Consider the following 1,107,043-nt stretch of genomic DNA (forward strand, 5'->3'; position numbering starts at 1 on the left):
CTCGTTAATTTGGCGACATATTACCAAGCTGGCAACAGTTTTGGCGACTAAACCCCAAAATTTGGGGAGAAATCGCCAGTTTAAGAGACCGTGTGGTGAGATTTTGTTCTGATCCCTGTATAACAGTAAATGAATAACTGTAATTGATGTTCTGTATAACTATAATCGTAGTCGGCCTTCATCTGTCTTCCAGCAATTTTAAGAAGCAGAGAGTGCTAGAAATATCTCAGCGGCCGTGTGAAAATTATATAAGACCGGAGACAGCACCTGCTGTCATTTGTTGTTAGATGTTAGTTCATGCGTGAGTTCTGAGTACTGAGATGTCTTCGGCTTAGCGTCGCTCTTTAAATGCGCTTTGCAATACATTGTGTTTAACGTTCTTAGCAGTTTGAAGAGTAACTACTGAGTGTACTCTGCGATACTGTGAACACCTGTACGAACATTTCTGTAGAAAGTTTCCGTACTCTGAAGTGTTTCTTTTGATAAAATAAATTTTATCAACCTATCATCGGACTTGTGTGAATTATATCTATTACGAAACACTACGCATGTAACAATATGTTTTGTACATATTTCTCTTATATTAAATTTTGATATTGTATTCTATGGCAATTTTGTATCTGTTCGACATCTTTGAGTATTTATTTAGTGCATTTCAAGAACTATGGACCTTTTTATTTCCTCCTCAGTATGGACATCTTGTAAGCACACAGTTATTTCACTGTGCAGACTTAGAAACAAAATTGAGTTATATGTATGTCTTTTGTCAGTGAAACCTAAAAACTGCTTAAGTATTGAAGACTTTTATACTTTGCATAGGCGACGTGCATCTTTTCTTTTACCAGCTAATCAGTTCAACCCCTCTACTTAGAAATTATATTACTTTACCGTTTTAGCCTATCTTCTGTGGCGATCGGGAGTTATTCTACAAAATGTCAAACATCTGACAATCTAGCAAATACTCCTAGCATTGAAGTCAGTTTATCGTTGGGATGAATCGTTGGGCAGTGAGTGGTCGTTTGATATTCACTGGACATAAAACAATTCCTTTGAATATCAAACTTTATTCCTGGAAAATATCAGAGATTAAAACGGCATTTTCTTCCCTATGTTCTTCACACTCACTGTGTTTTCGCGTTCTTTTTCGTATTTACTGTGTTTTCGCGTTGACATAATACATTATAGCTCTTAAAACTGCGACAAATACCTTCTACATTTTAGAGACATAAACTTGGTTTTATTTCTTACCATTTGACATTTCGTAAAAATGTACAATCAAGAGAATAAAAATACTAAATAAATTTGAGTCTCAAATACATGACAAATTGGATAAAAATTACTAAGAAATGACAGGTGTGTCAATGCTTAAAAGTAAAAACCAGTACCACAAACAAAATCAGCTATGTTTTATAATTCGTTTTTCGTATTTGGTCTCTATCTTTCACTCTTTATAGAACACAAATTTGAAGAACTGAATCACAAACAACAAGCCAAAGGCTCAGGAGCATAATTTACTATTAATCTGGTTTTAAAATCCGCTCAATCCTTCTTTCCAAAAATTATTCGGATTATTTAGAAGTGCATTAAATCACGATTTCGCAATCACCGGATACACAGATCATTCGCACAGTAATAATTATTTCCGCGAAACTGGTTATTTTTAACCGAAAAAAAAATAATAATGGATGCCTCTTAAATTGATTGCGGATATGTGAGCTCTTAGAAGATGAGAAAATGTGATGACGCAATCTTCTGCGCGTGCATGAGTATATAAATATCGGTATTAATAAATAATGAATGATTTATAAACTTTTTACGGATAGTTTTTTAGTTAGATTACGGACATTGCGGTGATCTCTTGTGTTCTTATCAGTATTGCTCGTACCAGAAACTGTAATCGAGCTAAACAGGAGAAGTTTAGCCATTTTATCACAGAATATTCAGTGCTGATTGCTGAAAGTGTTATGCATGTAAGTATAGAAGTATTTCAGATGTAAGTATACTCAAATAATTTCATAAAATACCCACCAGAAAACTGTTGAATCTCAGCCTTGAAATGCAACGAGTCCCAATATGCTCAACAATGAAAAATAAATTGTTTTAAGGAACTTTGAAAGTTCTGCGTTCAAAATCGTTATTCGTTTTGTGGTGTTGTCTATTTGGCGTAATCCATTTCCCATAAGCAATGTATTAACAGAGCAGAAAAGCTTCTCTGAATACTTTTAGAGAAATATAAATCTCTAATACAGAAACGTAACAGATTCCTGATACAATAATTTTAAAAAAAAAATCTTACTATGAAACCTACCGATATCTAACTTATATATTTATTTCCGTAACAAAAAAAAATCCAAATGAAAAGAGAATTTTAGTGAATATTTTAGAATGTAGTCTAGAGGTAAAATTCCGAACATTGGGCACTTCAGTCGCTGATGAAAACAACATTATTGCCACTGTAAAGCCGTGACATCTTCTCATTTTTCGTACTCTATTCTACCCGTCCCCTGACGTCTTCCTTGACGTTTCACCCACGGATTTTTCAGTCTTTGGTCTCTTGAAAAGAGGTCTTTCTAAGCGCAAATCCTCTCTAACTGATGGACTCTGCAAAATAGTGGAAGAGAAAGGATAATTCCCTGAAATTTTACAGAAAGCCCTTCTGTCATGGAAATCACGATGCAGACTTAAGTCCAGAAAAACGACTATCAGATCGGACATTTAAAAAATATTCTTTACATTTAAACATTAATTAAACAGACTCGAAATGTGTAAAAACCCGAAATATGTACTAAATTTGTAAATACTCTCTGTAATACAGGGCAAGGGACAATAAATGGGGAAATCCAGGCTCGGCGTTAGGTATTTTGCACCCCGGTCCAGTCTCTGCGTATTCTAAATTTTACTGCCCTGTATCTCTCAAAATTCTGAAAATTTTGCCGCCCCTAGTTTCTTCTACTCGGTGCCTCCCTTAAATTAAAAAAAAATTTGCTGTCCGTAAATTTTGTTACTTTAGATTCTGCTTGTCTAAATTTAAAAAATTTTGAATCCTTGAATTCTGCCGCATGGCAATGGGTTGCACCGGAAGATCCTTGCACGAAGAAAGAGAGAGTGAACGGCTACGAAGACGATGACAGCGGTAGCGATGGCAACGACTTGCAAGCTGTAGCAGACGAGACAAATAGCAGTTCCAGCACCATTGAATGATATAGCAGCCTAAGGAGTAGGATTGAATTAGAGCGGGAGAGATTCAAAATTCAGGGAAGTAGAATTAAAGGTATCTTATTAGATATTCCAATATTAATATTACTTTGTATTCTTAATTGAATGTAGATTTCGTTTGAATTGATAATATTGTATTCGTTACCAGTAGTTTATCCATGAATATTTTTAATTTTTTTCTTTACTATAATGGCCTCCCTCTAAATTAAATTACTCCCGTAATTTTCCCGTCATTTTTGTATGATAAATTTAGTAAAAGAAAAAGGGGGATGTGCACGATTAAATACAGTAATCCAAAAATTAACGGCTGCGAAAATATAGGCTGGTTAAGGAGTTTGTATAAATAATTACTTGTTTAGCAGCTGTTTTAATATACTCTGAATATTTCCGAAGTAATTCATCAAGCTAGATCCTTCGCAAGTCTCAGATTGTTTGCATTCAGTTGATTTGAAAGCTTTCTGACAGAACTAAATTCGTGTGAGTTGTACTTCCAATAAAAAATGCAAAATTAATTTTAAAAAAATGACTTAAAATGGTATATTGGAAACATGTGAAATTTAATCAAATAATTATTAAAATTTTTATTTGGTTTAAATTCTTATGTAAAAAGATTACATTTAGAAAATACGAAAAACTTGGAGGTTTGTATTAAATTTACATTTAGAAAATTTGAAAAACTTGGAGGTTTGTATTAAAGTTACAAAGATAATAACTTATATTTCTGACGCTGCAATTCGATTATTAGATTTCGTTATTTAGGCATCCCACGCTTTTATTATTCATGATATAAAGCTATCGACGAATTTTCTAAAGGGAATTATTTAATTTCTCGTTTCCATTAAACTATGTGATAAATGATTTTTCTCTTTTTAGCTGATTAATTATTTTTTTTTTTTTATATATTTTAAACATCCAGCCACTAGCGCACTAGCCACCTAAATGAAGATATTATGAAAAGAAAAAATATAGAATGATTTGAATGGGTCCAGCTAGTAATTAATAATAATAGAGGTGAAGAAATGTATTTATTAGTTTCGATTGGCGACGTTTTAGAAGATTCGAGAAAACGCATTTTTGAAGTTCTAAGGCCAGTGTTTTCGCGAAGTTTCCAGAAGCTCGTACTGCACTATATGTAGGCTCCGAGAGTCAGGACGAGTTAATCAATTATGAGAAACGAACGTTTTAAAGAGAGTTCACGATATTCCTCGTGCAGTGAGGAGGACATGCTTAATATTCGCTTTCTCTTTGAGCTATTTACAGCCATTTATTTGATTTAGAATTTATAATTAAATAGGCTTGTTCTTCCTTCCTTTCGGAGTGATTATTATTTGTAATTAAATTGTCAAGTTCTTCTTGCTAATTCGGAGAGTTTACTTAAAGAGACAGCCACGAGCTTCTAGCTCGCGACATTATTATCAGTATTTCTTGTAGCATGCAACAACTGATCTTCAGTTTCTATTATATTAATTTTTATTCTTTGCTTCTGAAGTAATTCAGTATTCTTTGATTGTGTTTAAAATACTTAATAATTTGTTGGGTGATTTTTTAAAGCAGTTCCTATCGAGAACGTACTGTCTATCTCGGTATACATTGCCTTCACTAATTCAGAAAAATATACAGCTGGGAGGTCTGCAGTAAAGGCTGGATAACAGCGCTGAATGCTCTTATCCACTTAACCTTTACTGCAGTCAATCCGGATCAATGGCGATTAGCATCTGGTTGTATGATTGATTTTTGTCTTTTCTCTCCTTGTGTAACGTGAAAGAGCCAGTTTCCCTCCAAACTTGCTCCACGATGGTATCCCTCCACTTTGGCAGAGAGCCTTTTTGTTTTATGCCATATTCAAATGATCTTTAATCTGAGTTTCTCAAGTCGCAAAATATTTATAATGTTAATAAGTGCTCCATGTTTGTTATTGCATTTTGTGTGTGATTTCTACGAGAGAAAACAATCTCTCTAATTATGTTGCTGGTCTTAAATAATCATGCTGATGAAGTACAGTGGGACCTTGGTTAACAAAAAAATTTTTCAAACGGAAAATGTCTTGGATGACGAATGATGTCTCAAGATGTGAAGAAGTAAGCCAGCGACAAATTATACTCCAAAATGCAGTTAATGCAGTGGAAGAAATGTTTTCAGACGATGAAGACAGAAGAGAGATATTCCTTGTTATTTGACCCACGAAATTTGTGCAAAATGAGGTAAGGTGCCAAGGCTCGTGGAACACTAACGCCTGATAAAGCAATAGAAAGCCATGTCTTGCTTTGGGATCATTTTAAAACAAAAAAATCACTGTGAACAAACTTTTAATGTAACAATGACTCAGTGATTTATAATAAGAGGCGAGAGGTGATAAGAGAAAAAGAAAGAAAAACTATATAAATAAATGAATAAGCCAAAACGTTTTATGATAGACTGCCAACCAAGGGGACCAACGAGACTAAAATATTCTGTATGTTCTGACTCAAGAAAACCATCAGAAAAAAGTAACAGAAGTGAAAGAGGAAAGATGAGCCACTAGAATGTATTAGCAAGATATTATATTAGGGGTTCTCAACCGGGAGGAATTCCCTCTAGGGTAAATTTCTAGTTTCAGGGAAGGAATGCAGTCAGCCTTTCATTTAGCTGTTCAATATTTAGTTTTGGTTTATGAATGTTAAAACGAAAATTACTTTTATTCAAGTTTTGGTATTTATTAACATTTTTTGTACGTTTTGTTGTTAATAAAACATATTAAAAATAATCTAAAATAAATGTTAATGTATTTTTCAAGTTTCGTAAAGAAGTGAGGGAGACTGAACTTGTAGCAGTGGTGAAAGGGTTGCATGGGGGCTAAAAAGGTTAAGAATTCGCGTATTACACCATAAAACGTGATCACAAATTGAGTTGGAAACAAATAACATTTGTCATAACTTAGTTTGTATTATTTTGCGTTCCGTTCCTTTAAGTTCTCTGAAAAATTCAAGCTCACGTGCAGGCTATTCTTGGATCATCTATGTTCTCCGTTTGTCCGCATTTCCCATGCCTAAATTAGCACAAGTAACTGGAAGTTTAATGTATCTCATTAGTTAAACTTATAAAAGACTAAAGGCACTAGGAATATATTGCAATATAACTATATTGTTTATATATTTTTCAAAATAATTTGTAACACACGCAGATCTCCATCCTTCCAGTATGGTTTCGAAGACTAGTTTCTTCATTCTTGGGAAATTAGTGTGCAAAGAACACTGTCGCGTTTCGTCTCGTTTGTTAAATGTCTCGCCTTCAGTCTTGTGTTTCACTTAGAGGAACAGGGGAAAGTCACGAGGAGCAGGATTATAGGGAAAACACTCTAACAGCTTTATTCCAGTGCTGGACAAATATTCGAAGCAAACTTTAGAGCGTTGAGCTCGAGCATTATCGTAATGAAGAAACCATGCGTCTATTATTGAGTCTGGGCTCAGGTTTTTGAGAGTTTCGACAACTTTAGGCAAGTAGTACTAGATATGCCACTTCTCTGTGACTGTTTTCTGAATTTCCAACACAACCCGCTTTTCTTCACGTTCTAGGAAATACGGCCACTATTCGTTTTCACTAATCTTGATTTTCAAACAGCCACAGTGGTCTGCTCATCTTCGAACTCCCACATTTTACTCTGAACAGATGTTGGGACGTCATAATGGTGCAGCCAAGTTTCGTGCTTATCACAAAACTGTTTACATAGGGAGGTAAATGTTTTCAACATTTTGCTGCAGCATGGAACACGACGTGCCATCTGAACGTCAGCCAAGTTATGTGGCAGTCAAACTTGCGAAGTTCGCAAATTTGATCTCGAAGAATATGATCTCGTAGAATAATATACGAACCACTGGTGCAGTAGTATTTCTACTCACGGAACTACAACTGGTGTAGTAGTATATTATTTTACTCACGGACATCTCTATTTAGTGGTTGGTTGCATGCCTGTCTATCTCAAGATATTCGTATTTCAACACAGTTCTCTACAGTTAGAGACGAAAATGTTTTATCTGACCATTGAGTGTTTTCAAGATCAACACTTCAATACTTAAGCCACGTTAAAAATTAGTAGCGTAAAATTGTCCTATTTCGCTAGCACAAATAAAAACCAAATGGTACTGAGAAAATAAACAGAGCAGCTACAATGCAGATTGGGACACATACCTACACTCTCTAGAAGCGGATGAGGGTAATCAGACCGGAGCGGCCAGTTTGCATAGAGGTACCGGAAATTTTGCTTTTGCAAATTGCATTAACCAAGACAGAGAGTGTGCTTTATGAAGTTCAATTTATACTAAGAAGAATTCAGTGTTTGTCAAGAAGCCTAGGACGCCCATGTGAAGATCAAAACGAAAAGTCGCCAGCTTGCTTAAGGATGCCGGCGTCGTAATGAAATCGTCGGCAAGGCTGGGCATGAAAATTTCCCGCCTCTTTGCAATGGATGAAAGAATAAGATCCAACAGTTATGACGATCTAATGATGACAAGGTTAATACGATGAATTTAATACTTTTATCATTAGTTTATCTTTGAATGTTTCTGGACAGTGTCATTAAATATTTTTTTCAATGAGTTTATTATTTTTTTGTTGCATGAATAGTGCAATTAAGGTTCATATTTCATCCGTTTCTAAACTACTGGATATCAGGTAACAAGGTAGACGTATGGCCGCCAGCCGCCTCGGAAAAGTTTCGCAATTTTTGATAGCCTTGATTGATAGCCACATTATATTGTAACTGCCAGTGATAGCCCGTTTCGAGGCTATTTCAATACTGTCACAATGCTCTTTATATATTTATGCCAATGAAAAAAAAAAAAAAAGCCTTTTTCCTAGGACAAGAGACAGTGGACATATCGCCCTTTGCAATGGAGTAGTATTCCGTTGTGCTATCAAAAATCCATAGATATATATACTTACATTAATAAAATTATTTTAAATGACGTAAATATTTACGTTTTGCAATTTTTACGTTTAAATTACATAAAGTCAATTTTGTGAAAATTATGAAATCTAAATTTTTATGCGCTCCTGCGTTTTCTATTCTTATATTTAGGAAAATTTTGTAGTAGGCTTATAAAAAATAAAGCACAAAAAATGTGACTTCCCTACGACAAAACCATCTGACATATTTGTATTAAAATTCGCGATCATATTCAATGGTATTAAACAAATAGAAGAGCGAAATATTGGCGTTCGTACATAACTAAAAATAAAATATCAGTTTAGAAAAAATGTTTCTTATGTTAAGAGATTAAGTTGCGAGCATTTCTATTCAGATTATTATAAAAAATATTGGTCAATATAACTTTTTTTATTAAATGGAGAATTTATTTAAAGAATCTTACAGAATTCATGTTTTAGGAAACTTTAGAAGGCCTCATTATCAGTAAGTAGCTAACTCATATTATTATTTGCGGTAGTGAAAATTGAAAGATATTTATACTTTAATAATTTTTTTGCACGACTACCAGATTGTGATTCTTAAGTAATAAAATTTCATGAGAACATTAATAACGTATTTTACACTTTTAAAATTTATAAAGAATATCATTGAATGGTAGCTGAGGAGAAAAATATCAGTCTCGAATAATTCCAATTTATTATTTATTAACCGACCCCTTAATGCAAATTGAAAATGACGTCAAAAATCATAGATTTTTAAATAATATACGTCTGCAAATTTTTTTTCTTGTGGGAGTCAAACCTTTTGTGCTTTATTTTTCATGCCAATTAAAACATTTTCCAAACTATTAATATCTTTAAATTTCAAAACGCAAAAGAACATGAATATTCGCATCATTTAAAACATTTTTGTAATTGGAATTATATCTGCTTTAATCACCTACAGTCCACCGCCCTGCCAACTGAGCTATCGACAATGTCTACGCCCCACAGTTGCGGAAATGAAGGTCGGATAAAAACGTTTGTATCCGCGATGTGTGTTATCTATAGTACATAAACAAAATCTGTCCTTTTAAAAAATTAATACAATTTTATGCCTTAATTCTTTTTTCCCTTGCAATTAAAAGTCCCATTACAGCTGCAGGTTTGTTCGCTTAGGTCAGCGGTGCCCAGCCCTGTGCTCTCCGATCGTTTTGTTAGGTACTATGAACAAAAAATATATTTAAAATAACCATTCATTTATATTTCTTAATTGTTAAAATATGGTAAGCATTAGCCATAAGAGATATCTTGCAAGACGTTATAAAAAAATTGATTGCTGACTGATGAACATGGAACCATATTGCTTCATTCCGATGTTAGATGGCTCAGCAGGGGAAAAGTACTTTAACGATTTGTAGAACTTCTTTCGCCAAAGGAGCAGTTTTTGAATCCGGAAACGAGAGTTATAAAGATAAATTTGTTGACAGAAGAGAAACAGCATAAATAAGCTTTCGAAATATTTCACTTGCCCTATTTGTGTTTCATTTCTAGACATTTTCTAGAGGCTTCATCGACATCTACGTAAAATGTTGTCATGGATTCAGAAACTGATTTTTTTGACAATCGAAATTCGGATAACAAAGGCTGTACCTAAAACGAGCAGCAAATAAAACCAATATACTGTAAATTAATTATAGGGAAAATGAAAGGAAAAACTAGTTATACATAATTTGTTATACTTTATAACCTCTGAAAATAACTTTCGCGAGTCGTTTTAGTACTTTTTGTGTAGTGCAGAAAGATTATGAAGATTTATGATAATGAATTCATGTGTAGACTTATTGAAATCAGACACATCACTAATTTGTCTTCTATGAAACGAGCAATAAATAGCTAAGTTTAAGAATAAAAAATTTGCTTATTATAATTATGCAATGGAAGTTAAAATGATCTTTCCAAAACTCTCTTACAGTTAATGCTGTGCGAGAGGTCACTTCAAAGCACTTCTGAAATAGTACTTTAGTGTAGAGTTATTTGAAATTACTGATGAGTTGCTAGTGTATGCTATGAATGAGAGAAATCATTCTCGCGGGGGGGGGGTTTAGAATGATGAAGTCCAAACTCCGACAACGCGTAGCCCTAAAATTTTGGAGTTGGGTTGGAGCCTTGTTCGTTGAAGGGTCTTCGGACGGAGATTTATCTTCTAGGAGTAACTTGTGCGGAACACAATATTAAACCATTCGCGGAAATATTCTCTTGCTACCGAAGCCTTGCTGTTTGACCTTTGCGTCAGAGGTAATTGAGTTTTCCGAACGTCATGCTTCTTAAAGGCCGTCGGGTTTCCAGAGTAATAGAACAATCGAGACTTCGTTTTTCAGTCCCTACTTGGCCACAGCAAAGACAGTAAGCTTTATTCTTCATTGGTCTGTGCTTTGGTTCTTACGTAATATAAGTTCTGTTTGGCATCTTCTTCGAAAACAGGCCTGTTTCAAGAAATTAAAATTATGTTGCGAAACAAACAAAATCATTGGGGCCATCTTTAGTACCACTGGTTCCCTCTCCATGTCTCACAACACCGTGAATGCATATTCTCTCGTTAAATTTTAGCAAACCAGCCATGGGTGTGTGGGTGGCTTTAAACACCTGATCCTTTTCGCTCGTGCCTGTCTTGTTTTTGAAAAGATCGGCCATGTATCAGTTTTGCCTTTTTGCAAATTATCGCCTTTGATTTGCCAGCACATTGCTTAATGTTATCGAGATCAAAAGCAATTTCTCAGCATATTCCAATGTCTCTGCGTTTCATTTATTCACCGATTTCACTGTCTTCGCAAAGTAATAACGTCTTTATTTCTTCACAGTGGTAGATATCGTCGTTCTTGGCATATGGTATGTGTAGCCAAGTACTAAGATATGCATGCCACCTTCGTACTTCACAACAATCATTTTTTTTACCTCCATGGTGATCCTAATCATTTTCTGTATTGCTTGACTTTTCTCATTTACTTTTCTAAACTTCATTATTGACAAATATACAAAATATTTACGCGAAAAAAATCCAAAATATTTTGAAAATTTCAGGGAGGATATTTTATTGAATAGTAATTGTTTACTGAAAGATAAGCTCATTCTCGCGGCCAACTCTCTGAAAATTGGCTCAGCCTACTTGAATATACTATCCCTGTTGCTATAGCGACCGCCACCACTTAGACATACGTAAAGAGTAGTAGAGAAACTTGAGGTGTTGTCTCGAAAGAAGTAAACAACGATAGTGCTTGCAGTTGTGATTCATCGAACCTAGTCATATTCCAAACAAATGTTGTGTAAAAAACAAAAAAATTCGCATCGAAACAGGACGTATACCAGATTGGACCTATTTTAAGGCGAATGTATACCGATTGTAAGTGAAAATATTTCACCAAATAATATACATTTATGAGCAATCTATGATCGATTAAACGTCAAGTTATAGAATCAGATCTGCGGATGGATTAACTTGTCGTTTCGAAGGAAATGCACATCCGACTTGATGCACACAAACGCATTTGAAAAACTATCAAATTCCAAGGCGTATTGAAAATGTATTAAAAACATGAGAGGCCCTGACTAGTGTACTCAAATTAATTTATTAAAATCTTGTAGAGTCATTAGAGGTTATATCTATGTAAGAACGTGAAAACCGTGCAATGCCCTCGCTGGGATTCGAACAGCGGATCTCCGGAATGTGGGTCGAGCGTGGTTTCTAGTTAACAACACGAAGGCATGTCGAAGTTTGAAAAAGTAGTCGAACACTACATTCATCGTCTGCAAGGAAAACAAACACCTATTTGACAGAAGAGGGGGGGGGGCGACTTCACTCCTGCCTAAACAGAAAATTTTCGAAATCATAAATTTATCCTAAGACTATCACACAAACACGATATTCTTTAATGAATTAATAAGAAATCAAAAGTGATTTAAAGAAGGGGAAAGTTTTCACAAAATGGTTTATATAAGATCGAAGCTTTCAAATATAAAACTCATCTTAACCAAGTAACCTCCGCTCAAATGAAAAAAAAATCTTTTATTTCCTTATGATTTCGACTTTCATCATAATTGTCCGAGATTATGGAGTAAAAAGTATAAGATGTTGAATCAGTTTAAAATATGTAAGCGAGGCAGAAGATTTAAAGTATACTTTAATAAAAACTTCATTTTATCGTAAAATTGTACATTTAAAAAAAATCGGAAATTTTAGAGTATTTGGCGATAATAATAGAGACGGAAAATGTTCACAGATGGCTGTGCTAGCAGTGTCACGTGATCGCGAGCTTGTGACGCAAGATAAACTTTTAATCGGCAAATCGGTTGTAAAGCGCACCAGAAGCCGTCTTTATTTAAATCGGGTAAGTACTTCATTTTCCTTAGTATTCGCTATGAATTACTGGTTAGTTAAAAGGTGGTGCATTTAGGCTTGCAAATGTGAAGCAGTTTAATACTTCTTCGATATGTAACTAATGAGTCATGCTAGTGTTATGTGTGTTTCAAATCGAAACGCACTATGAGAATTTACTGAAAATGCGTTTGAAGTATGAAAATGTCGAGTTATGATTTGATACTGATGAGGAGCTGATGAAATTTTGAAGAAATAAAATGATTCATTAATTTGAAAAAATTCTTTCATGCTGTAAATATCGAATAACTTCGAATTTTTAAGGCACGATAGGATTTAAAAAATAAATGTTCGGGGAAAATGCAACACTGGAATTTAACCCAAAAGGATTTTGAAATTGAAAAAGTGGAAAAAAATATAAATTAAAAATAATTTTTAATACGTTTTGCAAAAAATATGATAGGTTTTATTCGTTTATTAAATAGGTTTCGTTTATTAAATAGGTTTTCATGTAAGTATTATTACGAATTTTGTACATAGATATTAGTGAAATTGCGTGTGAAATTTTATTTTGATATATAATGTAACGTGAAAAGCTGATCGAAATGATGCTGTAACGAGAAAATAAGAATACAGGGGCAAGCGTATTTTAACATTGAGTTAATGGCTGTCTTGCTACGTTCGCGCGAAATCTTTTAAAGTCGCCAAACTTGGCGACAATTTCGTTTGGTCTCTGTGTAACCGTTGAATAATTTTAATTGATGTTTTGTGTAACTGTAACTGTATTCGGCCCTCATATGCCTGTCAGTAATTTCGAGAAGTACTAGAAAAATCTCGGCGGCCGGGTGAAAACTTCACCAGACCGGGGTGAGCATCAGTCCCCCAGTTGTTAAGTTTAGGGTGAGTTCGGTTGTACTGAGATATCTCCGGGTTAGTTTCCTCTTTCGTGCTTTGCATTGGATTGTGTTTAACGTTCTTAGTAGTTTGAGGTGTAACTACTGATTGTACTCTGTGATTCTGTGAACACTTGTACGAGTTTTCCTGTGGAAAGTTCCAGAAATCTGAAGGAATTGGCCACTTATTTGTTTGGCGCTTTTTATAAGAGTAAGAAGAACTGAATTTTTGTCAATTTTCTTTGAATTTTAAGTGAAAATAGTTCGATGTGACATGGATATCGAGTATGTGCAATTCTTAAAAACGTGCAAGCAGTGGGTGATTCTGCACTTTTCCCGGATTTCTTTTTATAAAATAAATTGGCTGATCTTTGGAATATGGTAACTGGTAGTTTGGCGACATTTTGGAGGTGATAAAGGTTACTACCTAGGACTTTGGTTATAATGTGAGAAGTACTCAGTTCCAATTACGCATTATTTTGTGTGAGGGAAATGCGAGATCATGAGATATGTCATGTGACATTAATGGACGAATTACAGTTCTTTAATCGGAAAGGGGGGGGATTAGGAAAACTGTAGTACTATATTATTTTGTATTAAGCTTCATTGTGTGTTGTGTGAAAAAGTGGAAGTGTGCATGCCACGATGAATGAAGATCTGAAGATTAGGTAAGTTAGTATTTTTAATCATTTGAGGATATTATTTTTATGCATTGTTCTAAATGTAAGGAGTAAATAAATTAATATGATATTATTGGAAAATTGTTTTTAACAATGATTTAGTTTAAAGTAATTAGGATTGTAATCTAATTTTTATTAATTTAATGTATGTGCTTATTTATATTTTAAGTAGTGTTTTTTTAATTTAATTATATTTTAATTTAATGATCGTGATTTTGTGAGTTATATGTTTGTAGTATTTTGGAATACGTTTGAGTAGAATACGTTGAGTATTTTCATGAAATTTTTCTAATTTATGAGAAAAAAGCAGTGTACATGGATATAGTGAAGAGTGTGCGCAATGCCATTTTTGTGCAACTCTGGGATGTTTTTTTAAGTAAAAATAAGTCGACGTGTACATGGTTTAGTGATATTTTAATTAAATGATAGTTATTTTGTGAATTTTATGTTTGTAGGAATTTGGAATACGTTTCAGTTGAAGTAAACGTGTATGGAAGTAATTTAAATATTTGACACTAAGTATTTGTAACCATTTGTAATGTTTGCGATATGAATTCGTTGGTGACGTTTATAATAGATAATTTAGAGGTAAAAGTTTTTGGATATTTTATTTATTTTATACGTGGAAATGTTCATCCTTGGAAAGGGTATATACTTTTTCGCGATAAGGTAATTTCATATATGTGCTTTTTACCGAGTTTAAAGATTCACAGAATTTTTTTGCATTTTCGTGCAAATTTTTGTAATTTATGAGAAAATAGCAGTGTAGATGGATAAAGTTAAGAGTGTGTGCAATGCCATTTTTGTGCAATTCTGGGATGTTTTTTTAAGTAAAAAGAAGTCGACGTGTAAATGGTTTATGTGTATGTGCTATTCTGAAAAACGCGCAAGGAGTTTGCGATTGTGCACTTTTTTCCATTTCTCATGATTAAGCAGTTTTGTTACATAAAATTTCTAGCATAAGTGTAATTCGGCTAGTAGATTGTTGAAAAAGTGTTCAGTAAATAAAAAGAAACATGTCTTTACATCGTGAAGACAAAATGGCGGGAAAAAAAAATAAAAAAAAATAAAATAGAGGGTTGCTGTAACGGAGTTGGTCGCCAAATTTTCGCCAAGAAATCGCCAAGTTACCATAATCCAAAGATCAACCAATAAATTTTATCAACCATCAGCGGACCTGTGTGCCTTCAAACTATTACGGATCCGTATGCACGCAACAGTATAATGAACTACTTAATATACGGAGAATTTTGCTCAGATATAAAGTGTTAAAATATTTCTTCGAATTTAAGGCATTTCAAAAGGCGTTCCCTTTCGTACGAATTTAAGCCGATTTGTCTAACTGTTCAAAAATTTAAATAAGTACGCCTTAAATTCGAACTGATATGGTATTAAACATTTTGATATTTAATAATTTTTAATGTTCATAAAAAAGTGTCGAAATTTTGCAGAAAAAAGTTTTTTTTTGAGGAAAAAATTGAAAATATGGTATGAATTAAAAATATTTTACACAATCGTAATATCTTTTAGAGTGAACCCAGTAGCCTCGACCACCGCTTTGAGAACACTACCCCCTCAGAGACCAAATCTAGAACTGTAAGTGGTCGTCTTAGAGAGGGGTCACTGTGTTTATGTTACTTAATGATTAATATTTTACTATAATCTACCTATGACTTGTCTCAGGGTGAAATTGAGAGGGAAAGAAAGATAAAATAAAATGTCTAATATATTAAACATTAATATGAAATTGAATAAAGGTACAACTAGGGAACAGTGATGGGGTGCATTTGATTGATAGCAATGCTGAAGTTCTACATGATGCCGGGTTAGTGTAGTTATTTGATGTTTTTTGAGAGAAAAACAGACCGTTGTGTACACACATGGAAGAAAAGAGCAAAAAATTATAAAATGATTTCGCGAAAACTGTGAATGTTTCGTTTCTTGTATCATATAATCCTTATTTAATAACTACAATTTGTGTTTTCTGGTGATACCATGATAATGTTTGCAAATTTACGATCAATAAAGATATTTTCGAACTCTTTAAAAATGCCGTGAAAATCATCTTGCATCCTCGATAATTAACTTTTACCGTTTTATATGCAGAAAATCTCCAAATTCGCTAAAGTGGTTGCTTTAATTCTATAGAATGACAAATGCTCTTTAGGCAAAGCATAAAAAAAGGTAATGATAAGGCTATTATTAAAAGACGTTCATTCCTCTAAAATACAAATGTAATTTTGAAAAAATGAATGAAAGAGTGCCATTAAAAAGCTGTTCTTCGAAATATGTAAAAAAAAGATAGTTAGGTGATCCTAATACAGAGTAATAAATTTGTATTTTCTATCTGGCTGAGACGGAATCGGTAATCATGTTTCATAATCAGTGCCCTTTTTAATACCTTTTTGTTTTTTTCTGGCAGGGCTCACAAAGGTGGTTATTACAGTTCAATATTATTACCTGAAAGGTTTTTGTAATTTGTTGAAAGTTCTTTCGACATTCTGGCCACGTCGTTCCTGTGCAGAGCTCAAATGAGTTTTCAAGAAATACAGAAAATAACTCAGCGTCCGTGACACAATACTGCATAGTACTGACGCTTTCTTTAACAGGATAAATAAATGTACTTTTGTTTTCCACAAACATCATGAACCTAGCGATTCGACGGCCAGTAGTCCCGTGGCTTCTCCTTAGTAGTCATTGTGGCCTTTCTACAGGATTTATTAACTTTTGGTAAGTAGTTGCGGTTCTTCGAAACGAATCGGAAGTTTTATACTTTGCCGGTTTGTCATTTGGCTTTCTATAGAATGCGTAGAAAATGTGTGAAATATAAATCGTTTCGTACATTGCCGTCTAGTTTTAGGCATTCCATGGAATGCTGGATTTCATACTTTGCCGTAACATATATATATTTTTTCACACATATATCTTCATAGGAAAAAAATAATGGCCAAACTTTCATAGAGACCCCGCTCAATCTAAACATCGCCAAAACGGCGATAATAGTACCATATTGCGATCTCATAAATGCTTTTCTATTTATAGCAACTACTCTCTGTGGCGACCATGTTCTTGATTTATTATACATCTTTCTTTTTTGTTGAAGATTTACCCGCACTTTTAATGTTTCTAGTAATAAACCGGTAGAATTAGTTTAGTTAAAGAAGTCTTCAAACATAGATAAGCGCGTTCAAAAGTGTAAATGGTACATTGCGATTGAAAGCATGTTCGGCCAACGGATAATATGTGCACCAAACTATACAAAACATTAAAAAATTTTGAATGCCTTACAGTTAGTACGTGTACGGTCATTTTATTTATTAGGTACTCCGACGTTAGGCACTACACGGTAAGGAAGGCATGCCCAGTGGAGGACCTTCATAAGGAAACTCGCTCGTATACATGTTGTACATGAGGAAAACTATGAAAACGCCCATACAGCCAACCCGTTCACTGGGACTCGAACTTCGAACTGAACTACTAGTGTTTAGCGTTTTTACCATTCGCCCGTTGGTGGGCCTACCTAGTTCGTGCTCTCAATGTGTTGAACTGAACCAGCAGCTAAATACCAAACTTTAATAAAAAGGCAAACTGTTCTAAATGTCTAACCTTTTAAAAGCGGCATAAGCAAAGGGTTTTAACTAGCGACTTATTATTCCAAAAGAGACGTCAGTTCCGTATAGGATATTTGTTTTGAAACGACATTTTGCATCGAAACACCTAAATGCGTTATATCACTTTTCAAATTGTTGCAACCAAATATTATCGCATTGTATTATATGTAAAGAAATTAAATAATGAAGAATCTGCATGTAAGTATGGATATTTCTCGCATTGTAAAAAAAAAAAAAAAAAAAAAAAAAAAGACGGTACGTAGAGACGTCAATTTTGAATAACGTAGTCATCCACTTAAACATGGGTACCTGGAAGTCCGAATTTTGAATTAAGAATTTAATTATGTATTTCATATTTTGTAAAACTTTAAGGAATTTTTGATTAACAAATTTAACGATTTCAAAGCGAGCAGCGGTAACACTGTAGGAATTTTTGATTAACAAATTTAACGATTTCAAAGCGAGCAGCGGTAACACTGTAGAAATTTTTGATTAACAAATTTCACGATTTCAAAGCGAGCAGCGGTAACACTGTACGGAATTTTTGATTAACAAATTTAACGATTTCAAAGCGAGCAGCGGTAACACTGTAGGAATTTTTGATTAAGAAATTTAACGATTTCAAAGCGAGCAGCGGTAACACTGTAGAAATTTTTGATTAACAAATTTCACGATTTCAAAGCGAGCAGCGGTAACACTGTACGGAATAAAACATATTTATTTCCAGCCCGCGAGACTGTATACCGGAAATTTTAAAGATATGCTGTTTTTAAATGTTTTGTGATTTTAGTAATCAGCTGGTTTCTGTGTACCGTAAAAGAGTGAGAAGAATATGATGTTTTATTAATCACAAAATATTTTAAATTAAAAGAGAAAAAATGTTTTGTAGGTCAATTTACTAAAAAAATTATACACTGGCATATGATAAACTGAAAAAAATAGAAGAATGTTATGCCAACACTTAACACTTCATCAACAATTCTAAACACAGCTGCTTTTAAAATTTTTGTAATATTACCGTTGAACTCTATATTGCGTAAGTACAAAGAAAATGACGCTTAATAATAAACCTAAAAATACAAAAAGAAATGGGTTAGCAGGAGTGAGTGCAACAGCAGCAGAGTGGAAGACTGCGAGCTGAGCGAGAGCGTAGAAAAATCATAACAAACCCTTTTAGGCGACCTTTAAAATCTGAACCCTTCCATATTTTTCTTTTCTTTTTTGTGCACTAGGATATAATTCCAGGAATATAAATAAAACTATTGAAAATTTGAGTAATCCTTGCTGAAAGCTTTAAGTGCTGCTTGCAGAATATATTCAAAGGGAGTAAATTCATGGTAATTAAATTTCTATAAGGGTTTTGTAAACACTCTGTGTATAATTAATTCGATGAAAGACTCAAATATTTGTCTTTTTACTTTAACGTGTGTTTATGCAGAGGGTATGTACACATCTTAGGACAATTTAAATAAAGAATTAAAAAAAAATGTTTTGAATAAACATTTCTGGCAACAGATTATTTGAAATGAGAAATATCGTAGCTACTTTTAAATTAATTCTTTTTTCAAAATGTCCCTCATGTTAACAACGTGTGTTTTGAAGGATATGTTTTTGCACTTTTCGAAGAGAAATATTCCCATTCCATAGTTCAAAAACGTTGTGGAATCCGTCGTATTAAAATTTCGAAGTTCAAAATAAGCAGTATTACTAATGGGAAAAGGAAACCAGTTGCATGGAAAGAAGACTCCAAAGGGATACCCGAAAAAGTTTACGTACTTTAATTTTTCTAAAGTTAAATATTTGGTAGCAAGAAAAAATCCGCCGACGCAGAAATAAATTGCGGAGTCTTTAAATACATCTGTATCAATAATAAATATAGTAATAAACTAAATATTAAGATCTAAAACTTTAAAAAGCGAAAAACAGTAATGTTCACCGGATTTTCCTTAGGTATGTGGCTCAACGGAGTGGATTTTTATAGTCTTGTATGAAAACTATTTAGCAGAAGATAAATGGAAATACATTGTATGAAAGCCCCTTGTATTGTATAGCGCTCTATAATGAATCATGAATTTACCTAAATGACTAACAAAAATATGGTCTGTTTGTTATCGGAAACAAAGAGAAAACGATGTAGAAACCTGGTTCCGTCAATGGAAAGAAAGTTTCAGTAAGGGTTTCTTGCAGAAATCTTTTATAATAGGTTATGGAAAGTTAGAAGAGTGGGAAAAAATGTTAAAATCAACACAGCTGATGATTATCAAGAGAAAGTTTTATGTCTGATACTTACACACACACAAAAAAAAAAAAAAAAAAAAAAAAAAATTATCCCAATGACTTTCTAAGAGTGAAACATCATCAAGACAAAGCAACAAGTCATACTTGGGAGAGTACCATTGCATTCCTTGAAAAAATAAAGACTGAAATAGGTATTTTATATATTTTCATCTTATTCCTGCGAAGTCTCCTGACGTTACACTTATGCGCTATTGCGCCTTTGGCCTCTTGAACACGTTGTAAGCGCCAACCTGCTAGGACTGACGGATTGTGGAAAGCAGTGGAAGAATAAGAAATCAATACTTATTAAATCGAAGATTTAAAGCAAAATACTTTTTACATTTAAAACAAAAATAAAACTGATTAGAAATCGTTCTAAAAATGTGCAAACAGCGTTTCATTATCAATAACAAATAGAAACTTGCTATAATAGTTTAGTGTGTAAAGCAGTACGACACAGCAAATGCAGCAAAAGGAACATACCCTAAAAAACAAATATTTAAAGATACATTAAAACTAGTCAGCTTCTAGCTAACAGGAAAGCACAAGTAACCGGAATATTTTTAAATTTTAAATACTTTTCCATACGTTATAAACGTTAAGCAAATAAGAGACTTGTAGACGCATCGAAAGCTGTTGTAAATAGCTTGACTTCACCATACCCAAAACTATCGCAAAGTCTTCTTTACCTTAGTTTTATTTGTTATTCAAGTAACATAGGATTGCAAACAACAGAAGCATTTCCAAGGAAATGTGACTCGCCTTATCGATTTTTATCACTGAAAAAGGACGGAGGTTTAACACGTTGAGCGCCAAGCGTATTTCTTAGGCAATCCCGTTCAGGCCACGCGCGCCGCTTAAAAAAAGCGCTGGTATTGTAGGGCCAGGGATTCTCACCGCAGTAGAAGATAGTCTACGTTTGGAACGTGATTCCTATAGGCATTCATTCAACACTTTACGCGCAAAGTCTGTTTTGTAAATAGTTACATTCTATAGAAAGATATTACGAAGCAGAAAATTAGCATTACTGAAGTCCGGAAAGAATTAGCACTATCCCTTACAATTCCATCGAACAGAACTACAAGAATATCTAAAAATAAAACGACAGCATAAACTCCAAAAAAAAAAAAAAAAAAAAAAAAAAAGACCGGTAAAAGACTCTGAAGTACGGAAATATTGTAAATTATGTTCTGATAAAAATGCAACTGAAGCTGGCAGAGTAATGGCCAGAAAAAAGACTAAGACAGTTGTCACAATGTGTAATAGCTGTAATGGATAACCGTTTTTATACTTATTGTGTTTCAATGAAATCCCATAAAACGGGGTAAATTGTATAGTTATATATCATGTTACATGCTGTCAGCCAGCAGCGGTCGACGCGGCCTAAACGGAAAGTCTAGTGTCAGCCATAGATGGCTGACGCGACCTAAACGGAAAGTCTAGCGTCAGCCACAAATGGCTGACGCGACCTAAACGGAAAGTCTAGCGTCAGCCACAAATGGCTGACGCGGCCTGAACGGAAAGTCTAGTGTCAGCCACAGATGGCTGACATGGCGCTCAAAGTGTTAAGGTATTGAGAAACCCAGCGCACAACGCCTGACCTCGACGAAAATCTTGGGAAAATGGAGACGCTTTTATTTAACTCTTTTAATCACTACGTATGCTGCTTAAGGTATTACCGAGAAATTTAATGTTGAGAAAACTATATTGTTCCCAAGTAGCACGGCAACTGGTCGCGAGTCGTGTTGCAAAAACGTTGCAATATATTGTCTTTAAGACGGCCAGATGTCCGCGAAACTCACTGTTTTGCAACCGTTGCAAAGACGTCTTTATTACGTCTTTGCAGAGAAGGTTTTTGTCGCATAGACGTCGTTATTGCGTCTTTCGCAAGTGATACTGTGGTTGTGAAAGCATCGTATCACGACGTCTTAAAGACGCCTAAATGTTCGCAAAATTACACCTTTTTGCAGCAATTGTGAAAATGTCGTTATTATGTCCTTGTGTTTATATTGATTTATGCAGAAAAATAACTTAATATATTTTTCTTCTTTAAAATTTTGTATTCCTTGTACTTTTCTAAAGTTTAAATCATTTATCATTTCCTGAAAACCAGAAGATAATACAATTTTTTCTCTTTAGACTAAATACGCATAATTAATAATAGCTTTAATTATTTTCAGTACGTTAAACTATAGTTTTTAAACTTCTCTTTAGACTAAATATGCATAATTAATACTCTTTAGACTAAATTTGCTTAATTATTTTCAGTAAACTATATTTTTTAAATAACTTAGAATTTAAGTTACGATTATTTAAGATATCATTTTTTACTTCCTTGTACGAAGTAAAAAGGAAGTATTGTAATCGCGAAAAGTTTCAGGCAGCATATTTCAACGAAAATATCCATTTTGACGGCTTTCAAATGCAATTTAACGATGTTTTTGCGTGATATCTGTACTTAAGGACAGAATAAAAGATTCTTTTCCTCCAAAAAATTTATAAAACTGCTTTAAATATTAATTCTGAAGAGAATTTTTCGTGCCGTCTGTACGAACGTACGTACGTATCTCGCATAACTCAAAAACGAGTAGCCTCAGAACGTTGAAATTTTTTATATAGGACTGCTATAACATGTAGATGTGCATCTCATATTTTGGTTATAATAGGCCGTACCAAACGTATATAAATATATATATCCAGTCTAATAATATATATATCTACTCGTATATTCTAACTTTTTCAACCGAATTCTATCTGAAATCTCTCAGAACTGAAGCAACTGTCTTTCGAAGGTGTATTTATACGGTGTTGCTTACTCTTCTAGAAGATTAAAGAAATTCGCTGTGTCGAAAATCGTTTTGATCTCTTCTTCTCTTCTTGCATTTTTTCGAAACTTCCGAAAAAAAATATTGGCGAGAAATTTTGTCAAATATCTTCAGTTGCCATGTTTCGTCTGGAGATTTTCTGTCTGTATCTAAGGTTCTACTTGAGCTGTTTTTACAATTTAAACTGAATTTAGACTCGCAAGATCTGTGGTACTATACAAGAAATTACCATTTATTAAAAATTGGGCGTTCTAAAGTAATTACTTAAAACCATAGCTGCAAACGCTTCTGGTTTTTCATCATATTTCCCGGTTTCCCGCAAGATTACCGAAACTAGGTTTTTGAAATTTTAGTCTTTATAAGTGAAGTTGTTTTTCAATAATAAAATTAAACTGTGAAAATTAAATTAATTTGTGCGTTACATATCAGTGTCATTATTAAATCTTAAATATCAAACTAATTAAGTATCATTATCAAACTTGTTTTAAAGTATCATTATGAAAGTTAAAATTGTGCAAGTTTCATTTCCCAACCCCAAGTGATATTAAGCATAATTTTTTCTTATTTAAGTTTATGCAATCTATTGTGGACATTATAGAATTTAACATCAAGATTCAGCCAAATATTTAAGCAGCATTAATATTTTTAATTAAGTTTTGTACATCAAACAAAAAATATGGTATATTAATAAGTTATCCACCCAGTAATATATACATTAATTATTAATTTTACTTTTATTGTGTTTAAAAGTGTTTTAATAAACGAAAGCTTTTTCCCTTACTTTCGATTTTCTTAATATAAAAATGCAAAAATATTTCAAGATGAGATCAACCAAAGAACATGAAACTTAGAATATCAAATTAAGTATTAATATAGTTTACATCAGAATCACATAAAAATAGCTCAGTAGCCTAATTCATGCATTATAAAGGGAATTAGTTAATTTGAAGGTCTTTTGAAATAGCGTTGCGACGCAGCGCAAAAAAAGCTTTTGAAATAGCGTTGCGACGCAGCGCAAAAAAAGCTCCCGAAGACTGTCAGTTTTCGCGTGAGAATCTTCTTGTTTTTCTTATTCCAAGATCGCCGGCGTGAGAATCTTCTTGTTTTTCTTATTCCAAGATCGCCAACTGTGAAACTGCAACAATTCAATAAAGTCAGAAAGCAGTCTTATATAAGATAAAGCGTAAAGAAAAAAATGTGTGTGAAGACACAGTCACATTTAATACCTGATTTTACACACTGCTTGATGAATATTCACATTTACACGATGTTAAATGTGGCCGTATGTTTTTCCTTTTGTATTCGCTGTAGTGTTTAATATTTGGAATGTAAATTCATGAAAGCATTGAAATATCTTACCTGTGAAAATTGTTACTGCTTGGAGTTGTAAAAAGCTGAATTTTTTGCTCTCTCGGCGTGTTTATTCACTGTTAAAACGCAAAAATACTAACTGAGTAATTGAAAAAGCTGGAACATGTCAAAATGTTTAATTTATTCTTTGTTTGGAAGCTGAAAATGACAATTTGTAAATCAATTTAAAATAGAATTTCCCTAAGTTTTAATACTTAGGAGAACAGCTAAGATGCTAATTTTATATATTTAAAACTGTGATTTTTTTTAAGTTCCAATAATGCAATTAGTAGCTTGTTCTAAGCCTTATTATTATGATATAATTTTATGATTTGCACTCTGAGAATTGTTTTGGTGTTAATTTTGAGATATTATGAGGTGAGCCGTAATTACCTACTTATTTACTGGTTACTTATTATTTACTGCATTAGCAACATTATCAGGATCTTGGTTAATATGATCACAAAGAGAAGGAAAAAAAAAACTGGCTAAGTTCAGTTGATCAATGTTTGTGTTTACAAGTAATGTTTTTGAAAATAGAGGAGTAACCGAAAAACAATGTGAAAGAGATCATCGAGCAATCAAAACGTTTTATTGCTCTTCGTGTACTCGTCCAGTTAACATTAACATTGAACTATTAAAAAAGTTTAGTTTTCTACATACGCTCAACTATGACCAAAAAAATTATTCAATTCAAGAGTGATAATTAGGATTATAAAACAAGAAAATAAACGTTAGATAGGTCACAGATACGTTGCTTGTTCATTTGAATTTAAAGCAGTATTCAATTCGTTAGAGAATTCGGCTTTACTAGTATATTATAACATATTCGCTATCATTGCTACACGTGTTCTTAATCCTCTGTGTATTTTACGTAGGCGTTTAATTTTAATCTGATGATGTGATTGTGAGATTTTTTACTGCATGTTACTAAATTCAAAACATGACATTTTATCTGGAACATCTATTCTATTAATAATAAATAACGAAATAGAAGCTTCAGTTCTCTTCTATTAATAAATTCAACTGCAGGAATTCTAAACGTGCAGTTGAATTGCTTTTTTAAATTATCAGTGTATATATAAAGACCAGTGGAGACTGAATATTCTGTTCAGAAAAGATTTTCAGGTTTAGGTCAAAAGTCAGATCTCATAAATAAGCGGAGGCAATGAATGAATGCCACATGTGTTTCAATGAAATAACACTTCAATCTGCAGCTGTTTATTCCATCCTTTCATATAAGTCATGGGTGCAAACCGCTGTTACATACAAGAGGTCATTTGTTGCGTCAGGAAAAGCAATAAAATTAGCGTTTTACAGAACTGTAAATATTTATTTAGTTTAGTATTTTAAGAACTGATTTCCATTTCCCTCTCTTTTTCACTTCTTTTAAACTGTGGTAAGAACCTGGTGTTTTGCGGTTAATCATGCTGGGATAGAAGACGTGGCCTGTATACATAGGTTAAGAATGCGCATGGCGTGGGTCTTTTCTTCCAGGGGGCAGTTTCGAATCCATCTAAAATATTTAAAACGTTGAATAAAAGGCTTAAAATTGGACCTTGGGTGTACATCTGCTTTATTATCCCTTTACAATGAATATACATTTCCAATTCGGACAGTGAATGAATTATCTCTTATGGAGAGAAAGAAGGATGATTCAAATGATATTTTCTGGAAAATTAAGTTTGATTAATTTATAATGTGCAATGTGCGATTGAAGCCTTCAGTAATAGCTTTTACGACGCTGAGTTGTGGTGTAATGTTAGGTTTTATCTTAAATCCTAATTGCTCGTGCGGAAGGAGGGAGGGAGAAATAATAGTAGTTTGAATATAATGGCGTATGACTTCCTCTACAACTTTAGAGAGCAAACTGAGTAAGCTAATTGTGGTTGATAGTTTTGGGGAAACAAGCTGTTTACAGTTTGCTTGGAAAAGTAAATGCATATTTCTAACAACTGGGAAGATAACAGAGTTTGTGAAAGGCGTTATATATTTTATAATGCCAGTGATTCCTTTTAGTGGTATGTCTTTTAAAGCTAGATTTTTATTTTATCCTGCCCACTAATTTTACGAATTTTAAATTCCCTTATATGTTCTCTATAAAAGAATGTGGGGATAACAAAGGGAAAATTTGTCTATGAAGAAATGCATAGATAGTTGCGAACTGTTTTCTTAATGTGTGTAATTAAGTTATTTGTGTAATGCGTTGGATTATGTTGGAATGTTGCTTCTAGAACATCTGCAAGTGTATTAATTTTGCCTTCATTTGTGTATTTTTTCAAAATATACGTGAAATGACAGGGAGTTAATTATCTTCCAGTAGGACAATGTTCAGAATGTTCAAAAAGCTGGTCCACTTCATGATTTTTAAAATCGTAGATTTCACGTTTGATTTCTTTCTTTAAGAAATTGTGTTATTTTTTCATAACTTGATTATGTGCACTTTGATAGTGTTTACGTATTTGGTTGCGCATTTTTTATATTTTGCTCGATACAGGATGGTAGTTTTCTGTGCGTATTTATTTACGGAAAACACTAATCGCATCATTAATAGCTTTCATTAGATTTCCAATTTCATCATTAAATTCCTGAACGAACATTGGTAATTTCGGATTTCCTTTGATGGCGAACTTGTCTATATGCGTGAAACTTTTTCCAGTTGGGTAAGTCAGTGCTTTTATAGATTAATAATAAAAAAGAAGGCGGTTCAATATGAAGGAAAACTGAATTCTGATCAGATGCAGTGTTAAAACATTTCAGTCATATAGTTATATGAGATCTTTTTAAGAGGAAAAATTCAATTACTGTAGAAGTATTTAATGGTAATAAGTAGGCTGATTTCCATTATAGCAATGCAATGTTTAGATTGTAGAAAGTAAAAAATTTCTCTACCTCTGCAATTAGAACGACCGGGATTCTAGCTAAGATGCATAAAGCCATTCGAACCTACCTTTAACGAGCTTACCGTTCGGTCACTGGAGGGAGGAGCCTATTTGCACTTTTTTATAACTCTGTATTCATAGAATATCTATTCATTATAGTATCTTAAATTTTAGAGATATATTCATTTATATTGCAATTTTGTAATCTGGTTTGCTTGATACATAATTGGAAGAAAAATGCTTCGATTCTCCCCCTTCTGCGTTTAACCAGAGAAGAGAATCAATAGTTATAAAATAGTATTGAAATCGTCGTCAATGATAATGTATGAATGAATTTTTTTATCTTCAATAAAGTCAATAAGTTTTTCTTTCTTATCATAAAAGGCCATTTACTTTTAATAAATATGAAGTGAGTGCTTTTTTATTAAGATATATTTGACGAACTTTAAAATTACTTTAGACGTCTTTAAAATACTAAGTATTCTGCATATAAGATGTTAGCTTGTAATTTGAAACTATGCAAAAATTTGAATACAGTATATACTATTGTAAAGTTGTGTGTTGTTTCTTTGTATTTTGAAAAAACGTATTTGCATGTGTGACGCGTAAATCAAAGATGCAAACCTGGAGCTCCATTTAAACTGTTCTAAGGGTTTCGCAAGTCAAAATAATTTACAGAAAGTATCGAATGTCACGTGATCTGTAATGCTAAACATCGATTAAAATTAATTAAATATTTGTTTTAAAATTTCTTCTGTTGTTTTCCAAAGTAAATAAAATAGATCTGTTTTAATTAAAATTAAAACGAAAAATAAATTATAATTTATACGAGGGCTATCCAGAAAGTAGATTACGTTTTGGAATAAAAAAATAAACAAAGTATAGGAAACAAATTTTATTATATACAGATGAAAGCCACACTCAAATACTACTTTTCTACATAGTCACCATACAAATTAAGGCATTTTTCGTAGCGATGTACGAGCTTGGAAATTCCTTCGTCGAAAAATTCGGCCGCCTGCGCCTTCAACCACTTCGTTACCTCTTCTTGCAGCTGTGCGTCGTCATCAAAACGCTGCATAGCCAGCCACTTCTTCATTGCTGGGAATAGGTGGAAGTCGCTCGGTGCCAGGTCGGGACTGTACGGCGGATGAGGAAACAACTCCCACTTAAAAGATTCAAGAACTTTACGAGTGACATTTGCCGTGTGGGGCCGGGCGTTGTCGTGAATCAACAAGATCTTAGAGCTCAACATTCCTCTGCGCTTGTTTTGAATTGCTCTTCTGAGTTTTTGGAGAGTTTGGCAATACCTTTGAGAGTTTATTGTAGTGCCTCTTTCCAGGAAGTCCACCAAAATTACACCTTTTCTGTCCCAAAAAACAGTCGCCATCATCTTCCTTGCCGACATTGTTTGCATGCATTTCTTGGGTTTTTGGGGAGAACTTGTGTGCCCCCACTGCATTGATTGCAATTTCGTTTCACGGTTCACATGTTTCACCCATGTTTCGTCACCAGTAACGATGCGATCGAGTAAAGAGTCACCATCCTTATGGTAAGCGTCCAAAAAGTTCAACGCTGCAGCCATTCGCTGATTTTTGTGGTCCTCTGTCAAGATTTTTGGAATCCATCTTGCACAAAACTTGTGGTAACCAAGCTTTTCGCTGATGATTTCGTGCAACAAACTTCGCGAAATTTGTGGAAAACTCAAAGAAAGTTCCGTTATTGTGAAATTTCGATTTTCACGGACTTTAGCATCGACTTTTTCGAGAAGTTCGGCGGTCACTATGCTGGGTCTCCCACTTCGATCTTCGTCGTGAACATTGGTTCGGCCATTTTGAAATCTTATGACCCACTGACGCACTCCACCTTCAGTGATAATGTTGTCCCCATACACTTCACGAAGCTGCCGATAGATTTCTATCGGTTTACAGTTTTTTGCAGTCAGAAACCTTATTACTGAGCGCACCTCGCAGCTCGCGGGATTTTCAATTAACGCAGACATTTCAAACCGTCACAGTATCTGAACGGAGCACAGCACGAACCTCTCACTAGCACGGCTAGATGCAGACTGAGCTGCGCAACGCTCTGACCCCAAGATGGCCGCGCTAGCCCCGCCCCTAGCGGACACAGACGGAAACGTAATCTACTTCCTGGATGGCCCTCGTATAAGCTATAAATTAAAATTAAATTATAACATAAGAAAAATACAAAGTAAGAAAATAAGAGTAAAATTACAATGAAATGAGACTTACTTTCCATGTAAAGTGTCCGCAATATTATAATATTTGTTCATTTCGTCTTTTAGCATTAACTTCGCTATCACTTCGGGAGAGGGGGGAAGTTTTGAACATTCTTCCTGAGTTGGAAATGTTCACTGGTGTATATAAAATTTAAAATCATAGGTCGTGTGATTCAGGTAAAAAGAAAGCGTGCTTTTCTTGTTAACATATAGTTGTTATGTTTTCACTTACCTCTTGAATAACAGATGGCGACACTGTTTTTTTTTTTAAATATGTAATGATCTGAAAGCAATTTTTCACACATAAAAAAAAAAAAAAAAACCCGAATAGAACGAATAACAACGAATAAATGTTGGAACTACTATATTTCCGTCAATTTGTGATTCCACTTTCGGTTCCGGATTTCATTTAAATCCAGCTCTCCTTTTTTTATGAATTTCGTCCTCGCGGTCGGAGGATTAAAAAGTCTTTCTTTTTATATTTTTAGTGCATTACTTGAAAAGTTTTTAAATATATTTTATTAATGTATTGTCAGAAAAATACCGAAATAGTTTTATTATGTACATGTCAGATTTATTGGTATTATTATTTTATTTTGATTTATAAAATTGACTTTGTGGCAAAAATAAAATAAGTACGATTAAACTTTTCATATTTATTGTAATAAAAACAGTGATTAATAAATCTTTAATGGCACATTGGTGCTGTGTGCTATATTATTTATTTTCTATAAATATGATGAAAAACTGAATTTTGCTGTATGCACCCCCCCAACCACCACCACCATCAGACGCAGACTAGAGGTGAGTAAAAACGCTATTTTATGGGATCAGATCGGAACCTTTCATTCGCTGAACTAAATTGGTTCTATTTTATGACTCGGTGTTCAATAACAATAACCTTAATGAATTAGATCGCGAACGACAGCGGTGAGCGAATTTGCACGAAAACCCGAAATAATCGAATGAGCAGTGGGATTAAAAATGGCATTGCAAATATATGGTATAAAATAGGGTCGGTCCTCGCACCCAACGTCATTTTCTACCGTTGATTGCCGGGAGACTTGCAGGTTATACGAACCACGAAATTTTCAGGGCGATGGATTAGTCGAGGTGGTCCCCAGAATTTTTAGAAGTCTTTTTAGCTCGGCATCTGAACCAACGAAATTTCTTCCATTGTCAGTGAAAATCTTAGAAGCCTTGCCTCGCCTAGAAAAATATCTTTTCAAACTAGCAATGACACCTGTTGATATTAAATCACTCACAAAGTCTAGGTGTATTGCTTTAGTACAAAAACATACATAACTTGTTACATATATCTTATTCAATACCCCCTTTTTTTGTCCTTCGAATTTCACGTAAAAGGGTTCGCAAAAATCTATGCCAGTAACCGAAAATGGAGGAGAAAGTTCTATGCGTTCCTTAGGCAGTTGGCCCATCAGTTGTTGCTCTACAACTGGTTTGTTCTTTGGACACGTAAGACAATTGTGTATCACCAATCTGCACAACTTCCTTCCGTTTAACGGCCAATACCTTTGCCGTATTAGGTACAGCAAAGTCTGGTATCCTGTATGCAAATATTTCAAATGAAAATTACAATCATGTAAGTTAAGGGATGTTTAGATGAGAGGACAATAGGATGTTTAATGTTATCGTGAACACTAGAATTGATTATTCGTCCTCCAACTCGAATAAGCCCATTTTTATCAAAAAAACAATTAAGAGAAGCTAATTTACTTTTACTTTTTACATTCTCACCTTTCATTAAGGCAGAACTTTATAACGGCTACAGAGAAATACTGAATGATTATGAAACTGGGCGTATCATCGAAAAGGTTCCAAAGGACAAGGTAGAAGGTGATAAGCCCTTATTTTATCTACCATTTTCAACGGTTTACAGAGACCTCCGTCAGTTCCTAGAAACGAATCGTTTTTGATGCCAGTGCGCATGAACAGGGTGAACTTTCTCTGAATGATTGTTTATACGCTGGACTTGATATTCAACATGCTGCTGGACTTAGCCTTAACCGTCTAATATTCAACATGCTTGTCTTCTTCCGTTTGAATGCGGTGGTCGTCTTAGCAGATATCGAGAAAGCGTTTTTGCAGATATCTTTGCATGAAAAGGATCGAAATGCAGTCCGATTTCTGTTTCCAAGTAAAACCCAGGTACAAATGAACATTATGATATCCAGATTTTCAGATTTTGCCGTGTTCTGTTTGGCGTCAACGCCAGTCTTTTCTTCCTGTCTGTCACCATTAAAGAACACATCGAAGAGTTTCGAGAGTTTCATCCCGCGGCGGTGGAAATGCTCGATAGAAGTCTATATGTCGACGATTTTGTTGGAGCTCTCGACAACGTCTCATCTGCCTTTCAGATGTCGTGTGAAGCCAAAAGGATTATGGCTGACGCAGGAATGAATTTATGTAAGTGGAGTTTCAACAGCAAGGGACTGTTACAAATATGGGAAGACAATTGGTTCAAGATCCATCCCGTTCATTCAGAGGCCAGTCCTACTGACAAACTACAAAAGATTCTAGGTCTTCCGTGGCACGTGCATCAACACTGTTTATGTGAAAGATTTACTTAAGTTTAATAAAGGAGAAAGTGTTACAAAAAGAACTGTGTTAAAAACAGCGGTCGTGTTAAAAACAGCGGGGAAATTGTACGATGTGCTTGGTCTTCTAACGCCGTTTACAATGAAACTCGAATGTCTATTCCAAGAACTGTGGCTTAGGAAGTGTTCATGGGATGCAGAACTTCCAGCAGACCTTCTTCAAAAGTATACTCAATGGAAGCTTGAGTTATCTGATATTACGAACTTACAAGTCCGTAGGATTATCCTCGACGGTAGCCTAGGTGATGCCAACGAACTTCAAATCCACATCTTTTCCGATGCCATACGGAACTGCAGTATACTTAAGAGTTAAAAATGTTGACAAAATCTCAGCAAACTTAATTGCTTCGAAGAGTCGTGTTGCCCCATTAGAGAAACTGTACTAAAACTTGAACTAATGGGGGCATTGCTCGTAGCCAGACTTGCGAAAGTAGTAGAACAAATTGTAAAACGAAAAGGGACACCTACATTTCATTTTTGGACAGACTCCCATAACATTGTTCTGGATTAAAGGACCTCATCATAAGTGGAAGCAGTTTGTTTCCAATCGTGTGAAAGAGATTCAGGCTCTTAGCAATCCTAAAGCTTGGTCGTACATACGTGGTAAACTAAATATAGCTAATTTTGTAACAGGAGGGGTTAGTGTAGAAGATCTTTTAAAAAAATGAGACCTGGTGTTCAGGTCCTGAATTCTTAAATAGAAAATGTAATCTCAATATATCAGTGTAATAATTCTGTTCCTGAAGAATGTTATATTTCAGAAATGTAAAAAGCTTCCTGTGTAGAAGGAGATATACCTGTATGTTTTGCTGTAACTAACCAGAATGTTTTACAATTACAGAAATTACAGTTACATTGTTTCGTACCGAGAATAGAAGTATCATTTCTTAATGATTACGTAGGTCGAGAGTAAAAACTCGCTCCATCGTTGCCAAGACGATCTTCACTCGCGCGAGAGCAGCGTTGCCATAAAAGTTCAGAGAAAGGAATATTTCAAACTCTTAACACATATGAAAAGCCTAATCTGCAAGTGTTCCATTGAAACCATTACGGATCTAGTCGCCAGGATCGCCGTTATTGCGGATGATATTCGGAAAATGCCTAGTGTCTTCGCAAATGTGCGTCTATCCTTATCTCGCAGGTGTGAAGTCTGCATTGCAGCTGGCGGATGGTACTTTTGAGCAATTTCTATGAGCATGCTCTGGTAATAAAATGTTTTCTGAAGTGTCTCCCTCATTCTTATGTTAATTCTTTGAAGCTGATAGTGGAAAACTACCCTTTAACTTCTCACCGCTTCGTTCTTCCGACCATACGTTCTACGACAAATATTGTTCTCATAGCTAGCTGCCTTCTATCACCTCCTAAAGTTTTGCCCACTTATTCAGATTCTCCCTATATTTCCTAGCAATTGATAAAGAGGCAGTAAGCAAAATCACTATTGTGTAGTGTTTTTAATTATTAAATGTTTTCTGTGTTAGTTAAGAAAATTATTTTATTTAAATGATTTTCATTTTGTAGGCATAAAAATGTTTTACGCTCAATTCATGTTGGCCCAAAAAGGTCCATTGGCAAAAATTTGGCTCGCAGCTCATTGGGACAAAAAGCTTACAAAAGCTACTATTTATGAGACGAATATAGAAAGCTGCGTTAAAGGCGTTCTGGAACCTAAGGTAAGTTCGGGTTTTTAATAAAATTGTGTTTATTGATTTTAATAATTGTACAGTTAAATAGCACTTTAAAATCATTATACACTACTAAAACACAATTTTATTGGAAATCATTATACACTACTAAAACACAATTTTACATAAAAAGATGAACTTATTTGTTTTGGCGAAAGCCAAAATTCAACTTCTGCAGAGTGACGCCAAATTGTATGATGAGGTAAGTGATTGTTTCTGTTGCATTGGAAAAGTCAGAGGAATGAGGCCTTGGAATCGCAACGGTAAGTTAGTTATGATTTAGCTATAATTTGGTGAAACTCTCTTCTTTGGACACATGAAGTTTGATTATGCTCCTTAAAGACGTTCAACGCTGAGTGCTACCATATTTTCTTGGATGATAATTTAATACACTTTCAGGGAATTCGTACTTCCTGAATAGGACAGCTTGTTTTAGGTGGAGACTACGCTTTTGCACCTTCATTTGCACCACCAAAGTGTAGTTCAGGAGTCCTAGCCTGTTCATTTGCGTCAGAGATTCTTATGGTTAAGAATCATATTTGTCTCTGGAATGCTCTGAAGCGAAATATCAGCTCCATGAAACCTAGACTATATGAGTGGAATTGCAGCAAGTGTATTACGAATTGATAGATGATTTTAGTGCAATTATACGTGAAATTTTTGTATTGTTCTGCGTAGTATAACATGAAAATATGAGAGACAATGCTTTGCCGGAAAAGTAAGAATACAGGGGCAGTCTGTTTAACATTGAGTAAATGGCTCTCTCGCTAATTTGGCGAGAAATCGTGAAAAAGTCGCCAAACCTGGCGACCATTAGGAAACATTTTTGTCCGGTTTCTCTATAACTGTAACGGATATTGCAATTGAATAGCTAGCTGACGTTCTGTGTAACTGTAACCATATTTGGCCCTCATATGCCTTCCAGTAATTTCGAGAAGTAATAGACATTTCTGAACGGCCGGGTAAAAAGTTTGACGTATTGAGATATCTCCGGTTTTTAGATGCGCTTTGCATTGAGTTGTGTTTAACGTTCTTAGTAGTTTGAAGGGAAAGTTTTCTTAAATTGATTATAATCTATGATACTGTAAACACTGGCACGAGAACTTCTGTGGAAAGTTCCGGTATTCTGAAGTCTTCCTTTTGATAAAGTACATTTTATCAACCTATCATCGGACCTGTGTGCAGCATTCAGTCTGTCAAGAACCCTTTCGGACGTAGCATGTGTAGTTTTCAGTTTCTTTATCATCTTTGGTAGAGTCAATATCTTCGTGAATGCAGTTTTCAGTAATGTTATAGAAACGATAGGTTGTTAGGGACGAATTTTGATTAATTTGATTACACGCTGTGCATTGAAATGTGAATTATATGGCCAAGAGTGAAGAACAAAGATTATTTACTTCGAAAAATATTTGGAATTTATTTCCTTGTATAATTATTCTTCCTTGTTTCTCATTCCACACTGGGATTATTACGAACCAGAAAAATCGGCAGACTGAATAATATTTCGAAAATGGAGGTTCTTGAAATTCTTAAAATTTTGAAAAAGAAACGATCCGTTGTAAGCCAATTAACTACGAAACTAGTAACCAAAGTCGAAACGAATTTAGCAAATAATATTCCTCTAAAGGAAAAAATTGGTATCAACAGTTCATTGAAAAAATCAACGAACTATTCAGAAATCGAAACGAAAATAACTTCGGAGGAGATTGAAAATGAAATTATGCTAAGTCAAGAATTCCGGTTTCGCTTTAAGTGACTATAATTATGATTCCGCAATAGAAATACTGAAGGAACGTTTTGGAAGACAAGATGTTGTCATCACTTCACATATGAATAAATTATATCTCTTGAACCAGTGGGGAAAATTTCAAATGTTAAAGCACTGCGTAAACTGTACCATGAATGCGAAGTCAACATTCGAAGTTTAGAATCGTTAAACGTTACTTCTGGAAGTTATGGAAATATTCTCTGTCCTGTGAAAGCAGGATTAGATATAAAGGAACTCATACAATTCTTAAAAATAGAAGTTAACGTCCTCCGGTCTAACCCCTATTTGAAAATAACCAGTCGTTAAGTCTAAAGTCGTCATATATTTGGTAGACGTTATGTTCCTTAGAATTTCTTCAATAATAGGTAACGGATATACCGGATATTTAGTTATGGAGTTTAATTTACGATAGTCAATCGCGAAACGCCACCTTTTTGGATGTGTTAATGGATAGTCATTGTTTTTCTTACATAAAACCACCGGGCTAGCATAACTACTTGAGATGGGCGTTATGATCTTTTTACGTAGCATATCGCTAATGTGCCATTCTATAATTTTTTCTTTATTCTTATCATACCGGTATGCTTTGTGGCGAACTGGCATTGAATCTCCGGTGTCAATACTATGGTTAGTAACTTGTGTAAATCCTGGAATATCACTAAATAACGAAGCAAATTCACTTACCACTTGTCGGATTCTTTGTTGCTCTTCCTTAGGCAGGTGATCAAGGTTTAACATTGGCGGTTCCGATTTTTCTTCTCGAACTGGTTTCATCGTCAGCTTAAGGGACGCTTCATTAAAATCCAGCGTTGCTTCTGCCTCTGAAAGAAAATCTATTCCTAAGATGATATGTGCTTGCAGATTCTTTACTATAAAAAACATAATTTTTACTTGTTCGTCCTTGATACGAACGTATAGCGGTAATTTACCTATGCACTTACATCTTTCTTCCTGCGCAGCTAACACTGTCGTATTATCCGAATTATATATGCGGTATTTCCGAAAATACTTCCTAAAAAAATCTTCTGCCACACAGGAACACTGCGCGCCTGTATCCAGGCGTGCGGTGGCTGGGATGTTATTCACCAACACTTCAATCTTCGGAAGTGTCAAATTTTTCACCATTACTGTATTTAACTTGAAGGAAGAGGAGTTTTCTTGGCCTTCGGATTTCCGCACCCTCCCGTCAGCAGAAATCCGTTTTAGTTTAAATCCTTTTTTCTTTCCATGCTTTCCTTCTTTTTCCACTGGCCTTGAGACTTTTTTTCTGGATTGCTATTGAACTGTGGACGTTCGCCGGCTGTTTTGGATGCTCGGGTTTCCTTGCCCACTGATTCGCTTTGCTTCCGTAGCCGTGTGCTTGACTTTGCTGTGGTCTTGGCGCACCAAATTGGTTTCGTTGTTGATATTGGCGTCTTCTTTCAATGTCCGCCGTTCTTCTACTTTCAAACTGGAGTGCTAGCTCAAATAAATTTTCCAGTGTAGTCGGATTCCTTAATTCAATAAAGTCTTGTACTTGGGGAAGTAACCTCGGCAAAATCACTTGAATTATTATAGGATCCGGACGGTTTCCATACAAGAGTTTGAAGACGTGAAGTTTTCTTAAAATAAAGCTTGAGAGATTTTCAATTCTTTGCTGATATATGCTGAAAAGTTCCGTTTCTAATTTCGCACGATCCCATACGACAGGGAAGGCTTTTACTAGGGCAGTCTTGAAATAGGTGGGACTTCCTGCTTGACCCAAGAGACTTTCTGCCTATGCATTTGAACCAATTAAGCGCTTGGCCCCTCAAAGCGCTGGTAGCTAAGGTAACTTTCTGGAACTCGTGCACGGGATACATCATGAAGTGGTCCTCCAATTTTTCCAAAAAACTGGTTACCGGTGAGTTTCCATTAAATGTTGCTTCTGGTTTCATCGCTGCGCGCATGGTCTGGACGATGTAACCAAATCCTTCCAGGGCGGCAGCTGGCATTTCTGGATTCTGAGCCGCTTCTGCAGGCAGCACAGGTATTTCTTGAAACTCGGCCATGGTTATTCTTCTTCGTCGGGCGCCACTATCAGGTTCAGTGTTCCGCCTTACTTGCTTTGGGAACATGCAAAGACCTGACTCGGAACAGGGAGCTTACTAAAGCTATGTTCAATAAATGTGGGAAGTAGACAAGATACACAGGAAGGGTATACGAAACCCTTTATTTTTCACTCTTTACAATAATTTCCGTACTTCGGAATACAGAGACCAACCACTTGTGGTCTGAACTTAAGAATATAAAAATATTAACTAAACTCTTAACTTAACTTTGGAATAATAAACAAGGGCCTACGTGGAAGATTGGCCGTATATTAACAGGAAGCCGTATGTAGTACAGAGAACTGTTAACACTACAATATGTTTAAAATTATTAAGAGGATTAAACCTCTGGCCTGGAAGGCAACCAGCAACCGAGTAAAACTGCTAAGGCAAGCGGCCTGCTTCGACTAACTCCTTCCTCTCTCTCGCTTGGCAAAAAGCCACAACTTAAGTACTTGGCGTTCGCCAGACAAATTTGCATAAATAAGTTAAAGCTTTTAATTCTGGCCGGAAGTAGAAAATAAGAAGTGATAGTAAAGATTTAAAATAAAATAAACGTTAGTAAAACTTAAGATCCTTACAACTGGTCCGAAGATTATTATATTTTTTCTTTTTAATGTGATTCAATTACGAGTAAATAGAAGTTCATTTAATTCACTGTATAGCTTGTTAAAAACATTTAATGTTTTTGTACCATTACATTACGTATTTGTTCACTAGAATACACAAAAGATATATAACGGTCCTATATTAATCTGAATGTTTGTTCATGTAGTATGCCAACCAGCGGTCAAGCGATGAAGTCGCTGAACACTTGTATTTCCGTCCGAATTTCGAATCCCGGTGGATGGGCTGGTAATTAAATAAACCAGTCATTCATGGAATGCCCCATAAACTGCTTTGCTCCACAACCTGGGCCATTTGTATTTGTATTCGCTAGAAAAAAATCATGTAAGAATCATTTTAATTTTATTACCCATTTTTTTTATGTGTATTCCGTTTTCTATCTAACCTCGTTTCTCTGCCAGAATATAAATTTCCAAAGAAGGAAATTATTCTGAAACAAATGTTTGGAGAGAGAAATCAGAGGATTCTGCTTGAAGGTCAAGCTGCTTTGATTCTCCAGCGGTTAGAATTTTGCGCCGTTGAGTTATTCTTGCCATTAGGTTTGTTTACGCCGACTTTGGTCAGAGCCAGTTTTAAAATCTGAACAATTTTCAGATTTAAAAAAAGGTTTTTTTTAAATATTCCCCTTAAATATTTTGATTTTATATAAATATCGTTATAACCGAAAACATCGCGGGTAAAAACGTAGCGAAGAGAACAACGCAAGGCGAAAACGTCGTGGGAGAAAATAAAACAAAGAGAAAACATCGCAGTTCTAAAATGATCGTGGTACAAAATATCGTGCTCGAATATAAAGCGGTTCAAAAACTTTGCAGTTTAAAAACATCGTTGTCGAAAATATCATGGTAAAAAAAGTACCTACAAATCATTGCATGACGATGACATCGCATACATGCGTTTTTCGGACTTTAATAATTGTAAATGTATATTCGCATAATGATTTGTGAGCGCAAGATGGAAAGAAGTGTAATTTTTAATTTCATATTTTTATTAAGTAATAAATTAAAAAAAACAGAACAAGAAATATTTTCACTATAAGAGTATCAGATTAACAAAAGTAAAGAAAATAATCTCATAATTAACTTAGCAGTTTTCTTATAGATAAAAGGCATGCAGTTACTTATCTTCTTTTTACTAATCCTTTTTAAATTATACTTTACATGAAAAATTAGCAGTAAAATTTTATAAAAAATAATTTGTTAATGACTTTTGCTAGTTAACTATTTCAGTTTAAAACTCTACACTGCTGGCCACCCAAATTGCACACTAAGAAAGACAAAAGATATCACAACAAAATTTATTTAGTAGATAACATGTTGACCAAGTATCAAATGATTAAATTTATAGACTTCTGTGAAGTGTGGTTCCTTCCAGAATTAGTAGCCAGAGTAGCCGCTAGTGTTGGAGATCACCGCTGCCACACGCCTCGGACAACAGAGCAAGCAACTTCCACACGTTTGCCAAAGTTGATCTGGTGTGGCAGCTTGAGATGTAATCTGGGCCAATCGTTCAGCAAGCATGGACCACATGATATGATATGAGGGACGCAGCCCGACCCTCCTGGCGGGCTTTACGTCGCCCTATGGCGTTTTAGCGGGCTGCGCCAGAGCAAGCCAGAAACAGCACCTTCAACAGACATAAAGAATAACACACATAAAGAATAACTAAAAAACAAAATTCAGATTAAAATCCCTTTTGCAAGCTTATTATGATTACTCCTCTCGACAATTTCCTGGCAAATTTTTTCAGGCTTTTAAAATCAAATATTATAAACATCATTCTTCTTAAACTCGTTCCTGATATCAGTAAAATATTTACATGTTTCCACATAATGCTCTGCAGTGCCCGGTTCTTTACAGATATCACAGAGGTCAGACTCTTGTAATTTAAACCTTTTAAAATAGAAAGGAAAACGGCCATGACCTGTAATGATTTGGTTAATGTCAGTGTCTGAATAACATAAACCTATTTTAAGTTTAACAAATTTTATATAACCTTATTTCGATCAGACCTTTCGCACTTTTCCATTTATCAAATATAATTTTTCATAATAGTCATAGCTTTCCTTGTTGATCCTTGTACATTAATATCACGAGCATTAACATCGTTAATTGCCTCCTTGACCAGTGCGTCCGCCCACCATGGACCACATGTTTTCTATCGGCGAAAGATCCGGAGAGCGAGCCAGCCAGGGAAGCAATTCAATCTGGCGATTGACTAAGAACCCTTGGACAATGCGTGCCACATATTTCAACATGATAATGCGCGTGTCGCGCATTATCATGTTGAAATATGACTGTGGGCAAGCCCTAAAGGTAAGACTGGAAGGTAAGAAGGACAAATGGCTCCAACACCTCGGAGATGTAGCGCTGGGTGTTGAAAGTACCGGCAATGCGTATTAGAGGAGTGCGAGAGTGATATCCAATACTGTCCCATACCATAATACCCGGTGCAGGACCAGTGTGGCGGTGCATAAAGCAGCTGTTCAGCATCCTCTCTCCACGGTGTCTCCAGACTCGAATCCGACCATCGTGGTGTTGCAGACAGAAGCGTGACTCGTCAGTAAAGACAATTTCATTCAATTCTGCCGTCCACATCCTTCTTTTATCGCACTATTGGCGGCGGAGACGTGTGTGGTTCTGCGTCAAGGGTAGACGAAGCAATGGACGTCTAGCGGACAGACCACTCTGCTGTAAACGGCGTCGAATGGTATGTGCAGATACTGGATGATGTGTTACAGACTGAATGTGCTGTGCTATGGTTCGTGATGTGACCGAGCGATCCGTCACTGCCATGCGCACAATGTTTCTGTCATCACGTAAAGTGGTGCACTGAAGTGGATGCGATCGAACACGTCGATCCGTCGTACCCTCCTGCATCGAAGGGTCACATATCCGCATTACAGTTGTGTTTGGTTTCGTACAAACGACTACCGATTTCCCTGAAAGATAATCCTGGCGGTAGGCCACTATATCCTTCCTCTGTCGAACTAGGATACTTGATCAAACGATGATCGCTGTTTACTACGAGGCATAATTGATCGTTTTCCTTGAAAAAACCGCAAGAAAACACAATTGCCGAACTTGAAATCGTCGAAAACTCCAAGCCTTAAATAGCACTTTAAAGTAATGTGCGTCTGCACTGAAATTCTAATCATTTGTATATCTCACCTCCGCTAATGCATGTTGTAAATTTCATGTTATTTGCATGCTTCCTTCAGGGTGTTACATTTACGGTGGCCAGCAGTGTATTAAGTTGCATTAATTTTCTATCCTTAAGTTTCCATTTTGCATTTTCAGCAAATAACCATTAATTCAGAAGTCAAACAACAAAAATCAGCGTTATACCTACAAAATTTTCACAGGACTAGTTTCGATGGTTTTACCGAACCATCGAAACCTGTGAAAATTTTTTGCGGTTTTGCAGCTGAAGTTGATGGTTCGGTAAAACCATCGAAACTAGTCCTGTGAAAATTTTGTAGGTATAACGCTGGTTTTTGTTGTTTGACTTCTGAATTAGTATTTATTCGGCGTGTTATTGTGTCTTAAATAACCATTAGTTAATAAAAAATATGAAAGTAAAAATTATCCTTCTCTCCATCCTTACACTCATTATATCGTCATGCGAGTATCCTTTCACAATTATGAAAGCCTGAAAAACGCATGTCTGCGATGTTATCGTCATACGATGATTTGTAGGTACTTTAATGTTTACCACGGTATTTTCGACGAAGATGTTTTTAAACTGCGGTATTTTTCAACCGCTTTATTTAGGACTACGATATTTTGTACCGCGATGTTTTCTCTTTGCTTTATTTTCTTCCACAATGTTTTGTGCCACGACGTTTTCGTCCACGATGTTTTCGGCGGCATATAAATATATACCAAAATGACAAAGTAATGTACTTCTGTTTTAAATGATTTGTTCATTTTACTGCCTTTGGTATAGAAAGAGGAAATAACCAATTAATAAGAAATTTAAAGTTGTGTTACAAATTAAAGTTAGGATATTATTTTATACATTCTTTATATTACGTACTTCCATGCTACTCTAAGGAGAGAAAAAGGCATAGCGAGCGCCTTAAAGCGGTAGGAAATAAAGAGAAATACTCGATGTACTCTATTTAATAGAATCCAGAGCATATATTTGAAGTTCCAATATTAGTCCACCATTTTTTCCTCTTACTCTTCCCATTACTGACGAGCTACAATTATTCCTCATCATAAATTTCAAATTGCATTAAAATAAGATATTAAAATGAAAATGATGATTTCAGTAAGTAATGGATTTACAGTCAATATTTAAGACTTTGTGAATTTTTTTCTTAAATATTAAAGGATTATCCGAGTTCAAAATGCTTGAATATGATTTATAATATTTCTTTTACAATTTTCCTTTTGTAATTACTTTATAAAATTGTCATGTTTAATGGGAAACGTAAAACTTTCTTATATACTTTACATGTTCGTCAAATGTGTTAAAATAGTAATTTAATCATAAATATTTAAAGGTTATTTAGCGTAAATAAAAGTGATAACAGATATTACTTTCTTTCAGGTCAAGATGGCGCTGCGGACAACAGGACATCTGTTATTGGGAATAGTACGAATTTATTCTCGCAAAGCAAAATATCTTTTGGTTGATTGCAATGAAGCATATTTAAAGTTAAAAATGGCATTCAGACCAGGTGTTATTGATTTGCCTGATGCAAGAACAGCTGATGCTGCCACTGTTACCTTACCTGAAGTATTTTACGACTTTGATACTGATGTTGCTGACTTAGAGTTAGTAATAGATTATTTTTATTATATCTATTGAGACACACCAAAAAGCCATTTTGTTAACCTTTTTTCCTGGGGCAACATGGATTCCTGGTCAAAAGTGCGAATTAAACATTCTTACATGAAAATAAAATTGAAATGCGTAAAAAATTGCTATTAAACTGAGGTTTTCTTTAATTTCGATGTTTGCAAAATATAAATATTTGTTTTCGAATTTCACTTACGCATTTCATCATTGCAGTAAAAAGCAAAACACTGACAATTGTTTTGCTATTTACTGCAATGATGAAATGCGTAAGTGAAATGAATATTGAAAATCGCTGCAAAACCCCTTTACAACCGGTTAAAATGCTCTGATTAGCACTGGAAAGGTTAGTTATACAACCATGTCCATAAAAATACTTATGGGGCCATTGATTTCTTAACCGTTATCATAAACAGATATCTATGGTTGCAGAAACACACTCACTTCCAAAAGTTAAGCACGAAGATGTAAAATGAAAAAAAATCAAGAAATACTGCTTTGATTGACACAAAATTCGGCAGGAAAGTAGCATATATATTTATGCATAAACCAAAATCAATAATTATATACAGAAATGAAAACAATACTAAATGTTTGTAAGTTATCAGATAATGATATATTGGAGACAGCATAAAATGAAAAAAAGGACATTACTAGGGTATGTGATCTCCCCTCATCTCTATACAAAATTTACACTTGTGACCATGCTTTTAAATAGGTGGACAACCACCGCAGAATTAAGCAATCGCCATTCTTCTTGTAGAGCAGTTTCCAGCTCAGTAAGAGTTGCTGGAGGTGAGAAACGCGAAGATACAGCACGGCCGAGAGCATCCTAAAGATTTTCAATGGGATTAAGTTCGGGCGAATATGCTGGCCACTCCATACGCACAATCCCTGCACTCTCCAGGTAGTTATCGACGATGTCAGCTGTATGGATACGTGCGTTATCGTCCATTAAAACAAAAGTACGGCCAACTGCTGCAGCGTAAAATCTCACAATGGGTTCTAGGACTTCATCTCGATACCGGACAGCTGTCAAAGAACCCCAAATATTAGCGTGAAAGCATTTTCACGCTAATATTTGGTAAGTTTTTAAATACATTATAATATTTACATGCTGTTGTTATATTTTAGGATCATAATCTAATACTAATAAAATAATCATTGAATTAAACATATTCTTGACTTTGAATTTATGCAAATAATGCTGTAAATTAGCTCAAACAGTAGCACTGTTTCCTGGGTCATGAATTCTATAAGATTATGTGAAATAGGATCCTTCTTTTGGAAGAATTTGTATTGACCAAAACGGGTCACTGCAGTTTCCATAGGAGAGCTGATCATTTAATCTATAACACAGAAACTTTTCTCTAATTTGATATTCGGTATTTCGTATTTAGTTAAATATAGATTTAAATACTTCATTTTTCAGTTTGTGTACCGATCCTGAACATATAATTCCTAATTTTAAAATAAAGTATCTCTGTCAATTTTTATCGGACGGGTTACAAATCGTTTTGTGTTTTATTTTTTAGTATTAGTATACAAATTTACTTAATACTATTGCGTTTTTCTTTTCTGACACCAGTTGTTACGTTATCTTCTTCCTTCACTTTCATACGGGGTTCGTGTGGATTTGGAGTGAATAACGACGACACTTGATGAAGCATCGAAACACACTTTATTGACCAATATTAATCAGAACAGCTCAAAAACACTTTTACAGTCGTCGAAGATCTACAATAAACAGGCTGGAACAATCAACGAAACAGCCTTCACACTTTCAGGCAATAACGGTGGAGACAGCTTCACTGCAAAGCACCAGAATACAGCTCCCGGCGCTGCTTGGTCGTTCTCGGAACTCCACGTACTCCATGGTTTAGTCGTTCCCCGGAGCTTAACACACTTTCTCGACAATGCACTATCCGCGATACACTAAGAGACTCTTCGATGCACTTGACGACGCACTCGGCAGTAGCTGACCGGCTGTCAACTCGATCGTCTCCGCACGGACTAACTAGATGAGACAGACTAACTCGCACTGCGAACAGCAGCGTTTATATAGCTTTCGGCTTGTGTTCGAGAACATTCTTGGGCTAAACCGGTAAGAATTCGTTCCAGAAGGTTCTCCATACGTCCATTGTATATCGCCAATTTTGTCCCCATATGTCGCCAAATTCTCGCCAAATGTGGCAACACTAAAACTTTTGTGGGGAAGCTATCTTTCCGCACCTGGACATTTCGTAACAATGTAACTAACTTTAGGGAGCAGGGATCATATAAAATGTTAGAATTCGCAGTTTTTCCGAAACTGATTTTCTTTTAAATTTACAAAATGCCAAAGAGGAATATTTTCTTTATTTTCTTTCTTATATTTCTTTATTATTGATTTTCTTTATGTTTTATATATATATATATATATATATATATATATATATATATATTTTAAACATTCTTCCATATGGAAGTGTATGTCTGCAAGCAATGGTTTCGAAAATGAAGACCGCGTAAGGACTTTTATTGACACTGTGTTTGGTAAATTAAAAAGAGCATATAAAATAATGGCAGATTACTTGAAGGAAATCAACCTTTTTGTATTACTGAGGTCGTAAAAAATTCAAACTAACTCTTGCCATAATTTTTCATTGCTGTTTTTCTGCGATTTTTGATAAATGGATTTAAAATACGATTTTTGTTTTCTAAATCATATGATTTCAACTGCATTAAGCAGCAAAATACTGATCATACGGAATAGTGGATGATGTATTTTTCATGTATGTTAATGATAATTTATTGTATTTGATTAACAATAGTTCTTTTATGAATTAGTTATTGTATCAAGGTTTGTGACAAGTATTTTATTTATCATTAATTTATCCTGAACGGAATTATTGTATTAAAACCTAGTATATAAATTTATACACATATATTTACCAAAAGAAACGTTATCGAAACTTTGCTGTACTGAACTATGTTTGCATGTACGAGTAGGGGTTGTGCTCCTAAGGTGAACGATAATGCAGGAACCTCCCGAAAAATGAAATAAAATATATTAACCAAATTTCAGCCAGATGTTAATAAGCTAATGTCGAAACATTAGTCTCAAGGATCTCAGTAACATCTATGTTTTTGATTGCATTCTATTTAACAGCCTTAGGAATAAAACTGTATATGTTGTTTCAAATAGTATTTGTAATTTTTCTGTCTTTTTAAGTGAAAAAATGTTCCAGCTTAATCTATTAAAAGTTTCAAAATGTATAAAATCTATTAAATATATGTTAAATCTGTTAATATCTATTAAATATATAATATATGGGGTATATATATGGGGTCTACATCCTTAAAGTTAGGATTCAAGGGGGCCCCAAGTAAAAAGGGTTGGGAACCCTTGATACGTTTGGTAATGCAGACAATTAGTAATTTTATATGAAAGGACTTCATATAAAGCCATCATAAATATTAATTACTTTAAAGAGACTTGCGTTTGGAGTTCAGTCAACAATTGGAAGCATAAAAATATTTCAAATATGAAACAGCTACTTACTACAGTAATTTGTTCTTAATCGTTTTACGCGGGAGATTCTTATTAGAATCTTTATGTTGGTCTAAAATGAGGGAGATAACTCTGAGCAAATTTTCGCAGGTCTGGAAAATGTTTACAGAGCAACGATCTTCAAAACGTAGTTACATAAGAAACCTATAGAATCGACGGGAGCTTATTAAACTGAAATTTCAGTGAAGAACTGGTTTTCGATCGCTAAGTTTCATTTGAATGTTTTTAATCATCATCAAGCTATTTTGTCCAGAAGGGAAAAATCTTCGGGTAAATGCATTATACAGCTTTCTTCTTTCGCAAAATCTTTAAAACCATGGGTTTTGCAGTAATCTTAAGTTTCATGGTATATTCTATAAACTTCCAAACCATGGGTTTTGCAGTAATCTAAGTTTCATGGTATATTCTATAAACTTCCTTGATTTTGAAAAAATTCACCGTGTTTAATTTTGAAGGCACCAATTTGATTTCCCAAAGGGATAAATTAGCTTGTTCTTGCCCTGCAGTTGCACATTTAGATCATTGAGATGATTCTAGTCCTCTAAAAATGATAAATAGTATTAATCGTATAATTTTTATTAAGCGCGCAAAACAGCTCCTTTTTTCCTCATGCAGCTCATCTTTCAATAATTCATTATTGTTATTAAAAATTCAATCCTTCATTTAATGTCTAAAATCTATTGAAAATTTGTCCTATAAAAAGCTCGCGAACTTCACAATGAAGGACGAGATTACAGTATCGTACGTTTAAATGTTCACAGTATTCTCTAAATTTTCTTCTCTTTAACTTTCTTATTCTAATTTTAATCACGTGCTTACCAATTCGTATCATAAACAAGCTACAAAGTTAGTTTTATGGCCTAGATACTCTTCATGTGTAATAGAATGTTTTAGTACCGAACGATCTAAAAAACCTTTTAAGTAAAATTTCAGTTCTAGAAAATCTACCTACCATTGCTGGTGATTCATCAGTGCACTAGTTGCTGATTTCCTAACTTGATTTTACTTTGCCGAATGTGACTGGAACTTTGATTCATTAGAATGCTTAAATTACCATTAATTTCTCTTATAAAAATGCGTAATTAGACAACATTGTAGAGACATTAGGTTATTTTGAAGCAGGAGACGTGGAAAATGTGCAATGCCTTCGCCGATACTCGAACCTGGCCTTCTTTAAATATGCCCCGAGTGTGCTACCAGGAAGGCATGTAGAAAGGAGGGAGAAGATATCTTATATACTCCCACTTTTAAAGGGCAACCGGGGATTAAGAGATACAGTCGTCAAATCCTGGTGGTGAAGAATCATTGGGCCCACTGTAGAGTCATTAGGTTTTTTGATACAGGAGACCTCAGAAATGAGCAATGCCCTCGCCGGGAATGGAACCTGGATCTCTCAAATACGCACCGAGTGTGCTACCGTTACACTTCCAAGGCATGCAGAAAGGAGGCAGAAAATACCTTATAATATTACGTATGTTAACAGATTCGTTACCCGCTGAGAAAAGAAAGAACAAACATGAACATAATCTTAATTCTCAGTAATTTTCTTTACTTTTCTTTCAAAGGCAATTCTCAGTAATTTCAGCGTTCATAGCGTCAACACATTTTGAAAATTTTGAGATAACAACTTCCTCATTAGTGAATTGCATTTTTAAATCACTACAAAAGGAATTTCACAAGAAGTTTCCAGAATTGCCGCACTTTTGGAAACTTCATTTTACAAATACTGTTTTTCTTTTTTCTTTATATCTTCTTTTTTCTTAATCTGCATATTATTTTCGTAACTCAAGCCGAGGAATTAATTTCAGATTTTCTTCCAATGGTTTGATGATATTATTTGTACTCGATTTATTCATATCATGTTTGTGATTATCTGGGATTTCTCAAACAATGCACAAAGGATTTTCCGACCATCAACAATAAAGGTAGAAGTCATTTTTCCACAGTTCGCTTGCCTTCACAAGTTAAAATGGCGCTTGCTTTCTCCTTTTGCTTTTCTTTGTTCATTATTTTTGAAAATTAATGGATGACATACGTAAAAAGTCATTTCAAAATTTAATGATAATTATGAACACTGTGAACGTTCAAAAACAATAAGTTTAAGGATCATTTGTATATTTTTTCATCTCAAGTCATTGCGTCTGACAGAATGCGAGACCCTTTCCTGCAATAAAACACCCGATTCACTGGAAATCACACACACAACATAGACATTCTAGTTGCAAAAGCATTGTCGATAATTAATTAAAAATTAAAAATATACTACTATGCTTAATAAATACTATACGTATCTGAAAAGAACAACTATTACACAAAAAAAGGTAACAACTCGTGCATACTAATAAATCGAATGACTACAGGTTTCACTATTAAGCAAATTAAGGAGAGGGAGCAATACCTTTACATTAGCATTCAAAATGAAAGCATTATTTTTTTAAATGTACTGAACGTTTAGAAGTGTTCGTGAAATGGAACTCATATTTTATACAACTGTAAAAAATAGTTCTATAAGATATGTTTTATTGTTTTCATAAGATAGAAGACACAAAATTTCACACCTATCGAAACAAATCTCCATCGAACTTTTATAATAGAGTTAGTTGTAAACTGATTGAGTAACTGGCGACATGGTTAGCATTTTTCGATGTCTTCTGTTTCAAGACCAAGCAAGTGCGATTGTAAGTATGATAAGGACGCACACTAGAATTCAGTGGTATGTTAAATGTGTGTGTAATAAGTTTCCTATGATTTTCATGAGTTTTAGTGCATCATTTTTAATTATTCAGTGTGTCCGTCACCTTTGGGTCCTTGCGCCGTAAGTTGGCTATCCTCGGTTTTGAATATGTAACATGTGTCTTCTCAAAAGTCATTTTGTCTTCTGTCCCCTCTCCCCCCCAAAAAAAACCTATTACGGAATCTCACAAAATGCCTGGAATATTTCTGTAGTACTTATGCCAATTAAATACTGCCACATAAAAAAAAGGCTTACTGTGTTACCGTGAGTTTTTTTTATGTTTCTATTCTTAGGTTATTAAATATGTTATGCAAGGAAATCAAGCATATTTTGCATAATATGTTTTATTCAGAGATTACATTTGAAGCATCATGAAATGGATTAGTAAAACGTTCATGCAAGTTATGTATTTATACCTATCAGTATTCAGCTTATAACATGCTACTATCTTGAAGAATTTACATGTTAATTTTATTTTATATATTGAAACACTGAGTGAATTGTATATATTCCGATCTTTTGGTATCTAATCGTTCTTATTTCATTTCTTGAACTTTTACGTTCTGAATGTATAATATTATTACACACGGAAGTTTTCAGGTTGCCATTTAACACCTGTTGATTAAAACGTGACTTTTATAAGTAAAATGGTTCTCCATGCCGTGTTAGAAAAACTGCTGAGTAAAATTTTAAATATATCAAAATTGTACTGACAGCTCATAAAATCAGAAAATCAAGTTGAGTAGAAAAGATTTGATTTGAAATTACCTTTTTAATATGTTAATTTTTCAATATTATGTTTTAGGCCAAAAATATGTAACATAACCTTAGAATTTCAAATACATTTGAACTTCGGGTCACAAAACGCCTTAATTGAAGAACGTTTCCTCGGGCTACGAACACTCAAACGACAACATATAATTTTCTAGAGAAACTTAGCTTCATGGTTGATACTCAAGGTCTTTTGAAACTGTCACTATGATGTGTTACATTTATTCAGTTACGAAACCTATTACGGTGATACAAGGCCTGGACCCAAATGTTGCCAAATGGTTGCCAAGTTTGGCAACTTTAGGCTGTTTCTCGCCAAATTTCGCAACAAAAATTAGTTTCCAAAACCGTTGACAACTTGGTGATATCTCGCCAAATTAGCGAGATAGCAATTTACTCAATGTTAAATAGACTTGCCCCTGTATTCTTACTTTTCCAGCAAACTCAGCACCTTTACATTTTTATATTAGATCATATAAAGGAAATAAACAGTTTTAAATACAATTGCATAAAATCATATACATAGTAGGTACAGGATTCGTAACAATATTTTTCTCTCTCGTCAAATTTGCGCAACGTGGCATAAGATGCAGACTTGGAACTGTACACTCTGATAAAGCAATAAGAGTCAGCATAAGCATTTTCAGGCACAATACTATTCCTCACTTTAGAAAATTCTAAGATGTAGGTAGCAACAAACTGCAGAGGGATAACATTTTCCAGTGAGTCTCAAGCAGGGTTGTTTGACGCTTAGAAACAAAAAATAAATAAAAGAAGACAGTTACAGTTAATGAAAAAAGAATTTCGCATCCAAACAGTAACATCTTCCGTATCAGTACCCATTAATGCCGCCCACTGCGTACAGATACAGTAAAATTAGTTTCGTCCATTTTATCTGCGTTTGTTTTATTTATTTATTACTTTATGTTTAATGATTTCCGTTTCCTTTGGGTTATCGACTTGTGCACAAAGTGCTGGTGTAAAGTTTAAATAAACAATTACTGTGAATTATTCCATTTTACAGTAACCCCTATAGAGAAAATCGTTTCGCTTTACCAACATTTTGGGTGATGAAAACAGTTTTCAGGAGCCAAATTAATCATGAATTGAGATTTCACTGTAAATTACGATTAGATGTTTGATATATATTATATAAAAAATATGTGGTGTTATAGAATATGCATCTTCGATGATTTTTAGTTTAGGTGGTTTTATGTGGCATTTATCATGGAGATGTCATAAAATTACTCATACAAATTTCTGAAATTTGAAATTTAATTTTTTTATTTTATTCAAGATTGATTAAGCATTTTTCATGATTAAACTTTTTTCATCAGACTAGACATGGATGCTCAAATGGTTTTAAATCAAAGCAGAGTAGAAGACATAACCTTGAAAGAAGACTACAGTAATCTGAACCTGTTTCATGAATTTGATTTTGGTAAATATAGAAACTTTTTAATTTTTTGTTTTGTTTTATTGTATTAAGACTACTTGTATCTGCAACAGTGCAATAAATATCATATTGAAAGGTCAAAAGAATACTTTTACGGAAATACTGAGATTTTATATTTTTCCGAATGGAAGAATTCTGAAAACTGGCTGTGAGCGAGACCACTTGGAAATCAAAGGTTTTAGGTTTCGCTTCACCGAAGTTGCTTCTGTTATAAATGCATGGTAGCGTTGTAGAGAAATTAGGTTATTTCGAAGCAGGAGAGATGAAAAATGAACAACGCCTTCGCCGGGACTCGAACTACGGGCCTCTCGAATACGCGCAGAGCGTACTGACCACTACACTACGAAGGCATGCTAAGAATACGCTGTAAGAAATACCTTACAGCGTATTTTAATGTATTGTTCACAAAATCCGTATGACTCCGTAATGTATACTTACTGATATAATAGCAATATGTTAATTATTTTTCATTTCTGATATATTCTGATGTCTAAAAATCGAGCATTTTTCTGTACGGCTAAGAATATGCTTTAGTTATATTTCATTAATTCATTTTGTAGTCTATACACTATACTATGCTAATTATCTACTATTTCTATATTTACTACTATAATCAACAGTAATTAATATAACTTTTTTAACGTCTTACATACTTAAATGTTTTATGAAAAGCGACAAAACGGCAGGACAAAGCTATTAATTGAATTTTGTCGTATGGTTTATATAGCTTTACTTGTTTCCCCTAAGCTGAATATAGTCATCAAAATAATAAGCTGACATTAAGAGCACTTAAATTTAGTTTTAACATTTTATTGATCATTTCAGGTAATCAAAATTTATTTCTTCGAGTTACAGATTTACCATTGGCATGCCAAACTGAAAATTTGAATGTGGTTTTAAAATTAGTTCAAATAAATATAAATTTAAGTACTTAAAATATGTATAAAAGTCATGTTTATAACTTCCCTGAAGTAATCTTGAAAATATTTTCAGTCTGAACCTTTAAATTACCTTGTTTATGTTTTTGGAAGGCTGTAAATATTGTACATTTGTAAATTTTTCTTTTCTTTCAGAAGATCTGGAATTCGATGAACGAGAAGTTGCTCGTGGCGAAAAAAATACGGAGGAAAATATTGAGAATATAAGCTTTTTTCTTTGTGATGATCAATCGAAAGAAAAACTAGAAGAATCTGCTCAAGGCACTAGTAGTGCAAGCATAGTCAGTAAAGTCAATGTATCTTTAGATACTCCAGTTAATGACGATGGTTTCGGAGGCGTAGTTGGAGAAGGATTTCTTGGTATGTCTGAGTATTTATATGCAGCGTGACTGTTAGCAGAACATTACGTTTCATGCAGCCTCATTTATTAGATACATATTATATAATACTAGAAGCAAAAACGGTCTAAAGGTTTGGTTAACTGACATAAACATTCAAAACACTACATGTTCTTAGAAATGACTGTTTAAACTGTATTAAAGTTCTACTCTTCATTAACTCCGTTGCGCGCTTTACACGTACAACATCATTGACTGAGACTCTCGAATCTTCTATAAAAAAACATTCACCTATAAACGTGATACGGAGTTTCTGAGTTTGTCTTAGATGCTTGTTTTTCCAAATTTAACATCTTCAATCACCTTTGCATTGTATTTTTGTTAACGATGTCGTCTCCTTAAACATCGTGTAGCTTTCTTTGGATGTCGGACAGAACTCAGTCTACTGGTTTTAATTAGTGTGCATTATTCCTTTGCAATGGAGAAAATAATTTTGTACTCCTGTATATATAAAGAGAATCTTTTTAATAATATGTGAAGTTTCGATGATGTATATTTGTGGATAAAAAATGGTAAGTTGACGATTGTTTTCCATTCAAATACATCAGTTTTAAGTTATTGAAAGTAAAATGATAAGGATACAGGCAGTTATTAACTTAGCGTTTTAAGTTTTTTATTGTGATGAATAAACGTGTAGTTATATTTCATATTCCTCTCCTAATAATTCATTACCTAAGAGAAAAAATTAAAATAATATTAAAAAGATTGGTGGATTTGGTTAGTTAACCTTGTCCTGTGAAGCACAGTGAAGATTAAAACCCTAATGAGTTAAGTTCTTCATTTAATAAATAATTTTTATATTCTAAAGATCCTGTCTTTTTATGTCATTATATCTTAGAATAAAGATTTAGGTAAAACAGAAAAAACCCTTCAAGTGCGCTAATACATTTTTTAAAGTACTATTAATTGTTTGCATGTAATTTTATTTAATGTTGTCCAAACAAAATAAGAGTGGAATAATTACCAGCTTTATAGAGACAAAATGTTGCATTTTAAATGCAATTTTAGATAAAATCTGTAGAATACAGAAGGAAGTTTTCTAGGGCAAGTACTCTTTCTTTTCAAGTACTCTCTGTATTTGCCATAAAAAGTACTCTTTCTCTGCAAGTATTGTGTAAGGCTGGGACTAGATAGGATATGCTTTATGGTTTTCCTTTAAAAATACATATGTCCCCCGAATTCAAAGGATATTTTCTTTTAAATTCTATTCATAACATTAATTACTATTTCTGTTTAGTTTATGATAGCTTTTGAATTCCTATCTGTTGTAGGGTTTAAAAAAACGACTTCTCCCCCCCCCAAGACGTCGAAAAAGCTCAAACCGTGTTGTATAGATTTGTACGTTGAATTTTAAACTGAATTAAATAGAACGAATAAAGTAATTTTGTAAAATTCCGAATAGATGAAATATAATTTTAAATAATTTGAGCTCAGTGTTATGGCATTAAATAATAAATAAAGGGATTATATATTACAGAGTAACGATAATTAAACTTCATCTAGTCTATGAAATGTTTATATATTACTTTAAGACCGAAGAATAAATCTTTTGAACAATTCCCAGTTGCAGTTAGGAATGATGTCGGTATTATTAATTCTTTAATTTTTTACCAAACAGCGTAATTTTATCTTAAATTTATGTTCAAGATAAAGCTTATTATAAATGCAAAATTTGTATTAAAGTAAATATTTCTATGTGTGTGAATATAATAAATGTTATAACTATGTTTCCATTTGTTTAAAATGTTATATTTTTGTTGCTGAGATAAATATATGTATTAGCATTGCAGATAGTAAATGTTCTGTGCTCTTAGTTTGCTGTAAATATTTCTGGAATTTAATAAATATTTTTTGTATTGAAATAATTTTTACTGTAAATGGTAATTTTTTCAATCAGTTGGATTGTTTGAGGACGCTCCTCTTGAACTTTTTAAGAAGGACTTACTAAATAATGCTAGAAAGAACACTGAAAGCCTCGGACTGCTCACTGAAAATTCACCTGAGCAACATCATGAAAACACGGATGGTGTGTATTTCTTATATTTTATAGATATTTACATATACTAATTCAGAAGTCAAATTCGGCGTGTTATTGTGTCTTAATATTTACATATATTTATAAAGAAATTATTTATAATATATTATTTCCCCTTTTTCCTTCCGGTTCACTTAGACAGGGCTAAACATTTAAAATAATATAATTATGCCACTAATTAAGCTGATACATAACAATTAGAAAAAAAAGCCTTGTAATATATATGTATATATATATATTTAAAATTTAAACCTTATAAAAGCTTATATTTTTTATCAGTGCTTTTGAATGCTGTTAACAAATTTTTATGAATTTCAGATATAAGACCTTGCTCTAGGTCTGCCATTTCTCCACTTCCATCACCACTGGCTAAGGTTCCTCGTTTGAGTACAGATACAAATTTTTCTGATTTTGATGAGGTGTTTTCCTCGGACACTGTATCTAACGGCTTAGAACATGAGGTGCCTACTCTTTCTGCTGCTCCTGCTGCATCACAGCTTACAATTTCTGGTGAACTGAGGTCATCTTTACGAGATTTGGGTGAAAGGAATTTAAAAGATAATGAATCTGAAAGTTTTGTTCTTGAACCATTAGATGAAGTAATTATGCAAGGTAATCGTTTTTATTTTTGGTAATATCATTTGTAAATACCATATTCAACTAGAAGCAGTTTTTATAAAATATCTATTTAATTTGTTTTAAGCTTGAAATTTGATTTATATTAAATTGGAGACACATAGATAATTTTGGCGTTTACTGGCGACAAATTCTTGACTAAGTATTGAAAGGTGCTTCTGTGTATTATGAATTATGCCGCTATAGTTGACGTTAAATTTCGTCCAACGTCATCAGTCTCGCTCCCCCATCCTCAACTGAAGCTCCAATACCTAGTATAACTATTGATTTCATATCTATCTCATACGAATTAGCAGTTCAATAATCTTGTCCGTTAGATTATTTTTCGTGTAATTCCTTGTGATTGTTTGAGCTAGCTGCATGCTGATTTTGATACTTAATTCATATATGATAAAATAAGAATGGATTTCCGGTAAAAACTCTACGAGGGCATCTTTTATTAGGCAGAAAGACATCGAAACATTCTGCCGTAACTAAAATTTGGATCTAATTAATCCTTTGCGTTTGTACTTTATGTGTACCATTAATTGTAAAACCGGAAGTATAACCTGAATTTCTATTGCATATTATTCAGTATTATTCCTAACTTTCCTTTTAAAAGGCCTTCTAGTATGCATGGAGTTTTATCCAGGTTAGCAAGCGCTTAGCAGTAGAAGAAACTTCAATAAAATTAATTCGCTGGTTTTAAGAACTTTCGACAGGTGAGGAAATATGGGGGATACTGGCGTCTACCAGAGGTAAGCAAGAGCATGCCCCGCGTCCTCCACTATCCAGCGCTTGTTGAAGAATTTAAGGATTTAGGTTAGAAGCATATCTTTACAGGGGCTAGGTGGCTGTAAAATAACTACAGATTTGGGAACAGAGGGTGCAAGGAACATATTGCAATGCCAGAACATAAAACAGAGAACATAAGCGTAAAAGTAATACAATGAATAAGTAGTGCAATATAATAATACATAAGTAGTAAATACGTAATAAAATAAATAAATAGTGCAATGAAAAGGCAGCTTAGCGAGAGAAGGTTTATGTCACCTGACAGATGTCCTGTTCCAGGGATGCAATTGTGATGATAGTCTGACATATCTTAGGCACAGTCACACGATTTTGTATAATGAAGCGTCTGTGAGTGTGACATTACTGAAACACTGACGTAGGTAAGTGGCGTGGGTGAGAAGGCTTTGATAGACGTGGTCTGGGGAGTCTTCTGCTCCACAGACGAATGTTGCAGTTTCGGAAATGCCAAAGCAAAGGAAATAAACTGGAAACGGTCCGTGACCTATGTAAAAAGCGGCATGCCAAATTAGAATGGAACTAAATTCGGTAGATGTTATGCATATATATTGAAAACGAAATACTGTTAGTATCATAGGAATTAAATGTATTATTCAGGAAATACATCTACAAGAGAGAAAAATCAATACTGCCCACCTGTGGCTCTGGTGCAAGTTGTTACCACATGTTGCTCTGGTGCAAGTTGTTGGACGGCTCACCAGCGGCTAACCATTAAAGTTGTTGAACCTGCGTAGTTCGGTCCGGGGTTCGAGTTCTGGCGAACTGGCTGGCTGTATTGACATTTTCATGTAAAGTCCTGGACGAAGGCATCCCTTCCGTTGGGAAAATAACCCTCGAGTCTTCACCGTAATCAAAAAAATTATACCAACCCGGTTGGGTAATGATTTGTAGATGTGGCGAATTTCGATCTTCGAGATTGCTTGACACACACGTTACAACTGGTGAGATCAAGGGACTGTCAGAGACACCTTTTCAATGTAGCTCAAATGTCAAATGTGCTGTACTGGGAAGAGATCTGGCGATCGCCCTCGATAAGGAAGTGTTTGAAACACACGTAGACAAGCTGTGGCCGAAACCGTAAGAAATGTGTTTCCTGGGAATGGCATCAAAACGGGAAAGGATGAAAAACACATTGGAGCTTAGAATCTTGTTGACGTACCACCGTGCTATATGGGTACCACGGATGACATGGGTTTGGCTACCAAATGAAATGGGACCAAATACCGTAACTTCTAGATGTTGGGATGTACCGCAGACGAGACAGGTGAATATCCCACTGTTTTTCTGGACATCTGCAAACATATCTTCTAGGGTCATCGGAGCTCAATTCGAAGCATCATGCACCGCTGAAAAGTATTCTACTCCAATCCACGAGATTCTACATTCAGTGCGTCCAGAGCACTGTAAACGTGCCTAGCGGGTGAGAGGCAGTTGCTGCAATGGCGTGCATGACCTCAGCCCTAGGTCGTTGAGTTGCCTATCATTTGAGTTAGTGGTATCCCAATCGAATGTTGATAAGGACATATCAGGGACTGTGAGCACTGATAGGCCGATCACTCTATCCTCACCTTCTGTTGTCGCTCTCGGTCGAACGCTACCTTCTTAGTGCTCTGTACGACTATGGTTCACCGATTCTTGCTAACACTGTCAAATGATGGCAACGTTTCGACCCAAATGATCTGATCATCCTGCTTCTTTTAGTGTAATTGCACCATCACTTGGGTTATGCAGTCTCTCTGCAAAGACAGTTTAGATTGCTCCCGGATTATCTATGTCTATCAGCGAAAGTTATGAGATATGTGCATAAATGTTACGTTACTGTAAACATCCCGACGAACTGCAATTTTGGTGTTTATTATGTGCAAATCAGATAATTAGTACCGAAGAAATTAGAATTTAAATTTTCAACACATACGTTCGTTGCAAGCCCCTTGTTATAGGAAAATGGCAGGAAGTGGGGGGAAAAGTGAAGGGCCTATTTGTTTACTTTTTTTATAGTGCCATAATTCGGAATGTAATTGTCATCCATCCTCAATGCAAGTGTACCTGTGTAAGAATTATATTAATTTTATTAATAGTTAAATTTTGAGTTAATCCCTTAACCTACGATTTAGATTCGAAGATGTTGGGCCGAAATTGTATACAAGCTCGCTCAGATTTCAAGACATTTGCACGACTTGTGTAACACGCTAATCCGGGCAATCGTGAACATGACGAATTATGTAATTGTCGAAGAAAGTAAAGGCAAATAATTATTGATGATACATCCGATGACGATCAACTACCAGAATCCTGGCTTTGGAAAGAAATAAGAAATAGTCCAAAAATCTGGGACTATACGATGACTCCTGGCATAAGAGAGGAAGCCTTATGTCAATTAGGAGGAAGTAGAGGAGAATTTGACATATTTAATCTAATATTTGATGGCATATGTTGGAACAATATTGTAACAGAAACGAATCAGTATGCAGATCAAGTACGAGAAAATCCACATAGAACAAGAGTGTAAAAAGTGTAAAGTTCCGTTACATGTACCAGAATGCTTTGAAATGTATAATACCGTTACAGATTACTAATTTTGTAATTTGGAGTTTTGTATAAATAAACATTTTGTAATACTTGCGTCTACCACAATTATTGCATCAGACTGTAATTGCATATCAAATATTCCACGTAATATTTACTTCTGGCTCGATCAACGTACGCGGGCTATGCCCGTGGAAGTTAGGTTTGGCCCGACCATCGTACGTGGGCTATGCCTGTGAAAGTTAGGTTTGGCCTGACCATCGTACGCGGGCTATGTCCGTCTTTGTAGATTGAGGGGTTAAAGTTCATTTTCTGTCGATTCTTAACTTCAACTTACTTCTTCTGGCCAGAACATATTTTTAGAATCACGTCTGAATACATAATGAGGAAGAGCGGTATTTAACCGCGAAGTTCTTCGGTCATAGTGAGAGAGTTACCAGGTATTCTGTCTGCGCGCGTCCGTCTTTTTAGGCTACTCTCTCGTAAGCTATTATTACCCTCGGCCGTACTTTAGACCCTTGATATCTTCGCAGTCTATTAACGTTAAGTGGCCAACTCGGTTAGAATCTTCATAGCTTCGGCTATATCTCTTTAGTTAAGATTAGTTTAGTATTATTCTTAGTCTCTTAAGTTCAAACCCAAGTGTCGGCTTTATTGTACACTCCAACACGGAGTTTGTTAAACTTTAGATGGAATAATAAAGGGCTAGTTTACCCTTCTATCTTGTTGTTTCCTGTCACACGATCTCAAGCGGTTATTCGCTTATCAGTTCTTAAGATTCTTCACGTTCAACACTAACTCAGCATTACACTGTGAGGAATCCTACATCTGGATAGTGAGTAAGTTCCACCCTTCTCCTGTGAAGGTGTGGTGTTTGTAGTGAGTGTAATTGTGCGTTTCATCAGAGTAACTGTAATTAGTGACAACAAGTTCCATTTTCCTCGTATAATGTGTTAATATCTCCTCTTCTAGTTGGACAGCAATCTACATTCTTCATTGCCATGGTAGGCAATTTGATTATCTACATTTTGATATATCGAACTTGACATTATCCCAAATAGTTCTTAAGATATTTTTATTAACTGTGCAATTTTATGTGTTACTTCACCTTTCTGCTTGCCCAATAATTCCAGTCTGATTTCTAAGCGCAGGGTACATCCAAAAGGCTATAATTTACAGTGTTTATCTCCATTCAGCTCCATAGGGTTAGTACTATGAGTGTAAGCCTATCCTTCCTTTAGAGCGGATGCGCGTTTAACAGCTCTACCTACAGGATTAATTTGTAATCCCTCTCCATGCAGAACTGTTTATGTTTTACTTCCATTTACATTATCAGTAATATGATTCTGCAGTAGTAGTTCCCTATACTGTTATATGCATATCGGTTATTTTATTTGTTTTCATTAGGTGCTTTTTACTAAATAATAAGTATTAATAATCTTTACATGTATTTTATGTGATGTCAATTGATTCTTGTTTTTAATTGTATTATTTTGACACTGTAAAATGCATGTATTTTTTTTGACACATGCTCATACAAAGTAGGTGGCCCCAACTGAGAAAATGATTCTAGAAAGGTGTTTTGGAAGTCCCAGCCGGAAATTTTCTAATTAAGTGCGTTAGATTTAAAATCACTTTATACAGTTTTGGTGCGCTAAGCTCCCTAATTAGTTTAATTCACACTTGACCGCCGAAACCCACAATAGTTACAGCATCATTTTCATTTCAATTACTTTTAATTGGATTTAATTAGACTTTATTTCTCTTGTTTCTCCACTTCAAATAGCCGTTGCAGTCCCCTAATTTTTCCCGTTTTTCTCAGTTTTAGCTTTCACCAGATACTCAATTTATAGTTAATGCTGGCACACGTCCATCGACTCCATCTTGAGCCCCGCCTCCAGTTTTCCCCAAATAACTTCGAACTTGCAATTATTATATTGTTGCAATTACAGAGTGGTAAAACTCACTCTATTTTGTATTACATTGTATTTAAAAATCAGTATATAGTCACATAGCCTGTTTTGAATAAGTATTAACTAATAATTAATTAACTTTTATTCTGTTATGTATTACCTTCTGTTTAAAAAAATCAGTTTATAAGTCTATAGTCAGATAGCCTGCTTTGATTTTCTCTGCATTATAATCGATTATTATAATTTATAATTAATTAACTAGTTATGCAAAAGTGAAGCAACCCTGGTGGTTTTATACATAATTTCAGTATCAAAATTGGTCACATCTAATTCTCCGTTCAACATCTGTATTATCGCTTTCACTTGTCTTTATTGTATTCAGGTAATTATATGTTACCTGTTTGTCTCTTTGAAATATGTTTGTAGCCATTTCACTGAGTACAGTCTATTAACATAGGTTTCGCAAAGGCACGTATAATTTTTCCATTTTTCCTGTTAGGATTACTTATTTGAAACAGCTTATATGCATACACTGTGCACTCATGGCATCTAAAGATTCTTCAGCACGGTACTCAAATAACATTGTAGACGCCGCTAATAATCTCATTTCTCAAGGTGCAGATACTAGAAACAGCAAAATCTGGAGAATTAACTGAGGCAACCTCTCCAACTGCGAGGAAGCAGCCTTCCTGCCTAGCAATCGCAGAGAACATAGAGGAACCTTATAAGCAAGAAGCCTTACAAGAAATAAGCACTCTTCTTAAGCTTACCCTCTTTACACTAGTAAAGAAGATATATTATTACACCCTGAAGTGGTCATTGATAGTGAAGTACAATTCACGAAAATCGTCAGACGGAGGAAACACCAAAAGCCAGAACAGAGGCGGAAATCAATTCGCACCTCAAGTAAGTCAAAATTCATTAAAGCCTTCTTCTCCGGACCACGTTCTCCTGGTCAGTTCCACGGACTCGAATAGGATCCCCGAAAGTATACGAAATAAGATTGCTTCAGAATTAAGTACACATCAATTAGGGACAGCTATTATTCCAATTCGTACTACAAGAAGATCGCCATTTGAAGGAACTTGGCATTGTGATGTAAGCTTGAGTTGTGAGATTTAAATGAACTTGCTGATATCAGTCGAAGGAAACGTGTGGACATTTGTATCGATTTTTATTTATGGGGAAACATTCTTCTTTTTTTTAATGGTTCGAAACTTGCAATATTGCTTTGAGATGAAAGAGTAAAATTCTTGTTAAGGCACTTTTGAAGTTTTTTTCTCTAAAACGCAGACTGATTTGTTTAGGAATGTTATAATGCAGAGTTGGAAGAGTGCCGTTAATTCAGATATGGAATGTACATATACATCGGTGATTTAGTATTTTGCTTATTTTTTATTTCATGAAAACCTTCTTCAAAAAATAAAATTTTGTATGAGTTGACTTCAGCGGCAGCTAGATAGCTATTTTGCTAATTGACTTTCCAACTGTTGATGTCCACCACTTTCCGATTCCTTTTTCCCAGTTAGCAACAATTTCTATCACCTGCGAGATAGCAGCTCAAGTTCGGGACAGTTCCGGGCTTTCATTGACGTCATAACTCACGTAAAGTGTTTATAGTTCAGTACAGCAAATCGTACTTGTAACGTACATGCCAAATGAGTAAATTTAATAGGTAATAAGTATTTCACATGCAGCTACAATTTATTCTGAAGTGCAGTTTAAATATACAAAATGTTAAATTATTGGACAAATTAAATCACAGTTATAAAGAAATAATTACTAAGACTTAAATTAAGAATTAATTAGTGATTTCTTTACCCACAATTGTAAAGATTTAATAACGCGGAAGAATGAAATGTCATAACACAATTAAGGCATAAGTTAAATGCTGTCAGTTTACAGCTGTATTCTTCAAACTGTTATGCGGAACCCCGGAGCTCCGAGAGTCAAAAATTCGAAAAGAAAGTTATAAAGCCCCCATACTAATTAACTCGTGCTCATTAAAAAAAATAATAAATTTACTTATAGATTAATTTCATAACTTCGCATGTGGTTATCATACGCCAAAGAGAATGACGTGCAGTGCTTTGCAAACCTAAACAGTTTCCTAACGAAAAATTAATTGAATTTAGCCTACAGAGTTAAAAGTTATATAACAGGTGATCATCTTCAGTTAAAAAAAGCTATAAAAGAACACTTCCTAGAAGAAAATACTAAGTATGATTGCATAAAAAATCCTTTTGAGTGTTGAAATAAGTCAGAAGGCTTGTCGGTGAAAGAAAGTGAAAGAACCTTTCGACATATCAAGAGATTCCACACTAAAATCTAAATTTAAGTAAGAGCAGCTCTTAAATATTTGGTTGTAGAGTCATGCAGAATACCTCGAAGTTTCTCACGCAGCTATAGCATTTTAATGCCATTTGGAACATCGTATTTAAGTAAAAAACTTTTCTTAACGTAGGTAGCAACGAAAAATATAGAAACCGATTAAATATAGAATATGAAATGCGGTTGGAGATAACATCAATAGAATTAGACTTCCTCAGTTAATGTAAAATAATTCAAGCACAGTACTTCACTAATTACAATACAAGGATAGGTGACACGTGGAACACGAGTTAATGCTATTAATGAGTAAATTATATTGATTTTAAGTTAAAATGTTTTAATAAAAAAACAGCAATTTTCTTTAATTGTCTTTACATAAATTGTACATAAATTGTCTAGAACATATTGATCTGCTTTAAATGTTATTTTAGGACATATTTTCGTAAGGGTGGCACTGGGCTTTCCAACCTTTGCAGTTCTTAAAGTTCCGTGAGATGACAAAGTTTGAAACCATTGCTTTACAGTGATGATTAAGTCAAACTCATAGATTGATTTGATTACCTTTATAATTTTGTAACTGTACGGCCTGAAAAACAATTATAAATCAGTTACCAAAGAATACAGTATAAATGGCTCCGTAGAAGTATATCAATACCTTGTGTGTATCTCAAATCTTAAAACTAACTGTGTAGTATTGTTTGTTTTAGGTCATCCCATGAGCGGGATATGTTCAAAAGACCAACAAACCTGGGACCGAGGAGAGAAATTTCAGAACAAAACTAAGGAAACCAATTAAATCACTGCCTATATACGAAAAATGTTTTTATAAATTTCTTGCGCTTCGGATAAATGACTGAATTAACAAATTGTGGTGCTCATTTACGCTTTATTTAGTTTTAGTTCTTTTCTCCTCCTGGTAGTATCAAGAGGAGAAAGTGTTTTCCTCCATCAGGGAAACCAGTGTTCAGTCATAGATTGCCTTCCACAGAATTAGCCAGGAAGAATAACTGCAATGGAATATTTGTTGAGAACTTTTAGTATAAATCCTTATTGTGATAGATGAAAATAAATTTCTGTACATAGTCTAATTGCACTACAATAAATATCTGCCAAGATCTATAACTATCTCATCTTTTCTGTGATTCGCTTTAGGAGACATGCATAATTTCAGAGGCGTAAGTTGGAAGTATACTGCTTAGGTGTACTTTATTCTTGCAGAAAACTAAGAGATGGATTCCGAGTTGTTATAAATGCTTTCTAAGTAACAATTATTCCAAATTGATAACTAAATAATTATTTTGAGTGCATCTTATAAAGTCGTGTATATTAGACATAACTTTGTATGGTTTTTTTTTGTAACTGCAAGCTAGAATGTAAGTGCTGTAGTTCTTACTAGACTATTAGCGGCTTACTGCTACATCTTAAACAACTTACAAAATACTGGAGAATGTTAAAAATAGCCTTTTTATTTAGTCTTAACTTCAACAGAAAAGTCAGGTTCAAACGTAGTCAAAGACTGCACATAAAATAGATTGAACTAAGCTGGCTAAAAATTTTACCAGCGCGTATTTTAAGACATACTCTAGAAAAACTCTAAACAGAGCAGGTGTGAATAACTAACAGCAAGACGTGATTACCAGAAGCTCTAATCCAAACAATTCAAAACTCTTTAGCTTAATACAGCCAAATCTAACCTACAGTTTCCCTTCTTGTGAGAAATGTGGAAAGGAGAATATATATTGAAGACATAATAACGGTTTACTTATTATATGTTACAATTAATTTGCTAAACCCATGTTCTTTTTTGTCATTTGTATCATAAAATAATTTCTTTTGTTTATATAGCCGATATAAATTATTGTGTTTTAACTTGAATTTTATTTATTGTAATATTTAGTTCATTTGAAAATGTAGGTGCTGAGAGAATACGTAAAGTGAAACGTAGGAGAAAGTTGATAATTGATCAAGTGAAAAGCTTATCTACCGAAGAAATGAAATTTCAAATTAATAACATTACTCATAATGTAGCTACAATTGATTTAGCTCCACCAACAAAACGCTTAATGCTTTGGAAAGAGACTGGCTTAGTAGAAAAGTTACTTTATCGTCCTGGCCATCCACTTCTTTCTAAAAAACTTTCTGAAGTAAGTACGTAACAGTATCTATAAGCTGAAAATTTTTCTGTATATATTTAGTTGATTTAAGTAACATAAGAGATTTTTCGTACTGGCGTTTTCAAGAAACTACATCCTAGAGCTAAATAATTGCAAGTTTTAATAAGTGACTATTTAACCTCACCAATTGTGTATACATAATCAGATACCATAGTAGCAGAACAATGGCTTGTGACTTCTATAGTAAATTTAATTCTGCGATTACGCGTATTATAGCTTTCTTTTTTTTCCACCTGAATCTTTTCTTTTTGTACATGGTTCACGTTAATTCAAGCCTGATTGAGATAGATATTAAATCTAGCGCAAAACTGACTATTGCACAAATTAATGGATAAGACTTGACCCATGAACCCTTGCTGAATGTTTAAAATAAAAACTATTAGAGCCAAAGTACGAAATAATCTGAAATATAAATTGGAATCAGTCAGTATTTAAATAAAATGCATACAAGTTAATAAAGATATAGAAATGCAATCCTTACATGATTCTGTATCCTATCTGTCCTAAAATGCGAATGTGAAAAGTTTTAATTATAGTTCTCTGTAAAACATTACTCAAGTGTTTTGAGAATGTAAATACCTTGGCAGATGAGTTTAATTCGTAAAATAAGATCGTAAGCCGATCTGCTTATATCTTGAAACACTTTTTCCCTGTTAAAAGGCGTTTAAATACTATCAATACGTTCCAGCCCATAGAATAACCGTCTCACTTTTCTTATTATGTTTATAAGTAAGACAGAATGCATTGTATTGCATAGAAAACTAGTTAAAATATATAAAACTTAATACAAACATATAAATGAGAATGTAAAGAAATAAAGAGGTTTTTTTTAGTTACTGTAGTTAAATTACATACATCGCATTTCATTATTCTTCATAGATTGCCACTCAAACTTCAGTTGAAAGGTGGTTTGTTCTATCCTGCCTTTAAGAGTGTTTCTGAAATGTGTTAAACAAGTGTCATTAAACAGCTCATCTCCAGGATATGTTTAGTTTTTTCTGGGTATTTATTTGTTTTCAATAAACTCGTTAACTGCCTCCCACATTCCCAAAAAGTCCTTCATTTCAGCTGAAGATGCAGACTTCTCTAATTCCCCGCCCCGCTCGTAAGTTCGTTTGCGTCTTCCTCATCCATCTCCAGACCAACGGCTTTATCGAGGGACACAATCTCTTTCAGTACTTCCTCTACGGGTTCGAGTTTGAATCCTTCAAAATCCCTACAGTTTCTTTAATGCAGATTTCAAGGTTTTCCTTGAAACATGCTATATTGATAATACGTAGGCTTATTGCAATATTTTAGTGATCCTTCAAGAACCCTCAATGAGTTTGTGACCACTGTCACGTCAAAGCAGCGGAGAAAATGCGTTTGGTGAAAAGGGTTTTAAATGCTGGTCTACGGGCTTTAATATAAGAGTGGTAGTAGAGGTGGAAGATAGAGAACAAGTTCACCAAATTTTAACTCTTCGAAGATGTTTTCTTCTGAGTTTCAGTAGGGCGCAGAAGCATTTTCAAGAACGAGAAAGGCTTTCATGTTTAGAATATCGTACTCCAGAAATTTTTAAAGAACAGGATCAAAGATCAGGATTATCCATTCTACAAAGAACTACCTTATGACCCACTCCTTCGGGTTTGCCCTCCACATAACTTGGAGCTTCTTTTTTGGGCCTTAATTGCCGGGAGATTTTCTGGATAGTATATGAGCAGCAGCTTTATTTTGGTCGTCACTCACATTTGCAACACTGTTTGAGGGTAAATGTCTTTCCTAGATTTATGGCTTGGCATCTTTGTCTTTTTACCGTTATATGCTATCCTGTGTTTAGAACTTTGTCGTGTCAAAGTCGGACTTGCGGAGGGATATACATTTCGGCTTTTATCACAGCTGGAAAGATTTCGAGAGATTTCACCGCTACTATCATGTCTGAGTTCCCTGCTTCACCGTGCCTGAAGACGGAGTGAATTCCACTTAGCTCTTTAAACTTTTTAAATCAGCCCCAACTTGCCTTGCTCTTTGGATTCATTGTTGAAAAGCTTAGGGTCATCCACAGCAAATTGGAGTGTATAATTCGTGTCTTTTCGCAAATGATCACCTCGATCACGGTACCTTCTTTGAGCTACTATCAGGTATACCAACAATTACTTCGCCGTCTTTTTTCATTTACAGCAATCCACTGTTTCGATATTGTTGTATTGTTCTTCACTGGCTCATCGCTTGGCCAGGGTGATTACGCGCATACTTTGTCCATGTTTATCAGGGATTTCATGCTTTAATTCTAAGAGCTAATAAGCTTCTTCGTATTACTTACTTTAGTAGAACCTATTGTAACAAATATTTGTATATAAATATGAGGTATAAAATGTGAAAGAAAACTACTAACTTTAATTTAACAATAGTCCTTTAAGTTCCTCGTTTTAATTTGACTACACCCTTTCTTGTTCTAAAACTATGAGTCTAAACTACGTTATCTGAAACTTAGCCGCATTATGTCCTTTTATTAATTCTGCAATGCAGTTAGCTCTTCTCCAATTGCCTTTCAAAATTTAAACAAAGAAATCATTTCTATAAATACACTTTGCTTAAATGTGCACTACTTTGCCTTGTGCTTTTGTTCTGCTTCCATGTGTCATTAGATCTCCGTTTTATCTATTGCTCGAGTTACGATCAGATCATGAATTGCGAGGCTTTTGTCGCACCCGCAGTGATGTATCCTCAGAATAATTACCGGGAAAGTCAATTATGGTTTGTTATCGACGGCAACCAAGTTTTCCCCTGTTGTGTAATTCTATGTATCTACACTATCTTCAAGTACTGAAGTCAACTATAAAACTATCACAATTAAACTAATTATTACTAAAAGTAAGCAACTCAAGCCTTAAAGTTAATTTATCTCATAGTATCTTAAAGCTAATAGCAAAATAGTTCGCGAAATGCATATCATAAAATTAGATGACAATATTAAGGCTTATAGTATCGTATGGATTGTACTACTGGAATCTTAAAAAGTCCCAATTTTAACTATAAAAAAATAACATCTTACATGTTTTGCAAAATAAAAATTTTAAAACTTAGGATGGTATTTTAAATTGCCTCTCAAATCGTTGGCATTCACTCTGTAACGTATTTGCGTTGCTACGCTACCAACATAATTCCACTAAGAAACGTAAATTACCGCAGACGATTATCTGCAAAGAATATCCACAGACGATGCACGTGCTTAAAAATGTTTTTTAGTTATTCTGTAAGTTTTGACTAATATAAAGCTGGTTGTTCGTTCAAAAATGGCGAGATTTCTTTAAAACTTCATTACAACTCGTTACAAAACTTTCAGTGGAAAGTGTTTAAGCAGTTTATTCATAAATATTTCTAATGTTTTCAGAAATGATGTAAGTCATCCTGAAATGATGACAAGAACGGTGTATTTGCATTTTTTACCATCTTCCAGAAGATGCACGCAGAAGTTGTCTACCAGAGAATTTTAATGTAGAAGAATATGCCTTCTTATGTAGGCCCGCGGGTACATGTCAGTTTGAAGTGCCAAGCTTTCAATAAGTCGGAGTCTTCTAGTCTTTTCTGTTCACTGTAACTATGATGTAATTAGAGATTTTGCTTTTGGAAATCGTCTTCCATTAAAAAATTGCAAATGTGGCAAGTCGGCAATCACTGCTAACATTACTGCGCCCTATGCCGTGGACATTTTCAGTTCCATCAATTTTTACTAATACATAAGACGCCCTCTTTAGATAGACTATAATGTTGCTAGGCATGTCAAAAGATACAGAAGTTTATTCTGCGTTTCTTATGAGGTCAGGATTTGTAGTCCGAATCTTTGCTTTCTTGAATCTAAATTTATGAAATTCTAAAACGGTTTTTCACCATATATTTGTAACAGCTGTTGTGCAAGCATTGTTCTTCTTCTGAAATCAAGTCTATTTCGTCTCATGAACGGGAGGCTCCATTCTGTACTTACTTTAAATTGCTCGATAACCACGCTTCTTCATTAAGTAGACTAATTTTAGAATTTAGGGGAACTAACTTACTAAACGCCTTGAGGAAGTGGAAAATCAGACAATACTTAAAACTTCTTCCGAATCTTGTGCTAAAAACACCTGTGTGGAGAAGAATACGCCAGGGTAAAAAATACTTCATTCGTAAGTACTGGTATATTAATTCATTCCTTATTATGTTTCATTTTTTCATATGTCTGTGAAATATAGAAAGAAGCTAAATGGAGAGTATTTTTTAGATATATAAACGAAACCTAACTATTCGTGTCTATGAAAATGAGGATGTTAGAACTGGTCATACTGAAACACAAGATGGTAGTCTAAAAGAAAGAAGAAATGCAGGTGAACTTCACGGTAAGAGAAATTAACTTTTGTTCCGTATTTATGCCCTTATTTAAAATATGAGCTCCGTCGTAGTTCTCATATTTCATTATTTCTTTGCGCAAACTGAACTTGCTGGGTAAGATTAATTTACTTCCTTTAATAAAGTATATATTTACGTAGCCAATAAAAGACCAAACATATTAAATAAAAACTAATTTTATTTCTAATATATACTGTGCAATAATTAAATAAAGTACTGTATTTTTCTAAGAATTCCACAAAAGCTCACAGATCAAAACTGCATGGCATGTTATTTTTCCATTGAACGGTCACATGAGTTTTAATACTGTGATTTACGTCATTCAGTCAAAAATCGTTGTTCTAATCTCAACTACACTGCATAACAATTTTTCTTTATTCATGTCTTTTCTCGGATAGGCGGTTTCTAGCTGGAAATGTTAGCTACGCGGCAATGTCGGCGTCCATCCTTTTCTCCAAACAGCAATACCGGCTTTAATCCCCAGTTTGGCTTGAATTATAATTGTTTCTTGACCATCAATAAGGTGCAACTCTCCGTCATAGTGCATTACGTTAGGTTTAAAAGAAGGAGGTCTTTTCACACGCACCACTACACTTTCTTTATCACTTCGTAGGGCCTTTTCCAGGATGTCTGTAGCTTCCGAGAGATTCCATGACGACACTTTGCGTTGTAAACCTAGACTTAAAGCTCTAATCTTTGGTTAAAGCTCTAAGATGTCCGCTGCCTGTCCTCGTAAACAGGCTGCCGTATTTAACGCTTTGTAGACAGGATTTCCCTGATTTTCCCGAGATATCATTTGGTTTTACACTTTCCATGATGACTTCCCGTCATATGGCGACAACTAAATTGCGGGATGAGATAACTAGACAGGAATGTTTTTCAAAGCGGAATGAGCTGGAACTTTCAAAGCAGGCTGAGCTAGCACGTTGTTGATGGATGTAGGCAGTTCTACAAATTTTTATTCTATTTTTTTCCTCTAGTTTCTTCTGTAGTCTTTCGTTCATTCTCTTGCTTCAGTTTTTCGTTCATGGCAGAATTCTCTCTTTTCTTCTACAGAGGCAACTTTCTTATTCATAGCACTGACAACTTTCCTTTTAACTGCGACAATATTCCTCTCCATCTCATCGGCCTTTGCTACGATGGAGTTCTTCATTTCTGCAGCATTCGCTTCTATCGAGGACTGAATTTCTGTTTTAAGTTCAGCGCTATTTCCGTCGAAAGAGTACTTCAAATCGACAGAAGTTTAAGTGAATATTTTATTAGAGCTTTCAACTGTTCGTCCATCCTTCTGGTTGATGGCATTCAAAGAAATCCCATATTACGACACCAGTTATTACAAGCTAAGAGATCGTTAATGTTTCTTTGAATAGCAAGTTCAGATAAGGAGGATGATTAACAATTTATTAGGAATATAGTCGGAATGAATACATGGCACAGTAAATGTTGGAAGTAATCAATGAGAACTCGAATATGTAGTAATTCCTTTTTAACACACGAAATAAGTCGTAAAGTTCCTTAGATGAATCTCAGGATAAACACAAACTCGTATTTCAGCTAAACGCTGAGCCTCACAGATAGTTCGCAAATGATTCACTATAACACCTCATCTCTCCGACTCGTGTGTTGAATAAGATCTCTCAGTCTTGTTCTATCACCTTTGGACGTAGTCAGCCTTCCTCCAAAAGCAGTATCTGAGTTATTTTCCTTCTTTCTTCCTTTTTCTTAGTAGAGTTAGGTGGGCAGGTGACAACAGAAATTAAGGGTCATTAATTGATCACGAAAATCAAGAAGGTTTCCCAGAAGTATTATCTGAAATAGCAAATAAGTGAGGATGACTTTTTCCTTCCAACTTTCTTTTCTGCTGCATCGTATTTGTGCAGGCAGAATGCTGATGGACGATGACCCCTTTGAATATGTATCTCTGACAATAATGCCTAAAACTGCATTAAAACGTTCCTTTCAAAGAAACCTAAATCTTCTGCACAGAAAGCAGTGTAATATGATTCGTGCATAATTTTTGGCACAAAACATAATAATTTATGATATATTATCTGTTTTAAATGCTGCTCTTTTACTCTGCAGCAAGGGCTATGGAAACGTCTGAATGAATCTGTCGTAGGGCTTTGAAAATGTGTTTACTAATCCTTCCAGAAATATGTCAGGTTGACGAGAAATCGCAAAATGTTGTCTTGGTCCCTCCGGAACGAAACTGGCTCGATCTCGAGCTCTTGTTGAGCTGTTTTTAAAATTCCGAAACCATTGCGGTCAAGAAAATCTATAATTCTGTGCAACAATTTAATAAAGACAAGGTATGTGGCCACGAATTACATAAAATGAACCATAAAATTACCATTATAAAAATAGTAAGTTAAACAATACAAGTGGTTGTGTAATCATTAATGTAAACCTCAAAATTATTTTTAGTGTGAGCAATTTAATGTAATTTTAACCAATATTAATAGTAATGGCCCCGGAATAAATCGTGCACGATTTTTTGATTATTGTGATGTATTCTGAAAATTCTAGAAAAAAAAGCTAATAGAAGATAATAAGGCAGAGATAGTAACTGATGCTCTAATTTAAGGCGGGAAATGAGTCAGTCAGTCAAATGCATAGGGAAAACTAAAAATATCATGGCTACATTTTAAATACGTGTGTCTGTCGTATTCAGTAAACCGGTTTGTTGAAATAACCTTCGCCTTTACTTCCTAGAAAAAGTATTCTGATGGAAAATTCACTTGAGATACGATACGATAGTGCTTGCTTATTATTTATTAAAGCTGAATTCTTTATTAAATTCTTAGAGATTATTGATCTATTATTAGTTGAGAAATCTAATACAATATTAACAAAACCCATTGTTTTAATTTTAACTGTTCCTGCGTTTGCCTTTCTTTTTTTTACTGGTTAGGGAAAATAGATAACTTCAGTAACCAAGAAACATAACTTTGAGTAGCGAACTTAATTGTGTTGAATGTCTGTATTTATTTCCTCAACCTTTGCAGTCGTATTTATTTCCTCAACCTTATTAATGTAACTATGTTCTACCTAGATGAGAGTGTCATTCAAAACATTAACGGAAAAATTTAGTCCATGCATTACAGTTAAGAAATTTAAAGCAGGGGCTGAATTGTGGTGGATGAACGCTGCTTTTTCAAAGCAAACGCTTGAAATTTCTTGCATCAACATAAAAGAAAGAGTTTTATATTACTCCAGTGTATCGTAATCTTTAATTTTGTGTTTTTCTGAATGGAAAATTAAAAAAATTAAGTGCGTTTGCATTTTATTTAGTGTCATTCTAAATATTTTTTTAAAATTTATAATCGAAGCCGAGAAGAGCAAGTATCACCTTGAAATCTTTCTTGTCTTACTCATTGCTTTTTAGGTACTTCAAAGCCATCATTCCGAAATAGTAATGCATTATCTCTTTCTTCTGTTAAAGTTCCAAGCAAATTGCAGCCTGATGATCCTGTATTTTCTCCTATGTCATCTCCAGAAAGGCTTGATGAATCTCAGAAGCAGCTGTCACCTGATGCTTTGACTTCAGAGATTATTCATCAGGTATTTTAAATTGATGTAAATCTATTAAGAAATTTTTCTAGTCCAGTCATTTAAAATATTTCTTTCAAAGATATAAAAGCTCTCAAAATGTAATATATTGAATGATGTATTGATATACGATAGCTGTGTCGATGTTTTTAAAAGGATTGAATGATAATTTGCTGAAAACTTTCGAAGTCCATAAAAGCTGTTGGATTTAGGAAATGTTTAATTGTGCATGCGTTACCGGGCAACAAAATATCTGAAAGGCGACGCAGATGGTATAGTTGTTTGGCAAACTTAACTGCGATACCGGGTTCTCATCCCGGAGAAAGCATGAATGTAAAATTGTCTATCCCTTCATAACAAGTGACGGTGGTCGCCTATTAGGTGCCTGCACAGAAAATGGCTACCACTTCTGACCTTAGGAGTGGCCAATGCCGATATATACATGTGCCCGCTATAGGAGGGGAGATTTTCTTAAAGACCTACCTATAAGAATTGTGACATGAGAAAGTTCTATGAAGTAGTACTGGAACATTAGAACTGAGAAAGAGCTTAACAAAAGTGTGGTGGTAGATCAGTGTGGTGGGATTTGTACAGCTGTCAGAAAATCATTTCAACGCAGCTGAAAGGAGTTACAAAATTGGTGGACTAATTCCAAAATCCAAAATTCAACTAGTTAGCTCTCTATTTGCTGGTCTCCTCTTTTCTGTGACCTTGTTAGGAGTTCCGAAGACTTTGTAGTCTTGCGTGACTTTATTTGTTGTTTGAACTTATTTATCGAGTATTATTATTTACTTGAGTGGATTTTAATATTTTATGTGTCATAGTATTATTTCGCGTATTATCTATGTATGATTACTTTATACTCGTATATTGATGTATGTATTGTTGATGTATTATTTTTTCTTTGTATCAATATAATTTTGAAGTATTATATCATTTTTACTATTGCTGTATTATTATTAAGTTGTTTTATGTTTTTATAAGAGTATTAACACAGTTAATGTATTCTTATTATAGTATTTTCATTATAGTAGTATTTGTATTTTATATTTTTTACCTTTGCTGTCTCCAGACTTAGATGTTATGTTTTTATTGTTGAATGTTATCTCCCTGTAATTATGAGTTACTTACTTACATCTAGAAGCCTCGTGGAATTCTTCGTGGAACGAGAGGAGTTTTAAATTTAATTGTATTTGTTTTCTTAAATAAGAAGATAATTGTTCGTCGATTATCATAAGAAGCTTTAATGCTATCAATATTCCTTAAACTTCCAAAAAATCATGTTTTTAAATGTTATGTGTACTCAAATTAATTAGCACGTTTTTAAATTGGTATTGTTACGAATTTTGTATATTTGCATAAAATTTTAGTGAAATTATATGTAAAATGGTAGTATTTTTTTATATAATGTAACGTGAAAATCTGAAGGGGCTATGCTTTGGCGGAAAAGTAAGAATACAGGGGCAAGTCTATTTAACATTGAGTAACTGCCGATCTCACTAAATTAGTGATATATTCCAAGCTAGTGATGGTTTTGGTAGCACATTTTTGTCGCCAAATTTGGCGAAAAATCCGAAAACGTTCCCAATATTCGCTACTATTTTGCGACATTTTAGTCAGGGTCCTGGGTAACTGTAATCGGTATTGTAACTAAATAACCGTAATTGATCATCTGTGTAACTGCATCCGGACCTAATATGCATTCCATTAGTTTCGAGAGGTACTAGAGATTTCTGGGCGGCCAGGGAAAAATTATGTTAGACCGGAGAAAGCATCAGTTTCTTAGTTGTTAGTTCAGGGCCGATTACGGAGGATTGGCGTATCTGGTAGAGCTTCGCTTTTTTAGATTCCCTTTGCATCGCGTTGTGTTTAACCTTCTTAGTGTTGTAAAGTGTAATTATTGTTTGTACTTGTTGATACTGCGAAAGTACGTTTCATAAAAACAGTCGAGTTGTACGACTATTTTTGTGGAAAATTGCAGAACTGTGAAGTGGTTCTCTTAATATAATACATTTTATTTAGTTATCATCCGTTCTGTGTGCATTCATTTTGTTACAAACCCGTGCGCACACAACAAATTTTGATGTTAGAAGTGCGATGAGAAGGCACGGGTAAAAATTTAAATCTGTCAGGATAGCTTCCTATTCTTGCTATGAGTCTTCCATCTAAGGTGTCTTCTTTGGGGGAAGCAAAAGCTCTGTGATCGATTTGTTGTTCGACGGCAGAAACTCTTGTCTTTTATTCGTTGTTTGACAGAAGAAACTCTTTCTTTAATCTCTTCAACTTTGTTTTCAACCGTGTCTGTTCGGCCTCCCATAAATTCAAATTTATTTTCTGTTGCGGCAGTAATTTCTCTTTTCATTTCCTCTTGACATTCTTCAGTGTTTTCTTGAAGTGACATGACTGCTTCTTCCATCTTTACTTGGCCCGTTTCAGTGTTTTCTTGAAATGACATGACTGCTTCTTCCATCTTTTCTTGGCTCGCTTTCATTTATTCTTGAAATGACATGACTACTGCTTCTATCTTTTCTTGGCTCGCTTCCATCTTTTATTCTTGAAATGACATGACTACTGCTTCCATCTTTTCTTGGCTCGCTTCCATCTTTTATTCTTGAAATGACATGACTACTGCTTCCATCTTTTCTTGGCTCGCTTCCATCTTTTATTCTTAAAATGACTGACTACTTCTTCCATCTTTTATTGGTTTGCTTCCATCTTATCTTGGCTTACTTCCATCTTTTCTGGAACTGTTTAATCTCTTGTTTAACGGAATTGAGGCCCCATCCATCTTTTTTTGGAATGCAGCAGAGGCAGTCACAAGATGTTTTAGTTGTCCCTCTATTGCTCTTGTCACCGGCATTCAATCTCATTAAGGAAAACAATTGTTGCGTGCATATAGGTTTGTAAGAGAATGAATGCACGCATAATCGATGAGAGCTTAACGAAATTTATTTTACCAAAATAATCACAGTTCTGGAATTTCCCACAAAAATAGTCGTACAGCTCTTCACAGTATCAAGAAGTGTAATGAAACAGATGCATTCTCCTGGCTTATATAGCTTTGCCCCAGTCGTCGAGAAATCTTTAGTACTCGATTTTACTGGAAGTCGTATGAGGGCCAAATACGGTTACAGCTGCGTAAAGGATAAATTGCAATTATTCGCAATATCCATTACAGTTATGTAGGGACTGTACCAAAATGTCGTCAAATGGTCGCGAAAATTGGCGATCTTTTGCGATTTCTAGCCAATTTTGGTGAAAAGAATTGAAACCGTCGCCAGCTCTTTTATCTTTCCAATTTAGCGAGATAGCCATTTACTCAATGTTAAATAGACGTACTCGTAATTTACTCACATTTCCGCCAAATCATCGCCTCATTTCATTTCATTAAGATTTTCATGTTACATTAATCCAAAAATAAATTCTGCAGTTTTATGTATGTATATTTACTAAAAATATTTGTAAACTTAGAAAATTCGTAACAATGTATTTAATTACGAAAACGCATTCGAGCGTGGCTGTTATGGTATTTCACTTAGATTTACAATCCAAAACTGTTGGTAACTTCTTTTGATAATTTTTGCTGGGAGAATTATGAATTAAAGTATTTATAAGTAGAAAATAGTTAAACATTTTTATAATACTTTATTTTCGTCAAGATTTTGTTTTCGTGAATGACATTATCGTTTCGAGTAAACGCGTTATTTAATACAGGAAACAAACTAAAATTTAACAATAGAACTTCTATTTATAGATTTATAGTTTCAGTTTCTCTCATTTATGATTTCTGCATCGTAATCTTTTTGTTTCGCTCTTTTTCGCTACTTCCTGTGGATTCTTTAAATTTACGTTTATTTGAAATATTAGGAAGAACATGAGTTGAATATTGCAATAAAATTATAATAATAGAGAATTTATTGATTAAATATGTAAGGAAATGAAGATGGAGAAAATACATTAAAGCAACAGCGGAGAAATCGTAAATCATTTTAAGAGCAAAGAAGCTAATTTACGAAATCAAAAGGCTCATCTAAAGCTGCTGTCATTAGGTTATAACATAAAAAAACAAAAACAGAAGTTACTTATAACTGAATATGGAAAAATTACAAAGGTCTCAACCAATATTTTGCAAATTTCCTTAAAATAGTTAATAGCATTAAAATCGAAATAAGAAACCGTGGGTTTCCTGGTGACGATTTTTTTTTTTGGTTTTTCAGAGGGGGGAAGTGAAATTATAGAAGGTAAATATTGGTTCAACATCGTTAATGCTTATTTCTAAACTTCATATGTTACTGTTTCACTAGGGAGCTAAATAATTTCCCTCTTAGATCCATTTTCATTTTAGAAAAGAGAGTTTCATATTAGGCAAGACATTGAATGTGATATGCAAGAGCAAATGTTATCTTACTGAATGAAAAATTTAAAAAAAAATGCTGCATGGGCAAGCACGTTAGTTGAAATGGCAGTCAACAGTTCCTTATTTTGCTCAATTCGTTTGATAAAATTCACTGAAATGTGCTTTGAAGACAATCCAAAGAACCTCACAAACATTATAGAATGATGTACGTACGAACTTCTAGGATTATTTCACGCACTCTTGCAATGTTCTTAAGTAGATATGCTACTTCTTGATGTTTCATCTTAGCCATTTCGATTTCAGCGGTACTAGTTTCAACCGAGTTTAAAATTAGGCAGTTCATTTAACGCTTTGAAGATAAGCTACCAACTTATTGTTCTCGATTTTCGTTTCCAAAAGTTTCAGAGGAGTTTTTGCTTTCACCTACATTATGATATTCATTTGACGGTAAATATATAATCACTTAGAAGCGCACAAACGTATCCATCGGTACTCATTGCAGTTTAACATAACATGGCAGTTTAACATTACTTTAAACCTAAATCCCAAACTGACTGTAGATAGTGAAAGGTAGTAGCTAATAAGTAGCTAACTTGTCAGCAGCTGGAAAGTCACAAACTAAAAAATCATTGACAGAATGAAAAGGGCAGGCATTATGCTAGATAAATTTCCTTCTTTCCTTGTTTTCTGTTTTCTCTGCGCAAATGAAAAACCTTAAATATGCCTGCAAACTTAAAATGCAAATTGTTTCCCAAATTTACTTTTTCCGAATGTAATGATATGTACTAATACAAATAGCAGGAGAATAAATTTAAACACTTCGAAATAGAAAACTAAAATTCTGTAAGGTCACGCCTCATACTTTCAACAAAACTGCCCGACTTCCATCATACTTAAAATGTTCAGGGTTATGAAGGGTTAACAAGGAACGAGACTGTATTGTTATCTTATGATATGATGAGGTATTCAAAACAAAAAAGAGGAGCCGTGGTATATTGAAGTTTCACTATATCGTTGCGTGCGTACGGGTTCGTAATAAATTGAATGCACAAGTCCGATGAAAAGTAAATAAAATTTATTATTATCACAACAAATAAAACAAAATGCTGAAATGTCTTCAAAGACATTCGTACAATATCGCAGTATCTCACAATATTTATATTTTAAACTACTTAAACGTTTTACAGAACACAATTCAAAACAGAGAAACCTAATCCGATCTCACCCCGAATACGCTACAATGAACAATAAGAAATAAATAAACAACTACTAAAGAACTGAATTGAGATGTTTTCCTCCACCTTTTAGAAGCTTTTTAATCCTGCACGAGAATGTTCCGGTATTTTCTCGATTTTTGTGGATAGTAAAAGCAAATATGAGATATCTATTTATTAAATGTTAAGAGCGCGTGTCCTGTATTTTAATTTTTCCCTTCTCTTCGAATAAGTCTCGTGCTGCATTGCGCGGGGACATAAAACAATTTTAATTACAAATTCTACTAAAAATTGATAATAAATACAAAAACCGTTACAATATAAAGCAAATAAGTAAAATTTCATTGAAATAAAATTAAAAGTAATCTATAACATTTCTCATTTATGGATTATTTTTAAACTGGGTTTTGGATTTATTATTGATTTTTTTTAAATGTTGTAAAAGTGATAATAAAAATAATGCATAACTAATATTTCATTAAGGTTATACTAGTATAAACGTTAAAAAATGTTATCTTATTTTACAAGTTACTTCATAGCTGAAAGTTTCATATATATGGTTCAGGCAATTTAATAAGTTCTTTGATTGATATGGAGTTAAGCGTATTACTGTTTTTTTGATTACATAGCTATAAAATCTGTTCGATGTTTTACAGACTGAAGCCATGTTTTTTTTATCAGTTATCTGTGTTTCTTTTTTACATAAAGTGTGCTGCAAAATATTTTGCAACAGCGATTTTATACTTTATACTTTATTGTATGGCTTTGCGTTCTATTTCAGCCTGTGTACACTAATGGGGATTAAATATTTGTAAATAGATTTACATGCTTCATATAATATATATGTTTACCTAGGTTGCTCATCTCTCAATTACTGAACCGGTCTCTAAGGAACTGCTCTGTGATAGCACCTTTCATTCATCGGAAAATCACCACTCATCTGTTAAGCAGTTACCTGGACATTCAAATATTTTTGTTCAACAGAACCAAGAACAGTCGCAGACTCCAGATAATTTTTCCCGGAAGAAAACTGATTTCTGTGCGTATTCTGATGGGCAAGAGTTGGCGTTAGGTATTGTTGCCCATCAGAAGAATTCACTGCCACGTGTTGAAGTAGGTCAAAATGTATTATCATCCGGAGTACTTGTAGTCCAGCCATGTAGTGATCATTCAAATACAACTTGTGCTAATGAACGAAATAATAAATCTGCTGAACTAAATTGCGTACCAAGTGAGGACATCAATCTAGAAAATGATCCGAAAGCTAAATCAAGTACTTCACGTGATTCCCTAAACAGAGAAGAAACTCAATTTCGAGAGCGTGATACTACTATGTTACAGCAGGAAATTTACGAATCTTCAGTCTTTGATTTCCATGGATGGAATGATACATCATCAAGCACTGAATCGGTAAGTATACTGTTTTTTATGAATGAAAACATGAAAATTAATTGAAATGTTTCAACTGCTAGTCCTGTCAAATGTATAACAAATAAATTTGCCGGTGCTTCATATCAAAATTAAGAAATTGTGAAGGAACGAATTGCTTAGTGTTATTTACTTTGTGCAGGCATAACTTTCATTTTTAGCTAATTAACAGTCCCATAATGATTACAACCGAGAACTAAGGACGTAAAATATACTTACTTCTTCGTAAATTAATCTTATCTTCGTAAATTAATTTTATTTATTTAATTGAACAAAAATATTTAAAGTACATTTTCATTGTTATTACAGTACAAAGTCCGAAATTTGGACTCGTCGGGACTTCGGCGATTCCGGATTTGGGGTTTTTTCGGATATTAGATCATCAGTTTAAATCTAGTAAGATGCCATGTAGAAATTATAAAATTAAAAATTTGAATCGTAATTTATGAAATAATGAAGTATTTATGATCTAAAAAGTATCAAAATCTACGGGAAAAAAATTTAATATTTATTTGTTTACCTTGTAGTTTTTGTGTGCTAATACTTTCTCTATAATTCTGTAGACAGACATAATCTCTTGTTTAGTTACATTGTAGGGTTTATATTTATTTTAACTAACATTTATTTTAAGTTTAAACTATCTTTCCTGTCAAGCCTTACTTTCCCCTGGAACTGCCAATGCCAGAGTATGTAAATTTTAGTAGAACGCGCAAGGATTTAAATTATCAGCGGAAGTATTCTGAGTTAAATAGAATGGAAACGAGTTCGAGGTGTGCTGTTCTTACTTCACGAGCGCGGAGGTAGTTAGCCAGAAATTGAAGAACCCCGCGTTTCAGCCTATGTGCTTGCCTCGGAGAATTGTTAATCGTTCAACGTGATATTCAAAGTTTGCTGAATTAGCAGCGGTATTGTAAAACGCGATGAGATTAGTTACGTTTAGAGAGCCTCGTAGTTAGAGTCTTGTTATTATTTCTTTTCAGGTTCTTATTTTTATTTTACCGCCAGGTCGGCGTAGTTTGTGAGCGTCAAGAGAACGCAATTGTAATTTCTTAAGTTGAATATAAAGGGACTTAAACCCTTAGCAAAACTCTGTCTATTTTCCAGTTTCAACAGTCACCTCTTGGTTGCGTGCAGGTTGGAGGCGCGCAACTCTACATTGGCGCCCGAACACTTGTCGAACTGAAATGGCCGAAAATCGGATGGAAGCCGCGGGACAATAACTAGAAATGGCAAGCCAATTGGAAGGATTTGGATACCTGGTCCAGACTTTGAGAGCGTCAATCAAGCCAAACGTCAATTTCGACGGAAAAAATTCGGTGGCGATATTTCTAGAAGGCCTAGAAAATCACTTTCAGCTCTACCCTGTGCCTGAAAGACAAAAAGTTGCCATCGCCACATCTGCTCTAAGAGGACAGGCCGCGCTATGGTGGAAGAATATAGGCAAATTTTTATTAGGGGAATTTGAAAGCCAGACATATACATTTGAAAATTTCACAAAAATCGTTAGTAAAGGCCTTCCCCATAGATCGAGCAAGGCTGGAAGCCGAACTATATAGTTTCTATCAACGGGATATAGAAGAGTTGACGGACTTTATTCTGCGAAAAATTAAGCTGACGGATATGCTGTATGGGAAGAAACCCGACGCGGAGATTATTGAAATAATATTACCAAGATTGTTACCCGCTGTCCAAGACTACTTTGAAATTAGAAACCCAAGAACATTGCGGGAACTCTTCGAATTGGCGGTGAAGTTTCAAAATCGCAGAATAGCGGAAAAAGCTAGAGGGGCATCGTATTCTCAAAGTACCCGAAGGCAATCTTCAAATGAGCAAACCAGAAATGCAAACCGCTCTTATGGGGCAAAGAGCTATCAAGCTAAACTCATCGAACCTCGAACGTCAAGGTCCAAAAAGGAAATTCGAAAACAAACATACGCGTACCCAGAAAGCAGAAGTTGAAAGGAAAGCTTTAAACGAGTAGAGGGGCCTGTGAAAGCGAGGGTCCAGACCCCGGAAGTTTTAAAAAATCCTCAAAAAGACATTTAAATACGGTCATCGTAAAAAACTCTACCAATTATACAAGTCCTGGTTGGCGATGTACTAGTAGAAGCCTTCATCGATACAGGAGCAGAAGGTAATTTTATGAGCGAAACATTCTTCAAAAAGAATTTTTATAGGTTACGATTCTAAAAATACCGAAATTATAGCGGCGCAAGGAAAAACCTGTCTCTGCATCGGGAAATTATCATTAAACATACAGGTAAAAGAGGAAAGCCTCAAAGTATTAATTTTTGTAGTGAAGAATCTGCAAAATCCTCTTATTTTAGGTATGGAGTTTTTAAGGGCCGCGAGGGCCAAACTGAATTTTCAAGACAGTTCTGTTGTGCTGGAGAAGGACCAGAGGGTGGTGGAACCTGTGGAACAACCGCAAGTTGACCTTAGCCATTTGAATGACCATGAAAGTCAAGCCATCCAGCAAGTGGTGAGTAATTTTTCTAACTTGTTTTCAGGAAAGCCTGGTAGCTGTCAAATAGTTACGCATCAGATACAGTTAACTGCCGAAAAACCTTGTAGGACTAAACCGTATCGTTATGATAAACAAAAAGACGTAATCATCGAAGAACATATTCAGGAGATGTTAAAGAATAAAATAATAACGCCCATAAATAGTGAATACGCGAGTCCAGTCGTACTATGTAGGAAAAAGAACGAGTTTCCTCCTTCGGATAAAAAGGCTTGGAGGTTTGCTATCGATTACAGAAAACTAAATAGTATTACTAAATTCCCAGTTTACCCTTTGCCGGTTATAGAGGAAATTTATTAGAAAGATCAAATCTAGAAGATACATGACTACTTTGGACTTAACGTCTGGCTGCTATCAAATAGCTATGAGACCCGAAGACATACATAAAACCGCGTTTATAACAAAATCGGGCACTTATGCATTTTTACGCATGCCCTTTGGGTTGTGTGGGGCCCCATCAACATTCCAGAGAGCTATGGACATTGTTCTAAAGCCTGTCCTAGGAAAATCAACTTTAATCTATCTAGATGATATAATTATAACGAGTAGTACGTTGGAACAACTCATTAAAGATCTAGAAGAAGTTTTTAAATAATTAAAAGAGGCTGGTCTTACAATTAACGCCTCAAAATGCAAGTTCGCAACTAAAGAACTTAAATATCTCGGTTATAAAATTTCGCAAAAGGGTATAGAAACGCAAGATTCAAAAATAAAAGCAATCAAGAATTTCCCATCGCCCAATACCGCCAAGAAACTTTCTTCTTTCCTTGGGTTATGTTCTTACTATCGGGTTTTCATAAAAGATTTCGCAATTCCTGGAGGGGAAAGAAAACCTGGAAATTGCAGCAGATGCGTCGGACTATGCGGTGGGTGCGGTTCTTATGCAAAATAGCCATCCTCTGGCATTTTTTAGTAAAACGTTGAATCAAACACAAAGGAATTATACAGCTACAGAGAGAGAAACTTTAGCCGTATTAATCGCTGTACACAAATTTCGAGTTTATTTCGGCAAAGCGCCAGTAACAGTCTTTTCGGATCATGCGGCTGTTGGTAGACTTTACTCGGGGAAAAACCTAACGCCCAGGTTAATAAGATGGGCTTTAAAACTCCAAGAATATAATCTAATAATAAAATATAAACCGGGTAAGGAAAACAATGTAGCTGACGCACTTTCTCGTATAAAACTGGACGATGAAGGAAATGAACTTAAATGCGCTGTGTTGACTTCAAAAAGTTTAGATTCCAGAGATACGATTATCACTGAACTGAAAGCTGATCCTGAATTTGAAAATATCTATGCATATTTGAAAGACCCCGAAAGCTTTGAGCACACAGATATCGATGCGATAAGAAATAGAGCAGAAAACTATGAAATAATAGATAATTTATTATTTTATACGAAAACAACAAACGAAAATCTCGAGTACAAAACAGTCATCCCAGCCTCGCTTCGATTAAGCATTTTGAAGGAATTACACGACGCGAAAACAGCGGGTCATTTAGGGGTCAGAAAGACTTTAAAAAGGGTACGCGAGGCGGTATATTTCCCGCAATTATACAAAATAGTAACTGCGTATGTCAGGTCCTGCAATCCAATATCAGTTAATAAATGATATTAATTACAGCCCGGCCGGGTACTTAAATAGCATTCGCGCTACATTTCCGAATGAAATTTTAGGCATAGATCTTCTTGGTCCCTTCCCCCAGAGCGTGTTAACTAAAAATCGTTTTCTTTTAGTAATTGTAGGTCACTTTTCAAAATGGACAGAAATTGTTCCACTTAAACGCGCGTCAGCCAAAACAGTTGCAGATGCATTCTTACACAGATACATTTTAAAATACGGTGCACGGATAAAAGTCATTAGCGATAACGGAAAAGAAATCATTAGTCAAATATTTGAAAATATATGCACTGGACTTGGCATACGCCATATCAAAATGGTTCCGTATAAACCACAGGCAAACATAGCAGAAAGAGTGAATAAAAGCATTGTAAAAATAATTCGCAGTTACGTTAGCACACATCACAAGCGCTGGGATGGCTACATAAATGAATTAGCTTATGCTTTAAGAACGGCAAATCACGATACTACGGGAAAAACCCCAGCAGAATTATTTTTAGGCCGAACGTTAATTACGCCTTTAGATAAATTATTTTTTGTGCAACAAAGAGAGCAAGAGTTTAAACAGAAAGATGTGCAAAAACTTATTGATCAGGCGCTTAAAAGCTCGGATACGGCAAGAAATAAGCAAAAAATATATTACGATAGAAAACGCCGTGAAGCAGATTTTAAAGTTGGGGATAAAGTATTGAAGCGGAAATTTTCTTTATCAAGTGCCCCAGACAATTTTACTGCAAAGTTAGCTTTAGCTCCAAAATTTGAAGGCCCCTATGTAAGTCAGGAAATCAAAGGAGTCGTATTGTACCTTAAGAATGAGAGAGGGGAAATCTGTAAAGCAAGTCCCGACCAGGTGAAAAAATACTTTAATCAAAATGATTTTGAAATCCTTAAAAGTTTCTTGCAGGACTCAAGCCTAAAAGAAGTAGAAGGTCCAGAAATAACGACAACCGTTCCACCACCCAAGAAGCAGAGAACGCAAGAGAGACCTAGCCCTTCTATAACCCAGGCGACGGTACCGAAAAGAAAAAACGAAAATTTTCAGACTCCAGCATTTAAGAAAAACAAGAATGCAAAGCCACCGCATAAAGAAACCTTGGTAAAGAGGAAAACACCACCTACAACGTATCGCAGTAGGAATTATACATCAAGGAGAACGCTCCCAGGGCCAGAGAGTCAGGTGCAAACAAGGCCGCCGTTCCGGAAACTAAAAAGACAGCAGGAGGAACGAAAATACCAGCAACAACAGAAGAAATTCAAGAAGGACTCCAGACTGGAGGACGTCAAGACCAGCCGTCCAAGGGAAAAACGAAAAAGACAGCAACCCGACGATTACGACGCCAAGAGGCCAGCATGCAGAGGACGCAAAAGAAAAACTAATGTGGACGACACTCGGAGGTCAGTAAGGAGAAAATTGACGTCCATGAAACCTATAACGTGGGTACAGTTTTTCCAGAAAAGAATGACGGAGTTTCAATCATCGAAAATGCGTAAGTACGAAATTCTATGTTTTGACGAAAGTCAATATGTCTCGGTTGAGACTTAGTTTTGTTTACTTTATTTAGCTAAGGCAAAAGTATTATTTTCTTTAAGTACAAAATCTAAGTACAAGCATTTTCTCTTGGTCGAAAGACTAATTCTGTTATGTTAAAGCCAAAATTTGGCCGAAGATAAAAATAACTTCGTATTCTTGTATTAATAAGAATTTTAGTTTCAGTGCCGCCAGTTTGGCGAAGAATGAGTAAAGTAAAAATTTATTTTCTCTTATTCATTTTATGGTAAATTGTAAAAATCATATGTATTAAAATTTTGTAAATATACGTAAATACTTGAATGTTATGTAAAAGTAGAATTTAGTCTAGAAGCATAAAATTTTAGATGCTAAAAGTAAAATGCTCAAAGGCAATGAATTCAAAATTTAAGTATTAAACTGTAGATAAAATCATGCTTTAGAGCGAAAGCCTGCATGTCTAAAGATGAATGAGGGGGAAGTTAGAATGAATGTGTTTTGTAGGGTTCTCCACCTACACTTGAATTTTTAAGAATGTTAAAGTAGTTCATCGAGTTGTAGAATGTCGAGTAAGGTGTGTCTATTTGGTCGTTGAATTCTAACAAATCATGGTGGTTAGGGGAAGTGTTGTAAGACTAAAACACGAATATTCCCGTTTGACACCACACATGGTGGAGAGCCAGGGTAAAGTTAAATTAATTTTTGAATAATTGAATGAATGTGAAGTAAGCAGTAACTAAGGAAAACGAATCTTTTAAAAACAAAAATTTATTCAGTGTCAAGAAAGTGTAAATTATAATGTATTTAGAAAGATACTGATACTTATTCCTTCCAGATGATGGAAGGGAAAGAACAAGATTGATTGCTGATGTCCAGGAAAAGTTGCTTTAAGAAGAGAGATTTATATAAGTATCGACAGAAATTTAGTAAACATTTTGTTACATAAGATTTTTTTTTGTGTAAACGAGGCTCTTACCAGTTAGTTCAGAATTGTAGAAACCTTACAACAGGTCGTTTTTAGGACCTGCTTCCAAGTTTTCCAAATTCTGGCAGCGGCAAATGTACGGTTTATATTTATTTTAACTAACATTTATTTTAAGTTTAAACTATCTTTCCTGTCAAGCCTTACTTTCCCCTGGAACTGCCAATGCCAGAGTATGTAAATTTTAGTAGAACGAGCAAGGATTCAAATTATCAGCGGAACTATTCTGAGTTAAATAGAATGGAAACGAGTTCGAAGTGCGCTGTTCGTTCTTCACGAGCGCGGAGGTAGTTAGCCAGAAATTGAAGAACCCCGCGTTTCGGCCTGTGTGCTTGCCTCGGAGAATTGTTAATCGTTCAACGTGATATTCAAAGTTTGCTGAATTAGCAGCGGTATTGTAAAACGCGGTGAGGTTAGTTACGTTTAGAGAACCTCGTAGTTAAAGTCTTGTTATTATTTCTTTTCAGGTTCTTATTTTTATTTTACCGCCAGGTCGGCGCAGTTTGTGAGCGTCAAGAGCACGCAATTGTAATTTCTTAAGTTGAATAAAAAGGGACTTAAACCCTTAGCAAGACTCTGTCTATTTTCCAGTTTCAACTGTCACCTCTTGGTAGCGTGCAGGTTGGAGGCGCGCAACTCTACAGCATTATTGAAGCCCTATAACTGCTGTTTCGAGAATTCCGACTAACTTGACAATCGAAATTTTCTCGTTTTCAGTAACTGCTCTGTCACTTTCTTCACTATCTGTAGGGGTATTTTCTGGATCTAGAACCAACCACACTACAGATTTCGCCATTCATTAATTGATTGATGACCGAGAAGCATTGTCATCACAATGAAAAACTTCTTTTATATCATCTTCATTTATTACCGCTTCTCCACATTTCTTGACAAAATCCGTTAATTGGAAAATTTCACCTTTGTTTTGCGATATCCGAAAACCTTTAGCGGCTATCATTATCGAATTTAGCTATCCTTCACTATACATATTCGGCTATGCATCATGAGCTTGGCGACTAACGAAAAGTTGTTCCGTTAAATTTTATCTTGCTTCTGTCGCGCACTGAGACAATTAAGCCTAAATTGTATTAGTTTAGTTATTTATCATAGTTATGTCTATTTCTTGCACATGCTTAGGGCTTATCAGAGTTCTGAGTAAATAAATTCCCACATATACTTAAGCCTTATTGAGGACCGGCGATATCTTACCGCCTGATGTAGTCTCAAATTCTGCGACTGGCTGCGGCCATACGAGCCCTGGCGCTGGTTCTGGGCTTATGTGAATAATAAATCAGTTATTCTTAATTCAAATAGTCCTAAATGTAATCGTTGGGTCTATGAGCATCATCAACAGGATCGAGTTTTAGCATATAGAAAAAAATTTGGTAAATTTTTCCCGTCAATATTTTTTAGCGCATTGAACTTAAATCTGTAATCATCGCCAAACGTGATGTCAACATAAAAGGTTACCATACTCCTTTATTATTCAAATACTAACATAGAAATAATGATTCGCCAGGTTGGCTTCACATCAGCGATGTATCTATGTCGAATGTTTCGGTTTGAGATGCGTGCCAAGCAGATACGCAGCAACGGAGCCAGATTACTGATCGTACAAATTTATGCTAAAATGATTATTTCTTCAATAACAAGGTATTTTATTTAGTGTCGAAGTGAAATTAAGAATCGGGACTCTGCATATGTTTCATGGCTCACGGAGGGGGGATCAAATGCATATGCGTAAAGCCTACCAGAAAAACATTGATGGTGGTTTTAAGGTCCGGATTTTAGATCATCCCGGATAATGGACGTCCTGATTTCGGACTTTGTACTGTATTTCATTTTTAGTTCCTTATTTTATACTAACTGGAAGGCTATTTTTAACAATAAACATTTCCATCTCATTTGCCATATCTGCTTTCACTGACTAGTGAACTATGTCAAGTGCTGCTGGGCAGATAAAGGCCCCCATTTTTAGTATAAGGTAACTGTTCTCTGAGAACCGCATTAATACATTTCTTAATACTAAAAAATTGATTCTGTATTAAAAAGGGTGAAGGCTTTTTAAATAAGCCTTTTTATTAAAACTTGGAAATTAATAGTAACACAGTTTGAGCTTACGGTAACACTCCGCCACATTCGAATATTAAACAGAAAATTTAAAATACAATCTAAAATAGAATCGTAGCCTTGACCTCACCAAATTTGCGTAACAGATTATTGGCTCAAAGTGGTGCGATTTAACATCTTCTAGCAAAATAGCTAATGCCGGAATACTTACTAGGAGAGCAGGGCGAGAGTAAAGTCGCTTGCTCTTATCTCAAAGATTCAAAATCCTAGGTTTGAAAATTTTTAACTATTTAAGCCCTGGTGAGGAGAAGGAGAAGAAGTAAATGTACTAATCCAAAAAAACCATAAAATAGGTTAAACAACATAAATATTTTAACTTAAACTAATTAATGAATAAAATACTTTTCTCATGGCTATGAAAATTTTTCAATAAATAATATAAAATGTACTCAAAACCTATGAATTCAGATTTTTTTCAAATTATGACGTTTTCAATTTTTTAAGAATATGTATTTATATTTTTTTCAAAACAAATCAAATTTCAGAAATTTTTGACTATATTTAGATGCAAAATGTAAATCCTTTGGCATATTTGATAATTCTGTGTCACTTAAAAAGGAATATGATTCATTAAGATAATAATTCCGAGTTTTCATATGATGAACGTGACGCAGAAGTTAAAAGTTTAGTGAAAACTATTTCGCCAACAATAGTACTCGTATTTTCTGTAACAATAATGGAAACACCAACTAATAGAAAAAAATTCAACTAAAAAACAAACTTCACTTTAAAGACTAAAGACTTCACTGTGTAAAAAAACAGATTTCAATTTATTACAAACACACGTTTGATTAATTTTGAACCACTTATTCAATCAGAGATTATTATACACTTTTTCCCCTTTACGTTTGCATCGAATTTGTCACAGTGGGGATTTGATGGTATAGATGAAACATTGTGCAGGCATCGCGTTCAAGAACCTAGAATTTCAATTGAAAACAAACATACTTGTTTTAATTTTTAAATGACTATTCTTTAAGGTAAGGATTTCCTTAGACAGATGAGATTCTACTGGCTAGATGTGATATTTTAGATTTCAATATCCCTTTTTATTTTAGATAACATTTGCGGCCAAAAATAACTTGGCATGCGAATCGTGCGTATTCCGGAACTTATTTTTGATAGCGTTGTGATAATAAGATAGCATCTCGGCAGCGTCTAATTAGCAAGAGAGGCAGAAAGCAAGTGCTATTCGTTCCAGAAATGAGTTTGTTGTGGCACTATTTGGATCTTGATCTCGTTACTTGCATGCATCACCAGTGTCTTACTTTTGACGTTACGTTTAAGACTACGTTTAGTTCTTCTATGACCTATGTTAGTGTTTGTCCTGTTTCATTCTTTAAATCACATGGCATTTCCCACAAACCACTGAACGCATTTCACCGCCATGTTCCGTTTTTCCCAAGCGAAGCGTTTATACCCCCGCTTGTACAATCCTTGAAATTAGAATTTGAATCACAATTTTCATAAGAACCGAAAGAATGGTCACAAAAACTTGCATATTTCTTCGAAACGAATGTAAATTCTGTAGGGCTACATCAGCGTTTCGCTAACTTTTTCAGCTGAGGACCACTTTTATAAATATTAAAATGCTTTGCGAAGCACTTTACTTTTGTCCCTTTCGAAAGCAAATATTTCTACCAAGATGTTTATATATTTAAAATACATTTAAATAAAATATAATTATATCAAGAAATTAATAGAAGAAAATTTATATTAGTTTTTAATAATTCAAGCTTATTAGAGTTTGAACAATCTTTACCTCATTAACTAAAAATTAAGTAAATTTTTTACTCGCCTTAATGAGGTGGTTTTGGCTACGAATTTAGCAATTTGTTTACTGCAATTTGTTCTGTGTTTGGATGTATGCTTGCAAGAAGCACCGGAGGTACTTTAAATCCCTCTTTTTTCTCTAGGACGAGAGTGGGAAGTCTGCAAGAAGAGTAATTGGTAAGAAATTGCATAAAATTTCAATTTCGGAAAGAAAAGTGATAGAGAATTGCTTTGTGTAATTTCTAAATCTGAGATTTCAGCTGAAGTTTTGTATGTCCATTTAAGTTTTTTAAAATTTATTTTTATTTTATTTATTTAATTATTTTTGGGAAATCGATTAGGACAGCAAGGCAATCCAAAGAAACCAAAAATGGAAAAATGCTGGACTACCTATTATAAACTAGAAAGCCCGGCGGTCATACGAAATGACCTCTCTTCTAGATATTATTAGTTAAAATGATTTGTGCAAAGGTGTCTGCTAATTCAAACTGATTTACCCAGGTCAGGCGGCGTGGACGCCCCTTTGCTTACTGCCCCACGGGGTTTCCCCTTTTTACTTACTTAATTGCTTAAAGTAGAGTGCAATGAAGGCGGTACATTTCTTAACAGCCACCACTAGCTCAACAAATAAAGCTGATTTAAATAATAAAATGTTAATTCACATGTCAAAGATCTCCTTGTACACAACATTTCTTGTGTAGATCTTTCCATCATTTTTAAGCTCGCCTTGCAGGGGACCATCCATTATTTTTAATTTTACGTCCGTTCTTTCACAAACTCTTGAACAGGCAACATAAAGTTGACCGTGTCCAAATGCAGGCTCAGCTAAAAAAAATTCCAACACGCTTAAGCGTTTGGCCCTGAGACTTATTGATGGTTATAGCGAAGGTAAGTTTTACAAGAAATTGCTACGTATCAATTGGCTAGTATAGTTACGCAAGTAACCAATAAACTGTCGGCGATAAACAGACACTTAAGCCGCATATAATAAAGATATTTATTTATTTCATTTTATTTGTTTTTTTCATAGTTGCCGGTTTTGCCAGTTAAATATTTCCGAATTCTATTATATATAGATGTTAAATTTATTTATTAAATGTTAAATGCACGTGCTCTTGTATTTTTAATTTTTCCGGCTTAGCTTTCTCATAATATTCGTCACGCGCTGCATTGCACGGGAATAAAACAATTTACAGTGATGCAAGCAACCAATAAACTATCAGCAACAAACACTTAAGCCGCCTATATATAAGATAGAATATTACAAAATATTTTAGTCACAATTATTTTTCGCACGTTTGAAATGAACTTACCTTTGTATTGCACATTGCATCTAATTTCCTATTTTTTAAACTGTATTAAGGTGACATTTAGTTTTTCTTCATAGTCTCGGCTCAAAAGCAAAATAAAGATGTTTACGACTAGATTTCTATAGTGAAGGTGTTAAAACAAAACAAAAAGGGGGGACATTTTATATGACATTAAGATGTCGCATAAAATCAATACATTAAGATAAAATATATTATCATATGCTTTTAATTTCTAGGTTTCTAGTGAGGACCAAGCTGTAGATGAAACTTACGAAGAGTTTGAAGAAAGAAAAGTAGTCAAGAGGACTGTCTCCATGCTAAACCTCCTACGTACAAGATTGCGTTCTTGTCAGAATATAAATTTTGCTGACCTAGTACAGAATAACAAGCGAAAGGAAGTAAGCATAATTGAAAATAAAACTACGAATAGTTTTATCGAAGTAAGTTTTATTAAAAAGTAATAATGAATCTATATTTCAAGTAGTCATTTATATCATTATATACATTTATTACAGGTTGCTCAAAAATTCTTTACTCTCTTGATATTGAAGAAGCAACAGGCTGTGGAACTTGAGCAAGAGTCACATTGTCAAAACACAATATTTATTACAAGGGGACCTAAATTTTATATCGGTAACAGTGAAAATTAATTTGTAGTTAAATGCTGTTGGAGACTCGGAACATGAAGCATTTCTCACAGTTTAAGAAACATCAGGTAAATAAAGGAAAAAAAAAAAGAAGAAAGAAAGAAATGATGCGAGCTATAGTAGTTAAACTGTTTTTATATTAAAATATTTTCAATTCACATATTTTATAGAGGAATTTGATGAAGCATTTTACATATGAGTAAGTTTGTGCTAAATGTGCCTTTAAAGTGTTCTTACAGTAATATGGAAAATCGTGCTTAGAGGACATGTGTTTATTAAGAAATGAGTTATTTCTTAAAAAGTAATTTTATTAAATCATTATGATGAGTTAATAATAATAGTCTATTATTATTAACTCATCATAATGATTTAATAAAATATTCAGAAAAGAGGTATTTAGTCCAGTTATCCCGAAATGTATTGAGCTTTACTTTAAATCAAAAATCATTCTAAGAATGAATTACTACTAATTTTAATGTCAGTTTATTATTAGTTGACTTGCAATGTTACGGAATACAGGTATATGGGGATACATATTTTATATCAGAATGCATGTATTGGTTAAATTCACAGAAAACATTGCAATTATCTGCATAATTCTGCTAAGTTCTGTGTACGTAGGAGGTTAACTAATTTTGAAATATGTTTACGATGAAATAATTTTGCATGTCTGAAACGCATAAAAACTGTTAAACGTTTTGAAACAATTTTAGAACAGAAATTTGTTGTTGATGCGAACGTGTGGCGGATAAAAAATTGAAAAGCGGATGATAAATTTCTTTGAGGGGTGAATATTTAAATTAGTCCAGAGATTTCATTTATTGCACTATTTCAAAAGCCGTTGAGAAGTGTGAATGGAATTTTTACTTATGTATGAAATTAGGTGATGATATTATTCGTAATCTGGTGGCAATGATGGAATTATTTTAATCTGCTATCTACTAGTTAACGATATTTTAATACCTCTATTTGAGTTCCACAATAGGCAAACTATAATTTAGTCTTTTTATTTAATTTCCTTTCATTATATATCTCACATCTTCGAAGGTCCTTGAAGCTTGTTCAAAATTATATTCATATAATGTTCCTTTTTCTGATCTTCTTTAATTCTTCATTGGAATTGAATGATCATGTGAGTGCGTAATGATTATGTAAGAAAGTATTTGCTTTGAAACAAAATTAAAAAACCTTAAAATTTTGAAATTTGTTTTAAGAATATTTTCTTTTGTGAATTTTAAATTTTGTTTTTGATTTTCATAAGAAAATTACATAAAAATGTGTGAGTGATACTTTTAAAAAATGTAGTATTTTAAGAAAATATTAAAAAAGATCTTGGATACTTAACTTAATTTTAAACCAATAAAATAATGATAAAAATGTATAACTGAAGGAACTAGATAGGAGTTTCTCTGTCTTGTCGTTTAGCAACCGTTTTGAACAGTTTAATTTTGTTATTAGTAAAATATGATAAGTTCAAGAAATATAGTAATAGAGTTTAAACTTCTTAACTTTAAATCAGTTAAGACTCTTAATTTGTTCTCAAATATATATGCGTACTCGTACTTGTATATAATCCTGTTACTTGTTGCATTACATTTTTTAACAATGTTAATTCTTTTTATCTAAAAATTCACAAGTTTCAGTGTTCTTTCTGTTTCTTGTGTTCTGGAAAAATTAATTTTTACTTTAAAAGTTAGAGCATATGACAAAAAAGTTTCTCTGATAGGATGTGATTCTCTATATATTATGCTTTTGAGTATGCTTGTGTGCGTGAAAATATTCAGCCTAAAACAAAGTGGCGTTAGATGCAACATCAATAGAGTAAAGCTACAAGTAAAACAATGAGCATTAAATAGAACATCAAGATACGAAAATATTGAATACATTGCTCTTTCAGTTAAAACTTGTTTTATCCCATTGTGATACTGAATACTTGTCCAGATGCAATGCTGTAATTTTATTTGCTATTACAGTTTTAGGTGTCTGTATATATTATATTAGAAATAATCTTTGAAAGGGAAAGAATATTGAAAATTTAATTAATTAATATCGGCTTCGAAACTAGTTTCAATAAATATAATTAGTATTTTTGAATTTTCTGAAAGAGAAGGTAATATAATGTTGTTAAAAATAATTTTTCTTAGTAAAATGTGGAATTTGTTTGTGAAACGTGTTGTACAAGGTATTAAGTTTAACCAAACTCTAAGTTGTTAATGCTTTCGCTTTCAATGAATGGTTCATTTTTATTAATTGCCATTTAGATCTCTGTGTTAAAATTTCAGTTCTGTTTGTTGAAACTTACCATTGTTATATAAATCATGTTATACATAGTACGTCTACGACGTTTTAGTCAGTTTATCTGAATCTGCGAATCATAATTAGTGACAAATATTACTAAAATATTCGACATCGCATGGAAAGACATTTGAATGACAGTTTTATATAAAGATATGCAGTTATTTTCTGTTATTGCAGGTTTAATAACTATAATAAACAGAAATCAGTTAGGACGTGATCGAAACGAGATACAGAAATTAAAAAATTTTCAAATAATCATTATTATTGTTGCTTTACATAACATGGAGGCGATCTACATGAGTTGGAGAAAATTCGAACTCAATGTTTAGAAGTGTATTGACGTTTTTAAAATAATTTTTTCGCTGGTAGAAATTAATTCTTAAGGAATATCTGTTTGAAGGAGAAAACATTAGATTCAGTATGTTTTGCAGGAGTAACAGATCTAATTTCTAGAAAGAACCAGGTTAGACTCCAAAAGGCTCAATAAGAAAACTGATTATTGGGCTATATCAAGGGATGTCTAGATCAAAGGATGCCTTCGAATCTGCTTCATATTCACGTTACTAACGGGGTAAACCACAAAAACCAATCAGGCCTTTCGCCTAGGATAGAAGTCTCAGCATTCTTCAGTCTTATCCACTCCGACACTGGTGGAGTAGAAACTCTACAAATGTAGCAAGGGATATATGTCTCAGCAGTCCTGCAAACATGTTAAGACATGTATCTTGGAATTTCTACGAACATACTAATGTAATAAGATATACGCGTAAAATGCTAAACAATGATAAAGTTTCCGTCAGCTATTCTATTAGGAATTAGTCCTGAATCTTTGTAGACGCACTGTGTAAGTTTCACTCAATTTTGTGATTTTTTTTATGAATCATTTGATTGTTAATTTTTACTGTTTATGGATCATGTAGTTGAAATATTTGCGTTATTGTTATATTATAAAATTTGTTATCTGTAATGAATATTATCAGCTATGAATCATTTAAATGCCAAAATCGGTACTTTTTCAAATTGCGCTTTGCAAATGTGTTTTGAATTTGGTATTCAACAAATACTTAAAAAAATATGTATATTTTAATCATAATTTAATATATCAGTTATAATGTTGTAGTATGTATAATCATTTTCTGGAATTAAAATAAATAAAAGTTGAATCAAGTTTTTGAAATGGCAAACTTTTTTTGTAATTGTTCGGAAAGAATGCAGGAGTTTGTTATAGTCTGCTACTTTAAAATAAGAAATTCGAAATTATTTTTCCGCCGCCAGATTTCACTGATAACCGTGGAAACAATGCTTCGGGAAAAAAGTCGACTTTCTTAATTTTTTCCCGCAGTTCACTTCCATTTAGCATATTTCGCTTCGTGAAAAGCCCACCAATGAGGGCTACCTCAACTAAAGGCGCAAATAACGTGCAGAAAGTAATGCTATGCGGGGAGGACGACACGAGGTACGATCCGAAATGGGGACAAGACTGACAATGGCCTTGAATTACTTTATATAAAGTACCAGACTATAATAAATTTAATATTTTGATCGCATTCTAAATATGTCTTGAAATTGGAGAATATACAAGTTTCAAATACTTGTATAATGAAAGGAAACGATTACAGAATGTGTTTAAAGAAGGGACCACTTTATTAGATGGGAATACCAGGCTTTTCAGTGTTGGGGTTTCCTAGAAAAAGATTTCTTGTAGGATACTGAAATAAACTGGAATATGTCGAATTTCTGCGCTCGTATCTCGCTACGCATCTATTACGCTGCCAAAGTTCCAAATTATTCATATCATGTCATATTGTAACGAAAATATTATCAAAAAATATCAGAACTACGCCGAGACTACCCGTCAACGGTTGTTCTGCACAGGTTCTTAATATATACGTATATAAACCTTAATAATAATTAGGCACAGTGAGTCTACTATTAGAATATCTGTTTACAATTTCAATATTTATAGAAAAAGAAATAAATCTTATCTACTTGAATTCTGCACATGTTTCTTGACGATTAAATAACTTTGTTAACACTTGGTCATCTCGTTCGTCCAGTCCAAAAAATTTACCCTCTAGAAGTTAATTCTTCTGGGGATCCCATTATAGCAGATCAACATACTACTAATGACCCACCAGCAACATCACAGAATGATCAATCCAATTCAGAAATCCAATTAAGGATGTTTCAGCAGCTCCTCGGACGTCAAGAAGCGGCAGAGTAATCAAGACACCTAAGAGACTGGGCTATTGAACTTTCGAACTTTGTTGATTTACCTCGAAGGTGGCAAATCAAGGTGGGAGGATGTTACGTAATGCCGTCAATAAACTTCGGAAGATATTCACGAGACATTTTTATGAATAACTTTATTGAATGAACACGAGACTTTTAATGTATTAATGTTTTAATGACGCGAGTTTTATGTATCTTTCTTTTTTGTGGATGGCATCAGTTTTTGGCGTTGCCATGCATGTTCTAATCCGTGTTTGCTTAGTGATAGAAGTGTTCTATGAATTTAATGATGGTATTGAATTGAATTATTATATTGTATTTGTGTTCTGCTTATTAAATAATATCCTAGTTCCTGCTTTACTTCAAAGAAAACTATGAAAATGCTGATGTCGAGTGTTTATTCGTCAAGAAGCATGTGCAGAATTCAAGTAGATAAAATTTATTTCTTTTTCTATAAATATTGAAATTGTAAACAGATATTCTAATAGTAGACTCACTGTGTCTAATTATTATTAAAGTTTATATACGTATCTATTAAGAACCTGTGCAGAACAACCGTTGACGGGTCTCGGCGTAGTTCTGATATTTTTGATAATAGTTTCGTTACATATATATATATATATATATATATATATATATATATATGTACACGTACCAAAAACTGTTATTTCAAACAAACAAATGATGCTAACTAAATTATGTAGAAAATGAAAATGTTTATGTTAGTAATGTAACAGTGCTACGGATGATTTATTTTTAACTAATAGTTACATAGTTATTTTTAAGCATTAATGCTTCCTTATTATTCTATTTTCACCCACTCTTTTCATGCCATGATGTAAATGAGATAGCGATCGTTTAGTTCAGGACTGAAGGGAGAAAGAAGTGCTATTTAAGCGAAGGTTACGCAAGTTAATTTTAGAGCGTGTTCTGTCTATTCCAAACCACGTTGTACCATGACTATTAGCTGTTTGACTCGGTAGCGTTAAGTTCTAGCCATGCAAACCTGCCTCACCAGTTTTCTACAAACCAGAACCTTTCCTGCGCATTTTAATTTTCCTGTGAGCCGTAAGGCTAATCTAGTACATTTGAATTAGTTCAGCATTACGTAATTAAGCTAGAAGTGTTGGGTTTGTGTAAACCCAGTTTGCGTTATTGTTATTTTTTGTTTAAAATAAAAGGGCTATTTACACCCTTCTTCTGACTTTGTCTACAGTTTAAGACAAGAGGATTATTCCTCTGTAGTTTTTCTACAGCTCACTCATTTATACTACCAAAGAGAGTGAGACCCTATAGTTTCTTTAATTTTAGCAAGAGAAACCTATTTCTTCCGGCCGGATTTTTCCATGTTATGTTTCGGCTAAGAAAGAACTTGCCAGCCTTGTTTTGGTGTCAGCTCAGATTTGTTGCATTTTTTATTTGTGTAGTTGCCCACAAAGAATTTGGAATCTTAATCGAGTTTCAGCGATTTTTTTCTGATATTATCCAAAATTGTAAGGTCCTCGGAAGCAAATCTTTCATGAATTTACCTATCAGGCACTCGCACTTTCCGGGATTTTTTTTTCGGTTATATGAAATTTTTATCTGTTTTCTAATATTACTATCAATTATTATTTCTAGGAGATTTGAAGAAAGAAAAATGGATCGTTATAATTATCACATGTATAAAGTTCTGTAAAGATAAAGGAATAGAAAAGAAATAAAAAAAAATTAATGCAGTTATTAGAAATATTTCACATTCACAAGCTAAAAGAATGACAAGTTGTATATTTTGCGTTAGAAATTGAAGTCAGAAAATGAGTTGTAAGACATATTAAGACATATCGATTTTGCGATCATGTAAAAGCATTGGGATGCCAGAAAATGAGTTTCAAGGCATATCGTTGTTACAATAATGTAAAAGCAATAAGGACTGCTGGTACTGGTACAGGTTGAAGCAAGATCAACACATCCACATAGGCATATTATGTACCGCCGGACCTTTCTAACCTCTAAGCTTCCAGTTCAATTTAGAATTCCGAGGAAAAAAGCCCTAAGAGACGGTCCGAAGTTCTCCCATTCATCTTTTTCTACCACCAACCTATCGTAAGGATTTCCAGCTGCGGCGTATTTTAAATATCCCCTTGCTACACAGACTCCATACGCTTTCAAACTTCCATGCCATCTGGATTTTTACGAAATCGGTTTTTGAAATACGATGATCCATACAGTCAGTCAAATATTGTAGAAAATCTGAGAGCCACGCTAAAATTGTCTCCGTCATGAACCAGTAGTATCGAGTACACACCTTAACACCTTTTTCGGAATAAAGTCATTTAGTGAAGTATAAAAATAGACACTAAAATGAAGACTACGTAAAAGTATTAATAACGCTTTACAAATTAATGTAAATTTCCTTATTTCTTGAGTGTGCTCATTTCTATGTTATTATCTCTTTGCATCAGTTATAGTACACCCCGTTATTTATTCATAATTTTAAAGCCGGACAGATATCTGGTCTTGCAATTCATGCATAAGTAGAAACTGCAGAATTGATGCTTGCGAATGACTTAGATCCGCGAGAAACAGAGATGTCCATCCCATGGACTAAGACAGGTCTGAGGATCTTCTACCATAACACCAACCTTCCGAGAGGATATTAGGCTTGATAGTAGCATAAGTGCCTAGTACTGCGAAGATATATCTGGACATTCATATGTTCCGCCGGGATTTAAACCCATGCTAGGACTGGGGTTGTCATCTTTAGTATCCCCATGTTAGCATGTAAAAGTGCATGTTCTTACTTCATTTTGCAGTATGAAATTCTTCTTTAGTATTTTTTTAGTGCATTTTAAGAGTATTTAAAAGAGTGGATCTTTTTAGACTTTTTCCACATTGCAGAACTAGTTGTCATCTTTCAACGTCTAATTGGAATATTCTAACTGTAGCATCATTAACAGCGCAAAGGGAGTTACCTCGCACTCCTAGATATATGACTTTTTTTTTTTTTGTCAATATTTAATTTTTTAAAGGATTTATTGTGATTTTTTTTAATTTGTAGAAAGCAGTATAATTTATCAAACTAACGTTTTATTGGGCCTGGATGATGTTTTATCTTTAAGTATTTGTGATGCTGTTACACAAACAGGAAGAAATGACAACCTTAAAACCGTATTAGCCAAAATGACCGTAAATAAAAAAAAAAAAAAATCATGATTTTATTTATTCATTAGTTTATCTGTAATTTTATACTTTTATTGTTGAAGAGTTATTTTTTAATCCCTCTTCATCCATTTTTCCCAACCGTCTGAACTTAAATGCATAATGGTGACAAGATTGAATAAAATTAAATGTATAGCTGATTGAAATTAATATACATTTCTTGATCAATTCGATTAATTTACAGACCACAGCATCCGATGTCTGAGTTCTGAAAATTCCTAATTACCTCCCTGGTTTGCTTTCAGGGGGGAAAATGTTTGAATGCATCGATGTTTGTTATTTTGTATATGACCAGTTTTCATTGTTATTTTGTATATGACCAGTTTTCAAAATTATGTGTCGTGTTTGAAAGCTGACACCCCTGAAAGCAGATTGGGCGTCTTTTTCAATTCGCTAGAGAATTTAATCAGAGGATTTGATGAGAATAAACGTTAATTTTCATTTTTTTACCATACAAGGAATAGCCCTCTAAAGAGAACTTTCTTATTACATTAAGACCTACGTCTGACATTTAAATGTGTCAGAAAAATGCCGGAAAGGAACACCAAACATTAAACTTAAAAACTGCACAGAATTTTACTCAGCAGAACAGCTTTATTAAAATAATAATAAAAAAACAAATTTCATTAAAAATGTATTACATATAAAAATCATTACAATGAAATAAGTAATATCCCTTAATACAGATATTAATTTATCTTAATAAATAAATTAACCAACTTCCCATTGCTAAATCTTAAGAATTCAAATGGTATAAAGGAAGTTAAAAACTTTGTTTCCTAAAACAAATCATGCAAAACTTTTTATATAATTAAAATTGTTAAATAGCTTAAGTTCACGCCGGGAAATAATGTTATGAATCTTACTTCACGGCACCAATGTTATATCTTAAATTCATATAAAAATGTTAAATATGAAACTACTTGCCGTTAAAGGGTGTGATCGTATAGTGAAACGTGTACAGCATTTTTTTTGCGTTGTGAAAAAAAATGCATTCCGGGACCGCGCCGTGAGAGGATCGAAAACATAAAACATATACAAGATATAAAGGAAAAGTTCATATTAAATATATAAAGAAAACATACTGTAAGAGGTTCCAGATTAAATATCAGTTTATTCAATTACAACACAATAAGAAAAATCTTAACCTCATCTGAGAGTCTGTTCATTTAAATTCATAAAAAAACTTAAGGTTTGTCTGGTGATTTAAAAGAAAGGAAAGGGAAACAATTTATGGCCTGAGAGTTAAATTTTAGATTCGACGTTGTTTTTACTGCTAAGGACGTTTTTGGAAAAACTTGCCTAAAGTTCCAACACACCAAAAAAAAATAATACTTATCTTGAGTGGACATCTTGAAGTGGAGGAGAGCTCATATCTTAGCTCTATCCTTACGTCACTTGGCAAATCCGCAAGACAGAGACTCGAACGGCACGACAATAAATTACATCAGCTATACCGTCAAATCTTACGCCTGCTACTGTTTTCCATAGAAGAAAATTATTCCCACTGGAAGCAAGAGAACAGCTTACACCGCACGGCTGTCTGCCCAGACTCTAAGCTCCACCAAGGAAAACGTAGACAATTAAGCTCGGCATTTTAGAGAACGGCTAACGCAGGCTTCCAGTTGACTAAGGTGACATAATTCCTTCTGTTTTCAAGTCGGAGTTCAGAGGACATCGTCCTGATTTTTGCCGATACAGATAGAGACCCAAGTCTCTGTTAATTTTTTTGTTATTCGCTCAACAGTTTTTTTTTCTTCGCATTTTTGAGAAAACCCGCGGCCGGGGAGCATAATTACCGCTCCCCGCCGGAAGCACTGCTCGATGCCGACTAAATCTTTTCCTTTCTCCTTCGCAACACCCACAAATTTTTTCTCAGTCTCCGTCAACAAGTCCGTCAAGCCCGAAAGTCAGCGAATCCAAGCAGTGAGTGCCTAAGCGAGTCCAGAGTAAGTGTGTAAGAGAGTCTCGCCTCTTAACCAAAACGCGGCCGGGAAGCATATTTGCCGCTCCCCGCCGGAAAACACCTCTCGGAGTCACTTACATTTTGTCCAGCAAGCCCAAAAATCAGCGAGTCAGTCCGAGAGTCAGCCAAAAGTAAGTCTGTATCCAACTCGAATTTCCTTCGTCTCCTTCCCAAAACGGGCTCCCACTATGGCTTCACTTATCGCCCCCTTAATTATGGCAAAATCTTCGTTTTCAACTCCAGAATGCGGAAATAAGGGTGATCGCGCATGCGCGCCCTTCTTCACTTAGCCAACAACCGGACCCTCAATCGCCAAAAACCTGAATGAGTTACATTGAAAGACAAGTAGCAACCTTTGACCTTTCCGTCACGTACTTTCCTCTCTTAAGGTCAACTAACAATGAAAATTCTTTCTCGAACATTCTAAAGCGCGCGAAATCATGACTTGGCGAAAATTGCCTCCCTTTCCCTGCTTCTTTCACAATGAATAAAAGTTTGTACAAGATTTAGAAATAGAGGAAAATAAATAATACTCTTTTAAACTAAATAATATTTCCAGAAGCATCTGTTTTTCCCCAAAATTAAAGCCTTAAATTAAATAATTCAGAATCAAAATAAAATTTAAATTTCCATAAATCATAAAATCATTCACCTAATTTTTATAACGCTATCCGGTAATTTCTCTACATAACAAAATTATATATAACTAAAACATAATACAAAAAAAAAATGCAATGAAATAAGCAATAAATCTCATACTTTCAATGCAATGAAATAAGCAATAAATCTCATATTTTTAAAAGAAACCAGTCAGGAGTCCAGTATCTAAAGCAATGAATGAAAAACTGTTGTCATAATCACATTTTTGAAAGAATGAAACTATCATCAGAAAGAAATAACCAATCAAAATTATCCTTTGTGGATGACATAATTCAATATGTACATTTCTCTTTGCCCTTAGTTAATAAAGAGAGAGAGAAAAAAGGAAATTCTGTTGTGCCTCGCGAGACACATGCACGTCAGAATAAGATTGCGATGTGCGTGTTGAGTGTCCAAAAATCCAAAGAAAATCAGCAACATTTTATCTCATATTTTCAACAGTCAGCAGTCCAGTATACAAAGCATTGAATGAAAACTGTTACCAAAACTATTCAAGATGATGCGATTTCATAAAAAAAAAAAAAAAAAAAAAAAAAAAAAAAAAGATTAAAAAAAAATCCGATTTGAATATTGAAAGAAATCGCTTCGAGGTGCTCTGGCTTTGTTTAGGTGCACCTAAGTACCAAATTTCGTAGCCCTGGGTCTAACACGAACGAAAGACCACACCCAGACACTTTCTTTTATTATATGTAGAGATTAACTCTGTACGCAATATGCTTCCAGTTGAAGAATTCCTGAAAACTTTAATGTAATTCTATCGGAAGAAACCTTTCTCACAGTGAGTGGGATGGATTGCTTAAGTAATGTAATTCTTAATATGAGCCGAATCGAACTAAATTTACATTTAGTGGAATATTCATTGTACTTTCATTAGTTGAATATAAAATTTCTTACCTTTAAGTGCAAAATTCGTGAAGTTGTAGTACTACGACTTAATAATTTGATCATATATTTAGGACACAGAATCCACAGAAATCCTTAAATTTGAAAGAAATTCTCCTGTTTTATTTACATCTGACAAAATAAAACACATACGGAAAATCAGCTATATCCCAAGACTGGAACACATCATCTGGTCGACGCCCAGATTTTCCTCAGAACAATGGAAACAATTGTCCCCTCATTCATAATGGGTTCTTCATAACGAATGACATAATTCCATAAACTCTACTCCTGTGGGGTCATCTAGGCCGATGTTTCTCAACTGGATTTACTCCGAGGACCTGTAAAATATTTCGGTACGTTCTCGCGGACCGGTAAGTTTAAAAATTCGACTCATTGGAACAACTTTTCCACATAAATAAATACTAAACTAGTAAGCTATTGTTATTGGAACGTAGGTGCTGTTGTAATATCTATTGTCGGCCAATGACACTTTGGATTTTGGACAGATAGCTGGATATTCCGCGGACCGGCAAATATTTCTTGCAGACTGGCGGTTGAGAAACACTGATCTAGGCAACATTGGATTCCGCTTATCTATATATATTTACGTTGCCCTAAACCAGTGGTGCCCAACCTTTGGCCTATCGCGAGCACATTTCCAAAACATCAATATTTTTGTTAAACATATTTCCAATCTTATGTCATACATCTGAAATATTAATTTCGGCAAATGGGTTTGAGATGAATAATAATATTGGTTGAACTTTATGGAAATCAGAGAAGCGGATTTCAAAATTTATTTTCAGTGCATTTAGGTTTTCCGAGTATTTCTCTGCTTCAATTTGTCTTGTATTTATTAATATGGCTTAATAAATTCTGAAAATGGGTGAAATGTTTTCTTTCATCTGATATGTCCACAAATTTAACTTTATCTGAAAAGAAGTTACAGTCCCAGTCAATTGAAAAAGGTTTCTTTTTCTTTTCCCTAGAGATCTTCGTTCAGTTTTTTCAGTTTAGCTGTTATATCCATGAGAAAATACAGATCGTATAACCAATTATCATCGTCCAATTCTTTATAACTTTCGTTTCCGGATTCCCAAAACTGCTTTATTGGCGAAAGACGTTTTACAAATCGTTGAAGTACTTTTCCCCTGCTGAGCCATCCGGAATGAAGCAATAAGATTCCATGTTCGCTATCAGGTTCATCAGTCAGTAATCAATTATTTTATAACGTCTTGCAAGATATCTCTTATGACTGTAAATGCTTACCATATTTTAACAGTTAAGAAATATAAATGAATGGTTATTTTTAAAATATTTTTTGTTCATAGTACCTAATCGGGCTGGCGAGCACATACAAAACGATCGGCGAACACACTTGTGCTCGCGAGCACAAGGTTGGGCATCCGTTGCCCTAAAACTTTTGTTCAAGTTTTGCACCGCATTGCAATATACCCTTATGTTTTAAATTTTTGCTGCTAGTCTTATGCTCACTTCGAGAAATTCGAAACTTGATTCTCCCAATAAACCCAAGTCTCAGTCTGGTATCATTAGTAACTAATTATCTTTAAATCTTGAAACTGTTCATCTGGCCGGATTCAAAACAAAAGCATGTAGCTTTTTTCGTTTTGCATTCTATTTTGCTTTCAGTTATGCACACAATAGAGTGTCCAGGCATTTTTTCTGTATTTCTAAAGGCTTCCTATATGTAATTCAAGGGATTTCTGTGTGCTCCTAAGCCTTCTCGTCGGAAAACTTTGCACATGCTTTGCCATTATTTGCTTAACCTGTATTTACGTCTCTGCGAGCAATTCAGACTTTTTCCTGCTGTGCTAAAGTAAGGCAATTAAGTATTGACATATTCCAAACTAGGAGAAATGTTCGCAGTTCTCACTGGACGTCTATCGAACAAGGAATTGTCAACAGCCAAGTTGTCTCCTCCGTGGTGATTCACAATTTTCATTATTTAAAGTACTGTTTTAATAAGAAATTACACCTATTTTTATAAACTTTTACTTCAACTTGTTATATAGTGGTTGTTGGCTACTGTCATTCACCTTTTATTTTTCCACAAAGTCGCAATATTATTTTTTTAGATAGGTATTGTGCAGATGTGTAGTAAAAGTAAGAAAAATTATCTTGCACCTGTGGGCCGGAACTTCAGCTATGTATTCACTGGGGTTTGAAATTAAGTCAACTTACTATTGTTCAACGGTCGGCCTCTGATGTGTCACGAGCTCTCATTTGAAAGTTAATTGAAAATCAGTTAAGATATAAGAAATTCTCTAAAATTAAACATGGGTAAAGATTTGCTAGAAGTTTCGGAAGAATAATCAGTAGAAAAAAGTAAATTTAATAGACATGGAGTTGCAAAGAAAGATGAGTAAAACTGATTCATTATTTGAAATTATGATAAAATTTGTAACTATTTTTAACAAACATGAAAATAGAATTTATAACTAAATAAAGAGAATTTATAACTAAATAAAGTTAGTTTTCATTCTGTGTCAAAATCGATATTATTTTAGTATGTTCTTTATTTTAGTATGGTTTTCATAGTTCACTTTGTAAGGAATTTTGTATCTATAAGAAATCTATAAGAAAGTTGTACTCTTATAAGACGATGCTCCAGGTTTGGGTTCTGAAATAACAGGCACTGGGTATGTGACGCTTATTACTCGGTAGACAGGTATTTGATGAATATCGGGTAGGAATAAATATAAGCTGCCTTAAAAATTTTATACATGAAACAAAACCTGAAAGAAAGGATATAATCAACTATGATTTTATTAATAAATTTATTCAGATCGAAATTATGTTTCGAATAGTAATGTTAGTTAAAATGGGGAGGATGTCGTGATAAATTATAAGCAGTACGCACATACATGGCTATAATTTACTGAAAGCTGATTTGGAATTAATGGAACGTTATGACGATGCGGTTAGTGTCGCCATCTAGCGAACACTAAAATTTTATGCTAGTTTTAGAATTAAAATTAACTAAAATTCTGCCTTTAGCCGTCGATTATAATTAATTTTATCGTTCAATGAATGTCAAAAACAACGTTTATGATTTAAATCGGTGCTCCAGATTTCGGTTCTGAAATAACGGGCACTATATACTATGCGAGTCTTGTTAATTGGTTTACAAATATTTGATGAATATCGGATAGGAATGAGGAAGCTGCATTACAAATTTTATATATGAAACGAGAACTGAAAGAAAGGATAAACTGCCAGTTTTGTAAAAACCACATGACTAGTTTTTAAAAAATTGACTCTCGAAAGTTTATCTCCTTCATGTTAATTGAATTTGGTATATATTTAATAATATCTCTTTTTGTAGTATTTGATTCTTCCTTTAACATTTCGAAATTTAGGTTCATTCCAAATAAAATTCGTCCTTTTTATGATTTATTTTAAAAATTTGTATTTTTAAATGATTTTTATAAATTTTTCGAAGAATTGTTTGAATTATAAGCTGTAAAATGTTTACCATCGTTTTAAAGTAGATGTATTTCTAAGCATACATGCAAAAAATAGAGTTTTTTTATTCAAAATTTCCTAAGATGTACTTGAATTTACACTTGGGCACGTTTTGAAATTTGGCGTATTTATTATGAGCAATAATAACGAAAATGCGTTTACATTTCTCGCCAAAAATTACAAAATTTAATATTTAGGCATAATTTGAATCGTAGAATCTAAATAGGGAAAAAAATGTCATATCATTTCAGAAAAAGTCCGATTTTGTGTCAAAATACCTATACTATAGAGAGTTTTTTTGTTGTCAAAATACCTTTTGTGTCAAAATACTATTCTATAAATGTAATATATATCCTAAGTCGCGTGTACACAATCAGTATAAATTACTGATTGTAGACTTCGTATTCGATTATGCGGTTAGTGTCGCCATCTAGCGAATACTAAGAGTATACTCTAGTTTCAGTTTAAAAAAGACTCAAATTCTGCTTTTAGCCGTCGATTATAATTTAATTTTATCATTCAGTAAGTGACAAATTTTTAATACGATTACTATCCTTTACAGTCGAAATACAAATGTATCATTTATTTACTTTATGCAAATAGTGAATTTAATGTTAACGGTTTTTTAAATTTACCGTATTTCAATAGAAATAGTCGAATATATTTTCATATGTGTTGTATTCAATTTCATGTTTAGTCAAATCTAAAGCCACTTATTTTTCTGGAGACATTCGGGAACACATAATAAATGCAATACGTTTTTCATGTTTGCTTCATAAATATTCATCTTTAGAAAAAGAGATTTCTGACACTATGAAAGCAATTAACATACGTTAAAATTCTCTTAAAGTAAATTAAGTTTATAGAATACATCAATTTTTCGAATTTCTTTTAGAAAGATTAAAGTTTTCTTAATCATAAATGTGCTAGTTTTGTCTTTCAGTTTCATTTTCAGGTAAAACAAAAAATAAATACAAAAACGAAGAACGGAAACCTAAGCTACTAAGGGGCAACATACGGCAAAGCTGAAAAATATAAAAAGAAATACTTATTTTAGACTAGACTAAAGACTTTACATTAAATATATGTAAATTGATATCTCAAAAACTCTACAATATTTTCATACCTGAAATGTTTTACTAATTTTTGAATACAACGCTAAACTGGAAAAAAGCAGTGAGGCTTGGAGAAATTTGATAGCGGTACATTTTGACTGCATGAGTGATTTTCGAACTTTTTTTAATACGAACCAAATAGTCAGTTTATTTCAAAAAAGCATTCGCCTCATTAATATAAAGCTTTCAGGTAAATCACTATTCATTATTTAGCTTAATACTGTTTTTAATTTGAAATAAAGTGCATTTTAATTATTAGAAAGATTTAATTCTTAATATGTGCACTCCCATTTCCTATCCTGAAAACACACACACAAAAAACATTCAAAAAAATTAAAGCTAATTAAAAGAACTTCCAGCATAAAATTCTAAGAACATTTAATCAAAATGTTTACAATTTTCAGATTTTAATAACACATTAGTTGATGCGACCCACTTCCATTAAAATAATTTGTGATCCACTATTGGCATAATGATTAAGTCACGACAAATTGGTATTTTTCCACTTCTTTAACGTTATCAATTGAAAGGACTAAAGCTTGCACTGAAGTTTTATGGTTTTCTCCGCTGTATTTCAAGTACAGGACACTTTGCTTAGGAAGTGGCAGCATATTTCTTAGAGATAGTCTTACTATATTTAGTTATAAGTAAATAGTTTAGTTTTTAATCTATAAATAGTTTTTAAAATACAAAATATCTCATGCTCAAAATTTGGCACTTTTTCTCTTTTGCTGTGTAAAGCACAATTAGCAAATGATATGTACTTTATTTTTTTTTCTAAAGTTGGGTATATCTTTAATGTAATACGTTAAGTGGTAGCATTTATTGGTACAAATATATATATATATATATATTATATATTTACAGAATGCTTTCCGTCAAGCATCTTTTGAATGTTTGGTCAGGTAGAAACGGTTCTATTTTAAGAAATGAATCGAATCAGTTTAATTTTTAGATTATCATAGTTACGTGACATCTTTTAATAAAAATTTCAGAAATTTGAATTTTAATACTGGTTGTTTATGAAGAAAGTTCCAAGTAGTAAGTTGATTCTAATAGCAGTACAGATGTTTCTAGGGTCTTTCTCTGAAAGAAAAAGAGAATTGCTCCGTCGTTAAGCGCTTCATCATCCTAAAAGATTCAAATATTTGCCTCTCTATCTTTTTCTCTAAGATACACTTTTTGAATTTGAAATCGGTCCTATAAATGTTTCCTTTCCCCTTTCATTATCTCTCGGAGCCTATTAAGAAGGCCGCCTACCTGTCGCACTCAAGGATATTGAATAGTGTCTGCCTACATAACAGAAAAAATTCTTTTCTGCTAGGTAGTCTCCCATTTTAATATTAAGAAAGATGATTTAAAAAAAAAAAAAACAAACAACCTTGAGTTGAGCAGTAGCTCCCATTGCAATGTCAGCTAAAAGGGAGGAAGAAATGCAATCTTGTTTCTCATCGTTTCCCCCTTTTTATTATTTCACATCTTTTTCCTATTTTCCTTATCTCTGATTAAACCTCGCTCTGGAGAGAGCATAGGTTGCTCTCTTTAGAGCTCTGGAAAGAGCTAGGGGTTGGGAAACACGAAGCGACGTGTTTTCCGAGGGTAACGATCCAAGCCATATTAAACCCAAACGAGTGTTTCGACGTTGACGCCCGACGAAACTTTCAAAACGACGAGTTTGTATTGGAGGAAAGGGTGAAATGATTAACAAAACCACACTTAGGTGATTTTCCATAATTATAATGATGTAAGTCGATTTCATTCATTAAAAGTGTCTTAGTTTAATTATCATGTATATAGCGAAATCTATCAGACTTTAAAATTATTAGTACAAAATATTGAGGTACATCTTTTCTGTAACAATAATTTGAAACTAATAATACTTTTAAAAGACGATTTTTAGAACTTAGCTTAAAACTCTATTTAACAATATGCATATATGGTCTCCACAATTTCAAATTATGACGCACCTGTTCGGATGGTTTTAATCACATGGGAGTAGTTTCTTAAATAATAATTACGAAAAAAATCTTTCCTGAGACAATTTTTTGGTCAACAGCGTGCACATAAAAATTTCCCTCTGTTCTCATATTCTTTTTAAAAGTAACCATATGATCGAATTTTCTTAACTAGAATTCCTATTTTTTTCCTAATTTTTTAAGCTAGAAACACAGGTCGACTTCTAGCCTTTAAAATGTATTTAAATGAGCAATCAGGCCGAAACGCTGTGCTTGGATAGGCAAAATGAGTATGACGTAAATACTTTATGTATCCATTTTGCATGCGAAAACAGCATACAATTTAAATGATAGTTAAGGAATAGAATTACACTGCCCCCAAAAAGTTAAGGAACATCATGTGTGTTAAAGCTCATCATTACAAAAAATGTCAGTAAAGTTTAAATTCACAGTTGATATGCATGACAGTAACGAAGTTTGAGAAAATATATGAAAATCAATAGCTATTACTTTTAATTTATAGAAATAAATACTTATATAGGAGTTGGAGAAAAAATGTAAAAATTGTAATTTTTGTTCAACAGTGTTGATCTTCATTATAGTTTGGTGGACAATATCCAGGACATTCTATCAACATCCAGGAGAAGTCGTTTGCCCGATTCGTTGAGGTGGTGAGCTACTAGATGGATGGAAATGGGGGTGTCACAAGCTGATGCTGCTAGACATCTCAATGTCTCTCATAGTGTGGTCCAATGACTATGGAATCAGTTTGAATCCGAGGATTCTGTGTCTTGAAGAGATCTTCCAGGCAGACTTCAGAGTTACGACACCTGCGGGAGACCGTTATTTTATCTCTTTCGGCCCAAACGAGAAGTAACAGTACTGTGCCTTAGCTCATGGAAGATCATTTAGTGGCAACAGGAACAAAAATATCAGCTACTACAGTGCGCAAACGCCTGCACAGTACAGGTCTGTATGCAAGATGACGAGTTGTTTCTGTCCCCTTCATCGGAGGACACAGAGGTGCCCATTTATGTTTGGCAAGAGAACAAGTTTCCTGGACCAGTCAACAATGAGGTTCTGTTGTCTTCGCAGACGAGTCCAGTTTCACAATGGGGAGTGATTCAGGTCGTCAGCTGATCTGGAGGGCACAACGCACCAGATACAACCAATCCCCCATTGTGGAAAGACACAGTTACAGAGGTGGTGGAATAATAGTTTGGGCTGGGATCTCTCTCGGTGGTCACGCTGGCATGCATGTGTTCCATGGAGGAACTTTGACTGGTGAGAGATATCCAGACGAGATCCTTGATCAATATATCTACTACTACTGGCCCTGGATTTCTTCGGATGGACAACAATGCGCGACCGCACCAAGCTCGGGTAGCTGAAGAATATCTTGAGGTTCACGGTATGGAGCTGATGGAATGGCCAGCTCAATGCCCAGACCTGAATCCGAGAGCAGTTGTTGCCACCAAATATTAGAACCCTGCATTATATTTAAAGAAATTAAATAATGAAGAATCTGTGTGAATGTATATATGTTTCTCGAACTGTGAAAAAACAAAGATACCTTGAGATATCAAATTTTAAATAACATAGTCTTCCACTCTAATATCGGAAACTGGAAGCCCAAATTCGGAATATTTATTATCTATTTCATATTTTGTAAAGCCTTAAAGAATTTTTGATTAAAATCTCAACGATTTTAAAGCGAGCAATGGCTACACTGCACACACACACGCACCCGCCCCCCAAAAAAAATCTCCAGCGAGCGAGGCTGTGTATTGGAAATTCTAAAGATATACTCTTTTTACTTCCTTCTACGAAATAAAGGAAGTATTTTAATCACGAAAAATTCCAGGTACCATATTCCAACGAAAATATCCATTTTGACCGCTATGGAATGCAATTTAACGGACGTGCCATCTGTATCTATGGAGAGAATAAAGGACTCTTTTTTTCCTCAAAACATTATAAAAACTGATTTTAAATGTGTTCAGAAGAGATTTTTTTCGTGGCGTCTGTACGTACGTGCATATGTATGTATATCTCATTACTCAAAAACAAGTAACCTCAGTACGTTGAAATTTTGTATATAGGACAGCTATAGAATATAGTTGTGAACCTCCCTTTTTGGTGGCAATCGGCCGCACCAAAAGGAAATAATATTGTGTAAAAATTGGGTATACACATATACCCACTTTTTTACTCGACTCCGTGAGCTCAGTTTTTTATTCTTATATGTCGGTAAATTGGGGCATTTTTTGCTTTGTGTTGTTCTGTGATTAATGAATTGTGTTGTTCTTATCTTCCGGTTAAGGTTGTTATTCCTTTAGTTAACCTGCATGGAATATTTGTAGAATGATCAATAATTTAAAAGTTGTTCAAGTGCGGCTAAGCCTAATTTTTTTACCATAGCAACCATATTTGTTTACATTTGAATCTTAGCAGAATAGCACATTTGTTGCCAATATAAAGAAATTAAGCTTCGCAGCAACAACTGTTTCGTTTTTGTTTGTCTTGTTTCTTTTATACATCGTTTTAATTTTATTATAGTATTTGGAAATAACATGTGGCAACAATTAGATAATTCTTCCGATGATAGAATTTTTGCGCATTCTGAGTCATAAAATGAATGAGATGTAACGCTATTAAGTGAACCTAGCGCCAGAGTGTCGCTATGGTAAATAAATATAGTGAATTTTAAAAAGTGCATTTATTCTATTGTGGTTTAAGCAGTGTCGACGAAATAGATTTAATTCAATTCAATAGGTTAAAATGAAATGCAGAAATTTTGTGATATTGCTGTTGAATGTAATTTTATGGTTTAAATGCGAAGAACATGATATTTAATAAATAGAGGTAACACCCAAAATGTTAAAAACGCGCCCCTTTGTTTATTTTTTGTTTTACGTTTCATTATTACCACCACTTGTTGCTGCTGTCAGCGCGCAATTGAATTAGGTTATGAATTAGTGTTTACTTTCATTTGTGTTTTTGCTTTGTATTTTTCATTCAAAAATAGATATAGATAAAATTAATCATTTAACGACATTATACTTAATCAAATGATTGAAAGAAATTGCATAAAAATAAGCAGCTACGTTTTTGTACAATAAAATCAGGATCAAACTTTTCCATTTAATTGCATTATTAATAATTATCTGAAGGAACCTGTACTCGATAAATCAATTAAACTGAAATAATTAATTTAGCACACATACCCAAGGAGGGTTAGAGTAGGGAAAGAGTTTTCTTTCTTGTTACAGATGGGAATAAATTTAAGCAACGAAGAGTGTTTTGAATTAATTGGAATAAATGCAATTATAATTGAATTAATTTAACGGCATAAAAGAGGTAGATAAATTGATGGTGCGTTTACTCATGCTTCACCCCCGTGTAACAATGGAGATAACACGTGTGGAAAGAGAACAGGAGAACATTAAATTGCGGTTCCTTTAAATAATTCTTGTCTTGGTTGGATAAAGGGAAATAAATGAACTCTGTTTGAAGCAGCAAAACTAAAATATGGATGTGTTAATAAATGAAGAAAAATATTTTAATTATATTTGATAAGAAGTAAAGATAATATTAAATATTATCTTTTTCCCTGGAAAATAATCTCTTTTTCTCAAGCATAAACTGGCATAAGAAGAAATAAGTCTGAGTTACTGGCAAGTTTTGCCACCTTGGTTCATCTTCGGTAAATAATAAAATTACATAACTGTACTGTTACGTACGCACCTTAAGACGCTTCTAATCGAAATTGCAGTTTAAAGTAAAAATTATTTTTTTTTTTAAATTTTGAAGTGCATTTTTTAAATTAAAAACACAAAGAATTCCCCATGTACATCAGATGGGTTTTGCAACAGTAAGTGTACATCCAATGCAAAGTAATAAGCAAGAAAGGAAAAATTTAAAGCAAAATTATGAAGGATTACGAAAATTTACAATGAATTGACAAAAATAGTCAAAGGCAATTCTCTTGGAAATGAACTGATGAAAATCTGGAGGCCAATTAATGTTAATATTTTTCAGTGCCAGTTTCAAGAGCTTTCTTTGATCTTACTGTCATATTTGGAACATAGAAGAAGCCTATGTTCAACATTTTCCTCTCCAACCGACGCTGCAATCAAAAAAAGTCTCTGGATCTAACTTAAATCTGCTCAGATAAACCTTTCAAGTTTCCGTGGCCGGTAAGGAATTTGGCCATTTTATAATTTGTAAGAAAATGCTTAAATAACTAACATCATTTTGATGGATGGCAAAAATCTCTTTAAGTTCTCTTTATTTGAACTAATGTATTGTAGAAGTGTTAGTCTTAAATAATAATTTCATTTACGTAGCTGAACTATGAACTTTAAGAGCTTCACGTGATCTCCTTCTGGCAGTGATATGTCTTAACTTAATTTTAACACATTGTAAACATCTGGAGATTTGATTATTAATTTAACTTAAGAAATGGCACTGAGTTGCTTTAAAATAATTAAACAAATTTTATTAACATAACAACAACCTAACTGATATAGTTGAATACTGTTGGTTTTTAACATAATGATTTTTTTCCAGTTATAACGAAAACAATTTCAGACAAGTTCTAACACTAAATAAATTTTAATTTCTAACTCAAAATAATAACCAATTCTAAATTTTAATTTCTAACACAAAATAATAACCAATTCTAAATTCAAACTCTTTAAATTTTCTACTTTTAACCTATGCCAAATCGTATAGTGGATTTAAGTACATAAAATAAACAATAACAGTTTAAGTTAAATGTATAATATGGGGATGTGCAAAAATACCACTAGAGTTGACTTTGGCTGAAAACATCAAGAATGGTAACTCTGAAATCTGTTTAATAAGAAAAAGAAATTATTACTGTTCTACTGGGAAAAAAAGGTTCTCTGAAGTTGGTTTTTATGAAGACAAAACCAGCTGACAATTCACCGTCTCTCTGTCAAAACATACTTACTTCTACATAAGGGCCAAAGATATCGAAAATGATACACACTTATCTGCAGGTGGTTCAAGACTAAGGAACAGGTCGCAGTCAATGTGATTGGTAACGGGGCCCATGGGACAAGCGTAGGGGGCATCAAAATTCGGCGGTAGGTGCGGATTTGCAGAAGATCATTATTCGATGTCCGACTGTAGGCACTCGAAGAACCTACCGCACTTCGGAAAAACGCAGTTTGACAGTGCCCGAACGTAGTTAAATGAAGAGCTTGTCAACTGTTTGCAACCTCCGAAACTTAACAAATGAAGATCGGCAAGCCTTAGCACACACAAAGGTGCAAACAGCGCTAAAGTGTCAAGCATGGGTTACAAGAAATATCCTCTTTTTCTCTTTCTCCAGTAACGAAATAGTAAGGAAAGGGGCTTAATAGTCTGTACAGGCTTAAGACTTCAGGCTTAAATCTTAGTCACGTCTTAATTTTATGTTAAAATGTCTGCTTTTTGCTGTTACATTTGTTTGACATGGCTCTTACGAAGCAAATACTTTTTTGAAATTTAAATGTATTTTTAATAATAGCATTCGTTCCAAAATTCTCTTTCTTCAAACTATTTCTAGCTTACTTTCTGGAGACTGGTCTTTAGAATTAAATTAGCTTTTAGCATTATAAGTACTTTTCGCAGCTGCAAAATTTCTCCGAAAAGTTGTTTTGCTGCTTAATAGTTTGAAGAAATTTAGTCCAATCCTTTTCTGTTGCCACTTTAACCTCAATTTGCCATTTCAGTCGATTACTTTGTAGAGTCAGTAGGATTTATTTTCGAAGCCAGAGAGATGAAATATTAGCAATCCTCATCCAATACCATTTTAGTTCGGGCGGCCACTATAGAGACATTAGGTTAATTGGAAAAGCCGGAGAGATGAAAAATTAGCAAGCACCTTCTCCGGGAATCAAACCACAGACCTCTGGAATACCGGCCCACTGTGCAAAGTACTACACCACGAAGGCACGCTAGGAAAGTGGGAGAAATACCTTATAACTTATTGGTCTTTGGCTGGACGCTTAATGCTGCAATGAAACATCATTGGATTTCTGTCCATGATTGCTTTGTTGACAATATTGCTATTTGCTTCTGTTTGAATCCGTAGTCGATTTCATTTCATACTTTATATGTCATAAATGATGTGCAGTATCTGCAATTTATCCTTGCTTCATGTTATCGTTCTTTAGAATACTGCATTAGATATTGCGTTTTATATTAGCTTAGAAAGGTTATCCAAAAAATTTAAGAAAGAAAAAGAAGTTGCAAACACTTAATATATTATTTTGGATATTTTGAATTTCAATGACAGCATAAAATCTTGCAACCAAGTAGTACTACAATATTCTACAGTAATAATGTCCAGAAAGATACGAAACGTTAATCAGTCTCTAGTTGGAAAAATTTTCCATTTTTCTCCCTGAGTTGGAAATCCACTACTTTAAAATTCTATAAAAAAGATTATCAACTACAGTCATATCCGTAACATAAGTTACGTTTCTGGGTGTGTAGAAAAAGCTGCAGTGACAGATATATCAAGCCGAATATTTTTCAATTTCTTGCACAAAATAATAACCTATTATCTACAGAAAATAACACATCAAAGCAATGGTAAATGTACACTAAGGAACTCTTCATAGTTGAAGGAAAAACAAAAGGTACTTATGAATGATCGCACAATTTATTGACTTCTCAGTAAGAAATGTATTATATTCAAAATGTGATGCAGCAAGTACAACGTAGAAGCACGATCATTACTAGGTGATTTAGGTGGTCCTCGTACAGTCTGCTGAAATTCTTGATTTAGAGCATGGAATAAACCATACTTTGGATTTTTTAAAAGGATGGGAGCTGGAAGTTTTCTCTCCAGAATGTCCGATATGTACTCAATGGGATTTAGGCCTGAAGAGCAGACACACCAGCCAATTCGGTAGATATTTTCTCTCCATAAGAGATTCGCTACTCTCCTGCTTCAATAAGACAGGGCTTTTTCATCCATGAAAAGACATGTTACCAGTGGCACTGTAAGGCGACAAAATATGCCTTTCAATAGCTTTCATAAAATAGCAGTCACCCATTATGATGCCACTACCCAACACCTGTAGTTCATTGTCTCTGTTATGACAACATCCCATACCCACGGTAAGGGTACTTTCCTTGTACAATTTCCTGTTGGTATGCTTACCCCTTCCATTCCAAGTAAACTGGAATATGTTTAAAAATTAAATCGACATTCATCAAAGAACAAATCATTGGCCTTTCTGTATTCGATGAGTTTCGGTAGAACTGTCAATACTGCACTTATAGTCTCTGAAAACTATCACCCAAACGATTAGTTTTCTACAATATAGCCTTACGCAGTTCACGTTTCAAACCACAGTGTTGGGGGATGTGCTCCTTCTTTCTGCAACAGAGATGATCAGGAAGTTTGGCATGTAGCATCTACTATTGCGCTTAGCTATTACTGCTAAATATCTATCTTGGGTTTACTCGTAAAAGAAAGACGACCTCTTGATTGTATTCAAGTTGTTTGCAAAGTTGCCTAAATCTTGCAAATTTCAAATTCTCTTTTAATATTCCTCTTCCTTAAAGCAGAAAATAAATCCAGATATTCACGTAAGATATCCGATAGAGTAATATGAAAATATTTAATTGCGTTCATAAAATATCTTTATGTGTTAAAAATGTGTTACAGATAGAAAACAATACATAACTTCATAATGAAATGATTTGAAAATGCGTAAGACATGCAATAATACGTAAGCAAATGCCGAAGTTTGTTTAATCGACTGTAACAAAGCACACAAGGACTGTATGCCTAACTAAGAAACATTCATGGAAGAATTTCTAAGAGAATGGCTCGCATTTCTGTCACACATAGGTTTCTATCGGTACTCATCAGTTGTATCCTTTCGCTACGGGTAAGCTGCCAATACATAAGAAGTAAAGGTATTTTATGTAAGATAGCGTGTATTTGTAAATATCACACCATTTGAATATACTGTGATGATATAAATAATATATCTCTTGAAGTATTCAAAATATTTGATTTTTTTCAATAAGTTGAAATTCATGAACATCTTATACGGGGATTAATTTCCTTTCTGTAAATTTAATTTTTATGAAACTTTGCTAAAGAAATTTAATATTAGTCCATATTGCAAGTCATTTGAATGCATAAAGCAATCATCTGGAGAGATTTTAGGAATATATACAAATATTAAATTGTGCATCCTAAATTGTATGTGTCACTTTGATATTCACATTTAATAAAAATATATTCATTTTTCCCCTGTCATTTTTTACCTCAGGCAATTGTCTCGCCTCCTCCGCACAGCTTTGTTATACGTATAAAATTGAATTAATTGCTCTACATTTTCTCATAAGAGTGAAAATAAGCTTAGAGATGAACTTATACCATATATGGGCTACAATCATTACATAGCAATATTCAACAGCAGACTATAACATACAAATTGGCTTCAAAATTATGGCCAGTACCAGATTAACTGTAGCAATCAAAATATCTTTTAGACATCAAGAAGAATTCACAATCAAACTAGAACAATGAGTCGGATGAAAAATTAAGTACACTTAGTACATTGCACATTGAAAAGGGAATACTTTTGAAGAATGCAGTCATTTTATGAAATATTGTGAGTAAATTTATAATCTCAATCGAATTCATATTTAAATCATTTTAGGCGCATCAAAGGGACTGTTGTTTTTTCACCTATGGTCGTAACTTAGGTCTACGCTGAAATGTTATTCTTAAAAGAAGACGTTTAAAAGTTTAAAATGCAAATTTTCAATGTAAAGGTAGACTATTCATAATTATCAACTGTTAGACCTCAGAGCACAAATATGTTTAGTTGGTTTATATTAAATTCAAATGTACATATTTTATTTTATAGTAGAATTTAACAGGTTAATGTACAAACACTATCAACAAGGGAACATGCATAATGTTCTACAATCCCTTCATTAACAAGATGTTTTTTAATATCTTAAACAGACAAACAAGTTTTTATGAAAATGCACCATGCGTCTCGAAGTAATTTTATTTTTATAATTAAAAATTTTTTTCTGTCATATTATTTTGTTTATGGCATATTTGAGTTGTTTTTTAATATATTCATGAAATGGGTAGATGTAAAATTATTTTGAAAAGTTAAAAAAAGAAAATCTCATTGAAAACAAAGGATGAGCACTAAAAATAAAACTTTTGACTACTAAGAGAAAGCCTTTCAAGCAGTTGCTTTTAAAAAAATCTTTCTTTCATGCTTTTCAAAATAGAATGCAATAGAACAAGGAATTTTTTAGTCTTCTAAACTGACTTAACCTGCGTTAGGAAAAAGCATTTTGCTAAGCTACGGAAAAAAGAAGGTACGATTTCAGAACTTGTCCAGATACCAGAATATATGTATGTTAAATATTTTTCAAATTGTGGCCTGTTATTTAAATAATGAATTCGAGATTTTATCAAAAATCACATAAAATTTTTCAAAATTCTGAAATTGTTTTATTATTTAAGATATTTTTAATATCCTACGTCATTCCCTAGATAAAAGTGTGTAATTTTTTATTCTATGACTTTTTTAAATATAACTTTAATATTGTTTCATATAAATTTTGTTTTAAAATTTGCTTAATTTGCATTTCAAATTGTTTTAAAATTTGCTTAAAATTTCACGTAAATTTTATATTTTTTCCAGGATAATAATAGTATATATTAAATTTTGATATTCCATAATTAATCTCTATAGATAATAAACGAGAAAATGCGTTTATAGTATACCTGTACTGCATTTTTGAAAAAAAGTGCTCTGAACGTGTTCGGATACCTTAAATCAACGGCGATAGAAACTGTTCGTTTTAAAACACTAGATGCTAAACAAAAAATAACTGAAGTTCTTTATTGGAAGTTTTGTACCTTCCTGAATTAGAACGAATTTAATCTCAATTAAGAAAATAACGGAAAAAGGACTTTCGGTTCTGTTTGAAGAAAATAAATGTCTGATCGCTAAAGGATATCAGATTATTCTAAAATGCGATGAAACTAACAACCTTTACCAAATTAAACCAATAGACAGCAATAATGAACCACCAGCTCATGTAGCATTTCAGTGAAAAATGAGTACTGTGTTCAGCTTTGGCATAGACGCCTCGGTCACAGAAACGATGACGCGATCAAACAACTTCAGAACAAAGAACTCGCTGAAGGAATTAAATTAGATACTTGTAAACATAATACCCAATGCATTCAGTGCATAAATGTAAACTAACAGATTTCCCGTATCCCAAAGGATCGAAATTCATCTAAACCTCTCGAACTAGCTCTCACTGATATTTTAGGACCAGTACAAACACCGTCTGTCAGTGGATACCTGTACTTCGTAACTTTTATTGATGGTTACAGCAGGTTCACAATGATGTACCTAATGAAAAAGAAAAATTTAATAATAAATTTCTAAACTAAAACAATTTATTGCTCTTACAAACAATAAATTAGGGAGAAAGGTAAAAACGCTCAGAAAGGATAACGGTGGTGAGTACACAAATAAGGAACTTGAAGAATATCTTACAAAATATGGTATAAATCACCAGCTTACTGTCCAGCACAAAATGGAGTCAGTGAACGCAAGAGTAGGTCTTTGATGAAGATGGCAAAATGTCTTTTAGCTGACTCAGGTCAACCTCACAGATACTGGGCAGAAGCAGTACTAACTGCAAATTATTTAATGCAAAACCACCATACGAGTTACGGAATAACAAGAAATATAAGCTCTCTCATCTGAGGGCTTTCGGCTGCAAGGCCTTTGCTTACATCCATAAACCTAAAAGGAGTAAACTGGATGATACTTCTATAGAAGGAATACTCGTCGGCTACGACAGGAGAAGTAAAGGCTACAGAATTCTAGTCCCTGGAGACAAAATCATAATAAGTCGCTCTGTGCGATTTATTGAAGACACTGGAAGTAAACAGCCTGTAAGCGTTTCTTTAAACCAGGATGAAAAAAATCCTAAGGAAGAAAGCTCAGAAGAGGAAGAAATAAAAATAAAAGAACCTGAAGCGGAAGACATATCAGAACATGAAAAATAAACTTTGGAAGTTAGAAGATCGAACAGATTCAAAAAAGTTAAACCTCCTGATCGCTACGGATTCCATGCAAAATATCCAATCTCCCCCAAACCCAAAACCTGGAAGAAAATGAGAAAAAAAAAAAAAAAAAAGGAAAAAAAGGAATGGCTGACAGCTGTTCGAGAAGAAATTAAGTCGCTAGAAGAAACCAACACTTGCGAATTAGTTGATTTATAAAAAAGAAGAAACCCAATAGGATGTAAATGGTCTTTCAAAACCAAACTCAATGCAGAAGAAAAAAAATTCAAAGATACAAAGCCAGATTAGTCGCAAAAGGATTTATCCAGAAGTTTGGATCTGACTATGATAAAACCTTTGTTCCTGTAGTAAAATACACAACTATACTCTCTCTCCTATGTGCAGCTTTATATAAAAACATGTCTGTCAGACATATCTATGTCAAAACAGCTTTTCTTCAAGGAGAACTAGAAGAAAAAATTTACATGACTCAACCTGAAAGATACTCAAAAGCTGGAAATGAAAATAAAGTTTTCAAGCTGAAGAAATCTATATATGGTTTAAAACAAGTTGCTAGAGCTTGGAATCTGAAAATTGAAAAATACTTCCAGACATGTCATTTAAACAAAGTAAAGCAGACCAATGCTTGTTTTTCAAAACCATCAATGTCCATCAATTAACTTTTTGCAGGGTTTCCAGTTCATAATATTTATCGCGCTAAAGGCGACAGTCCATCACTATTTGCAAACCAGCATACATCTGTATTTATTATTAAGATACAAACAAATTTAAGCATAAACTTTACATAGGTAAACATTTGAGCCTTGAAGCTCACTTTCTCGACAAAATTTGACAAACACAAGGTAATTTTAGAGGAACAATACAAAAAGAAACCGAAACCATATTTGTAATCCCTACAATAAACTAACATTACAGATAAAAGTATAAAACGAAAAATTAATTCTCTAACTTCCATTTGACAATACGGGTAAACTCATTAGGGGTGATGGCATTCAAAATGGCAACTTCAACAAAAAAATTCACTGAGGGTTTGGACACGCGAAAACTCTATCAGTAATTGTTGTTTAGAGACATTTCCGAATCGCATTTGCTAAAAATGCATCTCACTGTCACAATGTCGCAAACCAATTGAAACCGTTTTAACGACATCATGCCAACAGACAAGTAAGCCCAATTATGGCGTGTGTTGCTGAAGCTTTTGCAGTTTAAGTCACACAAATTTGAGAATGCGTGAGCACTACCGAAAGGTCAAATGGATGAAATTTCGTTTACAGGATTTCGTCGGCAGACTCACATTCTGTGATTGAAGACACGTTTCACTTAAGGGGGCTCATACATCTTAAACCTCTTATGAGCTTTGAATTATGTGACTGTTGCAAGAATTGAGATATTTTATTTATTTGGAAAGTAATTACCTCCAACTTTTTTACAGCTGCTTTGGTTTGCTACGTAATACAGCGTAATACAAATATTTTTGTAATTTAATCATTGTCACAAACGTTTTCGTCATTTTTTCACCTTGCGTGCATGATAATTTAAAAATGGCTAATGGTACATACTTGAAATTTGATGGAATTCTTTATATGGGCACTATTTTCTAATGAACCAAAAATCTAATGAAATTTTAATATTAAAAAATTTTATGCACGGAAACATTACAAATTTTTTTAATAAAATACATTTTATAAACTCGACTACAAATTAAATAAAAATTTAACATGAAATTCTCAGTTTTTTTTTTGGTTTACAGTAGTTTCCAAATGTTATAAAAGCTATATATAAACTGTGCAATTAAATAATGCAACAGATAATTTTAAACTGTGCGCGCAAGGTGAAAACATGACGAAAATTTTTGTCACAAAGGGGATTAAATTATAAAAATATTTGTGGCAACACAAACTTTCTGATTACGATTTCAGAAAGCAGCTATATTATGTAGTCAGCCATAAAAAGTTGGAAGTGATTGCTTTTAAAATAAATAAGTTATCCCAATTCTTGCAACAGCCACGTATTCGAAGATCATAAAGGGTTTAAGGTGTATGAGCCCCCTTAAGGAGCAAAGGGAACAAATATGATATTTGATTCACGGAGAACCTACTAGCTACATAGGGAATGTACAAGTAATTCTCTGAAGATAAACGTTATCCATGTCTTAACAAAACGCGACCCTTTTTCTCCACACAGCCTTATAATTTATTTCTTGAGGATACTTGAAAGAGATTTCGTTATGGCCACTTCTCAACAGCACTTACAGTAAATAAAGCAGCTATCAGGCGAGGCACAAAGCTGAACTGATCAAGCTATATTATCCCCTGTAGAGAGTTTTAGGTTTATTAATCTGTATCTTATTAATTTGCATTTACTTTTATTTCTACTTTCATGGGCTTTATCCACACCTTTATATCCACATTAGTTTATGTATTAATTATTATTAAGCTCAGAGTTCTTAAGATAGATCTTTTGGCCGTTATAACTGGCGTCTCGCTATTACTTCTCTTAGTAGCTATTTTACTTATTTCATCTCTAGTTTGCCAGCTGTAACTGTTAGCGAACGTTTGTGGGCCAAGCAAAACTTGTAAACTCCCTTTGTCGTGTAATGTAATATTTTAATTTAATTTGAACTTTTTTGATGATTCTACAAACTGAGTAGATTTATGTTTTATACACAGGCTATGTAAACTTTAATCTGACTATTAAAAACAGAAGATTTATTTTAAAATACTGAATCGCAGTTATTTTATTAAAACTTTAAGGCGAGGTGATAAGTCATCTGATTTTCTTTATAGGTCCTGTATTTTACTGTCAGAAAAGGTGAATACGTACACCTGTCTGGCTAGAACTAAACGAGAGTGTAGACGTCTGTCATGTTACAAAGGTTTTCGTATCCAACATTTGTGTGTGTCTATGGAAATATGGAGAGCTAAACTTTCATTTTACATCTGTATTTGTGAAATAATTTCTTTACAATAATTATAAGAATATTTTCTTTCTGTATCATTAGTTTTGATTTGGCTGTGTTTGAAAACCAGCTCAAGATTCAACAGCCATTGCTGAAGAGTTCAACTGGTATACAGACGGAGTATGTGACCGAAACAAATTTATAAACCACGATATAAATTGCTAGATTTATTAGAAGTAAGTTATCTATGTTCAAAATTATCGAGAAAAAGCGAGAGATAATTTCGAAACTTTTTAGTGGTGCCTAGAGTACTGATTACTTAAAATTTCTGGCAAACTTCGCTAGAAATTATACTGAAACAATGCCGACTAAATGAAATGAAGATTCCAATACCACTGAAATTCCGATCATCCATTTTTAGTGAATTCTTATTTACGAGGCATCAGTACAGCAAGTCATTCCAAAGTTTTGATTTTAAAAGTTTAACAATTTATTTTTACGTTAGGGTAAAAAGATCTGAATGATGGAAATAGTTCTAAGATTTGAGATTTAGAATTAGTCTTTTTAAAGATTAGAGTTATATGAGGTTTCGAAAGTATTAACCTTAGGAAAAATGTGTAACTTATAATACAATTCGCATTTAATGAATTATATCAATTATTTAAAGTCAGATTTGATCTCAGTGTGTGTATCCTCATATTATTTGTGTAGGAAAAAAATGTTACCAACTTTCACGCAAAAGCCTAGAAAAGTTAATAGGTAATTCTAAAACATTTTTTATTTTTCGATAAACAGTTCCTCTGATATCTACTCTGACTCGTATAATTTATTTTGGTTTTTCTAATACACTATATAAGTGTCAAAATTTAAGTAAAAACACATTAAATTTAAGATAAAAACACTTTTTTTTTTAATATGAGTGAATCTTCTCTCAAATGAAAAGTCTTTTGCAATATATATTTCCAAAGGCCAGTACATATTCTTCCGATTTCAGTTCAGGTTTAATAAAACCAAACCATTACTATGAACTAAGAAGTATAAATGAAACCAAAAGAAAATGACTGAAACATTTTAAGTGAAAGAATAACTCTGAAATGCATCGTATTGTAGTTTCAAATTTATAATTTGTGGGGATATACGTTTCTGATCGCAGGGCAGGATAAATAAAGTTCCGCATTTTTATGAATTAATTACACAAAAAGGCGAAACTTTCATTAATTTACTTGAAATGTTTCTTTAACTTTTCAACAGTATAAATATAGATTTGTAACTCTTGGAAAATCCAGCTGCTTCCATCGAAGTTTCACGAAATTTACCCTGCGGCTCCCTATCGTAGTGAAACGTGGCTAGCCCTGATATATACATTCAGATGAAGATACAGTACCTTGTTTTAGTACAAATCACTATTTCTAGTAGTACATATTTACTTTTCTAAACATTATTTCAATAACATCTCTCACCGAGAATGTTTATATATAAACAAGATAAAAAAATAAAATTTCAGCATATAATTTATGAAATATTGTTGCGTGCGTACGGGTTCGAAACAGATTGAATGCACAAGTCCAATAAAAAGTTAATAAAATTTATTCTTATTACAAGAAATGTAACAAAACGCTAGGTTTTTCCTCAAAGATATTCGTATAACATCACACAGTAGTTATATTTTAAACAACTAAAACGTTAAATAGAGCGTAATTCAAAGCGCAGAGGAAGCTCCGATCTCAAACATACAACAGCTAAGTAAACAACAACAACTGAGTAAACAATTGAACTGAGATGTTTCTCTCCAGCTTTTTAAAGCTTTTTAAACAGTCACGAGAAGATTCTGCTAATTTCCGTTTTCTCGAGTTATTTGGAAAGCAAAAGTGTAGAATTACGAGATATGTATTTTTTAAACGTTACATGCGCGTGCTCCTGTATTTTTAATTTTCCGGCATAGCTTTCTCTTAAAATAAGTTTCGTGTTGCGCACGGGGATATAACAAAATTTTAATTATAATTCTACTAAAAATAGCAAACTAAATACAAAATCCGTAACATTGCCCCCTTCCCAACGACTGTTATTCCGGGCACTACAATCCCTGAACAGGAAGCCAAACTTACAACTAAGGTATCAATGCAATAATAAACATTACGTTACAATAGCGAGTAATATAAACAATAACTGCAATAAGTAATTTAAAACAAATCAAATACTATCAAATACAAATACAAAAATAAAAAAAATACAAATTAAAAAAAAAAGGGGACCATGGTCTTATACTATTTACAATTATATACACTGCGTACTATGGCCATAGTATGGAGCTAACCCTTTCGTAATGAATGACTTTAGGCTTAGAGAAGCCTGTTTAGGACTGTGTACGGACCATCCTAAGGTGACTTTAACGCCACTGTGAGAGCTCCCGACCTAAGGGTTAACCTAACGGGACTGTAGCTCTCACAGCGGAAAAGAATGTACAATTCTAGCTGCCGCCATAGCCTAACAGACGAACGGCATTTTTTAAAAATCATAATGGCATATAATCAAAGAAACAATTTTTGCAAATACATTCATTGCAAGATTTAGACGAACTTTGCACTATGTGCAGCGTATACATTCATATTGAAATGGGTAGATGCATTATAAGATCAATGTTAGTTAAAACATTATCACTGGATTAAACTATTAACATAAGCTGAAAATGAAACATTAGAAGAAAAATACCTACAAAACTTAACTAAAGATAACATACATCGCTATATACCTGCAGTACTGGAGTAAACTAACATTAACAATGTGCTGAAGATTATATACAGCTTATTTACATTATATAATTAAAACTGAATATAGTTTTAATGTTTATATTATGCGGAACCATACCATTTATGACACTATTGTTATACATTCAACAATTATTCACTGAGTAACACTATGTACTAAATTCATCACAACACGCGAGCGTACACTTAAAATGCCGCAAGGTTTCAATATTAAACATAAGGATGATTAAGTGTGTGTAACACACTTCAGAACATGCTGTGCTACATAGAATGCATCCCGCGGTACTACTAATTAACAGCTTAACACAGAAACAAAGTATTGCCATTTCGCAGAATAAGTTCTTTGAACTCTGTATGCAACAGTGAAATTACTATGGCTTATATAATAAAAGGTGAAATATATACACTGCTAATCATTTTTCTGTGTAATAATACTTAGTAGTATCACTAGTAAAAAGTATTTGTGCAGCATTACAGGCCAAATATTGAATTTAATTCAGGACATGACACAGGGCATTGCATTAGACTATACTATTTACAACAGTCTTTGCCACTTGCAATACTAAAAGAAACACATGCTTTGCTGGATTCTATGGAGAGCAGTACAGTTTACAAAACATTAGAGACACTTTCATATTATACAAGTTCCAAAAATAGTATTTTACAAAATGCGGTAAACTTACAAGAGGATCTACAGTACTTCTAAAGGGTAATACCCAACAATAGATAGGCGTTACAAAAAACCATCCGTATAAGTAAACCACAAACTAAACAAAGCATATTACAGAACAATTTATAATATGCATAATTTACACAATTCGTAACCTTTAACAAATTGATGTGTCACATACATTTACAATTATAGTAATCCTAAATCATTCTGTTCATAGCCATGTACCAAATTATTTGCTATGTATTATATAAAACAAATTCCAATATGCTGTATGCTGATTCCAATATACTGTACAAGAAAGAATATTTCTTGCTATAGTTTACCGTATTATACAGTTCCATTCAGCATACTTGTCATATTTGTTATACTAAGAATATGTAAATGTTACATCACAATTTTAATAACCAGACTGTCACTATTACACTTTGATTTGAGGTTAGATAATTCCAATTGGTGCAAGCAATTTATAGTAAACTTATTATTCAGTTGTGTAAACTTATTATTCAGTTGTGTAAACTTATTATTCAGTTGTATAATGGCAGTTCAGTCTGTTTTAATATCAAGTTTTACTAGAGATGCTGACATAATTTTGATGCTATTTAGAGTTCAGTTGGGAAAGTGAGGCGACTATTGCAAATACTTATGATTTGTGAGAGTTTGTTGATGGCAATATTGCTTTTTAAAAACTGTGAAGTCCAATGTTGCCAATAAGCATCAGAAAATTTTTAAGGTGAAATTGCCGGGTGAATTCCCATTCATAAGCATAATGACCAACTGAGCCCAGTTCCCCACTATCACATCTATCATGATCACGAAGATTGAATCTAGCTAAGTATTGGGGGAAAGGGCCATGAACAGATAAGAACGCTGTTAATGCAGAATTAAAAGATCGTGCTGAAGTAGATACTTTTGGGATTAATCGAAACGTTCGACGTCCTATCGAAGCAGAATCCCAATGGTGTTGCCATTTATGCATTAGAATTTGAAAAGACTGTCTTTTGAGAAATGAGGCTGGAAACGAAAGTTGGAATTCCAGCAAGTAAATACCCCGTGCTGCTTCCTTGGCCATTTGATCAGCGAGTTCATTTCCTAGAATCCCACTGTGACCCGGCACCCAGCTTATAAAAGGTCTTTTATTTGAAGGAAGAGAGAGGAAGTTTCGCTGTATGTCGAAGACCAGTGGACTGTTTGATTTATCATTTCGCAAGGCTTCTAAGCTGGACAGAGAATCTGTACAAATCAGTGGAGGAGGATCGAATTTTGTAGACAGAAGTACCTTTTTAAGAGCAATCAGTTCAGCTTAATAAATAGAATTAAATTTCGGACAAAGTCCTTTCCGTAGAGTCGGATTTCACAAGCACACCTTGTTTTCATCCTTGAACCGATGCCCAGTAGCTCTCGTATTGTATCGGGTCTTTATCTTCTCCGTCGCCAAGTTGACTCACTCTCGTACAAAATTGTGCTTCACTTCCAACCGGGCCTGGAGATCTTGGATGTACTCCTCAGCCTTAAGGCGCATCCGGAGGGCGACCAAACAAGAGATCACAAAGGAGACGAAGGTCTGTTTCTCCTCGACCTTAGTATGATTTCAACAGCCTTCTGAGCAGGGTCTTTCAGACAAGGCTTCGGCGATTCCAGGTGGGGATTCTTTCTGATGATGGATAGTTATGTCCTCTGACGCTGAAAGCAGTTTGTTGTTTTTGAAATCCAAGGAAAAAATGTATTTCCTTAAAAAATCCAATCCGAGTATGCAAGGATCTGTAATATCTGCCGCATATGCTGTGTGATATTAGGCGACACTTACAAACGTGATATTCACGTTTAACTTACCATATATGTCGATTTTATGACCAGACACAGTCTGAAGGGTAACACAGGATGGCGTCCAAATGAGTTTATCTTTAAATTGTTGAGCTAAATCTTTCAGAATGATCGTAACATTAGCTCCTGTTTCACTGATCATATTGCAAGGAACTCCATCGATATGCCCATTAATGGATGGTTCCTACTGTCGCCACTTAAGTAATCTTGACCGCTTTGAAATGGGGTTTTTCACTATCATTCAAACTCCGCTCTGCGATATGGTCATTAACTTGTTTCTTGCGCCTTTGCTGGGAAATGGTCTTATTTTCTGTGTGCTGGGATGTTCTGCAATTCCTTCGTATGTGGCCTTCATCACCACAGTTCCAGCACTTTGGTTTTCGTCACTCCTTTTCCGTCCCATGGCATTTAAGTGTCTGTTTAAGACGTGTGTCTTATTTTTCCGTGCTCTGGGGTGTTCTGCGGCCTCCATCACCGCACTTCCAGCATTTCAGGATTGGTTTCTCCTGACACCTTTTCCGTCTCAAGGCACTGACTAGTATTGTCATATTATTTGTTTTATTTATCATGCCCTGCAATGACGTGGTATGTGGCCTTTAGTACCACATTTTCAACACTTTAGGGGCAGTTTGTTCTCACTCCTACTCCATATAAAAGCATTGAATTTTCTGGCTGAGATATCTAAACGGGCCATCAATTGATCCATTGGCTCATGTACTTCTGACCGGTGACCTCCTCTGACCTTTTGGCCGGTTGGCGGTCTCTACGAGTTGCTTGCTGGAATGTCTCGACTTTCAAGGCGTACACCAGAGCGCTTTTTATGTCCTTCACATCCGCCATTCTCAGAGCTTTCTGTATTTTGGAATATTCGGATGCCATAGATAAAGTATTGCATGGACAGGATTTCCCTTGTTTCTCTCAGGCATTCCGAAAAGGCGAGATGAGACAGCCTTTCAACATCTGTGGCGAGCCCCTGGAGTATTTCCATGGGCGCCTGTTTGCGAGATTTCAATTGAAGCCTACTGTACTTTTAAACATTTCTCGCCAAAGCGCAGCTCTAACGCGTCGAAGAGAGTTACGAAGTCTTGTCTCTAGTTTTCTGGAAGAGTTTGAAGAATATCCGCAGCGTCTGCTGTCATAGAAGCGACAAGATGACAGGCTTTAGCTTGGAAATCACATCCAATCTCATCCGCTACTATAGAAAACTGTGTCTTATATGCTTGCCAGGAGGTCTTCCCATCATACGTGGATAGCTTCAGTGAAGGACGAGAAGGCATGAATAAAATTTTAAAACATTCGAACTGCTCCCCGCCATCGCTGTGAATTTCTTTAAATTATCAACTTCTTTGGCAACTGCAGAAACCCCGTCATCAATTTGTTGCTAGTTGTGTCCTTTGACGACAAAAACCTTTTCTTCAATTTGTTGTTCGATTCGTTGTTGAACGGTAGAAACTCTTTCTTTAATTTCTCCAACTCTGTTTTCAACCGTGTCAATTTTGTCTTTTGTAGTTTCAACTTTTCATTTCCTCTTGGCCCACTTTCATTTCTCCTTTATCTGCTTTCATGTCGTGTTTAACGGCTTTCATTGCTGCTTTAACTGATTCTTGACTAGCTTCCATCTTTTTTGACCTGCTTTAGTCTCGTCTTTAACTGACTACGTTAACTGACTTTCTGCTTTAACTGAGTTGATGGCCCCTTTCATCTTTTCTTGGAATGCAGCAAATGCAGTTATCAACTGTCTTAATCGTTGTTCCATTGCTCTAGTTATCGGCATTCAATTCAGTATTTTTTGGTGTCACTTCTGACACCAAAAAATACTGCGTTCGTACGGGTTCGTAATAGATTGAATGCACAAGTCCGATAAGAAGTTAATAAAATTTATTCTTATAAAAAGAAATGTAACAAAAACGCTAGGTTTTCCCTCAAAGGTACTCGTACTATATCACACAGTAGTTATATTTTAAACTACTAAAACGTTAAATAGTACGTAATCAAAAGCGCAGAGAAAGCTAATCCAATCTCAAAATTACGGCAACTAGGTAAACAACAACAACTGAACTGAAATGTTTCTCTCCGTCTTTTAAAAGCTTTTTAAACTGTCAAGAGAAGCCTCTGCTAATTTCCGTTTTCTTGAGATTTCTCGAAAGAAAAGAGTAGAATTACGAGGTATCTATTTATTAAATGTTAAATGCGCGTGGTCCTATATTTTTAATTTTCCGGCGTAATTTAAATTCTTTTTTTTCTCTTCAAATAAGTCTCGTGCTGCATTGCATGGGGATATAATATAGTTTTAATTCTAATTCTACTAAAACTAGCAAACTAAATACAAAATTCGTAAAAATATCATACGAAATTTTGACAGAAGATTAACAAATTGATATTTTACTCATTGAAAATGAAATTGAAAATTTAGCCTTAATACCTTGACCAAATGAGCAATAATTAATATAGCAACAAAAAGTCGGAAATATTGCTACACCTCATCATGACTCCACGTTTCGAGGAAGAATATGTTATTCTTTAGTAATGATGAATTCATTTTTATGAAGTGAGTATGAGTACAAACATTGTCGGAGCAACCAACCTAAAACGACTATTTCTGAAAGAAAGCAATGGTTAACACTATAAATCAGCGGTTCTCAACCTTTTGACTAACGCGTACCCTCTTAACAAAAACTGAAAAACTTGAGTAATACCATTACATTTTACAATCTTTGTTTTTCAGTTTCTCAATAAAAATATTTAAAAAAAAAATTTGCCGTTTGCACAACTTATTGGCTATTTGTATTAAATATGCACACATAAAAAATATTAGATTGAAATTTTTTACCATTTTAAATATCGAAATTTAAGTTATAATACTTCAATTAAAAATTTAGGGTGAAATTTGGGCCTGTTTAAGAGAGATCAATTTCTTTATGTGTTTTCTTAATTCACTTAGTTTTAATCATAAATTAGGATGCATTTTTTTTCTTCTGTATTTAGTTTTCAAATATAAAATAAATAAAATCTTTGTTCATATAAATAGATTGTGAAAAAAGGCGATAAAAGTTTAATAGCTTTATTTGAAATGCCTTTAAATTCTTTTTTCTTTGGTTCAGCCAAAAGTTAACAAGTGTGTTAGTTTTGAAATCTTCAGTTAGAGTTCCATCACAGGAAATTTCTATCAATTGTTCTTTTTCTTCACGAGATTTTTGAATTTAGTAATTAAAAATACTTTATTTCTTTGGATACCACCTATGTTTCTCTTGCGCACTAACGGCTGAGAATCGCGGCTATAAATTAATACTGGTATTAAACATAACCTTTTTAAAGGGTAATTATAAGTCGAAACCTTTTTAACGGTTTCGACTTATAATTTGCTTATATCGACAGTTATTTCTCTTCCGACGAAATTCATAGATGGTGCTGAAATAAAAAAAAAAACTATTTTAATTATGAAAATAAACATGGTACCCTGTATAAATATTTAAGTGAATGCATTCGAAATTATGAAAGAACTACTAATGATACTCCCACATGAACTGTTGGATCGCTCTTTAAGTCCTTTTAGTATTAAGATTAATAAGACTGGTTAATGTTTCAGCAAACATGATTTTAGCTCCACTAAATATCCTTTACCTATAAAGGCTTGGGGAAAAAGTAAGATATGTGGGCTACTTATCAAAGTCATAGCGTGTATTACACTGACTTAGAGAGAGTTTACTCACTGTCAACAAAGCGAAACATTTGCTTAACAAATCAGTGAAAGGAATTGCTTTCATTTGCTTAATGAAATTTGTGTTGCTCTTACATTTTAAATATTTCAACGTCATAGTTAATTAAATTCTTGGATTAGGTGATAAACTGGAATGAATAAGCTCATCGAACCCGATTTTGTTATTTTCAAAGAAAAATACACACAGATCAATAAAAGGCGTAAATAGCACAAATTAAAAATATTTGTATGACACGGGATGGCAACAATAACGTAAAATCTCCATCTGTTCCGTTTTATTATTAAAGCTTTTAAATTGGGCTTGTTGGAATCTTATAAAAAATCTTTCAGAATGAAAAAAAAAAAAAACTCTCCAGAAATAATAAATGTAGAAGGACTTCCACAATGAGCTCAGATTTTTATTCTAGTAATCAAGAAATGACCACTGTTAAAGTAAACTTAATGCATACCTGGCACGTAAGTAAATGTAAATTAATTTCATGTATAAATCACAGGAAAATGAATTTAATATGTAAAATTTAATTGTGCAATTATTAATCCCGTTGACTTATCAGAAGTTAAAAATAACAGCATTCAAATTATGTAGTCTAGACATGCATACATAATTTTCTGTACGAATCTTGTTTTCAAATTTTTATATACTGAAGAATATACATTGCTGAGTTTTTTTAAGTTCTGCAAAATTTGCGTTAGTCTAACCTAAGAAAAATTATTATATGTTTAAAAAAATACTGATATAATTCAATGCTAACAAAAGGTGGTTATAACGCATTATTTGAAATTAAAAGATCTGTGGATTATGTTGTAGGGACTTTAGGCTAATTGGAAGCAGGAGAGATGAAAAATGAGCAACGCCCTCGCCGGGAATCGAACTACGAACCTGTGGAATACGCGCCCAGCATGTAGACCACTACACTACGAAGGCATGCTAAGAAGGCGGGAGAAATACTTTATAATTTCACCACTAGCTATTGCTTGACATGCAAATGGTAGTTGAAAGGTAACGCTACTGCGGTAGCAGAAGTTAGTACATTGCAGGGCTATTCTGACTTAATGCACTTATTTGGCGTGGCATAGATATACATAATTTCCATACATGATCTTAAGGTATAGCATGCCAGATATAGACTAACTGGCTGATCTATTTGTCAATTTTCACGCTGTCTTGCATTGTTCTGCCCGGTGTTTTAACCGAATATTTCAAGAATTTTCAAAGTCGTTACTGTCATTGTTTCATACATTTCTTACAGACCGTACGTTTAGAAATCCCCTTATGTTCTTAAACTTCACCAATCATTATAAATTCGCATTAAGCATCTTCGAGATGAAATATTTAAAACCAAATCTATTAAATCTTCCAGTTTGCCTTAGTTCTCGTTTTTTGTGAAACAACTGGAAAAATTGTGCAAGGGTTATATAAAATTTAGAGGCAGCGCTTCGATTCCTCTGAAAAAATTTTATTAACATAGGTACAAATGCTAACAACTTCTCAATATATTTGCCCACTATGCCTACTATTTTCTGCTAAACTATACTCTCGTCATGCACTATTGATGCTCCATAGAGATCACCCTAAATCAAGTAAAATTTCCTCTTTACTGCTAACAATAGATCCCTCGCAGTAGTTCTTTCATTCTCGCAAAGAGATCATTGTCCCATGAACTCCTTCCCCTATATCTGGCCCATATAGTGGATAATCTAATACTTTCCGTCGAAGGAGATCTGTGACATAGATCATATTGCGACAGCATGCATTCTCATGGAGTATGATGCGATTTACGACCAACAAGTATCGTCATTTTCTCCTGAGTGCGGGATGCAAATGATGTCTCAGGTGACAAATCCTATTCTTCATAATAATGCATATGCCATAACGCGGGCGCTGCCACTGTTCCCCTGCGACAATGGGAGGTACTGTAATTCCTGCTATACATAACGGATATGAGCCCATGAAACTATGATCTTTTTGTCAAAATTAAAGAACTATTTTGAGGTACCTAGTACAATATTACAGTAGATCCATTGCAGTAGAAAAGGAGTCGTCTATGTTTTAGAGCGGTCGCTGTGGAGCATCAATAGAATTGGATGTGATGATGTATTGCACTTTCCGGTAATTTGGAAGAAGGTAGTAGACATGGGAGGTGATTATAATAAAGGACTGTGAGAAATAATTGTAGCTATGGTAATAAGGTATTCTCAGAACTATTAATATACTGTCACTAACTTGTATCCGGTCGTTGTTTACTATCTCTACTTATTCCTTCTACTACGCTTATCCACATAACTTATTCTCACGCACATAGAAAATATACAATTTTAATTATTCACTGAACTTTCTTTTTATCATGTATGCATTTCCTTTAAATTCGTTTGAGAGATACTCTAAAATTTTGAAATCCAGGAAATCGATATTATTTCAGTTTTCGTAAGTTGTTGTTAGATCAATGAATGGCAGGTAAAATTTCAGCTGGATATGATTCAAGTAACCTAAACTTTGAGAATTATTTGGGCATTTTCATAGAATCAAAGCATTTTCTTGAAGTCTACCACTGAAAGGTAAGCATTAAAAGGTTTTGTAATTTCTCCAGGCATTCTTAGAAAAACCAAGCTAGAATGGTAAACTAGGAAAATCATTACCAGAAAACAAATGTTTCATACGCCCAATAAATAAATTGTTTAATTAATTAATTAATTAAGTAAGGCAGGCAAATACCATTTGCGTATACCTGCTATAATATAGATCCTATACGAGACTGACATTCACTCACTTTACATGTGCCAAGTAGCGCGTCTGTTCAGCGATCATAAACACAAGAGAGAACTAACTTCCAGTGATGGTCGGCTTTTCCACTTAAATTTGGAAAACAACTTAAGAAAACTTTTTTTGTATTTTTAAAATGTTAATAGGAAGTTCATCTTTTATATTTTGTTTTAAAAAGTGCACGTGAATGTTTAAAATATGAAGCTTCACAAAGTAGTGAAAGATAGAGATTTAATAAAAGAAGAACACGGAAAGATGAAAAGAATACGGAAATATTTACTATTGTATTCGTTTGGTAACCAAATCTCTTTTATCAGAAGTAACTTGATGAAAGGGATAAAGAAGAGAGCAATTATTTTCAAAATGAGATTTCTCAATTACACCTTCTTCAAATGTAATTTTCTCCTATCTCGATGATTTTGCAAACATTTTGTAACTCCCTGAAGATTTGCTAATGCATCTTGGTATATTGAACGAAAGCTAAATAAGGATTCGAGTGCTCATATGCGAAATTATATTTCAGTGGAGCCATATTCACGACTACTACTCTTATGTGAATTTCAAACAACATGGAGTAGATTTACATTCATCCCATACCAGATGTCAAATATTACCAGATGGAAGGCGATATTAATTTTTTTCCAAATCTACAGTGACTTTATTTTCCGAAATAAAGTAACAGTTCCATAAAATTTTTCAGAACTTGAATGCACAAGAAAAGAAATTTTTGTTATTTCAAATCCCACTTAACTGTGCAGCTGAACAGTTTTGCCTGAAGAGCGTTTTTAAATGGAAGGAAGCAATTACTGCAAACACAGATCATATAAAACGCAAATATCAGGAGAAGAGATCAGGAGATATCAAATATGCAAATCAAAATTATAACTTAAATTGGCAATAGCCCCTTACTTCTTCATAGTAATATATATATATATATATATATAAGATAAAAAATATGCAAATCAAAATTATAACTTAAATTGGCAATAGCCCCTTACTTCTTCATAGTAATATATATATATATATATATATAAGATAAAAAATATGTAAATCAAAATTATAACTTAAATTGGCAATAGCCCCTTACTTCTTCATAGTAATATATATATATATATATATATATAAGATAAAAAATATGTAAATCAAAATTATAACTTAAATTGGCAATAGCCCCTTACTTCTTCATAGTAATATATATATATATATATATATATAAGATAAAAAATATGTAAATCAAAATTATATCTTAAATTAGCCATATCCTGTTACTTACTGAGGTATATTCCTTTTCGTTTCTGAAAATATCCATTCCTTATAATAACCTTTTCTGGATTACAGTATTTCTAGATTAATCCATCTCATATGACTTTTACCTAACGATGATGATGTTATTAATTCGGAACTCAAAATTTCCAGAATCGAAACCTTTCTGTTAAACTAAGCTTCCATACTGACTAACAACGTACTTACTTTCGGCACCTCGGGCTAGTTAGACATATTTCGGATAAGTATTTCTGACGTTTCTATCGACAGACGATTTCTTATTGGCGCTTAAGAGATCCATACCTCATTCGGGCCGCCATTCAGTTATATATGAAGTCAATGCAGCAAACCGAACCTGAAATATTTTTAAAAAATGACAATCTAGAAAGATTATAAACAACAGTTTCTCCTGTTACTTGGAGATTCATTCCTCCAACAACTCCTTGGTGGAGTGGGTTTTAGGAGTCGTTTATTGGCTTTCCAAACCGAATTCTGAAAAAAACATTTTAAGGAGAGTGTTATTAAATTATTAAGAGACGGAAACTGTTCTCAGTGATTGTGCGGGCCAATTAAATGCTGGACCTCTAACCTGTGTCATTGAAGATCTAGAGGACTTAAACCCATTAACACCTAATTTATTTTTGACAGAAAATCGTCTAAATATTACTACTGATTTTGATCAGATAAAATCTTTTAACTAAGACTTAAAAAATATATTAGTTTATAGAAAAGATCTGACGTCAGATCTTTGTGTCGGGTTTCGAAATGAATATTGGGGCTTTAAAGAACAGCAGCTAGAAACAGAGTTTATATACTTACGTTGAAGATATCGGTTCAATCAGGACTGATAAGCTAAAAAGGCTGTGTTGGTCTTTACGAAGACTATTATAGATCTAGACTAGCTATGATTGAGTAGGAAGAACCTCGAAAATTGTAATTAAAGTAGGACTTATGACTAGGCCCATCAAAGATCCTCATCCCTCATACGGATAAAGTAATGAGTTCTGGTTCAATGCTTCCGAAGCTCAAGAAACGGGAGTGTTAAAAACAGTCTTACAAACTTACCCCAGAATTATTGCATGCGAGAAGCGCGCTTAACCTCAGCCTTCTTCTGGCACGAGTTTTGATTCAAGGTTTAGATTTTTCCAAAAAAATCTACATAAAAGAAGAAAGGGAGGTTAGGGCGACGGATAAATATGTACTTAATGTTAAAGACTAATTTTGTAACTTATTACTAGTGTTATGTTTAATAAGTTTAGCGTTTTAGTAAGACGCATTCTCTTTATTTCTAGATTACGTTTTTAGTATAACAATTTAATGTAAGGCGAGCAGTTACTCCGGGAAGAAAAGGTAGGCTAAGTTTGATATTTCAAGTGAAATAAAATTGACTATCTTTAAAAAGATAAAAAATGAATAAGTTAATTGTTAATGCACTTCTAGGGATCTCATGATCCGTTGTTCTAACTAGCATAGGTAAAAATGCTCCGTTATATATTATTGCAGCTGGTCAACTGTAGAAAGAAAGATTTTGCTATGCTTTGGGACACCACGTGTAAAGCTATTGTTGAGATATAGTTTCTTGAAAGATTTCAGTGTCAACCTTTAGTTGTGCCATGATTTCTATGACATTGCTGGTTGCTGAGTTGTATCTTTGTTACACTGAATTAGCTTTAACTCATCTAATCTGTTTGTCCACGATATCCTTTTCTGATTAAATTTGGACGAAGGGTCTGGGATCCTGTAAAATTTTCTTCTGTGTGTGATTAGGCAAGTTTTGAAGAGGCAATGTAGTCTGGGAGGTCGCTTTCCTCCTATTCCGTATTACTCGAATGAAGGAGTTTTCGTTGATATTCGAAGTTGGTAAAATTGCTGTGAGTGTGTGGTTGCAGCAGGAATTAGGTTGTGTGCTTCTATGCTATGTGATTCTTTTAACTGTCATTCTAGCCTGGCTATTTGAAGATCTTGCTCACTTAAAAAGTTACGAATCTTGATAACTTAGCGCTTAAATTCTTTAGTTTCATATATATTTAATTTATATTTTCCGTTTCTGTTTGATATTTAGGAGAGGATGTTATCGCAAACTTTTCTAGTTGCAACTGCATTGAAGACTTCACTAAAGCGTTTATGCTATTGAAGATGGAGAAACAGAAGCTGTATTAGTGGAAGGAACCAAAGCACTGGAATTCGCAGAGAAGACTATTTTTAGCCAGAATGCAGATCTATTTTCGGCTCCAACTCACCTATTCATTTCACCTGTGGGTCAAATAAAATAACTTTCAAATAAATATAACTTTTCAAATAAAAGGATGCTGCCATCAAATGCTATTGATATTTATTATTTAAAAAAATAACACAGAAAATATAGCGAATATAAAAAAAGAATTAGGGCAGCATTTAACAATATTGGAAATTCTCAATAAAAGTTGCATTTAAAGATTTTGTGATTTTATTGTAAAATTTATGTGGTGCAAGTGAAAATAAAGTGATGTTTAATAACTAAACTAAAGTGACAAATAAGAAAGTTGTCATCTTATTAAGAAATCTGAACGCTGGCATCATGAACTGAGAAAAGGCTATAAAAACACGTATAGCAACACTTACCACGCTAACGAGAATTCCAAAACTTTGCTGTTTTTTTTAAAAAAAATATTCTGATGGCTAAGTCGCTGATTCGAGAATTCGAAACACAATGTAACCAGAGTATATACTACGATTGACTCGGTAATTTTAAATGAAAACATGAGAATGATTGCGTACATGACCACGTACAGTTATCATTTCCCATGGAAGAATACAATAATAATAATAATAATAATAATAATAATAATAATAAAAATTAAAAAAAAAAAAAACTAGCAATGTTTTTAACTAAAATTGAACCATGAAGTTTCTAAACATATTAGATTTTTCTTACAAACGATCAACCCGTTCCATGTTTTAAATAGCAACAAGCTTTAAGAAGTGTATCCCTTGATAGTTTACTTAAACATCCTTATTTTTTAAAATGTGCAATTCGTAGGAAGTCATATACTGGCCACATTAGAGTTTTTCGTTTGTTTTACTGATGCATGCAATGTTAACTCATTTTTCTAAGTCCTGTGTTACATATTTGCGGTACACAGGAAGCCTGTGTATGCTCAAAATAAATAAATGAAAATGTATTTAAAAAGTATTTGTAAGAGCAGGATTTCAGTTTCAGTCTTAAGCCTTTCAGAGATATAAAGAATTTAAATTGTGGCAACAGTTTACATGAGTTGTATTTTATTAACCCTAAGAATACAATATTGAAGTATAAGGTATTTCTCCCGCCTTCCTAGCGTACCTTCGTGGTGTAGTGGTTCTGCACGCTGGGTCGGTGTTCCAGAGGTCCGTGGTTCGATTCCCGGCGAAGGCGATTGCTAAGTTTCATCTTGCCTGCTTCCAAAAAGTGCCTAATGTCTCTACAGAAGCTTAAAAATTCTACGGTGAAATCCTGCCAATAGATGTTTTATACCACTGCCCCTGTATGACACTTTTTCCCATGTAGCTGACAACCGTTAATATTTTTTTAATCTATATTTTGCATACTTTTGATGTATATCTATAAAAATTAGTGCTCGAATGTAGTTATGTAGTTATTTAAGTTAAGAGTGGAAAATATTCGGAATTTCTATAGAAATTTAAAATTTTAGAAATAAATTTTATATACTTTGATGATGCTACACAATTGAATATATTTATGTAAAATATTGAAAAAAGGTTTAAAAGTGATTTCTATTCAATATTATTATTTTGTCAAACAAATATATCTTTGCATGCGTAAAGTGTATCACACTGCAACTAAACTAACATTATATTACAGGGATATGTAACTAAGTTGAAATATTTACTTCTCTAATGTTATTACATTGTATTCTACATTTTATTCTTTAGATAATATATAAAAGAAACATGCTCCTTGCTGTGATACCAATAACTACCCCCCTCGCACTCTTTCGATTATGGAGCCCCCGAGTCCTGTAAGTGCCCCTTTATAATTTTTTGTAAATATGGTTGTAGTATTTCTGACGTTTTATAATTATAGATTATATTATTTCTAATTGTAGGTAAATTATTTCTAATGCATGAGAAGCGCCTGGCTGCTCTTAGATACCTTCAGCATGACTTTACTTCTCATCTTATTTTGACTTATATGAGATATACTTCCCTTTACTATTTTTTGCTGGTATTTCTCTTCATATGAAATATTAGATACGCCAAGATCGTATCTATCAAAGTGAAGCTCTTCAAGAACAGTAAGTGCTTTCTCCACAGAAATTCTTCTTACAGGCATTTTCTTATAAACACTTAACCGCCCTTCAAAAGTCATATATTAGCTTCTTTTTTTTATTCCAAAGATAAATGTTTTGAGTTCTTTAGTCTCTTATCTGAAAATTACAATAAAATAATTCCCTAAAAGCTTGCTTTCAAATGATCTGAAATACGTTCTTTTTCTCCGTGTTTGTAACTGAACTTTACTCTTATTATAACCCCGCTGTGGACGCAGCATGATCACTTAGCCATCAATCACCTCTTTTCACCCCTACCAGCATGTGACATTTCTATGCCAGACGGCAATTTTGAAAAGGGCGAGTTTTTTCTGGCGAGAAAGGTGAAGTGGTAAAATTGAAAGTTAAGCTAAACAGAGAATTGGCTGAAGTAAAAAAAGGATGAGAAAAAACTGAAATACTTTTATTCATTCCTAACTTTTATTCTTCCCTAAATGAATATGCATTTTCCTTATGTAATGGTACTTCCAATTCAGAATCACCCTGTGCGTATAATAATATGACGAAATTCAAGCTACACAGAGAAGAAATTCAAGACAACAGAGACCAAACTCAAGCTAAACAGAGAACTCGACTGAAGTAAGCAAAGGATAAGAAAAAAAAACTGAAATATTTTTATTCATTCCTAGCACAGGGTCAGTAAACACTTCCTAGCACAGGGTCAGTAAATACGAGGACCTCGTATAAAGGTCCAGTATGTGTATGTCATATATTTGGGAGAATTTTGAATTTCCCCCTCCTCTAGTACAATTTACCACTCTTTAAACATGAGACCTTTAAATCAGATACATTAATGTGACAACTGCAAAATATTGAGCATTCAAAGGTTAATGCTACCATTTAGATTCAAAAGAAAATACTAGGAACTCAAGATTGTAGCTTTTAGTGTAAAAGAATTGAAACTTTTAGCCAGTTAAAAAACTGAGAAACTTCCAGTATATTTTAGATAACCGTGCCCTAGACAATTGCACTGTATTAGTGACAGAAAGTTTAATACATTGGGGGTACATACAGAAAGTTTAATACATTGGGGGTACATACAGAAAGTTTAATACATTGGTACGCAGGATAATTAGCGTGTAATATTGTTTTCTTATGCATAGTACCATGCGTGAAATTACATGAATAACGCATGCGTTTAAATATACGTTGATTATTTAGTCATAAAAGCTCTATTTAAATAGTCACAAGCTGCATGTGAATAACAGTGAGAAATGAAGTTATAAGGTATTTTTCCCTCCTTCTTTTGGGGTGTAAATGGAAACCCGCTCGAAGCGCATTCGGGAGGTCCGGAGTTCGAATCTCGGGAAGGGCATCGCGGATTTCTTTAGTTTCTTGGCTTCAAAAGAAATTCTAAATGATTCTACTAGTGGCGCCCGGACTAAAAGGTGGTGGAAATATAATTCATCACCCCCAAGATTTGGTAACTGTGTCTTCTTATCGCCAGTAGCTGTTTTAAAGGGGGAGTAGTATAAGGTATTTTCTACCGCCTCGTCGCATGTCTCCATGGTTTAACTGGAAGCACACTCGACGCTTATTCGAGAAGTTATGAATAAATTATTAGATCACAGTATGCAGGTGCATTATAGTATGTGGATTAAAGACATATACAGGCAATAATAAGTATACTTTATTGTGGAACATTTTGGAGTTAAGCATGAGACTACCACAGCTGTCTGCCGGCTGACATAAAAGTAATTGCATACAGAGTTTTGCAAATTTATTGGATAAGATTCCGATGTAGAACTGCATAAACTCTATAAAAATAAATACGTCTTGCAGTACACTGAATGTTCTGAGGAGTTGTCAATGTATTGTATGGGGCAATATCTTAAAATGTTTTATAACATATATTCTGAGTAGAGAGTGTAACTTTTAGCCGGTTAAAAAACTTTTAACATTAATATGCGAAAAATCACTAAATAGCATTATGAGGTATGTATAAATAAAAGCCATTATACTAATATACCGTAGGTGCCTCTTAATATGATCATGTTGGTCAACGGCATTTTAGATAATATAAATCGAATGATAACATTAAATGGTCAGAAACGATGCCCTTTAAACAGCAGTAGAATTTAACTATTTAATACAAAAACATTAAGAAACATAAAAATGCATACTTTTGCCCCATTTAAATTAAAAAGTCATTAATAGTGGAATGTCTGCATGTGTTAAACAAAAATTCATTTTTGAACTGGGAATTTTAAGAATTATTTGAATGATTCCATACAATTAATCTTCATAATCAGAGGGCATCTCTCATCTCAGAATATGCAGAAAATTCACCTATTTTAATATAATCATCTCCACAATGTTTCTCACATGATGTGATTGGGTATGTTTATAAAAGGGACTGGAAGAGTGCATCCTCGTTAAGCTGCTGGTTACTCCAGCAGATCTTCGTAAAACTTGGAAAGAAAGTCCTTTTCCATGGTTGACTTAATCGAAATGGAGGAAAATACACTAATGTAAGGTTTAAAATTAGACAAAAAGCAATTTTAATATGGCGTAGATTTTTTTCCAGCATTGATTTAACAAAAATAAAAAAAAAACACTACTCCTAACTAATTCTTTTGTCTAATTTTAAATGGTTTATTCAAATAAAAACCAAGCTGTTTGGCAAATTAATCTCTTATTTGGTGACATTTGTGACGTTTGGCAAATTTATAATCTATTATGATCTTAGTCGCAACTTCAGTTTTTGCGAATTTTAATTCAGTTTTAAATAATTCGTTCTATACCGCTTTGCTCACATTCAGTTTCCCATGTTTTTATACACAAATGGGAAGACTTCAGCAATTTGATAACAATATCCGAATGATAACATTAACCGTGATCACATTAAGCAGCGCCTACTGTTGTCAAGTAATAATACTTGATATTTCCATACTTAGCTTAAACAAATACATGCTAGCCTTTAAACAAAGCACTAATATTATAAATTATGATACGCTAATATAGTATTTAAGATTTTTAAATAATAGCCTGGAAAAGAGTGATCTTTGTCTAACCTACTTCAAAATCGACAGATTTTTATTCGAAATCGATTCTAAGCTGAGATTACATTTTTGCTTAATTTTAAACACGACCTTTTGATATTGCATTATCATGCATTAAATTCTAAATTCTGCAACTGTACTTTCATGCTTTAAATAAAGCATTCATATTCTAAGTATTTAAGCATAATTTTTTGAGATTAATGTTGCATTAGTATGTATAACATGTGATTGTATTTTGTATTACTACCTGATTATTCTATAGGGGTTATTCAAATGACATACTGTATCCACTAGCTTCGCACCTAAACTCCAAACAGCTAATACACCGAGTGAAGGCTATTCCGGAAAGTATCCGAATTAAGCTCTAGTAGATATCATTTGTTATGGGTGTCATATCACGGAAACGAGGAAGAAAGTTGTAGCTTTATTTTAAAGAGATATTGGATTATATGAAAAAATAGCTTGTCATCATATTTGAGAAATTTGCGCGAAATAAAGAGATAACTTTACTTTTTTTAGAGCTGAATTCTTTTATTTTACACATTGAGCGATAGTGTTGCGTGAAGAATTTGTCAACCTATATTTCAGAAACTGTAGTTTCCCAGTTTCACCACTGAAGTTTTACCCAAATATTTTGCAAATTTAAATTATTTCATCTCCTCTAACTCAGGATATTACACCGTAAGTGGCTTCGATGCAGAGTAGACTTTATCCAGTGTTTTGACATGTAGCTAAAGGCTTAGTAGAGATCACTATCCCTCTAATTGTAAACAATAACATCATTATAAAAGTGCTCTAAAATGCATTTACAAGAATTAAGTTGTTGACACACACCGGATTTAGCTCGTTATTAAGCCTAGATCAATATAGGATGGCTACCGATGCTTTTAAATCTCTGGGTAGATGCGAAGAACTGAAACAGTTCGCGAAAGGCGATATGAAGTAAACCGCAAATCATGTTTTAAGCCTAAACTGATCCTTCCATTAGCGACTTATCACATCAGTCTTCTTCCTGATATTTTATTCTAAACGTTTAAAAGTTCTACTCTGATCTGACGGTTCAGAAAGAAACTTAATATTACACTTTATACTCCACTCCCATATAATCTTTCGATTAAGTTATGAGGACAAACCTCACACTTGAGTTTCGAACATAGGAATATAGTTTGAAATATATAATAGTTTGAAAACATAGGAATAAAATGAAGCTAGCTTTTGTGTAGTTGGATGACATGATTTAAAGTGTGGTGGAACGCAAACCGATGAAGGTTTACGGTAAACTGTAGTGTTGAAGTTGGATGAATTACGTGTGACCAGAATCTCGAGAAACGGAAGAGAATTGCTCCGTTTTCCGTGCTCTTCAAGTTTGCTCCTCCAAACTAGCCCTTGAGGAAGAACTAAATTATTTAAAAGCAATTGCTATTGACAGGGGCTTTTCACCCAACATTATGCATCAAGCAGTTAAAAAAATTCTCATCTCAACACACTAAAAGGCACTCTTGTTTTAGGAGATTATAAAAATTCTGTTGACGTTCCATTCTTTCCATCAATTAGCTATAAAGTTCCACATATTTTGCAGAAATTTAACTTTCGGGTCGTTTATTCTCCCATGAATAAAATTCCGAGTTCCATACTCAAGGACCCCATTCCGGATATGAATTCCTGGGGTATTTATAGGATTCCTTGCCAGTGTGGTTTAATTTACATTGGCCAAACTAAGAGAGCATTAAAATTTCGCGTCAAAGAACATGAGGCATATGTTAAAAAAAAGGAAACACAGAAGTCTTCTGTTGCCCAACATTGTTGGTCCGAAAATCACACTTTCAATTTTTCTGCTGGCAAAATTATTCAAAAAAAAATCTTCCATTGGAGAACTGAATTTTCTAGAGGCATTTCACATTAAAAAAAATCTTTCTGTTCTAGTTAACGATCCTAATTCCAATCCATCTTTGCCATCGGCTTTTAAGGCAACTATGTTTTAGTTCCGGTTTCATCAACAGATGGAGACTTTCTGTCCAGGCTTTCTTATCTTATCTAATCATTATATCTTATCTCGTTCATTTGCGCTTTTGCAGCTGAGAATGGTGGTTCTATAAAACCATCGAAAGTAGTCCTGTGAAAATTTGAAAATATAACGCTGATTTTTGTTGTTTGACTTCTGAATTAAACTCTTGCAATTTTACTGTTTGTACAAATTTAAAGCGGAAAAATATTTAAGTTTTTAATAGATTTTCTCAATTTCTGATTGTTTGTCAATATTTTTAGTTTTTTTCGACCATTTGACATAAAACGCTTATGAAAAAGTGTGATTATTCATTGCGGAAAAATTCGCATTCACCTAAATAGTTTGATTCACAACGTTCTGTTGAAGCTAAAAAGGTGAAAATAAAGGAAATGTAAAAAATAATTTTATTAAATATTGGACCGTCATATTAATTCTCATTTTATAAAACATTCTTTTTTATTAAATACTAAACTCGCATAATTTTTTTTACATAATTAATGAACTCAAAGTAAAAAAAAAGTGTTATCGTAGAGTTGAATGGAAGCAAGAGATTAAATAATTCCATTTAGAAAATTCACCTGCAGTTTTATATTAGGATAGTAAAAGCGTGGGCAACTAAATAAGGAAGCCTAAGATTCGAAGTGCATCGCCATAGTATAAACATCAGTTTTACACCTTTATTAAAGGTGTCCCACGCTTTAATTTTCGCGATATAAAATTTTGTAAAGAGAATTTTTTTAGCTCTTGTTTCGATTAAAATATATAACTTATTTTTATACTCTTAATTCATTAATTTTATTGCGAGTTTTAAATGAAGCTTATTATATATATATATTATTATTTTTTTTACTTTATATTATTATTGATTTTATGTTTCACAGCTTATGTGAGTTTTAAATAACGCTTAATTTATACATTATTATTATTATTATTATTATTATTATTATTATCTCTAGCAGATGTTATGGAATGGAAGAAAAAAGTATCTAGGATACAAAAGCGACAAGTGTAATAGCACTGTAACCGTTAACAAGTGCCCTAATTCAGAAAAGACGTTTTGTGAAAAATAGACATTTTTTAATTGTGATAAATTCTTTAAATGAAATTAACGAGAGTTAATTTTGATATTTACTCTCAGAGCTTTTGGCAACTTTTTATACACTAAAATGTTGCTCATATTATTAATATGACTTTTTCTCTATTTGATAGCAAAGCGCTGGTTGAGACTCACAGTTAATGCTCTTGTTATAATTGTGTTGCATTTTTTTGTATACTAAACGTTTTCTTATTTTTCTTTTATTATTAATTTTTAATATTTGAAATGTTACGTTTTTCGTTTTATGATAAATTAAGGTTGTTTTTCGATAATGTATAAAACTTTCAGTCGTAAGGGCTGGAAATTATTAGTTCTTATAAGCGTTAGTTTCAATTATAAGTGTTGTTGTTCATCTAACCTAAACTCCCAACAGCGTAAGTTATTCATTTAAAAATAATTTTACTTGGACTTAGAAGTGTTTTGTATCACGTGTTATTTTACTCATGGATTGGCGTGTAAATTACGTTTTCATGTAACAGACTCACTGCAAAAATTCTCTTCTTGAGTTTATTACCTTTTGCCTCCAGAAAAGAATGGTTTAGTTGAAATTTTGTGATACCATACATATTTTAAGCCTATAAATACGCTAAAGAGCAACTGAATTAGGGATAGACATGGCTATTCAAATTGTGTAGTGCCGCTCCGAATTTATACTCTCGTAAGGGCGCTGTGGTAACTGCATATATAGCTAGTACTGTGATTGTTGTTAATCCGTCGTTTCAGTCCAGTATGGGTAAATCTTCTGATTCAGATGCTTTAGATCGCTGGCATTTAGTACGCGTTCGAAGCATGGGCATTTAATTTCCCAAATCGTCAGAGATATAGGATTCAAGGTCGACAGTGTACCGAGAATAATGGATAGTGGAGGAAAAAACTAGCGATCGGGCAAAGAACAGATGTCAATTAGCCTTGGACGAGCGTAGTGTGAGACTACTCATCCGTATTGTGCGTAGCCAGTGAAGCCAAACATTAGCTCTAATGAGAACCCAGCTAAATCAGGACGTCAGTCGTACAGTCAGTAAACAGACCTGCAAACCTCGCCTCACGGTGTGGAATTCGGGAGCCATAAACCCGTAAGAGTACCATTGCTCAATGCACGCCAATAGGGCTGCATGTCTTGCTTGGGCAAGAGAACACAGAAAATGGACTCCGCCCCCACTCCAATGGCGGGCACTTGCCTATGTTGGCATCGGCCACTCCTAAGGCCAGATGTGGTGGTCTCTTTATTATGGAGGTACCTAATGGGCACCTTTCCCTCCTATGAAACACAGACAATTTTTACATCCATGCCTTCTCCGGGATTTGAAACCGGGCCCTTCGGTATGGCAGGTAGGCTCTCGTAACCACTATCCCGCCTGGGCGGCTCAGAGAATGGACTCTAGATCAGAGATCGTCAACCCTTAGAACTTCACGGACATATATAATTTTATATTTGGTGGACCACTTATATGAATTAAACAAAATGGTAAATACATTTATACAATAATAATCAGCAAACTACACACATTTCGTTCACATTGAAGAATTACATGAAAAGTAAAAAAAAATCTTACCTTCTTGTATAGAAAGCTTTCATTCCAGATTTCCATATCACTGAAAAGGAACTGCACGGAAAGCAAGAACAAATCGGAAAAAGCAAAGCAATATCAATAAACTGATAGTGTTATACCTCCAATTTTGTAATTATTGAAAACATAATAATCATTGCTTACTCAGCAATGGAGCCATCGATGCACACTTACACAAAACAAAAATGGAAATTTCCAGTGATGCAATTATAAACAAGAACGCAGATGGTTCTCATAAAAATCCATTAAGTTGCTTATTGCCACGGAGAAAAACTGTGCAAAAGGAAAGAGAATTCTAGTTCGCGCTATTGTTAATAACAGCAACATATCCATGGATGGCAACTCTCACTTTCAAATGTAGATACGCTAGATACACCTGAAAAAGTAGCTAAAAGTCGCTAAATTCAGAAGGGATTTCGCTAAAAGTAGTAGGTTTTGTTACTCGTCATTTTAAAAATTGAATCTTCATAAAAATATAAATAATGTCCCAATTTTCCTCAGGAACAGCAAAAAGTTATCACGGACCACTGGTGGTCCGTGAACCACTGATTGGCGACCGCTGCTCTAGAGGACTAGAAACGAGAAGCATGTAGTGATGAATCTTGATTCTGACTACTTAATGCCGACGGAAGGCTGAGAATATGGCTTCAGGCTCATGAAACCATGGATCCTAATGCCAGGTTTGAACTGTACAAGGCCATGGCGTCTCATTTATGGTATGGAATGTTTTCTCTTAGCAGTGTTTGGGATGTTTCGTACTTGTACTAACCTTTTTCAGTGCGATTCGGTATTTAGAATTGCTGGGCGATAATATTCATCTATTTATGTTGTCCTTCCGTTCACTTGGAAAGGAAGTATTGCAGCAAGTTAACTGTACCCCTCACAAGTCCCAGTTAAATACTACCTGGTTAGATGAGCATTCTTCTGACTTCTCTGCCATGTATTTTCCGTTTAAAAGCCTTGACTTAAATCCTGTTGAGGACCTTTGGGATGTTTTAAAGAAAGGTGTGAAAGCACATCAGACAACATTAAGGACTCTTCCTGAATTATGGCTGTTGTTTGGCAAGCCATTCCGATGGAACGTTTCTGCAAACTTGTTTAGTCTATGACTTGTCGAGGGACAGCGATTACCAAGGCCAGAGGAGGCAGGCTAACTTGTAGATTTGCTATTCCTATTTCAGTGGCACCTTCAGTGTATGATTCTATCTTTACTTTTCCAAACGGTAAAGCACATTTTTGATATCTGATATTTTCCTATTTATACTATATTATTTCGGAAATAAAATATCAGCTTTTGAAACTCTGAATTTAATCTTAGTTTTATTATCCTATAAGGATTTAATATTATGAGTTGATAACAGTAGATTTTATTTTCGTTGAAGGCGTGCGAAGCATTTATGTAATTTTTCATTTTTCGAATTTTTCTTAAATTAAAATTTTTTTATTGTAATACCTTCTTCAAAGTATTAGTCTCTGAACTGAATTTTTCAGATGGCTAATTTTACGTGTATGTCCGTAAACGCAATATGGAAAAATTAAAAAGCATAAAAAAAGTTCTAAGAAGTTAAGATAAGATAAAGTTCATATGTAAATGCTAGGACCCCAAGCGAGCACTAAATGAAGGTTTGCTTGAAATAAAATTGATGAATATAATTTAGTATTTTCTTTTGAATTTCAAATAGCTGCAATTTTCTTTCATTATATATCTCATTAATTTATATTCAGGATGATCTAAAAGTCATTTCCACAAATTTAAAAAATTATCGAAATGTTAATGGCAAATTGTTCGGATGGATCGCAACACTATACTGTTACAAGTAATATAACACTTGGAATTACAGATGCTGTTTATATTTTTAACTTTAAAAATAGTTTGTTTGGTACAAGATGGAGATGAATGTTCTGAAAGAATATCTTGTTATTTTATAACGCTTTTTTATGAAAACATTTTTAGAACCGGGAACCGAACAAAAATACGATTATTCGCTTGGTAACCTGATTTTTAGAAACTAGAAGTATTCACCATACGAACAGATATGTACACTCTCATATAATAAATTTCTTGACTTATTCTTGAGGGGCCACTTTTCTCACAGTGTTTGTTGGTGACTGTTATATATTATTCTTGGCTCTGTCCATTTTGGTCGCACTCAAAAGAGAGGAAAGGTCATTTTATTTCTTAAGTTCTCGAATTTCCAATTTCTCGAAATCGTGTTACCAGGTGCAAAATGTCTTGGTATGCAAATGAAGATGGACTGTCACCAATAGCGCGATAGACAGTGTAATCTGGACACCCTGCAAAAGGAGTTACTCTCTTTCTTCTTATTTTCTTTTCTCACCCCTTCAGGAAAGAACAGTGAAATGACTTATTTTTATGTAACTATCTACTGATATGTATTACGAAACTAATGAATCTTAATCTAGTTTCATGTATTAATATAATGTGTTTGTGATCCTCCAATCTCTGTCTACAACCTCTTTTTGGATTGCATAGTTTCAATTAGCTATGATCTGGCTGATGCTGGATACAAGGTAATTACAAGATTTTGGCATTTTTCACTCCACTTGTCCAAAGACTCACACTGTGAGCTCCCTCACCCCTCAGAACCAGGCACGGAGATTCAACCTCCGCCTTAGCACCTTGGAGAGATCGACGCAGCATCTAAGGCGACACTGGTTGTCTGATTTGCTACCTGTCAGTGGCTCGGGCTGGCTGTAGCAGTTGTACATTACCCAGCGAAACCAGGGGCGCCAGCCCCGGATAAATAGAGCCACACCGCTCTAGGACTCGCCAGACCGCCGAGTCGGGCAATTCAGTGGTCTTCAGAACCACTAGGTTCAGAAATTTTATACCCCAGTGGCCAAGACTGCCTAGGTACAGATCCTAGCCAGTACCTTCGCAGAGTTCTGTACGCAGCCCTTGGGGGATACAAGGTAAGAGAAATTACTCTATTCTCTGCTTTGGTAATTAGTTGTGGATATGTTTAAACCAGAAAAAATGTTTACAACAAAAATATTGTATTGGCAGATTCATGAATATTTCAGAAGGGTCACTTTAAACGCCTCAACAACTTGAAAAACGAATTGCATTGCGAAGAAATGTTCAATCATAAAAATGTGTTCTGCTTGAGGAAAATGCATTTCGTCTTACACCAAGCAGTTTTCAAGCCTAAAAGCCTAAACTGCGATTGAAGTTTCAAAGGATATATTATTTCTAATAGTAATACGGTTGTCATCCATCAAAACAATTTGCTATAAACATCCATGCTTAAAGCTCCACTGATTTTGAAAGCTTGGTAGGCGGGACTTTTGATCGCCTTGTGTATTTATTTTACCATCATTTACCCATACGATCCATTATTCAACTTGTTCTAGATAAAAGAAATTTATGACATGCAATGCATTCTTTATACTTAGCAAAGGCATAATAGATAGAATATTTATGTGTGAAAAGGGAAACTTAAGGTTTGAAATTCGGTTTAGAGGGCAGCATGTTTTACACGAAAAAAATTCAAAACTTCATTGCAAATGTTTTGTCAGTTGAAGCGTTGACGTCAACGATTAGTTAGAGGCCTCAAACTCTTCACCCGTGGGCCGTCTGTGCTGCCCGCGAATTCATTTCAGTATGTATTTGTTCGCAATGTAGGGAATGAGTTTATATGTATGCGTTTAAGTGCTATCGAAGCGCAAAAGATAGAATTAATGCGTTGGGGCTATCTCACTATACGCTTATATGCCTGGCCCCATGAAAGACAATTATTTAGTGGTTGAAACAAACCGATCCTTCAGCTACAAAATAAATATTAATTTGAATCTTTTCATTATGTCTGTTTATTAGTCCAAAGGGTAAAAGTGTACTTTAGGTACCCCTTGGCAAAACTTGGCGATTTTTGGCGGTACATGGATACCAAGTTTGTGCAATTCTTTGACTTGTTATTTTGGCCTGCGTAGCGGCGATTTTTGGCGCAAATAACCAAAAGAACAAGTCAAAGAATTGCACAAACTCGGTATCCATGTACGCATCGACCTATTTCCACTTAAAAAAAATCCTCGAATTGCACAAAAATGGCATTGTGCACTTCTTTGACTTTATCTATGTACACATCGACCTATTTTCACTTAAAAAAAAAATCAAAGAATTGCACAAAAATGCCATGGCGCATTGCCTTCACTTTGTCCATGTACACATCGATATATTTTCACTTAAAAAGTCAAAGGAGCACCTAGTTCTACAGTAGAGGCAAACAAAAAATACATAATCTCAACAAACTACATTTTAAACTAAACAATAAAATAACACAAAAAAGGAAAAACCTATTATGTATTTTACTACTACACAAAGTAAATATCCCCTTGCCTTATTTAGAAATTCGTTCGTCTTCAGTCTGTGGCACACAAAATTCCTTAACAGCATCCAAAGACTTCCTAAAATTATCTGAACTACAATCCGTATATCGGCGTCGCCACAGAAATCACAAAAATAAGAGTAAAAAATATACTATAAAGTTTAGGACTATGGCTACTAAGTAAACCTTCATTTACACACCAGGTCAATTAATGAACTTTTCCCCTTTAGTTTCAAATCGTACAGAAACTTCAAATTAATCCTTCTGCATTCAGCCATTGTACCGTCTAAACAATGAAACAAGCAGTGCACTTCCTAAGCAACACACACCACAAAAGCCCTTGCAATACATCCCATGATTCAAAATTTCCCAGAATAATGCAAACGATTACGTCATAATAGGGTTTCCATAACATTCAACTACTCAGGTTACCATAAATGATACAACAACTTGGCGATAAATGAAACAACTTCGCGATAATACAAGGGGTACCTTAAAGTCAACACTAACCGTCCAAAGGGGCAATTTGCGCAGAAAGACTATTAATTTCTTTTTGGCATTTTGCGTCGATTCACGATAAGCATTGTTCCACTTTTCAAATTGTTGCCACCAAATATCACCCTGCATTACATTTAAAGAAACTAAATAATGAAGAATCTACATGATGTATGTATTTTTCTATTGAATGTATGCACTTTTTTTTGCATTGTGATAGAACAACGGTAACTAGAGCCATCAAAATTTGAATAATGTAATCTTATATAGAACGTGAGCATATGGAAGCCCTAATTTGAATTTGAAATTTATTTTATTATTGATTTCATATTTTGAAACTCTTCAACGAAATTTTGTTTAAGAAACTAAATGATTTCAAAGCGAGCAACATAGTACAGGAAAAAAAAATCATGCGTAATAAAATTGTTCACTATTCATTATGACACAACGTTTTAAAAATGGCTTACTTTGAAGATAAAGAGATTGTTCATTGTTCATTTTTATCGAATTCAAAATATTTTTCTGGAATAAGCTTAAATGATTTACTTGGTTACTTAACATCTGGGAAGTAATTTGGTTATTTAAAACAATATATAAAACTCCGTGAAAGAGTTTTCAATTACATATTATTTTTAACTTGAATTTTGTATAAAAGATTTGAACGTTGTTTCTCGAAATGTTTTAAATTCATTAATACCAAGATAAACAGAATAAGTATATTTTCTTTTATGGTTACTTCTTTATTTTCTTTTATGGGTATTTCTTTTATGGGTAAACATTAGTTACTTTGTTAAAAGGATCTACACGTAAGATAAAATAAAATAAAGTAAAATAAATATGGTGTGGTTTAATTCATAAGCCAGATGTTTTTGAACAGTTGAAAGTCGAAGCTTTTAGTTATTTATGCAAATTGCATTCATTGTCACTAATTATGATACAAATCTACCGTATTCTTCACACACAATGTTCTGAATGAAGAGTTAATTTTCAGTTCTGCTTCATAGCTCTGTACCAAACGAATTCGACCATAACATAGCGGAAATTAAGTCTAATACTGATTTATTTTTACCGCTGACTTGTCTGAATTCCGGAAGTTAGCTGAGTTGCTAATTAATGAAATAGCTAGTGCAACAAGAAACATAATTACAGGATTCAGAGAGAAAAAAGCTATCATCACAATCCGATGATCATTTACGCGTAAAAATGTGTCCCGATAATAAGTGCCTTCAGAGTGGGCTACTGAATTGAGCATAAAACTGATTAGTATTACTGGAATTAAAATGGTGCATCACTAATGTTATACACACTTATTTCGTAGTGTCGAAAAGAATAAAGAAAAAAATGCAATATAAAAGCTTCAAGCTATTTATTATATAATGTCTTGAAGCATTTAACATTAAAATAAGAAAAATTAAATAGTTAAAGTTTCAAAAAATAATTGAAATTTTAAAATCTGAAAAGTTGGAAAAATCTTAATCGTAGGCTTTAGGTTGATTCAAATTTTACCTTTCAAGCAATCTGACAGTAAACAATTATCGATTTCCTTCTGGCTTAAAATTAATCCCGCAAGAATTTAAGAAAAGGAAAAGCATGAAATCGTATATTTAAAACGAATTGTTTAACTAGAGTGCTAAATGGTATGAAAACTATTATCTGTTATAATAATATTTTATCTTAAAGTTTTGCCACGAATAGACATGTGGATTTATTTAAAAACGAAATAATTATTTATTAAAACCGCTGTTACGAATTCATTTCACTGGGTCGTTTGAACGCGAAGCTTGTAACAGTTATTTCTTTGAAGCTGTAGTACTATCATCAGTGTGTTACATTTTTTACAAATATGAACTAGGTCGTTGTTAAAAGCATAAAAAATGACACCGATATCTCTGAAGAGTGATTCAGCAATAAATTTTTATTGTTGTCGTACAATAAGGTAAATTAAGAAATAAACTATATCTTTGACTTCTAAGAAATGACCGCGACATATAAAAACATTAGCTTGAGAATTTAGTGTAAAGATATTCGTAAGACGTTCTAGTGTAGCGTGTAAACATACAGTTGACGTCATCAGTTACTAATATATTGACGTTCCTGTTTCATATTGAGACTTTATAAACTAAAGTTTAATTTGATCATGTTATTCAAGACAGCATTTTTAGAATATGAATTTAAAATATTAATATTTAATTTGCTACATAATGCAAATTAAATGTCTTAAATAAATTCACTCACATTTATTTCAACATTGTTCAACTTCAAAGAAATAACGCATAAACTAGAAATATTCTGCTTTTATAGGAACACGAAAGTAGGCATCGGAGCTGAGTTTATTATATTGAGTTGCATTTTCTAAAATTTTTTCAGGTGAGAGTTTCTTTGTAGAAACATATATTTATCAAATATTATTAACAATATTTCTCGAGATTAATTTAATCAAAGTCTAGCTTTGGTTAACCAACGTTGATTATTATAGACAGGTTGTTCAATATCTCTTCCCCGGGAGCAAATGCAAACCGTCTGCACTACTGTAGGCTATCTCAATTATTTCATATGTGTACTTAGATTCATAGCTTAGTGAGTTCGGTTCTGACAATGATTTTATTCAACATTGTATGATTTCATGTCTACTATTTTAAGATTTAAAATTTCTTTTCCTGAAATTTTATTTCATGTATCGTTATGTTTTTTATCTCCATACTACATGTACTATTTTAAACCAAAAAGTCATGTCATTACTTATGAGCCAAAAAGCCTATATTACTATTTTGCCAAAAAGCCAAAATAGTAATTTTTTTGACTATGCATGAGGCTTTTGCTGAATGAAAAAGGCTTTGCATATATTTACACAAAAGAAGAAATTTATATGCTGCTATTAGGTAATGCCTCATCTTATATTTAAATCACTACACTGAAATATATCATATAAGACGCACTTTTTTTACTTTGAAAATATGACTGAAAAACGGGGTGCGTCTTATACGTCGATACTCAGTTTTTGATTACATTTATTTCTGGAAATTTTCTCTATTTGTAGTTATGCGATTCTTTTCTTGTTTCCTTGCGGGTGTGGGAATATTACAATAATAGAAGATGTTAAAAATAAATTCAAGGAATTGAAAACTCAGCTGTAATTCCAGAAGACCTAACTAGTCAGCTTCAACCTTTAGATAGCTGCATCAATAAACAATTTAAGGATGTAGAGATATTAGGCATTTTTTGGAAGCAAGCAAGATGAAAAATGAGCAACCGTGTTCGCCAGGAATCGAACCACGGACCTCTGGAATACCGGCCCAGAATGAAGAGACACCACGAAGACACGCTAGGAAGGGGAGAAAAATACCTTATAAGGGATTAATGAAGGAGAAGTGGAAAAACGTGATGCAGTCTTCAAATTTTGAGCTTACACCGTCAGGAAGAAGGTAGAGGCCTGGTATTTCGCAAGTTTGTGAATGGGTCAAACGTTCATGGTATGCTATAAAAACAGAGACAGTGGTTAAGTAATTTAAGAAGTGTGGTATTAGTAATGCACTGGATAGTACAGAGGACAATTTGTTGTACGAAGACACAGATGCTGATTTAGAAGAAGTTTCAAATGAGTCTTCTTTTAGCTCTGGAGATGAGTGTCTGGGTTTTGACGAAGAAGATTAAAAGGTGTTCTTTCCAAGATAGATTGGGTATTTGCAGAAAGTATTACTTTGTGTTTGTATTACTTTTATTTAAGATACTCTAAATTCATTATAATGCTCAGTAATAAAGTGTTATTCTACAAAAATGTGTATAAAAAAGAGGATGCGTCTTATAGGACAGTGCGTCTTATGCGCCTGCAAATACGGTAGATATATTCGCATATTTAATATAACATATATTGACAAATGTGTATGTATACTTGCATTATGGTTGTAATTCGGAAACATAGAACATAATATGTAAAACCGCTGTTCGTAACGGAGCTATCCAAAGCCTGTAATCAGCTCTATATGATTTCCTTTTCATGACGAAAATTAAATAAGTTGGAGTAGACTGAATGATTCTGAAATATTAGATAACCTGTAATGCACTTAAATCGTTTATTTCTGTGAGAGACGAAGCATGTCTAGGGAATACAAAACTGGAATGCACATCATACAGGATCAATCTAACTCACCACCATTTTGGTAGCTTGAGCTTGTACGAAACTAGGAACATTAAGATTTTAGTCGGAAAGCAATATGGTCGTACCAACAAAACTGCCTAATTGGAAACTAATTAAAATAATTTTTATTTGATGATGTAACACAATTGCTTTGATTAAATGATTTCATCAGAATCTGACTAGGTTTGCTGTCTGTCACAAATGCTCCTAAACTGTTGCTGCAAACCTAAATTTTATTGTATACAGCTTTATATTTGTCTAATAATTCCAATGGGAAAATTTAAACTGAATTTCAAAATGTTGATAACAAATCTGACCTGACCTATATTTAAGTTGGACTGCAGTCGTCACTGACATTTTTTATCATTGTGTTCGAAAGATATAACATCGGACTTTGCTTAAAGATGGTCATATTCATCAACAACCCTGTGGTTTTCAAACTTAATATGCCCATGGACCCCTTCTTGTAGCAGAAACCTAACCATGAATACTCAAGGGAAATAACTCTACATAACTGCATAACAGACAAATTGCAAACTTACTTGTTGATACAAAAACTAACTTGTTGATGTCTTGAATGATATATGTGAACTTAAAAATAAAATATAAATAAAACGATTTGATATTTAAAATAGCATTTATTGAAACTGTGATCTGTGTTTTTAAATACAAAAACATTATTATTTTTTCCAATGAGCTGGGTGAAACTGATGGGAGATTATTAATAATCGGCTTTGTGTTTATAAGTAGCTTTCGCATGTCTCAATGAGCACTAATTTCCAGTCGGTTTCTTTTTTCCGTAATGAAGCTCATAACTGCATTTATTCTATGTTTTACAAGATAGAAAGTTATGAGAAAGCAGTCAACTGCTTCGCTGAAGTGACTTGTAAAGCAGGACATAAAATTTGTATCTGTTTATGTGATCTGAATTTCTGGTACTCTTATTCAAATATTGGTTTAAACTTCTTATTTATGGATAGAAGAATAAATTGCTCCTGTATTTGAATCGATTTATCTGAGTTTGTATGTCTATTTGCAAAAGTGTCTAACACCCAATCCGGAATAGGTAAGTATGTTTTCAAATCTATGACTGAGGTTAGATAGGAAAGCCGTCAAGTATCGTGAATAAGCAAGCAAATCTTCATCTCGTTTTTGAAATTTTGAAAGATTTGGAAACTGAGAGCATTCTCCTCTCCCCAAATTTTGTTTGTATAGAAAAATGTTGACCATAAGCACAAAAATTATAGTTTTAGTTTTGATTAAATGTAATTGATCAATTTATAACTTCTTTCCACTTTCGCTAAGTTTGGTAAATATGATAGTCATGTAAGCTAAGACATTTTTTGAATTATTTAAATTGGGCTGCAAAGCGATGTTTTTAATTCCTGGAATTCCAACACTGAATTAAAGCACTGAAGAGTGTTTAAAATCTAACCAAGCATGCATTTTAAGATAACCAATGAACTTCTATGTTAAGTAGTAAAGATTACAGGTATAATCTTCATTCATTTATAGAGTCTCAGTCTTTTGCGAAGAAAGAACTATGAATGGAAGAACTCGGAAGAATTAAGCGAATTATCGCTGTGTCCTGCTGATCATACAGAAACGTGAGAAGGAAGATCCTTTTATTTTATTAAGAACTCAAATAATTGAATATAAGGCACTTATTGCGCTTACAAAAGCATCCAGAATTTATGGCGTAACAAAAAGAAGAAGGAATCGAAAATTAAACTAAGTTAAACATTAAATTAGTCAAAGGGTACACAGAAAAGATTAACGCGACCCAATGTGATAAGCACTATTGGCAAGAATAAAACAACGCCGGAGACAGGGATTCTGGCAGGAAAACGGAAAATGGGAATGACAGTAAAGTTACTTAACATAAGATGAAAGAAACAGATAAAATAAGATAGAGCTAAAATAAATAAATTTTACATTACAAATTTTCCAAAAATGGTTGAACAACTAACTTTCCATTCACGGCATTCATTATGATTTTATTAACTGTTTTAATGGCATGAACTATTCTGCCACGCAAGCGTATACTAAGATTTTTGGCGATTAAATATTGTCGAGGAATGACAAATGCGAAGATAGTACATTCGATATAGCTTGTTTTAAGAATGTCAGAAAACCTTAGTGTCGTCCTCCCATAGTCGGTGCAACGTCAGTGGCAACTGGGAGGTTATTCTCAAGAAGGCTTTTATATAAAATATCTTTCTAATTCATTATGTATTGTTTCATATTTTGTATCAGTATCCGAACATTTGACAAATAACAATTCTTGAAAAATTTGTTCTTCTTTTACAAATCTCACTTAAACTAAACGTAAATCTTCGTTTCCTGGAAAGGTTGAGTTGTCAAGCTAAATAGGGAATTCGAATGTATTGAAGATCTCACATAAAGAATTTTCTACGCACGAAATGTCTCCATTTTGTGAAGCGGAGGAAACGTCATCTCATAGAATTATTTTCCATATTCTTTTGACTGGGTATCATAAATTTAAATGTATGAATATGTAGAAATTCTGAAATGGCTCCATTTCGTAAATCCTTCTTTGTACTAGAATATTTATTCGGTTGAATTATTTTTAATGTTATTTCACACATTCAAAACATTTCGGTAGAATAACTGTTAAGTAAAATTCGTTTGATTTGTCCATTTCTACATATAACGAAAGGAAGAGTCTGTCTGTCTGTGCTTGCGTGTGTGTCTTTTGTTCGTGCTGCGCGTATGCTAATAGACCCAAGGCTACGAAATTCGGTACATAGGATGCATCTAGAAAAGGGCCAGTGCACTTCGAAGTGATGTTTTCAAAATCCGAATGAGATTTTTTCTATTTTATGTTTTTGATGAAATCGCATCAAATCGATAATTTTCTCTCATTATATCAGCAACAATGGCACGTAGTCATTGTTGCTGATATCAACACTGTTGTCACTCGGAAAAATGAGGGCGATAATTCTGTGCAGTTTTTAAATTTAATTTTTCTCTTGTATACTGGACGTTTGCCGAGCGAAGGCAACGGGAAGTTGGTTAACTTTTTTATTAAGATAATTAATATCTGTTTTAAGGAATATTGCTTATTACATTTTAATTTTTTATATATAATAAATTTTTATTGAATTTTTTTTTTTTTTTTCCCTGACAAAGTTGCTCTGCAGAGTAAAATTCTGCGCAGTTTTTAAATGCAATTGTTAAAAAATTTCGTGCATATTTGTCGTTTGTGAGAAGCACTTTGCAACTCAACGGTTCATTAACAACGCGCTCAGATCGAACGGCGGATAAATAAAATATGTATTCCATGACATGTAAGCTACGTAATCATGAACGAAAAAATTTGAATAAGTTAATGTTGTTATGGTGCTACTTTGGTAGACGGTTGCACGGATTTTGGCGAACGATACGACTTATGGTAAACCCATTGCTGGACAAGTTATTTATGGTAACCGATACATTGTTGTCATTTTATTAAAAAAAAAAAAAAAAAAAAAAAAAAAATCTGAAATGTTTCAGATTTTAAATTACGTCCAAAGGGGCGTTTTTTTAACGTTTTGAGTGTTACCTTTATTTATTAAATATCATGTTCTTTGCACTTAAACCATAAAATTCAGTTCAAGAGCAATATCGCAAAATAATGTTAAATTAAGCATATCTTTAGAATTTCCGATATACACAGTCTCGCGAGCTGGAGATAAAAGTATTTTTTTTTCTATATAACATTGCCATTTCTCGCTTTTAAAGCATTGAGTTTGTAAATCAAAAATTCGTTAAAGTTTTACAAAATATAAAATCTATAATAAAACAAATTCCAAATTTGGGATTTCAGATGCCCATATTCGCAGTAGGATTTCGTCATTCAAATATCGATGGCTCTATGTACCATTGTTTTATCACAATGCGAGAAATAGACAATCATTTATGCAGATTTTTTATTATTTAATTTCTTCAAAAATAATGCAGGACTCTAACATTTTGTGGCAACAGTTTGAAAAGTGAACCGACGTTTATGAGTCCGACGCAAAATCGAAAAAACGAAAACAATAGTCCTTCAGGGACAAAGCCCCTTTGGACTAATAATGCTTTTCATTATGCATAAATTCCGTGTTTTAAATATTATTTATGACTTCTAAATAATAAAAATGAATTTAATTTTGCATTTTTATTTGAAATAAAAATTTTATTGTTTATGATATTTTATGTTGTGGATGATGTAATGAATGACGTCACATTACTTTAAACGTAATTAGTTTTAATACCTATAAATTTAATCTAATGTTTTAAACATTATTTATGGCTATTAAATATTAAAATACAATTTAATTTTACATTTTTTTAAAATATGATTTTATTATGAATGATTATTTAAATAATTTTAATTCTATGCGTGATTGGTTACTGAATATTTGTGCATTACCGCGCAATTTTAAAATTTTATTATTCATCTCTTCGAATTCCTCAGATTTCAAATGGAATGGATATGTCCGTTTCGAAGATGAATGTTGTTATTGATAATTACCAAAAATTATTGGTATCGGAATAAAAAAATTGCCGTTTGAGACCTTATTTTGGCCAACCTGGCTTTCCTAATCAAAGATTTATTTATTGTTACAAGGGTCAGAGGAAATTTATTTTTAATTTTTGGAGGAAACCTCGTTAATTGCTTCTTCAATGAAGTGCGAGAGATGTGGATCACAGATAAAGATCGTTGGGAGATCCCTTTATTTTTTTAAAATTTTTTATTTATTTATTTATTTTTTTTGTGGTTCTTATCAATATACGACAGGTAAAATACTTAAAAAAAAGTAAGTATATATTTTTCCTTTACTTTATAATTATATACTTCAATTTTTATTAAAAAATAGTACAATGTTTTCAAAAATTCATCAGATATTTATTGCCACATATGTTTTAATGTTAAATTATTAAATCCTATGAAACTTATTTTAAAGGATTTGAATGTAAGTAATATTTTAATTCTTTTAAACGTTGGTATGATGTTTTTAATTCGATATTCAATTTAGGTAATATTTTACTACAATTAAATGTTGACGCAATGTTTTTATAGCGGTGTTTTTATTCTATTTTATGAAAGTAATAATTTAACCTTACTTTAGCAATTTATACTCTTAATAAATGCATTTATTTACATTTGCCAGCCATCTTAAAAAACAACGTTTTCAACAAAAAATTAATCCATTATTTTTAACGATATTTATTTTTTTAAAGTTTGAAATATTTTACTATATGCGTAAAAACAGCATTTTTCAAGATGGCTGACGACTGTAAAAACCGCGCCAACAATTGCGCCAACGTAAATCGCCAAAAATCCGTGCAACCGTCTACCAAAGTAGCACCAAAATATCATTAATTAAGACTTTGCTTTTCAGAATTTTTTGTTTTTTGTATTCTTTTATGTTATTTATTGCTCATTTCACTGTCTTTAAGTCTGATCTTTAGTCTTGTCTTTAGTCTGATCTCAAAATAGTGCGAGTACCTGTTTGATACTGGATTGAAAAGATTACTCATACCTAATCCTTCCATTTGGTAATAATAATCACTTTGGGGAACAAAATGAGTCTGACTGAGAGAAACTTTAGTGGCAGAAGTTAATTCCTTGTTTTCATTATGTAAGAAATGAAATTCTCGAAATATGTTTTCGAAAATAGTTTAATGCTTTTTAAACTGCAACGTCAGTAAAGTGTAATTTAACTTTAAAAAGTTAAAAGGCACCAGTACTGAACGTTGGGAAGTAATATCTCCCCAACTTAAGTTTTTCGATGACTTCAGAATAATTTCTTGCAGTTATATTTAGTTACAGGGTAGCAAATATTTGGTTACAGCCGAAAACATCGCGGAGAAAACAACGCAAGTCGAAAACGTCGTAGTACAACACACCATGGGAGAAAACAAAGCAAAGAGAAGACTTCTCAGTTCTAAAACATCGTGGTACAAAAAATCGTCATCGAAAGTAAAGCGGTTCAAAAATTTCGCAGTTTAAAAACATCGTCATCGAAAATATCGTGGTAAAAATAGAGTACGTACAAATTATCGCATGGACGATAACATCGCACACATGCGTTTTTCAAGTTTTAAAAGCTGTAAATGCATTTTCTCATAATGATTTGGGAGCGCAAGAAGGAAAGAGGGATATTTTTACTTTTATATTTCATATTTTGTAATGACCTAATAAATTTTTTCTGAAAAGTGAGAAGGAAACAATCATTTGGAAATTCAAAATGAGTAGAAAATTAATGTAACTTACAGCCCTTAATAGTATTTTAAATTTACATAGTTAATTTACAAAGGCTATTAATGAATTAATCTCTTTACTTCCTTGTACGAAGGAAGTATTGTAATCGCGAAAGATTTCCGGGATCATATTTCAACGAAAATATCCATTTGGACCGCTATCGAATGCAATTTAACGATGTTTTTGCGTACCATCTGTACGTAAGGACAGGATATGTTACTCATTTTGCTTTTAACGTAGACTGACAAAGAAAGAAATCGTGAGAGCTGCCTGTAGGATTTATCCGAGTCACGGTTCTGACGTATGTACCCAAATCGCCTTCTAATATGTACTATAGCGGTAACGAAAGTAGTACTTAAAAATATAGCGTTAACATTGTCTGAATTCAACGTTCTGTAGTAAAAAAATTCAAAGGGAAATAATAGAACTTTCTTATCTACATTTTGTAATGTAATTAATATAGATTGCGTAGTTTTGTTTTTTTGTTTTCAGTTATTGAGATTGTGAACTTTAATTGTAAAACTGATACACTCTAGAGAGTAGAACATGTATAAACTGAATAATCAAAAATAATCCTTCAATGTTTGACGAAAATCTGTTTATTAACGATTACTTTTACTGCTTTCACATCTTCGAACAGTCACCACAAAATGAAGAAATAAAGAACATAATTTTTGAGATGGAGACTCAAGTGACATATAAATCAAGTTTTTAATCACAATAGCAAAAGATTTCTGCGCAAAACATTCACTTTCAAATTTTCTGAAAGCAGAAATAGTAGAAATATCATGTTCCACAGACTTTTTGAACAGTATCCAAGCAAATGAATTAGTTTCCAACACTTTGAAATGCATGTAATATGTCAGATTATTTCAATACCAAAAACTTCGAAATATGACACATGATGATATTTAAATTCACAAATTTCAAGATAGAAATAAACGAAAACGTGTACATTCGCAACATCACACATGAGTTATATAGTAAGAGAATTTCCATTTGTTCTTACAAACACACATTATGATTCAAATGTTAATTTTCTCTTTAGCTATCGATTTTATGGAAAAGTCCATATGATACATCTCACTGGATTTTTAAAAATCTGTATGACAAATATCATACATTTCTAATTCAATACAAATCAGATTTAAAATACGTTAGTATATCATTTTGTGCACCGATATGGTTATCGGCTTAATACATGACTAGAATATTAGCTTAGGCTAATTGAAAATGGCAGCTTTATCACACGAGTTGATATAATTTGACAAAAACATTGAAAGTGTCGAATATCGACTTCAGTCAGCACCCTTTTTTCTTCAAGCGTCAATGTACGTATTCTGCACCATTTCTGTCTCGCATATTATAATAGGCCTCTTGTAGAGATGCCCTTTCAACATGTGTCAGTCAATTACTTCTAAGTATTCTGTGTCCGCAGACGAGCATAACTGTTGCAAGTGTGATCGTACATTCTTGATGGGCATTCTGTCTTGTGGTCTTGTTTGCCAACAGGCCTTCATCAAATCATATATCTCATCGGGGCAGTTTGGTGGAACAGGAAGCAGTTTATTTGATGTCACTTGCTGAATCACCTGTAATTAAGAACATAATGATTTAGGTAATTTAATAATCAAAAACATTTTTAAGAAATGCATTTAAGATATCGGTATTTCAGGGCCTACATTTTACATACTGAAACTAACTATAAAAAGTAATTATTGTATACATCAATTCATAGAATTTAAACGCAAAATTCTTGCATTGATTTACATCTTTGCATTGTTAACAAAGAATACTACTCACTTTGTACTAGCATTTATCAGGTAAACATTATTTTCTTCTAGAATTTATCATAAATTGCTTATTATTTTTATATTTTATTTAATTTCATTTCATATTCCATGCTTAGGAGATCAATTTATACGTTTCGTAATGTGTTGAAAATATAAAAAGGAAAAAAAAAGCAAATAACTTTTGTTAGCGCTGCAGTATTGCTTGCTATTAGAGAGTAAAACGTTCTTAATATTCCAGAAAACTCTATGTTTTTTCATGTTTAAATATTAGCTACTCAATACAGTTTTTCAAAACAATTCATTTTTCGCCGATTAAACATTCATTTTTCGCGAATTAAAAAACTGGAGCATGTCATTTTGATATACAGGTTATTGTTTAAAATTTTGTAAGGATCAGTTAAATCGTATGGCAATAATTGTGTCCAGTCTTCAAACAACAACAACGACAAAAAAGGGGGGAGGCTTTTTTGTACCTGAATAAAGCTTTCACAAGCCCAATCAAGATTTACTTCTGTACTTACTCAATAAATTACTCAGTGAGCTCAGTTTCTTTATTCTTATATATTTGTAAATTGTGCATTTTTTGCTTTAAAAAGGATAGGATTATGCTATTCTTATCGTCCGGTTAAGGGTTTTATGCCTTTAGTTAACCTGCATGTTATAGTTATAGAATTATCAAGAATTTAAAAGTTGTGTAAGTGCCGCTAAGCCTAATTTTTTGCCATAGCAGCATAGTTTGTTTACATTTGAAACTTAGCAGAATAGTGGATTGTTACCAATCTAGAGAAACAAAGTTTCGCGACAACAAAGTAATGTCTTCTTTTAGTACTGCGAATTAAATTATGCTTAATCCATTCTCGAATTATTTAAGATATTAAATTATCCCTTATATTGACTCATTTTTTAATTTTTAATGAAGGTATTTTGTGTTTTTATTATTTTTGCCTTGCCGCGAAATGAGAACTTAATTAATTGAATGAGAAATACATCTCTAATGAAATTCGAGAAAATAAATGTTTCATATTAGAGGAAAATACTGTCGCCAGACTGTTTCTGACAGAGAAGAATGTTTTCGAGTAACGCATGCGTATTGGGTAAGCAGCCCTAAATCGTCTGTGAAAAAAATGTTTTTATTTTTTTAATTTCTTTTATACATCATTTTAGATTAATTATAGTATTTGTATGGAACATGTGGCAACGATTAGATAACTCTCCAGATGATATAATTTTTTTTTTTTGCATTCTGAGTTATAAGATGAATGAGATGTAACGCTATTATGTGAACCCAGCGCCAGAGTACCGCTATGGTAAATAAATATAGTGAATTTTAAAAGCGCATTTATTCTGTTGAGGTTTATGCGCTATCGACGAAGTAGATTTAATTCAATTCAGTAAGTTTTAATGAAATGCAGGAAAAAATGCGTATTATTTAATATTCCGTACAAGTAAGCCATGTGGTGTACATATCAGACTTTTTAAACTCTGCTTTAAAAATTTAGATGAGGCAGGCTCATGGGTCGAAAAGCATGAAATACAAAGAAAATTAACATAAAAATAATTATACACTCTTAAAAATAATATCAATACCTGGTGCTGAACCGGTATGACGAAGAATATGAGCTGTTTATTTTTTTTAATTTAAGTTTATTGCACAACACAGAATATTTGCTTGCACGGCGCTACTGTTTTAAAGGCAAAAATTGTCAAGGCGACCATTGCTTTAGCTTCTCTAACATCACAACACAATAATTACACTTACAATGGTATATTCAAGGAGCACATGGATGTCTCAATGAAACGGTATAATTTTTTCTGATTGAGTTCCGCTTTTGCTGAAGGTTGTCACTGTGTGTAGAACGACCAAAAAGAACAAAGTCAACCTAGGTGATGAGCAGATGTAAAGTCAACCTAGGAGATGCGCTTAAAGTCAACCTAGGTGATGATCAAATAACTTAATAACAACTTAGGTGAACCGTAGGTGATGAGCAGATGTATGAACAAACAAATTCTATTCAGTGGTATAGTGTGTAAAAATAAAGTGACAAAGATGTTTGTCGTCTAGAACATTTTCAAGTGGGAACGACTGAGATCTGCTCATCACCCTGAGTGGCTATCCTGGATTCATCGACTGCAAATTTCATAGCAGTTGTAGAGATATTAGGTTATTATAAAGCAGGAGACTTGACTCGCCGGGACTAGAACCTGGTCCTCTAGAATACGCGCCGAGTGTGCTACCGGTACACTACGAAGGCATCCAGAAAGAAGGGAGAAAATACCTTGACTTTTGTCGAATGGAAAGAGAGTGACAGCGATCGAAAGCGCGCTTTTACTCTGCATCAGATAAAAGAATGTCTGGAACAACAAAAGGAAAATATGAAGAATCAAGATGGTAGAATGGGATATTTCACTTAGCCGCCATCAGTCGGCGAAGAAAGATGAAATGAATGAAAATAGACCAGCAATGTGAAAAGATGTTGGATCAGGAAGGTAGTAGGTACTTCAAATAATTAACAAAATGCGAGGTAAGAATAACCGATGGATATTTGTGTTTTGCTCTAGGAAAAGGTGAGCATCGCAAAGAGCTGATACAGGTGTTTGGATGTAATAGTACAGAAAAGGCAAAAATTTGTTGCAAGTTTTTTTATATAATTTTGTATAGTATCAATTTGAAGATCTCTGTGAATATATGAATTTGGGATGAGCCAGCGTGCATTAATAATTACACGAAGGGTTTTATTTTGAATAACTTGGATCTTTTTTATGTGGGTTTTAGCGGCGTGTCCCTATATTGGACTGGCGTAAAGTAAAGGGAGAAAATATCTTATACAGTCATTGGATCTCAGCCAGTGATTTGAGTAACAGTTGTGTGGTACAAGAATCCTCAAGCGCAGAAAAGCTACAGACGGGCAAATAGAAGTTCCTTCTTTTCATAGGAAACAAAAGAAAAAAAAAAGGGATTTTAAATGAGACATTGGCATTACATACAACCTTTTTAGATTGATTCGGAGTACCATTAATCTTGCTTGTAATGTGCGCATGTCATGGAATTCTAATTATTTGTATATCCTAACATATACTTATAAATTTCAGTTTTGTTGTCACTTGCTTCATAAAAGTAGCAATTTTAATGGATATCAGTATATCTTAGTGGCTACTGTGTAGAGTGATTAATTATGTTTTTTAACAAAAAATGTCCTGTATGTGTGAGAATCGCCGGTGTGTTTTTTGTATAGAATAATCACGCATACCCTAAATAAAATAGCTTCAACTGGAATCTAAATATAATATAACCACCCCATTGAATGAGAAACATAAATACAAAATCAATAGTACGAAAATGAATTAATACAATGATTACTCTGAAACAGTGAATAGATTTTTTTTGCCACTACTTTCATGCTACATATTCATCATTAGATAAAATATGCCTAGCAGTAATTTAATTATGAAAAGCTTTAACAGCAATACTTACCTCGTGATTGGAAAGTTCATACCAGGGCTGCTTTCCAAAGGTAAAGATTTCCCACAATACTACTCCAAAACTCCAGATATCAGATTCCGTGGTAAATTTTCTGTATAGGATACTTTCTGGAGGCATCCATCTGATAGGCAGCATGTTATGTCTTCCCACCTAGCGCAAGAAAACTGAAGTTAAGTGAGCTCCAGCAGAACATATAGGATGCTGAGAAAATTTTGTCCTTCACACCATGAACAGTTATCGCATACAAAACCAGTAGTTTGTCATTACAAAACTAACATCATACGGATAACTTAATTTCATTAATCTGGATGATTTCTGATCACGTCCATTCCTATAGAAATCAGCCAGCTGATTTCATGAATGAATGGATACTCAGCCTTCATTGAACTTGGCTTCGTTAAATAAGACCTTTCAAGTGATTATCTTAGTAACTGAAAATATAACATCTATTAATGTAAAGTCGAGACTAATCAATGGAATACCAAATTTCAAGTTTAAGCTATAATGAAATCTTGGGGAAGATATCTCAAGCCTTCTGTGCTTTATGACGCATTGCAGGACATGAAAAACATTTTGTCTTCTGCGCATGTTGATAAATTTGTCAGAAAGGTTCTATAGTTAATCGTAACATAGGTTGGCGACTGTTTGGCGTTTAACAAGAACAGCGCTTTAATCATTTAGCGATGGACAACAAAAGCACAGGATTACTTTGCGTTAGATGGATACTTATTCCGGTTTATACTTAGGCACCTGAATTTTATCCAAGCTAACATGGGCATGATCATTAGCATAGCGTTAAATCCATCTAGGTTTTCATGTGAAGATAAGGCAATAAATAATCATAGAATTTAGCATCACGATAATCGGCTGGTAAAACTTTACTCTTGAGAATGCTTGATGAAGTAGGGCAAGTAGTTGATTTCAACACTACTGTATACTTCCAAGGTCTGTGGGAGTTCAAGTACAGTTATATCTCATATGATTCACAAATTAACACTGTACGGTGTGGGGCCGATATTAAGTTCGATACTGCTATCGTGAAAGCGCTTTATAAATATTTTGATATTGCATTATATCACTGCATCATGAATGATCGCTTCGTTAACATGACAGTTCGGTTGTTAGATGAGCAGAAAGCCCCGAACTATGGCTTATTCGAAGGCATATCATCGCCAATACTTTATGGATGAATTTAAACGGATTGGAATTTTGTGTTGCCTCATATTACTTTTCTGTATGTTCTTCCGGAGAAATTTGGAGACATTTACAAATCAAGAAATAGCTGCTAAGTTCAGAAATGACCAGAATGTTCTCAACGATCAAATAGCTTAATAACAAGATTAGTTATTCCTGAAAGTCTAAAAATGTTTTCTTTCCTGTTCTAATTAAATATATTTCTCAATGTATCTAATAGCATAAGAATGAATAATTATTCCTGAAAGGCTAGATGCACTGGCAACAAACTCATACACTGTTTCATTTTTTTTCCTGTTCTATGTAAATGTAGTCCTCAATGTACGTTTCTGAATAATGTTTGCAAAAATGTATCATAGTTTTCAACAGTACTGAACACTAAATAATTTAGATTTTCTTTCCATAAATTCCATAACAAGAATTATATGCTCCTTATAAATATATATAAAGACACATTTTCAAAACATTTTTATTAGTCTGTAATATAAGTCCGTTTCTTCTTTAGTTTAGCCTAAAGAAGAAAATATGATACATGATACTGATCCTGATAACTTTATTTCAAATATTAGCATATCTGTTACTAATTTATTTTCTTTCATTTTGTCTTTCAACCAGTAAGCACGACAAATATATTGTTTGCTGTTTATAATACAAAGGGCCGCCTTCAGTTAAATAGTTTTTAACATACTTGTATGTATACTTGTATACTTGTGGAGTCATAAAAAAATCTGACACGTAAATATTCGTTGTTTAGAAAGTAGAAAAGAATAAAAATTCACGTATGGGCATTAAATAATAAAGATAATGTGAAATAATATTTTGAAAATTGAAAAAAAAAATGAAATGCGTTGGGGAATTTAAATTCATAAATTTAAGAAGTAATCTAATACCTGAAAGGAACAATTCGTTGAAATGTTACTGTATGGAGGCATCTAAATTAGTCAACAAACTCTTATTTTGATATAATTTCAAAATATGAAAGCAAAAACTTTAATTTAAGGTTGCCATTTAAATAATTAGTCCAAAGGGGCTTTGTCCTTGAAGGACTATTGTTTTCGTTTTGCGATTTTGCGTCGGACTCATAAACGTCGGTTCACTTTTCAAACTGTTGCCACAAAATGTTAGAGTCCTGCATTATATTTGAAGAAATTAAATAATGAAAAATCTGCATAAATGATTGTCTATTTCTCGCATTGTGATAAAACAATGGTACATAGAGCCATCGAATTTTGAATGACGAAATCCTACTGCGAATATGGGCATCTGAAATCCCAAATTTGGAATTTGTTTTATTATAGATTTTATATTTTGTAAAACTTTAACGAATTTTTGATTTACAAACTCAATGCTTTAAAAGCGAGAAATGGCAACGTTATATAGAAAAAAAATACTTTTATCTCCAGCTCGCGAGACAGTGTATATCGGAAATTCTAAAGATATGCTTAATTTAACATTATTTTGCGATATTGCTCTTGAACTGAATTTTATGGTTTAAGTGCAAAGAACATGATATTTAATAAATAAAGGTAACACTCAAAACGTTAAAAAAACGCCCCTTTGGACGTAATTTAAAATCTGAAACATTTCAGATTTTTTTTTTTATGAAGTTAATTCAAGTGATAAATTTTCAAAATAATTTTATAACATTCGTACGGGAATTTTGCTCTTCATGAGCAAAGTGGCTATTTATTAGTATAAAATAATCTCTCAAAATTTACCCCGAGTTATAAAAATTAATTTTATAGAATAGTGTAAGGTGAAAGAGTTTAGCATAAGAAGATTAAAAATCCAAAACACTTCTGATAAATGAAATTATTTCTAGTATGATATTATTCTGTTTCCTTCTCCCACAACAAATAAATATAATTTTCTTTAAACGTTTTACTCTTAATGGTTTATAATATCATCAGGTAACTGGGTATATTTATATATTTACAGAATATGCAAAATATTAGTCTCACAACTATGTAAAAAAATACGCAATCTAACCAAAATATGTAATAAAGTTTAGAACAGAAAGAAATAAATAATTGAAAATAGTAGAATGTCTTATAAATGTTTTAGAAACTGTGAACATGAGCGTAAGAGAACATAACACTGGTTCAAATAGATTTTATTTTAAAGACATAGACTTTTATGGCAGTCTTTTCAGCGATACAGCGCGACTGAATTCCGAAACCTTCAGTATTAAGTGAATTAATTTGAGCTATTAAAAAAAAAGGTAATCTTGTGGAATCGCTGACATGGCTCCTGCGAATATAAAATCCACGCTATATAACGTTTCATCATGTTATTCTTTTGCATATTCTCAAATTCATCTCCGTATGTCATAGTTTCGTGACAGAGGCTGTTACAAATGTACTATTCGTAACCATGTAAGAATGTTTATACAAGATAAATCTAAATGTTATTCGCAAGCTTAGAAAAGCTAATACGGGTTTCCTGACAATTAATTGTTCACAGTTAACGAAGTAATCCTAAATTCCTTGAGTAATCTGAATGGGAAAGCTGCACATTCAATAGAAAATAATTCCACTAGCTAAGGGGCAAAAACAGTTTTTTTACAGAAATGTGTGATTGTTATTCTTGCGCACATGTCACTGTCAATTGATGGTATAAATAAATATACGTCCCCTCTCAAAATCCATATCCCCTCATACGATACACATTTACATTCAAACACTCCTTCTTTTGTTTAGGATTACTTCAGCGAGTAAATTCATGTATGGAAGCTATATTTGCTTTTTGACAAGAACTTTGATTTCCGAGGTAATTCTGAAGTCATTTATCATGTGCCTACTCTTTTTATAGAACGCTTAAATATGGCTATAACTTTTTCATTCAATTTTTAACGCAAAATAGCTTACCCTGTAGTAATCTGTACTGTATACATCACGAGACATGCCAAAATCGCCGATTTTGACGACCATCTTTTCACCAACTAGGCAATTCCTCGTTGCCAGGTCCCTATGCACAAAATGTTGGCTTGCAAGGTATTCCATTCCTGCTGCTACTTGACAGGAGATGTATATCAAATCAGAAGTAGTCAATGGTGGTAATTTCTTCAGTTCTATTTCTGTCTTTATAATATCTGGCGATCGATCTCTAGAAAAAATTACGGCATTTTAGTATTAGAGAAAATTTTTACCCTTCTTAAAACTAAAATCTAAAAAAGTAATATTTATATTAACTCAAATAATGTACTTGTATAAAATGGGGGGAATATATCATAGCATTACCTGCCCAAGTTTTTATTTCATTTTTCTTTTTAATTATATCAAAATCTTATGAGCACAAAATGTCTGTAAATTACAGCAATATATTTCGGGGGAAATAAAACTATATAAAATATCCTTGCAATTTACTTTATACATGCCATTTTATATTGGTTCCAGGTCAATAATACAGAAATAATTTCCGTTCCAGATGAATAATAAAAGAATTAATTTCTAGTAATTTGGGGCAAAACAAGATACTGTATTTTGCTAAGGAGTTGCCACAAATAAAAAGAAAATGCACATTACATACCGAACATTCTTTATACTCATTAGTCATACAAATAATAGCTACGTATAGATAGATAAATCACAGCACACAAAGCAGGGCGTTAAACAGGATAAGGATACTTCATCATTAGGGGATAAGGAAAGGTTGAATAAAATATCTTGTGTAAAATATATGATATGATATATATGTATCGTGATATTTTTGTCGCGTGAGGTATGTAAGTCAATGACCTTGAGGTGGAAATAGATGGTGTTAGCACGACTACGAACACATGGGAAAGAATTCTAGAATACTACAGTTTACTTGGAATAATGCACAAACCAGTGAGTAATGTGAAAGTTTTGTTAAAAAAAAGGAATAAAACCCATACAGATCGAAATTTTCTACTACCAATGGAAAGCAAAATTAAAAGGAAGTACAAATATTCATACATAACAACTCCAGTTTCTTCTGGAATGTCATATAATGATTCTTTGTTTCGCACTTGTGATTTGATTGAAAATCAAAATGTTGAATAAATTATACATTAATGTCTTCTCTTATATTATATTAGTGTACGTCGTCGAAAGTAACAAAGCACTTGAGGAATATTTACCTGAGGAAAGGAATTATTCCTTAGAGGATTTTCTAGGGGAACATAGTTAATTTTTAGGCCACGTGAGGGCAAAATAATGAAACCATTCCTGCATCTAACCCAGAAGTCAGGATTATAGCTTGGTCAAAATATTAGGTTTCATCAGTTGCATATCTTTGGGACACTACAGTGTCTGTGTAGTCTAGCAGAACGCAGCTTGTAATGTGACAAACTGTGTTCAGTAGAATTAAGAACAATGGCTCATAGGGAATACTTTAAGTTAATATGATATTGCTAGACTGAAATACGATACTGATAGACTTAAATACCATACTGATAGACATCAAAATTACTACACCAAGAAAGAAAGCAAGTAGTAGATCCTTACTTTCCACACAAATACAGTATAATGGGAGGAAGACATGAATTAAATATGCAGGTGGTCTGGCGGAAACAGAGTGAAGGAATGAGCCCAGAGCTACTACCTTTGGCAGCAACAACGGCTGAAATCCGGCTGGGTATTGATTCGAAATAAGGTTGGATGACAGACAAGGGTACTTTATTACATGCGGCTTCTATTCGATAGTGGCGTGCCAGTCTCACGGCAACCCATGGCTTTAATGGTAGAGATAGCTTATGGCCTCATGTTCTCAATGAGTGAGAGATCTTGATAACTTGGTGGGCCACAGTCTAACACTCAATTGTATCGAAGAAATCAAGACAGAATGGACAGCATGTGGTCATTCAACTGCTTGTTGAAAATGGTGTCACGCAAGTCTCGAAGGCAGGTTTTTTTAGAAAGAAACACGAGGTGTTTTTTAGAAACAGACGTCAGAAAAGTAACGGCAGCTGTTCACATTACCGGTTGTGTGATTAAAAGGTGATCGGTGTTTATTTTTACCCAAATGCACTTCAGACCAGCACGCCAGGCGCTGAGCCCGTATCGCATTCAGGAACATACCCTTCGATGGTTCCACACGCGGAATACCTCCATCATGATGCTGTATGCAGAACAGAGATTCATCTGAAATGACCACGAGGTACCACTTCCCTGTCCAGTGTTGTCATTCGTTGAACGATTGAAAGCGAGCCTGTCTACGCAGCAGCGTCAAAGGAAGCCGCAATAATGGTTGCCGTGCTGACAATTTGTGGGGCTGCAGACGTCATCGCATTATTCGCCACCCAGCTGGTAGGATGCTTAGTGACACTGATTGCCGTATCGATGCGCTGGAAGAAGGCATGGATGTTTGTAATTTTCTGTGAGGCAAGAGGGCACTCAAAATACAAGGTGAACTTAAGGTCCTCTCGAGTGGTTGTGGTATGAAAACAGGTATGTGAGACCCTCCGATCGATCCGAAGGTATACTCTATCAGAAAACCCCCGTGGGGTGTTGCCTGGGAAGTACTTGTTAGGATCTGTACCTAGCCTGCCTCAACGACGGGGGCATAATAACAGACTTTACAGAAGGCCTGAGGGCTCTAGGGACAGAGTAAGGCTCGGTAGGGACCGTACTAGTACTGCCGTGTCTGTCCTTGCTCTGTGGGGTCGCAACATTGTGGATTGATCAAGGGCGGGGCGGCTCTTAATTCCGATAAGCGCCTGTTAGGCCGCATTAGGACGGAAGCCGTCTTGTTCCATCAGCGTTGTCCTGTACAACAGACGAGTTGCGGCTGTACAATCCCATAAACCCGAGAGGTCTGCCCTAATGAGTGTTAGTGGCCCGAAATATCTGTTGCAAGGAGTTCAGTATGGCCTTCCTGGATCCATTGATTTCATATTCGTCCTATAGTCATGGGATTCCGACTAACACGGCGAGCAGTGGTACAAAATGGTGAGCAGCAATCCGATAGACTACGATCGTGCCGCTGTCGAATTCCAACAGCTGCTGTTGGAAGTTTTTATTTCTTACAAGAGGCATAACATGTCTTTCACACAAGTAACCAACATTCAAATCGGAATCCAATGAGAAATCCACTGTGCTTTCTTCCCGTTTATAGGAATTGTTACTCATACCTGTTTTGCACGCATACACTGGAGTCGTAATCATTTGCATATCCTTGCTTGTAGTACCCTTCATGAAATTTAACATTTGTTGCTCGCGGCCTTTATGGTGTAGTAGGTTTAATGGCCAAAAGTGCATTTTATTGAACATATTTAATATTTCAAAACTTTCTTTTCCTACTAACGTTTATGCACTTCAATTACTTTGCAATAACTTTCAGTTGAATGACTCAATGTATATATATTTTATATCTAAGCATATAACACACGTTCGGCTCAGAGAATATGCAGAACGAAAACTTTTTTTAATAAAAATGACGTAAAATACGTATTTAAAGAATTTAATATAATCTAAATAATGCCTTTTATTAATATTTACTGTTTTTTTAAATAAATATTAATTACTGCTTTTTTTAAACTATATGAGACATAAGGTATAGGTTTGGAAGCAGGAAAGATGAAAAATAGCAACCGCTTTCACCGGGAATAGAAACGCGGACCTCTGGAATAGCGGCCCAGCGTGCAGAACCACTACAGCACGAAGGCACGCTAGGAAAGTAGGAGAAATACCTTGTATACCCCCGCTTTTAAAGGGCGACTGGGGTTTTCAGGGTACCCAATCGCCAGATCATGAGTGTGGAGAAACATCCTCATCCAACACCTTTCATTTCGGGAGCCACTGTAAATTAGTTTAGCACTTGTTAAACATTTCAACTTTAGTTTTAAATTATTCGACTTTCAGTTACCGCCCAAGTAGAGGCGAAGTTTATTAGCGTCGAGTTGAAACAATTGTAAATTTTAAAGAATTAATAAAGGGTTTGAACCCTTCTTCTGTGTAGTTTCCTGCTACTCCTGTATCCAGACAGAAGTTACCCACCTGGGCCCTACAATATAATTATCAAAAACAACAAAGCAGTTATTGTGTAAATAACTGTGAATCTTATCAATTATTGATAAATTCGAAAATAACAATTTGCTATACGTTGATTGCGTGGGTTTCTTGAATTTGAGTAAACAGCCTTTGGTTACTGTTACTAATCAATTTCTGTCTTACGCCTCCTTTCTACTGAAAGAGTTTACCAGCTTTAGCTTTGCTAACCGCATTTGTTTCATGACTATTTAAGGCCGTTTAAAAGCTTTAGGTGCATTTAACGTTGTACCTAATGATTTAATTTGACGGGAGCATTTGTTCTACATTACCCTCAAATAGCAGCTAAATTTCCATATTTTTCTAGCTTATGGAACCGTCAGGCCTGATACGTAAACAAGCAGCTTAATTTAAACTTTCATTTTATTTATTATATTTACTGTATTTAGGACGTAAGTTGGGGGGGGATAAATTGTCTGTCTGTTTTTATGGTTCTAGCAGCTAGTAATTAAAGTAGCGCACATTCGTTAAAGCATAATAAAAAAACTATTTGACATATCACGGATATATTTGATAAGAAAAGAATTGTTGAAATCGTTTTCATTGCTAAAAATCCTTTTTGTTTACTTCATTCATTAAAGAAAAATGTTAAATTAAAACTGGTAAATTAATTCAATTTACCTATTAAGAAAATAACAATATGAAATAATTTATAAAATTCGAGAAAATGGAACAGAAAATAAATGTTTCAATAAGCAATAAAAACTGTTAATTTTATACTCTATTTTGTATTAGAATATCATGCATACCGAATTTTATGATTGCATTTATATAACTCAAGCTTCAGGGAAAGCATTTGCAGACTATCTAATTTCAATTTGAAATACATTCCAAGCAGCATACAAACATTATTCGTATATAATTAACCTGAGATAGATTTCAAACTGGATGTAATTTTAAAATCCAGAATTATATAAATAAGAAAAGCAATAAATGTCCATTCACAGTGCCTTTGTTAACGATAATTGAAACGTAAATGATATCTTGACTAGAGATCAGAAAATAAACTCGAAAACAAATTCACAGGAGACTAATTTTTATCATTTTACCTTAAGCGTCTGAATAAAGACTAGGCTTGTTATTTTAATTAACGGAAGACTTATTCCGTTTCCAAGAGATTTCAGCGAATTATTAATCCCGATATTAAGTTATCTTAATAATCGGGTAGTTCAGAAAGAATTTAGAAATTCCACAAGCGATTTATTTCCCGCTCCAAGGGATTTTCTTCAAAATCAGGGATTATAAATTTGTGTCGAAACAGACTGGATATTTTTCTAAACGTAATGATTATGAACATGTTCGGGTATTCCTTTCTTGTACGGGAATTAAAAAGTGATTTTTTAAACTAAGATATAATTCATAGTCCTAATGAGTGTTTATTTCTAATTTGTGTCTAATATATAAATTGTTAAAAAGTTACAGATTTCAGTTCCCTGCAGCTTTCCAGATACTAATTTCTGAGCCTCTTATGACTTTTATGCTGGTGGAATCATAAAGTTTCATGACTATGGAGTCACTTTCTGAGCTTCTTATGGTATCAATAGTCATGGAATGTTATTACTATGGAAACTATAAGATATCTTTCCGAGCCTGCATTGTTATGAAGTTTTATGGAGTCACTTTCTGAGCTTCTTAAGACCATAGAGAAAACGGCACAATTTAGATATGCTTTTATCAGTCACTTTGCAAGAACTTTTGGCATTGAATTATTGTGATAGTCTACATCATAAATATCGCTCACCTTGTATAAATTGATGTCGACTAGGGAATACGTAAGAATGGAATGACTCTTTTACAATAACGTTTATCGTTCTCTTGTCATGTGACAATTAATGTATTCCTGTAATATAAGAAAAAAAGCTAAAAACCTCTTCCTTGTTTTTTGAAACACAATTACTTTGTAAGATTCTCACTAGTGTATTTCTCAGTTACTGTAGAAAGTGACGAATCTTAAGAACTAGTTAGCGAATAATCGCTTAAGTTTGTGTAACAAGAAACAACAAGATGGAAGGGTAACTAACCCTTTAGTATTCCAATAAGATTTAACAAAACTCCGTCTCATAGAGTGTAGAATAAAAGCCGACACTTGGGCTTGAACTTAAGGGACTAAGAAATGAACTAACACTAAGATTAACTAAAGAGATATAGCCGAAGCTATCAAGATTCTAATCGAGTTGGCCCCTTAACTCTATTTGACTACGAAGCTTATCAAGGGGCTGAGTACGGCCGAGCGTAATAACAACTTTGAGAGAGAGTAGCCAAAAAGCAGACGCGCGCAAATCAGAAACTCTGATTCTCTCTAACTCAGCAAGTAGAATTCGCGGTTTAAATACCACTCCTCCTCATTAAGTATTCAGAGTGATTCCAAAACCACGTTCTGACCGGAAGTAGTAAGTTAAGAATTTGACAGGAAAGGAACTTTAACTTAAAATTGAACTGTTAATAAAATTAACATAATCCTTACAACTTCAAAATGTAATTTAGTGTTTTTTGTTTACATTCTTCCAGTGTGTAATTAAAGTTCTCTCAGAATTGAATATGCGTTAATATATGAAAACAAAATTGTTAAAAATTTATTGGTATTGCATAAGATATTCGTAAGCTAAATAAAGTAAGTTCAAAATTCTGTATTCTTTAAATAATAAATAAGCAGGATCCAGCGCATTTTAAGGAAAAGCAAAGATTTATGCCTAGATTTATGTGTTTCATTCCACTTTAACAAATGACACTAATTCATAAACTGTCACAGTCAGTTAAACAAATCTCTGCACTTGTTCTAGAACAGCTTCAGTTAATGTTTGCATAAAATTTTCGTATTCTAACTAGGACTGCAATTCTTGTGAGTCATACATTTACAAATATGCAGTTTTTCCTGCGTCGTCGTAATCAAACAGGATTTATAATTAAGTATTCACATGAAGTTTTATAGATGGGGATTGAAACTAAAGTAGAAATAGGAAAAAAGTATGCAACTGTGGAACTGATTTAAAATCAATATATAGTAGACCAGTGGTTCCATTTTAATACCATTTTGGGGAAAAAAGTCTGCTACTCTGTCCGTACTAAAAAACGTTATTAAAAAATCTCCAAATGAATTCGGAATGGTAACAATGGATATTTTTGTTGAAATATGATATTTTCGTTATGGATATTTTCGTTGAAATATGATACCTATATTTCCCGATTAGAATATTTCCTTTACTTCGTATAAGGGAGTAAAAATGAAGAACAGGAGTAATAGGCTAACAACATATGCACTAAACTCCAACACCAAGAAATGATGGAAAATGAAATCTCAACACCAAGAAAAATCAGTTGAGTTGGGTGAAAAATTAAATGAGCAAAATGAAAAATGCCAGTATATCTGACGCTAAGGCACGCACTAAAAATAAATATGTGGGGCACAAATAATTTACTTCACTAGTGATACGCAATCAGTATCCAATGATAAATTGTATATATGATAATTATAAAAATATGATAGAATAAATTATTATACCACTAACATCGATAATATGCAAAGCAATAACACATATAATAACTATAAATATCCCCCGAATTCGTATCTATTTTTAAAATTATAGATTTAACTCTTTGTCAGTTAATTATATATAAAGTTATATTTAAAAATCTAGTATTTAAATAATTTTACATAGTGACACTAGATATGCATAATATACAATGGGTTTAGTTTTATGCGTAATGTAGATAAATACTGTACATTCCATTAGTAACTGTGCCTGAGTGGAGTAAACTAATAATTCTGTAAATATTTTCGTTGGTACATCGGAAAAATGGCTTAACAGCATTAAAACGGAATAAATGCGGTATCTCATTTCAATGGTATACAAAAACGTACATTCTTTAATTACGTTTGGAAAATCATATTAATAATCTAGGCAGCAGTGTAAGTTTCTACGTTTCCGAAAAGAGTTCAGCCACGTGCATCAAACTTTGTGTAGTGGTAGGTTATTTTATGGTCAAGTTCGTACTTGCAACTTTAAAATGTTTGTAAATTGTTCAAATTTATGATATCTAGCTAGCTCGTAGTAAATAGCAGCATGCTTTTAAGTTTTAGTACAACCAGGAAGCATAATACAGAGAACTGAAATCAAACAAACAGTGGATATCTTATTTCGTAGACAACAATGATCAGTACTGCATATATTGGTGAAATCATTGAAGAGGATCAAGGGGTAATACTGAGCTATATTTGTTGAATTGACACTGAGTTATGACTCAGTTTAATTGTGACGCACAGTTCTTAAAGACTGTTTGCAAATGGATTCCAAGTATATATTATCCTCCGATCGTAAAGGGACATGAATGAAAGCCTGTTGCATGTTCCTATGATATTATGCTATAGAAACATAGAGGTCTTTTGACTATACTGTGGTTGAAAACGAGATATTTCTCCCCATTTTCATGATATTTGCAATAAGCTTCAGTTTCCGTATGTTGAAAATAATTATCTCTTCTCCCATCCTAAGTAAAGGAAGAAGTTTTATCTATTAAAAAAATCATGATATATATTTTTTGAGTTATCATAAATGTGATTTTCATTGAATTGTCAACCAAAAGAAACTCCTGTTGCCAGTGACAGATGTCAATCAGATTGAAAATATTGCTAATGGCCTCCTAACAAAGCAATCACATCTTCTGAGAAACAATATTATTTTCTTGCGTAAAAATATTAAGCCTCACATTCTTCGTTAATTTGGTCTACATTTTCGGTAGAAAGGAGGGAAAACATCTGGCTCATGCCTTGCACTAATTATTTCATCTTTTTTGTTACGCTCAGGAAAATCATTTGCTTAATATTCATTCCATTCGCATCAATGAATTAAAGTAGCAGGAAAAATTATGTTTACATCAAAGAAAACAGGATTTTTTTCAGGTCCAGGTTAGATTAACTAGTTGTTCAGTGGGAAAAGTTGAGAATAATCTTATAATTTTGTTGAATAGCAAAGCTTTATATGCTTTGTCCGGTCGCTCAAGTTTATAGCAACTTATGAAATTGTTTTCTATTGTTTGAATACATATCATTCATTTTTGATGTTTGAATACATAACATTCGTTTTCGACACATGCCTACGTAACTGAATACATGCTTGTAACATTAACATACACTTAATAAAGCACTGCTAACAGAATAAAGTTAATTTTAAATTCCTTTCATCCACCGCAATAGTCACTTAAGAATATTTTGACCTTAGACACCGGAAACAAGAAAACAAAACACTGAAATAAAAATGAAGGGGATGAAGAGTAAAATTAGAAACGGAAGCTGCATATGAAAACGTAGAATTATCCAGTTAAAATAAACTCTCAGAAAAAATGTGAAAGATTTACTTCGAGAAACTGCAAGAGAAAAAAAATGGATGTAAAGAAATATTTTCAAGAGATCTAGAAGAAAATACTTAAGATGATGAATTAAGTCAAAAGCAAGTCATAGAGTTCATTTTCTCAGGAAGTAGAAAGCCATTCTGTAAGGTCACTAAAAACTCATGGCAACTGAAGTGCCGTGAACTGCTTTACTGAAAAAAGCGCATCTTTATTATTTAGAAAAACTAAGTAAATCAGAGCGATTTAGTTTTAAACAGAAGTCATTTTTTGTGTATAAGAGAGAGATTTTGGATGCAATTACATGTAAAATTGTTTAAGAAATCAAACTGATAAAAATAAATAAACTTCGCTTCAGCGCATTTTTGTTTTTGATTTCAGACCACTATTATTCCTTTCATTAATACAAATATTAGCTCACTTTTTCTTCTTAAAGAAAATTTAATTTCTTTTTATTTCATAGTTCTCTGTATGTTTAAAACCTTGTTTTTACTTCATTGTCTAAGATTACATTCAAAAGTATTTAAAACAAATAAAAAATTAATTTTGAAAAATATATTGGTTTTCACTAGTTCTAAGATTATATTATATGTAGTTGGATTTTAAATTATGCTTTCTAAGTAATAAATAATTTAATGAGTGAATTTTAAAATTAAGACTTCCGTATTTTAAGCGTTTACACAAAATGGCATAATAAAGAATAAAGTGCTTATCTTTGAAGTCTCATACCATAGTTACCGAATTTAAAATTTTACACAAAGAAATGACATTGAAATTACACCTTAGGATGTAACTTTAAAGACATTTAAAACTTTGCTTCATTATATATTAAAATTTAAATTACATGTGCGTTAACTGAATTATTTATTCTCATTGCAATGGACGAATTCAGATTCACCGCAGACATTAGTGGCTCTATATTGAAATTTCTGTAGGGATGATTTTATGATTTTAAGTTTTATCATAAGCATATGTAATTCTAACTTTCGCTCGCTTTATATATGTGCACTAATTTGTCTGTACACTAGAAAATCTACTGAATAATATTTTCGGACGTTAAAGAGAGTGTAGTAACTCCTCGGGCAGATAACTATGAACCTATTCACCGTTTCTAATGTAATAAACGTTCACAGGTAATGAGAGAAACCGTGTAAATTTAAGTTAATATAGTAACAGTCAGATTATTGGGGCTAAAGGAGGATGGCGGGATTTCAGGTTTGGCTTATTTGATTACGACAAAGCACACGAGAGATATCTGAGTAAAGTGAAATATGCCTTCGTGGAGGACTTACTAAGGGGGACTGAATCATATGCACGTTACACATTGGAAAAACCTTGAAAACGCTCATGCAGGCAGCCTGCTGGCGGGGATTTGAACTCCGGATCGAACTACCAGGTTTCGGCGATTTTACCTCTCGGCAGCTGGTGGACCGCGGGATTTCACGAGCTGCTGTACTTTTTGACTGTTATGTTACTGGTGCATTTGAAATACTGAAGTTTAAGGAACTAAAAGCTATTCTCTCATCTTGATTTTACTGCAAACCTTTAGCATATCGACCCAATACCTAGAAGTTCGAGTGCTAAGCTCCATGTGAAGGCAACTTTAATGTATTTATAGGTCTTAGTCTCCTCTTGTTATCGGACCCACCAGCGGCCGAGCGGTAAAGACGCTGAACACTGGTAGTTCGGTCCGAGGTTCGAATCCCGCGAACGGGCTAGCTGCATGGGCATTTTCATGGTTTTCCCCATGTGTAACGTGTATACGAGCCAGTTTCCCTTAGAACGTCCTCCACGAAGCCATCCCTCCCTTTAGGCAGATAGCCCTCGTGTGCTTTGCCATAATTTTATAATCCAATCCAATCCTCTTGTCATCTATATCTGGAGACCAACTAAACTGATAGAATGCATTTCGTCACTAAGCTAAGACAGTCCGACTGGGATTGTACAGGCTTCTCTCTAGTTGCTCTTAGATGGTTCAGTGTAAATATTTAAGACATTCCTCTCACAAGCCTTTGTGAAGTAACGCAGCAAAAGATATATTGTTGCATTCTGTGTGAAGTCGCAGTTTCTTTTCAAGTATTTCATTGTCTAAAAATCTTACTGTTTTCTAGAACAAGATCAGATTAACTTTCAAATATACTGCGCGCATTTCATTATTTTAATACTTGCGAAATATATTTCTGTAATTGAGACATAAAATGCAATAAATAACAACGTTTTGAAATGAAGAAACAATTGTAGGATTTAATTATTTTAAGTAACCAGTTATTCAGCTTTACTATCATTTCTCGTTTCCGTTTCCTCAATAGAATGTAAATCAGTTTAGACAGTACTTAACTCGAGGATTTTGGATTGTAAGACAAAGCGTGTTTCTGCCGCTCGACATTATGTTAGTAGATTTCGCTAGCTCTGATTAGATTGTAATTATTCGACTTTGTGTCATTGCTGCCGACATTTATATTGTTACCCCGGTAAGAAGATTTGAGCCAACTTCACGTTAAATCAATTGTGTATAGTCTCTTTGACTATTGGGCTTAGTTTAAATCTGAATTTGACTGTTACTGTGACATCGCCACAAGTGGTCATTGATTTGTAAGCACGAGACGCACATTTTATGTTTAAGCTGTTGCAATATGTATTTTTCTTTCCCTTTTTGTATTTCCTGTAGACTAGTTTATTTTAAGCTGATGGACTGTGCTAATAATTCTCTCATCTTTCCCCAATAAACAAAAATAATGTTTTTAAGAGAGGTCAAGTTAATCGCAGCCTGATTAATTCACTCTTGAGTAATGGTGAGTTGACTCTAAATCTAAATCTGTATAGTAATCGTTGAACAAAATACAGAAAAAAAAACAAACCAATAAACCCAGAGCAAACAATACTTTGGAATAACAGAATTAGGTTTCCGCATAGTAAAAAAATAATTCTGTGAAATGAATCTTTAGCTGAATAGGGAACAAACGAAAAACAAATTAGCTTTTATATATATTAGAAAAATTGTGTCTGTGGGCTGTTAGGTTTAAAAAAACAAAGCATTAAATCGTACCAAACAGAACATGTAACCTAAAATGTCATTAAATCACATGATAAACATACAATTAATACAAACAGCTATATACATACTGTGAAGTTTCATGTTCAAGAATTAAAAAGCCTCAGAGTGCAGTGGTAATCACAGTGTCAAAGCTGTTTCATCGGAAACTAGGTGATGAGAAACACAGGAAATTAGAGCATGTGATGCGTCTACAACCGTAGTCCTATCGCTTTAATAACGAAAATCAGGATTTGCTACTTGCTACACGACTGATGCGGAAAGCTTGAAATGTAAGAGTAAGCTTTACTCAGGGCATACACGCAAATATGCTTAAACGCATGCATTCTAATTGTACATTTATTCGTAGATACTCAAAACAAGCTATAGAAATTTCTTATGTTGAATTGTCTGTGTGATCAGAGACAGTTAACCTATGCGAAACAATAACATCACTTTTCGTACTTTTTTGTAAAAGGGAAAGAATTCTTCAGGTATGTTTCGTTAGCAAAGTCAGGTACCAGTGTAGGTTTTTCATAAATATGAAACAGTGTAAAGTGAAACTCTTCAAAATGGGGAAGTTACTGTAGGAACATGAATATAGGTATGAAAAACACAAAAGCAAAACTTGAAAATTTAATTTCATTCGCATTTTTTTAAATATTCAGTACTAATATCAATCTCGTTACACACACTTCTTTACAGTATTATTTGACTTAATTGCTTTGACTAAATTGACTGTCCACAATATTGTATTTTTTTTCATCAGTTTATAAACTCCAGTACCTTAATTTTGCTGTTGTTGTTTACGATCTACTTTGTATAAAGCAGTTAAAGTGTTAAGTGTTATTCTTATTTTCTCTCATTTACATTTAGGCAGGTGTAATCACTAAATAAGATAAATATCGCTGCATATAGTAATCATTTATTAAGGCTTTACTGCTATGCAAATTCAGCGACTTAACATTTTTCACCTGTGTTTCATACTAAACTAAGGATTTTTTTTTCAGTCGAAAATGTTAACTGATAGTTGATTTCCCTTTCAACATATGAAAACTCATCGTAAACAGGTAATTTACTATAGGACATTACTTGATTTAAATGTGATTACCCTAATTTGTTTAATATAAACTTTCAAGATGCAAAAATATAAACAAATTAACTTTTCCTCTTTTAAATTCAAGATTTTATTTTATCCTTAATTAATCTGTTATTTTCTATGAATTTTAAATTTTATATATTATGCATTATCTTCAGGAAGATCCTTTTATCATTTTCTCTAGCCATATTTGTGTTGCACGAATTTATTGCACATCTTATGCAAATAAATACGAAATGCTTACAACCCAAACTCAGAATCATAATCATAGATTCGAGGTGTTCCTTGAACAGGAGAAGGAAGTTTGGATATGATAGGCGCGGAACCTGATAACTATTTCGCAGGAAAGGGGAGTGTCTCACACTGAAGCAAATTTGGGAAGTGCTTTCCTATCGAATGATATAGTCTTGACTATTTGTGTCAAGTGCCTTGACTATTTTCTCTTCATTCTTGTCTTCGCTATGCTTAATCCCTCACTAGAATATATATATATATATACATATATGTATGTATGATATGAATGCATGCATGTAAGAAAGCAATTTTATTTAGTGATTTCTGCATTTAGACAATACAGTGAACGTACGTGCAGTATATTTGGCAAATTGTATACAGACAATCTAAAGTTTATTGGAATGTGGAGACTGATAAGAGAAATGAAAACATTTAGAGCAGGACTACTTGCTGTTTGTAATTTCTAGTTTAAATGCTAAACAAAATTGTACTGAGATTTGCATCAATTGGTAAAATTACGATAAAGGCCACATGCAGAATTTAATAAAGACATCAACATCTACGAATATTTGTCCGTACTATATTATCTAAAAGATATAAATAGAAAGAAAAAAAGAATATAACATAGTAAATATAACACATATACACATAAAACATAGGAACACGATATAACACATATAACATAAGAAATAGGATTATAACATTTGAGTATGAATCGTAAGCTTAATATTTTAATACCATTGCAACTTATATCTGGTTTGACAGATGTGTTTGCGATGGCGCACTTTTGTTCGCATATCACTTTTGTATGTTTCAATTGCTGCTTGTAAATATGCCTGCTTTAGAAAAGAACTGTAATAAAGCTAGAATATTCTTGAAGTGCAGTAAAGATTTGAGAGTTTTTCCTTTTTGAGTAACTTAACAAATCCACTTAAATAAATATTCCTTCCTTTGCGTATTAGTTTCTCTTCTCTTTATTCCATTTGTAAGTTTTCTGGTAAGTTCGCCGTTAATTTTGAATGAAGAACCAGATATGCTAATTGTGAGTATTTTCTTAAACGCATAGAGACAATTTTCTGAAACAATGTTTAGAAAAAATTTTTCACAGCTATCTGAAATACACAAGTAATCAATTTTAAAAGATTTTTTGATAACATTGCAACTGATATCTAACATGCTTTAACTGTTTACACTGAGTCCTTGAGTAAATTCAGTTATTACTCTTAGCATGAGACTGCTATGATTTCAGTCAAATTTTCAATGATGTAATTTTGTTATATAACTTTTAATACTTGTTTTTGACCTCATAACAGTATATCAGGTAATTTAAATAAAGCTTCATTATCCTCTGTTTTCATATCCAAATTCAGCACTGCATTCGCTTACTCTTCTGTTAAAGTTTTCATTATATATTTTCTTTTGGACGGTGTTCGCCGTCAACGCTGACAGACTGACTTCATTGATGTCGCTGAAAAAACAACGCAGAGCAAAAATGTCATCGCATAAAACATCGTGGGACATAAGAAAGCAAGGGGAAAACATCGCAATTCTAAAAAACGTCCTCGTCGAAATATCGAGGTAAAAAAGAAGTACGTGCAAATTATCGAATAAGGATAACATCGCAAACAAATTTTCAGGTTTTAAAAGTTGTAAACACGTATTCGCATAATGATTTTTGAGCGCAAGGAGGAATGTTAAATATTTCTATTTTTTTATTTCATAATTCTGAAATAACTAATAAATGTTTTCTTAAAATATTAGAAGAGAAAAGCATTAAAAAGATGAAATAGTGTACAGAACTAATGCTAATAACATTAGTTAATAGAACTTAAATCCCTAGTAAAATATTATACAGATGACGTGTTTAACTAACAAATTGATATACAAAGGATGATATGGACACTTTTAAAAGACAAATAAACAGAACAAAACAAGATTATTTCATCTACATCCAAATTAAAATGTGATAATCAAGATGAAATTTCGTAAAATCATACATACTGGCAGTATTTTTAGATAATTTTGTGAAATCCTTCTTTTTAGCAGTAATAATATACCGCTCAAAATGAATATAGCGATTACAAAGGGCTATAACTATTTATTGAAAACGAATTTATCTTTAAGATTGTAATAAGACATAATGTAGAGGGAACTTCAAAGTATTGTATACATACGTAATAGATGTTCTATGTGACTTCCCTTGGTCACATGGACAGCATCTAGACAGTAGTCCATTTCACGCCATACATTCTGAAGCATTTGTTCAGTCACCGACGCAAGTGCATTAAAAATGCGTACTTTGAGTTCCTCAATTGTTTGGAATATGGGGGGGGGGCAGAAACACCTTGTCTTTCACATAACCCCATAGAAAAAAATCGCAAGGTGTCAAGTCTGGGTATCTCGGTGGCCAACAGTAGAAAACATCGTCGGCAGCTCCACTTCACCGAATCAACGCTTTGGAATATGTTGATTTAAAAATGTGCGAACCTCCGTACTCCAGTATGGGGGGTGCTCCATCCAGCTGAAAGATGTAATCCGTGGAATTAGAGTCTAGCTGTGGCATTAACCATACCTCAGGCATGTCTAGGTAAACATTTGATGTCAACTTCGCTCACTGAAGGAAAAAGGACTGATCGCGCAGAAAGCATTAACATTATGTTCAATTACAGTGAAAGGCTTCTCTGTACCCTATAAACGACTATTGTACCGGTTAAACTTCCCACTTATGTGGAAGGTTGATTCATCGCTAAAAATGATACGATCAGCCCATTGTTTCATCCTCCATGCATTTTTAGCATAAACGTAGGGTAATTCATACGTTTGTCAAAGTCTTCCTGTTTCAAGCTGCACAAGTTGAATGATGTACGATTTCATTTGCAGCCTTTTTCTGAAAACACGCCATACCGTTTATTGTGGCATTTGTAACCCCCTACTGCCTTCGTACTTCGATTTCCGTGGGCTTCGTTCGTAACGTGCGGCGAATTCTTTCTACGTTATCTGCTGAAATACGTGGCCTTCCTCTACTTCTTCTGTTTCTTTAAACATCCGATGCCATCTGCGTATGTTGTTCGCATTTAGAGGTTCTTGTTTGTAACGCTGACGAAATCTTCTCTGCACTGTTTTAACAAAATGAGATTTTTTAAATTCTAACACGCAGAAAGTTTTCTGCATGGTACTCGCCACTTTTACTAATGAAACGTCCGCAATGAACAGGTTTATTGTCATTGCGAAGTTTCAACACGCATGCGTAGGCTTCCGCTTCACTGCACATGCGCCCTTACGTAAAGAAATTTTGTAGTTCCATCTACATTCTGTGTTACTCTTATCGATAAATTCTTTTCCATTAAGAAATACGTATATTATTTATATTTAATACAGGGTAAGTATATAATTTTAATACAGTGTAAGTGAAAATGAATATCCCATGTATTAAAATTTGGTTATTTTAACCTTTATAACTGCTTTATTTCTCGAAAACGAATTTCAGAAATAATACCGTGGCTTTTAAAACTGAAATTATTTCAGAGTTAAATTTTAAGTTTATTCAACGAAAAATATTTAGTTTTGTGAGTTGACAACAATATATGTTATATTTACTTTGATAGAAAAAATGAAAGTCTTTCATAGCATTTTTAAATTCTTACTATTAGTTCACACTCTCCCTATATCTTGTTCAGATTTTCGATCGTTAATAAAATACTTTTGATTCATTCATTTAAGTTCCAATACATTTTTTAAATTTGTAGGGTATGACTCTTGATGTTAATACAGTTTTTTACACATATTAAAGTCAATTCCTACTTATTTATTCCTGTTTGTCGGAAAAAATTTTTAATCGTTAATAAAATCATTTTTTTTCACCCACTCAAGTTCAAATACATTTTTTAAACTTGTAGTGGATGACACTTGATGTTAATAGGCTAGTTTCAAGTTGAACAGTCTGTACAATGTACGTAGAGATGTTTGACATTGTTTAACGTGATTATTTCATAACTTGAAACTTGATCAAGTGTTAAACTGTGAACTTTGGCAGTAATGGTGTTCACAGAATCGAGCCAACATCAGTACAATTCCCCGCCAAACGCAGCTGCGGTACTGCCTGAAAGAAGAATGCTACCATTAATACTATCATGGGTAACAACAATATATAAGATGCAAGGTAGCGCTGTAGATTATGCAGTAGTATATATAGGACGAAAACTGTTCGCAGCAAGTCAAGCACATGTCGCGTTGAGTCGTGTGGAAATCATTAGATAGAATATTAATTGAAAACTTGGACTGCTCGAAACTCGCTGGAAAGGTTATAAGGTATTTATCCCATTTCCCTAGCGTGCCTTCGTAGTGTAACGGTAGCACGCTGGGCCGGTATTCCAGAGGTCCGTGGTTCGATTCTCGGCGAAGGCGGTTGCATATTTTTCATCTTTTCTGCTTCCAATAAACCTAATGACTCTACAAGGTTCCTTGCAATAATAAAGCATTACAAGAGACGGATAGAATGAGAAATTTTAGACCACCATCAGCTTATAAATTAGAAACGAAAAAATTTTAATAATTGTAATAAAAGGTATCTAAAATAAAATGTTTCTTTGTTGACCTAAGTACGAATTGACTAATTTTTTATGTTACTTGTATTTTAACTCCTATTATAGAATATTTTACTATATATAAATCTATTCTAAGTCGCTTTTTCGAGACATGAAAAACGTAGTTTGAATGTCGTCAATCTACCTAGTAGAATGGAAGATATCGAACTGTCTCTCCCCTTTTTTTGCGCAGTGTACATGTAACACGTATCGGTTTGACACCACGAAAGGATTTCTAAAACATTGTCTTCCATAATAATATATGACAATTCTTTGGATCCTATATAAATAATATGTGTATAATAAAAATGCGACTTCTCTGAGTTTAAGAAATTAAGTGTAAAAGTTACAATAAAAAAATCCTAACTAAACGATTATTCTTTTAAAAGTAAATGATATGCTCGAAGTAAATTTGTTCTGTACAAAATGAGTTTTGTATATTTATACATATCAGTTAAAAATCATGTAAAGCTAAGCAGACGATTGGGTGAAAAAAAGACATACTTGCAGATTATTTAAAATCACATACGTGCATTAGAAGTTTAATAAGTAACACTAAATTCTAAGAAACCTTAACTTTTTTTTTCCATTTTTATCTCTGCATTGCTTAAACTTTACTTGCACGTTTTCGTATTTTCTTTCACTTAACGCTTTCACCTTTTCGTCTCTACAAATATTTTATTCGGGTTTGTTTCTCACTAGAATATTTATAGCAGCGTAAAAAAGAAAACATCAGCCTTAGAAGGAGTCGAAATAACGCTCTTGCCTAGAAAGAAATATTTTCCACTTTTATTTTGAATAAAAGCCATATCGAGTAGCTTTATGCAGCTTTATAAGTAAAGTAGCGTTACAACATGGCAGACTTAGGTGGTGTTGCATTCAGAATTAAAAATAAAATGTATTGAAGAAAGAACTTTATGCAGATTTACAGATTATTCAAACTACTGCTAAAAAATCCATGGGAAACATCCAGATTTATAACAACATACAAAAACTGGATCTTCTCATATATAAATAAAATATATAGTTTACTTTAAGATGGATTTTAGATACATGAGTACAGTAAAACACCGCTTAACAGGAAAAGTACAGGAATCATTGAAAGATTCATTCGAAGTAAAATTTTAACCTTACGTAGAGAAACGTCAACTGAGGCCAGCCACTAATGTTGAGCTTTCAGTAAAAAATTTATAAAAGTGTGTGCGTGTGAGGAATATTGTTATGCTTTTGTGTCCTCTTTTTGTCAAACATATAAATACGAAATAAAGGATAATTAATACATCAAAAATAGTTAGAGGTTATATGTTGACGTAGTGTTAAATCTCCTATCCATCCGTGCTTAGAAATTGACCTGTCTACGAGATCTTGAAATATACGATGCATGGGAATGATATACAATTTTCAGTAAAATTCTAATGTTTTTAGGTAACCGGAAGTCAAATAATATTACAGAAGTAATTAATGATGTTTCGAACAACTGTTAAAATATTAACAAGTAATTTATCTCTTAGGTTATATTTCTTAGTCTTGAACTTCATTTCTTTCAAAAGAACCTAAAAGCTATCAATAATGAGTATAGAAAAGGTTTCTCCTAAAGATATGAGAGCAGCGTCATAAAGAAATACGAAATTCAAAGCCACTAACGGATTGCTTTTGGATGATAAAAACGGATTGATGAAAGACAAAACGCGGAAGGAACCTTTTAGAGTTTTATATTTCAAAGCAACGATCGCAAACATGGCTGGATTTTTATTTTAAGCTCCCATGAGCCCAATCAAATCTATTCCTCCCTTTTTTCTCTTCGTAGATACTGAAAAGCCACAAGTCTATTAATACAAAAGCACTTGGATAAAATCTTCATCAAATTCACACATTTAACAAGTTAAAAAGAATTGCATTCTGATGAGAAGTAAAAATAGTACGTCTGCACATCATTCTACATTACTTTTATTGTCATTCGTATACTGGACACATACTGCAGATTTAAAGAGGGAAAATATATCTTCGTAAACTAGAAGAGAAACACGCTAATGTGACAATCAAAACCGTGAAAAACAACCTTATATTTAGCGTAGGTATAATGAAACACTCAATCGATTTCGAGGGCAGCTAAAGGTCCCTCCTCATCAGGAGAAAGAAATACATAGAAAGAAGAAAATAGGAATCACAGAAACACGTGGTGCTTATCAGCACTGCACGTCGTTATAACTAGATTTTTAATCAGAGTTGCACTGGCCGCCTACTTTTACTGAGCCAGGCTGTCTGATCAAGCATAAAGAAATATTAGCGAAGTTAAAATAGCACCACCTATTTTAACTTCGCTAATATTTCTTTATGCTTGATCAGACAGCCTGGCTCAGTAAAAGTAGGCGGCCAGTGCAACTCTGATTAAAAATCTAGTTATAACGACGTGCAGTGCTGATAAGCACCACGTGTTTCTGTGATTCCTATTTTCTTCTTTCTATGTATTTCTTTCTCCTGATGAGGAGGGACCTTTAGCTGCCCTCGAAATCGATTGAGTGTTTCATTATACCTACGCTAAATATAAGGTTGTTTTTCACGGTTTTGATATCTTCGTAAGTTGTTTCTATAATTAATGAAAATGCTTTCGCCTAGTTTCTATTCGAGGATGCTATTTTATGACATCAGCAAAATTCAATTTCAGTGTTAGGTCGTTTTCAATTTAAAGAACAGCCAGCTATCTAAGACGTATTTATCTACTGTGCGATTTGCTGAGCGTAAAAAATTCTTCCTCATTGTCTGGGTAGAAATCAATCTCTCTGATAAGTGAGCTGTAATAAGGGCAAATAAATAAATTTTAATTTAATTGATATATTAGAGTGAAAATTTTAGAGACTTTTTTATTCTCAAAGTTTTTTAAGTCCTTAATTAACAGAGCCTCACAGTTAACATTATCTATTAACACAAAGGGTTTGAGATAAATACATTCAAGTGTAAATGATTACTTTTCAATATGTTGATATAAACTTGTAGTAGAGATTCTTTAACACTACTAATATAATCAGATTTCATGTTAGTTAGATTTGTTAAAAATTCAAATTTGTTAGAAAACTCACTATAGAGCAGGGTTCTCTTCTGTAGATCGACAAGGAGCCTATTGATTTTAATAAAACTGTAATTTTCGCGATAGATAGAGCATAGACTTTATCCTTCTTCATTATTAGTCCCTTATACATCAAAGAATTTCTTTCTTTTCACTACCTTAATAGGGTGTGGAACTTTTCTTCTCCTTAATTAACAGTTTTTAGATTAGCTTAATCAACGATTTTGTAAATATTAAATGAATTTTTCATTTCATGAAAGAGGCGTAAAGTGTAACAAGCCCTCATCTTTTAATCTCTGTGATGACATCTTCTAACCTACACTGTTAATTTTTCAAGAATTGTATAACCCACTTTGCCGCCATTTATGTTGCTTTTGGTATAATAAGTTCCTTTAAACATTCTGTTTTTCCTGCTCAATCTCGTTGATACATTCAATGAATGACTCCGTTAACGGCTTCACAAACTTTGTTTAGATGCTTACACCTTTCTCCTCTACACCTTTCTCCTCTTGCTGGAAGTATCGTTGAAGAAAGGTTTTGATAGGTATTGTTCAGAATTGAAAACAAAGTCTAAATTTATTGAGCTCTACAAACAGTTAAATTTTAGTTAAATCCTTCCTATATTTCTTGACTTTTGCCTGAATATTTATTCAGAATAGAACGTCAAGCAAATGTTTTGACATGCAATATAGTTTAAAAAAGAGAAGGTCAGTCTTAACCGTATGCCTATTTGAGTGTTGACGACGTCTCCGTTGTTTTTTACACAGAATTATTTCCTGGTTTTTTCATGAAAGGCTAAAATGTAGTTAGTCTCTGAGCCATTGTTAAGTATTTGGGAATCTTAAAGTTATTATAGCTATCCATGTGATAATTTTGAATTTGAATCTTGCTTGCAAATAATTGAAATCTTAGGTATTAAGGTAACGTAGCAACCGGAAATGATTACACAAATTCTGTTTTGGATTTTAATGTGCACCGTGTTTTTCTTTGAGAAGTTAGACAATTGTTAAAGCTATTCCAGTCAACATGACTCTGTTTGTGAAAGACAATACCAAGATCCAAGATTTACAAGGAAATTTCTTAAAGTTAATTAAGATTTAAATTCAGGGAATATATCTTATTGTGAGAATGAAGTCTGATACATTAAACGGTTTCATCCCTACAATGCAATCACAAAAGTGATTATTCTCGCAGAACTTTTGGTGCTAAATAAATCACTGACGAATTCTGCAAACAGTTTTTGTTGGTGATCATGTCCACAATTTTAACAGCTTTTTTATATTTTACTCATTTCATATTCCCTGCAATCTGTTTATGTGTCTTCCTCAATACTTTAAAAAGTAATTTTCGCTTCTCTTCATTTTCTCCAAGTTCCACAAAGTCAGAGAGATAAAAACACATAAAAACGCAAGTGTCGGCCGTTTTCTCTTTGATATGATTTTCAGTCAAGTGCCCTACCTGCAAATGTGGATTTATGGTTCTTCTGCATAGGGAATTAAACGGAATTCATTCTCTGTACCGTAGCGTCTATTTCACGAAGATAGACTTTTAAATGAAGCACTTTGTACTTGTTGTAACGTCGTCAGTTACCCAAAATAATCTAATTTAAATCTGCGGTTCTGTAATAAATGCTGCCATACTTGTGGATTTTTACGTTCGAGGTCAATGTTTTTGTTTTCATTTAAATAATGTTTTTATTCATCTCTCTCTTTCATAATAGAAGTATGAATATTTTCCTTATTTAACATACTGGAATTGATATGAATTAGCTTTACTTATGATCATTTCGAGTAACTATGTCAAACATTTTACTACTTAATATAAAATAAAAAATATTCTTAATTATGAAAACATTTTGTCATAAAATAACATTCTAGAAAAACCATATGCGCACTTCCTTTTAAGATATTATTTGCCTTCAAAATAAGTTTATATTTTGTTAAATTCAGTTAAATTAATTCTAAAGAAAAATGGCAATCAAATCTTCAGCTTTATGCGCAAAAGTTTAAAATAATTTAAGGACACACACATACTCATTATATATAAATTTAAACAGGTCTGATTTCGCCGATTTCAATTAGAATCAATAATTACCTAAAATAAACAACCTTCCTAAAGAGATTCCTGTAATTGTAACTTAATAAAATTTAAAACATGCAGAACAATAGTTTTTTTTTCTTAACTTGTTCAATATACTTATCAAACTGTTTAAACTTTCAATATGTTTAAATTTTTTTTTAGTTTTAGACTTCTTTTAAATAATGTCATTACTAAATATTTTTGTTTCATATATATATTTAAAAAGCAATCACTGTGCTTGCTTTATACATTGAATAAAGAAATTATATAATTGATACTTATATCAGAATATCATGTTTTGTGTTAGAAAACAAGAAAATTAATACCACAATTCTTCGCGAAATTTTTCTTTTTGTTTAGTAATTTTAGGGAAAAATTATTCGAATAGTTTAATTTCTGAAGGATGCCGCAAAAGAACATAAAAAAATTAAGAGTAGCCTTGGATAAACAATCACTATATTATTTCTTAAAAATCTCACACAATAATATTAGCATTACTATATATTATAAGATGTATAATTTATACTTTGAATCTCGCCCGTTTTTCTTGTTGATTATGCTACTGCTTAGGCCTCAGAAAATCCATAAATAATTATAGAAAGCGAATTTGTAGCTGTTTAAACGAAATCGTAGACTGAATGCTATTTTGTGTTTGCTTCGTTGTGATTGGTCTGTTCTTGTATTAGGGTAGCATAAAGCTCAAAAGTTATAACGAAAGCGTTCGGCGTGACTTTTACAGATCTGCGATTGGTATTGAATTTCACTTCTTTTGAGTTCTTTTGTAAAACAGGTTTTTAATTTCTTACTTTCTGTCTCTCTCAAAATTAATTTATAACAAAATATAAGGCTTAATGATTAAGCCTAAATAAAAGCTAGCAATTGCAATCCTGCGATCGTAACGCATGTGCCCACCATGCACTTGATTTTTGGCTTTGGTGTTTTCAAGCTTTGGTATTGTTTGCTTTGTTTAATATTTTGGTGATCTGTGAGTCTCGCAAACTTTACGTCAGATTATAGTTGCTGTGTTGAGTGAAGCGTGAATTATAAGTAACGTGAGAAAAAAAATTAGCGCCATCTTTCGAAATGTTTGGCTTAAAATATTGCAACAAGTGCAGAAAATTCTGCTGGCCATTATGAGTGAAATTTTTAAAAAGAAATCCCATTAAATTAATTATCTGAGCTTTACGTTTACGCACGGCGAAAAGCATAGCATTGTAATCTTTCAGTTGAATTGCTTTGAGAACAAGTAATGGAAATTTAAAAAATCATCGTTTCCTCTAATATTGGATGAGTCTACAAATGTTCAATACTGTAAACATCTGGTGTTTAAACTGTGTGTTAATATATTGAAAAGTAAAATAAAATATCAACTCTTCTAGAACTTGTTGAAGTTATAAACATTTAAAAATTAAAACAAAACGAGATTTTTAAATAACAGTACAAACAAATTAAGTAAAAGAACGTAGTTCTTTTGGTAATCGGAACCTGATGAAATAAAATAAATTTAACTATTAAAACGGAAAATTAACTGAAAAATAATGATACGAATTTGTACATAGATGATTTTAGCGCAATTATATGTGAAATTGCTTTATTTTTCTGTATAATGTAACGCGAAAAATATATAAAGAGAAAAGCTATGCCGGTAAGTTCATTTAACAATGAGTAAATTGGTATCTCGGTAATTTGGTGAGAAATCACATAAAGTCTCCAAACTTGGCGACCATTTAAGGACATTTTGTTCCGGTCCCGGTATCACAGAAATAAGTATTATAATTGAATAAATGTAATTGATCACTGTATTAGCTGCAATCGTAATTCGACCCCCATTTTGGTTTCCAATAATTTCGAGAAACAGAATTTACTGAAATATCTCGGGGGCCGGTTGAAAACTATATAAGGCCGGAGAGAACATCTGCTCTCAGTTATTGTTGTTTTATTGTTGCGAGTTGTTAGTTTAGCGCGAGATCGGAGTTCTGAGATATCTTTGGATTAGCTTTCTCTTTAGATGCGTTTTGCATTGTGTTGCGTTTAACGTTCTTAGTAGTTTGAAGTGTAACTACTGATTCTACTCAGTGATATTATGATTCTGTGAAAAATTCCAGAACTTTGAAGTATTATTTTGACGAAATAAATTTTATTAACCTATCATCGAACGTGTGTGCATTCAATCTATTACGCACCCGTACGTAGGCAACAATATTAATAATTAAGGTAAAGCAAAAAACAATGAGCAAAAAGAAATAAATCGCGAATTCAAAAGAGTCAGTATATTCTAAAGATGAGGGAGTACCTAGCAATGGATATGAACAAATTAATGGGAAAATAGCAACATAAATTAAGTGAGAGTTAATTAAAAGAAGAAATGGAATTTTAAACACTAGAAAACTAACGATAAGATTAAGATATTTAAGATTTTCGTCAAAGCATTCATAATAAAACAAACAAAAATAGAATTACAATCCATTGTTTAAAGAAGACTGAATTTCTGATGACGTCAGAAGTCAAGTGAGAACGTATCTAGGACGTCACATCACATGATACCTGATGTCACGAGCTACATTTTTCTGCTTTTCAGTTACTCTCCAAACATTTCTAGTAATATTTCGCCGGCAGTTGATGCCGCAAATCAGAAATTATTTCACGGCCATGCATATTCGTCGATATTAATAGGTAAGCTATGCGCATTTCCTTCATAATTGAGCTTTGGTGGCTTAGTTTAGTGGTATCAAGTTGGCGGCCGCGGACTCTAAAGAAAATTTAAGCTGCTCGAGAACATTATTATTAAGTATATTATGAAAAATCATTGGTAAGCAAAATTTAAAATTTATTTAAAATACTTTTTTTGTTTGCAAAAATTCGTAAATTTGTTTTCTTTGGATATTTGTCTTGCGATAGTTAATGAGTATACTAATTATCTCGAATGAAAATTCTTGGTTTCTTAGTTAAGTATACTAAGCGTTAAAAAACGGTTGTACACTTTGTTTCCTTCAATATTTATCTTAGAAATATACTCCCAATAAAAGTTTTAAAACAAGATAAAGTATTCTATGCAAACGTTTTTCTACATTGTGACAGAAAAGTTTGGGATAAAAATAATGTATAGCATTTTCTGCTGCTAAATACTGATTACTAAAATATTGGTCTTAGTTGATTGCTTGGAAAGAAACGTTTTCATAACATTATATGCAAAATTCACTGAGATACGTTTATTACGTGTACTTATAAGTGCCCGCTACAAATTTAAAAACGAATGATAGTTTCTTGTGCAAAAAATATTTATTTATCGTGACAACAAGCAGCTGTGGTTTTCAGCTGTTTTTTTTTTAAATTTATTCACAGGAAGTCCTAAATTACATCGGTAACAGACTTTAAAAATAATTTAGCGCGGCAAATTCATGCTCGAATATTTTTGCAAAATTTACTTGTAAAGTTTTGAAACTTTTAATTTCGATCTTATTACAGCATAGAAAATAACTTACTAAGTACTAAAATATTTGCTTAAAGAGGATTATATGAAACATTAAAATTCAGTTTTATACAACTTTAGTACCCAAAGAAATTCCTCTTTCTTAAAACCAGGAAATTCCCTCCGTACATAAATTTCTTTATCTTACTAATAGAAATAACTTATTAAGTACTAAAATATTTGCTTAAAGAGGATTATATGAAACATTAAATTTCAGTTTTATACAACTTTAGTACCCAAAGAAATTCCTCTTTCTTAAAACCAGGAAATTCCCTCCGTACATAAATTTCTTTATCTTACTAATTTAACTAAATTCATAACTAGATAAACACGGAAGGTAAAAGAGTTAGGGAAGATGTTTTTGCGAACCGTTTTTATACCTCAATTAATTAAAACAATAACCTTATATAACATTAAATGCTGCTGCAGACGGTGTAGGGTGTCTGGATGTTGAATTCACACACTTGGAATTTCAGACAAAGTAGAATGTTTGTGACTGGCAGACCAGGGGTGCCAAAAACTTACTGATGTGGTAGCCCTTTCGAAAAATAGCCATAAGAAAAGACGGCTAGGAGGCTCTCTAATTCCTTTTCCCTGGGGTACTTTCAGCCGAAATTTTTCTGGAACTTAAGTAAAGAGACCTCTTTGCTTAGATTAAAAAAATATATATCTCTTTTGAATATATTATGGATTTGGTTCAGCTTCAAGCCGTCGTTAGAATTAACTCAAAGGTGATTATATGCAAACTGCTAAAGCTGGCATTAATGGTAAAACAAACAAGTTTAATGATGTACTTTGTAAAAGAATTTCTCGGATGAAAAATGGACATGAGCATTGAAGCACAGCATGCCTTTTCAGCGAAGCGAGTTTTACGCAATAGATCATGCTTATCCGCAGAAAAACCAGTCATTTCTTTAGAATGGATGAAGTTTCTTGTTACAGTATATCAGATATTTTGTTACGAAGAAAGTTATTGGAAGAGAGATTTCAAACTAGACCAAAAATAGAAACTGTATTTTGTCAACTCCTACGCTTTAAACCGCTTTCTTTAACAGAAGTTCTTGCGAAACTAGTGGAAAGCATTCTGTTAAAAATTTCAAATATCCTTTATTCGCATTTTTCAAATTCCAAATTAATAGAGGGTTACATAAACTACTAGCACTTCCTGAGTATATAGATAGTCAGGTAATGCTGTTCGACATCAAGATCCTGATGGACGTTCTTTGCTATTTATACTATTTACTCTGACGTTGATAATAAAATACTGTACTAGATACTTTTCTTGAGAAACAAGTAAATTGTTGTGGAAAAACGGCATTTGTAAGTAGAAAAAATACTGCTAATCAATAAAGTATTTTATCACAGGTCTACAGAAATGCAAATTTACACTATTAACACAAGTACCATAAAATGGTGTCAAGTAAAGAAGCCACATTTTAGTAAATTTGGGCTACAATGTTATTGTTTCAGTCAATTTTTATGGGCTATAAAACAAACTATAAAATAAAATATATGTTTTCATGCAGTTTTGCTTTTTTAATGCGAATGTAATAGTAGGTTATGCAGTAATATCTTGTGTTATAAATATGCAAGAGAGTAATGATTAATCTGAATAATCTTCTTCGAAATTTGTACTGCGATGAACACACAAGGATTTGTTTTGGCTGATATATGTGTATTCAGATTTAATGAGAGTAGATTTCACGCAATATCATTGGTTCGTTATGAAAATGCAATTTTTAGGTAAAGGACATGGTTCTATGTAAAAATACCGAACTTTGAGAAAAATTGCGCCCATTGTAATCGCGTGAGAATTAAGTTTATTTAACTAACCAGGTTTTAATTTGCATCTTTAATATCTTTTCTTAATTAGTCACGCAGCTCGTTTCTTCCAGGAAAGTTATGTACATTTCTATGAGACAAGCATAGGAGGATAAATAGGTTTTAATCCAAATTTCATAAGTTATCTGAAGAGCGTCAGTTCCAGTCTGAGCCTAGGTGTGTCTGATCGAACAAGCGAAACTATGGAGCTACGTCTGAAGGAAAGCAACTGATAGACAATGGTTGCTGTTTGATCATGGCTCTTGTTCCGGATTATGGACGTCCGGATTAAAGACTTTTGACTGTATAATCAAGCATTATGTGTTGTAAAATGTATCAAATGTGTCATGTGCTGTAAAAAGTCTCTAATGTTCTAAAATTTACCAAGTGTTTCTGAAATATTAGCATGTAAAAGTATAAAGTTAGTCTGAAGTGTTATGCATGTCATGTCAAGAAGTATCATTATGACCAAAACAGAACAATGTAATTCATAACTTTGTAAAGAAAAACGTCTCTGTATGCCCATGTAAAACTTTTTTTGATTTAGTACAAATAAATATCCGGTGTTCTGGGCTTTAATCTGTGTAAGGCAGTCCCACGAGTGTCAGGCAACGGAGCCCAATCACTCTGGCTTTCAGTACCTGTCCAAAACGGTAAGCTGCAGATGAAAATTTAACTCCTTAATATTAAAAAGAGGTTTGTTGTTCCTCTTATAGTAAAACTGAGTTGAAAAGAACTCGATATTTAAATTTTATCCAAAAATTAATGCACAGTCAAAAAAACTTACTTGTACTATAATTTTATGTCAAGAAGAGACATATTAAAATGTAAGCTGTTTTATTTAGTGTTCTTGTCCGTATGAACACTGAATGCAGACATGTGTACGGGATTTATTGGCACCTAATAATTAGAACCCACAGAGATAGCTGTGAAGTTACAATCCAAACACCTTCAAATCCGACATAGGTGTCATAGTCGGGTAACTCACTGAACAGGTCATCTCACTGAAGTATTTGCTAAAGTTTTGTTTATCGTGAGTTTTAAGACAGTTTCTAACTATTTTGTTCCATATTTCAATTGAATTGGTACCTGATATGAAGAAAACAGATAATTAAATTTAGTAGTATGTAAAATTTCTTTGCAAGATTCTACAGTTATACCATAATTTGCCTTTATTAGTGAAATCGTAGATTTTTTAGTGTCATGGATAGAAAAAGAAATAGCAGAGTCACATTCATATATACATTGAACATCTTCAAGAAACACCATACCTTAAAAAATTGTTGAGATCACCATGCTCCATGTACTCGAAAATCATCATAAGAGCTTCACCATCCGTCGACACACCGTAAAATTTGATAATATTGGTATGCTGCAAGTTGGCCAAGAGCTCAGCTTCTCTTTCAAAATCTAGCTTCGTGTCCTCCACCACGTTGTCTTTGAGAGTTTTGACGGCAACTAGCGTTGTTGGCTCCTCAGGTGTCAGGTAATCAACAGTTCCCAGATACACACGGCCAAATGCTCCTTCTCCTAGGGACTGAATGAAGCTGATCTTTTCTCTTGCTATATGGTGGATCTCTGTAAAACATGAACAGTATGAGAAACAACATCGTATTTGTAAAAACTCCTTTTGAAAACTACATAATGATATGAACTATGATATGAGTATCTATATCCATGTCTATCTATTTACGCGTCTGCTTATCTACCCATCCATATCTATTTATAAGCATTAAATGTACAGGTTGGCTTACGAGCTATACATTTATCTATAGGTTATACTACTCCACAAAATATCACTTGAACAGTTATTTCCTAACCCTTTGCTTCATTTTGTAGAAACATTAGGATTTTTTTGGAAGCAGACAAGATGAAAAATTAGCAACGTCTTCACCGGGAATCGAACTACCGACCTCTGGAATACTGGCCCAGCGTTCAAAACCACTACACCACGAAAGCACGCTAGGCAGACGGGAGAAATACTTTATATAGTGACCCTTTTAAAGGGTGACTGGGGTTTTTAGTCACCAAATACTGGGTGAGGAGAATCATCATCCAACACTCTTTTAGTTCGGGCGCCACTGTAGAGATATTAGGATTTTTTGGGAAGCAGGCAAGATAAAAAATTAGTAACGCCTTCGCCGGGAATCGAACCACAGACCTCTGGAATACCGGCCCAGCGTGCAGAACCACTACACCACGAAGGCACGCTAGGAAGGTGGGAGAAATACCTTATAATTTTAAGAAATACGTAAAATAGTTTTCTATTATGAAACTATTTGTCGCATGACAGATGTTAAAAATATATAACATTTACATTTTTATTTAAGCTCTCTACAGAGGAAATTCCAATATTTTTTTTTTCTTAATTTACAGAAGCTATTACCGGGAAATAGAACTATTCGTGATACACAAAATCAGTGCATAAAGAAAACTGCAGAAAGTTTATGAATTTAAACCATTTTTGCCTTCACTTAATCTCATTACTCTTATTTAGGATTATTTAAGGTATAGTTATCACTAGATGCTATAAAGGATAATTTCATTAAATGTAGTATTATGTCAAATCATCTTTTAAAAATGCACATTTGAAATGTTAACACCTTTAGCAACATTTGTGTACAGTCCCACAAATTTTCGGTTAATGTTATCTTCATATATGTTTTCAGAACTATTCATCATATAAAATTTAACGTTTTTGCTTGATAAATTTTGCTGTCGCAAGGATTTTCTCTCTAACTTATTTCCTTACGAATAACATCTAAAAATATAAGTTTCATAAATTTTTTCTGTGAGGTACCATGAGACCAAAATTACCATATTCTGAAGGGGAAGGCCATTTAGGTTAATTAATCATTTTCTTATGATTTGGAACTACGAATTGACTTTTCTTGCCGTTAGCACTCATCAGGATATAAAAGAGATAGTAATGTTTAGATTAGAGTTCTTGAAAATTTAGACAGAGAACTTGCTGCCGCGACGCTGATCGTAGTACTTTTCTTTCGCCCAGCGGTACAAATTAGTCATTCTGCATTAGCCGTATTGTTAGCCGATGTAGCTCGTGCTAACGCTTAGTAGCTTGCGCCAAAGCTTATTATGTTGTTTGTATTGTGGTCTCTAGCATTTACTTGTAAATTTTAAGCGATGATGATGATTTCGTGTATATGACAAAGTGCAATTATATAGCTCCGAAGCTGTCAAAGACAGCTTTTGCAACCTCGGAAGCTCTAACAGTATAAAGTAGGTCCACTGGGTCTTCAATGCCGATGTTAAACAATCTGGCCTGGATTGCTGGGCAGCTGAAGGTGTGATGGCGAGACAGTGGGATGTTATCTGGCAATGAGGACAAATGTTGGTGTAACTAAGCTGTCCGTCTGCGGAATCCTCATCCCTTTTAAGTGATTTGTCCTAAGTCTGGTTATGATAGTCGATATGGCTCTGTCACAGTTCAATTCCGGGATGGAGTCTCCTTTAACTTGACCGATTAGTCTTTGGCTGGCAAATGCATTGGCAACAACGAGGGTTAGGCAGTTGGATGGCTGAGGAGAATCACGGGATGCCTTTGCAAGCTCATCAGCCTTCTCATTACCAAAAATATTTACATGAGCCAGTATCCATTGTAAGATGCAGGATCTTTAGGCAGCAATGATTTTGTTTGTGAGCTCAATGATCTGATGACTGAGTTGACATTTGCCCTTCTGGATCGCTTGCAATGTTGATCTGCAGTCAGAGAAGATGATGATGCCCCTGGAACTCTGTTCTTCTTTAGAGAGATAAATCTCCAGAGCACTTTTGATGGCGACGAGCTCGCATGTCGATTTCTTTCTAAATTTTAAGCCCGAGATATAGTTGAAATCTCTCAAGCTACCGAGATTTAATTTTTAAGAACAAGTCGTGAATTATTCAGTTTCAAGTTTAAAATAAAAAGGATATTTAAACCTTCTTAAGACTTTGTTGTTATTTACATAGACGGGGTGATAACTGGGCTGATTGTCTTGTTGGAGTTGAAAAAATTGAAGAGAATACGAAAAGAAACGCTGTAATAGCATTTGACCAAATCTTGAAAACTGGAACCATTTGTTTTCAACTAACTACTTTAGAAACTTTTAACTGTGAAAATCTTTTAATTACCTTGTAAAAGAAAATATTGGTATAAAACAACCAGTATACCGATACTGGATCTTTGGACCAGTTGAGTCAAAATTATTAATGAAATTACAAGAAAAGAGCCAAACGTATTTCCTTTATCAAATTCTAAATTATCCAAGTTACAGACATCAGCGTCATGTGAGCATTAAAACAAACTGCTTGGATATTATTACCAGTGATATGTGCCTTAAAAAAGCTCAATTTGAACATTGGTGTCTCTGATATGTGTGCATTAAAAGGAAGAGCTATCTGAACATTTTTAATATGATATGTATTAAAAGTAATTACATTTATATGCCTTTTCAAATGGAAGAAAAAGATCAATCGCTGATAATATATTTCTTTGATATCTTCACACATGATTAGATAACAATATAAAATTTCATCGAAGATAAAATTCTGTTTGTAAAAACTTTTGGCTCATTTTCTATCAAGTCAGTTATAAGTAACTATCAAGTTATATACAGGCTGTTCAATTTAAAAGTGTATCTTACATATAAGCATAGATGATTTTGTGCATATTTTATTTTCAAGGATTCTCCGATACGTACATTGTTCCGTTATGTTAACTTTCAAAATAATTCAGTTTAGTGAGAAGAGGATAGATTCTTATAAGCAGAAAGAGGTTCGATGAATGCGTTATTTGCAGGGAGCAGGTATGGAACATGATGTGTGCTGCGTTTTGTTTTGTTTTAAAAACTTCATTTATGGCGATATTTCTGTTTTAAATCAGGGCTTTTTTGCAGACAAAGAATGGTGTCATTGAAGTGGATATATCTGCGGCCAAAACTATCGTACATAGAGCTCTAGAAGCAAGCTTCTTTTTAACACCCTGAATCTTGTCAAAATTCTCGTGCGATGTTATATGTCAAGCTGAAGAATTATCTAGCTCTATTCTGTGAAACATTTACGGACGCTGAAACCTACTTAGATAGAGCACGGTTTTGAAACCGTGCGGAAGATTTCAGTTATAAAATATATTTAGTAGTTTTTCTCATAAACATTATTGTTTGATGTTTCTGTATATAAAAATATTTTAAAGAATATTTGTGTTTTTAATGGGAATTATTACATGACTTATTGCTTTTCCTTACTAATGACAATATTATACTTACAGCCAGTTCATTGCCTAAAAAAGAAAGATATCAGTTCTAGTTATGAAAAGATAGAGCCAAATGTCAGATGTCATACAGCATATTCCATCTTGGAGAGCATTAGGGACTTTTTGAAATTATAATCTTATCTAGAGACTATGATTACTGAGAAATACAACTCTTACAGCCTAGACTGTTGCTCGAAGCGAGCCTCTTGCTCATAAACAAAAATACACCTTGGCAGAATTAAAAGTGAACTACTATAATTATATAGATAAGAAAAAGTTTCAGAAAACTGTTGGAATATGATTAAATATGTAAGCAAATGTAACGGAACTAAAGCGATGACACTTGCAACGTACAGTGTAGGCAAGTTCTACACTGTACGTTGGAAGTGTACATATAATAATCTCTACATGTAATAATTGTCGCATAAAGAAATTGCAGGCGAAAACATCGCAGACGTAAACGTCGCGGAGAAAAACCGCAAGTCGAAACGTCACAGGAGAAAAGAAAGCAAGGAAAAGACGAGAAAAGAAAGCAAGGAAAATACATCTTAGTTCTTGCACATCTTGGGAGAAAAGAAACAAAGGACAAAAAATAGCAGTTCTAAAATATCCGAATACAAAGCAATGTCGTTGAAAGTAAAGTGGCTAAAGAACTTCGCAGTTTGAACACACCCTTTTCGAGAATTATCATGGTAAAAGTAAAGCATTCGCAAGTCATCTCATGACGATAACATTGCAGACATGCATTTTTCAGACGTTAAAAGGTTTAAAAGCATATTCGCATAATGATTTGCGAAAGAAAGATGGAATGAGGAATATTTTTACATTTCTATTTCATATTTTTGAATTAACTAATAAATTATTGCTGAAGAACAGAGAAGAAAATTTAAGTATTTATAAGCTGTAAAGGAGTAGATCATTACCATATTTCTGAATTAACTACTAAATTTTTGCGAAAAAATTAAGAAAAAACGTTATGCATTTAAAAACTGAAGATGTGTAGAAAATTAATGCTACTTATATCTGTTAATAGAATTTTATTTTCTGGAATATTATATAGCTTATATGTTTCCCTTATAACTAATATGTCCACATCTAAATGGCTAATCGCATGTTTTGCGTGAAAACGTAATAACGTTTTAAGAAGACGAATAAACCGAAACAAAAATAATATTTAATTTTCATTAAAAGAACATAATTCACAAAGCTGAAAAAGTTATTTTACAGTTTGATAATTAATTGAAAGAAATTTAGTAGATTTAACATTAAATTATCCTTTTTTTTTCTTACTCATTTCCCTCTTTTCTAATCTTTTTTTTTAATTATCAGTTTTATAAAAATTGACCGTACAATTTCATGAAGGAGATTAATTACTTAATGACATTCATTTAGTTTATTATGAGTTTAAAAGTTTTGAACATGTAGGTAACATTCATTTACAACTTTTGAATGCTTAAATATCCTTCTCAGGTTTTCAGCAAAAATTCATTAGTTAAATAAATAATTTAAAAATATTTAAAAATATAAAAGGAAGAATATTCCTCATCCCTTCTTGCTTTCATAAATCGTTATGCGAATATGCATTTACTCCTTTTATAGCCTGAAAAACTATGTCTGTGATGTTACCGTAATGAGATGATTTGCAGGTATTTCATTTTTTACCACAATATTTATGACGGTGATGTTTTGTTGCTACGATATTTTCTCCTTACTTTCTTTTCTCCCACGGTATTTTGTTACTACTACGTTTTGTCCTTGCGTTGTTTTCGGCCGAGTTGTTTTCGGCGGATACCCAACAATATATACAATTACTGAAAAACAGTAAATTATGATGTACGAATTTTTTATAATTATACGCACACAGCATAAATATAATTACTTCGGTAGTTATAAAATTTAAAGAACAGAAATTTTAATTTGATCAGAAATCGTTTAAGAGAAAGGAGTTTTTAATTAATTCATTAGAATCCATTTTGCAAAAGAACTGTTCGTTGATATTCACAAAGCAGCAACAAAAACATATTTATAAAATGTTATATATAATCCTATGCTTGAAATATTTGCATAATTTTGGAACTTATTCGAAGAATATAGTAGTTACACATGAACATATGACATTTTCTTATTAGAACGGGAAAATGATTTCCCTCTTTCTACTAAAAAGAATCATCATTGATTATTTAAGCAGGATTTATTTCCAAAATTTATATTTTCATGTTAATATGCTTTTATGAAAACGTATTTTTTGTCAAGAGGTTTAAATTTAAAAGTCTTAAAAATTCTATTTTAAGGAAATGAAAATTATTCCCTTTCAAACATTTGTTTGTTAGACTAGAAGAGAAACACGCTAATGTGACAATCAAAATCGTAAAAAACAACCTTATATTTAGCGTAGGTATAATGAAACACTCAATCGATTTCGAGGGCAGCTAAAGGTCCCTCCTCATCAGGAGAAAGAAATACATAGAAAGAAAATAGGAATCACAGAAACACGTGATGCTTATCAGCACTGCACGTGGTTATAACTAGATTTTTAATCAGAGTTGCACTGGCCGCCTACTTTTACTAATATTTCTTTATGCTTGATCAGACAGCCTGGCTCAGTAAAAGTAGGCGGCCAGTGCAACTCTGATTAAAAATCTACTTATAACCACGTGCAGTGCTGATAAGCATCACGTGTTTCTGTGATTCCTATTTTCTTTCTATGTATTTCTTTCTCCTGATGAGGAGGGACCTTTAGCTGCCCTCGAAATCGATTGAGTGTTTCATTATACCTACGCTAAATATAAGGTTGTTTTTTACGATTTTGATTTGTTTGTTACATTGGTTTTAAAATTTAAATCACAGTTTAAAATAAATTCTTCAGCGTCCAATCATTTTAATATTTTCCCTTGCAAGGCAATAGCAAGAATTCTATGCTTTTATATACAGAATACTTAAAAATTATGTTTTTAAATATAAAAAACTCAGAAAGGTTTTAAATTTGGTTTCATACGTAAACAAGTCAATTACTTGTTTTTAATTATTTTGACGTCAGTATGTGTTTATCATTTATACTACAAAAATTAGGAATGAATTGGCAGTAAATGAATTGAATAAGGTAGGCATTTTTGAAATATTAACTTAGTTAAAAAATTAAATCATATTTAAAAAAAGAAATTCCATTATTCTTGTTCATTTATGTTCTCGGCTACGCAGCATTGTCTGTAAAGTGCGGCAGGTTGCACGAGGACTGCTGTCTACAAAGTCTATGAAGTATTTTTAAATTTTACGGCCATAAGAGTATTATTAGTAAAGGTATGAATTTTTCCTAAATCGGTGTCATAAGTAATTTGAAATTATTCCCCATTCTTATTTAATCATAAAAATCGTAAACTAAAAAAAGAGGGGAAAGGAAAACCGATCCTAGGTTGTGTAACTCAATTCAAAAACAGTAAATGCAAAATATGCATAAGAATAAGAATGCATAAGAATGTTAATTTTCCAGTAAACGTATATAACGTTTTCTCTTCAAACTAATTTAAGACATCAATTATCATGCAGCTAAAAATACGAAAAGTCTGTAAGAAGTTTCAAACCAATATTAGTATATTTTATAAAGTATAATTTCATTTTAAAGGATGCTAAAAATTTGCGTGTTTAAAGAAACAATGTATAAACTACTTTTAAATGCATCCTGCACGGCCTTAAAATAATTTTTCAAGCCCCTTTAAAAAACGTTTTTTTCCTTCGCTAATATTTTGGAAACGTATATGGTTTTAACACTTCTAACTTTAGTCAGAAGATTTAAATAAAGTTTTTGGTTCGGATATTAGGTAAATTCGCTTATATGAGATGCTAATTGCTAAATATTAGAGAAAATCTACGCATACAACAAAGATTTTGGTGACTCCTGATCTTTACCTTTAGAAAGAGTAATATGTTATATTATGTAGCATTATAAATTTCTACATGATGATTCGTATATAAAATTGATTGTGGGTATTAATTTTAATGGGTATTAATTTTAAATATTTTATCTAATTACGTATACCATTTATTTAGGTGTTTAATTCCGCAATCATCTCTTTGCCTCTTCGTATGATATAATTGTATAATTTTATCTTAATTGCATATAAATAAACAAATACAGTACATATTCAATCATTTGTAAACGAATTAACACAAAAAGTACGATACTTTTCTCTATTTATGTGGTGAAAATGATTTATTTATGAGGCTCAGTTTTTATGGTATAACAATATGATAATCAGTTTTCTATTTAAAGATTTCTAGGAGATATCTTTGCAAGAGCAAATACTTGAACAGAGAATGAATCCTCTTCTGTCATAAAAGTTTCTTTACGCTGCTCTTGTGTTGTTTTATTATGATTAGAAATCATATTCTGCTAATTTAAGTTAATCCTTCAACGTTCTCGTCCTAATTGCTTCGGAGAACTAAGCTAAAAATAAAAATTTTATGTCCTATCAAATACTAGGTTGTAGTTTCGCTTAAAGGCATTTTAACATCAAAAACTGAAAGTGAGCGTCAACAGAGGAAAACATTTCCTGAGCATATACTATAGGATCATTTTAAGATGATATATTTTAAAATATTTTTTCATGACTTTTTGGAAGCATTTTAAGAATTGAATAAGTGGTGATAATCACAAAAATTTCCTATAATTAGACATTGATATTAATGATATTTATATAAATATTTTTGTGGGTATTAACACGAACACCTATCTTTCACTCTTTAAGTATTTAAACAGCAGTAGACCAGATTTGTTGTTTCAAAAGAACTGTCAATTACCTGCCACCAGTATATGTGGATCCAAACACCTTCTCTTAAAAAGCACTTAACTGAATTAAATCTGCGGCTCATCATCTTTTTATTGCATCATAGAAGGTCATTTCAAAGCATTTTGTAAAACGCGATGGAAACGCAGAATGTCCTTGACATAACATGGAAAAAAAAATACTTTTGAAACAAACTAATATATTATCAGTTTTATTTTAAATCATGCAAAATGTTGACTGAATGGCAATATGTGTTCATTTTTCATCCGGATTAAATAATAATAAAACCAGTAGTAGAAATGTATAAAAACGCAAGACGCAATGACGTAATTTATCATCATAAAATATTTCAGTATAGTCAACTAAAGTAAAAAATTCAGAAGGATAATTTAAATGAAATAGGCAAAGGACAAGTTATCTAATTGAAACTGCATCATGGATAAACAAGACCGTGATAGGTTTCCAAAAAAGCACACAAAAGAATGCAAAATATACGAGAAACAAATAAAAATGTCAGTCAAGTCAAACACTGAAGATGGCCACAAACTGCGCCATTACCAAAACTTCAATCAGTTTGGTGCAATATTCAGTTTAAAAGAGGCACGGAAACAAACTAACAATCTTTCAAAAGTTTAGTTTTGAAAACATATGTTTCGTGAGTAGGATAGGCTTAGGTTACTTGATTATGGCAACATTTTTTAACCTGAATGGGATGCTGCTTTTAGGGAACCCTTTATAAGGTGAACTATCTACTATTTACGGATGTGATAGAGAAAATTACGAAAATGCTTCCCCATGCAGCCAACCCATGTGCCGGGTTTCGACCACAGGACAAACTAATAGTATTCAGGCATTTCATCCACTCAGCCGATGATATGTGCAAAGGCGACATCTGTAATATTGTACAAGGTATCTCAAATTAACTTAACCAAATGGGTTCCACATACCGAGATTTTAAAATTTTCTTTTTCAAGAGAAATTTAAACAAGTCGGCGTTTTGTGACATATTTTGCACAATTAGGAAAGGAACTCCGTCGTTTTGACAGCAGTTTTTATTATTTTTTTAATTAGCGTATTGACATATTAACAGTTTTAAAAATAATTGTTTCTTGTTTAGAGTTTAATAGGCGTGTTTCTATTCCTTGAAATTCTAGCATGGAATATATAATGATTCACAGTTCTCGAAATGATTATGTTATACTTCTTTGAAATATGACTTTTTACAGAATTTAAAATTGACAAAATTTTAAATTCTGAGATTTTTCAGCCTCCAAAACATTTGATTTTAAACTCACATTTCAAATGTACGCAGAGATGTTATTGATCACAATTGTAGTCCTTCCCCCTTTCATGTATATTATGGACAATTTACTTGCAGACTTTGGGGTTTTAGATCTATAAGACTTCAAAATTAGTTTTTATGACATAGGGCATCAGGTATATGTGCAGGCAAGCTTCCACATTATTCAGCGTCAGGTGTGCTAACCGAAACCGCTCAAGGACAACACGAAAAAGATTGCAACAACCGGTTTCTCGTTCTTCTGCTGCTGGCGTTCGAGGGTGTAGGACGGGCTTCGGTCTGTCCTCTCCCTGGCCCATGCGATGTGCTATTTTCCTGCTTCTCTTTGCTGTTTCTTCGATGCTGTCTGCTATACATGAAAATCCTTTTTAGTGAGATTTTTACATGAAGATTCAAGAAAATAATTACTCCTGCTTCCTGTACATCGTTGCAGAAAATAATTTTTGTTCAGCTTCTTCCTCCTTTCGAGTACTCTTCGCGCGCACGTGTTTGTGAGATCTGAAATTTCCTGATTTAAAAAAGAAAAAGCAGAAATACCATGATTAATCAAGTACGCTTAATGACTGCCATCAAAATTTGATTGTTCCTTTTATACCATGACTTTGTTTCGAGCTGATGGGGAAAGATTGACTTTATTCTGAGTACAACGTTAATTCTGGCGATGCGCATCACTCGTGCTTGATGTTCAAATTTATTCGTCTGTCTGGTTGATAATTTTATTTATATTAATGCTTATTTCAATATCAAAGATGAAGAATAAAATATAATTGATTTGGTAGCATACAGTTGTCATACTTTGGGGTAAGTACTTTGATTTCGTATTTCCTTCTAGATCACACATTTTGATCTGCACGTTGGTAAGTATTTATGGGTTATTGCTACACAACGCGATTTACTAAGTAAGCAATTCATTTGATTTACATTTGTTGATCCTTTAATTCAAAAAACGCCATGTGACTATGTTTGGTGCTCAATTAACTCTAATTCACTACACTTAATTTTATTTCATTTTTACATTTAGCACCGCAACACACCATCTATTATAATAGCATGGTAGCTATATGCATGACACAATGTCCTAAAATAAAGGTAGATTCCTTCTATTATGAATGAATACTTGTAATCTTTTTATCACAAAACCAAATTTATACTTAAGGCATCATTTATTCCAAATAACTGAAAAATCTCAGCAAGCAATTTTTTTTCTATTTATCCCATTATCAAAACGGGATCTAACATTAAGAAAACTTTACAATTCTTTATTTCGACTTCGATTATTCTTTGAAGTACTACGTTTCCATAGAGTAATGTATAGAATCATTAGTCAGAGTGAAAAAATGTATTAAAGAGAAACAAAACTCTAATGTTAATTCACTTTTGGGATAAATATACATAGAAGACAGAAGAGAATAAAAAATAATCACTTTAACATCATTAATATTATAAAATAATAATATGATATATTTTAATATCATATACATTTTAATATGATTTAAAATATTGATGAGATCATTAAGAGCTTTTGAAAGAAACCTGAAAACGTTTTAACAAAAATCACCGTTCTTTTGAATATACCAATGTAACTTCAAAATGCAAAGTATTAATGTAAAGTACCTTTATCTGAGGTACTTTGTAAAAAAATACTACTTCTATGCAGAAACCGATCTAATTTTACTTTTCGCACTTTACTATAATAATACAACAACGGATAAGGCTATCTAAATAAACATAAAATAAATACTTTATAACTATAATAGCTGAATGAGTTCTTAAAGAAATTTCATCGCTGCTTCAAACTAATTAATTTTACTTCGGACCAAAGCATATTAATTAATTTCCCATAGGATGTGAAGGAAATATCAGTCTTTTTTATTTCGTAACTCCATCGCAAGGAATATGCTATTATCGCGAAAATGGGCTTAAAAGCAGCTGAAATAAGAAAACGAGCCTAATTTATTTTGAATATCCAGCATTATCATGAAATCAAAAACCGTAAGCTCACTTTTCAATGCTGAAAAGGGACTCGAAATGGGCCCATTTTAGCAAAATGTACGAAATTAAATATAAAAGCAATCACAAAATCTAATATTTTAATAAATAGCAAGACAGTGTTAATTTTTTAGGAAATCAAACAAAAGCTTGCAAAAAATTTCTCAGTATTTTAAAATATCTTATCGTAAAACAACGGTATAAATATGGGAAACTTTCAAATAACATCAGCCTAATGAAAGGAAGTTTTAAAGGAAGGGAAAGTCAGGTCGATGAACAATTAGTATTCTTCGTCGCTAAGGGAAAAACATTTTATGGTGTAACTAAAGGCGTGTCTAGCAAAAGATGCCGAATTCAGATTTGGCAATGAGACGTTTTCGCGATTAGTTTCGTTTTAAGACTATGAACGCCTGCTTGTTCCTTACGCCATATTGCAGCTGTAACTCCGTTATATATGTCCACGGTGCAAAGGGTTTGGAAGAGAAAATGCAAATCATGCCAGGAATACTAGTGCACTAAGATGGGCATCAGTATGCTTCGACTGACGCATCCAAAGGCCTGCTGTAGCGGCCTTTGAATGCGTCAGGTCAATGAACAGTTAGTATTCTCTGTCGCTGTGACAAAACCATTTTATGGTGTAACTGAAGGCGTGTCTAACAAAAGATCCCGAATTCAGATATGGCAATCAGACGTTTTCGCGATTGGTTTCGCTTTAAGACTAAGAACGGCTGCTTGTTCTTTACGTCATATAGCGCTGTAATTCCGGTGTCCACCGTGCAAAGAATTTGGAAGAGAGAATACAAATCATGTCAGGAATACTGGTGCACTTAGATGGACGTGAGTACACTTCGACTGACGCATCCAAAGGCGTGCTACAGCGGCTCCGCAAAGCATAGCTGTTGATGCTCACGCAGAATACGCAGGGAGCTTTCGATGCTCAAATATTAAAAAGGACGGTTTTTAGATGATTGATTAGAAGCGGCTGTTATGCTGTCCTTTATTAAGACTGTAACTGACGCAAAGCGAAAGAATGCAATGGATTCGGGACAGAGCCTACTGGATACTGAATGTGGCTACCTGTGAGAACATCTTGAATGGTCTTCTGATAAGAACCTGATGAATACTCCCACCAGTATCCCGAAAAAGGTTTTGATGGCTGCTGCACGATAATGCGTTCAACGATACCGCTATAATCATGCACAAGTTTTTGACACTTAGGGCATTTGTTGTGCTCTCTTCATCAGATTGTAGCCCTGTTGATCATTTCTTTTCCCCTCTCTTGAAGAAACGCTTAAAAGGAAAACTTGTTTTCGAACTTTTCCCCCACCCAAAACAATGTTAATGCTGAACTCAACCGTATCTCACAGGCTGCCATCGCCCAAAGTATGCAAAACCTCTACATATATTCTCAGAAGTACATAATCATGTTAGGCAATTATATTGGAGCAAAATAAGCTATATTTATCTGTATGAGTACCGACTTTCTTGCAAATAAATTATGAAATCTGTCATTAACTGTATCTATTAATTACAGGTTGTAACAACTAACTAAGAAATGTGATTCACATTATTACGAATTAATAGCCGAAGCATAAGAATTAAATACGCTCAGTGTCATGAAATGTATTACGTGAAAAGTTGCATAAAGTTATCCTTAGCTGGAGCAAATCATAATGTTTAGCTTTACATAGCATCTTTTATAAGAAAAGGAATACCCGAACCTTATTATTTTTTAGGAAATCCAAATTATATGATTCGTTCTCCAATGAGATTCTTACGTAATTCAGGGAGCTCAGGTTTCAACAAGTGAAAAATGTTTTACAAAGGATTTGAACTATTTTTATCTTTCGTCACAAACCTTTGTTTTAATTGAAGACATGAAATGATGCAATAAAAATGCACAACAAGTGTAACTAAGTTAAAACATTAACATCCAATCCTGATCATTGCTTTATGATATGTTATCATGATATAGTACATATTTTCAAAGAAATAAATCTATGAAAAATTTTAAACATTTAGTTTAGAGCTGTTAGGTTTTTTCTTTCAAAATAACTCAAATCATTTACATATAAAGAATTGCAATCTTGCATTGTATTTTTCCTATACGATGTTTATCTAAGAAATAAATATATAAATGCTCATACTTCATTATAAGCATCTAATTAGATCAGACTTCCGTTAAATGTTAATTTTATTTGATAAACCTACTTTGATATAAGGGCTACCATTGTCCAAACATTTATTAAACCTGGTGACAAGGTTTTGTATTCCATCACAGAGATTTCCCGCTTGTCTTTTGAGTTTCTGTATGTGTGTCAGAACTCATTTGTCGGAGAGTAGGCTTTCGCCATATGACAACACCCCCCTCATATATAATCATCAATATTATCATGAGGCTTACAATATACAGCAATTTTAACTATCCTAGAAGATAAATTCAACAACGAGAATTTGTCTTATCTAGCAAAACGAAGTGATTACTTTCTGAGCCAAAACTCATCTGATTTTGTTTTATTTGGGAAATTGCATCTGGCTTTGTTGAAGTTATCGATGACTGGATTCAGGTATATGTTTAAAAATCCCTATGTCATCATTGGTTTAAGATGTAATCCATGAAATGATAGGTCACACGCTGTGTGAAGAAGAAGAACTTATGGTTTATCATTTTCGTTTTCTGTTCTTAACAATTAAATCCCCCAACGTGCCCTCAATTTTTTATATTCTAATTTTTCAGTCACGGTTTCATGAATCAGGATCTTCGAAATTTAAGAAAATATTCTATACAAGCCCTGTGTTCCCTCAAATAATTTAGTAAAATTTTCATATTTGATATAACAAAGATACCCAGAGATTAAATGACTGGTCACTTCCTTTACATGAACATGAATTACTAATAATGTTGCCATAAATGATAAGTATTTCCTACAAACGCATATTTTGAGGTGAGAAATCATAATACGGCTAGAACCTTGCGTTTGGCAGGATTCTAGATTGCAAATCCCGGCTCAAGTCGTCTTATTCAAATAAGCATTGGTGTAGTAATAATATTAGTTAGAAACGGCATTTAAATACCATATTTGGAGTTCATGATATGGTGAAAGAATATATGTAAATTTGTTTGATATTTTACTGTTTTTTATTAAATTAGCTTTAATTTTAACATTCTAAAAAGATTCATATAAAAGCAAACTTAGATTTGATTTATTGATTAATGGGAAAGCATTCTATGGCTATATATCTAAAGGAGAGAAGAAGACTGTGCAGGTAAGTGGATTATGTTGACAAAATAAACTTAGATTATGTAACGATGTTTAAATACTTTAGCAAGATTATGTTCAGACAAGCTGTAATAATAGTGAAGAGCGAAATCAATATGTATTGCATTTCCTGAACTTCCGCTGTTTATTCTAAATCTACGTTTACGCAAATGTTGAATAGGAGAGAAAAGCCACTAACGCAACTGAAATTAAAGTAAAGTTTCTAAGACAGCTCCAGTGAAATTATTTACAAGAGTAATTTTCATCCACGTTAGGTTTTCCACAGAATTAATAAATATTACAAATTCTTAATAGCTAAATCCCTAGAGTTTTATACGTGGAAGCAACAGCTTTATTAATTAATCTCATTATTTCCTTGCATATTTTTATATTCTCTTTTGAAATACGAATGTGTTTTCGAATTAAAGTGAGACCGGAAATTGCTAATCAACAATAAGAAAACGATATTTTTGTTTGAGTAGCTTTATTTGCAGCATCTCCATAAAACTCCTTACGCAGATCTTGTTTACGAAATTGTTGGTCATGCACATATACATTTAATCACAAAATTGTTTTAAATAAGGCGAACATTAACGTTTTTGTATTCCTTAAATTAAAAATTCAATTTTACAAAAATTACAAAATCATACGTTTTACTCGGTAATCCTGGTTTCTATAGTTATATTTAATACAGATTTATACTTTTTCGATAAACGGAGATATAAAACGTTTGACTTCTTCATAACAAAATGTGACCGAGTTGTTTTCCTTTAAAGTCAACAGAATTCAGGTTCGTACAGAAATTGGAGGGGCAAATATCTTATATCGCTAAAATTAAATATCATTTAAGGAAACGATTCTTGACATTAGTAAGTTACGTGATGAACACTGATATGCAGCCTCACATGAAAAGTTTTAATTAATGTAATTTCTTTTTTCGAAAAGGACATCTTATTCACAGAAACTTACAGAATTTATAATTAAGAAAAAAAATGGCAGTGCCAACTCTAAATGGCATCTATAGCATATAGCCAAATCAAAATATTATACGCACAAATTGAAAATGAATGATAATTCTAGTTAAGCAAATATTTTCGTTTCCTTTTAATTTATTCTTGTATGGCTCTTAGAATATGTTGTTAAGGTAATGACATTTCATACAAATATAATTATATGAGTAGTAAGCAGGGGTAACCGTGAGACGGAAGTGGCGTCTTAGAAAAGGGGCGTGGTCTCCGCCATCTTGGATCACGTGACAACTGGAAGTGAATTACATGGATGAGATGACGTTGACGCAATTACATCATCAAAGCTTCATTTTTATTCTGTGGCAGCGACCCTATTTTTTTCAAAGTTTTTATTTTTTGTGGCAACGAGTATATCTTTTTATGTTTATGGCAACGAGCTCTTAAACCCCGTGTTTGGCATGATATCCGTTTTATTTTATTATTTTTAATTGCTTACGCTTTTTAATAACTTGATTCACTTAAAAGGGATGACGATTTCTGTACACGGACAGCGTAGTTACACCAACATTTGTCCTCATTACCCAGATGACATCCCACTGTCTCGCCATCACATCTTCAGCTGCCCAGCAATCCAGGCCAAACATGGGCATTGAAGACCCAGTGGACTTAACTGGGCAGAAATGCCTTATGCATTGGTTTGAGTGGACTTCATAACATAAAAATTTATTACTCTTTATAAGATTTGTTTAAAGTCAGTAGGTCTTCCAACAACGAAATTTGTGTAAGTCTATATTTAATTTTTTTGGGGGAAAGGAATCAGAAATACAGCATGAATATGTTTTATAAGTTAAATATAAGGGTAAATGTGTAAAGGGAAAGTGTAAAAAGTACATTTGTCAGACATAGTTTGGTGAATCCTTTGAATAAAGGTAAGACATGTAAAAGAGAATCCACGAAGATTTATATAGTTGGCCAAAACGTTAATATATTCTTTAATAGTTAGTACAATACATTAGAAGACAAAGTTCTGAGTCACTCCAACTTAGTAGTATAAAAAGTAAGAAATGTTGTATTCCAGTTAAACTATACAGAAAGAAAATTGTGCGTATTGGTTTAAAGTTACAGAAAATATTATCTGTCTAGAGTGAAGCTATAAGCACCTAAATTTCAGCTTAAAATTTCGAAGGCAGCGGAATGTAGGTAAGTTTACTTTTGGAGAAATGGAAATGTAACATCATATTGTATTTAAAACTAGTGGGAAAAGTTAAGGGTAAAATAAAAATGCATCAAGAAAAAAATTTTAAAGGAAAGAAAAAAATTAAAATTTACATTTGGAAATAAAATACATAAGGGAAAAATAAAAACAAAAAACTGCATTTGTGTAAACCAAATATTGAAAAAACAAAGTTAAACTTATGAAAATAAATATTACTTTTGTAATATAAATAAAGTTAAAAATATAGTAACAACTATTTTAGAAATAAAAAGCGATAAAGAGAAAGTAAATTTGTAAAAATAAATATTACTCTTGTAAAACGAAAAACAAAAAAAAAAAAACAAAAAAAAAAAAAAAAAATCAAAATTAAAGTAAAAATACGAAAATTAATAAATTTGGGAAAAAAAATTGGAAAATAAAAAGTGGAAAGGAAAATTTAAATTCGTAAAAATAGATATTACTTTTGTAAAACGAAAAAAGAAAGTTAAATATAAAAAAAATTAAAGTAAAAATGCAAAAAGGAATGAATTTTAAAAGAAGAAAAAAAAAATTTGCAAATTAAAAAGTAAAAAGAAAATGTAATTCACTTTTATAGAAATAACCGTCAATTTGCAAAAGATAAAAATTTAATTTATGTTTCGAAAAGGAAAGCAATGGAGTTAAAAATTAATAAATTAACTTTAGTAAGAATGAGAGGAAAAAAGAAAGCAATTAAAAATATACCAACAAAATTTTAAAAAAGAGAAATTTAAAATGTGGGAAAATCTTACATTTAAAACAGCAATGAATAAAATGAGGATTTAAAAGCCAAAAGAAATCCTAGTCCGTTTCAAGAAAGATAAACATGCTCATTGGTTACAAAAAAGGATATCATTAGCAAGAATCTGATTGGCCATCAAGATTGTATTCGTTCGTCGTCGTGAAAAAACAAATGTGTGAAGTGGTTTTCACATGCGCAATCCTTCCTAGTGACATCATGCTGTACAATGTGAAATGCACAGAGTACAATGTGAAATAACAAGTTTGGTAACAAGGGGTAGCTAAGAGGTAAGGCTCTTTTGTCGCATGTAAGAAATGGTGGGCTGGAATCCCTCTCGGGGAGTTAATTTTAAAAATCGTGCAATTATGTAAAAGCTATTCATTAAATTAATATACTAAAATAAAATAATTAACTAATAATGGATTAAATAATTAATGATGTACTAAATAGTTAAAATAATAAATAATTATTAAAAAGTTAAAAATTAATGACGTACACAATAATTAATATTAATAAAGTGTTAAATAATTAAAAAGCGCAAATAATTAAAAATAATAAAACGGATATCATGCCAAACACGTGGTTCAAGAGCTCGTTGCGATAAACATAAAAAAATATTGTCTTTGCCACAAAAAATAAAAACTTTGAAAAATTAGGGTCTTTGCCACAGAATAAAAATGAAACTTTGATAATATCATTCCGTCAACGTCATCCTATCCATCTACTTCACTTCCGGTTGTCACGCGATCCAAGATGGCGGAGACCACGCCCCGTTTTGGGAACGACAGTTCCGTCGCACGGTTACCCCCGTTTACTACTTATATATTTTCAGCATTTGGATATTACGTGCATGAATATGCTTTAAATCATTGTAAATCACAAAAGACTGTAGATGAATGACATTAGATGGGAAAAAATGAAACGTCAAAGTCAAATTATCGTAATTTATGTTTTAAACGATTCCTTAAGAATGCAATAAAAGTTTCTTTTTGGCTCAGAAAAAATTTTACAAATCCATAATTTTGAAGTTAAACATCTCGTTAAATTTTTGTCGGACGTGAGCTACTTTGTCATGTTTTATTTTTCAAGAATGTGTTAAAAGTCTTACTAAATACGTAACGTAAAGCAAATTACTACCAATGGTTGTAGAAAGGAGAACCTCAACAGAACTTTTATCAACTTCCTATATATTTCATATGAAACTGTTGAAAACTAAAAACGATGTATTGCTGTAGAAACTCTCTACGAAATTATGAGCTAATTATTTGGAAAATGCTATAAATTCAAGCAATAGCTGAACACATTTATCACTCATTAGCGAATGAAATTAATTTAAATCTTTTCGAGTTTTTATCGTATTTTAGAAATCTAAAACCCAGAGAATTACTTTTGATGCCATTAAATTGCAGTTGCAGTTCAGCTATTTAACGATAATAATGTTTTCCGCATTTTTATGCCTTAATATAAGCTTTCGAATTAGTTTGAAAGTAATATGCTATTCGCATTTTGAGAAAGGAATAAATTATTCATCCTGCTCAATTAGTATTTTAAAACTGTGATAGATTGCACACAATTATTTCGATCCAAACAAAGATCAGATTGCAAGTACTTTACTTCAAAGGAAAAAGCTGATCTGATAAGCATGGAGATTTTTAATGCTATTCAATAAAGAACTGATGTAAAATTTTAAAAGTTTGAGAATAGTGTTTAAATGTATCAACTACCTTAAAGGTTACGTTGCAGAATATACAGATAACTCTTAATATTCATATGTACTCTAGAATTATGTGCGAGTTTATTAAATTCCTTTTCCATTATAGAGAATTTCATGCACATTGAAAACATGGTGACTCTTGAAAAAAAAATGGCTGCTCTAAAATGGGTTGTGTGGTTGTAACGGAGAGGCTCATGAAATTGTTGGTTCATCGTTATTAGCGATCCGACGTGTAAGTGACATTTGTTCATACCGACAGAATATGACCAGACAGGTGACCCATAGACCGGGGTTTTATCCTCACGACACCCGTTGCTTCTGCCTTACGCGCGCCACAATTACGTTTACGGCAATGGTAGGCTCCTTCAGTCTGGAATTTCAATGGCTGGAGTAGAATTTCTTAGGCATTTTGTTTTCGCTGCTTGGAATTGAGCCATGATGACTATTAAAGACGTATCTAGAAATGTTCAGGATTATGGCGGGATACCGATCTGATTGTCGTCCGTCACAGAACCCGGTAACAGGGAGTTATGATACCGGGTGTAATTTCATTTGATAGTTGGGCTTCTTTGCTTAGTATCTGTCACACCCTTACAGTACAATGGTATGCAGACAATATTCTACTCTCCGTTGTGTTGCCCTTCTCCTTTCGAGGTAACCCGGTTGCATTTCAACAAGATAATGCCCAGGCCCATACTTCGTTCGCTAACATACAGCCCCAAACTACGGCGTTCCCTCTACCATGTCTCACAGTCGGTGTTAAATGTTGTTTTTCCAGGTCGGTGTTTGACTTTCTCTACACATATTGCCGTCCATCAGTCCCCAAAACGGTGAACTTCGATTCGTCAGAAAAAAGTAATTGTATTCCAAAACTCACCATTTAAATTAACATAAGATTTTGCAAAATCTAATCTCTTTCTGCTGTTTATTTCTGAAATGAAAGGTTACTTTCTACCTGCCCTTCCATAATAGCTTCCTTCATGTGCAATATTCCGTATGCTCTGTACACTACATTGTTCATGCGAAGTCTTTACACTGTTCTTGCGAAGTATTAGCAATATCTTTGGTTACTTGGGGTGCACATATTTTACAGTTTTTCTTAACCTCTTTGATAATGCCATGTTTTTCCCTTCCAGAAATTATTCGAAGCCATCCACTTCTATTCTTATTTTCCATTCATCCTGTCTCGTTGAACATTTTTACATTTCTAACAGCAAATAAACGTATGTATTCCTATAGCACAATAAGTTAAACCTTTATTTGTGAGCTGAATGATCATGTTTCTAACATCAACATTCAGCTCTTTCAATTTCGAAGCCATTTATTTTATCACAGTATTAGCAAAATAACGTTTTAAAAGTTTTGAAGTAGCACTGCACACTTTGTACTAACAGGGTTTCTTAACAGTCCAGAAACATATGACCCCAACATAACAAAATTTGCGTAGTAGTTAGAACTGTGCCAATACTTTTCTGACATGCAAATTTACGTTTTTGTTGTATATTTTGTATAAAAGGAATATTAAAATGAAAGTTTCATTAGCTGTGTGTGTTTATTACCTCTCATGTTCATTATGTCCATCTAAAATTGTAAAGCATTTTCTTTGTTAGCTAATATGATCAATTATAGGGAACTTCAAATACTTTTGTTACCCACTGTTATTGTCAATTATTTACCTCATACTAGAAAGACGAAGAGAAAACAATGTGTTGCTTAAACGAACTGAGCTGATCAGTGTTTATTAATGTTTAACAATGTTCTTGCCTTAAAAATTGTATTCAGTGAAGTTTTTGATTCATTTCATGAGTTGGTTTATTTTGTTAAATTTGCTGCTCATTATTGAGCAGAGTTATGTTGTAAATTAAAACACTAAAATAATTGATCGACCTTCGTTTAATTTTTATTTAATATTAAATTTTTATTTAATTCCGTTTAAACTTATCACAGAGTCCCAAAATACGTATACAATTTTAAATTTGGATTTTTCTCTACTTTTTAATTCTCCATTTCTCATTCTCATGCATATCAGATCGTAGCGAGTTTCATGCTTTCGCTTTTTCAATTCGTTAAATGAGCGGTAAACATACTAGTAGTATATCTAAGTTGGTATTAGAAAAAGTCTCCGTTTTTTCAACGAAGCAGTTTCATAATTTGAAATGCGAAAGAACTTAGTACAAATTAAAATGTTACTAAATCCTTGTCAGAATTTTATTCAGAAAACTTCATCATTCGTGCATTTTTATAGGCTTAAAAATTTTAAATTAATAAATGTGGTCTTACCTTTTAAAACGGAATGTGTATTGAGATTTAAGTGAATTAAGGAAAAGTTTGAGAATTAAATGTCCTTAAATCATCTAGAGGATAATAATCCATAATTCTCACTTTTCATTTCGGCTTCTGATAATAGACCCAAAATACCGAAGTCAATAAAACGTTTTAAAGATTCCATTAAATTTTTCTAGGAATAACTTGCTTTACATTTAGAATGACCCACAAGTTTTTCCATTGTTTTCTGTTTCTTTTTTCATAACTTAAGTTCATGTTTTCACGCGGCTAACATGCAACTGAGTAAAATTAGTAAGCGAAATTACCACAATAAATCTATTTTGAAGATATTCCGGAATACATTAATTTGCAAGAGCTATAAATCTTTCTTATTTGCCCTTTAATTTTATAACGAAAGCTTTTTCCCTTTTGTAAGTGGCAGTTCATCTATTGTTTTCTATTGTTTTTGCTACTTAATTATCTTCTATCATTAACATCCCAAAAAATGTCCCATTACCTGGTACTTTTCTCCTATCACCTTGTCGAGATCTAAACGTTCATCCCAATTTCTCTTTAACACACCCGTATTTTCTACGGAAAGTCTTAGTTTAAACTTATGATATGAATTTCAGCTCCCCTTAAGTATCTTAAAACATTGTTTGCAGCGTATTTAAAACAAATATTGCGTCTTAAGATTGTTTCTCGACGAGTAGCCATAGTTTAAGAAAATATAATGTCTCCTTCGTCATTTTATTACTGTAATCGAGAATTTTATAAGTGTTTTTCAAATATTTTTCTATCTAAAGCAAATTTAACTAGGACTTTTCTTGAATATTGGTTTCTAATAATCATAATTATATGTATATTATATTAGCACATATATACAGCGCCCTGAATGCGTAAAAGAATGGGGAGGATCTCTGTCTCCACAACCTTCTTTATGTAGGGATCACTGTTGAGGTTGCCCGCATGGATGGGATCGACAAGTATACCAAATAACTCCCCTCACGATATGATACCAGGCGTTTGTGCGGTATGATGCTGGATAATACACTGTGGGAGGCGACGTTCTTCTCTGTAACGTCTGATGCATACTCTTCCATCATTGTACTCCAGATTGTAGCGAGATTCATCAGAGAAAATAACTTGTTGCCACAGGGCACGCCACAAACTGTGTTCCCGTGCCCATTGAAGTCGGAGGCACCTGTGATTTAGTGACAGGGGAATTCTGCGTAGAGAAACCCATGCACTCATTTCATGCTGCAGCAGACGCAAAAAACCGTGGAATTAGGCAACACAACACTTGTAGCCGTATTCCAATGTTATGCTAACAAACGAAAGGATGCTGTACGATTCGTCACAGCCCTGCGGATGAGCTGTCTGTCCTCCCGAACCGTTGTGGTTTTGTAGGCTCCAGTGCCAGGATTTCGTCTTCTTTGGCTCTCCTCTGTCCGTTTCTTCCAAATACGCATCTCTGTTCTGGTATTACCCTGTGGAAGGGCTGCCATTGTTCGATATGAAAGTCCACCCTCTCGCATGGTGAAGACGAGGCCTCGTTCTAACCCCGTTAACTGTTTGTATGGCACCCTCCGCTGTTGACGAGGCATATTGACCACTATTTAAACGTTTACCTCAGACAGACGACGATAAAGAGATTTCAACGCAATTTTCAGTTCTTTACATACATGTAACAAGCAGAGGGTTCTTATTCCATGCATGCGCAACTACTTCATAATGGTAATCATTTGCATGTGCTACCTTACTTTACGTTTTCTATACGTTTAGTTCAATTTTCCGTAATTCCTTTATGTTGTTGCAATTTTCACAAACATTAAAGTATTAAAATGAACTTCCGATGAGACTACACGTGTCTTTAAAAAAGATGACGGGTTTGTAGGTAAAGATGGTCACCGGAAAATAGTTGCTCACTAATGTTAACCACCAGGCATCTCTGTCCTCTCTAACCTGTTAGCGAAAATTATGCACAATTCTATAGTTTCCAGAAATTACAAAAATGTTTGAATAAAACATTTAAATTTTAAGGTAATTAAAAAAGAATGAATTATAGATAGCTCAATATTGTATTTTAAGCTAATAGTTGTACACTGAGTGTATGTGAGACTAAAAGAAATCTGTTATGCTTAGTTCTATCTCAGTTCAACAGGATTTAGCTGTCAGAGTACATATTACAATATATAAACCATAAGGTTTGTAGATTTATTTGGTTATTTCGAAGCAGGAGATGTGAAAAATAAGCAATACCTCACCGGGACTCGAACCATGGATCTCTCGAATTCGCGTCGAGCGTGCTGACCACTACACCACGAAGGCATACCAAGAAGGCTGGATAAATACCTTATAAGCTTAGAAGTATGACTTGCTTAAAAAATATTGAATTTTAACATGTTATTATAAAATTGAAACCCTACGCGAAGTGCAAAGACGATGGAGTACAGAACTTACTAAATCCGTTATTTTCAAGTGTCACAGTTAAGAGAATGCCTGGTAAGTTTGTGATAGAGCCTTTTATGATCTAAAGAAAAGATGAGTCAAGAACAAAATAACATCAGCGGATGAAGTGTGGAAATGGTATTACAGACTTTAAATGTGTACCAGTACAAAGCTACAGGCATAGGATGTCAGAGACTAATTTTTCTTTCATTTTCGTTAAAATACCGCTTTTGTTAACAAAAGCGTTTCATTCTCTAGCATTGTAAACTATGTGTTATTGCCGTTTTGAAGATCTATAAGTAAGGTGACACTAAAAAAAACAGTTAACTTTGTTTCTATTAACGTTAAAAAGCGCTGACATAATTGTGGAACACTCTTATTTTACTCTTGAGAAGTACAATTCCAAAATTTCGTAACTTCGAATTTCTTTCAAATATACACAATGGTTATCAATTACAGAGGAATTTTGATTCTTTTTGTTGTAGAATATTTATTAATTTTTATTAACCAGTTATTTAATATCAATAATCTTAACTGTCTTTCTCGTTTTCGTTTTCCTGCCAGATGCCGATTCCCAGATGCTCGGGCGTATTCAAATGAGGTAGAAAGAGATAATATGTATAAAAGGACAGCGTGTTGCACCTGCTGAAAGCAACGTTACTAGTTGAATCTCTTGATAGTAATTTATCTACGACGTTGCGTTATTCTCGTAAGGTTGAGCCAGCTTGCATGCATTTAGTCTGTGTTTAGCTGGGGCTAACTTAAATTTACTTAGTTAAGTTAAATTCGTTACGTTTGATTTACACTATAAATGCCGGCTGTTTTGTAAACACAAGCTGTGCCTTCTGTCAATCTATTGATTTCAATAAAAGGGTATTTTATACCCTTTCCAAGTCTCTTTTTTAATTTCCAAGACATAGCAAGAAGTCGCTTATGTCTTCCAGAATTCTCACTTAGTCTCTATGTTACCAAGAAAAGTGAGATTTTAAAATATGAAAAAAAATTATCAGAAATTTTAAAGTGTTCATGAATGTTCTTTATTTATTCTCTTCGTGTTCAATGCCAAAATTATGTGTCATCAATATCAATGATTTTAATAAACCCTATTTATGAAAATGTATGGTATGATTTCTTTAGTGTGAGAGGAACCTTTACTAAAATATTGCTAATAAAGGGAATTCGTAAGGCAATGATTTCTTCTTTGTCCCGTTGATCATCAGATTTTCTGAATGCAGTGTTAAGTAGCAAAATAAGATATAAAATATCAAACAAATCCTTTATCGTGAATTTAAAGTCAGTTATTTAGTAAAAGTTAATTTATTCGAAATGAAATTCTAAATTTGAATTAACTACCATTTGCGTCGGTACAAAATTGTCAGAAAAAAATTAAGAATAAATATTGGAAAAAAAAAGATGAATTTGCTAGCATTTTATAACTTAAGAATTTTATTATTCTGAGTTACTAATTTAAATAATTAAAAAAAATTATAACAACACGACATTTTTTCCCTCTTTATAAGAAGGTGGATGAAAGAAAAGAAAATAATGAATACCATTGGAACTTATTTTCATACAAACGAAGGCCTTTGAATCCATTGTTCTAAAATTCATTTCTTTAATACAGAATATGTGTGTGCTTTCCTATGAACGTGGTAATAATGAAGGGCAATTATAAAAGTAAAATACCTTAATTGCGTACACTTGCATAAAGTAAATAGCGATAAAAACAAAGATTAGTTTCTGGTGTTTCGTGTAATTCGTTTCCTTTACACTTCCGTTTCTTTCCAAACTAATTATAATACATTGAGTTTCTTAATCTTCGACACAAATAAGTCACTTGAGACAGATTGTTACTTCAATTTCTTATGACTACAAAGAATCAGATTTCTTAATTAGCTTCATTTTTCAGAATAAGCTGTTAATTACCTCTAATTATAATTAAGGTAACTTGAATTAATATTTTCATAAAGTTCTTTCTTTAAAATTGTAACATTATGGACAAAAGCAAAATTATACCCTTATTTAACAGTTTTTTAAATGATCTGAAAGGAAATGGTATTTATTTTTTCTTTTTATACCTCTCTAAACCTCTTAACTCTTTATCACTAATTTATTACTTCTAGTCAAACTTCCTATCAATATGAAAGAATCTTCTGAGAACTTTTAGTGCATTACATTCATTATAACTTTACAGACCGTAATACTCAATATTGTAGCATCAAAATTTACATATATCTACCCTAAAATGACATACAATTCTGAGTTACATTCAACTGAAAACTTTAAATTAATACACAATGTTAATTTTGTTTCGATTCGTTCTGCAACACAATATTTGCACAAATTATATCCTTCTTAATTACTAATAGTTTCTGTTACGGATTATATCGCATGAACGTCTCTACAATGCTTAAAATATTTCAATATATTCAGTAAGTAAAAGAATTCCTGTATAGTTCATTCCACTTGAGTATTGTATCATCCCTATTTTTGTTCTTGATAATGACTTGGGCAGTATCATTGGAGTATTTACTTGAAGATGTGTTAAAATTTTCAAATAATATATACATATATTCAGTAATTAATGGATTTGTTTTTTATAATATCAAGTTTCATGAAAATGTAACCATGTCTTCTTAACATGATTTGGATATTTAATGAGTGATTTTCTTTCTGATTATTGCACGTTTGTTCATTCAATTAAATTCCTCGAAACTCTTATCTAAAATTCGCTGTAACAAATGCAGTGCAGTTTTAACAATAACTGCAACAAAATTATTCTAAATTAAGTCTCGAAGACCAACGACAAGTTACAAAGAAATTCTTCATTCAATTAAATTCCTCGAAACACGTAAAATTAACGCAGTTTTAACAATAAATGAATAAAATTATTCTCTGTTAAGCCTCGAAGACCTACAAAAAAGTTCCTAAAGCTGGAACACCGCAATATAAAAAATGAAACATATTTTGTAATAGCATTTATATCCCATGCATTCAGATAAAAGCCAAGGAAAGAAAAGTTCGTGAATCTAATTTCATTAGTAGAAACGGACACATTATTTTAGCTAATTTTGGTGTCTATAGTTTTGGACTCACTTTGAACTTTCTTTGAATAAAATAAAGAAGCATATAAAAATTTGATCATAATAAACCTCTTTAACTCTAGTAAAATTGCAGATAAATTTCTCATACGCTAAATTGGAATTTCCAAAAGGGTCAAAACCATCTCATAAAAAAGAATTAAAAGGATACTATGAATGTAATAATTTATATAATAATATACTTTAAAGAAAAGAGAAACTATGTAAATAAATGTTACAGATAAGTATTTAAAATGACTTAAATGGATAACGTAGTTTTTCTTAATTAACTGTAAGGACGATATGCTTTGCTTCGGGCTTTGTGCAATGTAAAATAAAAACCTTCCTTAAAATAAAATAAAATCTTTCTTCTGTATTTTTTTTACACTTTAGAAAAATATATTGCACCAAAGCAAATTATTTTTGAGTGCACAAAATAAACGTTTCAATATATAAATAAATTAAACCAAGAACAATTAGCTATTTCGAACGCTTAATGGTTTTGTTTATGTGATTACGGCACAGTGCGGATATACGACGATGTGATTACGGCAAGTACGGTTGAGGATGCCGTGGAGGATTTTCTAAGAGAAACTGATTCCTATAAACGTCAAATATGAGGAAAACACGGAAACGGCCATGCAGCCAAGCCCTTTCGCTTGGAATTCAATCTAAGTTGAACTACTAGTGTTCAGCTACTTTGAAACTTAACAGCAAATCTTAAATCGCAAAGTCTTAAAGCAGTTTTCTATTTCAGATAGAATTACCGAAATATAAAAAAAGAGTTATAAACTGCGAAAACTATGATAGAAAAGCACTCTGCGTATGAAAATTCGGGATTATTTGTACATGTTTCGTCTTTCCCAGTTTGCACATAATTCCGCATATAACACAAGATGTTTAAAGATCTCGCGGCTTGCTTACGTGCAATTCTAGTTTCCAGTTTACCTTCGTATCCATGAAGTCATCTCCTCTAGGAAGATAACTTCTAGTGAGCTTTTGTAATGTACAATATATAAAAATAAATTATTATGATGCGGAGGGGTTCTTCGCGTGCTTTGGGGTAATTCAAATAATTCAAATTCAAAATTAACTGAAAGGTTTTAAACACCGTAAAATCACTGATACGTTATCTAAAGTTCTTTTCTTTTACTTTCTTTCGCTTTGTGTTTTGTATGTAGAAATGAATCACGAAATTTTATACGAAAACCATCTTCAGGACTTTAATACTTTCAATGCAGATGGGAAAGGAGTTTATAAATAATGCACTTTATAAAAATAGCGCTGTGGAAAAGAAAAATAAGGGCGCAAGGTGATATTAATGCAAGGTAGGGAAATTCAAGATTTCATTCGCGTTTCCTATCAAAGCTAAAGAATTCTGTTCAAATATATTTATATAAACTCCAACAAGTTTGATTACCTTACAAATTAACAGCGAGAATCTGGGAAATACAGTAAATATTCGGCGTCTACTGCAGCAGAACAGCAAACAGGCACATTATCTCCTTGACATCTGACGAACAAGTCATTGTTTTGCCTCGGAGGCAAGGCCATTTTAAGATATTTAGAGGAATATATTTCTAAGTATAGAAAGATTTTGATGCCCACGCATATGTTTACACTAAATTTTAATTCATTCCTTTTCTGTCTTGGTTGTGGTCTAACTGCATCAAGCATTCCATGGTAATATCGGCAAAGAGAAATTATTTTGACAAAGGAAAATATTTAATTTCCCTTTTCTTGAATACCTAAGGGCATTTTGTTGTGCCGTATATCCTTGAGGCCCTAAGCACGTGTTATACTACTTTATGTTTAATCCTGTCTTGCACGGAAGGCCATAATTAGCATTTTATAAATCACTTGGAATAATTATAATATGAGAAAATTCTCCGTTAGTTAAAATTTGATCTAGGGCACTTTTAGCTTATTTATTTTCTACTTTGAATGGAACTATTCCTGTTAAAGAGTAAATTAGTGCGCCGTTTTAACATGAAAGCTTCGACTGGGTCTTCAATTCAGGTATATTTCTTATGCTGGACGCGAGAACAGTAAGCTAGCTTCTGATAATTTTTGTTTGATTTGTTAGGATCTAACAATTTGAACTAGCTTAAACTTTCAGAATACGTAGGGAGGTTTCTAAGCTGCTTCAAAATTATCATCATTCGGGATACGAACGAATGTTTTTTTAATCGTTTCAATTATTGTAGTATAAATAGCGTACTTTCCTTTTAGTCTGTTTCACTGCATTACATTAATTTTACGCTACACATTGTTTTCTCAGAGAAGAAGAATTTTCACTTCTGCAACTAAATTCTGGAAGTGTATTAGCTATGCATAATCCACTTATACATTTAACAGTTTTTTTTAATAATTTGTAATCTGTAAACAATACATCTTGTGTAAAATACACTCTGGCAGCTGAAGTAGAGAAGCTAGGGGAATAGTTGTAATAAGGGTAATTTATAACACACTCGTTATGCAATGATTTTTATAATTTTTTATCAGAATTTATACTAAATATCATTTTTTATAATAAGCTCTATTAAGTAAGCACAGTCAATGGCTCACCGAAATGGGTAGTGAGAAGCTGCGTGCATGTGCTCCGGCTTTGCTAGTTAATGGAGAGGGGTTATATTTCGGGGAAAGTTCAGAATTGCCTACTGCTTGGCGCGTTTTTAAGAATTGCACATATTCGGTATCCTTGTACACATCGACCTATTTTCACTTAAAAAAATCCCAGAATGGCACAAAAATGCCATTGCGCACTCTCTTGACTTTATCCATGTACACATCGACCTATTTTCACTTAAAAAGTCAAATAAAATTGACAAAAATCCAATTCTTCTTACTCTTGTAAAAAGCGCCAAACAAATAAGTGGGCGATTCTGCACTTTAACGGATATTTTTTTAATTTTGATTTAAAGTAAGTTAATTGATTTTTAAATGGTTTTACACGTTTATTTTTATCCATTAAGTTTTGAAATGCCCCTTTAATTATTTTTTCCTAATAGCAATATCTTTTTTATAGATAATAAAAAGTGTCCGAAATCATACGATACGGCAAGGTCTCGGGCTAAGCTGTAACATGTTGCAACTTGCTCGGAGATTTTGATTCATGATTCTTTCTTCTTTAAATGCTCTCATACAGAACACTTTTTATTATTTAGTTTTATTTTCCAAAACATGAAAATCAAATTTTTCACTTTAAAAAATTTAATCTCTCCCGAAGGCAAAGTCGGTTGCAAACTAACACAGACGACGGAAAAAGAAATATGCCATCATTACTGATATATGAGATATAGAATTATTGGAAAACGAATATATTTGGAATACGCTGAATGAAAAAAAAAAAAAAAAAAAAAAAAAAAAAAAGAAGTAAAAATTAAGGAAACGGAAAAGTTAAAAAAATCAAAATTGATGATATGGAAAAGGAGATAAAATGGATAAAAAAAAGGATTTTGAATTCAGATAGAGGTTCCGAAATAGAAAAGTGGTTTTGCTTAATTTGCGGAAGAAAAATGGATGCAATGCTTCATTTACAAAATATGGGCACAAGTTACATTTGTGAAAACAAACAATCCGTCATAGGTGTACGTGAGCTGATGAAAACCGACCTTCATGCCGATTAGTTAAATAATTTTATATTTGTTTCACTATAAACCACTTGACATCATTCAGAAACACTATATCAAATAATAATAGTCACAAAATAGTTGTTTAAATGCTCTTGTTTTTATTGTTACTTCTTGGGCCAGGTCTGTTTTAATTTTATTCCAAGACCAGGAAAACTGTAAATGAGAAATATTTTAGCTAAAATATTTTTTGTGCTAAAACCAACAAAAATGCTAAACGTTAATTTTGCGAATCTAGTAAAGAGATATTTATGTTATAAAAGCAGAAGTTACAATCAAGGTATCGTAAATATGTTTAAAAATATAAACATTTTTCAAAAATTGTTACAACTAGCCCTAGTTCTCCTACTATTAAGGGAAAAGATATAAATATACGACAACTTGGAAGAAAACTTGGAAAAAGTGTGCTGCTAAAAGACATATCCAAAAATTGATCGCATTAGTGAAATATTGAAAGTATTTTCTTCAGTGGCAATATTTTTGAGGAAAAGCAACTTCTTCGAGATTCGCAGTCTGAAACAAATGAAATGCACAAGTATTAAGTTGAAAGCTAGACTGCAGTGATTCCAGACTCAGAGAAGGAAAAACTTTGATACGCTGTCTTACTACTACATTCATCTTGTTGATCATCAGTTACAGGTTATAGAAAAGGAGTTTTTTCGGGTTTCACATCGCACCCATTAAATACTTATTTCTAATTAAATGCTGCAAAATCAATCAATATCGATGTTTTTACCTCTTTTTGCTTTTCTCATCCAAATATGTTTCTTTTCGGTATGTAGACTTACGGTTAATCATTCAACTATATTTTATACTAATATGGTTTATAAATAGTCTTATTAAAATGTAAAAGACATGATTTAATATGCATGCAAGTATTTTGTAATGTAGTACGTCTGTGGAAAGAGTTGTATTTTCATAGAAAGTATAAAAATACTTTAGTGGGATAATCAATGATAGTGTGGGGCAGACTATTGCTTAAGGTTTCTGCGTCACAAAGCAGAATAATCGATCTACTCTCGAACTTTATAAAACTTTCGAGAGTTTTGAAAAATATTTGCATTGAATAACTGAATTTTCTAAGCTAGATAGGAGTAAAGTTGAGCGAAAAAGAATTCAAATGTAGTAGCAGCAAGAATAAATTTCTTAAAGCTAGCAAATTTGGTTTAAACGTGGTTCGGAGTTTCGTCACCGCCTAGCATACAATGCGTGAAAGAACCCATTCCATAAAAGGAGAGGTGTAAGCAGGTAAGTTTCTCTTTTTATAAATACGACTAGCACACTACATCAAGGCTATGCCAAGGAAATAACTGTCTTTAGAAGATAAAAGCTAAAATTATTTTTTTTGATTACTTTTGACTTAATTACAGTTAACTAATTAACAATATATACTGTCAACTGTTGTAATAAATTCAAAACAATTACAACTTAATTCTTTTAGCTTAAAGTTACAAATATTTACGAATATTTAAAACTAGCAATTACACAGAAAATTTTTCTTTTAACTCTCTTAACACTGGAAAAATAATCTCAGGTATACATTTCGCTGTTCTAACCAGTGAGTGGTTAACACTGACAAAACTACCAACAGTTCTTCTGAAGAATCCTTCTGCTCATTCGTAAATTTGCTCATCATACACGGCTAAGTATCATATTATAGAGCTCCTCACTTTTATCTTGTTAAATGAAATGTCAAGAACAGAAAGCGTAAACTCAAGAAGAGCTAATTACTCTTCATTCTCTCAAAATAAGATTAACATTTGGCCCCTTTCTTCCCCGTACAACAAAGCCTCCACTCTGGATTAAAAAGTAAGAAATAAGAACTAACTAATGACTAATTAAGAATGACTGAGCCGAAGCTAACACAATTCTAATGTAACTGGCCCGTAATCTTAAACTAGCTGGCGAACTATCAAAAAGCATGTAATAATACGGCCGTGCGTAACAGCCGCTCAAACAAACGCAGCTCAAAGGCAACCGCGCGTTTCTCAGGAATCCTCACTCCCTCTCTCTTAAAGTCAGTTGAACTTGACTTTTATACTATTCTCTTCCTCATTTGCGTAAAACCTCATTCTGGTAGGGAGTTGAAAGTTGAAACGAGATAAGAGTGGAAAGGTGAACTAAATTAAAATAACTATTATAAATTTAAAATATACCCTACAACTTTTATGGATACGCACTAAAAGAGAGAGAGTTTAATAGTACTGCACTGCTACATGACTTTACAACGCAGGTTGTCTTTTACGCACAATTAATTTAGTGAATATAATTCAAGAAATAGAAATGTAAAGGGTAAGAAACACTAAACCTTAATATGCTCAATGATATATAATAAAACCGTATAGTCTGCTTTTCTGAAATATAACCTGAAACCCGAAAGCGGTTTTCTTTAATAACAGTAAGCTTTAGATCTCATTCTCTATTCTTATTTTTCACAATCTTAATCTTATTCTTCACACTGTATTATACAATGGCCTATTGTATGTGATATCACTTTTGCAGCTGCTGTTATAGAATTCACTAGTTCTCGTGGTGAAACTCATAAATTTACCTTAAATGCTGTGCGATAACATTATATTCTTAGTGCTTTGTGGTTCCAGAAATATTTTCATGAAAAGAAGGGTCACACCTAAAGACAACTAAACATAAAAAATACTGCCAGAACGGGAGGCATATTTTAATTTTTTTAATTGAATTTTATATTAAAATACAGCTTTATTTACTGATTATAACTTCATTAAGGCACTAATTAAAATTTGCTATAGTAAAATTTTTAGTGCCTGTTTTAAGTAAAGGTACAAATTTAATTAAAGGTAATTTATTCTTTAAAAATTTGACTTAACAATTCATATGAAACCTGCTGTATACCAAAATTTCGCGAGCTCTAAAAGTTTAATTTTTCTGATTGCCAACAGTGCATCAGACTTCTTTCATCAGTATGAGATAATTAGATGACAGCAGAAGAATAAGACCAATCTCAATCAATTTTGAATTTTAGATTTTTCTTTTCAAAGTGTATATCACATCATATCAGTTTTGAGTAAAAAATGTTTGTGTTTCGTTTCAACAGATTGTTGATACTTAGAACTAGATATTTAGAATTAGATTATGTTGGAATCGAAAGAGATTTAGATGGCACACAAAATGCCTTGACGCTGATTCTTACTTGTTGATCCTTAGTCGGTTTTCGCCGAAAGTTTTGTTGAATAAGCGTTCTTTTGGGAGGTAAAGTTTTCAATTCTAATACTGCGAACATTTTTTATGAGATGCTATCAGGATGGAAAAAAATAATCACTACGCTTTTTTTTTCCTGAAGTTAATTAATAATTATTTTCTAAAATTGAACTGTAATTATTTTAATCGTAATTAAGGTGAGGATAAAGGTATTCTGCTTGTTGTTTTCATCTTTTCATGTAACCTTATATTTTACGTTTTATTTCTCATATAATTGTAGGTTTGGAAAACGTTTAATTTTAGTTTTTATTATTCCTTTCATAAATTATTTTCAGCTGAAAAACATAAATGAACTTAAAACTAATTCGTTGTTAAACAATGCATTCCTCTTAGATAATGTTTCATCTTACATTTCATGGCTCGTTTTATAAATAATTCTTATCTAAACATAGAACCTAATTAATTTAACAGGCTTTTCATTTCGCAAAATATTAATTCAATTCTCTGAAGTTTTTTCGAATGTGTCCTCGAGATATGTAGCCTGTTTTTGTATTACAAATGAATATTTTGCAACTAACTTCATGTGGAAATCCAAGATATATCTCAAGACTATGGAGTACGAAGTATGTTTTAAAATCAAAAGTAACTAATTGCAAGAATATATGTGTTTAATATTAATGTCTTCTTAATGGGGGAGTAAAAGGAAATTGAGCTGAAAGAGAAAATAACATCTGATGCCTTTCAAAGATATTGTCATTCCTTTGATAAATTTGGTCATAATGCATCACATATCTGTTAAAAATTGTGCATGCTTTTCTGAAACTCATTAAAAGTTAACTGAGCGTACCATTGAAAGCGGGACATTGAAATGAATGTTTTTACTAAGCATTAGGTGAAATTTGTCAGCAAGATTATAGCTGATTGGAGTTGTTTTTCCGTGAGATATTTATGGAAATCTGCGACAATAATGTGTTTGAAGTAAATGGAGTTGAAATAGTGATGCGAAAATATGATGCAGGATGGCAGCTGGACGGAAAATGATTTTTGAAGGAGTACGTTCTTCATTATGCAGTTTCTAAGTTTCATTTATTTAGTTTACTAGTATTAAGCCTATTACTACTGACTGCCTAGGTTCAAACACCAATTTAAAAGAAAACATTTTCAACTTTTTACTTATTCTAAATACTAGTCTAATCTTTTAGTACTGAACCGAAAAAACTGAATAAAAATATTATAAATCTAATAATTATAAAAACAGAAAATATGTAAAAGATATATTGACATGTCAGCCTGAATTTATTAAACAATTAACAAAATAATTCTGAAAAAAAGTAATTGATCACAAATGATTTACAAGATAAACATTAAATTTTAAACTTGATAACCTAGCTCCACTACACTGCAATTTCTGTCAGTCAATGGCAAAGTAACCGAAATCATAATGCAGTGTTAGAAACAACGGAAGCGTTTGAATACAACACGGGGAAGGCTGCCAAAATTATTTCCAAAACTCAGATTCTTGTTCCTTGTTTAACACTCTCTTCATTTACAGTACATGGAACAGTAGAGATGCAGGAAAGAGCCCATGTGTTTATTAAAATAAGTCATACGAACCTTTATTAAACACAAGTTGCACCTTAATATCTCTCAGGGAGCGTGCATGCAAATACTACTGGTAGCACTTGCTGTGTGATGAGAAAGAGTGTTTCCCTATGGCAGATTTTTATTTCATTGATTAAACCATCGCCAAACATGCTCAAAACGAAGTGCGTCTATTAATGAAATAATGAAATAATGCACGCTTAAAAACAGGGACATGGAAAGGTGGTCGGAGCACCAGAACTTCGCGTATGGATTTACAGGTTTTGTTTCGTTGCACTACTTTCCTAGCACAACTTTAAAATAGGTGAAAACTAAATGCGGTCCCGGATACCCGGGCGGCTTACATAGACTGTTCGTGTAACCAAATTTAAAACATAATACTACATACAATCTTATTACATGATGTCCAAGTACAAATGATTTGTAAATTGTAATTCTTGAATTTTTATTTACCGCACGCTGGACTCGTAAAAAGATATCGCATAAATTAGCTCGTGTCTATGCAGTTACTTTGACATGGACGATTAGACACCAAGCTATTGTACTCCAGGTCTCTGGTTCTAAACCTGGCGACGAAGCAGCAGCTGCGAAAAACAGCGATCTTCATACGCGTCTGCTTTAGTCTCACGTCTACTTAATTAAGATCTAGTTAATTCAGTAGACCAGGAGAAAATGGATCACCCAACAATTAGAGAGACCAGCAGCACGTGGGATTATATGTTACCGTTACACAGACTGGTGGCTCCATGAGACCAGTGGCTTGTGGGGCCATCTGTAACTGTGCTGTATACAAACAGCGGTGACAACAACAAAGCTCTTTCTTTGGTATCCTGGGAAATGATTGGGACCTCTGCTTCCGCTCCTCAAACACACACAAAAAGAAACTCGTTCAAAGCAGTATCGACTACACACTCACGCAGTCATGCCCAACCAACTGCATCCCAATAATACGGACTAAGCCCTCACGCCCCTCCCCTCAGCCTAATGGTAACACGCATGTCAACAGACAGGGGTCTATTAATGACGTCCATGGGTTCGCTCGCGCTGCTATGAGGCCTGACTATGAATATCGCTCTTGACAGATTAACAAGTTGGGAAGAGGTTTCGCGGCTCTATGTTAGCCTCTGTGGAAAGACATCCCTCTAAAAACGCTCGTATCGAAAAGGATATATTGACATACTCGTTTACGCACGATGCTACGCTACTCGAGGTCTCAGAATCCTAACCCAGTGATAGTGATTGTCAAAGTGGTCACCCAAGAACCAGTCAAAGTGGAGCACCCAAGAACAAGCAACCTTCATATAGGGGCCTACTATGGCACTAATTGCAGAATTGTATTGTTAATCTCCCCAGAACTAACTACAGATAGCGCCATGAGACCGGTAAGGTTCAAAAGAAGCAGCGGCGACAGCAGCAACAATGTCCCGCACTTCATTATGGTTTCTGATTGATTCACTACAACTAAAATTGGTATTGTTCCCTTTTCGTGACTTATTTATGGAACATATTTTCTGCAGGAATAACAGTTTGGAAAATAAAATTCAGATTGAAGTACAATACTTAGCGCAGTCAGTTGTAAATATTAATTTTTAACAAAATATCATTCTACCAGCGTTCTGTAAAGGCATCTAAAATCTGAGAGTGATACATCTCGGGGAACGGATCAAGGTTATGAATATGGAATACATAAAACTATAGTTTAGAGCCGCAAGAAAATGAGGTAATTTGTGATAATCATTGTTAAAACTCATATTGTATTTAAAGACAAGCAGTTTTTAAAATTGCGTAGATAAAATTAATATTGTTTAAAAACTATAATCCTTTCATAAGAATACCAAAACTTTGCAGCTCTGTGCATTAAAGAAATTATAAACGAGCTAATACATTATTTTAACTTTTCTTCTGGCCCAAAAGCCGAGCGGGAAAGTTGCTAAACACTAGAAATTCGGTCCGGAGTTCGAGTACCTGAGAACGAGCTGGCTGCATGGGCATTTTCATGGTTTTCCCCATGGATACGAACGTAACTAGAACGTGGATACGAACAAATTTCCCTTAAAAGTCCTCCAGGGGGTCTCCCTTTCTGTGTAGTCACGGAACAAGTAATGAAATAAAATCTTTCCTTTCTTTCTATTTCTACTGTCAGCCAGCACCAGAATGCAAATTTGTCTGATCTTAAACAGTGAACGAATTTGTACTTCACTGTTTAAGATCACTGTTTAAGATTTCTTCACTGTTTAAGCAGATAGCTATGGTGACTCTCCAGAAAGCTATTTATCTCTAAGGCTTCGCCTTATTTGTTGACCCGCGTTTTGGTGAGTGATTCTGTATTTATTAGCGCGTAGGGCTAGAAACTGCGGTAGCTATACCCAGCTTAGTGAAGCACGAAACGTTATTTTCGATACTTTAAGTATTTACAAATTTGAATTTCTGAGCACCCGAATGTAGTGATCTGTTAGTATTTTAAAAAGCATTAAATCGGCTTCTTCTAAAAATAGTAGACGCCGTATCTCCCTCTAGCCGTTGTATGGCCATGCAACGTACTTGAATTCTTAAATTGCTCAATAAGCTCTGAATAGTGAAAGATCAGAGCACTGCTTACATCGTTAGGCACCAGGTGGCTTCCGTGTTCCGTCAGCTGTACAGGAGCCCGGATTTTGCTAAATTTTAACTACGATATAGCGTCCTTCAGTTAAATTTTATCTCGTACCTGTATTTCTGTAGCACAGAATTCTTATAATAGAGCAGACGAAAATTCGACTAAACACAGGCAGGCTAAACAAGTGCACTTTAATAGTAGTTAACATTAAGATAAATAAAATATTCTTTTTTAAGATGCTAGCATTTGAAACTAATTGAGACTGGGGTCTGGTGAGGATAACCAATAGTAAATCGCCCACATGGTGGACTAAGTAGTTGAAGAATTTGTTAAAACAGAGTCCGTTGTTTCTCTATTTTATTTATAGAAAGATTATTTGGAAAAGTGATACTCATTATCATTTTCAAAAATTAATATTTAATAGCTCTTGTTTTGCAACAGAAAAATTATGAATGATCTATTTGAATTCCTGAATCCTCATATACCAAGAGACTAGACAGAGCACATTTGAGCAAGGAATACCAATCTTTGTAATTTTCTGAAATTCTCACCGAAGAAACCATTAACCTTTTAATTTGAAACATCAGAAGATAATTAATTCTCTTGAAGTCTAATAAGAATCCTGATTAAAAAACGAAAAATCGAAAGCGGTTACAGAATTTTCATTAGGACCTATTTCAATATTTTAAAACTTTCAGCAGGCTTAGAGTGGTAGATTGAAAACGTGCATTTTTGAACTCTTAGATTAAAGAAATTTAATTCTTAACTTTTTGGGGAGAATTTAGCGTTCCATATTTAACATTTATTTATGCGAATTCTTGCAATAATTATCTCCGTTCTATACTTGCTTTAATTAAAAAAATACGTAAAATAAAAAACTAAGCTGGCATTAAAAATTATATTTTTTAAATGATAATTACTTTCTTTATTAAATTTCATTTGTATCTTCATAATAAATACAGGTGAGTTTAAAAACAAAACATATACTTAAATTTATTTTTCATTAAAAGCAGATTTTATATTTTAATTTAATCAAAGTATTTAACTATATAAAAACTGTTCCCTTCTCCTTTATAATACTATATAAAAGATTTCAGCCATTTAGAGAAAACTTATTATTCTTTCTACTTTGCAGTTAAAATATTATATAGCTATACACGCATTACAGGCAGTTCAGTGTAAAAGCTAAAAATGGTTTCTGCCATGTGAAAATGATAAAGTCAGGTGACCTTAAATTATCTCTCCTAAAACACATATTTCTCAACTTTTACAGCATGTTGCCCCAAGTCAACGTGGTTTACGCATGAAGAGTCTGCATAGTGACAGCAGATTATTACTTTGCTATAGTGCCCACGTCAATCACACTAAGTAATGCTTCTGCAAAATGAACCCTGAGAGTATTCAGCCATTACAAGACAAGGGATCCAGTAGCAGCCACATCAACCATAGAAAACCTGAACCTCGTTTCCTTAAGTGGGCTGCGTACTAGAAACTGATGCATCTCTACAGACATTTCTATAGAGGGGTAAAAGCTGCATACTGTAACCGGACGCACGTTGGACTTCAGTAGCAGACACTTAATGAATATATTTTTGTCATTAACAAAACTTTACTTACTGTATGTTGTTCAGGTTTAACAACCTCACCAAAGATTCATAGAAATTAATTGTAAGAGTTAAAAATAAGGCTGTCGAATTATAATATTGCGCCGAGGTTCATCAGGAACTAAGTTGTCCATGAAGATAAGCTATCCCTTGCATTCACAATGATGTACTCCTTAGTGTGCAGACATTTTTTATCACATATTCAATACCAATATTCATGATTTCAGACTTTTATATAGATTATTATTATATTTTGACAGTTCAGGCTTATAAGTGACATACATACACACACAACAAAATACAAGTTTGTAGGAATTATTACCAATGTGACAGCGTATTACAAGGATAAGATTTCAGCAAGGTCCCTCAGCAGCTATGTAAAGACATCAAAGTAAAGTTCTTCGGTATTGGTACTTGATTATAATTCAATGATTGTTTTTCGAAGTGTTGTTTATTTCGACAAGAAAAGTTTTAATGTATTCACCATAACATTCGTCATATATCACCAGGAATCTCTAAGTAACTATAAATATTTGCTTTTAACTATAAAGCAGATGCTTTAAAATCTCAAAATATTTAATAAATTTCCGTCACTTAGATTCGCAATCAGTTAGTACTCAAATCTAGCAATACGTATAGCTAAGCAAATTGTCTCATGAATACAAGTGCTTTAAAATATTGCTTATTATTAGAAGCCTTATGTGCCGATTTTGCTTGACTAAGTTTCCCAAATCAGATCAATTTTTAATGTTATAGAAACTGTTAATTCATGTAACTGAAAATGGTATTCTAAAAATTGACTTTTCGCACTATATTTGAAAAGCTTATCGGAAAGTTAAACATCCAGATGAAATGTTTCAGATTTTGAAAGAAACAGTAGGGTTGAAAAGCTCTCGAAATTATTTTCACTGAACTAAAATTTCGGTATCGCATAAACATTGGGGGCGAAAACTTTCTTCGACCATGCCATAATCACGATTATAATTCAAAAAACATTTCTTAAATTAATTTTTCAATTCAAATTCCATTCAATATTGTGAGTAATCGCGAAGTTTTCCTCTAAAATCAATTATTATAATTTTTTTTTTTGCTATGCCATTTCGAACATCCAATGCAGGAAATCGTACCATATCATCTGCTATCCAGAAAACAATTCAACACAAAAGTATTGTGATTTTAGAAGAGGGAGGTTTTATTGCTGAACTTCCTTATGAAGATTAAGATGCTTTAAATGGAAAATTATCAAAATGCTATTAGAATGTACGTACATTTTTCATGTGATTCACTGATAAATAATGTACAATTGTATTTTGGAGATAAAAAGAAAACTGTTTATCGTATGGTGCAACTACTTAATTTTGTATTCCCAGGCGTAATACAAGTAAAATGAAAACAGTACAGAATGAAAGCCTTCGAGTGTTAAAAAAATGTTAATCTTAATAAACTGTTCATGAAATATATGCATAAAAAACCAATTTATCTATCAACATATGCAAAATATGAGGGTTATTTCTTAAGAAGTGGCAATAAAAATAAAACAAAAACAAATTTAAAAATATTTATTTTTCAATTAACCTGCAATTTTTAATCCCTATATAATGTACGTTTCTTGTCGCTTTAAGCATTTATTGTAACAAACACAGAAATTCTGGATACCCACCTGTTAGACCACTGCACTAATGATGATAATTAATCATTTTAATTTTTTCATCAATGTTTTTTTCGCAATGTCATTTGCTCATATCTCCCGCTTGTGTCAATTTAAGCGCCTGCACAAAACTATCGAGATTACGAAGGAATGTGAGTGTGATTTCTTCTGGATTACCTCCTGACTTTCCTTGAAGAATCTTATCTATATATTCACTTTATTATGACTTATAGCATCATCACCATATACTTCACATTACATGGCAATCAATATCCCCAGCTTTCATATTTTTCACAGAAAATCGGATAACTAACTGACGTATTTATCAGATGTCAGGGTAATCGTGTTTCCTAAACATTTTAACCTCAAACTATAAAACGTACAGACGCATCAGAAGCGCTCAAACAATCTCAAACGTTTGCTCATACATACATTTTGATACACAAGCAAAATTTCGAACAGTATACACAACGAAACTTGAAAACTAAACCTTTCGTAACAGATGCTGAAAGATTTGTCATGCAAATTTTAGGGGTTAAACTTACTTTCCTTCTTAAATTAAAACCGAGAAACTTAGATAAAATATTCAAAATAAGGCTGAAAATTAAAAGCCACTTAATGAAGCTTGTTTCAAGCCTGAAATTAAATACAAGCTAAAGTATGAAAGTTTAGTTACAGAAACTTAACGAAATCATGATGATCGAAGAAAATTCAATGACTCATACAAAAATCGGTATATTGCTTTCGGTCAACAAATTGCAATCAGTGGAAGGAGGAATTCGGATTTAGATGCGTTGCTCCTTTAATTACGAGAGCGAAGATTATTATATTTAAATGCGTAGCTTATTGATGAGAAATGAAATATGCTGTTTAATAAGTCAGAGCTTTGGTCAGAGCTTTGATTCGGTCTTTGGGAATAGAGGAAATAATCATAGCCAGTAATGAATAAAATTCGGAAGCTGTGGTTATTGATTTTTAATTCAAATACTTATAGAGAGAAAGCGAATTTTGATGAAGTGAGTCCTAAAGGTTCAAAACGTATGAATCACGCCTTTGCAGTTTGAATCTGTAGAGATACAAAGTGGATAATTCATACAAATAACTCTTTTTTAATTAAATAGTGAAAGTATCCGGACAGATGTTAAAAAAGAAATGCGCTTTAGTTAGATTACTAAAATTCAACTTCTTAGTTAATTGAATAGAGGATTCGTTAGTAAATACCATATTAGAGAACATGTAAAATGCATATCAGTGTTTTCTTATACGTACTGCTTTCATATATAAGGTTAAACTTCTATTTAGAATATAATTTACTCTTCAGATCTAGTAATAAAAATGAATTCAATATATCTGAGCTAAAGATTCGATATTGAAAGCTCTAAACGGGTATTTTATCAGAATTTTCTGAACTTGAGTTCCGCGAGCTCTCAGATATCATTACCGATTGAGATTTTTTTTTCTTTAATGGAAAATTTATTCTGTTGAATACTTCTATGAGAAACTTAAATCTCAGTTATCTCAGACACTTGCTTAACCCTTTCGCGTCTAATGGGTTATATATGGTCCATTACAAAATCAAAATATTCGAGAGGTACTTGAGTACTGGAATAAACGTTTCCCGCCAATTTTGCCATGCTCTCTCAGTCCGTCTACATCCAGCGACAAAGCGAGCATGTTCTAACCTATACCTACGAGTTTATTTATTGTTTGTTTATTTTTTTATAGTTTTCTGCTGCAAATTAGTGGCTAAAAGTGCGAATTATTTTTATGGTGTTGCTAATATACTTTTATTCCATTTTGCTGAAAATTTCAACGCGAGAGATATACGTTCCTCTCAAATTCTCATTGGGGATAAATGCGTCCCGGTCGGTTTTTGTTGTTTCTGCCCTCAAAAATATGCATATATATACATTTCTTTTCAGAAAGAAGAAGCAAGACGACAGAGAACTACAACAGCTTGTTGATCGTTTTGGGGATGAGTCTGAAGACAATGGGGATCCATTTCAAGATAGGGGTTCTGAATATGTTTCTTCCCCCACAGAGATGACTTCAGAATACGACATGGACGAAAGTAACTTTCTTCAGGAGAATCCGGAAATCTCAAGTCGTAATGAACCAGAAGTTGATGGCCTGTCCTAAGGAAACCTAAAGGAACATTTATGCCCTATGCGAATTTTTTTTAATGTGAAATCCAAAATATAAAAAAAGTGTTTTTGCATATTTGTGCTGTGACATTATTATTTAATTAAAAAAAGTAAAAACTTTTGTAAATAAAAAGGGTCGATGTGAAAGGGTTAAATGAAATATACTTTGTGCGACCAGGTTTCTTTGTTTATTTAATAATAGATAGCGATGGAAACTAGTTAAAGTATTATTAGGCTATTTGCATACCATCGAAAGACATTTTTAAGTTTACTTAATCAAAAGTTCAAAACTAAAAATAGATTTCTCTGAGAGTCTATTAACCTAATAATAAAATGGAATTTTTTTTATACTCTTACTTATTTCGTACCTTAATCATGTTTAAATATTTAATTAATAAATAAAGTTTCTTTGACCTATATTGTCTCACTCGTCTATTTCGCATTTGATTTCCGTTATAAAGAGGAAATATTTAAAAAATGTCTTTTAACAAATTTGAAGATCAATAAGAATGAATTATATGATATGACTAATAATTAATATGACTCACAGTTAAATTTAATTGTATAGCTATTTAATTTAATAATACTGATAGCTACTATCGAATCCATAAATTTTCAGTTAACAATGAGGAAAATACATTAATTGAATTTATAGCACTTTTATACATAAATTATGCAGTGTCGTTATTTTAAGTGTTTGATGTACTAAAACCGTTAAACAGGGATGTTTTATATAATCAGTGCACAAAGGATCTTCCGTTATCAGTAATTTGTTGATTTTCCTAGAGATAAAGATTCATTTTAAGATTTGATAAGGTATTAATTCTTTGTACGGTAAACGTTTTTAGCGAGTCTTCTCAGAAAGCATGTTACCTTAGTAACGACTTCCTTATTAATATGTGAAATGAGTTAATCAATTTTCATACAAGAAAGTCATGATACCTGACATCTATTTCAAAGCTTCCTTACGGTGGAAAAACGTTTGCTTAATATATTTTGTATTTTCTCTATTGACTACCTTCTTTCGTTTCCTAACTTATCAATTGTAGGATAGAAAATTTTTAAAAACAAAACTTAGGTATGGTTTCTTGAATATACCAAAGTATAGAAGGGCTATCTGCCTAAGGAGATGGATGGCTTCGTGGAGGACATTCATCGGGAAAGTTGCTCGTAATTTCGTTACGCATGGACAAAAACACGAAAACCAACAATTCAGTCAGTCCTTTTACCTAGAGTAGAACCCATATCAAATTCCTAACATTAAGTAATCTTTAAAATCAAAGAGCTGTATGTTCAACCTTACTCACGAGACTGAAAAACTGAACAATTGTGTTTATTTATGTCTATGTTACATAAAATTATTATATATATGTTACATATCAGATTTAACTGCTTCTGTTGCTTCCATATAATAGCGCATAATCTCGATATCGCGTGTTACAATTTTGTATAAATGTCTACATATTCACAAAGCTGTTTGATACAAGATTAAGTTTTTAAAAACAAAATAAGTTCAAAACCTCCGTCGTCGCATACAAATATTTGTCATATCTACATACTTGCTGTTCAAATTATTTGGCATAAATGAACTTACGAAATATTAACAACAATTCTTTTTATGATATCTTACCTACAACGACGTCTTTGTTGTGGTCTTTGGTATAGTTTGGATTCTCTACCATCTGGGACGGATTCAAAGGAATTCTTTCCCGTAAATAACGACTCCTCCTACGCTTCAGGAAGCACAGGAAAAATAAAGGAGAAACGCCCGCATTCTGAACGTCTGGCGACATACGGAACTTCCTCCATCGGACGACACACACAATCCCCAGGATAATGAGGAACACAAAAATCACACTGGTAGTGAGCAGAGAAGAGATCTGTAAATAACATGACATACGTTGAATTAACTATTTGGTTAATTGTGTCATATGGAGAGGCACTGCATATAAATTCTATCCGTTTTCTAATCGTTTGTATCAGTGTACAGGAAAAATTGCTGAAATTTCATATCTCACATTTAATTAAAAATGAGTCTGTTTCAGCTTTATTTTGAAAGATAATGAACGGGTAAACATAATGTTCAATTCCAAGAAAATATAATGACTGTTCCGCAGTTTTTAGATTTTCTACAAAAATATAATTACGAATCGTTTTTCTTTTAAATTTTTGGATAGCAGAACAGAATGTAACGCAGGTTTTTAACGTTTTTCTATGATCTATGTCACTATCAGGTTTGTTTATGACCATACGTGTCTCAGTTTTATTACAGTGGCAACTGGCTAATTCATGATTCGACACTCAGAAACATAGCCAGCTTTTACTGCATTCCCTCAAATTTTATCTTTTACCCGCAAGTTTTGGGCACATGTTCTATAGCCCAATTTTCCAAGTTTTCGCGTAACGTTACATTACAATTAACTTACAAACAGTATCAAATATGTGACAAATCGTTTGAACCACTCACGCGACCGTCTGTTCGACTATTACTGATAGTTACTGTCTTTCTTTAATATAAGAGTTTTTTCATTACCTTTCAGTTTGCAACAGTGGTTATTAGTATACAAACTGAGCGATGTAAAACCTAAATGACCTACTTTATACCTTTTATTTTTTCAAATTACAGCAGCGCGTTTTTTATTTCTATAAATAAATAAATAAATAAATAAATACAAATGAGATTATATATTTCTTAGTAATTTGCGTAAAAATTAGTAATGTTTATGCGCAAACGTAAGTATTGTTTCTAGAATGAGTGTATACTTTTTATAAATATACCTACAGAGGCCTGTGGTTTGTATGAAATGTTAGATTTCTTGATATTTATAAATCTGGTAATTTTAAATTTAAAAATGCCATACCATGAATATTTACTTCATTGAAAAGAAATTATGTTTGAAAGTATGTGTGCGTGTGAAAATATGTATGGAGTGTGTCTTTGCGAGTATGTGTGGTATGCGAGTATGTCTGCGATTAGTGAATGCGAACATAAAGACACATAAAATCTTTTATGAACACAGACACTGTGTACATTTTAGACATGACGTTTGTAGATATTCACGCCATTAATAGAATTATTATATTTTTATGACACCCTATGTTGTAGAGACTTTAGCTACAGAATAACTATTTGCTTACATAAATAATCCGTTTAGAAGGGCAAAGCAAAAAAGTTAGAACAGGGTAATATAATTTTCTGACTTATTCTTGCAATAGTATTACTTGACACGTAATTTAGCCTATCTGAGTATCTCAGATATTCAAAATTAAGTGTCAAGTAACTATATTAACTTTGGTTGCGAAATAATTAACTACGAAGAAAGATATTGAATTAAAGAAAAATGATTTATGACTCCAGAAGCAGCAACAGCAGCGCGAACATATGCAGGCATAACAAAGTTAGTATGTAGCAGTTTACACCTATTTAAGTTCAGCAACGATAACATCCGAGATCGTAGTTAGAGATTTGTAAAAACTAGTTCTCTAAAACACTTGCGTGAGAATGGCTTTAAAAAAATTCGAGCACAGAACTGTTATCAAATGCTTCCTTAAATCGGGCTAAAAACCGTCCAAAAGTTTTAAAAAACTGCATAGTGTATACGGTGAACATTGCTTATTTCAGGCATTAATGGTCTTGTGGGTCCAAACATGATCGAGAAGTTTTGATATTTCTGATTTGGTATAAAACGATTCTGTACCCTTCGTACCTAAGTTAATATAAGCTTTTATTTTAAAGCTTTGGACCGTTGAAACACCGAATTGCTCGAGTAAGGCTAGATCTAGCGATGGGAGGTTGAATTTCACAACATGATATTGCACTAGTTCACTGAGCATGCTACCAGTAACTGAATATTTTTTTTTTTATTTTTTTTTATTAAAAGAAATACAAGAAATTTCCCATGTACCACATAGTATCGCATGGGGCTTACAGAAGTAAGTATAAAACGCAATACAAAATAAACAGAAGAGAAAATTGAAATAAAATTAAGGATGATTACAAAGTTTTACAATGAATTGACAAAAAGTGTTAAAAGCACTTCTCTCAGAAATAAATTGGTAAAACTCTGGAGGCCAGTTAATATTAAAATTTTTCAGTCCCAGTTTCAAGACTTTTCTTTCGCTCTCATATTTAGGACATAGAAGAAGCTTATGTTCAACATTCTCCTCGCCGCCGAGGCCACAGTCACAGACAGACTCAGGATACAACTTAAATCTGTTCAAATAACTTTTAAAATTCCCATGTCCAGTAAGAAACTGGGTTAATTTGTAATTTGTGAAGAAATGATGACATGACAATCTCATTTTAATAGAAGGAAAATATCTCCTAGTTAAACTCCCTTTATTTGAATTAATGAATTCGTGATTCCACGACTCCACAATGCTTTCATACATGACCTTCTTATAGAAGGAATTAGGGATATTGACAAAAGTGTCAATTTCCCGCTTAGTCGCAGTCTTAGCAAGGAGATCGGCTCGTTCGTTCCCAACAACACCTGTATGACCACGAACAAATGAAAATGAAACCGAAATATTTTTATCCTTTAGATATTTCAGTTCTTTTTGAATCTCGATAATGATATTATTAGAAGAAGAAATATATTTTAAGATCTCCAAGGATGAAAGGGAATCGGTACAAATGAGATAGTCTGAAACAGCACTGCTTTGTTTAGAGACCCATTTGACGGCGAAGTTTAAGCACAAAAGTTCAGCTATGAAAACGGTACATTCATCTCTGATTCTAAGTTCAAAGTGCTCAAATTCAAGACCATTTTTGAAGACAACAAATGCGAGACCGACCTTGCCATCAATTTTGCTGCCATCAGTATAGCAAGTTACAGGCGAATCAGCTACGATTTTATTGATAAACTGAATAAAATTAACAGCATTTCTTTCTGAAGGATGAGGGAGATCAGATAGAGGTAAAATATAATCATACTTAGAGACAGTAGAAGCAGAAATATTTTCCTTATAAGCAATAGAATGAAGAATGGCAATGTCAATTGGAGGAAAGCCAGAAATTGTATAAACAGACTCATAGCTTACGGTACGATATCCACATGTAACCCGCAGAAGTATCCGCCTTTGAACGCGTCGTAAATATCTATAATTTATCTTCTTCTTGAGCGATATACCCCAGACTCTAGAGCCATACATAATGAGGGTGCAATTCCTTGTTTATAGATGAGCGAATGAACGCTGTAATTAATACCGTATGTGTTGCGTGCAATACGACTTAATCCACGCTGTAATTTATCACATTTCTCTGATACATAAGTTAAGTGTTGTTTCCAAGAAAATTTACAGTCAAGAAAAACCCCAAGATATTTCATTTGCTTTACCACAGTCAAAGGGGTGCCATCGAGAGATAACTGAAATGCATCATAACAGATGTTTCGCTTTTCAATAATCATAACCCTGGTTTTATTAGGATTAAAATCTAATTTAAAACCTTTTGACCAGTTGGAGGCGAAATTTAAAGTCTCTTGTGCCTGTAAAAAAGTAGCAGAAAGGTCCCTACTCTGGAAGCAAAACAAAACATCATCCGCAAAGGCTATAGTATCACAACAAGCAAGATTTTCTAGTTTTAATAGGAGATCATTAATAATAATATTCCAAAACGTAGGTCCTGAAACAGAACATTGAAGGCAACCCCTTTCAAGGTGACGGATATTTCAAGGTAACTGAATATTTGGACCCGCATCTGCAGTCTAGTCCAATTCCGCATTGTGCAACTTTTGCCTTTCCAAATTTGAAATCTGAAAAACAGCAGCATATTGATTTGATCTGAAGACATGGGAAAAGAACATAACGGTGGTTTTGAACAGCGTAATTTTGAGCGAATTTCACATCCTTCTTTTACTTTGGCAGAAATGCTGGTGGAAGTGCGTTAAATTATACAGTATTATTGAAGAAGACTGAATAAAGTTATTTTATAAACAAACTCTCGTTATTTGACTGTCGTACTTCAAATCTGATTACTTACATTTATATATTTAATTTGGTTTTATTTCAAAAGCTACACAATGACTGTGTTTCTTGAAGAATCTATGGTTACAACAATTAGCATTATTTATCGGTTTTTCTTTTTAGACTAATTATCTGACACGAGATTTTTTTTTTACCTCCACGAACTTCTAAAGCCAGTTGTTTCTAGTTGACAAATGTGTGAATTTGTCTCTTGTGTTAAAGTATTTTTGAAAGATGGATATTTTATGCATTATGAACCATAATTAATTAAGGAACAGACTAAGGGAATCTATCTCAATAATACAAAAAGAGCATTCATTTGAATATACTTTACTCAAACATTACCACAGCTCACTACCGGGTGTTTTCTTGGGCAAGGTACCTAAACATAATGATACGAAATAGTACGATCTACTATAACGGAATAATTGAACTTATCGCTTTAAACTTTGTGATTCAAACTGCACATCTTCTCTTAGAATCCGTTCATTAAATAAATTATTTAAAATTTTAGGCTTAAGATGCGTAGCGACATTAGGATTTTTTGGAAGCAAGAGAGATTGAAATATTAGCAACCGCTTTCGCCGGGAATCGAACCACGGACCTCTGAAATACCGGCTGAGTGTGCTGACCACTACACCACGAAGGCATGCTAGGAAAGTGGGAGAAATATTTTATAGGTGAACCTATGCACTTTGGTCTATTTGATGCAATTCTTCTATATTGTAGTAAATCGAACAGCCTGGGTTTAAATCCTGGAGAAGACATGGATGTACATTATCTGTTCCCTTTTAGGAGGTAACGTCGGTAGCCTATTACGTACCTTCATAATAAAATGAACACAATTCCTGGCCTTACTAGTGGGAAAAGCCGAAATGGCTGGTGCCCGCCATTTAAAAAACAAAACATATTATAATAAATTAGAGTTACAAATTCACTAATCCATTGATATGAAAGATGCGGGTATCGAACATATCCCCCAGCAGTCTTAATTTTTGAGCTTGTGTGTATTTCTTCTTATTGTTTTACCCTTTACCAAAAGTTTGAAATAACGAAATATCGGGCTTTGCAGCAAATTAATGCAAATTGATGCAGCAAATTAAGGGAAAAAGAGTGATTGCTTTATAATATTATAAACATCATTTTTGAGGAATTTCAGATTTTTAATTTCAAATCCTATTATTTACTTATTTTAATTTTTAGTAAATGTTTTCCTGTCGTTAGAGACAAATTATTTATTATATTTTCTTCAATGTAAAGCATGTTCATATTAACTCTTCAGAATTCATATTTACATTAAATCTTAAGAATTCTTGATTTATGATGCATTTATAAAGTATCTAAACATCATCACAAATAGGAAAATATTTTAATTGTTGAATTGTTGCTGGTAGACTTTTGCAACCTCTAGCAGTATAAATAGTCACACTTAATTTAAGGCATGATTAAATTAGTGTTACAGGAGTGAGTTTTCATGTTTCAACAAGAAAGAAGAGCAGTGTAAAGTACTAAACGCTTTATTTACTTTCCATTACCTTTTCGCTTAATGATCTTATTCGAAGTACGCTTTGGAGATTAAGATTTTCCATTGGAGAAAGATTATTAACCATCTGTATCAGTTCCATCACAGGAAATAAAATATGTCGGTAGTTGTGAACAGTGTGATCTATTAATACTTCACATCATTTCTTTCAAAAAATGACGGAAAGAAAATAGCTATGCACAAAATATAAAAGAACTCCATTGAAATTAAGTTAATTGAAAATATATTGTTAAAAGCTTTCAATTTCAGTGAGTTAAAAGCATTCAATATCAAGTTTATTTACAAAGAAATTTGATGTTCTGCTGTGCAGCAGTTTAGATTTCTTTATACCAGTTAAATCTTAATAGTGCAACATCAATGCGAATGCCATACTCATACAAAGCAAATGTATGAAAAAATTTCAAATAAGAGTGTTTAATTAAATTCACTAAGTGGTAAAAATTATTTTTAGCCGCGTTAATATTATTGGTCATAAGTGATTAAAATTAAAATCATTGGTGGCTATCAGATATGAATTTCATTATGATATTAATGGCGAAATTTAAATCAGAATTGGCATACACATTTAAATGATTTAAATGTAATCATTCAGTGTGATTATATATCATTTCTATACTATTAGATATATTATACCTCAAAATTATATTTATGATTTGAATAAAGTTCGCATACGGGCGTTTATCGTTTAAAGTTTTAATACACATGACCAAAAATGACAACTAAAACTGCACTTTTTACTTTCTAATGTAGTATTTGGTTGAAACGATTTTATTCATTTTATCTTATACTTTATAAAATTCCGATAGACAAAAAAGGAAATTATTTCTTTTAACCTGTGCTGCACTGAAGTATATTGTAACTTTGTTCCATAATGTTTCGATTTATCGAATGGTATAAATTTTTTATTTGACTCATTTAATTTCTTGCTGGATTTAAAAATCAGTATTTACCTCATTGAAATTCTCGAGGCTGTTGATGTTGAAGAATAAAATTTGATTTAAAATCTTTCATTTTTAGCAAGTGCCAGTTTCTTTAAAAATTAAGTGTCTTCCTAAAAATGTCAAAGTTCAAACATTATTTTAAAAAATTCAAATAATTTTCATTTGGAAGATTATTTTAGACCTGTTAAATGATGTAAAGAATTGAGACTATGCGATGACTGATCTGATCGTTAAAAAGGCTATAAAATGCAACAGCAAATAAAAAAGGATGCATCAAGTTTTGAAAAACATCCCGTTATTATTGCAGATATTATATATCCGTGAGGCACAGTTCAAGTGAATTAGGATTTTGCAAAAAGGTCAAATATTTATTTAAAAAATTAACCTAAATAAATTACAAGCTACCTATCAAACAAAAGTATAGAAAAATAAGTTAAATGAAATTATATATTAAATAAACCAGTACAAAAATACGCCAAACTATAACTTGATTATGGAAAACCTACAGATGGTTTTTTCTTATTTGTCGCCTCCATAAAATGCCCTTAGACTGAAGCACATCATACTTGGATTCATGAATTCACAGAACCCCTTTCCAGTGATCTGATATCCCGGAGAGACAAGTATTGTGCCGAGCCAATCAACGAACAGCAATACTGATCTCAGGTTTATGTGGCCACATTATCAGGAAAACAGATAGAATGCAGTTTGCCGTGAATGGCAAGTGTGTAGTTAATGTAATACTATTATCGCGACAAAGTTTCTTAATTAAAGTAAAATATTCTTACTGATAACGAATTCTATTTCTTTGAGGACCAATATGTAATTACTTATGTCAAATCTAGAGCCAGATAAAATTTGTTCTATTTAAAATGTTCGTATACTTTTCATAATTTTTTTTATTTATCGTAAATAACGCATTTACATTTCGAAATATGTTTGAACGGTTTTTTTCCTTTCTTTTCGGACATGCGCAGATTCTCTCGAAACAAAAACAAAAATCTTTTTAACTCGTTATGCAACAATTATATTATAAGCTTAATTTTCCTTAGTAAGATTTTTATCTTATCAATAAGATATCATGGAGCTCCTGAGATTTTGATATTCTTATTTACTGTCTTGAAACTTGCTTGTTTTCAAGTTCTGTATTATATTAAAGTCTTTCTTATTCAGCAATGCCATAAGTTTTTCGGATAAATAAATCTCTAAATGAACAACATATGTGTCTCACATTTGTGGCCAATATCTAAGGATCTGCGTCCTATATTTCCGGTAACTCGACAATACATGATCATTACTATTTTCAGCGAGTTCTTTCACTTTTCAGTTTTGGAAGTTAAAAATATGTCATTCATAAAATGTATTTGTAGAGTCTATGTGTTTATCATATCACTTTGTACTGTTATTTTTAATTTTAAGAGATATCTTGCAGGATTTAATATTTTTTTAAATGCCAGAGAGAACTCGAACCCTTTTATCAGAGAAATTAATGGTAACTGCGTCTTCGCTTTAAGTTATTTAGTGTTATGGGATTTTATAGGAACGCCTTATTTTCAAAACGTAGAGAAAATTTGTTTATGTTATTCAAAGATAACATGGTATTTCTACAGTCTTCTTAGCATGCCTTCGTGGTGTAGTGGTCAGAATGCTCGGCGCCTATGCGAGAGGTACATAGTTCGAGTCCCGGTGAGGGTATTGCTCCTTTCTTCAACTTCCTGCTTCAAAATGATTTGGCGACTGGGTCCCCTAATTCCCAGTCGCCCTTTAAAAGGGGTAGTATATATGGTACTTGTCCCGCCTTCTTAGTATGCCTTCGTGGTGTAGTGGTCAGCACGCTCGGCGCGTATTCGAGAGGTCAGTGGTTCGAGTCCTGGCAAAGGCACTGCACATTTCTTCAAACTCCTGCGTCGAAATAACCTAATGTCCCTACAAATTTTGAAATTTTCCATAAATATATTACGATAATACGATAATTTCCCAATACCGGTTTTAGTAAAATAGAAATGAACTAATATAGTCTACTTACCAAAATGGACGTTTTGTTTCTTTCATCTGAGTCTGCCTTTTTCATCACGGGTATAATGGGCACTGGTGGTCTACCCTGAGGTACATATGTCGGATGAGCAATCGGCACTGGATCTAAAGAGTGCAGATAATTAATTTTCGATAAAATGATATAATTAAGTGACAGCAGCTTTAAACTTCTCACAAAAGAAATTTTCCACTTAATTCTTTTTCTCAACATTTTAGCAGAACTTGTACTTAAAATAAAAATTCGGAAAGGGAAAAAATGCTAATCCTGTGAAGCAAATATCACGTTATCACTCTTACGCCAAACAGACGATACCGAACAACTCTTTGAAAAGTAATCCTTCTTAGCAAAGTTTGAGAGGAAAAGGTATATGGAAAAATTTATGAATAAAGGTTTGGAAGTTCTTTGAGTGCAGGAGATTTAATACCTGAAAATAAGATTAACCTGAAATGAAATTTTTAATGCAAAGCAAACTAAAAACTCCTGTCGTGTTGCTGAAAACAATAAAGTCACGAATTCAGTAAAAAATAAATTCGAGCCTCTTTTTAAATAAATTCGAAGATTATTTCTATTTACATTTCTTGTGACTATGGTTTTTAAATTTGATTCAGTATCTGTCTTAAAACAACGTTTTCCTGTGGCAAAATATATCCGACAATTTTTTTTAATTAGAGTCAGATCGTACGTTTATATTTTATAAGTTAGGCCAAAATCATTTTTAAATTGATTTTAATTTCACAGCTTATTTATTTTAAAGAGGGAAAATAATATTTTAGTGCTGTTTTCTTTCTCGGAACAAGTAGACTTTATGTCATATTCTCTCAAAGTACATATGATATCTATTTCCTAAAATTAAGGCTTTCCTAAACCTGAACTTTGCCTAGTTTTAGATCTTTGCTTTTTCTCCTTTTTTTTTTGAAATTGTTATATTTAAAAGCGAATTTTGTATCTTTAGAAGTTTTACGTTTACATAAGCACATGGTTTAATCCTTGATGCACAGTTCATGTTCATGATTAATAAATCATACAATATCATTGTTGTTATTATGAAATACCAATATAGTAGAACTTCGGTCTATCTTTCCCACAACGGTCTTTTTAATTCGCTGTTTTGGGTTCGCAAATGAAATCCTATACAAATACTATTACTTATTTCCTTATTCATCTTTTTCTAACTCTCATTTTGCCACATTATCAATCCTTTTAACTCGTTATGTAACAATTATGGACCACTGAGCATTTCCTACATGTAGGACCTGGAGAAAATTCTGAAGCCAAATATATATTTATTTTGATATTGTATTTTTCTTGGATTATCAATGTAACAACACGTAATGAAATAAAACGTTGTACGAGGCTCTCAGCTCACAGTATGCGGTATTAGAATCTTTACCGGAAAGATTTATTATTATTTCGTTGCAATATGATATACGGTTACTTTGTCTTAGGTTTAATTAGTTTATCCTTATTAGGGCTTAGGGATTTCATCAATAGCTTTCCTATCGGTTCTTCAAGGAGTATAGAAGAGGAAGATAAAAATGAACAAGTGAGGACGTCGAGTTCTATCGAGACTCGTGAAACCACGGAAAGCATTTTTGCGAGAGCAAAGTTAAAAGCGAAACGTACAGTGAAAAACATTCAAACCTCGAAAAGTTGGATATCGGATGAGGCAAAGATTCATTATTGAGCAAAACACTATATAGGACACGTTTTGTAAAACATTAATTTTTGAATATACTGCATTCATGTTGAAAGTAACAAATGCAATTTATTTGCAACATGTTCATATTTGCAATAATCGTTCTCCAGCGTAATCATTTTCCCTCACTCCTCATTCTCTCTTCCATAAGAAAACTGATAGATCTAAACTGAAAGTTCGGAAAGTACTGAACTAAGTACCAGTATATACTTTCCAAACTATTAGTGATAAAGAATGGCCCTTAAATTTTCTCTTGAAAATAAGGAAGTCTTGTACTAAAATTTTTTATTTGCTTAAAAGTAAATTCATTACTGTGAAAAAAAAATGGATTTATGCATATTAGAAGTTCTTACAGTTTCTCAATAGGTGTTAAAGAACTGAACTCTGTTTAGAACTAACTATTGAAGTTTTTCAACATTTCTGAAACTTTAACAAATATTTTTTTACACATTTGGATATATGTTTTTAAGATTAATATAATAATTTTACCTATATGGAATCTGGCATATATTGAATGGTTCACTTGTCCAAATGGATTGCTAGCGATCAATGTATAAAGTCCTTCATTCTTTTGGGAATCTCTTTCTACTTCTAAACAGCCTGTAAAGAGAAAACATTACTTCGCACTTCTTTGTGGTAATTTATTAATAACGCGCTTGTTCAAAATTCAGCTTAAAAATGTAAATACTAAATATATATGAATTCATATATATTATAGATTGTGCTCTATCGCTGTTTAGCACATTTATTGTTTGAAAGTTTTAGGAGTGCAGTTTGCATAATTCAAAACTATTTTATTTTCAGTGAATAGAGTCATACCAATCAACTAAACCACTACACTGATTATTAAAACAGTTTGTTGATCTGGTAGTTGTTTTGCATAAAATAAACATTCTAAATAGATTTTGAAAGCAAGAGAATAAAAAAGTATGAGCAGTAGTTTCGCACAAAATTATCAACATTAGATGCAATTTAATTTTCTTTAGCTACTGTTTCAGATACTGTTGCTATACGTAGAAGAAAGAATACAAATTCACAAAATCTGGAAACTAGATTTGATTTTTAAAATTAAACAGAAAAACAAATAAATAGTCATATTTATGTTAATCAAAATTTATTAAAAAGTGCCGTTAACATTTACATGTTTAAGTATGAAACTTACACATGCACTTAAAATTAGAATATTTCTTAAAATAAGCTATAAAGGTCGTCCAAATGAAAGTGGCACTGCCGTAATAACTCCGCCATTTGAAGAGAAAGATGAGTGCGCATGCACTTATAGAGGGCGGGGAGTTCTGAGATTGCATGGGATATCGTCAGATCCCGCTAGATGCGTTCATCATAGCGTCAGAGCACGCAGAGAGGCATCGTTTCCATCATGGTCCAGACGGTATCCATCATTGCCTCCAAACGGTGTCAATGCGCGGTCGTGCAATTTTAAACAGCGGGAAATGCGAGTGCTCTGAAATCTCTCATCGAATGCAAACTGTTTATGGCATGGAATGTATGAAAGGCAGATCGGTATTCCGATTAGTGTAGGCATTTTCGTAGTGGAAGAAGCAGTACTGACAACAGGCCACAAATTGGTTAAGTGCATGTGGTCAAGAACACCTGCTCGGACGCTATGATGCACGCATCTGCCGGGATCTGACGATATCCCACGCAATCCCATCACTCACCAACCTCTATAGGTGCATGCGCAGTTATCTTTCTCTTCAAATGGCGGAGTTATTACATCAGTGCCATTTAAACGACCCATATACGTAATTTTCCGATACTAGTTTCGAGACGAAGAATGGAAACTTTCTGGAAGATTAAAATCTAAATACTTTTGAAGTCTCCATGAAGCAAAGTTTCCAGTTAGTAAAATATTTTTGTATTTCATTAATATGCTTTATTTAGCCGAATGTAAAAGATTTTTGTTTATTAAATGCAAAATGTGCAAGGATGTGATTAAAAACACTATAATGAGGATCAACAGTAAATTTAATAACGAATGTTGTTTCACCTGAAACGAAGTTACATGTTGTAGAAATGAGCAAGATGCGTTTTTACCCCTTTCTAATTACATTTTCAGAGTGCTGAATTACATCGGTGTCAGGTATAACAGTAAATAAATTATAAAATTTACTTTTGAATGCCTATTAAAATTTTTTTTCGAAAGTATGAGTTTTATAGATTTTTTTAAAATTTGCGATGGAGGTTGAAAGGCGTTGTTGCCACCGTTTTCAGATATTTAAGGCATCCTGATTCCATTTATATCTGGAAATGAGAATTTGTTGCTGGTGAAGTTTTTAGTGGGGAGTTTTGCTGATAGATGCCACCAGAGAAGGTCAGTCTCTTTTCTTCTGCTCTGCTGGGGTTTAAGTAATTCATTCATGTAGCATGATCATCAGAGTTGAGTACTGAAAGACCTCCTTGCTTAGGTTCACTTTGCTCAGTATCCTCATGCCAGTTGTGTTTAACATTCTTAGTTGTTTGAAGTGCTAACTACTTATTGTACTCTGTCGTACTGAGAAGAGCTGTACGAGTACTATTATGGTCCCACTGAGTGAGCAATAAAGCTGAAAGTCTTCTTGGCGGCACAGCTGCTCACCCATTGGTCTCCTACCCTGTATTAGATGCAATATCTCTTGGCAAACTCTCTGGGCCTTACAAGCTGCTACGTTTCCGTCCCAGTTTTGAAAAAAAAAACCAGCCTGTGGCTCGTGCGGATATTTCCCCCACAATTTTACCTGCCATTAACCTATCGGGAGAATTTTAGGTTCGCCCTGTAATTTGAGTGTTCCCTCGAAGCACGGACGCTATACAAATACAAACATCCATGCATTCTCAGTGATTAGAACCCGGAGTCTTCGGTAGAGCAGTCAAGTTACAAATCGATATACCGTCTGGGCGGCGATCCAGATGAACAAAGCTTACTTTGAGAGATAAACTAACACTGAATAACCCCCCCCCCAAAAAAAAAACATGAATGCAATAAGCTACTGATTTATATTTCGTTTTAATGATTACCAATTGTACTACTATTTCAGATTCATTTAGTTTGTGATGAAGGAAGCGACAGATGGACTGAAGTTGGAGCGAATAAAATTCTGGGCTGTTAACATGAGCGCGATGAATTACAAGATTTATAATTGCCTTGAATGATAATCAGTTGAACCGCTATTGTATACTATTATGTAATGTATGACGGAAAGGGTAGTGTATATCAATGGGGAAGGACGGTGCCGGAATATATGATGTATTCTCTGTCTAACCTTTGAGGCTATATTATCAGGTTCAATGTTCCGTCTTACTTTCTTTGGGAACATGCAAGGACCTGACTCGGAACAGGGAGCTTACTAAAGCTATGTTCAATAACTGTGGGAAGTAGACAGGATACACAAGAAGGGTATACAAAACCCTTTATTTTTCTCTCTTTACAATAATTTCCGTACTTCGGAATACAAAGACCCACTACTTGTGGTCTAAACGTAAGAATATAAAAATATAACTAAAGGCTAACTTAACTTTGAAATAATAAACGTGGAAGATTGGCCTTATATTAACAGGAAGCCGTATGTAGTACAGAGAACTGTTAACACTACAATACGTTTAAAAATTATCACGAGGATTAAACCTCTGGCCTGGAAGGCAACCAGCAACTGAGTAAAACTTCTAAGGTAAGCGGCCTGCTTCGACTAACTCCTTCCTCTCTCTCGCTTCGCAAAAAGCCACAACTTAAGTACTTGGCGTTCGCCAGACAAATTTTGCATAAATAAGTTAACGCTTATAATTCTGGCCGGAAGTAGAAAATAAGAAGTGATAGTAAAGATTTAAAATAAAATAAACGTTAGTAAAACTTAAGATCCTTACAATATAACACAAAGAACTATGATTGTTAATGAATACGGTTAGAAAAACTTCTGGAAGAGCTATTAATGGCAGCCCATATACGTATTACTCACCTCCTCCTCTTGTTTATCTTCTCATTGGAAAACCTTGTAGCTTTATGTGCGTAAATACGTATGTAAACATACGTGTAACATAAATATACGTATTTTTCTAACTAGGTTTGTGTCTTTGAATTATGTCTTAAGAGCTGAGTAATAAATTCAGCCGTTATTTGAGTGTTATGCTTATCACTTAAGATTGTTTCATGGTATTTAAATCATAATAAGGATTCGTATTCTTATCAGTCCTTTAGCGTTAGTTGATATATATACGTTTACTAATCCTTAAAAAACTATAATCTCAGAAATATTTGTAAATAGTAATAATAACCAAAATGATCTATTAAAATTGAAAATTATAAATATATATGTGTGTTCTATATCTTATATATCTGCTGTCATTGTATCTTAGGAACCCATATTGTTTTATCCATTAAAATGTGTGTAATATCTGAAAAATCCAGATTAAAAATAGGTTCAATTTTTTTCATTTTTAATTCCAACACGGGCGACAATATTCAGTTTCATGTACTTTGTGTTTACTTAACTTCCTTTAATGTCTAAATCTGAAACATATTAGGAAATAAATAAATAACTACAAATACATGTTCAAATGTGGTCGAACGTTCATTCAGCTGTTCTTTCATAATAATAGGTGATCCACACGTAATGTCTTAAATAAACCAGTACATTTTGTATATTCTCCGAGCGTTTCGTCATTTTAATAAATATATCAGTCATATTTTTAATATAATTCTCTAAATATGGTTGTGCCATATGTTTAATAAAAGCTGTAAATATAATTGCTAATTTTCAGCCATAAACTATAATTCATAACTCGTTACAATATTTAGAAGTTTCAGCATGTTTTTCGTTCCCCGTTCTTATTTTTCTTATTGAGAAAATTGTCTTATTAGAATATGAAAAATATTTTTGGACTCTTGTTGTCTGATCTTTATATGTAACTGTATCAAGCCCTGTAAGTAACTTTAACTATATATGCTTCCAGTAGTTTCAAAAAATTGAAGGTACTGAAAATTTCTCGTCAGACTGGGAAAAACTATATAAAACTGAAGAAAGGATCACCTGTCAGTTTTTAGTTCAGAGTTGAGTACTGAAAGACCTCCTTGCTTAGGTTCACTTTGCTCAGTATCCTCATGCCAGTTGTGTTTAACATTCTTAGTTGTTTGAAGTGCTAACTACTTATTGTACTCTGTCGTACTGAGAAGAGCTGTACGAGTACTTTAGTGAAAAGCTCCAGAACTGGATATTTTAAAGTTTTTGTTTTGGAAAATAAATTTTATTAAGCTATCATCGGTTCTGTTCACATTTAATCGATTACAAGCCCGTACGCACATGAAAATAAACTTTCTTAGTTGGAAATAAAAACAGCTCTGTTATAAAAGCACAGCCTCTGAATAATTCAGGAAGGAACTATTTGCTTCCACTATTGTTCTTCAATAAAAAAACACTTAAACAAAAATATTAATAAACTCATGACAAATAAATGAGGCTACGTTTCGTGAAGCCGGAGAGAATTTTAATGAAAACCAATTTAGAATATACCAGCAACTGAAATTGCGATTTCAGAATCTCTAGGAATTTAAATAGTTTTGTTTAATGACGAAGTATGAATGAAAAATAGTATAGACAGTCTAACTGATGAATTTACGGCCGTCGAAACTGGAGAAGCTCGCGTATGCGGTCAACGGACCGTTATGAAATGTATTATGGTGAAGCATCAGTTATATGCATGCAATAAAATGGACATGTCTACAACATTTTGAGGACTTGAAAATTTCTTAAATATTGCAGAATCCCTTTTATTACATTCCTGGAAGTCACGTATTTTCTGAAAGAATACGTTATGGTACGAAAGTTATATAGTCAAAGCAGGAATCTAGGACAAAAGTTCAAACGATATAGACTGTAAGAGTTAAATAACAAAACCGTGTCTTCGAATATGATATACCTATTCTGATAAAGCATTGACAGTCCGAAACATCTTGTCTAAGATAGCGTTATCAAAGATATTCATGGAAAAATACCTCCGATATACAGTCCTACATCTAAAGCGCACTCAATATTTTTATGAGTTCTGTTCCTGAAGAATAATAAGTTCAGCACATAAAATTACTTTTGTCTTCTTTCTCTATGAAGATTAACCTCATCCCTTTCTCTCCATCTCGATGATGAGTTTTTCTTCACGGAAATATGATCAGCCTAATAAAACAACAGTTTGATGACATTCAGAAATAGAGAACTTACGAACAATTTTCTTTTTATTCAAGATTATATTTACATCTTTTATATCCATTTTCCTCTGAAAGTATTATTCTACAGAATATTTACTATAGTTAAGAAATATAGCCCTCATTTAGTAAAAAACAATCGATAAATATTCCACTTGCTTAGTTAATTGGCAATCATTTAATGAAACAAAAAGAAAAAATTCGCGTCTTATTGAGGGGATTAAGAAACAAATTTAAGAAGTACATATAGAACATAGTTTGCTTGCTTCGGAAATAAATAGTTTGTTCCATCATGACTGAAACAACTATTCCGATCTGCATTTTTGATTTTGCTTAGTGGAAAAGCAAGGTACCGTAAAAACGCATTCGTCATAAATAAAATCATATCTTAAAAAAAATCCTAAACACCCGAATATCCTACCTAGCTTAGCCCTATCAGAGATATATTCATGAAGAAGAACGGAAGAACGTTTTGAGATAAATATTTATAGATATTTCCATGGAGTACTAAAAACCACTCCTTTATTAACAGTGTACAGTAAAAGGACTCTTGGAGAAATACTGGCTCTGCACTGTTAGTTTGAGAGTAAATAGGATGAGATTTTACTTTGGGATCCACCTTTATAAATGGCATTTCTTGTTACACTTAAATTACTGAAAGTTCCGTGGAGAAATATTCTTCTTCTTGCTGGAACTGCATTTGACAGTTTACATTTCTACTTGTTTGGTAAGGAAAACTGATTTTCTCTCATTTTTTATCAAATAAATTCATGCTCAGCCTAAATTCCATTTCTCATTTTCTATTTAAAAAAAAGATCTTATGGAGGCATCTACAAATTAAACTTTCTCTCTACTGGCTTTTATTTTATTTTTCCAAGAATCTATGTTTAAAGCTTGAAAGCTGTTTTAGGATCCTCCTTTTGGTAAATTAATCCAAGTGTAACTTCCTGAAACTTTCGTAATATATTAAAAGACAACTTCGTAACTGGGCACATCTTCGTAACTGAGGCACATCTCTGTACTGAAGCATATCCCTACAAGGTACATTTATTGGAGCCGGTGGCTAACACAATTTTGGATACGTCCATGATGATGCTTTACGCAAATTCGTAAATCTTCTGAAAAGACAATCGGGTACTATTCTTGCATCTAATGTCGTCGTTGTTCGAACCACTGTAGGCTCGCCTGTCTTTGTTGCTCCGGATCGACGTATGTCCCATTTTACACTATGTAGGGGATTCCTTGCTGAGTTGGATCCCGAAGTGGGGGGGCAGTATTCCCTGCTTTGGATGTTGTACTAGAACAATAACACGATGGAGCAAATATGTAAATCCATAGGCGAAGTTCTAGTGCTCCGTCCTCTTTTTCCTGTTTCTCTCCCATGTGCAGTATCAAAGGAAACCACACCAATGGTCATAGTGCGTACAGTCGTGGTTCTGCAGATGGCAATGCATTGTTCCTGCGGGCCCTTCTCGTCGTTTTTTGTCATGAACCAAATTCTTGACTTCATGTGATGTAGAAGTACAACCCTGCAAGGCGAGATCACAACATAGCTGTCCTGTGGGGAATAACTGACCCAGTACCGTTAAGATTCTACATGGTGTTCAATAGGGCAAACACGGACCCCCGATTCTATATTTGTCTTTTAGTCAGGGGATAACGCCACTAGGAGCAAAGTAATGGAACTATTAACCGCAGTCTCGATACTTGCTGTTGCTCTCCCTGTCGAATTCCAACAGGTATTGTTAGGAGTTTCTTCTTTTTACAGGAGGCGCAACACGACCTTCAAACAACTCACCAGCGATAAGAATAACTCAAAACGAGCTGAAATGCTATACACGGTTAAACGCTTCAATCCCTGGAGGCGACCTGAGGAGGCATAAATCCTCCGGTCAACCCAGAGGAACATATATGATTCACACAGCCTGGGTATTTGTACGCAGAGTCAGAGGTGGAAGGCTACGCATCCACCACCAAAGCGAAGAAATGTAAAACGTAGTAAATTCCCAACGTGTTGACCAAGCAAAGCCAAACCCCCAAGGACAACCTTCGTAATCTAACCATGTAGCACCCGCACAGCCAAAGGGTCAACTAAGACAGTAAGTGCCATAAGGTCCCTGTCGAGCCTGAACCTACCATCGAATAAACAATGATTCTAGTCCTGTGAAGATTGATTTTATAACACCGTGCTCAAAACTGCCTAAGCAGAGATCCCAGCCAGTAGCTTCACCGGCGTCGACACCCGGGGCGGAACCTCTTCACACAAACAAGCACTTTTCAAATGCAATTTCATATGAGAACCCCATTGTGCAGTCTTCCCATTTTTACATAATGCAGATGGTATCACTCATACTTTCTTTGTGCGTATCTCTACTAATCATTTGCATATCCTAGAATGTAGTACGTTTCATGCAAATTTGACCTTTCATGCTTGAGCCTTTTTGGTATAGAAATTTTAGTGGTCAGTAGTGATTTATTGATATACGGGTTATAGATGTATTTAATCTGTTTAATATTGTCTTACGTGAGTGCTGACATTGTTTTTACAAAGCATATTTACTCAATAGGTGTAATATCTATCCTCAATATGAATTTGAAATTATATATATATTGGTTTTGAAAACCAGTGTGCATATATGCAAATTTTGTCAGAGTTAGCGTAGCTGCTTGAGAAGCTGGCTCGCGTTAGGATGTAAAGGAATGCTGAAACATAGGGAAATCAGCAAGAGTGCGATTTTAAACAAAACAGACTAGGGATGCAAAAAGAGGTCCCTTTTTGCATATTTATATAAGCAAAATCAGTTAGACTGAATGAAGATCTTTAATTCATGAAACAAATTTGTTAGACTTTTAAATAAATGCAACAAGGACAGAGAAAACACAAATATTTAAAAAAGTGGCTGCCGAGCTGTTATCAGATATAAAATAATGAGTGTATAATAAGAAATTAAGATTACTGTGGTTTCGCTAATCCTGAAATTTTCAGAACTCTTTTAATGACAGCTTTTTTCATGTAGCAAACAAAGCACCATGTCCGCATTGTTAATGATGGTATAAATGAACAAACTAAGCACTAGGTTTTCTTTGTATAGGCTCGCTTTGTGTTTAAAAATAAAGCATAACGGAGTTACTTTGCTTCGATTAATCTTTCATGTGCTCTGAAGTAAACAGCATGGGAGCATTAAGCTTCTTAAGTGATCAACAATATTAGGAGGAAATGTTTCATTTTGGAACATAAAGACTTCAAAGAGAATGAAACGAAAAGAAAGAATTATAGCTCAAAAGCATAAAATAAGGAGCTTTAAATCGTTTCGAGCTGCTAAAATGGAAACTATTGTAACCTTATTCCATTTTTCATTATTTACAACTATGTATTATTAATTGCATGATATTCGAAGTAATTAAGAAATCATAAAGAATTCCTAAAACAAAACATAATTATAAATTGTTTATCACTAGTACATGAAAGTTCATTAAGCATCAACTCTGCAGATTTTAAATTATGAGTGTAATTAAACGTTAAGCTATAGAAGATTTAATTTTAAAATAAAAGCACTTAGTGTAAAATTTAGAAATCACGATACATTTATCAGTTTTATTTCGACAAAGAGAAATTTAATTTACACTTATAATTTATTATAGGAGTTCCAAACTGTATTTTCTAACTGTTAAAAAATAAACTTTGAGATTTGTTTTACGATAAGCACCTATTAGAAATTAATTTACAGGATAGGAAGCGGAAGTAACTCACGTAAACACTAAGATGGATGAACTTCAAAGCACTCGTTCGTTACAGATTAGTAGCACACTTTTTAAATTACCAGTTACGAAGTACTGGAATGTTGCAATAGAACGATAATGCGCTTACGTCTTTGCATTCTTGATACTGATGCTTTACTGTCATGGTTTGTTTCGGTGAAAAATCGGTGCTTATTATTTTTCTTTAAACCAAAGTTTCTCAATTTGCGGTTCGTGGACTATAAGTGAATGCTCGAAGCCTACGCTTGCCAAAAAATAAATAAATAAATAAATAAAAATAAAAAAGCGACAAAGTTTCATTTCCATGGCTGAATATTAATTCCATGTGTATTATAGACTTTGAGTTCTCCTTCACAAAATGTGACTATAATTCAAATAGAAAAAAAAAAAAAAAAAAAAAAAAAAAAAAGAAAGGTTTTAAATTTTAAATTACGTCCAAAGGAGCGTTTTTTTAACGTTTTGTGTGTTACTATTATTTATTAAATATCATGTTCTTTGCACTTAAACCATAAAACTCAGTTCAATAGCAATGTCGCAAAATAATTTTAAAATGAGCCTATCTTTAGAATTTCCGATACACAGTTTCGCGCGCTGGAGATAAAAAAGTTTTTCTTCCCCGTAGGGTGTTGCCATTGCTCGTTCGTAAATCTTTGAGTTTGTTACTCAAAAATTCATTTAAGTTTTACAAAATATTAAATCGAGAATAAAACAAATTCTAAATTTCAAATTTGGTCTTTCACATGCCCATATTCGTAAGAGGATTACATCTTCATACATACAAACTTCATACATACATCATTCTTACATACAAAATTCGATGACTCTATGTACCGTCGTTTTTATCACAATGCGAGAAACATGTATACATTTACGCAGATTTTTCATTATTTAATTTCTTCAAATATAATGCAGGACTCTAACATTTGGTGGGAACAGTTTGAAAAGTGATTCACCATTTATGGTGATTCACCACAAAATCGCAAAACGAAAACAATAGTCCTTCAGGGACAAAGCCTCTTTGAACTAAAGATAAATAAAAATCTGAAAAATTTCATTTTTTAAATTACGTCCAAAGAGACGTTTTATTAAAGTTTCGTGTATTACCTTTATTTAATAAATATCATATTCTTCGCACTCAAACCATAAAATTCAGTTCAACAGCAATATCGTAAAATAATTTTAAAATGAGCATATCTTTAGAATTTCGGATACAGAGTCTCGCGCGCTGGAGGTAAAAATGTTTTCCTATACAACATTGTCATGGCTCGCTTTGAAATCCTTAAGTTTGTTAATCAGAAATTCGTTAAAGTTTTACAATCACAAATTGTGACTATATAATCGATAACAAAACAAATTTTAAATTCCAAATTAGAGCTACCAGATGACCATATTCGGTGATATTTACGCTATTCAAAATTTGACAGCTCTAGGTACTGTTGTTTTATCACAGTGCGAGAAACATACATACATTAACACAGACTTTGAATTACTTAATTACTTTAAATATAATACAGGGTGGTAATATTTCGTGGCAATAATTTGAAAAGTGAAACAACGCAGATGGTGAATCAACGCAAAATGCCGAAATGAAATTAATTGTCTTTCTGGGCAAATTGCCGCTTTGGACTAAAAGAAAAAAAAAAAGACAAGGAGAGTAAGAAAACAATTAAACATAAATTTAATTTTTATAAAACACATAAAAATCTGAAGGTTTTCAGATTTTTTATGACATTATAACATATTTTTCAGATATACACATTTGTCTTATAATACTGAAATTATACATATTTTTTTTTCAGATTATTATATGACATTATAACAATATTGTTATATAAAACCCAAAGACGCATTTTTTAACGTTTTGCCTGTTACCTTTTATAAGTATCATGTTCTTCACACTTAAACCATGAAATTCAATTCAATGGCAATATCGCAAATTAATTTAAAAAGAGCATGTCTTTAGAATTTCCGATATACAGTCTCGTGCGCTAGAGATAAATATGTTTTATTTTTTTTTTCCCCGTACAGTGTTGCTATTGCTCGCTTTGAAATCGTTGAGTTTCTTAATCAAAAACTCATAAGTACTTTACAAAATATGAAATAGATACTGAAACAAATTTCAAATTAGCGCTTCCAGATGCCTATATTCGGGTGGAGACGTACGTCAGTCAAAGCGTGTGGCTCTAGGTACTTTTGTTTTATCATAATGTGACAAACCCACATACATTTATGCAGATTCTTCATTATTTAATTTCTTTAAATAGAATACAAAGCTATAATATTTGGTGGCAACAATTTGAAAAGTGAAGCACCGTTTATAGCGAAGCGCCACAAAATGCCAAAACGAAAGTAATAATCTTTCTGGGCTAACTCTCTTTGGGCTAATAAAATTTAAATTAAGTGCGTGAACCAAGCTATAGATGAAAATTTTAGAGTTTGAAAATTACAGGTGAATATCTTTAACAGTCGGGTGGACTACATTTTTCGGAAAACTGCCACTATCTGAAAAAAAAAAAAATTATGCTGCCACTTCCAACCTTTCCAACATATTTAAAAAAAAAAAAAAAGCAGCATTTGTATACTCATAATGGGATATTCAGGCAAGTAGCGCATATTTTTATGTAAGTCTGAGTAGTGGACATTTAAAAAATAATGTAATAAATAAATTTGTGATATTGCTGTTGAATTGAATTTCATGGTTTAAGAGCGAAGAACATGATATTTAATAAATAACGTTAAAAAAATTTTAAAAAATGCTCCTTTGAAAGCTTTTATATTACATCCAAAGTTTTTTTTTTTTTTTTTTTTTTTAATAGTTTTGTATAATTGGATCTGGTATTAGTAAAGTGGCAGTAGGAAACAGAAATAAAGAAACAGACATAACTAAAGCACTCGCTCTGTTCGGCCACATGGAGTTTTGAAAAAGAGATGGCCTGTTTAATAAAAGGGTTTTAGCTTATAAAAGTATATAAAATTAAGAAGCGGCAATTAATCCCCCTATGGGTTTAAATTAACGCTCCATGCATAACTTTAAGGGCTGCAATTAATGGCTTTTTTTAAATTAATAAAAGATTTCGGAACACCATTTTCTTAAAGTGTGTAAACGAGTATACCTATTTCGTTTTGAAAATCAGATATATCTCCACAGGTGTATATAATCTAATGAATTTGGTTGACAATAGTATTAGCAATGTTTCTTTAGAATATTGGAGTGCTAAGTTTAATGGCAGGGGAAAGCATCAATGCATGTGGGTGTGTCTATAGATATAGACGCACACACACACATATGTAACAAAATACAAGAAATTAAGCAAACAAGTATTAAAAACAATAAAAGCATTAAAAGCAAAATAAAGGAATTTATAACAGAAATTTACGACAACCAAATTAGATAAGGCAATAAATACAAGACAATATAAAATACAAGACATTAGGCAAAAACTTACAATAACCTAAATGGGATAATCCCAGTAATAATTTCAGTTTTCTATAAAACCCGTTTTACAGGCAACTATTTGAAGCAGAACTTAATCAACCAATCACTTACTAAAAAAGTATGAATTGTCAACAAACTAAACTTTAACCGCAAACTTTAAATTTTTGTTCCACGTGATTACAAAAGCTTTGCTAACATTTATGCTCTGCAAAAATACCATACAACACGAATTAAATTCACATTTATTGCTAATGGAACTAAAATTCTAAGAAGACTAATGACTACTTATTTGCAGTTCAGTTTAAAAAGATTAGTTGTATTATTTTAAATTTATCTAGCAAAAACCGCAGGTTTTATTGAATCATTAATACTAGCATACCAGTTATTTCTGCAGTTAAAAATCTCGAAATTGAAGAAATTAATTGTTGTGATTTTGAAAACATACATATTCCTTTGCTACTGAAATAAATTTACTATTACTTACAAATTTATTTCCTGAAATGCTTACACTTTTAGAAGAAGACAAATAGAAGGATTTCCTCAACTGTGTACTTTTTTACAACTTTATTAAATTTAACGACACTATTTTTAAGCAAACAAATGGGATCCCAATGGGAACGAACTTCTCGACACAGACTTGTAACCTCTACTTATTTAGAAAATAACCTGAATTTTAGTAGTCACTGGATAAAACTAATTAAAATTTTTTTGTAAATACTTTCACATATATAGATGATATAATTACTATCAATAATTTTGAGTCTACAGAAAAACTCTAAATTTACCCATCCTGCTTAACAAGACTAATACCAGTCAATAAGAAAGTGGTTACCTAGATCTAAAAGTCTTTACTTAAATTAAACTTCTTAATAAAAGAGCATATTTTAAATTTACAACTATTAAACTAATTGGCACACGAAGTTATCAAGAAAAGTTACGGGAAACGCAATAATTAATCAAATAAATAAAATAAAAAAAATATTACTTAAAAGGATTAACTAATTTTACTTACACAAATTCTGATTTTAATTTCAGTCTTTAAAATAATAAGTGGCGATTGACTTGTGGGAAACCAAAAGGAGGGTAAGACAGGATATTTCTCAGATTTAAAGTTTTATATATTTTGTATTTCAATGCTCAGTTTTATTGTACACACTCTCTATTTTCTTGACTTTCAGCCAGAAATAATACTAATTGTATCAGTGTTTACTCTTAGTTAATTTACCATTAATCTCCTGAAAACTGCTAAAGAGAAAATATATTTTTCGGCAATTCCACCCTCTCACGTACAATTTTGATTTATCTTAGGCAACAACAAATCAGAATGCCTTTTTTCTTAAAATTTTCTCATGAATTTAGAATCGCTAATATATTTTCTATATATTAACAGATTCTAGTTAAGAATAGTACGTGGATAGCAGATGGAAGTGAGCCTAGTAACATATTCTCTCCAAACTTGCTCCCTTGCATGTTGTTTGAAACAAAGTCCTTTTCGAATAGAACAATGAACAACTAGACGCCATTGCAAAAGTATTAGGTGTAAGTAAAAATTAAAATTAAACCCTTTGTCTCTTGTTAAACTAAAATGTTATGTCTAGCAATTTAAAAACTGTATTTAAAATTCCACCTTTTTCCATGGGATCAACAAGAATTAATTATATTTCAATTTGCATTTTTTTGGATATTGTCCTATTATGAATTCAAATACTGTTTAATACTTCTACTAAGTTTTATTTTACATAGTTTAATCTCAAATTTCCAAGAATGACCTTTAATAATTATCTGAATACGATATTTTTTCTCTTCGTTTCCAAGGAAAAAATCGAAATTAATAATTAATACATGTATACATATTATTATTAGATAAGTATTTTATATATTATCTGCAAGGAACACAAAATCCTATTAAAACCATGTATATATATATATATATATATATAATTAATATATGTATATACTATCTAATAGATTTTGTTGTAAAACGCAGGCGGTGGAATCCGTAATGAACAGCGAGGATTTTGATGGCTTAGAGATGTTGAAACTCCATTCCACAATGAATAAGAAATTTAGCAGTCGAAGTAGATTTAATTCAGCTTTTATTTCAGCAAACATGTTGCAGTCACAAACAAGTTGGCACGTTATTTATGCCTATTCCAAAAGTTTATATTTTTGATGCAGTAAGAAAAAAAAAAGTAAGAAAGTAGTAAGAAAGAAGTCTTGCAGTAAGAAAGAAGGAGCAGACAGACTGTAGTCCAACCAGGCCAAAGCGTAGAAAGCTAATGAGTTATGTTCAGGGTGAAATCTTAATTCAGACTGAGTTAGGTTTAGTTCTCAATGCATTTTTATTGGATAATTAATACTGCTATAACATTACTATTGGCTATTTGAGTTCCATTTACAGCATCAGAATTATGTAAGAGTCATATGACATGGATTAATCTCGAAATGACACAGTGCAGATAGATTACTATATTTAGAATACAGAAGGAAAATTAATTTAAGCTCTAATTTACTCTTTTACATATTTTTTATTTTTCTCTTTTAGATTTTTAAATTTGCAGATACTTGATATCCATTATGAATTTCCGTTACACCATCGAAGATTTGAAGAGGTGGTCAGTTAACGTAGGCATTTTGATGACTTTTCCATTGGAATTTGGACAACAGGATATGTATCCTGTCGACTAGTAAGATATAACAAAACACGATGGCTGCTTTAAAGATAATTGGCGGCCGCAAATTAACTACTCCAGATTTGGTGGTCTAACCCTAAATTCATCTGTCGTCCCAAATTCGATATCCTTCCATTTTACATAACACTGACTGAAAAAGGTAACTAATACTAAAATTAAACAATAATAGCTTGTCTCCACAATTGCATCTACTTCGGTAAAAGTACCGCTCGCAAGAAATTACATCATTCTTTACTTAGCTTAGCCACTGATAAGATATCCCAGCTGCTCTGTTTGTCCGTGCAAAGTGATGTCACCTCTGTCAACCTGTGTATATAAGAAATTATTGTAATTCATTATGATTGGATAAATGCTTACTAAGACGGTTTCAAATGCGTGAAAATAAAGATTGAGATTTCTTCAAAATTCATTTGTGTCGGCGTCATCTGGTCGTCTTTCCTCTCAGCCATCGCGACTATGCATTAAAATATCATATATATATATATATATATATGTGTGTGTGTGTGTGTGTGTGTGTAAGATATAAAAAAAATACGATGGCTACTTTAAGAAATAATTGGCGATAATAAAGTTAACCATTCTAGATTTTATGCTCTCCCCGTAAGTTCATCTGTTCTCCCAAATTCCAGATCTTTCCATCTTACATAACGCTACTTGAAAAAGGTAATTAAAACAAAAAATTAACCAATCACAGCTTCGAGTACGTTCTGCATCTTCTTGGTATACATGCCGCTTAGAAGTAATTACGTCATTTCTTTCTTAGCTTCCGCCACTGCCGAAAATCTCCCCACTGCTCTGCTTGATGTCAACCGCTTTTACCTGTGTCTATGAGAAATTATTGTAATAATTTATGATCAAAAAGTATATTGTCTACGAATATGATTCTAATGTGCCTAGAAATAAAGATGGTTATTAGCTGGACTTGGTTTGTGTCAATATCTTCTTTTTCCCTTTCCACTCGACTATCCACAGCAGTTTAAGTATCGGATTCCTCCTGCGTACCTAAAATACTACATATATATATGCTTAAAGTACCTGCTTAAAGAAAAAAATGCCTTTTTGGAAAAACATCTTCGAAGAAATTAGCTTATATTCACTTTGTATATGCTCCCAATGTATAACGAAATAAGAAGCCGATTTAAATAACGATGAGAACTCCTTTGTAATCTGTAGGTTTGCCGACATTTGATTCCAGGTGTTAACTACCAATGTAAAGATCCTTACCGCTCAGCTGCTGGTGCTTAGCCGAATATTTAGATAAGTAAAAATAAAATAAAAAATAATAATTAAGAAGTAAAATAAAAGAGGAAACATTTTTCTCTTACCTTCAGCCAAATACGTATTCCTCGAAGTCCTGGCATGCTCTCGATCATCGATCATTTTATTTTTTTTAATATAACCAGCTGTGAGTGGTTCGTGATTGAAGTACCATGTCCTGTTAGGTTTCGGGAAGCCCGTTACCTGATAGTAAATGCACCAATAGAAATTCATCTCCACTTTCATGTCAACGATCTTAGGAGCAGCTAAAAAGAAGAAAAAAAAAAGTGCTGAATTAGTATATCAGTTACACGAAGGCTGAGTTCAATTCCTCTTATTTGCTTACACACTGTAAAAAGAGGAGACACATACAGCAATTAGTACTGAATAGAAAACACAATACTTAAAAAGCCTGTAACAAATTGCTAAATGTAAAAATATATGTAAATAAATTGATTAATCAATGAATAAATACACAATAAAAGGAGGAATTAAAAATAAATTATAATGAAAAGGAACAACCTGAAACATTAAGTAAATAAGAAAGAAAAAATTATAATTAACGATGAAAAACATTAAATAAACAAAAAATAAAATAAAATATGATAAATGTAAGCTTTATCAGCAAAATGGGGAAAAGATATATTTGAATTTACTTTTTAATTCTGAACAATGCTTGCTTTCATAAACAGACCGTGAGTTTGAGGATATAATTACATTAAGATGTAATTTTATTATATTTTATAACTTAATAAGTTATATACATATTTATATAATATGAGGTGAAATAGAAAAAATATATAATGATATAGGTAAGTTAAAAAACGTAAGGTTAAATTATAACTTAAATTAACAGTAGCCTTATAATTCTGCATTTTAGTTGGTATAGCTCTCATTTCTATTCTTTTTTATCGAAATAATGCTCAAAATGTGTAAACTTGTTTGTAATTGGTTCTTTTCCATTTTTACATGGAAAGATGCGTTTTTCAACGCTACCAGCTCGTACAATACCATATCTTGCTAGTCATTGATATAATCTTCCGGCGATTTGCTAAAAGTACTTTCTTTACTTTCATTATCTTTTTTTGGAGGGAGGGCACTACACATCCTTTTATTTCTTCCCGTCATTTTCTTTTTTAATGTCCAAGTAATCGTCAAAAAGTGTCTTCTTGATTTAGAAGTCATCCTTCATTGCGGTAACAAATAGAGTAAAATTTGTGAACTTAGCAAAACAGTTATGTATACGCTATGAACTGACAACGAAAATAACATCAAATTTAGACTGCGCAGCACATAGAACAATCAGTTCTGTTAAATCGCAAGCATTCGTAAATGACTTAAAACATGTGAGCGCAACATATGAAATAAATACAATAAATTCATTTTACCTAACATTCGTCATCAAATAAAAACCAACTTGCACGCTCGCACAGCTGTCAGAAGCTTGCACTATAGTGAGGCGCCAACGCAGGAAATAAAAATGTATGCATTATGAAAAATCTCACACTGAAAGCGTAGAAAATTATTACAATTGTCATTAACTGTTGAAAATCATTGGTAACAGACAGTTGAATTGTATTTGCAGTTAAGTAATAAATTATAATAGTTTATTCACTTTAATCGGTTTATTTGATTATTATTATTAATCATAAACCAGATATTACTAATAGCAACTAATTCATTGCATTAACTGTAATATTTATATTTTAAGTACACTATCTATACTATTAAAATCTGTGTGCCTCTGTCTGTTTGTGTGTTTGTAACATCATCTCCTCGGGAACGGCTGGGTGCAGAGCTTAGCGGAAGGTACCGTTGGATTCAGAATGCCCGTGGCTCGCCGGATTGACCATCGGCATCTTCGTGCGACTTTAATTAGCCGAGATATTAATTAAAAACCCCTACGTTTCCCTACGTTTTGCACTTTCTTTCACGGGTTTCCCCTATTTTAGGGATTTGGCCGAGTGCCAAATTCGTTTTTCTCGAATATCTGCGGAACGGCTCCGAGTTGCGATTCGAAACGCATATCCCCGTATTCGAAAAAAATCAACGAATCCATCGATACCGGTCCCATCTTCGTACGACAATAATCGGCGGAGTTATTAATTAAAAACTGCGAAAACGTTATTTCATTTTTCGGAGTGGCAACCGTCTCGGAATTAGCTGAGATAAAATTGCTTTTTCGAAAGCGCCGGGGGGATGACAATTGCTTCCGCTCGAGATTTGTGCTGGCGAAAGGTCACGTGTCAATTTCTTTTTTCTTAAATATCTATGGAACGGCGCTGAGTTGGAATTCGAGGCAGGTGTCTGCGGATTCCAAAAAATTCTACGAATCCAATGATACCATTCTCATCTTCGTAGGACGTTAATCAGCTGAGATATTAATTAAAAACTGTGAAAACGCTAATTTTCGGGCTCATTTTTCCGATTGCAACAGTTTCTTGAATCGCCGCAGATACAAATCAAGGTTATATTCTAAAGTTGAATAAAGCACGCGATTGCATGTTACCTAACTGTATTTTAAAAATATTTCGTTAATGTAGGCATTTTAAATAAACAGCTGCTTTTCACAATTTTTTTTTAATTTCAGGTTAGGATGATTGTCACGTTAATTCTTTTATTCATATTGAATAAAAGTTATTATATTACATTAAATTTAAATGATGACGTTCTTGAAGTTGTACAACTTTAATCAGCTGGGATATTAATTAAAAAATCTGAAAAAGCTATTTTTTAAAAATATGTTGTTATTTTTTTAATAATAAATTTGATTTTTTGGAATAATATATTTTTTTATGTTATTAGATACGTGCACTTAATTTAGATATTATCTTTTAATGCAAATGATATTTTAAATAAGTTCGCACCAATAAAAATTAAATTCACACTTTTTTTTTTTTTTTAGATTAAAGATTTTTCTTTGCTCCTTTGAGATGGTATACGGTTAACTTTCGAATCCCGGTGAGCAGGCAGGCTACACTCATGTTTTTTGTGATTTTACGCATATCTGTTGTGTATGCAGTGTCTTCTGGATGCATAAATGAATAAAGCTGAACTCTGGTAGTTCGGTCCTAATTTCGAATCCCGGCGAACAGGCTGGGTCCATGGGTGTTTGCGTGATTTTACGCATGTGCCTCGTGTACGCAGCATCTTCTGGATGCATAAGTGAATAAAGCGGCCGAAATTCGCTCAAAACCTCTGATTACTGGTAGTTCGGTCCAACTTTCGAATCCAAGCGACCGTGTTGGCTCAATGTGTGTTTTCGGGATTTTTCGCATGTGTAACGTGTATGCGGTATCTTCTGCATGCATACTTGAATAAAGCGGGAGCAGCCCGCGCAAAACTACAGAACACTGGTAGTTCGGTCCAACTTTCGAATTCCGGGGTACTGTACATAAAATTTGGTCGCATACGTGAATACAGCGCGCGGATACCGGGTAAAACCGCTGAACACTGGTAGTTCGGTCAAACATTCGAATCTCTGCGAGCGGGCTGGCTGCATGGGTGTTTTCCTGATTTTCCGCATGTGTATAGTGTATAAAGTGATTTCTGGATGCATATGTGATAAAAGTGGGCGCAGCCTGCTCAAAACCTCTTAACGCTGGTAGTTCGATCCAACTTTCGGTGTCGGCGAACGAGCTGGCTCCCCGGGTGTTTTCTTGCTTTAACTCATGTGTATCGTTTATGCAGTATCATCTCCATGCTTATGTGTATAAAGCGGGCGCAGCCCGCTCCACGAAATCGCTGAACACTGGTATTTCGGTCCTACTTTCGAATTCCGGGGTACTGTATATAAAATTTGGATGCATACGTGAATACAGCGCGCGGATACCGGGTAAAACCGCTGAACACCTGAAAATTTCGAAATTTCAAGAAAATTGGATGATTGGTTCCCAAATTACGAATTTTCCTTAATTAAACTAAATGAGTCGGAAAAAAGCACAAAAAATACGTATCTCCCGATCTAACAGACGGATTTTTTTCAAATTTTCAATTTTGCACTTCCCGGATGCTCAAATGAACGTTAGCGTTGATTGTAAACTGTTTTGCTAATTAGGAGCCTAATTAGTAGGTTCATTAAAAAAGCGCTACTACCTCTACAAACAAAGCAAGAAAACACCCGGGGAGCCAGCTCGTTCGCCGACACCGAAAGTTGGATCGAACTACCAGCGTTAAGAGGTTTTGAGCAGGCTGCGCCCACTTTTATCACATATGCATCCAGAAATCACTTTATACACTATACACATGCGGAAAATCAGGAAAACACCCATGCAGCCAGCCCGCTCGCAGAGATTCGAATGTTTGACCGAACTACCAGTGTTCAGCGGTTTTACCCGGTATCCGCGCGCTGTATTCACGTATGCGACCAAATTTTATGTACAGTACCCCGGAATTCGAAAGTTGGACCGAACTACCAGTGTTCTGTAGTTTTGCGCGGGCTGCTCCCGCTTTATTCAAGTATGCATGCAGAAGATACCGCATACACGTTACACATGCGAAAAATCCCGAAAACACACATTGAGCCAACACGGTCGCTTGGATTCGAAAGTTGGACCGAACTACCAGTAATCAGAGGTTTTGAGCGAATTTCGGCCGCTTTATTCACTTATGCATCCAGAAGATGCTGCGTACACGAGGCACATGCGTAAAATCACGCAAACACCCATGGACCCAGCCTGTTCGCCGGGATTCGAAATTAGGACCGAACTACCAGAGTTCAGCTTTATTCATTCTATCACCCCTTCCTAACTCTTGGTTGAGGGCCTTCGACTCGGAAAGCGACAGGTGTCGGGAGGGGGGGAAATGGTATCCGCTCGACTGTTGGAATCGTCAAGGCCATTCGCCCGGAATGAAATTAGCGTAGTGGCGCTTTTTTATTCATTATCCTAATTAATGATCTAATTTTCCAATCAATCTAGAACAAAGAGCATCTTTCATCTGACCATCTATCAGTTGTAAATTTCTAAATTTGGAGCCGATCGCATGATTGGTTCCCGAGATACAAAATTTTACTGAATTTTTCTTAATTACAGAAATTGAGGCGGAAAAATGCACAAAAATACGTAACTTTTTAAAGAATTAACGGATTTCATTCAAATTTTGAATTTTGCACTTCCCGGATGCTGAAATGAAAATTGGCGTTGATTGTAAACTGTTTTGCTAATTAGGAGCCTAATTAGCAGGTTCATTAAAAAAGCGCTACTACGTTTATCTCCCCTTCCTAACTCGTGGTTGAGGGCCTTGCACTCGGAAAGCGACGGGTGTCGGGGGGGGAGATGGTATCCGCTCGACTGTTGGAATCGTCAAGGCCATTCGCCGGGGATGAAATTAGCGTAGTTGAGCTTTTTTATTCATTATGCTAATTAATCATCTAATTTGCTAATCCATCTAGAACAAAGAGCATCCTTCATATGACCATCCATCGGTTGTAAATTTCTAAATTTGGAGCCAATCGCATGATTGGTTCCGGAGATACGAATATTTAGTGCATTTTTCTTAATTAGAGAAATTGAGCCGGAAAAATGCACAAAAATACGTAACTTTTCAAAGAAATAACCGATTTCGTTCAAATTTTGAATTTTGCACTTCCCGGATGATCAAATAAAGGTTAGCGTTCATTGTAAACTGTTTTGCTAATTAGGAGCCTAATTAGAAGTTTCATTAAAAAAGCGCTACTACCTTATCTCCTCTTCTTAACTCTTGGTTGACGGCCTTCGACTCGAAAGCGACGGGAGTCGCTGAAGGGAAGATGGTTTCCGCAGGACTGTTGGAATCGTCAAAGCCATTCGCCATGGACGAAATTAAAGTAGTGGAGGATTTTTGTTCATTATGCTAATTAATCTTCTAATTTGCCAATCTGTTTGGAACAAACACAAAACCTCTTTTCAAAATCTGGCAATTATAAGATTGTAAATTTCGAGCCGATGGGCCTGTTAGTTGCAGAGATATGTATTTTTTGTGCGTTTTTCGAACAATTCCTGATTTTTGGATCTGAATAAGAAAAGCAACTTTGAATAATACAAATTAATATTTCTAATAGCTTAAATCAGCGTGCTCATTTGTGTTACTGAGCTACGTAATCATTCACTGCTTTTGTTATTATATATAAGTTCATTATTATATATACTGTCGTATTTTTGGTAACAAATGTTTCTGTTCGCATAAACTAATATTAAATATAATTTTAATTGCAAAAAAATAAATATAAATATAAATAAACTATTTATTTAAATTCCGACTAATTATTTTTTCGTTCAGAATTTTAAATTAAATTATTGTTGCTTGAACATGGTATATGGAAAGTTTTCTTAATATAAATAATTATTGTTGATTAATTACATTAATATATATATTGATGCACTTTTGTGTGTGATTATGTTGAAGTTTATCAAAAGGAGTTTTAATAACGAATCTACTGTTTGAATATTAAACCTCAAAAGTTTTGCGGTTATACTTGGCAAAAAGCCTGAGCAGTAAAATCGCTGAACACTGGTAGTTCAGTCCAAATTTCGAATCCCGGCAAACGGGTTGGCTCCATAAGTGTATTCGTAATTTTGAGTATGTGTAATGTGTATGCAGTATATTGTGAATGCATACGTAAATAAAGCGGGCGCAGCCCGCGGAAACCGCTGAACACTGGTAGTTCGGTCCAGCTTTCGAATAAAGGCTGTCTGGCTGGCTGCATGGGTATTTTCGTGATTTTAGGTATGTTTATCGTGTATGCAGTATTTTCTGGACTTATATGCGAATAAATCGGGCGCAGTCCGCGCTGAACACTGGTAGTTAGGTTCATCTTTCGAATTCCAGCGAGCGGGCTGTCTGCATGCATACCTTCGTGATTTAACGCATGTGTATCGTGGACGCAGTATCTTCTGGACACATATGTGAATAAAGCGGGTGCAGCCCGCTCAAAACCGCTGAACACTGGTAGTTCGGTCCAACTTTCGAATAGCCGTTAAAGAGCTGTCTGTATGGGTATTTTCGTGATTTCACGCACGTGTATCGTGTATGCAGTATCTTCTGGATGCATACGAGAATAGAGCGGGCGAAGCCCGCGCAAATCTGCTGATCACTGGTAGTTCGATCCAACTTTCGAATCTCGGCGAACGGGCTGCCTCCATGTATGTTTCATGATTTTCCGCATGTGTAACGTGTATGCAGTATCTTTTGGATGCATACGCGAGTAAAGCGGGCGCAGCCCGGGTAAAATCGCTGAACACTGGAACTTTCGAATAAAGGCCAACGGGCTGGCTCAATGGGAGTTTTCGTGAGTTTCCGCATGTGTGTCGTGTATGCAGTATATTCTGGATGAATAATTTTAATAAAGCGGGCGCAGCCCGCCCAAAACCGCTAGACACTGGTAGTTCGTTCCGACTTTCGGCAAGCGGGCTGGGTGCAAGTTGTTTTCGTGATTTTACGCATGTGTAACGTGTATGCAGTATCTTCTCGATGCATACGTGAATTAAGCGAGCGCAGCCCGGGTAAAACAGGTGAACACTGGTATTTCGGTCCAACTTTCGTATACCGGGGAAATTTAACACGGGAACTCTTTTACACACGAGCAATATATAGCGGGCTTCAGCCCGCTCAGTTGGCGGGCCTGCCCGCTAGTCTATACTATTAAAATCTGTGTGCCTCTGTCTGTTTGTGTGTTTGTAACATCATCTCCTCGGGAACGGCTGGGTGCAGAGCTTAGCGGAAGGTACCGTTGGATTCAGAATGCCCGTGGCTCGCCGGATTGACCATCGGCATCTTCGTGCGACTTTAATTAGCCGAGATATTAATTAAAAACCCCTACGTTTCCCTACGTTTTGCACTTTCTTTCACGGGTTTCCCCTATTTTAGGGATTTGGCCGAGTGCCAAATTCGTTTTTCTCGAATATCTGCGGAACGGCTCCGAGTTGCGATTCGAAACGCATATCCCCGTATTCGAAAAAAATCAACGAATCCATCGATACCGGTCCCATCTTCGTACGACAATAATCGGCGGAGTTATTAATTAAAAACTGCGAAAACGTTATTTCATTTTTCGGAGTGGCAACCGTCTCGGAATTAGCTGAGATAAAATTGCTTTTTCGAAAGCGCCGGGGGGATGACAATTGCTTCCGCTCGAGATTTGTGCTGGCGAAAGGTCACGTGTCAATTTCGTTTTTCTTAAATATCTATGGAACGGCGCTGAGTTGGAATTCGAGGCAGGTGTCTGCGGATTCCAAAAAATTCTACGAATCCAATGATACCATTCTCATCTTCGTAGGACGTTAATCAGCTGAGATATTAATTAAAAACTGTGAAAACGCTAATTTTCGGGCTCATTTTTCCGATTGCAACAGTTTCTTGAATCGCCGCAGATACAAATCAAGGTTATATTCTAAAGTTGAATAAAGCACGCGATTGCATGTTACCTAACTGTATTTTAAAAATATTTCGTTAATGTAGGCATTTTAAATAAACAGCTGCTTTTCACAATTTTTTTTTAATTTCAGGTTAGGATGATTGTCACGTTAATTCTTTCAATTATATTGAATAAAAGTTATTATATTACATTGAATTTAAATGATGACGTTCTTGAAGTTGTACAACTTTAATCAGCTGGGATATTAATTAAAAAATCTGAAAAAGCTATTTTTTAAAAATATGTTGTTATTTTTTTAATAATAAATTTGATTTTTTGGAATAATATATTTTTTTATGTTATTAGATACGTGCACTTAATTTAGATATTATCTTTTAATGCAAATGATATTTTAAATAAGTTCGCACCAATAAAAATTAAATTCACACTTTTTTTTTTTTTTAGATTAAAGATTTTTCTTTGCTCCTTTGAGATGGTATACGGTAACTTTCGAATCCCGGTGAGCAGGCAGGCTACACTCATGTTTTTTGTGATTTTACGCATATCTGTTGTGTATGCAGTGTCTTCTGGATGCATAAATGAATAAAGCTGAACTCTGGTAGTTCGGTCCTAATTTCGAATCCCGGCGAACGGGCTGGGTCCATGGGTGTTTGCGTGATTTTACGCATGTGCCTCGTGTACGCAGCATCTTCTGGATGCATAAGTGAATAAAGCGGCCGAAATTCGCTCAAAACCTCTGATTACTGGTAGTTCGGTCCAACTTTCGAATCCAAGCAACCGTGTTGGCTCAATGTGTGTTTTCGGGATTTTTCGCATGTGTAACGTGTATGCGGTATCTTCTGCATGCATACTTGAATAAAGCGGGAGCAGCCCGCGCAAAACTACAGAACACTGGTAGTTCGGTCCAACTTTCGAATTCCGGGGTACTGTACATAAAATTTGGTCGCATACGTGAATACAGCGCGCGGATACCGGGTAAAACCGCTGAACACTGGTAGTTCGGTCAAACATTCGAATCTCTGCGAGCGGGCTGGCTGCATGGGTGTTTTCCTGATTTTCCGCATGTGTATAGTGTATAAAGTGATTTCTGGATGCATATGTGATAAAAGTGGGCGCAGCCTGCTCAAAACCTCTTAACGCTGGTAGTTCGATCCAACTTTCGGTGTCGGCGAACGAGCTGGCTCCCCGGGTGTTTTCTTGCTTTAACTCATGTGTATCGTTTATGCAGTATCCTCTCCATGCTTATGTGTATAAAGCGGGCGCAGCCCGGTCCACAAAATCGCTGAACACTGGTATTTCGGTCCTACTTTCGAATTCCGGGGTACTGTATATAAAATTTGGATGCATACGTGAATACAGCGCGCGGATACCGGGTAAAACCGCTGAACGCTGGTAGTTCGCTCAAACTTTCGAATCTCGGCGAGCGGGCTGGCTGCATGCGTGTTTTCGTGATTTTACGCATGTGTATAGTGTATGGAGTATCTTCTGGGTGTATATGTGAATAAAGCGGTCAGAGCCCGCGCAAAGCCACATAACACTGGTAATTCGGTCCAACTTTCGAATACCGGCGAACAGGCAGGCTCCATGTTTGTTTTCGTGATTTTACGCATGTGTATCGTTTATGCATCATCTTCAGCATGCATACGTGAATAAAGCGGGCACAGCACGCGCAAAATCGCTGAAAAATTGTATTTCGGTCCAACTTTCGAATCGGCAGCGGGCTGGCTGGAGGGGTGTTTTCGTGATTTTACGCATGTGTACGGTGTACGCAGTATCTTTTTCATGCACACGTGAACACTGTTTTGGGCGGGCTCCCGCCCAAAAGCGCTGAACACTGGTATTTCGGTCCAAATTTTGAATACCCGCGAAAGGGCTGAAAGCATGGGTGTTTTCGTGATTTTCCGCATATGTATAGTGTATGCGGTAACTTCTGGATGCATAGGTGAAAAAAGCGGGGGAAGCCCGCGGAATGCCGCTAAAAAATGGTAGTTCGGTTCAACTTTTCAATACCGGCCAAATTTAACATAGGATATCTTTTAAAAACGAACAATGATAAGCGGGCTTCAGCCCGCTCAGCTGGCGGGCTTGCCCGCTAGTCTATCTATACTATTAAAATCTGTGTGCCTCTGTCTGTTTGTGTGTTTGTAACATCATCTCCTCGGGAACGGCTGGGTGTAGAGCTTAGCCGAAGGTACCGTTGGAATCAGAATTCCCGTGGCTCGCCATATTGACCATCGGCATCTTCGTGCGACTTTAATTAGCCGAGATATTAATTAAAAACTGCTTTTTCCCCTACGTTTCCCTACGTTTTGCACTTTCTTTCACCCGTTTTCCCTGTTTTAGGGATTTGGCCGAGTGCCAAATTCGTTTTTCTCGAATAACTTGGGAACGGCGCCGAGTTGGAATTCGTAAGGCATATCTCCGGATTCGAAAAAAATCAACAAATCCATCGATACCGGTCCCATCTTCGTACGACAATAATCCGCGGAGTTATTAATTAAAAACTGCGAAAACAATAATTTCGGCACTCAGTCTTCCGAGTGGCAACAGTCTCGGCAGTCGTCGGAGATAAAAATGCTATGGGAACGCCAAGGCCGTTCGCCACTAACAAACTAAGAATAAAAAATTAAAATAACTTAAAGGAATAAACTGAAAAGCTAAAATAAAACTAAAAATAGAAACATTCTCTTCATTTAGTTGTCGTTAGTTGAATGTAGATTGGTTTATGCCCTTGATAAGTCGAGTAAATGACGTCATAGATAAAATAAAAAGTTTTGTTTCCCGGTCTGGCAACAGATCAAATAGAATCAAAAGTTTAGTTTCCTGGTTTGGCAACAAAAATTTATTTACGAATTTTGGATTTGGAAGGAGACCGTCGCAATTTTTTCCAGCATTTCAAATTTCGTAAATATTCTTATTATTACTCATTGCACTTAATCTTTATTTCTTTTTACAGGATATTTGATTGTTTTTTGCATTTATATTTGTAGTTTTAGTAATTTAAAGTAGTATTTTAGACTTTTATATGCTCCTGTTAGTTTAGAACTTGAGAATTCTTCGGAACATTAACTTGGTGACTCTTTTTATATATTTAATGTATTATTTTGTATTTTTTTAAAGATCTATTCATTCGTGTTTTATATTTCTGTTATTGTTGCTCGATAAATTGCATTTACATTTTATATTTTTGACATTTTCCTGTGTGCGATAACAATTATCGTTTTAAGGCGATCGAATGTTCTATATTTTATTAGATTTGTTATTTTGTTAGGTTTGTTATTTGAATTTCAGAATTGATTTCAGAAGTTCCTAATTTATATTTGTATTTATACCTTTTATTTATTTTGTGTTTAGGTTTTCATTTTCTGTTTATGTGCATTGTTCTCAGATTGACCTAATTATTAGAAATATTTTCATAATTTTTATCTGTGCTTGGAATTTTTCATAATATTACCCATATTATTTCTTATTTGCCAGCAATTTTTTAACAGGGAAGTTTTTGTTTTACATTTTTGATTTTTTAAAATTAATTTGCTCTTAAGTGGAAAATTTTTCATTTAGTCTAGGATTATTTTAAAATTTGTGTTGTATACATATAGAATGCATTAATTTTTTTTCCAGCAGTATTGGTTTAATGAGCAATTTTTTTCTTTCATCTGCGTAGTCAATTTTTTGAGTCGAGTTAATATTTTAGTAGTGCTTTTTTTAACGTACTGAAATGCCGAAACGGAAAAGAGGCATTACAGGAGATGCATCAAGAAGACGAAGAGCTGAAGCACAGAGTTTACGGCGAGCTGCAGAAAATGAAGAAGAAACTGCTGCGAGACTGAGCACGCAAGCGCGTCGGCAAGCAAACCTACGCGCTCAAGAAACGGAAGAAGAAACCGCTACGAGACTCGGCAGGAAAGCTCAACATCAAGAAAATTTACGTGCTGCAGAAACGGAACAAGAAACCATTAGGAGACTCAGCAGGCAATCCCAATGTCAAGAAAATTTGCGTGCTCAAGAAAGTGAAGAAGAAACCAGTAGGAGGCACAGACTGGACTCTCATCGTCATCGTCAAGTTCGAGCGGAAGAGTCGGAAGAGGACGCTGCTACACGAAGAACGCGAGACGCTGCACGCCACAGACAAGTCCTATCCGAAGAAACAATGTCCGTACGAGAAGACAGGCTACGCATGAATGCAGCACAACGTTCACGCAGCACTCTTCACAATGCAGGAAGATGTGGACTCGAAGTTTATGTTGAGCAACACAGCGCCGGTTCAATGGAAGCTGCCTGCGATCTCTGCAACGGATTGTTCTTTACGGGAGAAAGGAATGCAAGTGGAAGATGCATGCACTGCTGTAACAATGGGAAAATTGTCGAAGCTGAAAGAAGATATCCAGAAGAATGGCACAATTTAATGAATGGGAACCACCCGTTTTCTGAAGAGTTTTTTGCCAACATACGTACTTACAACTGCCTGCTCAGTTTTGCTTCATTGGGTGCCAATATAGAAATGCCTTCGGGTTCGGGTCCCTACTGCTTCAGGATTCACGGTGCCATATATCATCGAACGAGCCACCTTCATCCGCCTCATCCCGGTCAAGAACAGTATGCTCAGCTGTACATTTTAGATTCGGATCAAGCCCTCAGGCAGAGAATGAACATATTTGGAAATGTTGCCCTGAACGCCGAACTCCTGAGACAGTTGGACACAGTTTTAAGGAACGTTAATCCATATGCGGAAGCCTACAAGATGCTGAAGGAATTCGAAGAAACTGTACGAGAGCAAGGTGCCGAAACTGCTGCGGATATCCGCATGTACATCAAGGGTGAAAGTGTTGCTGCAGGCGAGCACAGGGGACGTTACAATGCTCCGAAAGAAAATGAAGTTGCAGTCGTCTTCAAGAGTACGGACGGCGCTCCTCCATCGAACCGAGACATCATGATCCATCCGAGAGGTGGCGGTCTCATCAACATCAGTACCTTAAATCCCAACTTGGAACCCATGACGTACGTACTTTTCTTTCCTCACGGCGAGCAAGGATTCAGAGACGGACAGCAATACACAGAGTTACAGTTTTACAGTCACAGGGTGTCCGTACGACGAGATTGCTACAACCCGATTTTGTATGGCCGGAAATTGTTTCAGCAGTATCTCGTGGATGCATACGTAAAAGTTGAAGGCAACAGGATTGCGTACTTCCGGAGCCATCAGACGAATCTGAGAGTGGAAACTTACATGGGTCTTGCCGATCACATTTACAGAGTTGGTCAAGAGACGGGCGTCCGCCCTGGAATACCGGTTATACTTCCGTCAACGTTTATAGGAAGCCCTCGCTGCATGCAGCAAAACTATCAGGACTCGATGGCCATTGTGCGCGACTTTGGTAAACCGGATCTGTTTTTGACTTTCACGTGCAACCCTAAATGGCCGGAAATAACAGAAAACTTATTCCCAGGACAGAAGGCTCACGATCACCCGGACATCGTTTCGAGGGTATTTGACCTGAAGAAAACGGCTTTGATGCAAGATTTGACAAAGAATCACATCTTAGGTGCGACCATTGCAGATATACACGTCATCGAATTTCAGAAGAGAGGATTGCCTCATATGCACCTTTTGTTGTTTTTAGTGGAAGAGGACAAAATAAGAGATGCAGAGTGCATCGACTCGCTGGTGTGTGGTGAACTTCCAGATGCTACTCGACATCCGGAGCTACACAACATTGTGAAGTCATCGATGATTCACGGACCCTGCGGTGAACTGAATAGAAACTCTCCCTGCATGAGTGATGGTGTATGTTCGAAAGGATTTCCGAAACCGTTTCAGGCAGAAACTAAAGAGAACGTGAATGGCTACCCACTCTACAGAAGAAGGGACGATGGAAACTTTATCGTGATCAAGGATCATGCCATCGATAACAGATGGGTCGTTCCTTACAATCCGTATTTATCGAAAAAGTACAACGCCCACATAAACGTTGAAGTATGCAGCTCCATAAAATCGGTGAAGTATTTGTTCAAATACGTGTACAAGGGTCATGATGCAGCTAAAGTTGTTCTGGAAGAATCTGGAGATAGAACTTTAATGTGGGACGAGATCAAATGCTTCTTAAATGCAAGATACGTGTCTGCCCCTGAAGCAGCGTGGAGGCTGTTTGAAAAAAGAATGCATTCTAAGTCGCACTCCATCATACGACTACCGGTTCATTTGGAAAACCTGCAGCCCTTCTATTTTGCCGAATCCGAAGAAAGGAATGCTTTCCAGAGAGCTGCCGAGAAAAATACCATGCTCACCGGATGGTTTGAACTGAACAGGACAGTTCCCGAAGCGAATGGTTACCTGTATGCCGAAATTCCTAAACATTTCACCTGGAGGAATCATGCCTGGCAGACACGAGTTAGACTTGGAGATTACATCATTTCAAGAATGTATTCTGTTAGCCCGAAAGATGTTGAGCGTTTCCATCTGAGGTTGCTGCTGTGTCACGTTAAAGGAGCGAAGAGTTTTGCCGACTTAAGAACTTACGAAGGTGTGGAGTATTCAACGTTCAAGGAAGCCTGCCGTGCAAGGCATCTGCTGCAAGACGACGAAGAATGGAAAAATACTCTGGCAGAAGCATCAGCTTTTCAAATGCCACCGCAGCTAAGACAGCTTTTTTGCTTTATCTGTGTTTTCTGCAACCCTGCGGAACCCGTCGCTTTGTGGAATGAATTCAAAGAGTCCCTTTCTGAAGATTTTGCGAGATCTTACTCCTTAGAAGACAGTTTCAGCCTTGCACTGAGAAGTATAGAAGACCAGTTAGAAGTGCACAATGTTTCGCTATGTTCTCTTGGTCTCCCGCAACCAACATTGACTGATGCTGTTTCTCTCGAAGTCCCGCAGTTCGATGTCCAGTATGAAAACGAACAAGCCGAAGTGTTGAACGGGATGTTGAATCCTGAACAGAAATTAGTTTACGACTTGGTTTTGGAAGCTGTACGAGATGAGAATCCTAACACACCGAAGACATTTTGTGTTAATGCGTTTGCCGGAGCTGGAAAAACTTTCCTTTTTAGGACGATCCTTCATGATGTTCGAGGAATGGGCCACGTTGCCATTCCCGTTGCGTGGACAGGCATTGCTGCTGTGCTGTTGACCGGTGGAAGAACTGTACACTCTACTTTCAAGTTGCCCGTTCCACTTCTGGAAAATTCTTCGTGCCGTGTGAGACAAGATAGCGCTGAAGGAAGGTACTTGAAGACTGCGAAACTTTTCATATGGGATGAATGCACCATGACGCCTCATTACGCTTTGGAAGCTGTCGACAGATTGCTGAGAGACTTGACCGGACTGGATGTTCCTTTTGGCGGTAAAACCTTAGTTTTAGGAGGTGACTGGAGACAAACATTACCTGTTGTCGCACATGGAAACCGAACTTCTGCGATCGAGAGCTGCCTCAGGAACTCCTTTTTGTGGCCACATTTCAAACAATGCACGCTTTCCACCAATATGCGATTGAATCCGGAAGAACAAGAATTTTCAGAATGGCTTCTGCAGTTGGGAGACGGTCGTCTTAAAAATGACAGTGGCTTGGACGAAGACATTATCGAAATTCCATCTTTGTGTGTGGTCAACAGATCGATAGTAGAAGAAATGTTTGGCTGCGGTAATGAATTCGACTTACAAGACTTGGCCAGTAAAGCGATTTTATGTCCAAAGAACGAGGAAGCTCTGAAGCTTAATGAAGAAATTCTTTCCACGTTTCCAGGTCAAGTTTTCACGCACTACAGTGCAGACTCGGTTATTTGCGATGACGAAGAAGAACAAGAAACGTATCAGCTGGATTTCATCCACAGCCTGACGCCTTCTGGAATGCCACCTCATCGTCTGAATTTGAAAGTTGGAGTTATAGTTATGCTTCTACGAAATCTACATCCATCGGTTGGACTCTGCAACGGAACAAGGCTCATTGTGAAGAGAATTATGCCAAACGTTTTAGATTGTGAAGTCATCTCTGGACAGAATGCTGGATCAAGAGTTTTCATTCCACGTGTTGAACTTTCACCATCAGATTCAAACCTCCCCTTTCAGCTCAAGCGAAGACAGTTTCCCATCAGGCTTGCATTTTGTATGACTATTAATAAGTCACAGGGACAGACACTTAAGAAAGTTGGGATTTATTTACCGCAACCAGTTTTCAGTCATGGAATGCTTTACGTAGCTTTTTCAAGATGTTCGTCTATGAGGAATGTTCGTGTTTTAGTGAAAGACACCAAGAAGCAAGGCCGTTTGATGCCCGCATGTTCTAAAGTATTCACAAGAAATATTGTTTACAGGGAGGTTCTGCAGTAAAAAAGTTACTCGAGACATTGAAACAGTGAGATTTTTGCAACACAAAATGAAGTTAATCAAGCCAAAGCAAAAATGAAAAAGATTTGAGGTTTTTGGATGACTGGGATAAATTGAAGCAAGTGAAGATGAAGCTGAAACAGTTTGAGAATTATGCATTAGTCGGCTTTTATGTCTGTTGTTACAAAGTGGAATTTGTAGTAGTTAGGCAATCGGAAGCTGTATTATTTTTTCAATGTTGTAAATATTTTTTATAAATTTTCCTTTTTAGGTCTACATACAATTGCGTTCATTAATTTTAAAACATTTTATGTATTTTTCTTTTTTAGGTATTTATGGAACTGATTTCAATCACATAAAAATATTTCTTTTTCAGGTGTATATAGAAATGATTTGATTCAAATTAAAATGTTTTTATACATTTCTTTTCAGATGTACATAGAACTTGTAAATACTTTTTTTCAGGTGTATATAGAAATGATTTCATTCAAATTAAAATGTTTTTCTTTTCAGGTGTACATAGAACATGTAAATTTTTGTAAATAATTTTTCTTATTCATTGCTTGCATTTTTGTAAACACATACAAATATATATATATCTTAATTGTGCGTGTGCGTATATATGTATATACAATTGCATCAATATATATATATATATATATATATATATATATATATACATATTTATATATAGTGATGCAATTTTGTCTATGATTCTGTAACAGCAGACCAGGGAAGGGGCTGATACCTGGGAGAAAAAATAACCCCCTGGTCGATGAGGTTGCAGAGGAGACCCCAGGTGTCAGGCAGTTTATGCCGTCAAAAGCCCACCAATTTTTTCTGTTTACATTTTTTTTTCTGTTCAAGTTTTTGTGTTTAATATAAACTTATAACTAAGAAATTATTATTATTATTTCTTTTCAGATAAATACGGATTGTAGCTCGCCCATCTGGCGTACTTACTCGGTAGATTTTAAAAATTATTTTCTGTTTTTCTTTGAACTATTGACGCAATAACTGATTTCATTCATATAAAATATTTTGTTTTGCATGATATTTAATATACTCAAGGGATAGGCCTGTAATGTCTTTCCCAAAGTTGTGTCTTTTATAGACATAGGTACAGTAAAATATTTTACGGGTTCACACGACTGACATTTTATGAAACGTTTGGAAAAGTTTCTGTGTGCTGCCCTACTGTGTTATCCAAAGAACAACAGTTGCAGTAGTTGATGATAATGTGTGTACAGCCCCAAATAATTGGAGACAAGGATATTTTGGAGTTTGTTCAAAGCTAAAAAAATATCATTGATGCAGATTCCGACAAAGAAAACGAAATGAATAATGCAGTTCTTGTGGATGATTTTGTTTCATTGATTTTTTATTAAATACATGCCTATATGCATATCTGTGCAAATAAAATGTACTCTAATAAACTTAATTTTGTTGAAAATATGTTTTTTTTTTTTTTTTTTTTTTTTTTCAATATCCTTTAACACGAAAAAATTCTTCAGTCCCTTCGGTTTCGTGTTAATAATAATGAAAGTGAGAAAAACAATTTTAATCATAGATTTAAAATTATTTTTCTGTTTTTGATTTAAATACAAAATATTTCCACAAATTTCACACAGAAACTATTGTAGACACCAGCAAAGAATTGAGTGGGTGCAGCTCACCCATCTGCAATACTTACTCGGTAGATTTTAAAAATTATTTTCTGTTATTTATTTATTTTGAATGCGATAAAAACAGGCGACTAACTAATTTGGTTTATATGTATGTACATATATATTTTCAAATGTATATACAGGGGATATTGGACACATACAACACTATTGACACAATATGAGCTATATCCACACAATGATGGAACAAGGTGTGCAGCAGATGCAAGACATGGGCATGATTCACATGATATTTGATATACTCGAGGGATAGGACTGTAATGAGCAAATGAGTTTGTTCCACAAAGTTGCGTCTTTTACAAACACCCAACATTCGAATCCCAGTGAATGGGGTGGCTGCATGGGTGTTTTTGTTATTTTCCCCATGCCACTTTCCTTTAAAAAGCCGACAAGAAGGCATCCCTCCCCTTAGGCAGATTGCACTCGAGTGCTTTGCCGTAGCTGAATACGCTACACCACTACATTACACACGGAAGTAAAAATGACACTTCCTGTGGTCGTTGCCTAATTATTCAAAATATTTTGATAATTGTTATCTGTTCTTAGAATTTCCATAGCATTGCACATATTATTATTTAACATTCTGTTATTTACCAGCAATTTTATAATCTGCAAGTTTTGGTTTTACAATTTTTGATTTTTTAAAATTAACACCTTCTTACACAATTTGCAAACGAGTTCAATAGCCAAACATTCCCTTTCATATTACATCTGAAGAACTGTTGTAGCATTATGCAACAAACATTTCGCTGTTCATTAAAATATAGGAACACTTTTCAATCAAATTTTGATTAGAATTTGATGTAGATTGAAAAGTTGTTTTCAACTCAGCTGCCTTTACACTCGCAGTTGTATTCACAATTGATTTTCACGCTGGACTTTTATCATTTGTCATATCCGCTAAATTTTAAGTGTCAGCAATTTTTTCTGCGGTAACAGCATCTACAAATGACCATCTGCCATGAATATTCTTCACACATGCACGAGTTTTATTTTAGAACCGCTGATGCTTTGGGTTTATGATACTACTTGCTAATAGTATGCATTATGATAGCATAAGTAAAAAAAAAAATTTACCAGTATAATCAAAATAGAACAAATTCACGACTAAATATTATCAAGAGTCTTAGAAGACCCTTCGAAGAACATTTTTAGAAGGTAAACAAAGATAACTGACGAAAACTGATCAGCTCGAAAACCCACGCTTGAAAAATGTAAACAAACGCCGCCGAAAGCAGTTACAGTTACGACTAAGATCAAAGGTTTGCTCGCAGTTAAAAGTATTACTTCCGAGCATGAAAAAATTGTAAAATAATGCTTTTAAATGTTTTCTACTATTTTAAAGGCATTTAAATGCCAGTATATATTTACTGTTATGAAACATAATTACAAAAGAGATGTTAAGTATAAAATATATAGACAGCAGTTGGAGTTTACCAAAAAGAATTTAAATAAAGGAATTTTAACAACGAGTATACTGTTGGAATATCACACCCGAAAATTTTCGCGATTACACTTCGTACAAGCAGCTGAGCGGTAAAATCGCTGAACACTGGTAGTTCGGTCCAACTTTCTAATCCCGGCGAGCGGGCTGGCTGCATGTGTGTTTTCGTGGTTTTCCGCATGCAGTATCTTCTGCATGCATACGTTAACAAAGCGGGCGCAGCAAATGTAAAATCGCTGTACACTGGTAGTTAGGTCCAACTTTCGAATACCACGAAGGCATCCATCCCCTGAAGTAATGGGCTTCAGCCCGCTCAGCTGGCGGGCTTGCCCGCTAGTTATGTATACGCTATGAACTGACAACGAAAATAACATCAAATTTAGACTGCGCAGCACATAGAACAATCAGTTCTGTTAAATCGAAAGCATTCGTAAATGACTTAAAACATGTGAGCGCAACATATGAAATAAATACAATAAATTCATTTTACCTAACATTCGTCATCAAATAAAAACCAACTTGCACGCTCGCACAGCTGTCAGAAGCTTGCACTATAGTGAGGCGCCAACGCAGGAAATAAAAATGTATGCATTATGAAAAATCTCACACTGAAAGCGTAGAAAATTATTACAATTGTCATTAACTGTTGAAAATCATTGGTAACAGACAGTTGAATTGTATTTGCAGTTAAGTAATAAATTATAATAGTTTATTCACTTTAATCGGTTTATTTGATTATTATTATTAATCATAAACCAGATATTACTAATAGCAACTAATTCATTGCATTAACTGTAATATTTATATTTTAAGTACACTATGTCTCTATATACGTCTTCGCTAAGAAATGAAATAAAAATTCTGCAATAAAGTCACAGATCACTAAAAACCAGAAATCTAGATAAAACAGGCAAAATATAAAGAGCCAGCTTGAAAGGTAAAATATTGTTGCGTGCGTACGGGTTCGTTATGAATTGAATGCACAAGTACGATGAAAAAAATGAATAAGATTTATTATTATCACAAATAAATAAAACAAAACTCTTAAATTTCCTCAGATATTCGTGCAGTATTACAATATCTCACAGTAGTTATCTTAAATACTCGAACGTTCAACAGAACTTAATTCAAAACAGCTAGAGAAAGCTAATCCGCGAATTCGCTTCAGTCAACAAGAGCAGTTTTCTAAACAAACTCTTAAAACAACAACCAACTAAATAAAAACAACAATGAATTGAGAGCTTTTCATGCCGCTTATATAAGCTTTCTAAATACGCGAGAATTTTCTAGCACTTTCTCGAAATGAAAAAGAGATATTTATTTATTAAATGTTAAATGCACTGCTCTTTCTCTTGTATTTTTAATTTTCCGGCTTAGCTTTCCTTTAACATTCGTCACGCGCTGCAATGCACGGAGAATAAAACAAATTAATTTATAATTCAAATAACATTAGCTATTTAAATCCAAATCCGTAACAATATGTTCTCTTCTGGCAAATGAAACAAATGTAATTTGATAAGCAAAGAAACCCAATAAAAATATTCCACTGGAAAAATAAGGTTTATATTTTTAAAAAGTAGATAAATGAAAATCTTATTCCTATATGAGAGAAGAGGAGATTTGTTAAAGAAATCGCCGTTTCGAAAGCTGATCAGTAAAGTGGTATTTAATTCCAAATAGTATAAAGCGCAACAAACACAGAAAAAAAAATCTAAAAGGCAGACTGCTTCATACCACATCCATAATATTAAAATGAAAAATAAACGCTCACATAAGAAAAAAAAATAAGTAAGCAACAAAACGAAGTGCTTTAAAGCGAGTAATGAATTAAAATTACAAAGTATTGAATAAGTACGTATCATTGTATAAAGAATACAGCAAAAAGAAGAAAAAAATTAAAAGCAAAACTCAAGTACTAGATATTCTAAAGCATATAAATCAAAGAGTACATTATAATTATTATTTTACTTTTGGATGGTTTTTGCATCAATTACAATTAAATTTCGCTCTACTGGTCTCTCGGATGTTTTCGAAGTCGAGTTGCATTTTGGGATTTTGAGTTACTTAATTAACAATAGCTTTTATGATAGGAAAAATGTTTCATTAAATCATTTCTTCTTCCTAATCATTTCACCAGTATTTGTTTCCCTTATCTGTTTATTATTATTATTATTATTATTATTATTATCGCTTTTTGACTACTTAACTATTTTTATATATTATTTCTTATACTTCGAATATTTAGCATTTATTTGCGAAACTTTTATTTAATGTTTAAGTCTTTTAATTACCTACAGCAATCATGGAAATATTACTCAGTCTGCTTATATTGTTAATATTTAAACTTAAGCAGAAGTTATTACTTATCCTGAAAAAGTTTCTTTACTTTTTTAATTTCCTTTTACAGTTATGCAAACCTTGAACAAAATTTGCGACACCAAGATGTTTTCCTTGTCCTTCTTTCATGTATCTGCATTTAAATCTTCGTAAAATAACTCAGAGAATTTTATGAATGTGGTTTAGACACATTCATAAAATTGCTTGGATTGGAATGGATTGGACGGCTGCGTAAAAATGAATTTCCACACTTTATAGAGAAACTATTAAGCTCCTGGAAAGAATCAAATACCACGTACTGTCTGTCTATGGTAAGAACAGCTCTAGGGAATTAAAAATCCGTGCTTATTTTTGAAGAAAAATTTTAATTTTTACATTTAAAAACATCATGCTATTATTTTGCTTCTTTTTTGTTTATTTGTTTGCTTGCAAAATCATAGATGTCATCTTAGAAATCTACTTCATTGCCCCATTCTCTGTATAGACGCACTTCATAAATGTAAAATAAATTAAATTTTTCTAGTTCTCCTCTCTAGCTAATATATTGTGAACATTCAAAGCAATTTCTTCAGTCTTTAAATGACGTTCTGCTACGTTTTTATTTCAAAATTTTCTGTTAATTTAGTGTTTGCGCTTTAATAATGACTAAAATTTCATCATTAAATGTATATGGAATCATCTTGAAAGTAAAAGCGTTTATTTACATACCCATGCTCTGAATAAATACTTTTTGCTAACATTTCTTCTTTTCCCATACCTTCAAACTAAACCAAAAGCTCGTCAATTAATGGCGGAAGGAAGCGAAGGTGAATTAAAATCAAAACTGCTTTTTCCTTAATTGCCAGTGGTTTGGGTTGGTTTATATGATTACAGAAAGCCTCCAGGGTTAAATGCCTAAGAGGAGGGATGCCTTCGTGGAGGGCTTGCTAAGGGAAACTGGCTGTGCGCCCAAAACCGTATCATGCTGTCAACATTTCTTAAAAGTTAAATTGGTGTCAGTTCATGTTTCATCGATGTAAACGATGTGGCGTTCACTTGCCGTGAGTTTCCTCATTTCGCGTAAATAATTGTTCCTCCAAAATACAATGTGAGTTCTTTCGATAAGAATTTTTTTAACGCATTTCTTTCAGCGAAAATTCATTGAACGCAAAAACTTAAAAAGAATCTTTTTGCCACGGGAAGTCTATTTTTTGCTTCAAGACAGGCAGTAATTTCCGCACAGATGGCACTTTCTTTTCTTTGATGTAAAAGTCTTGTATTGTCTGCCGTATAACGCATTTGTCAAAATCGTCAATTTCGCACTTATGATTAGCAGAGCTTTTACGTTTCTTTCCAAGTGTATTCAGAAGTTTATTTTCACCCATTGTTGATACTTCGCGCTTAATTTTTTTAATTGTATACTCCGATACTCCAGTAGCTTGCGATGTTCTCTTCAAAACTTAAGGAAGAGGAAGTACTAAAGAGTTCGCCGAAGCTTCAGAAGCGCAAAATTCTGCGACATTATATACGATTTGACGTGCCTGAGACTTTAAAGTGGCCTTTCTTAAACTGGCAAGGCATTTTAAAAAATTGGCGATTAACAAAACACTACGAAAATCAAGCTGAAAAGAAGCAAATTTGAACAAATAGCAGTACAAAAGATATAACAACAAGAATAAAAATAGCTAATAGTAATAATAAGAAAAGATGCGTGCAGCTAGAATGAAACAGAGAAGACGAATGATAAACTTTTTTCCCTTAAGCCAACAGTCGCCAAAAACAAAATAACAATAAAGCAACTCTTGGTTCGTCCCTATTTGAAATATACTAGCCCTGTTGCTATAGCGACCGCAACCCACCAGACACCGTGGCGGGAACTATTCTTACCGTAGACAAACAGTACTATCGCATTATATAAGTTTAAAATAATACGTACATTCCTACATTTACAATTTAAATTTCCGAGATATTTTACATTGAATTATTTTTTTAATTGTTACCGTCAGAGTAGAAGATCGTTCAGGGGAGGATGTACAATTGCAAATTGTAAGTTCTCGTTCTGGCAATTAGCGGTTTTTGTCTTGGTCTATCAAATTTGTACCCGGCCCTTTGAAAATGCTGATTAAATCTATTATTGTGAACTCTGAGTGTAAACATATGGAACATGTATTTAAAACATCCTTCATGCTGACTTCATTCAGAGTTTTATTTATTTAGTATAGGAGATACCATATTATAACCATCTATAATATTTTAAACACGTGATTTATTGATTTTATGGCAGGTAGATACGTGTCTACAGATTAGATTGTGGAGCAAAAAAAGAGTCCACTAGCAGTTTTCATCGATTTATGTGCTCTTGCTCCTTCACCACATTCGTCTTGTTTCTCGCAAGAGTTGGGTGAATTTTATCAGGTATCAGGTAAAGTGAAGTAAGTAGCCGCGAACGCATGAATGATAGAATGAGATGGAAAATTTTCAGCTGATTGGAGTTATAAACTGAGTTGGCTGCAGATCTCAGTATAATGCCCAGTGTCGTCCGCAATTTCTGCAAACAGTTTCAAGATAGTGGATCTAAAGCGAGAAGATGTACCAAGATCCACAACGATGATTGAGGATCGTTACTTGACACTTCCACCGCGTCGAAAAAGAGCTGCTACAACTTCACAGTTCTCACGTGAGCTGTATATTGCCATTGCAACCCCAGTTTCACTGTCTACCGTTGCTCAAAGGTTTCATGAAATAGGGTTGCTTGTGTCCCGTTCACTACAGCATACAAGAAAGCTTGTTTAGCGTAGTGCAGACAATATGGGCTTTAGATCAGACTTCAGAGGAGCCCTGTGCTTTCTACGGATGAGTCGAGATTCAGCACGAGTACTGATTCTTCAGAGTACCTGTACCTGGTGAGAGCCTGAAACACGATACTAACTCTCTCTTATCAGAGAAAAGGATCATTTCAGTGGTGGAGGTATAATGGTTTGGGCAGCCATTATGTTGGACTGCTGCAAATACCTGCATCTGTTTGTAAGTTTTATTATCTTAACTTGCGATTAGGGAAGTTAATATAATAAAACTTAACTTCCCTAATCGCAAGTAAAGATAATCCCTAATCCCAATCTAAACAAGCGATTAGGGAAGTGAGGGCTTGTTAAACTAGGATATGTACATATTCTAGTAATGGTAGTTTAACAGGCTGTATCTTCCCTAATTGCTTGTTTACCAATTTAAGATAATAAAACTACCTCGTCCTACCTTAAATGATTCATTCTGATAAGTTTGGACATGTTGGCATCGTCTTGGAAAACATGGTGCTGCCTTTCTAAAAACGTGAAATGTGTTTAATATATGAAATATACATACCATGATATAAAATGTGATTAATTTTTGAATAGTTTGATGTATTCTTTAAGTAGGTCCTTGAGGATTCTAGTCTATGTTCTATATGTAATATAAATTATCTAGGTTTTCTTCTAGTTTTCACCGTGTAACTGCAGTAGTACGTGAAATTTATGGATGTTGAGCTTCAAATATGGTACTTAAAATAGTTTTCTACAGTAAATAATTTTTTTAAGTAATATGGGTATAAAATGCAACTGATTTGTTGTAATAGTTTGAGTATGATGAATATAAACTTCTATTTTCGGAAAAAAAAATATATCAGAAATGTATCCAATCACGTGATATGTCTGGTTAGTCTTCAAGTTCGACTGAAGTGATATAACTTCGGGTATAACTGTAAACAAGAATATCTAAAATTTTCTATGGGAATTGAGCTTTTGAAAATATTTTTATATTTTTGAAGCTGTATCATAGCACGTGAAGTTTTCAAGCTTTTATGAAACATTGTTATTATTCATAAATTTTCATTAACGATTAAAAATATTTGAAAGTTTTAGTATTACTCGGGAAACCTGCAGTTAAACTCTCTTGGCACTCCCTAATTAATGTGAAATGATATATATCCTTTGAAAAAGATTGGCAAATGTTCTATGAATCTACGAAATAGTGAGATGTTTGTTGTCAAAAGATGAAAAAATTTGCATGGATATCAGTATATATTGTGATATCTGGCGACTGTTTGGCGATCAACAGAGCATGCTTGGCGCAGGTAGCTCTTCTTTGAGAAGGGTTAATGTATTTATTAGGAGTTGCATGTTAGCCTCGGAAGAGGAAGGTAGTAGATTGTACTATGCGGTAGGAGCGACGTACTGCTCTGAGTAACTATTATATTATGCTTTGAATTATATCTTTAATAAATGTTTGTTTCGTCTTGCTGAATGGTGCCTTATTAAACCATGAAGTCATCACAACACGCTCTCTTACGAGAAAACCAGAGAGGTTAGAAGCTTTGAGCGTTGAAAACGGAAGAGGCGTAAAGTTAAGCCTAACTAACGAAAGAAGTGTTCATTTGCAAAAGAGAGTAAAAACGTGAGAATTATTTCATCGAGAGTTTGAAAGGCTTGATTCTAAAGGAAAATAGAAGAAAATGTTCAAAAACGCAAAGAAAGAGGATTTAGTAACAGTTCTATTGGAAATTGGCGAAGAAGCATCCCCAGATTTGAAGCTGGTAGAACTGAAACACAAACTCCAGAATAGCAAGGAATACATCGAAGATGATGATTTCGTGAAAGAAATTCTGATTACTTCAGTGGAGAATAGAAAAAGAAAAGAAGAAATGGAAAGAATGCAAATGGAAGAAGAAAGAATAAGAACAGAAAGAGAACACGAAATAGAACTAGCGAAGATTCGAGCAACTCAAAATGAAGGAAGTAGAAGTCCAACACCTTTAATCCAAAACACAGAACGAGAAACCGAAATTTCACTGGACAAGCTGATCAAAGGAGTAGAAACACTGACTATACCAGTACCGAAGAGAGCAGAAGAATGGAATATATTTTTCGATTCTATCGAAAGAGCATTTAAGCACAAGAAGGTTCCTGAAGAATACAAATCAGAAATATTATTGAAATTAATTGGAGAAAAAGCTTCAAATGTTCTTGTTTATATAAAGGAGGAAGATCTGCAAAATTATGAAAAAGTGAAAACTCTTGTTCTGAAGGAATATCAACCTACTCCTCAAACCTGTTTAGAAAACTTCAGAAAAACTAAACGTTATTCCGGCGAAACGCATATCCATTTCGCTTCAAGACTAACAGCTACATGGGACTATTACTGCAAGTCAAGAGAAGTAAAGGATTTCGAAACACTCAAGGAGTTAATAATTTCCGATAAATTATTCCAAGCATTAGATGAAGAAACAGCTGCACACGTCGCAATACGCCAAGGAAATAAATGGCTGAAGCCTCAAGAATTAGCTACAGAATGTGATATTTATTTCACGGCCAAAGGAAAATCTTTCGACGAAGTTCGAAATGGAATTAAGCGATCACCGAGATTCCTGGATACAACATGTGCACACGACAAATATATTCCACCACCCATGAGAAAAGAATATCCAAAACACGAAAGATTTCACGCGAGAAGAAAAGAATGTTATATTTGTGGAAATTATCAACACATCGCGAGAGATTGTCCAGACAAAAGAAGAAAGAACGAAACTGCAGTAAATAAGAAGGGAAAGGATGATTCCAAAACTCAAAAAAATTCAAACAGAACATCAAAAGAAGAAGCCATCGTGGCTAAAGTAGACTCATCCCATCTACGATCTGAATTCGCAGAACGCATCGTTCAACCACTGCAAAAAGTAGATATTTTTATTAACTCTGAGAAAATCGAAGCTATCGTAGACTCTGGAACGCAGATAACGATCGTACATTCATCGCTCATTCCAAATTTAGAGGAGAGAGAAGGAGGTAAAATATTGCTAACACCTGCTTTCGGACAACCAATTGAAGCAAAAGTTTGCCGTGTACCTATTACCATAAAGATCATGGAAGCAATATATTTAATTTTGTGGATACATTAATTGCAGTGACTGATAAGCTAAATGTGCCTTGCCTAATATTTACAATGAGTTTTAAATATAATTCAAACTTTGCGCAGCAATGAGTAATAAATTAAAAAAAATAAATCTACTTATGAAACAAAAACTTCACTCTGTACACGATGTTTTATGTAAAAATATTGTTATTCATTGTACTATTAGAATATTACATTTTATACAACCAACTGTATTAGTCAAAACTTACAGAATGACTAAAAAAACATTTTTAAGCGCGCTCATCGTCTTCGGATATTCTTTGCGGATAATCGTGGACGGTAAATTACATTTCTTAGTGGAATTATGTTGGTAGCATGGCAACGCAAATACGATACAAAATTAATGAACGTTGAGAGCGTTCATGCCACGCATATGTGTTATTCCGCTCAGCTTTTTTAATATAAGATACTAAATAGTAGGTATCAGCTCTCACTTTTATGTTCGTACTCCTAGTATGTTTATGACCACTTTGTAAGAATTTATTTTTCTTCTTGCCAGCTATTGCATTTTTTCCATGTTTGTAGCAGTTTGACTTTCATCTGTCACTTCTTTCCTTGTTGCTGTTAAGGAATACGATTTCATTTCAGTATCTTTGAAGTTCTGCGAGCAGGTTATTTTGAGAATAATTTCCAAATAAATAAAGCAGTTTCTTTTTCAGTTTGCTCTGTAAATGTAATTAACAAAATTTATTCTTGCATTTCGCCAAGTGCATCAAAAGAATAAAATCTTATCAGCGAAATGTATGAAAAATCAGCAATTTTAAATTTATCTTAGTATACATACTCACGTGAGTTTTCTCTTCTACTAATGTGTCTTGCTTAAAAATCTGACAATTGCTACTGATTGAGCAATTAAACAGAATTTAATCCCATTTATTTAAAATTTCAGGTGTATTTATCAACCATACGCATTACCATTTTATGCAGTTTATACTTATTTGCTAATAGCGCATATATATATTAAGAGAATTTGCAAATTATGTCTATTTTTACGAAAATAATTGAACCGACGGTATAATTATGGCGTCGAAGAACTATGCAAATATTTAAACGTACACGCGCGTGTCTGCGGAGTTGTGACTGTGAATGGGATAATAAGGGCGCTGGGGCTTTTCGACGATTTCTCCTCGCCTGCTCGTTTACGATATTCCTCGTGTTTCCCAAAAGAGTTTACGCGTACATATAATGAATTTAAATGGTACACTTCGACAAAATAATAATAATAATAATAAAAAAAAATAAATAAATTAAAAAAAATGTTCGAAAGGTTTCAGATTTTAAATTACGCGTAAAAGGGCGTTTTTTAACGTCTTGTGCGTTATCTTTATTAATTAAATATCATGTTCTTCGCACTTAAAATATAAAACTCAGTTCAACAGCAATAATATTTCACAAATACTTTTAAAATGAGCATATCTTTAGAATATTCTATACACAGTCTCACGCGCTGGAGATAAAAATATTTTTTCCATACAGCGTTGCCATTACTTGCTTTTAAATCATTGAGTTTGTTAATCAAAAATTCGTTAAAGTTTTACAAAATAGGAAAGCGATAATAAAACAAATTCCAAATTTCAAATTTGGGCTTCCAGATGCCCATATTCGCAGTAGGATTACGTCATTCAAAACTCGATGGCTCTAGGTACCGCTATTGTATCACAATGTGAGAAACATACACACATTTATGCAGATTCTTCATTATTTAATTTCTTCAAATATATTACAGGGCGATAATATTTGGTGGCAACAGTTTGAAACGCAAAATTGACATTCAGAGTGATTCAATGCAAATTCGGAAAACGAAAACACTAGTCCTTCAAGGACAAGGTCTCTTTGGACTAAAAAGGGACAGTTCTATATATCACGTTCTACTGAGCCGATTGAAGAAATTCAATTTGGTTTTTTCATGTTAGAAAGCATGACTTAGGAAAAGTATTATATTTAATATAGATATTTTGACACAAAATCGGCCTTTTTCTGAAATGACACGTGTTTTTTTTTCCATATTTCGATTCTATGACTCAAACTAGGCAAGTTTTGTAAAAATCGCACGAGTACATTTTTAAAAATTAGCTCTCAAAATTTTAGATCCTCAATGTTAATTGAATTTGATATATATTTATTATTATCTCCTTTTTTTTTATTAAACTTACTTGATTATTTCTTCCAGAATTCGAAATTTAGGGTTAATCCAAATATAATTTGCGTATATTTTATTATTTATGTTAAAAATTAGTATTTTTAAATATTTTTGGAAAACATTTTTGTATTATAACACGTAACATTTTTAACTTTATCTTAAAGTAGATGTATTTCTAAGCATATCTGCAAAAAATTAGAGATTTTATTAAAAATCTTCTAAGATATACGTGAATTCACATTTTGGAGCGTTTTGAAATTTGCGTATTTAATATAAGCGATAATAACGGTAATGTGGTTTCCGCACTCTGTTAAAATTCTTTGACAGAATGAACGATGAACTTTTCTCTTCTCGTGCATCAATAGCAAAAATCTGATGTATACACCACATGACTTCCTTGCATTGGAATATTAAATTGGAATGTTGAATTATACGCATTTTTTCTTGCATTTCATTTAAACTTATTGGATTGAATTAAATCTACTTCACCGACAGCTCCTAAACCACAATAGGTTAGGTTAGGTTATTTAATTACGGCAAAGCCTCGAGGGCTATCTGCCTAAGGGGAAGGATGCCTTCGTGGAGGACTTTCTAAGGAAAACTGGCTCGTATAAACGTTACACATGGGGAAAACCACGAAAACACCCATGCAGCCAGCCCGTTCGCGGGATTCGAACCTCAGACCGAACTACCAGTGTTCAGCGACTTTACCGCTCGTCCGCTGGTGGGCTAAACCACAATAGAATAAATGCATGCCTTAAAATTCACTCTAGTATTTGTTTACCATAGCGACACTCTGGCGCTAGATTCACTTAACAGTATTAATAATTATATAACAGTTAACTTATATAATAATTATACAACGGAAACTAAGTTAACTGTTATATAATCCAATAATTATATAACAGTTAACGTACATATTTCGTTCATATTATAACTCATAATGCACAAAATTTATATCATTTAAAGAATAGAATTATCTAATCGTTGCCTATGTTCTATTCAAATACTATAATAAAGCTAGAATGATGTATAAAAGAAATTAAGTAAACAAAACAAAAAAGAAACAGTTTTTCACAGACAATTGAGTATTTTTCATTTAATTAATTCAGTCGAAAAGGCAAAAATACATAAAAACTCAAAATATTTATATTAAAAATTACGAAGTAAATCTCAAACACTTATTTCCTCGAAAAAATTCCAGAAAGAATTAAGCATGATTTAATTGGCAATAATAAATGAATGCGTTATCTTTGTTGTTGCGAAGCTAAATTTCTCTAGATTGGCAACAAATCCACTAGTCTCCTGTTTCAAATGTAAACATTAATGGCCGCCATTAAAAAAGGCTTAGCGGCAATTGAACAACTTTAAAATTGCTGATAATTCTAAAAATATTGCACACAAATTTACTAAAGGCATGACTAAACTTTTCGCGATTACAATACTTCCTTTTTACTTCGTACAAGGAAGTAAAAAAGGAAAGTAAGTAGGTTACTGTAAGTTAAGAATTCCGCCAAGTGAATTATTCTTGGCGCAAACTGAAAAAATAAGCGCCAAGATAATTTTTTTAATTTCTCCATAAATTTATCACCAAAAATTGTATAGTATCTTTTACAAAATTTAATATCTAAGCGTAATTTGAGTTGTAGAATCGAAATATGAAAAAACATTGATATGTTATTTCAGAAAAAATCCGATTTTGTGTCAAAATACCTATGTTAGAATAATGCTATATATAAATCTAAGGCATGAAAAACGTAATTTCAATTCCGTCAATCGGCCCAGTAGAACGGGATACAGAATTGTCCTATATATATATATATATATATATATATATATATATTTTGTTTGCGCAGTGTACATCCCTTTCTCTGCTATAAATGTATGTTCGTACTAAATTTCATTCAAAATCTGCTTTTTAGGTTTTTAGAAATTCGACATAATGTGTAATTTATCTTCATTTTGCACTCGAGTGTATGTGGACTAGTGCTTGCTTGGAAACGCCTATGTCATCTTCTGCTTTCTCGAACAGTACCAATATATGCCCATCTACTCCATTAATTACTGTGTTTAAAGGTTTTCAGCACAATATTCGTATAATTGACTTCTTGCCTTAATCCATGTATCATTTTAATTAAGGTTTGGGTTCCGCTTTGTTTTCCACTTTCACAAATCTATTCATCTTTATTTTCGTATTATTTGAAACTCAGCTTAATAATTAATTACTTGTAATCCTAATCCCTTTTCTGGCGTTTGCGAAGCTTCTTTTTTTTATAGTGAAGCATAGTTGCCTAAACCGTTTTCTTGCTTTTAAATGTAATTCATTTCCTTAAGTGTATGCATCAGAGAAAAATATTCACAGAGGTTTTTCTTATTGGTTCCATAATTTATTGTACATATAAGACTGTTTTAATTTTTATTTTTTTTAAAGTATGTTTTTGTTAGCAATTGTTATTATATTTTTATAAATTTTATTACTGTGCAGTTTGAAGTATCATCATGTGTACCTGTATTTGCAAATGTCAGTTAAGACCATTATTGCGGAGTTGAAAGTATTAAGTATCAATACTAAGTTCCTAAAACAATTTCATGTATTAGCTAATGAAGTAATAATTATATTTTTTCTAATTTGTGCCTCAATGAATTCTTATTTACACAATACTCAGGTAAATCGTATATATTGTGAAAGAATTTCTTTCTCTGTGGAAGTTTATTACTTATCCATATATATACATTTTTATTTAAATTATTAATATTATTGTATCAATTCATTCTTACCTCCCAAATTTGAGTATCCGACCATTTAACAAGAAACACATTTCCTGCAACTTTCCAACAGTCTTACTAAATCCGAGATCTGGGTAACTTCCAGAAGAAGAATTCAAAAATTAAGTCTATCAGGAAAATCCCTTATTTGATTCAACAAAATATAAATTAAAGAACTTTGCAACACTTAACAAATTTCTGACTAAACGGATACAACTAGGAGAATACGAATCCACAATAGCCTATCTTGAAAACTGTTTTATGGAAGAAAGAATGCAATTTACTTAGTCTGCCATTACTTACATTTTTTGTACTTCTGAGCGTTATGACAGGATATATCCGGTCATCAAAAGTTTTGCTACTTGGCATACATTAGCTTATAATTTATGATATTTTGTTTTATTAATTTCTTTAAAAATGTAAATATCATTTTAATGAATGTAAGTTTATGAAAATACAAAATAAAATAAATAATTATACAAATTCAATTAATGAATGCTGTTTAAATACCGGTTTTCATGACGGATCTAAAAACCTGTGTCGCTCAGAGGATCTAACATATCTAAGTTCCAAATATATGTCTTTCTGATCCTTTGGCCTAGGATCCGCGCTCTCGTGATATGGCTTGTAGTAGATTTCTTCTAAGTAGCATATAAGCTGCATGAAATTCAAATCAGCTGCCAAACGCTACTAATGCTGATTTGATCAAGAATTTGGCAAATTCGAAAATGAAGACGTGAGGTTAGCATTTCTCTCAGCGTTAACTCAGCACCATAATAAAGAAGGATTTGTCGTAAAATAGGGGAGTTCATTTTTATAATTTTTAAATCTCCAAAAATTTCACTTTGATAACAGTATATTAAAATTAATAAACACGCAAATATTTCTAATTTATATTAAATCACAATTTTGTACATTTAAAAAAAACCTATCAACAACAAAAATAATTTATCAGTTACATATCGTACTGCTCTCAATATTCTTTAAATTTGATGAGAAATGTGTTTCGCAAGAATATGTATGAAGTTGTAATAACATTAACAAATAATAATGCCACTTACCGTTTATTTCCAGAAGAACTACAGCAATTTTTTCCCCAACTTCATTTTCAGCAACGCAACTGACATTTCCATTGTCTGCAGCATTCACAGCCGAAAGGCTTAAAACTTGGATGGTATTGTTGGTATCGTAATACACAGAATTAAAATCATAATCCGTAACTGTAGTGTTAGTCGAATATATCGATCCTAAGATTTCAAGGTCACCTACAGTGTGGTTTGAAATCAAAGATGTGGTATTCCAGTATAATGTGATGGGTGGATCGCCTGTTGCCGAGCAGATCAATTCAGCTGACTGGGATTCGTTCATCACAAGTCTTTCCGGAATCACCGTGACTTGCGGCAGTTCTAAAAGAAAAGAAAAAAAAATATGTAAGCAATTATCTTTCATTAACGTATGCTGTATTTCAGTAATAATAATTTGTGTTGAAAAAACATCCTAGAGCTATAAATTAGAGAAAACTTTATCCAGGATTTCAGCATTAGTTTAGATTACATAAGTGATAAGTGACGGGGGACGTGGGCACTGTCCCTTTAACATAGTGTTTAATCAGTACAGCACCACCCCACCATTATCTAGAGAAGAGCATTAGCATATGTAACTAGTATTACAAATAAAGCATGGTAGGATGTATATAGGAGTAATTATATCTAGAAGAATAGGATATAAACTATATAGCATATGCAATATTTGAAGATTGTTGTGCGTCCACACTACCTTCACAAGTGATGCTATACCAGAGGTACATTTGCATACGCATACTAAAAATGCGTGCACATATTATAAGACATACAAGATAAAAATAGTACATTAGTCCAATACAGAAATGCGGATGTAATACACAGGGCAAAGCGCAGTAATGGAATGTACAGTCATACGTATAAGACATGCGATACAGTCAACTGCTAATAAATAACTTACAAATTACTAAGTGGTGCGACTACTATGTGAGAAGAGATTGTAATGTTACAGTTGAAATATTAATATAACATGTACATAGTTATGTAGTGTTACTATTTTGGCATGAAATGATGTACAAAGCAGGAATAATTACATCTCAACGGGAAGATGTAAACAATATAACATATACAGATTGTTATGCGACCAGACGACATTCGCAATAGTGATGTTATATCAGAGGTACGGTTATATGTTGGACGATTTGTACGACCTGTATGACATGTGAAGACTTCGAGCTAAATGATACAATACAGTTGCCATACAAAGTACAGGTTACAATATTACGTACAGACTGATTATAACAACGCTGTTCATGTCAACTACAAAATAAAATACAATAAATGCATATCTAGATTAACATGTTACTGATATTATGGAGTAAATACATTCAAGGGTATAGTGTACATAATGGCATTCAAAATACTATATACAAGTTATATAATACAATATAATTACTATACAAAATACGAGTTATAAGATTACTGAAAAATTAATTATTACATTTCAATAATATAAACAGTACATTTCAGTAGTAAGTGTATTTCAGTAGTATATATACTTCCGTAGTAAAGTGCGCGAAATATCTTCTGGAGCGAGTACAAATCAATGCTAAAGCGTGCGAAACCCCTTTATGCAGACTATGTCATACGAGCTCCTACATATAAAATAGCGACAGTACTCATCACAAGACTACCGGTAGATTAATTATAGAATGATATTCTAGCAAGGGTGTTACATTCAACATGCATTATGGGTAAACAAAGTGCTAGAATCATTACAGAACATAGTATTGTTATTTGAAATGAATATACATTTGGGAAGAAGGATAAAAATTTCGTGCCAATACTATGTATGACTATGAGAATAAAGATCAGATAAGGTGCTATATACAATATATACACTGGGTGTTGCATATACAAATATTGTTGCAGTAGTATTGGTATTTTATATAATATGATAAATGTTAAAAATAAATTGATGCATAACAATATATACATATCTTGCATATAATGTCACAAATAGTGTTATCTTTGATACAATACAGGTGTGTAATATTCAGGCACTATAAAATGTCACAGATATAATACGATATAATTCTGTGGTTAGTTTAACATAGAAAGATGCAAGTATGCTTACTTACATAAGGTGTACGAGGTAATGGCCTTCTGGAAAAAATTTTAAAAATTCCTAACGCTGCACATAAGGCAAGATATAAAATTACACAAGAAGAAACAGTGTCGCAACAAAACGTATACAGTCAAAAGTCGTTAATTCGGACACCCGTAATCCGGAATGATCTATAATCCGAACCTCAAAGCTAAAATCTTTCTGCGCATGCGCCGCATTGACGCATGCGCATAGGCGTTTTACTCGTGTGCGCAAGACATTTACGACTGCGCATATGCATCTGCGCAAGTGCAGAATACGTTTTCGCGTGCGCGTTTAATGTATGACGGACGGTATAAGCTAAAATTATCTAATTATCTATTTCAGTTAATGTTGATAATTGCGTTGTTCCTTAATCTTCAAATTGGATCCGGCTTATTATTTTTTGCAGACTGTAAGAGCAATTTTCTAAAAGTAAGCTTGAACTTTCGATTATGTCAAATAGAATTTCCGATGCTGGAGCTCCCAAAGGATCTAGAAAACGAAAGTATGTTTCGATGTCCATCAAACAAAAAACGAATTGCTACAAAAAATGAATAAAAGCATATCCTTTGTTTATCTAACCGTTCCGAAATCTGTTTATCAATTTCACGCTGCTCTGCGCGGGGGGGGGGCACGTCGCGGCGCGCAATGAACTGGAAGTTGATCTGTCAAGACTATCGTTATCTTCAGGGCAGATGTTTTTATTTTAGTCGGCTTATAATTCCTTACTAAATGTAGTATTTAATTTCGATGTACTCCGTCTTTGATATGATTTAAATCAAATTCCTCGTCATTATAAATATCACGAATACAAATCACATAGTTTTCTGGTTGCAATTTTCTAATTTCGGCTATGAGTAAGGTATGCTTTACGCATCCGCGCGTTAAAAGAAATGTTTAATAAAGTAAAAAAATAAATATTAGGCTTCTTTTTTGGTAAATTTGGATACCCTTTAGATCATAATTGCTCATTATTTTATAAATTACGGTTTCATATTTTTAGTTTTATAATTTCTGCATGCCATCTTACCAGATTTAAACTGATGATCTACAATCCGGAATCGCCGAAGTCCCTACGAGTCCGGATTAAAGACTTTTGACTGTAATTGCTATGCACAATACAGGGTACAAATTAAAATAATTTAATGTGTGAAAGTACATGTCTGACTTAAATGCTGTATGCAAACATACTAAATCAGCATTAGATATACACAAAATTTATTTCACAAATGGAATACTGGATGAGTAGGTTATTACATCTTAGGTGTGTTTAACACTTTGCATAATCTTTAAAACATGCAGAAAGAGTACTTGGCTGAAGAGCTTGTTGCATAAACAGAGTAGGAGACTAAGATTCACATAGCTATACATAATACAAACATATACTCAAGAATAATTTAGTATGCAGTAAAACACGTATGACAGAGAATATTGTCAAAGTTAACACTGAGAAATGCATTATATCCAATACATTCTAGAATGCATATCAGTAACTATACATTTATTGAGTATATCATTATACCCCAGGTGTCCTTAAACACTTCTGCATGACCTTAATTTGTATAAAACAATTACTACGCTTGAATTCTGAGAAATATGTACCAATATTGTGATACTTTTAAATTACGGATATATTGGAATATTTGATGATTGATGCTAGAACTACATTTGAATATAATGATGCAAGATTAAAGTTTAGGCAGTACATGATTCGATGTATACATTCAAGAGTAGATTGGTGCATTAAACAATTGACACAGAGTAGATGATACAGTAGTTAGTACCTTCAGAATATGGTTGGGTTTCAGTTGTACGCTTATGAAGTTTGGCACAATTCCAAGCCTAATGTGGATAGTTTATCCATAATATTTACAATTTGACGGATCAGGTTTCGCTGTTTAATTAAAAATTTGCAAAATGCTTGACGATTAGCATCTGGGAGACGAATATGTGAACCAGCAGTGAGTGGACATGTTGAGAGGTAATGTTCTGGCGTACCCACATCTCCGCATATACAGAGCTCAGTATTACTTAAGCGAAATCGTGCATAGTATTGTGGAAAAGGCCCATGTCCTGTAATATATCTAAAGAGATTGGGATTGTTAATATTTCGAGCTGTATCAACGTACGCGAGATGGTATTGCGTACGGCGGTCTGTTTGGCTCGAGTCCCATTCTTCCTGCCACTGACCTATGGCCTTAAGTCGAAGAGATCTTTTAAGGTGGGAAATAAACCATGGGATATTAATTTGTTCGTAAGCCTGCCCATTGGCAGCTTCCTTAACCAATCTGTCAGCAAACTCATTGCCATAATGACCGACACGGGCCTTTATCCATTCCAGCGAGATATGAATTTCCGGATGGTCTCGTAGATCTTGTTGTATCTGCTGGATAATTGGAGAGTAGTGTTCCGGGTTGTTGATAGCATATAAAGAAGACTAGTTGTCTGTTTTTATCATTGCAAGTTTAATCTGCTGTTCCTACAGGTAACATATTGCATGCACAATTGCCACTGCCTTTCCCTGAAATACGCTATTATTAGTGTGTTATCGTGCACAATTCAGCTTAAATAACTGATTTTCCGAAATATTAGCATATATGATACGATCTGCATTTTCTCAGAATCTCACACCTTTCGAGTAGGCCTAGGTTATGAGGCTCAATAAAAACAATCACTACAAATTCTGGAACTGTGTACCAAGAATAGGAAAATATCTTTATATGTCTTCTATACAATAAGCCTGTTAATATCTTTATATGTCTTCTATACAATAAGCCTGTTCTGAACAATAAGCCAGTTAGATGCATACTGAATACTGAGCTGTAATGCGCCCTATTATATTATAACTTCCAATTCTGTTTTCTAAGATCTATGATCATTCCGCGATTATCATATCTTTTTGTACTTGTTTCCTTGGCCTTTTATGTACTATTGCTACCGCTGCTACTATTTCAATAAAGTAATAATTCAATAAAAGGTCCATAGCATTCGTACAATAGCTTAACATATTTTTCCCATAACTTGTTATATTTTTTTCATAACTTGTTGTGCAACAAAATGTTGCTGAAATAAATGCTATTTAATGTTAATAACTGCCAAGCGAGGTAAATCAGTGATTTCCACGCATGGATCCATTTGACTTCTCAAAGGACATCTTTGTATCTTTGTGCGACTTATGATGCAATGAAGTTACATCATAAATCGCTTTAGGCATAATAAAGACGATGCATAAGGATTATGGCACTGATTTAATTATAGATATGAACAAGCAGCAAAAGAAAAGGGCTACTGAAAGAAGAGACGAGCTTAAATATGATTTATCATTTTGCTAAGGGGGAGAATCCATTGCATATCATTGCAAGTGTAATCTGCTGTTCCTACAGGTAACATATTGCATGCACAATTGCCACTGCCTTTCCCTGAAATACGCCAAAAGAAAAAAGGGTGAAAATTTAAATTCTTCTCCCGTAAGTTTCACAAACATCATCAAAACAAATCCTTATAATAAATTCTACGCCATGAGCAACTCACAGGATCTACGAAGTGAGGTATGCATTCAGTTTTGCTTTCGTCTGGAGTTCTATTTCATTGATTTTCTTAAATTATGTGAAATATTTCGCATGTTGAATTCAAGTTTTCAATTGTAAGTAATTACAAACTGTGGTATTTCCATTGGGTAAAATCTGAAAGTGTGGAATATTGCTTGCTGTTCCGCTATCGAAATTTTTAGATATTAAGTGATAACAATTAACACCTTGTGAGGTTTATCTACTTATTTTTACCCCTTTGTTGCATACAAATAATCTAGAGAAGTTAAACGGAATTGTTTGTAATTTTTCTACTTAAAATAACCTTGGTAAGAATAATGAAAAATTAATTTTATTCAAATTTCATTTTAAATAATTGCTACAGTTTGTTCACTACAGTGAACAGCATGCATATACGTACATGCATACAAATCTCTTCCCGACGATTTACGGTCATTGCATTTGAAATCATTTCCTGCCTTGTTTGCAGTGATCATTACCATCTTCTAAATGGTAAATCTACAACTGACATGTACACACAGATCCCCCAAAATACCTTCATTTCGTCGATTGTGATTGAATTCATTTTGCTACGATTTTGTAACCTGTACCTATTGGATTCAAATGTCAAATGTTCTAGAAATTACTTGCCAAACATAAACATTTCCAATGGTGTTTTGGCTTGAGAAGCAGTATATTTGGGTTTCAATTCACTCTTTTCAGCAGATCTTTATCTACCCACTCCACAATTTTCTCAAACTGACATTTAAAATAAAATGTCTAAAATTACTAATTAGGAATAAAAAATGGCAGTATAAGAAAATGTAAGCAATATTATACAATGTTTACTATGAGAAATTGTACTAACTTAAAAACAGAAGTAGCAGCCATTTTACAAATAGCAATGCTTTACATAATGACGCTATACAGCCATCTATGATCGACAGTTGAAAGTTCTAATAATATGGAACGAATAAACACAGAAATGGGATCTGTTAAGGCATTTACAGAAGAAAAATAAATTTAAACTTTTGTCTACTAGAGTAGACATGATGCAAGAAAGGGTTAACTAAGCCTATCATTTAAAAAGTTGAAAAGCCTATCATGTTTACTCTCCTTTCACCCACGCTTTTCATGCCAGAATGTAAATGAGACAGCGGGAGTTTATTCAAATTAATATAGAATGAAGTGCTATTTAAGCAAGAGTTCCGGAAGTTAGTTTTCAGAGCGTATCTGCCTTGTCTAGGCCACGTTGTGCGGTGAATATTCGCGACTTGCGTTAGCGATGTTGATGTGTTCTTGCCTTTAGGCTTGTCTCGCCGGTTACATTAGACCAGAGCTCTTCCTGCGCATTAAAGTATTCCCTAAGCCTTGAGGCTAAACTACACACCTTGAAATTACTATTTGTTACGTATTTCTATTAAGCCAGAAGTGTTGGCTTCCTGTAACCCAAGTTGGGTCATTTATTAATTTTATGACTGAAATTTATACATCCTTCTTCTGATCTGTGTTTGTTTCACAAGCTTGAAGATAATTCTTTAAAATATCTTTAAATGTTTATGTTTACAAGCGTCATAGACTTTGTAACCTTATCAGGTTTCTAAATTTGAACGTGTGAACAAGTCCACTTTTCTAGAACAATAATTTGAAAAGAAGATTACATCCAAGTTGCAGTTTTTCTCCAGCGCGTAAGATTTTAAAAACTGTTGCAAATGATAATTTTCCGATTTTAAAACTGAAGCTCTTATGCTCAATCTTAAAATTTGATCTGTGAGAATTTCAAAATAGGATACTGTAGCAGATCTGTATTAAACTAGTTAGTAGAATAAGCGAACAAGGATTTAGAAATATATTTATAGCCAGCATTATAAAATTTTTTTGCAACATTTTATTAAAGTAGTAATAAATTAAAATTGTGCTGGTCGGAAAAGGTTTTCCGCAGCTTTATGATCAGTCGAGGACAGTTAAATCAATCATTTATCTATTACAAAAAATACTCGAAATAACCTGATTTGAGAGAGTTGATTTTGTGGAGCAATTTCTGATTGTAATTGAACGATATTCACTAATGGAAAAAAAGGTCAAATAGAAAAATTAAATATTCCTAAAGCCAGATTAATTAAAAACTGTGCAAAAAACTTTTCTTCGTTAAAGTCTAATATTAAAAATGAAATTAATTCAGTAGTACTTCTTTTTCTTTGCAATTAATAGGAATTAGTTATGTTTCTTATGTAATCAGTTTTTAATTTCTAAATGCAAATTTATCTTTTTGTAACTACTTTATCATATTTCACGAAATATATTATTATAATAAATATATATTAATATATATATAAATTGGATCAATGACGTATTTGATAGAAGAAAATTTATATCTACATTTTTCTTAAAATCACAGGAATTTGATGACCTGGGGCATTACCTAAGACCAATGATCGTATACTAGGTCACACTAATTTAATTTAAATATTTAAATCTGGAATTCGATAGGTTGTAGAGACATTAGATTTTTTTTTGAAGCAGGAGATGAGAAAAATGAGCAATGCCCTTGTAGGGTTTATATTTATTTTAACTAACGTTTATTTTAAGCTATCTTTCCTGTCAAGCCTTTACTTTCCCTAGAATTGCCAATGCCAGAGTATGTAAATTTTAGTAGAACGCGCAGAGTATTCAAATTTTTAGCAGAAGTAATTGAGTTTAAATAGAAGGGAAACGAGATTTGTAAGTGCGCTTCTTGAATCACGAGCGTGAAGGTTGCTTGGTAGAAAGTTTAAGAACCGCGCGTTTCGGCCTGTGCGCCTATTTCGACAGTTAGTTGAATCTTTCAACTTCTGAATCAGAAAGTTTGCTGAATCTCAGCTGTATCTTAGAACGCGGTTAAGATAGTTACAATTATAGAGCCTCGTAGATAGTGACTTCGTTAGTTATTCATCCTGTCATTCATTTTTAGTTGTACTTTTCTATTTTTATTTAACCGCCGGGTTGGCGTAGTTTGTGAGCGTTGAGTGAACGCAACTGTGACTTCTAAAGTGAAATAAAAAGGGAGTTAAACCCTTCTTAAGAGTCTGTGTAATTTCCAGTTCATAGCAGTCACTATTACTATTGCTGACAAGTTGGGGCCTCTCGACATCGCACCCTCACCAGGACTCGAACCACGAACCTCTCGAATACGCGCCCAGCATGCTGACCCTTACCCCACGAACGCATGCTAAGAAGGCCAGAGAAATACCTCGTAAGGTATGTATTTAATACAGTGGAAGCTGCTTAGCAATCATATCAGGTATTTGAAGGAGGGGCGACAGTATTTGTTTTCCAAATCGATAAGTAGCCTTAGAAAATGATACCATCAGACCCAAACTGATTTCTGTTGATATCTTCTGGTAAGAAAGATGAAGTTTCCAATGGGTTCATCCTCTCGCTGAAGAATTTTATCGTTGGGTGAGGTGCATAACTATTAATTTAATATCAGGAGGAAATAAAAGCGGAAGGATACGAACCTGGCATGGAACCCAAACAAGTGGCATTGCTCTGGTTGGATGACGATGATTTTCTGGATTCTTCGACAAGCGTGTCATATGTAAAGACAATGACGGATCTTGTAGTGACATGTTTGGGATCGACATAATTGAGAGAAATTGAGCAATCACTGGTGGGATTCTCATGCCATACAGAACTGAGCGGTCAAACATCTGATATCTGGAACATTTCTTAGTTTGTTTATTGAATGTGAGGTTTCAGTCTTACGTTAAAAAGTATAGAATCAAAGTTTAAATTCCAAATGTTATCTCTGGTCTTCAGTTTGCTATTATTGTCTGTCAGCTTTACTTGGGTAAGCACGCCATTATACATATTATTATCACGGTTACACCATCAACTTCATTACAATACATAATCTTTCTTCATCACGAAACCTTAAAAATCTAAAATAACGTTCAGTTGCAAGGTAAAAATAGTTCGTAAAACTATTAAATTAAATAAAACTTTTGTAATCCACGCTTTTTCCCACGTGAACGCCTCAGCATTTATAAATCCTTTTATGATAAACGTTTAAGAATTATAAGATATTCCGTACTGTATTACAAGTATCAATTTTATTATATATATATATATATATATTTTCTGCTGTACCTCCACTTATAGTGTAGAAAGGTCTTTTGAAGTTTTACATCTAAGTCATGAGTTTTCATTCATAGCTATAAAGGTACGTGACGGCAGTTTTTTGAAGAATAAAGGTGTATCATAAATGTTGAAATGTTAATTTTGTAGCCACCTTTTGTATGATTTCGCTTAATTCCTTAGATTATCTTGAAGCAACACTTTATCTGCTCTGGCATATTCATCATCTGTTTCAGCATTATGAACATTTCAGACTGAAAGTCTTCATACCCGAAAAGCCAACCATGATTTTTCGTAAAATTTTCAATAGTTCCTTCACCTTAACTTTTTCTATCACCAGTAATCTTCGAGCTACTGTAGACTTAATACTTTGGCTTGCCTTTTCATTTGATTTATGTATAATAGCCGCTCCATTATTCCCATTCAAGTGATTCTGGTTTTCGTCCCTACTTTTGATAACCAAGATGGCGTAGCCATGTCCTGAGATTTGTATTGATCTCCCTTTTGATAAGATATTGAACGGGTATCTCGTTTATTTCTTATGCATGGTTTATTTTAGAAAATGAAACGCCTTTTGTATGGAGCTTGATGATGTGGAGCTTTCACTCACTTTCATTTTCTGATGACAGAAAATTCCACAAAATTTGTGATAGTTCAAACGTTTTCAAGACAGCAACACTGTCAATTTTAAAAATGAAATGCAATTCACCAAGAAGAAACTTAGTATAAAAAATAAGACGCTGATGCAGCAATATTATTTTAATTTTAATACAAAAACCTTTTTCGCTAAATCAAATAAAAAAACTGTTTTCCAAAGCAGCTGCAAGAGCGAAAGAGAAAAATTTCCTTAAACATTTCCTTACATTTCCTTAAATTTATATTCGTGCATTTGAACACGATTTACTTATAAACCGTTTCTTTGTGCTTGGCATTTGTTATATTGGTTGTATTTTTGTTGTTTGTATTTTCCCTTTTTATGATGTTTTCTTTCTTTCTTGGAAAAATATATTTACAAAATAACAGGCCATGCGCCTTACTGCTTCTGACATTCAGGTCGATTTATTCTGACATTCAGTTCCTTTTTGAAATAAAGCATCTTAATTCAGTTCTTTTAATTGTTTTTTTTAATAACAGGAAATAAATTTGATTGCAGTACAGAATTTCACCAGATTTGCATTTTTAAAAATTGTTTTGCTTTCTTATGTTTCACATTTTTCTGTTCTATCATGTTTCTTTCTTCATTCTTAAGAACTAAATAATTTAGGCGAGATTGTTATTGACAAAGTCTCCTTATACCTTATTTAAGTCTTTCTTTATATAAAGTCTTTCCTTATATCATTGGCAATTTTATTTTCTTAACATAATGGCAAATGAAACAAGGAGTAATTATGCTTCGTCCTTTCATTTCTCAGGGTGGCTTAAATTTCAAAAAATGGCTTTTTCATTAGTTATGTAGCAATATTTATTTAGGGAACTTTGAATAATTTGAATTTGAACTTCAGAGGAAAGGCAAATAACTTTTTTCTAAAAGGCGACGTGAAAAATAGATTAACAAAAGTGTCAGAATACAACATCCTTTCTCTTTCTAGTCTCCGGCATTGGATTAAGAAGGTTACTGCTTCGAGATTTAAGAAATTAGGACAGCAGGGTCAAAAACATTATTTTCGGTACCTTTAGAGGATGATAAATGTGAAAGTTTCATTGTAATCGGTAAACTTCTTCCATTACTGTGATTTTCTGCGCTTTTGCTGGCCTTTGGATATATCAATTGTGACTGTTGTGCTGTCCATTAGTGAGTGATTACTATCTTAATTGTGTTTATAAATAAGTGAATTCACATAAAGTACGGATGAAACTAGCATCAAAGGTAAGCTTCTATCTGTTGTATACCTTTTTCTTTGAATGATAGTAACTGTTCATTATGAGACTAGGACTTATTTTATTGTTTCAGGTCCTTCTACTAATCAATAGTTATCGGTAAACTTTAGAGTTTTAACTAACTCAGATATCTGCTGTAATATTATCGTCTTACACGTAAATGATGCAAAGTTATCGTGTATTCAAGCATTAATTAAGTAATTACGAAATTGGTAACTTTTAGTATTAATATTCTGGCAGATTATTTCTGGCAGCCTTTCCTAACCAGCAAAATATTCTGTACGTTTTATAGTTCACGTAATGCTACTGTGCAATTTTGTACTTTGCTTGCTATAATTAAGGTATGTATTTAATTATGGCAAAGCACACTAGGGCTATCTGCCCAAGGGAAGGGATGCCTTCGTGGAGGACTTTCTAAGGAAAACTGGCTCGTATACATGTTACACAGGTATAATTAAGAAGTGCTAAGTTAGACAAATTGCCATTACTCACAGGGTAATAATTGTACTTCTCAATGTGTTCCCTTCAGTCTTACGAACACACTTAACTGTAATATTATCATCGTGAAATATTTGGCTGATTTCCAAGGAGTTTCGATTAAAGCTTCCAATCTATGTCATAGAGGTCCTATATACAAGTTATGAATCCTTCAGTGCCAGAAATACGAGAATTGCAGGACGAAGAAATGAACGTCCAGGCTCCAGTAGTAGGTGCCCCATCATCCATTCCTGAGTAAGGTAATCAAGATTATGCCTCGCCCGATGGGGTTGCAGAAAAAACATCGTACTCCCAAAGGTTTAATGAGCTTGGATGAATGCTTGAAAATTTTGCCACAAGCACGAAGTATGCCTCAAACGCGAAATAGTAATAAAAACCTTCTTCCACAAGAAGTACTCTCCCAATTAAAGGAATGCCTAGATCTGATTGAGAAATTAGCAGTAGAGCCTCCAAACATTCCCCAAGATTCAACACCAAAGCATGCCCCAACCACAACAAGAATCCATACGCGCATGATCCTGATCTCTCATCCACATCTTCCCACATGACAGGAAACTCCGAATTCTCAGGCATCCCAATCTGCACTCTAAACAACAATAGCTCTAAAGCAATACCATGCCAAAACATGCATGAATTAATCAACTCGAATAGCAATCAAGAATATAAATGTAAGTTTCGCATTTAATATTCATTTGTAATTAAAATAAAAAATTAATTTTTCATTCATAATTAAAATTCTATATACATGAAATAATAATATCTAAGGATCCAATGATTATTTATATAGGAGTGCTTAGGATTTAGTACTCTTTGAGTGCCCATCATAAAAATAAATTTTTGGTATGAACTAATAACATTTGTTCAAAAATATTACACCGAAAGATTTTAAAATCTCATTCATACAACATTAGGTTTTTGTATTTACAGTTTTCAATAGTATTTTAAAAATGATTATAGAAAAGTTCTTAATTTTTTGCCTAATTACTGATATGAACAAAATAAGTGGCTCCCAAAATGTTCGGATACGTTCAATTTTCAATAAAAATAGTGTTATGTGCAAATTCAGTTAGAAATGTTTTTAGTTGTATTTCTTTAAGAACATCTTTTTTCTATTCATTGTAAAATTGCATATAAATTTTATTTATGTATTAATATATTAAAATGAATTTCAGTAAGCAGTACAAAAGATTCCACAAAAGTTCTCTGACCCAAAGAAACTACAAAGACCACAAAAATTAACATTTTATAAAATGTTAATTCTTAATTTGCTGAAACGTTTTAGTAAAATTTAGATCTAACAAATAGAACGCATTGTTTCGATTGCAAAAATTTCGCTGCCGAAATAGATAAATTCGATTAATTTCGTCTCAGTTAAAGCTGACGCAAATCCTTCTGTCATTTTTATTGCCAGGATGTTAGGCAAAGCTCAGACTGTTATTAATTTAACAGCCGTCTAGTGAATTTAAAGATCGACTTTGAGGACTGCTTTTGTAAGAATATGAACACTTGAGATTTAACGGCGTGTTACATCAGACTACCACGTGATTCACTGAAATTCACTTAACACTGTCCTTAACAATACCATGAATAGGATCTCAGCTTTTGACTGTGATCGCCTATGCAATGTATTCCTGTCTGCTCCAACTTAAGATTATTTTTGGCAGTTTTTGCTTGAATCTGCCTTCGAGCTCTAAGATTTCGTCTGAATAAGTGACTGTCCTTAGAATTCGCTTGCTTCCTGCAACAACTTCCTGACCATTGATCAAAGTGTACAATGAATTCAGATTGTGAGGCACTGTGATTTCGAGAGGATTTATAATTGCAAATGTAAGAATTTTAAATGTATCTTTGGCGTGCCGGTTGCTGACTATACTTCTCAGTACCACTTAATTGTTCTCAGAGGTCAGTTAAACGAATTCAAGTATGACTCTAAAATGTCTGTGTTTTATAAATTTTGTTTTACACTATGATTATTTGAACGTTTTTATCTGTAATTCAACATATTTCTAAGAAATCGTATACCATATTAGATATTAGCATGCCTATATTTGAGTAATACTTCCTGAACTATTAAATATATGCACTTTGAATTTATATGTATATCTCGCATTTTGTATCTACCTTAACTGCTAATTCAAGATATAAAAACTCTTTCATCCAATTGAACCTGCGTGAAATTGATTGCAGTTGAACTTGGTTATGTTAAAGAAGTATTTAGATTGAAAAAAATTCAAAAACTGTTTTTCTCAATTTGAACCCTGGCATATTTATCAAACGTATTACACAGCACATCGTGTCATGAAAAAAGTCTTGAGATCTCTTCGGATATTCGTGGAGTAGTGTTATGAAGCATTTAGCGGCCCTGGCATTAAACATTGGATATTAAGAAAGAAATAAAAATTAACTGGAAAACAGTTTTGACGAAATTATAGCGGATGGAAGAGCTTGATGGAATGAGCCAGAGATAGTAAAAAGATCAAAATGATGACTCGTGCACGATTTAATTAAGCTAATGGAATTTACGTACATTCTGTTGGAGGACATCTTCAAATTTATTTAGCGAGATGAAAAATTTAATATCACTTAACAATATCCTTCAATACTTCCTACAGCATCTTCTGTCCAGAAAACTGTTTTTGTTTTATTTGATTACACAAATGCGCTGGAGAAATATTTACTTAAAGGAAAGATCTTTTCGTGGAGTATTTTCTATGGGAAACAGGCTCGTTATATGCATAATACATCATGAGGGAAACGACGGAAACATCCATGCACCCGATTCGGCGAAAGCGAAATTCGAACCCCGAACCGAACTACCAGTGTTTAGAGACTTTTACCTCTCAGCCGCTGAAAGCTGGCTGTTGGTCTGCTATGTCCTCATATCGGAATAAATAAATGGTATTAACAATCAGTATCATATAACTGAGCTATAAAATTAAGAAAAACTTTTTCCCACTGCGCAGTTCTATCATGGCTTTTATAATGGGTTCACTTTAGATGTAATACAACGACGTGCACTCTTTTGTAATGATATCGAGTGGGAATTTTGTTATCAACTTATAACTTAAGACATGATCGTCGTACTGCGAATTAAAATATTTATTTTTAGACCTTTAATATCTGATACAATTGTTACATTTTGTAATATCTCTACTGTAATGATACATTTGTTACATTTTGTAATAACTCTATTGTAATGATATCGAGTGGGAATTTTGTTATCAACTTATACATTTATATACTTAAGATATGATCGTCGTACTGCGAATTAAAAAAATCATTTTTAAACCTTAAATATGTGTTACATTTGTTACATTTTGTAATAACAACGAAGTTGTTTGGATAGCAGAACTTTAAAGAACCTGAAAATGTCAATATATGCATTTGTTAATGATTTGAATGTAAGGCTCATTATAATTTGTTAAAGTATTTGCACAAAAATGTGCAGCAGTACCTGTTGAAAGTACGAAAATTATCATCGTAACTGATAAATAACTGACATATATATGTATTGTTTAGAATTAACTTTATCGTGATATAAATGAAAAAAAAAACCCTCTAAAAAGGAAATTCAGGATACAGAAACACACAAACAGATCAAGCACATTCAGATAAACAGAAACTTCAGAAGTTACGTTTTTCAAATAATTTTAAAAATAGAGTAAAAGGAAATAGATGTTTCTTTTTTATACGAAGTTGTTTCTAGGTAACTAGATGCATAAAACCGCACCTTTTGAAATCCTTGGAGATTGTTTTCAATCTATATGAATTCTTTGAAATTTTGAGGGAAAGAGCATGCTTTCGTTCTTTGATTCTTCCATTTCACTAGCGCCCTCTACACCAAAGAAGCAAGGAATTTGAAATGCATCCTATTATGTTAAGAAAGGGGATTTCTGAAAAGTTTTGAAGGGAAATACTCTTGAGGGAAATACTACTGAATTTCAACAGCCTAACCTTTTGAAGCTGAAATCTTCACTATCTGCTTCCTTTTCACAAGCATTGGAAAATCGTTGAAAGCACTGCGAATAGAATTTGCCACTTTATACATTACTGTAAAATAGCTAGGTAGGAAAGTTTTTGAGATTCTAAATCGCCACAGAATATATCCCGCTTCTGATAACGTATTTTGAAAAATGTGGTCATAAAATTATTCACAGTAATACTGTACATAAATTATAGATTATTTATATTCTACAATGTTTTTACATTTTAATTTCCTAATGGAAACTTAATAAATACTTAAGCAATAGAGTTACATCTATTGTATCTCAAAATGTATTTTTATTAGAATGGTACACAAAATTTTCACTCTTGGACGGAGGCATTGGCATCAACTAATTGTGTTTTGTTTTCTGTAATTTTACACAAGGTGTTTGAGGAATAATACTAATAATAACTTTAATAATTATGTATTAATACTTAAATAATTACGAAATTTCTACATAAGAGTATTTTATAAAAAAACACTTACTTTGTTAACAAATTTGTAGGCACAGAGATGCGTCAAAATATTATGAGGGTGATACATATATGCATAATCAGAATAAGTGTATAGCTATTATGTCCTCACCTCAGGGTGAACAACAAAAGGGTTGCCAAACAATATAGCATAAAATTATGCATAGCTACTTTGCACTGTTTGCATTGTGAAGCGGCACGGAGCTTTAGCTTTGTGTCTTAGGTGATTATATACACGAGCACAATAGCGCTACCCGCCTTGTTACATTAAAACGCAATTCAATAAACCCATGCCGAATGCGGACTTGCAGAAAGTGAGTTTGCGTTTACTCCTTATGTTAATTTTCTCCACTTAATTTGGTCAACGAGAGAATTTCAATCATACGCGACACAGTCCTGAGTGAGTGAGTGCGCCGCTGAGATGGCTTCCGACCACTAAGGTGAACCAACAGAATTTTATACCATTTCTGCAAGGGAATCTACTTTCTGTCGAAACATGGACAAATAAATAATAATAATAATCTATTAGTATACAAATGATCCCAAAATTTCTGGCAGTATAATTAAATGTGTGCGAATACTGCAGCACAAGCATTAAGTTGTAGGATAAATTGTGTGCGGATGCTTATAACCATTAGATATTCGTACTAGTCATTCTACAAACTCTATTGCAAAATTAGCTAACTTATTTAATCAATGATACTATACAGGCCCACTACAAAATAGTCGAATCTACATTTTTGAAATTAATTGAAGATTAGAGTTACGTTCTGCAGTAAGTTTTCAATCCGGATGAGACGGGTCCCTTTTTACTTCCTTGTACGAAGTAAAAAGGAAGTATTGTCATCGCGAAAAGTTCCAGGCAACATATTTCAACGAAAATATTCATTTTGACCGCTATCGAATACAATTTAACGATGTTTTTGCGTGATATCTGTACGTAAGGACAGAATAAAAGACTCTTTTCCTCAAAAAAAAAAAAAAAAAAAAAAAAAAAAAAAACTAAATAAATAAATAAATAAATAAATAAAACTGCTTTAAAATTAATTCTGAAGAGAATTTTTCGTGGCGTCTGTACAAACGTATGTACGTACGTACGTATCTCGCATAACTCAAAAACGAGTAGCCTCAGAACGTTGAAATTTTGTATATAGGACTGCTATAACATGTAGATGTGCACCTCGTATTTTGGTTGCAATCGGCCGCACCAAACGTATATAAATATATTTATATATATATCCACTCTGTTACCCGGCTCAGTGATCTCAGTTTCTTTACTCTTATATGTTTGTAAATTGTACATTTTTTGCTTTAAAAATGATTGAATTGTGTTGTTTTTATCTTCCGGTTAAGATTTTGGTAAAAGCGCAGAATAGGCTGCATCAACAAAGTTTAGTAGGAGGAGCTGTGTGACGTCCATAAATGGGTGGGACTAAGCTTATGACGTCACAATGTAGTCTCGCATTTACACTACGTGTACTTTCTATTTTCTCTTAAAAATAACAATAATAAATTGTTTATTATTGTAAATTAATATCAAGTTTTTTACTTTTAATTTACATTTATAACATTTAAGCTTAGGCTTTACTGATAATAAGTATAATAATTTGTTTATGTTTAAAATTACCATGATACAGTGAGCGAATTCTACCAATTATTAAAACGATAAACAACGTCGCAGTCTCTAATACTTGTAGAGCTTCAATATTTTCAAATATTTTTATTAAATTATTATTATTATTTTTATTAATTTTTTTATTTATACAAATAAAATATTTTTTTAAAAAATTTAAATTCATATTGTAGAACATTTCAATTTTATCATTTTTACAAATGACCTTCTTGCTACGTAACGACATAATTCCTTACATACCAATAATTAGACAATTTTCATTATTTCTAAAAATTTTAAACTTTACATTAATAAAAAAAAGAAGAATATTTTTTATTGCATATGAACATCATTACACAGCTTTCATATCAGTTTCTAAAATTCCTAAATCACGCCATATTCTGTGTAGGCATGCTAGCATTCTACGCATTAATAAATAAAAAAAATCTAATTTCTTAGAATGAAAGATAATATAATAAAATACTACAAACTTGGAACACTAAGCAATGCTTCACATACGCACACACACACATATTATCAATGAATCCATATTATCAAGTGCAATTACGATACCAAACACTACGTATTAAAATATGAGATAAATGTTAATTCAAGAGTTAAAGTTAACAATTTTGCTACTGTTGGAGTAGATCGTCGGGCTATCGATATATGTCGTAATTCGGAAAGCGTTATAAACATATCAAAGCCAAAAAATTAAAAATACAATTTAAATGAAAAATGACGTCTTAAATATAATTCACAATTAAAACAACAATACAAATTTAAAATACACTAACGATATGTTAAACATTGCACATAAATAAAGTTACATTACTGCTCGGCATTACACACAACCTCGTTTTCTTTTCTACACGACGATCAGTATTCGCTCGAAAAACATCAAAGAATTCCACAAACTCGGTGTCCATGTGCTCATTCATCTATTTTCACTTAAAAGAAAAATCAGAGAATTGCTCAAACTCGGGATTGCGCAACACATTGACTTTGCCCATGTGCACATCGATCTATTTTCACTTCAAAAAACATCACAGAATTGCACAAACTCGGCATCGCGCACAACCTCGGCATTGCGCACCACATTGGCTTTGCCCATGTGCACATCGATCTATTTTCACTTAAAAAAATCCCAGAATTGCACAAACTCTGCATCGCTCAGAACCTCGGCATTGCGCACCACATTGGCTTGCCCATGTGCACATCAATCCATTTTCACTTTAAAAAAAACATCCCAGAATTGCACAACCTCGGCATTGCGCACCACATTGGCTTTGCCCATGTATACATCGATCTATTTTCACTTAAAAAATCCCAGAATTGCACAAACTGGGCATAGCTCTCCGGGTCTCTGGCTGCCTACGCTTGTGGTGTGAATGGGACACTTCTTTTTGAACCATAAGATCACTTTGTGATCAGGCGGGTTGGGGCGTTCTAGCAAAAACAAAACAAAACTCGGCATTGTGCACCACACTGGCTTTGCCCATGTGCACATCGATCTATTTTCACTTAAAAAAATTCCAGAATTGCACACACTCGGCATCGCGCACAACCTCGGCATTGCGCACCACATTGACTTTGCCCATGTACAAATCGATCTATTTTCACTAAAAAAATCCCAGAATTGCACAAACTAGGCATCGCGCACCGCATTGGCTTTGCCCATGTGCACATCGATCAATTTTTACTCAAAAAAACATCTCAGAGTTGCACAAACTTGGCCTTGCACACCCCTCAAAATCGTCTATACGTCTCAAAACCGTCTCTCTACTAGTTTCATATTTGTTCCACAAATTGGGTATTTATAAGATATTGCAATCAAACTTTTCTCCATACACCACTCAATAACGCTCTTTTTGCCTCTTCGCTCCAACTGATTAAAAAAATCCAGATTCTGATACTCATCCATTCTGCAGTAAGCACCGAATTAGACACACTAATCAATAATCAAAACATTCTTTAAGTAAAAGAATTCTTTTCTGTATTTTCAGAAGTTACGGTTATAATTTTTAATTCATGCATTCAATATTTTTAATCGTTTGCTAATGATCGTTTGGTATCTTAATAATACATTTGTGAGAGATAATTCGTTGATTAAATGCTAACACTACCACACAACACACAAAAGTAGATTTATAATTTAAAAAATTTCGCGCAGAACATTATAAACCTACCATTTCAACTCAGTTAAAATATAATTTAAGTTTTCTTTAAATACGAAGCTATAGCATACTTATAACTTGTTTCTAAGAAGAGGCGTAACCAATATTACGTCATAAAAAGGCGTGCCCAAGCATAAGAGAAAAAACACAGCATCGACTGATGCAGCCTATTCTGCGATTTAGCCAAGGTTTTTATGCCTTTCATAATTCTGGAAGCAATATTTGTACAATTATCAACAATTTAAAAGCTGTTTAAGTGCGGTTAAGTTTTAAATAACATGGTGGACATATTTGTTTACATTTGAAACAGCAGAATTGTAGATTTGTTGCCAATCTAGAGAGACTAAGCTTCGCAATATAAAAATAACGTCTTCATTTATTATTGAGAATTAAATCATGCTTAATCCTTCTGGAATTTCTTCGAGGAAATAAGTGTTTAAGATTTACTTCGTAATTTTTAATGCAGAAACTCGTATTTTGAGTTTTTATGTATTTTTGCCTTTTCGCGAAGTTAGAACTGAATTAATTGAATGAGAAATACTAAACCGTCTGTGAAAAACTGTTTCTTTTCTGTTTTGTTTGCTTAATTTCTTTCATACATCGTTTTAGCTTTATAATAGTATTTGAATAGAACATGTGGGAACGATAATTCTTCAAATGATATAAATTTTGTGCATTCAGAGTGTCATTATAGTAAACAAAATAGTGAATTTTAAAGGGTGCATTTATTCTATTGTGGTTTATGCGCTGTCGAAGAAGTAGATTTAATTCAATCCAATCAATTTAAATGAAATTCAAGAAAAAAATGCGCATAGTTTAATATTCCGTACAAGGAACTCATGTGGTGTACACATCAGATTTTTTGTAAGCGAATGAGACAATTAATAAACTTCACAAAGACACAAAATTTTACCTCGGATTTCAGAGCTTTTAAGGGCATTCATTCCCTTTGCTTTTGCGGAATAGCATCATACGACACCAAGGGCAAGCCTGCTAATTTATCGATTTGCATTTGCCGTTCTGCGAGACTGGAATAAAAAGTCTTGTGTAACAAAAGCCCTCTTTAATGACTAGTTGAAACTTCATTCATTAATAAGTCATGCATGACTCTGAAGATAACCTAAGAAGATAAACATGACATTTACATGAAGAGCAGCGAAACCTGAGCTTTAAATTTCTCCTAATTGTCGATGACGTTTCAGGACACAGTGCCGAAACCATCTCAATATCCAAATAGAGATGTTTCATTCCTTGCACAGAGCATAGCTTCTAGCAAATAGGTCAAGGAATCATAAAAATATTCAAATGTGTCAAGCATTTTTATATATCTGCCAGTAAAGCATTAATCGAAGGAAAGCATGACACAATAATGATATTTTGGAAGCAATTCAACTTAAGACAATATAGAAATTATTAACTCCATGAGAACAAGAAAGAATCGATTCATCAGTAATGAATGCTTGGTGACATTATAAGATATTTCTTCCGCCTTCTTAGCATGCGTTCGTGGTGTAGTAATCAGCATGCTCGACGCGAATTCGAGGGGTCCGTGGTTCGAGTCCCGGCTCATTTTTCGTATCTCCTGCTTCGAAATAACCTAATGTTTCTACAATATCACTAATGATCAGAAGTTGCCAACAAATTTAAAGCATTTCTATCGATTGAAAACGAAGTCACGGAAATTGTACAAATTTGCGAAAGCAATTGTCAGCAAAAGATTTTCAGATGCAGAAAAAGGAGAAATAAAAAATTACATGGACGGACGTGAAATAATGAAGAATAGGAAAATCTAATCACAGCAGAGGACGGTGTAAGCAGTGAAAGAAAGGGAAAAAATGAAAAGCCATTAACATACAAGAAGATAAGCGTATTGTTAAAAAAAGGCACAGAAACTGCATGCTTTTGTAATGGAGATTGACCCAAACGAAGAAAGAAGAGGATAGTTTATGAGAGGTATTAAAATCCTTGCATTCCTAGCTTCGAAACCTATTAGTTGCGTCAAACATTGTCCCAAACAAAAATCACCAGTTATTTAAAAAATAATTGTATTATGTACCTACACTTAGCATTAAGCAGTAATAGAAATCTTTTTATTAACATTTGCTTCATTTTTGTCTTTTAATTACAATAATATTTAGATTTGTAAAAGTTGTACATACCTGCTTAATCTGAACTATAACTAACCTGCTTTTTCCAAAGAACTTTAATTTTACGGAACGCGATTCTGCCGTACGCGAAATGTGTTAATGACGTGAATTCCGCGTTCTATAGGGTTTACCCTACAGGTTTAGAAATGTACTTTAGATATGGGTTAATTATTTGCTGGTTTTAGGCCCCTTTTAATTTCATCTTCTGTATTACATTTTTTTCTATGAAAACCCTAATTTGTTGTGATGAGTTTCGGATAATTATTTTACATAGGGAGCGTAAACTCATCGCCTGACCGAATATATGTAGAACGCAGTGCTAGATTAAATTTGTATACACTGCTGGCCATTAAACTTGCAACACCATGAAAGGAAGCAAATACAAAAAGATATTTATTGCACTTAAAGTTGTATGGCATGAAGATAAAATGATTAATTTGAAGCAGTTTGGGGTTTACAAGGGTCCGAAATTAGCAGAAACAGCTCCCGCCCCTGCCATCCCTTACTCGGCATGGAGTCGAACTAGGCTTGGCAAACAGAAACGGGCAACTCATTCCATGCGGCTTCAAGTCTATGCCACTCTTCATCAATCGTATTAGTTGGAGAGGGATGGAGGGCCAGTTTCTCAGCAACCCATGACGGCATGTTTTCAATGGGTGACAGATCTGGAGACCGCGCAGGCCAGAGCAGCAATCGAATAGCGGCAGATCTGTGGAACTGAACAGACTGAGTAATCAACCCTGTATATCGAGGCAGTTCAGTACACGACGTGCGACATGCGGTCTTGCTTTATCTTGTTGGAACGTAGCATTTGGCAGGCCTCGACGATAGGACACAAACACTGGACGTAAGATGTCAGAAATGTACCCATCTGCGTTCAAATTACCATTAGTCCGAACTAGAGATATGCGTATCGTATACCCAGTGGTTGCCCAAACCATCACAGCAGGTCCAGGGCCGATAAAATTTAAGCAGGTGACGTGCGGTCTCCCCGGACCCTTCAGACACGTATACAGCCATCAGAATACTGCACGTAGAACGGGACTCGGTTGAAAAGGCGACAGTGTGCCAGTCTTGTACCCAGCTTTGTCGTTTCACGCACCAGAGTCGCCGTTTCTCTCAATGCTGCATTGTCAAGGGAAACCGAAATAATGATCACCCTGCTTATAGCCCACGCTGCTGCAAACGTCGACGCAACTTACGAGCTGATAATGGATGCCCAGTTTAATGTACTGTAATGTAATGCCCAGTTTACCCTAATGTACTGTAATGTAATGCCCAGTTTACCCTAATGTACTGTAATGTAATGCCCAGTTTACTGTCTAATGGTCCCTGATGTAGTCGTACGGTTTTGCAGGGCTGACCTCACAATAAGTCTGTCCTCTCGTTAGTCATGGGGGGGCGCTGAGAGCCTTCATGCCGTTCAGTATGATCTTAGCAATTCATTGATTCCATATTCGCATGACACTGGTTGGATGTCGACCAGTGCGACCGACGATATCACAGAACGATAGTCCACACTTTCCATAGGCAGCAATCCTACCTCTATCTAATTCCGATACTTGCTGGTAAGCATTTCTTATTATTATTCGAGACATAAAACGATATTCTGAGGAGACTCCAACCTCACAAAGCGCTTTCCGAATGAGAAATCCACTACACATCTTTTCTTTTAAGCAGTGCTTCAGAGGTCGTTTCTTCATACTGCGTCTTTTAAATGTGCTAAAATAATAATCATTTGCATATCCCAAATTCTCGTTCCTTTCATGTGATTTTGAGGTCCGTTCTGGTGTTCCAGTTTTCATGACAAGTACTGTAAATAGGAATTTCTTCAAACCTGCTCTGCATCTATATAATTTCAGGATTAAATTCAAAAAACTTCAAATTTAAAGTTAACAAATGTATCACTATTAAATTTCGGCATATCTTTTTTCAACTCTCTATGCAACTAGAACATTTTGATTGCTGTGCTAGATACCAAATGCTGGAAGACACTCTCATTCTCTAATTGTTATCTGAAGTATTTATAAATACCATTGCTTTCCTTAGTACTCCTATAAGTGAGATCCTATAAGATGTGACTTCTCTTCAAAGAAAGGTAAATGGTCCTCGAATTTGGGAAATGAAAGAGATAAAAAAAGTTTCAGATATTTACAATGAACAGCTTGATGATATATCCTTTAAGTAAAGAAATATTTCTATTTTTGTGGGACCATTTTTTGTACCTATAATAGTAAAACAGAGAAAGCATAAAATGTACAAAGCCAAGAGATATACCAGTTTCAAATACCTCAACTACTGTTAATTTTTCCGTCGCACTGAGGTTAATATGTTTAATTCTCCAAACTACGATTATTAATATTAAATATTTGAAATTTAATGAAAATGAAAATGATATATGTGAAAGTTATTAAAGACTGATATGTAGTCGAATAAATATGATTAATTTTGCAGCAGACTAATCGCCGGTTACCTTAGATTATTTCATCTAAATTCATTTGAATATTAAATCAGACATTTGTTAAATTCAGGGTCTAAAGTAATCAGCAATTCTTAGCTAGAATACTTATTGCTGTACCTCGTGCGATTAATATCTTAGCTTCTCAATGAAAAGGATCTGCTGTTTAAATTCAAGTGGGTAGGAATTTACAGAATTATTCAAAACAGTAAAAAGAAGTATTGAAGTAGAACCCACACAAAAGTTTTCTGAAAATCACACTCTATTATGTGAATGAAGTATGAAGAATAGACGTTTATACAACATAACGTATATATAATATACAGTCATTAGTTTACATAGGCGAAATTTATAATTTCTTTGCAATGTCTATAAATGGTACGTTGCTTTACAGAAAATAGAAATACTTTTTTTTTTATACAAAAATAAGGGTAATACTTGAAGAAACTGAACGTGACGTATTTCTAAAGTATAGACGTATTTCTAAAGTATTAAACACACTTCCGTCTTCTTTCTATTTCAGTAAGTACAAATAAATAAATCTCACAGGCTAGGATTACAGAAATCAAGAAAAGAAGTATTTCAGAAAAGAACTACACAGTAACCGCTGCACTTAAAAGGAAAAATCTTCTAACAGTAAAATGTTAAGCAAGAAGGAAAAAATAAATGAGTAAGCAATTCATTGATTCAGAGTTACTGAAACAGCGATTTGTATTCAGCTGAATCTATAGCCGAAATGGAAGACATATTATAAGTTTAGAAATCTTGGAGAATGCCTTTCTTACCAAAGGAGGTTTCCAGTAAATTCGCATGGGTAATTATAACACTGTGCAATATAAGATTTACGATATTCTTTTTCCCGAACGTAGCGATGAAATGCAATGCTTATCTGTTTGCTGCTTTAGAAGACAACTGGCAATGAGTGCTCTCTCGTTTTTCCGAGAAATAATTCATGTAATAGTAATTTAAGAAGTGAACTGTGAATTTTGTTGATGCGAGAAAAGTGCTTACTAGTTAAACCTGTCTAAAGTGGAAGAATTTGTTTTTCTAACAGCAAGCTGAAGACATTTTACTCGTAACATTTAACTGACCAACATTTTATTTGGTATACAACCTTCTAGCCTTACTGTTGTCGCGGTGGCAGAGAAGCCTACTGCCGCAATCTTCAGTCTCGGTTTGAATGTCTAAGAAGAAATGTATATTTGCAAGAGTAAAGTATTTTTGCGGCTTTTAAAGCCTTTCTTACCAAAGGAAGTTTCCCGTAAATTCGCATGGGTAATGAAGTGCTGTTGAGGCGAAGTTCTTCTCGGGAGGATGGTGGGACTAAGGAACTGAATCTGAATGAGTACACAACGGAAGGAAGGATTCAATTGTTTATTCCTTGTAGTTTGTTCCTTCAAAACTGGGATTAAACAGGGGAAATGTCGCCGCTAATGGTCCTTAAGGTCAAACAGAAACAAGAGCTTACTACCTCTTGGCCATGATGAATTCACGTGTATGATTAAGATTCTATTAGATCAGAAGGATAAGGAAAAAAAAAAAAACAGGGAGCTTAAAGCACGGATTGAATGCGTGATCTATTATTGTGCATATGTAAATTCTAGAAAACTGACTTGTGAAAACGTTTATCCTTTTCTAAATAGTTCGTGTAAGTAGCGAGCAATAAATATACTCAGTTATTTTGAAAAACATTTTTGACTTAGGCTACAAGCTAATTTTTATCAATATAGGTGAAAAAAGAGTGTTTTAGAAGTACGTTTAAAATCACAACATTCTAACCAATGCAGAGCAAATAAAAATAACCATATTTAAAGACCTTCGTTAAAATATTACATTTCCAGGGACATTTTACTAAAATAAGGATTTGTGAATGGCAATGAAAATTGGCATTAATGAGGGAAAACTGATTCTTTCTGAGAATTATTTTCCGGTAATCAATGAAAGTTTTTTCCCATTGTTTCGAAAACCAGTTTGAGACTTTGCATTCATTAAGACAAGTGAACCATAAATGTTTTGCTTAAATCGTCGAAAATGGATTGGACTTCTGCCAAAATGATCTCATTTAAATTTAATAACTATCTGTATCTTGGATTGCGCCTATCAAGAATGCAACTAAAAAGGAAGTTAAAGATACAGATTTTGAATTTAATATAGGTAAAATTAATAGTTTTCTTTAGTAATTTGAGAATTAAATGTATAGCGGGAAAAAAGTCTTTTAGCTTTCCAGCTTTTGAAAAATCACATGCAATTTCGCAAATCATTTAAAATAAATATGATTAGTCTTGAATGTGGCCTTTTGCTTGGAAACTTCAAGCTAAGCTGATTTATTCTAAGTGGTTTTATATGCTTCGTCCTTCTTTTCACTTTTAGTTTTCCTCCTGTCAATATCTATTTATGGTACATTTGACTTTGATAAAGATGACGGTAGAAAAGGAAATTTGCCTGTACCCCAGACTTCTGAAGTCGCACAGTCAAAGGTTTTTCTATTTCTATTCAATGAATTGTAGTCGGATCAAAAAGTTCATTTCTAAAGAAAATATCTCTCTGAATAGGAGGAGGGTGTACGTTGAATGAATTACAAGATGTGGACCAATTCAGCTTAAACACATGCATGCTTCTGTTTTATTTTAAGTTGTTCTTTTCATAAAATATGAAGTGTAATATTTATTTTCCATGCTTCGTAAATATGCTTATCATGGATGAACACATATAACACAGATTTAATTAAATTGCAGCCTTCCGATAGATAGCGGATCTGTTGAACAATGACCGTGCTTTAATTTCTAGTGAAACGTTTAAGCGAGTTGCATAAATTTCAATAGATGACTTAATGGATTATAAATATTTATTAGAAAAACATGTTCACAGTTTTATCCGGAATTTCATTGTCATTCATCGTCGGAAAGAGAATTCTTCAGTGACACGATAAGTAATAATAAAGCTGAAATATATACAAACCAAAATGTGATATACGAAAATACATGCGATCCCTGCTCAATACTCATTGGATGACAAGATCTACGTTACAGAGTCAAAGAAACTGAGCAGTCATGATTACCCACACGATAAATACACGGACAAAAGTGGGTAAGAGCTCACAAGGATAAAAGTGCATATCGATAAACCTTGTATCGATTAAAAAAACCACACTAATTGTTGTGCTATAGCTGTTTTTATTCTTTCTGTATATGGCGTTTTTTGTGGTGTGGACTTGTGGGCTTTCGTACATTAGCCTTTCACTGGGCCACCAAATAGCCGATAAATTGTATAATGCACAGTATAATAAGAAGGTTCAACTTTAACATTGTTTTATGCAGCTAATAATTATGGTTATAAAATTTGGCAACAAATGCATTGCAATCGTAAAAAAATAATTTGTCAAATAATACAGAAATAAATATATGTAATTATAATTACTCTAAAATTTCCATGTTCCACGTAAGAGTAAATTTACAAGGAAATTTGAATGTTTCTAAGTAACAATCAAGTTAAATTTTCTGTTTTATCTAACTTGTTTAACTGTAAGTGAACATTTCATATATGCCACACGATATTAAAAGCAGGAAAATATGTAAATTACTGAATGGAACTGGCCAGAGGGAAAATTTTGATTTTGAGAACATAAAATTAAAAGATTTCCTTAGAAAATAGATTTCATATGTACAGAAATTAGTGAACAGATATATAAGCTATAGATTAAAAATGTATTCGTATTTTCAATCAAACTGTTAAAACAGAATATTTTATCAAAAGTAAATATATGTGAAACGTGTGTTCCACTTCTTACCTTTTAAATTTAAATTCATTTAACATTATTATACATTACTTTAGTTGTAGCGTTTACGTTATTCGTTTGTAAAATTCGATTCTTTCAAGAAAAACATTGATCTGCTTTATTTTCACATTCAGTCACCCAATGCATTTCTCTCCATGTTTGATATCACAGCTAGGTGCGAAGAAATAAGTCTCAGACTAACACTAAGTAAATGTTACAGCGCATCATGAATTAACCGTGAGATCTCCTTTCATTGTATTTTAGTTATATCAGAAGACTTTTCTTACTCTTTTCATTCCTGCTGCTAACATTCTCATGTGTTTACAAATATCAGGAATCGAGGGAAGAAAAAATAATAATCTACTTACCACAAGCCGGGAAGGAAACATTCATGAGCAGCGGTCGCATACTGGGGTTCTCTGGATCCTCACACGTAATTTGATCCCAGAGTGGCCCTAAAATTTTCTTCTGGGAGTTATCTTGCAGCCATTTAGCACTGCAGTTACAAACTATGGGATTGCCATCAATGGATCTGTAAGAAGTGTTTATTTAAATTGCATCAAAGTTTTAACTAAGATTTTAAAATAAAAAACGACAGTAAAATGCATATTTCAAATATGTTTTTAAATATTTCACGTTATTCGCAAAATTAAATTCTTAAATTACGCAACTCAAGATTTAGTTCTAGACAAATTGGTAATTTTGAGAAATATTTTTGGGAAAACATAAAACACAGTTGCCAAACAAAACACTGCATTCTTTACTTAACCGTAACTATAGTGGGGTAGCTATAAATTAACTGCATTGATCGTGATATTTAAGTTTTCGCATTGACTCCTTCTGAATTACACAGCTAAACAAATCTAAGATACGTTTCGATTATAGAAAGTAAAAACACAAAAACTTCAACAAATACTTTTCCAATGTAACAGACTTTTGCGACTTACTTTTTATCCTTCAAACTTTGGAATTCCTTCCTCGATCTGCATTCCATTGCCCGTATATCTGTAAAACTTCCAGTTTACAGTTAAAGTTTTTTCATTTATAGTCTCCGGAAATCTTAACTATTAGTTGGACGCCAGTGGGCAGTTTGCCAGTTGATGTTAGGGAGTTGCAATGCAACGACAGATGAATTTGTCACTATCACTCATCAGGTGGCAAATGGGTCATGGCCTGTAATCTGAAATGCTATCTGTGCTGTGAAATTATATATTATTTTCTGACTTTGAGAAAGAATAGATAGTGTGATAGCCTTATAGTACGCGATCTCATTCGTCCGGCTGTTTTGCTTCAGACAAAGTGTTGTCGACTCGTTTGAGGTGAAATTAAGGTAGGGTCAGATGCTGTGAATTTCGTTCGATGATTCGAGCTGTCTTCTTTGCCATTGAAATTTCTTGCTTGTTTATGTGTCATTATCTAGTTGAGATGATGTTTGAAGAGCTGCAGATCACTTTGGAAATTACTCATGAAATAAGATCTGTAGATTTAACGTTGCATACTGCATGAGTTACTGCTGTTTCTAATTGACTGCACCTTTGCTTGGAGGATGTTATTATAATATAAAAAACTGGTTTCCATGTGTGATGTTCTTGTTCATTGTTGTGCTGAACAGAGTATCAGCTATGACCGTAGCCTGATCCTTCTGTTTGGCACTGAAATTTTGTATTGGATGAAGTAGACTGTTGTTGCAAACGTTCATGTCTGTTGTAGACTACTCGGAGGAGTAGATGAATATGAAGCTTGCATGTGAGTTGAAAAATGGATTGTGAAAATGGGTTTGTTTCCGTAATTAGAGAATATGTTGCAGTGCAGCTGTTTATTATGTCTGTATTTGCAGCGTCGTGAATCTTACTAGGATTTTGCCGCGTATGTTGTCTGCAGCGAGATATAGGGAACATATAGGAAGAATCTTATGTTAGTTCTTTCACTTTGACAGGTGGCTGTCAGCTCATAAGTGCATGATTTTCTGGAAAGCGGGAATATTTATCTGATGGTTTTGACAGTCAGGTCTCTAGATATAAATTTCTGCAGTATGGTCAAGAGTCTTGGGAAGGCAATTTCAACTCTTCTCTCCCTTCCCAGAAACCTCCACGATTCCAAAATCAATTATAATGCAGCAAAGGGATTTAGTCCCACATAAACTCGAAACCTAATTCATTAGTTCTCAAAGTATGATATCATGCTTTGAGAACTGCATGACTATTTGAAGGGACAACATCCTTAATTAATCAACCTCTGTCGACTCGTGCCTATGACAACCTCTGTCGACTATGTGCCTACCAAAATTCCATTAAAAATCTTCATCAATTACGAAGGCAGTTAACCAAATGTGAAAATTCTTCTAATTTTGAACAATAGCATATAATGAGATGAGCGCAGAAAATTCCTAAAAAGCTAAAAGTAAAATGCATCAGTGTGATGATCTGCAGTTCTACAAAATTTTGCTTTCCAAAAAATATTTAAATATAATCTAAAACTTTAATCGCATTGCAAATAAAATATTGTTTTTGCTTACGACAGATGACTAGATCTTCCAATAAATGATTTTTTTCCAAATTTTGCCCAGCATAACATTTTAGATTGTGTTTGCTAAATTTTTACATTTACTCCGAGGAACAATCCTTGGAGTGTTCATTCTTCTTAATAATAATTGCAGCCTGGAAGAAAATTCTGGAGTTCTCTGGAGAAATTTAAGAAACTATACATTTCTAGAAGTTATTCAGGATTTATCTATGTCGCTCTCAGTTCTGGTTTCAATTTTTTATATACCGATAATCACAATTCAGAAAAGAATATCTTTAGAGTATTTTAGATAAAGTGATGATTTTCTTACTCATGAAGCAAAAGTTTATTGCTACATATATTTTGTAAGCTATTCAAAGAAGTTAGTAAATATCAAAAATTCTAAATACATACAAATATATGGAAATAAATTATAATGAAATTAAAATTACAATTATACATTTATACATCACGCGTAAGCAATAAATAATATCATGCATAAACAATAAATAATATCATGCATAAACAATAATTAATAACATGCAATAGTTATTAAAAATAAAGAAAAATTAATTTTAAGAAACATTAAAAAATATAATTTAAATTTTTAGATATACTCAAAGAGGCAAATATGAATTCAAAAGTAGAAAACCTTCATAATCAGGGAAAAATAAATTTTTCATGATGATCATATTTACGATTTCGAAATGAATAGCAAATGTTTGCATCTATTATAATTCATTCTCTAGGTTTTGGTAAAACTGATAATTAAAAATACTATATTTATTTAATTTGCTTATATTTATATTTTATTCTTTATTTATATCAATAAATTTATAATATAATGTATACTTAAAGTGAAAAATTGAATTACTTTCCTATAATTGGCAAAATTATAATTTTTCCAACTTTCCTAGCGTGTTTTCGTGGTGTAGTGGTTCTGCAAGCGGGACCGTCATTACAGAGGTCCGTGGTTCGCTTCCGGGCGAAGGCGGTTGCTAAAATTTCATCTCTTCTGCTTCTAAATATACCCAATGTCTCTACAGTGGCGCCCGAACTAAAAGAGTGTTGGATGAGGTTTCTCCACACCCAGGATTTGGCGATTGGGTCCCCTGAAAACCCCAGTCGCCCTTTAAAAAGGGGAGTATATAAGGTAGGTAGGTAGGTAACGGGGAGCACGGGCACTGTCCCTTTACCATAATGGTTAATCGGTATTGCACCGTGCCCACCACTGTCTAGAGCCAATGTGTAGGAGCCAAATTTGCGCCCAGCACCAAAAGCCGAGGCCCAACGCTCGGACCATCCAGAGGGCAGTCAAACTGACCAAAAGCGCCCTCCACACAACGCTCACCCAACCGTCCAGGCATTAGTACATATGATAGCAAATACTGAGATTCTCTGACGATTATAATACAATGTGCAATTGGTATATAATGAAATTGCAATTATAAATATACTGCATAATACAACTCCAATAGTACAATATCAATGTAAAAAGTAAGATATAATTACAAATGCAAATATTTCGTGAACCATAAGTGCAAAATAATAGTAAGTTAAAGGACTACTGCTTCAAATATTAGTACATATGATAACATACTGAAATTCTCTGACAATTATAATACAATGATCAATTGGTACATAATAAGATTGTAAATACAAATAGACTGTATAATACAATACAAGTCGAACAGTACAATATAATGCAAACACGAGTATGTAATTTCCTCCCACTTTCCTAGCGTGCCTTCGTAGTTCAGTGGTTCTGCACGCTGAGCTGGTATTCCGTGGTTCGAATCCCGGCGAAGGCGGTTGCTAATTTTACATCTCTTCTGCTTCCAAATATACCTAATGTCTCTGCAAAATAAATATTTGATTTAAGTATTTAAATGACTTAAGATTTCTTCGACTAATTTTTTATTAATGACAGGTCACATATCAGTTATTTAAAGATGATTAATTAATTACTTCGTATTTCTAGCCACATTAAATATTACTGTATACATTTCCAGTGTATTTTGAGTAATTAAACTATTAAATCTTGAATTTAATTTCATTTGAAGCATTTAATCTTGAAGGGCTTAAACTGAAAAGATTTTTTTATTTTTTATAACTATTGTTAGTCTAATTATAGTTCGAGAACTGCAAAACACATTTTTCTCTATAATGTTTTAAAATTTTCCTGTAAGTATGTTGTTTGTGCGCTTTATAAAATAATTTGGTACTGGTACATATAAGAGCAAAATTGGTTTAAATGTTTTGAAAAGTTCTTTCAGGTTATATACATTTAAAACATATAAAATTAATAAAAATGATAATCTTTATTAATTTTGTTGCAAGTAGCCAAGATGCTAGGTAGCCAAATTATTATATTGTTATGGATTTGGTATTTAAATAGTTTTAATGTTAGTAGAATTATAAATAAATTAATTTATTCCTCGTGCAGTGCTGCGCGTGACGAATATTAAAAGAAAGCTAAGCCGGAAAATTAAAAATACAAGAGCATGTGCATTTAACATTTAATAAATAGATATCTGTTTTAATTTCGAGAAATTGCTAGAAAAATCTCGCGCGTGATTTAAAAAGCTTATAAAAAGGGAAAAAAACCTCTCAATTTAGTTAGTAATCACTTCAACCCAACTTCTCCAACAGAAATAAGTAATATAATTAGCAACTTAAAGTCCAGGAAAGCTCCCGGCTACGATAGCATCACCAATACGGTTCTAAAGCTCTCCCAAGAACCTACATAGTCATCATTACAAACATACTCAATGCTTGTATGTGGCTCAATTACTTTCCGCAACAGTGGAAGCACGCGCAGATAATTACGTTTGTCAAGCCGGGGAAAAACCCAAAGGACCTTAAACTCTTACCGTTCGATCAGCCTTCTCCCCAGTTTGGGAAAGGTATTTGAGCGTGTGCTCCAAAAGAGATTAACTCAACATCTAGAGGATAAGGAAATTATATGTAAAGAGCAGTTTGGTTTTAGAGCCGGTCATAGTACCGTGCACCAACTACTGAACTTTACAGAATTTATTGCAGACTCCTTCGCAAAAAAGAACACAATCGCCAGCTGCTTTCTAGACCTAGAAAAAGCATTTGACAAGGTGTGGCATGAGGGTCTCCTCTACAAGCTGCACCTTGTTCATCTGCCCATCAGTTTTATTAAGCTCATGGAAAGCTATCTTAAAAACAGGACCTTTCAGGTAAAAATTAATGACTCTTTCTCTCTTCAAGAAAAAGAATTAAAAGTGGAGTGGCTCAAGGAAGCGTTCTGAGACCGCTTCTGTTTAATATCTACACGAATGATATGCCGGTTCCTTTGAATGCAAAACTAGTGAAATATGCCGACGACACAGCAATTTTAACCAAGTCGCTAAAACCTCAGCTCGCTGTAGATAAACTTGAAAGCGCAGTAAATATCATAGTACACTATTATGATTCATGGAAATTAAAAGTAAATCCGTCAAAGAGCCAAATTCTATTTTTCAGACGTCATCGGAAGTTCACTCCTGTGAATGTAAATATAAAAATTAATGATCAAGCCCTAGCAATTGTTTCAAGTACCAAGTATCTAGGAGTGGTTTTCGACACACAGCTGCTATTCAAAGAACACAAGGAGTATGCCTTGCGGAAAGCCACCGCTGCTAAAATGTCTCTTTACCCTTTAATAAGAAGAAATGCTAAATTAAATATCAGTCTCAAGAAGAAGATCTATACCAGCTTAATAAGACCCACCCTACTTTATGCAGTGCCTATCTGGGCCACTGTGTACAAGACTTATAGACACAAACTACAGGTCTTTCAGAACAAAATACTCAGACAAATTGTTGACTCCCCATGGTTCGTACGTAACCAGCAGATACATAAAGAACTAAAAATAAGACCCATAGCTGATCAAATTCTCACCACGAGCCACAATTTCTATGCTAAAATAGAACTTTCTCAATATGAACATATCCGTGATCTGATAAATTATGATCCTACTATAGAAATTGCAGCAAAGCGCCCAAGAGGCATCTTCCATAACAGCAAATGGTGAAAATGTGTATATATTGTACATAGTACTATTATCTTTATTTTATCTTCATTGTGTCATTTTACCAGTGTCTTTGAAACTTTATAGACTTATGGACATGATCCTTGTACCTGGATCTTCAAAGCACTGATCTTATATTTGTCATTTTCGTAATCTTCTTATTGTTATATCAGAGACTTTGTAATATTGTGGACTTATGGACATGATCCGTGTACCTGGATCTTCGAAGCTCTGATTATTTATTGCTAGTGTAAAACGTTTTTCACCATTCGCCACTTCGCTCAAATACCGCCGTCCTTATATGTACATAGTGTATAGTTTCAGTAACTCATGTGCCTCAGTGTTGTACAAGAACTTTAGTGTTTAATTTCTCAGACCAAGACTTCACTGAATTGTGATATCTACTATTTCAAGATGCATTGGCTGTGGACAGTTCACGGGAGGGTGACTCCCACGTGACTATTACTGTCCAGTCTGTGTTTTACAGAAAGGATGAATTTGAATATTTTGTTTAGCTAATCTGTTGCACTTAGTTGTGCCATTTGTCTTCATTTAGATCGCGATATTGGTTTAATTACTCCAATCTGGATAACCTGTTTCAAAACTTGATAATTATTAATATATCCAATATTTCTCATTGCACGCGTAAGCTGCTTTGCTCGTAGTCTGAACTTGGGTGGATGACCACCCACGTGACAGGCTCCTGCCAATCATCTCCCTCCACTCTACCTACATTTCACAAAATTTGACAAGTTTCGCCTAGTTGGCGCGGCGTAAATCGCCTTAATTAAAAACTTAATTACCAACGCCTTAGGGCAATTTACCAACAGGAGACGGTTAAAGTAGCGGTTGGCTACTATTTGCCGCCTAGCCATTGACTCGATTTCGATTTCAATTTAGTTAGTTATTGTTTTAAGAGTTTGTTTAGAAACTGCCCTTGTTGACTGTAGGGAATTCGCAGATTAGCTTTCTTTAGCTGTTTTGAATTAAGTTCTCTTGAACGTTTGGGTAGTTAAAAGATAACTACTGTGAGATATAGTAATACTGTACGAATATCTGAGGAAATTCAAGCATTTTGTTTAATTTGTCGTGATAATAATAAATTTTGTTCATTTTTCATCGTACTTGTGTATTCAATTCCTAACGAACCCTCACGCACGCAACAATAGTGTTAAGCACAGCATTAATTGAAAGTAGAAAAAAGTCTTCGTTGCGATATAGACTTGAGAACTACGTGCATATATTCATCGTTCTACACCGATGCTTGCTCTCAATGTTCCATCACATTTACTCTTATTAGTTTTATACTTCCTTTACATTAGGTATTAACAAATGCTTTCCAAATCTGATATTGGGTTTGGAACTTAAAATACAGATATCTGAATATATCAAGGTTGCATTTGTTCAGTAATTGACACTGCTCTAAAGTTTATCAATTCTTCTATCCTTTTTTACCGCATGTTCTTTGTGCTGCCATCGCTTCCATAGACTTATACAATAGCCAAAGGACAGTTTAATTAAAGACAACAATTTATCCTATTTACGCCTATCATTAAAGAACAGTTAAAATTGCATATTAATTCAACTTTTGAATATCTATGAAAGTATGCTTAATCAGTGGATGATCCTGTGGCTACAGAAGATAAATTGCTTGACAAGGTTGCAACCTTTGCTGTCAATTCTATTTTAAACAATGAACATACTTTGTATTGTCTGGATAATTTTTAGTGATGATATAATGTTCTGAGAAAATCCTAAAAGTTACAACATATTACGTAATCACTGATTTGAACTAGCAACCAAATGTAATACAATAATAGTCTAAAATTCTTTTAAATTTCATTTGAAGATTTATTTTTAATTTACAATTGCAACTAATCTTTCAAGTCCATAGTCATTCTTATCCTTAGTACTTCAAATTTAAAAAAAGAAATTGGTTTACTCTCAAGAACTCATGACTTTAATTTCGAAATTCAGTGGAATCCATATACCTAAAAGCTAGTGACTCTTCCTGCTATATCGAAGGGCTCGAGTTTGAATCCCAGAGAAGTCATGGATGTAATTTGTCTGTCCTTTCATAAGAGGCAATGGTGGCCCACCTATTAAATGCCACTATAATAAAGTGACCACCGCTTACGGCCGTATTAATGTCCATAAACGGTTTATAAACATAAACGGTTCATAAACGGTTTTGTCGATAAACGGTTAGAGTACGCCATTGAAAAAAAAAAAAAAAAAAAAAAAAAAAAAAAAAAAAAAAAAAGTATCTAAAATGCGTATTGTTTGAACGTTATGGTTATATCTATCTGTAATATAAAATATTTTCAACAATTCAGTTGTTTTCCCCACCTAAAATTTTATACTTTGTTCACATTTCTCCATTTCAGCCTTTCACACTGCTAGCTAATAGATACTGACGAAAATAACAGTATTTTTAATCTAGGTAATTCATTACCTAGATTCATTATTTCATATGTGCAAACTTCAGAGTTCAGCAGGAAACGTAATTTATAACCTTAGTCTCAAATCAACGCTGCCTCATCAAGTTCATTAAAAACATAACAATTTATAATTTATGTCATAGCTTAACTGAAACGTTATTCAGTAGCTAAATTTCATTATTACATTAGACAAGAAACCCTGCGCATCTTCTCAGAACCCTTTCGGATTGAAAAACCAACCTACTAAGAAAGGTTTTTATAAATGTCAGACTGCTATTTAGTTAATCAATGTAAATTAAGGAATAAAAGAAAGAATCTCCAGTCAAGAGGTAAATATGGACAAAACAAGAAAGAAAGAGAAAAATAACTTTTGTTTAGAAGATTAAGAGAAGGCACAAACAGATTTTTTAATTTTTCATGAATAAATTTCTAAATAATGCAAAATATCTTTTAAGTTGTCAATTTTTTAGAGTGAAGAAAATTTTTCTGACTTTCGGAAGAAAAATATAATTCATTCTCCAGACGTTTATAGAAAAGGTAAATGAAAATATAAAAAATTATCTTTTTTGGATGTGTACTTAAGAATTTTTTAATACGAAACTTCTTTCACGGAGTCATAAATGCTGACAAAAATTTGCAGTTGAATACTTTCGATTACGTTTTATGCAGTTGAACGTTCTGAAAAACAACAATAGACAAAAATGTTAAAATATTTCCTAAAAAATAAAAAAAAGATAATTAAAGACTTTTTTTCAAAGACATTAACGAAAATCAGTCATAGGGTTCGAGGAATAATCAAATAGGTTTAAACTGAATGCCAAAATTACATTTGCAAACAGAAAACAAATTTACAATTATAGTTGAATACCACAATTAGACTCATATTTTGAGCTGAAGTCAGCTTTGTTATTTAGTTCTACACTTGTAGCTATTTGTGGCCCTTTTTGACCTACTAATTTTAGAAATGGAAATTTGAACCTACGTCTTAAAAATGAAGAAGTATCTACCAAAACATATCACAAGTAAACTGTAATAGAGAATTATAAATCGTCCAGGAGCTTTTATTTAGAAATCTCGATTAGAACCTTTAAGGAAGCTAAGCAATTTGAGATGCTTCGAACGTTTTGAAAATTAATAATTTCTAACGTAAGTGCTCAAGGGTTGTCTTAGCAAATCTGAAAAAGTATAGGTAAAATTGTTTATTGCAAATGTACAAGGTAATCCGAAAATCTCCCACGCAGCCAACCCATTCGCCCAAATATAATGCAACTGAGTTTAATATATTCAGTAACTTAGTTTAATTTATTCAGTAACTTAGTTTAATTTATTCAGTAACTTAGTTTGAAATAGAGTAAGGTATATATAAAAACACTGATGTGCCCAGGATATGATTTCCATCCAATTCCATGTTTTAAACAGAAAAAAGCCTTAAAGAAATTACCACTTACGGTTGATCATTTAGAATTAAAATATTATTTCTTGTTCCAATAAACAGAAACAAAAAATCATGGATTATATTCTATTAAATATAATTGGCTATGTGTTAAAACTGGTTTAATTTATATCAACATAATTAAATGATTGACCCTTTCTTTCTTTTTATCAAAACTGCTTTTTATTAGGCAGCTGAATAATATATAACTTAATTGGCTCCCAATTAAAAAATTTAAATGTTTATAATGTATTTAAAATGTAGAGATATTAAGTTATTTCGAAGCAGAAGAAATAAAAAATGCGCATTGTTCCTGCCGGGTCTCGAACCCGCGGCGAGTGTGCTGATCACTACACCACGAAGGCATGCTAAGGAGGCGGGAGAAATACTTTATATATTCCCCCTTTTAACTGCTTAACGGCCACGAACGAGATATCTCGGGAATAGATGCCGTTTCGATTTTCCTATGAACGAGTTAATTTGGGAGCAAAACATTTTACGGATATTTAATGTCATCGCCTGTAATCGCGTGGCAATCGAAACTCTTCCATGCACATTTTAGCTGTGGGAGGGGTCTAAGTGGCTTTTGTGCTTGCTTCGTCGATATCCTGCCATGACATGCTTTCTAAGCTGTGGGAAAGGTGCTAAGAAAGAGATATCATTGCAAAAATGATAAAAACGTACTGTGTGGACCATAAATAGCGTTCTTTCACAGAAAAAGCACAACAGAATTTTTGAATCGAAAACATTTCCTCTCTTTCCTATGGATACGTTGGAGAAGGCAAAAATACTGAATAAATGTAATAAAACATTTCAGTTGCCCTGTGAAACATGTCGCAGAAGAAATAATATTTGAGGATCAGGTGCTGAATCTGTTATGAAAGCTAATTTTGCTTGAAAGTAGCATAGATTCGATGCAATATTTGTGTACTGCAATCATACTATGCAGTCATGTACGAGAAGTCTAGGACTGGGAAACAAATGAATCCTTTAAAAAATAAGCCTATTGCTTGGATTTTGAGGACGCGTAGTTTATATCACGCTCCAAATAAATACCATTTGCCGCATTAACTACTTAATCTAAATCCCACCATATTCGCAAATTCCACAGATATTCGGAAGCTTAAAATGCACTCTTTCAGCAGGATTTAAATAAAATATAAATTCATTGAAAATATATTTTCTAGAATACTTCAAACTACCCTAAAGTTTTGATTCACATTATCCGAATGATTGCAGACGGTTAAGGAAATATTAAAATCTTCAAAATACTAGCATTCTTTTATAGATATCATATAAAATACGTTTTGTGCTTGCGCAGATATAGACTATATAGAAATAGGTATATACAAATTTGTATGCAGAAATTTATGACGTTACATAATTTTCAAATAATATTTTCGCTGCTGATCCCTTCTACGTAAGTGATGTTTAATACTTTATCTCACTTAAGGAATGTATTTATCTATGCATACTTTTAAATAAACGACTAAATAAATGAATGGATACAAAGAATGCATCCACTTTATCTCGCAATCGTGTTTTAATATTTTTGTTGTTTCATCAATATTCCATTTTAGGTATTAGATTAAAAATTTACATAGAAACTCTAGTCATGAAATGTGATGCTATATTTCCAAGAAATAAAGAATTAAAAAAAACATTAAAGTTAGCATTGTAATTAATTATGGGAAAATACACAATGAATATCTGCCTACAAATAGGACGTGATAACTAACTGTTCTTTTTCTTTACAACAAATTTAGAGTAAATCATTAAAATTATATTCATCCATCTTACATCGCCAAGAATAAAACTTGGCACGAAATTCTAGCCTTAATTAGAGAACTTGTTCACTTAGCACAGAAACCTTATATCAAAATCTAAATGGCAAACTTTTCTTGGACTAAACGCAAAGGAAAAATTTTTATACTTCCATTTTAGGGAAGGTTGCCTTTGGTTTCTGTGACTGCGGCAAAGTCTCCGGGGCTATCTGCTTAAGGGTTAGAATGCCTCCGTGGAGGACGTTCTAACAGAAACTGGGAAAATGGGAAAAACCATGAAGAGGCCCCCTGCAGCCAGCCCGTTCGAGCGCTTCGAACTTCGGACCGAACTACCAGTGTTGAGCCACTTTACTACTTGCTGCTGGTGGACCCATTTTAGGGGAAAATGCTTCAGCGTTTTTCTTAAATACAATTATTCAGACAAAAGACCACGAATGCACGTGGACAGTAGGAAGAAATTGCCTTATATGGTCCCCCTTTAAAAGGTGAGGGAACTACTTCGCCAAATCCTGGTAGTGACGAATTATTGTCCACCACCTTCAGTTCGGGCGCCAATTGCAGAGAAATTTAGAATTTTTTTGAAGTCAGGAAATTGAAGAAATCCGCAGTACCCTCGCCGGGATTCGAAATCCAGACTTCCCGAATACCCGTCGAGCGTGCATCCAGTTACACCATGAAGGCATGTGAAAAGGAGGGAGAAAATAACTTATAAATATATATATATATATATTAGTGTGTGCATACGGGTAGGTAGTAGATTGAATGCACGCAGAATTTATTAAATTTATTTTACGAAAGGAAACACGTCAAGGTTCTGGAAATTTCCATAAAAATACTCATACTGCTCTTCACAGTATCACAGAGTCTCCTTCAGACTACTAAGATTTTTAAACGCAACGCAATGCAAAGCGCATCTAAATAGCGAAGCTCACACGGAGGTAACTCAATATTCCGAACTCACACTCAACTATACAACTGAGAACTTGATGTTGTTAGATCTTATGTAGTTTTCCTCCGGCCGCTGAAAAATCTCTAGAACCTTCTGCTTCTCGAAATTACTGAAATGTGTGCGAGGGCCGGATACGGTTACAGTTACATTATGGGATCAATTACATTAATTCAATCACAGTACCAATCAGTGTTATATAGGGGTCCAAAATGTAGCCAAATGGCCACCAATTCCAGCTAGCTTTGCCTGTTTCTGGCCAGTTTAGCGAGATAGCAATTTAGTCAATGTTCAATGGACTTGCCCTGTATTCTCATTTTTCCGTAGGAGCATCATCTCTCTCCAAGCGTTTCATGTTACAATATACAAACAATACTACAATTTCATATAATTTCACTATTTAAGTTATTTACATATATACAAAATTCGAATTTTACATGTATCGTAAATTTGTAGTATTAATATTCGTCGTTGTTATGCGTTCTTGGTGAACGTTCTAAGGAAGCCTGGTTTGTATTGATGTTTCATGTTGGGAACGTTCTATGCAGTAGCTTGCTTGTCCATATCTGAATCATAAGCAGCTGGAAATATGGCTTGATTAGCTATATCGTGACGTCGTGAAAAACGCCTGATCGTTCCACTTTGACATTCTTTGCATCAGATTTGCATGCAAACATTTCAGTCAATATTTAGATCTTTCTGTTTCTAATAATGTGTAATAATTAGATTTTCGAATTTTATAAATGTATATATGAAACATTGTTTATTCATTTTCAAATAAAATTAGTAATTTATAAAGTGTTGTTTAAAAAAAATTACAAAACTTTTGATCCAGATATTTACGATATTTTGAACAATTATTTATGTATATATTAATCCTCTTTCCGCGATTTTCTGAAAAACAAAGCTTAATTAATAGATAACTATAAAGATATTATTTAACACAAATCTTTATAGTTTGATTATTCTTACTTCCATTAACCCTCTAAGAGGCAAGAATATTTTTGTGATATTTGTAAGAATGTATATATACGTGCATATTAAAATATGCGAAAGAAATTAAGGCAATATATCAAAAGCACACAAATCCAAGTATGAAATACTAGGAGAGTTTTCACGTTAAAATTAAAAAAAAAAAAAAAAAAAAAAAAAAAAATATTCTCATAGTAGTTCTGGGAAATTTGTGCTTTCTCAGCGAAAACCCTAGCCGCTCAGAAGGTTTTAAATACTAAAATAAAACGAAGAATACTTTAATAAATGTCGCTAAAAGAGGTTTTTGAAATTTTCCGTTGATTTTATTGATCACAAATTTTGATGATTCAGTTTTATAGATGTGCAGAAAAGGGGAAGGAAAACAATCGAATGTATCTTGCCTTCATAAATATTTTATTAGAGTTTCTAAGATACTAACATTGGTTTTACGGACAGAATACTGACATTGGTTTTACGGACCAATGTCAATTGGTCCGTAAAGACAATGTCAATTGGTCCGGTTTCTAATACTGACATTGGTTTTACGGACAGAAAGTAAATGTAACTTATTAGAATTAAAGACATAACATTTTCTTTATTTCCTTATGCCAATATTTTTATGTATTAAACAGTACTGCAGTTTTTAATCTTACGAATGACCTGAATTTAATGATTAATATTACATCCAATTCCTCAAAATTTTAAATATTTCAGAAATTTCAAACAACATGTAAATTCTTTTCATTTAGTATTTATTGCTAGTTACAAAGTTATTTATTATTATTAATATTATTAAGCTAAATCATCTGCTTATTATTAGTTAGTGTTTTAAACAGTAGATCCAAAGATGACGATATTAAAATATCAGAAACCTATACTAACTATAATTTTGCTTCAGTATTACAGGGAACAATTTATTATCCCATATTTCTATGGTATCGACACGTATAATAACGGCTGTCAGTTGTAATAGTTATCACTAGCGATAACAACAGTCTGTCAATAAATTCACAAGTTTCTCATGTTCCAATAATTTTTAGCCGTACCTTTTACGCGTTTACTATCTGCTTCACCGCTCTAGGTTTCACCAGTTTTTAACAGGCCAAGGAGTTTTCGGAGATGACGGAAAGCAGATTAGTTGACTGCCGAGACAACGATAACAAGCAGCTGACTTTAGGTGTAACTAATAAGCAAAGGTCAAAATTTCATTGCTGCAATTTTTAGACATTTTACTTTTATTATTCCTCATCATTTGCTCCAAAATAAACTGCTATGTTTCGTAAGTAGTACTGATAAGTCATAATTTAATTTTAATGTCGCTTATTAAAATTTCCTCTCAAATTTACTCCATAAAGTATGTTTAGTATTTTCATTTAATATATTTCTAAATACTTCCATTTCAACAGCTTTATCACCAAAAAAATATTTTTTCCCATTTAAACTGATGCATAAATCATTTTTTGACAGTTTAGGCTATGGATGAATACTGACCAATAAAGTAAACATTGCAGAAGAAGTTTTAAGTAAAATTACTCAAATCACAAGAAATATTTAATTTATTCTGCAAAGAAGGAAAAAATCCTCAAATGATGAAATTTTGTCGTTCTTCAAAAATTTATTAATGATATATTTATTCATATTATCTCTTATTCATTTCTTTTTCATTCTCTCTATTATACGCATTCTCAGTTAAATAATTTATAGAACAACCACAAAAATTGCGTGAATAAGCAGTGCTTTTTTATTTAGGACACCCTCAAAAACCCTGAATAACAATATTTTCGCATGTTGGTAAATAATCGCACCGCGTTATAACATCTTTTGCAAAAACATTTTTCCACATTTTCAGATATCGTTCGTATACGATCCCTTGCAGTACAATGGAGCTGATAGTTTTATTCTTCCAGCCCTTCCCCCCAATTTTACTCGCTTTTTCCATTTTTACCATATTTTGTTCTTTTTTTTAACAGTGTTGGCTACTTGCAAAATCTTATCCCTGTTTCATGTATAGCATTTATACAGGTATACTTAAATATATGCAGATAAATTACAGTAAATCTAAAACCTGCACTATAGGCAATCAAAACTTCATGTTTGTCATGATATGGTGCTTCATATGAATGAGGAAACAAGAGTCATCGGCAATGCTAATGCTGACATACACTGTGGACTTGGCAGAGGAAAGGAAACTTATCCATCAGTATATGATGACAGTAATTTGAAGAAAACAGATCTTCTTGAGGGCATAAGGTCTGAGAAATTTCCCCAAAATCTCCAAATGGACCTGATAAAATAGCGGCTTGCAGGAAGTAAATATCAAGTTTGAAAGGAAGAAATCGGACGCTAGGGGAAGCTTACTCAGTGTGTATTTTATTCAGGAGAAAAAGAGTTGAATGACCGTATATCAATACTTTTAGGTTCGGATATCGAAAACGTTTCGGTTCTGGTGTTATCTTTTTATTACCTTATGCTTGAATATTTTGTTTTACTGTTATGGAAAATTCTTATGTATTTTTTGTTGTGTATAATTATTTCGTATTATTTTACTGTGCATAATGTATTCTTAGTTATTATATTATTTTACTGTGTTTAATGAATTTGTATTGAGCTTATTTTAAATTAATGTATAATATTTAATATTGTTAAACTTTACGGCAAAGCTCCTTTAAGTTTGGCAGAATTGTGGTACAGTTAAAAGGGCGCGGGTGTATTTCCGTTTCTCATGCGTAGGCTTCTTTGGAGGTTAGAGGTCACTGTCCAGCTGCATTTTCCCCTTTTTTCGCGGGGGTTGAAAACACGTGTTTTTCCCGTTCAGAGGCGAATAGTTTTAAGGGGCGGCGATTTTTTGACAGAGTTATAGGTTGGAAACATTCTTCTGTTGCGTGGGAAAGAAAGGGTCTGTCATCTTGTAGAAAGTTCTGAATTTCTGTTAATTTCAGTGGCTATTTATTACCTTTCTTTTAATTGGCGATAGGGAGTCCAAGTTTCCTTAAGATTGGCTAAATTTTTAATTTTAGTGTTTTTTGAACCAATAGTAATTTTGAGGCGTTTCTTGGTGTGTGTAAACCGAGGTTTCTTAAGCCGTTGCACGGAAGGCAGGAGAACCTTTTGGACTGACAAAGAGATTTTTTTAGAGAAGACTATTAGCAGATTTTTTTGGAGCCTCAGCGGGTTTGCTACTTTGTTTGTGTGTGTGTGTATTGAGAATACGGCAAAGCACACTAGGGCTATCTGCCTAAGGGGAAGGATGCCTTTCGTGGAGGACTTTCTAAGGGAAACTGGCTCGTATACACGTTACACATTGGGAAAACCACGAAAACGCCCATGCAGCCAGCCCGTTCGCGGGATTCGAACCTCGAACCGAACTACCAGTGTTCAGCGACTTTACCGCTCGGCCTCTGGTGGGCGTTTGCTACTTTGACGGGTGGGATGGAGCGGAAGAAAAACGCGGCGGCTCTTCGGGGGTCGACCGCGGTATACAGTTAAGTTGTTATCTCCGAGAATTCTGGGTACGGAGGCCCCGAGACAGTGCGGGTGCTCGACATGTTGACGGCGGCAATTCTTGCGCCTATTATTTTCAATTTCGTCGCTGAGGTTTCTTTTTCCCATTTGTGAAACAGTCTGAACTGCTCGTTCGTGCTGGAGTTGCTATTTTGCTTTAGAAAAGATGGAAATTTGGATAGTCGTCATCGCCTGAGGTCTGCCTTGGTCTTTGTCTCCAGTTTGGAGCTCCTTCTCTTATCTTCAGTGGAACTTCGAAAACGGGAAGTTGATTGAGTTAATGTGCTGCTTAACGGAGGAATTTGAAAACTATGAACTATGAAAAGGCTCTGGTTCCGGAAACAACGATGAAGATTTGGCAGTTAATGTTTCGGCGATTGGATCTGGGCAGCTCCTTGAGTCTCTCAAAGGTGGTACGCCGGTTTCGTGAGTGACTTTTTTATTTTCATTGGTGTTCTATTTTGATACATAATCTTTTTAATTTGGAAATGTTTAATACTAAAGCAAGAGTTGTCATGTTAAGTAGATAAAAATTGAATATTTTTACCAAATTTCTAGCTGAGAAAGTATTTTTTTATTCAATGTTTAATAGTCAGAAGTTAATTCAACTAACTGGAGGAAGTGAATCTTTGTTTTAATGTTTAAGTGCTATGTTCAATATGATTTATTCTAAATTAGTCTTTTTAAATGAATTTAATCTTCTTGAGTTCCTGCTTAAAATGATTAAGAACTGTGACGTGTTTCACGATGATTTTTGTATTAATGGATTAATGTTAAATATGAGATTGATATGAAAAAAAATCTATAAGTAACTTTAAAAGATTTTGTAGGGGTAGTCTGGCCAGCTATCTTAAGTTATAATGTGTGGGAATTTTCAATAAATGTGTTTATTATCTTTAATATTGTATGTTTTTTTTTTGTGTATTAATTGTGGTCTACTGTAGGTCACCCATGTGATCCTTACGGAACATGGTTACTTTATTCGAACCTGGGTAATTATATTGCGGTAGTAGAAAAAAAAAATCAGGTTTAAGTGTCGGTGACTATACGATCTGTTTACTGAATTTGTTTTAATTTCTTGAGTAAACTTCTTAATTGTGAGTTTGTATCTTTCCCCGGTGTTTGAAGAGATCTGTGTAGTATTTGAAATGTTAATCTTTTAACTGTCATGCCCGAGATTGTCTCGGGCACAGCACTGGTGTTCGAAAATGTCACGCCCGAGTATTTCTCGGGGTAATTTTTTTTGAGTGCATCGTATTGTCATACCCGAATATATATCGGGAGATGTTTATTTCGGCTGCATTTGGTTTTTCCAATAAAAAAATTTGTTAATTTGTGTACCCAAATCATCAAAATAACTTGACAGTTAAAGGGTTAAAGGTTTAAGGCTATCTCTAGATTTTGTATTGAAATTTATGTGTTTCCAGGTTGGAGATATAAATTAGTTTTAATTTAGTGAGAGATAGCGTGTTAAAGATTTTGTTGTAAAAGTGCATTTTCGAATTTTGTTTTTGTCAATTAATCGTGATTCTGCCAAAACACCAGGGAGGATATCTTTCTTTGATGTCTTTTAGATTTAAAAGTTTTATTTATGTTGTACAAAGTTTAGAGTTAGTTTAGTATTTTTTTTTTTTTTTTTTTCTGTCGCGGCACCAAGTAGTCAGTTGTAAAGAGATAAAAGTTAAGCGTAAAGTTTTTAATTTTTTTCTACGTAACATTACTGCCAGATGAAAATCTGAGTTGTGAAAAAAAGAACTTTCAGGTAATAATTTAATTTAATTGTAATTTTTTGATTATGCCATATGAGATATATTTAAATTTTAGACACGATTTTACACTAAAGGAATAAAAGTACATGTTATATTACATTGTGAAAACTCTTGGAACGAAGAGAAAAGTCTCCTTTTATTATAAATTTTACACTATTCAATTGTCACAGTTTAAAGCATCTTAAAGGAAACTTCTTCAAGATGTTCATTGCTTTCAGTTTAATAATTTGCCGTCCTGCGAAAAGAGAAACTGTTGCCACTTCATTTGAGAGAAATATTTACCACAAGCATCATGCATATGCATCAGCAAAAAGTAGGCAAAGCTAACGAATTTAACAATAAAACATTTTCTTTATTAAATAATTGGAAAATGCTCCAGATAATGTTAATTTGTGAGGAGACAGCAAGTTATTGTTTTCTGGAGATGTCAGGCACTGGAGATGAATTCTTAAAATATATGTCATCTCCTGTTTGTTCAGCTTAATAAGATTTTATTCGCGAAACTGAGGTCAGCATATGAAATTTCGATTAAAATATTTTAAAATTTTATAAGTTTTATATTTTCAAGATGTTTAAATATTTTGTTAACTTTTTCAAACTTTAATTGTAAATTCTTAGCGTTTATTGTAGACAAAAAAGAGCATTTACGAAAAGCTCATTTAATTGGTTTAGGAAAAAAATCTCAGATAAAAAATCAATTGTTTTGTCAAAAATCAATATTCTCTACATTATTTTTTTTTGTAAAAAACCTTGTAGAGACATTAGGATTTTTTGAAGCCGAAGATAGAAAAAATTAGCAACGCCTTTGCCAATCAAGCCACGGACCTCTGGAATAGCAGCCCAAGGTGCAGAACCACTACACCACGAAGGCACGCTAGGAAAGTGGGAGAAATATCTTATATACTCCCCTTTTTTAAGGGCGAATGGGGTTTTATGGAACCCAATCGCCAAATCCTGGGTGAGGAGAATTATCATCCAACACCCTTTTAGTTAGATATTTTTTTAAGCAGGAGAGATGAAAAATGAGCAATGTCCTCGTCGGGACTCGGACCACGGACCTCTCGAATACGCGTCGAGCGTGCTGACCACAACACCACGAAGGCGTGCTAAGAAGGTGGGAGAAATACCTTATAAGTTTAAAAATTTAATAATCTGTTTTAAGTGACTTTGAAATTTTGCGAATCTGTAAATTGTCAATATAGCTATTTGATTAACTAATTACTTTAAAACAACGCAAGTATATCTTCTTGGAACCCATTCTATGCGATATATATTTGTATTTATATTACAGACAGGAAAGAAAAAAAGGCTCCCTGTAACCAACCATTGAAATCAATCATAATCTGGAAAGAATGAAACATATTTTACCGCTTTTACCACTCAGAACACACAGATGAGATAGTATAATTTTAGAAGTTCATATCTACGGTGTTTATAAGACTTTAAGCAACTACAATAAATCCTATGTTTTTTTTTATATGTAAAATAAAAGAAATTTCAACAGGTGATGCAAATGAGGTCAATTTTTTTTTCGTGAAAGCATAAAAGCAGAAGTGGCTCAATGAGTAAAACCTCTGAATGTTAATAAACCCTTGATTTTATATGTAAAATAAAAGAAATTTTAACAGGTGATGCAAATGAGCTCAAATTTGTCTTTTTATGAAAGCATAAAAGCAGAAGTGGTTCAATGCATAAAACATTTAAATGCTGATAAACCCTTGAAGGTTAATTTTTGTACGAACACTCTTTCTGTGAGCTTCAATAACCATACGAAAAATTGCCCTTCTTCTATATTTTATATAGTATTTCTTGAAAGTCTTTAAACAATTCAAAACGCCACTCAGATAATCAATCACTCCTAGATTCCTCGGTTTTATTTTCTCTGCTTATGAAGTATTTGTCTTCCTTCCTTTGATATGATTCAAAATGTCGAAGGCCTGAATAACCTCTGAAAAGAACTGGGTTGCTCTATACCATTTGTATTTTTAGTTCAGTTACACGATGTTATTAATAATGATTTTTACTAGAACCCGAGTTCCTGTCAGAAAAAGACAAACTTATTCTTCAGAAAACATGCAGTTCGTTTTAATATTTTCGTAAGGTTTAATGGGCATTTTCATCGTTGCTTTTTAACATTCTTTAGTATGTCTAGCAATACCCTGAGACCATTTAGAGACCCCTCGGATGGTAAAACACGCCTGAATATATGTACAGATGTAGACAAGGTAACCAACTGTAGGAAATGGCATGTTCAAAAAGAGTTCCTCAGGATGTGGAACATTTGATTTTCTCGTGCCCTACATTTGATGGCCCTAGATTATGCTTACAGAACGATTTGAAAATGTTCGGAGTGACTTGGCCAGTGAACTTATCTGTTTTCGTGAAGTCCAGACTGCTTTTGTTCGCTTTATTTATGCATGTAATTTTTAATGTTTATTTATACATGTAACCTTTAATGTTCTAGTTGACTTACTTCTGTAAGCCCCGTGTTGTACATATGTGGTGCACGGGGAGTCTGTATGTTCTCAAAGGAAAAAAAATATGTGAAGTATATTTTTAATTTAATCCTGACCTGATGTTCAACGTTCAAAATAGCTACTATGCGCACTATTATCCTTGGTACAACGGAATCACACAGAAATGTCTCTAAGCAAGTTTGATCATATTGAAAGAAATTCTACTGAGAGGTTAAATGAAACTAAATGTCAGAAAATAATGCTTTCAAGTCTTCAGGCTTTCATATCTTTCTATACTGCATCTATCGGTTTCCGAGGTTTTATACCTTGAAAACTCCTGACAGAAATAGTCGCTAGCTCCCGATATTTCGCCAATTGTTTTCAAATTTTACAACAAAAGTTAGTCGCTGAGAAGCTACCCGAATTGGGGATATTTCTCACATTTGGTAAGATTTGTATTGAAAGCCATTATATAATATATGACTGTTTCAGCCCCCACAAAACCGTGATTGATATTGAATAAACTGGAATAACTGGCAAACATTTATAAACTGGCATTTTGAAGAATTAGGAAATTTAAATAATAATTTCATACGTTTAGAGATAAATTTGTAAATTTCTACAGAAACTCGTAACAATAAATAGGGGAGATTTTAATTAAATTCGTAAACTTTTGAATCATTGAGTACCATATTCAAATTGCATTAAAAATCTGGAAATTTAGCGCCCTCATATTAAAAATAAATCTAGAAATATACAAGGCTGATGGTCTAAAATCCTAATGAGTAAAGATTAAGGAAATGCACACAATTAAAAGGATTTACCATAATATGAAATGGATAGAACAGTCAGAGAAGATAATTCTATTTTATTTGCTTTATCCGATTCTCTGGGGAAATCACCGATGAAACGTTTTATTACCAGCATGATCTTTGGTGATCTCACGTTTCGAAGTATATTAGGTTTCGTCGTTTGTAACCAGAGAATATTTTATCGTTTTCTAAGACTACAAGCGAGATTTTACCGAGACGGATAATCCGTTTGGTCCATGTGGTTGAGGATGATGTGTTTATTTTTACAGGATTTTATGCAGTGGTAAATTTATTGTTAGAATTTACATTACAAATCCCGTAATATCCAAGTATTTAAGCAACGTTTTAAACTTTATCAAACTTATGAATACGAAAATGCTTCGCTCATAAACATAGTAAACCTGCCAAAAGAAAGCAGAATGTAAAATATCACAAAGTGGTCGATAAATCCCAACAGCTACTGCGACTATTTAACCTAAATTTTAGATGGTACAATATATATTGTCTTTCGAAATTCCTTTATTTTCATAGTATTTGGAGCAAATGAGCAGGCAAAACGACAAAGTTGTGGTATAACTTATTTCTTAAGACAGAATATTGCTCATAAAACTGAACAAGGTGTGATATAATGTATTTGTTAAGATCAGGCATTGTTTATAAAAGTGTAAAAGAATTCGGTACTACTAGCTTGAATAGCTACGAGAATTACTAACAATTATTTTTACTAGTTGGAGAGGGAGATTTTATTAATGAACTTCATTTCGACTGATGACGGATAGAAATGTTAAAAGCAGAAAACTATTATGCTCATCAGCATATTTTCTTTTCGCCAACGGAAGGGCAGCCTATCAAATAAGCGTTAGCATCTCGGCCGAAAAGCCCCGCTGTTGTAATTATCTGTAATACAATAGCTGAGATGCATAGGGATGCATATACACACTTCTGCAAAAACGCGAAGCACCATGAAGGAAGTGGTTGTTTTTGATGTTATTGAATATGTGTATAGGTCATACACAGATAACAAAATGATTAAAAAATAAAGGTCATAATATCTGATCACGGCTTACAATCACCCATTGAGTGTTCAAATTAGTAGTTGGTCGAACCGCCCCTGGCGGCAATACATGCTTGAATTCGTCGAGACAAGGCGTAGTAGAGGTTCCTAATGTCATCCTGTGACCCATTCTACCAGGCATTCATCAACTGTCGCTCAAGATCTGCGATATTTTGTGGTGCCCGAATCTGGCGGCCTAACATGTTCCAGACATGCTCGATTTGTGAAAGGTCTGGTGAACTTGCTGGCCAAGGAAGAGTGTCAACCGCGCTGAGACAGTCCAGAGATATGCGAGCGGTATGTGGCCTGGCATTATCCTGTTGGAAAATGGCCCCAAGATGATGTGCGGTTAATGCTAAAGCAACCGGTCACCGGATGGTATCAACATATCGTTGAGCTGTTAAAGATGTACGGAGTATGACTAAAGATAACCTGCTGTCATAAGAAAAAACGCCTTACACCATCACACTAGGGGTGTAAATACACATATACATTCTCTGTCGCGTTCGCTAAATAATTCTAAAACTCAATATTCAAAGCAAATAATAAAGAAATTTCGCTTACCTGTCAGACGCAGCAAGGATTCTCGCCTTTTGTCATTTTATCCAATTTTTATTGACGATACAATAAATACATTTACAATAAAGAAGCACATATAAACTTTGTTCTCAATTCGCACTTAAGGTAATTTCTTGTTACATCACTGACAGCCATCAAAGTTCTGAAGTCCTCAAAGGAATTCAGGCGCACACAGCGCCATCTGGTTCAAATACAGTTTCTACAAGAGGTTATGGCTGTATACCTTTGTAAAGCAAAGGCTGATTGGGACCGCTGGCCCGTCCTTCCCAGACACGAACACGGTGGTCATCTGCTCCAAGAGTGAAGTGGGGTTCATCGTTGAACTCTATACGATGCCAGTCTGATGGCAGCCATGATGATCGTCTGCGACACCAATCCAGACGACACCGCCGATGTTGTGGGGTCAAAGGCGTAACCCCGCCTCAGACAAGCGCCGTGAGATGGTGGACGGTACCACGGGAAGTACAGACGTGGCTGTAGTTCATTAAATAGTCGACAATGATAACGTTCGCGCCGAACATCATCCTATCTTGCCTCGCATTTTTTGCTCCTTGGCCTTCCAGAGTCTTTATTTCGTCAGCAATTTCCTTGTAGCAACCATTGCTGCCAACATCTTTGCACAACAGTGTTTGTACGCTGCAGGTGGCAGCCTATTGCTCGGTATGAACAACCAGTTTCACGCAAGCCTACAATGCCACCACGTTCAAAGCCGTTTCGTTGTCTGTAAGGTTTTCGATATCGTCGTAATGGCATCTTTAGCTGGTTCTTTACGGAGTTACAATGGCAGCAAAAAAAAAAAAAAAAAAAAAAAAAAAAAAAAAAAAAAAAAAGATAGATTTTCCGCCTTTGTTATTGGTTTTATACTTTGCGAACTGAGCACTAGAAATACTTTGCGATACTTTTTTATACTTTGCGAACTGAGTGCAATTCCTGTTCATTTGCCTTGAAACTTTGAACATTTGCATGTTTGATCAAGATGTTGTTGTATACCAAATTTCGTCACGATAGCAAAAGTCTTTTTTGGTGCTTCGATATTTTTGCAAAAGAGTGTACTTCGCATAGTTTTTGCCGCATGCATAATATACTCAAATTCTCAAAGTTAGAGTAAATGACTGAACAAGATTGTTGAAAATTTTTAACAATTGATTTTTCGAAATAACGGATGAGCCAATAAAAAATAATAAATAAATTCAAAGATGAATAAAATAAATAAATGCAAGAATTAATAAAAATACAGAGGAACCTCGAAATACAAGCACCTCTATGTACGAAAATTCGAGATACGAGGAAAGTATGAGCGGAATATTTGTCTCGGAATACGAGCATTGACAAGAATAACGAGCAAAGAGCCAGGCTGTTGATATGCTTGACGCCATTTCCCGATCCGTTTCGACCCGGGGAATCCCATCGTCAGATCACTCGGTGTTCTTTGATCTACGTGTTTTTGCGCTTGTGAATTAATTGTTTTTTGCATTTAACGTGGAAATAGTTATTTCACGGTGCCTCTCAAGGAGACTGTTACGAGAGATATGCTGTAGTAAGAAAATTGTGGATTTGTAAATTTTGTTGTGACTTCTAAGGGAACAAATAAAATCCAAGCTTAAGTTCAGAAGAGGGAAATTTAGTGGGATAACGCTTATTTCACCTCTAAAACAGAAAAAAAGCAGTGTAATTGCCTTCTAATGGATATTAGAGATATATTCATTTGAATAATTTGAATTAATAACAAATGAATGTAACTTAAATAAAATATAAAATTCTTAGAAATAGATTGCCACACAGACAGAATTTTAGAAGAATACATCATATTTAGACTCGAAATATAATACTGAGTGTTAAGAAAGTTTGCAAGATTAAATATAATTTTGAGCAGTTGGTTTGATTTACCTTTTCTCATAGATTATAGACATTAATTTTCCCTTTATTTTGGACATTCGAACAAGTATTCAGACAGGAAAGTAATGAAAAAAATGTTATAGGTTCTTCCACATCCCACTCCAGTTTATTCAGCAAACTTTAAGCCTCTAGAAAGATCTTAAAGTTCTTGAGAATTATTTAATGTAGTCAATGCGTGGGACATACAGTGGTGGCCAAAATTGTGGACACTTTTGGAAATTTTTATGTTTTTGAACTTTGTATGCTTATAGAAAACGTTACGTTTCACAAAATGCAAAATTGTATATCTCATTTTAATAAGAATTTATTACGGAATTTAATACAAAACACAAAATTCAATTATTTGCAATACAAGAAAAGTTAAACGATAATAGTTATCGATATACATTAGATAGTGATGATTGCAGTGCTTAGTAGTACTTAGTAGGGCACCCTTTATTTTTTATTACAGCTTCACATCGACGTTTCATTGAGCTGACAAGAGTTTTAAGCTCTTCTTTCGTTATTACATGATGCCAGGAAACAATTATAGCCTCAATTAGTTCCTCTTTATTTGATGGGCGCCTCATTCGGACAAAAGTTTTCAAACGGTGCCACAAATTTTTGATAGGTTCGATAGGTTCGGAGGTCAAGACTGTTTCCCGGCCATGACAACAATTTAATGCTCTTTGTACGAAACCACTCTTTCGATATTTTGGCCGTCTGTCAAGGAATCCTGCTGAAAAATAAACGAAGCATTGTTGGGAAAGAGATCTCTGATGGAAGGTAGAAGTTTTGGTTCTAGAATAGTGTCAATGTATTTTCTGGCATTCAGTGTCCCTTTGATGACAAGAAGGCAACCAATACCATCTGCTGACATGCATGACCAAATCATAACACTAACTGGGTTCTTCACAGTTGCATGAATGCAGTCAGGATGTAGCTCTTCTCCTATTCTACGTCTTACATATTTTCGCTCATCACTACCGAATAACGATATCTTAGTTTCATCACTCCATATAACTTGTGACCACTGATCATCTGTCCAATTAATGTGTTCCTTTGCCCACTGTAGTCCTTTTTTTCCTTGCTGAAAATTAAGATAAGGCTTTTTTCGTGGAATTCTACCTTTCAGTCCAACATCTGTTAATCTTCTCCTGATTGTTCTTGAACTGACAGAAACACCAGCATCATTCAGATCACTTCTGATGGCCGCTGATGACATTTTTCTATCTTGGAGACATAGTAATTTTATTCTTCTGTCATCAATAGATGTGGTGCACCTTTTTGGGACTTTTCCTTCTTTGTTTTTTATTGAATTTGTCTCCTGATATCGTAAACAAAACTTTCGGACTCCAGGTGTAGTCACTGAACCACCCACCTGTCTTGCAATTTCAACATAGGAAAGACCACTTTTATCGTAACACAATAATACTACATTTCTTTCTAGGTGTCCAATCTACTCTTTTATTTGATGTCATTGTTTCTTGCTAAATATTAAAAATTTTTACGAAAATTCTTACTTGTAATTGCAGTGTATAAGAAACAGGTCCTCCTTCTAAAGAACAAAGCAAAATAATGAATTGTTTCAAGTGTAAACATGGTGTCAGCTTCTACTGGCAGTTACTAACATTTGATTGGTTCTCAGAACAAGAACAGTGATTGGCCAGGAAAGCTAGACATTACAAACCACTTCATAACTGTGTTTTTTATTTATGTTAAAGTACATATAACTTTTTTGTATTGCAAATAATTGAATTTTGTGTTTTGTATTGAATTCAGTAATAAATTCTCTTTAAAATGATATATACAAGTTTGCATTTTGCGAAACCTAACATTTTCTATAAGCATACAAAGTTCAAAAACATAAAAATTTCCAAAAGTGTCCACAATTTTGGTCGCCACTGTATATGCCCCAGCCCCCGGGAAGAAATGAAGTGAATTAACTACGCTTTCAGATTATAGCAGTGTTTGCAGCGTTATATGTTTAAAAAAAGCCTGAAATATAAACTTAGCCTTTTGCACTTGGTCTTAAAAATTGCTCTTTACACAAAACAGTCTAGTGAATTATTCCTTCTAGTACTGAAATCGTTTAGAGGAACAAACGCGTTTTAAAGTAAACAAACCTTTCGCGACTGAGACTACTTTTATTTGATAAATGAGCAATTAGTCTTGAATTTGCAGTTTTTATTCAAATTAGTTTAATTAGATAAAATAAATTCGAAATTTTGACCTTTTTAATTACCTTTGTGGGGTTTGATGTAATTTTCTTAAGAGTTAATTTTAAAGAAATCTTTTCTATTACTCTTGATTTCAAACCACTCTTTCTTTCCAGAATGAGATTTCAGTTTCGCGTGTTATGCAAACTATGGTACAATGGTAATATTTAAGCTGGTGTCGGAGATATTTCAGATAGAGCGTGTTCTGCCTTTCAACCATGTTGTTTCTCAACTACTTAAGCTTGTTATTTTACGGCCGTGCATATTAATCGGCGGTCGTCTACGTCGGTGATAAGGCCAAACGCCAACTACGCGATAAAATATCTCTGTGCAGCTGCGACTGCTTCGACAGCTTCGACTGACAGCTTGTTAACTTAGGCTACTTAGGTTTATTTTTAATTTTGCATTTCTGCTAAAAGTATTCGCGAGGATTTGTAAGCACTAGGAGTGCCATCTCTAAATATTTCTTTTGAGTTGAACAAAAGGGTTTTTTAACTCTTTCCATGTGTTGCTATTGATAGAATTGAACTTAGTGAATAGTCGCTTTACAGTTCAAGTAAAGATTGAGCCAACGAAAGGAACGCTAAAATCTTACACTTGTATTCACTCAAATTTTAATTAGTAGTAGTTTGAGTAATTTGATCACACAAGACTGAGATACTTTACGTTTGCTAATGTGGACTCTGGAAAAATAGACTTCTCCTTAACATTTCCTTTAAGAGCAAAATATATATATTTCGTGTATTTTTACTAAAGATGCGTCGCTTAACAAGTTATTTTCGCAATCTAAAAAATACAAACTTGAATCATTTCTTAATATCGTCTTGCATTCTGTGATAAAAGTTTGGGGGTGCCGAGAATTAACAAACTATTAGAAAATGATTATTATCTATATGAAGAGATAATTGTTATATCTACATTAAATAATAATGAATATTATTATGGCCGTAATATTATCCAAAAGAAGAGATAATTTAAATTAGATTTTGGTCTGCATTAATAACCTAAAATTGGATACAAGACAAACCATGACATTGATTTAGTGCCAAAAACGGAAGCATAATAACGTCACCTATGAAACAAGCATTTATTCATAACATTAATGTTATATCTGAAAGTTAGATACACACTCAATCATACCAAACCCTAGGTAGACACCAATCACATGATGACACTCGCTAACTTGTCGTACAAATACCGCAGGAAACAAAAATTTAGATACATCGCAAGAGTTTTTGATATTTTTTCTATGAACTGCTTGTAAAATACTATATACTAGAAAAGAACGAAAAATATTCAGCTACTTTTTAAGCGAAATACATTGCTTGATCGACCGTTACGAAATATTTTTCATTTTAGCAAGGTGCTCGACGAGGAAGAAATAATGGACAAACAGTAAAATTGTTTGCAGATTAAAAAAAAGAAAAAAAAATCATGAAAGCACAAAGACTTGTTACTGAAAATTGTCACACTGGGAATCAGCAAGGAAAGAAGTCGCCAGATATGTTTCGCAGCTTTACGCTAGCTTCTTCCTTTTCATAAAAGGGACAGACTCAGAGAAAATGTAACCCCATTTATCATAACCAAGGTAAGGCATTTTTTCTTTGTTTATTATATTGATATAAATTAATCTGATATGTGAAAATTTATCAGTAGTTTCTCTTAAACAACCGTTCTGATGGATCACAAGATGTATTAAGAAATTAGATTAAATTATTCTTTTTACATACTGCATTTCAGTTACAAAATTTAATGATACTGAATGTTCATTTCATCGTTTAAATAAAAAAAAAAAAAAAAAAAAAAAAATTAAAGCTCACTGTAAAGATTTTGTCCAGTGTAAGGCTTGGTGATAAAAAAACTTCTATTAGTATATTTCCCTTCAGTTTAATAAAGTTGTAGGGTTTATATTTATTTTAACTAACATTTATTTTAAGCTATCTTTCCTGTCAAGCTTTTACTTTCCCCTAGAATTGCCAATGCTAGAGTATGTAAATTGTAGTAGAGCGCGCAGTATATTCAAATTTAGCAGAAGTAAGTTGAGTTTAAATAGAAGGGAAACGAGATTTGTAAGTGTGCTTCTTGAATCGCGAGCGTGAAGGTTGCTAGGTAGAAATTTAAGAACTGCGCATTTCGGACTGTGTGCCCATCTCGGCAGTTTGCTGAATCTTTCAACTGCTTAATTAGTAAGCTCGCTGAATCTCAGCTGTATTTTAGAACGCGGTTATGTTAGTTAAGATCTCAGAGCCTCGTAGGTAGTGATCTAGCTAATTATTCATCTAGTCATTATTTTTTAGTTTCACATTTCTGTTCTGTTAAACCGCCGGGTCGGCGTAGTTTGTGAGCGTCAAGTGAACGCAGCTGTTATTTGTAAAGTGGAATAAAAAGGGCTTTAAACCCTTCTTACGTGTTTGTGTAAATTTACAGCTCATAGCAGTCACTACCACAGTTGCTGATAAGTTGGAGCCACACAATACTACAAAGTAGCAGGAAGAGGAATAAGTAGGAGGCTGACAAGCATCACAATCTAAAAACTGAAGAGATGTAAATAACTTTAAACGTACATAAAAAAGTCGCAAAATTAATCACCACAAAAGAAAAATAAAGCGGAAACATTGGCAGATCCATTTCAAAATAAGAGAATATGAGTCTACGGAACGCTATGGCTTGGTTACTCAAGAATTACTTATGCAGCCAAGACCGCAATGCGATACACCTGTTATGCAGTCGAACTAATACATGTCAACGGTTGCGACAGAATCTAGTCTTCAATTAAATGCCAATGATATTTATTGAAAATTTCAAAGGAACTGTTTCATGACTCATCGCATTAATGCATAATACTTTATGTAAAGAAATATCCTGGGAGCATCATTATATAAGCTAGATTAAAAATAAAAACAGCACAGAAAACGAATTAATTCGAATGTCTTTTTAAGCGTTGCTGGAAATTTAAGTGGCAGTAATAAAATTAAGTTTTAATGAGCACAAAAGTACTTAGATTTAAAATTTTGGTATAAATTAGTAACCTAAACAATTTCACAGACCTTGTAACTTGCGCATAAAATTAATATTTAATAATATCGTTCCTTTAAAAGAATATTATAATAAAATGCAAAAAAAAAAATATATATATATATACACTAGAAACTGCTTGATTTAACATACACAGAAGAGAAATACATCAATTTAAAATTTATGATTAGGAAAAATTCATACTAGAATTAGCGATAAAGTTTAATGGTCGATGTCGGCGAGGGATTAATTCTTTGGAAACGGAAAACAAGCAAGTAATTCTTATCTGAAAATAAGAAATAATTCAAAACCTTTAGGATAAATTTTCGAAGAACAAGAGACATAATGACAAATAACAAATATGAGGCTTTCTTCAGAGCTACATTGAAAAAACAAATATTATTTTTTACTTAAACTATGGGCGAATCATGTGAATAGAAATGGAATATTTAGTTCTCTAGTTTCATTAATTTCTTCTTTTATTGTGATTAGCATAAATACTTTTTTCAGCGGTTTTTAGTACGTATTTTGCATCTCCCTCGACAGGCTCAGTGAAGTTTCTACCAACTCTATAATTATCAGGATGCCATCTGAGATTTAAATCGGATAAACATTTTTATTTTCGGTGGTACTTTACGGTGTATCACTCTGTATATCTCACTGTCATTATCTGTAATATTGTATCACTCTGGTGTTTTTTATTAATGAAAATTTTAGATGTAGATTAATCACTGTTTTTCTTCCTAGCTTGATTCTTCGGTCGGGAAAGTAGGCAACATATACGTAGCCGTTTCCTGTTTTAACTGTAAAGCGTCTTTTGTGTTAAATCTCTGAATATTTTTCTTAGTATATTTATAACATCTTTTTGCAAATGTAATTTCTCACAGTTGGAATGCTAACATATTTCCATATACAGCATTATGAAAGATGAGTAATTTGCTTCAACTTATGTTACGTTGCATGACGTACGGAAGGTCAAGAAACTAATTTTTTGTTCTTTAAAAGAAAATTATTCATGATCATGGATAGGCTTGGCGACACTGGAGAAAAAGCTGCACGGAATAACAGACAGCGAATTCGGGATAAAGGTTCCTGAAAAACATTTCCTCTTTTGAAATCTTGTACAGTAACAGAAATCTAATAATAATGCTTCAAAGGATCATAGTGTACTCAACATATGAATAACACGTTATGTATATATGCTACCGTATCCATGCTTTTGCATACACCTTGTAACGTGGCAATGTATTATCCAGTGTCTAACATTAATTAGCTTTAACGCCACTGTATTAAGTACCAAATTTGTATGTATGTTTATGTATTAGTATATTAGCACAATGAACACATATAGTTATCTAGATAAAGGTGGACGTGGCGCTATACCGATTAACCGTATTGGTAGAGGGGTTGTGCCCCCTTCCTCCGTCGCATGTCGCATGTAGAGTAACAGAAAATTTTCTCTGTCTTTCTAATTAATCAAATAATTTCAATACAAGTTGTGGGCTAGGTGCAAAGGAATGGACGGTTTGAAAGGAAATGTTTCTTTTTGCATGATTATCGAATAGGCAGCGGTTTTTGAAATTAGGGAATATGATAAAATAAGAAGGAATCCTTTGTAGCTGGTAATGCGAAAGTGATAGATTTGAAAAACGGTTTTCCTTTATATATTTGATGCCGTTCATTGTTAGGATTGCCTTTGGGCTTGGGAAATAAGTAATATGTCAACGGACCCTACTCATTCCTGAGAGTTTCCTCTGAAACAAAATTTATCTGAAACGTATAACGGTACTGTTGAGCGCGAGAATTAAAAGAATAATTAATCCTTCGAGATGAGGAAGAAAATTGTAATTGTTAGATTTTTATTTCTCCCGTGGTTCTAAGCGCTGTTCGAGAAAGTGGTGTGACATACATCTCGACCACTATAAGAAGGCGTGAGATGTGACTGCATTGTATGTCACTTTTGATTGATAATGAAGACAACGTAAATGGAGGCAATGGATGGAACTATGGTCGAAAAAAGAGAAAGTTTAAAAATACAGAGGTTGGTAAAAAGAGCGAGAAAGATTGTTAAATCTTGGTGAAGACTTGACGGAATTTGCGACGAGGAAATGGAAACTACGGAAAAAAAAGACGAAGGAAGCATAGTAGATGATGAAGAGCGCGGATAGGCGAATGAAGTTTTATTTCGGAGAACGTGGAAGATTAACTGCTTAACTTAGGATATGAAAGAAGAATTTATAGTCTTCCATGAATGTTGATCAACTTATATACGGTTTAGAACTGTCAATTATAATGTGTGTTGGAGAGCGTAGAAAGGAAAAAGGATGCGAGGATGACCGCTTTAGCCGCAGATTATGTAGGCCTCGAGGCTTTGCTTCTATTTGTGATGCGATGAGCGAAGACGTGGTTATAAATACTGCTACTGAAGATACTGTGTTTCTTACAAATTTTCCTGATTCCTGCTGCAATGGTGTAAACCTGGAAAAACCCACGCTGAGAGGAGTGGGGTTTTTATATTCGACTGATATGTGTAACACCTTTGTACCACCTATCAAGACTCTAAACTATAATGTGCGATGAAACAGGGAACCCACTGGATAGTACAATTCATTCCTCTGCAGTCGCTTAGGATTATTTTTCAAAAGGAAGTGCAATCTTATATACAGAATTACTGAACATAATTTTGTCGTACCTGTTGATGACCGCCCACGTAAATAATCCTTACCATCGAGTGAACACAACGAATTGCTTTTAATCAAGTTTACGTGAAGTTATAACTAATTCCCGTTTTCCCTTATGTCTGTTGAATCAGAATAATAAATTCACTCCTTTGGAACATTGGTTAGGTGTTCTGTTTTAGGTTACTTAAAATTTCCCTAAGGTATTTAAATTGTACTACCTTGTCATGGTTTATCATGATATATCAGTCATTATATTTGAGGTAATTATAAGGACTGATATATTTATCTATCTGAAGCAGTAATGTAGTGGAAACATTTTAAATAATATTTTTGACTACATACTCTTATTTTGTTTATTGGTTCACTGTACCTGCAATTTTAAAACACATAAGTGTTTTATGCATTTGAATCTGTTTATAGACCAAAGCAGAAATAAAGAAACAAAAATATTTATCATATTGCTCTCTACTTTTCATCCCCAACGATGCCACATAACGTGACTGGAATTTACAATATTGCTTAGTATAACAGAATATTTGTCTGTTAATATATTCAATCGCATTGCTTTTCGATAGTGACTCAGGAGAATAATTCTTTTTTTTCGAACATCTTATTTTATGATTGTGCGATATTCGAATTTAGAACACAGTTTAAGTCTTTACGTGTTTTGAATATATTTAGCTTTGGAAACCTAAATCCTAAATAGCTAAGTCGTTAGCTTATGCATATTATGTATAAATCATGAGCATATTTAAAAAAAATCAAACAATATAATATTTAGACATATTGAATAATGGCTATGAAGAATTGTGAAAGATTTAGGAGTTCCAAAAAATTATGTCAAATTACATTATATAATAAGTTATGTTAAAATGAGGTCATTGTTTAATGATGTTAATCAGTGTTTAGTATCAGTCAGTGTTTAGCATTATGTAAGATGTTTAATTAAATTGGATTTTATGATCTGATTATTTTAATCCGTATTCTGCTATGGAACAAATATGTACAAACTACCTATATATATATTCTAATGTGGAATAAATTGATGTAAATATATAAATAAATCGATAATGAAATGAAAAACTAACAGATTTACAGATTTTTACTGCAGTATTTCTTGTTATTTCTTGTTACCTGGAATATTCAGTTCTGACATGCATAATTCTGAGATGCATAATTCTGACATACATATAAGTTTTAAAAATATTTACGATGATTTAACAGAAATTGCAGTTCGTTTAAGCTTAGTCCTTGATTTTTTTTTTGAGTTTGGTACCTTAATATGCAATCGATACTGAACTAGACAAGCTAATAAATATTTCCTACTTGCACACTTTATTGAAAAAATTACAGAAAATATACACATACGAAAAAGATTTGCTTTGTGTATAAATCAATGTATATATATATATATATATATATATATATATAATGCGTCGTCATCACGAAAAAAGTAAATACATCAGCCCGTTTCTAAACACAACAAAGGCACAAATTAAAATTTAATACTCAAATTAACCTCAGAAAATTATTAAAAGTAATCTTCATCAGTCCATCCACCCCCTACCATCTCGTAGTACGTAGTGCAAGAAGTTGCAAAATTATAGTATCAAAATCTCGAATAAGCTTAGAAAAAGTTTAAAAAATGTTTAATAAAAATTGTTTTGAGCAGAACGAGTTTAAAAGACTTTCGGACACCCAAAATGTAAATACAAGCAGTCGAGCGCATGAAAAAATAAATGAACATATGAAAATTTAAAAGCTTACTGATTGGAATAATTATTTTTTCAAAATTATAGCATCAAAATCATAAAAAAAATAACTTAAAAGCTTCGAATTCTAAATAGATCTAGTCCAAAAACCAAAACTTGTAAATAGAAGCAATCAGTGAAATGCAAAGATAGTAATAAATGAAAATTCGATCCAAAAAATATAAAATCAGAATTAAAAGAAGATTTAGATCTGCAGCACTACAGCAATATCTGCAACATTAAAGCAATAAAAGGTTTGATATAAAACAAAATATTAATTCGACTGTTGTTAAGCCTAACAGTAAGTAATAAAGAAAAGATATACTACAAATTTTAAATTGAGTAATAATCATAATAATTAGAAAAACTTTCACTGAATATTAAATATGGTGTTGAGAAAATTTTTGAGGAATAAAAAATAAATAAATTCGAAGAAATTAAAAAACAATAATTTTAGTCATGAAAAGAAGGGCGTTGCATTAAAAATATGACGAAGATAGGGCAGTATATTGTAAGCCGTAGTAAATTTGTGAGCTACATTAGAGAATGAAAATGATGTCTTTAGTAGAAACGTCACATAGCGGAGTTCAAGAAGGCCAGTTGAGTTTAGGTTTTTACAAGAAACGTTTACGTTTTTATCAGTAACTGCCAGAGCACCCCTTTTCTCCACTTTGGTGCTAAGGCGCTTCGGTTTGCTACTCCGCTTTGTCTTTTTTCAGAAAAAATGCGATATGTTACGAAAAATTGTGGAATGTTTCTCGCACTGACAGGGATGCGTTACGAGAATATGTGTGTTGAGAAGGAATAAATTTGTGGATAAAATCCCCAAAGAAATAAAACTGTCTTATTATCTACGTCAGCGTCTACAAGTTTCTTCTACCACTATGTATTCTATTTGTACGTGTATTTCTATGTATTCTATTTGAACTACTATGTATTCTAAGCCCTACATATATAACCATATCGGCCATGACTAAAAAAAATAGTGTCTTCTCTTCCATGCATCCTAATGGAATTCATCTACAGAAGAATATTATATATAGAGAGAGATAATTTTAAAAGGGTGAAATATAAATCTTAGAGATATATTTTAGTATATCTTGTCATTAAAAAAAACTAATACTGATATTAGAAATATCTAAAATTGAATATAAGTTGCAAAACTGTTATTTATAATCTTTAGAGCTGCTTGGTTTTGTTTGATTCAGTTAATTACGGCAAAATAGACGAGGGCTATCTGCCTAAGCGGGAATACCCTCGTGGAAGACTTTCAAGACATGCTTACAATACACGGAAATTAGAATTAAGTATAAGTTATCAAAACAAGTAAACTTAATTTTCATAAAATTGCAGTTTGGACTATGAATTTTCTTGCACTATTTTAAATTCATTTATCTTTTGTTATACATACTAGAATTCATATGTAAACCGCACATGTTGCTGGTGGGGTAGGGGTAATTCTAATGGTTATTGTTACTGATCTTGGTCTTAACTGTAAATAAAACATGTCGTACTTTTATAAATAGACAAAACCATCCTCTCTGTTTACATTTTCTGGGTTAAAAAAAGTTTCTGAAACGCCATGTCACATGCGTAAAATTTACCATAATGAGTGTGGTAATAAGAAGGTATTAACTTCCTGTCTATAGATGAGATGTACAAAGTAAACTTATCTGGAATCTCAAAACTGTGTTTCGGTTAAACTAGAGTTATATCATTTGGACGATACAACTCAATATCGTATTTTGAGCAAATCAGCTTCTGTTTTTTTTTTTTTTTTTTTTTTTTTTTTTTTTATATCAGACACATATACTTCTCACGCTATGGTCACATTATTTGCCAGAATTAATATGTTCCATTTATCTCTCTCATCACTATGACTGCGTAAATTCAACGTTTGGAGACAACTCAAGCTGTCCAACACTATAAAATAGACAATCTGTTACAGATATCAATATAGGATCTGTGGCTGATTAGTTTTTTAAGTAATAGTAATAAATCTACAAAGAAAAACTTTTTGATTCATTCACAACATTTTTTATGGCCGGATGCTTTATTTAATAGCCATCAGCCTTTCCCATCACAAGGCCCAGAAGTGTTGGCCATTTCATTATTGGAGCATCTAATAGGTGGCATCTGTTGTCTCCTGTGAAGGAACGGGCATTTTAACTATGCCTTTTCCTGAATTTGTAAACAAGTCTACCGCTACAGTAGTCAGGGTCACTAACCACTATACCATCTGGGCGCCTCATTCACATCGCAATACTTATGGAACGAAGGCACCTACATTCTTTACAAAATATTTATTGATTCAACAATCTGCTAGTTTTTAAAACACACCATAGTCACTAGTCGTCCTCTGCCATCGAAAGCCAGTCTCTAAAACTCTTTTATTTAGATAAAAGACATTTACTTCTTTTAGTTTAATGCTTTTTAGGATCAGCTCCAGTGTGTTCAAGGATGCTAAGACAGCTGGAGCATGTATATGGTCCGATATATATTAAATCCAATGTAATTAGGTAATAAATATATTTTAAATAGGAATGCCTACAAGCAATTTCTGCAAACATTTTGAATATTTCTTGTACTAATAATCATTCTAGTTTCATTTTCACAATTTATCATAGTTTATGTATAACATGCTTTTTAATCCTAAATCACACCTTCTGCAATTCCTGTTCCACAGATGTTAAAACTTAGAATACAGTATGCAGTATATTGGTTAATTGTAATACGGTTGGAAAGCAGAAGTTAACAGAAGGAAGGGAAGTGCTGCTGACGTTAATGGTTAATTAACTGCGAAGCAAAGTGTTTCAGAGACCACTGCGAATTTACGAAAATAGATGCAAACTTAATTCTGACATTCGCTACTTGTAATTTAATTAATATAACAAGGAGGCGAAAAAGGATGAGTATAACACAAACAAGTCGAATAGGAAATCGTTTTAGGATCAATAACCGAGAAGAGAATATTCAAGATGTACGTAATTTATTTATACCATCGAAAGGTAAATTCAAATTGAACAAATGTAGAGATCTCGCCAAAGCAGAGACCTTTAGATATAACAGATTAAATATAATGGATTAAAATAATTCTGAATAAAAAACAAAAACATGTCTGAATGTACAGAAATTACGTTGCTATGTAATATAATATTTTAAAGGTTAGGGATTTAAATATTTTTAATTTAGCTAATATTTTCAAAAAATTAAAAATTTTACCAAACAAGTATAGAAATAAATAAAAGGAAACTTTGGCTATTTATTATTGATAACATTTAATATTGCATAAAATTTCAAATACTTTTGACTGAATTACAAGAGATCATTAGTATTTTTGAAGTAGAGAACATACAAATTTCTGCACTAGCTGAGTTCGAACCACGAATTGGTCATTGTTAATTACACGTGAAAATCCCTTACACCTCAGGAACACTTAGGAAACAAGGGGTTAATTCTCTGCATATTTATCTGATATTTCAATCAGACTGAAAGTTTTGATAAAAGAGTAGAAGAAAAGCTAAATAAAAGCTGTATTTATTTTTTTTTTGAAATAAGAAAGAATATAAAAAATAAAAGATAAAATTTATATTTAATAAGGTACAATTTACGTTGTACTCGTATAAATTATAAAACGAGGGTATAGAGTTGCACAAAGTTTATGTGATGTATTTTCATTTTATACAACTCTAAGATTAATAAAGTTTTAAAGATGCAGTTCTGTTCTCTATTTATTTTTGCATTAGAGGATGAAGAAACAGAAATGCTCCAAAATGAAACTGATGTAAAAGTTCGAAGACAACAACAGAATAAAAAAATATGGCCAAAGAAATAAATATAGTTTGTACGTAGAGAAACTTTTGATCTTGTGAAGTTTCTGATAGATTACGTTTTCTTATCTATTATTTTTAAAACGATTATTCAGTTTTATGTGATTTATGTCTCATATAAATGCAGGAAAATGTAAGGAAACTTTAAGCAGAATACAGAATAAATACTGTAGGTCTTTAAAAAATATCAATGTGAGTGTAAATCTTTAACGAAATATCATGCAACATGTAAGTATAAATCACGTAAGAATTATAAGGGAAAATTAAATAGAAAACCTCAATTAGATGAAGTGAAATTTCATAATTTCATTAGTTGATCTTTGACTTCAGTTTTCTAATTATTGATTCCTTCTTGATGTTTCTCAGTTTTTTGTTTGATAAAAATCCCCAAAAATGTACTAGCTAATAAGCTAGATTTCTTAGATTCTTTCTTTCATTGACATTTGTAAACTTAATAAACGATTTTAATTACCGAATTTAATACCTAGCAGTCATTTACATCTCTTCTCAGAAAATTACTCTCATTATTCACAATATTTAGCAGTAAACAGGGGTTGCATTATGCAGTACGATAAAAAGAGCTACAGCACATGCGTAGAATAATTTGCTTAGCAAAAATGACATTGTATGGTTTTATTCTCGAATACCTTTCGCATTTTAGAATTATTAGATTCTTGAAAGCAAAACGTATGATGAATCAAATATCCTATCCGGGATTCAAGCCACAGATCTTTATGCCGCCAGCTGGATGCGCTGTCAGTTATAGCATGAGAACACACACGTGAGTAGGCGATAATATTTTACTTTTTCCCACAATAAAAGGGTGAATGGGGAGCTAAGAAAAACACCTAGTTGGCTAAATCCTGATAGTCACGAATTACTATGTACAACATTTGGGTTAAGAGCACTTATTTTTTAGTAGGTGACGTGACGAATCAGCTACACTGTCAATAGTTCAAGAATAGATGGCATTTTCCCTTGTTCCCTTCCGCACAGGGATTAAATTCTTTTTTCCCTCTCTATATTGGATAAACATGTATGAAGAAAGATAACTTGATTAGCTATAAATATTAGGCATAGAAATCGTGATACAATACAATTTTCAAGGATGATGGTAAAGAGAGCAATCTTCAGCATGTAACAATCACAGTTTTGTAGTAAACTACCCCATATAAAATCGATATTATTCTGGGTAAATTAAACCTAATTGACTAGGATATTTAATGCAAAAGTTCTGTTTTATCTATCTTATTTAGGAAGGGACGAAATAAAAGTTTTATCATTGTTAAATTACAAATTAAATTTTACAATTAATAATGGAAGCAATCTACAATAAGAATCGGTTACGTAAACGAGTTAGCCAAAATCGAATTAAGAAAAACAGAAAATTTTAACAATTATGAGCGAAATTTTTATCTTCAGAATCATTAAGGACAGATGAGGAAACTTAAATTGTTACGTAACTCGAAAACCGCAGATTTCCTCTCGACGTATCTAAAATAAATTCACACAATTTTAGAACAGTATTTTTAGTCAAGATATCCATTTTGCTCTAGCCGTATGCTTTTCACTTCGAATTCTGGTAAGAATTAATTTTTAATCTTAGTTAAAAATCTGATTTACAGATATTTTACCGTTACTTTAAGCCCTATTTTCGAAACTGAAATTAAATCGAATTTTGAAGAATTCTGATTTTTTAAAATCATTCTTATCTAGCGGAAAATTAATAAAACATTTATTTATATTTTATCTTATTCATTTTTATTTTAATTTAAATGCAATTCTCAGAAAGAGCAGTCTGAGCAATTCGTAAACGAAGCTTTAATTTTTGTAAACAGTTAAATAAGCTCCCACAGCATGATTCATTTATTCGATTAAATGTTTGGCATGTATATATTTCTCCAAAACTTGCTTGTCTTTTATTTACGTTTATAGTGTATTATATTGACCAACTCACCTTGTTCAGCTTCTAATAAGATATGGAACCTTCATGAAATATCTGTATCGCTTTTGATAAGGTGAAGACGACCAGTGCTCGTGAAGAATGGCGGGAGGTCCGGATCACAGTGTTCTTGACTGCAGAGTGGCTTCCGAATGCCACTTTTGACAGTTAGCAGCGGAACATATCTGTGCAAGGGCTGAGGTTCAAAGCATAGTGAAAAATGACTATGCTTTGAAACGCATGCCCGACTGTCTCAGTATCGCACATCATATCTAAAACAGGGTGGAGTAACTTTCAGCTGTCATCAGTGTCGCTAACACAGCTCCTGCTATGTTCAGTACGCTCTTTAAATATATTTTGTTTAAGTTAAAATATTTCTTTTCTTCTTAATTGATTCTTTTTATTTCATATTTATACATACATTTTAAAACTATCTTTAAATTATTGTCATGCACCCTTATGTAACCTTGAATTGTTTTTATTGCCTTACTTAATTCTTTTTTAATTTTGGTAGCAGTAACTCTATTAATTATTTATTATCACGTTAATGTAGTACTATGCAGCTGTTTCTGGCAACAATATCCATGTAAACCTGTGACACAGTGCAGTTTTACTGTAAATATCTACAACCCTCACTAGTCGTTTACATTGTGGAAGACCATCAACAATATTTAAGCGCTATCTATCGATTTCTAGTTCTGTACATGTAGAAATTTGTTCTCCTAGATTACATTACACCCTTCTTCTATCCCTGGACCATTTACTTATCCATAACTCTTCATGGACCCGGCACTTCAATTTAGCATCTGCAATTCAGGAAATGTTAAAGCAAATTTTGTACTGTAGCGGAGCCATTTTGGCCGATACACTAATTGTTCCAGTGGATCGGCAGCCCCGCTATCGAAGGAAACCTTTAAAGCGTTTTAAATTGCCAATATATTACTAATTACGTCTTATAACTGTATATTGTGAGAACAGGGTAAAAATACTGAAAGGAACACATTTTGATGGAAACCGTTAGGTTTTAAAAATTAGTATACAAACGTAAGGCTACAAATGCAAAACCTGTGATATTTCGAAGCATAATTCGTTTATTTTAATGAAATATTGTACACAGATGCTCAGTACTATGAATGAAGGTTTTAGAACATAACAAAGTAAAAGGATGTAAATTAAGACACAATAACACGCCGAACAAATACTAATTCAGAAGTCAAACAACAAAAATCAGCGTTATACCTACAAAATTTTCACAGGACTAGTTTCGATGGTTTTACCGAACCATCATCTTCAGCTGCAAAACCGCAAATGAACAAGATAGGAAATAATGATTAGATAAGATAAGAAAGCCTGGACAAGAATAAGCAAGTGGCGCCATCTGTTGGCGAAACCAGAACTAAAACATAATTTCTCTAAAAGCCGAAGGCAAATTTGGATTGGAATTAGGATCGTTAACTAGAACAGAAAGATTTTTATGAATGTGAAATGCCTCTAGAAAATCCAGTTCTCCAATGGAAGATGTTTTTTGAATAATTTTGGCAGAAGAAAAATTGAAAGTGTGATTTTCGGACCAACAATGTTGAGCAACAGAAGACTTCTGTATTTCCTTTTTTCTAACATATGCCTCATGTTCTTTGACGCGAAATTTTAAGGCTCTCTTAGTTTGGCCAATGTAAATTAAACCGCACTGGCAAGGAATCCTATAAATACCCCAGGAATTCATATCCGGAATGGGGTCCTTGAGTATAGAAGTTGGAATTTTATTGATGGGAGAATAAACAACCCGAAAGTTAAACTTCTGCAAAATATGTGCAACTTTATAGCTAATTGATGGAAAGAAAGGAATGACAACAGAATTTTTATAATCTCCTAAAATAAGAGTGTGGCTTTTAGTGTGTTGAGATGAGAATTTTTTAACTGCTTGATTAATAATGTTGGGTGAAAAGCCCCTGTCAATAGCTATTGCTTTTAAATAATTTAGTTCTTCATCAAGGGCTAGTTTGGAGGAGCAAACTTGAAGAGCACGGAAAACATAGGAATAAAATGAAGCTAACTTTTGTTTAGTCGGATGACATGATTTAAAGTGTGGTGGAAGGCAAACCGATGAAGGTTTACGGTAAACTGTAGTACTGAAGTTAGATGTGTTACGTGTGACCACAATGTCGAGAAACGGAAGAGAATTGCAAGTCTCAAGTTCAAAAGTGAACTGAATAGCAGGATCAATAGAATTCATTGTTGAAAGAACTTTATTTAAATCATCTTTATTACCTTCAAACAGGGTAAAAGTATCGTCTACGTAGCGGAACCATGCCGGGAAGTTTAAAGTTTCAAACAATTTTGATTCATAATAATGCATGTAGATATCAGCCAGGATGGGAAAGCTTTCAAGTTCAGTAAAGTTTCAGATTCACAGAAAGAAATGATTAGGCATCTTATCGCTCATAATGTGAAATTCAATAATAAACCTTTGAAACCAAATCTAACTGCGAGAGAAAGAGCTACAATGCGCGAAATTCATTCTAACCCGGATATTATCATTTCAAAGGCTGACAAAGGTGGCCAGATAGTCGTCATGGATAAGAACACTTACATCGATGGTGTCACTAAACTCTTAAACGAAGGACCATATAATCCGATCCCTAAAGATCCTTCACCTTCGGACTTATCCAAAATAAAAACTGCGATCAAATCTTCGCAAATCATTTCAAGCAACTTAAAACATTCGCTTATCCCATCTGTTGCAAATTGTGCCAGATTATATGCTCTTCCCAAAATTCATAAAAGTGGTATTCCTTTCCGCCCTATTGTATCAAATTTAGGTACTGCCTCGTATCCTTTAGCTAAATATTTAGTTTCCAGACTTTCCACTCTCTTAGACAATAACATTTACACCATAAAAAATTCAATAGAGTTTGTAAAAAAGGTAAAAAACATTTCTCCTAGAAATTTACTCATGGTTTCTTTTGATGTAAAATCATTATTCAGCAATGTCTAGAAACCAGATTTCGCGAATTTCATTTATCTTGCATCGAAATTGATGAGCTAATTTCGCTCACTCAACTCTGTTTGAAACAAACACATTTTGTTTTCCAAAATAAATATTACAAGCAAACTGAGGGATTAGCCATGGAAAGCCCCCTCAGTCCCATCCTGGCTGATATCTACATGCATTATTATGAATCAAAATTGTTTGAAACTTTAAACTTCCTGGCATGGTTTCGCTACGTAGACGATACTTTTACCCTGTTTGAAGGTAATAAAGATGATTTAAATAAAGTTCTTTCAACAATGAATTCTATTGATCCTGCTATTCAGTTCACTTTTGAACTTGAGACTTGCAATTCTCTTCCGTTTCTCGACATTCTGGTCACACGTAACACATCCAACTTCAGTACTACAGTTTACCGTAAACCTTCATCGGTTTGCCTTCCACCACACTTTGAATCATGTCATCCGATTAAACAAAAGTTAGCTTCATTTTATTCCTATGTTTTCCGTGCTCTTCAAGTTTGCTCCTCCAAACTAGCCCTTGATGAAGAACTAAATTATTTAAAAGCAATAGCTATTGACAGGGGCTTTTCACCCAACATTATTAATCAAGCAGTTAAAAAATTCTCATCTCAACACACTAAAAGCCACACTCTTATTTTAGGAGATTATAAAAATTCTGTTGTCATTCCTTTCTTTCCATCAATTAGCTATAAAGTTGCACATATTTTGCAGAAGTTTAACTTTCGGGTTGTTTATTCTCCCATCAATAAAATTCCAACTTCTATACTCAAGGACCCCATTCCGGATATGAATTCCTGGGGTATTTATAGGATTCCTTGCCAGTGTGGTTTAATTTACATTGGCCAAACTAGGAGAGCCTTAAAATTTCGCGTCAAAGAACATGAGGCATATGTTAGAAAAAAGGAAATACAGAAGTCTTCTGTTGCTCAACATTGTTGGTCCGAAAATCACACTTTCAATTTTTCTGCTGCCAAAATTATTCAAAAAACATCTTCCATTGGAGAACTGGATTTTCTAGAGGCATTTCACATTCATAAAAATCTTTCTGTTCTAGTTAACGATCCTAATTCCAATCCAAATTTGCCTTCGGCTTTTAGAGAAATTATGTTTTAGTTCTGGTTTCGCCAACAGATGGCGCCACTTGCTTATTCTTGTCCAGGCTTTCTTATCTTATCTAATCATTATTTCCTATCTTGTTCATTTGCGGTTTTGCAGCTGAAGATGATGGTTCGGTAAAACCATCGAAACTAGTCCTGTGAAAATTTTGTAGGTATAACGCTGATTTTTGTTGTTTGACTTCTGAATTAGGATGTAAATGTTTCACAATATACCTACGAAATAAATAGCATCCCTTTAAAAGCAAAGTTTAGAGGGTCTGGAAGATCCTAGGAGGATGTTCATGGAGCTGTGCCTCTTGATAAAGACTTCCAATTATATTGCAAAAGAATTATATCCAGCAACGTACTGTCTACATTATAGGTTTAATAGCTCTTTCTTCAGAGCATCATCAAGAAGTTTAACTCTGTGTGGCATCTCATTATTGCCCATACAAATAAAGTGCTTTCATACAATCGGCCAGAAAGCATCCCATAAGATTCAAAATCGTCATTCTTAGAACATTCACAACGCCTCCATCGGAGATATAGGTGTAGTGGATATGGGCTGTGTACCATCGTTTTGACCCAGACAAGGATTCCACTTCCACAGAAGTGATTACTTTCCCTTATAGTGGGTCTGACATAATGGGGCCCAAGTTCTCTCTACGTATGAATATTGAACAGAATATGTCCCAAATACTGCTGTGCCCAAAAATGAGAGCTTCGCTGTGTAAAGAAATGGTTTCCTTTTGCGATTCGTTGAGGGACAGATTAGGTCACCAGGGCGTAGATGATCTTTGCTAGCCGTTGGTAGACAGTTTGCCTAAAACCTGTTGTTCTAGATGCAGCAGCGAGATCTTGGGAGAGCTGTCTAATCATTATGTCTCAATTACATCTTGCGCTTAATGCGACGCAACAATTCAAATCAAGTGTGTTGCCTCTTTGACAGCGTTAGCCAGACCTCTTGCTTGTGGGGCAGGTTGACAGAAATTTATGCGGTAACCTAGATATCCCAGTTCTGAACGCTCGTAAACATCAAATGACTTCCGCTTGAAAATCGTCATTCCCATGACAAATCAGGCTTTCCTTCTGAACATACGATCTAAACTATTACAAGAATCTATTTTAACTAAAATCACGCTGTCTCGTATTCGTTTTTGCAAGAAACACTATTCAACTGAATTTCACTGATTCAGATGCCTGACTTTACGTCTTTTATACGAAACGTCTCCTTTAAAATTTTTAACCACAACCAGATATTTATATTAGATTTACATGAATATGCATTCACTAGTACTTTTGGTAATAAGACAATATATAGTGGTTAATGACTATTTTAAATTTTGCTAAAGAACAACTTTGCAAACAAAGGAGCTTAGAGATTTTCACTTTATGTGAGAGCAGATGAGGAAGAATAGGGAGCAATCAATCCAAACTGCCAAGAAGCAGACGAGGAAGAAAAGTAGTATTCAAATGGGTAGTACTCAAATTCAAATTAGAAACACACACATGCCCACTGGTACGTTTGGAAATACGTCTAAAGACAACCCATGTCGGGCTGTTTTAGGTAGGAATATATTATATGTGTAGGACATAGGTTTGCTCAGCTATAATATTTCCTTATTTTAATCTCCATAAAGGATTATTGAAATTATAATACGGATTATATCATACTGAAATACGAATAAGTATTAGATTAAAAAGCATTTTATATGTTACCGCGAAATATCGAAATCTGAGAAATGTCGATATTGTCTAGTGAAACCCGACATTGACCTAATCCCTTGGTGTTTGCCCGAAATATTTGCCAAATATCATTATTTCTCACTTACACTGTCAAGTGTCGACATTCATCACGCACTGGTGGCGAATGTTGAATAAAACTGTTTTTGTTAACTTTTTAAATCATACTTTATTATTAAACATCTGAATAACATATTACGACATATGTTAAAATAGGAGAAAGCTTAAATAACAATATATGCAAATAAACTGTTGAACCAAAAATGAATAGTAAATTTTAAAAGAGAAAAGAAAATAATACCAATAAAAAACTTACTTTGTTATACGATTGATCTTATATAATCTTATTTAGCCCGCAGGCGACATCGCGGCAAGAACATCGCGAACGAAAACGTCGCGGATAACAACGCAAGGTGAAACATCGCAGTTCTAAAACGTCGTCAAAAATAAAGCGATTAAAAAATTTCACAATTTAAAAATGTCGAAATATCGTCAAAAATATCGTTGTAAAAAGTAAAGCGTTACAAATTATCACACGCCTATTACATCACAGACATCTGTTTTTAGGCTTTAGAAGGTGTAAAAGCACATTCGCATACTGAATTGTGAGCGCAAAAAGGAATATGAAATATTTTTACTTTTATATTTTATGAGCTAATTAATAAATCTTTGTTGAAAAATTCAGAAGGAAACTTAAGCATTAAAAAACTTAAAAATAAAGTAATTAATGCTACTTATAGCAGTTAATATATTTTATAATATGATAAATAATTAAAGAATTTTAAAAGAGGCAATTACATGCAGTTACTCATCTTCCTTTCTCTAATGTGTTTTTAGACTTTGTTTAGAATGAAAAATTACTAATAAAAGGTTATAAAAAGATTAATAAATTAATGACATTTTATTGGTTAGCTATAAAAGTTTAAAATTCTATTGATAGGTATACCTAGAATAATTTTTGTACTCAGTTTCGGTGTTTCAATGCTTACATTTCCTTCTTATTGTTTCAGCAAAAATGTATAACTGAGCTACATAAAACACATAATTAAAAATATTCCTCATTCTTTCTTTCGCTCATAAATCATTATGCGAATATGCGAAATTTAAAGCTTAAAAACGCATGTATGTGACGTTATCATCATGCGATGATTTGTAGGTGTTTTAAGTTTATCACGATATTTTTGATAGCGATGTTTTTAAATTGGGGAGTTTTGAGCCACTTTATTTTTGATGACGATGCTTTGTACCAGGGTGGTTTTAGAAGTGCGATGTTTTCTCATTGCCTTCTTTTCTCCTGTGATATTTTGATCATCGACATTTTCGCCTTGCGATAATTTCTCCGAACAATTTTCGTCCGCGATGTATTCGCCGATGTTTTCTGCGGACACCCTTATTTATTGAAAAGACTTTAAATGTTATGACACTTTGAATTGTACAAAAGTCTCTTGTGTTTATTACGCCTTCCTGTCTCTCGTTTGACCTCCACCACAGCATATCTATGTTTATCCACATACACTGCTGATGGTCCGATGGTATAAGAATAAAACCAAATATTCTGTCTTTCAGCGACTTATTAGGTACGCGTTGACATTCATTGGAAATGTCAGCATTCTCCAATTTCGGTCATTCAAGCCAATATATATATTACAATAGGTTATACTGAATTATCGAGAATGTATTCCAGTTTTAATCTTAATAAAGAATTGCTTCAAAAACCATGACCTTGAAGTTCGATGAGATGAATGTTCCAAAGAACAGGAGATGGAAGAAGGGGGAATTCGTTTGCCTTTGAGAAGTAGGTCCAGGGTATATTTCAATATGGAAAATTACTTTAGGTATCGTTTCCCAAATAATATCAATTTTTAAAAGATTAGTCGTAGCCTTTAAATTTTTTTAAAATTTTAGTGAAGCATTTAAGGGATGTCACCAACATGAAAGACATGCTTAGTTCATTTTCATATGCAAATGTCTTTCATTAAATTAATATAGTTGCAACTCTTTATGAAATAAGTATAAATTGTAAGAAAAACCCCATGCAAGCATAAATTCTCAGTTATGGTGGATGATTGTGAAACATTGAGGGTTTTAAAATATGAGAAGTATCCTTAATCATTTTAGAAAGGGAAAACTTCTTTAAATGGAGAACAATCTTATCAAACATAAAACAAGACTTTTACAGTAAATAAATCCTTCAAAACTATGCGCAGAATACGTAAAATATAATTTGTTACCATAATAAAAAATATACTCACAGTTCCAGCAGATTTAAACCTTGAAATAACTTCCAGGGAATGACTGACAGATTATTCTGGTGAATGTTTCTGAAAGAGATGTATTTTTATTTTATTTGCAAATTGCAAATTTATTTATGCTCATGAAAATATCAATTTATCAGACACGTATTTAATTTAAGAATTTCAGTGATAAATCAGCTTCAGGCTTTTGTACTTATAAAATCTGTTAAAGCTATACATTTAAAATTCGTTCAAAAACATTAGAAAAAAGCAATAATCCTTTTGCCAAATTTTCTGCACGTATGTTAATGAAATTAAAGTAATGACTCTGGAATGTGCTTTTATTATGGATTTACTTGTTTATAAATAACTACGCAGTAAATCCTATTATTCATAAAATTTGTGAAGTTTCTTTGTTTTAATCAGCCAATGTTTTATGTTTTGGATCTTTACTATACCTTCTCCCTTCCGTTTTCCCGCCAGCCTGCAAGCTAGTTAGCTTGTATTTAATTTTAGTGTTTTGGACTGTAAGAAAGAGATTGTTCTGCCTCTCAACGCCACATTACTAGGTTGCTAGATAAGATAATATTTGTAGCCTACTGCCTTGTATTATAGTTTCCGATAGCTGAATATCCACGGTGGTAAATTTTCAACCAACTTTGCGTAAAGTGTGTAGCCTTCGACTAGTTTATTTGAATTTAAATTTTACATTTGAACTTACTCTACTTTACGTTATCGAGACACAAGTGATTAGTTGATTTGTTAAACATCAAATGTGCTTTCTCTTCTTATTAAGTTTTAAATGAAATGCATTTTACAACCTTCTCAAGTTTCAGTTGTTATTTTACATTAACACTTACCGATAATTCGCTACCGGTCTATCCAATGTTCAGTTACAGTTTATGATTGCCAAGAAGACTTCTAAATTTTATAGTGGCATACGAACGAAAGTAAGGGCCATGTCTCATGAAAGTTCAATGTTTAGTCTGGTCCCGAGCATTTAGTCACATGTTCCACCGGTATTAGTAACTCCCATGGTGATATTTGGACACATAAATGAATACGATGAGAGCGTCTATGAAACCCGCTGTAACGTTTGACGGCAGAAGTTTCGTAATCACATTATTGAAACAACTGGACTCGCATTTTCTATTTTATCCAATTGTGGAATATAAAATGTCTCCGTACCAACAGCTGCAGTTCAAGTATATGCATTGAACTGGTACAGATGCATTGACAAATGTTTATCAGTCAGCAAAAATTATAAACTCGAAATATTTAAAACCGCGTTGATAAAAGCTTTTCCCGTGGTGAAAGATAGATGAAAGATAGAGAGCCATTGGTAGCAGAATTGTTTATCACATAGAAGCTTACGATTGAAGAAGTGACGGAATTAATATGGAGGAAAATACAACTGTTAAACTTGTTTTATAGAAAAAAGCACTATGAAATCATTCAAATCATACTGCTTAAGTTGTTGCCCCAAATGCAAGATTTTTTTTTTAATTGAAAAACGCCACGCTTGAAAGTTTGTTTGAGCTCGCGGTAAAGTTTGAAGGTGGACGGGTTTCAGAAATTACATGTACATCAGGATATGGCCAGAGGTCGAATGAAACGTTTTATGGGTCTATACCCCAAGGAAGGTCATTGTACTAAGACTTGTCCTCGAATCTCGGAGAAAGCATGGATATTGTTAAGCATATATTGTGCGACAAGAAAGCACTCGAAATACACAGGGAGCTGGAATCCTCTCAAGAGATTGGTGCAAGGGAAATAGATGTGGAAGATCCTTAGACAACCCCTCGGGGTGTTTCCTCCCAGAATTCGGAATTTCGGGGGGAAACTTAATACTTAGCTAGGTGCATCAATGCTTTGATCTCCTGTGGTACTACAGAGGTTCAGAACATCCATTTGTACTCTGTAATGCGTTTGGTTTCTTCACTACTTTAGTCTATATATAGAAATTTCATTGAATTATTAATTTGATACTTGCATATATTCTGTAAAACGTTTTTACAACATCTGGTGCAGTATGTGCTTGTATGAAGTTTATATAAATAATCTTACAATATATGCGGTACAACGTTTAAGCTTATGCAACTTTTAAGATACACTTTTTACTTAAAGCCACACAAGCTTCCAATGTATTTCCTTCAAGGGCCTTAAATATGTACACAATTCAACTACATTTGTTTAAATTACTTCCCATTCATAAATTTTGTGTGTGCATTAAGTGGCACACGCAGGTATGCATACATGCATGCATGACCAGACAAACTCCTCTCGTAAGAATGTTACAGGTATTTTAAGAGAATGGACAAACTTCAAACTCAAGGAAAGGAAAAATATACCTTTCTTCCTTTTCTTGACTTACTTTCAATGAAAACGAATGTAATTCATTTCCACTTACGAGAAAAATTCGATAACGAGTAAAACCTTGATTCGATTATTAGAGAGGAAAGTATATATGAAATTTTAGGAAATAAAACAAGCGTATTATCTTTTCTATAGTAGTGAAATACAATCACAGTACATGTGAGCTAGTGAAGCATAGGGTCTGCTGGAGGAAAAGTAATAAACCTCGAAACGAATTAAATAGATCTCTCCCAGTGCCAAGGGATTAGAAGCAAACACAGGTGGCAAAAGAGTTGCTTTTGTAAAAAGAATCTAGTCTATAGCCATTCATCCAACAGTTCCGACAGATTACTCCAAATGAAATTCACATCTACTGGTAAGTTAAAAGTAGTTTCTTGAAGTGCGTATTGGCAGGTAAACATGTCTTAGAAACTAGCATCATTTTAAAAATTTTTAAGGTAAAAAAAAGAATTTTCAGAGGTAATTTTAACTTTTCAGTTCTTTACACAATGCGATTTTTTAAGCCCAAGGTACAGGCATTGATACTAATAGATTTTTCTTCTATTAAATTTAAATGTCCGTGCACGTGGTTCCTAAACAGTTTGCTTTTAAACTCATGAAAATCAAATCAATGCGATGCAAATGAAGAGTCATACAGTTTGCCAAGATGCAATTAAGTACTTTCGAATAAAATCTTGTTCTATCCTGAAAATGAGCAATGCTATTCGTTGGTGCATTTCACTTTGTACAAATAAACATAACTTTTGTACGTATGTATGTACAAACAAATTGAAATTTTCCGCTTTCAGTTTATTGTTCATTTTTTGTCTTGTTTTAAGTTTGAGAATTAAAACATATATGATTATATAATTGGTTATAGATTTCTGGTACATGTTATTAATCAGGTATATTCATGTTTCAAGAATTATAATAGCTATCTCAGTTGATGATATTTTTTATGTTCAATCTCCTTTAAAAAATAATATTTCTTTAAACTTCCTTATCTGTGTATTGATTTACTCATTGCTTGGTTTATATATATTTTTTACCTCAACTGGCTATCAGGATTTCAATCATTACTATAAATACTCAACTTCTGGCATCTCCAGTAGTTCTTTTGTTCTTCAGCCAAAAGAATAAAATTTTTTGGAAAACATATAAAGTGAAGGAAAAACATACATGGACGTTCAGAATAGTAAAAATCAGCACTGAACAAATACGGCAGTATTTATGTTCCCAAAATACTTTCTTTTCATATAACTGCGCAATAACATAAAACGACATTACTCAATTCTTGAAAATTGCGTAATTCCCAGAAAGTAATGACGCTATTCAATGCATTTAAACTTTCCAGACACGTGTTTAAATCAATGTTTTCATCATCATACCTTTCAAAATTATACAAAATATTTGACATTTACCATTTTTCAAAGCATTTTTATTCTGGCAGGACAATAGAATAGACTAGCCAATAGAATGGAACATTGTGAAGAAAGTGAAATTAGTTTCATGCAAGATCTAAGGAATTATCCAATTGCCCTCCATAGGTGCTCGTACTATGTAAGTGTCCAGCTAGCAAATGGAAGATCAGTTCATCGAATGTTGGCTATGATACGTTGTAAGGACATCAGGATTTTTTGTAAGCAGGAGATGTGAAAAATGAATAATGCTTCCGCCGGGATTTGAACCCTGGACCGCTCGAATACGTGCCGAACGTGGTGATCGTTACAGCACGAAGACATGCCGAAAGAAGGGAGAAAATACCTCATAACGATAGTTCACTTATGTTTTCCAATTCCGAAACCATAAACATATCATTACAGTCATTCATTGCTATTTAAATTTAAAATATATAAAACTAAATTATATTTGATGAGAACTTATTGCTAATTAAATTTAATCTGCTGGGTTTCGAAACTTTAAAAGTCTACTTTAAGTGGAAAAGCATATAAGGAATTATCAAATTTTCCGGATAGTACTTTCGTGGTACAGGTTACAGCCGAAAACATCACAGACGAAAACGCCGCGGAGAAAACAGCGCAAGGCGAAAACGTCGTAGTACAACACACCATGGGAGAAAAGAAAGCAAAGAGAAAACTTCTCAGTTCTAAAATATCGTGGCACAAAATATCGTCATCGAAAATAAAGCGCATCAAAAACTTCGGAGTTTTACAACATCGTCGTATGAAATATCGTGCAAAAAATAAAGCACCTACAAATCATCGCATGACGATAACATCGTTTTTCAGGTATTAATAGTTATAAATGTATATTCGTATAAAAATTTGGAAGCGCAAGAAATGTTAGCGACACTTAAAGAATACACGGAAACAAAACAAGATATAATTTTCACCAAAACAATATCATATTAACAAACATGAAAGAAAGTAATTTGATAAATAACTATGCAAATTTATAAAGGCAACCTCATACAGTTTTGTATCTTCCTTTTTCTAGACATTTTCAGGCTGCATTTGCCATGAAAAATTAGGATTAAAACTTTATAAAACGATTAATTTATTAATGGCCTTTGTTAATTAACTATGTAAATTTAAGTGCATTAATTTTCAAAGCATTTATTAGTTGCATGAATTGTTTTCAATATTTGTCCTTTTCAATATTTAAATGCTTGAGTTTCTTACTTTTTCAGCAAAGATTTATTGATAAAAAACAATCAAAAACAAAGTCCAACATTAAGAATCAGCGTGAATTTTTTAAAAAGAGTTTTCAGTACTAGTTTCGATTCTTTCTGAACTACCTTCTTCAGCTGCTAAGTGCAGATGAACCAAATAAAGCGTGAAGAAAGATAAAATAACGGTAGAGATAAGAAAAGTTGGACAGAAGTTAAGAAGTTTGATGAAAAAAAATTATTAGTTCATTCAAAAATATGAAATATAAAAGTAAAAATAATCCCTCTTTTCTTCTTGCGCTCCCAAATTATTATGCAAAAATGCATTTACAGCTTTCAAAACCTGAAAATCGCATGTGTGCAATGTTATTGTCATGCGATGATTTGTAAGTACTGTATTTTTTACCACGATGTTTTTAAACTGCAAGTTTTTGAACCACTGTGTTTTCGATGCCGATATTTTGTATCAAGACGTTTTAGAACTGCGATGTTTTCTTTTTGCTTCCTTTTCTCCCACGAAGTTCTGTATCACGACGTTTTCGTCTTGCGTTGTTTTCTCCGCGGCGTTTTCGTTCGCGATATTTTCGGCGGACACCGTAGTACAGGCGGTTAGCGCAAGAATTGGATTATCATGTTCCGGATTTTGTTGAGGGCACTGTTTTGCCACACTTCCTGACTCGGGAAACCTCAAAGAAAAACAAGTTTGAAAAACAATATTAATGTATATAATTAGATATATGTATATACAAAATCGGAAGTTAAAAATGTAATAAGAAAAAACAAAAGTAATAAAATAGAAAATGGAATCGTAAATGTATCTTGAGCAAAAATAATATCAATTGATAAAGTGAATGTGAGAGTGAGATGCCTGCCACATTTAAAATGATGTGATGCTTACATAAATTATCAACAGGTAAACTGTTGTCAAAGCTTAAAAGAAGAAATTTAAAATAATCGCTAGAAGAAACGGTAAAATTTGGTAAATATCGTTAAAAATACCAAATAACCTTTACTTGGATAACTATTTTCCATACTCCGACACAGTGAAAATTTTTCTGTTCAAAGGTCATAACATTAGTATTAGACAAGGATAGGTTTGAAAAAATTGTAAACGTTAAATATAAAAATCTGATGTGTACACCACATGACTTCCTTGTACGGATTATTAAATTAGAAGCATTTTTTCTTGCATTTCGTTTGAACTTATTGGATTGAATTAAACCTACTTCGCCGACAGCGCATAAACCACAATAGAATAAATGCATTCTTTAAAATTCACTTTATTTGTTTACCATAGCGACACTCTGGCGCTAGGTTCACTTAACAGTGTTATATTTCTTTCATATTATAACTCAGAATGCACAAAATTTATATCATTTAAAGAATTATCTAATCGTTGCCCCATGTTCTATTCAAATATTATAATAAAGCTAGAACGATGTATAAAAGAAATTAAGCAAACAAAACAAAAAATAAACAGTTTTTCACAGACGATTGAGTATTTCTCATTCAATTAATTCAGTTCTCACTTCGCGACAAGGCAAAAAAAACATAAAAACACAAAATATCTGTCTTAAAAATTACGAAGTAAATCTTAAACATTCATTTCGTCGAAAAAATTCCAGAAAGGATTAAGCATGATTTAATGAGCAATAATAAATGAAGACGTTATCTTTGTTGTTGCGAAGCTACGTTTGTCTAGATTGGCAATAAATCCACTACTCTGCTATTTCAAATGTAAACAAGCAATGGCCGCCATCAAAAAAAAAAATTATTAGGCTTAGCGGCACTTAAACAACATTAAAATTGTTGATAATTCTAAAATTATTGCATACAGATTTACTAAAGGCATAAAAACCGTAACCGGAAGATAAGAACAACATAATTCAATCATTTTTAAGACAAAAATTTTACAATTTACAAACATATAAGAGTAAAGAAACTGAGATCACTGAGCCGGGTAACAGAGTGGATATATATATAAATACATTTATATACATTTGGCGCGTCCTATTGCAACCAAAATACGAGATGCACATCTACATGTTATAATAGTCCTATATATAAAATTTCAACACTCTGGGGGTACTCGTTTTTGAGTTATGCGAGATACGTACGTACGTACGTACATACGTTTGTACAGACGCCACGAAAAATTCTCTTCAGGATTCATTTTAAAGCAGTTTTATAATTTTTTTGGAGGAAGAGAGTCTTTTATTCTGTCCTTACGTACAGATATCACGCAAATACATCGTTAAATTGCATTCGAAAGCGGTCAAAATGGATATTTTCTTTGAAATATGCTGCCTGAAACTTTTCGCGATTATAATACTTCCTTTTTACTTCGCACAAGGAAGTAAAAAATGACTGTATTGGACTACGAAACAAGACTAAAGAAAAGTCAAATGCCGTCGTATAAACTTCTAGAGAAATTGAGTACTGACTTGTGTCGTCCTGAAACCAACCGTCTTTGCACTATGCAAGAAAAAAACTTCTTTTATTGATAAAATGTTTATGCAGGATTAAATTAATAACTATGTCTCGAACTATTTTACATCAAAAGATATTTCTCTTTTTGTTCCAAAGAGTCTTTAACATTTAACTGTGTAAAAAGAGATTGAGGTAGGATTTCAAACTAATCCAAATTTTGTCACATAACAACTAGTAAAATTAAACAAATTTAAAATCTTATACGGGCTTTCTAGAAAGACATTTTCAATTAGTAAGTCCTTCTTTACCTTTTATTGATCTTTAGGAAAAAATATGTTTCTGTTATATTCAGGATTAGGTCTGAAGAAAACGATAACAGATTCTGTGATTTAAACTAATTTTAAAGAATAATGAATAGTTAAAAAGGAAATGTAAATCTTCCGTAGAAGAAGAAAAAAAATTTTTTAGCGGCGGGATATTTCAAATTTTAAATTTTTAATATTTCCAAAAAGGAATATCAGAAAAGGAAAGTTCACCCTTTTTATCTAGTGGTTCCCTATTATTCCATTCTATATTTTTCTGACAGAAATATGAACTTTCAGGAATGCGCATTCAAAAACTCACATTTCCAATAGTTTTCAGAAATATTTGCGTACGATCTCCAAAACATTTAATTAAAGATATCTTCTGAAATTTTGATAATGTAGAAGACAGAATTTTATTTAATTAAAATTTTATTTTATGTATTTTCTACTACATTGTCTATGGAAAACTGTATTTTTGGTTAGCAGTTTTTATCTATATTCTCAGGATAATAGTTTAATTCTCATATACGTTTACGAAAAGCTGTTACATAATCTAACCTGTATCCTTCAGCATAGGGCATTAGATTTGTTTCTTAAAGTGATTGTTTAAAACCAGTCAATTAAGCGATATTTGTCCCATGATGTTATTGAAACATTCTGTATCATTTATCTACACTCATGTCCATAAATTAAGCATAATTTGGAGTCACGCGGAAATCGAACTCTAAAATAAATATATCCCCTGTAAAATCACTACACACATCTTCAAGAATCATATGCAAATTTCAGGAAGTAACCAGATGACACCGATGGTACGTCACAATGACGAGAGTGTAAGAGAGTGATATATAAAGAATACAGGCAAAGAAGTAAAATTGTTCGCAGGCGCTTTATAAGCATTTCATTCCAATAACCGAATAGTTATGACAGAAAGGACGCATTTGGATGATTTTTTACGTGGTAGAATTATCGGCCATCTGGAATGTGGGCGTACCCAACTGGAAGTATCAGACGAACTTGGAATTACCCAGAGTTTCATCTTCAGGCTTTGGCAACGATTCCAAGATGATAGTAATGTGAGTAGACGTTACAGCACAGGTCGCCCCAGAGTTACAAAGCCGAATGAGGACCGCTATTTCGCGGAGCACAGCCTCGGACCTGTCTCGTCAGCTCTCTTCAGCCACTGCTACGACAATTTCAAGGCAGACCGTGTACAGACGCTTAGGGCAGATTGGTCTATATGCTCGTAGACCTGTCAGATGCGTTCCACTTACTGCAACTCACTGTCGCCTGCGGTTAGCCTGGAGTAGAGAGCATGCATTGTGGACACCGCAACAGTGGGCTTGTGTGATGTTTTCCGACGAGTCCAGGTTTAGCTTGCAGTCTGATTCTCGCCGGACGTTCATATGGAGAGCTCCAGGTACCCGTTACCACCAAGAAAACATCATTGAATGACACCGTTATGGTGGTGCAGGAGTGTTCGTTTGGGGTGAAATTATTCTGGGTTCCAGAACTGACCTGCATGTTCAAATTGGAACCAAGACAAGCCAAATCTATCGGGACGTCATTCTGAAACAACATGTACGTTTGTTTCGGGCGCCATGGGCGCACAGTTTGTGTTTATGGATGACAACGCCCGTCCTCATCGTGCAAACATCGTAAGCGAATGCCTTCAATCGGAGGATATCACCCGTATGGACTGGCCAGCATTCTCACCGGACTTGAATCCAGTAGAGCACGTGTGGGATATGCTTGGCCGACGAGTTGCAGCCCGTCAAGCTCCTCCTACATGTCTACCGGAACTTCGGAGAGCATTGCTTTTTGAGTGGTGTAATATCCCCCAAGATCAGATCGATAATTTGATACTCAGCATGTCTAGGCATTGTACGGACTGTATTGCATTGTCTGGGAGACATACAATGTATTAACAATCATACCAACCATGTAATATTGGTTTTTTGTAAATAGATGTTTTTTGTAATTTGCTCCAGGGAGAAAAAAATCGCTATTTTTTTTTAATAATATCAAACATATAGTATCTTTATTTGCTCTTTACCTTTTGTTTAATAAATAAGCTTTACAAATAAGTCAAATTTGTGTTGCTTCTAACTCTTCCTTTGCCTGATTTTGCAATATCCTTAATTTATGGACATGAGTGTATTTATCTCCAAATAAATTTGTAAATAGAGATACATAGAAACAGATAGGCAGATAAATTGAGAAATTAGCGAAAATTAAAAAAAAAAAAGATTTCCTTTTCATTTTATTGAACTGTATTTTAATTATATTGAGAATAACTAGCAGTTCACAACTTTTACCTATTTTAAACACTGCTTCACCGGGTCATTGCGTTTTGGTGCATTTTTATGCTTACAAAAAAGAGCCATTTAGTCTGTTCTTCTTACCTTCCTATTAAATTTTATTATTACCCTATATGCTTATTTACACCTTTCACGCGATTTTTGTTTAGTTTCTTCATAGTATTTTGTCATTATCTCGTATTACTCAACAAGGTTTTACACACATGTTAATAAATATATTTATGGTAATTTTGGGATCTAACAAGTGGCTAGAGTATCTTTTGATACTTACAACTATTTTATTTTCAGCCCAAAAGAACGTTAACCCAGATGGGCTATTAGTCTCAAAACGGATTTTGCGTTGAATTATTGTCAAATCTGAATCACTTTTCAAATTGTTGCCACCAAATATTATTTGCATGTATTATATTTAAATAAATTTAATAATGAGGAATTATCATGGATAAATGCACATGTTTCGCATTGTAAAAAAGCATCGTTACCTAGAGCCATTAAATTTTGAATAACGTAGTCCTCAACCCTAATATGAATAACTGGAAGCCCGAATTTTGAATTTCGAATTTGTTTTATTGTGTATTTTATATTTTGTAAATTTTTAAGGAATTTTTGATTAACAAACTCAATGATTTCAAAGCGAGTAATTGGCAACACTGTACGCCAAAAAGCATTTTTGTCTGCCACGCGCGAGACTGTCTATCGGAAATTCTATAGATAGGCTGTTTTTAAATTCTCTTAACCCAAAGGAACATTAGCCCAAATGCTCTAGAAACTTGTAGGTCTATGTAAATAAAAACAAAACGGCCCTTTGGACGTAATATAAAATCTGAAAGCATTCAGTTTTCTGTATTTTATACCAATTACAATTAAATTCTACTGTATTAATCATTCATTTCCTTTTAAAACAGAATGCACTTTTTGCCACCTACCAGCCTATATACCTAAAAAAGGGAAGTAATGTTTCCTTTCCAAAAATCTGAGAGTGAGTTTTCAGGAATAAGCACGAATTCACGATTTTTTCAATGATGTTTTCGGTCTCTGTGTCTGTGTGTATGTGCGTGATGAGCGTTTCGTCCACGATAAATCTTATATAAAACGTGTATAAAGCCCAATAACGTGTGCTTTACTTGTACCCCAGAATATGTTTTAGTGGAAAACTATAATCCAAAATTTTTCAGTAAATACTTTAAGCATTTATACCAATAGAAACAACACATAAGGTTTTAGCTAAGATCGAGAAATATAAAGTAATACTTTATTTAAAGCCTTGAACAGATTTTCCTGCAAAATTATATTACATTATAATCGGAAAGTTCTGAAATCTGTTATTTAAAACCCGTATATGCATAACCCGTATATGATGCATATACGAGAACAAAACATAGAGTTTGACTATATCGGATGAGCTGAAAGTGGTACTTTATTTGGAACATTTATCAAGAATTACCTCAGAAAACATAAAACCAATAAAATAAGAGTGTAATATAAAACAATGCAGCAAATATTAAAGCTATTTCTGTTATATCTAGACATAATAGTTATTTATATCAAGCCATAGAAAAGAAGAAATTTTATAACAGCGTTTTATTTACAGAACTTCAAAAGTCTTGCAATGCAGACATGTGACCAATAGATGCTCTTTTTATTGTCTCTCACTGCTGCTGATGACTTAGCATAAGAACAAATAGCATATTCAAAACACGTATTGATTTTAGTCTTACTAATACTGGAACTTCCAGTAGTCAATATTCAACTTTAATTCCAAAAACTAACGAACATTGCTCAGTAATGCTTACATTTTTCGGTAATATATGTACAGATCAAAATGAACTTAGATTTTTTCATGCTGTACAATAACACAGAAGAAAATTAGTTACAGTGCTTGCCTCAAAGATATGTATTTTGAATTTATTATAAACACTACATTTTTTTTTAATTAAAAATAAATTAAGTGTTATTGTTAATTTGCCCAAGAAAATACAATTTTAATAAAAAGAAATGAAGGGAGAAACATTCTTTAATATTAATATAAATTGAGAAATAAACAGCTTTTGTACATGTTTTTATACCTGATAAAATATAATCCAGTAAGACTGTATAGCGAACATTTTTAATTATGGAAAACAAATCACATTTTGTTTAAGAACGATCAACCGAAAATGATATTTACTTCACACTCGTGAGCATTTAAAATATGGAATTGCCGGAAAAACATGTGCTGGCCATCTCAGATTTTTTTTTTAACTTTTGTATTGTTCGAATAACCTCTGCATTTCTTACGAATTAAGTTTATCGAATTAATTGTTCTTTTTATAATAATCTTTCACAAAAAAGTATAGTTTCTTTCCATGGAAGATTATTTAAATTTTCGCATTTAATTAGTTTTACTTCATTTCTACTTGAAGTATTTTGGTAGCCATTTTATGTCAATATTTAAATTATCAATATTTAATATTACAAAAATGTTTAACGAATTTTCAAATGACTATACCTGCTTATTTAACTTTTGCTTTATAATAAATTACTGATTATATGAGTAACTTATTAATTTTTGTCTTCATTTATTTTGTGTGTATGATATAGTATTAAAACCTCAAAAAATCAAAAAAGAAAGATATAAATGGTTCGTAATTTGAGAAACTAGGCTTTGCGATTATTTATGCTATAACAAACTGTAATGTTCTCCGAACAATTTGTTATAGTCATCACCGATAAAATGACGAACATAGTTGTAGAAAGTAGATGAAAATGAAAAGCTTTCTAATTTCTAATTTTACTTTGAGTTCCTTCACATTGGCACAGAGTATAGCGCTATAACCCCTACGGCAATCACTTATATGATGGTGATAGAGAATGCATCGCATTCACAGAAATCTGAAGAGTATTGAGAGAATGTGAATGCAATACGATCCGTGAAGAGCTAGGTTACGCCAAGGGTTGGTATCGAGATTCACTACTGAAAGTGTAGATCTTCATCTCGCTCCAGCGTATACCACTAAGCGATAAGTTCGCCTTTTATCGTAAACTGGCATGTAGAATACAACACATGCTCTCGCTACTCCTGTTTCAAGGAAAAAGTTCCCGGAATGTTTTATTAAAATTGCATATTTCAGCCTTGAATTTGAAGCTGTAATCACTCACAAAAGAAACCATATCTAGCTACAATAAACTGGAGCAATCTACAAAATAGGAAACTTTCCTTAGCAAAATATGGCCAGAAATACTACAGTGGATATTTTGTCTAAGTTAGGCGCGCTGATTTTAGTGATGTTTTTTATTCCGCTCATATAATCGGCAAAAGGATGCTTTCACCAAAAATGCTAAAGGTGATCTTTGCATTTTTATTGATTTTAATGACAGATACGGAATGAATACAAAAAAGGCTTTAAACATAATAAAAAGTAAAATAGACAATGTTATATATAATAATTTAGCCTGGCTACCTTTAACTAAATAAGCAACTTGACATAGTAATTTCCGTGTAATTGTTATTAAGATCATAAAACCGACATAGAAGCTTAGGAAGGCAACAAAGACCGCCAGATAAGTTGTTGGCTTTAATATTTTCTTGATAACCGTTTTTAGATTTTGCTTTTGACTTTTAGGATTTTCCTTTTGAGCTTGAACGTTTTGTCTTTAAGGTATCCATCTCTAAAGAAGGCTTTGAAGTAAGAAACATGAAGGTAGTAAAATGTTTTCAGGAGACAAATCGCTGTTATTTTTATCAATAAGCCAGTATAAAGGTCTTACCCTTCACGATAGCTCATAGTTATAATAGAATATCAGCATGTTCTTATGTAGGAATTTTCCTTGCATTTATATAAATACAACAGAGAAATTAAATTATTTTATGGTAAAAATTTGGCTTTGTTTTGTTAAAAAGTGGCTTAATTACACCTGCGGATGAAACCCCAATCCATGCCATGACCATTTTTTCTTTTAAAAACAATTTCGTATTTCCATTTTGTCTCCAATTATTGAAATTTTCAACACTTCACTCTTTATTTGTCGATAACATCAGATATGTGAGATAATATGTCATCAAATTAGATGCAGGTTTTAAACTTATCGTTTATTCTGTATGCAGCATGGGGGATTCTTGTATCTTCATTGTTTACGGCCGTTAGTTATGGATAAATTAGTTTACTAATATAAACCTAAATCTTTTATGTAACTGCGTTATTTGGGTTTGGGTTAAAATATGAGTGTTGGAGCAAAAGGAAGGCTAAATTTCTCTCTTTCCCTAACAGCCACCAAGTGCTTCTCCTTCCCGTTGTTACCGTGAGGGAAACTAATTAATTCTGCATGATCTTGAGAAACCAGCTTCCAGCCTTCCAAAAATCTTTTTTTTTTTGGGGGGGGGTAAAGAGTTTGTTGCGGTCTTAAGAATAATTAATTGAAAGCTACCGAATTTTGGCATAAATTACGCTTTTAGTGCAAAAAGTTCATTTATATATATTCAGGTTTTTTTCGAGTGCAACTATTAGGGAAAATGCTGCCCTATGCACATATATCATAACATTATCTGTAATTTTCATTTTTCTCAATGTAAAATTTACGAGCCCTTCTCTAAAATCAAATACCTGATCTCATAAATTTATATATATGCTAACCTAATAAATAAGAATAAACTGTATCCAAAATTCATAAAATGTCTGAAAAAGTAAATCATATTTTATACGTTTTTTGCTGCGTAGAGAGCTTCTTATATATTTAAAAAGGTATAGAACATACTTTTAAGCCATTTTGATAATGAATGTATACAAATTCTCATTTATGGTTTATAAAAATGCATTATTTAAAATTATTTTTAATGCTTTTTCTTCCAGCATATAGTAATATCAAATAGAGCATTTAGTAAAAAAATAGTTACATTCATTTAAATAAAGCTCATCATGTGGATAGTGAACTCATTTTATTTTATTTTTCAGTCACGATTTATCTTCAAATAAAAACTTTATATAGACTATTAAATATGTTTTAAAAAAGTTGTAATTTTATGTTCATAATAATTTTTAGATTAAATGTAAAAAAAAAAATAATTAAAGATGCGCAACCTTTACTTTATTACAACATAGACGAAATTTTGACTCTTAAAATCTACTACACGCTCTTGACTGGTTAATCAAAAGCTCATTACAAAACAGAAAAAATGATTTTATTTTATTTCTGATACGACATAATTTACTGAATTTATAAGACTGAAAGATATTTGAGAAATATTTTCGAATATTATGAAAAGAAGTTTTAAGAATGAAGCTCCAGCACTGCAACATGGTAATACTTTTTACAGATTATGTAATAAATTAATTAACGTTTTTATACCAAATTAGCTGTAAGAAGCATAATTTTATATTTATTATTAGTTTATGCATTTATTTTTATTAACCAGTTATTTTATATTAATGATCTTTACTGCATTTCTCGACTTCCCTCTTTCCTGCCAGAATGCTAATTCCTAGCTCACGCGTATTCAAATGAGTTACAAAAGGATGATAGTTAAAGAAAGTTTTTAGATTATAGAATCAGAGCGTGTTCCGCCTGCTGAAATTACTAGTTTTTCTCTTGATAGCAGTTTATCTGCGGCGTTGTGAAATTCTGACCACTAGACTTATCAGGCCGATATTAGGTTTGATCCAATTTGGGCGTATTTTTTCTGCGTAACCTTTGTGCTAACTTACAATTTATTTATTTAAGTTAAATTCATTACTTTTGATTTACACCATAAATTCTAGTTGGTTCTGTAAGCCTTCTGTTAATCTACTAATTTTAATAAAAGGGTATTTAACCCTTTAACAGCATGTGCTGCAATTTTTCAAGACATAGTGATATGTCGCTTAGTTTTAGAATTCTCATCTAATTTATGATAGCAGAGAGGGTGCGATTCTATAACATCAACAAAGATTCCTTAGGAACATTTTATATTGAATGATTTTAGATTACTTTAAATTTCATTTAATAATTTTATTTTAAAATATATAAACTCAATAGAAATGAATTCAGCATAGAAATAGCGAAATTTTATTTTCATTTAGAGCTTTCGTGAAGCAGACAGCAAAATATTCAAGTTAAAATAGTTTTAAAGTGGCCTTCATCTGGCTTTGTTGTGTCATGATATTTTTTGTTACTTGCCATATATTAACTTATAAATTACTTTCATTTCTTGGTTCCTTTAGTTATGAAAATACCAAAGAAGATACGTTTATGAAAACATATCCTAGAATAAGTAATTATGCAAACATTTTCCTAACAGAAGATGTTTAATTATAAATTTTCATTAGCAGAACTAAAAAGCCGTGTTTTATGCAGTTCTATCTTGAATGTAATTAAAATTTGCTTGAAAGCGGTATTTTTATTCGTTTTCTTATGTTATAATAATGAAATTTAAAACTCAAAATATTTAACCTTCAAGCAGAAAACTGGGAAGCATACCTACAGCGATTTTATGTTTTGAATTTATGCCACTGAAATGTGTACAGTTTTCTTATACAAGTTTCGACTGTTCTGGTATATATTTAAATTTGTTACGATATAATGAATTTAAATTTGTAAAACAATTTTGGCTTTTATGAAACCTGAATATTCCTGCATTGAGTCTGTCTCAGCAGAGATACAGTGAAGGACAAATATTATGAAGTTCATTAATTTCTTACTACCAAAATTTAATTTGGAAGATTCGGTTGTTAAAAGGTGCTAAACTGAGAAGAAAGTCATTAATCTAACAAAAATACAATTCATTCTTGTAAAAGTTTACATATTCCTTACATATTCTTAGTGAAAATTTTATTATAAAATCAAGCGTTTGAGCCATTTAAACTACACACTTTATTGAAGAAAAATTGTTATAAATAAGAGAAATTTCTTTTGTATAATTTATTTCAAAATTAACAAAATCTATCTAACAATTATTCAAGTATCACTTTAAAGGCGAAATATAAAATTAAGAGAAAAATCGCATTAACTTATTAAAGGAACTAATGTTAAAGAAAACGCAGAATCTGAAGGCTCAAAATTCAAACTTATGCATCTTATATTGTGAGGACCAAATTATATAATTCTAATTATATAATTCTAATTCTAATTGTTAAATTTCTTCATAAAAAACTGATTAAGCACAATATATATCACAATTTACGAATAGACGTGAAAATGTAAAATGCTTATTCATTATTAATATATGATTAAACAAAATACATTTTATAACCTGTAGTTTTTAATTTACTAACCGAAAGAAATGGATCGAAAAGGTTCACTTTTTGAATTACCGTAGAGTATGTAGAGTTGAAGAGTTAACTCATTTTATTCATATAAATCTTCATCCAAGGTAGAAAAACTGTTTATGAAATCTCTATGCATATTTAAATGCATATTTAAATTATGCATTTAAATATGCATAAATATGCATTTTTTCTCTATGCATATTTAAATTAAAATTATGCATATGAAAATCTCTATGCATATTTATAACGGAATATCTCCAAATTAAAGCATTTTAGGAAATAAGAATAAAATGTAGGAATAAATTTGCATCAAAAAATATGAAGTGAATAAAAATAAAATTTACTTTTTCTCCCGCCAAACAAAATCCAATATCTTAGCTTAAAATGACCTCTAAAAATATAGAAGCCAGAACGTTAGACAAAAAATAAATTGAACAGATAAGTGGAAACAGAATATATGCTTAAAATATCGGTTAAAATGGTTTAGAAGAGAATAGTTAATAAATCATATAACGTAAGAATATATAAAAAAATATCATACTACCCAGTGCGAGACTTTGTGATGCATGTGGGATTAAATTGGTTAGTTATCCTAAAGCCCGAGGCTTGAAGCTTATATGAGTTTATATGAGTTTTAGAATCTGTCGATGCGAAAAGGACGTAATAGCTGTACAGAAAACATCGAGGTTTTTTTAGGCTAACGTGGAAAAACGAAATCAGAGAATGTCAGTATTTTCCAGTGAATGTCGCCACTTACCAAATACACTTGCCAGATATCAAGTAATATGCAGTAACATTTATACGAAACAGAAAAGAAAAGTAGACATGTTTATAATCCGATTATAGTATTTGGGTGATCAAATCTCAGTAAGTTTGAACTATTTTAAATATGCATCAAAGCGGCTTGCATCAAAAGATTCATTCATTAATATCTTTAACTAGATTAATATTAACTACAGAACTACAAAAACAAGAACTACATTCTTTTCGAATTTAAAGTAAAGCTATGAAATCCATAAATTAATCATTTTTCAAGTAGGAAAGGGAACTCTTTACAGGAATTCTTTAATCTTTTATCGATTTTTCTCTCAAATAATCCTGCAGAGATCTCTACAAATATGAATTTCAGATATACACGAATGGTATTAAAAGTGATTAGAAATACGCCGCTAGTAGACATTTTGTCAAGGAGAAGGTATTATTTAATTATACACAGCTGAATGTTATTCTTCATTCCATTCAAAATTGATTGAAATAAATATGATACAGACTCAGCTACAGAAGCAATATACCAATAAAAATTGGAATTTATCGGATAATCAATGCGTTATCTGTAAAAATGAAGAAATGTCAGGTACCAGAAGGATAATGATATTATTAAAAAACTTAGGAATTTCTATATATAATGCTCATTTCAACTGTATTTAATCCTATCCCATACCACTTTAAAATTTAATAATATCGCTGTTGGTCTGGTAGGTAGACGATACATCCAAGCATCTGATTGCTTAAAAAGGGACAAACAAACACAGTTTCGAAGAAGTCTGTAGAAGTAACATATCACTGCTATATCCTTAGATCTAAAATTAATTATAAAAGACATAGTAGTACTAGTAGTAACGGAGGATGTGGGCACCATCCCTCTTACGGTTAATCGGTTCTGCCCACGTCCGCCCTTATCTAGTATTTATTAATAAATTCAATTTTACATTGTAACAAGTAATAGTAAACATTGTAATAGTTTTTACTTTACAAAACAAGTAATAGTTTCTACATTGCCATATAGTGTGCCATATAGTGCCATATAAAAAATAAATAAAAATAAAAATCTTAAGGTAGTGCTTTATAATCCTTCATGAAGTGTATCTTTGTAAGTAATTCTTTACAAAATGTCGAAATTTGTCCTTAGTAAAAAACGTATGAAACTTATTCCCCCGTTCTTCTTCAAGAAGTTCTTCTCTTTCTTTTTTCTTCTTTTCTTCGTTGTTCTCTTTCCTTTAATCTTCCTTTCATATAATCTTCGTTAAATCTTCCTTTCTTCTATCTTAATTCCTTTCCTCCATTTTACGTGTATTTTCTTCGTATAAATCCTCTATATTTTTACTTAATATAGCGAAAAAGAAATCCATCTTTATGAAATACTTGTTAACATATTCTTTCCATCTTCTACAGAAAAATTTCCTTTTTCTTTTTAAAACCTTTATTTGTAATTTCATACCTTTTTCCATTTGAATCTTTTTCCTTTGAAGCCGCCTTCTTCTGCCTTTCCTTTGAAACCTTTATTTGCAATTTTATACCTTTTCCCTTTAAAATCTTTTTCCTTTGAAGCCTCCTTCTTCTGCCTTATTATAAAAGACATAGAAGCCCCAAGACAGTTTGGTTCGTTAGAATAGTGGATGTTTGAAACATATTCGGTACTAAGAAAATGAAGTTATTCCTGATTGGCCTGAATAGCAATATGGAATAAACCATTTGAAGTATATTCTTAATTCTATCTATATGAATCGTGATAGTTTGATTGTACGAACCGCTACGGTATTGGATAAAATAAGGGCAAATTATCTCGTAGTATAATTCGATAAAGATCAGGACATTAATTAAAAAAAAAAAAAAAAAAAAAGGCGTTTCCATTAGTCGTAGAAAATATCTCAACAGTTGTCTAAAATGTACTTTAATGAAATATCATATTCAATTAGCCTCGTGGAGAATATCATCATATTTAACAATTTTAAATTATTTTTAAATACCCAGTTTTACACACTGAAATATCCAGTTCACTATCTAATTTTCAATCAGCTGTAAATGAAAAATTTCGGTTCTATGATAAATCTCAAACTATGAAACTTATGAGATTTAAAACACAGATAATCATTTAAATTTATAGACTAAGAAGGAAATCAATAATCAGAATCATAGTTATTTCACAAATAGATTACTATGAATGAATGAAATGATCTTGCAAAAATCAGTATCCTAAATTTTACCTCTAATAACAATTGCAACTATAATACGACTAGTCAAGGAGTCTAATAGGCACTGGATGCCATTGAAGCTATTGAATTCCACGTGGCTTCAATTCGGTGTCAGAGTTCATCTGTTGTATTAGCTGGTGGATAGTTTCGTGCCAGGCTCCCTGCAACCATAAACCAGACAGTTTCGTTTGATGGGAACTCGCCGGCTAAAACAGAAGTCGAAGAAGCTGTGTAATGTGGAAATATAGGAAAGCGTAGATAACAGGTTATCTTAAACTGTTGTTTTGAAAAGTGGGGAGACGGATGCCAGTCGTGATCATTAAATAAATATTAGTAATTCAGTAGTGGGTACTTAAAGTATCTGACCGGGCATTGTTAAATTACTGAGTGCAGTACATACGCGCTGGAGATGAGAGAGATATATACTTAATGAAATCTGAAATCATCAGTCCATGTGCTGGGCCCCTTTGACGACAAAGAAAGCAAACAAGCAACGATTGTTCTGTTTCTGTCTGCAGACACTGAGGCTGCCATCATGAAACTACAAGCAAAACTGGGCTTCCTTAAAAAACGATAATGTCATTGATGCACTCGGCAGGTGTCAGCGCACTAAACAGTAGTTGTCTTACTGACGATAGGTCGTATTACAGATGTCGCCGCATCTTGTAGGCGAATGTTAGTACTGCTCAATGCATACAATTTCTTCGTGTGACTTCCGTGTTTGAGGGTACGTATGCACATTCGCTAACAGCGATGACCATAAGATAATTTGCCATATCGGACATCGGGGAAAATGAAAAGCCGTTGACACTTCGTTTTCTTCTCTGTTTGGCACTCCTCGTTGATTTAAAGTATCAAACTAGTTATTGGATCTCGATCATCTCGATCATCTCGAGCAGTAATTGAAAGATGCGATAATTACGATTATCCGACGATTGGACGATACAATAATTACGATTATCCCACTATCCCATTGGACTACGATTATTCCACGATTAAATTGAGAGACTGTTTGGTATCAGTTACCTCTTCTTACTCGAAGCATCACACAGTTTTCAACATAGCAAACAACGAAAAAACATGACTTATGACTAACTGCATTGTAATTTGCAATTTTATTATTGCTCGCAGGGGCCATTACACTGAAATATGTGGCATGCCGTAAAATGCTAATCGTTTACGTACCTCAACATATTTTATCTGTTATGTATTAACTGTTTATTAATTTCAAGCTTTAAGTTAAGTGCTTCTCATTTCAGTTTGATCAGTAATTGAAGTTATTAATTTTTGATTTAGTTTGTTTATAGTTGTGAGTTTTAAACTGTAACTTTGGTAAACTTTAAGTTGGTAACTTTAAAAGCTTTTTGAGTGAAGTTGTTTAATTTTATTTGAATTTAGGGACTTTTTAAGTTTTTAAGTTTTTTTTCCTTGGTTTTTGTACTTGTTTGTTTCTGACCCTTAAGGTTGTTTAACTTTAATTTTTTTAAAGTTTTGTTGCTGCACTTTTGGTGCGTTAATTTTAATTTTTATTAAGGTAGCTTAATTTTTACCCCTCTTTCTATTAAAGTTTCTCGAATTCCTATTTTCTGACTGGTGGTAAGGTCAATCAATTGTAAAAGAAACTCAATCTTGAAAATGAATACGTATACTTATTTTTTTTTTGAAGAAACAACTTATTATGTGTGCATTTCATTAAGGTGAACTTAATTGTCAAGTAATAGTTAAATTTACAGTGTTAAAGTTGTTAATTGTGTTGAAAACTCTTTTCCCTGGTGCAGTAATTTTTCCCGGCAAATCCAAAAATTTGCCGGCTTGGAACTCCCTTCTCAGAATTCTTTATCTTAAGATTGCTACGCACCAAATTGTTTTTCCAAGTACTTCATCATGTGTGCTGCTTTGCATATTCTGCATCCTTTTGCTCAGGGATCTCTAGCAGAGAAATGTTCTACTGGGGAATTGCTTACGCGGTTAAGGTTTGTCTGTTGGGTTGCTCGCTGTAGTAGATCGAGACTCCGATAAGAGGCTAGTTCTACCCCCCTCATTCTTTCAGCGAAGGGATATCTGACCTCGCGCCTTGGAGGGCTGCACTGCTGGAGGACGATGCCAACATCTGGTAGACGGAGAAATCTTTTCCTTGAATATTTCACTGTTCTTTTTTTTTTTTTTTCTTTTGGGTTGCCGTGCATGGCGACATACATCTTCATACTTCGCCAATTATTCAAGATCTCGCCAATGAACAAAAACAGTTGCTGCATAGTTGGGAAAAAGAATATGTATTGTTAAGAAGGAAAAATTTCGCAGCAGCAGGAGTGGCTCCCTTCGAACGAAAAGGAAAACTGCTGCGCATGCGTGAAACATCTGTCGCCAAAAAGGGCCAAAGCTCGAAGCTGATGTTGAAGTTCGAACAGATTCGATGGTCACGTTTATCAAGAGTTTAAAGCTGTGTGACTCCATTTTTTCCCTCCATACTGACACATATGAAATCAGACATCAAACTGCGATATGGATATTTCAAGTTCAACAGCCAGTGAAAGTGAAACTTCATGTAATTTTCTTATTCATCTTAACCCGTGTTCCTCAATTTCCTGTACACATCGCGAAGGAGGAAAATCTCGGCTAGGTCCGGTACATCACTGAGGGGGGAGTTCTCGTCAACAGGTTCCGTCGCCAAATCCTTTGGCGAATTTTCCCTCTTCTTTCTAGCGGCGTAGAAGACAAACTGGTTTACATTACGTCTGTGTAGACTTTCCTTCTTTACATAGACGTTCTTTGGTTGGGAGACGGTGAGAGACAAGAGCTGCGACGAGATCAAGAGGCGACATCGAGACAGCGCTGTGAACACTTCAGAACCTGCAAACAAAAGGAAATGCAGAAAAAAGACCATGTCGGACGGAGCTACGAATTTTAGCAGAGCTGGAGGAAGACCCCTACTAACTGAATAACTTAAAGATATAAAGCTGCTGAATGGTACCCGTGGCCCAGTGCTGTATCAACTGCTGACTCTTCCTGAAATAAGAATAGCGAGTAGAGAGAAACAGTACTAGAACCTGACTGGATGAAGCTGCCGAACGGAGAATGGGAGCCTAAATGCGTTTATGATTCCGAACCTGAGTTGATTAAATTAATTACCTTTTTTCTTTATTTTGTAGATAATACAGTGTTCCACAAAAGCCTAGCGGGAGGAATGCTGTTTCCCCACAGAAGAATTTGTAAATAAGCTGGCTATCGATAACTGTTAAGTGTCAAGAATCTTGTGTGGGATCCCACGCATGTGAAAAATTGTTTAAAATCAAAAGGTATGTTAATTTATTTTGTTTCTTCGAAAAAATGTAATAGACCAGCCATCAACTAACCAAAATGTATATTTATTCTTATTAAGTCACAATTTAAACATTAGATTGTTTTCTTACATATTTGTATTTGTTTTAATTTTAGTTAATTTTGTCGCTGAACCATCGAATTTAATTTACTGGACTTCGACTTGCTAATAATATAACGCAAACAGTTCTTTAATACTTGTATTCTGAATTGCTATATTATTTGTGCACACCTCATTTCTTGCATGATATACTATCATAAAATACTCTCTGAGGAATTGTACACAGATATTGAACACATTTTACACTTTTATAATATTCAATGTTGACATAATTACACTCAGTGTTATGAATACTATTTACTCAGTCATGTTAACTGGTTGCACAAAATGTTAAATGAATTAATATGTAGTTATAGTGTTCTATACTTAATACAGAACGTATCTTTCAGGCAGATTTCAACTGTCATGAGGTTTTCCTCATGACATAGAAATTTCAATGAGCAGTTTAGTTGATATTATATTATACTGATTTGATCTATTGTTCATCGAATTTTACTTTTTCCCATTGTGCCCTCTAGAAAATCCCTACTTGTTTCTCAATTAAAAAAAATTAAGACCGTAGATAGATCTTTACCCTACAATCAAAAGAAATGATTTAATATACAGAATGTCAACAAAAGTCCACAATCGTTGACTGTAGACATATTATGTCCATCTTCCGAAGCAACTTTATAACTTCCACTGCAAATGTTAATATTCTGTAAAGATTTTAACTAGGCCTAGTGGCAACAGAATGCTCCACCAACTGAGTGCAATTGCTGATAGTCATATAACAGGCGGTACAGCAACTTAGCTGTTGGTAAGCAAGTAAGTCGTTTGAATTTGCTTCAATCATGAGAAATTATAGATTCATGTAAAAACGAAGAAAAGAGTAACAGCTTGAATAGATTGTTTTGCTTTAAGCCAGATAACAGCACACCCGTATGAGAAACATGTAATCTCTTCTTTGAGCAATAAATGGGATAATTTAATGACAAAAATAACTAGCCTTATGTTTTAAAATTAAACTGAAGTTATGTATACTTACTCAAAGGCTTCTAAAAGATGGCGTCTTCAAAAAATTCTTCATTTGTGGAGACTGAGATATTTGCATATTTCCTTCTGTACAATTTCCAAGGGAATTTGAGACTATTCAGGAAGTATAAACAATATATATATTTGGGTAAACTCAGTGCGCACTTGTTTCATTAGTCTTTCTTTGCGGAATTAGTTTATAAGGTATTTTCTCCCTCCTTTCCGCATGCCTTCGTGGTGCAATTGAAAGCACACTCGATGCGTAGGCGATTGGTCCGGAGCTCGAAATTCGGCAAGTGCACTGCGCCTTTTTCATGTCATCTGCATTGATAAACCTAATGACTCGACACATTAATATTAATTAAGCTAAATTACAATTCAGACTTTAAGGATTCTATGAAATTTCTATGAAATATAAGGTAAGAATGGCAATGTGATATTCGTTCTGCCTAGATTGCCGCTTACTGTGGGGTTGATTTCTCAATTACTTTCTTTTTTAATTGGAATATTACATGTCTTCTATGAGAGCTGATTTATAAAATACTAGACTACTAGACTATCATATAAAGTAATTTGATTCACTTTACTTCTTATAAATATCACTTATAGAGATTTTATAGGTGATTATGATTTTTATTGCGTATTTTATCTACAATTAAACGCAGTGTTTCATTGCTTAGTATTAGTTTTCATTTAAGAACAGTTTTTATAATTTGGTTTCGGGGCGTAAAATTTATGTAAATGGAGTATATGAATTTCTTAAATTATTTAATAAACTTTCTGAAGCAATAGAAAGTAAATCATAATCTATGCAAGTTTTATAATATTAAATGCTTTATGCGTAATTTTTATATTTTTATAAGAATGTCACATTTTTGAAAATTTGTCTAGCTTAGCAATGATTGAAAATTTTATATACGTTGTTCCTATATTAAGGTACCAATGGTTTGAACTTTAGACTAAGACATTTTCCAAGCATTTTGTTCTTTTAATTTCATTATAGCACACTATACGTTAAGTATACAATCTAGCTGTCTGCTGCAATAAGTAGACTGATAACTGGATTAAATCAAAGACGTTTGTTCTGTGGATGGAAATCATAATTCGTACTCCCTTCTAGAGCAGTATTTAGTTCGGCGTTGGTATTAATTTAAATATGTTCAAGCCAAGTTGGTTCTTTCTGAAAATAAAACTCTTATCTAAAGTAATGTTATTAATTAATTTACTTTACAATAATGCATAACTAGAATTTGTTATAGACTTCCTGCTCTAATTTGTCTTCGCATCTAATTTTAGCTTTTGGACTTCTCAGCTCTATTCTTTGAGTCTTTACATAAAACTGAAAAATGATTATTTTCCGGTTGAAAGGAATAAAAATAAGCTAAAAGGAACCAGAAATAGTGTCTTCAAGGAAATAAAGAAATATTCGAAAGTAAGACCAAAATGCCTGGGAGAACATGACAATCTTCTGTTGGAAATTCTGTGGAATTATTCATGACTTTGTATACCATAGCACAAATCAAACGTATGAAGTTTCGCAAGTCCCAGAATTCGCTTTAACATTCAGAGTAATAACTTCACAGTTTACAAATAATATCTTATGGATGCATTTCAACAGCTTATTATGTTGCCACCCTATACAGTTTCATACATATGCATTTTATTGAAACTGTTTGGTATAAGGAAATTATGTACCTTTCACGATTACGAATATTTCTCCAGAACATATATTTGAATTACTTCTAGCATAATGTCAAAAGCAAGTAAACAGAAAAATTGGAAGATACACAGTTCTTTCCTTCATTTCTGTTTCGATTTTGATTTCTGCAGGTAAATTTAAATATTTTAATATTTGTTCGAAATTAAGTGTTGCTTAATGTATCATTAAATTAGATGTATCATTAAGCTTGCTCATAAATCTATTTCTAATTTAAATTAAAAATTACCAACCCCATTAGCTAGACTTTTGAAAACAGTGATTTACTACGCATATCATAATTTCTCTATGAGCAACATAAAAGCAAGAAGAAAACTTTAACTTAATTTGTTTATATTCCTCTATGATTTTGCAGTTAGTTACAGAAAGTAAAATTAAAACTCTAAACTTAGTCTTGCAATAAAGATGTGCTGTAACCTCAAGGCCTGAGCAATATACAACATGCCTGCAAAAATTTAGAACTAAATGCATTACAATTGATATTTGAAGATAAAAACTTTACAGCTGTTCCGCCCTCTACATATATTCTAACTCTGCAGATCTCTTCTTCGTTTCATAGTATTTTCAGGATCTTTCTACCATTAATTGGCATATTTTAAGTATAATGCTGTTAAATATGTGTCTTTTGAGATCTGTGCATTTTCTTAGGTTATATGTCGAGTTTATGGACAAAACGTAATGCGCATGATGAAAATCTAGCGAGCATGGGAAGGGTTAAACAATTATATTGCTGTTTGATATTAAAAGCTAAACAGTAACAGCTTTATACTGTCAAGCTTCTGATTTGCACTGTAGTCCCACCATGCAAATGAAAGTAAAAAATCCGTTACTTGATCATATTTCTATTATGACTTCATAAAACTCCTAGACTACTTATCCGGCAACATTCTTTGTAAATTATTCCTAACTGTAATCAATGAACCAAAAATATCGCCAACGCAACTTTACGTGAACCATTTATAAGTGGGACTTTTCTGATTGAGGGAGTTTTATTTTACTTATAAGAAGGATCATTTCAATTATATCTGCAAATGCAATAAAATAAACATACCTGTGATAAGTTGCTTAAAACAGCCAGACTACTATAGAAATTTTAGGACATAAAACATACTTTTATAAATGAGTAGTAATGTATTAATAACTATTGGCCTTATTTATTAATTGGCATGCCTAAAAGACCCAAATGGAAGTCCAATCCAAAAACACTGTAGATGCACAATGACCATACATGTATACACGGAACAGTATTAAAACCTGCTTGACTAGAATATCGTTCAGTATGTTTTTTACGGGAAAATAAAAAACTCCAACAGTGCGAACGTATAAGGCAATTAATACCATATTTCCGGCAGAGAAGAACATAATTTGTGCAGAACATTATTTTTGAGGTGTAGGATTTCTGCATTTTTTGGCAGGTGGCATGACATACAGTTGAGTTGGACAGCGTTACGGTATGGTGACTTTTGATAATTTCTTCGCACACAAGTGCTTCCATTTGTATGAAATGGTTGGAAACAGAGCAATCAGATCAGAGTAATTGTCTTTAGTCACCACATATTCATCGCCCAGGCGAGCTGCGTAACTCTTGTGTCGCGCAAGATTGCTTTGTTGGGTGTTAGCTATTAATGCTCACATCTCAAGAAAGATGTACTCCGTGATCACGCTAATATTCTCTGATCAGGCTAAGGAAAAGATTCCGCCAAGTACTCTGACAGATAATATTACGGTCATTTACACGGACGGATCAAAACTAGATACTAATATAGGATGTGATTTAGTGGCACTACGACACAACAACGTTCTGTATCAATGGAAAGATGGCCTTGATAACCACAATAGCATCTTTCAAGGGGAGGACACTGCAATAATAAACGCAATACATTTTTTTAATAATAACAACTTGAGAAATAGTCTCATTAAACAGAGAAACAGTCTCTCTCGGACAGTCTTTCATCTCTTTATGCACTTTTGCATCTTTCACACAGGTCTCTGATCATCAAACTGCGCTATCATACCAACGTCAAAAATCACGCCTGGGGAACAAGGCTGGAATGGATAAATGCGTACCAGGTGACTACGGAAACGAAACAGTAGACCTTCTCACCAAAGACGCAGCAATTTATGTGAGAACAGAACCTATTGCAATTCCTTGGCCAATTTCCATCCTGAAAGAACAGGTTAAACTTCAGTATCAATATGGCAGGCAATGAGACATCGGTGATACTCGCCGTCGTACCTACGATCATATCACCCATTTGGACACGAACAGGATCTATAACAAGCCAATGCTCGTCAGATATATCTCAGGACACGGTCCTATTCCTATGAGAGCATGCCTTTCCTATGTAAGCTTGCCGTTTCCTATGTAAGCTCTTCCTTCCTAAGCATGCTGTTACAAATACAGACCAATATTCCTGCGGTGACACTGGCACCGAGTATTATATAGTAGACTGTCCTATACCAAATGGCATGCGTATCCCAATGCGTCAAACAAACTGGAAGGCATTTAGAAAATATATGACCAAAAGACAGTCAGGCAAGTTACAAAGGTAAAGAACAAACTATCAGATTTAGGCACAGACCTGTGTCAAGAACACTGACATCTGAGGATCTTCTTAGAAACTACTATTTATGTCAAGAATATGCATTGGAAGCAAATATTATGCCAGGCGTTACTGCCATGTATTAGCAAGTATTAAGACAGTAGTGTATTATGTTAAGTATGTAATAAGTATTGTATTTTGGCAATTATTATATCATGTCAAGATGTATTAAGTATTGTATTATGTATAGTATTAGCAAGTATTTTGTATAGTATTATCTCAAGTATTGTGTCAAATATTATTAAGTACAGATTTAGAGAATTGTGGATGTGGCGCTAAGCCGATTAACCATGATGGTAGAGAAATGGTGCCAACGTCCCCCGTCACTCATTAACTCACTCACTCAAGCTAATATTCACTGAATTCCTAGAATTGACTTATAATATTATTTGAATTAGTGTTTTATCCTTATTTTTTGGAACGATTGTTTACGACATGTTTATCCGAACTCTCTCTAAAGCATGCTGCTTTACTACAATTTTGCAATCAAGGTATACGCTTAATACTTGTCTGTGAAAATCCAAATTTCGCTTTAAACTCCGAAATACTATGACCCTTCTCGAACGTTAAGCATTTAAATTGCATTAAGAATCGTTTAAATATCTGAAATTTACTAATCTATTATTCGAAAGAGCTCTGGAAGCTTCCAAAGATATCTTTTACCTTATATCGACATTGCTATACGCATCTAGCCACGTACATTTGCAGCTTTATTGTACATTCTTCAGAGATTCTGTTTTAAAATCTCTGCATCATCTTTAATTCTGCTGTTTTAAGAAACAGCTTAAATTTTAAAGTGAACAAACTTAGTTAACGTTCTGACCAGCTCATTATTTGGACAATTCGCTTTGTTCTTACACTGATGTATGATTAAATAGTTTGTTTTCTTGAATACCTAATAAGTTTCCAATTTTTACACCTAGTTGAGTTGAAACGAACAGTAAATTGAAAGCAAAACTTAAACTAGAATTTATTAGTTAAATTAAAGACTTGCAGTTTTTAAAAAATTAAGAAAGATATCACCTAGAAAATCTGAGTTAATGACCGGGTGACCAAAAGCCTGTTAACATTTCAAATTTCAATCATTTACGAAGTGATATAGGTAGAGAGGTAGAAATTGATGCACATGTTTGAAATGATATGGTGTTTTATTGAATGAAGAAAAAGGCCAACATATGGCGCTGGGCAACAAAATGTCAGTGACACCGCATGATAATTGTGTATGAAATAAGCTGTACTGAGAGAAAGAATCAGTACCTTCATGACTTATCTTCGCCACCGGGTGTTGGCCATGGCATGATTTGGATTTATTACATCTATTGTGATCTGAGCCTTTTTCTTCGAGGAAATGCTTGGGTTTACTATTGAAACTGTTAGTTTGACGGTGACCAAGTACGTTGATATGTTACAGAATCGCATCATCAATTGTCTGGCTGACTAATTGAACGGCATTGTTGGAAGGTATGACTTTTAAGCAGGAAGGCGCTCCACCCCATAATGCTACACGTGTGAAAGATCTTGATCAGGATCAGATTGTTTGGTGAGGATCGGCTGCTGAGCCGCCACTTCCGTCATATTTGGTCTCTCAGGTCCCCAGATCTCAATCCGTGTGATTATTGGTTGTGGGGTTACTTGAAATCGAAGTCTACCGCGATTGCCCAACCTCATCATGGATGCTAAAAGACAACATTTACATCATCATGGATGCTAAAAGACACCCGGTATATATGTTGCACATTTCATTATGTCGCGTTCGATAATAATCTAACATATTTTTCTGTGGGTCAATTAATATATTCATGGGAAAAAAGATTACTGTTCTAAATTAAACATATTTCTATTTTTCGTTTCATCTATTGTAATACATTTTCGTACTATAGTTACATAAAAAAAAAAAAAAAAAAAAAAAAAAAAAAAAACAGATAAATTCTTGTAATTGAAACGAAGCAATATTCGACTTCAGACAGTTTAAATTAATAAGTCTTTCGCTAAACTATTTAGATCGTATAAACAGCTTGCACAGGAATAGATTCTAAAAAGTTCCTTTTATTGCGTAATATGTCTGAGTTTTTGCTTATTTGGGCAGGTACACAGTGAGAGCAACACTTCTTTCAATCTGAATAAGAATAACATGCAATTTAATTTATTTTGCTAAAATCTAGTTTATATTTCATTATACATAACCTGGAATCATTGTGTAATAGTACTTGCAGAGGCATTGATTCCATGAGTTGAATATCAATCCATAAACTTTGATTTTAGTAACATGGAAATAAATAAATTCATATAATATTAAACTGGAAATGTTTTTAAATTAATAAGTCAATTTCAGAATTTAATTTCTGGAAATAGCTCAACATATATCACAAAATCTAAGAATATGAAAATATTTTAATTCCAATGCTTTATTGACTATGTTGTACTGTTGTGTTATGAAATCTAAATTGTAAAGATTATGTACGTACTGTTCATCGCTAAGTTTGGTTAATTCACTAAGCAATGCGAGGACTAGCTGCATATGGGGAGAGAACGGAAACTGGCTCCTATCTACATTACACATGTGAAAATGATGAAAACTCTCATACAGCCAGTCCGTTTCTCCGAGATTCGAACCCGGTTCAAACTATTACTGTTCAGTGACTTAAAAGCTCGATCCCTGTTAGACTCCGCTGTTTATCAGATTGAACTGTTTGCGAGCTCATGATTTCAACCCCTGTATTTCCTTAATAATTTAGGTAGAACATATATTTCTTAACAGACATGTTTGCTTGCTAGGAAAGATGTAATAAATAAATGAAATGAAACCTGAAAATTTTATATTACTGATTAACGCCCCGAAACGTTTACAGTTAAGGTTCATATGGCAGAAGCAAAAAGAATATCTAAAAATTCCAAAAATTAAAATCACAAGTTTAGAAAAAATGATGCAACAGTGCAAAATTAAAAAAAAAATTCTGGTTTTTGTATTTTTAATCTTGGCCATAAATTTTGTTTTAATTTTGATATTTATTTATTAATAACTTTTGCATTATATAGTAAATAAAAGGTTTAATTATTCAAAAAGTAGCTGTGCATTTTCCCCCTGTTCGCTTACGTACAAGGCTTGTAACAAATATTTTTCTGAACTGACAATACTTTGCATTTTGCCAGAATATAAAATCCCCTTACAGAAAACAATGGACACCTGTTCTCTGCATTAAATAAATCTATAATGATATAAATAAAATCCATAATAATAATAATAATAATAATAATGAGTTCTGAAAAAAGAAAACAAGAGGAAGTTCTTTTTAGCTCAGTTCAGAATGTTTTCAAACATTTGCAACAGAGAGTCAGTGCGAGTTCAGAAGAATTTCAGTATATTCCAACAACTTTAACAAGATTCTTTTTGTTTGCGACCGCGCTTTTTGCCGCGTATTTTAGTTAGTGATTATCCACCATATTGCACCATATAGTGCCTCTTTAAATGGATGCTACACTGTTTGGTTACGAGTCTATTATATCTGTCTCCTGACGTGCCTATTTAAGTATCATTTTTGTTAGCTTTCGAAAGAAATTTATAGAGATCCAACAGACAGCTGTTAGTGATGAAAGCAGAAGGGGTCCGAAGTATTTAGAATGGGTTTTAACACGTTGAGCGCGGTCGTGAACTTTCCGTGTGGCCGGCGTAGATCCCTGGGGACCGGCACTGGAATTTTCGTCTGGCTGGCGTCGATCCGCGTGACCGGCAGTATTAAAGTTAAAAAATAAATATAGTGTCAATTAAATGTGATCAAATTTAGTTTTAATGAAATGTATTGAAACATTCTAAACAAAAATACGGCTTAGCTCGCTGCCGGCTGAACGGAAAGGACAGCAAATTCGGCGCCGCATTCAACGTCTTAAATGATTCTAAGATAGCCAAAAATCATATAATGACGATTTTTCTAGAGAATACATCGATCTAAACTGAGAAGACTCACGTCAGTTTTGCTAAATCGGGTACTAAACTTGGTAACTCTTTCAGAAATCGCTTGCGATTACAACATTTCAGTTGTGCACTATTTTGATTTAAAAATTGGAGTTCCATTGGAGTACATGAAATTTCGTCCCATGTCTGCTGACCCGGGATCAGAGAGCCAATCGCATTGCAAATGATCAGGGATGACAAGATCAGACAAATGAAGAGGATAATTTCCTGAGACTAAAGCCAAATCTTCACAGTGGCCTGGAAGAGATTTTTTTAAAGAATAAAAAAAGCGACAGATGGAATAAAAAGTCAAATTTACTCTTTTTTCTCTTTGTGACACAGACCTTTATTCACCCATAATCTTTCTCAGGAGGGAAAACAGCGAATAATTATTACTATTTTCGTGTATTAAGATGACAAGGAAAATATTCAGGAAAAAATTCAATAAACTGTGGAACAAAAAAAACCTTGGCTTCCTCCTCATGATAAACATGTATACACGCGCAAAATTGTTCACTTTCTAAAATTCAAATTCATTTGGAAAAAATAAAGAAAATCGATAAGGGAGGGTAAAAAATCTGAAATGATACATATGTGCAATTAAACCAATATGCAAGTTAGAAATGCGATTGGGGGAATGTATTAGTCGTAGAAGATACGTTAAGTTTTTAATGTGGTAAAGCATACGAGGGCTGTGTGTCTAAAGCAAACGAAGAATATTATAAGGGAAATCTGCCTTAATTACGTTATATAAGAAGAAAAAGCACGAAGAACAATCAAACAGATAGCATATCGCTGAATGCTTGGTGGTTGACCTGAGACCAGACACTGTCGTATTCAGCGATCTTAATCACTTAGCCAACGGTGGGGCCATCGATCGAAGAGAAGAATGTTTTGAAGATAATCAGATTGAATAGTATGGATGTCCTTGCAAATAATAAAGTTATAAATAGTTATAGCACTTGTAATAAAAGAAGTTGCAAATAATAAATAATAAAGCTCAGATACATTCCCAAACGACTTTTATTATCACGAAGATAAGAAATAAAACATCGCCTTTGTATTCGTCAAAAGCCCTGTAAAACTGTTTTTGTTTGCTATCTTTTGCAATGTATTCACAGATTTTTTTCTAAATTTCCATCCCCCACCGAGTATATTCTTGCATACATTTCTGTAGTTATCGTAGATTCTTCAGATTCACTGTCTCAGCTTCCATGGTATGATTGTAATTGTGCTCTTTGTATATAAAATCCGCAGTTTATAATAAGATCTACATATATTATCAAAACTATTCTTATCATTGAAAGACAGGTTGTTAAAATAACTTCCGTAAATTTATTCAATTATAATACACTATGAATATAATTAGTTAAAAAATAACGCTATTATTCGCCAGTAAGCTATACCTTCATTAATATTTTATAAATTTATACATTCCTTTCACATAACCAAACAAAAATATCATCAATTTTGAGCACTATTCTGGTGCACCTTTCATGACTTTGTTTCGAAAGTAAGAGCTTCTTTTACAAGGACTTCATGTTCTCTGAAGCTGAAATACGTGTTGGTCATTTAGTGATACATTCTACAGAAAACGAGGATTGGGAAAGTTTCAGGAAAGATATAAAATACATCCTTATACCCTACAAACGTTCCAAACTATTTCATTAGCTCAATTTCAAAATAATAGCCATAATAAGGTATATATATATATATATACCTTACCCAATGCTTAAGACCATAACAATTTTCAATACCTTCTTTTCTTAAATGCTGGCGTTGGTCCTCGTACACGCTGCTGGAGGATACCGATATTTTCAAGTGGTGACATTTTAAGTTCTATATAATGCGAAGAAAATGAAACAAATAAATGGCAAAAGATAGGTAGAATATGGAGTAAGCCATAGGACATTAATTTCAAAACTAGCTAAATAATCTTTGATGGCAGTATCTGTATGGCTCAGGATGTTGCCATGGAAACAAATGAAACTTTAGTCGCCTGTTGTAACTTTGTTCTCATTCTTCTAATACCTTGTGCTAACCTTTTTATTACTTCGAAGTAAAATATTTCTTTAATTGTATGTCAGAAAGGAATGAATTCGTATTCATTTTGAGTTAGAAAAAGTAGGTAACATGCATTTAATTTGACTTCTTTTCATGCTTTCTACTTTGAGATAAAGGAAAAAAAAAAGACATTTTCCTTTTAGCACTATATGTCTTTGTTCCAGGATTATTTTTAAAGGCACCAAATTCTATGCCTTGCAGCAAACGCTAAATCGGATGACATTCTGTGTTTCCTAAAACACTTCAATTCCTCTGCTAATACAAGAATTGCTTACCATTTTCGGTCCTTCATAATGAACCGCAAAACTCAGTTCCAGCGTAAGTTCATACTACATAGTGTAAGAACAATTGTAAATTATTTAATTGTTATTAGACAAAATATCTATTGAGAAAATGGCAACAGCTAATTTCTGGAGGTCTTTCTATTTATAATTTTAAAAAATAGTCATTGAGATGATGTACGCTTGAAATGTTTAATGGTACGATTCAGTAAGTACGTTTGTTATGTTATGTACGTTTACGAATACGTTACGTGTAGGTTATTAAGATTTATCTTTAAATAAATGTTTGTCTTTTACAACCATTTTATGAGTGATTAATTTAACTACAAAAGTAAGTTAACATAAATCAGAAGTGGGATTCGAACCCACGCCCACAAGGAAATGGTATGGTCGAGAGATCGAACAGAACAATTTTATCAACGATAGTAACATTAATGAAAAGTAAAGATCAAAAGGATTGGGACAAAAGAATTAAAGAAGTTGAGAGAAACTTGAATAACACAATCAATAAAACTATTGGGAAAACACCATTTGAAATACTTCTGGATATGTACCACGATTTCAAGATGGAGTTTTGAGATTACTTGCTGATGAAGAAGCAAAAGTTTGGAAGGAACCGGAAAAACTACAAAAAGAAGCTAGAGAAAAGATTGTTAGAGAACAAGAAAAAATGAAAACTTATTATGACAAGAAGAAATCGGGATCTCTATCATTTGAGCAAGGAGAAATAGTAGTAGTTAAAAGAAATTCAAAATCTACACCAGGAGAACCAACCAAAACTCAACCTAAGTATTGTGGTCCAATGGTTGTGACAGAAGTACTTCCGGGCGACACTTATAGAATATCACAACTAGAAGAAGCCTGCGATGGTCGCTTTTATGCATCAACTGCTCGTGTAAGTCAACTAAAATCTTGGAAAATGCAGAAGCAAATGATGATGATGACAATGACGACGATGACAATAATGACGAAGGCGATGATGAACTTAAAAGGGCCCAAGCGAACAGTGCGCAAACCATTGCGCTATAGAGACTTTGTATAGGACTAACCATTGACTTTGTATAGGACTTTGTATAGGACTAACCACAGACTTTGTATAGAATATTTTTTTAAAATTATATTTCATTTTATTTTTTTTTTCTACCTATTATTATATTTTTGTTGTTGTTTATTTGTCGTTTTAATGTATGATAAGATTTGGTTCAATTGAGGACAATTGAAAAGTCAGAATGGTCGAATGTAAGAACGATTGTAAATTATTTAATTGTTATTAGACAAAATATATATTGAGAAAATGCCAACAGCTAATTTCTGGAGGTCGTTCTATTTATAATTTTAAAAAATAGTCATTGAGATGATGTACGCTTGAAATGTTTAATGGTACGATGCAGTAAGCACGTTTGTTATGTTATGTACGTTTACGAATACGTTACGTGTAGCTTATTAAGATTTATCTTTAAATAAATGTTTGTCTTTTACAACCATTTTATGAGTGATTAATTTAATTACAAAAGGAAGTTAACAATACTAACCTTCAGAATGTTTACATATGAGTTTATAATATAATGTAGAATGAAAAAATTAGATAATTATTAAGATACACTATGAGTTTAAATTTTTACCTCATACAATCAAAATTTAATATAGTCAATAAAGGACGCTGTTGTACAATAAATGAAAGAATTAAGTCACATACATAAGCGTATATTAAGATAAGATAAAGTAAGGTTGCTATCGATGAACCAGTTCCTTCGTTAAGTTACCTCCATTATTTTCTAGTTATTGTCAGAAGGGCGTTACCTGTTGATTGTTTAGTATACTACATGAAGCACATGAAGCTTGAAAACTGCCATCTTAACTGGGAGAAGAGCCATGTTAAAAAAAAAAAAAAAAAGTTGCTTTACAATAAGATAAAATTTTTGTACTCTTCTTCTAATTTATCAGTGCAAAGAAAATGTAGATATCAGCGAGACGTTAATAGTGGTTTAGTTGTTACTGATAACATTTAAAACTGTGTTAAATCAGCGTTATTTGCTTACATTATCAATGGTTGTTTACTTTGCTATAACTGAAATCACGGACGTATTATTTACCGACTACTAGTTGCCTTCAATCAGTCAGCCTGAGTGGTTATGAATGGGCTGGTGGCCCAACCACGGAAACCACATCAAGGCTAATATTTTGTAACATTTTTCAGGTTGAAGAACAAAATGTCACTCTATCTGATTTAGTAAAACGCTATCAGGCATAATTAATTCTATAATTATCTAATGATCTCATTTGCTTTGTTATAAAAATAATTATAAGCTATTAATATAATTTTAAATTCATATTTTATTGAAATTATTGCAATGATTTTCATTACTTCTTGCGTAGTTTATGCCTATAGTATTGCATCTGCAAAATAAATAGATTAAGGAAAATGCATAGTGTAGGAATTAAGTCAGAAAAATTGAAAAGTTTATTAGTAGTGTAGCGTAATTCTTACTGTTGTTACTAGCAAGAAGTTTCAACAATGCACGCGTGCTAGAGACTTTAACACAGTTTAGCCAACAGAAACCATACATTAAATTTACGATATGCGCTACATATTTTTGCGATGTGATAGTAACTTCATGTGCTTCTCTGTCGTATATCTCTGATTTTGATGTTAACCTTATAAAATGGGGGGCGCCTTATATTCTTTAATTTTGTTTTGTTATAGATGCTCTAGGAATCAAATATGGTAAATGGGACGAAGATAATATGAGTCGTGCACTTGATTCAGTGCGAAATGGTGACATGGGCGTGAATGCGGCTGCCTGAACATTTGTATTCCAAGGTTAACGTTGCAGAGATATTTAAAGGGAACGAATTAGTTTGCAGTCTAATGTCTTTATAACGAACATTGAATCTGTTCGTGGCATCGTCAAATCTATATTCGAGGATCGGATGCCTAAAACAAGTAATGAACACTATCTGTTAGAGATCGAACGTCTTAAGTTATCCCAAATTGAAAATCAGATTGAACTAGAAAATTTAAGATGACAATCATTATCTGGTGATAGAAGAAACGGACGGAAAAGTACTGAAAATTTAATAAAAAGTATTAAAACGCTTACACTCTGTTCCTGTTGTTGTTCCTTTTCCTGTTCCAACGCTTGTTCCTGTTGTAGAAGTTCTTGACATAAGCCTAACTGCTTCTACTTATGAAATGTCACATGATATACAAACTGCAGGGAGAAAATCTGTTGCAATCACCAGTGGAACAGAATCAGAATCGCTGCCAGCTGGTGCATCAACATTGTTGTGAAAGGTTAAAGTTTTTTTGGTGAAATATCTCCAATTCCATCTAAATTCTTAGCTGAAAAAGGCTGAAATAAAGCCCCAAAATCAACACTGATAACAAGTAGCCCGTTCAAGCAAATCCTGGAAGAAGCTGACAAGAAACAAACGGAAGAGGCACAGCTGGCGAAAAGACGATTCCAATATTCTGAACCGGAAAAGTCAGTAAAGGCAAAACTTTCATTGCCTTAAGTAAAATAGGCCTATCAGTTCCAACGAGGATTTATGATTCTGTGCTGTCGTTGTGATGATTTCAAGGAAGGCATAATTGTGTCTATCCTGTAAAGTGTTCGTTCAGTGAGAAGTGTATTGTTGTTAGAAAGGGGATCAAAATGTATCATTGCGAAAAATGCAACTGAACACATCAAGAACGAATAGATGCAGTACGTTGTCTAAGATTTATAGCCTAATGTTGATAGTTCGCTTAATAAATATTTTATGCTTTTTGAAAGTTTTCAAGTTAGGGTTACTGTTCTTTTTATACTAGCCCAACTATAAATTACCTTCAAATTCTCAATTTCATTAAATTGTTTTTAATAAACGAAATTCAATGTTATTTCGTAGATTCTCACATTAAGCCTATTTTATGATCATAAAGACTAAACTAAAATCCAACTCCCGATTCCTTATAAATAATGCCAAGCTATCAGTATGTTTCAGTGTATTTTCAGCGGTCTGTATTAGTTTATAACCAGTACTTTATATTTACGAATCATGCTCGTTTTAAACATTTTATTGATTTTCATTAAGATGATACTATATCAAAAATAAAATATTAGCTAATGCCGATTCATAAACAATCCCCACCTCAATGAAGTCGACCGGTTTCCTTCATTGGGACAGTGGCACCTATTTTTATTTTTCGCATATTTACTGAACATTTCATAATTATAACGTCTATTCTTAGATATGTGTAATATCGAAAGTAATATTTACATTAACATGTACAAAATTGTAAAATTGCCACATTTGAAAATTTTAAGGTTAATTTTGTAAAAGTGGCCCATCGATCCTTCCCCTATTTTTAAAGAAATCAGCTTTCTCGAAAGTCTCCATGAAATCCTGACTGTGAACGTTTTAAGATATTTTGAATAATATACTACAAATATGCAAATCTGAGAGGAATAAAAACAAAATTAACCAACTAGAATACTTACATTTCTTTGAGTTTCCTAGTATGCTTAAAGGCACCAGGCATTATGAGACGGAGGCCGCTACTTTGTATTGTTCTGCAAAACATAAACATAAATTAGAAACATTATCTTTCTTAATGAAGTTTATTAATTTATGACTACTTAACGAAGTACTAATTAATGAATATTTTACATAACATGAGTAATAAGAAATACCTTTTTCTAGCATTTGACCTCTGAAATCACTTTTATCCTTCATTTAATGTTTATGTACCTTTGCATTTATAAATTGGCATTTACTAATTCATCAACGTAACACTTACAAAATGATTTTGAACAAAGAATGAGTAAACAAATATTTTGATCTCTCCAGTAACTCCTGTAACGTAAGTAACAAGTTAAGTAAATATTCTGCGACTACATGCTTCGAACACTGCTACTGAGACTATCACTTAAACTCAGTTTGAAGGCACGATCTTTGCATTTTATATAAAAGAATGCTATCTAAAGCTAAATTTTATCATTCAGAAAGAGATGCTAAAAACGTATCAATTTATTTAAAATTTGATACTAATAAGGTATGCAATATTAAAAAAAAATATTTAAATTCTTAGTTAATCAAACTTGAAAAAACAATGTAAGTTACATTTTTCTTGAGTTTTCTAAACTTATAAGAGAAATCCAACAAATTTCTAAGAGCTTAAGCCAAACTAAGGTTTCACACTTTCTCAAATAGGAGTAGGATAATTAATTAAATATAAGTATTTGAAGGGGACTTATTTACACACATAATGGAACACCGTTTGAGAAACACTGGTACAATGCATTATGCAGTACATATTTCATTAGAAAACTTTATCTTTGCAGATATAAATTTACATATACTCGTATATATATATATCAATTGACACTATTTTTTATAGAGTTTTGTCTCTAATTTTTAGTAGCATATAACTTGGCTCATACTTCTGTAAAGTTATCGATAGATTTCGTTTGATAATTTCTGGAACATAGTTGCATAATTCCCCAGCAAACTGAAGTCATTAGACATCTGTTTAGTAAAAGGGTGGTGAATTATAAAAAATAACACTATTAATGGCATCTTGCTCTTTGGATGAATGAACGGAGTTAAAAACGTCAATAAAACTGTGTCAGCATAATACTCGAAAATGGTTTCAACGTATTCAAATGCAGCTACTTTCAAGCTATTTTGAAAATCTCTGTTGCTGAGCTTGATGGATAACAGCATCACAGTTTAGATGTAGATATGAACAGCATAAGATATAGATCAGTAAAACAGAAATAATGGTAAAAGTAAAAAAAAAATGTCTTTAAGAATAGCGATATAAAATGTTCAAGTTAATTAAACGTTCAATTTTATTATCCAATAAAGTATATCTTTTAATATTTATTAAAAATTCACTCGCTTCTAAGATAACGAAATTTTTTCAATTAACAACCCTCAAAGATGTCTGTATTTGAATCAATATCAACTAAGTATATCTTGTGGGAATCTTTTGATACACGAATAATAAGATGTACGATTACACTAGTGAAAGCATAAAAAATGGTGTAATGAACAGTAGTGCAAAGGTAGTTTTAGCAAGTCACAATTTAGTTGTGCTCAAAGATTTGAATTTGCTTTAAAAGTTCATTCAACTCTGATATAACCAAAATATTTCATTTAATAGTTCTCATAGTCCTATCGGTCATAGTTAATATTTATTACTACCTTAAAATATTTTGACCTTAAAATATTTTGATATAAATAGCTTAAAATATTTTGATCGCACCATCTTCAAAAGCCTAACCTCAGTAAATATATAAATATTTACCTTCATTCTACCCAGCCGGTGTAATGACCCTGACTACCGTAGCGATGGGCCCGGGTTTGAATCTCGCAGAAGGCATGGTTGTAACTGTCCTTCCCTTTATAGGAGGCAAAATTGGCCATCTATTATGTGTCTCCATAATGAAATGGCCACACTTTCCGGCCCTTGTAGTGGCACAAGGCTAATGGCTATTAACCCTTTATGTCCCAAATTATGATATTTTTAGAAAACTTGTGCAATATATTTTAATGCTCAATTTAACTGTGGAAAGATACAAAAAAAATTGAGATTCATTTAAAATAATTATTTTTATTGTAATAACACAGAATATTACACGGGACTTTAAAGTCCCGTCGGGATTTATGTTTATTACATTGCCATTACATCCATTAGTATGAAGAAAAAATATTAAATATAAATTAAAAGTAATATAATTTTATACAATTAATTATGGTATTGATAAAAACAGTTCTTTTTTTCATTGACATAAAGAAATACTTTGCATAATGCGCACTGAGAATGTGGTCGTGACTCAATTTTTTTCGAAGCACAAAACTCACACCGTCCTCTATTTTTTACAAATAATGGCCAATGTGCAGCTTTGTTTTGCTGTCTTATGTCATCAGAAACGGAAAATTTTACTGTCTTGCGTTCTTTTGGGGTGTGGTAATTCATTTATCTCTCCAGTATCTGACCTAGGTCTTCCCCTTTTCTTCGAAGGCACTTTTGACATTGTTATTAGACCTTGTGTTACCCTTCGTTTGTATTCTAGAAGAGGTATTTTATCCTGTATATCACAGTAGCAAATATACGAGTTTACAATTGCAATTTCTATAATACCGAAAAAAAGACGATGTCACTTTTTGGCCTTTCTATCATATAGTGATTTTAGCATGTCACTTTTATCCAAGCTTCCCATATGACTGTTATAATCTCTTACTATTGTAGGAGCTGGTATATGCGTAATTGAACCATCTTTTTGTTTTCTTTGAATTTTACAATTTAACTGTGGAAAGATACAAAAAAAATTGAGATTCATTTAAAATAATTATTTTTATTGTAATAACACAGAATATTACACGGGACTTTAAAGTCCCGTCGGGATTTATGTTTATTACATTGCCATTACATCCATTAGTATGAAGAAAAAATATTAAATATAAATTAAAAGTAATATAATTTTATACAATTAATTATGGTATTGATAAAAACAGTTCTTTTTTTCATTGACATAAAGAAATACTTTGCATAATGCGCACTGAGAATGTGGTCGTGACTCAATTTTTTTCGAAGCACAAAACTCACACCGTCCTCTATTTTTTACAAATAATGGCCAATGTGCAGCTTTGTTTTGCTGTCTTATGTCATCAGAAACGGAAAATTTTACTGTCTTGCGTTCCATGGTACGTTACTGTTCCATGGTAATTGGACAAGAAAAAAAAAACGCAGCGGTTGTCTTTCCATTTGAAGTATGAAATTCCTTGGTCTGTTATGCGACAGTCAAAATCACCCCTTTTTAAAGCTTTGTCTACTGCAAGAGATGGTAAACCTTTACGATTACTTTGTACAGTTCCACATGCATATATACCAACAGATTTTAGATATTCATACAATTCCACAGAGGAAAAAAAAAAGTTACCCATCATTATGATGTGATTTTTATTTACAAGAGATTTGGTTAATTTCTGAACTATACTCCCTCCTAGACCAAATCTTTTGAATTCTGAATCATCTTTTCCATGATATACTTCAAATTAATACATGTAACCTGACATATTTGAACGACACCACAGTTTGTATCCTCTTTTTATCGTTTTTTTAGTACAGTTTGAGCGTCGAGCGTCCTTTGAATAATATCATGATTTCGTCTATACTTTGTGTTTGATGAGACACTGAGGTTTGATGAGGCATCTCAGTGACTGAAAATTTTTATTTAGTTTATCCATAAGTGGTCTAATTTTATACAGTCTATCAGTATTTGGCTTTGATATTACTTCATTGTCATTTACATGCAAGTTACCTAATATCTGGAAATATATATTTCGTGAAAGAGTATCAGGAACAACAGGGTCAGAATAATCTATGTCATTGCTCCAAAAATTTCGCACTCGAGGTAAACGATGATAGCTAAATAGCATATTTAGTCCCAAAAATCCATAAAATTCCTCTTTAGAAAGAAGGCTTCATATTTCTTAGTTTTTGATTTGAATAGAGGTTTGTTTGAAATACAATATCACTTATAATTTAACCGTCTAAAAATGTTAAAAAACATCGGTAGGCAATGTTTTACCTTCGCAAGCTGAGACATGTTTCATGAGATAAGCTAAATATAGGGATAGTTGATGCACAATTTCTTTTCTTCCAAATTCTTTTTGTTGTCATTTCTTCAATTTCAGTGTCTTCACTTGAATCGCTTTCAGAGTCTGAAATTTTATGAATGTTTGTTGCATTCAAACTTTGATTATTTGTTTTATATTGTTCTGGTGAATCTTCGTCAGAACTACTGTCCTCTTCTGACGTTTCAACATCAGATGGTAATTCATCCCAGATAATTTTAATTTCGTCTGGCGTCGAACCTTTTCTTCGTCTATACATTATTTAAAAAAAAAAAAAAAAAAAAAAAAAAAAAAAAAAAAAAATCGAAAGTATTTTGTAAAAGGGAGAAAAACTAAAAATTTGTAAATACTCAATGACCCCCCCCCAAATAATAATAATAATAATAATTAAGAAATGCGATACTTCAGGATAATTGAATATATTCAAGTGCTAAAAATAAATTATAATAAAATGCAATAACAAAAATCCATTAAAAAAATATCATTCAATTTTCACCAGGACCTTTATGACCCAACGGGACTTCAAAGTCTCGAAAGAACAATAACAGGTCGTGTTAGAAACTTTTCAATGAATTGGTTATATTTTGATTAAAATTACAAGAAAGTTCGTAAAGAATAGGGGGAAAATATGAAGTACTTACCACTCAATATTCTGTTGTTACGAATCTTGGAATTACGTCAATAGCTTTCTACAGTGGCGTAGGTAGCATTCAAGCGCCCGGTCACAAGTGAAGAATGTGCGCCCCTTTCTGTGTGCCAAGAATGGAAAACATTTCATTAAAAGATTTCGTAGCGTCGATTGGGCGCCGCCTGGATGCTGCGCCCGGGGACAGATGCCACCCCTTGCCCCACTCTAGCTACGCCACTGGCTTTCTAGCAAAATGGCCATTCAAACTGAGCGTGTGACGAAATTGTTCAGCCATATTCATACGGAACAAACCGTTTATATAGTGCCATCTACTTATCATTAGAAGAAGGTTAAATGAAAGAACTTAAAAGTCCCGTTGGAATTCATGGAAGGCTTTTAATTTTATTTTACTCTATCTTAATTGGGACTTACAAGTCCCGTCGAAGCATAAAGAGTTAAATAAAGCGCCCTGTCATTAAAAAATATTTACTTCCCATGAGTCGAAAAAACTTAAACCTCTCGGTCTGCCTTCCATTCTCTGCATCGTAAGCCGTTGTCTAGTTTCCACATCAACTTCGTGGATGAAATCCAGCTGTACAAAATTTAATTCCTGTATTCCAGAGCCTTACACAATAATAGTACACAATACTTAGAATACTCATTTAACGCAAAGCGTGACAATGTAAAGAACTACTGTTTTTAATGGGAGTTAATACAGTATTATTCAATTTGCAGTAAAAACACTCATGTAGCGTCACCACAGTCATTGTCACTTTCCAAACGCTGGGTTGACCATTACAGGCAGATAGACCTCGAATTGCTTTACCTTAATAAACTAATTTACTTGATCATTATGGTTAGATACTTTTACAGCCGATAAACGTTAGTATTTTGAAAACAGCTTTCCTTAGCACCAGCTTCATGGATCAGTCCATATCATTTTCATAAAAATGAAGCCACGTTTCTTTCAACAAGTAGAAGCTGGCTTGAGAGGAATAAAGAGAAGCAAAATTTTATCTCTTTCACCTCAAATACTAGTTGATCGAATTCAAACGAAAATTTCATTAGTAAAGCTCTTATGTTTTTGCAGCTACCCTCAGCTAAGGAATTTATTTCCTATTCATTTTCAGTTTTTATGTATACATGGCGGCAGTAGCTTTGCTTCTGTCGTTAATAGAATTTTCAAGGTTATTTTCGTCACATAAGTCCAGGTTTTTCTTTCTTCATTTTTACACATGAAGAAAGTTATATATTCAAAATGTCGAAACAATTCTTACCCATTTATGAAAATTATGCTAATTCTTGTTGTCTGCGTGTCTTCATTAAGGAGTTTTTCATGTACCACGTAAAAACCTCAGATTCGAAAAATTTTATTGAACTACAAAGCCATTTCAGTATAGGATATACTCTCAATAATTTAATATTTTATAGCAGATAAATGTTACTGAACTATAGGTCTATACATTTCATAATAATCATTTTTACATAAGTAAAATGAAAATTATTAAACTCATTACATTCTAAAATTTTATGTAAATTAACCTAATTATTGTATTAATTTGCCTTTTTTACCCTTTCATTTTTCTTAACTCGCACCAGAAAGCAAATTAGTTAAAATGTAAATAAGCGTAGTTTTCTTAAAGTTGCGCGAGAACTTTTGGCAGTTTTTGCATATCGTTATTCTTTTATGCTTCTCTGCTGCTGGAATTATTTAATTCATGAGCTTTATGAGATTTGGCAAGACGTGTACGCTTCGATAACTTAGATACCGAGCCAAGATTTAATCAGCCGCGTGTTATTTTATTTTTTACATTCAGTTAAACTTTAACGTAACTTGCCAGTTATCCGCAAGTAGTGAAGATTGTTTTCTGTTTTGTTTCTGAATTAGTGTAATTGTCAGAATGGCATATTAACAAACATATTTTTTTATACCTTCACTCTGAGTTCAAGTTTCCTATTCTTATAAGAAACTTCTTATAAATTTCTTATAAGACGGGAAGATTAATCGTTTGACTCTCTTTACGTCTCAATAATTTAAAATAGTGCAGAATCCTGTAACTTAACAGTTAACAATTACTCTGTTTGATTCCTAACAGAATATCTTATAAATTTCTGGAGATGTTTTCCAAGATGCTACCAATAAAAAGCCATAAACAGTCATTTTAGTTTCCGCTTTTGTTCAAGTCGCACACAACCTAGTGCATTAAGGACATGAAAATTATAAAAAAATAATTCGTCTCTACGTCATTACATAAAAATTGTTTATATAACCTTATCGTTTCATACAAAAATGCAGGATTGAAAAAAAAATTACGGGCAGAAGAAGGAAATTGAAACATTTTTTCAGATTTGTTTCGAATGCTAATTTCAGCCGTGTTATTACCATTAAATAATTAATAATATACGTTAAAATATGTAAATTTTAATAAGTGGTTTATTCCCTTTCATATCAGTACTCATTTGGAAATCATATGAACCAAAGAGAGCTTTTAATGAGTTTCCGTTATTTTAAACTAATGAGAATAATACAAAATTTCTTCTCAAATTATGAGATAATTGAGGGAAAATAATCGGTTATTCATTAACGTTTAAATCGCCTTTGTGATTGATAATTAGTCTGCCCGAACTACAGTTAGTTTAAATGGTAATAATACCACGCACAAGCATGAAGGCCAATGCCTCATCTCGACGAAAATTATTGTGTTTTTTTACATTATTTGCATAATATGAGTAGAATCAGGAAAACGATCTACACTTCCGAGAGAACAGTTTATGAAAAACAAATTAATAAATATGCAAAAGCCTAAGAAAGGTCTAGTGTCTTGAATGCAAATATACCTATCAGAAGTTTAAAGCCAAACAGCTTTCAGTGCAATGTATAATTATATCAAATTTAATTTTGTTTGATAAAAACACCTCAAAGACTATTTTTTATACATTTTTTAACTTTAACATTTCAAAGCTACTTTAGCGATATTCAAATTACATGCATAAACTGCAAACGAATGTTATTGCTCTAATCATTATCACTAATTATCTGTTCTTGACTATTGAAAATCCTTAGAAATGAACGCGAATGGACGAGATACCTATAGAACTTTAAAAGTTAGGTTTGAGAATAAAACTGAGAAGTTAAAGACGTAGATCTTTACTCCGAATAACCCGCCATTTTCAATGTCGGACATTAATAAAAATAAGAACAGAATATTTTATCTTCCTAAATTATAGCTAAAAAAACTTTGGAGATACAATAGAGATTTTATGGTTTGAGATTCAGTTCTCCAAATTTTATGAAGATCCCGATAATCTTTGTAAGTTTTTAAATTAAGCTCAGTATGTCATGCCTGGTTCCAAGCCAGCTCAGTATATGAACAGTTTTCCGATAACTGCATCTAAATATCCCAATGCTGTCGAACATCTGAAAAAAAAAGTTTGAACAAGAGGATGTTTTGCTTTAAATTTATGTAAAGGACATTTTGGGTCTTGTGATGAAGAATGTAACGACAGGCAAATCAGCGTCGGATTTGACGGGGCTTTATGGCAGCTTGGATAGTAAAATTTAGGCCCTGAAGAGTTTAGGACTCATCAATAAAACGTTTGCAGATTTCTTGAGATCTTTGGTGGAATCATTTCTTTAAGAAAATATTCTGCTTGCTTTGGAGAGAAGCAGAATTCGGAGGAAGGACTACTGGAGAATTCCAAAAGAACTCTCGATAACTTAATGCGCTTTTTGTGACGTAAACAGGGATTTGACGAAATAATAAAGCTAGTTAGATCAAATTCTGACATCGACTCAAATTTTAACAGTTCTGCAAAACGCATTAATAAAACTGTTATTTTAGATAGGACAGAATTAGCCACTGCTACTGCACTGGTAAGTAACAAAGAAAGTGGCAAAGTAAGCAAACCCTCAGTTGTATTTTTGTAGCAATCCTCATTTTAATGCAAAAAATGATATAAAGGCAGAAAATAGGAATTAAAATGAAAAGAAACAAATTATTCAAAACAAAAGTGTCTATTTTGCTTGTTTGAGGACGGGTCCTTTAAATATCAGTGTAAAGCAAATTTTAAATGTTTAATTTGTGATAGGGATCTTTTAAAATTAACATGTCCTCAAAATGGAAGTACAGTAAAACAAAATGACTCTTAGGCGAATGTTCCCCTGTGTGCTATGAGGTGAAAGACTTTATTTGAAAACTTTATGTTTAAAAACCAAGAATAAAAAATTAGGATTCTTCCTGGTTCACAACACTTGGGAGAAAGGAAAAAAGAATTAAGTAGTTTAGATAATAATTTTAGATTTTATTTTAAGGTTCTTTTGGAAACGAAAATTCGGGGATTTGTATCAATGACTCAAATTCTAGAGGAACTCAAAAGTAAACAAATTGCGGTCAGTGATGCATTTATGCATTTTGTAAATAAAGTGAAACTGAACTTTTGATAGTCGCCGATGTCATAAGCAAATTGTTAACTAATGGATATTTAGAATTACCATCTGAATTAACTTCAGTCAAAACAAAGCTTGATTTAGCTGTTATGAGAAAATGAAGCAGTTGTTAAAGATAATGCTCTAATAAGTATTTCCGGTCGCACTTAGAAGCGGTGTAACACCAGGGTGCCTGGGTCAAGGACCCTACCCCTTGTCGAACATGTAAGTTGTTTCGAATGCTGTCAAGAGTAACTAATATAACGAATAATAATTTTTTTTATAAATTATGATCATACTTTTGAGTAATGGGATAATAAGATATTCTAGCAGAAATAAAGTGTGCTCCGAGTTCCAATAAACACTTGAAAATGCACTCTGGGAACGCTGAGAAAGTGGAAAAGAGCTGGCTTTAACCTGAGACCTAGAGATACATTATAATACGTACATACAATACAGATAGTGTGGTTGGTTGGTAACGGAGGACGGGGACGCCTGATGTCTAACAGAGGTAAACAGGCATGTGTCCCGCGCCCTCCACTAACCAGGAACAACTCCCTGGGGCCTCAAGAGGCCGCCTCGGGAGCTTTTTAGGATGTTAACAAGATCATTTACATGGCCATACAAGGGCAGATTGCATTCGTTTTACCGTTTTGACATTTGTTGTTGCAATTTGCTATGGTAATTTTGCACATTCACAATAAAATTCTAATAAAAATACAAATTAAATATACAGATACAAAAATACAATTACAAAATAATAGGATCAAAATACAGGCTCATAGGGGAAAATAAAAATAAAAATAAAATAAAATAAAATAAATAAATAAAAATAAAAAAAAATTAAGTATTATGCATATACAGAAGAGGAAATGTTAAATACATTTGATTGTACATTATTTGAAAGGTGTCTGTAATAGGGACTTATGTAAATTTTAGGAGTAGACTTATGTGTCTGAGAATGTGGAACTGCATGCTGACTTAGTTAGTGTATCATGTCTTGAGAGTTTTGGTTAATGAGGAGAGTACAAATCTTGGCCCATTCTCTTGAGCTTGTTAACAACTTTGCAAATTGTATTTACTGCCGGTTTGTGCTTTATAAGGTAGCGGTGATAAGCTTCACTATTGTTGATAGGAAGAGGGAGGTGATTTCCTGCTGTCAGATGGCATTCAAAAACATAGTGGTCTGGGAAGCCTTCCGCTCCGCAGGCGCATATGTCCGTGGTTGTTATGCCATGTCTATTAAAGTAGGTCGGGAATGAGCCGTGTCCCGTAATATAAGCCGTAAGAGGAGCTATTGCAATGTTGCGTTCAGTGCTGACTTTCGGGAGGTAGCTGTATGTACGTCTTCCAGTTGTGCAGTGCGTCCAGTCTTCCTGCCAAAGATTTAGGCCTTGACCCCGTAATAGCCCTTTGAGGTAGGAAGGAGGGGCTGGGATTGTGATTTTTTCAGCTTCTGGATCAGTGGCTGCTTGCTTGGCCAGGCTATCAGCTGCTTCATTCCCCTCATTTTCTGCATGTGCCTTGATCCATGTTAAGGAGAGATGTTTCTGCGGGTTGCGCTGTAAAAGTTGTTGTAATTTGATGATCAAGGGCGAGGTGTGGTTGTGATTATCTAGTGCTAGAAGCGTTGACATACTGTCAGTGAAAATTTTCGCCCGTTCTATATTATTATTGAAAATGTAATCTACCGCGGTTATAATTGCTTGCACCTCCGCCTGGAACACACTGTTGTTTAAGTCAAGGCGTCCTTTCCATACATGGATGATTCTTCCTTTGTCATAGTGTGCAAAGGCGCTGCCTACTCCATCTTCCTGCTTAGAGCCGTCGGTGTATATTTGCGTATCCCTTGAAACTCGCGTCATTGACAGTGGCTGTATCCGTGAGATGTTAATTCTTATTCCTGTGCCTTTACGTGCAGGATGAGTGTGAAGAGTGTTACCTGGGCTTTGAAATTGCAGAGGGCTCTATGTTATGTTGCCAAATGTTGCATCTTTGCGGAGGTATATGAGGGTGGTGTACACTGCCTCTTGTTCTGCCCGTATGTGGAGTGGAATGAGCCCTGCAAGGACTGTCGCTGAGCTGGTGGCTGTGGTGCGGTACGCTTTACAGAGATTCAGGGCGAATGGTCGTTGAAGAGATGTAAGATGTTTGATCATCGGTTGGGCCCATACGGCAGCAGCATACAAGACTATTTTTTCAGCTACCACATGGTAGAGGATCTTCTGAATATGATGATTCTGACCCCAGTTTTTACCTTGGAAGGCGCGGGCCTTTCTGGCTATAGCTGATGTTTTGTTTTTTAGTTCTTGGATGTGAGGGATCCAGGTTAGTTTTTTATCCCAGATTACACCTAGGTATTTTAGCATTTGGACAATCTTTATGTTGGCTCCTTGCAGTTTGATGCAGGGGCGGCGCGTTGGATTCGTGCCTGCTTTGGGTATTATTATTGCTGATGACTTTGCGGTAGAGATTGTAAGCTTTAAGTTGCTGCAGATATTGGCGAGGAGGGAGCAGACTTCGGTGCCGTTTTTCTCGAGCTCCGCACGAGTGCGACCTTTGACAAGAAGAGCTGCGTCGTCTGCGTAGGCGATGACACTTGTATGTCGTGGCCAGTTTGCATCCAGTACAGAGTTGAATGTTAAATTCCAGAGAATCGGTCCAGCACAAGAGCCTTGGGGACATCCTCTTCTTGCACTTTGAAGGTAGTGTCATTGTTGATGGCTATGAGAAGACTACGATTCTCTAGATAACTACTAAAAACGCTGAAGAAGTTGGATGGACACTGTGCGTCTCGGAGGGCCTGTCTTATCGCTGGCCACCAGAGTGTGTCAAACGCACTCTAGAGGTCAATGGATATGAAAGCTGTATGGAAACCTGTGGTGCTATTGCGTTGAATTGTTTCACGAATTTTGCAGAGGGCATGCGTAGTGGACAGACCAGTGCGAAAGCCATACTGCCTGGGGCTGAGATGATTGTTGCTATGGAGATGATATTTTAGTCTGTTAACAATTAATTTCTCGTAAATTTTGCCCAGGGTTGGCAAAAGGCATATCGGGCGAAAAGAGCGCGGGTCTTGCGGGCTTTTATTCTTTTTCAGGAATAGGACAACTTGTCCTTTCTTGAATGCCTGCGGGAATATTTGGTTGTCAAACAGTTGGTTAAAGAATTTGTAGAAGAAGGAGGGACGTGCTTTGTAGGCAACTTTGATGATGCTATAGTCCAAGCCGTCTGGACCGGGGGCCTTTTTCAGGGGTAGGTGTTGGAAAATTTGCTTGACTTCCTTGTCACTAAATGGTATATCATGTGGAGTCGGTGGGATGGTGGTATTCATGCGAACAATTTTCTGTGCTGGCGTATCTTCCTCCGCGTTGTCTGTGGGGAAGACTTCGTTAAGGATTGTGGTGGCTGTATTTTGTACTGGATTGTCGTTGCTTGTATTTGGTGGCTGCATGAAGATTTGAGCTGGCTGATATATTTTACTTGAGGCTAGCTTGTGGAGGATTCCATACGGATTGCTGTTTTCGGTGCAAAATTTCCTCCAACTGGTAATTTTGGCCGCTAGTATGTTGTTTTTGTAAAGAGCTCGCTCCTTGCAGAATGTCGCCAATAGTTGGATGTTTCTGTCTTCATTGGTGGTGGAACGTATGCGGCGTCTGATAGCTCTGCATTTTTGCCGTTGTTGTCTGAGCTCTTTCGTCCACCACTTAACTCCTTGTATTTTCTTCGCTGCGCGTGTGGGGAGTAGTTCACTACAGGCTGCTTTAAGGTTTTCAAGTAGTCGGTCTGTGAAAATCTCCATGCTTTCTGGGCTGTTGTGAAGCGCAAGGTTGTTTTCCTCATTACTTAAGATGCGTGTGAAGGAGCGACTGAGGGGGCGGATCTTGTTGCCTGGAAGCCTGTACCTACGTAGGACTGTGATTTTCGTGTCACAGTTTATGAGAAAGTGAAGGTATTTGTGATCGGAGCAGCTCTCATCATCGACCACAGTCCAGTCTTGCACTAGGTTTGCGATGCTGCTTGAACAGGTGACAGGTGACGGAGGACGGGGACGCCTGGCGTATAACATAGGTAAACAGGCATATGTCCCACGTCCTCCACTATCTCGAAGAAGCAACTCGCTGGAGCCCCGTGAGGCTGCACCGGGAGTTTACATGGCCATACAGGTGCTAGATGTCGGGTAGTTTTTACATAGGACGTTGTTAATAACACAAAGTAACTTAAAAAAGAATATAAAGGATAGCATTAAAACACTAAAACACTCATATAAGCTGAAACACATAGATATACAAAATTAAACGTAAAAGCATAAAAACACACTCGTAATTACGTAACATAAAGACATAAAAACACACACGAGAATACATATCATGACACATAGAATACATATGGAAACACGTAGAGCACATAAATGCAAATATTACACACAGAAGAAACATATGAGACATAGTAACGTGTGCGTAAAGCAGTAGCGCTGTGCGGAAATATGCTCAGTTCACATAATACATAATGTACATACTTTCATTAGGGGCTTCTGTTGCATGAATTACATATTTCGTTGCATGCACTACATTCGTGCATTGTACGGATATTATATATTTCGATTTACGATAACACATCATTCCATTGGGTGCCCAGTGCTTTACACTGATAAACATGTCAGTAACATTATTTCTGCAAGTTGGTGGCTATTGAAAGCAGATGTTAACACGAGGCTCGAAATTGAATGTGGAATGTGTATTACAGAATGCGTACATACTGCGAATATGCTGCTTGAACAGAGGGTGAGATCTGGCCAGCCCACATGATAGGTATTATCAAATGTAGGTGGGGAATCGGATGTATTTAATAGATGAATGTTATTGGCTGCCAGAAAGTCCTCAAGCTCCTGTCCCTTCGTCGTAGTATCTGCACATCCCCATATGGTGTTATGCGCATTAAAATCACCACTAAGAAGCAGAGGGGTTGAAGGGCATCGTTGTATGGTGTCAAGAATGTATGAGGTGGTGCCAGTGATACTGTCCGTTGGGGAAGAGTAAATACAGATAGTGTGAGTCAACTGCTGCACTTAAATCATAGCATAGTCAAAAAGTACAGTAAAGTAAGTCAAATTAAAAAAAATATGAGTACTAAGTATGGCCATAGGCCGTTTACAATTACTTTCTTGTTCTGCACCCCTTCGCTGACGAGTTCCACAACCCGATATAACTGGTTGACCGTCGAATGTCTGCTTCGGAACCCAAATTGGTGAAGTATGATTATACTATCTTGTTCCAGATGTTCGTTGATTCTCTTGAGTAGTACCGCCGGCATAATTTTGCTAAGTGAGGAAAGTATTTCTTTGAGTGTAAAAAATATTTCTTTAAAATCTTCAGGGAACTTGAGGCTTCGGGTAATTCAGATTCTCCGGATATTCTTAAAATGAGAAATTAACATTATCCCGATTATTGTATCTCGATTGGAATTATTTATCTTTGTAAAGCTATTGTTGTACTTGATATGAAAGTAATTTTATAGTGTAGAGTTTTCAGAATAAATTATTTATTCTTTTGTATAGTAGACATGAGTTACTCTGGACCAATTTATCAGACAATAAAACATGGTTTTGACATGTAATCAGAATATAATTAAAAACGTTATTAACAACAAACGTTATTAACGTTTGTTAAAGAATGTTATTCTAAATAGCTTTTATGCGTGGTTAGCTGAAGTACTTTTGTTGAAAAAATGGGACAATACCTCATTGTATTGAAGTCCATGCGACAGTTGAAATTTGTATGATTTTGTAAATGCATCCGAACGCTACTTCCGCGGAACTATTTAATCTCTTACCAGCAAAATCGAGAGTTGCTTCACTAAAAGATTTAACGATTCTGAGATTGCAATTAATGCCTTGTTGCACTACATCCCGATTAGAATTTTTTCCTCTTTGTAAAGCTGTTCATGTACTCGATATGAAAGTAATATTATGGTGCTATTCTACGGTCGCAATATGATGGATTAGAAATCATGGTGATTGGTCGAGTTTTGTTACCAGTCGCGCTAGAGAAATTGTTAAATTAAATTAATTAAATAAAAAACATGAATCGTGGAGGCATATGTCTGGTTACATAAATTCTGCATATGTGCTATTGGAGTTATTCTTCTGATTAAACGAAATCTTCAGAATAGTTTAAGGGACCGCTTTAGCTGAAGCAGAATATTGAATTTTTGACCATTAATATTGTTCATCAGCCATACCAGGTCGACCTGGAGAAAAAAAGTAAAACTTAGTAATATTAACATGTCGAACGTTGCAATTCCTTGGTATGGCTAAAAGAGTATACATTTGTGAAAATATGTTTTGTGCAATTAGCTGGATGCATCTGTTTATTTCTAAGTGTAGGAAGAACTCCAATTTGCGTGAGGAATCTGAACAAGTTTTCCTGAAATCATAAATTCAGGAAAGGTTTTTAATTCGAGTGGTTTAAAGCTCAAATTTCCTGATATGAAAACTCACAATCCCTTGTCATATTTATTGATGATAAGATAGTTAGAAGAGTTTAAACGAAAATATCCGAACCATTTTAATAATCTTGAATAATTTTGTGTAACCATTTTAATAACCATTTAATAATGAAGACAATCTTGAATTTTTAGCACCTGTCCTGTTGCTAGGTAACTGATTTTTACTAGATTACTGAATTTCTTCATAACAAGCATTGTCCAGCTGGTATTCAATTGCTGCAATCTATTTTAAGAGAGATATTTTGGATTCTGAAGCAGAGTGAAACTATACACAGCACTTTGCAAAGTGTTTAATTTTATAAGGCATTTTTTCCTTCTTTCCGCATACCTTCGTGGTGTAATTGGAAGCATACTCAACACATATTCGAGATATCCAAATTTCGAGTGCCAGCGAGTGAACGGCACATTTTTCATGTCTCCTGCTTCAAAAATAAGCTAATGACGCTACAATATGATATAGCGATATAAAGTGAAACCGAGGATATGTGAACAGATTCCTCTCTTTCTGCGGATCGAGTACGGGAATACAGTGCTTTTGAATTATTAGGGGTAGATTTAGCTGAACCCTTGCTCTTAGCAAATGGTTGAAAGGTTTCGAGAGGCTTGTTCCCGTGCACAGTGTACATGGTTATCCACCTGAAACTAATGACATCGATATTTTTCCTTTTAGATATAAGACGATCTATAGCCAGACGAGAAAGGCCACGGAGAATTTATTTCGATATAAGTTTTGAGGAATGTTTAAACTTAAGTGAGATATGATAACGGAAGAGGCAAAAATATAGAGATTAATTCTGAAATTTAATCCACCAACAATTTTCTGCTACGGAGGCTTGTTAATGAATTACGAGACCTCGTTTCGGAGTTTTCTCAAGATTTCATAACTTTAATTCCATCAAAGTTTCTAACTGACAACCACACTTCAGATATAAGATTTAGACAAAATTGATTCACAATATGTCAAGAAAATAATTAAATATCGGGCGAACGTTTTAGTAATTTAAGAAGCCATTTCCACAAAGAATGTTTGGGTCAACTAATAATGAACCGGACACAGAATGATATGGCACGGGATCCAAAAACTTGGAAAAGCGTTCTAATCACAGATGATTTCAAAAACCAACTGTATTGTCTTTTGGCAAAAATTATAGAGAAAAATGCATAGTTATGAAGGAAAGGCTCGCACAGTAAATTTGATAACTCAGTCAGAAATTTTTATAAGATCTCTTCAGAGTGTTTATCTTCTGGAGATTCAGAACAAAGAGGACACTTTTCTGAAAATGCCATGTGAGCCGCGACACAGTTTGTCATTAGAGACAAAGATAACGAGATTAACAGAAAAAGATCAAACTGACGTTAATTTAATTAAAAGGAAATTTACTTCATCGGAAATCTTGTTAAAATACTTAAAAGACTTGATCTTCTCAACAGAATAACATATGTTTTTGATTCGTTTGTTACTGACTCAAAACGAAGGAAGGATGTTGTATCACTATGTCGCTCTGAGTGGGAATCGCATAATTGCCTGCTCTTCTGCTAGAGGAAATGAAGGAAGGGGAGTCACGTAACTTCCGTTCGTAGCAGTTTTACTCGTTTCGTATTTTTGTTTTGTTTTTGAACCTGGATTTTACACATAAATGTGTATTATTTATGAGTACTTTACTTAGAATTTTATTGTGTGGAAACGATGCTTGATGTCTTCGTGGAATTATAATTGCGAACTGTATCTGTAAAATATGAATGTAAGTAGTAACTGTAGTTGGAATAATATACATATTGTTCATATTTGTAATATATGTGCTGATTTCGTAATTGACTTCAAGAGCCTTCTTTTGGATTTCGAACATCAGCAGACGTTAAAAACATTGGGTAGATGTTAAACTTTCTAATCATTTTGTAGAGACATTAGGTTATTTTTTGAAAGCAGGAGAAGTGAAAAATGAGCAACGCCTTCGTCGGGAATCGAACCACTGTCCTCTGGAATATGCGGCAAGCGTGCTGACCGCTACACTACGAAGGCGAGAGAAATACCTTATAATTTTCTCAACTGAAACTGAAACTCAGTGCGAATATGAATTTGAATGTAAATGTAGATTTCAGCACATATAAACTACAGTTTTAGCAGGCGATTCATGTCACCTTAATACTCCCCCTCCATTTCCGTTTAGCGTGTTTCACGTCATGAAAATCTCGCAAATGAAGGCTGTGTTGAACTAAAACCTGAAATTAAGTGGAGAAAGTAAGTGATGACAAACATTATGATCGCAAATGGGAAGGGCTAACAATGGCCTTGAAGTGCCTATTTTAAAGAAACCAATTATAACTGCCTCCCTATCTTGAATATAACTCAAGAACACTAGAGAGTTTATTAAAACTTTAGATGCCAGAGGAATATTCAAGATATCTGGGTTCTGAAGCAATTACTCTTATAATGTTCAAGACCCTCTTCATGGCAATAGTTCATACACCCATTTGGACGTTTTCAGAGCTACTGAAGATTGCAGCACTGAATTTTTCTAATTGTCTTGGAAAGCTTTCATCATAGGCATGGATGTTTTCGGATACTTTCAAGTCAGATATTGTGCATCTCAATAATGGAAAAGTAAAGCAAATAAATGTAAAACACAAAAACAAAAATAAAACAAGAATATAGCGAAAGACTTCAGAAATATATGTTGCTAGATAATTCAACAATAAAGAAACCTAGGGATGAAAATGCCTATAGTCATTTCCTGAAGACATCTGAAAAGATAACAAAGATAAAATATTTCATTCCCGAAACGAAAGACAAAAAATGACTTCAAGGGCTCCAGCGGAAGTAAAATAAAGAACTTTCTACTTCTTTGGGTTCTCCGATGTTATTGCTAGGATATGTAAGCAACTATCACCTTAAATTAACTGAATGTGGTTTAATTAAAGGTGAAAGCATAGAGACGCTTTCACTTATGACATACAGAAATAAATGTGTCAGTCACGTTGGAGAATTAATAAGGCAATTTTTCTTAAAATTATCATGAAATTGTTATTAGAAATTATTGAGTTCTAAAGTATTTATACGATTAAATTTAAATTGTCGAGAAGTAGAGTCATTTATCCAGTAATGTCACTCGAGATCACCAAGGCAGCAGTAGTCGAGTTGTCGAGTAGATTTCCTCATGTCCATCACGTGTCTCCAGCTCGATACTTTTACCTACTGCTCAATATACATGATTACTTGTGACTTTTATGAAATTTTCTTTACTTTTATGCTCTTTTGCGTAAGCCTTAGAATTTTTAATTTTGCATTTTTGCTGATACATTCGAAATAGTTTATTTTTCGATGAAGGTAAGATCATTGCACCTCGGTACTCTGGTGACGCACCATTCTACTGAGGAAGCTATGACTGATTAATGAAAGTATTAAGTTGAGGAACATTAATGATGGTAGTTAATGTTTCCGGTAGATTTTGTAGATACAGAATTACAAATGTCTTTAATTAATGGGTGAGTATTTTAACGATACACGAGTACATACATACATACAAAATGTCTCAGAGCAGTTGCGCGATTAAATTTCAGTTAAACCATTGGTTATAAGCTCAATTAATAAATGAACCAATGAGGCAGGTACTGTTCTGAGTGAAACTGAATGTCCTGAAATTTAGTCAAATATATCGTCTTTCTTAAGGTCACGGTCACAGTTAACGGACTAATTTTAGAGACATCTCAGCTAAACGTAAATGAAGCTGATTTAAAGGAATTGAAGCAAATGTCACATTAACCTATAGTGTTAAGTGTCCTAGTCGCTACGGTCCAATTCTGCATTATATCAGCGTCCACTTCATATTGCATCCCAGAAAAGGTTTTACATTATATTCCTGAATTTTGCAAAAACATTTACTTCAATATTATTATTGCTGTTCCATACAGTCACGAAAGTGTTTTACGAGATCAGGAATATGTTACGTAAGAAACCAGTTTTGCATCCTAGATACAAGTACTCCTTGTATTACAGCATTTGATTTTTGAAATTATTTGAATGTCTTTTGCATCTATTAAGTATTCTTGATTAGATGAAAATGCATCTATTAAGGATTTTTGGTTACATGACGGAAGGAGAAAAGCAAAAATATCGTTCAGATGCCAAAAGGGCTATTATTCTTAAAACTCAATTTTGCATTGTTTCACTTTAAATGCGTTATTTCACTTTTCATTCGAATTGGTTTTGCCATTCGAAAACGTGTAAGAAGTTATTTTCTCATATTTAATATGTCCATTAATAAGTACAAACTAAACTGTTTAAAAGCAATCGATACAGTTCGTAAGATTTTTTTTTGCTTTTTAATCTGACGGATTTCGTGCATTTAATCCATAATAGTATATCTAATTTAAAACAATAAATATTTTTATAGACTTACGTTACATATTTTTCACTTCTTAAATATAGTGTTTCATGTCAGTTTAAATGCATATTTATCTAACATCCTTTAAAATGTTTCGCTATTCCATCTGGGTATCTGTGTTTATAGTCTTTACTAATAAATCATATTAAAAGTTAAAGGAGCTCTTGGACGATGCTTAAAAAGCCAATACTTTCAGATACCTTTTTGAAAAATCCAGTGGCTGTTAAAAATGTGGCTAATTGATAGACATCATATGAGATTATTGTGACTGACTGTTATGTATCTATACCACTAATTATTGCGCAATATGTATAACTATTATTCTATGTATGTAATCCCTTGTTATATGTCATAATGTTTATTCAGCTAATTATTATGTAGCATATATAATTATTACTATGCGTACGTGATTAATTTTTATTTAACTTCTATAATTCTTGCACCTAATTATTAAAGCAATTCTGCAAGATGTTTTGATTGTCTCCGACGAATTGTATGGTTGAAATAAATTGTGTCAGGCTAAACAGCGATTCAACAAAAGCCTTTTGCAACAGAAAATTGGAAAACAAATTTCAGCTATCATTACTGAGCCAGGTAGTCATCGAAGCGGTAGATATTATTGTGATGGATACAAATGACGATAAAATATCAATATATCATCCTTAACCTATTTCTCCTACGCCAAAGGCTTTTTACTTCTTATTATCGGCATCATCTCTGACATTTCAGTGCATCATAATCACTGTGACATCCTTAAAGAGTTAAAACTACATTTGAAGTCGCAGATGTACAAAAAAAAAAAAAAAAAAAAAAAAGACCGACGTCATTGGCTACACTGAACGAAGTTTTTTGAATCATATGACAAGGATTACACCTGAATTCTCTCTGATGTTAATCTCATGGCCATGTGTCATGACCATTTTCATGAATGGAAGCTGTCACTTTAGGCATTGAGCTCTTAAAATACTGAAAGCCGAAAGCCCATTAGAGCGGTTTGATCGTAGGGAACAGAGATGAGAGATTACCAGATCCATCCTCTGTGCAGTCTTCCTCGAAACTGTAGTGTAATTGTACAGTTAGTGCAGTGAGAATTGTTGAGTTTTATTTCTTATATTACTCCTTTATCACTCTGTAAGTTGTTCCCATTTGCCTGGTTAATGTATTTGTTATAGAAGTTGTTGAGGTGTATAATTTTCCTCACTTTTAAATAAAATAAATCAACTGAAAGTGGTGAACAAGCTGCATTTTAATTACCTTAAGAAGAACACCAACAACAATATCAAAATGACCTGATAAAGGTTAAACCAATTGCGTTGTGTGATCAAAATGTGCTACAACCCTGATTAAGAAAGTGTATGTAGTAAGTATTATAATTATCATAACAAAATAATAGATAAGCTAGATTTGTTTAATATAGAATTCATTGCAATTAGACAAGGATATTCCTCCACAGGGGTAGAAGTTAGAAATCAATTTAAATTTTAAATTAATAATAATGGTCAATTCATTTAACAAGCACTTAATATTAATTTTAATTCACAGTAAAAGAATAAAATTACTGGTTGTTGACCGTGAAATCGGCACGGGTCGGCACGGGTTGCAAAGTCCTCATCTCTAAAGGAAAATTTAAGTAATGTTACCTCCCGGGCTTCTACCTCCCGGCCCGGGAAAGACTTCTGGCACAGCGGGTATCTCGCGGACCAAGTTGACCATCTAAGCCGGCAATCTGTACCGCCGCCATTGCACCGGAGGTAAACATCAGAAATTTTCCGCTCTAAGCCTACTCCGCTGGGTGACGCGTCGGCGAATTTCACTGCACAGAGTTTCCTAAAGGTGACAAATAATTAGATACAGTAAGTTCCATCCCTGGTAATCCGAGGATGTCGAAATAATCTCTTTAGATAAAGAACTCCCAAAAGCTGGAGTTTAATTATGTTGATAAAGAAAGGAATTTCGCTGCAGCATTTCTTTTTAGTCTTCTGCCTCAGAAATGTTGTGTGGAAAATCTCCCTGTAACAGGCGCGCAAGAGATTTTAAAACCGGAAATCTTCCACATTTACAAAAAACTCCCCTTAAGAGATGAGAAAAATCTGCAACCACGCCCAGATCAAAACCATATAAAAATTTCTAAATGTTTCCAAGAATAACTCAACCTTTTAAATTTTATCGCCAAAAAAACATGCCAAGGCAACTAACCCTTTTCAAGGGAAGGCTCACCCCTCCGGAAATGAGTGGGTGTAAACATTCATCACCTGTCAAAACACAACTCTGGAAGCTTAAAAATTGCGCTTCTAAGTGAACATTTCGAATTCAGGAAGTATGCGCTATTTTTGCTAAAAATATACATTTAATTACGAATAACTTCTCAAACGATTAAGCGAAAACCTATAATTCCACCAGAAAGGTACACATTTTCTGTACAAAAGCATATAAATTTTCAATAGTTAAATTCATAATTTCTATTTTTAAATTAAGATAATACTCAAGAAATACTTGAAAGTCTTTTTAACACAGAATCAAACCCAAGAGACCTATTTCGAGTTATCCAAATTTACCACAGTTATACAAACTGACTAACATCATTAACTTTACTTAAAAAAATAATAAAATTCAGCTAAAACAAAAGCTGATTAAAACCTTAATTAATATTACTAAAAAATTACATTTCTTTAACACCTTACAACCAGAAATTATGGATTCAAAAGACTTTAGCAGAAAGAGGAGTAGACGTTAACAAAACTCTAAATTTAAAAAAAATAAATTAATACATCAAAAAAGTGTAACAAACAACTTACTTTTAAATAAATTAAAAAGTTACATAACCTTAAGGGTCAAAACAAACTTTACAGTACCAAATAAAACTTTAAGTCCCTAAACTCAAATTAAAAATTAATTAAACATATTCACTAAAGGAAAATTTTTAAAGTTTCCAACTGAAATTTAAACTTTACAGTTTAAAACTTACAACTAACTTTAACAACTAAAGCAAAAAAATAACTTCAGTTAGTGATCAAAGAGAAATAAGTAAGTAATCAACTTAAAGCTCGAAATTAATAAACAATTAAATACTTCTTTTACTGTTGTTTTAGGCTTTAACACTACAATTACCGCATTTCTTGTATACCTAGAACTATTGGGGTGGGTCATAGCTGACCCATGGCCTTCATTGATCTTATTTTTAATTTGTATAGGAATATACAAATTAGAATATTAGTATATTTTAGAATATTTGTATGTAAATTAGAACCTGTTGTCTCTTTAAAAATTATCCATGCAATTTATCACTGCTAAATCTAAAATATTGAAAAAAAAAAAAAAAAAAAAAAAAAAAAAACAAGCTTTGGCCAGCCCCTTGATGAAGATTTCACGGAATATTTCCTTGCCATCTGATATACAATTTCGACTCCAAATTTTGTGGAATTATAGACATTTCTTATTTCAGGAGTTTTCTTCTCATTTTGAATTGTTCCGTCATACATTTTCTTTCAGGCTTCCTACAAATTTTAGACAAGTAAAAAGCCTATTACTTGTTATATTTCGTCATGTCTTGAGGTAAGGTTTTACTAACCGAAAAGCAGCATTTTCTCCATCATTTGATTTGGAATAATCTTTCTATAAATACGGAAATGCATTGATTATATACTTTGAGCTCCCATCTACAGCCAACTAAAACTTGATTCCAAATTTATCCGATTTATTTGGAATATATTGCAAAAATCTACAGCTTGTCTTTGACGGAAAAATCTGCTCATTTTCGGTAAAGTTTACTCCTGGTTTGTAACACGTAAAACAGTTTTGTATGAAAATATTCCAAACATCTGATATTAGTGGAAATTTATCATCTTTCAATTTATCTGATCTTCAAATTTTTAAGTCAAGACGTATATATTGCATGATTTCTAAAATTCTGTTCCGGCTCATTGTTGAAGGGAAAAGATTGTAGCCCCAAGTCTTAAAGGCTAGTGACGAGATCCCTTTTGCAGCTAAAGCTCCTCCAACATATTATATTGGAATAAAGGAATCCAGTTCATCAAGAGAAGTGCTCCAAACTTCATTATTTAGTTTTGATCTTGCTTTCACTTCTGTAAATTTCTTTATGATATTTAGAATTTTATCATTTAAAAGTCTTCAAGACGTTATATGACTTTGTTATAACCAATATTTCTTTTGGAGTATGGTGCAGGTCCCGAATAGGTTGTTGAATATGTTTTTGAATTTTGAATAGGTTTTCCATATAAATCCATCTTTCTTCCAAATTACTTTGAACGAGTGATTGTTCTCCTCTATTTTTTATTTTTCTTTATATTCATGTCACAACATGCTACAATTCTCTCTTGTTTCCTTAACAGCATTTACTTGGAATATTTTTATTCAGCTTGCTGTTACTTGAACCGCATTCGGAGGATAAGATTTATGTCTTCAATAGTTCTTTCGTCATTTATAACAAAATTTTCATCACCATCAAACACATTTTCGTTGCAAGAATCAGTCTCTGAAAGTTCATTTAGCAATTTCAAATGTTCTTCATTTGAAAGACCTCTCCTGCCGGGTGCCATCAACAAACGTGTGCAAAACTGGAATGCCACTAATTTTCCCTTACTTTTCCCCTTGCAATTTACAACAGGAAAAAGCTGCATTTTACTTAGTTTCTAGATAATAACAGACATAAGAATATTCTACAACATTCCAATACATAGATACAATAGCTTTCAATCACAAAAGTTCACACACACGCATTTTCACCCTATTGTAAAAAGCATATGCAATACCTCTCCTTATACTATTCTTTTGTATCTGAAAAATGTATAGTTGAAATCCTTGATACATTACTTGCTCGGGTCAGCTAAGGCACCCATGGTAATTCTAGGTATAACAGATATGTAAATAAAAAAGCAATCGTTGGAATTCAACTAAAGTCGATTTAAGGCATTATGCTGAATATTTAGGTAAGATCCAAAAATTTGAAACCTTAATTGTGAAACACTACTGTGCAGTGAGCAAGAAACCACGTCTTGGGTCACAGATGACGCGCCTTGGAAATTCTAGTATTAAGAGACGTTTTCTATGATTTAATATGATTTTTTCATGCAAATTAATGGTAATTTCTTCTTTATTTTAAGCTATTTTAGGTTAGAAAGTTTTCATGAGAACGCTTTGTTTTGCACTATAAACCTCTAAATGGCTTAGGATTTGATGGATTACTCAGTTATAGCAAAGCACACGAGGGTTATCTGCCTAAAGGGAGGTATGCCTTCGTGGATGACTTTCTAAGGGGACCTGGCTCGTATACACGTTACGCATGGGAAAAACCACGAAAATGCCCATGCAGCTACCCCGTTCGCGGGATTCGAACCTTGGACCGAACACCGAACTACCAATGTTCACAGCCTTTACCGCTCGGCCGCTGGTGGGCGTATATGGCTTAGGAACCTGGCAAAGTTCTCAGAAATACTGGTTAGTGAAAGAATTTGTGTATTTATATTACAGCTGCGTATTGAATTTGGCAAATACATAGTACAATTAAATGATCTAATCCATCACATTCTGAAGAAACTGCAGAATGTAAACACGCACATGAAAGCATAGTATCCGATAAAATATAAATTGAAGAAAAATAATTGTGCATTAAAGACAGTAAAGATCTACATCATAAAATAACTGGTTTTTCAAAATAATAATAATTTTACACAGGCTTCAACTATCGATAAAAGATTTTGAGATAAATACGAAGTCTTCCTTTTCCAGCTACAACTTACTCTCAATTAATCACATGCATCGATTCACTAACTCTGATTATTAAGGTATGCAACAGAAACTTCTACTGAATATGCAATGCTAAGTTCTTTCAGACAGTTAAGACAAATCGAAAGCTTATCTGAGGTTTCATTTATGTTATGAGAATGTTTTTTAAGAGTTTATGAAAACACTTTTATGAAGTACTTGTAGTTGATTTCACATAAAATAATCTTTTGAAAGTTTTGAGTTTTAAATTTTAAGATTGTTACAGTTCGAAATATCCGAGTAAGGAAATAAATGACAAAATTACAATTTTCAAATTTCAGATCTTTTTTTAACACACATAGGATTCCAGGGTTAGAATACTCATCATCATATGAAATATTTCAATACAGTTCTGTCAGTTTTATTAAATGGATTTTATTATAATCCTCATTACCCAAGAACGAAGAATTTTTTCCAACCCTCATTACTCAAGACCGAAGAATTTTTTCCAACAGATAATTTTCCGTTTCTGATTTTCCTTTTCTTTCTTTTATCTATTAAGGGCTGCAAATATGTATTATAAACTTCAAAGATTGCTGCAATGCTCATTAAATAATCAGGATATGAAAATTAAATAATAAAATCAAAATTTGGCGGTTAATTGTCTAAAAGAAAGAAAATACACAAGACTGGAACAAAAACAAACAACCCAATGAAATAACATAATTAAAAATTAATATATTAAAACAAATCATTAAAAATGTTTAGTTTTTTTCCAAAAGCCCCAGGAAACGTTTGAAAAGAGCCACGTTCCTGAATTATATCTGCATAATTATAAATCAAAGGTTGGCGCGAAAAGAATTAAATTACTTAAAATAATGTAAGGCAGTTAAAATATTGTATATAATACAAACAAAAAATGCAATAAAAATAAAAATAAATCCCGTTATAGTAAATCTAAGTAGTGTAAAATCTATTTAAAAACTTTATTTATTCATGCTAATAAGTCAGTCAGCTACAATTTACTCTGATGTGACCCAAAAGAAAAAATATTGTAAAAATAACTGAACAGTATAAAATAAGAATTATAGAAACTAACTAAACAATTAGTTTAACTATAAGCTTCAAGATAAATCCATAGTTTTGAAAACTACCCAAAACTGATCAAAAGCAATCAAATTATTAAAATCAAGCCTGAAGGAAATGAAGCTTAAAACGCTTTTTGAGAATGCTAATCTATGAACTTTAATTGCGAAATATTTCAACAAACAAAATGCTTAAAAATAGGAAAAAAATTATTTAACGTAAATTGCAATCGTAATTCTTTCGAGAGTTAAAGACTAAAAAAAATGTTAGAATAACTCAGAATTCATTCACATGGAACTGATCAAATTAAATGCAACAAGCTAAATTAAAAATATGTAAAACGTAAGAAAGTGCAGAACTGCTAAACATTGCTAAGAAAATTAAATTTTTTAACTCAAACCCTAAGGAAATGAAAAAAAGTAACCTTTGCTGAAACAGAAAGGCTAAACAGAAAAATATTTAAAAAAAAATAATTTTTTATTATATAAAAGGTATATACGGCCTAACATTAGAAAAAAGAATAAATTTAATAAAAAAATATATATTATAAATGAATGATAAATAGATAAGAAAAACATAAACTTTGATGAAAATGTTCCTTGGAATCCATACACACACACGTTCAATTCAACTTTTATTTATATTTAATTTAATTTAATTATATTATTTCATTTTATTTTATATTTTATTTTCCAGATGAAATTTTCAGTCTTCTACTGTTTATGCTTATGTTGGATTACTTCTGCTTTTGATTTGGTCCATTAAAATTTAAAAAGCAAAGTACAAGATTTTTAAGAATTTTTGCGTGTTAATGAATTTTGCTTTTATTTTTTAATCCGGCCTGGATATTTTATTTTGCATTTAATGATGTTTTTCCAATTTTAAATTAAAAAAATTGCATATGGTTTTATATTTTCAAGTACTGAATTACTATTTTTGCATGCTCTGTTTTTGGACTCGATCTACTCTTTTTTTTTTTTTTTTTTTTAATTTCTGTATTATTTCGAATTTGTCGCTTTTCTATGCTAGAATTTTTGCACTGCTTTTTCGCCCTGTCGGTGTAGGACAGATAAAACCACAAATTACTTTGATTGTTTTAATAAAGTTATTATTTTTAAATTTTAAATTTATGTCTCAGTAAGTTCAGAAACAGACTACTTTATTTTTTTTTCTTTGGTTGCACTAATCCTCTGAGTATATTACAGCGATGAATGGTAAAATGCATTTTTCAGTTTTCGTTTTTTTTTCGGGGGGTATATTCCACTCTCCCCCCATTTCTTGAGGTTTTCCGCTCTGCTTATGTTCTCAGGTTTTTGTATTTGGTTTATTCCGAAATGAATATGAGATGTACTTTTGATTTTTTTAATTTTTTATTTTATTTTGCATTATTACTACCACTTGTTGCTGCCATCTGCGCTCAACAGGATTAGGTTTAGACTGTTTTTTATTCATATATATACGTTCTGTTTGGCAATAGTGTGCTCAATAAGCAAACAATGTTTTTATATGATAAGCGTATTCCTGTTGCCATGAAGGTACTGAAAGAAAGAGAAATATGTGCCGAAAAAAGGTTTAAATGTAGTATAGTTATATTCACAGAATCTCTTAATGTTAAATTACTTGAATAAAGTTGAACACAGTAATTTTGTGATTATTAGATATCCATGACATGCAGAAGTTTAAAAAGCAGTAGATCTAATTAATTTATAATTTTTAATCTAATTGACATGTTGTGTCAAAAATCCTTCGATAGACTTTCTCATTTACATTTTTAAAATTTCGAAACTAAATTAATTTTCCAGATAATAAAAATGTATTTTTTAAATTACATGTAACATCCGTGGAAAGAAATATCGACGCGTAAGTATTTTAATAATCGCGCCATGTCGTTAAATTTAGATCCATTTCTAAAACTTTCTCGTTACTTGCGTTTTTGCGAATGTGGACTTTGCTTCATTTTAAGCAAGTAAAACAGTTTGACGTAGGTTTATATTGACAAATGCAAACTCTAGAAGTTCAATCTCACAGAAGAAGTAAGGTTTCAAAACTCACATGTCTTTTTCCACCTACGTATTATAAAAGAAATCGATAAGAGTAAGGTATTAAATCCACGCACCTTGGGTTCATTTACAGTAAATGTCGGAATGAAATTCTAGGGAAAAGGGGAAAAGATTTTTTTTAAATATGTATATGTCTAATCCTATGAAATTCATTATTCATAAGCTGTTCGCAAAAAATAAATTCAAGGAATATTCAGAGGTATTGTGTGAGTATTTACGATTTAGTCTTTGAATTTTGTTAAACATGCTTTAAATAAATTTCTACATATATATTTCAATATAGATTTAAATAAATGTTCACTGTCGAAAAGAATTTAATTTTCAAAATTAACTTTTTTCAACTATATATATTCCTAAACATTTGTTGGCATAAGCGACACTGCGACATTTAATCTAAGCTAAGGAAAGTTTTTTTTTTTGTTTGTTTAATTAAAACATGCAGTGAATAATGTTAATAAGTTTAAGCGATAATTCTGTGCATTATTGTAATGTTTACCACCATTGTAACATAAAGGCACCAATAATGTGAAATTCAAAAAGCAAAAATAATGGTACCTGAAATCATTCGGTACTAAGTAAGTATCATACAAATATCGCTATAAGTATTACTCAAATAAATAGGTGGGATTCATCTTAATTATAACTCTGACTAGAACTGAATATAGTGTAACATCGCCGTTGTGTTTTAGAATTCCCGGTTTGCGTCGGTTGAATGGCCATACACTTATTAAAATAAAATACTCAAACGTTAAGCTAAACATACTGAAGCATATCAGATGTCGGTAAAAGTTTACACTTTGGTGTCCCTTATTTATCTGGCGCTTCTTTTCTCACGTCAAGATCGGCGCCAGGAAAGGACAATTATGGCCGCTACACAAAACCAAAATACTACGAACTGCACAAACTTAGTGTCCATGAACGCATCGATCTATTTTCACTTAAAAAAACATCAGATGCACAACTAGGCATTGCGCCCTGCCTCCTTGCCTTCTTCCATGTACACATTTTTCTAATTTCAATTTAAAAATTCAGGAAGCTGAAAACAAGTTAAAACTATCATGATAACCAGAAACGGGTTTCATCGCCAAAAGTGAAAAACATTTGCCGGCCAATGGAAGGGGCACCCAATTCTGCACTACAGCCTAAATGTCCATTACATAAATGAACCTATTGCAATCAAGAGAACATATATAATAAGTTAAAATAAAATAAACAATTGACAGACTCACTTCAGCTCTTAACTATTAAGATTTATTTAATACATTTAAATTTTGATTTAACTTTTACATGATCAAAATTCCATTAAGCAATTTTAATAGACAGAATGGGTACCCAATTAAATAATTATAATATTACGAACCTAATTAATTATAATGAATTATTACAGAATAACATTTCGTATTTTAACACAAAAATTCTCCAAAAAAGAAAAATTCAAATTATACTTTCGAAATTACATTTTTGATCCTCAGCCATCCAGGCGAAAGAAGAAATATACTTTTGACATAGGAACATTAACTCTAATTAGTCCTTAGGCAAACATTTGGAAGGTCACAATCATAACTAAGGAGAACTCAGCAAAATTTACTGTTCATTCAAAATTTGAGCCGTAAGGCAGACTTAAGGCAAAACAGGAAAATAATAATACGGAATAACTTAGCTTGAAAGACACTTCTCGAAATAGGTAGCTTGAAACAAGATCGGAACGAGTTTCTTCTTCCACTGATTCGACTCCATAATCAGGAAAAAGGGGACGAATGCTTTAAGACCACTACCACCGAGGAGTTTGTTTAAACTTCTGAGAAGATATCGGTAAAACTGGACAACCCTTGGGTAGTAACCGCAGCACGGTTTTCAAGGAGACCGGATTTCGGGGCAGTTGAACCAGGAATTTGCAGAACATACTCATTGATACTGTCGACATGTCATCAGTTAACGAAGCTAGCAATAAGTAACTTTTGGTCATTTCTGGAAACAAGCTCAAACAACGATTTCCCGAGTTATGTATCATGAATCGAGAAGAAGTTATTCTCCTAATTTCAGCTCATTGACCTTCTTGAACATTTTGCAATTTTTGAAGCATTTTCCCTAGACTTCACCAAAACTGGGAATTCATTCTTCCAGAACCCTCAGTGGAAAAATCTTACTCTGAAGCATTTTTAGATCATATACCTCTGGATGATAAGCACAAAGTGATGAGATCATGCATTCCCTCGCGCGATAACGAAAAACCACCAGGATACCAAAAAATCTCCGGATTTTACACCCCCTAAACACGACTAAAACCAATTTTTCGACAAATTAATCACGAAAACAATCCTTGCGCAAGCGCCGCCAGAAAACCAGAAAGCCAAAAACTGGACACAGCCAACGCTAATCTCGTTGACCTAACATAACCGCTTAACCTCTTGGCCTTTATTCAAGGAAAACATCTACTCAATTCCCCACAGCAAGATAAGAGAATAGGAAATGTTCTCGGACATTCCAAGACCCCGAGAACTCGAAATGGCGTAGGAAAATTGCTAAGCTCTCCCGATTTCTTTTAGATACAAAAATATTTCTTTTTGTTAGTAGTCTTCAATTAGAAATTAACAAAAATAAATAATATTGAAGCACTGGTTTTCAGATAATAATTTCGTGAATTAAAATCCTATTAAATCAAATAATAAAGAAACAAAATAACACTAGACTAATTCTAGTTTCCTAATAATTACAGTTAAGATATTTAATGCTCTTGTCAGCAAATTCTCGAGTTTCACTACATAACAACATCATAATTATTCAGAGTTATTATTTCTACTGGCAGCAGTCTGTTGCAAACAGAGACAGAGATGTTGGTTGGTGGTGTGTTGAGTTATGGCAAAGTACACGAGGGCTATCTGCCTAAGAGGAGGGATGCCTTCGTGAAGGACTTTCTAAGGGAAACTGGCTCCAGAGACAGAGGGAATTGGTTGCAAAAGTCTGCCAGTAGTTGCAGCAGTCTATTATTTTAATAATCTTCTGCCGCTAGCACATTATTGAATTGATGTTTTGGCCATTTTGGCTTGCTGATTGGGAGTTTCTCTAAAAGTATGCAGTATACATTAACTTCAGAATAAAGTATATTTCTTGTTATAATTATAGCCATCCTGAAATTTGGCAAGGAAAATAAAATATTATGAACATTGTATGAAATACATACAAGATATTAAATGCTGTTGTACTGACTGTGCATGTGAAATATACTGGAGAAAATCAGAATCAACAATTCATCATTGAAATCAAAATTATAAAATAAAGCAGATGACAAATGAAAATTGTTAAAAACACATCATAAATGCAATACCTTAATCAGATAAAAATGCTTTAATAATAAAAGTATTAATAAACAACAGTAAATGTACCGGTTTAGTAAATAGTAATAAAATTGTGTAAAAATTAATATTGAATATACCACTTTAATAAATAATAAAAGTTCATGAGAAATATTCATAATGAGTACGGTTCTGGGAAACAGAAATCAAATGTTATGTCATTAAGTACGCTCTCAGTCAACAAATTGTTTAATGTTATGTCGCGTAACATGCAGTCAAACCATGGCGGCATCTCCTGTACGCAAAGAGTATTTTATATTAGTGTCTTGGTTATATAAAAAAGCTTATTTTGGTTAGGTTTGGTTTATATGATTATGGCAAAACGCACCAGGGTTATCTGTTTTAGGGAGGGATGCCTTCATGGAGGTCTTTCTAAACTGATATTGAAAAGCATGTTTTCTTAATATTATCAGTCTCATACACGACATTATTAGTCCGTCTCAGATGTGATAATAAGAAAGATTCTTTTATAAATAATTAAAGTTCAATTTCTTGAATTTCACGAAAGAAACAAACAAAGCTAACAGATTTATTAAAAGTTTATTTTCTAGACCTTTCCAAGTTTACTTTTCCAAGACTTTCGGTATTGCTCTGAATGTTAATCGTCCTACAGCAGGGTTTCGTAGAGAAATTCTATTTCTCTAACATTTAAATCTTTATTTAAATTTTAACGGTTTCTCCCGAAATACAGAATTATCTGGTATAAAATTTCGCTATAATTTTTTTCACTGCTATGTTGATTGCTTCATTGCGTACATACCATCAAGGCTTTTCAAACCAACTTTAATTTGAATTTTCTTTTTACGGAATCTTAAGTGAGCGTTAAAAATATTTGAGTTTTAAGTGCATTAGTATTCACTCCAAATCAGATTAAGTGATAATATCGCTTTCAGCAAAATTTCAGTTGCACAGTGTGTGTGCTATCAGTTTAATTTGAAGGAAGTAGAAAATTCAACAAAAGGCATAGTGAGCATGTGTTATTCTCTGCAGACACAACTGGTCCACCATCACTCGATTGTGAATCTGAATAACAGAAATTTCTTAACTGAAGATAATAGAAAATTATTTTTTTCCTTTATGTTTCACAAAGTGATTAAACCATGCCTTTTACTTCTAAAGAGTTTTTAGACTCTAGAGAGATAAATGCGAGTCGTAATAGACAGTTCATAAGGATTAATGTGTACTGAAACAGATGAAACATTTCAATACAGTTATAAACATGAAAAATGTATAAAATAGAGAACTTCTGCATGAATTTTGCGTACTTTTTCTTATCTGTGATATTTTGCAAATTTTCTAGAAATATTTCAGCTTTCCATGATAAGGTAAATACACTCATGTCCATAAATTAAGGATAATGCAAAATCAGGCAAAGGAAGAGTTAGAAGCAAAACAAATTTGACTTATTTGTAAAGTTTATTTATTAAACAAAAGGTAAAGAGCAACAAAGATGCTATATGTTTCGTATCAAAAAATTAGCGACTTTTTCTCCCTGAAGCAAATTACAAAAAAAAAAAAAAAAAAAAAAAAAAAAAAAAACTATTTACAAAAAACCAATATTACATGGTTGGTATGATTGTTAATACATTGTATGTCTCCCAGACGATGCAATACAGTCCTTACAACGCCTAGGCATGCTGAGTATCAAATTATCGATCTGATCTTGGGGGATATTACACCACTCAAAAAGCAATGCTCTCCGAAGTTCCGATAGACATGTAGGAGGAGGAGGTTGACGGGCTGCAACTCGTCGGCCAAGCATGTCCCACACGTGCTCTACTGGATTCAAGTCCGGTGAGAATGCTGGCCAGTCCATACGGGTGATATCCTCCGATTGAAGGTATTCGCTTACGATGATTGCACGGTGAGAACGGGCGTTGTCATCCATAAACACAAATTGTGCGCCCATGGCACCCCGAAACAAACGTACATGTTGTTCCACAATGACGTCCTGATAGATTTGGCTTGTCATGGTTCCAATTTGAACATGCAGGTCAGTTCTGGAACTCAGAATAAATCTACCCCAAATGAGAACTCCTGCACCACCGTAACGGTGTCCTTCAATGATGTTTTCTCGGTGGTAACGGGTACCTGGAGCTCTCCATATGAAAGTGCGGCGAGAATCAGACTGCAAGCTAAACCTGGATTCGTCGGAAAACATCACACGAGCCCCCTGTTGCAGTGTCCACAATGCATGCTCTGTACTCCAGGCTAACCGCAGGCGACAGTGAGTTGCAGTAAAGGGAACGCATCTGACAGGTCTACGAGCATATAGACCAATCTGCCCTAAGCGTATGTACACGGTCTGCCTTGAAATTGTCATACCAGTGGCTGAAGAGAGCTGACGAGACAGGTCGGACGCTGTGCTCCGCCTGTTTCTTTTGACAGTAACTGCCAAATACCGGTCCTCATTCGGCGTTGTAACTCTGGGGCGACCTGTGCTGTAACATCTACTCACGCTACCATCATCTTGGAATCGTTGCCAAAGCCTGGAGATGACACTTTGGGAAATTTCAAAGTTCGTCTGATACTTCCAGTTGGGTACGCCCACATTCCAGACGGCCGATAATTCTACCACGTAAAAGATCATCCAAATGCGTCCTTTGTGTCATAACTATTCGGTTATTGCACTGAAATGCTTATAAAGCGCCTGCGAACAATTTTACTTCTTTGCCTGTATTCCTTATATATCACTCTCTTACAGTCTCGTCATTGTTACGTACCATCGGTGTCTTCTGGTTACTTCCTGAAATTTGCATATGATTCTTGAAGATGTGTGTAGTGATTTTACAGGTGATATATTTATTTTAGAGTTCGATTTCCGCGTGACTCCGAATTATCCTTAATTTATGGACATGAGTGTAGCATAAATTGAGAAATTTGAACTGTTTATGTTTATAAATTTCAAAAATGAGCTTATTATAAAAAATAAATGATACGAAAAGTACATTTATGTGTTTAAATCCATAATAAGCTCTGAAATGACAACAAAATAATAAATTACTGTAAATATAGCCAATATAAGTGAAATATATTAATTTTCTATCCAAAAATTATTTTTATGTGTGTTTGTAATGCACGCCAAACATCGAATGCATTTATATTTAATTTTATATTTCAGTAATTCAGCTAATTTGGTTAATACTTTTGTAACAAAATAAACTAATCAGAGAAATAATTTAAATAATACTTCATTTCTCTCTTTAAACAGATGTTTATGGAGAGGACTTGGATGGAAACAAATAAATGCTTAATACTAAAGATTTTGCATGCAGACAAGTTGAATAATCTTTAATTAAAATAAAACTAACATTGTTTCTGACTGAGGAAAAATTCAAGACTAATTGCTTTTTAATTATTTATTAATTATTAATTACTATGTCTATTTTTTATTTTCTTCACTTATCGATTTTGGAGATTAGAACCTCTATAGTGATTTGTTTTAAAGGAAAAATCAAATCAATGTCGTCTTAATAAATAGAAATAATAATTTGTTATTAGATAATATTGGGCGTTAGTTCAAGGAATATTGGAGAATTCTTTTAAGTTCGCTCTAGCAATTAGGGAAAAATAATATACAACAAAATCATTCCTTTCTAACTAGTTCTTTCTATCAAAGAAATTTCTTTCCAAGTGATTGATTCTTTGCTTATTGCTCCTCACAATACCAAGGAAAGAAAACACAATTTTGGTGCTAAAAAAAGTTTCATTAGTATAAGAAACAGGTTAAATAAGTAAGCAATAAGAAAGGTCCACACATCTCGAGAAGTTGGAACGGCTAATTTTACTTTAGTATGGAGACCTACAGCCAAATAATTGTAAGGTCTCCCTACAGATTCTTTGCCCACAGCAAAGTGCTGATTATAATGAAAACAAAGGGAGATTTCATACATCATGCGAATATGAAGTTCGCAGCTTCTGCAAGTAAAGTTCTAAAATTTCCCCTTTTTATTGTGCTATCTACACTGAAGAAAAAAAGAAGGAAGGGGCTGTTTTAGATCTTCTCTTCTACTGGGCCGATTATCGAAATCCAAATTGCGTTTCTCATGTCTCAAAAGCGCGACTTAGGATATATATTATATTTATATATAGCATCGTTCTAACATAGGTAGATACAAAATGGGTCTTTTCTGAAATAACGTACCAGTTTTTCCATATTCCGATTCTAGGACTCATATTATGAATAAAATTTTCTAAATTTGATGCGGAATTTACGGAGAAATTCAAAAATTTAGCTTGGCACATTTTTTCAGTTTGCGCCAAGAATAATTCACTTGGCGAACTTCTTAATATATGGAACTTCTTAACTTCTTCTTAATATATATCTTCTTAATATAATTACTTCTTAACACATTTTCCTTTCCCTTCCATCATTGGATCATTGATCGTTTGGAGCAGTATTCCACATCCCATTTTAAAGTCTGTTACTTCGAGTGTTCTTCACAGTACACTCAAAGTAACAGAAAATTTTCTTAGAAATCCAAGCTGAATATTTTCTTAGACATTTATTACTTTTAAGTATACATATTGTTTGGTACATTTGCACATAGATTTCTGGAAAATAATTTCTGACATATTTTAAAATTAGCGTAAATCTTATCAAAACAAATTTTAAAAGTATTCAATAAGCAAAATCACAAAAACAAATTTTAAAAGTATTCAATAAGCAAAATCACAAAAACAAATTTTAAAACTATTCAATAAGCAAATGATACACTTGAAATGCATGTAATATTAACGTGGAATCTTGACCCTCACACATTTAATTGAGCGTACAAAAATTTAAAGTGTTATACAAAAATATTTAAAAAGTGTTATATGGAAAAAAATGGAGCTGGATAATCGAGTACAAAACGGAAAAAGAATTGAATTCTCAGACTTCACAAGTGAACAGTTTATTACTGGACTTTAATGTCATTTCTTATATTTCTCTTCACTTTCTCAAATATATAGCAACTGAGTTCTATTTTATAAAAACAGTTTAAAATTCTTAATTCCGTACCATCGTAGAGAGATAAACACATACACCATATTAAGATAGTTAATTTCTAAGATTTCCTTAATTTCTACATTAACATGCATAGTTCACAACATACAGACAAAGAATGACTTGGAGCTAAAACCTGTTTATAATTATTGACAAATTAGTAATTAGATTTACATAATTCTCAACTCGTAAAATTCGTAATAGTAATGTAAAAAATTAACTCGATTTAGTTAATATTAAATGAGAGATCGTAAATAATGGTTACGATCGTCATTATACACTACTAAGGTGTTAAGAGTATTTATATGAGCAGACCACAACCTTCAGGGCAGAGCTACGAGAATTATTGTTTTAAGCTTCGAGTCCTACCGAGAAATTTTATTAATTTGTAACATAAGAATTAAACACTTTTACAGGTGGTTTCAATAATTCAAGATCATCAAGGTTCATTAGCTCCGATAGCAATCGGAAAAGTCATATTCCGAAACAACAGCAGTCGAAGGAAAGAAAGGACATCAGACGTTAAATTAGTACGTTTATGAATGTGACAAAAATAAATTCTGATAAGCTAAGAAATTATTTATTTTCTATTAATTCTGAACTGTAAATAATGTAACCAATTTTCTTCATAGTATTTACTAAACATTTTTTTAAGAAAAGGTAGGTAGTCTTATTTATACAATTCGTACACATAAAACACCTCTGAAAATTTCATTCAGTATATCTTGATGTGGTAAAATCATGTTGTTGAACGGCATATTACTTTTTCACAGGAAAAGTCTGCTTCAATCAAACTTTTTTAAGAATGATTACAGTTTATAAGTTAACTTAAAATTTTCACATTTAGAAAATATATGTTTAATGTAGCATTATTTTTCATGGAATAGAAAAGGTTATAAAATGTTCAGTTGTTAGAGGGGAATAATATAAATGAGATTGTCCTGATATAGTTTCAGCTGGAGATGAAACTGAATTTTCGGATAGTGAAGATGAAATTCTCTGCATTTAAGAATTCTAATAAAACTGATTAATGTAAATCTTATAATTCATGCAAGTACTTATCTGTTATCAGGACCAGATTCAGAAATGTATGTGTATATGCATGCATTTTTAAATGTAGGTGCTCGTGTGTGCATGTGTATATTCTTTATGTATGTATGAAACAAGCTTTCCCATTGAAAATAATGAAAATTCAGTTAATCCATTCCACACCCTCAAAAATATAAACATAAAAGTAAATTTTTCCTAATAAATAACATTGGTAAATAATATAACCATAGTTTAACTTTCTGTCACCGACCTTTTAACTGCTTCTCGTTAATCCACACCAACAACAGCTTCTCAACATCTTCTAGGAGTTTTTGATGGTGCTTGGAAACAATGGTTACTCCTTTGGCTACATCAAGTTTCTTAACTTCTTCCTGCTTCTTTAGAACAGTGCAGATTGTCGATGTCGAAAGGCCGTAAGTCTTCGCCAATTCCGTCACTCTTACACCATGCTTATATTTATCTATGATTTCTTTCTTAATATCAACGGCCATGGCCTCCTTATTTTTCTTCGCAGCACTATCTGAGTCAACAACCTTCTTGAGAGGCATCGTGACATAATTATTTTCTCGTTAAATGTAAGAAACAATCAACTTATAAGTGCAAAAACACGTATATAAAAGAACACTGAGTGATCTGACGAGGGGATTCCCCGAGTTGAGCCGAATAGAGAAATAGCCCCACCCATACCAACAGCCTGGCTCATTGCTCGTTACTCGAGTCAATGCTCGTATTTAGAAACGAATTTTTCGCTCATACTTTCCTCGTATCTCGAATTTCTCGTATATAGAAATGCTCGTATCTCGAGGTTTCATTGTATATTTCTGAATCCCGTCCTGATAATAGAGGAGTACCTTTCCAGTGTTGCAACAGAACTAGAATGAATTATTGTGTTAAGCATGTGTAAAATGCAAGCTTAAAGTACTGTTTATTTTCTAAAAATATTCTGCATGGCTATTTTTACAAGGGAAAAAGAATAGCTAAAAGCTGTTAATTTATTTATTAGTCCAAAGGGACTTTGTCCTTGAAGGACTATTGTTTTCGTTTTGCGTTGGTTCACTATAAATGTCCGTTTCAGTTTTCAAACTGTTGCCACCAAATGTTAGTCCTAGTGTGTGATTAATACTCTTTATTTTAGCGCCCTCTTTAACCTATGTTAGGGTTAACCTGTATAACCTACAAGGGTCGCCGGTTTGAGTGAAGTATCTAGGTAGTGATTAATTGTGTTAATGATTTTTTGCTGTAAGAAATAGGAATTTTTTGCTTAAGTTTAATAATTTAAAATGTTTTTCTGGAGAATAATGATTTACATCATCTATATATATTTCTATTTGCAGATCTTAATGTAGGGCGCTCTATTAACATCCTATCAAATAACAGAAAGCTAAATTCAAATTAACTTCGTTTCGCTGTTCCTTATTTTCTTCTTTGCTAAAAGTGAGGAAGAAGAAATTGAATGTCTGAAGGCGGAGGGATACATGAAACGCCGTTTCAGTTGATTGTCCTCCGCCATAAACAGGCAAAATATGACATATGAACCAGCAAGTGAGCTCATTACTTTATAAAAAAAAAGGCTTAATGATGTTAATAATAATTACTAAATAATATACTTGTTTTCTTCCATATAAATGAAACATAATATATAGTAAGATGATACATGAATAATCCAATAATAATATTGCTGATATTATTTAGTTCTATCTAATCGAAATCAGTATATGATAAAACGCTTAGCTGAGCAATAAATTCTCAGTTCACAAGAGAATTGAAACATTTCTCATAAAAGGATTTTTTTAAAACAAAAATCCATGCATACAACAATAATCCTATTGAGCAAGTATAAGATAGTAAAAAACACTAACTATTGCACTGAATTATTTATAAGCATTGAATTCTTATGACAGTTGAAAAGTAGCTTTTGTAAAATTCTGAATTCAAAATATTTTTAATAATGCTATAAATTGAGTGTACAAATTTGTGAAAATTTTCTTGGTCCTTAACACATACCTTCTAGATGTAATTAGAAAGACTTCGAGCTAGCCTCGGCAGGTCCTGAGTTAGAATACCACCCGTGGAGTAGTTGATTTTTAATATTTTGGGATTCTAAAAAATTTAAATCGCTCTACAGTGGCTCCAAACTAAAGCATGGTAGATGATAAATCATTCTCACCTAGATTTACCTGACTTACGTTCACCTCCTCAGTCTTTTTATAAGTAGGGAATAATATAAATAACGTTTTCCTTCCTTACTGCATTACTTTGTGATGTAATGGGAAGCACGTCCAGCTAGCAAATGATAGAGCTGGCTCAAATCTCAGCGAAGTCTTACTGACTTTTCATGTTTCCTGTTCTGAAGTAAATATAATGACAACATTTTCTCATGCACTGCATTCAGCAAGCAACATTAAAAGATTATCAGCACTTTTAATTACACTCCACGACAATGACGAATATTATGCACCCAATATTCGTCCAATATTGTGTACCCAGTATTGGAAGACCGCTGTGCATATTTTTGAACATACAAGGCTGTATTAAGATCAGTATTCAGTTCAGGACTTGATCCAAACAAATAACATTCGAGCTTCTTTAAGAAGAACACAAGCCTGGCGCTCAGTAGTAGACCCGTTCTCTGACATTTGAGAATTTTTGTCTGGCAAAACTGATAATGGGAAAATTACCTTCGCTGGACAAATCCATATTCCATGAGAACTAAAATCACACTGGATTGTGTATGATTTTGTTCTACAGAGGGCATAAAATTTCGGCACTTCACATAATCATCGTTTTAAAATTTGAAATGTTGATTCTTTAATACCAGTCCATAGAATGATCTTCGGGATCTCCTTTTTGGTAAGTTCGGTTTGCCCGAGACGTCTCAGCATAAATTTTCATATAATAAATTAAAAATTCTTAAAGCACTACTTATAGGAATTTTGGATTTAGGGAATTCTTTGATATCCGTGGTTATAAGCTTCTCAGATATGGGCTACTACCTACCTGCTCTTATCACACACCCGACTTATTTTATCTTTCAACTAGCTAAAAGACATATTTTTACAATGTACTTTGAGTTGTAGAAACCGAAATTTACAAACTGTTCACATTTTTCTTTCTTTTCAACATTAGTTTTCAGAAATTTAGTGACAAAATCTTTGTTCTTCAAATATATTTTAGAGTTTAGGAACATAACTTTTATATCTAGAACTTTTAAACCAGAATCGTTTTTTCCCATAATTACCTAAGCTAAAGACAACACCTTCTGATGGACATAACAGTAAAATACAGGATAGAGATTGCCCACAAGTTTCGTGTACTGGACCTGTCCTTGTGGAACCTGAATTTCAATGGTTACAGCGGAAAATATCGCGGCAAAAATATCGCGGACTAAAACATCGCGGTGAAAACAAAGCAAGACGAAAACGTTGTGGTACAAAACATCGTGGAAGAAAATATCGCACAGAGTAAACATCGTAGTACAAAATATCGTGGTCGAAAATAAAGCGGTTTAAAAAACATGGTCGTCGAAGATATCGCGGTAAAAAGTAAAGTACCTACAAAGCATCGCATGACGATAACATCGCACACATGTGTTTTTGAAATCCCATACTGACATATTATGTAACTGACTTTCGTCATAACTAACAAATCGATATCCAAAACATTTATTGCTTGCTATACCTGAAAATGTTAACGACATTTTAAGAATAAAAGGAGACAAAACAATGCATAATTTTCACTAAACCAATATCAGATTAACAAATGTGAAAGAAACTAATTTGATTATTAACTAAGCAATTTTTATAGAGTTTACCTCATGTAGTTATTTATCTTCCTTTTTCTAAGCATTTTAGATTGCATTTTTTATAAACAAATATCAGTAAAACTTTTAAAAAAAAGGTTGTTTTATTAATGGCCTTTTTTAAATAACTGCATACATTTAAAATTAAGTTCTATAAGTTGCACTAATTTTCTCCTCATTTTCAATTTTTAAATGCATGAGTTTCCTTCTTACTTTTTAAGGATAAATTTATTAGTTCGTTCAAAAATAAAAAATTTAGAAGTAAAGGAATCCGTCTTTCTTTCTTTCGCTCCCAAATCATTATACGAACATGCATTTACAACTTTTAAAACCTGAAAACGTATGTGTGCGATGTTATCATCATGCGATGATTTTTGTAGGTACTTTATTTTTACCACGATATTTTCGACGGCGATGTTTTTAAACTATGTTGTTAAGTTTTTGAACCGCTTTATTTAGGATCACGATGTTTTGTACCACCCTGTTTTAGAACTGCGATGTTTTCTCTTTGCTTTCTTTTCTCCCACGATCTTTCGTATCACGAAGATTCCACTTTGCGTTGTTTTCTTCGCACGTTTTTGTCCGCGATGTTTTTTTCTGCGATGTTTTTGGCGGACACCATTTCAATAACACCATTAATGGAGAATTTCCTAGAGACACCTTAATTATTGCTAAGAATTGCGTGATACAGTAATAATTGCTAAGTATTACATGGAAGCCACATATAATAGACCTCAAGAATCGGACGCTAAGAATTACATACAAACTTTGGTAATTCCAAGATGCCAAGTGCAGCATGAATCCACAATTACAAAAAACCCTGTACACAACAACTGCTAACCTATGCAGCGGCAATCTGGTCAACACCAATGCAATGTAGAAAAGTAAAACATCTTATAAGCATCCAAAGATCGTTTGCCATTGATATTACATGTGCCTACCGTATAATGTCTACAGCTGGAGCAAATATTCTAGCAGGACTCATGCCACTGCATATACAAACATAAATAACAGCTACACAACAGACCGTTCTCCAATTACGGAATCAGACGCGGCTCCACAACAAATGGTCCTTCCTCATGAAGCATCGAGCAACTAGCTGCGCATTCATTAGTCTATCAGAGGAGCTTGCAATAGCCGGATACATCTGCAACAACAGTCTACCACTTCCAATGAAGTTTCTGTATTACGCTGGTGGTTCAAGCCAAGATAATGGAAATGGCTGTGCCTTTGTTCAATACTCTAATAAACAAGAATCATACACATGGAAAGCACAACTTTCACTCAAGACTAGCATCTTCCAACAAGAAGCGCGCTCACTAAAAACGGCAGTAATTCGTACATTAAACAACAGACACTAATAAGCCAGTTTCTACAGCGATAGCCTCTCAGTGATATATACCATCCTAAAGGCCGTCCACATTTCTCATTCAATAAGGTAACATTCAAACAGAACTACGGCTCTTCAGATAACTTAATTTCCACCTATAATGGATAAAGAAAAAAGTCGGAAATAAAGGAAATGAGCCGGGCAGATTCACTGGTAAAAGAGGCAGCTCGCTACATCAAAGGAAATTCACTACATCTGCTTCTACCATATTGTCACCTCAAAAGAGATGATTTGGTTGTCTAAAGTGCAATAGCAAATTAGAAGTTTTAGCAAATTCAAGACGAACGGGGCCATGCACCGGAAAGTCATCGAGCCTATCTATTCCTGCCCAAAGTCAGTAATAAAAGATGTACTTAAATTGTTCAGCTAACATAATATATTACAGATCATGGCTCATTTCCAGCCTATTTTAATAAACTGTGCCTAAGTAATGCAGACCAGTACATTTGGTTTAATACGAAAATTCTCCAACATCACCTGACTAGCTGTCTACTGATATCCAACCACCATCTCGGATTTCCGTACAATACAGATGACAGAATCCCGTACCAACGCTATATCATCAAATAAAAGGCACTCATCACAAAAATCAAGGCTAACTGCATATCCTGGCAGCGTATGGGCTGAGTCTGTGTTATGACACTTGATTTCTCCTTTCTCGCAGTTCTCTTTCCTACCATAAGCTTTACACATGAAGGTATTCCGTATAAGCACATGGTTCTTTTTCTAATAAAACATCGAATTGGGTCCATTATGATCTGAACTGATACTTTATGGTTTTCGGTAACTCATCAGTAAATAAAAATCTTTAACCATCACAGAAGATTTTTTCCACAACCAAGTCTGCACAAATATTTCTATTTCATCATATAGATAATCGTCCATATTAGTCGTCCGTAGTTTCAGACGAATGATACTTTGTTACCTATGAGTTAAAATATCTGAAATAGTTTAGAAATTATCAAGTTAAATAACTATTCTAAAAACGTCATGAAGGACACAGAGGGAAGGGAAAACTATTGTTTCAAACTCTAAAACTTAATATTATCGAGAGAGTAAACAAAATCCTCTACTGCTTAGCAGATCAACATTCTTCTCCTTCATCACCATTGGAACTCGGAGAGATACAACGAAATGGAAAATACCGTTCTGCACTCTCTATCACGCTTCGAATCACAGCTGCTCTGAGTGTTCACGGTGAATCCAATTCTTTATATATATATTATATTAATTAACATATTATTTGCATAACTTCGTCTGTTCTTCGTATACTCTATATTTTTAATTATTCATGAACTTATGACATGTACGCTATATAATAATACCCTTAAATTTGGTTTCTATTAGAAAACAAAAGAGCAAGCTTGAACTGGTAACAAAGCATTGATTGTATACTATGTAACATCAAATTCAAACAGGTTTTACGCAGTCAAAAATTCCTTACATAATATTTTAAAATTGTTATTGATAATTATAATATAGTAAAAATATGGTAATATTAAAAAACAGAGACCAATGTCTGCACAAAAATAAACAGCTTTCTGTTACATTTAATTGTACATGCACAAGCTTTCTTTTTCAAGGTAATGTTTGTTGTATTCTAATACAGTGCTGCAACAATTTTTTTATAAATTTACAGAAAGGGTAAATTGGTGTTGCTTGTGAATTCTGTTAGGTAATGAACTATGAATTTATCTAGCTGAAGAAAAAGAAGTTTTTATACACCAGAACCTGTCATCTTGCTATCGTAAGATTCTTCCATTTTAATATTATGTGGTCAAAATTTAAATTTTGATTTTTTGGTAGCCTAAACAAAAAGAAAGCATCGTTATAAAAATCAAAACGTGGAAATTAATTTAAAACATTTGAGCGTAATTGCAAATAATAATAATAATAATAATTCACTGTCTCAATTTGTTCTCTGCGAAACCTTAGAAAAGTCTCTAAATGTACAAAAATAATTTCTGTCGCAGATCAAAAAATAGAAATTCCCGTCGCAATACAATTATTGTCTTGATAGTAACCAGTCAGAGAAAACCATTTAACAGGTGCGTCATAAATATTCATTATGCATACAACACACATTTCCACTCTTTAGTATAACAGTGATTACCATTATGAGTTGTAAGGCTATTGCATCAGCACACATCCGGGCCTATTCTACATAGAAAAAATACATAAGTAACATCATAAAAAGTTTCGTCATTTTTACATGTTTATTACTGCTTTGAATAATTAATATGTCAGATTTGGATGCAAATGAGAATGTCATTATTCAGACTTGTCTGAAGCTTGAATATTGTTTATTCAAATCAGTTGCTGAAATTCAAAGACAGCCTAAATTCGTGAAAGGTTGATTTTAATGAATAAATAGACAGTCATTTACATGTAAAAGAAGTTAAAACTTCCTCTTCATTCTTTCCAGTTACATACACATTTATTGTTATTTATGAGCTTTTTCTATTTTTGGAATATGTTTTATCCGTATCTGTGTTTTATCCGTTTTATCATATCTTAGAAAGAACCAACTACAGGTTTAACGAAATTATTTTGAAGTACCTCTGGTGCATATAATATAGGTAAACTCTTGGCTGTAAAAATGAAAGAATATCATTTTACAGTATACCCCAAAATGTGAAATTATACTGAATTCTCTGTTTTAATAACTTTTCCCTATGGGGTTTATTTTTATGTTTCAGGTGAAGTTAATTGGCATAACGCCAGTTATTAGTCTGCTGCAATTCCGCAATAGTTTGAATTTCCAAGGAAACATGGTGCATTACTCAGCTTCATGAACGCAGAAGCTAAGCATCCAAATAAGAAACCAGACATTTGTTATGACGTGTAAAAATCAGCTTACTCAATTTATAACACTCCATTATGTTAAATCTAACCAGTTATTTTATGGTTTAGATCTTTACTTTCATTTCTCTTCCGTTTGCCTACCAGAATACAAATTAGATTGAGTAATTAAGCCGTGGTTACTGGATTGTAAAAAAAGAAAAGCGTATTTCTCCCTTTCGAGGCCAAGTTACTTGCTTTAGCCAACTCAGACAAGATTATATTCTTCGGGTTTGTATTAAAGTTGCCGACATTTAAATTGAGCTATCTCCGCGTTAAATCATTTGCGTAGCCTTTGGTTGCCAGACTTGGAGTTGAATTTAATTTATTTCTCCAGAAGTGGTTGGCTGATGTGTAAGCACGAATTATGCATTTATTATCCGGGTGTGACTTAATAAAGAGGTTTGTTTTAAAAACCTTCTTAAGAAAGACTACATAGTTCTTTTCACAAGAGCGATAATTCGCACCAAGTCTGTTAGTAGTTTGAACTCAGTTTATGGTAGAAAAAAAAAAAAAAAAAAAAAAAAAAAAAAAGAAAGGGGGGGGGCTCGTGGTAAAAATTTTGTTATGTATCTGTATCACAACAAGATATCGTTACAATATAAGGGCCAGGCCATAATATCGCCAAGTTCGGTGACTTCTTGAGGTTTCTTGCCAAATTTGGCGAAAACATTTAATCGCCAAAACCGTTGCCAATATGGCGATATTTCGCTAAATGAATTTGGTTACGATATCGTAATTCAATCCTTGTAATTTTGTTACGTATCTGTATCACAACAAGATATCGTTACAATATAAGGGCCAGGCCATAATGTTGCCAAGTTCGGTAACTTTTGGAGGTTTCTTGCCAAATTTGACGAAAACATTTAATCGCCAAAACCGTTGCCAATATGGCGATATTTCGCCAAATTAGCGAAATAACCATTTACTCAAAGTTAAAATTAGCCCTGTATTCCTACTGTTTCGGCAAGCTTCGTTCCCTTAGATTTTCATGTTACAAAAGAAATACAACAGTTTTACATATAATTTCACCAAAATTACCTATGTATGTACAAAATTCGTAAGAATATGTTAATTCAATCTAATAGTTGATTTTTTGAGCAGTTTCTCGAAACTTTAGATACTCGTTTCTGTAACCAAACGTTAGCGGCAGAAAGTTATGAAAGTATTTGTTTTCTTTGTTTATTTATTTTCATAATGCTAATTTGAATTTAATATTACGTATCAGTATCTCATCAGTATTTATTTGAATTTGAAGAAGTGATTCATAGTAAAGAATACAGAATATATTTAAAACAGTAATTAATCATAATGATAGTAAATGCTATTCACATGTGAAACCACTTTTTAAATTTCACAAATATTTCAGTTTTACGAGTCGTTCCTTGAAACATTTGAGAAATAATAGCAGCCTCATCCACATAAAACAAGGTAAAGAATAAAATAATTATAATAGTTAGTAAATGGAGGATGTACAAACATAATTTTAAAATCTAGCAAAGAATGCAGATGGAATAAGCAGCTAAAAATTCTTATATAAAATTACTTAAGAGATGAATTAATTCTATGGAGAGATTTTCTCTCTCTAGAGAGAAGAATGTTTAGGAAACAAAACTTAACAGCCTGTTTAAAAGAATTTATGAAATAATCTACGATTCATCACCCGAGTCTCGGTTCTTTTAAAGGTATGTTTATCATATTAGGAACTCCGAGCAAATACTACGGTATTCTTATGTACATCTTTGTTATATTTACATATAAAAAGGAATTACTATACATTGCTATTTACATTGTGTGGAAAACCATTTTCTTCTACAGTTCTCCTCAGAAACACAACTCCTTTTCCTCGATAATCCTTCCTTTCCCCCTTCCTTCAGCCTTTATCTCATTCCTTCGGCCACCAGCGGCCGAGCAGTTAATTCGCTGAACACCGATAGCTCGGTCCAAGGTTCCATTCCCGCGAACAGGCTGCATCCATGTGCGTTTTCCTGGTTTTCCCAATTGTAATGTTCACACGAGCCAATTTCCCTTAGAAAGTCCTCCCCGAAGGCATAACTCCCCTTCTGGCAGATAGCCCTAGCGTGTTTTGCCTTAATCTGAATAAACCAAAACAAATCCGTCCACCAGTCCTCTCGACCGGTTTTTTTCCGTGATTGCCCCAGTAAGTCCGTTCGCCTCTCCGTAGAAACAAATTTCTGAAAAGTGTCCGCAGAAAGGGAATCCACAAAGGAAGTGAAAGAATCCACAATGAAAATACACAATCCATGTTATTTCAAAATCGCACTTCAGTCTAAAAACCATTTTCTTCCAAATCAGAACTTTCTATTTTTAGCAATTTCATCACAAACGAAATACCTAGTCAGTCAATTTCGCAAAAAATGTGGCATAACTGTTTCTCTTTAAAATTAAAATTGCTTAAATGCACATCTGTTAATAGATGCAAATAGGATTAATCAATTAAACATAATTTCACATATGATATCTAAGATTTCAAATTGTAAATTATGTAATAAATTTCTTTAATTTTGCAATCATAAGAATTTGCATTAGTTCGTTATGTGGGTAAATTTCACCTGGTACTTGAACTGATGTTCATATGCCTTAACTTCTCAATTTGTTTTCTGGTAATGTGTAAATGTGAGAATATAACGGTGACGGCAAATGATTTTTCTTTATGCCATCAGAAAAATTGGAAAAACAGAATATTTGCAATGTTTAGCATCAGCAAAACGGCAATGCTAATGAAGGATGAAACTCTAAACCCTTTTAAATACTTTGCATATATAAAATGGTCGGATTAGCAGCAAATGCTGTTTTAATGGGTAATCTATTTATACACTTTAAGTCACAGAACATCAATTCATACAAGATACTCCTAAAAACACAGACAGCGAATACGTAAATACGTTTTCCCCAATATATGTTTCTTTTAAATATTTTGTGATTTTGCTGTTGAATTTTATGGGGTGTAAGTGAGAAGAATATGATTGTTAAATAAATAAAGTTAAACTACAAAATGTTGGCAATACAAAGACACAAAATGTTGTATAATCCTTCTTAGAAAGATAACTGAACATTAGTGTTATGAATTGAGTAAAGACTGGAAAACATTAAAAGCAGCACTTAACACTGAACCGGTAAATTCAGACATATGCCGTTAAAAATATATTATGATATCGGGGGTTGAATTTTATGTGGCCTAAGTGGGATAAAAATCATTTAAAATAAAAAATACAAAAAGCTGTATAGGTCATCTTGTCAGGAAAACTGAACGATTTGATGAACTGAGAAGTCCCTGAAAAAAATTGAAACGGCAAAACTTAGCACACAATCGGAATATCTAAAAATATGCTGCTTATAAAATATTTTTGGTTTTACTGTTGAATCTTATGAGGAACAAGTGCGGACAGAAAACGTTTTGTGAGGCAGGAGAAATCCAAGACCTTTGGCAAAGTGCAAAATCCACGGGACCATAAGAAGCGTAACAAATGTTCTGGTGTGATATTAAAATGCGAATCATGTCGGATTTATTTTCTTTCTTTCTTTTTTTAGCCTAAAAAAAAGCTTGTCTTGAAATGAGATTTTTGCAAAGAATCACTAGAAACCGCGTATCCTTTCCAAATTATCGCCAGGAAATATTAAAGTCCTGCATTATTTTTAAAGAAATCAAATAACAAAAAGTCTACATGACGAAGTATGCTTCTCGCATTGTGAAAAAAACGATGCTATTTACAGACATCAAACATTAAACACATTGTCCTCCAAGCGAACATGGTGAACTGGAAGGCCGACTTTTAAATTTCGAATTTGTTTCAATATCTATTTAACATTTTGTAAAACTTCAGTGATTTTTTAATTTGGAAACTCAACGATTTCAAAGCGAGCAGTGGCAACACTGTATGGAATAAAACAGTTTTACCTCCAGCGCGCGAGGCTGTATGTCAGAAATTCTACCGATATATTATGTACAATTTTGTGATTTTGCTGTTGAATAGAATTTTATGTGACGTAAACGGCAAGAACGTGTATAGATAAAGTTGTTTCTGTGCTATTACCAATATCATTTGCCCGACAAAAGTCAACACATGGCCACAACATTCAGCGTGGCAAGGAGTTAAATGCACCTGTCGTTGTCATGAGCCTTGAGCATATAGGTGACAGCTCAGTTTTACGTCAGCTCAGCTTAGCTCAGTTTTGAAAAAAACTGAGCTAAGCCAGCAGTTTTGAAAGAAAGGACCCCGGGGAAGACGGGTTCAAGGGTCTCTCACCCTCCTTCCCTATCAGCAACCTCTCGATAGAACTTTCGGCTCGCCGCATATTTACTGTACACCATGCCGCACAGACACTATGCATTTTTAAACATCTATGCTTTCTCCGGCATTCAAACTCGGCCCCTTCGGTACCACAGTCAGAGTCACTATCCATTCTCCCGTTTTGGCGGCAATAAATACAGTAAACACACTAAACGTTACTAATAAAAAGAGAAAAAAAAATTGCAAAGCCATCTTAGAAAACTGAAAATTGACATGATGAACCGTAAAAAGACTGAAAAAAACACAGAATTATTTACCACAACATAACGATGCATCGAGAATTCTAAACGTATACTGCTATGTTGCTTTTAAACATTTGTAACTTGGCTGTTGAACTGTATATAGCCTTTGTGTGAAGAAAATGACGCTTAATAATATAGCTAAAAAGACAAAAATAGATTAGTACATGCGAGGTCACCCCTCTAAGCGGCAAAGCCGTATATATACGGCTTAGAATATTTATTTTGATATCTGTAAGAACGTATATATACGTGCATATTAAAATATGTCAAAGAAATTAAGGCAATATATCAAAATAAAACAAATCCAGGTATGAAATACCAGGAGAGTTTTGCATTAAAATAAAAAAAAATAATAATAATTTGTTCTCATAGTAGTTTTGGGAAATTTGTGCTTTCTTAGCGACACCCTTGGCCACCCAGAGGGTTTTAAGTTCCTCTATGTTAATATTTCATTTATGTTCAATTTATTGGAAAATGTTTTGCATTTTCTAGAACCTTTTAAATCTAGAATGTTCCAACGCGTTCATTAAGTGCATAAAAGTGGTTACTTATTCAATTCGAATAATAGAGTATTGAATCATTGATTTGAAACTTGAATACTGATTTCCACATTTCACAATATGGAGCTGGGTGCAGCCGTTGTTTATAAATCCATCCTAAATGTGAAACCGCTTCCTTTGATATTCTTAGAACAAGTGGCGTTATATTTGTTAATGCCAAGCTTAGTTTCTCTAGATTCGCAACAAATCCACTTTTCTGCTAAGTTTCAAATGTAAACATACATGGCCACCATGATAATCAAAAATTACGTTTAGCCGCACTTACAAAACTTTTCTTTTGTTGATAATTACACCATTATTGCATGCAGGTTAACTAAAGGCATAAAACTCTTAACCGAGACAACATAAGTTAATCATTTTTAAAGCAAAATTGCGCAATTTACAAACATATAAGAATAAAGAAACTAAGCTCACTGAACCGACTAACAAAGTGGATATATACACATAATATTTATATACTTTTGGTTCGGCCGATTGCAACCAAAATACGAGGTGCATATCTACATGTTATAGCAGTCCTACATACAAAATTTTGACGTTCTGAGGCTACTCGTTTTTTGAGTTATGCGAGATATGTACGTACGCACGTACGTACATACGTTCGTACAGATGCCACGAAAAATTCTCTTCAGAATTAATTTTAAAGCAGTTTTATAATTTTTTTGGAGGAAACGAGTCTTTTTATCTGTCCTTACGTACAGATATCACGCAAAAACATCGTTAAATTGCATTCGATAGCGGTCAAAATGGATATTTTCGTTGAAATATGCTGCCCGAAAATTTTCGCGATTACAATACTTCCTTTTTATTTCGTACAAGGAAGCAAAGAACAGTTGTCGAATACACCGAGTTTTTTTCTTTTTTCCCCATTTTACCTTTGGATACTTATAACGAAACAACAGAACTCCTTCCAAAGTAATTAACAAAAGATTAAGCCAGATTTCTGTAAGGAAAATAAAAGGTATCTTCCTTTCTCTTAATTGCACAAAGGCTTTCAATGTTTTTGTAATTACTTTACAGTTCGATCTTAATATATGCAAACATCCACCTAATTTTGCTTTCAGGTGATACAATTCCTTATAACTCGGAATTTCTTCTTTTTTCCACGAAGCGTGTGTTTTGTATTATTTCTTTAAAAATACAGTTGAAACTGTTTTAACTCAAGCTTATTAATGACATTTCTTCTGAAATTTTTGTTTTTCTTAGGTCAAACTATTTATAGGTTTTAAAAGTATCTCGAAACAAATGTAATAAAAATTGGAAGGCTATATTGATTGATAAAGGTTGTTTCGTGTGGGCTTTTCCTGCTTCACGAAATGGCACGGAATTTGCGTTAAAATTAAATCCTAGCGATACAATAATGATAGAGGAAATGCAATTACTGGTTTTCGTATAAAGAAGGAGATGCAATTAATCTTCGTAGACATATCTATCATTAAGTTGCTTTCTCATAACAAGAACATTTCTCAAGAGCCATTAAAAGCGTTGTAATCGGAGCTTTGAAGAAAAAATATACTTTATTAAAGACAAGTGTGTTTGTTAATTTTCTTTTTTTATTGACTCCAGACTGAATTTTTCATCATTATTTTTTCCTTTGTAATTTGTGAATTTTTTTTATTTATCTGATATCTCGAAAATGATTTTATCATCATATTTGGAGCTTTGCTTTGATAAGTGTTTTCTGCTGTTATGGTATACCATTAAGAACAAATTTTTAAAAAAACCACATTTTGACGTTAAAAGTGTCTTCATTTGCATGAAGCTATGATGTATTTACGCATCACCTGTTTTTTACTCACCTTCTCACAACATTTACAGAATTCTAAGACTGGCGTGGATATTTTACACTCTGATTATTAAAAAGATGAAAATGGGACCATTGAACCGATGAATCCAGACACAATGAGCTTCATTCTGTCTGTCGAATGGACATACGGTAAGATCAAGGGAAATGTTTAGTGTCTTTCATTTCTACCGTTATTAGGTAAGTAAGTTGTAGTATTCACATCTAGATTCACATAAGGCTTAAAGTCAAGGTCCTTTTGGAAATTCCTTAAGATTACTGGAACGTGCTTCTTCCTATATTCCAGCATACAATTTAAGTACTTGTATATTTTTCGTAGAAGTGTTTCACAGGGTATAGTCAAAATCCAAGGCTGGTTTTAAAGAACGCACCGTTAATAAAGAAATCTCATTTGATATCCTTGATAAATAAATGTAGAAACTTTGACAACATTGATTCAATACTGATATGATAGGTCTATTGATATCAGCATGCCAACGCACCCAGTAAAATCGGATTCGGAATGGTTAAAAGCCCACATACTAGATTTTAATTGGTTTGCTCGGGATTCTAAACTTAATCTGGTGGAATAGCACAGAATAAAGATTTGGTACTTAGACCTGCGACAGATTAAGTATTAATGATTCATTTATTCAATGCAAAGTTTACTTTTGTTCAGCAAACAACAAAATCATATGCAATGCAATGCATCTGCTAAAATATAATTCAGGCAAACATCTAAATATTGAAATGACTGTACGACTTGCTCAGTTCCGCCCCAAATTTTGAACCAAAGCATACCGAGGGTTTCTCACCTCTCTTCCGAGTGCCTTCCATCCCGCATCCGCTACCGCTAACCTCTACAGAAGACTTTCGGCTCGCCGCATATTCATAGTGCCCGCATGCCGCACATACACTATGTATTTATAAATATTTATGCCTTTTTCCGGCATTCGGACTTGGGCCCTTCGGTACGGCAGTCAACGTCGCTAACCACTATCCCGGTTCGGATGCATATCGTAACTCTACCGTATTGATCGTAACATTTCGAAACCATTAATAACCACAATTGTTTTATCATTCGAAGCGTTTTTCTGGTTCACCAGTCTACTGGACTATATTAATTCAGGAGATTAAATAGGAACCTTTTGAAAGTGAAATAATTTTTACGGGGGAAAAAAATAAACTCTAAATAATGTATAGTGTGTGCAGCAGAAATCTGAACGAAAATAGTATGACATATGTACCTTAGCAAAGACTGTTTTCCACTTTTGTATCGAACCTTTTACTGCATATCCTTCAAGTAACTATAAAACTTTTGTAAATAAAATATATTAAGCATTTGTAGTAAACATACAAAAACCATTTATCATTCTTCAGTGTACAATCTGTCCAATATATTTCTCACTGAAGAATTTGGTATGTATTTATCGAAATAGAATTTCTGAGAAATCGGAAGAAATCCCATTTTAAGTTTAACTGGCTGTTTTATCTCTACAATTCACCCGAGGGATCAGAACGGATTTTCAAAAAAAAAAATTATTATTTTTATATTACATAGCTTTTGCTAAGGAACATGATATAAGATTTTTAAGGAAGAGAAAAGAATTACTTACAGTTTCTCTAGATTGGAATAAAACATCAGTTGTTCTTCTGAAAGAATGTGAAAATTGGCCTGGTGTTCAATAAATCTGAAATGGAAAGAAAGTGATTTTGAATTTTCAAAAATATTACAAAGCCGAAAGTTTTCATTTGAAAAACATTCAGAATAAAGTAAAATCAGAAACAGAGCTTCAAAAGCAAACAGATAAAACGAACTTATTTCCTTTACATACAGAATATAGAATAACAGAGATTTTATCCTTTTAATATAAATTTACTTTAATAAAAATTTTGAAGTCTCCTCCTTTCCTGAAATTTTACTGTTTCATCATCTATAACGTATTTCTCCCGCTTTCCTAGCGTGCCTTCGTGGTGTGGTGGTTCTGCACGTTTGGCCGGTATTCCAGAGGTCCGTGGTTCGATTCCCGGCGAAGGCAGTTGCTAATGTTTCATCTTCTCTGCTTTCAAAAAAATACCTTATGTCTCTACAGTGGCGCCCGAACTAAAAGGGTGTTAGATGAGGTTTCCCTACACCCAGGATTTGATGATTGGTTCCCCTGAAAACCCCAGTCGCCCTTTAAAAAGGGAAGTATGTAAGGTATTTCTCCCGCTTTCCTAGCGTGACTTCGTGGTGTAGTGGTTCTGCACACTGGGCGGGTATTCCAGAAGTCCGTGGTTCGATTCCGGGCGAAGACAGTTGCTAATTTTCGATCTTGCCTGCTTTCCAAAAAAAAAAAAAAAAAAAAAAAAACCTAATGTCTTTTACACATCTTTCTAAATTATATTTGGAAACTAAAGAATATGTATGGTTTCACATTTTAACTATTTCAAGTTTTCGACTGCATATTAATATGTCAATAAGCGGCCAACATAAGTGGAAATGACTACTTACTCCTTCCATTCATAAATAGATGCCCACCAATAGCCGAGCGGTAACACCGGTAATTGACCCTGGTTCAAATCTCTGAGAACGAATTCATTGAGCAAGGTCATCGTGGTTTTCCCATATAATAAGATGAACCAGTTTTTCTTAACTTTTCTTCGCGAACGTTTCTCTATGCTGCGGAAGTGAGCAATTGGTTTAATCCAAATATTCCAATCCATAATTATACCGTTTCCCAAAATTAAAGTTAAAAACACACTTTTTGCAAAACTTCAAAAATATCTATCATTAATGTTTTAAAAACAGATGTCGTACGGTGATGTGTGCATAACGTCTCGAATGGTTGTTTTTACAGGAAAAAAATGGAATTTCAGAATATGGGAAATACGTCTATAAAAATGTGTTTTGCGTAGGTATGTTCATACCTCGAAAAACAGTTTTCACGAACACTCGACGACCAACGGTATATTTCCCTCTGAACAGATCACAGAATAGTGCAACTTACGTATTTTTTGTGGATCCAGGCACATAATTCTGGACACAAAAAGACCGTTGCGATGTACACTTTAGCGATGAGTGAAGGTTTACTCTCATAATGATTTGTGACAAATCTTGATCTGAAGACAATCTGGAGCTCGCTATCTTTTTCGAACACAAGGGCAACTGACCACTTCAGTGAAAGATGTTATTGAAATATGAGGCAAACGTTTTGCGCTGGGATATTTATGTGCATATCGGAAACCATTCATCTCCAAATTTTCCATTACAGTGTTAATATTGGTTGTCTCGTATTACTGAGCATCTGAGAACAAAACTGCATTACAATAAAAATTTATATTTTAAGACAACATATTGTTCGTATTTGCAGCCTTAAATGTGGACACCGATTTCTAACGCATCATTAAATATTTTAAACTTTATAAAATTCGAGTAATTTAACAATGATGTTGAAGTGGACTGTAATTTATTTTACCTCAGGAATGCAGAGATATATTGATTTAAATTACAGTTCCGAATATGAAAACTAAGGTACTGAAAATTTACAAAATGTTTTACATCAGAAATACTATTTACAAACAAAGCCATAGAAATTCTTGGTGAAAATCTACACAAAACGCTCAAGACAGATAAAGCAAGTAAATAAAATGTTGGCGAAAAATAGTGAATTTTCGCAACTGCACACAATACTCAGAACGGGCTAGATGAAATAGTCTGCAGTCACAGTATTTGAAGCATGAGACTAGTAAACAAAATGTAAATATTTATGTATTAAGAGTCCTGATTTGATAAGAAACATTCCTGGCAAATATGATGCTTGTCGTACGCCAAGAATTATTGCGTGTTACAGAGCACGCGTTTGTCGACCATTAGCAAATAATGTCAGAAAGTAATCAGCATGTTGTATGATTATTAAATGATTTGCAAATCTTCTGTATTGGTTCAAATTTTAGTGACGAAGTAATTTAGAAACATCTAAAAGATGAATTTTAGGAAAACTGATAAGCGCTTTGTATGAGAATGTATTCTATTGCAGCAACCAACAGAGTACCAATGCAACTGCATTCGAACTCATGTTTGGAACTAAAAGAGATCTGCTAATCATGACGCAATTACAGAGCTGTTAAATGCTGATATACAGTTAGGTTTCTTCAACATTCATGAGGATATTCACTATGAAACTAAGCAGCATATTTTGAAAATGAGTCAAAAGATCGTGAAATCTACAGTCTACGAAATAAACCATCCCATAACTTCATGATGTAGTGACAAGCAAAACATACACAGTGGGCCTAGACTTAAACATAAACCCAAATTTATCGGACCATTAGATCGTGAAAAAATCAAGCCAAATGACATTTATGATGTTGAGAAATGTGGCTTCTTCAAGGGACCAAAGAAAGCAAGCTCTTGTGCTGAGTTTATAAAGCCTAGATCAGTTCATTAGAATATATTACCTCTATCATATGATATGATCAACGTCTTTGGAGTTTCTCAAATTTTCTTTAGTAATTATTACTAATATTTATTTTTATTATTTTCCCAGGTGCTGCTTTTAGAAGAGAAGATTCTGATTGAATACTATTTTCATTTATTTCTGTTACTTAAGTATTTTCTTTCGTTGTTTAATAATACTAGTATTTTCAATTTTAATGTATTTTATATGTTAAATTTCCCTGTTTGCTCTTCCCATCTGAGGGCAGACGATGCAGGATGACCGAATTACGTAGCAAATTGCCATGCAAATGTAACTGAATTATGTAATCATAATATACTACCTAGATGAGTGCGCAGACAAGTAAGAGCAACGATTGCGAATTCAGTTAGATAATGTTCTGATGATTATTCTTTACTTTTTATCACATTTTATTCATGTAAATAAATCGTAGTTAAGTAATAACTCGATGAGAATTAGTGGCGTTTCTCGTATAAATATGCTATACATAAATTACACTTTATAATGCAGAAATATCTCTATCATATCTAAAATTATCACCTTTAAGACGACATCCGGCTTAATAGAATTTTGAAATTTTTCAGGTTTTCTGTATCACCGATATATTTATCAAGAATATACTGCAAGCAATACAAGATTGATATAGAAACTATTCCAACCAAGATTTCGTGGTAAGAGTGCTAGATGTTTGAATGATGCAAGAAAACCGTCTTTTGGTCGAATGATGCGAGAAGAGTTGGAGGCAAGAATCTAGATACTTGAATGAGTAGATACTGTTGAAATTTAAAAACTTTAAAATTTAAAATTTGAAATTTAAAAATGTGTTGTAAAAATTTGAAATTAAAAAATATCAGTAAATTTACTGATAGATATATTTAGTTTTTCTGAAAGTTATATATCATATCTTCTGCAATAATGGAGCTATCTGGAACAGTTATCTGATCTGTATATCCATACACCCATTTGATCGGTTCAGCAAATTCAAGTTGTTGAGTCAGTAGGTTATTCTGAAGCAGGAGCACAGGAAAAATGAGCAGTGCCCTCGCCGGCACTTGAACCTGGCGCCGAGTGTGCTACCGTTACACCACAAAAGGCATGCAGAAAGGAGGGAGTAAATACTGGGGATTAAGGCACCCAATCGCCAAATCCTGGTGGTGAAGAATCACCATCCAACACCTGTCTTAGTTCGAGTGCTACTGTAAAGCCACTAGATTATTTTGAAGCAGCAGTACATGAAAAATGAGCAATGTCTCGCTGGGACTCGAACCTGGACCTTTCGAATACGCCCCGAGTGTGCTACTGTTGCACCATGAAGGCATGCAGAAAGAAGGGAGAAAGTATCTTATAGAGTCATAGAATTATAATAGTTATATCTATGCAGGAATGTGAAAAATGTGCAGTGCCTTTGACAGTTTCGAACTCCGGAACTCCCGAATTCACATCGATCTTGCTTCAAGTTACACCACGAAAGCACCGTGGAAAGGACGGAAAAAATATCTTATATATTCCTCCTTTTAAATGGCAACTGACAGTTAGGTGATACAGTCACCAAATCCTGATGGTGACGAATGCAACACCTTTCATCAGTCATGTAACAGCTTTGTCATTTAAAATTTTTCGAAAAAAAATGTGTAGTGCCCTTGCCGGGATGCGAACTCCGGCCCTCCCAAATACGAATCGTTAGTCCAGTTAAACCCCGAAAGCATGCGAAAAAGAGGGTGAAAATAAAGTCATAAAATACTTATTTAAATCACTATTTGAGAACTGCAGTAAACATTTACGTGAAAGTTTCGGTAAACGCACATATACCAGCGTCTAGTTACCGATGTTCAACTTATATACTAATAAAAAAACTTACTTCGTAAAAAATTTAATTTTCCTAGAGATATGATTTGCGATCACATATAAAGCTTAATTAGAATTTTAAGATAACAATGAAAATGTAATATTTTTCGTTAATTTTTATTGCTGTATATTTAAAGATTTCATATACTTTGTTTTTAGGATTAATCACGCACTTTCTATGAAATCATACTTACAAACACTAATTATACATCATTCATGATGAAATTATGAAACAAAAATTTTATTTTGTTTAAATTTTGAATTTGACAAACTTAATTTTCTTTGTTTTAATGATTAAATTCTGGTTCCAATTATGCTAAATATATGTAGAGTCAATCCTTGCCTTACCATAGTTTAACATTATGATTATCCGAAAGTAAAACAAATATATGTGAACTATACTCTGAACGTTGAATTTTGATCATTTTCTGGACAGCCAATATGCAACACGATACGATTGTCTCCCTTCCCTTGAAATGTTGTTGGCAATTGTCAGCTCTGAGTTCATGTAGAAATAAAACAGTAGTACAAGAAGCTTTCATAATTATGTGAAGTGAACTGAAATTGCTGATGTGAGAAATGAGTTCTTCAGCTAGTTCTCAACTTGCTGTATATGGATTTGATTCCACCCATCAGTTCATCACCTTTCACCTCTTCTGATTATTCAATTCTAGGTTCGTTCTCAAACCTTAAATTTCCATTTTGGAAAAGACGAAACTCAAAACACTTGAGATAGAGAATATGCAGTAAATCTGATGGCATTATTCATCTGTGAACAAAATAAAGAATATCTTTGTGAGAGCCTAATGCCAAAGTCATCTATAAAACTTTTAATTGTAGAATCACATTGGTACACTTAAGACACTTGTTAGGTGGTACAAATATCTCAAAATTCCCTGAAACATGTTTTTGAAGTTTCTTCAAATGTATCTTAACAATTGATTAGTATTTATCATGTTTAACTTCCTATTTTACTTTAGGAAATCGGTTCTAAGTAAATTATCCAAACTTGATATAATCTTTTCGAGAGCTGTAAGGTCTAATTAACAAGAAATAAATCTATTTGCAACGAAATTGATTCTGATAATTTTACTTACTTACCTCATTAGGAAATTAAACGAAATAAAGCTGATAGTGACAGAAAAGGAAATCACGCTGTTTACAAGCGATCGAAAGTTTATTTGATTGCTTACGTTCTGTAATTAAAGCTGAAGCTTCGAAACTGGATCACCATGACACTTTAATTTACGTAAATTCGGTTGCTGAAGAGCTTTGGACTAACTGACAGGTTATAAATTTTATTCTCTTACAATGGTTTTCGAAGACCAATTTCCATTGCAAATTTAGTACATCTAGTGTTGCTTTCTGAAAGCATTTCAAAGCAAGAACAGCAGTACTTAGACCTACCATGTTCATTTTTGATATCCTTAAATTCCTTATGCTACACGTAAAAGACATATTTTTTAAAATATGCGAAATATTTTGACTACACATGTAGGCTTAAAATAAAGATATTATTAACTATTTAACTTCATTCTTATTTTAATTGGAATTGTGTTACACAGAAAATTCAAGAAAATTAAGCTTTTTGTTACATGAAACAACATTCAGACGCAAGTTATCAATTCTTTTCTTAATGTTTACCAGTTCTTTTGTTTAATGCGATTTTAACTTAGTTAGTTTTGGTTTTGATTAGTTTCTGTGATAGATTAAGTCATTTATTTTGATATGGAATAACTCTCATCTTGTATTCAGCTACAGGACGTTTATTAAGGTTGTAAAGCTTGCAAACGTTTTAGATTGTAGTTGCCGCTCTTACGGGATCAACCGAAACGGAATCAACGGTTTTAACGGATCAACAGTTCAGCTTAGTTGATGATGGGCGGAGACACGAGGTCTCTCCCAGAGATCCTACGATCAAAATCAACCAGAATTTGTTAGAATATATTACCCAATGCTAAATACAGAAGAATTATTGTAGCACAAATAAAATTTTGGCTAAGAGTGAAATTTTTAATCCGCCTTCTGTATTTCTTCTGAAAACTAAGAAAATTTTAAGCTCGAGTTCTTTAAAAACAGAAAGCAGTCTCAGACATATACAATCTGTTTCAAGGCAGGACAACAAAATTAGAATTTATATCATTTTTTAAACATAGCTAAAGAATTATAACGATAGCTATGGATGATATGAAAGGGCTCAGGCAGTGCATCAGAATACAGTATATTTAGAGCAAATAACAGAACATACTGAACATATTTCCTCTAATTTTACAAAGGTTCACAGCTTTTATTTTCACTCTTAACGAAAGTTCTCTCTGATCCTCTTCGTATTACGAAAGACCAGCTTTAACACTGCTTACGCTTTACGAAATAAATAAAATAAGTAAATAAATAACAGATAGAATTTCCCTTTCATGATAAAAACAAGGAAAAATACTTAGTGTTTGTTTTGTGAGTCTACTTTATAGATTGAAGTTAAAAAAAATACTTTCGGAAACAGTTTTCTGAAAGGTTATAGAAAGACTGAAGGATGTCTCAGCTCAATTAAGCATACTAACACTACAAGAATGTTTGCTCTAGCCGTCTGCAGATTTTCTTCCACATAAGCCAGAACATACGGTAAACTTAGCTTTCAGGTACTGTGGGAGTGTAAACCGAAAATCGGCAAATACAGGCTGAGAGGAGTCGGTGAACAGAAGCAACGAACCTGTCTCTTCAAAATCCAGTCTCCTTTACCTTTCGCAACTAAATTGTAAACATTTGCGAACATATCATTACCACTGATATCAGCTATCGTGAGTGGGAACGCTATTATCGCAGTTTTTAAAACCAAAGCTATTCTACGTACACAATTTTGTTTATTTAAGCGGCGTGTAGCATTTTCCTAGATTTTCTGTTTTAATGCTGTTTCAGGATTTGCGTTATTTCATACGTTTTAATAAACTATATTTTTACTTTCTTCGAAGGCTCGAGGTGTTTCTTTTTTCTTTTCGCGGATCTGGCGTCCATATTGCCATATTTGAAGGATATATTGGTTATTATGAGAATTGTGCGTAAAAGAGCCAATTAAATAAACGGACTGATCCATCTTAAGTAATTCTATCTTCCTTAATTAATGAAGTTAATAATATTTACACGGTGTTAATTTATGAAGAAAACACTTCACAAGAAAATATTTTATCATTTAACTTTATTATTTTGAACGGCTTATTTTAAGCGTATGATTTGATTTAATATAGCTTTAATTTCTGAGGAATTCATTATTAAACTTATCAGGTTCAGTGTTTCTCCTTACTTGCTTGGGAACATTCAAGAACCTGACTCGGAACAGGGAGCTTACTAAAGCTATGTTCAATAAATGTGGGAAGTAGACAAGATACAAAGGAAGGGTATACGAAAACCTTTATTTTTCACTCTTTACAATAATTTCCGGACTTCGGAATACGGAGACCAACCACTTGTGGTCTGAACGTAAGAATATAAAAATATTAACTAAACTCTAACTTAACTTTGGAATAATAAACAAGGGCCTACGTGGAAGATTGGCCGATTGGCGGTATATTAACAGGAAGCCGTATGTAGTACAGAGAACTGTTAACACGACAATACGTTTAAAATTATCAAGAGGATTAAACCTCTGACCTGGAAGGCAACCAGCAAACAAGTAAACTGCTAAGGCACGCGGCCTGCTTCTATTAACTCCTTCCTCTCTCTCGCTTGGCAAAAAGCCACAACTTAAGTACTTGGCGTTCGCCAGACAAATTTGCATAAATAAGTTAAAGCTTTTAATTCTGGCCGGAAGTAGAAAATAAGGAAGTGATAGTAAAGATTTGAAATAAAATAAACGTTAGTAAAACTTAAGATCCTTACATACTTCCCGCCAGAGTTAATTAGTTTGAAACTGAGGTCTAAAACGACCTTGTTGAAAACTTTTAGCTCTAGAATCTAACGCGAGGCCAATCTTTTACAAACATTCCTCACTAGAAACTAGAAATTTAAAAAAAAAATTTGTTTTTACATTATCAGCTCCATGGACAATTACTTTTCATCTGTACTGCATCTAAAAAGGAGCTTTGAGTTGAAATCTGGTTCCTTCCAGAGATCTGGAAGGAAAACTAGTTTAATGAAATGTTACACAATTAAATGGCAAGTTACATGAATATTTATATTTCTCTTAACATTCTTATTTCATTCATGACTTTATTTAATTCTCTCCCCGTGCTCTCTGACATGTGTTGTAAAAGAAAACACCAAATACGAATGTGTTTATGTAAAAGTGTTCAACACTGCCGCCTACAATCAAAACACTAACGTGTTAAAATTCAACATAACAAGACCTCGTAACACACCTTAACTTCATCTCTAAACCCTGAGATACTATTCTGAAAGTGGCTAACTCTGAAGTGTAGCGTCAGAGAGCCTAACTACATTCATTCAACCTTTAACACATATTCACAATAATTTGGCCTTTCTACAGTCACACAAATAAGTTTAAAATTTTTGGCGTTACTTTCACTTTTACCATATCACAGTATTTCTTAACATTTAAAATAACAGTTCACATTGTATATAAGGACATATTAACATGCCGTTAATTTTACGCAATTTAAAACATACATTAGTAGTACATTGTTAAATTCTATTCTTTTCCAAGCAAGTGCCAATTCTTCTACATTGAAATACTACATTTCAAAAGTCTTTCAGACTAAAACTTCTTTCTTGCCAGAATGTTTTAAATAAAATTTATACAATAACTTTTACAATATTCAAGTATTTACACATACCTATTATACATCAACTTTAGTTTTACTCGCGAGTAATTGAAAAACATAATACCAAAATAGGTAACAACTCATTTCTCGATTTTTTGGCGATAAAGGTAGACCTCACATGAGGTAAAACGTCTTGAAATCTGCTACTTGCAGTAAGAATGAAAGATTAACTTACGTTTGCAAAGTAACATAAAATTTTACTTATCTTTGTGATATTCGGACATTCTTTTCTCTGCCCAGTCCTGGAAGGTAGCTAAGATTCGTGTTTGATTTATCCTCCTTCTTGTGCGGGCTCGCCCTTCAGTTTCTTCCTCTAGGAGCTTTCTTTTCCCTCCAGTTCGATCACCCTTGAATACCTTCATTTTCGCCTCTGCCTGTGGTCTTGGCGGAACCGGGACACTTCTCTCTCGTTCCTGCTTGGACCTCGTTGCTGGCCGTTCAAATTTTCCTTGTATCTTTTCCTCCGCCGGTGGTGTTCCTTCCGCAATTCGGCGACATTTGCTGCGTAGAGTCCTGTCCGATGAGTAGATCTTCCGTTTGGGAGCCGGGTTATAGTTGCCGTTATTTCTCCTGGTTCTCTTTGCATTCGTCGTACTTCTCCCTTCTTCATTCTGGGAGTGGTCGTGCGCTCTCTTTCGTGGTCGGTGGAACGGCTTCTTTTTCTTGTTACCTTCAATTTCCAACGGGGAAACTTTCTTTTCAATTGCTCCTGCCTCCTAATGGCTTGTCCTTGTGCTTGTCGTTGTTCCACCTCTGGAGCTTGTGCCTGCAGTGGCTGCCGTGCCGGATACTGCAAAAGATCTTTAAGTATTTGCATTTTATTACGGTCATAGTATGGTTTTATTTGGTCAATGTTTGCGGAGCATGTTTCACCATTCCTGGCTTTTAACACCACTACAGCGTGAGTTATTTTTTCTATGACATATGGTCCTTCAAATCGTGGAAAACATTTGGCGGTTTTATCTTCTGGTGCTGAAGAAAGTGAATGCTTAATTTTTAATACTTCATCTCCTACTTTATAAGTTACTCCCCGTCGTTTCATATCATAATAGAGCTTCTGTTTTCTTTGAGCTACTTCAGTGTTCTTTTTTGCTTTTTTAATTAATTTTTGTATATCATCCATTTTAAATTCTGGGGCTCTTTGTTGAACATAAAATAATTTATCTAACGGCGTTATAATCTTTCTGCCTAAAAATAACTCAGCAGGAATTTTGCCCGTTGTATCATGTTTTGCGGTCCTAAGGGCGAAAGCAAATTCATTGACATAGTTATCCCAGCTTTTATGAAAATTTTTAACATAACTACGGATAATTTTCACTATATTTCTATTGACCCGTTCCGCTATATTTGATTGGGGCCGAAACGGGACCATTTTAAAATGACGTATGCCCAGTTTTTGGCACATGTCTTCAAATATATTACTTACAAATTGAGGACCATTATCCGGTATAACTTTTAGGGGCGCCCCATATTTTAAAATATATTTATTTAAAATAGAATCAGTAACTAATTTCGCGGAGGCTCGTTTTAAGGGAACAATTTCGGTCCACTTACTAAAATGATCAACCATAACAAGGATATACCGACTTTTATTTAACTGACATTTTGGGAAAGGGCCCAATAAATCAATGCCAATTACTTCATTTGAAAATTCGGATTTAATACTATTTAGAAACCCGGCCGGGCGGAAATTAATATAATTAACTGCTTGACATGTTGGGCAGGACTGAACATACGCCCTTGTTAACTTTTGCAGTTCAGGAAAATAGACTACCTCGCGTACGCGTTGGTTAATTTTTCGAATACCAGCATGAGAAGCTAATGGGTTGTCGTGTAACTCCTGCAGGATATTTAATCTAAGACTAGCTGGGATAACAGGTCGAAATACGTTGTTGGAATTTGTAGTTTTTGTATAAAATAATAGACCATCTATTAGTTCGCAATGGGCCGCCCTATATCTTATCGCCACAATATCTTGGTGGCTAAAATTTTCAGGATCCTTTAAATACTCATAAATGTTTCCAAACTCAGGATCCTTACCCAGTTCGGTTATTACAGTTTCTCGGGAATTTGTTGTACATGCTGTGAGCATTGCCACCTTTACAGTATTGCCTTCTTCATCTATTTTTATTCTGGATAGGGCATCTGCTACGATATTTTCCTTTCCGGGGCTATGCTTGATTACCAGATTATATTCTTGTAGTTTGAGTGCCCATATTATTAACCTTGGGGATAAGTTTTTCCCTGAGTACAATCTAGTTACCGCCGCATGATCAGAATACACTGTTATTGGCGCTCTTCCGAAATAGACTCGGAACTTTTGCACTGCTAACAGAACTGCAAGTGCCTCTCTCTCAGTCGCGGAATAATTTCTTTGTGTTTGATTTAAAGTTCGACTAAAAAATGCCACGGGCTGCTGATTTTGCGAAAGTACCGCTCCTACCGCATAATCCGAAGCATCCGCTGAAATTTCTAAATTCTCATCCTTTTTAGGAAATTTCAACACAGGGGCTTGCGTTAATGCTTGCTTTAATTTTTCGAAAGCACTATTGGCTTCGGCCGTCCACGAGAATCTTGCCTTTTTCCTTTTTAATTTTAACAATGGTTCAGCAATAGCTGCAAACTCTTTTATAAAGGACCTATAATATGAACAAAGTCCTAGAAAAGAAGAGAGCTTCTTCGCGGTGTTTGGAGTAAGATACTTTTGTACAGCGATTATTTTTGATTCGTCTGTCTCGATTCCTTTCCGAGATATTTTGTAACCTAAATATTTTAGTTCAGGGGCTGCAAATTTGCACTTTTCGACATTAACTTTTAGACCGGCCTCATTTAATAATGAAAACACCTGTCTTAAATCCTGTACATGTTGGTCCAGATTATCACGAGTAATAATGATATCGTCTAAATAGATAAATGTGGACTTTCCAAGAACAGGCCTTAGCACAATGTCCATACATCGCTGAAATGTTGCCGGTGCCCCTGAAAGGCCAAACGGCATACGCAGGAATGCATAAGTGCCAGACTTGGTTATAAAAGCAGTCTTAGGCACGTCCTCCGGTCTAACCCCTATTTGAAAATAACCAGTCGTTAAGTCTAAAGTCGTCATATATTTGGTAGACGTTATGTTCCTTAGAATTTCTTCAATAATAGGTAACGGATATACCGGATATTTAGTTATGGAGTTTAATTTACGGTAGTCAATTGCGAATCTCCACCTTTTTGGATGTGTCAATGGATAGTCATTATTTTTCTTACATAAAACCACCGGGCCAGCATAACTACTTGAGATGCGCGTTACGAACTTTTTCCGTAACATATCTCTAATGTGCCATTCTATAATTTTTTCTTTATTCTTATCATACCGGTATGCTTTGTGGCGAACTGGCATTGAATCTCCGGTGTCGATACTATGGTTAGTAACTTGTGTAAATCCTGGAATATCACTAAATAACGAAGCAAATTCACTTACCACTTGTCGGAATCTTTGTTGTTCTTCCTTAGGCAGGTGATCAAGTTTTAACATTGGCGGTTCCGTTTTTTCTTTGCGAAGTAGTTTCATCGTCAGCTTAAGGGACGCTTCATTAAAATCCAGCGTTGCTTCTGCCTCTGAAAGAAAATCTATTCCTAAGATAATATGTGCTTGCAGATTCTGTACTATAAAAAACATAACCTTTACTTGTTCGTCCTTGATACGAATGTATAGCGGTAATTTACCTATGCACTTACATCTTTCTCCTTGCGCAGCTAACACTGTCGTATTATCCGAATTATATATGCGATATTTACGAAAATACTTCCTAAAAAAAATCTTCTGCCACACAGGAACACTGCGCGCCTGTATCCAGGACTGCGGTGGCTGGGATGTTATTCACCAACACTTCAATCTTCGGAAGAGTCAAATTTTTCACCATTACTGTATTTAACTTGAAGGAAGAGGGGTTTTCTTGGCCTTCGGATTTTCGCACCCTCCCGTCAGCAGAAATCCGTTTTAGTTTAAATCTTTTTTTCTTTCCATGATTTCCTTCTTTTTCCACTGACCTTGAGACTTTTTTCCTGGATTGCTATTGAACTGTCGACGTTCGCCGGTTGTTTTTGGATGCTCGGGTTTCCTTGCCCACTGATTCGCTTTGCTTCCGTAGCCGTGTGCTTGACTTTGCTGTGGTCTTAGCTCACCAAATTGGTTTCGTTGTTGATATTGGCGTCTTCTTTCAATGTCCGCCGTTCTTCTACTTTCAAACTGGATTGCTAGCTCAAATAACTTTTCCAGTGTAGTCGGATTCCTTAATTCAATAAAGTCTTGTACTTGGGGAAGTAACCTCGGCAAAATCACTTGAATTATCTCAGGATCCGGACGGTTTCCATACAAGAGTTTGAAGACGTGAATTGTTCTTAAAATAAAGCTTGAGAGATTTTCAATTGGTTTCTGGTATATGCTGAAAAGTTCCGCTTCTAATTTCGCACGATCCCTTACGACAGGGAAGGCTTTTACTAAGGCAGTCTTGAAATTTTCGTAAGTATAGGTGGGACTTCCCGCTTGACCCAAGAGACTTCTGCCTATGCATTTGAACCAATTAAGCGCTTGGCCCCTCAAAGCGCTAGTAGCAAATGTGACTTTCTGGAACTCGTGCACGGGATACATCATGAAGTGGTCATCTACTTTTTCCAAAAAACTGGTTACCGGTGAGTTTCCATTAATGTTGCTTCTGGTTTCATCGCTGCGCGCATGGTCTGGACGATGTAACCAAATCCTTCCATCGCGGCAGCTGGCATTTCTGGATTCTGAGCCTCTTCTGCAGGCAGCACAGGTTCTTCTTGAAACTCGGCCATGGTTATTTTTCTTCGTCGGGCGCTACTATCAGGTTCAGTGTTTCTCCTTACTTGCTTGGGGAACATTCAAGAACCTGACTCGGAACAGGGAGCTTACTAAAGCTGTGTTCAATAAATGTGGGAAGTAGACAAGATACACAGGAAGGGTATACGAAAACCTTTATTTTTCACTCTTTACAATAATTTCCGGACTTCGGAATACAGAGACCAACCACTTGTGTTCTGAACGTAAGAATATAAAAATATTAACTAAACTCTAACTTAACTTTGGAATAATAAACAAGGGCCTACGTGGAAGATTGGCCGTATATTAACAGGAAGCCGTATGTAGTACAGAGAAGTTTTAACACTACAATACGTTTAAGGGGTCACACGACCCTTGAATGAGTCGAAAGATGAATTTTTTTACCTTTTTTCAATCTTGTGCAACTTTTTTAATTCTTATCAAAAATACTCAATATTTTGTTCATTATTAATTTAATGTCTATTCTTTAATTAAATGTACTTGAAATTTGAAAATTATAATAAAAATTGTAAAAACAAATGTTAAATTATAAGACATTTTTCACATCTAATTAATCTGTACGCACACTGCGCGCACATGTACAAGAAATGTTTTGTACCAAAATGTTTAATTTTTCTTTTTTATGCAGAAGAATGTTTGAGAATATAACTGAACTAAAAATATTACACAATTCATGCATTTTTAATTTTTTTATGATATATATATTAAATATAATTTTTTTGCTATATTTTGATTTTTACATACCTTATAAAATTGAAACATTTCATTAAAATACCAAAATTTTAGTTTAATTAATTTAGTGTAACATGATAATACTATGGTACAAATTTCATAAGGATACATTAAAAAGTTTTCGAAATATCATGCGCGACGCATTAAAAAAACACGTTTTGAGATAAAGACCTGTAAAGTTTGCATCGCTATAAAAATGAGTAACATTGTGACTTAACTCGTAGTATTTGGTACCTAATTTGTATTTTATGCTTTTTGTTTGTGTTTTGAATAAAGTTAATGACAGAATATATATTTATAATAAGGAAACTGCATCTGAAAAACAATTAACAATGCATTGTTTAATGAAAGTGATGACACAGTCAACCGTTATCAAGGATACATTATTGCAGATAAAGATATATTTTTCATATACATGAAAGAGAATGCAATGTGCAAACTGTGTTATAAACCTATAAATATTTCTGAGAATAAAAATATAATTAATAATCAGTTTTTTGAACAAGATGTTTAAATTTTTCTCGACACACATAACTTATCACAAAATACTGTTACTATTCATAATATTTATATACACAAATTAAAAACCTCCAGGTTCATACATTATTCCTTCTTGATCAATTTGCTGATGTTCTAAACTTGTTTTGGATCTTTTCCTTGCTTTTCGTGCTTCTATAGTGTTTTGCATTGCTCTCTTCTTAGCAGTATTTACACGTTTCATATCACTGCGAAGTTGAGATTTTATTGCATTTATACCTGGATGGATACCCATTTGCCTCATGACAGATAGCCTACCCTTTTTGCCCATGTTAAATAAAATTGCTGCTTCATATACAGCAATTTCTGCAATTCGTTTCCCAGATCCAGAAGTTTTCGGACACATCTGCCATATGAGGGAATTAAAAGATTCATTTGGATTCTGAGTGAAGCTACCAAGGCATCGTTTCAAAAGATCTGGACTTGATAAAGCTTTAAAAACAGGTTTTATAACATCCATGACTGAAGATGGCAAAGTCACTTTATGATGAAATTTACCCACTGAGCCATTTGAAACTGCTTGTTGATATTTACACCATGAGTCTGCACCAGCAGGACAAAATGTATGTAACAGTTCAGCATCAGTTGATCTCGTATGAAAATAAACTGCCCAAATACCCTTACGCATTTCATCAACTGACAAAGCATTTGAGCGAATTGCATTTCCATAATACTGAGTCAGCCTATTTATCATGGTGTCTGTCAGTCGTCCTTTGCCTGATAAAGGTTTACCGTCCTCCAGCGTTTTACATCTATAGTCTTGTTTTAGCTTTCTCAGTCGAGTTCCCATTCTTTTTTGTACGTGACCAACACATTCAAGTTTTGAAACAGTTTCATCATCATATGGTTTGCTGTCACGTATAGCAGGGAATGTTCTAGAATCACCATCACCAATATAATTAATATATTTGAGACCTCTTTCAACTTCTGATCTGTGAAAAATTTTTATCATACCATCGACTTCCATTTTTCCTGAAGAACCGATATGATTTTTCTGACAATTTGGCAAATGTTTCATTTGCCACTCTTCGAAAGCTTTCCCAGATTTTTTTGCTTTCCATAGATCACATCCTTTAAAAGTGGACGAGAGAACTTCAACATCTAAAACCTTCCCTGTTTCAGCACCTATTACAGAACATACTCCAATATGTGAAGTATGTCCTCTCGTTTTCCATGTTCCATCACCACTTACGGTGACATAATTTGATGCAGTTTTGCATGCCTCTTCTTCTGCAGCAATTTCCATACTTTGAATGGCGACAGTTTTTGAAGCTGCATTTATATGTTTGCAGATTTTGTCATAAGCATTCTGTGTCACAGGTTTACCTAGATCCATTATACCACAAAATGTTTCCAGAGGTTCCAGACCTTGACCAATGCATCGCATAGCATAAACAATTCGTCTGTTTAATTGAGGAACATTTTTGTGTTCACCAATCAACTTTGAATTATTGAATTCTGTTTTAAAACTACACTTTTCACATTTCACAGAAATTGTTGAAAATAATCCAAAGGGTTTTCTCTCAGAAATATTGACAGAATTATAGCACAACTTGCACATTACATTCTCTTTCAAAAATGCAAACAATATGTCTTTATCCATAATTATATAGCCATAAAAACGATTCATAATGTCAGTATCACTTTCATTAAATAATGCATTGTTAAGCTTTTTCTCGGATGCACTTTCTACATGTTCAATTTGAGTATTATGGTCATCACCTGATGAAACCAAGCTTTTATCAGAAAGTTCAGATCTGATATTCGTGTAGCGGTTGCCGTGGAAGCGACGTTTTTTAGCTCGCTTCCCAGAAGCTCTTTTATTATTTGCCATCACAAATATAATATATAAATATACTTATTATTGCAGCAAAAAGACTAACGCATCAAAAATTCAATATACACCAAATAAATGCTGCAAACGTCAATACAACTTTGCAGAATCAAACAACGTAGTAATAGCTTACGGAAACACGATGTAAACATTCAGAATAAGTATTAAGTTGAGTAGAATCATTGCTACTGATTGCTGACGAAATAAAAATAAGACTTGTAGGCTAGAATGTAGCAACACTCAGTTATATAACGGCTAGGACAGCTGTGAGCAAATGACGTGTCCCTTTAAATGTTTATTTACATACGTGATGAAGGATTCTCGTGTCAGTGACCTTTACGTTTTTAATGATATCTCCTAAACTACACGGAATATTTTAACACGGTTTTTTTTTTTTTTTTTTTTTAAAGTGCGCAGAAATGTTCAAACTAAAACATATATGTTTTTCAAAAAATCGATATTTTTGAAGATTTAAAGGTCGTGAGACCCCTTAAAATTATCAAGAGGATTAAACCTCTGGCCTGGAAGGCAACCAGCAGCCTAGTAAACTGCTAAGGCACGCGGCCTGCTTCTATTAACTCCTTCCTCTCTCTCGCTTGGCAAAAAGCCACAACTTAAGTACTTGGCGTTCGCCAGACAAATTTGCATAAATACGTTAAAGCTTTTAATTCTGGCCGGAAGTAGAAAATAAGAAGTGATAGTAAAGATTTGAAATAAAATAAACGTTAGTAAAACTTAAGATCCTTACAAACTAGCTAGCCTTTCATAACTGCTTGCCTTAAAATTGTTTCTAGTGCCCAACTGGGAGCTTCATATCGATATTAGGTAGGGAAATTTCTTATTTAATTTATAATTTCTGTATTTTTTATTTTTTATATTTTTCTCAAATATTTCCTCCAGCATTTATGAGTAGCAGCTCTCATAAAGCAGGTGAGTATATATGCGTGTATGGTACGAATAAATGTATTCTTTTATAGTTCATATAAGTGGCCAAGAATGGTTTAATTTAATAGTATGTTTTCAAATTTTAATCATACTAAATAACGAAAACAAGGAAAATTAAATGGGTACTTAAGGTTTTTATATTTTTATCGTTTTCAGAAACATCAAGCGATGGAGAAATTCTAGACAGATTGCCAAAAAATTCGAAAGTTTAGGCCTAAAAGTTCTTGGAAAACAAGTTAATAATTCCAGAGAAAGCAGCTATTTGGTAATATTATTTAATTAAAATTAGCATCAAATTAAAAAAAATATCTTACATATTTATAGACGTGTCTAGCGGTAAAATGCAGAAATATTAATATGATTTTTTAATTTCTGTATGATTTCATGCGCTTTCTAGAGTTATTGAAGCATTTTCTATAGGTAAATCAATTATTTTTTTGTCCAATTGCATTTCGTTTTATTCGAGGATAACCTCTTTTACGTTCGCAATTATACCTACAAAAAAGCTTTTTAAAATATGTTTTTCAATCCTGTTCATATTTAAACTTTAATGATTTTGTGAACGCATTTCCTTTTAACAATTTTCTCGTTGAAAGATTTCTCCTTAAAGTAAAATAAGATTCCAAGAATTTAACAAGAAGTCATTCATATATGAAATTATTCAGGATTATTAAATGAGTTAACTGAAGTTTTTACGATATTGGGTAAAAATAAATATAATAAGAAATCAATAATTTGATACATCAAAAATGGAAAAAAGGAACTCTTCGCGAAATGTGATCGTGAGAAAAAATTAAATTAGATTTCCAATTGCAGTTTCTATATTTAAAAAAGTATTTTCATTACATCAGTCCAATCAGATATGGATTTCTGAGATTTTTTCTTCGATATTAAGAATGAAACGAATCCAATAGGGATGAAAATTAGACTGAAGCGCTGATATTTTACAAGGTGCTGCATTGAAAAATAAATCTGAAATAATTCGGATTTTAACGGTCGCTCAAAAGGATTTGCTAAGGTTTTTTACGCACTCGATGATCTTGCAGTCTACCAGGATGTTGTTGCAATCATTCCTATTAAACACGTTTGCTTCTGGTCTTTTGTGTCTTTTTCGTTTCATTATTAAGCATCGTTTTCTTTGTACATCCGCCATAAATAATTCAACAGCAAATTCATAAATATTTATAAACAGTATATAGTTAGAATTTCCGATAGAAAGTTTCCGCTGGACTTAAAATGTTTTATTCCGTACAGTGTTCCCACTTTCCGCTTTCAGATCTTTGATTTTGGTAAATCATTAAAATTTTACAAAATATGAAATAAATAATAATATATATGTTATCGGCAAAGTTTGAAATCCGGCATTCTATAGAATGCGTAAAACTAGCCGGCAATGTATGAAACGATTCATATTTCACACATTTTCTAGGCATTCTATAGAATGCCAAATGACAAACCGGCAAAGTACGAAATACATTCGTTTCGAAGAACGAAACTACTTACCAGAAGATAATAACTGACATAAGAAAGCCAAAATGACTACTAAGAAGACCTACGGGACTACCGGCTGCCGAATCGTTAGGGTGTGATGTTTGTGGAAAACAAAATTACATTAATTCATCCTATTAAAAAAAACGTCAGTACCGTACAGTATTATGTCAAGGACGCTGAGTTATTTCCCATACTTCATAAAAACTCGTTTGAATACAAGACACACACGAGGTGACAGAATGTTGAAAGAACTTTCAACCAAATGCAAAAACGTTACACGTAATAATACTGAACTGTACAACCACCTTTTGTGAGCCCTGCCAAAAAAAAACAAAATGGTATTGAAAAGGGCATTGTTGTGAAACATATGACTGTTTCCGAATTTTATTTCCGTTGTCAGGTAGATCATACAGATTCCCAGTCTCAACCAGATAAAAAATACAATTTTATTATGTTGTATGAAGATCATCTCACTATCTCCTTTTTACATGTTTCGAATAACAGTTTTTTAATGGCGCTCTTTCATTAACTTTTTTGAGGAATGAACATCTTTTAAATAATAGCCTTATCATAAATATTTTTTTAAGTACAATGCCTAGATATTATATACTATGCCTAGGGAAAGTATGTAATAATTCTCATATTTCATACTTTGCTTAAAATCGTCCGGCATTATACACAATGCCTAGGCATTCTATAGAATGCCGGCGTTTCATACTTTGCCGGTAACATATGTATATGAAAACACTGAATATTTTTAATTAGATAGATCGTGAATCAAATGCATTTTCATTATTTAAATTAATACAAATACAAAAGAAAAGAATATTCTTAAAAACCGCATCTTTTTTTTTTTTTTTTTTTTTTTTCAAATAACTTATGCCGAACGACAAGAGACTCGAATGAAAAGTGAAATGACGCATGTATAGAGATTCGACGCAAAATCGTGTTTCAAGACTAAAAGCTCTTTGGGCTAAAAAACGATACATCCTTCTTGATAAGAAAATACACTAATACTCTATGTTCCTTTAAATTTTAAATACAATCTTTCATGTCCCTTATGAAAAGTCCTTATGATAAGATATCAGATGCGACCGAAAAACTAATGGTATGTTACTTGACGTAAACACTGTACTCTAACACCTACTTCAGTTGTATTACTTTTATTCTATATAATTCAAATACTAAACATAAAAAAAAGAAAAAAAAAAAGAAATTATAAAGACTTATATGAGTATGTTTGTGTGTGTTAGCCCTGAATGCCGCAACGAAAGGAAGAGCTCAGAAGTATCTGAGAGTTCAACACACACAGACGCACGAACCACATATATTTAAATTTTTTTTAATAGATTTAACGGGTTTTCTGGTTTAATAAAGAGAAAACGATTACAAGACATTATTTTACCATATATTAGCTGTTCTGTATCATTTCACAACATGTTACAGACTTATAAGATATTAGTTATGTATTTTATAATCGTACACAATATTTATTGCCGCATATTTTTGTAGAAACAGAAAAGTGAAAGTTTTTATTTCATTTTATTTTTATCTCAAACACAGTATTTTTAATCTCGGAAGATTAAATGAATGAGTTTTTGGTTTTACTAGTTTTAATCTTAATAGTTAGCTTATATGAGTTAAATTTTCTTTGTTTTTTATGTTTCTACACTCTTGTAAAATTTACATCATTTTATCATCTGAGGAAATACATCAAACACTGTAAAGACTTTTGTATAAATTTGTATTGCATAAATTTTGTTAAGAGCAACAAACATCAAAATCAGCAGTTCTCTCTTCAGATTAAAATCGCAAATCTTCTAATTGCTAGCTAGAAATGCTACCACTTACACCCTCATAGCACGCAAGAAGTGTGACATTAATTACTTATATGCTACGTAACTTAAGGGGTGACTGGGGAAAAGAACTTTATCCAGTAGGCTAATTTTATGCGGTGATGAATTATCGTCAACCATTTATCAGCCGAGATGATTTATACTATTTTATTTTTATTCTATTTAAGTTCAAAAGGGCTGTTAATTTCGAAACAAGATTTTGCATTGTTTCAATTTTCATTCGAGCCCGCTGTGGTTAGGGAAATCGTAAGATATGTTTCTTTCATATTTAATCTGTATGTTATTAATGAACAGCCTAAGCTATTTAAAAGCAACATATGCTATTCTTAAGAATATTATTATTTTTATATTTTCATCAAATTGGTTTAAATAAAAATACATTTCATTCACGATATATCAAATTAAAAACATTAAACACTGATATAGAATTGCATTATGTATTTCCTTACTTTATGTACAGAAAATATGTAACGTTCCCATATTAGTCTAAACGCATATTCGTCTAAGAGCTTGTAAAACGTTTCGCAAATTTATCTGGGCCATCTCTTTCGTTTATCTCTACTGATAAACAATATTAAACTTCAAAATGTCCTTTTTGGGTTATCGTTAAATTTTTCACTTTTCCAAATTATTTGATTTGTATGCTTTCCATCCCTTTTGAGTCAGAAACACGAAAAATCAGCAGTGCTATTTCAGAGACTGGTCTCGACTGCTGTGTGGATATGTTATCACTTAACTTCAAAAGCACATACGGGTGAAGGCGATAATTCCTTGCAGTTTCATCGAAATGCTTTTTCTTTTCATTTTCTCTATTACTTAACTTCTGCGTAATTTCGTTCTTTGCTGAGACATTGTTTCCCGGAAATTTCTTTTGTCATCAAACTAATTTCTAAAAACAATTCTCTAATTCCATTCTTGATTCAGTAGAGTAATCAACTTCAGATATATCGTAACTCTCAAAACTCTACCTATATTCATAGTTCTTAAATGTCTTTCTGAGATCTCACATCATGAGTAATTTGATATAATCCATCACACTTTTAATTGATCATTATCGTTTGATGCTTCTTCAAGCAGCGTGTGTAAACCGATACCCCACTTTATCTTTGGTAGTTCTAATATGAGCCGTATTTCTTACTAGTGGCTCTACTTATGCTAAGTTATTGTACTATTAGAATGAAATACTGAAGCTGGAATGAATAAAAGAGATATAAAACACGCTAGGAAGAAAATTTCTACAAAACAGTTAAAAATATTGTCATCATTCATTTTTAGGAATTTCACTTTTGAAACTGCTAGAATAAATCTAGTTCATTTTAAGACTGCTCTTAAAAAGACCTTGTGAGAAAATCAATTTTAAAAAAGAAAGCTGTTAAGAAATAAATCCTTTACTATGCGAGGTACCTCCTGATGCGTTAAGCCTGTTTTTAAAAAATTAATGAATAAGAATTTAGTACATTCAATAATTATGCCAGAGGTCAAGAACAAACAAACTAAGTAGAAACTAAAATCAACGCGGGAACACGCTTAAGCTTCCTTAGAAACAAATATTTAAATGGTATTCAGTTATACCAGCGGAATTCGTTTTCTATGTAAATGCTATAGGAAATTAATTGGCAGAATTTTATCTAAATTAAGCAAAAAAACTTTGAACAAACTATAGTATATCCTTCTACAGTATTCATCGCTACAATAGTAAAAGCCATAAACACTTTTCGCCTTAAATCAAGCCTTCAAAAGCAAGTTTTTATATCAGGCTATTTATGGTACTATGCATATACTTAATAGAAGTTTTATTTTAAAACTAGTAATGAAGACCGGGAAAAAACGAACAATTTTGCCCTAAAATGTAGATAGCTTATTATGGTTTAGCAATAGTTGCTTGTCTACATATGGAAGTACAGCTTCATGGCAAATGTGTTTTAAGAGAAATGACTGTTATTAACAAAATGCATAGATGAAACTTAAAACTTTGATACAGTTAAGCCATTTAGACACCACAGACAATTATTATCATTGCTTTTAACTTTAAATGTTTGTGGTCCTAAACATTCGGTTACTGTTATGCAAGAATTAAAGCATTCATACATATTCAAATAAATTTACTGAATGTCTGTAAAATTTCTAATGGTTAATACTGTGCAATAATGGTACTTTCCTAGCATTAAACTTCAACTATAGCTGCGTTAAAAGTTTGCAAATCTATCTTCCAGACCTATTTTTGAAACATAATCACATAAAATTCTTTATTTCGCCACTAATAATTCGATGTTCACCAGTAGCCCAAGAAATAGAAATTGATGGTTACCTTCCGCCACAAAAGATCGCTTTTTTGCCGCAAAAAACAAAGAGTATTTTAATCTAATCTTCGCAATCACAAGAATAATTTATCTAGGGTTTACTCAAAATTCCCTCGTAAGCTTTAAATTTAAATATTTTACCTGACCATCTGTGAGGGTTAAATAAAAAAAAAATATTGTAACACAAAGTTTACAGTCTCCTGGACCTGGCGTGAAAATAAAGATCTTTTTAAATTGCTTGTAGAAATAACATTGAATCACATCTAATATAGGTAGTAGCATCTAATATAGGTAGTAGCATCTAATAGAAAAGGAATAGACAATTCTAATATAAGGTTATAATAGAAGATATATTCACGGACTACTCACTGTACCCAAATTCTGAACCTACCAACCGAGTCTATCTTGAAATTTTACTCTTACGCAAGGCAATGGCTATCCGCCCATTGACAAGCCGAACTTCAAATAGCCAGCGTTTAATCCACAACTCTCGTACTGCTACGAGCTATTCCTTTCACGTTATACTAAACTGCTTGCCACTAAAATGTGCATGAGCGATCACGTTATGAAAAGAAACAGTAGCAATAGGAACTAAAAAAAATAAGCTGAATCTTTCAGATTTTATTTAGGCCCAAAGTGATTTTTTTAATTACACGCACACACAAGTTTCGAGAGCATCGGTCTAATGAACCTTTGGGCTAAAAAAATTAAAAAACAGCATATCTTTAGAATTTCCGATAGACAGTCTCGCCCGTTGGAGATAAAAATGATATTTTTCAGTACCGTGTTGCGACTGCACACATTGAAATCGTTCTCAAAATTTCTTTGAAGTTTTACAAAATATGAAATAAAGAATGAAGCGTTCGAAATTCAAATTCAGATATAAGTTTCAGTGATTCCTACATAAGTTTTTTTTTTTTTTTTTTTTTTTTTTTTTTTACTTGCCGTTGTTTTTTTCACAGTGCCACATACATACCGTTACGAAATGTACAGGCGCGGTAAGATACATTCCCCGCAAAGCAGTGTTAGGGTTGTAATAAAATAGCAAACGAAGGCAGGGTTGCCACATTTGGCCAGAAATCGTCCATTTGGTGACAAAATTGGTGATATACCATGGACGGATGGAGAACCTTCTGGAACGAATCCTTACCGGTTTAGCCCAGAATGTTCTCGAACACAAGCCGAAAGCTATATAAACCCTGCTGGTCCGCTGTCAGTTAGCATTGAGTTGGTGTCTCGTCTAGCGAGTCAATCCTTGCGAAGTCGATCCCGAGTTGACAGCCGGGCAGCGAGTGCCGAGTGTGTCGTCGAGTCCACCGAAACAGTCTTGTAGTGTATCGCGGTTAGTCCATCGTCGAGAGAGCTCCGGGAACGACTGAACCAAAGAGTCGGGAGCTCTGCTCTGCGTATCGTCGAGTGCAACGCGAGTTGCAGCGCGGAGAGTCTCGAGAGTACGTGGAGTTCCGAGAACGACCAAGCAGAGTCGAGAGCTGCAGTCTGGTGCTTTGCAGTGAAGCTGTCTCCACCGTGATAGCCTGATAAGCTGAAGGCTGTGTCGGTGATTGTTCCAGCGAGTGTATAGTAGATCTTCGACGTCTGTAAAAAGTGACTTTGGAATTGTCCTGATTAATATTGGCTAAATAAAGTGTGTTTCGATACTTCATCAAATGTCGTCGTTATTCAATCCAAATCCACACGAACCCCGTACGAACGTGAAGGAAGAAAATAACCTAACAACTGGTGTCAGAAAAGAAAAACGCAACAATGCATTCATACAGATTCTTCATCATTTAATTTCTTTAATTAAAATACAAACTGATTATATTTGGTGGTAAGAATTTGAAATGTGATACAATGCTTTTAGTGATTCCACGCAAAACGCCGTTTCGAGATTAATAGCCTTTTTCGGCTAACGCCTCTTTGGACTACGATAATCAATTTGGTTAGTGAAACGCAAATATAATGCCACAGATTTTGGCGGTTCAGTAGTAACCCTCAAATGCCGTTGTATACTGTTTGATTAGTGAAATTCAAATAATACCACCAGTTAATATAGCATTAGGATGAAGAAAGCTATTCTAGTATTAAAAGAAGTATGCGAATATTTTACAATGTAAACAACATTCGACAGCGAGTTCAATCAAAATGGTCCGTCACAGATTACTATGAACAGCATTTGTAGCGAGAGGGCTGATAGATTCAGTTCAAATAAACTGAAAATTACGTATTTCATTACTTTAACGCAATGGCTTCTCTTACTCCATGACCTACTCCACTCATAAATGCTGAACCATGCTTGTCTTTCGGCTCGGAGTGTTTACTGACCTTCACAGCTCGACCATATATTGACTCAACATTCGTATTTCAGAATAATACGTGTGTTCTCATCTGGCAAATTTTTCTGCGGATTAAGTTTCGAAAATCCAATAGCTCAAACGAATACATAAGTATTCTTGCCATACTTTTTTATCAGTATTCTTCAAACTATTTCTAAAAGTGGAGAGGGAGGAGATCGAATGCATAAGTTCCGTTTAAATAATTCGCTTCCGTTATGGAGTTTAGTATTTTAGTGTTCTCTTTGTCAGTGAAATTTTTAACACATCGTATGAAACTAATATTCTTTACGCCAGATGTTAGTAAATGAGATGCTTCTCAGAAATGTACAGTAAGTATCAAAAAATTATTTTTTTTATAATTCAAATTAATTTATGCATAAAGAAGATAAAAGAGTACGAAAAAAAACTAAAACTTTTTCATTAGCTTCATAGGTTTCCCTTCAGTTTGGTTATTTAATTTTTTTCATTTTAAAACTTGTAAGTGCTTACAATAAATTCCTCTACACTGCGTCATTTCAATATTAACCGCTGTCATATAATTCTTACAGAAATCTAATGACGCAAGCATTTGTGTAAAACTTTAGCCATTAAAAAATTAAATTTTACGAATTGAAGTGTGAAATAAAGTGCAACTATAAAAATTGACTTTGGACCTGTATGCTGTTATTCATTTGGAAAAATAATCATTTCTACTGCCGCTTTCCTGGCTTGCAAGCATACTCATTGTTACTGGTCCTTGTTTCTTCAGATATTCCTTAAAGACAGTTACCAATATAAATAACCAGCAAAGTTGCGCTTTTTGCGTCAAGTTGTCTAGAAAGCATTAACAAATATGATGCAAGTTATAAAAAATGTGTTCAGCCGGTTTCGACAGCTAATGGCGTTTGAATTAATCATTGAGAAAATACATTCTTTCACAAACTCAGATTAATTTAACTGATGTAATGTCTTCTTCCATTTGCCATTTAGTTAAAGGTGAAAGTAATGAAATAACGGTACATATCCATGTGCTCTTGTATTGCAATAGCCAGCATATCAGACAATAACCAAACGATCAGCATTTAATTTCCAGTAACAGTGCGTTAATTTCCGCCTAAAATTATCTCATTGTTAAAGTAAAGCTAATACGCTAAATAACAATTATTAGAGAGTTCAAGCAACAGGGATCAGAGAGAAGTTTACATTTGCCGTATTAGTTTCGAAAGTTTTGTGTCAATCGAATAATGCAGAATGGCGTAGCTTTATTGGGTGGTGAAGCAAGTATCATTATTCAGAACTTATCTGATCTATATTTTCCAAATTTTATATTAACTCTTGCCTGTGAATTTGCCACAAAAACATCAAAGAGTACTTAAATCTATGATGAGGCGTAATTACTTATATTTAGCTTTCCTAAATGATTAAAATGCAGTTTAAAAATTACTTGGGGATTCTTGTGTAACCACTGAGTAGTGCCACGTTTCAGAATTTCAGTAACAAAACAAACGATTTCCTTTAGTAAACAAAGTTGAAGGCATAAAATGTAACCAGTGTCATTCATTCGCTTTGTATGATTTTAGAAAATTTTTAATTAGAGCCAACGCTGTACTCCAATAAACCACTGATGAGCCTTGGACAATGAACCAACAAATTGAAGCGATGTAGCAGCACACGCAAGGATTGGATTGGATTATTGTAATTTGGCACAAAACCTGTCAAGGTTATCTGCGCCAGACAAATGGTAAAAATGCAATTAGTCATTTGTAAAAACTTCCAGCTTAGGTAAGAGACAGATTACAGTCTATGATAAGAGATATCTTTAAAAAAAAACAGGTTAAAGTCTATTATAAAAGCCAGCTGGGATTCTCTTCTCCCTTCAGAAGATACTCATGGGTCAGACGACAATGGCCAATTCTCAGTTGAGTCAAGAGGACATCTTCCTTTCTATTAGCCATACATGGCCAGTATCCAATGGTGGGTTTTACAATTCTCAGCTTGTTACATACTCTGTCATCCCATTGCTTCTGCCATTTGCTGAGGATTTTGCTTTTGACAACCCTTTGATGTCTGCTAGTGGAATCTGAAGATTGTACATTGTGGTTGCAGTTTTAGCTGCAATATCCGCCAATTCATTCCCCTTAATGACAACGTGTCCAGGGATCCACGAATATAGAATCTGGTATCCCCGAATTTTTAAAGAATGATTCAACTTTAGGATTCTGATTGCAACTGGATGAGTACATTGAGCGTGATTTTTCAATGGCATTAAGGCACTCATGGAATCTGTGTAGATAATAAATTTTGTGTACTTTTGTTTTCAAAGGTAAGTCAAAGCCAGATGGATTGCAGTAAGCTCAGAAGTAAGCACAGAGCAAACTGTATGTAATCGAACCCCTACTATTGTTTTTTCTGTGACGAAAGCAGCGCCAACATGATCCTGGGATTTTGATCCGTTTGTATATAGAGGGATATATTTCCTATATTTGTTTCTATGTTGAAAAAAAATCTGCTTGTATATGATTTCATTAGTTTGTGATTTATTCCAGTGTCGAAAAGTATCCAGAGAATGGATTCTCCAATCCTCCCAGGGAGGAATTCCAAAAAAATCCTCCATCTGTATATCTATATTAGACAAATTATACTCCTCCACCAAAGCACTCATCCGCAAGCCGAAAGATGGGACACATGATGGTCGTGCCTGATATAAACGGGAGTATTGGTCATTAAGCAATATTGACCGCGTAGAATTTTCGGTTTGTGATAAGACTTTGAAATAATGCTTAAAACAAAGATTTTCACGTCTTAACCGCAGGGAGGTCTCGTTACTTTCCACATATAAGCTTTCCACTGGAGAAGTTCTAAAGGCCCCAGTGCATATCCGAAGTGCATGGTGATGTATCGGATCAAGTTTGGCTAATACTGAAGGCCTTGACGACCCATAAATGATCGATCCATAATCTAGTTTCGAACGAATGAGAGCTCTCTATATAAGAAGCACTGAGCTTCGATCAGCACCCCAAGAAGTATTTGACAGTACTTTCAGAATATTCATAGTTTTTAAACATTTCTTTTTTAGATATGTAATATGGGGGAGGAACGTAAGCTTATGGTCAAATATCATTCCTAGGAATTTTATTTCCTTTTCTACAGGAATCGGCACATCTTGTAGATTAAGTTCGGGGTCAGGGTGAAGAATTTTCTTTCGACAGAAATGTACACACACAGTCTTTTGAGTAGAGAATCTAAAACCATTTTCCTGTGACCATTTAACAATTCTATTGAGAGAAGTCTGCAATTTACATTCGATGTCTTTCAGGTCTTCTCCCTGGAAACTGACTTGCAGGTCATCGACATAGAGCATACCCTGGACTGCTGGAGGCAGTTTTAAAATAGAGTTCATTTTTATACTAAATAATGTAACACTTAATACACTTCCTTGCGGAACGCCCTCTTCTTGATGGAACATGTCAGAAAGTGTATCGCCTATCTTCACATGAAACTTCCGATCCTGTAGGAAATGTTTGATGAATATCGGAATGTTTTCTCGTAAACCATTGTTATATAGGTCACGAAGGATACCATATCTCCAGGTGGTATCATAGGCTTTCTCTATATCAAAGAAAATGGAAACATAATGATTTCTTCTAACGAACGCTCTACGGATACCTGTTTCTAAGAGTAGGATATTATCGATAGTTGCTCTTCCTTTTCTAAAACCATTCTGATAAGGGGAGATACAATTATTTGTCTCTAAATAATAAACCAGACGAGTGTTGACCATCTTTTCAAAGAGTTTGCAGAGGCAGCTAGTAAGGGCGATGGGACGGTAATTCGACGGATTAGTAGGGTCTTTTCCCGGTTTAACAATGGGGATGACAAAAGCTGTTTTCCAGTCATTTGGAAAGACTTGTTCCTTCCATACTCTATTAAAGAGAAAGAGCATGGTTGCCAATGACTTGGAAGGAAGATGTTTCAGCATAGGATAGGCAATATCATCTGGACCAGGACATGAATTTTTTGTCTGCAGCAGAGCTCTTTTCAGTTCAAGCACAGTAAAATCTTGATTATATGGTTCAGTATTGGTAGAGTTGAAATTAATTAGTTGTTTTTCAATGCATTTTTTTGCGGAAAGAAATTCAAGAGGGTAGTTGCTACTGTGTGAGACGGGTGAGAAACTCTGTCCAATAGCGTTGGCAATTTCTTCCCTACTAGTAACTGTTTCACCACTTGTCTTTAAAATGGAAAGTGTGTGCTCTTTGTAGATACCGGACGCTTTCCGGACTCTCTCCCACACCTTCTTACTCGAAGTTGAAGAGCTAATCGAAGACACATACGAGATCCAAGAATTCTTCTGACTTTTCCTTCGCCCCTGCCGAGGTTTGCTTTAGCCCTTTTGAATATTACGAAATTTGATTCTGAAGGATATCGCCGAAAAATGCTCCAAGCTTTCCTTTGTTTTCTGATGGCGTCCTGGCATTCAGGATTCCACCAGGGCTTTGGGTATTTTGGCTGTTTTACCGACGTTTTTGGTATACATATATCAGCTGCTTGAATAATTTTATCTGTAATGATCTTCACAGCCTGATCAATGTGCACATTCTTTATTATTTCTTCAGTAAAAAGAGCATAATGTAAGAAAGAGTCTCAGTCGGCTTTGTCCAACAAAAAGCGTGGTGTTCTAGGTATAAACACACTCCTATTTCCTGTAATACTTATGATAATAGGAAAATGATCACTATTATATAGATAATTCTCGACATTAAAGAAACAAAAAGGCAAAAGCTGTGGAGAAACAATAGCAAGGTCAATGGAGTGGAAGGTCCTTGTTGGCTGATGAACATAAGTGCTTTCTGCGTTGTTAAGGATACAGAGACAGTGGTCGTGGAGTAGCTGTTCAATTTGCTTTCCTCGTGGGTTGGTGTCTTTACTACCCCACAAGGGATTGTGTCCATTGAAATCACCGACTAGAATAAACGGAGCTGGTAGTTGGGCAATTAGATCCTCTAAATCTCTTAAATTAATGTTCTCATTAGGCGGGATGTAAATACTGCAGACAGTAGTCAGTGTTCGAATGCTCAACTGTACTGCAACTGCTTGGAGAGGAGTATCCAAAGGGAGAGCACTCGAAGGGCATTTAATTGAGGTGAGTAGACAGACACAACCACTTGCGCGTTCACTGAATGTCTTATCCTTTCTTGTCATCGAGTACCTACGTAGCTTTGCAAAATTACCAGGTTTGAGGAATGTGTCTTGTATCGCTATACAAATAGGTCGATATTTATAATTAAGTTGCTTAATGCCATCAATACCCTGATAGAAGCCCCGGCAGTTCCACGAAATGAGAGTAGCCGTTAGGAATGTTTATTGCTTCGATGCTGTTTCTTTGTTTTGTGAGGTAGAACATTTTTTGAGAGATCTCCGCCTCCATCTGTTTCCATCTCAGATTCGATAAAGTCTGTAAAAGTCCCTTCAATAGAGCTTCGGCTTGAGCTTCTCTTTTCTGAGCTTTTGATTTTCTTTTCTGAACTCTCTGTTTTTTGTGTTTTTATTTCTCGACTTTCTATTGTCTGTTTGGGAGGAGGTAGAAGAAAGACTTTTTCTTTGTCATTTGTTTTTGGTTCAGGTATCTTCTTCTGTGTGCTATGTGTACTTATTGACCGATATGATTTAGTGGCTTGTGCATAGGAGACATTTGCTTTTGACTGACCCGTGCTAAAAAGTTTCTTAGCTTCAAGATAGGAGATTTTTCTTGTAGTCTTAATATGCTGTATTTCTTTCTCTTCTTTCCACTTAGGGCAGTTTCGTGAGTATGCTGGATTGCCATGACAGTTTGCACATTTTGGATCAGCTACACAATCCTGACTTTCGTGACCTCCTGCAGAACAGCGAGCACATGCCAGGTATCCCCGGCATGCGGCCTTGGCATGGCCAAACCGTTGACACTTGAAGCAGCGCAGTGGGTTCGGCACGTAAGGTCTGATGGGGCAATTCAGGTAACCTGCCTTAATGGCTTTCGGTAGCTCTGGAGAGGAGAAAGACAGAATAAGATGTTTTGTGTTGACGAGTTGCCCGTCTCTACGGACTTTTATTCGGCCGACGCCACATACATTTTGCTCAGCGAGTTCATCCTCAGAGACTGATATCAAGTCTATTTCCGAAATGACACCTCTTGACGTGTTCAAAGACTTATGTGGGGATACAGTAATAGAATGTTTCCCCATTTTGGTCATTTTTAGGAGAGAGGAAGATTGTGCATCAGATGTAGTCTCGATGAGCAGAGATCCTGAACGGAGCTTTTTTATGTGTTTTGGCTCGCCTGCTGAGGCCACAATATGCTTATGGATGAAGAATGGTGATAGATTTTCTAGCTCACCAGTGATAACTAAGAACTTTGGATATTTGATTGTGCTAATTAAGATCGAAGTATAAATTCTTTTAGCAGCTCCAGAATTTTTCGTATCCATATGGTTAGGAGAAGAAGTTAAAGTATTCATATTGAAAAGAGAGAAGGTTTCGGGACCGACTCACCACGGTGCCCAACAAGAGAACACAGATCCCTGTGTTAGGGTTAGCCGGGCCTATTCGCAAACTGAAGCCCCACATTCGGCTTTCCCAAAAGCGGAGACATCCGAGAGCTTATCCCCTAGCCACTGACCAATAGGACTAGTGGCCAGCCGATTCACACTAGCGGGGACATATAAGTGCCTCCCGTTTTAAGTAGAAGCAGAGGCCAAAGCAGTGTGTTGGGGACAGTACCTCGCCCCTCAACTGCCAGGATCCTCCTTTCCCACCCTACGGGTCACCATGCACGGCAAACGCATAGGCGGTATTCTCACCATGGTGAGACAGAAACTAAGAGTAGTAGCTGCATCTCACAGTGAGCCCCAACCTCCAGTAGAGGAAACCACAAGGGAGAAAAATAGGAGAGAGAGCTAGACAAGAGGAGAGGAAAGAGAGGAGGAAAGGTCACTGGGTCCCCGGGAGTGTGATACCCGATCACCAAGACGGCAATCCCCTGAGGGTTCTTCACCTGCTATGCTTTAGCTGGGCATGTTGGAACGGCCTTCACGCCTAGGGTGGCCCTACCAGAAGCTATGCTCCCGACGTACTTCGCCCGTTCCGCCCAGTGACACCCCCCGCCACGTTGAGGAAGCATAGCAGGACTTTGGGGGGCACACGCAAGGAAGCATAGAAATGCAGACTCGAAATCATTTAATACTTTAATCAGCGATTGCATTTAGCTTTGACATTTTACAGAGCAGCACCTCTAATTAATTACAATAAAGCTAGAAAAACGTAAAAACGTATTTTGGAGCATCGTTTGAACAATCTTTTAGCTCTCCAGTTTCGTTTTTCCTTCCAGAGAACAGGCAATAACAGCTTAAGCATAACAGCAGGCCTGTTATCTTCACGGGCATGCAGAGTAGAGCTCTCCAGTCAGCAACACACAAACTATCGGTTTTCGAGTATATAGCTTAGCACAGTTTTAAAATTAAGCCACAATTTCGAAGGGTATTCTCAATCCAGTGCTGCAGCAGAAATAATTTTAATTTGAAGGATTGAATAGCGTCGATTTCATTTATCTGTTACTGCCCTTTTTGCGTAACATGCAGAGAAAGGGAGACCTCGTGCAATGGGTTTGGAACACATTCCAGTCGTCTGGAACACTGTAATAAGTCTCGAAACTATACTTTGCAAATCACAGCTTTTGTACAAACTTTAAGATTGTGAGGCATTCTTCCAACTTTCCTATAAGTCATCCGTGTGTAAAATTGTCAAGATAATGTCATTAGGGCATGATGTAAATTTCATGTTTGATGATTCATGCTCAGAATTTCTAACAAACGCAGTTCTTCGTAACTGTTAATTTCTCTTTCAATATCTTTTAAATACCATTTAAGTTCAAAAATCGAAACACACGGTAAGACGCGAGAGTGGTGTATCATTTAAAAATATGCAAATCCGCTTCGAAACACTTTTGTTATGTTAAGAGCGTTAGTAAATTATCTAGGCAAATTAAAAACATTAAAATCCGTTATTAGAAGAACTTACATATCCACGAGTTTAGAGATTGATGAAAAGGTTTTTTTCTAAATTTATATTGTCTTAGGTTTGTCACTGTAAATTCAAAACTATCGTACTGTAAATTCACACTCATATTTTAAAATCTGAAAATGTTTAACTTTATCATAAGGAATTAAAGTGGGAAAAAGCTTAGCTCATTGAAATATAATGTCCTTTTTCGGAGTGACTAGTAAGTATATTATAGATATAGTTTTTAATTCTTTCTAATTATAACAGAGATATTAAACAAGATATATTGCATAGTCATCGAAGGTAATTAGTTGAGACTTGAATTTTTACTTTTAAAGAAACACGACGAATAGAATAAACTTCTCGTTAGTAAACAAGTTTCTTGTCATAGAACACCTAAAATACAAATGTAAAAGCCATTGAACTTAGTTACAACATACAAATTTACATTTAAAAAATATATACAAAGGTACAAAAGTATGTATATATTCGTATATTAGTAGCAGAATAATTTTTCAAGTTTTTTAGATAAGGCTTAGGCTCCATCTAAGTTAATCTTTTTTTTTCTTTTTTAAATTTCAGGGCTTTTATTTTTTCAGATGATGTTTAATAAAATGTATATAATAAAGTAGCAACATGCTTAATGAATTACATGTCTCTGATATTCATAACGTAAAAGAAATTAGGTTTGACAGTTGAAAAGTAAGTTTTTATAACCTCTTTAAATATATGAAGGTTTACATGCAAATATGAAATAATAGACTTCAGAAAGTTCTAAGAAGACATAAGTAGACAAATTTTAGAACTTCTATTACATCATATTACATGTTATTTATACAACATTAAGAATTATTTTATCTTCCACTCTCTAAAAGTGTCTAAACGCTTAATAAAGACGGGCCATTCTCAAGATAGTATACGAGATATCAATAACTTTTATTTAAGCACTGAAGAGTGTTCAAATGTAAGGTATAAAATATTTCAAACATTGAATTCGTAATTTGAAACATTCTTAAAATATTAAAATATTCTTAAATTATTAAGTCAATTTAAAAAGATTTATCCAAAATTATATTGTCTTATATCAGAATTATTTATTATTTTCTTTTTACATTCCAGAGTTTATAAAAACGATGTAAGTTGAAATTAAAATTAAGAATCCGAACATAAAAAAGATGTTTTTTTCTTTTATTACGTGCTCCGCCCTTAGGCACTACACGGAAAGGGAGGGATGACCCGTGGAGGTCTTTTTAAGGGAAACTGGCTAGTATCCACGTTACACATGGGGAAAACCACGAAAACGCCCATGCAGCCAGCCCGTTCGCCGGGACTCGAACCCCGGAACGAAATACCAATGTTCAGCGGCTTTTACCGCTCGGCCGCTGGTGGACCAAGAAAGATCTTTAGCTGTCTAAAGGAGAATATAAGCAGTGTAAGATAAAGTTTTTGCACGTTCGCGAGAAGAAAAACAAATATTAAACTATACAGTTGGATTGATAAGATAAGAATATTTTATGTAAAAAATATTTTTAGTTCGAAAAGAGTCGTCGCTGTTGTCTTTACTTGTGTTTTTAAAAAATCACTAAAGATTGCAGTACAAAATTCGAGAGAATAAATTTCGGATGCAAATTACAATTTGTCGTAGAGTTTACATTTGACATTATCTATCCTTTCTTCCAGGTTTTTGCGTACAACATTTAATTAATAAATTAAGGAATTTTAAATTTAAATGGCGTTTTTTAGGGTTAAAGTAATAAATATTTTTTGGAAATTTAAAGCTTGTTCTTTATATATCTTTTTTTACACACACACACATAAATATGATGGAACGTTATGTTTACGCAAAAATCCGTCGAATCTCAAACTAGCGGTTGAGTTCTTAGGTTTTTTTTTTTGGGGGGGGGGTTTAGTGGAAGCAGCAGGAAGGAATCTTAGACCTTTTATAGACTATAGAGAATTGAATACGTTGGCTATAAGACAATGCTTCCTCTTGCTTAATATCGGACAACGAGTAAAAAGTAGAAACTGTAGCAGGGGCAAAACATATAACTCTTTTGGTTTTAACAAAGGGATACTGGCAAATACCATTGACGCCTAATGCCCAAAGATTAACAAATTTTGTTAGACGTTTTGGCACATTTAGAACTCTATGGATGCCTTTCGGACTTAAAAGTTCACCATTTTCATTTAGTAAAATGACAGCCGAAACCCAACACGGTTGTGTTCATCCAGATATAGAACTGATCAGTTCTATATCTGGATGAAGTGGCGATCTTTTCAAACACCTGGGAAGAGCATCTAAGTCACTCGAAAGCCGTTTTGACAAGAATAAAGGACGCTGGTTTGACCATTAAACCTATAAAGTGTAAATTTGCTCAAGATAAGAGTAAAATATCTAGGAAATATTGCCAATTTTTGGAAAGACTGCGTGATCGTCGTAGAGATAAAACCTCGCTACGCAATTTGCACACTTCCTCCAGCAGGGAATCCAATTTAGATTTCGCAGAGACATTGAAAGATACACGAGAAGAAGAAGAAACTTCGCTTACCTTAGCGGGTGTAACTTCCAATATTCTATCCGCGATACTGGCAGCTTTCGATGAATCGAGCGGCTCAACTGACGCTAGAATAGACTGGACATTTGGCGGCATCTGGTGCATGAATAATTCCAGTAACAAAAAGTCAGGCACATTGTATTTTTCAACCCGCCTAGTCATTATACTAACAAGTTCTGATGGTTTCCTATCTCCAGGGCCCACCAGCGGCCGAGCGGTAATATCGCTGAACACTGGTAGTTCGGTCCGGGGTTCGAATCCCGCGAACGGGCTGGCTGCATGGGCGTTTTCGTGATTTTCCCCATGTGTAACGTGTATATGAGTCAGTTTGCCTTAGAAAGTCCTCCACGAAGGCATCCCTCCTATTAGGCAGATAGCCCTCGAGGCTTTGCCATAGTCACACACACACTCCTATCTCCAGGTTGCTCGCCGGTGAGTAATTTTCGTATTTCACTCGTACTGCTTTCTCCACAGCGTTCCGTAATAGCAGCTTTGAGGTCTTCGTAAGAAGCATCTGTACGTTCCCGGAGAATGATATCTCTAACCAACGCAGCAATTTCCGGCAGCAAATGAGCGACGCAGTAGTTAAATTTTGTCTTCGAATCCGTAATAGACTTGGGTGTGGCTAAAGCAAAAGTTGCTTCACACATAGCAAACCACAATGCCGTGTCAATCGGATTGTAAATTGGGATCTTGACGGCTGCTGTTTCCTCCATGTTAGCGGCTGAAGGGAAAAAAAAAATTTCCGGAACCAAGCTCTTAAACGAACAACTAGTATAAGCTTCATGCGAGTAATCGGATCGCCATTTTATGGTCGTTGATGCTAGGTCACCATTTTATGGTGGCGGGGTGGTTATGTGCTTGGTGTATATCCTTGAATTGACAAGACTCCTTTTTGTTAAACATAACCTTTATTCACACACACCATAACTTTAAACACAACTGAAATAACGGAACGAAATAACAAAATCTACTAAACCTAAAATTCAAACATTCTATGCTCCAGCTCAGGATGAAGTGAGCTAGTTCACTGCCGCGCTAGCAGTTTTTACATAAACCACATGACGTGGATTGGCTGCGCACGCAGTCGAACATTAGATTGCCACAAGTCGTACTCCCTGGCATGATTAAATAATTTGTTTCGCTATATAGATAAAAAAATTATTTTGTTTTTTCCTCTCTTCTTGACTGTAAATTATGTTATTTGTTGTATTTCAATTATGTATTTATTGCGTTGATATTGTGTTCTGAAAAAAAAAATGCAAACTTTAATTTATAGAAATATCAATTAAAGTTTACCTCGAGGGGGGAGAGGCTGTAACAGTATTATTTAATAAATCATTATATTTATTATCCTTGTTATTGGAGTGGCAACGCTATATCTGTTTCGTGTAACCGTTGCTGAGCAACGTCAGAGATGTTTAAAAAATTGTGATTCGGAAAGTTTGACCAGGATCATCTGTTATTTTGTTAAATACCGCAAAATACGTTACAATACAGTCATTATATCTTAATAATAGATACAATTACAATACATTCATTATATCTTAATAATAGATACAATTACAATACAGTCATTATATCTTAATAATAGGTAGAAAAATCTGCAAAATAAACGTGAAGCCCTTTCCCTCGAAACAAAACGCATTACTGTAAAAATCGAATCATGAAATCTATAACGAGTGTACACTTCTGCTTTAAATTACGATTAAATTTCTAATAACTTACTAAAGTTGATTCCCTGTATAAATCCATGCAGGGATGTTCTAATATAATCTGCTACTTTATTTTAGTCTTTTCTCATCTAATGCCATTGCATATAATGGATGACTTCGTCAAATATTTAAAGAACTCTTTAGCTGAATCCTAAACGGTACATTTATCCGATATTCGCCGAAGCTTAATAAGTTCCGATTCAGTTGCCAGTGAGCTTTTGGTAACTAAGCCTTGAAATATTTCCTGCTGCTTCTAGAACTATTATAATAATCACAGATGGAATGTCAGAATAAAAAGCAATTGCATACCTTTCATATGGCTCAGAAACTAGTCTATTATCTTAGTGTTCAATTGATCGATTATAACTTAGTGATCTTATTTGGTCCTTAATTGAAGTTGATCTCATATTTGGAGTAACGCATATATTGCAGTTATCTTTTAGAGAAACATTTAACATTATAATGGATGTATCCATATAATCCTACAAACTTATGAAATTAAAAACTTTTCTTTAGGAAATTGTTTTAACCAGTATAAGAGAAACAAAATATCTCGCCACGAGCATCATTCGAGTTTTCAAGCACTTTAGTAAGCGAAGTAGAGAAAAATTAAAACTAAAACCTTAAGAAAATATTTTATACCTTAAATTCAGGATATGTGGTCTTTCCGGTCTGTTAATTTGGCTAAACAGGTGCATAATATGAAATTTACAAGGTAATCAAGCAAATTCTGCAGCAATCTTTCCTATAGCGTAAGCATGCTGAAGCAAGCAATATTTCTTCCTTGCCCATATTCTGAAGCAATTTTTTCTTCTCTACAAGGAAAGATTCTAGCTTTCAAATTGTCAGAGGAGATTTGACGGTGAAGCAAAGCTTTACCAAAGAACGTTTTATGCACGCTATATTGGATTCAGTTCACGTGAACATGATGACCACTACATACGTTTAATTACCATCTCCAAAACTTATTTTTCATAAGATGATCTCGGTGACATTGACCAAACTGTGCATTAAAAGAAACATACCGCTGATGGCCTTAGTACAGGGCAATATCATATCACCAAAGATCACAAACCTGTACCTACTACCCATCTGATTACCATTCTACATCATGCGCAATTCCGTACGTCTGCCGTATATTGGTAAGGACGCTGATTTCTTTACCCGGGTGGGTCCGGATTCAAACCCCGGAGAAGGCATGGATGTTTGTAAATGTATATTGTCCACCCGGCGTGGGAATAATCAAAATACTGGCCTGCCGAAAATTCTTTCGTGTGGTTTGGTGAGGGAAGAGGAACAGAAGAACCTCTGACCGTTCACTGATGTGGTCTCCATGCAAACCAGACCTGGAGTTGCACGGTTAGCAGAGTACGACTATATCTGCACATCCAAAGCTGAAATTATATAATTTCATTCCCTTGTTCTCCGCCTTGACTTTGTAGGCGTTCCCGTAAAAACTGGGTTCATTTCTTGTATTACATTCTCTCAATACGAAGATTATATGATTGTCTCTCTTTAAAGATAACCTTAATTCGTCTGTGCAGAGAATTTGAAGTTATTCTGAACTACCCCCACTGCGATACATACAGCTCAGTTACTCCGTACTTTAAGTTGTCTTCCTCTTTAGCAAGTATAAGCTACTAGTTTACGAGCATAGACTCCTTACTGATGAAGGCTATTTCGAATAGTTTCTCTCAACACGTCTCGTTCGTAACCAGAAAATTTTCCTTTAATGGCAGCATTCGGAGTTTCAAACGACAGTTGTGGATAGATAACTAAATTGTTGCGCATGTATTATCTTCCACTTATGTGAAGGAGAAACATTAAAACATGTTCATCCATTTCTCGAGAGGCTTAGGGCCTAGATCCCTGAACCTCTTGTTCCATCACTTTTAATCCTTCTATCCAGATCAGGATATCTCGGTTTATAGCTTTTATATATTTTGCCATAATAGAAAACTCAGTGCAATCCACAAAAATTTATATTAATTGTTACGATTTGGTTATGCATTATTTTGTTGTGTAAAATTATTATATTATATTTTATTGTGATTAATGAATTTGTATTGTTCTTATTTAAAAATTAATGTATAGTAGGTAGTATTAATTAAACTTTAACTTTAAAACTTTTAAAGATTTTGTTTAACTCAATTGCGGCAAAGCTCGTTTAAGTTTAGCTGAAGCGTGGGATTCAGGAAAAGGGCGAGGCTTGTTACTTCCGTTTCCCCCGAAGCGGTCAGTTGTGGCCAGCTGCATTTTTCTCTTTTCAAGGGGGTTGAAAACACGTGTTTTGCTCGTTCAGAGACGAATAGTTCTAACGGGCGGCGATTATTTGACAAAATTATAGGTTGAAATCATTCCTCTTTGCGTGGGAAAGAAAGGGTCTGCGATCTTCCTGAGAGTTCTGAATTTTATTGGAGATTTCGTCATGGTTTATCACTTGGCTGTAGTTGGCTAGAGGGGGGTTCAAGTGTCTTTAAGATTGGCTAAATTTTAATTTTATTAATGTTTGCGCCAATAGTGCTTTTGAGGGGTTTCTTCGTGAGTGTCAACCGAGTTTTCTTAAGCCGTTGTACGAGTTTCAGGAGGAGATTTTTGGACTGAAAAAAAGAGAATTTAGGAGAAAAAAAAAAAAGAAAAAAAAGAAAAACGCGGTGACCCTTCGGGGGTCGACCGTGGCTTGCAGTTAAGGGATATTACCGCGTCCCCTTGGTTCTGCCTGCGGAGGCCTGTCCGAGCTCGTGCGGACTCTCTTCGTGATAGACGGTGGCGCAATGTTTCGCCTGTCCTACGGCACACTAGTAGTATAGGTTTCAACATGGTGGTTTTTAGTAGAAAGAGACAGATTTTTCTGATGGAAAGGAATATGGAATAAGGGCGTGTCTTCCTTTCCGTTATAATCCCGAATTGCTCGCGTTGAAGATACAGATTTGGTGATGATAATATTGAATAAAGGGAGTGGCTTCTTTTCAAGTAAAATTCCGAAGGTTTCGCGCTGTGGTGCCTTGAACGAACTCCAGTATCGATTTTCCTGACAACGATGAAGTGGAACTATCAGAAAATTGCCGTTGTACTATGAACAGACATCTGCATCGGTTTTCTTGACAACGATGAAGTGGAACTATGAGAAAATTTCCGCTGTGCTATGAACAGACCTTATAATTGGTTTTCCTGACAGCGATGAAGGGGAATTATGAGAATATTACCGTTGTGTCTGGCACAGATTTCAGTATCGGTATCCTTACAACGATGAAGTTTTGGCCGTTTCTGTTTCGACGAATTGGGACGGAATCTGGGCTGCTCATCGAGCCCCTCTGACTTCAGTACGCGGGTTTAGTGAGTGAATTTTTGTTTCCTATAATTTTGTTATTTTTTACTAGTGTTTTGTCTAAATAGAGGGATTTAATTGATAATTTTTTAATGTTTAATGATCATGTTTACTTAATTTCGTTATGTCTTAAAATACATATTTCTGAAAAGAAATTTTCACTGAAGTAATTGTGATTGCAGTATTACATCAAGGAATTTAATATTTACTAAATATCAGAAGATAAATTGTTCTCTTTTCTAAATGTGAAATTATTACTTAATGATTTGTAGTATTCACACTCGTACTCGAGATAAGTGTACAAATGAGATATTATTGAGAAAATGTTTAGATTATGTTTTGTAGGGATAGTCTAGCCAGCTATCTTAAATTATAACATTTGAATTATTTAATAAATGTGTTTATTATTTTTATTATTGTATGTTTCTTTGAGTTTAATTGTGGTCTTCTGTAGACCCATGTGTACCTTACGGAAACATGGTTATTTTATCGAACCTGGATAACCATATTGCGGTAGTAGAAAAATTCAGTTTTAAGTGTTGGTGACTATACGATCGGCCTAATTAATTTATTCTGATTTTTGTGAGTAGACTTCTTAAGTGTGAGATGTATCTTTCCCTGGTGTTTTGAAGACAGCTGAGTGGTATTTTAAATGTTAAGTGTTTCAGGGCTATCTCTAGATTTGTGTTGAAATTTGTGTGTTTTCAGGTTGGTGATCTGAATTAGTTATATTTTAGTGAGATATAGCGTGTTAAAGATTTTGTTGTGGAAATGCCATTTTCGAATTTTGTTTGGATAAATATTCGTTGTTTTACCAAAACACCAGGTAGGATATTTTCCTATATTTCTTGGATTAAAATGTAAAGATTTTGATTTCCTAAGGTAGTAAGGAATTAAGTAGTAGTTTAGCTTAAGTTTGAGTTTGAGTTTATTTGTTTTTATGTCACGTCACCAAAAAGAAGAAGTCAGTTTAAAAGTTAGTTAAATGTAAAAAGTAATTTTAATGTTTTTTTTACCTTTATCTACGTAACATAACCGATACGCTACAAATATTTTTAATTTTATTTAAGCTGATTTTTGAAATTTTAATCATTTAAATAATTTTTTCCATAACTACATATTTAATTAACTAACTTTCTAACGTTTGTACAATCACAAATATTTCTTTACATTTATCTTAAGGATTTATAAATTATTAATGAAAATTTTTAATTACTATAAAAGAAGAAATTCATAATTCTTAGACTGGTTTTTGTTTTCAAAGTTTCCATTTCAAATCAAGTCTTGAAGTCAATTTAGTTAACACATAAAATGTATGGCAAATTTCCTGCATGCAAGGAATTTTAAATACTCTGATGTCCAAAATAATTTTTGTATGCATGAAATCACGGTTTTCTCATAACTATGAATTATAATATTATGAATTAGTGTGGAATCTATGCTATTAAAATCTGTGCTCGTCTGTCTGTTTATTTGTGGCATTATTTCCGCCGGAAAGGCGGAGAACTGAGTTTCAAGAAAGGTACCCTCGGATTCCAAAAAATCGTGGGAAACCATTTCGACCATTCTCGTCTTCGTACAACTTTCATTAGCGGAAGATATTAATTAAAAACTCTGGAAACGCTAATTTTTGAACTCATTTTTTTTTCGATTATCAACAGTCTTGCACACTGGAGATAAAAATCTGCTTTATTTCGAAACGTGTTGCCAATGTTCGCTTTCAAATCGTAGAGTTTCTTAATAAAACGTTTCTACGTTTTACAAAATGTGAAATAAAAATAGCATTCGCAAACATTGAATATACGATTCGAAAGATTCGTGGGAAACCATTTCGACTGTTCCCATTTTTGTACGACTTTAATCAGCCAAGATATTAATTACAAACTCTGAAAACACTGATTTTTTCGAGTATCACCAGTCTTGCGAGTTAGAGATGAAAATGCTGTGTTCCAAAAAGTCTTGCTACTGCTCGCTGTCAAATGGTAGAGTTTTTTAATAAAAAATTACTAAGTTTTACAAAATATAAATAAAAATAACACTGCCAAACTTTATACATGTTATCATTATATAAGGTCATATGCTGACGTTGAAGAAAGCATATGACTGCATGTGATGTCACTGTATGTCGAAAATTGTTCGTTAATGTCAGCATTTTAAATAAACAGCTGCTGTTGGCAACTTTTTTGTTTCAGATTAGCATAAGTGATACGATATATTATTGTCACGTTTATTCTTTTATGAATATTGAGAAAATGTTGTTAAATTACATTAAATTTAAATCATGACATCATATGTATTAACTTGAAGCGTCAAAAGGTTTTTGTTTCGTGATTCGGCAATAAAAAAATTATTTACGAATTAGCTGTTGCTTGGACAAAAGTGAACTTAATTCTTTTATATTGAAATGTTTTCATGCATTTGCTTTTCAGGGGTACCTAGAACCTAAAAATTTTGCTTTGGCTGCAGCTCGATCAATTGGTGGGCTTGCTCGCTAGTACTATTTAGCATCCTAACATATTAATACGAAGAGAAAAATTTTAAGAGCACTGCATATGATGCAAAACTGTAGCATGATACAGTAAAAATGATGATAATATGTTACACAGATTATGAATGAATGGCTTCCTCTTACCTTTCTATTTACTTTATTATTTGAAAATTGAAAAGAAAGATATATTCAGTTATATTGTTTTTGAAAGGACTTGAAGAACATATGACATTAATTACACATATATAAATGTTACACATATATAAATATTATTATATTCTGTATTTTAAGGATAAATTGTGAATTTAAAAATTCGTTTGCTTTATAAAATAATGTAATTACGTTTTTTTCATTGTTGAATATATGAAAAATTTAGTGTTTATACATTTTAAACTTTAAATTATCTTAAACTGACTTGTGATGCCGGAACAAAAACTCAAAATAAAATCAATCATAAAAACATCATAAATTATAAGATCAATCGTATAGTGGTAATGGGTTAGTACAATAGGGCACGTTGTGAAACCCACTCCAAATTCAATCAATCTCCATGTTTCTTAAAAGGCCTCCCGGCTCAAACAACTGGAGTGACATGACAGACCACCCAAAAAAATAATTACGCAAGATAAATAAATGCAATAAAATTATAAGACAAACACATTTATTAATTTCTAGAATAAAATTATATTACTAAATATTGGATAACTGATCAGTCAATCCTACCACATATTTAACTATGAAAAATAACATATATTGTCACACACAATTCAGCTTACAATAATTAATAAACCCTGAGATGAAAAATAACACGTATCTCCTTCCAAAACTAACATACTCATACTAATTTGTAAGTTTACTATTTTCACAATCAATAGGTCACTAATTAAGCAGGTAAACAAATCTAAACCTTCATTTACAGACTTTAAATTAACTGGTCGTTATTCAAAATATTCTAATCACCTCTCAGTTTACAATATATTACAAATGATTACTACTTAATTTCCTGTATATTTACATAATTTAACATTACTTAATTCGGGAACATTTGTAAATAGAAAGTCCAGATATAAGAAAAAAATCATCACTCACAAGGGGAAGTGCATACATCAAACTCCTATTTTCTCGCGTGTGCCATTATTGACTGATTAATACGGAGTGATAATAGTTCAACAGATCGTCCAGCTTCTTTCAAATCAGGAAAATTCTTAATCAGGAACACTAAAGCTTCAACAAAATCAAGATCCAAGTAAAACACAGGTATTGGAATGCTTCTTTTAAATCAGGAACGGTCTTTATCAGGAACACTTCAATAAACCAGGAAAAAAACTCCTTGAAAGGACCCAAACTGGAAAGGCACTAGACAGGATAAACAGTAAACCCACTGGTATCTGCATCACCTCGAGAATGTCTAATTAAAGTTCGAGGAAAAATATAACGAAGAATCAGCGAAGTTATATTTTGCGTAGAGCACTTTGTCTCAGCTCGAGCAAAATTCTTATCAGCTGAAAGCCGAGAGAAATCCAAATTCGCAGCTTGCTGGGACACGCCCTTCGCGAGAGCAAGACCCGCAAGAGGTCAAGCTCTCACTCTTTTCTCCTTTTCCTTTATGCTCAAAAATCAGAGTCGGAGTGAAATCTAACAAGTTGCAAGCCTCCCAAGAAATCTCGGTTTCTCCGCCTCTGTAAGTTCACAGGCCTACAAAAATTCATCAAATTAAACCTTACCAATCCCAGAATTTTACTTTATCTTTAACTGAGAAAATTCCACCCCCGCGACGAATCAAAAACCAGAAAATTTGCCAATGAAGCCAAACATCTGCACTCAGAAACGTGGGAAAATAAAGAGACCCCCCAGCTAACAAGCGGAAACTAAGCCTTACGAAAATCCAATTACCTAAGTTTACTGAAAGAACATTGCAAATACAAAACCGTTTCTTGTCTTTGTTACACTACAGACTCAAGAATAATGAGCTAAAAAAAACTTTAACAATTTTAGAATACTCTTTTTACCAGACTAAAATATACACGAGTACAAATAAAAATACTAGAATAATGATAACTTAAAACACATATTACTATAATTAAAATTCGTGACATCGGTGTGCACAGATTTTACGCAGTTACCATAAATCAGAAAATTCTTAACCATACGCTGAAAACACAGAGATACGAATATTCTTATACATCAGGGATAATGCAGCAGTCATGAATATTTAATTTTTACGGAATGTATCTCAAACAGGCATGCATGAAAAAATATACGAACACATATATTACAGCTATTGCTAAAAGTGACTCAGTTCAGGATGTTTTCTATAAAAATCTCGTGTATTCAAATCATCTTACGTCGTTGATTTAAATTAGTTTAAAAGCAATTACATATAGGGAACTCTAATCGGTTGCAAATTTATATTGCTTGCACAATCTTTACATCCTTACATATTACCTAAAAAAATATAAAGAGGTTTGCCGTGCATAACAGGAAACGGTGTAATATAATACTTTTAGAGGATAGGATAATTAGATTCTAATATGCTTCTAACTGAACAATAATGAATTCTTTTATCAAAATGAGAATTTCATATACAGTTAAAATATATTTTTTGCATTCAGGTTAGTTACGATAACTAACTATGATAAGCTTTCGGGCTCTGGTTAATTCCATATCAGTGAACAAAATGACGTGGCTTTTTTACGACCGGAAATAGTTTTAGTATATTTAATGCAATGGCTGTTCTTTTAGCGGAGTCAAATTTAAAATTTTATTTTGTATATCAAAGAAGGAATCATGGTTACTGAGATATTTAAAATGACTTCATTTCGGAGTTATTTAAAGGCGAAAAAATTTAAGAACTGGATGAATATTGCAAAATTTGCCATACATCTTTTCAGGAATAAAAAGTAAATTATGATTTCGTTTTAATTAAAGCAAGCCGGTTTTCAAGACTGTATTCGTCCCTCCGTCCAAATCATAATGCGGTTGCTAAATATAGGGAAATGTGTAATGTCTGTCACTCACAGACATTACACATTTCCCTATATTTAGCAACCTACATTAATCAAAGTAAAACCCAATTACTTTGATTAATGTAGGAAGTAAAGTGAAGTTAAAAATAGCACTGCTAATCATACTTTAGAAAGCTATCGAACTGACGCTCTAGTTAGAGAGTCATTACCTGTGCCATTTGAATTTTAGACATTTTCACTCATTATCCATAAATTATTCTTGTCACATCTAAATTATTAAATTTAAATGAGTATTTCAATTAAATAAATAAATAAATGGAAATGTTTTAGATACAACATAAATATGTATTTTTGAATCCGATTTACAACTTATAAAGGCCAGTTTAGATGAATTTTCAGATTTATGGAGATCATTTACGCAGCCTAATGTCTGATTCTATAGCGGTTTATTCAGAATTTACACACCACCGAGGATTTAGGTGACTACGCACATAAGTCTTTATAGCGTCAGAATACACCTTTGTGCTTTATTTTTTCAATTACCAATCGTGAAACGCAGTTTGTGACAATATTTGCTATCGTTTAAAACTTACTGCAGAATCTAGAAGTTATCTGAATCGAGAGTCTTTAAATCATCAGAGAAAAATTATGTGCATGCTATTCGATTTATTCCATTATCAATCTTGAGAACGTACTTCGTGAAAACATTCGGTACCCTTCAAAACTTATTAAAAACTCTTTCCATCATCAATCACAAGAAACTTTAAAGCGGCAGAACAAAATTATGTGTGTGTTATTCGACGTGTTCAAATATCAGTCATGAAAACTTTGCTAGTGATAAAATACGCTGTTGTTGAAGACGCAAAAATTCCTGTTTCATTAGAAAATTCAACTGATGCAACGATATAGATGCTCCATAATTCACTTTCACGTTTTAGATAATTCACTTCAAAATATTTATGCTAGTAGTTAAGATAGATTACACAGTGTCATATATTTTTTGTTTATTTTGATGTTCAGGCAAAGTATTATATGCCTAAGTGAAGGGATACTTTCGTGGACAATTTTCTAGGGTAAATAAACTCGTATATGTTTTAAGGTTATAGATAGTGAAAAGTGCAAAAATGTCCATGCAGTAAACCTATTCACCTGGATTTTAATCCAGTTGAACTAACAGAGTTAACAAAATTTATCTTCTCGTTCATCAAATGATTCATCAAACGACCGGAAAAAACAAAATTAAAGCATATTAACATATATTTGAAGATCTGATTCACTTCAGACAGCAGCGCATATACACATAAAAAGAAAAGTATGCATGAATTGACTAATTATTTATTATTTAAGTTATTTTGTAATTAAATAAGAATTATGAAATGCAAATCATAAGAAGGAGGAATTTAGAAACTGAAAATCAACAGAATAAAATACAACTCATAACTTCACGAAATATGAAATCAAATCCTTTAATACTGTATACATACATCTGTTTTAAGAGTCATTTGATTTGAACAAAAGAAGCTTCTTCAAGCCTTTTGTTCTGTTACATCGTATAATTAACACTATAATGTCTTTTGGATCATACGCGATTATAACATTTTCTGATTTACCAGTTGCAGTAAATTTCCAGGAATTCAGGAAAAAGGAAACTCTGTAATCATTTATTCTGAAGTGGTTGTCATCTATGAAAAAAGTCATCCTATTATTCTTATTGCTTATCTCCGAAAGATCTGATATATATATCAGATCAGCTCCAGAATGTTGTTGACCGCCAAAAAACAATAGAATAAGGTGATCGGATGTTAAGTTCCCCTTAGAAAGTCCGATACAATGCAGTATATTATCCGCTGAAGCTGGATGGTCACAGAAATTTTTACATGAGGGGTGGATTTTTCTGCCGCTATTCGAAGGAAAGTCATTTAAAGTGGCCAATTGTTAATCTCGCCAGAGCAGTCTGGGAACCAGAGTCACATTTGATTTCCAGCAGAGAGCCCAGGGATGTTCCTGCATACCTTTGCTGTGTGGGTAGAATACGCCATATTATGTTTAGATCTTTCATTTGAGTTAAAGTTCTTGATAAGTAAGCGAAGAACCAGTGGCCGTTTCATTCTCACTATCCTCTTTGGCCAGTCTATCAACGACCTCATTATCACTAATGTTAACATGTGATGGTACCGATTGGAGGTGGACGTTTGCGGAGGACCAGCCGCTTGCAGTGCACTGCGGCTGTACGATAAAATACATCGTTGCCCAAAATCTCACGCATAAGACATCATAGCATCAAGCCCCACATTAGTCGCAATTAACTAGCTCCTGAAGACAGAGCAAGTGTTAGGGTTGTGTTGCTTTATTCTAGTTCCAAAGTGTGTGGGGGGTTGTAATAAAAATACAGCTGTCAGTACGATCTTCTGTACGACTACCATCAGTATAGACCTATACTGCATCTTTAGGAATGCAACTAATAATTTCCAGAGCCAGCTGTCTAAGAAGGTCTTCATGGTGAGTTTCCTTGTTTGTAGTGGATTTCAGATCAAAGTGGAAGAAAATTCTTTGTAGCCCCACTGAAGGATCAATAAAGGATCTTAGATCAGACCGAGAGATCAGGTTCTGAGTTTCTGCCAAGCTAAACGGGCTGCATTTCTTAAGTCTTTGACTGTTATGCCAAGTGTGAAGATACAACAATTTACAATGTTGGAGGCTGTGGCTGTATATTTTATTGAAATACTTAACTAAATTGGCTCTCCTTTCTAATATGCAGTGGTTATAAGTTGGTCTCGAACAAGGCTATACTAGAAGGGCAGCTATTTTTGAATCAGAGAATAATTCAAGCGGCATTCAGTTGTACGCGTTCTAATTTCTGAAGATTGGTTTCAGACGCTCATTAATAAATTGGGTAGGCATGTTCTAGAATGGGTCTTAATAGCACAATATAGGTGGTTCTAAGAGAGTTTGGATAAGGTCCTCAATATGTGCCAGCTAGATATTTGTTGATGTTTAGGTGCTTACAGGCCTTCGAAACCAAATAGTCTATATGTCTGTTGCGGTTGAATTCAGTATCAATGATGAATCCTAGGTATTTGGAATGTTTTTCATATGCAAGGGGCTAAGCTTCGAAATACAACTTTGGTTTGTAGTTAGTTATATGGGTGTTTATTAGTAGTAAAAAAGGTAACTGTTAATTTAGTTATATTGAAAGTCAATCTGTGTTAAGTTGCAAACTCAGAGAGTGCAACCAAAGTGGTGCTAAGGATCGTTTCGATGTTAGTCACATCTGTGCTTGAATTCCAATAAACAATATCGTCAGAAAAGTTTGCAATATCAACAAGTTTTAGTTTCCTTTTCTCTGCACCGGCCAAACATATGGAGAATAGAGTAGCTTACGACTGATTCCTGAAGAATGCCTTGTCCCAGTATAAAAGGATACGAGTAAGTATTGTTAAATTTAACTCTAATGGATCAGTGATGCAGAATTTGAGCTATCCAAACCAAGACAGAACCCCTAATGATGAATGTATCGTGTATTTTAAAGATACGTTTGTCCTTCCAGACAGTATCAAAGGTCCAGCAAGGCCATCAAGGCCTCCACAGTATGTCGAATTAAGGTTTTGGGTGTCCCTGGTCTTTTGGCAAAAGTATAGGATTTGACCTGTGGTACTATGCCCTTTACTAAAACCGTATTGTTCAGGTGGTAGTAGATGATTGAGATCCAAAAAGTGATGAAGTCTTGCAAGAAACATTTTTTCCATTAGTTTACAAGTCATATTGGTTAGGGTTATATGTCTGTAACTCTGAAGGGAGCTTGCTTCTTTGCCTGGTTTTCTGATAGGAATAACAGTGGCTCTTTTCCAGTCTACAGGAAGTCTTTCATAGGTCCAGGAATGGTTAATAATATTCAAAATTCTTTGCTTGCCCATTAAGCCCAGGGTTTCCAACATTTGGCCATGTATTCCATCAGGGCCAGGAGACATGGACAGATCCAAGAGGGCCAGAGCTGAGAGTAATTCTTGAGCGGGATATCTCCGAGAGAATTGGGAGGATCCAAGATTGGTACTGCGACAACCATTGAAAATGTTCTTTGCATTTTTCTTAATAGCTCAGTGTTCATATGAGACGTTCAATCTGCCAGTTTCTTATTAACCCCTTAAGGACCAGCTCCGACAGAATGAAGTGCAGTGACAGGACCGGACCCTCAGAAATGGATCGTCGCCATCGAACCGCGCATTTTCAACAGTTAAGCCTAATTTTACAAAAAAAAAAAAAAAATCGTATAAAATCAGTATTTTGATATTATGACTTATATTATGATGATTATATTATGACAATTGGCTGTTACCTAACATACTTGCATACTTCCATCTACCGCTGCCGCGAATGGCATCCTCTTCAATTCTGATTGGCTTCCGGGAATTAGCATTTTCCTCTCCGTGCTTTACTTTGAGAAGTGAGTGTATAAGCGTATCCCCCTCCTCATTTTGGTTAAGAGCAAATGGTGTCAACAACATAGAGAATGAGAAGATTTTCTGTTTTTATTTAATTTCACTTAATAATACAGCACATAAATATCAGCAAATTCTGAGAAGCTTACCGATAGATTATCACCGGTAGATAGATCAGCGGTAGGACTGGTTTCGGAAAATAAATTAAGTCTGATTTAGAGAGCCTTTAAAACTAATTCAGCTCCAGCGTAAGAAATACAGAATTCTCAAAGTTTGGCTTCAAGATATTACAAAGAACTTCTGAGTGGAAGATTAGTAAAAAGTTATTTAACTTAAGTAAGTTATTAAATGATCTAAAAACGAAAGATGGAAAACGCAATGGACTCCGCGAAAACTCAATGGAACTCCGCGAAAAACTGAAAGTAAATAAATCTACTCAAATTGACGTAGAATTTATTTCAGCAAAAGAACGTCTTCTGCTAAAAGAAAAAAAAGAAAAAAAATCTATGCCAATTAACGTTGTTTTCTTGCAATCATTAATTCAGTTCTCTGTGAAGTGCTCTTGTACTTACAGGACAATTCAAATTAAAATTCCTAGTGTACGTACTGATGGAAAATGCTTGATGACTCAATATTTGTCTAACAGATATGAAAAAGTTTTGAGAGAGTGGAAAAAATAGAATGGCAATTTTGCGAATATGAGAAGAACGTAATGCCTATTACAGAAAACGTAAAGCGAGTCTGAAATATTTTTAATGAATTGACAGTAAAATATGAATAAAGCTTCTTCTCCAATACAGGTGAAAAATATTTGACAGGCATAAGAAGCTATAGGATCATTTGAGAAATAGATTTATGAATTAAGATTTTGGTGACTACATAAATATATGACTTTCAAGTGAACGAATAGATCCCGTTTTCGACTTCGAAGATAATATCTGAGAAAAAGTCAATTTCATGCAAAGCCATTAGTTTCTTTCCCTATTTTTTTATTTATGAAACGATTCACAACATCTCTCTCTCATTAAGAAACATAACATTTCTACGAAGATGAATAACTAGCTGAATTTGAAAATACGCCTTTTGCATATACACACACGCAAAAAACACTTATGTGTACACCACATGACTTCCTTTTCAGCGCATTTTTCTTGCATTTCATTTAAACTTTTTGGATTTAATTAAATCTACTTCGTCGATAGCGCATAAACCAGAATAGAATTAATGCACTCTTTAAAATTCACCATATTTGTTTACGATAGCGACACTCTGGTGCTATAACAGCGTTACATTTCGTTCATATTATAATTCAGAATGCACAAAATTTATATCATTTGAAGAATTATCTAATCGTTGCCCCATGTTCTATCCAAGTATTATAATAAGTCTAAAACGATGTATAAAAGAAATTAGGCAAACAAACAAACAAACAAAAAAGAAACAGTTTTACACAGACGATTCAGTATTTCTCATTCAATTAATTCAGTTCTCACCTCGCTACAAAGCAAAAATACATAAAAACTGAAAATATCTGTATTGAAAAATTCAAAGTAAATCTTAAACACTTATTCCCTCGAATACATTCCAGAATGGATTAAGCATGATTTAATTCGCAATAATAAAAAGAAGGCGTTATCTTTGTTGTTGCCAAGCTTAGTTTCTCTAGATTGATAACAAATTCGCTATTCTGCCAAATTTCAAATGCAAGCAAACATGGCCGTCATGGCAAAAATAATTAGGCTTAGCCGGACGACTTAAACAACTTTTATATTGTTGATATTTCTACAACTATAACCCGCAGGTTAACTAAAGGCATACAAACCTTAAACCTTAACCTGAAAATAAGAACAACATAATTCAATCATTTTTAAACAAAAAATGCACAATTTACAAACATATGAGTATAAAGAAACTGAGGTCACTTAGCCGAGTAGCAGGGTGAATATATATATATATATATATATACTTTTGGTGTGGCCGATTGCAACCAAAATAAGAGGTGCATAGCTACACGTTATAGCAGTCCCATATACGAAATTTCAGCGTTCTGAGGCTACTGGTTTTTGAGTTGCGTACGCACAGATGCCACGAAAATTTCTCTTTATAATTCATTTTAAATCAGGTGCTACTTTGGTAGACGGTTGCATGGAATTTTGGCGATTTTTTTTTGCTAGCGATACGACTTATGGTAAACCAATTGCTAGACAAGTTATTTGTGGTGAACGATATGTTTTGTCATTTTTTTTAAATAATGCGTTTTATTATGTATAAATTAAGTGTTTTAAATATTATTTATGGTTTCTAAATATTAAAAATCAATTTACTTTTACATGTTTATTTGAAATAAAAATTTTATTGTTTATGGTAATTTATGTAATTTTATGTTGCGGATGATGTAATGAATGACGTCAGACTTTAAAAGTAATTAGTTTTAATACCTATAAATTTAATTTAATGTTTTAAACATTATTTATTGCTGTTAAATATTAAAATACAATTTAATTTTGCATTTTTTTAAAAAAAATAACTTTATTATGTATGATTATTTAAATAATCTTAATTCTATTCGTGATGTAATAAGCTCCTTGATTGGGTACTGAATATTTATATGCATTACCGCGCCATTTTAAAATTTTATTATTCATCTCTTCGAATTCTTTAGATTACGTTTTTTCAAATTATTTTCATTGATATCTAAATTATGATTCCGATTTTTTGTGGTACTCATCAATATACGTCAGGTTAAATATTCAAAAAAAATGTAAGTACATATTTTTCTTTTACTTTATAATTGTATGTACTTCAAATTTTATTAAAAAACTATACTGTTTTCAAAAATTGCCGAGATATTTATTGCCACATATGCTTTAATGTTAAATAATTATATCCTATAAAACTTATTTTAAAGGATTTGAATGTAACTAAGATTTTAATTCTTTTAAGCGTTGGTACGATGTTTTTAATTCGATATTCAATTTAAGGAATATTTTAATCCACTTAAACGTTAGCGCAATGTTTTTATGGCGCTGTTTTCATTTTATTTCTTTGCTATATAAAAGTAATAATCACCTTACTTTAGTATTTTATACTCATAGTAAATGTATTTATTTATTTACATTTGCCTGCCATCTTAAAAAACAACATTTTCAACAAAAAATTAATCAGTTACTTTTAACGATATTTAGTGAGGAAGTAATTTATATAGTAGCCAAAAAAGTATATCTTCGCCGAAATTTAAAGGAATACCTGACATCTTATATCAAATTTTTATTAGAGGTTCGAATCCCGCGAACGGGCTGGCTGCATGGGTGTTTTCGTGGTTTTCCCCATGTGTAACGTGTATACGAGCCAGTTTGCCTTAGAAAGTCCTCCACGAAGGCATCCCTCCCCTTAGGGAGATAGCCCTAGTGTGCTTTGCCATAATTAAATACACCACACCATACACCAAATTTTTATTCACATCCTGAAGTTCACAAATCTTTTAAAAGAAATTTGATCCAAATGCTTTCTTTTTTAAAATTCAATGAAAAAGCTTTATAAGGTTCCTCGGTACTTTTCGGTTTCGCCGGCGCAAATCTCGCCAAGCAGACTTTGTTGGCGACACTATGCACTATACACATAAAAATGTGAACAATGTTAGTTCTAAGAAATTTTTATTTTGAAGGCATAAACATTTTAATATGGTTTAAAATTTTGTAAAAAGGCAGTAAATAACGACAATAAATTTGTAAAAAGACATTAATTTAAAATTTACTATTCTTTCATGGTTCAACATCCTAATTCGCCGGTTCGTATCACGTGACCGGCGAGTGATCTCATGATGATCTCATGATGGCGAGTGATCTCGTGATCGGCGAGTGATGAGTTATCTCATCTCATGTAAACTACGCTACAAAAAGCTAATTCTCTCAGTAATTATCTACATTAATTTCAAGTTAAATCTTAATTTGGAGTACAAGTTTAAATGCAAGAATTATTTCAATTCGTACGAATAGCTTACTCAGAAATTATGTAAAACCACATTGCTTTACTTCGCTAGTGCATTCTTCTCAGAATTGATGTATTTAACACTTGATTTTGCCTTTTCTATATTTTCGCCTTCGGGTGAGCGGCGTGATTGCGTCCTAATTGACGTAATTATCGCGAATGGTCTTAGGGCATAAAATTTAACTATCTAGGTAAACATTCTATGTAATTGTATGCCAGTATTGAAAGAAAAAATCAATCTGATAAGAAATGGCTGCGACTTGTTTTGAAAATGAAGCGTAAAAGGTTACCAGCGCAAATATTCCGTTTGGCATAAGTTGTATCATTTTTGGCGACTTTATCGTTTGCGCCGGCAAAACGGAAAAGTACCGGTTCCTCGAATATTAAAATGCTCCGATAACTCACATTTTGTCTAAAATGAACATTGAGGAACCTGGTGAACTGATTAGTGGCTAATCACTGAATTCAAATAACTAAAGATGTAGACTCAAGATGCGTAAAACTAAGCACAAGTATCTAACGTAGTTGGCCTTTAATTCAAACTTACCGGTCAAAATCACAAGGCACGTAATAATACGGCCGAGTGTAACAGCTTCAAGAGAGACTCGGCCCGAAGGCAAACACGCGCTACTCAGGATTCCTAGCTCTCTCTCTCACGAAGTAAGTTGAAACTTCCTTAAACACATCTTCTATCTCATTTGAATTCAACGCGATTCTAAAAACTCATTCTGGTAGGGAATTGTGAGTGTAAACAATAATTGATAGGAAAGAGTCTTTGAAATTAAAATAACTGTTAAAAAATTAAAATATACCTTGTCTTTTAACTTCACGGCGAAGCTTAAGGTAATATCATAAACTATGCTGAAACTATTGACATCGAATACTGATATTTGTTTAAAACTTAATATAAGAAATTAGATATTTATTATTGATTTATTAGTATAAGTAAATCCGCAGAAACACGAAATTGCAAAATAAAAAAGTTATTAACAGAGGTGGAATCTTTTAAAAATGAACTATTCAATGAGAATAGTTCATAACTATTCTCATTGAATAGTTCATATTTAAAAAAAAATTTCAAGTTATTAACACTGAATTGAAATCTTTTATATGAACTATTCAAAATTTTCAATTTTCATATTTAAAACGTTTTAATAGATTTAAAAAACATAACAAATTTCATTATATTACTGACATATTTTTACGTTTCATTATCCACCGAATAAAAGAACAATTAAAACCTGACGCAACTTCAGAAGGTTTTATCCATTTAATTTGAATATGCATAAGGTTTAACTTTATGCATGATAAGCTTAATCTGAAATAAAAATAAAAATACAAGTTTCAGAGCTATATGAAATTATTTCCGTTTTCTTATTTTACGAAAGAACTCCTTTCTGAATTCTTGGAAAGCAGTAGAAATAATCCTGCTCAGTTATCTAATTAAATATAAGAGGGCATTCGTAAGTATTGAGAAGAGCCAAATAATTTAATTAAGCCATTAATGCTTTAATTTTTATAATTGTTTATATTCATTTCGATGTTAATTCTTGAAATGAGAAAGAAATGAAAAGTAATTTAACTTAATAAGAGACAGTATAAAGAATTATGTAATTAAAATTTTTATTTCAAATTCTGTATTAAAACGGATTGATTACATATAAAATACCACAAATTAAGTTTGTTGTGATGAATAAATCCTTTTTCCTACTGTCGTTAAACCGTAGGGTCAGTGAAACCATTAATATCGGGAGGTGTCTGTGATTCGTAAATGTTATTCCTATTCTAGCTGACTAAGCTTGCGAAAATTAAAATATGATCAGAAAAGTTACTCTTTTTCAGAATATTCTTAAGTGTCTGGGTTTATCCTACGACTACCTATTCAAGATTCTTATGCTAGTCAATGACTTTTCGAAGGTGAATAAACTCGTGGATCTCGTCTAGCAGAAGCTGAACTCGAGGATTAGCAACAACAAGAACTCTTTTTCAGTCAACTACATATAAGACTTGTCAAATTATTCACTGTATAAAGTTCCTAACTGAAAATGGCAAACAACGAAAGCTGTTTTTTTAAGGAGTAGAAAGTGCGTTTTACTCGAGAATATTTTAAGGGAAGAATGTTTATGATTCTGTTGGCAAAGAATTTTTTAAGAACCCAGATTCTTGAACCCTCGAAAATTTCTTAATAAGAAGATAATTAAATTTAAGATGTACAAGGAAATTTTGCGAAGTATCTAAACTGAAATACTTCTGTAGTCAGAAAATCTGCACAAAATTACTTCTCTTCCTAATTATGTTTATGTAACTAAATGAGTGCAATTTAATAAAATGTGAAAGATATTAACTCCTGTACAACTAGCTTAGAACATTTTAAAATGCAAAGCAAGCTTAAGTCAAAATTTTAATTGTCTTTTAATATTACAAAGGTTATATTTCATCTGATCAAGGTACTGTTCAATCACATGCTGAAAATATAATATACGCAGAAATAATGTATATAAACTAACAAAAGAGAAAATTAATTATAACTAAATAAATATATATTAATTATTAACTAAGATTTGAGATTAAGGAATGTTGAATGAATATTGTACATGTAATATACATTATCCTATATAAATGAATGTATATAATAGAAATATTAATAATAAATGTGAGTAATAAAATTGCATAGTAATGAGCCTTTCAATAACGTAATGCATAACAGAAGGTTAATAATTGAATAAATATTAATTATAGTAAACAATAAGTAAATCTACGCTAATTTTCGACTAGCATTTTAATTTTGGTTACTGATTAATATAATATTAAAAATTAATTAATAATTAAAATACTTAACAATAAGGAAAACTATTTATATCATAAATAAATCAAAAAATTAATAAATATTTTTTTTTTCTTTTTTTACACAAAGATTAAGCAATTACCGGTAAAGCCTTCACAGATGAAATTCAGATTCATAGGCTACTTAATTATCTCGATATCTAGAGCCTTGCCTAGAGTGCAACACTGGGTTGTACACTTTAATTTTACTTTTGCACTGACAATGAGGGAGATATTCACTGGGTTGAATTCTTTAACAGGGAAGAAAGTTTCATACAGACGACCGTTCGTTTCTTAGATTTTTCGAACACGGGACCTTCAAGCGTAAGTCACTATACTAATCACGCCAACCACTTTACTATCTAACCGACCTATATGTAGGAAGTAAGCATTTCTTCCAAACTTTGATCTTATGTTGTTTTGAATCAACTATGCTTTTTCACTTTATCATGCATGCAGTATTATACTTTTACAGGTAAAAGTATGGGGACACCAACGATGTACTGATTTTTTACACTAATTCTAAAAAAAAGAAAAAAAAAGAGAGAGAGAGAGAGAGAGAGAAAGGAAAAAAGGGGGAAAATGCAAGCTTTATAAGAATTTACAAAGAAAGGTTGAAGAAATGGGCCAGAGAAGCTTTCCAGATAATCTAGTTTACCTGGTATATCGTGCAATCCCAACCGCACGCCCGCATCCAGTAGTTATTAAAAGTAATGATTTAGGACATAAAGGGATTACAATATATTCTCAATACAATTTGAAATTCACAATATAAATTGGACATCTGTTTTAGTATAGCAAAAATGACAGATAAACATAATTCGTATACAGATAAACATAATGAGATAACTGTAATAAGTACTGGAAACACAATAATGAACTGTAATAATAATATTAAAGAGATAAGTGAGCATGGATTATTTCAGATATAAATATGTTGAGACTTTAGTTTACTTTGTTGAGATTTTAGTTTACTTAGGCATACTAAGAAGGCGGGAGAAATACTTGCATACTCCCCTTTTAAAAGGCGAGCGGGGATTAGGGGACCCAATCGCCAAATCTTAGTGGTGGAGAGTCATCATCCACCGCCTTTTTAGTTCGGGCGCCACTGTAGAAAAATGAGATTATTTCGAGGCAGAAGACAGGGAAAATGAGCAGTGCTCTCGCTGAGACTCGAACTTCCGAGTTCTCGAATACGCGCCGAGCATGCTGACCATTACACCACGAAGACATGCTAAGAAGGCGGGAGGAATATCTTATAAATATACTACTATACATATATGTATATACATACATACATAGACATACACACAAAGAGGTTGGTTAATGTGGCGACAAACTCGATAGGTTGAGAGTAAGCATTAAGAAGAGGACTAATGGCCAAGGTAACATGCTATCGCAAACCATGTTAAATAGATAGAGATAGTAAAAATACTTTTGCAATGTCTGATATCGAGCAGAACTAAACAATACAATAACAAACACACACAAAAAAAAAATCTTTTTACTTCTCTGTATATTTATAACAAATCCTATGGTGTGGGGTACAACATAAGAAAGGCGATAATGTGACATTATTGTAGATTTTACTCAAAGCGACTTTTACAGGCATCCTTCCTCAGACAACAGAAACCGAAAAACGACTAATAGACGAGCTCGAAAATACCGCTTGTGCTATTGGCTTCTGCAGCAGCGATCGGCAATGTGAAATCCTCAGGAGTCTCATAAGCGAGTGATTTAAGATACCAAAAGATGCAAGTGACTAAGATCCAAGTAGAAATCAAATAACAGCTCCGCCCACTCAATTTACCTCCCAGTATAAGGTGATTTTAATACCGCGTGGAAAATATGCTGATGCATGAAGAACATGGCCCATGTCGTCCATGAAAAACATGTACCTCTCGGAAGGCAACACTATACATTGTAACAAACTGGGAGATTTTGCTTTAGAAAACAAAGATACATTGTGCTTTTGAGGTGTTCTGGCAGAATATATGGCCTCAGCAAGTAAACACTGAGGATTTCTGCTGAGATCTTGATACTGAAGTTGTGCTGAGATTTCTGCAGGATACTGGTGCGAAGGGTTTCCGTTGAATACACGTATTCATTAATTATATTCATTCCTGCGCCTTCTTGCGTAACAGTGGCCTCAGCAGAGAATAACACAGTTGCGATTAAATTTTGGATTATCCTTTAAGGCGTCCGTTGCCAGCTACCTGGTTCTAAATCAGATGCATATCAGCTTAGTTTACGTGTATGTAGTCAATCATGTCATTCTCTAATGAACGAGGCAAGTAGTTGCACGTGATTACACCAGCAATGGCGCCACCATTCGTAGCCTGCACCTCGTAATCTTCACCCAACGCCTATGTTTCGCGACGCTTTTACGTAGACTCGTACGTTAGACTTTGTGATCCAACGGAATGTATCATGCTAAGGGAAGCAGCGATGAATCAACATTTGCCTCCATCTCATTCTCAACATCAGGCCCTGTCCTATTTTCGTGATTTTGATCAATTAAATAAGATTTACGATAGCACGTTTCATCGTAACTGATGTTGCGCTTGATGCTTGCAGTATTATGAGATCTAGTATGTTTTGCTATCATGAAATGGTAACTAGATCTACTGCGTGTTAGCCCTGCGACATTTCGCACAGGCGTGAAGATAAGCGCAACAAGGAAAGGCTGTAAAAGACCCTTTTATTTATCACAAACTAGTTTACAGAAGGCACAGACTTACGTGCGTATAACCAAAATACCGTCCACTTGCGGTGAGGACTTAAACGACTATTTAAAATTAAAGGTAAAGCTGTAGTGCTAAACTATACAATTCAATTAAATCTAACAGGCTGACTCAGAAACCTAGACAGGCGATATACTAACTAGACGGCCAGAATGCGTTGCGCGTTCACAAGCAAAATTACGCTCTGTCTAACATTTCGTTAACAGTTTAAAAACTCTCGTTCACTTACTTCTTTTGCAACCTTGCGAAGGAATGCAAGGAGAAATAAGAGAATTCAAGAAAGGCTAAAAAATTAACGTAACTTTTAGTAAAAATAAATAAACCCCTACAATAGAATATAAAATAAGAGGAAATTTACGTGTGAATTTTTATTTTTTTGACAGAATCTATCCAGTTTATAAAGTCAGAGGTTTAGGAACGAGGTCATGTTGGTAATTCTTTTGGCTGCTGCTTTAAAAATAGCATAAAAATTATCGACATACGATAATGTTAAAATTTGTATTAAAATATCTTTAATTAATTTTTATTCACTTCCAGGATTGTGCATTATAATGATTTCACTCAGGTTCTATATTTTATGACATACTTGTTTAGACTTAGACAGCATTCCACTGTCAACAGACGTCACATATAATAGTTTGTTTTATGTTTCATCCACGTTAATTTCGCAGTGCTTTGAATGATTTTAATTAATTTTATGTTAACATTTGTTTCTTCCCTTAATTTTTTATCTGTACTATCTGGATAATGTTAAGATCCATATGTACAGATATTATTTGATTGCGTACAATAAAATTTTATCCAAACTGCAGATAATTTTAAAGAAATTATTTCTGAATTTTCTAAGAAAGGAATGCTTTTTTTTCAATTTTCCATTACATATCGCTTAATTCAAGAGTGTCCAAATGAGTACCATTCATCTGATATAGGACATTTCTTACTGCAGTCACGTAGTGTGGGGAGCTGAAGCTAAGGTGATTATGAGAGCTTTTATATGAATAGGATGATCAGATACATTCAGAAATATATTGATCAATGGAAGTACTATTAATTTTTAGCTCTTTCGGGCTATATACCGAAGTTTTATGATTTTTCTAGTAATTATCGCAATAATTTAAATGTTGTTTATTTTGTAATTTGTAGCTGCAATGAGAAATATATTGATCAGTATAGTACTATTACTTTTTAGCACTTTCAGGCTATATACCAAAGTTTTATGAAGTTTCTCGGAATTATAACGAGCTAATTTTAAGTCTTTCGGTTATTTTATAATTTGTTGCTATTTATATCATTTTCAAATAATCGAGTTATCCAAAACTGCTGCATATTAGGCACATGTTCGAAACAAAAATTTCGCCCACCAGTGGGCGAGCGGTAAAATCGCTGAACACTGGTAGTTCGGTTCGAGGTTCGAATCCCGCGAACGGGCTGGCTGCATGGGCGTTTTCGTGGTTTTCCCCATGTGTAACGTGTATACGAGCCAGTTTCCCTTAGAAAGTCCTCCACGAAAAGCATCCCTCCCCTTAGGCAGATAGCCCTAGTGTGCTTTGCCGTATTCTCAATACACACACACTCGAAACAAAATTTAAGCAAAGAAAGCAGTCTCCTTGATGAAATTTGAGTAAAATTCTATTGATTTCGAAAGAATCAAACTATGCAACATTCAGTCATACTCTCATATAAATCTTATGTAATAAATCTCTATATAAAGTACACTGTAAGCATGACATTTGTACTTCGATGGCATATCTTGTATGCTTCAGTTAAGATAAAAACTCCTTTAAAAATTTTAATCTACCCAATTATTTATTATGGCTCTCTTTGTTACTGTTACGGATTTTGTATTTAGTTAACTATTTTTGGTAGAATTCTAATTAAAATTATTATATTTCTTTGTGTAATGCAGCGCGTGACGAGTTTTAAGAGAAAAACTACGCTGAAAAAGTAAAAGTACAGGAACGCGCGCATTTAATAGATATCTCGTAACTTATATTTAAATTGAAATAATGCAATTGTGTGTTAGCTGTAACTGTAATTCTAATCTTTTGCTTTCCAGAAACCTCAAGAAATTACGAGAAGCTTCTCGTGACTGATTAAAAAGCTTATTAAAGCCGTAAAAACATCTCAGGTAAGTGGTTTATTGGTAATTGTTTGCAAAGCTGCTGTAAGTTTGAGATCGAATTAGCTTTATCTGAGCTTTGAATTGTGTTCTAGTTAACGTTTTAGTAGTTTAAAACATAACTACTGTGTGATATTGTGATATTAAACGAATATCTGTGAGGAAAAGATTCATAATTTTGTTTTAGTTCTTGTGATAAGAATAAATTTTATTAATTTTTCATCAGACATGTGCATTCAATCTATTACGAACCCATACACACGCAACAATACATCACCTCACAAGATACGAAATTGATTTTGAATCTGAGCGGCGGAAGAAAAAGCCGTTTATATTCTACAACATTATGTTATCTTCGGAATTTGGAAGATATATGAATTTCTTTATATGAGGCATAAGCATTAGCAAAAAAAATATTCAAATAGAATAATTTTTAGATAATAAAAAAACCCAAAGTAGAATTTATACCCTAATAAAATATGACAAAACAAAAATTTGAGTATTTTCTACTACCAGTTCTGTAGATGGAGATTCTGTAGATTGTATACCAGTTCTGTAGATGGAGAGGTAACTCAAAATACGCAGTTACTAAACTAAATACTAAACTCATACAATACTAAAACGCAGTTAGGTATTAGGGATTGTTTTTGAATGCGTGAACATCCAACTACTTTAACTTCAATCTTGATCTTAAGTTCTATCTGAAAAAGTTTTAACATCAAACAAACAAAGCGTCCATAAATGTTTAATGATTGCAATAAACGCTTCACGTTCATCACAGCTATCGTGGAGCGAGGCTAAGATAAAACATGAATGACTAAATTCTAAAAAAACTGAAAATTTTGAGATTTTAAATTACGTCCAAAGGAGCATTCTTTTAAACGTTCTGTGTGTCACCTTTATTTTTTAAATGTTCTTTACACTTAAACTTTAAAATACAATTCAACAGCAATATCGCAAAAAAAATTTTAAATGAGCACATATTTAGAATTCCCGATACACAGTCTCGTGCGCTGGAGATGAAAATGTTATTTTTTGTACAGCGTTACCATTGCTCGCTTTGAAATCGTTTAGTTTTTTTAATCAAAAATTCGTTGAAGTGTTGCAAAATATGATATCGATAACAAAACAAATTTCAAATTCAAATTAGGGCTTCCACATGCCCATATTCTAGGGAATATTACGTTATTGAAATTTTGATGGCCCTAGGTACCTTTGTTTTATCACAATGCAAGAACCATACATACATTCTTGTAGATTCTTCATTATTTAATTTCTTTAAATACAATACAGGGCGATAATATTTGGTGGCAACAATTTGAAATTGATTCGCCGTTTATAGTTTTCAACGCAAAATGCCAAAACGAAATTAATAGCCTTTCAGGGTAAATTTCCCCTTTGAATAAAGGCAATAAAACGCAAAACATTAATTTTAACTTATTATGCAACCTAGTCGCTACAAATGCTCGAATAAATTCAGGCAACAGTTATAAGCTGAGACGAATATTTAGAGATTTTAAGATTTAACGATGAACGGTAACTGCAAAAATTGCAAAGAATCAAAAGAACATTTTAATTTTATTGCGGTCAGATATACTTAGGCATACTTAGGCCTTAGATGAAATCAGTCATTACAAGTGTCGTATTGTCTCGTAAGAAATCAAGCAGCACATATGATTATTTACAAAAATGAAATCCTTGTAAGAATAAAATAAAATGAAGCAATACCAGTTGCTACTATATCTAATTTTTGAATTATCATTCTAATGATCACAAACGGGTTTATTAATCTCAAAAACATGGTTCTGTTTTGGAAGGAACTAACCACAGGCAATGTTCTACAAAAACTCTTTCATTGAGAAATAACAGTTTTGAAACATTTGGATTTCGAAAGCCTGGACGTAGACCCAAATGTCTCTAATTATTACCATGTATCACCTCTTTAAACAGTAATTCATAGTTATAACTTTCAAAATATAAGAATCATACGAACTTGCTTTCATTCATTCTGTCTATAGAGAAGAAGTCTTCCGTGGCCTTCTGTGTGACGGACAAATAAAAAGAGATAACCTGGAGAGATTTTTAACTGAAAATGATTAGGAAAATTTAACGTTAGAATCAGTCTGTTTTTATCAGCAAATATATAATAATAACAATAATAAAAGAACGTTTTAAATGTAAATCTTGGGAATCTTTCTTTCAGATTTTTTTGAGAAGTATATGAGTGCAAAAGCGTGTGTATTTATGATAATATTTCATGATTTCACTCTAGAGATCTAGTTCTGTAACTGCACACTCTATCATCAGTTCAGCATTAATAAGAAAATCATCTAATAACTTGATAAATACATACGCATATAATCTTTCTTTCCACAGTTCTTAACAAACTTCAATACTGCCGACACAGTTGACTACAACAGAGCTTGCAACTATTTAACACATTTTTATCGTTCAACTACTGCTAACATGACTGACATTTGTTGAGTAATGTTTCCCATTATACCTTTTTATCATCGTGTGTCTATCTACATGTTGCAGGTTGAGACTGACTCACGAAGTGATGCCATAGTCAGTTCTCTAGGTAATGTTAAATGAGTATTAAACACAATCTTTCAAAATAACGTCTACCTGCGAGAGGGGGTGTTAGGTTCTTCTCGAAAACGACTTAATGCTTAATCTTGATAAATTTGTAAGACAGTACACTAATTATGCTTAATCTAAAAACTGGAATCTAATTTAAAAATCTTAAACCTAATCTAAAATCTTCCTAGAATACCAGATGATTTTTCGTCTCGTTTCCAACTTAGTTCCACATAGTAATGCAACATGCGTGAAAACAAAGAATGTGTTTGTACTTAGGCTTGATATTTCAACACATTAAAATATTTAATAAAAGTTAAACCTGACTTTGACCTGCTTCTTATGAGCTGAGAGTTTAATAGTAGTTCAATTATTTATGAAACAAATACAGAAACTGAAGACTAGGAGTCCAGCTCCTATGGTGGCACCCTTTTAACGAAATTACAAAGAAATCTGCACTTAACCAATAATCAGTATATTGGTCGGACAGGTGGAATCAATGATAGCAATATACACTCATTTAATTTAGATTGTTACTTGTTATTTTAACTCATTTGAATTTTTTGTGGAGTTTAAAGAACACAGAGAGAAACGAAAGCTTTAACAGAAGAAAATACCTTACTAATTACAAAAAAGGTTACAAATCAAGTATTAAATTAGTTTTATATTCCTCTCGTCAAATCACAAATTAATTCTGAACAACTCTTATCCGATTATCGATTTTACTATGCATTTTCACTAACTCTCATAAATTGTCTACTGTTATTACTTTTTGCAGACTATTCTTTGTAAATCTCAGCTGATGGATTTATTATTTCATTGCAGAGATTGTTAATGTATTAATGGATTTCTCTTTCATCTTTTCGTTCTGTCATCGTGCAAGTGTTTCTGGTTAAATCTGCGACTTTAGTTTGGATTTTGAAGTTGTTTTGCAAATATTTGACTTACGTTTATATGTTTATCAAGTTTTATAATCAAATACATGTATAGTTGTATACAAATCTTGAGTGAATAGGCCACTTTTGAAACTAGATCTCTACTTATTTGACATAATAAATAATTTAATTCGAATATTTTCCCTTATTCAGTACAATTTGTCGTTAAGCCAGTATAATGCTGGATTGAAGAAATATTCACGCTATACATTTGACTTTTAAAGGCTTTAATTAATAAATACCATTTAAAGCTATATGATTATCATTAAACATTAAACATGTTTAAATATTAATAAAGGTATACTAAATACCTTTAAAAGTCTTATTTATGCTTGTGCTTCCACTTCACCACTGCATGTGCAGTAATAATGAACGTCGAAGAAGATCTTCAAAGAATGCCTCTCAATTTGTTGATAATTTACGAAAATAAATAATGCGGGATAACAATTTTTTTTTTTTTAAATTTAGATGTTTGATTTAAAATTGTTCATTCAGAACTAATCAATCCCACACTGCGACATATATCGTTGACGTTCTTACTACAATACCAATTAGGGAATTATTGGAAAGTGTAAAAATTGTTGAATTGTAAAAATTAAATGATTAAATATTAACTATTTCCTTAAAAAGTGTGTTTTAATTGCTATGAATGGAAGCATTTTGTTCGCAACAAACGTATGCCTGAAATGTTAGAGAATACATTATAAAAGCGAAAGGATAAGGGATGAAATGCACTTTAAAGCGAAACATTTTCTCGATAAACATACGCTTCTCTATTTTTTATGCATCTCATTTGAATAAAACATACAAAGTCTCCTGAAAGGTTACATCGCCTTTGATAATTCGATTTACAGGATACCTCTCCTGTAAGCGTTACAAGCCTCGGTTTATAAATATTTATTTTTAGTTTTGGTTTCTTTTGCTTCTATTTAAAACAAAGTTTGCTTTCTAAAAGTAATTACGTTTTGAGAGGGGTTTAGATAAGATTTGTAACACTAAATGATTTAACTGTCAGTTCATAAGAAGAAAGATCTTCAAAAACAAATTTTGGTTGTTTTTTTTTTTCCTAAGCCCTTTTATAGCAAGCTAGATCATCATCGATACTCATCTATGGAAATATTTATGCTTGTACTCATCAAAGAAATAAGTAAAACAATCTCCAAGAGCAAACATTTAATAGTTATCGCTTTAAGATTACTTACTTAGCATATAACTTTATAAAATTTTACTTTTCGCTCACGCATTACAAAGAAGAAATCAAATAACAATTTACGTGAGAAAAAAAAAAACAACTGAATTTTATACCTGGTTGTTTTTAAATTGTAAAACTGTAGACTGTTGTATGAATATTTTATTAGCGTTTCCTAGCAGGTTGCTTTTAATAACTTGGGTGTTGAAGATATAAATTCGATTCTTAAAATTGTTCGATTTGGCATTTTTTTTCTTTCAGTTTTTTCCTTTTTATTAAGAATTCAACGTTTTATTTATCTGTTGTAAGGATCTTAAGTTTTACTAACGTTTATTTTATTTTAAACCTTTACTATCACTTCTTATTTTCTACTTACGGCCAGAATTATAAGCGTTAACTTATTTATGCAAAATTTGTCTGGCGAACGCCAAGTACTTAAGTTGTGGCTTTTTGCCAAGCGAGAGAGAGGAAGGAGTTAGTCGAAGCAGGCCGCTTACCTTAGAAGTTTTACTCAGTTGCTGGTTGCCTTCCAGGCCAGAGGTTTAATCCTCTTGATAATTTTTAAAACGTATTGTAGTGTTAACAGTTCTCTGTACTACATACGGCTTCCTGTTAATATAAGGCCAATCTTCCACGTTTATTATTTCAAAGTTAAGCTAGAGTTTAGTTATATTTTTATATTCTTACGTTTAGACCACAAGTAGTGGGTCTTTGTATTCCGAAGTACGGAAATTATTGTAAAGAGAGAAAAATAAAGGGTTTTGTATACCCTTCTTGTGTATCCTGTCTACTTCCCACAGTTATTGAACATAGCTTTAGTAAGCTCTCTGTTCCGAGTCAGGTCCTTGCATGTTCCCAAAGAAAGTAAGACGGAACATTGAACCTGATAGTGGCGCCCAACGAAGAAGAATAACCATGGCCGAGTTTCAAGAAGAACCTGTGCTGCCTGCAGAAGCGGCTCAGAATCCAGAAATGCCAGCTGCCGCCCTGGAAGGATTTGGTTACATCGTCCAGACCATGCGCGCTTCGATGAAACCAGAAGCAACATTTAATGGAAACACACCGGTAACCAGTGTTTTGGAAAAATTGGATGACCACTTCATGCTCTACCCCGTGCACGAATTTCAAAAAGTTACCTTAGCTACCAGCGCTTTGAGGGGCCAAGCGCTTAACTGGTTCAAATGTATAGGCAGAAGTCTCTTGGGTCAAGCAGGAAGTCCCACCTATACTTACGAGAATTTCAAGACTGCCCTAGTAAAAGCCTTCCCTGTCGTAAGGGATCGTGCGAAATTAGAAACGGAACGTTTCAGCATATACCAACAAAGAATCGAAAATCTCTCAAGCTTTATTTTAAGACAAATTCACGTCTTCAAACTCTTGTATGGAAAGCGTCCGAATCCTGAGATAATTCAAGTGATTTTGCCGAGGTCACTGCCCCAAGTGCAAGACTTTATTGAATTAAGAAATCCGACTACACTGGAAAAGTTATTTGAGCTAGCAATCCAGTTTGAAAGTAGAAGAACGGCGGACATTGAAAGAAGACGCCAATACCAACAGCGAAACCAATTTGGTGCGCCAAGACTACAGTAAACTCAAGCACACGGCTACGGAAGCAAAGCGAATCAGTGGGCAAGGAAACCCGAGCATTCAAAAACAGCCGGCGAACGTCGACAGTTCAATAGTAATCCAGGAAAAAAGTCTCAAGGCCAGTGGAAAAAGAAGGAAAGCACGGAAAGAAAAAAAGATTTAAACTAAAACGGATTTCTGCTGACGGGAGGGTGCGAAAATCCGAAGGCCAAGAAAACCCCTCTTCCTTCAAGTTAAATACAGTAATGGTGAAAAATTTGACTCTTCCGAAGATTGAAGTGTTGGTGAATAACATCCCAGCCACCGCAGTCCTGGATACAGGCGCGCAGTGTTCCTGTGTGGCAGAAGATTTTTTTAGGAAGTATTTTCGTAAATACCGCATATATAATTCGGATAATACGACAGTGTTAGCGGCGCAAGGAGAAAGATGTAAGTGTATAGGTAAATTACCGCTGTATGTCCGTATCAAGGACGAACAAGTAAAGGTTATGTTTTTCATAGTAAAGAATCTGCAAGCACATATTATCTTAGGAATAGATTTTCTTTCAGAGGCACAAGCAACGCTAGATTTTAATGAAGCGTCCCTTAAGCTGATAATGAAACCAATTCGAGAAGAAAAGGCTGAACCGCCGATGTTAAACCTTGACCACCTGCCTAATGAAGAACAACGAAGAATCCGACAAGTGGTAAGTGAATTTGCATCGTTATTTAGTGATATTCCAGGATTTACTCAGGTTACTAACCATAGTATCGACACCGGAGATTCAATGCCAGTTCGCCACAAAGCATACCGGTATGATAAGAATAAGGAAAAAATTATAGAATGGCATATCACCGATATGCTACGTAAAAAGATCATAACGCCCATCTCAAGTAGTTATGCTAGCCCGGTGGTTTTATGTAAGAAAAATAATGACTATCCTTTGACACCAAAGGGTGGAGATTCGCAATTGACTACCGTAAATTAAACTCCATAACTAAATATCCGGTATATCCGTTACCAATTATTGAAGAAATTCTAAGGAACATAACATCCACAAAATATATGACGACTTTAGACTTAACGACTGGTTATTTTCAAATAAGGGTTAGGCCTGAGGACGTGCCTAAGACTGCTTTTATAACCACGTCTGGCACTTATGCATTTCTGCGTATGCCGTTTGGCCTTTCAGGGGCACCGGCAACATTTCAGCGATGTATGGACATTGTGTTAAGGCCTGTTCTTGGAAAGTCCACATTTATCTATTTAGATGATATCATTATTACTAGTGATAATCTCGACCAACATGTACAGGATTTAAGACAGGTGTTTTCTTTATTAATGAGGCCGGTCTAAAAGTTAATGTCGAAAAGTGCAAATTTGCAGCCCCTGAATTAAAATATTTAGGTTACAAAATATCTCAGAAAGGAATCGAGACAGACGAATCAAAAATAATCGCTGTACAAAAGTATCCGACTCCAAACACGGCAAAGAAGCTCTCTTCTTTTCTAGGACTTTGTTCATATTATAGGTCGTTTATAAAAGATTTTGCAGCTATTGCTGAACCATTGTTAAAATTAAAAAGGAAAAAGGCAAGATTCTCGTGGACGGCCGAAGCCAATAGTGCTTTCGAAAAATTAAAACAAGCATTAACGCAAGCCCCTGTGTTGAAATTTCCTGAAAAGGATGAGAATTTAGAAATTTCAGCGGATGCTTCGGATTATGCGGTAGGAGCGGTACTTTCGCAAAATCAGCAGCCCGTGGCATTTTTTAGCCGAACTTTAAATCAAACACAAAGAAACTATTCCGCGACCGAGCGAGAGGCACTTGCAGTTCTGTTAGCAGTGCAAAAGTTCCGAGTCTATTTTGGAAAGGCGCCAATAACAGTGTACTCTGATCATGCGGCGGTAACTAGATTGTACTCAGGGAAAAACTTATCCCCAAGGTTAATAAGATGGGCACTCAAGCTGCAAGAATATAATCTGGTAATCAAGCATACCCCCGGAAAGGAAAATATCGTAGCAGATGCCCTATCCAGAATAAAAATAGATGAAGAAGGCAATACTGTAAAGGTGGCAATGCTCACAGCATGTACAATAAATTCCCGAGAAACTGTAATAACCGAACTGGGTAAGGATCCTGAGTTTGGAAGCATTTATGTGTATTTAAAGGATCCTGAAAATTTTAGCCACCAAGATATTGTGGCGATAAGAAATAGGGCGGCCCATTACGAACTAATAGATGGTCTATTATTTTATACAAAAACTAAGAATTCCAACAACGAATTTCGACCTGTTATCCCAGCTAGTCTTAGATTAAACATCCTGCAGGAGCTCTATGACAGCCCTTTAGCTTCTCATGCTGGTATTCGAAAAACTATCCAACGCGTACGCGAGGCAGTCTATTTTCCTGAACTGCAAAAGTTAACAAGGGCGTATGTCCAGTCCTGCCCAACATGTCAAGCAGTTAATTATATTAATTTCCGCCCGCCAGTTTTCTAAATAGCATTAAATCCGAATTTCCAAATGAAATAATTGTCATCGATTTATTGGGCCCTTTCCCAAAAAGTCAGTTAAATAAAAGTCGCTATCTCCTTGTTATGGTTGATCATTTTAGTAAGTGGACCGAAATTGTTCCCTTAAAACTAGCATCCGCGAAATTAGTTACTGATTCTATTTTAAATAAATATATTTTAAAATACGGGGCGCCCCTAAAAGTTATATCGGATAATGGTCCTCAATTTGTAAGTAATATATTTGAAGACATGTGCCAAAAACTGGGCATACGTCATTTAAAAATGGTCCCGTATCGGCCGCAATCAAATATAGCGGAACGGGTCAATAGAAATATAGTGAAAATTATCCGTAGTTATGTTAAAAATTTTCATAAAACCTGGGATAACTATGTCAATGAATTTGCTTTCGCCTATAGGACCGCAAAACATGATACAACGGGCAAAACTCCTGCTGAGTTATTTTTAGGCAGAAAGATTATAACGCCGTTAGATAAATTATTTTATGTGCAACAAAGAGCCCCAGAATTTAAAATGGGTGATATAGAAAAACTAATTATAGAAGCAAAAAAGAATACTGAAGTAGCACAGAGAAAACAAAAGCTGTATTATGACTTGAAACGACGGGAGTAACTTATAAAGTAGGGGATGAAGTATTAAAAATTAAGCATTCACTTTCTTCAGCACCAGAAGATAAAACTGCCAAATTTTTTACACGATTTGAAGGACCATATGTCATAGAAACAATAACTCACGCTGTAGTAGTGTTAAAAGCCAAGAATGGTGAAACCTGCTCCGCAAACATTGATCAAATCAAACCCTACTATGATCGTAATAAAATGCAAATATTTACAGATCTTTTGATTACAGATCCGGCACGGCAGACACTGCAGGCACAAGCTCCAGAGTTGGAACAACGACAAGTACAAGGGCAAGCCATTAAGAGGCAGGAGCAAGTGAAAAGAAAGTTTCCCCGCGGGAAATTTGAAGGTAACAAGAAAAAGAAGCCGTTCCACCGTCCAGAAAAGAGAGCTCACGAACACCCCCAGAATGAAGAAGGGAGAAGGACGACGTATGCAAAGAGAGCCAGGAGAAATGACGGCAACTATAACCCGGCTCTAAAACGGAAGATCTACTCATCCGACAGGACTCTCCGCAGCAAATGTCGCCGAACTGCGGAAGGGCCACCAGCGGCGGAGGAAAAGTTACAAGGAAAATTTGAACGGCCAGCAACGAGGTCCAAGCAGGAACGCAAAAGAAGTTTCCCGGTTCCGCCAAGACCAGCTGCCATCAAACGGCCAAGACCACAGGCAGAGGCGAAAAAGAAGGTATTCAAGGGTGACCGAACTGGAGAAAAAAGAAAGCTTCTAGAGGAAGGCACTGAAGGGCGAGCCCGCACACGAAGGAGGATAAATCAAACGAGAATCTGTGCTACCTTCCAGGACTGGGCTCAGAAAAGAATGTCCGAATATCACAAAGATAAGTAAAATTTTATGTTACTTTGCAAACTTAAGTTAATCTTTCATTATTACTGCAAGTGGCAGATTTCAAGAAGTTTTACCTCATGCGAGGTCTGCCTTTATCGCCAAAAAGGCGAGAAATGAGTTGTTACCGATTTTGGTATTATGTTTTTCAATTACTCGCGCGTAAAACTAAAGTTGATGTATAATAGCGATGTGTAAATACTTAAATATTATAAAAGTTATTGTATAAATTTTATTTAAAACATTCTGGCAAGAAAGAAGTTTTAGTCTGAAAGACTTTTTGACATGTAGTATTTCAATTTAGAAGAATTGGCACTTGCTTTGAAAAGAATAGAAGTTAACAATGTACTACTAATGTATGTTTTTAAATGCGTAAAATTAACGGCATGTTAATATGTTCTTATATACAATGTGAACTGTTATTTTTAAATGTTAAGAAATACCGTGATATGGTAAAAGTGAAAGTAATGTTAAAATTTTTTTTTATTCGTGTGACGGTAAAAAGACCAAATCATGGTGAATATGTGTTAAAGGTTGAATGAATGTAGTTAGGCTCTCTGACGCTACACTTCAGAGTTAGCCACTTTCAGAATAGTACCTCAGGGTTTAGAGTTGAAGTTAAGGTGTGTTACGAGGTCTTGGTATGTTGAATTTTTAACACGTTAGTGTTTTGATTGTAAGAGGAAGTGTTGAACACGTATACATAAACACATTCGTGTTTGGTGTTCTTTTACAACACATGTCAGAGAGCACGGGGAGAGATAATTAAAATAGTCATGAATGAAATAAGAATGTTAAGAGAAATATAAATACGCATGTTACTTGCCATTTCATTGTGTAACATTTCATTAAACTAGTTTTCCTTCCAGATCTCTGGAAGGAACCAGATTTGAATAAAAGCTCCTGTTTAGATGCAGTACAGATGTAAAATTGCGTGTCCTGGGAGCTGCTATTGTAAAAACAAATTTGGTTTTTTTTTTTAAATTTCTAGTTTCTAGTCAGAAATGTTTGTAAAAGATTGGCCTCGCGTTAGATTCTAGAGCTAAAAGTTTTCAACAAGGTCGTTTTAGACCTCAGTTTCAAACTAATTAACTCTGGTGGGAAGTATGTAAGGATCTTAAGTTTTACTAACGTTTATTTTATTTTAAATCTTTACTATCACTTCTTATTTTCTACTTCCGGCCAGAATTATAAGCGTTAACTTATTTATGCAAAATTCGTCTGGCGAACGCCAAGTACTTAAGTTGTGGCTTTTTGCCAAGCGAGAGAGAGGAAGGAGTTAGTCGAAGCAGGCCGCTTACCTTAGAAGTTTTACTCAGTTGCTGGTTGCCTTCCAGGCCAGAGGTTTAATCCTCTTGATAATTTTTAAAACGTATTGTAGTGTTAACAGTTCTCTGTACTACATACGGCTTCCTGTTAATATAAGGCCAATCTTCCACGTTTATTATTTCAAAGTTAAGCTAGAGTTTAGTTATATTTTTATATTCTTACGTTTAGACCACAAGTAGTGGGTCTTTGTATTCCGAAGTACGGAAATTATTGTAAAGAGAGAAAAATAAAGGGTTTTGTATACCCTTCTTGTGTATCCTGTCTACTTCCCACAGTTATTGAACATAGCTTTAGTAAGCTCTCTGTTCCGAGACAAGTCCTTGCATGTTCCCAAAGAAAGTAAGACGGAACATTGAACCTGATACTGTAACTGAAACACAAAGTGCATTCTTTAAAGTTGTTATCATTATGCTCTCAAGCTCATGGGTTTCGAAATAGCTCGCATTATTATTCTCAATTTAAAAACATATTATTTAGTCACCTACAAAGTAACATCAACCAGAATACATCCACTGCCTCTACCACTCCTGTATTTTAGAAAGAATATCGTATCCGGTATGAATCTAGACAGGCCGTCTTATCGTTTCGAATAGAATAAATTGCTTGAAAACATTGACACCATAGAACCACTTAGGAAAGATACAATAGCTGGATGATAAAGTAAGAAATAGGAGAAATAAAGTAGCTGTACGTCATAACAAGAGATCAGTTTCTGATCAATGAAACCAAGCTCCTTTGCTTGAACGTTCTTGGTTGCGCCGAATAATGAAAAGATATTTTAACTCAGCCTGGAATACAATTCGCACTGCTCTTTAACTTATGATATTACTTTATACGTATCTTCTACATACGGTTTGCAAAGTGCAATACCTTATTGCAATAGTAAGAACCATGGCAGAAATCTAACTCATGAAGAAGTGTTTCGTCATAGAGAAATAGTATGAGGAACGATACTTGTTTCCTCTTTGTAAAAAAGGTGTCCTCCTATCCAAATTTAACTGTCTATCTAAATAGATATATTGTTAAATTTGGATAGAACTATCTGTCTAGACTATCTATATATCTAGATAGATAGCAGTGCCGGATTTACGTATAAGCTGCACAAGCTATAACTTAGGTCCATACCCAAAAATTATGTCATGTTCCATATAAAAATATTGACTTATATCCCTCATAAAGGGCCCCATATCTCAAATATCTTAGCATCTCGTCAAATCTAAATCCGCCCTAATAGATACATAAAGCTAACATTGTCCAACATCCGAATTCAATTATTGCATATTTCAACCGCATGACATGCGTACTTCCTTACTTTCCGAACAGAGGAATAATCTTTACCCATAAACATCAGATTTTATACAGCCATAATTCAACGTTATATTTCAGTTTCTATTCTCTTCTTGTTTCTAATGGATATAAATAAAGATATCATGTTATCTTATCTTCGGATATCCTGCTGCTCATTGACACAAAAGCATTACGTTAATTAATTAAGGCAGAGCAGCTCGAAGGCTAACTGCCTATGCGTGGGAATGCCTTCGTAAAGAATGTTCTGAGAAACCCATGAGAGTTTGCTTCCAAGTTACACATGAGAAAAACCAGGTGAACTCCTATACAGCTAGCCCGTTCGCAGGGACTCGAACTAGGCTAAACTGTGTAGGCATAATTCAGTACAGAAACGTAGCGCCATTCTTTGTGGTGGAATGAAAGAAAAACCACGAATTCGTGAAGGAAGATGTTCTTGATGAAGTTAAGAATAAAAATGGAAATAAGTAAGAAATGAATGCAATTAAATCGAAATTAACTGGTTTGATTAATTGAGACAGCAACAAATAATTCTTTATGTTAAAAAGATAGTTGCTTTAACTTCTATGAAGATTCTCTTTTAAAAACGCTCCCTAGAGAACTCTTACTCAGAAATTATTAGGGATTAGCAGGATAAAATTACAGATCATGCTAGTTTAGCATTTTATCCTGAAAATTTTCAAAGCTATTTTAATTTGCCAAATATACAAATAACAAACCACAGCAGCAATAAATTTCTCTGAAAATTCAATTACATGTAATGTATTCCATGTTTTTTAAATCTGATAATGAAATTATATTTATACGCATTAGAAAAGAATTATGAAATTAATCTTAGAAAAGAGTGCGAACTTCCAAAATCTTAGAAAATTCTCATGATAATAACTGCATGAAAGAAATGGAAGTCAGATTAGTCTCCATTTCAACTGAATAAGAATTGTTTCTGAAGAGAAACTACGTTTAAGGCAATGTTTTTGATTGAAATCATTAATTTCCGCAATTCGCGCAATTGGCTTATTATTTTGTTTCGCAAACTTCCTTTCATTGAATTAAAATCACGTATAATTTATTTTTGTGCACTGACATTTGATAAGAATAAATAGCTTTATTGGTCAAAAGAAAACACTCAGTTTACTATTCCCAAGTCGTATAGAGCTCATAATTTGTCAATAATATTTTAGAGCAACATGAGCATTTAAAATGGACATTATGCCGTTTTAATAATAATACACTTACCGTACATTTTACTATTCAAAATTAAAAGGCTGTTGTTCTAAAGGTGATGTTTGCTGTATAAAAACTGACTTTGATTAAATCAATTCATGGCAATTATATGTGCCATAACAGAAAAACTACTATTGCTTTAGTATTTGTAAGCAAATGTTGCTAATATGGAGAACGGGAAACGTTTTTTCACGAAAAAAACATGTTAAAATGCAAAGTTTTAACTTTAGTCTGATGGTGTTAATCATGTCCAAAGACGTCACTTACATGTTTAGAAATGGAATATTGCTGATAAACTCGATGTGGAAGGCTGCAAAGAGCTGAATGTTTCCTAGAGAATTATGCCAAGCAATGAAATATGATAATTTACATTAATAATTACGGTATAAGGTTTAAACGGTAGGAATATTTGGTAATCTTGCGGCCCAAGATCATTCGAAGGTAACTGCGACATCTTAAGACCATTTTGTTCTGGTCATGATTCATTCGAAGAAAACGTTACGCAATAATTTGACAGATGATTTGGAACTTCTCATCGTTCAAATTCAAAAACGCAGACTTACTGTTTACCAAAAGTATTTTACACATGGTTTCTAAGCTAGAAGATCATTTTGTTGCGTCTCGTTTTCTGCATTTTTCAGAGGAAAGTGTTTTCAAATTTTATCCCTGCTTGTACACTAACTATAACCAAGATGAATGAACACCTAACAATGCTATTCACAAATAAATTCAGATTCCGTTTAAAATGGCATTTAGAGCACATTTCATCCGGAACAAGTCTGCAGCACGCAACTCTGCGTCGCACATGCATGAGAAAAACGCTTTCATGATGATGACTTATTCCTTTAGGAAGGCATTGTCAAAAACTGTCGCAATGAATACCATATTTATGACGAAAGTTTGTAATTACATATAGGTATATAAATAAGTTTTCGTGCCCCAAAGTTGGTCATATTAGGGTGCTTTATACCAAAATGTTTCGTTTAGTATATGGCAACACTCACAAATCTACCAAGATGGGATAATATATGAAATTGAATGTACTATTCAAAGACGTTAGCCGACGTTACTCGTCAAACTCCCATGTTACTGAGCATTCTCTGAGATATCTAGGTATGTAGATAAGCCAGCTCCTTTCTTGAAAATCCCACGTACCTTAGATACACTTAGAAGAGTAGTTAATAATCCTATTAGACTTAACTGATTCTTCAAAAATTGTTCTATATATAATTGTCCGCTCGAGTAGATCGTAAACCCTCGAACAATAATAATTTTCGGAAAAGAATTTCGTCACGTGTTTGATTTTAGCTGTACTATTTTCGCATCAGAATGATTCTAAACAAGATAATATATTTTAATTACGGGTCCGTATATATATTTTCTTCTGTCTTGCAATGAAAGTTTTGTTTGATTTTTAAATATTTTCTTTATTTGAGTTTCTTTAATTCTAAACATCAGTGTAAAGTAATATTTTTATTGTAATAATAATTTAACTCTTTAAGAGTATTACCAATCCATACGCAGAATACGACCAATTCCGAAGCTATATTCCATTTGTGGTAACTCTTTTACATTAAATATTTCATATATGATATTATTGTGAACAGCAATTTCGTTGTCAGAGAACCTAATCAAGTGACACATGTGATGGATGGATCAATTTCGTACAGACGTTTTCTTTTCTAAAATCACAAACTGTTCACAATTTTTGGTGCCGTGCCTAAGAACCTAAGAACTAATATATTTAATTCCATCTTGTTAGGAACACAGTTCGAAAAATATATTTTTTTTTCAAATTTTATCTGGTCAGAATTCATGGTGACGTTAGCACTGCTTATTTTCTAAACGCGAATACAAGAAGTATCCATGCCTTGACCAGTTATATTTTAATCTCGATGAGCTCTGCATGACACGCAATGCTACAAAATTGCACAATTTCACTTTTAAGGCTTCAAATTGGTTTCAAATGCGATCGTTATGAACAAAAAAGTGCACTCGTATTGTATTTGTCAGAGTAAGCTTGAATAAAATTTTATAATTCCAGGTTAAACTCAAATTAGTTAAATCTTTGCTTCTAATCCCTAATAAATTTCGAAAACCAGAATACAAAGCATCGCCGAGGAAACAAAAGTACAGCGGAACGTCCATTTAACGTTGAGATAAATTGGCGAACAATCATCATAGGTCGCCAAGCTTGGTAAGCATTTCGAAATCGAGTGAATGGTTAGGCGGCATTTAATAGCCTCTGCTACTTTAACCGTCTCTGTTGGAGATATGCCCTAAGGCGTTGGGAAGAATTAAAAATTAAGGTGATTTACACCGCACCGACAAAGGTGAAGCAGGAACATGTGCTGCACGTAAGTTGGTCAAGTAGACTTTGGAGAAGAAGGGTTCAAGCATCTGGCCGCCGTACAAGCTGGGATGTATCTTCATTAGTTGAAGAAAGATGATACGTCGAGGCCAGTCACGTTGGTGGTCACCCACCCAAGTACTGACCCCGAGCTCTGCTGCTGTAAACAGTGGTAAGCATTTGCAGACACTTTGAGCCGATCGCTGTGTAACTGCAATTTGTTTAATCAGTGTGCAACTGTAACTTTATCCTGCTTTATGTAAATGGAACTGTCTATCCTGTCCTATGTAACTGTGTGCGTCTTGCCGCAATTTCGAGAAATCGAAGTTGCTGGTAATTTCTTTTGGGGAAAATTATATATAGGACCGGAGAGAGCATCAGTTTAGTATTAGAGCAGTGTTTCTTAACCGCCGGTCCATGGACCGGCACCGGTCCTCAAGAAATATTTGCCGATCCGCGAAATATCCAGCTGTCTGTCAAAAAATTGTGCCAATCAGTCGAATTATTAAACTTACCGAAATATGTTACCGGTCCTTGGAGAAAATCCAGTTTAGAAACACTACCTTAGAGTATTACAGTGATCGCTTCCTCTTTTTGGTGCACTTTGCATTGCTTGTATTTATGCTTTATGGTATGGCAACACTTCTCAGGAAGCTTGCGTGATAATGCCTTACTAGAGTGACGTGATGTAAAGAGATGGGAAGAAATAGAAGGATTGAGTTGTTGACCTTTCTACTGTCAGTAAATCTATAAAATTATTTTAGATTAATAGCTCCCTAATTCAATGTTTTCATTCTCATCAATTTCAACTAAACCTAATTTTAGCTAACTGGACTTTAAAATTAAAAATAATACGGTAGAAAGTATACAAATGATTACAAATCAGACAGTACTTTACTGTGCTCAGTTCTTCAGAATTCTATTGATGTATTTGTAATTGATTTTATGTATGTTTCTCTAAGCAAATAATTTATAAATAAATAATCTTTTCATAAAATATTTCCAGATGCATTTGAACTTGAGAAAGAAAAATAACATAAAAACAAGTAAATTAATTTAATTAGGACTTTTTTAAAAATTTTATTAATGCTTTTCATCTGAAGGACATGTCATATCTAACATTTGAAATACTTATTCGATTCAAATTCTTAAATGGGTACTAACATTGATGAATTTATTTTCCAGCGTGCCGTTCTAGTCGCGTTTTGACCCTTCATCATTTATTGCTAATGCCTTTGTAGAGATATTAGGTTTTTTTTTTGAAGCAGGGATGTTGAAAAAAAAAAAAGCAATGCCGTTGCTGGGACTCGAACCTGGACCTCTTGAATCGAGTGTGTTAACCGTTACACCACGAAGACCTGCTGAAAAGACAGAAAAAAATTATCTCTCCTTTTAAAGAGCGACTGGGGATTAGGGGACCCGGTTTCCAAATCCTGGTGGTGAAGAATCATCATCCACCACCTTTTAGTTCGGGCGCCATTGTAGAGACATTAGCATTTTTTTAAGCAGGAGATGTGAAAAATAAGCAATGCCCTCGCCAGGACTCAAGCCTAGAACTTACGAATATCCGTTGAGTGCGCTAACCGTTACAACGCGAAAACGTGCTAAAAGGTGGAAAAAAATATAACTTTTTCTGGTTCCGCACAAAAGTCAGTTTAAGTCCCTTGCTGTAGCAAAATAAGTTGACATATAAACTAAAACCAAACGAAAAACCATATGTGTAGTATTTGCAAATGTAAAGTAAAAATTGCCCAAAAATAAGTGTAAGAAACTAATCAAAAAGGGTTTCACTTAACATTCTTTCCAGAAATCACAGCTATTAATTATGTTTTATTCAATAATGAAAAGGGTTATTTTCTTTCGAATAAAAATTGAATGAAGCAGTTCGTAACAAACAATGAATGTTTTATTGTAAATAACATAACCATATTTTGTCAAAATTGATTACTTTGAATAACAAATTTGGAAAATGATTTTTAAATCAGATTATCTGTTTTTAGCATAAATACAAAACAAAAAACAATTCCACAATTTAAGTTATGCAGCAAAATATTCTTTAATATTCTTTAACTAGCGTTTTGGAGCTTTGTATTTCTTTTATTTTTAAAACAATGCTTAAATTATATTTCGATGAAATGTTTCGAAACGAGCAAAATGATGCTGAGCCTTGCAAATTAGATTCTTCAGACAAGTGGTTGGCATATTCTACAGCTGAAGGTAAGGTAGTGATTCAAAATAACGTTCCGAAAATTCTAGAGCAATTTCTGCATTTTCCATCTCGTGAGTCCCAGGGGACATAAGATTGTCATCTGGTATAACAAAATTTGATATTACAATATTGCGGTTTTTTACCAGAAGAAGTGAAGAAAAAGTGGATCGTGACAATTTTCTTTTTGCATATTTCTATACGAAAACCACCACATTAATGTGCTAGAAACTGAAACTATTTTAAAATAAGTTATTCATGAGAAAATATCTACAGGGTATTTCTAGAAAATTCAAAGATCTTCTTACCTCACATGTTACAAATTTATACATAACTGAATTAAATAGCTCTGCTCATCGCGTTTCATTCCAAAAAATACTTCAGATAGCTGTTTTCTATTAAATACAGAGTGGATCGAGAATAAATGAATAATGCATTTATTGAAATATAATTCTATCATCGGGAGTTTCACAGTTACATTCAAAAAGCAAATGTAAACATTACATTTTTCTCATACTCACTTATAGGTATATGAACATTTAGTTATAGATGCAAATATGAAAGTGAACAGTTTGAACCCAGAAGTTTAGATAGTGTTTAATTTAATGACTCTCTTTTGGCCTATTGTTGGATGTAAGCGTCATTTCTTTAAATACTGATCCTAGACACGTGCTTGCTCTTACAGTATCTAGAATAAGGTAGCGAGATTTTCAAAACCTGTTTCAGCACTTAGGATAGGAATGCTTTTAAATACGAAATTTGAATTTTTTCAGGGTCTTTCTTTACAAAGCAAAACGCTTCTTTATGCTTCTACAATTTTTAATGTCAGTTCTTCTTACAACTACGCGTAAATTTTAAGTTGTATTTTACTATTGTAAAGCATACAGGTTGTAAGATGCTCACTAGTGTATTTCTCAGTTACTGTAGAAAGTGACGAATCTTAAGAACTAGTTAGCGAATAATCGCTTAAGTTCGGATAACAAGAAACAACAAGATGGAAGGGTAACTAACCCGTTATTATTTCAATAAGATTTAACAAAACTCCATTTTGGAGTGTACAATCAAAGCCGACACTTGGGCTTGAACTTAAGAGACTAAGAAATAAACTAAAACTAAGATTAACTAAAAAAGGTATAGCCGAAGCTATCAAGAATCTAATCGAGTTGACCATTTAACTCTATTTAACTACGAAGCTTATCAAGGGCCTGAGTACGGCCGAGCGTAAAAACAGCTTTGAGAGAGAGAGTAGCCAAAAGGGAGACGCGCGCAAATCAGAAACTCTGATTCTCTCTAACTCTGCAAGTAGACTCCGCGGTTTAAATACCGCTCCTCCTCATTAAGTATTCAGAGTGATTCCAAAACTACGTTCTGGCCGGAAGTAGTAAGTGGAAGTTAAGAATTTGATAGGAAAGGAGCTTTAACTTAAAGTTTAACTGTTAATAAAATAAACGTAATCCTTACAGAGTGATTGCGTATATATGAAAACTATATCTCTTTTTATTTAGCGAGAGATTTTTATTTAAAGTAATATTTCCCATGGCCATGGAAAAGATTGTAACATTATCTATTACTGAATGATAATTATCCTTAAATTTTGAGTCTTTTTAAAGGGTGTGCAAACCTATAAGTTGCACATTTGCGATATTAAGCGTTAAATTAGCACTTGATTGGTTTTTTAACCCAAAGTTTACATTTACAACTCTTTTCAATGGGATACCAACATACAAAGTACCAGGTCCATATCAGGTATGTCTCGCCCAGAATTTGTTTCTTTATTTCATCAAGATACTACTTGATCCGGAATTCACTAGTCTTATTTATGTTTCCTAGATGTTTCTTGGTGAGGAGTATTGGGTTCCCTGGTGATTTGAAACGAGTATTCACTCCTTTCGACTCATAAACTGTAAGAAGTTTCTTCCCATATTGGGTTTTGACGACCTTAATCAATGCAGTGTCACCAGAATTCGATTATTCAGTACAACATTAGAAATGCATTGCCGCCCAAACGGTATAGTGGTTAGGGGAGCTTACTGCAGTCGCGTAGGGCCCATGTTCTAATCCTGGAGAAGTCATGATTCTGACTGTTCGACACTTCAAAACATGCAGCTGTGGCCGCCTATTAAGTGTCTCCACAATAAAATGGCCACCACCTCTGACCTTAGGAGTGGCCAGCGTTGAATAGACAAGTATCTGCCATTGGATTAAAAGAAAGTGCATAAGCTTTCTTTCCGTTAACTGATTCAGAACATTTCGTTCTATCTGGAATTTTTTAATAACGGTTCGCGTCCAGTAGAGCTAGAGTAATAAAGTCGCTGAACACTGGTATCTCGTTGCTAAGCAAATGGACTGGCAACACCGGTATTTTCGAGGTCCTCTCCGTGTGTTATATGGATACGAGTCAGCTTTTCTTACAATAACCTCAACGAAGGCATTTCTTCCCTTATGAAAATAACCCACACATTACTTTTGTCGTAACCAAATTAATCAAACGTAAATTCTGAACGTGAATCCTTGGCGGCAAACAGATTCCACATATTCCTAAGAGAAAAATTCATTCCGTCGAAGGGAACCACCGCAAACTGGATATTAGTACTGTTAATGTTTCACTATTATAATGATATTAGTACTGTTAATAAAATACTGATATTAGTACTGTTAATAAAATACCTTCGAACGAATTCAACTACTTTCTTAATTAAAATCATTAAACAGCGCGTTTCTCAACCAAACTTTGTTGTTGTATAATAAATTAGTTTTCCATTATATCGAATAAGGTTAATTAAAATACATATATAAAATATGTAAACAAACAACTAAATAACATCAGAGTTATACAAATTCTTATGTAACAAAATGTAGCCATTATCTCCAACCGCTATAATAAAACGGAACGTTGCTAACTGAGTTCATATCTATATCTATACGGAGTTCATCGAATCCACCACAATCTCGATAAGGTTTCTGGAACTAATGATGAGCTGCATATATTTCAGATTTAATTTATTCACTAAAATAACACCATGAAGCAACATCAACAATATATTCCAAATCTTATTATTTTGCTAAACAAAAGTTGGTTTCTTCCAGTCTTTTGTTTTGGGATCGTTACACCAATTTAGACTTTCGTCAAAAACTCGGTAAATCTTAAGTGGATGCGAGCAGTTGAGACTTTTCTAGCCATATTGTTGATCAAGTCATCAGAGAGGGAAACATTATTTTGTTCAAAGCAATTATAAAAACTTAATACACGCTCTATTCTTTTCTGATGAATTAAAGTATTATATATATTTCTTTAGAAGTTTAAAACCTATGTCATAGTATATTTCTCTCACTAACACAATTTCCAATTCATTCCTATAAATCAGGAATTGTCAACCATGAGGGAAATTTCCGCTTCCGCAAGAGAATTTTATAATTCCAGAAAAAGTTGTGACCAGGCTCTTATTACCTCTTTAGCATTCAGTTCTAGTTTATAAATATAAAAAACTACTTTCCTCCATATTTCGGTATTTATAAACATATTTTATATTTTTCTTGTTTAATTTATTAGCCCAAAAGGTCTCGAAGTTCACCTTAGTCCAGAATACGACATTATTCTCAAAACGGCATTTTGCGGACTCACTAAAAACGGCGTATCACATTTCAAATTGTTACCACCAAATATTATTGCACTATATATAGCACTATATATTTAAAGAAATTAAATGGTGACGAGTCTGAATGTATGCCTGTTTGCTGTATGTATATGTGTTTCTCCCATGAATGTATGTATGTTTCTCGCATATGGAAAAACAACGGTACCTAGAGCCATCAAATTTTGAATAACGTCGGCCTCCACCCGAACATAGGCTACCAGGAATCCCAAAATTTGAATTTGGAATTTGTTTTGTTTTCTCTTTGATATTTTGAAAAACTTACGAATTTTTGATTAACAAACTCAACGATTTCAAAGCGAGCATTGGTAATAATGTATTTGGGGGAAAAAAATGATCTCCAGCGCGCGAGACTGTTTATTGGAATTCTAAATATATAATGTTTTTAAGTATTTTGTGACTTTGCTGTTGAATTGAATTTTATGCGGCGTAAGCTCCTAAAAAGCGATATTTAACAGATAAAGTAAACACATAAAACTATAATAATAAAAAGACAAAAAACATTTTGTAAAGCTATCTTAGTTAGAAAACTGAACACTCATATGATGAGCTGAGAAAAGACTATAAAAAAAAAAAGAAAAACGTTTACTGCTATGCTGCTTTTAAAATGTTTGTAGTTTTACTGTTGAATTGTATATAGCGAAGTGTGAAGAATATTATACTTTATTATAAAGCTGAACATTTTTTTAAAAAAATGGGTTGGTAAAGAGTGACTCTAACTGCAGTCTTGTAGATAGTGAGGTCAGCGATAGCGTAAAAAAACTTAATAACCCCTTTGAGCGACCGGTGAAATCTTAAACCTTTCAGATCTTTTTTTTTTTTGGTCTTGGGTTGTCTTAAAAGCATTATAATTAATCTAAATTTAAATAAATTTATATGTATATTTCTAGTTTGGGATAGCAAGGGAATGATGATCTAGCAACTGGTGAAAGGGAAGCATGGGTCCAGAAAGGTTGAAAACCACTGCTATAGATCCTACATCACATTTGAACTGTGGGTTTCCTCATGCGTAACGTGTATACGAGTTCCCTTAGAAAGTCCTCCACGAAAGCAAGTCTCCCCTAAGGCAGATAGCCCAAGTGTGCTTTGCCATAATTAAATAAACCACACCAAACCATATCTGAACTGTTAAATTCTTAGGCATTTTTTCCCACTATAGCTTAAAATACGTTAGTCAAATACGACATGCATTGGAATTTTCGGCCAGAAAGCATCAGACTTATGTTGAGAAAAAAAAAATAAATCATAAATCATTATGTATAATTTGTTGTCTGAAAATCAAACTTTTCTGCCACGAAATCTGTTTAAAAAAAGAAACCTTCAGTTCCTGAATTAATCGTTCCTATTAGCTGTTCATGTAAATCTTTCTTTAGTAGATAATGTTCCAAATTTTAATTCCTTCTCCATTGAGAGCTTTTTAAGTAATTTGATTTATTTCTCTTTCACTCCATCAAGAAATGAAGCTAAGAATTTCTTTTAACCAGAAAACCTTAGAACGTGTGCCTAGTTTTGCAACCAAATATGATTCTGTTCATTCTCCTTTTAGATTTTGCTTAATTCAAAATACTGTTTGAGCTTGAAACTATGGCATTTTTCGTTTCCCTTACATCCCGACAACTACTGAGTTTAATTTTTGTCCTATTATAAAAGAATACAAAATAAATCTGCCTAATATCATTTCTCGTAAAAGATAAAAAATTTGCAAGTTACAGATTTCTGTTCGGAATACAAATCACATCATTTTCAATGGACTGTTGATGGAGAATTTTTTTTTTCAACTGGTGGAAGTTAAGTGTACGTACTTACAAATACTGTTACGCTTTTGTACTTAAAAATATTGTTACTTATACGTAGTGACAACTATTATTTGTTTTCGGAGCGATTACCTGGAACCAGCTTAAATTTTCGTCGCCCGATGTAGTTCATGTCGCTTCACACATTTAAACATCCAAACTTTTGCCACACTTAAATTCTGTCCGCTTCTTCTTTGTTGTCGGATGTGCAATTACATAACATTACATTAAAGTCAATTTGTGAAACTAGTTCCTTTACCAATGCAAGAATTTAAAATACGTCTTAATAGATACAACATTTAATTGCAGTAGATTACTTCATTCAAGAGATATATATTACACTTAACACGTATTTCATTTTCTTTTCATTAGCTTAGTCACATGTTATGCAATCCAATTTTTGAGGTATAAATATTCACAGTCTAATATTGAACTTACGTAATTAGTATATGTAAGAGGCACTACCAAGTTGAACAATCTGAACTTTTTACAGGAATCAAATAGTTTTGATCACATTATTTCCTGCTCACTTACTAAATTGCTTAACATGCAACTCATCTCTTTTAATATTTACCCAAAATATATGTATATTCAGAAGCACCCACTTTATATGCAGAAACGTCACTCTAAATAAATTCAAAAGATATCTCACTCTGCGTTCTCTTAGGGAAACTTTCTTAAATAAACCTGATAGTAAAGAATTCTCAAGTCAGGAAAACCAATTAAAATTCCCAAATCTTCAAAGAGAAGCTCCTGAAACGCGGCAGAGCTAGTAGCATATTGATCAGTTGGGAGCTTAATGATATTACACCTCTTTGACGTTTGCTTTAACGTCTTAAATATAAATGTGAGAATCCCTTTAATGCATAATTCACAAAGAATAGTTCTTCATTAATTAGCGTTCCTTTTTCACAATTAAACAATTATAATATATTAATGATTTGTAATAAAACACAGAAAGTTTAATTTCAGAGAGCTTTTTGTTAAGTCTAGAAAGGTACAGTAAACAATATTTCAAATATATTTCTATAGCACTAAATATAAAAAATTAAACATTAATTGCTTACAGCTACATAAATTAAAAAATTATTCATCATCTGACAAATGAGTGAAAAATATCTGTTAATATTTCTTCGAGCAGCACATTTCAAGTGAACTGGATCCTATTCACATTACACATGGGGAAAGTCATTAAAACCAACAATGCAGCTAGCTTTGCTCGAAGCAAACCCGGATCGAAGTCCGAGTATTCAACAGTGTAAAACACATGACTATTAATGGGACTCCAGCCTGTTTCAGATTCTGGAGGTAGAATCAAAAACGAATTGTAAGTTCTCCACGGCTTTAAAATTTCTACCTTTAATGGGCCCCAGGAAGTTGGTTGAACATTCCTTGTAAAAAATTAGGAACTGGTTAAGATTTAGTAAGCTTCAGCTATGTATGCAAATCGCACAGTCATTAGGATTTATAGATATAGGAGACGTGAAAAATGTACATTGCTCTCTCTGAGATTGAAATACTCCCGATGTTATCTGACCGTGATACCAATTACACTACGTACGCACACGGACAAGTGGCAGAAAATATAATGTAAATGGTATTAAAAAATGCAATAATTTGTGCGTCTAACCCCCCCCCACGATAATTACAACAGTCTGTAACTAAACTTTTACCAAGGTTTCTAGTAGCTCTATTCATAAAATTGGTTCATAAATTTCTAGTACTCTTGTTCATAAATGGTATTTTACTATTGTAAAGCATACAGGTTGTAAGATGCTCACTAGTGTATTTCTCAGTTACTGTAGAAAGTGACGAATCTTAAGAACTAGTTAGCGAATAATCGCTTAAGTTCGGATAACAAGAAACAACAAGATGGAAGGGTAACTAACCCGTTATTATTTCAATAAGATTTAACAAAACTCCATTTTGGAGTGTACAATCAAAGCCGACACTTGGGCTTGAACTTAAGAGACTAAGAAATAAACTAAAACTAAGATTAACTAAAAAAGGTATAGCCGAAGCTATCAAGAATCTAATCGAGTTGACCATTTAACTCTATTTAACTACGAAGCTTATCAAGGGCCTGAGTACGGCCGAGCGTAAAAACAGCTTTGAGAGAGAGAGTAGCCAAAAGGGAGACGCGCGCAAATCAGAAACTCTGATTCTCTCTAACTCTGCAAGTAGACTCCGCGGTTTAAATACCGCTCCTCCTCATTAAGTATTCAGAGTGATTCCAAAACTACGTTCTGGCCGGAAGTAGTAAGTGGAAGTTAAGAATTTGATAGGAAAGGAGCTTTAACTTAAAGTTTAACTGTTAATAAAATAAACGTAATCCTTACAGAGTGATTGCGTATATATGAAAACTATATCTCTTTTTATTTAGCGAGAGATTTTTATTTAAAGTAATATTTCCCATGGCCATGGAAAAGATTGTAACATTATCTATTACTGAATGATAATTATCCTTAAATTTTGAGTCTTTTTAAAGGGTGTGCAAACCTATAAGTTGCACATTTGCGATATTAAGCGTTAAATTAGCACTTGATTGGTTTTTTAACCCAAAGTTTACATTTACAACTCTTTTCAATGGGATACCAACATACAAAGTACCAGGTCCATATCAGGTATGTCTCGCCCAGAATTTGTTTCTTTATTTCATCAAGATACTACTTGATCCGGAATTCACTAGTCTTATTTATGTTTCCTAGATGTTTCTTGGTGAGGAGTATTGGGTTCCCTGGTGATTTGAAACGAGTATTCACTCCTTTCGACTCATAAACTGTAAGAAGTTTCTTCCCATATTGGGTTTTGACGACCTTAATCAATGCAGTGTCACCAGAATTCGATTATTCAGTACAACATTAGAAATGCATTGCCGCCCAAACGGTATAGTGGTTAGGGGAGCTTACTGCAGTCGCGTAGGGCCCATGTTCTAATCCTGGAGAAGTCATGATTCTGACTGTTCGACACTTCAAAACATGCAGCTGTGGCCGCCTATTAAGTGTCTCCACAATAAAATGGCCACCACCTCTGACCTTAGGAGTGGCCAGCGTTGAATAGACAAGTATCTGCCATTGGATTAAAAGAAAGTGCATAAGCTTTCTTTCCGTTAACTGATTCAGAACATTTCGTTCTATCTGGAATTTTTTAATAACGGTTCGCGTCCAGTAGAGCTAGAGTAATAAAGTCGCTGAACACTGGTATCTCGTTGCTAAGCAAATGGACTGGCAACACCGGTATTTTCGAGGTCCTCTCCGTGTGTTATATGGATACGAGTCAGCTTTTCTTACAATAACCTCAACGAAGGCATTTCTTCCCTTATGAAAATAACCCACACATTACTTTTGTCGTAACCAAATTAATCAAACGTAAATTCTGAACGTGAATCCTTGGCGGCAAACAGATTCCACATATTCCTAAGAGAAAAATTCATTCCGTCGAAGGGAACCACCGCAAACTGGATATTAGTACTGTTAATGTTTCACTATTATAATGATATTAGTACTGTTAATAAAATACTGATATTAGTACTGTTAATAAAATACCTTCGAACGAATTCAACTACTTTCTTAATTAAAATCATTAAACAGCGCGTTTCTCAACCAAACTTTGTTGTTGTATAATAAATTAGTTTTCCATTATATCGAATAAGGTTAATTAAAATACATATATAAAATATGTAAACAAACAACTAAATAACATCAGAGTTATACAAATTCTTATGTAACAAAATGTAGCCATTATCTCCAACCGCTATAATAAAACGGAACGTTGCTAACTGAGTTCATATCTATATCTATACGGAGTTCATCGAATCCACCACAATCTCGATAAGGTTTCTGGAACTAATGATGAGCTGCATATATTTCAGATTTAATTTATTCACTAAAATAACACCATGAAGCAACATCAACAATATATTCCAAATCTTATTATTTTGCTAAACAAAAGTTGGTTTCTTCCAGTCTTTTGTTTTGGGATCGTTACACCAATTTAGACTTTCGTCAAAAACTCGGTAAATCTTAAGTGGATGCGAGCAGTTGAGACTTTTCTAGCCATATTGTTGATCAAGTCATCAGAGAGGGAAACATTATTTTGTTCAAAGCAATTATAAAAACTTAATACACGCTCTATTCTTTTCTGATGAATTAAAGTATTATATATATTTCTTTAGAAGTTTAAAACCTATGTCATAGTATATTTCTCTCACTAACACAATTTCCAATTCATTCCTATAAATCAGGAATTGTCAACCATGAGGGAAATTTCCGCTTCCGCAAGAGAATTTTATAATTCCAGAAAAAGTTGTGACCAGGCTCTTATTACCTCTTTAGCATTCAGTTCTAGTTTATAAATATAAAAAACTACTTTCCTCCATATTTCGGTATTTATAAACATATTTTATATTTTTCTTGTTTAATTTATTAGCCCAAAAGGTCTCGAAGTTCACCTTAGTCCAGAATACGACATTATTCTCAAAACGGCATTTTGCGGACTCACTAAAAACGGCGTATCACATTTCAAATTGTTACCACCAAATATTATTGCACTATATATAGCACTATATATTTAAAGAAATTAAATGGTGACGAGTCTGAATGTATGCCTGTTTGCTGTATGTATATGTGTTTCTCCCATGAATGTATGTATGTTTCTCGCATATGGAAAAACAACGGTACCTAGAGCCATCAAATTTTGAATAACGTCGGCCTCCACCCGAACATAGGCTACCAGGAATCCCAAAATTTGAATTTGGAATTTGTTTTGTTTTCTCTTTGATATTTTGAAAAACTTACGAATTTTTGATTAACAAACTCAACGATTTCAAAGCGAGCATTGGTAATAATGTATTTGGGGGAAAAAAATGATCTCCAGCGCGCGAGACTGTTTATTGGAATTCTAAATATATAATGTTTTTAAGTATTTTGTGACTTTGCTGTTGAATTGAATTTTATGCGGCGTAAGCTCCTAAAAAGCGATATTTAACAGATAAAGTAAACACATAAAACTATAATAATAAAAAGACAAAAAACATTTTGTAAAGCTATCTTAGTTAGAAAACTGAACACTCATATGATGAGCTGAGAAAAGACTATAAAAAAAAAAAGAAAAACGTTTACTGCTATGCTGCTTTTAAAATGTTTGTAGTTTTACTGTTGAATTGTATATAGCGAAGTGTGAAGAATATTATACTTTATTATAAAGCTGAACATTTTTTTAAAAAAATGGGTTGGTAAAGAGTGACTCTAACTGCAGTCTTGTAGATAGTGAGGTCAGCGATAGCGTAAAAAAACTTAATAACCCCTTTGAGCGACCGGTGAAATCTTAAACCTTTCAGATCTTTTTTTTTTTTGGTCTTGGGTTGTCTTAAAAGCATTATAATTAATCTAAATTTAAATAAATTTATATGTATATTTCTAGTTTGGGATAGCAAGGGAATGATGATCTAGCAACTGGTGAAAGGGAAGCATGGGTCCAGAAAGGTTGAAAACCACTGCTATAGATCCTACATCACATTTGAACTGTGGGTTTCCTCATGCGTAACGTGTATACGAGTTCCCTTAGAAAGTCCTCCACGAAAGCAAGTCTCCCCTAAGGCAGATAGCCCAAGTGTGCTTTGCCATAATTAAATAAACCACACCAAACCATATCTGAACTGTTAAATTCTTAGGCATTTTTTCCCACTATAGCTTAAAATACGTTAGTCAAATACGACATGCATTGGAATTTTCGGCCAGAAAGCATCAGACTTATGTTGAGAAAAAAAAAATAAATCATAAATCATTATGTATAATTTGTTGTCTGAAAATCAAACTTTTCTGCCACGAAATCTGTTTAAAAAAAGAAACCTTCAGTTCCTGAATTAATCGTTCCTATTAGCTGTTCATGTAAATCTTTCTTTAGTAGATAATGTTCCAAATTTTAATTCCTTCTCCATTGAGAGCTTTTTAAGTAATTTGATTTATTTCTCTTTCACTCCATCAAGAAATGAAGCTAAGAATTTCTTTTAACCAGAAAACCTTAGAACGTGTGCCTAGTTTTGCAACCAAATATGATTCTGTTCATTCTCCTTTTAGATTTTGCTTAATTCAAAATACTGTTTGAGCTTGAAACTATGGCATTTTTCGTTTCCCTTACATCCCGACAACTACTGAGTTTAATTTTTGTCCTATTATAAAAGAATACAAAATAAATCTGCCTAATATCATTTCTCGTAAAAGATAAAAAATTTGCAAGTTACAGATTTCTGTTCGGAATACAAATCACATCATTTTCAATGGACTGTTGATGGAGAATTTTTTTTTTCAACTGGTGGAAGTTAAGTGTACGTACTTACAAATACTGTTACGCTTTTGTACTTAAAAATATTGTTACTTATACGTAGTGACAACTATTATTTGTTTTCGGAGCGATTACCTGGAACCAGCTTAAATTTTCGTCGCCCGATGTAGTTCATGTCGCTTCACACATTTAAACATCCAAACTTTTGCCACACTTAAATTCTGTCCGCTTCTTCTTTGTTGTCGGATGTGCAATTACATAACATTACATTAAAGTCAATTTGTGAAACTAGTTCCTTTACCAATGCAAGAATTTAAAATACGTCTTAATAGATACAACATTTAATTGCAGTAGATTACTTCATTCAAGAGATATATATTACACTTAACACGTATTTCATTTTCTTTTCATTAGCTTAGTCACATGTTATGCAATCCAATTTTTGAGGTATAAATATTCACAGTCTAATATTGAACTTACGTAATTAGTATATGTAAGAGGCACTACCAAGTTGAACAATCTGAACTTTTTACAGGAATCAAATAGTTTTGATCACATTATTTCCTGCTCACTTACTAAATTGCTTAACATGCAACTCATCTCTTTTAATATTTACCCAAAATATATGTATATTCAGAAGCACCCACTTTATATGCAGAAACGTCACTCTAAATAAATTCAAAAGATATCTCACTCTGCGTTCTCTTAGGGAAACTTTCTTAAATAAACCTGATAGTAAAGAATTCTCAAGTCAGGAAAACCAATTAAAATTCCCAAATCTTCAAAGAGAAGCTCCTGAAACGCGGCAGAGCTAGTAGCATATTGATCAGTTGGGAGCTTAATGATATTACACCTCTTTGACGTTTGCTTTAACGTCTTAAATATAAATGTGAGAATCCCTTTAATGCATAATTCACAAAGATTAGTTCTTCATTAATTAGCGTTCCTTTTTCACAATTAAACAATTATAATATATTAATGATTTGTAATAAAACACAGAAAGTTTAATTTCAGAGAGCTTTTTGTTAAGTCTAGAAAGGTACAGTAAACAATATTTCAAATATATTTCTATAGCACTAAATATAAAAAATTAAACATTAATTGCTTACAGCTACATAAATTAAAAAATTATTCATCATCTGACAAATGAGTGAAAAATATCTGTTAATATTTCTTCGAGCAGCACATTTCAAGTGAACTGGATCCTATTCACATTACACATGGGGAAAGTCATTAAAACCAACAATGCAGCTAGCTTTGCTCGAAGCAAACCCGGATCGAAGTCCGAGTATTCAACAGTGTAAAACACATGACTATTAATGGGACTCCAGCCTGTTTCAGATTCTGGAGGTAGAATCAAAAACGAATTGTAAGTTCTCCACGGCTTTAAAATTTCTACCTTTAATGGGCCCCAGGAAGTTGGTTGAACATTCCTTGTAAAAAATTAGGAACTGGTTAAGATTTAGTAAGCTTCAGCTATGTATGCAAATCGCACAGTCATTAGGATTTATAGATATAGGAGACGTGAAAAATGTACATTGCTCTCTCTGAGATTGAAATACTCCCGATGTTATCTGACCGTGATACCAATTACACTACGTACGCACACGGACAAGTGGCAGAAAATATAATGTAAATGGTATTAAAAAATGCAATAATTTGTGCGTCTAACCCCCCCCACGATAATTACAACAGTCTGTAACTAAACTTTTACCAAGGTTTCTAGTAGCTCTATTCATAAAATTGGTTCATAAATTTCTAGTACTCTTGTTCATAAATGGGTCTCAATTAGGAATGCACCTACAAAATCAGATATTTGACCATCTGTATTTAAATCTACTAATACAAATTTCAACTTCATCCATTAATTCACATTTGCATGTTGGTAACAAACTCATAGGTAATAGCATTAAGCCTATAAGGTATTTCTCCCGCTTTCTTAGCGTACCTTCGTAGTGTAGTGGTCTGCACGCTGGGCGCGTATTCCAGAGGTCCGTGTTTCGATTCTCGGCAAAGGCCTTGCTCATTTTTCACTTCTCCTGCTTCTAAACAACCCTAATGTCTTTATGAACCTTCTTGTGACGACCAGTTTCTTGAAAATAGAAATAAGCACAAGTTTTAAACAAATAAATAAGCACACGTTTTAGTACCGCTCTGGGATAACCCTTTCACAGAATACAAAAATCATCTGAAACTGTAAAGGGAAATTCAGAATTAAGGAAATGAAAGAAAATTCATTATATTTTGAGTTTGTGTAGTATTACCATGGATATAAGTACGCCTCCTGCGGCAAAACGCTTAAAACTACTGATAATTGAGTAGAATTGTTTATATTCTGAATAGCTTCATAATGTTTCATCAGTTTTTCTCATATGTAATATTTGTACATTAAATACCAGTTATTCCCACTTTGGAAAACTTTCGCTATGAGCGATCATTCCTTGTGCTTTCTTCATAATTAAATAGTGCTAAGAAAAGACGGTGGGAGACCCTCGGACTCGCCCCGGAGTGATCTCGATCTAAATTGGGATGGAGGTGGTCAAATTCACACTGTAATCTACTTGGTGCTCAAGGTCCAGGCCAACGACAAACGCAATACTACGTTTTTTTTTCCACAATAAAAGTCGTAGACGTGTTCTGATTAAATCAGCAAAATAATATAAACCACAACAATGTCTTCCACGACAGCGTATCAAAATTTACATTGATAGCTCTCGGTTGCTTTGCAGTAATGTATTAAATAATTAAAAAAAAAAACATATATAATGAAGGAAACGGTCATGCGGCTTTAGCTGAAAATGAATTATGTAACAGTTGCTGTAACTGTTACTTATTAGTGTGGTGATTTATTTCTAGAAATAGTTAAGTTTCACTGCAACAGTGTAAATTAGTAGTCCTTTTTCATACTGAATGTTTATTTATGAAACCGACAGTTTAAAATGCTAGTTTCTAACTAACACTTGAACCAATATTTCAAAATGAAGTAATCAATCTAGGGTAAGCACGACATACTAAAAATGACATATTTAAAGTTTAAGTACAATGAAACATATATTTACAGATATTTCTAAGTTCATTGTGAAGATAAATGAAACAAGATGCTATTAAAATTTAAGTTCGATTTCAACATGGCTTCTTATAGTAAAAAAAAAATCGAACTGCCTTTCGCAAACTAATAGCAAACTTTTCGAAACAAGACGACTTAAAAGTATTGGTTAGACTAAATTTCGCATATGAACAAAACCTTTTCTAACGGACGCATATCATTTTAATGACTTCCTGTATAGTCAATTTAATACCTGACTGTCATTTTTATTAAATCGTGATTGTCAGTTTAACAGATTGTGGAAATGTAAGACAGATAAAGTAATTTAATTCTTATTTTCTTCTATTATTATTGAAAAAAGTATTGCTTCTATCGTTAGAGGAAATTCATTACATGCAGAAAGATGAAAAAATCGTACAAATTGGCAATTAAGGAAAGAGTAGAAAAACAAATGGCAGATCGCAGAAATAAAATATATGAGAACAGTGGCAAAAGTTTACTCGTGACGGTAAATATACAAGCTTGAACAAAAATATTGCATTTATTTTGAAACAATTAAAGATAACGAAAAATCAAACTTTTTTCATTGAATAAAACCAATCCTTATTCACAATTTTTACATAAGGAGTTTCAAGCTTTAGCTTTAAACATGGCAGCAAGTTTGCTCAGTGTACTAGTAACTAGTTTACAACTCTTCTCTATATTTATGTCAACCCAAACTCGCTCGAGAGTAATTTTAAGTGAAACTTTGCATTTGAGTATTGGAATCGGTTTCGTTTTAGAATATTCCCCAGGTACTCTGTCGGTTAAATCTGGGGACTTTAATGGCCATTCTAAAATTCGATATTATTAGCATGAAAATTGCAATTTTCTTAACATGAGTCCATTGCAATTAAATCTCCGATTTGTGACTTATTGTACTATCTTGTAGAAATTCGATACAATTCATATTGCTATTCCAAAATAATTTATAAATAGATGGTTCTAGAATCATCTCAAAATTATTGATATATTTTTGAATATTTGGATAAAATCTCAAGAATATTGATATATTTATGAATATTTGGATAAAATTTGGACAGTTCTATATCTCCTGTTCTGCTGGGCCGATTGACGAAATTCAACTTGGCGTTTTCCATGTCTCGAAAGCGCGACTTAGGATATGTATTAGATTTATACATAGCATGGTTATAATGCAGGTATTTTGACACAAAATCGGACTTTTTCTGAAATGAAATTCCAAATTTTTGGTTCATTCCAAATATAATTAATGTATGATTTACTTTTAAAATTTGTATTTTAAAATAATTTTATATATTTTTCAAAAACTTTTTGCATGATAACCTATAAAATGTTTAACATCGTCTTGAAGTATATGTATTTCTAAGCATACCTCAAAAACAATTCATTAAAAATGTCCTAAGATATACGTGAATTTACATTTTGGCGAGTTTTGAATATATATCCATTTCGATATATATTAGTATATTTTACCTACATCTCTAGACGTCGATCTATAGACGATTATACGCCTTTTCCATATTTTATATTTATTACGCCTCCTCCATATTTTACACTGGGAACTACTCTCTTTGTACTGTATTCTTCACGTTTTCTTTGTCTCACATAATTTGAGTAATATTTAGCGAACTGCATGGTAAATTCTGATGACTTTCCGAAATATTTAAAAATAACAAAGTATTTCCAGTTTAGCGGAATACATAATAAATAAAATATAAATTAAAAACTATCTATACAATAAGCTTGTAAAGTATTATTAAAGTTTCGAACAAGTTATTTTATGTTAATATCGTTTTCCACTAATCTCGTTTCTATTTTGCAACTTATCTATAAATCTTTAATCAAAAACACATTAAATAATATTGAAAGATAAATTAAAGATTGTAAGCTTTTCCGGAAGTTTTTGTTCTGAGACGCAGCTACGTGCAAGAGAACGTGGAAGGTAAACTAATGGTCTGTTATTTCCTGCAAATAAAAATATATCGCATCAAATCCACTATTCTGCAAAATTTCAAATGTAAACAAACATGGCCTCCATGGCAAAAATAATTAGGCTTAGCCTCACTTAAACAACTTTTGAATTGTTGATATTTGTACAACCATAACACGCAGATTAACTAAAGGCGTAAAAACCTTAAACGGAAGATAAGAACAACATAATTAAATCATTTTTAAAGCAAAAAATACACAATTTACAAACATTTAAGAATAAAGAAAAGGAGACTCTGAGCCGAGTAACAGAGTGGATATATATATATACATATATTTATATAGTTTTGGTGAGGCCGATTGCAACCAAAATATGAGGTGCCCATCTACATGTTATAGCAATCCTACATACAAAATTTCAACGTTCTGAGGCTACTCGTGTTTTGAGTTATGCGAGTATAAATGTACGTAAGCACAGATGCCAGGAAAAGTTCTCTTCAGAATTCATATTAAATCAGTTTTATATTTTTTTTGGGGGGTAAAAGAGTCTTTTATTCTGTCTTTACGCACAGATGTCACGCAAAAACATTGTTAAAATGCTTTCGATAGAGGTCAAAATAGATAATTTCGTTGAAATATGATACCTAAAATTTTTTTCGTGATTACAATACTTCCTTTTTACTTACGAGGAAGTAAAAACAAATACCGCTAATTCGAAATTAATTGCGCCAAGATTGCAAACTCAAAACGCTTTTATCTCCCGTCCGCTTATTACTGCAATACGTTTTTTCTTTTTAAATGCAAGAAATCGCTCATGATATTTGCTTATGATTCTTGTTTTAAAAAAGGGTGAAATGTTTATTTTGTAATCTGTGAAACTTTCAAAACTCTGTACCACATACATTTTCAGATTTTTTTTTTCTAACGCCAGATTGTGAACAGTTACAGTGTAACCCAGTCCATTAATCTATACAAGGCCAGATGTGGTGGTCTCTTTATTATGGAGGCACCTAATAGGTGGGCCACCATCGCCTCCTGCCTTCTCCGGGATTCGAACCCAGGCCCTTCGGCATTGGAAGCAGGCTTCCCTAACCACTATACCGTCTGGGCGGCACATTTATAGATGTGGAAAATCATAAATATAAAATAATCTAAAAAATAGGGCAAGGTTAAAAAATTCGTCAATATTTTAGAAATTAAGTTATAATTTTGATACAATTTTAATTGAAAACATGATTTTTAGTGAGAAGTAAGGTTCTGATATACTTAGTCTTATCAATAAATGAAGATATGAGCGAAAGTCGTTTAAACATTAAATTAAAAAAATTAATGCAAGTTTGAAAAAAATTCGGTAATATGGAATTGCGTTTTCATCGGTAAACAGTGTGGGTACATAATTTAAAATCGATAGCTTATCAGGTAGTTGGTTAAAATTCGGTGATAAAATTTTACTCGCAGTGGAACATCATGAGTGAACAAAATAAAAGACAATTCCACCTTGATCCAAGATAAAAATATACCGTTTAATTTCCGTTTCTTAATTGTGTTTCCTGACTGACAAAACCTAACTTGGATCCTTTTTTACTAAGATATCCAGTTGTATTCAACAGAAAGAGAAAGCATTTAACGTGAAGGAGTGGAGAATTAGAATTCAGTCATTATCCCTAACATTTCTAAAATTAGATAAATTTGGCCAGTGATCGCAGTTCGTGATAAGAATGAAACTCGATACTATTTACAAAGAAAGTCAATAGAATGAACCATCGCTTGGGTGGATATTGTGTGAAAGTTACTATTAAAATGCTTGGTAAAGTCTGTTGTTTGTTTCTCTATGTTGGAAGTTTAAGGAATGTTGAAATAACTTATTTGCTCATATTTAGCCGCAGACTGTCTGTAAATGTTTTCACTTAGAAATCTTGATGTTCACTTTTCCATTTATTTTCACTAATGCAGTTATATGTACAGATTGCTCGGAAAATATCTGGGAAAAATGTAAAAACAGATAGAGGAGACCAAAACAAATAGATTCTATAATGGAATGTACGTGTTAAATTGGCATGTTTAGGTGGCGCTATTGAGCAAAGAACAGAAGCATTCAGTTGTGTAAATTAACATTCTCATTGCGAATTTCGAGCGAAGTGCATCGCTACACAAACGTAAATTTTGCCGACATGAGCTTTATCTGCGAGACTGAGGCTGAAAAAGAGTAACTACTAAAAAAGTGGTAAAATGAACGATTCCCATACTTACATTGAGAAGCTGCTCCGTTTCCATCTGCAGATCTACATATAAAATGCGTATCGACAAACCATACTTTCGACTCCAGATATATACGTACAATTAAAATTTGAACAAGGAATGACAATTCACGCCAGTAAAAAGATTATATCTACCGCTCAATAGCATCCCACTCCACCTCATTGAGGCATTTGGTTCACATTGTAAATACTTCCTCCCATTCCCTTCTACATACTTTTATGTTTTTACCATATATTTTTGCAAGAGCTCTGTATAATTAGTTAATTAATAGCGACTAATAGCTCTAAGGCTATATAAAAATGTTCCTTGACAAAAATGTTTTATGCAGAACTAAGAAAACATCTGTTGTTTCGAAAGGGGAAAACACAAATCTATTTCAAGCAGCCAAAAATCTAATCGGGAATAGAAATCCCATGCTAAATGGTTTTAGGTTCGTTGTAAGTGACTTAGTAAATTGGCTGGGAAAATTATTCAATTATTTAATGTAAACAAAACTTTCGAAAAAAAAGGAAATTGAGATTATGCAGATGGTATATTATAGAATATTATATTAACAGTTATTTATTATTACATTATGTCAGTTTCTTTAAGCTCAGTTTCAGTTATTACCAAGAGCATTCCGAGGTATCCAAAATGATAAAAGGCTTCATGGTTGTAATAGCCAAGTAGAATAATTAATTGGAGCAAAACTACTGAAGGCATAATTTCTAAAAAGTTACATTATACATATGCAAATCGCTGCATTTTTAAAAGGAATTATGAAAAACTAAGTCTGTCACTGGCCGAGTGTTAAAGTCCAACCCGTGTTCAAATCCCTTCAAATGGCTGACTGCGTGGCAGGTTTCGCGGATTTCTCTTTGTGTAACTTGAATACGTACCAATTTCCGTTAAAAGTCTTTCACGAAATCATATTTCTCCTTTACAGTTATTGTTATGTACGTTGCAATTCTCCAGGTAAAGAGCTGCTGGACAGAAAATAATTGATAATAGGAATCCGTAAAATGGCGCCTATCCTTGAAAAGGTAGTTTAGTGCTGCAGCTGTGTGTACTGTGTAATATGAAAAAAGTCAAAAATATTGGAGGGTATAGTTGTTTAATTTTTGCAATTCCAATTGAATTATTTTAAACTTTCAAAAACATGGAGCGTATCTATGTATTTGCTTTTTGGTTTATTTGGCTATTGCAAAGCACTCGAAAGCTATCTGCCTAAAGAGAGGGATGCCTTCGTGGAAGACTAATAAAAACTGGTTCGTACATACGTTACATACTGGGAAAACCACAAAAACGCCCATACAGCCAGCACGTTCGCGGGATGCGAACCTATGACCAAACTACCTCTGTGCAGCAGCTTTACTGCTCGGCCGCTAGTGGGCTTCTTTGTATTTGCTTATGGCGCGGTAATGTATACAAAGTTATGTTACCACATTACGATACTTGAAAAAACATCAATATAAATGAAAGTACTCGTTGAGTGTAATCAGATTAAGAATACGAGGGCTATAAAAGAAATTAACGGTCTAATGAACGTGCTTCAAAAACTTATAAAAGTGCAAAACAGTGAGAAAAGGATTCCGCAAACAGAAAATTTTACATCAAATTGCTGAACTACTTACTAACTAATAAAGTGAAAGACGTAAGGAGGGCAGTGTAATGCAACATTCATAAAACCTATAACGCCGATTAATGGAAAACTACGCAATAAATCGATCTTCATACGGCTTCCAATTTGTGGCTGAATTTATGCGTAGGAAATACAATCGAAGTCCTTGCCTTTAATTCCGTTTTGCCAATATTGGAGTATGACTGCGATTCGATGATAGTGTTACAACCGTATAATATTCTGTCGATCCCATGATTACTTTGGAAAATAATGTTCTTCTTTAATCATCCATTCTATAGAAACAGGGTTTCTTAGAAACAAAATGACCCCAGTTTATAGGTTTATAGGTTTGCATTGTTATCATGGTTTGCTAAGATTGCTAAAAATGTTAAGTGATGTTGCAAAGATTTCTCATCTTCTAATGCAGCTAATCTGAATAAACCTATATATAACAGAACTCTTCTTTGAGCTTGGAGAAAAGGTTTTATGCACCTCACCCACAATCTGCCTCTAACATCCATACGAGAATCTATGATCACACAAGCATATGAGCATATTCTGTAGGAAGAGCGTTGCAAAATCTCATTATTTACCATCAGTAACCTACATTTGCCTATTCCTAGAAGAGTTTAGATAGCCTTGAATGTAAATGATGGTTTTACATCATGCTATTAAAACAATCATTCTTTAGGGAGGCCTTTTAATTTTTTTGTATAACCTTTATATGTATATGTAACCAATATGTGCTAAAATGAATCTCGAAAATCGAAGTGAGTGTATATATTTTAAGACTCATATATTCATCAGATAAATTAATAACATAGATTATTTAACTAGAAGCCTTAAATGGAACAGATGTGGCAAATGAAATGATTTTCATTCCTGTTCTTAAAAAGTTGATAGAATATTAAACTTAGAAAACGACGTTATAAAATTATGTCGAAAGTCACGTAAGGGAAATAAATCGTTCTTTACAGAAAGGAGATATCGTATTTTAAGACAGAAAACTTGTTCAGATACATTCATTATCCTAAATCTTACTTCAAATTTATTATTATAATTAGTTATATAAACGTCATAAAATAAAATAACTTCATAGTAAAACATAACGAAAACTAGAGAAACTGCAGAGTTTTTATCGACGCCTATAACCAGTTTCTAAACAGTTTTACGCTCTAAACTAATTACCTTTCATGCATCTTTTGCTGTAAATACGAATAGACTGATGACAATTTGGAGATTAATTTCAAAATATACTCTACGAAGACCATGATCGTGCTTCAGACGCAGAGAAGATTCATATTCAGGCATGGTCTAAGAGCTGAACTAAACGTTGGGCTTCATTTAATTCTTCACGATTACAAAAGCGTGAAATTTATACAGACGAAATACACGATAACAGTAGAGAGCTAAAAGGATGGTACTAAATAAATTAAAATATAATGTATGTAAACTACACTTCTATAAAAGCATTTCCTAAAATATGACGTAAGAAATATATTTTAACAATTAAACTATTAGCATTAATGGTAGTAATATTATTAAGAAGAATGTATATTATTATTTTTAAATTGTTAACTTTTGGCAAGCAGTGTTCTATTCAGTTTCACAAAAAAATAGATAAATTTAATATCTTCTGTTGCATGTGGAATGGAAATACGTACAAGAAGTACAACTGAACAGGCAGATTGGATGTCCCATATGGAAAGCGATAAAGCAGGATATCGTAATTAGCGTATCTTGACGCTAAAGTTGGAAGCATTAAAATATAGGCACTTCTAAGATCAAAGAATTCTTCAATTTATATTATGCATTATCAGTGAATGTTGTAACTGGTTATATTTCAATATTAATACACGTCTTACATTAAGATAAAAAATTTAATCATCAAATTTTATAAATTATTAATATTTTGCAATATATATGATTTTCTTCAACTTCTTAAGATTTCTGGTCCTTATATAGTGCAGATATTTCATACAAAGAAAACAAAGGAATACGTATTCTGAAAGTAGTTTTTACATGAATTAAAAGTTCAGATCTTCTTCCCTTTGCGTCGTATCATGCAGCCACTTCAGTATTCAAATTCGGGAGGCTCAGTATTTTCTGATACTACAATCAAATTTGGGTAACTTTTGTTACTGAACTATTCAGAATACTTTTATGAGAAATCAATAGATAGTTTGGGCGTTAAAAAGCTCATGGTAATTTTTTGATAATGAGATTTTCTACTTTAAATAGCTATATTTTGTAATATGAGAATATAAATATATATGGAAAGATTCAGGTTTAATAGAATTTTAAGATTGTTCGACACAGATAATTTAAATACCAAACTTTACCTTTAGAGAAATAATCTCTCGATCTATTGTGACGAAATAATCCATATAAAAACATTTAGATTTGGTTTCTATTAACCCCTTAACTGCCGCGGGCGTATATATACGCCTTGCTCAGCCGATGCGTAACTGCCCCAGATGCGCCCAGATGCGCAGCCGATGCGTTAACTTTGCGAATAATTTTAGGTGTAGCAGCGCAAAGCAAATGATAGCAGTTTGGAAGGGCGTATATATACGCTTGGGGCAGTTAACGCATCGGCTGAGCAAGGCGTATATATACGCCCGCGGCAGTTAAGGGGTTAAATTACATAATAATATTTCAATAAATATAAATACAATTAATTTTTCTATTATTGATTTCATTCCTGAGTACTATATCCTCAGAGCTCATTCAGTAAATGTAAGTACAGTTCAAATTTGTTTAATGATTTTGTTTCTGTTTATTGGATTGAATCAAATTTAAAAATAATGGAAGTGAGTTAATAAATCATATTAAATGAAAATGCACAAACGTTTATTTGGTGTCCGTCTAAGCTTTGGGGAATAAATTCTCGAAAATGTTCTCATACAATAACGCTTTTTCTTTGGATTATTTAATTTTTAGAGAAAGAAAGCGCTCAGTAGCTCTTAGATTCGTAGTAGAATGAATTAATTTCTTTTTTTAAAGGACATATCGATCATATTTCATTCAAAAAGTAATTTTTCTCTCTCTTTGAGGACAAGTTAAAAAAATATAAACTCTTTTTAAAGCTATTACTTAGAACATATCTTAGTTTTTCAAATTTTTATAATACTCTTTTAAAGATATATTTCAATATGTAAGTGAAGATGTATTGATTTTCTTTGTAAAAAAATCATTTTAGGATGAATAATTTATTTCATGGTCTTTATAATTATATCTTGTTCATTTAATTAAGAGCAATGGAAAATGCAGTAAATTACTTTGAACTCTTATTAGTTAAATATTTCATTAAAACTACATACTACGAATACGTAATTTGTGTGTGTAATGCAGTCGATTAATGCGAAAATTACTTCAGATTTCAATTCTTGTTTATAAAAGCAGACACTTAATCGAGCTTTATGATTTACGTTATGAATATTTAACTAAAAGAATAATTCAATTAAAGAGTCAATAATAAAGCGTAATGAAAATGGAAACTCATGCAAAATGTTATTATACAAACATACAGCATCTAAACAGGTTCAAATGGTGTGTCAGAATTTATTGAATGGATGTAACTGTTATTATAGATACGTAGTTATTATTTAAATGCCTTGTAACGTTGCGCGCCTCCAACTTGCACGCAACCAAGGGGTGACTGTGAAAACAGGATAAAACACAGAGTCTTGTAAAGGGTTTAAGTCCCTTTTTATTCAACGTAAAAATTACAATTGCGTGCTCTTGACGCTTACAGACGGCGCCAACTCGGCGGTCAAATAAAAATAATAACCTGAAAAGAACTTAAAGACAAGACTCTAACTACGAGGCTCTCTAATATAACTAACTCACCGCGTTTTACAACACCGCTGCTAATTAAGCAGACTTGAAGCTCACTTGAACGATTAACACTACTTCCCGCCAAGCACATAGGCCGAAACGCGGGGTTCTTCAATTTCTCGCTAACTACCTCTGCGCTCGTGAAGTAAGAATATCACACCGAACTCGTTTCCTGCTATTTAAATCAGAATACTTCCGCTGATAATTTGAATCCTTGCGCGTTCTACTAAAATTTACATATTCTGGCATTGGCAGTTCCAGGGGAAAGTAAGGCTTGACAGGAAAGATAGTTTAAACTTAAAATAAATGTTAGTTAAAATAAATATAAACCCTACAGCCTTAATAATACTTGTAAATTAGAATTCATTTTTACTTCATAAATTTACTATAATAGTATCATAGTAATACTGTAGTAGTAGTACAGTAAAATTTATATTAGAATAACATTTTAGTTGCTTAACACAATGCTTTTAATACAACTTTAAATTACGCATAAGCTAAAGAAACTGCAAAAGAGTAATATAAATAACCTCAAATAACTAAAAATTATATTGTGCTTTTGCTGAAGTTAACATAATAATTCTTAACAAATACATGGAATTGTTTTAACTGCCAATAACTACGATATTTATTCAGAGTGATAGCATTAAAATAAATTCAGATTTAATCATTATTATTAAAAATACTCTTATAAGCTATCAGGTACCACTACAAATGACTTAGCTACATTTATTAAAGTTATATGTTACTTAGTTGCCCTTTCTTCTCATATAAATGTTAAACGCTAAAGAAAAAGATTTTGATTTACACTCATGTCCATAAATTAAGGATAATGCAAAATCAGGCAAAGGAAGAGTTAGAAGTAAAACAAATTTGACTTATTTGTAAAGCATATTTATTAAACAAAAGGTAAAGAGCAAAAAAGGATGCTATATGTTTGATATTATTAAAAAAATTAGCGCTTTTTTCTCCCTGGAGCAAATTACAAAAAAAAAAAAAAAAAAAAAAAAAAAAAAAAAAAAAAACTATTTACAAAAAACCAATATTACATGGTTGGTATGATTGTTAATACATTGTATGTCTCCCAGACGATGCAATACAGTCCGTACAACGCCTAGGCATGCTGAGTATCAAATTATCGATCTGATCTTGGGGGATATTACACCACTCAAAAGGCAATGCTCTCCGAAGTTCCGGTAGACATGTAGGAGGAGGTTGATGGGCTGCAACTCGTTGGCTAAGCATGTCCCACACGTGCTCTACTGGATTCCTGTCCGGTGAGAATGCTGGCCAGTCCATACGGGTGATATCCTCCGATTGAAGGCATTCGCTTACGATGTTTTCACGGTGAGGACGGGCGTTGTCATCCATAAACACAAATTGTGCGCCCATGGCGCCCCGAAACAAACGTACATGTTGTTCCAGAATGACGTCCCGATAGATTTGGCTTGTCATGGTTCCAATTTGAACATGCAGGCCAGTTCTGGAACCCAGAATAATTCCACCCCAAACGAGCACTCCTGCACCACTGTAACGGTGTCGTTCAATGATGTTTTTTTGGTGGTAACGGGTACCTGGAACTCTCCATATGAAAGTCCGGCGAGAATCAGACTGCAAGCTAAACCTGGACTCGTCGGAAAACATCACACAAGGTGTCCACAATGCATGCTCTCTACTCCAGGCTAACCGCAGGCGACAGTGAGTTGCAGTAAGTGGAACGCATCTGACAGGTCTAGGAGCATATAGACCAATCTGCCCTAAGAGTCTGTACACGGTCGGCCTTGAAATTGTCGTACCAGTGGCTGAAGAGAGCTGACGAGACAGGTCTGAGGCTGTGCTCCGCCTGTTTCTTTTGGCAATAACTGCCAAATAGCGGTCCTCATTCGGCGTTGTAACTCTGGGGCGACCTGTGCTGTAACGTCTACTCACATTACCATCATCTTGGAATCGTTGCAAAGCCTGGAGATGACACTCTGGGCAATTCCAAGTTCGTCTGATACTTCCAGTTGGGTACGCCCACATTCCAGACGGCCGATAATTCTACCACGTAAAAGATCATCCAAATGCGTCCTTTGTGTCATAACTATTCGGTTATTGCACTGAAATGCTTATAAAGCGCCTGCGAACAATTTTACTTCTTTGCCTGTATTCCTTATATATCACTCTCTTACACTCTCGTCATTGTGACGTACCATCGGTGTCATCTGGTTACTTCTTGAAATTTGCATACGATTCTTGAAGATGTTTGTAGTGATTTTACAGGTGATATATTTATTTTAGAGTTCGATTTCCGCGTGACTTCGAATTATCCTTAATTTATGGGCATGAGTATATATAGCCAGCAGAATGATTTCAGAAACATCGCTAGTTTGAATTTTATGTGAGATTTTGCCAAAGTTTTCGAACTTCGGTGAAAGTTCAAAACCAAATAAAGCAAAATTATATTTAATGAGTTAAGAATTATATGTTATATTATATTATATTTCTTAGTAAAATTTTATTATTCTTTTTTAAATTAAATATTTATGACATAATCCTACAATTTTTCAGAAGATTAACTTGAAAAACTAGACCTGCAGACCTGGTAAACAGTAAGACCTTCTTTTGTAAGTATAGTTAGTGACATATGGCTCATACTTCCTAATCCTGACAAGTTATTTGTTTGCTCTGTTGAGGTATTTACAGAGTACTAGGTGCTTTCACCAATAACCAGAGTTTGTTTAAAAGACAGCTGTCTGGATGCTACTCTCTAGAATGTTGCGGAATATTCAGCAATTGGGGAACTATCTCTAACACAACATTTGTTGAGTTCGACTTTTGAGCTCTTCCAGAGTTAAACATGCATGCCGATTTCAAAAATGTAATTAGTTTTCTTCTATCACGTCACTTTTTTTTTTTTTTTTTCTATACAACTTGTTTGGATGTGATCACTCTCCGTGGCATCCAGCATGGAACATAAGTGGTTCTACCGCTCTCAAATTGGCTGATATAAGGCTTCCGATTGGGGCTGTTTGAATAACGCCATAGGGCAGTGATGGCGAAAATATGGCACGCGTGCCATAGTCGGCACGCAGAGCTTCATCAGCCGGCACGCGGAGCTTCATCAGCCGGCACGCGACTAAAATATTACTTCTTTAATCAATAATTACAATAAACTGATACTATGTAATTTAAATAAGGGTTTTAAACTATTCTTGAACCTTTCACCTACTTACTTATCGCATAATGCCACTGGCATAGGACATAAGCCTAGCTATAAGATTTTCATATATCGCCATAGAAATAATATACATATTTATTGACCCAATTTATGGCGTTTCAATTGTTTGGGCCAATCGTATTATTTATTACATGGCAAAGAATACGCCAAAGTTGAAGCAGCTAATACTTGCTAAGCTAATTCACGTTTATTGCAAACTGCCAGTGAGTTTTAATACTTTCATTGTTAAATAGATTTTCTATACTACAGGACTTGAACCCTCACAAATAACTTCAGCGAAAAGGCAAAATTAAACATTGATAGTGGACGATCATTTCGAGAGACCTGGACAGAATCATTTGGAGTTATTGAACACAATAGGAAAGCATTATGGGCGGAAAAGTGTTGTGTGTCGCACATCTAGTGTGCTAGTGTCAGACGACACTTGAACAGGAACCATAAGATTATTGCCGAATTAGATGAAGCTGAGCGGAAGGTGTTCATTTATGGGAAACTGAAGAATTATAATTACCAGGACTTTGGTTTTTTGCAATTATCTTTCTAAAACAAACCATCTAACAGCGGCCAGCTTTCAAATTTCATTATGCCTGGCAAAACATGGTAAACTGCTCTCCGATGCAGATTTAATCAAAGAGGCTTCGGGCACACGGTCCCCCCTAAAAAGGTTTTGGTAACTCGGCTCCAAAAAAGCTCGCCACCACTGCCATAGGGGGCCAGCGACAGGTGCATAATTGTCTACACTATTTCAGTAACGCCTGAGATACTGTAGTAAGACGTTATGTGTCGCTCTAATATACTGAAGCGCATTCCAACACAGAGTCCGAGTTAATCTTTGTATACGAGGTCAGCAGTATTTAGTTTTTATTTATGTATGAACTAAAATCTTTCCTTATATCTGCCTCTGCTAGTTCGCGTCCAAGTGCTTAAACAGCCATAATTCTTTTTGTTATATACGTGGCAGCTTTACCATTTACAGTAAAAGGACAAACATCAGTTCATTTGTCAGGCAAGCCCATTTTGCCTCATTTAAAGAAATATTAGTGATCAAGATAAATCATGGACCCCTCACAATGTGTTCAACTAGTGCGTCAAGCGTTTACGGATGTGAAAAAAGGGAACATGTTTTAAATTTCCATTTTGTTTACCTATCATTTGGGGAGAACCGTAAGATCATCCAAGTGATTGTTATTTTATATAGTGAAAACATCAGACTATAAAATAGAAAATGAATATAAAATAGAGTGTTCTAGTTTACTATCATTTATACACCCAGTGCCTCACTCAGCTGAATCTCAACTTCAAGTGCCAGTTTTCAAAGAGTTACCTCTTTTAAAATACATGAATACAAATCTGGAGAATATCGAATTCACCCCTAAAACGAAGATTTTGGAACTGAAAATAATCCATTCCCAAGTTATTTGACCATCATGATTTGAATGATTTGGCACTATTCAAATAAAGCTTCAGAACTGTTAGCATCAAGACTGCACGAGAAAAACTTGCTTTGAAAAGAAGCTAAGGTATTCTGCTTTCGATTAAGAGAAAGTACGTTTTTGCAGTACTTTCGAAGTGACGATTGATTTGTGTATTGCCAAAACATGCACTATTTGATAAAATAAGGCGATATTTCATCCTATAAAACAACTCAGTGAAGACTATTCACTGATAGCCCAAAGTGGAACTTGAAGTGTGTCGCCATCTGCAATAGAATGCTTTTGTTGTGAACCCAATAGGCCACGCAGTTTGTTTGTGGGAAGAATATGGAAGCAAAACGAGTCACTGATTTGCTGCAATATCACATACGCCAATTAATCGTCTATGTTGACCTTAAAATGGTCTGCTTCTTGGCCAGACACACGGATATACCAATTTTCTCTATTTCTTGTGTATGTGAGACAGCAGGCCGAAGGACTGCTGAAAATCCCTTGGCCAAGTTTTTCGACGACAAACCACAGAAAATCTATACCGATAGAACTATGAAGCTACCCGAAAAATGGCAAAAGGTCATATATAATTATGGTCAATACGTATTTGATTAAAATTAATTTTCAGTAAAGAAAAGTTGTAGAGACATTAGGCATTTTTGAAGCAGGCAGGATGAAAAATTAGCAATCGCCTTGTCCGGGAATCGAACCACAGACCTCTGAAATACCGGCCTAGCGTGCAGAACCACTACACCACGAAGGCACGCTACAGAGGCGGGAGAAATACCTTATATACTTCCCTTTTTAAAGGGCAACTGGTGTTTTTAGGGGACTCAGTCGCCAAATCTTGGGTGAGAAGAATCATCATCAAAACCCTTTTTTTAGTTCGGGCACCACTGTAGAGTCCATTAGGTTATTTTGAGGTCGGAGAGATGAAAACGTAGCAACGCATTCGCCGGGAATCGAACCACGAACCTTTGGAATACCCGCCCAGTGTGCAGAACCACGAAGGCACATTACGAAGGCGGGAGAAATACGTTATAAAGTTTTGTTCAAAAATGTACCAAAAAACCGCGGATACCTTTTGCATGGTCCTTAAAACACTGATGCTGAAGTCATGTGGACTTTGTCCGTTTTGCAGGATACTGGCCAAAGCTACGTATTTACAAATGCATATGTTTCAAAATAGCTAAAAACGTTTATTCTCAGTTTGCATTTTACAGAAGGTAATGGAATTAAAGAGTAAAACATTTGAAAAGCTGAATGGTTTTCAGCAGAAAAATACGTGCAATTTAAAAACAAATTGAAGTTGAGTTGCGCACGTGATGCCCACCCTTGGAAATTTCATTGAAAATTTCGGGTAAAAAGTCCGAAAATGGTATAATAGTATCCAGTACTCTCTATATAAACTTTTAATTATTATTCTACTAAAAGGCAGGATTTTGCTCTTAAACAATATGAGCAGGATTAAAAGTAGGCTAATGAATTCTATAAGAGTAAAGTCATTGAGTCTAAAAATAAATTAAGTCATGCAGCTTAATTATTTTTGTGATTACATGGAATATTATTAATGACACTTAAATTAACACGGATGTGAAAACGATATAATGCTTGCTTATGAAATACTATATAAGTATGTTAAGTGAATACAAAATGCATATATGAAAAATAGCGATGTCAATACCACAAAAATGTGTGAAAAGAAAATGATATCCCCTTCGAACAATGTAATGTCAATTAGGTTTTCAGACAACACTTTACACGTCTATCCGATATAAGCATATTGCATTCATATATATGTGATAATGAGATTTGTAATCATTACAGAGTATAGCTATATATGAGCATATAATGAGTTTCCTAGTCGCATTAGAATCCTTTGATATTAGAACAAATCTTTATATTATGGTTTCTAGTCATCTGAGCACTATGAGATGATATTTAGATTGTGTGCTTATCGGGATCCATCGTTTATTTGAATCAAACCGAAAGTACTCACCTTTGAATGCTATCACCTTTGAATGGAATCAATATTTTATACTAAATGACAATACGTTTTGGATCAACTGTAGTTTATTTATTAATAATTTCAAAATAATAACTGCAATCCACTATTATTTCTAAATGGTGTACGTAATGCAAGATGTTTAGATGTTTGTTGAAGATTGCCTGGAGTTTTCTTTCACGACACAATTAATATGTATAAATATTGAACAGTGTATAAATAAACCACAGGACTGAGATAACTCCTTCATTTTCAAAATATGCATAACCAGTCATTAATTAATTAATAACAGTAATGATGCTATCACATGAACGTTTACACCTGCACAAGTCTTCTTACATAGAATTATATTGTTATAAATGCGAATTCAATGCACCTAATTTCGATTTTATAAAAATGTTTCTTTGTGGCTAAAAATCAGCTTTTCAAGATAAATTAAGGAAAATAAAAGTAATACATAAGTAAATGTAATTTGAAGCTGTTTCTAGACGAATTTAAATAAGATGATGAAAATTTATATGAGCATTGTAAAAATAATAAGTGAATAAATCATGACGATTGCAGAACTGTGGGTACTATAGTTTCCCAGGGATAAATAGACCAGGGATAATCTACTCTAAGTCCTGATAGTTTCCGGCAACTGTTTGGCGATCATTCAACTGTTAGGAGGCGCGCTTGGCGGGGTTTGCCTTTTCTCCCGATAGGATGCTAGATTTTAAGTTAGTTGAATGTTTACCGCGGAGGAGCGAGGTGCTCGCTAGCAGGATTTTGTTAGAGTGATACACTGCTACGAGTTAAATTTTACGTTTTAATATTAGGTTAAAAAATATTTTGTTTTCTTCCGTCAAACGGTGCCTTCTTAAGCGCAAAGTCATTTAGAACACGATTGTCTTACAAGAACCAGAGTAAAGATCGAAACAGAGCTCGGAGCAGTCAGATCGGAAATGGATACGCATTTGAAAGAAATTCATATTTCTGAATCGGAAGGAGAAGCCAAAAAAATTATTAAATTGTGAAGTTGGAAAAGTTTAAAAGAAAAGAAAATGTTCAAAAGTATCAAAGAAGAAGATTTGATGACTATCTTATTGAAAACTGGGAAAGAAGCAGCTTCAGATTTAAAACGGCCGAACTGTAACATAAACTTCAGAACGGTACGGAATACATCAAACATGTTGACTTTGTGAAAGCGGCGAAGAATAGGAAAAGAATGGAAGAAATGGAAAATGATAATAGAAGAAGAAGAAAAAAATCGAAAGAATACAAATGGAAGAAAAATGGTTCAGAATAAAAAAAAAGCTTGATATCGCATTAGGCAAGATTCGAATAACTCAGATTGGTGAAAGAAGTTCCATCCTAAACACTAGCGAAGAAACCCAATTTCCCTCGACAGGCTGACCCAAGAGGTAGAAACATTGACTATAGCAATATCGAAGAGAGCAAAAGCGTGGAATATATTTTTTTCATTCTATCGAAAGAGCATTTAAGCACATGAAAATTCCAGACGAAATCATAGTGAAAATATTATTCAAAATAATTGAAGAAAAAGCTTCAAATATCGTAGCAGACATAAAGAAAGAAGATCTGCAAAATTACGAAAAAGTGAAAATGCTTATTCTAAAGGAATAGCAACCCACTCCTCAAGCCTACTTAGAAACTTTAGGAGAGCTAAACTTTATTTCGGAAAATGAATATCCAGTTTGTTTCATGACTGACAGCCACATAGGACTATTACTGTAATTCAAGAGAACTAGAAGATTTGGAAACACTCAAGGAATTAAGTATTTCTGATAATGTATTTCAAGCTTTAGATGACACTGCTTCGAATCTAACTTTGTGTTGGAATGTTAGGTGGATTAGGGTAAAACAAATATAAATAAAATGAAAAAAAAATTAAAATCTGAAAATTTTCTAATTTTATATTAAGTCCAAAGGAGCTTTTTTTAACGTTTTGTGTGTTACCTTTATTTATTAAATATCATGTTTTTCGCACTTAAACCATAAAATTCAATTCAAGAGCAATATCTTTTTATAATTTAAAAAGAACATATCTTTAGAATTTCCGATACACAGTCTTGCGCGATTGAGATATTTTTTTTAAAGTACAGTGTTGCCATTGCTTGCTTGGAAGTCGTTGAGTTTGTCAATCAAAAATTCGTTAAAGTGTTACAAAATCTGAAATAGATTATAAAACAAATTCCAATTTAGGGCTTCCTGATGCCCATATTCCGTGGAGAATTACGTTATTCAAAATTTGATGGCTGTAGGTACCGTTGCTTTTTTATCACAATGCGAGAAACATACATACATTTATGCAGATTCTTCATTATTTAATTTTTTAAATATAACACAGGGCGATAATATTTGGTGACAACAATTTGAAAAGTGAAACGGGCATTTAAAGTTTTCAACGCAAAATGCCGAAACGAAATTAATAGCACTTCTGGGCTAACGCCCTTTGGGTTAAAAATTAATAGCACTTCTGGGCTAACGCCCTTTGGGTTAAAAATTAATAGCACTTCTGGGCTAACGCCCTTTGGGTTAAAAATCAATAGCATATGAGGTATTTTCTCTTTCCTTTTCACAGCCTTCGTGGTGTAACGGTAGCACACTCGGCGCGTATTCGAGAGGTCCTGGAAAGGCTGAGAACAATAATTCGTCACCACCAGGATTTGACGATTGGGTCCCCTTATCCTCAGTCGCCCTTAGAGGGCAGTTACGAGTTCTTTTCTGCCTCCTCTCCATATGTTTTCGAAGACGGTAGCATACTCGACGCGTAGTACAGAGGTCCAGGTTCGAATCCTGGCTAAGGTATTGCCTATTCTTCACGATGCCTGATATTAAAAAACCTAAGAACTCTACAAGCAATCAACGAACAAATGGTGTTCTCATAAAGATGTAAGATGGTCTACCAAAGCTATGCGGCTTCTGTAGGAAAACAGCTTTCTAGCCAATGACTTAAAAGACTTGACTGTGGAAAACCAGTAACTTTCTAAGTATGTTAGAATAAGGTCTCACTGAAAGTGCTGAAAGACCCTTCGTCGAACTTATATGAAGTCCTTAAAAAAACACAAGATATTTAATTTTTCTTTCAAATTTAGTCTGCCTGTGATTAAAAAAAAAGCAATTTACAAGTGATTCATACCTTCATCATAGATCCATGAAATTACATTAGATGGGCTCATTATAATAAGATAAACGACAAAGCAGCATTTTAATACAGAAAGCTAAGACATCAGAAACTATTTTCTTTTAAGATTTGTGTCTATTGTTCGTTTTTTACAACTGTAATATATACTTAATGACAAAATAATATATTACTTAAAAAAACAGTAAAATCTGAAACAATACTATGCACTTTTGCTGCTTCTGAAATATTCTTCTTCTTTAGAAAAAGCGCTAATGCGTAAATTCCTGATTTACTGAATGAGGATTCAAAAAACGTGCAAGAAAACTTCCGATCCATTTACGGATTGATTTGAATTTCAAATACACACTTTCACAGGAAACCTTATTTACATTTTAGGTCGCTTCTACGATTGAAATTTCTTTTTTCTCTCCTGATGAGATTTGTATATACATGAGATGCAGCCGCATTTCTGGTAATTAGTTAACTTGAAACAGCAGCTTATACTGAAATCACAAATGTGTAAATTTATAGTTTAGCTTCAGCATTAATGCTACATCAGCAAGAAATAAATTGTTTTGAGCAGAATACGAAATTTGGTAGACAACATTATTTTCTATTTTACTAATTTTTAATCCTTCGAATTTGACAACAAGAGATTTTATATTCAAATTAGTTCTCGTAAACACGAAAAACTCCAAAAACTGAAGAAAATCATATGCTTAGAGATTTACATTGCATAAAGATTTATATCACATCTTCGCATAACTGTTTTCTAACCAAATTGACGTGCCTATCACGAATATATTTATAGTTATTATAGAGTATATTTATAGTTATTTTAGCGCAGTTAACTCAGCGCGGTATCTGTTAATTTATTAAGAACGCCGAAAGTTTGCTATACTAGTTATGAGAGTCGTATAATATTAAAAACTGTTATACTTCCCCTCTCATTATGATGACAAATAGACATCTGTTGTACGTCCACTAGTACATTAAGATACAGTTCGTTAAATATGGCAAAACATCCTAGCGTTATACATGAAATGGTTCGTGCTTTCGTTTATATGCGGGGAAAACCGCGATGATTGGCTGTGCAGACTACAATTTACCGAGATTTGAAACATCATCCAACTACCTATGTCCAATGATCTTAAACATTCTATCATTGAGGGTAATAAATACAAAAATCTCTATAAGCATAAATATAAATAAATAAGTATAAAGGCAATCATAACTAATCAGTGTTCTGAATTTTGTCGCCACATCACCTTCAGTTATAATGTATCTGAGAGGTAAAACTTGTTTGAAATTTTAATAATTGCTTTATTAGAAATGTATGCTAACTCTACATTAGTATGTAAAATATAAAATATGTTTACATGGGATTATGTATAGTAGATAGCTTGTAAAATACAAAAACAGCATTTGTATCATTTTATATGTTATTGCTAAGGTAAAATAAAGTATTAGAAAAAGAGGACAATAGGTTATTTAAAAGCTTTTATTATTATAAAGTTTCCTAACATTCCATTTCTTCTTTAAAATTCGTCAATTTCAAAGTCGCCTGACTCGGGTCTCTCTTCTTTACACATAGCGTTATATAAGCTGTTTTTGAAACTGATTGTTTTTACGTAAAATCTTTATCAACCTATTGTCGTTTACTGTATAACTTAATACGGGGTACTGTAATACAATGTAATATGAGTGTTCTGCAACCCTCCTGGCCGATAATAATTGGTTTCATTGTTAGCGTAACACATCGAACAGAGATTAAAAGAAAAATACAGTCAAAATCATCAAATCCAAATTCCCAATACTGCTGTAATGCCATTTATAAAGTATCAAATCCTTTGCAAATCTAAACTTCTTTCTACGTAAATAGAATAACTTTAGGCTAATACAATATCTTTACAATATCTTTACGTTAGGCTAAAACATGTTTTAGCCTAACGTAAAGATATTGTGAAACATGTCACAATAATACACAGTCTTTGACGAAATGTCGTGCATTGTTTTCAGCATTGCAAAGACTATCATTTTGCAAATTAAATCTTTTCAGATACGCCGAGAAGCACCCGTGTTCAGAAATTATTTAACTGCAATCAAAATCACATATCTTTCTCATATTTTTAGAAACTTCAAAGTTCAACAAATAGTCTATAAGGTATTCCTCCTTCCTTCTTAGCGTGCCTTCGTAGTGTAGTGGTCAGCACGCTCGGCGCGTGTTCGAGTGGTCCGTGGTTTGAGTCCCAGAAAAGGCGTTGCCCATGATTCCTGCTTCCAAATAACCTAATGTCTCTACAAATCTTACCCTTTTCCCGAAATGTTAATACTTAATACGAGGTTGCTCGCTTATGAAATTTTTTAGATAAAGACATATTAGCAGATTTGAAGAAAGGACGGTCATAGCAATATTTACTATTTGAGAAGCATTTATTCCCTTCTTGGGCAATTAATTTTCATTGCAGTGCGCTAGGACACACAGTTGCATTATTTGGGTCAGCCATAGCTCAGAACTGTTTGCAGTCATTTAGTCATAATATGAGAATATACACCTATATCTGGCTGTAAATATAATTATGATTTCTTCACTTGTACCGAAAATTCAGTTCAAGAAGTTGCGCTCATTGTGTTAGGATCAAAACATCTTGTATTCAAATGATTAAAAAATCTAACATAAAATAATGGATTTTAAATTGCATAGAATGTAAAGACATGCCATAATTATCAGAATTTTAATGCAGAAATATGAATGGATCATGTATACATAAAATCAAACCTTGACAGTGCGTTACTTTAATTATATTAAAAAAGAAGTTTCAGTGAAATTTCTTCCAAAGTGCAAAATTGTTTTGAGTTTTATAATTATTTTCGTTCAGTTTAAAAGTTTTCTTAGAGGAAAATCGAAATATTTTATTTATTTACATTTTATTTTGGAAAAGTTGCTTTCGATCTGACTTTTTATATGTGTACTACTTTTAGGTTACAGAAAATCTCATCATTGGCTACTTTATGATTATTCAACCTATTGATAACTTATTCATCTATATCATCTAAGTTAGACTTAAAAGTACGCTTCCCTTTGCCATTTAACAGTAAGTTTTAAGATTTACCTTCCGAATGAATGAACTACTATTTGAAGGGACTCGTATTACACAGTTATACTCTAGCAGAAGCAGCCTATTATTGAAGTACGCACAGTAGCAAGATTTCTCTTTAACATTAATTAACCTTAATCTTCCTTAAATTTATTTTGTGAACGTTTCTAATTTTTAAAACAAAAATATATGCATAGAATTAACAAAATATTAAAAGCTTCTAAAAATCTAACTACATTGCCTTTGCCTTACCAGATTCACATTCTGAAAAATGTCAAGATACCACAATGTGTCTTAAACTTTTTATGCTTGCAAACTCTAACATACCTATAAAATAACCTGGTTTGTAACATTACAACTACAACTGCATAGAACGACAGTTGTAATGGCTAGCAGCACAGGATCTAAGAACTAGTAATTTTAAATAAAACAATAAAAACGTTTTCATAAAAGAAGATTTTATTTAAAACTAATAAAATAACTAATGATTTAAAAGGAGAATAATAATTCATTATTTAGTTTTTAGAAATTAAGAGTTGAACAATCCTTTTTATAAGCTTCATCTATCCTTTAATAACAAATACTATAAGCGTAGAGCGCCTTTGATAAATTTGTAAAAATAATGGCTAATACATTCGACAACGGAATTCATTATTCTGCACCCTTTATTAACACCCCACGCTTTTATTATTCATGATATAGAAGTGTAGATGAGCATTTAGTGTATAGAAATGTAATAAAAATTTCATTTTAAACATTTTTCACCGCTCTGTTTGGTAAAAGGTGTAAATCTTTGATACTTTTAGTATGTTTGTTAAACGACGATATGTGCCAAAGTTCGTTTAAACACTAAAATTAAAAATATCTAAATAGAAGTTTTTAAATTTCGCTTCATTGCATTACACAAATAGAGTGCGTACAAAATTTAAGCTTATCAAGAAGTAGGTTAAGAATGGTTAATAACATTTTAACCGCATTGACAAACACCATGAGTGAATTAAATAAAAGCTTTTAAAACTGGAATGGCTTCATTCCTTAAAATTTTTTCTGTGTAAAAAATTATGATTATTTTTACATTTCATCGATTATCTCAACTGGTATGCAGAAACGGTTAATGATTTTAAAGTGTATGAAATATATGATCGAAAAAATAGTGTTAAGGAAACATTAGCATTAGTATGAAATGTTGTAATCTATAATTATGTGATATTTAATTGTGTAATATTAAAAAACACTAAATATATTTTATTGATTGCAAATAGCAGTTTTATTACTTTTCGTTGGTATCTATTCTTCCAAACACTGTGTAATTCGCGTTTTTTTTTAATATCGCTGTTATGTATGTTTATTAGATTATCTCAATAAATGAATGTTGGAAATCAGGTTTTATTTTTTATTAAATTTAAGTATATTCTATTTTCTTCGCTTACATTTTATATGCTTGGGATAACAAAGAAATTCATAATAAATAGAAACAAAAAGTTTCATCGTGTGCTATTTAACCAAGAGCTTACTATCATATACTATATTATTTAAAATATTTCTGGACAAGATGATAAAAAGAGCAGGACATAATCATTGTAATCTACCACTATTCCAAAATGTAGAAAATAAAAATAAGTAAATACGTTAACATATGATCGAAAGAAATGGAGTTAAGGAACATCAGCATTACTTGTAAATACTGCAATCCATGACCATTCACACATTTAATTGCTTACTTATTGAAAAAAACGCAATTATTTTTTAATTAATTGGAAATTTTAGTTCTGTTACCTTCCTTCTGCTATTTTATACATTCAAACACTTCTGGTTTATGTTTTTCCTTAAATAGTGCTTATGTATGTTGTTTGTTAGGTTTTTATTTCATTTTAGATATGAATAAGGGAAGTTTTTATTGGTTATTACATTTAGTTATATTTTTGCATGAATTATTTTTTATCACATTTATTACCTACTTTATACAGTGTTTCATTTGCATATCCTGGAGATGTAGAAGTTAATGGTTATATTTTTAAAACGCGAATAAATTTATACTTGAGTTCAGGTAAAGTACTGATTATGTTACCTTAAGAACCGCTTCCTAATTTATCATGACAGGAGCAATTTTCAATGTCTCTTGAGATTTAACAGAAACAAATGTGATAATGCAGTTATAATCAGAAACGCTCTTTTTTTACCCACATATATATCTTTACTTTTATTTATGTCTGATTGAGTTTTACTTACTTAAAACCTATTATTAATGTTATATATTTATAATAACCACTTTCATAATTTCTCTCACTTATATACTAAAGGATTAAGAAAAAAAAATGATGAAATCTTAAATAATCGTAACTTGGAATATAAGTTATTTAAAAAAATAGTTTACAGTACTGAAAATAATTATGGCTATTATTAATTATGCATAATTATTCTAAAGAGAAAAAATTGTATTACCTTCTGGTTTTCAGGATATGATAAAATATTTAAACTTTAGAAAAATACAAGGAACACAAAATTTTAAAAAAGAAGAAAAATACATTAATTATTAAGCTTATTTTTCTGCATAAATCAATATGTAACACAAGGACATAATAACGACATTTTCACAACTGTTGCTAAAATGTCCAATTCTGCGAACATTTAGGCGTCGTTAAGACGTTGTGATACGATGCTTTCACAACCGCACTTTAACACAAAAAACTATTTTTGTTAAAGTGGGCATGACTAATTATTATAAGATCTTTTACAAATAAAATTCTTGTATTGTTGCTCCGAAAACAAATTCTTTGGATAACAGTAATATTCAATAAACGAAATATTCAATCATGAAACCAAGAACTCAAGCGTTTAAGCAATACATAATTATTCTGGTTTCGTAATTGTGAAAACTGTAATATAAGATGAGAAATGAATTTCACAAATTTCACAACAGAACAAAAATTTCAAAAAACTCTTTCGTTTCTAAACTAAAAGACATATTAAACAATCCCTTGTCACTCTTATATTTAAGTGGAATAACGGAAAAATCAGCTTAAATGTAGTCGCTTGCAGTATTTAATTTGCTCAGCGCACTTCATTATATTAAGTATAAACCTTTCACTACAATTGATGTTTCATTTCTGATAGTAAAGGATCTTGTGCATTATTTAATTAAATTACTCGTATCTTATGATATGTATTACAAAAATATTAATAAATATTTATTCAATTTAAAAAAAAGGATTCCTTTCATCTAAGGCGCACCAAATGCAGTTGAAGTTTAGTGAAGCTTAAGAGAAAGAATAAGTAGGAAATTGAAAATGAACTGAGAATATGTTACACATTAGTAAAGAATTAACCTGTAAAAATAAAAGATGAAATAGCTAATTTAAAGGGCTACCTTAAAACAAAATGAAAAATGTATCAAATATTCAAACGACGCTAAGGAAAATATAAACATAAGAAGAAGAAAATATTTCTTATGAGAGAAACTAATGAAATAGAGAAGGTTACTTTTCCTCTTTTGCTCTTTTATAATTTAAAACGCTTTTCCCTTAATTATTTCCTTGAATTTTGATTACTTCTTAGTTATAAGATTTTCTTTATGTGCTATTAGCATAAATTGTTTTCACTGCAAAACGTAATTTAAATATTTCAGCAAAATCACCATTTTTATATTATGTTCAACTTTAAGTCATGTAATCTTTTTGATATGAAGTCGTTTTCTAAATACCCTAAAAAATTTTATTTTAAAATATTTGCAAATATAAATTGAAAACACATTTCCTTACAAAAATATATTCGTTAAATTTTGAATTCGGTATGCTAATAATAAATATGCTCTTTCAGATGTCAGTACAAGTGATTAAATATATCTTATATATACATATAAACATATCTGAAAGAATTATGTTAGTGAGTGAGGGAGCGCCACCAAGGAAGACCACTGACCTGCCCCAAAGAATCTCTAAGGAGAGATCTCCTAGAGATTCTTTGCCTGGCCTTAGCCTCACAGTTTTTTATCTTCCTGACAGAAACCATCTACTCTTTGCTCCGGGAATGTAGCCGAATAGACGGCTAAGAGCCTCAAAAAGTCTACAAGTAAGCTTAGATATTGTTTTTCGGGGAAAGAGTATCCTGTTAGAAACTACTTAAAATTAAGCAAAGAAGCAATCAAAAGACTGTTAAGAATCGCTGTTAGAATAGACTAAAACTTGCGCTAGATAAAATAAAGAAAGGCGGACTCGCCGTGGCCGTGGAAAGGCCGTGGACTTTCTGGACTTGCCAAATGCTTACATGCGGGTGTTAATCCTGATACAACTCTTACATATTTATTGGACTTTTTGTAAAATCGTTGGTCTTACATGAAGGAAAGATGTAACGTATTAAATTATTGCACATAGTAAACTCAAAAATAAATAAATTAAATTAAAAAAAAGTTCTAGCAGCCAAGCGAAATTTAACGCAGATTACTTTTCAGGTGCCTGACTCTCATGTAAAAACATTTAAGTGATTGTATACATGTTATCAATAAGATAACAAATTTCCTCCATAATTTAGTTCTTTACGCAAACTTAAACTGGCGTTGTTTTACAAATTGAACCATGCATCATTTTCTTTCGTAGTACTTGCAGACAGGGTAACACATACATAAGTACAAAACTGAATATTAAAGTAAAAAAAAAAAAAAAAAAACATGATAGTGAGTACAGAAATAGAGAAAGGTGATCCCTGATACCTGCATACATAATACAGGAAAACTAAAACTGATGAACATAATACATAAACTGATCATTAAATAATGCTATGTAGACTAAATCCTAGCCAAGTACGAATTAACCTTCATACTACATGCATAGTATTAATATATGCAGATTTGAGTACGTTAAAGTGAAAGAACTCTATTAGTATAAGAAAGTTGAATCAATTCATCTCGCTTTTTTTTCTTTTGATATTTTTATGTATGACATATAGTGACCGCCCAATAAAAACGACGAAACTCATCCTCAAAACAATTTTATTTTAGAATACAACAATTTTAAATTGTACCACGCAGACCTCTTATTTATTGAGATTATTTTTATACTCTATCTTTGAGTTTTTCATAATATTATCATTTTTATATTTTATAAACAGTTTTAATTCACTTTATTATTTCTACCCGATTATATGATACCCTCCAATGTCTGTGTTTACACAAAACAATTTTATTTATTGCAGGATATTGCTTAGAATTTCTTTTTGTGTGTGTGCGTGTTATTAAAAAATTTAAAAAGGAGTTATATTATTATATGAATAAGAACTAATATATTAATATGTCTGATGATTATACGAATAAAGAATACTATATGAACCATAAGCATATTATATTATTCATTATTATATGAACCATATATGATGATTCATATAGCAATGAATAACATTATTTCCTTAAACGTAAACATTCTTAAAAACTTAACTTTCGTTAAACGTAGACATACTTTCCTTAAACGTAATTTTACTGTTGTGTCTTTTAAGAAACAAAAAATTCTTCTAAGAAATATGAAATTTAGCTTGCTCTATATAATTTCAATTTTTAAGTTATTTAAGTACGTAAGTTCGCGTTTAGCCGCCTAAACTAGTTATCATAATGATATATATATATATATATATGATAAATAACATTATAATAATTATAATTATACACATATATAATGATGATTTTAAACGTTCCAAATAGTGTAATTTCAAAGGTGAAGTTAATAATTAATAATAAAAGAGATGAAGAACTTATTATAAATTTTAAATCGCTTAATTTGTTAATCTGTAACAAACAAATCAGTTTGAATGAAACATTATGCTTTGCAGAATCACAACATGCTTGCGCTTAGGAGATAAAAATATTTTATCTCTGATAGTGACAAAACATTAAGTCAGAAAAATTGTTGATTAAATATGAAAGGCAATTATGCTTTATAGAGAGACAACATATTTTCTTTCAAAATTTGAAATTTTTGGTTTAATTTGAAACGCAAATATCTTACATTTTTCAGAGGGTCAAGCTTGCTTTTAAATAGTCGAGTTTGTTAATTCAAATATCATTCAATTCGCACAAAATACGAAATAAAATTTTAAAAATTCGAAACTAAAAATTCGAGTTTCGAGGTGCACATATTTGGGTAGAGGTCTAAGTGTATTCAAATTTTGGTTTCTCTACCCTTTGGCGTTTTTCAACAATGCAAGGCATGCACATGTTTACGTACGAGTTCTTTATTATTAGTGACAGAGATTTCGGGATTAACTTCTTTAAATTCTTTAAAGAGTTAGAATTTTAGAAAAAACTCGCCTTTGTTTGTTTACTTCAAGATGTAAAGAGAATCAGATTAAGAGCCTTTTAACCAATGAACTTTTAATCAATTTATGACTATTCATAAGTTTCAAAGAGATTAACTCACTTTATGACTATTCATACATTTCGAAGAGATAAACTCGAAGATATTATCAGTATTTGTTTCTAGAGAGTTATTAATCATTACTAAAAGCTAATACCAAAAACTGTTTAATTTTATTCATAATCCATTTTAACCACCTTTGCAAATTAGATACACAGAATCGTTTAATAACTGCATTAATTAATTGTATTCGAGCAGAAGAAAATTATATTATAGATAGATATGATCATACCGTATAGCAATGAAATGTCTTCATATCAGTGGGCTAGTGCTTATTAACACTCAGGTAATAGCGCAGGTAATAAAGTATACTCACTGGCGAAACTTTTGCAGTATGTGGCATGCATCATGTAATGCCGTCTCTCATATTTTACAGGATACCAGAGCCCCACAGCTCATGTTTTTACATTGTCTAAACACAGTGGTCGTCGTATGCTAATGTGTTCAAAGATTGTATCTCGATAACTGGCTACAGGCCAAGGCTTTTGTAAGAATGTGAGTCTGTCAACAATTCCAAGCATAATAAAGGTCTGAAGTATGGATTTCCAATATGGTTCAGTTTGACTTACATTAAATTAAATAGGTAAAGCATGTATTACTGCAATATAAAAAATAGTAACCAAGAGCTTGACATAATTTTCATTTTTCAAGGTGTTAATTTCTTAAAAGAGTTTGGTTTAACAGCCAGTGAACGGGAAGTTCGAAGTTAATATTAATATAAAACTAAGGTTTCGGTTTATTTGATTACGGTAACGTCTCGAGAGCTACCTTTCTAAAGGGAGGGATGCCTTCGTAAAATACTTTCTCACAGAAAGTAGAAGTTTGTCTTACTTATTTTTCCTGTATAGTCAAAAGACGATTTAAACAATAAATGCCGCCTTGCTCCAAGCCTAGTTTTACAAAGCTGCTGCAGCCTTTTATCTTTTACAACGAAATAAATTTAGCCTTCTCGGCTAAAAACATAAGACTCTAAAGCCCGAAATTAAAAACTAATAGCCTCTAAAGGCTTTCAGACCTTCACTCGTAAGATGTCTTGTTTCAAAACGCACATCCGTTGCGATCCTCCCAACTAACACACAAGGAAAAACGAATTATTTATTCAAAATATAATTGTTTAACGTTTACTGACACCTTCATTTTACCGCTCAACATCTATTTTCTGGATGTTTACTGTCAAGAATCTACAAAATTTAGCAATAACGCTGAATCCAGAATCTCTACAAAACAGAATTCTAGATTATTAATGCCATCTTGATACCAAATTACTGGGGTTATTCCAGGGTTATAAAAGGCTTTTAGTTCAATATTCAATGATAATTAAACTGTCGTCAAAACTTCCGCAATTATTTATTTCAATGTTGTGTTTAGAGTTGCAATAAAGATTAAGATTTTCCTAATATTTATTCAAAAGATAAAGCATATATCTGAAAGTATACAACAAATGCAGACACTATTGTAAACTCCACAAATATTTCAAGTACAAAATAATATATGTGATTGCTTTACATAACGAATTTCTTTCCGCTTTATTTCTTAAAAACATATTGTGTTTCTATTAGAAACATTAATTTACTTTGAATCATCTAAAATTCGGAATAATTAGTACCAACGTTTAATATTTAATCTAACTTTTCCATATACGTGTAACTATAAAAATCTCACGTCAATTTTCTTTCTAATATATAATGAATAATATGTGAATGGTAAACTATGTTATTGGTAAGGATAATTTAAGACTCCCGTGCATTTCCGCGCTAAGTAATACTATAAGTAATACTGTGGCTAAGGGCAATGAAATCGATGTCAGTCGTAGAGGTGTTAAGCCATCGATGTATGTTATCATTAATCAAGCTGATAAAAGCACTTCATAGAAAACTACATCACGTCTGATGACTCTATGCGAATGAATAACGAAGGCCAAAGCTTCTTGAAGATGTGTACTTAGCGCACTAGATCTTACCAGACACTCTAACTGACAGCAAGGGCGCAGTGACTGATTATATCTTATCCTAACTAAGTATTATCATCCATTCAAGATTACGCTACTCTGAAATAAATTGAATACATTAGAAAGTGATACCTGACCTTTAATAGTTCTTGTAACGAATTTGTATTCAAATTTAGCAGTATGTAACTAGTTTATACCCGTACTTTTAATAGTACATACTGATGCAGGAATAGGAATTGCTTTCAGATATGTAATATTCTGATGTCTAGTCCTGACCTCAGCATGTGCGTTGATCACAAATCTTATTCGTGATCACAATTAACTTAATTCGTGATAGCACTTTATTATTAACTTACTATATTACTTATAAGGCATACTTTATGGAGCACAGAATAGCTGAGTGGCTGAAACCATAAATATTTTTTTGCTTTATCCCAGGTCTATAATCCGAGAGTGAAATGGACTGGCTTATATACGTCTCCTTTGATTTGTTTTCCACCTCTAACTTAATTTAATAACGTTTACAATGAGTTATTATATTACATAAATTATTTTTCCTGAAACATTTTGATGCTATGTTAATTGATTACAAGAACACGCTAAATTTCTGCCTGTGTACTGAGAGAACAAACACGTTCACTTTAAATTTCTCTTTAAAATGACTAATAAACGTTCAATTCATAATAAAAAACATACTGAGAAATTGAGAGAAATTATTATGAACACTCACAACCGAATAAATAATCGGAGATATGTTTAGCTAAGATTTATATTCTCCCGCTTTATATTTTTAATTAACTTTACTTGACAAATGGAGAAAAATACTGAACACGCACATTTTCTTTGGGTAATAGGAAAGCTTAAAGATCAAATAACTTCTAACTTTTTACGTGGTCAATTCATTTTTATCAAAATTATTCCAGTGAAACACTTGCGAAGCTATTTTTTTAAATAAAAATATGTGTTATATTCTTTTCACTTTTTAATTCCCAAATAGCTTACACAAATTATAATGCTTTAAAACTTTTTTCTATACTTTTGGGAAGAAACTCCAAATTTATAAATATATATCTTGTTGCTTTTCTTTTGACATTTGAAACGTGGTACGCAAGTAGGTTAAATTACGTACGTTAATTTTCAAATTATTTTGTATTGCCTTTATTGACTAAGTAAAGCGTACACATCCGACTTATTTAAAATCTATTGCATATTACGTTAATATACAATGGGTTTTATAGTCATTTATGCTTATAACATGTACTTTACAGTTATAAATTAGAACACAATAACAAGAACTAAGAAAAACTATAAAAGTATTTCGAAAACAGTTTGAATTCTGAAATACTTGTATGAGAGTGTAAAAGTTAAAATTATTATTCATGTCATCTGTGTAGTTTAAAAACCGCAAAATATTATGCAGTACTCAAAATATTACCTCTTTGTACAGGTACATATGAACGATATTACAAAAATAATTTTGAATTTTATTGTTAAAATATTGTTTAATTATTTTTCTGTTGCACATTAAATTTCATTTGTAAAAATAATCTGCCCATTTGTGCAAGATTAATTTTGCAAGCCATGTAGGTATGATTAATTTAATATGTGCAAAGCTACATAATCTGCAACGATAGAAATCAAAAGCAATGATATATGGACTTATGTATAAGTAATCTTCCAAGGAATCAACTTTTAATCGTTAATAGGCATGTTGCACTGGAGACTCATAATGTCTTCCAAAACCCCGGCATGAATATTCATTAAGCGTAAAAATTTTCTATTTTTTTTCTTCCTTGTACGAAGTAAAGGAAATATTCTAACAGCAAAAAATTTCAGCTATCATATTTTAATAGATATATCCATTTCGACCATTTCCGAATCCTATTGGAAAATTCGTTTACGTGGCGTCTGCACATGCACACAGAAGAAAGGACTTTGTTTTCCGAAACGGATAGTAAAATGAATTCAGAGTGGTTTTAGTGACGTCTGTACGTATGTATGTATTCATCTCACATAATCAGAAAATGATCGTACGTAGAAAATTGAAATTTTGCGTATATCTATATGTCTATCTCTCTCTCTCTATATATATATATATATATAAACTTTAAGCATCTAAAGTCAAAAGTAAATGGGAGTGTCAAGGCAAGGCAATTCCTCAATAATATTAATAATTGTAACCGTGTATAAAAGGTTTAACACAATATTTAAACAAATCAAATTAAAATAAGAATGCATAGTAGTACAAACTCAAAAAATAAAAAATGCAAAAGGGAAAAAATATACAAGATAATACACAAATATAACAATTAATCTTCTTTTACTGAAACTCAAATTCAGAACTCATAAGGGGAAAATGAATTGAAGCTTCATAAAAGTCGATTAATATGTTTCAAAAACGTGTTTCGTTGCGTTACAAATGATACAAATATTCCTGTTTTGGCAATGTCAAATTTTAGAAAGATTTTAAATTTCTACAAATAATCAAATTTAACTTTTAATATGTTCCCTTTGTTCTTATATCTGGGAAAGCTGAAGTTTGACTCCCAAACGACAAAAATTAATAATAATAATAAACTAATTCCAAGAAATAAATTTAAATGAAGTGCAGCAAAAATTCCATGTAGTTTAACAGGCCATACAAGGAAGACATTTGGTGTCCTCATCAGATTTTTTCAGGTTGAAGAAGGAAAGATCTTTAGCTCCTAATATAAAGAATGAATGGAATATAAGGGACGAGTAAAATAAAATTTAATACACACATATGTAAAAGAACAGTAATTAATTTTTTATACTTTTTCTACTTAGAAAAGTTCCTTTTTCCTAAAATATAATATGCAGGGTTTGAGACTTAATACAGTTAATTACAGCCCCGTGTAAGCCTTTAGTTAAAAGCTTGGAAGCAATTTCTCTGTGAAAAAGAAAAAAAAAGATATGTACGTTTACTTTGAGAATACATAATTCATTAGTAGTGAAATAAAGCAGATACGCTTACATAAATATTTAAAATTTTTAGAGTCATCTCACTTTTTAATTTACGTTTTATACATCATCTGAAGTAAGTAAACAATATATATAATCTCTAGTTTAAAAAAATTCAGGATGCGTTAGTTACTTATTTCTAAATTAAGTAAAAAAAAAAATTAAAAAAAATAAAAGGTAACGAATTTTGAATCCTTAAAAATACATTTTATCTTATTTGTCTATTACTGCAACGAATAGTTTCCAACATGTAAAACGTCTCATACAAAGTAAATATAAATCTCTCCCTGTGTCTTTAAACACAGTTTTTTCTTTTTAACTAGACTTATTTTTCTCTTTACCTTTTCCGCAAATCTACCTCGCTAAAGTATATAATCTTTTTGCGCTTTGTCCTAATTAAACATGTAATCTCTCTTAGGTTTAAATTTCTAGGCTATTGAAAACTACCGGCTGTTTTTCAAGAGATTTTATTATAGTTCTCAAGCATTCAGAAGTTTTTGTTCTTGGTCAGAATATCCACCACTTGATCTTCCGTACTTGTATATTATTCTAATACGTTTTATAAGGTATTTCTCCCTCCTTCCTAGCGTGCCTTCGTGGTGCAGTGGTTCAGCACGCTGGGCCGGTATTCCAAAGGTCCGTGGTTCGATTCCCGGCGAAGGCGTTGCATATTTGTCATGTTTCCTGCTTCCAAAATAACTAATGTCTCCACGACTGGCGACCGAACTAAAAAGGGTCGTGGATGATGAATCTTCCCACGCAGGATTTCGCGATTGGGTCTCCTAAAAACCCCAGTTGCCTTTTAAAAGTGGAAGTATATAAGGTGTTTCTCCTGCCTTCGTGGTGTGGTGGTCTGCGTATTTCAGAGGTCGGAGGTTCGATTTCAGGCGTTGCATAATTTTCATCTTTCCTGCTTCCAAAATATCTAATGTCTCAAAAACTGGAGCACTTGTTTATTTGGGATGTATCTAGAAGACCAAATCCTAATCTGAAAAATATACAATTTTCCCGACTTTTTCGAAGCAACCCAATTTATTGCTGTTAAAGTGAAGCATCACAAGACGGTAGAACTTCTTCCCGTTGATTTATGATTCCCATAAAAATAATTACATTTAAAAATAGATAATGAACACGAATCCCATATCAACAAATGCTAAAAGAAGCGTTTCGTAACTTCTAGTTCCTGAAACATTTTTCTCCTCATCAGGAAGTTAACAAATTTGAGCTTCAGTGAAAAACTTAAAAAGGGAATGCCCTAAAATGTATTGATCACTAAGACTTCATACAGGAAAGTACACTCATGTCCATAAATTAAGCATAATGCAAAATCAGGCAAAGGAAGAGTTAGACGCAAAACAAATTTGACTTATTTGTAAAGCTTATTTATTAAACAAAAGGTAAAGAGCAAAAAAAGATGCTATATGTTTGATATTATTAAAAAAATTAGCGATTTTTTCTCCCTGGAGCAAATTACAAAAAAAAACCTATTTACAAAAAAAAAACAATATTACATGGTTGGTATGATTGTTAATATATTGTATGTCTCCCAGACGATGCAATACAGTCCGTACAACGCCTAGGCATGCTGAGTATCAAATTATCGATCTGATCTTGTGGGATATTACACCACTCAAAAAGCAATGCTCTCCGAAGTTCCGGTAGACATGTAGGAGGAGGTTGGCGGGTTGCAACTCTTCGGCCAAAGATGTCCCACACGTGCTCTACTGGATTCAAATCCGGTGAGAATGATGGCCAGTTCATACGGGTCATATCCTCCGATTGAAGTCATTCGCTTACGATGTTTGCACGGTGAGGACGGGCGTTGTCATCCATAAACACAAATTGTGCTCCCATGGAGCCCCGAAACAAACGTACATGTTGTTTCAGAATGACGTCCTGATAGATTTGGCTTGTCATGGTTCCAATTTGAACATGCAGATCAGTTCTGGAACCCAGAATAATTCCACCCCAAACGAGCACTCCTGCATCACCGTAACGGTGTCTTTCAATGAAGTTTTCTTGGTGGTAACGGATACCTGGCGCTCTCCATATGAAAGTCCGGCAAGAATCAGACTGCAAGCTGAACCTGGACTCGTCGGAAAATATCACACAAGCCCACTGTTGCGGTGTCCACAATGCATGCTCTCTACTCCAGGCTAACCGCGGGCGACAGTGAGTTGCAGTAAGTGGAACGCATCTGACAGGTCTACGAGCGTATAGACCAATCTGCCCTAAGCGTCTGTACACGGTATGCCTTGAAATTGTCGTACCAGTGGCTGAAGAGAGCTGACGAGACAGGTCTGAGACTGTGCTCCGCATGTTTCTTTTGGAAGTAACTGCCAAATACCGGTCCTCATTCGGCGTTGTAACTCTGGGGCGATCTGTGCTGTAACGTCTAGTCACATTACCATCATCTTGGAATCGTTGCCAAAGCCTGGAGAAGACACTGTGGGCAATTCCAAGTTCGTCTGATACTTCCAGTTGGGTACGCCCACATTCCAGACGGCCCATAATCCTACCACGTAAAAAATTATCCAAATGCGTCCTTTGTGTCATAACTATTCGGTTAGTGCACTGAAATGCTTATAAAGCGCCTGCGAACAATTTTACTTCTTTGCCTGTATTCCTTATATATCACTCTCTTATACTCTCGTCATTGTGACGTACCATCGGTGTCATCTGGTTACTTCCTGAAATTTGCATATGTTTCTTGAAGATGTATGTAGTGATTTTATAGGTGATATATTTATTTTAGAGTTCGATTTCCGGGTGACTCCGAATTATCCTTAATTTATGGACATGAGTGTAATTAAAGCTCATTTTCTGTAACAAAATGCTGATTTTGAAAATATGAGTGGACGATCCATTAAAATCGTAGGACAACGTATTCTGTGCAATTTTTCCAATAAAACTTCTTATGAACAAATTGACAAATCTGGTTTTCACAGCTACATTATTTATGTGTTTAAAATTAAAACTTGAAGACTTAATTAAACGAAAAATCCTTTACCTAAATAAACAGTCGGACATTTGTCACCTTTATAAATTCTTTTGATTATCTATCAGTTCTTAAAAATATTTCAGGAAAGGAAAATTCGTCACCCAGACGATATAGCGGTTAGGAGAGGCTACTACGGTACCGAAGAGCTGGATGTTTGTAAATGTATAATGTCAGTGCGGCATGCAGGCACTCTAATTATGCGGCGAGCCAAAAGTACTTTCGCATGGATTCTCACTGAAGTGCTCTTCCTCACAATTAGGGGTGGAAAATAGAAATCTAACCCGTCTTTTGAGTAGGCTCTGGCAACCGTTCCATGTAATATGGACAAGACAACAAGGGAGAATCTAGTTAGTATGTACGTTTGTCCCATGACGCTAGTCAAACTGCCATTAAATTAACGCATTTTATAGAGAATAAATGTATACTTCGGAGAATTAAAATTTGTTATACTGAAGAGAATAATAAGCCAAAGCACTATAAACGGACGTAAATATTGGTTTTAAAATGCTGTATATTGTTTTGTTTTTTAGTTTAAAAATTTTCTATATTCGTCTTCATTATTATAACTAATATTATTCATAATTTGCTTTTAATTATATTTTATTCTAACTCTGTACATGTTTATTCATACTTATTCGTCTTTAATAATTTTATGTGTATGGCTTTGATCAGTGCACTATATGCTTTGCATTAAAATTTCTTTGCGGAAAACGTTTGAAATTCTTTAAAAGCTGAAATAGTATTTTAGATATCGTTTCATATAAAATCTTATTAGTTTTTGATGTAAACTTTCATCAGAAAGTTAGCAATCATCAGTAAACGTCTGGCATTTATGTTTAAGTTTCACTAAACAAAAGTTTCAAAATTTACTTCTTTCTTTTCGGCCTCTTTCCGCTATGGGGTTCTCTCGTTCTTGAAATTATGTATAATTGAGTGGCAAGCAGATTACTAAAATGTTTAGAGACTTACAAATTGGAATGTGAGAGCCTGCAGTCAGCCCTGCTGACTGAAGCTTGTCGGCGGCGCTAATGATGGTCTTTTCGGGATTTTTTATAGATTGTAGTTGAGGCATGCTTTTGTAATCTCTAGAAAAATTAGATCTAATTTGCTGAATTCATAACCATTGTGAAGGGAGATTTTATAACACAGAGTTTTAAACCAGTTCGGTGATGGTTGGTAAATTTATGTTTGTGTATCTGAAATTAATTCAGGCACAAGTGGTAAGAGAGAATAAACTTATAGTGTTTAAATTTCGTGTTTGTTTGCTTGATGGTTAGATATTCTGGGGGAGATAATTTACCTTACAGAACAAAAGTAATACCTTATTGTTATTGTGCTGACCTATCTATTTAGAACTTACAGCTCGTGTTACAAAATAAACTAGCGATATTTGGCAAAATCTTCTGAAATTCGACAACACTTTGGGTTGCTCTATGTTAAGTTATAACATTAAGCTTACCTTCACTCAGATCTAAATATTCATATAATTTTCTAGCCCGCCAGATTAATTACCAGCCCGGTTTTAATTAACAGTATCACAGCACTAAATTCATACAACAGAAATAAAAATGATTAAAAATCTCTTGTTGTCTCTAGATTGAAATATAGAATTGAATTAATGAGCATAAACTGTCTTGTCTGTTAATTTCGTAGGATTAGCACACAAGGTGAAATTACTTAAACCTTACGCATTTAAGTTATATCCCAGAATTTGGCTTGATTATTATTACACATTATTGTGTATTCTTAGATATAAAACATATGCTTAAAATGATATTTTTATCCTTGTAGATATACGGATAAACTCAACTAGAAAGTTAGAATCCAGAATCATGAGCTAAGAGATAATTTCTTATCATCAAACTACTCAGATTTATGTATTAAAATTCCACAGTATTCTTGGTAAAATTAAATAATCTTACTTATGAATAATAGATTATTTAAAATAACAGCCTAAGTCACTGTTACATTGCTCTTTAAACGATTTACACATAAGTTTCAGAAAAATTCAAACATGATAAAATACAGAATTATTATTGAAATGAAATCAGGATTTAAAACAAATTAGCATTAAATTTTTTGTTTTTACAATAAGTTATTTTTGTAATCGCGTTTGCTCCGTGTATGGTTGTGAAATTAGAGTGCTGAACACAATTTAGAGTGCTGAACAAATTTAGAGTGCTGAACAATTTAAAATCCTTGTGAATGGGGTAGCTGCATGGGTGTTTTCGTGGCTTTCTTAGCGATGTAAAGTAAATGCAAGCCAATTTAATTGACGATATCCTCCATGGAAACAACTCTTCATCCTGGTTAAATAGTCTTTTTGAACTTTCACGCATTAAGCCTCATACAAAACAAACATATTTTAACTGTTCAGCAGTAACTGAGTAAGTATTTTGTATGTCAATACACATTGAAAACGCTTTTATATTTATAAGCCTTTTTAAAAACTAAAATTTCTCCTTGAAACCTAACCTATAAAATGCATCGCTGATATTCACCGTTTCGTTCCGAAGGAAAGATACATTATTGAATAGTTACCAACCACCTGCTTCCTAAACTTCAATAATATATATTTCAAAACCCAAACGTTTACTGTAAATGTAATAAAACGGTACTTTGGAATTATGAGCGGAAGTACTCACGTAAGATATTAAAATCAGGAGGAAAATATTTAAAATAGAAATTCCGCTGAAAAGTATCATCTAATAGAAATCAATGCAAATCAATCTGAATGAAGAGTTGAGACTTTTCTTTCATATCAGAAAAGGAGCGATATTGCATTTTTAATATAATGGTAGTTCAATACTATCATCTAAAATAAACAGTGACTAAATCGTTTAATTTTCTGACTTTATGGTTTATATTACACATACGCCTGAGCTAAGTGAAATTTTCAAATGATTCCAGTTTTTCGTTTAGCTTTCCTTTCTTTTTAATTCTACACACATAGTTTACAGTTCTTAACAAATGACAAAGAGAGTAAGTGATAAATTTTGTCAATAATCTTTCAAATTTAGTAGTGGTAGATATTCTCTTGTTAAAATTAATTAGTTGTACAACATAAGTCCATACTCGTAATGCTGTGTTGCTTCACTTAAAGTGTAAGCTTCGTGCAAGCTTGTGTGTTTTTGTGGAAATATGCCAAAGAAGTTCGCTCTCATTTTTTTTATCCTGAATGAAAATTTTGAAAGCGCTTATTCAGCTAGCTCACTGTACAAAACTCGAATGAAATATCAACGTTGAACGGCTTAAACCGATGTCACTGATAAGTCATAAATGAAGGAAATATATGCTAGCCAAGCTTTATTGCTGCAGCTTAGGATTTATTTACCAGATATGAGGATACATTGTGCTTAGCTAAATTGTGCTGCAGCTTAGGATTTATTTTACCAGATATGTGGATTATTCATCAAAGAAAAATATTCGAGGATTATGCTTGCCTTACAGATGATGTATAATAAATAAAGATTATTACTTTTGGGCTTTCACCATGTTTTAAAAAACGAACTTTTTACGATAAAAGTACTACTCAGAGTCACATATATATCACATATATCTTTGTAAAAACAAACCTGTTGTCTTAATTATTCACTTATTCTATGAGAACCCATTATGATACAAAACACAATCACTGCATCTGATGGAATCATTACACAATAAAATCCTTAAATCGAACTACATTACTTTCTTTTTAATGAAATGTCATACATTTATATCGTGTAGGAGTAACTTTTAGCAATGATTTAGATCAGCGATTCTCAACCGGTGGTACGCGTACAAAGAAACAAAGTATTTTTAACTATTAAATTCAAAAATTGTGAAGGAAAAGAAAAATTGATAGAAATTTCCTGTGATCGAATAACTTTCGGCTGAAACGGAAGAAAAATTGAAAGGCATTTCAAATAAAGGTGTTAAATTTGTAATGATATTTTGCAAAACCTATTTGTGTGAGCAAGGATTTTCTTCCATGATGTATTTGAAAAATAAATACAGAACAAAATTAAAAGTGGAATCTTAAATTTACGGTTAAAACTAAGAGCAATAAAACCAGGCATAAAGAAATCGATCTCTCTTAAGTAGGCCAAAATTCCACACTAAATTTTACTAAATTAAGTATTATAACTTAAAATTTAACAATTAAAATGGTAACCGATTTTTAATCGAATATGTTTTATGGGTGCATATTTAATACAAATGTATCTCGCATAACTCAAAAACGAGTAGCCTCAGAACGTTGATATTTTGTATATGGGACTGCTATAATATGTAGTTGTCCATCTATAGTTTTGGTTGTAATCGGCCGCACTAAAAGTATATAAATATATATACTCACTTTCTGTTTCTCGGCTCGGTCAGCTCAGCATTTTTTATTCGTATGTGTTGGTAAATTGTGCACTTTTTGCTTAAAAGTAATTGAATTATGTGGTTTTTATATTTCGGTTGAAGTTTTTATGTCTTTAGTTGATCTGCATGTAATAGTAGTAATATTATGAGCAATTTAAAAGTTGCTTAAGTACGACTAAGTCAAACGCAGCAGCGATTTGTTTACATCTGAAACTTGGCAGAATAGTGAATTATGTACGTTTCTGTGCCTGCAGTGTCTTTCCCCCAAGTGGGTCTAAAAGTAAACTTTCAATTCTGTGCGCACAAAAAATTTGCCATCTCTCCCTTTGGCCGAATTGCTTGTTTTGGCGTAGAAAATCTAATTTTAATTGTAAAAACATTTTTTTAACTGTTTTCTACTGCATTTGGTGTTTTATATATTTCGGTATTTTACAATTTTTAATGAACATGCTTTGAGTTTTTATGTATTTTTGCCTTGTCGTGAAGTAAGAAGGAAATAAATTAAATGGATGAGAAGTTTACTTTTAATAAAATTCTAGGATGTAATTTAAATGAAATGCCGCAAAAAATGTGCATAATTTAATAGGCCCTACAAGGAAGTCATGTGGTGTCCACATTATATTTTTTCCCGACATTTCACTATGTACTGGATTTCCCACTATCCAGGTATGAAGAAATGAAACCGTGATCCACATTTGCATTTAGAAATAATTGAATTTACATTGAGTACTTACAAAAATAAATTCTTTTCATGCATTTCAGTAAAATATAATTTTATTTACTTTATACATGTGTTTAAAATTAATTGCCATTAAACTATTGACTTTATGGACTCTCTCAGATTTATATTAAGGCCAATTTTAAGGTACAAAGGCGGAAGAGTAGGCAGATTTTAAACAGTAACAGCTACCTTTTCACTTAGTTTAACTAATTTTAAAATGCAAGCTGTAAAATCGTTTATAGTTGCACAAAAATCGTGAAAAACTACATAAGGTATACAGTTACTCAATGCAATCATAATAAAACTATATAAGAAGATAATTGTACAATAAGTTAATAAAACTATAATAATTTAATATTATAATATATTAGTAAAATGTTTTTTTTAAAGCAGGAAAGATAAAATGAGCAATGCCATCACCAAGACTCGAACCACGAACCTTTTGAATTTGCGTCGAGCGTGCTGAACACTGCACCGCGAAGGCATGCTAAGAAGGTGGGAGAAATACCTTATAAATTTACTTCCTCTTTTTGCAGAAATCATAGAAATGACAGATTGGAAATACAGCATACTACATTACATTATATATCACACTACTAAACAAGTCATTACAAAACTATCAGAGAAATAACTATATATATATATATATATATATATATATAACTATATATATAACTATATATATATATATATATAACTATATATATAACTATATATATATATATATATAACTATATATATATATATATATAACTATATATATATATATATATATATATATATATAACTATATATATATATATATATAGTTATATATATATATATATCAAAGCTGTGAAAGAAATTTTCTGACATTTTAGCTCAATCCGTAAACGACGAGTGAAAACGCAAGAAATGCATTTCCTGTATACAGCGTCATTTTGAAAAGATAGCAGCAATAAAAATTAATTTCCATGGAATGGCACATTCTGAGCATCTACCAATTTTGATTCAAGAAAAGTTTACTTTTTTCACCGCTAATAACTGAAATTGTGAATATTGAATCCGCAGATACGGCACACGCTTATATACTTCAAGTTAATTATTTTGAATTATATAACGGTAATCTTGCGCACAATATTCATATTATCTTGCATTATTAACGGTTTTAGAAGTACACGTTAGTTACACATGCAATCAATAATCCAGTCAAGTATCGGCACTACAGGCAATATGTTTGCTTTGAGATGACCGTGCCAAAGCTTTGACATGCGTTTGGTTTCTAAAAAAGTCTAGTTTTGACCTCTGCATAATAACTCTAATATATTCGTCGTCAAAAAAATGTATTTTTTAAACTTAGTATAAAATATATAAAAATAAGGTGTTAATGAAATTAGCAAAATATTCAGATTTAGAGGTACGGGGTGTCAATAGTGAATAATATACTGAATATACCTAAGCAAATCATTTGGGAGTTTTTAGTTCCTAAATTATGTTGCAATTTGTTCATTACAATTGTCAATTTTTGCATATTTGCTACCTTTGTACACAAATTAAAAATATATATTTCATTACAAATAAAATTTCTTATCCAAATAAATGTACATAACAAGTCGATTACTGAAGAAAATTCAAATACATATAGGAGAATTATATATATATATATATACTCGTATAAAACCCGTAGATCTAAGCAAATTCCGTTCATTTCTTACCGCAATAGTAGATTGTAAAAGGATATGTTTATGCCTGAGCTTTTCATAAAATATTGCTTGTATATGAAACTCTAAAATACAAAAGCGAAATATATATCCTTAGTGAAAATTAAGGGTAATTTGCCATGATTTACGAATTAAGTACGAAAGAGTGTTGAGTTTTTAATATAAATATTCCCCTTTTTAAAACACTCAGTTTATGAAGGAGTTGGTGCATTTAATTATGGCAAAGCACACTAGGGCTATCTGCCTAAGGGAAGGGATGCCTTCGTGGAGGACTTTTTAAGGGAAACTGGCTCGTATACACGTTACACATGAGGAAAACCACGAAAACACCCATGAAGCCAGCCCGTTAACGGGATTCGAACCTCGGACCGAACTACCAGTGTTCAGCGACTTTACCGCTCGGCCGCTGGTGGGCCCTCAGTTCATGAAGAAAAAATATTATCATTTTCCAGCTCAAAGCTTCTTCTTTTTCTAGGACTTTATCCTCTAACAGTTTCTAAATCTTTTTAGAAATTGTTAAATACTCATTATTTTTTAGAGAATCAAATTTAAGAATAATACTATCAGAGCAAAAACACCTTAAAATAAAAGATCTGTGCTTTGATAAACTATCACGAAATGTCAATTTTCACGAAAGTATTCAAAGGTAATTAATATCAGTTTTTATAAGAACTTTGAAAATTGTATTTATTACTACGATAATTTTAGAGAAATTTCATTAGATTTCTTGCTTATGGATTAGTATACGAGGTTGAGAAAATTGCCGTTTATTGTATATCGTAAAAAGAGAAGTCTTGTGATTCTGCATAATTTCATTGAAAATTTATTTATAATATTATGATCAGAACGTTATCTCTGATTTTAAGTTTGGATCACAGTGAAGTAAACAAAGGAAATTTTAATACTTTATTCCTGTGAGATGCTGTAGGATGTAGAGCATGTTTTAAGATAGTGCTTTGTGTTACAATTTGCTACACACCATGAATCCCTAAAAAAATACATCTCGCCAAAAATAGGTATTTTAAGTGGTTCGTTGATAGAAAATGTTACTGCTTTCAGAGAAATCTTACAAGATGTTTCAATATTTCAGTACTTTTTCGAATGCTGTTACATGTATTCTCTCAAAAATAACATTCAGTATTTTTAGGCATATTCTAGTCATGCATGCATTTCTTTATATTTTTGGATTATAGATAAAATTCTATTTCCTATCGAACACTGAAATTATTTGCATGTTTACGTTTTTAAATTCTTCTCTCGTGACGCTTTTGAGTACATGAAGTTTTTTTTATTTAAACTTTTATTCAACAACGCAATTCTTAGTTTAGAATAGAAAATATTTGAATGCATCGTAATGTTTTGCATGTTTACGAAACTGTTGAAGACGCTATGCTGCATTTTTGTGAAACATTTTTCGTTCGCATTTCAAATGAGATTTGAGTTATTTCATTATCAAAGGATTTGTATGTCAAAATGAAGTGACACTCGTCTTCTGAAAATTGATTAAATTTTCCATCTTTTGCAAAATGTACTAAAAGTATTCCGCTTCCAAATAAATTTCATAAAATTGTGAATTAAATTGTGAGTAATGATAACATTGTTTAATCAAAAGATTACTTAAACAGTTTGTGCAAGTTATTACGCTCGTATATATTTTATGCCAATTATTATTATCAGTTTCTGGAAAATGTTTTACTAAAGTATGCATCGCTTTGATTAAAAGTTAGCTTTTATTATAAATTAGCTACATTTGTAGGATTTTATATTTAATCAGAAATTATGAGTTGAAATTCTTTTATAACTTCCACTTTCCGTAGTCGTCCTAGAATGCAAATTAGTTACAGAGTATTAATTCGATGGTTTTGAATGCTTTAGAGTTAGAGCATCAGTTAGCTTTCATTGAACACTCTTGTTGAAAAGTATGCAACAAATGACAAAATACGGAGTAAAACAAAACCTATTTAAAGGATATGCGTGAAATTGTTCCAATAGGTTGGTGTGGCATTATTAAACAGCACAGCAAACAATAAAACAAAGATATACAAAACCACATTCATTACGACCATCATGTCGTGAAATATCAAATGACTCAGAAAAATGTGAAATGGAAATAGCATACTAATAACTATTATGACAACCTCTAGCTGAAATGCGTGCTTGACAACGGCCAGGCAAGCTGGCAATACTGTACTTCAGGGGTGGCCAACAAGTCGATCGCGAGGTTAATTTTGGTCGAGCGTCGATCGCTGGAAATGACTGGAGTGGAATTCCGTATACAATGGATTTTGAAGCGATTGTAGAAGAGAAAACATTTTAGCATGAATTTAATGCATTCTGGAAATTTGCCAAGGTCACAAATTCCTAGAATTCTCACAGACTGACACTGTGATCTCCATCCATCCAGCACAATACATTTTGATTTATGCCTTGTCACCGAACGTAATACGTGAACGCAATTGTTAGGGCTCGACTCATCGAAGAACACAGTCAGTTAGATTGAATATTTAGTAGTTCTTTTCTTTTGTATTAACAGTGTAATTATTAATCTAATCAATATTATTTAGCCTCAGTGATCACTTTTGATTTCAATTTTTCTTCTGTTTAAAATGTAAGTACCTCTTCTTTGTTTTAAATTAAATAGCTTTTTTTACATATCTACTTACTTGACAAGTGAGCATTCTCAGCAAGAGACCTATAAACTACGGTTATTACACTGAGAGAAAAATAAAGGACAGTATTACAAATATATTAGGAATAACAATAATATTTAAATTACGATTTCAGTATTTAAATCGTAATAAATATACTGTAACTTTAAAATGCTTCTTGTTAAATTTGAATATATCGTTATTAGATTTTAGTACACTTTTATTGCTGTGTCCGATCGTAGTATGCAGTATTGTTATTATTTCTCCCAATGTAATAGAGATAATATACTGACTACAAATAAGTATTTGGACACCTATGCAAATGACGATATCTGCGGTCCTAAGGTACGTCACGGAATCCGCCGGTATATATTGTGTAGGAAACAGCATCGGCTTTAGTCGCATGCAAGATGCCTAGCAGTTCGGAGCTCTCTGATTTCGAGAAAGGTATAATTATAGGGTATCACAAATGTGGCCGATCCTTAAGGAACATATCTAGCGATCTGAAGTACCCAAAATCGACAGTGACCTATGTGATTAAGAAGTGGAAGGTGAGCGGTGATTGTCGGAATGTGCCCCGAGTTGGCAGACCAAAGAAACTGGGAGATAGAGACCGACGACTGCTCTCCAGAGAAATTCGGAAGAACCGCACCCAACCGATGACTCTCATCCGCAAGGAGTTTCAACAGGCATCCGGGAGTATTGTTTCAATGAATACCATTTGTAAGGAAGCAGATCTACTTGGTTTTCATGGTCGTGCTGCTGCCCATAAGCCTTTGTCACAAAGTCCAACCGTGCTGCTCGGTTAATGTGGTGCAAAGCACATCGAAATTGGACAGTCGATCAGTGGAAACGGATTCTTTGGAGTGACGAATCAAAGTTCACCCTTTTCCGTTCGGATGGCAGGGTCTGGGTCTGGCTTCCACCTGGAGAACGTCTCCTGCCAGAATGCATTTTGCCAACAGTCATGTTCTGCGGAGGTGGAATTATGGTCTGGGGATGTTTCTCCTGGTATGGGCTGGGACCCTTGGTCCCCATTCATGGTAAGATCAACTCCGATGCCTACTGCACTATTTTGGATGACAATGTGCTTCCTACGTTGTGGCAGTTTTACGGGTTGGACCCCTGTTACTTTCAGGACGACAATGCCAGTTGTCATGTTTCGACGTTAACCAAGGCTTGTGGACTGGCCTGCCCAGAGTCCTCTGGGACGAGTTGCATCTCCGAATTCAGGGGTGCACTACCCGTGCAAAATCGGTGAAGGAATTTCCATGCCTTTTCCAAGCCGAATGGAAGAAAATACCACTAGCTGTCATACAAAGACTTGTGGAAAGTATGACCCGGAGGGTCCACGCTGTAATTACCTCTCGTGGAGGCTCTACTAACTATTAATTTTGAATAAAGTTAGTTTTTCTTTTCTATCACAGTTGTCCAAATATTTATTGGTAGTCGGTGTAGTCGCAGTTGATGAGTTTTGAGTTTTCTAGAAAAATATTTAATTCAATATTTTTCTAGAAAATTCAACGATTCCAAACCGAAGAAATCGAAAACTTATCACATCAATGAAAAATGGGAACTTTTATTACTTTTTACTGAATGATAAATGTTGTTGTTTAATACATCTAATATGGAGAGGCATGTTTTAGCTTTACCTAACAAATATCAAACATATTATCTACCAAATTTTTAACTGAGAAAACATAAAGTTAGGGATCTTAAAACTCAATTAACAAATCAACAAAGCGTTTTTAAAAAGATAAGGGTGAAGTCACAAGCAGTAACTACTGCACCGTTCAAAGTAAGCTACCTCTTAGCAAAAAAAAAAAAAAAAAAAAAAATTAAGCCATTTTCCGACGGTGAATTTGTAAAGGAATATTTTTTTTTTAGAAATGCCAGATTCACGTTTTAACGATTTAAGAGCAAGAATGAAATTGTTGCTGCAATTCAAGATCTACAATTGTCTCGAAAAAGAGTGATGCGACGAATTGAAAGGATGAGTGAGAATGTAAAAGAACAATTATATAATGATATTAATAGATGTTCTTGTTTTTCCCTTCAGTGTGATGAATCGACAGATATAAGTGATATGGCACAATTACTTGTTTTCGTTCGTGTGGTTTAAGGATTTTACATATAAAGAAGACTTGTTTGGTATGATTTCTTTGAAGGAAAGGACGTGAGGTGTAGACATATTCAGAGCCTTTAAAAATTTGCTTAAAAATTTGAAAATTTTAAATTATTAAATTTTTGAAAATTTGAAAGTACTACTTTTGAAACTAGTTTCAATAACAACGGATGGCGCAGCTGCAGTGATAGGTAGCATAAATGGATTTATAGCCCTAAGTCAAAAGCAAGATTAATTCCCTGCCTTTTTAAACTATCACTGCATAATTCACCAGCAAGTGTTAGCTAGCAAGACACTAAACACAAAAGAGATAATGGACATAGCATTTAAAATTGTTAATTCAATTCGAAGAAGTTCCCTCAAAAGCCGTCTCTTCCAACTGCAGCTCGATGAAGGCCAACCTGAATTATTATTACATACCGATGTGAGATGAGCAGCGGTAATTTTTACAGCGATTTGGTGATTTGTTGCCCGAAAGTATAGATTTTTTTCACGAACAAGATGGAAACTGCGAAAATTTAAATGATGAAACTTGGTTCATTGACTTACCATTTGTTACCAATTTTACTTCAATAATAAGTATTATTTATTTTTATATTGTAATTCAATATTTAGAATTACAATATAAAAATAAAATAGTAATTGATATAATCAGCTACATAGACGCATGTAAAACAAAATTTATTTTCTAATAGAGAAGATCTACAACAAAATAATCTGAATCATTTTCCAAATATGGTGAATAACCTACAAAAACATAAAAATATTAACTATAAGATCGACAAATATGCCGCGTGAATCCAAAAAGTACTTGAAGATTTTGAGATAAGATTCCAGGATTTAGAAAAAAATTAAAGAAATTGTGAAATTCATATTTTTTCCTTTTAAAACAGATTTAAGTGTGAAACGCATTAGCCAAAAAATTTCAGACATATTTCATATAGATCAAAAGGCATTAGAAAGTGAAATTATAATTTTGGAAACAGAATCTTAAAAGATGGAAAATTTGTAGAAGATCTTTGGAAATATGTCAACCGAGAAAAATATTCCAGAATCACTAAATGTAGCGAATATATCTATTCTTGTTTCGAATCTACATAAAAAATACATACCTATGCGAATCGACATTTTCATACTGTGAACTGTGCAGCACACTGTGAACTAACGAAGACTAAACAACGTTTTGTCCTGACTGATTCCCATACTAAAGATTCATTATTGTTATCTTTGTCAGGATATACACATAATGATTCCTTGGTTAGGAACATGCAAACTCAGTCTTTTCATTGATGTTATGGCAACAAAGTAAACTCTAAATCTGTTTTTATCTGTAGCTACTTTGAATTAATAAATATTGTTAATAATTATCCATGTTCTTTTTTTTCTTTGACATGAGTTTTGGGGATTTTTGAATAATAATTGTTATTGTTTTTTACGTAGGTATATAAACCTTATATCTATATTTCAGTACGAGGTATGCTCAGCGAGTTGTTGATAGATTAGCAAAACGTAAGCTATGTTATTGATAGATTAGCAAAACATAAGCTATGTTATTCTTTCTAAATAAATTCTCCTGGCTCAAAATAATGCGAAAGTGAAATATCGAATCAGCCATACTGTGCATTTTTATAACAACTTTTTCGTATTAACGAACGAATAGTACAACAAATTATACATGGCAATAGATAAAAAGATTAAATTACGTTTTAAGTTAGTAAAAATCTATCTTGAAAAAGTGTAGGAAAATCCAATTTTTTAGGTACCGCATGTACGGAATGCTTCTATTAAATTTTGGGTCTGGAAATTAATTTTCTCCATAAGCCTATATCTCGAAAACTTAATAAGTAATTTAAAAAATAAAAAACACGTATTTTATTTATATATATTATATTAACATATATTTTACTAACCTACCCATACCTTGTTGGAATGCGCCTTATACTGAAACACATGTGTTTAAACTTTGTATGTATTTTGCATCCTTTTCCTCCCCCCTTAGACTACACCTATGACAACAAGTCGATCGCGACACACTTTTAAGATAAAAAGTAGATCTGATGTACAAAAACGTTGGCCACCCCTGCTGTAGCTGATCCCTTATTGTGGCAGTAATAACCCATTGCTGTAGCAATACATGTCGGAGCTCGTGGAGGGTGCCTGGCGGCACACTGTGAACTACTGCCCAGCGTTCTACCATGTTCCGTATGTGCTCTATGGGATTCGAGTCCAGTAATCTAACAGACCATGGCAGATTTTGATTGGTTTCACTCTATAGATAAACGCGCACCACTCTAGTTCTATGCAGCCGAGAGTGTTCGTCCATAAATATCCCATCGGTACTCATTGCAGCATTAAATGGACTCACAAGAGGATGTAGAATTTCGTCGCGATATCGGATAGCTGTGATGGAATCACCAGGAAGAACAGTGCGGCCATTCACGTAGAGAACGTGAACACTGTTCACATAGAGAACAGTGCAGCCGTTCCTTGCTACCCCAGCTCATAAAAGTAAGCCTCCTCCTCTGTAATGGATTCTTTTGACGATGTTTGGCAGACAGTTGACACTACGATGCACATTCAGCTGTTTTGCAACAGCGGATTGTCTTACAGCTCTTCAACGTATTTCATTGTGCAGATTGTGTCTTCGGCTCATGCTTTCTGCTTTGGCTATCTGGGATTACACGGAACTATCTCTGCTTTCGGACTGACGCATAGGTCTAGCATGCCGATTTTTAAGGTGTTGTGGTGTGACGGCGGGATTGTGCCTTTATGCTAAATTTGGTTGGCGATGCAAATTGTACCTCATACAGTTTACACTGTATGTTTTAATTCTCCATTTTTACATTAGTATCTTTTCTTTTAATCTTTAAGGCTTATTTTTGTGAGCACAAGATCATTTAAGTATTATCGTCAGTTCAGTCAAAGTTTATTCCGGCGTCAGCCATGTCGCTATCCGGTTTCAAAATCGTACCGTTAATTACTTGATCCAGCTTACTGGAACCAGACTACTTTGCTTGCAGTCTCAGATACGTTTGTTGAATTTAACTTTACTTTACCTATTCTAAACACCGTAAGTAGCGGGGGTTACATTCTGTAGCAAAAGTTGTGAATTTAAAGGGTTCAATGCAAAGATTATTATGAACTTAATAAAACGTTGTTTTCTTAATTCAGACTACAGTGATAACTCGCTTGTGAGTCTAGCAGAGTATGTAGGACACTGATTTAAGCTTCTATACCTAGCATATTCCTATATATTTAGCGGTATTTCCGTAATGCATAAGACTTCAATTAAATTAGACTTAAAATTATTTATATTGTAATAAATATTAATGAATTTTAATATACAGAATAACACTGTTTGGTTTAAGAATGCTTGGATTCTTTTTGGCATCGCTTCTATAAATATTTTGTAGTGCTGTTTAAAATCTTAGTCATAATGCCATAACCTCGGGACTCTTAGAATTATTAAAACTAAACGAGAAGCATACCAATGTAAAATTAAAAATTTATTAAAACAGTAACTTTACAAATTCAGAAGTCAAACAACAAAAATCAGCGTTATACCTACCAAATTTTCACAGGACTAGTTTCGATGGTTTTACCGAACCATCATCTTCAGCTGCAAAACCGCAAATGCACTTTGCGGTTTTGTAGCTGAAGATGATGGTTCGGTAAAACCATCGAAACTAGTCCTGTGAAAATTTGGTAGGTATAACGCTGATTTTTGTTGTTTGACTTCTGAATTTGTATTTATTCGGCGTGTTACAGTAACTTTAGTTTCGAGTAAATTTTGAATAAATCTGTCTCGATTTCGAGGGTTACGCGAGGCAGGTTTTTTCCCCTCCAGGAAGAGAAAAACGTTGCAAAATGGGAGGAACGATGACAATATTTACACCCAAATCAATGGGTGGAGAGACGCGACCAAACGATCAAAGCGCCATCTAATGAGATTACGAATATGAAATGTAAGAAACTAAAATCTTGCTATTCTAAAAAGTCATATCACACCACTAAAGACAGGCAGTAATCAATGAAATAGAGAGAGTTCTCATATTGTTTCTCTTAGATTATTGCTGTTTATTTCCGTTCACCTCATTGAGATAATCGGTGGAGCATATGAAACTGTAGAGAATTAGAAAACATTTAATATAAGAAATAACGTGTTAATTAAAACAACCTTATAATTTACTTTAATTAACTTATCAAACATTTTAATAGCAATAAGTTAAATTTTTAATATCATCAGCCATTTTTCATTATACAAGTTTCATTTTAAACTCTAACTTAATTTACATCGATACATTATTCATATTCAGACATTTATGACAGCCAGTAAAGAATTCTCGCTACAAGCAGATTTATTAACTCTGCAGAATGAGTCTGTGAATACTTTTATCTGAAATTTGCCCGTATCTAAAAATTTTTGATTGGTCTATTGCATTCCGTAATACAAGAAAAATTTTATTCCATTTGAAAAAAAAAAAAAAAAATAAATAAAAGCACAAGTTATCAAATCTCCCGTTAACAAATCTAGCGCAATGCAGACGAAAGGAAGGAAAAGAGGCTTCTTCACGGGGTCATTGGCTGCTTTCTTGTCTACCAATGCCAAAGCTCCTTGTTTCAACAGATATAAAAGCAAAAGAAAATTCTATGTATTTGAGCGAAACTTGTGAAGTTAAGATAAAAGTTTCGATTGTTAGATTTATATGTTTTAACAAATATTTAATCATGGTATCTGCGAGACCAGACGCCATTAATTGCAGGTTAAGAAAGGAAATTCCTCATTAATCATTGGTCACATTACTGCATATACGATACGTTTTGTGCATTATTACAATTAACAAATTCTATAAACTGAACTAGTAAAATATAGTAAAAATAAATTAGTTTTATTAAGTGCTTTGAAGTAGAAAACACGAAAAATCAGCAATACCCTCGACGGGATTCGAGCTACCTATTTATTGGAAATCCAGTTCGCAAATCCGAGAAGTGAGGATATACCGTCCACCCCATTTTACTCGGGTACTTACTGGTAGAGACTTTAGAATTTTGGGAGATGGAAACATGAGAATATTAACAATACCCTAGCCAGTATTCGAAATCCGGACCTCTCGAATGCTAGCCGGACGAGCTTCCATTTCCACCACACGAAGGCATACGGTAGGGTAGAGATAATTATTTATACTTTTATTATTTTTCTCATTTATCATCAACTTACATTTGCTTTCATAAAAACATTTGAGTAGCATAAGCACCTTTATCCGATCCTGAGATTTTTGTCACTTGGTTCACATTAGATAATAATTTAAGGCAATTTACTTTCTTACTTTGTTTCATAATGTAAATGCCATCTTAATGAATAGAAGCTTAGAAAACAGAGTTCTAAATAAGTAATTATAAAAATTTAGCTAAGAGAAGCTGTTTAAGTAAAGGTCTTGAGTAGATTCAAAAGGCTATGCCGCTTAGAGAGTTAAACGCCGTTAATCTAACAGATTAAAGTAATACTACGAAACCAAAAGAGAATTTTGGTTTATATTTTTAAGGCACCTCGCCAAAAAAAAAAAAAAAAAAAAAAAAAAAAAAGAAAAGAAACAAAAGAAAATTTACGTAAAATTACATAGCTTTATTTTTAAATTTTCAGGCACAAATTGAATATTTTTAGTTAAAGATTAATTTAAAAATTCCAACATAAGAAACATCTTTATCATGAAAGGTAGGTATGTCTCAGTACTGATTCAAAATGAATTCACTTCAAAACTGAACCACTTCATTCATTCTAAATAAAAACTAATCGTATAAATAATAATAAGCACTTCAATTTGATTCAAACGTCAGAGCTGAGTTTGGTAGGTTTGAATAGACGACAAAGCGGCTGGTATTTCCAGCATACCGGCTATTAAACACCGCCGTTGTTCAGTCTGTCCCAGTTTTGATTATCTTTAGGATCTCCTGACACGCGGCCCCAAACCGGCAGGCAACAGGCAACAGAGTAAGCATCCACGAACCTTTTTAAAGAAACTTCACCTCTCTCAAACTTGATTCCGTCTAACTTCAACAAGTTCCGAAGAAAACTCGGTTTCTCCACCCACTAAAACTATAGACCCAAAAATTACTCATAAATTAAAATTTCACCAACACGAGAATTTCTCTTTTTATTTAACTGACAAACTTCCGCCCCTCAAACGAATCAAAATAGAGACATTGTCCACACAACGGTTGGCCAGCTGCACCCAGAAGCGTCGTAAACGAAAATTCGACCCTCAAATAACAGGCGTAAAAACTAAATATAGGAATCAAACTGCCCCTTAAGAATGAATGTACAGAATACCCTCGTCCGGAAGAAACTGATTTATTCAATACTTGCAGCATTCACAAAAGGAAAGGTGCAGAGTGACGCCAATTAAGACTTCCTTTTACCACCCAATTACCTCCAGTAACCCCCCCCAGCGAAAGACATGCGATACAACCCTACAAACTGCCTTCTGTTATCGTAAAAGTTATTCTCACAGATGTAATTTCTGTCCAAAGAAACGCGCTCCCTATCTTTGTCAGAAAATCCAACTTTTGCAAAAATAACCAACTAATGACTTTAAACATTTACTAATATACAGGGTGTTTCATAGATCATGGGACAAACTTGGAGGGGTGGTGGAGCGTACTAAAACATGCATTTTTTGTATAGGAATGTAGGGTCTCAAGTGACGGGTTAAGGCAGGAACGAAAAAAAAAAAAAAACCCGACACGAGAGGAAAATGTGTTTATGTACAAAATCAACGCAAAGTGCTTCTTTGCAGCAATACAATATGAACTATTAGCAATAGGAACTACAGCTGTGATTGGCTGGCAGTACAGCGGTAGAGGCCGGCAGTGAGCCGGACAAACCACGAACCGATGCATCAGAGGATCATTCGCAACTCTGATGTCGAGCGTGATGGGTGAGTTTACGCAGAGGGAAAAAGCTGACATGCATCTCATGTATGGTGCTGCTAATGGGAAAGGCAGAGCAGCGCTACGGTTGTACCAAGAACGTTTTCCGAACAGGCGTATGCCGAAGCACACAATTGTTCGAGATTTTGCATCGATTCTCTGTGTGAAAACGGGTCATTTGAAGCCACCTCTGACACTAGGAGTGGAAGAAGTGCACGACAACTTCGCATTGAAGCATCCATCTTGAGCATTGTGCATGAATCATCTCAGACAAGTACAAGAGCTATTGCACGTCGTCTGCAGCTGAGTCCTTCCACCGTTTGGAGAGTTTTTTGCATGAAAACGGTTTGCATCCATACCATTTGCAGAGAGTCCAAACTTTGCAAGAGACAGATTACCCTCTTCGGGTTCATTTCTGTCATTGGTTCTTGCAGCAGTGTGCGGTGCAGGCGGATTTCCCATCGGATGTGCTATTCACGGATGAGGCAACTTTCTTACAGGACGGCATTATCAATAGCCACAACATGCACATGTGAGCAGCTCATAATGCACACGTCCACATGCATTCCAAACCCGCTTCTCCGTGAATGTGTGGGCGGGTACTGTTAACGACTACCTCATAGGCCCGTACCTCTTAACTGCACGTACAAATGACTTATGTTAATATTTTTCTGAAAGAGGTGCTACCGGAATTGTTGTAGGATGCTCCGGCTGTCGTTCGTGATCGCATGTGGTTCCAGCATGACCGTGCACTAGCCCATAGCCACGTGCGGGTCCCCAATTACTTGGATGAGACATTTCCAGGCCGATGGATTGGCCGTGGTGGACCCGTTCGATGGCCACCCCGTTCGCCAGATTTATCCAGCTTGGATTTTTTTAAGGGGCCATCTGAAGAGCATCATTTACGAGACTCCCACTGACTCACTGGAGAACCTCGTTGCTCGACTATCCATTGCGGCTATCCAAGCGTGCGCGAAATACCTGTCGTTTTTCAAAATGTTCGTCAATCCCTTCTGCGACGTTACCAAGCATGTATTACTGCTGGTGGTCGCAATTTTTAACATTTATTGTGAATACTGTATTGCTACAAAGAAGCACTTTGCGTTGATTTTGTACATAAACACATTTTCCTCTCGTGTCTTTTTATTTTTGCGTTCCTGCCTTAACCAGTCACTTTAGACCCTACATTTCTATAAAAAATGCATGTTTTAATACGCTCCACCACCCCTCCAAGTTTGTCCCATGATCTATGAAACACGCTCTATAATATTCCACTACGCCTTTACAATTTCAAATTTAAATCAAATACATATAAAAATACCTTAATATTGTTTGCTTAAATAACAAGAACAGAATTAAAAATTCGCGACACAACATCTTTCTCTTTTTTAAAAATAAATTTCGCGTTTACTATTCATTTCTTTTTATTAATCTAAAAATATTGGAGTTTAACGAGTAATTAGGACTGACAATTATTTTCAATGAAATATGTCGTACAATATTGGAAATGTAAAATAAAATAAATTATAAAGTGGGATCATTTCTAATTTTTTCCCAGCTTGTAATTTATAAAAATTTTTCTCCGTATTAAAATCAAAAGCTGATTTTCTTAATTTTACTGTGCAACGCAATATTATATTCTTTAATATAAAATATGCTACAATATGCTCAAATGCTAACAACGTTATATCTGCTGTAAAAATGAGATGCGTAACAAAAGGTGGCCAAAGAGAAAACATATAAGAATAATGTTTTAGCAGAAATGAAGAGAATGCGAGCTCACGTCCAGGATATTTTAAGATAAATAAACCGAACTGTTATACATAAGTACGAACGTAAAGTTAGAAACTATATATTTTCTCCTAAGGTTGTAAATAATAACAGAGCTGTTGTAAGCAAAAATGGATTGTGCATTGTCGTAAGCATTTTTTTAACGGAAAATAATTATTGATAACTTTTAATTAAGACTAAAAGCAAGAAAATAATAATATTTTATAAACTTTTATTTAAAGTTATAAAATTGTTAATGAACTAAAATGAAAAAATAATTAATGATAGTTTGATTATATAATAATTAATAATTAGTTTAATGGAAAGAAGAGTTTCAATAAGTCTCTTTATAAAATTATTTTTTAATTTGTATTTATGTGAGCCTATATAAAAAATTTAACTACCGAAATGCACTCCCAAATACGTGATCTTTATAAAATTATTTTTAAATTATCTTTACAGATTTGTCAAAGCCTTCTTACGCTTTTATTATTTGTGATATAAAATTGTAAGAGAATTTTGTAAAGAAAATTGCTTTACATCTTGTTCCCATCAATTGTATGATAAAAATATTTTTCTCATTTTAGTTCATTAATTACACCAGGGATCAATTTGTAACATAATTTCTGTTGAGTACGATTTTTGATCTGTTTTAGAGTTAAATGTGCATGCTAATTTCAAAACTGTAGTTAGCCTTCTTCTTACGTGTCAAGTTCTTTTCCCTACGTTTTTATGTGAATGTAACCACTCTCTACGGGATCGAGGCGTAGATCATAGGAAATACTACTGCTCTCCTACTGGCTGGCATAAACCCTTAGACTGACAGCGGGCGAATGACACGGCAGAAGACCAGCCTCTTGACTTGCATACTTGTCTACATTTGAAGATGATTCCGTTAGTACGGGATTTAACTAGAATGAGCTGAATTATTTGGCACAAGATTTGGGATTATTAAAAAAGGCTTCAAAGTTCTTACCATCAAAACTGCGCGAGAAATACGTGGTTGAGATAGGAGCTAAGGTATCCTACTTTCGATCACGAGAGAGTCTGTCTGCAATACTTTCGAAGTGATGATGGATTCTTGTTTGCCATAAAGGACATGGTTTGTTGGAAGAGTTGGGAATTTCAGCCTATAACGCAACTCAATGACGACTGTTCATCGATAGCTCAAAGCGAAGCTTGAAGTGCACTCTTCGCCGCAATGGAAATTTATTTCGTGCAGCCCCAATAGGCCATTCAATCTGTTTGTGTACAGAATATGAAGACGTAAAGAGAGTCATTCATTTGTTGCAATATCACATATACATTGTAATACACTATTTGATAAATATGTAAGAAAAACAAAGAATATGTAAAAGATTAAATTAGCAACGCAGATTTCCTTTTTCAAATCCGAAAATAGTAACCTCTCTTTGCACTGCGTCATTTCCAGAAAAATCCATGTCGTATAACTCTTATATCATTCTGGGGATGTAAATAGAACTAAAACTCGAACAGCCAATAGTAATTTTAGAGCAATATTAACTATCTAACTAAAATGTATTGAAAACTAAAACTAACCCAGTTTGAATAAAGATTCCATCTTGAACATTACGCATTTGCTTTCAACGCTTTGATTCCATCTTGAACATTACGCATTTGCTTTCAACGCTAGGCCGGATTGCTAACTGTCTGCTCCTTATGTCTTACTGCAAATTTATCTAAAATGTAAACCCTTTCTGTATAGGCACATGAACTGTTCCAACTTGATTCTGGCCTCAACATGTTTGTTGAAATAAAAAATGAAGATTTATTCTGCCTTAGTCTCCAATTTCCTATTCAGTATGAAACAACAAATTCTACGCCATCCAAAATTTCCTCTCTTCAGTTACTTCTAAGTTTGTTTATATCACAACAGAATTCTGATAATATTTGTCTTCTGATAATAATTGTTCTTTTGGCGGAAGATGAAAAACTATTGACGTTTAGTCATGGCCAAAAACCTGCTGCGTAGATGACTGGACATTACGGCGTAGTGGATGATCTCATGGAATTTGTAGAAGCACGACCACCTTGAGAGCTAAACATCATTTATTCTGGAATGACGAATTTCTTAATATATGACTGTAGAAGACTAGGTGTGCTAAACGCACCCCATAATTTTAGATATGCAATTACATTTTATATAATGACGAATAGCTAGCAAAGGCTGAGAGACAAGCTGTCAGTACATAGACGAAGAGACAAAAGAGAGAGAAACTACGCAGTTATCAGCTATCTATACGAGATAGGTGCACAAAGTACAGCTAAACTGTGATTGGTTAAATTTTGGGTTTCAGTTCCATTTAAATCATCAGAATTAGATTTTTCTGGAAATGACGCAGTGCAAACAAAGGTTACTATTTTTAGAATTGAGAAAGGAAATTTACGTTGCTAATTTAATCTTTTACATATTCTTTATTTTTCTTACATATATATCACATAGTGGATCAGTGTTGACCTCAAAATGGTCTTCTTAACCTTTTTTTATCTACTATAATGGTTTCCTTCTGTTGGAACATCAGGAAAGAATGCCTAATATTAAGTACTTCAGAAAAAGACATTAAATATTTTTTACCTTACCATTGTTGCAGCTTTTGTATTTGTTTAGCTATTTTTAGTAGAATTAGTAATTAATTTCTTTATATGCCCGTGCAATGCAGCACGATACTTATTTGAAGAGAAAGTTACGCCTGAAAAATTAAAATACAGAAGCATGCGCAATTAACATTTTAATAAATAGATATCTCGTAATTATACTCTTTTGCTATCGAGAAAATACCAGAATATTCTCATTCTTGATTAAAAAGCTCATAAAAGCGGGAGGAAAACATCTCAATTCAGTTGTTTACTTATTATTACTGATCGTAGTGAATTCGCTGTGAAATCGGATTAGCTTTCTATGTGTTTTTGAATTTGAGTTCTGTTTTTTATTTTAGTTGTTTAAAATATAACTACTGTAACATATTGCGATATTGTACGAATATTTCTGAGGAAATTTCAGCATTTTTGTTTATGTGTTGGGATAAGAATAAACTTTATTTACTTTTCATCGGACTTGTGCATTCAATTTATTACGAACCCGTACGCACGCAACACTTTTTGGTGTCAGAAGTGGTATTTGAATGCCAATCACAAGAGCGATGGAAGAACAGTTGAGACAGCTCGTTACTGCATTTGCTGCATTCCAAGAAAACATAGAAGATGCCATCAACAATGTTCGAAAAGAAATGAACACGGAAGAAGAAGAGATGAAAGCGGGACAGGAATCCGTTAAAGGAAAGATGGAAGGCGTTAAAAAAAGGTGGAAGTTGGTCAAGTAACTTATAAAGATTAGATGAAAGTTATTCAGGAATCTGTTAAAGAAGACATAAAAGTTGTACAGAAAAGACTGAAACAGGTCATGACGAAATGAAAAGAGAAATTACCTGCATAATAGAAACTAAATTCCCAACTATTAAAGGTAGAATAGACACAGTAGAAGACATAGTTCGAAAATTTCAAAAAAGAGCTTCTTTAGTGGAACAACAAATTGGAAAGAGAGTTTCTGCTCCCGTCGCCAAAGATGTTGACACTTAAAGAGATATATAGTGACAGCAGGAAGCAATTCTTATTGATTAAAATTTTTATCCGTGCCTTCTCGTTCCTCCCTAAAATTATCTACATATGTTGGGAAGACCTCTTGGCAAGTATATAAGACCCAGTTTTCTATAGTGGCGGAAGCAAATGGATGGGATCCCCAAACGAACGCCTGTCAACTCGCCGCTTCTCTGACAGCAGACGCAGCGGATATCCTTCAGACTCTTTCCAAAAACAAAAGGCTAGATATAGAAGCTCTCTCCAGGCCTGACCTTCGTGAATTTAGATGGCCTGGTCAGCTTCAAAATCACGTAATTTGACGTCATAAAAGGCGTCTGAACTTTCACCCTTTCTGGACACTGCAAGCGAAGAATTCTTACGTTAGTTTGTGGGTTGTTCGTTAACATTGTACCGTGGTTTTTCATTATACATGTATTTTTATTACTTTATTTGAATTGAGTAATTTAAATAAAGTAGTTATGCTGTTTCGGTTTTTAAGTTCACACTGATACTTAAGTTTACTTACTTCTTTAGTATTTGTTAATAAATATAGCTATCGACTTCTATGTAGTGATAAAATGAATTATAAGTCTACTTTCATGCCTGAACGATGTTGCGTTCCAGCCTGCAAATCGAATTACGATAAAATTAATGAATATAAACAGGTACTCAAGTTTCCAAAAGATACATTAAAACGGGATTTTTAGGTAAAAAAATCCCGAGTAAGTGTTATAGGTGAGAAATATTTTTGAGAAGATATTCGGTACGATTATTTATTAAAAGATGAAGGCATTATCGTTTAAGTTTGTAAAGGTTTATAATATTATAATACTAAATTGTAAACGATGATTTTCCATGCATTTTTCCTGGTTGTCCAAAATACTTATCTGAGAATCCAATATCTCCGAGGATGAGAACAGAGGAAGAAAGAGCCAATATGTATAAACATATTCTTAATGAATTAAAAAAACTAATTGCGCCTTTTGGGGGTTTTTCTTCTTCATTGTAGAATAAACTAAACATTTCAGATGATTCAGATTTAATTTCACATAAAATTTGATGATGAAAATTTATATTTTATTGCTCAGTTTTAATCTACAGCCTAAAATTGGGAAATGTTTCTATGGGAAATATTTCTTCATATGAATACAGCAGTGTTTCTTGGACAAGGAGCTGTTGAAATGGGAGTATTTAAAAATGTATTAAATGGAAATAATAAACTTACTTTATGGACTGAATTTGAAAACATTTATAGTTATTTCAAAAGAATAGTAATTAAAAACAGTAAAATCGAACTATGATTTACCAGTATATAACTAGGAAGGATAAGTTGAATAAAAATCACTTGAGAACCTCACTTGAGGAATAAATAGAACATTTTATTTTGGAACAAATTAAGATGTGTAAAGTAAAATGGCTAAAAGTTGCTGGTCTTTGCTTTTTCGCTATACATTATCCCACCAACCGCAGAACGGTAAAATCGCTGAACACTGGTAGTTCCGACCTGGGTTCGTATCCAGGCGAAGGATCTGGCTGCAAGGGCATTTTCGTGATTTTCCCCATGTATAACGTGTATACGAGCCATTTTCCCTTAGAAAGTCTTAGCCGCCAAGGCAGCCCTCAGACAGAAAGCCCTAATGCGTTTTGCCATAATAATATAAATCAAGTCATATCAAATCGTTATTCATGAAGTAAGCTGCTTGTAGCCTCTATAACAGTCAACTAATGTGCCTTCCATGCATTGACCATTTCTGAAAAATCCTAGATCTGATGTATCAACAAGCAATGAAGCTAATTGCAAATATGTAAAAGGTAAAGTTAAAAGAATTACTAGGACATGAACAATTCGTGAATTTATATACTATAAGGTTCGAGTGGAAAAAGTGACATAGAAAGGAAAAAAATAAGAATTGGTTTTCCGAAGAATCTTGAAAGTATTGAAGGAGCATTTGTTCAGTCTTTTATGATATCTTCTTTATTATCAAATTATAAAGATATCATTACATTAGTAATAATTCGCTTGATGTGATGTAGCACAAAATTATGCTTGCTTTATTTAATTTATTTTGGCAAATGCCAAGAGGATTCTAGGCAATTTTAATTTTTCTGCGACTTTTGACCTACTGTTCTTTTTGTTAGATAATAACTGAAATGGATGAAAAATACATATGCACACTTTTTAAAAACTCTGAAGTATTTATAGTTTTAAAACATTGGATTATATTACTGATCGTTCATTCAAGTTATTCTTAAAAACAGTAATAATTATTAACAAATAATTATATTGTGATAAGATAATAAAAAGGCGCTTTTATGTCTTTTAATTGGTTAAATAGTGTTTATATTTTATTCAGTTAATTATTTATACTTTATAATCCTTTTATTCCTTCCCTTCCCATTTCCTTCACATCTGCGAAAATAAACCTGCAAAATCTGGGATCGGTGAAATCAACAGCAAATTTTGTAAATATATTTTTTGGAGTATTTATTAAAGAATTTTATTTTAGAATTTAGTGAAGTAAGAACATTCAAATTGTAAAGATTTATTTATGTTAATAAACAGAAATTTTTAATTATTTATTTATTTTTAAATTTTGTTTTTCAGCAAATCCTAAAATGTCATTACTATGCAGTATAAAAATAGTTGTACAAAATATCGTAAAACATTGGATAGAAAATTTCGTGAATATGTCTTAAAATCATAACTATTAAGCTATTAGTCTTAACTCTAAATGAATTAACGACCTTTTATATACGTTTTTCCGTAAATCTCTGAAATCTCAAGATATAACGAAATGCGCATATTCAAACCTGAAGCAAAGTCATGGAAGACTCATACGCCTTCCGTGACGTCAATCTGAGCTCACCAGGCCATGTTCTTCCAGTTGGCCGTGGTCCAGCGCGTTGGAGCTGAGCTCTGGAAAGAAGTGTTTAAAAGACTACAGACTTCAATTAAAATCCCGTCAACAGAAGCCAACGGAAACGCTCCAGGAGCTCCCTACAGATTTTGAAAGGCCTGTCCCTGCAATACTTTTTCGACGGCATCCGGAATCCTGAAATATAGGAAGCTCTACGAATGGCAGATGTTAAAGATTTGAAAAGCGCTCTAGAGTGCGCCATGAAATTCGAGGCAGCCCAGCAAGCAACTCATTAAGATCGATACCCAGTCAGAGCTGTTCGAGTCCGCGAGCCAATAGATCAATTGATGGCTCGTTTAGATGATTTATCCAGACAAGTTATAAGGTATTTCTCCCACTTCCCTAGCGTGCCTTCGTGGCGTAACGGTAGCACGCTGGGTCGGTATTCCAGAGTTCCGTGGTTCGATTCCCGGTGAAGGCGGTTGCTAATTTTTCAACTCTCCGGCCCTCCAACAAAATCCTGATGTCTCTACAGTGGCGCCCGAACTAAAAGGGTTGTGGATGATGATTCTCCACACCCAGGATTTAGCGACTAGCCCCCTAAAACCCTAGTCGCCCTTTAGAAAAGGGGAGTATATAAGGTCTTTCTCCCACTTCCCTAGCGTGCCTTCGTGGTGTAACGGTAGCACGCTGGGCCGGTATTCCAGAGGTCCATGGTTCGATTCCCGGCGAAGGCGTTTGCTATTTTTCATCTTTCCTGCATCCAAAAATATACCTAATGACTCTACAAAGTCAATGCTTTGATACGGAGCAGGAATGAGAAGAAATTGACTCTAAAGTGTTGGGAATGTGGTGTTGAAGGCCACGTACGAAAGAACTGCAGAATACCCCTGGTCACGGAAAATAAGGCAGGCGATATAAACACACAATAAAATGCAATAAGATGGAAAATGAGAAACAAAGGACCAAAATGCTGGAACTGCAGATCACCCCAGGGGCACGAAAAATAAGCTTATTTCCCAGCAACGACGCAGGAAAAAAATTAATGACCATGTCGAGCAGCGGAGGTTGTCAGATAATGAAAAACTTTGTTTTAAAGCACTCACGATTTCTACAGAAAGAGCAACAGTAACAGACTATTCATCAATGGGCATATTGATGGAGTTCCTTGCAATATGATCATTGACGATGGAGTTCCTATCATTCGGAAAGATTTAGCTCAACAGTTTAAAGATAATCTCTTTCGGATGCCATCCTGTGTTACCCTCCAGACTGCGTCTGGTGATAAAATCGGCTTAAAGTTGTTACCTTACTATTATTGCAGCTTTTGTATTTGTTTAGCTATTTTAGTAGAATTAGTAATTATTTTTTTATATGCCCGTGCAATGCAGCACGATACTTATTTAAAGAGAAAGTTACGCCTGAAAAATTTAAATATAGGAGCACGAGCAATTAACATTTTAATAAATAGATATTTCGTAATTGTACTCTTTTACTACCATAAAAATTGAGAAAATACCAGAATATTCTCGTTCTTAATTAAAAAGCTCATAAAAGCGGGAGGAAGCATCTCAATTCAGTTATTTACTTATTACTGTTACTGATCGTAGCGAATTCTCGGTGAGATCGGATTAGCTTTCTCTGTGTTTTGGAATTTGAGTTCTATTTATATTTTCGTACTTTATAATATAACTACTGTGAGATATTGCGATATAGTACGAATATCTCTGAGGAAATTTCAGCATTTTGGTTTATTTGTTGTGATAAGAATAAATTTTATTCACTTCTCATCGGACTTGTGCATCCAATTTATTACGAACCTGCACGCACGCAACAATGTGTATGTTTACCATTTGGTAAAGAATTTTACTATTTGTATACAAAAAATTTAAATTTTCATAACTATATATAGCCTTTGTATAAATAAAATTATTCTTTCCCAACCATATATTTGGTAAGCTTTCCCTTTATTTTCTTTTATATGATTATTTTGCATCATATAAAAGAATATATGATGGAAAATAAAGCTATAGCTTTAAAAGTTGATTTAATAGATTAACAAGAGGTTATTTTTGGATTCAGACGCTAAAGGTTAGTTAAACAAAGCGGTTAAAAGCTTTTTTATAAAAATACCTTTTTAATTTTTTATTTTAAACTTACTTTAGAGATCAAAATTACTTTGTCTTATTTCTGTCATAAAACTAATGTTGCATGTTACATTAATAAAATTAATAAACCATGCGAAATCGTTGACGTAATTAAATCAGCCAGAATTCCACGTGCAACAAATATATAATTATATGGTTTTAAGCTATGATTTCTTTTCTCCATTCAGTTTCTACACAGCGAAATAGCTTTAAGAGTTATAATAATTTGTTTTAATGATTTAGAAATTCATAAAATCATCTTTGGTGTCCCGTTTTACCTTCGATATCAGAAGAATTATGATGGAAAATGAGTATACAATCAATTATCCAATGAAAGACATCTCGTCACAACACAAACAGTTTAATATTACGATTCTATTTACAAGTCTAATTAAGTGTTAGTTTTAGCTTTGACATCTCAAAGCAATACTCAGAACATAAATGGCATGAAATATTACTCATCAGTTTTTAAATACTCATGAAAAACATCTCAAAAAGTCATTTTTCTCATTGCTTAAAACGAAAGGTAAAACTATAGAACAAACTCGAAAGCGTAGATGAAAAAAACTCAACTATTGCCAATCGCGATTTACTAAATTACATCAAAATAAAGATAATAATCAGGTAGAGGTTGAACTTCACATTTGACTTATATATCATTTAGAAAAGTTAAGAAGCAAATGATTACTCAACTGATATATTATAAATCAAATTTACTTGCATAATTTGCAGAATTATTGCAAGGTAAGTAAATATAGAGATTTGAAATGTAAATTTTGCGGAAGAGAAGGATAAGTAAAAGAGTTTTAAAACTAAATATTAATTGCATGTAATTATGTACATACTGGAACTAATGTTTTTGATTTACTAAAAGTATATCGTTTATATTCCTTTAGTTACAAAGAAATATGTTGACTTTTATTCTAGAGATGGTATCATGAGATGAATTTATAAAGTGGGAAAAGCAATTAAATATATGATAAACAACGACAACAAAATGCCGTCGTTGTTTATCATGTTGGTTATCATGTTGTTTTTCATGTTTTATCATGTTGTCAATGTTGTTTTCGATTTTTTCCCAGGAGGAAGAAAGTACCCTGAGGTTTCGCTCGCCATTAATAAAAGGATATGAGGCTACTACTCAAATTTTTTACAAAGTTGTTATTGGCTCGACTAAGGTCGTGTCAAACCAATGTAATCGGTCAAACTCGAATTCAATAATTAATTTGAAATGAGGCGTGGTTGGATATTTAATAATTAGTAATAAATAATTAGTATTTAATAATATAAATTCGAGACTTAGTAATTTAGAAAATCGGCTACTGACGATGTTATATGTCACGATCCGGACTTTGAAGTAATAAATAAGAAGAGATTGAAATTTCACTCTCAGTGTACGCTGAACTTGTAAAATGGTACTCGATAAAAGAGAGTTCTCATTATTATGGTATTTCCTCTCGAACGCAACCATAATAGTGGTACATTTGATTAGCATTCAAATATTTTATAAATTCATACTTTCATTATATCCTACTGCCATATTTACCTACAAAAATTATATATTGTTATTAGACAAAATATCTTGTTGCGTGTTCATTATATCCTACTGCCATATTTACCTACAAAAATTTGAAGCCGCTTGTAATGCGTAAATTATGAATGGACCTTGTTTAGCAACTCGTATTTTACTTTCATAAAATAAAATAGTAAGTAATATTCATCATAAAAATGCTAATCTAGAGGTTCTATTCAGTTAGTTTTCCTAGCATTCTGATGGAATTTACTCATATATAAAATTTGAAACAAAACTTTCCATTTCAGCGTATGAGCCGTATTACATATGATACGCTACGAAGCTTACAAAAGATTTGAACGGAAGTCTTAAATTTTGGGCAAAAAACCCTATATTTGTTTCCACTTTTTGACGTGGCAAGATTGTTAGGAAAACGATTATTCATTTTTGAAAAACTATTTCAATTCAATAATAATATCATTAATAACGTGTCTTTTAAATTAAATTGAAAAATTAAAAAAAAACAGGGGGGTCAGCTTGGAACATCTCGTGCATTACCATGAAGATGGGAATGACTTTCTGTTTCGGATTGTGACGGGGAATGAAACGTGGGTCTACCATTTCACGCCAGAATCGAAGGCCGCATCTATGGAGTGGAAACATCCGTCATCACCTGTCGGAAGGAAGTTCAAGACAACTCCCTCTGCAGGTAAAGTGCTCCTCACAGTTTTCTGGGACGCCAAAGGAGTTCTGTTGCTGGACTTTTTGGAGTTGGAACTATCAATGCTACGCCCTACTGTGACATCCTGTCGAAATTGAAAGAGGCGATTCTGAAAAAGCGGCCTGGCCTTCTCACATCTGGCGTTCTGCTGTTCGATGACAATGCCAGACCACATTCGGCGACGGCAACACAAAACCATATTGCAACTCTTGGTTGGGAGCACCTACACCATCCGCCATACAGTCTTGATCTCGCACCAAGCGACTTCCATCTGTTTCCGGCTTTGAAGAAAAATCTCGGGGGAAGGCGCTTTGGAAGCAATACTGAAGTGAAACAAGCCGTTCAACGCTTCTTCCATATGCAAAGCCCTGATTTTTTCCTGGAGGGCTTTTTGAAGCTTATCAAGCGATATGACAAATTTCTCAATGTACTTGGTACCTATGTGGAAAAATTAAGGTATGTCATATCTTTAATGTCTCATTCTATTTTTTGACTTTCATACACAACTCTGACCACAGTCGACAGGGGAAACTTGTTTTTCAACTTACCTACGTACCATGAATAAATGATTTTGAATATTGTATATAAATGAGTGACACCCACTCGATGTAGTGGTTAGAGACGCTGACTGAAGTATCAATGGACCCGAGTCTGCATTCTTAAGAAATCATAGACCTGTGTGAAAAGAAGGTACTAAAAATACACTCTGAGCTGAAAGTTGACTCGAGTGGTTGTTGGCTGAGGAAGAGATGTGGTAGACTCTCGGATTACCCGTGTTAACTTCCTTTTAACTTCTTTATAATCGTTTGCAATCTCATCGGTTTCTCTGACGATTAACTGAGCAATATCATACGGCAATAAGCCAAACAAATGAGTAACCCATGTATTTTCTGGTATTTCAACTTGTTTAGCCAAACGTTCAAACATGAATAAATATAGACTGATATCATTCTCGTCAGGTTTAAATTTTTGCATCAAACAATGAAGCTCTAACTTTGGATTCATATGCGTACCACTAGCATTTTAATTGGTGCCAGAATCTGTAGATCTACATTCTGCTGAAATACGTAGTTATTGCAGTTCAAATTCCATTTCATACTTTCATTTTCTTTCCTCATATTCTTCTTTTCGCCTACGTTCTTCAATTTCTTCTTGACGTTTTCGTTCTTCAATTTCTTCTCTTTCTTTTCTTTCATTTATTATAATGTTCAACCATTCTTTGGCACATTCTTCATCGTTCTCTTTGCTAGCCAAAATTATCTTTTTCAAATCGCTCATTTTATGACTCTCATTTACATCTTCTCCCAATTCTTCAGCTAATATTCTTAAATCTCATTTCTTTGCCTTACCGAAAATAGACATTTTTGTACTCATTAAAATGCAAATTATATATATATATATATATATATATATATATGCTATTATTATTAACTTCCAATTAGACAACTTAGTATAACACAGTTATTGGTATTTTATAAGTTTTTTTGACGTTCTAAATATATTTCAAAATTTAAAGAAATAAAAAAAAAAATAAACTCTCTTTCTAAAATGATAAAAAATAACAAAATTAAATTCTTTAATAAATATGTTACATCAATCAATGCACATACCTTGAAATTCAAATTCGTTTCAATTTATTTACGTATAGCAAATTCTTGTAGCTTTAGGCTTAGGCTTCAGAATAATCCCGCTTCTGATTTATGTTAACTTCCTTTTGTAGTTAAATTAATCACTCATAAAATGGTTGTGAAAGACAAACAAACATTTATTTAAAGATAAATCTTAATAACCTACACGTAACGTATTCGTGAACGTACATAACATAACAAACGTACTTACTGCATCGTACCCTTAAACATTTCAAGCGTATATCATCTCAGTGTATATTTTTTAAAATTATAAATAGAACGACATCCAGAAAAATTAGCTGTTGCCATTTTCTCAATAGATATTTTGTCTAATAACAATATATAATTTATAATCGTGCTTACACCCGTCTAGATATTCTTCATCAAAACTGAGCCGAAGCTTATAAGAACAATCGCTATTTAATGTACCTTTAGAAATGCATAGGTAGTAAGTGGCCTTGCTTCAACCTGTACCTGAGTATAAGTAAGTTTAATTCAGTAAATAAACCATAAGTGTTATTTTTGTAAAAAAAAAACATCTAATCAGGAAATAAATATCTGATCTTGTATTTGTGTTCTTGATTTTGTATTCAAGACTACAAAATATGCAGGATCTCTAATTTCTAAAACCAACACATTGGAGCTAAGTTAAGACCCATGCTAAAAGTAAAGCTTTCCTTTACTGATTACTTTTGACTGTCGCAATTCGCGGATTTCTCTTGCAAAGGTTAATTTAAGGAAGAAAATGCTTTCTACAGTATTTAAATTCAATTAATTCCTACTCTAAAGCGAGTATTATCAAATAAAATATTTACCTTTTCTCTCTGATAAACTGTCATGTATACGTAAGAAATAAAAAATGGAGAGGAACGAAAAAGGAAAAAAAGACAGTAAATTAAAACTAGTATCATATTGGAATAAAACATTAATAGCTTTAAATAACTGCAGATATAAAATAAAATAAAAATAACACAAAGTTATGTTCTGAGAAAAAGAAATACCAGATGAAACATTATAATGAACTACTGAGGAAATGAAATCTAATTTTTTAAATAAAAGGAAATTGTAAAATGAAATCAAACATAAATAGCGAAAACATAAATAAATTTTAAAAAATCAGCTTTAAATTGGTAAATTAATTAAAGATGTAACTTTATTCTGATAGCTAAATCCAATATGAAATCCTTAGGATAAAATAATTTCAGAATTTTCTCAAAAGATGCATGTAATAAATTAGTGACTATAAAAAATTTAAACAAATAGAAGACTCTCAAAAGCTAAATGAATGACTATTTTTTGGTAAGAATTAAACTGGAATGAATAATAAATTGAAATCAGTAATATATCAGAATAATTAAGTAAGTTGAAATTATAAAAAAACTAAGTTATATATGAGAATAATTGAATAAAATAGATTTTATTCTGTACATCTTAAAAGACATGGAATTAGAGAAAATTTTAAAAAACCATTACATGAATAAATGAATCAGGGTAGAGAAGAAATAGGAAATTGAGAATTAAATTGAGGAAAAAAATAGGACAAATGATGGAAGATCAAATATTTCAATTAAAAATATAAACTTAGATTTAAAATTAAAATTTAAAACGATAGTAAAATAACAGAAGATACAATAAATAAAGGATACAAAACAAATAGTATAATAATTAAAGTTTGCTGCGTAAAATAGTTTTTAAAAAAATTAGAAAGCATGACAAAAAAATGAACAGAAAATTTTTTAATTAAACTAAGTGAGATAGCAAAGGTGAAATATTTTATATGATATTTAAGACTTTAAATAATATGTAAAGAAATATAATGTTTGCTGTTTATTTACAATTTTTCCTAGATAAATAAACAGGAAAAATTGTATGCTAAACGAACGTATTGTTACGATTTTTTTCTTTTCCGACACCAGTTGTTACGTTTTTCTTCTGACACCAGTTGTTATATTATTTTCTTCCTTCACGTTCGTACGGGGTTCGTGTGGATTTGGAGTGAATAACGACGACACTTGATGAAGTATCGAAATACATTTTATTGGCCAGTATTGTCAGGCGAGCTCCAAAGTCACGTTTTACAGACGTCGAAGATCTACTATACACTCGCTGGAACAATCAGCGACACAGCCTTCACACTGTCAGGGAATAACGGTAGAGATAGCTTTACTGAAAAGCACCGGAGTACAGCTTTCGACTCTGCTTGGACGTTCTCTGAACTCCACATTCTCTCGAGACTCTCCACGCTACAACTCGCGATGCACTCGACGACACACAGAGCACGGCTCCCGACTCTTCGCTTCAGTCGTTCCCGAAGCTCAACACGCTCTCTCGACGGTGCACTAACCGCGATACACTAAGGCACTCCTTCGATCAACTCGACCACCCACTCGGCACTCGCTGCCCCGACTGTCAACTCGATCGACTCCGCAGGGATTGACTCGCTAGACGAGACACCAACTCGATACTAACTAACTCGCACTCTAGACGAGGCACTCTGACTCGCCCTCACGATGAAGCACACTCTAAATGACTGTAGACCAGCAGGGTTTATATAGCTTTCGGCTTGTGTTCGAGAACATTCTGGGCTAAACCAGTAAGAATTCGTTCCAGAAGGTTCTCCATCCATCTATGGTATATCGCCAATTTTCTCGCCAAATGGGTGATTTCTCTCCACAGGTGGCAACTCTTCCTTCCCTTGTCATTTTATGCAACCCTAAAACTGCTTTGCGGGGATATCTTACCGCGCCTGTACATTTCATAACATTACTAGATGAAAAATTGTATGCGAAACTGAGATAGCAAAGGTGAAATATTGAAATTGATATTTAAGACTTAAAATAATATGTAAAGAAATACAATTTTTCCTGTTTATTTATCTGACAGATGCTTCTGCTTCAACACTTCTACCAATGGAGCTGTTGTTTGTTACCTACTAAAAGAGGTTGAAGCACCTGTAAGGAAAATGATTTCTGTTGCCGCCATTGTAATTCTTTACAAGTGCAATAAATTTCCCTTCATTGAGTGGTTTCTTTACCAAATACTTTTCATTTTTTGAAAATCTTGAAGGAAAGTCGATCGTATTTAGTTTTAGGCTGAAATAGCATAAAAAATACCACACATATTAGGCTTAAAATGGTAGACTTTAAATTAAATTTTTCTATTCTGACAGTGACCATGTAAAATAAGAATTTCCCATTTAAATAATAAATAAAAATATCTTCTTAATTAAATAAAAAATATCTTAATTAAATAAAATATTAAATAAATATCTTAATTAAATAAAAAATATCTTCCACTTATTTTCACATATCGTCTTAATACTTCACAAAATATATTAAGTTTTTTAAATATTGATAAGTCAACAGAAGAAACTATTGCCGTATTTGAATTCCTTACCATGTGATTTCAACTGAAATGTAATAAATAAATACTCACACATATAAACCACAAACCTTAAAAATATTGCTTATTCTTTAACATTTAAAACTGATATAACTGGTACATTTTTCCTTCTGCGTTAGGAGAGAAGAATTAAAAATATTTTAAGAGCACTTCGGAATGAAACTGAGAGAACAAAAAGTAGTTGAAAATCAATAAATGAAAATATCATGCTCAGTTGTATTGCAAGAAACATGAATCAAGTAAGTAATAAACGATTCCTGTGCAGTAGGAAAAATTCTTTAATTTCGAAACAAAAATGTCTTAAAAACACCATATTTTTTAAGATAATTAAACATTCCAAAATGATAAGCAGCTGCTAATTCGTTCGTGTAATTTACCAACTCGCATTATGATGTAAGTATATTCCACAGTTATTCCTTCCCAACAATCGATCACAATTCTAATGATACAACTAATATTGTAAAGATTTATTTTGTAGAGATATTAGGCATTTTGGGAAGCAGGCAAGATGAAAAATATGCTACGCCTTCCCCGGGAATCGAACCGCGGATATCTCAATTACGCGCTGAGCGTGCAGACCACTACACCATGAAGGCGGGAGAAGTAGCTTATATATCCTCTTTTAAATGGCGACTGGGGTTTTTAGGGGGCTCAATCGCCAAATCTTGGGTGAGGAGAATCATAACCCAACACCCTTTTAGTTCAGGCCCCACTATATAGACATTAGGTATTTTTGAAAGCAGGCAAGATGAAAACTATGCAACTAATCCAAACCTGTTGCAGAAGTAGTATTTAAGCTGCGTGTCAAGAGTTCGAATAGAATGGTAGCGGACTTAGTTCCGAGTATATGCTCAGTGTTTGAAATTAGCTCTCTGGTCGGTATTAGACATCTTTCAGTTTGTACTGATATTTCTAGGCTCGGCTTTGCAGCCGATTTAGCTTTAAGCTAAAGGAGCCAGTCGTAATTTATTAGCGATTTGTTACATTCTTATTTTCTGTTAACCTTAGCCGCAAGTCTAGTGATTTGTGAGCACCAAGCGCGTGTGTCTGTTTTAATTTTAATTTAAATAAAAAGGTTATTTAAAAACCTTCCTCTACAGTATTTATTCTCAAAAGACATAGCAAGTTTTCGCTAACTCGTCTTCTACGTAGAGTCAACAGCGTATGTTCTGAAGAGAACCCAAAAGCGCTGTAATGTTTGAATTCATTAACTAATTGTTTTACAGTCATGAGTGTTATTATTATTTATTAATTTAAATCAATTCTAAAATACTTAGTTCTATGCAATGATAGTTTAGTATTCATGTAAGTTATGTCTCCCTTTTCATCGATTTCGCAGTGTTATTGGAAGCATTACGGCTGAAAATCGAAAGGTCCTGAGTTCGAATTCCGGTGAGAGCATTGCACATTTGTTCATGTTTCCTGTTCCGATAAACTTTATAATTCTACAGAGGCCCCCAGACTAATATGAGTTTAACTAGGATCTAGAATCGTATCTTTTCTTCTGGCATCAACTTCTAAGAGTTCTAACCAGTAGTGAACCATTTTACCAAAGGCCGTTAGTAATCATAATAAAACAAGAGATATATTGAAAAATACGCCACACCCGAAGGCGGGATCGATATCATGAGATAAACTCAGTAAGTAGTAATTTTTAAATGCAATTAAATGGCAGGTCAGTAGCAGTTAAGAGGCAAGTATCATTCATGGCAGCAGCAGTCGAGATGGAAGAGAGGCATCGGTGAGCGAGGAGATAAGTGCTAGGTCGTGTGAGTCGAGGAGCTATGGGATTGCTCGGTAATGAGTTTAACGATAATTCGTCATTACCTAAATTTGATGATTAGGTCTTCGCCTTCCCATTCGCCTATTAAGTGGGGAAGAGTCAAGGTATTTTCTCCCTCCTTACCATGTACCTTAGTGGTGTAATTAGAAGCACGTCATAACAACTACCTCTAAGTACCTTGTAAGATGACCACATGCAAAAGGAATTATCATTTCTGAAAACATACTGAACAGGACTTTCTGGAGGCTGCCATGTCTAAAGATTATAGGAATCATCTGGAACAGCTGGCAGACATCTTGCAGAAGATTTACTGTATATAGGGATAATTATCACTGTGCAAGTAATAAAAAGTATTAAGAGACACATTTCCAAGATTTGGCCAGGTGATAAAATCTGTTACTAAGACGCTAAAATATATAATTCATAATATGAAATATATTATTTAATCCAGGCGTGAAGCGTTACAAATGGACTTAGATTAAACTTCCGAGACTGAAATAAATTTCAACGGCAGAATGCCATAATCTAAATTTGTATGCGTAGATATCTTTATTTCATATTAAATATACAAGCAGGCAGAGATCGACAAAAATTGCAGTTCTCAATAATTCTGAATTAAGAACTGGGAGTGGTTTTTTTAAAAATAAAATGTTATTTATTTATATCGGATGACTATTTACGCACCCAGTACGCAAAAGATGAAACTAAAAATCACATCTAATGTCATATAAAAGAGTATAGGCATCATTGAAAACAAAATATGCAATAAAAGCTTCTTATCTTACTAAAGCATTTTATTGAATGTTTCGCCATACTGACAACGGAATTTTCCAAAAATGTAATAAAAGGAATGTTCTTATACAGTTGGAACACCAAGAATGTATTTGAATTTAAAATTAGAATTTAATCTTCAATATAACCTACCAGAACTAGAAAACATTTTATTTCAAAATGCAACCAAGACATTTCACATGTTTTCCAGCACTTGCTTGCTGCTGTTCTGGCGGATTTTCGTGACAGACTATTTGTCTTCTCAAAGATAAGTTCGAAGGAAAAGTAATTTGTGGTGAAGCCAAAGCTTAGAGGAGTTATATGATTGTGCACTTGTAGCATAAATAGATTGCATTCAATTAAGTCTTAAGACTTAATAGTACCACCAAGCTAAGCTACGGTAGCCTAGCTTTGCTAATCTTGAGCTTTAGTTTCCTGACAATATGTTGTACTAAATAAATATTTAACTGAGTCTTATATCTGAGCATTCACAGACATTCAGTTCAAAACGTAATAGGCTACAATAAAAATAATTCGTCTAAGCAATATGAGATTAGATATGGAACATGTAGGGTGAAAAAAGTGCGTAGATTACTATATGTTACTAGATTAAAAACAGTGAAATTATAGTTCCGTTTCATTTCTGTTGGCTGATTAACGTTTTGGTATGCACATTTTAACATAATTATCGGATACGAATTTGGGTTCACATTTGTCATTACGTATGTATATGTGTCTTGAGCGTTATAAAAGGAGGTATGACACTTGAACGTACGATTGAGAATACCTTTTCAATGACGCAGTTCAAAAACAGTTAGCACATTAGTATTTATGGCTGGAAAGGGAAATAACCAAATCAAAAATAGGACTTGAACGTCTGTTACCAATGAGAAGGCAATTTATCTTATCTATTCATTATCTTTTAAGTATATTGTGCGCGTACCCACACACGTACATATAATAAAATAAGGAAGGCAATGCAGCATAATAGAAATCCAATGGTAAGCTAAAACTTATTTTTATATAAAAAATTTTCATGCGACTTTTTATTTACAATCCTTTCTTTAATTTTGTGTAATTAAAATATGTGATATTCTTACAGTAACGTTTTTAGGATATTTTAAACTAAACATCAAACAAAATCTAAAGAAAACGGTTATCCTAACACCGAATCTAAGCATATGAATTTTTATTTTGTCTAAAATAAATTTTGTCTTTAAATCCTAAATTTTTCATCATCGTACTACTGTAAAAATACGCATTTAATGTCTTGAAATGCAATTCATTACAAATGATTTTTAGAAAATAAAACGCATTTTGTAAGTGTAGTTGTTAATCACGCAAAATGATAATGCTGATTACTTTATTTTGTTTGTGCTTTACTTACAACAAAGTGATAACAGCCTGAGATTATTCGCGTTTCTGCCAAATTTTCAGACCAAAAATTGTATGAACAAATGATATTATATTGCTCTCTTTTTCTGTTTTACCGTCATCGTTTAGCATCTACGGAGGAGAAATTTCAGAATTGCATCCTGTTCTCATTCTTTTTTCTTTGCTCCCTTGTTTTTCTGTGTATTCTCCCTCCCTTACTCTTCAATTCTGCAGGGAGTGGGAAAGACCAATAAACGAGGTGGTTCGGATATTTTAATCAATTTGCTTTCCTGCATTCTTTTCCGTCCGGATGACTCAAGTTGACTGATCCCTGAGCTCGTTTCGCATCCTACTCGAAAATCAATAAAAAATAATTTCATGATTATTTACCGATAGAAAGTTCAGAAAAAGGTACGCTATGAACTCTAATTAACGTAAAGAAATTTAGTTGTAATATCTTAGGCTAGAAAGCAAATTAAAATGTTTGAAATGTTTGCAAATTTAAAGGATTAATTTGAAGATTCGCAAATTAATTTTCAAAACGTCAATGATAAGCATTTAAAAAAATTTTTACTCTTATATTAATTGAAAACAAAATAACAAAATTTGTTTGCGATCTCACATATTAGGGTTTTTTGCCCAAAGGAGGGTTTGCCCAGAAGGGCTATTACTTTCGAAATGGCCTTTCATTCCCCGAATTACACATAAATTTGATCTATTGCTAGGATAACACCGAAGAGAGAGTCTCATTTCAGTGCAATTTTTTTAGAGTTTATTAGGCCTTTTAGGAAGTGAGAAATGTGAAGAAAGAAAAGATGAGAAAACCAGCTATGCCCTTTCTGGGATTCGAACTACGGTTCTTTCGATTGCTAGCCGAACATGCTACTAATTACACCTAGAAAGCGCGTAGTTAAAATGACGAAAGTTCATGATATTCTCACTTACTTAAAGAGCAACTAGGAAGGGAGTAGACCCAGTCGCTGAATCCATTTAGCTTCGAATTATCGTTCCCTACATTTTGGTTCGGACCCCCAAGTATAGTCTTTACAGAATTTTGATGCATTTTGCAGTAAACAAAGTAGAATTTTTTTCTGCACCAACCCATAAACTACATCCTACTTCAAGTTCTAAACTCATTGGTTTGGGGTAGATGCATAGCATTTTATAGCTGGTGATGTGAATTAATGGCACCAGTTAGACATTGGCTCTCATATTAATGAAATAATTGATGATGTAAATGTTAGGCACTTACGCCAGTATTAAATACTTTAGACACATGACAAACAGTCGAAATGTTTCAATGTTCATGTCTCAAAAATGGTTATTCGAGAATTAAAAGACAATATAGAAAAAAAATCTCCCAACTCTCACTCTTCTAGTTTGAACCTTTAGGATTTTACGTCCTAGTTGTCAGCTGAGTAAGGCACGTTTTGGGCTCAGGACCAGTGTTTTGTCTAATACAGATATTGATTCAGTGTCAGATAATGAGTTTTCGGATTTCTTACAAACTGTTTTTAACATTATAAAGTAAGTAAAAATCCTCTTTTAAAATGCCTTATTTTTATACTTTGCATTGTCATCGACATGGTTCTTTTCTATTATATTAATTAATTTTCCTAATTAAGCGTCTTTGTATTCAAAATAAATAAAGTTTATAATTTTAATTTAAAAGAAATGTTTATCCAGCCTCATAGGTCCCGTTACTCCATTGTTTATCTAACTTTCAGCACAATGTTTGGAAACTAGATTTCTATACATTTCTATTGATCTTAATCAAATATTTTCCCGAAGAAAAGTGAAAGAAAAGCAGAAAAGGAAGATTTTTGCTAATACCTGAAGTGTAATTTCTTTGTTCGTATAATAAAGCATGTTTTCGGCATTTTTATCTCATAATATTTAATCGCGCATATTTTTTTTTAAGTTTAAACGCTGATGAACACAGGCATTAAAGTTCTCAAAAAATGATATTTTTACTGAAATCATGCAGTTTCTATTATCATAAATAAAAAAGCATAAATTGTAATTCATTGGGCTGCATAATTTCAAATATTGACTTGACAATGAAGCTTAAAGATATGAAAACAGTTACACTTGGAATTAAAACTGGAGAAATTTGTCTAAAATACAGCTAATAATTGAATTATAAAGCGAATTTTATCCACAAAAATTACGTTAAAATTCAGATATCAAGCAACTATGGATATGCATTGTAGGATAATCAAAACTATGGATATGCATTAGGATTTTTGGAATTAGGAAAGATGAAAAACATGCAACGCCTTCGACGGGAATCGAACCGCGGACCTCTGAAAAATGCGCCCAGCGTGCAGATTACCACACCACGAAGGCATACCAAGAAGGTGCGAGAAATACCTTATAGCATAAATTTAAATTCGTTGGAAATACTGGAGGTACTCTAAAAGGAACTAAATTGAATACCATGCAAATAAATATGTTATTCGAATGATAAATTTAATATATCATTTTAATCATATAAAACGTTTCTCTTCTGCTGGCAATAAATAAAATAATCTCAGCTCCTAATGATGGTAGTCTCTATAAAAATAAAATGTTTTGAAGTGCTTACATTTTTAAACCAAAATAGCAATAATTAAGCGTTTGGAATGATCACCTTCCGTTTAACTTCATAAACAAAAAGGAAGAGGGCAAAGAAGAAAAGAAGCGTTTAGAACCTTCAGCTAACATACTAAATACCTACCATGACGACAAATAGAGCCATTTTAAGAAAATGTTTAAAATAAAGTATGAGTTTAAGATTTGCATCATTTTCTCTTAGAAATATTTGTTATAAATCCATAATAAAATGTTACACTTTTAAAGCATTCACGTTGTTAGCTTGAATATAGAATATTACTAAGTCTACTCCTATTAGTTAATGTTAATTTATTTCTGTTAGTTTTCAAGAATTTCAAGGTTAGTTTTCGGTATGTGCTTAGAAATGATGCTTAGAAATATGGAAAATGGAAGAGAAAGATAATTAAAATATAAAAATTTAAATGAATTTGTTCCAACATTTCCAAAATTGTACGAAATGTAAATTTATTGTCTGGTGTGCAAACTGGATGTAATTCAAATCGTAAAAAGTTTTAAATATCGAATTGAGTGAATGTAGACAAAAGAAATATTTTTTGTACAAAATATATTTTAAAGTAATATATTCACTTATAATTTGAAAATAATTAATTCTATTTACATTAAATACGTTTTTTATTTATAATAGCTAGGAATATCTTATAATTCTATAATGCATAACACATTCCTAGCTTAATTATTTTATTTTAATCATACGTTTTTCCCTCCTCCGTTGAGCTTACATCGGTAACAAGCTAACGTTTCATATATAACATTGTAAGCTATCATATCCAAACTACAAGTGTGTAGCAGCTAGTTTATAACTGGGGCAGCGAAACCTTGATTCACGAATTCAGTTCGTTCTTGAAGGCCGTTTGTTACTCAAAATGTTCGTAAATTGGAATCATTTTCCCCATAGAACGTAAAGTAAAATAGATTAGAGTACTCGGTTTCAGAACAGATAAATGCTTATTTTAAATTTACAAAATTTCATTCCAGAGCCCTTTCATTGTTTTTCTGAAGATTCGTTCTTGTTGAGCTCAATTTTAGGGTCTTCTGATAACTCCTTCACCTCTTCGCTGTGAACTTAGTCCATTATTTTGATTATAGGTTATTAAAATGACTCAGGCTTAAACTCTTCAAAATTTCTATGTGTAACACGAATTAGCCGTTATTTACTCCTACCCAAATTCATGGACCTCTAAATTAATTGCTGCCAGGCGTAGTTAATAACAGGTAAGCTAAGAAAGGTATCAAATTAATGTTTCTGGAAGTCCCATGGTATTAAATCTGTGTCAAAGGTTAATTCAAAACACTCTTCAAAATAATTTTTAGCGATATGAGTGTTCGTAAGTTGAGAAATCATTCGACTGCTGTGATGCTTATTCTTTAGGTAGTTTATTCATGAATAAATTTGTTTATGGAGAAAAGCATTCGTGATCCGATGTTCCACTGTAATTAATTAATTACTTTTTCTGTCTAAAAAAATGTACCGATTTTTCCATTCAGCAAACACCTCATATTATATGCACATGTTTTACAAATTTTGGCAATGACCTTTTTGTCGATTTCTTTGATCTGATAGATTCAGTGATGTGATCATACAGGCTGACTAGCAAAGAAGTCTCTGATTTGAAAATTATTAAAAATTTCTAAAGCAAAGATCGATACAGGAATACAACAAGCGGCATATTTATTGTGAAAACTGCAAGATTGTTAATATAGAAGTTTAGAAATAATAGTTACAAAATCTGCCAACAGACGGCTCTGTAAATTGGCGCCTGGTGACTGGATTTTGAATCGAAACATATCTAGGCTGTTTCTTAAGATTTTCTTCTTGCTGAAACACTTCAGTCTCTGCTGCAATTCTTCCGATGAATTTCCTTGGATTTCGCTGAATAATTACAGAAATAGTTGCAACATTTTCAGGAGTAAATACAATTTGTTTGCCACCAAAACTCTAGCTCATCGACCAAGGTGCCAAATACCAGATCATCAGCCAAGGTGCCTGTTCGTTGAGCATTTAGCGAAGAGCTTGTGAATGGTTTTCACACCGTATCCTTTGGGAACTTGAGTTGTGTTTGAAACCTACGCATTGTTTCCATAGAACTGCGATCTAACCTCTGGTACTCCACTATCAGAAACACACGTTGTTCAATGGAATATATAATTTCAACCTCTTCTTTCCATACGTTAACCTTTTTCCACCTTTTAAAAGTGGAATTGATCGCTCTTACTTTCATACTTGCATTTAGACTGACGTTAGCGTTAGCTGCATCACGCTATTACCAGCACCCCAAATAACCCCATTAGGGAAGCCAGATATTGAAATCCCGCAAATAAAAGTCCTTATGGGTTAATTGCATGTGAAAAATAAAGTGTAGGCTAAAGCCTGTGAAAATTTGCACGCGGTGTTAGGTAAACTTACTATAAAATGTATTAATGAATCAATGAGAAATACATGTCAAAAGGAGAAATAACACCAGCAGCCGAGCGGTAAAAGCCGCTGCATACTGGTAATTCTGTCCGAAGTTTGAGTTCTGGAGAACGTGCTGACTAAATGGGCTTTTCCGTGGTTTTACCCATGTGTAACGTGGACACAAAACTAAGCAAACTGGCTCCTATTCATTCTTTCGCATCGAAGTCGCCCAAAACGACCGATCATTCAGACATCGGCAGGTCGCTCTGAACGCCTGAATCATTTTTTATCTACTGCTTTCCCCCATCACGTTAGTGCATTGATAATTGCTTTCGGGAGTTGTTAAATGACATTTGAAGCGACTAAAAGTAGTTCTGTTATTTTAATGCACCTTTTATTTTTCGTTTGTTTACTGTCAATGTTTAGATATTGATGCCCTAAGTTGCAATCGTGCCCCAAGGGAAAACTGCACATAATGGCGAAAGCGTTCAAGAAAAATGCTGTCGATTTACTTTTTAGGTTATTGTTATAGTGCTGTGACATTCTACTTGTCATGAGCGAAGGAAAACCATTCCGAGAGAAATTCGTACACACGGGCGTTTTCGATATTTGAAGAAAACAGATTTGTCCTTTCTCGATAAGAAAAATTTAAAAAAGCCTCCACTGAGCATGCCTTCCTTTCCGTATAGCCTAAGAGAAGGACAAGTAATAAGCAAAAAAAGGATTAAATGAGAGGAGAAATACAAATGAATGGGGGAAGATGCAAGTGCAGAAATATCTATTTCGCGGATTGCAGTCACGTGAAAGTTCAACCTATCAAGTTCTGACCTGAGCGAATGCTGCTTGAAAGTGCAGTAAAACATAAAAAATGACAAAAAATAGTGCAGATATGAGAGAAACACACGTGAAAAAAGAGAAATTTGTAAGAGGAGTGAGGATATTTTAATCAGGAAATAGGTAAATATGTAGATAAATCTCTGGAGCGCTATTTATGCTCATTACGAATTGCGATTACAAAGTCATTAGTTTGCAGCTTTTGTATATTTGAAAACTTCTGCCTAACAGTCCCACTATATTCTTGTATTGCCCTACAGACCTTTGTTTTTGAGATTTTTAATTCTTAAATCAGGAAGCCCTTTTCTGGACACTCTGTAAGTTGATTAATATCGGAACAAAATCTGCTCTTCTAACCAAACTCGTTTTAGATATTTTCCGTATTTTTTTCATAACCCTTAAAACTGTACTTACTAAATAATACTATTACTTGGAATTTTGAATTGCCTCAATAGCAATTCCATGATTTTCTCTTTATGGACTTTAGAGATTATTAGGATTCTACATAAAATTTTGCTCTTAAATAATACGTGTACTGTTACTTTCTTCCAAAAATTTTTAAACTACTCGATTTCCGTTACAGTCGTTAGGACTGCATTTGGAATAGCTACTACACATTTCACCAATAATTAGAATAATGTTTTAAGTACGTTAAAGAATTTTTGACGATATTGTTTTCATTTCACGGTTTTCTAATATCCTAGTAAAATTAGCATTGCCACTTCACAGACATATTTGTTGCATGAACTAACGTTGTTTATTGCATACGATCTAATGAAACAGACATATAGCTACGTTTTGAATAATTATCTTTTTTCATCATTAAAAAAATGGACACTTATTGATTTAGAAGTCAAACAACAAAAATCAGCGCGTTTTGCGCAATCGCGGTTTGCAATCATTTGCGCTTTTGCAGCTGAGGATGATGGTTCGGTAAAACCGCCGAAACTAGTCCTGTGAAAATTTGAAAATATAATGCTGATTTTTGTTGTTTCACTTCTAAATTAATATTTGTTCGGCGTGTTACTGTATCTTAAATGGACATTTCTCTCCGAATGTCATAGTTTACTAAGAAAAATATCTTAGCAGATTGTTTTTCTATCACATGGCATTACTAGTTCATACAGATCAGCTTAAGTTAGATTTATGTTCTATATCTTTTAATTTCTCGAGGGCTAAAAAATATTGGGCCCGATGTGAAAACTTAGCTTAAAATTGTATTAGGTGTGAAAATAAAACCTGTCCGCGAAGATCAGATGGATTTTTAAGACTTTATTTTTCAGTGTTTAAATAATTTTAAAATTTTTGAAATATTCTTTGTAAACTCCTCCAGATGTTATGCTGTAATCTGAAGATTCCAAATTGTAATTTTTCTTCTTTTTACTTTTAAGCAAACATGTTATTAAGTTTTGAAGGTTTAATACCTTATTAATGCATGACAAGAAATTTCACTTTACCTGTCCACGGATTTGATTGCAGCGTTTAACACAATTAGAGCACAATTTGTTACTTTGTTTATAATTTCTTATTATTCATTCATTTTTTTTGTTTTATACAAAAAGATTTATATAAGAACTCTGTGTAGAAGAAATGATAATTGTGTTCATTTTACATGAAATTCCACATGTAAAAAAGATGCATTCGTGTTTATGAACTTGATCAAATGTTTAGATAAAAAAATATTTCGTGTTTTTGCATTGTCTTATGTCTTTATGAAGCAAAGCTGAAAGACGCAGTGGGATACCAAATTAAAGGGTATTGAAGAAATTTTCCAAACTCTATCGTAATGAACTAAATTTCTCAGTAAAAGAATTCTTGAATCAGAATTATTACCGGAGGATTTTCTTAACCTGAAAAGAGAATAAAACACGTGCCTAGATGAAGAAACCCATTGCAGTCTTAAACTAACTCTGTTGAAAATCGTGTTAGTGATAGTTTCAAAATATTAGTCAATCACAGTGCGTCACAGATGAAGTCAACACTTCTCCAAATATATTTTTGTGTAATACACTGCCCCTTATATATAAACTTTAGTTTAACTATTGGTTTCTTTTATATTTAGTTTTTTTTACTTAGTCAGCTTGCTAAAAGGAAATTTCTTTTTTTTAAAGCTTAATAACGCTTTCTCCAAATGTTATTATCGTCGAGTAGTCATATTTTCTGAAAATTCCTTTCTTGCATAATTTTAATAAATTAAATCAATTACCCTAAAAAAATTAAAGGAATTTCCTACTTAATTTCAATAACAACGATTTATTTGTTTCTTCTTTACTATTGGGAAAGTGGTGAAAACATATACTGTCAGCATATTCAACTGGCTGGATTTGAGTCCTGAGAAAATTAACCTGTAATCATTAAAACATCATCAGACTTGTCATCATCCGTTAAACATCATCACCCGTATTATATTTGCATAATGATCTGCATCTCTAATTATCATTTAGATCAACTGTCTTGTTTTAAAATTCGCTGTATTAATATTTGTGATGTATGGAAAATGAAACAGTAGATCACATGAATGAAATATTAAAATAAAATATTAATTTAAAAAATGAAATAGAAATGTTATTATTTGAATGTAGTATGATAGCTATCCGTGACAGCTCATCGAAAGAAACATTTCCCGAAATCTCCGCTTTTGGGGTATCAAATGAGTTGACTTAAGCGAAAGCGCAAAATTATATGTCAACAGAAAAAAAAAAGCGGATCATATTTTTCCTATGTTCTATTTTCTAGTTTGTAACTCGGAAAATAGCCCAGAAACCACAGTTCTTCAGAACATCCATATTATATTTGCTTATTGATCTGCATCTCTAATATCTCCTTTAGATGAAATGTCTCCTTTTAAAATTCGCTCTATTAATTCTAGGGCCATGAAGGTGCCATGTTCAGATAGCAATTTATTATATAACGTAGATAAATGAGATATCTTTTGCCGTTTCGTACATATATTAATTCGTGTATTCTTCTCAATTATTTTAACAATCGTTCATTCATTTTATAAAATATATTTCCTTTATTCTTTTGAATGGTATATTTTTACCTTCTGTTACTCTGCACCTGATTGTATATTGATACAGTTTTGTTTCTTTAAGTGGTGTAACATTCTGTTAGCCGAAATACATAATAATAATTGCCAATAAAGTCAGCACTTTAAAAAAAAGAAACAAAGCAATTTCGAAACTGTTGCAAATGTTTCTCTATTTTGGTACATCTTCTATGTGTTTGTTCTTATTACTTTTACGTTTACTGTACTTAAATCTCAAAACAAGTTTAGACCTTAGTTGTAATAGTTAAATCAGCTGAAAAGCAAAAGGATGCTTAGCAGAGCTAAAGCAGCTAAAACAATAACACAAGCTTTAGCAATGACTGCGTTTCATGGAATAAAAACATTTCTTAACTTTTGAAGAAACAAAACATTCTTAACCATGTATATTAAAATGAGAATGGCAGTGTCTTTTTTCGGTAATTTAGTGAAAAACTTTCACTGCAGTATAATTTGCTTCTTTCTTCTGAACTCCATTAAATGAAGCCTCGCAAAAAAATAAAGAAGAAATATGCTTAAGAAGTTAATCTTTTGTTTTGAAAAAAAAAAAAGAATAACATAAAACCCAACTAAGTCTCTAGTAAATCTCGTGAGTTACTACGTTATGGTGCACAGAGCAGCTGAGTATAATCCTCTCTAAATAATAAGCCAGAAGATTCTGAAGTAGGTCACTTCATTTCCTTTGAGAATTTCGCTAGCCACGAGCGGAAAAATATAAGCCTTATTATAATATGAGTATTCGTTCTGTCTTTCGTCTTCCTTAATGCCAGAGAGAAATGCATCAATATTCAGGTTTGTTTCCTTGGCCATAAACCGTTTGGAATTACGACTGAGAAATACAAATTCAGATACTACTAATCCTATACTCACCATTAGCAAGTTTTTAAGCTTTTAATGGCTTTTTCAAGAAGTCCTCTTTATTTTTCTGTCCGTAGTGTGAAACATAAACTGGTCAATAGCATAATTGCTACAAGTAGTGCCAAATTTTCGTTCCAAGTCTTTACCGCAGTTAGAAACATTTAAGGTAATATTGAGTAATGTTTAGAACAATCAGTATGTTGACACTTCTCCCAAAGGTAATTAATTGCCTTTTACCAAACAAAAGAGTGATTCAGAATTCACGTTCTGTGATTTTCCTCTAATCATCGGTTCTGTCAAAATCTTCTACCAGTTTTCTAAAGTTTAATAAAACACTTAGACCACGAATTATAAAAATCTACTCAATGTCTTTTGTTCTCTACTGTTCGTACTATTTACATGGATTATGAAATAGTAAGATGAATTTTTTTTTTAATTTTGAAGTTACGTGTATGTGCTTCTGATTTAGCAATGCAACTGTGATTAAAAAAGGATTTTCTTTGCGTTAATAAAAAAAATATTTTTTTATTTTTCATTTAGGAAGGTAAATAAAATAACATGCATCTCTTGAAGAATATATCAAGAATAATGTGTGGCTCAATTTTTCTCATGTTACAAATGGTTAGGAATTAATCATTTACATTAATATTATGGTATAGACATTTCAATACAGGAAAAATTCCTTTTAATCACAAATTCTCTGAAATTTATTATATACTCCGCTGTGGATGAAATCGGATAATATCTTGACTTGTATCTATCTCAGAATAAAGCTCTTAAAGGCTCAACGAAAACTTCTTTTTCTAACTGACTTTGTAGGGTTTTCCTTATTTTGACTAGCTAATTATTCTAATTTTTGTTACCTTTATTGAACTCTTCAATTTCCTCTTGCATTTTCTCTCCAGGATGCAAATTAAGTTAAAGTGAAGACGAGTATATAAACGGGCGAAAAGAGAAAGTTAGTTAGAGCGTGATTTCGCTAGCAAGCGCATGTTGCTATTTTGTCCTTTATTCTGTTACTCTGAATTGCTGATACGTCTTCTGACCGTTTGGAAAAGTCTATTCGCCGGTGTAGGTTGCTCAATGAGCCTATTAGTCTTAAGTAATACTACTACACTTTGCCATTTAAATTTATTGTTAAATTATTCTAAAGTTCTCACTTCAAGTAGTCGGTGTTATTGTGAAGACGAAGTAGTGCATTTTTGTTAAAGAGTTTAATCAAATAAACGGGCATTTTAAACCCTTTTCCCTATACGCTATTTCTTGACGCCTGTGCGAGAAGTCGCCTGGCTTAGTAACAGATCGTATATTTAAATGTTAGCAAAAAGGATGCGATCTCACAACTGTTTTATGTACTGATTTATAGATTTTCTACTACTACAAGCGTAATAAAGCGTCACATTTCCGAATATATTCATCTAGAACTATATCTCCCACTATTACCAATATTAAAAGTTCATTCAAATTGTTTTCCAGTTTGAGATTCGTGAGAGGTTGTCGAACTTTCTTTTAACAGTAAAAAATGTTTGTACGATAGCTAAGGTCCACAGTCCACAAAAAATAGCAAATCCAAAAGTTTTTAAATGTTCATCGGATACAGTACCTAAATACGAATTAAATTAAACATTTTTCATTTTCTTTCAACTTCAAATTCTAAAATGGATCATCATGGGTCTTCTAGGATAATAAAAATTCGTAGGGCCATTTAAGTTGTGTGGGAAGATAAGACAGACATTTTGTCTTCTTATTTACGTAGTTGAAAATAATATCTTATTTACTATCAAAATGTATTATAGTTTGTGTTCTTCCAGTCTGAGATTATGTAATTTATTGCTATGCCAGCCCGCTAAAGTGTGTAATTTTTCCTAGTTTAGGTAGTATGTGTTTCCTTCATATTAATAAAGGTAACGACATTCCATTAGGTGATCAAGATCAATGTGACATTTTATTCGGTTCTGCACTATTTTAAAAGCTAACTCCTAAAACAGTAAAGACTGATAAATAAGATATCGTACCTCCCATTTTGTAAGCATAATAATTACAATATTGCATAGTTTCAAACAAGAACAATTAATCTTAATAGTAATATTGCAACGAAATTACATTATATATATGCACAGATAGACGTTTACAGATAGACAGTTAAATGTTTTTAATTACTAGCTGCTTGCTTGACAAGCTGCCTAAAACTGTTATTATAAAAAAGCAAAAAATATATCCAATGGTTTGAATGAATCCAGCTAATTTAATTTCACTGCACCAGTTGGTAATTTACAATAATTAAAATTAGTCCGTGTTTATTAATTTTAAAACGCTTACCTTGTTAAATAATAACAGAATAAGTTTGAAATAAAAATAAAATAGCTTACGCTTTACTGACTGAAAATATACTGTCGCGGTGAAAATAAAAATATTTTAATTCGTGCAGTGTTAATACATTTTTTAAATCGCTGAGTTTGTTGATTAAATTCGGAAGACTAATATACTGCCGTTGTGACGACTGGCAACAAGCTTCTCTTACATTATATCGCTGAATTTTCTAATTACATTTGAAACAATTTATTACCCCTTTCCCAACATTACTTCTAAATCACAGTACTCTTAAACCGCTAAACTTCCTGATTAAATCTGAAACATAGCTATTTCACTTTTTACCAGTTGACAACTTAAAGCTTTTATATAGCTGAGATTTTAATCAAAGTACTTTAAGTTCGCATAAAATAGAAAACAAAGAAGAAATATTAAAATTAAAAATTTGAGTTTTGATGTACGTATGTTCGGATGTGAAACTTTTCAAAATTTGCTGCCTTTGCTCGCCGTCGGTTTTCGACAATGCGATTAAATTCGAAAGAAATGTCTTGTATCTTGCAGAGTAGCAAGACACTTTTATTACATTGTTGAGTTTTTCTGATTAAATATGAAGCACGAGCATCTTCCTCTTGGCATAAAGGCTACACATTGCTTTTAAATCTGTATGATTTTAATCAAATGTTTATCAAATTCTCCAAAAATACGAAATAAATCAAAATCAAATTCGAAATGTCTGCTTTGAGGCTCACTTGCTCGGATGTGAGTATAAAGGACTATGTGTGTGGTGGCTCTAGATGTCGTTTTTTTTCACAGTTTGAGGAACATACTGTTATGGTTTTTGTATTGATTTACTTAGTTTGCTATTTTTAACGGAATTTTTAATTAAAATTGTTTTACATTACCGTGCAATGCAGCACGAGACTTATTTGAAAAGGAAGGTACACCGGAAAAATTAAAAATACAGGAGCACGCGCATTTAATAAATAGAAATCTCGTAATTGTACGCTTTCGCTTTTCGGAAAAAATCCAGAAAGTACCAGACTGTGCTTGTGCTGATTAGAAGGCTTATAAAAGCCAGAGAATGAACACCTCAGCTCAGTTGTTTTTTGAGTTGTTTTAGAACACTGGTGTTGTTTACTGTAGCGGATTCGCGGTGAAATCGGATTAGTTTTCTTTGCGTTTCTCTTTTAAATTAAAGATCTGTTGAACGTTCTTAGTAGTTTAAAAGATAACTACTGTGAGATATTGGGATATTGTACGAATATCTGAGGAAATTTAAGCATTTTGTTTTATTTGTTGTGATAATAATAAATTTTATTCAGTTTTCAACGGACTTCTGCGTTCAATTAATAACAAACCCGTACTCGCGCAACAATACATACATACGTGCAGATTGTTTATTATCTAGTAACATAGTTTAAAAGTGCGCTTACTCTTTTGGTTTCGGAGATTTTCCTTTTATTAATTCTGTAAATACTCCTATGTCATTTTCTACACTTAATCACATTACGTCCATTTTGAGTTTGCGTAGGTTTTATATATATATATATATATATATATATAAGACTTGTCATGATGCTCATTTAAATTTTGTTGTAATACATTTTCAATAATGTCATAATATTTTATAATATAAATGCAGTAACAGTACATTTCGAAAAACGATCTTGATATTATTCAGAATTCAGATCTTAAATTCATCTCTCCTAAAGCTGATTATCAGTATTGTAATTATCATGAAGCCATGTCATTTTAGTACATTCTTAACCATTCAGACATAAGGAGATACATAGAGACAATAGGTATTCACTACATATTTTTATGCTAAGTTCTAAACTTCAAACCAAGTAAAATCGGAACGCCAAGAAACCCATTGTTTATTTTCCAGCATTAAAAGAAATTCTGATAGCAATATGACTTCCTTGTACGCATATTAATTCGCACACATTTTTGGCTGTACTTCATTTAAACTTATTTCCTTGAATTATTTCTAACTTAATTAATCGGTTCCTCAAGGCAAGTTGAAAATGACGTCAAAAATTGAAAATTTTGAAATTAATTTTTCCGTCAGTTTTTGCAATTAAACCTCCTGTACTTTTATTTTTCCATTACGAATATAACATTTTCCCAAATAAGTATAGATACCGGGAGATTGCATTAGAACTAGATTTAAATATTTTTGCATAATTAATTTTTATTCCAATTTGAAACTGGCAAATCATAAATATTTTCGTCATTTAAACACTTCTGCAATTGGAAGTATATATATCTCACCAACGATTGCGAAACTAAAAACCGAGTATATATTTTTAAGCCGGGTTAGAGGGTAGGTGTATATATATATATATATATATACAATTGATTGTACAGTATTGTATATATATATAACATATAATATATATATATATATATATATATACATGTATATATACAATACTGTACAACCGATTGCAATACAAAACGAATGGTGCACAGCTAGATGTTATAGCATTCTCACACACAAAATTGACACGTTCTACGACTAATTGGTTTTTGTTTTTGTGTTACATACGTACGAGTTATATACGTACGTATATATCCACAAAAAATCTTTTTAGATTCCATTTTGAAATAAATTATTTGTCTGTACGTCACACAGAAGGTAGTCAAAGTGGATTGAAAAACGGTCAAAATAGATATTAAGAAATACTGCAGTTGTTTAGAAAGTTGAATTCAGCAAATAAGCAGATTCCTTTAAATATGTTACTCATAGCGCGTGAAGCATTAATTAAGATTTCTTTTTATTTGCTCATCCCAAATTTCTGCGGATTTTCTTCTAATTAGTTTCTTACTGTTGATAAGGAGTTAATGTTTAAATGCGGTCTTTTCTGCTTACGTTTCATAATTCTAGCACGTGTAGTAGAGTAATTTTTGTTTTAGTGCAGTGTTACTAAGAATGGAAAATTCAAAAGCTTGTTTTTATCATAATATGATCTTTTATTTAAAACTAGTAAAAGATTTGCTCGTAAACATTTTGGCTATGTATGGAAAAACGTGTTTCTGCTGGCATAGTTCTAAGGTGATTTGAGAAGTTGAAGCATGAAAATGTCAGCTTCGAAGATGATGGCTGCTCTGGACGATCATTCTGTGTAACCAAGGACTTATTAAAAGACTTATTCTTTTTTCGGAAATAAATTCGGAAAAATACTTCTCTCAAATAACAGTTTCAAAAGCAGAAATTGAAGCCTAGGACTGGCCAGTATTTGAGATGTTGTCCTCCAACATGACAATGCTTGGCCCCCCACATTTCAATGGACACCAGACAAAAACTCATTCATCATGACCGAGTTGGTTAATGTCACCTCTATATTCACTAGACCTTGCTGTTTCCAGATCTCATCTCTTCAGGTCACTTCGAAATTCTCTGAATGGCTTTGAGTTCATTACTTTAGAGACATATTAAATAGCACGTCATTAAATTCTTTACAAATAAATAATTTCTTTTAAAAAAGCCATTTTCCACCAGTTTGAGAGATGGAAAATTGCCACAGTCATGATTACGCGATTCAATGAAAGTTGCTTATGTTCTTGTATTGCTTCATTTTGTATTCATGGTATCATTTTGGATGACCTAATAAACTTTATTTAATTTATGCCATCTATGGTGCCCAGTGCAACGCATTTTTTGCATGAAAATTTGAGCTATTATTTCTTGATGAAACTTTCTCCATCAAATCTTATCCCGAAGGAAATTGTTTTCATTAGGTACGTATCAGGGCATTTTTGGACTGAGATTTCGCTCACCCTAATCACAATGCATATTATTCTTCTCAGGTACATTACACTCCATGCTTTTCTGGACTAATTTATCTCTCATCATAATACAAATGCGTATGATAAAATGTGCTCAAAACAAACTATTACAAATTTAAAAAAAAATGATTTCAATATTTTAAATATTGTACATTTCTTCTAATAAAGATGATGTAATGTCCCAACTTATAATTTACAGCTAAATGTGTGAAACCTTGAGAACTGATAAGCGAATAATCGTTTAGTTCAGAAAGAAATGAAAAGCCACGAAGGTTAATTACCCTTTCTTGCTCAAATAAAGTTCAAAGTCCTCTCTCAGGACGTACAGAAAAAGCCTCTACTTGCGCCTGAACTCACGAATGCTAAGAAATAAAACTTAACTAAAGAGATATAGCCGAATTTATCACAATTTTACAGGAGTTGGCCCCATAACGCTAACTAAACGGCGAAGCTATCAAGGGCCTAAAGTACAGCCGAGCGCAGAAATGGCTTTGCAGAGAGTATAGCCAAAAGGCGAACGCGCGCTGGTCAGAATCTCTAGTTCTCTAACGAAGTCAGTAGAATTTCAACTTTAAATACTTGCTCTTGCTTCATTTGCATTGAAGCGTGATTTTGGAATCACGTTCTGGCAAATTGTAAGCTGAAATTAAGAAGGATAGGACAGTAGCTTTAACTCAAAATTAAATGTTAAAAAACTTAGGATAAACCTTACAACGGAATAGTGAAATTCTGAAAATTTACTCTAACAAAACGTATTTTATTTATGATCAGTTTTCTTCTCCTCGATATTAACTATTGAGTTTGTCAATTTTACATACATTTGTAAAGTATTAATTACATTTTGAAAAGAAGGAAAATTATGAACGCCAACATCGAACGTCGATGCTAAAAGCGAATTTGCATACTGTGTTATTCAAGACGTTTATGGACTTATTTGAAATTCCATTCATATCAATTCTTTAGAGGCATTAGTTACATGACAAGCTTAGAAGTAGTATACATAAACTGAATTGTGTTTTATAAAAATTTTCACATACCTATTTGCTGCCATACATTGTGAGTTTAGAGCTAAACTCACAATGAATAGAGGTAAAGGGAAAATATTTTATCGTTGTTTAGCCTTGATACACATTACTTGTAATGCATTTACATCTCTTAAATAAGCTCAGAAATCTTATAGTATTGTAAAAATCAAATGGAGTACCTTTTAAGTTGAGATTTCAATTTAGGGAAGATAAATGAGTACAAAGGTAGAGCATTTTATGATGATAAGAAGCGATTGATAAACAAACAGTGATTGATAACTTTAGTAGCACTAAACTTACTAGCTTGAAAGCAAAACTTTAATTAATGTTTTTATTCAGACTTCGAATCCTGAAAATCAAAAAAATAAATTTCGTTTAAACGTTCGCCTGTAAGCAGAGGATATTTTAAGATTATCTCACGTTTACGAATGGAGTTTAAAGGCAGTGAAGCTTGATATATTTAATATTAAAATTCAGTATTAAAATTTGGTAAATGTACTGCATGAGTATGTTTTCAACATCAATAGAAAAACTAAAGCCAAACATGTAACAATTTTTAAAAAAATTAAGATTCTCTCACAAACGAAAGATTATTAATAACAATATAATGAACCTTTCGAAACTTTAAAATTATTTTCCAGAAGCTCTTATATTTCCTATCCTGTTTTCTGGACGAAAATATGCGAAAGAAAAGTTAAAAGTAGAACGGCTTTCTAGTACAACGTGTTTTTAAATTTTAAGAAATATTTTTATGCTTTTGGAATGTTTTTCATGAAATTAAAGACACGCGTTTCCTCATATTTTCCTCCTGACTTATTTGTTATTGCTTTTTGTCAGGCATAATTAAAAGTCTGACAAAACCGATTTTTCTCTTAGTTTCTGAACGTTATGACGATTTATTTTAAATATTAAATAATTCTAAATGTTTTGTTCCTGTGACACACTTGCTAGAATATTGTAAAAACGTTTCTTTAATTTGAGGTTTAATTGAAAGATATCGGTAACTCAGACACAGTATAGTTTCATTAAATTATTCTTCCAAGTTATGAAGAACCATTATTCTTTTCCACAATTACTATACAGATAAATAAATTTTAAATAAAGCAACGATATTTTTTATCAATAAATATTACTTAAAATCCCTTTTGTTTATTTAGACCAAACACAACAATTTTGAACTGATTCCATAGTATTCATTCAAAGGCAATAAATAACTTTACAGAAAAAATCGATAATTAATTCTTTGCTCCATGTTCACTAAAGACAAACAGAGTTGAAAATGGTTTATTATCTCTAACAATCTTAAAAACCACGATTTTTATTAATCTTTTAGACACTGTCATAGACTCGATTAATAAAATCAGCTCTCATTTTACAAATAAATAAATTAAATAATCTGTAAGCTTTTTTGTATCGGAAAATAATTTTTAATATATGGTTTTATGATTCAAACTGGAACTGTCATCATGTTTAAGAAGGCAAAACCACGTGATTTTTACAGTTGAACGACTTAAATCTATTTGAGATATATGTTAGATATACAAATCCAGGATGAAGGTAAATAAATTCAAGCACATTCATAAAATATTTTGCGTAATTATTTATAGCTATAAACTAAAAATATTTAAAGAATTTTGAATTAGCATTTAAGATGGAATAATCGCAGATTCAAAATATGCTACCAAAATCAAAACCAAACGATTGAGCTGAAGCTACCTCACAAGCATTTCATAATCTGGAACTTTAGTGAAGCTGTCATTATGCCAATTTGCACTTGGCTTTTTGCATAAACAGTAAAAAATTTAATAAACAGTAAAAAAAATTGCATAAACAGTAAAAAGGAATTTCTGAAATAATTGTTGTTTTTTATTATATGCAAATTTTCACAGAATAATCATATTTGAAATAAAAGAAAGAAACATTGTTACTCTGCAAGGCAAAGAATGTTTTATTTACATCACAAATAGTATCGGCTAGTAACTCACCTGAAAACTTTCTGGCAATTCAAAATCAATACCTAATTTGCTACAATACTTTGGTATTTTATTATAAAAAAGGGTTTTATTGACAGTTGCGATCGCAGCGTAATTAATAAATGACATTTTTAACTCCATACATACGATCCTGAATTTCAGAATTTCTCTTTTATTTTCCTACATTTCTCCTTCGTAAATAAAACTCAAAAATACTAATAAAATTCTTTAATAATATGCAGCTTACCATGTTCTACATCCTTTTTTCTTTCTTAATAGTATTAGTTGCTTACGTAGCAAGCCTTTTAAAATAGTTATTGCTAGCGGAAGTACCCGATGCCAGTTAAGTTAGATTGATAGTAATGTATCTAACAACACAGAGAACGATACTGCAGTAATCCTTCTCCAATAAAGATGCAAAAAATTCATAGTTACACATTTTTCAATCTGATGCGTATGGAACACACATAAAAAATTTCGATCGAAGAGTAAACTAGTTCTCTCTCATTATACCAGTTTTAAACCACGCACGTAGTTCACACATTTTTTAATGTTTTTGGTCTTTCTAATCAAAAGCTCAAGTTCCACCCAATATTTCACATATATTCAATTTTAATCGATTAAATGAAAATGATCATAAAAATGATCATAATTGATCAGAAAACAATAACACGAACAAATCAATAAACAAACAAGCATGCCTTCTTCTTTATATACAATATAAATATATGTATATATTGATTTTGAAAAAACGTACAAATTTTTGATTAACAAACTCTGATTTGAAAGCGAGCAGTAGCAACACTTTTCATAACAAAGCATTCTGATCTCCAACGCGCGAGACCGTTGCCACTAGGAACAGTACGAGAATTAGTGTTTTCAGAGTTTTTAATCTCGGCTAATTAAAGTCGTACGAAGATGGGAACAGTCGAAAACGCTTCCCACGAATTTTTGGAATCGGGAATAATGTATTTAATGTTTGGCAGGGTTATTTTTTATTTCATTGTAAAACTTAGGAATTTTTTATTAACAGTAGCAACACTTCTCGAAATATAGCAGATTTTTATCTCCAATGTGCGAGACTGTTGCTATTCGGAAAAATGAGGGCGAAAATTAGCGTTTTCAGAGTTTTTAATTAATATCTATGATTTTAGCTACATTTTTGGAGAAACGTGGACGTCGACCTTTCCCGGGACCCAGAAACGAATTGTGGAAAGTTTGGTGACGAAAGCTGCAGTAGTGACTGAGTTAATCGCGAACAAACACAGAGACATACTTCTTTATATATATATAGATAGATAGATAAGAAAAAATATAATTTATAATGATTTTAATAAATCTATTGTAATTTCATAGGTTACTACTAATTAATAAAAATAAAAATAGAGAACTGCGCTTATTTCTTTTAAATCGCTTATTTTTAAATTATTGACAGACAGATTAAATTTCAAAGAAAAATTTAATAACTTAGCGTTTCGTTGAATAGTAGCACACGAAATGAAACCCACTTCCATCCATGCACGAAAGCTACGAGTTTTCTGATAAAAGCCAACTATGCTACGGTTTTCCGAGGGTTAACATATTGCTATTGAATAGGCGAGCTTGTTAATCAAAATTTCACTAAATTCGCACAAAATATTAAGGGGACTCATACACCTTAAAACCCATAAGATCTTCGAATATGTGACTGTTGCAAGAATTGCGATAACTTATTTATTTTAAAAGCAATTACTTCCAACTTTTTACAGCTGACTACATAATATAGCTGCTTTCTGAAAGTTTGTGTTGCCACAAATATTTTTATAATTTAATCCGCTTTGTGACAAAAGTTTTCGTCAAGTTTTCACCTTGCGCGCTCAGTTTAAAACATTCTGCTGCATAATTTAATTCCATATTTAATATGTAGCTTTTATAACTTTTGGAAACTACTGTGAACCTAAAGTTCTAAGAATTTCATGTTAAATTTTTACTTTATTTGGAGTTAAGTTTATAAAATGTATTTAATTAAAAAAATCTGTCATGTCTTCGTGCATAAATTTTTTAATACTAAAATATTCATCAGATTTTTGGTTCAGTTAGAAAATAGTGCCCATATAAAGAATTCCATTAAATTTCAAGTATGTACCATTAGCCATTTTTAAAATAGCATGCGCGCAAGGTTGAAACATGACGAAAACTTTTGTCACAAAGCGGATTAAATTACAAAAATATTTGTGGCAACACAAACTTCCTAGTTACTAGTTTCTAAAGCAGCTATATTATGTAGTCAGCTGTAAAAGTTGAAAGTAATTGCTTTTAAAATAAATAAAATATCACAATTCTTGCAACAGTCACATATTCGAAGATCATAAGGGGTTTAAGGTGCATGAACCCCCTTAAATAAATTAAATACGGAATTCAAAATTCGGGCTTCGAGATGTATATGTATTTAAAATTTGATGGCTCCAGATATCGTCGTTTTTCCACAATGTGAAACATATACAGATTCTTCATTATTTAATTCATTATTTCATTATTAATTCATTATTTCATTATTATTCATGCAGATTTTTCATTATTTAATAATAGAGATTTGAACAGCAAACTTAACTTCATTAGACACTTGCAGTAAGTATTATTTTACTAAATATGAATATATTTATTTATGATTTTTTTATGTTTCAGCCTGTTCTGTTCATGGAGATTGGAGTAGTTGTGCCCCGAACAGGGAAATTAATAACAAGAGTCACCTAGAACAAAAAACTGATAATGATTATAAAATTATTTATAACTACTACTAATTTTTAAATAACGGCTATTAATAATAATCAATTTAGATCTGAAATTAATAATAGTAACAGTTTAACCGCTATAATTTTGAAGACGAGTGAAAAACTATTGGATCAAATAGGTAACAAAATCTTTCTTACTATGCTATAATACTAATGTTTCTCAAAGAGTAAAACAATGGAGTTTGAAATGCTGTTTCGAGTCTTAAATTAAAAGAAATTCCGTTTAATATATATCTCGTTAAAAATTTTCAGAAAATTAATTTTTTCATTCATATTTAGAAGGCAATTATATTTATCATTTGCAGCAACTCGGAGATATTTATACATTCTCTGCAATATTTTTGTACTTCTTTGCGCATTTATTATTGAAATATATTTCAGAGCTTAATTTTATCGTTCTGTTTTTCCAAATTTTACGTTTGGTGTCTTTCAGACATTCCATAGCACTAAGCTCCACAGCGATTAAGATTTTCATATCTGTAAATTATAAAATAATGGCATTTAGAAATCTGAAACTGTATATATTTAAGTACATATGTCTGAATCCTGAGCTTATTTTTGTTGGAGAAACCATTTTTAAAGAAGAAGTTGTAAACTTTGAAAATTTTAGAACTTTTCTTGAATATCAGTAATTAATTCAGATATGACAGTTGAATGCATCTGTGGTTATGATGATGTTCTGTGGGATAGAGTTACTACATTTATTTCTCTTAGAATTATTTTTCTTTTCCGTCTTTCCCACATTTCTTTCAATCATCAAGTACATACAATCAACATATAAGATTCCACTGTATTTTAAGCAAATTTTACTTTTATAAATTTATATAGAATTTACTCCAACAATATTTTCAAACACAACAAAACCATGATGGGAACAAATTGCATATTTTTCTAACTTCATATCGGACAAAAACCACATATTCTCAAATTCGATATGAACCTTTTGCTAATTATTATAAACTTTTATTTAGCTCATTCAGGGTGTTACACTGTGTATGATATTTTTATTGATTTTTAACCTACTTCTTGGTAAGACATCGGGTTCAAATCTCTTACCCACACTATTTGTCGATGGAAATGCAATGTCGAGGAGTGATTTTGTTTTCATTTTTTTTTTTAGTGCTTGAACGATTTTGGCTCATATCTACGTTTAACGAACAAACTGAGCATATCAGAATTTTATTATTTGTAACACCGAATAGAGCGGAAGAAGTTTTTTCTATTATATTTGTACAAAAATGTCAACTTAAATTCTATATATAGTCGAATGTTTTTAAATGCTCGACTATTTAGACTATTGCGGGTTCATAATTGTAAAATTTTAAAATCAAAATATGTATCCAATATAAGTTTTGAAATTTGTACGGGCTATAAAACAAGCATTTCGGCACAAAAAATAAATTACAATTAATAACAAGTTTTTTGTAAAGTAAACTTTCAAGTTAAATTGAAATACTAATTAATACACTAAAAGAGGAAACATAACTTATAATGCAGTTTAATGGGAATAACTAACTACGTAATCCTATTTACAGAACTCATCTGCAATTCTATATTGCGAATAAATATAGCGTGGGTCGCCTAATAACTAAATCTATTCATTTAACTGCATTTTCAGATCTATAAGACATTATCATGTGGGCCCCACACTTTTATTATTCTCAATACTTAATTAGAGAAGAATTCTGTAAAGAGAATTATTTAATCTATAAGTATTATTCCTATAAATTATATAATAAATTATTTTTCTCCTTGTAGTGCGCTAATTATCATATTCATTTCAAATAAAAGCTTATTATATGAAAAACGTTTTTTAATTGTTTTTATTTAATTTACCATTGACAGATCTAGTATTATACTTTTCCAGTGATTAAAAATTTAAAATCACATATAACTAATGACCAATGATTCGCTCTAAATATTATTTAAAGAACATTCTAAGGGATTTTAAAGCAGTGGAAGTTAATTTTCATTGAAAGTAATCCCGGAAATATATAAATATTTGATTTGTATATACAAACGTATACTTTCAAAGTGATAAAATATTTAGAAATTTAAATTTAAATATATCCTGCATATATTATTGTTACAAACAGAGGGTAAAAAAGAGAGATAATTAAGTATCAAAATTAAAATTTCATGGTTGTATCTTGAGTTTGTTTCTTTTCATAAATATACAGAAATATTCAATCATTTCCTCATGAATGGATCTTATTTAAATTCATGACATCATATAATCTCATATACCAAATTGTTCAGATGAAAGAAGGAACTAAATGCCCTTTTAATGGAGTCATTAAAAAGTCATCACATTTAATAATATTCTGTCTGAAGAGATAACTGAGATCTAACTGAAAAACTCCTTATCTGCATACTCTTGAAGCAACTAAGTAGCTTGAGAGAAAAGATTCGAAAGAAAGGGAAATTCCTAAAAGGTTTTATCTGTTGAAAAGATAATAAAAGCTCACATTTTGAGTACAAAATTGTAAAACCAATCTCTAAAATCTAGTCCATTTATTAAAAAAAATTCAAGTTTTAAAACTTCAATTATTTACCATATTGTACCCTTATTTAGCTTTTTTTAAATGTTTAAAATTAAGAAATAAATAGTAGCAATAAAAAATTGAAACTTTCCCATTAAGTTTTAAATCGCTAATTGCTTAAATAAAACAACATCTGAATATTTACGCATTTTAAAAGAAAAGCCAGAATATTCCATCTAGAAAACATAATTAAGTACCTCATAACCTTCCTGCCAGGGAAAGAATTATCTGTATGAAACGCTTAAGAAAATAAGCTCAAATTATAATCACCCAAAAAGCAGATTTCTATTAAAATGACAATTTAATTACCTTTAATATAATAATTAAAATTACCTTTAATATTCGAAGTTGGTTTGTTTCATTTTAATAAATGTTTCAATAATTAATTACTTTAATAACATATAATGACGTTATAATAGAGTACCAAAGCACAAATTACTAGAATTTTAAATTATCTCAAAAATCTTTTAAGAAGATTAATTCTTCCTTGTTATGTAACATTTGAATAGATTCTTAAACCTCTGATTAGGAAAGATGATTACAGTGATCTTTCATGTGAAGTTTCTCTGAAAGGCTAGTAGCCATTTATGTCAGTTACACAGTATGTATTTTCCCATAGCCACTTGCTCACTACTTGGACTGTCACTTGCGTTATGTATCTTAAGTTATATTTTGTTCATCTTACTGTCGTAGCGTTGAGTAAATAAATATACACGAGTTCAACGGACCTTATCCCTCTAAATCGCTAAAGAGGATGTGGTGGGAAGTGAGTTTCCTGACTTCATCTCTTAAGAAAAGTTATTTTCGGAATTCGTCGGAAGGAAAGGAACTATAGAAAAGAAATATTACTAATGATAATATTTCCTTTCGGAAATGGAGTGTGTATGTATAGAATAAAGAGCAAAAAACTCTTAAATGCTTAAGCTATATCAAATAAAACGTAATGATAAAATAGCAAATATATGCGCTGTCAAGGCTTTCATTTTATCATATCAGTAAAGATACTTTTTTCCAAGCTGATACCATTTATTCTATTACAATAAGTGAATGCTTCTTTCTGATAATAGATGGCAATGAAATTTGAACTGAAAGGAATGCTTATGTATGACTGCCGTCTGAGATCAAGTAGCAATAATTATTCTTAAGTTTTTAAAACAAAAAATTTGTACTTCCATCTCTTAAAAAATTATCATTATTATAGTTGATTTAATGAGAATATAATCATTGCCTTAAGATAATAGCAGTTTAAATGTTTCAAAGGCTTACTTTTAAATGTAAGCCTTTGAAATGTTCTCATAGCCCATCTACTCTGTTCTCATGGCCCCTCTACATGGGCTTTAGAAAAGCCTACCTTGAAAAATGATGCAAATGTTACGAACTTCAGTATGAAATAAATGCATCTTAAAATTATTAATTTATTGTATGTATTATAAATAATTTGCACTAATTTATTATAAATTTAATTTATGTACAATTTTTCTGCAGAATCTTGCCTAATTAAACTATTCTTGCCGCACAACCGGTATAGTGGTTAGCGTCGTCACTGACTGCCGTGCCGAAAGGCCAAGGTTCGAATCCCGGAGAAAGCATGGATGTTTGTAAATGTATAGTGTCGATACGGCACTCTAAATATTCGGTGAGCCGAAAGTCCTCTCGTGTGGTTTAGTGGAAGGGGAAAAGGGGGGAAGGGCCTCAGACCTGTATCCTCGGGGGGTTCTTTATCGAAATTGGGCGTGGAATTAGGGGGCGCTCAAGGCTGTTTCCAACAACAGGCGTAATCTAGCGCTCCTTGCCACGAAGATCTTCGTGGGCTTGGGCTAATTACAAGAGACTAATGAGCATAAGCAACAACAAACTATTCTTTGAAAAAAAGCCTCATAGTCTGTTAAACCTCTGCCTTTGTTTATTAACAAATATTTTTGCTATAACTCTTAAAATGATGTTAATACTTCAAAATCTACATAATGTTTTGATTCGGTACATAATATTTAATTGTATGGTTTATTTTATGGCATTATTTACGGTGTTTAGAAATGACGCCGTTTTTAGCATGGATTTAACATATATATATAAGATAAGGTAACTTTTTTTTGGTCGTAAAAGAAATTTTGTATTGGGCAGACATATTAATTTTTGCTTATATGAATTCGAATTAGAAAAGCTTGTATAAACTTCCTTTCCAAAAGTGTAATTTAATATGAAATTTAAAAAAAGGAAACTTGAAAATATAAAGATATGAACATTAAGATAAATAATAAAATTTGCATAAACGTTTATTCTGTGCAGCTTCGACTGATTAAATTTATTTAGTATTAGTTAGTTTTATATTCCATTTTGAGCTAAAGCCCAAGCGGAGGCATCTTTTACCCCCAAGAGTGGGAGACTTATTTATTTAGTTGTAATAAAAGGGTATTTTAACCCTTCTTTGCAGTTGTTACTGTTAGCTTCCTTTTGTAGTTAAATTAATCACTCGTAAAATGGTTCTAAAAGACAAACATTTATTTAAAGATAAATCTTAATAACCTATATACGTAACGTATTCGTAAACCTATATAACATAACAAACGTACTTACTGCATCGTACCGTTAAACATTTGAAGCGTACATCATCTGAAAATATATTTTTTAAAATTATAAATAGAACAACATCCAGAAATTAGCTGTTGCCATTTTCTCAATAGATATTTTGTCTAATAACAATTAAATAATTTACAATCGTTCTTACATTACTTACATACAATAACTCAGTGAATAGTCGCTACATAAGTCTTTAATATTCTAGCTTTTAAAGAACTCTATTTTAGCTAGGATACTGCAATGTAACTTCATTAGGTCAGCGCTATGTTCTTATGTGTCTAACAAATAGAAACCCCATTTCACTTTTAATCCGTTACACATTGGAACACCAGATCAGAAATTCCTTGATTGGAGAATAAATCGGTTCACGGAAAAATTAAGCAAACAAAACCGCCTCTAATAACGAACGGTATTTTGAGTTAAGAACACGTACGTCGTAAAAGCATGATTTTAAAAATTGTTTCGAGGTAATCTATGTCACATAGTTAACACTCAGGAAGTTCCGGGAACTAAATTTGAATATTGTTTTCTGAACAAAGCCAGCTTATAAGTAACCTCGGCTTGGAGAAATTTATGGTTAGATTCCGCTGCACGCAAAGACTTTAAATGCTTTGACACTTTAGTCTCCTTTTGTGACTTATGATATTGTGTTTCTAGTCTAAACAGTGGGCTAGTAACTTAACATAAAGGCATGGATAAGTTACAAAAAGGCCATAAAAGTGAGCTCAACAACAGCAACAAAAATTGCAGCAACAAACGTGATTGGGGATGAAGAGTCGTAAACAGACAAGGAAGAGTAAAAAAATAATGATTAGCTCTCAGTCCCGCGAAATATGTGCAAAATAAATAAGATGAATAAGATTAAAAATTTTCAGTAGCATTATCAGCCTCATAAAGCATGAGTAAAGTAAGCTACAGAATAAGCTTCTTAAATAACAATGCCATGGCACACTTTAGAGGCATTTAAAAAATGGTAGCAACAAAACGCGTTGAAAATATTTTGAGCGAAACAAAGGCTTAATGAGTATCAAACAGAGCAGAATTTTGCTTAAATGCAAACAAAAGAAAAGAAAATGCCCCCTAAAGACCTAATGTTTTCTACGAAAGGGTTCTTATTCAGAAGAAAATATCATCCTTGTCATTTTTTACGTACGCTGTCCAGTCTTCTTCGTACAAATACAGTAAAATTAAATTATTGCTTATTATTTTTTTATATTTAATGATTTCCAGCGGTTTGGGGGTAATGAACTTTTGTATAGAATGTTATTGTAAAGTTTAAGTATCTAACGATTTGTGACTCAGAAACCAATTAACGTATTTGAAATCAATCCCTATGAGAAAATTTGCTCCGATTTTCGAACATTTCTGTTGACGAACGTTCTGTAGGAACAAATTAAATTTGTAAATCTAGGTTTCAATGTGCATTCTTGCCTACATATTTGCTGCAGCTTAGCATTTGTAAAAGTTATTTTCCAAAATTTAAATTAATTTCCATAAAAAATTCAGTACTAAAGATGTATTTCATAGATTTTTCTATCTGATCAAATTCTTTTCATATAAAATCAATTTTGTTACATTACACATATTCTATACATATGGTACGGTTAAAAAGTAAAAATGTCTAATTTTTATTTATATCTGAAATCTTTCATAAAGATTCTTCAAAATTTTGAGCCAAAAATAATTCGTTTCCGCTCTGCTCGATATCTTTCTTGACTCCATTCTAATTTGATAAATATGTATATTTAATTTCTAATTTCGGATATTCTGTTAAAAGCTAATAACATGAACCTACACATATGTTCAAAAATGCACTCTATTCTATTTAAGCGTAAATCTAATATCCATCCATTCACAAGAAAACGTTATCTTATCTTAACGTGACGTGTAAGCCTAGAAGCAGAGACGAGAAGGGTATTATGAGAAAAGAGAAAATCTATAATAGCTCTCAAATGGATTCTAGTCTAGAAAAACAAGAAAAATCATCCATTAGCTTTTCACGAAATGTGTTATATTGAGTGACAGTTTCATCAAAACAAGCTTTAATGAATAGCTACAATTCCCGCTTAGGTAATAATTATAGATTTAGAGTTTCATGTTAAATTGATATTTAAGTTTTCTTACTAAGCCTGATAAAATAAGTTTCTTCTTCAAAGGTAAGTGTTAATTGAGAATCATTAAATATTAATTATTGAACTGTCAGTTTAGTTTCCTTCTACTTCTTGCTTGTCAACAAATAAGTTAGTCACGAAAAGGAACTTCACGTAAGTTAGCATTACAAAATAAAATATTATGAATATTTTAGAATGTAAACGATTGTGTCCATATTTACTTTCATGCAATACTGTATGACATTTTATTTTACAAGATATCCGAATCACAAAATGTGTCGTAGATCTTGAAAACAAACATTGATTTTCTAAAAGTTTTTAAACAATTGAGTATTTTTTCTTAACGAATTCTTAATTTTGTGCTAGATTAATGCATCTCTGTATTCTTAAGATTTTAGTCTCTGCTTTGTCTATCATGCAGACTTTATAAATTATTATAGTACTAAAGTATTTATAGTATCAGTAATGATATTATACTATTTATCATTTTAAATATCTGGAAACACAGCCTATTTCGCTGTACTAGCTTCCTTGGCTAATTAAAAATCTTAGTTTCCTTTCCTAAATAATATAGCTTACCAATTTCACTTATGTTGTATTTAAATTTTGAATTTGAAATTTATTTATCATTCTTAACATTATTATTTATCATTTTCTTTTGGATTTTCACTGTTTTTTAGGTTTGGAGATTTCTAGATAAACCGTCTAAATAAAACTAAAACATTTGAATAAACATTTCCAGATAGGACATGAAATGTGAAAAACTAAGCTTGCTTTCTTACTTTAAACCTCTAACTGTTTATTCTGAAATAATTTTAGACATATGGAATTATTCCGAAAAGTTTATTTCTAATACATATTGCCTCGTTGAATGTTATAGCTTTTTAAATTGCAGAATAACTTAAAATTTCTCAAGAACATGAATAATCCTTTATGAACCACACTAAGGACAGACAATTTTAACTCAGTCTGCTTAATTTAGAGCTGAAAAAAGAAACTGTCTAGCCTTTCATCGCTTCCAATTAAAGAAAAACTATTTTTTGAATTTTCTAAAAGAACACAGATTAGACCTTTTCCTTGAGAAACAAGATTCATCTAGCGTCTATCACGTCTTTATAAAAATTAAGAAGTTAAGAAATATGAACCTAGTTTATTACAAGTAGAAAAGAGTTCGGAGTCTGAATATTTTGGAAAACTAACTTAAAATCTGAGATGTTTGCTGAAGTCTGCCATGCAGTTATCAGATTATTTTTGCGAAACAAAACGAAAACCTGTTCAAACAACTTTAAAACTTATTTTATGAAGAAAGACACTTCCGAAATTGATGTTATATGTTAGTCCATGTAACAAGCTAACTCCTTCTACTAATCCTCACGTGTGTAAATATCCACTGAGCTTATCTTCACATCATTCACATATGGCTTACAGACAATCCAACAAATAGCGTTAGTAATATTTTACAAGTACATTCACTCTATGAACACGTCGTTTTCAGAGTAATTCTTTCGTAAGGTGTGGAGCGTCTGTATATACTTTAATGACTCCATATCTTATGATTAATATTTAATATTACTTTGAATATATTAGTCATATAAAATTGCGGCCTTTAAAAACGATAATTTATTTTACGTTAGTTATGAAATTAAGAAAAGCAGTAAATCCAACAACAACAAATTGACACGTTCAACTTACGAAAATGTTTTCGTTACTAAGGCATGGAGATTTATGTCAGTATAAAAATCTAACTTTTTATATCACTTCAACATAAACCAGAACGAATTTACTGACTCAGATAACTTTCTCATGGTTCACTGGTGAAATAAATTAAGAGAATTTGCATATTTTATCGAACTGCGTGAAAAGAACTGAGATGAAGAAAACACCACTGCTTCTAGATAAAAATGAAAATTGTGTACGGTAAGTACGTAAGCGTACACGTGTATGTAAGGCAAAGCCAGCAGAAAAACAGGGTTTATAAGCACGTGGAGGGTAAGACGAAATGCGTTCGCTAGCACACCTCGGTGAATTTCTTGGTATTATCTTGGAGAAATCGCTTAAATTCACATCGGAAAATAAAAATGAGCAACCACCAACGTTTAAATGATGGCGTAAGGTGACGAATTGTGGGGAGGCTAGAGGCAGGCCAGTCGCAAGTCGAAATATGCAGAGAGTTTAATTTAACGCCCAGCGCCGTGTGTAAACTATGGAAACAGTTCCAGGATAGCGGATTCTTTCGAGAGAAAGCCTGGGCAAGGTCGTCCAAGAGCCACGAAGGCCAGAGAAAATCGCTATTTGTCCATTTTAGCGAGGAGCGTAACAGAGGGGTTACAGCATCTGAGCTCTCTCGGGACATATATACAGCTCTGAGAACCATCCAGGAGAAACTGGAGAATTCGGAGGAACCGAATTCCCAATGGTAGAAGGAATGTAGCCTATTCCCATTGAAGGAATGTAGCTTATCCCAACTTTGAGAAAAATTGAAAAAATGCTTATGATCATCTATATTTTGTTGGATGTTTAATTAATTGAAATTTAAGAACTTTTGGCTTGCTCCCAGTTAGGAGAGGTTCTCTGGGCGTCGATTGTTAGTTAAGTTCGAGATCTAAGACGGAAGTAAACTTTGCAGGGCTGAAATATACTTTATGCTGTATAAAGTTTTCCCTTCCTTTGGAGACCTTTTGCCTTAGTTAGCAGTGATTTTCTTAAATTTGCCGTTTGGGCTTTTGTGCTGATCTTTGAGAGGATCAGTAAACTAATTTAAAAAATAACTTTATCCATACTTAGATCTAGTTAGATAACGAATTCGCATTTCAGCTGGTTATTCTACTCGAGATGTACAGAAGTCATTACTTGCTGGTCTAGATGCTGGTAAAAGGGTGTAAAATTATTTCTCTTTTACATAAACCAACTCAGCTTTGTCGTTTAGATTACACTGAGGTGATATCCAGGAGCTTGGTCTACTAAAGTCTGCTTCTACAGCTTCCGAAGTCCTGACTTCTTTCGAATGCGGTTCCGAGTTTACTTTCCCAAAAGTGGGCCTGACTCAACTTCTTCGTTCGCCTTGTTCGAGGTTAAGCAGAGGATTTAGTCCCTGTCCATTCCATTTGCAAATTACAGAAGTCAAGAAGTTTCTTGTAAGGTACGTTCATCGTATCATTACTTCCCTATTTAGTCTAGAATCCTCTTAACTCTTATTAGTCTAGAATCCTCTTATAGAAATTTGATGTACTATAGCTTTACTTGCGAATATTTCTGATTCTAGAAATAATATAAATAATTTTGCATATGGACTTAATTGAATTAATATTATTGTGTTAAGGAAAATGCCTCTTTCGCTTGAGTAGCTGAGGATTAAGATCTACTCTTAAAAGAATAATTAAATATTTTCTCTTTTGTTGCTGACTTAATATGAAATGATATACTGTAGTAGTTCTTATACACTCATGTCCATAAATTAAGGATAATGCAAAATCAGGCAAAGGAAGAGTTAGAAGCAAAACAAATTTGACTTATCTGTAAAGCTTATTTATTAAACAAAAGGTAAAGAGCAAAAACAGATGCTATATGTTTGATATTATTAAAAAAATTAGCGATTTTTTCTCCCTGAAGCAAATTACAAAAAATACCTATTTACAAAAAACCAATATTACATGGTTGGTATGATTGTTAATACAATGTATGTCTCCCAGACGATGCAGTACAGTCCGTACAACGCCTAGCCATGTTGAGTATCAAATTATCAATCTGATCTTGGGGGATATTACACCACTCAAAAAGCAGTGCTCTCCGAAGTTCCGGTAGACATGTAGGAGGAGGTTGACGGGCTGGAACTCGTCGGCCAAGCATGTCCCACACGTGCTCTACTGGATTCAAGTCTGGTGAGAAAGCTACGGGTGATATCCTCCGATTGAAGGCATTCACTTATGATGTTTGCACGGTGATGACGGGCGTTGTCATCCATAAACACAAATTGTGAGCCCATGGCGCCCCGAAACAAACGTACATGTTGTTCCAGAATAACGTCCTGATAGATTTGGCTTGTCATTGTTCCAATTTGAACATGTAGATCAGTTCTGGAACCCAGAATATTTCCACCCCAAACGAGCACTCCTGCACCACCGTAACGGTGTCGTTCAATGATGTTTTCTTGGTGGTAACGGGTACCTGGAACTCTCCATATGAAAGTCCGGCGAGAATCAGACTGCAAGCTAAACCTGGACTCGTCGGAAAACATCACACAAGCCCCCTGTTGCGGTGTCCACAATGCATGCTCTCTACTCCAGGCTAAACGCAGGCGAAAGTGAGTTGCAGTAAGTGGAACTCATCTGACAGGTCTACGAGCATATAGACCAATCTGCCTTAAGCGTCTGTACACGGTCTGCCTAGAAATTGTCGTACCAGTGGCTGAAGAGAGCTGACAAGACAGGTCTGAGGCTGTGCTCCGCCTGTTTCTTTTGGCAGTAACTGCCAAATATCGGTCTTCATTCGGCGTTGTAACTCTGGGGCGACCTGTGCTGTAACGTCTACTCACATTACCATCATCTTGGAATCGTTGCAAAGCCTGGAGATGACACTCTGGGCAATTCCAAGTTCGTCTGATACTTCCAGTTGGGTACGCCCACATTCCAGACGGCCGATAATTCTACCACGTAAAAAAATCATCCAGATGCGTCCTTTTTGTCATAACTATTCGGTTATTGCACTGAAATGCTTATAAAGCGCCTGCGAACAATTTTACTTCTTTGCCTGTATTCCTTATATATCACTCTCTTGCATTCTCATCATTGTGACGTACCATCGGTGTCATCTGGTTACTTCCTGAAATTTGCATATGATTCTTGAAGATGTGTGTAGTGCTTTTACAGGTGATATATTTATTTTAGAGTTCGATTTCCGCGTGACTCTGAATTATCCTTAATTTATGGACATGAGTGTAGTTAACCAGGTACATATTATTATAATTGATAAATTGTGTACCCAATCTGTTTTTCTTTTAAAATATTGCTTATTTAAATGTTTCCCCATGTAAGAAAGTAGATTAATCAACCTTGAAACATTTTAATATAATAGTAACAGAAAGAGCTTAATTTATTCTGTCTATTATTTATTCTAAAATTAATTTAGTCTGTCTATTGTTTATTTTGTTCTAACGTATTACACTATACGTTCTCTTGAATGATCATTTGACATATATTTCAGTATATTTGTTACCTATATGCTTCAGAATGATTAACTTAAGGTTGGATAATTTTAATTTAATAAGCGTATGATCTTTGAACCGGCACAAAATCGGCATTCTAATTACAACACAACGACTACATACTCGGTTTAATTAAGGTTATGAATAAAGTGGATTCAATTAGTCATAAAAGCCATAATTGTAGCGCTTTTGAATGATACTTCGTCGTAGTACAGTAGGTGATATCCAGGAGTTTGGTCGACTAAAGTCTGGTTCTACAGATTATTTTATGTTTCCTCACTGCATTTTATGTTTCCTCCTACATTCTATGTTTCCTCACTTTCAAACAGTACCTTTATTATTTAAGCGATGTAACCAAATTCTTGAGTGTTTATTTAACATTATTGGCGCCTTGAAACTTCTAATTAATGAATTGGCTCCGGAACAAATTATATTTAGCAATGGTGCCGCTCAAAGGTGGAAATACCACATAGTGAAGGTTTAAAAATATTACATTGGTGCAGTGAAAGCAGTACATAATAAAATTTTGATTCTTCCTCTTACATCCCCCAGAATTTTGTCACCACCTCATCAGCATTAACGGAAACGGGCCTTTGTCTCCATACAGATTTAAAATAAACCTTTAAATCAAATGGAGTAAAACAGGCCTAAACCTCTGTCCCTCCACTAATCCTATGATCCAATCCAATCCAGAATTCGTACTTCCGACTACAGATGCTAGGCGGATATCCTTACAATTATATCGCAAAAGCATGCGATAGGGAAGAAAATAACTTACATCAAAAGTACATTAATATATGAACCGATGTCGTGCAATGTAATTAACTCCATTTATCATTCTAGTTTACACTTTAAAAATTCTCATTTACTTATGCATTCGTATTTACCATCCTACGTCTTTCGAGAAAAAAAAATAATTTTAGTTTTATCTAAAAGCATTTATTTCTTTTAAACTTCCTTAAACAGAAACATTTATTTTTATACTGTCATAGCAATTACATAGTTCCAGCAGTGACTTATCATAACTGACTATTTATTTCTGCAGTGTATTATTAGGTTTCACTATTCACAATTATGCTAGGTTCTCAGCTAATAGCATATAATTGTTCTGTCGGTAATTTGTAGCTAAGGCTTAGTTTCAGTAATGTATTTAATGAGAAAGGTAACTTTAATTAGAAATAAATCTTCGAATTCAGAGTTAATAAGTCGTGTTTTGTGATTAATAATGTGCTAATGTTGCGACATGCAGTAAACAACAAGTCTTCAAAGCATTAATCTAGAGTGTATATCTATCGTCTAACACAAGATTCAATGAACATAATCTGTATTAACGCATCGAAACGTTGGTAATCTGTTTACGAATGAAGCAACAAATGACCTTAGGTTATATTATTGTCACTGTGACTCGGAAGAAGGAGAATTCTTTCAGTAATTCTATTAGTTTCCTAACACCTCTTCTTAAAAGAACCATAATCTACTGTTCGTTAAAACCATAGAAACATATTCTTGCAAATCATCATCATATATCATATTTCTATAGCAAAACTTCCTTTTTATCGTTATGTATTCAACGAAATCTGATAAAAGGGGTACCATTAGAAATAAATTCTATGGCATAAGACATTTCTTATTCTCTAACAATCATATATATTAAGTTATGATCGTTATGGAACAGAAATATTTGCAAAGACCGTTTAGCATTCCATTTATCTCTTTTTCTGCTTTATCTATTTTAGTTTATTTGTTTATAACAAAGCACACGACGGCAATCTGCCTAAGAAGGATGCCTTCGTAGAGGACTTTCTAAGGGAAACTAGCTTGTACACACGTTACACATGGGGAAAACTTCGAAAATACCCATGCAGCCAACTCATTCGCGGAATTCGAACGTCGGATCGAAATATCAGTGCTCAGCACTTATCGCTCGGCCGCTAGTGGGCTCGTTTATTTAGAAAGATTATAAATTTTCCGTGCATATGATTCGTACGGATGAGAATAATTTCAATTATTTCTATTAATATAATATTTAGTATTTTCTTATTTAATCGGAGAACTTGAATTTCAAAAAAATTCTTTTTCTGAATATAGTTATTATCTTTTTAAGGTAAGATATGCTTTGAGGAGGACTTTATAGAATGGAAATGTTTTACAAGTCGTTAAAGTTATTTTCCTCGAACCAACGATTTTAAAATTTTATGTTTTTCGAGCGGAGCCAATAATGTATTGATGCAAATAATATTTTTCGGTTTTTAAAATTTTCAGTATGCATTATTACACTTCATAAAATGTGCTATTCATCTATTAAGTATTTATTTTCCGACTGAAGCCAAGTGTATAAAAGTTCTCTGTCAAAGGAACGTCTTCAAGCACAATATTCAAAAAGAAAATAGCTCGTATTAATGTTGCTTTTAGGGAATAACGAAAAGAACTTAAGCTAATTCGTTCATCGAAATCTGAGCACGAGTCGAAATAACATTGCTCAGTGGTTTTACCCACTCGACCATTGATGAACCCATAACCTCAAATGTTCCCCGTTTTCAACTATCAGCATTAAATATGACTGACAGTAGACCTAAACTGTATTGATTTAGAAATTAATATCATTGAATTTCATCGAAAGCAATCACACGCAAGGATTCTCACTCGAATACCCTCACGACATAAATGATACTGATATTGTTCATCAATAATACATATTGATATAATCTTATTAGCTGCTCTTGCGCCCCATTGTAATTTCGTTTGCTGAATTTATTAAAATTTTATTTGTAAATATTCATTCACGGACCAATGTATGACGATCAAAATCGTAAAAACAACCTTGTATTTAGCGTAAGAATATTGAAACACTCAATCGATTTCGAGGGCAGCTAAAGGTCCCTCCTCATCAGGAGAAAGAAATACCCAGAAAGAAGAAAATAAAGGGAAAAGAGTCTCAGAAACACGTGGTCCTTATCAGCACTGCACGTGGTTGTAACTGGATTTTTAATCAGAGTTGCACTGGCCGCCTACTTTTACTGAGCCAGGCTATCTGATCAAGCATAAAGGACAAGAAAAATTAGCGAAGTTAAAAATAGGGAGTGAGGGGCAAATGCACCTTCACGCTCAAAATCTGAACTTCAAATAATGCAAAGCAACCACTGAACGGATTTTTATATCCTCTGGTAGTATCAAACGCGAGGAAGTAACGCCATCTATCGGCAAAAATAACTGAATTAAGATAGTATAATTTTAAAGGCATTAGCAAGGCCTGGATTGGACTTCAAATCATTAACTAAACCTGCTAAATCTTTGTGAATATGAAAAGCCTCAAGAAAATCCAATTCATCTATGGAAGAAGGCTTTTGAATAATTTTTGCAGACCCAAAGTCGAAATTATGGTTAAATGTCCAGCTATGATACGCTATTGAAACTTGTTAATTTCGCCTTTTCTGACATAAGATTCATGTTCCTTGATACGAAACTTCAACGCTTTTTTTGTGTGGCCAATATATCTTAAACCACACTGACACGATATACTATAAATTCCCCAAGAATTCAAGACAGAAACGCAATCTTATTTTAATCGAAGGGTTTTTTCAAGGTCAATTTAATCGAAGGTCAATTTAATCGAAGGGTGAATTTTATTAATAGGGGAGAAACCGACTTGAAAATTGAATTTCTGGAGAATCCGTGCAATTTTATAGTTAACAGAAAGATAAAATGGAAGCACGACCATTTTATCCTTCTGTTAGCTATTAATATAGTATCATAGTTAGGCATTTAACCATAATTTTGACTTGGGTGACCTGGGTCTGCAAAAATTATTCAAAAGGCTTCTTCCATTGGTGAATTGGATTTTCTTGAGGCTTTTCATATTCACAAAGATTTAGCAGGTTTAGTAAATGATTTGAAGTCCAATCCAGTCCTTCCTAATGCCTTTAAAATTCTAATATCTTAATTCAGTTATTTTTGCCGATAGATGGCGTTACCTCCTCGCGTTTGGTACTACCAGAGGATATAAAAATCCGTTCAGTGGTTGCTTTGCATTATTTGAAGTTCAGATTTTGAGCGTGAAGGTAGGTAGGTAGGTATCGGGGAGCACGGGCACTGTCCCTTTACCATAATGGTTAATCGGTATTGCACCGTGCCCACCACTGTCTAGAGTCAATGTGTAGGAGCCACATTTGCGCCCAGCACCAAAAGCCGAGGCCCAACGCTCGGACCATCCAGAGGGCAGTCAAACTGACCAAAAGCGCCCTCCACACAACGCTCACCCAACCGTCCAGGCATTAGTACATATGATAGCAAATACTGAGATTCTCTGACGATTATAATACAATGTGCAATTGGTACATAATGAAATTGCAATTATAAATATACTGCATAATACAAGTCCAATAGTACAATATCAATGTAAAAAGTAAGATATAATTACAAATGCAAATATTTCGTGAACCATAAGTGCAAAATAATAGTAAGTTAAAGGACTACTGCTTCAAATATTAGTACATATGATAACAATACTGAAATTCTCTGACAATTATAATACAATGATCAATTGGTACATAATGAGATTGTAAATATAAATAGACTGTATAATACAATACAAGTCCAACAGTACAATATAATGCAAACACGAGTATGTAATTACAAATGTTAATATTTCATGAACCATCAGTGCAAAACAATACTAAGTTAAAGGACTATGCATATCAATGCAAAACATAAAGTTAAAGAGTAGTAGTATACAATGTTAGATATAGATATACTATACAAAAGAAAGTCATAGTCGTACAACAGAATGGTATTGCAATTTAAATACCAACAGTATTAAAATATAATTATAATAATAAACTCAAATAAAAATCCGAACATATGACCAATACAAAAGCAAAATGTTATTCTTAAAATATCTATGCAATGCATATTCAAATACAGTCAGTAGATATATACTGATATAATTATAAATGCATAACAAGTTAAAGACATATCGAGAAAACAACCCAATACAATCGATAAGATCTATACAATACAAATTCAAATACTAAAATAATCCAGATATTAATAGAAAAGTAAATGCATATATCAAATGGTACTTCTAACAAAGATTAATTATATATATATATATAATATATATATATATATATATTATATATATATGTAAACATTCTTATTGAACAAAATTCAACGAAGATTCAATGAGACAAATACCAATCCAAGTATGTGAAAAGTTGACATATGGGAATAGTAGATTAACACTAACATGTATGCGTACAATATAATAAAATTGTAAATTATGTTACAAAGCACAAGTCAGTACCATAGGAATGTAGTATTTCCATAATTTTGATCAGTTTTTTAACTAAGTATTTTTGTTTAATTAAAAACTTACAAATTGCACGAGTGTTAGTATTTGGTATGGTAATGTGATAATCTTGTGTAATAGGACACTGAGTCACATAATGTTCAGGATTTCCAAGTTCACCACATACACACATATCAGTATTTGAAATCCCATGTGGATAATAGTAAACTGGATAGGGTCCATGCCCTGTAATATAACGTACCAAATGATGATTGGTAACCTGTCTATGTATATCAACATATGAAATATGAAAATAAGTACGAAGACCTGTGTCGGAGTCATCCCAGTTTGTTTGCCACGCAGAAATAGTCTTGAGTAAAATTTCCTTTTTAAAATACGAAATTGGCCGTTTTACCATTAGGTTTTCAATTTCACCAATATGATCAATACTTTTCTGGGCAGCTATTTTTGCAAAGAAGTCTGCTTGGATATTGCCAATGTTATCTGCATGACCTTTTGTCCAGGCCATCAGTATTTTAGAATTTCCGGACATGTGCAATTCCTGCTGAATGGCAGAGATAATAGGCGAAGAATGCCTTGGATTTTTAATTGCAAAAAGAGATGAAAGGCTATCCGTTATTATTATACCTTCCATCTCGCCGGTTTGTTTAAGATATTGAACAGCTTTAAGAATAGCCATCGCTTCTGCTTGAAAAACGCTGTTTTCAGCAGTAAGATGTCCTAACCATTTAAATATTTGGTCTTCATTGTGATAAGCCACAAGGGCACAACCAGTTTGTTGCTCAATTTTCGAACCATCAGTGAATATCTGTAAGTCATGTAGTTGTGGCAAATTGTCACATTTCAAAAAGACATTGAGTCCATATCCTTGTTGAGCAGGATGATTATCCAAATGCTGTGTTTGCTTTTCATAGTTGGTTGGAAGAAATACGTCATCATGCAAATTTACAGATTGCTGCGATTGGCGAACTGTTTGATAAGCTGCCTCCTGTAGAGTGCGTAGAGGCGATGGAATAATGCCTGCAAGCACAGTCAAGGCATTAGAAGAAGTTGTACAAAAAGCGCGGGTAATCTGTAATACAAAGGGTCGTTGTAAGCTTTGCAATAGTCTGGCCTTACGACCCTGCATAGGGCCGGCCCAGACTGCAGCTGCATATATAACCATCTTCTCGATTACAGTTTGATATAATATTTTTTGTATGTACGGACTAATACCCCAATTGTGTCCATACATACGGCGAAGATTAGTTGCAATGATAGTTGTTCTTCTTTTCAATTCCTGCAGATGCAAAATCCAATTTAATTTCTCATCAAATACTATACCGAGAAATTTGAGCTGCCTTTTAATACCAATTCTGGTACCATTTATTGTAATTCTCGGTCGTCGATTTAAAGATTTTCCTTTCTTTGGGACAAGTAGAATGGTTGACTTTGAAGAGGAAATTGTAAGTTTGATATTATTACATAACTCATAAAAAAGATTACAAGTTTTTGTGGAGTTAATTTGCAGTTCATCTCTTGTTCGCCCTGTGACAACAAAAGCTGTGTCATCAGAATAAGCATATAAACGGGTATGTGCTGGCCAAGTGGAGGATAGAACATAATTAAATGTTACATTCCACAAATCAGGGCCAGCACAGGAACCCTGGGGACAGCCACGATTTTGTATCTTGGTTATTACTTCCCGGTTAGTTAAATACATTAATTTTCGTTCAGATAGATAACTTCTAAATACCAATAATATATTCTTAGAGCAATGAGCTTTTCTTAATGATTCCAGAATTGCTGGCCACCACAGCGTATCAAAAGCATTTTGAAGATCAATACTAATGAAAGCGCTGTGGTGACCACTGATTCTATTAGATTGCAAATCATTAACAATCTTTGACAATACCTGAACAGTGGATCTACCAGGTCGAAAACCAAACTGATTATCAGACAAAAAGTTTTGCACATGCAAATGACGTTTTAAGCGTAAAACAATTATTCTCTCATATACCTTACCTAATGCAGAGAGTAAGCATATGGGTCTGTATGATGCAGGATTATGTGGGTCTCGACCCTGTTTTAGGAATAAGACCACTCTGCCAATTTAAAAGTCCTAGGAAAAGGTCCTAAATGGAAAGGTTTGTTGAAGAAGTCCTTGAAGAAATAAGGATGAGAATTAATAGTTGCTCGGATGATAACATAATCAATTCCATCTGGCCCTGGCGCCTGTTTTTTAGGAAGATTTCGTATTGTAGTTTTAATTTCGTCTAAAGTTATATCTTGATCGTCTGCAGTATTAGGAACTGTTAAGTTATTTCTAATTTCAGTCTGGAACTGAGAATCCGTGGAAGGATCATCAGATGGAAACACGATGGTTAAAATTGATTCTATTGTGTCTTGTGTTGGGTGCTCAGTCGAAGTAGAAGATGCTATTAGATGAGTTTGCGAAGGTTGAAAAATTTTTGTCCTTGCAATTTTGTAAGGAAGTCCATATGGATCATGATTTTGATTGCAATATTGCTTCCATGCTGTTAATTTAGATTGAATAATCATGTGTTTATAAATTGCTTTTTCTGTTTGATAATGTTGCAAAGTATTTGAGGTGATACCATTTCGACGGTCAGATTTTAATTTTCTTCTAAGCGCTCGACATTTCTGTTGTTGAGTTCTTAATTCACCGTTCCACCAATGGAGAGCTGAATGTTTTTTATTTGTTTTCCTTGGAAGACGATCTTGACAAATATCTTGGATTGTAGTTAAAACCAAGTCCGTAAATTGTTCCAAGGCAGCTGGAGTTGTTTGCAAAGATAGTTGTCTTCTCAGTTGGTTCAATTTTCCTCTAATTTTTCTCGTAAATTGACGATATTTACGACCTGGGAGATTATATCTAATGAGAATAGGAACTGAGCCATTGTTGGTTATTTCAAACGTAATGAATTTATGGTCCGATAAACTTATTTCATCATGAATAGTCCAGTTATGAACCAAATGTGCAGTATTTGCTTTAGTAAAAGTTAAGTCAGGCCATCCAATAGCATATGTTCTATCAAAGGTAGGCGCAGAGTCTGGTGAGTTAAAAAGCACATAATTTTTTGAAGATATAAAATCCTCCAATAGGCGACCTTTAGGATCAGTTGTTGTATAACCCCATGCTATTGAATGGGCATTAAAGTCCCCACTGATGATTTGGTGTTTATTACCAATAATGCGAAGATTCTCTTCTAAAAAGGCAATAACTGGAGTAATGTCATCCGTAGGAGGAGAATAAATTGAATAAATAACAACTATTAAATTTCGAATTTCTAAAACTACAGCAACTTGATCTCTATTAATTGATAAAATTGAGGGAGAAATTTGTGTATTACAGTTAATAATGGCTGCACGTGGAGGTGCTAAAGTGTCTGCCTTGGAGAAGGTTGTCCAAAGAAGAGGAAAACCAGCAACTTGACCGTTTCTAGTATACGGCTCCTGGGCCAATATGAGATCAATGTGGTTTCTTAATGCAAATTCTATTGTCTGTGCTGTAGCTGCCCGAGATCTCTGCATGTTTATTTGTAAGCATCTAAATGATTGCAAAGCACTCTGTGATACATGAATCGCACCTTTAGACATATGTGGTATTCTGGCGCATTTGTTCGACTTGTTTCTGATAGCAAAAGCATGCGTTGGAGTTGGCGGTATGATCAACTGGGACTGGGTTTCTGGAATTCTTGTTAGCGTCGAGACAATTGATGCAGGCTGCAAAATCCGAGGAACAGTCTCGGGAGTCATGTTCACCGGCACAGTACGTGCAGTAGAAGTTGCTGCGACATTCCCGCTGCAAATGTCCAAATCGCTGACATTTATAACATCTCTTGATATTAAAATGTTCTGTGATTTTGGTGCCATCCAATATGGAATTTGGGGTATCGCATAATTGTATTGAAAGCTGCGGGCTTACATTGGAAGATCCACTTAACATTTTTCTTTTCTTTTAATCGAAAAAGAGGTTTTATGTCCTCTGTGTCTAAGCCAAATTCAGTAAGAAATGCTTCCCCTAAATCCTCTTGAGGAAGATCTGTAGGAATGTTATGAATGGCTAGTAAAGGATTTTTTAATGTTGGTTGCTTGATAGTAACTAGTGAGGAAGCTCTCTCAGATGTTAAGGTATCTTTTAGTTTCTTCTTATCTGACTCTGTTGAAAAGACAACAGCAAGACCACCCTTTTTAATTGAACGTATAGCAGTTACCTGAGCTCCCATTTTTGGAAGTGGGAACTCCTTAGCAAGTTTATCCTTCAATTTACGACTAGTTGTCGTATGTTTTGGATATATTAGCAACGTCGGTTGAGGAGCTGCTGGAAGGATGGAATGCTGCACTGCAGCAGCGTAAGAATAGCCTGCGAGTGGAGTTGGCAAATTTACTGTATCTTGCACAGGAAATGAGATATTTCAAGCCTGTTTATGATGGGCAAGTTCACAACAAATAACAGTCGAGGTATCAGTTGTGGGAGGCTTAGGTACAAAATCTGGGCCTTCTTCAGCTAATTGTTTGAAGACGTCTAAGGATTTACAAAGAGGTTCTCTTAAATTTGAGGGAAGGACAAATTTGCTTCCTTTATATGTTACTGCTATAGTATGGATAGTTTCATATAATACCTTTATTTTTTCATGATAAGAAATGTCTGAATGTATCAATGTAAATGGATCCAAATCACTTATTGAAGGAGTTTGATTACTATCAACAGGTACTACAGAAGGGCGAGACATTTTACAAAAAGTAATGTAGCATAAACACCATTAAACATATATATTAATCAGCTGTATAATGAGTAAAGATAAAATTGTACCACAGAATTATGCAATTCAACAAGAAGTATAAAGAGCAAAATAATATAATACAAGTAAATTTACCAATACTGCATAATAACAACAATATTTAAACATAAAGTATATTAAAACATTAATTAAAATGATTTAAAACAGTTTAAACATTAATTACTGTTACAATAATACATATAGATAGCATTCAACACTTATCGAAATCAGAGTGAAAGTGTCGTAATAACACTCGTCATCGAGTTCAAATAACGACGAAATATAGGGCAATTCAACAGAGTCAAAATTATTGCAATTTCAAAGAGTCTAAGCCAGAAGGACGAACCCTTTGGCACTATTAAATATTTAGCTTGAGAATATAGGTTTCATAGTAAAATGATTGCAGACCAATTAATAGAACAATAGAATTTTCAGTTAAAAGATCAAGTCCGAAGATACAATAGTTAGCAATAAAAGAACTGTACAGAATAATAGATCATGAAAAAAATACCTTTTTCCCGAAAACCAGGTAAGCCTAGGTGCAACTGCATTTGCCCCTCGCTCCCTATTTTTAACTTATTTTTCTTGTCCTTTATGCTTGATCAGATAGCCTGGCTCAGTAAAAGTAGGCGGCCAGTGAAACTCTGATTAAAAATCCAGTTACAACCACGTGCAGTGCTGATAAGGACCACGTGTTTCTGTGACTCATTTTCCTTTATTTTCTTCTTTCTAGGTATTTCTTTCTCCTGATGAGGAGGGACCATTAGCTGCCCTCGAAATCGATTGAGTGTTTCAATATTCTTACGCTAAATACAAGGTTGTTTTTACGATTTTGATTGTCACATTAGCGTGTTTCTCTTCTTGTCCAATGTATGACGGTTGAAATATGCAAAGTTTTGAAATTTTAGAGATGCTTTGCAAAACATTCCATGCATGTTTATGGTATGTATAGATCGGAGATTGAAGTTAAATACTTCTCTCATAAAAACATAGTTTCTTCATTAAAATTTAATTTAAACTTAAATCACCAGATGGTGTAAATGGTATTGTATCTATATATTCATTAAACGATTTCGCCCTTTCAGCTGAAAATTGCGTCAGGTTCCTATCAGTAACCTGAATTGTCTTTCTTTTAATTTATATTTAAGATAAAAACGTACCACTAAATATTTTTCACCATTTTCAAAAGTAGTTGGCTTATTGCATATATCCAGAATATTGTTATCAATGTCAATTCCAACTTACTTTTTATATATTAGAAAAATGTTTAATTTATAAGCCTTATTCAGATTTTGTCCGAATACTACAGCATTACCTGTATACATTAGGCTTTTGTATTGTATTATAAAAGTGCACGTACAAGGGGCACTAGAACTTCACCATTTGTCGTACAAGTAGTCCCACCACACTAATTGCGCAGTTCCGTCACAGTGTTTGATGTAGATCACCCCAGGCACGTTCTGTGGGTCTCCCACTCCTCTTCCCTGACACAAAGCCACTAAAAGCGTACGATTCGCAAATATTTTAAATGTATACCACACAGATACTATACGCACACAAACATCCATGCCTTCTTCTGTATCTTGCACAGGAAATGAGATATTTGAAGCCTGTTTATGATGGGCAAGTTCACAACAAATAACAGTCGAGGTATCAGTTGTGGGAGGCTTAGGTACAAAATCTGGGCCTTCTTCAGCTAATTGTTTGAAGGCGTCTAAGGATTTACAAAGAGGTTCTCTTAAATTTGAGGGAAGGACAAATTTGCTTCCTTTATATGTTACTGCTATAGTATGGATAGTTTCATATAATACCTTTATTTTTTCATGATAAGAAATGTCTGAATGTATCAATGTAAATGGATCCAAATTACTTATTGAAGGAGTTTGATTACTATCAACAGGTACTACAGAAGGGCGAGACATTTTACAAAAAGTAATGTAGCATAAACACCATTAAACATATATATTAATCAGCTGTATAATGAGTAAAGATAAAATTGTAAATTGATAAAATTGTACCGGTATAGCAGTCAGCATCGCTAATCACTATTTTAATCAGGAGATTGTTGCATCATATGGTAAAATTACGAACTAAGAGGCACCTATGATTATCACAGTAGCACTTTTATCACGGTAAAGAAAAAATATTCACTAAAGTACTGCGATATAGAAACTTTCCACAAACACTTTGTAGCCTAGCATTTAATCTGGCAATTTATTTACTCAAACAGCTCCCTAACACGTGCAAACACGAAATAGTAATTAAGTTGTAGAGACATTAAGATTTTTGGAAGCCGGAGAGATGAAAAATTAGTAACCGCCTTCGCCGAGAATCGAACCATGGACCTCTGGAATACCGGCCCAGCGTGCAGAAGACTACCCACGAAGGTACGCCAAGAAGATGGGAGAAATACCTTATATACTCCTCCTTTTAAAGGGCACTGGGGTTTTTAGAGGACCCAATTGCCAAATCTAGGTGCGCAAAACCATCATCCAACAACCCTTTTAGCTCGGGCGCCTCTTTAGAGACATTAAGTGAATTGAAAAAGGCCGGAGAGATGAAAAATTAGCAACCGCCTTCGCCGAGAATCGAACCACGGTCCTCTGGAATACAGGCCCAGCATGCAGAACCACTTCACCACGAAGGCACACCAAGAAGGGGGAGAAGTACCTTATAAAGTAATTATTAATTAGTATTATACATATTACAATCAAATAGCATTATACATACTAAATTTGCGTAAATATATATGCTCTATCTAACTTTTTTAATGGTACGCTCATTTATAAACCAATAAAATTTGGTAACTTATAAAATACTGTTTGTATTTAATATTTCTAGAGATTTTTATTCAAGTGGATGGTATTTTGATACGTCACAATTTACATCAAGAGATTTTCTTTAAGAAAGTATCTTTTCCCCTGTTATAAATTAACATAAGTTTATTCACTGGTATTATATGCGGTTTTCATTCATGGTTTGGTTGGATTCGTTTGATTATAGAAAAGCACACAAAGGCTTACTGCTTTTTTTATAGACCAGGGGATCTCAACCAGAGGGGAATTCACCGTGGCGGAAATATCTAATTTCAGGGAAAGAATACGGTCAGCCTGACTCGTTAAAAATAATTTAAATCTAAATAAAGGTATAAGTATTTTTCGAGTTTTGAAAAGGGGAAGGATGATCTTCTTAACAATGATGAAAGGGGTGAATAGGGTAAGATTTGATAATCATTGTGATAGACAGTATCAGAGACAATCATTGTGATAGACAGTATCAGAGACAATTATTGTGATAGGCAGTATCAGAGACAATGAACGGAAAATTAGAAAGCGACCGTTTTCATCATGGTAAGAAATCTAACAAGACTGCCAACAGGATTCGTAGCGGTCCTTATAAGTCCTTTATATTTGGAAATAAAATATAAAAGTTCTTATAAGTGCTTTTTTGTTTTTAGTGCTTATTTTTATCAGTCCCTTTCTCTGCATTAACATAATCTTTGGTGCGCGCGAGTACAGAAAGGTGCACGTCGTTCTATTGGTCAAAGAATTGAGAAAGCGATAGAAAATTCCGGCACATTCCATATTCTTTTGCTCCCAATCAATACTACACACGTTTGAATTTCTATCAAGATTTTAATAATTTACATTCTCGTTCCCCGTGGTCAGTTCATATTCGTGTTTATTATGATGGTTATGCTTATATTATGAGCATATATATGAATATTTATAATAATATATTTGCACTAACTACTGAAGTATAGATAAACTTCAAAAATGGGTAAGTGTGTTTTAACAGATTAGTATACTAAGGAATAATATTCAGAATGGCATAAATAAAGTGAAAGTAATCGAATAGTGAAAATAATTTCTTTTTTCCGAGCCAATGCATTATATAGTACGGAAGTTGCGGGTTCTCCTATTTCTCGGCAAAATAATCTCGAATATTGAATAAATATTGAAACCGTTACATTTCGCAGCAAAGCAACAACGGACATTATTTTTTTTTTTTTTTTTTTTTTTTTTTTTTTGTCATTTCCCGATCTGGATTGAATAGGATTAAAAGTTCTGCGATCTACCAACCCAAGAGAAGAATGATTCTATTCCGGAAATTTAACGCAGTCTGTTCAAAATTAGAATGAAAAACACCCCAGATTGGTAGATCTCTTTATTAGTCAATTATGAGTGTGGCAGGAATATCGCGCGGAGCGCGACGTGTCCTTCTCATTGATAAATATGCCACATGGGCGAATGACGGTGAAACCCGGACGAAGCAAAGGGGTGTTTTCTTTTATTTATTCTCCGAACACCGGCAGCTTTTGATTCCGATTGCGTAATATCACGCGCGGAGGAATTAAGACGCACGTATTGCACAATAACGTTTGCGATATTTCGCAGAGCTAAGAGAGTTTTACTGTGCTTGCTAAGCAGATTATTTTTCAGTTCCATTCGGCTATTTTTATATGATGCACATATCGAAATGTTAAAAGCATTATTTAGCCGAAAAATCTAAAGAACGGCTACAATCTACCCGCATAATACAGATAACAGAAACTGAAAAATAACCAATGAATAAACTGCAAGTATTTAAATAACAATAAAAATTACTTATTTCTAATATATTAAGTTTCAAATATTAATACATTTTATATCAATAATAAGCTTTAAGTTTTGTGGCAACTTATATTTCTTAATCTTAAAGTGTTTTTATTCTTCAAAAATATATTCTACTTCAACAAAACTTAAATTGCATTATATTTCGCTATTTTAAAATTAGTAATTATGCTTACATTTAAATAAGTTCTGAAGTTTACACTCCTAAAAATGAATGCTGTCATCACTCTGGAATTATAAGTGTATATAATGTAAATGGCTCTTTTTTAAATGTAAAATGCTTAGCTCAGATTACTAGTGAATTACCACCGATTGCTACTTATTAGAACTATTATGCAGGAAAGAAAAATATATTTGCAATTTCAAATTTTTTTTATACTTTTAAAATTGTTAGTGCATGTGGTCGATAGTATATTTCTCAAGAATTATTGTAAAACTATTAAAGACACTTTGCACAAACAAAACAGAAAGAACAAACAAACAAAATATCAAACTTCAAATGAGCAAAAATTAATTTTATTTACTGTAAAATACCGTAGGTTAAGATTTTTTTCCGTTAGACAACTGTTCTGCCAATGAATAACCAATGAATAAACTAATATGGATTAGTTTCGCTAATCCACATGCGGTTCTGCTAACATATGGATTAGTTTCGCTAATCCACCGCGATGACCGGACATTACTGCCCGTGATTTTTTGTCTTGAGGTGTGTCAAAGACCAAATTTACGTGCTTAACCGATTTGAACATGCGAGTTACTTTACCTCTCCCTCTTTTCCCAACTATGGCTTGTCTCTAGAATTGCCCTGCTGAAAATGTCATCTCGATCACATTGGATACACTCCGGAGAGAGTGGTCTGAGCTCGATCATCGCATCGAAATTTGCTGGGTAAAATGAGGAACTCAGACCACGTGTTTGTAATGAACTGATTGAACACAATATTTAGTTGATTTAACTGCATCCACGAAATTAAAAGAATATTAAGCTAATCAGCATTTTGGTCATCACTATGAGTATTTTGGTCATGCGAAAATAGATTATCAGTTGAAATATAATTTCAAATAGCAAATATAATTTCTGTCCAAAGGGTCAAGTTTCAGTAGATTGAAAATAAGTACAAATTTTTCATATAGAGTTTACTTTTATTTAATAATTTTAATTAATAGTCAAATAACAGTGACGTGTACGTAGTGAATTCGATATGCATTACGAAAGGTTGAATAACTAGCATAATGTGGAATACTTACATTGAGCGCACATTAAAACAAATTTAAAATGTTCTTTTATATGTAATACATATCAACTAGTCATGAACTAAAAATCTATAGAATGCCGACGTTTAGATAGAAAGCCATCGGATATATATAAGACTTTGACTATTTTTAATTACCTTTAGAGATTTAGGTAATTCTAGTATGCTTTCCCGACATCAAATATCCAATCCAATCTAATCCACCTACATCAAAGGAATGCCTTCATCTAATTTACATGCTTATCAGACTATATTGTATAACTGATTTCTTAAGTTAGACCACATTCCACAGTACTTTAAATTAAACGCATATGTTCAATAGCTTCAAACAAGGAAACTTCTGCAGAGTGAAATTAGCAACCACGCCTCGGGCACAAAATATAGTGCAAAGGGTGTTTCTAAGACCAACCTGTAAACTATTAGATAATTCTTTGCGCAAATAATATTGTGAATCTGTTGTACTCTTTCATATGTGCTAATTTAAGCAAACAAAAATACTTATATATTCACCGGAAATTTCGAATGCATGCAAAAAGAAATTACTATAAAAGTGCCATATCTCCACTGCTACAATATTAGGGTAAAAAATTAGAAATATTTTTTTTAATACGCAAGACAAGGAGGGAAAAATTTCATATTTTTTCTTAACGTTTTCTCATCGCTTTTTCATTTCACACTTGCCAAATATATACAGGGTGTGTTAGATAAAGACGATTATTTTGTTATCTCTGAGTAATATACGAACGCAATAGAGACTTATGCTGTGAATTATTAGAACCTAGTGCAAAAGCGTATCCTTAATATGGCAAAAACAATCCCGCAAAATATTAGGTCTAATACAAATATTATACATTGGGAATTCTAATACAAAGGGCTGGTTCCTCTTAAAGTGAAAGGCTACTTTCATAAATCATTGATAAAAATGAAAAGATCTCTAAGAATAGCACGCGCGAATGTATCTAAATTTCTCACGATATTTCCCACTTTAAAATTCCGAAAAGATATATTTTAACATCTTAACACTTATTGCATTTATTTCGCAGTGACGTATTATGTTTTATGAAACACATTAGTCTCTTATTGAGTGCAGAATAAACCTTAAAGAGCCATACTATGATGCATTTTAGCACATCAAAGTTTGCTTCAAGCTTTAAAATAACAGTCCAAATACAGAGCACAAAATTTTGTCCTATTTCCACAGATAGTATTCTGAGCATGAATCGTTTTTATACAATAAACTGGAAGCTAAATTTATTTTCAGCAATTCAGTGCTACTGCAAACGAGAAGCATTGAAGAATTCGAAAATGATTTGCACTCTAAGTGCAGCGAGGCTTGAAATGTTCAAAACGAGAAATGAGATGTAAGTTTATGCAAGCGTAGAATTATTTGAAAGATAGTTTCAATGCCCGAAGGGTAACGTTCCGCTTTCAAGATTTATCTTGCTATCATTTATTTTAAAATTCTATCGAGATGAGTATCCGAAGGATATCGAGATGAACATCTGAGGATTTGGCACACTTTCTGTCTCATTTCGAAGAAACTCGTATTGATTCTGATAATAAAACTTCACAGCTCAAAGAAATTTTTGTAACGAACATAATACTATCGCCCACTCGTCCTTCATGGGAAAAAAACAAATAAATGATATGTTTCCATTTTTTTTTCTTTTAGTAATAAAATATTTTTATCTTGCTTTCCTATCTGTTCTTGCATATATCTCGCTTTTTCTCCAAACGTATGTAAATGAAGAAGAAAATAATCAAGACTTTAAGAGAGTGCAATTGATTGGCTCAGTAAAAAGAACCTCAGTGTAAAGAATTGCATTCAATATAAAAAATAGTCTTCATATGTTTGACTTATGTACTAGCTAGTTATGAGAAGTTAGGAGCTGTGAAAGATTTTAAAATGATCAAAATACATCTCATTAATGTTTTGTCGACGTTAGTTAACTTGAGTAGCGACATCTATTTGTCGTGTCTTAAGGTTTAATTAAATTCTAGCTCTAATTGAAGTAACTATGTGATATGAAGTACTGCTCTCTTAAACTGGGAATTGTAGCAACTTTAGGGGCATTTTTAGTTTATAAAAACTAGGCTTTGAGTTCCTAATAAATGTTAATCCTTTTAAAATTTACATGCTTGTTTATACCTTTTATGTTTATTTAAATACTGTATGTATAGTTGATTGTTTATGTGTGCACTGATAACTCATTAAGAGATTAAATGCTTTAAATTAAAAGAAGTTAAAAAATATAAATTGAAGAGAACCTTTGTCTTTTTATCAGTCCTGTAATGTCAAATATACTTAAAAACTGATAGTATTGGACCTAACATATTAAGCAAAGCTTTCGGGCTATATTATAACAGTCTTAAATGAAATGATAAGAATAAAAATACTTAGTTTTAAGTTCTGAGATTTCTCTTCCTCAGTTGTAGTACTGTTAAAGAATATTTGTTTTTAACTCTCGATTCAATATCTTAACAATAAAGCGTTCGATACTTATATATTAACTCGATACTTATATATTATTATTTGATACTTATATATTAACTCGATACTTATATATTATTATTCGATACTTATATAATAACTTATATACTAATAAATAACTTCGCAAAATTTGACAATATTTTACATTCTCATAGAAAGCTCTAAACGAAGGCATCTTTTCTCCGGTATTTATCTTTCATATTTAATTAAAAACTCAACGATTTAAAAGAAATGCATTTCCATTGAGCAATATAAATAATTTTTGCTTTCCATGTGTCAATTTGTTACCACTTGTTGAAACTTAAGATATTTCATTCTTCTTTCAAATTTATCCTGTTTTTAAATAACAAACTAAGCGTTTACGAAGCAATAAGCACAGACTTTCGCTTCTAGTATTATTATTAATTACCACATAGACCCCTTTTTTCTTTTTTATAATAAAAGCATTTAGCGGCTGGCCTCGTAAACGATACTTGTTGTGCTTTTGTTGTCGTGTCTATATTACATAGAAATATGGTTGCCAGAGCCTACTCCAAACATAGTTTGGACTTCCATTTTCCCACCCCAGTTTTGAGGGAGAGCACCCCGGGAGATGGTACTTCTTCCCTCTTCCATCAAACCAAGTCTTGATTGAAGTACATCAAATCAGTCTTGATTGAAGTACTAGACTCATTTTTATGACTTTAGCACACATTCACAATCCTCTAAACATTTAGAAATAAACCTATATTTTTGACAGTGCTGCCAAAATACTTTTTTATTCTTAGATATGTTTTTTATTTAGATAAAATTTCTAATATATTTTTAGATTCTTAGATATTTTACATTTTCCTGAGCGAAACACTTCTGAAACAAGAACAAAAACTAATATAAACTTCTGAAACATTAAAAAAAATTCTTTTTGTTCCTGTTTTGGAAATGTTTTCGATATGACTAGCTGTAAATAGTGAAAATATGTGAAATATTTGCTGAGATTCTAGTCACTTATTTAAGAAACATTGTTATTTAAAGAATAAAATATTTGAGTATTACAACAGTAGCCACTTTAAGTTTACAGCACAAACATTAATATAAGGTCACTACTTAAATATACAGCGAGCTAAATCAATGTCACTCTTGTCTTGGCATGTTTGCTTTGAAAGATGACGTTTTTCTAATCTATACCATTAGAATTTTTACAACATTCTTAGTAAACTAAGCAAAAGTACGCCCCTATTTTTAAATCTTCTCAGGCCTCACCAGCGGCTGAGTGGTCGAGTCACTGAACACTGGTAGTTCGGTCCGAGGTTCGAATCTCGTGAACGGGCTGGTTTCATGAACGCTTTCGTGTTTTTCACCATTTGTAACGTGTATACGAGCCAGTTTTGCTTAGAAAACTCCCAACCAAGGCTGTCCCTCCCCTTATGCAGATAGCCCTCGAAGATTTGGCGTAAATGACGTAAACCAAACTTTAAATCTTCTCTGGGTACTATTCCATTTTGAGGAGTGTAAAAAATCGCCAAACTATTGTTCATGCTAGTGCTGCCAAAAATTATTGCGGCAACCCTCACGCAAGAAAGAAAGTATAATAGTAAATAACTATCTAAGATTATAGTTTTAATTTAGATGAAAGGTTAATTTCCTACTATACTTTTTTATTATTATAATTTACATAAAAAAGGATAAACATAACTGAATGGAAGCATAAGAGTAAATAAGTGTTTCAGATCATTATTATAATTTATATAAAAAAATCTGATGTGTACACCACATGACTTCCTTGTACGGAATATTAAATTATACGCATTTTTCTTGCATTTCATTTAAACTTATTGGATTGAACTAAATCTACATCGCCGATAGCGCATAAACCACAATAGAATAAATGCATTCCTTAAAATTCACTCTATTTGTTTACCATAGCGACACTCTGGCGCTAGGTTCACTTAACAGTATTATATTTCGTTCATATTATAACTCAGAATGCGTCACATGTTCTATTCAAATACTATAATAAAGCTATGACGATGTATAAAAGAAATTAAGCAAACAAAACAAAAAAGAAACAATTTTTCACAGACGATTGAGTATTTCTCATTCAATTAATTCAGTTCTCACTTCGCGACAAGGCAAACATACATAAAAACTCAAAGTATCTGTATTAAAAATTACGAAGTAAATCTTAAACACTTATTTACTCGAAAAAATTCCAGACAGGATTAAGCATGATTTAATTGGCAATAATAAATGAAGGCGTTATCTTTGTTGTTGCGAAGCTAAGTTTCTCTAGATTGGCAACAAATCCACTATCCTGCTATTTCAAATGTAAACAAGCAATGGCCGCCATCAAAAAAATTATTAGGCTTAGCGGCACTTAAACAACTTTAAAATTGTTGATAATTCTAAAAATATTGTCTACAGATTTACTAAAGGCATAAAACCCTTCGCCGGAAGATAAGAACAACATAATTCAATCATTTTTAAAGCAAAAAAATGTAGAATTTACAAACATATAAGATAAAGAAACTGAGATCACTGAGCCGGGTAACAGAGTAGATATATATATATAAATATATTTATATACGTTTGGTGCGGCCGATTGCAACCAAAATACGAGGTGCACATCTACATGTTCTAGCAGTCCTATATACAAAATTTCAACGTTCTGAGGCTACTCGTTTTTGAGTTATGCGAGATACGTACGTACATACGTTAGTACAGACGCCACGAAAATTCCCTTCAGAATTCATTTTAAAGCAGTTTTGTAATTTTTTTTTTGGAGGAAAAGACTATTTTATTCTGTCCTTACGTACAGATATCACGCAAAAACATCGTAAAATTGCATTCGAAAGCGGTCAAAATGGACATTTTCTTTGAAATATGCTGCCTGAAACTTTTCGCGATTAGAATACTTCCTTTTTACTTCGTACAAGGAAGTAAAAAGGCTAAACATAACTGAATGGATTCCTGCATCGTTATTTCGCTACCGAGTTATCGCTGAAGCATAATTTGATCTCGTTGGTTGTTCAAACATAATTTTCTATAATGAATGATGAAAAAATTCTATTGCAGACTTTTGGTCAATGGGCAATTCCCAAATTGTTAAATCCATAGCATTATCGAAAAAGGATTTAAAAATTAAACTAGTATTTCAATGGCATCTTAAGAAATATAGAACTAGCTGAACTTACGTAATTTGAAATCAGCGCGTACGCTAAATTTGACGCGCTGTTAAACTGGCGCGTTTGCTAGATTTGGCGCTTTTGCGCGTACATTTTCGCTGCAATTTTTTTGCGCTCCTCAAAACGAAATAATACCTTCTCTGTTACAAGAATAACATCCTACCATAGACACAGGTTACTTTAATATTTTTATTACGTAAGAAATAACAAGGAACAAGGAAGATATATATAGAATTCATTATCTGTAAAATGTATTAACTATTAAAGCTAAGTCCCAAAGGATTGAATTATTTTGCCATTTTCCAAAACGCCAAAGCAGTCGTTCCGGCAGGTATAAACTAAACATATTACCCAACCGAAACAGTTAAACTAGTAAAAAATTACATAACATAAAGAACAACATTTGAGGAATGTTTAATGGTAAAAGGTCTGAGGGAAAAAAAAAAAAAAAAAACGGCTTCATAGCCTGATTGTTTCTAAATGCAACAACAGCGTATTATTCCCACGATAAATAATGTATTTATTTACACGCTGTGTGTATATCAGCTGCGTTTAAGCATAACTATCATGAAAAGAAAAAAATATGTTTTCTTTCACAACTAATTAATACATATTTAGATTAATTACGTTATAATTTTTTCTGATAACATGATTCCTCCTTAATAATAACATTTATTATACTACTTAATAACACTTCTAACCAAGGAAGTACATTATTTTCTCTAGATAATCAAACAATTCTTTCATAAGAGAATAAATGTAAGTATTATAAAACTTAAAATAGAATTTTGTCATTTCGCCAATTTGTATTATGAGTTAAGTTATGAATTCTTACCGTATGAAAATGATTTAGAAATAATATATTTTGTAAAATTTCAGTTACCTTCTAAAACCATACGCAGCAGCACCGTTTACACATAACTTACGCATCATTTTTAGTCCAAAGGCATTTGAATCCCGAAGGACTATTAGTTTCGTTTTGGCATTTTGCGTCGGACTCATAAATGTCGGTTCACTTTTCAAACTGTTGCCACAAAATGTTAGAGTCCTGCATTATATTTGAAGAAATTAAATAATGAAAAATCTGCATAAATGTATGTATATTTCTCGTATTGTGATAAAACAACGGTACATAGAGTCATCGAATTTTGAATAACGTAATCCTCCAACGAATATGAGCATGTGGAAGACCAAATTTGAAATTTGAAATTTGTTTTATGATCGATTTCCTATTTTTTAAAACTTTGACGAATTTTTGATTAACAAACTCAAGGATTTCAAAGCGAGCAATGGCAACGTTGTGCAGAAAAAACATTTTTATCTCCAGCGCGTGAGTCTCTGTATCGGAAATTCTAAAGATATGCTCGTTTTAAAACTATTTTGCGATATTGCTGTTGCACTGGATCTTATGGTTTAAGTGCGAGGAACATGATATTTAATAAAGAAAGGTAACACACAAAATGTTAAAAAACGCCCCTTTGGACGTAATTTAAAATCTGAAACATTTCAGATTTTGTTTTTTTGTGTGTCCTTTTTCTGTTTTAAATAGGTTTAATCTCAGGTCAAAATTTCTTACTGCAAGAAGTGTTATTAATCTCGAAACACATTTTTGCCCGTATTATTTTTATACCTGAAACTGAATCACTTTTTTAAGCATTGCCACCTAATGTTACCACCATATATTATTTAAAAAAATAAAATAATAAAGAATATGTATGTATGTTTCCCTCATTGTGGAAAAAGACTGCATATCGAGCCAACAGATTTGTCATACTCATTGTTCCCTACCCAAACATACGCATCTCGAAGCCCGAATATTGTATTTCGTATAAATGTTTTATTTATTTGATATTTTGTTCACGTTTAATGAATTTTTATAAACATACTCTGCGATTTGAGAGCGAGAATTGGAAACACTGTTCGAAATAAAATATTTTTATATCCAGAGCGCCTGACTGTGCCGTTCTTCAAAATGTATGGTAATTTAAATTTTAATCAACAAACTCGGCTATTTGAATGCAATACTTATAAATAAAATACTTTTATTTTCCACGCACTAGTGTGTAACCAAAGTACCGTTCAGTAAAGATTAAGGTATTTACTTTCAGCTTTAATCTGGAAGTTTATTACGTAAAAAACTGAGCAATGCTTATTATACAGTTCTTGAAGTCTCTTTCTTGTTCGTATTCATAGACAAAAAAATTAAGACCGTCTTATCATTCATCTTATTTCCGTCTGTAAAACAAATTAATGGGTAGTCTTTAAGAATAGCCCAAGACTAGCATAAGTTTCCTGTTAAAAGGTAAAGAAGAAACTGGAAGAATGCCGTCAAGAAAATTTGAAGAGAAATGCCTGAAAATTCTTTCCCTCATCGCAATATCGCTTAAAATTTCGATATCTATGTGGTGGAATACCAGCAATAGTAAAAGAAGCTTAGTAACAAGAGCCAAAAGCACAGGTTATTCACACTAGCGTCGTAGTTCTCTCTCTCTATTTTGTGATTTTGGTGTTGAATTTTATGTAGCAGATAACATAATATCTAATAATAAAGTTAAACACACAAAACGTTAGTAATAGAAAGACGAAAATGTTTTGAAGTCATCTTAATAGAGAATCTAAACATTGGTATGATAAATTGAGAATAGATCTAAAAATGTAGGAAAACGTATGCCAACTGTTGGAGTTCAAAGTATATGCTGTTGTTTTATTATTATTTATTTATTTTGTAATTTTGCAGCTGTATTGTATGTAGCGTAAGTGCGAAAAAATAATGCTTATGAATAGAGCTAAAAGGACAAAACAGTGTTTCATCAGGAATGAGTCCAGGAGCAGATTTCTAAACTAAGATGTTCAGCGACAGCGTAAAAAAGAGGTTTACACACCTTCTTGCTAAGACTTTTCCTTTCTTTCCTTTTGTATTTATTTCAGTATTCAAAGCTAGAAATTTATTCACCTAGTTACCAATTTTGTATTGGTACGATTATATTTTTCTGACAGTCGAGAAAATAAAAATATGTTTGCTCTTCTACCATCTTTTCTTCTTAAAATATTAAAATGTTTGCTATTCTACTATTTTTCTAAGATTTCAAACACAGCATCGACATGAAGCATGACTTTTTTATTTTTACAGAATATTCTTAGGAATCCTTTACTTTGTTGAAATACTAACGAAATCGAAAGCATACATACACCTCTTTTTTATAACTGCATTTCTAGAAGACATTAGAAATAATACTGCATTTATAAGAAATGCTACAAACAAAATGAAACCCAGTAAAAGGACTCAGTAAAACTTAAGTTTGCAACTCATGTGATTCCAACTCGACAGTTTTAGTTTCATAATTTGTTTATGTTGCGTCTTGATTTCTGGTACTTAACCTCAGCTTGTCAAGACCATGAAAATGTGCTATTGAATTAATAGTGCAATTGAGCTTTTATATTTGGACAGTAATAATCTTTTAAAGAACAATTTTCTGCGATACTCAACGTTTACTTCCACTCGTGCCCTTTCATCTGGTGATTTCAAGAAGGAACATTAAATTATAATTGACGTTTTATCCACTTATTAAGTGAGTCTTTGACCTAGTTCGGCTGAACTGAGTGAAAGTGATTTACGTTTTAATTTCCATTTTAAACTCTATAAACAGTGGTAATTAATTAGTTCGTATCAGTAAGATAATAGTATACAGCTTTTGTGTTTAAACATACTTTGAGTTTAAAACTACGCTTACGTCTGTTATTTATTGCTATGCGAGAGCAATATATAATATTCGTTAATTTAGTTATCAATGAGAACCTCTTCTACCGCATGGTGTTAAAATTCTGAAGTAGAGGTTGAATTCATGGTGAGTGATTTTGTAAAGAGTTACGGTGTAGAGTCAATAGGCATTTTTTTAAACAGCAGAAGACGTGAGAAATGCGGTATGCCTTTGCTGGGACTCGAACCTGGACCTATTGAATTCGCTCCGAGTGTGCTATCGTTACACCACGAACGCACGCTGGAGGAGGAAGAAAATATCTCATTTACTCACCCTTGTAAAGGGTGCCTGGGATGAGGGAACCCAGACGAAAAATAATGGTAGTGACGAATTTTCGCTCTCCACCTTTTAGTTACAGGCGCCATTTGTAGGGTTATTAGGTTATTTTGAAGAAGGAGACGTAAAATCTGAACAATACCCTCGCCCAGTCTCGAACCTGGACCTCTCGAATACCAGCCGAGTGAGCTAACTTTACACAACAAAGGTATGCTAGAATGAAGGAGAAAATAAAAACATAAAGATTTTATTTAGTTGAACTTTAAGAATGGTTACTGAAGTTCAATGAACCAGATTATACCAGTAGCCGGCATCACCTGATGTAATTATGATATTTAGTTTGAGGTTAGTTATAGAAGACCTTTCAAACATTAATAAATTTAGCATAATCAATATAGCATTAAAATGTATATGTAGAGATAAATCTTTCGATAATGCGTAGATGCCATTATCGGATGTAGGAGAAGTTATGCTAGTTGCAACGGGAATGACTAGTAACACACACGTCACTCAGTGGTTTCTAAAATCCATGATCACAGTTTTCGCTACACTTCATTCTTATGACGGGCCTTCTTATGTAAGCACAGTCAGTGCCTTGTCGAAACGGGTAGCAAGCAGGATTACGTGCATATGCTTCGTCTTAGGTAGTTCACGTGAAAAAATATTTCTTAATTTTGATTTAAGTAATTTAATTAGTTTTTTTTTAAATTGGTTTAACCTACTTACTCTGAATGTTGCTTTATTTTTTTATTATTTTTTTTTTTTTTTTTACGTATCGCTGTATTTTTTAGAAATCAACAATATCTTGGGGCAGATTGCAAAGCCCGAAATTCTGATTCATGTAGTTATACTTTCTTCTTTAAATATTAACATGAAAATTATATTTTTCTATTTAAGTTTCTTTCCCAAAATATAAAAATCGATTTTTCACTTTGAAATAATAGGCTCTCTTTAAGGCTTCACCTCAAAATCCAATAGGTGCCGACGCAAAAGAAAATCTGCCATCCTAACTGATGTACCCAAAACTGGAGCACTGAGAAAGGAAAATGGAGGCCTACTTAATAAGAAACGAAAATAGAAGAGAAAGGTAAAAGAAAAATTACAACAGAAAATGCAAACGAAAAAGAAAAGATAAAAAAAAAAAAAAGAAAAAACAGACGATTTGAACTTAGTTACAGGTTCTGAAACAGAAAAGTGGCTTTGTTTAGCTTGCAGAGATGCTTACAACAACTCTAATGAAGAAGAATGGATGCAATTCTTATCTTGCAAAATGCGGGCGCATGTTAAATGTGTGAAATCTATTGTTTATTTCTGTTAACTGCATTTTCAGGAAGACTGACTTTTGTCTTGATTGAATAAATAATTCTGTCTTTGTTTTGTTATAACTCAAATTATAAAAAAATATAGATATAAATATATAAAATATATAAAATTATAAATATATAAAAAATATATAAAAAATATAGATACTCAAATTGGATTCCTTCTTTAAGTGTTTAGTTTGCATTTTTAGGATAAAAAAGAGGGTTCCAAAGAAATAAATTCTGAATACTTTCATATGACAAAAATTACAAATCCATGTACTTAATTAAAATGCTGCATTAATTAGTTAGGCAATTAATTCGGTAGTAAAAAGCGATGATACTTGGTTTTCGAATTTTTATATAGTTGGAGTTATCCATTTTAGAGAAAATGATTTTGACTGGAGTTTAGAAGTTTTCTTGGTGAATTTAAAACAAATGTGCGTTTAAAACAAATAAACTGCATGCATATTTTGAAAGAAATTCGAAACTTTTATTTACACCTTTGCATAACTTCTGGCGTCAAGTAATGAACCGTGTAATTGAGTACCGTGGCCACTTGTAACATGTATCTCAAACAGTCACAAAACGCTATAAAGAATTATAAATACTCCATAAACATAAATTCCCATAAGCATACATTTTTAGCTTTTAGCAGTAAATATGCATGCATTATCTGAGTAACAAAAGATGAACATTTACGCAGTCCCAGCAGTTATTTACTGCGTCTCCACTTTTATTATGTCTATCAATCGATAACTGTGAATAGTTATGTTATGAATGAAAGATGAGAATGACAGAGCGAGCGATCTGTGAAGATAATTTTTCTCTCCTTTCCGTTACATAAGTAAAATATCCTGCGAAACATTTGCTATAAGTAAAGCTGAAATGTTTGAACGTGTATAAATAATCAGGGATGTTTTAATAATAACTTAAAGCAGGCCACAAATGATGCAGAATTTATTTTTGTTAACTATAATCAACTCAAAATTTTCAAATGTTTTTATTTTCTTATTCATTTATATCTCAATTAAGCATGTTAAAAATGATGCAGAGTATATTTCTGTTGAGTTAGCCATAATAAACTCACAATTTTACATTTTTTAAAAATTTTCTTATTCATTTATATCTTAATTAACTGAACCACTCACTTACCCAGCTAGATATGTTGGTTACAGCATTTTTAGTAATATATTCCAGAACACAGCATTTATATATAATAAAGGAATAAACTTTACTAGTAATAATAATTTCACGACTTTTCATAACTTTCAATTATCATCAACAAACATGTACATGAACAAACACATGATCATACGTTCTCCCGCCTTCCTAGCGTGCCTTCGTGGTGTAGTGGTTCTGCACGCTGGGCCAGTATTCCAGAGGTTCGTGGTTCGATTCCAGGCGAAGGCGTTGCTAATTTTTCATCTTGCCCGCTTCGAAAAAATACCTAATGTCTCTACAACGTTTAAAGAGGAAAACAATTAGCAATAACATTTCATTTCAACGGTACTTTTCATCTCGCTATGGCTTTCTAAACTAGCATACAGATAAAAACTTCATATAAAGGCCACTTTGTATTTAAACTAATTCTCAGTTGAGAACAGATAAATAACATTTTGTCCTTAAAGTTTTGTTTCGTCCGTAATATACTTTTGTACGAAAGTTTCGTCGTCTAATTTGATCTATCATCATACATTTTCAGATCTAATTCCCAGAGAGAAAACCTCTTTAACTCTTTACCTCTTTAACTCTTAAGTATTCAACTTCCTTATGTTTATTTAACGTTGCTAGAGCGTTATCCTTCAAAGATCCAATTTGTCTGGAATTTTTCTCACCGGTCTAAGAGAGTCTAGTGAGAGAAAAATATATTGCATGAACTAGGACAAAGAAGGTGATAAGTGGTATGAAGTCATGCTTAACGATAAGACACTCTACTGCAAGCCGCTATTCAAGGATCTTTTCTCTTCTTTCATAAAATTAATAACATATCCTCTCAGTTCTAAGTGAGCTAGATAAAAATAAAAGCACAGTACATTTTTATGTCTTATAAAGGTGATGACAGTGATGTGTTGTGGTTTTAACCGAAGGGGACTAATATGAAGAAACATTATAAACCTTTGTCAGACGAATACACAAGGACAGCATTTATGTCTTAGATAGCATAAAGTACTAGAAATTATTCATGTTTGCAAAAATACTGATCAGTTTCAGAAATGATTAATTTAAGAAAATGGTAGTCGTGACAATGTTAATTGGATTTTTTATATAGTCTAATAATATAAGTTGAAGACAGTGAATAAGTACAGTGATGGTTAAAATGTTATGATGAATTCGTAAAAATTGGGTAACTAAAAGGGAGTCAAAATGATCTTACTATAATAAATAATTTTTTTAATCTGATGTATGCCATGAAAAATAAATAGCTAATTAAAACCATTTCACCTACAAAAAAGGAGCAAAGACCAGAAAAAAACAGATTGCTGTTTATTTTGTATATCATTAAGCATTTTGCATTACATAATACTACGCTTCAGAAAAACGGGTGTAATATTTCCTTCTTGTTTCTCAAGATACGACAGATAAGCAGTCAAAATTGTAGAATTGAGACAGTGACTTCTGATACGTTTATTGTTATAAAATTGAAACAGAGATTGTCTGCTCATGCTTAGTAATGATTCTGCAGGATTAGCTTTTCTTACCGCTTCCCTCTTTATATTTCAAACTTGGAACTGCTGCTTCAGTGTATTCTATTTTGCATTGTTTCACGTAGCATAAGAACGCTTTCATGAAAACGAGCTCAAATATTGTACTGAAAGTTAAATTAATTTCGCTTATAAGCATTACAAGGAAATTAAAATTTATTACGAACTACTACCAGTAGTTAACAGCCTGTCTATGGTAGAGAGGGGAACTGGTGAAAGGCATTCAGTTTTTCCTCGCATAGAGCCGGCTATTACCTTTTCGCGAAAATCCAGTTACACAACTACACTGGAAGGGGTGCGGTTGCAAAAGAGATAAAAGGATGTTCCTTTTAAGTTTTTTGAATTCTGGTAAAAATATGCAATATAATGTAAATGCATAACATTTTTGGGTACTAGCTTAATACACTTATGGCATGCCACTAGTTCCTGTATATAGATGTAAAATATAAAAAATACGATGGATTTGTTTTGCACGAACATGCAACCCATAACTAACTTTCCGCAATTTTAGGATCTTCCTCCAGACCAGTACTTTTGAGAACATTCTGGCATGTTATATAACCGCAAGTATGAATACCGAGTGCGCGCCATTTTTCGTCAGACTGCTTTCTTCTACTGCTGCTCTTCCCATCTGTCTTCCCTTTGTTAGAACAGTTATGACGTAGTTTAAACTACGTTTACACTTTAATTTAAATTTATCTATATAAATAATCTAAATTATTAAATTTATCTATATATCTATATAAATAATCTAAATTATAAAATTTAAACTAATCTTGCTTAGTTTAAATCACTATTGAATATGTAATGTGGAGAATTTCATCCAAAGCAAAATTATCTGCGGTAAGAATTGAATAAAGATCTAGAATCTAAAAAGCTAAAGCCTTCTTTGTCATTTTTGTGCGGCCTTCCACTTAGACACAGCAATGTCCGGACTATGATGTAATTATATCATCAAGCTTTGTCATTCCTGCGCCTGTCTGCCAAAATATTACATATATATATGTAATAATAATATCATATTTAAACAGTGTCAAATTCAGCATGCTAATTCTCAAAAAAATTATCTAAATACTTGCCGTTCAATGCATATTTCAAATTCCATTTGGAAAGGAATTCAGAAAACATACTGGACATATACTTTCCTTTTAATGACGCATATATATTTACATAAATTAACGCACATTATTGGATAACACTTCTTAAAAAAATTATCAAAACATCGATCATAATTATCTAAAGAACCATCGAACGTTTTCTCCCCCGACATCCCAAACACAGTTCAAACCAAACTGAAAGTTCCAAGACTAACTTCTAGTGACAAATAAGGAATCAAAATAAAAAATAAATAAATAAATAAATAAAAAACTGCGATCTTCACAGTTCTTCACACGTTTTCATGCTTCACATGCTTTTCATGCAGAGATGAAGCTCCGCAAATAGCTTTATTAGATATATCAATGGGTCCCAAAATATGACTACTTTCTATATTACTTTTACATTACACGTCTGAACTGATCATATCATTTTATCATGAGTCCAGAGACTGGTTTAGCTATCTACCGATCAGCGGCTATCTTATTCTAATATCTATCGATTTTTCTATAAAAGAGAAAGAAAAACTGTTAATACAGCGTAATTATTAAATACATATTGTTTTTACAACCCAATATATTCTTGCTGACTTATTCAGGAAAAATCAGTAAACGAAGAAAGCTTAAAGTTAGCCATATTACTACAGTCCGGTATGCTGTAGCGAGCTATGCCGTAATTAAGGCATGGTGCATCGAAGTTTTTATTAATGAAAATAAAGGTGCTGCAAAAAAACCACAGGAGTATGGAGTATTAATGACCGCCAATATCACATGGGTGAGTGACATGATGAAGATCATCAGGCTTTTATTGCAGCATCCGTTCCCATCTTTGTTTTCGTCTAGAAATATCAGTTATCAATTTAGGTTACTTATTTGCTTACTTTTCTTTTAGCAAAATGTTTTCATGATTCAGATATTTAATTTAAAAACTAACTTCAGAAAATTCGTAAATTAAGATTAAAGGGACATATTTCCAAAGCCAATCAACAGCAAGAGAAACTTGGTGATATCTGAGGACCTTAGAGAATATAACCGTCGAGAATTCCTTAAAGCAGTGGTATTCAATCAATGAGTCGTCATCTTAGTTGGGGTCGCAAAAAAGTACATTGGGTTCGCAAGGTTGGGTGAACAAATTGTATATAACTTTTATTGAATAAAGGTATATCATTAACAAACATTTTTAAACAAAATTTTGGTTTTAAAATTATAGATTTTAATACATTTCAGACAGATTAATCTATTTTTAGAAAAGCTACTTCAAAGAAATACACTCTATCTTGTCGAAATCGTTGTTCTAAAATCTAGGTTGGTCAGGTTGTGCCTAGGAGGACGTTGTATACTGTCTGTCTCTCGCAAGAACAGCTCTCGACAGGTAATCTGAAGCTGGCTGTTGCCGTAGCAACGAGCCTTAACCTATTATTTGTAGAAGTGTATCGACAAATTGCTTTTATGTTTGCTATCCTGGGGCACGGATTGACTTTCTATAAACTTTCTGTCGTCCCGGACCAATTTCCACTTTAAAAAAAAAAAAAAAAAAAAAAAAAAAAAAAAAAAAAAAATCTGACAGCTTTCAGACTTTACATTACGCCCAAAGGGCCTTTTTTTAACGTTTTGTGGGTTACCTTTATTTATTAAATAGCGTGTTCGTTCCACTTAAATAATAAAATTCAATTCAACAGCAATATCACAAAATAATTTTAAATAGAGCATATCTTGAGAATTTCCGATGCACAGTCTCGCGTGCTGGAATAAAATTGATTTTTCTTTCCGTACAGCGTTGTCATTGATAGCTTTGAAAAATTTCAGCTTGTTAATCAAAAATTCGTTACGTTTTACAAAATATGAAATTAAAAATAAAACAAGTTCCAAATTAGGGCTTCTAGATGCCCATATTCTGTGGAGGATTACGTTATTCAAAATTCGATGGCTGCTGACTCTTATTCAAAATGTACTAGCCCTATTGCTAGAGCGGCAGCCACTAACTAATTCTAGATATAATACAGAGAACAATTCTCCTGATAAATAGACAGTAGCATAGCGTTCGTTTTCAAAGGAGATGCACGTTATATGCGATGAGAGCGCAGATTATCCGTACCGTCAAATTTGTGAGCTTAATTATTACATTGCTGTAAAAATTCGAATTTAATTATTATTTGTGTTGAACGATTTTAAAGTTACAAACTTTCTGTTTTTATGTGTATTCACGGATATTTCTCTGAAAATGAATAGAAAAGACAGATAGTAAAGGAAACAAAATGACGAGAAGAGCGCTTTGATTTCGGCTCCTTTCTACACCGACCAAATGCTTTTAGAGGCTTCTGCCTCTACACAGTCGAGACATAAAAAAGTAAAAGCACACAAACTAGTTCGTAAGTTTACAATGAGTTTATAAAATATGGCTTTGTATATACTGAAGACGATGAACTAAGATCTAGATACGTTCTGTGCCTGGTAATATTGTTAAACAGCCCACTGAAACCAAACAAACTGAAGAGGCATCTTAATGCCAGAATCCAACGATAAGGCACAATTAATGCCCAAAGATAAAAAAACACTGCATCTTTTCAGAAAAAAATAGCGCATTTGAAATGTAAGCAAAGCTTTATTTCTAATTTTACTGATATTAACAAAAAGACACCGGAAGCTTCATACCGAGTGAGCTACCGTTATTGTTCCGGCAACACAGGATATAACATGCATTATGTTTGGCAAAAAGAAGAGCAAGGGATATATCAAATATCATTCAATGATAGAATAACTGGTAGTAGAATATACAAAGTGTCAGATAACGTCTTTTAATCAGAATTCAAAAACGTAAATTTTGCATCTTCATTTGGATGAATCCACCGATTGCCGCCAAAACGCTTCACAAGTAACTTGTTTTGGAAAATATGAATATGAAAATGAAGTCGTTGAAGTTTTTTTGAAGAACATACAAGCATTCATACATCAAGGGAAACAATATTTATATAACAATATTAATATAAACAAATAAAATTGTATGCGACAGTGCAGTGACACATAAGGAAACGCAGTGGACCTTTAGCCCGAATCAAAGAAGTCTCTCCCAACATAACATAGATTCCCTGTATGATTCATAGAGAAGTTTCTTGAAGAAACATGCCACTGAACTTAAAAGTCTGTCTGAGCTACTGGAGCTAAAATAATAAGTTTTGTAAAGGCGCGTCCTCTGAACTCAAGATGTTTTTGAAAATAAGCAGAGAATTGAGCAGTGAACATCAACAGATTCTTTAATATACAGAGGTGCGTTGGCTTTCAAGGTGTAGGTTTTTAATGAGACTATTTGAACTTAGTGTTCGTGTTTTTGAATGACAAGGAAAATGGTAAAAAACATTTACACTTTATAACTGATGAAGAATGGCTGCGTAGGTTAGCTTACTTAAATGATATTCTTCTGAAATTGAATTTAGTCAAGGAGAGTAATTAAATACATTTATAACTAAAAAATCAAAACCTTCACAAGAAATTGATTTGTGGTGCTCATACTGCAAGGAGAATAATTTTGCAGCATAAAGAGGTGCACGTTAATATGCGCATCAAAACTTTAGAAAGTTTTGTTACAGAATACAAACTAAATGCTGTTCAGTCGTTTATTAAAGATATAACCACTCACTTAACAGATCTTAGTTATCAATTTAATTCTTATTTTCCTGAAGAATTTTCTGACTCTGATTAGAACCGAAGTACTTTTCTGTGTGTGTTACCCAAAATTTTATAATTTCAGTTAAACGAAAAATTAATTGAGTTATCTTCTGAGAGTTTTGATTTAAAGAATTTACTTGAATTGAGCAGTTACTTGCTTAAAATTTGGTATGAATATCTAGAACTACCTGATGCAGACTATATGATGGTTCTATATATATTACATCACAAAGTTCGAAATCCAGATGTTCAGTCTGCGGAGTGGTCTGAAATCCGAACTTCTAGACCACTAACAATTCCTACTTTTGTATTTTATTTTACACATATGTGCTCTTTACACATGGGAGAGTCGCAATTCTTAATTTCATTTCGTCCCTAAATAGAATATCTTTATAGTGAATAAACACTCATTTGCATAAATCTGTATCATCAATAACTTGGCTCCGTAATCACTTTTTTGCTTGGCATACATCTCAAACTTAAACATTCTACGTAAAACCGACTTTCATTTTACACTTGGCGAATAATTTATGCTATTCATAGGATCCCTGGTGCCAGCCTAGCGAATCATTACTTGTTATATTTTGCTTTCATTACCCCATGACTATCAATAAATGGAACCCTGAGAGATGATATATTGCTGATTTTTTCTCCTGCCATCATGTTGTTCCTGAATCTCGTGAGCAAGATAACGACATGTACATCAACGAGTCTGTAAAAGAATTTTGAAACTCCATATTCGTATAAGATAGCTGCTATTGATTCTACTTGGGAGTGAAATAAGCATGAAAGGTAACTTCACCAGTGTTCTTATTCATCGACCTCGTGGTTCATCGGATAAGTGACCGCGTTAACGTGCTTCTTCTATCATTTTAAAAATATGCCTAGTTTTAAGTTCTACTTGCATCCTACCAAAATGTTTCACGGTTTTGCTTTCTCAAGACCTTTTTTTTCCTTGAACAGATGGACAACGATTTTCTTGTTTCGATGTATTCCACAGTAGTGAAGCGATTTTCGTTATATCATCTGTAAAGGCCACGTTTCTGTAGATCTGGTGAGAAGTATGTGTATTAATCAGCGGGTGTAGTTTTGCTGATCTGTCTAAATTTAATTTATGTTCCATTAATATTTATTCAAGTAAATTAATGATGCTTAAAAATAAGAAAATAAAAGGGTTTTCATATGTGAATTTTGATTGTCCTCATTCTGCATCTGGCTTTTCTAGTACTGGGTAAGTTCCTTAACTAAATGCTTCTTTTAGGTCACATATCTCATCTCGCATTCATAAGTATCAATGCATTTTTGCGGACAAAACATAACTATAGCTTACTATTTAAGAATTTAAATATTCTATCTTTGGCGCTTTATAACTTATTACAACACTTAGGACGCTTGGCAGTAGAATTTAGGACTCACAGAAACTCCGCCGGTAGCAGAATATCTAGCGTCGACCCTGGATACGTCTTACATATATGGAGAATTTATTTATACGGCATTCATATAAGCCTTAAGCAAGTGCAGGAAATAAGGGCAAATACAAAATATAACCAAATTTATAATTCAGCCTTAATGTCTTCAGCGTGCGATAGAAGCAAAACAAAATTTAGCCGAGCAATATGTCTTTAACTTCCAGTCTCATGATACATCGCCAACAGAGTACAGCAAAGCATTATGATGATAAAAGCAAATGTGAAGCTTTTCAGATATCGCAAAGAAAGCGAAATTTTCCAGTTAATGGAATTTGCGAAAAAATTAGTTGACGTAACATTAATGTTTCCTTGAGATGACAATGCTCCCATCATTAATCAACTAATATACGGCGAAATTTGTAATATCGTTCGAAATCTAGAAAATATCGCTACCGACAAAGGAGAAAGTGACAGAGAATTTGCTGAGAGCGAAAACATTTCGACTGACAATTTAGTGGGAATCCCTTTGTCACGGCAATAACAAGACCAGAAGAATGGAAATTTGTACTTGAACAAGAAATCATGTCTGTCCACAAAACTAAAGATAAAATATTAGCTTCTTACTTTGAAAGAAATGTTTAATGAAACAAACACATAAATATTGAGCTTTTTTGTAAATTTTAATTCCCCTAAGGTCATAATACTTCATTATTTCACAAACTACTATTTCATATTTTAATTTTATAATTTCTACGCGTCATTTTACTAGATTTAAACTGATGATATAATATCCAGAAAAATCCTAAATCTGAAACTGCCGAATTGGCGAAGAGTCCTGATCTCAGACTTTATTACCATTTGCCACATCTTATATGTGCGAGATGAGATTTTTATCCTATGTGTTTCAATTTTAATTGATATAGGATTAATGCTAGTTGATTTATACAACTAAATATTTGGTAGCTACAGAATTGATTTTCAGTTTATTGTACTGGGTATGATACTAATATTTGTTTTGTACGAAATTTTAAAAAAAATACACCTTTCTGATTTTTAATATTACTTAGTGCTAGTTTTTTGAGCAATTAGAATTAGATAATTGATTGTTCTAATTTTTCGGTCGGCATGATAATTTGATGTCCGAAATAGGATCGCACTGTCAAAACATTTGAATCTACTCCGTTAGAGTATCTGACTATAAATAATATTCAGTACCAACATTTACAGAGGACGTATACACATTTTTAAAGCGATTCCGGTGTCATTTAATTAATAACCTTCTTTTTTCTTTCTATAAGTCTGCATCATGATTTTCATAATAGAAGAGATTTTCTTAAAATTTAAAGGGTTATTGATTTGCATTCCTCTTCTACTACTTTCCAGAGTCCATTGGTCGTGCGGGTCTTCGCTTAGAAAGAGCTGTTTTTCAGAGACCAAAGGCAAATAATTCGCAGGAAAAACATCAAACACCCTTTATCAGCCTTGGTTTATTATTTTATATATTGTCGCTCCAAATATATTTAAAGAACTTGCAACTCGCTTCTGCGACCGCGAATTTTCTATTGTTACTAATGATTTAACTTTAGAAACAATAGAAAGAGTACTGATCTTTTTTTGAGCAAGCCTTCTTTACGTGTAAGAAGGTTGACGGTTTTTCCCGTTGTCGGTTATTTATGTTTCTTATTTTCCTTATTGTTATTATAATGTCGCTTATTTTTCGCTTAAAAAGTTCAATACCATGCATTTTAGAATGTTTTCGAATTCTGAAATAGCAATCTTTTTCTTTGGAAAGCGCAAAAGCAAATGCGTCAATCCACAGCTTATTTGCGTGCGACGCTTTGAAAGAAGAATAAATTTTAAAGGAAAAGTATGTCATGCGACTATGTCAGGAATTTTTATTCCAAAAAATTTGCCTTTTTATTTTTGTATTATTTAATTTTTATAAAGATGTCTAATACATTATAAATTTATTAAAAAGTACATTATTTATTTGATTATATATTGTTTAATAAAATATTTTATAAATAATGAATTTTATTAAACAATTTACAATCAGATAACTCTTCTTCTTTAAAATTTATTTTTGCAAAAGTTAAGCTTTCTCGAGCGTTAAAGTGATTTTTTTAAATTGCGTTACATTATTTAATTACACTGTCCAGGTTTCCAAATATCAAACATAGACTATTTATAAACTATTATAACTAAATAAAACTATAATATAGTTTATAAATATTATATTATAAAAATAAACTATTATATAGTTTATAAATAAAATACATAAAAATAAACTATTATACAGTTTATAAATGTTTTCAATATGAAAAACAGACTATTTATAAACTATTACAGGCTGTTAATAAAAAGTTGGAAAAGAATCCCAAGTATTCTTTGGCAAAATGTTGTATATATATATATGTATATGTGGGTTCATAAAACGTTATCTAGTATTATTCAACAAATGAACGTACTTTCATTTTGTTTCCGCAAAAATATCTGCATTACTAAACGGTATTAGAAAAATTCTTATAGACTATTTATGAAACGTTCACGCAGATTGAATTCGGGACATATCCTGAAGTTCAACATTGCTCTAAAATCCTGGATGTCTGGTTACTTTAACTTGACATACGAAACAAAAGGCTTTCCCGTCTAAAAATATAGAAACTTGTTGGAAATTTACATAGAAATAAAAAAGGTGCATGTTTTGACGAATTTATAACACTGTATTTAAAATGATTTAAATCGATGTGTTGTAATTAAACTAAACCATGCCCTTGCTCAGATTCATAAACTATATCTCTGACTTGACGGTTCGTTCTAACATCCATTACGGCACGCGAAAGAACGAGAGTAATAATTTATTTCCTTCTAATTTCTGGGACAAATAGACTATCATTTTTATAAATATTTTATGCGTGTTAGCCACTAAATATGACATTTCTACTCCACCCCAGAAAATCACCCAGATAATGACATCCTAGAAATGGGAATTAATCCTTTTAATTATGTCTTGATGCCCTACTGCCGTAGGATCCAGAAGTCCAGAATAAAGTAATCACCTCTGAATTCGTTTCTATGAATATCTGATGAACGTCGCAGAAGGCAATTATCCAAAATTAATATTAACGATTATTTCTCTTCCACCAATCCTGAGATTTTTTTAACAATTTTAATATGTAAAATTTATTTTCAATTTACTTACTTATTTCTTTTTATAAGTTTAAGATATTTGTGATTTTACTGTGCAAATTCCGATTATACCTTTATTAGGATTCTTTATATACGCGTTAAACTTTTAACAACTTTGTGGGATTATTTCTACTTATTATTTATCTTAAATCTAACTGTCAACCCTGAAGTGTTATTTCAAAGCTATGATGTAAGTTATCACTGTGATGTGAGATAACTAAGTACTGAAACAAAACACAAAATATAATGCTTAATTTTACTTCACATAAATTAAAAGAATATGAAACAAAATTGCCGGTCGCTGAAACAAACTGGTCTTTAAGAGTCATTGTATTTACATTTCTAAATATTGTCTAAGCGAGCTACAAGTTAGGTGTTGACAAGTAAACTGTAGCTCAAATCGTACTTGCCAACCAATCTGACGTCTTTAGAATCTAACACATTCTCGATCAGCTGCTTTTCACCGGTAGACAAGCGTTCTCTAATAAGGTAGGCATTCAAACATTTGCTGCTGAAACATACGATTTTTAATTCCTTTCTTTACTGTATTCCAAACTGTTTACCCCTCAGACCTATATATTTCTTTGTAATAAGCGATTGTGTGATGAAATGAGGCATACAGGAAAGATTCAAATTAAATTTGTTTGTGAAACTCAACTAAAAGGCCCCAAATTATTTAATAGAAAATGTTTATTTTAATGTTTGCCATTATAATTTATCAGTTACATTTACTTACTCATATATTTTCACTAAACAAAGATTGTTTATATTTTTATATCTACATCTTCAGGGTATAAAAATTAAATGAATTATGTAATTTTATTCCAACTATTTTATGTAACTTTTATTCCTAGATCTTCGTCGAATTTGTACTACACACAGTAACAATAAATAGCTATTCCACTGTTAAAATTTCTAATTTTAATCTAGTGTAACATAAGCAAGTACTTATGTATGTAGTGCCAATGCCAGATGGCGCCAGACATTAACCGCCAGATGGCGCTGAGCTGCAACGTGTGAAATTTCTTCCCGACGGGCTCAGTTGGCTTGTTAAGCAATAGACGATTATGGATTTAAAGACAGATGAAATATGCTATCATAAAACAAATGAATTGAGTTTATTGTACGTATTTGTGAAAATGCGTATAAAAGTTTTAAAGTAATTAAACGTGTTGCTCGATATAAAGACTCTCCCTACATCTCTACCGCCTATAACATACTACTTACTCAGAGCCAGATTTAGACTTGTTAAGTCTCTACGCTGTTTGAGATATGGGGTCCTTTAATAAGTCTGTTATATTTTAATACTATTTATAGTATATTTTAATTTTTGTGGAGCCCCCAAGAAAGTGGGCGCCCTAAGCTATAGCTTGTGTAGCCCCTTATGCGTAAATCCGGCCCTGCTACTACTACAACTACACACACACACATATATATATATATATATATTATAAGAAAAGTTGTGAGATATATATATATATACATACAAATGTTTTGCATCTTAACAGCCTTCTGATCCTTCGGTTTTCAAAACTATTAGTTCTTTCAATAAAGCATTTAAATTTAGCATATTTTTTTAAGTACAAAGGAAGGAATCCAGTACCTAATAATCGATAATATTAATTTTAAACGTAAATAAATCAGCTATTAAAACCCTCACTATTCTTGGAATTCCGTTAACAGAAATTTTTACGCCCGCCTATTTTTAGATTAGGTTGCTCTATTTGAATTCACAAAGTTGCTACATATTAACTCTTCTGCCATTTATAAGAAAAGACAATTTCATGTTCTTGAATGGAATGTTTAGTTATCAGATATTCTTCATTGTTTAAAGTCAATATTTGGATTGTATTTCAAAATATCATTTTAATTTGATATAGGCTCAAATATATTACTTTATAGTTTTCTTCTGCGTTTAACAAATATATCAAACTTTCCATTCGGAAGCGGGGGGGGGATTTCTTGAAAAGATTTTGAAAGTACCATTGAAGCAGTGCAAAGAGAGGTCACTATTTTTAGAATTTAGAAAGGAAATTTACGTTTCTAATTTAATCTTTTACATTGTAGAGACGTTAGGTATTTTTTGAAGCAGGCAAGACGAAAAATGAGCAACGCCTTTGTCGGGAATCGAACAACGGACCTTTGGAATACACGCCCAGTGTGCACACCACGAAGGCACGCTGAGAAGGCGGGAGAAATACCTTATATACTCCCCCTTTTAGAGGGCGCCTAGGGTTTTTAGGAGACCCAATCGCCAAGTCCTGGGTGTGGAGAATCATCGTCCACCATCCTTTTAGTTCGGGCGCCACTGTAGAGACATTAGGATTTTTTTTGGAAGCAATAGAGATTGCAAAATGAGCAACGCTTTCACCGGGAATCGAACCACAGACCTCTGGAATATTCGCCCAGTGTGCAGACCACCACACCACGAAGGCACGCTATGAAGGTGGGAGAAATACCTTATAACCCACCCCCATTACTACCGCGAAAGAAAAGTTTGTCCGTATCCGTATGAAACCAATTTACATTGTTTCGCACATTTTGATGGCAAAAAAAGTTTTAATTTAACATGTAACCTGCAACTTATAACAAATCTGTTTCCTATTTCCCGCAGCCTTAAAAATGATGTTGTTAGGATCTGTTCATATAAGCGGAAAAGACTGTCCTGCCTCCCCTACTTTCTGTGGGTTTATCGCCTAGCGCTTGATGATATTCTGTTTTCTCCGCTCAAAGCGGGTCACGAAATCTTTTCAGAATGCTTTTATATGAGTATAAACGTTTGATACGACATCCGGGCCGTTTATGTGAAAACTTGACTAAGATTGCTAGAAGGTTCTAGTTCCAATTCAAGCTTGAAATCTTCTACAGAAGACACCAGCAAAAGTTCCAGCATCCATGGCTAGCTCATGTACTCCAGACAAGAACTAACTTATGCAAACAAAGAATGGGTTAAGAACCACTATATTGTATATTGGTTCTCTGCGACCATGGACTCTGATCATAAATTCTGGATTGTCTAAATCAGTACTTCTTAAGCTTTTTTCATTCATGACCCCTTTCTATCACTGAGATTTCTTTTCTCAACTCTCGATTTTATAGCATGAAAGCTTGAAACTGTTTCACATATGTATGTGATGCTGAAAACAGAGGAATATTTAATGCCATTTACGAAATTGGGAACAAATCAGTTCTGACTTCGATAGAAAATTCAGCCAAGGACTTCTTTGGAAAATGACACTCAGAAGCACTTGATAAGCAAATCCCTCGTGGGCTTTACATGGTAGGTCATTAATTTCATTAATGTCAATCAGAAATGGTCTTTCAGTCTAACATAATGTTTTTAAATCAAAATTCGTATAAAATATATTTTCTAAATTGTGTTTCTAAAATTTTAAGTGATTTATAACAATTTTTGCAATTAACGTTTTACAATTATAAAATTGTCGGTAATCGAAAATATTTCGAATGAACCATTTTGCTCCCGATTTCTCTAAATGTTGGTCTTGTTAATAAAAGTTTCAATCTTGTCATTTGAAGCAATTATATTACCATTTTTAACTTAGCAGGTAAGTTGAGATTATTAATTTGTGAAATGTCAGATAAATATCACAGCTTTGGCAGCCATAAGTCATTCTGAAAACAAAAACAATACGATCAGACTTTTGTTCTGCTAAAAATTTAATAACTTCGTCTTTTAATAACAATAATTTTCTTAAACTTCGCTCTTTTGATATTGATCTTGTTTCTATATATTAATTAATTTTTATATTCGAAGTCCATATCATTTCAAAGACTTGAAAATAAACAGCATTTAAAAGTACGGATTTTAATAAAGTTTATAATTATCATAGCTTTATGAAGTGCACTTTGTTCAGTTCTGTTGGTAATATTTTTGCTGCAAGGGCTTATCGATAGATAAGGCAGTCTGTGAAAATTACATGATCATTACTGACAGCTATAACAAATACCTTAACACCAATATTTTTGCACATCATTGTTTTTGCACCGTCTGTAAACCTTCAGTTTAAAAAATATTCTCAGCTTTACGTTTTCATCTCTAGTATTCTCTTCCAAAAGAATATAAAATAACAATTCTTTATGGATGTTTTCTTTATAAATGTATCTGACATATGCTAGCAACTGAGTTATTTTTGAAATATCAGTTATTTTGTCGGAATGATTTGCGAATTTTGGGGTTTTCTTTTTAAGTCTAGTAAAAAGTTGTTCCAAGGGGTCTCTGCTAATTTCAGAAATTCTGTTACAGACAATGTCGCTTGATAAAGAATTTCGCCATCGCCATGTTTACTTTCGTAAAATCTTCCTGCTGTTCAAATAGCAACAGGTAATACAAAATCTTCTTCAATAGAATATGCCTTTTTATTTTTAGCAATCAGATATAAAACTTCGTATGTCATGAGAAATATTTTTCTGTAACTGTCAGAATTGTTTCCAAAGATTGTTTTTCTTTATTTCAACAGTCGTTTGAAACATTCTTTTGTTTTATTAACGTACGGAAGGATACCTGCATTTAAGTTGCCTTTTTAGTTTTGACAATTTTATACTTTTTGTATCCCAATCCTTATTGCAAATTAAATAAACTTTTATTACTGTAAAAGTCAAACTGGGGAAATGTCTCATAATGTTTTCTTTTTGACATCTTAATTCAAGCAAAGCTATCTGTGACATTGCTTGTGTTACTCTAGTTCAGTCATTAATTCCTAAAAAATATTTTTATCTTAAAATATAAATAAAATATTATCTTTCATAATAATTTTTCAAATAAACACCAGACTTAGTCGAATAAAACAATAAAATACAATGCTATATTGTTCTGAATTGTTGTGATGAAATCCAAAAACACTGATTGTACTAGAAAAATGTTACGAATACGCTAGTCGCAACGGCGCCGGCCGTATTCTTGGCGCGCTTTCTTTTTTGTGGCGCAGAGCATTACATAACAGTTCATTTAGGGCATATTACGTTTCTGAAATAACTTGTATGCTGAAACTGCAATGTAGCACAGCTTTATGATGCATTTAGTGGTATTTTTAAGTATGTAAATATAACAGTTCAGCTTGACCAATGTCTTGATTTTGTAAATATGCTGTATAGAAAATATAACACATTAAAGTAATAAAGAGATTTCGAATAATGTTTCTCTAAATTCATATATCTGAATTAAATTTTCGCTATTTGAACACTTCGATTTGCGACCCACAGTTTAATAAATGCTGTTCTTAAATGCATAAAGATACGTAGGCTCAATTTTCTTATTTTTCCTCGAACAATAGTATTAATTCCTAATTCCATAAAACTCCTTTCCCTTTCGATACTGCAATAAAGGCCATAAATCTAATTTTACGTAACAGATTAATATAAAATTATTTATTTCCCTCCAATGCCATATTTAAAAAAATTGTCTACCTACAATTATTCGAATACTCAAATAGAGCTGGTCATAAAAGTTGCGCAGACTTCTAAGGGAGGTAGGGCACATTATAAGAATTAAGAATTGCATAGGGACCCATGCCCGGAAATGTCCGGGGTAATTGGAAAAGAGTGATTAACTTGAAACATTTATTGAACATGAATACAAATGGTACAGAAAGAGGCGCAGCACCCATCCACCTAATCGATTTGATTTTATGACTTTTCCAGGGGGTCGCCAAGTTAAAAACTACATAATAAAATACGACCATTAGGATATTACCTAATGGACCTCAACGGCACAAAAGGAAAGTGAGAAATAATAATAATAATAATAAATAGAATCAATGGTTAGTAACTAACTAAACAAAAGGAAAGACAAAACACAAGACACAGACCACGCTCTATCATAAAATGACTAAGCACATGTTAAATCAAAATTCCGACATTAACACGATTATTATTAATAAAATTCATTAAATCCCTAGCAAATTCAAATTCAATGTCTTTTCCAGTAAATGTATTAATATGTCCAAACTTTTCTCTTATATCATAAGTTAAATCACATTCATTTACAAAATGTTTAACTGAACCCGTAACTCCACAATTATAACATAACTCATTTTCTTGTAGACCGAATCTCTTTAGGTATTCCGGCAAGCGTCTATGTCCTGTGATAATTTGATTAAGATCCAGGCAGCATGAAATACATTTATTATATGTAGGGATCAAATTATAACTGTAATCCTCTTTTTTATCACACTCATTCCAATCCTTTTTCCACATATCAATATAAAATTGTTTTATTTTATTTACAAGAATTCTTCTGGATGGTTGGACAATCGAACACTCTCCGGATTCACCCAAAACTGCCTCCTCGGCCAACACATCGGCCCTTTCGTTACCCAAAATTCCAACATGGGACTTAACCCATTTAAATTTCACAACATGAATTTTGGGGATTTCTTCATAGAGACATTTAATATCAACAATTAATGAGTTTTTACATTCGTAATTTTTTAAGGCCTGGAGACTAGACAGACAATCACTATAAATTGATATTTTATAATGTATAAATAAGTTATCCTTTATCCATCTCAAAGCATAGAAATAGCTGTCAATTCCGCCTGGAACACTGAATTAAAATTTTCCAATTTAATTTTATCATTGTAAACTTCAGTGCCATAGTAATATACAACATAAGAAAAACCTATCTTACCATCGATTCCAGAACCATCTGTAAAAATGTCAATTTCACCAAATTCAACAAAATGAAATTCATAATCAATAATAACTCTTTTAGCAGGTTGTATACAATAAGGATCCAAGATATAAAAAGCAGTACAACAAGCAAAAAATTCCTCCTAATGAATAAAATCAATCTTATTAATAGATAATAAAAATTAATAATTTGTATTCCTCATAATGAATACGGCAACTTGAATGTTACAACAGACGTTCGAAAATTGCACCATTAGACGCCAAACATGCCTGACATCGAAGGACCATTTATTGCCGTACATGTTCAAAACCACCGGGAGTTTCTTTGACTGTAGCAGTTTCGCAGACGAGTCTTGCGACGCGATCCATTTCAAGCACAACAAGATCGTGATACACGACACGTTTGGTGGCTTTCCAGAGAAAGAAATCAAGGCACAATAAATCCAGTGAGCGTGAAGGGCGGCAGGAAAGTGGTCCACCAGGCCCAATCCATCGATGCAGAAATGATTTGTTCAAATGGCTACGAAAATACAGTCCAAAATGACCAGGGGCCCCATCATGTTGGAATGACATGTTGCGCCTCACATTTGGTGGAACATAGTCAAGCAAATCGGGAAGAACCTGCTTCAAAAATATTAAATAATTTGACACCGACGGATCAAATGGTCCGTCGGTGTCAAGCATGTTTGGCGTCTGATGTTGCAAAACTTCGAGCATCTGTTGTAACATTCAAGCTATCGTATACCATTTATATTCATGTTATAAGATATTTCTCCCACTTTCCTAGCGTGCCTTCATGGTGTTGTAGTGGTTTTGAACGCTGGGCCGATATTCCAGAGGTCCGTGGTTCGATTCCCGGCGAAGGCGGTTGCTAATTTTTCCACTTGCCTGCCACTAATGTTACCACTAATTTTTCCACTAATGCCTCTACAATGTCCAATAAATGTTTCAAATTAATCACTCTTGCTTCTTTTTCCATTTTCCACCTCTGCTACCACTTACCCCTGACATTTCCGGGTATAGTTTCCTATGCAATTCTTAATCCTTATGATGTGCCCTACCTCCCCCAGAATTTTGTCGCAACATTTACGGTACACCCTGTATGTGATATTGTGATAATTTAAAACAACAGAGCTCTCATGGTTACAGTTACATGAAAACGTTTCAAAATTTTCGAATGGCAACACCCACTTTTTCCTGCGCACACTGATCGACGCTTGGTAAAACCGTAAATGTCGTTGGAACGATACACGTACCATGAAAATTGCTGGAGTAAAACCTTTGCAAAGAAGAGCATTGTAGAGGACCAAGGACAATATGAAATAAGAGAGGAAAAACATTTATTTGAATTACAAATTTTCAACCTGCTTCCTTTGTAGAAGATAACGCTTTGCATAAGAGAGATTGTTGTCAACAATGACGAACGTAACTTCGCAGCAGGAATCTGTATAACTTCATGTTTTATGGCCTCTCTCAATTCTGACAATTCTCGGAGATTTGATGTATAAACTTTAGATTTCAGATAACTTCACATTCAGAAATCTATCAGAGTGCCGTCGAGGGATCGCTAAGGACACGAAACTGTAAAGTAAGGATGGACTCTTGCCTTGAAACACTAGTTTGTATCTCCAATAAAAAATTTTCGTTCTCCTCTCTTGTGTTGTCATTGGTTCTTTACAATGGTCTTTTTTTCAAATCTTAGTTTTCATCATACGTGTATTGTTCCAACGCCGTTTATGCTTTTCATACCTTTAAATATCAATATCTGAAATTTCATTTCGATTGGTTGAGCGGCTTGAACATTTATTTTGTTCGATAGGCCGCTACGGGTTCATATATCAAACTGTTTTTATAACCACCGTGTATTTGAAAGTTTTTAAATAAACAAACCATTCCAAAATACTTCGCAGTGATCAACAGTCTGCTTCTCAATAAACGAAACCTTTAAGTTATATTCTCTTGCATTGAGTGAAATGATTGGTTTTCCTTAAGAAGCACTCTATCAAATTTGAATTTAGAAAAAAAATATAATTCATATTGTTGCAGTTTAACATTTATTAGTCAAATAAATGAGCTTTCAAAGAGACTATTAGAAACATAATATATTATATTGTGGAAAGTTTTATGTCATGATATTCCCTAATCCCCTCACTGTGTGACGTAGGCATTGCGTCAGCATGCGTTTCCCGCCTTCGGGAGAAAACGAGGACTAGCTGGCGAGCGGAGCAGACGTCGCTCGACCGCTCTTATATTATTACATTAATTGTAATCCTAATGTAATCTATGTTCGTGAATAGTAATAAACGTGTGTTATCAACTATGGTCGTTGCCTTTCCCCATAATATTATACAAAAGAAAAGAAAATTAAGAGCATGCGTTATTCATTAATTTAAATTTCTAAATCCTTCTTCTCTCACTTTTTAAAATTTTCTTTTCAGGTAAATCATCCGAAAAATGTTCTCAAGCTATTGAAATATTCATCAAATTCAATCACATTTAACAAGTAATTTTTACTTTATGATCATCCTTCCAAAACTGTTCAGTGTTTTGTCAAAGAAAACTTTCTTTCTTCCCATTTAATTAATATTTATGGAGATATAAATTAATTGTATGTCCAGAAGATATTTGTCATTTTGGAGAAGAAAGGAGTTCTGTTATAAGCAGTTTCTAGAGATGCAAGGAGATTCCTGCTAAAATCAATTTCAACATCAGCCTGAAATTTATTCAGTTTTATATTCAGATATACTAACATCGCTCATACCTATTACTTCAAGCGAAAGCCATTTATCCTTATCATTTTCTTCTATGAAAATATATTTGCTCGTCTATTAATTAAATAGCATCCAATATCCCGTTTCTGGTATCATAAATAATGTTACCGTAAACTTACGTATTTGAAACTATATATTTTATATAGTAAACAAAAATTTCATTTCGTAAAACATGACATGATTTTGATACCAAAATATAAATCGGAAGCAAAAAAAAAATTAATTTTAAAATTAATATTTATAAGATATTTTCTCCCTTCTTTCCGCATGAATTCGTGATGTAACGGTAGCACACTGTCATGTATTCGAGAGGCCCAGGTTCGAGTCTCGCCGAGGGCATTGTCCATTTTTCATGTACTTCTGCTTCAAAATAAATTAATGTCTCAACAGTGCGACCGGACTAAATATTGATGAACAATAATTCGTCATCACAAGGATTTGGCGATTGAGTCCCCTAATACACAGTCGCTCTTTAAAAGGTATAGAGGTGTTTTCTGCCTCCTTTCCGCATACCTTCATGGTGTAAGAGTAGCACACTCGGCTCCTATTCAAGAGCTCCTGGTTCGACTTCAGGTGAGGTTGTAATGTTTATCTATGTTTACCAGTTTATTTTCAGTTGAAAAGGCTTTCCTATTACTCTCATTTCGCCCACGCTTTTCATGCCACAATGTAAATGAGATAGGGAAAGTTTATTCAGATTAAGGCAGGTTTAAGTGCTATTTAAGCAAGAGTTTCGGAAATTAGTTTTCAGAATGTGTCTGCCTATTCTAGCCATGTTGTGCTGTGTTTCTGCGCGACTTGCGTCAGCGGCGGTGACGTGTTCTTGCCTTTAGGCTTGTTTCGCCGGTTATTTTAGATCAGAGCTCTTCCTGCGAGTTAACGTATTCTGTGACCCTTTAGGCTAACATACACACCTTGAAATTCTTGTTGTTAGTTATTTCTGTTAAGCCATAATTGTTGACTTCTCTCAGCCGAGGTTGGGTCATTGTTAATTTTATGGTTGAATAAAGGGTCTTATACACCCTTCTTCTGATATCTGTTTTAATTTCTCAAAAGCTTGAATATTAATTCTTCAAAAGTCCTCTTGAAAGGTTTATGTTTCCCAAGCATTATAGACTTTTCAAGGGCACTGCATATTTTCCCCGTCTCTTGCTTCAAAATAACCTAATGACTCTACAAATTTTTTAAATATTTGTAGGTTAGTTTCACATTAAAAAAAAATTAAAAGCTGTGTTAAGGAATAGAAATGACAGAAATTAACAAAATATCCAAACAATCACTGAAAATGTTAGATTTAGAAAATTTAATTTTTGCAATACTTGTTTTATCTTTCTTTACCTGAAGCTTAATGAAAGATTTCTAATGGTTAATGTTTTAAATGAAATTTGTTTTTTGTCTGAACTAAGAAACTGCCTAAAATTCCAATGTTTTTAAAAAAGAAATAGTACTTTATATACCTTTTACTGCTATTTAGAAAAATTATGTATTAAATACAATGGAAATGCAATGATTATAAACTTAAAATAAATGATCATTTTCAAAAGCAAAAACTTCAAAATCAAAAAATGGAACATAATTTTACAATAAAACAATATTTGAAAATTCAAATGCATGCGCAAATTGTTAGTATAAAAGAAAACATATAAGTAGGAATTTTGTTATAAAAATCAAAACTACTTAATTTAAGGTACTCGTTACTCCTAATCTTGAACGGACAAAGCTTACTTCCTAATTACATAGAAATTTTCGAAGTTTTTCAGCATATTCCAAAGTTACGAGGTAAATTACCAGCAAAATTAATATTTACAAGCTTTCTCTTCAAATCAGAAATCTCATTCGAAAAGAATTTAAAACTGCCGAAACACATGCTCAAGAAAAATACCTTGACATACATTTGTGCAGTAATTCTATTTCCTGCTGTAATATTCACCGACCGTACCTTCATTAAGCCATCTGGACGAGTTTCTTCGTCAGTTTAATTTTCGTTCGTTCGTTTTTTTCTTCGTTAGTTTCACGGTAAGTGCTACTTTACAGTTTTTTTCCTTTCATGCACAGCAGATCTTTAGTATGCTTAGTCTGCACTCGTGATACATCAGTTTTATTATTTCTTTGAATTCTCGGTTGGTTTCAGGCACATATATTTGTTTACAATGCACTCAGTTCTTTTTTATATAAAGCTTTCAAGAGCATCTTAGTATCACTGAACGTACATAACCATTACGTACTTAGATTTTATTAAAGAGAAGGTATACGTGTATTAATAGAATGTTGTCGAGAAAACAAAGGATAAATTTTAGATTTGCGTATGCCAAATGAAAAATAGCATGTTTTTTATAAACTAGCAATAAAATACTTCTAATAAACCTCACGTTAGCTCATTCGTTCTATCTTCAACGCAGTAAATCGACAATAAGCTAGCAGGATTTGGTGTCTCGTTGTTTTTTTCCACTCCCAATCACAGTTTTCGTAATGTAGGGCATAAAATCTTGATAAAAAATATAAAATCTGAAAATAAACATCTGCTAGTTCCAGTGATCTTTATGTATCTTCTAATATTTTAAAGTATTATAATTTTAAGCTGACTCTATTGCGAAGCTGTAACATCCTTTTTATAGAAGTTTGCAGTCTGATTACAAGCCAGTATAATCCTTGAACGATATCATAAAATTTTACTTTTGCTCAGTGAAAGTGAAAGTCCACAAGCAATATCAAATATTTTATATTTTTCTGTTTTTTCCTCTGAAAATTAATTGCATATTACCTGAATACGTATGTTATGCATGATAAAAAGATATTACACTGAATACGAATTCTATGAAATTAGCCTTCCTGAAATGAAACACCTAGCAGGTGTCGTTAAATTATTTTTATATTTTTGTGCAAGGAGTAACAGTTACGTTATCCATTTCTAAAGTAGGATACCACATTTATTATATCAGCAATAAACAGAAATCTAATTTCAAAAAACTGGTGCTTCAATTTTTCTATCGACAGTAGTCGTTCTTACTAATTTGGTAACGTTCATAAAAATTTCTGATCTGCACATTTTCCATATTTTTTACGGTTTAAGAGACAGTAATGCCAACTTTCTATTCTGCTCCTATAGTACTTGTGTGTCAAGGAATTTTTCTAGTTATATTGTCATCAGTTTTATCTAATTTTAGATTACCTCATTTCCATTATTGTAGTAAAAATTATTTGGGAGGTCTAAAATTATTTTGTTTCGTTTATTCAAAAGTTCAAATTAAAATGTTTATAGTCAGATGTCTCTGATGGTATTGTAGGAATTTTTTACCACAATATTTGTCGTGACGCTGTTTTAAAACTATGCAGAGTTTGCAAAGCTTTTTTAGCTATTTTCACGATGTTTTAGACTAGTGATGTTTTCTGTTTACTTTTTTCTCACGATGTTTTGTACACTCAACCGAAATAAAATTGTCCCGTTCTATATCTCCCGTTCTACTGGGCCGATTGACGAAATTTAATTTGCGTTTTTTGATGTCTCCAAAGTGCGACTATATACAGCACTGTTCTAACATGGGTATTTTGACACTTCGGTCTTTTCTATTTTTTGTGAAATGACATAACAATCTTTTTCAATATTTCTATTCTACGACTCAAATTATCCTAAATATTAAATTTTGTACATTTTGGTGAGAAATTTAAAGAATTATCTTGGTGCAAGTTTTCGGTTTGCGCCAAGAGTAATTCTCTTAGCGAAACTCTTATGGTAACCTATTTCCCTTTCACTTTCATTGTGCTCGAACAGAAAACCTGGTGCAACGTTCATTCTTTCAAATAATTTTAACAAAGTGCATAAAGCATATTTGGTCGTATTATAGCAAATAACAAATTTGCCAAATTTGTAAATCGGACAATATATAAATTCACGTATATCTTGGGAATTTCTGAATAAAATTCTCGAACCTAAGTTTGAACTATGGAAGAATGAATCTAATAATTTTAATAAAAAACGATATAAATAAAAATAATCCAAATTAATTCATTTAACATTGAGGAACTAAAACTTTGAGAGATAAAGTTTTAACAACTATTTGTCCTATTTTTAAAAAACTTGCATTTTTTACAAAATTTGACTCATTAAATCGAAATATGGAAAAACATATGTATGTAAATTTCATAAAAACATATGCATGTAAACATATGTAAATTTCAGAAAAATGTCGATTTTTTGTCAAAATGCCTGTGTTAGAGCAGTGCAATATATGAATCTAATATAAAGTCTCGAATTTCAGACATGAAAAACGACAGTTGTATTTCGTCAATCGCCCAATAGAATGAGAGATAAAGAACTGTCTTGTTTTTTATGTGCAGAGTGAACAGCGACTTTTCACTTTGCGTTATTTTCTTCACGATATTTTCGTCAGACACCTAAGATCTCTTTCTTGCGCAATTCACTATTTGTTAAAATGAAATATTTAGAAGTAAATCATTAAATTATTTCTATGTTTCTTGTGAAGGATTCACCCAGTTTTGAAAAAGGATAACACATTTATATTCTGTCATAATTATATTCATTACATTTTGCTTCTCATGTAGATGTAAATATATCAGCACGAGATTCGGATAGAAAGTTCTAATCGATTCCTATAACATGTTCCTAAAATCTATTCATAAACAATTAAGTTAATGGTATACAGTTTGTTAAAAATATGGTCATTTAAACATTATTAAAAAGTAAACACATTTAATGGTTCATTTTGATCCATACGTAGGAAATGTGTTTCTTATTTTAGCACAAGGGATTGATGTTGTGAAATATGTATTAACAAAAACTTATATTTTGCAAGAGAAAACTTTATTTGCGAAGTCGAAATAGTGCCAGATATAGATTTTCATATTCCAAGAAAATATTAGAACATATTATTACAGAACCCAGCTTGAAATTGAAGACAAACATTCTTTGAATTGGAATGCAATTGTTTACTGAAACTTCCCAAACGTACTTTATTAGATCGATAAAACAGACGAAATTTCCCAAAGGCCATTACACACATCTTAACATTTCATGAAAAATTATTAAGGATTCAGCAGATAAATGCGTGACTGAAAACAATCTGTTCCACTTAAATTATCTAATCTAAGAAAAACCACAAGCCGGAAAACAAATGCTGAAAAATATAATAATGCGCAACAATAATCGGCATAACTGGAGTAAATTTTCAAAATTTTTATTTCTAAGATTAAAGAGTAGAAGCACGCAGAACTTTAAGCTGATGCTAAGATACGCCAGTTGTTGGTGATCATTATTAGTTCCTTAATCCTAAAATTTTTTAATTTTCAATGAGAGTTAATTCATTGTTATATATTCAAGTGCCTCATTTGCGCTGAATGTAGGTGAAACTCAGAAAAAGAACCGTGAGTGTGTGTAAAAAGTACAAACTTCTCCTGTGTTTCCAGAACACATTACACATAAAACCTGCTTTGAAGATGAGAAACCACTCAAAACATTTTATTTTGGAAAAAAAGAAAGAAATACCCTGAAAGTACTACTTTGCTCAATAAGTTAAGTGAGGTAGTGATAGACTATATTCATGGCGCATAGCCTAAAAGATTATAATGCATCAAATATACGTTGTAAGTATTCTATGTTATCTATTTAAGTGTTTAAACGAAGAAAAAATTTTAAAAATTAAAAGTGTTCATGACAATATATTAATGGGACACATGAGCTGAATGAACCATGGGAGATGGTTACAGTTACTAAATGAGGCAACATATGATGAAATATGAAGGCACGTATAAAAGAGACTCTCATTACATGAAATAAATTAAACCAGATACATAATAAACAACATTAAAATAAAATCAGAAGTGATTATAAAACCCAGTCTATCTTTAATAATGAAATAAGTTACAACTGATGTCTTCTCCGATAAAATAGTCAAAGTTTACACAACAGCTGTTAAAATTGTTCAGGTGAAGGCTGTTAACATAAGAAACTATTAAAATATTATGCGCTGATAAAACTGTATTTCAGTTTGAGCAAATAGGTTTTGCTGTCAAATTTTAGAAAATAGCTATGAATAATTCGAGACAGACGATTAATAAGACGACATAAATGGACCTTATCCTTTCTAAGCTTAATACTACACAATTTATTATTCAGGTTGTAAGATTCTCACTAGTGTAATTCTCAGTTACTGTACAGTGGTGACCCAAATTGTGGACACTTTTGGAAATTTTTATGTTTTTGAACTTTGTATGCTTATAGAAAATGTTACGTTTCGAAAAATGCAAACTTGTATATATCATTTTAAAGAGCATTTATTACTGAATTCAATGCAAAAACAAAATTCAATTATTTGCAATACAAAAAAAGTTATATGTACTTTTTAAAAAAACACAGTTATGAAGTGGTTTGTAATGTCTAGCTTTCCTGGCCAATCACTGTTATTGTTCTGAGAACCAATCAAATGTTAGTAACTGCCAGTAGAAGCTGACATCATGTTTACACTTGAAACAATTTATTATTTTGCTTTGTTCTGTAGAAGGAGGACCTGTTTCTTATATACTGCAATTACAAGTAGGAATTTTTGTAAAAATTTTTAATATTTAGTCAAGAAGCAATGACATCAAATAAAAGAGTAGCTTGGACACCTGGAAAGAAATGTAATATTATTGCGTTACGAGAAAGTGGTCTTTCCTATACTGAAATTGCAAGACAGGTGGGTGGTTCAGTGACTACATTTGGAGTCCGAAAGTTTTGTTTACGATATCAAAAAACAAATTCAATAAAAAACAAAAAAGGAAAAGGCCGAAAAAAGTGCACCACATCTATTGATGACAGAAGAATAAAAAGACTATGTCTCCAAGATAGAAAAATGTCATCAGCGGCCATCAAAAGTGATCTGAATGATCCTGGTGTTTCTGTCACTGTTCTTGTTCTGAACAATTAGGAGAAGATTAACAGATATTGGACTGAGAGGTAGAATTCCACTAAAAAAGCCTTATCTCAATTTTCAGCAACGAAAAGAAAGACCACAGTCGGCAAAGGAACACATGAATTGGACAGATGATCAGTGGTCACAAGTTATATGGAGTGATGAAACTAAGATATCGTTATTCGGTAGTGATGGCCGAAAATATGAAGACGTAAAATAGGAAAAGAACTACATCCTGACTGCATTCAAGCAACTGTCAAGAACCCAGTTAGTGTTATGATTTGGTCATGCATGTCCGCAGATGGTATTGGTCGCCTTCATGTCATCGATGGGACACTGAATGCCAGAAAATACATTGACACTATTCTAGAACCAAAACTTCTACCTTCCATCAGAGATCTCTTTCCCAACAATGCTTCGTTTATTTTTCAGCAGTATTCTGCTCCTTGCCACACGGCCAAAATATAGAAAGAGTGGTTTCGTACAAAGAGCATTAAATTGTTGTCATGGCCAGGAAACAGTCCTGACCTCAATCCTATCGAAAATTTGTGGCACCGTTTGAAAACTCTTGTCCGAATGAAGCGCCCATCAAATGAAAGGGAACTAATTGAGGTTATAATTGTTTCCTGGCATCATGTAATAACGAAAGAAGAGCTTAAAATTCTTGTCAGCTCAATGAAACGTCGATGTGAAGCTGTAATAAAAAATAAAGGGTACCCTACTAAGAACTGATAACTCACTGCAATCATCACTATCTAATGTATATTGATAACTATTATCGTTTAACTTTTTTTGTATTGCAAATAATTGAATTTTGTGTTTTGTATTGAATTCAGTTATATATTCTCTTTAAAATGATATATACAAGTTTGTAATTTGTGAAACGTAACGTTTTCTATAAGCATACAAAGCTCAAAAACATAAAAATTTCCAAAAGTGTCCACAATTTTGGCCACCACTGTAGAAGGTAACGAATCTTAAAACCTAGTTAGCGAATAATCGCTTAAGTTCGTGTGACAAGAAACAACAAGATGGAAGGTTAACTAACCCTTTATTATTCCAATAAGATTTAACAAAACTCCGCCTTGGAGTGAACAATCAATGCTGACACTTAAGCTTGAACTTAAGAGACTAAAAATTTCTCTCTGACTCTGTAAGTAACTTCGCGGTTTAAATACCGCTCCTCATCATTAAATATTCAGAAAGATTTGAATACTACGTTCTGGCCTGAAGTAGTAAGTTGAAGTTAAGAATTTGACAGGAAAGGAACTTTAACTTAAAATTTAGCTGTTAATAAAATTAACATAATCCTTACAAGGTGATCATTCCAGGGTAGTCGTCATTTATTGAGAATCTTTAGCTTTATCTAAATAGTTATATCTGCAAGATGAATAGGTTTATTGAACAGTTTCACAGCAGAATTCGCGGTTAGATATGCCAGCATGTTAGCTTTCATGTCTACATATCTGAGAAGCCATCAATAAAGAACATCATTCCAACCACACTTTAGGGTAGATTTAGTGTCACGGTATCCACGGTTAAAGACCACAGTATATTAAAAACTTTTCTAACTATTTTAGTCCACTAAAGAGGTCGACAGTATTACAGCCTTCTCTACAAATTACAGTTTTTGTCTGGTGTAGCTTAAAAATGAAGGAAAATGCATCATATTCCGAAATATGAACACAGCAGGCATCATGGAATCGTTTGTCCTGCTTATGGTTTCCAGTAACAAATGATGTCTAGCATGACTATCTTATTTAGACCCATCAATATATATGAGAGTGTAGTTGCTGTATTTATGTCTGTGCTCAGTAAAATGCTCTTTGTATACGTTTTCGCTAGTATTTTTCGTATCCAAATTGGGGAAAACATCCAAATACTGGATCTGCGCCTTCTCCCAAAGTGGAATTTCATTCATTGTCTGGACATTTACATCAGGCATGCAAAACTGAGTTCTCACTGAAATGGATGTATACATTGAGGTCGTGTTGCAAGAAACATCTGATAAAGTCATCCAGCAGCGGAAGACAACTACGATGGTGATGATGTGACAATATATTGAAACAATGACAAAAATATAATTGCTCACATCTAAACTGTAGCGATGATTCGAAACAGTACACATATAGATTCTGTACAGAAAATGCCTTTAAAGCACTTGACCAAATTTTCAAAACCTGATGAAGAACAGAATCAGAATTTCTGACGAGGTCACAATTAAATTTAAGTTTCGGAAGATAGCTGAGAGAAAATAGCTTTTACGAAAATACTAGGAAAGAACTCATTTCAGTTCAAGTTTTCTGGTAATTAAGAGGAATTTTATGGCTTGTTGTTATTCTCATTAGGGACTTTTGTCCCATTCAAAGAGATGCTCAAATGTTGGTTTACCAGTACTAGCTTATAAAAAGAAGATATTTGTGAACCTCGGGGCTTTTTACTCATTTTTTCGCTTTCTTTTGCAATTGAATTAGTGAGTGCTATTATGGGATTACTATAGCAGGTGCATTTACAAGCAGATGTGTTGTGATGGCTGCTACTTCCCTCTGTTTCTCCTGGAGTTGCTGCCTAGGGTATTGAGATGCAAAACGTATGAGCACAGTGACGGGGCTTGGCCTTTCAGTCGGTGTTCACCCTATCGGATATAGTACGGGTGTATAATGGGGTGATATCGGCTGCTGTTACGAAGGGTTTGGATGCTACATTCGGAGCACAGGAATATCGTTCTTCATTCAAAGAGTAGGAGAAAAGATCCTACATTAGCAGGTTTATAAACATTCGTATGTACTTCAGTTTGGCATGGTCTTTGTAAACGTAACCAGAGATCATTCTTTTGTGTTGGAGTACATTTCAACATTACACGGCTAAACTACTTGTATAACTCAATATTACTTTCATTTTAACACCATACCTAATACATGCACCACAATAGCATTATTATAATCTAATCAGAGAATTTCTCTAGCTGGCTTGTTCCGCTGGCTGGTTGACTTGGTTTCAGGTGTGTTTCTTGTCCTGAAAAACAGATTTAGTGGAGCGTATCGATTAAGCGTTTACACGAAGAGTGATTATCATGAATGCTTATTGCGTTCATGCTATGTTTTTTGCTTTCAGGGTTAGAAGAATATTTTGGGGGGCGAGGAATCTGTGATGCAGCTTCTACTGCCATTTCCGAATCAGCATATTCTTTGGATTTATATTGCTATTATTTTTATTATTAGTTTTGATTATACCTTAGTGATTTCCTTGTTTATTTTAGTTTACGTTTTGCTATATTCTCATAATTACATGTAACAATGTTCGAATGCCTTACGCATGTAAATGCTTCTTTTCTGAAGAGTAATCAAAGTTTGGACAGTAACAGAATTTGGAGTTGACCTTGATTTTACATGACCATTTTGGCGTGTCTTTCTTGCAATCAAACTTCTCGTTTGTGCATAAGAAATATTTCTTGTTACTTAAGAGTCTGAATCTCCTTTGTGAACTTTCATTTCGGGTAACTGTACAAAAACGCTGCGTGTTCTGCTTTACATTTAATATTGCGTGGCACGTATGAGAAAAATTTTCACTGCCATGGATATTTGGGTATAGCCAAAACGCTGGCACTAAAAGCATTTCATTTGCCTGGGGAAGTAAGGCTGCAGGAGTTAATTCAATTACCCGACCTTTATAGTTTTAGACAAATCGGGAGATTTGAAGGTCAGGAGAACGTGCTTTTTGTCGACAAGTTAACCTTCTCTTCGCAACCGGATTTGCTTTGCAGCATAATCATTCTAATCAGAGATTTCTTGGTCAAAGTCCTCCTCTGATACGAAGAAGAGGTCTTGCTCTGAAATAACACCTTGACTGAAATTTAATGATTTATGAACAACATGCTCAGAGGTTTATGAGCTTGATCTATCTTATTCATTTCAAAAAGGGAGTTTCAAAAAGAAATTTCAATTAAGAAATATGCAAACAGAAGTCCAGGAATACTTTCTGGCTCTTCAGCTTAAATTCTCTTATATTTATGTATCAAGATCGATGACAAAGTTTGCAGTGTTCTTGAAGTGTCACCTGTAACAATAAAATGGAGCGGATTCTGATTATATTAATACACTGAAATCTGTTTGAACCTTAGTGGACAAGGTAGTACTTTCAATAGTTGAAACAGTTTTCTGGATCCATTTAAGGAAAAAATAATTCATACTTGGCGGCGTCATTTACCACTAAATACAACAAGAAGATGCACAGTCCATCGCCAGGTAAACCGAGTCTTCTGACTCCACAGGTGGTTTTCTCGGAAGCAAGTATACTTAATCGGTTAATCCAAATCCACGTACAATAAGCACAAGAGACTAGCTGATTGAAACTAGCGAGAACAACTAAGTGCGCAATCTGAAACAATGGCCGAATTAGTGTCTTGGGAAAGTAACTCGGTCTTTAATTACGAAGATCTTCCTTTCTATTCTTTCCACCCTGATGGATCATTAGTCTAGAAAAATGTGTAGACATGTTTCTCTCTATGAAGCCAGAAATACAAGAAATGTAACAGAATTCTACATAGAGCCTCCGAAAACGGAAACCCCAGGTCGGGAGAGAAGAATGATGGAAGGTTAAAAACAAGAAAAATAAAGCAGGATAGATCTTTAGGAGTCCTGGAACCGGGACATCCGTCTTATCAAGAAGATGATCCTTTGAAGGATCTTCATTCAACATGTTAATTACAACAGCTGTCGAAATATAAAAAGTGAAATTCAGTTAATCAATCAAAATTGGTATGAATTTTATTTATAATTATTTTTATAGGATTTTCCTAAAAGACTTATAAATTTCACGGATTTTCGCAATAAAATAGTGGACAACATCTGGCTTTAGCTGCAAAAAAATCAGATGGTAATTTTCATTGCAAGAAATATTTTCTGAAGAAAAATCTTAATAGATATTTCTTGTAAACTCTGTTCACGTTATATGTGCAGTAAGGAAAATAAAAGTTTTCCTCCAAACGAACTAGAGGAATTTTTAAAGATAATATTTAACTGACAGATCTCGCCTACAAAATGAGAATATTAATGAAGAAGTACTAAAATGATATTAAATATATATAATCCAAATATCATATTTAAACTTTTTACCATGCGAATGAAAAAAGCAGTTCTAATAAATAGCCATTATTTAAAATGGCTGGGTTAAATAAAATAACGATATGAGTCTTCTTAGGTCTCTGCATGCACTTAATATGTCTTAAATAATAATTTAATTAGGATAAATGTTAATTCAGAAATCACACAGTCTTTGCAAATACAAGGGAAACAAATTAAACGAACTTCCAAACATACCATGGATGAAAATAAAATAGCACATAAAATACATCATTCGTTGAACTTAAAAATATGTATTTATTATAAATTATGTAAATATATATACCGTGTTTATGAGTACATCAACTTATTCATGCTTAAGTAATGTTCTTTATGAATGCAAGTAGACTCAACTGACTGTAACACAATTGGTTATATAGGATTTTTCTAATTAGTTTGGTAATGCATTTGCTGGCATTTTACAAGATGTCACCGAATCCATCATTCCTCTTTCATTTGTATGTTCACAAGATCTACGCAGCCTTTTTAGGTAATGCTTACTCATAAGGTTTACAAAGTTTAAAATTACTTCCGTGTGCTTCGGAACAAATATGTGGAATTTCATTAAGTTTCTAAAAGATCTTTGCAGCACGTAATTGAGACATCTGAGACAAGTTAAAATGTAATTGAGACAAGTTAAAATATCTTCAGTGAAATTTATGTTAACTGTAACTTGAATCCGGTACCCTCGTCGTTGCGTAAATAAAAACACATTGTTAAAGTGAATACTTAGACAATGCTTTAAGATGATATTAATCAAACCTGCCAAAGACATTAATGCTTTAGCCGCCACCTATTCATTGTAAACAGTAAATGAAGATGATAAGCAGCTGCGCAATCTGTGAGTAGGATGACATGGAGAAACATGTGAGAAGTCGTGATTTACTCTTAGACAATATCTAGAACAAACATTTACTAAAACCCTTAAGTGTTGTTTAGGCATAGCTTTTAAATGGTTTTGATTTAGTTCAGACAAGAATACAGATAGTCTTCTAATTCAATAAACATAGTATATTCTCTAAACTCCACTCCGAATATTCCCATGTAAGCACAGAAATAATTTTCTACAGTTGGATATGCCAGTTAACTATCAATAATAATAACTCCATCACTAATAGGAAAGAATTTGTGACAAAAGTACAATTATTTAACTGCTTTTAAAAAGTTATTAGTGAAAGGCACAAAAGTTTATTTCTTTTATGAAAATTTCTTGATCTTGTAGAAAACAGGTTCTCTTTTTAAAAATGCATTTAATTTATTTAATATTTTATTTATTCTTTTGCAAAAGTATTTTAACTGCAAATATGTATATATATATTGTTTTTTCTTTGGTGCAATTATGCATTCAGTGTTTCTAAATTTATTTGCGACAGCTTATAGAATTTCCAATAAATTAGCAAGAAATTCCCAAAATCATGTAATAATAATAACAATTTGGGCGTCCTAAATTCATTCAAATCCTATATGGTGTTTTAAAAAACCGTAATTCGAAGTTTGCAGCTTCCCCTGTGACGTTTGTTTCTTAGCATTTTTGAGTACAGGCAGCAAAACGAGATGTAAAGGCATTTTTTCACTTCCCTTTAACTTGTAGGTTTAGCTGAGAAAAGCCTAAGAATGCCATGAAAAAGTGCTTTATTTTTATCATAATTCCAAAATGCCTATATTTAGACCTTATTCTTTTAATAAATAACCTAATTATTTAGATATATTCTAAGACGCACAGAATTATTTAAAAGGTGTTCTTATACGCATATATTTTCAAATTTGTGCATTTTTTTCTCACAGAAAATATGGTTTCTTTCGTTATTATGGTCTTGCTATCATATGTATTATCAACATCATCTCATAAATAATAGTTAAGGAAACATTTTTTCCAGTAACTCGCACATGTCCAGTCACTCACAGCGCGGAGAAGAAAAAGAAGAAGAAGGAGTTTTTTTACAGCGTTCACAATTTTTACCAATTACTTTTCAACAAGCTATACTTATTAAATGAATTATTATGGAGGTTCTCAAAGAAGATTTGATTATCTCATATCTAAGATAATGAAAAATCAAAAAATTCGACATTGCAGTTTAGAAGAGTATTTTCTCTAACACGAAAGAATCTCACGAGTCTGTTAAAATATTTTTGAAGCAAGAAGACATCGTAGATCACTCAGTCGTAAAAAAAATACATGGGGATAGCAATCTTTTTATACGATATAAGAAGAATTATTTTCCTGGTGCTTCCAAATAGAAGTTTGATTGAACGATTCGAACATGTCCTCATACCTATCAGACACTTATAAACATTTGTAATTGATCACAATCGTCCTTTATGACATTTTGAACTTCAGGTCCTCAAGAAAAACGTGGAGTCTAGTGTTTAATTTTTTCATGTTACTTTAATTAAATAGCTTCTATTATCATCGTACAAGATCTTATACATTACAAATATTTGAACTGAAATATTTTTGTGGTTTCTGTGCAATGACTTAAGTACACTGCTGGCCACCGTAAATGCAACACCCTGAAGGAAGCATTAAAATAACATAAAATTTACAACATGCATTATCGGAGGTGAGATATGCAAATGATTAGAATTTCAGCGCAGATGCACTTCACGCGCGCCTGTGGCGCCACTTCAAAGCGCTATTTAAGGCTTGGAGTTTTCAACGATTTCAAGTTCGGCATTTTTTTTTTTTTTTTTTTTCAAGAAACGATCAATTATGCCTCGTAGCAAACAGCGATCATCGTTTGATCAAGTATCCGAATTCGACAGAGGAAAGATAATAGCCTACCGAGAGAGTGGATTATCTTTCAGGGAAATCGGTAGTCGTGTTGGACGAAACCCAACAACTGTAATGCGGATTATGTGACCGTTGGATGCAGAAGGGTACGACGGACAGACGTGATCGATCGCGTCCATCTCAGTGCACCACTTCACGTGATGACAGGAACATTGTGCGCATGGCAGTGACGGATCGCTCAGTCACATCACGAACCATAGCACAGCACATTCAGTCTGTAATGCATCATTCAGTGTCTGCACGTACCATTCGGCGCCGTTTACAGCACAGTGGTCTGTCCGCAAGATGTCCATTGTTCTGTCTACTTTTGACGCAGAAACACAGACGTCTCCGCCGCCATGGTGCGATGAAAGAAGGATGTGGACGGCAGAATGGAAGAAATTGTCTTTACTGACGAGTCACGCTTTTATCTGAAACACCACGATGGTCGGATTCGAGTCTGGAGACACCGTGGAGTGATGATGCTGAACAGCTGCGTTATGCACCGCCACACCGGTCCCGCTCCCGGTATTATGGCATAGGGCGGTATTGGATATCACTCTCGCACTCCTCTAGTACGCATTGCCGGTACCTTAAACAGCCAGAGCTACATCTCCGAGGTGTTGGAGCCAGTTGTCCTTTCTTACCTTCAGAGCTTGCCCACAGTGAGGATAATGCGCGACCATACGTGGCACGCATTGTCCAAGGCTTCTTCGTCAATCGCCAGATTGAATTACTTCCCTAGCCGGGTCGCTCTCCGGATCTTTCGCCGATAGAAAACTTGTGATCCATGGTTGCTGAACGATTGACCCAGATTACATCCCAAGCTGCCACACCAGATTAACTTTTGCAAAAAAAAAAAAAAAAAGAAAAAAAAAGAAAGAAAGAAATCCTTCAATTAGCTCCTTAAAATGATGTTTATTTTAATTCAATGTAACTAGATATACTAATGTAAATATATTGTTTGTATGAAGTACAATGTACAATGAAAGTTTGTATGTATGTTCGAAGTAATTATGTTATTTCAATCTGCCATAATCCAACTTTTGTTAATAGGTTAATTTCTTTGCAATAATTGTATACTATGTCTTTGTAATTGTATATTCAATACGTAAGTCTAATATTAATGTAAAATTACTATGTAAATGTCTTGGTAGGCTAGCATCCGATGCGGGCCAACTAAAAGCCCAGCGGGGTACAGTAGTGCGGCGGAGCAACACCTGTAAAAGTCACTGACGAAGTTCTGGTGCTCCGTCCACTTTTCCCTGTCCCTGTCCCCTGTGGAAGCTGATTGGTCTGCTGTACCCCAAAAACACATACAAAGTCTCTTTGAATCAATGCCGAGGCGTGTGGCAGCGCTGATCTCCAACAATGGCGGCTTCTCTGGCTACTGATTCTGGAAGGAACCACACTTACAGAAGTCTATAAATTTAATCATTTGATACTTGGTCAACATGTAATCTACTAAATAAATTTTGTTGTGATATCTCTTGTCTTTCTTAGTGTTGCAATTTGGTATTTACCTGTTTTGAAATCCAAATGTTTGTTTCAGCAAAGAAACTTGAAACCCAGTAAATTAAGTAATTATGATAAAATGGAATTAAATAATTACGATATGCAAACAAAACATTAAACATCGGAATCAAAACATTAAACTCGGAATTTCAAACTTCGAATAGTATTAGGCATCACATTGATGAATATTTTCTTCCTCGTTCCCGCATGCCTTCGTGGTGTAACTGGAATCACGTCCGACGCATAAATGGGAGGTTCATAATTCGAATCCGGGCGAAAGCAAAGCACGATTCTCACGATTTTTGATATCATAAGAAAAAGGGATCATAAGAATAATCATAAGAATATTTTTGATATCATAAGGGACATTTGCCTATCTGGACAGATGTCTTTGTGGATCATTTAAAGAGAAACTGACTCATATCTAATTTCAACATATGGAAAGAAAACTCTCATGCAAACAGCTCATTCGTTAGGACATACACCCAGGTCGAAACAGAAGCTTTCAGCTCTCTTAACATTTGAGCGCTGGTGTGAAAGTTCTTAGGGATGAGTAACTGAATTTTTTGTACGTTTAGTCAAATGCGACAAAGTATCCAAGGGTCACCGGGTTAAAGAAAAATTATGTCTTCATTTCTATGAAAATCTGGTTTATTTTGATTGGTAAAGCCATGCCATTACCTGGGATTTGAACCCTGCTGTTTAAAAATGACAAATAATAGAAAAATGTACAATATAAAAATTTCAAATTACAATCAAACACCCGAAAAATTTTTTAAATTACAAACACTATACAATGTATTCTAAAAATTAAAAACATAAAAATCATAAGATAAAAATAAAATTCAATCTGATCATTATATGCCGATTCCGGCTTAACTTCTAAAAACAATTACCTTCAGTATTTATGACAGGCCTACTAAGCTAAGTATTTATGATACTACTAGTTAAATACACTACAACCAGCTGAGTATTTATGATAGACTAAAAGTTAAGTTAGATATGATATTTAGTTTTCCAGGAATTAAAAATTTAGAACATATGCTTTTGTAATTAATAAAAGTCATTCATCATGGCAAGGACAAATGTAAGAAGAAAGACGTGAAATTAGTTCATCATAAATTAACGCTCCGTAAAATTTGTATAGTTATTAATTAAAAAACAGAATTATTCAAACCATTATGCATTTATTTATAGGACTTCTTGGTCATGAAATATACAACTTCAACTTAACGGTAAATGGCAACAGTCACAAACGTTCTGAAAGAAAACGGTTTAAAAAAGAATTAACAACTCAAGAGATCCGACAGATTTTTGCATGTACATAACTTTTCCTCTTATCCAAAAGTAAATTTCGCTATGTTACTTGTTTTATTAATTTTGGAATGTAAGTTTCTTTATGTAGTGTCTGAGTTTAATTACATTCCTTTTGTTAAAAGTCCAAAGTCTGTTTCAGTTAAACTTTACCACTTTTGCTTAAAACAGTTTTAGAACTAGCCGTGAAAGCAACGCTACATAAAAGAAAATAGCTGCCCAACGTGGAGCCTCGAAAATTTTAAATTATTCCAAAATAGAAGCCATACTCTTTACCGAAACTCGAGCTCAATATTTTCTTCTAGCTTTTCTTGCGCGGAGAAAAAAGAAAGGAGAAAAAAGGTGCCTTAAGTGTAATAAGTTAAAAGAAGAAACTAAAACTGTCGTCAGTTGTATACAAAATTGTATGCAGTTGAATCATCCAATTTACTGTCCAGTTCCATTTTTTAATTGTATGTGGAGAAAAAGCAGCTTTTTTCGCCGATACAGGAGCTTCGAATTCTATTGCAGGAGAAAAATTATAAATTGTTTCAAGATCAAAAATTTGATTTTAAAACAACAAATATTACGATGGTTCTAGAAGATGGCAAGGAGAGAAATGTCCAAGCAATCGAAATACATCACTGATGGGGTAACAGGACGTTACTTGGAACTGATTTTCTATAGGCTGCAGGAATAGTGCTCAACATCCAGAATGGTACTTGGTATTTTAGTGAAAATCCACAGAAACAGTATTTCTTTTACAAAGAACCATCTGAAACTAAAGAGACTCCAAACGTACTAACATCTCTGAAAGTAACATCTCCAGAAACAATAGCGTCTGCTGACACTCCTGTTGTAGTACCGGAAGCAAACGAATCCGTGAAGTTGAGAGATTGTGAAGGAAAACATTTGACGAGAGAACAACGGAAAAAATTAAATTCATTGTTAGAAAAGTATGAAACTAATTTCAGCCAGAGATAGACCCCACTTCTTATATTGAACACAGAATCCAGACTGGAAATAATTTTCCTGTTGCCAATCCACCATATGGTATGACACAGGCGAAGAAAGAGTTGTTGAAAAAGGAGCTAGATTTCTTAGAAGCCCAGTGTATCATTGAGGAATGCAAATCACCCTATGCTAGTCCTGTTGTGTTGGTCCCTAAATCTAATGGTTCCATCACACGTGTATAGATTATCGAAAATTAAACTCCAAAACAATTCCAGATACCTAACCATTACCAAGAATAGATGATTTGCTAACTGAAGCTAAATCAATGAAATACATGTCTAGGATTGGCCTAAGAGCAGGTTATCATCAAGTTGATGTTCATAAAGCATATCAAGAGAAAACTGCCTTTGAATGTTCATTTAGTACTTTCAAGCTTTTGCGAATGCTGTTTGGTTTGCGGAACGCCCCTGAAACTTTGATAAATTTAGATGAGGGTTAAAAATGATTCTCATATCTCAAAAATATCATAGTGTTATCAGAAACCTTAGATAAACATTTATCAGATTTGAGAAAAGTGTTTTAATGCCTTTCTATCTTTAAACTAAATGCTAACAGGAGCAAATGCCATTTTGATGGTGACAGAGTAAAGATTTTAGGTCATTGGATTACAGGAGAGGGTATGGAAGTAGACGCCGAGCAAGTATCTTCCATTCAGAAAATTCCAAAACCAACATATGTAAAGGAATTTCAATCTTTTTATACAAATGCGTTCCTGGTTCCGAAGATATGTCCCTAATTTTTCAGATGTTGCTAAGCCCTTTAGTGAATTAACCAAAAAACATAAACAGTGGACATGGGGTGATACCGAACAGAAAGCACTTGAAGAGTTGAAGAGAAGGTTGATTTCACCGCCTATGTTACCTCAACCTGATGAAACTAAACCATTCATCTTTAGGACAGATGACAGTAATTTTGCTTTAGGAGCTTTCCTTATCCAAGGAGAAGGCCCGTAAGAACATGTGACTGAGTATGCAAGTCGATTGCTAAACTCGGCAGAAAGAAATATTTCAACTACCGAGAGAGAAGCTCTTGCAGTAGTTTGGGCTCTTCAAAAGTTCTGCGGTTATATAGAAAATGAAGAAATAATAATTACATCTCATCACCAACCTCTGAAATGGATAATGAGTATTAAATGATCATCTGGTCGTTTGGCTCGATGAGCCCTTCAAATCCAGTCATATCACTCAAATATTATCTATACTCCAGTAAAATCTATTTTTATAGTAGATCTTCTTTCTAGACCATCTTATGCAAATAATAACTTTGTGATTTAAATGCTGTTTCCATAGATTTATTCTGAGAAGCAGATGAAAGATGAAGATTAAAGAAGATTATAGACTGTTTTGAGAGTGGCGAAAAAAATGAATCTTATGTAAATTGGACTAGTAGAGGTTATCTCATGAATCAAAGAATTTTGTATTGTTACTCTCCAGACACAGACTCCGAGGAGGCTGAGTTAGTGGTCCCTTGTCAAGAGCGAGAACGAGTCCTGCAGCAGTATCATGATTCTCCCACTGCAGGACATTGTGGAGCTGAAGGCACGTACCATAAGACTGCATCCAGATATTACTTTCTTCGTATGAGAAAGTATATCTCAATATCCGAAAATTGTACTGAATGCAAAGGTTGGAAGCACTTGCTAAAGACCTTTTTGGCCCACTTTCAGAAGCCCCAACTGGGGAAAAATGGATTTTTTTTTATTAAAGACACCAGTACGAAATGGATAGAGCTCTTCGCCTTGAAAAATGCCACTGCAACAAATTGGGTAAAAATATTGTTGCGTTTGTTCTGACAACAGTTGTTACGTTATTTTCTACTTTCACGTTCGTACGGGTTCGTATGGATTTGGAGTGAATAATGACGACACTACTTGATGAAGTATCCAAACACACTTTATTAGCCAGTATTGTCAGGACAGCTCCAAAACACGTTTACAGTCATCGACGATCTACTATACACCCGCTGGAACAATCAGCGACACAGCCCTCAGTTTTCAGGCTATAACGTTGGAGACAGGTTCACTGCAAACCACCAGAATACAACTTCCGACTCTGCTGGGTCGTTCTGGGAACTCCACGCACTCTCGAGACCCTCCACGCTACAACTTGCGATGCACTCGACGACACACAGAACACGGCTCCCGACTCTTCGGTTCAGTCGTTCCTGGAGCTCAACACGTTCTCTCGACGATGCACTAACCGCGATACACTAAGAGACTCCTCCGGTGAACTCGACGATCGACTCGGCACTCGCTGCCCGACTGTCAACTCGATCGACTCCGCAGGGATTGACTCGTTAGACGAGACACCAACTCGATACTGACTAACTCGCACTCTAGACGAGGCATACACACTCTGACTGCGGACCAGCAGGGTTTATATAGCTTTCGACTTGTGTTCGAGAACATTCTGGGCTAAATCGGTAAGAATTCGTTCCAAATGGTTCTCCATCCGTCCATGGTATATCGGCAATTTTGTAGCCAGATGTCGCCAAATGGGCGATTTTTCTCCAAATGTGGAAAACCTACCTTCCCATGCCATTTTATGGCAACCCTAAAATTGCTTTGCGGGGAAGCCATCTTATCGCCCTTGTACATTTCGTAACTTTATTAATTGAAGAAATTTTCTTACGCTATGATTTACCAGAAGATTGATTAGTAATAATGGTACACAATTTGTTATTGCGGTAATGCAGCAAACATGCAACTTCCTTGGTATTAAACAAGAACTCATACCTGTTTATCACCGTCAAGTGAATCCCTCTGAACAAAAGAATAGAGACTTAAAATCCAAACTAGCCATACTGGTCGGTAATGCTCATGATACTTGGGGGGGGGGGTACTGCTCTTGATTAGTTTTGCTATGAATACAGCAAGACGTGACACAACAGGTTGCACCGCTACTTGTTTTCACTTCGAAAGAGACGACGTATGACGTTAAATACGATTTAACAGCACTTATTGAAAACGGAAACTTTGTTGCTGAAATTACGCTGTATCTGAAAGAATTCGCTAGTCTGACATCTCAAATCAGGAAGCGTGTCGAATAAAAACAAGACAAAAGAAAAGAATACTATGAGCCTGGGTACAAAGTATGGATAACTCAACATCCAGTCAGTAAATCCATAAACAAGAAAAGCAAAAAATTGATGCCTAAACGCGAAGGTCCTTATCTAGTCATTACTAATAGATCTGCCAACGATAGATGTCCTTATCTAGTCATTACTAATAGATCTGCCTAAACGCGAAGTTCCTTCTCTAGTCATTACTAATAGATAACATATGACATTGCAGATCCTGCTGCTTCTGTTTAAGTATTAGGTACTAATTATACCAATATGATGAGACCCTATGAACTGCCTCCGTCGAAAGACCAAGGTCCTGTAACTCCCATACAGAAAAGAGGCAGACCCCGCAAAATTTGAACTATACAACGCGGACTCTTCGTCGAGACGTCGTCAGAGCCCGAGAGTGAGTCTGTAACCTTACGGTAAATTAAAACAGTCAGAAAAGTTTTGAAATAAAATGGTTTTAAAAAAAACTAACAACTCAACCGTTAGTTAGAAATTCGACATATTTTTGCATGGACATAACTTTTCCTCTTATCCAAGAGTAAATTTCCTTATGTTTCTTTTTATTACCTTTGGTATATAAGTTTCTTTATGTAGTGTTTGAGTTTAATTAAATTCCTTTTGTTAAATGTCCTACAAGGTATTTCTCCCACCTTCTTTTCGTGCCTTCGTGGTGTGGTGGTCTGCCCACTGAGCCGGTATTCCAGAGGTCCTGGTTCGATTCCCAGCAAAGGCATTTGCTCATTTTTCATATTGCCTGCTTCCAAAAATACCTAATGTCTCTACAATCCAAAGTTTGGTTCAGTTAAATTTTACCAGTTTTGCTTAACAGTTTTAAAGCTAGCCATGACAACAATGCTACACAATTAATATTTTTTTATAACTTGCAATACTTTTAGTTTACTAGAATACAAACTGAAGAAATGAAAACAACAAGCATCTCGAAAGAATTTCCTTTAACAACGGTTCCTCCGTAATACAATGGAAGTAAAATAATTGGATTCAATAATAGGAAAAAAATTAAAAAATCTTCTACATATTAAATGCATATAACGTACACCACATTTTAAATGAACGCATAAATATTTTTACATAAGGTTTCTGGAATAAAAGCTATCCAGAGTAGTGAAATTAGATCGCGAAAATTATTTGTTGCACAATTTCTAGTTAGACAAGCAGAGTCATCAGGATATTTTGAAGCATGGGACATGAAAAATGGGCAGTGCCTTAGCCGGGACTCTTTCCTGGACTTCCCGAATATGCGCCGACTGTGCTACCGTTATACCAAGAAAGCATAGTGAGAGCAGGTATGGAAAGCTCTACCTTTTAAAGGGCGACTAGTAATCAAAGTACACACTCAACGAATCCTGGTGGTGACGAATTACTGTCCACAAGCTTTTATTGAACTGTTTAGTGGCCTGGCGCCACTGTAGAGTCATTTGAGTTTGTTTGGATGCAGGAGACATGAACTATGAGCAATACCCTCGCCGGGACTCGAACCTGGATCTCTCGAATGCGCGCCAAGTGCGCTACCGTTACACAACGAAGACATGATGGAAGGAGGGAAAAAATAACTTATAGACATGAAAGAGAAAGACCTCTTGTTGTATTGTTATGCGACACGTACCTGCATGCAGTAGCTAGTGACTGAAGTGAGACTCAGTGATAATGTTGAAAACAGAAGAGAAATACTATTGCGATTAATAAAATTAACAGTTGTTGACATTAATTAAGGCCAAATATTGAACATTATTAAGGCCAAATATTGAAGATTATCTACTTTTCGAACATCCATTTCTGAGAAAAGAAACGGAAAGTTACAATATGTCTGTTGCTTGAGAGATCTATTAAAGCAAAGTGGATATTTCCAAAGACTTAACACTTCACCAGATTTAGTTTCACAGGATATTTTCTCTGAAAAATTATGCCAGAAATTCTTATCTACTCTGATATTAAATGAATGTCTTTCAACCTGCATAATTGACTTAATTGTTACATAGGCAGAACATGATCCGATTGTGCTGAACTTCTAATATAACGAGGATAATTGAACACTCCACACGAATGATAAAAACACTTGCAACCGCCGCAGTTTCTAGTTTCATTCTAGTGCAAGCAGAACGTTCACAGGATAAGGTCAACCTGACTATGTGGGCAAGCAGAATGTCCTCGTATAAATGCTAGCTGAAACCTAGGTTATTGTATGAAGAAAAATTATCTTTCAAAGATTTCAAGAATTCAAAGGCAATTTTATTTATACTTAATATGAAGGTTAAACACGAGATGAAACAAATTTGTAATAAGTGTAAAGGGATTTGAAATTTTTAAAGCTCAAAGTTTTATTTAAAAACGAGGAAAAATAAGAAATGGATGGTTAAAACTGTACGCCACGAAATGACAACGAATTAAATCATTTGAAATTAGGAATAATTTTTTATCTTTTTTATCACGACACCATTAACGGAGCTAGAGGAAATTCTCAAAGGAATTTTATACGAATAAAATAAAATAAAAGACAAAAGTAGAACCTTAATTAGCATTTCCTCTCCGAAAAGTATCTGAACAGTCAAATGATACGAAGCTAAGCTGAAATGAATTGGTAGAAGCTTTTTTGAGCGCTGATAAATCTCATTCCTTTTATTTATTTGTCAGGAACAATAAGTAACTTGTCAATTAGACACAGAATATTTCTGCTCCAAGCTACGTATTGCAAAAAGCTTTTTAAATACATTTTCTGCTAATGAAGATTAAAATATTATAGATACTGGCGCATTTTTAGGATATTCTTTGATAGGCATCACAAATAACATGAATAATCATAATTCATCCAAATTCTTGGCATTTGAATAGCTTAATATATGATTATTCTGCAGAGAAAAGTGACTAAACAAGCTTTTCAAAAACATTTTCATAGCACATTTATAATGTGTGTATGAAAAGGCATATTATATTGGATCAAAGATAATGTTTTGAAGAAACATTTTTAAGACAGTTTCACTCTCCCGCATAAATGTATTTCACTAATTGGATGCATTGTAAGTCTTAGCAACAGTGGTGTAATTTAAAGTAGTTAGCGTATGGCAAATTATAGGAAAATATTTTATTTCATGTGTCTTCTACATTCATATTATAAGAGGAATAACTTCATTGAGTAGAGTGGTGCGATTTTTAATCCAAAGTAATTCGATATCCTTATGTAGCCATTCCATTATGATTTTATCATTAATACTCTTAGACTTTGTAAATAGCCGTGCACATATTCGCCTAAAGGATTACGTTATGTTCAAAATTTGGTGGTTGTAGGTGCTGCCATTTCTTCACAATATGCAGAATATGAATACATGATACAGATTCTTCCTTATTTAACAATAGGAATTACATATAATATATTTTGCATACATATTATACATATAAAATATAAAGCAAATTACTTAAAATTTAGAAAAATGTATCTTAAAACGTACATCCAAATTCATAATATAAGACTAATTTATAACAACACAAAATTTACGTTATTAAAGAATTCAAATCATTTTTATTTTATACACAACGATTTCCAGGAATCAGAAGATTTCTGATTAGAAGTTATTGAGGCTTGTATTTGTACTTCTAGAAACAATTACTATGTAAGTTCTTTTCACTTCTATTTGATACTATTGAATGTTTAGATATTCTTTTAATTTCAAACAGAGATTGCCAGCAATCAGAGAGATTTCTGATTAGAAGTTATTAAGGTTTGTAACTGCATTTCTGAAAACAATTATTATGTAGATTCTTTTCATTGTGCTTCACGTTGATATTTACTGTTGAATGTTCTAGACATTTTTTGCATTTCATAAAATTATCTTACAGAAAGTGTCACAGAACTACAATAGCTGTAAGTTGTAGTTTTAAACAATGTTATTCGTATTTTAATTATAAATGAAATAGTCTTACATATCTGAAATCCAGTAATCTCAGCATCTGAAAACAGGTGGAAGAAAAAGCAATGTTTGATGCAATGAAATGCCATTGTTTGCATTTTTATTCAAAAATAGTTATTAAAATATATTGATAACTAGGGGTAGCTCTATTTATCTTTGATAAACACTGTTTTCCATTTCTTACGGCATGCCATTTTTGCAGTTCATTGAGATGTAAAATTGAAATGAATGGTTTCTTTGAAAAATTGCTGTAGGTGTTTCAATTTAGCAAATGTTTTTGAGACGGAAAAAGTTGGATTTTACTTTATAATGACTACGTTACTTTCTGTCTGCTAGCCTGTTGTAAAGACATGATGGAATTTTGTCTTCCCTTCGCTTAATTAGCAAACTGTTCAAATCAAACATCGTTAACAGCTATATAATTTCCATTTACTTTGACTTTCGCACTCAGCATTTGAAGTTCAAAAATGATCACAGTGTTGTTGCCTTTATTGTTATTATTATTATTATTATTATTATTATTATTATTATTGATGTTGCTGTTCTTGTTATTATTAATTATTACTATTATTATTTTTGTTGTTATTACTATTATAATTATTATTATTATTACATAATATAAAGGAATAAGGATAAGAATTTTTGAAGAAGTCATGAAATTAGCGATCAAATAACGGAAATGAAAATTGTGAAATGTGATCAGGCATAATTTTCTATCTATAATCATCGCATAAATTTTAAATTTTAAACATAATCATCGCATAAATTTTAAACAGAAAATCAACTAGATAAAATTATATAATATATTTAGAATTAATAATATTATATATCCCTTTAACGAAAAATATTTTAACATTTTGTACACTTTATACTAAAGGTTTACAATTTAAAATAGTATTACTGGAAACAAATGTGAAGGTGTTAAGATATCTGTGTCATTATATTTAGATACACTACAGCTTTATATCTCGACATTCTACACTCTAGTAATCTACATAAAACTGCGATGATGCAGTTATCTTAATTTATATTAAATTCTGCAACGCAAATCAAGATAATAAAAGAAAAATGCTTAATATAAAGCGTATTTCATGAAACAAATCAGAATATTTATAATTAATGTAATTAATGGTGTTATAATTATGCTTTAAATTTTACCAACGGTTAGTTTTAGAATACACTCTGTACTTTTCTCCTTGGTTCTCCAATAAACTTGCTTGGACGAAATGCAAATTAAATGTCAAGCTGTATAATTTAAAAGTGAGATATTAACCTAAAATATGAATCTAGGATAGTAATTTGTAGTAATTGGCAGTGATTGTGAACAGGCTATCAGAAGATTTGTCTGTGCCCAGTAAGCTGTTAAAAATTTAATTATATCTATTTTAATTCTAAGCATTAAGAGATTTGAGTTGGGGCTATTCTTGCAACCAAATCAGAAACTTATCATAAAGACAAATAGCCCATTGTTGCTTGTAGGTTTGTAAGAGAAAAGCTCGTTTTAGTTTGCTATCACTTTGAGTTTTGTAACACCTACCAAAGGTGCTTCTGTTTAAGGTTTTACATTTGAATCAAATTTTGTATTGATCGTTAAACAGAAAAAGGCCAGATAATTTTTATAAATAGCTGTTAGGTGTTGCTGTGAAGTTTCAGTAATTCCTTACTCTAGAAATTATAATTTATACTATTAAAATATGTTCGTGTCTGTCTGTTTCTTTGTTTGTAACATCACTTCCTCCGGAACGGCGCGGATTTGAGTTTCAAGAGAAGTTCCCTCAGTACAGCTGTTAGATTAATATAGACCAAAAATTCGGCCACTCTAATCTTCGTACAATTTTAATCAGCCGAGATATTAATTAAAAACTCTGAAAACGCTATATTGGTAACAAAACAATTGTTTATGAATTAATTGCTCCGGATTGCGCGAGATATTATTTATTGATTGCTATGGATTGTTTCGAGATATTAAAAACTCTGAAAACGCTAGTTTGGCAACAAAACGTTTATTTACGTATTGGTTGTTTGCTTGAAATGCTCGCTCATCTGGCAGGCTTGCTCTCTAATCTTCTTCTTTTTATATATATAAGCGGCTAAAGTGTGTGTCGCCGATAGTTTATTGTTGCCACTCGGAAAAATGAACGCGGAAATTAACGTTTCCGCAGTTTTTAATTAATATCTCGGCAGATTAAGATTAAGTCGTACGAAGATGAGAACGATATCGATGGATTCGGAGAATTTTTTTGGAATCTGAGGATACGCGTCTCGAATTTAAACTCGGCGCTCTTCCTTAGATATTCGAAAAAAAAGAATTTGGCACGTAGCCAAATCTCTGTAATAGGGAAAACCCAAGAAAGAAAGTGGAAATGTAGGGAAAACGTAGGGGAAAATTAGTTTTAATTAATATCCCGGCTAATTTAAGTCCCGAGAAGACGCGAATGGTCAAAATGGCGTGCCACGGACCTGCGGAATCCAACGGTGTGCTTCGCTAAGCCCGGGAGCCAGCCGTTTCAGAGGAGATGTTACTTCACTCCATATATATATGCGGCTTAAGTGTCTGTTTGTAGCCGATAGTTTATTGGTTGCTTGCGTAACTTTACTAGCCAATGGGGTGAAGTTGCCACCGCACAGGGTTGCCATTTCAATTGAGACGTAGAGAATTTCCTGTAAAACTTGCCTTTGCTATGACCATCCATACGTCTCAGAGCCAAACGCTTAAGCGTGTTGGCATTTTTTACCTGAGCCTGCATTTGGACACGGTCAACTTTATCTTGCCTGTTCAAGAGATCGTGAAAGAACGGACGTAAAATTAAAAATAATTGATGGTCCTGTGCAAGGCGAGCTTAAAAATGATGCAAAGATCTACACAGGAAATGTTGTGTACAAAGAGATCATGACATGTGAATTAACATTTTATTATTTAAATCACATTTATTGACTGAGCTAGCGTTGGGCTCTTAAGAAATGTACCGCCAAGAAATATACCGCCAGTGGTTTCCTTCATTGCACTCTACTTTAAGCAATTAAGCAAGTAGAAGTGGGAAACCCCGTGGGGCAGTAAGTAAAGGGGCGTCCTCGCCGCCTGCCATGGGTAATTCAGTTTAAATTAGCAGACACCTTTGCACAAATCATTTTAATTACAATTTATAATATCTAGAACAGCAGTCATTTCGTATGACCGCCATTTCTTTCTAGTAAGTTTCTAGTAGTTTCTTATAATATGCGAAGTAACTTACTTTCTAAGTTACGTGATTTTTCCCAAGTGCACTTGTGAGAATGGAAATTTCTCACACCACGCAGTTCATCATCATGGACACTATCGTAACATTATTCGGAATCGCAGAACTACCACGTGCAAAACAGGTTCTCTCTCTTTGCTGACTACGGCTCAAACGAGTATGCGTTGTTGCGGCACTTGCATCGCTCACACTTTTGAAAATGCATTCGTCTCGTAGATTGTAGAAAAAAAGAGAAGCAGGATACATTTGCATGAAATATGCATACGTGACTAATATGAATGTACCTTGAAGTAACTAAATATGAATGTACCTTGAAGTAACTTTGTTAATGTACGTTTTTGCTCAAGAGATTGCAGCCTTTATCATCGGGTCATGCCTCGTGGTGATCAGCTCAGGCCGTGTCCATTGAATCCTATTGCACATAGCATAAATATGCTGGGAATAGATGATGTACTTAAAGGAATAGTCCATGAAAACTGTGTAATGCAACATCCGAAATGTGTGTGCGAATCGCTGAGAAATTTCCAGTGAGATAACGGAAGATGAACTTAGATTTAGATTCACCTTCTATTTTCACAGGACTGCATAGTTTCTTTTTTGTTATTGTGTGCTATGCTATTAATATGATGTATTTAATCCAGATAATGCTTAAGTAATAAAATAAAGTGAGATTGAAAATTGTTCTTTGAAGACTTTATGCGGTATTTTTTGGTAAGTGAAGCATTTTATTATTCTCCATTTTATGGGTTATAACGCAATGTGCGAGATATCGATTTTTTAGGCCAGCAAATATTGGGCACATGTAACTTTGATTTGATACTTGTAAGTATCTAGTTAAATAATAAATAAAATAGCCTGACACAAAAAGGTTGTCAACAGCAGCTATTTATTTAAAACGGTGACATTAAAAAAGTATTTCGATATACAGTGACGTCATATGCAATTGCATGCTTTCGTAATATGACGTCAGAACATGATCTTATATAATAATAACACATTTAGAGTTTGGCAGTGTTATTTGTATTTTATATTTTGTAAAACTCGTAATTTTTTTTAACAAACTCTTTGATCTAAAAGCAAGCAGTGGCTAAACGTTTCAAAATGAATCAGATTTTGATCACCAGCTCGCAAGACTCTTGCCACTCGGAAAAATCAGTGCGAAAATTTGTGTTTTGAGAGTTTTTAATTTATATCTCCACTGAATAAAGGCGAACAAAGATCAGAATGATCGCAATGGCTTCCCACGAATTTTTTTAATCCGGAAGTATCTCTTTCGAAACTCAAAACCCCTCCGTTCCGGAAGACATTATGCCACAAACAAACAGACAGACGCGCACAGATTTTTAACAGTATAGATATTTGGTACTAAAAAAAAATTTGTTTTTAAAATTATTTTTGACCTGTTCGATGAAAGGTGAAAGTCCTGGGGTTATTAGTTTGACTAACAGGTAAGAGTATGCAGGGCAAATTCAGCGCTAGATAAAATATTTGTACACCGAGTTTCGAAGCGCTTCCTGAGTATTTGTGAAATTGTTACGAAAGTATGTCTAAGATATTTCAAAAACTTGGCAGTGGTTGGGAAATAATCAGATATTATGTTCAAGATTAGATTCAAGTAAATAGAAAAACAAAGTTAAATATTGAAATTGAGAAATATATGTAGTTGCATAGTTATTCAGAATAAAAATATACAACTCAAAACATGCTGAACCCAGCGAATGTTCGAAACATTGCACTTATATCCTGGATATGGAAATGGTTATAACCACTTTACTAATTTGTTTTTTTTTTTTTTTTTTTACTTTTTAGGAAATGTATAAAACGCTTAACTGCATTTAGGTAACCTTACCAACCCCATTGTGTAGTTTATTCGAGTACAATTCTCCATCTTTACGAAAATTTTCAACTAAAAGTATATATTTAGGATGAATATTTAAGGAAATAAAGACTGCAGACAATTTTTGGAGCATCCCTTACACTTCTCCTTGGAACACGAATGCTTAATTGTCAGCTCTTTACTCAGTATTCTTTTCACAAATTACGTTGCATATCATTCGCTTGGAATAAAAGAAAAATCAAAATTCAAAATTGAAGACTCATGTTTTTGCTGAATGTGTATTGCTATTTAATCATTGTCAAAACATGGTTAAGATGAGTCATCCCAACACCGTTATGTGAGTTACTTTATGAGAGATTCCTTGCTTAGCTTTAGTATCAAATAATCGCAAAGACAAATATTTCAAAGTATTGGAAAATTATATTTAAATCGTTATATTTAAAATTTGTAAGGATATGGAAGAATAATCTTTTTACATAATATTTTTCACAATAAAAATTATTTCAATTTTATTTTTAGAAAGGATGCTCTAAGCAGTAGGTCATTTATAGTTTAATTTCCTTCTGTTGAAAGTTTTCTGTTAGATAAATATTCGTTTCATGAACGATAATTTGTAACTGAATATATATTTATGTTCTCGATTCACTGTATTAGCATACTTAACTTTTCATATATCAAAAACTGTTTTACACTGATAAAAATATAAAAGAATGATTCCACAGAAACCAACAAACACGGGGTAAATACTTAAGAATATAAAATCATTTTATTTCAAATAACGTATCCGAATTTTGTCACATACAAACAATTTAATTTAATTTAGGTTAAAACCTTAGGATTTTTTTAGTCTAAAAGAATTAAGAGTAAAATAGCTGATTTGACTCAGAGTATGGCGAATATATCTAAATATTCAGGAAAGGTTTTCAAACGGTTAAATTCTGTCCGTAGGCAAGCAAGTAATACATCTGACTATTACACCACAAACTGTTTCAGGAAAGGGCTGCAAAAGGTATCCGATGGATGTTTAAATTGCACAAAACAATTAATATAAATTATATATAGCATAATTGAAAGAAAAGATTAAAGTGAAAATGATTTAAGTGATACGATTTTGATGGCATCGCAATTTCAATTTTCCTCGTAATTTTGATGATATTGGTGAGAATTTCCAAACTTGAAATTTCTTCCAATTTTGAAAAGGAAATTGGATTGAATAAACGTGTTCTCTTCGGAGACGACGGTCAAGTGAGAGGGAAATTACCATGCTTTCTCCCTTTGTAAAAACAGGAAAAGGTTAGAAGAGGGAAATATTTGAAAATAAACTGTATCCTTTTCAGTAATTAAACAGGGGATCGATGTACCAAACCGAGATGTTCATAACCACTGTAGCACAAGATATCATGTAAAAAATAAATTTTCTTGGGTTATTCGCAAGTTAATCACTAAATTTAATCACAAAACTCTTTAAACAACCTCATTTAAAGAAAATGTATTTACTGTATATGCATAAATATCGCCTCTCTAAGCTACAAAATTGTGTTTTAGCTACAGAGTTATAATGCCTCAGCATAAATTACTTTATTGAGTAACTTGGCGGCCTGCAGTGAGAGGTTATTCTGTGTCTAGTCAGAGAGCTGTCGTGTATTAAGTAGTCAAAATAGAGAACTTAACTAATAACCATTTAAAACTTTACTCTTACGATCTGTAGATAATAGCAATTAAAAGAAGGTGATCTGGTGATCTTTGAAAGTTGATTCTGAAATATAGTTCTGATATAACCAATCAGATTTATTTAATATAGGGTTGTCGAAACTATTATACACCTCACTACCAAATAAAAACCCTAAGTTTAGAAATCAACCCTCACCTCTGAACTTCTTCTCTCAAATTTAAACTAGAACTAATGCCACAGACATATTGATCGCACTTATAAGTGTAAAATGCAAATCAATTAAAGCGAAGAAGAGAACAGGAAGGCAAGTAAATATGGCATATTGAAAATAAAAGCTTACTTTACATTTAATACCCCTTATTTATGCATTGCCCTAATTTGTTCTACGCATTTCCATTTGTTTTGGAATAACCTCTTTAAGCATACGAAATCAGATGAGAGTAAAAATTAAAATTTACTCGAAAGAATCGTACGATTTAAACTCATAAACTAATGAATGGTTATCAACTAAATTATCAGTGACATAACAGTGTAAATTAAATCTCTTTATTAGGCTGACATGATCGTCTTATACTTAAAACTAAGCAGTGAAACCCGCTTTGTTATACAGCATATTGGTGAAGGCAATCTTATAAATATCTACACTCAGCCTCGTGTATACTTGTCGGAAGATAAGAGATGCTTTTCTAAATGCTGTTACTTCGTTCAGTTTTAAAATACCATATCGTCAAATCTGCTACAGCTATTAACACATTATGAAATATTGTACACGTAAATTTTCTAAGATTAAAACAGAATAAAATAGTTGTGCATATAAATATTTATAAAAAAAGTATTTAAAAATGTTTCAGTGGACTTAGACACATGTAAAATAATTATGCTCGAATTTATGCGCTGAACACAAATTTCAAAATCAACGCAGCTTAACTGTACGAAGATAAATTACGGAACAATGGAAAGAAATATGTTTTAATTTTAAAGTATAATATTTATTTCCAATAGCAATCCTCGTTTCTTACAACACAAAAACATGTCATTAAAATGCTCTCATTATAACAAAAAAAGATAGAGTGAAACCTGAAATGACTGAAACAGCTCCTCTCTCCTAATGAAATGTAAACAAACGCAAAGTTTAGGGCATGAATGGAATCAAAAGGAATAGCTCTTTAAATTTAGATTTGCAACATATTTCAATGTCGACATAATTAAAAAGAAAATGCCAAGATGGTATGATGTTCTGAAATCGTTAAACAAGTATTTAGTGTACTAAAAGGAGAATATACTTAACAAAATGCCAGCACATATGCCCTTAATTTTCTTTAAACTGATGTTATACGTATATGTTTTAAATCAAGAAATAGTTTTAATTTAAAAGTTAGAATAGTTAAAATCATGACCTTCAGTTAAAAATTACTTTGATTTTGTTTTACTCGCGCTCTATTAATCACAGTTCCTTTGGCAAAAACATTTGTTAACAAAATGACTATATATGTATATATATTAGTCTGACTGGAATGAATAAATAACTGACTGCAACATATTATGGCTGTTCAGTTCTTTCTTATTTTCATTATTTCATTATTTATTTCATTTATTTATTAGATTGGCGTTTCTAACCGGTTTACCACGGAGGCATTCCTACAAGATTTACTACAAAATCTCTCTATATATATAACTAGTATTTTAGGTTCGTAGGAGGAATCCGATACTTTTAACAGCTTGCAGTCGTCATGGCCGGGTATGGGTATTTTGATACGCTGCAGCTTGAAGTCTACTTAGTTAGATAGATTGATGCATAAACTACAAACTATAAACTACAGACTTCCAGTGTGTGTGTATGTGATTATGGCAAAGCCTCGAAGGCTATCTGCCTAAAGGAAGGGATGCCTTCGTGGAGGACTTTCTAATGGAAACTGGCTCGTATACACGTTACACATGGGGAAAACAACGAAAACATCCATGCAGCCAGCCCGTTCGCGGGATTCGAACCTCTGACCGAACTACCAGTGTTCAGCAACTTTACCGCTCGGCCGCTGGCGGGCCTACAAACTTCCAGACGTAGCCATTTCAAAGCATAATTTCATTTCATTATAATTCACACCAGATCATTTTTGTAGGCAAGGCATTTATCCTATCACATTTAAATCTGATAATTCTTATATACACTGTTTTTAAAAGTAAGATTAAGCCATCTTAGACTGAGAAGAGCAGCAGCGCGAAGATGTTAGCACGGTAGAAACTAAGGAAAGGAAGACATAGTTGTTTTGCCAAGAGTATATATACCGAGAAGAGGCATAAGTACAGCTAATTTGTGATTGGTTAATTTTAGATTGTTAGGTAACATGGAGAGATCTCGAATTTGGGAGAATAGATGAACTTAGGTAAGAACACCAAATTTAGAATATTTAATTTTAAAGGTCGCCAATCGTTCCTTAGATCAGCCATCGTAGTTTGTTATACCTTACATATATATATATACATGGTTTAGTAGTTTTAGTAATTTCACCAAAAATGTTTGAGAAAAATTAAAAATTGTATTTGTTTTTTAATAATTAAAGGCATTCCTCCTATGAACTTTTGTGATGCAACAATTAATACACTGAGCCAGTGAGATTAGAAATCCCGTCTCTTAGTCAGGTTCAGAAAAATGTATATTTTCAAGGCTTTCTTGCTTTCAAAACTCCTGAATTTCTCCAAATTTGAGATCTGATTTAAAATGGTTTACGATAACTCGTTGCTAGTCTTGTATGGGTCAACCAGGATTAGTAACCCTTACATATGTAACTTTCAAAACTTGTAGGTTTTGTATCATACTGCCCCTTCTATGTGCAACGATTAAAATACTGAACCCGTAAATTTTGAAATCCCATAATTGGTTTCATGTGTCAACGCAGTTTATCTTCAAAGATTCTTCTCGTGAAGTAAGAAGGAAACTCCTGAAGCAACCAGAAGAAGGATGTTAAAAAAATAATGGACAATTACTCTTTGCTATACTTGATCGATTAGGATTCATATAATCTTTTCTACCACAGATGCAACAATTAATACTTAGATTGGATTGATTTAGATGACATGGACAACATTCCACCATTGAAATTTGAATCGTTAATTTTTTTCATCATTTGAATTTCCCGAATCACATCTTAAAAAATTATTAGATTTTTTTTTTTACAACTTTGCAAAATTTACAACTACTCTAACTGGACTGAAATCCAAGAAATACTTCCTGCAGTGTAGGCAGATATCCCTTGAGGGCTCTGCCTTATTAAACCAAGCATTCCGGCAAAAGGCTGATCCTACTAAATATCCCACTTAAAGGCTATTTTGCCTGCTCTAGATCTAAGCATGGTATTTAATCAAGAAACCGGAGTCTATGATCTTGCTCTCAAGTATTGTTCACATTCATCTTTTCCATCCATTTCGCGTAGGATGTATCGTGCTAGGATTTGCGCTTCCATTATCTTTACACGAACATGCATTTACAACTTTGAAAATCTGAAAACGCATGTGTGCGATGTTATCGTCATGCGATGATTTGAGGTACTTTATTTTTTACCACGATATTTTTTGAAGACGATATTTTGTACCATGATGTTTTAGAATTGCGTTTTTTTCTCCGTGACGTTTTTGTCCGCTATGTTTCTGCCGCGACGTTTTCGGCAGACCCTTTACATAGCATAAAAGACCCACAAATGATGAAGTGGATGAGATCAATGAACACTTGTTGAGAGTCTTGAACACTGGTAGTACAACTTCAGTTAAAATTCCATCGAAAAATCTGGTTGTATAGATTTTCATGGTTTCCTCCTTGGCTAACATAAACACATGCAGTTTTCATTGACAAGTTTCCCACGAACACATTATTAAGCAAATAACTATTACATGCTTATAATAAATAACACAGAACTAAAAGACTTTAAAGTGCATAGAAGCTGATGCGGAACCTCTAAGCTACTAGCTAATAAACAGATTTTATTAAAAACGTTTTTTGGCTTATAGGTGACGAGTGTTAGTCTCATATGACCAATTTAACAATTTAAAAGTGCAGCAAAATAAAAATCAAAAAAAATCTGATGCAAATACCACATGACTTCCTTTTACGCCTAATAAACTATACATATTTTTTCCTACATTTCATTTAAACGTATTTCCTCGAATTATTTAAACTAAATTAACCGATCCCTCAAGGCAAGTTGAAAATGACATCAAAAACTGCACATTTTAAAATTAAATAACCCAACTTTTATTTTATGGGAGTCAAACGCCTTCTAACTATACTTTGATTATAAAACTTTCCAAAATATAAGTATAAGAACCGGAAGATCGGTAGATGTTAGATTTCGCTATTTGTTGAAATCTTTGTTAAATCTAAAATTGCGAAAACATGAATATTTCCCACATTTAAAACACTTCTGTAATTGGAACTGTAGGAATAGAGATGATAGAGAAAGTAAAGGTGCGGTAATGACTTATAACCCGGGTAAGGAGATGGGTACATATGTGCATACAGATTTCGTACTGCCAGTTGTAATAAAGAAAACGAGATGTATAATTAGATATTACAGCAGTCCCCTATACAAATTAAAACGTTCTACGGCTAATCTCAGTAATGCGAGATATATACAGACTTACAAACATACGTATCAAAAAAATCCCTTTATAACCCATTTTAAATATATTTTATAATCCATTTTTGAAAAAGAGTCCTTTCTTCTCTCTGTACGTACAGACGTCTTGTAAAAAAGTTGTCCAAATGGTTCGGAAACGGTCAAAATTAATACGTCCAGTGAAGTATGATATCTAAAATTTTTCGCAATTACAATACTTCCTTTACTTCGTAAAAAGAAGTAAAAAACGTTTAATTTAATTTTAAAGCATGAAGAAAAAGAATGAAAGAAAAACGTGTCGAATATATGAGCCAGAATATCAATGAAAAAATACCAAACATCACTTTATCGAAAACTGGAGGAGGCTGAATTCGATACATTTGTTCATATTATTCAATACCTTTGTAACATTTATATGCAGTAAATTTGCAGCTGCTTATTCGCAAGTAACATATATTCCTCAAAACTCTTGACAATACTGAAAAGTTCCTTCACATCTCCCATAAACGACAAATCAAATTCCCAGAAGCAATCTTCTAAGAGCGTCGACAAATCAAACTCAAAAGTGTCTGCGTGCTCGACAGCTCACTTTCGACTTTATAACGTTCTTTTGCCAGAAGAACTGACACAGAAGAACTAATGCTTTTTTTTTCCTTGCGAGATATTAAATGCTAAGTCTGTGTGCAAGCACTGAGAGTTTTATTATAAGAACGTATTCCTTTCGCCGCTAGCGAAATTTCGTAAGCTTGACATTATTATAAATCATGAGGAAAATAAGCAGCGAACAGAAAATTCGAGCAGGGAAATCTCTTCCGGACTTGGAACTGTTTCACTTTTCATAGAAGGTGACAGCATCGATACAAGTATGCTACGTAACATTGATTTTCAACATTTTTTATTCCATACTTTCCTTCTCATCACGTGTTATAGTGTCATTCCTCCTAAGCTGCTTTTTTTTTTTTTTTTTTTTTTTTTTTTTTTTTTTTCTAATTTAATCTAAGTAAATGCATTTTAAACTGCGGGAGAAACAGAAAGGTGAAAGTTTTTATTTTAATATCATAACAATTATATATAAAGTTAATTATATCCTTAGTTATTTGAAGGTAAGAGCCAATATTTTTGCTGTAATTTTATCCCATATTTGTTTGGGTGTTATAAACGTGTATTCTGAAAAATGAAACTTCAGACTGACAGGAGGTGTTTATCTCATGAAGAATAGTTACTTTATTTAAATATTAAATAAATAACACAAGAAAATGTCATACATACAACCTGCATCACAACTGCTTATTACGGGAGCCCTGTCTAACACAAGATTTCAATTGAGACTTACAAGCCATTATAGTGGTCAGAGATATATATCTGAAAACAAAGAGATGATATTATATCATTAACCTTTCTGAATCTTCTTTTTTACCAAAGTAAATACTGTACTTAGTTAGGAAGCTTATCTTTCTTTCTAATTAGAACTATATTCTCATCAAATGATCAACTAGATTTATATATTTTAAGCATTTTCAAAATTGTAAAGAAGGTTTTACATTTAACGGTTTCTTTATTTTGGAATAAGTATGGTATTTTATATTTATGCATTTTTCACATGCATATTAATATTAATTAGCGAAAAGGATGGACTCGTCGTACTCATGAGTTACTACATTGCTATTCCGCTTTCACTATAGCTTACAGTGGTGGCCAAAATTGTGGACACTTTTGGAAATTTTTATGTTTTTTAACTTTGTATGCATAGAAAATGTTACATTTCGCAAAATGCAAAATTGTATATATCATTTTAAAGAGAATTTATTACTGAATTCAATACAAAACACAAAATTCAATTATTTGCAATACAAAAAAAAGTTATATGTACTTTAATATAAATAAAAAACACAGTTATGAAGTGGTTTGTGTCATGCACATACTCGGTAAGGGGATGCTACCGACCAAGCCTGCCGGAAGAACAGTTAAGCCAACGACTTATAGCTGAAATGAGAGAGGAGAAAATCTGGCAACGAGAAGAAGAAGCGTGCTTGATGCGAGAAGGACGGCATGCTCGTGTGAAAAAACAGTTTATCTGAAAGGAGAGAGAAAAATATCTGGCAACGAGAAGAAGAAACGTGCTTGATGCGAGAAGGACGGCATGCTCGTGAGAGGAAATTTGAAATTAGTTTGGCTGTATTCCGAGTGTAGAGTTTGTCCTTTTTTGTTGTTAAGAACTGAGAGATGCAATGTATTACTTGTGCGTTTGATGTAAATGTGAATAAAAGCAATACTTTGTGAAAAGTTAATGTGTATTTACAAAATTAAAAAATATTGCTCATGTTATTCTTAAACCTGCATAAGTGTCCCAGTTTATTTCCTGCAAATAGAGTTGACTAATAACATTCATAAGTGGATGGAAAACGAACCGACAAAGATGAATTGATCAAAGGATCGATGTATGACAGTTTGTAATGTCTAGCTTTCCTGGCCAATCACTGTTCTTGTTCTGAGAACCAATCAAATGTTAGGAACTGCCAGTAGAAGCTGACATCATGTTTACACTTGAAACAATTTATTATTTTGCTTTGTTCTGTAGAAGGAGGACCCGTTTCTTATACACTGCAATTACAAGTAGGAATTTTTGTAAAAATTTTTAATATTTAGTCAAGAAGCAATGACATCAAATAAAAGAGTAGATTGGACACTTATAAAGAGATGTAATATTATTGTGTTGCGAGAACGTGGTCTTTCCTATGCTGAAATTGCAAGACAGGTCGGTGGTTCAGTGACTACATCTGGAGTTCGAAAGTTTTATTTAACGATATCAGGAGACAAATTCAATAAAAAACAAAGAAGGAAAAGGCCGAAAAATGTGCACCACATCTATTAATGACAGAAGAATAAAAAGACTATGTGTCCAAGATAGAAAAATGTCATCAGCGGCCATCAGAAGTGATCTGAATGATGCTTGTGTTTCTGTCAGTTCAAGAACAATCAGGAGAAGATTAACAGATGTTGGACTGAGAGGTAGAATTCCTCGAAAAAAGCCTTATCTTAATTTTCAGCAACGAAAAAAAAGACTACAGTGGGCAAAGGAACACATTAATTGGACAGATGATCAGTGGTCACAAGTTATATGGAGTGATGAAACTAAGATATCGTTATTCGGTAGTGAAGTGAATGGGCGAAAATATGTAAGACGTAGAATAGGAGAAGAGCTACATCCTGACTGCACTCAAGCAACTGTGAAGAACTCAGTTAGTGTTATGATTTGGTCATGCATGTCAGCAGATGGTATTGGTCGCCTTCATGTCATCGATGGGACACTGAATGCCAGGAAATACATTGACACTATTCTAGAACCAAAACTTCTACCTTCCATCAGAGATCTCTTTCCCAACAATGCTTCGTTACTCTTGCCACACGGCCAAAATATCGAAAGAGTGGTTTCGTACAAAGAGCATTAAATTGTTGTCATGGCCAGGAAACAGTCCTGATCTCAATCCTATCGAAAATTTGTGGCACCGTTTGAAAGCTCTTGTCCGAATGAGGCGCCCATCAAATAAAAGGGAACTAATTGAGGCTATAATTGTTTCCTGGTATCATGTAATGCATCATGTAATTATTTCCTGGCATCATGTAATCATGTAATGACGAAAGAAGAGCTTAAACCTCTTGTCAGCTCAATGAAATGTCGATGTGAAGCTGTAATAAAAAATAAAGGGTACCCTACTACGTACTGATAATTCGCTGCAATCATCACTGTCTAATGTATAACGATAACTATTATCGTTTATTTTTTTTTGAATTGGTAATAATTGAATTTTGTGTTTTGTATTGAATTCAGTAATAAATTCTCTTTAAAATGATATATAGAAGTTTGCATTTTGTGAAATGTAACGTTTGCTATAAGCATACAAAGTTCAAAAACATAAAAATTTCCAAAAGTGTCCACAATTTTGGGCACCACTGTATATAACTTTATCTAGATAAAATTTCTTCTAAATCTATATAATCATTTAAAACAGCAACGAAACCCAATCATCAATAAAAGTTAGTGAGGGTGATGAAACAAATGGACTGTACCGGATACGATTATTTATATTATGTCAAAATATGCACGGACTATCTGCTTAAGGGAATGGATGCATTTGCTCAGGATATTTTAAGGGAAACTGTTCAAACTCGCGTTAGGGAAGGAGAAACCATGAGCCTATACAGCCAACCTGTTTGTAGGGTTCTGAACCCAGGTCGAACTGCCAATTTCATGAAGATATGAATATTTAAATCAGTATAAAACGTGTTGGTATTTGTGAACAATTATTTTAAGTTCCATATTTTTGTGTAATAAAATATGTTTAAAGATCTTTATTTATTTCTCTGACCAGCACGGGAATTCTCTAAAAGCCCAAATTTCCCAAACCTGCCATGAAAAAGAGGTATTTTCTTAATTTTAATGCCAAAATGCTCCAGGTATTTTATACCTGGATATATGTATTTTTAATATATTGCCTTAATTTCTTGGATATATTTCAAGAAGCGCACATATATTTATATACACTTTTTCCATAAAGACGTTAAAAATATTCTAAGCCATATATATACGGCCTTGCCAATCAAAGGACTATATCAGCTTGGATATATATGGCCAAACGTTTTTGCTGAAGAACCACATCAAGTATTAAAAAAGGTGGGATGCAAACAGAAGAGTATTTTTAAATATGAATTAATACTATCAGAAAACGTTAATTTCAATTAAAAATAAATAAATTTTAACAACTAACTTTTTATCTTAAATTGCTTTGAAATCTCTAATAGAAAAGCCTTTTTCAGTATATACGAGGGCTGTTTTTTTTTAAGTAAGGGCCGTTTGAAAATAAAAAAACCAAACGAAAGAAAATTTTCAAAAACCAAATTTATTTTCAGATTCTACATACGTTGCTCTATTTTTAACATAGTTGCTAAATTTGTTTAAACACTTATCATAACTTAGAAAAAGATTTCGAATACCCTCTTCATAGAAACTTGCCACCTGCTCCGATAACCAAGAGGTCATTGCCGTTTTCACGTCCTAGACTAGAAACTTCAGGAAGTTCATCTGAATGAATACTTATGATGAATCGTCTGTTCTGAAGAATTTTCGCTTAAACTGAAGCCACTATATCCCCTGTGATCATAGATGGGCGACCGGAGCAGGACTCATCAGGGACGTTGTCGCGGCCAGCTTTGAATCTGACTCACTTACGCACTTTGCCTTCACTCATGGCAGTCGCTCCGTAAACTCCACAAATCTGCCAGTGAATGTCTGCAGTAGTTAGGTTCGGTCAGTGCCGACAAAAAACATATCACTGACCGAACCTCGCATGGGTCGGGCAAGTCGATAATTTGGAACATTTTAAAGACACAGAACAAACCCTACAGCTTACCTATACAGCTGCAAAGAAAACAGTTGTTTCCAAGGAATGCCGAAACACGACGCAAGCACTCACGCGAGACGTATTAATGTATATAATAAAACGGCCCTTACTTAAAAGTAAAGTAGTTTGATCCAAATCTTAAGGTTTATCGAATTAGTCCAAATTAACTGTATTAGAAAATTTACAAATTTCTTCGTGACTGCGCAATATTGTTAAATTTAAGACACTACCGGACTTGTAAAATTCCAGAATATTCTTGAAATTCACTTTCTGATATTACGTGGACCATGAAGTCCCCATTTCTCTGTGAGGACTTTCGTTTTGGTTTTCAAAGTTCAGTTTATCAAAGCTTCTATGGATTGATAGCACATTAGATGAAAACTTGAAAAATCAAATAGAATATTACCATTCGGATAATACACAAAACTCGTAAATGTTTCGTATAAAAATTATGAGTTCCCGTGTATATATTAAAATTTCTAACTGCTTTCATATCTCATAATATAACAGAACTATTTAACTGTAATAAAATTATTTTATCAGTTGCCATCTAGTAGCGAACAGAACAACTTACAGTCAAACGACTTCCAGCTACGATGAGGATAGGTTCGTCATTAGGGTCCGTGACACTTAGCCGACAACCACTTAGCCGACGGGACACTTAACCAACACCAGTTAGCCGAGAGGATATTTAGCCGACACGGACACTTAGCCGACACGGACATTTAGCCGACACGGACACTTAGCCGACAGGACATTTAGCCGGCAAGAACACTTAGCCGACAGGTCATTTAGCCGACACGGATAGTTAGCCGACAGGACATTTAGCCGACACGGACAGTTAGCCGACAGGACATTTAGCCGACACGGGCAGTTAGCCGACAGGACATTTAGCCGACACATACAGTTAGCCGACAGGACACTTAGCCGACACGACATTTAGCCGAGACACAGAATTCGCCGTCAGGGCATTTAGCTACGGGACAGTTAACTGTCAAGACGTTTTATCAACAGCACACTAAGCCGACAGTGACGTTTAGCTGACGCGTACCCAATAATTATTTAAATTTACAATCAATTACAAAATTTCTCAACTTCTCCATAAGTTCATTATCTAAGTTATTTTTTTCACCTATCAGTAAAATTCAGTTTTCGATTCTTGAATATCTCATACGTGCTTTTAATTATTGTGTTAATTTAGCATTGTTTGATATGTATCGTGTGCTGTTTGGTGTATATTGGCCAAATTGAAAAAGCGCTGAAATTTCTCGTCAGGGAATATGAATTAAATTTCGAAATGAAAAAGAATTTTTTAGCTAAGTACAGCGGTCACTTAATTACATTTTAATATGGGATCTTAAAAAATTATCCGTAAAGCTTCTTCATTTAATCAACTTTCACATCATTAATAATTTTTCTTGTTTACTTAATGATATGAATTTTCCAATCTCGCTCTTCCAAATGGTTTAAAATTTCTAAATATCTTTATGTTACATTACAATATTGCTCATCACATCATGTTACATTTCCTCTCTTAAAAAATCGTTTGGCTCCTCCCACTAATGAAATTTTCTTTCCCTGTCATGAAAATCTTAATAATGCAATAAATTTACTGTTATTCTTGAATTACCGTATTTATGCGAATCTAATGCGCCATCGAATCTAATGCGCATCCCCATTTTAAAACTTTAAATAATAAAAAAACTGTTTGTCGGCGAATGTAATGCGCATCAATGGTATGAGGAATTTATTGAATCTTATTTTATACAACAATGGATTTGCATATAAACTATCAATTAATGGTATGATAATTTTATTTAAATTTAGATACCATATTTTATACAACAATGGATTTATACGTAAAGTAGCAGAACATAGAATTAACCTATTAGTGGGCTATTGTTATGTGAAACAATCATTGTTAATTACCACTACCGTATATACGGTACCTATCGTAAAATATGAACATGAAATAAATCGTAATATTTCTATCTAGCTAACAGTTTCTAGAATCAGTGATTAATAGTAAACGTCTTAATTCATTAATGTTTTTATCACTGGAATCCTCGCAGCTCTCTTCGTCAGAAGCAGATTCATTTCTTCTTTCCTCATCCTCGGCGTTCCAGAGCACGTCATCTTCACTGCCATTCGATGAATTTGAAATGCAGCATTTCTTGAAAGATTTCGTAATCATTGGTGCTCCGATGTTTTTCCAGGCAGCAGAAACCCAGTGTGCAACAATGTGCGGTGCAGCACGCTTATTTTTTCTGTCAGTGTCAATTCACGGTTTGGCTCACAAAACCATTTTTTGTACTCCGCCTGAACGTACCCATTAAAAGGTTTATTTATAATAACGTCCAGGGGTTGTAACACAGACGTCATCCCTCCAGGAATTATAACAAGATCACTGCCTAGGCTGTGCATCTTCTTTTTTACGTCGTCGGTGAGATGACCCACGAACTGCGTCCAGACAAAACATTGATGGTGGATTGGAGAGCCCACCGGAACGGCGTTCCCATACATTTCGGAGCCAATCAAGCATTAATGATTCCGTCATCCACCCCTTCTCTTGGTTTCGAATCAGGACATCATCTGGGAACAGCTTTTCATTCTTAAGGGTTTTAGGGATGTTTTCCGTTTGAAGATTAAGGAAGGGGAAGTTTGCACCCGTCTGCTGTTATTGCCAACATCACTGTTACGCGTTGTTTTTCACATCCCGAAGTTTTGATAACTTCCTTAGTCCCCTTCTTCGTAATGGTGTAGTTACAAGCATATCAAACCAAACTGGCATCTCGCCAGCGTTGCCAATTTGCCCCATTGAAAAATTCTTTTCCTTCCGAAGTGTGATGACATACCGCTGAAATGTTAGTAGTTTTCCCACAAAATCTGCAGGAAGCTTTTGGCATATTGTTGTACGGCGTCTTAGAGATAAGCCCATCCGCTTCATAAACCGATCCACCCATCCACGGCTAGCCTTAAACTCTTGTTTTGGTATTCCAAGAACTTCAGCCTCCTCTTTTGCTTTATTTCTTATGGTGTCACTAGTCACAGGTTGTCCATTCTCCCTCCTTTCACGTACAAATTCCAAAACGTTTTCTTCAATTTTAGGGTTTCTTCCTTTGCGAACGCCAGTGAATTTCTTTATACTAGCTTTAGTTGCAAACAGTGCCAATTTCTGTTGCCGCCACAAGCGAACATTGCTCTCAGCTACGTTGAACTCTCTCCCTGCCTTTCTATTGCCATTTTTTTCAGCATAAAGAATTACTTTACGTTTGAAAGTAGCGTCATATGACATTTTTCTCTGTTTGCCCTCCATTTCTTGACTACGTACTCTGCAGTTTGTATCCTCTATGCAATAATGTGTCAACGATAAATGTAACGGTAAATGTAGTCGAGAAATACAGTAATCCTTTGTTACGATTTAAATTTGGTTGACATCATCGGCAAACTTTGCACTCGAATCTAATGCGCATCCTAATTTTGAATACTACATTTGGCCAAAAACGATGCGCATTAGATTCGCATAAATACGGTATACTTTTTTATAGAAACATATAGCAGTGAGGGTTAGTTTAGCAAATATATTTTATTTTGTTATTAAAAACAATTAAAAAAGTGAAGTTTCAAGACCAGCAAAAATATCAATTATTTGCGACCTTTATAATTAGCAGTTCATGCCACCATCCTCAAAACTCATAAATTTTGGGCATTCTGAGTTATAATACGTCGAATGGTTGTTGCTGTTGATGATTAGGGAAATTGTTCTTTCTGTCTACGGCGTTGCTTTATTCCTGCGATTTTGTGAAGAAAGAGAAAAAGGACATTGCTCTCACTGCTGAAGCTGATCCTGAGTTTCTGTCGTCTCTTCTTGATGTTCACGATAAATATGCTTTCACTATTCTTATCGCCATTAGGTTAAACGTTAGGATTCATGCATATCATGGACAAGGAGGCGATCGAAAACCATATCAAATCTGTGTATAATCACAGAAATCTGGAAGTTACCAGCGATAATTTAGAAAAACTTAAGCAACTTATGCTTTCTGAGTTTCATGCTTATCAAAATTCATTTAATCCCAATAATGCGACTGATGTTCACGTAGCTCACGTCAATGCTATGGAATCGGGGATATACAAATCTTAGAATTATACATTAATGAAGTGAAACATAAAGAAACCCTAAATAATCCAACATAAGAAACAAGTCATTCTGATATTACTGCTAGTCAAAAATCTAGAATCAAAAAGAAAACCACAATAGATAAAGGAGGATACATAAACCCTAGAATAACTCATAAGAGAACTCTATCAAATTTCGAAATAGAAGAACCAGCTCAGAAAAATAAATTCGAGGAACTAAACTCTGAAGACAATATGGAAACAGAGGATGGTGAATTTATTACACCCAACAAAAAAGCAGGACACATTCCCCCTATAGTCTTAGAAGACTTAACGGGGGATTGGGCTAAGATGAAAGAAGATTTTGAAGAGCAATTAAATATCAAAAAATATCGTGGAAACCTAAGTGGAGGTACACTGACCATAAGAGTTTATGACTCAGACCACTACCGCACAGTTACTGAATACCTAACTAAACTACATATTCCTTTTCATAACAATAGCTTTTATTGCATTTTTCAGAACGGTCTACTACGCTGAAGACAGCAGCCAGATCAGTCTATCCTACGATGTCTCTCCAGTAACTGCGCTTCGTAACACGAAATGAATGATCCCACCTCACTGAGGATTCTCGCACGATATTCTTACTAGCAAGTTATGCCGGCACAGTATCTGCCAAATCACTATAATTGCTCCCTACGAATATAATTGCTTATCCCCTCCTACTTTGATAAACTGGTATCTGAATGTTTTGCATTCAAATCTCCTGAACTTAAAGCTAGCACAGAAAAAGGTTATGCTCAGTAATTTTACTTGCTATATATAGGGTAAGGCAATGGCTGGATACCTACATATGCGACTACGTCGCCTCATAGGACAGGGAAAGGAAATTCCATTAGTGGGAGGAGCCAAACGATTTTGTAAGGCAAAGAACGTAGCATGATGTGATAAGTAAAATATTAATGAAATGTAAAGATATTAGAACTTTGAAAGCATTTGGAAGAGCAAGATTGGAAAATTATTATCATTATATAAACAAGGGAAATTATTAATCATGTGAAAGTGTTCAAAAGAACCCAGTCGATTAAATGAAGAAGCATTACGGATAATTTTTGAAGATCCCATGTTAAAATGTAATTAAGTCACAGTCGTACTTAGCTAAACAAATTCTTTTTTTCCTTTCGAAATTGAATTCATATTCTCGGACGAGAAATTTCAGCGCTTTTTCAATCTGGCCAATATACACGAAACAGCACGATACATATCAAACAATACTAAATTAACACAATAAATTAAAAGCACGTCTGAGATCTTCAAGAACCGAAAACTGAATTTTAGTGATAACTTAAAAAAATAACTTAAATATTGAACTTATGGAGAAGTCGAGAAATTTTGGAATTGATTGTATATTTAAATAATTATTGGGTACTTTTCAGTTAAACTTCACTGTCGGCTTAGTGTTGAATAAATGTCTTGACAGTTAACTGTTCGGTAGCTAAATGTCTTGTCGGCTAAATGTCCTGTCGGCTAACTGTCCGTGTCGGCTAACTGTCTGTGTTGGCTAAATGTCCTGTCGGCTAACTGTCCGTGTCGGCTAAATGACCTGTCGGTTAAGTGCCCGTGTTGGCTAAATGTCCTGTCGGCTAAGTGTCCTTGTCGGCTAAATGTCTTGTCGACTAACTGGTGTCGGTTAAGTGTCCCGTCGGCTAAGTGTCCGCGACCGTCGTCATTATTGTGTCTCCGTAATTTTAAACTTAATTTTAAATGTTGATTCTAACTGTTGTTTCACTTTAGTGTATGTTCTATTTTGATGTATAATTTCTTCGTAACTGTTCCTGTTCTCTGTTAATAAATACGTTTAGAACTAGCGAGTGTTTGTCTGTATAGAAGAAATGTTACAATTATAATTTTCTTTTTATACCGAAAAAATTAACACACATTCACATTTTTGATACTGCATGCGTGTTTAAAGGAATCATTCCAAATTTTTAAACAATCACATCTTGTCACAACGTGGAATTAATTTTCAAGTAAAATTTATATTTTTGTGGAACGTTTGTAGGGTTTATATTTATTTTAACTAACATTTATTTTAAGTTTAAACTATCTTTCCTGTCAAGCCTTACTTTCCCCTGGAACTGCCAATGCCAGAATATGTAAATTTTAGTAGAACGCGCAAGGATTCAAATTATCAGCGGAAGTATTCTGATTTAAATAGAAGGAAACAAGTTCGGTGAGAGTGATATTCTTACTTAGCGAGCGCGGAGGTAGTTAGCGAGAATTGAAGAACCCCGCGTTGCGGCCTATGTGCTTGGCGGGAAGTTGTGGAAATTGTTCCAGTAAGCTTCAAGTCTGCTGAATTAGCAGCGGTATTGTAAAACACGGTGAGTTAGTTATTTTAGAGAGCCTCGTAGTTAGAATCTTGTCTTTATTTTCTTTTCAGGTTATTATTTTTATTTTGACTGCCAAGTGGGCACAGTTTGTAAGCGTCAAGAGGACGCAATTGTAATTTATTACGTTGAATAAAAAGGGACTTAAACCCTTTACAAGACTCTGTGGTTTATACAAGCTTTCACAGTCACCCTTGGTTGCGTGCAAGTTGGAGGCGCGCAACGTTATATTGGCGCCCGAACACTTATCGAACTGAAATGACCGAAAATTGGATGGAAGCCGCTGGACAACACCAAGAAATGACAACTCAGTTAGAAGGATTTGGATACCTGGTCCAGACTTTGAGAGCATCAATCAAGCCAAACGTCTATTTCGACGGAAAAAATTCGGTGTCCGTATTTTTAGAAGGTATAGAAAACCACTTTCAGCTCTACCCTGTGCCTGAAAGACAAAAAGTTGCCATCGCCACATCAGCACTAAGAGGACAGGCCGCGCTATGGTGGAAGAACATAGGCAAATTTCTATTAGGGGAATTTGGAAGCCCGACATATACATTTGAAAATTTCAAAAAATCGTTAGTAAAGGCCTTCCCCATAGTGAAAGATCGCGCACGGCTGGAAGCCGAGCTATATAGTTTCTATCAACGGGATACAGCAGAATTGACGGACTTTATTTTACGAAAAATCAAGCTAACGGATATGCTGTATGGGAAACAACCCGATGCGGAGATAATTGAAATAATATTACCAAGATTGTTACCCGCTGTCCAAGACTACTTTGAAATTAGAAACCCAAGAACATTGCGGGAACTCTTCGAATTGGCGGTGAAGTTTCAAAATCGCAGAATCGCGGAAAGAGCGAGAGGGGAAACATATTCTCAAAGTACCCGAAGGAAGGAGGAAACCAGAAATGGAAATCGCTCATATGGGGGAAAGAACTATCAAGCTAACGCATCGAAACTCGAAGGTCAAGGCCCAAAAAGAAAATTTGAAAATAAGCATCCGCGTACCCAGAAGACACAGATTGAAAGGAAAGCTTTAAACGACTAGAGGGGCCTGTGAAAGGGAGGGTCCAGACCCCGGAAGTTTTAAAAAACCCCTCAAATACACATTTAAATACAGTCATCGTAAAAAACTCACAGCTACCAATTATACAAGTCCTGGTTGGCGATGTACCAGTAGAAGCCCTCATCGATACAGGAGCAGAAGGAAATTTCATGAGTGAAAAGTTCTTCAAAAAGAATTTTTATAGGATACGACTCTTTAAAACCAGAAATACGGAAATTATAGCGGCGCAAGGAAAAACATGTCACTGCATCGGGAAAGTATCATTAAACGTACAGGTAAAAGAGGAAAATCTCAAAGTATTAATTTTTGTGGTGAAACACCTGCAACATTCTCTTATTTTAGGTATGGACTTTTTAAGGGCCGCGAGGGCCAAATTAAATTTTCAAGATAGTTCCGTGGTGTTGGAGATGGACCAGAGTGTGGTGGAAACTGTGGAGACACCTGAATTGGACCTTAGCCATTTGAATGACCAGGAAAGTAAAGCAATACAGCAAGTGGTGAGTAATTTTTCTCATTTGTTTTCAGAAAAACCAGGAAACTGTCAGATCGTGACTCACAAGATTCAATTAAATGCCGAAAAAACCTTGTAGGACTAAACCGTATCGCTATGATAAACAAAAAGACTTAATCATCGAAGAACATATTCAGGAGATGTTAAAGAATAAAATAATAACGCCCATAAATAGTGAGTACGCGAGTCCAGTCGTACTATGTAGGAAAAAGAACGAGTTTCCTCCTTCGGATAAAAGGGCTTGGAGGTTTGCTATCGATTACAGAAAACTAAATAGCATTACTAAATTTCCAGTTTACCCTTTGCCGGTTATAGACGAGATCATTAGACAGATCAAATCGACAAGATATATATCTACTTTGGACTTAACGTCTGGCTACTATCAAATAGCTATGAGACCCGAAGATATACACAAAACCGCGTTTATAACAAAATCGGGCACTTATGCATTTTTACGCATGCCCTTTGGGTTGTGTGGGGCCCATCAACATTCCAGAGAGCTATGGACATTGTTCTAAAGCCTGTCCTAAGAAAATCAACTTTAATTTATCTAGATGATATAATTATAACGAGTAGTACGTTGGAACAACACATTAATGACCTCGAACAAGTTTTTAAATTATTAAAAGAGGCCGGTCTTACAATTAACGCCTCAAAATGCAAGTTCGCAACTAAAGAACTTAAATATCTCGGTTATAAAATTTCGCAAAAGGGTATAGAAACGCAAGATTCAAAAATAAAAGCTATTAAGAATTTCCCACCGCCCAACACCGCCAAGAAACTTTCGTCTTTCCTTGGATTATGTTCTTACTATCGATCTTTCATAAAAGATTTCGCTAATATTGTTGAACCACTCTTAGTAATCAAAAGAAAAAAGAGTAAATTTACGTGGACAGCGGAAGCTAACACAGCTTTTGAAAGATTAAAAGAAGCGCTTATTAATGCCCCTGTTTTAAAATTCCCTGAGGGGGACGAAAACCTGGAAATTGCGGCAGATGCGTCAGACTATGCGGTGGGTGCGGTTCTTATGCAAAATTACCATCCGCTGGCATTTTTTAGTAAAACATTGAATCAGACACAAAGGAATTATACAGCTACAGAAAGAGAAACATTAGCCGTATTAATGGCTGTACACAAATTTCGAGTTTATTTCGGCAAATCGCCAGTAACAGTCTTTTCGGATCATGCGGCTGTTGGTAGACTTTACTCGGGAAAAAACCTAACGCCCAGGTTAATAAGATGGGCTTTAAAACTCCAAGAATATAATATCACAATAAAATATAAACCGGGTAAGGAAAACAATGTAGCTGACGCACTTTCTCGTATAAAACTGGACGACGAAGGAAATGAACTTAAATGCGCTGTGTTGACTTCAAAAATTTTAGATTCTAGAGATACGGTTATTACTGAACTGAAAGCTGATCCTGAATTTGGAAATATCTATGCTTATTTGAAAGACCCCGAAAGCTTTGAGCACACAGTTATCGATGCGATAAGAAATAGAGCAAAAAACTATGAAATAATAGATAATTTATTATTCTATACGAAAACAACAAACGAAAATCTTGAGTATAAGCCAGTCATCCCAGCCTCGCTTCGATTAAGCATTTTGAGGGAGTTGCACGAAAAAAAAACAGCGGGCCACCTCGGGGTCAGAAAGACTATAAAAAGGGTACGCGAGGCGGTATATTTCCCGCAATTATACAAAATAGTAACGGCGTATGTCAGGTCCTGCAATCAATGTCAGTTAATAAATGATATTAATTACAGCCCGGCCGGGTACTTAAATAGCATTCGCGCTACATTTCCGAATGAAATTTTAGGCATAGATCTTCTTGGTCCCTTCCCCCACAGCGAGTTAAATAAAAATCGTTTTCTTTTAGTAATAGTAGATCATTTTTCAAAATGGACAGAAATTGTTCCACTTAAACGCGCGTCAGCCAAAACAGTCGCAGATGCATTCTTACACAGATACATTTTAAAATACGGTGCACCGATAAAAGTCATTAGCGATAACGGAAAACAATTCGTTAGTCAAATATTTGAAAACATATGCAATGGACTTGGCATACGCCATATCAAAATGGTTCCGTATAGACCACAGGCTAACATAGCAGAAAGAGTTAATAAAAATATAGTAAAAATAATTCGCAGTTACGTGAGCACACATCACAAGCGCTGGGATGGCTACATAAATGAATTAGCTTATGCTTTAAGAACGGCACATCATGATACTACGGGAAAAACTCCAGCAGAATTATTTTTAGGCAGAAAGTTAATTACGCCTTTAGATAAATTATTCTTTGTGCAACAAAGAGAGCAGGAGTTTAAACAAAAGGACGTGCAAAAGCTAATTGATCAGGCGCTTAAAACCTCGGATACGGCAAGAAATAGGCAGAAAATTTATTATAATAGAAAACGCCGTGAAGCAGATTTTAAAGTTGGGGATAAAGTATTGAAGCGGAAATTTTCTTTATCAAGTGCCCCAGACAATTTTATGGCAAAGCTAGCTCCAAAGTTTGAAGGCCCCTATGTAATTCAGGAAATCAAAGGGGTAGTATTATATCTTAAGAACGACAGAGGGGAAATCTGTAAAGCAAGTCCCGACCAGGTGAAAAAATACTATAATCCAAATGATTTTGAAATCCTTAAAAGTTTCTTGCAGGACTCAAGTCTAAACGAAATAGAAGGGCCAGAGACTGCAACAACTATTCCACCACCCAAGAAACGGAGAACTGAAGAGAGACCTAGCACTTCTACAACCCGGACGTCGGTATCAAAAAGAAAAAATGATTTTCAAACTCCGGCGTTTAAGAAAAACAAAAATACAGATGAACCGGGTAAAGAAACCGTGGTAAAGACGAAAACACCACCTACAAAAGATGGCATTAGAAATTACACATCAAGGAGAACGCGCACACGGCCACAGAGTCAGGTGCCAGCAAGGCCGCCGTTCCGGAAACTGAAACGCCAGCAGGAGGCACAAAAATACGAGGAACAGAAGAAATTCAAGAAGGACTCCAGACCGGAGGACGTCAACACCAGCCGTCCCAGGCAGAAACGCAAAGGCCAACAACCAGACGATTACTCCGTCAAGAGGCCAGCATGTAGAGGACGCAAAAGAAAAAGCAACGGGGAAGACACTCGGAGATCAATAAGGAGAAGATTGACATCCATGAAACCTCTAACTTGGGATCAATTTTGCCAAAAACGGATGACGGAATTTCAAGCATCGAAAACTCAAAGATAAGTTAAAACCTTCTATAAATTTTTCTTTCTGTTTTGATCCGAAATGTTATGCATAAGTACGAAGTTCTATGTTTTGACGAAAGTCAATATGTCTCGGTTGAGACTTAGTTTTGTTTTACTTTATTTAGCTAAGGCAAAAGTATTATTTTCTTTAAGTGTAAAAGCTAAAAACAAGCATTTTCTGTTGGTCGAAAGACTAATTCTGTTATGTTAAAGCCAAAATTTGGCCGAAGATAAAAATAACTTCGTATTCTTGTATTAATAAGAATTTTAGTTTCAGTGCCGCCAGCTTGGCGAAGAATGAGTAAAGTAAAAATTTATTTTCTCTTATTCATTTTATGGTAAATTGTAAAAAGCATATGTATTAAAAATTTGTAAATGTATGTAAATACTTGAAGGTTATGTAAAAGTAGAATTTAGTCTAGAAGCATAAAATTGTAGATGCTAAAAGTGAATGCTTAAAAGCAATGAAGTCAAAATTTAACTAGTAAATTGTAGATAAAGTCATGCTTTAGAGCGAAAGCCTGCATGTTTAAAGATGAATGAGGGGGAAGTTAGAATGAATGTGTTTTGTAGGGTTCTCCACCTACATTTGAATTTTTAAGACTATTAAAGTAGCTCATTGAGTTGTAGAATGTCGAGTAAGGTGTGTCTATTTGGTTGTTGAATTCTAACAAATCATGGTGGTTAGGGGAAGTGTTGTAAGACTAAAACACGAATATTCCCGTTTGACACCACACACGGTGGAGAGCCAGGGTAAAGTTAAATTAATGCTTGAAAAATTGAATGAATGTGAAGTGAGCAATAACTAAGAAAAACGAATCGTTTAAAAACAAAAATTTATTGTGTCAAGAAAGTGTAAATTATAATGTATGTAGAAAGATACTGATACTTATTCCTTCCAGATGCTGGAAGGAAAGACCAAGATTGATTGATGAAGTCCAGGAAAAGTTGCTGTAGGAAGAAAGCTTTGTAACGAGCAAAAGAATTTTAGTATATAATTGTTACATAAGATTTTTTTTTGTGTGTAAACGAGGCTTTCGCCAGTTAGTTCAGAATTAGATAAACTTACAACAGGTCGTTTGTAGGACCTGATTCCAAGTTTTCCAAATTCTGGCAGCGGCAAATGTAGGGTTTATATTTATTTTAACTAACATTTATTTTAAGTTTAAACTATCTTTCCTGTCAAGCCTTACTTTCCCCTGGAACTGCCAATGCCAGAATATGTAAATTTTAGTAGAACGCGCAAGGATTCAAATTATCAGCGGAAGTATTCTGATTTAAATAGAAGGAAACAAGTTCGGTGAGAGTGATATTCTTACTTAGCGAGCGCGGAGGTAGTTAGCGAGAATTGAAGAACCCCGCGTTGCGGCCTATGTGCTTGGCGGGAAGTTGTGGAAATTGTTCCAGTGAGCTTCAAGTCTGCTGAATTAGCAGCGGTATTGTAAAACACGGTGAGTTAGTTATTTTAGAGAGCCTCGTAGTTAGAATCTTGTCTTTATTTTCTTTTCAGGTTATTAATTTTATTTTGACTGCCAAGTGGGCACAGTTTGTAAGCGTCAAGAGGACGCAATTGTAATTTATTATGTTGAATAAAAAGGGACTTAAACCCTTTACAAGACTCTGTGGTTTATACAAGCTTTCACAGTCACCCTTGGTTGCGTGCAAGTTGGAGGCGCGCAACGTTATACGTTTAAAACGCTAACATCAGAAAATCTATTGGTTATAAAAAATTTGAAATTTTAAACATTTTTAAAAGAAAGTCATACCGTTCTTTTAAAACAAAAATTATTAAAAAACATGAATGAGGCAACTTTCTAAACATTTTTTTTAATTAGCCAACAGTTTTAGAAGCTTATATTTGACTCAATTATGTCATTTGTCACCATGGTCAAAACCTTGTCATTCATGTGATAAGCAATCAAGTTTACATTTTACACACACATTCATCATGAAAGACAATAAACTATAGTTGAGAGAGTCTTGTCTTTTCTTAATATGCCCTTCGTTTGATGAACCAAATAAAACTTTCAAAATTATATGGTTTCCATCATCGGAATAAACATATAATATTTTTTAATGAAATTTGCATGAGAATTCGGCGCAATATCTGAGTCTGGAAAAACATTGCTGGATTGTTTTTGATAATTGAACGTAAGTGAAATGTTGGAAGTAAAAGAATAATTATTCATTGTGAAAACACATTAAATAATCAACTCGAACAAAATAATTTATCATATAAGTAAATAGGAACAAAAGATTAAATAATTATTTTTATAAAATTCCTGTATGGTTTTATATCACAAATAATAAAAGCCTACTTCTAAATAATGAAATAGAATAATCGAATTGCATTTTCAAAGGACAAGCCATTAACTTTATCAATTTATCAAGGGTGCCCCGTTATGTGTCCTATATGAAATTTGTAAATATAATTATTTAACTTCTCATTCCCTTTAATTTGTATAACAAATGTTTTCTCTCCATCAAGTTTATCAATTATTTTAGGAGATTTACACAAAAGCTTAATTTATGCAAACGTTTTATTTTTCATATTAGAAACTTACTGAACAAATTGTAAGTACGAATATAGTAAGATCGTGATAGCTCGTGAGTATAAAGATTATATAAGTGAGATACTCCAAAAGGGATTTATTAGTGCAACAGTGGTTAGCAGTGTTGCCTAATACTCAATGTTTAAAATGTTTTAGAAAGAGCTCTTTAGAATGCAATGTCAAGCAATTTTATATACCTTAGTTATAAAAATATAGCTTACTTATTGTTTTCACACGTAACAGCTAAAAATTACATATTTTCTCACCAGTATAGTAAAAATAGTTTAAATTTACTTAAGACAAATTATTTTGTTTAAAAGAAAGTATTTTGCTTAAGAAAAGAAAGCGGTGGTATTCTTTCATTACCGCAAAAGAAAATTCTTTTTGACTAAAAATAAACGAGCTGTTATTTGCCCACATTGCAAAATGTTTTTAATTTCTACTATAGATCGAAATAAAATGATTTGCATACTGTAAAACGAAATTTGTAGTGTTTAAAAACAATGAATTTCTTATAAATAATTTCAATGAGTATTTTCTACTCAGACTACGGTGTTCTGTACATAAACAACCCAAAGGCAAACATGCCGAAGTTGGCGGTACCGTAAGTGAGGAAACTATGAAACGAGCCTCGAAGAAACAAAGGAAATGAAAGTGTTCTATTTGAAGGAAATGAGGATAAACGTAAACCCTACCACTATTTTTAGCCCAAAGGGGCAGTTTGCCCAGAAAGGGCTATTAATTTTGTTTTGATATTTTGCGTTGATTCAGTCTGAACGGCGTTTCACCTTTCAAATTGTTGCCACCAAGTATTAGAACCCTGAATTATATTTAAAGAAATTAAATAATGAGGAATCTGCATGAATGCATGTATTTTTCTCGCACTGTGAAAAACCAAATTGTTGCCACCAAGTATTAGAACCCTGAATTATATTTAAAGAAATTAAATAATGAGGAATCTGCATGAATGCATGTATTTTTCTCGCACTGTGAAAAACCAACTGTACCTAGAGACATCAAATTTTGAGTAACATAGTCCTCCACTTGAATATGGTCATCTGTAAACCCAAATTTGGAATTAAGAATTTTTTTATTATCTATTTCATATTTTGTAAAACTTTAACGAATTTTTGATTAGCAAACTGAACGATTTCAAAGCAAGCAATGACCACATTGTACGAAAAAAAGGAATTGTCTCCAGCGCACGAGACTATGTATCAGAAATTCTAAAGATATTCTCTTTTAAAATTATATTGCTGTTGAGCTGAATTTTATGATTAAGTGTGAAGACCATGTTATTTCATAAATGAAGATAAAACTCAAAACGTTAAAAAGTCCCTTTGGGCGCAATATAGAATCTAAAAGCTTGCAGATTTTATTTTATTTTTTTTTAATTTTTTTTTTTTTTTACAAATTTTTGTTTGTTAACTTATATTACCTGTAACAATGTGAAAAGATTATCCTCAATTTCTAAACTAGTTCCTGAAAAGATACCGTAATCAAATTTTGTACAAAGATAATTTGGGGATGAGTAATGTGGTAGAGAGATGTTTTTAATCCGAGTCAGGTTTTTTTTTTTTTTTTTTTTTTTTTTTTTTTTTTTTAAAGTTCTAACATAATTTCTATTTTTGTGGCAAATTTTCGGAAATCGTTCTAGTCTTTTGCACATTTGGTGTAACTGAATAATTAGAAGCAAAACAAATTTTTATTGCTCAAAAATCATTTTTAAGTAAATAATTTGATTGACAAACTGCCATTTAGACAAAAAAAATGAAAATAAAATAAGATAAAGCAAAAGTGTTTATAACGAAAAATTTTTATTTGAAAGGCATAAAATAATTAATGAACTAAAAGGACTAAAATGAGTTATCACAGAATTTCATGGGACAAGAGATTAAGTAATTTTCTTCACAAAATTCATCTAAAATTTTATATCACGAGTAATAAAAGCGTGGGCATCCAAATGATGAAACTTGTTAATCGATATTTAATATCAAAAGTAAAAGTCGATATCTTTATAAATTTATCAAGGGTGTCCCACGTTTTTATTATTCATGATATAAAATTGTAGGTGAAATTTGTGAAGAAAATTCTTTAATCTTTTGATCTCATGGAACTCTAAATATTCTTCATAGTTTGGTTCGTTAATTATTTTATAAGATTCAAATAAAAGCTTATTGTTTAAAAACTCTTTTTTCCTTGATATTATGTGAAGTGTGTATAAAACTTGGCCTATAATTTATGAAATTTTCGCATAATTATATGTATCTTATGAGACTTCACATACCAAATTCTTTGTTTTTCCTTTCGTTCCCCCATAGTACAAAACATCCTCAGGATGTCCTATTTAAGTCGCAATATCCCGGGACATAGTTAGGATGTCCTAAGGATGTCTTATTTAAGTCGCTATGTCCCGGGATATGACAGGATGTCCTGAAGATGTTGATTCTCAGATGTCCTGAGGAGTTCATCAATTTCACATCCTGAGGACATTCATTCTGCATTGTCCGGAGGACTTTCGTTGTCAAACATTTTGAGGATATTTGTTCTCAAATTTACCAGTTTTAATTTTTTGACATTGCACATCTGAAACTTGCATATTATTTTATTTTTCATATGTATTTTACTAAGTTGTTTCTAAATGCTGTACATTAAAAATATTGATATGATTGATGATTTATTCTTGTTATTTTGTTATTAATTTTAACTGCTATTTTTTCTGACTTTTTTAAAAATTTATTTAGTCATGGAAAAGATTTTTTTCAATGGATTAGCATTTTCTAGAATATTTGCAAAATTCTAGATAACATATATTTTTTTTATAAAAAATGTATAAATTACATGTATAATTACTTACAGATTACAAACCCTACTACAAATATAGGTAAAATTAGATATATTTAATTACGGAAACGAATTTTTTTTTTAATTTGGGTATAGAGACATTAGGTACTTTTTTTGGAAGCAGGAAACATGAAAAATTAGCAACTCCCTTCGCCGGGAATCGAAGGACGGACCTCTGGAATACCGGCCCAGTGTGCAGAACCACTACAACACGAAGACACGCTAGGTGTGCTGGTGGTGTATTTAATTATGCCAAAGCACACTAGGGCTATCTGCCTATGGGGAGGGATGTCTTCGTGGAGGACTTTCTAAGGGAAACTGGCTCGTATACACGTTACACGTGGGGAAAACCACGAAAACACCCATGCAGCCAGCCCGTTCGCGAGATTCGAACCTCGGATCGCACTACCAGGGTTCAGCGACTTTACCGCTCGGCCGCTGGTGGGCCGAAGACACGCTAGGAAAGCGGGAGAAATACCTTATATTACTTCTCTTTTTAAAGGCCGACATTTTTTTTAAGGGGATCCAATCACTAAATCCTGGGTGTGGATATACCTCATCCCACACCTTTTTAGTTCGGGCGCCACTGTAGAGACATTAGGATTTTTTGGGAAGCCGTAGAGATGAAAAATTAGCAACCGCCTTCGCCGTGAATCGAACCACGGACCTCTGAAATACCGGCCCAGCATGCAGAACTATTACACCACGAAGGCACGCTAGGAGAGCGGGAGAAATACCTCATAAGGAAAATTTTTTTCCTCTAATTACAGGACAGAAAATGTTTTTCAATCGCGCGATCTGTTATTGATATTGAATTACAGTCGTGCGATAATTTCGCAGTAAAGATACATCTCTGATGACTATCCAAGATTCTAGAAACTTTGGTCTTATATAGAGATGGTCGTCTTATAGAAATAATGCTTAATATCAATATTTATTTATAATCTCAGAACTATTGGTCACTTACAGAAGTGGTCGTTTGAGAGGCGATATTCTATATATTTATTTACTGATACTCTCAGATTCCAAAATTTGTTTATATTCTCAGAAATATTGGATGGAAAGTGGTCGTCCCATACATGCAAAATTTTACATTTCATTAAAAATGAATTCGGCATTATTTAACTATTTACCTATTAATTAATTAGTTAGATAAAGAAAAAATTAGGAAATAGTACTGTTTATTACGGAATAATGTAGGAAGTTCTACAGAACTATATTCTTTCGCGTCATTGCACATTGTATCCGGCAAACTACTAGTTCCTCGTATTCTTCCGCAAATCCGTAAACAGCTGTCTGATTTGAAACGAAATCCAAAATGGCTGCGCCATGAGGTTAACTTGTGTGGATATTTTTTGTTGCATGAAAGGTAAGTTCAGTTGCAATACTTGTATATTTACTTTTTTTGCTTTTCGAATTTATGTCATTTTGACAGTTAAATGTTTCACAGCTTTATGAATTCAATTGTTACCATTCTGTCGTGAATTACGTGTATCTCAATGGCTGGCTGTCTTTTCAAATATCTAATTTGCCCTGCTATCCAAATGTTTATGATTGAATTTTTTTAGTCTAGTTTATGCATTCAGTTTCAAAATAATATGTGTGATCAGATTGCTTATTATTTTATTGCAGCAATAAATTTATGTTAAATAGTTTGAACAATTGTATAAAAATAAGAGTTTGCATTGTTTTGTCCAAATATGTATGGTTGTGAAGTGTCTGGTGTGCAAATATAGAAAAATAACACTTCTCTGACTCCTATGGAACCAATATTTTATTCCTTACGATGTTATAGATTCTTATTCATAATATTTATTTATATTTTACATGCACGTAGCATCGCGTGACAAAAACTCGGAGTTTGTTTACTTCGTTCTTTGCGGAGACTAGAAGGTGTTGCCATTCCGCTTTAACTAAACTTCATTAGAAACTTAACGGAACTGAAGCGACACTACACACGCCCTTCCTAGTGACAGCGATTATGGAAGATAATCTTTAAAGTGACTGGGGAACTTCACATGTCTGCCGGTTCTAGTAGTCTTGGTTTCATGATGAAGTTCTGAATTTTCTTCAGTGTTCTTGAGTGCAGGTGTTTCCCCAAGTTCCGCTTTCTTGGAATGGGAGTTTTGAAAAGGAATATCAGAATCTTGCACTAGGAAACATGGCTTTAGTCTGTCTATTGAAACTCTTTTAACTTTTCCTTGGATTTCAATATCGAAGTACTTATCCTTTCTTGCTCTTACAGGATACGGTCCAAGATAGACAGGCTGTAGCGACGAATTATTAATGTTGTTGTATAGGAATACGTTAATGCTGGGCCGGTATTTCAGAGGTCCGTGGTTCGATTCACGGCGAAGGCGGTTGCTAATTTTTCATCTCTACGTATTCCTATACAACAACAACAGTTGGAAAGATGTTTAGAAACAAAGACTGTTCTATTTCCATGGGTGGTGGTAGAACTTGGCTTCATAGCTCTTATTATTTTCTGAAGGTTTTGACAAAATTCAGACTGTTTCATATGAGGTACTGTTGAAAAGAATTCACCAGGTAATGCTAAAGGAGTTCCGTATACAAGTTCTGCGGATGAGCAACCTAAGTCTTCCTTGATGGCAGATCTTATGCCTAAAAGAACGAAAGGCAATGCTTCCGGCCATGATTTTGATTCGAGTAGATGACATTTGAGACTTGCTTTTAAAGTTCTGTGTTGTCTTTCGATCAGGCCATTTGCCTGTGGATGGTACGCAGTTGTAGTGTTTGTATGAAAACCAATATATTTTCCTAAAGCTTGAAAAAGTTGGCTATCAAATTGCCGACCTTGGTCAGATTTTATGCGATTCGGAATTCCAAAGCGTGAAAACCAAGTATAAATCAAAGCTTTAGCAATAGATTCTGCTGATTGATCTTCTAACGGTACCGCTTCGATCCATCGTGTATAACGATCGATGATGGTTAGAAGGTATTTGAATCCTTTGCAAGGAGGTAGCGGACCCACCAGATCTATGTTTAAATGCTGGAATCTGTGTGGAGGTACTTTGAATTCTCCCAAAGATGAATGTGTATGTCTGTGAACTTTAGATCTTTGGCAAGATAAACATGCCCTAGTCCATAGTTTGCAGTCTTTATTCATATTGGGCCATATGAAACGTCGTGTTATCAATTTTATCGTGGATCTTATTCCAGGATGAGATAAATTATGGATTGAAGAAAATATTTTCTGCCGAAACTTTGCAGGGATGTATGGTCGATTATAATTTGTAGAAGTATCACAGTAAATTTTCTTGTCGCTGTCCGGTATAGGGATCTGTAGGATTTTTAAGTTTGGGTTGTTTTTAAGTATCTCCAAGTCGTCATCTTCTTGACAGTCTACTATAGTTTGTAAGTCTATTGCAGATGGTACAGAAATGGTGTCTATGCGAGAGAGAGCGTCAGCGACGGTATTTTCATGCCCTTGTATGAATCGGATATCGGTTGAGAACTGGCCAATATATGACAGTTGTCTAGCTTGTCGTGGCGAAGCTTTTTCCAAATTTTGTTGGAAGGCAAATGTTAGTGGTTTGTGATCCGTGTATATTGCAAAAGTTCGCCCTTCTAAGATGTATTTGAAATGTTTTACTGCTGTATAGATGGCTAAGAGTTCTCTATCGTAGGCACTATATTTTTGTTGTGCTGATGTCAAATTCCGGGAAAAGAAACTTAAAGGTTGTTTTTCATTATTCACAATCTGATGTAAAACGGCTCCAATGGCAGTATCGGAAGCATCAGTTGTTAGCGATATTTCAGCCTTTTCGGATGGGTGAGTTAAGTTTGTGGCATGAATAAGTGCATCTTTTAAGATCTGGAAGGCGTTTCTTGTTTCTGCCGTCCAGGTTATTTCTTTTCTGCAGTTCTTTTTAATACCACTGAGCATTGTTGTTAAAGGTTGTTGCAGTTTTGCACAATTTGGTATGAATCTGTGATAAAAATTCACCATACCTAAAAATCGTCTTAAACTAGTAAATGACTTTGGTTCTGGGAAATTTTTGATGGCATCAACTTTCGTTGAGAGAGGTTTAAGTCCTTCAGCTGACACTTCGTATCCCAGGAATGCAAGTTTTGTTTGACCAAATTTACACTTTGCCGCATTAATACACAGGCCATATTCGTTTAGTCTCTCAAGGACTGCTCGTAGATGTTTTTGGTGAGTTTCTTCATCTGGAGAGGCTATTAGAATGTCATCCAAATAGCAAAACACGAATTCTAGTCCATTCAACACACTGTTCATGAAACGTTGGAACGTTTGGGCCGCATTTCGTAGGCCGAACGTCATGAATGGGAACTCGAATAAGCCAAAGGGAGTGAGAATGGCCGTTTTCGGTATGTCTTCTTCGCGAAGACGAATTTGTTGGTACGCTCTAATGAGGTCTATGGATGAGAAAACTCTTTTTCCAGCTAAAATGGAACTGCAATCTGTTAAAAATGGTAGAGGGTATCTATCAGGAATCGTGACGTTGTTTAACGCTCGATAGTCTCCACAAGGTCTCCAATCACCTGATTTCTTCATAGCCAGATGTAGTGGGCTCGACCAGTTACTTTTGGATGGCCTGCATAAACCCATTTGGAGCATAAATTCAAACTCCTTTTTAGCCGCTTTAAGTTTCTCAGCTGATAGTCTCCTGGCTTTAGCGAAAACTGGTGGACCTCTGGTTTCGATATAATGTTCGATGTTATGATTTTTAACTTTATTATTAACTACATTGAGTTTTAACAAATCCGGAAAATCGTTAATGATACGTTTATATGGATCATTTACGGCATTTAAAATCGGAATATTATTATTGTTATTTTGAAAACAAGGAGTTCCATTGGTTGTTAAGAATGTAGTACCATCAATCAACTTGCGATTTTTAGAATCTACCAAAAGGTTAAAATTTGCAAGAAAATCCATGCCTATTATCGGTTTGTTTACGTCCGCAATTACAAAAGGCCATGTGAATGATCGTCTGAGTCCAAGATCAAGCTTGTGTAATTTTTGGCCATATGTTTTAATTTTCGTACCATTTGCAGCAAACAGTTCTAATTTTGAGATGTTTTTTTTATCTGCAGGCAAGGGAGGAATGACAGAAATTTCTGCCCCAGTATCTATTAAAAATTGGGTAGCCGATTCTTTGTCGCTGATGAAAAGACGACTCAGCTGCACCCCTTGTCCCTCCGTCGTCAATGAGAGACGGGGAGCTGGTTTTCCGGACTATTTGTCTGCGATGTTGATGAGTAGTTGCAGGGTTGTTTACACTTAAATGACTTATCACCGAATTTTTTATGATAGTAACAAATATCACTAGATCTGTTACCACTGTAACTCCTATCTCGTGATTTGGATCGGTTACGACAATAGGGACGATTGTGACGTTGCTTGTTTAAAGCAGAAACTTGTAAGCTAAGTTCACTAACCTGTTTTTGTAAACTTTCAATCACTTCCGTTTTTACCGTTATGGATGATGCAGCAGCTATTTGGGGAGTAACAGGGTTTAATTCCCAAATCTTATCGGCCATTGTAGCCACTTTTGACAAATCTTCACTACTAACAGATATAATGCTACGCATATTAACGGGTAAACGTTGTAGCCACAATGTTTTTAGGAAAGTATCTGTTACTTTATCGCCAGCCAAATTACGCATCTCACACAGTAATTGAGATGGCTTTTTGTTACCCAGTTCTAACTCACTCAGTAATTTTTGGGTTTTTTGAGTCTCTGAATCAGCATATAATGAAATTAGTCTATTTTTAATTGCCTCATATTTATTATCTTGTGGTGGACTTAGCAGAATATCAGATACCTGTGACAAAATATCGGGTTCAATGGAGCTGATAACATAATCATATTTTGTTTGATCTGCACTAATTTTTGCATTTCTAAATTGTGCTTCTAGTTGAATAAACTATATTTTTAGGATCTGGCTTCCAAAAAGGAGGAACTTTAACGCTTACCTTGGAGACAGATGCAGTTGTTGCTTTAATTTCGGTTTCGTCTTCGTCAGCCATTGTAGAATTCGATCACGCCGGGATACACCAGTGAAGTGTCTGGTGTGCAAATATAGAAAAATAACACTTCTCTGACTCCTATGGAACCAATATTTTATTCCTTACGATGTTATAGATTCTTATTCATAATATTTATTTACATTTTACATGCACGTAGCATCGCGTGACAAAAACTCGGAGTTTGTTTACTTCGTTCTTTGCGGAGACTAGAAGGTGTTGCCATTCCGCTTTAACTAAACTTCATTAGAAACTTAACGGAACTGAAGCGACACTACAGTTGAAACATTATCTTAATCTAGTTTGTAATTCAAGTTTTTTTGGGGGTACTGTTCTGTTATTGGGACCAGAATCGGAAATGTATGAACCTGTGTTCGTAAGTATGTGCATAGATGTGTATATGTAGACACACAAACATACAAATATACAAGCATACATAAATACATTTCTGAACCCGGTCCTGATAACAGAACGGTACCTTTTTTTAATCTTTTTTGAATATTTTATAAAAGGATTAAGCACTTTTCAAACTGCATATCATTTTAAGATTCGACTTGTAGGAAGACAAAATATGGTCATTCAATCAAATGCTTATGATTGCTTTTAACATTTTCTCATAAATATTGTTTGCATTTTTATTGTATTTTAGATACTTTAGTTATGTAAAGTGAACATGAGAATATTAGGAAAGCTGAAGAATATGAATAGCTACCATAATACATGTATTTTTTCATCGAGCCCATTGTTTTAGAAACCAATGCACCATTATTATATGCTGGCTTATAGTTATATGCAGTTTAATTTTATGCTCATGTTACTGTAGTATTGTCATTATAATAAAAGTATTGATAATTTTTGTTGAATCTTGCAAGTTGCCTAACATTCAGAATTATTACTACCGAATTTTACTGATAGGTTTTTTCGAGTTGACATAATCTGTCTGATAAATAAAATAAACTGGTGTTTAAATTATATGCATTTCTCTTGATGTTTCATTGAAAGTGAGATGGAAATATAAATGCTATCCAGAAAAGTGAATTCTTTTTGCCTGAAATAACAAACTGTACTAAATGATTAATGTTTATATCATTTTAGAAATGTCAATATTAAAGTTTCTCCCCCTTCTCTTCTTTGATTTTGAAATAATTTATAATAAAATAATATATGCATAAGTGTAATTAATGTAAAGTGTCATTCAATAATATAATTTATTTTTACTGATATTTTTATATATTTCTTATCTGGGTTTTCTTTTGGTGTTAGAAGGAGGAAGAGACTGTAATGTTTTAATTAAGGAAATAATTAAAACATTACAGCCTTTTAAATAACACAGTTACAGTAATGTTTATTGAAGCAATCAGTACTGTGTGATTGCCAGTGATTGAATAATGTTAAAATGCATTGTTCATAAGAAAATTTGCTTATCTTTGTGTTATAGATTTTATTTTGACACAAGCTGAAATTTGAATTATTGGAAGCACTTTGAAAACCCGAATTATTTCCTGAATCATTAATCAAGCCAATATATAACATACAAATTTTCATACAAAATTATTTCTTTGAGCATATTATAAAGAGCTCATTTAATTTTATTATTTGTACAAATTTTAGACAAAAGTAGCATGTAACAGTTAAAGATTTATTGAAGCCTACTTGTTACTTGTAGTAACAAAGAAGTGTAAACGATATTGCCACATTAGCGAACATGACGATCATTGATGCTTAGTTTAGTAATTTAATAATATATTGAGAAATGCTGGGAACTTTCAGAAGTAGACATTTCGGAAATGATGGGCTTGATAAGAAATTTACATGGTTTTATTATTTATTCTTTAGTTAAGAATGGATTTTAGATGTTCATGTGAAAGAATTGTTAAAGTTAGGCATTTAAAAAAATGAATTAATAATATGCAATTATCTTTTTATTATACATATATTACTATATATTTCTAATGCGCTATGTAAATGTCAGTGCTAAACAATTGAGATACTATTTTCAGGGCAATCTTTTCTTATACATGAAAAATTCTGATATTTTCTTATCATCTGCCCTCACAGCTTCAACTTATGCTAAAACAGCAAGAGTATGCACACGATAATAGCAAACTATGAATATGCATTTACATGCTTTATATTTAATCTTTATTTCTGAATAGTATTCCATTGGATAAAAAATATGTGAATATTGACCCAATATATATATATTTTTGTGTGTGTGCATCCTAAAATTTCTTGTTTCTTATAAAGTGCTTATTTGAATTACTACTTGTGAACAGAGCAGTAGATATGAACCATAAACTAACCATTTTGCCAATTTTCACAGCTTTGCAGATAGTCAGAAAGCACCAAAATTTGTAATAATGTGAAGTTTAAATGATGTTCTATACTTTTGTGTTAATTTTTCTATTCTATTAATTCTATTACTGTGTTATCAAACTTTCTGCAGGAATTTCAACTGGTTAAGATGTTATTACCATGTGGAGAAGAATTTGGTTTTCAAGCTAGAAAAAAATTGCAGCTGAAGGATTTTGTAGAAGGTCAGTCAAACTGATTTTAGTTAATTATAATTTAATTTTGGGTGAAGAATTCTCAAATTTATTTATCATAAGTGTCTAAAGGTCTTCTAAATTAAATTCTGCTTGTTTTTGAAATTTTTCATGACATTCATTCTTTTATTATTATTTTTTTTTTAATTTACTAACTTATGTCCAGGCACATAATGTTGCATTTAATGCCATACCTTAAATATTGTAAAATGTTAAAATAATACATTTCATTTAAAAATGTGGTTGTGACAGTAAATTTTCTGTTACATTTAATCATATCTATAAACATTGGTATACATAATTTTTCAATAACCTGTATACTATTTTGTGCATTTCTTTTACATCCAAGATCTGGCATATGACTTGCTTTTCAAACTGATAACACGGTGTAATAATGTAATCTAATGGTTAAAGTTTACTATGGAACGGGCCAAATTTAATAAATTATTCTTTGATAGATATTTATTCATGTGTTCAGTGTGTCTCATCTCTTTAAATTGCTAAAGTAAATTTTATGTACTTGCATTTAGGAATTTTGACTGTATCAGAGTAATTTTGTTTCAGTTATTATAACATGCAAGGGAAAAAATTCATTCATAGCTCCGTATTTAAAATTAGTTAATTAAAGTCCTTAATAAAGAGGGACGTTTTGTTGTTTTTAATGTCGATAGAGTTTAATTCAAAAATATGCCACATTAAGGGTTACTTTTTAACCTAATTTAAAATTTTCATTACTTTAACATGTCCAATAATGGTTATTTTAACTCCGATATTGTAATAATATCAAAATTCCTTACTTTTTGATAAGTTATCCAAATGTAAAACAAGAAAAGAAAAAATTAAAATCTAGAAGTATATTTATTTCATACCTCTAACAAATAAAAACAACACAAGCACTTTTTACTGTCTATCTGCATAGTGTGGCATGTCCCGTAAGACTGAGATTTGTATGGTCAAATCCATGTTTCAGTTAAAGGAAAATGCATGCACAGTCTTCTGATTTTCCCTTCGATTTAGGATTCTGTATATACTAGCATAAGAAATATATTAGTTAATGCAGTGTTATACATCAATATTTATAGACAATTATTGTGGCTATGTTTATTACAATTTTGTTCACAGTAATGGCTGGAGTGCCTAAACCACCATGCTGTGTAAACAAAACTTAAATCTTCATCTCTGCATACTGCCCCACTAGTGTTTAAGCCACTGAAATGGTGATTATGGTAGAACATCTTTGGTAAAATACTCTACTGTAACCCTTGGCGAATCGTTTCTTTTTTTTTATATCAAGATCGGCACCAATTTCAAGGTGGCTACTACACAAAACCAAAATAAGAAGTCAAAGACGTACACAAACTCTGTGTCCATGTACACATTGACCTATTAAAACAGAGAACTCCACAAACTGGGCATTGTGCACTGCCTTAACTTTGTCCATGTACACATTGATCTATTTTCACTTTAAGAAAATCAGAAAGTTAAAAATATCATAGTTACCAGAAAAAATTCGCCACTGTCTTAACACACAGACAACCAAAAATACACAAACAGAGAGGAATAAGTTACCAAAAATACATATTTCCTAACATAAAAACATTAAACAACAAATCTTCTAACAAAAATTAAAACACAGAGACAAAAAATAAATGAAACGTCATTTTTTTAACATACCTTTTTTTCACATGCATATGTTTAGGCTTATGTTATGCAAATTTTTCATCTCTTAGTCACCTCAGACATATTCAAACGATGGTACCCACACCAAAATAATAAATAGCATGTTCAAAATACAAGACCATACCACTTCCGTGAAACCAAACACAGCAATTGAAAAGAATGGTAACCAAAAACCTGGGACCGTAAAAAATGTTTACTATTAAAAAAAGTAGCCCAAAACTAAATTTATCACAACATGTTGGCAATATTTGCAGAAATAACTCCTTTTTATTGACAAAAAAAAAGTTTTTTTTTTTTCCCAAAGGCTACTTTCGCCAACATTATCAACATTAGGGTTACCGAAAAACTTATTTGACGCAATGGGCTTCCACATTTCACAAACAACCAATACCACTTTGCGATTTTTTTTCAGACAGAAACCAAGGTGTACCATACAGTAAAGATTAGCCACATCTTCATTTACTACTGTTACAAGTACTTCTTTGGTAAATTTCTGCGGTTAAGTTCAAAAGTTTAAAATTGCATTAACATGATCAGATTCAGAGTCATAGCTAGGGTTTTCAGCGCTCAGGGACAACTGAAGATTTCGTGCCCCCTACTGCTTGCCAAGGATGGAAAACATTTAATTCTAAAATGTTCTAACATCAGTTTGGCGCCCCTTGGATTCTGTGCCTGGGGACAGATGCCTCCCCTTGCCCCCCTCTAGCTACACCCCTGATCAGATTTTATTTTCTGCACGTAGCTAACAATTACTTATGTGTTGTCAGATAAATGTTACCAGATGCATTTAATTATGTTTTACTTGCCAATCTCATGAGACAAGTTTTTTTTTTGCTCCTGCAAGACTTTGTGTTACAAAATAAATTCATTCTCACTATTTTTGGACTTGCCTACACATTAAATTTAAAATAGTTTTATGAATAGGTAAGATGTGATTATCATAATTTTGTTTCTCTCTTTATCTTGGCAACTTTATATGTTGATTCAGTATCCAGGTTACCTACCAGTGGCTGATTGATAAAACTGCTCATATGTTCAGCTGGTGGTTTGAGTTTATTTTCTGACATAAAAAATTTTAAAAGGCATCCCCCATGTTTATTTTACTATAATCGAAAAATCAAATAATTGCTACTCTGTTTATAGGTACTAAATGTTAAAATATTTTAAATGCTTCCTTTAATTTGCATTCTAATAGTCATTTGTTTAAATTTAATTATGAATTATATTCACATATAGTAATTATGAGTGTTTTTTTATTTTAGGTGCTGTGAAAGGCAATGACAGAGATCCAATTTATCAAGAGTTCTTATATACTACATAAGAATACATGGATATAAGATTGTTTTTCATGAATTCAAATAAAATGTGATAAATTTGATTAATAAAAAATATTTTGAATTTTGAAAAGTGTTTTTCCTCTGTTAATCATAATATAGTGCCATAAATTTCTGAATGTGTTTATTTTTCATCCAAATAAATAGCTTTACAAAAATTTGTCATATTAATAGATATTGCATAATTTAGCATTATTATAAACATTTATTATAGCAGATTTAGCTGAACTACGTTTTTAGTCTCTCTGCAGATGAAGTCACAAAGGTAAATGGTTAGATATTTTTCTGTATCCCCCATTAAGTAATTTTATCTAATAAATTACCATTACTTATATACTAAAGGTGAAAGAATAAGCTTTCCTTGAAGATACAAAAATTTGCAGATATTTCAAAAAATTGGTATACGTAAAAAAGTTCTTAAATTGCCACATATGCGAAACTGAAAATGTTAGATATGAAATAGTTCAGAAATATAAATATTTTCACTATTTTTTAACTATAATTCACTGCATTTGTTATATATAATCACAGTTTAAGGTAGTGCTTTTCTCACTGTGATTTCTCATGTATTTTGATTCATAAATACACGTACATAAATCCACGTATTTTGATTTCTCTTTTGGGACCGAATAAAAAATGAACTAAACATTCTCGTTGACATTGAGAGTTGAATAAAAGCTCACCTCAAAATAAAATGAATTAATAAATTTATGGAAAATTTTACATAGCATATATTGAGCAGAAAGAGTAAACTGAATATACTTAATGGAATTAATAATTGGTAGAGTTTATTGCAGAATAAAATGCCTTAATTGCATGGTAAACAGTAGATCTTTTGAAGTTTTTCTATGTTGCGTAAAATGCAGATTTAAATTTTTGATATTGATTGTCATATAAATGGCAATTACTGTTTTATTTTGCTCTGAAATGAATGGTTAGTAATAAAATTCTGGATGAGACAACCTTTAACATGCGCTAGAATTTACAAAGTTTAATTTGGTGCTGATTTCAATGGGTAAATTTCATTTTACTGAATTTTGCGTAAAATAATACCAGTGAACCATTGCAAATTATATTCAGAACTTTTTTTTTTAATCTAAAAGGGCTATTAGTTTTGAAATGTGACTTCATATCGTCAGTCGTAAACTTGTTTCGCTTTTCATTCAAATCTTGCCATTTGGCAAAATTTAACATATTTACCTTTAAAATCTAATATATTATTGACTAACAAGCCAAGCTATTTAAAAGCATTACACACAGTTCTTAACAATGCTTTTTTTAATTTTTAATCTGATTGATTTAAAATGCATTTAATTCATGATATATCTAATTGAAAACATTTTATTATTTCTACATAATTACATGATATATTTCTTCATTTTTCAAATATATAGAAGATATATAACTTTCTGGTGTCAGTATCTTATAAAATGTTTTGCTATTTCCACTGCCCCATCTGTATTGATAATCTATGCATTCATAAACTTTTAGCCTCTTTGAGTTGCTGCTAAAATCTGAGGCCTTTCAGATTTTTTTTTTAATTGTGTGAGCAGAAAGATAGAATTTTAGAAGAGCTTCTTGAGTTACCTTTTGAATGATATAAAGAATTGTTAACATAATGTCAAATTTTTACAACTAAATATTAAATATATAAAAAAGCCTGCAGCATTCTCATGTTACGAAAACATATTTATTTATTCTGAGGCTAGGAATTGATTTAGTTTTAAAAATAAATTTATTCCTTTTAACAATTTCCCAACAATGTTATCAAAACACTATAAATTCCTTACATGTTTTAAAGAAAGGTGATTCATTTATATAAAGATTATTAAATGGCTAATTTTATTATTCAATTTTTAATACAAATTAACTGAAATTAGAAACTGATTTTGTAAAATAATTTAATTATGAATAATTCAATTTGCGAGCTATTGGATGTTTAAAAATGATCAAAAGATTTTTAATATCTTAGCAAAATTTTCAGTTTTAATATTTTGTATTAATAATTCACTTTAATTTCCTTGCTCAGTTTTAATATATTCACAAATTCAGATTTAAAAACAAAATAAGTTGTATAAATATTTTCAACACTTCTGATTTTTCCATAGTAACCATAGGAGAAGGATTTGAGACTATCTTTGTAAAAAAGTAGGTTTTAGATCATCACACCTTCACATACTTTCACTGGAATTTTCCTCTGTATATATACTGGGATGTGACACTAAGTAGTTGAGAGTATGTATTTAAGAGGTTAAAGGGATATTGTAACTAGTGTTTCAAATCCTGATAACATCCCATACGCTGTCGGTGGGACGTAGATAGGATGTCCTAAGGATATACTGGGATGTGACATTAAGCGCTCAGGAGGATGAGTTTAGGAGGAAATTGGGATATTACGGGATGTCCTGAGGATGTAGTAAGTAGGACTTTAAATCCTAATAACATCCCATACGCTGTCGATGGGACATAGATAGGATGTTTTTAGGATATAATGGGATGTGCTTAGGAGGTTTGTGGGATGTCCTGAGGATGTAGTAAGTAGGAGTTCATATCCTAATAACATCCCGCACGCTGTCGATGGTACTTGGTTAGGATGTCCTGAGGATATCCCGGGATGTGACATTAAGCACTCTGGAGGAGGTGTTTAGGAGGTTCGCGGGATATTCCGGGATGTCCTGAGGATGTGCGCATATCCCGCGAGCAACATCCTTGGGATATCCCAAGGATGTTTTTGTGCTATGTGGGTTCGTTCAACTCGGCCATAATTATTGTTTCTCTGAATATATGATTGGGAAACTACAAAATAATGCGAAATATTTTACGAGTATCGACAACATTGTCACCAGCGTCAATTTTCGGAACCCAAACAAAGGGATATGAAATCAAAATTCAAATTCTGAGAGCTAGTAAAAACACTTCAATTTTAGATATTAAAAAGACGTCTATGGGACCATATTTTTAAGTTTATTTTTTTTATTTTGAAAGTTAAATCTGTCGACACGTAACCTTTCACCGTTGTACTGAAACATTATGAATGCATACTTTATTCAATATTCCATCCCATAACTGGTTAAATGGAAGCTAATAATAGACGTCATTATAGAAAGGAATCGTGATGTGATATAGTAAAAATTTAGAAACCTTTAAAATATTAGCATCACTTAGTGTTGTGTAAAACCTGCGCAAGGACTGTAATAAAATCATGAAATGAAACTGAATTACCACCTTGCACTTACACCTAAATATATCGAAAATACCATTCTAAGTGGGTTGATTCTGCCTTGCGCATCGGCTAACAAACTTATTTGGCCGCGTAGGCGTTCACAAACGTATTTAGTGGTTTACTTCTTCGATCGATCTGAAGTAGTTGTATTTTCTAACGATCTTGACAATTTCGAAAATATTAGTTGATACTTCTGAACTCTAGTTACGTACAGCCTAAGAAATCATATTTTCTTAGACAACTCTCAATCAAATTTCGCAAAGCCCAAAATCAGCAAAACATTAATTATAGAATCAAAAGAGGGAAAGAAAATAAAAGGAATTACTCAATTATTTCAGTGTTTTCATTCCTTAAAAGTCATTCTATCACATTTCATTGTATCTTTCTACTTAAATTTATTTATACTTGTTTTATAAGCATTAATAAATTTATAATAATTATGTTATATGAAATAAAACTGATTTTATTATTTTTGTCTAAATTTACATTAATTAGCTACCTTTCAGAAAAAATGCATCAGCATGCTTTCAGCACAGCATTCTTTTATATCGCTTTTAAAAGCAAACCTTTGTAGTTCTTATACACACTTTTGAACTTCTAGACTGTTTTACGTTGCAGATCGTGTCTCATACGGGAGGGATTTGTCTACCTCGAAACATATCATGAACGTGTTCCCAAATTTGCTTTTAAATTCATGAGAGAATGACGACATGAGAAATAATTTTTTTTTTCATTCACAGACGGATTTATTGATAAATCTTATACGGTATCTCAATCACGTTCATGTTATATTCTGTTAATCATTCTGTTAGAAACATAAAGCATTATTATGTAATCATCTCCGACATATATATCGGACTCCTGGCATTGCTAGAAACATTTCTCAAATGTATCTTTTGATGCTAATCATAGATTAACCATCGTATCATTTTAGATGACTTGAGTTATCTATGACACTGTAGAACTATTTTAATAAGAGAGACCTAGAGTGTACGAAAGCTGACAAAAAAGGTAGCTCTGGCTTGGCAAGCATCTGTTTTCGATCAATGATCGAAAGATGCTATAGTTTTGTTTGCATTGAAACAAAACCTTTGCTCTGCAATATGATGTTATTTAAACATTTTTTCTACGCACAAAAAACACACAGTCAGCTAACTTTGACGCCTATCAAATGATACTTTCATGAAAATTTTGGATTTTCTACTGGACTACTGAAATAACTATCGAAAGTTAGTGAGAAAATTTTTGGACATTCTTAATGCTTCGTAAAATGCGTTAAGACTTACCGAAGCTATTTTAGAAGTGTTTCAGTTAAAATACAAGAAAACAATCTTCTTAATTGCACAATTTGGATATAAAATTCTCCTCTTCTTCTCAGATAATAGAATTACAGCTAAAGCATAAGCATTTTAAAGAAACAGAAACGGAAATTATCATTGAAACATCGATTTATCAAACAGAAACAAATTGCGTAATTTTTAAGCAAATTTGACTTTAGCGTAGCTAAAAATAAATAGATTTTTTATAAAACCAACATTAAACTAAGATCATAATTATCAAATATTACATTTGACAATGGCGTGCTTCAGTTTTTATTTAAATACATGCTTAAAATTTTACGCTGCGAAGTTTTCTGTAATATACATATAACATTTGTAAAATTAAAATGAGTAACTATACTTAATGAAACCTACTTTAGTATTATTATTATGAACTAATAATACTTATTAAATAATTATCATAATTAAAATATTTTATGTCCATTTCGTGAAAAAATAAATTTTTGTTCTCAGTTTTCCTAGCAGTGGAAAATAGCTGTTTATTAATTTGCATGCATACATGTGAAAAACAATTCTCTTGTCTTTTATTTTTCAAAACGTTTGAGAAGCTTATTCTTTTAAATGGTCACTCAGACGACGCAAAAACTAAATTTTCTTTGCTATTACTTTGAGTGTTCCAAAATAGAAATTAATCAGTTGCTTTGAGATTTCATCATTCTGAAGTCTTTCTAAATTAGTTTTAACGGATCGCTTTTGCGTGGTTTCGTTCAAGGTGAATTAGAGCTCTTATATTTTGTCCTCGTAAAGTCAGTAAACAAATAGTTTTTAAGGCTGAAGTTTCAAAGCAAACAAGATCATGAGATCATATTACGAAGTATGGTGCAAACATATGTCAATAATTTATTGATGTTACAAAGACGGTAGCTTATTGAATGTCCTCTTATACAGCTATAAAAATATAAACGGGTTATTAGGAAATAAATTATTAATAAAATATAGAACAATTTTGTTTTTATTCAAATAAGTGGGAGAACAAAGTTAGTACAGATTATGCCCCTTTTGAAATGTATGCAAGCTTGGAACATCTTTTCTACTTAGGAGATTAAATTACCAATTACCGAAATCGGAAGAAAATATCCTACATGATCATAGATTATAGGAACGCTTTACTAAAGTTCATTTAAGGATCTCGAATGTGGAGTAAAAACATAGATATTTCTCTTCTGATGTTCACGGGCTTTATTTAATGGTTCAATGATTGAACTGAACCATTCTCTAAGTACCTTTCTGTGAATGTCTGATCGATTTCAGCTGCATTTTTATTGAGTAAATTCAATCTGTATCTGCATTTTACTGAGGACTATATTATCCATTAAAACAAATAAATTACAGATTGTAGCAGCGTACGGTCGTATGTGAGGGTGCAAGATGTCGTTCCTATATGCCAGAACTTTGTCAAATTTCGCAAGAATACGTAATTGATTCCTATTCAAAATAAGATGCTATCATCTTAGCAACTGTCTTAGGAACACTCTGCAATGTTCGACTGAATGCATCACGTTCCTTGTCCTCTCCTGAATGTAATTGCTCTATGCTTCAGGAAATATGCTCTTCTGCCCATCTCAAACAACAGGTTCTGAGAGAAAGAAAAAAATATTTAAAGGAGATCTTGAATCATTGGAAAAATTATGAAGCTGTTCTCGGAAGGAGAGTATATTTTTCTGTATGTTATGAATTTGCTGAGAAATTGATTCCATGGTTTATGGACAACATTATAACGGAAATTTGGCTATCTCCCCGCTTTATCCTGAAAATAGGCCAATTTACATCCAACCAATTTTCCTCCATATTATATTGTTACGAATTTGGCATTTAAATAGCTTATGTTAGTTGAATTGTAAATTAAATGGTTTTATTTCCCGTGCAGTGCAGCGCGTGACAAATATTAAAAGAACGCTAAGCCGGAAAATTTAAAATACAAGAGCGCCTGCATTTAACATTTAATAAATATCTCTTTTTGATTTCGAGAAAGTTCCAGAAAGTTCTCGCGAGCGATTTAAAATCTTATAAAAGGAGGAAAACCTCTCAATTCGTAGTACCTGGATCTTCAAAGCACTGATCTTATATTTGTTATTTTCGTAATCTTCTTATTGTTATATCAGAGACTTTGTAATATTGTGAACTTATGGACATGATCCGTGTACCTGGATCTTCAAAGCTCTGATTATTTATTGCTAGTGTAAAATGTTTTTCACCATTTGCTACTTCGCTCAAATACCGCCGTCCCTATATGTACATAGTGTATAGTTTCAGTAACTCATGTGCCTCAGTGTTGTACAAGAACTTTAGTGTTTAATTTCTCAGACCAAGATTTCACTGAATTGTGATATCTACTATTTCAAGATGCATTGGCTGTGGACAGTTCACGGGAGGGTGACTCCCACGTAACTACCACTGTCCAATCTGTGTTTTACAGAAAGGATGAATTTGAATATTTTGTTTAGCTAATCTGTTGCACTTAGTTGTGTCATTTGTCTTCATTTAGATTGCGATATTAGTTTAATTATTCCAATCTGGATAACCTGTTTCAAAATTTGATAATTATAAATATATCCAATATTTCTCATTGTACGCGTAAGCTGGAGTCTGAACTTGGGTGGGTGACCACCCACGTGACAGGCTCCTGCCAATCATCTCCCTCCACTCCACCTACATTTCACAAAATTTGACAAGTTTCGCCTAGTTGGCGCGGCGTAAATCGCCTTAATTAAAAACTTAAGTACCAACGCCTTAGGGCAATTTACCAACAGAGACGGTTAAAGTAGCGGTTGGCTACTAATTGCCGCCTAGCCATTGACTCGATTTCGATTTCAATTCGTAGTTAATCTGTCTGTTGATGCATTAAGAGTTTGTTTAGAAAACTGCTCTTGTTGACTGCAGCGAATTCCGGATTAGCTTTCTTTAGCTGTTTTGAATTAAGTTCTCTTGAACGTTTGAAAAGTTAAAAGATAACTACTGTGAAATATTGTAATACTGCATGAATATCTGAAGAAATTTAAGCATTTTTGTTGTGATAATAATAAATTTTGTTCATTTTTCATCGGACTTGTGCATTAATTTCATAACGAACCCGTATGCACGCAACAATATAATCCAATAAACAAGTTCTCTGGAATATTGTTCTTACATCTCTGCATTTACATTTTCTAAGCATACAGAGGTACTTTCTCATAGCGTATATTTTTAATTTTTTAATAATTTACCTCTTTTTTCAAACTTTATTTGTCCTCTTTCCATTTATATCTGCAATAAGTCATTAATGAACGCCAGAAAAATGATGGCCAGTATTATATAAGCTCATGCTTTGAATGCAAAACGCATTCAAATTCTATCAGTTTAACTTACAGTTCTAAATATTCGTTTGTTACATAAAAGATACAGTTCTAAATGTTTGCTTGTGGTAATTATAGAACTTGTCCTGAAGCTATCAAAACTCTTCCATATATTCCGGACTTCAATCCTGTTCAACATGTATGAAGCGAATTGGAGATATAAATAATGAAACATGACATTTCTCCAAAATATCTAATAAAAGCAATTCTTATGTAGGATAAATAAAATGGAACATTCTTACACAAAACTAGATTAGTTCAATCCATGCCAAAGCATATGAAAAAAACAATTTCACGTTTTATTACATATAAAGCGTTTGCTCAAAATATTCGAATACTTACGCGAATTCCTTTTCAGAACATTTTAAAGTATGTTTTATGAAAAACCCTTTTAATAGAAAACAAATGTGCCTCACTCTATATTTGAATATATCAGATAAATATTTGCTCTCAGCAAGGAACTGTTTTAGAAGTACTATTCAGAAAGCTGATATTTGAATGGCCAGTAAGTATATATTTCATTTTAACAATGTTGGTATAGAGCTTTGTTCCATATATTTGCTAACTGTGAGTAAACATAATGTTATGCTTGAAGAATAAAATGACGTCTTCTATATACATGACAAACATTTATTTAAACTACGAAGACGTTGAACAGCAGAGTAGAAACATGATATTACACAGCGCTTAGCCCTTCTCGCTTACATGCATTACTCACCATTGACTTTGGCTAACTGCCTACTAAGTATAAGTATTACGCAGCACAGAACTTGCTTATCATGCGCATGCGCTAGGGGAATCGACGTCGGTTGCCAACATAGCCCCTTTCGACGTTGATTCTCCTATTCCTGAAAAATAAAACAAAATACATATTAAACAGTATTTAATCCTACAATTGTACAACAGTTTTGATGTTTAACAGGAGTAAGGGGTTTGGTTAACACATCAGCTCCCATTTCACTGGTAGGTATGTACTTCACATCTAATTCACCACGTTCATACACTTCACGCACAAAATGATGGCGAATGTCTATGTGCTTTGTACGGGAGTGAAACACAGAGTTCTTTGTAATTTTTCCGAGCTCCTTGATTGTCGCAGTATATTATTGTTGGGTGTTCTATGTTGTAACCCAGCTCCTTCAGGAAACGACGTAGGTAGACAGTTTCTTTGGCGGCCTCAGACAGAGCCATATATTCCGCCTCCGTTGAAGATAGAGCTACACTGCGTTGTTTTCGTGATTCCCAGGTTATGGCTGAACCACTTAATATATATACAAAACCGGTGTAAGATTTTCTATCATCGACATTTGATGCCCAGTCTGCATCCACAAAGGCGATGAGTGGTTTTCCTGTTTTCGTATAAATTAGTCCTTGATCTTGGGTTCCCTTTAGATATCGAAGTATTCTTTTTCGCAGCATGCCAATGTTCTTTTCCCGGATTGTTGTTAAATTGACTTAAGAAATTCACGGCGTATGTGATATCTGGCCTAGTAGCTACTGAAAGGTACATTAGTGATCCGATCAGATTTCTAAATGGAACATTTTTCATGTCAGCGATTTCATTTTCGCTTTTAGGACTCATTTCTTTTGATAATTTTTTGCTGTTATCTATAGGTGAAGACACAGATTTAGCATTTTGCATGTTATACCGATTTAAAATATCATCAACGTATTTCTTTTGAGAAATTTTAATTGAATTCTCATTTTGGTAAAATTCTATTCCTAAGCAATAATGTAATTTCCCCAAGTCTTTCATTTTGAAAGCAGAAGCTAAACTATCGCGAATTGTTTCATACGTTTGCTGAGAATCGGTAAAAACGATAAGATCGTCTACATAAACGATTATAATAGTTTCACTGTTAGGCGTCTTTTTAATATAAACACAATTATCTGAATTAAGAGATTTAAATTTCATAGATTTCAATTTTTCATCCAACTTTTTGTACCACTGACGTCCTGACTGTTTAAGACCGTATAATGATCTCTTTAAAAGACACACTTTATCTGAATTAGTTTCATCGCGAAAACCTTCGGGAATTTCCATGTAGATTTCTTCATCTAAATTTCCATTTACATAGGCCATTACAAAATCTAATTGGTAACCTTTGAGATTGTGTTCTACTGCGTAGGCTAAAACTGTTCTTATGGAACTTAATCTAGCAACAGGGGAAAAGTTTACAGTGAAATCGAGACCAGGGATTTGAGCGCACCCTTTAGCAACTAGCCTAGCTTTGTATTTTTCGATAGTGCCGTCATGATTATATTTTAATTTAAGAACACATTTACTGCCAATAACTTTCTTGTTTTCAGGTCTTTTTACTAATTCCCAAGCCTTTTCCTGAACAAGCGAGTTATATTCTAACAGCATGGCATTATGCCAATTTTCAGCATATGGTCCATTTAATGCTTCTTGCACCGTAGGATTAATGCTTTCCTCAACAACATTTTGAGTTTGTTCATTTTTATTTACAACTGTATAATGATATTCCTTTTTAGGCCTTCCTGGCAAACCTGTTTTTATTTTCTTGGGTCGACCAGGCCCCCTTTTAATCACGATAGGAAGCATTGATTCGTTATCTAAATCACTTCCGCTTTCCTTTTCAGCTTCAGAGTGAAGTGGCGACTCGCTACCGTCCAGAGGTGATGATTCATCACAACATGTTTTATTTATAATTTTTTCCTCCGGAGCGAAAGGCAGATTTATTTCTTGCTCTGAGTCATAACTACAGAAGTTTTCAAACTCATTAATAAATTTTACGTCTCTGCTTATTATCACTTTACATGCCTCGGGATCCCAAAGTCTATACGCTTTTGATTCATCAGAATAGCCAATAAAAATACATTCTTTAGATCGAATATCAAATTTGCCTATTCCTGGCCTTTTATTTAGCGAAAATGCTTTTTGGCCAAAGGTTCTGAAGTGAGAGACAGCAGGTACTCTGCCAAACATCACTTCGTAAGGTGTTTTTATTTCGTGTTTTAAACCTCGCGTTGGGCAGCGATTTCGAATGTAAGCAGCCGTATTGACGGCTTCGGCCCAGAATTTCTGAGGCAAATTGGATTGCAATAACAAACATCGCGCCATTGAAACTAAAGTGCGATTTAATCTTTCGGCGACGCCATTCTGGGCTGGCATGTAAGGAGTGCTCATTTCGTGTTTTATTCCCGCATCATTAAGAAATTAGTATTTAAGTCTTTCCCTAAATATTCTAGCCCGTTATCGGTTCGCAGGATTCTGATTTTAGAGTTAAGTTTATTTTCAAAAGATGCTTTAAAATTTTTGAAAGCTTCTTTAACCTCATCCTTACACTTCAGAAAATAAACACGAACATATCGAGATTTATCATCAATAAATGTTGCGAAATAAAATGATCCACCGATTGATTCAGTTCTCATGGGACCACACAAATCAGAATGAATTAGATTCAACAATTCAGTACTTCTATATTCAGATTCTTTGGGAAGAGGGGTTGCGGTTCGTTTACCCTGAATGCATACCTTACAAGTAGAAAGAGTCATTTTGAGAAAAAGAAAGACCTCTAACCATGTTATTTATTTGAAGTTTTTTAAGATCATTTTCATTTAAATGGCCAAATCTTATATGCCACTGATCTATTTCTTTAGCAATTGATACAGATTCAAATATTGGCATGACAAAATAAAGATCATTTTCGCGTTTAGCTAAAATTACTATTTCGTTATTAGAATTAATTATTTGAGCACATTTTTCTTTGAAAATTACTGAAAGATTATTTTCAGTTACTTTAGACACTGAGATTATATTATTTTTCAAATCAGGTACACACAATACATTTTTGAGTTTGATATTTTCAGTTTTAGAACCTATGCGAACTTTAAATTTAACAGTTCCTTTTCCAATAGCTTTAACAGTTTTATCAGCAGCTAATTTAACATAAGTATCACCTACCTCGTGAATTTCTTGAAACAGTTCCTTGCTGTTACACATATGCGATGTTGCACCACTATCCAGACAAAAAATGTCTTTAGAGTTACTATTAGTGCATGCTACGGCTTTTTCTCGCTCCAAGGAATTCTGATATTCTGCAGACATCGCAGTTTCACTGAGGCGTTTGCTTTTAGTTTCTTTATTTTTCTTCATACATTCCGATGCTCTATACCCATAGATATGGCAGAAGTTGCATCTGTAGTTAACTGGATACTGTCTTCGGTTTGCAGATTTATCTGATTTCGGTTTAGGAATCGGTCGTTGAGTATACTTCCGATCTTTTGAATAGCACGCATGTTGTGGTTCAGAAAACGTTGAATCTTTATTTTTGCGAGCGTTAGTTTCTTCCAACAGTTTAATTTTCAGCATTTCTGGAGAAGGCAGTTCATCACGAGATTCGATTGCTATTCGAAAGCTTTCATAAGAGTCCGGTATGCTATAAAAGCAATATTGTAAGCAAATCATCCGCAATGTTTATTTCCATTTCTTTCAGTTTGTCCACAAGAATGAAAAAATCATTTAGATGAACAGTCATTTGCTTAGAATCACTCATTTTTGTAAAAAGCAATTTTTTTAGAATTGTGGCCTTTCTAGCTGGTCCCTTCGATTCGTAAATAGAATGCAATTTACGCCACAGTTCGTGAGATGTTACACAATTCTTTACTTGTGGAAGTTCACTGGGTAAGATGGATAGGATTATATCCACTCGTGCTTTTTGGTCAGTAGTTTTCCATTTAGCAAATTCTTCATCACCAGGTTCTGGTTTCGGAATTTTCCCAGTTACATAGTCCCAATGATCATTTTTAATCAGTATTGCTTCCATTTGCAACTTCGTGTCAAAGTTGTCCTTGTTTAGCTTTTCAATTGACACTGTATTAGTCGTCGCCATTTTCATTTCAGTTGACGCAGCTTGGCTTGCCGAAAGAATTTAACAATGGTAGTTGCACTGCACAGTTAAGCGCTATCTGGGCCCATAACCTATGAAGAATAAAATGACGTCTTCTATATACATGACAAACATTTATTTAAACTACGAAGACGTTGAACAGCAGAGTAGAAACATGATATTACACAGCGCTTAGCCCTTCTCGCTTACATGCATTACTCTCCATTGACTTTGGCTAACTGCCTACTAAGTATAAGTATTACGCAGCACAGAACTTGCTTATCATGCGCATGCGCTAGGGGAATCGACGTCGGTTGCCAACAATGCTAACAAAACGTTTAATGATTTGTGACACAAAGCAATCCCAAGTTATTATCTGCTGAGTTAAAACAAATACTACTTTTAAATAAGGAAAAATGTATGTTCTCAAATAGGAATTTGATTTTCTGGGCTCTGAAAAAGAAAGACAAAACTTGATAGCGAGGCTCCTTTCAACTTTATAAATGTTTTAAAATTCAAGAATTTAACTAACAGTTTAAAAACTGGCTCTTTGGATTATGATAAAGGTAAATTTCATTTGAAATATGAATGTTTTAATTAAACCTTTCAGTTTAATTTTCTAATAGGTTTTTTTTTTTTTTTTTTTTTTTTGTTTACTTCTAGTTATAATTTTTTAACATTAAAGAATATATGACTGTAAAATATCTTTCAAATATGATATAATTAATTCTATGCAATAGAAATTTAATCATATATATGGCCGAAAATATCAAAGTCTATATTCTTATTTCATGAATAGTTTGAAATTAATCAACAATAATTTAACCCTAATGCAACCTCCTTATAGAAACGCAGATATTATTCAGACAAAATACATGCTGTTTTATTAAAAAACCCTTTACTGTTAAATGCCGCTCTGCCGATTATTCTGTATCGAAATATATAATAACGGTATCAGAAGCAATGTTTTTCCTTAAATTGTTCCTAAAAATTATGAATCAGGTATATGTAAAATCGCTTAATTAGATGTATACTATCAATTGCAGATATAAAAAATAAACTTAGGGTATTAAAAATTATTAAAAATTTGAAAGGGTCCAGATTCTAACGTTCGCCAAAAAAGGCTGTTTTAAAGTTTAGTATGATTTATCAGCAGATATTAGCAACAGAGTTGACCCAGGTGGAAAAGCGAATTATTTTATGGTATGCTAGATGAAAATACATTTGGACTAACATGAAAGTTATATATTTCAAAAGTGATCCGATATATAACAATATATAATTTATAATAAATCAAACACTATTTTTATTTAAAACTAGAAGACAAGAGCAGTATGAAAATATTACTCCTGTCTTAAATAACTGATTTTATAATTAGAATAGTTAACGCGTTAACAGTAATATTATTCAAAGACTAGAATATTTTCTAAAAAGAATTATCTTTCTCGTATTATGCAATATTTCTTAAAATAAATGTAATATTTTTCTTTAAAATGTATGTAATACTTATGTAAAAAAAATAAACATTTCCTAAAAAGAAACCTCTACCAAAAAAACATTATTTTTAATTTAGTACGCCAGGTCATCATAACTTTTTATCACACCTTCAAACCACAAAAGTTGATGAAGAGAATTATTTTGTCATTTCTTTGCTAGCCAATCCGTATTAACAAGAAATCAGTCATTTAGTCCTTCTCATTTAATGCTATCATGAATATATCAAACAAAATACTTTTAAGTTTCCACATACGCGCATTTATACAAAATGCATTTATTAACTATGTAATTATACTACAAGAAAATGTAGACAAAGGCAACTGATAAAAGCCCTCAATGTTCATATATAAAAAATTAAACTTTTGGGAGAGCAGGTATAATGCTTTTTCCTGAAGTTTATAAATGTACAGCAGAATACCCTAAAGTATAAATTTCGATAACAAACAAAAAAAGGAAATTCTGCATCTTGTGTATGATACAAAATGCTAGAAATAGTTTTTTTATAAATCACAAGCTGAAAAACTCTTAAAAAGTATCAGCTGGATAAATTAAATATACCAAAAATTACAATAGACACATTGCTGAAATAAAATTAACGGATGTTGATCTTCAAGCCCACTAACTAACGCTGACATGCAGACTGACGGTCATAAATGTGAGGAAATACAATAAATTTAGATAAATCATTTAAACAATAGTCCTTCATGGACAAAGTCCCTTTGGACTAAAGAAAATCTGAAATGTTTCAGATTTTAAATTAAAGAGGCGTTTTTTAACATTTTGTCTGTTACCTTTATTTATTAAGTATCACGTTCTTTGCACTTAAACCATAAAATTCAGTTCAAGAGCAATAACACAAAATAGTTTTAAATTGAGCATATCTTTAGAATTTCCGATACAGAGTCTCGCGCGCTGGAGATAATTTTTTTTTCTGTACAACGCTGCCATTGCTCGCTTTGAAATCCTTGTATTTGTTAATCAAAAACTCGTTGAAGTTTTACAAAATATGAAATCGATAATAAAACAAATTTCAAATTTGGGTTTCCACATGCCCACATTCGCAGTAGGATTACGTCATTCAAAATTCGATGGCTGTATGTGCCGTTGTTTTATCCCAAGGCGAGAAATATACATACATTTATGCAGATTTTTCATTATTTAATTCCTTCAAATACTATGCAGGACTCTAACATTTGGTGGCAACAGTTTGAAAAATGAAACGAACATTTATAGTGAACCAACGCAAAATCACAAAACGAAAACAATAGTCCTTCAGGGACAAAGCCCCTTTGGGACTAATAATATAAAGCTGTACATCAACATTGAGTCAAATGTTTACAGTCATTTTCAAACAGCCCGTATATCATACGTGAACAGTAAAGCACTAAATTTCAATAGATGATTTAAAAAAATTAAACTGAAGGACAGCAGTGTAGTTGATTATTGAGAATCTATGGACTGAAAATCTCTAGATATCAGATCCTCTGGAAGAAGTGGCACAGCAGATTCAGATAGTTTACTAAAATCAAACCGCAAGGCTGCTAGTCGCCGATATGTACGAGTTGAGAGCCACAAGCAACATCTATGTCCTTGGGGCACTACATTTGGAGATATTATTAATATGAAATTAGACCGAAAGACATGAGTGCTTTTCAAAGCTATTAGGCACCGATGACCTGTGGTTTTATTAAACCGCTGACCATCAAGGTGATGTAGGCAGAGGAGTGTTTTGTACAATAGCAACACTTGCCGTAGACCGTGAGTGATAAACGCATGGCAGTATAACTAACAGCGTAGTATAACGTTCAAAAATTTGAAAGATTGCGTAAACGTCGTTTCAAAACTGAAACATTCAGCTAGTGATTTATTAATGTTTTCATGGTATAAGTACGCTATCTTGGCAACACACCAGAATTTCAAAACCTTTCTGAAAATTCCTTCTTTTTTGAGTAACCGTACTCCGATATAGAGGCACTTGCCACCATACAATAGTAGGAATGAAAACGTGCTGTATCCAATGTAACGTAGTTATTACATTTTAAAAAAGTTACTTTTGTTCCAAGTAATAGTCCAAGCAATCTATTTCTTACAGAGTTTTGATTTTCAAATGGAAACTTTTCCTAATTCTGAAGAAATGGAAATACTTTTTAAACCACGCAATCTCTGTGTAAAGAAAATAATAAAAGATTTATAGAACTGAATTGCTTGTTCTGAATAATTTACCAAGTGATGTAAACCAAAACTCGCGAACCGCGGGCCGGCTGCGGCTCCTGAAGCAATTTTATGCGGCTCGCTGATACATTTCAGTTATGTATTTGTTGCAAATATAGTCCTTAACATTTTAGAGAATATACGAACTGAATTTATGTGTAGCATGGCTACTGTAAGAATAAAGGTACAATGAATAGGTTACGGCTTTGTCTGTCACCTGTTTTGAGATTGTGCATTCGGTTGGCATGCGATTTAAGTTTGCGACCACCGATCTAAACATATTACTATAGATGTAAACGATAGTTACCAGCCGGTCGTGTTTACATTCAGTAAAATATATTATTTTTAAATTATTTTTCAAATTTAATCAGTCTATAATTGCTTAAGAAACTCAGAGATTAAAGAGTAATGAATATATATTTTTATACTTTAAATCTAATTTACCTTCTTCTAATTTTAATAGCATATCTGATCCATGTACTTTAACATGCATTCAATTTATGATACCTCCAACAGATAATATTTACATATATTTTCAGCACTGTCGTAATAACCAAAAGTCATGTATTTCATTAAAGAATAGTTTCATTAAATTTTTTATTGGATGCCTTCATATCTACGGCAGCTTAATGTGATCGTTTAATATAATCCATATTATCATTCGTATTTGTTCTCTAATTTTCGAAGTCCTGCCTGTTTATAGACGAAAACATGGAAAATAACGTCACGTACAGTGATCAACTAATCGGTAATATTATGAAAATATTATAGAATGTTATTTTTACACTGCCTTTAAAGTTGTCAAATAAAAGATAAAGTTACCAAATAAGATCAAAATATAGCAGAAATATTGTAAAATGATAGAGAAAAGCATGATAACAAGTCTTGTTATTGATTTTAGTCAACCATTAGGCAAAGAAGAAACCTTAGTTTACCTCACTTTTACATAAATCTATTATTTCGAGGAGGGATTACACACAGACCACTTTCTTTTTAGGAGCAAAATATTCCTACAGATTTTTTCCCTGGAAAACAAATCTTCAAAAACTCTGTCTCAGATTAAAATTGCTCTGTTTTGTCTAATATTTTTAATTTTACATTTGCGTGGTCTCTTCCATTCTGGTTTAATCATTCATGTACAAAGGAATCCGTTTTGAACTTTACATTCTGATGAAAGTTTTGTTTTGCGAAACGCTCGTTTTTTTTTTTTTTTTTTTTTTTTTTTTTTTTTTTTTTCGCTTTCATCTTTTAATTTATTGCAAGTGTTTTTATTATTAGTAGTCACTTTTACTCTCTTTTGAAATTATCGAAACAAGTGAAAGACTTCCATCTAAAGGATACAATCGATTTATTAGATCTCTATGACGTGCTTTTAAAAATTAATCAAAGGCAAAATTTTAAAGAATCGTAAAGATATTGTCGGCAAATCAAAGCAAAATAGAAACGAAGACATAAAACGGATATACAGTGGGAAAAGTCATAATGTTTAGAAAGTTTTGAAGGTTTGGTTTGAAGGCTTAAATTGTGAGAAGTTTAATATAAGTATAGATATTGATGTAAAAATTCATGACATAAGTCTACTTATCCATTTTATCTGTAATAAAGCACTCGCGGACTATCTGCCTAAGGGAAGTGATGCATTCGTGGAGGACGTTTAAGGGAAACTCGTTCGCATACATGCAGAACAAAAGAAAATATCTGCCAGTTGCTTTCTGAAATAAATCCAAGCACATCATTTGATAAACTCTCTGAGTGTAATGAAATTGAGGAATTTCCTACAGAAACTAAGGTGATGTTCTGCGAGTATTACGATAGGGGTATAGCATCGGTGAAACAATTTTCAGAAACTTTATGAGCAGCTCGTAAAGGAACTTTAGTGCAAACGATTTATGAACTTTTGCGTAGAAGATATTTTGAACAGTTCTTAAACGCATTTTTGCATTATTTAATCAAAATGCTGTTTAAAGCAAGTATTTATATATTTTTCGTTATATGTACGCTAAATATGAAGCTATATTATAGCTAGATTACTTAAGTTTCATTGGTTCCATTCCATGGTGTTTTGAAAGATGTCTTCTTCTCATCGCTTAATATTATCATTCGGTTAATAATTTCCTAACAGCCGTGAATAGACATGATCACATTAAGCTGTGCCTACTGTAACATTTTACTGCTTCACAGCAGTATATGATAATGTAGCTTTTTCTAATTTATACACTGAATAACTCGAAAATATTCATATTTTAAATGCTTAGGATGACATTAAATGCTAACGAAACAAAACATTTCTAAAAGAATTGCATGAACATAGTCAGTTAAATTATTTAAAGCTTTCAATTTCAAAACGTTATGATTAAGAGTGTAAAGCCATACATATTTCCGTTGCGTCGTATTAATATTTTCTGTAATATCAGACCACTAGTTAGTTTCTCCATCGTTTTATTAAAGTGTTACGATGGTAAAAGTAATTATTTACTTAAAATCTTCGCAATTCAGAATTACTCAATTCATTAAGCAACTAATTATGAAATTTCACTCCAAACTTCATAAAATGGCAAATTTTAATTTTCTGAACAAACTGCTGGTATCTATCCAATTTAATGAAGCATCTTGGTATATTATGTTTTTATTTATGAAACTGTATAAAATAAATATAATTTAAATAACACTAAGAAATAAAAATGTGAAACATGGATGGAAATGGAGTGGCAACATATAAAAGCGCCCCAGCATCGGAGCGGTCAAATGGTTACAGGCCGAGCAGTAAAAGCGCTGAACACTACTAGTTCATTCAGCGTTCAAATCCGGACGAATGGGCTGACTCGAGTGCAATCTCTTCGAAATATTTATTATTTCTGGTTCGTGAGTTTCACGTGATGACAGAAGAGAACGTACTGTCATATGAAGAAATTTTTTAATTTTTTAAATTTATTTATTATTTTTTTAGGTGAAAGAGAAGGCAGGCCTTACGCTCAAGCCATCCAGTAAAAAAAATCCGCAGCTACATCTTAAATAATTAAGATCTTTCTTTATTAAATAAGTACACAAAAAATAGCAAGAACTTAGTTTACGCTGAAATAACATCATAATATTAATTTCCTCTATTTAGTATCGAAATTTTGAGAACCTCATTCCTTTAAAATACAGTATTTCATGTTTAACGTCTTGAACTCCTAGCGGAGTAATTCTTAACTAATCTAATAATCATACATCGTTTTGGCTTGAATTTGCTTTAGGCATTAAATGAATCCATACATGAAGTTTTGCTAATGATGGTATACGATCTGACGCTTTTATTTACTTATTTATTTCTTATATGGAACCTCTAAAACGCTCTTTTTAGATATTAAAATTAATAATTTAATAACCTTAAATTTTCAGCTCCATTAAATTTCGATTACGTTCAGTTTTACAAAACTTTACCAGAGTAACCTTTGATATAGCTGTTTTATGAATCTTTCAGCCAGAATGTCACGCAGCATGAACAAAAAATAGTCATCACTCATATTAACGGAGCTTCACCATACTTTTACCAATAACATGGAAGTATTTGAGATTTAGTCCTCCATATGTTGTGAAGAACCTAGTTTCACAATCCCTCAACACGACTCAATTGTATTAGTACCGTCTGAAGGATTGACAAGTGACGAAGAGAGAGACATCTAGCGGCTAACAGAGGTAAACAGGTATTTGTCCCATGCTCTCCCCTTACTGAGAAGCATCAACTCCCTGAAGCCACACAAGCTTCTCCTACGAGCGTTAATTTTAAACTACTTCAAAATTGCACAGCCTTATAAGGGCTTGCTGCAACTGAGACAGAACTGGTATTATAATAGAAACATTTTACACAGGATTATCATTATGAGTGTACAATACAGAAATATTGGGCTACAGAAGTGCAAGCATTTTCAGTTCAGATAATTATACATAGATATTGGCTATATGAACTGCATTAGATAGATCATTACACTTTATAAATTCGCGGTACATGCTTTCCTTAAATACACTAAATAAGACGTTAAACTAAATAAAATTTGCAGTGCAATAATACAGTATTAAGTTATCATGCACGTAAAAGTCTATATGTATGGTGATACACAATAAACATGCTGCGTAATACGAACAATAATATATCACATAGTATCTACAGTGCGTCTGTAAAGTCATGGTGAACTTTTAATCGGTCACAGGAAAGCAACAAAACAAGCTAGAAATGTGAAATCTTCATCAAACAAAAAAACAAAAACCTCTACAAGTTTCCGTAGTAAGATGTGCAAGCGTGTGCGCACACATATGATGACGCAACACCCCGAACTGCGAAGCAGCAGATCAGTCCACCCACGTGCCCGCTAGTAGAGATGTGGACTGTATAGAGGAAAGTTCAGTGTGTTCTGTGGCTTGCCAAATTCAAATCCGTGACCAAAGTGCATGTGAATATCGTCGCGTGTACAACGAACCGCCACCACATAGGAATAACATAAATCGGTGGGATAAGCAGTTGAAGGATACTGGCAGTTTGTTGGACAAACCCCGTATTGGCAGGCAATTAGTCAGTGACAAGTCTGTAGAGGCTATACGGGAGAGTTACCTAAGAAGACCTAAAACACCAGTGCATGTGTGTGCTCGACAATTACAGCTAAGCAAAACAACAGTCCATAAGGTGTTAAAGAAACGTCTACGTTTAATGGGTTATAAACTGCAGCTATTGCACGCTATCAAACCGACGCATAGACCCCAACGATTCGCGTTTGCTACAGATATGCTTCATGAGATCAACAGTGATAACCGATTTCTGCAGAAGATTGTGTTTAGCGATGAGGCGACATCCTTTGTTAGTGGACATGTTCATCGATATAATGTATGAATATGGGCTGCTGAAAATCTTCATGCCTACGTAGAATACGAACGTAACATCCCTAAAGTGAACGTGTGGAATGGCCTGATGCATGATAAAGTGATAGGAGCATTTTTCTTTGCGGAGCAGACTGTGATAGCAGACAACTACCTTGACATGTTGGAATTGTATGCCGTGCCACAATTTTCAGATGGTGTCATCTTTCCCACTGTTCGCGAATTTCTGGACAAAACATTCCCTCAGCGGTAAATAGATAAGGATTCATTCAAGCCATGGCCACCATGATCACCGGATCTGATGCCCTTGAATTTTTACTTGTGAGAGTTATGTGAAGTAACGTGTGCATAGTGAACGTATCAACGACATAATTAATTTAAAACAGAGAATCACAGACATTGTTGACTCTGTTACACCAGATGTCCTTAGCCGTGTGTGGGAAGAACTTGAGTATCGTTTAGATGTTTGTAGGGCAACAAATGGAGCCCACATCGAACATTACTGAATAGATCACTTCCAAGATTTTTTCTTTGGTTTGGTGAAGATTTCATATTTCTATCTGTTTTGTTGCTTTCCCATGACCGATCAAAAATGCTCCGTGACTTTACGGACGCTCTGTGTATAAAATTACATTAAACTAGATTAAATAGCCAATGCATATCTACAGCATTAAATTATGTCAACATTCAGTTATAAACTGTATAAATTCTAACATGGATTACATCAAATAGGTCATTAAGCTAAACAAAATATACGATACATAGGTATAATAATAAATTACAATACACGCAATTCCATATGTACAGCACCCAACTCACGCACTTCATAATGCAAACAATTATTAAATTACTAAGCATAAAACACGATGCATAAATATAGTATTAAATCATGATAGTAATTGCATATCACATATTGCGGATTTCACGCAATACATGCAGTTATAAAATACATAAATGCCTGTAATAAAATAGACTAAAAATGACATTAAAGTAAACTACACAATGAATAGATATAATATTAAAATAATAATGTACATAAAAATCATTGTGTGTACTGTACAATGTATGCATTACATTGCATCCAAATATGAAGTACCTATATAAAGTACACTAAGACACTGAGCTAAAATGAATATACTGTGCAGAAATACAGTATTAAAATAAGTTGCACGTAAGAACTGCATACTATACAATGTGCATACCAATACATACCATTCTTAGTGCACTTAATTAACTATATAAAATGCACAAAATATGGCATTCAGTATAATAAAATGCACAATGTGTAAATACAATATTAGATTATGATGTACGTAAGAATCTATATGCATACTAATCAATGCACGCGATACATATTGCAAACATGTATAAAATACACTTAGCTATATTAAGTACGCTAACTAAGGACTAAGCAGAATGCATTATGCATAAATAATAACATTAAGTTATGATGTTATTATTATGCTGCATTCACCACACTAAACATTAAAAACTAAACATTAAAAATAACATTTAATTAAGGATTGACAAGAACTTTGTCAGACAGTATTGATACTAACGGTACTGTAGACGGCATTAAAAAGAAATTATTAAAATAACAATCACTTTTTGTGGCGCCAAATATCGCATACTGCATCATTACCGAAGTTATTAATGCAAAATTGTAAAAACAAAGAACCGAAATCTGAAAGAGCTGAGATTTTAAAATCGCGCGGAAGATTTAAATAGGATTTAAGTCTGGATAATATGGAGAATTTTTTATAAATTTCAGAACAATTGTATAATAATCAGAAGCGAGCATTTAAGACTGTTTATTTAGGCTCTTTATACTGGTAGAACTTGAATGCATTTTGCATTCCAAGTTTTCTTTCAGATGTTTTCTATATTTCATCAAGAATATTTATGTAGTTATAATAATCTGTATTAATTTTGATAACCATTAAACTAATTACTCCAAAATCAGGGAAGCATTCCCAAACCATTTTGTCTGTACGTCATAGGTTATGTCATAGGTTTTTTGAATTCAAATATTAATTCGGATTTTGCAGCATACTAATACATCTAACGAACTCAAATATATTCAATTTTGACTTTTCTGCAGTGTTCCTATATGATAAATATTTTGTTTACTGTACAGTTTGCAAACTCTACGCATATTTTCCTTATTTAACGTTAATTTTCTTCTTGTTGATCGCTCATTGTTTCCGTATGTCCTAATGGACTCTTCTTAATGATTAATCTAAATCTTCTGAACTTTTCATAGTACTAAATTTTGCGTTTCGTTTGATTTTTCTTAGAATGAACCAGCAATTATTTTATATTAGCTTGAAATGTGGTCACGACTTCACCGCATTTTCAACAGTTTCACGCAATAACCATTGTCACACCGTTAAATTACTCATCAAGGATTTTTTAGATACGTATTTTGAAAATTTTGTCTATTACTAAATATAAATTGCTAAATTTCTAACATAACTGGCCTTTAATTTTAACATCTTAAAATGTCCACTATATATGGAACTGTTAATATATGTTTCTAGACAAGTAAGATTTTCCGAGTGCAGACGATTACTTTTGTGATATAGTATTTTCATTTAAATCAAAACCTTATGTCAAGGCACATAGTTTTAAAATATTCCAACAAAACTTTGAAGTGTCCGAATTAAAGTATGAGTAATTAATTAATGGTTTTTGAATAAATTAATTTATTACAAGAAATATTTTGCTATTTATTTCACATTAAGCTAGGCTTAAAATAAAGAAAAAATAATATATAGGAAACACATTTAAATTCTGTGCCTCAATATTTAGTGCAAGATCTAAGGAAATAAATTATAAAAATGCAAGAGCCCCCAAAACAAAAGGTAATTCGTGTTTCTTATCGTTATTTGTAACAGCTGTGGTTTTATCGCTAACTATAATTATATGTGTCTTCGATGTGTTAAAGATATTTTATATTACAAAATTTTATTACATTTCCATTGTTGCAAAAAATACTAAATAATTATTGCCAGTTTATGATATCTAAATTTTAAAATGCTATATCAGTGGGGCTTTTCAATAAGAAAACACACATTTCTTTCATAACTGAAACAATACATCAACTTTCATAACTGAAACATACGCTGGCAAAACCTGTAACAGCTCCAAAATTCCATCTAGCTATGCAGCTGTTTCAATAGTAAATTAATAAAACAATACAAATATTTTTATTTATTTGTTTATATTTAGCTATATTCCAATACCCGCTTCAGAACGGTAGGTGTAAGTATAAATATCCTCATGTAAAAAATTGAAATCTAATTTACTTCATTTTCGCCGATACCCTTACGCACTGTATAATTTATTTGAATGCAACATTCATATGTAGCCATTGTCAAAGGATAAGCATTCATAAATTATTAACAATGTGATGTTCCATTAGCTTTTAACAATGCTCGCGTATGTACATCAACATGTTTTGTCCTTTGTTTTTAAAAGCTGTTTCAAGATCGAAATAGTCACGTCTTCCAATTTGGCAGCCGATTGTTTCAATTGGCAGAGAGCCAAAATTCGAATAAAATGTTTTACTGTCAACGGATGTCCGACAAACACATAAATGATATTTTGACGGGTTTTCCACGCAAAATTCTCGTAAACAACACAATTAGTGTATTTCCGACTCCTTATACGAACCAATACGAATAATTAATTCCTTTAATGTCACATATTGGATACCTCATAATAAAACGATATTGATAATCACTGATAATAATAAAGTTATTGCCTTGCAGCGCAAAAATTTCCAAAACGTGTCTTTTATGAACTGCCAAAGCAAAACTGTTTTGTACTGAGATACGCAGTGTTTACCTTTAGAATCATCTTTTATTAATCAAAATAATGCCATAAATCTTAGAAAAATTATCAGTTGGATATGTGTTTTATTATATTTAAATTATATTATTTAGATATGTGCCATTAAAAATAAAATATGAATTTAAATTATTAAGAACTATGTCTGTTGCAGATGATAAAAAAGCTTATTTTTTTAAGCAATAAAACAATAATTTGAAATGAAACCTAAAGTTTTAATGCCTTAATGTCACAGTGAATATTAGTTCTGTGAACTGTTAATTTGCCAAGCGAAGGAAACAAAGTTCTTAAGCATCATATAATGGCAAAAGTTCGTTTAGTCGCGTGGATAATAAATGATATAGGAGCATAAAGTAACAATCTAAAAAATTTAAAATGTTCCTGTTGAAGAGGTTTTCAAACTTCATAAATGGTAAAGTATGTGTGTAAATGCGGTAATTAGCATCTTTTCTATTTAAAATTTAAGACGCTCTTGATAATATTGTTCTCTAGAAAATATTTACTTAACTATCTAACTTTGTACGACTCCGCACTACAACCTAACAAGCTTGTAAAAGAAATACTTTTCGGTATATTTCTTGTTATGCCTTGTCTGAAAAAAAGAAATCCTACGCCAATGTTTTACAGTTATTCAAGAGTGTCCAAGTGAGTACCATTCATCTGATATAGGACATTTCCTACTGCAGTCACGTAGTGTGGGGAGCTGAAGCTAAGCGTGATTGTGAGAGCTTTTATATGAATAAGATGATCAAATCCATTCTTGTTTTCAGAATGCTGGTAATTATTATTGCAGTTTTGATATGCTTTGAATAATGTATTGGGGACGCTTTAAGAGTTTTCATACTTTATGGAAATGTCTCGAATATCTGTCTTGGCATTAAAATTAAGACTGTAAGTAAGGGTAAAATAATACCCATGAGTTTAACTAAAATAAATATTTATGTAGCAGTATACATTAGGTAAGGCAATTCACATTAAATATTTTTATTCTAGATGTATTTTTGAAGTCTCTAATGTTACCTTAACAATTTCAGTGCAACCAAAGTGGTGTTAAGGATCGTTTCGATGTTACTCACATCTGTGCTTGAATTCCAAAGAATAATATCGTCAGCAAAGATTTCAATATCAACAAGTTTTGGTTTCCTTTTCTCTACTACGGCCAAAAACAGGCAGTATAGACTAGCGCTTAAGACTGATCCTTGAGGAACGCCCTGTTCCAGTATAAAAGAGTCCGAGTAGGTTTTCTTGTTAAATTTAACTCTAATTAATGTGTGTTGCAAAAAGGCAGCTATCCAAAACAGTTACACCACCAATTGTTCCTATCATTCAGAGAGAGACACAAGTTTCTAAATTTCGAGAAATTTGGATAATTAGATCAAAAGTTATAATTTTTATCACCAATTTATTGGGTTCACACGGGAAGACTCAAGAAAAAATCCCTAATGTTGCTATTAAGTCGCACTCAAATTAGCGTTTTCGGAGTTTTTAATTAACGTCTCAGCTGATTAAAGTCGTACGAAGTTGAGAATGGTATTGATGGTTTCCGACGAATTTTTGGAATCAGCGGATATTTGTCTCGAAATTCAACCGCCGTTCCATAGATATTTGTGAAAATATAAATTGGCGCGTACCCTTTAATAGGGACAAACCCAACAAAGCAAGTGAAAATGTAGGGGAAAAGTAGTTTTTAATTAATATCTTGGCTAATTAAAGTCATACGAAGACATTTTATAGCCTATAACCGTTTCTAATATATCAAAAATATTTCTTAAAAATTTCATGATGATCGGTTAAATAATTAAGGTGTGAAAGCGTAACAAACAAATAAACTCGCATTCGCATTTATAATATAACGTTTATAGAATAAATAAAAAATAAATATTATAGATTAACATAGCAAAACAATGAGTCATTTTGCAATAGTAGAGTTATAAGTTTATTCTTGGTCTGATACTAGAACTTTAGTTTTACGACTTAAATAGACTAGTAGCGAGTTATCATTATGTGTAGAACAGCATGACAAACACTTAAAAAGGCGTAAACAATGTTTTTTACTAAACTGGACGTTTATCAAAACAAGGTATGGCTCCTGTTACGTGCTAGAGATTACCACTACTTGTGTTTGTTCAAATTAAATAATAACAGTAATAAATTTAAACGTTAATTTAGTAATCTAAGATAATATAGTTAAACTAAGCTACAAAATGGTTTAAAAAAATGTGTAAGCATCGGTTGCCAGAAGATGAAAAGCCGAGATATTTAGCTGGACCTGTCAGAATTCTAACATCATGCAGGTTCCTTGATGTTAATTAACCAGATTTAGACCTTTACTGTGACTTTTTCTTTCGCCTTCCAAGGCAGAATGCAAATTAGTTAGCATGTATTTAAATTGACGTTTTTAGATTTCAAGACAGAGCATGTTCTGTCTTTTTAGGCCGTACTACTAGGTTGCTAACTCAGAAAAGACTTGTAGTTTTCGTCATTGCATTGTAGTTGCCGATATTGAATCTCCATGCCGGCTAGATTTCCGAGCCAACTTTGAGTTATTTTGATTGTGTAACTCCGGTTACTAGATAACCCGAATATAAACTTTTGCATTTTACTGTTATCTTTACGTCATATCGCTACAAGAGTTTCGCTCATTCGTAAGCACCAGGTGTGCCTTCTGTTCTTCTTAGTTTTAAATGAAAGGCTCTTTTACACCCCAAGTTTACGTTTTTATGTTAGATTTAGAGATTATTCTCTGCCAGTCTATCTAAAGTTTGATTACAGTTTGTGGTAGCCAAGAGAATTATAAACTTCAACGCTAGTGCCAGAAACTCTTTTTCTCTCTAAGGTACAAAAACCCTCAGCTAAATTCATTATAAACTAACTGCCATTCTAGTGAGGGATGAGGAAAGAAGAAGTAAAACAAAGATCAAAATCATAAAAACTGATTAGTTTAACATAATAATCTTACCGTATTATTCAATACATTTTATGCATGATGTAATACTTGCGGGATGTCAAATGCGAGGGCATCATCCTTTGGAAATGCAATGTACTCTCGATTGTCAGGGTATGGATTATCCATAACGCTGTACATGGCAGTATATAAAATATAAATACGTTCCAAATCTGAGCATGAAGAAAGCATATTCGTAAAATGGAACTCGGATATTTGTATAATTGGGCAGAAGCTGAGGCAATAACTGAAGCTGAATGCCAAAAAAATTGGAAATGTAAAATTTTGGGAACATATAGTGAAAACATCGATGTCGATTCGACTGAGCCGCGCTTTCAGTGATCGAAGTGACGCGGATATTGTTTCAAATATCACTAGGAAAGAAGAGGCAGAGAGTGATACTGAAAGCACAAGCGAAGAAGATACTGACAAACAACAATGACTTCTGTTGAAACTCTATTGGACTTCATCGACCAAAGGCGATCCCAATACAGTGATAAAATGGCATTTCAAAAAATAAAAAAATGAAACTCAACCAATATGTTAACATTCTAAAAAATCTCATGTGGACACCCCATGACTTTTTTGTACGGCCTCTTAAATTATACATTTTTTCTGTATTTCATTTAAACGTATTTCCTCGAATTTCGTTGGAGTTATGTTTCTCATTCAGATTATTTTCTCATTTCGTTGCAAGACAAAAATATATAAAAACTCAAAACATCTTCGTTACAAATTGTAAAATACAGAAATACATAAAACACCAAATACGGTTAAAAGAAGTTAAAGAAAACAATTTTCAGAATCCAAATCACAGTTTCTACGTAAAAATACCAGCGAACAGAAAGACCGGTTTTCGGTGCACAAACCTCAACATTTACTTTTAGTCCCACTAGGCAAAAAGACACTAAAGTTGGTGCACAAACCAACTCAGTTCACTATACTACTAAGTTTCAAAAATAAACAAATGGCGGGTTCATTAGGCTTAGCAAAACTTAACTTATAAATTGTTGATAATTCTACAACAACTACATGTAGATTAACTAAAGGCATTTAAAACTGAACCGGACCATAAGAACAACACAATTCCTTCCCTTTTAATGCAGAAAATACGCAGTTTACAAATATATAAGAATAAAAAAAGCTGAACTCACCGAGCCGGATATATATGTATACGTTTTGGTGCGGCCAATTGCAACCAAAACCGGGGAGTGCACAACTACGTATTATAGCAATCCCATATAAAAAGTCTCAACATTCTGAGGCTTCTTGTTTTTGAGTTATCCGAGATATCTACATACGTACCTACCTACAAACATCACAAAAAAATCTTTTCTGAATCTATTTTAAATCCACTTTGAAATCCGTTTTGGGAAAAATAAAGTCTTTTATTCTATCTTTATGTACAGATGTTACGAAAAAACATCGTTGAATTGCATTCGATAGTGGTCAAAATGGAATCTTTTTTTTAAATATGATACCCGAAATTTTTTGCGATTACAGTAATTCTTTTACTTCGTACAAAGAAGTTAAAAACAAAGTAAAATTATTGATTGTTTTAAGAAATTAACTCATACAGTTGACAGTTGTTGACAGTTGAGAGCAGAATCTGGACACCCGTGCGGTTTACTTAGACTATTCGGGCAACTATCCGGGGCACCTATAAGGGCATACATTTATCCTGTATACATGCTTACATAGTTCATAATATATGCTTATAGTTACATAGTTCATAATATATGCTTACATAGTTACATAGTTACATAGTTTATAGTACATGCTTATATACAAGTAATTCATAATACATAGATCTTTCATAATACGTGCTTATATAGTTCATACATATACATACTTACATAGTTCATAGTTGCTTACATAGTTCATAATATATTGAGCCTGTTACATAATACATACATAGTTCATAATAATTTTCACTGGCTATATTACAATTATGAAACATGTATGTAAACATACATACATGTTTCATAATATGTACATTGTTTGTAATACATGCATGTTTCATAATATATACAGTAAAAACAAAGAAGAGAGATTGACAGGGAACTGTTCCACACTGCACAAATCTGTTCCCAATTCCTCCAGTTTCTGCCATATCTTGCCTATTTTGATGCGAAATGCTGGCTTCCGGAAGCTTCACATGCCACTGTGCGGTTAGAGGGCATTGGGTCAAGTAATGGTCTGGTTTACCAATGCCTCCACAGACGCAACTTTCGGTATTTGCAATTCCTCGCTCAAAGTAATAGCAGGGGAAAGGCCCATGCACCGTTATTTGTGGGGATGACTCGAGGCGATCGAGCGAAACTTTATGGTAATATTCATAGGTCTTCCTGCTTTGTTCGGTAGTGTCCCATTCCCATTGCCACTGGTGCTGAGCTGCTGTCCTTGTCACTTTTTTAAGGTGAGACCCTGGGAGTTTGGTAATAACGCTTTGTTCATCGAATATTGTGAGCTGCTTCTTTTGCTAGCCCGTCGGCTTCTTCATTACCTTGAATGCCGGCATGCGCCTTTATCCAAGATATGAGGATATTCATTGTCGGCGAACGCTCTTTCAGCATGTCCTGAATCTCCGCTATGATAGGAGAAGGATGTCTGGGATTTCGTAAGGCATATATGACCGAGAGGCTGTCTGTAAGAATATTAATAGTGGATCCTACTGGGGGGCTTGTTAACTCGATAGCTTTGCGAATCGCAATTATTTACTCGTACAATATGCATTAAATTTGATAGCTTGGATTATCTGTGTTTTTAAATTATCCGTGACTTTCTTCCACGGCATTAGCCTGAATAATCAAGCATTATCATATAGCATGAGATTTTTACAGTATTTGGTTTTCGAGAAGTATTATAAGCTCATAAACTAAATCTAGAATTCTGTTTGTTAAATCCAAAATTGTTTAGAAACATAAATTTAATTTAAAATTTTGTCTTGTTTAAGTTGCTCATATTCAACGAATACTGAAGAAACTCATCGTTAACGTTCAGACATTTCACTAAATCAGGTTTTACTGCTTCTTGATATAATAAATTATGCTTACAGTTTAATATACTAAGGCATTATTCTGCATTATTCTTATCATATATTAAGGACATAATATGCTTGGTTACGAACAATATATTAAGGACATATTATGCTTATTTACAAAAAATTGCAAATCCTATAGCAAATATAAAACTCTTTTCCGACTTAAAAATCTGAGAGGAAACTCTAATCTACCTTTGAGTCTCATTATGTAAAACTACTCATTTATAAATGATCCTTGAAACTAAGTTTAACAACACATGGAACTACAATTTCAAAAACTTTTCTAAACCAAAATTAAAAGAGCATCACTTAGATAAGTATTTATTCAACAGTTCTTCTGAAATCTCAGTTCTCCAAGTATGAAATATATGTAGATGAATTAGATCCTCCAAACAGTGTTAATACATGAAACGTATTTAAATTCTAAATGTCAAGAGGGCAATACCAAAAGTAATATCGACGACCTATTTGTCTCCAAGTGAAATTGTTATAGAAAATACCCTAAAATAGCAATTAGCTTTCTAATCAAAACACTTAAATAGATTAATGCAAGAGAGTGACGCCAACTTTAATTAAGCCTTACTTTGGCGTTAGTTCCATAAAAGAGAAAAATCAATATATTCCAAGTGACAGCATGTACCACAAATAAATAATTCTCAATGAAAAAAATATTTTATACAAAGCTAAATGATCCAAAACAAATATATGTACACTGCTCAAAGAAAAAAAAAATATGGGACAGTGCTATATCTCCCGTTCTACTGGGCCGATTCACGAAATTCAAATTGCGTTCTTTATGTCTCGAAAGCGCGACTTAGGATATATATTAGATTTATATATAACACTATTTTAACATAGGTATTTTGACACAAAATCGGACTTTTTCTGAAATAACATACCAATTTTTTCCCATATTTCGATTCTACAATTCAAATTATCCGTAAATATTAAATTCTGTAAAATTTGGTGCGAAATTTACGGGGAAATTGAACAATTTATGTTGGCACGTTTTATTCAGTTTGCGCCAAAATTAGTTCACTTGGCGAACTTCTTAATATGTGGTAACCTATTTTTATTTCCATTTTTACATAGTGCCTGAGAGGGGAAAAAAGACCCAATCGTTCCTTATTTCTAATAATGTTCTTAATATTATATTTTTAATTATAATTGTTATTAATTTTAAGCATTTTTTTCTTTTTCAAATTTCATTTTACTTATTTAAGTTGCATGGTTTCTCTCGAATAACTGTTTCAAAAATTTCTATTTACTCATTCGAACTGCGTAGTTTAAATCAAAGGTGCATCGTTTATTTTTTTTTTTTTTTTCAAATAATTTTCTTTATGCTACATTTTTAGTCATGGTTACTATTTTAGGTAATTTTTTAATTTTTAGACTTTTATTTTAATTGTTAGTGTTGCATTGTCTCTTCAGATAATTGTTTTAAAATTTTCTATTTATTCATTCGAAATGAGCATTTTAAATATATTTATTAATATAAATTTTCCAGAATTTGATTTTATTTATTTGAATTACGTTTCTTTCGGAAGAATACTTTGTAACCCAAACTACGATGCATTTGAAAACTGCATATATTAAAAGAGGAAATATAGTAAAGCACACTTAACACGCCTTTCAATGTTCTGTTCAGAAAAATTATATATAAATAACAGAGATGTATAACCGACATTTTAACTTAGGATGACTTGCATAAACTGCTTTAAACAGTTTTATCATTGCGCCCATTGCTTTACACAATTTTATCCTACATTTGGTTTCTTAAAATGTTATTCATATTTTAGTCAAATGTTTTATTTTTGAAATCGCAAGAATCAAATATCATAAGATTAAAAAGTTTTAAATTAAAAAAATACGAATACTAAATTTTATGCAAAAATTTATTTTTTCTTGTCTTTTTCTTTAGGCATTCTGCTTCATTCTTGCTCTTTTTCTTTAAGCGTTCTGCAGGTACATTAAAAAGCATCCAACTTTTCAAAACATCTTGGTATTTCTGACAATCATTTTACATAAAGTTATCACCTTCCATTTAATAAATGTCCACAAACGGCCGAGCGGTAAAGTCACTGAACACTGGTAGTTCACTCCGGGTTCGAATGCCGGTAAATGGGCTGGTTGCATGAGCGTTTTCGTGGATTTTCTCATGTGTAAGGTGTACGCCAGCTGGTTTCCCTTAGAAAGTTCTTCACGGAGGCATCCTTCCTTTTAGGCAGATAGCCCTGTTTTGCCGTAACTTAGTAATCCAATTCAATCCATTTCATCAGTATTTTGTCAGAGCCTTTATCAGCCTTTAGAGGCTAAGCATTTTGAAGGTATGAGATGAAAGGAAAGACTGGTTTCATCAAGAAGTTTTGGTTTACTTAATTATGACAAAGCACACTAGGGCTATCTGCCTAAGGGGAGGAATGCCTTCGTGGAGGACTTGCTAAGAAAAACTGGCTCGTATTCTGGTTAAAGATGGAGAAAACCACGAAAACGCCCATGCAGCCAGCCCATTCGCGGGATTCGAACCTCGGACCGAACTACCAGTGTTCAGCGACTTTACCGCTCGGCTGCTCTTTCATCAGGAGGGGAAAAATAGGTCTTTAGGTGACAACCACATACATCACAGGATGAACTCCTGAATCTTCAAATAATTCGACTGAGAAATCATGGGATTCCCCTTTTATGATACGATATGATGTTCTATAACGTAATTTAAATTTATACAACCATATAGTTTAAAACCAGTCGCTCTTCACTTTAATCTGCAATGATATCGTTTTTGTCTTTTCTGTTAATGACAAGCTCAGTTGATGGTATTTGCTGGTGTACACGTCCAAGTGTTTTCTCTTTGAACACCTAAATTCTTTGAAGTATCTTGAAAGTATATTCAAAAGCGTCCAACTTTCTGAAACATCTTGGTATGTCTGACAGCCAAATTTCCCTTCAAATTTTTGCTTACTTTTCTCCCTAATTTTCCTCTTTCCTTCTACAGTTATTGTCAGTGCTCACAAAAGAAAATTAAGATTTTTCGATTGCTAGACTTCCATAAATTTTGCATTCTTGTCAATTTTTTTAAAATATCAATTACATCAACTGCGTTTCAGTTGAAGATAGCTTTTCATTTTCTAGGCATTTTAACTATAAACAAAGTATAGAGCAAAGTCCAAAGGGTAGATATTTGAATTAAAAGATATTTTGCTAAATGACAAAGAAATAAAACAGTACAGCAATGTTTATCTGTACCACCGAGTGCCCCGATTCTTATATCGGCTGAAACAATCTAAATCATATCAAAGGTCATGTTGTTTTTTAATACAATCTATGACGCGAGAAAAAAATTAGCTTCTTAAAACATTCTTTCTAAGAGGATTAATATAAAAATATATATTTTTATATTTTTAAAGCTAGGACTTGAACCAAACTGTCAAACATTTAAAGCTTAATTTACATGGTGGTTATAATTAAAGTTCCACTTTGAAACGGTCATAAAAGGAAAACTACCAGACTAAATGTTTACTGAACGTGGGAATCGTGTGAAGGAGGTTATGAGAATTTACTTTCCGCGGGAAAAGAAAAAGAGTTCAAAAACTCCCACTCAGGGTGCAATTCTGGGATTTTTTTAAGTGAAAATAGATCGATGTGCACATGGGCAAAGCCAATGTGGTGCGCAATGCCGGGGTTGTGCGCGATGCCGACTTTGTGCAAATCTGGGATTTTTTAAGTGAAAATAGATCGATGTGCACATGGGCAAAGGCAATGTGGTGCGCAATGGCGAGGTTGTGCGCGATGCCGAGTTTGTGCAATTCTGGGATGTTTTTTTAAGTGAAAATAGATCGATGTGCACATGGTCAAAGCCAATGTGGTGCGCAATGCCGAGGTTGTGCGCGATGCCGAGTTTGTGCAATTCTGGGATGTTTTTTTAAGTGAAAATAGATCGATGTGCACATGGGCAAAGCCAATGTGGTACGCGATGCCTAATTTGTGCAATTCTGGGATTTGTTTTAAGTGAAAATAAATCGATTTACACATGGGCAAAGCCAATGTGGTGCGCAATGCCGAAGTTGTGCGTGATGCCGAGTTTGTGCAATTCTGGGATGTTTTTTTAAGTGATGGTGGTGTATTTAATTATGGCAAAGCACACTAGGGCTATCTGCCTAAGAGGAGGGATGCCTTTCGTGGAGGACTTTCTAAGGGAAACTGGCTCGTATACACGTTACACATGGGGAAAACCACGAAAACACCCATGCAGCCAGCCCGTTCGCGGGATTCGAACCTCGGACCGAACTACCAGTGTTCAGCGACTTTACCGCTCGGCCGCTGGTGGGCCGTTTTTTTAAGTGAAAATAGATCAATGTGTACATGGGAAAAGCCAATGTAGCCAATGTTTCAAATTGTGGCCAACAAATATTATCGCCCTGTATTATATTTAAAGGAATTAAACGATTAAAAATCTTCATAAATATATGTATGTTTCCCTCATTTTGATAAAACAACGGTACCTAGAAACATCAAATTTAGAATAACGTCAGCATCCTGCGAATATGAGCATCTGGAAGCCCAAATTTGAAATTTGGAATTTGTTTTATTATCGTTTTCATATTTTGTAAAATTTTAACGAATTTTTGATTAACATACTGAGGAATTTCAAATCAAGCAATGACAATGCTCTACAGATAAAAACATTTTTATCTCCAGCGCGCGAGATTGTGTATCGGAAAATCTAAAGATATGCTTATTTTAAATAAATTTTTGATATAACTGAATTTTATGGTTTAAGTGCGAAGAACATGATATTTAATTAATAAAGGTAACACGCAAAGTGTTAAAGAAATGCACCTTTGGGGCGTAATGTAAAATCTTAAATTTCAGATTTTATTTTGTTTTTTAATTTCATTATATTTGTTGTCTTTTTTTTTAATTTCCTATCGTTGACAATATTACCTATCGTAGCTTTAGATATCGAAAAGCCATGGCTTTCACAGCGCTTTTTAATAACTAGATACGAATAAATTTCTTCGGAGAGAGCACAAATGTCCGAAGACAAATTGTGAATTAGCAGACGATAATTTATGCTTTCAAAACTATACTTGCAGTTAAAAAGAATTTCCAAGCAGACGATTTCTTTTAGAATTTTTATTTCGTAATTTGAGCAGTTAATTCATTTGCCGTTTGAATGTTTTTATGTGGTAGTTATCAATCGAGTGGTTTTATCTGTGTGTTTTTGCCATTTTTCTGCATATATTTCGTTAAATAAACAATCGCTATGGATTTATCTGTGATGCTGAGAGAGGTGAGTGAATGTACATGTAAATTTATTACTTTATTGGAAATGCAAGGGAAACGTGCCGTCATTGTCAAAAAGACTTTTTATTTTCCTGAAAAGGGTAAGTGAAAATATTTTTTCTTTTTAAAATTGTTTATTTTTAATATTTTCTTATTTTCTTTCATTGTGAGAAATTAGATTTTTTAAATTTATTAATGTGTAGAATTCTAATACTAAAGTATAGAACGTGGTTTAGGAATTTAAGAAACATGGAAATGAAAGCTGTGTATGATGTTGATATTCAATAATAAATATTTTCCCTTTTTTTATTAATATAAAGCTTAAAAATTTTTAGAAAATAATGAAGATTGTTTACTTACTAGTATGTAAGAGATGGTGTCGTTACGTAGCAATAAGGTAATTTTGTAAAGATGATAAAGTTAGAATGTTCCGCAATAAAATTAAAATTTAAAAAAATCTGTTTTTATTTGTATAAATACTAAAGCTTAAAAATATTCACCCTGTATGAGAGACTGCGACGTTGTTTACAGTTTTAATAACTGTTACAATTCACTTACCGTATTGAATAGTTTGAAATACAAAAAATTTAGTATACTTATTTCTACATCTGTAGAGAATACATTGTGACGTCACAATCTTAGTCCCACCCATTTATGAACGTCACATAGCTCCGCCTTCGCAACTTTGTTTATACAACGTTTACTGGCGATTTTCAAAAAATCGCCAAGCAGCGGGCTAAAGCACATTTTTACCAAGTAAATTAACCAACTTCCCTTAGCAAAATCTTAAGAACTCAAATGGTATAAAGGAAACCTCCTTAAGAACTTTGTTTCCTAAAAAAATCACTCAAAACCTTTCAATATCTTAAAAAAGTGAAATGAGCAATAAATAACGTAAAAGAATACAAAAAACAAAAAAATTCTGAAAAGCAAAGTATAATTAATGATGTTTTATCTTATATTTTAAAGAGACAAAAAATTGCAATGAAATAAGCTATATCCCTTAATACAAATTTTAATTATCCTAATAAAAATATTAACCAACTTTCCGCTGAAGGAAAAAAAAATAATGCAAAGCTTTTCAATATCTTACAAACAGTGAAATAAGCAAACAATAACATGAAAGCCGCGCAGAATTTTACTCTACAGAACAACTTTATCAAAAAAAATCAATAAAAATGTATTATATATATATATAAATGACAATGAAATAAGCCAATCTCTTAAAAACAGTGACATAAGAAATACGATGAAAAATTGTTCAAAATGATGCGATTTCATCAAAAATCTATCAACAACAATAAGACAAGAAAATTGTTGCCAAAATCACATTTTGAAAGATATGAGATGTGAAAAGTGTACTCGGAAGTTTCATTTAATTTTTTTTTTTTTTTTTTTTTTTTTTAAATACAAAATATTATCATTCTTCCAAAATTCTTTTTGTAAAAGCAGTCGCAAGGATGAAAGTTTAACGTGTCCAAATATCACAGAAAAATAAAACTGTACATTTTTAAAAATAAACTTTTTTAGAAAAAATCCCGTTGAAAAGGTGTTAAGCTCCCTTTGTTAAATAAATTCGTATTTAATCGATTTATTGAAACACGAAATTTATTTTAAGTTCGTAAAATAGCTAAATGCCTACGTTTCATGACGATGTGAAAATGGAGTGTGTAGAGTAAAATCTGGCTTTCCTATATCCCATTATGTCTCAAAATGACGCGCTTTCATCACAAAACATAAAATAAAATTCGAATTTCGAAAAAATCGCTTCGAGGTGCACTGGCTCTTGTCTAGATGCACCTATGTACCAGACTTCGTAGCCGTGGGTTTATTAGCTTACGCGCAGCGCGAACTAAAGACACACACACAGACAGACTCTTTCTTTTATTATATTACAGATGTGTGAGAAATTGAGTATTTAGAATAAAATTCAAACAGAGTTAAATAAATTATTTGCTTTCCTGAAAATTATTAAATTATTTAGCACCGGATATATCTTTCGATGGTATAACTGAGGCAAGAAGAAGATTGTGTTTCAACATGTATTGAAGGAATTGATAGTTCTTTGTCTCTTTCAGGAATAAAATGTGATTTTTAACACTGAAAAAATATTGATACTTTAGAAAACATGAAATAAGATTAAAATATACCTCTATTTCAATACATAAAATTAATCATTCCTGCTACACGAAACCGAAACTCATCTCGGAAAGTATACCTGTTATAAAACCAGCGTTCCAAAAAGAAGTTTGCAATTTGTAGGTTACTACAGAATTTCACTGTCAACTTTGGAATTACATTTGGGTTAAAATAATACGAGAAGAAATGTTAGAAACTTTGCAAGTGAGAAATTTTAGGATGTTGTTAATCTATTTTATGTATAAAATTCACGGAATGAAATAACACATATTGCGAAACTATGTTAAAAATTCCAAGAAAGAAATTAATTTTAAATGAGTAACTCTTCCTTCATTAAATTCAAATGTAATCTAAATTTCGGATCGATTACTACTGTGTAATTTTGGTAACTAAAGGAAAGATATCGTAATACTAAGCATTTCAACGAATAGAACATAATATAGCTTGCGCAATAGGTATTAAATTAAAATAAAATCGCCATCAATGGCAATTTGCAAAATTTTTAATAACACTTTTTATGAATAGTTTATTAAAAATATAGTCTTAAAGCAAAATATTTTTACAGTGTGCATTCCAGCAAACTTATTTACTTTTTAACTACCAACACTGGAAAAAAATTTCTCATTTTTCTCTTTCCTGTAGATTGTATCAGAAGACACTATTCTTTATTCTATGTATCTCTAAAAAATTAGTCATTAAACTGAGCACCGAGTTCGAGGCAATGCAAATATTTATCTGATTAGGATAGCATATCCAAATAAAGCTTTGTCTCTGGATAATTCTACACTGTCTCGAAAGCAATATATTTCATTTTACCTTTTATATTTAAAATATATATATTCATCAGTAGAGATAGAATCATTCAACAACTCTGCCATTTACTAACGTAGAAACTTTCCTTTTTTGTTTAAAAGTGTTGAGATATCAAATATATGGCGAAATTAATTATTTATCTAGTAGAAAGGAAATGTTAGGAAAACTTCCTCATTTCCGCAAATAAATTACAACTTTTATTTATACCTAAGAAGGAATTGTAAAATGTTTTGAATACTTCTTTTCCGAAAAATCTGTGTAATACTTTTTATTGTAGCAAACAATCTGTTTGCTACATTTATATAAAACTTTAACCACTTTAAAAAAATTTTCCAGTTATAGGATTTTAGTTAAATGCACTAACAGTAAAATATAATATTTAAGCTTAATAATGGCTAGATTTAAATTAAAATTACCAAACAGAATTTTGAATGACTTCAATATAATCATTCTTAACTACGTACCATTTTTATACTGTCATCTCTATTGTCTCTTAAAATTCTGTTAATTTCCTAATATAAATTTAAATGGGAATTCCACTCACTGTTTTATAGCTAATCCCATATGTCGAATGGTTTGTAATCATAATACATCCAGTCACTGAAATATCAATTAAAACTACAATGGTACCACATTTTTACCGTTGAGATTTTTTATTTCTACAGTAACCTTATCTGAAGGTCTGTTCACATTTACCAATGCAATTTTACTTTTAGTCGCATATGATCTAGTTTAGAAAGAAATATAAAATTTGTTTTTGATTTTCAGTGTGTTTAATTAAGATCATCGATCTTACAAAAATTTTTATACTCTTTTTTTAGTTTATAGAACGATAGAAAGTGCGAAAGGAAAAATATTTTGCCTCTGTATAAAAACTGTTACTTGTAATATACGAAAACTATTCTTTGTAATATGAGTTGCAAAAAACTACTTCTTACGTTCTCTTTCTTTCAAAGTTCTTTTATCTATCCTATAGTGTTGATTTAGATTCATTTTATGCCCCCTGATTTATGTAGTAGTTATAAGTAATGCTGGGTGCCTCATCACCGGGAGCGGATTTGAATCCCGGATGCAGCCTTATATCGTTTTAAGTGTACAATGTCTATGAGGCATGGAGACACTCAAAATAGTGAAAAGCCTAATGTTCTCTCTTAAGATTTGGTGACAGGGTTAGAGGCGGAATTCCTTAGATGCTCTCCTCGGAATAATCTCAAAGTTCAAAATTGGGACGAAGTTTTCCCTTTCTAGCACGTGTCATTCGACAATCCCTGCGGTGCATTCTGTGAAACGTTCCCGGTAATGAGACAGCTAGATGACAGACGAATAATGGCCGTTTCCAACTAACACATTAAGTTACAATCTTTGGCCGTTTGAACAGTAATAACAAATACAAATCATTTAAATTCATTTTCGTAATCAGAAATATGAAAAATTAACCTTGATGTCGCCGAGTTTCGAATCACAGATCTTCTTATGTTAGCTGTTCGTTCGTCTTAGCGTTCAAACCATGATAGCAGATACTATAGAATACGGCAATTCTCCGTAATAATGGAGCTAACGGCACTGAAATCTTTGGACTTAATTGGACTTTGTTATTGCACAAAAGGTAAAATTGTCGAATGATTTAAAAACTTCATTTGGAACACTATTTCTCAGCGATATAAAAGTTAAATGTGTCCAATGAATAATTTGACAGTTGCACAAAGATATTAGGAACAATTTCATATCTAAATTTAAAAAACTTTATCGAATTTTGAAATTTATTCTCGTGGACTATCATAATGTTGTAGTAAAAAAGTGTATTTGAAAAAAAAATTCAAATACTGGTTTTGTGGAAGGGGACCAAAATTTAATTGCATGACTTGACCTAACTAATGAATAGACAGAGAAACCAAATTAAATAAAGCCACGTAAAAGCAATTTTGAATGAATATCTTAGTGCGTCAAATTTTCATTTTTGAATTCCTTTGTAACAAGATGAAATTTTAATCCCCTCATACAAATGAGTTAAATCCTTCAAAAAACAATAACATTTAATAATTTCTGTCATATTGAAAGAATTATAATAAAGAAAATTAAAAAGCCTTAACGAAGTATATTAAATGCACTGATACCTCGCATAGAAAATTTACTAGCTTACGAGATCTGTGTAACAATGAAAAACTATAGCTATTGACATTAAATTACGCCTGAGCAGATATTTGAAAATAAAAATGAATTCGACACTTTTGAAAAACCTAATAAGCGGCCTTGAATTCGGTAAAATACGCTGTACAAATGAATTTGCTACTGGAGCTAAAAGATCTTAAATGAGAAAGCAAAATCAAATTCAGTGTCACACAATACATAAAAAATGAATATTACATTTTTAAAATATTTTAGTAACAGCAAAAATTGTCTCTCTTTTCAGATTTGGATCGTATTCAACTCCAATTCGACATCTTCATATTTGTAAGAAATTATTTTATTTTTTTAAATTTTTCAACTTTTTAATGTGATTGATTTACATAAACATGTATTACAATCACTAAATTTTTAATTACAGATATTCAATATTTTATTACATTACATTAGCTGGACTCATGATTATCATTACATACTTTTACATTTTACTCGCGCGCCTAAAATAGTTATCATTAAAAAGCTAGTTTTCATACATAAGCACATTTTTATCATAAGAAAGTATACTTTTTTCAGTTATTATAAACAGTTATCATATAGTTAACAAAAACCTCTATCGAGAATTCTAAAGATGCGTTATTTTTAAATATTTTGCTGTTGAATTGAATTTTATGTGGCTTAAAAGCGAAGAACGTGATATTTAATAAATGATGTTAACATACCAAAAGTTATTATTGAAAAGATTTTAAAAAATTGTTAGCCAACTTACCCGGAAAAGTTACGTACTGTTTCTAATTCTTTTGCCGTTGGTCGGCCGTTAGCAACAAGAGAAATCATTGGAAACAAGAGAAACACCGATGCAGAGATTTGTAACTACATCTACTAAATATTGAAAGTTTTACGTATAACCTAGAGCAAGCATTTTTCTATTGTGGTATAAGGTATTTCTCCCGCCTTCTTAGCGAGCCTTCATGGTATAGTGGTCAGCACACTGAGCACGTAATTGAGAGGTCCGTGGTTCGATTCTCAGCGAAGTCAGTTTTCATCTTGCCTGCTTCCAAATCCCCCCCCCAAAAAAAAAAAAAACGTACCTAATGTCTCTACAGTGGTAAGTATTTCAATTAAGAGGCACTTTATAAGGAAAACAAATTTTGTTTCTCGCCCTTGATATTCGTATTGTATGATTTTTTTTCTGGTGAAAATTTGTTCCAAATAACGAAGGACCCTATTAGGTGAATTTAGCTGTTTGTGGCATTTTTCATATATGCAAAATTATGTGTTATTTTCATTCTATCCAAATAAACTGGTTTCAATATTTCATCAAAGTTTTAAAACTTTAATGTTTCTATTATTTTAAATTCAGTCTAATTGGAACTAATCAGAAAAATTTTATTCATTTAATATCGCTTCTTTTAAAATATAGAAATTGAAAGATAACCTTTCATTTCTCAGTGGTGCACTGCTGAAAAATGATGAAGAAACATGCTTGATAAATGAATAATATTTCATTCACCGCTAAATTATTCACTGCTGGAAATTTAGCTAATATTAAACATCTTCAATGAAATATATAAAAAAGGAATAAGTTTTGAACGCATTCGTAAAAACAGATATTTATCACCGCTTTAGGCAATGCAATATTTACAATGAGTGGGTGTTGAATGAATTATACGACCGAAGGAGAAGTTCTTCCGCTAGAGGGAGTATTTAAAGTGATTATGAACGCGCAACCTGCTTCGAATATCCATATCCTTTTTGTTGTTTTCAAGATTGTAAGTTAAGGTCAAAGTGATATTTTCCCATGATTTATATCTTTTATTGAATTTTTCCAAGTTTAATATTTGTCTGAAAGAATTTAAGAATATGATCAATAAAATGATATCCAAGACTCACGCTAGTTTTTCTTTCCGTTTTGTCTGAATGTTATTTATTTTTGAAATGCTTGAAACAATGTGGCTTATTCATGTCTTGAATTCCTTTCTGAAATTGCTTTAAAAGCTTACCAACTCAACACAACTCAACATTACAATAAAAAATTGCCTTTGTTTTTTTGTTTTGTCAGAAAATCCACTAAAACACATTGATACAGCTGTTTATCCATTTCTTTCTCTATATAGATGAAGTGTTAAGATTTTGCATTATTTAAAGTGCATTTTTCAAACTGATAAATAAAATATCGTTCCTATTCTACATATAAAAGACTTATATCGCTTTAGTTCCCTATGCAAAATCTTACTTAATTTCGTTACTTGATTATTCATGTGCATGATTTTGTTGAAACTATGAAATCAAAATTTAAAATCCTTTCTTGAAATCTTCATTTCTTGATTATCAATTTCAGTTTCTTGTCAAATATCAGTAATATCCACTAATAAAAAATAATTAAATGAATGCACAGGGTTTTCTTGAAAACGTTACGACAGGCATTTTGTTTCTAAAGTACCGAGCATTTACAATTACCAAATTTCTCAAAATATGGTATAGAATTTTATAAAATTGTTTCAATACTATGGATAGTAGAAACGTGTAAAAATAATAGCTTGTGTCTTTGTAAAGCGAAATCTCCAGTCATTAAAATGCTAATCTTTTTTGATCTTTAACAAGCTGTTAGGAACCAAAACTAAGATCCTGAATCAAGTTTATTACACCAGACATCGTATTAAAAATATTTCAAACTGCTGACACACTGGAGTTGGTTCATGAAAGTTGTTCATGGCAAAAACTGTAAGGAACAAAAAACATTCCTCTAATGCATTCCTGAGTTTTAGTGGTTAACACAACCAACTACCATTAGCCAACCAGCTTCCATCTCGGATTCTCGGACATAACCAACTTCTTCCAAAAAAGTAATTTGTAAGAAGTTTATTCCGACCTCGTGATTCATTGATATATATTGTAATATTTTAGATTGTAAATATTTTAGAGTTTAAATTACAAGGTTAAAAAACGAAATCTATAATGACAGAATACATGATAATGACAGAAACTGAGAAGAAAGTCAATTTCCTAAAAGTAATACCAGTTTATTTACTGTCTTGCGTAAAGGAATGGATAGCAATTGCAGTCTCACATTGCGTAAGATTACTTTCAAGGGAAACTAACTTGCTGGCTCTTATATGAGTTAAGACTAAAAGCTTAACTCTTAGACAGTCTGTGTAATGAAAGATGATGAGTGGCTGTAGAGCGCGTTGATATTTTTCACTGGTTTATTTCAATGGCTGAGCAAACTGAATTTTAAAAATTCGATTCCAAAAATTATTAACGCTCTTCTCACTGAAAATTTACTATTTTATGTTTCAACCTCTCAACGAAAACGTTAGAATTACAGGTTAGTTCTGATACGTTTCCTTTATTTCTAAACGCATTTCTGTAGAAAACCCAAAACCTTTCTATGCGAACGAGTTTATTAATAATATTGCTGAAAGTTTCCTATTTCCAAAAGTCTCAGTAAAATACCCCATAATGCTCTGTAAAATTGATTTTCTTGGAAACAATCGTTATTATTTCTTTTGATAAATGATATTAAAATTTATTTGCTGTATATAGTCACGTAAAAGGTAAAATAAAGAAGCAAAATTTCAAAAACTACTTTTGTCATAATCAACGTGCATCTTAATTCTGCTACCTAAAATTAAATATAAAGATAACTATAATCGTCGTAAGCTCACAAGAGTTCAAAATTAACTGAATTCGAGCCTAGTTTGTATTTCATATAAAACGTGAAAAATTCATTTGATTTACAAAGCACCTTTACGTCTATCGATATGCGATACTACCTTACCAAGAAAAAGACATATTTTCTCATTATGAATTAATTTATTTACACCTCATTTAAATCCTCCTTTTGTATTTTTTCTTTTGTACAAAAAGGCCCAGTTTGAATCAAAATGTTAGTAACGAAACATAATTGCAGGAAAGGTACAATAAAAATTCAGGGATTAATTGAAATTTCCCCAGTACTTTACTTTTTGTGCATCACTCTTACTATGCAACGTTTCTCAATTAAACGTTTTCTCAACGTTTTCTCAACGTTCTTGTGAATTATTCCACAGCATCTGATAACAGAGTGCGGTACATATTTTCCCTAACATATATTAACTTATAACTTATAATTATTAACTTATAACAATTCGGGAGCTAATATGCACCCGCGCAGATAAGTCTTTACACATTTCGCACGCAGTCCGTACTTTCTGCCGATAACTGAAAGCCTACATAATATCTATTGGACATATATGCTACTGAATTGTCCGCATATCTATTGCAGGGCGTAGAGAACACTGAACCCTGGATGAGTTACTTTCTCATTCTTACTGGTGAGGATTCTAGTTTAGAATCAGTGAGAGTTGGTTACGTGTGTAGAAGTTCTTGGATTACCATTCATTGGATTACCTGAGTTGAACAGCCATTATTAATTGTTCTGCCAGTCGTGAAGTTTCAGGGAAAAAGCAAAATGATATGGTATTAATTTTAGCCTCATTAATGGATTCTAAAAACTCAAACACTATGCTGAAAGCTAGAATTTACAGTTAAGTTTCGACAAGAATACCGTTATTTATCTTTCAGCATTATTATTGCATACAAGCCTCATTTATAATCGCTTGCGCCACATTCTTTATCATACTGAAAGTTTTAAAAGAATACGATTAATTATTAATTTCCTTTGATAAATCTGAAAAGTGCTTATCAAACTCTTTAACTAACATTACAAATGCCTTCTAAATTCTAAATGAAATATAATCGAGAATTTTAAGAATAATTCTAATTGTTTGGTTTGATAATCATCACACAACTACCATTTGAGCGTGCAAAGGTTCTTTATTTATTTGCTATATCTAATATCCAGAAACCGTAATCTCATTTTCCAAGCGACGGTTTCCAAACCGCTTTCATTTAATATGCAGACTTCATACATAATACGGTTTCTCGCGGTTAAACTCAAACATAGGAAACATCTAACAATGTCTCCCTTCCCGAAACTCATTTCTCTATGAATTAAGCTTAGTACTTTTCATACGTATTAAAATTGAATTCTTAAAAGCGTATAAGTTCCACATTTCTGCCTTTTAACCGTCCCATGATAAGATTTATTAAGATTCTCCTCAGAAAAATGGAGCAAATTCGGATTCAAATTCTTATTTGAATACAAATTACATTAATTTAAGGGCAGTAATCAACGAGAATATTCTAACGATCAACGAGTTTGGATATGTATGTTAGTTCTCACATTCTAATAAACCTTAGTGAATAGTGAAGGAACTTCAATTTAAAGACGATAAAAATAAATTGAATTCATTGCATTTTACAGCGATCAATAAATACTTAATAGGAAAATTTCAAATAAATGCATTAGTCACGTGAACATGAACAATGTTTGCATTGCTTTCGGTTGGTATTTTAAAAACTCATCTCAGGTTTCTAGTCAAATACTAGATGAAATTACTTTTATTTTAATTTCTGATAGAGCTATGCTAGTTTTCGGAAGATAATTATGAACTAATTTAATCATCAGAAATCTAAAATCAGCAGCAATTAAAATGTTAGCCGTTGATCAAATATCGCGGTAATTTTACAGATGTTAGAATGTGTATTAAAATATGTAAGTACGTACTCTACATTTTTGAATCCACTCTCACATTTGCTTATCTTAAAATATTCGCGTAACTCCTTCCTATTATGAAAAATAAATGAGCCATTGGAAGTCTGAAATGAATATATAATTGGAAATATTTGGTATCCTTCAAACTGCAGAAATATATTTTTCGTGTATTAATGGGAGAGGAGAGGTCCGAATATGTCTTAAAAAATATAAAATGATTCTCAAAGACATCAAAATTATTAAATAAAGTATCTGGTTCAGTTTTCAGGAGAGGTTTAATTTTAAATTAATTTAATTTAATTTTTAATTTTTATTTACCGAAAACAACCTTGTACGTGTATTCACGAAACGCTGTCATATAGAGAAGAAATAAAATCATAGTTCGAATGATGACAAAACTAGCCTTGTTTACAAGCAGGCTTTTCTTCCTCATATTGTATGAAACAATAAGGCAGAGTTTTGCTTAACCCTATTTTTGACATGTTTTTCTGATTGGTAGACTGGCCTAGTGCTAGTGGCTGCCATATCATTGGGCCTGGGTTCAACTCCCGATGAGGGGTGGATGTTGTTTTATAGTGTTTTTCGGCATGGGCAGGCCAAAAATGCACTGTCATCCATAAGTCCTCTCGAGTGGTTTGAGAATACGGGAAGAGGGGTGGTAAACCACTGAATTCCTCACCCCGAGAGATTCTCCTTTCAAAATTGAATGGAGCTGGCTCGTGGTGTTTCAGTTATGTATGTTAATTGGGTAAATCGTTGCGTCATGTACAAAGGTGCTCAAGACTTATATCGACGACAGACACAATACTACGTTCCTCGCCACTACAAATTTCGTGGTTTTATTCTCTATTAGCCAGATAAGTGAGTAAGTCTCAATAACGATACTCAAGTTGGCATGCTTCTGTTCCGTTTATATAATAAGTATCTTTGTATGAACATTTTATCACTACGACTACTCAGCGTTTTAAAATATATTTTGTAGGATTTTATTTGTATTATTACGAATTTTTCGAAGTAAGAAAACCAATTCATCTATATCTTTACCGGCATTTGAGATACGAATCTCCCAAATGTTAGTATTCGTCCTTGCATTAATGCATGCGAGGACGAATGCGATAATTCCTCCTCCTTTCCTTCCCGGCTTAAAGGATGACTGAAAAAAGACACGAGACCCACTCCACCCAATCCAGGTATTGACTTGTTGTGCATGCCGTTTTCATTCCGACGATGCCGTCTATACTATTAAAAGATTTAGAGAACTTTACAATTAAATAATTATAACTAGCACAATAAATGCGTTAACTTCCTGTTTTCTTTTAAGAAACTTTAATGCGTAAATATTTTATTGTAGTTACGCTCATCAGACATCCTGAATATGGGTCGTACTTTATCATACTTTATTTCTGATCACAATAACAAATGCATATATGCAATAAGAGTTACAAAATCTTATTACCGTAGATCCTCGCTTATTTTTCGCACTGGTTTTCTAGCGCCAGATTCTTGAAAGTTTTAAATACTCTCTAAATTCTTCCTTTTTCTACACGTTCTTCTCCAATAATTTATGGATGATTTGAGCGTAAGAAGTAACAGAGACAACAATAACAATGAGATAGATTTAAGTTTCTGGTGAGTAGAAACGAATATATGTTGTTAGATATTCTGCTGTTAATATTACTATGAATTCTTACTGGAATGTAGGTTTCTTTCAACGAAATGGTATCGTGACAGGTATATAGTTACCCGTGGTTTATAGATAGCTACTTTATTTGTAATTTTTTTACTGTGTCCGCGTCCTGTAGAAATTAAATTATTCGCGTAGTTTTCCCCTCTCGATCTTCTAAAGTATATTCAACAATGCTAGCTGACTTTTAAGAGCTCTAGAAAACTTTGACTCTAGAAAAATCTATATTATTATAGGTAGGGTTAAGCATTAGCTTTTCCGCAAATTCTTTTCGAACTTCAGAGGCGTTTTTCCCTCCAGAGCATAGAGAATGGAATGCTTCATCATTTCCCGACACATATGTATTACAGAACGGATGTTAATAGCAGAAAAATAGTGAGATTAACGCAACCATGAGTAATCAAATAAAGCAACGGGTGGATCACTCAAGAAGTAAATGAAAGTAAGCAACGCATAACCAAGGCAATTGCATTTCCTCCGCTCAGAAATTCCTACGCATACCAGAAATTCGACGAATAAGCTTATTTTTGTAAAAAACACAGATAAAAGTGTGTAGCATCAAGTGAAAAAAATTAAAGATATTCAAATAATATAACTTTAACTTAAAGCGTTGCTCAATTTTAAATTAATTACAAAAAACAGTTTTATTACACGATCGATTAATTTTAAGTTTTATTGAAAGAATAATACTGAATTTGGCAATGCTTGTTTTAATGTAACATCAAAGTAACATCGTGAAGTATTACAAGATAATCAAAAAGGATTTTTTCGTCGATAACATGCCAAACTAAGAATCTTGATTTTTTAGGCCAAAGGGACAATTTGCCCAGAAGGGTTATTCGTTTTTGCATTTTCAGTTGGTTCACTGTAAACGGCGTTTCACTTTTAAAATTGTTGCCACTAAATATTATAACCGTGCATTATATTTAAAGAAATTAAATAATAAAGGATCTGCATGAATGTATATATGTATCTAGAAGCCGGAATTTGTTTCATTATCTATTTCATATTTTGTAAAACATTAAAGAATTTTTTATTAACAAACTCAACAATGTCAAAGCGAGCAATGGTAACACTGTACGGAAAAAAAAAAAAAAAAAAAAAAACCATTTTGATCTCCAGCATGCGAGATTCTGTATCGGAAATTCTAAAGCTATGTTCCCTTTAAATTATTTTGTGATTTGCTGTTGAATTGAATTTTTTGATTTAAGTGCGAACTTTTGGTTTAAGTGTTTTTGGTTTAACTCTTCTTTGGGCGTAATATAAAATCTGAAAGCTTGTAGAGACATTAGGATTTTTTAGAAGCAAGAGAGATTGAAAAGTGAACAATGTTTTCGCCGTGAATCGAACCACAGACCTTTGGAATACGCGCCCAGCGTGCAGGCCACCACACCACGAAGGCAGGAAAAATGCCTTATAAGCTTTCTCTCTCTCTCTCTCTTTTTTTTTTTTTTTTTTTTTTTTTTTTATGCTTCACTTAGATGCAACTTCTAGCTTAATTTTTTTATCTTTCATATAACGTTAAAGAGAGAATATGAATGTATTCTCTGAGATAAAACAGAGGAAATATTTTTGTGGACAACTACTTTACAGACTAGTCGCCTAAAATAGTTATTATAGAAACAAAAAAATATGTGTAATCATTTTAATGAAGCTAATTATGGTATTTCACGTTTCCCGTTTTTAGCTAGTAATTAAATAATTACTGAAATGAGTGCATTTATTGCTTTCAAATCTCTTACTTTGTTAATTAGCAAAATTAATTTCAAGAAAAAATTAAACATTATCTTATGCTTGCTGAAAGAGACCATATTGCCGCTGAAAGATAAAACTATTTTTTGTTCGGGCAGTAGCAATATATGTCTTTTTAATTATATGGCCGTGTGCCGAGGCCTGGTCATAGAAAGATGGCACCCGAACATAGCTCTAACCCTACGTAATTTGGTAAATAAAGTTGGCACGAGATGAGAATATATGGCATATTTTCTATGATAAGTCATTTGTTGGCAAGATGCTCATTCCTTTTTTCTTGGCTTCTTTTAAATCCCTGGATATGTTGACTGAATTCGAAGCAAATTGATTGAGTTTTTGTGACTGGTGGCACAGTTCTTTAATGTGTATACTTTCTCGTTGAATTTTCTGATTAAATTTGAAACATGAATATGTTAGTTTGCCGAGCGGTAAAAACAAGCTTTCATATCGCGGATTTTTTTTATCAGAAGTTCTTTAAATTCACACAGAATGTGTAATAAATAAAATCGAAATTCTAAATCGTAAATCTAAATTCAGACGTTACGCTTCACATGTTCGTGTAGAAGACCATGTGTTGTCAAATCTTTATGGTTTTAGTTGTTACTTTTTTATCATAACGATATTAAGTTCGAATTAATTGCTTTTTGCCGAGTGGCAATACATTTTATTTTTCTGAATCTTCTGATTAAATTTAGAATATATATTTTGAACATTATTGCGTACGTACGGGTTCGTAATAGATTAAATAGACAAGTCCGATAATAGGTCAATAAAATGTATTCTTATCAAAAGAAATATATCAGAACTCTAGAATTTTCCTCAGAGATGTTTGTATAAGTGTTCGCAAAATCACCCAATATAATCAATAATTACACTTTAAGCTACCAAAAACGTTAAATACAACCAATGCAAATTGCGTCTAAAGAGAAATTAACTCTGGTATCTCAGTTCACGTGGAACTAAACACCTCGCAACAACAGTAACTAAGAAACTGAACTTAGACGTTCTCTCTCCGGCCTTTTATAGCTTTCCACCAGTGGCAAGATATTTCTAGTACTTTCTGCTTCTCGAGATTTCTTGAAAGCAATAATAGGATCGAATTACGGTCACAGCAAACATAGTGGTCAATTACATTTATTCAGTTCCAATCCAAATTACCGAAACATCCATTTACTCAAAGTTAAACGCACGTTCCCCTGTATTCTTACTTTTCCGGCATAGCTTTTTTTTAAATTTGTGTCACGCTGCACGGGGAAATACAACAATTTCAGTTATAATTCTTCCAAAATTAACTATCTAAATATGAAATTTATAACAATATTATGCTTCGCAGTAAGGCAACATAAATCTTTGAACTAAAAATTCATTAAATTTGCGCAAGGTACGAAATAAATCAAAATTCTGGCTTCGAGGTGCTTATGTTCAAATGGAGTATTACTGCTGTTCCAAATTTGGTGGCTCTGTATGCCGTCGTTTTTTCACAATGAGGAGCATTAGATGAACATAAATACATACAGATTCTGCATTATTTAGTAACGGTGATTTAGTGATTTTCAAGTTTGACAGTGTGTCGAATGTAAGATCATCAAAGAGTCAAAACTTTGGTTAGACTTTTACAATAAATTTGTTAGTGCTTTTAATGTTTTAAAAGACACTGCCTTATGGCAACGTTTGTAATCGCTTTTAGTTTCTATACATCTCATTAAATAACAAGTTCAGTAAACGTTCATTTTTATTGCTACTTATCCTTAATATAAGCCCTTCTATTTTACATTTATTGCATCAATATCTCTCAACCTGTTTCTTGCAAAAATGTGTTGTACTGTCCTACTTCATTTACGCTTTTCAATACAAATGAATAAGTCTTATTTACCATACAGCTATTTCGATGTATATTTCATCCCAAAATATGCAGTTTATTCGGCGTATTTTCTAAGTTCAAAAAATTTGAGAGCATTCTTAGGCTTACCATCTTTTCATCAGCATTTAATTTTAACTGCCATTTTGTTTGCGACAGACAGTCATTTTGCATTTGGTTTATTAGGGGGCAATATAGAGCTAAAGTGGAGAGTCCCAAAAATGGCATGAGCTGGTTATTAGATTAAATATGTAAGTTACCGAAGAAAAATAGAGAAATTTATTACTTTGTTGCTCTACCCATGAAAGTATACGATAATTATTTGTCTAATAAAAACATTTCAAATTATAAATCACTACGAACGAATTTATAGTTTTATTCAAGAGGCAGTAGCCCTTAGAATAGAGATATCAAAATAAAAACTTTAAATTATGCTATGAAGAAAATTGTGTTTACTGTGATATGTTGCTGCTTGATTAGAACTGTGCTATTCTGAATTTAATGAAAGTTATTCAGGAGCTCTGACATATTTTCAAATCGTTTTTTTCCTGTAAGACACTTTTATAAAATCTAAATAAATTAAAACGTTTATTAATCATATTTCAAATAAAAAAAATAAAACCACAGGATCACCTCAGTGTTTCGAACTCTGCTACGGAGATGGGCTATTCGATATTTTCTATCGATTAGAAACATCCATCAAATAAGTTATCGAATTATATTTTATGAGTTCATAAATTTTTAATCAACGAATTAAGATCTAAGCTATACGTAAGCAATTAATCCATTTCCTCGTTTCATTCAAAATGTACGAAAGAAGAAATTACTTCTTGACTTAAAATGAATTCATTTGCAATTAACTCGTTTTATACGAAATAAAAGAACAAAAGTAGTATAAAAATACGGGTTCTGCTGCACGCGGTGTGCGGTGTGGGCGTGGCCAACGACGTCACACAGAGGGCGGGACCAAAGGCAACGTCATCACACTAGTAGGCGTGGTTTCGAGTGGAGTTGAGTTGTTTTTAGATTGCTGATTGAGTTGTAGACCTCCTGCTTTTCATTTAAAGTTAGTTTTTTTTTAAATTGGCAACGGAAAATATTTTCTGCATCTTAATTTTGATGATATAGCGATGCTGCCCTCTATTAATGAAAAAGTGAATTATATGTTTTAGAAATATATTTTTTAAGTCTGGTGTTAAAATTATTCAATGTGCGACTCTGAAAACAATGTAAAAGAAACAAATATAAAGAAAAGACTTTCCTTTAATGAAACTACAAGATAATTTTCTTTTTATTACTCAATTTTATTCTGATACTTTTATTCTTTCTAGTTTTCCATGAAACTTTAACTTATTTCTCAGGTTTTCTGTTCATAATAACATATTTATTTACTGTCATATTTTTTTAATACTTAACGTTTCTAATTTGTAATATTTTATTTAATTTCCACATACTATTTTTTTTTCATACCTTTCATACCATTTCAGCATACCCTGATTTTTAACTTATATATTATATTTCACAAACGTTCCCGCACATGCTGTTTATTTGTTACACTACTTAATTTTAGATGCAATTTCACACTTTTTTTAACGTTATAATGTTCAATATATTCTGAATTTTAACTTCATTTACTTTTTTTAAACCATTCTAGTATTCTATACACACTTTAACTTAGTGGTTTGAAATTCTATTTAAAAAGAAACGTTTATTTTTCGTGATCTTAGTTCTTTTACTAAATTTTCTACAGAATTTCTAATTTCTTTTACATGTTTAACAATATCTTCCTTACATTACCGAATATTTTTTTAAAAAACTTAAGTCTATAACTGTTAATTGCGTTTCTTACGTTCATGATTTCCCTTCTGTGTTTATATTTCTTAATTCTAGTTTAACTTATTTATTATAATGTTTTTATTTCTGTCTCATCATTCGTAATTCCAACATTTTATCCCTTTTTATTCATTTTAACGATATGGATTGTTTTCATTTACTCCATATTCAAATATTTCTTTACAATTTTTAAAATACTTGTTTTATTCTCCGATCATAATAGATCATCTACAGGTTTTACTCAGAAATTTCCATTCACAACTTTACAGTTTAATACCATTTATATCTAAATGCATTTCTTTCTCATATAGTTTTACGATCTTCAAAGTTTCTAACATCATGTTTAGTTTTAAATCCCTATTACCTTTATGGGTGTTGATAATTTTCATTTCTAATTTTACAACCACGTTCAGTGTTTCATCCACACATACCAAAATATTTCTTACATCTTCTGGTATTTAGTCTATGTCATATTTCAGTACTTCAAATGAATTTACACTGCTCACACTATTATTTTTTCATGTTTTAGAGACACTGACTATATTAATTTTACTATTTCTCATACACTAATTGCATCTATGTCAGCACTCATGATAAAGTAGCAATTGTTTTGCATCACATGCATAAAGAAATTCTTAAAACCAACTTTTTCAATATCGTATTCAAATTACTGTTTTCCAGATGGGAATTACCAGTATTCTTTGGTTTTACTCTGTTACATCTTTTTAAATTTTAACATCTTACTTTTAATTCTAACATACATCTTTCGAACAGTTTTTTCTTTTAATAATAGCCTTACCTTATTTGTTCAAATTAATTCTTTAATTCACCTTCTTTACTACCTTTCAATACCTTCATAATTCACTATGCAAACGCAATGTCTTTCACTGACATTCTGTTTAATAATACTACAAGTTTCCTTAATTGACAAAAAGCGAATCATTTCTCAGTTCAAAATAGAACTACTATATTTCGCACAAACATTACCTTCATCCATTCAAGACACCCCTTAACCTGTAACTGACGTAGCGATAGGAAAGGAGACTCTTATCATATGCTCTTTCGACATTTGAAGTTTCTAGAACTTCTTTGACAAGTATATCAATACCATCAGAAAATATACTTAACATTTTTACCCATTTTAAAGGCAACATACTGTTATAAGAATGGTTTTAGTTAAATTTATAAGACAAATAAACACATTTTGTGCTAAATAGGCATAAACATTTAGATTCAGAATATTTCTTTTTAATCCAATGTAAAACTTGAATTTCATTCATGATACGGATTGTCTCTTGATTTTTTTGTTTACCTTACACTAATAGAAAATTTTTATTTTACAAGTTCAGCTTTTAACGAAATAGAAATAAAAACTACGATACACCTGGTGTTTTTAAGAAAAGGAACTTTGATATAATTCTGGAAATGTAAATGCTTTTAGAGTTTTTTTCTTTCAATAACGTTGATTTTCATTACTTTACTAACTTCAATAATTCTCTTATTAGCTAATATGAATGAAAGAAGATTGTCAAAAATGTGACACAGTATAATTCTTACGAACATACGTACCTTTACCAGCATACAGATATTACCGATTGAAATGAAGAAAGATACAGATATTTTACTCCAATCTACATTAAATTAAAAAAATATTTAAACTTTCATACATTCCAAAGAATAAACGAAAACTCAATAGATATTGTCATGTTTGTATATATGAGATAAAAGTTTTATGAATGGTATTTAAAGTAATGCTTAGAACTTCATAAAAGCGAACATTCACTATGTTAATACACATATCATCAGTTATTTACATAATTCAATGTAATATTAATCATTACATGTACTATATGCATATATATTTAAAGTTTAATTGTCTTACAATTGAATAATTAACTATTGAGAGAAAGAGGTTCATATCTTACACTATTTAATTCACATGGAACAAATTTTTCCATCAACCACATTGAACCGCGTTTATTAAATTCGCCAAAGCTCTTTTATTTCTGCATTTTCACACTCACGACACATTTTAAATGTAACTATTGATTACCATTTCAAACACCGATATCATAACTCAGTGTAAAACTACATCATAACTCATTTTTTCCCTACTAACTACAATTTTATATATTCAAGAAGTACATCTAAGACATGATCATTTTCTATGTTCTAGCAAATCGATTCAATTGCGAACATACTATTAAGACTTGCGATTTTAGAAGACTTGCATGTATTAACGATGTCAACGTTTCTTCGTTTTTGTAAGATTCGTATCAAACCATGTCGCATTCGAATGTGGTGTAAGAGATCACTTTTTCTTTTAAACACTTGTAAACAATGGATGCAATTTATAAGAAGAGAAGTATCATGCTGTTTCAAAACATCATCATCAGCATATTTCTGTTTCTTTTGACACCAGCAAAATTTTAAAAAAAAAAAAAAAAAAAAAAAAAGGTTCGTGAGATTTTCTTCAAATTCTGTTTTACTTGAAAAAAATGTCCGAACATTCAATACGATGTAAAGATTCATATTGTTTTAAATTCTTATGCTCACTAAATATTTTTTATCACGATTTACTCTTAAAAGTAACTTTATAAGTTTTCATATCCTTTTTACATGAAAAGAACTTGTGATATTTTCAACACGAGTGAATCACTTGAAGCATATACTGCACTGTAAGCATACAATACTTAAAAAAATTGTTATAAAAAATAAAACTCATAAACTCTATCAAAACTGAATTAAATTCAGTGATAAAAAAGCTATATAAATGCGAAGGTTGTATTGTAAATCATCCTTCACAAACAAGACATGATTGCATTATAATAAGTGTTGAGGATAGAATTAAATATATTGGGGAAGATATATTTTTATGTATTAATTTTAAAAATATAAGAGATTCTTTAAGGCAGAAAAAAATGTTTCATTTATTTTGTAATAGGTTTTTTGAATCGAAATGTTATGAAGATTATAAAAATGCACTAATATAAGTACAGCTATTCTATTTAAATTTCTGTCTTTGGTTGATGTTATGAGTATTTTTTTTTCCTTATGCTTTTTTTAATAGAAATATATTGAAATTTTAGTTTTAATTTTAAAGCAAACATGTATATCAAATATCAGTAAATGGATATTGTTGTTAATTTGATATTAACTAATGAAAGAAAATTCTAAGTATATTTTATGTATAATACAGAAACTTGTTCTTTGGAAATAAATAAATGTATTTAAATAGAAAAGCTTCTTGGTGAAATGAATGTATTTTTATTTTTTATAACAATTTTTTTAAGTATTGTATGCTTACAGTGCAGTATATGCTTCAAGTGATTCACTCGTGTTGAAAATATCACAAGTTCTTTTCATGTAAAAAGGATATGAAAACTTATAAAGTTACTTTTAAGAGTAAATCGTGATAAAAAATATTTAGTGAGCATAAGAATTTAAAACAATATGAATCTTTACATCGTATTGAATGTTCGGACATTTTTTTCAAGTAAAACAGAATTTGAAGAAAATCTCACGAACCTTTTTTTTTTTTTTTTTTTTTTAAATTTTGCTGGTGTCAAAAGAAACAGAAATATGCTGATGATGATGTTTTGAAACAGCATGATACTTCTCTTCTTATAAATTGCATCCATTGTTTACAAGTGTTTAAAAGAAAAAGTGATCTCTTACACCACATTCGAATGCGACATGGTTTGATACGAATCTTACAAAAACGAAGAAACGTTGACATCGTTAATACATGCAAGTCTTCTAAAATCGCAAGTCTTAATAGTATGTTCGCAATTGAATCGATTTGCTAGAACATAGAAAATGATCATGTCTTAGATGTACTTCTTGAATATATAAAATTGTATTTAGTAGGGAAAAAATGAGTTATGATGTAGTTTTATACTGAGTTATGATATCGGTGTTTGAAATGGTAATCAATAGTTACATTTAAAATGTGTCGTGAGTGTGAAAATGCAGAAATAAAAGAGCTTTGGCGAATTTAATAAACGCGGTTCAATGTGGTTGATGGAAAAATTTGTTCCATGTGAATTAAATAGTGTAAGATATGAACCTCTTTCTCTCAATAGTTAATTATTCAATTGTAAGACAATTAAACTTTAAATATATATGCATATAGTACATGTAATGATTAATATTACATTGAATTATGTAAATAACTGATGATATGTGTATTAACATAGTGAATGTTCGCTTTTATGAAGTTCTAAGCATTACTTTAAATACCATTCATAAAACTTTTATCTCATATATACAAACATGACAATATCTATTGAGTTTTCGTTTATTCTTTGGAATGTATGAAAGTTTAAATATTTTTTTAATTTAATGTAGATTGGAGTAAAATATCTGTATCTTTCTTCATTTCAATCGGTAATATCTGTATGCTGGTAAAGGTACGTATGTTCGTAAGAATTATACTGTGTCACATTTTTGACAATCTTCTTTCATTCATATTAGCTAATAAGAGAATTATTGAAGTTAGTAAAGTAATGAAAATCAACGTTATTGAAAGAAAAAAACTCTAAAAGCATTTACATTTCCAGAATTATATCAAAGTTCCTTTTCTTAAAAACACCAGGTGTATCGTAGTTTTTATTTCTATTTCGTTAAAAGCTGAACTTGTAAAATAAAAATTTTCTATTAGTGTAAGGTAAACAAAAAAATCAAGAGACAATCCGTATCATGAATGAAATTCAAGTTTTACATTGGATTAAAAAGAAATATTCTGAATCTAAATGTTTATGCCTATTTAGCACAAAATGTGTTTATTTGTCTTATAAATTTAACTAAAACCATTCTTATAACAGTATGTTGCCTTTAAAATGGGTAAAAATGTTAAGTATATTTTCTGATGGTATTGATATACTTGTCAAAGAAGTTCTAGAAACTTCAAATGTCGAAAGAGCATATGATAAGAGTCTCCTTTCCTATCGCTACGTCAGTTACAGGTTAAGGGGTGTCTTGAATGGATGAAGGTAATGTTTGTGCGAAATATAGTAGTTCTATTTTGAACTGAGAAATGATTCGCTTTTTGTCAATTAAGGAAACTTGTAGTATTATTAAACAGAATGTCAGTGAAAGACATTGCGTTTGCATAGTGAATTATGAAGGTATTGAAAGGTAGTAAAGAAGGTGAATTAAAGAATTAATTTGAACAAATAAGGTAAGGCTATTATTAAAAGAAAAAACTGTTCGAAAGATGTATGTTAGAATTAAAAGTAAGATGTTAAAATTTAAAAAGATGTAACAGAGTAAAACCAAAGAATACTGGTAATTCCCATCTGGAAAACAGTAATTTTAATACGATATTGAAAAAGTTGGTTTTAAGAATTTCTTTATGCATGTGATGCAAAACAATTGCTACTTTATCATGAGTGCTGACATAGATGCAATTAGTGTATGAGAAATAGTAAAATTAATATAGTCAGTGTCTCTAAAACATGAAAAAATAATAGTGTGAGCAGTGTAAATTCATTTGAAGTACTGAAATATGACATAGACTAAATACCAGAAGATGTAAGAAATATTTTGGTATGTGTGGATGAAACACTGAACGTGGTTGTAAAATTAGAAATGAAAATTATCAACACACATAAAGGTAATAGGGATTTAAAACTAAACATGATGTTAGAAACTTTGAAGATCGTAAAACTATATGAGAAAGAAATGCATTTAGATATAAATGGTATTAAACTGTAAAGTTGTGAATGGAAATTTCTGAGTAAAACCTGTAGATGATCTATTATGATCGGAGAATAAAACAAGTATTTTAAAAATTGTAAAGAAATATTTGAATATGGAGTAAATGAAAACAATCCATATCGTTAAAATGAATAAAAAGGGATAAAATGTTGGAATTACGAATGATGAGACAGAAATAAAAACATTATAATAAATATGTTAAACTAGAATTAAGAAATATAAACACAGAAGGGAAATCATGAACGTAAGAAACGCAATTAACAGTTATAGACTTAAGTTTTTTAAAAAAATATTCGGTAATGTAAGGAAGATATTGTTAAACATGTAAAAGAAATTAGAAATTCTGTAGAAAATTTAGTAAAAGAACTAAGATCACGAAAAATAAACGTTTCTTTTTAAATAGAATTTCAAACCACTAAGTTAAAGTGTGTATAGAATACTAGAATGGTTTAAAAAAAGTAAATGAAGTTAAAATTCAGAATATATTGAACATTATAACGTTAAAAAAAGTGTGAAATTGCATCTAAAATTAAGTAGTGTAACAAATAAACAGCATGTGCGGGAACGTTTGTGAAATATAATATATAAGTTAAAAATCAGGGTATGCTGAAATGGTATGAAAGGTATGAAAAAAAAATAGTATGTGGAAATTAAATAAAATATTACAAATTAGAAACGTTAAGTATTAAAAAAATATGACAGTAAATAAATATGTTATTATGAACAGAAAACCTGAGAAATAAGTTAAAGTTTCATGGAAAACTAGAAAGAATAAAAGTATCAGAATAAAATTGAGTAATAAAAAGAAAATTATCTTGTAGTTTCATTAAAGGAAAGTCTTTTCTTTATATTTGTTTCTTTTACATTGTTTTCAGAGTCGCACATTGAATAATTTTAACACCAGACTTAAAAAATATATTTCTAAAACATATAATTCACTTTTTCATTAATAGAGGGCAGCATCGCTATATCATCAAAATTAAGATGCAGAAAATATTTTCCGTTGCCAATTTAAAAAAAAACTAACTTTAAATGAAAAGCAGGAGGTCTACAACTCAATCAGCAATCTAAAAACAACTCAACTCCACTCGAAACCACGCCTACTAGTGTGATGACGTTGCCTTTGGTCCCGCCCTCTGTGTGACGTCGTTGGCCACGCCCACACCGCACACCGCGTGCAGCAGAACCCGTATTTTTATACTACTAACAAACGATTGAGTGATCATTTGTAGAACAGCCGGCTGATATGCAGGACAAATATATTGATCATCCGGAAGAATTTATTCCTCAAAGTATCAACATCACCAGTTGCTAAAGTATTTTATCAGCAATTTACTTATGCCGGTAAAAATAATTCAGCCATTGCATATTAAGGTTTCTTAGCCTAAACATACAATATTGTTGGGGAATGAGTCCATAAAATTATTTCACGAGTTTCTCAATGAAATATTTTAAGGAACACTGATAGAATGTACATAAACACTTCCACTTTCGGACAATCTGCTTGTTCGATGCTATGCATATCTAATGGTAAAGGAAGACACATATTAAAATAGTATTCGTAAATCGTAATCGTTTTTTTTTCATGTAATTTAGCCATATGTTTTTTTTTTTTTTTTTTTTTTTTTGAAATTAAGGATACATTTTTCTTACTTTACTTTCATACTGTAAAATACATCATTTAGCTTTTATATGGCTTCACGATTAACGTAAATTTATTATTTAATTTTACCAACGATCTAAGTATTTTTGCAAGCGACAAAAAGGCAAATTTCGCGTTTCGAAGAACCATTTTCCCACCTTGTAATATGCTTGTATTGCTAATTTATTAAAACAACTAAAGTTGAAATACCATCTGTAGTAGAGACCAAAAGATTAAAATCTGAGATGGAAATACTTTAAAATTTCTAGAAGACTGTAAGAAATTAAAGCTTTCAAAATGTAAAATTTATGAATTTCACTGTCTGTTATTTTTTTATGCATTATAAAACGCCGCTTGATTCTTCGAAGGTATCATTATAGCAGCAATTCTACTTTCTTTTTAATCATATTTAAAATTTTAGAACTCTTCATCTATGTGAATGATAACTGCTTCAGTATATTATTCTATTCTGCTTCCGTTTATGTAAGAAGATTTCAAAGGTATTTGCAACTTTCGTGAACTTCGTAATAGCATGTATAAAATTAAGTCTTATTATATGAAGTTGAGAACAAAACATTAAAACTAAATTTGGCATCCTATTTTTGTTCCGAGTTTACGCTCCGAAAGCCTTTACTCATTTAAAAACCTCTGTCGTTAACAATAAAAATAGTGAATCACATTATCGTAAAATTTTAAGGAATTTGTTTTCGGTTTCATTTTTAAAGAACTTTGTTTATAAATCTGTAAACACTGATTGTAAAGTGATTAGGAGAGTTAAAGTACTGATCTCATTTTCCCCTTTTAAGACCTAAAGTTTCTAACTCTATCATCCTAAAAATTCAAAGAATTACTTTTTCATTTATGTTTTAGAAGCTTTGAGCTTAGAATTTGAATGAGCATTATTTTGAAACCTCCTCATACTTTGAAAACAATTGCAGAAATACTGAAAGCCATAAATACACTTATACCAATAGCCATAAATACAATTATTTTGTACGCATTAACTCTAAAGTAAATGCTCAAGCGATTTATAGAGCAATTAAAAAAGTGTTTTATTCTACTAATTCAGATAATTACGAAAAAAACAACAAACTGGTGTTTTAAGATGTTTCTAAATCAATCTAATTAAGCACGCTCCGGCAACTACTGTAATAGATGTAATTCTTCTAATATGATTGCTCTTTTTTGTTCTCCTATATTGTAAATAGGAGATTTTATTTCTTTGACATCATACTTCACTATCGCAACTCTTTCATATTCGGCTTATTGCATTTTCTGTGTAAAGATAACTTTAAGGCACATTTTTCTGTGCAGAAATTTCTTCAAGAGAAACTTTAGAAAGCTTTATCATATCTAAGTCCAATACAGATATTTTTCTCTTTATTTGATGCAACCGAGAAACCAATCAACTAGACACTTTTCTATCTTTGTAACTTTCACATGGAAAAATCAGAATATCTAATGACGTTGTAATATTGCCATGAGAAATTTCGCCAATTCCAAAATCTTGCATGGGAAAAGATGTGCAAATTCTTCTCACAAGTTCACAATGAATTTAAATAAATTGTAGTGTTCTTCCCTTTTATCTATTAACTAAATTTGGAGGAACCTATTGAACTGCTAAACTAAAAATTTCTTTAGTCCAGAAACAGAAGCGTAAAACTCAAGAAATGTTAATTATCTTTTATTGCTCAAACTAAAGTTGCACAGACGGTCCCTTTTTCAGGACGTACAACAAAGCCTCCACTTGGACTTTAAGAATTCCATAATTATGTAACTAAGCACAGTTGCAGCATTAATTAATTAGTCATTTATATGAAAAATGATTAAATATTTTCACACTTAATAGAAAGAAACTTAATTATATATATATATATATATATAATTTAACAAAAAGAAATTTTGCTTACTAACCAAGTAGAAACTAATTTAGTCATTCCAAAATTAATGTAATTAAGAGCATTTGTAGCATTAATTATTTAAAGTGTAACAATTTATACAAAAATATTTTAATTATTTTTAGACTTAATAGAAAGAAACTTAAGTTATATATGTGTGTGTAATTCATAGCTATTGTTAATTACAATAGCCAAGATCAGCTGTGCCATTTTTAGTTTATATCTGCAGCTTTAGTTTATATATGACGTACCTAATAACAATGTTTCTAGGCTCAGCAAACGGTTGTGTTATTTCAAGGAAATTCTGAAGGAAGAAAAATTCTAAGATTATCTTTCTTAGAATTACTGCTAGACAGAATAAATATTTTCTTACATTTTTACCTCTAAATTCTTATCTTGTAATGTACCGAAGGTCTTATATTCGAGATGGTCTCCTTTTCGTGTTAATACTCTAAATACTAAGAACACGTAATAAACAACGGGTATTTAAATACAAGAATACGTACCGTAAGATGTGACACTTCTGAAAATACCTACTATTATCACCAATCTTTGTATAGGAGAATGTAAGAAATATAATCAGGAAGAAAGAAATGAATGCCTACTATGAAAGGTGTTTTTAAAATATTCATTTGGGTTGTTAAAATCGAATCCTAAAAGTGAAAGTAAAAGATTTTTCTCTAATTATTCTTATTTGATTCTTAAATTTGTCCCTTTAGTCTCTGTGAAGAATTAAAAGATTAAACGAAATCAAGTTGCCTTTTTCTTCTTTTCTGTTAAAATTTAGAAGTAAAATGAAAGATATTAGGTAAATTCGAGTGAATATTTTGATCTGATGATTTTAGATTCAGAAAATTATTTTGACAAATCCTTTTTAATTAGGAGAACCTTTGAAAGGTTAAAATTCCCTGTTACATCATATGTAACACTTTAATTGAAATTGCGTTTGAGACATTGTCATTTTTATGGATTAAAAATGTTATAACCCTTCAAAGGTAAAATATAACAATAAGAATTAGTGAAATGAAAGTGCAAAATGCAGTACTATATTTTTGAGGGTCAAATGCTATCTTCTTTTTTAGATGCGAGTGTAAAAATAAGAATTAAATAATATGTGCTTAGGCATGATGGAGAAGAATCACTCGGACATTTCTAGGCAAATGATATTATGAAATGTAATCTATAAGGCTCTTCTAACACTATTTTCAAATAGCGTTCACGTTTAAAAACGTTGTAAAGACATCAAATTTCAATTTGTTTTTAACGGTGGAGCTTACCCTTACTTTCTACGTAATTGCAGCAGGACCACGTGCGGAACGTTCAGGAATTTTCTCTTTAGCCAAACCGGCTCCCCGGGGAACTCAAGAGATGAATCGACGGTTCTAATGCGATCTCGCAAGCTCAGCAGATGCGCTTCCCATTACGCTGCTAGCATAAAAGGGGCGAGGGTACCGAATAAGATATTTCTCATAAGCAGAAATTACAAACCTGTCAAAATTGTGTTCTGAGATAAATAATTAATGCAGAATGGTATATATAACTGTAATACTCGTGTTTACGAAGAAATGGATGTTGAGCAGTTACGCACTCATTATTATAAATTAGCCAAAACATTTCATGAATGACAACACACAATTGATAACCCAGTAATCCAGATATGGAACTATGACTATAATGATCTTGCTACTATTAACAGACCTCTGGTCCAACTTAACATCTGAAAATGTAATTTATTATACTATTCTTATTTACTCTACTGTATGGCATCTTCTACTATGTAATGGTTCTCATCTGCTAATGCATTCTCAGTTGTAGCGTATACATATATTGCATTCGTTTTACTGTAACGGTTTCGAGTTACCATTATTTGCTTTATCTCTTTTACCTTCTAGAGTTCAGCAGGTTTACATTTGTGTGAAAACTGTGATAGTAGTAACTGAACAAAAGAAGGGTTAAAAGTACCCTTTATTAAATCTTTAAAATTTACAATGCGTCAACTCGACGCTAACAAACTACGCCTCTGCTTAGGCAGTAACTGAAAAATCAGATAAAGAAACTAAAAGTTTGAGGATATTAACAAGTGATAGAACTAAACTACATGGCTCAGCGAGATCCCGATACTTAACCCCCCTTCGAAACTAGTGGCAGCAAGTAAATGCAATTAAGCCACGTGAACCAGCGACAAGCAAATATTTAAACAGCAGAGCAAATATTTAAACTCTCCTCTTTCTTACCGAAACTCAGTTTTTAAACTCTTTCTGCAAAGTAGAATTTGCAATCCTTTACGCACGCTACCAAAATTAAATATTCTGGCACTGACAATGAGGGGAATTAAAGCTTATAGGAAACAATGGCAACTTAAATAAAATTGGTTATTTAAAATAGATATAAATCCCTACAATCTACTTATCACCTACTGACCAACTAGACGGATCCTGGGCTCTCAACGGTAGACTGCAATTAGCTAATTCAATTCGCACATTTCTTTTAATTGGATTAAAATTTATAATAATGAAAAATAAGCTTGCAAATATTAGTTTTAAGGTTATCTCATATCAACATTTGCAATTTTGTAATATGTTCTACATGGAGTAGGGCCTTGTGTTTAGGCAGCCTGGTAGTTTCACACTCTTCTGCTGGATATTTGAACAAGGTATTTTTTTCCCTCCTTGAGAAGGCTTTTGAAAACAGTGCCGGGAGCTGGATGTAAAAGCAAGAGTAGGATAGTATTAAAATGAATGTTTCGATGATTCTTCTGTGCGCGTTGTAGTCCATAAATAAAGGATTTCATGCTTTTAATTTTGAAGTCCTGATTTGGTAATTCTATGTGATATTACACAGTTTTGGGTCAACTGGTTTTTCTTGAAGGTATTGTTTGATTTTGAAAACTGTAGCATTGCAAGCTTGCTAAGAGACTGGAGAATGCCATCTCTGCTTATTACCCATATTCATTCATAGGCAGGAAAAGTAATATAAAGAATCCTGATATTTGTTTAAAATAGCTCTAGTATGTTTAGTTAATCGTAAAATACACAAATTATTGAAAATATCTAAGTTTTTAGAGCAAATTTTCCAAATGGAACAAAACTTGAGAACAAATAATGACAGCACAATCTCTTTCCGTAATTAATTAATTTTTCTTTGGCACATAAATAAAAATGTTGTGACTTATGTCACTCGTCTGACGTTAAACATCAGAACAAGCCCACGAAATTAATTGTGGCAAGGAGTTCAAAATTGCACGTGTCGTTGGCATGAGCCTTGAGCACCATACAAGTGAAAGTACAACTTTGTTCAGTTCTGCCCCCAGCTCTGTTATGGACAGCACCCCGGGTGGGACGGGTTCGAGAGTTCGTCTAGCACGTTATAGGTCCCGTGGGTTCCTCTCGCATCAACCTCTCGTGGCTCGCCGCATATTTAGAGTGTTCCCATGCCGCACAGACACTGTACATTTACAAACATCCATTTCTTCTCCGGGATTCGAACCTGAGCCCCTCGGTACGGCAGACAGCGTCGCTAACCACTATCCCGGTTAAGAGGCATAAATAAAAATACACATGTTTCGTGCGTAAATATTTAAAGTAATTTTCCATTAATTAATCTTAAGAGGCTTTTTTCTATTGGGTAAGAAACGAAAGTAAGAAATTAGTGATCGTACAAATATTCGTGAATATCTCTAAGCATTTTCTCAAATTCTAGGATTTTCGGTAAATATCTGGTAATTACTTGTGCAAAAGCTGATAAAAACAAATTAATATTTTTTTTAATTTTATTTTCAATTTAACATTTTAAAAATATTATTTGTAAGCAGTTAGATTGGTTTCAAGTACGGTGTAAATGCAAACATAACATAACTGTAACTATTATAATAAAAATTAACAAACATTGCAGTTAAGTCTTGTTAAATATATTCTTGCATTGATTCGTATGTATACATTACGTCTGCTCTTCATGTAGCGAAATAAACGGTTGTGTTTGAGATTATTCTGTAAATAACGTTTCTTTTGAACCAGTCGCTTCTATCATATCAACTTGTGACTAGGCATAATGCCCTTAATTGAAACAAAGTATTAAAAACTAACAAAATTTATGTGAAAAGACTTGCTTATTAGCAATCCAGAGTCACTACTACTAGCAGAATCACATGTATTATCTGTGTAAAATTATTTCGATTCTTCTTGATTACTGTATTTCTTCGCGTAACTTTCCCTTAACATTTTAGCGCTAGATTTTGAAAATTTCAATAGTATCCACATAATTTTCGCTTTCCTCTATCATATATATTTCCCTCTGAAGGCTAGTTTATTGACAAATTGTATTCCCTTGATTATATTTAATTTTATTCAGTGTATTCAGTTTGCATTTCCATTAGCATTTCATCCATTTTATTTTCCCGCGCATTTATTAATTGAAAGATGTTTTGTATAGATTTTTCTTTACGCTACCTGCACATGGCCAGTATTCTCATATCCAAGAGACCTTCCAAACATGTGATTTCACCTTACTTCTGTTATTTACGTTCCAACTCATCGTAGCCTTATCAACGCCTTTATGTTCGATCTTTTATAGATCCCTTCTCTTTTGTTACTCTGATATCCAGCTTAGGGGCACTGGTCAAGACTCATTTGTGTGAGGTGCTCTTGGAGCTGAATCGTCGAAATCGATTACCGGCAGATATTGCAACGTTAATAATATTATGTATTCTTATTGGAATGTAAGTTTCCTTTAAAAAAATATTTTGATAATTACCAGCTTATCTCTGATCGCTTTACATTTATGTCTAGCTCTAACCATGTTCTCCGGAAATTAAATTACTCGTTTAACGTCTCCCTCTCGATTTGCGGGCGATAAAATTAGTTAGAAAAATCTGGTGTGGGCTCCACATGACGTACTTGTGTAATGCCTATTAAATTACACACATTATTTGTTGCATTTCATTTAAACATGTTTCCTCAATATATTTCGCATTCAATTAATTCATTTCTCACTTCGCATCTTCAATACAAAATATTAAACACCAAATACATTTAAAACAGTTTAAAAAAATTTACAATTAAAATTAGAGTTTCTAAGCAAAAGCAAGCAATTTGCACAGCAGGTAGGAAGACAGATATTTTTCGGTGTACCAAATTTAAAGTTTACTTTTGGTATTCCTCGACAAATGACACTGAAGTTGGTGCATAAAATGCATTAATCCACTATCCTAATAAGAGTATAAAATGGAAACAAATGTTCGCTTCGTTATGGTTCGTTATGGTTAAACAACTTTTAAATTAAGATACAATAACACGCCGAACAAGTATTAATTTAGAAGTTAAAAACAAAAATTGGCCAGATAGTATGAAAAAAAGGATATCAATTTCTGGGGTATTTACAGGATTCTTTGCCAGTGTGGTTTAATTTACATTGGCCAAATTAAGAAGGCCTTGAAATTTCGCGTTAAAAAACATGAGGCATATGTTAGAAAAAAGTAAACACAGAAGTCTTCTATTGCTCAGCACTTTTGGTCTAAAAATCACACTTTCAATTTTTCTGCAGCCAAAATTATTCAAAAAACATATCTTCCATTGGTGAATTAGACTTTCTAGAGGCATTTTACATTCAAAATCTTTCTGTTCTAGTTAACGATCCTAATTCCAATCCATCTTTTCCTTCAGCCTTTAAGGAAATTATGTTTTAGTTCTCGTTTCATCAACAGATGGCGCCAATAGCTTAACTCCTGTCTAGCTATTCTTATCTTATCTAATCACTATAGCTTATCTCTTTCATTTGCGCTTTAGCAGCTGAGTATAATGGTTCGGTAAAACCATCGAATCGCCAAGTCCTGTGAAAATTTGAAACCATAAGGCTGATTTTTGGTGTTCAACTTCTCAATTAAAACTTTAAAATTGTTAATAATTCTACAATTGTTGCATGCAGATTAATTAACAACATAAATTTTCAACTGAAACATAAGAACAACAATCATTCTTAATGCCAAAAATGCCCAATTAACACATATATAAGAATAAAAAAACTTGAGATCACCAAGCCAAGTAATAGAATGGGTATGCATATATATAGATATAGATATAGATACAGACTTAAATATTCTAAAGTTAGAAGTAAATTGGAATCAAAGCAAGGTTATTCCTCAGCAATATTAATATTAGCAATAGTGTATAAGAGGTTTAACACTTCTTATACACGACTGCTCTCTCTCTCTCTATATATATATATATAGTATATATACCTTCGGTGCTTCTAAATCCAGACTTTTCCCACAATATACATTCCACATAACGCGAAATGTCCTGTGTAAAATTCTGAAATTAAAAAAAGGCTTGCATAATTAATTCAGTGATGCGTTACAAAAACTTTCGTCAACGTTAAAGGAAGAAGTTGTGTTGTGTTTTAAAGATAAACAAATTCAAAATAATAATCATAATAATGGTTGGTGTACAAATCAAGATAACGAGCACAGAAGAGTGTAGCAAAAAAATACTTCTTAATATTATATTACCACACAAGAACTGCGACCCTTCTTTGACTAGAAACATGAAGAAACCAGAGGAATGTTTCTTCTGTAAACAACGAAGAAAACACAAAAGGTCCCTAATGACTGCAACCATCAAAGACTTTTCTGAAGGAACCGCAACTAGTCTGCTTACATATTCTCAAAGAGGAAATTCATTTATTTAGAAGCAGTAAGTTCTTTGCGATAAAGCCAAACATACACATACATATACATTTCAGTAAGTTGAGACAATGAAATGGGCGATCTGTTTAATAAAAATACTAAGCATTGCTTCACGGCCATTCAAAAGGAGAAGAAACCCCTTTGGACACTTTCTAAAACACTTTGGGAAGTCCAAAAATCTAGACCTTTCAAAAAATTAAAGGAAAATATGCAGAAAAGGGCAATTAAATTTTCAACACTAGAGGAAAAAATCAGACTAAACTGAAATTTAAAAAAATACAAATTGTGAATTTCTGTGTATGTATACATGTAACACAGCGTCACAGTTTTCTAATTCATTGATTATCACTGGTTACTAAGTTTTCAGTTATAAAACACTAGTAAGCTACCCGAATCTCTAAAGAATCGAGTACGTGAATCCCGCTATGCACTGGAATGAGAATGGGATAATTAAAATGTAAGGGAATAAATCCAAATTGCGGTTGCATATATATTTTCAGACTTTGTGATAAGATTTAAGTAATATTAAATAAATATTAAAGGAAAATGTATCAATCATTTTAGTTGTTATTAATTATGTTATTCTTTTATTTTATATTGTTATCAATTATTTGATTATTTTATATACTATTATTGTGCAATGTTTGGTGAACTTTGCCTAACAGTGAGCAATAAAGTTGACAAAATACTAAATCAATCAAATTAATCAAAAATTTCATAGTACACAATATTTCGGATAAAAATATTATTAAGTGTTGTTAAAGATACTTAAACATTAAACAGCTGACTACATCCGTGCCACACACAATTTTTTTTCTGTTCGCCTTTCTAATTTAAGATCTTCTCACTCAATCAATAAGCCCGCTTCTCACATTGTTAGCATTTTGAGCTATATTACTTATTCTCAGAATGTTTTTTCGATATCTGACGATTTCGAAGGACTTTGAAATGCCTTTTGAAATATTTTGTGATGTTTGGCGAATTTTTATTAATTCTGAGTCTGGCGACAGATAGCTAGAAAACCTTCGCATTTTGTAAATTTTCCCATGAATTTAGTTGACTAGCTATTTTTTGCTGACAGCAAGATTCTATAAAAAAATTGTAGCTGTACTCCCTTTGTTTTACCTTTTTTTTTTTTTTTTTATTTTTATCATTATTTTATAGACCATTTAGTCTCCAAGGTCAGCTATTTTAGGTTACTTTTTCCCTTTATTTGCAAAACATATTTATTTTTGTTATCTTTAAAGAAGTATCTTTATTTTTATGAAATCTGAATTTATTCAGTTTTAAATTTACAAAACTCACAAAGAAATTAATAAAAGGTTTTTGTATTTTTCATAATTAAATATGATAAGGCTGAATGAAAATTATATCTACTTCCAATTTAGAACATTTATGCAAATATTCGATGTCCTCCAGTTTAATTTACTTAAAACTGCGTAACGTTAAGATGATCTGTTAAATTACAATTAATTGGAGTAATGACAGGAACAATATTCACGCTTATAGGCCCTGCATAATGTGATCACGTCTGTCCGCGTCTATTATGATAAGATTAAACTATAAGAAAAATATAACCTTCAAAATAACAATAGAATGTAACTAAATAAAGATATAAACAGGCACTTTCACAACATTTTAATTACGAAATGCAAAAGTTTGTTTAAGAACTGTTCATAACGTCTTTGGAAATGATTTGGTCGACGCTGTACCACGAATCTGAATGCTCGCAGAGTATTTTTCATTGGAAGCGAAATTGCCAACGTAAAATTTAAAACTAAGCGATAAAGCAACCTTAGGTTTGCGTAGATGTTTTTAGAAAAAAAAATCTACAGACTTTTTTTTGTCTCTTGAAGAAGAGGGACATGTATCGCATCCCTTCAAAATCTATAGAGTTATTGAAACTTTACGTCAGACTATGTTGCTTCTTTGCCTAATTGTAAATTGTTGGCTAAAATTGAAATAAACGTTATTGGCGACTTAACTCTTTACTTTGCGACATTTCTCTGTAACTTGGCAATTCTTATGAAGAATTTTTGATGATATTAACTGAATTGTTGACCATAATAATTCACTTACTTTCTATGTTTTCGTGTACAAAAGGGCAGGACTTCGAAACAATAATGTTACGAACTTTATATATATTTAAGTAATTTTAGTGAAATTGTATGTAAAACTGAAGTATCTCTTGTATAATGAAACATGAAAGGCCTCAAGAGAGAAAAGTTTCGCCGAAAAAATAAGGTTACAGGTTAAATCCATTTAACCTCGAGGTAAATGGCTTGGCGACATTCGGCTAGAAATCACTAAATGTCACTAAATTCGGCTAGAAACTTGGTGACATTTTGTACCGATTCCTGTGTAACTGTAATTGGTCCGATCCCTAACAGTAACTGTATACAACCCTATATGTAACTGTCACTGTATAGGCCATCCAGCAATTTCGAGAAATCGAAGGTACTGGACATTTCTAGGTGGACCGGGAAAACTATATAAGAGCAGAGAGAGTATCAGTTCTCAGCTTTTAGTTCAGAGTTGAGTACGGAATACTGAGAGATCTCCGTGCAAGCTTCTGTCTTTAGATGGGCTTTGCGTTACGTTGTGCTTAAGGTTCCGAGTAGTTTGAAGTGGTAACTACTGATTGTGCTCTGTCATACTGAGAAAAGCTATACGAGTGTTTTTTGTGGAAAGTTTCAAAACTGTAAACTGCTTCTTTTGGTAAAATGAATTTTATCAAGCTATCGTCGGTTATGTTCGTATTCGAGCCATTACGAACCCGTACGCAGGCAATAATATGTTTAACCGCGATCGCGTTAAGCGTTTAACCCGTGGGCAATTAAAACAACACTGGAAAGAGACGTAATGAATGTTATTATCAACAGAAAAATATTTTAAGAATTCACCTGTATTCTCGAGAAATTTCTCAAGCTCTTGAGAATAACTTTACTTGATTTCATAAATTAAATCAGCATACAAAAATTCCAAAAAAATTGACGAAAAAGCATCATTAGTATTGAATAAATTAAGCTATAAACGGCATTAAAGAATAACAGTCACAAGAGAACGTGAACAATGTTATTGACTTCAAAGTCGTGTAAATATTCGGTTAGAAGGTTTTGTTTTTTCGGCAAAGCTTATCTGATAGACGTCACTCTTATCCAACATATTTTTCATTACATTTTGTATTTTCTGTATGGAAAACTGAGTTTCACGCTAATTGGTTGTGGCGGTAACTTTTCCATCGTTTCGCAGTAAACAAGTGCACAACTTCACCACATTATTCGGATAATCTGAAACTCCATTAATCCAACCCTTGTTAATATATTAGATTACACTTCTTAATTTGGGAAAATACTTTGGCATTATGAAACGTTTTGGTAAGTTGTTCGATACAAAACTGAAAGAGTTTATGTAATGTATTAATTCGCAATTTTCTAGATAATCTTATTGCCGTATCTTTCGGAAATAAAAAAATACAAATTTTATTCAAGCCACAAAAGTAAAAATAAATAAATAAATAAATACACTTTAATGTATCATATGTTTTTTACTGTTTAAGAATAATTATACACCGTGTCCACAAAATTCCTTACCTCACCTTAATTTAGCAACTATTATTCGCAGACATATATTTCTAATTACGAAAAATGTTTGAAATGACACAAAGATTTATGCTTGGAAATTATTAATTTAAAAAAATAATTATAAATAAAATTTGAACATCAATCTTTTACACGTTCCCCCGGTCCCTCTATTTATGTTTAAGAAAATCTTAAACTTATTATAAAAAATCAAACACAAGAAGTTTGATTCTTGTGCAACACAAAATGGCCGAGATAGTTGACATTAAAATTGGGAATCATATTCGGGGCCGTACACAAATTGAACAGGGAAATGTTTGCATTTGTACGATTGCTTTAATTAAAAATATTTGAAGTTTAATGAACTTACGATTAGCATATTACGATTCTAAAGGAATTAAACTTCATGAGATTATTAATAACGTATTTTTAGACTTCGAAAACTTATAAATTACTTCTGTGAAAATTCTTTCTCCGTACAAAATATAACAAATTTATAATTAACAACGCTAGTAAATTACAGAAGAATATCATTAAATGGCAGTTAAGAAGACAAAATCAGCCTCGAATTATTCTAAATTATTTTTTAACAGGTCCCATCAATGCACATTTGAAGAAAGATCAGACATGACAAATTTTCGATGAAAGTTTTCGGTCTATTTTCGTCGTGCGAGAGTCAAATGTTTAATGTTTCATTTTTTGTAAGGAGTTCAAAATTTTTCTTCATGTAAGCATAGGAATCGGAGGAATGTGTAAAAAAAATACATTTCGTATTTGGTAGAAAATTATTTTTTAATTTAAAAAGCAATGTAACGACTTTTGTGGAGACAACGTATAACAGTTATATTTCGCGATTTGTAAATATTTCTATTTTTACTATAAACGGCGATATTCAGTATTTCATTTCCATAACTTTTATCAAAGAAAAGACTCAGCTTATTTCGAGCGACAGCAGGGAATCCCGTTTCAAGAACAATTAATGTTTTCTTCTGACAGAGATGTTCTTATCTTTCCTAAGGAAAGCATCATAGCTTTTCTTTATAAAATAAACGTCAGAGAAAACTCGAATTCTACCATTTATTGAATATAATTTTGCATCGCTATCTTGCATTCACATAATGACGAGCAATTGATATTTTCTTCAGTAAAATTTTATTTTACTTTTTTGCACTTTTTATTGTAACTTTCGAATAAAGTTAAAATTTCTTTCTATTTCAAGATATTTCTTTTCTGTTTCAAGATATCTCGAGTACCTTTCTATTAAAAGAAATTAATATATATTTTAATGGCATGTGAAATATATTAATTAGTCCATTATATAATCCTTAAGTAGAGGTAAAATATTTTCAAGCTTCCGTAAACACATTTTCGAAGTTCTTTATGCCTTTATTTAAATGTTGCTTTTACTTTCTTGGAAACGTTTTATTGTATGGTACTTAGGTATAATATGATAAACTTATTAATATATTTTGCGATAATTAAAATATTCGTGTTTAAAATAAAACTAATAAAACTAGACCAAGAAATTAAATTTCGCATACTATAACGAATGACTACAACGCAAATGAGACAAATCACAAGACATGATTAAGCAAAGAAATTTAAAAACTTACATTTCTACAATCATAAGCCTCTCTGCTTCCGATTTCAAAATGGGTATCGAATCCAAGGTGTCCAGTCTTTTGCAAGTGAGACTGTCCCTTCGACACCAGCACGCTCCTGCACACTCTCCAGCCTCATCTGTATAACTGCGACTAATTCTTGAAGTCTGGACGCACACCATCTTCATGACGGATATCACAAGTATTCCAAATTTTAAAATGAACATGGTTCGCACAAAAAAGTTTCAAAACGAATAGTGTCGTATCTTGTCGATATTAGTTTTAAAACATTGTTACATCAGATTTCTAATATCATCTTCAAATGCAGGACCATGCATAAACACGCTGCGAAACTTGACAAATTAAAAATAATCACTGTGTTCCAAATAACTCTCAGTGAAATGTTATGCATTTATTTAAATGTATAAGTACTGTACTGCTGATTTTAAATAACGAAGATGAATGAAAGATATAAATAACATTCACTCCTTTTAACATTCCCATGTTTTTGTATAACATCGATACGTGTAATTCGCATTATCTCGATGATATAGTGTATATATTCAGTCAAGATTTAGATATATCTTTTAAACTGAAAGTGGTAAACGCCGAAGTTTCTAATCTGAAAAGTGGTTAACACTAGAGTATCTAATTCAAATTTTATATACTTTCATACGAGCAAATGAAAAGAGAGGAAGCTCCTTTCAAGGACAAGAAAACAGTGAAATTCCCATCTGTCTAACTTTAAGCGACAGGTATTTGCTAGATCTGTTCGAGCCCTGTTGACATTATCTCCGCTATCTTCGCATGCACGTGGATGAAGACGAACCATCTGCTTCCGTGAAGCTCCTCACCGTTGTTAAATTAGAATTTATTTTCACGACTTTGAGAGAAATGAGATCAGCGCCATCTAGTGGAGAGGGTGAGAGACGAGACAGTTGAAATTCAATTTTTTGTTCAAGATAGCCGGGAAGTTTCTCGTTTGTCCGTTCTAGGCAAAGCGAATAAACAGTAAACTCCAATTATTCGGATTCTAGATATCTTGAATTCTAATAATTCAAATCGCTTTTTCATCTAGCGTTAGTAAAGCCAGGTTCGCTATTGATTTATTTGTTTTTAATTTTTACACTACTTTGAATAATATAAAATTAATATAATAATGCTGTAAAATCAAGCGGTTACACATGACTTAGCTGCTAAAAAGCGTAGTTCTACAAGAAAATAAACGTCCTTTTTAGCCCAAGCCCGGAAGGGCTATTGATTTCGTTTTGGCATTTTGCGTTGAAAACTTTAAATGTCGGTTCCTTTTTCAAATTTCTGAAACCAAATACTAAACCCTGTATTATATTTAAAGAAATTTTTAAAAAAATCTGAAGGCTTTCAGATTTTACATTACACCCAAACGGATCTTTTTTTAACGTTTTGTGTGTTACCTTCATTTATTAAATATGATGTTCTTCGCACTTAAACCATAAAATTCAGTTCAACAGCAATATCGCAAAATAATTTTAAAATAAGCATTAGAATTTAAAATAAGCATTATTCTTTAGAATTTCCGATACACAGTCTCCTTCCCTAGAGAGAGAAATTTTATTTTCATACGGTGTTGCCATTGCCCGCTTTTAAATCGTTGACTTTGTTAATCAAAAATTCGTTAAAGTTTTACAAAATGGGAAATAGATAATAAAACAAATTCCAAATTTGTGTTTCCAGATGTCCATATTCGGGTGGAAACGTACGTTATTTAAAATTTGATGGCTCTAGTTACCGTTCTTTTATCGCAATGTGAGAAACATACAAACATTTATGCAGATTCTTCATTATTTAATTTCTTTAATACAAGACTGTAGTATTTGGTGGCAATAATGAGGAATCTGCGTAAATGTTTGTATATTCCTCGCATTGTGATAAAACAACGGTACCGAGAGCCATCAAATTTTGAATAAAGTAATCTTCCACCGAATATGTGCATCTGGAAGCCCTAATTTGAAATTTGAAATTTGTTTCTTTATCGATTTCATATTTTGTAACACTTCAACAAATTTTGGATTAACAAACTGAAGGATTTCAAACCGAGCAATGGCAAAACAGTGCGGGAAATAAACATTTTTATCTCCAGGGCGCGAGACTGTGTATCGAAAATTCCAAAGATATGCTCATTTTAAAATTATTTTGTGATATTGCTGTTTAATTGAATTTTAAATTCCCTTTGAGCATAATGTAAAATCTGAAAGCTTTCAAATATTATTTTTTTTACTATTTATTTATTTATTTATTTATTTATTTTATTTATTTATTTATTTATTTATTTTTTTATTATTTATTTATTTATTTTTTTGAAAAAACAAAACACTAAATCCATTACAAACCGTAAATGGAGAAATGCAGTTGTATCGAGTGCATTATCAATTTTAGTACTTAAGAAAATATAATATGCTGGTTTTATTTTAGCTAAATAAAATTTGTTTTAATTTTCGCCCTTCAGTTTTAATACAATATATCTAAAAACAAAAACCATGAGTTTTATTTATAATCTACAGATATAATTTTTAAAATTTTACTTGAAATTAAAATGAGTTGTGGGTTTGTCAAATAAAAGTAATTTCTTTATTTAATTTTAACTTAAACAAAGTGTTTTCTATTATCTGTTATAGGAATAAAAATATTTTACTTTTGAACACTGTAATATTAATTGAAATAAAATGCAATAAACTAGAAATATTTTTATTTCCCCCATGATATTTTTTGTCCCATAAAAAAGACCCCATTGAATTACAGTCCAGCTTAATCCGGGTTTAAGTTGTATGATACTACAGTACAAACTTTCAATGTTTAAATGCTGAATGTGTTTTATTTATTTAATAGGTTTAGAAGATTCGTCGCATCAAAAAAAAAAAAAAATGGATCGCTTTCCTTGATATCAACAAATTATTTTGCGGCTTCATTATGCTCTGAATGATATGACTTGAGCATTATAATAGATAAAGCAGTTTATTTCAAAAGCATGTTTTGCTGGTCTTTGGAGCTCTTAGAAGAAATAGAGAAAAGCAGAGAGGGATATATCTTCATGTTATGCAAGGATATTTGGAAAAAAAAAAAAAAAAAAAACGGATATTTATCTGCCAAATTTTAAATGGCTGTATTTGCTAAATTTATGACCGCAGAGTAATAATAGATTAGTAAATAAATAATAGAATTTAAGCCCTCTTAGGGTTATTATATTCACTGGCTTAGTATTATACTATGACTGTAACGACTCTAGGGGCACAAAATACATGAACCCTGTTCCTGCTGCCGTATGGGGCAGGCAGTACTGTCTTGGAAGGTGGGTGGCTTCGGCGAGAGTCCTTCGACTCTTCGCTCCGCGCCTTGCGTTGCACCTGCCTGAGATGGGGAATAAATAATGGGAAAGTCTAAATGGATGCGGTCCGAATAATCACTCTTAACCAACTTTTTACGCTTAAAAACAGCTGAAACTTCTACGACAGTGTATTGAAATATAAAATAAAATTGCTTTTGGACTAATTTAATGCAGTATAAAACGTAATAATTATGGATACGAATTTGAGAATACTGTTTTCTAGAATTACCCTAATGTTCCTTGTTTAAATAGTCAAAAAAAGTACCATTTATCAGATTAAAATTTATCTGTACCCACACACATTTCATTCACGCAGTGTAATTTCCAGATAGTTTGGTAACTGATTCTTCATTTCCTTTTCAATTAAACTAAAATTGTTACAGAAGTTTTCGTTTGATGCTCTCAAAAAAATAAAGCCTTTCAATACAAGATCAACCAAAATATATTCTGTTTTAAAAAATACACTTAAATAAAAGCTGATTTTAATTCTCTTATAGAGCTTTTATTTAACAGAATAAATATATCTGGGAACATGTATTTTAAATAAAATACCATTTAATTATCCAGGTTTATGTCTTTGTCATTCTTGCATCTGAGCTTGTAGGTTTTAAAAATAACTGTAAAGCGTAGAATTGCGGTTAAAATGCATCGTGTGCTGTGCTTTCAATTGGAATTATTATTGTAAGTTTTGATGTATTAGCGTTGCTGCTTGCCATATCATTCATCATGGGCTCGAATCCCTGAGAAGGCTTCGATGTTTGTAAATGTACGGTATATGTGCGACATGAGGGCACTTATGGCGAACCGAAAATCTTGTCTAGCAGTTTGTAGAAAAAGAACAAGGAAGAACATTCGGTTTCGCCCCGGGCATTTCTCTTTCAAAATTAGGACGGAACTGAGCAAAGTCATATTGTAACTTAAAAGGTGTCCAAGGCTCATTCCTAAGAAAAATGCAATCCCGCCCTCCTCGTCATTAAATTACAAAATCATTAAATTGATCTGATATTTCTGTAAGTCAAGTAAAATAAGTCACAAAGACATCGTTGTCTGTTACTTTTTGTATACGTGACTTTTAAAATACTTCCATAAAAAAGTTAAGGAAAAGTTAAGTAAAGAATAAGATCCAGACTCTTTAAATAGATGCCACTTCCATAAGAAATCACTTTGTTGCGGAATATTTCTTTAAACATTGTTATGGGCACATTTGAGGTATGAATGTGGCATCTTCCAGCTGCAAACAAATCCTCCCTATGTCATAGCCTTCAAGTTACGGCACTCTGTGAAATGTTTAACGTCTTTCACACTTTTTCGCATCGCCGAGAAGGTGACCGCTCTGCTTGATTCAATTTCATGGTAGAACTAGCTTTTTCGAATTTCCTGATCCATAAATTAACATCGGGACATTGAATAACATTGTACACAGGCACAGTGTAATCGATACAAATGCAAGACATCTACATAAGAATCTTAATTTTTTAAAACGTTGCACATTGTTTTTATAAAAGCTTTTTTACAAACTAAAATTTCCAGAAGTGACGTATCGCAAGCCACCACGAGGGGACCACTATGTAAAACATTTATTGAGAATAATAAGAATGCTATTTTCAAATATTTATGAGACAGCTTCTAGTATTATTACACTATAAATATTTTTTCCTTTTGCTTATTATGATGTAACGTTGAATAACTAAACACTTAAGCATAATAAATATTAATTACTTAATTATCAATAAATGTAACTTCAAATTTTATATATGTAGAATCGATACTTACTGTCTAGGAATATGATGTCTGTAAACTTACTTCTTTTGTGGCTGTCTAGGGGGTAATAAACCAGTCCAATTTACAAATAACTTGAATATTTAATGGAAGCATGAATAGTTGCTACAAACTACAAAATGATTACATGTGTAGAAGGATGAATTTACATAGATGATATTTACAGATGAAGAGAATCGACCGTCTTTTACATGTAAACATCTTTCAGTCGCATCATCGTCTTTATGGCGGAATCTTCTGACTTCTATCATGCGAAAAGTAAAAGATTTTTTCTCACAGCTTGTCGCGTCATCCGATTATAATGAACGATACCATACCACAACTGCTCGGCCTATTCTGACAGAATGCGGCCTCGCATTCTCGTAGTAAGACCATCAACATTTAGGGATCTGAAAAATAAAATTTAAAAAAAAAATAAAAAAAAAAAAATAAAAAAAAAAAAAACAGAAACAAAAATAATTTTAGTTAGTATTTAGGCAAAAGTCGTCTTAAAAGGTTTATTTCAGCCATCTTCCCTCATCATCTTAACATCTTAAAAAATAATGGCTTTAGCTCTTCTTCAACGTTTGTTCATTTTTAACAGTCTATCTGAATTCATGTATTTCCCAAACACGTCTTCCTTTCATGTTGTCTGGAACAATTCGTCTGGATTCATCTTCGTATTTACGTCTTCTTAAACATCATCTGGATATATCTTCTGAATACGTCTTCTGAATGCGTCGTTTTAGATACCATCTTCTTGAAACCGTCTTCCTTCATACTCTTCATTCTTACAATAGTTCATCAGTCAAATCGGGAAAAATTAGTCAAGTCAGGAAAAGTCTAAATCAGGAATCATCAAAATCGGTATTTCATTATCAAAGATCGTCTGTCCATGGTTTCAGGTATTCAGCACAGGTACTAGTCTTGAAAGGTCCTTCGGTCCTTCTCCACGTCGTATGTGTCATTATGTTTCACCTTGGTGATTTTTGTATAGACCTAAAAACATGGATTTTAGCTTTATACCTGGTACTAGTTGAGTGCGTTTAATAGCTACCATATCATTGATCTTGTATATTCGAGGGAATTTTCGACTTCGATTGTAAGTTTTTCGATTCTCTTCCTGGATCTTCTGAATCTGCTCTTTCGCCTCTTTACATAGATTTTCTCTAGATTCGATTAAGTCCTTCTGGATTTCCGCTTCTATCAGTTCTTTGATCTTCCTGTCTTTGTTCGTCTTTATCTTCGTACCAAACAAAAGGTCGAAAGTTGTCGAATTGATACTCCTCTGAAAAGTCGAATTAATTATTTGTTGGACGTCACTTACGTGTTTGTACCATTTCGTAGGGTCATCTATAGCCATCTTAGAAATGACCGATATGATAGTGGAATTCAACCGCTCTACTTGTCCATTGGCTCTTGGTAATCCTGTTGTGGTTAAGGATAGATGAATATTTTCTTTAGTACAATAATCAACAAATTCTTGAGAAGTAAATGCAGTACCTCTGTCAGCTACTATATTGCAGGGATTTTCAAACAATGATTTTTGAATTTCAAGTTTAGCTATTACTTCTTTACTAGAGGTGGTTTTAGTTGGATATAACTAAACAAATTTTGTTACTACTCTGATCCGGTATCCCATTGATTACATAATCAAGAATTGATGAATCATCAACAGAACCGCGACTGGCTGTTTCACGCATTGCAATTAAATATTCGGAAAGTGATTCACCAGTGTCGTTTCTGTAATAAATTATGAAGTTGTGCACTGTTTATTTTAGAACCAAATTCAGATAAAAGATTTTCTTTTAATTTGTCCCATGACATTATACCTTTCAAAGACCTAATAAATACTTTAGCAGAACCAGTAATCAGTTTTTTAGCAAACACAATTTTCTGTAATTCCGATAACTTAAATAATTTAAAAGATTCTTCTAAATCACCAATTAAGGATTCAACTGGATATGTATCCGTGCCATTTAATTCAGAAACAGTTTCTAAGATATCACGAAAATGTAGGGAAATATTCTAGGCATTATAATGTTTTCATCCACTAAGTTATTTACGGGAGGTGATTCTGACCGAACAGAATTAATAACATCATCATGTTTATAAGAATCATGAACACTTTCGTTTTCAGATAACTCACCATCGTCGTCACTTTCGAATTTTAGAAGCTTAAAATCACAAAGAATATTCAATATTAAATCACAGTTTTTATCAGGATTTGAATCATAATTAAGATGTAACAAATTACACACAGAAATAAAATTATTTGCAGTAAGAGTTTTAAGTAATTTTTGTTTTGTTTCTTCAATATTAAAATCAGATGGAAAACCACAAAATTTACGCAATCTCGCTCTATTTTTTCGATCACCCAAAGGTCCAAACACAATTTGATGTAAAAGTTTAATTGACTTAGCAGGCCCAGTCTTTAAAGAATTTGATATTCTAGGAATAAATTTTAAGATAGTCATGTTAATTCACAGTATCGTAAAACACTATTCTTAGAAGTAACAATGTGTAAATAATCGAAACAAAACTTACTTCTTTTCTTTTGTAATATTCATCATGATTCTTCCTAGGCTCATCGCGGCCTGAGCGCCCAAATCTGTATAATTGGTACTTATTGTCTAGGAATATGATGTCTGTAAACTTACTTCTTTTGTGGCTGTCTAGGGGCTAATAAACTAGTCCAATTTACAAATAACTTGAATATTTAATGGAAACATGAATAGTTGCTACAAACTACAAAATGATTACATGTGGAAGGATGAATTTACATACAGTGTCTCAAAAAAGTGATGGGACACTTGTGCTTTACAAAAGGAAACTGCAATAAAATAAATTTAAAAAACATGTAAAATTTTTATGGGTGTGTTTCATATTTAAATTTAGTAACAATTATTACATAACATACATTTTCTCAAAATATTAAAATATTAATTTAATAGAAATACAATTGTTTAGAACGGAGCAGAAAATGGCTCACTTAAGTGATGGGACACTACGTACTATGCAACAAAAATCGTCTGAAGTAAGCAATAAAAATATCTTTTGGGGTATTTATTTTTACTCAAAAGCAATTGCCAATAATTTATAAAATCGTCTGCAGTATTTCTCTCCAGTTTGTTTTGGAATTTTTGTGTTTTTTAGCTCTGTGCAGCCATGAATGCTAAACGAAAAGAAACTTTGCCTGGAATTCGAAAATTAGTTCTTAATTTGCATATTGAACGTGGGAAATCTATTAGAGAAACTACTGAAACAGTTAACTTCAGTCATTCAACAGTTTTCAATATCATTAAACGATATAAAAAGAATCATATGATTCAGGATAAAAGAAGACCTGGCCGACCATCAAAGCTATCCAATGGAATAAAGCGAATTATTGTTCGAAATATTTAAAACAAATCCAAGAATGAGTGCTCCTAAAGTTGCTGCTGATTTACAAGCATTATATGGAGTAATTGTTAGTTCTGAGACTATTAGAAGAGTAATTCGATCGAAAAAATTCTTCGTAAGTGAAAAGAATAGAAAACTCAGACTGGCTTTCGCAAAATCCAACATAAATAAGAATTCTGATTACTGGAATTAAGTTATATTTAAGTTATATTTGCTGATGAGAGTAAATTTAATATATTTGTTTCTGACAGTAGAATCTTTGTGTGGAGAAAGCCCATGGAAGAATTTCGCAAACAGAACTTGGTGCCAACAGTAAAACATGGTGGAGGAGGAGTTATGATATGAGGGTGTATGTCGTCCGCTGGAGTTGGTAATCTTGTTTTTATTGACAGTATAATGGATCAGTACAAGTATATTGACATTTTAAATCAAAATTTGAAATCTTCAGCACGAAAATTGAACCTTCATAGCGATTTTAAATTCTACCAGGACAATGACCCCAAGCACAGTGCTTTGAACGTTAGACTCTGGCTGCTGTATAACTGTCCTGAAATAATAAAAACACCCCCACAATCTCCACAATTAAATCCCATAGAGAATATTTAGCAAGAATTGGAATCAAGAATTCGCAAACACACCATTTCTTCAAAACAACAATTAAAATCGGTGCTTCAAGAAGAATGGGGTAAAATCACTCCAGAAATCACAAATAAATTAGTCGAATCCATCCCAAGAAGATTAAATCATGTTTTAAAAGTAAAAGGAAATCCAACAAAATATTAAAACCTTTTAAAAAGTAAAATTTTTGGATAAATATTTGATGGAAACATAAGTGTCCCATCACTTAAGTGAGCCATTTTCTGCTCTTCTAAACAATTGTATTTTTATTAAATTAATATTTTAATATTTTGAGAAAATGTATGTTATGTAATAATTGTTACTAAATTTAAGTATGAAACACACCCACAAAAAATTTTACATGTTTTTTAAATTTATTTTATTGCAGTTTCCTTTTGTAAAGCACAAGTGTCCCATCACTTTTTTGAGACACTGTAGATGATATTTACAAATGAAGAGAATTGACCGTCTTTTACATGTAAACATCTTTCAGTCGCATCATCGTCTTAATGGCGGAATCGTCTGACTTCTATCATCCGAAAAGTAAAAGATTTTTTCTCACAGCTTGTCGCGTCATCCGATTATAATGAACGATGCTATCCTACATATAAAAGAAACATGATTTAAAGAAATTATCGAAAATGTTTTTAAAAATCAAATAATCGAAAGACTAATAAAAAAGTTGCCACTGATGGATAAAGAAAGTAAACTTTCAAAAGAGAGAAAGAAGCAACGAATAATAACAGATATTTATCGGGGAAACCAAACCTTAAATTAAGGCAAAAGTACAACGATGCAATTACTTCCTCTTCGAGCAACGAATTAATGCAATATTTGATAGAACAAATCCAACTTATTTTGATACTGCAATCTGTCGATTTCTAGTAACCTCATTTCTAATTTAGAAGAGTGCGTTATTTTGATTTTTAAGAAAAAAGAAATGTTCTCTTTGTAAAATTTTTTCATACTTAAAAATCTGAAATGCAGGTATGTTTATAAATGCAACACTTGTTCTTTCTTTACTCAGAATACATAAAATGGTACTGTGAGTATTTCTTCGTCTTTCAAATATGATAAAGTTTACACAATTTTGTATCAAAGTATGGAAAAACAACTTCTCTACGAAAATTAAGAAAAAACTCTATCGTAACGATAAACAGAAAGAATATATGACTTCAATAAATTTATTTAAATATAGAACGACATTTGAACCCTCCTATCGCATATGGAATAGAATAGCTCATTATCTAATTTTATTTCACTCAATATTTCAAATATTCTGCTTATTCTGTAAGGATCTTAAGTTTTACTAACGTTTATTTTATTTTAAATCTTTACTATCACTTCTTATTTTCTACTTCCGGTCAGAATTATAAGCGTTAAGGTTTTTATGCAAAGTTTGCCTGGCGAACGCCAAGTATTTAAGTTGTGGCCTTTTGCCAAGTGAGATGGAGGAAGCAGTTGAGTCAAAGCAGGCCGCTTACCTTAGAAGTTACGCAGTTGCTGTTTGCCTTCCAGGCCAGAGGTTTTAATCCTCTTGATAAATTTTAAAACGTATTGTAGTGTTCACAGTCTCTGTGCTACATACGCTTCCTGTTATTATAAGGCCAATCTTCCACGTTTATTATTCTAAAGTTGAATTAGAGTTTAGTTTTATTTTTATACTTTTACGTTAGACCCCAAGTGGCGGGTCAGTGTATTCCGAAGTACGGAAGTTCTTGTATATATAGAGAAAAATAAAGGGTTTTGTATACCCTTCGTCTGTATCCTGTCTACTTACCACAATTAGTGAACATAGCTTTAGTAAGCTCTCTGTTCCGAGTCAGGTCCTTGTATGTTCCCGAAGAAGGTTAGAAGGAACATTGAACCTGATAGTGGCGCCCAACGAAGAAGAATAACCATGGCCGAGTTTCAAGAAGAACCTGTGCTGCCTGCAGAAACGGCTCAGAATCCAGAAATGCCAGCTGCCGCCCTGGAAGGATTTGGTTACATCGTCCAGACCATGCGCGCTTCGATGAAACCATGAAACCAGAAGCAACATTTAACGGAAACTCACCGGTAACCAGTTTTTTGGAAAAATTGGATGCTTCATGCTCTACCCCGTGCACGAGTTTCAAAAAGTTACCTTAGCTACCAGCGCTTTGAGGGGCCAAGCGCTTAACTGGTTCAAATGTATAGGCAGAAGTCTCTTGGGTCAAGCAGAAAGTCCCACCTATACTTACGAAAATTTCAAGACTGCCCTACTAAAAGCCTTCCCTGTTGTAAGGGATCGTGCGAAATTAGAAACGTAAATTTTCAGTATATATCAACAAAGAATCGAAAACCTCTCGAGCTTTATTTTAAGAAAAATTCACGTTTCCAAGCTCTTGTATGGAAACCGTCCGGATCCTGAAATAATTCAAGTGATTTTGCCGAGGTTACTGCCCCAAGTGCAAGACTTTATGGAATTAAGAAATCCGACTACACTGGAAAAGTTATTTGAGCTAGCAATCCAGTTTGAAAGTAGAAGAACGGCGGACGTCGAAAGAAGACGCCAATATCAACAGCGAAACCAATTTGGTACGCCAAGACTACAGCAAACTAAAGCACATGGCTACGGAGAAAAAGCGAATCAGTGGGCAAGGAAACCCGAGCATTCAAAAACAGCCGGCGAGCGTCGACAGTTCAATAGCAACCCAGGAAAAAAGTCTCAAGGCCAGTGGAAAAAGAAGGAAAGCACGGAAAGGAAAAATAATTTAAACTAAAACGGATTTCTGCTGACGAGAGGGTGCGGAAATCCGAAGGCCACGAAAACCCCTCTTCCTACAAGTTAAATACAGTAATGGTGAAAATTTTAACTCTTCCGAAGATTGAAGTCTTGGTAAATAATATCCCGGCCACCACACTCCTGGATACCGGCGCGCAGTGTTCCTGTGTGGCAGAAGTCTTTTTTAGAAAGTATTTTCGCAAATACCGCATATATAATGCGGATAATACAACAGTATTAGCGGCGCAAGGAGAACAATGTAAGTGCGTAGGTAAAGTACCTTTGTACATCCGTATCAAGGACGAACAAGTAAAGGTGATGTTTTTTATAGTAAAGAATTTGCAAGCACATTTAATTTTAGGAATAGATTTTCTTTCAGAAGCCCAAGCTACGCTGGATTTTAATGAAGCGTCCCTTAAGCTGATAATGAAACCAGTTCGTACTGAAAACGCTGAACCGCCGATGTTAAAACTTGACCACCTCCCTAATGACGAGCAAGGAAGAATCCGACAAGTGGTAAGTGAATTTGCTTCGTTATTTAGTGATATTCCAGGATTTACTCAGGTTAATAACCATAGTATTGACACCGGAGATGCAATGCCAGTTCGTCAAAAACCATACCGGTGTGATAAGAATAAGGAAAAAATTATAGAATGGCATATTACCGATATGCTACGTAAAAAGATCATAACGCCCATCTCAAGTAGTTATGCTAGCCCGGTGGTTTTATGTAAGAAAAATAATGACTATCCTTTTGAGCATCCAAAAAGGTGGAGATTCGCTATTAATTACCGTAAACTAAATTCCATAACGAAATATCCGGTATATCCGTTACCCATCATAGAAGAAATTTTAAGGAACATAAAATCAACCAAATTTATGACGACTTTAGACTTAACGACTGGTTATTTTCAAATAGGGATGAGGCCTGAGGACGTGCCTAAGACTGCTTTTATAACCAAGTCTGGCGCTTATGCATTTTTGCGTATGCCGTTTGGCCTTTCAGGGGCCCCGGCAACATTTCAGCGATGCATGGACATTGTGTTAAGACCTGTTCTTGGAAAGTCCACATTTATCTATTTAGACGATATCATTATTACTAGTGATAATCTCGACCAACATGTACAGGATTTAAGACAGGTGTTTTCTTTATTAAATGAGGCTGGTCTGAAAGTTAATGTCGAAAAGTGCAAATTTGCAGTCCCTGAATTAAAATATTTAGGTTACAAAATATCTCAAAAAGGGATCGAGACAGATGAATCAAAAATAATCGCTGTACAAAAGTATCCGACTCCAAACACGGCAAAGAAGCTCTCTTCTTTTCTAGGACTTTGTTCATATTATAGGTCCTTTATAAAAAATTTTGCAGCTATTGCTGAACCATTGTTAAAATTAAAAAGGAAAAAGGCAAGATTCTCGTGGACGGCCGAAGCCAATAGTGCTTTCGAAAAATTAAAACAAGCATTAACGCAAGCCCCTGTGTTGAAATTTCCTGAAAAGGATGAGAATTTAGAAATTTCAGCGGATGCTTCGGATTATGCGGTAGGAGCGGTACTTTCGCAAAATCAGCAGCCCGTGGCATTTTTTAGCCGAACTTTAAATCAAACACAAAGAAACTATTCCGCGACCGAGAGAGAGGCACTTGCAGTTCTGTTAGCAGTGCAAAAGTTCCGAGTCTATTTTGGAAAGGCGCCGATAACAGTATATTCTGATCATGCGGCGGTAACTAGATTGTACTCTGGAAAAAATTTATCCCCAAGGTTAATAAGATGGGCACTCAAGCTGCAAGAATATAATCTGGTAATCAAGCATACCCCCGGAAAGGAAAATATCGTAGCAGATGCCCTGTCACGAATTAAATTAGACGAACAGGGTAATACCGTAAAAGTTGCAATGCTGACAGCGTGTACAATAAATTCCCGAGAAACTGTAATAACCGAACTGGGTAAGGATCCTGAGTTTGGAAGTATTTATGAGTATTTGAAGGATCCTGAAAATTTTAGCCACCAAGATATTGTGGCGATAAGAAATAGGGCGGCCCATTACGAACTAGTAGATGGTCTATTATTTTATACAAAAACTACGAATTCCAACAACGAATTTCGACCTGTTATCCCAGCTAGTCTTAGATTAAATATCCTGCAGGAGCTCTATGACAGCCCTTTAGCTTCTCATGCTGGTATTCGAAAAACTATCCAACGCGTACGCGAGGCAGTCTACTTTCCTGAACTGCAAAAGTTAACAAGGGCGTATGTCCAGTCCTGCCCAACATGTCAAGCAGTTAATTATATTAACTTCCGCCCGGCCGGGTTTCTAAATAGTATTAAATCCGAATTTCCAAATGAAATAATTGGCATCGATTTATTGGGCCCTTTCCCAAAACGTCAGTTAAATAAAAGTCGCTATCTCCTTGTTATGGTTGATCATTTTAGTAAATGGACCGAAATTGTTCCCTTAAAACGAGCCTCCGCGAAATTAGTTACCGATTCTATTTTAAATAAATATATTTTAAAATACGGGGCGCCCCTAAAAGTTATATCGGATAATGGTCCTCAATTTGTAAGTAATATATTTGAAGACATGTGCCAAAAACTGGGCATACGTCATTTAAAAATGGTCCCGTATCGGCCGCAATCAAATATAGCGGAACGGGTCAACAGAAATATAGTGAAAATTATCCGTAGTTATGTTAAAAATTTTCATAAAAGCTGGGATAACTATGTCAATGAATTTGCTTTCGCCCTTAGGACCGCAAAACATGATACAACGGGCAAAACTCCTGCTGAGTTATTTCTAGGCAGAAAGGTTATAACACCGTTAGATAAACTATTTTATGTGCAACAAAGAGCCCCAGAATTTAAAATGGGTGATATAGAAAAACTAATAAAAGAAGCAAAAAAGAATACGGAAGTAGCACAAAGAAAACAAAAATTGTATTATGACTTGAAACGACGGGGAGTAACTTATAAAGTAGGGGATGAAGTTTTAAAAATTAAGCATTCACTTTCTTCAGCACCAGAAGATAAAACTGCCAAATTTTTTCCACGATTTGAAGGACCATATATTATAGAAAAAATAACTCACGCTGTAGTAGTGTTAAAAGCCAGAAATGGTGAAACCTGTTCCGCAAACATTGATCAGATCAAGTCCTACTTCGATCGTAATAAAATGCAAATCCTTTCAGATCTTTTGCAGGATCCGGCACGGCAGACACCGCGGGAACAAGCTCCAGAGGTGGAAAAACGACAAGTACAAGGGCAAGCCAATAAGAGGCAGGAGCAAGGGAAAAGAAAATTTCCCCGCGGAAAAATTAAAGGTAACAAGAAAAAGAAGCCGTTCCACCGTCCAGAAAAGAGAGTTCACGAACACCCCCAGAATGAAGAAGGGAGAAGGACGACGTATGTGAAGAGAACCAGGAGAAATGACGGCAACTATAACCCGGCTCTAAAACGGAAGATCGACTCATCCGACAGGACTCTCCGCAGTAAATGTAGCCGAACTGCGGAAGGGCCATCAGCGGCGGAGGAAAAGTTACAAGGAAAATTTGAACGTCCAGCAACGAGGTCCAAGCAGGAACACGACAGAAGTTTCCCGGTTCCGCCAAGACCAGCTGCCATCAAACGGCCAAGACCACAAGCAGAGGAGAAAAACAAGGTATTCAAGGGTGGCCGAACTGGTGAAAAAAGGAAGCTTCCAGAGGAAAGCACTGAAGGGCGAGCCCGTACAAGAAGGAGGATCAACCAAGCTACGGTCTGCAGTACCTTTAAAGACTGGGCCCAGAAAAGGATGTCCGAATATTACAAAGATAAGTAAAATTTTATGTTACTTTGCAAACTTAAGTTAATCTTTCATTCTTACTGCAAGTGGCATATTTCAAGAAGTTTTACCTCATGCGAGGTCTACGTTTATCACCAAAAGGGCGAGAAATGAGTTGTGACCGATTTTCGTATTATGTTTTTCAATTACTCGCGCGTAAAACTAAAGTTGATGTATAATAGCGTTGTGTAAAAACTTAAATATTGTAAAAAGTTATTGTATAAATTTTATTTAAAACATTCTAGCAAGAGAGAAGTTTTAGTCTGAAAGACTTTTTGAAATGTAGTATTATTTCAATGTAGAAAGAATTGGCACTTGCTTTGAAAAGAATAGAAGTTAACAATGTACTACTAATGTATGTTTTCAAATGTGTAAAATTAACAGCATGTTGATATGTTCTTATATACAATGTGAACTGTTATTTTAAATGTTAAGAAATACCGTGATATGGTAAAAGTGAAAGTAATGTTAAAAATTTGTTATTCGTGTGACTGTAAAGACTAAATCATGGCGAATATGTGTTAAAGGTTGAATGATGTAGTTAGGCTCTCTGACGCTACACTTTAGAGTTAGCCACTTTTAGAATAGTACCTCAGGGTTTAGAGTTGAAATTAGGGTGTGTTAAGAGGTCTCGTTATGTTGAATTTTAACACGTTAGTGTTTTGATTGTAGGAGGAAGTGTGGCACACGTAGACAGAAACACATTCGTGTTTGGTGTTCTTTTACAACACATGTCAGAGAGCACGAGGAGAGATAATTTAAATAGTCATGAATGAAATAAGAATGTTAAGAAAAGTATAATTGTATATGTTACTTGCCATGTCATTGTGTAACATTTCATTAAACTAGTTTTCCTTCCAGATCTCTGGAAGGAACCAGAATTGAATAAAAGCTCCTGTTTAGATGCAGTACAGATGAAAAAAAAAATTTTTGTATCCTGGGAGCTGCTATTGTAACAAATTTCTTTCTTTTAAATTTCTAGCTTCTAGCGAAGTATGTTTGTAAAAGATTGGCCTCGCGTTAGATTCTAGAGCTAAAAGTTTTCAACAAGGTCGTTTTAGACCTCAGTTTCAAACTAATTAACTCTGGCGGGAAGTATGTAAGGATCTTAAGTTTTACTAACGTTTATTTTATTTTAAATCTTTACTATCACTTCTTATTTTCTACTTCCGGCCAGAATTATAAGCGTGAAGGTTTTTATGCAAAGTTTGTCTGGCGAACGCCAAGTATTTAAGTTGTGGCCTTTTGCCAAGCGAGAGAGAGGAAGCAGTGAGTCAAAGCAGGCCGCTTACCTTAGAAGTTACGCAGTTGCTGTTTGCCTTCCAGGCCAGAGGTTTTAATCCTCTTGATAAATTTTAAAACGTATTGTAGTGTTCACAGTCTCTGTGCTACATATCCTTCCTGTTATTATAAGGCCAATCTTCCACGTTTATTATTCTAAAGTTAAATTAGAGTTTAGTTTTATTTTTATACTTTTACGTTAGACCCCAAGTGGCGGGTCAGTGTATTCCGAAGTACGGAAGTTCTTGTATATATAGAGAAAAATAAAGGGTTTTGTATACCCTTCGTCTGTATCCTGTCTACTTACCACAATTAGTGAACATAGCTTTAGTAAGCTCTCTGTTCCGAGTCAGGTCCTTGTATGTTCCCGAAGAAGGTTAGAAGGAACATTGACCCTGATAATTCTACGTTCAGACAAATATCAACAATAAGGCAGCCTTTGATCACCGTCATCAGAGCCGAGTGGATATTGTTTGTTTGATATCAATTCGAAGTTCAGTAAAAGAACTACCTGCAAAGGTATAACGGGATTTCATGTATAACGGAAATACGAGGCATTTATCCTAGGAAGGTCTTCCATGAAGTTAGTTCGCCTTGGTAGATAGATCTTACATGATTAACCTAAGATTAAAACAAATCCACAACTCAACAATTAGTTTTATTCCTGTTGTTTACAACAATTAATTTTATTACCTAATCTTTTGGGCAAAGCGAACTAATTTTTCTTTAAAAATGTCTTAATTCTACACGTTTTCTTTGCAGTTTATTGCAGTATGTTAATTTGTTTATTGATTCAAATCATTGCAATTTTAATTTTAAAGTTACCACATTCTCCGTATCTCTTTTACCTAAAAGCTCTCGAGTTTTATTGCTGTTTGTACTTCTCTGTTTGCTGATGTCTTAATTTTATTAATATATGTAAATATAAAATTAAATTTGGATCTCAATTCCAAAATAAACAAATTAATAAGTAACAAATGTAAAGAAGGAAAGGACTATGCTGATTTCGAACTTTAAATTAATTTTATTTATTCAGTACTAAATAACAGCCTAACAGTAAATAAAGATTTGTAATTTTAAACATAAGACAAACCTTGCTTGTTTATATGATGCATGAAAGCTATCTGTTAATGAGAGAAAAGCCTTCCTGGAAAACCATTTAAGGAAACAGGCTCGCATTTACATACACACGATAAAAACCATGCTTTGTAGCCATGTAGTAAGGCCATTTTTTAAGACGGCATTCAGATATATTTTTCAGTACTTCGCAGGTGCAACAGCAGAAACTACAATATTATTACTAGCTTATAAGTCTGTTTTGTCCAGCATAGTTTTCCACCGAAAACATCACTAGCTTATAAGTTTGTTTTGTCCAGCATAGGTGCCCGCCGAAAACATCACGGCAAATAAATCGCGGGCGAAAACGTCGCGAAGAAAACAACGCAAGGCGAAAACGTCGTAGTACAAAACATCGTATCAGAAAATAAATCAAAGAGAAAATATCGCAGTTCTAAAACATTATGGTACAAAACATCGTCGTCGAAAATAAAGTGGTTCAAAAACTTCGTCGTTGGTAAAAAATAAAGTATCGTGGTAAAAAATTAAGTAAATAAAGTACCTACAAATCATCGCATGACGATAACATCGCAGACATGCGTTTTTCAGGCTTTAATAATTGTAAAAGGATACTCACAAAATGAGATGGAAAGGAGGATAATTTTTAATGTCATATTTTCTTATTAACTAAAATATATTTGCTGAAAATGTAAAATGGAAACTTACGCATAGAAAATTAATACAACTTATAGCACGTAATGGAATTTTAAACTGACATGGTTAACTAACATCGTAACTAACATTTACTGGTAATTTTTCATGAAAAGTATAATCTAAAAAAGAAAAGAAAAAGAAAGATAAGTAACTGCATGATCTTACCTATAAAACAATTGCTATTATGAGATTATTTTCTTCACTTTCGTTAATCTGTTACTCTTATAGTGACAATTATTTATGTTTAAATTTCTTGTTTCGTTTTTTAAAAATTTATTGATTAATAAAAATTATGAAAGTAAAAATTATCCTTCTTCCCATCTTGCGCTCACAAATCATTATGCGAATATCCATTTACAATTATTAAAGCCTGAAAAACGCATGTCTGCGATGTTGTCGTCATGCGAATCGATAACATCATAGACATTACAGACATCGCAGACAGATAACATTTGTAGGTACTTTATTTTTACCACGATATTTTTGACGACGATGTTTTTAAACTACGAAGTTTTTGAACCGCTTTATTTTCGAGGACGATATTTTGTACTACGATGTTTTAGAATTGTGATGTTTTCTCTTTGCTTTATTTTCTCCCATGATGTTTTATACTACGACGTTTCCGAATTGCGTTGTTTTCTCCGCGAGTTCGCGAGGTTTTCGGCTGTAACCCCAGGATATCACTTCCTTTCCATGCTATTTTAAATAGCAACGAGTTTTATGTAAAGTATGACTTGATCGTTTGTAAATAAAATTTAGGAAAATTAGCTCTTTATAATATATGGAAAATGAATACTTTGAAATAAGTATCATAATTTTAATTTCTTCTATGTTATTTCATTTGTATCAACTATCAGGTTCAATGTTTCTTCTAACCTTCTTCGGAAACATACAATGACCTGACTAGAACAGAGAGCTTACTAAAGCTATGTTCACTAATTGTAGTAAGTAGACAGGATACAGACGAAGGGTATACAAAACCCTTTATTTTTTTCTTTATATACAATGACTTCCGTACTTCGGAATACAATGACCCTCCACTCGGGGTCTAACTTAAAAGATATCAAAATAAAACTAAACTCTAATTTAACTTTAGAATAAGATTGGCCTTATAATAACAGAAAGCGTATGTAGCACAGAGACTGTGAACACTACAATACGTTTAATTTATCAAGAGGATTAAAACCTCTGGCCTGGAAGGCAAAGTAGCAACTGCGTAACTTCTAAGGTAAGCGGCCTGCTTCGAACTCACGGCTTCCTCTCTTCTGCTTCGCAAAAAGGCCACACTTAAATACTTGGCGTTCGCCAGACAACTTTGCATAAACTCCTTCACGCTTATAATTCTGGCCGGAAGTAGAAAATAAGAAGTGATAGTAAAGATTTAAAATAAAATAAACGTTAGTAAAACTTAAGATCCTTACATACTTCCCGCCAGAGTTAATTAGTTTGAAACTGAGGTCTAAAACGACCTTGTTGAAAACTTTTAGCTCTAGAAACTAACGCGAGGCCAACCTTTTACAATCATAACTTAGCTAGAAACTAGAAAATTTTAAAAGAAAGAAATTTGTTACAATAGCAGCTCCCGGAATATACAACAATCTTTTTTCTTTTTCATCTGTACTGCATCAAAACAGGAGCTTTATTAATTTCTGGTTCCTTCCAGAGATCTGGAAGGAAAACTAGTTTAATGAAATGTTACAGAATGACATTGCAAATAACATATAGAATATACTTTTCTTAACATTCTTATTTCATTCATGACTATTTTAATTATCTCTCCCCGTGCTCTCTGACATGTGTTGTAAAAACACCAAACACGAATGTGTTTCTGTCTATGTGTTCAACACTTCCTCCTACAATCAAAACACTAACGTGTTAAAATTCAACATACGAGACCTCTTAACACACCCTAATTTCAACTCTAGACCCTGAGGTACTATTCTGAAAGTGGCTAACTCTAAAGTGTAGCGTCAGAGAGCCTAACTACATCATTCAACCTTTAACACATATTCACCATGATTTAATCTTTACAGTCACACGAATAACAAATTTTTAACATTACTTTCACTTTTACCATATCACGGTATTTCTTAACATTCAAAATAACAGTTCACATGTATACAAGAACATATCAAGATGCCGTTCATTTTACACATTTGAAAACATACATTAGTAGTACATTGTTAACTTCTATTCTTTTCAAAGCAAGTGCCAATTCTTTCTACATTGAAATAATACTACATTTCAAAAAGTCTTTCAGACTAAAACTTCTCTCTTGCTAGAATGTTTTAAATAAAATTTATACAATAACTTTTTACAATATTTAAGTTTTTACACAACGCTATTATACATCAACTTTAGTTTTACGCGCGAGTAATTGAAAAACATAATACGAAAATCGGTCACAACTCATTTCTCGCCCTTTTGGTGATAAACGTAGACCTCGCATGAGGTAAAACTTCTTGAAATATGCCACTTGCAGTAAGAATGAAAGATTAACTTAAGTTTGCAAAGTAACATAAAATTTTACTTATCTTTGTAATATTCGGACATCCTTTTCTGGGCCCAGTCTTTAAAGGTACTGCAGACCGTAGCTTGGTTGATCCTCCTTCTTGTACGGGCTCGCCCTTCAGTGCTTTCCTCTGGAAGCTTCCTTTTTTCACCAGTTCGGCCACCCTTGAATACCTTGTTTTTCTCCTCTGCTTGTGGTCTTGGCCGTTTGATGGCAGCTGGTCTTGGCGGAACCGGGAAACTTCTGTCGTGTTCCTGCTTGGACCTCGTTGCTGGACGTTCAAATTTTCCTTGTAACTTTTCCTCCGCCGCTGATGGCCCTTCCGCAGTTCGGCTACATTTACTGCGGAGAGTCCTGTCGGATGAGTCGATCTTCCGTTTTAGAGCCGGGTTATAGTTGCCGTCATTTCTCCTGGTTCTCTTCACATACGTCGTCCTTCTCCCTTCTTCATTCTGGGGGTGTTCGTGAACTCTGTTTTTTGGACGGTGGAACGGCTTCTTTTTCTTTGTACCTTCAATTTTTCCGCGGGGCAATTTTCATTTCACTTGCTTCTGTCTCTCATTGGCTTGCCCTTGTACTTGTCGTTTTCCCACCTCTGGAACTTGTACCTGCGGTGTCTGCCGTACCGGATCCTGCAAAAGATCTGAAAAGATTTGCATTTTATTACGGTCATAGAATGGTTTTATCTGGTCAATGTTTGCGGAACAGGTTTCACCATTTCTTGCCTTTAACACTACAACAGCGTGAGTTATTTTTTCTATAACATATGGTCCTTCAAAGCGTGGAAAAAATTTGGCAGTTTTATCTTCTGGTGCTGAAGAAAGTGAATGCTTAATTTTTAGTACTTCATCCCCTACTTTATAAGTTACTCCCCGTCGTTTCAAGTCATAATACAATTTTTGTTTTCTTTGTGCTACTTCCGTATTCTTTTTTGCTTCTTTTATTAGTTTTTCTATATCACCCATTTTAAATTCTGGGGCTCTTTGTTGCACATAAAATAGTTTATCTAACGGTGTTATAACCTTTCTGCCTAGAAATAACTCAGCAGGAGTTTTGCCCGTTGTATCATGTTTTGCGGTCCTAAGGGCGAAAGCAAATTCATTGACATAGTTATCCCAGCTTTTATGAAAATTTTTAACATAACTACGGATAATTTTCACTATATTTCTGTTGACCCGTTCCGCTATATTTGATTGCGGCCGATACGGGACCATTTTTAAATGACGTATGCCCAGTTTTTGGCACATGTCTTCAAATATATTACTTACAAATTGAGGACCATTATCCGATATAACTTTTAGGGGCGCCCCGTATTTTAAAATATATTTATTTAAAATAGAATCGGTAACTAATTTCGCGGAGGCTCGTTTTAAGGGAACAATTTCGGTCCATTTACTAAAATGATGAACTATAACAAGGAGATAGCGACTTTTGTTTAACTGACTTTTTGGGAAAGGGCCCAATAAATCGATGCCGATTATTTCATTTGGAAATTCGGATTTAATACTATTTAGAAACCCGGCCGGGCGGAAATTAATATAATTAACGGCTTGACATGTTGGGCAGGACTGGACATACGCCCTTGTTAACTTTTGCAGTTCAGGAAAGTAGACTGCCTCGCGTACGCGTTGAGTAGTTTTTCGAATACCAGCGTGAGAAGCTAAAGGGCTGTCATGGAGCTCTTGCAGGATATTTAATCTAAGACTAGCTGGGATAACAGGTCGAAATTCGTTGTTGGAATTCGTAGTTTTTGTATAAAATAATAGACCATCTATTAGTTCGTAATGGGCCGCCCTATTTCTTATCGCCACAATATCTTGGTGGCTAAAATTTTCAGGATCCTTCAAATACTCATAAATACTTCCAAACTCAGGATCCTTACCCAGTTCGGTTATTACAGTTTCTCGGGAATTTATTGTACACGCTGTCAGCATTGCAACTTTTACGGTATTACCCTGTTCGTCTAATTTAATTCGTGACAGGGCATCTGCTACGATATTTTCCTTTCCGGGGGTATGCTTGATTACCAGATTATATTCTTGCAGCTTGAGTGCCCATCTTATTAACCTTGGGGATAAATTTTTTCCAGAGTACAATCTAGTTACCGCCGCATGATCAGAATATACTGTTATCGGCGCCTTTCCAAAATAGACTCGGAACTTTTGCACTGCTAACAGAACTGCAAGTGCCTCTCTCTCGGTCGCGGAATAGTTTCTTTGTGTTTGATTTAAAGTTCGGCTAAAAAATGCTACTGGCTGCTGATTTTGCGAAAGTACCGCTCCTACCGCATAATCCGAAGCATCCGCTGAAATTTCTAAATTTTCATCCTTTTCAGGAAATTTCAACACAGGGGCTTGCGTTAATGCTTGTTTTAATTTTTCGAAAGCACTATTGGCTTCGGCCGTCCACGAGAATCTTGCCTTTTTCCTTTTTAATTTTAACAATGGTTCAGCAATAGCTGCAAAATTTTTTATAAAGGACCTATAATATGAACAAAGTCCTAGAAAAGAAGAGAGCTTCTTTGCCGTGTTTGGAGTCGGATACTTTTGTACAGCGATTATTTTTGATTCATCTGTCTCGATCCCTTTTTGCGATATTTTGTAACCTAAATATTTTAATTCAGGGGCTGCAAATTTGCATTTTTCGACATTAACTTTTAGACCGGCCTCATTTAATAAAGAAAATACCTGTCTTAAATCCTGTACATGTTGGTCTAGATTATCACTAGTAATAATGATATCGTCTAAATAGATAAATGTGGACTTTCCGAGAACAGGTCTTAACACAATGTCCATGCATCGCTGAAATGTTGCTGGGGCGCCTGAAAGGCCAAACGGCATTCGCAAAAATGCATAAGTGCCAGACTTGGTTATAAAAGCAGTCTTAGGCACGTCCTCAGGCCTGATCCCTATTTGAAAATAACCAGTCGTTAAGTCTAAAGTTGTCATAAATTTGGTTGATTTTATGTTCCTTAAAATTTCTTCTATAATCGGTAACGGATATACCGGATATTTCGTTATGGAATTTAATTTACGGTAATCAATAGCGAATCTCCACCTTTTTGGATGCTCCAAAGGATAGTCATTATTTTTCTTACATAAAACCACCGGACTAGCATAACTACTTGAGATAGGCGTTACGATCTTTTTACGTAGCATATCGGTAATATGCCATTCTATAATTTTTTCCTTATTCTTATCATACCGGTATGGTTTTTGACGAACCGGCAATGCATCTCCGGTGTCAATACTATGGTTAGTAACCTGGGTAAATCCTGGAATATCACTAAATAAGGAAGCAAATTCACTTACCACTTGTCGGATTCTATCTTGCTCGTCATTAGGCAGGTGGTCAAGATTTAACCTCGGCGGTTCAACCTTTTCTACACGCACTGGTTTCATCGTCAGCTTAAGAGACGCTTCATTAAAATCCAGTGTAGCTTGTGCGTCTGAAAGAAAGTCTATTCCTAGTATTAAGTGTGCTTGCAAATTCTTTACTATAAAAAACATCACCTTTACTTGTTCGTCCTTGATACGGATGTACAAAGGTACTTTACCTACGCACTTACATTGTTCTCCTTGCGCCGCTAATACTGTTGTATTATCCGCATTATATATGCGGTATTTGCGAAAATACTTTCTAAAAAAGACTTCTGCCACACAGGAACACTGCGCGCCGGTATCCAGGAGTGCGGTGGCCGGGATATTATTTACCAACACTTCAATCTTCGGAAGAGTCAAATTTTTCACCATTACTGTATTTAACTTGTAGGAAGAGGGGTTTTCGTGGCCTTCGGATTTCCGCACCCTCTCGTCAGCAGAAATCCGTTTTAGTTTAAATTATTTTTTCTTTCGGTGCTTTCCTTCTTTCTCCACTGGCCTTGAGACTTTTTTCCTGGGTTGCTATTGAACTGTCGATGTTCGCCGGCTGTTTTTGAATGCTCGGGTTTCCTTGCCCACTGATTCGCTTTTTCTCCGTAGCCATGTGCTTGAGTTTGCTGTAGTCTTGGCGTACCAAATTGGTTTCGCTGTTGATATTGGCGTCTTCTTTCGACGTCCGCCGTTCTTCTACTTTCAAACTGGATTGCTAGCTCAAATAATTTTTCCAGTGTAGTCGGATTTCTCAATTCAATAAAGTCTTGCACTTGGGGTAGTAACCTCGGCAAAATCACTTGAATTATTTCAGGATCCGGACGGTTTCCATACAAGAGCTTGAAAACGTGAATTTTTCTTAAAATAAAACTCGAGAGGTTTTCCATTCTTTGTTGATATATACTGAAAAGTTCTGTTTCTAATTTCGCACGATCCCTTACAACAGGGAAGGCTTTTAGTAGGGCAGTCTTGAAATTTTCGTAGGTATAGGTGGGACTTTCTGCTTGACCCAAGAGACTTCTGCCGATACATTTGAACCAGTTAAGCGCTTGGCCCCTCAAAGCGCTGGTAGCTAAGGTAACTTTTTGAAACTCGTGCACGGGGTAGAGCATGAAGTGGTCATCCAATTTTTCCAAAAAACTGGTTACCTGTGAGTTTCCATTAAACGTTGCTTCTGGTTTCATCGAAGCGCGCATGGTCTGGACAATATACCCAAATCCTTCCAGGGCGGCAGCTGGCATTTCTGGATTCTGAGCTGTTTCTGCAGGCAGCACAGGTTCTTCTTGAAACTCGGCCATGGTTATTCTTCGTCGGGCGCCACTATCAGGTTCAATGTTTCTTCTAACCTTCTTCGGAAACATACAATGACCTGACTAGAACAGAGAGCTTACTAAAGCTATGTTCACTAATTGTAGTAAGTAGACAGGATACAGACGAAGGGTATACAAAACCCTTTATTTTTTTCTTTATATACAACGACTTCCGTACTTCGGAATACAATGACCCTCCACTCGGGGTCTAACTTAAAAGATATCAAAATAAAACTAAACTCTAATTTAACTTTAGAATAAGATTGGCCTTATAATAACAGAAAGCGTATGTAGCACAGAGACTGTGAACACTACAATACGTTTAATTTATCAAGAGGATTAAAACCTCTGGCCTGGAAGGCAAAGTAGCAACTGCGTAACTTCTAAGGTAAGCGGCCTGCTTCGAACTCACGGCTTCCTCTCTTCTGCTTGGCAAAAAGGCCACACTTAAATACTTGGCGTTCGCCAGACAACTTTGCATAAACTCCTTCACGCTTATAATTCTGGCCGGAAGTAGAAAATAAGAAGTGATAGTAAAGATTTAAAATAAAATAAACGTTAGTAAAACTTAAGATCCTTACACAACAAATCTAAATTTATTAAGTAAGGCTCGTTAGTTTTGGAAATTGCAGTTGAAATAGTGACTACCGTGGGTTCCAGGCTTAGTAGGAAATAAAATAATGGATGTTTCCGAATTTTCTGTTCTGTTCTGTCATCATCAACAGCCCAAGGAGAAAAACGAGTGATAACATGTCTGCATAACAAGAGTTTGGAAGTTCTCCAAATGAAACGCTTTTACAAATATCATGCTCTTCTACTTTCTTGATATAATTAAAACTCATTTCTACATATAATAGAAACGTGATGTATTATTTCAGATTAAATTCTTATTAAAATGATTCTATATTTTCCCCCCAAAATATGTTAACACTTTCAAGCAAAGTACTACTTCCGGTTTATCATATTTAGTCAAAACTTTATATGTTGATTTTAATCATGATAATAAATATATACGAGTTTTAGACACCAAATTTGAGAAATTGTGGCCTACATCATAATACATTTTTTCATGAAAATCTCTTCAAACTACAAAGTAAAATACCACTTCCGATTTTTCAATGTTAGCCGAAATCTAATATATTGTTCCCATTGAGGTAAGTCTTTAATACTGAAATCGAAATTCTTTGGATTATATTTTAATACAGTGGTTCATTAAAACCTGTTATAGGCTTCCAGTAAAATACCACTTCCGTTTGTCCAATCTTACCCGAAATCTATCAACTCTTTATACGGATGCAGAAAGCTTAATATGGAAAACAGAAATTTTTGCAAGTTTGGTATAAGAGATAGCGGGGACAGAAAATCGTCACACACATAAACATAGACGCAAAGACAGATAAACATCATTGTAAAAATAGTAAATACCTGTTGTGGGGACCCTAATTCGTGCTTATTTAGTGACCACTCACTGCCAAAATTTTTGGACCTAGTTAGTACATTACCTCCGTTTATAATAACGATAATGTTTTCGATTGTGTATATAGTTAGGGGGGAGGCAAAAACGAGTGGACAATGGGCGCAGTTGGATATTACCGACCATTTTTTGCCTTCGTATAAAGATATGAAAATATATGGATTTCTATACATTTTTATTTTCACAGTACTCATACCTATGTTTTTAAAGCAATTAAGTCTGTCGTGAATGTTTCAGTAAATTTTGTATTTCTGTTCGCCTATGTAGCCTGCTGTGCAGAAAGATTTGAATGATTAGATCTGAATATGGAAATTTTACATTTAAAAAGATGAAATCCTGTAATGAAAGATGGTGGTAAAATTCTCTTTGTATAGCTTTAGAGCCTTCTCATACATCAATTCAAATACTTTCTGGAAAATATTTCAGATTGAAAAATAAGAATCTTCTATATTGATAGAAATTTTCAAACTGTATTTATTACTCTTACTTCAATCAGTCCATATTTACCTGTTATAAAATATACGATTTTCTCAATTATTTCCTTTACTAGATAATGTAAAGTGTCATTCATACCTGCTTAGATTATTTAAAATTGTGCATCTATGCAGTTCTCCTTTTACAAATGATAATGAGAAGTAAGTTAATACCTCAAGCCCTTTTATCGAAGTTTATGCATTTTCGAAGTTAAATGTTATTTTTACGCAACTTATTTTAACTCAGTTATTGAACAATTAAGCAATGTTAACACTTACCGATAATCAAGCAATTACAAAACTTCCTTTGAATATTTTTGTAAATAACTTTAGGAAACAAAAATTGAATTCAGTTTTTGAGCATATTTACAAAGGTGTTCGTTTAAACAAAGTTTTAAATAGCTTCAAAATCTATGAATTCTCCTGTGACTTCGATACAAGTCAATTAGTTTAACTGCATACTTGAATAATTTTTTGGAAAACAATTCTAACAAACCTTCTTTATTTTTCTTTCCTTATATTATTAAATTAAAATTATTGCACACTCAGAGCTTTCAAAAAAAAAACAGCCTCAAAACGCTTAACAAATGCTATAAAATTGAATTATTCTGCCGTTCTAAATATTTTCAAAAGAAACAAATTCATGAGTAATCCTACAAACTTTCATTTTCTTTCCAAAACTCTTAATCGGTTTAAAGTCATTCAGGTCTGCGATAAAAAAAATTTTAAAATTACACACAGTATGTATATTCTTTTAGAAATAAAGTCTGGAAAGCAAAACTGATCTAAAATTTTAACAGTAATATAATAATCTTTTCAGTAAGCTATTTTTTAAATTGCAAGTGAATGTGGAATCACAGTAATAATATAAAATTATGCAAAAAATCGATAAATATGTACTAGGCTCATTGTAATTGATGTCAACATGTTCAGGGAACAATTTATGTGCAGTCCTTAAATGGAGAATGACATCAAATTTTATAAATATGTTATTCAACGGACATGGAAAGGTATTTTGGAGGAAAAAAAAAAGAAACTAGTTCAAAACTTGTTCATTAGTAGACAGTTTGAAGTAAAATAAAGAGCGGAGAATTTTTCAAATGGCTTAAAGTCACAGCAGAACCATTTTAAACTTTTTATAGCATTTACATTTATTACAAATGAAATCAGGAAACCAACTATAACTTCAGGGTCCACAATTAAGGAAATTACAGTCTCATTTGTATACGCTATAAAGCAATAGCGTAGTTCAGCACGCTATTGCTTTATCGCCTATTCAGTCTCCATTTACGCGATAAAGCAATAGTAATCAAAGCCAGTTGATGGAAAAATACCTCGGGAGGAAGCGGCTGTTCAAAGACCTCCCACCTCTTTTTCCCTACAATGAATTTGTCGGGAGCATTTTCAGCTGACCGTGTATTGTGAATGTCCCCTTACAGTGAGAACACTATAAGCTTATATGCTTCTATGCCTTCTCCGGTATACAAACTCAGGTCCCTCGGTACGGCAGTCAACGTCTCTAATTACTATACTGGCTCGGAAGTAACTGGAAGCAATTGATCCTCTGTGATGATCGTGATATTTAGTGAGATCGGACTTTTCAGCTTTGCATTTCCACAAAATACAATGTTATTCAAGTGATTTCACAACTGGAAATCACAATCCAGCTAACGTAGTGCTCAAAAAATAAAAAACGAACAATTCATGGCGCTTTCGTTACCAAAATGTTTATACAAAATATGTCGTAAGCAAAATTGAACATATGCAGGTTTATCATCTGATATAAAACTGACAGCTATTGATACCGCAATATAACCATTAATACCGCAAGAGCAAAACAATGTTCGGAATATAGAAAGCTATCAGCTACCTATCGCAGAACATATAAACGGCAATTAGGGATGAAGTTTGCAAAGATGATTGGCCCAAAGATAAATGTAAAAGTTATAAGGTATTTCTCCCGCCTTCTTAGCGTGCCTCCGTGGTGTAGTGGTCTGCACGCTGGGTGCGTATTCCAGAGGTCCGTGGTTCGATTCCCGGCGAAGGCGTTGCTCATTTGTCATCTCTCCTGCTTCCAAAATACCTAATGTCTCTACAGTGGTGCTAGAACTAAAAGGGTGGTGGATGATGATTCTCCACACCCAGGATTTAGCGATTGGGTCCCCTAAAAACCCCAGTCTCCCTTTAAAAGGGGAAGTATATAAGGTATTTCTCCCGCCTTCTTAGCGTGCCTTTGTGGTGTAGTGGTCTGCACGCTGGGCGCGTATTCCAGAGGTCCGTGGTTCGATTCCCGGCGAAGGCGTTGCTCCTTTTTTGCACACCAGACTATGAATTTAAGCAAATACAGATCCTGACAAACACTTTTGCCCAGGTAGAAGTGCTCTAAGAATTCACTATCTCTTAAGATGAAGAGGTGTTTCGTAGCACTAAAGGATATTTCTTTCTCCGATTTTATTCATAAAACTTGTAAATAATGTGGTAAAATTTTTAATCCTTTTTGTGATTTTTTTTTTTTTTTGTTTGTTTTTTGTTTAGTAGAACCTGTTTTCTTTACCTTGCTGTAAAGCTTTTTAACAGACAAATTTAACCTTTCTACTTCTTTCTTTCTGCAGAATCCTTTTTTTTTTTTTTTTTTGCACATTTTGAAAAGTTTATGAAAAAATTTTGATATCAAACCAATTACAGGTTGCTTTATGACTAATCTGTATGCTAGGTAGTTTGTAGTGGATTCAGTATATGGTTAAGGTTTCAATGAATATGGTTAAAATTTAGAGGCTGATAGAACTTTCGGAGAGGAAATGAGAAGTATTAGCTTCATCTTTGAAAAAAACGAGCCTCCAGTTTTTAACTGAATGTGCTGAAGCTACTACATATCAAGAATAAGCATGAGAAAAATACCATAATACCGTGTACTCCCCTCTAATTAAAGAGCAATTGCTAAAAGGCATAAGACTCAAGTTACCCCATCCAAGGAAATATGACTTGAATGGGGTAGCGTGTTTCAAGCCGTTTCCTTATGAAGGCATTAATCCTCTTAGGCAGAGGCTTCTTATAAACTTCACTGTAATAAAAAATAAATAAATAAATAAATAAACCATACGAAACAATGGTGTCGCTCCTGTGTGCTAGTGGCCCACCAACGGCCGAGCGGTAAAGTCGCTGAACACTGGTAGTTCGGTCCGAGGTTCGAATCCCGCGAACGGGCTGGCTGCATGGGTGTTTTCGTGGTTTTTCCCATGTGTAACGTGTATACGAGCCAGTTTCCCTTGGAAAGTCCTCCACATAGACATCCCTTCCCTTAGGCAGATAGCTAATCTAACCTAACCTAACCTAACCTGTGTGCTAGTATAGTGCTTTAAATATCTAGCTAACAAAAGGAATTTTCGTGGTTCAGTTCCTACTGATGGCGTAGTTTCAGTTTGTTTCGTTTTACAAAAAACTATAAAAGTCATTAAAATGGAATCCAGATTAAAAAAAGGGTTGTGCAACTATGATACGCTATTGAAGACTTGTTAAATTAACAAGGCGAAATTAACAAGTCTTCAATAGCGTATCATAGTTGGACATTTAACCATAATTTTGACTTTGGGTCTACAAAAATTATCCAAAAGGCTTCTTCCATAGGTGAATTGGATTTTCTTGAGGCTTTTCATATTCACAAAGATTTAGCATGTTTAGATAATGATTTTAAGTCCAATCCAGTCCTTCCTAATTTAAAAGTCTACTATCTTAATTCAGTTACTATTTTTGCCGATAGATGGCGTCACCTCCTCGCGGTTGGTACTACCAGAGGGTATAAAAATCCGTTCAGTGGTTGCTTTCCATTATTCCAAGGTCAGATTTTGAGCGTGAAGGTGCAGTTGCCCCTCGCTCCCTATTTTTAACTTCGCTAATTCTTTGTCCTTTGTGTTACATGTTTGATCAGATAGCCTGGCTCAGTAAAAGTAGGCGGCCAGTGTAAATCCGGTTTAATCCGGTAAAATTAAAAATCCGCTTATAACCACGTGCAGTGCAGATAAGGACCACGTGTTTCTGAGACTCCTTCCCCTTTAGTTTTCTTCTTTCTATGTATTTCTTTCTCCTGATGAGGAGGGACCTTTAGCTGCCCTCGAAATCGATTGTTTCAATATACTTACGCTAAATACAAGGTTGTTTTTAAGATTTTGATTGCCTTTATAAATGCCTAAGAATTAAAATACATAATTAAATATCTCGGAAACTGAAATGTGAATTTAACTGTAAAAATTAAATACAGCATTACTTTGCTAATTAACACTTGAATGTTTTTACCCCATCATTTGTGCAATTATTGATTATAGAATTATAATTTAATTTTCGTAAGTATATAGACAGTTTTCATAAATTTCATTTTACCATCTTGCTATTTCCTTTTAACATTATCAATGAATACCCGAAATTCCGGACATTTAATAACTAAAAAATCTTAATCTTTAAAGAGGGGAAGGAAAGCAATTTTGCATTTGCTTTTAAATTTTGGCATTTCAAGATTTACCTCATTAACAAGTCTTTTTACCATTAATGTTAAATGAATGTCTATTATGTAGTATGTTAATATTTAATAAATTATGTTTTAAAACTTGTTTATTCGTCATTTTAAAATAAAACTAATTTGCCTTATTTAACTGTGGTAAATAATTTAATTTCAGATCCGTACAAGAATTGAAAAAGAGGCAATATCCGAATACACTGGTGGATAATGAGTAGCCATTTGGTACTGAAAATATACATTTTCATTGCAAATCTATTGAGGATCTACAGTGAAAGTTTAAGCACTTTCTAAATATGGTTATAAATAATTCACGGCAAATAAAAATTAACTGATTAAATTAGTAGCAGTTTTAAATATAAAAGTTGCACCTGGTCAGATTATTTTTGTTTGTCAAAAGACGAGAAAACTGCTCAGTTTTTATGGTTCAAGCAACATTTATCCAAAAATAATTCCAGGTTTTGGACATTTCTGTAGTTTCGATAGCTAGCGCAGCAAGACGCCCTAATTAGGAATTCTATCCGGAATCTATACTTTTTCCCTAGGTCTTTACTGAAATAAGAATATCTTAAGAGATAGAGAACTTGAATTTACGCTAAGCATTAATACATTCTATTCCAAACAGAAAAACGCTTACGCACAGTTAAAAACATTATTCAGGTGGCATTGTCAAGGTCGAATCCTATAGTACTCATACTTAATTAGAAATTATTTGAAACAAATTGCTGACTTGATTTTCAGCGAAGAATAACAACTTTGCAATGCCAAAGTTTCTTATTTCAAATCTCAATTTTCTGTCTCAATTTCTTTAACAAAATGCAGTTAATTTCATCACCTGCAGTTATAAAATGCACTGTTGGACATTAAAATTGTAACACAGGAAGAAATGATCTGACGGACGTCAAAATCAAAAGAAAGGAAGAAGTTGGTATATGCAAATTATTAGTAATTCGGCGCATTTAGACGAAGCAAGAGGGAGAAACGACATCTGCACAAACGAAAAGTTTTGTATTGTATTTCTCATTCGGAGAGAACTTGTAAGGTTGGAATTTGCTCAGAATATCGTGTTATGCCTCGAATAAAAAACGAAATTGCTTACAAGCAAGTTTCAAAATTCGATACAGGCAGGATCATTGCCTATCTAAATGTAGATTATCTTTCTGTGATTTCGTCGGTCGCACTGGTCGACATCCAACCACTGTCATGCGAATATGGAATCAATGGATTGCTGAAGATCATTCTAAACGGCATGCAGAATCTGAACGCATTCCCATGACTAACACCAAAGAGGTCAGACATATTAGGAGGTCAGCCCTGCAAAACCGTACGACCACATCACGGACCCTTAGTCAGAAAATGGGCATGTTTTCAGAACACCCATTATCAGCTCGTAAGGTGCTTCGACGTTTGCAGCAGCGTGGACAATCAGTAGGGTGTTCATTACTTCGGCTTCACTTGACAATGCAGCATAGAGAGAGAAGGTGACTATAGTGCGCCAAACGACAAATCTGGGTACAGAAGTGGCACAATGTCACCTTTTTAAACGAGTCCTTGTTCAGCGTGCGGTATTCTGATGGCCGATTATGTGTCTGGAGTGTCCGAGGAGACCGCACTTCACCTGATTACATTCGATATCAACATAGAGGCCCTGCACCTGGTGTGATAATTTGGGCAGCCATTGGGTACACGACACGCGCATTTCTAGTTCCGATCAACGCTAATTTCAACGCAGATGGGTACATTTCTGACATCTTACGTTCAGTGGTTGTGCCCTATCTTCCAGGCCCCCAAACGCCATGTCCAAAAGAGATAATGCAAGGCTACATGTTGCACCTCGTGTTCTGACCTTCCTCGATACATAGGGTATTCGATTGCTGACCTAGCGTGCACGGTCTCCAGATCTGTCACCCACTGAAAACCTCTGATCATGGGTTGCTGAGAGACTGGCCCGACATCCCGCTCTAGTTAATAGGGTTGCTGAATTGTCATAGACATGAAACATCATGGAATGAGTTGCCCATTTCTGTTATCCAAACCCAGTTTGATTCCATGCCTAATAGGGTAAGGGCCGTTTCAGCTGCTAGGGTAGCAGCTGTTTCTATTAATTTCGCACCCCTGTAAACCTCCAAAATGCTTACAAATTCAATCATTTTGTTTTCATGTCATACTGTTTACGTGCAATATATATATATATATATATATATATATATATATATTGTAATTGCTTTCCTTCATGACGTTGGAATTTTAATGGCCAGCAGTTAATAAATTAAACTAAAATAATTAAACCTCAAAATTCTTTTTTTGAATTTAATTCGAAGATCTTTGAGAAGTTTTAATGAGTATATTAGGAACACAATTACAAGCGCCTTTTTTTCAACCTCTGATAGACTATTGAAAAAAATCAAACATAAAAAACAAAATCAATTTGCTATCAAAAGTTATGTACAAAAACATGCTTATTTTTCAACATAATCGCTGTGCTGGACAAGCTCTTTGATCCCCTCTTCGAGGAAAGGTGCTGTCCATGATGTGAAATGGACCTGAAATATTTAAGCATTCAGAACAAAAGAATGTGATTGTTGATCTCTAGAGATGCCATCCTTCAAACACAACAGTTTCTGCAGCAGTTTAAATGGGTCTTGTTTCATCACCTAGCGTGTAGCCCCGACATAAACCTAAGTGATTTTCATCTCATTTCTTTGCTAAATTAAAAGCCCATCACTGGCAGCATCGTTCTTAGAAGACGGGATCAGAAGAATCACCTAGCGTATGCTAAGTGCCTGAAACTTCACGGCAATTTCATCGAAAAGTAACCATGTTTGTACATAACTTTTAGTAATAATTTAATTTTCTTTCTTTCCTCGTTTCGATCGTGTCTTTTTTTATGGTCCATCGGAAGTTGAAAAAGAGGAGCCTGTCTTAGGATGCTGACTCCTACTTACATTATGTTTCGGGATTAAAAGTATTTAAAATTTTGCGTTCGAATTATTCCAACAAAGCAGTATTTCTGAAATTGAAAGGATTTCTATCAGGAAACCGGTAAAAAGAAATTCAGATAAGGCGTCAAAGGTTTTTTTTTTTTTTCTCACGCTTTCTTTCTGCAGCAAAAACGACCTTAAAAAAAGAAAGAAATGAAAAAGACTGAAAATCTGAAACATCCGAACAAGTCGCCATAACAATGAATCTATTTAAATTCATAAACTCTTGAAATCTGCTTAAATGAAATCCTACTGTTGGAAATACTATATATTTTATCTAATATAAGATTCAGAGTTTTAATAAATTTATAATCCAAGTCGTTTTGGAAAATAAATTTATTTATAATCTTAAGCACCCCCTTGCTTAAAGATTTCGATCGATCTCCTCATGTAATAATTATATATATGCACTTTATGTACGTGCAATTCGCAAAACTCAGTGACGTGCGTCTACTCTAAAATTTGCATAGATTTCTGACCACACCTTCTTGGTGTTGCAGTTTTCAATGTCGAGCAGTCTATATATATATATATATATATATATATAGACTGCTATATATATATATAATAAGATGACGTGCAGAAAGCTGCAACGGATTGGCGATGGTCCTCTGCGTTATAACTTCGAGATGCTTTACTGCATAGTTAGAAAGATGACACCGGAAGACAAACAGAAAATCCAGACAAAGAAAAATTCAAAATTTTATCCTGGATAATGAATTCTGAGGACGCATATTCGTTTTCATTTCACTTCATCATTTTGGGTGCATCATGCATCCCACAGTTTTATACAAACTATATTTTAGAAGAATAGACAACAGCTGCAGAGGCTAAGCGAGCGAAGTAGCGTCTTAACAGAAAAAGAAATTAACAGTTTGTAGAGACATTAGGTAATTTTGGATGCAGGTAATATGAAAAATATGCAACGCCTTCGAACCACTGATCTCTGGAATACGCGCCCAGCGTGCAGACCACCACACCACGAAGGCATGCCAAGCTAGCGGGAGAAATACCTTATATACTCTCCCATTTAAAGGGTGACTGTTGTTTTTAGGGTACCCAGTTGCCAAGTCCTGGGTGTGGAGAACCATCATCCAACACCCTTTTAGTTCGGGCACCACTGTAAAGTCATTTTTATATGCACAGTTATTGTGGAAAAGGCTTTAGATAACCGTTTATTTGCCTATAGTTGTTTATTTGCTTTCTTATTTAAGGACTAATAAACGATTCCTTAACTCGTTTACAGGTCTCTTATCCATTACTCTGAGCTAGTTTACCAATTTGGGATACAAGCAATATATCCATCGAATGTTTCCAAAGGAAATTGGTATTTGCCCACTGTGCCCTTTATAGCCTCAAATATTTTCCTACTCGTTTTTGCCAAACTAAAAGCGAACGCAAAGAAAATATTTATACGGATTTGCTCTAATAACAAAACTATAGAGATTTAATTTTTTATTTATAGAACTGTCTCGTTTGGATTCAACTTATTGCTAACAGAAGTTTTTCTGAAAACCAAATCACAATAAAGTTGCTTATAAGAAATAGAATAAATATCAGTATAATGAAAACTGCCTAAGTTCATAGCTTTTCTGAAAATATGATGCTATTATTTAAGTAAAAAAGCATAACAGAGAAATATATCAAAAAATATTCAGTCGAAAAACGTCCCAGGCCAATGACTTGAAATTGCGATTCATTTCACGTTTTCGCTTGCTAAGTGACCAGTTTTTTCGGTGACTTTTCAAGGTCATCAAAATGTATTTCACAAAAAAATTTCTTATAATCCTATAAACAGCGCATTAGGTGCTAATGGGTTCTGTCATCTGTTAACCTCAGTTCCTCTCTTTTTTAGAAAAACTTCACAAAACGTATTAGAAACTCAAAATAGATTTCTGATCTAGTCAAATGTTAGCTTTAAAAAATAAGAAAAGTAGAACTAATATTTCTATCGTACATTACTTCTTCGGTAAAGCATGTACTGACTGTTCTAAGTAGAATGACATTTTACATTTGATCGCATTAGTGACATTTGAGGCCAAATTACACAAATCTGGCAATAGTATTTTTCAGTTATTTTAATCCTAGATTAAGCGCGTGTGTGACAGACAAGTGTCCCGCAGTGATTTTGTCGCACGTTTGCAACACTGTGTATTTATTTCCTTAGTCTTGCCTTTCAGTAGCTGAACGTTAATTGTTGGTATTTCTTGTCGCGGAAGTAGCAGAAAAATTATTTTCTTATGCTAGATACATTTTAATAGGAGAATAACACCAGTCACCCACGCGCCTAATTGTACAATACAAATGTGCGCCTCTAAAGCAGGTTAATTATAGAGATATTGCTTTTGGCACACTAAAATTATTTATATGAATGTTTCGTAAAATTGTTTTCAATCTGAATGAAAGTGTTACGTTTTATTATAGTCTGGCACTTAAATTTCAAGGCCATTTCCACCGCCCGACTTGCTTCGTAAATATGGGCATGATTGCAGCAGCATATGAGAGTTGCTTAATTTTTTTCCCCATATGTAGCTTCATGAAACGAGCGTGAATGAAGGTTGACTTGGATACAGTCTCAAATAAGGTGGACAAAATAAATACTAGGTGTTATGGTTGGAAATGAGGGAGAGTGGCAATGATTTGAAGTGTCTATTTTAACGAAATAGGCTATAGATGTATGCGGAAACTTTTTTGTCACTTTTGTGAACTCATAAGTCTCCAACTACAATTATGTTATAGAAAAATTAGTAGCAAAATTATGCTTCAATGCCCGGGTTTTAGGTAGTTATGTTGTGTGTCTTATGTGATTCATAGTATTCATGTAATGCCGTGGTTATACAAGTAATATCGTCGTAAAGTGCTTTTCGCTACTTTTGCCTCTACTTGACTAATAAAGAAACTTAACAATGGCGTAGCCAAGAGAATAATCTTTCTCGTACCGTACGTTTAAACACAACTAGTAGAGAGCATAAATATAAATACTCTTAACCTCATTTCAAAATGTTAGGAGACCTGTTACACACAATCAAATGCTGTTAGGCTTCTAACAGTACTTCTAAAACATAGAAAATTATGTATCTCATACCATTCACGATCCTGATTCACCTTTCATGGCACTTAGGAGCTTTAAGTGAAGCTTTTCATGTGATCTGAATATGACACTCATGTTTGAATTTGTTTTTTGTTCCGGCGCTCTAGTTGTATGTTTTTCTATCAAAAGGAACCGGAAGAAACAGAAATAATTCCATAAAATTCAAGGTTTGAATTTGTTCTCAATGTTTATTAGAACCTATTATCAAAGTAGTACTCCCCGGCTATAATGCCTTTATGCTAAACGATTCCCCAATCCTCGAAACATGTTTCGAAGTCATTTTCATGAAACCCATTCAGGATTAGCAGTAAATTTTCTTTTATTGCAACAGTAGACTTAAGACGGAAGGTAGCAGTTATAACAGTGAACATAATAAAATGTTACACGCTACAAATAAAGTGGATACGCGACATGCGGAGTTTTATTGAAAAGCTGAGTTATCTTACGACAATTCAGGTTCTTTTCAACGAATTGCTAACATCGCAAAGTACTTCAATAATATTTTTGATTAACAGTGTAACCAGTTGGTGGTTCAGAAAATCATAATACGTAATACCACGATTTCTGATCAAAAATCACCTTTAGAACACCATTCACTTGTTTTGAGAGTTTTAAACTAATTTTGTGCCAAAAACGAATACTGTTTCAGCACCTGTAAGAGGATGTTTAAAAAGAATTAACTCCTGAGCCAGTTGAACGTATTTATATTTTTGGAAAATATATTTGGCAGGATTCAAGCGATGTAATAATTTCAATAATATCACAAAATATTAAACAACGTTTGTTACGCATAAGGGTATCATATTTTAAAGAGAAGGATCGCAGACCATGAGGTCTCGCAGACGGAAGATGGAGGGCGCATATCACCCCTTTGGAAACGAGTAAAAAATGTGTTTGTATTGATACGAGTAAAGTATATTCATAATACGTGATTTTTATTAATTTAATACTGTATTTTATAATTTACTTGTAAAGTCCAACTAAGCAATTAAATAAAAAATTTATCACGTCAATATTTTTTCCGGCTTTCTTCATAAGTTTCTGGGGATAGTCAGGTGTGGAATGCTTTGCTAAAAACATTCATTTCAGTCGTTGGAAAGCCTTCTGAGAGATGCTAGAGCCAGTATGAAAAAAACTAATATGAAGAAATAAAAGGAAATTTTACAACACTGACAGCAAAACGCTCAGATTGCATATATGTGAATGTGGCAACACCACATCTGTTATCCGACGCTTCTTCTAGACCACTGAGCCCTCCGGGCAACACAGGCAAGTGACTTCAAGAGAAGGCGGCGGCTTCCGGAGCTAACTTCTGCCGATACTACAGACATACAGTAATCAATTATATCGGGACTTCTCGGATTCCGTGATAAACTGATGTTTCAAGAATTCGAAACGTAACTGTTGTGAACTGAATTTTGAACTGCTTCTTCAATTATTGAAGTTAGCATTATTAATGTTTTATGGTTGTATAAAGGGAAAGTTATAACCAAATAATCATCTTAGAATAGAATGCAATAACGATTTTATTTTGAAGAAGAGCTGTTTAGACACGGCAACGACTAAATTGAATTCTAAATATGTAAAATGTTGGCCGTTATTAAATTATGTATACATTTGTATTTTGTCTGTGTTTACGTTTAATAAAATTACTTAACGACCACTACAGAAACAAGGTCGAAGGCTAACATGCTAAATCTCTATTCTCTCTTTTCATTAAAGACAATACACGTTACGATCATAAATAAAGTGAAGGAGAAGGTCACTAGGGCCTTAAAATGCCTTTTTAAAGTTTTTTTTTTTTTTTTTTTTTTTTTTTTTTTTTCAATGCCGTTTCAGCGTTGACCACTACTAAGACCGGAAGCGGTCATTATTTTATCACGGAGGCACCTAATAGGTGGGGCACAGTTGTCGAAAGGACGCACAAATTACATCAGTGCCATCTCCGAGTTTCGAACCCGGCCCTTCGGTCCGGCACTCACAGTCACTGTTCAATTTCTCGTCTAGGCGACTCCTTTTAAAAGTAACAGACTGTAATAGTTCCCTTAGAAAATTTTCCTTCATATTTTCATAAAAATCAGTTCATGAATATTTGTAATTCAGTTTTAAGTATGATATTGATGATATTGATAAGTGTAAGCGATATCTTTCTGAAAACCAAGCATTGTTCATAGTTAAAAAACGTCTCTCGTACTAGAGATATTGTAGCGGTGAAACTGATTATTGAACGTAGAATCAAAATTATTTAAAATTCTCGGCCACTTCTCAGTCCCTGGAAAAAAGGAAAAAAAAAAAAAAAAAAAAAAAGCTAATTATAAATATCGTACTTTCCGTGCTTATCGGGACGTGTGGTAGCTCTAGTTATGTACCAAATCTCCGACTTGATCGAAACGTTGCTCATTAGTTGTAGTGAACAGCCTGCTGGACGCATGATTCAACATTTATACATTTTTCGCCTCCTTAAATATCTTATTGCAGCACACTCGTATATTACATTATATTACCACTTAAAAATTTCTTTTTATATACAGGGGTTGGACAAAAATATGGAAACACCTTTAAAAAAACATGTTTCTTTACTTAATATGGTGTAGGAAACCCGTTGGCATCCAAAACAACTTGCAGTCTTCTCGGAATGAATAAATACAGTTCCTGTATGTTTGCCAAGGGAATATTATACCATTCTTCCTGCAAAACGGTGGCAAGTTCAGATAACGATGTTGGCGGTGGATAACGAGATTGCACTTTCCGTTCCAATGTAGACCGCAAAGGTTCGATAATATTCAGGTCTGGTGACTGTGGTGGCCAGGGGAGATGGGACAACTCATCCTCGTGCTCAGAAAACCAGTCCTGGACAATGTGAACTGTGTGAACAGGGGCTTTGTCGTCTTGGAAGACACCATCACCATCGGGGAACAAAGTTTGTACCATGGGATGAACTTGATCGGCCAAAATGTTCACATAAGTCTTGGCAGTCATGTGCCCTGACACAGTTATCATGGGGCTAGCAGAGAACCACGATATGGCTGCCCAAACCATAACAGAACCCCCGCCATGTTTCACTCTTGGCAACAAGCAGTCTGTATTAGGCTTGAGATGGCGTTCTCCAGACGTAAACTCGGCCAGAAGTGGGAAACAATGTGAAAGAAGACTCGTCAGACCATATTACTCGCTTCCACTGCTCTGTAGTCCAGGCTTTATGACTTAAACACCACCTTTTCCTGTTACGGGCATTAGCATCACTGATGAGTGGCTTCTCAATTGCAGCACGGCCAGCAATTCCCTGTTTATGAAGCTCCCTTCTAATTGTTTTGGTACTCACAGGGTTCGGTAACGCAACATTCATTTCAACAGTAATTTTTGCAGCTGTGGTCTTCTTATTTTTCGTCTCAATTGCCCTTAATGATTGTCTGTCACGATCACTCAGGACACACTTTCGTCCGCGCTGTGATTTAGCAGATGATGTTTTTCCGCTTTTCAAATATGCGGAATAAATCTTCGATACAGTACCTCTTGAAACACTAAACAACTCGGCTACCTTGCTTACGGAAGCACCTACCATACGTGCTCCAACAATTTGCCCACGTTCGAAGTCTGTTAACTCTGACATAATGCAATGACAACCTCACATAACAGTACTCCGACAACAACTGAACTGTTTAGCACATTTACGAAGTTGTATAAGTGGCGTCAGTAGTCAAAAACGCCAGCACCACCTACATATTTCATTAAAATCAATCTTTCTTTTCAAACATGCATTTCACAAGGTGTTTCCATATTTTTGTCCATCCACTGTACATATACAAAGTGTTGTCCTCAAAAGCCTTTTCCAACATTCCATACAATTTTGCAAAAGAAATTCCACTGCGAAAACAAAATCTAATACGTGTTCTTTGTTCAGCTACATTTTGAGAAATCTTCGCTGCAAAAATTCCTGATTTATTAGGAACGAATTTATTTACAAATAATAAAAAGAAATGAAATAAAGATTGATGTCAGTAGTCGCTTAAAGTCGTTACAGCTTTTAAAAAACTTTTGTAAGCGATTTTTTGTACATGCGTATTTTAAATGAATCGTTATTTGTCTTTTTTTTAAATGGAGTGATTAATTTTCCTTGAAAGCTAATTAATTGAAATTCAAATCAAAAGTACAAAATCCAAATGCAAATTTAATCCTGTTCATTTTTTGAAACTTCTAAGCTGTCGTGTTTTCAGCCCGAATGCGCTATTAGTCTCGAAACGGTATTTTGTGTCTTCCACTATAAAAGGTGAATCACTTGAAATTGCTGCCAACAAATATTATTGTCCTGTTATTACTTTGAATTATCCTGTTATTATTTTGTTATATTATTACTTTGAAAGAAATTAAATAAAGAATAATTCGCATGTATGTATGTTCCTCACACTGTGAAAATACGATATTACCTAGGGCCATCCAATTTGAATAACAGTCCTCCACCTGAACATGGGCACCTGGAAGCCCGAATTTCGGATTTTACATTTCATTTTTGGTAAACTTTTAATGATTTTTCTATTAACAAAACGATATGAAAGTGAGTTTTAAATAGTTTGAGATTTTGCCTTTGAATTGAATTTTATGCAAGTGCGAAGAATATGATATTTAAGTAAAAAAATTAACAAATCAAACATTAATAATAAAGAGACAAAAAAAAAACGTTTTTCAAGCATAGCATCAAATCAGTATTCAGTTTTTTTGATGGGCTGAGGAAAGACTGAAAAAAAAAATTTAAAAATATATATGAAAAAGTATGCTAACACTTAACACTGAATTAGAAATTCTAAATATATGTTGCTATAGTGCTCTTAAAATTTTTGTAATTTTAGTTTTGAAATGTTTATGGTGTAATTGCGGAAAAAATGATGCATAAACAGTTAAAAAACAGAAAGAAATGGGTTAGTAGACTGCGAACTGAGAGAGAGGTAAAAAAAAACTTTAGCAAACCCTTTTGGACCACCGGTTAAAATCTGAACCCCTTCAGATTTTTGTTATTATTATTGTTATAATTTTAATCAGATAGCAATAGATCTTATTAGAATATCTGGTTAGAATTAGATGATGGCAAATTCTTCAACTTAACATTGAAATATTTTCTATATTGACATTCTTTGAACACGAAATATGCAGATTCACTCTTTTAGATTTCAGAATATTTATTGCTTCCATTTTACTGCAAATCATGTTCAGGATAAATTGGCATTATTGCCAAATGGCAATGCTTAAGATATTTAAGTTATATTCAGGGGTATATAAATAAGTATTTACGAAGTAATTTCACTTGGACTTCGTAAAGTTTTTACAATATTTTTAAAACCATAAATGTGTAAGCTATTTTATCTCTCCTTCCGAGTGTTTTAGTGGGTTGCTGGATAGCACGTCCGACAAGTATCAAGCAAATTTTTTACTGTATTTCTTGTGTCTCCTGTCATTTGCAAACATAATATAGTTAACTGATTATTGAAAACGTTCATTATCATTAATTTTTATATTTTGATATTTTTGTTTATTATATCGAAAAACGAAACTGAAAAATTAATACAGCCTCTAAAGCTGATAATGGGTTTGATTGACTTGTTAGTTTTATTCTGCGGTAATGATTTAATTATACGAAATGGTAGCAGTTATTATTAGTTGAATATTATTTAAGAAGACAAGCGAAAAATTTCAGTGATTTATTTAATCTTTTTAACTTTTAAATAATTAATTTTCTGTTAGTCAGCAATTTGAGGGTTTCAGACTTCACGTCATATTTTTTATTCTCTGGATTTTAAGAGAGAAGACATATTTACTCATTCATGCATGTTATTTAAAAAACCTTGATTGAGAATTCTAAGAATTATAGATTTTACTTGCAGAATTTAATTTAAAGCTGCAAAATTGTTCAATATATATCACGACTTTTTGAGCAAAAATGATATTCATATATGTTACCTAATTAAAAGGAAATTTTTGGTTTTCAAACTATAAAGGAAGAAATATGTTCACGACTGTAATTTATGTATGCCTACAGACTTTTATGCTGATGATGAGATTTTATTTTGATGCAGTTAACGATGTATCTGTAAATATATTAGATTTTCTTTGTTGAATGAAATGTTAAGAATATTTAGATTTGAACTCTAATTTAGTTCTTACAAATTAGCATCAGTTTGTTTTTATTTACTTTCCTTTTCCATCACGGAGCTTTGCTGTAACGATATATATGTATTTATTCTTTTACCAATAAATTTTAGGAAACTGTTATTTTCAATAGGTGTTCTTATTCATCGAATAGGATCTAGACAATATTCAGACATCTCTTCTATGTAATGACATCTTACGTCAGGGCAACTGAAATACTTTTGGATTACGAAAGAACGTATTTTTGACGTATTTTTATATGATAGTCGATCTGAAAATAAACAAGATAGTAATTTTACAGAATATAAACTATTTATTTTCTACTCGAAAGAGATGTATTGAATTCCCGGAAGCTTGAAGTTAAGCACATTATTGTTTATTCTATTTAAAGTATTGAATTTAAAATGGTAGAAGTAGTGAATAAAGCAAAGTATAAGCGTTTGATAATTACTTAACTTTTAAATAACGTAACAGAAACTCTGTTAATTGAATCACCTTGTAGGGATTATTTTAAATTTCTAATAGCTATTTTTAATTTTGAAACCCTTTACTTTAAATTCTTGTTTCCCACCTACATGTCCCTGCTAGAATACGTTTTCAGTATCGCGTTTTATGTAAATGAGCTAGAACCAGTATTTAATAGGACGTTCGGTAACTTCCATAAAAAAAGTATTTCCTGCTGTAATCCAGTATACTGCCGAAAGTATTAAAGTATCTTCCGTAGAAGTAGAGCGTGTTCTGCCTTTGGGCCAAGTCGTTGCCTGTCTTAACTACGTTCCGCCGTAGTCTTACATGCCTGTTAGTATTCGCCGCTGAGGTTTAATTAAGGACCAACTTGGTTACTTTATTTCTGTACATCTTCGGCATATTTTAATTAGAATGAGTTTAGTTTCTCATCTTCTAGCTTAAGTTAAAGCCCAAGTGGAGGCTTTACTGCAAACCCGATGGGGGGCAACTGTAAAATATTTCTTTGAGTGAATGAAACCATCCTTGGACCTTGTTTCTGTAGCTGTAAGAAAAAAGACCAGCGAATAGTCGTTATACCCTTCTCCACGATTCTAGTTGCCAAAGACACATAATTTAACTGGAACATAATAACCTGTTATGTTGGTAGACTGAAAGCTCTAATATTTACATGAACTTCAAAATCAGTTAATAAATAAAACCGAAAGTTTAAAATTGTTAATTCAAACTCTAAAGTATTCTTAACGCTGATTAAAGTTTAAGTAATGTCGAAAAGATTGCGTAATCGAAATCCCATTAAGTAATGTTGCATTAAATGCTAATAGTAGATGGGGTAACATGTTGAGCTAGCATTCGCAAGGTATGGAGTTCGAATCATGGCGAGGGTACACAAGATTGTTCATATTTCCCCAATTCAAAAAGGGTCTAGACGTTCTGCCAATAGCGCTCGAACTAAAATATGATAACTGATAATTCGTCACCTTCAAGATTTGGAGACTAGGTCCTTTCATCTCCATTTGCCCTTTAAGTGAGAGAGATTGAAAGAAATGATTCCCTGCCTAGTGTTAGCAATTAAGTTCAAGTTTCATATAGGGCTCAACAAACTGTTCTTCGTTACGTGCCTTGGCAAAACTTTGTGAACATTATATTTTTTAGCTTTTTTTATGTTGTAAATCTTGGTTTTTGACTTTATTTACTTTTGCTACACGTGTATTCAAAGACTTAGCAATTGACTTGGCATATTGGCTTGGGCATATTTTCTCTTCTTACCAATAATTTCTCTTGTTAGCAACAGCGAATGATGAAACATTAAGCACATTTTTTGGGTTTTCGTTTGGAGCATTTCAGGACGTTTTTAATTATCGAATAGAAAGATTTCTTTTCGGAATGCCGCAAAAATGTATCCTGTAACCTACAACTTACTTACATGTAACATTTTGAAAAAAGAATAAACTGAAAAGTATTAGACAATGTTTCTCATTTCAAATAACAAGCTGTTGCCAGATATTTTTATTCCATTACATTTGCTTTTTTTTTTTTTTTTAATTCTTTACCGAAATGCGAAATGTGTAAACGCCCTGGGTAGAAAGTTTAATTGTTTTATAATCTGCTGCTAATCTAAGATTTAGGTGTTATCTGGTTTGCACTAGCTTACTGAAGTGCCGATATAAGAGCCTTTGTAATTTTTAATAATAGATAGTTAAATTAACTCTGTTTATTTAGAAATCCTTGAAGCACTAAGTAGCTGCTAACTACTGCAAATGGCAGATATTGTTAAAATAAGTATGAAACTGCACATCTGTATGTTACCTTTGGCTTATTAATTTTTTACGAAGCACGCAATAGCTATCTATCTAAACGAAGGGGTGTCTTTGTAGAGGATTTTATAAAAAAAAACTGGTATTAACCGCGAAAACGTTCATTATCATCTACATATTTGAAAATTTCAATTTATAATAAACTTTCAGTCATTGTCATTGCAGACCTTGGTTCCAAATGAACTTAATAAAAAGGCAAAATAAATAAAATAAAGATAAATACTAAATTAACTAAAGCTATAACTTTAGTCATTAACTAAAATTATACTTACACAATATTATTTCTAAATTTTCAAGTGTTCTTTCACACGTAAAGGTCCAACCAGGAATATTAATGTATTAAAGTAACTAAGACCTAAGTGTAAAGAATGAGAGTTTTAGCTTCGAATTATCAGATTAAAGCCTTTCATTACTTTATAAATTTAAGGTTAATATTTAATTTTGTCTTATGATTTGCTTTTAATTCAAATTATTGCTAGTACCACAGAAATATGAAGCCTTATTCTTTCTGAGAACTTATTCACTGACTCTTTATCAAAGTAATTTTTAAAAATTAATAAGTAATTTAATTATGCATCATAATTTTAAGCTCTTCTTTTACATTTGTAAATATTATAAAAGATATACAAAAATTTCTTTTTCATTCTAAAAATTTTATTTTTCCCCCTCTAACATAAAATGTGTATAAGATAACATGTTTTAAGTTATATAATTTAAATAAACTGTAATAAAAGTAATCAAATAAATTCTTAAGCGTTCACAATGGTCTTGACCATATACAGTTAAAAATAAAATAATGGGGTTGCTAATATGCGATGACCAAAATTTCGTCAGATAATCAATTAATTTGAATGTAATGGTTCAGTTTTATTAAGCGTCCAATAAAATGTTATGAATTCAGTGTAATTTAATGTATAATAATATATCTATTAATACGCTATTTTTAAGCTTTGCGCTCCAGCTCTTGTTCATTAAATCCTGATAATATTTCAATATAGTTCATTTACGGCAATCCACGATTTTGTTTTTAATCACATTCAGCAAAAATCATTGTAAAGTTAAAAGTTCATATAGTGCATTTAATTAAAACTGCCCAATTTGAAACATTTTTATCTGTATGTTATATATTTTGCATATCAAAGGAAGGGAAATAATAAAGAAAAAAAAAACTCTGCCTCCGAAATTTAAAAAAAAAGAGTCATTTCTTCTTACAATCATAACTACGTAGTACATGACATAAATTTTTCAAAAACCTTCCGATTTATTCTGTGACGTAAGAATATATTCGATTTATTAAAATTCCTGTTTTGCTTAAAAATATGAATCTCATCATCACTTGAAAATCATAGAATGGTAGCAATAACTGATTTAATATGTGACTTAATAATCGGTCAGTGTTAGCCATTGCACGATAGTTAAAAATCGCTTAAAAAAAAAAAAATTCGGTAAATTACCATAGACATTCATAAAACGTCTATTTGTTATATTAGTTTTCAGTCCATCCTATGGTGAAAAAACTTAAAATTCTTTGTTGAAAGAAGAAAAGGAAAAAAAAAAAAAAAGAAGTGCGAAAAAAGAAGAAAAGGAAACAAAAAGAACGAAAAACCACAACGTAAAAAAGACTATATTGAGTTTTGAAATGCATTTCTGCATCATAATAATAATAATTTGTTATGATAAAAATATTCATTTTTTAATTAAAGCGTAATTTATGATTAATAACTTATACGTTATTTTTAATGATGGCTTTTGTAAGTACTTATTCTAACTTATTGTTTTAACTGAATAATACATGCAAGCAAAATATGTACCGTCCTATAGGACACACCATTTTTCTACCAAAATGTAACAAATGACCTATATTTTGATAAAAACATGATGTTCTTCAATATGACATATGCTGACATGTGCTGTTTAGTGACATATGCTGCTTAGTTACAACATTTTTGTCGATAATGATAAGTCCAAAAATAAAAATTCATTTTAATGTATACAGTTTTTGTTAAATGAAATAAAAACGAAAGCAAAAATATTTTAATAATATAGCCCTTGCAAATAAGTATGTAAGAGCAAAATTTCGAAAAAAAAGAAAAGAAAAATTATTCAACTGAAGTGGAGTCAAAATTTTAAAGTTTCAAATCTCTAACTAACTAATAAGCAGAATCACTAGGTTAAGTAAAATTTTATAAACCTGGCTAATTTAATTAACATCACATATAATTTAATCGCACGAATTTCTTCTATTTGATTAATCGCTGCTCTGTTTAATAAGTCTCATATAAAAGGCAGTGTACCTAGAACTAAACCACTGAGTTTCCTCTGTTTTTATTTCTAGCCCTAGAAAAAATTTTCGAACTATTGGCGTTCAGTTACTGTTTTCTTGTCCAAAAGCAAAACATATTCTGTTTTCAACAAAATTTTTAAAGCACCAAAAGAAAATTCTTATTCCATAATTTAGTATGCACAATATAGCAGCACTCTTAAGTCGTTTTTTGTTGCTCTTTCTTTAGCCGCGGGAATGCATCAAAAGAAAAAAAAACAATTCCATGCGATAGTACGGAACTAATTTAATATCTTCAGAGAACTGAAGAAGCCTCTTTTGTGATCCGAACATAGTTACAAGATGTGTGAATTATTTAAACAGCTGATAAAAGAAGAAAAACTATTCAGATCGCGAGAAAACAACCCTTTCATATATCATTTGCGATAAATTATCTCTTCGGTTCAAACGCGGACTCGTTAGTAAAGGGAAACGGGAAGTAGAATAAGAAACGACTACCATTTACGTCAAAAGAAAATCTAAAGAATAGAATTCAAAGCTGAACGAGTTTGCAATAAACTTTCTTAAATGCAGCTAAAAGTATAGTATGTATTATGTAATATTTGCATACGAAACAGTAAATGCAATAGAACTCCATTTGTCGAAGATAAAATGAACCATTGCAACAGTGGATAAGTAAAAAATCGGATAAAATATATGGCTGTAAGAATTTCAAATTAGAAATTACATGTATATAAAAAGAATTCTTAACAAATCGTGTAGCACAGTATTTTATCTAAGCTTCTTCTCACCTTTAAGTGAATTTAATGTATATAAAAGTTTAAAAAAATACAAGTTCGTATTTATTCTTGTAATTAATAATGTATGTTGTTACAAATACTAGAATAACACTGTACTCTGTGCTTTCTTAATGTAAGTGGTAGCTTTCAATTATTTGTCAAAGCCGACTGACAAATAATTGAAAGATCCGGTATTTGAATTCCGGCAAGAGCATAGCTGATATTTCTGCTAACTCCTGTTTCGAAATCTCTTCGATAAAGTTACAGTTGTTCCTAACTACACTCATGTCCATAAATTAAGGATAATTCGGAGTCACGTGGAAATCGAACTCTAAAATAAATATATCATCTGTAAAATCACTACACACATCTTCAAGAATCATATGCAAATTTCAGGAAGTAACCAGATGACACCGATGGTACGTCACAATGACGAGGGTGTAAGAGAGTGATATATAAGGAATACAGGCAAAGAAGTAAAATTGTTCGCAGGCGCTTTATAAGCATTTCAGTGCAATAACCGAATAGTTATGACAAAAAGGACGCATCTGGATGATTTTTTTACGTGGTAGAATTATCGGCCGTCTGGAATGTGGGCGTACCCAACTGGAAGTATCAGACGGAACTTGGAATTGCCCAGAGTGTCATTTCCAGGCTTTGGCAACGATTCCAAGATGATGGTAATGTGAGTAGACGTTACAGCACAGGTCGCCCCAGAGTTACAACGCCGAATGAGGACCGGTATTTGGCAGTTACTGCCAAAAGAAACAGGCGGAGCACAGCCTCAGACCTGTCTCGTCAACTCTCTTCAGCCACTGGTACGACACTTTCAAGGCAGACCGTGTACAGACGCTTAGGGAAGATTGGTTTATATGCTCGTAGACCTGTCAGATGCGTTCCACTTACTGCAACTCACCGTCGCCTGCGGTTAACCTGGAGTAGAGAGTATGCATTGTGGACACCCCAACAGTGGGCTTGTGTGATGTTTTCTGACGAGTCCAGGTTTAGCTTGTAGTGTGATTCTCGCCGGACGTTCATATGGAGAGCTCCAGGTACCCGTTACCACCAAGAAAACATCATTGAACGACACCGTTAAGGTGGTGCAGGAATGCTCGTTTGGGGTGGAATTATTCTGGGTTCCAGAACTGACCTGCATGTTCAAATTGGAACCATGATAAGCCAAATTTATCGGGACTTCATTCTGGAACAACATGTACGTTTGTTTCGGGGCACCATGAGCGCATAATTTGTGTTTATGGATGACAACGCCCGTCCACACCGTGCAAACATCGTAAGCGAATGCCTTCAATCGGAGGATATCACCCATATGGGCTGGCCAGCATTCTCACCGGACTTGAATCCAGTAGAGCACGTGTGGGACATGCTTGGCCGACGAGTTGCAGCCCGTCAACCTCCTCCTACATGTCTACCGGAACTTCGGAGAGCATTTCTTTCTGAGTGGTGTAATATCCCCCAAGATCAGATCGATAATTCGATATTCAGCATGCCTAGGCGTTGTACGGACTGTATTGCATCGTCTGGGAGACATACAATGTATTAACAATCATACCAACCATGTAATATTGGTTTTTTGTAAATAGTTTTTTTTTTTTTTTTTTTTTTGTAATTTGCTCCAGGGAGAAAATATCGCTAATTTTTTTAATAATATCAAACATATAGCATCTTTGTTTTGCTCTTTACCTTTTGTTTAATAAATAAGCTTTACAAATAAGTCAAATTTGTTTTGCTTCTAACTCTTCCTATGCCTGGTTTTGCATTATCCTTAATTTATGGACATGAGTGTAAAATGTGGGAACGTTAATCTCCGATTTTGTCGACTGGATCTTGTGTCTCTCTCCCCGACCGCCTTCTAGGAGGGATTATAACGAATTATCACTTTCTTCGGTGCATGCTGTCATGGTGTAAGTGTTAAAACATATGGGTAGCAGTCGGAAGATTCAGGATTCGATTTACGGTAAGGGGGAGTCTGATTTTCCTCGTTTTTCTCTCCATAAAAGCTTTCGATATTTTCTTCTTTCGATATTCAAACTTACAATAGCTTAAGAATAAAAATTCGTATTTTTTAAATTACATTTTAATATAAATGGTTTCTCCATTGAATTCAAAAATTCATTTAAAATAGTAGAAATCAACGAATTTTAAGATTGCTATTGTTTTAAGTTTCTTTTAAAGTCCTTTGAAAGGGATTTTTTCCCTCTCGTTTTGCAGTGATTTCTTGTTATTTCCAACAATGTCCGAAGATTATCTCCGCATCTAAGTTAGAAAGTATGATTTCTGCCTGATGTCAGACTAATTTCAATGGAATTTACGTCATCTATCGAAAAACAGAATTTCAGTAACTTACTGCTATCTCTTTATGTAATACTAAGGCTACTTAAGTAACGCAGCTTCATCAACATCTGAACTTGCTGTCTTTTCCTTTATTAAAATATTTTTCTTTGTTCCTTCAAAATACGTTGTAATGATTTTATGCTTATTAATCCATTATCTTATTATTTTTACCTTTGTGTTGGTTGCTATGCTGTTATGCTTTATATTATGCTGTTATCAAGGTTTGCGTAGGGACCAACAAAATCTATTTATTCCAGTTATAGTGAATTTTCACTTGTATTTGGTTTGGAGAATGTAACTCTTTCTGGTGGCAACTGGAGCTTCCGTTTGGTTGCCCGGTAGCGCTTGCGGCGGTTGACAAGGTGAGCAATTTTAAAGTATCCGTTTAATTGCATCGCGATTTCGCAACATTCAATAATTAGAGCGTAGTTCGGAAAGAACTATTCGAACACCTATGTGATATAAATGAATATAGTTAATCAGAAGGCGAACAAGATGGTGAGAGCCATCAAGTAACAGAAGATGTCGTATGTTTGAAGATATTGGTGTAAACTAAAGTCTGCCTCCTAGCAGCAAATAACAGTCTATCATGAATATCATGGCTGAAACAAGCCATTCTTAATTTTGTGTTAAATGGTAAATTATTTTGTAGTTTTTCCATTTAAATTGGAAAACATTTGTGTCTGCACACAATATATCCAATAATTTTAACGGCATGTCTAAGACACCACCATATGCTTCGATAGTTTCTTGTAAAGTAGTTAGTCTTCAGCTGCACGCAATGAAAACTTAATTCAAGGCCGTAGGTAATGGATGTCGTATTGGTATAATATGTTGAAAAAGTCTATGTGAACTTGAATGTTTCGAAGTGTTTGCTATAATACTTATTTTATAAACTAATTTCTTGAGTTCATATTCTAAATAACCGGACAAAAACATTTATTTATCAATGGAGAAAGATCTGAATTACCGACGACAGAAAATTTAACTTGTTCCCTAAAACTTTGAAACTGTTCTACATCTCCATGGAGTGAGTCAAAGTTTCGTCAAGCTAGTCGGTAACTTCACAAAAAATGAGAAATTGGAGTAGGAGTACTTGAGAGTAAATAAGTACCTGAAGCGTTATTGGCAGCTACAATTCTGAATTTTACGTACTATAAAAACACTTTTGAGTTGTCTGTATACTCTTCACATGGTAAAACATCAGATTTATCTTCAGTATCGCAGAATAAATTATGAATACTTTATTGCAATAATTTAATTGCACTCAACAAATCCGAATGCATATCGCAAAGGCATTCTAAATCATCATTTCTTTACATCTTTGGAAGTGTCATTATTAGTGTCTATCAACTTCTTAAGCGCGCAATATTTACTCTAATAGTCTTTCGTTTTCGTTTAGGAAGCGTAATATCCTTCATAGCGTCACCTTGGAACAACATTTCAACTTCACAAGTAAGGAAACAAAATTATAAGCAATATGCTTAAACCACACTTGCAGCTAATTCGAAATAACGGGAGCATTGATATTCAAATACTTCGTGCTACGTTCGGCCTTTCCTCACAAATTAGGTTCTTAATTTCAAATATGACAAAATTAAATCATATTTTTGTCTTTTAATAAATTTTTAGATTTTTTAATCGCCTCATTTTTAAAGCACAACTGTCTTTTTTTAGAACACTGCTATTTCATTTTTAGGTAGTAAATAATGGCAGCTAAAGTAGGACTTATTCTGTCAGTACCACTCCCATAAGACAGCTTTCAAAGATAGATTTCCTCAATATTCAAAACCCTTAAAGTCGGATTTCAAGGCAAATAGCCGCCAATTGCAATAAAAGATTTCAAGCAAGCTTAAAAAATTTCAGGCTCAGAATTTTACACTTAAAACCAAATATTCTTATTTTGCAGAATAATTATTAGCAGTACTTAATAGTGATGTAATATATTTATATGATATATATATATATATATATATATCATATAAATATACTGCAATATATATATATATATATATATATTGCAGTAAAAGTTTTGTTCCTTTTAATTACCCTTATAAGTGTCTTAACCGTAATTAAGAGGTTTGATTGTCTCACTTTTATGTTGGCAGATTCTATATAAAATAAGTTGTCTTTAATATTGATTTGAAAGGTGATAATTTCTTTTAATGTATCATCTACTTTTCTGGTTTTTTAAATGTAGTAAAAGGATGCCACGCGTTTTATTGATAAATTCCCAGATTTTGTTTATTTAATTTTTAGTCTCATTTTTTAAAAGGTTAAATGAATACGGAGAAATAAATTAAATTTACTTCATCCCTATTAAAAGAACTCGCATAAATCGCTTTGCGAAACAAGTATTAATCTTAAATATTTAACTATGAATATTTTTAAAATATTTTTTTAATAAAACGTAAATAAAATGTCAGGTAAAGGGAAATAATGAGTAGTGGTAAGAATTTAATACTAAAAAGCTATGCTCCAAACTGTCCACATTAAATACTAAATATTGCTGAAAACAATTAATGTAGACAAAGAATAAAATGTGTTATAACATTTCAAAGAGAAATGGTTTCTTGAACAAATTACTAGAAACTGAAGAAATGTCATCTGACTTTCACTTCAAATACCAAGGAATGAGTTACGTTAACTAGCACAATAATATCTGTCTCACAGTAATCGCTAATAATAATAAACAAACCTGAATCTCAGGAGGCTTAGGTTCCAGGCTAAGATTGGCATTTCCACTTAGTGCCCCGGATCTGCAGCTTAGATTATTTTGAGATTACTGTCAAACTAAAATGAAATTAATGCACTAGCAAGCTTTATTCGTATATTTTATTCGTTTTCCTATACTTACTAGTTACTAAAGCCTCTTCAAGAAAGAGCAAATTAAGAATTTAATTCATCTCAGCTGAAACTTGTAATATGAGATTATTAGACAAGATTTAGTTTATTTTAAAGTGTAAAAGAGGTTCGGAGATAGTAAATTAGAAATAATGAAAGTTATTTGTCCGTATAAAAGATAGGGTTCTGTACTCCGATAAATTTAATTGCATACGAATTTAAAATTCATAAACATTTAAATTTATTGGAATAATTATTGATTCAATTACTTATTAACTATGTAATATGTTCTTAAAAGGCTAACATTGGTATGAAATGAATGCTCATCACATATAATTACTTATCAGTAATAAATATTAAATTAAGTTGTAAATTGTTCTGAACAATATTAAACTGCCTTGAATCTTAATTTCGTCGTATATATTAACAGTTCAGTGTCTTAGTCATGTAATTGAAAACGGTCATATATATGTGTAATAGAAATGAAAAAAATGAAATAGAATGAATTTCTTAAATGGTATTAAGATTACTGAAATTACGTTGTGTCCGCAATAACCTATAGATACATAAAAAATAAGAGAATAGAAATGTGTGAACTATGAAGGGAAATGTAAGATATAAGTAAACTTATCCTGAAAAGTATAAGTAACAGTACAGGATAAGTAAAGTACAGGATAAGTAAACTTATCCTGAAAGATGATAACTCAAATATATCACAAGAAAATCAATTATTTTTATTTTAGCATCGGTACTTCAGAAAAAGCACTAAAGATTAATAAAGCAGATATTTTCCAGACTGACGAATGCAGGCACTTATACAAAATCACACCCGGAACCTGTTACACGTGACTTAACGAACATTACGAATATAACGCTGAGCTCATCGTTAAAGTCAATCTTCTTCCATCTGTACAAAATGAATGTTCTGGAGAAATTGGAACCATCAAAAATTACAGTCAATAAACATATTCGGTATACGATTGTATTTTTTCTTTATATCGAAGAACAGGACACACGTGTGTACGGATTACTTGCTAGGCGTGTGCACGGAAACTCTAGCAGCAGAAGAGAGGGAGAATCCGGTTGTTGTCTTCTTTTTGCGATGTCATCCTGCTGTTGCGATTAACAAACCTGACGCTTGAATAATGTGGAGGCTTGCCTGCACAATATGTTTATACACATCCGAAATACCGCAAGTCAACCACTCGAATTTCTTTTAACCAAACTGCGGTGCGAAGAATTCTCTCTGACTAACCCCTTCAGTTATAACGATGTGTCCTTGTGAATGTTCTAGACTAGCGGCATTCAAAGTCTATGGCAATGCGACACCATTAAAAATGCAAAGGACTCCAATCAGAGCTTCCAGCTTTAGTTTTATGCCATTAATTTAAAGGTTTTAGGATATTTATGCACCTTGCGACCAAATTATAAATTTTTGCGACTCCATTTGATGTAGCGACTCATCATTGAAATACCATTGCTGTAGACAAAAACGCAGTTTTAGCAGAGCAGATTTTAGTCACAGTATTTTAACGTCATATTTAGAAATATTACTTGCTATAATAAGTAAATTGAGATGCGTTTTTCAGCGCATTCTCTCACTACAGATAATATTGCTCATCATATTATTTCTTAAAATTGCAGTAGAGTTCCGGAGATAAACTAGGGATATCTATTCAATTATAAGCCTAAGTATGATGCCATATTCATGGAATGTTAAAAAATGGAAAATTTTCTGCAGGATTCTCAGGAAGTATAAACAAAATTAATACAGAGCAGATATTGATTTGATTTTTGAGAGGCGTTGATAGGTTATCTATTAATGCTCAAAATTCTTAAAATTATTCGACAAGTTATTACTTGATAAAAGAAAGTAAAGCATCTAAAAATATTCCAGAATTGCACGGTTTTAATTTATAACCATACAATACTTTCCTATGGTATTGTTAAAAGTTAGAATTTTATGATTTAAATAAGAGAAAGCGTCAGTTAAAAATTATACCAGAGTATGCAAGATCGTAAGAAATGTGCAGTAATGTTTAGGATTATGTGAAGGAAAATAAACGTTTGACACGTTTTGGGTTTCGACAGGCCTTAGTGCAGTATTAGTATGAAAACATCTTGCATGAAATTATGGAGCTCTGCGTCGGATGCGCGCCCCAAGTGTGGAAGGCCAAGAACCGTGAAACAGAAGTCAAACTTTCTCAATACTGTTTTCCATAATAAACGCTGACAAAATTTTTTATTTATGGCTAGATGGATGGTTTTATTTAGAAGGTGAAACATTGCCTCATCTTTGTGCCTTATAAATAAAACAAGCGAGAATGGTGCGGAAACATAGTAGATCCCTTTAATTTCGCAAAATTAGAATCAAGGAATCTACCCAAAAGATTTTAGGCCTTAGTTTTTATATAGAAGAGGGAACACCGCTTGTTGATGATATGCTACATAATACATTATGGGAGTAGATGTTGTGATAAGGTCGCATAAAGGAAGAAGAAACTGAAGATTAATATGGACATGGATGTCTCATGAGCATAAGATGAAAATTATTATTATTTAACTTCCGAATACGTTTTCAATAGTTGTTAAAATAGTAGTTATTAAAATAATTAAATTGTTGGCAATGTTACAAACGCAAGCTCGAGAGCCACGTATTGCTCTCGCACGTAAAATGTATAGAATTTGATTTTAAGGAAAGGATTTAGGTTTTTCTCTTGTGAATTGTATGTAGCCATTTTTTTAGCTTTAAATATATTTTTATCCTGTGTTTTTATCAACCTGATGTCACAACCCAGGGTTTGCATAGCGGTTTCGGCCACTACACCACAATGTTAATTATGTTAAAATGACTTATCTTCTATAAGAAATGAAAGTATCATTAGTCGAAGTAAAATCAGCTGGAAAATGTGGCTTTTGAGAGAGAGCGTTACGGATACAAGATTCTTATTCAACATTGCGGATTTGAGGTTCTTCTTCATCAGCTGAATTCAAAAAGTAACTTACCAAGTAATTTCGTTTTGCTTCAGAAACTGAAGTAGCATTTGCGTGGTTAACATTACAGCGATGACGATAATTTAAATTATACCGTTCAAGAAAAAGGTTTGAAGGTATCTACAAAACACTTTTTATCTGTAAGCCGACACTTAAAAGGCTGGTGCACACAAAGACATTAAAGTTAAATGGAACCACATAGAAAGCTGAGAAAGTAACAGTATGTTTGCCATGTACAGTTGTAGTAGGTTTAAAATTTATTGAACGTCTCCCCCCCCCATATTTGCTTCAAATAGAGAGTTCTTTTAGTAATGCACACGTTTAATGCTCATGAATAAGAAAGAGAATTTTTAAGAATTTATTGGATGATTTGGAGGCTTCATAAAATCTGAGGCTTTTTATTCCATACTAATGAGTTTAGGTGCAATCAGACAATAAATACAGACTTAGGTTTTTTATTCTTCTCTTTCTTTACCAACTGTCTCTTGAAGGGATTTTTGGCATTAACTTTCAAAATGGCAGCATTATAATTATGTTAAAATCCACAGTAACAAAAGTTCTCCATTACTGTAAGTGAACTAGCAAGTGTAGTAGATTACTTTTCTTTATAAAAGTGTCAATAGCATACATAAAATTTTCCATTACTGTAAGTGAACTAGCAAGTGTAGTAGATTACTTTTCTTTATAAAAGTGTCAATAGCATACATAAAATTTTCCATTACTGTAAGTGAACTAGCAAGTGTAGTAGATTACTTTTCTTTATAAAAGTGTCAATAGCATACATAAAATTTTCCATTACTGTAAGTGAACTAGCAAGTGTAGTAGATTACTTTTCTTTATAAAAGTGTCAATAGCATACATAAAATTTTCCATTACTGTAAGTGAACTAGCAAGTGTAGTAGATTACTTTTCTTTATAAAAGTGTCAATAGCATACATAAAATTTTCCATTACTGTAAGTGAACTAGCAAGTGTAGTAGATTACTTTTCTTTATAAAAGTGTCAATAGCATACATAAAATTTTCCATTACTGTAAGTGAACTAGCAAGTGTAGTAGATTACTTTTCTTTATAAAAGTGTCAATAGCATACATAAAATTTTCCATTACTGTAAGTGAACTAGCAAGTGTAGTAGATTACTTTTCTTTATAAAAGTGTCAATAGCATACATAAAATTTTCCATTACTGTAAGTGAACTAGCAAGTGTAGTAGATTACTTTTCTTTATAAAAGTGTCAATAGCATACATAAAATTTTCCATTACTGTAAGTGAACTAGCAAGTGTAGTAGATTACTTTTCTTTATAAAAGTGTCAATAGCATACATAAAATTTTCCATTACTGTAAGTGAACTAGCAAGTGTAGTAGATTACTTTTCTTTATAAAAGTGTCAATAGCATACATAAAATTTTCCATTACTGTAAGTGAACTAGCAAGTGTAGTAGATTACTTTTCTTTATAAAAGTGTCAATAGCATACATAAAATTTTCCATTACTGTAAGTGAACTAGCAAGTGTAGTAGATTACTTTTCTTTATAAAAGTGTCAATAGCATACATAAAATTTTCCATTACTGTAAGTGAACTAGCAAGTGTAGTAGATTACTTTTCTTTATAAAAGTGTCAATAGCATACATAAAATTTTCCATTACTGTAAGTGAACTAGCAAGTGTAGTAGATTACTTTTCTTTATAAAAGTGTCAATAGCATACATAAAATTTTCAACACTTTCCACATTCAAGTCGAATTAATTTTTCAAAACTCACGTTTGTACACTAAGCTGCAGAAAGACACTACTCATGCAGCTAACCTGACGTTAAGCGGCTGCAATAGACTGCTACAAAATCTCGAACCCCGGAGAAAGCATGGATATTTGTAATTATGCCATATCTTTGCGTTATGGATGCACTTACACTTAAAATCAGGCAAACCAAAAATCCCTTCGAGAGGCTGGTGGCAAAGAAAGAGAAGAATGAAAAACCTAAAAAAACCTAATGTATGTCTTTATGGTATGATTGCATCTAAACTCTCAAATATGGAATAAAAAGCCTCAGATTATATGGAGCCTCCAGATCATCCAATAATTCCTAAAATTCCTGTTTTTTCTTCGTGAGCATTAAACGTATGCATTAGAAGCCGATGAAGAGTGTTATGCCGTCCTTTCCATCTCTTGGGATGCTCTCGGTCAGAATTGAAACAAAGTTAGGCAAACATCATAAGGGGACCAAAACATTGATCAACGATAGTTACTGCTCTGTTCTTCCTCTTCAGATCAGGAATTTAAGCAAAAATTCAATTACAGACAACAGAAGTTATTTAAGAAAGGTAATCAATCTTAAAACTCTTTAGAGTGTTATTCTAATTATAATAAATTGCTACTCTCATTTCTATCTCAAACTGCTGTTTTGAATATATTTTAGCACCTCAAAATGACGTTTACCCATAAAATTCAGAAACAAAAAATTTCAAATACGTAAACTTTGTATAAAATTTTAAAAAGAAGTATAAATATTTTTTTTTAATTTTAAATTAATAAAAACGTTATAAATAGACAAAAGTGTAACGTGATCCTTATGTTTACGTTCAATCATTTCAATAATTGAAACAATTTAAATTAAGTGCTTGCAGATGCTTTGTAAAGAACTAATCTCCAGAAAATTGAAACAGTTAGATCTATAACATCGCAGATCATATGTTGTAGAATGCCGGGGAGCTCAAATTGGCGACATTTGGAAATTTCTCACCAATATGGCGACTTTGGGAATGAACTTCTACAAACACATTTTCGAACCTTACAACCTATCCTTTCCTAAGCCTGTGCTACATTATATAAATATTACTATGAGGGGTCCGTGATATTAAACTGACAACCACCTACTAACCGACCCGATGTTTAGATGACACGTCTATTTAGCCGACATGACATTTAGCAGAAGTGCCTATTTGCTAGACATAAAATTTAGCCGACAGGAAATTTAGTGCGAAGACATTTACCTGACAAGGACATTTTTCCGACAAAATGATTAATGAACAACACTTTTGAACGACATCCAATTTAGCTGACAACGCCTACATTTAGACATGTTCATTTTGGATTTGCAAATATGATCCATAAAGCTTTCCACGAGCATTTAACCGACCAGACATTTTTCTGACAAAATGATTAATAAACAACACTTTTGAGGGACATCCAATTTAGCTGACAACGCCTACATTTAGACATGTTGATTTTGGATTTGCAAATATGATCCATAAATCTTTCCACAGACATTTTCCGACCAGACATTTTTCCGTCAAAATGATTAATGAACAACACTTTTGAACGACATCCAATTTAGCTGACAACGCCTACATTTAGACATGTTCATTTTGGATTTGCAAATATGATCCATAAAGCTTTCCTAGTTCGTAAATTGGGTTTCTTTAAACCTTTTCACACTGATAAAATTTTTCTTCTGTATTTAATGAAATTTATTTTTCGATCTAACTCTCATCGACGCTTTCAGATTTCCAATATCTAATTAGCTTATTCGTGTTTAATTATTATTTTCTCCTTAGATCACACTACATTCGTTTCCGCTTTGCTCCACCACTACTTTCTTTATACACTGCTGGCCATTAAACTGGCAACCCCACGAAGGAATTGTTCAATGAACGTCAAAATCACATGAAAGGAAGAAGAAGTTGGGATATGCAAATGTTTAGTATTTCAGCACATTTACAAGACGTAGGAGGGAGAAGCGAGATCTGTAGCACTACATAAAAGAAAAGTTGTGTAGTGGATTTCTCATTCAGAAAGGGCTTTGTAAGGTTGGAATTTGCTCAGAATATCGTGTTATGCCTCGAATAAGAAGAGGAAATGCTTACCAGCAAATGTCGGAATTCTATGGAGACAGGATTGTTGCCTATGGAAAGTGTGTATTATCGTTCCGTGATATCGCCTGTTGCACTTGTCGATATCCAATTACTGCTATGCGAATATGGGTTGCTGTGGGTCACATGGACGGCATGAAATATCTCAATGCCCTCCCTTGACTAATGCCCGAGAGAACAAACATATTGAGAGGTCAGCTTTGTAAAACTGTACAACGACACCACGGACCATTAGTCAAGAAATGAGCATGTTTGGAGTAAGCCCAGTATCAGCTTGTAAGGTGCGTCGACGTTTGAAACAGCGTGGACTATCAGCAGGGTGACCATTACTTCGGCTTCCCTTGACAATGCAGCATAGAGAGAGACGGCGGCTTTGTGCGCCAAACGACAAAGCTCGGTACAGGAATGGCACAATGTCTCCTTTTCAAACGAGTCCCTGTTCTCCGTGCAGTATTCTGATGGCCGTATACGAGTCTGGAGTGTCCGAGGAGACCGCACGTCGCCTGTTTGCATTCGATATCGGCATAGGGGCCCTGCACTTGGTGTGTGTTTTGGGGCAGCTATTGGGTACACAATCTAGTTCGGATCAACGGTAATTTGAAGGCAAATGGTTACATTTCTGACATCTTTGTCCAGTGGTTGTTCCTTATCTTCGAAGCCACAAAACACCATATTTCAAAAGGATAATGCAAGAACACGACGTGCAACATTTCACACAAACAGTTCAGAATACAACGTGCAACATTTCACACATGTTGCACGTCGTGTTCTGAACTTCCTCGATACACGGGGTATTCGATTACTGCCTTGGCCTGCACGGTCTCCAGATCTATCACCTATTGAAAACATCTGGTTCATGGATTGCTGAAAGACTGCCCCCCTTACTCCAGCTAATACGGTTGAGGAAGTGTGGCACAGACTTGACGCAGCATGGAATGAGTTGCCCATTTCTGTCATGCAAGCCCAGTTCGACTCCATGACTAATGGGGTAAGGACCGTTTTAGCTTCCAGGGGTGGGAGCTGTTTCTACTGATTTCGCACCCTTGTAAACCTCCAAAATAGTTATGTATTTAATCATTTTGTCTGCATGCCATACTGTTTACGTGTATTAAATATCTTTTTTGTATTTGCTTTCCTTCATGGTGCTAAAATTTTAATGGCCAGCAGTGTAAAATCGTATCGCTCCTTCCACTGCTGAAATTTTCTTGCCCTTCCTGAAATATGATTTATCTCTAATCGCTCTCGAAATCGATATCAAAATCCATTGCAGTTTAAGGTTGATTTTCTATCTAATTTTAAATGTAGTCTCGAAACGGCATTTCGTTGAAAAATAAGGACGAATTTCTGAAAATATTGTCCCACGTTATTTTCTAAATATACGCCTTGCCAGTTAAATCTACGAATAGCTAAATGTGTTGTCAGTAAAATGTACTGTCGGGTAAATGTCCTGTCAGCTAATAGTCTTGCTGCCCTACCAGCGGACTGCTAATTGTGTTTTCAGTAAAATACGCTGTCGTCTAAATGTCCTGTCAGCTGATACAAGACAGCTTAGACACTTAGCTGATACTTAGATAATTAGCTGATAAGACACTTAACTGTCAAATAAATGTCCGCGAATGGGTCTCAAAAGCTAGGAGAAAATATTTGTTAATCAACTATAAGACTTAACAGTTCAAATCACAGAGAGTTTGTCTGTGAGTGATTTTGAAAATTGATGATATTTTCGTGGAGAATGTAATGAGAAAATATTGAACATCAGCGTTCTGCATAACTTTTAACTTTCTGTTCACTGTTATTTCTGTGCTGTGTAGAGTTAATTTTTTAAGATTTTTTTTAGTTCACTGATGGTGTTTATAGCATTGTTAAACTTTGTTATCTACTCACAACCCAACTTCCTGGCAAGCTGTCAAGTTCATATTTTGTGCACACAGTGTTTCTAGATGATACTGCAACGTGATAAAACGACATTTTCAAAATTCCATTTAAATAGTGTAAATTTAATGTATTTTAATGTATAAATTATTTTCACATGTCTTCGTTTAACGAATAAGTTAAGGAGCTCAAAAACTCACTATAAGCACCATCGGTAGATGAGAAAAAGTGCCTTTTCGGTAGATCAGAAATTTTTTTTTACTATTTGATGTTAATGATATTAATAGTATTTCTACATTTAAAAATCTATCAGTTCCAATGTTTTGACCTTTTCACGGATTATAAAAACTAATTCATCGTCTTCTATTAAAACAATAATGATAAAATAAACATCAATTGAGCGATTTCCTGCATTGTAAAAGAACATGCTTACGCAAGAAGTAAGGAGAAAAAGCATGGATTCTTCGTCATCGTTTCGAAACAGTTCGAAGCAGTCATTATACTCGTATCTCTCCTCTTGGCATAAATAATTACTTGCAATTCACCACAGAAATCTGCCATTTTATAAATGCTATTTACCTCTACCATTTTTATACATAAGCTTTCTATTTACAATTCATTTCGTTAATCACAAAAATCAACACAGTTTAAAAATTGATTAGCGTTTAAAGTCATCTGAAGTGAAGTCTACCCTACCATTTTAATTTTTCCATTTCATAAGTTTATATACAATTTTCCCACAATTTCGTTTTAATAATTGATTTCCTTACTTTATTATGGCACGTAACATTGTATTCTTTTATAGTATTTCAACATTCTAACATCTGAAAGACTTGAATAATCAAAGGCTTTAAAATAAGTTCTTCGCTTTCTTTTAAAAGAAAAAGTATTAATAGAAGGAAAAATATTGATTATGCTACTTTCCATAGTATTTTTAAACTAGCTGCATTTTTATAAGCTTTTGCTTAACCTTATTGTAAGGTTTCGTCTAACCGCCTCATGGTATTTTGCAACTATTGCCAAAACTTTGCCGTCGTATTGTTCGACTTGGGCTGATTATAGATCAGACAACTGAGTATTAGCAACAACAACAAACGCAAAATTATTTTAATATTAAATTTCAAGAAACTCTAACTAATATTTTGAAACAAAATGGTCTCATTGCATTGCATTGTGAACCACAATGAGCATGTATGTGAAATGCCTTTTGCTAACGGACAAACTTCAGTTTATAATTTTTCGGTTAAATTTTATTGACAAATATCAAAGCTCTGAAACTTTAGCTTTTCCTTTTTTATGACAAGCAGTTTTAACAGTTTAAAATTGTTCACAAAATTTACATAATTTTTGGGTGCGATAATTGCAAAATTTCTGCTAACAGATATTGAAATTTACTACAAAATATATGTTTAAACTGAATTTTACTTCTGTCGCGTGAACAATTCGTAATAGTATTACATTGCATTCCAAACATTAAACATGCTGCAATAAAGGCAATTTAACGCTAACACCTTCTGACCACAACTGCTCTGATTGACTAAAAGTTTCTTAAGAAGGTAATATTTTTGAGTATATAGTCTACACAGTGCTGAAATTAAAACACAAGAAGCAAAGTCGGTTTTTAAACTATTTCTTGATAAGCTATGAAGGCCAAATTTCGCGTACATGCTCACTGTGGTTCACAATACAATGTAGTGAAACCACTTTTTTTTCAAACTTTTAGTTAGGGTTTCTTGAAATTTAATATTAAAATTAATTTCGCATTCATCTTCATTTAATAAGAAGACTAAAATTCTCATTGTTTTAGTATTTGCAATATTGTACAGAATAGGAAAATAATTCCTTTAAATGAAGCTCATGTGATATTTTAGCCTAATCTCTGATTTTTTGGCAAATTTGCTGCATTTTTAGACCACTTCAACGTAATAGAATTTCTGGAAATAAAACAGTTAATCAGTTGTTGTTGATTTTCAATTGATTAATTTGATTGGTAATGTGTCACTGAGACTAAAAAGATAAAAATAAAAAATACTTAAAAATGTTTTTAATTTCATAACTTAATATATAACTGAGATGAGAAAAATAATTTATTATGTAGTTTAATGGAAACAGCAGATTAAAAAATTCTTTTTAAAGAATTCATCTACTGTTTTATATCATGTAAATAATAAAAGCGTGGAAGCCTAAAATAATGAAATCTATACATTTATTTGCATTTCCAAATATCTATATAAATTTATGAAGGATACCCAATGCTTCTATTATAGAGGAATTTTATAAAGAGATTCCCATTAAACTTTGTAATAAATTATTCTTTTGATTTAAATTCATTATTTTATGAGTTTTAAACAAAAGCTTATTTTTTAAAAGCTTTTTTATGTATTTTTTATTATTTAAATAATATTAAATTCACAAAGAAAGATTTAAGCGACCTGTCATATATTCAGCCGGTTCTGAATTATTGCAATGAAGTGTTGATCTCTGCTTCAGATAAAGTCTTGAAACTCACTGATACTTTACATACCAGGTGTTACACATGATCACTAGGGAAGTTAAGCCTATCCCTGTGCTTGCTATGCAGTTACTTTGCGATCAACAGCTAGTGGTTCTCAACAGATAATGGTAATCAATGGCTAACTTAATTTAAAATAATGCAGCTATTCCTTTCGGTAGACTTACTGGAGTTCCAAATAATGCTTTCTGACATGAATACGGCATTGGTAGAACGCGTAATCTAAAGAATACACGCAATCAAGGGCAATGATATTCTTCAAACGTTTAATAGAGACCCTCCGCTCCACTCTGCTAAATTAAAAATAAAGAGAATTTTAAAACAATCGTTTCGTCGTATAGCTCTCTACTCTGCTGATGCTAAGCCCGGGAGTGTTTCTAGTACTCACCTTGTGCTTGCGCTGCAGCCCACATTTTACCGGACACGAATCTTTTAGTGCGTATGCTTTTTGTTTTAAACTAATTCAGCTGAATCTGATCTAAAAATTAGTACAGAGCCGGTCACTTAATGACCTGAAGTCAATGGTGTGGTATTTGTTTATAAAATAATAATTATAAGAATATCAAGAAAGGGAAAGGTATTGTCAGATTCAGGTTCAAATATTAACTGAATGGTTGGAACAATTGAATTTACGACAGATAAAATCTGGTAAAAGTCGTCTTTATCACCATCAAAAAGGGCGAAAGTGTCTTCTTACATAGCGAATCCAGACACGAAAGGATAGTTTATCAAAAATAATTTTACCTCTAAATAGTGCAAGTAAATGTCAGCAAGAACACAACGTAGAGACTCCTAACTCTTCAATCTGGCGATAATGTTCATTTTGGAAAGCAAAGTGGGTTTGACTTAAAGAGACTTTTGTGAGACAAAGTAACTCTTCATTTTCAGTATGTGTGAAATATTAGAATTGTCGAAGCCTAGTTTCAAGACATTTTAGGGCTCCTTCGACGTTAGTAAACAGTGAATTTACATCAAAAGAAGCCACAGTGCAGCGCAGGGAGACAACTATCCTGAAGTTTTTCGATGACTGCAAAAGACTTCTTTACAGTAGGAATATTGTTAGAAAGTAAAGGAGAATATACAGAGACAAAGCATTTGGTCAAAGAATATGACGCCGTTCTAAAGTTCGAAACTATAGGTCCAAAAGGAATTCCAATATCGTGGACTTTGGGGAGAGCATAAAACTTAGTGCAGTTAGCAATAGCTTGAAGGAGTGACTTTTAAACTGAGTTACCAGTATACAAGAAAATTTAACAGCTGTTTTGACTTTCCTGAGATCAGAAGTTGAAGGATGGTTAGGAATCGAGCAATACGGGGCCTTCATTTATCTGTTTCGTGACTTCTTCGGTATACGTATGTTTGTTTATAAAACGATCTGTCCACAGTTATCAGCTTCGGAAATTTTAGTGTTAGGCCTAAAATGAATTTCACTAATGACCTTCCTTTCCCTTCTTTAAAATTCGAAATAAACAATATGTTATTAAAATTCACGTTATAATTAAGTGGCGGATTGTATTTTTCTGTGTTTCCGAAATTTTAGATAACTTAAAAAATCTTTTTTCAATAGGGAGGATGATTAGAGAAAATGAAAACTTAGATATCTTTCAAAAACTGAAATTTTATTTTAATACTTTCATCGGAGGAATTTTTATAGCATTTACAAAGTTTTTGGTTTCAGACCAATTTATGATCAAATGAGGAAACATTTAGAGTAAAATAGAGCATCCCCTTCGTTATAGATTTCTTTGCTCCTGATGAAAAGGGATTTGCACCTGTTTGTCTTGGAAATCGATAGAGAGTTAACAAAAATCTACTACAGACATAATGTTGTTGCTTTGTCTAATTTTGTATTTTACTTTGGTGTGTTTTTCTTCTATTTTGATTTTTTCTACTAATCAACGTTTTCGAGACTGTTCTTCCAGTTTGGATCCTTCGCCCACTTGCATCATTTTGTTTCTTCTTCACCATTCCACGTGACTGCTGGATTCTCTCATTTTCGGAAGCTGGTGACTTTCTCCTTTTTTTTTTTTTTCCATTTCTGTCTGAGCATTTGTCCTACTTCCTTGTGCAAATTTTTGTTACTGTTTTGTTACATCAATAGTGCTGTTTCGATTTGTGATGTATTGTTTTCTTTAGTTTCTTTCATTTTAGGATTTTTTTATTTTATTTCCCGCTTTCCCAATTTTATATATTTTTGTGTTCACCGCATTTTCGTAGTTGTTCCTCTTTTGGAATATGTCAACAGACAGGAACCAATTTCGTACTTTATTCCTTAAGCGTATGAAATTCTTGAACCATCTCGATTTTTTCCCTTAATTCAAACAGAATAATATCATTTCTAAGTTCCCCCCCCCCAAAGTCCTGCTATGCTGCCTCAACGGGGCGAGGGGTGTCACTGGGCGGAACGGGCGGAGTACGTCGAGAGCATAGCTCCTGGTAGGGCCACCTTAGGCGTGAAGGCCGTTCCGACATGCCCAGCTAAAGCATAGCAGGTGAAGAACCCTCAGGGGATTGCCGTCTTGGTGATCGGGTATCACACTCCCGGGGCCCCAGTGACCTTTCCTCCTCTTGTCTAGCTCTCTCTCCTATTTTTCTTCCTTGTGGTTTCCTCTACTGGAGGTTGGGGCTCACTGTGAGATGCAGCTACTACTCTTAGTTTCTGTTTCACCATGGTGAGTGTTAAGGCAGAAGTGATCTGGCAACCACGATGAGAGAAAACGACAACGTGGTTAGCTAGCGGCCATTATTGTGCTTGATTGCGTGCTGGGAGGTGCACCTATGCGATGGCAAGAGTGTCCATCCAAACAGAAGTTAAAAGAAATAAAGCTACAGTCCATTAAATCTTGGTGTTTGTGTTTCATGAGTACTTTTATTCTCGAACATATATTGTGGTCCGTGCAACCCGGTAGGAAGATTAGTGCCTATGGATAAAGTGCTGGTTAAAAAGCTTAAAGGTGAAGTGTTAAATTGATAAAAAAGTGTGATATGTTACTTCGCATTCGACAAGATAATTAAAAATTAGTGTGTGTTTGGATTTACAAATTTCGTGTTCATTTGGATTACCTCAAACGGAGTTAAGTGAATTTGCTCATATATGCTCGGTATTATTAATTAACGTTAATTATGGAAGCATTTTTAATTAAGAAAAGAATTTTAAAGTCAAATATACCGAAAGCGACATCAGATTTCGAAAAATATACTTGTGATGAATTTCAGTTACAACTTTTTGAAAATAAATGTGCAAAATTTAATCATGAATGTTCAGATATTTTTGATAAATTATTTGTAATAGTTGATGAAAAAGTGTTTGACAAATATGTAACTGAACAAAAAACTGTTCAAGACAGCATTGATACTTTGTGGGTTAAGGTTAAACGACAAATGTCAAAATTTAGTGCTAAAGATGCAAGTAATGTAAAGATTGAAAATACCAGTGCACAAGGTATGAAATTACCTAAATTAAACTTGCCGTCTTTTAGTGGAAATATTCAAGATTGGTTAAGCTTTCGGGATCTTTTCATTTCAAGCATTCATAATAATAATGTATTATCGGATTCCCAAAAGCTTTCGTATTTGAAGTTATCGCTTCATGGCGAAGCAGCTAGGATTATTCAATCAGTCACAATTTGTGACAATAACTATAAAATTGCTTGGGATTTTTTAGAAGAGAGATACTCCAATAAACGTGATCAGGTTTTCGCTCAGATAAAGCGTTTCATGTTAATTTCTCCCATACAAAATGAAAGCCCGTCTTCTATTTTGAAATTAGTAGACACAGTGAATGAAAGTGTAAGGTCTCTGGAAATATTAGACCAAAAAATAGAGGGATTCGCAGAAACATTTCTTGCATATATTTTGCTGCAAATATTGGATGTTTCCACTCGTCTTTGGTGGGAAAGAGATTCAAAAACAAATGAGTTACCTAAATTATATGAGCTTATTACATTTCTAAAAAATCATGCTAGAACTTTGCAGTCGTCAAAGTCATCTAATGTGTTTAATTCAAAAAAGGGTCAACCTATTCAAAAGGTGACTGCCTTAGTGTCAAATGTTAAAGGTCAAGATTTTAAATGTATTTGTTGTAAAAGTATCAATTTTCACAAGTTGTATAAATGTAATTCTTTCTTGAAAATGACTGTAAGTCAACGTCTTGAATTTGTTAAGAAACATAAATTATGCTTTAATTGCTTGGGTTTTAATCCGACTCATACTGCAAAGAACTGTCGTTCAGAATTCAGCTGTTCAAAATGCATGAAAAAACATCATAGTTTACTGCATTTTCCCAATCAAAACATTTCGCATTCACCTGCTACTATAGCGAGTTGTGTGGGGAAGGAGGAAGCACCGGCTAATAATTCTGACCCTCCTTTAGTAGACAACTCGAATCTAAACCCTGACGCCAGATGTTTTGAAATTTTATCTAATTGCAACCAAATAAACAATTCGGAATTTATTGGTTCGTCTGTAACTGCTTCACAAGTGATTTCGAAGGAGGTATTACTATCTACTGCTATTATTTATGTTAAAGATTCTTGCGGGAATTTTATTGCTTGTCGAGCTTTACTTGACTGCGGAAGTAAGTGTTCGTGTTTCACCTATGATTTCGCTAATAGGCTTGGAATAAAAGAGAGTAAAATTAACATATCAATTTCATGTTTAAATGGAAAAGCTCTATCGGTAAAATCCAAGCTTAGTGCTGTGATATCAAACAAGCGTGATTACCACAGAGCTCTTGAATTCTTTGTTGTACCTAAAATTAATGATTTAGTACCAGTGAATTATTTTAAATTTTCATTTTCACAGCTTCCGCGAAAGATCAAACTAGCGGATCCTCATTTTAACAAGCCCCAGAAAATAGATGCCTTGTTAGGTGCAGAATGCTTTTATGAACTATTGAAGTCTGATCAAATTCATCCACGAAATTCTAATTTAACTCTTCAAAATTCCGTATTTGGATACATTGCTACCGGTGTATATGTTGGTTCAAATTCAGTCAATACGATTCAGTGCGGATTTATGAAAGTCGAAGAAGACTTAAATTCACTAATCAAGTCCTTTTGGGAAATTGAGGCTGTTACAGAATCTCTCAAAATAAAAAATAAAGAAGTAGAATGTGAGGAGCATTTTAGAAAAACCCATGAGAGGGATATTGAGTGTAGACATGTAGTGACGCTACCATTAAGGCAAGATGTTCATTTGGGTGATTCTTCGCAATTAGCCACCCAACGGTTAAATAATTTGTGGAAGAGACTAGACAAAACCCCTGACATGTCTAGGATGTATTGTGAGTTCATGAGTGAATATGAAGCGTTAGGGCATATGCAAAAAATGCAGAGTTTGACGGAAACTCCTAAATACATAATGCCTCATCATGGTGTTTATAAGGCAGACAGCAGTACAACTAAGTTACGAGTGGTATTCGACGCATCGGCTCCTTCATCGTCTGGTTTTTCATTAAACGACTGTTTGATGAATGGAGGTGTAGTTCAAGATGACCTGTTTGCTATCTTGCTACGATTTAGAAAACACAAGGTGGCTTTCACTGCTGATATATGCAAGATGTATCGGCAGATTCGTATAGATCCTGAGCAACGAAAACTTCAATGCATACTTTGGAAAAATACGTTGAATGATGCATCTAAACTTTATCAATTACTTACGGTAACATATGGAACAAAATCAGCGCCTTTTTTAGCAACAAGAGTTTTGAAGCAGTTAGCCTTAGATGAAAAGTATAAGTATCCATTGGCTTCTAAAACGACACTCAACGATTTTTATGTTGATGACATTTTGTCTGGTGCAGAAGATGTCACCTCTGCTGTAGAATTGCAGCGGCAGTTAATAGACATGCTACAATCTGCGAAAATGGAATTGCACAAGTGGTGCTCAAACGAAAAAATTCTTTTAGAACAAGTTCCATTCGAAAAACAAGAGTATCGTTTTGGAGAATCTTCACAAAGCACCGTAAAGACTCTGGGTTTAAGATGGAATCCAGAAGAAGACTCTTTTAGTTTTACTGTGTCTAGTTCGTCAAAAATCTGTACAAAACGCGGGGTTTTGGCAGATATTGCTAAACTGTTTGATCCTTTAGGTTTCCTAGGGCCTGTAATCATGCGTGCTAAGATATTCCTGCAAAGGCTGTAGCTTTTACATCTAGAGTGGGATGATCCACTTCCTTTCAAAGAGCGACAAGAATGGGAGACATTTCAAAAGGCCCTACCAGAGTTGAAACAAATTAATGTCCCTCGTTGCACTCTAATAGAATCAATTAAAGAAATTGAGCTCCACTGTTTTGCTGATGCTTCAAAGTTTCGATATGGTGGAGTAATTTACTTGCGCTGTGTCTCTAAAATTGGCGAAGTTAAAGTGACTTTACTTTGCAGCAAATCTCGAGTATCGCCTATCAAGGTAATAACCATTCCTCGTCTGGAGTTGTGTGCAGCAGAGCTCCTTTCCAAACTTGTGTGTAAGGTAATAACATCTTTGAGTTTAAGACACAATAACACGCCGAATAAATACTAATTCAAAAGTCAAACAACAAAAATCAGCGTTAATTTACAAAATTTTCACAGGACTAGTTTCGATGGTTTTACCGAACCATCATCTTCAGCTGCAAAACCGCAAATGAACAAGATAGGAAATAATGTTTAGATAAGATAAGAAAGCCTGGACAATTTAAATAGAGTTCTTTCAACAATGAATTCTATTGATCCTGCTATTCAGTTTACTTTTGAACTTGAGACTTGCAATTCTCTTCCGTTTCTCGACATTCTGGTCACACGTAACACATCCAACTTCAGTACTACAGTTTACCGTAAACCTTCATCGGTTTGCCTTCCACCACACTTTAAATCATGTCATCCGACTAAACAAAAGTTAGCTTCATTTTATTCCTATGTTTTCCGTGCTCTTCAAGTTTGCTCCTCCAAACTAGCCCTTGATGAAGAACTAAATTATTTAAAAGCAATAGCTATTGACAGGGGCTTTTCACCCAACATTATTAATCAAGCAGTTAAAAAATTCTCATCTCAACACACTAAAAGCCACACTCTTATTTTATGAGATTATAAAAATTCTGTTGTCATTCCCTTCTTTCCATCAATTAGCTATAAAGTTGCACATATTTTGCAGAAATTTAACTTTCGGGTTGTTTACTCTCCCATCAATAAAATTCCAACTTCTATACTCAAGGACCCCATTCCGGATATGAATTCCTGGGGTATTTATAGGATTCCTTGCCAGTGCGGTTTAATTTACATTGGCCAAACTAAGAGAGCCTTAAAATTTCGCGTCAAAGAACATGAGGCATATGTTAGAAAAAAGGAAACACAGAAGTCGTCTGTTGCTCAACATTGTTGGTCCGAAAATCACACTTTCAATTTTTCTGCTGCCAAAATTATTCAAAAAACATCTTCCATTGGAGAACTGGATTTTCTAGAGGCATTTCACATTCATAAAAATCTTTCTGTTCTAGTTAACGATCCTAATTCCAATCCAAATTTGCCTTCGGCTTTTAGAGAAATTATGTTTTAGTTCTGGTTTCGCCAACAGATGGCGCCACTTGCTTTTTCTTGTCCAGGCTTTCTTATCTTATCTAAACATTATTTCCTATCTTGTTCATTTGCGGTTTTGCAGCTGAAGATGATGGTTCGGTAAAACCATCGAAACTAGTCCTGTGAAAATTTTGTAAATTAACGTTGATTTTTGTTGTTTGACTTCTGAATTAGTATCTTTGAGTTTATATGTTGACAAAGTTATTCTGTACACAGATTCAACAATTGTGTTAGCTTGGATTGCTACATCTCCTCATCTTCTAAAAGTGTTTGTGTCAAATAGAGTAGCTCGTATCCAAGAGCTAACTAAGGATTTCTGCTGGCAACATGTCAGAACAGCAGACAATCCCGCTGACCTAATTTCTCGCGGTCTGAGACCGGAAATTATTGCTGACAACTCTTTGTGGTTTCAAGGACCAAATTTTCTGCATCAACAGGTCATTAATTATAGTGTTAATAATAACTTTGAAAATTAAAATGAGAACTATGTGCGCGAACTGAAACTTATTTCTAATGTAAATTTGACAGTAACTGTTAAAAATTCTCTTTTGGATTATGTTTTTACTAATTGTTATGCTAAATTAATTAATGTTTTTGCTTATGTTTTAAGATTTATAAGAAATTGTAGATCCAAGGAAAAACAAGTAGGTCATCTGACAGTAGATGAGGTTTCGTTAAGCGAAAATAAATTACTTTCCTTAGTCCAATGTCAAAACTTTCCTGAAGAATTCAAGAACTTAAGTAAGAGAAGGGAAGTATGTAAAAATAGTCAATTAAAATTTTTATGTCCCTTTTCGTATTGAATCGTAGATGAATCTCAAGTTATTAGAGTAGGTGGTAGACTGCAGGAAGCTAACTTACCCTTTAACACAAAGCACCCTGCTGTCCTGCCAAAAAATCATAAACTGACTCATTTAATTATGTTACACTACCATATTCGAAACTTTCATACTGGAGCACAAGCGCTCTTGCATAGTGTTAGACAAAAATTTTGGCCGATAAGTGGGCGTAATCTTGCTAGAAAGATAGTAAGAGAATGTGTTACGTGTGCCAAAGTAAAACCAATATTGCTGGATCAAAAGATGGGAAATTTACCATTAGAGAGACTGAATCCATCCTTTCCCTTTAACCATACTGGTGTTGACTTTTGTGGTCCTTTTGGTATAAAGTATACAACTCAAAAGAAGAGCGTAGTGCACAAGATTTATGTTGCAATTTTTGTTTGCCTCTTGACTCGTGCAGTCCACCTCGAGATCGTCTCAAATTTGTCTACAGAATCATTTATTGCTGCTTTGAAGCGATTTATTTCTAGAAGGGGTAAATGCGCAACCTTATTTTGCGATAACGCTCGAAATTTTGTTGGGGCTAGCAATGAATTGAAGTGACTCTACAATTTTTTGAAATACCCTGATGAATTCTTAACCAAATATCTGACATCTGAAAGAATTCATTGGAAGTTTATCCCTCCCAGGGCTCCTCACTTTGGAGGTATCTGGGAGGCAGGTGTTAAGTCGTTTAAGTTTTATCTTAAGCGTGCAGTTGGGAGATTGATTTTTACATTTGAGGAGTTTCTTACAATTTTGAACCAGATTGAAGGAATTTTAAATTCACGTCCAATATCCCCTTTGTCAAATGACACCAATGATTTAGAAGCTCTTACGCCCGCACACGTTCTAGTCGGGCGACCTTTAACATCAATAACAGAGCCTGATTTAACTGATTTTTCTGATAGTTTGTAGGGTTTATATTTATTTTAACTAACATTTATTTTAAGTTTAAACTATCTTTCCTGTCAAGCCTTACTTTCCCCTGGAACTGCCAATGCCAGAATATGTAAATTTTAATAGAACGCGCAGGGATTCAAATTATCAGCGGAAGTATTATGATTTAAATAGAAAGGAAACGAGTTCGGGGTGTGATGTTCTTACTTCACGAGCGCGGAGGTAGTTAGCGAGAAATTGAAGAACCCCGCGTGTCGGCCTATGTGCTTGCCGGGAAGTAGTGTTAATCGTTCAAGAGAGCTTCAGTTTGCTGAATTAGCAGCGGTATTGTAAAACGCGGTGAGTTAGTTATTTTTAGAGAGCCTCGTAGTTAGAGTCTTGTCTTTAGTTTCTTTTCAGGTTATTATTTTTATTTGACCGCCGAGTTGGCGCAGTCTGTGAGCGTCAAGAGCACGCAATTGTAAATTTTTACGTTGAATAAAAAGGGACTTAAACCCTTCACAAGACTCTGTCTTTTATCCAGTTTTCACAGTCACCTCTTGGTTGCGTGCAAGTTGGAGGCGCGCAACGTTACATTGGCGCCCGAACACTTATCGAACTGAAATGGCCGAAAATTGGATGGAAGCCGCTGGACAACACCAAGAAACGACAAACCAGTTGGAAGGATTTGGATACCTGGTCCAGACTTTGAGAGCGTCAATCAAGCCAAACGTCCATTTCGACGGAAAAAATTCGGTGGCGGTATTTCTAGAAGGTCTAGAAAACCACTTTCAGCTCTACCCTGTTCCTGAAAGGCAAAACGTTGCCATCGCCACATCAGCACTAAGAGGACAGGCCGCGCTATGGTGGAAAAATATAGGCAAACTTTTATTACGGGAATTTGGAAGCCAGACATATACATTTGAAAATTTCAAAAAATCGTTAGTAAAAGCCTTCCCCGTAGTGAAAGATCGCGCACGGCTGGAAGCTGAACTATATAGTTTCTATCAACGGGATATAGCAGAATTGACGGACTTTATTCTACGAAAAATTAAGCTAACGGATATGCTGTATGGGAAGAAACCCGATGCGGAGATTATTGAAATAATCTTGCCAAGATTTTTACCCGCTGTTCAAGACTACTTTGAAATTAGAAACCCAAGCACATTGCAGGAACTCTTCGAATTGGCGGTGAAGTTTCAAAATCGCAGAATAGCGGAAAAAGCGAGAGGGGAAACATATTCTCAAAGTACCCGAAGGAAATCTTCAAATGAGGAAACCAGAAATGGAAATCGCTTTTATGGGGGAAAGAGCTATCAATCTAACTCATCGAAACTCGAAGGTCAAGGCCCAAAAAGAAAATTTGAAAATAAACATCCGCGTACCCAGAAGGCACAGGTTGAAAGGAAAGCTTTAAACGAGTAGAGGGGCCTGTGAAAGGGAGGGTCCAGACCCCGGAAGTTTAAAAAAAACCCTCAAATAGACATTTAAATACGGTCATCGTAAAAAACTCACAGCTACCAATTATACAAGTCCTGGTTGGCGATGTACCAATAGAAGCCCTCATCGATACAGGAGCAGAAGGAAATTTTATGAGTGAAAATTTCTTCAAAAAGAATTTTTATAGGGTACGATTATTTAAAACCAAAAATACGGAAATTATAGCGGCGCAAGGAAAAACATGTCACTGCATCGGGAAATTATCATTAAACTTACAGGTAAAAGAGGAAAGTCTCAAAGTATTAATTTTTGTAGTGAAAAATCTGCAAAATTCTCTTATTTTAGGTATGGAGTTTTTAAGGGCCGCGAGGGCCAAATTAAATTTTCAAGATAGTTCCGCGGTGTTGGAGATGGACCAGAGGGTGGTGGAACCTGTGGAGACACCGCAAGTGGACCTTAGCCATCTGAATGACCATGAAAGGAAAGCAATACAGCAAGTGGTGAGTAATTTTTCTCATTTATTTTCAGAAAAACCAGGAAACTGCCAAATAGTCACGCACAAGATTCAATTAAATGCCGAAAAACCTTGTAGGACTAAACCTTATCGGTATGACAAACAAAAAGACGTAATCATCGAAGAACATATTCAGGAGATGTTAAAGAATAAAATAATAACGCCCATAAATAGTGAGTACGCGAGTCCAGTCGTACTATGTAGGAAAAAGAACGAGTTTCCTCCTTCGGATAAAAGGGCTTGGAGGTTTGCTATTGATTACAGAAAACTAAATAGTATTACCAAATTTCCAGTTTACCCTTTGCCGGTTATAGACGAGATCATTAGACAGATCAAATCGACAAGATATATGTCTACTTTGGACTTAACGTCTGGCTACTATCAAATAGCTATGAGACCCGAAGATATACATAAAACCGCGTTTATAACAAAATCGGGCACTTATGCATTTTTACGCATGCCTTTTGGGTTGTGTGGGGCCCCATCAACATTCCAGAGAGCTATGGACATTGTTCTAAAGCCTGTCCTAGGAAAATCAACTTTAATTTATCTAGATGATATAATTATAACGAGTAGTACGTTGGAACAACACATTAATGATCTAGAACAAGTTTTTAAATTATTAAAAGATGCCGGTCTTACAATTAACGCCTCAAAATGCAAGTTCGCAACTAAAGAACTTAAATATCTCGGTTATAAAATTTTGCAAAAGGGTATAGAAACGCAAGATTCAAAAATAAAAGCTATTAAGAATTTCCCACCGCCAAGAAACTTTCTTCCTTCCTTGGGTTATGTTCTTACTATCGATCTTTCATAAAAGATTTCGCTAATATTGTTGAACCACTCTTAGTAATCAAAAGAAAAAGGGGTAAATTTACGTGGACAGCGGAAGCTAACACAGCATTTGAAAGATTAAAAGAAGCGCTAATTAATGCCCCTGTTTTAAAATTCCCAGAGGGGGACGAAAACCTGGAAATTGCAGCAGATGCGTCAGACAATGCGGTGGGTGCGGTTCTTATGCAAAATAACCATCCTCTGGCATTTTTTAGTAAAACATTGAATCAGACACAAAGGAATTATACAGCTACAGAAAGAGAAACATTAGCCGTATTAATGGCTGTACACAAATTTCGAGTTTATTTCGGCAAATCGCCAGTAACAGTCTCTTCGGATCATGCGGCTGTTGGTAGACTTTACTCGGGGAAAAACCTAACGCCCAGGTTAATAAGATGGGCTTTAAAACTCCAAGAATATAATATCACAATAAAATATAAACCGGGTAAGGAAAACAATGTAGCTGACGCACTTTCTCGTATAAAACTGGACGATGAAGGAAATGAACTTAAATGCGCTGTGTTGACTTCAAAAATTTTAGATTCTAGAGATACGATTATTACTGAACTGAAAGCTGATGCTGAATTTGGAAATATCTATGCTTATTTGAAAGACCCCGAAAGCTTCGAGCACACAGATATCGATGCAATAAGAAATAGAGCAGAAAACTATGAAATAATAGATAATTTATTATTTTATACGAAAACAACAAACGAAAATCTTGAGTATAAACCAGTCATCCCAGCCTCGCTTCGATTAAGCATTTTGAAGGAATTACACGAAGCAAAAACAGCGGGCCATTTAGGGGTCAGAAAGACTTTAAAAAGGGTACGCGAGGCGGTATATTTCCCGCAATTATACAAAATAGTAACGGCGTATGTCAGGTCCTGCAATCAATGTCAGTTAATAAATGATATTAATTACAGCCCGGCCGGTTACTTAAATAGCATTCGCGCTACATTTCCGAATGAAATTTTAGGCATAGATCTTCTTGGTCCCTTCCCCCACAGCGAGTTAAATAAAAATCGTTTTCTTTTAGTAATAGTAGATCATTTTTCAAAATGGACAGAAATTGTTCCACTTAAACGCGCGTCAGCCAAAACAGTCGCAGATGCATTCTTACACAGATACATTTTAAAATACGGTGCACCGATAAAAGTCATTAGCGATAACGGAAAACAATTCATTAGTCAAATATTTGAAAACATATGCAATGGACTTGGCATACGCCATATCAAAATGGTTCCGTATAGACCACAGGCTAACATAGCAGAAAGAGTTAATAAAAATATAGTAAAAATAATTCGCAGTTACGTGAGCACACATCACAAGCGCTGGGATGGCTACATAAATGAATTAGCTTATGCTTTAAGAACGGCAAATCATGATACTACGGGAAAAACTCCAGCAGAATTATTTTTAGGCCGAAAATTAATTACGCCTTTAGATAAATTATTCTTTGTGCAACAAAGAGAGCAGGAGTTTAAACAAAAAGATGTGCAAAAGCTGATTGATCAGGCGCTTAAAAGCTCGGATACGGCAAGAAATAGGCAGAAAATATATTATGATAGAAAACGCCGTGAAGCAGATTTTAAAGTTGGGGATAAAGTATTGAAGCGGAAATTTTCTTTATCAAGTGCCCCAGACAATTTTACGGCAAAGCTAGCTCCAAAGTTTGAAGGCCCCTACGTAATTCAGGAAATCAAAGGAGTAGTGTTATATCTTAAGAACGAGAGAGGGAAAATCTGTAAAGCAAGTCCCGACCAGGTGAAAAAATACTATAATCCAAATGATTTTGAAATCCTTAAAAGTTTCTTGCAGGACTCAAGTCTAAACGAAGTAGAAGGTCCAGAGATAACAACAACTATTCCTTCCACCACCCAAGAAACAGAGAACTGAAGAGAGACCTAGCCCTTCTACAACCCGGACGTCGGTATCAAAAAGAAAAAATAACTTTCAAACTCCAGCGTTTAAGAAAAACAAAAATACAGATGCACCGGGTAAAGAAACCGTGGTAAAGAGGAAAACACCACCTACAAAGGATCGCAGGAGAAATTATACATCAAGGAGAACGCGCACACGGCGACAGAGTAAGGTGCCAGCAAGGCCGCCGTTCCGGAAACTGAAACGGCAACAGGAGGCACAAAAATACGAGGAACAGAAGAAATTCAAGAAGGACTCCAGACCGGATGACGTCAAGACCAGCCGTCCCAGGGAAAAACGGAAATGCCAACCACCAGACGATTACTCCGTCAAGAGGCCAGCATGTAGAGGACGCAAAAGAAAAAGTAATGTGGACGACACTCGGAGGTCAGTAAGGAAAAGATTGACATCCATGAAACCTCTAACTTGGGACCAATATTGCCAAAAACGAATGACGGAGTTTCAAGCATCGAAAACTCAATGATAAGTTAAAACCTTCTATAATTTTTTTTTCTCTTTTGTTCCGAAATGTTATGCATAAGTACGAAGTTCTATGTTTTGACGAAAGTCAATATGTCTCGGTTGAGACTTAGTTTTGTTTTACTTTATTTAGCTAAGGCAAAAGTATTATTTTCTTTAAGTGTAAAAGCTAAAAACAAGCATTTTCTGTTGGTCGAAAGACTAATTCTGTTATGTTAAAGCCAAAATTTGGCCGAAGATAAAAATAACTTCGTATTCTTGTATTAATAAGAATTTTAGTTTCAGTGCCGCCAGCTTGGCGAAGAATGAGTAAAGTAAAAATTTATTTTCTCTTATTCATTTTATGGTAAATTGTAAAAATCATATGTATTAAAATTTTGTAAATGTACGTAAATACTTGAATGTTATGTAAAAGTAGAATTTAGTCTAGAAACATAAAATTGTAGATGCTAAAAGTGAATGCTTAAAAGCAATGAAGTCAAAATTTAAATATTAAATTGTAGATAAAGTCATGCTTTAGAGCGAAAGCCTGCATGTTTAAAGATGAATGAGGGGGAAGTTAGAATGAATGTGTTTTGTAGGGTTCTCCACCTACATTTGAATTTTTAAGAATATTAAAGTAGCTCATCGAGTTGTAGAATGTCGAGTAAGGTGTGTCTATTTGGTCGTTGAATTCTAACAAATCATGGTGGTTAGGGGAAGTGTTGTAAGACTAAAACACGAATATTCCCGTTTGAAACCACACACGGTGGAGAGCCAGGGTAAAGTTAAATTAATGCTTGAAAAATTGAATGAATGTGAAGTAAGCAATAACTAAGAAAAACGAATCCTTTAAAAACAAAAATTTATTGTGTCAAGAAAGTGTAAATTATAATGTATTTAGAAAGATACTGATACTTATTCCTTCCAGATGCTGGAAGGAAAGACCAAGATTGATTGATGAAGTCCAGGAAAAGTTGCTGTAAGAAGAGAAAGTTATAACTATCAACAGAAATTTTAGTATACAATTTGTTACATAAGATTTTTTTTTTTTTTTTTTTTTTTTTTTTTGTGTAAACGAGGTTCTCGCCAGTTAGTTCAGAATTAGAGAAACTTACAACAGGTCGTTTGTAGGACCTGCTTCCAAGTTTTCCAAATTCTGGCAGCGGCAAATGTAGGGTTTATATTTATTTTAACTAACATTTATTTTAAGTTTAAACTATCTTTCCTGTGAAGCCTTACTTTTCCCTGGAACTGCCAATGCCAGAATATGTAAATTTTAGTAGAACGCGCAAGGATTCAAATTATCAGCGGAAGTATTATGATTTAAATAGAAAGGAAACGAGTTCGGGGTGTGATGTTCTTACTTCACGAGCGCGGAGGTAGTTAGCGAGAAATTGAAGAACCCCGCGTGTCGGCCTATGTGCTTGCCGGGAAGTAGTGTTAATCGTTCAAGTGAGCTTCAGTTTGCTGAATTAGCAGCGGTATCGTAAAAGGCGGTGAGTTGTTATTTTTAGAGAGCCTCGTAGTTAGAGTCTTGTCTTTAGTTTCTTTTCAGGTTATTATTTTTATTTGACCGCCGAGTTGGCGCAGTCTGTGAGCGTCAAGAGCACGCAATTGTAAATTTTTTCGTTGAATAAAAAAGGACTTAAACCCTTCACAAGACTCTGTCTTTTATCCAGTTTTCACAGTCACCTCTTGGTTGCATGCAAGTTGGAGGCGCGCAACGTTACAAGTTCTTTAAAGCGCTGGCAGCGCACTACTAAAGTAACGCAATATTTGTGGAAAAGATGGCAAAATGATTACATCAGTCATTTACAGCAACGATTTAAGTGGTATTTCTCTAAGGATAACGTTAAAAAGGGCACTATAGTTTTAGTAAAGGAAGACAACATGCCCACTTCGACTTGGTTACCGGGTAAAATAGAAGAGGTAATTTATGGTAAGGATAAAAAGGTTAGAGTTTGTATTGTAAGAACCAAGTCAGGATTTTTAAAAAGACCAATAACTAAATTAGATGTACTACCAGTAGATGTTACATAATTTCATGTATATTTCCTGAGTTCAAAAACTTATTATATAGGTATTGTATTTTAATTTAGTTGTTGTGCATTTCATGTTTTGTGGTTAATTATGTTTATTGCTTTTGTTCATGTGTATCAATTTAAATTTTGTGATATATGATTTGGACTTTATGGTGATTTAAAACTGTTTAATTTTGGTCATTGTTAACTATGTAACAAATGCCCAACCCGGGCGGTATGTTAAGGCAGAAGTGATCTGGCAACCACGATGAGAGAAAACGACAACGTGGTTAGCTAGCGGCCATTATTGTGCTTGATTGCGTGCTGGGAGGTGCACCTATGCGATGGCAAGAGTGTCCATCCAAACAGAAGTTAAAAGAAATAAAGCTACAGTCCATTAAATCTTGGTGTTTGTGTTTCATGAGTACTTTTATGCTCGAATAGTGAGAATACCGCCTATGCGTTTGCCGTGCATGGTGACCCGTAGGGTGGGAAAGGAGGATCCTGGCAGTTGAGGGGCGAGGTACTGTCCCCAACACGGTTACAGCCGAAAACATCGCGGCAGAAACATCGCGGACGAAAACGTCGCGGAGAAAACAACGCAAGGCGAAAACGTCGTGCTACAAAACATCGTGGGAGAAAACATCACAAAGAGAAAACATCGCAGTTCTAAAACATCGTCGTACAAAATATCGTCGTCGAAAATAAAGCGGTTCAAAAACTTCGCAGTTTAAAAACATCGTCGCCGAAAATATCGTGGTAAAAAAATAAAGTATATACAAATCATCGCATGACAATAACATCGCAGATATGCTTTTTTCAGGCTTTAATAACTGTAAATGGATATTCCCGTAATGATTTGTGAGCGCAAGATGGAAAGAAGAATAATTTTTACTTTCATATTTTTTATTTACTAATAAATTTTAGCTGAAAAAGTAAAAAGGAAACTTAAGCATAGAAAATTAATGCAACTTATAGCACTTAATAGAATTTTAAACCGACATAGTTAACTAGCAATGGTCATTAATAAATTTTATAAAGTTTTTACTGGTAATTTTTTATGAAAAGTATTATCTAAAAAAGATTAGAAAAAGGAAGGTAAGTAACTGCATGACCATATTTATAAAAAAATTGCTAAGTTAATTTTGAGATTATTTTCTTCACTTTTGTTAGTCTAATACTCTTATAGCGAAAATTATTTCTTGTTTTGTTTCAGTTAATTCTTAAAATGTCATTAAAATTTCCATGCACAGCGTGCAGTCAGTTACTTGAATGACGAGTTGTTAGTTATGAAGAAAGTCAGCTATGCATAATATTTCAGTAGGATTTGGATTTATTAGATTATGTCAAAGCACACTACGGCTATCTGCTTAAGAGGTGGGATTCCTTTGTGGAGTACATTCTCAGGAACTGGTTCACATGCACATTGTACTTTAGGAAAATCACGAAAATTTTCATGCAGCTTTTTTTTTTTTTTTTTTTTTTTTTTTTTTTTTTTTTTTGTTGCTTTTTAGAAATAATGTATACTTGCAGTGAACATTCTTGGTGACTATCTCCCTCTAAGACGAACAGTGTTTTTGAGAATAATAAACATTGGTTTTTAATCATTACGCAAGTTCACCACATTCACTCAAGATTAAAAAGATATGGAATTTTGAGTAGTCTCTTTAAATAGGATTGCTTACATTTACTTTTAGATTTAGACATTTCTTATTTAGCACTTTAAAAGTATTATTTAATATTTCATACACATTTTATTCGAAAATTTTGTAGTTACTTGTTGAACTTACAGTGGCCAACTTTCTAAGACAATTTTGAATGTTTTCTTCGGTATTTCTTAATTTTCAGAATATCTTAAATTATGCTCGCCAAAAATCTGTAGCGAAATTAAAATTAATATTTCTGAGTGAAATTCTATTTTGTAGCGATTCTTTGCCTAGCAACTTTGAAGCGACTAATTTTTCTTGTAGATTTTTAATTAAAGATAAAATTTAGTGAAATAAAAACTTAATCGAATTTCCTTTATATAGATTTCAAGGATAAAAACTGTACATATTTTATATTGTATTTTCTTTTCACTGACTGAAACGTTTCGAGTACAATTTCTTTTTGTATTTATATGACAATTTTTTTGGAATAAGAAAATATAACATTTTTATGAATCATATGAATACATATTTATGAATCATATATGCTTTAGAAACATATGATTTTGAATATCAATCATAATTAAATTTTAAAATCCGGGTTCGCTTCGTGCATGATTATTTTTTAATTAAAGTATCCAGAAAGAAATTGTTTCAAAAAAAAATGAAAGTATTTAGTGCGTCTAGGCATTAAACTATTGGGAAAAGATATCTTGAAAGAAGGCATGTTAATTTCCATCTTTGTGTAAGGTCTTTCTGATTTGTATATAAAAATATTTGAGTTATATTTATTTTATTGACAAATGTTTAGAAAGCAGACGTAAAACTCTGATTGAATGTAGGTCTTTACATTTATGACTTAAATAAATGTAGGTCTTTATACTGAAAGTAATGCTAGTTTCATAACTCCCTACAATTAAATATAATATGAATTTCTTGCATATCTATGAATTTGCAATTTGAAAGACACACAATTTGCATTTCTGATAGTCCAGTATCAATGAACACATAAATTCAGAAATTTTAATGAAGAAGATTTCTACTTTTTCTACAATATTCATTTAATTTAATTACAGTTACGTATAGAGTTTGAGCTTAATTTCAGGAGAGGAGACTAGAAATGTTAAATTTTTGTTTACTCGTTTACCTGTTGTAAAAGTATCTGGAAGTGGCATTCGAAGGTAATTTGAAATTTTTACTTAACTTTAATATCTTCTACAATTTAAACAAAATGAAGTAATGTGGTATGCATTGTAGAAGAAGATATGATTTTACTAAATAATTACAATATTATTTTTTTTAAAAAAACTGGTGTAAATATCTTAGTTTTCTTTCATGTCTTTCTTTTTTCTTTTGCTTTTTTTTTTCATTAAATTACTAGACAAATTGCGTACTTTTGACCGATCTTACTAAAAAAGGTTTGGTTCCTGGAGTAATCATCCAAATAATTTTAAAAATCATATAAAATGTGAAAAAGGTTGGATAGGAGGTAGTCAGCTGAGGAGCATTTGATATTTCCGTTTGAAAAGTAAAAAAAATATATATCTTTTCTCAATTTAGAATTTTTTTTTTTTTTTTTTTTTTACACAAACCAACCTTATCTCATATTAAAAAAATAAAGCTTTGAAAACTACAGATCTCAATAAGTTCAATCTCAGTGCAGATTTCAAAAGTTCTTTTGATGCCCTTCAGGTTCCATAACAGAAATAAAAATTCTTGTGAAAGGCATCTCTCGTGAATAAAAAATACATTTTTATTTTAATTAAAAAGAATAAATATTTTAGTTAAATAATAGTTTTACTTTTAATAAACATTAAATTAAATTAAATTTAAATAATTCTCTTGCGCATTGATTTACGTAATGAAATTTGAATTTAACAAACATTCTTTATTCATAAAAAGCAAATTTAAAGTTAATTAAATTAAATTTTAAATTATGAAATTTAATTGTAAACAAATGAATGATTAATTATAGCTGCGAACTAATCTGCAATATCATTTAAATTCTGAATACATGGATGACGAAACACGAATTGAATAATTGAAGAGTTAGGTTTGGAGGCAACTTCCCTTGATAAGTTTGTCTCCTGCCTGCTCAACAATTATTCCCTTATACATTTTAAAAAATTTTTTGGGATTAAAAAATTTTTTGGAATTATATATTTATTCATGGATTTTGATACTTTCACGTAATTTATATATGCTCTCAGAATTTAAATGATGTAGATTAGTTCGCAGCAATAATTAATCATTTATTTGTTTGCAATTAAATTTCATAATTTAAAATTTAATCAACTTTAAATTTGCTTTTTACGAATATAGAATGTTTGTTAAAGTTTTATTTTAATTAAATATGTTTACTTTTTGTTTATTTGCATTTTTTCTATTGATTAGTTCTTAAATGTTAATGTTTTTTAAAGAAATCGAAAGTTGATTAAATAAATCGATATATTAATATAGGAATATAATATATGAATCATATGCTGAAAAATTCTTTCCCTATGCTATTTACATACTCAAATGGGTTTTTTTATACTGAAATAAGTACTGGATATATACTGAAAAGTTTTTTTACATTCATATACTGAAAAAGTATTTCCTTATGCTATTTATATAGTGAAAAATGTTTCCTTATTGTGAAATAAATACTGAATGTATACTGAAATGTGTTTTATATTCTTCCCTAATGCTATTCATATGCTAACTTGTTAGTTTTGAAAGACTCTTTTTAACTTTCCCTCTATATTAATTTCCAAACTTAAGCTGAAACTTCGTTTGCAACATTAAACCACAGTATTTTATAAAAGAAGACTCCCATCATAAGTTATCTATTTTATGAAGCAGTATAGAGATTGTTTGTTGAATTATATAATCACCTTGTATTAATGTTTATTTCTCATATCAAATTATATCCAAAAGTGCATCCTGAAAAATTCGTTTACAATAGACTGTGCTACTTTCAGATTTTGCAGTGCGTCAGGAAATAATATTTTGAATCTATATTTTAATCAAAAGTTGCCATTCTTAATATTATATTATTTTTTTTAAACACAGTGCTTTATAATCCACTCTTTTACGATTTTTAAGTAATTACAAAAATTTATAGTTGTTATTGAATAATGAAAAATATTTATGGCACCATTATAAAATTTAGCGTAGATATGTCAGCCTTGTTCAAAATTTGTAGCTTAAGAATAAACAATAATTTTACTTTCTTTCATTTCGTAAAAAAGGTGATATCATGTCAAAACTTTGCAAATAATGTACCATCTATTAATGCAGTTATAAAAAATTAATTAAATAATAAATACTTCATTGTATACATTTAAAAAATTAGGAGCGCGAGAAAACTGTAAACATAGCAGAAATTTCTGCCTAAGTTAGAACTAATATTTAATATTGCTTCATAAATATTTGCGAATAAGCTATACATGGAAAACCATAAGCATATTTTGAGAATGCATTTTTGTAGCAAAAGACCGATGTTTATAGTGTTACCCATTGCAAAAAAACATGAAACTCTCTAAAATACCTTTCATATTTATCAAATAAAACTTCCATTTATATATCATTCTATATTTAACAAATGAAAAACTGCTGTTAGGGATTTTTAACGTTAAATTTACATTACTGTCATATAATTAATTATTTTTAAAATTATGTTATATAATCAGTATTGATCAAAATTGAAATGACTAGGGATTTAAAAGCAAATCTCTTACCTCAGTTTTCAAATTTTCCCCTTTTTAAATATACAGAAATACGCAATAAAATACCGTATTGTCTCAAAACATAATGGTGTCATATATGAAAAAGTTTTGTCTTTTAAGAATCTTTCAGAAAGACAAAAGGGACTTACATATAAGATGTGCCCACGTATATAAGTTTGATATATCAAAGTAAGTTACAAGAAAAGCCATTAAAAGTCTACTCTTATTATTTGAGATAAAATTAAGTAAATATATCTCCCATTGCTTTACGAGTTAAAAAATACTCTTAAACGTATTCTTTAATATTAAGCTGCCTGATCAGGATGATTTCAGAAAGGAATAGAAATTGAAAATTTCGTCTTATATGCATCCACAATGGTATTAAATTTACTGAATTTTATTAAAATATAGATAGCTTATTAAGCTAAAACTTTATCCACTGTAAACAAATACTCTAAAGTCATTTTCTCACACAAACATGAATTAATGAAAAATGAAACGAAATAAAATTTTAATTGATAGGAATTTTTCAAAAATATCATTATTGTTAATACCAAATCCCCAATAAATTTTAGCTTCGCATACCGTTTCAGTTAATAAATGATATCTAAACGAACAAGGCATCATCATTTGTCGTTCATAATTTCCCTGATGAAATAAAATTTGATTTATACTACCCAAGAGTGTATACCAAAGAGGCTTAAATAAAACACATTATACCAAAGCGGCTTAAATAAAACACATTATATGGAGTAAAATATCATTCACATATATTCATGAAAGCTAGTATAATTGTAAATATCAACTCTAAGAGCATAAAAATTCGCCAAATATTTTTCAGAAAATATAATGTAATTACGACTCATGTTAAAGCTGTAGTAATAAAAACATGTATAATTATATCAGGCATTAAACATCCTCATTAATTAATGTATAAAAAATTTACACCTGCAGTTGAAAATTGTTGGCTATTCCCCTTAAATAGTCTAAAATAGACCGACCATTATAATCATTTACAATCTTTTGAATTCTGAGAGATGCATCTCTGTAAAATTTTCTACTTACTGGTGGATGGTGACCTGCAATGTATTGTTCAATTTTTATAGAATTTAAATTTTGTTCCTTTTTTAAGCAATCAATAAATTTCCAGATTGTTGGATGGCATCCGTTCATAAGTTCGTTGAATCTGCGATGCCATCCTTCAACCGCATTATTTGTCCTTGGAACTTTATCTTTTACATAACAGTTCCAAAGAGAGATGTCAAACACTGGTCTGCGACGTTGTCCACGACGAGTAAATCTACCAATCCATGTGTCTTCAAAATAATTTATGATTGGCTGAATGATGTTCATATTATTTACAAAATAAGTAGATGATATTAATTGTTCAAATGCTTCAATGACATCTGAAGTAGGAACGAAAGCCAAAGCTGCAAGTTGAGAGATTTCCAAAACGAAATTCGGATCATATTTACTTTGCAAACCTGAAGACTGAATCTTTCTATACACACACTGACTTAAATGAAAAAAACATCCTCTCTGAATGATATTCGGAAAGGAATTTTTAAAGGCATTTATGGCAGCCTTTTCAAAATCAGTCATTACAGTTTTGGGCTACAGATTCGGTTTCAAAGATTTTATCACCGTAAACACTCTATTGTATGTTTCTTCGCGTTTGTTTGGCATTAATACATACACTGAAGGTATCACATTATCATATTTAACAGTATGGATTGTATAAATCTGACTGAAAAGCGGTGGTGTTGCTTTAAAAGTTCCATCAGCAAACCAGTTCGGACATTCAGCCATGAAGTCCAGATTTCTGAGGGTCGAAAAAATTAGAATTCTGTCTGTCTGCGCTCCACTGTCATACAGCAAAAATTTCTCTTCATTTAGTGTTTTTGAAAACTGTTCTGGGATTTCTAATTCTTCAAGACACCTAGGATTATGCAATGGCATTTCTCCGTGTCGAGTATATCTGATAATTTTTTTAATATTTTCCACTTGTGGTATATGCCCCGAAACAGCACAAGGAAGACCAATTGTACCAACTGCTGCTAAAGAATGTGTCAATTCTTGCGTTGTTACCGCACGCTTTTTAATTGAACTCATAATCTCTTTCGCTGTAATTTTGCCAGCATTTGGAGGATGCCCATGAGATTTTTCAAGAATGATATTATCATCTTGAGTGTGAATTCGCCCTTTGCACTTACAAGTAAAATACTCTACACATTTCCAAATACTTTTCTCAGCACTAGCAAGTTCAAAATTATAGATGTATTCTTTCACCATGAGTTGTTTACGGTTCTTTTGGCTGATGATATAGTGTAACGGCATGTTGGCTTCTCTGACAGAAAATGCAGTTAAGTTTCCGAGTTTCAGGTACAACTAAGACTTGGAGCATCAGACATACATTATTTACCTAATTGTCAAACAATGGTTTTCTCGTGGAAGGAGCCACCTGTTTCCCCTTCAGGCTCAAATGACGTTTTACAGTTTGTTAAGTAAAAATAAGCAGGTGTTCCATTATTGAACACAGTTAGTATATGTTTATTAGTAGTTGAACACCAGGAAAATTTCTGTGAACTGAAAAATGTCAGCTAAGCAATTTACAATTTGATTTATTTTCAGTGTATCTGGAATCATTATTGCTAGTTTAAAACTAATGAGCAGTTTTTGTATATAGTGCTGGAACAGATTAAAAATTTAATAAAAATTAAACTCGAGGTTCCTTTCAGGTAACGAATATTAGCATCTTTACTGAGAAAAGCTAGTAAACAGAGTTTTGAAATCGGAATAAATTATTTAATTATCTTAAAATGGTTCAAACCCAAAGAAAAAGATCTTTAAATCAAATATCAGATAGTAATTGAATCTTAAAATAATTAGACTGAAATTTTATGATAAACAATTAGAAGTAAAATGAAGATAGAAAAAGAGATGAGTCTAGTTAGAATAAAAATATCTGTGTAGAATTAAAATAAAAAGAGTAAAAAATACAGCAATCCAACATTCAAGTTTTAGTTATAGAGATGTCTTATATAAGCATATTATACTCTAAGTAAAGCGGTAAAAAGCCTTCCGTATCATATTTTTTTTTTGTACAACTGGACTATTGTAATGATCTGAATGTTGAGTTTTATCAGAAGTACTTTATTAATTACGTATCTCGAGGTCTCTATCGATATTTATCCACGTATTGTCGAGCAGCGAGTACCAGATGCATGTAGATCACAGCCACTATCATACTATAAGACTATAAGAAAACCATTTACTTGAGAAACTTAAGATAGAGTCTACCAGGAAAATCAGAAATGAGCTATGAGCTTTAAATCTAAAAGTCACTCTGCACGTTTTTTGACGCATTTTCATTTTTTATTGAATCTTTTTGTTTTTGTTTCACATTTAATTTTATATGAACAAACGTTTCGCAAAGCATTCGAATTTATAAATTATAATCTTTAATCTTACTATAATCATGACCCCTATTAGTGGCCGAATGGTTAAAATCGCTGAATGCTAGGAGTTTGAACGCAGTGCCATTTCAGGCAAAGAGGCTGGCTTCGTGGTTGGTATCGAGAAAGCCCTCATCGCAGGCATCCTTTCTCTAAGCTTGATAGCCTTTGTGTGCCTTGCCATATTTAAACAACCTAGCCTATTGTGTAAACATAGAAACATATGATAAGAGATTACACTCTTTATGGAAACGAAATGTGTGTGTCGAAAGTGTGCAATTAAATTCTAGACATGTTGTTTACATATATATTTATATGTAAATGTAGTATGTAAATTGTGCAATGCGTTTATTTGCTAACAATTTTTATTTTTAGTGCATTTTTATAAAAAATTTAAATACCTCTTACATAATAACAGGACCGAGACAATGATGAAGAGAAAGAAGTACTCAGTTAGAATAAATAACTCAGACGGGAATTGCACGGGAAAAAATAACATGGAAGACAGTGTTATTTAAACCTGAAAATTAATTAATATGCATTATTCTCAGTCCTGATAAATATTTTATGTAGGTTTTTTAGTAATTAAGTCTTTTAATTAAGTTTTGTTTAATTAGGTTTTCTTATCATATGTGTGGAATTCAATCATTTAAGGTAATGTGGATTACCTCAGATAACAGGAAGTGCGGATAAATGGACAACTGTATTATTTCATAAAAAATTATCATTACGAAAATTTATTGCACACGGTACTGTTATTACGCAGTGTTATTACGCACGGTGTTAAAAAAAATGTCCCTGAAAAATTATCCTGGAAAAAATGTTCCAGTAAACATTTTTCCAGAAAAAATTAAATGTTTCTAGAAAATGTATGGCTATTTTCTTATTTTCCCAAATCTTATAGCAAACTATTTAGTGTCATATCATAAATATCACCACAAGTTTATATAACTTTTAAAATTAATGAACATTATTTAGCTTTTACATAAGAAAGTTACCTTACATTTAATGAAATATGTTATACAAATGTACTAAATGTGAAATATTCTATAAAAGATACTTAAATTGAATAGAATTAATCATACGATTGTGTTATGTGGATAATCACACATAAATTTAAACTTAGTCTTTGGAACATTGTGCATTATGCTTATCAATGTAGAGGTTACGTCGATTATTTTTTTAACAGTTCGTCGTAAAGGCCAAATCATATTCCCAATTCGTAAAGTCGTATATCATACTCCTAGTTAATAATAATCCGTAAAATAATATTCCCAGTCCGTAAAGCTGTAGATGCTGTTTCTAGGCCGTAGATGTGAAATATATGATATTTTATTCTTTAAGGGGCTGTGTACAATTCTAAATTTCATTTTGTATAATTTTTTTAAAGATTACATTTTAATTTAGAATTAAGATTAATTAGATAATTAAGATCATATTTCAATTTAGAATTACTCGGACCTGTTATTATGTAGATTTAATCGTACAGGAACAGACGTTGTGATCACGAGACATAAAGAAAGACAGTCGTGTGGGCGTTTGTTGAGCAATCGGAAGCAAAGGGGAATTAATGAAACATTTCGGAAAGCGGAACTGGAAAAAAAAAAAAAAAACCACAGTACTTTTAAAAACATTATACCAATTTCATTTACTTGTAAAGCACTTATATTTTTTTCATTTCTTCGTATTTTTATTATTCTCATTATTTACATAAACTAAAGTTTTATTCCTTAAATACATTACATCGTAAAAGGAAATTTTATAATTTTTGTGTTTAAAGACCGGACACCAAATTTTTAAAGTTGTTTTGACAGATTAAAACATATTTCGGGAAAATTTGTATATTTCTCTTATTGGTCTGAAGAAGTATTTAATAATAAAGAAATTAAAAAAAAAATAAATAAATGCATAATGCACAGTTCTGAAAAGACACTGCTTAAAGTTTATATAATTAAAAAAATTATTTAATTTTGGAAAATCTTGTTCCTCAGATTTTAAATATTTTCCATTCTCAGCGACAAAGTTTGAATTTATGATGTTTTCATCATACGTATAATCGTAGAGTTTCGCCTCGTTAATCGAACTACGTAGATTAGTAATTTTATCGGAAAAAGTTTAAAATTTTGTATTATTCATTATTCGTATCGTTGAACTTTGGCCAAAAAAGAAAGGAAAAATGTTAATTAAATCTATATTTTTAATATAATTCATTGATGAAATTATATATTAATTAAATAAATGTGTATGTATGAATACTTATATGCAAAAGAGGCAAAGGGCCTTTTTTCAAAAACAAACAAGGAAGGGCGATCTAAACACATTTGAACTCTAAACTTTTCTGGGTTCTCTTTTTAAACTGCATGGTAGATGTAAAACACACAAATACTAAGAAGTTAAGAAATGCTATTTCTGTCTGTACATGGACCATCATCAGTAATGACCGAAATTTTCAGCTGTCTTTTATTAACCAAATAGCCTTCAGCGGCCAGAGGGGACAGAACCCTGGAGTAAGGCTTGAACGAAACACCCGTTCTCACGGATGTTAACTAATGGTTGACTCTCCCCAATAGTATAAATAGCTGTAATTCATCCGCCCTCCCCCGAGTTCAGCCACTTAGCTTGTTTTTCAACTCAATACTCAAAACTAAGACCTTCAAGCGTTAGTTTCCCGAAAAGTTCTTAATTGCTTTCATCTTGCATACAGATTGCTACAATTCCCAGGCAAATCCTAATTCTCACTTCTCTTTCGAAACAAATATATACTACCACTATTAATAAACGAAAAAATTTCATTTTATGAATAACTGAATATGAAATGTAATCATTTATTAAAAAATGAACTTTTGTAAAAAACTCATAAATCAATATTCTGAAAATTTTAAGTGCGGTGAAATACAGCATTTAAGTCTCTCCCTTAACCCTTTCAGTCCCAATGGGTTAAGTCCCAGTAGATGTTTAAAGAAATCTAGAGAGAATTAAACGCATTAATTTACTACATAGTTGATGTCCCACTGGTAGCAGGCATCATTTTTAACATCCCCATTACAAAATTGTTGCGCGCATCTTCTTATAGAGGCTTAGTGACAGACTGTCAATTTCTGTTAGTGTGATTTGTGTCATTTGTGATAATTACCAAGAAGGCATTAAAAAATCAAGTCAGTTGAAACAAATAAATTGGGATTGAAGGGGTTAAACAATTTAAGATGTTTTATAAATTTTCAGTATTTAGTTATTCAGATTTCAACCAGTAAAATCATCTTCTCCAAATGCCATTTGTTAAATGTATTTAAGTCCTCAAAAAAAGTATTTTTCCTTTCATTTAAAGATTTTATATTTTGACAACTTGCACATCCTTGTTTTTGATATTCTGCACTATATCACACGTAAAATTATAAATTTTTGCTCATAAAAACCCACAGATTCATGAGTCTATTTGAATTAATTGTGTTTCTTATATCCAAAACATGTTTAATATGTTGAAGACGTATATTAAGAGAGTTTTATAATATATGTTTAGTGGGAAATATGCACTAATATATAACTTGCATTAAAATAATTGAGTCACAGGATCAATAAGAAACCATGGTTATTACCAAAATAAATAAGGACAATGTGCAACATAATAAAGACTACAGAAATGAATGAGGACAATATTTAAAATAAATAAGGACTATATACAGCTCCTCACACTCCCACATCATCACCCCTACATAAGAATTAAACATGTTGCAACAATAAAATGAACAAAAAAGAGAGAGTCTGTGCAATCCATTACTCCAAAAAAGCATATGTTTCGAGTATATGCAAGTGTTAATACATAGTATGAATCACAACCAACACACTAAAAGTTGTACTAAACTACAGTACAATAAAAAATACTATACTTCAAAGGTAAAGAATTCTTAGGACAAAGTAGACTCTGTCTCAGAAATATTAATTTTAATTTCGCTACAGATTTCTGGAGTGCATAAATTTAGATATTCTGAAAATTAAGAACACAAAAGAAAAACATTAAAATTGTCTTAGGAAGTTTGTCACTGTAAGTTCAAGAAGTAATTACAAAATTTTCGAGTAAAATGTATATGAAAATTTAAATAAAATACTTTAAGTGCTTATAAGAAATGTCTTAATATAAAATTTTTCTTCTACCAATGGCGGCCCTCAGTGGACTTCGGTTTGGCCACTACTAAGTGATGGTCATTTTATTACGGAGGCACTTAATTATAAGTGGGCCACATTTGCCTCCTATGAAGGACAGTTACAATCCTGCCTTCTCCGAGGTTCGAACGCGGGACCTTTGGTATCGCAGCCCGGTGACACAAACCACTATACTCTTCAGGCGGTCTAAATCTAAATGTAAATGTAAGCATGCCTATTTAAAGCGACTACTCAAAATTCCATTCTTTTTAATCTTGAGTGAATGTGGTGAACTTGCGTAATGATTAAAACCAATGTTTATTGTTCTCAAAAACACTGTTCATCTTAGAGGGAGATAGTCACCAAGAAGGTTCACTGCAAGTATACATTATTTCTAAAAAAAAAAAAAAAAAAAAAAGCTGCACGAAGATTTTCGTGATTTTCCTAAAGTATAATGGGCATGTGAACCAGTTCCTGAGAATGCACTCTACAAAGGAATCCCACCCCTTAAGCAGATAGCCGTAGTGTGCTTTGGCATAATCTAATAAATATAAAACCTACTGAAATATTATATAGCTGACTTTCTTCATAACTAAAAAATCAGCATTCAAGTAACTGACTGCACGCTGTGCATGAAAATTTTAATGTCATGTTAAGAATAAACTGAAACAAAACAAGAAATAATTTTCTCTATAAGTGTATTAGATTATCAAAAATGAAGAAAATAATCTCAAAATTAACTTAGCAATTTTTTTAAAAATAAGTTTATGCAGTTACTTACCATTCTTTTTCTAATCTTTTTTAGATAATACTTTTCATGAAAAATTACCAGTAAATACTTTGTAAAAATGACTTATTAATGACCTTCGTTAGTTAAGTATTAATATTACTTTGTTACTATATATATTACTTTGTTAGTTTGTTAGTTAAAATTCTATTAAGTGCTATAAGTTGCATTAATTTTCTATGCTCAAGTCTCCTTCTTACTTTTTCAGCAAAAATTTATTAGCTAATAAAAAATATGAAAGTAAAAATTATCCTTCTTTCCATCTTGCGCTCATAAATCATTATGGGAATATCCATTTACAGTTATTAAAGCCTGAAAAAAGTATGTCTGCGATGTTATCGTCATGCGATGATTTGTATATACTTTATTTTTTACCACGATATTTTCGACGACGATGTTTTTAAACTGCGAAGTTTTTGAACCGCTTTATTTTCGACGACGATATTTTGTACGACGATGATTTAGAACTGCGATGTTTTCTCTTTGCGATGTTTTCTCCCACAATGTTTTGTAGCACGATGTTTTCGTCTTGCGTTGTTTTCTCCGCGACGTTTTCGTCCGCGATGTATTTGCCGCGATGTTATCGGCGGACATCCCCCAACACACTGCTTTGGCCTCTGCTTCTACTTAAAACGGGAGGCACTTAGCTGTCCCCGCTAGTGTCAATCGGCTGGCCACTAGTCCTATTGGTCAGTGGCTGGGGGATAAGCTCTCGGAAGTCTCCGCTTTTGGGAAAGCCGACTGTGGGGCTTCAGTTTGCGTATAGGCCCGGCTAGCCCTAACACAGGATCTGTGTTCCTTTGTTGGGCTCCATCGTGGGTGGGGCGGTCGGGCCCGAAACCTTCTCTCTTTTCAATATGAAAACTTTAACTTCTTCTCCTAACCATATGGATACGAAAAATTCTGGAGCTGCTAAAAGAATTTGTACTTCGACATTAATTAGCACAAACAAATGTCCAAAGTTCTTAGTTATCACTGGTGAGCTAGAAAATCTATCACCATTTTTCATCCATAAGCATACTGGGGCCTCAGCAGGCGAGCCAAAACACATAAAAAGCTCCGTTCAGGATCTCTGCTCATCGAGACTACATCTGATGCACAATCTTCCTCTCTCCTAAAAATGACCAAAATGGGGAAACATTCTATTACTGTATCCCCACATAAGTCTTTGAACACGTCAAGAGGTGTCATTTCGGAAATAGACTTGATATCAGTCTCTGAGGATGGACTTTTAAAAGAACTCGCCGAGCAAAATGTATGTGGCGTCCGCGAATAAAAGTCCGTAGAGACGGGCAAGTCGTCAACACAAAACATCTTATTCTGTCTTTCTCCTCTCCAGAGCTACCGAAAGCCATTAAGGCAGGTTACCTGAATTGCCCCATCAGACCTTACGTGCCGAACCCACTGCGCTGCTTCAAGTGTCAACGGTTTGGCCATGTGAAGGCCGCATGCCGGAGAAACCTGGCATGTGCTCGCTGTTCTGCAGGTGGTCACGAAAGTCAGGATTGTGTAGCTGATCCAAAATGTGCAAACTGTCATGCCAATCATCCAGCATACGCACGAAACTGCCCTAAGTGGAAAGAAGAGAAAGAAATACAGCATATTAAGACTGACTACAAGAGAAATCTCCTATCCTGAAGCTAAGAAACTTTTTAGCACGGGTCAGTCAAAAGCAAATGTCTCCTATGCACAAGCCACTAAATCATATCGGTCGATAAGTACACAAACATCGCATAGCACACAGAACCTGAACCAAAAACAAATGACAAAGAAAACGTCTTTCTTCTACCTCCTCCCAAACAGACAATAGAAAGTCGAGAAATAAAAACACAAGAAACAGAGAGTTCAAAAAAGAAAATCAAAAGCTCAGAAAAGAGAAGCTCAAGCCGAAACTCTATTGAAGGGACCTTTTCAGACTTTATCGAATCTGAGATGGAAACAGATGGAGGCAGAGATCTCTCGAAAAATGTCTACCTCACAAAACAAGAAACAACATTGAAGCAATAAACATTCCTAATGGCTACTCTCATTTCGTGGAACTGCCGTGGCTTCTATCAGGGTATTGATGGCATTAAGCAACTTATTAATAAATATCGACCTATTTGTATAGCGATACAAGAGACATTCCTCAAACCTGGTAATTTTGCAAAGCTACGTAGATACTCGATGACAAGAAAGGATAAGACATTCAGTGAACGCGCAAGTGGTGGCGTCTGTCTACTCACCTCAATTAATTGCCCTTCGAGTGCTCTCCCTTTGAATACTCCTCTCCAAGCAGTTGCAGTACAGTTGATCATTCGAACACTGACTACTGTTTGCAGTATTTACATCCCGCCTAATGAAAACATTAATTTAAGAGATTTAGAGGATCTAATTGCCCAACTACCAGCTCCGTTTATTCTAGTCGGTGATTTCAATGGACACAATCCCTTGTGGGGTAGTAAAGACACAAACTCACGAGGAAAGCAAATTGAACAGCTGCTCCACGACCACTGTCTCTGTATCCTTAAAAACGCAGAAAGCACTTATTTTCATCAGCCAACAAGGACCTTCCATTCCATTGACCTTGCTATTGTTTCTCCACAGCTTTTGCCTTTTTGTTTCTTTAATGTCGAGAATTATCTATATAATAGCGATCATTTTCCTATTATCATAAGTATTACAGGAAATAGGAGTGTGTTTATACCTAGAACACCACGCTTTTTGTTGGACAAAGCCGACTGGGACTCTTTCTTACATTATGCTCTTTTTACTGAAGAAATAATAAAGAATGTGCACATAGATCAGGCTGTGAAGATCATTATTCAAGATAAAATTATTCAAGCAGCTGATATATGTATACCAGAAACGTCGGTAAAACAGTCAAAATACCCAAAGCCCTGGTGGAATCCTGAATGCCAGGACGCCATCAGAAAACAAAGGAAAGCTTGGAGCATTTTTCGGCGATATCCTTCAGAATCAAATCTCGTAATATTCAAAAGGGCTAAAGCAAAAGCTCGGCAGGTGCGAAGGAAAAGTCAGAAGAATTCTTAGATCTCGTATGTGTCTTCGATTAGCTCTTCAACTTCGAATAAGAAGGTGTGGGAGAGAGTCCGGAAAGCGTTCGGTATCTACAAAGAGCACACATTTTCCATTTTAAAGACAAGTGGTGAAACAGTTACTAGTAGGGAAGAAATTGCCAACACAGCAGTAACTACCCTCTTGAATTTCTTTCCGCAAAAAAATGCATTAAAAAACAACTAATTAATTTCAACTCTCCCAATACTGAACCATACAATCAGGATTTTACTGTGCTTGAACTGAAAAGAGCTCTGTTGCAGACAAAAAATTCATGTCCTGGTCCAGATGATATTGCCTATCCTATGCTGAAACATCTTCCTTCCAAGTCATTGGCAACCATCCTCTTTCTCTTTAATAAAGTATGGAAGGAACAAGTCTTTCCAAATGCCTGGAAAATAGCTTTTGTCATCCCCATTGTTAAACCGGGAAAAGACCCTACTAATCCGTCGAATTACCGTCCCATCGCCCTAACTAGCTGCCTCCGCAAACTCTTTGAAAAGATGGTCAACACTCGTCTGGTCTATTATTTAGAGACAAATAATTGTATCTCCCCTTATCAGAACGGTTTTAGAAAAGGAAGAGCAACTATCGATAATATCCTACTCTTAGAAACAGGTATCCGTAGAGCGTTCGTTAGAAGAAATCATTGTTTCCATTTTCTTTGATATAGAGAAAGCCTATGATACCACCTGGAGATACGGTATCCTTCGTGACCTATATAATAATGGTTTACGAGGAAACATGCCGATATTCATCAAACATTTCCTACAGGATCGGAAGTTTCATGTGAAGATAGGCGATACACTTTCTGACATGTTCCATCAAGAAGAGTGCATTCCGCAAGGATGTGTATTAAGTGTTACATTATTTAGTATAAAAATTAACTCTATTTTAAAACAACTGCCTCCAGCAGTCCATGGTATGCTCTATGTCGATGACCTGCAAGTCAGTTGCCAGGGAGAAGACCTGAAAGACATTGAATGTAAACTGCAGACTTCTCTCAATAGAATTGTTAAATGGTCACAGGAAAATGGTTTTAGATTCTCTACTCAAAAGACTGTGTGTGTACATTTCTGTCGAAAGAAAATTCCTCACCCTGACCTTGAACTTTATCTGCAAGATGTGCTGATTCCTGTAGAAAAGGAAATAAAATTCCTAGGAATGATATTTGACCATAAGCTTACGTTCCTCCCCCATATTACCTATCTAAAAAAAAATGTTTAAAAACTATGAATATTCTGAAAGTACTGTCAAATACTTCTTGGGGTGCTGATCGAAGCTCAATGCTTCTTATATATAGCGCTCTCATTCGTTCGAAACTAGATTATGGATCAATCATTTATGAGTCGGCAAGGCCTTCAGTATTAGCCAAACTTGATCCGATACATCACCATGCACTTCGGATATGCACTGGTGCCTTTAGAACTTCTCCAGTGGAAAGCTTATATGTGGAAAGTAACGAGACCTCCCTGCGGTTAAGACGTGAAAATCTTTGTTTTAAGCATTATTTCAAAGTCTTATCACATACCGAAAATTCAGTGCGGTCAAAATTGCTTAATGACCAATACTCCCGTTTATATCAGGCACGACCATCATGTGTCCTATCTTTCGGCTTGCGGATGAGTGCTTTGGTGGAGGAGTATAATTTGTCTAATATAGATATACAGATGGAGGATTTTTTTGGAATCCATTCTCTAGATACTTTTCGACACTGGAGTAAATCACAAACTAATGAAATCATCTACAAGCAGATATTTTTTCAACATAGAAACAAATATAGGAAATATATCCCTCTATATACAGACGGATCCAAATCCCGGGATCATGTTGGCGCTGCTTTTGTCACAGAAAAAACAATAGTAGGGGTTCGATTACATACAGTTTGCTCTGTGCTTACTTCTGAGCTTACTGCAATCCATCTGGCTTTGACTTACCTTTCAAAACAAAAGTACATAAAATTTATTATCTACACAGATTCCATAAGTGCCTTAATGTCATTGAAAAATCACGCTCAATGTACTCATCCAGTTGCAATCAGAATCCTGAAGTTGAATCATTCTTTAAAAATTCGGAGATACCAGATTCTATATTCGTGGATCCCTGGACACGTTGCCATTAAGGGGAATGAATTGGCGGATATTGCAGCTAAAACCGCAACCACAATGTACAATCTTCAGATTCCACTAGCAGACATCAAAGGGTTTGTCAAAAGCAAAATCCTCAGCAAATGGCAGAAGCAATGGGATGACAAAGTATATAACAAGCTGAGAAATGTAAAACCCACCATTGGATACTGGCCATGTATGGCTAATAGAAAGGAAGATGTCCTCTTGACTCTTGTCCTCTTGACTGAGAATTGGCCATTGTCGCCTGACCCATGAGTATCTTCTGAAGGGAGAAGAGAATCCCAGCTGCCCAAACTGCAATGCAGATCTGACAGTCTATCATATCTTGATGGAATGCCAGAGTTTTAATTATTTTCGCCAAAAACATTTTAATTGTTCAGAACTGGACTTAGGAAATTTAATTGGAAAAACACATCATCGTAATTTGTTTCTGTTTTTAAAAGATATTGGCTTTTATAATAGACTTTAACCTGTTTTTTAAAAGATATGAGCTCTTATCATAGACTGTAATCTGTCTCTTCTTACCTAAGCTGGAAGTTTTTACAAATGACTAATTGCATCGTTACCATTTGTCTGGCGCAGATAACCTTGACAGGTTTTGTGCCAAATTACAATAATCCAATCCAATCCAATCCATTTCCAAGTTTTTACAAGTCAAACGTAATCTGAAGTCTTCTGTTCACGTTTCGAAAATTATGCCCAAATTCAAATTATCACTTCTTCATCACATTATAAGAAAAGCGGAAACGTTTGTCTAACATATTAGGTTCATTTAAATATTGCCAAGTCCACTTTACATGTTTCCTCATTTAATCATAAATATTGTTCTAAAATCGAAATCGCTTATCAGCGCCCTACGAATGGTCCTTGTTTTTAAATCTCAGAAGCTCGCACCTCAGTCGTCTAGTACGATCTATCCTGTTAATCTTCTCACTGTGTATCCAGTGTTAATCTTTCGGAGGCCCGATGAAAGTTTTAAAATGTAACTTCAGCTTTTGAAAGACATCTAAACCTTCAGTTTCTCTAGCCATCCCCTTTATAAATTACCTAAAATTTCAAGAACGCAGAAAAATGTAATGAGCCACTTAATACTCAAAACGTGACATTTAATAACATATTGTTTGTTTCGAATTTTAAAGATGCAAAGGAATGCCAAGCGTGAAATTTCTTCTAAGCCTAAAATTATAATTTCCAAAGCTCCTAAAAGTAGACAGATCGTTGTTATAAACAAATGCACACACAATGAAGAAGTCTCGAAACTGATGAATGAAAGCCATACTTCTCAATTCTTAGCAATCCTTCAACTTCTGGCCTCAGAAAAGTTAAAAAACTGCTAAATCTTCAATCATTCCATCTATTGCTAACTGAGCAACGTTTTATGCCCTCCCCAAAGTCCACAAAATCGGAATAAATTTTCGGCCTATAGTTTGTAACTTAGGAATGGCATCATATTTTTTGGAAAAATATATTCATTTTTTATACTTTGTTGGCATCATAATTTTTGGCCAAGTATTTAGGTTTTATAATTTCTCCTTTATTTTCTGACAATATTCACACTAAACGAATTCTTTTGAAACCATCGATAAACTTAAAGATATTTCTTCCTCTGCACTGCTTTATGATTTCTTTTGATAACTGTACACTAATATCTCAGTAGAAGTCACTGTTCACTAATATCTTAGTAGAAGGAACCTAAAATATCTTTAAACTAAGCTTGGAGACTTCCATTTCACACACACATGAAATTGAAGAGTTAATTTCTCTTACTAAAATCTCTCAGTCAAACCCACTTTGTTTTCCAAAACGAATATTATCGCCTGATTGGTGGATTAGCTACGAGTAATTCCCTCAGTCTTCTTCTTGCTGATATTCACGTGCACTATTTTGAGGTTAAACTATTTGAGAAACTATCTTTATCTTTGGATTCGCTACGCAGACGATACATTTGCTCTTTTGATGGTAATAAAGAAGATTTTCTCCAGACTTTAATAAATTCGATTGATCCAGCCATCCAGTTCATTCTTAACATTGAATCTGACAATACTCTTAACTGGTCCTAACATAACTAGTCCTTTTCTACAAGTCAAAGGCAAAATTTACTCATTTTTAATATAAATATAAATTTCTATCCTTTGTTTTTAATTCAAATCCTTTACACGTGAGAGCTATACATTTTGTTAAAACTGCTGGCTTTTCCATATCGTAAGTGATTATAAAATGCTTTTCATACTAATGCATTATGTCTCGTGAAACTCTCTCTCCTCGAAAACGGTTATTATTTTCATCTAACCCTGCTTAATTCTTATGATTATTTTTAATGACTAACCTTTAGAAAAAAACTTAAACTAGCAGAAACTGAAAACTGATGGTTTTGGAAGTTCTAAATGATATAAATAAAAGAAGTGCTCAGGAAAATAGCTGAGAGAGTCTTTATTGTCTGGCTGTAGAGGTTATGTAAAATTCATACTAATGTCTAAATTATCCAAAACTACATATATATATTTAGAAAAGAATAATAAATATTAAATTTTATCATGCTTACTGTAGATTGTGATCTTCTTAAATGACTAAAGAATTTTTTCATGAGCTTTGTGGGATTTTTCATTAGCGTCAGATATAACCATAGCCTTGGCTTAAGAATAAAATAACAAGGGAAACTTCGCTTGGCTCGAACGACTCCTGAATTTACATTGTATATTTCAAAAACACCCTTTAAACGGCATCGTAAAATTTAAACATATTAATACCTGAATGCATCCAAACGTAGAAACGTAACGACTGCATTAAAAATTTTCTCCAGAATATTTTGTGTTGCCTTACTAATCAGAACAACATGCTTACAAATTGCTGCTAAACAGGTTTCAAATTTGCAGAAATCTTTTGTAAAGAGAGGTATAAAAATACGAAAGCATCTCATAGTGAAACTGAAATTAATAAAATATTCGGAGAAAACTTCAAACTTATAATCAATTTAGTATGTACTTTGTAAATTTCCATAATTTCTTCTCCTGTTTATGCTTAGATAATTTATTCAACGCCCACATTCTTTTAACACTGCATTCATGGATGAAATTCTCCTAGAATAATCTTATTTCTTATTCATTTTAACTGACGGCTTGCAACTTTTAATATCAGTTTAAGCTCAAATAACTCCATACCTAAGACGAGAAACCCACATATTTTTAGCGTAGATTGAATTTCAAGTAAGGCATCAGTTTGCAAGAGAAATCGATAACTGACGCGTTATAATATACAATAAGAACTTGAAACTTCGTGCATTTTCATTTTAAATTCGTATTTCCATAACTGCTTGAATGTTCCCTTGCCTCTCTCTCCACCCACAGCCCACCATGAGTGGAAACGTTCAGATTAAATGCTTGAGTCATGCTTAGAATAGATTGGAATATTTGTATTATAACAAGGCAAGCTAGGTTTATCTATCTAAATGGATAGATGCCATCGTGGAGAATTTCTGTCAAACGTGACTCATATTCGCAATGCCCATGAAGAAATCACAAAATTGTCCATACAGTCTACCTGTTCCCTGGAGTGATAATTCCACGTGTGATAAAGTACTATTTAGAGATGAAGAAAAAGTATAATATTTGTATTATATTTATAATTATATTAGTAAGTATTATATTTGTTTCCAGTTATGTTAATTTCGAAAGCAAATATTTTCTTGAAGTTCGCAGAAACATACGGTTATGACATATTGCTGATGAATAAGCGAAGAAAAATTATTTCTTTTCAATTTCAGTCAGGCTAAGTTTAAAACTCAGTTTCTTTTGAATTTTAAATTAAATATTTAAATTTAAGCTTTAGCTTTTTTTTTTTTTTTTTTTTTTTTTTTTTGAGAAATAAGAAATGGAAAATCTTATTTTCTCATCCTTAATTCTCGAAAACCAGTTTTGAGAACCGCTATATTTGGAACCTTATTTTCTCCGTTTTTACAGTTTAGATTACTAGATTACTCACGTTCAGCGTCTATAAACATTCTGAGCCTGATTATTTTTGCACTATTTGTGAATGATACCTGCAAATTAAAAAGTAAGTATATTATTAGTAATTTTGTTGTCTGCCGAAAATATAACAATGTAATGTTATATAATTGATATTAGTTATGAATTTGAAAGATAAATAAAAGATCTTATGTCTTGGCAAACAAGCAGAGAACGTTTATTATACCTAGACACTATTCATGCCCGTCTTATTAAATGTAAAGGCTTTCAGGCTTAAGTAAAAGAAAAAAGAATATATTGTTAGTTTAAAATGTTAATCATATTCTTTATTTTGTGCAGATATCTTCTGTTTCCTTTAGTTATTATAACACATGGTATACGAAATGAACTGTATTTTTATTGTGACATAAAAGAAAACAAACATCAAGCCCCATAGTAGGCAAAGTAATTATGGATAAAATACATTAAATGATCTTTTGGTAGAATAAAGAATGTTTAATTAAAATGCGAATTAATTGTGTTTTAGGCAGACACATGGTAGAATATGAGGACAGCGAATTCTAAATCAAATCAAAAGTATTGGGTACCTTTGTAATTATCGTTGCTGTAGAAGCATTTTTAAGTACCTGCTATCACTATAAACTGCGCTCATTGAACGCTTTATACAATATAAGGTCAAACTGAATATGGTACATCTCGTACGGATGTAGTTATTCTGTAAAATTATGTAAAATTCTGGAGATTGGTTTCTTATAGATATTTTCAGAAAATGGTTCTACAGTTCAGATATACATCTACTATTTCCAAGGAAAACGAATTAAAGAATTATCTGCATAGATAAGAACAACTTGCGTTTTGGATTTTCTCGTGGAAGAGGGTAATAAGTGTTGAATAAAATGCAGTGGCAACATATCCGCAGTTCTGAAATGACTTTATTCTGAAAGGTAAAAAATTAACGATCTCTCATATTAATCGCTTGAAATGTCTACGATCTTCTACCAAATAATTGGAAAGCGTTATATGCCATCAACGTAAGAACTTCTGTTGATATTCCTCAGCGAATGCACTAAAACACGGATAGCCTTTTCTATTCTATAATGGAAGTACCGTACTATTGCAATGGATAACTCGCAGTCGTTCATTTATACTTTCGAAGGTTCATTTATACATTTATACTTTCGAAGGGATTATAGTCACACGGAATGGGGCTAGCATATTGGAAATTCCAGGACCCTTCATTGCCACTGTCGCAGAAGATTCATAACAGCGCTCGCGTTATGATACCCGCACTGTCATAGGGAATGATTGGATTGACACATCATCAGCATCCAGCACTTAAGAAAAAACAAGGATATTTATTGCTGGTAACGCTCCATCTTCTTCCATGACAATGCGCATCCGGGATCCTTTGAGATAGTGGCTATGGGAGATATAATAACGCCCACCTATTAGCCGCATGGGATTTGGGATGAATATGGTTTATTCGCCATAAAAAAGCATTGCGACAGATCTGTTACAAAATAGAGGACTGAAGGTTATTTAATTTCTTTATAGCTGTCGTTGCAAAGCATTTGTAGAGGTAGATGAGCTGATGAAGTACGACGTCGTTCAATAATTTGGCAGAAATTTTCCAATATTACTGCAATTAAACCTGTCTGTATCTATAGCAATAAAAGTTTCAAAAATTTCGACGTACTCCCACTACTTTTTATCAAAACTTGTAGCAATTATAAAAATTATGTTAGAAACATTCTTAAGGCCCATAGCTGTCTGCTTTACTGATAATTTAACCCCTAGAAATATAACGAGCAATGACGTGTTTAATCAGATAATACATTTAAAAATAACTTACTCACCTAAGAAAATCCAAATAAGAAGGTCCCTTATGAATGTTTCTGCAGCTCTTAATTTCTTTTACAAGCGAAGAAACCAAATAAAAATGATTGGCTGTTTGATCCTTTGATGTTTTGTCATTAATGGAAAGAATTTTGGAAGATTTTTATGAATTTATTACATATGTGCATTTCTAAAACATTTTACATTACCTTAATTTATTCATTTTATTTTTTATTCTTGTAGTTCTCTGGAACATTCAAATGGCATTTGTCACTGTTTTCTTCCATGTTAGAATGGTATATGTTTTATTCCTGACCTACTTTTTAAGTTTGGCTAAGACCTAAAGTGTCACTTTGTGTATGGAACTGCAAATTGGATTTACTTAAATAGCATTATATTAAATACTTTTAATAGTTTCTTTAAATAAATTCTAAATATATTTAACAAATATCAGTTGGAAAGTGTCTAAGGGTTAATTTTTAATTTCAAATAATGTTAACTTAAAAATATATCCAGTTGCGAATTTTTCTGAGCAGCAACATATCAGGAGTAAATTAAAATCGCTAAACCTTTGAATAAAAACAGCAGATAAAAAATAAACCTGATAAATGTATAGAAATATTTTCTTAATTTATAGTCTTTCCGCATCCATTCCTCATTTCTAATTCCAGGATGATATCCAGACTGAGCAAATACTAAGTACTTCTCACACCAAATCCATTTTACCGCTGCATCAGCTCAGCCAAAGATCTTCGTGAAAACGAATACAATAAGACTTAATTTCCTCGTAGTTTCCTCAGCTCTTTGTGAGCTTAACAATCGGACAAACAACTGAACACTAAATTGAATTCCTCTCCTTCAGAGAACGGAAATCTCCGTAGCCAAAAAGAAAAAATCATTAAAGCTGCATTGAAGACTTTACGTACATAGAAATCTTAAATTTAAGCGTCTTTTTTGCGCAAAGCATTGCGTGACACGAAGTAAGAAACATTCCTTTATATGCAAATATGTCTTAGAATTCAAATTATTACTATATCAAGAATTACTATTCTTCCGAGTAAATGTAAGGGGTATAAATTTTCATGAATTTCTTCTTCGAGAAACATTATAACAATTTCGAATGAAATAATTTGAATATAAGCATTTTTAAATACTTATATGGTACAATATTGCTTTTAAGCCTTTTCTTACGATAATGGATTTAATTTTGTAACTGCTTAAAACATAATAAAACGTATTGCTTCGGTAAAATACCTTATATAATTAATTAATGAACTGTGTCTTTGAATGCAAAATTCTTTAAGATACACTTTATAATGAGGGAAATAGTCTCTTAATAATCAATGAAGCACTATATGAAATAATCGTATTCACCTGTTTAAATTTTCATGGAAAACATTGTTCTATTTTATTCATTCCGCATAACTTCTGCATGACCTTGATGATAGTACCTCGAACTTTCTTTTGAGCTTAACCAGCTCATGTTGAAACTGGCACTGGTGGCTTAAAATAGCTCATTTACTTGAATCTAAATGCAGCAGTTATTTTCATGCCACTCAGTTCGTATGGTGGTTAGTACTGGAAATCTGATAAACAGCAATATTATTTCCCTAGATGCAAACTTCATTTAGAATTTTATACACTCTTATCATATGGGTCTTTATGCGGTTTGTAAATTTTAGTTCTAGACATGTCTTTAATTTAATCTTTTAATCTAATTTTAGTTTCAATTACATGACGCAATTATTCAAGTTATGGCACTTGTAAATTTAAAAAATTAATTTTGTAAAGACTGCGAAATCTAACATTTTACATATTTCTTCAGTCCGTATAATAGTCTTTGGTAAAAGCTTATAAACATTTTTTAAATAAAATGAGAAATAGCTGATTCCCATGCGACAAAAATTTGCAGAGATATTTAATTTCAAACTTTGGTGTATTTAATTATGGCAAAGCACACTAGCGCTATCTGCCTCAAGACACGGATGCCTTCGTGGAGGACTTTCTAAGGAAAACTGGCTCCTATACACGTTACACATGGGAAAAACCACGAAAATACCCATGCAGCCAGCCCGTTCGCGGGATTCGAACCTCGGACCGAACTACCAGTGGTCAGCGACTTTACCGCTCGGCCGCTGATGGGCGCAAGTTCAAACTTTGAAATTTTTTACCAACGTTTAGCTCTCCTTGAGCAAACGGTTGAAAACAATAAGAGTAATTCGAGGTTGAGTTTTGCCATTTTTATGTCATTTATTTATATTATTTTAAAATATTGTCATCGAAAATACAAGGGTTCCAAACTTCGCAGTTTAAAAACATCGTCGTCGAAAATATCGTGGTAAAAAATAAAGCTTGTAATAGCATGTCGATAACAGCGAGAATGCGTTTTTTGAGCTTTACAAATTCTCCTATTCGAATAATGACTTAGGAGAGCAAGAAGGAACGAGGAACAGTTTTTACTTTTATATTCCTGATTAACGACTAAATTTTACTGAAAAAATAAGAAACGAATTTAAGCATTCAAAAACTGAAAATGAGTGGAATAATAATGCTAATGGTAACAAAATTTGGAACTTATATGGTTAGCTAAAAAGGTCATTAATTAATTAATCTCTTTTATAAAGTTTTGATGGTAATTTTTCACGAAAAATGTAGTCTAAAAAGACGATTATAAAAAGGAGGATGAGTTATTGAATGTGGTTACCCGTATTAAATTTTTTTAATTAATTATCAAATTATAAAATTTTACTAACTGCTATAAGTAGCATTAATGTTTTACTCATGTTTAGTTTTTGAATACCTAAGATTCTCTTAGTTTTTCAGCAGAAATTTGATAGTTAATTCAAAACTATAAAAGCAAAAATATTCTTCTTCTTGCACTTAAAAATCGTTATGCTAATATGCATTTACAACATTTAAAAATCTGAAAACGCATGTCTGCAGTGTTATCGTCATGCGATGATTTGCGGGTACTTTGTTTCTTCCCACGATATTTTCGACGACCATGTTTTTAAATTGCGAGTTTTTTAATTGCTTTATTTTCGAGGACAATAATTTGCATTACGATTTTTTTCCTTTTGCTTCCTTTTCTTCCAGGATTTGTACGACAATGTTTCCACCTTGCGTAATTTTCTCTACGATGTTTTCATTTGCGATGTTTTCGCCTGTAACCATTTAATATGCCGAAAAGTTTTTAGCGCAAGTAATTTGTCAGTTTTTAAATGGTAAAAATTCATTAATAATATTTATATGTAGTTTTATTAATTAGAATCTGAATCTAATAGACATATAGTAATTTATGCAAATAATGTTGGAAACAAGCTGAATGCCAATACTGATGTCTCACTATTACCCTTACCAAGAAGAGTGTAAGATTCTACGAATATGTTCTCTCACTAGAAAATATTCTATTGATGAAAATATTCATGACACTCTGCATAGTATCAATCTCAAAGGTCTGTTTCATTTCATATGTGTTTTTACGCTTTTGGAATACGATATTGCAAATATAACTTCGCTTTTTTCCGTGAAATAAAGCTTTCCCCTTATATCTTGAGAAGTCTAGAAGCTGAATTTTATACGTAATAATTTCTATTGAGCTATCTAAAAGTTCAAGTTTTCAAAACGCTTCATACATTTGCCGTAAATCGGGAAAGCTTTTTCCTGGTAGAAGTTTCATAGTATGGTATTTTATACTTTGCAACTTTCCCACACAGCAACTCGAAAAGCATTCCATGAAAACCTCTTCTTGTTTATTCTGAATTCCAAAGTTCTCATCGTGGATATTACTTCTATCATCAAGGAAATTTCTAGCTCTGAAATAATAAAAAGCGATTTTTTAGGGAAGTGAGATAGCAGTGAGGAGGTATATGTGGTAATGATTTAGAACGGTGCATCAGAAAAAAAAATTGCTCTCCAAAAATAACGACTGGAGTTCATGAATTTTTAGGGAGTACAAATAAGTATTTTAAGCAATTTTGCGTTTATATAATTTAAAATATCGTATAAAGCTAAGCAGTTTAGGCACAAAAACTTATTTGAATAGTCAACAAAACTTTCATGAACAGAAAATTTGTAAAATATGCAAGTATTGTTTCGTCAGAATCTTCTTATATTTGGCATGTTATTTATACGAAAACGTTATTTATGTATTAAGTTTTACCCATGTAAAAGAATTTCTTTTCAAAAGCTGCCGACTAACTGGCTTAAAAACATTTATGAAAGAAGAAAAACAATCGCTGAGCAGCAGTTCTTTCAAACAGCAAAATTCTCATTTATTGAAACCAATTATTTTGAGGAATGCAATCACTTAGAATGTATCGCTATCAAAAAACAGGTGCTTTCTCCTTGTTTCCTACTCTAAACCTAAGTACTTTAGCATGTTATTATCCTATCCAAAAATTATGCAATTACAATATATTATACTTGTAAATATTTATTAATATTTACTGTGAAAAATAATTTAAAAGAAATTAATGACGATATTTTCAACTATTGATTAGTTATCTCATATACAAAAGGAGCTAATTTTAATTTCACACTTTTCTTTTTTGTGATAAATATTATAATTACTTACATATCGCATTTATTAGGTCAAATCCCTGTGTATATCTAATACAATATATATAGTATCTACATTTAAATAAATTGCTTTCTCCTCTCATTTCTAATTTTCTCGAATAGCATTTCTTATTCTAGTAGCATTCAATCTAAACTAATGTAATAGAAATCAAAATACACGGACATGTTACTTCGGTAGCCTATCCAAGTACAATAGAATTTAAGGTACCTGAATCAACTAACTGAAGCCACAGCCCATTTGTATAGTTTAGATATAATGTAAATGCAGGTAAAGGAATTTTATATATAATGTTGTTTGTCAAACTTTATCATATTACATAATAAAAATACATATTCTAATTTCCACAAAATGAAGCACAAAGATTTCTTTTTCTTCGTCAATTTATAATAGTTAAAAACATTTTAAACTATGCAATGATTTGTTATTTGCCATTTATAAACCTGCTTCTATTTCGAACAAACCAAAACGACAAAATCAGTTTTTATTGATGTAGATTATAAAACTAAGCAAACAGTTTTGTTTTTAATCTTTATTAGAATTCAACAAAACAATGATTATTTTTATTTTTTCCTTCACCAAAGCGCACTAACTATTTTTAGTCAAATATAATTAAACCGAAGCATTATTTTATTCGCTCAAATTAATAAAATTTAAAAATGTAAAAATACGCATTATTTACTTAAAAATACGCATTATTTACTTAAAAATACGCATTATGCTGCTTTTCTCGTTATTTCAATCAATAAAAACTTGAAATCTAAAACTTACAAAAACTTACTTTCAAATTGTTAGAAAGAAGAATACATTTTCAGGATAGATGCAGTTTTACGTAGATTGATCGCAAAGAAAAGGTAACAAGGATATGCATTTGAAAATTATTGTAGATGGAATATTTTATCCCCAGATTGTGAGCAAATGGTACTAGTTAATGTTGGCAGTGGTTGTGAGATTAGGTAGAGTAAGTTCGCAAAAGCGGTCAGAGCGATTGAAATGGCAAGACGTTTAGACAAGTGGTCTCGCTTTGAAGTAGGAGCCTTGATTCATTTGTTGTCATGACCGAGTATCTGGAGCGTGGCCATACCGTTGCTGCCGATTGTTATTGTGCCACTTAGACAAGGTTATCCGAAGCCATCTGACGCAAGCGCCCTGACATGTTGATTGATGACGTCATCTTTTTGCATGGCAATACCCGGCCGCATACTGCTTATCAAACTCAAGAATTGCTGTTAAAGTGGGGAGTCTGGAGTCACACACCCCCTTATGGCCCATGTTTAGCACCCAATGACTATTTTCTTTTCCGAAATTGAAGGAGCATCCATCTGGAATGAGGTTCTCTTCACAGAGTGATGTGAAAACAATTACCGAGAGCTGGCTCGATGGGCAAAGACGTGATTTATGCCGAGTTAAACAAGTTGGTCTTGCGTTCAGATAAATTCCTAAATAGATATTGTGATTATATGGAAAAATGGTAGGTAAGTATGCCTCTTCATTCCCTTTTGTATTTGTTGTCTAATAAATAATTTTTAAATACCCTTGTAATGTTTTTCTTTTGGATCCATTCTCTCAGACAGCTGAAGTCATTATAATTAGAATTATGTGTATAAAAGAACGGATACTCGGTTAAAAATATTTCAGACCTTAACTGAGTTAGAAGAGATAACGTTTTACTAAAATATGCACCTGAGCAAAATTAAGAGAATTCGTGTTATGATTATGTTGAATTCCCACATGATTTTCAGTAAGGCTCATGGTGCAGGTATGTCCAAAAGTTACGTTGTAATATCGAACAAAATAAGTCTAATATGAGGGTTTTATTTTAAGTCCCTCTCTCACAACCAGACAGATTTCGCAGCGTGACGCCATTCTGGAAGGAGATAGTTGAGGAGAACTTGCGTCAGTCAATCCCAGTCCTAAAGGCAGTTTTCATCTCAGATATAGTTCTCGGAAAAGGATAGAGAGAGAAAACTGCCCTCCCAAGAGCGTCCTAGACATGCTGTAAGGGTTAAGAGTATTATATCTGTTTGGCTAATCCATGCGGCGAGTATCCTTTCCTCACTTTTCAGGTAATCATCCACCAGTTGAGCCCTATGTGGACGAGAGTTGTCGTGCACTAACAAGAGCTCAGGACTAATTGTACCTCTGAAAAGTCGAACACATGGCTCTGAGATCTCTTCTCTGTACTTTACTGTAGTCAGGGAGAAAGTTTCAAACACATGCAGGGATATGCAACCATCCAACATAATGACTGACGAAACCATGACGCCTCCACCACCATAATGATGCTTTTCCTGGATCGGGATGGTATCGTATTCCAGGCTCTCTGTAGATACAGGTAAGCCGATAATCAGTGTCCAAGCTGAATCTCAACTCATCTGTAGTTTAGGTTATAAGGTATTTCTCCCGATTTCTTAGCGTGCATTCGTGATGTGGTGGTCTCAACGCTGGGCGCGTATTCCAGAGGTCCGTGGTTCGATTCCCGGCGAAGGCGTTGCTCATTTTTCAATCTCTCTTGCTCCCCCCTCAAAACAACCTAATGTGTCTACAAGGTTATTATAAGTGCAGAGAGCGCCTCTTATTTATCCTGAGTAAGTAGGTAAAGGCTCCTTATAATATCTATTCAGATCAAAATCGCCTTTCTTGAGTCAACGATGCCGTTGGCTCAAAGATAAATAAAGATTAAAAACAAAACTGTGGTTGATGTGCTACCGTTGTTTACTGCAACTGACATCACAAGCTCTGCCACCGTTGGTTGAGTCATCAATTGTCCCGTATTATGTTCGGACTTGGATAGGTGGGGCATTTACACTGCTTCCTAGATTATACGTTAAACACTGTATAGACGCAATGCCTGTAACAGGAATACATTTCATTCCTGCTAAAGTAATATGTTTGCCTGCTTCAAATAGTACAGCATGGTATTTAACTGCGTACGAAGTGATTGCATCTTAATCACACCTGGCCATTCTTAGCACCTTGCACTACTTGTGAGTGTGCTCTATGTCCCGCTTCATGCTATTAGTGGAGCTTATTCCTTTCCTGTGGAGTTGCACGCTCAAATATTGTATCTATATTTAATCGTTTTGTTTCGCTGAAGTCCTTTTTTGGACTGCTCCATATGCGGAGGAATCTGTTGAAGGAAGATTCTTTGCATAGAAATACCTGGGAAAGAGGCCGTAACCCGTGATAAACAACGTGATTTATCTGGTAACATGAATCGGAGAGTTAACTTTGGAACTTTGGAGTTGTAAACTCTTCTCCTTGTATTGGGCACCATCCCACCATTGTTGTCATGATTTGCTTTTGATTATATTTTGTAGTTTTAGATTCAGGTGTAAGGCTGGCCAGGAATTGCTTGTTTTCATGGCACTTATTCCCTGGGCTGCCCCTTACGTTAATACTAATTCAGCCTCTTCGTTTGTCTTGTGACTAACAATGGTTTTAATGTGAGTTATAAATTTTAATTTATAAATTTTTATAAATTATAAATTTAATTTAAATTTTATTAGTATAGTTTAGTAATTTTTTTCTGGCAAAAGTGATTTTTTTCAAGTTGATTTAGAAGCGATATTTTTTTTCAAGCTAATAAAGTTCGTTTTCTTGAAGCTTAATTTATTATGTGAATAAGCCTCGGACATATAAGATTTTTGTGAAAGAGATTGTTTTAAAAGTGTGATGAGAGTGGTTAATTAAAGACTTCTTCATTCTGAAGTGTTTATGTGTACTGAAAACTAAAAACGTCGTTAACATTTTTGCCTTGTAAGCTTTAAGAATTATCTCAATTTGTTACAAGTTAAGCTAATCAAGAAACGGGCTCCGTGTTATGGAAATTATGTACATATGATTGCCAGCTTGGCACGACTGGCGGTAGTCTGTACCAGATGCTCTATGGAAAACTTTGGAAGACGTTCTGATGGCCAATTATTTATCTTGAAAACGTCACTGACTGATGAAACCCCCCTTTCTCATGTACAACTAAGCTCAGTGATTGACTGCCTGAATGATTTGAAGGTGAAATTAGAAAAGCTGCTGACTACGCAGAACTTACAGCTGTTGCGAACAGCAAGCTTATGCATTTTACCATAACCGGAAGCCTTATCATAAAAAATTTAAGGAAGGTGATAGAGTTATATTCTTAATCCCTGATAGTGAAAACAAAGTTTATGCAAAATGGACTGGGCATGCTATTATCATAAAAACGTGTACTGAATATAGTTACATAGTGCAAATGTCTGAGAATGGTTTGTTTGGAACGAATAACATTGTTTAATTTAATTCGATTTTATTTCTGTACTATGAACAAATTTAAATACATTTTTTATTCGATGGCGAGCACTAGCTGTTTATAGGCGTTGGCCACTACTAAGGCCGGAAGCGATTGTCACTTTATTATTAAGGCACCTAGTAGGTGGTCCATCGTTGCTTCCTATGATGGGACAGACAATTTACATCAATGCTTTCTCCGGGACTCTGTTTTCAAATACGTTATTTCTACTTGTGCCTCATCATCATCAACAGTAAGCGCATAACAGGTGGATTTATTAGTAACTTTTCTGCATTACGAGTTATAATGTTTTGCAAACGCATAAAATTAAGACGCTTTGGTTTAAAATATTTTATACGATAATCCGTTCAGAGCTTCAAGTAAATTGTCACTTCCGGTTCATCAGTTTTAGCCAAAGTTTAATATATTGTTCCAATTTATGTACAAGTCTTAATTACTAAAATTGAAAAAATTGTTATTATATTTTATTATAGTTTTTGCTTAAAAATCTGATATAGGCTTCACGTAACGCACCACTTTCGTTTTTTTTTATTTAAAAACTGTTCTGGACTGCAAGTAAAGTTCTAGTTGTCCAGTTTTACCAAAAATCTAGTCAGCTCTTTATATGAATGCAGAAAAATTAAATACGGAACATAAAAATTTTTGGAAGTTTGAATAAGAATTTTCATGGACGAAAACATCGTCAACACATACACACAGACAGACATTGTTGTAAAAATAGTCAAAACATGTTGTTGGGACCCTAATTAGTGCTCATTTATTGAAAACTCTCTATCAAATGTGTGGACAGAAGCATTTTTGATATTTATGAACATTCGGACATTTTATAAATTCGAGTTTTATTACCTTGCTGTAGTGTTAATTAATAAACCCGAAAATTTCATAAATAATGGATTTTGAACATTTTTGCAATATCGATGATAAGCTATTAATTCTACGAGCAGTTGTGAGGTTTTCCAGAAATTAAGTCTTAATTGACCATTTAAATTTTTATTCTTGTTTTGAAGTGTGATAAATGGAAACGTTTTTTAACAACATCCATTTTTTAAATAATTTGTGTCTTTATTTTAGTTTAATAATATAGCTACCTTAATGCATTCAACAGATGATTTATAAGAATTAGCTTCATTAACGGAGTTTATAAAATTCGTTTGTGATTCCGTACGGCATATGTTTCCCTATAGAATAACTGCTTGACCGCCGCCTACCAAAGAGTTTCCAGGAATTTAATTTTCATATAAAATTTATATATTGCATACGTGAAAATACTTTTTAAAAAAATCTTTCCTCTTTGTTTTCTTCAATAGATGCTGCTACTTATGTTTGTTCTTTTTTATCATTAGTTTATTTTTATTTTGGGTATTGAGATAATGAATTTCTAAGAATATAGCGTAGCATGGTTTTTGCTTCTCCTCTAAGAGTGGCCTGTTTTGTTTAGTGAGTTTTTCTGTGAAATTAAAATCAATATAACTTTAAACTGTAGCAACACTTTTCGAAATAAAGCATTTTTATCTCCAACGCGCAAGACCGTTGCTACTCTGAACAATGAGTGCGAAAATTAGCGCCTTCAGAGTTCTTAATTAATATTTCGGCTAAGTTTAATTACTATTTCGGCTGAGTTATTTAATATTTCGGCTTTCAGGTTTTTAATTAAATCGTACAAAGATGGGAATAGTCGAAATGCTTTCCCACGAACTTTTGGAATCGGGAATAACATATTTAACGTTTGGCAATGCTATTTTTATTTCATCGTAAAATTTGTAAATTTTTTATTAACGAACTCTAAGATTTAAAAGCGAACAGTGGCAACAATTTTCGAAATAAAGCAGATTTTCGTTAGCCACTCCGAAACATGAGAGTGAAAATTTCGCTTTTTTCGAGTTTTTACTCAATATCTCTGAATTTAGCTATTGTTATGGGGGGGAGTCGATATCGACATTTTCCAGGACCCAGAAATTAATTGCAGACAGTTTGGTGACTATAGTTGTAGTATTGATTGAATTATTAGCGAACAAACTGACACACAGACTTCCTTCTTTATGTATAGAGATTTTCAGTTTAAATTTCGCTGTTTAATATGTATAAGTTTAATATAACCTTGAATCGTAATTATATAAAACTAAACCTATACCTGTTGATACTCAATAAAATGTAAAAATAAAACAAAATCTGGCAAAGTCATGCCATCAAAATATTATTGAAAAACAGTTTATCTCCTACATTTTTGACTCAACATTCCTCAACCAATGGCCTCATAATACTAAATCAACCCTTTAGAAATGAAAACTTAGCTCTTAAAAATCATAGCATCAGCTTATATTTTTCTTTTCTAGATAATTTCAGACTTGCTAAACTTGTGTTTTAGTTAATAGCATATAATGTCGTGAAAACGTAGCTCGTGATGTTGTAATTATTTTCTTTCCATTGCAAACATTTATTGCATACTAGCAGCTTCGCTGCCAGCCTTCGTCTGGCTTTTAAATGTACCGGGAAAATAGCCGAAGGAAACACCAAACGTTAAATCTAAAAACTGCGTAGAATTTTACTCTGCATAACAACTTCATAAAAATGTTATTACGTATAACAAAATGACAATAAGCAATATCCCTTAATACAAAGATTAATTATCCTAATAAATAAATTAACCAACTTCCCTTTGCAAACTCTTAAGAACTCAAATGATTATAAAGGAGGTTAAGAACTTTGTTCCCTAAAAAAATCACTCAAAACTTTTCAATATCTTAAAAACAGTTAAATGAGCAATAAATAACATTAACGAATACAAAAAACAAAAAATTCTGAAAAGCAAAGTATAATTAATGATCTTTTATCTTATATTTTCAAGAGAAAAAAATTACAATGAAATAAGCTATATCCCTTAATGCAAATATTAATTATCCTAATAAAAAATTAACCAACTTTCCGTTGAAGAAAAAAAATCATGCAAAACTTTTCAATATCTTACAAACAGTGAAATAAGCAAAAAATAACATGAAAGCAACTCAAGAAACATGAACTTTCGCGCAGAATTTTACTCTACAGAACAACTTTATCAAAAAAATCAATAAAAATGCATTATATATATATATATATATATATATAAATGACAATGAAATATGCCAATCTCTTAAAAACAGTGACATAAGGAATACGATGAAACATTGTTGCCAAACCCATATTTCTAAAAGAAATATTCAAAAAGAAACTATTCAAAATGATGCGATTTCATCAAAAATCTATCAACAACAATAAGAAAGGAAAATTGTTGCCAAAATCACATTTTTCAAGATGTGAGATGTGAGAAGTGTACTCGGAAGCTTCATTTAAAAAAATTTTTAAAAATACAAAATATTATCATTTTTCCAAAATTCTTTTTGTAAAAGCAGTCGCAAAGATGAAAGTTTATCGTGTCCAAAAATCACAGAAAAATAAACTGTGCATTTTTAAAAATAAACTTTTTTAGAAAAAATCCCGTTGAAAAGGTATTAAGCTCCCTTTGTTAAATAATTTCGTATTTAATCGATTTATTGAAACCTGAAATTTATTTTAAGTTCGTAAAATAGCTAAGTGCCTACGTTTCATGACGATGTGAAAATGGAGTGTGTAGAGTAAAATCTCGCTTTTCTATAGCCCATTATGTCTCAAAATGACGCGATTTCTTCACAAAACATAAAATTAAAAAATTCGAATTCGAATTTCGAAAAACCCGCTTCGAGGTGCACTGGCTCTTGTCTAGATACACCTAGTACCGAATTTCGTAGCCGTGGGTCTATTAGCTTACACGCAGGGCGAACGAAAGACACACACACACACAGACTCTTTCTTTTATTATATGTAGAGAAGATAATATCGAGAGAATGTATCTCGAGATATTATTATCATGTTTCCTTGCCACCATAAAATTTGATCAGGTAGCGTAATTTAACTCCAAAAAAATCATTCGTTCTGAAATTACGTTTTATAAAAAATTTACATTGGGGCTGAAATACAACTATATTTCTGAATATAACATATTTTTAAAATTTCGTAAGCATGAAATATTAAAGTAAATTCCTTACAGAATTTGGCTGTAATTATTTTACGCAATTATTCGAGTGCGAAAAAATATCGCAATACTTTTTAACACTCGAGTGAAATATAATGCATCCCATTTCTCAGATTGACAATGAAGAGTGATTCCTGTCCAAAAGATCATTCTCTGGGCGTTGTTCCTGAAAAAGAATTTTCTCCACTTTGTCCCTAGTTAGACAGATTAGTCCCTCACTGAGATTCAGGGCGTGCCCTGAATTTCTTAATAGGAATTTATCGCTATTGTGACTTTTTTTCTCTTCTCATCAGTCTCTGGATGTCAGTTCACAAATTTTGTTAAGAGACTGCAAAAGTCAAAGTTCTAATTATGTCTTACTCTGTTCTTATTACTCCTATTATCTCAAAATGCAAAATCTGGTAAAAGGTGAGTACTTTTCTGTGCTAATAATTCTCAAAGAAACAAGTGCAAATCTCCATTGTTTCAGATCGAGGTTAACAACGCAAAAGGGAAAGCAAAATATAATATTATTAAGGTTTGTTTAAAGCTTAAGCACAGGTGAATAATTCGTAAAAATCTAATTATGCAAGATTACGGATACTTTTATTTTTGTTCACAATTATTTTTCTATATTTCATCTTTCCATAATTTTGAAACCCTTCTGTTTTTTATGTCTGTCTTCCTCAAGGTCGGATTAGATTAGAGACACCTTAACCTTTACTAAATCAATTTGTAATGCAGTAAAAAATAATTTTGCATCTTAGAATAAATCTCTTTATCAAGTATATAGTGTACCAGCCCTTAAAAGGAATTTCAGTTGGCATATAACAACTTAAAAATTAACTATGCCACAATTCATGATATTTTAACATAATGAGCTAGAGATATTTTGAGAGCACTTAATATTCTTCTGTGCCTTAATTTTCTATTAACATTATTTTAGTTCAATGCATGTAGACGTTTGTGCAAATAAATCTTTCAAAAATGAATCCCAAATTAACAATGCATACCAATCATTTAAAGCTACTATAATAAGAGATAAGCTGTTTGGTATTCTGTGCTATGATCAATCATATGTAACTGGTGAAGTAAATTCAGTTCTTTAGATAAAATAAACGTTTCAGCGTAAAAATTTCTGAAGAAGGAATTGATAACCGTGGATTAACAGAGGCACATTCAGATACTTACAATGCTACAATTCAAAAGAATAAAATTAACTCTGTGTAATACAATCCGATTTGTGTGGTTGCCTTAACCTCAACCAATGAATTTCTTGAGGCAGTTAAGTTTTCTGAAGTTATTAAACTTACAAAGTATTTATAAGAGATTTTGTTTGTTTACAAGTGAGTTTATTTTAGATTTAAATTAGTACTTTATTCGCATTATATTGTATATAAAACATATTGTGTCTTAAATATCCCTTTATTTAAATTTTTTTATTTGATTTGATGTTTTAGTGTTTTTTTAGTTTTATTATTATTATTGTTAATGTTTTTATTAATACTTGGATTACTTTATGTGACTCTTTAATGAATGCAATATAGTAGGCATATTACTTTAGTGCTTAAATTTGTATTTATGTAACTCTTTCTAGTTTCATAGATTCCATTTTCTGTTTTCCAGGCAGATGGTTAGTTAATGTATTTTAGAATTAATTATTAGGCATGAAACTAATACCAGATAATAAATTATTATTATTAAGTAATTTATTGGGATATTCGAGAGTCATTCGCAAAATGACGTCTTCATCCATTTGCAAGAGAAACGGGTGCATTGTTATATTACCCAGAATAAAAATTTTAAACTTTGTGCAGCCAACATTTAACAATCTATATCGAGCGTAGGACACAGTACTAGCACTGAATTGTCTTATATTTTCGATAACTATTACCTTATCTATACCGATTAAAAAATGGATTACCCCAATATTTTATTATACTCGATACTTTTTAATGTCTGAATATGCAGAAAGTCTTTTTCTCATTCACAGCTAAGTTCCTTTTCCCAATTAAACTTTTTTGAAGGAAAAATATAATGAAACTTAGTTAACTTTTCTTTAAATCATGTTTTTTTTTTTTTTTGGATAACTTTTAAAAACTTGAGGGATAAATATTAGGATTTTTTTTTTTTTTTTTTTTTTTTTTTTTTTTTTTTTGCTTAAGGAAGCCAAAACTAAATTTGTGTCTTAGAATTTGAGTACAGTTACAGTTATTTTAAACAGATGGTTGAATGGAAATCAAATTAAAAAGAAAATTTTATAGGGATAAAAACGTTCTTAAATTTGTAAACTAAAATATTTCAGCTGTCCTCTTGTCAGTTTTCAAGATTAATAAAACTTAATGTCATCGAAAATTATACTGTGTTATTAACAGATACATATTTCTAAATGGGTTGCTTTGTTTTATTGATAATCAATTCATAAAACAAAAAGTCTTTTGCGGCGTTGAATGGTAAAATTCTGTTATCTCTTATCATCTTACTTTATTATTTTTTATGTAGTAATATTTAAGTAATTAAGTAATTAAGTAGTAATATTTATTTTATGTATAATATAAGACCGAGCTTTGATATTTATAAGTTATCAGTTTCACTGTAGTGTTTAAAAATGAAGTGAACCCCTGTGACTTGGAGGTAACAAATTGAACATAGATACGGATATCTATTGTAAAGACTTAAATCTCTTGAAAAATGTTACGCGTTGCAATGGCTTAAAAGTCCATAGCAAAGCTTAACTTCCAACTTTGCCAAAGTCTAAAACTAGCAGCGAATAGTTCGTTGACCCCTGCAAAGATTTACGAACAAACATATAGAACCATAAAACATGTTTTAAACAATGGCAGGGATAGAAAATGTCAGTATATTCGTAAACAAATTTTTAAACAGGAAACTAATTTAAAGGGAAGATTTAAGTGTGTTGAACCGAAACTTTTAGAATATTGTGCTCGAACATATAGAACATTACATTGTGCTCTTCTGTATTTTATAATTTTGAGCTTTACATTATTATGATTTTAAAATATTGTGATATGCCTTCACATAAAAGTAAAAAACGTTTCATACATAGATATACTTTATTAATATTAGATCCAATAATCGTTATTTTATGAAAACTATCTTGGTTGTTTTTGTTTTGAATCTTACATACTTTCTGAAATTTATAGTGTTTTAGATAACTCATATATAAATTATCATGATGAATTTCATTTCTTTCTGTCAGCATACAAAGTACTCTCCGAATTTTATAAACTTGTTAATCAATATCTACCAAGAAAAAAAATCAAGCTGAATTTACAGTTAAAATTTTTCATATTTAAAATCTAAATAATGATTTGAACTAAAATAAACTGTAAGTATGCACATATATATATATTTTTAATTGTACTGAAAGTTTACTCAATATTTAGAGAGATTATGTATTTTTTTAAAGCACACGAGATGAAAAATTAGCAATCGCCTTCGCCGGAAATCGAACCACGGACCTCTGAAATACCGGCTCAGTGTGTTGACCACTACACCACGAAGGCACGCTAGGAAAGGGAGAGAAATATCTTATAAATATTCAAGATTTTCTGTGCTTGCTAAAGCTTCTTCTCAGTTTGCTGTTTTTAAAGTTCAGGCATAAATTTTTATTGACTTTAATTAAAATAGCTTTCTATTATTTCTTAGGAATATTAAAATGTTTTATAGTGTTTTTTTAATTCAATCAACCACTTACAAGATCTCTTAAAAAAGAAGCCTAGGAAAAAACTGCCTTATTTTTCATGATGCCAAATTAAAACAAAAAAAAAATAAAGACATATTTAAAAAGTGACGAAACAGATCGTACAATATTCAGGATTAATACCAATAATTCACGAATATGAATCAAATACTATAATCCTAAATGAAGCATGGTATTCAAACCAATTTTTTTAGAGTTTCATTCAGCAGTTTTCCATCAAAGATATTTGTGTTTCATAGCATATTTTTAAAACTACAATTATTGGAAATCATGAGCTCGTCTTCCGAACAGAACTTTGTTTACATCTAACATTTCAGGCCACAGCCTTAAATAGAATACAGGATACTATATTATTCACTTTTTATTAGCACCAGAAAAGTCTCGATACTCAATTTTTTTGTCTTACTTTGTATGTATCTCTTTTAATATCAAAAGTCGATAATACGGAAATACACACTCGTGTGCAAAATTAAGAGAATTTGTGTATTATATCGAATTTCTAAAAATCTAATGGATACATTTTAATGACATTTAGTATGAATATAAATTTATGACAGAAAAGCTATTTTATATACTCGTCATTATCAGTAAAGCTCACAGAGCAGTGATATCAAAAGTCCACGTTGTGATATCGAACTGAAAGTATAATATACGATATGGTTCTTTCTCACTGCCATACAAATGGCGCGGAGTGACAGCATACTAGACAAGGAGTATAGGTACAGGTAAAAGTATGGGGGACATAAACGATGTACCATGGGTCAACTGGTAATGCCTTTTCATACCAACTCACTCTTAAAATAAACAATACAAGCTTTATAAGAATTCACAGAGAAAGGTTGAGGAAATGAGCAATTGAAGCTTTCCAAATGATCTAGAGTTTACTATTGTGATACATCGTGCAATCCCACCATACACCTCGCATCCAGAATTTATTAAAAATAATGATTTAAGGCATAAAGAGATTGCAATATAATATCAATATAATTTGGAATTCACATATTAAACTGAACATCTGTTTTGTTGTAACAAAAATAGCAGGTAAACATAATTAGGTACAGGTAAAAATAATGAGATAACTATTATAAGTACGTACTGGGAATACAGTGTTATAATGAACTGTAATAATAGTACTAAAGAGGTAGGTGTTCATGGGGTTATTTCAGTTATAAAAGGTTCTTACAGTTTATAAAGTTCACAAGTGGAGTCATTTTGTACATATTCAAAGGATGTAAAAGTTCACTAAATTTATGCAGTAAGAGAACTTATACTTGACAAAGATCTAGGCCATAGGAGGAGAGTAGTTGCATAATTCTTTGAAACTTCGGCTATTGATGTTTATCTTTTATTGGAATCCTTTGGAATGTCAGGATATCATTTGCGGGAATTTTATCTTCAGTTAAGGGTTTAAGAAAGAGTAATGATCAGCAGTTCCCTGCTCCCAGCATATATTTGAGTTTGCCATATTTCTTGCGTAGAAATATGTGGGGAAGGGTCGGTTTCCTGTTGTATAGTAATTTAATGAAGGGTTCCAGTACAGAGATGCAAAGCTTCCACTGGGCATCAAATTATATATGCGTCTTCCCTGTGAAGCATTATTCCACAAATCTTGCCAAGACATTGAAGCAAGTTATTTTAGTTGATATTTGAAATTTGACCGAGGCCATGGAAGGGTGATTTCAATACCATCTTTGAGCAAGAGCTACTTCTTTGGCTAATTCTTCTGCTTGATCATTATAAAATGCCCAGTATGTCCTTTGATCCATGAAGTTTGTAATTTTGGCAAGAAGATAATTTATGTCGGAAATCAATGGGGGTTAGGTAAGGCATAGGATGGTAATGGATTCTTAATCGCTAAAATATCTGCTCGGGAGTCAGATTTTATGGTAAATTCATTGAGAATTTTCAGAACGGCTATGTCAATCGCTGATTTTATAGCTGACAATTCCGCTTGATAACACTATTATTATTACAGAGATGACATGTCCATTTGATGATATTTGAAGGGACAATTTGAAAATAGACTGCTGAACCAAATTTTCCTTCAATTTTATCCGTCAGTATAAGTAATTTGAAGTAAGGGAAGACGGGTATATAATTTGATGGCCAGTGGAAGCTTTGCATCTCTGTACACGAATTCTTCATTAAATTACTATACAACAGGAAAGCGACCCTTCCCCCACATTCTACGCAAGAAATATGGCAAACTAAAATATGTGTATATGCTGCGAACAGAGAACTGCTGATCGTTACTCTTGGAACTACTTGAATTTTCATGAGATATGGAAAATTTGATTTTGTTGAAGCGAAGCGCTGGATGAATACGTTTGGGGTTCATTGTCTTTTCATGGTTGGATGAAGTTTTTTGTTAAGTTCTGCAACTTGGTTAAGTTGAAGGACTTTCATGTAGGTGCTTTCCATTTCTGCACTGACTGATAGAGGGCGCGTACTCGCTAAAGTATCAAGAGCTGTATCTGAAGTTATGCAATCCGCTCGATTAATGAAAAGAAGAAAGCACTTTTGAACTGATCTAATCTTTGTCACTGTCATAGGTTGTGCACAAATTCCGGCTCCGTAATTTACCATTTTTGATATGACTGTTTTTATAAGAATCCCTGTTATATGGGGATTTAAGCCCCAGTTATATCCATACATGCGTAGTAGAGAGTTAGCTATTGATGTTGTACGAAGTTTAATATTTTGTAGATGAGGAAACCAGCAGAATTTTGTGTCGATTAATAACCCAAGATAGCTGATTATATTCGCACACTACATCTTTTGATTATCAATTTTTAGAGCTAAGGCTTTAGTTATGTTTTGCCCTGATTTATGGATTATAGACTTACTATGTGACTTCTGACTTACTATGTGAGATTCGCAGTTTTTGAGTTTTGCAGAGTTGGTTAAATATCTAAAGGTTTTCATTACAATTATCCTGTAAAATATCATTGGTATGACCGCTTTTAATAACAGCAATGTCATCTGCAAAACGACACCTTTTTCAGTGCTCTGGTCATAGATAGGCAAATATCATCACAGTCTTGGGTACATACCTTCAAATAACAATATCTGAAATTTCATTTTGGTTAGTTAAGCAGATAGATCGCTAGATAGACTCTTTTAAAATATTTCTGTAATTGGATGTACCAACCAAAGGTTTATAAAATAAAGGCCTGCTAAGGATTTCGTAGATTTTAAAAATCTGCAAATTTTAATTTTCCTTTTTTTTATTTATTCATATATTAAACTCATACTCTGATTACTTGGTTTAATTCTGCTTCCTATTAAGTATGTGTTAAAATGAAAACACGTTTTCAAATATGAAGAATATTAAAAACATTCGCTCTAGAATAAATGCTTCAAACCTAGGTAAAAGCAGAAAATTGTGTTAAAAAACTAATAATTTTAAATTCGACAATGGTCTGGCATAGTGTTTGTACATAAATTCCAGACTTCTTGAGTTAGATTAGTTCTTGTGACATCAGTTCATATTAAAGAAGCAAAGGTTTTACCTGATGAAGAAATTGCATCTTAGATATTGTAGCGCCTTAACATTCAGTAAGACTGATGCATAAAAATAATTATCCTCTTAATGCAAGTCTCTTTACTGCAGAATGCACTGCCATTTTCTTAATAAGTTATGATGAAAGCCTGAACGCTCCAAAGAAGAGGGTGTGATGACTTCATGGTTTAATAAGGCACCATTTAGCAAGACGAAACAAACATTTATTAAATATATAATTCAAATCATAATATAATAGTTACTCAGAGCAGTACGTCGCTCCTACCGCATAGTACAATCTACTACCTTCCTCTTCCGAGGCTAACATGCAACTCCTAATAAATACATTAACCCTTCTCGAAGAAGAGCTACCTGCGACAAGCATGCTCTGTTGATCGCCAAACAGTCGCCAGATATCACACCCCCGTCGTAAGATTGTTGTTGATATTATTTACAAATCAATCAGCAATCTGGAAACTAAAATCTAGCAACTGTTTGCGATCAACGTGAAAAAGAAAAAAAACTACATATACTTTTATACATTCTATCCTAATTTTCAAATCTCAATTACTATAGACATACCTCAATTTACTACATAAACATAGATAAATCATTTTTATATATAAACATAGATAAATCATTTTTAACTTCACTTGTTCCGAACCTTATTATTATTGTAACAATTTATCAATTCTTAATTCAAAGAAACCAAGTTGATATTTTCTTTTATAAACATGTTAAAATATACCCTAGTATTATTCCAATGATGACAGTAAAATTATTAAGTTTCTTATATATATATAAAATTATATTCTTAGCATTCCTTTTAATTAATGATGCTGCAGCATGATTTAAATCCTTGGGAGACAAATATCTAAATTTACCACTTACCTCGAATATTTGTTATCCAATAATTTCTCTATCTATTTCAAATTACATAAACATCTTATTTGCACAAAATTGTAAAATGATTATGAAAAGCAAAGAAAACTATCTAATTATTAACTATACAAAATGTTCGTGAAGATGAACAGTAAATTAATGTTCAAAGTTCACAAGTGGGAAGTCTGGATAATGCATCCGCGTTTGACAGTTTTTTTCCGGGGCAATGTTCTATTTCGAGATTATATTTCTGCAAAGCTATGGCCCATCGTTGTAATTTGGACGATTGCGGAGCATTTCTCACTATAAAGGCTAGAGGATTATGATCAGTCACAATTTTCACCGATGAACCGAATATCCAAGGTTCAAACTTCTTCAATGCCCATACTATAGCATAAGCTTCACGCTCTATAGTCGGCCAGCTCTGTTGAGGTTTCGATAATTTCTTGCTCGCGTAGCAGATGGGAAATTGCTTCTCTCCCCTTTGCTGTGACAAACATGCACCTATTCCGATTTGGGATGCATCAGAATGAATGACAAACGGATCCTGCAGTGTTGGGGTGATCAGCTCCGTTGACATCGCTAATCGTTCCTTCAGTTGTTGAAATGTTGACTCATGAATTTCTTTCCATTCGAGTATTTCTGGTTGTTTATTTTCCGTGAGTTCTGTGAGTGGGTAGGCGATCTCTGCATATCCTGGGATATAATCGCGATAATAATTACATAGTCCTAACAGACTTTTAAGATCTCTTTTCGTTTTCGGCGTTTCCAGCTTCTTGATTGCCTCTATTTTCTCGGGATCTGGTTGATGTTTTCCTGATCCAATGATGTGTCCTAAATATTTAATTTGAGGTTTTGCAAACGAACATTTCTTCGAATTGATAGTAAATCCAAGTGATTCTAATTTGGTAAAAACTTTATCCAGATGTCGGAGATGAGTGTCGAAATCCGTGGAAAATATAGCTATGTCATCAATATAGGCTCTTGAAAATTGTTGAAATTCTTTCAGCGCGTTATTCATTACTCTCTGAAAAGTTGCTGCTGCGTTCCTTAATCCAAAGGGTAGCACTTTAAACTGATATTGACCTCGATGAGTTTTGAACGATGTGTACTCTTTACTTTGTTCCTCCATGGGAATTACCCAATATCCTTTCAGCAAATCTAAAGTTGTTATGACATTGGCTCTTCCTATACTGTACATTAAATCAATGGCATTTTGCATAGGAAAGTCATCTGGCTTCGTCACTGCATTCAAAGCTCGATAATCTAAGCACAATCTGATATCTCCATTTTTTTTTGCTTACACAAACTACTGGATGAGCTATTTCTGCATTACTTTCTTCTATTAATCCCGATTTCAATAATTCTTCTACTTCTTCATCGACCTTGGGTTTCAATGCTTCAGGAATCCTATAAATGTAAGGTTTCTTCCTCTCCATATTGGGTATTAATCTAATTTTATGAGCTTCAACTTTAGCTATTTTCAGCTTTCCGGTGAATAGTGCTCGGTGTTTGTTGATAAGAGCTATCAATTTTCTTCTCTGCTGCGGATTCAAATTTTCTAAATTCAGATTTGCATCTATTTTATAATCTTCCAGGGGGATCGAGAGATCTTTTCCTGGTAAAGTTATAATTTCTCCAAATTCTTCTTCATTTTCAAATATCACTCCAACTGCATTGACACTAGCTTGGAATTTTCTAATTTTATTTGCATGAACATGTTTGATCTTTCCATCAGGTAGTTTTACTTTATAGGAATGAGGTGGGCAATGATTCACGATTTCTCCTGGACCAGTCCATCGTGCATAGAGTTTGTTATTTGAATCTGGTATGAGTAAATAAACTTGTTCTCCGATTTTGAAATTTTTTGGTATTGATCTCCGATTAAAGTACTCAGCATATTTTTGTTGTTTATCACTTGCAATTAAATTGGCTTGTTCGGCTGCTTGTTCTAACCTTATTTTTAAAAGTTGTAAGTAATCCACTGCCGATTCACTTAGATTAGGTGGTATAGGTATTTCTCCTGACCATGAAGACTTCAGTACTGCTAAAGGACCTTTTGGTTGTCTTCCATACATCATCTGAAATGGTGAGACACCCGTGGTGCAGTTTGGTACTTCTCTGTATGCAAAGAGCAGGTATGGGATGTGCTTATCCCAATTCGAAGGATCAGTCCTGATGACATGATGTAACATTTGCTTGAAGGACTTGTTCCATCTTTCTACTAATCCATTTGAAGCACTGTAAGCAGGTGTAGAGAACCTAGGGTGAGAACCTAGTCTTTTCTGGAATTCTTTAGTAAATTTTGAAACGAAGTTACTTCCGTTGTCACTAGCTATTGTATTAGGGATTCCTGTTGTCATGAAAATCTCCAAAAGCGCGTCGCAAGTGGCTTTTGCTGTCAAGCTTCTCAGTGGAATGGCTTCTGGCCATCGGGAATGTTGATCTACTAGACATAACACATATTTATGTTTCCTAGCAGAGGAAGGTTCAATAGGTCCAATAATGTCGATGTTAACTGTTTCGAAAGGTAATCCTGGTCTTCTGACCGGTGTGATGGGAATCTTGTCAGATCGCTTTTCTGGACTTTTCAACTGACAATCTTTGCACGTTTTACAAAAGGTTTCACATCTTGTGCTAATCCAGGCCAATAAAATGAATATCGTATTCGCTCCTTTGTTTTTCTTATCCCAAGATGTGCACCGAAAATGGAACTATGTGCTAATTCCAACACTTGCGCTCTTCTACTAAGTGGAAGCACTAACTGAAAAACATTCTGTCCTAATATTTTTTCTTGGTGATGTAAAAGATGATCAATAAATAAATAATTTCCTTTTTTTTCTATTGCTAGCTTCCATGCTTCTCTCAGCGAGGGACAGTTAACTTGCTCTTCGCGTAGGCGTTCAGCAGACGATAAGTCTGTGTTTACATAAACACTCGCCTTCTTCCCTTCCTCCTCTTCGTTTTTCTCCTCCATAAGCATTAGCGGGGGGGAATCGACGCTGTCGTTTGACTGTGCATTGGCGAATAAAGTTTGTAAGTTTTCGCTTCCGTAATTATTTCTTTCTGCGTTTGGTTCTTCTGCCGCAGGATTAATCAACAGTTCGTATATTTCTGGAGTTATTAGGCAAGGCACATTTAGCTTATCAGTCACTGCAATTAATGTATCCACAAAATTAAATATATTGCTTCCATGATCTTTATGGTAAATAGGTACACGGCAAACTTTTGCTTCAATTGGTTGTCCGAAAGCAGGTGTTAGCAATATTTTACCTCCTTCTCTCTCCTCTAAATTTGGAATAAGCGATGAATGTACGATCGTTATCTGCGTTCCAGAGTCTACGATAGCTTCGATTTTCTCAGAGTTAATAAAAATATCTACTTTTTGCAGTGGTTGAACGATGCGTTCTGCGAATTCAGATCGTAGATGGGATGAGTCTACTTTAGCTACGATGGCTTCTTCTTTTGATGTTCTGTTTGAATTTTTTTGAGTTTTGGAATCATCCTTTCCCTTCTTATTTACTGCAGTTTCGTTCTTTCTTCTTTTGTCTGGGCAATCTCTCGCGATGTGTTGATAATTTCCACAAATATAACATTCTTTTCTTCTCGCGTGAAATCTTTCGTGTTTTGGATATTCTTTTCTCATGGGTGGTGGAATATATTTGTCGTGTGCACATGTTGTATCCAGGAATCTCGGTGATCGCTTAATTCCATTTCGAACTTCGTCGAAAGATTTTCCTTTGGCCGTGAAATAAATATCACATTCTGTAGCTAATTCTTGAGGCTTCAGCCATTTATTTCCTTGGCGTATTGCGACGTGTGCAGCTGTTTCTTCATCTAATGCTTGGAATAATTTATCGGAAATAATTAACTCCTTGAGTGTTTCGAAATCCTTTACTTCTCTTGACTTACAGTAATAGTCCCATGTAGCTGTTAGTCTTGAAGCGAACTGGATATGCGTTTCGCCGGAATAACGTTTAGTTTTTCTGAAGTTTTCTAAACAGGTTTGAGGAGTAGGTTGATATTCCTTCAGAACAAGAGTTTTCACTTTTTCGTAATTTTGCAGATCTTCCTCCTTTATATAAACAAGAACATTTGAAGCTTTTTCTCCAATTAATTTCAATAATATTTCTGATTTGTATTCTTCAGGAACCTTCTTGTGCTTAAATGCTCTTTCGATAGAATCAAAAAATATATTCCATTCTTCTGCTCTCTTCGATACTGGTATAGTCAGTGTTTCTACTCCTTTGATCAGCTTGTCCAGGGAAATTTCGGTTTCTCGTTCTGTGTTTTGGATTAAAAGTGTTGGACTTCTACTTCCTTCATTTTGAGTTGCTCGAATCTTCCCTAGTTCTATTTCGTGTTCTCTTTCTGTTCTTATTCTTTCTTCTTCCATTTGCATTCTTTCCATTTCTTCTTTTCTTTTTCTATTCTCCACTGTAGTAATCAGAATTTCTTTCACGAAATCAGCATCTTCGATGTATTCCTTGCTATTCTGGAGTTTGTGTTTCAGTTCTACCAGCTTCAAATCTGGGGATGCTTCTTCGCCAATTTCCAATAGAACTGTTACTAAATCCTCTTTCTTTGCGTTTTTGAACATTTTCTTCTATTTTCCTTTAGAATCAAGCCTTTCAAACTCTCGATTAAATAATTCTCACGTTTTTACTCTCTTTTGCAAATGAACACTTCTTTCGTTAGTTAGGCTTAACTGTACGCCTCTTCCGTTTTCAACGCTCTAAGCTTCTAACCTCTCTGGTTTTCTCGTAAGAGGGCGTGTTGTGATGACTTCATGGTTTAATAAGGCACCATTTAGCAAGACGAAACAAACATTTATTAAATATATAATTCAAATCATAATATAATAGTTACTCAGAGCAGTACGTCGCTCCTACCGCATAGTACAATCTACTACCTTCCTCTTCCGAGGCTAACATGCAACTCCTAATAAATACATTAACCCTTCTCGAAGAAGAGCTACCTGCGACAAGCATGCTCTGTTGATTGCCAAACAGTCGCCAGATATCACAGAGGGAATAACGTTTTTCCATAAAATATATTAGCTCCAGACATCTTTAGTCGTTCTCGCTGGAAATTTTTCTTATCTCTAATCAGTAAATGATTTGGCCAGGCTATTGCGTGACTGGCCAAGCTTGTGATGTTGAGCAACTCATTAAAGAAGCGACAAATTGGTCCTGGACAAAATCTTAGTCAATTATCTACTTTTCCTTAAGAGCCCGAACATTATTTACATTCGTTTTGAAATCAGAATTTCAATTATTTATTACAAATGAGAACACAGCTTTCCTTGTGATGCATTTAATTCATTAATTAAGAGATTGCATTGAATTTCTTTGTAGTAAAAGACGAAGAATTTTTTTCTCTGAATGATTGCTTTTACATACAAAGCTGAGAATTTACAGTACTGATAAAAGTATATAGATCTTTTACTTAAAAGAAGTTGTTACCAAAATACAAATAGAAATGATTTCTTGTGAATGTTTAAATTTTAAATAAAACTGTTTTTTTATTTAATATTCCTTTTTTCCTCGCAAAGAGATTTACTGCTGAAAAATATTGTTCTAGAATATTTTCACTTAACTATCTAACATTTCATGTTAGAAATATCATAAATAGTATCAGCATATTTCAAAATTTGTGAACTATTACAGTACTATGCATGAAAATTTCTAAATTGGATGGTGTGCAAAATATGATAGTTTTAAATTATCTTTCACGTCGCTTAGCAGACAGCTGTATTTTTCATTAGTTCTGCCATTTGGGTTTGTATTAAGGTCTTTAGTATATCTGTCAAACTGGGTAACAAACCGAAAGTTTTGATGCACATATAGGTGAATGCATTTTTTATCATTTAAACTTTTATTTCAGATTTTAAAATGCATGGATTTGGAATAAATTTAAATAATTAATAGATTATTAATTAAAGTTGTTTATAGAGCCACATTCTCCCATACAGAAAAGTTTATTGTTTTCATAATTTTGTACTTGTAAATAAAATTAAGTATTTTTATGTTGCGCTGCATTCAAGAAAATTATATTTTCTTTGTTATAAAAAGTTTTAACTCTCCTGCATTTGTGGATATAGGTTTAAATCCAAACGTTGTAATAGGAATGAACAGGTACCAAAAGAAGATGAATATTTTATAATAATGCAAAACGCTGTTAACCCTTTATCTTAACAGTCAACTTACGCAAAACGTATATATGATATATGTAACTTCATATAATAGTTCGGAATGCGGTAAATCGTAAGTACTGACGATTGTAGCATAAACAACATTTTTGATAATTATCGCTTATAACATAATTGCCAATTGTCAAAACACGCCAATATAAAACTCACATATACCTTCGGATTTTTGAATAAAAATCTCTAATGTGTTGCAGACAAGCCTAAAAATATATCTTCTTTAAAATAGCGTTAAACATTCTACAGGTTATATTTCTCTTTTTTTTTTATTTAAAAAGCCATTTTAAAATAAAATTTGTAAATAATTGAATAATTAAATACATGAAGCAATGATTGAATTTTTTATGGATTCATGCTAAATTTCAAATTATGAAAGAATAAACTCAGTATAATTAAAACACGGTATTAATAAATATACACCAAATCCAACTAATATTGTGGAGTTACAATTTTGAGTGTTCATTTAAAAAAAACTGCTCCTGCGAATTTTACAAAACTTGGCACTTTGGCATAAATGGCATAAAATTATGGCAAAGCATACGAGGGCTACTGCCTAAAGGGGAAAACACATGGGGAAAACCACAAAAACGCCCATGCAGCCAGCCCGTTTGTGGGATTCGAACCTCGGACCGAACTACCACTGTTCAGCGTCTTTACCGCTCGGCCGCTAGTGGGCTGGCATAAAATCAGTTGTCGAAATAAAATATGGAAAAGCGTAGGCATCTCATTTTAGAAAAAAGTCCTATTTTATCTGAAAAAATGCGTATATTAGAACAGCGTTGTATATAAATCTAATGTATTTCCCAAATCGCACTTTCGAGATATGAAAAACGCAAGTTAAATTTCATCCGTTGGCCACTTAGAACGGGTGATACAAAACCGCTTATTTGTTTTCATTTTACTTTATTTATTAGGGCCCACCAGCGGCCGAGCGGTAAAGTCGCTGAGCACTGGTTGTTCGGTCCGAGGTTCGAATCCCCAAACGGGCTGGCTGCATGGGCGTTTTCGTGGTTTTCCCCATGGGTGTACGAGTCAGTTTCCCTTAGAAAATCCTCCACGAAGGCATCCCTTCCCTTAGGCAGACAGCCCTAATGTGCATTTCCATAATTACATAAACCAAATCAAAAAAATTGTTTATTAATTATTTTTTTATCGATGTACACTGCGAAAAAAATGGCACAGTTCTATATCTCCCGTTCTACTGGGCCGATTGACGAAATTCAAATTGCGTTTTTCATGTCTCGAAAGCGCGAATGAGGATATATATTACGTTTATATATAGCACTATTCTAACATAGGAATTTTGACACAAACTCGGACCTCTTCTGAATAACATACCAATTTTTTACATATTTCGAATCTACGACTCAAATTATGGCAAGCTGCCAAGTGTTGTAAAATTCGCACGAGCAGTTTTTAAAATATTAGCTCTCAAAATTTTAGCTCCTCAACATTAATTTAATTTGGTATATATTTATTAATATATCTTTCTTATTAAACGTATTTTAGTCTTTCTTTCACATTTCGAAATTTAGGTTCATTCCAAATAAAATTCACCTATTTTTTAGGATTTAGTTTTAAAATTTCTATTTTTAAATAATTTTTTTAATTTTTCGAAATCAATTTTGAATTATAACCTATAACATTTTTACCATCATTTTAAAGTAGGTGTATTTCTAAGCATACCTGCAAAAAATTAGAGTTTTTTATTACAAATTTTACGAATATACACGAATAAAATATACACGAATTTACATATTTCCGTGTTTAGAAATTTTTCATCTTTTTTTGAGCGATAATAACGCCAAATGTGATTTATGGATTTTTGTTACAGTGAATTGCCACAGTATTTTTAACCTTAAATTTCAAATAAATTTTTACGGAGAATTAATTATATGAATTTAATCCCTCAATGATGCATAATAAATATTTATTAATACTATATGAAAAGATAATTTTTTTAAATTTTAGATGATATTATTCAAACATTTAACTTTATTTTTTAATTTTTTTCCTTTGTTTCTAAATATTTGTAAGAGTAAATTTTTACCTTCGCCGTGTTATCGTCTGCTACATTACTTTAACTGCATTTAAAATGGTATTGTTTAGTTGATGTTTATTTTCACGATGTTTTTAAGGAAGCAGGATGCTGACAGTTTGGATCATGTCCCAGCTTTAATATATATATATATATATATATATATATATATATATATATAAATGTTTACATTAATTCTCTTGGTTTGGGTCATGTCCCAGCTTTAAAATATATATATATTGGTTTGGGTCATGTCCCAGCTTTAATATATATATATATATATATTTTTTACATTAATCCTCTTAGAAAAAATGTTTTAAGCAGCTAATTTTCTCTCGTGTTTATAGATTGTATAAAAACTATGATCTTTAATATAATTTAGATTGTTTGCACCCGATATAAGAATCGGGTTACTCGGTGGTACAGAATAAACACTGTTGGACTGTTTTATTTCTCTGTCATTTAGCAAAAATCTTTTGGCTAAAGTGCAGAATCGTCCACTTATTTGCTTGGCGTTTGTTTGGCGCTTTTTACGAGAGTAAGAAGAATTGAATTTTTGTCAATTTTCTTTGACTTTTTAAGTGAAAATATGTCTATGTATACAAGGATAAAGTCAAGGGAGTGCGCAATGCCATTTTTGTGCAATTCTGGGATTTTTTTAAGTGAAAATAGGTCGATGTGTACATGTATACCAAGTATGTGCAATTCTTAAAAACGAGCCAAGCAGTGGGCGATTCTGAACTTTCCCCAATCTTTTAATTGAAATGCTTATCCTTTGGGCTTTAATTTAAACTTTATTTATAGTTAAAATGTCTATAAAATAAAAACTGTCTTTTGAAAAGAAATGTAGTAGGAAAGAAGGAAATTAGGGAGAAAAATAAGCAAAAATTTGAAAGGGAATTTGGTTGTGAGAAATACCAATATGTTTCGAAAAGTTGGATACTTTTGAATATACTTTCAGAATACTCCAAGGAATTTGGGTCTTCAAAGAGTCCCTTAGACTTGTAACATCAGCAAATACCATCAATTGAGCTTGTGGTAACGGAAAAGACAAAAACAATATCATTGCAAATTAAAGTGAAAAGCGACTTGTTTTCGACTATATGGTTGTATAAATTTAAGCAATGTCATAACATCATATCGTATCATAAACGGAGAATCCCATGATTTCTCAGCCGAATTATTTGAAGATTCAGAAATTTATCCAGTGATGTATATGAATGTCATCTAAAGACATTTTCCCTCTTGACGAAACAAGTCTTTCCTTTCATCTCATGCCTTCAAAATGCCTAGCCTCTAAAGACTGATAAAGGTTCTGACCAAATACTGATGAAATGGATTGAACTGGATTATTAAGTTACGGCAAAGCAGGGCTATCTACCTAAAAGGAGGGATGCCTTCTTGAAGACGTTTCTAAGGGAAACCAGGTAGTATACATGCTACACATGAGAAAAACCATGAAAACGCCCATGCAACCAGCCGTTCGCCGGGATTCGAACCCCGGAGCGAACTACCAGCGTTCTTTACCGCTCGGCAGTTTGTCGGCCTTTATGAAATGGAAGGCGATATCTTTATTTAAAATGAATGTCAGAAAAACCCAGATTTCTCGAAAGGTTGGGTGCTTTTTAATATACTTGCAGAATGTCTGAAGAGAACAAGCCATTAAGAAGGATTAGAATAAATTTGCATAAAATTTAGTATTCTTTTTTAATTTAAAAGTTTTTTAATTTCATGATATTTGATTGATGCAATTTCAAAAATAAAATATTGGACTAAAATATGTATAACATTTTAAGAAACTAAATGTAGGACGATAAAATTGTGTAAAGCAATGGGCACAATGATAAAACTGTTTAAAGCAATGTATGCAAGTCATCCTAAGTTAAAATGTTGGTTATATATTTCCCTTATTTATATATCTTTTCTTGAATGTCCTATTGAAAGGCATGTTAACTGTAACTTACTACATTTTCTCTTTAAATATATGCAGTTTTCGAATGCATCGTCACAAAGTATTCGTTTGAAAGAAACGCAATATAAAATAAATAAAATCAAATTCTGAAAAATTTATATTAGTAAATGTATCTAAAAATTACCTAAAATAATAACTATGAGTAAATATATAGTATAAAGAAAACTTGAAAAAAATAAACGATACACCTTTTATTTAAACTACGCAGTTCGAATGAGCAAATAAAAAATTTTAAAACAGTTATTTGAAAGAAATCATGCAACTTAAAAAATTTTAATAAAATTCAAAAAAGAAAAAATAATTAAAATAATACCAATTGTAATTAAAAATAGAATATAAAGAAAGTTATTTGAAAGTAGGAACGATTGTAAATTTTTTACCCTCGTGCACAATATAAAAAGGGAAAGGAAAATAGGTTGCCATATATTAAGAAGTTTGCCTGGTGAACTATTCTTGGCGCAAACTGGGAAAAATGCGCCAAATTAAAATTTTGAATTTCTTCGTAAATTTCCAACCAAATTTTACAAAATTTAATATTTAGGCATAATTTGAGTCGTAGAATCCAAATATGTAAAAAAATATGGTATATCATTTCAGGAAAAGTCCAATTTTGTGTCAAAATACCTATGTTAGAACAGTGCTATATATAAATCTAATATATATCCTCTGTCGCGCTTTCGAGACATGAAAAACGAAATTTGAGTTTTGTCAATCGGCCCAGTAGAACAGGAGATATACAACTGTCCCTCCCCCCTTCTTTTTTTTGCGCAGCTCTACGCAAAAGACTTGCGTTTCAACTTGCATTTTTCATGTCTTGAAAGTGCGACTTAGGATATGTATTCGATTTATATATAGCATTGTTATAACATAGGTGTTTTGACACAAAATCAGATTTTTTTCTGAGATGACGTACCAATTTTTTTACATATTTCGATTCTACGACTCAAATTATGGCAAGCTGCCAAGTGTTGCAAAATTCACACGAGTAGTTTTTAAAATATTAGCTCTCAAAATTTTAGCTATTTAATGTTAATTGAGTTTGGTACATATTTATTAATATCTCTTTTATCTATACGAGCCAGTTTGCCTTAGATGTCCTCCACGAAGACATTCCTCTTCTTAGGCAGATAGCCCTCGAGGCCTTGCCATAATCACACACACACATAATCTCTTTTTTTTTTTATTAAATTTATTTGATTCCTCCTTTCACATTTCGAAATCCAGGTTCATTCCAAATAAAATTCACCCATTTATTATGATTTATTTTTAAAATTTGTATTTTTAAATAATTTTTAAACATTTTGATTTTTAATCTATTAAAATTTCACCATCATCATATAGTAGACGTATTTTTAAGCATACCTGCAAAAAATTACAGTTTTTTATTCAAAATTTCCGAAGAAGTTCGTGAATTTATATATGGGCGCGTTTTGAAATTTGGCATATTTGTTGAAGGCGACAAAACATCAAATGTGGTTTAGACACTTTGCTAAAATTATTTAGTTAGATCTTACTAATTTACTTCGAAATTATTTAGTTAGTTATTAAATTAGTTAGAACAATGGGACTTTTTTTCCGCTTATGCACAATGTAAAAAGATAAGAACGAAGTGCCTTTTTTTCCTCTCCGGCGTAATGGAAGGGAAAAAAACTTTGTTGCCATGTATTAAGAAGTTTGGCAAGTGAATTATTCTTGGCGAAAACTGAAAAAAACTGTGTCAAGATAAATTTTTGAATTTCTCGGTAAATTTCGCACCAAATTTCACAAAATTTAATATCTAGGCATAATTTGAGTCGTATAATCGAAATATGGAAAAGTATTGGTATGTTACTTCAGAAAAATTCCGATTTTGTGTCAAAATACCTATGTTAAAACAATGCTATATATAAATCTAATATATATCTTAAGTCGCGCTTTCGAGACATGAAAAACGCAATTTGATTTTTGTCAATCGGCCCAGTAGATCGGAAGATATAAAACTGCCCCCCCCTTTTTTTTTTTTTTTTTTTTTCTTCGCAGTGTACCAGATGCCTGGTTAACACGTTTTACTGTGTTTCGATATTTTTCTGAATATATATACTTACTAACTATTTCTTCATTTTGAAGTAAAATATTAATTTTTTATTTATTTTTCAGCCAAGATAACTATTTAATACGAAAACGAAAAGTATTGTTTTTAGTTTGACGTTTGCCAAATCGAAGACGTCGCACAAGCACCAAGTCTTTTGAAATAATGATGTCACTATTCATTACTGGCTGTTATATCCCCTGTAGTCGATTCTTTTCAGATTGTTAGTTGCCAGAGTTAAACCACTCTATTTTAATCGTATCTAGCAGCCTTTGAGAAATATTATAACATAAATATCACCAAAGAAACAATTGCAAACTGTAAATCCAAATATAACGAAAATTAGTTCCCGAATTAAGACTTAAAAATGTAATCTCTGTTTGATTTCAGGATAACATGAAAATTTCTTATAAAGTACCATGTTGTACAAATGTATGAACTTTTAAGAAGCGTAATTACTTTTCATTTAAAGTGTATTATTTATTAAGTTAATATTTCATTAAAGCTAATAATAACAAACTTTTAATAATTATAAATGCTTTCAAATAAATATACAGTGAAAATATAGGCTTTTCGTCGCATGAAAGTACAAATTAAGCATATGTAATATGTATTTCTAAATAATGAATGAAATATATTAGTTTTACAAAATTAAAACGGAAAAAACATTAAAGCATACAAAATTTCGCTCTGTTGTTCGTGCTTATTAAATCTGAATTTCTTCTCAGCCGAATTGCAATTTTTTTTACCAGAGCAAAAAGACTTTTTTTTAAATCTCTCTTGTAGTTTTAATTGTGGGATTTTCGTATAATTTTATTAAGAAGCTTTTCTATTGCAACTGTAATAGGTGAGGTCGAGCAAACAGTGAAATTAATTACTAAGCCATTATTCTAATTTCCGATGTTGAAGCAGAGGAGAATAGGAACACTTAAAATAGTAAGGATAATTGATCTGCCAAGAGAAAGTATTCAAAAATCCATTAATAGAATTTAGAAATGTAGTAACTCATTTTATGTTACATTCTTTAGATAAAATAGGCAGTACACATTCCTTTTAATAGATTTTGTTTTAATATGAGAAATGACGTTTTGGCTGTATGGGCATTTTCATGGTTTTTCCCATGTCTAACGTGCATATGAGGCCAGTTTCCCTTAGGAAGGCGTTCCTCTTCTCAGGCATATAGCCTTCGAGTGCTTTGCCATAATCAGATAAACCAAACGAAACCAAACTAGGAACCGAAACAACTATACACTAATCTCTACAAACCACCGTTTTTTAAACTTATCTTCGCCACTTGAAAAGCTCAGATTGGCAAGAGACTGATGTTTCACTTCCAGAATATCATTTTTGTACTTATCAAAGATGTTTTTAAGTTATCCATTTAACTCATTGAGATATATGGCTTATTTATCTTTTCAGTTATGTAGTGCTTATATAAAACGGGTATGTGGAAATTCGGATAATGTACATCTACTAACACTACTAACACTCCTAAACATTAAAAGGAGTGTACGTTCACCTTTCCCAGATCTCTGTCCCACACTATTTACAAAGATCTTTTCCCGACTGCAGCTAAGAATGATAGAATTTATATACAAGTAATCTTGTAGAGACATTGTAAATAAATGAGTGTTCATCAGGACTAAAGGAAAGGTGACGCATAATGAGCCTGCTTTTCCTTCTCGAACGCCTGCTGATAGGATGTGGAAGTGCAATTTCTACATGCTATCATACTGAAAGTGTTCCCGTATGAATACGCATATTAATTAAGCTTGCAGGAAGTTAACTTGCCTGCATCAGCGCGTTCAGATTTTGAATTTGCGACTATCATCTCAACAGCTTAATTGAATTATATTATATGGATCATAAACACATGTGTGATTTTTGTCTGTAATCCTTAAGACATTCAGACCGTTATGCTTCCTTGCATTATTGTACTTCATCAGTCTTTGAAGAGACAATGGAGTGATCACTGTAAGCTGAACATGAAATAAAAAAGCATTGGTTATGCCTGTAAGCATGAAGAGGAATTTTGACTTAATAGGAAAAGTGCATTCTGTCTGCTGGCTAAAACAGAAATGTGGAATAGGTAACTGGAAGAAATGATTTCTCATTTGTTGTGGGCATAACTTGTAATGTGTTAAACGTGTCTAAAGGGTGTGATTTAAGCCTGAAAGAAAAAGAAATATGTTAAAAGATTATGTTTTTGATAAGAACAGAAAAAAAAGATAAATTTAAACTCGGAATTTCCCAAAAATGTATTATTTCTTAAACAAAGAACTATAATTTACAATGAAGTAATAAAACTTGGAAATGTCAAGGAAGCGCAAAAAAGGGGAAAATCATGTGACATTGAAATTGCACTTCTAGGATGGTTTCAAGCAATGAGACTAAAACATGTTCCTATTTTTAGAGCTCTTTCAACTCTAAAAATGCGATATTCACTAAAATGTTAAAAAACAATATCCTACTAATTTATGGCTGATTCACAAGATTGAAAGAGAGAAATAACATTGTTCTTCAGATATTGTATGGTGACAAGAAGAGGCTAATCATCATGTGGCTGATAGATGGCTAAAAGAGTTTTACCTAGGCTGCTAAAGGAAAAAAACAAATGAAAGTCACAATACAGAATAAATTGTCTGTTTTATATGGCATTACCAGAAAACATATTAATGTTTAAAAGTGAAATAATACTTGGTTTTAAGAAACTGAAAGAACGAGCTGCTGTATTAGAAACATGCAGTAAGGATGCAACAGTGAAAAAGACACTACTGGGTTATTAGAAAAAGCCCAAAACATCCATGTTTGAAAGGAGTCAAAGATTTGCCTCTGACTTATTATAACAACGATGACTTATTGATAACAAGCAGCAATGTTATTGATTTTCTTTTAATTTGCAATAGAGAACTGAAAAACAAAAATAAATAAAAAGCTTAAGTTTCAGGTTGTAATGTTGCGCGCTTCCAACCGGCACGCAACAATAGTGGTGACTGCTATGAACTGGAAAGTATACAAAGTCTTGAGAAGGGTTTAAATCCCTTTTTATTCAACTTTAGAAATTACAGATGCGTGCTCTTGACGCTCACAAACTACGCCGACCCGGCGGTAAAATAAAAATAAGAAACTAAAAAAAGAATAATAACACGTGACTAACTACGAGGCTCTCTAAACGTAACTAACCTCACCGCATTCTAAAATACCGCTGATAATTCAGCAAACTTCTGAATATTACGTTGAAAGATTAACAAACTGCCGAGGCAAGCACACAGGCCGAAACGCGTGGTTCTTCAATTTCTAACTAGCCACCTCCACGCTCGTGAAGCAAGAAAGCACACTTTCGAACTCGTTTCCCTTCTATTTAACTCAGAATACTTCCGCTGACTATTTTGAATACTTTGCGCGTTCTACTAAAATTTACATACTCTGGCATTGGCAATTCCAGGGGAAAGTAAGGCTTGACAGGAAAGATAGTTTAAACTTAAAATAAATGTTAGTTAAAATAAATATAAACCCTACATTTGCCGCTGCCAGAATTTGGTAAACTTGGAAGCAGGTCCTAGAAACGACCTGTTGAAAAGTTTCCACAATTCTGAACTAAAATTTAAGAGCCTCGTTTACATAAAAAAACTGTTTTATCACAAAAGGTAGAATAAATTTCTGTAGATACTTATTTAACCCTCTCTTCTTACAGCAACCTTTCCTGGACTTCAGCAATCAATCTGTTCTCTTCCTTCCAGCATGTGGAAGGAATAAGTATCAGTATCTTTCTAAATACATTATAATTTACACTTTCTTGACACTGAATATGTTTTTGTTTTTGATCAATTTATTTTCCTTAGTTACTGCTTAATTCACATTCATTCAAGTATTCAAACATGAATTTAACTTTACCCTTGGCTCTCCACCATGTGTGGTGTCAAACGGGAATATTCGTGTTTTAGTATTGCAACACTTCCTCTAACCACAATGATTTGTTAGAAACCAAAGACCAAATAGACGCACCTTACTCGACATTCTAAAACTCGATGAGCTATTTTAACATTCTTAAAATTCAAGTGTACGTGGAGAACCCTACAAAACACATTCATTCTAAATTCTCCCTCGTTCATCTTTAGACATGCAGGCTTTCGCTCTAAAGCATGATTTTATTTACAGTTTAATACTTAAATTTGAATTCATTTCTTTTGAGCATTTACTTTTAGCCTCTAAAATTTTATGCTTCTAGACTAAATTCTACTTTTACATAACTTTCAAGTATTTACGTATATTTACAAAATTCTAATACATATGATTTTTACAATTTACCATAAAATGAATAAGAGAAAAATAACTTTTTACTTTACGTATTCTTCGCCAAGCTGGCGGCACTGAAACTAAATTTCTTATTAATACAAGAATACGAAGTTATTTTTATCTTCGGCCAAATTTTGGCTTTAACATAACAGAATTAGTCTTTCGACCAACAGAAACTGCTTCTTCTTAGATTTTATACTTAAAGAAAATAATACTTTTGCCTTAGCTAAATAAAGTAAAACAAAACTAAGTCTCAACCGAGACAAATTGACTTCCGTCAAAACTAGAACTTCGTATTTACGCATAACATTTCGGAACAAAAGAAAAACATTTTATAGAAGATTTTAACTTATCTTTGAGTTTTCGATGATTGGAACTCCGACATCCTCTTCTGTCAGAACTGCTCCCACGATATGGAGTTCATCGACGTCAGTCGTCTCCTTTGTGTCCTTCGAGTGTCGTCCATGTTGATATTTCTTTTTCGCCCTCTGCATGCTGGCCTCTTGGAGTGGTAGTCGTCGGGTTGCTGTCTTTTCCGTTTTGCCCCTGGACTGCTGGTCTTGGCTTCCTCCGGTCTGGAATCATGCTTGAATTTCTTCTGTTAGTGGTGGTTTTTTCGTTCCTCCTGCTGTCTTTTCGTTCTCGGGAACGGCGGCCTTGTTTGCACCTCACACTCTGGCCCTGGAGGCGTTTTCCTCGATGCATAATTTCTACTGCGATACGTTGTAGGTGGTCTTTTCCTCTTTACCAAAGCTTCTTTACGCGGCGGCGTTGCTTTCTTGTATCTCTTAAATGCTGTAGTCTGAACGTTTTCATTTCTTCTTTTCGGTACCCTCGCATGATTTGTAGAAGGTCTATGTTTCTCTTCAGTTCTCTGCTTCTTGGGTGGTGGGGCGGGTGACGTTACTTCTTGACCTTCCACTTCTTTTACGCTTGAGTACTGCAAGAAACTTTTAAGGATTTCAAAATCATTTTGATTATAATATTTTTTCACCTGGTCGGGACTTGCTTTACAGATTTCCCCTCTCTCGTTCTTAAGGTACAATACGACTCATTTTATTTCCTGAATTACATAGGGGCCTTCAAATTTTGTAGCTAACTTTCCAGTAAAATTTTCTGCGGCACTTGATAAAGAAAATTTTCGCTTCAACACTTTATCCCCAACTTTAGAATCTACTTCACGGCGTTTTCTATCATAGTATAATTTTTGTCTATTTCTATACGGCGGTTAAAGCCGTATCCGAGCTTTTAACCGCCTGGTCAATGAGTTTTTGCACATCTTTTTGTTTAAATTCTTGCTCTCTTTGTTGCACAAAGAATAATTTATCTAATGGCGTAATTAACTTCCGTCCTAAAAATAATTCTGCTGGAGTTTTTCCCTTAGTATCGTGATTTGCCGTTCTTAAAGCATAAGCTAACTCATTTATGTAGCCATCCCAGCGCTTGTGATGTGTGGTAACATAACTTCGAATTATTTTTACAATATATTTATTAACTCTTTCTGCGATGTTTGCCTGTGGTCTATAGTTAACCATTTTGATATGGCGTATGCCAAGTCCAGTGCAAATATTTTCAAATATTTGGCTAACGAATTGTTTACCGTTATCGCTAATGACTTTTATCGGTGCACCGTATTTTAAAATGTATCTGTGTAAGAATGCATCTGCGACTGTTTTGGCTGATGCGCGTTTAAGTGGAACAATTTCTGTCCATTTTGAAAAATGATCTACAATTACTAAAAGAAAACGATTTTTATTTAACTCACTCTGGGGGAAAGGACCAAGAAGATCTATGCCTAAAATTTCATTCGGAAATGTAGCGCGAATGCTATTTAAGTACCCGGCGGGCTGTAATTAATATCATTTATTAAATGACATTGATTGCAGGACCTGACATACGCAGTTACTATTTTGTATAATTGCGGGAAATATACCGCCTCGCGTACCCTTTTTAAAGTCTTTCTGACCCCTAAATGACCCGCTGTATTCGCTTCGTGTAATTCCTTTAAAATGCTTAATCGAAGCGAGGCTGGGATGACTGGTTTGTACTCGAGATTTTCGTTTGTTGTTTTCGTATAAAATAATAAATTACCTATTATTTCATAGTTTTCTGCTCTATTTCTTATCGCATCGATATCTGTGTGCTCAAAGCTTTCGGGGTCTTTCAAATATGCATAGATACTTCGAAATTCAGGATCAGCTTTCAATTCAGAAATAATTGTTTCTCTAGAATCTAAAATGTTTGAAGTCAACACAGCGCATTTGAGTTCATTTCCTTCATCGTCCAGTTTTATACAAGAAAGTGCGTCAGCTACATTGTTTTCCTTACCCGGTTTATATTTAATTATAAGATTATATTCTTGAAGTTTTAAAGCCCATCTTATTAACCTGGGCGTTAGGTTTTTTCCCGAGTAAAGTCTACCAACAGCCGCATGATCCGAAAAGACTGTTACTGGCGCTTTGCCGAAATAAACTCGAAATTTGTGTACAGCCATTAATACGGCTAATGTTTCTCTCTCTGTAGCTGTATAATTCCTTTGTGTAGGGTTCAACGTTTTACTAAAAAATGCCAAAGGATGCCCATTTTGCATAAGAACAGCACCTACAGCATAGTCCGACGCATCTCCTGCAATTTCCAGGTTTTCAATTTCCAGGTTCCCTCGGGGAATTTCAAAACAAGGTCATTGATGAGCGCTTCTTTTAACCTTTCAAATGCGGTATTTGCTTCTGCTGTCCATGTGAATTTACTTTTCTTTCTTTTAATTACTAACAAGGGTTCAATAATATTAGCAAAATCTTTTATGAATGACCGATAATAAGAACATAACCCAAGGAAAGAAGAAAGTTTCTTGGCGGTGTTGGGAGGTGGGAAATTCTTGATGGCTTTTATTTTTGAATCTTGAGTTTCTATACCCTTTTGCGAAATTTTATAACCCAGATATTTAAGTTCTTTAGTTGCGAACTTGCATTTTGAGGCGTTAATTGTAAGACCGGCCTCTTTTAATAATTTAAAATCTTCTAGGTCTTTAATATGTTGTTCCAACGTACTACTCGTTATAATTATATCATCTAGATCGATTAAAGTCGATTTTCCTAGGACAGGCTTTAGAACAATGTTCATAGCTCTCTGGAATGTTGACGGGGCCCCACACAACCCAAAGGGCATGCGTGTAAGTACCCGATTACCCTAAGTACCCGATTTTGTTATAAACGCGGTTTTATGTATGTCTTCGGGTCTCATAGCTATTTGATAGTAGCCAGACGTTAAGTCCAACGTAGTCATGTATCTTGTAGATTTAATCTTTCTAATAATTTCCTCTATAACCGGCAAAGGGTAAACTGGGAATTTAGTAACACTATTAAGTTTTCTGTAATCGATAGCAAACCTCCAAGCCCTTTTATCCGAAGGAGGAAACTCGTTCTTTTTCCTACATAGTACGACTGGACTCGCGTACTCACTATTTATGGGCGTTATTATTTGGTTCTTTAACATTTCCTGAATATATTCTTCTATGATTTGCTCATTCTGTTTATCATAGCGGTAAGGTTTAGTCCTACAGGGTTTGTCGGCAGTTAACTGTATCTCATGCGTAACTATTTGACAACTACCAGGCCGTTCTGAAAACAAGTTTGAAAAAGTACTCACCACTTGCTGGATGGCTTGGCTTTCATGGTCATTCAAATGGCTAAGGTCGACTTGCGGTTGTTCCACTGGTTCCACAACCCTCCAATCCATCTCCAGCACGATAAAACTTTCCTGAAAATTCAGTTTGGCCTTCGCGGCTTTTAAAAATTCTGTACCTAAAATAAGTGGACTTTGCAAGTTTTTTACTACAAAAATTAATACTTTAAGTCTTTCGTTTTGAACCTGTATTTTTAAAGACAGTTTTCCAATACAATGACAAGTTTGTCCTTGCGCTGCTATGATTTCTGTGTTTTTATTTTTAAATAATCGAAACCTATTAAAATTCTTCTTAAAAAAAATATCACTCATAAAATTACCTTCTGCTCCTGTATCGATGAGGGCTTCTACTGGTACATCGCCAACCAAGACTTGTATAATTGGTAATTGTGAGTTTTTTACGATGACCGTATTTAAGTATCTTCTTGAGGGTTTTTTCAAAACTTCCGGGGTCTGGACCCTCGCTTTCACAGGCCCCTCTACTCGTTTACAGCTTTCCTTTCAACTTCTGCCTTCTGGGTACGCGGACGGTTGTTTTCAAATTTCCTTTTTGGGCCTTGACCTTCCAGCTTCGATGAGTTAGCTTGATAGCTCTTTCCCCCATAATGGCGGTTTGCATTTCTGGTCTGCTCATTTGAAGATTGCCTTCGGATACTTTGAGAATACGATGCCCCTCTAGCTTTTTCCGCTATTCTGCGATTTTGGAACTTGACCGCCAATTCGAAGAGCTCCTGCAATGTGCTTGAATTTCTAATTTCGAAGTTATCTTTGGCAGCAGGTAGCAATCTTGGTAAGATTATTTCAATAATCTCCTTGTCGGGTTTCTTCCCATACAGCATATCCGTCAGCTTAATTTTTCGCAGAATAAAGTCTGTCAACTCTTCTATATTCCGTTGATAAAAACTATATAGTTCGGCTTCTAGCCTTGCTCGGTCTTTCACTATGGGGAAGGCCTTTAATAACGATTTTTTGAAATTTTCAAATGTATATATCTGGCCTCCGAGTTCCCCTAATAAAAATTTGCTTATATTCTTCCACCATAGCGAGGCCTGTCCTCTTAGTGCAGATGTGGCGATGGCAACTTTTTGTCTTTCAGGCACGGGGTAGAGCTGGAAGTGATTTTCGAGGCCTTCTAGAAATATCGCCACCGAATTTTTTCCGTCGAAATTGACGTTTGGCTTGATTGACGCTCTCATCGTCTGGACCAGGTATCCAAATCCTTCCAATTGGCTTACCATTTCTTGTTGTTGTCCAGCAGCTTCCATCCAATTTTCGGCCATTTCAGTTCGATAAGTGTTCGGGCTCCATTGTAATGTTGCGTGCTTCCAACCTGCACGCAACAATAGTGGTGACTGCTATGAACTGGGAAGTATACAAAGTCTTGAGAAGGGTTTAAATCCCTTTTTATTCAACTTTAGAAATTACAGATGCGTGCTCTTGACGCTCACAAACTACGCCGACCCGGCGGTAAAATAAAAATAAGGAACTAAAAAAAGAATAATAACACGTGACTAACTACGAGGATCTCTAAACGTAACTAACCTAACCGCGTTCTAAGATACCGCTGACAATTCAGCAAACTTCTGAATATTACGTTGAAAGATTTAACTATCTACCGAGGCAAGCACACAGGCCGAAACGCGTGGTTCTTCAATTTCTAACTAGCCACCTCCACGCTCGTGAAGCAAGAAAGCACACTTTCGAACTCGTTTCCCTTCTATTTAACTCAGAATACTTCCGCTGACTATTTTGAATACTTTGCGCGTTCTACTAAAATTTACATACTCTGGCATTGGCAATTCCAGGGGAAAGTAAGGCTTGACAGGAAAGATAGTTTAAACTTAAAATAAATGTTAGTTAAAATATATAAACCCTACAAGGTAAATGTGCCACAGCAGAAGATTAATTTTTGGAATTCGTTGCAAACGTCTACAATATTGAGACAACATGGGAAAGAAACTGACTACGATATTATGAGAAGAGTTAAAAGAACAACTGCAGAAACTGAAAACTACAGTTAAAGAGATATGGAAGAAACTGAAGACATTCCAACTCAATCGAAATCTAAAACAGCAGTCTACAGTTTAAGAATCCTTGAATTGAAAGACGGGGGACAGGAAAAAGGCTATCATCAGGTTTACGAACTTGAGAACACAACTGTAAAAACTGTTGATGAACAATACGAAACAAACGGATAGTTCCCGAAACAAACGGATAGAACAATACGAAACAAACGGATAGTGAAATTTTAAAATTTCATTAGATACGTAATTATGGAATTTTTTTGAAAATAAAAAAAAAAATAAAAATTCAAAAATTATTTAAATATTTTAGTTTATGCAGCAAATTTAATTATTATTTTTATATCAATTAATATATAAATTGTTAGTTACTATCCTATTAGATAAGGTCAAGGCTGATATCATAATTTTAATACTCGAATCGCCGTTCATTAAACTCAGCCGCTTAATAAACTCAAAACTCAAACATGTTTAAACACTACTGATACTGTATTTCAGTACTATACATACACTTCCTTATACATATATATATAACTCAAGGAAACTATTTTTATTATTTAACTATAACAAAGGGAACTATTTTTAAACAAAGTAAGAAAAGCTTAGGGAATGTAAATGTTTTAACCTGATTTTAAATTGCAGAGTTGAATTTCTTCGCATTTAATCAAAGACCACAAAATCCACAAATACTTTTCTATGAATTATATTAAAAAATTCGAGGTTCTTGAAAAACGAGAAAGATTGAAAGCGTTCCCTGAGAGAATTTCAGTTTCATTCAGAAATTATAAGAAGTCACATTTTGCAAAAATTAAAATCTTATTTATATATCTGATTCTCGGTTTGCAATACTTGTTACTGTTTGAAAAATGCTTTAGGAATAATAAAGAATTAGTATTATTGTACAACTTTTAGTAGACATGCATATATATCGTTGTAGATGATATAAAGCTTGGTTGAGAGTAGAATTTGATTGATGTATCGGCAGCTCTCCTAATAAAAATGCGGATATCGAAGGCATTGATTTTCGACAAGTCTAGGAAAAAAACTTTTATGTCATAAGTTCAACAAAAGAAAGGCAATGTGCAAGTGAAAGGTGCTATGACGGGCAGCGCATTAGAGTCTATTGTTCACCGCTGAAGATAGATGGCGCTGCTCTCGGAAATAGACACGCCTTTCTGAGTTGAAGTTGTTTTTCTCGACTGCTGAATTCTTAGGAATGTTTTTAGTTCAAAAAGACTGTATAAAAAATGGAGGCAAAGAAATCATTACCTTGCTGTGTTTTTTATATACAACATAAGTGCTTCGATTTCTTTTAAAGCCGCCAAAAGATTTATTTTTTGTAATTTTGATTAACAATAAAATACTGCACTTGATAAAAGTAAATTTGAGAACAATGAATTTAACCTCGTATACAATTTTTACTTTCGGAGATTCAGTATAAATCAACCATGAACTTCTTATGAACGAAACTACAAATATATGCCACATATGAGTTAATTCGAAGTAATCTAATCTGGAAGCAATGAATTATGAACATTCATTGTAATTAAGTAGTGAATCTTTAAAACCTTTTTGCTTATACAGAGGCTATTCACACATTTGTTAGACGATGTACCGGGTGGCCATAATTAAACTAACAGTACTCACAGTGTTCTGTAGCGCGATCTATTTGCGAGAATGACGCCACATTTTGTAGGAAGATTAAACAAGACGGGGGAAGAAGGATTCCGCGAAACAACAAATTAGTTCCAAAAGTCACCGCTAGGGGAATATTTGGCGCGGTGTAATAGAAAATAAAGTGTTAACAAATGCAAATCAATACGGAAATTACCTTTTATTTTGCATTCAAATGAGGTTCAATGTGGCTGCCGTTGTTGTGGACCACATATTGCATTCTGTGCACAGTATGCACAACAGCAGAAAGTAACATGTCTGCAGGAATCTCCCGTACAGTCAGTGATATGTTATCCTTCAACGTAGCCAGGTCCTGGTCCACTCCTTGATAGACCTTGGACTTAAGGTAACCCGATAGCCAGAAGTCGCATGGGGTAAGATCAGGCGACCGAGGTGGCCATGCAGTAGGAAAGTAGCGGCTAATGACTCTTTCTCTTGTGAATTTCTGTCGTAGCATCTGTTGCACCCGTACAGCAACGTGTGGAGGGGCTCCATCTTGCATGAAAATGATTTTCCCCAGGCATTGTCTTTGCTGAAGTGCCGGAATGACAAAGTTGTTCAACATATGGCGATATTTCTCTCCGGTAACAGAACAGGTTTCCAGTAGTGTCGGGGTAGTGTTCTTATAGAAGAAGGGACCTACGATAAATTCCGTTGTGAACCCACACCAAACAGTTACCTTTGGTGAATGTAAGGGAATTGCTGTGACTGCATGTGGTAATTTGTCATCCCAAATTCGGCAGTTCTGTGTATTCACAGTTCCATTCAGGGAAAAGTGGGCCTCGTCTCCTCACAAGATTTCCCACGGCCAAGCATCATCCACCTCCATTCTGGCAAGAAAGGTGATCGCTTATCATGGGCGGGGTACAGTAACTCCTGTACACGGCTGATCTTGTAGGGATAGAAGTTGATAATCTTTCGTAAGATTTTCCATACCGTATTGTAAGGCATATCCATATTCCGAGCTACTCCACGAGCGCTAGAGGTGGCAACAATATTGTCTGGTCCTCTGTCGACAATCGCCGTGGCAACTGCTTCGATTGTATCCTGTGGTACAGGTTTTCGTCCTCTGCCTGACTGAACCTTCAGAGAACATGTTTTCTCAAACGTTGCAACCATTGCTTTTAGCCCATTAACTGAGACAGGACCGTTACCTTTACGCATTTTTTTGTGTGTTCTAAAAGCACGAAGAGCGGCTGACACGTTGCACTGGTTGAGGTAAAAGAATTTGACCAGCAACGCACGCTCGACTAAAGAAGGAGACATTGCACATAAACTTTCAGTCCGATTGATTCGAAACGTAACACATTGCCTTTTAAAACCCAAGCACCTGGCACTGGGCGAATGGATGTAACGCGAAATTTGAATAAAGAACTTTTCTTCTGCTTAGCGTACGTGATATTGCAGATCACGAGACTTTATCGGTCTTTATGTAGATTTTACACATTTTTAAAAGTGTTGCCATATTGCACTTTAACTAAATCATAAAATGTGCATAATAAAAGGTAATTTTATTCTGTATTAATTTTCATTTGTTAACACTCTATTTTCTATTACACAGCGCCAAATATTCCCCTAGCGGTGACTTTTGGAACTAATTTGTTTTTTCGCGGAATCCTTCGTTCCCCGTCTTGTTTAATCTTCCTACAAAATGTGGCGTCATTCTCGCAAATAGATCGCGCTACAGAAGACTGTGAGCATTGTCAGTTTAGTTATGGCCACCCGGTATGGCCTCCCGAACAGATTTCCAGAGTCCTGTTAGGGTTTGGAGACAACGTTTGGATAATGGAGTTTTTAAAAGTCCGAAAGCACAAAAATCCATAGGTGACACATCGGGTATGGCCTTGATACCAGCTTTTTGTTCCATTTATTTTAGGAAATTTACAATGGATTTTGATGTGTGACTGCTAGCTTTGTCCTGATGAAGTCTCACAGATTGATGGCACTGTAGGTAAAGCGATGGTATTTCATTCAGAAAAATTGACCATAAAATATGTTCCTGATAGTATTTGGAGTTAATCTTGACATTTTTTGCACTCTCTTTATTTTTAACTTGCCATTATAAGAAAAACCAGCAACAATCATGAATCCCTTAGAAAAACTTTCTTTCGATTCTTTGAACCATGTACTTAAATTTTTTTCTCCCATTTTATGATAATAAATGGCTCTTTTTTTGTTACAATCATTTAAATACACTCATGCTTCATCTATTGTGACAATTGTTTTCCATTTTTCTTTGGATAAGTGTTTCTCATATAGAATTCTGCAGCGTGTCCTGCGTTGAGCGATATGCTTTGGAAGAAGACGATGCACATTGCGTTTTTTCGCTTTCTTAAGGTTTAAATCAACGTTTATCATTTTGTTTACGGTGGACACCGATCATTTTAATGATTTTGCAACTGTCCTTTAACTAGGGAGATTTTCTTTTAACATTAAACAACGTACCTTTGCAAGAGTCGAAGATGTCCGTTTTTTCCTTGGATACTTATTTAAAATTTTTGTCCCACTTGAGGCTCCAATTTGACTTTTTTTTTCCTTTCTTTTTGATGATATAACCTATCGACGCTTTAGATATCACAAAACCATGACTCTCACATCGTTTTTGGATAACGGAGTATGCATATTTCTCTTTGGAAAGAGCGTAAATGTAGCCTTCGAACCACTGCTTTGTTAAATTCGCCATTTTGAATAAAAACAAAACTTTCAAGCCACAGACGATAATTTTGACTTTTAAAAACATAGTACAATTGCAATTACTTCTTTTGCAGCAAACGATTTTTTATTACCGCTTACCAAAATCGTCTAAAAAATGTGCGAACAGCCTCTGTACAAGCTTTTCAAACATTCTATCACTTACTACAGTGAGTGATTTTTTTAAAATATGCCTAGCTGCTTTATATATTTAAAAAATTTTTATGCTTTTTATTGAATCACAAGCTTAATTTCTGCGGTTTACTCTATCCTACTGCATATTAAGAATATTTGTGACATTTATCATTGAGGCATGAATCGCCGTGTTTAAAACGTTGACATAAGTTACATTAAGTTACAAAAGATTTCCAAAAAGACATAATTTAGAATTAAAAATTATTTGGCGCAAAATTGCACTAATGCAGTTTTTAACAGTTAAAAACTTACATTCTTATGCAAAACAAATTATGCCTATTTTTATTAAAGTATTGAACCAGAGATACTAACTAGCTGCCGAAGAATTATGCATATATTCAGTCGAATTCGGAAGTGTACAGATGCTGTGACTATACAGAGGATATAAGCGCAAGAGGAAATTTCGTCAATTTGTGAGGTCGTGCTCATTCACGACATTCACCGTGTTCCTCGTAAGAGTACGGTAAGTTTTATATGGCATCGGGCAAAATGAGTAGCCAAGAACCAATGGATGACGGAATAAGATGGAGAATGTTTATATATATAAAACTCATATTGAAGGTAAGGCAATCACAAACCCAGAAGGATACAAAGCTGAATGTAACACCTAGTCTCGTCTGCGACTTGTGGACCCTCGAGTCATATAGACTTTGCTTGTTCTCGTGCTCGTACTCCTTCTCAACATTCGCCGTGTTTCTCGCAAAAGTTGTGTAAATTTTATAAAGTATCATGAAAACGGAGTAGCCGTATGGATGATGAAATAAGACTAAATTTTCGATAGACTGGAGGCAGGCCAGGGACAAGAGCAGGTGTATACGAGAAGACCTAGACAAGGTCGACAACAAAAGTTCCAGAACGAAACAAGTTCCACAACGATAAATGAAGATCTTTATTTGACACATTCAGAGCAACGAAACAAGACTGTTACATCTTCAAAGCTCTCACGTGAGCTGTATGGTGCCACTAGAACTCGAGTTTCATGGTTTACAGTTGGCCGAAGACTTCACGAGACAGGTCTCTATGCCAGGAGACCCGCTGTTTACTTCTCGCTCACTGCAGCACACAAGACAGTGCTTTAGCTTGGTGCAGACAACATTCACCTTGGACCAAATTTCCGTAGAGTACCGTGCATTTTACAGCTGAGTCGAGGTTCAGCCCGGATACTGATTCTAGACGTACCAGTAGAGAACCTGAAACACGATACCAATCCTTCCTCATCAGGGAAAGGATCCTGTGGGGGAGGGAAAATGGCTTGGGCAAGCAATATTTTGAATGCTGCACACCCCTGCGTATGTTTGACAATTTTGGACTGAAATGAGGTATAGAGAGGAGATCTTAGAATCTTAGAGCCCTATGTTCGACGTTTCAGGGGTGCAGTGGGTCCTGGGCGCCTGTTAATGGACGACAGTCCTCGTCCACCTAGGGTTCAGCTTGTCGACAATTACCTGAAAAGTGAGGATATTCGCCGCATGGACTGGCCATCCAGACATCCTGACCTAAACCCAATATAGCATATCTAGGATGCTCTTGGGAGCATGGTGTATTCTCCCCATCCCCTTCTGAGGACCACTCCGAAGTTTAAAATTACTTTCCTGCAGGAGGGGGATCGTCTGCCACAGAGACTCCTCAGTTGCCTCCTGTCAAGTATACCGTCATGCTGCGAGGCCTGTTATGTAAAAATTTATGTAAAAATAGCGATAGCTCAATCTTAAACAAATATTCAGGATAGGACTTCAATACTATTATTGATATTTTTATTAATATGGTTGAGAGTTACAATCTGTTTAAAGGACAAGGTCAGATAAACATATAGAAAAACTTAAAAACCGTAATCTAACTTGAGATGAACTCTAAACAATTTAGATAAAAATAACATGCTGAACAAATATTAATTTAGAAATCAAACACCAAAATTCAGCGTTATATTTGCAAATTTTCAAAGGACTAGTTTCCATGATTTTATGAAATCATCATCCTCAGCTGCCAAAGAGCAAATGAACCAGATAAGATATAGTGACAAGATAAAATAAGAAAGGAAAAAAGCTATTGGCGCAATCTGTTGATGATACAAGAGAACTAAAGCATTATTTCCTTAAAGGCTGAAAGTAAAGATGAATTGGAATTAGGGTAATTAACTAAAAAGAGAGGTTTTCTTGAATATGAAACGCCTCTAGAAAATTTAATTCACCAAAGAAAGTTTTTTTTTTTTTAATAATTTTGGCTGCAGAAAATCGAAAGCGGGATTTTCGAACCAATAATGATGGGCTTCTGTTTTCATAACATATGCCTCATGTTCTTTAACGGGAAATTTTTAGGCTTAGTTTGACCAATGTTATTTAAACCACACTAGCAAGAAATTCTGTAAAGACCTCAGGAATTCATGTCCGGAATGGGGTCCTTAAGTATGGAATTCTGAATTTTATTGATAGGAGAATAAACGACCCGAAAGTTAAATTTCAGCAAAATACGTGCAATTTTGTAGCCAAATGAAAGAAAGAAAGGAATGACAACAGAATTCGTATAATCTTCTAATATGCGCCCTCCATTGGAACAATGGTGAATAATAATTTTACATCAAACGAAATCATGAGTAAATTTCTAGGAGAAATGTTTTTAACTTTTTTACAAACAAGATTAAATTTTTTATGCTGTAAATGTTATTATCTAATAAAGTTGAAAATCTAGAAAGTAAATATTTAGCTAGCACGTACGAGGTAAATTTGATACACTAGGGAAAGGAATACTACTTTTACGAATTTTGAGAAGAATATATAATCTGGCACTAGGTCGAAAGGATTTGTGACGATTTGATCGCAGTTTTTAATTTTGAGAACTCTGAAGGTGAATGGTCTTTATGGATCCTTTCCGACCAGCTTAAAACAGTCGTTTATCCCATCTGTTGCCAGATTATATGCTCTTCTCAAAATTTATAAAAGTGGTATTCCTTTCCACCCTACTGTATCGAATTTAGGCACTGCCTCGTACTCGTTAGCTAAATATTTAGTTTCTAGATTTTCAAATCTATTAGATAATAACATTTACAGCATAAAAACTTCAATTTTGTAAAAAAAAGTTAAAAACATTTCTGCTCGAAATTTATTGTGGTTCTTTTGATGTAAAATCATTGTTCACCAATGTTCCAATGGAGGGTGCATTAAGATGTCTAGAAACTGTGAATTTCATTTCTCCTGTGTCAAAATTGATGAGCTCATTTCCCTTACACAACTCTATTTGAAACAAACGCATTTTGTTTTCCCAAATATGTATTACAAGCAAGCTGAGGGATTAGCCATCGGAAGCCCTCTTAGTCCTATCTCGGCTGATATCTACATGCATAATTATGAATCCAATTTATTTGAAACTTCAAATTTATTTCAAATTTATTTGAAAATTCCCGATATGGTTCCGATACGTAGACGATACTTTTACCCCGTTTGACGGTGATAAAGATGATTTAAATACAGTTCTTACAAGCATGAATTCAATTGATCCTGCTATTCACTTCACTGTTGAACTTGAGATATGCAATTCTCTTCCGTTCCTTGATATTTTGGTCTCACGTAACACGTCCAGATTCAGCACTACGGTTTACCGTAAACCTTCATCGGTTTGCGTTCCACCACACTTCAAATCATGTCATCTGACTAAACAAAAGTTAGTTTCATTTTATTCCTGTATTTTCCGTGCACTTCAAGTTAGTGCCAAATTGGCTCTTGATCAAGAACTAAATTATTTAGAAGCAGTAGCTATTGATAGGGGCTTTTCACTCAACATTTTATTAACAAAGCAGTTAAAAAATTCTCTTCTCAGCACACCAAAAAGCACACTCTTGTTTTAGGAGATTATAAGAATTCTGTTGTCATTCCATTCAATCCCTCAATTAGCTATAAAATTGCACGTATTTTACAGAAATTTAACTTTCTGGTCGTTTATTCTCCTTTCAATAAAATTCTATATTTAAAGACCCCATTCCGGATATGAATTCCTGGGGTATTTACAGTGTGGTTTGCCAGTCTTTGCCAGTGTGGTTTGCCAGTCTTTGCCAGTGTGGTTTAATTAACATTGGTCAAACTAACAGTGCCTAAAAATTCCGCGTTAAAGAACATGAGGTATATGTTATGAAAACGGAAACGAAAACGTTCTCTGTTGCCAGCATTGTTGGTCCGAAAATCCCGCTTTCGATTTTCTGCAGCCAAAATTATTTTAAAAAACTTTCTTTGGTGAATTCGATTTTCTAGAGGCGTTTCACATTCAAGAAAATCTCTCTGTTCTAGTTAATTACCCTAATTTGAATCCATCTTTACCTTTAGCCTTTATGGAAATTGTGGTTTAGTTTTTTTGTTTCATCAACAGATGGCGCCAATATCTTAATTTCTTTCTTATCTTATCTTGTCACTATATCTTATCTGCTTCATTTGCTCTTTGGCAGGTAAGGTTGATGGTTCGGTAAAATTAACTAAAAGCATACATAAAGGATCGATATAAAAAGGCATACAGTTATAAGCCGAAGCTCTTAATACACAAGGAATATCACATTTTGAATACTCATTCAGAGCAAAGCAAGATACCGTAATTACTGAGCAGGAAGCTTAATAGTACAACAGACTGTAAAAGACCGAGTCTTAACTCACTTGACTCATGGCTGGTTAGTGCGTTCTATTTATGGCATTCTCCAAAGCGTAAGGAAACTTCCAATAAAAAGAATCGATGCGAAAATGCGTTTTCTGGAAATTTTTTCATTTACACTTCTGTTCGGCTTGAGTATCTTTAGAATTTGACTTGAACTATCTTCACAGTAAAGCAACTTGGAAGCTTTACGTCTTGATTAACGCAGAAAAGATCACAAGTGACTATAAATTCAAGATTAGAAAAAGTACGCAATAAATAAAAATAAAATGTCCTTAAAACAGAACAGTAAATAAATATATTGTGCAATACTGTGATTATGAATAAAAACCAAATTATAAATAAATAAACAGAAATATATTCGAAAATTATGATAAAATCCATTGCTATCGTTATTACTGTCATCGTGATTAGTTTTTCTGATGTCAATTGCGTTCTCTCTAGATGTGATAAGTAGGCATGATGAGCTACATGAGAAATGCTCGCATTACTTGTTTTTAATATGCATATGTTTTTAATAATACCTATCGAATATTTCCATTTTTTCATACCTATACATAAAGGATCCATATCAAACGAATAAGAACAAAGTATACTATCTTTATCATTCTCAGTCGTTAGAATATAATGTTGTACTCTATATATGGCAATTAATGGAGAAACATGCCTTATTGCTGGGTCTCATCTTATCTCGTGAGTACTGAAAACATCTCACTCATGTAGAAATTACTCACTTACTATATGGAGTACCAATCCTTAGATACAGAACCCATGATTCCTGTTGGTCAGAGTTGTAATGATGATATTTTATATTTGCAAACAGTGAGACATGCTTTATTATTTATAATTAATATGTGTCCATGTTCATTTACTGGATGTTTCATCTTCTTTCCATGTTCATTCACTGAAATTTATTTTGTATATCAAATCTACAGCAGCAAACTTTAAAATGCATTGATTTCTTTCAGTTTTGGATGGATTCCGATGTCTTTAATTTAGTGACAAAGAAAATGTACTGGAATAGTATGCGGTCCGGGAGCCAACTCCTGTAGTTTTGAAACGTGTTCCATTCTCGACGAAGGCATATGCCTGTGTAAATATGTAGTGTATTTCGTCATTGGTTTACTAAAATTGTGCTGAAAGTCCTCATGAGGAATTGTTGGTAGGGGACTAAGAGTACAGTAGATCCTCGGATCTGTCTCCCGAGATATTCTCCATCCGAATTGGGACTGATATTATTTTTGTCTTCCGTGTAATTGAATCGGTATGGTATCGCTGGTCGGTGATGAGATAGTTAAATGACTGACAGGTTTCGGAATTTGATACCGATACATTAAATTATAATTGGCCCCTTGGAATGACATCAGAATCTTTGAAACTTTATTATTTATTAATTATTGTGACTTTAATTTTAATTGATGGTATGAGTTTCTGTGATTAGATATGATTTTATTTAACATGCCTTCATTTTTCCTACGTAGTTTAACAGCTATGAGAAGTCTGCGAAATACCCCTCTTGTAATTAATGCCTCATGTAAATTATTCTATCTTCGAGTATGATACAAATAATGCTCCCATGATGTGCTCCCCTCCTGAAAAAAAAAATAAATTCATTTACGGCTTATTTCCAGACGTATTATTCAAGACACTAGTTTATATTTATACTGTTTTAAGAATTTTAGTGTTTTTATTTCCAGCATGCTTTGGAATTAAGTAACACTTTCAACTGAAGTTAATTTTAGAAAATTTGGGAAATGATGTTTTAATGATATGTCTAGACAAGAATTCTTCATGTTGATGCTAATCCTTTTGAGCACTCTGAATGTCTACGTGTTTCAGTTAAATAGATCATCACTACGACAGGTTTCTTTTTCAAAGCTAAGTATTGAGAAATCTATTAATTGAAATATTTCTCGCTCTATTCGAATCATCTCAAAGCTTGATGTTACTTATGTCAAGTTATGACACATTACATAGTAAAGAAGCAAGTAATTTAGATAGCTTATGTGAAATTTTGACGAATATTTAGAAGAACGACACACTATTGTTAAGGAAGAGTTAATGCTGACAATTAATTTTTTGTAGGAGATATAATTTATCGTAAAATCAAAACCCTAACAAGGAACTTTGCAAAATAAATTTGAATAATACTGAAATTATTTTCGCAAAACGCAGTTATTGTGAATGGCTAAAGAAATTGTAACTTTCCTTTTGCATGATGTCAAAAGTCATATATGACATACGATTAATTTATATATATATATATATATATATATATATATAAATTAATCGTATGTCAAATACAATTGTATTATCAATATTTCATTTTTTGATTGGTACTTTTCCCGAAAGGAGCCTTGAGAAAACTACTGGTATTTGGAAAAGCAGTTAATTTAGAAAACTCAGTTGAGGGTTGTATACCTACCTGATATTGGAAGAATATTCTGGTAAAAACTAGTTTCTATCCAATGAGGAGGCTGCTAAAGCTCTCTAATATTACCAAAAGATGTATATCTGTAAAAGAAATGCACGCATAACTCTTGCAGTAACGAAGGAATTTCTTCAATTTGTTTTATTGCTACAGTGAATTTTATTATTGCAGGCTAAATCTTTGTAGACCCACTGGTATAGATGATTTTTAGGAATTTACGGAAATTAAAGCAGTCACATTTGGTATGAATTTCCTGTAACACATTTCGCAGTAACTTGAGTAACGACTTTAAGAAACTTCCGTATAATGTTGGATCTCTATAAAATAAGGCAAATATAATAAGAATTAAACTGTTGAGCATACTTCAAAATGTGCCAATTGTTCTCACATTTTACTAGTAGGTCCAGGTAGCACGAAAAACATCTGCTTCATATCGTTTGTCATCAGTTACAGCTGTGACGCCCCATACGCTGCTTTATTCTGCAGAATTAATGGTTTTGATGCCTCAGTCAAAACATTGTGGAATGGTGAAATGGGACTATTGGATCTATATTAATATGTGCATAATTTTTAGAACTGGTAAATTTGGATAGTTTTTCTTTAGTTCTCCTCTTACAGAAAAGCAATCATTCTGATAACGTTTATTAACTTCCTCCTGAAAATGCCCGTTGTGATTGCATATGTTTTATATGTTATGATTTCTTGAATTGGATTACAGTGTAGGTTTCCGGCGAGTGGCCATGTGAATATATAATGATCAAGATCTCTAGACGCAATATCTCCGTCTGTAGTATTTCTTGTGCACAAATATGTTGAAGAGAAAAAGAGACCATGGTGTTATGATTAACGTAGAAATTACTCTAGGATTTGGTATACTCGACCAAGGAAATAAGCTTATAGACTCGTATTCTTTGATCTGCGTTGTCCCATTCATCAAAATGAGAATCCTTTAGAAAGAATTAATTGCTCTTGCAAAAGATTTTGACCCTTGGAGATAAAACGAGCTACGTTTCCATTTTTGTAGCTTCTTTGGCGAGAGAATCTCCTTATTCTTTGCCGTCTTGCCCCGTATGTTTTCGAATCATGCTAATATTTACATTTTCAGTTCATTCCTATTCCACGGCAATTTTCATATTTGCTGTACTCTTGGTGAAAGTTGTTTGAGCTCTGTTATTTCGCTCACTGAAAAGAGGCAGTTTGAGAGGATAGGTTGGAAAGTATTGGTGGAGTTGGCAAAGATAATACATTTCTTGATGATTACAACTCTACCTAAAAGTAAACGTTTTGAGCATATATATGATCCTTTTAATAAGGAACTACTTTATTCTTGTCATACAGTGCAAAGACACTACCGACTTTGTTATCGAGTTTTCATCCATCTGTGCCATCTGCATTTAATATGCAGAAATTTGAAATGATGGTCGCTTTAACAGAGATCTTGATGTTCTGTTTGGTAGCTGAGTTGTGAAGGTACACTAAGAGGAACAGCCAGCCCGCCTAACCATTTAAATGACCCTATGACTTAATATGACTGTCCCAAGTCGCAACCGAAAACAATGTAAGCCAGCGTCCCGGCCGTGCCTTACAATAAAACTCAAGCAGTAATAAAATAAAGTAAGAAGTATAAATAAAAGCTTGGGGAAACCGTTGTTCCGACCCCAAGTAACTAAAAGGATTATATATGGAAACAAAACCAAAATAATAAATACAGGGCTAAAACAATTCGAACATCGTAGTTCTTTTATTTGCACTTCTATAACTGTACAAAAGCATGCTCCGCACGTAAAAATTAGTCTTTTCAAAATGAAAATAAAGAAAAACGAAATAATACAACTAAATAAAGCTGTTAGTAAAATACAATACAATAAAAAATAATAAAAACTGACAGTGACATAAAATGAAGAATCCATATGCACATGCATATTCTTGCTAAACAAAAATTCCCACTGATTTTTTGTTGTTGTTAATATTGTCCATAACCTTCTGTATAAATCTTTATGCTACATTAAAATCATTATAAAGCAAGTTCAAATTAGAATTTTTATTAAAACTTCTTTGGATATCGATAAAATAATTGCAAGTCTCCACGAAGTGCATAGCAGTTCCGAGTTCATTACAAAATCTGCAGAGGTCAGAATCTTGTAAATTGAACCTCTTTAAATAATATGAAAAACAGCCGTGACCTGTAAGGATTATCATACAAATCAATGTCAGCATAATACTCGTATAAACGTTCTTTGTTCTTCAGATATTTCATTTAGTCCTTGTTTCGTTCAGATGTTTCCCATCCACCTCTCAACATTTCATATATACGTATAATTTTTCATTATGCTCACGACCTTTTTTCTAGACCCTGCAGTTCAATTTGTTGAATTTGAGTATCTGTCGTAGCTTCCTTGGCCAATATGTCCACCCTTTCGTTGCCTGTAAATCCCGCATGAGGCTTAACCCAATTAAATTAAATATTATGATTTAGCTTGAGTTCTGTGTAAAGTTCCTTATTCTCAAATTAATAAGCTCGACTGGAACGGTCGGGAGGGCGCTTGAAAGCAGATAGACAGCCTGTGTCAATGTGAATGTTTTATCTATTTCTCAAGTGCTTTTAAATCTATTTTAATGAGTGAAGCAAAGTCGCAGTCTTTGCCTGATATTCAAAATCATAAAAGAATTCAACCGGTATTTAATTATATCAATTTTTATTCAAAGATAATGAATACCAAAGGCAATTTTTATTCAAAGATAATGAATACCAAAGGCAATTTTTATTCAAAGATAATGAATACCAAAGGCAAGGCAATTGCCTCCCCCTCCCCAGACCCGTCAGTATAAACATCCAGCGCTCCAACTTCGGGAATTTCAGTTCGATATCCAAAAGGAAACCTTTTGGATATATGAAAATTATTTATGGCGAATTTGCCTAAGGCACAATAATTAACTATATAATCGTTATAAACCTTAAGTTCCACATAACCAGTTCTTAGCAGAAATTTATCGTAATAGTAGATGAATTGATCTAAAAGACAGGGCACACTAACCAGAATACAAGCGACCTGGGTGGAGACCATTCTAAAACACTTCGTAAGTATCAACATCCAAGTTCTTTGCATTGCTTCAAATTTCAGTCATAACTAACTAACTCCTCTGCCGGGCAACCCCATGCGCCTGTGCCATACATTATTAAGGTGATAATAAGATTCTCATCTGTAGTCCTCAGAATAGCGTTTTTGGTGGACAGCAACCCTCGAAGAAATATTTTTCTATAATAATTTAAAATATAATATGTTTCATTATGCACTCCTTATGCACTGTAAAATACAATTTAGATATTTGTCCACTACAACAACAAGATATTTAATTTCGCCTTAAATCTTATTTTTGACTTCGATGTTTCAAGTTAGGTTTGGGAGTCTGCTAACTCGAGGAAAGAATATAGCATATGTATTGTTTATGTCCAATTTCAAATTTGCTTGACCTTCTAGTCCTCTAAATTCAATGCTTTTTCTCTAAAATGTCGTTCAATAATTTACAAGGACTTTCCTCTAAATTAAAGTAGTGCTTTATCTGCATAGGCAATTAAATTAATATTCTTATTCAATTTTCATTTCGTTTACAATGAGGTTCTAGCATAGAGGAGCAATGGATGATCTTCTGAGGGCAACACTTGTTTGTATCCACAGGAAGAAATTTCTGAATCATACATGATTTTTCTTATTATCAAAGTAACGCACAATAATATAAAAAATGCTTTTCGGAATTTTGAAGTCAACAAGTTTATGGAGGAGAAATGGTCATTGCATTGAGTCGAATGTCCCACTCACATCGAACGAGACAGCAATAACATGCTCTGATTTTTTATGGGCCATATAAAATAAAATAATACATCCTCTGTACTCCGGCTGGTGTTTTGCCTAGTTAGCATAAAGTTTTTCATTTTATTATAAAACTGTAAAAGATTAACTGAAAGTTTATCCAAAACTTTTTTGAGAACATTAAGGCGACCAATTGATCTCACTTTACCTTTCTTCTTTGGAATTACAATCATCTTTGCCATTTTTCAGGTCCCAGGAAATGATTATAAAGTAAATACTCATTACATAAAGTATAAAAAGAATTCAGGATATAACTAGTATAATAATTAATAAGAGCATGAATTCTAACTAACCCAGGAAAGCTTCTTGTACGGAACTCTGAAACAGCCCTATGCATCTCGTCCGATGTGATTTCCTTATCATCATCGCCACATCCCATGTACTAACTGATTCAAAGTTATTATCCTGTATAAATATTGGCGCCCAATATTTCATTCAGAATTTCCTTCTTAATTTGTTCCAAGTTCTCATGCTGACTGCCCTCAAGTTACTTAAGTCTCATCTTCTTTTTGTTTTTTTAGTAACATTTCTAAAATATTTATCACGATAACAATTAATTAATTAAGTTCTTCATGGTCATCCTACCTAGAATACAAATTCGTGTCACCATTCTTAGAATTGCGTCGCGTTAAGTTCGCTTCATTGCTATTACGAAGGGTGTAAACCGGATAATCGATTTAATAATTTTTGGGGGATTTTTAAAATTAAGTTCGAATGACAAAACACTCTCATCGTCCCCTATTACCCAAAACATGTCGCTCAAAACATGTTCACCGCCTCTCAGCATCCTCCCACTGCCCCCCGTTGAGAACCAAAGTACTATAATGATCATCTATTCTAATGGCCAGTGGAAAGACGACATAAATCATAGTATGTTTGAGTACTGTTATGAATTGCGACACTGGAAATCACAAAATAAAAATTAAGCATTTTCATCCCAAGAAATCTTCTGTTACTTTGATGCCTATTTAACCATGATGAAAAAAATATTCGCCTCTAAAAGTTTGCAAAGATCACTTTAAGCTCAGCAGACTTTTGATACTGCAAAACGTCACACATAGCCTGTAAATCATACTTTCTTGCTAAAGTGATATTTGTGCCATGAAACCCGTTCTACAGGGGCAAGCAATGAAGAAGGTAGAAAAGAACTGCAGATGTTTTGGGGGGGCAGAAGGTATAAGTTATGTGTTACACAACAGTTTTTCTAAGTGGGAAAACGTATATGCGACTGAAGGTTTATTTTAATCCTTATTCCTGCTGATACAGCTGTTAATACAGAGGTAAAAGCCATACAATTTTAAAACTTTGCATTAACCCATATGTTCTGCAAATAGAAGTTAATGAAAGTTACAGTTTGGAAGTTTGTTTTACATTTTAATGAGAAAAATATTAATTTTCTTATCAATTAAGTAAAAATAATTTACATTTGTTTCTTTTATTATCCCTCTGTCTTTTTTATATGGTTTTATTCAGGTTACTTACGATGTTTCACTATGAATGGAATTTGGTCGTCTATTTTTAACCTACTTCCTGATAAGCTATCGAGTTAAAATTTTGTGCAGTCACTGTTTGTAAATAACAGTGGAAAAGAAAGCTTTAGAAATTCGGTATAATTTTTTTATTTAATGTTTAAACGCTTTTCTGCACATAACTTGGTTTAACGAATATGTTACGAAAACAATGATTTAATTACTGGATTTTTCACGAATTTTTAAAATTTCGCTCGGATATGATATTTATGATTTTAAAATTTGAATATCTAAATGTATCACATGTAAAGTTTTGATATTTTCGTAGATTATAAAACAATCTTTTCTCTCTCTTTTAAAACAAGCATGATAAAAAATATTAATTAACGGAATTTCTGTATTTCTTTTATTAAAATGTGCTGCAGTCTGAAACAGACAGAAAAAATATTAATAACGGAATTTCTGTATTTCTTTTATTAAAATGTGCTGCAGTCTGAAACAGACAGAAGGAAAAAAAAAGAGGGTTTTGAGTTTTTCATCTTGGTGCACTCAAAAATTGCAGATATTCGCATTTTTAGTCCAAGGGGTTTTGTCCCTGAGGGACTATTGTTTTCTATTGCGATTTTGCATCGAATCACTCTGTGTGTGTGTTTCACTTTTCAGACTGTTTCCACCAATATTATCGCCCTGTGTTAGATTTGAAAAATTTCAATAATGAAGATCTGCATAAATATATGTATGTTTCTCGCATAGTGATAAAACAACTGTACCTAGTGCCATCAAATTTCGAATGATGTAATCCTACTGCGAATATGGTTATTTAGAAGCCCAAATTTGAAATTTGGAATTTGTTTTATTATCGATTTCATATTTTGCAAAACTTTAACAATTTTTTATTAACAAATTCAAGGATTTCAAAGCGAGCAATGGCAAAGTTGTACAGAAAAACCATTTTTATCTCCAGCGCGTAAGACTGTGTATCGGAAATTCTTAAGATATGCTGAATTTAAAATCATTTTGCGATATTGCTCTTGAACTGAATTTTACAGTTTAAGTGCGAAGAACGTAATATTTAATAAGTAACGGTAACACACAAAATGTTAAAAAACTCCCCTTTGGACGTAATTTAAAATCTCAAACGTTTCAGATTTTCATTTACTTAGCTTTTTGTTTTCATTTTAGTTTCAAATTAAATGCTCTTTGCAACTTTATTGTTACATTCAGTTCCGAAACTTAAAGTTAAGGCGATTTCTATGAATGACGTTAAGTTACTTTTCTTTGCTTCATAATGATCTTAAAATTTATTGCTTGTATTTTAATAATAGCTGAAAATTTCGTCACTTATAAACGTATAGTTGAGACTGAAAAACAGAAAATAATGTACGATTAAAAAGAATAGGGTTTTTTATGGTAAGCATTTATTTAAATGGATATGGCAATTAATGCATTAAAAGGAGAAAAATAATTTATCATATAGTTTAATGATAATAATAGATTAATAAACTTTATTTACAGGATTTATTTACAATAATATGTTGTGAATAATAAAAAGGTGGGATGCTTAAATAATGATATCTATTAATTTAATTGCATTGTCCAATTTTACGGCCATTCGTTTTTAAATTTATTATGAGTACTTCTGCTTTTATTATTCGCGATATAAAATTATAGATGACTTTTATAAATTCAGTTATTTAATGCGTAATTTCTATTAAAGTATATGATAAATTATTTTTGTCCTTTTAGTGCATTAATTATCGTATTATTATTAAATAGAAGCTGTAGTGTATTGTATTAAAACCTTTTTTAATTGATTTTTTAAATTTATTTCACAGAACGTAAGAGCACAAAACCTTCGTTTCTCATAAATCTTTAGTTAGCCAGTGAAACATTGTTGTTTACTATTGTTTGTTTGTACCAGCGACATGTGAACTAAGACAAACTTCATAGGGTAAAGTAAATCTGTAAATGTGACGCAATTCTTCTCATAAAAATATTAATTTGCATTGCTAAAATTTAAATGAAACTATTATTTTGCATATGTTAATGCAAACTTAATTTTCATTCTTTGAAGACTGCTATTAAAGTAGCTGTTTAATAAAAAATACTTCTGTTTAGTTTAATAATGAAATTTTATCTTCTACCCCCCAAAAATTTTAAAAGAATGGAAATTAAAAAAGCATTCTGAATATTCCTTCTAATTGAGAGAAGTCTTAATAATCTGAAATGAGTGGAACTAGCAGGGTTCAGAAAAGAAATTTATTGGGGTAAATGATCTATATATTAAAAAATGGAAATTTCATGCAAATCACTTGTTTTTGAACATAAAAGGATTTATTGCAAGTAATCAGAAATTTATTTTCGTGTACTTTATTCCTTATTACAATAAACCTTTGTTTTCGCTATAGCTCCCAGATGCAAATAAAATTTGACATTGTACTCAAAATATGCTTTAGCTCTTTAACTCATTCAGATTTGGAAGCCACAAACAGAAAGAATTGCAAAACAGACTGTTATATGACTGTTTGTTTCTGGTCCAAACAGGGCAACAAACGGCAGTCCAACAGAATAAATTATTATTACTAAAAGGTTTAGAAATACAAGAAAATTTTAAAAAGCTAACAAAACAACATTCGGAAGACTTCGAAACATTTCTCTTGAACTCCTGTATTTTTTTTTCAGATCATTTTTATTTTATTTCTTTATTTGTTTTGGGTGACATTCTCGCCCTTATCCATTCAAAAAAAATTAACGCGTTTGAATAATCGGATATTTCGGACAATTACTATTTTACTAATTCGATTCTTAACAAAGTAATTTGCATTATTTAAATATGTGATATTCGTAACTAAAAATGGTTTTTAATACATTCTGGAGAGCAGTAGCTGCGTAGATATCTAAACATTATCTGGCGCTGGTTCTGCTTATAGCCGAACTCCATATGCAATATATTCCATGCTCATCTAAAATCATTATTTGATTAATTTTATTGGTTACTAAAAATTTTGAATTAGAAGTGGTGTCCTCCACTGATATTGAAGAGATTCAAAATATACCCCATCTTAAAATGTCAAATTAAGTTAAGGGCATATTCAGTTCAAACAATACTATTAACAGAACATAGCTATCGCTATTAATAGTACACTCGCCAAGAGAGCAGTAAATCGGAAATTTAACTACAAATGAAATTCAGACTTCAACAGAAACAGATAAAACAGAATTCCTTTTAAATTTTTGACTATACATCACTAAATCAAATTCACAAATTCTATTACATCACTACCTGACTCGAAAAGAATAACTGACAGAAAATATGAAATATAAACAGTTTTTATACGGATGTATTTCTATCCAGTTTAAATATGGAATGTGCATAATCTTTGTTTGGATGAATCAAAGCCGAACATAAGGAACAATTTTCCAGAATTTTCTTCAGCTCTGATGAATACAGAGTAATCATCTTAGACTAATTTGTATACCCTGCAAAGACTCAACAATAAATACTTCAGAAACATTAGAATACGATTTATTTTAGAAAATATTAGCCACGCCCCAAATAAGCATTAAATTGTGAATTTAATTACACTTAAAAGAGCTGTTGCTTTTGGAATACGAAAGGTAATGGAATCAATAATATTCACTATGGTTTTAAAGAAAATCACAGCTTGATTTTACATAAAAAATAAGAAACAGCACTTATTTTTTATCATATAATGTTACCACAAGAACAACAATAAAAGGAAAGCACTTTAGGATACTATATTTCATCGGATAAGTCATGAGTGTCCCAATATCGGCTTGCTAAAAGAGAAAGAGAGAGGGAGATGAATCATCATGACAAAGACCTCTGTCATTTATCAATGCGAGTAACATCAGACACGTGTGCTGAGAGAAGAAAACATGAGGTTTCGACATCAGTTTGCTTTCCTTTAAGCAAAAAGTAGTCTGCTTTCTAGAGAAATGGGAGCAATTTCTCTCAAAAAGAAAATTCCACTTGTTGCAAATGCTTCTTTTGCTCTTTACATATTTTTATATGGTTTCATGGTCTGAAACAGACGAAATTTTAAATAAAGGAACTTAATTCTCTGTTGCTTGTAAATGCGTTATTTTAAAGAATGAAGATGATATCAGATTTCTTAATCAAAGAGAGAACGTAAATGAACTGAATGCCATCTTACGATAAATTAAGAATAATTTTGCTATGTTCAAAAGTAGCGGTATTTTTATTTATTATTTTCCGACATTCTATTGATTAAAAAATGTAAAGTACTTTTAAATTACATGCTTTTGTCAAATATATACTAAAATGTGAAACAAAGGTTTTAACTGTTATAGCATTCTTAATCATGTAAGTCTAAACATTAACTGTGAAGTTCCCACATGCAACTGTTATGGCATCATTTAACGGGCAAGAAAAATGTTAGTATAAAATGATACTTAGGAAAATTATTATTTTAAATTCATTTAAATTTTTCTTTGCTATTTTTATTTAAATTCTGCCATATTTTTATTTAAATTCTGCTAATATTCAAAATGTTTTAGTTTACATGTTATATTTACTTTACTCTCAGTAAAATAAGATTCTTAACATAGATTGAAACATTTCAAAAATAATTCAAAAACTTAATGATTAATCACATTACAATTTAATAATTTTCCATGGAAAAAATTTTTAAATTCTGTGCCTATTTAAAATAGTTCAAAAATAGTTATTTTTAAATTTTAATTTCGAATACCATAAAATTTTAATTCTCATAAAAGCGGTATATAATTAAAATTCAGTGTCATAAAAATTATCAATTTGCAATTCAATTACAATACAAAATATTTTCACTCCTCTAATAAATAAATAAATTACTTCAAAGTTTATGAAACAGGTTTAACGTATACTATTTATTACTAAGATTACGACATTAAATACACTCACACATTTTATAACTGCAAAATCATTTAAAGGAAAGAAAATCTTGTTACATTTTACAAACAACAATTATTTTAATTTAAATCGAAGGCATCATGCTAAGCTGAAAACTCATAACACTCTCATCAATTTCGTTTATTAATAAGATGCGGAGTTTATTCCGTCGATGACAATTCTGTCAATTTATATCTAAAACTGAAGTAGACGAAATACATCTGGCATGATCCTTGAAATCACTTCATTATAAATATATGGATTGAATTTTTAAGTACTAGTGTTAGCGAAGTAACAACACGATGATAGAATAATTTTTTCCACACCTAGATTTGGCCATTGAGCAAGCTATAAGCGAGAATTTGAATAGATGGTCCAAATATTATGGAGGAACAAACTAAATGTTTAGCACGGCGAAAAGCTAAACAGAATGGCTTTGTAAGGATCTTAAGTTTTACTAACGTTTATTTTTATTTTAAATCTTTACTATCACTTCTTATTTTCTACTTCTTACTTTCTTATTTTCTACGGCCAGAATTAAAAGCTTTAACTTATTTATGCAAATTTGTCTGGCGAACGCCAAGTACTTAAGTTGTGGCTTTTTGCCAAGAGGAAGGAGTTAGTCGAAGCAGGCCGCTTGCCTGAGAAGTTTTACTCGGTTGCTGGTTGCCTTCCAGGCCAGAGGTTTAATCCTCTTGATAATTTTAAATGTATTGTAGTGTTAACAGTTCTCTGTACTACATACGGCTTCCTGTTAATATACGGCCAATCTTCCACGTTTATTATTCCAAAGTTAAGTTAGAGTTTAGTTAAATATTTTTATATTCTTACGTTCAGACCACAAGTAGTTGGTCTCTGTATTCCGAAGTACGGAAATTATTGTAAAGAGTGAAAAATAAAGGGTTTCGTATACCCTTCCTGTGTATCTTGTCTACTTCCCACATTTATTGAACATAGCTTTAGTAAGCTCCCTGTTCCGAGTCAGGTTCTGGAATGTTCACAAAGCAAACAAGGAGAAACACTGAACCTGATAGAGAAAGCATTAGCACATGAAGAGAGATAATTTGAAAAAATACAAATCCTGAAATTTTGAGCAAAATAATTGAGTGTAGAATTATCGACTAATCCCATTATTTCGAGGATCCATACACTCATTTTGTAGATACTTAATTTAATCTTGTTACACGGAAACGTTTTGCTGACATAAATGAATTTTTCCACTGGTGTACCCACACTTACGATAACAAGAACAGACCGAATAAATTTTACAATTGGAGTTTTGAAGCCCAGAAAGCCATCCTGTTTGACTAAATTGTAATGAAAAGACTTTTCAATATTAATAGTATAGAACGTAGAGCCATAATGAAGATTAAAGTTAGCAGACGAAGCAGATCTATATTTCTTCATTTCAGTTGTAGTTAAACACTTCGTGACCTTAACTCACAAGGCACATTAATCGTGCCTGTTTAAGAGCAGTACATTTTAGAAATTACCACGATAGAAAGGACAGCAGTACGACTATATCTTAACAGCAAGAGAGCTAGAAGCAAAAGTACGCAGTTATCCAGCATGGAAGCTCACCAAGAGAAAGGTTTCAGTTCTCATAATTTTGAGTTCAATTTCCGAATTAACTTCATCATCAACATTACGGAAATTATATAATATGGATTCCTATAGAAATCACTCAGTCCAGAAAAATTTATTATTATTTTTAGAATAGAGATAGGAAAATAAGGGGTTATTGCTAGTTTAAATTTTAATTATGTATATATTTATGTATAAAAGTTTAAATTTAAATTACATATATGTAATAGATTCTGTAGTTCAACACAGGTGGTTGTATTCACAATGAACAGCTAGAATTTGGTTCTCAGTGAATTTTGATTGGACAGTTAATATTGCTGTTTTTAAAATTACCATTGGCTGTTTGAGTTTTAGTTTCATTTACATCATCAGAATTATGTAAGAGTCATATGACATAGATTTTTCTCGAAATGACGCAGTGCAAATAGAAGTTACTATTTTTAGAATACAGAGCGGAATTAATTTTCTCTGCTAATTTAATCTTTTACATAGTCTTTATTTTTCTTACATATCCCCCCTTCAAAAGAAAGGTTAGGACAGCAGGGCGGAAGAAAAAGCATTAGAGAGAAAGCATTAGCACATGAAGAGAGATAATTTGAAAAAATACAAATCCTGAAATTTTGAGCAAAATAATTATTTCCATAGTTGCAAAATATAAAATTTGGTAAGATTTTAGAGTCCTTTAAAAATTTCAGTCCAGAAGTCTTTGTTCTAGAGTCCACATAATTAGATTTTTTTCAGGGAAGGCTTTGCAAAGCTTTGAACGCAATAACACAGTTGTAAAAATTTTGCATACATATTACTTATTTCGAATAATCACAAATTAGCACACATCTAAATCTAATCATAAATCACAAATTAGGACAGCAGGGCGGAAGAAAAAGCATTAGAGAGAAAGCATTAGCACATGAAGAGAGATAATTTGAAAAAATACAAATCCTGAAATTTTGAGCAAAATAATTATTTCCATAGTTGCAAAATATAAAATTTGGTAAGATTTTAGAGTCCTTTAAAAATTTCAGTCCAGAAGTCTTTGTTCTAGAGTCCACATAATTAGATTTTTTTTCAGGGAAGGCTTTGCAAAGCTTTGAACGCAATAACACAGTTGTAAAAATTTTGCACACATATTACTTATTTCGAATAATCACAAATTAGCACACATCTAAATCTAATCATAAATCATAAATTAGGACAGCAGGGCGGAAAAAAAGCATTAGAGAGAAAGCATTAGCACATGAAGAGAGATAATTTGAAAAAATACAAATCCTGAAATTTTGAGCAAAATAATTATTTCCATAGTTGCAAAATATAAAATTTGGTAAGATTTTAGAGTCCTTTAAAAATTTCAGTCCAGAAGTCTTTGTTCTAGAGTCCACATAATTAGATTTTTTTTTTTCAGGGAAGGCTTTGCAAAGCTTTGAACGCAATAACACAGTTGTAAAAATTTTGCACACATATTACTTATTTCGAATAATCACAAATTTCATACTGTTCAAAACATAATTAATTTTCCGTATTATAACTTATGTTTTAAGATCCTAAATTTTATAATAGTATTACTAACATTATGATTTTTACTGTCATTGTTACATTGCCGCCAATTTTTTTTTTATTTTACACAAAGCCATAAGACCCCCGTAGCATTCTCTAATTCAAATATTTCTAGATTCTATTTAATCTTTTACATATTCTTTATTTTTCTTACACATATAGAGAGAGAGAGAGAAAGAGAAAGAGATAGATTTGGAGAGTTCATGTCAAGCAAATATTGTTGTTGCGTTTTTGAAACTATAGGAATTGAGTGAAAAAAAAATTAGTCGAATATTCTGACTTGAATTCTGCAAAACGTATTGGAAATGATTTCAAAAACTGTAGCACTGCTAAAACTTTGTCTTAATGACCTCATAAGCGCCTAAAGGACCACTCTGGCAGAGGATAGAATTTAATCTCCAAAATGTTAATGTGCCATTTTATTGATAATATAAAATTGCATATATTAGACATTTAGTAAATATTAATCAATTAATCTAGAGTCTGATATACTCGTAAGGGCTAGATCTTTTTTCCTTTACCGATATGAAAAGTCTTCATTTATTTGCTTAGTACTCACTTGGTGTTTCCCATATTACTTCAGTTTTATTTATTTTAGAGAATAATGTTTTGTTAAATGCATTCAGATTAATTTATTTAACAATATTATTTTCTATTAAACGCATTCAAATTCTCTTTTTCGGTTTCAACCTATATGTTGTGATATTATATAGTGCCCCACGTACGGTGATTAAATTTGATTCAACAGTTTTAGGAAATCAGTGATTCTGCAAATGTAAAGACAATTCTAGACACCAATGTAAGTTTCATTTCGAAACGTACTTATTACGAGTGTTCCTATGAGTATACATAGAGTTTGTTGAACTGTGTAATAGTGACATACTTTTTATAGTATGAAAATCAAACGAACATTATTCTAACCCACGCTTGATAACATTCTCAATCGTAATGTGTTTCGAGTCCTTTCCAGACCAATAATAAACTGATATTTCATACCCTTAAATAGGTCAGCTACCCCACTATTTCATTTTCCATTTGATGTCCTTTCATATTAGTTTCCGAAACACGTTTGCGACTAGAATATAATATCACACACGCCTATTTATGGTAGTAACTTTCCTCGAAATTAAGGGAATTGCTATTCGCTTGGAAGTTTTATCACATTTTCCCTCAACAGTATGAAACATTTCGTACGCAACTATGAATTGTTACTCTTGGCCATTCAGCCTAATAATTTTTCGTAAGTGTTTGTAAGATATAACAAACCTGAATGTGTTTACTATAATTATATAACTTCTTCTTTCGTTTCAATGCTTGACTGTGATTGCCATATTTGCGGATGAATTGCAAAAGTAAGTTTTTTAAGAATCTGGGACCGTTTGTGTTGTACTTGATGGTTTCGCTGAGAAATAATGCAAATACATGCAGTTACAAGTACATGCTGATTAATAAATAATTTTAAAATTCTCCGAACAGAATTCTGAATCTCAAATGGAAGCTTAAATACGAATGACGTTTCACATTTAAGAAAAAATGAGACCACTTTGCAGACAAAAATATAATTCCCAAATGTAGTATAATTTTGCACAATCAGAATTTCTGCCCAGGTTTGAAGGAGAATATCCAAAGGAGTGTTCTTCTCCTATCACCCTTCTTCTCCTACTACCAGGCTCTCAAAAGAAGTTTCGGATCGTATTACATTTTCATTACCTCCTTGTCGCATAGACACTATACGCTTAAAAGCATATACCGGCTGTGAAGCTTTTGTTTGAATAAAAATGCTTAAATATCGAAAACTAGAATTTTTATTTGTTACAAGAGTTATTGTGAATGCTAACATTATCACACATACAGACACAGAACAATCGTAGACAGATGTCACATATACATATAGAACAATCGCGCAGAAACATATACACAGACTTGTCTCATTGTAAAATAGTTAAAACGTATTGTGGGAATCCTAATTCATACCTACTAACTGAAAACTCACCTCGAAATTTTGGATATAAAACATTTTCTCCCCTACCTACGTATGTAGATTTTCATTAGTTAAAAAGAAATAACTCATTGTCAAGCAAATCTACTCTTGTCAAACTCACAATAAGACCAACTTGACCATTTCTTGGGAGAAAAGGCCAATGAAAATGTAAAAAATAATAAAAAGAGTGAAAATATTAAATATTAATCCAGCAGAAATAAATATAATTTATGGTCTATTAGAATGGGAAAATAATTTCTTCAATTGCTGTAAAATGATAAAAAATTCATTCTGTTTGCTTACATTCCGTGTTCAGATCTGCAGTATGAAGTAATTAAAGAAGTTATGAAATGGATATTCCACAATATTATTTTTTAATGTTCACGCTTCCCTATAAATATCTCCTTTCATATGGAATGTTTAAACTCACTTAAAATGAAGGTGTGAAATAATTAATCCAAAAGAAGAAGTTAAGAATGAGCATAAATAGGGGCACGTTTAACTGAATTTATAATACATAATGCATGACTTATTTACCCATTTTTTAACTAAGCTTGCAGAATCCATATACTTCAAGCCGCCGAGGGATATGATTTAATTGTGGATTTAATAAGAGTAATTCTGAAGTTATAGTGGTTATTATAACAGGCAACTATGCATATTTGCTTTCAAAGTCCAGCCTGTAATTTGAATAAGTTTTAAGGGTTAATTTCACTTTAATTTAGTTTTAGCTTCCAACATTACATTATATTTATGCACTTTATATTTTGTCAATAAACCATAAATTGTGGATAAAGGAATTTATTGTCGGTCATGCTGGTTTGTAATGAATGTATGATTAGAGTGCCCCAAATTGTACTGATAATTTATTATATTCTTTGTGGAGCAGTGGTTTTTTGTCAGTATTTTACAAAATTTGAGGTTCGTATGATGTCATCTTTGACTTCCAATTTATTACTTGAAAATCTATGCTAATTTAAGTTACTTATTTAAGTTATTCTAACCGTAAACTGCTAATTATGTAACACAGCTCTTAAATAATTTCCATTTTTTAAATCAAAATTACCAGAACTCATCACAAGAAGGTGGATTCATGTACAATTCTGCTTTTCTACTCATCTTCTCTTAAACTAATATTATCTCAAAAATTGTTATCTAAAATTCTAATTTTTTTGTCTCAAATTTAATCAAATCTTCTTTAGATGTAATTTTTCATTTTATGAACTGAGAATATTCCACCAATATTTAACCATTTCTTTTCCAAGCAAGGTGTTTAAGAAAACGAGATATTTTAATTATCCTCTTTCCTTCTTTCCTTCTTTTTAATTTCCTCTGTAAGCTGTAATCAACTATCTGGAAGACTGATTTTCCCAACATTTCTTTAAAGAAACTGAGAGAAATAATCATAGTTCCATCATACCGGTTGAATGGATATTTTTGGTCTATGCTAAATTCACGGATTAAAATTGCTGGAAAAATTACTTCTATTTTTCAAGTTCTATTAAAATAATATTTTACTAGTTTCAACCAGTTTTCCAGTTTTCTAAGGGTATCTCTTTGGTCCAGTCATTATTCTACTCAAACAGTTTAATAAATGACGTCGTGAGTGATTCGTTAGTTTGTAGCAGGCAGATAAATTATTTATTACAGAGAGCATGCCATAGAAACGTCTAGTTTCGCTATGATTCAGACCTTTAGAATCAATGCTAACTGTCATTCCATCACAAGCAGCAGTTTGTAAATTGGAGAGATCGATGTTGTTCGATAAAAATTCTAGCATAGCTGTTTTATTACGTTGAGGATCACCAGACCTTGCAGTAGTATATCCTTAAACAGAAAGATCTTAGTTTGAAAACTATCAGGACATGTTTTGATACTTACTGTTTTTCTTGATAGTCTATTTCTAACATTAAACTGAGTTAATGTCTTGCTCTTCCGACCATCAAAGCAAACACCGGTTATCAGAGCTTTCTTTAATTTTCATCGCAAGATCACTTCAAGCTTTTTTAATTTCAAGCTTTTCTTCTCTTTCCTTTTTGAACTTGCTGCGATCGATAACATTTGATATCTTCGTTTTGAGTAAAAATACCCACACCTTTTAAAGAAGCATTGTTAATAATTGTTGCTGACCTATCTGAAATTCTATTCTATCTATTTTTTCACATACGTGGGTTAAACCCTTTAGTTTCCTTATTATCTGAAAAATCGGAGATTTTATTTTTGTTGTAGGCAGGCCTCCTTATTTCTTCTCAACGAAACTTTCTGTCTACATTTTCGTCTGAAGTACTTGAGGACGAAGAAAAATGGAGGATTTTTTAGGGAGAATCAGAGAGAAAAGAAAAAGCATACTTGTGTTAGTCCTACTTGTTAGAAAACTGAACTGTTTTAATTTTTTTTTCAAGACGATTGAAAGAACAATCGCTAATACCCTTTTTATACTTCTCATAGTTCTTACGCTCAAACCCTTCTTAAGGTATTTTGTAGTCTTATGGTTGTTTGCTCCAATATTAATTTTTTTCATATTCTTTGATCAGTATGCATTTTCAGAATAAAATATAAAATTAGGCCGACTTCTTCCGTAAGACATCGCGTTTTGAATTTTTAAGCTTATCGCTCTTTTTCAAACATTTTCTAATGACACAGTATTTGCTGGGAAATTCTCTCAATTTATTTAAAATTTGTTAATTTTAAAAAAAGGAATAAATTGATTTTCGCATAAAGGGTTTAGTTCTGTTTTTAATGGCAAATAAAGAACAACAGCCAAACCAGGTTCTTGTTTATTAAATAAGTAGAATTTGATTGCATTAATTAAGAAGTCATTAGCGTATTTTCAATTAATAATTTTGATACTAATGATACCATACCTCTAATAAAATAGGAAGCATTTATATAGATTACCAAATAAAGCTAATTAAATTGTTTTTCAGTTTAGTAAAATTATCAAAAGCAGCTGATTAAACACTTCGCACCGAACATCAGATGAACTGTGAAAAAAACTAGCTTTCTGGTGAGCGATCTACTCAAAGCAAAAATGGACGGTGGTGTTAATATCTGGCATTAAGTGAGATGCGGCTGGTACTGGCTCTCTGGACCCCAGCATCGAAACGGCTTATATAGATAAGCTTAGAAACGCTTCATAAAATTAAAATTGATATTTTGTGTAGCATAAATGAAGAATATTAATATGTCAACTTTAAAATAATTGGCATAATAGTTTTATGATAATTTAGGCAGATTTCTGCAGCTAAAAATAAAATCTAATTTTGCGAAATCTCGCTCGCTAAGCATATAAAAAATGCAGTTTTTCCACATATATCCAGTTTAAAAAAGTGCTTCTCCCTCAACTCTAGAAGGTACTCTCTTTTTGTTCTTACCGAATCAAGAACATGCCAATAGATTTTTAGTGATCCTCCCTTTTATCTGTTAACTAAGTGTGGAAGAACCGAGTGAACTACTAGCCGAATAATCGGTTAAGTCCAGAAACAGAAATGTAAAATTCAAGAAGGGCTAATTACCCTCTGTTTCTCACCATAAAGATGCCCAGACGGTCTCTTTCTCAGGACGTACAAGGAAATCTCTACTCGGGCTTAAACTCAAGAATGTAAGAAATAAGAACTTAACTAATGACTAACTGATGAGATTTAGCCAAAGCTAACATAATTTCTAACTAGTTGGCCCCTAAAATTAAATTAGCTAGCGAAGCTATCAAGAGTACGTAATACTGTCGAGCGTAGTAACAGCTTAGAAAGACGTAGCCCAAAGGCAGACGCGCGCTATTCAAGAAATCTAATTCTCTCTATCGAAGTCAATAGAACACTGATTTCAATACTACTCCTTATCATTTGCATTTAACATGATTCTAAAAACTCATTCTGGTAAGGAATTGTAAGCTAAAATTAGAAGAGATAGGAAAGTGCGACAAACTTAAAATAATTGTTATAAACTTAGGATAGAACCTTACAGATTAATTAGAATAATCATAACTTACTACTCAATTCCTCTATTTATGGGAAAGAAAAAAGGATTATAAAGTGTTATACGTTAGCTTAAAGCCTCCTCTAAAACCTGAGGCTCTAGACCTGCGTTTTGTGTGCCTAATTGATCATTAGATCCTGTATTAAACTCAAGCTACCTTTGTTATCTGTAGAGATCGATATACTACCTTTATAGTGGCATTAATCCTCCAATAGTTGAGAACCTCGGTATTCATTCGCTGGTGGTTGAGTGGGCCTCACATGATTAAATCCCCGCCAAGTATCGAACTTCAAAAATCTGAATAAGAAGCCATTGCGCTTGAACGATAAAACCTTGAGAAAATTAATTTTACTATTCCTTCAAACAAGTTTCGGATTTTTCTTCTTTTACATATTTAAAAGTATAAAAATGAATGCTTCACATTCTAGATAACATTTGCTTATGTCATATGCGTGGCACCACCCAAATAATATTCTGTTTTCTGCATTATTCGAACAGATAAAATGTACCTAAAACTAATGCTCAACTATTTCGTATATATCATTATTTATGACCAAGGACCACTAACAAATGCTTGTCGCGGAAAAGGCGCTGATATTCTCTAATATCATACATAGCACATGCGAAACTCGTTTCACATGGTCATTTAATAGCAGCGGAAGACAGATTTAATGTCATTAAATGATAAGCCGCAGGACCATTCCAACATGTTTATATGCTATCTTGTCTACGGACACAAGATGCTAAACCAGAATGTTAATTTCTGTTTATGCTCTTTTTAATTAAGTCATAAGCGGGAAAACATAATTTGGAACCAGTTTTGTGGCTGATTATAGCATGTATACAGTAATAATCTCGGAATAGTTTGCACTTCGGTGAGACGTTCTCTACAAGAAATTGGTTGGCTTCGACATAATAAATGATGCTTTAAGAACCTTTTATTTACCTTTCTTTCCTACAGTTGGGAGCAGTGTTAACTCTCACAATATATGCAATAAGTTTCGATTATCGTTTCTCTAAAATTAATAAAGAGTTGTTATATTAAATTTTCAATTTGCATAACAACTCCATTGCTTACAATGATTCGCAATTTCGTTGCAAATCTTCTTACAACCTATATCAGTAATTTAATTTTCATGTATTACTTTACATAAGACAAATGTATGTTGTCTAATTGCAAGAAGAAGCTAATTTAATATCTGTGTGTTTCGAAATTTGCTTTTTAAAATTATATATACCTTATTTCCTCGCTTGTTTTTCCCTTCTAGCTTTTTAGCGCTTGTTTTTGGAAATTTTAAAAATATTCGCGTAATTTCTCCTTTCCTCAATGCGTTCAGAGAACGAGCTCCTCTAAATTTTAAAAAGGGATTCGTTCACGTAGTATTTATTTTCATCTTACTAACAAAAATAAACTCTCGCAAACCGCCTACATAGGTCACGCCGAATCGTTTTCTTTCAAGAATCAACTCATCATAGCGATGCAAACCCGATTGACATTCAGTCTTCGATTTCGATCAATCAACTGTACATTCACTTTCTCTAATTATTTATGGAAGATCTGAGGCCTAAGGAGCATCATAGCCAATGATAAAAACTTCCAGATTCAAGTTACAGGAAAGTAGAAATGAAGCTATCTTATTATATATTGTAATGTTAATATAACTATTGGAATGAAGGTTTCTTTTAAAAAAATAATATTACGATTGTTATCTGTAGTTTATCCATGACTCGTTTTCATATGTTATTCTGTTACTATAACGAAGACATTCGGGACTTAAATTATTTGTATAATTTACCTCTTTTGATTTTCGAAGAATAAATGTAGTAAAAACAACAAAAGAGGGAATATGCGAGGAATTGCGGTATATATACCACATTTCCTCACATACGCATACACATTGTTCTATAAAATTTAACTGGGATGACGATGATGTCTATAAATGTTTTCATCGGACAGGCAATCATGAACTGAGGTATATCCTTTTTATTTCAACGTAATTCATACAATAGTCAAGATAATGAAACAATGCAAGTCCTGAGACGGATGTATCCTTTGTTCAGCAATTTCCAGCATACATTTCCCATATTTATAATATTACAATTGCGATAAGGAGATATGTTGCAGATTGCATACTTGCTTACTAAAAGCAAGCCTTAAAGAGGAAGATTTTATTGCTAAGACAGATTAAGGAGAAGTGAAGTTCCCTTATTTCTCGCTACAGTATTATTTAGATCAGAGCGTATCTAAAATAAAACATTCCTTACACTTTACAATCATCCATTAATAATAAAATTCCCAAATGAAAAAGATCTTCGTTACGGATACCATCTTTGAAAGGCCTGACCATTCCTCAAGATTTTTTAATTTCTTTCATATATTAATGAATGTTAATTAAAAAGATATAATTACAAATTATATTTAAAACATATATAACCAAACAATACATAAATCCAAATTTCTCGAATTTATTTTACGAGGTTAAGGTTTTAAGAGTCCATCAAATTTAAGGCTTATCCAAAATAAATGTATATGTCTGAAGACTACAATAAGCTGAGTTTTCCTAAGAATATCCAGTTATTTTGAAACATCATTTTACAATAAATATCAGACTACTTGAATTAATATTTGCATAATTTTGTATAAGGTACTACATAAACAAGACATAGTGTTGAGAAATTCTGAAACATAAAAGCTTCTATTTACAGCGGATGTTTCGAATATTTTAATTTTTATTTCGAAAAGCTTCCCATTTAATGGAGAAACAAGTGAGATTGGCATTCTGCCAGAACAAAGAATTTATTGAAAATAAAGTGTTTTTTGAATTTATTTTTAAACAAAGGGTTTTTTATTAAAAATTATAAGAAATTCAATTTTTAAAACACAAAGATGAAACAAAATTTGTTAGACATAGAAACGCTTTAGCGTTATAAAACATGAGGATAAAAATTACACCAAATATTCTATATATAGATGCAGAGCGACAGGGATAGAGAGATGATAAATAGGTGAATAGCTATATATAAATATAAAAATATACTTCAATAACTAGTTTTTTAATAATATACAGTTTTCAATTAATTTTGCCAGTTTTTTTAACCCATTTTTCTAAAAGTCATAAAGATTATAATTTTAAAAGTAAATAAATGGAACACACTTCTCTGTTAAAACAGAAATGTCTAGTTTATGGCGATATAAAATTTGAGAATGGGCAGTTGACAGTACTGTTTCACGGAGTGGAGAAATATTCAAAATTTGCTAAATTCGTGAACCTTTTCGGTGGCTAAGACCACTGAATACTGCTAATTCCATCCGTGTTCGAGCCGAGGTAAGCAGGTTCATGGCTACATATTCGAGGCTACATGGTTCGTTACATGGTTTTTTTCCAGTATGTAACGTGAATACGAGCGAGCCAGTTCATTTAGATAGTCATCTACGCAGGGACCTCTCTTCTTCGGCAGACTGACAGCTTCCATGTGCTTTCCCATATTCAAATAAACGAACCTGATTAAGTCAAAAAAAAGAATTTTAAAAAATAAGTTTTAAATTTTGGCTTCCAGGTTCCTATATTTGGATGCAGGACTCCGTGTACACAAAATTGGGGTCTCAAAGTGCCATCGTCTTTCAACAGTGCGACAAATTCATATATTCATTCAGAGATTCTTCATTTTATTATAATGCAGATAATCTATCTTTCCTTTTCTAGTGTTTGCCTTAGATATATCAGTGTTTTGTGTTATATACCTCAAATATTATGCAAAAGAATTTTTTATAATTGATTAAGCAATTACTATCCAATAATTCAATTAAATATAAATTAAGTGATTCGTATACATGTTTATTCATTCAATCTACCGTAATTCAGAAATTAAAATTGCATTTTTTTCTTATTACTGTAATGGAACTATAATATTTGTACAACTAATATATGTATATGAGAAAATCATCTTCTCATAATTATAACTGGCAGTTTTCTCATCGCATTTCGCAAAGAACTGTCCTGCATAATTAAACTAGAACTTTTGGCAACATATAACCTGACAAAGAATTATTTGCCTTATTACAGGAAGCACGAATTCTACGTGGATAAATTTAATGGAGGCACTGTTGCAGCAAAATTAATTTCACATCAAAACTGCTCAGAGTAGACAACCTTTCGAAAGCTTCATAGCGTTAAGATTGTCCCTCACTGTGGCTGGCTATGAAGGGTAATATAGATTCTTCTGATTCATTAAATCCCTGTGGTCAGTATTGTGCCCCGACCGTTTAATCATCCGCCCATTTTAATTCTCGATGACTTGGTGTCAGAAACTTGCTTCGAGGAAAGCGTTTATCAACGGATTATTTCCAAGAACGGCAATGTCTGCTTCCCTTATTCGACTAGATTCTGACGCATTCATGTCTCAGTTACAGAATAAACTGGAAGGATTGCTTTTGTCTTCTAATAATATGAATACATTTTTATTAGTTTAGGTCTTAAAATTTCATGCATTTCCTTTAATACAAAAGCAACTCTACTATTTCAGTAATTCCTGCTATATTTCTGTTTATATTTTAGACAACACGTTCAGATTTCTGCTTCAAACAATTAAATCTCTTAGTTTACCTAATTTACAATTATTCAATTACAGAATAAATTACAGTTATAGAGGGAAATGGCTCTGACTGGTCGCTAAGTTTGGCGATTTTGGGTGATTTTCGGGACAAAAATTAGTCGCCAAAACCATCATCAACTTGACACCTCGCCTATTTCGAAAAATAGCCATTTACCTCAATGTTAAATGGACCCGCTCCTGTAATCTTAATTTTCCGGTTAAGTTTTGTTGCATTTCATGTTGCATTATACAATAGATATCACAATTTTACTCATAACTTTACTAAATTTATTTACATATATGCAAAAATAAAAAATTCGTAACACAAATCATATCAAAATCTTTAATTAAACTTGATTTGGATTTTAATTCACTTTATGAATTTATGAATATATATAAATGTATGTAAAATAAATTATTATTCATTAAGAAAATCATTAAGAAAATAGTAGTGTCATACTTCTTTGCACTGCCCTGAAACATTATAGTAGAACAACTGTAAAATTTTTTTTTTTTTTTTTTTTTTTTTTTTTAATGTTGCATAGCAGTACATAAAGAAGAAAGGAATTTATCGTTCGTTACCACGTGATTGTAGATTTAGCTGCCAGGTTGTAGAGTTATAAGGTTTTTCGAAGCAGAAAACAGGAAATATTCGCAATGTCCTCCTCGGGATTCGAATTCCAGACCTCAGGATTGCTAACACGGGCGTGCTTCGAGTTACACCACGAAGACCCGCGGTAAGGAGGAAGAAAGTGTTTTACATTCCCCCTCACTTAAAGCTCAGCTGAGGAGCTGAGGACCTAATCACCAAACCAGGTGGCGAAGAATTATCGTCCACCAAAGTTTAGCTCGAGCAGAATCTGTCAAAGCAGGAAACATAAAAAATGTACAGTGACCTAGAAGAAACATAAAAAAAGCACAATGAGCTAGCAGGAATTCGAATTCTGAACCTCCCGACTGCTAGCTAAACATGCTTTCAATTGCACCAATAAGACACAGCAAGAAGAAGAAAATACCTTACAAGTTTGTAATCATAATGATAGGTAACAGTATAACGGAAGCATGATATTCATTGATGAGCACAGCTTTTTATTGTACCTTAAAATTTGCTAAAAGATATTGATTGTGTCATTACAAAAGAAATTTCGAGAAAATAGTCAAACAGATGCACCTGCAGACAATATAGCTTGTGCGTAGCGCAACAAATTCACAGGGAACAGCTGCCTGTGCCATGCAAAACAAAAAAAATCAGCTAAGAACAGCGGATGAGGCCGAAGTCTGCAGCAGAATTCTACAGATCGAATATTTTATAATACATACAGTACTTGTGAGAATACTTTTTGTATCTGCACCTTTTTGTTGTGTTTGTTATGGTTATTGTATTATAATTTTTTGAAATCCCTGAGAGTTTAATTGCCGTGTATTTTTTTATTCGAGAACATTAATGTAGTACAAAAGTAAAATTTTCTGTATATCTTATTGACTAAATTTTATGCTTTATCATTTTTTTTTTTTTTTTTTTTTTTTTTTTTTTGTAAAAAATTATGGAAAATTGTTTCCGACCTTTTATAGAACTGTAAGCTGTGGATTAATTTCAAAGTTATGGGATCAAATTATCAAATAAAAAATATGCGTATGAATGAACACAATATGATCGACTGAGTATGGACGACTAATGCTAATAGACTGCAACAATTACCTACAGGAAATTTGTACTCATAACGTTACTAAACAAAGATTCTTATAAAATCAGTGTTCCTAGTAAAACAGTAGAAATCGATGAAAACCTTTTTACGAAGCCTAAAAACGAAGCGGGAAATATACTGATTGTTTGTTTAAATACAAAAGCACAGTTCCTTCAAGAATCGTCCACCAGCGATAAAATCTCTAAACACCAGTACTTCGGTCCAGGGTTTTAATTCCGGTAAACGGACTTTTTTTTTTTTTTTTTTTTTACTTTTACACTGCTAAGGAGGACTACTGACCGGGAACAAGCCCTTGCAGTATGATGTCCGCTCTGCAGAAGCAATAACGGCATTTATTAAGTCTCAATTTAAAAAAAAAAAAAAAAAAAAAAAAAAGATTACAGAGTCACATCTAGATAGGAAATACAAAGGACTACCTTGAACATATATGACATTCTTGATTGCATAGATTTAAAAAAAAAAAAATTACTTAGAAGTACAAAGCTGCATTGATACAAAACTGGTAAGGGTAAAACAAAAACAGTAAAATTTAAAACTAACAATGGAATTTCAAGCCTGCAGTTATACATCACACTGACTTACTATTAAACAATTATACACTTGCTATAATTCCGCACATTACTAAAAAAACATATCATGCAATATATTACTAGAATACTGAACAACACACTGACGTAGTAAAGCTGATACTACAAATAAAACACACCATATACACTGCTCGTATCAGAAAAGTAGACAATTCTGTACATGACGCTGTACTGTAACGCTAAAACTAATCAAAAGAACACTAGACAATAACCTTTGGAAACAGTCACAGTGATAATTAGAAAGATAATATATTGTAGCAGAGTTAGGATACTGAGTCAATTCAAAACATTAAATCCAGTAAAACATTTCAATACACATTTACAAAGTTCTACAACCAAGAAAGTCTTGTTCAATACTACTATTATACATCACACTTACTTATCATTATACAACACTAAACTATTATACTCCACATTAATAGGAAATAAATTATACAACATACTTAATGGAATACGGTACATATACTGAAATGAAATGGCGAATGCTACAAAATAACAATCAATATACAATGTGCTTATCAGAAAGTTGATTCGGCGGCTACGAATATTTGTTAGAAACTGTTACATTTTGCACAATACTAGAAACTGTAACAAAACATTTGCACACAATATTTCATAGTACTAGCCGAGAGCTCTATATATGTAGTTACTATTATACCGCAAACTTAATTTGAAAGCATAGCACAACGCACTTACTACTTAACAGGTCAATACACTAAGACAATGTGAATTGAAATACACAGAATACAATACAAAAATTAAGTAAACACAATAAAATTTAAAGATTAATAATGAATAGAAGCAACACTGAAGTACAAATAGACAGACATTGATATTGTGGTAGTCTGCATGGGCATTCTCGTGGCTTTTCCAATGTGTAACGTGTATATGAATCTATTTCTTTTAGAAAGTTCTTCTCGAAGGCTAGCCTCCCATTAGACAGATAACCCGCGAGTGATTCCCTATAATCAAAAAAACCAAACCAACCTTGAGAATTCCGCAGAAACGGTGAGCGCAACTTTGACGTAATCTTAGTCAACTTTCATGATTTGACGGTAGCCAACTTTCACGGTCGACAGGATAATACGTAAGTAGTAAAATATTTTGTTTTATTTTAAAATTAATTATTATTTATTTTTGTTTAATTGCTTTTATTTTCTTCCGTACTAATGCCAGGGGTATCCGAATTACGTATCACAGGTATTTGTCTCTTGGTTAATTCGGCACTGGTTCTGAAATAGCCTTTTTCATGTATATACACAAAACTGTTTTAGTAATTTGGCGCAGTAGTGTTAGCAGTCGAAAAATTCTTTTAATGGTTCTCATATTTTTAAGACATTTTCATTTCGATGGCCGGAAACCTTCAGCAACTGTCAAAACTGCTCAGTATTTTTTGCAAGTGTGGTAACCCTTTCGACTTCGCCACCACTGCTGGCAACAAGTAATGAAACTTGTCTCTATTTTTGAAATAATGTTTTTCAAATTAGATTCGAGAAGTAAAAACTAACATTCATTTTTTTTTTTTTTTTTTTTTTTTCATTTAGAATTTTTTGAGGCACAATTTTTTTTTTCTCTGAAATATCTTTCAATAACAACAGAGCATTCATGTTTCTTTCTATTTGGAATTTAAATTCGCAATACTTTACTCGATAACATTCCTCAATTTGTAAACATCTTCGAAAGTGTTTATGAAGCTGCGGAATTCCACTAACAATTAGCCAGCTACTCGAATTTATCATGCAGAGGAGTTAACAGAATCGAAAGTGATCAGGCGATATCTGGCGATTCTTTCAAAAGTTCATCATCTGTTTTCTTTATGTGCAATAATTGCTGTACTCGACGTTTTTCTTGTGCTTTAGGTGGATACCTGCCTTAAAACAACATCTGATTTTCTCTAGATTGAGCGCCACGGTAGTGTACGAACTGCGTAAAATTTAATCGTAGATCCCCTCCCCCTCTTATCTAACAGACGAACTGCGCGACTTTTTCCTGTTCCCTCTTTCTAAGAACTTGAATTCCCAAGAAGATTGGGTGCTACAAAAAGTCATTTATCGCCATTAATGGTTCATTTTATTGAGACTGCAAGCCTCTATTTTCTTTTATCAATATTGTAAAAAATTGTGCATACAAAACAAGTATTAATTTAAAGTCTGCCGTCTGCTAAAGTAAAAATGAGTTTCTTTTACACTCATTTTAAAGTTCTATGATGCTTAAAAGAATGATGAGCCAGATTCTTTTTATTCTCTGTAAGAATTAAAAACTTTCCAAGTTGTAGATTTTAGTCGCTGATATATGCATCAGTTTTGAATATTTAAATTGATAGGTTAATGACATGCACAAAACTGATACATAATCAACCTATCAAACATCGGATTTGTAGCGCGCCTTAATTAAGTTTCTTGTCTAGATAAATATTAACAAATCTTCTTAGATAGCAGAATGGTTTTAACTTTTAATTCGCCATTTTAGGTAAACAGTTCTAATTTAATTTAAACAATTTGATTTTTTAAGGGGTTCTAAATTCACACTAATATTATTGCAATATATTGCCGTATTAAGCTTTCCATTTTTAGTCATTGAAGTTATTTTAAGGATATTTAACTTTCTTACAAAGTCCATATTTTAATACTAGAAACGTTTAAATATTTATTCTGTTTTCCAGGTACTCTACCCGATGTACTTTGGCATACATTTAATTTCTAATGCACATTTAATTAATAAATCGATAATTATGAGCGTCTGCAGAATTTTCATAATTAACAAAAAAAAGATGCGGACTCCCTTATATTCATGTCTTGGGATTTTCAGTTCCCTTTTTATCCATTCCTTTTTCACATATTGTTACACTGTATTCAAGTTTTCATGTATGTAGAATGTATATAATTTGTATTGTATTTATGACAAATTATATTTAAATGATAATTTTTACAAATTCTTGCATCATAACTCTAGTTAAGAGAAGATATTTCCAACACCTTGGAAAAGCTTAATCTTCCGCATGCAGCTTATTTTTTAATTTAGTTTCAAGCTGAACTATTTGTAAAATTAATTGTTTTAAATTATTTGTTAACAAAGATGGTCGCTAAATCACGCTAGTAATATTAACTGTTGTAATTTATAATGCAACACGTTCATGTGATTTATAATAAAATTCATTTCTAATTGTTTTCAGCAGTATTGAAATTAATAGCAGATATTGATAATTTTATACATTTAGATTACAATGATTTAGATTGCCATTGCCTTCTTCACTGATGCTTTTATGCTACGTTCCTAATATTTCATAATGGCATACAGATAAGTTTAACTCATTCACCAAACATGTAAATCTCTAATTCAGCCCACTTTTGTTATGTTCTTACGTGTGCTGTATCTTCCATTTTCTTTAATATATTGTTCAGCCTAATTTTAAAAGGTCTTATGATCAAGCGGAAAAGTCACTAAACATTGGTAATTCGACCCGAGTTTCTAATCCCAGAGATCCCCCAGCTCTTTCTTTTTTTGTACTTATATACTGTGTAAAAATGTATGGTAAAAATTTCAGTTCATGAAGCAAAAATATTTTTTTAATTTATTCTTTAAAAATATTGCAAACATTTTCACCTCTTTACCTTATCATAGCTTTTTACAAATCCCTCTAATAAGAAAAAATAAGGAAAGAAATTAAGTCGGATTCGATGATTGATTTCTCGATCCAAATTGTATGTAACCGCTTCCAAAAACATAGCGTGTATATGGGTATCAATAAATAAAGGATTATTTCTCCATCTAATTTTCTTAACATGTTTATTCCAGAATTTTCTTTTCACACTGTAGCGCTTAACTTTATGAGTTTTCTATAATCATTCAATTTCTGTAGGTATGGTAACTTTGCATACCTTCCGGCAAGTGGTTATATTTTTAAATATTATATTTTAATTTCTGTGGGCTATCAGTATATTATTCACAAGTGCAGATATTTATTTTATACGGAAATCTATGTAAAATAGCAATTAAACTTCAGTTATGCGGAGCTCCTGATCGATTGCTTGTTTTAGATTGAATGAAATTAAGTTTAATGTTGCTGTTAATTAGCTTGTTATTAATTTATCCGATATTTCCAAGTATATTACACAAACTTTTGCATCTCAATTTTTAATTTTTTGTTTAAAAAAAAGTTTTTATTTATTGAGAGGCCTGATTGATTATATTAATTTGCAGTACTGTTTATCTAACTCTTTTCTTCTAGATAAATTATAGAAAAAACTTCTTAGTATAATAATTTAAATTTATTTACAATTTATACGTCAGAGTTCAAACGCATAGTAATGTTGTTATAATAGATTTCATGCTAAGCTTTTTTTAAATTTAACTATTAATTTCTGCAAATATTTAGATGATTACTTTAATTAACAAAAAATATTTCTAGCACATTTTGATTTGGAATAATTGTTTGCACACCAGTGCAACGATTATTATTTAACGATTATTATATATTTAATTTTCCAGTCTAGTTCAGACATCTTGACTATTATTGATGTAATTTATAAAAAATATAATTGGTATGCTTTTTAATTACTTAATTAATGATATTATTATAATAAATGAATGTTTGTAATGCTAATATATTATGTTTACCAATACCTTTTATTTTCTTTGTTAGCTCTCGCATTTATTACTGTTATTCAAATAATTATACTGCTTGTTAGATATTCTTTACGTGCTATGTCATTCTATTTTTTTATATTTATTTTCCTCTTGGCTACAAATGGCTTGGAAAAGTAAAATTGTAACCCTGCAGGCAACGGGAGGGGGCGAAATTTTGATTCGCGCAGTTGGACTATACCAGGACGAGAGGGTAAATTCGCGCAGTTGGAGTACAACTAACTCCACATGACATATACTGTAGAATGAAAAAAGGATTACTTTATCACAGGGTTTCTTAAAAACTGTGGGTCGTGACCCCCAAAGGGGTTGCAGACCCCCCAAAGTTTTCCCTAACCCAAGGGGGTTGCAGGAGGAGCAGCGGGAGTCCCCAAAAATTTTAGCAGTTTTGATATTTCTTTAATAATTTTACAATTACCAGATATTTTTACACAACGTAGCTGAAAATAGATAAAGATAAGACAATACAGACAAAGACAAAATGTTCACATTGTTCTATGTCTTAAAATTAGAAATTAAAGTGAATGACCTAAAACTGAAATAGTACAAACATTATGGTACAAGTGAAAATTGACAGTTTCACACGCACGTGTGTTGGTCTTCCGCAATACTTCATGGGGTCCCATAAAGTTTTTGTAAATATTATGGGGTTCTTAGGATTGCGAAAAAATCTCAGTGATAAAAAAGGGTCGCGACTGAAAAAAGTTTTAGAAACCCTGCTCTATCAAAACAGAACTGCATGTATTTAGATTTTAATAGATGAAATTTAACCGTAAAATAACAATTATTTTATTTGTGTCAGTCATTTAATCAAATCATATTACAGCATTTACAAAAATATGCTGTACCGTTCTAAAGTTTTTTTTTTTAATTAAATGGCAATTGTCAGTGGTCTTCAGCTCATTACTATTACTATTATGTTTTTTAATACGATGCTGAATTTTCCAGCAAAAAATCTATAGCATGAATGTTGGAGGAAATACGTATTAAGGAAGAGGAAATAATGTAAATATATAATTATATCATACACACATATATATATATATTTGAAAAATATGAAAGCGACTATAACTAGGGGGCAGGGAGTATCTGTTAACAAGATAATTTTTAAGAAAAAAATATTTTTAGGTTACAGTTTTAAAGTCGGTGACAAAAACAAACAGTAACGTGGCGGCATCTAGCGATGGAAATAGTGACGAAAGGATCTTTGCTAAATATTTTAGAAGTTATTCAAAAACTTCAATACGAATGGTTCATTTTTTTTTTTTTTTTTTTTTTTTTTTTTCCTTAATCTGTCACTTGAAAATGAAAATGTTAAAAGCTTTCATGAAGTTTTATGCTACACTTAGAGATTCTCAGCTCTTTTCTTTGATCTATAAAAATTAAATCTTCCCCTACTATCTTTAGTGAGATAAAAATTTTAACTAAAGCATTTGCTTATTAATTGTATTCTCTTTATTCAGTAGAATCGTTCAGCGAATGGAAGAAGTTAAAGGGAAACTTTATCTGTTTTCTAACCTATTTATTAGTTTGTTCGTATATTTTAATTCATATATCTATCATAATTTTAAAAAGAAAGCTTAACCTAAGTCAAAGCGATAAATGCGCGTCGTTATAAAACACAGGTGTCGGCTTCTGTCCGGGAGAATAGCATATACGTGTGTGTGTGTGATTGAGTTCGTTTGCTTTACCGTTTTAGACCAAGTTAATACTCGTAATTCCATTAGCTTCAAAATTTGAATTTTTTCAGGTTCTTATCATATTTTGCGTGTTTTAATTAAAAATAGTAAATAGTTATACATACAACCTATTCCACCGCTGAATTTATGTTGTATTAGGGATAAGGGCCACGTTTGAATTGTTCTCTTGATCTAGTGAAAAACTTCATTATAACTATAATTTTCCATTATTTTTAACTTTCTGAACATTCTTTAGCCACTAGCAACAGTAATCAGCAGCATTAAAAATATTTTTAACACTGCTTTGAAACTCGGATACGTCTGACAATAAATTAATGTTACTTATCCTTTTAATTCATCTGGATGGTTTATAGCAGGGTTTCTTAAACTTTTTCAGTCGCGACCCCTTTTTATCACTGAGATTTTTTCGCTACCACCACAACCCCATAATATTTACAAAAATTTTGTGGGACCCCATAAATATTGCGCAAATCCGACAGTGAATGAACTGTGAATTTTTTCAATTGTACTGTAATATAACTACTGCAGTTTTAGGTCATTAAATTTAATTTCAAATTTTAAGATATAGAACAATGTGAAAATTTTAAATAAGTAACAGACGAAATGACAGCGTCACGTGCAAAGCAAGAAAAATGAGCGTTTATATTATAAAAAGAATGCTTCAAAACTTTTTCGTTTTTTTTTTTTTTTTTTTTTTTTTTTTTTTTTCTTTGTCTGTATTGTCTTATCTTTATCTATTTTCAGATATATAATATAAAAATATTTGGTAATTGTAAAGTTAAAGAAATATCAAAACTGCTAAAATTTTTGGGGACCCCCTGCTGCAGGTCCCGCGACCCCCAAGGGGGTCGCGACCCACAGTTTGAGAAACCCTGCTTTATAGCATAAACGTCTTTTGATACTTCTTGATGTGTTCCAAGACTGGAAATTAATGATCATAATTTCTTTCTTAAAACGAATTCCAAAATTTTCATAGCAAATTTGGCTCTCCTTCTAGTTATTCACCTGAATTCAACTGCCTCATTTGCTCACCCTTATTCCAGTTCTGACGGAAGGTGTAACTAATTGTAAGCTAATTCTTAAACAACGAAGATTACAATTTTATTACAGCATTCTGTAATATTCAGTACTTTTTCAATTTGTAACCCTTGAGCTTGAAGGGTATTAGCTAATCAAAGCATTCGGCCTTTTATCCGTAGCAATCGTTGCCGTGGTTATGAGTCATAGTTTGGAATGGGAAAAGAAATGGTCTTGAAATGCCTATTCTAAAGTAAAAGCAGGTCTTTGCCACTTTAGAATAGGTCTTGAAATGCCTATTCTTAAGTGGTGGCAGATTCAGAATGTGCCGATTCATCGAATTTGCCGGAAAGAGAATAACAAATATGTACTTACTAGCCGAATGAAAATTGCCTTAGTTTCACGTTTTAGCATTAGCTTATATATTTGCAGTGCAGGAGTTGTGTACAAGTTGTAGCTTAGGGCACCTACTTTCTTGGGGACCCCCAAAAAAATTAAATATAATATTAAACTAACAGACTTACAAAGTAGACTTACTTACAATCTCAAATAGCTTAGGACCTTATAAAGTCTAAATCCGATTCTGTATTTATGTTTGATGAATGAAAATTATTGCTTTCAGAACTGTTTTGAGTGAACGTGTAGAGGACATTAGGCCTTTCGGTGAAAAATAAGCATCCAATAACCAACTAGAATTATTAATCATTTACACCACAAGAGTACGAATGGGAGAATGTGATAGTTTCTTAAATTTCCTCCTTCGTAAAGAGGGACTAGGGAGAGGCACCATATCCTGTCTACCAAGTACAATCGAAGACGAGCTATTACCCATTAGTTTTGATTCCAACTTTACTTTAAAGACTGCTAAATTTTCCAGCTGCTAATTAAACGTGTTAAGCACTTATAAATACGTACTAAACACTTTCCTTTAATTTTTTGTATTCATTTTTATATTTCAAATCATTAACTTCACAGCAGAAATTTTATAATGCAAAACATGGATAAAAATTACTGATCTTTAAACATAATCCACTTCTAAAATATCCATTCGATAAATGTTTAATATAAATAAAGCATTGAGGAATTGTAAACCATGAATTATGTAGAAACGGTATTTTCATTAATTTCATGACATTATAAAAATAAAGGTATTTACCTATTTATGAGCTTATTCTGCGCATTGCCTATTCATAATATATCTAACTGCATTTGAGTATGTACATTTATGCGAAACAAAAGAATTAGCTATATTCTGAGCAGTCTTTTAATTTAAGGTAAAAGATTGTATAAAATGTTTTAAGACGTACTTCTGTTTTATTCTAAAATGGTAGAATAATGCCATTCTTTTCAAGCATTAGAATTATTTGAGAAACATGAAAGAAATTACATTATTATCTCAATTATAATTTAGCATACAGCCTCTACAATTTTGTAATGCATTAGCATCATTAAATTTTTATAAAGAATCATATAGCACTAAATAATTACTGTCTCTTCGATTATTGAAAATAAATGTTTTCTGTAATGTTGTAACGTAGCTGTAATCTTCATTGTTTGACAAGTAGACTATAATTAGTTATACTTTCCTTTTAAAATTTATGACTGAAATACAAATAAGCTGATAAATAGGTAAGGAAACAGATAAAATTTCCCTATAATCTTTTCCATTCGCTGAACTATTCTATCGAATAATGAGAGCGCAATTAATAAAAAAATACCCCAGCTGAAATTTTATTTCACAAAAGTTAGTCACTCATTGCTTAATTTTCTCAGGCCTAAGAAAACAACTGAGAATCTCTAAATGTAACATGAAGTTTCTCTGGGAAAAATTTAGATCTGTTAATTTCAAATGGCAAATTTATTATAAAGAGCCAGGCCCGGATCGAATAGGTGCGGGGCCCGATTGGAATTTCTTTTTTTCGGGGCCCTCTCTATATATTAAATAGTTAAATAAAATTCAAATTCAGTATGTATATAAATATATCAAATGTCGTGGATCATCAGACAGGTAAACTTCTATATAAATTAAAAAATAAAAATGTTCAAAATACAAAAACATTTACTGAATATAAATTTGCATCACCGAATATAAATACATGAATTTACATATTTCTAAGTTTTTGTTCTGTAAATTCTTCTAAAATTGTTTGAAAATCTAATTTCCTTGAGTCTTCACTTTCAATCGACATAATTGCTAAACTATTTAATCTATCCTGATTCATTGTCGATCTCAGATAGTTTTTTATTAATTTTAGTCTGGAAAATGATCTCTCTCCAGAAGCAACGCTTACTGGAATTGTTAAGAATATTCGGAGAGCAATAAACGAGTTTGGAAATGGTAATTTATCGATTATCGTCAAAAGCAATTTGCTTTAAATTTCGAATTTTTTTTTTTTTCCCCATTTTGATGGTAACGCGGGGCTCGATTGGGCCCAATCACTCCAATCGCTCTTTATCCGGCCCTGTAAAGAGCGATCGTGTTGAAACTATTTGAGTCACTTAATAAAAACCTTTTCGTTACCATTTTGATCGCTAGATAGCGTCACGTTCTGCCCACCTCCCCGTCCCCACAAAAGCACAAGCATTTTGGTTGTGAATTTTATAAACTGTAATGTAAATCTTTTCTGATTTTCAACCTTATTAGCAGATACTTCCTGTCGTCTGGTTCTTCCCCAGTTCTCAAAAATAAAAGTTTTCCTTTAATCTGTTTCTTAATACGTGTTTTCGCCAACTTTATGCAATTGACATTCTTTTGAAGAATCCAAGATATAACAAGTTATAAGAAATAAACTACTACTATGTTTTTATAACACGATGCTTGTAATAGTAATGAACTGAAGATAATTGAGAACTGTTATGTAACTTCAAAATCTTAAAACTGTGGCAACATAATTTTGAAAATTCTGTATTGTTACGATTTAATTAAATAGACCTATTAGAAATAATTCCTTGTGTGTATAGGCGTAGCCAGAGAGGGGCAGGAATTCATTTGCACCCCCTAAACAAGTGCATTTTTCCCCCTTCTCAGATATTAACTAGCAAAAGTTTTCAAAAAATTTATTCCCTTTCTTCGAAAATTCCAAAAATTTTTGCCAGTGCAAAAATTCAAAGGTCTCTGGACTGATAATCTTTTCCTTACCTCATAATTTGTCATGCAGATAACCAACAGATGGCATGTCACTTGATCTCGCGATATCTTTTTATCTAAGTTCTTCTTAAAAGATACAAATGAGTAGCGGGTAATTGGTTGTTATTTCAGGAGTTTCCAGGAGACAGTAATGATGTTTTGTCCTGTTAGTTGAAAAATGAGTATGTCATTTCCTCAGTATCCTTGAGGACAGAAGCTTAGGGGCTATGCCGTTTGAGAGTCTCACATCTCTTTGTTAGGATAATGAGAAGAAAAGAGGAAATTGCTGCAATCTTATCCTTTATTTCATCATTCATTACGATAATCTGATAGTAATGAATGAAATTAAGGGTAAGATTGAGAGTCTGGCAAAGCGCATAGGGTTAAAATAGTTAAAAAAATACATATGCTGTAGAATGTAATAACTCGTTGATCAATCGAAAGGCACTTACACATGGAGCTCAAAAATTTTCGTCAACCGATCAGAATATAGGAATGGTTAAATGTACTATGCAAATCTGTGGCAACTTGTGGACTCTCACATTACGAGCAGAGAGGAAAAGACAATCGCTCTTCAATGACCATAAAAAAGAGCCTATACAGAAAATGTGAAACTAAACGCATTAGTAGCTTGTAATCTGAGAAGAATTTTATACAAAAACAAGTTCTAGGGCAGAAATCAACTGCTGGTGGAAGTTTTGTACAGATAAAGTGAAGTTTATAGCCCAGAGTATAAAACGTGTACTAATAAAGTTTTCAAGCCATCTCAAATCCAGTTGCCGGCTTCTACCCAGTCCAATACCCAGAATAATTCCAATATCACGGAGTATGCACTAAACAGTGTCCTTGACATAGTCTTCCTCAAAGACTCGCAAGACGAAGTACTAACAAACAAGAAGGAATTCGTCCAAAATCCTAAGAAAAAATATAAATGATATCCTGCAAATTTTTTATTCATTATGTAAAGCACAGAAATTGAAATTCAACAGCAAAAAAAAATACCTAATAGTCATATTCCACAAACCTGGCAAAAAAATCCAAAAGATTCCGAAATTTTAATTAAACAATTAAAGTGGTCAAAAGCACTAAATTCCTAGGATTAATAATTGATGAAAAACTGAATTGGTTGGAATATATCCAATATCTACAATTAAATTCCTCTAAGATGGCAAATAATTTCTTAAGCTACAGGTACAAAGTTGGGGCTAAACGCATAGATCCAGAAAATCCTCTTCCCAACAGTGATCGAAAGAATGATTACTTACGGGGCTGCAAGATGGGCTGCCGCCTCAACACCAGGAAGTCCAAAAAGCTGCGAGCGATACAAAGACCATTTTTCTTAACATTTCACGCTGCTATAGAACAATATCAAAAGCAGTACTAAGTACAATAACGGCCATTCGTTCTGTCTTTCTGACAGTAGAAAAAGAAGCACTTAAAAGTCAGCTACCTCAGCTAAGGTAAAACTTTACGATCAACAATGAAACACATCAGTCAAAAGACTATAAGGAAAAGAACACCCCTACAGCAGGCACCCAGCTACACAAATAAACCTATCGCTCAATATGGATAACCGAATAGGCTAATCTCCAAATGGCCCTCCAATATACACCGACGGTTCAAAAGAGGTATCAGGTGCCGGGTGTGCATATGTATGCATAGGAACGCCTGCAACGATCTTGTAAAATGAAAATTCCTCCTACGCATGAATAACAGCATAATCCAGGCGGAATCATGAGCAATAAAAGAAGGTCTCAAATACGGCAGTAACTATAATTTTAAAGTAATTAATATTTTCACAGACTTTGCAATCTGCCATACAAGCCATAGGCAACCCTTGGCACAAATGCAATATAATAAGAGAAATTCAAATCTTATTGACAGCCTACAGCAACAAAAAATTCACAGTTACTGGGATAAAAGCATATGTTAGTCAGACAGGAAACAAGAGAGCTGACCGGCTCGCCAAAGATGCAATAAAAGAACCCAAGCCATCAAAACCAAGTTACCATAGCTCTCTTGGATCCTAAAAACGAAACTGTAATCAGACCTTCAAGGAAAATGGCAAACATACAGAGTGGTTATAATTAAAGTTCTACTTTTAAATGATTATAAAAAGAAAACTACTGGGCAAAATGTTATCAAACTTGGTAATCGCGTGAAAGAGGTAATGGAATTTATTTTTCGCCGAAAAAAAGTTCAAAAACTTACCACCAGGAGAGAAAGGGCGCTGTATGCAATATTGTTAAACGAAATAAGACACGAAGACATCGATTTAAAATGTGTTTAATCGTTTCTGAAACGTGTTACAGAGCAAGTTCAATGTGGTGTCCACTATTTTTCGAAAGCAAGTTAAATCATATTACTGCATTCTCAACAGCAGCTATTAGCATATCCGGAGGAATATTAAAGACATGTCGGTGTATCGCATTCGCATCTTTCAATTATGCCAAATTGTTTAGATGGCTAACATAAACAGTGCTTCTGTAAGCTAACTACAAGCCAATGAGATTTTGCATAACCCCACAAACAGTTTCGTTTTAGAAACGATTAAAAATGTTTTAAATCCATATCTTCATGTCTTAGGGCCGAATTCAGGCTTCAAAAATCACAAATTAGCGATCTGTAAGAAAACGATTTCCGGAATGCGCACATTTTTGCGAGTGATTTGCGATCTCGCATTTTCTAATCGTTAATTTGTGGTTTTCACAGACGGATTTCTGCGTTACATTGCTGGCGCACTCGACGTTTATCTTCTTTAACGACTTTAAATGGTAATTTTGTTTAGGTCAACGTTTCTTAAGGGTGTACAACATCTTAAACCGTCTATCAAAAGGTTAAGTTAGATTCCGATTCTTATTTCTTTTAACAATAATGCATGCAGAGCCATTTCCCCACAAGTGGTGAGTTTTTGAACTTTTTTTCGTGGGAAATAAATTCCCATGAACTCTTTAACACAATTACCAAGTCTGATAACATTTGGTCCGTTAGTTTTCCTGTTATGGCCATTTCAAAGTAGAACTTTAATTATAAACACCCTGTACTAGCAAGAGGCAGAGAAGAGAAGAAGAACGTTCAAATTCATTCCAAAAGTTAATCGGAACAACCGTATACGAATACCCTCATTAGTTGGCTCATATCAGGTCACGATCCCTTCCCTGCATATTCTACAAAAGGGATAGATGCCTGTCATATAGGTGTCAACGAGGTAAAAGGGGTGACTCAGAACAATATATTTTCAACTGTTCCCTGACTATTAACGGCAACTCAAAAGAACAAGTATTGACATTCCTGTATTTAAGAAATTTGTCTACCAGCAAAACATCTGCGAAAGTATTTAAGAGATAATGGCATTCCTTTCAAAGAGAGGCAGTGAATAATGCGTCAAACAGTGAGGAGTCTTCACAGTGCCTCCAGGCATATCACACTCAATAAGTACTTCAACATCTTCCGTACAGTGGAATACAGCATTACAAATAATAAGTACTACAGTAAGCTTGTAAACAAAATAAAAAAGAGCAAACACGTCTCATCGACGACTACCCCGTGTGTTGTGAGTATGTCCATCTAATAAATATTCCCAAGCTAATAAAGCCTTACACGCTTCGGTAGGCTAATTGTGCTAAAATAATTCAGCTATCCTAGAATGATTCAATAAAACCTGTCAAGAACCATAACAGTGCTCCCTTGCAAACATGGAATATTAAATTACTAATTTTATCAGTACTATGCTACTCAGTTAGCAAAACGAAAGAGCTGAATGCAACACTTATTGCAATAACAAATCTTGTCCTTAAAACATTATATAATTCCACACCTATGCTTGAACTCTCAAATGTCATAATTTTATGCAAATGTTATTAATTAGTTAGTATAATACACTTCAAAGTGTTATGTGAACGAAATTGTTTTCACTTCCTGTTAATTGTAACACTTGTAACATTATGTTGTTTCTGCATGTACCTGTGTTTACCTGTATTGTCTTGAATGTAAATGTATGTTACTCCCTATGTTCTTGTACGTAAAAAAAAAAAAAAAAAAAAAAAAGTGTATGTTATTCTTGTATATAAATGTACGTTATTCCTGTATGTTCTTGTATGTAAATGTATATCATTCCTGTATGTTCTTGTATGTCATGTTGAATTCTTGTATATACCATGTAATTCATAATTAGTTTTAATAAGCGCTTGCGAGTTTAAATAGGATGCTCGGTGCGTCACCTGCGCTTCAAGATCTAGGGCGGCGGCCTTTACCAAACTATCAGGTGCACCTGAACATGCCTCATGCAATCCAGGATGGGTTTCTTTTAGACAGCTAGTGGAATGGGACTGTACGTACTTGTCCCTGACGAATACCTGGTATCCCACCCCTTTCACCTATACTTGTCTCGTGAACATAAGCACTCTGATTTGGTGGCGGTCTCTAAGGTTTGCTTGATGGGCTGTCTCGAATTTCCATGGTGTACACTACAGCTCTCTTTAGACCCTTGACATACACCATTTTAGGGCTTTCTGTAGTATTTTAGGATCCGGGATGCCATCGATGAAGTACTGCAGGGACAGAATTTCCCTTGCTTCTGTTGAGCGGTCCGAAAATGCGAGATGAGACAGCCTTTGACCATCCGTGGCGAGCTCCTAGATTGTCTTCATGGCCTTCTGTTGACGAGAATTTCACTGAAGCTTGCTATAGTCTTATAATCTTTCAAAAACTTCTTTCCAAAGCGCAGCTCTAACGCGCCGGGTAGAAATTATAAGTCTAGCCTATGATTTTGGGGCAAAGTTTGAAAGATGTTCCTTATATCTGCTCTTAAAGATGAGATGAGACTGCAGGCCTTAGCTTGGGAGTCCCATCCATTTGTGCCTACCAGTGTAGAGAACTTATTCTTGTATACTTGCCAGAAGGTATTTCCGTTATATGTGGATAGCTTCAGAGAGGGACGAAAAGATATGTGTTCGAATTTAAAGGCGTTAGAATGGTAACCAGCTGTGGCTACGGATTACTTTACACTGTCAACTTCCTTGTCGACAGCAGCAGAAATTCTGTGATCAGTTTGTTGTTCGATAATAGAAACTTTTTCTTCAGTTGATCCAGTTTTATTTTCAACCGTATCTATTTTATCCTCCGTAGACTCATTTTTTTTTCAATTATGGCAGTTTCTATTATGGCTCTCTTCTCATTTTCTCTTAATTTGCTTCAGTCTTTTCTTGGCCTGCTTTCATCTCTTCTGTAACAGATTTGACGGCCCTTTCCATATTTTCCTGGCCCTCTTTCTTCTTTTCTTAGCTTGATTTCAACTCCTCTTTAAATGCAGCAGGGTCTGAAACCAGTTGTATTAGTGAAATTCTCTTGTCCCCCACCTTCCTTGTCACCTTCATTCAATCCCACTTCTGACACCAAAAAGTCGTAATAAATTCAATACCACCCACTATCCCACCCAGAAGCTATGAAAACTTAATGAAATTTATTTTCTCAAAAGATACATTTTTACAGCTCTGGAACATATCACAAAAGAGTGTACTCATACAGCGCTTCTGAATATGACAGAACACAGTCAATAGGTACCACTTGAAACTACCAAGAATGTTAAACACAGCGCAGCGCATAGCAAAACGCATCTAAAGAACGAAGCTCATACGGAGATCTCTCAATACTCCGAATAACTTAACTAAAAACAGAAAACTAAAGCTCTCTACTCTCTTATATGCTGCTGAGAAATTTCCAGTACTCAGTTTCTCGAAACTGTTGGATACAATTAGAGTATAATTAGATTACAAATTAGTATTACAAATTAGTATAATTAGAGTTATGTAGGACCGGATAAAGACAGTTATATAGGGAATAAACCAGTTATAATTATATAGAAATTCGGACCCAACTATCGCCAAATGGTTGCCAACTTTGGCGAATTTTGACGATCTCTCGCCAAATTTAGTGAAAACAATTAGTTGTCAAAACCATCGCAGCTTGGTGCGAGGCATTTATTTACCTCAATGCTATATGTATCTGCCCCTGTAACCTTATTTGTTCACATTTCTCACCTTATGTTACATTTGACATAAAGTTTCACAAAAATTATTTGCATATGAACCAAAATCCGTAACAACATAATTTTTTCATACTGCTTGCATGCAGACTTTGTATGTTTGCATGCCAGGCTGTATCACTAGGCTATCATGAGTCATCGGAACAAACAATAAATTTATTCACCAGCCGACATTTGGTGAAACAGCTACGTTCTGGTATCTGAGTTTACTTATTTATTATCCCAAAGGGACAATTTGCCCAGAAGGGCTATTAATTTCATTTTGGCATTTTGCGTTGGATAAAATAAAAGTCTGAATCACTTTTCAAATTGTTGCTACCAAATATTAGAGCCCTGCATTATATTTAAAGAAATTAAATAATGAAGAATCTGCATGAATATATAACGTTTATAACGTATATAACGTTTCTCGCATTGTAAAAAAACAACCGTACCTAGAGACAGCACAGTTTGAATAACGTAGTCCTCCACTTGAATATGGGCATTTTCAAGCCCAAATTTGGAATTTTTTCTATTATCTATTTCATATTTCGGAAAACTTTAACAAATTTTTTCTTAACAAACTCAACGATTTCAAAGCGTTTCGTTAACATTAACATCGCGTGCATCTTCAAGCACGGATATTTTATGCGCGAGGTTTCTTTACATTTCTTACTGGTATTGTGTTGGTAGCGTTAGCAACGCCAAAGACGTTATAATGGTCTAAGGGTGTTTTGTGTCGAATGGCTTTGAATGTATCACTTTCCAAATCCCGTTTTGAATCCGTAGAAAAAACACCCCTTCGGGCATAATATAAAATCTGAAAGCTTTCAGATTTTTATTTTTTATTTATTGTAATAAGTTTGTATTTTTATTTTTATTTAGAAACTATTTTACTTGACTCAGATACTAGTTGTTAACTGTGTGTACAGCTACGCAATTCGTATTGCTAAATTGAGGGAGGCAAACTAACATAACGGCTTGTAAAACCAGTATTTGTGCTGGTCGTTAGATCTACGTTATATCAATATCAGTCATATGAAATTGTGGTGCGAAACGTTTGAGTGTTGCTTTTATATAAAATTCACTTTGTTGAATTAAAGTTGTAAATAAAATCTTAATTGTGATTTAATTAAGAATTAAACTGCAAGCCATGTCTTTACAAAAGGTAAAAAAGTAAAGTGACAGAAAAAGGAAGTATTTTTCAAGATAAGTGGGAACTTATATGCTTTTATGATGTCATGTACAATTAAACTGTACATTTTGTTTGCAATAAAGGAATATCACAGTTCACATTTCCAAAAAACACAACGCCATTACCAAACGAATAACAAAGAAAAATAAAAATTTGAAATTTGGAAAAGTAAACTGAGGGGAGAAAAGCTATACTTTTTTAAAATCTGGTATGAAAATTAACAAAATGTTTTTTAAGCAAATAACTCCAGTGAAGCAACAGTTCATGCAACTTTTGCTCCTGCGCACATCAATGGAAGGAATCAAAACCATTTAGTGATTACAAATTCGGCAAAGATTATTCGATTAAATATGCTGATTTCCTTTGATTTGACAAAGAACAATTATTTACAACTATATTTGTTTGCCAGTCAACACAGTACCGGAATATATTAAGGAAATCTCTGTCAAGATGTCAGTTACATGAAAAAATTGTGCAGCATTCTCAATAGCAGTTATTGAGTGTACTGACATCACAGATATAGCATAGCCTGCTGTCTGACAGGTATAGCACAAAGTTCTGTAAAAGTCCAGAAGCTCTATTAAAACGAATTTTTGATTTAATAAATAAAATTGCAATTTTTATAATGTAAAAAATAAAACTATCGATGAGCTATTTAATATTATACATGGATAACAGGTTTAGCATTTCTCGTCGATTTAACCGGGCATTTAAATATTCTCAACAAAGAGCTGCAAGGAAAAGATAAGCTTGTTACTGACTTCTATTAAAGCATTTAGAGTTAAATTTCAAATACACGCAATTGAAAATTAAAACTTCCCAGATTTTCTATATTTTAAATCCCTTCCTATTATTATTCCAAATGAAAAATATTAAGAGTGCGCGAGAAAAATAGCATTATTACAACAAAACTTTGGAGGTAGATTTAAGGAATTTAGTAATCTGGAGTCCAATTTTCAATTATTTTCATTACCATTAGAAGCAGATACGAATAACATAGCAAGAAATCTACAAATGAAGCTAATTAATTTATTATTTATACACTCATGTTTGTGAAAATTGCAAAACCATGAGGGAATTTTGCAAGTTGAACCAAACTTACAGGAAATACAAAGTGAGGTAAGACATGCAAATGATTGGAATTATAAAGTGATTGCGCATGCGTGAAATGAGAACCAGTTGCTTATTCCATGTACATAATGGGCTGTAATGTTGTTTTGAAATCTGTTTATAGTCTTTTGTCTGTGGTAAATGTTTAATTAGGGGTCAATATGCCTCGTCAACAGTGGAAGGTGTTATACCAAAAACTAATAGAGTTCGGATGAGGTCGTATCGTCGGTGTGCGAGAGGATGGACTCCTGTATCAAGCAATCATAGCCCACACGCAGCGCAATGCCACAATAGTGATGTGCGTTTGGAAGACATGGACAGACAAGAACCAAAAACAAGGCGAAATCCTGGCAGTGAGGTACGCAATAGTGCAACGGCAGGGGACAATATACATCTCATCAAATGGCTGTGACGGAACGTATAACGTCCTCTTGCATATGAGCCCAACGTTGGAGCGCAGCTACAAATGTCGGTTAATCGCCGTCTGCTCCAGCATGAACTACGTGCAAGGGTCCCTCTAAGCAGGTTTTTCCTCTCACTGAATCACAGATGCCTGCGACTTCAATAGGCACGGCTACATAAGGCGTAGCGTGCCCTGTGGCAACAAGCTGTTTCCTATGATGAATCTCACTACAGCCTGAACCACAATGAAGGAAGAGTACACGTCAAATGTTACAGTGGGGAATGTCTGCTCCCACAGTGTGTTATCCAGAGCCATACGTCACAAACGCCTGGGATCATGGTAAGGGGAGCTGTTGGGTATAATTGTCGAGCCGATCTAGCTCACATTGCGGGCAACCTCAACAGTGATTGCTGCAGAAAGAGAGTTATGGAGTCAGAAGTCCTCCCCATTTCGTTCACTGTATTTCAGCAAGATAATGCAAGTGCACCTGGTTCTCAGACTTCATAAGCCTTCTTTAGATCACAAAAGGTTACGCTTCTTCCATGGCCTGCTTATTCCCTGGATATGTCTCCCACTGAGCATGCCTAGGATTCATCGGTTGCCAACACGCACAGCTGGTGGGGTACACACTCAGACTGAACTTTAGCGTCAAGTCAAAGCCATATGGAATGCCATTCCCCAGGATTACATTCAGAATCTGTATGGTGCCACGAAGAGTACAGGCTCTCATCGCTGAGCGTGGCGAACACACAAAGTACTGATTTCTGACTTTCGTTTTGTTTTTTGTCTTATAAATTCGATCATTTATTTGCATTACTACCAGTAATATGTGTAATAAATTTCATTCATGTTCGACAATTCCTTCATGGTGTTTCATCTTTCACAAACATTAGTGTAGTATGATATAAATCTTACTCAAATATTTGAAGATACAGATCTGATAAACTTTCATTCGCACTTGTCAGGAGATAAATATCCTAAGTTTTGAATTTTTTAATAAGAATAATCGCTTTGTTTGGGAGTACGTTTATGTGTAAACAATTGTTTTTGCAGTTAAAAAGTAACTAATCTAAGAAGCGGGTTCGATCGACAGTTGAACATCTGCAATCCGTGAAGAAGATAGTTTCCAGTAATTTTTGTCCAAGGCTACAAACGTTTTCAAACTCGAAATACTATCGAGTATCAAGCTGTAATCAAAAATAGAGAAATATGTAATTATTCATATACCCTCATATATACTTTTTCTGAATACACAGATAAAAAATTTGATTCATAGAAGAATAAGACTAGATTGTCGTTCTTTGTTCTCAAGTTTTGTACTACTGGAGAAGTCTCTTAAAATTTGGTGAGTGTTCGTAATTTGTTTATTTTATGTTAAGATTAAATTACTTTGATTAATTCAACATATCCGAATTATCTGAAACAGATGCCAATCCAAAAATTAAATTTTTAGCTTCTATTTAAATTAGAAAAATAGGAAATGTAACCAACAGAAATTTGTTACAGATAGAAAATAAGCACAATAAATTTGAATTTTTTCCTTTGCGTTATTATTATTATTGTTTAGGTTTTGATAAATTTTAGTAAGTGAAATTTGAATTTGCGTTAATTATTTTAAATTTAGCTTATAAGGCATTTCTTCCGCCTTCTAGCACGCCACTGTGGTGTAGTTGTCAGCACGCTCGACGCGTATTCGAGAGGTCCGTGGTTCGAATCCCGGCGAAGGCATTGCTCATTTTTCACGACTTCTGCTTCAAAAATAATCTAATGTCTCTTACAAGCGTAATATTTTGTTTAAAATAAGGTGGACCAAATAAGGCCTACTAATGTTAAACACGGATAACTCTTGTAATAATCATTTATTTTGATTAATTTTTTATACATTAAATATATTTTGTGGAAGTTATGTATGAAATATGACATCAGACAAATGTGCACCATTTTTCTCAATAACAGAGATTGGCTCTTTTTAACGCGTTTTCCATTACACTACGTAATGTTTCTGGTTGAAGGCTCAGTTTTTCGTCTCGAATATTCTGCTTCAGCTGTCTAATAGTCTCTGGTTTATGCCAATGATTATAATTTACGGAGTGCCTATGATTGAAAACCATGTACCTCCACATCATAAAAATATCAAAGTAGTGAGCAGAAATGGGAAAATTGCATAATTGGTTATCATGATGCACACTAGACGGAGCTACATTAGCTCGAAAGTTTAGGGATAGGAAAAATCAAGTTTTGATTTTTTTTTTTTGGAAGTTTTATGATTTAAAACGTTTTTTGTATTTCTTAATTGCTACTTTTCCGTTTCGCCGGCGCAAATCTCGCCAAGGAGACTTTATTGGCGACAACATACAATATACACATAAAAAAAGTTAACAAATGTTAGTTCTAGGAATTTTTTATTTTAAGCATAAACATTTTAATGTTTAAAATTTAGTAAAAAGCCAATAAATAAAGACAATAAACTTGTAAAAAGACATTAATTTAAGAATTTATTATGCTTTCATGTTTCAACAAGCTGATTCGCCGGTTTATATCACGTGACCCCAAGTGATCTCATTGCAGGTAAACTACGCTACAAAAATATAATTCTCTCAGTAATGATCTACATTAATGTCAAGTTAAATATTAATTTGGAAAACAAGTTTAAATGCAAGAATTATTTCAATTCGTACGAATAGTTTACTCAGAAATTATGTAAAACCGCAGTGCTTTATTTCGCTAGTGTATTGTCATTAGAATTGATGAATTTAACCCTTGACTTTGCCTTTTCTGTATTTTCGCCTTCGGGTGAGCGGTGTGATTGCATTCTAATTGACTTAGTTACTGCGAATGGACTTAGGGCATAAAATTGTACTATCTGGTAAAAATTCTATGTAATTGTATGATAGTATTGAAAGAACAAATCAATCTGATAAGAAATATCTTGTTTTAAAAATGAGGCGTAAAAGGTTACCAGCGAGGATATTCCGTTTGGCATCATTTGTACTATTATTGGCGACTTTATCGCCTGCGTCGTCAAAAAGGCAAAATACCTTTTAATTTTATATATTTTTCTTTTTGGTGAGGTTTTTTTTTTTTTTTTTTTTTATTTTATAACACATAAATACGACACTAAAGCAAAACGCGGAAAGGAAAGATTTTACAGATTAAAAGTCTCATTGGCATATGGAACAAATGAAAGATTAAATTTTCGCGACGAAATATCCAGGCAGAAATTCATTTCTGTTGGCATGATGTGATTAAATACTGAAGAGACTGATAAAAATGCAGAGTGGCCACTTTTCAGTAATATTGGAGTAGGAGAAAGCAAATATGGCAGAGCAATTACATGGCAGTACGTCCTTCATGGGCCGGGCGCTGGAACTGAGAAGAAAGGGGCGTGTCTACGCATTTTAACTGGAGGATAGATGCCGCATTCGCGTTCGATGATGGAGCGAAGTCTTTTCGGTGAGCTACGAATAGCAGAATCGTAGGCTGGTAACTGTTGAAGTGCATAGTTATCAATCAGTTCAATTTTGAGGAATAAATTTTGACTAAATTTTTTAATAACAACGTCTACGGGTTTAATGTTAAGATCCGAATGAATCACATCAAATAGGCTGCATTAAGGACTAAACGCAGGGTCTTGCTTTGGAAGCATTGAAGTTTTTTATGTGTGTTTTTGCAGCTGTACCCCAGATGGTGCAAGCATACAAAAATATTGGTCGAATGACGGAAGTATAGAGAAGAGCTCTGTTTTTAATTGACAAAAGGCTCTTTCGGCTTAGAAGGGGGTAAATTTGGGTTCTGACGGTCTTCGCTTTATTGAGTCAATATGAAGACGCCAGATTAATTTGGAATCAAGCATTACTCCTAGATACTTATATGAATTTGACCAGGGAACATAATCATATAAGAACTTTAAATTAATGGTAGGATACGGGATTCGGATATCATCGCAGCACTAGCGACGTTAATTTTGATTTTCCAAGTAATGAGCCTGTGCTCAAGGCTATGGAGATAACTCTGAAGATTGTGAACCAGAACATGCAAATGTTTGTGTTTTGTTAGGATGGCCGTGTCATCTGCATAGAGTGCTAGAGTAACATTGGGTGATTTTGGAATGTCGTTGATAAAGGTGTTGAATATAGTCGGTCCAAGTAGACTACCTTGAGCTACGCCACTTAGGATTGGACGGGGAGCCGAAATGATAGAATTACCTCGTACTGAAAAAGAACGTTTATTGAGATACGAGTTAGTTATGTGAATAAGTTATGCCGGAATACCAAGTCACATGAGTTTGATAATAATACCCGTATGCCAAGTCCTAACAAATGCTTGGCTATGTTAAGAAAAAAGGCGCCAGTAAGCATTTCACTACGAAAGTCTTCGTGAATGAACTCCACTGTCCTCAGAAGCTGGTGCGTTGTGCAGTATTTTGCTCGGAAACCAAATTGCTCGTCAATAAGGACTTTTTGGCTCTGGAGAAAATCATTCAGGCGTTTAAGTAGCACAAATTTGTAAACATTTTATATTGAAGATAGGAGGCTGATAGGTCTATAATTTTGAGGTTTTGCATGGCACCGTCCAGGTTTCGGAATAGGCACATTAAGTACTCTCTTCCAGCTTTGAGGAAAATAGCAATGCAGTACTATATAATTTATGAGCATTATTAAGAAAAATAGACAGCTGGTGGGTAGGCATTTAATCATGTGATTAGAGTCCAATCCGGGCGCTTTCTTAGGATTTAATTTAGCGATATATTCGCTAACTATGTGCATGGTTGTATATTGTATGTCTCTCTGACATGAAGAGTTTAGAAATCTTTCAACATTTAGTTGGAAGGAATTTGCGGTATTAGCAAATTCCTTCATTATTTGGTGTGAATTGTGTTTGGAGACTGTCAGCAATTAATTCAGCTTTCTCCGTGTTTATATGAGTCACCACTGCGTCCTTAGCTAAGGACGTAATGTTAGATTTGCGTTTGCGAAGTCTGGCAGATGCACGCCAAAGACTGTTATCTGTGGTCGTTAGGGACTGAATGTGATTAGAGTATCGTGATTGGTTGAACTGGTCACATGAAGCCTTGATCTCATTTTGGAGAGTACGAAGTTGTAACTTTAAGTCAGGACTTCTAATTCTTTGCCAAAGCCTTCGTACTTTATTCTTTTCGCGAATTTTGAGTGTGATTTCAGCTGGAAGTTTATTAAAATTGGGGCGATGGGCGGGTTTTGATACTTCTTTAAAAGTATCTGTGAGGATAGAAGTTAACTGATCAACAGCCTTGCCAATATCATCACTGGATTTAATTTTGAGGGAGGGAAAACTTTTACTGTTAAGTTTATATCGAAAATTGTCCCAATTTGTAGAGACGAATACCGAAGAATTTTGATTAAAAGAGTTACAGTCAAGGTCGATGAGTACGGGGTTGTGATCTGAGGATAGACAACTTTTCACAGTCACGTGATAGTCAATAGGAATATTTCGAAAAAGAGCCAAATTAATAAGAAGGAGCTCCCCGTACATCGTATCGTGTGGGGGAATCCGGCAGTATAATTTTAAATTGGGCGCACTGAGCCCATTTTAGGAGGCCACAACCAGCGGTTTTAGAATTTTTACAACGTGGTGGTGACAATTTAAATCACCATCAATAATGGTATTGGTTGATAGATTGAGCAGTTTGTTAAAATCCTCCACCGGAAATTTGTCTCTTGTTCTGGATAAAGGTGGAAGATAGGCAGAGATGAAAACTAAGGAGGGTGAATTTTGAATAAAAATTTCGATAATCGTCGCCTCGAGTTTGTTCAGACTCGGTGTGTCAATTCTGCGATGGGGAATATGATTTTTAAAAAAGACACATGTACCACCATGATAAATAGCACGAGGATCCGGTACTTGTCTGTCATTTTTATAAATAAATTAAGTTACAAGCTTGGAACTCTCCCTAGCTGGAGTCTGGTCTCTTGAACAAAGATAATGTCAAAGTCCTTCTCTTCGACGTAATCACGAAATTCGTGATATTTACACATAATGCCATTGGCATTCCAGATACATAATTTTAAGTACTTCAAACGTTTCAAAGTATTGGATTTTAATGTGAGGGTGAATTAGAAAATTGTAGAGCAACATAGCTCCATATGGTGTGAACTTAAACTAGAATCATCGATCCTACTTAAATTATGTGTATACTCCCTTTATTTTGATATTTAATTGAATTCATTAGTTCCATAATCATACAAACAATAGTGTTTTTATTCTAATATCATTTCATTCTTAACTTTAATATGTATATTGTTTAATCCAGAAGTATATGTAACATGTATGATAAATTCGGTACTGAATTGTGCATTTATATTATATTGTATATATTCTATCTCCACTTTATGCAATACAATACTTTGTTCATTTGTAAAATAAGACTATAATGGTGTCTGTATATAAAAACATGAACTCTCTTCAAAGCCTCCTTTGCTAGTGTTATTATTCTTAATGGAAGCATAATAATGTTGACTGGACTGTCATCCTGGACTGGTCAGAAGATCTACTCTGATGAGTAGTAGATAAATTGCATGAGGAAAATACCCTGGTCGGGAGCCTGCTCACCGGCGAGCAGAAGTAATAGCCTACTTTCATACCCCCCCCCGCGGCATCTTCCACTGTCTTACGGAGCTTGGCTGAAGCGGGGTTGCGCTCAAAGCAGCCTTTTTAAGACCTCTGTTTTTAACTCCGAAACACCGATAGAGTCATCTGTGGTGGTGTCTTCAATAGTAATATTATATATACATAAAATTTGTATGTAATTGTCTGTATATGTACACTGCCTAAAAAAAAATGGAACAGTCCTATATCTCCCGATCTACTGGGCCGATTGACAAAATTCAAATTGCGTTCTTCATATCTCGAAAGCGCGACTTAGGATATATATTAGATTTATATATAACACTATTCTAACATAGGTATTTTGACACAAAATCGGACTTCTTCTGAAATAACATACCAATTTTTTTACATATTTCGATTCTACGACTCAAATTACGCCTAAATATGAAATTTTGTAAAATTTGGAGCAAAATTTACGGAGAAATTCACAAATTTATGTTGGCACTTTTTTGTCAGTTTGCGCCAAGAATAGTTCACTTGGCGAACTTCTTAATATATAGCAACCTAGTTTCTTTTCCCGTGAGAGGAAAAAAAGTCACCATCGTTCCTTTTTTCCAAATAATATTCTTTATATTATATTTTTATTATAACTTATTATTTTAAGTAATTTTTTCTTTTTCGAATTTCCTTTTAATTGTTTAAGTTGCATATTTTTTTCGAATAACTGTTTTAAAAATTTCTATTTACCTATTCGAACTGCGTAAATAAAGGTGCAGCGTTTATTTTTTATTTTATTTTATTTTTTTTCAAATAGTTTTCTTTACATATATTTCTTGTCATAGTTATTATTTTAGGTAATTTTTAAATTCTTATACTTTTATTTTAATTGTTTGTGTTGCATTGTCTCTTCAGATAATTGTTTTAAAATTGTCTATTTATTCCTTCGAATTGAGCATTTTAAATATATTTATTAATATAAATTTTCCAGAATTTGATTTTATTTATTTGAATTGCGTTTCTTTCGGAGGAATACTTTGTAACACAGACTACGATGCGCTTGAAAACTGCATATATTAAAAGAGAAAATACAGTAAAGCAAAGTTAACACGCCTTTCAATGTTCCGTTCAGAAAAGAGATATATAAATAAGAGAGATGTATAAGCGACATTTTAACTTAAGATGACTTGCATACACTGCTTAAAACAGTTTTATCATTATGCCCATTGCTTTACATAATTTTATCCTACATTTGGTTTCTTAAAATTTTATTCATATTTTAGTCAAATATTTTATTTTTGAAATAGCAAGAATAAAATATCATAATATTAAAAGGTTTTAAATTAAAAAAAATTCAAATACTAAATTTTACGCAAAAATTTACTTTTTCTTCTCTTTTTCTTCAGGCATTCTACTTTATTCTTGCTCTTTTTCTTTAGGCATTCTGCAAGTATATTAAAAAAGCATCCAACTTTTCGAAACATTTTGGTACTTCTGACAATTATTTTAAATAAAGTTATCGCCTTCCATTTCATAAAGGCCCACAAACGGCCGAGCGGTAGAGAATCGCTGAACACTGGTAGTTCACTCCGGGGTTCGAATCCCTCTAAACGGGCTGGTTGCATGGGCGTTTTCGTGGATTTTCTCATGTGTACCGTGTATGACAGCTGGTTTCTCTTAGAAAGTTCTTCACAAAGTATTTCGTTAGAGTTTTATCAGTCTTTAGAGACTAAACATTTTGAAGGTATGAGATGAAAGGAAAGACTGGTTTCATCAAGAGGTTTTGGTTTACTTAATTATGATAAAGCACACTAGGGTTATCTGCCTAAGGGAAGGGATGCCTTCGTGGAGGACTTTCTAAGGGAAACTGGCTCGTATACACGTTACACATAGGTAAAACCACGAAAACGCCCCTGCAGCCAGCCCGTTCGCGGGATTCGAACCTCGGACCGAACTACCAGTGTTCAGCGACTTTACTGCTCGGCCGCTGTTTCATCAGGAGGGGAAAAAAACGCCTTTAGGTGACATCCACATACAAAATACTGGATAAACTCCTGAATCTTCAAATAATTCGACTGAGAAAATCATGGGATTCTCCATTTATGATACGATATGATGTTCTATAACGAATTTAAATTTATACAACCATATAGACTAAAACCAGTCGCTCTTCACTTTAATCTGCAATGATATCGTTTTTGTCTTTTCTGCTAACACAAGCTCAATTGATGGTATTTGCTGGTGTACACGGTAAAGTGTTTTCTCTTTGAACGCCTAAATTCTTTGAAGTATCCTGAAAATATATTCAAAAGGTCCAACTTTTTGAAAGATCTTGGCATGTCTGACAGCCAAATTTCCCTGCAAATGTTTGCTTACTTTTCTCCCTAATTTTCTTCTTTTCTTCTACAGTTATTTTCAGTGCTCACACAAGAAAATTAAGATTTTTCGATTGCTAGACTTCCATAAATTTTGCATTCTTGTCAATTTTTTAAAATATCAATTGCATCAACTGTGTTTCAGCTGAAGACAGCTTTTCATTTTCTAGTCATTTTAACTATAAACAAAGTATAGAGCAAAGTCCAAAGGATAAATATTTTAATTAAAAGATTTTTGCTAAATGACAAAGAAATAAAACAGTCCAGGAGGGTTTATTCTGAACCACCGAGTGGCCCGATTCTTATATCAGCTGAAACAATCTAAATCATATTAAAGATCATGTTTTTTATACAATCTATAACGCGAGATAAAGATTAGCTTCCTAAAACATTTTTTCTAAGATGATTAATGTAAAAGATTATATTTATATACATATATTTTTAAAGCTGGGACTTGAACCAACTTGTCAAATTTTAAAGTTTAATTTGCATGGTGGTTATAATTAAAGTTCCAATTTGAAATGGTGATAAAAGGAAAACTACCGGACCAAATGTTATCAAACTTGGGAATCGTGTAAAGGAGGTTATGGGAATTTATTTTCCGCGGGAAAAAAAGAGTTCAAAAACCCACCACCAGGGGAAAAAGGGCGCTGTATACAATATTGTTAAATGAAATAAGACACGAAAACATCTGTTTAAAATGTGTTTAATATTTTGCGAAACGTGCTACGAAGCATATTATTTAGCGTCCAGCATTTTCCGAAAGCAAATTAAATCCTGTTACTGCATTCTCAACAGCAGCTCTTAGCATATCAGGAGGAATGTTACGGACATGTCAGTGTATCACATTTTTCATTTCTGCCAAATTGTTTAGATTATCACCATAAACAGTGCTTTTGAGATAACCCAATAGCCAAAAGTCACAGAGGTTGAGGTCTGGTGGGAAGAGGGGAAGTGTTGACCCATAAGACGTTCATTCGTGAAATGTTGCCTAAGTAACTGTGCGACACACATGAGGTGGGGCCTAGCCCTGCATAAAAATCGTAGTATCTAAAATGCCACGTTACTGGAGTTCATGTATCACGAAACATTTTAACATTGACTCTAAGTGAGCTGCAATCACAGTGGTCCAGCTGTCGACTGCTCTTCAGAGAAAAATGGTTCAGTTATAAAACTAGCTGTCATTCAACACTAAACGGTGTGGAATGACTGCTACGCAATCGAATGCAGTAGGAGAATGCAATGGTAATAGATAGATAACATGGGGGATATCTTTGGCCCAAATCGATTAAAAGCGTTTTGAATCAGTATCTTCATGGTTTAGTGCCGAATTCAGGCTTCAAAAATTACAAATTAGTGATCTGTAAGAAAACGATTTCCAGATTGTACGCACTTGTGCGAGTCATTTGCGATCTCACATTTTCTAATCGCTAATTCGTGGTTTTCACAGACGAATTTCTCACTTACACGGATGGCGCACTCAACGTTTATCGAATTTAACGCCTTTAAATGGTAATTTGCTTACTTCAGAATTTCTTAAGGGTATACAACATATTAAACCTGTGTAACAAAAGGTTAAGTTAGATTCCGACCCATATTTCGTTTAAAAATATTGCATACAGCGCCATTTCTCCATTGGTGGTGAGGTTTGGAACTTCCTTTTTTTCTCGGAAAATAAATTCCTATGACCTCCTTTACACGATTACCAGGTTTGATAACATTTGATATAGTAGTTTTCGTTTTATGACCGTTTCAATGTGGAACTTTAATTATAACCACTCCGTATATTATTAAATTTTCATTTGAAGCTATGCGTTATATGTGTACCATACGTAAATTTTTCGCTTTTATGAAAAAATAAAGAATCGAAACAAATATACTTAGGATAATGGAGCAAAACTGAAAAAATTTCCCCTCCCTTCGAAAATAAAATATTGAAATTCAACCTTGAATTTATTGGGTTATCGAAATATTTAATTTGACTTATCTTCTAAGTCCTAGTTCCGACAACAATTCCGTCAAAAATTCCGAATTACTTAAGCTGAAGTAAAAGATTTAGTATATATTCACTGTATGTTAGTAAAGTAATCAGAGTGTAATAAAAATAGATTATAGAATTTACGCTGATGCAACTTTTTGTCTGACTGCACAACATGTAATGGAAGAGAAGGCTTGTAGAGATCTGTTTTTGACATGCCTCTAAAAGTAGATGTCATACTCCTTTTGTCTCTTCAATATCAAAAAACTTTCCTTTGAGAAAGAATTTTAAAACTGTACTTGTAACAATATGATGGGAATAATAACCTATAAAAGTATTATCTGATAACCAATCTGTTGGCCTTATTTAAATAATAGTATGACTGATACATAAATTTCTGCTCGTTTAGACCTTTCTTGCAATAAAATTTTATTTGAATGATAGAAGGTATAAGAATGTTAGATAGTGGCTCATAGATTAATCACTTAGAGCGACGTCTCCTAAACTGTGGGTGGTGAGTCAATGTTTGGATCATGACAAGACCTTGAATGCTACATCTCTGTTACAGTGAAAAAAAATCCCAATTTTTGAGTGCCGATACCCTATTTTTTATTAAGCAAATCGATCCACGCATTAAAAACCATAAATAGCGTTGGAAAGATACACTTAATGACAAAAATTGCCGGTGTAAAACACCATCAAAGAGGAGCATCATAAAGAAACAATGACAACACAGAGAGCAGGGATATTTACATTTTTTCATAACTTACAGAGACAGACAGTAGAAGCATCAATCAGAGAACATCGCGTGCAAAGCATTGCTTGTGCAAAATCTTTAATGAGCAGTGTGAGAAGATTGTTTCTCCAGTCAGGTATTCGAACTTGCTAACAAAATGACTCTTTCAAGCAAACAACGAGGAGAATTTATAAAGCTGTTTTATCTATATGGGGAAAATGTTGCCGAAGCAATATAAGTCAATCAACGAAACCGTAAGCTAAGACGAGACCCATGTTTTGTAAAAACTATACGCGATTTGGTAAAACAAATTGAAGAAACTAGTTACATATGAAATAAGCGGCGATCGGAGCGAATACGTATTCCTGCTGAAGTTGTTGCGGAAGTGCATAATATGATTACTGCAGGTCCATTGCATACTGGGAGAACTGTT

General features: G+C 33.3%; 2 protein-coding genes and 3 long non-coding RNA genes across 6 annotated transcripts; 4 read left to right on the forward strand and 1 right to left on the reverse strand.

The window, feature by feature from the left end:
- The first annotated feature begins 1,833 nt into the window (after positions 1-1,833).
- LOC118205184 (double-strand-break repair protein rad21 homolog) lies at positions 1,834-95,930 on the forward strand. 2 transcript variants are annotated; one of them, XM_035377622.2, is made up of 13 exons: positions 1,834-1,970; positions 33,363-33,514; positions 42,548-42,774; positions 51,192-51,295; positions 52,384-52,608; positions 54,544-54,672; positions 55,000-55,293; positions 64,794-65,023; positions 69,294-69,408; positions 72,861-72,979; positions 79,394-79,948; positions 92,051-92,212; positions 92,330-95,930. In XM_035377622.2, the coding sequence occupies exons 2-13, from the start codon at positions 33,371-33,373 to the stop codon at positions 92,462-92,464; spliced, it is 2,439 nt and encodes an 812-aa protein (XP_035233513.1). In that variant the 5' UTR covers positions 1,834-1,970; positions 33,363-33,370; the 3' UTR covers positions 92,465-95,930. The 2 variants fall into 2 exon arrangements, with proteins under 2 accessions (XP_035233513.1, XP_085674448.1); XM_085818322.1 differs by having other exon boundaries at positions 52,387-52,608.
- A 1,379-nt stretch (positions 95,931-97,309) lies between these two features.
- Positions 97,310-141,680, forward strand: LOC118205070 (uncharacterized). Its single transcript, XR_004760937.2, has 3 exons — positions 97,310-97,419; positions 141,191-141,276; positions 141,364-141,680. It is a non-coding gene; the product is annotated as an uncharacterized LOC118205070 (long non-coding RNA).
- Positions 141,681-165,050: 23,370 nt separating this feature from the next.
- Positions 165,051-887,854, reverse strand: LOC118204971 (BDNF/NT-3 growth factors receptor-like). The gene is made up of 14 exons (XM_085818323.1): positions 887,049-887,854; positions 484,705-484,779; positions 429,817-429,888; positions 390,118-390,186; positions 340,782-340,945; positions 311,661-312,005; positions 277,704-277,901; positions 260,793-260,903; positions 258,599-258,711; positions 249,752-250,001; positions 203,958-204,264; positions 173,821-174,058; positions 169,751-169,909; positions 165,051-166,077 (listed from the first exon to the last, which is right to left on the reverse strand). Exons 1-14 carry the CDS (start codon positions 887,261-887,263, stop codon positions 165,889-165,891), a joined length of 2,505 nt encoding a protein of 834 aa, XP_085674449.1. The 5' UTR covers positions 887,264-887,854; the 3' UTR covers positions 165,051-165,888.
- LOC146996745 (uncharacterized) lies at positions 412,648-488,358 on the forward strand. The gene is made up of 3 exons (XR_015041641.1): positions 412,648-413,624; positions 483,124-483,241; positions 488,112-488,358. It is a non-coding gene; the product is annotated as an uncharacterized LOC146996745 (long non-coding RNA).
- LOC146996746 (uncharacterized) lies at positions 548,126-757,295 on the forward strand. Its single transcript, XR_015041462.1, has 2 exons — positions 548,126-548,210; positions 756,967-757,295. It is a non-coding gene; the product is annotated as an uncharacterized LOC146996746 (long non-coding RNA).
- Positions 887,855-1,107,043: the final 219,189 nt, after the last annotated feature.

The sequence above is a fragment of the Stegodyphus dumicola genome, chromosome 6 (assembly GCF_044657685.1).
Source record: "Stegodyphus dumicola isolate Sdum_Otavi_A_Nest chromosome 6, ASM4465768v1".
Lineage (NCBI taxonomy): Eukaryota > Metazoa > Arthropoda > Arachnida > Araneae > Eresidae > Stegodyphus > Stegodyphus dumicola.

Bases quoted from the DNA above. Each gene is read 5' to 3' on its own strand.
- LOC118205184 (XM_035377622.2), top strand. From the start codon at position 33,371: ATGTTTTACGCTCAATTCATGTTGGCCCAAAAAGGTCCATTGGCAAAA. The intron at 33,515-42,547 runs GTAAGTTCGGGT...ACTTTCTTTCAG, and splicing joins AAGGCGTTCTGGAACCTAAG to GTCAAGATGGCGCTGCGGAC. The intron at 79,949-92,050 runs GTAAGTATACTG...TTTAATTTCTAG, and splicing joins CATCATCAAGCACTGAATCG to GTTTCTAGTGAGGACCAAGC.
- LOC118204971 (XM_085818323.1), bottom strand. From the start codon at position 887,263: ATGTTCATTTTAAAATTTGGAATACTTGTGATATCCGTCATGAAGATG. The intron at 277,902-311,660 runs GTAAGTGGCATT...TCTTCTTTTTAG, and splicing joins AGTTCTTCTGGAAATAAACG to CTGCTCCTAAGATCGTTGAC. The intron at 169,910-173,820 runs GTAAGCTATTTT...TTCTTGCGCTAG, and splicing joins ACAGTACAGATTACTACAGG to GTGGGAAGACATAACATGCT.